This window comes from Lutra lutra, chromosome 14 (genome assembly GCF_902655055.1).
Source record: "Lutra lutra chromosome 14, mLutLut1.2, whole genome shotgun sequence".
Classification (NCBI taxonomy): Eukaryota; Metazoa; Chordata; class Mammalia; order Carnivora; family Mustelidae; genus Lutra; species Lutra lutra.
In genome coordinates this window covers 35,636,740-36,738,160 of record NC_062291.1, presented here as the reverse complement: position 1 = coordinate 36,738,160, position 1,101,421 = coordinate 35,636,740, and the positions used below count along the sequence as shown (strand labels likewise).

General features: G+C 38.9%; 7 protein-coding genes, 1 long non-coding RNA gene, 3 other non-coding genes and 1 pseudogene across 27 annotated transcripts; 8 read left to right on the top strand and 4 right to left on the bottom strand.

Moving 5' to 3' along the window:
- Positions 1 to 845: 845 nt before the first annotated feature.
- DUSP13 (dual specificity phosphatase 13) lies at positions 846 to 13,498 on the top strand. Of its 5 annotated transcripts, XM_047703162.1 has the most exons (7): positions 848 to 1,071; positions 3,070 to 3,277; positions 5,221 to 5,325; positions 6,449 to 6,543; positions 10,060 to 10,233; positions 12,105 to 12,325; positions 13,042 to 13,498. In XM_047703162.1, exons 1-7 carry the CDS (start codon positions 926 to 928, stop codon positions 13,242 to 13,244), a joined length of 1,152 nt encoding a protein of 383 aa, XP_047559118.1. In that variant the 5' UTR covers positions 848 to 925; the 3' UTR covers positions 13,245 to 13,498. The 5 variants fall into 5 exon arrangements, 3 of the variants coding, with proteins under 3 accessions (XP_047559118.1, XP_047559120.1, XP_047559119.1); XR_007122767.1 differs by lacking the exons at positions 6,449 to 6,543; positions 12,105 to 12,325; positions 13,042 to 13,498 and adding an exon at positions 1,843 to 2,060 and having other exon boundaries at positions 846 to 1,071; positions 10,060 to 10,078; XR_007122766.1 differs by lacking the exons at positions 10,060 to 10,233; positions 12,105 to 12,325; positions 13,042 to 13,498 and adding an exon at positions 1,843 to 2,060 and having other exon boundaries at positions 846 to 1,071; positions 6,449 to 6,485.
- An 18,646-nt stretch (positions 13,499 to 32,144) lies between these two features.
- DUSP29 (dual specificity phosphatase 29) lies at positions 32,145 to 65,376 on the top strand. 3 transcript variants are annotated; one of them, XR_007122566.1, is made up of 4 exons: positions 32,145 to 32,296; positions 43,355 to 43,582; positions 50,657 to 50,788; positions 51,730 to 56,642. XR_007122566.1 is itself a non-coding variant. In XM_047701353.1 (4 exons), the coding sequence occupies exons 1-4, from the start codon at positions 32,211 to 32,213 to the stop codon at positions 65,029 to 65,031; spliced, it is 780 nt and encodes a 259-aa protein (XP_047557309.1). In that variant the 5' UTR covers positions 32,145 to 32,210; the 3' UTR covers positions 65,032 to 65,376. The 3 variants fall into 3 exon arrangements, 2 of the variants coding, with proteins under 2 accessions (XP_047557309.1, XP_047557308.1); XM_047701353.1 differs by lacking the exons at positions 50,657 to 50,788; positions 51,730 to 56,642 and adding exons at positions 56,652 to 56,872; positions 64,787 to 65,376; XM_047701352.1 differs by lacking the exons at positions 50,657 to 50,788; positions 51,730 to 56,642 and adding exons at positions 56,652 to 56,872; positions 61,858 to 62,201.
- Positions 65,377 to 65,511: 135 nt separating this feature from the next.
- Positions 65,512 to 76,359, top strand: LOC125084259 (uncharacterized). The gene is made up of 3 exons (XR_007122567.1): positions 65,512 to 66,537; positions 67,829 to 68,018; positions 75,980 to 76,359. It is a non-coding gene; the product is annotated as an uncharacterized LOC125084259 (long non-coding RNA).
- On the bottom strand, positions 70,148 to 261,159 carry KAT6B (lysine acetyltransferase 6B). Of its 5 annotated transcripts, none has more exons than XM_047701348.1 (18): positions 261,139 to 261,159; positions 249,439 to 249,508; positions 245,434 to 246,312; positions 140,611 to 140,719; positions 127,604 to 127,719; positions 127,278 to 127,359; positions 124,515 to 124,647; positions 120,845 to 121,776; positions 119,704 to 119,825; positions 118,049 to 118,164; positions 115,941 to 116,082; positions 112,612 to 112,773; positions 109,205 to 109,298; positions 80,354 to 80,585; positions 79,895 to 80,054; positions 78,942 to 79,295; positions 76,353 to 76,644; positions 70,148 to 74,311 (listed from the first exon to the last, which is right to left on the bottom strand). In XM_047701348.1, exons 3-18 carry the CDS (start codon positions 246,052 to 246,054, stop codon positions 71,751 to 71,753), a joined length of 6,228 nt encoding a protein of 2,075 aa, XP_047557304.1. In that variant the 5' UTR covers positions 246,055 to 246,312; positions 249,439 to 249,508; positions 261,139 to 261,159; the 3' UTR covers positions 70,148 to 71,750. The 5 variants fall into 5 exon arrangements, with proteins under 5 accessions (XP_047557304.1, XP_047557303.1, XP_047557302.1 ...); XM_047701347.1 differs by lacking the exon at positions 261,139 to 261,159 and adding an exon at positions 260,825 to 260,982; XM_047701346.1 differs by lacking the exon at positions 261,139 to 261,159 and adding an exon at positions 259,716 to 259,955.
- Positions 261,160 to 327,379: 66,220 nt separating this feature from the next.
- ADK (adenosine kinase) lies at positions 327,380 to 862,233 on the bottom strand. Of its 3 annotated transcripts, none has more exons than XM_047701923.1 (11): positions 862,088 to 862,233; positions 822,167 to 822,241; positions 794,755 to 794,808; positions 681,476 to 681,554; positions 604,254 to 604,426; positions 601,128 to 601,236; positions 499,625 to 499,795; positions 431,192 to 431,227; positions 422,182 to 422,296; positions 366,344 to 366,430; positions 327,380 to 328,205 (listed from the first exon to the last, which is right to left on the bottom strand). In XM_047701923.1, exons 1-11 carry the CDS (start codon positions 862,150 to 862,152, stop codon positions 328,081 to 328,083), a joined length of 1,089 nt encoding a protein of 362 aa, XP_047557879.1. In that variant the 5' UTR covers positions 862,153 to 862,233; the 3' UTR covers positions 327,380 to 328,080. The 3 variants fall into 3 exon arrangements, with proteins under 3 accessions (XP_047557879.1, XP_047557880.1, XP_047557881.1); XM_047701924.1 differs by lacking the exon at positions 862,088 to 862,233 and adding an exon at positions 838,033 to 838,196; XM_047701925.1 differs by lacking the exon at positions 822,167 to 822,241 and having other exon boundaries at positions 862,088 to 862,221.
- Positions 413,422 to 413,498, top strand: LOC125085375 (small nucleolar RNA U2-19). The gene has a single exon (XR_007122899.1). It is a non-coding gene; the product is annotated as a small nucleolar RNA U2-19 (small nucleolar RNA).
- LOC125085374 (small nucleolar RNA U2-30) lies at positions 413,656 to 413,724 on the top strand. Its single transcript, XR_007122898.1, has one exon. It is a non-coding gene; the product is annotated as a small nucleolar RNA U2-30 (small nucleolar RNA).
- LOC125085385 (small nucleolar RNA SNORD2) lies at positions 639,778 to 639,846 on the top strand. The gene has a single exon (XR_007122908.1). It is a non-coding gene; the product is annotated as a small nucleolar RNA SNORD2 (small nucleolar RNA).
- A 286-nt stretch (positions 862,234 to 862,519) lies between the features above and the next one.
- AP3M1 (adaptor related protein complex 3 subunit mu 1) lies at positions 862,520 to 884,067 on the top strand. Of its 2 annotated transcripts, none has more exons than XM_047703486.1 (9): positions 862,520 to 862,653; positions 871,947 to 872,222; positions 872,892 to 873,063; positions 876,060 to 876,197; positions 877,364 to 877,449; positions 878,445 to 878,578; positions 879,835 to 880,042; positions 881,303 to 881,447; positions 881,937 to 884,067. In XM_047703486.1, the coding sequence occupies exons 2-9, from the start codon at positions 871,950 to 871,952 to the stop codon at positions 882,035 to 882,037; spliced, it is 1,257 nt and encodes a 418-aa protein (XP_047559442.1). In that variant the 5' UTR covers positions 862,520 to 862,653; positions 871,947 to 871,949; the 3' UTR covers positions 882,038 to 884,067. The 2 variants fall into 2 exon arrangements, with proteins under 2 accessions (XP_047559442.1, XP_047559443.1); XM_047703487.1 differs by lacking the exon at positions 862,520 to 862,653 and adding an exon at positions 863,378 to 863,401.
- VCL (vinculin) lies at positions 883,037 to 1,001,611 on the bottom strand. Of its 4 annotated transcripts, none has more exons than XM_047703482.1 (22): positions 1,001,339 to 1,001,611; positions 961,413 to 961,483; positions 932,670 to 932,820; positions 932,375 to 932,483; positions 930,553 to 930,675; positions 928,596 to 928,756; positions 920,332 to 920,425; positions 919,348 to 919,495; positions 915,713 to 915,866; positions 914,857 to 915,032; positions 910,835 to 911,025; positions 909,033 to 909,232; positions 907,565 to 907,693; positions 902,388 to 902,537; positions 900,658 to 900,766; positions 899,248 to 899,550; positions 897,611 to 897,735; positions 896,113 to 896,298; positions 892,820 to 893,023; positions 890,616 to 890,819; positions 890,125 to 890,229; positions 883,037 to 887,471 (listed from the first exon to the last, which is right to left on the bottom strand). In XM_047703482.1, exons 1-22 carry the CDS (start codon positions 1,001,504 to 1,001,506, stop codon positions 887,325 to 887,327), a joined length of 3,408 nt encoding a protein of 1,135 aa, XP_047559438.1. In that variant the 5' UTR covers positions 1,001,507 to 1,001,611; the 3' UTR covers positions 883,037 to 887,324. The 4 variants fall into 4 exon arrangements, with proteins under 4 accessions (XP_047559438.1, XP_047559439.1, XP_047559440.1 ...); XM_047703483.1 differs by having other exon boundaries at positions 920,332 to 920,422; XM_047703484.1 differs by lacking the exon at positions 892,820 to 893,023.
- A 23,787-nt stretch (positions 1,001,612 to 1,025,398) lies between these two features.
- Positions 1,025,399 to 1,026,570, top strand: LOC125085059 (actin, cytoplasmic 1-like; annotated as a pseudogene).
- A 47,093-nt stretch (positions 1,026,571 to 1,073,663) lies between these two features.
- On the bottom strand, positions 1,073,664 to 1,079,533 carry PLAU (plasminogen activator, urokinase). Its single transcript, XM_047701602.1, has 11 exons — positions 1,079,406 to 1,079,533; positions 1,078,995 to 1,079,082; positions 1,078,464 to 1,078,497; positions 1,078,206 to 1,078,313; positions 1,077,703 to 1,077,877; positions 1,077,429 to 1,077,520; positions 1,077,039 to 1,077,255; positions 1,076,671 to 1,076,819; positions 1,075,958 to 1,076,098; positions 1,075,460 to 1,075,608; positions 1,073,664 to 1,074,781 (listed from the first exon to the last, which is right to left on the bottom strand). The coding sequence occupies exons 2-11, from the start codon at positions 1,079,049 to 1,079,051 to the stop codon at positions 1,074,605 to 1,074,607; spliced, it is 1,299 nt and encodes a 432-aa protein (XP_047557558.1). The 5' UTR covers positions 1,079,052 to 1,079,082; positions 1,079,406 to 1,079,533; the 3' UTR covers positions 1,073,664 to 1,074,604.
- Between the last annotated feature and the right edge of the window lie 21,888 nt (positions 1,079,534 to 1,101,421).

Genomic DNA, 1,101,421 nt, shown 5'->3' with positions numbered 1-1,101,421 from the left:
CGAAGTCACCTGAGAGCAGGCACGTTTTCTTACCTCTTCTGCCAGTAACAGGCTCTGACAAAAGGCCAGATGTATAGACCTTTCATAGTTTCCTTTGTGGGGACAAAAGCCGTTGTAAGCAGGAGAATCTCCCTCCCACCCCAAAAATGTTTCTGATGACAGTCCCTTTGGCTCCTCAGGTTTAAGGCAACATTCACTTCCCTTCTTCCCACTTTGATATACACGGCCCATTTCAGCCTTCTCTTTTGAGAAATCATTTATTTTCATTATAGAACCATTGTTCAAACCTTCCCCCACAAACCCCGTGAGCACCCTTTAGATGAAGGGTGCTCCTCTCCACATTTCTCTGACCCTACAATGTAGGAAACTTCCCCTCAGCCTCATAATCCTGAAGCTCACTCAGCAGCCATATGGTTCCCACCCAGTTTTTGGCCCACCCAGACCTGCAGAGCTTTTTTAAAAATCCATTCATTGTTGAAACCAACCACCCTCTCTCCACCCTGGATCTCCACTTTAACTCAGTTTTCGGACTAAATAACCTTATTCAGGGCCTTAAGGCTATTAGTTCAGCAAATGTTTCTTAGGCATCTACTATGTGTTAAACAGAGAATATCCTTTCTTTCATTTAATCCTCATATTTCTTTGAGGTAGATGTAATTTTCCTTACTTTACAGATAAAGAAACTGAGGAAGAAATTTAAGTGACTTGCCTAGATATGACTGATTCCATATTGTCATGGAGTTTGAGGTTAAGGGGGTGACTTGGGGGAAAAAATGTCCTGTTCTTTCTGGAGGCCTCTGTGACTTGCTGAGTCACTTGCTTCTGTCCCACCTGTCCCTGCCAATCTCCGGGAAGGAGAAATGACACTGGAGAGGCAGAGAGGAGTAACCGCAGAGACAGAGGGGTGGGTGGCCTGGCCTGGCCCATGGCTGAAGCCTCCGTCCCAGTGCTGAGGGGAGAGGAAGCCACGCCTTGCCCCAGCGTTCTGGAACTGGAGGAGCTCCTGAGGGCAGGGAAGTTTTCTTGCAGCCACGTGGATGAAGTTTGGCCCAACCTTTACATAGGAGATGCGTGAGTGGTAGCTGATTGAAGGGGTGTGGGGAAGGGGACAAGGAGAGACAGTTCTTGGGCTCTTTATCAGCAATGGGAGCTGGGTGGAAGAAGGAGAAATAGTTCTGCTCTGCACATCCCAGGCCAGGGACTTACTCCAGGACCCCAGGGTGCTGGGAACAATGCAGTGATCCGATGTGACCACCAGGGGGAGCAGGGCCTTTGCCTGCCTGCATCACTGGAGCTCCCAGAGGATCCTGAAATCTTCTGATATATCCAGGACAATTGGTGTGTCAGGGGGCAGAGGCCTGGGGAATGGTGCTTTCGGGTATGGCATGGGATAGATAGAGAGTTCCCCTTCCTGGTCCCAGCCTCCCTCCTCTGGACACAGAGTGGGTGAGAAAGGTGAATCAGGGAAGATGTCACCACTGAATTTGCAAATTAGAAGCAGGTATGGGGTAGTGGCCAGGAGGGGCCAGATGTGGGTGGGGAGACATGGGGCAGAAAAGGAGGGGCAGCTGGATTCCAGGGCTGAAGCAATTCTTTCCTTCCTGTCTTGGCAAAGGCAGGAGCAGATGGCCCCAGGAAGCACAGAGGGTCTAAAGATAACCCTGTATGCCACCAACTCTTCCACCAGACAGCTCTGAGGATGGGGCTCAAGACTACTGGGTTCCTTGTGGCTCCCTTTGGACGTTTATGACTCTGTCCCTCTGAAGCAGGGGGGCAGAAAAAACCTCCTTCCTGGACTCCGTGGCTTAGCCAGGATCCAGCCCTATTCCCCCCCCTTCCTAGGGCCACGGCAAATAACCGCTTTGAGCTATGGAAGCTGGGCATTACCCATGTGCTGAACGCAGCCCACGGGGGCCTCTACTGTCAGGGTAGCCCTGACTTCTACGGCAGCAGTGTGAGCTACCTGGGGGTACCGGCCCACGACCTCCCCAGTTTCGACATCAGTGCCTACTTTTCCTCAGCCGCCGACTTCATCCACCGTGCTCTCAGCACACCTGGGGGTAGGACTTGGGTCTGAACCCATATCCCATCCTGCTTACTCATGGGGGGCGATGTCCAGTTTCCACTCAAATATCAGTGCCTATAATCCCTGCCCCAGGGTTAGCCAGTATCCCTCTCTGGATGTCAGTTTCTCATCTGCCTGACGGGAAAGACAAAACTATGTCTCACTGCACTTTTTTTGATACCCAGAGCGCTCTGACATTCATTTGTTTGACATCCTATTCATATCCCCTCTGTTTATTATCTATTCTGTGCCAGGCACTGAGCTAAATACTGAATCCACACTTAGACAAGGCAGAGTTCCTGCTCTTATGGAACTTGTCATTATGCTTTGTGGAAAGACAGTCAAAATTATGAGTACTATTCATATGAACGGGTAAATGTGAAGAGATCTAGGAGAACAGGAACAGGGCAAGGGCATTCAATCCAGGGGACCAGGGAAGTGAGGGGCCCATCCTCTACAACAGGATTCACTGGGCCATGTGCAAAAAGGTTGAGCTGCTCTGTGATTCAGGTGATGCTGTGAATGGTCAGGAAAGACTACACAGGGAAACGATGTCTTAGCCGAAACCGGTCAGATGAGTAATCGACATTAGTCAGACCAGGAACAGGAGAAGTTTTAGAGGTAGTTGGCATAATGTGTGCTAAGGCTGGAAGCCAGAGGCCAGCACAGCTTTGAGGAACTGAAGGTGACTCCGTGTTCCTCAGGGTGAAGGTCATGGTGAGGCAGCCTGAGGTGAAGCTGTAGGGTCAGCAGGGGCCAATCCAGCTCATGGAGGGTCTTGTAAGCCACGTTAAGGAGTTTGGACCCTATACCCAGGGTACGCTGATTAGGTATTGGTTTACCATTGGACAGATCAGGAAACTGAGAACCATAAAGGCTGAACAGTTTGCCCAGGGTTACAGATGTATCCAAGGCAGAGCAGGGGAAGGCATGTGAGTCCCTACCCCTGCTCCTGGGTGGGCCAGCAGGCGGGAAAGCGTCTTTCACCAGGATGTCTTCCTCAGCCAAGATCCTGGTGCACTGTGTGGTTGGGGTGAGCCGCTCGGCCACGCTGGTCCTGGCCTACCTCATGCTGCGCCAGCAGCTGTCCCTGCGCCAGGCAGTGATCACCGTGAGGCAACACCGATGGGTCTTCCCCAACCGAGGCTTCCTCCACCAGCTCTGCCAGCTGGACCAGCAGCTGCGGGGCACAGGCCGGAACTGAGGGGCCAGGTGAGGGCTGAGCAGGACATGTGGTGGGGGGCAGGATGGGTGCAATTAGAAGTGAGAGGTCAGGTAAGGGCTGCACAAGGAACGTGGCAGGGAAGGCCAGTGGGGGCTGGAAGGGGTCCAGACCCAACTACAGTTCTGGGGGGCCAGTGCGGCCGCAGCTGTCACTCTATGCTTAGTTATTTTCAGGCCAGCCCTGCATCTCCTTCTCACAGTGGGGAGGGAGAACTGGGGCTCCTGCCACCACCCGTGGCCTCCTCACATGAGCCCTGCTTGATACACAGTTCTCCTGTCATCTCGCCCTTCCCTTCCCTCCTTTCCCTGTCTTGGGCCCAGTACCCCACTCCCTACTTGCCCTCCCCCAATCAGTCTGATCTCAGAGATCCACAGAAGGAACCTCCCTACCTTTGCTCCCTCTCTGATTCTCGGGAATCCCTGTGGGACATAAAGGTCTTCCAGAAAGTCTATCCAGCTCCTTTCTGCTTCCGTTGACTCCCTGCCCGGCAGCTCCATGTGCAAAGGCATTTGGAGGATTAATAGTCAGTCCTTAAGTTGCGTATGAGGAACAGATCCTCAACACCTCCTGCCCCCTAGGTTTCCCCATTCCTGTTGGAGGCCCCAGTGTCCCCAGCTGCCTAGGAGAAGGAGTTGGGCTCCCCCTGCAGCCACGCTGCTTCTCAGGCTTCCAGACCACAAATGCACACCAAGTGCTGCTTCAATCTCCTTGGCACTAGCCCTGAGAAAAGTTCTCCTCCAGCTCAGCTGGGAGGAGACAGGGGTGTTTCTTCCTGCGGTAATTCGTGGTGCAGGGAGCAGCATTGTGAGGGAGCCACAGTGTCCACAGACCTTCCTCTCCCACCATGCCCAGGCTGGGTCTGTTCCTGTCTGTCTCCAACAGCCCACCTTCCTCTCATTCACATCCCCACTGAGGGCCATGGGCTGGGGAGTTAAGCCCCAAGGCTGCTTTCCACTGGCCCTAGCCCACCTCTAGCTCCTACCCATGCTGTTCCTTCCCTCATCTGTTCTCAGCCCTGACTTGGGCTGTGTGCCCCACCACCCCTCTGGCTCAGAGGGTCTGCCAGCTTGGGGTGGGTGACTGGCCTAGGCTCTCTTGGGAGTTGGGAAAGTGGCAGGTTTCTCCTGCCAGGCGTGGATTGAATTTCCCCCTGCCGGGCCCCCCACCAAAAGCTGTTTTTGTCTCTGAATGCATAACCAGTGCCACTAAGGGGGAGCAGTTTAGCACTCTGCCCCCTCCCTGACACTGGCAGGAGGGTGAGCATCTTGGGGGTGGGTATTAGGGCAGGATGGAGAGCTAGGTTTAGAGTTTGGGGATGAGTGTAATGGGAGAAATCAGGGTTATAGCTGGGTTTGGGATTAGGCCCAAGGCTGAGCTGGGTGGGAAACTGTTGTGGGGAGCTCTGCAGGTATGGGGAGCCAAGAAAGAGACAGGAATGGCATCCTGCTCTCTCCTCTGAACCGGTTTCAGGAAACTGGTAGAACAGCAGATCTCTGATTATGCCCAGTTGCCCCACTTCCTTGGCCTGGAGCCCTTAAATACCCTGACCTCAAGCCTCAGCTTCTTTCCCATCAGGCAGCTGGCTTTGGGGAGGTCAGTCAGGCTGCAGCATTGCACAGTTCCTGGAGGAGCCATCCACCAAACAGCCGATGCAACCGGAGCCCCAGGAGTTATACAGTGTGCAGCCTATGCAGCCATACACCGCAGACCTAGGGACTCTGAAAGATGATGGGGAGAGGTCATGTCTCCCCATGAGCTCTGGACCCCAAATTTGGTTTATCTCTCTCGGCACCCATACCCACCTGACCTTACACAGAGGGTTCAAGGCAGAGACAGGTTAGGTGGCAAGTCTTGCCCCTTCCTTTACAAGTCCCAGCTGATCTGAGCCTTGGGTTGCCAACCTATAACATGGAGCTCATCTCTCCCCCAGAGCTGGTCCTTTCTCCCTGCCACAGGGCTGGGCCACTTTGTTTCCCTGGCACTGGCCCTGTTGGTGCTGCTGGAAGTTCTGGCCCAGGTGGAGACCAAGAAGATGGTAAGAACCTAGTGTGCGGTCTGCCGTAGAGCATGCTACCCCATCAGCTTCCTCCTGCTGCCTGCGCTCCGTGTTGGCTACTGTCTTCAGTCCCCTCAGGTGGGAATTCTCTGCCTTCTCAGCCAACCCCTGAGGCTCCTCTGTCTGGGACTCCAAGTTCCCTGGGCTATGAGGCTGGGAGGAGAACAGGAGGGGATTCTAGGTGTTTGTGATAGCCCTTGGCCACAGCTGCCTCCACCAGCTCCCCACAGGACTCTGGGAACCCCAGCAGGGGCTGAGCCCTAGCTCCCTGGAGTTCAGACTTCAGAGACCCCTTGTAGGTGTGGCTGCAGGTAGGCAGGCGTCTGTGTATGTCTCAGGCATCTGGGAGTGTGAGTGGAGGAGTACTGAAGTATATGAGTATATGGGGAGGGTCTCTGGAGAGCAGGAAGGGATCTTAACAGGCCCAAATCCAAGGTCCCTAACTGACCTCAGTGGCCTTGGAAAGGACCTAACAGACCATCTGGCTGGTCTCAAGAGACAGTGAGGTCTGGGTTAGGAAGGCCTTCTGGGGCAGGGAGGAGTCTGGCAGAGGGCACAGTGGCTTCTAGACACACAGCTTCTGACTTCAGGCTGGGGCAGGTCTAAAGGCCTGCTCTGAACCTCACCTTCACCTTTGTAAGGGTACACCCACTTTCCTCAGCCCGAGTCTTCTAGATCTGAATCCTGGGCTAGTCCTATAGTTCTCAGCTCCCAGCTAAGCACCCCCGGGCCTGGGTTCTAATGTTGGCATTGCTGCCCGTTTGTGTGTGGTTTGGGCTAGTCTTCTTTCTGTCCTCCTCCATGGAAGATCCTTCCCGCTCTAACCTTCTGCCCATGCTTCCCACCACCCTTGAAGGCTAAGGGAGCTTTGAAAATAGCTTGGTGGGTCTTCCTTCTCCCTGTCCCACAATCAACATATGCATACACCCAGACCACAAGCAGACCCCTATGGGCTGCCTCTGCCCCCCGGCAAGGCCAGGTGCCTGGCTGGGCTTGGCACTGACCATGCCAGGGACCAGTGGGTGAGTTGGGAGTGTCGGGGGAGGCCAGAAGAGGGGAGCAGCACATCATGCTTTATAATTAAACTCAAATCAAAAAATAGCAACAGCATCAAGTGTGCGGAGACAGGGAGCTGGAAGCAGACAGCACAAAGTGCCCGTCAGAGAAGACCACAGCCGGGGCCAGATACCCCCACAGGTGGGTGAGTGCCCCTATCTCGGGGCCACGGAGCATGCTGGGTCATGAGGGCCAGGGCACCTGGGCTTGTGGGTGTTGTGGAGGGACTGGGTTAGACTGGAGGACAGACTGGGTTAGAGACAGAGGCACAGACAAAGCAAGGTAGAGTCAGAAAGACATGGTCTTGAGTCCTGGATCCCATGCTAATTGGCCGTATGACATTAAACATATTGCTTAATCACTCTGAGCCTCAGTTTCCTCATCTGTAAAATGGGGATGATAATATTAGCTGCTTCATAAGGGCACTGTGAGGATCCAATGAGAAAATGTAAGCATTTAGCTCTGTCTGGTACCTTAGTAGCTTAGTAGATCCTTAGTAAGTGGTGAATATAATGACAATTATTGCTGGACAGAGAAACAAACCTCAAGAGACACAAAGAGACAGAGACTAAGCCTCATGTCCTGTGGGGAGATATGGCTGAGGCTCGAAGAAATAATAACAATAATTATTATTATACTAAAAGGGTAATAATAATAGTAATGATAATAATAGTAAGCTGTACCCTTTGGGGGGGCATCTATCCTAAGGTAGGCCTGTGGAAGGGGCCTTCCTTTTAGTATCTCATGAAATTCTTACAGTAGCCTGTGAAGGAACTGGCTCAGCAAGAACCACAAATACCAGTCCTGAGAACTCTGCCCAGATCTGTCCTCCCAGGCCTGCAACCTGTACGCAGAGCCCCACTGGCCGGTCACCGTCTGCTGCCTACCGGTCACTTGCCCCGAGGCGTCCTTCGCCAGACTCCTCATGTCCTGTCCTGAGATGCCTGGCCTCCACTGCCCTTGGCCACTGTCCCATCCGCTTGGGGAGGAGGCGGGAGAAGCAGAGAGACTGGCTAGGAGGGAAGGCCAGTGGGAACATCTGGAGGTTCAGCTGAGGAGGTGGCTGGCCATGGCTGCCCCCTTGCCCTGAGGAGGTCTGGGCCTTGGCCTGAGGCCACAGGCATGCAGCGTGGGGCGGCAGAGCACTGTGGCGGAGCACGAGCTCCTGTGAGGCTGGGGAGAGCCACATGGAGAGGAGGGACACACACAAAGACAGAAAACAAGGGCCTAACCTCGTAAACAGCGGCAGCCCAGGAGCCGTGAAGCCATTGCCTGAGGAGGCAGCTGTTGGGCTCAGGGAGAAGGCGCAGGAAGGAGGCAGAATGAGGGCCAGAGAGGAGGAGGAGAAGAGCCTGGCCTGGCCTGTCTCTATGAAATGCTGGGCCCCGTGCTTTACTCTGCTGTGGCTGGTGGCGGAGGATATGTGGGGGGAGGAGTCAGGCCAGCTCTGGGGGCAGCAGAAACCAGGGGAGCTGCTGCAGCCACAGACTTCCCTTCCTTGGCTATGTCTGGAGCTTGGAGGATGAGTCCTTGGGCAGGGGGCTGGGCCCCAGCAGGACAAAGCAGACAAGTGGGGTACATCCGTGAGCTTCAGGTGTGCGGCTCTAGGTGGAACCAAACAAAGAATACCCCTAAGTCCAAGGAAAAGGCCCCATTCTCCAGACTTGGACCTAAGGCCCCTCAGAAGCTGAAATATGGGATGTGGCCTAGCAGCCCCCAATCTTTGGTGCCTATGCTGTGTCCTTCTCTTCCCAGGAGCCCCTGAGACCCGCTATGTCTCAGCCAGACCCAGGCTGCCGGCTCCCCGGGCACAGCTGGGCTGCAATGCGCCCAATGGCCACAGGGTGGCGGCCACACCCCATGCCAAGTTCAGAGGCTGGGGTACGTCTCCCCGGCTTCCCAGACCTCCATCCAAGCCCACCTGCGGCTCACTCACCCCCAGCCTTTGGCTCCAACAGGAGTTTGGCTGTTGGACAAGCCTGGGGCCTGGGCTTTCCCCAGCCCCAACACACTCCGCTGCTCCCTACCCTGTGGTTACCACAAACCCAGCCACTGCTTTCCCTCTCAGGTCAGACATACCCCCTCCCCACCCAAGGAATCCTAAAAAAGCAAGGCCAGGATCTCGCACAAGAAAAAGACAGGCCATGGCCCAGACGGGAGCAAAGATTTGCTGGAGGCCACAGAATGAGTTACGGCCACTCTCTCTTCCCTCCCTCTGAAGTTCTCTTTCCACCACTTCAGTTAGCCTCTAATTTCCAAGGGGAGTTCCAGGGCCAAGGGCCTTCATCCCAGAGATGCCAAGCAGAGAGGGGCCTGGGAGTTTGGAAGGATTGCACTTCAGTCCACAGCAGCCTAGGTCTGCACTCAGACCCCACCCCCACCGGCTCCAAGAGAAGGACCTGGAATTCTAGCCACTTCACAGCATTTGTGTTCTGGGCGGAACCTGCTGTGGCTGGGTTCCGCTTGGGTGCTGAGTCCCGTCCCTGTACCCCATTCCCGGCCCCAGGCCATGCCCTAGGTAGGTGGCAGGCCACTCAGCCTGCCCTGAGAGGTGACAGTGGGAGATGAGGGGGAAAGCCGGGTCTTCACTTCCACCCTGCCCACCAGCTGCCCACTGGGTGAGCTTGGCCAAGCCGGTGGCCTCCTGGGTGCCCATTTCTCTTCCCGGTCCTATCACTGCCTACCCAAGAGAAAAGATGTTCTTCCCAGTTTGTACCTTCCCTAGTTACTGGCTGAGGGGGCCAGGGACGATTAGCCAAGATAGGCACTCCTTCCCAGCTCCGCACCAGCCCCAGGTTCTGGTGCCACTGACATCCCAGCTCTGCAGGGGCCCAGACATCCTCAGACAACCGACTCCTGACACAAGCCATCCCACCTGGGTGAGGCCTGACCTGCAGCACTGGCCTGAGTCATGGGGGTAAGGAGGAACGTCCCAGGGCCTAGAGGTAGAGGTGCGACAGCAGCACCAGGCTCCTCTGGAGAGACAGATGGAGTAGTGACCCTCTCTGGAGTTCCCAGAGGTGGCAGCCAGAAGGCTTGGGGCACAACCGGACTGAAACCCCAGCCTTGCTCCCTATTAGCCACACAGCTTTCGGTATCACTTAAAACATTCGTCTGAGTGAGGCCTCAGGCTCTTACGAGGCATCAGCTTACTTCGTATGGAGATGCTAACAAATGCCATTTCATGAGATGGGCTCTGTCCTTCAAACACCCGGAGCTGGGAGGGACTAGGGACCTCGGGAGCGGACTTGGAAATAGCAGAGGAGGGGGCCTGAGGTGAGCTGCCAGGTGTGAGGGCCTTCCTAAGTGCACCTCTGAGGTCCCCATCCCTACAAAGTCCCAAGTGTCAGTGACTTAAGGGGGAGTTGCTACCGACAAGGAACTCCAATGGCTCCTTGGGCAAAGCTTCCTATATCCAGGACCTCTGGAAAGGGCAGGAGAGACCTTCCCAGCTCCACAGCAGTGACAACGGATTGATTCCCTTGTTCTCTGGGGAAAAGGAACTAGGTCTCAGCCCCAACTGAACTGGTTAATAACCTCATCCAAAATAGCTGAGGCCCTTCCTGCCACATCCCAGTGGCCCCTGGGCCTCCCCTTCAGCCGGACCCACTGGTGGGGATCCTGCCCCCAACCACCACAGTGTCCACTCTGTTTCAGGATGGACTCACTGCAGAAGCAAGATCTCCGGAGGCCCAAGATCCACGGGGCGGTCCGGGGGTCCCCCTACCAGCCGCCCACACTGGCCTACCTCCAGCGCTTGCTGTGGGTCCGTCGGGCTGCCATGCTGAGCCACGTCAATGAGGTCTGGCCCAACCTCTTCCTAGGAGATGCGTAAGTACAACCCGGAGCAGGAGGTGGAGGGAATGGAAGGGAAGCCTCTCCCCAAGACTTGCAGGGGCAGAGGGGGCACTGTCTTTGCCTCCCACCATCTCTTTCCACACATCCCTATCCTTTTTTGTTAATTTTTTTTTTAAGATTTTATTTATTTATTTGACAGAGATCACAAGTAGGCAGAGAGGCAGGCAGAGAGAGAGGAAGGGAAGCAGGCTCCCTGCTGAGCAGAGAGCCCGATGCAGGACTCGATCCCAGGACCCTGGGATCATGACCTGAGCTGAAGGCAGCGGCTTAACCCACTGAGCCACCCAGGCACCCTGTTATTAATTTTTTTAAAGATTTTATTCATTTATTTGACAGACAGAGATCACAAGTAGGCAGAGAGGCAGGCAGAGAGAGAGGGAGGAAGCAGGCTCCCCGCTGAGTAGAGAGCCTGATTCGGGGCTCGATCCCGGGACCCCGGGATCACGACCTGAGCCAAAGGCAGAGGCTCTAACCCACTGAGCCACCCAGGCGCCCCTTATGTTATTAATTTTAACTGTGGAGATAGAACACACATAAGAAAAGTACATGTAGGACATAGGAACAGTTTCACCATCCATGTTAAGAAACAGGACATTCCTTATGCCTCAAAAGTAACTGACCCTTCTCAGCATAACTCCCTTCCCTGTAGATGACTAAGTATTGAAATAATCTCCTTGCTTTTCTTTATAATTTCAACATTCATATACCTAACAATGTGGTCTTGCTTGTCTTTTAAAGCTATATGAATGGAATCATTTTGTGTGCATTTTGTGCCTGATTTTATGTGCTCAATATTGTCAGATTCACCCATGTTCTATGCAGCTGTGGCTCTCTCATTTTTCATCGCTGTATACTATTCATTTGTATGACTATACCATAGTTTATCCATTTGGTCGTATATGGACATTTGAGTTGTTTTGACTTTTTGGCTATTGTGAACAGTGATCCTAGGAATGGTCTGGTACATGGGTCCTGGGGGCACACACGCAGGTTTCTCTAGGGTGTACAGTTATAAAGAAAGAATTGTGAGTCATTTTCCCAAAAGTTTTCCTAAAATTTGAAACCTATGGATCAATATATGGATTTTAGAAATTATCCTTAATATTTAGAAAATATGTTCAGTATCTTGTTAATAATATGGCAAGTATGCTATCCCCCACCAGGTAACCAGTAATAAAATCCTTGTTGACTTTTAAAAAAATGCATACACATCTATGTACATAAATGCCTTTTCACTTTTTTTTTTTTATACAAAAATGATACCTCTTTCTAGTCCCATTTTGTAATCTGCTTTAGGTAGAAAGCTTTTGAAATGGAACCACATACCATCTTTCAAAAATATTTTTAAACAGTGTTCTGTATGATATCCTGCATTTTCCACAGGTTCTCAATATAGCACAGACACCTTTCCTCCTTTACCTGCAACTGTAACATTTTAAGTGTTGCCAAGTATTTCATTTAGCTATACCACACTCAGTCTCCTGTTACAGGATATTTAGTGATTTCTTCCAATTTTTCACTATCTTGAATGTTATTAGATCCACTTTTTGGGACACATTTTGGATTTTTTTTCTCTAAGTTCCTAGAAGGGGACTTGCTGAGGGAACGTACGTATGTATTTTGTGTATTTTTAAGGCTTTTGATGCATGGGGCCAAACTGCACTTGACCAGAGTGAAAAAGAGTCTGGAACTTCAACTAGAGGAGCCCCTTCACTCAGGCCTGTTCACTCTTTCCAGTCTCACACTTGGAGGAGGATGGCAGAGGAGGGAAGGGGATAAGTCCAGCCAGAGGGGACCTGATGAGACCTGCCCCCTCTCTCAACTCCCCCATGCCTTCCCTCTAGATATGCAGCCAGGGACAAGAGCAAGCTGGCCCAGCTGGGCATCACCCATGTCGTGAATGTCGCTGCAGGCAAGTTTCAAGTGGACACAGGTGCCAAGTTTTACCGTGGAATGCCCTTGGAGTACTATGGCATTGAGGCTGATGACAACCCCTTCTTCGACCTCAGTGTCTACTTTCTACCTGTTGCTCGATACATCCGAACTGCCCTCAGTGTTCCCCAGGGTGAGCTGCTGGGAAAGTCATGAGGAGGTGGGAGGTGGGGTGGTGATGGCTGTGGTGGTGGTGGTGGTGGTGGTGGTGGTGGTGGTGGTGGAAATCTGGGGCTCTTTTTCCAGTAGCATTGCTGGGTTGGGTGTCCAGAGTTACAAACCACTTCAACAACCTTCCCACCCCATGGAGCAATTGAGCTACTACCATTTAGTGAGTGTCGCCTTCAGGGGACCAACAATCACAGACGTAGCTAAGATCCAGTGTGGTTGTCCCTGGAACCATATCCCTCAATAAGTGTGTTAGGCAGAAGGTACAGGGCCTAGCAAAGGCTGAGCAGGCCCTTCTAAGATGAGGCCTTGGCAAACGGTTACAGGGACAGGGAAAGAACTGGCAGGAAGGGGAGGTAGGTGGACACCCCTGTCATCTGCCACAAATCCAGGGAACTCCAGAAATACAGTATCCCCTCCCACCCTGCCAGAGTTGCAAAGGATTCCAGAGGAAGCACATTGGACCTGGAGAAGGGAATCCCCCCTGTTATCTTGCTGTGTGACCTTGAGCCAGTCCCTTTCCCTGTCTAGGCCTCAGCTGCCCCATCTGACTGTGAGAACACTGTCAGTATTCCGGGGTGCTGTGACAGGTGGGCTGAGGCTGGCAGAAGGATCTTCAGTTCCCAGTGGGGTGGTCAGTGCAAGGGCAGGTAGCTGACACTAGGCTGTGTCTTCCTGCAGGCCGTGTGCTGGTACACTGTGCTATGGGGGTGAGCCGCTCTGCTACAGTTGTCCTGGCCTTCCTTATGATCTGCGAGAACATGACCCTGGTGGAGGCCATCCAGACGGTGCAGGCCCACCGTGATATCTGCCCCAACTCGGGCTTCCTCCGGCAGCTCCAGGTTCTGGACAACCGACTGGGGCGGGAGACAGGGCGACTCTGACTAGGTGAGCAGCCGGGAGCCCTGACCCTCTAGCCAGCATGGCCTAACCCAGCCAGCCTGGCCCTGGGGACAGCAGCCTTTGCTGTTTCCAAAGACCTTGAGGTATAAATAGCAAGTGGGGGTTTAGCTGAGGCAGAAGCAGGGAGAACTGAGTGGTGACCTTTAGCAGGTGGATTTCGCTGACCCAATCCAGAGATTCTTTATACAAAAGAGAGTTCAGTCTGTCTCTATAATAAAAGGTTCATCATAATAAAGACAGGAGGTCTTCTGGTGGTTTGTGGGGTGTGTCTTTCTCCCAAGATCGTCATGAGAGTCCAGAAGACTTGCCTGCTCTAAGTCAACATGAGGGCAACCTACAGAAAGGGTCTGAGTCCGTGTCAAGTCTCCGTGGAGACAGAGGGCAGGTGAGGGTTAATCAGTGGCATCTGCCTCGGGTGCAAAAGGGAGGAAGAGGGTACAGGTGCTGAGAATTAGCTGGTCCTTTCTTCATTTTGTCCTCCATTGTAGCATCAGCCAAGAGCTAGGTTGTCGGAATCAAGACCGATGTTCAGTGCGTCAGCATCCTCTCCATGCCCACCCTAGCAAAAAGCAATCATCAGAACTTTTGCTGTGCAAGTCGCATCTCTTGAATATTTTCATCTATGCTTTACTTTAAAAAGGACTGACTCAAGTGAGAGGCATCTGGAAAACACAAGTGTTAACTGAGAGGATAGGGTCTGGGGAGGAGACAGCCCAGAAATCCCAGGCGAAGGATGGTTATATGATGCAGCAAAACGTTTCACTCTGAGTTTCTTAGTATTCGTGCCCTAATAAAACAACGGAAAGGGGCACCAGGGTGGCTCAGTGGGTTAAAGCCTCTGCCTTCGGCTCAGGTCATGATCTCAGGGTCCTGGAATCGAGCCCCGCATCAGGCTCTCTGCTCAGCAGGTAGCCTGCTTCCTCCTCTCTCTCTCTCTGCCTGCCTCTCTGCCTACTTATGATCTCTCCCTCTCTGTGTCAAATAAATAAATAAAATCTTTAAAAAAACAAAATAAAATAAAACAATGTAAAAAGCTCCCAGTCTGCTCGCTGCTGCCTCTTCATTCCTGAAGAGTTACCACCCTGCTGGGGGCAGGGAGGATCCTCTTGCCCCCACAGCCTCAGTTCACATCTCCAGGTCAATGACTCCTAGACCCCCGCCACGGCAGCCGGATTCTCTCCCCTGAGTTTCAAACCTCTGTATCCCATTGCCTACCTCTATTTGAATATTGCACTTGAACTTCAAACTCAGCTGCACTTTTCATCAGCCCCATCCCACTGGCTGAATTCTTCCTACTTCTTCATTTGAATGAAGAGTTCTGACAGCCAATATTGTTCAAGTCAGTGACAGGTGGTGCCTTGGACCCCTGCCTCTCAGACAGGGGTGATTCTATGTGATTCTACCTCCTCAGTACCCCTTGGGTCTGCTCACCTGGCTTCATGTTTGTTGTGAGTACCCAACTTCGAGTCCCCCTCTCCTCTCCCCTGGACCTTGGATCACCAGTAGCAGCCCACTGTTGGTCTCTCTGCCTCCAGCCTTGCCCATCCAGGTCTCCATGCAGACGTCTTACCAAAACGAAAATCCAATCACGTCACTACTCTGCTTACAACTCCCTAAGTACAAACACCTTGATAAAGTATAAAGATGCTTCATTATCTGAGAACCTTCTTGTATCTGTAGCCTTATCTCTTGTAATTCTGTTCCCATGCACACCGTGTAATTAAGAAATGGTAAATTCCCTCGCAGTTTCCAGAATGCACCACATTCTCTTACCTCTGGTATTTTGCATAGGTTTCAGATCCTACCACCCGAACGTACCACCCTCACCCATTCTCACCGGGGTCTCTGTGAGTCTCAGTTTAGCTCTCACTTCTGGGAAGCCCTTCTGGACCCTCTAAACCTGAGAGAAGTGTTCCTCCTCAGGCTGCCAAAATGTCCATCCACCTTTTGGAATGTCACCTGTCACTCTGAATCATAATTTACTGGTGCCTCGTCATTATCTTTCAAGTGGCTGTCTCCGATCAGGCTTCCCATGGTCTTAAGGTCCCCGGGGCTCCCATGTGACCCTGCCCTCAGGCGAAGCTCTGGGGTCGTGGGAACCACAGCTGCAGGCCGGCCCCCCACTGCCACGAGGACTTCTCTACAGAGTTCGCAGGGCCACTGGATCCCTGCTGGCCTCAGGAGTGGGCCTGCCCCCGGAAGGCACCTCTTCCCCAATCTCCACCTGCACGCTTACCCCTGGAGCACCCTGACATCCTCTTCCCAGTCCATCTTGTTCTTCCCTGGCTGCCTTTGACACTTCCTCCTCACTCCACACCAGTGCTCTCTCGGGCCAGCTCCGCCTTTTGTGCAGACAGTCCTTGCCCTTCTCTGCCATCTGGTCTGTTTCCAGAAGACAGGTGCTTTTCCTTTGCATGAATCAAAAAAGGTGCCTCCTTGGAACACATCAGCCTTTCAGGCTTAATCACTGCTGGGCCTGGTGCAGGAAAAGGTGTCTCTTTCTTCCAAGCAGACGCAGCTCCAAGTCAGGGTGCCCATCTGAGTGAGCTGAGCCCAGGCGGTGCCCCCATTCCTCCTTCCACAGTTCATAAGCTATGCACACAGTCGCAGCCTTGTCTGATATGTAGGGATGAACATCCCTGTTTTATCATCTAATGACCCAAGGCTCAGAGAAGATAAAATGAGGATGGAATGTGCCCCAGGGATACAGGATCTCTGGGCTCTGGCCTCAAAGGGAGAGTTCTGTCCAGCCAGCAATCTGCTCTCCTTCCTACAGCACTTTGTCCTAACCCCAGCCGGTTGTCGGTTACCTGAGGTTCTCTCTGAGCCTTTTCCAAGGGTAAACAGTGTAGCTGGAGAACTGCAGAAGGGATGGTGTGTGGTGCCCAAACAGGCTGGGCTGCTCTCTAAGCTGGGGATAGAAAACTGTTCTCAATTCATCCTCAGGTTGGGGGCGTCTAGTCTCCAGAATAGACAAAGCTAGTCCCTGCCCAATAGACCCGACTGCCCACCTCCAATTCCAGTGGATCCCCCCAGTGCCTGACAATTCAGCCCTTGTTGCTATTTTTTGCTCATGCACTGTCAGCGGGACCCAAAATAGTGGTTCCAGAAGTCGGTCTCTAAATCAACATCCGGGTCTATGAATGTGGGCAGCCTGTCCCTGCTGGCTGGGCTGGAGTGCTCAGAATCTAGGACAGAGCCACACCCTGGGGCTTGAGTTTCAGCAGGTCACCTTCTTGGAGCTTTGAGGTTTGGGCTGCAGGGAGAAGAGGAAAGGAAGCCTAAGAAGGCACGTGGTAGGAAGGCCAAACATTCCCCAGAGCGTCTGAGGAAACAGAGGTTGAGCTCAAGACTGGCATCTCCATCCGGAAGACTTCTTGCCTGCCATGCTTGCCCTGGGAAGTCTGCGATGGGGCGTCTGCTCCTGTCTTCTCTAGAGAAGCCTCGAGAAAGAAGCGGGGGTATTATTAAGAGCATGACTTTGGAGCCAGATTACCTGGGCTCAAATTTATCTCTGCCCTTGACTTGAGGTGTGTGACCTTGGTGAGTCTCTCCATAACCCAGTTTCCTCATCTGTAACATGAGACTCACGAGAGCCAACATTCAAGATTATTGTAAGGACATAGGGATTACAGGAAGGGCTTTGTGCAACATGTGGAGAGCTTCCCGAGAGGAGAGCTGTGATTATTGTCACAAGTCCATGGGCCCCGGCATCATCTGTGGCACAGAACCCCATCTCGGATAAAAAGTTGGCGGTGCTCTCAGAGTGTGGAACGAATTATTAAAAATTAGCTGACCTAAATCCAACATCGTATTTTAGATTAGATTCTGAAACAGAAGAAGGATAGAAATAGGAAAACTGGTGAAATCTGAAAAAAAAAAAAAAAAAGTTTGTGGTTTGGTTAATAGTGTGACACCAGTTTTGAGCTCTTTGATATATACGCTATAGTTACGTAAGAGGCTAATATTAGAGGCAGCTGGGTGGTGGGTATACAAGAAATGTCTCTATTAGTGTTATAACTCTGTAAATGTAAAATTATTTCAAAATAAAATGTTAAAAAACAATTGCTGATAATTACAGACTGTCTTGCAAATGCCAAGCACTATGCTAAGTATTTTAGAAACACCCCCCCCCCGCCGTTTTATTTCTTGAGGAAAAAAACCAAATCAAATATAGCAAAATGTTAAGATTTGACCGTACTGAGTTGTGGGAATACAGGTGCTTGTTACATCTTTTTTTTTTTTTTTTTTTAGACTTATTTGAGAGAAAGAGAGTGTGAAAACAGGGCAGAGGGGCAGAGGGAGAGGGAGAATCTCGAGTAGATTCCCCACTGAGCACAGAGCCTGCCACAGGGCTTGATCTTATGACCCTGAGATCATGATCTGAGCTGAAATCAAGAGTTGGACGCTCAAGTGACTGAGCCCCCCAGTTACTCCTTCCTAAAATATTTCCTAATTTAAAAAGTCAAAAATAAATGGACTATCTTCTAAAATTAGAAACATCCTATTCTATATATTTAGGTTTTGAAATCCATATCAAATGGATTTTAGGAAATATTCTGAATTTAGATGATACCATTTTCATTGGTTTCTGGCCTACAATACCGCAAATTCACATGTTATTCTTTTAAAACTTTCAAGAGGCTTTATTATAGATAATTCTGTTTTAAGAAAAATGTGATGATGACCTGGTTTTCGTGTTTAGATGAAATAACTGTGATCAAAGAGGATCTAAGCCATTAAGTCAAACTACATATTATTTCATCCCATCTTCACAATCCTATGGGATAAGTTGCTAATATCACCCTCATTTTATCGATGAGAACACAAGTGTAGAGAGGTTAGGCCAGAGAGCCTCTAACTTTGAGAGTTTATTATATATTAGTGCTCTAGTCAGGGTAGGTTCTTGGCTCCGACAAGCCAAGTTTATTTCTCCCTTACAACACAGGTTGGTGGGGGCATGAAGTTAGGGGAAGCAAGCATGGAGGATGCAGAGGCCAGACATATCATATCCCCTCTAGTTCCCTGGGCAGAACTCAGTCACATGGTCATATCCATCTGCAGGGGAGGCTGGGAAATGTAGTCCATCAGAGTGTCCAAGAAGAAGAGGAAATTGCAGATATTGATGATCATGAATAGGCTTTTATACACCAGTTGTTGATGAGACATATGTAATTACTTAATTCCCATAGGCCATAAGAAGTCGATATTGTTGTCTTATTTCCATCTTATAGTTGTGAAACTGAGGGTCAAAGAGTTTAAGTAAGCTTTTTCAAGGTCGCTTAGCCAGCTGTGGTAGAATCATAATACACTTCCTGAACCTTCTTCATTTTGGGTTGGCCTTAGTGACTTGCTTGCCAGTAGAATTTGGAGCAGAAGTGGCATTCTGGGACTTCTGAAGCTGGGTCAGAAGATGCCTTATAACTTCTGCCTGGGTTTCTGGGAATACTCTGGGAGCCCTGAACCACCATACACCATACACTGCCCTCACACCACCATGCTAGAGAGGCCATGAGTCCACAAACTGGTCAACTGAGTCTAGCCTTCCAGCCTCCCCTCCAAAGCACTAGATATTTCAATGAATCCATTGTGAACTCTCCAGAAAAACATGTCTGGCAGCTAAATACCACCAACTGACCTCCATCAGTGCCACATGGAACAGAAGAATATTCCATCTAAGCCATAAGGACCCATAAAATAATGTGATATAAGGACTACATTTTGGGGTTCTTTATTACATAAGAATCCATAACCAGCATAGCAGCAAGCCAGTTCTGACCCAAAGCCCTGGTTTTTAAACACCCAATTAGCCTCTGGAGGAATGGATATATGAGGGAAGACAGAGCAACCACATCCACCCACTCCACTGGCGGCAGAGTGCAGGAAGGCGAGCTCCCACAGTGACAGAGGAACATGGAGGACAACAGGCCCTGGGTTATATCTGCTCAGAGCCCCACTCAAGATTGGAAGATAGTTGGGGGCTCCAGGGGGATCCTGATGGCAAGAGCCCTGAGGTGGGCAGGGTGGAGAGGCTGCCAGAAAGGGACCATCCCCTCACCACAGCTCTTTCTGTTCTAAGCTCCAACCAGTTGACCTTCCAGGCCAACAGATGCCCACTGAGCAGCCCAAGACTTCCTGGCCACCAGGGACCTCTGTGGATCTGCTGGCCTCCAGCTTCCAGCTTGGTCCTGACAGCTGCCGCCTCCATTTCCTCTTTTACAGGGGTTGGGGAGGGCAGCATACAGTATGGGGTCTGCAGCCACTGGGGCCTTGGGAAAACCTGGTTTGAGGGAAACTCAAAGGGAAATACCTATCCAAAGGCCATCTTGCCAGCTCCCAGCTCCCAGCACTCTCACTTTCCTCAGCTCACTCTGCTCTTCCCAGCTTGTCCCCCAGACTTTTGCATTAATATCCTTATCCATGCTTCCTGAGCCATTTGATGGCTGGTCAGCTTTGTCCTCTCTCCTGGAGAGCGGCTAGAATTTCCCACCTCTGAGATTTCCTATACCCCAGCTGCCACTTCAGAGCCTTTCAACAGCCCATCTCTTTGTCCTCCCTTCCTCAAAACCCTTCCCTTTTCACACCCCTGTACAGGTATTCAGGCTTTGCCTCCTATACCCTCTAGGCCTAAAGTGGGGCTCCTGGGACCCACAACTGGGACCCCAAAAGATGAGGTATCAAGCCTCCCAGGACTCTGGCTCAGCGCTGCTGACTGCTAGGGCCATGCTGATTTCAGCAGTCACTGGGGATGAAGGTTATGGCTTAAGCTGACCTGAGAAAATCCACAAATAATTGAGTACAGGTTGATTTCCCGAGGATCATGGGCATGCTTTAAAAGGGGTGCTGAGGAAGGCACTGGTTTTACTGGAATGATGAACTGACAGGACTACTAAGGGGAAACTTAAGGGAGAGACAAGGGGATGCTTCTAGTTCCTTTTAGAGCACACATCACAGATAAAGATATGCTCTCTGTACTATCGAGGCAAGGACCCCTTCAGACCAGGACTGGTATGCATTCCTTGCTCACGTATTTCTTATATCACATGCTCTCTACCATAGGGCTCTGCTGTCCTAGCCACAGATGGTTGCATCAGGATGGGCACCTGGGCATTAACTTCTACTTGCTCACAAAAGCCTTCCCTTTTGGTAAAGAACCTCAGTTATGAGGTTCTTTAGCTGACAATGTACCCAGCTAACATAGAACATCTCCCATCCTCTCTTCCCGGTAAGTGTGGCCATGTGACTACATCCTGGCCAATAAGATATAAGTGGAATTAATGTGTGGAACTCCCGGTAAGTCTCTTTGAAGGAGGAAGGGGAGTGCCTTTTGATTTCTCTTCTTCACCGTGCTGCCTGACATGGGAAAAGTCTTGGCTAGTCATGGACTACCTCTGCCTCCCCATTTCCTCTACAAAAGAAAGAAATGTTTATCCTGTTGAAGCCACTATTTTCCAAGTCTCTGTTACTTGCAGCCAAACTTGGCCTTAACCGTTAAATCTCCTGACCCACAAGGAGCCAGAAGTCCTTGGGGTGGTCTAATGCGGGAGGCTGCCACTGATGGCTGCTCTTTCCTGAACAAAACTGCTGACCCAGTGAGGTCCTCTCTTCTGGAGAGTTTGAGTGGGAGGCGGTACCAGGATGGGTGAGGAGCTACCCTGAGGGAAGCCAGGAAGCAGGAGCCATAAGGCAGTGGAGTCTCAAAGTAGAGAAGCAGAGGGAGTCAGCTGGTGGAGGCAAGAATATCAGAAGCCAAGGGAGGCAAAGTCAAGGCCACTGAAAGCCAGAGCCATGGGATGAGGCGCAGCCTCCACTTGGTCAGACCTTGTGTTTACCTGGTCACCAGAGTCATGGTGTAGGCTGGGGGACATTCCCATTCTCCAGGAGATCCTTGTTTTCAATCTCTGAGGTCACTTGATTGTGAATCTATCTTTTGGTCTGAAAGAATCTCATCTGTTCATTTCATGAACTTTAATCAGGTCACAGGCACGGCCTGGCAAGAACGAATCCTTTGGACAAGACAATGGGTCAGTGGATTCAGGACTGTCCCAGAAAGGACCACCGCACAGAGGTGCCTGGCCTGACCTACCTCACTCCCAATCCAGCTTTGTCCCTCCTGAGAAGTAGCCATGTGTCTAGCCTCAGAGACTGTGACATATATCACTCCTACCACCATGCTGAGCTGCTTGGGGCAGAAAGGGAGCGACGGGAAGGACAGGAGCCTTGGATATCCTCAGACTTGGGTTTTCCCTCAGACTCTGTCCCGATCCTGAGCAGGTAGCTGACTCCTCTGCACCTCACATTCCTCAAGTTTGAAAATGGGGTGGATAACAGCATCACACAGGTCTGTGTGAGCATGAAAACCAGCACCTAGTACATAGTAGGTGCTCAACAAAAGCTTGAGTTTCTTTTCTTCCAGGGGAGCTGGGAAAGAAGATCAGCGTCTCCATCCTTCCTGAACAGGGAGGATGAGAGGGCTGGTCAGACAGACCCTGAGAGACACAGAGTCTTTTCCTGCAGTTTTCAGAACAGCAATGGGGCACAATGTGGTAGTCACACCCAGCCTGTTTCTAGAACGCCATCATCTAGATTTACTTTTGCATTCTTTAAAATAAATGTGTATGATTTATAAACTTTAGCCAAGCATTTTTACCTACATAACAGGTTCTGCACTCTATTACAGGTTTCTTAAATACGGTTGTAAACTTACATTAGGATATTAGGCTGTAATGACAAATGCAGCCCTCTTACATAAAATCCCAATTCTCCAAACTAGAATATTTGCTTAATGAAAAGGGTTTTACAGGCTCTTCGGACTCCTGGCTCATCTTTATTCTGATCCTTAATTTAGAGAAAAAGAGAGAAAGATTAAATGTCATACACACACACACACACACACACACACACACACACACGCATGCACACATATCCTCATTTTTTTCAACAAAAACTCTGATGTGGTCTGGCCATAGTCTGAGTTTTCACACACACACACACACACACACACACACACACACATACACACAAGCACATGCACACGCACATTTCTGAAGGAGGCTTACGAGAAAAATCTGGAATGTCTTGGAATTTTGCTTCTTTTCAATTACTGCTCAATAAAAATGTCCTCATAAAAATCCTAGGTAAGCAATCACTTTGCCAGCAGGATGGGGCTACCCACATCCCAGAGAGGCCTGCCTGGTGAGATTGGGGCTCAGGGAGTAGGAAGCCAAAGGTGGCTCCTTCACCATCCCTCTGCCCCCTGTTCTCATACATACATACTTCACACACAATGAATTCCTCTAAGGGACAAGGAACAGCCTATGCCAGGGAGGAGGTAGAGGGAAGCTTTCTTTCTGAAGCCCCTCTAATTCTGCCCAGCCAAGAGGCCAGCAGTAGCTAAGCCTTATTTGGGGCATAATATTTTGAAATTATAGGGCTGTGTTTTTCATTGCTATCTGTCATAGCCAAGTTCCCTAGAAGTAGAAGTACCAGAGAAAATATAGGACACCAGTTAGATTTGAATTTCAGATAACCAACAATTTTTTAGTATAAATATGTCCTAAATATTGCAGAGAACATACTTAATGTTAAAAATTTACTTGTACATCAGTCAACCCTACCTGGAAGTTGTTTTGTCAGTAGGGCCCCAGGGAAATGGAAAGGAAGGCCAAATCCCAGAGGAGGAGGCCCAGAGGATGTTCTGGTAAGAAAGGAAGCAAGTGGATGGTTGAAGAAGGCTGAGGAAGGCGAGCTGGTGGAGAGACGTACAGATGGTGACCTGCATGGTGTAAGACAGTGTCTCAGAGACAAAGTAAAAAGTGGGGCGCTTTACTCTTTACCCACTTAGGCATCTGGAAGGAAATCATTTTGTGTAACATCAGCAGCAGCCAGGCTCAAGGAGTCCCACGCCAACCAGACCCCTCTCCCACCTTGCCTCTTGGGGTAAACCCTGAGGTACAGCCATAATCCATGTTGAGGAAGAGAGAATTTTGCAGGCTTGAGCTTTTAACTGGGAAGAGTCTTGAGATATCATTATTTAGTAAATGAAGTGTCCTGAATTCACAGTAGGGCCTGTGGAGGAGATGAGATGAGCTAATAAAAAATAAAGGTGCCTCACTTTCCTTATTCCTCCCAAGGGAAAAAAAAAACAGGAACACGCGGGCAGGGACATAATATACCTTGTTGTCACTTTTCCCTCAGTTTCTAGAACACTGCCTAGCACGCAGTAGCTGCTGTATGGGGATGGGCAGAGCGAGTGAATTTTCAGACTCCCTGTGGTAACGAGGCTCTTTCTGGGTCTGGGCTGTGCTCTCTCCTCAAGACGACCTCAGGGACAGTCTGAGACCATGTGCACAGACATCAAAGGAGTCAGTTGCTAGTAAAATATGAACTTCTTTCCTTGCTCAATCTATCAGCACCTTGTGCTGGGATAAGTGACATCTTCAGGGTCAGAAAGCCGTTATAGAAACAACAACAATACTAGTTACATGCTAGGGCCTGTGTTAAACACGTTATATAATTCATTTATTCCTGAACACACAAACCCCTTAAAGTCAAGGTTATGAGGTGATCCTTTATCATCTGCCATCAAAACACATCCAGAGGGGTGTCTGGGTGGCTCGGTGGGTTAAAGCCTCTGCCTTCAGCTCAGGTCGTGATCCCAGGATCCTGGGATCAGGCCCCGCATCGGGCTCTCTGCTCAGTGGGGAGCCTGCTTCCCCCTGCCCTCTGCCTGCCTCTCTGCCTACTTGTGATCTCTGTCAAATAAATAAAAAATCTTAAAAAAAAAAAGAAACAAAACACATCCAGAGTCTGACTCCTTTCTCACACACTGCCCCCGCCATCTTTGAACAAACCATGGGCATCTCGTGCCTGAACAACCAGAAGAGCCCCTCACTGGTTCACGTTTTGTTCCATTCCATTCCCCACATACCAGTCAAAATGTTCTGAAAAATGCAAATTAGATCACGGAAGCATCCTTGCCAGAACAAAATCCAAGCTCCTTTACGTAAACATGGCTGCCAGGCCCTTCGTTCAGAGGCGCTCTCATCTGCTAACACTCACTCCCTCACTCCCTTAGGGCAACCACACCAGCCTTCGAATGCATTAGGGTAAGGTTACGGCAACATACACTCCCAGATGCGATAGCTTCAGTGGACGGCTGTTTATTTCTCTCTCACATCGCTGTCCAGAGGCAGGCGGGCAGTCCAGAAAGGCAAGGGGACTTGGCCTCAAGAGGTCATGGATGGACCCAGATTCCTTCCGCCTCCCTGCTCTCTTGTTCCTGAGAAGGCTGTCGTCGTCCGCCGGGTTGAACTCCTCTGTGTTCTGGGGCTTCCGAGGTGCTTCAGCTTCACTCATTTGGTCCCTTAACCCTGCTCATACTCAGCATGTGATCCTGTCATCTACATCTCTTCATGTAAACCGTCCCTGATGAATTCTGTCCTTTGTTGGACCCCCAACTGATCAGGGTACACAAGGTGTCAAAGTCAATCCCTTCCTTAAAACTGAGCTCACTCCGGCCGATTGGATTAGCTCAAGGGACCTGTCATGACCAAACTATTATGGGTTGGCTAATGCCTGTCATGGAACAAAAATGTCCATGACAGTATGAGGTAATATAACTCTCAGGGCAACAAGTATTTATTGAGTGCCTGTGAGGTTCACCGATGACCAGCATATGATCACATGACACTGCCATCTAGCCTTCTTTCCCCAGTGCCACAGTGGGTCTTCTCTGAGCGTTTTTACTGGTCTCCCGGCTCTTCTGGGCAGCTTTGGCCCTTGTGCACCCCATCACAGCTCTCACTCACTGAGCTGCCATTTTTCACTGGGAGCTCTGCTTCTCTAATGCACAGTGAATTCACCCCAGGCAAGGCCCGATTTCCAGCCTCCCTGTTCTGCCACCTGCTTCTAGAACCAAGTCTGGATGCAGAGTAGGGTGTCATGGCAGTCAATCTCTACTAAATCCACAGGAAGATTTTGGCTCCCAACAGTTTGTTAATTTAATCCTTTTAAGGACTTCTTCATCCGTCCAGTGAGCACTAGCACAATTAACCAGAATTGAAGGAGAAGGAGAAAAGGAATAGCCATGACTAGTATGTACTGGTTGCTTCTTCCAAGCCAACAGATTTACATGCATTACCTTATTTAATCTGTACAATAACCTATAGGTAAGGTCCTGTTATGATTTCCAGTGCACAGGCTCAGAGAAGTCAGGAGCTTTGCACCAACTCAGTGCTAAGTGGCAGGGGCAAGATTTGAACCCAAGTCCTTTTGTTTTGGAAGCACATGCCCTTCCCTCTTCTGCTCTCCTGCCTCCCACACATGACTAACAACACTGTCAAGCCTCATCAATGTCACTTTGATGCACTAACAGGCCATGAAGAGGAAACTGCCATCTATCTGTGAAATGAACAGTCCTGACATGAAGACAGAGGTACTAATAGAGACCCATTTGCCAAGGTCACCGACAGACTCGAGCAGGACTCAAATGGCATTTAGCCTCCTGGGAAAGGGAGGAGTTTGTGGAATGATTGCCCACAGCCCCTGCCCTGGGTCTTAAGGACTCCAGAGCCCCCCAGCAGGAGGCTGGCAGCCGGCCCTCCCAGTGTTTTGATAGCCAGGGAGATAAACAGAGGTGTTGATTTCAGAGAAACATCCTTGGCCCTTAGACCTTCTCTCCAAACACAACATCCTCGAATCAGTTGGCTATCAGAGTCATGAGTGACAGCTTCACAACACATGTGGCACAGCCAGGTGCCAGCAAACTCTGGGCAAGCCACAGAGACCTCTAGGGCACCCACACCACAGGCTTCAAGAACTGGGGACAGCTCATGCTCAGAGGGGGAAAGGTCTGTGGTCATCTAATGGGAAGGAGGTAGGCCAGGCCAGGGCGGAAGGACAAATGGAAGTCCCCATTCCATATTCCCACCCCTACATCCTCAGGGAGCTAGACCTGGGCTGTCTGGCATGCAAGCCATCAGCCCCATGGGGCTAGTGAGCACTCAAAATATGGCCAGTCCAGGGGCGCCTGGGTGGCTCAGTGGGTTAAGCCGCTGCCTTCAGCTCAGGTCATGATCTCGGGGTCCTGGGATCGAGCCCCGCATCTGGCTCTCTGCTCAGCAGGAAGCCTGCTTCCTCCTCTCTCTCTGCCTGCCTCTCTGCCTGCTTGTGATCTCTCTCTGTCAAATAAATAAATAAAATCTTTAGAAAAAAAAAATATGGCCAGTCCAAATCGAGGTGGGCTGTCAACGTAAAATACAGATTTCGAAGACTTTGTATGGAAAAAAGAATGTCAAATATCTCAATGATTTTTCATATTGATTATGTGTTGAAATGATAATATGTGGGGTATAGTCACTTAAAGAAAATATTTTATTAAAATTAAGCTCACCTGTTTCTTTTTACTCTTTAATGTGTCTACTAGGAAATTTTGAATTGCATACATGGCTTGCATTATATTTCTGTTGGGCTACGCCAATCTGAAAGATCAAAAATAAAATGTGATCAAATTCAAAGTGAACAAATGCAAATATTTTTATCAAAATGTAAAGTAAGTAAAAACAATAACAAACTAAAATTGCTTCCATGTATATCTCCAAAAGAGTTCTTTTTCTGAAACATTCAAAGTTTCTATTAAAAATAAAAGAGAATACATAATTACTGAATATCAAGGTTTTAAATCAAAATCGTCTAAATGAACCTGAAAGTCTTCACTGACTTCTTTGAAAGGTCTTCCAGGGGCGCCTGGGTGGCTCAGTGGGTTAAGCCGCTGCCTTGGGCTCAGGTCATGATCTCAGAGTCCTGGGATCGAGCCCCGCATCGGGCTCTCTGCTCAGCAGGGAGCCTGCTTCCTCCTCTCTCTCTGCCTGCCTCTCTGCCTGCTTCTTGTGATCTCTCTGTCAAATAAATAAATAAAATCTTTTAAAAAAAAAAAAAAGGTCTTCCAAACTATTGTTAGAGATAAAATCATTAAAAAAAAAAAAGAAAAATAAAAGAAAATCCTTGATAATTCTAGTAGTTGATGTAAAGAATTGGCATTATGCTTCACACTTCTTACATCTAGGCCTACCTACGTATACCTAAAAGAATACTCAGAATTGTTTAATACACCAGCCTCTTCTTTAGCTGCCATGAAACAGTTGTGAATATCACACTGATTCTGGATGCCCTCCAGAACCCCGAAGCAGAGCACAGAGACACCACGGGCACTCACCACCACTGGCTTTTTGTACTGGGTGGACCATTGGGTAAGCAGACTAAGCCATCTTCTCTCTTATCGCAGCTCAGATCCTGTTTATACTCCAAGGTGAGCAGCAACACAACCCACCAACATGTATGGAATTCAGACTCAGCTACCTTTTGTTCTGAGGACCCAGAGCAAGAACCGTGTTAACCACAAAAGGGAGTAGAGCTTCTCATAACACTCGGCCAGTGCTGAAAGCCAGATCCCAAGTGGAAAAAGCACCCATGTTTCCTTTTACTTTTTTAAAGATTTTATTTATTTATTTATTTGAGAGAGAGACAGAGACAGAGAGAGAATGTACGCACATGAGTGGGGGCAGGGAGGGGCAGAGGAAGAGGAGGGAGGCTGACTCCCTAAGGCGGGAGCCTGACTCTGGCTCCATCCCAGGACCCAAGATCATTACCTAAGCTGAAGGAAGATGATCAACAGACTGAACCTCCCAGGCGCCCCAACCATGTATCCATTTTATTTCTAAATTTACATATAGCAAGTGCACCTGGGTGGCTCAGGGGGTTAATCCTCTGCCTTCAGCTCAGGTCATGATCTCAGGGTCCTAGGATCGAGCCCCACATCGGGCTCTCTGCTCAGCAGGGAGCCTGCTTCCCCCTCTCCATCTGCCTGCCTCTCTGCCTGCTTGTGATCTCTCTCTGTCAAATAAATAAATAAAATCTTTAAAAAAAACCACAAAAACAAATAAACAAAAACCCTAAGAAAAAAATTTACATATAGCAAAATTCACTCCTCCTGGTTTCACGGACAAGGACATTTAGTTGTATAACCATCACTGTGACCAAGACACACAACAGTTCCAGCACCCGCCAACATTCTTACCAGAGTTTGGTACTGTTTTCTGTTTGTCTTTAGCCATTCTAACAGGTATGTAGCAGTGTCTCGATGATTGTACTTTTGTGATATGCAGAAACCTCTAAAAAACAAGCTCAGGGCAGGATCTCCTGTTCCAGGATCTATGGATATTACTGTCTAGGGGAGTAAAAACAATTCCCCCTTTGGATCGATGACACAGCCAGGGAAAATGCCTTGGGGAGGCTTTTCGGTGAGAGAGGGAGGCCCTAGGCCCAGCCTGCATGGGAGGCTGAGACAGAAAAGGAGCACCCACTCTGCACAGTCGGAAGGAAGAGGAATCTGGAGCCTCTTGAACAAGCAGCTTGAGAGGGGTAGGTGAGAGACCAAGAATGGACAAGAAGGAAATCTGTGGTAGCACCTACTGAAAGGAGCCTTGTGGACAGGGCAGGGACGAGGACAGAAGTCTGTGGAGTTGTCTCCTGCTTTGCGCTCTGGTCCTCTCTGCCATACACAATGACATTGGGTGGGTTGTTTTGCTTTGTTTAATATGAGAGAAGAGCGACCTCTGGGAGAGCAGAGGACTTACAGTCATCAGACTACACACACCTGCTATGGAGAGGCGCCCTCGGCCCTCTCTGGATGGGAGCCCTCTTCCCTGGGCTCAAGCTGGGTTTAGTGTCTGCGTAAACTCAGGCATCCAAAGAGCACTAGGAGCCTCTGGGTCTTTTGGACTCAGGAAAGCCCTTTAATGAGTCAAATCTCACGTATCGATTTCCTATTGCTGCTGTAACAAATTCCCTCAAACTTAGCGGCTTAAAATAACACATGTATTACCTTTCAGTTCTGTAGGTCAGAAACGTAACGTGGGCTTCACTGGGCTAAAGTCAAGGTGTTGGCAGAACAGCCTTCCTTCTGCAGGTTCTAGGGGAGAATCCGTTTCCTTGCATTTTCCTACTTGGCTGTGGCTCCATCTTCAAAACCAGAATGGGGAGTTGAATCCTTCACACACTGCACTATGCGGGTCTCCCCTGCTGCCTCTTTCCACTTCTAAGAACCTTTGTGATAACACGGGACTCACCTGAATGATCCAGAACACCCTCCCTAGTTTATGGTCAGTGATTAGCAACCTTCATTTCATCTGCAACTTTAACTCCCCTCTGCCTTGTAACGTGACATATTCACAGGTCCCAGGGATTGGGACGTGGACATCTTTGACTTGGGGAGTCACACCTTGTCACTGGACCCAGGTGAGATTCTGATCCAGAGAAGTTGGGGCAAAGAGCAGTGTTTACCTGTATCTGAAAGTGGAGAAAGTATGGGAGCTTCTGGGGAAGAGAAGTTTGTTAATGAAAAGAACATGGTCAGAGAAGTGGTGGTAGGGAGAAACCTGTGTCAAATGTAAATTCCAAGAAGCTGCAAGGAACATAACAGCTGTTTCTACAGGATCATACTCTGCTTACCTTGCCGTTGCAACTTGGTGTTGCACAGAATCCTGAGGGACTAACCCTGGTAGTTGGAGTCGGTGGAGACATCACCAGGTCCAGCCAATGGTTACCTGGCTTGCTCCCATCCCAGCAGAATGGTGTGTTTGCTGAGTCCACATAAAAACACTTGGGGGAACTACCCAGTGCCCGAGTTCTGCCCTTAGAGTTGTGCAGAAAGGACTATTGTAGGGGTGCCTGGGTGGCTCATTCAGTTAAGCCTCTGACTCCTGATTTTGACTCAGGTCATGATCTCAGGGTCTTGAGATTGAGCCCCGGGCTCTGCACTCAGTGTGGAGTCTGCTAGAGATTCTTTCTCCTTCCTTCTCCCTCTGCCTCTGCTCCTCCCCCTACTCGTGCTCATGCTCTCCTTCTCAAATAAAATCTTTTTTTTTTTTTTTTAAACAGGAGCACCTGGGTGGCTCAGTGGGTTAAGCCTCTGCCTTTGGCTCAAGTCATGATCTCAGGGTCCTGGGATCAAGCCCCACATCAGGCTTCCTGCTCAATGGAGAGTCTGTTTCTCCCCAACTCCACTCTCTCCCTCTCCCTCTCTCAAATAAATAAATCTTAAAAAGAAAAGAAAATGTTATTGTTCCCACCACAGGTCAGCCCTTCAGCTGCTAGAAGACAGGCCAGATGTCTCCTGACACCACCACCACTCTTTTCTAATAAAATCTTCCCAGGACTTCCTACAATTCCTCATAATTACTGATGCAGTTTTCCACCCTTCCCCAGTCTTGTCACCCACTTTGGGCATACTTGAATATGTGGAGGACTGGGGGCATATGAGGTGTGGGGGAGAGGGTCGTCAGTATTCTGATCAACTACATGTAGGGTCTACTCTATGCAGGTGATAATCCAACATCCCACCTGATTCTTTTCTTGCCTTTATTCACTTGAATATCCCTCCTAGACAGTGTGAAATATTATCTCCCACTCTCATCAGTCACTTATCTGTCTATCTTAGGTATCTTTAGATACTTGATTTTTGTCTGCTGCTGAACCTACACACCTACAGAGGCCCCCTTTGCCTCCTTCACCTTTGACTCGGGCTGGGGTTAGGGCAGGGGCTGGGACTCCTGGCTAGGCAGAAGTCATTCTCCAACTCTTGACGGTTCCAGCGTCTCTGACTCCTTCAGTTCCTGGGGTACTTGCAGAAGAGCCTATGACCCCACTGCTCTGGCGTCAGCTCTTCACTGAGAGGACATTTGGACCCTGATGTTTTGACCTTGTTATACACTCGGGTCCTGAGTCTTGGCCTTGGGACTATTCTTCGCACCAAGAAATCAATAAAAGCTAAGTCTTTCAGCAGTTTCACAAAGAAAAATACTGGTAGAAATAATCACCCTAAATAAAACTGGCAGTAACTAAACATGCAAATTGTGAGGAAGATCTTTGGGTTGCTGAGTTCAAAGTTGCAGTGGACAGTTAATGACCCCAACACAAGAAGACTGGTGACCCCTTCACCCTCCTCCTGATCCTTCACACATTAAAGTAAGAGCCTGAAAGGGGGTGACTAGGACCTCATTCATCAGAAGGAACTGTAGGAAGCCCAGGAAAGATTTTAATAGAATATTAGAGGAGCCTTGACAGGACTATGGCCCTCAGAACTAAAAAGGGGATCATAGTAGCAGGGCATGGGAGGGAACCCCTGGGGCAAAGAAGCCCAGAACCAAAGAGGTGGGAGATTAAGAGAAGGCACCACCAAGAAGAGAGACTTGGGAGGGACTGTTGAGTTGGAAATATTTTTGGGCCTCCTCATATCATTTTTAAATGTTAGCCAAGTGTTTTCCCTTCTTTATCTCATGTAGCCCTCCTAATCACAAGAGGACAGCATTGTGATTATTTTCTCCGCTGAAGCCCAGAAGGGTTGGGCACTTGCTGGAGGTCTCACATGAAATGACACAATGTAAATGAACCCAGGTTTACAGAGTCTCTGTCTGCTGAGTTTCACGGATTGCCCCCCATACTGCAGCAACCTTTCCCTCCGCACACTTCCCCCCTCCCCCAATAGATGGCTGCCTGAACTCCGGGAAGAGACTGGAGTGGAGAGCCCTTCTCCAGTCTGGGTGCTCCCAACCCTCCCACAGGCTCTCCATTGGCTGGCAAACCTCCCCTGTTCCAGCTGTTCTGGCACAAAGCCCAGGGCAGGGCCCCACGGACACCTGGCCTCATCCATCTCGAGAAGACAAAGCTGGGAAATTCCCCTGCCTGTCCCCGCTCTGGGCGGCCATGTGTCCCACCTCTGTCACTGGGCCAGGGACAGCGTGTGGGCTCCAGGGACAGGGCTCCCAAAGTCGAGGGTTTCAGGTCACACTGGCCCATCACTTTGCAAGCAGATGCCACGGGTCTCTTCCCAGACTGGGCAGAGCTCAAGGTCAGCGTCAGCAGATCTAACCCTAAAAATAGGTTTGTGGATGCCAGTGGAGGTGGCCAGGAGTGCGGCTGCCACACGCCCCACAGACCAGCACCTCCTGACCCAGCCAGGCCCCAGCACACACAGGTAAGGCCTTTCGTCAGGGACACGGACACCTGTCAGGTCCAGTCATGTTCTTTGGGGGCCTGGGTGTGGGGGCTAGAAGACCCTTTTGATTCTGTTTCTAGAGTGGCAGGGAACAGCTCACATCTTTTTAGTGTGGCAGGCGTCTTGCTGCCCCATCTTGCTCTAGAGGCTCCATGGAATGTTCTCAGCTTCCCTCTCTCCTAATCTGAGTTTCCAGTTCAGTGACCATTTCTAACGGATAATCGGGTGGGTCAGAGCTCAGCGGGCCCTTGTGAGGCATTGCATCCACGGGGTCACACGTCATTTTCCAGTAAGGAAATGTAGACATTTGTCCATTCAGCCAGCAGAGGGGAAGGAGATCTCAGCAGGAGGGGAGAGAGAAACACTGTAGGGACTCACATCTTGTGTAGGGCAGCACACATTACAAGTGTAGGACTCAAGAATCCCAGGGATGAGATTTTTTTCTGTGTTCTGGATAATGCTAAGCATCGTTTGGATGGAGTAACCATTTTCAAAGCTTTTCCCAGTTCTGGTGGGAGGATGAGGATGGGGATGACGGCTCTGGTAGAGATGGGGGCACTGAATCACCAAAACAGCCCCATGTGTTGGTGAGAACGTGGGAAGCCGTCTTGCCTCTCAGGCCAGGGCTCTCCCCGTAGATCCTGGTGCTCTTGTCCCATGGACCGGTGGCTCCTCACAGGCCTGGAACCCGAGAGCTGTGGGGAGTGGGGGGCTCTGACTGCTCAGGAAAGCTGAAACGTTCCAAGGAACAAAGCACCCAAGTAAGAAGGGAGGGGGCGTGAGGTGCCTGCATGGAGGGGCCTCCTCATTCAGATCCAGGCCCTGGGTGTCCCTGGTACTTGGTCTTCGTTCAGTTGCCCTGACCTTTCATTGATGGACCCCTTTTGTTCTATTCATGAGAAAATCACTTTGGCCCCACCAATGACACTTATACACAATGCTTGAAGGGCTTCTGAGCTGAGATCTGTACAAGAAAAGAGACTTGGGCCTGAGTTTAGGGGGTGAGATGTGGGAGAGGGTCTGAGGAGTTAGGGGGCTCTTCACATCTGTGCTAAGGATGACAAGGGGAGCCATGGTTCACCCCCATCTGGTAAACTGGAAACCCTCCCTGGGAACATGTCAGTCCTGGGGTGTCACTGGGTTGGAGGGGACTCTGGGTCTGAGGGTAGCATTCTTGTGGCTCTTGTCTACCCCACAAGGGATGAGGAGCAGAGCAGGGGCACTGAGGCTGGAGACCTGGCTGTTTGCATGTCTCCTAACCCTGCTGAGGCCCCGCTGAGTCCACTCGGGGAGGGGGCCGCCTGCCCTCCACGCAGCGGGGCTTGGCTCTGTAATGTTTCCCGGTACTAACAACAGGTCAGGCACGGTTCCAAAAGCTTTTCTTTTCAGCATGAACTCATTTGTTTCTCAGAGTTAGAATGGCCCTGTGAGGGAGGGACCTCCCCGTCTCCATTTTCAGATGAGGAAGCAGAGATCCAAAGGAGTGGAGTGGACTGTCCACGTCCCACAGCCCAGATAGCGGCAGTGTGTACCTTCGAGTCTGACGGCACAGGCACTGTGCTCTGGTTCCTCCCCCATGCGGTGGAGTGGGGATGACCTCACGCTCCCCTGCTTCCCTTGATGTTGAACTCCAGCCTGGGCCTGGCCCCCAAGGAAGAGCCACTCCAGGGAGTAGTGCCAGGGGTCACTGCTCTGCTCGTCCTCCGAAGCCTGACCCCAGAGCAGGCGGTGTTTGAATTTTTGCCCCCAGGGACCCTTGATGGTCTGGGCCCCCCATTTCTGCAGTAAATAGAGAGCCAATTCCCACAGTAGCCTGGCATGGCCACCAGATGTCAACAGGCTGGAGAGAGTCCTTTCTCCTCCCCAAAGCCTTGCTCATACTTAGCACATGAGCAAACGAGCCTCATTACCCATAGGAAGACGTTCAGGCTTATTTATGCCCCATTCCCATCATACCCTACACAAACCCTTGGCCTTGGCCAAACGCTCTACCTACTATTCCCTACTCCTGGCTCAGAACTTAGCTCCCGACACAGTTGGGAATTCCCCATCCAGCCTCCCCAGTGCTTCCTTATCCCCTTCCATGGAATGTTTTCTGAGCCCTTGTCGATGTGCCAAGGACTTATCTCATTCAGTTCAACAACCGGCAAGGTGGATATTAAGCCCATTCTACAGATGAGGAAGCCAAAGTCCAGGTTTGTTAGACTCCAAGGCCACCGAGAGCTCTTTGCACGACTACTCACCACTTCTGGGATACACCTTAGGGTTGGAGGTACACAAATGGAAGGCCCAGGCCCGCCCTCCGGAGCGTAAACCTTGTGAGCAAGAATACAGTGACCTTCTGTTGACACGGGTGGGGGTGCTTGGTTGCCCGGGTAGAGCCCCAGTCATACCACTTGGTACCGTGTTCCTAACCTCTGACCCTCATTTTGCTCATCTGTGAAGTGGGGGCAGCTGTTCACTGTCTAAGAGATTGGAGAGTAGATTGTCCCCAGGTACACAATAGGGGCAACAACTGTATGATTATTTCCTGGGGCCCTGCCAGGCCTTGATTACTCAGTGAGCATTCGCAGCAGCTCCAAGAAGTGAGTGCATGGCCCAGGGCCGCCTCTGGACAACACCGAGACAGGCCTACTGAGTAACAGAAGCCTAGACAGGGAAATGGAGCGGTGGCAGACCCATGGCGAGGGCTGCACGCCCACCATTTACCCCAGTTTGTCTTCTCCCATTCATGGAAGCCTTGTGTTCTGGGGTGACGCACAGGGAGAAATAGATCTAGAAAGTTGTGGGGTAAGAGGCCATCTATTGCTGAGTTCATGAGCTGTGAAATCTCCTGCAGTATTTCCACACATCCACAGAGGAGGCAAAAAACCCAGCTGCTTAGGACTCAAGAACCACAGTTGGCCTGGTCAGAGGTCACGATCTCTTGCCCCCAGCGCCAGAGCCTCTTCTCCCCCCACTGGGGTCCAGGCCACAGAGGTAGAGTCCATCCCAGCCTGCTCCCATGTGTGAGGAGGAAGCCGGGTACGAGCCTCCAGCCTCCTCATGGTTTCCGGGAGGCTCAACTCTGCCTCACCAAGATTGGGGAAATCAATTAAGACTTCATAAATTACCACCCTGAAGCACTTTGAATCCATTTGAAGAGTTAATCAAACAAGTTATGACATCAACACCATCACAGAAGGAATATTAAATTACCTCTTTAAATGAAGCCTTTTCTGTTTTTTTAATCAAAGGATTTTCTATTAATTCACATAATTGCCTCCTGTTAACATGCTTGCCAGAATCGAAAAGAAAAAAAATCTGTTAAACTTTGATTGTGTCAGATACGTTAGGAATTAAATTATAGGCAACAAAAATTTCCTGGGCTTTCACGTCCAGGTTTTAATTTTTAAAAAATCCACAACTTTTATTTCCTCATTGGGATCATTTTTATAGGTTTAAGATGCGTAAAGACAAGCATTGACTTGAAGTAAATTAAAAATATGTTTATTTATGTACGTTCGCTGCTGCCAAATTCTAGACCTTCACATACCGCAGAAGGTATTACTCTCCTAACAGAGTAACATATCCCACCACCGTAACAGTTTTACTCTCCCTCTTCCTTCAAGGCTCATTCCAAGCCCAACTTGGGTGGTGTCTGGGAGGAAGTGTGGTGTGCATACATTTAAATATAGATGAACTTCCCCCATGATCCCAACACACTAGGAAGGTAAATGCGCCATGTATGCATAGGCACCCAGACAGAATGACCTCAAAGGGAGAGGAGGTTGTTTTAAGATTACTTTAGAAAACTGCTCTCCTAGACCAAAAACTTCTAGAAGGCAGAGATCTCTCTGGCCCAGCCCACACCTGGTGCTTAACAGAGGGATGTGTGGGGAAAGCCTGGGGGTGGAGGGCAGGGCCAAGCCTAACTTGTGAGGCGAAGTCGAAAAGGAAACGAGGCCACCCCTCATGCCCATTTGTGGGTCGCCGGAACACCCTTGATGTTGGCTGACTGAGGCTAAAGCAAGACCGTGGAAGGCAAGTTGAGGATGCTGGCTCAGACACCACAGGGCAGGGGAAGGGGGCTGCTCTCTTCACCTGAGTTCTGTCTCCAGTCAGAAGGGAAGGACATTTCCTTTAGAGGTGGATTTACCCCAAAGCTTCAGAACCCAATACTTACATGGACCTTTTCCAAGGCCCTGTGCCTATTTAGTTTTCCCTTCCCCTTCTTTTCTTATTTCTCTTCCTTTTTCTTTTCTTTCCAATCTATCATCTATCTGTCTGTCTGTCTGTCTATCTATCTATCAGAGAGCACAGGCAGGGGGAGAGGCAGGCAGAGGAAGAAGCAGGTTCTCCACTGAATAGGGAGCGCGATGTGGGACTCGATCCCAGGACCATGGGATCATGACCTGAGCTGAAGGCAGATACTTAACTGACTGAGCCACTCAGGCGTCTCTAGAATGACCTTCTGACATGACCTAGGCCTGGCTCTGCTACCAGAAGCCTATAGGAGGGCATGGCCACTTACTGGGAGGGTACTCAGTGCCATGGGAGATGTAAGAAACACTTGGCCAGGGCTTGTCCTGAAGGTCACCTTCCTGTGCCTTAGTCCATAGGTGTAGGGGGAGCATCTACTTTGTCCAGAACAATTCTAAAATAGAACGTTCATAGGCTTTTTTCCCCCTTTCATATATTTAAGTGATACATGTTCAACATAGAAAGTTTAGAATAGACTGTGCCTTAAAAAGAAGCATGACATATAATCCCATCATCCTAAAATAAGCACCTAGCCAGTGTTGACTATTTTAGTGAGTACTGTACACGCTGCTTCATAAACCTGTGGTCTCTTCTCTCCACCTGCTCAAGCCTCTTTCCCTTTGATTTCTCAAAACCACCACCAGCATAGCTGTCTCTTGCATCTAATTGTTTCAAGGTTTAGGGTGACAGAGGGCTGACTTAACTTTAGGACACTGCCCAGTTCAGCACCGGGAATCCCTGTTCTCAGCAGAATGGTGTGCGCTGGACACTCCACACCTGGCTGTCTGTGGCTCACATCCTCCTTCCCTTCCCTCCAGCAGGGGCCTTCACCCCTTCAGGGAATATTCTAGAAGGCTCAGAATAATTTAGCTCTCTGTTTCCCGCCACCACCTCCTGGTTATACTTCAGGACTTATTTTTTCCTCATCCAAAGGGTCCCCAGATGGTATTTTTTTTGACAAGCAGGAGGCAGGAGGTCTGTTGCTCACGTTACTTGGCCAGTCTTTGCAGGTTCAAGGGTCTACTGAGAGATTTAGTGTTCCCACTGAAATAACTAATGTGTCTCTCCACCTGGCTGCTCCCATCCTCCACCTTAGGAAGAGTTCAGGTTGGGTTTTTGTTAATTTGTTTTTTTTTTTTTTAATTTTTAAAAAAGATTTATCTAGGGGTGCCTGGGTGGCTCAGTGGGTTGAAGCCTCTGCCTTCAGCTCGGGTCATGATCCCAGGGTCCTGGGATGGAGCCCCGAATTGGGATCTCTGCTCAGTGGGGGGCCTGCTTCCTCCTCTCTCTCTGCCTGCCTCTCTGCCTACTTGTGATCTCTGTCTGTCAAATAAATAAATGAAATCTTAAAAAAAAATTATCTATTTATTTATTTACTTGAGAAAAAGAGAGCCCATGCATGCATGTGCAGGAGGGGCAGGAGAGGGAGAGAGAATCTCAAACAGACTCCTTGCTGAGTGTGGAGCCTGATGCGGGGCTTGATTCCACAACCCTGAGATCATGACCTGAACCTGTACCAAGAGTCAGGCACTCAACCAGCTGTGCATGTTTTCTTGTTTTTAAAACCGACGTTACCCTTCTGGCTACAGCTCCATTTTATCAAGAAAAAAGTGACACTCAAGGGGGATGCAAAGTACAGACCTGAGCGTCTTCAGTGATCATTGGGGCTGTGAGAGCAGACTAGGGCCTAGAGCCAGTGGATGTAGGGAGAGAGGGACAAGGAGGTGGAGGGGCCCCAGGAAAGTGGCAGGTCCCGGGGGCAAGGAAGATAAAGTGGAAATTACAAATTAGAAGTCACAGGCAGCTTCCTGCCCAGATGTTCTGTTTGGTCAGCACAGTTTAAAAATATAGACATGGTGATTTATTATAAAATATGATTATTTATTTAAAGAATCCCAAAATAGAAAAGAGAAAAAAAAAAAACACAACAAACTCCCAGCATTGCTCACAGCATTGACATTTTGACATTTTTCTTCTAGTTAAAAAAACAACAACAACAACAAAAACAAAACCCAAAAAACTAATAAGATATTTTGTTTTGTTTTTACATAAAGTCCAATCACGGTGTCGAAATCATGGTTTTGAATTCATTCGAAGCCTTCCCTTATTGGGCAGGGGACACCTTTAACCAAACGTGAGGTGTACCATCAAAAATTATGAAATGGAGTCAGATTTAACAAGGGGCCCCTATGTGAATTATTCCTGGAAACAGCATCTCAAAGTCAAGGTCACTGATCCACAGAGGGAAATGCCACTCTAGGCCTTCGTGGTCAAGTATCACTTGGCCTCTGAATTCTCTGTGATCTCAGTATCTTCAAATGTTTTAAAACTAGCAGTAAAGTGTCTTAGCTTAGGTTCCCTTGAGAGCTGACCCTGAGACCAGGGCTTGGGTTCAAGTTGTTTATGTGGAGATGCTTTTACGAGTGGCGAGCAGAGAGGGGTGAGTCTGGGAGGGAAGAGAGCCCAGACAGGACGAGTGTGAGCAGGTTACCTCTCCGGGACACTGTAGAATAGACTTCCCACTGAAGTCCCCCTGAGCAGGGAGGAAACTGAGGGGTACCTATTCACCAACGCCTGCCCCTCAAGAACAGTAACTTTTGAGGGTAACTCCTCCTATTTTAGGCCTAACCAGCATAAAGACCAGAAAATACCCTCCAGCAGGGAGATTCAGGGGCTTGAGAGAGGAAGCCTTTTGTGTAGTGTGAGGGGACTGGCCACTTACATGGCAGCCGTCTGAGCTGAGGAAATGGAACAGGGCAAGGAGAGCATCGCCTTCAGCTGCCTACATGTGAACAGTAGCAGATTTCTCACAAAACTCTGGCTTTCTGACTTCTCATAAAAATATCAGACAATCTGGGCTCGCATTCCCACAGGGAAGGGCAAGCTGCTGTGCCCATCAGGGGAAGAGTTGCTCCCCACCACTCCCTGTTGCCTCCTGCCTGAGGCCAACAGTTAGGGGGTTTTGTCTGTTTTATTCTCAAATACGCAACCCGCTTCCCTCCGCGTTACTTGCCTGGCGCCTCCGGGAAGGAGCCTGAGTTTGCTGTCCTGTGAGGAGGAGACAGGCCACGTAGCCTTCAGGCTGGCATTTGGTTTCCTGGGACCAAACCTTTAAATATGAAGCTGTAACAGAAACCTGGAGGCCTCTCTTGACAACCTGCCCAGCTCTCATTATGACATTTAGCCTGTGATTGATATTGTGTGTGTCATCGAGACCTTGGCAGTTAATCTCTGTGTCGAATCTATGGAAACCAAACAGAACAGATTTGTCTTCCCCTTCCATTTTGGCTGTGGTCTGGGAAACAGACACTCTCGCCCTCTCTGAGATTCAGAAATTTGGGAGCCACGCAGAGAGGGATGCACACAGGCCGCCTTCAGGATTTGGAAAGATTACAGGTCTGTGGTTTCTGGACTGTTCTGTGCTTTGTTCTCTTCCCCCATCAAATCTGCGCCCTGGAGGATAATAGATCCCAGAGCTCCTTCTGCGTGCCAAGCTGCTCTGGGTAGACCGCACCACTTCCTCTTCTGTCTGGAAATCCAGCCGAGGCTTTCAGCACGGAGATGGGGATGGGGACGGCTCCTTCCCCAGTGTAATGGTGGAGGAACAGCCTCGGCAAGGGTGAGGTCAGCTACTGTGATCAAAGGAGGCAGGCAGAGGTTCCAGAATGCAGTTTGTTCCAGCGTCTCCCTCAAATCACCTCTCGAAAGCCTCCTTTAGTGGCAGACAGGGTTGTTTGGGCTGGTTTCTGTAACAGAAGTTTCTGGCCATCCCTGGAAACAACTCCTCCCTTTGTGACTGGAAACACCAGCAGGCAGGCCCCACAGCAGAGTTTGGGCCTGAGCAACCACAGGAGACTATCCGTCCTGCCTGGTGCCCATGGCTCACCTCCGCCCCTCCTCCATTAGCCGAAAGACTCAGTCCTGCCTCGTCTGCTCTGGCTGAGTCCTTGTGAGCACAAGCCTTATTCACCCTCCTCCCCAGCCATCCACTCACTCATTCCATCCTTTCACTACCTGTCAGACCCTTGGGCTCAAGAAATAAACACCAAGGAGCCATCGTCTGGCTCTTCTCTCCTCCACCAGTCCTGCACCTTTTCTGGGCTGGAGATAGGGCCCCTCCTTCAGTGAGAAGATAGGAAGGATACTGGACACCTTTATCCTTCTCTACCCTTCTGTTGACTTCCCAGCTCCTTGTCTCTTTAGCCACACTCTTGGGCAATCACTATCAATCTTCAGTGACCATCAGACTCATTTGGGAGCTTGTTAACATGCATGCCCCCGGGCCCCTAGCCCCAGGCCAGGATGTAACCCAGGGATCTGTATTTCTAGCAAGTGCTGGATGATTCAGACAGAGGTAGTCTTTAGATCACACTTTGAGAGAATCCGGCAAAGGGTCACCTCTGTTGCCACCACGCCCAAATCAGGATGTTGCAGGAGGAAGTCACAGATCCTGGCTTCCCATGACCCCCAAAGACACACAGCTAGCTAGTGATCCTTTAATTCGTCTGCTGTGAACTTGGGAGAATCCCATTCTTCAGAGCAGTTTTAGCCCTTTCCTTTTCTTAACATTTTTTAATGAAAAATATCAAAGACACACAAAGAGAAACAGTAGCTACTTTGCAACCATCATCCAACCCCAACCACCACCATCCATCTCCAGACCTGCCTCTTACCTACCACCACCTCTACTCCCCACTCCATACACAATATACTGTTACATTTTCCCCAAGAATATTTTTGTAGCAAATCCCAGACATTTTATCATTTCATCTGTGAATATTTTGATATGTGTTTCTAAAAGGTAGGGACCTATGGTATAATTTAGCTGTCCTTGGAATTTCCTACAAATTGGTTGTTAGGTCTAGACTCTGAGGGCCCTGCTAAGATTCAGGTTTTCCTTTGGCAAGACTCTCATGGTGATGGTGTGTTGCCCCCACAGAAGGTCCGCAACGTCTGATTCTCTCTTCTTGTGTGGTGAACAGACAGAGCTAAATGCCTATATCCAATAGTCCATCACATGTAAAATGGGGTTGTCTTTCTTCTTTATTATCTGGAATACTGCTATAAGAGCAAGTTTCCCTCATCCACCCAGTAGTACAGTTTGTATCAGAAAGGAACAACAAATGCTAGGTTCTTTCCCTTTACTTATCTGTCTTCAAAATAATGAGCAGTTCCCCTATGTCTTCCAACAGTGAATAATGTTTCAAGTTTCGTTCTGATTTAAATGTTTGATGTGTTTCAGTCCATTGCAGTTATTTTTTATTATTCATGTTGAAATTGTCACCTTTTGACAAGTGGGAACCTCTCTGAGCTGTGTCCTAAGTCCTTTGAAATGATCCTACTGGTCTTAGGAGCTAGCAAACTTTATTTTTTTAAGATATTTATTTGAGAGAGAGAGAGAGAGAGAAAGAGAAACAGTGTGCAAGTGTGTGGGGGCAGGGGCAGAGGGAGAGAGTCCCAAGCAGATTCCATGCTGCGTGTGGTGCCCAATGCAGGGCTCGATCTCACAACCCTGAGATCTCCACCTGAGCAGAAACCAAGAGTCTAGAGTTTTAACCAACTGATCCACCCAGGCGCCCAAGGCTAGCAAATTTTTTTGCATTCTTCAAATCCCTGGCCTGCCCTGCTTCGTGCTGCATCCTCACCACACCCCTCCCCCCAGCAACTAGTTCTTTCTCAGAAGACTGAGACCCTGTGTTACAGACATCCTCAATTTACAATTCTCCTTATCTGCAAAATAGAGATAATTATAATGCCTACCTCAGAGGGTTGTTAAGAAGATTAAATGAGTTAATAATTGTAAAGCACTTGGAACAGTGTCTGGCACAAAGTAAGTACCAGATAAGTATTTGTTAAATAAATAACACTCCCTCCCCATCACTCAACTCCATGTTTCTCAGTCTTGCTGCCCTTTTCTCCTCCCCTCCAATCTCAGAGCCTATCTTCCCCTCGGGCATCTCTGAGTCTAGATGCACCAGTCACTCAGCTCAGGGAACAATTATTGCCCAATTCCACAGCGAATTCCTTTCCTTGGGGACAATGGAAACTCTTCTCCCACATTCCAGTTGCATAGCCTGACAAACTCTCCAAATATGCATTTCAATCTGTAAGCGCAGCTTTCCAGCTTAGAACATCTCTTCTGACCCCTGGTAAATTAGCACAACTGCCAGCCCCCTAGCGGGAGAGCCACCAACGTTGCCTTCAACTGTCCTAACATGTCGAGGAAACCTCAGGCAGCCAAGCCTCCTTCCACCCCAGGGCTCCTGAAGCTCCCAGAATGTGCATGGCTGCTCAGATCAAATAGGCTCTTGATTTCCAGGTGTGCCCTTTCCACTGGCCGACAACTCCCTGTAGGTGTGGAGAATCACACGCCTGGCATGGCAGGAACCCATGGTCAGAGCCAGCAGATTACAATCAGATAAGGGGAAAACTAGGCACCAAAGCAGGGCTAAAAGCTAAAAGAAAGGAAGCAAAGGACCAGCAGCCCTACAGGGATTTCTGAGGCTTGAAGTCTGTCGTAGGTCTGCTGCACACCTTCCTTGGCCCATGTCAGAGGACCGCCAGCCCTCTTGCACTGAAGGAGACTGGAATGTCAGTGACATGTTGCTTAACTGCCATCATGGCCCTCCTTAGTTACCCCTGCAGCCTGGTAAGAGTAAGTGGGAGCTAATCAGGCATGGGAAATGCCTGCTGCACCTTAAGATCAACTTATCCCTACCTCTTTTTGTAAAGACCATTCCCTACCTCTGTCCCCTGCTAACCCCAATCCTGACCCTCTCTCATGACCAATTGCAGGAAGGAAAGAAAATCCCGTGGCTCCAAAATGACATCCCGAGAACCAAAGACAAGCCTCCAAAATGCCTACCCATCTGCCAAGAGGCTGCAGCCGAAGGGGGAGGGGGACGTGGAAGAGGAGGAGTACTGCACCCCAGGAGCCTTTGAGCTGGAGCGTCTCTTCTGGAAGGGCAGTCCTCAGTACACCCACGTCAACGAGGTCTGGCCCCAGCTCTACATCGGTGACGAGTAAGTGTCAGGGCCAAGCCCCACCTCCGACCTCACCCAGGAGAAAGGAGCCAGCCCCGTCCGAGGTCACACCCTTCACCTCTCTTAGCCAGGAGTTATTGCTTTTTTGGTTAGTTGTGTTGTGAGATCTCAGGGCTGGGTTTATCTTCACAGTACAGGAAACCCAGAGAAGGGGCTTATGCAACATAGACGTTTATTGCTCTTTCATACAAAAGAAGTCCAGAGGAAGGTGAGCTGGGGCTGGCATGGCGACCCCAGGGGCATCAAGGTGTCAGGCTCCTGTGCCCCTGCCCCACCATCCTGAGGGTGTGGCTTCCTTCCTCGAAGTTGCTACATGGGCCAAGAGTGCTGCTAGGACTCCAGCCACCATCTGTGGGATGGATCCAGGCCACAGAAGCATAAAGAGAAAAGAAGGAGCAAAAGGGCATCTTTCCAGAGGGACGGGTCACCCAAGAACTCCCTTGCCCCTTGCTACAAAGGACTCTGGGAAATGGAGCCTTGTACTTTAGCTGCGTATAATACAGCAAGAACAGAGTCAGTTCTCAGATTGGTGGCACGGGAGTACATCAACTTAGGTGTTGGGAAGCACGGTAGGCCGGGCAAGGTTGAGGTCATCGTCTCCTCCTCTAGATGTTTATAGCCACTAGTTCCCACTCCTTAGACAACTGGGACACATCTACTATAAATAATAGCAATAGTAATAATACCTATCATTTATTGGCTGCTGTGTTCCAGGCACTGTGCTAAGCACCTTGCATGAATGATCTCATTTTCACAAGAGCTCAATGAAAGAGGACATCTAATTGCTCCCGCAAGGTACAGGGCAGTTAAGCCACTGGCCCAAGGTCTACAGCTCAGGAGGTGGTAGAGGGCTGGGATTCAAATGTGCTTCTGCCCAACCCAGAAGATTTTACCTTAACCAGCACTCCTACTCCTCCCTCCATTCCCCACGATTCCCACTCAGGTTCCATCTCCCACTGGAGCTGATGGCACAGGACCCCTGCATGCGGGACTGCTTAAAACCTAGAGATAACTACCTAGTCATGGGAAATCCCAGGGGCAGCATCTCTTGTCCTTTTTTCTTAATATTTTTAAACTGAAAAAGTTTAAAAATTACATGCCCTTTTATACTGAATTAAACAAGAGGGTTGTAAAAACAAAGTGCATCATTTCCCTCTGTCCTCTCTTAATTCTCTTTTGAGTAACCAGTATTAAGCTCACCTGCGTACTTGCATTATTTTATGTACACTATTGCAAACGTGAGGTCACATATACACACGTATAAAGGGGCTTCATTCCTTTTAAACAATTTTTAAGTGGGGGAAGGAATTGTACTATTCTGTACTTTTACTATTCCGTAGTAGTAGTGCCAAGCTGTAATTTATCCAATCATTTCCTCATTGTGAACATTAGGGGAACCTCAGTGATGGGTATATGAGACTCCCTGTACTGTTTTCTTTCTTTCTTCTTAAAATAATAGCTTTATTGAGATATGGCTCACATTCCATAAAATTCACCTTTCTAAAGTGCACAATTCAGCGGCTTTATTACATTTGCCAAGTTGTGCAACCAGCATCACTCATTTGAAAGCATTTTCATCACCTCAAAAGGAAACCACCTCACAATCCTCCATTCCCTGTCTTCTTACCCACACCACCACCCATCTGCTTTCTGTTCTACAGATTTCTTATTTTAGGCATTTCATATAACTGGAATCATAAGGTATGATTTTTGTGTCTGGCTTCTTTCACTTAGCATAATGTTTTCAAGGTTCATCCAAGTTGTACCATGGACCAGTACCTCATTCTTTTTTTTTATTACTGGATAATCTCTGTATTATTTTGGCACCTTTTCTGTAAACTCTAAAATGAGTTCAAAACTAAAGAAAGTGCACATATATTTTGACCCCAATATCACTTTAAGAAATGTAAAGAAATAAGAGTATCAGTACGTAAGGAAATATGCAGAACAATGTTTATTTTATCCCTGAAGTAACAAAAAAAAGGAGGGTGGATCTGAATCTCTTATCTCTTAGTTATAAAGTATTACATAAATCAGTAAATATATGGTTTTCCTAGTATATAAGTAATTACATGGTTATTGTGTAAATATAGAAGTCTTAGATTCTCTATTTGTAGTAGGTTAACAAGAGGACCTTCCTCATTGGGTTGTATGGATTAAGTGAGATAGTATATGTAAAATATTAGGGCAGTGCCTAATACATATTGAGTGCTCAATAAAGGTTAGCTCTAGTAATAGTGATTAATGTAAGAAAGAAAACAAATCTATCAGAGCAATCACCAAAACCCATTACTCTGAAGCCACTCATATAATATTTCCTCCTAGACTTTCTGTGTATTTTATTTATTTGTTTGTTTATCATTTTGGTTTTAAAACTTGCTTTTATCATAACCATATTGATAATTCATTTTATCTTTTTTCCCACATAGCATCTTTCATAAACGTTCTCCTTACTACATACTTCTTATACAATTATAATATAATGCTCTATATCAGATAATAATATATCAGGTGATATAAGGTCATTCTACTTAACCACTTCCCTATTGTTGGACTTACCAGTTAGTTCCATGTTCTCACCTTCATAAATACTGCAGTGGCCATATTTATGCATAAAATCTTTTCATATTTAGGATTATTTCCTTAGATCTGACCCTAATAATGGTATAACTGGGGGAAGGAGGATTAAGATTTTTAAGACTTATACTGTCTCTGTGTCTTTATCTATACTATTCCCTTTGCCTAAGATGTCCTGCCCCTCATCTCATCTCTATGTCCAGATTCTATTAGGCCTCCTACAATGACCACTCAAATCACATCTGCCATGAAGCTAGGTTTCCCCAATCCCCATCCTGAGAAGTAAGAGTTTTTCTCTGTATATTATATACTGTATTTACATTTCCTACAGCTAATAATAATAACAGCTACATTGTATCATTTACATCTTGCCATGTGCCTTGCCCTGTGCTAGTCACCCCCATGAAGGAGGTTACATTATTACTCTCATTTTACAAATGGGCAAACTGGGGCTCAGAGAGTTCATCCATTTGCTCAGTCAATCAGTATTTCCTGGGCACCTTGCTAGGTGTTGTGGGGGATACAAAGAAGAAACTGAGGCTCAGAGAAATTAAGTGACCAGCCTGAGCTCATACCACCAGTAATGGTAGAATTTTTGTTTTAAAGATTTTATTTATTTATTTGACAGACAGAAATCACAAGTAGGCAGAGAGGCAGGCAGAAAGAGAGGGTGAAGCAGGCTCTCCGCTGAGCAGAGAACACGATGAGAGGCTGGATCCCAGGACCCTGAGACCATGACCTGAGCCGAAGGCAGGGGCTTTAACCCACTGAGCCACCCAGGTGCCCCAGTAATGGTAGAATTTATACCTAAACTCAGATCAAGAAAATGTGGTCAATCATCAAAAAAAAAAAAAAAAAAAAAAAGAAATCTTGCCATTTGCAATGATGTGGATGGAACTAGAGGGTATTATATTAAGCAAAATAAGTCAATTAGAGAAAGATAAGTATCATGTGATCTCACTGATATGATGAATTTGAGAAACAAGACAGAGGATCATAGGGGAAGGGAGGGAAAAATGAAACAAGATGAAATTAGAGAGGGAGATAAACCATAAGAGACTCTTAATCTCAGCAAACAAACTGAGGGCTGCTGGAGGGGAGGGTGGGTTGGGAGAGATTGGGTGGCTTGATGATGGACACTGAGAAGGGCATGTGCTATGGTGAGTGCCGTGAATTGTGTAAGACTGATGAATTACAGACCTGTACCCCTGAAACAAATAATACATTATATGCTATTAAAAAAAAAAAAGAATGAAAGAGAATGTGGTCAATCAGATAAGGGAGCACTTTTATAGCTGAGGAGGAGAGATCTGTAGAAATGTAGCAGGGAACAGAAGGAGAATGGGTAATGAAGTGGAAGGAGTGTGGGCTTCAGGTCTTGGCTCTGCCAAACACCAATTCTGTGTCTTGGACTATTTTACCTCTCTACACTCTAACAGAGATAGGGCTTATTTCATGGGGTGAAGACGAGATGAATTAAAACAAGTAGAGTGCTAAGCACACAGTAAGTAAATGCTGCTAAGTGCCTGGTACTTGGAAAGCGTCACAGAAGAGGTGAATTCCAAGCAGGACCCCAGAAGATGGGTAGGACTTCAACAGAGTTCTGGGCGGAGATGCAGGATGAAGAAATGAATGGAGGTGAGAATAAGCGAGAATTGTTTGTCGGGAACGCAGGGGATAAACGCGGTAGAGGTCCACTCTCAGGAAGTCTAGAACTGAGCCACGTTTGACCACCATGTGGTCAGCTAAGATTTAGCCGTGCTGCAGGAACAGGGGACCCCAAGATCTCAGTGGCCTACCACAGTAATGGCTTATTTCTCATGCACATGACGTGTCCGCGGTGAGCCAGTTCGAACTCTGCTCTGCCTCCACGTCCCTCTAGGACTCGGGATCCAGGCTGACAGAGCAGCCCCTATCGGAGATACTGCCAGTCTTCTGGGAGAGAGAAGGGACTTGGAAAATCACCAGTGGACTCAGAAGTGACACATGCCATTTATGCCCACACATTTCAGGGGCCAAAGCAAGTCCAAGGCAAACCCTCATGTTATTAGGGCAGGAAAGTGTAACCTGACCTAGGGAGGGGCAGCAACTATTCCAAAGGATAATGCACCGCCTACCACGGCCACAGTCTCCTCTCGGTGCAGTGACTTTAGGCAGGTCCTTCCACCTCTCTGTCCTATGTTCTTATCTTGAAAAATGATTACTAAGAAGATTCAAAGAAATAGGGAATATAAGTACATTTTGTATAAACAAATACAAACATTATCATTACGGTACTTAGTGAGAAAAAAAGCATGGGCAGATAGATCAGGGCTGGCTTGCATAAGGCTGAACACTGGCCCAGGAACTCTCTTCAGGAAGCCACGGAGGGTCTGAACAGGACAGACAAGTTCTAGTTACTAGAGTGCCAGACAACAAGTGTGATGCTGTAAGACATGCTTGCCTCCTTGACATCTGACCACAATCCTGCTTCCTTCAATCAGGAAAATGTCACTGCCCCTTCAGTTCATTCCAGCGCTGCCTGGTCGAGCCCCCAAACACACACACACTCACGCCCAGTCCGGGCAGGCTCCACAGCTAGTGTGTATGACCCGCATGTGCCGCGGGGGCAGGGGGCGGAAGCCAGCACTGCACAGTGCGCGACCTCATCTCTGCTCAGGGTCCGCCCTCCACACCCACTTACAAGGGTAATGAGACTCACACACACTTACCGAGAGAGCGATGAGTTCCACCGACATGGCAACCACACGGGGTTATAACCCTGCTGAGAGCAGGCAAGGCTGCCTGTGTTTCTCCATTTCTTTGAAGGTGTTGCCCAAGGCCCCAGCAAAAAACTCACAGCCGGCTCCTCGTGCATAAAGCCTGGGTTTTAATTTGATAGCTGCATTTAGGTTGAACTTTTCCTTTCCTTAAAAGCACCGAAGATTTTCGAAAGGCAATTATCAAGGCTCTGGAAGGTAGGGTGGTCAGGATCCAAGGGTGAGGACGGAAGCCCTGGGGGAGCCAGAACCGCTGGCCTAGACCGGTGATGCCTGAGACCTGCTGAGGACCAGACTTAGCCCAAAGAAGCAGCTCACTTCTTCTCCTTCCTCTCCCCTTAAGGGCCTCTCTATGTCCCTCCAGGGCTTCTTTATGGAGAGAGGCAGAATGGTCAAGCATCTGCTCCAAAGCCACGTGCCTGGTCAAATACTGGCCCCCCCTGTGGCCTTGGGAAAGTCACTCGTGCTTTCTGACATTCTATTCCTTTCCCTATAAGATGTGGATCCAGTGAGTTACTACGGATGCCACTCAGCACAGTGAGAACACACCCAGTATGTGTGAACTACTACAGATCAGGCAGGTTCTCGAAATTCAACTCCCAGTGTGAGAAGTAGGTAAAGAACAGTCATTGTGCTCTGCCATGAAGGGTCCTTCTGTGCTAAGGGCAGCCTTGGGACAGAAAACAGCCCTGGTCACATTGTTTCCATGAGATGCTATGACGAACCCAAGGTCAGGTTGAAAGGAAGGTCCCTCCTGATGGGTTTCTCTGGATCATGCCCCAACCAATTCCACAGATGCTGAGCTGGCCTTCCAGGAACCCACATGACCTCAGTCCTAGGGAGGCGGTGCCACACCAAAACCCTAGGGGCCTGTGGCCAGAACTTCTAGAGCATTTTCCCAGTCTCAGCTAATTCCAAGGGGATTCGCCAAGTGGAGTGGTGACTCCAAGTCCCCGTTGCTTACCAGCCCAGGGAGGGCAGAGCTGATGCCACCACTCTGACCGGGTCAGAAGAAGCCACAGACAAGAGGGAGATCTGGTGGGTACTGACCGTGCTGGGTCCAAGGGGCTGGGCCAGGCAAACTGGCCACCTTTCAGGTATTCTCAGCAGAAGTCATTCTGGTAGGCTCAAGGCACAGACGCTCTCTCTCCCCACTCACTTCCTGCAGCTTGGTAGGGGATCTGAACTGGCCATAGGCAGAGCTGTAGGGTCAGCACGGAGTAGAGCAAAAGGCCCCTAATGGGATGCAGGGCCCAGAGTTCAAGGCCCCAGTGCAGATCGTCTTTATGTGCAGCCTACAGCAAAACATTTTCCGGTTCTGGGTCTCAGTTTCTTTATTTGTAAAATAAAGGGATGATTTCAAAGGTCCCTTCCAGCTCTAGAATGAAATTCTTTAAGAAATGTGCTATTAAATAAATTAGGCTTTATTAGGTTCAAGCACATACTTGTTTTATTACTTTTAAGTCATTCAAATTAGATTCAAATTAGGTTAACCAAGTGTTGCCCTCCAGAGAGCCAAGGACTGGCGTCAATGATGAGATAAGAATAATTCATCGCCTCTTATCAATCAGCAGTCCCTAAATGGGTGCTTCAAAAGTGCTTGAGTATGCTTGAAAGCACTAAGTTTCTGTAATTTAAATATTCTCCCTTTAATCTTATTCACATCTTTCATTTGCTTAGCAAAATCTTTTTTCTCTTTTCTTTTTTTCCCCTGCAGTCAGCAGGAGGGGAAATATCCTGTCTACTGTCAAAGTGATTGCAAATTCCCAGGCAGGACAGCCTCCCATAGGCTTGGCTGAAGCAGGAAAATTGAGAAATCGCTCTTCTCCCTCCCCACGTCAGCATCCCTGTGAGTAAACACGGAGGCAGGTGCTAAGTTGCTCTGTCACCTGAGTGACAGGGCTGCTAAGGAGCTCTCCATTTTTATTAAAATAAGTTGCCTCCAAGGTCTGGCTTTTGGGGGGTCATCAACAGCCAGCTGCCCATCCCCACAAAGCCGGACCCCTCCCTGTGGCTGTCCCTACTCAGGCTGAGCATGCTTTCAAGGGGTCTTGCTATCTTACCCTTTCTGCTTTTCTCCTCCCAATCAGACCAACAGCCTCAAAAGGAGAGGCGTCTCCAGGCCTGGCCTGTAGCTGAGGAGGCTGGAAAGTGAGGGGAGAGCAAATCAGCCAGCTGAGAGGGCCTCTGACTGGTGCCCTGGAGAGCTGCACCCTTTCACGCCCCACCCCCACCCCCAAAAAAGAAGGAACTAATTCAGGCTCAAGGCACCAAGCAGAGCTAACCTTGACTGGCTTCTCCAGGGTGGGTTTCTCCATGGCTGCTTTAGGAAGCAGTGAAAACACAGCTTTACAAGGTTTCCAGTTAATGAGCTGAATGTTAATGGAAAGAACTAGGAGACCTGGATTCTGAACCTCCAGTACCAAAGGTGACTTAGATACAATTGGGCACCAGTCATGGGCAGCATGAACAGGGGTACCGGGTTGGGGCTTGCCAGCTTCTCAGCATGGACCTCAAGCAACATCAACCACTTCCTTTCATGGGTAGAAAAATGCCTAGCCTAATTATTAATACGGCATTATTTCTCAGTTCCAGGCCTCCGAGTTCTCTTTCTCCTCTCAGCCTCCATCCCTGGAGCAGAGGATGAAGAAGTTTCTAACAAGACTTTAAAACCCTGGGGCCACCTTATATCTTTGAGTTGCCAGTGTCTCCCGACAACTAAGGAAAACATCAATAAAATCATGGCATATGCTTTTGTATTAAATGAATATCTGACTTATTCATTTACAGGCGAAAAGAAGAAAAATTCTCCATCATCTCCTTACCCAGGGAGAGCCACCGATAGATAACATTTTGTTGTTCCTCTTTTTACTGCCTTTTTCCCCTTGAATTTCTTTTTTAACCTTTCAAAGAAACTAGAGTGTTGCATCATTCAGTTTACAAGAATCTTGTAAGGAAAGTCGGTTCTGTTTAACAAAGAGAGAAAACTGCCGGTCCCAGAGGTTCCGCTGTTTGAGCTCGAGCAGCAGTGGGTAAGCTTACCCGCTGCACCTGGCAGCCCGGTGCGTTAGGAGGAGCCTCAAAGGCAAACAGCTTCATCGGCAGCAAGTAACAAGAACACCCAAGAAACTAGAAAGCCAAGGAATTTCCCTTCCATATCAGGTGAACTGACGGAGATCAAAAGCTAGAAATGTGTCCACTGTTTTGAAATCCACCAGCAAGGAGTAGGTATGGTCAGGACTCCGAAGGAGAAGGTCCCCATCATGCCCATGAAATGACACGAGGCCATAAATGTCAGACACATCCAAATGAAAAGGGTGCCAGATTACGGTGGGGGGCACGAAATCAGTGGGTTCTCCCAGACCCAGGGGGGTGGAGAACCATCTAATCATCTGCTGCCTTTCTTCAGCGCCCACTGCAGAATCCTGGCAACATGGGAGCAGCCGGTTTCCCACCACAAGGGAGCTGGGGGAGGGCTTGTGTGGATGTAGGCATGAGTGTCCCTCCTCCCCTGGGCTCAAGAACACCTGTGGAAAACGGGCTTTCGGGCAGATAGCGAGGCCTTTGGGCCTGGATTCAGGAGGGCACCAGGCGGTCTGGAGAAGTGGACTGTCAGGAGTGCTGCCCAAGGAGACAGCCCCACTGAGAGTGCTCTTATTCCCAATTCCTCAAGAGGGGTTTAAACAAGCTTCCCGGAGGAACTTCAGGGGACCAGAAGGAGGCTGGGCCAGGCCAGATAAGGAGGAAGGGAGGGGAAGTCTCTGAATGAGGAAACTGGTCCCTGCCAGAAGGAAGTCATCTCCCTGGCCCTCCAATCTAGAGGAAGAATCCAGAGGCAGGACAGAGGTTCGCGGGGAGAGGAGATAAAGGGAATTGGGTCAAAAACAGAGATATGAAAAATACAAAAACAAAAACAAAAAACCCCCAGAGATATGGCAATGTTCTTCAAAAGTAAACTGCACGAGTCCAGTAAATGTGTGAACCTGTCCATGTGAGAAAATGTCCAACCTCATTGCTAAAAGAAATGGAAATATGACATCTTTTTTTTTTTTGCCTATGAAATTAGCAAAGAATAAAAATCAGGCTGTAAAATGAGCAAGCTTTCTGGAGGATAATTTAGTAACACATATCAAATGTGTTTAAAAAAAGCTCATACCCATTGACCCAGCAATTCCACTTAAAAAGAAATCTCTCCTAAGGACATAATTAAGAGATGTGCCCAAAGAAATACAGCAAAGTTGTTCATTTATAGTGTTTCTTATAATACCCGCCACTACCCCTTCAGGAGAGAGATAAAGATAGAGATAGAGCAAGAGCAAGAGGGAGAGGGAGAGAGAGAGGGAAAAAATGTCCAAAAATAGGAGCTGGGTGAGGTAAAATTGAGATTTCCCTATAGACTGGGACAGCATGCAGCTATTAAAGGCTATGTGTTGACAGAGGAAGATGTTTACAATGTAATACCATGTCAAAGTTTTTGAAACTTACATATGGTGTCATACCACCAAACGAATCTTTATATAAAATATATAAATCTACACATAGAGAAGTAACTGGAGAATCTTACATCAAAAAGCAAATAGACTTCATCTCTAGGGCAGGTTAGAAATACAGGTGATGTGTGTGTGTGTGTGTGTGTGTGTGTGAATAGGTTTTTCACATTCTGCACTGAGCATGTGTTCTTTTTATAATTAGATGATATATTTTGATGACATATTATTCCTTAAATAAACACATGGCTTACATTGGGATTTTTTTTTTAATTAAACATCCAGAAACTAAGGCTTCTGCATCACCTAGGTTCTAAAGGTAAATTTCTAAGTCCGTTTTTTCTCTGGAGATTTTCTCCTCAGCAGAAGCACATTCCTTAGTCTCTTTTCCACATAACATGTCTAAGCAGGCGGCTTTAACATAGAAGAAAACCACAATACAGGGCTAGGGAACTCCCCCCGCCCACTCCGACCCACCCCACTCCCAGGAGTGGCAGCTGCAGAGCCCCCCGAAAACCTGCAGGGGGCCTCAGACACCCAGCAGGTCTGATCCTCCCCAGGAGCCCTTTCCTCTCCTTCAGACATAGCTAAAACCAGCTCTGCCGGCTGACTGTGGAAGTGTCAGGCAACGAGTTTTGTCACATATTTACCCTGATCCTTGACCCCCACAGCAGCAAATGCAAATTGCTATTTATTCAAACTGCCACTTGATTATGTTGAAACCCAGTTGCTGAACCCAGAGAGAACAGTCTTTATGGTGGGTAGGAACTTCCTGTCAAGGACAGTTAATTTTAATTTTTCCACTGAGCTCAACCTCAAAGTGAGGTTGATTGCTACTCAGCAAGATGGCCTGCATTAGTGGAAGCTTTAATTGAGCGCAGATCTATGTCCCAAAAGCATAATGTTTGTTGTATACATACTTTGGGACAAGAAGAAAAATGAAAAACAGTTCTTTCTGAGGAAAAATTGAAAGCAGAATGTGGTCCATAGTCAGGATGGCAGCACCAAAGACCAGCTGGGGGACTTGGGGGAACACTCCACCATCCCATGGCTCAGTTCCAATGGGCTCTTTGCAAATGTCTCTAAAAGCTCAGTGTCTGCATTTAGGTCTCTCTTTCCCAAATACTGGACTCCATCATGGTTCTTCTCATGACCAATAAAAAGCTCCAGGAAAAGAGCAACAGATCAGGGGCTCTTGGCCAAGGGGCCATGGCATATGTTTCCTGCTGCAACAAGGCTCCTTTTGGCCCGAGGTATTGATCAGTATTGACATTCAATATGGTGCCGCTGTCTACATCCTTTTATAAGCGACCCTGACATGAGCCCTCAGCTCGAGCACAATGCCACTTCTGGCTTCTTATTGTTATGGTTCCAGACCCCTGTCATCTCTTTCCTGAACTGTAGAACTGGTCTTTGCCCTGTTGATGGGAGATGTCGTCTTAAAACCTCGTTAGGATCACCCCTCCCCAAACACGGTCAAAAGCTGTCCTTGAGCCCCCCAAATACAGATCTAGGGACTTCCACCCTCCAACCCCACACTCCCTCTCCAGACCTTTCTCTCCCTTCCTCTCACATGCTATACTCTGGCCAAATCAGCTTCCCCCTCCCGGCCCCCTTCCTAGTCCATCAGCATGGCCTGCCGTGACCCCACCTGCTCCAACCGCCTTCCTCTCCTGGCTATACAACAGCCTCCAAAAGAGCTCCCTGCTTCTACTTTCTCCCCTCTCCAACCCATGTCCACACATCTCCAGACTGATTTTATAAAAAGGAAACAATGCTCACCGCTTCCTTAAAACCCACCATAGCAGGGGGTGCATTCCACCACACTATCAGTAAAAGGCAGGCTCTCCCCTGGTGGCCTATGACCGGTGTCCACTATGACCTGGCCCTGCCTACCTCTCCAACCTCCTCTTGTACCACTATCCCCTTGCTACTGGAGCCACACATGCTCACCTTCTCTTCTTAGCACTTGCTGTGTCCTCGGCCTGGAAGAGACACTTTTCCTCCTGCTCTTCCCCTGCCTAGCCCCTCATCCTTCAGTCTTAGCTTAATACTACCTCCAGCAAGGCCTTCTCTGACCACCTTACTTAAAGTAGGACCACAGCCCTTTGGCACAGCTCGTACAGCTAACTGAAATGATCTTGTTTATTCATTTGTTGCTTATTTGCTCTCCCCATGAGAATCTATGCTTCCGGAGCAACCTTGACTAACCCGTTCACTGTTACATCGTCAGCACCCAGGACAGTGCCTGGCACACACGGGATTCTAAATCATTATTTGTGATTAATGATTGATTACAGGAAGTAATACACATTTCCCGAAAGGCCTTCGTTATCTCCAGCCTCCACCCCTCGGGCTATGCTACTTCCTTGCCCTTGCCTCCCTCTTCCCCTCTGTCACCAAGCGCTGACATTTGTAGTAAGGCAAACTCAAAGGGCCCTCACCCCTGAAAGTCCCCCCTGGCCTCTCTAGACATAAATAGTTCCCACTGCTTCTGACAACCTACTTCTGCCCTATATTCCAAGGCCACCTACTTCAATGTGACTTTATTCCTTGTTCCTGGAAATTCTTGCCTAGAAAGGTAAGGCTAGAAATCAGAAAATCATGGTAGGCTCCAGGAACTTCTTGAAATCAACTCCAACAATAGACAACTCAAATACCTCTCCTCAGAAAAATGCTTTGCCCAACTAGGCAATGATTCACTCATTAAAGTAAGGGTTCGACACTGTGTTCACTACCTGTGTGTACATCAATGTCAAGAATGTTGCCCAATCCCAATCAATTCTTTGCATGGAAACAGCATCTTAAACCATTCATTCGAGCCCCAACCCACGAAACCCTATAAACATCTGGAAGGTTCAGAGGAGAGGCCTGCTTTAAAGATGAGATGAACAGGTCATTCTGGTGTCCTTTTAGGGGATATGAAATTTAGGGCATAGTGTCTACACCAGTTCTTCTGTGTTTGGTGAATGATGAAAGAATGAACGGACCAAGGACTAGCTCATCTACCCCACCCTTCATTCTCACCCTTCTCAAAGAGGCAGAGCCAGGAACATACAGCCAAGGGGTCAGTTAGAGCAGGGCTTTGGATGACAGAAGTCCTTCATTTCAGTGACTAGGCCTTACTTTGGCACTGACAGCAGAAAACCAAGGGCAGCCCCTGAGAACCCCCCAGATCCAGGCCAAGGCACCACGCAGCTAACCAGCCTCTCCCCTTGTGCCCAGGGCGACAGCTCTGGACCGCTATGGGCTGCAGAAGGCCGGCTTCACGCACGTGCTGAATGCGGCTCACGGTCGCTGGAACGTGGACACTGGACCCAACTACTACCGAGACATGGCCATCGAATACCACGGCGTTGAGGCCGACGACCTGCCCACATTCGACCTCAGCGTCTTCTTCTACCCAGCGGCCGCTTTCATCAACACGGCGCTCAGCCTTGACCACAGTAAGAGACCCACCATGAAAAAATCCCAACAAACCTGCCTGAGGCCCCACCCCTCACCTTGGCTGGAGATGTGATCTGTGCACTCACAAAGCCTGTTCTGTGGGGTTGGGAGTGATTGAGTTGGGATTATCTGAGCCCCAGGAGGCTGGGAGCCACCCTGAGCGTGCTGTTTGTGGTCTTCGGGAATTGGAGGGTTCAGAGGAAAGGCCTTTGGTCTGAATCCCAATTCCTAAGGCTCATTAGCGAGCTTGGAACACCAAGGATGCTGTCTGGATGCCCTCAGAGGGACTATAGCCCAGATGTCAATTGTCCAAACCTGACTAATAGCTGAGGTTTCAAAGCCAGAAAAGCTTCAGGGAGCTGACTTGACTGGGAATTCATGGAGAGACTTCAAATTCTCCTGCCAACCAACCGAGCCCGCAGCCTCCCCTAACCCTCCCCCCACCAACACCACCAACACACAGTCTAGTGAGGCCCCCTATAGAAAGCCGACAACCTAGCCTTCTAAAGGGCGAATGATATAGGAGAACCTGAGTTTTGCACCCATGATGTCCAACTTCCCCAAGGTTAATTATCCATTTTTAAAATCACAGTGCTAGTCCTTGCACTCAAAATGCAGTTTTAGCCGGTCTAAGCCAAGTAAAGGCTTCACGGCTCTTTCCGAGAGAAGGGCCTGGCTTAGGTTTGCACTGGGGTAAAATAGTTTGCAATTATTGCTACAAGGGGGTGTCTCAGAGGCATTTCATAGAGACCAGAGGGACTTCTACTCCCTACTCAGTGCTCTGACTTTAGGCCCACGTTTCATACCCCTTTATGGGGCCATCACATTGTCCAGTTACTCAAAGCCTTTCTTGCCACAAGAGACTGGGATTATGAGGCTCAGTGAGTGGCTGACCAGCCTGCTTCAGGGACTTGCACTCTGCAGCTGGGCCCCGGCCGAGTCCCAGACCTTGATGGCTGTCCCCTAGTGGTCCTGGCCCCGCAGCTGGGCACCAAGAGTTTGTCATTGTTTTGGTTCAGAAAGCAAAGTCCCAGTGAGGAAAAACCCTCACAGAGCTGAAGGGCTCCTATTAGGGGATGCCTCATTTCAAAGTCATGCTTTTATGAGACTATTTGTGGATAATCTTTTGCATTATATGCATTCTGGGTTTCTAGGCAGTAGGCCTCTGACTCATCAACGTGAGATAAAATTCGCCTTAGATTATTTGAAGTTAACCGAAAACATATTTGAGAGAAAGAGAGAAACTGCCACAGCCCAATCCTTTGGTTTCTGTTTAATGTGTACTCTTTCACCATTACTGTATCTTCAAACTTTTTCTTAATGGAAGGGGTCTGGCAGGCTTTGGAGAAGACGGGGCGGGATTTCACGCCATACAACTTACTAACAACGTGGTTTCTCTAAGCCTTGCTTTCTCAATCTGGTGATGAAAATATTTACCTTGGAAGGTTATAATGAGCATCGGCAGTAACCCACATAGAGCACTCCACATGGAACCCAGTGCACAGCAGGTCTTCAGATGTGTTTGATAAAGGGAGGTCGTGCACCATGAAACACATAACCACACTAGCATGTGTGCACCATCGTAATAAAGTTTCCAATCCCAAAAGAAAAAAAAAAAGGAAAAAAGACATTCCAACTTTGAACTAGTGCAGTAGACTCACATGACAGCTTGTTTTCAGTTCCTGGCGCACCATTTTAGAGTCCTCCTCCCTCTGCTGAATTAGGGAAGAATGGGGCTCGCAAGGCATGCATACTCCTGGGCAGATCAGAGCATTGACAAGGAGATGTCAGGCTGCAGTGGATCCTAACCTGTGGGTCATATTTTCGAAAGCACCTAGCAAAAAGAAAGGGTCAAGAGAGGAAAGTATATGCTCAGGTCAGAGACTAGGCAGGGGATAGAATCAGTGGGCAGGGGGTGTGGGTCTAGACCTGTTGGCTGGGCAAGGGGAACAGGATAGGATCCCATTACCGGGTGGGAGGCTGGTGGGATCCCTTCTCAGTGCTTTGCATTTGAATATCCTCAAGTCTGGGGCTCAAATCGATTGCAAACCCTGAGGAACCTGGCAGGGACAGAAGCAAATGAAGCTGACTGTGTAGGATGTGTGCTTGTTGTGAGATGGAGAACCCCAGATTCTCCCCCAAGGGGGTGCTGGCTACTCCATCTCAGCCAACAAACATGGGTCTGGTGAGAATCAGTGCAAATGCAATCGGTCAGATTTTTCAGGAAAAGTCTTCAATCTGGATGTTAATGTGAAATTGCCCAATTTTTTAAGTGTTGGCAATACCTTGAAATTTTCTTAAAATACCGCAAAGACCAAACCAAAGAAATCCGGAGACTGTCCCTTTGAAGCCTATGCTGGGTCATCAGAGTAGCAAAGTAAGATGCTCATTAGCCAGTGATGGCACTGTCACAGACTCCATCCATTGGGGACAGCCTGTACTCGGCATCCGGGCCGTGTGCAGGGGGCAGCATGGCGTGTCAGTCATTCATTGGAAGGCTAGGGGACGCTACTCTGGCATATGGGAGCCAGGCGTCCTCATATGTTTCCTATTATACTCTTGATGTAAGAGGTGTTGATGGACAGTCTGAACTGAAGGCAAGGCATCTCTCTCTCTCCCCTCTCTTGTCTTTCCTGTTCTTCCTTGGCTAGTTTCTGCCACGTGTACACTGTTTCCCACTGCTGCCCCTCACATCAAGTCTTGTTTACTTTTGGTGAAAATCCTTCCTTGTGGTGCTGTAGAGCTGTATCTGAGGTTTGTAGTGAGCCCCGTGGGACCCACCCCTACCCTACCCTGACCCTTCTCTTCTGAAAGAACTCCTGGGACAACTGTAGTCACGCTTGAAAAATCTCAGAAATAAGCTAGTCCAGTGTCTGGCCCTTAGAGGCGGGGAAACAGACACCCAGAGAAGCCAAGTGATGTGCCCAGGGTCACAGAGCTAATCAGAGGCCAGCAAGAATTCCTCTGGTCACCCAGGCTTCTCGGAAGAGTCCTTTGGCCTTATTCTGAACATCCGGTGAATTTACCGTGTAAGAGGTCACCAAAAATCATGAAAGGTGAGGCACTCCAGATGGTTATAAGGTCTGGAAACAACTGAACGTGTCACTCTTCTGCGGAGAGAGACGTACTGACAAAATACTGCCGTGGAAACCCCATTTGGACGGCCTTAACTGCTCCTGGCATGGTGTCCTCGGAGGTGAAGTCGTGTGGTTTTAATTTAAGAAATCCCAGGGCCAATACTGGGAAGCTCTAAAGATCAGATTTTAGTATCACCCCTCTCCTTTTGTTCTTTCTTTCTTTTTCTTAAACAGTCCATAGTCTGCTTTTGAAGCCATCTTAAAATCTATTATGGATAAGGCAAGTATGAATAAATAAATGAAGTCCACTTTTGAACAGAAGCTTGGCTCTCTGGTGCTTCGAAGCTTCCCCCCCCCCCCCAAAGATTTTATTTATTTGACAGAGAGAGATCACAAGTAGGCAGAGGGGCAAGCAGAGAGAGGGTGGGAGGAGGAAGCAGGCTCCCTGACTAGCAGAGAGCCCGATGCAGGACTCAATCCCAGGACCCTGAGATCATGACCTGAGCTGAAGGCAGAGGATTAAACCACTGAGCCACCCAGGCAGCCCTGGTGCTTCAAAGCTTCAACCAGAGCAGATTTTCAGGGTGTTTTGAGATTCTCCTGCCCCACCACAGCACACACAGGCCTGCCCCTCACAACATGCACCCTCTGTCTGACGCCTTCCAACATATTCAGAACCATTTCGGGAAATGTAGGAGCTCTGTCTGACTTTGCAGGCTGCTGAGGGAAGGAGGTGAGGGAGAGACAGGCAAAGAGCCTTCCTCCAAAACCAAGGCAGGAGGTTGTTTATAAGAGTCCACCACTGGCAGGGGTGGGGTTGAGTTGAGGGTGGGGGGGTTGGTGGGTAACAGGCTTGGCCTCTCTATCTGATTTGAGTGACAGAGGCCTATCTTTTGATCACCAGTGAAAACGTGCACCTGGAAAGCAGCAGCAGCTCTGGTTATGGGTTTTTATAAGATTGTGGGAATTCACCTTTTGGTAAAGGCCAAAGGGAACTATTTCATTGAAATGTCCATTTTCAAGACACAGACTGGGACCTCTCAGAGTGTTATAAGAATCCATTTAGTGGGTGCAACCAGCATTTCTTTTAAGAAAATGAATGGATTAGAAAAGAATTGTGGCAAAAGTTCGTATGACCTTGTGGAGCTTCTGCCTGCTATACACACGCTTGTGATACGGCATAGAATCCAAAAGCTCCGAATGTGGGGTCAGGTAGCCGGGGTGGGAATCACTCACTGTTCTGCCACTTCCCAGCAAACTGGGCCGATCACTTCTTTGCACTTCGTGTCCTCTGTGACATGGGGATGATAATTGTGTCTCCCGCATCCGTTGGCTGGGCCAACTGACTGACTCTGGTAAACTATGTAAGAATGTATTCGGCAGATTTGGGGGTGAGGGGAGGTTCCACACGTGTAAGCCACGAATGGTTGTTCACGCACAACAGAGGGAGAGCCACTGAGATGGGAAATGCCAGTCCCGACGTAGCTGCCTTCGTGAGGGGCCCTAATGCTGGCTGGCCTTAACCCGAGAGCCTGGGGGTGGCTCTGGTGTGGGTGCTGCAGGGAGAAGGCCCAAGGCCACTTTCTGTGCACTTGTCCTCTGAGCCCTCCCGGGAGTGTTCTCATGCTGCACCCCAAAGGGTGTTGCTTAGCAGAGCCACGGAGCAAAGAGGGAGTGGTGCCTGGGGGTGCTAAGACAGGCCCTCACCCCGAGGGAGACCTACCAGGCTCACAGGGTTGATGACATTAAGGCTCCTCTTCGTAAAACCAAAATTCAGCTCCAGGAGCTTCTGCTGGAGCTGAGCGCGCCCTTCTCTCCCTTCCCCCTTTCTCTTCCAACCCCCTCCAACCCCCTCCAACTCCCTTCGCCCTTTTCCTCCCCTCCCCTCCCCTCCTCCCACTTAACAGACTTCAGGCTCCCCGAAGACTTAATGAACTACAGCTTTCGTCTGTTTCAAGCATTTAGTCATGACAGGAAGAATTACCCTTTTTGCCAGGAGAGGAAGAAACGCTTTAGTTATCAGCAGAGCTGGCAAGAGGCCAGGCAGCCTCTGGAGCAGTCTGTGGGGATTAGAATGCCAGAGGTACATTCCAGTCAGGAGCGCGGTCATGCCACGCAAGAGCCAGGGCCAGTCGCCCCCAACCCCGACCCAGCAGTAAAGAAGCCGGCTCTGCTTCTTGCCTTCCTTTCTAGCCCACGTGGACAAGGAACAAGTAGTGTGGTCACATTCTTGTAGCTCAGCAACATGGCGGGTGGGATAGAGGGCCGCCTGGTTAGCTCGTGGAGGTTCGTGAAAATGAAGTGATCGAATGAACCTTTCCTTATGAAGCACCGTGTGTGTGGAGAGACCAAGATGGAGACCTTTCTGCTGGGCAAGGTGTGCAGGCCTCGCCGGCAGGGGGAACAGAAAGAGCCTCCCCAGGCCTGATGGTCGGGTCTTCTTGAATTTCTCACACTGCCTGGGCCACTGTCCTGGGCACGGTCCCCTGGCACAGGTGAGGGGTGAGAGTGAGAAGGACATAGGGAGCCACGCTCATTCAGAAATATTCTTTAGCAAACTGTTCTCCTATCCTGCTGATGTTCCACAAGCCAGATGATGTCCGTAAGTCTTCTTAGTCATCTTTCTGAGCTTCAGGCCCAAGGCTTAAGAACAGAGACATCACTGGGGTCACAAGTCTCACAGCTCAAACTGCCCCAGCCATCTCAACCGCAGCCAAGCTCTCCCACAATGACAGGAGAAGGAGCCACTGAGATGGCAGTGGTGGGGATGGGCGGAGAGCTTAACCTTACTACTTTCTCTGTCCACAGAGCCCAGAGGCCTGCGGACAGCCCACAGAAGGGCCTCAGCAACAAGTTGCTTTAAATGATTTCTAGTGACAGCACCTGCTTTTTGGGTGACCTCTGGTATGTCACTTAACAACTCAGAGCCTGTTTCCATCTGTAAAACAGGGATGATTGTAATGAACCTTGAAGTTTCTGTTAAGGATAGAATGAGATCGGGGGAGAGTCAAGATGGTGGAGAAGTAGCAGGCTGAGATGACATCACAGGAGGTCACAGGAGATCAGTTAGATAGTTACCAAACCATTCTGAACACCTACAAATCCAATAGGAGATTGAAGAGAAGAAGAGCAGCAATTCTAGAAACAGAAAATTGACTACTTCCTTAAAGGTAGGACGTGCGGAGAAGTGAATCGGAAATGTCGGGAAAATAGACCATGGTGGGAGGAGCCAGCTCCTGGCAAGTGGCGGAGCAATGGAGCACAAAATCAGGACTTTTAAAAGTCTGCTCCACTGAGGGACATCGCTCCAGAGGCTAAGCAGGGGTGGAGCCCTCACAGGGACAGCATGGTCTCAGGTCCCACAGGGTCACAGAAGGATCAGGGATGTCTCAGTGTTGCAGAGCTCGGAGGTATTGGAGCAGGGAAGCCGGCTACAGAGACGGAGCTGAGGAGTGAGCTCTCAACTTGGGTTTACCTTAAACTGTGATCCGTGGCACAATCAGACCACTGCTCTTTGAGCAGGGACCCCACAAGTGGCAGATCCGGGGACTCATCTTCCTTCTCTGGAGGCAGGCTTTAACCCTCTGAGCCACCCAGGTGCCCCTACAAGTAATCATTTTTTATTTTATTTTTTATTTTTTTTTAAAGATTTTTTATTTATTTATTTGACAGAGAGAGAGCACAAGCAGGCAGAGAGGCAGGCAGAGAGAGAGGAGGAAGCAGGCTCCCTGCTGAGCAGAGAGCCCGATGCGGGGCTCGATCCCAGGACCCTGAGATCACGACCCGAGCCGAAGGCAGTGGCTTAACCCACTGAGCCACCCAGGCGCCCCAAGTAATCATTTTTTAAAGGCTAGCTGTGATGTGGCATCTGAAACTGTATCAATGAACTTCATACGTACTCTGTTACACGAAAATCCATTGGTCTGTCTTGCACTTTGAGTAGATTTTTCTTTTTTTTTTAACCCATGCATGTTCATGATATCCCAGGTTGGCCATTTGGAAGATATTGGTTCCCTAATTTATGTTATCTTCCAATTGTTGACAGTTTTCATTGTAGATTATTGAAAGAACGCATTTCTTAATATCACCACCAATCTCAACTGAAAAACTGTCAATCTCACAGAAATAGTTATAAGTTGCCAAAATTCTAATCTTTTTTTAAATAAAGATTTTATTTATTTATATTTATTTATTTGACAGAGAGAGATCACAAGTAGGCAGAGAGGCATGCAGAGAGGAGGAAGCAGGCTCCCCGCTGAGCAGAGAGCCCGATGCGGGGCTTGATCCCAGGACCCTGAGACCATGACCCAAGTTGAAGGCAGAGGCCTTAACCCACTGAACCACCCAGGCACCCCCCAAACTCTAATCTTTTGCTCAAAGCCTTGCATTTTATCACTGGCAAAAAATACCATTGGTTGTTTCCTTTGAAATGAGAGACTTACTTTGTTCACTTTGGAGACAGAGTCTGCCAAATCCCCAAGTGTAAATTATCCTGGTTTTCCTGTCATTTGTTCTTTTACATAAAAACGGTGTTTCATGAAGAGTGGCTAATTCAGCTCGCAACTCAGTCTCACATGTTTTTTTCTTGCGATAACCATCTGACTTTGGTACTCAGCCCAAGTGCTTTATGTGTACGTACGATTTTATCACACAGAATATTAAGTAGAAGTGTAACCAAAGGCTGAAATTTGATAAAAGTCATTTTTACTGCTTCATCAAGGATATTCTTAAGGGAAATTGGTATCCCCCCACCCTCCGGCCCCGAGAGTGCATGGTGACGAAGAATGCAATGATTACTAGCATAGTTAGGTGCCTCTTCTCCCCACTGCGTTTCAGGTAAGATCCTGGTTCACTGTGTCATGGGCCGCAGCCGGTCAGCAACTCTGGTCCTGGCCTACCTGATGATTCACAAGAACATGACCCTGGTGGACGCCATCCAGCAAGTGGCCAAGAACCGCTGTGTCCTACCCAACCGGGGCTTTCTGAAGCAGCTCCGGGACCTGGACAAGCAACTGGTGGAGCAGAGGCGACAGGCCCAGTTCAGTGACAACAGTGACAAGGGTGGTGAGAAGGACCAATAAAGCCCCTTGCACGGCGTGCAGAGACACTCAGGAACAGAGAGGGAAGGCTAAAATCGCCCTGCCCTGGGACTTGGGACAGTGAAACCAAAGCCCGACTTCCTCCCAACTCAAACTTCCCAGGTGTGTGCTGATGAACAGGGAGGATTCAAAGCTGCCTCCTGACGAGCTCTTGGCTTCACAGTGGAATGAGGCGGACAGCCCTCTCAGCAGAACTGGTTACACATGAGCACATAGCTCTGCACCAAGGCACTTGTATTTATTTTTATTTTTTTATCTGGTAAGATGGAAGCAGAACAGGATTGGAAAATGTCAGGCATTGTGCTGTGATTAAATGTTTTGACTCTGTCTGAAAGTCATTTTTTTTTTTTTTGAGACTTTATTTGTCAGACAGAGAGAGAGGGAGAGTGAGCACAGGCAGGGGGAACAGCAGGCATTGGGAGAAGCAGACCCCCTCGCTGAGCAGGGAGCCCGAGGTGGGGCTCGATCCCAGGACCCTGGGATCATGACCTGAGCTGAAGGCAGACTCTTCACCAACTGACCCACCCAGCCGTCCCTGCAAGTCATATTCTGAAAGAAAAATTTCAAAGTATAGTTTGGTTTTTTTCCTAGCCGCAGGAAAGTGCCCTGGATACTTGTGTTATGGGAGAGTTCACCCATCTTATTAGCGGGTCCCCTCTCTGGGGCATCCGTACTTCCTTACCATCTCCTGCATTTTCTTGCCACCCCCAGGCTTGGGTCACTCCCCACACCCCCAACCCGTAGACGCTGCTCTCTGCCGAGTGCGGAGAGTAGCTCATTTATTAGGGCTGGGTTGCGTGTCCTGAGTCCCTGTACAGAGGCCCCTACCTTGTGTTCTTCCTCCTTCCTCAGGAGCCAGGGCTCTTCAGAATCTTAGCCAGAGCTGCCACTCCCCAGAGAAGTTCCATGAACTGTGCACAAGAGGTTGACTTCACAATTTTGGAAAAAAGGAGGATACTACTTGGAGAAGCTCCTTTCATTTTGATTCTAGTCAAAGCAACACAGGCTTGTTTTCAGTCACACCAGCACGTATTTGCAAACGTGTTTGGTGTTTAATGGGAGAACAAGGCAGTCAAGTGAGCTCAGGTGTGGAATTTCCCTGCCCCTGAGAGCTAAGCCAGGCACCGAGTTTTATTTTTTTTTTTATTTTTTATTTTTATTTTTTTTTATTTATTTGACAGGGAGAGATCACAAGTAGGCAGAGAGGCAGGCAGAGAGAGAGGAGGAAGCAGGCTCCCCGCTGAGCAGAGAGCCCAACACGGGACTCGATCCCAGGACCCTGAGATCATGACCTGAGCCGAAGGCAGAGGCTTAACCCACTGAGCCACCCAGGAGCCCCCACCGAGTTTTATTTTTGAGGAGAAAACAGCAGAAAGCAACAAGCAGGAGCAGGTAGATGGCTTCTGGAACCAGGAACCCTAACATAGACAGAACCCATGGAGAGATGCCGATGGAGATGCCAGAGGTCGAGGACAAGAAAGGAACAAGGTCAGTTCCTCCTAATGACTCAGATTTCATTCCGAGGGAGCCGTACACAGGTTCTTGGGAAAGAGACACAGACTGAAAGGGGCTCTAGGGTCACAGAGGTGCCTACCTCGACTTTCCCATCACAGGATCCCAATAACCCACTGTTCCTTGTCCAGAGAGAAATTAGTATTTCCGCTTTATTGAAATACTGTATTTAATACATCATAATGAAATACTTAGATTTAAATGAATCCATTATGCAGGAAGCACGTAATGCATGGAAGTTCTCTTGAGCTTGTCCCCACCTTCCAACATGCTCCCACCTCTTTGTGGGGGTATGAATCCTACTGAGGACAGCAGAAGCAGAGAACTTTGAGGTTGGAGTAACTGTCTCTTCAAGATGGCTCCCAGGCGCCTGAGGTAGGAGAAAGTAGGAACAGAAGTTTTTGCAAAAACATTTCAAGTCTTCAGGAGTAAGTTATTTGGTCAGAAAGTATTCATTAAGAACTTACCACATGCCCAAAACTGGGTTAGGAAGTAAAAAGTAAAAACAAAATGGCAGGTTGTGACCTAGTGCAATGAGGGAAACAGGTACTGAGGTGAAGAACAGTTGGGGACGAGGCAGTCAAAGACCTCTGTGAGGAGATGGGGTGAGCTGAGACTTGAAGGATTACACCTTCCAAAGGGGAGGGGTCATTTTAGCCTGAGGAAAAGAATAGCACTGGTGAAGGCCCCGGGGGTGACAAAGAGGTGTGTTTTTGAGGAACTGCCCTTCAGTGAAGCTGGAGCTCGTGGGTGAGAGGAAAAGTGGAAGGAGCGGGTTATAGAAACTAGATTTTATTTCAAATGCAGAGAAAAACCACTGAGAGATATTAAGCAGGGGAACGGTATGATCTATGTTGTAAGGAGATCACTCCTCCAGAACGGTGGAGAATGGCTTGCTGTGAGTTGAGAAGAGAGGCAAGATGAATAGTCAGGAGGCTGTTGGAACTGTGGACAGGAAGGGGAAGGTGGCCTGGATTGAGACAGTGCCAGGGGACTAGTCCTCAAGATTTGTTTGGAATTATCCTGGAGAATCAACCAAACCTAGAGAGGGGAGAGAAAAATGAAAGCTACTGATTGGGTTTCTTGCCTGAATATGGAGATGGGATTGACTAGGGCAGAAATCGGTGGAGGAGACTGGAGATCAGCAGTTACCTCACATCCGTAAGTCCTACAAAAGGTGTCCTATGTCATTTGACCTTGAATCTAGAGGGAGCTTAGAGGAATGTTCATAACTGGAGATGTAATTCTGGGTGTCATCTGTATGCAGGTGGTGTTTGAACTCATCGTAGTATGAGGTGAGAGGAGAAAAGAGAGGAAGCCCCAGGCCTGAGCGCTTCAGCACCTGTTTTTAAAGCTGGGACTAGGTGACAGAGGGAGATCCAGGAACGGGGACAGAGAAGGGAGAAGGAAAACCAGGAGTGTGGAATTATGGACGCCCGAGCACAAAGAAATGGAAGGTATTGCTTCATCATGTAACAGTGCTGGTACTCTGAGTTTTGACTGTAGACCGCTGGGGATAATGCTTGCTTGTAACAACAAAGTAACCTCTATTCGTATGGGCACTTACCAGCTCCTATAACACCATGGATTTGTTGGCTAAGCCTTTGAATCAGAGAGACGACAGCTATGGCCTTTTCACAAGGTCAGGTGTTGTAGGAAGGGCTGCCATTTGGAGAACTGGGCTTGTTTCAGCTCACATAGTTGAGCTGAGCCAGTTCGGGCCATGGCTTCTTGGAGCCCAGTCTCTCCATGTGCACGCTGGAGACAGCTGCCCCATCTCCTGCCTAGGGTGGGCCGGTAGGCCACGTGGAAGGGCTGTCTGAAAGCTTGGCAACAATATTGAGTGTTTCTAAAACAAAATGTCGGCAGGGAAGGCCAATGCCCTCACACCTGGGTGGGCCCCGCTTGGGCCATTCAAAAGTTACAGTGGACAGCTGATGACCACTAGACTCTTAACATGGTAAATGAAAGAACACATTCCTGGGCTTAAAAAACGTGGCTTGTCAATGAATCTCAAGCCGATGGTGACTCCATGTCAGTCCTGACGAATCCAGGTTCCTGTTTTCCAGGATCTTTGGCCCCACCTTTACCTCTGAATGGCTTTCTCTCGTGAGTAGGATTCTGAGGCCACCTCAGATCAGCAGTTTCTCTTCTCCCCAAAGCCTTTCTGTCCTGCCCATGAATGTTGGGAGACTGGGCCTGCGGAGGGATTCTGTTCCTGGCTCTGCTGCAGTCTCTCGGGAGCCTGTGACAGAGAGTCCCCAGTACTGTTCTTAGATGCTGGTCTGGCAGGTCTGGGGTAGTGCCCAGAACTTGCCTTTGAGCTCCCCCAGGGGATTGTGAGGCAGGCATGGGTGCCGAGCCAAGCATTTATTTCTATGCTTGTCGCTCGAATGAAATGTTTCAACAGTCAGAACTTTCTCTGAATGCCATGAAATGTTTGTACACAATGACTTTTCCTGTGGAGGGTGATGGAACCCCCGTTTCACACAAACCATAGGGTGTGATTAGCAAGCCACTGCAAAAGGGAAACACAGGGGGCAATCTCAGTCCCCAAAGAACCTCCACAGAAGACTACATATGTGAAGGTTTCAAGATGGGGCCAGTGGAAGCTTCCAGATCAGCTTGTTAGCAGGCCCCCATCCCAGCTCCCGGGCTCAGGCAGCCTCTTCCCGACAGGAGCACCCACTGGGCTGCTAAGGTTCTAGGCCGCTGCTGAAGTGAGGCCGCAGTCGAGTCAGGAGAGCGGCACACCATCACCTCCCGCTCTGGAGGTGGATTCGTTTCCTTTCAGTCCAGGAACAGCACCTGCGAGTTTTCTTCCCTTTGTGACGACAGCCCTTGCAGGAGGGTGTTCTTGTAAGCGCTCCCTCAGCCGCTACAGGTATCCCCCCACCGACTGCATCTGTAGGAGGAAAGGACCGAAAGACAAGATCTTGCCACTGAAGCGAGAAGGCCCTGTAACTGTGACAGAGACATAGGAAGGGTGAGAGCACAAGGCAACAAACGCAGCCCAGGCCTGAGATCCTGGGGTCTATGCAAGAGGCTGCCTTCTATTGTATTCTGAGCCTACGTGAAGTCTGTGTCTATGATCTAAAAAATGATTTGTGTCAAACCACTGATGGAAAAGCAATGCTCTTCCCTCAAAGAGGTCGACAGGAAGTGGCGGGAGAGTTTAAGTGCCCACATTTAGACACATGGAGAGCTAAAGCAGGCCAGTTTCACATGGGTGCCAAGGCAAGCATCTATTTCTATGCTTGCAGCTTGAATAATAAAATGTTTGAACAGTCACCTTTTTCTGAATGCCATGAAATTGTTTTTGTAAACAATGACCTTTTTCTTTTTGGTCTAAACTTTAGACTCTAAAGAAAACATCCAATCACTCATTCACAACAGAGCAAAACTTTCACACTGATTTTTCAAATATATAATCCCGAACTGGGTGCTTTTTGGGTATTAACTTTTATAAAAATGAAGTCTGCTACCACTGTGCTAAGGTCCTGAGGGGTGTTTATACAGACTGTACAAATGAGGCAAACGGGTATTGGTGCAGGATCCCTTTGCAAATGAAGATCAAAGTCAAAAAGAAAAAAACAAATTCACTTTATTTTAAAGACAATGATTGGCATACAGAAGGTATGCACCAGCATAAAATAAACTTTCATGAAAAGCATTAAAATCCATTATAAATTAATTTATTAAATAGGTATTTGGTATATGTGATGGTTTTATTAGATATTACTCTTATTTATTGCCAACCCCCTCCCCCAAAGTCAAACAAATCAGAAAATCTCTTAACTCCAATTTACACTAAATAATTTATTTTCCCAAAATGTGTATGTGTTTCTGAGATGTGACACATGATACAGTTCAATTGGTCATTCTCTATCGATCATAATATGACAGGACACAAGAGGCTAAAAATGGCTCATCATAATTTATTTTATGTTAAAATGTACAGCTTTTTTTTGTTTGTTTTTTTTTTCTTTTTTTTTTGAAGTGACTGACTAAAAAGAGAACAGATAAATACAAGAGTGTCGCTGGCTCCTATTTTATACAAGGATTACGCCTCTCCTGCTTGGCCCTTACAGTCACCCTGTACAGGTACAAAGGCTACAAAAAAGGAAGCAATATAAACAGACACAAATAACTTTTTTGCTTTTTTACATGCGGTTTGTAAGCTTAGTTTGAGCTATTCACAAGCTACTTCTCTATTTTTCCTTAAAAAATAACTCCAATATTTTATAAAGATAGAAAAATCTACAGATGGAATGAAAATGTAAAGTTAGAGGCATTTCCATAAAATAGCAACTTTACACCAAATTCACTATTTTTTTTTAAATCCTGCCAAGTATTTGGACATATATGAAATGTTTCAAAACCTGACAGATAAACACTGAGATATGCTTCATTCAATAAACAGAAGTCTGCATTTATAAAACAGAAAGCTGCCTTTTTTCCCCAAAGAAATCTGTCACCAAAATGGAAAAGGGTCTCAACTTTACACCAAACATTTAGCAATAAAACCCTTTTGACTAACCAAATGGGAATAGCTTTTATAGCTCTTTACAGTTTTTATAATTAACAAAAATATAGTTTTTTTTTAAACCCTCAAATTAGGGCACCCTAATCAAGGCAAAAAACTTAAGAAATGGCTTACTGTTAGCACAACACTTGTACAGTACTACAAAATGCACTGTCACTAACAAAGACATTAGCGGCATGCTGAAGTGTCACCTTAAACAAAATATACAATAACTGAAATGCTAAAGGCATTTACATGGAGTGGACAGGGAAGAAAAAAAAAGTTCTAGGTTCAGTATTAAAACAGATAATCTGGGGGGGCGGGGCTTGATATCCACATCGTTTAATGGAAGCAGGCACAAGTGACTGCCTTCAAATTGTAGTCCAGAGAGGCCTTCCTTTGCAGAGAATTTCATATAAAAGTAACAGAAACAAAGATACGAAAAAAGAAAAAGGAAAAAAGAAAAACAACTTGTATAAGGCTTTCTGCTGCATACAGCTTTTTTTTTTTTTTTTTTTAAATAAATGGTGCCAACAAATGTTTTTGCATTCACACCAATTGCTGGTTTTGAAATCGTACTCTTCGAAGGTATTTGTGCAGATTCAATCCGATAGTGATGCTGGGGGTGGGGTGGGGGGCCGGATCTTGTGACTGCCCCTGTTGCCTACCTTCTCATGTAGGACCCATTGAGAGACTGTTTGGACATGCCCGTGTTCATGTAGCCGTGATGTCCGGGGGCCGTGTACATCATGTTACCGTGGGGTGTGGTCTGCATTGGCTGCTGGGCATATGGCTGGGTTCCCATCATGCCCATCTGCATCTGCATAGGGTATTGGGGTGTTTGATTCATGTAGCCGTGATTGCTGTGGTAGCCACTGTTCATCATTGGCTGGGACATGCTGTACCCATTCATGGCGTTGAGAGTATTCATGTTCATGTTCACAGAGTTGACGTTGTAGGCTGGGGCTGGCATCAGGTTCACGCTCATGTTCATGCCTCTCTGCATGGTTAAAGTCCGTGCGGGACCCTGCATGGCTACAGTCTGGGAGCGCCCATAGATCTGTGACTGATGGGTGGCAGCGGCTGGTGACAGAGATGCCGATTTGGTTCTCATGGAGACGTGGCCCTTGCTGGCGATCTGGGTTTGCAGTCTTTGGCTGTGGGAGATGCCGATATTTGATGCAGCCATGTTCCGTTGCAAAAGAGGTGGTGGCAGGTTCATTGGAGGAGGAGTCAGGTTGGGGGGTGGGGTCATGGTAGCTTGTGCTTGGGGTCCCCCGGGGACGGAGTGCGGAGACTGAGAAAGCTGAACAAGCCCAGTGTTACTTAACGGTGTGGACAAAGAGGCACTGTTTGCATAGGAAGTTACAGCAGCGGAATGGCTGTAAGGCAATGAATGATCAATAAGTGTATTAGTTAACTGCTGTAGTTTGGCAAGGCTGAAGGTGGCTGACGGCTGTGGGTAATGCCCAGCCCCAAAATCACTCTGGCCCATTCGTTCATACAGGCCGAGGTTGGCGCTGCCCGTCTCGGGGATCTCAGCCAGCTGCATGGGCGGCGTGAAGTTAGCGGCCATGCTGCACTGGGCCAGCTGCTGGCTGCTGCTCGGGGGCCTCTCCACCACGCAGCCCTGAGGAGACTTGACGCTGCAGGTCGGGGGAGAGCTGATGCTGGTCTGCTGCAGCATGCTACAGCTGCCACTGATGTTGGACATCTGCTGGGTGACGGCACAGCTGCTCTGCGTCAGGTTGCTGGAGGTGAGGCTGCTGTAGGAGCAGCTGTTCTGTGAAGAGCCGTTTCCGCAAATGCTGCCGCCCATGGTGGAGTCGTAGCTACTCGGGTTTTCGTAGTTCTCCGTGGTGCTCTCGATGCTGCCCAGGTCGCTAAACCCGCTGTCCACAACTTGCTGGGAGTGGTCGGACACCGACGGCACATCCATCATGGGACTGGTCTCCATGTTCTGCAAAGATGGCACCGAGATGGCACTTTGATCTGGGCTGATTTGGGCATAGCTGTTTTCCAGGGCAGGGACGCTCGGGCTGTTGACAGAACGTACTGACTGGCCAGGATGGGAATGGACGGATGAAACGGGGCTACTGTGGTCTGACTGCTGGCAGTCGTCCAGAGTGGTGGCGATCTGTGGACTTTGGTCTGCATGGGTGTAGTTCTGTAGGCTTCTACAGGCCTCTTGAGTCTCGGCGCAATCCTGAAAAGTGTCATCCTGTTCACTATTCTCCTGTGTCAAGGACTGAACGGCCTGAACGGTCTCGGAGTCGATTTCCATGGTTGTGCTGTTTCTCTCTTTGAACTCGGGACCTGCTTCTTCACTGCTCTTTTGGTCCTGCTTCTGGGCCTGTTCTTCTGGGAGTTCCTCATCGGATTCAGGTGCAGCGTCGGGGTCTCCAGCAAGCTCCTTAGGTTCACCGTTACAAGCAGCTGCAAGGTCAACGCCACAGTCCATTAAGACCTCTGAGTTCGAATGACTCGGCTGGACACTAAGGTCTAAAAAAGCCTCCTGGTTTTCCAGGACTTCTTTGAAGGCTTCTCTTGGGCGTTCTTCCTTCTCCACTTCTGTACACTCCATGTGGCTGTCATCTTCGTCATCTGCATCATGACCCTCGTTGTGAGATGGCTCTTCATCCTCTTCCTCCTCCTCTTCATGATCATCCAAGGGAACAGGGTCTTCTTTGTCCAAGCAGACTTCTGGTTCTTCTTTCTCCTGATTTTTAGCACCACCTGGGTCTTTTTCCACATTTTCTTCTTCCTCCTCCTCCTCCTCTTCTTCCTCCTCTTCCTCTTCGTCTTCTTCTTCCTCCTCTTCCTCCTCCTCCTCCTCCTCAGGTTTGATTAGATCATCTTCCGGTTTTTCACCCGGTGACTTATTTGGACTTATAGGTGCGCATGTTTCGTCCCTTCTGTTTTCGTCCTGAGGCAGCAGGGGCTCCATGGTTTCCTTGACCTCCTCCTCAATCCTGGTGGGAGTGGGGCTGGTTTTGTCCCCCGGAGTCTCCTTCTGTTCTTCTACTGTTATCTGGTCATCAGGTTCCATGGGTGTTTCCGGCGGGGTGTACAAGTTCAGTTTAAATCCAGTCTTCCTCTCTTTGTTCGGCCTCCACTTAGACAGACCACGTTTTGTTCCTTTTGGCCATACTTGTTTGCACTTTAGAGGTTCGGGATTGTCTCTACTGCTGTCTTTCAAGTTATCTGTATCGTCATCCGTATTGTCTTAGCGAGGAGACAGAAATGGGAGGAAGAAAAACAAAGGCTTAGAAAATATCACCTTGAACAACTTGAATTCATTCTTCTAAATCAGTATACGCTGCTTTTAAGAGTTGAAGATAAAGACAAACATCAAAACTAATAGAGAATCATAATGTGCTATAAACCAAGTAAAGAACCTAGGTCTGGGAAAATAAAAAATGTCTCAAACAGTCCCTCCCTCCTCCTCCTCCTCCTCCTCCTCCTCCTCACCACAACAGAAAGTTGTGCTTTTTATAGAAAGCACATGGATATAGACAACTACGATAAACTGCTTTGAGTTTAACAAATAAGATGTTCTGATGTAAAAGCCCAGAAATTCCACAATGTTAAAAAAAAAAAAAATCAATTTGAACATGTACAAATTAGAAACCACAGGGGAAAAGGGACTAATGCTAGCTCATCTCCAAAACACCACTGTCAAGGAGAAATGAACAGAAGCCTAAACATATCTATCCTGAGTAAGTGAACTCCTGTTTGTGGACATTTACTGGATTTAAATGATCTCAGATGACATTATTTACTTTGATTTGAATGTTCTCTCTGGCATTAAAATCAACTGTGCACCTCTTACACAAATGAAGAAATACCTAAATTTCCCTAATACAAATGCATCTGTAATCTACTAGAGGATGATCATTTTTGCAGACACAAACTGTAATATATTTGCCATGAAATAATTGAATATTTATACTCTAGGTATTCTTTTGATCACTAATTCTGTCCACATTGTATTTAGATCAATCTGTTGCTTGAGTGTAAGGTTTGAACACTACAGTAAATAAGAAACAAACCATAACTGTCATGTTCATTTTAACTCTGCTAATCTTATTTCTGCTTTAACATTCTGCACTTAGGAATATAAAGTGATTTCTTTTTAAAGATTTTATAAAAAAAAAATATATATATATATAGTCCATTTATTTGAGAGAGCGCACAAGCAGGGGGAGGGACGGAGGGAAAAGCAGACTCCCCACTGAGCAGTGAGCCCGATGTGGGGCTTGATCCCAGGACCCTGGGATCATGACCTGAGCCAAAGGAAGACACTTAACGACTGAGCCACACAGGTGCCCCTAGAGTAAGTTTTTAAATAGAATCATTTCAGCTGTAGAGCAGAGGGACCGTCCACAGATCCTTATGATTCAGCAGGGAACTAAAAAAATCTAAGCCAGGGGCGCCTGGGTGGCTCAGTGGGTTAAGCCTCTGCCTCTAGCTCAGGTCATGATCTCGGGGTCCTGGGATCGAGCCCCGAGTCGGGCTCTCTGCTCGGCAGGGAGCCTGCTTCCCCTTCTCTCTCTGCCTGCCTCTCTGCCTACTTATGATCTCTCTGTCAAAAAAACAAAACCAAAAAAACAAAACTAAGCCAAAAGGCAAGGAATGGTTGCTTTTAAACAGGGTATCACAGACAATTCACTGGTGTTAGCAATTTTTTTTAGGATGGGGTGGGGTGTTCCTGCCAACAGCAAATTAAAAATAGTAATTTAAAAGGAAGGACAATTTCCTGATTTCCACATTATCCTATATTATCAAAGCTAATACTGACGGTGTGGGTAAGTTTAAATGATTCTTGATAATGTCTCCTACGACACCACTAATTATAAGCCGCATCATCGGTTTACTAAATTTATTTTTCAGGAAGAAAGAAACTACGGCATTCCGTGCTGACGCTGACAGGAATGTAAGCCCTGATTCCGGAAATATTAAGTGTGGAAAAAAAGTACTTGTGAGAATCAAGGAGATGCATGTGTTTCTTATTCAAAGACTTCAGAGTTTTTAAGGATAAGCCAACTTCTGGAAAATAAGATGAACCCACCTAGAGGAATGTTCTGGCCTTAGAAGTTGTTTAAAATAAAACCCAGTTCCAGGAAGAAGGGATAGAACCTTTTATGAATGAGCGAGGACAGACGAGCTCTTACTCCTGCTGGGTCGACACAACCTCCAAGCTGCCTCTGGGCAGTCACATACGAGACAGGCACAAGGATGAGATTTTTGTAATCCCTCCACTTACTTCGACAAGGGTCAGCACTCTTAAAACAATGATTGTCTTTTTCGTCGTCTTCCTCTGTTTGTCTTTTCTTTCCAGGCTGATGCTGGAATGCTTTTCTCAGGGCCGGCTTCCCGCCGTCTTCCTCCACTTCAATCTCACAGGTAGGCTCCAGGTGCGGCATTGGCCTCTCTTCATCTGAGTTGTCAAAGGGCTCGTTCAGGACTTCGGTTGTCTCAGAAATGGTCTCAGTTGTGACGCTGCTGTTGATCCTCCTGCGTTTACGACCCCTTTTTTTCTTCAGCACAAAAGGCCTCTGAAATGAATTCCAAACATAATACATAAGAGCTCATGAGAAATTAAATGTTTGAGTCGAAAGGTAGCAAACACGTACCAAAGGCCTGTCTGAGCATCCTACACGTAGAGGTTTCTGTAATGCCTTTGTACTTAACCTTCCCTGTGATGTTTAACATCCCTCTCGGGCTCCAACTACACAGGCAAGTGTTTTCCAAATAAAACAGCTGTTTACTCAAGAAGATGCTTTGAGAGGGAACATCGCCTCAGCTTAACTGTAGATTTTAAAAGCGAAGGTTTGCTTTTCTAGCATCCATTTTCCAGTGGTACTTGCAGACTCCAATATTCTGTATATCATCGCTATTCAGTCATCATGGACACAGATGTTTCCATAAATGTGGCAATAACTGACTAGCCACTGGGTCACTCATTTAATACCCGGTAACCGTTCACGGAGCACTTGCTATATGCGAAGGAGATCTGACGGTGTACAAGGCTAACCTCGTTTCCCGTTTCACAGGACTTTAGAATGAGGAAAAGGGGAAGAGGACAGGGGTCTAGAAGAAAGAGTTATTCTACTATTGAAAATGTTTAGAGTCGTGTACTGATGACTGCATGGATGTCAGCAACACGTAACTCTGTAAAATCTCTTATTACAGAGGCATCTAAAGAATGAAAACACATGTGAAATCCATCTTATCTATTTAAGACACAATTTTTTTTTCCTAATTGCACCACAGGCTGGCACAGTTGACTCTCCATAATAGCAATTATAAAATACTTTCGCCCGAGCAAAAAAGTATTTAATGAGGCAAAATTAAAATACAGGAATAGCCCATTTGCTGCTAAAATGTAATGTCAATTAAGACCTGAAAAATGATTTAAAATACTTTGCAAGGGGCGCCTGGGTGGCTCAGTGGGTTAAAGCCTCTGCCTTTGGCTCAGGTCATGATCTCAGAGTCCTGGGATCGAGCCCTGCATCGGGCTCTCTTCTCAGCAGGGAGCCTGCTTCCTCCTCTCTCTGCCTGCCTCTCTGCCTGCTTGTGATCTCTCTGTCAAATAAATAAATAAAATCTTAAAAAAAAAAAATACTTTGCAAAGAAGGTTCAATATGCTTGGTTAAAACTCAAACTCTAAATAAATTGTATCAAAGACTGTTGGCTCACATTAACTCTCTGAACGTTCACATGTAAACCTGATAATCATATTCTGTAATTTACCATTTATGGTTATTAACACCCCCGGTCAGCCTGTCCTCCCTAACCCACTAGAATTCACCCAATATAAAGAACTGGTTTTCTCCAGACGGAATCCATTTATATGATGGGAATCCATATCATGCTTTGGATAATTCTGGTTTTTGATGTTTTTAAGACAAATTTCTTTTGTAGTACATAACACCTGAATACATTTTCCTTGTAAGAAATCCAAAGATGACTCCCAAGCCTGCAGTTTACTTCCTGGGATGCTCTTTTCTACCCCCGTCGCTGCAGCTGCCCTTCCACTAACAGCCCACCAGGCTTTAAGTTAGGACAGAGGGTTCTTCGAGATACAGTAGGCAGATGACCTTGGGGCAGAGCCCCAACTTGTGTTATTTCTAAGTCTTGGCTATACTAACAATAGCTGGTTCCTCACTATGTCACAGATACTGAAGACAAAGATATCAGATCTGGGTTGAACAATTAATTACCTAAGAACAAAATTAATTTTTTACTTTCTGCACAAGTTATATTTAGAGAGACCACCAGGCTACGAAAATTTCAGCACTGTGACTTGGCCACAAACGCAAAGTATCAGTATCCGCATGGAGAGCCCGAAATACCTTCTCACCTTCTTTTTCTATGCCAGGAACAAGAAAAAGAAATAGTTATCAGGGGCACTGGACTTGGGAGTCAGGGTACTCATCTGGTTCTGGCTCCATTTCTTAAGGGGTTGTGTGACTTTGGACAAGTCTCCTAGCCTCTTTAGGCCTTGGTGTTTTCATCAAAATGCACTGAAGGGTGGTTTAAATGCTCTCCAGGGCCCTTTTCTGCTCTGGGAGTCTGACTTACTCTAGTCCCACAAACCAGCAGGTGGCAGTAACTACTAGACAAGGAAGCCCGCCTATCCCTGTTTTCCTGTCCCAGCACTAACAAACCTCAAAAAAAGGTAAACACAATCATGACTGTAAGATAAACGATGATGATATATGATCAGCAAGACCAAGTACAAATAAACTACATCTAAAGAATAGAGAGTGAAACAAATGCTAATACATTGCTTGCAATGACAAGATTTGATTGAAGCGGACTCAGACTGAGAATCTAAACAGACACATACCTTTCTCTTTATGGCAACTGATTGTGGTTTAGTCAATCTTGGAGGAGAACTCTGAATATTTTCTTCTTCGTCGTCGTCGTCGTCGTCCTCCTCCTCTTCTTCCTCTTCTTCCTCCTCTTCCTCCTCCTCCTCCTCTTCCTCCTCCTCCTCCTCCTCCTCCTCTTCTTCACTGCTGTCTTTAGACAGCTCCATCAGCTGCCCTCGCTCCCCTGCCATTGGCCGGCTCTCCGGGGAATGCAAGTATTTATTTTTCGATTGTACTTTTGCAGGTGATTGCCTACTGTTCGCTCTAGAGGACAGGATTTCTTGCTCCTCCTTTTCCCAGCAGCTAGCTTGTTCCATTAGCCGCTCAGCCTAAGGGGGGGCAGGGAGGGTAGAAATGGTTGGCCAGTGAAAGGGCAGTTAAGCCAGTCTCCAAGGATCAAAGGCAAAGGATCTGTTAAGTCGTTTCTGACCAGGACAGTCAGCCAGCCAAGCAACATTCCAGCTGCATCATCTCAGGACTCTTTTGCATCAGTTAGGATAACAAATCAAAGAAGATTGGGTTTCATGGGATATTTAGCAGTATTAATGATGCAGCGAATTGATTTGAGTCCTTTATCACTACATTACATGCTCACTGGCATGGAGCACTTTAAGCAAGTTCATAAACACAAAGAATCGATTGACATCGCAGCCTTGGAGCTCAGCACCAAATGTGATCTGATTACATGCTGTCAGTAGTGAAAAATGCTGCTTTGTGATCAATGATAAATGTTTCATTTTTTATACTCAATTCAATAAAATTATCATGTCTTACCATGCAACCTCAGTTAGGATAAATTAGTGCCGTATCATTTCACAAGCTCTCTCTACATAACCAAGCCTTTGACAACGACGGTAATGACTTTCCTAGCTTAAGAATCCTGCAAGATTGAAGTCACACAACTTAGGCAGATGAAGCCAATCATTACCTCTTTCTCAGCTTCTCGCTCCTCTTCAGAAACTGCAGCATTAGAAATTAAAATTGGGGTCCACCTTAGACTTTCTGGATCAAGTTCATTGGTCCGGGAACAGGTTTTCAGCTTTTCCATGTGGCCCAATATCAACTTTTCCCTTCTAATGATGACAAATCTGCAATGCGATGGGGCAGAACAAAGGGCAATCAAAAGCTGAAATTTTATTTCACCTTCACACACTGACAAATGCTAGCACTATTACCCAGGGTACAACTGATGAGAAAGCTTGTCAATGAAAAGGTACGGCAAATGGAAATCTGACCAGCAAAAAAGTATCACTTCCTGTTTTCTATTTAGGAGAAAGGTTTTCATAATACCTTCTATCAACCTCTTAAACCGGAACGTATCCCTCTAATGCCAGGGACCCTTACTGCTTGAGAGACCGCCAACGAGGCCCAGGCATTTGGTACTCACCTGCCATCCCGCTTGTCAATCATGTGGAGGTGCTGCAGAGTGGTGGCGATGTCATGGGGGCACATGCCCGTGGCTCTGCTGATGGCCTTGATACTGATGTGCCTCTCCTGGTGGCGGTAGAGATATTCTAAGATGACACTCTTCCAGTAGGCCAGGTAGGAGAGGCGGCCCAGATCAGAGAGTGGCTTCTCAGGAGACCCTGCTTGGCCTTCTCTTCTAGAAAGCAAATAGCCTAGGGCAGAAAAAGCCAAAGTTGACCTCAGTGTGGTGTTTTCAGACATTGGAACAGGGGCCACTTGGAAATAATGTAAGTAGCCACAAGGTAAAAACAGCACATCAGACTTTATGTATACGATCCTTTTCGGTCATAGTGATCTGATCTCCATCAGGTTTATGCTACCGAGCCTTTGGTAAGTAGCACTGTAAGTCCATTTCCATAGCCAGTGGCCGTGTTCCAAATACACGTCACGGCATATTTAACAAAGCCCAGGTTGAGGACATTACTTCTGATCAATTTCAACATCCAAGTTTCCCACCAGCTTTAGAGGCTTTCAAAAAACGAAATGTCGGGGCATCTGGGTGGCTCAGTGGATTAAGCCTCTGCCTTCGGCTCAGGTCATGACCTGAGGGTCCTGGGATCGAGCCCCACATCAGGCTCTCTACTCATCAGGGAGCCTGCTTCCCCCTCTCTTCTCTGCCTGCCTCTCTGCCTACTTGTGAGCTCGCTCTCTCTCTCTCTGTCAAATAAATAAAATCTTAAAAAAAAAACAAAAAAACCCGAAATGTCAGGCACTTACTCTGAAAGCCTGTTGAGGGACCACCCCAAACATTAATGGGCAAGTTGTTTTCCGCAGGAAGGACCTAATGACCCTTTGACAGCTGGGTCTTAATAAAGGAGAAGGGTCTCTGTTGACTCGGATTCTATATTGCTTGTTACATTTAACTAGTCGGCTGATCTGAAGCTTTGTTGTAGGACTAAGGAGAGAATGTCTTTCAAGTCAACTGCTGCAACTCGTATCAGCTTCACTAGCGCTACTTTCACTCCTTTCATGTAAATTAATTTATAATCCAACCCCAGAACGCTGCTTCTACAAATTAGAACAAAACAACCTCCTTAAAACTAACTGTTTCATGTATATTCAGAAAATCCCCGAGCACAAGCTTCTGAATGTGCACTCTATAGCGTTATGGTGAAGGTTCCTTGGCAAAGGGACTTTAAAATGATTTAGAACTTCAAATCCACTTGCAGGTAATGAATGAAAGCTGGCAGCTGTCTTGGTAATTAAGAACCACTTACGGAGGAGAGAAGAAATGCTATAAACTAATGCTGTCTACCTTGCTCTAATTATCGATTTCAATAGCCTCACCTTCATGATCTTCCTAAATTTAAACAAACATCAGCCACATACAGTAGGTGGCAGCAATTACAAAATCATGGTGCTCTGTAAACCACCCAAATCTTCTTTATCTACATTTCCAAAATGGCTGCAGTCTCAAGAATTTTCTCAATTTTGGATTTTTTTTCTTAGAAGGAGAAATCAGGCCTCTGATACATTCTCCTGGCTCTCAAAATCACTGCGGATAATGCAGAAAGAAGAGAACAAGAAATCCAGTCTGACCCTAGAGGGGTGTAACCACAGCATTTCGCATTTTGACGGTTTTAATCTGAATGTCATTATAAAGAACAAGCATATATTTAACTTTAGGCTTTCCTCAAGTCTTTTGACTTATTTATCTCCTTAACTCAAGTTTAAGTGTAACGTAGTTGATTGAATGCAAACAAGCACAACATTTTCCAGTCAAGCCGCTGTCGACACATCATTCAGCTGCACAGAGAGGCTCTCAGGAGCAGTGTGTCAGGAATGCTAACAGTGACGACCTCAGTGCTCAATCCAGCCCAGATCGTGCCCTGTCAGTTTGGAGAAGAGGGTTCTGCCGCTCAAGTGCAAAGGGTGCCCAGACCTCCCACCACAGATAACGGGCACGTCCATCACCTGCCTCCTAAGTGCTTGGCAGAGGCTCAGCAATTTACCCTGCTGGCTGGAGGACCCAGCTCTGTGCCTGTGTTGGGGGGAGAGGACCACAGTATTCAAGCTATGGAACTACTGCCCCTGTGACCACGAGATCCCACAGTTAAAAGTCTCCTGCAGTGACTGTGAAATTCCCTAGTCCCTCACTGGTTCTTATCTGAACCCCACAGTTAGGGCCACAGAGCCCCACCCACTCCCGCAGCCCAGCAGGAAGATTTCTGTACAACCAAAGCAGTCAGAAGGCGATAGTGCCCGTCTTACATTCTATTCTCCACTGCTATGAGCAACCTTGCCCAGGAGCACGTGGGTTTCTTTGTTCTGTCTTCTCTTCCCTCAATCCCTACCCTGGGCTCAGCTAGAATCCTCCCCAAAACCTGTTTTACACAGCTGTTCACGTTTTCACCCCGAGGTAGTATGAACACACCTTTATCAGGTCCTCAGCCTGACCCGCTCAGGTCCCTGCAACTCTCAGGCATCCTGGGGTCTGTGGAGAGCATTTCAGCATAAACTTCACAGCACCTGCGATTCCCACCACGATAAGTGGCGGTCTCCGGGGACCCCCAACGTGGACACGGTGTGTGGTCTGTGGCTGCTACTGCCACGGCAGAGTCCTGTGGCCCGAGGTGGGCTGGGGAGGGAGCGGCAGGGCACCAAGCCCCGCTGAGCATGCGTCCAGGGAGCCTACTGAGCCCACGGACTTTCACCACAAGCACCCGGACACCGCCCCAGGGAAGGCCACACGGCAGGAAGGCTACCAACATCTGCCAGCAGGTGATACTCTCCCGGGTGTCGGGGAGAAAAAAAATCGTACACCAAAACTCTCACCAGGAAACTTCAAACAGGATTTCAGGGATGCTGGGCACCAACATTTGGGACCACACAAGCCACTGTCTAAAGGTATCACTACATTCCCTGGAGGTAGTTTTTCCTTCTCTGGCTCAGGAGACCCTCAAGGAGCTTGTCCCTACGGAAGGATCTTGTACTTAAGCTGAAAGTCATTTATAAGTCCACGGTCTCCTCCTGAAGGGGACTTTTTTTTTTTTTTTTGACAGACAGAGATCACAAGTAGGCAGAGAGGCAGGCAGGCAGAGAGAGAGAGGAGGAAGCAGGCTCCCTGCCGAGCAGAGAGCCCGATGCGGGGCTCGATCCCAGGACCCTGGGATCATAACCTGAGCCGAAGGCAGAGGCTTAACCCATTGAGCCACCCAGGCGCCCCTGAAGGGGACATTTTTAAATTAAATGGAATCCCTTTCCACAATCAAAGCGACAAAAGGTCAATTTCTGATCCCTTACTACTTAAGTGAAATCACATGTAGTATGTTAAAATGTATAGCTTAGAAAACAAAGTTGTCTACTCTACTACACAGGTGCACTAGGTTGATACAGAACTGAAACTTCCCCTGCAGGAGGCACTTTCCCTCAAGAAAATTGTAGCTGGTAGCACTTCACTAATCTGACCTTTGTTTTTTCTTTCTTTCCAAAGATTTGATATTTATTTATTTATTTATTTATTTATTTATTTATTTGAGAGAGAGAGAGAGAGAGAGAGAGAGAATGAAAGGGACAGGGAGAGTGAATCTGAAGCGGACTCTGTGTGGGGCTCGATTCCACAACCGCAACATCATGACCTGAGCTGAAACCAAGGGTCGGATACTTAACCCACTGAGCCACCCAGGTGCGCCCCCCCCTCTGGCCTTTGTAACATGGAAATGACTTAAATAATGGATTTCCTGCTATCTTTTGTTTCCTTCTCCTTTTTCTAGGCTCCTCAATTCGTAATTACTATATAGCCAACTGACAGAATAATTTTTGTAAGAACATTAAGGTTGTTTATTACAGTGATATGGTGGTTTATGTTACAGCTCTTACATTTAACTTACCAAAAGATTCCGAATAACTGATCTAAGATGCAGGGAAATAAAAAGCACTTATCTTGGAAGCTGGTATATTATCCTGAAGATCTGAAACAAGTACAATACACCCCTGGTGAACAGATTCCCACGGTGCCCAAATACCTTTCCTTAACTGAGGATACTTTGAATCAGAAAACCTGAACTATCCCCCTCGGGGAACCTGGCTGTTCAGGCTAAAAACGAAGTGGTGTTTGGAGGACAAATCCCAGTAGCTGCAATATAATTAATTGCTGGTGAAATTATTTCCTTTAAATTGTCTGTGAGCCAGAGGTGCTGGTTATTCTGTGATCAGGAGACTTGTAATTGGAAACTGACTGGGCCGTAAGCCCCTCACCCACATCAACTATCTCAGTACAACTGAAAGCTGGCTTTCTCTTTTGCTTTACTACAACAACTTATCCAAAGGAAGATGAGGTCTGAGTTTCAGTGTATGGACCACACACTTCACTCAAAAGATTACCAAAGTGTTTTCTTAAGGGGAAAGTTAATTAGAACAATGTGATGTCGGCAAAAAGTAGCATTTCTAAACTGTACTGACTGCATAGGACCCCAATTTACTTCGCTTCCCTGAAGGCTGACCTACTTGTAGTAAGAATCAATTCTCATGTTAACTAGCCCCATTCCTTGTGTTTGAAATGGTTAACTCCATTCTAGGGAAAGGGAAAAAGTGGTAGAAAGTTGCCTTTGTGTAGACAGATCTATTAGGATAAGGAGGGAGCTATCTAGACAAGGTCAAGATTTGTTTTTACAGACCTAAATTCCCAAATTAATTCAGCTCCCAGCATATTAACTGGAAGGTAAACCCTTGTTTAATATGAAACATTCCTTCCTTTTAAACTAGTAATATTTCAAAATTGTACACTGAACCAGAAGTGGAATAATATTCATGGATAAGGATTTCCCCCCAACAAAGGCAGCCACCCCTCATTTTGCACACCTTCATCTTCTACCATCTGGAACCAAAACATACGAACTTCCTCCAGTACAAAGTGTGAACTTTGGCAAGCTACTCCCAATTCCCATCTGTCTGGATTATGTGCGTCTGGGGTTACTAGCTGCTTTTAGGGGAAAATAATCTTCGAGGATTACACACCTTTCATCAGACACCTGTTTAGCTCAGCAAACCTTGCTGAAAGGTTCCTATCACTAGACAGCACTGGGTCTGCAAGCCTGGGAACTGACACCAGGCCAGGGATTTATGGCCGCTCTGGAGCGGAGGAAATCCGATGGCTCTAACAATGTATCTCTTGACTAGGGACTGAAATTCACTGGTCTGTGCTCATCTGTTACTGGTTTCTGGGGTTAAGCAGCTCTGTGACCAAGTGGATGAATGGCGTGTTATCAGTTTAAACAGTGATAAATGAACCTGACAGGCTATTTATGTCTCCTTGCTGAAATCTCGTGGTGGTTTTGCAATTAGTAAGGAAGGAAGCTGAACCTTAGTCTTCCTACTGTTTTCAGAGAACCAGAGTGTTCCAAATGACCCGTGACCTGCCAGATTTCTTACTACTTTCCATTTATTAGAAGATATAAATTTATCCCTAACAAAAGGGTTAATTTTAAATTTCTGAATTATTTTATACTTTAAGAGACTGGTTTCAGAATGTGAAATGTGACCTCTCTCCCATAATTCTATGGGTCTGAAATGCTTATAAAACAATTTGAATAAATACTGCTGGACTTTTCTTACAGTCTTCTCTGTCTACTTCCTATTGACCAGTGGTTTTCAGAGACTGGCCTCCCAGACTGGCAGTATCAGCATCCCCTGGTAACTTGTTGGAACTGCAAATTCTCAGACCTACAAACCAGAATCACTGGGGGCAGGACCCAGCACTTCTGCTTTACGAAGCCCTCCCAGGTGACTCTGAGGCACACAGATGGGAGGACAGCCGCTATAAACTCTGCTGGGGAGCTGCTTTTGATGAGGATGTGAAAACCGCCTTTTGCAGGAGGAGAGCCCCTGGGTAGACAGTGGGACTAAAGAACCTCGATGGGCAAGGAGACCTCACTCAGCAACTTGGTGGTAGAAAACTGGGGATAAGAATCTCCAAAGCCCTACCAGACAGAAATTCAGCAAGAGGTCACTGATTTGCTGAGTGGCTCCGTCCATAAATTTTACGTCTGTACTTCTCAACCGTCATTGTGCAATCACCTGTCACTACTACTGGGCTCTGACTTGGTAGGTCGGGGGTGGGGCCTGAGATTCTGCATTTCTAACAAGTTCCTTTGCTATGGAACTTGGGCCATGCTTGAATTGCAAGGGTTTCTACATTCAATCAGTAGTTCTCAAGTTCTTTGGTCTTGAGACCTCTTTACATATAAAAAATTATTTTAGAGCTTCCATTCATAAGAGCTATACCTATTAATTTTATAGAGAAATTTGACAAATATTTATTTATTAATTCCTTAAGGACCAATAAATCCATTACGTGTTAACATTTTCTTTCTTTTTTTTTTTTTTTAAAGAATTTATTTATTTATTTGACAGAGATTACAAGTAGGCAGAGAGGCAGGCAGAGAGATGGGGGGAAGCAAGCTCCCCGTGGAGCAGAGAGCCCAATGCGGGACTCGATCCCGGGACTCCCAGGATCATGACCTGAGCCGAAGGCAGTCGTCCAACCAACTGAGCCACCCAGGCGTCCCATGTGTTAACATTTTCTTATGAAAAAAAACTGTATTTTCCAAAATGCCAAAGCAAACAAACAAACAAAAAAGAGGGTGACGCTGGGGACGCCTGGGTGGCTCAGTTGGTTGGACGACTGCCTTCGGCTCAGGTCATGATCCTGGGAGTCCCGGGATCGAGTCCCGCATCAGGCTCCCAGCTCCATGGGGAGTCTGCTTCTCTCTCTGACCTTCTCCTCGCTCATGCTCTCTCTCACTGTCTCTCTCTCAAATAAATAAATAAAATCTTAAAAAAAAAAAAAAAGAGGGTGACGCTGTTTTGCATTTTTCTGCAAATCTCTTTACTGTTTGGTTTAAGGGAAAAGCTACATTCTCATATCTGCTTTGGCATTCAATCCGCCTGATATCACAGGTCATGAAATTGCTTGAAAACGCCAATGCACACTCATAAGAGTGCAAAGTACAAGTAACATCTTAGTATTACTTTGAAAATAGTTATGACCTTGCGGACTCCCTAAGGGGGCCTTAGGGATCCCCTAGAGTCCCTGGACCATACTTTTGAGACCATCCACATTAAATAAAAAAATGACAAGAATTTTTAAAACTTGGGCAACAAGGCCACAGGTATTTTAAAACAATATGGCACTTATTAAAGATAGTATGACAGGTCATACGAGGGACTACAGGTTGCTTAAGAGCAAAGGTGCTAGAACCAGACCACCTGGAATGGAATCCAGGGTCCACTATGTACCAACTATGTGACCTTGGCTGGCCAAGTTATTTAACCTCTCTACGTTTCAGGTCCCCCATCCATAAAATTTGGAAGAATAATTGTACCTTCCTCTTAGGGATGTCATCAGAATTAAATGCATAAATGTAAAGCAAGCAGAACCATGCTTGGCACGTTATTGAAACGCTACATGTTGGCTACTATCGTTATTCAAAATAATGAATGAATGAAACCTCAAGGGGATCATTTGGGTGACTAGATGTACTTAATGTAGGGGAAGAAAGAAAACATGGAAGAGAATGTGGACAGAAGGAAGAAGGCAGACTGCTCTACAAAATCAGGTTAAGAAGAGCTACCTCTGTTTTCCTACTTTTGCCTTAGGCACCTAAAAATCATCCATTTACTCCAATGCCTCAGACAAAAGTTCTCCTCTCCTCTCCCTAACCCCCCAGCTAACCACCCAAATATAAATTTAATTAAAGAAAGCAGCAATGAAAAAAAACACACAACGTATTCTGCCTCAGGAATGATCTTAAGAAACTGGAAACTGCAGTTCACAGCAAGCACAGTTCTGTGCTCCCCCAAATTCCCTTTGGCCCTTAAGTCCTTAACTTCAAGGACTATCCTCAGAAAACAGCAAGGCCTTCAAACCACAATAACAATGATTGCTTGAGGGCGTCAGAGGTACCCAGAGACAGTCCCAGGACAGATGAAACAAAGACCCAAATGTTCTAGAAGACCCAAGTTTGTCCCTGGGAAAATGGTCTGAGCCAGCGAAACCCAGAGGAAGGAGACAGCGGGTCTTTGGGGGAAGGAAGGCTGGCTGCTCTGGGTCACATACCAGACTGTGTCTATCTAGGCCGCCTTTTAAGATCTCCCTTCTCACAAGCTCCTGAGCAAACTGCTCAGGATGCTGAGGTCTGGCTCAGTTATGTGGAGGCAACACTGGTCTCTCACTGAACCGGGCACCCACCTCCTTCCTGGCCATGTCCACTGGGGGGAGGAAGGAGGCTCCTTCACCTTCCCGGGGAAGAGCATATGGTAGGGGCACGACCCCATGCTGCTGTGTGTCTGTGCAAAAACCTACAGACCATGCTGGAACTTACTAGAAGAGTTCCATGATTCTGTGACTGGGCGTGAAGAAGGTGGTCATTCTGTGTGTCAGTCACCCGTGGAATATAGGAACTCACCTATTATATGAACCCACAAATAGGGCATCAGGCAGCAGGAAAGGGGACGCTCCTCCCTCTGTGGTGCCCTTGTGTTGAGGAGGGTGAACACCTGTGAACGGGCTTCTGAGTTGGGGATGACCAGGGCCAGAGACAGACCCTCTGTGAGATAGTCACAGGCCAAAAATGAGTCAATGGTATTTTTATAACAGATAATCTAATTCATTGAGAATGGCTCTAGTTCTCCTTTCTTTATCCTCTAGTCTAGCCCACTGCTTCCCAACCTGGCTATACATCAGAATCACGTAGGGGCTTTTAAAAACCACAGATGTGGGGGGTGGGAGGTTGGGGGCACCAGGTGGTGGGTATTGTAGAGGGCACGGATTGCATGGAGCACTGGGTGTGGTGCAAAAATAATGAATACTGTTATGCTGAAAAAAATAAAAAAATTAAAAAAAAAAAAAAAAAAAAAAACCACAGATGTCTGTATCCTACCCAATCTCAACTCCTGCTTATCTTGGGCCAAACTGGTCATGGACATGTATTATGGGTTGTATTAAACAGAGGGTCCTGAGGACTCTACCATGGCCAGAATGTTAAACAGGGGTGCGACACCAGTCCCACTGCTCCATTACTGCCACCCCAAAGGGCTGTGGTAGTAGCAGTGTTGGCCGATGAGAAATCCAAGTAGAAGTTCAATCTTGGGGAAAACGGAGGCATCTAAGAGTTGAGGCTAAAGGGAGGAGATGGTCACTCGGGAAAGAGGGACAGACTTCACACAGGAGTTTTCTTTCTTCAGATGTTTAACTGAGGAGTATTTGTTTACATACGGCATGTTACCACACCAGCAAGGTTCTGGGCTGGTGTACTAGAAGAACATAATTTCTCTAAGAAGATGATCACATATGAAATAGACTGAGCCTCTCAATTTCTTCGTTATGAAAATGAGGCACCTCTGACAAAGGCTGAAATGGTCACGGAGGAAGAGATCTGTCAATATCACTTATTCCCAAACTAAACCTTTTGGGGCAGGATTTTCAAAAAGATCTTCCCTTAAATATAACTGGGAAGGTAACACATTCTTCACGAAGCCCACTGCTTATTACCAATCTAACTTTAAGCTCTGACCCATCACCCAGAGGCACCTCTAGTTAGGTAAAGAGAAAGTACTAGGACCATGGCCTTTGAAGTGATAGAAATTAGAAAGACATGTCAAAATAATGCCTTCCTCTTTGACCTTTTTTGATTTTCCACAGCTCAAATCACTTTTAAATTCTGGCAAGTTTTAGGAAAAACAAATTTTCAAACACAAAACATTTTTAAGATGAAGTAATTTGGCATTTCTTTTTTTTTAAAGATTTTATTTATTTGACAGACAGAGATCACAGGTAGGCAGAGAGGCAGGCAGAGAGAGAGGAGGAAGCAGGCTCCCTGCCGAACAGAGAGCCCGATGCGGGGCTCGATCCCAGGACCCTGAGATCATGACCTGAGCTGAAGGCAGAGGCCTTAACCCACTGAGCCACCCAGGCGTCCCGTAATTTGGCATTTTAAAATTGTTTCCTCTCTATTATAAACAGGCAAAAGTCCACTTTAGAGATTCAATCCAAAAAACTATTTCAGAAACAAATTTAATTCTTCCAAGGTAAGACCTGGATAAAATGTTCACGCCTAAGCAACAAAATCCTGGTAACAAGAATTTACCATTGAGAAGTTGTAAGATTTTAAACATCGCACTCAACACGTATGCACTTTAAATGAAGCATCTGGTCCAAGCAAAGAGCTGCTTATAGTGCCTCACCTGTAAGACCATTCTCTGGTTGTTGGAACGTTGTAATTGAACTTTTCCTTCCTTAGATAAACTAATAAACTGAGGCTGAGGTTCTGTGGGGGCAGCTGAGGTGGTTCACAGCGAGCTGTCTGGTCTAATCCTACCTGCAGACTAAGGGAAAGTGCTTCTATCAGCGTGGACCCTGCCACGATTTCAGAACCAAGCTCTGGGACTCTGGGAATCGGAACGGTTAGAAGAGCAACTCTCCTTTTCACTGGCTCTCGCACAACCCACCCCAAATTCTGTGTGTGTGTGTACCAGCTATAATTTTCTAAAACAGAACAAAGAAATTAATTCTGAGTGATAAGCTTTCACACACCAAACACAATCCTATAGCAAGACTGAAGAAAGGAAAAAGTGAGGAATACAAATCTCTCTAAAGGTTTTCTTTGTCCTCAAATTACATTTCAAAGGGAATCTGTGAGTTTTTGGGATAACGTTTGAAAATCAAAGCACAGATCATTGCCCAATCTGACTGATCAATTAATGTTGAAAACGTAAGGTGGGGAACCCATCTCCAGTTGTCCCCAGGTCATTTAGACAAACAGTCCCATCCCACTGGTCTACAGAACTCGAAAACATCTCTTTTCACTTAAAAAAAAAAAAATATATATATATATATATATATATAAATATATCTATCTATCTCCCAAACACTTTCCAACAGGATTTAAGGTAAAAAACCTCTGGCAATAAATGGCGGCGTCCCACTGGGTGACTGATGAGCCCATTTTGGCAGACAGGCAGCCCATGTGCAGGCTGTGGTGGGATGAGGTGCCCCACTAAGTGGCTGGCTGGTTTGCCAGCAGCTCTGGTGTCACCTAGGTATCTAGTCTTTAATCCTATAGGAACCTTAGAGCCCAAAGTGGCTAGAGTTAGATGTTAGCTGTTGGAGAAACAAAAATGTATAAAATATCATCCCTGGCAGTATTTATTAAAAGACGCCCATTAAGAGCCCTTCAGTGGGTAGGTGATAACTTTCTCCAAGTCCACTCTTAACCCTGCCTCCCTAAAGCCAGCAGCGCTTAGAGCTGAGCCTTCAGTAACAATATATTAGTATCAGCACAGCTATGGCCACGGTATTATCCCCGTGAGCCTTTTACTGCGGGGTCACTGTTAATCAAAGAATCTCCGTTCATCTTTCCAAGGACTGGAGTGGTTTAGTCCTGTGTTCAGCAGCTGAGTGTGTCCTATGTTCCAGGCGCTTTCCTAGTCAGGGTGTGCAGAGACACTCCATTTTCTAAATTTAATAAGGAAAAAAGCTCTGGGAGTTTAATTTCTAAACTACTATGCAACTGCTGAACGCAAGAACCACAAACTACATAAATAACAGGAACTCGAATAGACATGTTAACAGCTAAAGTTCGTTTTTAAGAATCAATTCAATATGCTGCATTGCAAGCAATCAATCACACTGCAATCATCATTTACAAATCAAAGTACAAGGCAGATACTCATGGGGTATATACAAGTAGGTGGAAGTGTGTGATTATGGACAAGCAGATTGAAACTGTAAATTATGTAACTGTCTCTTGTAATTACCCTGCTTGAGAACCAAAAGAAACTTCCTGTATAATTTTGCAGGAGAATGGGGACGGAGATACAGAATTGCTTTTTTAGTTGGGTTTAACCCTTCAACAGCTATTTAATTATGTGTGATAAGGTCAAAGAAAGTTTATGCTTAATTTATGAAGAGTTGTCAGGGAGGTATTTCAAAGTAATCCTCCGAAAAGCTGCAGATTATTAATGAAACCCGATGATTTCGCTTCCTCCTCAGGAAAGATTTATCTAAATTATTTGGTAAAATAAACAACATTTAAAACAAATTCACAGACGTCATTCATTTTATTTTCTCACTAACAACATTCATTATGGTCTCCAAGTTTTTAACTGGATGCAACTTGAAAAGCTGCAGGGGTAGAAGGCTGTCAAGAGTTCTCAGACGTATCTTCTGCTTTGGTAGGAAAAAAAATCTCATTAACTTCCTTAAATTCATGGGGAAAAGCTCCAACACTGGGCAAACCACAGGGCAGGACTTCTAATCTATGAACACAGAACCATCATCTTCTTAAGAAGAAGGAAGCCTGTTTTTTGCAATAAATAATCAGCAAAACTTCCTTTCAGCATATTTTAAGACACTCTAGCCTTTTTCTTTCCCTTTCTTAAAATCTAGCATTTTTTTTTAAAGACTTTATTTATTTATTTGACAGAGAGAGATCACAAGTAGACAGAGAGGCAGGCAGAGAGAGAGAGAGAGAGAGAGAGAGGGAAGCAGGCTCCCTGCTGAGCAGAGAGCCCGATGCGGGACTCGATCCCAGGACCCTGAGATCATGACCTGAGCCGAAGGCAGCGGCTTAACCCACTGAGCCACCCAGGCGCCCTAAAATCTAGCATTTAATATCTTTTCTCTTCTGTAAGCACGGTTTCTGGTGCCTAAGGATCTGCCCCAAATACCAGAACTTTGAATACCCCAGCATTCTGGGAGGAAGGAAGTTACAGTGGTGCTTTCCCTCATTTTAAATCAAGAAAGAGAAAAAGAGAAAAAAGAGGGAGGGAAGGAAGAGGGGAGAGGGCAAGAAGGGTGAGATAGACAGACAAGGAACGTGAGAGCTTCCAATGCTGCTGGGCCTCTCCGTATGGTGTTCTCTCTCCCATCCACCCCATCCTCACAGCCATTCTTTGTCTGAACGCACTAGTCTAACACCACTCGGTTAACGTACAACTCTTCAATTATGTTTCTCTAGGTTTAAGAGTGGAAACACAATTCACAGAAATGGAGTTTTCTAATGGACTAGACTCGACACTTGAGAGGATATGATTCTGGTACATTTCAGTACATTTCCTTCACATAAAACTAGTCTTGCAAAGTCTGATGTGGAGAAGCTCCCAAGACACCAAATAGCTGTACACACATTTTGATTTTAAAACAGTAAAAGTGGAAAATTCTAACTTTTTTATTTTACTTTTTATTTTGTTTGTTTTTTATTTTCTTTTAGAGAGAGAGACTGCTAGCAGGAGTTGGGGGGGCGAGGTGCATAGGGAGAGGGAGAGAATCTACAGCAGGCTCCACACCCAATGTGCAGCCTGACGTGGGGCTTAATCCCATGACCCCAAGATCATGACCCAAGCCGAAACCAAGAGTCAGGGCTAAGCCAAGTCAGCCACCTAGGCACCCGAAAAACTGTATCGCTTTTAAAAACATCATTAACCTAATGCCACCAATAAATCAAAGTTTTCATTTTAAGAGTTACAAAAATCTAAGCTCCAAAGAGATACCATAGGGCATGGACTCCCATTTTAAGACCATCACTTTCTTAAAACAAACAAACAATAAAAACAATAAAAATGGCTACAACAATAAAAATAAAACATAGATTTAGAAAACAATATTAAACAATATATAGCTGAATGAAAGGGAACCACCCTTGTAATCATCACCCAGGATCAAGAAATAGAAGTTCGCCAGTCACGCCATAAAACCTTCCATTTGTCCCATCCCAGTCACCTCTCCTTTTTCCCTCACAAGGAACCACTACCCTGGGACGCCTGGGTGGCTCAGTGGGTTAAAGCCTCTGCCTTCGGCTCAGGTCAAGATCTCGAGGACTTGGGATGGAGCCCCGCATCCGGCTCTCTGCTCAGCAGGGAGCTTGCTTCCTCTTCTCTCTCTGCCTGCCTCTCTACTTGTGATCTCTGTCTGACAAAAAAAAAATAAATAAAATCTAAAAAAAAAAAAAAAAGGAACCACTACCCCGACTTTCATGGTAATCCCTTGTGTTTCTATATACTTTTACCACCAACATATCCCTGGTACCACAATACAGTCTTGCCCGTTTAAAAGACTGTATCTTTTTTTTTTTAAAATATTTTATTTATTTATTTGACAGAGAGAAATCACAAGTAGGCAGAGAGGCAGGCAGAGAGAGAGAGGAGGAAGCAGGCTTCCCGCTGAGCAGAAAGCCCGATGTGGGGCTCGAACCCAGGACCTGGGATCATGACCTGAGCCGAAGGCAGCGGCTTAACCCACTGAGCCACCCAGGCGCCCCAAGACTGTATCTTTTAAGTCTCTGTTAAGTCTATGGGTTCCCCTCTCCACCCCTTCCTTTTTCTTATAATTTATCTATTGATGAACTGGGGCTATCTGACCTAAAGGGTTTCCATAATCTGGATTTTGCTGATTGCATACACGTGATTGCATACACATGATGCAGTTCAATTTGTTCCTCTTTCCTGTGTTCCTACAAAATGGCAGCTGGATCCAGAGGCTCAGTGAGACTTTAGGTTCCATCCTCTAGCAAAACTACGGGTGATGGCATATCCTTTGATCAGGAAGCATATAATTTCTGGCTGTGTCCCTTTCCACAGTGTCTGCTGCTACTGAAGTTCAAGGTCTAGATCAGTTAATTCATTGGCAAAATCGCAGAACAGCCATGTTTTATTTTTATTTATTTTTTAAAAAATCACTTTAAAAAAAAAAAAGATTTTTATTTATTTATCTGACAGAGATCACAAGTAGGCAGAGAGGCAGGCAGAAGAGAGAGGGGGAAGCAGGCTCCCCACCGAGCAGAGAGCCCGATGCAGGGCTCGAACCCAGGATCCTGGGATCATGACCTGAGCTGAAGGCAGAGGCTTTAACCCAACTGAGCCACCCAGGCACCCCAAACAGCCATGTTTTAATTCTATCACTTCATTCCTTTTCATTTCATTTGTTAGCTGGAATATGTTTATAAAAAGATGTTTACCCTCATTAACCATTTGTTTACCTAGTGGTATAGTTCATATGGGAGAGGCAAGTTAAATGATTTATTTATCCATTTTTTAGGATAATGAACTGGTCCCTATCATCCTCTAAATTTAAGTGTTATTATGAATGTGTGAGTTTAAACATTTGGTGAGTTTCAATTGTTGTCTTTACTGTTATATTTATTGTCCTGTGGGAGCCTCTTCAAGTTAAATTATGAGCCCTTTTGAAAAGGTCTTAATAGCATTTGCCACCTTGCTATCTAGTATGAAAGAAGAAACAGTCCAAACACTCCTTTTTACAGAAAGAACTCTCTGCATCATTTTAAATGATTCAACCCCCCCCAAAAGGACATATGCAAATATACTGTGTACAGTGAGGTCTACCTGTATTACATTTCCTGAAGATTGCACCAACACATTTTTAATTCTCTCTGTTATATAATCACGTTGTGTATTTTTTTCAATGTAGACAGTTACATGCATAACTGAATTGCTTTTAATCCACTCAACTATTTTAAAGCACTTCATAAACTTTAATTTAAAACAATTTTGTTGAAAAAAAGGAGCTCCTCTATGATGTTAACACAAAGGAGGACTCAATAGAAATAATTACAAAACAGAGGTTTTTGTATTAGTAAACATGAACATGTACCACTAATACTAGAGTAAAAACAAGCTAACCACAAATTGATGATTGAAGGAAAAAAAAAAATCAGATTCCTAACTAGTATTTTCCTACCAGAATTCTAAACAAATGAGAGAAAACTCTTTTGTTTTTCCCAAAACAAACTGATGTGGGAAAAAAAATACTACCTCATAGACAGCTAAAATTATAAATGTGCTGGTCAGAAATCCCATCAGGAGAGGATGTTATCTTAGGATATTGTGTTGCGAATGTTAAGACTACAAACTGGGAAGTATGTTTAAGGGGACTGGTTCCCTGGAAACCAAAACCAGGTATAGTACTCATCTTAATCAATCAGAACAGACTCTTGATCTTAGGAAGCATTCTTCCCTTGCATGTACCTGAAGTGGGAAAAGGAAAAGAGTTGGAGTCATTTCCTCTTCTGTCCTGGCACAGCCCCATGTGTCACCCAAACATTCAGTGTCGTGTGCTTGGGATGAATCCTTCATGTGCCGACCACCCACTAGCCTAGGGGCAAGGCCTGGACCCTTTATCCTTATGGTCTCATCACCGAGGCCAGCCCTTGGCAGAGTCCATATAAATAAAGCATGTTTACTGAAGAAGTGATCCGGGAATGGAGAAGGGCAAAAAACAGATGGAGAGATCTCAGGTCAAAAATCAGCTGCCCTAAGCCAGCTAGGTGACTGTGATAGGTGCTGTCAGGGACACACAGAAGAGCGCTGATGAGATGTCGGCATTCCCTTATTTACTTTTACTCCCACGACAGACCCTTTTTTGGCTCACCTACTATGTGTATCCCACTGTGCTCACGGCTTGGAGTTCAGTAGTGGGCCAGCCTGACCCTCATGATAGTGCTGTCAAGCTTCTCTTTTTGGCTGAAGACAGGTTTTCCCAAACTAATTATGTGAACAGAATTTGCCCAGTAGTATGGTTTCAAAATGACTCACTACAAATGCCGGTCAGTGTCAGAAATCCAAACAGACAAAAAGATTTGTAAAAACAATCCACCTGCCTGCCAAGTCTTGAAAAAATTCTAAGCTATGTAAGGAGAAACGGTAGCTCTAAACCGTATGTTTCTTATTTACAACATTATCATTGATGCAATGAATACAAACTATTCCATAAGAGCTATTTATTTGCTCTTATTTATGACAAGCTTTGTTAAAAAAAAAAAAGATACATAAATAAATCGTTAGCTGCACTGCCTCATGCAACTTATTTCTATGCATTCGGTAATAGTCAACCTCGATGAATAAATCACCGAGAGCTCAATTTTCAACCTTGATGTTATCTTCAACATATTAAAATATATTGCACTTCAGCCCAATGTCATAAAACAGTCATGACAAAGGCTTTTATCACAACATATTATAACAAGAAAATAAGGAAAAGTAGCCATTTCCCTTATTATATTATAAACTAGAATCCTATTAAATATATATGTCACCATGATATTTATTCTTCTGTAAGTCAAAGCACGTCTTCCAAAACCCAGAAGTCTGAGGACACAGCTGCTGGTCCAGTGTTTCCACAAGTGTCATGGTGGATGTGTGGGGAGGATATCTCAGAGAAGGCTATAAAGGACCTGAGCCCCATTTCAAAAGCATAACTGATTATTCTTTAATGACTGCCCGGGCTGTGCTCACCCAGAGAGAGAGCTGCCGGGAGAGCTCTGCAAAGAAAAAAAAAAGCTTTCTTGATGGTTCCTTAACACGGAAGTTGGAATTTTCCTTCCAAAATAAATGCATGAAGAAATGAATTATCTGATGAAAGTCAGGAAAAGAGAAGCTTCTCTCTTCAACCAACTGTGTGTAAATGTGAATTCTGTCACAGCTCTCATCTCTCCGCCCAAGGGTAACAGTGGATAATGGCAATCTTCTTTCTGACGCAGCTTAAATGATCCTAAGATAGAAGCTGAGCTTGAACAAAGACACCAGCCCTCAAAAGGAAGCAGGGCACACCTGACATCTTTTGGAAGTAAGTAAACCACAGCTGACTGATTATGTTCTAATAAAATTAAACTCTTCATAAGAATCACGTGTGAGGAAAGTACATTAAGAAGCTCTTCTCACAGTAATTCATTCAACATTTGGTCAACAAATAATAAGGACCCACTAAGTGCCAGGTTCGCCCAGGAGGTGAGACTGCCCCTGAGAACAAAGTCTTTATCCCCAGGAATCTTACTTTTGGTGAAGGAAATGGGCAATAAATAATACACAAAAGACACATGCAACTTTCTAAGTGACTCTACACTTGGCTTAGCCTTTAGCATTTTTTTAATAGTCGGTGCCACTGAAAAAGGAGAAAACTATTAAATAAAAGTTGCATAAGGAAATAAATACCACATGTCAAATTTATAGCTCCTTCATTCACTTTACTTACAGGGAATCAGAGAGTTTCAGTCATGTAACATGTCCCTAAGAGACATTGTCATGGTCCCTCAAAACCTTTGATGCTCAGCTTGTAGGGCTCAGAAATGGGGGAAAGCAAACTACTTACACTGCAACCTACCGAAGGGAGAACTGAGGCCCCAAGTGCGTGCTTCCCGGCCTCTACCCCATCACAGAGAAGACAGAATTCACGTGTCTTGCTCGGGTAAAGGATGACACTGCTCTAAGTGAGATGACAGGCACCAGAGTTCTGGCCACCATGGTGCTGAAGGTCGTGCTATCTGTGCCTCCCTATAACTGTCCTCAGGTCACCCGCTGGGAAGGGCAGTGATGCCCAGAGACCCTTGAGGTGGGATGTGTCACCAGGACCTGTCAGTCCAGGACCAGCTCCTGGAAAGAATGTGCTCACCCTAAAATTATACTCAACTTGCTGTCAGAAAGAAGTTAGTGACCCCCATACAGTCTCAGCAACTTAAGAGTTTACCAGCAGTTGGGGAAAACAGGCCTTACTAGAATACAACCAATTGGATTTCTAAATTAAAATTCCTATTTACCTGGAGAGAGGCCTGTCAGTATCAAAAATTTGCTCCAGGGCGCCTGGGTGGCTCAAATAGTGAAGTGTCTGCCTTCAGCTCAGGTCATGATCCCAGGGTCCTGGGACTGAGTTCCGCATCAGGCTCCCTGCTCTGCGGGGAGCCTGCTTCTCCCCCTACCGCTCCCCCTGCTTGTGCTCTTTCACTCTCTCTCTAAGAAATAAATCTCTAAAAAAGAAAAAAAAAATTGCTCCAAAAAAGTTTTCAGGTAGGATGAAACAACTCTAAATCTCTCGTTATAGGTAGTCTTAAATTCTTTTTTTATTATTATTTTATTTATTTATTTATTTATTTATTTGACAGAGAGAGAGAGAGAGAGAGAGAGAGAAATCACAAGTAGGCAGAAGTAGGCAGAGAGGCAGGCAGATAGAGCGGGAGAAGCACCATCCCTGCTGAGCAGAGAGCCTGATGCGGGGCTCCATCCCAGAACCCTGGGATCATGACCTGAGCCAAAGGCAGAGGCTTAACCCACTGAGCCACCCAGACGGCCCTCGTCTTAAATCCTAAAGTTTTACTTAAATTGTGCTTTGAAAAGTTTCTAAGTGGCAGCCCTTTTACAATAGTCTGTTGAAGGCAGACTATTAAAACTGCAAGTTGCTAGCGGATGACCTCAACTACTATGACGCGTACTCCTGAATTTAGGTATCAAATATTACAACATTTAAGCCAGTGGCTAGCATCTAAGATACGGGGGAAGAAGTTATTCTCTCTTTGAGAGAGTGGATATAGTTACCCTCCGAACAGCACATCCTTTCTTTCTAATTCTGTCTGATGGACCTAGAAGAGCTCTGAGAAGGAGGAAGTGGGAAAACCACTCAGAAGATGCTTCCTTGTTCTAAGGATTGCTTCCTCAGGAAATCAGTCAAGAGTTATAAGAAGGCTAAGGAAAGACAAGCCTGGACTCTCTAGGTACCTGAGAAATCCCTGTCATTAGAACCAAAAGGGAGAAAGAATGAAGGTGTGGAAATTAACCCAGTAATTCTCAGTGAGAAAGAAACTAGGTATTAAATGGTACCAAGAGGCATCTTTCCTCCCAAGTTTCTTATATTCCTATTTTTCTTAAATCCAGGTATATGTGTGTCTATGTGTGGCATTTTGAAGAAAAGAGAAATCAAAGGACACTGCTGACTACACTAACAAGGTGACCAAAGTCGTAACACGTAGGCACAAAACTGGGTCATCGGCACTCAACTTGCAGCAGCACTCACCTAACACAGACTCAGTTCTTAAATGGTATACATTTCTCACAAAAACCACAGAGAAACCCCTCAACCGAAATCACGGAAAAGGTCAGCAAACGGGACTTCCTGCAAGTCCTAATTCATTCAATCACTCCTACGTCCTCTCGAGTTCTATTTCCTAAAAGACAATCTGGAGACCCTGCACGGTATTTTAATACTGAATGAAGCAAGCCAAGAATTGATTCTGCTTCCAAACTTTCATCATTAGTCTACAAATAAACAGACACTAATTTTTAAAAATGCCTAAGTGTACAGTTAATGGATAATTTATGTAACTGATAAACTTACTGGCTATGTACTAGTCTCAGAAGACTGAAGGTGTAAGTTTGTAGACTTTTGGACCCACTGTCATCTACCCTTTATAAAACCCTCCCCAAGGTTATGCCAAAGCTGAAACAAACAAGGAAGAAAGTTAAGATTTAGTATTCTTATAATTCTCGTTAGCATGTTTGATTAAATTAGGAAAGAAATTTGGAATTTCATCAAATGCCCTTTCCGAATTTGCATTAAACAACCCGTCTGGATATCACTTTTTGTTTTTCCCATCACTGCTCCCTGGCCTTCTTGCTACCAGTGCTCCAGCCTCTGTAGTTTAAAAAACAAACACCAGGGGTGCCTAGGTGGCTCAGTGGGTTAAGTTTCTGCCTTCAGCTCAGGTCATGATCTCAGGGTCCTGGGATCGAGCCCCAAATCAGGCTCTCTGCTCAGCTGGGAGCCTGCTTCCCCTCACCCTCTGCCTACTTGTGATCTCTCTCTGTCAAATAAATAAATAAAATCTTAAAAAAAAAAACCCAAAAACAAAATCCAACAGCAACAACAAACAAACCAGGTTCCTTGATGGTTAAGCTTTCAGAATTCACTTTTTAAAATTCCACAAAAACCACGGTCCTCCAAAGTATACTTCTTACGCCGTCTCTTAATCTTCTTCTCTGGGGCACTGAACACTGGCTGGGGAGTGATTCTGGACAGGTTTCTTAGTGATAACAGTAACCAGCCTCCTAAGGTCTTTGCAAGGACGGAGCACATTAACCTGCGTGATTCAGGGGACAATGCCTGGCACACAGTAAGTGCTCCAGAAAGGTCAGCTAGGATTAAGACGACTGTTGTTGCAATGCTGACCTCTTTTGCTTCCCTGACACCTTTCTCCCCTGATTCTTTTCCTACTTTTGGACCCTTTTCAGTAGCCTTCATAACGTCCTCATCCTCTATTAGCCCTTAACACGTTGTAACTTCAAGGACTCCATTCTCAGCTCTGTCTCCCTATGCTCTCCCGGGTTGTTCTCATCGATATCGATGGTTGCCCCCACTACAGTCTGCCTACCACTCCCAGGAGTTCCCTTTAATCCATTCCCCTCCTGAGCTCCAAACTCCCAGGAAAACTGCACATGGACGGTCACGATCACAGTGAAGGCAACGTGGCCAAAGCTGCACTTACTACCTTTCCCAAGCTCAGTTCATTCATCCATTCATCTAGCACTGACTGAGCAGCAGAGGCGCTGGGCAGAGTTCTACCTGCTGCAGAATAGGAAAATACCTGCTTCATTTCCACGTGTCCTCGCTGCCACTCCCCTAGGTCAGGCCTTCACGGATTCCTAGTTTTCTTCACTTTTTACAGCAAAAAGTAGGAAGCAGAAAATAAAAACTGCCTGTAATTCTAATTCTAGACATAATCTGGAAGTGTGTTTCTTTCCCTTCTTTGAACATACTTTTTATGTAATTGAGAACATACATATATACAATTTTAAAAAACCATGTATTTATTATAACCATCTTCCTATTTCATTAAAAATTCCTTAGAACATTAATTCTTTTTTTAAAAAATATTTATTTATTTGACAGACAGAGATCACAAGTAGGCAGAGAGGCAGGCAGAGAGAGATAGAGGAGGAAGCAGGCTCCCCGCCAAGCAGAGAACCCAATGCGGTACTCGATCCCAGGACCCTGAGATCATGACCTGAGCCAAAGGCATAGGCTTAACCCACTGAGCCACCCAGGTGCCCCTAGAATATTAATTCTTAATAGCTAATGTTCTATTATATAGATGTACCGTAATTTTCTCAGGGTAATGGTTCTCTCTTACTTTTGAATATTGAGAGGGTTTCAGTTTTTTCTTTCTACTATAAACAATGACACCATGACAGACAACTATACCAAAACATTAACTCTTTGAGTAACAGAAGTGTGGGGGACTTAATTTTCTCTTGGTATTTTATCTATGTTTTCTAACTTTCTACTACGGGTTTATACTGCTATAATTGGGGGAGGGGGAAAGGAGCAGGAAAGTCCACTCTTTAAAAAACTAACGCAAAACAAAACATGTTACATTAAATATGAAATTAATGCACACTGACGAAAGTATACTGATTTCCTTAGAATAAATTTCTTTCTGATGTTTTTGATATATGCCATCAAAGTTCTGGAAAATGTCTACCAATTTACACCCCCTCCAGTATAAATACAAGAGCCCACCTAAGTCAACTTAGATCTGGCTATATTTAAAAGTGTTTGCTAATTTGGTAGGCAAAAAATTATAATCTTGCAGTTATTTGAATTTGCATTTTTAAATCACCAACAGTTTTTGGTTTTTTCCTTTTCTCATTTTAATTAGCCATTTGTACTTGACAGACTTCAGAGCAACGTGGCCTAGAGTCTAAGTGCTTGGACTCAAACTAGAGCAGTGCCATTTGTAGTCAGTATAGCTGAGCCTTGTTTCCTCACCCATAAAACAAGATTAAAATGTCTCAACCAGTGTTGTGTTGAATGAGTCAGCACTCTCAGGAAAGTGGCTGACACACAGTAGGTGCTCAGCAAATGTCAGCAACCTTGCTGCCACCAAAGAGTTTCCTTTTCTGTGCATTCTGCATTCATGTCCTCTGCTCATTTTTCTTTTCTTTTCTTTTTTTTTTTTTTTTTTGATTTTTTTTATTTATTTTTTTGACAGATGGAGATCACAAGTAGACAGAGAGGCAGGCAGAGAGAGAGGAAGGGAAACAGGCTCTGCGCTGAGCAGAGAGCCCGATGCGGGGCTCAATCCCAGGACCCTGGGATCATGACCTGAGCCGAAGGCAGAGGCTTTAACCCACTGAGCCACCCAGGTGCCCCTGCTCATTTTTCTATTAAGGTTTATGCTTTAACATGATCAAACCCTTCCTTTTAAATATTTGTTTAAATTCTATAGCTGTCAAAGCTTTGCCTGGCATGTTTGTTGCAAACATCTTTCCCATTATGTTTGCTTTTAAAATATTAAAAATTTTTTTTACTGTATAGACATTTTACCTTTTTTATATAGTCAAACTATCTGTATATGCTTCTGTGATTTCTTTCATTGTGTTAACACTTAGTGTTAGGATGTCCTTGACCTTCCAAGGATCAGAGGATTGCATATCCTTTCTTCTACGTTTTAAAAGTTTTTGTGTTTTCATTTTTTGTTAATCATCTAAATCTTTCTTATTTATTTTTTTTTAAAGATTTTATTTATTTATTTGACAGAGAGATCACAAGCAGGCAGAGAGGCAGGCAGAGAGAGAGGAGGAAGCAGGCCCCCTGCCGAGCTGAGATCATGACCTGAGCCAAAGGCAGCAGCCCAACCCACTGAGCCACCCAGGCGCCCCAAAATCTTTCTTTTTTTAAAGAGAGAGAGTAAGCAAGCAGGGGGAGAGGCAGAGGAAGAGAATATTAAGCAGGCTCCACATCCAGCATGGAGTCCGATGCGGGGCTTGATCTCCCAGTCCCAAAATCATGACCTGAGCTGAAATCAGGAAAGCAAGAGCTGGACACCTAACCATCCAGGCACCTCGGATCATCTAAATCTTGAATCTACCTGGAGTTCCTTCTGCAGTTACTCAAACATCTAACATGTTTCCTCACATGATCATCATTCAGATTCTCTTGGTCTGGAATGTTTTCATTCAACTTGTTATGAGTTCTTAATATATACCGCACAAACATACTATCTAGCAACTGTTGACTCAGTGAACTTGACCACCGAGAAAGAACTATGTCTTCTTCATTTTTGTCATTGGTGTTTGGCAGAGTGCCAAATGAGGATGGGCACCACTACACCTCTCCCCTCGCCAGTCAACAATGGTTGCGTGAACAGGTTTAAAAAAAAAAAAAAAAAAAAAAAAAGAATGAAGTCACATTTCACTATCCTCCTCCGGTATCCAATTTAGAATAAAATAAATGCATTTATAACAAACACATGAGTTAAGTTAATGATGCCACCTTCTTTCACCACTACCTGGAACAATGTTCTGCAACCTACTGCTGAATCAGTTTGCTTTCCTGGGTCAGCTGCGGAGGATGGGTTTTACATCCTGCTCCCCAGGCAGGATTCTGGCTCTGCAGGCTTGAGTAAAAGACAATTCATTATCAGCTTATCTACTGCCCAGCCAAGCAGAGTCTTGAACAACTAAAAGCATATATAATAAACCAAACCTGCTACATAAGTGTGTATCAGTCAAAATAAGCCCAAGGCTACTCACTACAGCACTTTTTTTTTTTTTAAGATTTTATTCATTTATTTGACAGAGAGAGAGAGATCACAGGTAGGCAGAGAGGCAGGCAGAGAGAGGGAGGGAAGCAGGCTCCCCGCTGAGCAGAGAGCCCGATGTGGGGCTCGATCCCAGGACCCTGAGATCATGACCTGTGCCCAAGGCAAAGGCTTAACCCACTGAGCCACCTAGGTGCCCCAACACTACAGCACTTTTAAAACTGAAATATTGGGCGCCTGGGTGGCTCAGTGGGTTAAGCCACTGCCTTCGGCTCAGGTCATGATCTCAGGGTCCTGGGATCGAGTCCCGCATCAGGCTCTCTGCTCGGCGGGGAGCCTGCTTCCCTCTCTCTCTCTCTCTGCCTGCCTCTCTGTCTACTTGTGATCTCTGTCAAATAAATAAAATCTTTAAAAAAAATTAAAAAATAAAACTGAAATATTGGGGAACATCCTATATTCCCATACCTAGGAGGGTTCCAGAACCCACTAAGATGATCTCTAGAAAGTGGTAAGGAGTGATTTCCAGGATGTATTATTAAGTGGAAAAAAGCAAAATGTAAAAGACTATCTACAGTATGCTCCCTTGTGAGTAAGAAAGGAGAAGAAATAAGAGAATTCACATCTTCTCATTTGTATAAAAAGAAACCTGGGAAGGACAAATGAAAAACCAGTGAGGTCAGTCATCTGCAGGAAAGGACTGGGGATGGGTAGAGGGAATGGCTGAAGGGAATGACACTTCTCTGAGGGCACCCTTTAATAAAGTTTCAACTCTGAAAATAATGTTTTATGTTTCGAAGACAAAAAACCAAGGACATAGGAAAAACTAAAGTGGCTAACAAATGGAAGCAAAAAAGCCTAACTGTATTTCAAATGAATGACATAACCACACTGAAGGGGGGAAAAATTAAAAAGAACTAAGCGAAGTAACATTCAAACACAGTATTTTGACTAAATACACTCCAGATAAAGTTAAAAACAAACAAATACATACAAATATTGACCTCTAGTTAGGAGGCCTGATTTCCAGGTGGTGGTATGAGTAAGCAATTCTGAAACTACTCAGTGTGTGATCTAGGGCTGAGCACATCAGGAAGTACACTGTGGATAATGGAAGTCAGAGTTCTCACCGCTGGAGAGACAGAATAAAACCTTGTGGTGGTGCAGACCTGGAATGCAAGGTTACAGTATGAACTCAGGACTGGGCTGTGGGTTATGGGGTGTGTGTGGACGTGTGCATGTGTGTAGACAGAGATGGAGACGAGAAGGAATCTCAGATTCTAGGAGAAACGATGGGGTATCAACTTCAACCTTGACAGTCACTCCTTCCACACTACCCACTTAGGTTCTGAGCAAAGAGTCACAAAACCCATGAGATGGTTTATGAGCGGGCTGGGAGTTGGTACCGTTTAGTCACTTTGGGCCAAGCTCTGCAGATGACCTCCTGGGGAGCCCTGCTCCGCAAACCCCAGGCAGGCTGTTCCAGGAAGAGTAAGACAACAACTTGTACCCAGGGCAGCATCTAGTCCCACAAATGACCACTGCTGGAGAACAGTGTTCAGAGCTTTGGGATTTGCCTTTTTTTATATACACACCACACACTTCACAGTGCAGGGCACCCATATTTCCAATCCAGCGGGCAAGTGGGCAGCTGGGCTGTGATAGCTCTCTTCCTACTGCTCTTGTCTCAGCTTCCTAAATTGGTAGTAACTATAACGTAACAAAGTATTTTCCTCCTTCACAACTTTATTCGAATTACCGAAAATACATCCCCTGACCAAAAGATCCTTGGGCTCATGTACAAAACAGAAATAAAATAAATCTAACCATTAAAAGGTCCCTTAAAAAAAGACAAAAAACCAGCACATTTTAGAAAACCAGTAACCTTGGTTATCTATTTTGCCCTGAGTTCTGAATTATGAGGTTGAGGAGGATTATGAGAGGTCAGGGGGTTTATCTCCTTACTTTGCAAGGCTGGATCTAAATCATTCTAGAAGGATATTATCTACTATTATTTTAAGCAACTCCAAAGGAGGAGATGCTATCAATTTTTTCAGCAGCCTATTCTATCTTCTTTAAAACCTTTGGGGCCAAGGATTTTTTTTTTTTAATTGAATTTCTATTGGGTTTACACCAGTTTCCATTTTCATTGAGTATTATAAAATTCTTCTCCCAGCTTCCTGTTCTATGAAGGAGTAACACCAAGCCCTTTTCAAGTTTACTCAAATCATTCACCACATTGCTTACCCACCCCAGCATAGGGGCAATGTCAAGGGTACAGGAAAGAGAAAATCTAACAATTACACCCTTGGCACTGTACTACCCAGACACACCCTAAGGGGTGGCTCTCATCGTGACGGCCCTGAGCAATCCAGAAAGGTTCCAATGGGTTCCAAAGTTCTGGTTTAAAAATACTGGGTAGACTCCAATACAGTTCTCACTAAAACGGTTAACACAAAGATTTAGCATTTGAAGGGAACGTCTCTGTTCCTGGGTTGTTCTCTTACGTGAAAGGTCTCACTATCAGATTATGCTGTACAAATAAGAACTAATCTATTTAGAGACTTGCGTTTTTACCCATTAAGCAGTAGTCCCTCTTTAAATTTTAGGTAGAAAATCATTGTGAGCAGTACTGTGTTACCACTTTGGAGATTCCATTCAAATCAAGAAAATAAATCAAATGCAGATTATTGATCATACTGTCCTACTGAAAACAAAGAAGGTAGAATCCTAGGAGTTTACAGTCAGTTGGAAGTAGGACACATCAGTTATCACCACTAAAGCAGGCGTTAAGTCTACTGCTATGCTACAGAGATATGGAGCCAAGAAGAGAACGAGATGAATCTTCAGGAGGTAGCATCAAACAGAAGAGGTTCCTGAGCTGGCTCTTAACAATGGGTAGGATTCTGAACACATGGAGGCTGGAGAAGGAGGAAGTGGTCACTTTAGCAAAGGGACTGTATAGACAAAGAATGGAAATATGGAAACATGCTCAGAATATCTGAGGAAAAAGAGATTAGCAGATGAAAAAGCCTAAAAAAATTAGCTGGAAATAGGTGCTAGGAGCCTTTGGATACTGAGCTCTAGAGTTTACCTTATTCTGTAGGCATGCAGATGCTAAAACTATCAAAGGTTAAGGCCTGAACTGTTGCTATGTACATCCGAAACCACAATGTTTATGAACAACTTCTAAATGGTGGCCACACACAAAAAAAGGATTTGCCCATAGAACCGATTACATCTAGACCTCTGCAAAATAGTAACAGTGACCTCCTGGTAAGATGGCCCTCCGTGGGAGAACTAGATCAGGAAAACAAAGGGTAAGACTAAGACAATGAATTAACAACTACTAATGTTAACTGAAAATAGTCGATAAATAATACTTCAAAAACAATATTCTCAATGGCGACAGATTGCACACATCTGTCTAAAACTGCTATATAGTCATTTTATACCCCAACTTTAATAAATTGTAGTATCTAGTAATATAGATCTGGATGCAGCATATTTGTTTCTTCATGATTTTTCTTGAGCACATTTATATTGTGGGGTTTTTTTGCATTTGATGTACCTTAGGAAGAATATACAATTTCCTAAATTTCCCTTCTTTCAGTTTATAATCAGACAAACTACAATCTGGTAATAAAGCACATAGTTCCTAGTGACAGGTTTTTACATGGTCAGAAATTACTATTATCATGGATACTTGGCCTTCGTGTTATCTGGGTATTTTGAAATGAATTCTTCCAATGTACCTTAGCACTCCATTTACACATCCCATATAATATAAACAAGGAGAAAAAAAAAAAACTACCCATGTTTTTTACATTATCCTGTGCCTACTTCAGCGTGTCATTCCAATTTTAATTGAAGAGACTCTGAAGATACAAATGTGTATAAAGACCATTTTTTGGGCAACCTTCTAGACAAAATACATTATATAATTTCCATCACAAAAAAAGGGAAATTAATAAAATAAAAGAGTTATTTCTATTAGAAAGTCTCAAAGGATAAGCCACCTAAAGAATTGTTTTTCTAAGCAGAAATACCTCTTTCTTGCCCAGTACTGATAAGATTATAGGTAAAATTTTAGAAAGCTGAAAATCTTTTTAAATAATACTTCCGTTAGCTCTAATCACAAATAATTGCCTCTTCTGGTGCTCATGAGCATGAGCGCCACAGAATGGAATGCAATTCTGCCGGTTCATTCGGGGTAATGGCTTTGTGAGCCAGTGACACTGCCGAGAAATCTAGTCTCAATTTCCTAGAGCACACTAAGTGAGCAACAGTAAATTTTTCACTTGAGGAAGATTTTCTAAACTATGGAAAATAAAAAGAGAAAGCCTATTATCTACGGATAAAAACAACAAAGTGGGTTAAATAAAGTTTTATGTGTTACTCTTTCTTTTAACAGCCATCAGCTCCCTGGGTCATGAAAGTAGGTAAAGCACTTCACTTACTGAAATCAATGAGAAGCCGTCCAAATCCTTGCCTTTGGTGCTGGGGCATGATCATTATGCAGGAGACATTATACTTCTGCTGGCAAAGCTTTTCCTGAGGGAAGGAGAAACAGATCAAGTATGTCAGAGCTCTGCTGAAGTGCGCAATTCCTGGCACCTGCCACCATCCTTGTACAACAGTCCACTAAGGTGAGCCCCTGTGTTAGGTCAGGACCAAGCAGAATAGTCCCACTGTGTTGATCAAACTATCAGCTAACAACAAACCGTCCACTCCAGGCATGCCTCTCAATTATGCCTTGATGCCTGAAAGCTGGTAGCATAAAATATGAATAAAGAATCCAAGGAAATAGGAGCCAAATGAAACAGAACACAGAGAATATGCAAGAAATTATTTCCTTGCTCAAACAACTTGGGAGATGGGGGGGGAATCAACACCCACAGACTCACCCAGAGGGGAAAGGTAAGACTGAGCTCGCTACCTTGCTAAACAATTTTCAACTCTTTGACAGCAATCTGTCTTCTGCCTTTGACCAAATGTCCCAGGGAAATGAAAACAGTGTATGAATAAGTAGATCTACACAGATACACTTATGTATCTTATGGATTAAAAACAAAAATCAAAGTAAAAAGCTAGAGAAATAATTAATTTGCATTTCAAACCAAACAAAAAGACCAGGCTGTAAGAAATCCCAAAGCCTCCACACAAAAGTGAGGCCAAAATATTACCAACAGTATGAAACCAGGAGGGAGATTGGGATGACTAGAGTGGGAAACAGCTCGTATAGTTAAGGAAGAATTTGCAATTTTCATGGGATGTGGCATCAGAGCAGTAACATTTTATTCAGAGTACACAGAAGCAGCCAAAGCCTGTACAGAGAAGATCTGGAAAAGGCTTTTGAGGTTGTGAATGCTCTGGCCAAATATAAACCACAAGTAAGACCGACCACAAATGGTACTAACCACACGAAAGGATTACTGCAGAACACCCAGATCTTTAATGAACCTATTAGAAATATCACAGGAAATTGTTGTGGAAAAAACCCTACAGGGCAGAATTAGAGATTTCTTTGTGAAAAAGATGCTCCCAACATTTGCACATTTGTAGCTGTTCTTGGAGTCGCTAAGAAATGAGGAGGACGAAATCATGTGTGTCAGTTATCCCTAAGACACTGGCGTGTCCGTCAATGGATGTGCACATCAGAGGCGTGTTCAAATAATTAGTCTTCTTGGCAAAGTCAGACAAATGGGTCACTTTCTTTAAAAAGAGATGTACGTTGAGTTGAAAGGATTCATCCTTTATGCCATTCTTTTCTCTGTCCCAAACTATTCCTACCTTTTAACTTTGTAAGGCAGCCCAACCCTCCCCTCCACCGCAACTCCCACCCTTTAACACACGTTGCTGCAGCTAAATTCTAATCTATGGATAAAATAACTGTTCTCTCTTTCCCTCCTGTTTAGAGTCCTCTATTATCTGCCTGGTAAGTCAAATGCCTGTAATGACTTACGGTCAACTTTTCTAGGTCATCTTGGCCATTCTCTAGCTGTAACCTCCAGAATTTGGTTTAAGTGTAACCCCAACGGGCCATAGTCCTTCACACTCCAATTGATGCATTAAAATATGGTTTAATTTGCATGTATCTAGACTTTTAAAGTGGTTTTTTTAAGATTAATTTTTGTTTTACTGCACTCCCAAAGAATGAGTTTTCCATGTACAGTAAGAAACAACCGTAGTTGCTGCCATGCTGTAAAAGAAAACTGTGGCAAAATGAGAAAAGTTTTGAGGTAGGATGCTGGGGCCCGTGGGAGAAGAGAGGCAAAGACTGAAACTGTTTTTAAGGTTCACCTTCAACTGCAGACCCAGAGGCCAATTTGAGACAAGGACAGTAGGTACCATTAAGCATCTACATTTAAACACAGACACATGTAAAGAAACACCATTTTCTTTCTTTCTTCTTCTTCTTCTTCTTTTTTTTTTTTTTTTAAAGTAGGCTCCACGCCCAGCATGGAGCCCAATGTGGGGTTGAACTCATGTTCCTGGGGCGACTGAACCACACAGGCACCCCAAGAAATGTCATTTTCTAACAAGAAGAATAACCATGACCACTATATATATTTTTAAGTTATCTCTACCCAACGTGGGGCTCAAACTTACAACCTTGAGACCAAGAGTTGCATGTTCTACCAAAGAGCCAGCAAGGTGTCCCATGACCGCTATTCTTTTTAACTCATTGCAGAAAACGAGCTTTATAAACCTATACAAAAGGTAAGATGTTTTATATATCATATAGATTTCCTATTTATTGTTCTATTTTTATTATTGTGTTAATTCTCTGTCATCTTTTTAACCTGTTATGTACAAATTAACTTTCGTCTTTTTTGTTTTGGGAGCTTACCAAATATGTGTATTAAAATATTAAGGCTGTTTCCCATGAATGCTATAACTTACTCATATTTTTGTTTATGACCCCTGGGTTGATTCTAAAATACAGAAAACCTGCAGTTTGCAAAGGACCTTCATGTATACTCTATCTTTTGATATTCCATGAAAATGACATTTCCATCAGGCACCCCATTTACATTATGCAAGAGTAGATTCAATAAATTTCACTTATCGCCTAATACGCAAACTATATCACAAAGTAAATACAACACAGGGTTCAGATCATTGACTATGTGCATGGAAGTCTTAAAAGTACCATCCTGGCACATTAAACTATCTCCAAACTCAGTTTCTCCTTATTGCATATGAGTTATTATCAAAAACCTTTGAACCGAGGAATTTGAGTATAAAAGACAAACTATATCCACTCAGTGTGTCAAGGGCTTCCCTATGTTCACAGCTGGAGATGCTTAGGTTTCCTAAAGGTGAGGCTGCTTTAGATCTTAAAACAACAGCATAAACAGTAAGAGACAAAAGAGTAAACCTCATCATTTTATCACCTTGAGTGTCCAAATGCCAACGTTCCAACTCAGTGAGAAACTGATGACCACAGAGGGAATACAGTGAGGAGAAATGAGAACCATCCCTTAAATGCTACGCTATTCTGAAACCTTGAGGTTGACACCACTGAGAGGGGAGCAAGGGAAATAAGCTTAACATTTAAAAAATCAAAGATGCTAGGTGGTCTGCAAGGCAGCAGTTATAATGCTACATGGTCGCTGATAGTCAAAAGGCAGCAAACCCCGCTGAGGTCATTTACACAGTTTCTAGGCATGATGTTTACCATTTTGTTTTGTTTTGTTTTAAATAAGCTCTGAACAAGAACCTGAGCTTTTCAGAAATATGTATCGCTTATTCAAATTACAGTCATAGAAAAAAAGAAAAAAAACAACCCTGTTTGAAGAACTGGGCTCTACCAAAAACATTTTGAATAAGAAAATGAAGGTCATACTGGCTCTTGTTTTACCTTAGAGAAGTATCCAACCAGATGACAGCCCTTTTCATCATTTTTTGTAAGGACATAAAAAAGGAATGGCTCAACATCATAATACAATGTTTTGTGGTCCAGGAAGAGCTTGGCTAACAAGCAAAGGTTTTGGCAATAAATTTTGCTCATATTCCCATCAACCTAGCAAAGAGAAACAGACAACATTATTTAACATAAAAATACCGCTCAATATAAAATTATTTTTATATGGTATTTTGGGAAGTATACAATTTTATTTCCAAATGCCAAACTGAGAGATTAAACTACCCCATTAAACAAGTATAAAGTCAACCAAAAAATAGCTGTCACGTGGCAAATAAGAATTCCACTTTTTCTCTTAAATTAGGGTCAATTCCAGTTAGCTTCAATCTCTTTAAGCTACCTGAAGAAAGCCGAAACCACTAATGAAGGAGTCATTCTTATTTGCAATTTACTACAAGTAAAAAAACGATCAGGCATGTCTTCTCTGTTTGAACCAAGTAAGTCTGAATTAAAGAAATGTAAACACAGCAAAATACTGCTCAAGTAAGTTAAACTTTATGTTGTTTTCAAAAGGACTTCATGTAAAAATAAAATAAATGAACAGTATTATTCTGATTCCTCAGAAGTGTAGATTAGCAATAGAGGATTCCATTTTGGTTTTATCCCAAGCATCATTTTAAATATAATCGGAAGAGATAAAATTTCTATGTTGGGAATACTTACAGAGAAAGTCAGATGAATTTCAACCTACAATAAGTACCATGATTACAGTCTACTTTTCTTCAAAATAAAAGAATCAAGCTGTGATACTGATGGTTATAGACAGGAGGCTAGGCACAGATGCCAATTTCTTTGATCAAATGTAGTTACTTGTTGAAAACCAAAAGCACAGCAGATTCAAGAATTTCCCTAGCACTATTCTTAGGGGAAATGGATATTTGCTAACCAGAGCTCTGTAACAATGAACTTGACCGTTCTCCAGTCTCCTGTGGACCATACAGGTTCTCATATTGCACAAATTATTTTTAGACTTCATATAACTATTTCCCTTGGATGAAACCTAGGTCCCATGCATAGCAACAAAATCAAATATGGGCAATAGACACAGAGGATACAATTCTCTCTTTAATTAAAGGAAGTTTTTATGTATTTGAGAGTATGGTCCTTTCAGAAATGATAGTACATTACAAAAAGGAAATGTTGGTGTTGATGAACCAGAAAAACAGAAGACGATGCTGAAGCAAATTCTTATCAGCTGTGTAAGGTCTAATACGCATGCTTTCAAGAGGGATAAAGACAGGAAAGTATTAATTTATGATTATACTTCATTTATTGTAAAGGTTACTTAGGAAACTGCTAAAAGAAAAGTTTCCTACATGCTGTCCTCTAAGTATTAATTTGGATTCTAGAATAGTGACCTTGGCATAGATAAATCCAATTCCTTCAAATATTTTTATGCATAAATTTTACTAATTTGTTTTTCACTTTTCCCCCTCTGATCTTGGTGATGGTTCAAAATCACCTGTCCAGAAACAGCAGACCATGGTTATCAGACTATCAAGACTGACTCCTTTATCCCCAAGAAGACTCTCCCAGGATTCATGAGAGCTTAAACCCCACAAGCAGGTTCAGACTGATTTACTTCACGGTTACTTAAAGGCAACGATGTGTTTTGTCCTTTGGGAAACAAAGAGACAGTGATTTTCACTTCATTCTGGTTTCAAGAAAGGATCCAAGGCATGAAGGAAGGAGCCAATAAGAAAGTTGATCTTTTGACATTAGCTAAGCCTCAAATGAGAACAGCTCTGCAGTCTCACCTGGTTGGGGCTGACTGAGTAACATTCTGAAATGAACTAAATGGCTCGCATTCAGCTTTTCCTCCAGCCCAGGGGGCCTCAATGGGAGTAATTTTGCCTCCTCAGCGACACTGTGTCTGGAGAAACTTTTGCTTGTTACAGCTGGAAGCAATGTGATACCACCAGCACGGAGTGGGCGGAGGCTAGGGATGCTGCTGAGCAGACTGCCATGCACAGGATGCCCGCTATGCCAGAGATCTATCTAGCCTGAGAGGTGCACGGTGCCCAGGCTGAGAAACCCTGCGCCTAACCTTTCGTAAGTACTAATATATCATTAAATCTTCACAGCAACGATGCCCTTCTTCCTTCAAGTTTACCAAAAGAGCCTGATACAACCAGGAAGAGGCTCTTAAAAAAAAACTCCTAAGACACAGCTGGAGTTGCTGTGTTCTCTGATTGGCCTTTGGAAAAGGTGGCGAGCTCTGGCTTGTCCTTGAGAGGTAACCTCGTCAATGAGAGAAACCTGTGTGTGACCCTCCCCTATATTAAATATCATCCAAGACGTTACACACCAGAACTAAAGTGAAATGTGGGGCAGAATAATAAATTTCAGTCTGAACAACTCAATAAAGTAAAACTGTATTTCAGAGAGAAAAAAAAAAAGACATCATGTCTGCTGTGCAAGGAAGGCTTGTTCTGAGCACCCATGCATGAAAACAATGCAACCGAGACGGGTAACAGAGAAGGGAATTAGGCAGGGCAATGCAAGTGCTCAATTGGAGGAACGAGAATAAATGAGAGAATGAAAAATCCCTGAGAAAATGCAAGAATGAAAGGCATGGTCTCCTCAAGGTGTAAATGACACAGCTAAGCTGGATCCTTGAAACTGACAACAGAACGCGAATGAACAATGAAACGATATATACAGGCGGAGACCTTCTGCTACTCAGTCAGTTCTTTAGGAACCTACAATGACAGACACAAGGCCACGAGCGGTTCCTGCGAACAGCAGAGTTCTCCAGGGGTGGCCATCTACCCAGATGAGGGAGGGAGTCTCAACATCTGCTGGGGTCTCACCAAAAGGATTATCCACCCTGCCAAGAAATGGATGGAAACACAGGTGGTTGTGTACTGAGGAGATATGTACAGCTGTTCAATTCCCTGGAAGAGTGAGCACCTGCCAGACATTGGCTGGAGCTGCTGAACAAAGCTAATTTCTCCTGCCAAAGAAAGTAGAATTTACAAAGAGCTGAGAAGATCATAAATTCACTGGTGAATATATCTGGTGCAGACAGGGATTTGGGAGAAGACAAAAAAGTTAATGTGATGAAGTAGGAATTCATCGTCAACCTAAATGGTTGCTCAATATGGTTCAACATTCCAAAACATGGAGATATTTTAAAGAGCAATCTAAATTTGAATGCCAAAAATCGAATATACTGTGCACCTTCTAGAAACAAATCAGAACATAATCAACAACTGGAAGTACTAGGTCTCAAAGGCTGAATTTTTTTATTTACACATGCTTACCTCAAATACTGAAAGGTCTTTCCTTCGGTAAATTTCATTTGCTGGAGGATGAAACCATCCACATTTCTTTGAGTGTCTTAACAAAATATTTTTACTTTTCATATATTTAAGACAGAATTCACACAGGTAAAGCTTTGGTAATCTGTTAAAATTTTAAAATCAAAGAATCTATCAGATTGATTATATTGTTTAGGGAAAAAGATATTAAATGTTGTTCAATTTTCTCCAAGTCGTAATAAGGTTATACAACAGTATTTGAAAGAAGTAGTTTTGAAAAAAGAAAATAAAAAGCCAGTAGTAAAGAGATTATACAAGGCTTACATTATTTTTCAATATAATAATATTTGCTGCCATTATTTTGTGAACAAATCATTTGTTTCCTTAGAAATGTTGTACAGAAAAAACGGTTTTCACACCTGGAACCACTACTTGAAAAATCAACAGTAAGGACGGCCTGCTGTCAGGTAAACATGAATATTTTTCGTATTTCAAATTTAATGTCATATTGTCAATAGTATATATGGTCAGTGGCATAACTGTAATCATCTTTTACTCAGAGGGAAGTGAATTCATTATTTTTAAAAATGATCTGTGTATTTACAAGGCAGAGAAGTCCTAGAATTTAGTTAGTATTTCTGATGGATGAGGTAACATTAAAGTCTTATCATAATTATATATACATATACATATTAGATATATGTATATATCTAAAGCAATAAATGTAAAAAAAATAAAAAGATCTTGTTTCTACAAATCCCACTGACTCTGATATACAAACAGATTTCTCTCTCATGGTGACTTTTTCTTCACCTTTAAAATTATGACTTTTTTTTTTTTTTTAAGATTTTATTTATTTATTTGAGAGAGAGAGAGAGCATGAGAGGAGAGAGGTCAGCGGGATGAAGCAGACTCCCTCCCGAGCAGGGAGCCCAATGTGGGACTCGATCCCATGACTCCAGGATCATGACCTGAGCCGAAGGCAGTCGCTCAACCAACTGAGCCACCTAGGCGCCCCTAAAATTATAACATTTTTAATGCATGCCTAAACACACTTAAACATACTATTAGTATTTTCAGAAAATGTTTAGAAGCACTTTCTAGGTCTTTGGGGTGTAAGGGTAGAACGGTTTTGGGAAAAATCAGCTAAAGCTCTCAGAACACATGACTTATGATTACCCATACCAACTGAAGCTCAAAGGTGTTTTTAAAAAGTCGTTCAAGAACACACAGTCAAGTGGTATCAGCTAGAAAGAGAAACCAAGATTCCTGATTCTTACTCTGCCACTTATCTTCTAAAACACCCTCCCCATTTTCTCCAGAGGATAATGGGCCAGACACCCACGCAGTGGAGAAAAGGACAATTATCTACTCCAGAAGAAATTCAAGTTTGTGATTACCAGAAACTTCATAGGCTAAAACATTTCAGAAGATACTAATAAAGTGTATCCTGATGTACCTGAAGGAAGAGATCTGTTCACAAGATACCCATTTTTAGATATATTAGTTCAAGACAATTTCACAGCTAATCTTAGTTCGAGACAAAAGAAAACTCTAGGATAATTATTTTCTCTTCATTTTTAACAAATTAGTCACAAATGGCTCTAAACGTTAAGACTTGGGGAAGGGTCTCTTAAGGCTACCCACCCCCACCTACTTTCTTTCATTTTTCCTTCTTCGGCTACATTTCTGTAAAAAACTTGAAAAACAAAATGTCAGGTATCAGAGATAAAATGAACAGGCCTACTTAGGAAAATAAACAGGGCAATGAGAAGAAACCACCAACTACTTCACAGTGGCCAGTGTTTTTTCTCCTTATTTGGTTTCATCCACAAACAACATTTGTCCAATTAACCAGAGAAAGCAAGATCTTAGAAGCTCAAAGGTGAAATTTACAATGCCCGTGTGACTAAGGAGTAGGAGGAGTTTACATACAACAGTGAACACTACTATTAAAAGACACCGGAGAAAGTGATAGTTCTGGAAGCACTCTGACTCAACTATCGAAATTTATGCCCTGAAGATCATCTAATTTCTACTTCAGAACTGAGAATTCCCCTTCCTCAGATCTATGACATTCAAGCTATATACCTTCTGGGCTGTTCCATTACCTTGCATATTCCTGTGGGTAAGGCGAGGAGTACCAGGTTTGGATTTCGTATTTCCCGAATTCTATTACGGAAGGGTACCGGCCACAGTCTTCCACTCCGCTTTCACACTCTATTTTCTGTCAGAGAAAAGAAAAGGAAGGAAATCAAGTATGTGTATTAGAAGAGGATTTCTTCACTTACCTTTTGATTCTTCCACCAGTGAATTAGGAAAACCTATCAAGAACAGGCACCAATGTTCATGGGGAGTTTTCATGTTGTTGAAAACACGTTAGAGGATCTTGTAAAATAATCGTCAACTTTATATAAGGTTCACATATAAACAAACTAAGGGTTTTTCTTAGGGTTAAGAAACAGTATCACCAACACAGGAAATGAGCACAATGTAAATACATACAAATGCCTATTGAACAGAATGAATTTAATGACCTGGTGCAATGCATTAAGACTGAATAAATTAGAAGACGATCTGGCGGTTAGACACCCTTACGGTCTCTTATTCCTCCATGAAGTTAATGGTGATCCCAACTGTAATTATACCATCAACTGTGAAAGTCTGCAGTTTAATATCCATGTTCTCTTACTCCCAAGCAGTAAGCCCCCATCAAGTTATGAACTCTGCTGGCCTAATACAGACAAGAAGCGCTGTTGAGTGCAATGCCGGTGTTGCCGTACTGAAGGGGGCTTAAAATTTAAAAGCTGGTCCACTGTTCATCACATCTATCTATGAATGCCAGAAGTAGGCTGAAAATTTGGTAATATTTAAGGACTTCAAATCCCCAAAACTGGGGGCATTTCTGACATTTATCTTAGTAAAAGGAAACCAATACAAAGCATACTGATGGGACAATGAGGAATGGAAAATATCCAATAACTCCTTAAGTGAGAAACTGTCAGAAATAGGTAGCCCAAGTGGCTGCTACTAAAAATCAAGCTTAAGAGCCTACAGACAGGCCCCTTCCCAGACCAAGGAGAGAGTAAGGTGGGGCAGGGAGCCCATCTGTGAAGAGTTTGACACATAAACTGAACCTGGTCTAATGGTACCAAATTCATGCTCCATAATAAATCTGAGCTCGCAAAGTCCAAAAGCCTTACCTGTCACCTGTTTTGGTGACAATAAAACTACCTGGAGTAACTCTTTTACGTGGAATCATTTAAACAAATTACTGGACAATGAAAAGGAAAGTGATTATAACTCATCAAGCAACACAATATTGTCTTAATCAATGCCAAAGTGTTAAAATTATGAGACATTTTTCATATGGCTGGCCATCTGTGCTGGAAGAACCACTGGTAATTTAAAAGCGATGCTCTTTTTAACCATTTAAAACTGTTATTTTCTACATTTCCATGAAAATGATCAGACATCTAGTCCCTCAAACTTAGAAGCACTTTTCCAAGTCTGTTTCAACTACTGTTACTCTGGTCTGTTTTGTGAGACCAGCTGAGCCCTTATCAACGTTTGAGAGTGGAGACAACTCTATGAAGTCCCTCTGCTTTTGAAGCTAGAGTCAACAAAAACAATCATGGTAACAGTTAAAGGACCACAAAGGATTCTGAGGGGGGGTTCACTATCAAAGCAGTAATTTCATAGTCGTCACACATACAACAATCACATATTATCCTTGTTACTATATAATGTGGTATCCTGGCCTTACCTCCCAAGAAAGTTCCTGGGCCTGCTTAAAAACATCCAAATCCTCTTCGGTAACGGTATCCTTGTTTCCAATCACATTTATATCTGTACTTTCTTGTTTGATGCTTATTTTGATTTCAGTATCTGTCATTCAAAACCAGCAGAAAGTGCATTCACTGACTTGAATCATGAGTAACCACCGTATTATTACCAAAATGGCACCAAATTAGCATAGTGGGCAAATAGGGATTTTTTTAAGCTTTATAAGCTTTTATATCTAAGCACTGCTCAAAAGATCCGGCAGTACCCTTTCCCTGCTGTACCCAAATTTTTATTTGAATTACCACTGTCATCTTCTTATAGTTCCAACAAATGAGGGAAAGTAAGAGCAATACAAAGCAAAATTGTATTTTTCAACTGAGATTAGACATTGTATCAATGTCTAGTTATGGAATTCCCATTATCCCTTTGAGATTACAAAAAAAAAAAAAAAAAAACAACCAAAAACTACCGCTTTGTCGAAATGACACATTTTTGGTTCTTTTTTGTTTGTTTGTTTTGGTTTTGGTTTATAAAGGGTAGCAAATGTAACGGGCCAATTTGTTAAAATGAAATCATGAACTCCGTTTTCTCCCTACGGTGAATACACACACAGACACACTCACACCCAAAAGCACACTTCACAGAATCACAGATCAGGCTTTGTGGAGAAGGAAGCAGGATGATCTTGGTCATGAGAAAGCAATGGAGCAGAGGGAGCGGAAATGAGGAGCTGAACCACCCCCTGCGGGAAGCACTGACAGCACAGAAGCGAGCAGCGCCGCGGCAGGGTACATGGCAGAAGCGCGACAGTGGCTACTCATGCGGGACTACAAAGCCATAAAGCAACACTATGGAGGCATCTGGGGGTCCTAGTGTCACTACGGATGGAAATAAATAATAAAAGGTGGGAGAGTATTAGTTGGAAAAAAACATTTTGGAGGTTTAGTCAGCATTAGAAAAAGGTCAAAGTTTCACTGCTTCTGTATGAAAGTGAAGTGAGAACAAGAGAAATAGCTAAGACCTATGTGACAAATAGGAACTGATTGATTTATTCTTTTCGGGGGGTTGGGGGAGAAAGGGACGGGACGCAGGTTTGTTTGGAGCTTTGACCTTTTGCTTACCATCATCCTGATCAGGTTTAATCCTTCCGTCTGTCAAGCTCCCCTTCCCTGGTGAGGGGGTCCCCATCTGAGGGGTCACTTTATATTTTAATCTGCCTAGCATCCTGTGCTTTTTAAGGAAAGTTGTTCGCTTGAAGTGAGCAATTGCTTTAAAAATACGTCCTCTAGCCATCCCCCAGCTAGAGGAGGAGGAGTGAGCAATAAACCTACTTCTAATCTCTCTTTTTCCAAAGAAATGGGCTTTAGATTTTGCCGTGGAAGATAATTCAGTTTTACGACGCATACGTTTGGGTGGTGCATAACTTGGGTGTCCCTTTTTTCGAGACTGTCCCTGAGTGGTATAGATATGAGAGAGTCCGTCAAAGAGTGCCTTCAGCTGGCTGTTCTTAGTCAGACTGCTCAAGGAGGGCACACTGGACTGGCTAGAAGAACTCTGGGGAGAGGTAGAAGAAGTGGAGGTGCTGGACTTTTGTGAACTGGGGCTCTGACCAGAGATGGGGGTTGGGGGCGGAAGTGAAGAAGGTGGAGGTTTTAGCTTTTGTGTGGTACCTGGAGCCAACACATGAGAAGTGCATGACTGTTTCTGAGAGACCTTTTTCCTTGGACGATAGTGCTTTGAAAAGTCTATTATTTCACCTCGTGATCTGCGACCATCAGGTGATGGTGTAAAGAACTTAGTAAGGCCATCAATGAGCCCTTTGGTTTTCTTGTTAACTTTAAGTGTAGAGGCAGAAATGTAGGTGGAGGTGGTGGTGATTTTGGTGGTGGCACCAGGCCGAGTGGGGTCTGTAACAGCCAATCTGCTGCTTGAGTCCTTCCCAGATGCAGCATGACCAGATGAAGGTGTGGTACAGACTTTAGTCTTTTGACCCCTACCAGGTGACCCCCTTCCTGTGAATGCATTCATGGATCCTTCATCACTGGTTACAGACCTAGGCAAAAATTTAGAGAATAGTATCAGCATTCAGTAATAGAATTAGAAAGGTAGCTAAAACAAATTTATAGCAACTAGATGCATTCAATGTGCTTAAACTTAAGAAGCCGAACTGCAACCCTAAGAACGATGTCTGTGTGTGTGTGTCTCCATCTAGGTGTTTCTCTGTTCAAAAGGGGAGCGGCCACTCCCTGTGCATGTCATGATTCTCCTGGGGCCCATCGGGGAGGGACTGGAAGAAGCCACGTGGACCCAGGGCCAATGCAAGTTAAGACAATTTCTGGAGCGACTCAAAGAACATGCAAGGCTTTCCGGATACTTCAATAAAAATGGTACCCCCTCTATGGTCCCAAGTCATTCTGATTTCCTACATCTTTTTACCAAGTATTAAAGGACATAAGTCGTTAAGTATGATCTAGAAGTGAAAGAATAAGCTCATCTTATATCTCTAGTGAGAAGCAATTTTAACTCAGCTGGAAGACATGTGAAGTAGAATTTGGGCAGGTTTATAACTTAGTACTTTTTTGTTGTTGTTAAAACATTAAAGATACCCTCTTCCTCTCAGCAGTTTATGCTTAGGATGACAAGCTAACCAATAATACTCTCTACGTCGAGGAGACAATTAGTTACAGCATAAAATATTGCTGAAAAAAGGACAACAATAGCAAAAACTGAAGAAATGATTAAAGAAAAGCTACAGCGGGTCAGACATGACATGGAAAGTCTGGTGAAGAAGCAGCACATTTACCATGGTCTTTATCAGATCTCTGTACACTATTTCGACTCATTTGAGGCTGGTTCTGCCCATCCAGCTGTGTGGTCCATAGAGACCAGAGGCCACTCCACTACCACAGCTGCTTAGAGGAGCAGCAGCTGCCTGCCTTCACCTCAGGCTAGGGCTTGGAAAGCGACCCATTTTGCAGCAGAGTTTTATACAATAGAAACATTTGCATGTGAATTATGGCAGTGCTGGGGCCCAAGAATGCACTTTAAAAATTATCAATTTAGCTGAAGGCTCATAATGAAGAAATGGAAGCCTGAAAATGATATGATATTGCATCATAAAAATATCTTCATTACAAAGAGGAGAGCACAGGGTGGTGGTGGTCCTGCACATTAACGAACAATTTCCGCAGTCAGCTGCAGCGGATTCTGGTGCAGATCAACGGGGCGAGCTACTGGGCTCATCTGAGGCCGCTCCGCCGCCAGGAGCTCTGCCCAACACCAATGCTACAGCCAAATCAGGTTAACACTGGAGAGCTCTAGTGTCACAGTAAGGGTTACCAATAAACAATCATCCAAGCTAAAATGTTTCCCATTAGAATGCTGCATTTGGACTGTATCTGGAATCGATTGCCCAGAAAGGATAAGATGCTTATAAAGCATGTAAAAAGGAAAACTCCCTAGACTGTCTTAAAAATTCCTAAGCTCAAAGGACAATTTTGGACAAACAAAAAGTTAGGACTGGTGCCAGATGCAATTTTCAGCTGTGTCCTTTGTTTAGAAAGTTTATATCCTAATTTGGTTTTTTTAATTGGGCCCTGAGGATACAGTCCCATTTTGAGAACAATGCTTACACAGATGAATGCAAAAACATATAATTCTACTTCAAATGATGCTAATATGAAAGATTTTATTCATAAATGTTTCATGTTTGCCTCGAGAAATTAACAAAAGTTCCATTTAAAAACGTCCACCAGTTAAAGGGCTTTCATAAAAAAATAGGAAACAACTCTATAAAGGAACATGTATTTTCTATTTCTCTGCTGGGAGACAGAGGTGCAGGAGAGATGGTTCTTCCGAGAGCAGGTAAGGTAGTGAATGGCTTCAGATAAAATCAGGGGGAAGAATAGCAAGTAAGACAAGCGATCTGGTGTTTGTTCACAGTGTGTGCAGAACATCTATTCATTTCTACAGCACAGTGACCCTTTCACTAAACTTAAAGAGGTGGGAAACAGAACTCCTTTAGATATGCAACTCCCTATTTAATCTTGACAATCAATTCTATATTCTAAAGGTTTAAAAAAAACATCAATTTCTTCCCTTATCTTTCCTTGACTTCTCTAAGTAACTCCTGCTAAATGTTCTACTGGGCTTTGATGGCAACTGTATGGCCACAGGCTAGCAGAAACGAGGTTATCATAGTACATGTGCAGACCACTGCGAACATGTTATTTCATATGTATGTCTGCACACATCTGCACATACCAAATGGTTCTGTCTAACTCTGTGTGTGCAAACATGAGGACAGTCATTTACAGGTTTCTCAGAGGCCCTTACTTCATACAAGGGATCTTAAAGGCTGTAATACTAAATTAGCACCAGTATAAGTTTTTTTTCTAAAATGCTATCTGGAGTGAAAAAACAAATGGATCCACTCATAGATGTGAATAAATCCCTCTCCTGTTTTAAAATCTCCATAAAAATATTTATATAATTAAGCCTTTCTAATGTTCAGCCAGTAATAAAGTAGGCAGAATGATTGTTTCCAATTCTTACATTCTGCTTCCGCCCTGCTGTATCACAGATCCTGCCAACAGAAGATCCCCAAATGCCAATTGTAATTAGAAATGTTATTTTCAAAAAATTTCCACAGCTTATGCAGAAGGAGATCTATTCCTCATCCTTTGAGTTTGTAAAATGACGTTAAAAAGTTAGTGGAATCTAAGGGGGTTACAATCGCCTATATTTTACAGCACAACATAAAAGATGTCTTTTGATAAGATCTCAACCTACAACAATCGTTGCTTTAATTTATTTTTCGGTCGTCCAATGGGTTTTGCATATCGTCGTTTTATTTGTGCAGCTTTCTCATGAAGTAGTTTTCTTCCCTTTTTCTTTGGTCTGCAGACTTGGCAAATCCACATCCCTGAATTAATATATATATGAAAAAAATATTTTAATGTTTCATTTTAGGAGAAGATATTAAATATAAACTGCAGCTGATATAAGCTGCCCAAGGGTGCCTGTATGCAGAACTTTATTCCAGAAGGTAGGTCACTCCCTTGTGTCCACATCCTCCTCAGGAAGCCATCATTAAAGGTCAATTCCCCCCAGAGGTCAAGGTGGTGAGAGCAGAGGGCTGCCCCTATCTCCAAACCCTTCTGTGAGGCTTTTTGCAACGAGTCACCAAACCTCCCTCCACCACATAAAAACACAAAGGAAAACCCGATTCCATCAGATAATATGTATCTTTCGATTAGAGGGACACATTTTCAAGTCATTCGGTTTTTGGAGTTTCTGGAAAAAAAAATAATTGTTTTATTTCTTTCTGGAAATCTTCCACACTAAAAAAAAAAAAAAAAGAAAGAAAAGAAAAAAAGAAAAGAAAATATCAGTATAAAAGATAGTTTCTGAATTAAAACAGAATTTTTAAGTACTGTGGAGCTACAATAATTAAAACTATACATCTGGAATAGGGAAATAGGTCATTGGACAAGAATTTTTAGACCAAAAAAGTTTAGCATATCAAAAGCTTGTATTTCAAGTCAGTGGGGAAAGGATGAAATGACTACTCAGTGAAGTAGTGATAGAACAAACAGCCATCTATATAGAAGGAAAAGAATTACTTCCTATGGGCAGATGACTGTTATGATAAAATTAAATGTTACAAGTATCAGGAAAAATAGGTGGATATTTATTTACTTTTAGCATGACTGACATTTAAGACTGAAGCCATAAAGACAAAGATTCATGGACTGGACTACATAAAAATATAAAGGGCTTCTACAAATCAATAAGAAAAAGGTGAAAACATTAAGGGAAAAATGATTAATGGGTAAAAACAAGCTTTTTACAAAGATGATATACAAACAGCCAATAATCAAACACAAAATGCTTTCAATCTCACTGCTTAAAGAAAAAAAAGTCATGAGACATCTTTTTTTCTATTATCAAATTGGTCAAAACTTTAAATAAGAGCACTGTAGTTCATTGAATCTGAGACACTAATGACTATACAAACCATCCTCTTTTTTTTTTTTTAATGTGTCTCAGACTGAATGAAATACAGTAATGGTGGGTGTTGGTCAAAAATACAGAGGAACAGGTACTCTCACACACTGGTGGTCGGTCCGAAAACTGATACAACTTTTCATGTACATGGCCTATGATCCAACAATTCCTCCCCTAGGAATTTATCTTAAGGAAATAATTGTGGATGGAAAAAACTGAAAACATTTGTAATGTCCACCATAGGGGACCGGTTAAATAAGTTACGGTTTGTTTACACATGGGGTTGCAAAATCAAATATGCTCAGGAGCCACCCAGGGATAATGCATGTGACTGAAGCAAGTTGGAACACAAGACAAGGAGGAGTGAGATTGGGGCCAGGTGAACATGCGTACTCCACCTACAGGACGCAAATCCAAAATTTTAAGAATGCTGTACCAGCTTGCCTGTAGCACATTTAGAGGAGTTTAAAATACATCTAAGTTGCAGGGCGCCTGGATGGCTCAGTGGGTTAAGCATCTGCCTTTGGCTTGGGTCATGATCCCAGGGTTCTCGAATCGAGCCCTGCATTGGGCTCCCAGCTCAACCGGAAGCCTGCTTCTCCCTCTCCCACTCCCCCTACTTGTGTTCCCTCTCTCGCTGTGTCTCTGTCAAAAAAAAAAATAAATAAATAAATACAATCTTTAAAAAACAAAACAAAACAAAACAAAACCATGTATGTTGTCCCAACAAAGCATTACTGCGGCCAGTCACCAGGTGTGTAACCCGCTTTGTACTATGGAGTTCTACGCACTCATTAAAAACCGTTTTTAGGAGAACATTTACTGGTGTGGGGATGTTAGAATCTTATAAAGATGGAGAAGACATAAGATTACAAAAACATGTTTAGAATGTCCCATGTCTTTTTTTAAAAAGTGTGTAGTGGGAAGGAATTTCTGCTGATTCTTCTTATTCCTTTCTGTCAATCTGTATTTACTAAATCTTTCACAATAAGAAGTGAATAAATTTTATAAAGAGGCAGTTATTTTTAATGTTTAATAGATTATAAAATGAGGAAAAGGAGCTGAGCTAGGCTTACTTACACAACAAATAGAGACAGAAATCCATACACCATATGGATATATCCAGATAAATGGTTCAGATGCTCATGTTCAAATTATTGACTAAGGGCCAAGAAACATGGGATGGCTGCAGTCGTAGGACTTTGGGGACACCATTACAACATCATGGAATCTCACCTCTGAACATGGTACTGAATAATACAGAGAATGTTCTGAACTTCTGACCTACCTAACCTATTCTAATAAGGGAATGGTTGTGGGAGAGGAAGGCTCTTCTTTATCCCTGTGTCCAAATTAGTCTTTATTATATACATTACCTGCAAACTAAATGCTTTTACACTCCTCTGTTCACAAGCTGTGCCAAACCCACAGGAATAAGGCGGGTAGGAGGGGCAAATAAACGCTTACGGAAGCTGCATATCTCTGGGCTGGACAAAGCTAACGCGTAGTAATAGAACACATTTTAACTATGGTTTAAAAGTTCACCTTTTGGCATTCTGGAAAGTGGGGGGTCACAGCACTCCATATGGAATCCTCTGTCACAGGAGTCACAAAAAAGCATATTATCCTGTAAGATAACATAGCAGAGAGTAATTGAGACTGAAAAAGCTGTAAAAGGCCACAAATTCTCATCTTGGCCCATGAATAATAACAAAATATAATGAAGGGGGTAGCACGGTCCCTGCTGAAATCTGACATCACACGTGTTTAAAACTTTAAAAAGAAAACAGCAACAGCCTACAAAAACAAAACACCTTAACACTGAAAGCTCGCCCTTTACCTGGGGATGGACCGCTGTGTGCCCTACTTACTGCATTTTTGCCTTGGATCCTACATGCGCTGCACGTCTTGCACTCGATGCACTGCCACCTTAAGGCCTTGACGTTTGTTGTTAATTCAGGACAAAATTTCAAGCAGGATGGGTGTCCTGGAAGAATAAAAAGCAAATTACTTTACGGAAATGTGGCTTTAGATTTTTTCAATTCTCATTCCGTCATACTTAATAGAGAGTGATAATGTTGGTTGAAGACCTAAAGAACTGGAAAATACAAAAAGATCAGAGAATCCGAATTGTACTTCCCTTTCTGCCCTTTCTTCCCCGTGACTACAGAAATGTTTCCCTAAGAGAAATCTGGGAAATGTACACCCATTCCCATCAGAAGTCTTGGAGAACCTGGAGATAACATATGCTCTGATCACATTCTCATTCCTGTCCCTTCGGTTCATCTCCTGCCCTGGCCCTCCTCAGCAACCACCCTTTACCAAAAACTCCCTGGTTTGCTGGACTGTGAGGAGGGTGTGAAGTTCAAGTGATTCCTGTTCTGTGTAATGAAATCATAGAACTTACAGTGACAGTGAAAAAAATGGGGGGGGCCTGCTTAACATTCTAATTACAAATGCAAAAAATATATATATATACAGAGAGTATCCCATTGCTGGGATATACAAAGATGATACTGTTGCCATCTTGCCCCTGGGCCCCTGAATTTAAATTTTGGAAGTAGAAGCAGAAATTATGAATCAGAGATTTAAGAGGTTAGAAGATCCAGGTCAAAAAGAATATGGCAAGAAGCAACACCTACTGCAGGTTTCCCCCATTCTTCTGCGTGTCCAGCTTTTTCACACTATTTAGGGCACACTTTTCATCTAGCTTTGCTCACAACACAGAGGGAAAGTGGAGACCCCGAGGGGCAATACCATTCAAGGAAGCCACCCAGGCTACCCTCAGTCATAGATTCCTCCAAAAGGCTTAGGGCGTGTGAGCCTACACTCTCTGGAAGACAGTTCAGTTTAAAATGTGATGGTCTTTTTAATCACCCAAACCTGAGATCTCTAAATTTGATTTTGTTTTTCTAAATCTGGTCTTAAAATAGTAAGAACATTAGTAAATCCCATGTGAAAGAACTTATAACCAAGCTGCAAAAGAAACCTGAGGGTAGTAAAAAAAGCAGATTCTGCAATTTCAAAACTGTTTTATAATTTCCTGACTTTGGCAGGCTCATTGTTTAAATATGTATTTTGGGTCACTGCCAAAAAGGTCCTCCTCTCTAAAGCTTAACAGGTGCTTCATAAAATTCCACCCACTAGGAGATTTGGCTTTTTGAAGTAAAAACATTCAAAATCAATCATCAATACTGTTAATAAAAGCACACTATTTCTGAGTTTAAAAAAAAAAATTCCAAACATCTGTATGTAAGATGTTGAGGAAATAAAATGTTGTCATAGGATTACAACCTCAGGACGTGGAGACACCCAGGCAGATGCATTTAACCTATGACACCATTTCTTTTTATAAGGGCTCCTCTCATTCAAATGAGTAGCACAGGGGGAGGAAGTTGAAATACATAAAAATGGCATCAATCACTTCTTTCTGCTCAGGAACAGCAAACAAAGACAGCTTGCTGGTCTACTTTAAGAAGTATACTCTGAAGTGGGAGGGGAAAGATCTACTTTGATCAGGGTCCCCCCCCCCCCTTTATATAGCTGGGAGGGGGCAAGAACTCAAGTTTTAAAGAACAGCAATTTAAATTCCACCCTTAAAATAGGTCCCATCAGCTTAAAAGTATACCATTTACTTCTCCTTTCCCCCTTTTTATTACTTCCTGTAAGTCATACATCACTAGCACATATGACCTCAATTTCATGCACTGAAGTTTTCTCTACATTTAAATCTGCTTTTGTACTTTGTAGTTTAATATTCGGTAACTAAGGTAATTCACATCTTATTATAATTTACTATTTATTCTCACGGAGATCCTATGGAATATACTTTTTAATGATTACACATTTTGAAAATTAATGGATTTTAGCCACTGTCAATCAAGAGCAACGAAAATTCTTCCTCTTTTTGCTTTCTCTCACTTTAAGCAATATTGTATCTCAAAACTACCATTTAAGCTACCCTGTCAAATTCTAGAATCTTGAGTCTATCTTTCCTTTAGGCAGCAATCTTACCTTTATTTAGCTCAAGAGAATTGGCCATAGATCCCTTCTAGCTCTAAATTTCCATGATTCTGTAAAGATGCTGAGGGATGAAGAAATATTTCCATTTTATTTTCTCACAGCCCCTTTAATTTAACACAAAGGACTATAACTGAGTCTTTTTTTTCTTTTCTTTCTTTCTTTTTTTTTTTTTTTGTAACTGAGTCTTGATATACCACTACACAATTACAGTAGTTCAAAAAGAACAAAAATGCTACTGATAATGAAATTCCTTACCTCCCGTTTAACCATTCCATAAACTCAACAATTCCCTCTAAAATGTAGGATATTGCTCTGCGGACAATTCACAGTTGTTTGTCTTTCTGGACTTTGTTCTACTTTTGTGATGTGCAGTTTATCAGATCTGAGAGCATAATATATATTTATTCATTCATTCTTATTACAAACATATATGAAGCACTAGTCACTTACAGTAGCTTTATCTAGCAAAACCAAAGGAATACTGTTTAAAATTAAACAAGTACCAATGAAACCACAAACCAGTAAAAATAATTTTTGGAGTAAGTACTATGGGAGAAAAAAACATGGGCTCTGTAGTAGACAGCATAATGGCCCCCAAACATGTCTACGCCATAATCCCTGTAACCTGTATCTATCGTACCTGACATGGTAAATGGGACTTTGCAGGTATGACTAAGGGTACGGGTCTTAAGACGAGGAAATTATGCTGGGTTATCTGGGTAGGGACAATCTAATCATGAGTACTTAAAAGCAGAGAATCTTTTCCAGATGGGTTAGTAAAATGAGATGAAAAAGGGAGGATATAAAAGCCTCCACCCAGCTTTGCTAGCTTTGAAGATGGAAGAAAGGGGAAACCAGAAGCCAAGAAATAGGAGTGGCCTTTAGAAGCAGGGAATGCCATTTACCTAACAGCCAGCAAGAAAATGGGGATCTTGGCACAGCTAACTCATACTCAATGGAGCTTTAGGGTTGCCTGGCTGGCTCAGCTGGTGAGGAGTGTGACACTTGGTCATAGGGACTTGAGTTTGAGCCCCACATTGGGGAGAGAGTTTACTTTAAAAATAAATAAATAAAATCTTAATAAAAAAACAAAAACAAAAACAAAAACTGAGAGCTTTGCCATTAAGGTCAAAAGTAAGACAAGAATGTCCACTCTCACCACTTTTATTCAACAGAGTTCTGGAAGTCCTAGCTGCAGCAATCAGACAAGAAAAAAGAATCAAAGCCCCCAAATTGGTAAAGAAAAAGTAAATTTTGACTGTTTGTAGCTGACATGATAGTCTATACAGAAAACCCAAAGACTCCACCATAAAACTATTAGCACTAATAAATGAATTCAGTAAAGCCACAGGATACAAAATCAATCTACAGAAATCTGTTGCATTTCTACCCACCAATAATAAAGCAGCAGAAAGAGAAATTAAGAAAACAATCCGATTTTAACTGAACCAAAAATAAACTTAACCAAGGAGGTGAAAGACCTAAACTCTGAAAATTATAAAACACTGACGAAAAAAACTTCAAGACAATGCAAAGAAATGGAAAGACATTCCATATGCATGGGCTGGAAGAACAATTATTGTTGTTATTTTTGTTAAAATGTCTGTATTGCCCAAAGCAATCTACAGATTTAATGCAATTCCTATCAAAATACCAATAGCATTTTTCCCAGAACCAGAACAAACAATCCTAAAATTTGTATGGAACCACAAAAGATCCTAAATGGCCAAAGCAATCTTGTAAAAGAAAAACAAACCTGGAGGTATCACAATTCCAGATTTCAAGTTATACTACAAAGCTGCAGTAACCAAAACATGATGGTACTGGCACAAAAACAGACATGCAGATCAATGGAACAGAATAAAAAGCAGAGAAACAAATCCACAATTATAATGGTCAATTAATCACTGACAAAGGAGGCAACAACATGCAATGGGAAAAAGAGTCTCTTCAACAAATGGTGCTGGGAAAACCGGACAGCTCCATGCAAAAGAATAAAGAAGAAAAAATATATTTCCTTACACCACTGATAGAAACACACTCAAAATGGATTAAGGACCTAAATGTGAGGCCTGAAACCATAGAAATCCTAGAAGAAAGCACAGGCAGTACCTTCTCTGACATTGGCTGTAGCAACTTTTTTTCTAGATATGTCTCCTGAGGCAAGGGAAATAAAAGCAACAATAAACCATTGGGACTAAATGAAAATAAAAAGCTCTTGCACAGTGAAGGAAACAATCAACAGAACTAAAAGACAAGCTACTGAATGGGAGAAAATATTTGCAAATGACACATCAGATAAAGCATCAGTGTCCAAAACATATAAAGAACTTATAAAACTCAACACCCAAAAAACAAATAATCCAATTTAAAAATGGGCAGAAGACATGAACAGATGTTTCTCCAAAGACAACACAGTGACAGCCAACAGATACATGAAAAGATGTTCATCATTTCTCAGGGAAATGCAAACCAAAACTACAACGAGGTATCACTTCACACCAGGTGGAATGGCTAAAATAAAAAACGCAAGAAACAACAAGTATTGGTGAAGATGTGGAGAAAAAGGAATCCTTGTGCGCTGTTGGTGGGAATGCAAACTAGTGCCGCCACTGTGGAAAACAGTACGGAGGTTCTTCAATAGAATTACTGTACGATCCAATAATTGCACTATTGGGCATTTACCCGAAGAATCAAAAACACTAATTCAAGAGGATATATGCACACTGATTTTATAGGAGCATTATTTATAATAGCCAAATTATGGAAGCAGCCCAACTGTCCACTGACAGATGAATGGATAAAGATATATGTGTGTGTGTGCGCACGTGTGTGTGTGTGTGTGTGGAGTGAAGTCTTATGCCATTAAAAAAAGAATGAAGTCTTGCCATTTACAGTGACATGGATGGATCTAGAGAGTGTAATGCTAAGTGAAATAAGTCAGTCAGAGAAAGAGAAATAACATATGATTTCATTCATATGCAGAATTTAAGAAAGAAAGGAGAAAGACGACAGACAAGCCAAAAAAATAGACTCTTAACTACATAGAGAACAAACAGATGGTTACCAGAGGGGATGTGGGTGGGGGATGGGTAAAATAGGTGAAGGGGATTAAGAGTACATTTACCTTGATAGAACACTGAATAACAGAATTGTTGACTCACTATACTGTACACCTGAAACTAATATAACACTGTATATTAACTATATATTTTTCAATTAAAATTTAATATATATACAAATATAATAAAAAATATGAATGTGTGTGTGTGTGTGTGTGTGTATATATATATATATTTTTTTAAAGATTTTATCTATTTATTTGACAGAGAGAGAGATCACAAGTAGGCAGAGAGTCAGACAGAGAGAGAGAGAAGCAGGCTCCCCGCTGAGCAAAGAGCCCAACTCGGGGCTCGATCCCAGGACACTGAGATCATGACCCGAGCCAAAGGCAGTGGCTTAATCCACTGAGCCACCCAGGCGCCCCTATATTTTTTAATATATTAAAAATACACACACACACACACACACACACACACACACACACACACACACACAAACATGTAATAGTCATATGAGCTTCATGGTGAAAGAGCTTCCTAAGTGTATGAGGGGAGGTGATACAGAGAGCCTCTGGTGACTGATCCTGAGTTGAGGAAGCACATTCGTAGCAGAATCAGGGAAGAAATCCAGACAGGGTTCCTGAGGAGCAGCAGGGTAAATTCTTCGCACATTTTTTTATTTACCTCTATTGGATTAGATTCCATTTTATCTATCTTGTGTGATTTTTTTTTTTTTTTAATGTCAGGAAACATTATCTTGGAAAATAACTTGGCTATCCTTATAAGGAGATGACTTTTTTTTTTAACCTTTTTTTTTTTTTTTAAAGATTTTATTCATTTATTTGACAGACAGAGATCACAAGTAGGCAGAGAGGCAGGCAGAGAGAGAGAGGAAGGGAAGCAGGCTCCCAGCTCAGCAGAGAGCCCGATGCGGGGCTCGATCCCAGGACCCCGAGACAATGACCTGAGCCGAAGGCAGAGGCTCAACCCACTGAGCCACCCAGGCGCCCCAGGAGATGACTTTCTGAAACACACACACACACACACACACACACACACACACACACACACACGTGTGTTTGTTTAAAAGGAAAGGAAGGGAAGGGAAGGAAAGGAGGGAAGAAGTGGAGGAAGGGAGGGAGAAAGCAAGCAAGAAATCCAAGCAAGCAAGCATGCAAACAAGAGAAAAAGAAAATGGGGGTCTTGGTCATACAAACACAAGGAAGTGAGTTCTATCAACAACCTTGTGGTAATTTATTACAGCAGCAATGGAAAATTAATAAACGCTCTTGACAACGGGTCCCTAGGACTGGCTATCTGACCAACCATCTGTCCATCTGAGATGCAGTAAGGAAAAGGACAAACATTTCAGATCATATAGTCTAGCAGGAAAGAGACACATTAAATAGGAGTTAGAATTAACATGTGACAAAGGGTGGTTCAGAGATATGGATGAATCTAGCATGAAGTTTGAGGAATGGCTTCCTAAAGAAGAAACCCATAGGATGAGCGGCATTAGATGGGAAAAGGTCGGAGAAGCTGGCGTGTGCTGAGGGACAGGGGGCCATGGCACACTCACAGAGGGAAGGTGCACTATAACCAGTGTGTGCACAATATTGGGGGAGGGGGGGTCATGATGCAGAACAGGGTTAACAGGAGCCCAACCAGAAGAAGGTTCGAGGGCCATATTAAAGAATTTTGATTTTTTCCTAAGGGTTAATTGGTAGCGATGAAAATAAACCTGTGAATAGATTTTGAAATTTAAAAAATTCACTTAGCCTATAGCACAGAAAATGGTCAAGGGGAAAGAGAATCAAGATTAGATTTAAGTTATTATAATAGCAGGTCTGAGTGGTTTTGGTGGGAATGTATGGATATACTGAGGATGTGGGATACAGATTCGGACATACAATCAATATGGGAATAGGACAGAGGATGGCTTGTGGAATCAGTGGCCAGTGCAGTGCCATTTGCTAAAATGGGAAATCCCTAAGGAGAAGAAAGAGGTTAGTTTGCTAAGATTTCTACTGTTACTGCGGTATTTGTGGTTTTGGGGTGATGGGAGCACTGCAAGGTTCACAGGCTGTTTGGGATCCCTAACTCTAAGAAGCCTATGGGACATCCAAGTGGAGAAATTCTGAAGGCATTTCTATCTAAGCATCTGGAGCTCAGGGGAAGCTATGAGGCAAAGAGTAAGAAACACAGGGCTAAGAACAGAAGCCTGAAGAAACATTTAAGGGATGGAAAGAGACAAAGGAGCAAACAAAAATGTATGAAAGGAAGTGGTGACAGACCACACAGAGGATATGGATCGTGGAAGCCAGAGGAAAAGAACAGTTAAGGAAAAAGATTTTCAACAGACCAAACAGGGCTGAAGACTATCTGGTATGAACAGAAAGATGTACACTAGAGTCTGATACGGACTGAAAAGTGACCTCTAGATTTTGCTACACACACACCACAGGTAATCCCGACCCGCATGATTTCAGGGAATAAAAGGCCGACGCATGGTTTCTGCTTCCTGTTTCTCCACTTGGTCAGTCCAGCTGCGGGCTTGTGGAATCAGCGGCTCACCAATCCTTCCTTCTCCAACCTACGAACTCCTCTTCGGATTCCATCTTTAGGTTTCTCTCTGGTCAAGGGTCTCCCTCCCAACCTAATCAATCATTCAGTCCTCATCTACTCACGGTGAAGCTGGAAAACTAACCAACTAAGTCTTGAGGCATTTTCTCACAGTGACTTTAAGAAACTGGTGATTTTTTTTTTTAAAGATTATTTATTTATTTATTTATTTGACAGAGAGAGAGAGAGAGAGAGAGAGAGAGATCATAAGTAGGCAGAGAGGCAGGCCAGGGGTGGCGGGGGGAAGCAGGCTTCCCGTAGAGCAGAGAGCCCGAGGTGGGGCTTGATCTCAGGACTCATGAACTGAGCCAAAGGCAGAGGATTTAACCCACTGAGCCACCCAGGCGCTCTAAAACTCGTGATTTTTTTTTTTAATTTTTTACATTATTTTTCTTTACTTATCTGTCAGAGAGAGAAAGAGAGAGGGAGGGAGAGCACTAGAGCAAGCACAAGCAGGAGGAGCGGGAGGCAGAGGGAGAAATAGGCTCCCTGCTGAGCAAGGACCCCAACTTGGGACTTGATCCCAGGACCCCAGGATCATGACCTGAGCTGAAGGCAGACACAACTGCCTTCAGAACTGAACTGTGTTCAGACCAACTGAACCACCCACCAGGCAGCCAAGAAACAAGTGATTTGTAAAATATACCTATTTATCTGCATACCGCACCTAGCAGCTAGCTGACTCTGGGGGCAGAAGGCGGGCCAGTTTTGTTGCGGGTTGACACATGCATAAAGACAATCCCAGCGGAGACTTCAGGGGTCCTGAGGGCAGAATGGTATTGGTGCCACGGCGCCTGCTCCCTCTGCTGTACAAGGGTGTTTTCCTTACCTTCCCAGCTGCATCACAGCAGCCTCTCTTCGTCGCCGGTTTCAATGAGCATCCACTTAGAATGATGCTGTAATTTTGAACTGTACACTTATCTTAGATTTGCTAATTTGAAAACACACATGCACACAACTCATCTGTAAGTAAGATTTAACCACCCAGCAATCTGAGCAGCAGACACAAAATTTCATTTGGTATAATATCTAATACTTATGTGAAGCTAATTAAAGATAATTTGGTCTTAATGAGGCAAAGAGAATATAACAGTGTTAATTTCAAAGTAGGCTGATCCATGAAAGTCAAGTAAAATCACTTCCTAGGCCCAACATTTCCAAAGACCTGAATATGACTATCTGATGATTCCCACATTCGTATTAGCGGTTAGAATGAATAATCCTTCCCATCTGTGTAATGTTCTATAGTGACTGACGATCCTCTTATCGTGATCTCACTGTATGCTCACAACAGTCCCACGGATGCTTGGGTGCAGACGTCAGCCTCCACATTTTAGAGATAAATAAAAACCGCAGTTATACAGCCGGCACACAGAAACCTGGAAAACCGTATTTGAGGCTCCATGCACTCTGTACCTCACCTCATATTTTTACTACCTGCAAACCTGAATTATTTTTTTCAAAGGAACTTGCAGCAAGAAAAGCACAGTTAAAGAAAATACTGCCCATTTGCAGCACTGAGCCACCTTAAAAATAGAGACATTTCTAATTGGCTTACTTTATGATATAAGGAGAAGGAAACATTTATTACTCACATCTATGAAATCTAAGCAGAGGGTTTGAGTGTGACATCACACAAATGGTACTTCAGACCCAGGCGACTGCAAACCAACAGGCACATATGGGAAACACATTTCAGAATGATCCTCCTTATGGGCTGCCACCTATATTTCCTTCTTCTAGTTTTATACTGCTTTGGGCATTTTTTTCACTTAAACTTTTTTCATTAGGGAGTCCTTTGATCATTACAAACAGTTTCTATTCAATCCTAGAATCAATGGTCTCTTTGGAGTGTGAGATAGTAGCCATTTCCATAAGGCCAACTAGGGGTACCATCCACTCTGTAATTTCCACTACAGAAACTGGACTGGACCGTGACAATGGGGCTTGCACCATTATTAGAGGGTACTACTGAGCCATGCCAGCCTATTTTATTATTTTTGCCTCCTAATTATCAAGTGTTACAACAGAATGTTGTAACTACAAGAATCCCAACTCGCCCCCAAACCCACCTCTCCAAAGAACAACTATATTTGATTTCTATTCATCTATTTAAAGAGCAGCATATAAAAGGATACTCATCTGATCTACCAGATGAACTAAATGTCTAGAGTGCATCTCCTTGAGGTAGGAACAATAGGTTTTTCTTGACTAAAGTAGCTAGATCCAGGGGTGCCTGGGAGGCTCAGTGGGTTAAAGCCTCTGCCTTTGGCTCAGGTCATGACCCCAGGGTCCTGGGATAGAGCCCCCCAACGGGCTTTCTGCTTAGCAGGGAGCCTGCTTCCCTTCCTCTCTCTCTGCTTGCCTTTTGCCTACTTGTGATCTCTGCCAAACAAATAAATAAAATCTTTTAAAAAACAAAATAAAAAAAATAAAGTAGCTAGATCCAGACTGGCATAGTACATAGAAGGAAATACTGAGTGAACTTCAACACTGAGCCAGATTACATGGTGGGGTCCAGAGAAACTCTCTTAGCTATTCTCTATCCTAAGCAAAGGGATATGATGCCCCAGGGCTTGAATTTCAGCCATGACCCACACCTTGACTCCAAAGTCTCTGGCTTTTTCTACCTGAAAGGAGTGGGGAGGGGAGAACTGGCTCACAAAATAACTCTAGCTATATAAGCCTTCTAAGACAGTATCCTTAGTCCATTCTTCTCCATTTGTTAAAAGAGAAAACATAACATTACACCTACATACCCTGGTAAAATAAGAAACTTTAGGGGAAAAAAATTTCAGTGACCTCCGAGTACAAAGGGGATCAAACTTCTCCTTTGGCAGGTTTTCAATCTGGGAAAGACGAAGGGAGATTGATTACATCAGAAAATCTAAGATGTACCTGTTTAGAATTACACCTTTATACCTTGTGAAGGAGGCCTTGAAGTTATGATCTAGCAGATAACAATCTCAAATTCCTTATCAACTCAAGTAAGTGTATCAGCAGAGGTAAGGAAATACATGAAGGGAACTTTTCTTCCCACATTTAAGTGCATTTTTAATCTGTCTCGGCAACCAGACAAATAGGTACTCAAAAAAATATAAGAGTGAAGGTAGTTTTTAAAGTACCGCCTTAAAAATCACAAAGGGTAAACCACTGGCAAGTGCATACCACTAAAGTGATCAGGCAGTTAAACAAAGAATAATTCATTCAGAGTGAGCCTCGTGAGAAAACCTAAAAGATAACTCCAGAGTCAGAACTGATGAGTGAGGGACTACCTCACCAGGATAAAACAGGGAGATCGTAGCGTTGAAATTTATTAAACTGAACATACAGATAATGTTTCCATGCCCTTTTGTCACTATCCATGATACCATGGGCAGGTAAAGAATTTTAATGAATCTGTAAAGCCCATCAAAAGGACTGTCAGAATGCATTTCTCAGGCAGAGTTTGCAATGTCTTATTTCCAAGGATCCCCTCCCAGTCAGGTCTTAAAAGCGGCAGAATCACATAGAGCTTATCCAGTTAAAGCTTTATAGGAGGAAGAAGAATCATTACACAACACTGTCATTCTTCAGTGAATGAAACATTTCCTCTATCCAACCATCAAGCAGCTGTCAAAAATGATAAGATATGAAATTACTTGCAGCAATCAAGGCCAGTATCAAACATGCCAAATAATGACAATGGTTGACATTGATAGCACACTTACCGTAGTTGTCATAGACCCTGTGCTAGGCTATTTACTTCTGTTCTCTCATTGAACTCCCACAAAATCCAAAAGGTAGGTGCTACCATTATCTAATTTTTCTAGTGAGGAAATCAAGGCACAAAATAGTTAACTAGTTCAACATAGAAGAACTGGGCTATGACTGGCTCTTGAGTTTTTCTTAACTACTACTATACTGACTTCCTAAATGACAGTAAGCCATGGTATTTTGCAGGTTTGTTGTTGTTTTTCAAGATAACCGTCATCAGAGAAATACTGTGTTTTCTATGTTAAAGTAACACTTTGGGAGGAAAAAAGTTTCAATAGGTTGAGAGAGGAACATTTGAAGATTAACACTACGAGATTATTTTTTAGAAATCCAATTAACTACCACTCAATCTGCTGGGAGTGTGTGTGTGTGTATATATACCCATATATATAACCATATATAAAACTACATACAGGGGAACCTGGGTGGCTAGACGCTTAAGCATCTGATTCTCAGTTTCGGCTCAGGTCATGATCTCAGGGTCATGGGACAGAGCCCCATGCCAGGCTCCCAGCTCAGCAGCGAGTCTGCTTGTCTTCCTCTCTCCCTCCCCCCCCACCTCCTACTCATAGTGTCTCTCTCTCTCTTTCAAATAAAAAAAATATTAAAAAAAAAAACCTGTATGTGTAAATAAAACCTAGGCAACTATCATATGATTAGCAAGAAGGAAGACTGGCTTGGTAAGACAAATTCTTTGTGTAAGCACAATCTGACTTCCTTTTTCCATTTTAAGGCATGGTCTTAATATCTTAGACTGAGGAAAAGGCAGAGGTGCCTGTACTTCAATAACATTTTGAGTACTGGCAATTTGGCCAGTGGTCAATCCAGTGTCTCCACCTAGCAATTCCTTGAGTTCAACATCACCTCCTATTTGACCACTCTTTTTCTATCTTATTCTAGGCAATCTGAGTCTTTTTCATGCCTGATGATTTCTTGATTCTGCCACTGAAGTTTGCAGAACACTGTCCCTTTCATTTAGAGCCACACAGAGCTGGGTTGTAATACTATACTTCACCAGTAGGTGTCATGACCTGAAACATCACATAGGCCAACTGGAGGACCTCTTAAATGGAGACTGAGGGTTATAGAAAACAAGTGATTCTACTTGTATTCAGCTTGAAAACGTAGAAATCTCTACACTGGATTTATCTGCAATGTAAAATACTCCAAACTGAATTACCAATGCTGCTATGAAATCAAAGCTTAATAAGTAGCATTATATAAACATAAATATCTTTGTCACTGCTAATATACTCACTTTTCCCCCTCTACCTACATTTACTTTTTAAATTTAAAAACTATGCAATAACCAAATAATTGCTTTAAAAAACAAATGCAGTTTTGATAGGTCTATAAATAACATATAGCTATAGAAGAGACACGGTATACCCGCATTCAAAACAATATCAACTTACCACTACTGCCACAATCTGCACAAGAGAGGAGTTCTTCTGGTTTCTTTTCACGATTTGATTCTTTAGTCCCCAAACAGAAGCTACATATCGGAATGGGATCAGCACGGGGCTATGATAAAATTAAAATGAAAAAATACTATCAGTTTTCCATTTCAAAATTAACAACAAAACATTAAAGTCAAAGCTTCTTACATATTTCTTAACAATGGAAAACCTGCTGAATAAGGTATTCCAATCAACATTTCCTGATTAAAAACTCTTTAATTATTTGATGCTTGAAGTATTACCTAAATACTGTATTTAAGATTCAAAAGGAATTCTTATTAAACCAATGAAACCTAAGACATTTATAGATTATATAACCTTCCTAAAATGAACATTATTAAAGATCCTCTTGGGGGCACCTGGCTGGCTCAGTCGGGACAGTGTGTGATTCTTAATGTCAACAGGTCATGAGTTCAAGCCCCGTGTTGGGTATAGAGATTATTCAAAAAAAAAAAAAAAAAAGAAAGAAAGAAAGAAAAGAAAAGAAAAAAGAAAGAAAGAAAGAAAGAAAGAAAAGATTCGAAATCTCAATCATTGCTCTAATTTATAAGCCTATAATAAATGGGCTCATCTATTCAGTATTATAATTTATTAATATCATCTAGTTGTTCTTTCAGACTGTTTTTACTCAACTTTATCAACTGTTTTAGTGCAGGTTACTATTATTTAATCTATTAAATTTTTGACCTAAAATATTGTTAAGGTTTTAGGTGACATAATAACAGAGTCAGAACTAAGCAAGAAATTTAAAATTCTGTAGGATTACTTGGGAAGCGCAAAAGATCATTAACAAGGACTTTCTGGCACCAAGGTCTTCAAAAGTAAATCATACCATGCCACACAAAGGAGATAAACTCTCAATCTCTGACATTCCCACTTTAATAAAAGATCAACAAAACATTTGTCCAACCTCCTAGTACTCTTTAGCTCTCACTGAGGAAATTGCTTTTAACAATGTATAAAGTGTCTCCAACGTTATTTATGGCTACCAGCAATGCTAATATTCCTATTCGTATGAATAGTTGACTCTGCCTACAGATCTGGTCACATTTATTCTGAACAGCCAAAACTGTATGAAAATTAAAATTTTATTGCATATTCCAAGCCTTCACACATGTTGTCTCTAGCCATCTGAATGTAACTATAACGTATTTGTATTTGAATCTCATGAATCAAAAATTCAGGGCAGGAAAAGTTAGCATAATCATACATGTTTTTTTAATGTAAATTAAAAAACAAGATTTTGCAAGGTCTAACTTTTAAAATATACATCAGCATAGAATAAACCTCATTTGTTCAGCTACTCTATCCCAAATGCCTAGTTAATACATTGCCCGATACACAGTAGGCACTCAAGATGTATGTTAACTGAATAAATGGAAGAAACATATGCCAGTTAAAAGAAGAAACCCTCATCTCTAAGATACTATTTCAAATGGTTATAATGATTCCAACAAATGTCTTGGTTCACTGTGAAAACATGTCATCAAAAACCAGATTCATCTTAAGATTGAGGATTTGCAAAATTGTTCAATATGATTGTTAATTTCATCCTACAATGTGTTCATTATCTTGCCCTTATTTTCAGTTTAATTTGTTCTTTTAATATGCACAGGCTTTACTTTCTGAAGTAGATATGCAAATGTATTTTGTAGCCCCAGTTAAAAAGCAGAGTATAAAACACTTTGTACTAGAAAAACCCAAAAAGACAAGCTACAACAAATTGGTCACTGACTCCAGCCACAATTTTTTAAATGCCAGATAATCAGCACTGCATAATTATGGATCCATAGTTATTACTTGCAACTGCTCAACTGTAGTACCTTGGGAACACTTTTGTTCCTTTAAATAGCAATTAAAAGAACAATCTGGTTTTAAAGTGACAACATTCCCTTGATAGATTCTAGCTAAAACCCAGTTCTTGTACTAATGGGATTCCTGCTTTCATTTGATATAACAATGCTCAAGCCATTGCTGCCATCCTTGTGGTGATAAATAATTTACAAAATGTCACATATCATTCATGCAATGAAACAAATCCAAATCTGCAATCCCATTTTTCTTTCCCCGATGAATTTTTAGCTGTAAGAAAGACATGGCCATCAGCCAGCACTCATGCTCATTTTTCGTTTTTAACTAAAGGTAACACAAAGGACAAAGGTTGCTAGTAGTTCAGGGCCAGAAAGACTGATGTCCCACACTCTGTCCAATAATAGAAAGCATAGATGCTATCACTTCACGCTACATTCAAGTGAACCCCACCACGCGGATGTATGCTCACAACCATTTATTTTAGGGATAACTATCTCACAATACTCTATAAAACCACTGCATTATACAGAAATGTCTGCCCTGCTGAATTATTGATAATTCAAGGCACTTTTTGCTAACCTCAGGATAGCCGAGTCTAATTAACTTAAAAAAATTGTCACTTGTAAGAAATCAAACTTTTAGAGTAATGCATGTAAATGGGTCACAAAATATTATGATTCACTATTCTCAATCAGGCTTCATATAAACTGTTTCAGAAAATAATCCCTGTTAATAGATTAAAATGGACTGCCATCAGAAAAAGGTCCAAATAAATGGCAATTCAATCCTACACAAGTCCACCCCGGACAAATCATATTTAAGAGGTCTGCAAATGAAACCAAACATCCTAATTCCTAACCACTTTCTTTGAAATTTCACAAAGGCACCTAACCTGTTGATCACATTTTCTTACCAACATGACTGTTTCAAACTAATCTCAAAAATTAATACCCATGATGGATAGGTTTAAACTCTGCAACCTGCTCAGGAAACTACTCCTCTTCATCTCCCAAGCAATCGACGGTCCTAGTGTAGCTGCTGGGCTAGAAGCCACTTTGTACTATCTCATTTAATCATCTCAACAATCCTGCCAGGAACATTTATTATTAGACCCATTTTTCAAAGGAAACTGAGGATCTGGGAAGTGAGGTAACTTTTTTAAAGTTGCCCCAAGTTCAACTGCGGTACTGGGACTCAAACACAGGTCTGTTTTCATTAAAGCCCATTTCTTGCCTTCAGTACTTACTCCTCCACCCCCAACTTCTCTCCTCTCAGAAAAACAAACATTTAGAATTATCTTTCCACCAGTGGGAATAACTCTTTCCTAATGTGTTCATAATCTTTTCCATCCAATTTCTCCCATGACCAATCACATGTTTTTTAAAGCTATTTTAAAAGCAACCACTACTGTCCTACATATTATTTATTAGTTACAATGGTGAAAAGGTACTGTTACAATGGAGACACCACCTTATCTAAGTGATCAAACCTATCACCAGGATGTGACAAACTAACATTATGTGCCTCTCAAGTGTGGCATTAAAGGACTCAGCACAGCCTATGCATGGTTCTTGATGGAATTACTCACCCAGAATCTAACCATAAGGAACCAATCAGGCAAATCCAAATATAGGGACATTCTGAAAAACTACTAGCCTGGACTCTTCAAAAAATGCCAATGTCACATAAGACCCAATAAAGGGCAGAACCAATTTATACAACTTAAGTGGCCCAAAAACTAAACCCAGTCTGTGATTCTAATATGGATTCTAGATTTTTTTAAAAATTACCCTGGGGCGCCTGGGTGGTGCAGTGGGTTAGGCGCCGACTCTGGGTTTTCGCTCCAGTCCTGATCTCAGGGTTGGTGCTCAGTGTGGAGTAGGCTTGAGACTCTGCCTGCCTCCCCCACCACCCCACTCTCTCTCTAAAATAAATAAATAAATCTTTAAAAAACTTTACCCACAGCTATTAAGGACATTACTTGGATAATTAGGGAAATACACACTAAATAGTAGACAATATACAAACCGGATAGAACATAAATTTCTTCAGTCAACCCAACTGAGTTCATATGAGAGAATGCCCTTGTTCTTGGCAATTATGTGCTAAAATATTCTGCAGTAAAGTGTCAAGATGTCTATAACTTAAGCTCAGAAGATGCTGGGGGGGGGTGGGAATTGTGTATTTGTCCATGTATTAACAATGTTAAAGGTTGGCAAATCTATGTGAAGGTTACATGGGAGTTCATTTTATTATTCTTTCAATCTTTCTGCACATGTACAGTTTAGCAAACAAAACACTGGGAAGGGGGTGTAAAATAGTACCCCCTCCACTCTTAAAAAAAGATCTAGAATGGATTGGATTATTATATAATTGGATTACATGCATTTATAAAATAATGTATCTCATTCCAATTAGTGATTCACAGGCAATACAGAGGACAGAGGGACTGTCAATCTGTATAGCAGGGGGATGCAAGTACCAACACTCTTGAGGACAAATGACCCAGTTTTTTTTCAACAAATAAATTAAAAGGGAGACAGAATGAGTAAGCAAGGCAGAGAGAAGGATAGATTCAGAATAAGAACCAATAGGTTAAGAGAGATTTAAAAGGCTAATCTACCAATCACAATGTATGGTCCTTATCCTGATAATGATTCTTTTTTTTTTTTTTTAAAGATTTTATTTATTTATTTGGCAGAGGCAGAGCACAAGCAGGGGAAGCAGCAGGGAGAGGGAGAGAGGGAGAAGAGGGGAAGCTGCTGGGCAGGGAGATGGATGCTAGGCTCCATCCCAGGATCCCAGGATCATGACCCGAGCCGAAGGCCAATGCTAAACCAAGCTACCCAAGTGCCCCTTGATAATGATTTAAATAAAGTATAAAATAAAACAAAATAGGATGACCCATTAAAGGAAATGGAGCTAGTCAGCCTTGAACAGACTGTTGGGAAGGAACAAGCTGGATGTCTTCATCCCAGGAAAAAGGGCTAGATGTGCTCTTCATGGCTCCAGAGCGCAAAACCTGAACAGGGCTTATCCTAGAGGGAGTTAATATAACAGAAATGTCCAGATATTGAATGGATTGTTTTTTCCTGCTTCCTTTATTTTTAAAATTATGGTAAAATACGCATAACACAAAATTTACCATTTTAACCATTTTTAAAGTATACAGAGTTCAGTGCCATTAAGTATATTCATTGTTGTATAACCAGTACCATCATTTATCTCCAGAACTTTTCATCTATCCAAATTAAAACTCTGTCCCCACTAAAAATCAGCTCCCTTCTACTTTCTGTCTCCATGAATTTGCCTATCCTAGGTACCTCATATAAGTGGAATCATATAGTCTCCACAGGATGGATGATTTCTGGAAGGCCCCCTACAATCAGAAAACACCATGGGGGAGACTGGACCAGGATGGTGAGGATGCCACAGAAGACAAGGCAACCTCACACAAGCTGGGGGGCCCTTTCCGGATCACATATTTTAATGGTTCCATGGTTGGATAATCTCTGTGTCTCTTCCCAACTCTGCTTTAATTTTTTTATTGATTCCATTATACTTAAAAAGACATATTATAGTAAGTCTTCAGGACCCTCGATCTCAAAATTAAATAACGTTTTCTGAGAAAACATTCTTTAATTCCAAGACAATTCATTTTGAGAAGTTTTATATTTGCTTATGGTTGCTTTTGTTTCTGCCCTGAAGGAAACCACATGTTTATTAATCTTGTCAGTCTAAGTAAGTGGAGAAAAATAAATGAAAGTTCATGCTAGATTGGAGCCAGGTGCACATCCTCTTTGACAATGACACAAGAAAAAGGTTTTGTCTCCATGATCTCCACTCACTAAGGACACAGCCCTCTCTTTCCATTATCCCCTATGGATTCATCTCCAAGAGTCATCTAGAACGTTCTTGAATCTACTTATTAAAAAACACACCATTTTAGTTCCTCCTGTGAAAAGCAACTCAGTATATTTCATTTGTGTATTCATACCTGGATCATTGTAAAGCCTGGATTTAAATATTGATCTCTGAGTCACAGTTTTCCTTCTTCAAAAAAGGGCACCATAGTGTCCGCATTGTCTAGCTCTGTGGTTGCTAAAAGCTCAAATGTGTGTGAAAGTTCTTTACACACTATAAAGCTCTATTCAAATATTATGATTATTATAAAATTCACTTCAGCTATAAAAATAAAAAGAACAAACAACAAACAACTTCAAGTCCTTAACAAACATCAACACAAATGAATTGTTGTGGAGCTTAGAATTAGTCTATAATAGACTTTGACTCTGTGCCCCATGATAAATATTAATCTTAGAGGGTTGTTACGGGGTTTTTTTAAACGAATTAATCAGGGAGTAAATGAACAGGATAGAAAATGTGTCCATGAGAGCCAAGAGGCCCAAGTTACTAAAAGGAAAGGTCAAAGAAAAAGATGCCAAAGGAAGAAAAGCACAAATATAAAAACTGTAAATACCACAAAAGTAAACAAAGATGAATTTAAATCCTTTATACCTAAGTATCAAACAGTTCATTTTTGAAGTATGTTCTCTACACTTCAACTCAGACAACTTAATTTGGTAACTCCAGGGTGTGTTGTATAGAAAAGGGTTTGAAGGCTCGTCCATATGCATCTCTTCAAATTGTACCTTTTATCATCTCCTACCTGCAATCTGAGGTTAGGTCATGGTTTGCTGTTTACCAAAATGCTTTCCTCGAGTGTCTCTCAAGTGACAAACATGGACAGAATTGTGGCCTTTTCTGTCTCTGTTTTACAGGTCAGTTAAACACCTCCCTAAGGTCACACGGCTGTCAAGACCAAGGGTCCCAGGCTGCTGACTGCAAGCCCTTTGCTCTTGCACTCTACCATGGCTAGACCCTCATTTTCTTTGGCGCTCAGATTCAGATAGCACCTTATCAGAGAGGCTTATCCCTGACCCTTCTCTCTGAAACTGCATTCCACCAGCACCACTGCAGACCTCCCTGGCCTTGCTGTGCTTTTCTGCATAGCATTCCTCACTGTCTGACATATTCTGTATCATCTGTCTATTTTGTTTCACTTACTGAACTATCAAAGCTCCATTCTGAGGTCACAGACTTCGTTCACTGCTGTAGCTCCAGCTTCAAAGTGCATTTGTGGAATAAATGAACAAATGAACAAACTGCTTTTAGGTTAGGAAGTGGTTCCTCTGGTTCAACAAGGTCCCAAAGACTATTGTTCTTTAATATGTGTCCTTAATAACTGTAATAGGATGTGTTAAGCAACTGTCAATGTCAAGGCAGCTTCCATCACTGTCCAATCTAAAGGCTTTTTTCCTCCTCTAATCATTTATAATGAATGACCGTTTGCGCATAATTGTCCTTTTCTGGGTATAACCTGACAAAATAGAACCAAAATTTAAATATCAGCTGGGAGGAAATGATCTCGCTCAGTGACAGTCGCTATAGGTTGTGTAAAATACATCAGGGGCCGTGCCCAGTGGCTAGTACCTAACTGTGAGCCTCCCAAGCTTTACTCCCCCTCTCAAGAAAGAATATAAGTTTAAAAAACATAGTAGTAGGAGTCAAGGAAGATGAATACACTGAAGTGAGAATAAGAAAATTATAACAAGAGCATGCATCTGTTCAATCTATCAAAAATATTTTACAAATTTTGGTGCTTTACAAACTTCACAACTGATAGCACAAGTACCACAGAGGCTGAAAAATGTCTGGTTTTTCTTTTCTTTCTTTTTTTGGACACTTATCTAATAAAGAATTAGGTTTCATTTCTTGCCACTTAACCCACTCATTCAACTGATCAAGCTCACTCCTAATTAGAATATAGATCACGCACACTCAGCATTTCCCTTTAGGGCAATCTGCTGTAGGATGTAGTCTTTGGAAATATAGTAACTCTGAAAGTACAGACTTCCCGTGATGCTCTAAATTGTCTTGGATTTTAAGAGCATTATCTTGCTCCCATCAGCCTGTGCTATAATGTTTAGTTACAGCCACGCCTCTGCAGGAAGGCTTGGGGACTCGCTCACCCTCGTGGCCATCCTGAGATCCCTTCAGATCCTTCAGGGGCACAAGAGAACCTTGTTTGTGACATGTCTGTTGCCATTTTCTCTACAGTTGCAGACCTTTTTGTTTTATTCTAAGGCTATTCTTGCAATTCTATTGTGAATTTTGATCGGAATAGATGCCTAAATAATTTCTTCCAGAAGATAATTGGAGATACTGTAAGACTTCTCACAGGCAACAATTTTACCCTAATTTTACACTCACCATATAGATTTTTGTTCTATCACCTCCCCTGCTCATTATACTTCTCTGTGGGTAATTGGTTCTGTGAGGGAGCACTACATTATCCCCACTGGCTCTGGACTGAGTTTCTGCATTACTCTGGGCAAAAGGATTTATTATTGCTAATGTATGGAGATCTTAAATGGGACTGCTATATTTTACCTCCTTGTCACAGTGAAGAGGGTTCTCTGTATTTTAAGACTGACAAGTAAATTAAATCTAATAAAATAAAAATATTTAAACGTGTCTCTATACATATTCATAAATATGTCACTTCTTTTTTCATTTAAAGAATCACTTAAAAACAAAAAAACAGGATAAAATGACCAATACTGGGAAATGCCCACAATCAGAAGCTGATTCAGAAAGAAACAAACAAACAAACAAACAAACAAAAAAACAGTAAAAGCTTGGCCTCAAAGAAATAAGAAAAGGAGAGAAGGAAAGATTTTCTAAGAACATCAGCCCCAACAGTTATCAATTGTGTGGAGCTAATTGAAATGCTCCCACTGTATATACTCTAGAACTTGTTCTAATTAGGCAGGTGTGCCATTTATAAGAGTGCTGATTAAGGAAAGGGATTCTATTGGAAGGAAACAAATCTAATCTGGCATACAGCATTTAACAATAGCATCTCATTTTTGTTGTTGTTATTTATTTGGTTTTGGAGATAAAGCCTACAAATTTGCAGAGGGTGGGGAGCCCAGTGAAACAACTGCCTTCCCCAGCATCTTTAATTTCTTATCTGGACAGGGACTTGGCTTCTAAGATTTCATCTGAACGTCCCTCCTCTACCCCTACCATTAGAAACTGCAGATACTGCATTTATCTTCTTAAGAGGGATCAAAGTCTGATTCAACACAGCTGGAAATTCAACACATGGTTACAGGAAGTCTGCTTAGGATTTACAAACTATTCTCTTTGGCAAGCATGTCACAATATTAGCAATGTAATATAAACTCTACTCTAGGTTTTGAAAAATGGAATTTAAAATCAATTCATATTCAAGTGTCACAAATCCTTAATGTTTTTTTCCAAACTATTTTTTTCTTAAGAGCAGTTTTAGGTTTACAGGAAAATTGAGAGGAAGGTACAGAAATTTCCCCAATCCCCCTGACCCACACATACATAGTCTCCCTCATTATCAACATCCCTCCCTTCCCCACACCCGAGTGGTACCTTTGCTAGAAGTGAAGAACCTACAATGAATGTCATGTAAGTCACCTGACCCCACAGACAACATCAAGGTTCTCTCTTGGTGTTAGACATTCTATGGGTTTGGAAAAATTTATGCTGACATGTCTCTACCTTCATGGTATCATACAAGGTATATTCACTGCCGTAAACATCCACCTGTTCATCACTCCCTCCCCTCTAACTCCTGGCAACCACTGATCTTCTTCATTGTATCCATAGTTTTACCGTTTCCAGAATGTCATACAGCTGGAATAAGAAAACTGGCTTTCTTGGTTGCCCCAAGGCATTCATTTAAATCTAGATGGGGTGCCGAATACCCCATGTAGGTACAGTGTGAATCACAGCCATTCTCATTACCAATTCCACCAAGAGAAACCTGCACTAACTGCTCAGAGACACAGGCTACTGAATTTATTGTAATTAGATCCAAAAAGAGAAGGAGAATGGTGAGAGGAGACATAGATAGGTAGCTATTAACTAGAAAAGTCACATGTTAGTCAGCTTCTCAATATTATCATTACCATCACCAGCACCCTGACAATTTTCTGCATTCAGAGATTTATGTCAGTTAAGATGCTATGTACTATTCAGTAAGTTACTAATGTTTACTCAGCACCCAACTATGCCAAGGAGAATATAATTGGTACTCCAAGTGCTTGTTGTCACAGAACGAATAGAAGTAGTGTAATTCCATTACCACACTTAATTCTCAATTGCCCTGTAGGCACATAAACCATCTGGTGTACAGAGTTTCCATGCCCTTGACTTTTCTGCTTTCGTTTTCCTCACTTTCAGACTACCTTTGACCCTTTCAATTACAGTAGTCATAAGCAGCAGGAAAAGAGAATTGTTAGGGTAATTACTGACCTTGCTTTTTTGGACTCTTCCCTAACTTCTTTGTGGTGGGGTTCTAAATCTACTGATGCTTTGGGTCAGGTACCCCACGAGCACTTAAATGACACTATTGGTGATCTCTGCTCTTTGGTGCTCCGGCATGACTGCAAGCTGTGTGGGAAGCTCACACAACATAAGCCTCCCCCCTGCCAATGCAAGCTACAAGAAGAGAAACACCAGATGTCCCATGTTTTCCCCCCAGGGGCAAAGATTTTTAAGCTCAATTTCCTAGAATGAAGCCTACTAAAGGGTATTCAGTAGGTAGAGGAAAGCTTTGTAACATCTTTTTTTCTGTGTGTATTTTAAGTCAAAGCTTAGTACACTGTGAGCTTTTTGAAGGAGATCCTTGTTTGTTTACCTAAATTAGCACACATGATGACGAAGCCTACACTGCAGATGTTTGATAAATATTTGCCGAATATATACATTTAACATTATTTCTCATACCTGGTACTTGCTCACTGTTTCCCAAATTACATTTTTACTTTAGTATATAAATGGTAAATAAAGAATAGAACAGCATGTGGTTATGGGTTACAGTACATACTTTTAAAATGTTTGCCCATTTTGAACCTTCATATACACTCTTACATTTTTTAAAATTGTAAAATATACATAACATAGTATGTACCACTTTATTTTTAACTAGAAAGTTCAGTAGCACTAAGTACTTTCATGCTGTTGTACAACTAACTTAATGTATATTTCACATATAATGGAATGGACAGTTCAAAGTTTTGAATAAATGCATATACTCATGTAAACACACATCTCTAACAAAATACAGGACACTGCATAACCCCAAAAGTTCTCTCCGGCCCCTCCCCAGTCAAGTCCTTTCCGGTCTCCTTCCCAAGTACCCACTACTCTTAATTTCTACCACCATAGTTCGATTTGACCTGCTCTAGAACTTCATGTAAACGGAACCAAACACGGAATTCTTTTTGTGGGGCTGCTTTCAACTCACTATATTGTCATAGTCATTCACATTGCTGCATGTATCAATAATTCATTTCAAAATTTTTTCAAAAATTTTTCAAAGTTTTCAAATTTTCAAAAGAAATCATTTCTTTTTTACTGCTAAGTATTTTAACTAATAACCAAAAACTTGTTTATTCTCTCTATAGATGATCAGCATTCAAGTTGTTTTCAGCTTAGAGCTAAAATGAATAAAACTGTTATAAACATTCTTGAATAAATACTTATGTGGACATGTGTTTTCATCTCTCTTGTGTAAATGCCTAGGAGTGGAACAGCTGGGTCATAAGTCAGGAAGATGCTTAACTTTATCAAAAACCCATAACTAAGTTAATCGAGAAAAGGAAAAAAGTTAATTACCAAAATAAGACATAAGAAGGGAGAATCAATACAAATCTTGAACACATTGAAATGATGGGAAATACCATGAAGAGCTTTATGCCAAAAAATTAGACAACTCAAATAGGCAAATTCATTGATAGACCAAATTAATAAAACACAAGAGAAAAAAGAACATCTGAGTAACTCTAAATCCAATAAAGAAAATGATTCATTGGGGCGCCTGGGTGGCTCAGTGGGTTAAGCCGCTGCCTTCGGCTCAGGTCATGATCCCAAGTCCTGGGTTCAAGCCCCACATCAGGCTTTCTGCTCAGCAGGGAGCCTGCTTCCTCCTCTCTCTCTGCCTGCTTGTGATTTCTCTCTGTCAAATAAATAAATAAAATCTTAAAAAAAAAAAAAAAAGAAAAAGAAAAAAAAAAAAGAAAATGATTCATAACTTTAAAAACAACAACAACAACAACAACAACCCTGAAAAGAACTCAGGCCCAGACACCTTTGCTGGTAAAATCTTTCAAAGATTTAAGAATACAATACCAATCTTACAGGATCTATTAAAAAGAAACAAAACAAACAAAAAATAGAAAAAGAGGAAGTATTTCTCAACTAATTTTATTAGCCCAGCATAACTGATACCAAAATCAGATGAAAACATTACCATAAAAGAAAATTTAAAGAACAACCAGTATCTCTCATTAACATAACCCCCCATTTGTTCTCTTCTTAAATTAAAAAAAAAAAAAATCAACTTTCACTAAGGTATAATTTATATATAATAAAATGTACCCTTTTAAAGTTGGTCACTACATGTATAATTATCACAACAACAGAAACTCAGAACCCTTTTGTCACCTCAGAGAAGTTCCCTTAAGGGTGAGCTAGGTGAAGGGGATTGAGAGCAGACTTTAATCAGCACTGAGCGCCGTATGGTATTGTTGAATCATTGTATTATACACCTGAAACTAAGAGAACACTGTATGTTAACTATACCAGAGTTAAAACAAAAAACAAGTTCCCTCAAGCATTTCTGCAGTTCCATTCCCTCTACAGACCCAAGCAACTACAGATCTGCTATTTAATATCATACATTATTTTGGCTGTTCTACAATTTCATGTATGACATCATACAGTGTATACTCTTTGTGACTTCAAGTTTTTTATATTCATCCACACTGTTGAATATGAGTAGTTTATTCCTTTTAATAGTTCATAGTATCTCACTGTATCAATATTTCTAAATTACTTTATCCATTCATCTATTGATGGACATTTGCACTCTACAGTTTTGAGCTGTATGAATAAAGCCAATATGAACACTCGTGTAAAAGTGTTTTTGTTATGTATGTTTTCATTTTTCTTTGGTAAATACTTAGGAGTGGAATTGCGGGGCCATAATGGTAAGTGCCTGTTTAACTTTATAAAAAGTCGTCAGTTCATCCATGGTGACTGTACCATTTTACACTCCCAGGACTCGCAGCTGGCATTGCCAGTCTTTTTAATTTACCCATTCTAGGCAGTGCATAGGTATGTCCTGTTGTGCTTTTAATTTGCATATCCTTTCCAGCTAATGATGTTAAGATATGTTTTCATGTGCTTAATGGCCATTCATATATCTTTTGTGCAGTTTCTGTTGGACTCTTCTGCCTGTCACCATGTCTACTGCAATCTATTGCCAGACCACTTTACAGTGAAAAATCTGTTGTCCCAGCTAGTGAGAATGCTCCAAGCTGTCAGTTTTCAGTTGTCATGCCCTTCAAGGATTGCTTCTGCTGCAGAAGAGTCATGTCACCTAAGGACATGTGACATGCTCCCTCCTGGGGTGGCCCACATCCAAATGGTACAAGTCCTCATCACTGACTGATAAAGAAATATATAAAGGCATGCTTAACTTGACCCAACTCTTGTCCCAATTCTGTCCAGCCCTGAAGAGCCAATCTAGCCTCCGAGCTACATACGAACTCGGCCAAGGCTGTCACTGAGCTGCGTCAGTGCTCTCCTCCCTCAAAACGGACACAGCTTTGTTACTCTTCCTCCCAATGCAGATGATAATCCTAACAGCATCCCTTAATAAATATCCTATACACAAAACTTTTATCTCAGAACCTGCCTGCCAAGGAACACAATCTGTAACACTTTTTCTTTTTTTAGATTTTTAAAAATTTATTTATTTGACAGAGAGGCAGAAATCAGAAGTGGGCAGAGAGGCAGGCAGACAGAGCGGCAACCAGGCTCCTGCTGAGCAGAAAGCCCGAAGCAGGCTTGATCTCAGGACCCCGAAATCATGACCCAAGCAGAAGGCAGGGGCTTAACCCCCTGAGCCACCCAGGCGCCCCTGTAACACCTCTTTTTCAAATTGGGTTGTCTTACTGAGATGTAAGAGTTCCTCAGATATGTAAACTGAATACAAGTCCTTTGTACATATGTGTATATAGAATAATGTGTATTATGACTATTTTCTTGCATGTGGTGGTTTGTCTCTTCATTTTCCTAAAAATTTCTTTTGAAAAACATCAGTTTTTAAATTTGATGAGGTCCCATTTATCAGTTTTAATCTTTAAATCCAAACTAAGAAATCTTCTATTCCTAAGTTGCAAGGGCTTTGTATAGTATTTTCTTCTGATTTCTTGGTTTTTAGTCTTTAAGTCTATGACCCATTTTTTAGTTAATTTTTGTACGTGGAGTGTGTAAGAATCAAGATTCACTTTTTTCTGTATGTACATCCAATTATTCCAGCATCATTTATTCTGAAAATTTTCTTCTTCCCACTAAATTAGTCCTCCAATTTTGGTTTTTGTTTCCAAATTGATTTTGGCTATTCTAGGTTCTTTGCATTGCCATATAATTTTAAAAATCAGCTTGTCAATTCTAGGAAAAATAGTCTGCTGGGATTTCCACTGGAATTGTGTTGATCAGTTTGGAAAGTACTGACTTTGTAATATTACTGAGTTTTCTAATCCATGAACATAGGTATTTCTCCATTTGCTTAGGTTTTCTTTAACTTCCTTCAACAATGCTTTAGTTTCCAGGGTACATCTGTTGTTCATATTTTGCTAAATTTATCCCCATATATTTTCATACTATTTGATGCTGCTGTAAATGTTATTTCAATTTCTGAATGTTCATTGCTATTATACAGAATACAATGGGATTTATTAACCTTGTATCATTACTTCAGTTTACTCTACTTTTAATAACTTTCTTAAAGATTCCTTAGCATTTTCTATAATATAAATAATCAGGATGTGAAACTAGAGACATGTTTACTCTTTCTCCCAATCTGTGTGTTTTTCATTTCATTATCCTGCCTTATTGCATTAGCTAGGAACTCCAGTACAACGTTGAATAGAAATCATGAAAGGGAGCATACCTGTCTTACTCCTGACTTTAGGAGGGACATGGATGGTCTTTTACCATTACTAATGGTGTTAGCTATGGTTTTTGTTTTTTTTTTTTTTTAAAGATTTGTATCAGACTGATGAAGTTCCTTCTGTTCCTAGTTTGCTGAGAGGTTGTTTTTTTTTTTTAAATGATGAATACATTTTTAGTTTTGTCAACTGCTTTTCCTCTATTGAGATGATCAAATGTTGTCTTCATTTTAGAGTAGTAAGCCAACCTTGCATTTCTGGATAAATCCCATTCTGGATTAATTTTATAATATATTATCCTTTTTATATATTTCTGATTGATTTGCCAATATTTCTTGGTTTTGGTATTTATGTCATGGATAATAATTTCCCACAGTTTCCCTTTTTTTTTTTTTTAAAGATTTTATTTATTCATTTGATGGTGAGAGAGAGACAGTGAGAGAGGGAACACAAACAGGGGGAGTGGGAAAGGGAGAAGCAGGCTTCCTGCTGAGCAGGGAGCCTGATGTGGGGCTCCATCCCAGGACCCTGGGATCATGACCTGAGCCGAAGGCAGACGCTTAACGACTGAGCCACCCAGGCGTCCCCACAGTTTCCCTTTTTCGCAATGTCTTCGGGCAGTTTTGGTATCGAAGTAATGGTGAGCTCATAAAAGAATTGGGATGTGTTTCCTCCTACTTTCTGAAAGAATTTATCTAACACCTGGATTGTTAAATGTTTTAAAGATTTCACCATTTACATTCACTGCCTACTCTTAACTGTAGGTCTAAGGCCCCAGACACATAAATGAGTTTATATACATGAACTTGCCTTAAAAGTAAGAAAAAAATACGTTAAGTATTAAAAATCATAGCTTGAGGGGCACCTGGCTGGCTCAGTTGGTGGAGCACGTGACTCTGAATCTTGGGGTCATGAGATGAGACCTACATCAGGGGTGGAGTTTACTTCAAAAAAAAAAAAAAAAGATATGGCTTAAATCACTTCAATGAAAGGGTTATTTTTATTTTGTTGTTTTTAAAATTACATAGAGCAGCACTGAGTGGCTCCGTCAGCTGAGTGCCTGGCTCTTGGTTTCAGCTCAGGTTCTGATTTCAGGGTCATGGGATCAAGCCTCATATACGACTCCACGCTCAACATGGAGTCTGCTTGAGAGATTCTCTGCTTTTCCCTACTTTTCTGCCTTCCCCTGACTTTGTGCTCATTCTCTCAAAAATAAAACTTATAACTAAATAAATAAGATTACATATATACACGGTTACCAAAAATAAAGTACAAAGATATATAGAATGGAAGAGAAGTCTCCCAGCTATATCCAATCCCTGGACATTCAAATCCAAACATTTATTGATAGGCCTGGCACATGCAAATATATAGCATCTTCAAAAAGAAAAGCAAAAGTGAGTTACACTAAACTGTTTTCATTCTGATAAAGGTTATTACCACCCTTCTGCTTCTACAAAAATGTACATATGTGCATTTGCATGTGCAAATATACCTGCAGGATAAATTCCTAGACATGAGATTGCTGAGTCACAGAACATGGGCCCTTCTAACCACCTGAGGTTGTGCCACTGCATATTTCTAACATTTTATCAAATTTTCCCTTGTCAGTTTTAACTTAAACTTGTTTTTCAAATCATCTAATAAAAAGTGGATTCAAAGGTCACACTTTAAGGAAGAAATGAGAATTTTTTCCTTATTCCCTAGTATATGATAATACAAACAAAACTGTGCCTCCACAACCATTCCTAATTCATGGTTCGTCAGTCTCTTTGTATATATAAAAACTTCATTTTTTTTTAAAGATTTTATTTATTTTATTTGACAGATAGAGATCACAAGTAGGCAGAGAGGCAGGCAGAGAGAGGGGGAGGAGGAAGCAGACTTCCCTGCCAAGCAGAGAGCCCAATGTGGGGCTCGATCCCAGGACCCTGGGATCATGACCTGAGTCGAAGGCAGAGGCCCTAACCCACTGAGCCACCCAGGAGCCCCTATCCTCACAACTTCTACATGAGAGGAAACAAACCACACAAAGGTAGAAGCACCAGCCAAACAACATTGAGAACAGTAAATGAAATGCTACTCTCCCATCCAATGAATCACCTTGACACCAAAAAGTTAATTAAAGTACGATTATAAGAGAATTGCGCTGTGTGCGTATGTGAGAAAAGGAGGGGTGTGTAATAACTGTTGATACTGCGAGTTAAAAGGAAACTCTCCAAAGCCAGCTTGACAGACATCAGCCCATACATTTTCAGTCTTCTTTCCCATCAGTGTTACAACAAAGAACAATCTGCAATCAGTGAGCACAGTCCCATCTACAGAATTATAATTTAGTATCGCAGGCATGGTTCTTCTCCTCTCCCTTCTTCTTCCCTCTTTCCAATTACGTGCCACATGTCTATTGTGAAGACCTTGCTCATGTGGTACTGTTGGCTGTCCACTGTTGGTAGTGATCTCTGAATTATTCATATGATTTTGAAGATAGTTTTGGTGGGGAAGAGGGGTGACAAGAAATCATGTAGATTAGTGCTTCTCAAACCTTAATATGCAAGCAAAACACCTAGATCTTGTTAAAATGCAGATTCCGATTCAGCAGTTCTGGGACGGGGCCACAAACATTTCTAACAAGCTCCCTGATGATACCGATACTGCTGACCTGTGGTCCACACCTTTGAGTAATATGCTTTTAAACAGAAACCCCCGAATTAGTCATACTCAGTGTTGGCATAGGATCCTCCATTTCAGTATAAGGATTTACCATAAAGCAAAACCCTGGAATGAATGCCCTGAAGGGGGTGCTATTATGATACTGACAGTAGTCGTTCATGCGGTGGTAGGTACAGTAGTTAGTAGCAGTAGTAGCAACAGTAACTGGCAGCAGCCAACATCTGAAGAGTTCTCACTAAGAACAGATATTTGGGTAAGCACTTAACTAACCACTAAAATATCAGAAGACAGGTACTATTATTCCCACATTACAGATGTGGAAAATGAAGTTAATTTTCCCAAGATCATTATGCTCCAGGACTACTGCAGAACCTGGTCTCTGGTTATCAAGTCCACCATCACTGTGTAGTAATGGACGTCATCATTTCTCAACTTGACACTGAGGAGGGGACAACTGTTTAAATACCTTGTTTTCTAGTTCCTGTAGTCCAGCTTAGATAAATAAAAAGACCAATTCACTGTAACTGTTCACTTTGGGTCAAGGTCAAGAAGAATTTTAAACTATTATTTGACATTACAGATAATCTACCCTTGAATAATCAAGATGGCTGTGTGTTCAGAGGCCACAGAGATGATAATGTTGTTGTTTTTAAATCTCCTGGCTCTATTTGTTCACTATGGTATGACAGAGTGAAAGAGCTTGCTTTTGAAGTTATCTGAAGACTAACTCTGGTTACAATATGAATTCCAGCGTATTTGGCTTCGAATCTACATTTTACGCTTTTTAGAGATCAAGTTAAACATAACAGTTCTCAGTCAAAAAGCCCTGTAGAGTAACCTGATCTGAACGGGGGCGCTTTAACTCAATGCCAAATAAAAAGCATGATCGCCTTATTCCACACAAATACATTCTCGGATAGGCCAATTAATCATGAATATAACTTTTCAGACATTACATAATTTCACATAGACTTGCTTCTAGCGCCTGCCAAAGAAAACAGCAATTTGTATCACTAGGAATAAATCTACATTTGAAAAGAAATGAAAGTTACAAACATGAAATAGTGTAGCTCTGGTCACCTCTTTCATTCCATACTCCTTCATAATTTCTCTAATTTTATTTTGCAAAACAGGCATTAATAAAACCTAAAATGATATAAGCTGTGAAATTACATAAAGTAAAACAAGGAAATCCAAGTAATTTTTACACTAATAAGAGTAGCAACCTCTCAGATATGAGTAATGTCACTATATATACACCTATATATACACATACACACACACACGTATATAAAATGACTTTATTAGTCATAGGCACACTTCATACATAATTCTGGGTCCTCCAATATCAAACAAACAACACTGGTACATTAAATCATTTATTGTTATTTTAAGAAGATTCCATTTTCCTACCTAAAATTATTTATGTTTTCCAAATAAGTGTTTCACTGATACATTCCATGGTAAATCAGGAATAAAAGATTAATTTAAAAGCAACCCACCAACATCTACAGTCAGCATTTTAAAATATAAATAATCAATATGGGCGCCTGGGTGGCTCAGTGGGTTAAAATATAAATAATCAATAGAAGCTGGTAAGTATTCTACTTAGAAAATACACCCACCAGGGTGGCTCAGTCAGTTAAGCATCTGACCCTTGATTTCAGCTCAGGTCAAGGAGCCTGCTTAAGATTTTCTCTCCCTCTCCCTCTGTCCCTCCCCCCACCCATTTGCACTTGCTCTCTCTCACTCTAAAGAAATAAAAATAATAAAAATTAAGAAAGAAAGGAAAGAAGGAAGGAAGGAAGGAAGGTAGATAGATAGATAGATAGATAGAAGATATACTGATCAGCTCAGGATTACTTTCAGCATGTTGATAAAATTCCTTAACAGAATATTTACAAGCAACAAAACTAGGAAAACAAAAGCAATTAATTATTCTCATGCCAAATACAAGCTGTGCTGAAGATACATGTGATTTAATGGGGCATGCATAAAAAGATGCAGATTGGGCACCTGGGTGGCTCAATTGGTTAAGCGACTGCCTTCAGCTCAGGTCATGATCCTGGAGTCTCAGGATCGAGTCCCGCATGGGGCTCCCTGCTCAGCGAGGAGTCTGCTTCTCTCTCTTACCCTTCTTCTCTTTCTCTCTCTCAAATAAATAAATAAAATCTTAAAAAAAAAAAAAAAAAAGATGCAGATTTATCTGAACAGTCCCTGCCCCAAGTCATTTTTGAAGAGGGTACTGTCCTTTGCACTATCATTTTTTTTTAAAAAAGTAACTTCTCTTTCATTTATTTAAATTGGGTGACTAGTGTCTGCTTTTGGAACTTTCCTCAGGAAAATCTGTCACCCTAATCATTAGGACTCAAAAGCATACAAGGGCCCATACATACATATGGGGCTTTGGTGCTTTTAAGCAAAGACCAAACCACTAACGCCAGATCTTTAGTAGATGTGCACAAACAACCGGTATGACGCGTCCTAAACCCTTACCTCAGCCAGGATTTTGTGAACTTTACATTGTGTGTTTTGCATTTACCAAAAACGTATTTTTTTCATTTCCCTAAAAAAATGAAGTTACATCACAATTCTGAATGTTTTTCGGAACTATGTAACTATGTATGTATTAAGTGTGGATGTGTGTGCACACGTGTGTGTAAAATGTGGTGGTGTGCCTTTCATTCCCCCCAATTAATAAGTAATCATAGTAACAGCTGATTTTTATTGCCTACTTACATTGCGCCAGGTACTGTGTGCTTAAATTATTTCAACAATATCAGGTAGGTGTTATGATTTTCCCAATCTTATTAAGGAGGAAACTGCGGCACAGAAAGCTCAAATAATGGGCCCAAAGGAGCACAGCTGCAAGTGGCAGAGCTCAGATTCCAAGTCAGGCAGTTGACCTTAGAACCCGCTTTGTTCGCCCCCCATGTGAGTCTCTAAATTAGGAAAAGTAACCAGAACAGGGATGGGATATACTGTTATTACACATAAGTCAAGGGCAAGGGTCATTTTGGAAGGGGGAAGTGGAGGTGAGTTTATAATGGGGGTGGATATTAGAGGAAGAAGCTATGGGAGGTCTATTATTGTGAGGGCAGATGAAAAGAAGACCATCAGCAATTCTCTGCTTAATTCAAACTGACTTTTACAGAAGATGGGATTTCAGGAGTTATTTAGAACAGAAGAAAAAAGAACAAGAGAGTCTAAGAAAATAACAGTGCTTGGGAGATGGCTCAAAGACTAATGTAATGAGTTCACAAGCAAGGTGAGAGAGAGAGAGAATGAATAAAAAACTGGGAACCTAAGTAGCAGATGAGAGTAATGAGATAATCCAGAGCCTGCTGGTGACTGGCTTTGATGCATGGGGCGAACAGCTAGAGTAGATGCAAAAGGAAATGAGAAACCACTGTAAAGATTTAAGGAAGGGGTAGGCATGGTCAGGAAGTCCTCACAGCAAGAGTAACCGCCCATTCTAGGAACCTGGACGAAAAGGCAAGGAGAGGAGATGGACAGGTCTAGAAGCTACTGAATTTAGTGGATTCCATGATAATTTTATAAAGACTGCTGTTATTCCGGACAAGCCTGTATGTTGAGGGGGAAAAAAAAAAATCAGCCAGAAATTGCTCTAAATTCAATAAAATCTTCAGAAAATACTGCCAAGGCAGAAAACGTCCTAATGCCTTTGCCAGTACAGCTAATTGCTTAGCAGTTACTGGCCATGAGCATAACACAAATTGCAGACATTTTAAAAGTCTTACACCATGAGGAACTATGTCTCAAAGCCTTTGAAATTTTTAGTGGTATTTGGGTGTGCTCTGAGAAAAGTTCTCTACTCATGTCACCAGAATAAAGATGATCATTTTCCAAAGAAAATTGTTGTCTCCTCGATAAAGTCAGTTATCCTCAGCATCCTCAGCTAAGATGTACATATGAATAATTGATACTCACCTGGAATGGTTAACATATGAGCATACTGTTCCAAAGACACAGCCAGTTTTCTTAACAGTCCAGATCACAGAATTCCTACCAGTCCTTCTCATTTCATTAAAGGGATAAAATACAAACACTTACAGGGGGAAAATAACTTTAGTAGCTTATTGATTTAGCTTTAGGAGTATTTCACAACTGAGTCCTTTTTAACAGCATACAACCAGGGGCATATCGAATCAATACTGAACATCTACCTTGCAGTTGGGGCTCATGAATTAATCAGCATCTACTCAAACCCAAGGCATCAGGCAAAAATCAACAGTGACCTAAATCTCTTTGAACACTGTAGAATCCCCCAAGCAAGTTATTGTTTACAATAATGACAACAAACTCAAACCCCAACCACAAGCAATCAAACTAGTACCTCAACTCATGAGATATTTCTTTTTAGGTTACCTCTTTTTGAAGGCACTAAGAGCAGGAATTAAGGTTGCCACTTGCAATACCTCCTACATTGCTGTATTAGCCACATCATGTAACACTACAAACCAAAAGCTGAGAAAGGGCCAGGAATAACCCCAAGGCCACATGGCAAAATAAGGGGGTGCAGGGAATCTGGATCTCTCCCCCTAGATTCAATGGGCTATTGTTACGCCACGTAACCTATTTCCTGATCAGCATGGGAGACAATAGAGGAGAAAATGGTGTGTAAGCAGAAAGTCTTTCCTCATGAGCTGCAAATTATATAAAGAAGGTTTTATTTCTAATTATGGTCATATAATTACAGACACTTTAAGGAGAAGAGCCTGTTTGTTCTCCCTGGTGTGAGCAACTCACTGATTTAGGCTCTCTTGAAGCCAGCAGCCAAGTGGCGGTGGCACAGATCCAGGAGTTCCTAGAGGAGAACAGATGGACAGCTATCCTAAAAAAAGAGCTCCTGATGTCACCCAGCAATGAGATGTGAGAGCTTGATAAATATACCATCCTCATTCAGGTGTTATACGTATAAATGAAAGGGTTCACAGCGTAAGCAGGTATTTTTCTCATTGGGTAGCAGACAATACCATGCTTGGTCTCCTAGTCTCTCTCATTTTCTAATGAGGTCTTCCCCAAGACTTCCAATTTGGCAAAAGTCGACTTCCACTATGGATTATTTTTTAATTTTTCATTAAGTTTGGTTAACAGAAAATTTATATATCTAAGATATATTATTATATCTATATAATCTAAGTTTCTGGAACTTCTTACAGAAAAGTTTCCAAAAGGTTGTTGACCCACGCTGTAATAAAGGAATTTAGGGCATAGAATCTGAAAACAGACCCGCTGGGTTTGATTCCTAGCTTAACCATTTCCGAGTATGACCTCAACCAAGTATTGGACTCTTCCCTTAGCTTCTACATCCATAAAATGGAACAGCAACTGCTGAGTGAATTATATTCACAGCTGACTGAATCATACATACTGTGCTTAATTAAGACAGTGTACAGCACGTGGTAACTGGATCAAAAGTTGTTAGCAGCCATGAGCTGTTACTGTATCTGATGTCGATTTTTTGGCCAACCTTTTTTTTTCCCCCAGTAACTGCTACTTACTTCAAATGGTACAAGAGCACAGACCCTCTATCCACTATGACAACATACAACCCATGCCTTGAAGGGTTTACACATTACAAAGGAAAAGATTGTATGTATACAATTCAAGAACACGCTTACCAAAAACAAAATCCCACAAACACACGTTTCTAGCTTTCTTTAACAGTATATCCTGTGGAATGTTAGAAAGTCAAAAGGCCAGTTCCTCAACCATGTTTTTTCCCCCTCCCTCTACCCCTTTTTTAAAAGGAAGGTATAGTGAAGAGCTTTGACAATTAAACATCTCAAGAATTGTTATGTCAATTGTATCTCAACAAAAATGGGAGGGTGGGTTGTCCTATTACCTAAGTTCATATGGCTAAAGAAATATTTACACTCTTATTATATATAGGACATCATACCCGATACTAAAATTCAGGTTTTCAAAGCTTTGTTTCATTAAAGTTGTATAGATAGAACATAAATCATCAATAGAAGTATAAAAGTTGCGTCAAGTCAATCCACAGGGCTTCTAGAAAGAGGTGAATTTTGATGCAAATTTTTAAATGGAGGGTGGGAGAGATTTTAGTTATAAACCAACAGCAGAGGTAAAGGACAAGGATGGGAAAGGGAGGGGTGGTGGCCACTGTGATTAAAATATATGCACTTGAGCAAGGATTCTGGTAGGGACCAGAGAAAAAGGGAGGTCCTTCAGACAGCCAACTTGGCAAGAGCCTCAAATTAAAAAACAAACAAACAAAAAGCCTATGCTCTCTAAGTGACCATCATGTGACAGCCTAGGCAGTAGAGATCTCTTTATTTTTCACAAAATGCTCACCACTAGTGGCTAATAAGCTATTGTGGAGGACACCTGCACACTTCTGCTTCCACCTGTTGAGTTCTGTGCTAAATCAATTAAGTGTTTGTATTCAAATCTGTTTATGTCAGTTATGCCTGTTACTATAATTAAATACCTTAAGCAAACATTGTTCTCCAACACCCAATAACCTCTGTGTACAACAACAGTTGTAGTCTCTATGGACACTTAGTTGAATGTTTTAAGATCGGCTGGACTAATAGTGAAAAAAATTATTACAAGATTTAGAGAAAATTACAATCTAGAAGAATTCTGGATTCAGACTGCTTCACGAGTGCCTCTAAGGAAACTGAGACTGAAAATTCTAGAGAAAAAAGATGGAACACTCCAGCTCATGCTCAAAAAAAAAAAAAAAAAAAGCCTGGCCTCTCCATTTTATAACTGACATAAACTATTAATTGTTTTATAGGGGCACCCCAGTGGCTCAGTGAAGTGTTTGACTCTTGATCTCAAGCCCATGCTAGGCTCCACACCGCACATGGAATCTATTTATATACACACAGATAAACATATATCTATATATGTAACTTTTAATTCTTTTTAACATACTTGTTTGATTAACCAACCAATTCTTATCACATCAAATAAAAAAATGTTCTATCATGAAATCAAGCGGACCATACAATCATTCTTGGAAAAAAATTACCAGAAAGTTCATGGGTATACAAGTGGGGGGAAATCCTAGTCAAGTACATAAACTTTTCTTATCTATACTCACTGCCTTGTCTCATTTCAGATAAGTCTACATGAGTCAAAATAACAGGTAATTTACAGTTATATATTTTGCCCACAAAACTCCCATCTAATACTGAACTTCAGTAGATTTTTATTGTGTAGACAAATCCTTAATATCTTTTCATTTTATCTAATGCAAAGTCAGTACTTTACATGTAGGACAAAGAAGTCTAAATAGATAGTAAGTATTTTCACAGTATCATAAAATAATCAAGAAAGGATAAATACTGTGCAAGGATTCTCAGTCTATGAAAAGCAACCATTTTTCAATAATATAATTTGTTATTGATGATTTTTAAGACCTAAGTAACATTACCATAAAGAATGGCAAAATCACCTACTTGTGCTCACTCTTTTCCTGTGGGTTAAAACACAGGTAAGAACGAGACCTACGATGTATAATGAGAATTATTTTATTTACTGTGAATTATTTTGAGTACACACTTACTGCTTATACATTTGGAACTAGCAGCCTAGTAAGAGCCACATTATTTTCCCATTAATTACCCAGAGCAGGTTATTAATCATAATTGCAAACAAATCGTTCAACTGATGGCTCCTCGGTTTTTTTGACATGACCATTTCACAGATAATTAGACTATAAAACCACTAAATAGGGGCTGTGTTTTTGACTATGTCCTGTACATGACGATGAACACACTGGTGGCACTCAGTCAATGTATGACTAATGATAACACTACCATTCGTTTATTTTTCAAATACTTTAGGTTCAGTGAAAAATATTTATCACAGGATTTCACTGTATGCAAGAGCATCTGTAACACAGGGTAGAAACGGAATGTTTTCAAAACAGAGAGCCTGGAAACATTAGCCAGAAGTCAGGCGGCCAGTATTTGGGGATTTTTTTGGCAGACACATAAAACAGATCAGACATTCCAGTTAGAAAACTAAATTCCCCAGCAATAGGTAGAAGAAACCAATTTCATTCAAGATAAATGATTACTTTCAAATTCCATTAAGAGGAAAGAATCTTGGGGCGCCTGGGTGGCTCAGTGGGTTAGGCCGCTGCCTTCGGCTCAGGTCATGATCTCAGGGTCCTGGGATCGAGCCCCGCATCGGGCTCTCTGCTCAGCAGGGAGCCTGCTTCCCTCTCTCTCTCTCTCTGCCTGCCTCTCTGCCTGCTTGTGATCTCTCTCTGTCAAATAAATAAATAAAATCTTAAAAAAAAAAAAATCTTTAAAAAGAGGAAAGAATCTTGGGTAGAAGTAGGCATAAAATCGTGAAAGACATGTATCAGATATGTGACGAGGCCCAAATCACTTCCACCTCGTATCATGTAGCATTTCCCATCACAGAGCCCCAAAGGCGTTGCAAATTATTTAATTACAAATCACTAAACAAATCCTCACAAGGGTGAGGACACACCTTGGACAAAAACAGTCCAAACATTTCTAAGTGCTATCACACAACAAAAAAGAAAAACACTCTGCAAGGGAAAACTAAGGTTCTTGGCTTACTGTTCAATTTACCATCTTGTACTTATCAAAATCATCTTAAAAGGCATTATTCTAGGGTTACTCTACTGTTGTCTAAAATCTAAAAAATGTACATGCATTGGCCCAAGGTCAGTGCTCAGCAAATACTTGCTGACTTGATGTCTTACTTTTTCAAGAAAAGGGCTATGAAAATCTTTTGAAGTTTTAACAACTATGTACAAAAACTAAAGATGTCTTTCTCCAAAAAAGGTTAAGTTCACATGTCAAGTGACACAAATGAGCTAAGAAGTTTAAGGTACAGAATAATATCCAGGCTCTCCACAGTGATTAAAGAGGTAATCCAAGTTTTTCTTACTGAGAGGAGAACAGAAAATATTACAAATATTTATTTCTCCTGTAGTAGTGGATTTTACTAAATAATATTTGCTTTTCATCTTTCTTCCTTCCCGCACGCATAGTACTTAAAACTGAAATCATGCACTATTACACTTGATTCCCAAACTACCCAGCATTCTCTGTTTCACATGAGTCAGTCTTATCCACTCAATCACACTGCTAGTTTGTTGAGAGAGGGTCTTAGACTTTTTACATCCTCTTCAGGGCCTAATGCACCATCAGGATGTAACAGACCTTCAAAACATTACTTATCTATCAGGCCTGTGATCATTTAACCAGGCAAAGGGAAAGCAAACTCTTGGATCTGGCACAAGCAAGGGATACTTGCTTGATTCAAATATCTTGGCTCAAAGAGTAGGATTAACAATTTCACACATTTCAATCAGATTAAAGAATGTATTACAGCTATACAAAACATAATTTACTTTCCTCAAGTTTTGCAATGTACACCCTTGCATTATTACCCTTGATGAAATAGAGGACTGCCAGTTAAAAGAAATTTCCAAATAATCAAATGCCAGGTAGACCATCTCTTTTTCCTGGAGCCCTCTTTGTGGGTGAGTTCGGATGACTGACTCATGATCTGGGTTAGCTGGCATAAGCCTGTGGAGTCCTCTAGGGTTTAAACTCAACGGGTCTCTCTACCTAAAAGCACTGGAAAGCAGTACATGACCACTGGCTCTGCATACTTCCTACACTGGAGAACACAGGGTCCAAGGGCAGAGATCACTGTGGAAACTGCCACATAGTCTCCAGACGAACTGCTGCGGTACTTGATGCTTACAACAGCCAAGGACATCAACAAAGGCAAGTGGGTTAAGAAACATGGTGTCCACTCCAAGCCTACATGAGCAAGATACCTGAGGAAGGGTGAGGGGTGAGGGGCTGTGGAGATGAGAGGCTGAGAGAACCCAGAGCTCCCTGAGGACCTTCCCTATCCCCTCAATGCCCAGTGAATAATCTAGCCCATCATTACTTCCTGATATTCTGAATCAGAAAGGATTTTAAATTATCTGTTTTTTAAAAAGGAGATTTTCAATTTCCTCAACAAGTCTGTGAGAGCCAAAAAAATGTTTCTTACAGCAGACTCTAGTCAGCCAAGAAGAGGTGCCTCCTGCTGAGCTGCTGGCTCCCCAGTTCAGATTTCCTGAATCATTCAGGCTTTCCTGAGAGGTTTCTTTATATTCACAGAAACAGTGAGGTCTCACTCCACAGGGATCTGCTCTAGGCAGTCCCTTGCCAGTTGACAGATATGACTCCTAATTCATTAGCAGTCTGTACTACTGGGGTGGGGGCTTGAAGTGATGTACAGAAACCTGAAAGGGGCCTTGTCAAGCACCTATGCTGGGCCAACACACTAATTGGTAGGGGACTGTTTATTACATCAACATCTAGGTGAAACCTAGAACACTGGTGTCCTTAGTAAGATTCTGAATTATATCTCTGGAATGTGCATTCTAAGGAACAAGAGTAGTGTAGTAATAATGTTGACTATGAGGATTCCATTGCCTTACATTTACTAAATATGCTTAACTCTCACTTATTATATTTAATCTTCATAACCCTGTGTAAGAAGAGGAAGGACAGATAAATCCCAACATGAAGGAATGAGACACACGGCTGACTTGACTAGAGGTCCTTCCTGGAGAGCTAAACAGAGGTCTCTGATGTATACTGAGGAAGCTATGGAAACAGATACATTCCTTCATGAAACTTCTGTCTGATGCCTCCATGAGAAGTGGAGGATCATGCTCTAGGATTTCACTGATAAATATAACATGGTCCTTGTCCTAAAGGAATTGTGAGACGCCATGGAAGGAACAAAGTGGCATGAAGGCTGGGTCTCAAAGGGTGAGTGGGTATTGCTAGGTGAACATGTGAAAGTTGTTTAGAGGGAAGAACCCAAGAGAGGACCTGGGTCAGGTATTATCTTTAATCTGTTGTTTTTTTAAGACTTTGTCAGAAAGAGAGAGAGACCACGCACAAACAGGGGCAGCGGCAGGCAGAAGGAGAAGCAAGCTTTCTGCTGAGCAAGGAGCTCAATGTAGAACTCGATCCCAGGACCCTGGGATCATGACCTAAGCCAAAGGCAGACGCTTAACTGACTGAGCCACCAGCATCCCTGGGCCAGGTTATTTTTAAAACAACGTAAAATAAGTAGTAGCAGTCTACTATTCAAAGCAATAGACATTGCTAAGAATAGCTAAGCCTAGTCTAACTTTACTAATAGTCCACTATTCTAAGCAATTCTAAGCAACAGACACACAACGGTGTTTTGTTTTTGATAACACATTCTTTGTTTGACTAGTCTAAATCTGCAAGTGTCCATCCAATTGCAAAATAAAATTCTACAATTATGTACTGTGCTCACAATACACCTTTTGGTATACATACTAGGTACCCAGTTACACACCTACTGTGCACCACACCTATTACCATCCGAACTGCAGGGTCATCTGTGTGATGCTTTGGGCACCGGCTGCCCCGCCCTCCACCCTGCTGCGGGTTCTATAAGCTCCACGTGGTACAAACTGCATCTATCCTGCTCACTGCTCTAACGCCCGCACACGCCATATCCACATCTGGCACATAATGAGCACTCAATACGTTCTTTCAGGGAATGAATAAATGTCTGTCAGGCACTGTGTTATAAAAGAAATCCCACTCTTCAAAACTCAATGACACCCCAAAACGAATGATAACGCTATGTAATGAGAGCTATAAGAGTTATTGCTAAAGAGCCTGGAAAACCAGATAAAGAACAAATAATCCAGTTCAGATATCCTCCTACATATCACCCTACAAAGACAGTTTTGCCTCTTAATAATCTGCTTTTATAACAAATACTCATCCAACAGAACCTATATTATTCTGTGAAGGAAATTTAAGCAATAAAAATGTCTCAATTTCCAGGTATAGTTTTCACAAAATGCTTTATTCTCTGCCAACCACTGTGATTACCAGGGCCTTTGTGAGGATTATCAAAAAGAAATGTTATTATAAAGAAAGATTGGAACAGACTAACCCTAGACCTACTTAGGAAATCCTCTTCATTGAAAATTTTGTGGGTTGGGGGGATAGGGGTGAGGCCTAGGGAGAGGGGAAGTGTAGAATGATTATCCCACCAAAAGAGAGAGAGAGGGAGAGAGGGGAGATTTTACATTTTGGTTTGGATACAGAGGCTAAAAGACCTCCTCTAGCATCCCATAAATTCCAGTATTAGACCTTCAGCTTTCAGATGTTAAGAAATAGTTTGTGTCCCAAGGGCTCAATTAAAACAAAGTTGAAAAAAATAATTCAACAGAGCAAACTGACAGATTCCATCATCTGATTTCATCACAGAGCAGTAGGAAACATTTAACTGGCCTATGGAAAGATAGAAAAGTAGTTCTCTTGGCTGGAAGGCATACAATCCAACATTCTAGTTTTTTGGCAAAAGGATTAGAATGTCCAATCAGCACAGTGAGGAGCAAGACGTAGAATTTCTAATTTTAAAAAGTCAATTTCATGGTTTAAAGGTGGTTGGTGTTCATTCACCTTCATTTTAAGACCTGATCAGAAGAATTAAGTCAGGAACATCCAACGGAGATAGGTATTTCCAAGGGTAATGTCCCTTCCTTTCAAAGTTAAAACTCCTAATATTCACTTGGCTTGGAACATGTTTTTTAGTCATTCCCATTCCTTGAATCTTTGCCTAATATAAGCTTTCATTTGGATACACCACTCCCATTGATGTTTGTAAGAATGTCTTGCTATTAACCTCTAGCCCAATTAGTCACCAAATTGGCAGAATACTTTGCTATTTGGAAGCCAAGAGCTTATGGAGTAAGTTTAAAAGAAAAAAATCTGAGCAAAATGAGCTCTATTATGACTTTACTTATAGTTTTTAAAGATATTTCAGGAAAACTACAGTAACAAATTCAGAACAAAAGCAAGCACAGGTACTTTGTGTATACTGCCGCAAGGAGAGGGACTATTTTAAATAAAGTTAAAAAAAAATTTAACTGTACAGCCCACCTTCTACCACATGTATCCTTTTCCCTTTACTCTCACTACTAGCTCTGTTCATCTCAGTAAATGTAAATTCCTCCTTCCAACCACTCAGGCCAATAGCCCTGAAGTCTTCTCTCACTACTCCCCCCCCCTCTTTTTTTAAAAATATTTATTCATTTATTTGAGAGAGAGAGTAAAAAAGGGAGAGAGGGCACGCATGCCCGTAAGTGGGGGAGCGGGAGAGGGAGAGAGAATCTCAAGCAGATTGCCCACCAAATTCTGATCTCACAACCCCAAGATCATGACCCTAGCAGAAACCAAGAGTCAGACACTCAACCTACGGAACCACCCAGGTGCCCAAGGTCTTCTCTTTTTATAATACTGTACAGTGAAACCTATCTACAAATTCTATTGGCTCTACTTCAAAATGTATACAGAATCCGACCACCCTCTCCACCATCAAGACTAGTCCAAATCCTCGTATTTCTGGCTTGATATACAGCAATTCCCTCCTAAGCTGGCCTCCTTGGTGGCGCCCTATAGTTGATTCGCAACACAGGAGGCTTGTTGAAACAGATCAGTCAGGTACGTCCCTCATCTGCTCTAAACCTTGTGAAGGCTTCCATCTTAACTCCCAAGCCAAGGCAGAGACCTTCCTTCCTGACTCTACCCTCATCCCTTACTACCCTACCTCTCACTCCACTCCAGCTACAACTGGCTTCCTTTCTGTTTCTGAAACATGTCAGAGCACACTCTCATTACCAAGGTTCTTGAACTGGCTATTCCCTCCATCTAGAGTACTCCTTCCTCAAGCACATCATGCTCCTCAATTCTTTCAGAATCAAGTGTCACTTTCTCAGGGAGGCCATTCTAATCAAACTAATTAAAATAGCAATCCTGCCTCCCCAACCCTGCCATTCACTAAGCTTCTTTATTTATCTCCATAGTAATCATCACCAAGAGAAATGCTATACATTTACTTATCTGTCTCCTCACATCAGAATGTAAATGACTTTCAGGAGCCCGAAGGCCTGTTCTGTTCCTTACTGTATCCCCAGTGCCTGCAACACTGCCTGACATACTGCAAGTGCTCAGGAAACACTGGTTGAATGAATGAATGAATGAATGAACAAATGAATGCTAGCCTTCTTCTACTTCTTCATATTACTTCTAACAACAGAACTGTTTGCTGATAATTCCTCAATAAAATTGTCTTAAGTTTATAATTATCTTGAGTTTGATCTGTTTCCAATGTACTATCCTGAGCCTGCACGCAATAAACAAACAGGAACTTAAGAAACCAACTTAGTTACCTTCTGGTTAATATTAGGGACCTGAATCTTTCCAACAACCGCTGCCTGCTCCTGAGGACCTGCAGTTTCTTCTGTCACAGCATACAATTCAGCGTTTCCCAATTTGAAGTCATTCCCAAACCCCCCAGCAATTCTGCTTCATCCACACATCACCTGTGTTACTATTTTGTGTTTAACTTGACTTACTTTTGTTCTTTTCTTTTTTTTTTAAGATTTATTTATTTGACAGAGATCACAAGTAGGCAGAGAGGCAGGAAGGGTGTGGGGGAAGCAGGCTCCCTGCTGAGCAGAGAGCCTGACCCAGGGCTCGATCCCAGGACTCTGAGATCATGACCTGAGCCAAAGGCAGAGGCTTAACCCGCTGAGCCACCCAGGCGCCCCACTTTTGTTTTTTAACGTATATATAAAAAGAAACTCATCTTAAGCAATAATACCCTTGAAATAATAGGTTTGAAGGATTCCTTCACCCCACCCCTCATACTATTAAAATGAAAGTATGACATAGAAATGAAATGTGTGTCCACATTTAACACAATACCATACTCTAGGATTCACAGATATAAGTCAACAAGTTTACCATAAAACCTGCAATACCATTAGGAACTCACACCACACACACACACACACACACACACACACACACACACACACACATTCCCTGCCACCCCGCCTTTGCTTTACACCATGCAAGAATTCAAATCACAGTAGAATCAGATCATCTATGGACTTGAAATACATCATGGAAAAATGTCTAATTTTCTAGCCATATTAATTTAGACCACCAAAACTAAATTCCTGAAGGGAAAATCTATTCGATTATCTGTCCGTCTGCAAAGTATCAACTGCTAAAATGCTCTGGTAGGGGCAGCTGGGTGGCTCAATAGGTTGCGTGTCTGCCTTTGGCTTGGGTCATGGTTCTGGGGTCCTGGGATGGAGCCCTGCTTCAAGGGGTTGTCTTTTCTTCCCTCTCCCTCTGCCCCTCCTCCCTGCTCATGTTTGCTCTCTCTCCCCCAATAAATATATAAATAAAATCTTTAAAAAATAAAATGCTCTGGTAAAGACCAAACTTGCATGTTTTTCTAGAGAAGTTCTTTCTTTGAGGGGCACCTGGGTGGCTCAGTGGGTTAAAGCCTCTGCCTTTGGCTCAGGTCATGATCCCAGGGTCCTGGGATGGAGCCCCGCATCGGGCTCTCTGCTCAGCAGGCAGCCCGCTTCCCTTCCTCTCTCTCTGCCTACTTGTGATCTCTGTCTGTCAAATAAATAAATGAAATCTTTAAAAAAAAAAAAAAGTTCTTTCTTTGAGCACCATTCCATCCATCTATATACGTATCTATCTTCTTTCCTTCCTCCCTAGCTCCTTCTTTCTTTTGTTTTAGAAGGGGCAAGGGACCTTTCTTTTTAGGGTGGGAAGTGACTGGAAGATACTTACCAAACTACATAAGTTTCTTCATAACACCAATTCTATACTTTATTTCTAGTGTTTTACCAAATTTGACATAAGAATCTCCGATTTGAAAACAAAGATCTCTTACAAACTAAAATGGCATCCTTATTCTCAAATGTTTTAAAATGTTGAGCAGTACTGTGGACTTGATTCAGACACCCCATACAATCACAAGAGTTATTTTAAGAAAAAGCCTCAGATGGACATGTCTACGGAAGCTAATACTAATGTGCTGTTCTTCCAATGAAAAGGTTACTGACCTATCAGTAGGAGTTGTCTTTTCTGGCAGAGATGATAGATTTGCCTTGTCTTATCTACACCCCCTGCTCTGTCCCCATAATGAGCCATGGCATACATGTGCAAGACAGCTGGTAAGGGGGAGTCAGGGTCTGTGGCCATGGGCCAGAGCAAAGCTTACCAACCCACTCAGAGGCTGGACCTATGACCTGTGTCTCATTAGCACCTTGCTCCAAGCAACTGAGCTGCCACAAAAATCAACAGTGGCTTAAGCATTTTGTCTACAAGTGAAACAAATCAGGTTAGTCTGACAACCAATAGTTCAAGCAGCCACTAGAGAATTGCCAAAAGTACAGAAGAACCAATAGTGAGGAAGAATTACATTGGGGATTTCCCGCCACCCCCCCCCCCCCCACCAAAGCAAGGATGAATTTGGAAGGGGCCAAGAATGTAACAGGCAAATCCATTTTGAATATACCAAGTATCCAGTGGATGCTAATGGGAGGTAATTAGAGACACGTGGCTACAGCTTCTAATACCCTTCTTACTCAGTGGTTAGAACATACGCAGGCAGATGTGCCAAGAAGAGCAAGAAACTGTACTCAGGAACTACAGGCTTAAAAAAGTCTACAGTCTAGAAATACTAGGATTACAGTAATCTGTTTACATTAGGAAACCATTTAAGGCAAAATGGAAGGAACAAAAATGAGTTAAGCTCAAAAGAAATCATTATACAAATATTTCATTAGCAAAATTTTGGATTTCCAAAACATCCAAATGATCTTTCCTTCTAGAACACACACAAACTAGTATTAAGAAAACCTCCTTGTGGGGGTGCCAGGATGGCTCAGGCCTTAAGTGTGTGCTTTTGACTCAGGTCATGATCCCAGAGTCCTGGGATCGAGCCCCACATCTCCCTCTCCCACTCGCCCTGCTTGTGTTCCCTCTCTTGCTGTGTCTCTGTCAAAAAAAATAAACAAAATCTTAAAAAAAAAAAAAAAAGAAAGAAAAGAAAAGCTCCTTGTGTACCACTTTATGCAAGCCTTTTTTTAGTGGTTAGTTTAATTGGCGTTATCCCACCTTGGGGTGGGACAGTAAAAGAGAGAAGAAAAACGGACATGGCTATTTTAAAATTGTAACAAATCTCCTTCTGGGAACAAAGACAGCCTTATGAACAATGAGGAGAAAACACCAGAGGTTGGAAAATTGCTGCTTTAATCTGATTTAATCAGGCAATCGACCAAGAAATAGTTATGAAGAACCAATTATCCAGTTACCATTGTAATAAGTGTTATGCGACAGGGGTAAGAAATGTAAAGACAGAGCCCTTAACCACAAAGCTTATGATCTGGTTGAAGACCTAAGATTAACAAATGTTAAAAAACCAAACAAACCAACTAAAATACTGATCTAGTTTAGACAGTAAATGCTGGAGGCACTCTTCTGGTGATGGCAGAATAGGCAATTGACACCAATCCTCCTGCTAAAGACAACGTAAAAAGCTGAATAAAATAAATATATCTTCATACAAGCACCAAAGAGTTGAGATGGAGTTGAATTATCTGTCCAAGATTGGTGAGGAAAGGAGGCTGGAGCATAAGCCCAAACTCCCAGCCACTTTTTTTTTTTTTTTTTTTTTTTTTTTTAATATTTATTTGACAGAGAGAGAGGTCACAAGTAGGCAGAGAGGCAGGCAGAGAGAGAGAGAGAGGGGGAAGTGGGCTTCCTGCGGAGCAGAGAGCCCGACGCGGGGCTCGATCCCAGGACCCCGAGATCATAACCCTGGCCGAAGGCAGAGGCTTAACCCGCTGAGCCACCCAGGCGCCCCCCAGCCACTTTTGTCCTGAGATTATTTACTAATCCAAGAAGAGAAGTTCAGATAAAATTGTGGTGGCCTCTAAGGCTGAAAATGTTGGGGGTCTCTAGTAGGCTAACCCCTATTGTGAGGTAGGACACACGTGGGGGGACGGGGGTGGGGGGGACTGTAAGTAACCAGCCTATACATGGATTTGCAGCCCAAATCACAGCACCAGAATTATGAACCTGGACTGAAAAGGCCCTGAACTACTCAACCCAGGCATAAGGCAGAAACACATAAAAATTCTAGACTTCAAAGTATTTCTATGAATATTTCTCAAAAAAAAAAAAAAAATCCAATATATAATCAGGCACATGAAGGGACAAGGCACCATGAACCAGGAACTAGCAAAAACAATACACAACAAAATCAGACCCCCAGAAATATCAGATATGGAAACACAGACAAACACTAAAATACAATTACCTCTACTATATTCAAAGAGATAAAAACCAAGCTTAAAAATCTGGCAACTGTCAAGGCGCCTTGGGTGGCTCAGTGGGTTAAAGCCTCTGCCTTCAGCTCAGCTCATGATCCCAGGGTCCTGGGATAGAGCCCTGCATCAGGCTCTCTGCTCAGCAGGGAGCCTGCTTCCTCCTCTCTCTGTGCCTGCCTCTCTGCCTACTTGTGATCTTTGTCTGTCAAACACATAAATAAAATCTTTAAAAAAAAAAAAACTTGGCAACTGTCAACTATAAATGTAACAAATCTGAAATATAACAATATAAAAATTATGTGACTAAACTACACAAATATACAATAACTGAAATTAGGAAATCAATAAGTGAGTTTAATGGCAGATTAGATACAACTGTAGAAAGAACTGGTAAGCTGCAAGGGAGAAGAAATTATTCTGAGTACAGCTCAGAGAGATAAAAAGATGAAAAATACAGAAGAGGGGGTAAAAGGCATAGGGCTTACAGTTAGAAATTATAACACATGTTTAATTGGAAAACCAAAAAAGAAAGAAGAAAGAGGATGAAACCAAAAACAGTATGTAAATAAATAATGGTTGAGTCTCAGATCCCTAGCAGCGTAAAGTAAATGGCATCAGTATCGTAGCAAAACTTCAAAGATAAAAACCAAAAAAATAGTCTAAAAAGGAACCAGAGAAAAGGAAATTGCCTTAGATTAACAAATTAAGTCATAAAACAATGGAACAGCTTCAACGTGTCCAAAGTAAATAACCACCCAGAATCTATACCTAGCAAGAATGAATGTGAAATAAAGATAAAATTATACTAGAACCACTGGAATGTATTAGGACAAGAGCAGGAATTTTTCTGTTTTCTTCGTTGCTATGTCCCTCATCTAAAAGTCCCTCATCACAAACAGGTGTTCAACAGATACTACAAAATTAATTCTTAGTCTCATTGTTAACAGATTATTATTATTAAAATACTAGGTACTACCAGAAGACTTGAAAATAACTTATTCTCTTTGTTTCTCTGAAAAGACAATAAATTCTTAATGTGCCTTCTAGAATTAGAAACACTAATCACAAATTAAATGCTCAAGTATGGCTAACTTGAAATTAAAAAAAAAATTTGCCTTGTAAGTATGAGAATATATTTATCTACTATTAAAAAACAATCAAAATTGAAGGGGGCACATGCACCCAAATGTTTATAGCAGCAATGTCCACAATAGCCAAAATATGGAAAGAGCCCAGATGTCCACTGACAGATGAATGAATCAAGATATGCCATGTGTGGGGTGCCTGGGTGGCTCGGTGGGTTAAAGCCTCTGCCTTCAGCTCCAGTCATGATCCCAGGGTCCTGGGATTGAGCCCCCCATCGGGCTCTCTGCTCAGCAGAGAGCCTGCTCCCTCCCCTCTCTCTCTCTCTCTCTCTCTCTCTCTGCCTGCCTGTGACCTCTGTCTGTCAAATAAACAAATAAATAAACAAATAATCTGGGGGGGGGGGGGCTTTTTCTTTAAAAAAAAAAAAAAAGATATGCCGCATGTGCGCCCGTGCAAGTGGGTGATGGAATATTACTCAGCCATCAAAAAGAATGAAATCTTGCCATTTGCAATGACATGGATGGAAAACAGAGGGTATTATGCTAAGCAAAATAGAGAAAAACAAATATATGATTTCACTCATATGCAGAATTTAAGAAACAAACAGATGAACACAGAGGAAGGGAAGGAAAAATAAAATAAGACAAGAGAGGGAGAAAAACCGTAAGAGACTTTTAACTCTAGAAAAGAAACTACGGTTTGCTGGAGGAGAGGGGATGGGGGGATGGGGTAACTGGATGATGAGCATTAAGGTGTGCATGTGATATGATGAGTACTGGGTGTTATATACAACTGATGAGTCACTAAGCTCTACCTCTGAAACTAATGATATGCTATATGTTAATTAATTCATTTTAAACAAACAACGAAAAAGGTGATTCCTTAACACACTTCTAGTTTCATCTCTCACTATGCTCACCATAAACCCTATGCTCCATTCCTATTTAGTCACTTGCTGGTCTACAAAGTCACCACAGTCTTTCATGCACTCATGCCAAATACAGCTGCCTCTGTCCACACTGCCCTCCTCTTCCATGCCAGTTCTCTGAAAACAAAGTTCTCTCATCCTATAAGGCCAACGACAAATGTCATTTCTTCTGAAAAGGCTGCCATAACACTGACACCCAGAGAGGTAGTAACTCTCTTCTCAGAGAGCGTAGAAAGTACTATAAGGAATTGTGTTGCCTTGCCATATATACTTGTATATATGTCATCTACCTCATCAGAGCTAGAGGTATTCCTTAACTCCCTACCTCTAAGCACCAATCTCAGTGAGTGGCCATAGTAAACATTCCAAACTGTTGGCTAAGGTGATGAAGGAAAAAGAAGAGAACAAGGGAAATATAGCTGATTGAAGGAGATAAGGAAGAAGAAACAGCTAAAGGCATATAGGATCCTAAACTGGATCCTGGGACAGAAGAAAAATAGTAGGTGAAAAACCGGTGAAATTCAAGTAAGGACTACAGTTTATTTAATAACATTATGCCAATGAATTTCTGGTTGGTAACAGTATAATGATTACATTAAGTGGTTAACACTGGGGGAAGCTGGGTAAAGGGCATTTATCCATCTGCTCTTTTTGTAACTTTTCTGTATTATTTTCAAAATAATTTTTTAAGAAGTGCTTGAAGAATTGAATTATTTTATAAAATTAAAGGTGTCACAAGGAAATGTTCAGTTTTGTATGAAGTGCTCAGATGCACAATGTAAATAAATAATGGGACAGGTCAAAGGAACCACTGCCATATCTATACAATCTGAATTTTTAACAAGAATAAATTCATATATACATGCATTAAGTATAATTAAAAAACAAAGTCAACCAATAAATTACATGAGAAGTACAAAGCAAATTTAATATAGCTGCAGGTATGCCTATGGGTAATACAGTCAATAAAGATACACAACTCTGAGCCAGCGCCATAAGCGCTCTCTAGATCCCATGGAATTTGATGATACACAGACACACAGGAGATTATGTATATCATACACATGAAATCCAGCCCTACTGGGCAGGGATTTCATTCTGACACATCACTTTCTTTTTTTTTTTTTTTTTTTTTTTAAGATTTTATTTATTTGACAGAGAGAGAGCAAGTAGGCAGAGAGGCGGACAGAGAGAGAAGGGGGAAGCAGGCTCCCTGCTGAGTGAAGAGTCTGATTCTGGGCTCGATCCCAGGACCCTGAGGTCATGACCTGAGCTGAAGGTAGAGGCTTAACCCACTGAGCCACCCAGGCGCCCAGATACATCACTTTCTATAAAACCAAGCTCTAGAGCACTGTCCCATGCTACAGAATACAACAGATAACTATACCATTGAGAAAATTGTTAAGACTGTAAAAATACAAATGTGAGAGGTCAGTTTAACGTCAGGAAAAATATGAATTATCAGGGAAAGCACCGATTCAATAAAACATTTACAACTAGAGATGTAAGTGAACGTGCAAAAGTGATCTGTAAGACAAGTTACCATTAAGGCATGATCATGTCTCACAGGGTCACTACGGTGGCAACACCATTAGAAAAAATTACAGATTTTAAATACTACAATCACGGCGCGCCTTGGTGGCACAGCCAGTTAAGTGTCTGACTCTTGTTTTCGGCTCAGGCTGTGTGATCTCATGGTCGTAAGATCCAGCCCAGTGTTTGGCTCCCCTCAGGGTTCTCTTTCTGTCTCCTCCACCACCACCCCCGCATTCTCTCTCTAGCAAATAAATCTTAAAACAAACAAACAAACAAACAAACAAAAACCCCTACAATCACAAGCAATATAAGTTAATTTTAAATCCTCTTTGGAACACTGGTAACAGTGGCAATAAGCAGCAATCCCGGAGGGCTGGATGTCAATGGATCCACCGCCACGTGTAATCTTTTGAAACTGTTTCCATTTCAGACAAAGGTAACTAGATAATTCTTTCTTTATCTGAAAGACCTATGATGAAGAAAGGAAACACCCTTTCAGTCTACAAATATTCCCTGAAACTTACTATGTGGCAGGCACTGTGGTAGAGCTGGGGATACAGCCCTCGTTTTAGTGGGGTTTCAAGGAGACAATACTAGGAAATGTGATTGTGTTATGTTAGTTACAAACAGGGGGCAAAGGAACCTCAGGATCTAGGCAGGGATGGCCTTCCAGATTCCAATTACACTTACACCGAGATCTAATGGATGAGTTAGAGGTAGCTAGACAAAAGGAGTGGAGGTGTGAGCTGGGGTTCTTGCAACGAGGCACCTTATGTGAAAGTATATGGAGCATGGCCTATTCAAGGAAGCGAGGAAAATCAGAACACTAGAATGTACAGTAGGATGGGGCAGAAATATGCACTCATCAGGCTGCAGCACGATTCTCCCAAATACAGACCGACTTAAATGGATGCTTTAAACAAGTGGTTCTCTTAAGCTGCACATAGTAGTAATTTATCATTATGATCACCACTATTTTTGCCAAAGTAAATATATGTTTTAATGAAAAGCTGTATTTACAAATATGCTTTGCTTTTAGGGAATCTTTATAACTTAGGTTTGGATACAAAGCAGAATCTGTCAACAGAAAAACTCATCAATTTGTACTGAGGGTACACTTGAATCATAACTGAGCTACATAGGCCTTTTAAAGTGTTGAATACAAAAAAGGATGGCTCATTATTAAAGAAATTCCTAATTTCCTGAGCCAGCTGCTTGAAAAAGTTACCAGCTTTGGCTGAAGTCCCTTACTCGTAAGATCCTAAAATTTTCCAGAAGAAATAAATTGCTTTAATCTTTGCAGTAAATAAAAATTAAACATGATAAATACTGAATTAACTAAATCCAAGTTAGTTCTAAGCATGTAATATCAGGGAAATTATGTTGAAAGCTACCCACATAACAATTCTTCCATTTAGAAAGAATGCATTTAAATAATAAATCTGATTGAATTTTATTTCTCATTTTTTGGTGAGAGAACAGCATCTGTTTTCTGTCCTAGGACTTTTAATTTCTGGATTAACTAATTATACTTTGAGAAAGCACAGTGATACACTGCAAGAAGAAAATGAATGTTACAGTCTTGCTAAATAAATAACACTTACAGCTCATGCTAGCCTTGAGGACAGGTCTACTGTACTGGCCTGAGAACTGGAGAAGCAGGAGACACAGGTGCTGGGCACAGCTCTCTGCTGAGGAAGCCCTGGGTGAACCCCATAGGTCAGGTTGCTTCGTGTCTCCAGAAGCAGACATATTAGCAGGCCTTGGGCATGCAAATTTTCTTTCATCCTTGTGCACTGTCTCAAAAATGCAAATTTCCAAAATACATTTTTGCTTAACTCATGTCAGGGAATGTGTTTCTTTAGCATGATCAAGGTCTAATTCAGTCCTTATGAATTCTAGAAGCAATTAACATTATGAGAGTATTTTAAAATCTATTTGAAAGTTTACCAGGAGGATACTTAACTACAGATTCCCTTTAATAAAAGATATCTGCAGACGTCCCTAACATACAAATTACATTGAATAGATTGTTACACCAACCCTCTCTAACTACTCTCCTTACTCTTTTTCCTCTCTTTAGACCCCAAATTCAAGTAATACTTCACATGACACTTATTTATCTCCAGGATTATCATATAACTACCATTTATGGTTAGATCCTTTTTTTGCACTTGACTGAACTACCCAATCAATAGCAACAAGGACACTCCGCTGTCAAAAGCAGACAGCTGCTCCAGCTGCTGGCTCCCATGGGTCGATGTTGAGGAGCCACATTAAAGAGCCCCTGCCATGCCAGCACAATGCAACACTATCACGCATCTCTCTCCATCACAGAGACGCGGACATCAGGTAGAGCACTAAATCACACGGGTCATTAATGAACTTGGCTATAACTAGGCAATGCCATAGAATAAGAAATGAGGGAAGTGTCCCAATATGTGTATAAATACAGGACAGTACATGACAGCTTCCTTTGTACTTGCAATTTTGAAAGCCTAAAAATTGGATACGGCTGCCCATTTTATAAACTTCATTCACACGTGTTACAACTGATGTTAAAAAGGAAGAAGTAAGGGAAAGCAGACTGCTCACATAATAAATAACCTTTCTACAATATAGACAGAGAGCTAAAGACAAGGCACATGGCTAAACTTATGTGTAAACAGATTCACAATACAGCCAAATTATAGATCAGACTATTTAACAGAAATCTATTGTAAGTTGGAATTCCTCCTCCAACCCTTTCACACACTTCAGCCTTCAGTTATCATATATATATATATGCAAGACATTTGAGTAACATGCCCAAGCAGACTAGAAATGAGGATATTCATAGGCTGAGCTCAATAGCTACTAAAGATATGCTTAGAAGGAAACCAGTCTAGAAATCCTATGTAATATAAAAGGAAATACAATCCTCGAAGAAACCTGCTTTTGAAAAAGTAATCACAGGACACCTGGCTGGCTCAGTTGGTGAAGCATGCCCACTCCCTATCTCTATGTCTGAGCCCCACACTGGGTGTAGAGGTCACTTTAAAAAAAAAAAAAAAAAGTGGGGGAACCAGGGTGGCTCAGTTGGTTAAGCATCTAACTCTTGATTTCAGCTCAGCTCATGATCTCAGGGTTGTGAGATCGAGCCCTGTGCCCTCACTCAGAGGCACTCACGTGCATGCGCGCGCACTCTCTCTCTCTCTCTCTCTCTCAAATAAATAAATAAATAAATCCTTTAAAAAGTAATCACAAGCACTATATTTTTCCCCCAAATTATGGACATAATACAGTCATTCTAGAAAATATATAAAAAATTTTAAAGGAAACATCATTTGAAATGGATGCACGAATCCCAGAAATTACAATAAAAATAAATCATAGTAAGAAGAGAAAGCCCAGGACACTTGGGTGGTTCAGTTGGTTACAGCCACTGCCTTCCGTTCAGGTCAGATCCCAGAGTCATAGGATTGAGTCCCATTATCAGGCTTGCCCTTCTTTGCAGAGAGCCTACTTCTCCCTCTCCCTCTCCCTCTGCCTCTCCCGCTGCTTGTGCTCTCTCTCTCTCTCTCTCTGTCAAATAAATAAATAAAATATTTTTTTAAAAAAAGAAGAGGAGAAAGCATGATGAGAACTAGTGACATATTTCTATAAGGATGCCATAAACAGCAGGTAGACCAAGTCTAAATATAATATTATATTGTGTTTTATTATGAATGAAATTATGTTCAATTAAGAAACAATGTTCCCACATACAGTCAAATACACATATATGCAGTCACTCAACAGAATGAATCCCAGAGAAATCTAAACACTGTTTATCAAATATTCTCACACATATCATACTCCTAATTAGGCTATTCGCAGAAATCAATGAAAAATATTACTTTGAAGAGTTTAGAAGAAAGGTGTTTTACAAATAAAGTACCCAATCTCAAAGTATATTTTTAAAAATGTTCTTTCAAGAATGAAGAAAAACACACAAAATCCTCTCTCAAGAATCGAAGACAAGTACCTTGAAAATGGCAAGGAGTAGGCTAGACAAGATAAATAACTCAAACCCAAGATGGGAGAAGAAATGGTAACAGAGGACATGGCTTCTGTGTATATACGTATTTATACTCCCTGCCTTTGTCCATAAATGATGATGGTGCTATCTGTTTTACAAAGTTCCAATATCCAGGCCTAGAGAAACTTCCTCCTAAATCCAAGAAGACTTTACCAGGGAGGCTGCAGATCTGTAGTCCATTAAGTCTGAAAGGTCAGGGGGAGTGGCTGAGGTGCCAAAAGTCTGAATGGAAGCAGATGGTTTGTGTGTGTGTGCTCACACACACACACACACACGAATAAAAACTTTGAAAAGTAACAGACAAGTAAGTTTTACTCTGCAAAAACTTTAGACAAAAGTTAAACACATTACTTCTGAGTACTCAGAAGTTAAGTGGCTTTAAGCGAACATGGAGTCAACTAAGTAAGCACTAAACCTCTCCACCTGATACGGTTGTTGGAACGTAGTCACTGAAAATGCTAACCAAAAAAAGGTGGGTAATACATTCTTTTCATGCTAGAATTATGGGGAAATAAGAAAAATCAGCTTAAAGATAGGTGAACTCACTAACTGATTGAAAAACTATAGTATGACCAAAGTCGACTGATGAACAAAGGCGTAATGATGGGAGTTCTCTCCTTTGTCCCAGTCTGCTTCCTTTGTCCCAACCTGCTCGGTGGTACATGACCTCAACACAGCAGGAGAGTAGAACAGTGAGAACATCAGCGAAAGAGACAGCAGAATGGTTAAAGTGGTTTGGGATCTAAGTTGTTTTGGGTGGAGCTTGGAAGCCGGGAACTCTGCTCATCATGTGAATACTACAACTACCCCACAAAATTTCATTTGAAACAGAGAAAGGGAAGAGCTGGTATCTGGTCAATTTAAAAAAAAAAAAAAAAAAACCCAGACAAGGGGCCACCTGGGTGGCTTAGTGAGTTCAAGCCTCTGCCTTAGGCTCAACTCATGGTCTCAGGGTCCTGGAATCGAGCCCGGAATCGGGCTCTCTGCTCACCAGGGAGCTTGCTTCCCCCTCTCTGTCTGCCTGCCTCTCTGCCTATTTGTGATCTCTGTCAAATAAATAAATAAAATCTTTTAAATAAATTGGACAAGGAGCCATTCTTTTGCACAATCAAGAGAATAAATTCTACAATTGACTTTAGGGAACAGAACTGGCCTCATTTATACTTTAGTAAGGCCAAGATAATCAGTCTTTTACTATTACTTTTCAGATTTCTCATGTCCCCATTACTTACTTCCCACCACTCCTGAACTCATCATACATATATTTGTGGATATGATGATTAAGAAACCTTGGTTCAGAGTCCAGAAACCTGAGAATTTGGGGAACAATTCACAGTTCATCTGGGGAAGAGGAGCCAAGGCAGAATTTGTGCTGCAGTGGGCCAAATCCCTGGGGCCTTGCAGAGTAAGGATAAACCTAAAATAATAAAAATAGAAAAAGGAACAAAGAACTTACATTAAGGACTTAAACGATGGGATGTTATTTAACGAGAAGAATATATAAACTGGAAAAGCAGATCATCAGGAGGAATACAAATTGCCATTTTTCTAAGTCAAAAACAATCAGATATCAGCAACTTCACAAGATTCAAATGAATATACATTGTAACACATTTTGCATTGGGAAAGGCTGATTTATTGGGTGTAACTGCACTGGGAAGCACCAGAGTGAAGAGAAGTTTTAGACTCAGTATGAAGGGTGTGATAGACAAAAGGAGCAGCCCAACTAGGCACTGGAGCTGTGCAAACACAACAGGGTAACCCTCTCTCAAGAGACTTCTGTAGTGAGTGATCATTTAAGATCCCTTCTGAATTACTCTGAAGGTTCTTGCCCACGTAAGTCTAAGTAAACTCCAGCAGCTCTGCCTCTGTCTGTAGTGAAAGTGGAGAAGACCGGTAGATGGGAAAAGAACGAATCCTGAAAAGAGAATGGGACAAGAGAAATCGAGAAAGGGAAGCAAATGACCATTTCCACCAGTGTCAGCCCACCCTCTACAGAACCTGCAGATCATCCCGCCTTGAATGCTGTGAAATCTCAACCAGCATCTGTAGGCAGGAAGAATGAGGCTTGTTAAGTCCAATCACGACTTAGCGCCACTACACTACAGTGAAGAGGTCTGGAATGGAAGGCTTCACTGAGCTAAAGGGGCTTAAAACTGCAGAACTGTGACTGGGCAGGTTTGGGTAGTTGGGTAGGGATGGTTAATCTGGTACAAGCACAGTGGTGAGTGCTCCAGCGGCTGAAGCTCCAGAAGCAGAGGAGAGAGACAATAAATTTAGCTGAACAGAGAGTCTGGGGCGATGAGTCAGAGAAAGCAGGCTGAGGCCAAGACTGGAAATCATCTTGATTGCCAAGCTCAGGCTTACACTCTAAGTTTGTTCACTAGAGCCTCTGAAGCATGGTTTATAGACAAGATGGAAGACTAAAGGACATATGTCATGTACACATCGAAAACATAAATATTTCATAACATTTAGGATTCAAAGAGAAAAGCAAAAATATGTTTGATTAATCAGTTGTTTGATTTTTCTATTTTTCAGGTCAGATTTTGCTATGTTCTACTCTTAATGATTTATAATCCATACTAAAAGTGTCTCATTTTTATTAGACCAATTTTTGTGCACACCTCTATCACACATTATTAGATCATACTCACCCAGCATTTCCTCTCTAGTGAAAACACGATGAGAAGTTATTAATGAAAGCATCTGAGCTGAGCTTGAATGTAAGAAGGGCAGTAACAGGATACATCTTGAACACTGACATGCAAGGCAGTGGCATTTTCAAGGGGTAGACGTAAGGTGGTCCACCCATAGTGCAGGCAATAAGGGGGCACCTCGTCTGTGGGGAATTTAAAAACAGTAATAAACTGACTAAAGTCAGTCTGCTTTTTATTATCACTTTGCACTGGCAATTCCAAACAATTCTAACTTCTCCCTGCTGGGGCAAGATAGCTCCCATCCAGCCACCTTGGTCCACCACTAGTACTAATGTGAGCATCCTGTAAAGTGAGAAAGGCTCGGGAAGCTGGGGCAAATGGGGGAATGAGGATTTATTCCAAGCATTCTGATTCCCAGGTCTGCATATTTAACCTATAAGCTACTCCCACTCAAGTAAAATGAGCAAAATAGCAGATGCCCCAAGTTCAGCTCAACTTGATAGTCAACAGCTAAGTCTGAATGTCATCTGCCATTAGCCCACCTCCTACCTTTTCCATCAATCAACAACTGACTGCCTATAGCTCACAGAACACTTTTTACTTATTAATTCATTGCCCATTTCTTGACAGTTTCCCTAGAGAGTGAGGCAGGTTAATTCTGCCACATTCTTGGCCACCGTGGCCTGAGGCAATGATCTCTCTCACAACAGACCGGCAACAGTAAAAATCTACCTCATGAAAATAGTCTGGACTCTTCAGCATTCATTTTAATGAGCAAAGACACCTATGTTTATGTACTGTCGAGATCCCCGTAACAGAAAAACTTTTTCTTAATTGCTTTAATTTTAGACTATGCCTTTTGCTGGAAGTCGCCACACTGAAAATGCAGGAAATAAGTAAGTAAAAACCAATGTACTTGCATGTCTTCAATGGTTAAAAATTTAACTGTGCAAGCAACTCATTTCTTCTCAATTTATCTATTAAGCACAATGTTAAGTTACAATATTCAAAAGTTCAGTGAGGGTAGAATTTGTCTAATAATCTAAAAATCTTCAGACCATAAAACTACAAACAGAGGCCACTGCTATCAGAACCTTGGAAATTAGAGTGAAGACACTGACCGTCATTTCATCCCCCAGCTACTAAAGGGAGAAACAAATAAAATTGCCTTCACAGATTTAAACTTTAAGACCAACACATTCTGAATATGAGTAGAACCATGCAGTAATTTTAGAGATGCAAAACAGCTTCCAAGCCTGGACTTCTAAGTGGTGGATATACTAACACAGCTAGAGAAAGAAAGTGTCAGAGAGCAAGGGAGTCAGTCAGCAGTGGATGCCTAGAGTAATGTAGTGGAAGGAAGGATTCTAAGACAGCCTTCTAGTATATACATATACATATCCTCTAGAATTCCTTCCCCTTGAGTGTGAGCAGGACCATGAATATGATGGGATTTCACTCCCGATCAGGTTATAGTATAGGACCTAGGTGGGGAATTTGCTGATGCCATTAAGACCCCAAATCCATTAATTCAGAACCCATCAGGAGAGAGATCACCTGGGGCTGGCCTGACTTAATCAGATTGCGGTTTTTAAAAGGACCAGAGATTATAAAGATGGGATGCATGTAAGAAATCCTCAAACTGACCTTGAAAAAGCAAAGAGCTATGTTGTGGAGACAGCCATGTGGCAGGACAACCTCTAGGAGCACAGGGCCTCGTCCAACAACCACAAGCAACTGAACAGCCAGTGAGCTTGGAAAAGGACCCAACCCTCAGATGAGATCACAGCCAGAGCCGACATCTTGATTTTAGCTTGGTGAGGCCCTGAGCAGAGAACCCAATTAACCCATGCCTGGACTCATGACCTGTGAGGAATGAGAAAACAAATATGTTGGTTTTAGCTGCCAAATTGTGGTGACTTGTTAATACGGCAATTGAAAACTAATACAGCAAATCTCCAGATAAGCTGGAAGTGCCCACGTAAATACTGTCTAGGACATAGAGAAGGCGGCCCTGTTCTGGTTAGATGCCAGGCTCACTAATGCAAGACTGGCTTCATACATGGGTCTCCCTTCACAGAAGTAATACACTGACCATTCAAACTGGGAATCTTGGTCTTGGAACAATTACGTCTCAGGAAAACAAATAAATATACTGGTCCCCTCACTTCATATATCCACTTCTTTAGCCAGGCTAAGGTGAGTCTGTCCCTACAAGAGAACTCTACCCTTAACATCCAGAGAAAATCAGCACGTAACCTGACAAAGCTAGGAATCAACCAGACCTGGAACTCCGTTAGTTTTCCACTGACACAAATGGTGGCTTAAAACAACACCCATTTATTTATTTATTTATTTATTTATTTATTTATTTATTTTTAAAGATTTTATTTATTTATTTGTCATAGAGAGAGAAGTGAGAGTGAGCACAGGCAGACAGAGTGGCAGGCAGAGGCAGAGGGAGAAGCAGGCTCCCCGCCGAGCAAGGAGCCCGATGTGGGACTCGATCCCAGGACACTGGGATCATGACCTGAGCCGAAGGCAGCTGCCCAACCAACTGAGCCACCCAGGCATCCCTAAAACAACACCCATTTATCAGTTCATAGTTCCATAGGCCAGACATCCAGACAGGCTTGACGAGGTCTCACAGAGCCAAAATAAAGGTGTTGGCTAGGATGCGCTCTTATCTGGAGCCTCTTGGGAAAGATCCACTTCCAGGCTAAATTAGGCTGTTGGCAGAATTCAGTTCCCAGTGGTTATAGAACTGAGGTCCCCATTTCTCTGCTGGTTTTCAGCTGGGAGAGTCACACTCAGCTTCTAGAAGCTATCCATACTCCCTGGTACATGTCCCCTCCAGGTTCAAAGCCAGCAACAACACGCTGAATCAAATCCTACTCATGCTTTAGATCTCCTTTTTTCCAGTAACCAGAACAAACTCTGTTTTTATTGGGCTTGTGCAATTTGATTAGCCTACATGGATACCCTCCCTCTTGCCATACAAGGAATATAACCATGGGAGTGCTATCTCGACATACTTACAGGTTCCACCCAAACTCAAAGGGTTACACGAGGGGCAAGGGTCATTTGGGGGGTCATTCTTAGAACTCTGCGCAGCATACCAGACCATGGCAAATCTAACAAGATAATGGCAGGCTACCCTGGGAGGGAGCCTGAAAGAGAAGCAGCAGCCAGCTTCCTAAAGAAGGCATCTCATACACCACAAGGACTGTCAAAATTTGCATTCATCGTAAAGCAATTAAGATATTTCCTTTACTGATGTATTCTGAGCACACAGAAAAACTACATTTAATAAAAAATTAAGCAAAAAGCACACACCACTGGACAACCACTTACTGTGAGGCACAATGTTAAGCATAAAAATATATATACTATGAAAATACCTACGGGGTGCCTGCATGGGCCAGTTGGTAAGCATCTGCCTTCAGCTCAGGTCATGATCCCAGAGTTCTGGGTTGGAGTCAAACTAGCACATCCTGCTCCCCGCTCAGTGGGGAGTCTGCTTCTCCCTCTGCCCCTCCCACCACTTGTGCATGCTCTCTCTAAATAAATAAATAAATAAAATCTTTAAAAAGATACATAACTCCTCTCAAAAGGATTGATAAGTAATGCAAGTCAAAGAAAATATGACCATTGATGCCACACTCAATATTAGTCAGAACCCAAGCATTAATAAAATGTTCACACCAAACTGCAGAACTTTTAAACATTTAAAATATTTATAGTCAGATATTTAATATTTTAATATTAATATTATTAACTTTATAATATTAACTATAATATTAATAATATTAACTGTAATATTAACTTAATAATAATAAATAGTTAAAATATTTATAGCCATAAGTATTCCTACAAACATCACTGGTGACTAGTAGATATGAAGACCTTTAACATATTACCAATATGAAGAAAAAATTGCCAATACGATTCTGAATTTTGGGGAGTGTTTAATGTATATACAATTTTTTTATGATTTATTTATTTGTTTGAGAAAGAGAGAGAGCGAGCGAGCACACAGAAGTTGAGGGAGAAACAGACTCCCCGCCAAGCAGGAAGCCCGATGCTTCCAGGGTCAATTCCAGGACCCTGGGATCATTACCTGAGCCAAAGGCAGATGCTTGACCGACTGAGCCACCCAGGTACCCCTGTGTATACAAGTTTTATGTGTAAACAAGAAAAAAATATAAGAGGAAATATGCCAAAGTTGTTAGCTATTTAAATAGCGGGATTATAGGAGATTTTAACTACATTTTGGTTAACTTTTTTAAATACTTTCTTTTTTTTCAATAAGCATGTAGCATTTTTATAACATGGGGGAATTTATATACACCAACAAATATTTATATTGAGCAAGTAACGGCATTTGGTCTGACCCACCTTTCTTTCAAGCCAAAACCTGTCTTGTACATAAGCCCCTTAATTAGAGAAACACAGGCAATTTTCAGATAGCACAAACAGCAAGGAGAGACCCTACTACCTGAAACTTGAACAAGAAAACAAACTTGTTAACAGCAACAACTGAGCTGAAAGGATACAAGAGAGCTGAAACTAGGAAGGGCCACAACAAACCGACAGCAGAGGAGAACAGCGGAGAAGAGTAAGTAGATGCTCTGGGGGTAGAGGAAAAGCTACAGAATGGAGAGGGAAGAAGTGACAGAGGAGAGCCAGGAGCAGAACAAGCTACATGCAAAGGCAGGCAGAGACAGAGAGAAACCAGATGGGATGAGAGGAGAATGGATGGGTGGGTGGCAGACCAAGCAGCACAGAGAGGGATGGAAGGACAGATGGACAGAAAGCTAGCTAGTGTCCGGTTCACCTAAGGTGCCTTTCATCTCTGAGAATTTTCCAGCCCCCCCTTTTTAATAAATGATTTTTCATTCCTTTTGACCAAAATGAGCCCAACTAAAACGACATTAAAAATATTATTTCTATCAGGCTAAAAATTAAAATGAAAGGTAAGTTTTTAAAGGTCTCCTAAAAGATAATTTCTTAATTCGGGTCCCCCGCCCCCAACCCCTACCCTCCGCCGCCACCTTCTTCAAATCTAGTTCCTCCCAAAAGCTGGTGGGAATCTGGGAATCTCTGAATCTCTCCACCCCCAGCACTCACAAACAGAGCAATCCCAGCCAGAAAAGGATTTGCCTATTAGCCACGCTATCTCCACCAAGACAGCAGCCTTATTAAATTACAACTGTTTGAACAAGGTCAAGCACTCAGAGTTTAATTCAAAGTGTTTCCAGGTATAATGCTGTCAGGTCAACTTAAACAAGCCAACAGAGGCTTGGAGCCTGATTAAATATTAAAACAGAATCTTTCACATCTGTTTTTACCCAAGGATGAAATTACTGTACATCACTTCAAGCAGCTCATTAATACACTATACACACATCTTGCCTCAAAGGTTACAGGAATATCAATGCTTCCGAGGCCTGCAGTGAAACTAGCTCACACAGCCAGAAGTGAGGTCACTGCATACTTTCCAGGACGTCAATACTGCTTTACAAAATGTGAGAGATAATCAGTTAGACAGAGACACATTTTAAATTAAAGGATGAAAACCTCCATGAAGTTAAGCCAGTTGCTTTTGATCTGAACCTTCTAATCATTCATTCAGTTGGCTTTGATAGGTAACCTGATAGCACACGTTGAGCAAAAATTTTGATTTAACAGTTATTATTTCATAAAATGGAAGGTTGTCACATCCAAACAGATGGCCAGAGTGACTACATTTTTTAACTCATAAAAGCACACATATAAAAGGAACATATAAATACTTTAAAGCACAAACATTTGAGATACTCATGGTGCATTAGGTAGAAGTAGTTGCAGGCTTGCTACTTTAAAATCTACTATGTAATAGGGAATGACACCTGGACAGTCTAGAACTACTTAGAATATTTCTGTGTCACCATACCTGACAGGTATGTGTCACGGGTGATAGGACTGTGTTTAGGGGACAGCTATGTGTCCCCTATAACTGACAGTGAACAGTTTACGAAGTGCACTACCATCTACACAATAGGCTGTTGTTAACACCTGTACTTCGTGGCCGCTGTGCACATTTCCTACCTTCTCCCCTTCCATTGGTACACACCCCATTTCTTCTGGGGAGTGCCACCTCCTGGTCCTGGAGAGCTATCACAGTGCCCTCAGCTCCTACCCACCTAGACAGACTCACCCCCAAACCATAGTCCCCAGGCCTCCGGTGACAGTGGCTGGTCTAAGGGTTGGGCACATGCCTCAGGGAGGCTTTCTATATGTTTCCATATGCACGTCGAGAGAAGAAAGTCTTTGGTGGCTGGAATTGCTCACCTGGCAGGATGTATAGGCAGACATTTTCCCATTCCCAAGAAGACAGCAGAGACGCAAGTTATGTTTATAGAGGAAGCAGAGCTTTAGCAGCGAAACAGCCCTGACCACAACCTCTGAGCAACAGAAGCCAATTGAGCTCAGTCCACCCTCCACTTTCTGTTTTGAATATTAGACACCTCTAGATAGTATTAACTTTGCTATTCTGACCCCAGGGACAGTTAAATACATGCTTGCTGTTTCATATGTTTGATTTAAAAGTTTAAGTTTCTTGTTGCAGTATATTAAAAAGAATATAAAGGCTGCTTAAGGGGTGCCTGGGTGGCTCAGTGGTTAAGGCCTCTGCCTTCGGCTCGGGTCATGGTCTCGGGGTCCTGGGATCGAGCCCCGCATCAGGCTCTCTGCTCGGCGGGGAGCCTGCTTCCTCCTCTCTCTCTGCCTGTCTCTCTGCCTACTTGTGAGCTCAGTCTGTCAAATAAATAAATAAAAATCTTTAAAAAAAAAAAAGGCTGCTTAAATCTAAGATATTTTAAATTATGTAGGTAGTTCAATAAGACTAGGATACGGATAATAAATTCTAGCTATGTAATACTTGATGAAAAATAAAGATGCTGGTATTAATGTGGTACTTGTGGGGTCTGTCTCACTACAATATTGCCACACCTCATATATTCAGGTTTCTTTTCATGAAAAGAGATGATCACTCACTTATTAAGAAGAAGAGATCGACTGCTCACCCAAAGAAGAGTGGTTACAGCACATAGATCTCTTGCAATCAAACCTTCACAATCCAATTTGAGGCTAAAAAAAAATTATTCAGGGGGCGCCTGGGTGGCTCAGTGGGTTAAAGCCTCTGCTTTCAGCTCAGGTTATGATCTCAGGGTCCTGGGATCGAGCCCCGCATCGGGCTCTCTGCTCTGTGGGAAGCCTGCTTCCCTCTCTCTCTGCCTGCCTCTCTGCCTACTTGTGATCTCTCTCTCTCTCTCTCTCTCTCTCTCTCTCTGTCAAATAAATAAATAAATAAATCTTTAAAAAAAAATTATTCAGGAACCAGCTGTTGGACTATGGAATTTTAAAAACCCACTTAGAATGGTGATATACTGTCTAATGTAAGGAATAATTTGGGAGATGAAAAATCAAATGTTCATTTTTTTCTCCCCAAGGTATAATTACACTGGAAAATGAAGGTGACTGTAAGTAAAGAATTGTTTTATGCTTCTTATTTCTGCCACAGCACAGTAAACAGCATTTTCAGAGGAAAGACCACAGGACGTGGAGCCAGGAGACCCAAGCAGGAGTTCTTACTCTGCTACCAGCTGACCCTGCGAGGACAAAACAGATAAAACTTCTCTTGAACCTGTTTTCTTAGCTGCACAAGAGTAATGACCACCTCACCCACTATGCAAGTGGGCAGAAGACCCAGTGAAATGAAACCCATTGACATTTCAACACCTCAAAGCAACAAAGAGAGGTTGCTGTCTAGAAAAAATAAATTAGTTAAGATCATGCGCTATGATCCTAATCCTCTTCCAATTTTATAAATGAGAAAATAAAGCTCAAAGAGGTTAATCCTAGCTTGTAAAAGCCACAGAGCCAGTACAAGAGCCAGGTCTGTTCAGTGCCTCCGCTGTTCCCCATCAAAGCCCTTGCCTTCAGTGACTACAGAGCAAGGAAGATACGTACCTCGGCTCACATGGATCCAAATTCTCAGTCACTTTGCCCAGTTTACAAATGCATTTCACATGTGCTGAGAAAACAAAAGTTCTACAACAGTCTCTTTATTTTTGTCCATTTTTTTAAAAGATTTTATTTTTTTTACTTATTTATTTGACAGAGAGGGAAAGATCACAAGTAGGCAGAAAGGCAGAGGGAGAGGGGGAAGCAGGCTCCCTGCCGAGTAGACAGCCTGATACGGGGCTTGATCCCAGGATCCTGAGACCATGACCTGAGCCGAAGGCAGAGGCTTAACCCACTGAGCCACCCAGACACACCTATTGTCTATTTTTATTAAATACAACTTATTATTGACAAAGAAAAGATCCAGCAAATATACATAAGGCCCTATTGTGTTTTGTTGAACAAAAAATTTCACAGTATCTATGCTACGCTTGGTATGCTTAAAAAGATAATTTAATATGGCAAAAATATCTGCAACTAAATTCTAGTTAATTTCCTATGGAATGTTCAAGTTCTAAGAAATAAAACAGTTCCCAAATTTTCAACTTTTGGAAGCAAAACAGCAACATAGATCCCTACTTGTAAGCTCACAGTGTTCATTTACTGAATGTAAACCATGATGAGTTTATTTACATTTTTAATAAGATGTATTTTTTATAGAAACGCTGAAATCTCCTCACTAGTGACTTATATCATGACGCAAGTTGAAATCATTTAAAAATCAAGTCCATCTTGGATGAAGCTCATGGCTAAGACACAAAATAGATGCTCACCCCATCTTCTGTCTTCTGTAGAATGCGAGCAACAGCCCTGTTAGTAGGTAACAGAAGAGAGAGAGTCTCCAGGTAGTCATGACTCACCGGGTGCTCCCTGCCCACAGTCCTGATGGAAGTTAAAGGAAATAATCAACCTATTGGGCCAAGGGTGAGAGCTATGGATGCCTGAGGGGCTGCCACAGTGGGGAGGGGGCTGCAGCACAACGACTACTAGACTGCGCCACCATGCTAAGGGCATAATCTCAGGACTTCTTGGACAGACATGCATGTCATATCGGGGTGAGGAGGAGAGCAGGAGGGAAAGCTCCCTGGTGTGTGTGCCAGAGTGTCTATGTCTGGACTTGTTTCAAGGGTGGAGAAGGACGCAGTGAAACCGGAAGGTTAGGCTGTGGAATTATAATAAAACATTCAAATACTTAGGGAAAAAGGCTTTTTGAAATCTTAAACCATTAAATTTAAACACCAATAGTTAATAAAATACAAAGTAATTTGTTCAACAGAACTCCAATACAGCACAATCTTATACCACATACAAATTCATACTTGAACGATACCATCAAGCAGAATAAACCGTACCAAACGTAAAGTCAATAAATTCTTTCTTGATTGTTCAGCCCTACCACCACCACCAGAGAAGACTACAAGGAATTTAACAGAAGGAAATTAATCATCATAATACTTTGGTTCAATACTGAGCTGCAGTGAAATAATTTGGGCATTAGTACAGTTTACTTGAAATAAGATTTAAAGCAGCACATTTAAATGAAGCAGAATTCATTAAGCAACCTCTCAAAAGGATCATTTCCTCTAATTATTGCTTTTAGAACAGAAGACAAAAGCAACCCAATGTAAGTTCATAAAATCCACAATTAGCTGCCAAAATCTTACCAGATAAAATTAGAAGAGAAAGGATACTTAGAAGTACAATTGGTAAAAAGTTCTGTTGTTCCTTTAAAAAAGGCATTTGCTCTTTCTTTCTACCCATAATCATTGAAAGTAGAGAAACATCATGGGCCAGATTATTATGGTAGGTCCTCAAGAATGGAGGGAGGGTGAGGGAGGAGACCACGCTGGATGCTGCAGCACCTTACAGTGCTGGGCTGGGAGGAGGGTTATAAAAATCCTCGCACTGGGGCTCCTGGGTGGCTCAGTGGGTTAAGCCGCTGCCTTCGGCTCAGGTCATGATCTCCGGGTCCTGGGATCGAGCCCCGCATCAGGCTCTCTGCTCAGCAGGGAGCCTGCTTCCCTCTCTCTCTCTGCCTGCCTCTCTACTTGTGATCTCTCTCTGTCAAATAAATAAATAAAATCTTAAAAAAAAAATCCTCACGCTACCTCTAGACAAGTGTTCTAACAGGAGCTGTATCTAAGAAGCTATGGGAGAAGGAAGTTGTGACTAACTGGTTGAGTGGAAAATCTCCACATGTAAACCATGTCTTCTAGGGGGAGAATGAGCCTAAAAAACAAGCTAAAACAAGAGGGAAAGTAAGGCATTCCATAGCCTGTGCAAAAGAAACAACAGTACGTGAAAGAGTCCCAAGGATGAAACAGAGTATTTTAGGGAATCTTTGGAGAGATGAGGAGTAGGGGAGAAGACGACGACATGATGACAGGGTACACAAAGCTGGAAAGATGGATGGGAACAAGATTATGGAAGAAGAATGTTTCAAACTATGAAGTTAGTTGAAGCTTTACGCCTTACTCAATAGGGCTTGCTGGGAAGATACTGAAGATCTGATCAAAATCTGTCATATTAGCTACTAAACTTTCCAAGTATTCCAAAGTATTTAACAATTATACTGTTTGAACTGCAAAAAAAAAAAAAAAAAGAAAAAGAAAAAGAAAAAAAATATATATATATATACACACACATATATGTGTGTATATATATATAATTAAAGGCAAAATGAAAAGGCAACCTATGAAATGGAAGGAAATATTTTCAAACCATACATCTGATAAGAGGTTAATTAATATCCAGAATAGCTAAAGAAATGCTACAACTCAATAACCAAACAACAATATGATTTTCCAAATGGGAAAAGCACTTGAAAATGGCCGGCATCCACACCAACAGAAACTCAATACCACTAATCGTAAGAGAAACACAAACCAAAATCACAATGGGAAACACCCTCACATCCATCAGGATGGCCTCTACTAAAAGTACAGAAAAGATAAGTGTTGGCAGGGATGTGGAGAAATCAGAACCCTTGTGCACTCTTGGTGGGAAGGTAATTTCCTATAGCTGTTATGGGAAACAATATAGAGGTTTCTCAAAAAATTAAAAATAGAATTAGCATACAGTCCAGCAAGCCTACTTCTGAGAATACATCCAAAAGAAATGAAAACAGGATCCTAAAGAGGTATTTGCAACATGTTCATTGCAGCATTATTCACAAGAGCCAAGAGGTGGAAGCGACCTGAATGTCCATTAACAGATGAAGGAATAAAAACTGCAGTATGTACATACACTGGAATATTACTGAGCCTTAAAAGAAGAAGGAAATCCTGTCATGTGCTACAATATGGATAAACCTTGGGGATACTATTCTAAGTGAAATAAGTCAGTCACAAAAGACAAATTTTACGTAATTCCACTTACATGAAATATCTATGGTAATCAAACCCTTAGAAAGTAGAATGTTAAGGGGCTCCTGGCTCACTCACTCTATAAAGCATGCAGCCCTTGATCTTGGGATCATGAGTTCGAGCCCCATGTTCAGTGGAGAGATTACTTTAAAAAATGAAAATTTTAATGGGATGCTTGGGTGGCTCAGCTGGTTAAGCAACAACTCTTGATTTTGGCTTGGGTCACCATCTCGAGGTCACTAGATGGAGCCCCATGTTGGGCTCTACACTCAGTGTGGAGTGTCCTTAAGATTCTCTTTCCTGGGGCGCCTGTGTGGCTCAGTGGGTTAAAGCCTCTGCCTTCGGCCCAGGCCATGATCCCAGGGTCCTGGGATGGAGCCCTGCATCACATCCGGCTCTCTGCTCAGCGGGGAGCCTGCTTCCTCCTCTCTCTCTGCCTGCCTCTCTGCCTACTTGTGATCTCTGTCTGTCAAATAAATAAATAAAATCTTTAAAAAAAAAAAAAAAGATTCTCTTTCCTCCTTCCCTCGTCCCTCACCCCACACATGCTCTCTTGCTCTCTCTCTCCCTAAAATAAATAAATTTTAAGAAAAAAATTTAAAATGTACTGTACTATACACCTTAACTTTAAACATGCCTAAGATCATAAATTTTATGTCTTGTTTTTCACCACTATAAAACAAACCAACAACAAAAATTAAAAAAAAATCACAATTAAAGGTTTCAAAGTTCCAGGCCAATTCATAATGGGGACATGACCTGTATTAGCTGTATAATGACTTATCAAATTTACAGTGTTCCACTTATAGGGAAATTTAAACTTTCTCAGATGACACAGTAATTGCTGGCAAGCTGCATGCCTGAAATTTGCAGCATACAAAATAAATGAAACTGCATGTAATTATAAGACCCAGCTCTAGTCAACTGGTGCTGAAATTTGTTGACTATGCCATCGTGGAAGGATTTTTTTTCAGGGTTCAGTAACCTATAACTACTGATTGGTAGCTAGAATTTAAAAAAGAAATCACGATCTCAAATGAATATAGCCAATTTTTCAGTTATTAAAAAGTCCATCTAGTCTAAATCAAAACTAATTTCATCCAGTGTGAAGCTTTTCCCCTCTCTGAGGGGCGTGGGCGTGAGGCGAGGGCAGGGCTCAGAGAGTGAAAAGAGGCAAGTGTGAGGAAAAGAAAACAGAGAGGTCCGTTCACTTGTCTTCGTCCCCTGGCCTATAGAAGAGCTGCCAGTTGCGGGAGTTCAAATGCAGGCTCTCTCCAGTGTGACTCCTTCACTGGGACCCCCAGGCTGCCTGATGCAGGCAATGAGGGCCCTTGGCTCATCTCTCACCTCCTCCTCTTAGCCCCTACCCCTGCAGTTCCCCCACAGTCTCTTTCTGCAGGGGTCCTACAGCGGGCCTGGCGGGCAGTCCTTCTACCAGCATCGGTCTTTCAAGATGACTCACAGCTGCCCTCCAGGCAGACCTCCTGGCCAGCAGGAAATGTCATGCATTGGCTGTCCCCTCTTCACACACTATCCCACCCCCACCCCCAGGGCAGCTCCAGCCACTCCCATCTCTGTGGGACATCTCCAAACTCCAGGAGATTCACACCACTGTCTCAAGAACTCTTAGGATTCCATTCTAATCTCATACCAGCTGGGCCTCTCTCAAATGGACTGCAGGGAGGATAGAGAAAGGGAATTCCCTTCTCCCGGGGAAGAGCACGTCCTATTCCTAGAAGTTCCTTGTATGAAATCCTTTCTAGTCTCCCTGACACCCACCTGGATTACAGGGTGGAGAATATAATAGTTGTTACACACATATGGCCGCCTCTTAGCAAATCCTGCAATGGATGATTGATTCTCTTAAAACAATGTGGGTACTTACCACCTACTGGCAACAGCTCTGGGAGCTGGGTAAAAACTTTAGACAACAGGAAAACTACCATTTAACCTACCGTAGTATATTCATATAATAATAGGAGAGAAAAACCATAAAGACTCCATCCAACTGTGGTCAGTTATCAGGTGCCCAAGGTACCTTCACGAGGCCTAAAATTCCTCAGGAGACAGTCTGAAATTCAGCTCTAATAAATATTCAAGAACAGCACAAATAAGCACAGAAAACAGCAACACTGCTGGACACAAGCTGCCAGCTGGCGGGCAGTGTCACCATGCTGCAAGTAGTGATGATGTACGCAAGGGTGGTTAGATGTGTCAGTGCCAAATGTACAAAAGTAAACACGGTGTTAACACTGATGTGAGCAACCAAGACCATCCAGGAAGGAAAGTTGGGTAATTTTAGTAACTCTGCAAATTGTCCGTGTTTTAGATCATTCTCTCCAGACTCAAACTCCAGGGTAAGTAAGGGCAGTCAGCAGGCTGGGCCCAAGCAGTGAGCCCACCCCTAACTCCCAGGAGGAAAAGAACAGGAAACACTCATTTGACCTCAACTGGCTTGCAAGCAGAAGGCAAACCCTACCACAGCCCACCAGTGCCCAACCTGTAGTGGACATCTTCCTTCAAGAACCCAGAATTTAAGTCGAAACAACACTAGCAGTGACAACCAGCGTTATTTCTGGCAGTCCACATGACATGCCAGTTTATCATTTCGTCTAAAAAATAATTTATAAAAGCATTATCATCACCACAATCTGCCATCATCCGTCAGCGTCAACAAAAAATGAAAGCTCCCAGAAGGGCTAAGATCATTAATGCAATGCTGATAAAAAGACGCCAGGAGATTATTTAATTTTTTATGTCATATCATGTTAATTGTCATGTTTAAATTTGTAAATTGTTGCTTGTTTAAAAATCCATTTACTAAAATAATAAATAATGTATGTTGTGACATATTCATGAAATTATTATTTTTTAAAGCATCACAGACACAGATGAATAACCATTTCAGTGCAATCGCTTGTACCATTCAGGGAAAAACAAGAGGATCTGATTAAGTTACACCATGGCAGAAAAAGCAAGCGTTGCTACCACATTTCCCTACTGCAGACTGACCCTCTACATCTCAGATTCTTAAGGTCAGCTCAGCTCAGCTCAGCAAGACACCTGAGGAGGCAAAGCCAGAACTTGAAGCAGGAGCGTCAGCTAACACGGGAGCTGGGCTGGCAATGGAAAGCTGGCCAGGTTTAAAAGAAAGGCTGTAAGAATTCCCAGGACAAAAAAGATTTTCCAAATCATGCTATGGCAAAGAGAGCAAGGATCATGGCTTTGCGCTCTCTCACTAACTTTATTCCATAAATCTTTCATGTTGGATTTCACCTCTTCATGCAGGACTTAGTTCTTTACTTTCATCGGTAAGAGTGAATACTAGCATCTCCTTCGAAAACAAAGCGGTTATTTGCTAATGCTGGCAGGCAGAGAGCAAAACCAGAGTGTGTAGCACAAATGTAATTCTGAAGTTCAGCCATTTACATGCAAAAAACCCCCCTATGTTCTACAAACTTTTAACACAAGATTTAAACCTCTATCACAAACCCTTAGAAAACAAACTTGGAAGTGACTGAAATAAAAGTCAAACCAATGATGTTACAAAAAATACCTGGTAACCAAAAGATTAAACAGAAAACATGAGCCTACTGAGTCAAGGTCAAAGTCCCAAATCTGACATTCTCAGCTCTCTGTGGTCTGGCCATAAGCTACCTTTTTAAATCTTACTTCCTACTGCTTCCCTTTTATATACCTGTTCTATATACCTGTTTGTATGCCTGGACCAAGGAAAACTGCTCACCGTTCCTCATATTCTTTTTGTAGCTCTGTTCACAGTGGTGAGCCATTCTTCCCTTCCTCTGCATCCCTCCTTAAAAATCACAGGTCCAAATTCTACCACCCCAAATGACATCTTGGCCAAGAAGGCTCCCTGGATTATACAGGGACTGCTTTCTCCTTACTCTGGCTCCTACAGCTCTGCCTGTCGTGTTACAATGAACAACAGTCATCTTTGGTGACAGTGTCACTACTGAATTCTCAGTGTGTATCTTCACAATGCAGCTCTCACTTATGGTGAGACACCCATATCTAGGCCCTGTTTACACCCGAGGATCCCAGGGTCCAGCCTCCAGAGCAGAGCAAACCCAACCTCCCACCTATGGTAGGTCATCTACTACCTGCTTCATTACATGCCTCATTCACTCCTTTCGCTCTTCCCACTAAGGCTTAGTTCTCTACCCAGAGAATCACATTCTCTTTTCAATGTCGCTGGGTAATGTTCCTTGGTATGACCTATTTTCTGCTTCACCATAGAATTCCTTCATCCAAACAGTGGATGGGATACTACCCACTGTGTTTGCCACAGGGAACCCCCAGGAGGTAGAGGGGTAACCCTGCAGTAATTACCCTGGGTTAACCAGGCACCACCTTGTGAACTGAGGGCTTCAATCTTTTCACACAGACCAAACAGGTTACAATGGGGCAACTGGCCCTAGTCTCTAGAGTCCTGCTCCCCCTTTTCTTGGACCTCAGCACACAATTCTCTCCCACTGAATCTTTACAGTTATTTAACTTCTTTATGGAGCTGAACAAGCTCTCAGTCATCTGGGCCTTAAAATTCTCAGATGAAGCAGAGTATCAAATATAATGGCAGAGGTAGAGAGAAATACCTCAGAGAAGTGAATTCATTTTCACTGTTAAAACAATTTCAGGGATGCCTGGGCGCTCAGTCAGCAGGACGTCCGACTCTTGGTTTCAGTTCAGATCATGACTTCAGGGTCATGAGATCAAGCCCAAGCACTGCATGGGTTCTGTGCTCAGTAGGGAATCTGCTAGACATTTTCTCTCTCTCCCCCTCTGCCAATGTCCAAATCCCCCCACCCCTGCGTATGCATGTGCTCTCTCTTTTTCTCTCTCTCAAGAGATAAGCTCAATCTCAGGACTCCAGGACTGTGACCTGAGGCAAAGGCAAACACTTAACCGACTGACCACCCAGGCGCCCCTAAATAAATCTTTTTAATTTTTTTTTCAACTAATACAGATGATACAGATGAAGTCAATCTCTACTGTCATCTCCTCACCTCCCATTCCAGGACTTACCTTGAGTTCTTTATCAACACATTTATGTATCATCTGCCATTAAATCTAATCTTCTCACTTATAATATGCACTATGCTTCACCAAGAAAGAATAAAATGTTTAACTATTAAACTATGCCACCAATGGTTAGATACACTGATTTCAGAAATTCTAAGATGTGAAAAACATGATTTAGAATCCATGAACCACCCCTAGAATTCAAATAATTTTATACATAGATTTCATATGCACAACACATACAAAATCTATAAAATGCAATACATATAGAAATACATCTAGTTTGGAGGAGTTTTTTTTTTTATATAAACTGTGATAATTTTATCCTTTACTTTCCTCACAAAAATGTATCAGGGAGAGTTTCCCACATCAGTTGCTACAGATCTACCACACTGTTTTAGGTGCTGCATACTATTTCATATGCTGACTATACCGCTAGGCAGTCAATTTCCATATTTTACCATTACTAACAATGATGGGGTAAGAGTTACACCTGTGTATCATGCTAGATACACATTTACTGAATCAAAGATATCGGGCCTTATTTTCTCAGATACTGCCAAACGGCCCTCCCAGAAAGCCCTAAACAATTTATACATTCCCCAAATGTAAATGATACCCGTTTTTCCTCTCGTTGCCAAAATAGATTATTAATCTTTTTAATTCCTGTCAATCTAATGGGAGAAAAACCATACCTGATTATTTTGTAGAAGGTGCCTTATAGTCTATGTATTTACTCTTTGTCTATTACACATGGTCTATTTTCTCCCAGTCTCCCATTTGTCTTTTAATTATATTTGCAGTTTTGCTTTTAGTGACAGACATTTCAAATCTTTAAAAAGTCAAATTTACCCATCTCTTCCCATCTGTAGCCAAGATTACTTACTTCTGGAAGTATTTTCTTCTTCTAAGAGTTAACCCATTCTTTCTAAACACCACTGAAGTTCTGGCCAGGCAGTGTTTGGAGGGTGATGGGATTATACTCCCACAACCCACACGCTGGAAAATTTCCACACAGTTATCCTGAGCCCACCTCTGAAAGGGGCAGGTGCCAGTCAGGGCTGTGCCAGCCTGTGGGCACTATGTCAGGAAGGACTAGCCAGTTCCCTTCCTTAATGTCTGGAGCAGAAGCCTGACCCATTCCAGGCATTGTGTGCCAAACCATTCCAGGCTACATGTGCCAACCGAGTCAGGCTGACATCATGGCCCAAAGCCAGAGACCAAGGACCCAAGCACACAGGCAAGCATCCCTCTATCCATGGCTGAGTTCTGAGCCAGGAGTGTCTGGACACCTCGTGTGAAGACTGTCAACCCATCTCCGCGTCCTGCCTCGGTCTCAGATGTAACAGACCGCCCGAAGAGCTGTATCCCAGACCTGGCAAAAACAAACCCCAGTGCACTCGGTAACTCTGCTGACTTGATCCTGACAGGCCCAGCTGCCAAGACCATGTGACACAAGTCCCCTGTCCCCGGGAGCCAAGGGGGAAAGGCTGGCTCTTCTCCCTCAACATCTGCACCACGAGATCAGATCAGTAATTCCTCTGTATCCAGCTCACCACTGTTTACACGCTCTCCCTTTCTTACTCCATAACCTACTGCTCCAGCCTGTCTAAGCTTCACCCTTTAGGCCCTCTGACTCACCCAACTGCCAGAAGGAGGGACAGTTAGGTTCCGAGTTCCCTGACTCCCAAGCAGCGTTCAGCGAGCTCTGGATAGTGGTTCAGTGGGAAACAGGCTGGTAGGAACACACATCCCTCTGCTGTAAGTTCACGATTTCTTTAGCTAAAAACACAGAACTCAGGGAGTAGGCAACGTGGCTGTACAAGAAGGAGCAAATGCGGCCTGTTTTTCTGCAGCTTTTCCTCGGGCCCTGGGTTTCCAACTAAGAGCACAGCCAAGTGAACTCAGGTGCGGTCTTACCAGTCGGGAGAAAAAAAAGAAAAGAAAAGAAAGCTGAATTCTTACTGTGACTTTTAAAAATCTGGCTTGCCTGACAACCTCTATACCTCTGTTTAAGGAGTATTTATCTCCATTAGACACTTCTGGTTGTTGGGCCAAACTCAGTGTCATCCAGAATTCCTCCTCACCTTGGTGAGGGGGAGGTGGGGAGTATGGATGAGCAAAGGTCCATGTTCAATGTCTCTGCCTCCAGCATGCCACGGTCTGGGGAAAGTACATCTCCCAGACTTGTGGAAGACCCAAGGGGCACTCCTCACACACATCTGGAGCTCAGCAGAGCTCCCGGCAGCACACACCTGAAGAAATCCCAATCCTGCCTCAACCCTCTCTCGGCTGAAATTAATCTTGCATGTCAGAGTTGATACACAACTCTGTGTTCTGGGATATAAACAGTTCCTCCTTGAGCTGTTAAGCCTCAGCCCTCCTGCAAAGCAATGAAGCCAAATCCTGGTGATAAATGCCCCAGTTGGCATTCTGTGCTCTGGAAGGACAGAGCTTACCCACTGGCCTCTCAAAGCCTCCAGAGGAAAACTCAAATAGAAAGCTTCTCGAAGGGACCACCAAAGTAAGTTCCAGTCACCCTCTAGCCTCCATATTTAGTATACTTCCTTATACACAGGAAATATTTTCCAAATATTTGTTCAATTTTTTATATGGAATTATTTTTGGAATGGATACTTGCCTTCTCAGGAAGTTCAATTCTAATGTATTTAAATCCAATAAACTCACATCTTTGTTAAACAAGCCTCTCCCCATGGCTAACAGCAATACTATCCATTATCAATTTCAAATTTAACGAGCCTCAACTTCTCAACCAAAACCAAGGAAATTTGAAATTCCAGGACGCCATTATACTAAATGTAAGTTTTTCTACATGCTCTCAATCCCTGCTATCCAATGTGGTAATCACTAACCACATGTGACTATTTAAATTTTAATTTTAAAGAAAATTTAAAATTTAATTCCTTGGTCTCACTAGCCACATTTTAAGTGCCCAAAAGCCGCATGTGCCTATCATACTGAACAGTGTAGATATGGAACATTTCCATCATCCTTTTGCTCTAGATGCATTACAAATCTTAAAAACTCAAAGAATTCTTAGCTTGCAGCCAGTATCAGATCATCAAAGTGCCATAATTAAATTTAAAAATACACTGCTCCTTTAATTAAAACAGAAGGAAACACTCTCACTGATGAGTAGAGAGCTTTTATAATAATAGATTAGTCTCATCACAATGAAAAACTTAAATGCAGCAAAATTCTCATCTATCTCTGGTTGCCAAAATTAATATGCTATGCAGAGGGCAACGCATACTTGGGAGTCACATGAATCCTCTGGACAGATAAGATTTCTGGTTAATGGTCATTTAGGGAGCTAATTTTTATATAACCCTTAAAGTCTTAGGCTGAGTAGAGTGCGCAAACATCTAGGAAATGTTCAACCCAGGGATTTCAAAATGTATGCATACAAAACCAAAACATCTAAGTCTTCTAAGAGCTCAAAATTTGAAGGTAGGAGAAAGGGTGCCATGAACATGTTAGGAAATTGTGTAAATTAGAACAAACGAAGCCTCTACGTGGAGCATCCTTCCTCCCCCGCCCCACTAAATGCCAACATGCCTTAGCGGATAAAACACACACATAGGGAGTTAAAGTAAAGGGATATTCTGGTTTTTTTATATAGACTTCTAGGATATTGAGACTTCAAGGTAAAAGTCCCAGGCAGCAATGTTACAGTTCTGGAATAAAAAAGATTTTCCCCTACTGTGAAGCAATGAGAGGGATAATAAATGTGCAATGAAAAATAAATCAAAACCCAGATGGATAACGATGTACAGAAGGGGAAGCCTGGGGGTAAAACACAAGATAACTTATCCAGGAGTGTCAAGGTATAAAACAATGCACTGGATTCTGAATCGTATACATTTTTTAAGTATTTGTGATGTTCTCATTGGACTGTCCAGTGAGTTAAGGTTTAATTGCTCAAGGTCACTTACCAGTTCTCACTTGAGATGTGCCCGACCTTAAGGACTAACCCAAAGGGTCACAAACAACTCTACTTTGTTTTCAGTTCAGTTCTACACTAGATCCTAAGGCCTATGACATCCTACTAATGTAAAGGTCAAAGGAAATACATCCCCAAAATATTGCCAGAAGGACAGCTAGAGATTTAAGTGGTGTCCAACAACTGGGAGGTTAATGTCAACTTTTAACTTTCATCTCACCTTTTCCTCTCCACACTATTTCATGGTCCTCAACCAGTGATCATCCTTTTATACCTGACTCCAGTGTCCTTGAAAAGTTATTTATCATCATGAAATCAAACTGTATTTTCTCCTTTGGGAACACACATGTTGTATGACAAGACAGGAAATCCTTAGACCATGATGATGGGTAGAACCGTATTAGATTCACATACTGACCTTGACTTGACTGGAAATCTTCAAGTGGTAAAAATTTCATCAAGGTAAGAGAGGAGCAAATGAGAAACATTTTCCCCTCCACTTTACACATTCATTATTTCAATTCTGTTGCCAACTGTTTGTAATCTTTTTATAAACTCTCAGGAACTCAAGAGAAAACAGTGTATGAGTTACTCTCCCAAGAGCATATAAATGAAAAATATATTAGCATGTGCACACTATCATTCATTGAAATTTTATTTAGCTGTTTTTAATAAAAACCCATATGATCATCAAAAGTGTATTTTAAGCATGTTACAGATTCTAGCATATATTTCTTAAAATTCAGAAGGAAGTATGTGGACCAAAAGAGCATTAATACATCAACCTTCAAGAAATAGGCTTAGAAGGTTTAAAATATTAAAAACAAAATGTTAAGACTTAAAATACTAAAGACAAAATGTTTTAACTAACATTTATCAGATTTTAAAAATTTCTTCACTGAGACATTAGAGAAGAAATTAACTTTTTAAACAAAGACAATTTTTTAAAGTAAGCAATCTTACAAAATGTTTATCTAACAGAATCCAGGCATTCTGGCTACAGGATCTCTATTGACATACCTAAAAAACCACAAATCACTATGAAATAGGTCTGGAAACATGCGGCCCATGTAGAAAAGGTCTTTAACAAAGAAAGAATTCTTTCTAAATTACGTCGGTACTCACGACATACAACCACTGGTTATAGATGCACAGCATTAGTCACATATGAAGTAGTGCCTTTACTAATTAAGAGAGTATGTCTGAATAGCACACTTCTCTCCCTCTCTCTTTTTTTAAATAAAACTTAATCATCACAGGCTAGAACTGAGAGGCACAGGGACTAGTTCCAAGATACCAGGTAAGAGGATGGCTGCAGAATGAAACTATCGTTAAATATTAACTAGAAGTCAAACATGCAAGAAAATATAAAATATGCATCACAGTTTTTGGATGAGGTTAAGGAAAAGCGGCAGGGAGCGAGGTTCCTATTAACAGTAAGAGAAGTGAGAGGAATTTCTGCTCAAACAGGGAAGGGAGGACAGCAGAGGAGAATCTTGGAGTAAGAGTCAGAACTGTGGGCTCTAACTGAAGTGAAAAGAAGGATCTTCCTGACTCCTCGAGGCCCAGCAGCCACATCCAGCCCAGGCCTCAGCTTCAGCTAGAGGGTAAAGGAGAGAAGAAAGGTTCTTTCTGATCCTATTCTTCCAACCAGGTCACCCCCAAAGGGTCTTCATTAGGACTGCTTTCAAGGTCAACCTCAGCAGGAAGCCTGGCTTCTGGAGGCTTCTGGTGTCTAATGGTGTACCCCCAGGTGTGTGCTAGCGAGCACATGCCTGAAACACAGGGTTTAACACGTATACCTGCCAGAGATAACATACAATTCTTTTCAGTATAATCAGTCAACTAATCGAAAGTATTAGAGAATCAATTCCAGGCTGCTGTGAACAAAACCGCCTTGGAGCTGGGTAACACTGCAGCCCCAGAACTTCTCGTCAAAATCCCACATGCACTAAGCAGCAACTTGGGAGTCCTACTTCCAATCTGCTCCATGGATTCAGAACCCTTATTTCTCATTGTAAATTATTTAAAAATTATTTAATAGTTTAATCATGATTTTGTATAGTTTATAATTAAGTTACTATACTATATTATCAAATTATTGTGTTTTTTTCAGTCTTTGTAAGCCTAGTGAAGGTGGTTTCATCCTCAAGAGATGACGCACTTACCGAAGAGAACAGGAGAGGACTAAGGTGACCATCATCCTGGTTCTCCTACAGACTGTCCAGGTTATGGCACCAGAAGTCCTGGTTCCAGCAAATCTCTCAGTCCCAGGCAAACCAGGACACCCATCACCCCAGATAAGATCCCAAAGTTGGTAACTATACCAAGATAATATTGCCCTGAGAAGAGTAGATGCTATGTAGACTGATACAAACCCACTCCCACCACCTCCTCCTTTGCATTCTAACCAGAAAAGACTGAAAAGCTAAATTCTTGACCTCCCTGACTACCTGCAGCTAGGGGATGGCCATGTGACTCAGCTCAGGATAATGAAATAAAAGAAGTCCCTGGTGGGAAGGGGACTGCCTCATTTCCTGAATAAGAACAAAAAGCATCGGGGCGCCTGGGTGGCTCAGTGGGTTAAAGCCTCTGCCTTCGGCTCAGGTCGTGATCCCAGGGTCCTGGGATCGAGCCCCGTATCGGGCTCTCTACTCAGTGGGGAGCCTGCTTCCTCCTCTCTCTCTCTCTCTCTGCCTGCCTTTCTGCCTACTTGTGATCTCTCTTTCTGTGTCAAATAAAATCTTTAAAAAAAAAAAAAAAAAAAGAACGAAAAGCGTCACTAGAAGAAAGCTTTTGCTGTTACCCTTGGTCCATTCCCTCTGTTCCCTGCTGGAACCAAGAAGTGATGCCTAAAGACAAAGAAGTTACTTTGTGAGAAGGGCGCCTTGGGTGGCTCAGTTGGTTAAGCATCTGCCTTCAGCTCGCGTCATGATCCCAGGAACCTGGGATCCAGTCCTGCATCAGGCTCCCTGGTCAGCAGGAGTCTGCTTTTTCCTCTGCCCCTTCCCCTGCTTGTGCGCTCCCTTCCCTGTCTCCGTCTCTCTCAAATAAATAAATAAAATCTTTTTAAAAAAATTTACTGTGTGAGAAGGAGATGAGCATGAGAAAAACCTCTATGCTAAAGACAGTGAAGCAGAGACATGCAAAGGCCCTGGGGTCTGGATGGAACTGTGGCACAATGGCAGCTGGCTGTGCCAGCCTCACAGTTCCTCCCACAACTGCTGCAGAAGACAAAGAACTCCCACATATTCAAGCTCTACTGAAACTCCCCATTATTTTAGGTGAACATACCACTAACTTATATTAATTATGAGACTTAAGAGTCATCAGGCCACTCCGGGCTTAAAGGTACTCATGGTAAATAAAGAGTAAACTGCGCTCTCTCTCTCTCTTTTTTTTTTTTTTTAAACAGCAGATATGTATGTTTTACCAAGGAAAACAAGGGAGGGAAAAAAGGCTCAGGGATGAATAAGGCTTGGGTCAGACATGGTGTAGGGATGTTTGCTGGGTATACAGCTGAGTAGTTTTTTAAAAGCTGAAAGGTGAATAGTTTGTCTTCCATGGTCAGGAAACAGGTGTGAATGTCAACCGCAAAACAGCCTCTTCAAAATGACAGGTAGCTTTCTTGGAGATACTCTGGTTTGAAAATCACCAAATGTTTTCTCTTTTGAAGCTTTCGATGGATACTGATCTTTCCCCTTTGCAGATGAGAAGACTGCGTCTTCAAGGTAAAGTAAAAGGCCCAAAATCACAGAGCTCAAAGGTGGAGGAGCCAGTTTCCAAATTTACCATCAGCCTGAAGACTCCCCCTGCCTCTGGACCCGGGATGCAGGCCATGGTCTAGAAGGCCCCAAAAGGTGCACCACTCTACCTAAATGAGGAGAGTATGCGGAGGTGACACAGTGGCACACACGACTTCAACACTGTTTCTTTAAAAAAAAAAAAAAAAAAGGAAGTTGGAGTGCCTGGGTGGCTGGTTAAAGGCTCTGCCTTCAGCTCCAGTCATGATCCCAGAGACCTAGGATCAAGCCCTGCATCGGACTCTCTGCTCAGCAGGGAGCCTGCTTCCTCCTCTCTCTCTCTCTCTGCCTGCCTCTCTGCCTACTTGTTGTGATCTCTGTCTGTCAAATAAATATTTTTTAAAAATTTAAAAAGAAAAGTTTTTTTAGACAAGTTTGTACTGTAAAGAGGCTTTACTCTTAAAGACGTAAAGATCTATATGCATTAGATAATAAGGTATGTGGCTGAAAGTAACATTTCTGTTAAGATACCAGCTTCCTCCTCTCTCTGCCTGCCTCTCTGCCTGCTTGTGGTCTCTATCAAATAAATAAATAAAATCTTAAAAAAAAAAAAAATATATATATATATATATATATATATCTACCAATACAATTATTACTTAAAGGGAACAAAATGAGAAGTAGAACGGCTCAGAATACACAGTAATAACGAATAGGCCCCTTCCTCTGCTACTCCCTGAATGTCGGTATTCCTGGAGACCGGTTCTCTCCTCCGCAACCATCATCCCTCACAGACTCCTGGCTCTCATCCCACACAATTGAGATTAGAAATGTCTCTGCATTTTGATCCACTCTCTCAACCCACACAGATGCTGCTCTATAGCCATTCTCCCTTACCTCACTTAACATCTCAATCCCCCCTCCCCAAATCAATGTTTCACGCTTCTACCTGTTTTTTACCTAAAACATAAATCTTTCCGCCTCTGCTTAAAAGCCTACTTACAGAATAAGGTCCAACTTTTTTTTTTTTTTCCTGGACACAACTCTACCATCTTCACAGCTTCGTCTCCCACACACTTCCCTGAGCCATCCTCTCTGCTCCGCAGTCCGCTACTTAGCACTGCTCATACAGGCAATCTGGATCACACCTCCAAAACTCTGCGCTTGCTGTTCCCTCTGCCTAGAACACCCTCCCACTTCTGGGCTATCTGGTGCACTCTGATACTAACTTGCAACCTAAAATTCCTCCCTCTGCAAAGGCTTCCCCCAAAAAACAAAATTCTCCTCCTTTGTGCTCTCAAGGTAACTGGCTTATTACCATAAACCCAGGCACTCAGCACACATTCGCATCAGCTATATGGTTCTTACTGACCCACTCACCCTACTAGACCCCAGCTGAACACTCTACTATACCTGTATTAGGTACTCAGCGAATAAATATGGAATATGACTGTAAGTGAACCCCACGAATCCCCGAGTTTCTTACGGAAAAGAGTTCTCTTTACTCGTTTCCATATTTCTAACACGAGCAAACCTGAGATGCCCAATAAATGTTTGCTAAAATTATTATCATCAAAACTCCTTACAAAAATGTCTCCACTGGGGCATCTGGCTAGTTCAGTCTATAGGGCATGAGACTCTTGATCTCAGGGTCATGAGTTCGAGCCCCATGCTGGGCACAGAGCCTAATTAAAATTGAATGAATTAATGAATGAATACCTTCACAGAGTAAGGATTTAATGTCACTCCTTTCTATGAACTGAGAAATAGCATCGTTCAAGGAAACTTCATTTCATTACATGTATCTCGGACTTGTCTGAAATTTTCCTTTTTATATAAACAGCATGCATTATTTTTACAATCAGGTGTTTCCCCTTTGGGGAAGAGGAGAGTGGGAAGAAAGACCAACTGTCAATGGTATTACTCACTGTTGACTATATAGGATTAGAATCCAAAATGAATTACCCTTAAATTCAGAAAAAGGGAAAAAATTCTCTCTTTTCCAACTTCTATGCTTCCCTAAGGATGAAAATCTTAAAAACCACATCATTCTCTTTTTGTCTTGGCTTCTAGGATATTTTGAACGAAATTATTCACTGTAGACACAGGGTTTATCTGTTCCTTCATCTTAATTATTTTTGATGCTTTGAAAAACAGGTTAGTGTACCAAATATATTTTAATAACCTTAGTAACCTAAAATCATCTTGGGATGCTAGCAAAGTATAACCACCACGTAACAGCAGAAATTAGGCAGAGCCACTTAAAAGTAGCTGGATCAAAACTGCAGTAAAGCCTTGAAAAAAAAGATCTCTGAAATCTCAGCAAAATCATCCCCCCTTTGCTAAAATTATTTCAATTGCATTTTATGTAGTTTGTTTTTGTTTTTTTGGTTTTTTTTTTCATTTATTTGGGACCTTTAAACCATTACACATTTAGGCATCGTTTTAAAATCTTAGCATTTTGTGGGGCACCTGAGTGGCTCAGTGGGTTAAAGCCTCTGCCTTTGGCTCGGGTCATGATCCCGGGGTCCTGGGATTGAGCCCTGCATTGGCTCTATGCTCAGCGGGGGGTCTGCTTCCTCCTCTCTCTCTGCCTGCCTCTCTGCCTACTTGTTATCTCTCTGTCAAATAAATAAATAAATAATCTTTAAAAATAAATAGAAAATAAAAATAAAAATCTTAGCATTTTGTACAGCATTAGACTACCCACACGGACACACAAAACCTTAGCTCTATATTATTCTGTTCCCAGAAACCCTTGTGGTTGGCTTAATTCTGCCTTGGAATAAAAGGTCTACTTAAACTGAGAAATAATTCTGTCTGATAACGACAAGAGCAAAAACTCCACAAAATATAATTCTGTCTTGGTACTTAAGAGATGCCTACAACATAGTACTACAAAAAACAACAAAAAGGGTAGATTCCCTTTTAAAAACAAAACAAAACGTATCCTTGTGTGAAAAAAAGTAATGACAGCCACAAAGAAGAACATGTACATAGATCTTCCACATTCCCTACCTAACAAAGCAGACACACTCCGGAGAAGTGGAAGTTTATTTTCTACTGCCATAGCAGAAACATGGGACATACATTTACATTTCCAGAGCAATGTTGACATGAAGTTGCAAGTGTAAATATTTGTTCCCTTTGGTTTATAAATTTCATGATGATAAAATTCTGTGTATAGAGCCACTAATTAAAAAGGAATCTATTTGCCTAGTAGGATGCTTGAGGTTGTATGTTTATTTGCGATGAATGAAATGGTGCACACTAGTAAGGAATGGGAATTAGAATTTTTAACTGTATTGGCTTAACAAGTTCCTCCTGGGAAGGAAAAGAGAGTTCATTTGTCAATTCTAAAGAAGCTCCTTCAGACAATAATTTGTGTGAAGAAGTAGCAGTATAGTTAAAATTACTACCTCCCCCTGACCTTGAAAGTAATGAAGGATGATATGTGATAAAGAAATAGCAAATTAAGTGTTTTAGGAAAAGGAGACCATTTTCCATTACTTTGATTTTTAGGGTCACTTACTATCACCATTTAATGACAATCTAGTAACAGGGTCCCCTCATTGTTCAGGATTACTTTAATATGCTACTCAGGGAACCAGCTAAACAAAATTGATTATCACAGAACACATTCAGATGAATAGCCAGCACTACTACTATCTTTTTCTCTACTAATCTGCAATCTAGACCTTAGGCCCAAATTGATTTCTTATAATAAGGACCACTGCCACAAACAACTCACAGTGACTGAGACCATTTGAAGCACTCTCTGTGTATTAACTAATTTAATTTACCAAACAGCTCTGTGAAATGAGTACTATTATCACCAATTTATTAAATAAAACATTTTAAAACTAGAATCACATATATCTTACACAGAGGATTGAGTTCTCAAGGTAACTCCCTTACTGCTAGAAGGTCCAGAGCTCAAAACTAGGGAGTCAGCTCTATATAAATTGATATTAAGCCCTCTCCCCTCTCTCCTCCACAAAACACCTCTCTAGGCTCCCACACAGCTTTCCCCTTTGTCACTGTTGTTCCTTTCCCTTACCTGTCCTGGGAATCCTGCCTCAGGCCTCTGCTCTTCTGACCCACATGTTCATCCAGGTAACTCAGTTAAGCTCATCAGCCCCATTCCAGCTACACATTCATGGGTCTCAGATTTGTATTTCAAGTTCACACCTCTTACCCAAGATCCCGGCCATCCAACTGACCACACTGAGTCTATATACTGATGTTCCAGAGGCCTCCCAACTTCATGGCCAGATGCAAAATTACAGATTTCTTTTTCTCTCAAATTACACTTCTACATCAGCCTTCAGCCCTCCCCTACCAGTAAACAGCACCATTTTCTACCCAGGTTCATCCTTACATCCTTCCCTCTATACCCTACATCTAATCCACTATTAAGTCCTGTTGGCTTTACTTCCAAAAAATATCTTAAATCTGACCTCCTCTCCCTCCATTCTCCCCAGATCCCCACTCTACAGTTTCAAGGGCCGTCTTTCTGTCCTTCTAACACCCGAGGCTTAGTTCCAACTCACGGCTCTGACCTGGGCTGCTGCTTCTGGCTGAGACACACTTCCCTGAGGCAAAGCAGTATCTTCAGTCTCAGTCAGGTCTGAATTCAAGCATCACCTTCCCAGACCAGTCCTATTGAACCCTCCAGCACATCTGTCACTTAACACAGCTGAGGGAAGATTATGGTTTTACTTGGTAACATGTCTAAATGTAAGCTCCTTGAGGGTCATCCACTGTCTGTCCTGTTCACTCCTACTGCCAATAACAATGCCTGGCACACAGCGATCACTCAATATTTGTTGACTTTAAGACTGAAAGTAAAGGATGACTATGAAGTCAACTAAGAAAACACTGACTTTGCCTGGGTGGCTCAGTTGGTTAAGTAGCTGCCTTCGGCTCAGGTCATGATCCCAGCTTCCTGGGATCGAGTCCCACATCTGACTCCTTGCTTGGCAGGGAGCCTGCTTCTCCCTCTGCCTCTGCCTACCACTTTGTCTGCCTGAGCTTGCTTGCTCTCTCTCTAACAAATAAATAAAATCTTTAAAAAAAAAAAAAAAAAGAAAAGAAAACACTGACTTATAGCCCATCAATCATTAAAAAAATAAACAATACAAGACAGTCAACAGTAGCCACCCAAGTGAGTTTGTCTTTTGCTTTCTTATTCCCATGGGAACTGCAAGACCTCTGTTGATAATAATCTTCCGCATGGCTTTCCAACTTTTGACTGTAACTCAAAGTAAAAAATACATTTTATCTGATGACCTAGTATATACACATATACATATTTAACTAAAATAAGTCCCATGAGACCTTACTTAGCTTTTCTTACAGGGGACATGCTGTTTATTCAGTTTGTTTGTCTCTTTAATGATGAAGTCGCCGTTCACTACACTGATTTCACAATCACCTAATAGGAAAGAATTCAGTTTGAAGAGCACTAATCCTGTGCTTGTATTTGAGTTTTCTGGGTAAAGAAGTAAATTTTCTTTAAAAAAAAAAAAAAAAAAAAGGTAAATTTTCTGCCTGATCTATTGATTTCAAATGAGTCACTTCTCTTCCCTGAGTCTCCCCTCACCTATGAAGTAAGTCCCTGTGGTAACTACTCACAGAGGGACTGACTGGAGTAAAACACACTGGGGATGAGAGCTACAGGAATTCAGTCCATAACCATGAGGGAGTCCCAAGGGACAAACTCTATGTCCTCCTCTTCCGGTTGGCCACCACATCCAATCCATCAGCAAGCTCTGTCAGTTCCACCTCCAAAACACATTTCCGATCTGACCTCCTTTCTCCCTCTCCATGTGACACCCCAATGCAAACAGCCATCATCCCAACAGCCTCCTCCTGGCCGGCCTGCCCGCCTCTCTGGCCCCCATAACTTCTCCCACACCGCGGCCTCAGTGACCTTTCAAGTTTTATTTTGAAAAACTCTGAACTTTACAGAAAAGATGCAAGAATGTTACAATAAACACACGTATGCCCTTAACAATTTGCCATCTTTGATTCCTCCTGTTTATCCTGAACCATTTGTGAATAAGCTGTAAAGATGATGACCCTTCACCCCTCTTAAGAATAAAGACATTCTCTTCATAACCACAATGGATTATCAAATTCAAGAAATTTAACACTGATATAATACTATTATCTAATATTTGATACAGAGTCTAATTCTGCCACTTGTCCTAATACTGTCTCTTAAAGCAACATTTTTTCCCCAATTCAGAAACACACATTTCATGTAATTGTCATGTCTCTCAATGTTGTTAAAAACACAAACCAGATTGTACTGTTCCCCAGCTTTAAACTCTCTGCTGCCCTTCCAAGGTCTCTCCGCTTTAGCCACATGAGACGCCTTTTTCTTCCTCAAACGTAAGTACTGAAACCTTCCCTCCCTGAGCTCATCAGCTCTTCCCACAGCTGACCCCTTCTCATCCTTTCATCTCACCTCAGGAACTTTCCAGAGCATGATGTCTACAGCCTCACTCCTTGTTTTTTCTCTCTCCCTTGGCTCGTGATTTCATGTCACTTAACGCAGTCTGTAGTTACCCTGTTGGTTTATTTGCTTATTGTCACCTGTCTATATATTCAGAATAAAAATTCCGTGAAAGCAGGAGTGTCTCCAAGAACAGTGCTTGGCTCAGAGTATGCACTCAAAAAATATTTTTGAGGGGTGCCTGGGTGGCTCAGTGGGTTAAGCCGCTACCTTCGGCTCAGGTCCTGGGATCAAGTCCCGCATCGGGCTCTCTGCTTGGCGGGGAGCCTGCTTCGCCCCCTCTCTCTGCCTACCTCTCTGCCTACTTGTGATCTTTCTCTGTCAAATAAATAAATAAAATCTTTAAATATATATATATATATATATATATATATATGCACACACTTTTTTTTTTGAATGAACAGAGCAAAGAATTAATAAATATGCTGCTAAAAAAGAGAAGTGGTCGTATGTCAATGACATCCCTGGGTAAGACTGCACACTGATAGGTACAAGTCAGCAAGACCCCTTCTCTTCCACAGGAAGGACAGTACAGTACGCAGTCACTCCTGGGAAGCATCCAACATTAACACCCACCCGAAGACAACACTGTGAAGGTTACCTAGATAAGTAAGACCAAGATGGTTTAGCACCCCAGAAAAGGAGGTTTACAGTGCTGGAAAGATACACATTCTCAGTTTGAAAGGAAAGCCCATAGTGCTTTAAAAAAAAAAAAAAGGGCTAGATCTGTGGTCAGAAGATGGGTTTTGACTCCTATGTGTGTGACCCTAACTCTCTGGGCCCCAATTTCTTCATATGTTTAGTGAAGACAATGTCCATTCTGTAGTCCATCTGAAAGAAGAGTGAGTGGCAGGCTCTTTTCACCTAAAAGGAAAATGGGCTCCTGAACAGAAGTAAGGAGGAAATAAATTATCCTTTATTAAAAGTAACCTAAACACCGGGGCACCTGGGTGGCTCAGCTGGTTAAGAATCCAACTCTTCGTCTCACTCAGATCATAATCTCAGGCTTGTGCGATGGAGTCCCGCACTGGATTCCACCTGCCTAAGATTCTCTCTCCCTCTGCCCCTCCCATGCCCCACCCCACTCACAGAGGGTCTCTCTCCCTCCTTCCTTCCCTCTCTTAAAAAAAAAAAAAGAGCAACCTAAACACCTATCATAATGAGCACAGGGTAATACACAGAATTGTTGGAATCACTATACTGTACACCCGAAACTTATAAAACACTGTATGTTAAATACACTGGAATTATAATAAAAAACCTAAAACACACACAAATACCCCTCCCCCCAGCCACAAACCCACCAAAGTAAGTAAAATGTCCAGGATTGGGTCTGGCATGTCCAGGTACTCAGTAGTTCCCTTCTCCCTCCTATTCAGCCCTATATGGACCCAGAGCAGAAAGCAGTTCCAAATATACAAGTAGACAATAACACATCCTACAGACAAAAGCTGCTTCTGGGCACAGGAGCTCCTAACCTTGCAACATTTCAGCAGAGGCTACATGACTATTTGTGAGGGCTGTGCAGAAGCAATTCAAGCATGGGTTCAGCTACACAGCCCATAAGTTCTCTTTGAACTCTGAGATGCTATAGTTTGTTTTTTTTTTAAACTGAATCAAGTATGTTCCTGTGGTAGGCAGTGTGGAAGATAAAAGTAAGTTTAATATATAGTCTCTACCCACAGAAAAAGCACTTGACAAAATACAACATCCACTTATGATAAAAACCCTCAACAAAGTAGGCTTAGAGGGAACATACCTCAACATAATTAAGGCCATATATGAAAAACCCAAAGCTAACATCTTCCTTAATGGGGGAAAACTGAGAGCTTTACCCCTAAGGTCAGGAACAGGACAAGGATGCCCACTCTAAAACCCATTTATTCAACAGCGTACCAGAAGTCCTAGCCCCAGCAATCAGACAACAAAATGAAATAAAAAGCATCGAAATCAGTAAGAAGTAAAACTAACTATTTGCAGATGACATGAAAGTATATACAGAAAATCTGAAAGACCACCAAAACACTGGAGAGCTGATACGCTCAGTAAAGTCATAGGATACAAAAACCAATCTACAGAAATCGGTTGCATTTCCATATACCAATAATGAAACAGCAACAAGAGAAATTAAGAAGAAAAACCCATTTACAACTGCACCAAAAATAATTAAGATACCTAGAAACAAACCTAACCAAAGAGGTGAAAGACCTATACTCTGAAAGCTATAAAACACTGATGAAAGAAATTGAAGATGACACAAAGAAATGGAAAGACATTCCATGCTTCATACTACCCAAAGCAATCTATAGATTTAATGTGATCCCTATCAAAATACCAACAGCATTTTTCACAGAATCCTAAAATTTGCATGGACACAAAAGACCCTGAATAGCCAAAGCAATCTTGAAAAAGGAAAGCAAAGCTGGAGGCATCTCAATTCCGGACTCCAGGTTATACTCCAAAGTTGTAGTAATCAAAACAGTATGGTACTGGCACAAAGAGACACATAAATCAATGGAACAGAACAGAAAACCCAGAAATAAACTCACAATTACATGGCCAATTAATCTTCAACAAAGCTGGAAAGAATATCCAAAGGGAAAAAGGCAGGCTCTTTAACACATGGTGCTGGGAAAACTGGACAGCTACAAACAAAACAATGAAACTGGAGCACTTTTTTATACCACTGACAAAAATAGTTCAAAATGATTAAAGAGTTAAGTGTGAGACCTAAAACCATAAAAATCCTAGAAGAGAGTACAGGCAGTACCTTCTCTAACAACTTTTTTCTAGATAGGTATCCTGAGGCAAGGGAACAAAAGCAAAAATAAAATACTGAGACTTCATCAAAATAAAAAGCTTCTGCATAGCGAGAGAAACAATCAACAACCAAAGGTAACTAAAAGGCAACTTACTGAATGGGAGAGGATACTTGCAAAAGGGTTAAGTATCCAAAATATGTAAAGAACTGATACAACTCAATAACCCCCAAAACAAAAATAATCCTATTAAAAATTGGGCAGAAGACATGAACAGACATTTCTCCAAAGAAGATGGCCTGCAGACAGATGAAAAAATACTCATCACTTATCAACAATGCAAATCAAAACTACAATGAGGTATCACCTCACAAGTGTCAGAATGGCTAAAATCAAAGACACAAAAAATAACAGGTGTTGGCAAGAATGTGGAGAAAAAGGAACCTCTTGCACTGTTGGTAGGAATGCAAACTGATGCAGCCATTCTGGAAAACAGTATGGAGATCCCTCAAAAAGCTAATAATAGAGCTACTCTATGACCCAGCAATCACACAATACAAAAACACTAAGAATACAAAAACACTAAGAATACAAAAAACCTAATTCAAAGGGATATATGCACCCTATGCTATAGCAGTGTTATATACAATAGCCAAGATATGGAAGCAGCCCAACTGTCCATCAAATGATGAATGGATAAAGAAATGATATATAGGGGCGCCTGAGTGGCTCAGTGAGTTAAGCCTCTGCCTTTGGCTCAGGTCATGATCTCAGGATCCTGGGATCGAGCCCCACATGGGGCTCTCTGCTCAGTGTGGAACCTGCTTCCCCCTCTTTCTCTGCCTGCCTCTCTACTTGTGATCTCTGTCTGTCAAATAAATAAACTTTAAAAAAAAAAGTGATATATATGTTATGTATAATGGAATGTTATTTGGCCATAAAAAAGAATAATATCTTGCCATTTCCAACAACTAGATGCAGCTAGAGAATATAATGCTAAGCGAAATAAGTCAATCTGAGAAAGACAAATACCATGTGATTTCACTCATGTGTGGAGTTTAACAAACAGAAGAGCAAAGGGGAAAAAAGAAAGAGGCAGGCAGGCAGGCAGACAGAAAAACTAACAGATTCTTAACTATAGAGATGAAACTGATGGTTACCAGAGAAGAGGTGGCTGGAAGAGATGGATGAATTGGTGAGAGGGATTAAGGAGTGCACTTGTTATGATAAGCACCAGTGAACAAAATAAAAACTTTTAAAAAATTAAATTGGAAAAAAAAAAAAAAAAAAGACACAGTCTCCCTCTCCAAGGAACTTACAACCAGCCTAGACTGTCAAAGCCCACGGAACTGAGGAGTTACAGACAGTACTAATGAGGAAAACAGACAATAAGATCATAATGCCAGAATGGTTCAGAGGAGGAGAAATTACTAGCAAGAAGACTGTCAAAGAAGAGGTGAGAAAGTTCTCACCACAAGAAAAAAAAAATTCTCTAACTACATATGGTGACAGCTGCTAACTGGATTTGCTGCAGTGACCATTTCATAATACATACAAATATCCCATCGTTATGCTGTACACCTGAAACTACCGTAATGCAGTATGCCAATTACACCTCAATTAAGAGGAAAAAGCAGAAGCAGCAGAGGCGGCGACATTCTGGCCAGGAAGCCTGTGGCTACCAGAGGGTAGTTAATCTGCTAGTTGATCTTAGCCGTAGTCTCCTTCTCGTAGCGCCGGTCCTGGCCTCAGCATGACACACGCAGCTGTGCAGGGCCCGCGCCAGGACAGGAGGCCTGTCTCCCTGCTGGTTTACTGTTCGGCACAGGTTCCAGAGCTTGTGGTTACTCAGCAAACATTCTGCCATGCGGATCATGACGTGGGATAGTACGAAGGCGAAGGGAAGGGCTGGGGACGAATCTGTGGGGTGCAGAAGGGTCAGCTTACAGAGGAAATAAGCGGGCGCTGGCAGCGGAGGGCACATGGAACAGAGCCTGCAGGGCAGAACCAACGTGAAGGGTGACTGAAATTAACGCGTTTTCCACTTGCTCTCCAAACGCTCAAAGGCTGATCTTCCACCCCCGATTCAAAACTATTCTTGCAAGTGTCAAATATTAAATATGACTTTGTTGGGACAACTGGATGGCTCAGTCGGTTAAGGTGCTGCCTTCAGCTCAGGCCATGATCCCAGGGCTCTGGGATGGAGCCCCCGAACTGGGCTCCTTGCTCAGCAGGGAGCCTGTTTCTCTCTCCGCCTCTGCCTGCCACTCTGCCTGCTTGTGTGCACACTCTCTCTCTCTCTGATAAACAAACAAACAAACAAATAATCTTTTTAGAAATAAAAAAATAAATATGGCTTTGTTTTCATTTGACTCTTCCTTTTTTTTTTCCCATCTGCAGATATGTACACATTATCCTTGTTAAGATTTTTAAAATACCAGGCCGTTGGCTTTCTTACACGCCTGAAGTATCTCATTTACTTTAGACCTTCCGAATTATCACTATATACGCCATAGGGTTACATGTAACATAATCCTTTCTTTCAACCGAATTCTAGACTTACATAGTGACAAACCCTAAGGTCTTTTACACTACAAACATTTGCAATTGTTTAATCTGTTTCATTAGCTCATAAAAGTGTTTGGAAGGAGAGAAATGGCCAGTAAAATAAACCCTTTCAATAGATAATTTAAGTTCAAACAAGCAAAATGAAAACGAAGAGAGCAAATGGATCTATCTGAAATTAGCTGGTATCTGATAGGGAGACCTCTGGTCATCATTAAATAGATCCTTGCTGCTGCTTATCACAGATCAAGATACAGAGCAGCCCAAATGAGAAGCTTTCAACTGTGAAATGCAAACCAACGTCTGCCATTCCAATAACCCGCCCTTTGGACTTTCAATTTAGGTCTCACATTTAAAATGTCTCTACAGTAGCTCTAACGCAGGATCAGGAACATATGACACGTGTCTCCTGATCATCCTAAACACACTCTCCAAAAGCCCTCTAAATTCAGTGAAAATCTGTCCAACGGTTTCTGGACAGATTGCGTGTCTGTGTGCTGGAGTTAAGAGACAAACGGAAACCTAATTTTAGCTAATAAATAATGTAACTACTTGCACTCATTCAACAGAGGTGAGCAGAGAGAGAAGCTCTGTTTGTGGAGCTCTTCCATCTGGAGGGGACTGAAGTTTAAAACTAACGAGAAAAATAAATATGTAATTATAGACAGTAAAAAGGGCTAATAAAAAAAAGTATAGGGCACTTCTTGGAATTACTAAAGAGACTTCATTTAGATGAGAGGTTCAAAAGATTAGGAAAAGCCTTTATAACGAATGACATTTAAAATGGCTGGCTCAGGCAGAAGAGCACTGACTCTTGATCTCGGGGTTGCGAGTTCAACCCCCAAAAGTTGGGTATAGAGATTACTTAAATAAATAAACTCTAAAAATAAAATAAAACCGAAAGTATTTGTGAAATAATAGCGTTTTTTTCAAAAGCAGAAGAAGATAGTCATAGAAAAGGACATGCACATAGAGAAATCCAGAAGAGAAAACCAAAAACAAAATAGTTGCGTTAGGGTGCTAAGATTATGGACAGTGTTCACATTTCAAAAGTTTTTTAATGTTGGAATATTATTTCTACAATAATTATGACAAGCATCAACACAGAATCTGATACCCTAAAAGAGAACCTTTAATTTGCTTTTAGGCTTGACCAAAAAACTAGCTCTGTAACAAGACTGATCTTCATTAAAGTAACAGTAGGGTAGCCTGGGTGGCTCAGTCCATTAAGAACCCGACTCCTGATTTTAGCTCAGTGGGGAGTTTGCTTGAGATTCTCTCTCTCCCTCTGCCCCCTCCCACCCCCTCTCCAATCTTTTTTTTTTTTTTTTTTAAAGATTTTATTTATTTATTTGTCAGAGAGAGAGGGAGAGAGAGCAAGCACAGGCAGACAGAATGGCAGGCAGAGGCAGAGGGAGAAGCAGGCTCCCTGATGAGCAAGGAGCCCGATGTGGGACTCGATCCCAGGACGCTGGGATCATGACCTGAGCCGAAGGCAGCTGCTTAACCAAGTGAGCCACCCAGGCGTCCCCCCTCTCCAATCTTTAAAACAACAACAGCAGGGCAGAACAGAATGTTCTGCTAAGAGCCTCAACTCAAATACAGCCCAGGCACTAATTAGCTGTGTGATACTGGACAAGTTACTTACCCTCCCTGGGAGGCTGTTTTGTCATCTCTGAGATGGAACTAGTAAGACCTGCCTCATAAAGTTGTTTTGAGGATAGAACGAAAGAACACAGAGAGCTCAGTCCAGCGCCCAGCACAGAATACGAGCATACTCAATGTTTGACAGGCATTATGATCATTACTCACGTACCAAACCAAATGAAAAAGTGGGCTCTGAATCAAAAGTCTCCCAGGCCCAACAGATAACAGACTAGGGAAATCAGATGGCTCCTCACCAATCACTATTAAATGATTTCTCTTTGACAATAAGTAAATCAATGAGTGGCTGCCTTCATTTTCTCTGAGGACACCTACACTGTATCGAGAGCAAAACAAAAAAGATCAGTCCAAGAAAAAATTTTCCTGAAGGAGAAATGAGCCACAAAATTTCTACAATTTACTAAAAACAATTAAGGATGCCTTTATTAAAAATGAAGCCTCCTGGGGCAGCTGACTGGCTGAGTAAGTAGACTATACAACTCTTAATCTTGGGGTCATGAGTTCAAACCCCATATTTACTTGGAGAGAGGAAAAGAAAAGAGAAAAGAAGAGAAGAGAGAAAAAAGAAGCCTCCTGAAACAGTCCAGAAACTGAGGTAGAATCCATATAAAAATATGGTAGATTTACACAGCTGGAATTTGCCCAGAATGACATCACTGAGGCATGCTTTAGTTTCCAGACTCTTTGTGAAAATAAACTTAAAAAACAACAATTCCATCAGTCTTTCATGCATCTTCAAACATACACTCTGCCATTAAATTAGAATGCTTCTAACATCAAATATTAGGGTATTTTCTTCAACTTAAAACATTAGGTAAAAAAAAAATTCTGAAGCATTCAGCCGAACACTCAAAAAACCATTACTTTAATCATTTAGTTAATTGAGCAAAAAGTAAAAACGTTTTTGTGCATTCACTTCCATCCGAACAGAAAACAGTGTCAAAAGAGAAGAAGGCTTTCACTAGTGCTTTGTTGAATACCTGGATTAGACTGACCACCCTTTAAGATGGTCTTTGTGTACTTCAAAACTCAAACCAAGCCACACAGAGCAGCTGCTCACTGACCAACTGGTCTGCAGAATTCAATGAACTACAAAAGGTTACCTTAATTCAATAAGATAATCAGCACACACTTACCCACCACCCAGAGTCTAACCATCTGCAAGGCGGCAGAGCCAAATGCCTATAAAACAACTGGCAGCATGCAGACATGTCCTCGTGTCCCTCATGTCAATGAAATTTCTCTCTTAGCAACAGCTAAAAAGAAGCTGAACTTTCAGAAAATCAAGATATCATGATCCAACAACTTGTTAGTAAGTTATTTTGAGTGCCACTGAGATTTCCAGGCCAGATGGGTAATATGTTTTATTCAATTGAGTCTTGTACTGGGATAACAAAATGTGAGGCAGACTGGATCTGGATCCTTTCATTGTTCAAGAGGCAAAGCAACCTAGACGCTTCCAAATAACAGCAGGAATATAGCAAGAAAGGAGAAAGAGAGAGAGAGAGAGAGAGAGAGAACGAGCAAGCCAGCAAAACCCCAACCGCAAGAGCAACTTCAGAGCAAAAAACCAGTAACAATTGAGACTGCAAAACCTGTATCTGCCTTCGGCCAGGATACCACTCAGCTAAACATGCATCTGTAGTCATCAAAACTACCAAGTAACAATAATGATAATTCAACATACCAGAGCATTATAAACAGAATTCAATGTAGAAGTTCATTTTCTTCCTCACACACTACACTTGTATCAATGGAGGCAGCATTTCCCACGTATGGTGATGCTTTGAGGAGACCTGAATCACAGAGAGTGATAAAGCTGTTCCTTTTTCAATTTTCTTTCATACTTTCCCATTAAGTCAAGGAGAAAGTCTCAGTTTGGTGCTAATATGTCTTTAACACCTCTGTAATGTTTGCTAATGTTCCTTTGAAAGCACAGGCCTCAGGCTCAGAGCCTTGGCAGATAAAGTATCCAGCCACATTTTAATAGAACTTCTGAAAGTAACTTTTACAGTTATCTTCTATTTATGACAAGGAATGCTTGTTTTCTACTTATGGCAATAACAAAGTTTCCTTTTTCAGTAGATCTATTAAAATAAAGAAAATGAGGTGATTTAATTTTTAGTAAGTATTCTAATTACATTTATTCCAAATTTACATATTGAAAAATTTTGAGCCTACAGAAAAGTTGTAGTACAATCCATGCTTGTACACCCTTCACCTAGATCCACCAATTAACATTTCTGCCTCATATCTTTATCCACATCTTCATCTCCACTTATACGTATGTGTTTGTACACACACACCTTTGTTATGGTTATTGTTGAACCATTTAAAAGTAAGTTGCATCAGCATGACCCTTCACCATTAGGTATTTCAGAAGGCATATCTTAACTTACAAGGACATGATCTCAGATAACCAAAATGCCATTATTATATGAAGATAATCAATGCCTTAATTTCCCCTAATATTTGGTCCAAATTTAAATTATCTAATTATCCCCAATATCTGGTCTAGGAACCAAGTTCCAGATGGCATTTCATTTGTTATACCTGTTTGGTGGGGCAATCTGAGAGAAAATATTAAGAATATACTCAATACAGATAGTATATGAAACTGGCAGAAATTGTGAAGGAGGCACATTTTGGTTTGAAAACAATGAACTTATTAACAGCTTGAGAGGAACAAGGGGACAAATGATGTAAATAATTAATAAAGAAGGAAAAAAAGACCTCTGCTATTAAACTTAGACTGATAGCACACAAAGCTATGAAGGAAAATATGTAAGACCTTCTCTTTTTTACAGGGCCTTGAATGAAGACGAAAGTAAGTCAAAAGATGACTGTTACATCATACAGTTGTATGTCAAACTGTGCTTCATTAAAAATTCCAGAGGTGATACATGTTCAAAATAACTAGCTCATCTCTTGTATTGAACAGACACTGTGCTAGGAGCTTAAATACATCATCTCATTAAATCCTAATTGACAGCCCCATGAAGAATAATTTTTATTCCCATTTTACAGATGAGATGACTGAAACTCAGGGAGTTTGTGTGGGCCATTGTTTTCTTCCTATCACTAGAACTTTCCCAAGAAGAACACACTCATAATTTCTTATATACCCCCCCAAAAAAAACAAAGGAACCAAAAAAACCCCACCAAAAGTAGGAATCTATTTTTTGTTAAAACATATGCAAATGTATACATAATAGTTATTTACAACTGCTTTAAAGGGCTTGGAAAAATACATACAAATCACTAACTATGGCTGTCTTTGGAAGGCTGATTAAGAGGAAGAACACGAAGGACCAAAGAAGAACTCTTACTTTTTACTTTATACGTTAAAATTTTTGACATTGGGTATTACTTTTCTAACTTCTTCTAAAAGTCAAAACCTGTAAATTTTAAAAACTTCCTAAAAGTCAAAAAAGTGTAAATTTTAAACTCAAAATGCCCATATTCTTTCAATCATATTATGCTGCCACATGTTATGTCTTCAGTGTCATCACTCACTAAGGCATATTTGGTTTTGATTTAATGGTAAAAAATATTTAGCTTAAATTATAAATTATTACATTATTGTTTGTTACAACACAGATTTGGATACACCATGCATTACATCAGAGCTTCTAAAACCAAGGATGGTGTTTTTTCTCTCCTGTAGCATGCTGGACTCTCTTCCCCTCTCCCTATCTCCCCCTCCTTCTCTCTCTCACACATAAACATGGCCATACACATCCGTGCACATGTGAACACACATACAATCTGGTCCACTAATAGGATCATAACAAAAGGACTGGCAACAGGGAGTAAGCTTAAGTAAGGACACTTCTTTACTCAATAGACATGTTTATAAAATGCTGGGGGTACATTTATTAAGACTGAAATTCTAAAATATACCAGGAAAATTTACTACTCAAAGGACTGTCACTCATTATTAAACTAATAATACACCATGAACATGTATGTGGGACTCATACTCTGAAAACAAGGATGGTTAAGTATTAGGAAATTGGTTATTATAATTAATCATAAGAAAGATTAAGGGAGAAAAATCTTACCTTCCTAAAACCTGAAAAGATATTTGGTAAAATTAAAAATTCACACTTGATAAAACTTCTTTTAGTAATAGCTGCATAAGCCAGCATCATGTTTAATGGGGAGATATTGAAGTATTCCCCCAAAAGCGTCTTCACCATCACTAGTGTTCATTAACATCACAGAAAAAGCCGTTATCATACAAACAGTAATGGCTACCTTAATATCAAAAAACAGACTTTAACATAAAAGTTGTTACTAGAGGGGTGCCTGGATGGTGCAGTTGCTTAAGGGTCTGCTTCAACTCTTGGTTTTGGCTCAGGTCTGGAGAGCAGGGTCATGAGATCGAGTCCTGTGTGGGATTCTGTTGTCAGTGCAGAGGCTGCATAAAGAGTCTCTCTCCCTCTCTTTCTGCCCCTCCCCACCCCCAGCTTTTTCTCTCTCAAATAAATAAATAAGTCTTTTAAAAAAACTTGTTACTAGGAACAAAAAAAGGACACTGTATAATTATGAAAGGGTCATTAAATGAAGAAAACATAGCAATTATAAATACATACGCACCTAACAACAGGGCCTCAAAACAGGTTAAGAAAAATGAACAATACTGAAAGAACAGACAATATTATACTTTCAATAGTAATCCAGCAGAAGATCAACAAACAGAAGTCTTGAACAGCACTACAAACCAACTAAATCTAACCAACATCTACAGATGTCTCCAGTCAACAACAGCAGAATACATTTTTTTTTAAAGATTTTATATATTTATTTGACAGACAGAGATCACAAGTAGGCAGAGAGGCAGGTGGGGGGCAGCGCAGGGTGGTGGGGTTGCTGAGCAGAGAGCCTGATGTGGGGCTTGATCCGAGGACCCTGGGATGATGACTGGAGCCAAAGGCAGAGGCTTTAACCCACTGAGCCACCCAGGTGCCCCAGATTACGCCTCCTTCTCAAGTGCACATGAAACATTTTTTAGGACAGAACACAGGTTAAGCCATAAAGCAAGCCTCAGTCAATAAAAAGGGACTGAAATCCTACAAACTATGTTCTCTGACCACAATGGAATGAAATTAGAAACAAGTTTTAAAAAAGTAAATTTAGTAAATTTACAGCCCAGTATAAATCTCTGGGGAACACTAAATGAGAGTGAGGTCACTGGAAAGGTCAGGTGGCAGGGTAGGGCCAGAGTGTGATAGGCAACAGCTCAAGGCATACCCAACAAGAAACCCACTCTCTTACAACTATGTCAGATTTAATACAGCAAGGATCTCTGACAAATGCCCTTTTACATCATTAAAGCCAACAGCTAATCAGTTAAACACTTTTCGGAACCCTCAGCTTCACAAAATGATCAGAAGAAGTTAGTGAAACAGGCTGCTGACATATAGGAATAGCTAAGACCTCTAGCACCCCTTTAAGGAGGCTAATGATTTCAAGGAATTACCTATTCCTTAAATCCCTGGAAATGGGAATACTATGGAGGCTGCTTACATCTTGCTTACCCCCTCCTCCCCGACATTCCAAAGTAAAACTAGAGACAGAGAGAGCCACAGGTTAAATAAGGTTAAGCGAAATAAAAGTTGGAAAGTTCATTTAATTAAAATTTTCAAAGGCAAAAGTGAAACTGTATTAAGAGAGATCTGGATTTCTGATAGATACAAAGTTACTATATAATTTTCTAAAGGCATCATAAATTAGTGGGGAAATTAAGAATTATATGATACTGAAACAATCCGTTCACTATTAAAGCAAACAAAAACCAGATCTTTACAGCACTTATCAAAAGAAAAATCACAACTTTTTAAAAAGATTTAATTTATTTATTTGACAGAGAGAGAGATATCACAAGTAGGCAGAGAGGCAGGCAGAGGGAGGGGGAAGCAAGCTCCCCGCTGTGCAGAGAGCCTGATGCGGGGCTTGATCCCAGGACCCTGAGATCATGACCTGAGCCGAAGGCAGAGGCTTAACCGTCTAAGGCGCCCCGAAAAATTACAATTTTAATGACTTAAGTATAAAAGTACTAAAGACAAATAAACAAATATTTTTTTAAAAAAGAGGAAATGTTAGTAAATGCCTTTTCTCAATTCAGGATGGAGAAGAACATCCTAAAAATAACCAAGAAAAATCACAAAAATTGGTAATAGTATACAGTATACTTCATGGCTCCACCACAGTAGTATTTGCATACTTAGAAAAATGTAAACACGGACTACAAATACTGACCTAAGCAAAAATGAAGGTTTAATAGTGAGATGAAAGGCAACGGGAAAGGAAAGGGAATATACATATAAGAGACCTTACCCTTATTTTCGCTCAGTAAGAAGTCAACAGAAAATGTCTAAAACTGAAACTTAAGAAATAGCATTATAACAAGATGGGATCGGGAGCGAGACAAACCATAAGAGACTCTTAATCTCAGGAAACAAACTGAGGGTTGCTGGCGGGTAGAGGGATAGGGTGGTTGGGTTGTGGACATTGGGGAGGGTATGTGCTATGGTGAGTGCTGTGAATTGTGTAAGACTGATGATTCACAGACCTGTACCCCTGAAGCAATTAATACATTATATGTTAATAAAAGTCATTAAAAAAAAAAGAAATAGCATTATAAGAATGTTATTTAAAAATACAGAACTCTACCTTCCAGAAGAAATGACTAAATATGTCTGAGAAAGTTGAAGATGGCTGCCTCCGGGATACAGGAAGAACCATGGAGAGATAATCACAATACAGTTACTGAACAACGACCATTAAACACAAAACATGTTCAAGTTATTCACAGTCAAAGAAACGCAAAGGAAAGTAATGGGGGTCCACTTTTCCCTCCACCACATTAGCAAGCTTAAAAGGGGGGCTAGGAAGCCAAGTGGATGCCCAAAACCTCTCATACTCTGCCGACATTTTGACATTATGTTCCAAAGTCTTAGAAACATAATTCATGTTTATGTTCCAGTATACCTCCTCCAATAACCTATCCTATGGAAAATAATTACCTTCGTACACACAAATTTTTAGTAGCAGTATTATCTGTAACAGCAAAACTGTTAGGAACATCCTACATGTTGAAAAACAAAGTCAGAGGAAATACCTCCAGCCATTTAAAGTCACACTGCAAAGAATAAGCAACAATACAGAAAAAGGCTCACAACAGATTTTAAATGTAGAAAGCAACATATAAAATTACATAGCTAAGACAGTCCTCTTTTTATTTAAATATAACAAATACATACATGTAGGGGAACAAAAGAGTAGAAGGACATACAAAGTTTTTAACAGTAGTTATTTTTGGAGTGTCATCTGTAGGCACGGTATATCGCCCCTGAACCTTTCTGTATTTTCAAAGTCTATCCAGTGAACATGTGTTTCTCTGAAAACATACTCTTTTTCTGACTGTTTAACAAGTGGAGACACAACAACACAGAAATGTGGATCTTAGCCACTCATGGCGTATGCGAGTACAGCAAGCATCCAACAGGTAAGGTCTTCATTAGAAGGTGGTAAGGACACCAAGTTACGCTTTTCCCTCAAGAGCAGAAGGACCACTGCCTCTTCCACAACCTGGACTCTGCTCAGGGGCCCCTTCGATCACCGCCCAGGAAAAGCTCACTAGCTCGCTGAGGGAGCTAACATTTGGAGCAAACAATCCCCATTCAGTCTGTGCTATTATCTCTGTTTGTCAGCTGAGGAAATTGAGGCACAGACTGGACTTGGCCAGCAGAAAAGTCAGGATGTGAACTAAGTATTCTGGCTCCAGAGACTTTTCCTTTAAAATAATCTGTAAGATCCCTTTCAGCAGAAACCAGGGCCTCACCCAATTAATACATCTAGACGGTTTCCTCAAGCACCTGAAGAGACTCTAGCCTATCTATACAGGAAAGCTAGCCTCAGGCAGTGAGTCCCAAACTTTTGCTGCACGCTGGCATTACCTGGAGCTTTTCAAGAAGTTCTAATGCCTGGGGTGCCAGGTGGCTCAGTCATCAGATGTCTGCCTTTGGCTGGGGTCATGATCCCAGGGTCATGGGATTGAACCCCACATTGGGCTTCCTGCTCAGCGGGGAGCCTGGTTCTCCCTCTCCCATTGTCCCTGCTTGTGTTCCCTCTCTCACTGTCTTTCTCTGTTAAATAAATACATAAAATCTTAAAGAAGAAGAAGAAGCAGCAGCAGAAGGAGGAGAAGAAGGAGAAGAAGAAGAAGTTCTAACACCTGGCTCCCACCCCCAGCACTGATTAAACAGGTGCGGGGTGTTATCTGGGCTTCAGAAGTTCTAAATGTTCCTCTGAGGATTCAAACATGCAATGTAGTCTGGGAACCACTGGCCTGAGTCAAATGAGTTGTTGAAGGAGGGGAGGGGTAGAAACTGCAGAAAAATACTCATAAGCATATAAGCCCAACAATTTGCATAAAATTTCAGAGGTTCACAATCCCCTGAAAACAGTCCTTGGACTTTAGCTTAAAACACATATTGGGGTCACATGAGTGGCACAGACGGTTGAGCGTCTGACTTTTTGGTTCTGCCTCGGGTCATGATATTGGGGTCATGGGATTGCGCCCTGCATCAGGCTCTGCACTCAGCACAGTATCTGCTTGGGACTCTCTCTTCCTCTCCCACTCTCTCTTGTTCTCTAAAATGGATAAATAAATCTGTAAGAACAACACATGAACTTGGTGATCTTAAAGTTCACTTACAACTCTAAAATCTTATTCTTTAGTTGAATTATCATACAACAGTTTCACTGAGTTAATTCATGGTAGACAAAGAAATGAAATGTGATACTTTTTGGTTTTCTACTCTGAACCACAAACTATAACTTCAATTAGTCAATGGTTTCTTTTGGGATGTGTATCTGGGAGAAATTAGGAAAGAGACTGGTTGTATAACCTTTACTTCAGCACAATCCAAACTCCGTTTAACCAAATGCAAAGATGTCTAGACAAGTGAACGGCTGTTATGGAGAAAAGGGAGGGGGGAGGAGGGCCCACCATTAAATCATCTTGGGAAGCTGAGGGTTAAGCAAATTAAATATCAAAACTTCTCAGGGGCTTTGAATCTCAGAACATTATTAGCAGCATGAACATCTTAAAAAGATACACTTTATTCTACCTCAGAACATCACTTGGGAAGAGCCACCTTAAGTGATGTCCTACTATAAATTTTAAGTCTTTTCAGTGTCTCCTATTATAAACACTAAGAAGTTACTTAGAGGTCCAAGTTTATAGGGGCCTGTGCAACTCTTTTCAATACCTTTAAGAGAAGTTTTTCTTCATGAGGCAAATAAGAGGTTGTGTAGTGTAGTGGTTAAGTGTACAGACTACAGAGTCTAGATGCCTGGGTTTGAATCCTAACTGTACTACACAACAGCTCTGTGACTTTGGGCAAGTCCTTTAACCCTGTGTGCCTCAATACCCTCCTCTGTAAACTAAGAATGAAAAGAAGTACCACCTCATAGGCAAGTTAACTTTATTTAAAGCACTTTAAGTAGTGCTTGCCTCATGGTAAGTAATACAGAGTGCTGGTGGTGGGTTTTTGGGGTTTTTTTGAAGATTTTATTTTTATTTATGAGAGAGAGAGCATGCACACACACATAAGCAGGGGGCAGGGACAAAGGGAAAAGCGGACTCCCTGCTGAGCAGGGAGCCCAATGTGGGGCTCAATCCCAGAACCCTGGGATCATGCTCTGAGCTGAAGGCAGACACTGAACCACCCCAGGAGCCCTGAAATGTTGGTGGTTATTATTCATTCCTATAGAAAAGAGGATTTCAATCACTCTGTAAATGAACACTACCACACTGGTCATTTGAGAAGGAATCCTATAGCTCCATGTCTTGGCATGTTTCAACTGATAATCTTAATTACCATCTGAGTATCATCTGTATTTTGTAATTTCTACAGTGCCTCATACAGTGCTTTACATGTTAGAATTCTGCAGATGTGTCTTGATTTCATCCAAGTAAATGAGAAGCCTAGAAAGGGATGCTGTGGCTCTACTCAAACCTGTGTGCCAGGATTAAAATGCCAGTTCCAACATTTCCTGTGAACTCTTGGCAAAGGTACCTTCTCTGGCCTGTTCCTTCATCTGCAAATTTCTGTTAATAACAGTACTTACTTCTCAGAGTTCATATACTATTGTTTTGTATATAATAAGTACTTAGGGGACGCCTGGGTGGCTCAGTTGGTTAAGCGGCTGCCTTCCGCTCGGGTCATGATCCCAGAGTCCTGGGATCGAGTCCCACATCGGGCTCCTTGCTCGGCGGGGAGCCTGCTTCTCCCTCTGCCTCTTCCTGCCACTCTAGCTGCTTGTGCTCACTCTCGCTCGCTCTCTCTCTCTCTCTCTGACAAATAAATAAATAATCTTTAAAAAAAAAAAAAAGTACTTAGGAGTGTTACCTGGTACGCGGTAAGCACTGTTTAATATCAGTATCTTCTTGCACGTTTCTATAGTCTTCAAATCTAAGATGAACTGTTGATTAGGCATACTTTACAGGGTACAAGTATATGTTTTAACAATGTTCTTTTGCTTCTCTTGTGTATCACAGACCAAATGGGGAACTTTAGAATAGCAAAACACAAATAATGAATTTTAGAAGAGTCAAGGTACTTCCTTGAAGAGACATGGTGATATGCTGCTATGTCAGATTAAAAACGACCTCAGAAGTGGTGGTCTTGGTGATATCTACTTATTTCATTTTGCTCTGAATTTTTCAGAAGCCAGAAAAATACATCCAATTTGCACTTGATCAATGTTCTGCAAACTGCCTGCAGGATTGTGTGCATACCTCAGTAAGATTTATTGCTAACCAACATGCCATGCTAAATTGAAATCAAGATATTACACAATTTTCCAATAAAGAGGTAATTAGATAAGTTGGTATAAATGCTTTGTGAGGATGTAATTGTTGGCCTCTCCTTGTATTTCAATAGCCGGTGGAAAATGAGATAAGTTGGAAGGTTTACAGAGGGTCAGAGCTCATCAGATGAGAAGATCATCTTTTTTTATCAGCTCTGGAGAGCACATTTACAGGCTGATAACTAAACAGTTATTCTTTAACAATGGGAACAGCCAGTATTTCCAAAACATTCCAACTAAATGCCGCTACCATGGGAGAGTCTACTAGAACACTATAAAATGAAAGAAAAAGAATCCTTGAGGTTAACCGTCTTTGTGAATCTTGATTTAATATTTATCTTTTCTGAGTTTTTACTAAGAACTCAAAGAATACAATATATACCTACCTGCATATTTTACTTTCCAACTTTATTGAGATACAACTGGCATAACATTGTAAGCCTGATTTTGTTCTTTCTAAAATAAGTCAGTTTGGTTTTCAGCCTATTTACAGTTTTCTAATTGAGAATTCAAATTTAAATAACAGACATATGATTTCTTCAAAATTCTTCCGGTGATACTTAGTATTCAAAATGTCACCAAAGAGCCTATCTTATTAAGCGTTTTATATATTCTTTCCATGCACTCTGCGGGCATTGAAAGAAAGATCCTTCTCCACAACTTTAAATGCACTTCTCAGAGAACAGTTTGGATATCCAAACTCCTATTGTTAAAAACTGCCAAATCCATCCTTCAGTTAAACTTGTGAGTCAAGAAACACTAAGTGGAAGCAGGAGGCAGCCCCTGTTCCTGTTCTTATGGAAATGATTCAGGATGTACCCTCAGACCTAGAGCTCAGGCTGCCTGACTCCCAGCCTTCCGCTAGCATTAACCCCATAAACTATGATTCATTCTTTTCTAAGCAGATTTATAGACCATGTTACATCATAGCCCCCAGACTTTCAAAGATTTGCAACCTCCAATGTAAAACCTAATTTAGGCGAGGAGACCAAAACCACTGTGTGCAAACAGAGTAAGGCACGACCACCACCCCACCACCACCACCAGTGTCCTCTTCCTAATACCAAGAACCTGTGAATCTGTCACCTTATATGGCAAAATGACCCTACAGGTAGGATTAAGTTAAGGACTTTGAGATGGGGAGATTATCCTGGATTATCTAAATAGCCTCAATCTCATCACACGAATCCTTTAACAGCTGTCCAGGTCGTGGTCAGAGATGGGACCAGGGAAAATGGTCTGAGCAGTGCAACGCTGCTGGTCTTCAAGATGAGGGAGATAGCCAGAGCCAAGGAATGCAGGCAGCACACAGAAGCTCGAAAAGGTGAAGAAACACATTTCTGGGGCACCTGGGTGGCTCAGTCATTAAACGTCTGCCTTTGGCTCAGGTCATGATCACAGGGTCCTGGGATCGAGCCCTGCATCGGGCTCCCTGCTCCGCGGGAAGCCTGCTTCTCCCTCTCCCACTCCTCCTGCTGGTGTTCCCTCTCTCGCTGTCTCTCTCTCTCTCTCTCTCTCTCTCTGTCAAATAAATAAATAAATAAATAAATAAATAAATAAATAAATAAATAAATAAATAAAATCTTTTTAAAAAAGAAAGAAATAAAGAAACACATTCTTCCCTACAGGTTCCCTATCTATGTGCTGATTTTAACCCAGTGAGGCCCACAATGGACTTCTGGCCTACAGAACCGGTAAGGTAATAAATCTGCATTGTTTTAAGCCACTGAGTTTGTGGTAATTTGTTACAGCAGTAAAGAAAACTAATATAAACAAAGAAAAAACTAATACATACCATTCACCATTCACATGGTAAAGATGTATCTAACAGCACCTCAGCCAACTGATCAAATAGCCCCACCATAACGAGACAACCTCTGTGGGTCTATCTCCTGCTAGGACATCACGCACACAGTATTCTTGCCAAAAACACAAGAGGACACAATCATATAAGTACTAATTATGGGACATCCCATAAGACAATTATCCCAGACTTGACAAAAATGTCACTGACATATTACGTGTCACTTATACTCAGAAAAAAAAAATAAATTTTTAATAATCGTAAAAAAATAATCAAAAAGTAAACCACAAAAAAACCCACTGATGTGAAAGCATAAACGAGAGGGAAAACAATTCTCTATAAAAGATGTAACAACCAAATGTAATGCACAATCCTTAACTGGATCCCAGATTAAAAACAAAAGTTATTAATGACCTTCTGGGACTATTTGGGAAAATATGGTCTAATGGATAACACTCTTGTTTCACTGTTGAATTTCTTATATGAAATAATAGTATTGTGGTTATACAGGAAAATGTTCCTCAGTATATAATTATTATTATGACTCAGTATCATAATATCTTAACATCATAACACCTGCCATTTATTTTCAAACAGCTCAGCCCAAAATTACGAAAATGTGTACGTATTTGTATACACACACAGCCAGAAGAAAAAGAACAAATGTACCAAAACGTTAACAACTGGTGAATCTAAGTTAAAGAAATAAAGCGAGTACTGTACTATTCTTTCAACTTTTCTGAAATACAGCAATTTCTCAATTTACAAAGTTAAGGGGAAAAATACCTTCCTGGTTCCCTACACTGCCCACCTCCCCCAGTCCACTCACCAGCCACCAGCAGTCTAAATGGAGGAACTCTTGTTCCTCAAACAGCCCATACTCTTCCACTAGCGAATCCTGTTTTCTGCACCATTACTCCCATCTCAAGGCTCAACAGCTAGGGCTGGGTTTTGATGTAAGGCAGAAGCTTCCACACGGTATTAAAATACCAGTTTTTGAAGCAAGCTGACCAACTATCAAATAGGAATCAACATTTGATGTCCTTTAATACTGGCTTTGAGTGTAAGCTTTCTTTGCCTCTCTTACTACTGTTTCTCTTACCCCATATAAACTTTAACCTCTGTTTCTTGAGTTTCATCATGCCCATTTATGATCTGAGAGAATCACAAGCATGGCAGTAAACCATGGACAAAAATCAGGACTGGCCGCTTCAGAAACTACTACAGAAACATTGAAGTGCTGCCTGCCTCTGGCTCCCAGCCCACATCACTCTGAGTATCACAGGCAGCCCAGACCAAAGCTCACCTCCTTCCTGTAGGCCTCACTGCTGTCCATATGGCAGCTTACTGACATCAAAGAAGATGGAAGAAATTATCTAAATTCACCAGGCTAGTCCCATTCCCTCCCTTGAACTGTAGAAGAGTCACTGATATCTCAATTACCTCTTCTGCAATACCTTTTTCCCTGTATGCTAGGATTTTGCAATGCTTAAAAAAGGGGGGAGGGGGAGTGGGGGAGGGTACTGGACTAACAGATGGAGGATTAAGAACAAAAGACCTCCCTGACAGGGGGAACAAGAGCTAAAATGTTTGTATACCTACCATAATAGTACAGAGGAACAAAAATTGAACTTGTAAATAAAATTAAGTTGTTCTTCTGAAACGCCTGTCTAGCTACAGACAGGAAAAGGCCCAGCATGGTTTCTATGTATGTTATGCTGTTTCTAATAGAAAGGACACAATCAAGCCAAAACAAACATCTGTTAAACAGTTAAGTTTGTTAATGAAACAAAATTGCAGCTGGTTTTATCAAAGATCAAAAGTGAAGCAAATTAGAGAAAGGATGTCTGAACAAAGCTGGTTTCTAAAATATAATGGCTAAAGAATTCTAAACCTACTTGTCAAATTAACACAAATCCTTCCTGGATTTTACTTGGACCACTGATTGGTATTTATTTTGTAGCTTTTTAAAGACCAGACTCACAGTTTAATAACACTCTCTCTAGAGCTTTTGTCTCTATAGTTCATTTTGCAGATTTTTCAAAATACTACCTTTATAAAGCAAAAAGTTATGCTCCCCGTTAATATTCTGTGACTTAAAAGGCTCACATATAAAACAAACAAACAAAAAAAAGAGAATACAGTCTACAGCTCCTGGACACGGCTCTGGGAAAGCAGTCCGGCCCCAAGCAGAAGCCTAGTAACAGATTAGCGCATTATATCACCTTGCCCTACCTCCTCTTCCTACGTGTACAAACACCCCTTCACCACCTAAAGACTGTGAGATAAGGGCACCTACACACAAATACAAACATGATTTTTTCACGGCCCTGTTAACGCAAAATGCTACAAACAAATTACATGGCTGACTCATTTGCTAACTTTGATTTAGTCAGCTAATTGATGTTTATGTACTCAGAAACATTAATAGATCTCAGAGATCAAGGTACCTGAGAAGATGCAGACTCACGTCTGAAAAGGCTGGCATAACTAGAGATGAACAGTTTCATCAAATCTACTGTAGTTTAATGTGCTAGCCAAGAAAACAGTCTGTAAACTAAACAAAAAGTCGTGGGCCTGACAATCAAAATTTGCCTTGCGATGACAGAATAATGACATTTTCTCATTTATCCTTTGTACATGATTAACGCACGAAGAAAATACAGAAAACGAACAGGGACCTTCATTCTGAGAAACCTTAAAATGTTCTGCTTATTAAAATAAAGTCTGTAGAGAAAGAATGAATAAAAATCTTTGCCATTCCAAATACAATCTGAATGAATCAGCCAACAGCCCTTAACTGTTATGTAACTTCAAAGCTTTAAAACAAAGATTTTCTTGGTACTGCAAGTATATCAGATTTGGCTCTTGTAAGCCAAACAGGTACATGGAATACAAAGGTAAATTCCTGAAAGCTGCCGAAAATATCCAGAATTAGTCAAAAACCCACACCCTTAGTTACAGTCCCTGACGCTCACAGGAAATAATGACATGAGGAAATCAGAAAACAGACTGATCTACATATAGATCTTCCAGGACAGCACCATGTGTTGTCTGTCGAAAAGGCAGCTCTGGTATCAAGTATGTCTACGATCCAGAGAGTTAAAAAGAATGTTTAAGACTCACTTTCAGTCAAAACTCCTCTGACATAATGTTGCTACTTCTACCTGAAGCCTACTTCATTAGAAGTCTAGACAAGTCCCATCTTGATCAAAGCTCCAAAGTGGAACAAGCTGTCATGCCTCAGAGTCCAACAGAAAAGACTCATTCACTCTTCATTTTATCTTTCCCTTGACCCGACTAACTAGTCTGAGACAATCCAAGTGCTCTCTCAGTAATGCCTCGACAACTGGTATTATCTGCTCACAAAAGTCGTCCTCGGATAGTCTGCTATGTGGAAAAACTACCGAAGCTTAATTATAGGAACAACATAAACTACAATATTTTTCCTTCCCAGACTCTGAAACAGCAGGTGTTTGATCCATCTAGTCTGCCACACCGTAATAGGTTTCTATCTGACGTTAATCATTCTAAAACTGACTTTCATCCACACCAATTCCAAATTTCGGGTTACACGAAGAGTATATTTTATAATGTTTAGGGCTCTTTCCCACTTTCAGCTAGATACACATAGCTAAGCAGGCTTTGAGAAACGTGACATCTGCAATACAAAGGACACCCATTCAAAGGAAAACTAAGAAGGTCAACAGAGAGGAGGACACTTGGACTCTATAATTAGCAGATAAAAAATATACACATTTCTGCCAAAAAGATCCAGAGTCTGAGACTATGAACAATTCCCCTAGGGCCGAGGGACTTCTGGAAGCCTGCCACATCAAAGAACAATATAGACTAGTGAATGGTCCTTCACAAAGTACAGGCGATTGGAAAAGTCCCAGAGAAAGACAAGAAGGGTCTCTCTAGGGCAGGGATAATGGGACTGGAGAGGCGAGGACAAAGTGGAGAAAACCGAAGAAAGGGATCTAAAAATAAAGTTATTTTATTTATGGCATTTACACAACACAAGAAAGTAATGTAGGATGTACACTAATCTTGTGTTTACGGAAATATTTCATACTAATAACACTGCCAAAAGCCCTAATAAAATATCTCCCTAAAAGGGAGTGGGGACAAACAGAATAAACAACTGAACGCGCCAGAACCACAAGTGATTTTTAACACCGTTTTGTGTCTCAGCCTCATTTCAGATCATCCGTGTTCCTTTTTATTTTTTTTTTAATTTTATTTTTTTGATAGAGAGATCACAAGTAGGCAGAGAGGCAGGCAGAGAGAAAGGAAGGGAAGCAGGCTCCCTGCTGAGCAGAGAGCCCGATGATGCGGGGCTCGATCCCAGGACCCTGAGATCATGACCTGAGCCGAAGGCAGAGGCTTTAACCCACTGAGCCACCCAGGCGCTCCCCGTGTTCCTTTTTAAACTCATCTTTACTTTTTCCTTATGGAGATTATCACTGTTTTTATAATTCTGTCTGAAGGCTTCTGCAAGATTCTCATAGTTATTTCACTTCTTCAAGAAAAAAAGGTCAAAAGCCCTACCTGACATTATTAGAAGCATCTCCCCTACCAACTCTAACAGCCTAAAATGAGAGTTCCCATGTTATGTACTGTACTGGAAACAACAATATTTGATACTTAATACTATAGCCAAATATCGCCAATACAGTGAAAAACCAAGGAATCTGTTTAAAATTGAACTAAACGGATTTTGTAAAAATGCGAAAGCCCAAATATTCAAATGGAATCTTAATGCTACAAAGTGTGTGGTGATAACTGAAGTCTCTCTTAGAATATTTGACTTTCCAAAGTCCTCATAATCTGACCTAATTGAGCTTTACCACTTTTAATGAGAAACACTAATACTATCCTTTAGGAGTTCCCTCACCAAGTCAAAGATAAAGTTTTATCTTTGGTGGCTTAATTCATTTCCATATCACCTCACCAAAGAGAGCTTTCTTAAATAAATACAAAGAAGTTATGCTAAGGAGCCAGTGTGGTAATATCCAATTTGAATTCTAGACTATCAGAAGATGTGCAATTACATTTCAGAAAGGAAGGAGCCCTTCTATTTTAACGTGCATTGTATTCCTCCTAGCAGCCATGCATAGGAATGATGATGATGTTAAATCTAATTAGACACAGATTTACTACTTTCCTTACTGCTTTCCCATATTGCTAATATTATAAATAGTACCTGCTTTAAAAACGGTAAGAAGCTCACCGCAACTACCAGATTTAAAATGCCAGAAATCTATTTGTTGAGGGAAAGCTGCTTCTGAACACCTGAGGAAATGAAGAGATACTTTTACTGTTAATGAAAAGCCACAACTGTTGACCAGTACACAGCCCAGCGGTAAAGAGGTCTGGAGTCACACTGTCTCATCAGCATCTTGGCTTCACCACTCAACAGTTCCATCAGTGATCTTGAGCAAATTACTTAGGCTTGGAGCCTCAGTTTTTCATGTACAAAATAAGGATAATAACCCGATGGCCCTCACAGTTATTGTGCAGGTCAAGGAGATAATAAATGTAAAGCACTTAGAATATTGCCAGCATTTAAGTGTTAAGAAATGTCAGTTATTATTCTTACCATTTTGGTTTTCATTTTCACAATTAAATGAAGCTACTCAGCAAAAGCTACTAGAACCTTAACAGCTTCTCTGAGAGACCTCAGTTGGCTAAATTGTGACAAGACTCCATCTCTGTACAAACAGTTGTCATTTATACCATAAATGTCCTCTCACAATACAAACACTACAGACTTCTAGCACAAGAACAACAATAATCTGCTCTTTGAATATAGTAGATAAAGTCCTATATACAAGAAACCACAGTGCAACCAGTCTACATTCAGATCCACGTTCAGCGCCTATAAAGTAACAACAATCAAAAGCCAACAACTAGCACATTACGCTTTTAGTATAAGAAACAAATATTTGCTAGAGTACTAAAATATTCACATTGGCTGTTTGACATTTTGGATCCCTCTGAGAATCTGATAAGATAAAAACAAGACAAACAAAAAACCACGATAGACCCTAACCTCAGAAAAACGTGTGGATACAGATGACTTTATACTCAATTTCTGGGGATGTGTGACCCATCTATCTCAAGCTCATTCACCGGCCCAGGTTAAGAATTTCTATTACATTTACTTATAAGTCTAAATGGTTGTAAACCATTTACCACTTGTAATCTCAAAGGGCAATATTACATTTTCAAGGAAAAATACTATTGCAATATATAATACAAACAATACAACTGTTTATGGTCAAATTGATTTGGTATGATTTTTATTAAGCTTTATTTGTTCTTTTCTAAGAATTAGATTATGATTAAATCACTACACAATTGATCTCCAAATTCCATCAAGTAAAAATTTTAGGACACATTTTCTCTGGTTTCCTTATTCGATGATGATGCTAACTGGACAATATAAAAAGATCAGCATCACAGAGCAGTGACAATTGCAGGCTAAGCAATAAATTACTCTGTTCTCAATCCTAGATACTTTCAGACATGAATTTTCCTTTAGACTAAAAATACTTCCATACAGATGCTGCATGAAAAAAAAATGGTAAGGTTAGCAAGAAATGATGGGCAAGGTTAAAGAGAAGAATAGGAAAGGGACTGTGGAAAATTTATAGTGATTTCTATCACAAGTAAAGATATCCCCTGGATCACAAAGTTATTGCAACATACTATTAAGGTGCCTAAAGCTGCCTGAATTAGTCCATGTACCTGGTAATTATCAAACCTTAATATACCTCAGGGTAATGTACAGGTTTTAAAAACAAAGATACCCAAATCCACCAAGAAGTGGCTCTACATTCCCTTAAGGAATTTGCCCATGGTGTGTAAGTGTTTATAAAAATATTTAATGAGAAACAGAAGTGCTTAATGTGGCCCTGTCAGACACAGCAATTAGGATTTGAGTCACTCAATGTATTTTTTTGAAACAAATGTTATTAAAAAATTTTTTCTCTGTAGGTTTACTTCTTTCTTTATGCCCATTTTCTCACAAAGAAGTGAGGGTTGGTTACAAAACACAGATGCCACCAAAAGATAAACGAATCTGAGGAAAACTAATAAAATAAAAATACGATTAAGAAGTAAATGCTGGGGCGCCTGGGTGGCTCAGTGGGTTGAGCCGCTGCCTTCGGCTCAGGTCATGATCTCGGATTCCTGGGATCGAGCCCCGCATCGGGCTCTCTGCTCAGCAGGGAGCCTGCTTCCTCCTCTCTCTGCCTGCCTCTCTGCCTGCTTGTAATCTCTCTGTCAAATAAATAAATAAAATCTTTAAAAAAAAAAAAAAAGAAGTAAATGCTAGGGTTTCGATTAATCTGTGGAAGGCAAATCACCTGGTCCTACCCAGTTTCTGGAGCTAGGATTCCATCAGCTTAAACAATTGAGGGAAGCAGAGGCCATCTCAAGAGCTGGCAGTATCCAGAAGAGGAAAAACAAGCCATCGGCTGCACAACTTTTCTTAACACTTGTGTCTCCATCACTTCTAGAAATGTAGTCAACACATACAACCACTCTAACAGTGAAGGCCTGAATATAAACAGTTTGCTGTTGCTCTACTTTGATTTTAGTTTGGGAGGTAACTTCAGTAGCTTTGAAATGAACAAAAATCTTACTCCAATACTTAAAATTTTTGCGTCACTTAAAAAGCAATCTGTCGTGTGTGTGTGTGTGTGTGTGTGTGTGTGTGTGTATGCATTACAGAAGTAACATAAGACCCAGAGAAACAAAAGAGTATAAGAAAGATACAGTATGAGGCAAAATGAACATTCACTTTCTCCCACTGAGAAGTAGACAACAATAAATGACTTTAAATAGGCAGGATTTGGGTCACATATTAAAACAATTCCAGGGATGCCCAGGTTATGAGTATTAACAACTAGTCTACAAACATCTTCTCTGAAAACAGTAATTTAAAAATTTATTAATTATACCTCAATAAAGTGGAAAAAATAAACTATAAATAATTTTAAACTTTAAGAGCAAAAAATACATGATAGCTTTTCTTAGATATTTTTAAATATATATGGTCCTGCCTTGATGAAGGAGGATTTAATTTATCTATCCAGGTCCCTTCAAGTACTCACCAATTAGTTTAAAAAACAAATCACATAATGATCACATTAAATTCTTAATCGACCAGTGAGGAAGCCCTCAATACACAGTAAAATAGTATAGAACAATTTATATCATAAACAATGCATACATTGTGCATTCCAAATATGGAAGCCTGCTTTTAAGGCAAACAGCTAACTTTATTCAACTTCACTTGGAACTTGTGTCCATACAAAATTTAACTGAAACTGTGCATGTCAGATAGGCAATATTTAGAATGTATTAACCTTCTCTTCACTTACCTGGTCTTTCTCATGGGGTAGAAGGCTGACAGGTGGTAGCGAAGATGGGAAAGCACTGGGATATTTGGGAGCCCCTTTGCCATCTAAGCTTCCGTAATTGACCCTGTACTGCGGTCCATCTTTCAGTAATCTCCCATTGTTCACTGCGCGTTTAGCCCCTAGTCGCAGCCGCTGCTGAAAGGCTGGGTTGTTGGTGGTGCTTGTGAGATCGCTTTGACTTCTGAGATACTTCTCGATGTTCTTCAGTGAGGAGCCATTTGGTTCCTCAAGCCCTTCAATTGCTCTCCTTAAAAGTTTATTCCAATCCACATTGCGGAGATCATTACATGATCCCCTAGACCCCTTGGTTGACTTAGGAAAAGTGCCTGGTTTAACTGATGAAAAGCGCCCAGGGTTGTCTGGGTCCTTATAGGAGGCAAGGCCTTTGTTGGTGACTTTGAGAACTGAGCCATCCTGAACACTGAGTTCCAGCTGCTCAGAGACTGTCTTCTTATCCAACCCATGGGAAGTGCTGACTGCATGGCAGATTCTCTCTTCAGAGGGCCTTTGCTTTTGCTTTTTTATTTTTTGTATAGCTTCAAGAATCCACTCTGTATAAAGTGGGTTTGCAAGTTTTACCATGGTTGACAAATGACTTCTTCAATACCAAAGTTACCCATAGAGGTTCTCCTTGTATTTAACAGGACTTGAACATTTGAAAGTCATTTACAACTCAACAAACGGGCAGAATATTCCAGACCTTCTTAAGCAAAACCTCACAAACATCCATCCTTAAGAAATTAAAAACAGGACACACAGGCAATGTTGATAGTTGTCTTATTTTACCAACAGGAAAGACTGCATTCTCCCGAAGAACATCTTTAACAAGGAAATCAAGACCTTAAAGGATAAAAGGGGGGAATAGCCTCTTAATAATGGAACTTCTAAAAATAAAAGACTCTTTAGTATTACTCTTAAGATGCAAAAGGACCACAGAAGTAATGACAGGCAGGTAATTATGTAACAAAGCCACAGTGACTGTATTTCCTAACCAGAAATTGGGTCATAGTCTGAGAAGGAAATTTTTTTAGGATTTTCACTTGTTATTTATATGAAGTCATTTATGGGGCATTTAAAAGATCACACCTAAGTTATTTATTTAATGGATTAACCTTTATTGAAATTAATAAAATTATATGAGTGGTTCAAGATATATGTCTATCATTAACATAAAACCAACCTCAAAGAATAAGTCTATAACACAAAAACTCTGATGAAACTACAATGACCCTTGAACAATGCAGGGGATTATCAAAAAAATCTATGTATAACTCTTGACTCCCCCAAAACTTAACCACTAATAGCCTACTATTAACTGGAAAACTTACCAACAATATTAAACAGTTGATTAACACGTTTTGTATATTATATGTACTATACACTGTATTTTTACAATAACGTAACCCTGAGAAAAGAAAATATAAGATAATCACAAAGACAAGAAAATACATTTACAGTACTCTATTTGTCCAAAAAAAAAGAAAAATCAAAGTGTAAGTGGATCCAGAGTTCAAACCCATGTTGTTCAAGGGTCAACTGTACATTAACCTTAGTTCAAGAAATCTTAAACTTGGGGGGCAAAAAAGGGCAATAATCCTGATTCTTCTACTTCAGCTAGATATTGTATTTCCCAAGTTTCACATATAAGAAAATTTCCCATCTAGCCACTTCTACAGACTCATATCCTCCCATTCCTTTGCAAAGGGTCTATGACACTCTCTAATCCACAGGCTGGAAAACTCAAACTAGTATGGTAACATAACCCTTTATCTTTTAAGTAACATACTATTCTAGGTATCTTAATACCTGCCCAATACAAGGACAGTCCATACAAACCTGATCCCCAAAAGCCTCTGGTGTGCACCAAAACCATGCTACATCTCCAATCTGTATTGAACCTGTAAAGAACACCAGGACAAAGTGCCCTGGCCTGGGAGTTGGGTCAGATGCGGACTCTGATCTTGCCTTCCACGGGCAATATTCACATATGAGCTCTTTTTATAGTTTCAAGTTTACAGAGTATGCTCACATGTAATTTGTCATTTAATCTGCAAAACAGCTCTATGAGCAAAGGGAGGTTCAGGGGAAGATGGAACTCACTCATGGTAATAGTCTATAGTCTATAGCCTAAACTTAAGGCTCAAATGCCATTATTCTAAAATCTAAGTCCCGTGCTATCTTCACCTGAGCCACAACTTCTTCTGAAATCAGACTAATGGTATGAACACCAGCTCTACCAACATCTATTGAAGAAACCCTGGACAAATGACACATTTCAGTCACCTTACCTGTAGGGCAGTAATAGTAAATCCCTCACTGGAGTGCTAAGAGAATTAAGTGAATATGCTATCTAATATTCAACATATAGTAGCTATCATCACTTCCCATTAATGCAACTGTCTGTACAGTTTGAAAAATGCCTCATAAAAAAAATTAAATGTATATCTGGTTATTTACTTAACCTATCTACAAGGGAAAAATAATACCTTTCCTCAAAACTAGCCAGATACAATGACAAACGTAACATTTGCTCTGTTGCTGAAAAACTGGGCCACTGAACTACACTTGCTCAATCAGCCTGAAAGAGGCAGTTTAAAAAGGATTGTCCTCTCTTTGCAGTCAGTAAACTGTATGTTCACATTTTTCCCCCCCTCGGGATTCAGAAACTTGGGGCTAAAGGGACTGAAGAGGTCATCCCATCTAATCTCTAGTTATCTAGTAAAAGATTCCTCGTTCAGTAACCCCAACAGATGGGCCATCAAATCTTAAAATACTTCCAGTGACAGAGAATTTATTACTTTTTGAGACAGTTCACGCCACTACTGGACAGCTCTAACTGTAATAATATATTCCTTGCTCACAAGACCCAAAATCTGTCTTCCTAGAACTTCTACCCTCTAGTCTTGGTTTCCCTAAAACAATCCCAAGAAATTCTTACTAATTCTTTAATGTAACAGGCCTTCAAATATTTGAAAATAAGAATCTTTTGAAAACCACTAAAACTGAACTCCACCTACCTCCCGCCCCACTTTAGACCACTCTTATTCCAGTTCCTTAACACATGCACATCACGTGGTTGCCAAGCACTTCCTTCTTTTCGTTGCTCACTAGTTTGGCTAATGTCCATCTTAAAATCTGGCAGTCCAGGCATTATCCAAGCATAAATATAATCCAAGGTTATGTGAACTTTCTTAACAGCCTTGCCACACAACTGACTCATGGTAAGCATACAGTCCAACTAAAAATCCCAGCTCTTCTTTCAAAAATGCGGTCAAGCTGAGTCTTTCCATTCCCTTCCTTGTGCAAATATAAATGCTGGGATTTAAAATTTATTACGGTTGAAGTTCATTTTGTTGGTTTGAGTCTATCTTCCAACCTGTTAGATCGTTTTGAATCTTGATTCTGTCATCTATGTCATCTGAAATCTAGTAAGTGCTCCCTCTTTCATTATATAAACCACTGAAAAAAATGTTAGACTTGGAATATGGTGTGTTTAGGAATAAAACCACTGGCTTTCACAGTGCAACTACTTTCAAGATAGAACATGGGAATCACTGTGTGTTAAGTTTAGAATAGGACACATCTTTCCAAAGTAAAACGGTTTGGGGCAAATTTTCATTAGAAGACATTTCACTATGTTCATGTAGTTATTTCACCTTTTATCGTTTACTCAAGATGAATCCACTCATTTAATTTGATTGCACAAAATACAACTGCAGGAAACAGGAGGAGAGGTCACAGAAAAGTACCCAATATCGCAAAGGTGCTCTCAGGCATTTTGGTTACACAAGTAAACGAACATACCTTAAAACTAAAACTAGTAAAAACTCAAAATATACCTTCATGACAAGGTATTACCACTATCTTTACACATAATAAACAGAATCATTCATATCCATTTAACAACACATTTCAGTAAGACTAACATTCTGTATCTTAAAAATATAATAAAATAAGGGAAAATACCAGAATTGGAACTCCAAATGTATTAATAGTCCATGACAAAAAAGAAGATTGTCCAGATCTTCAAGCAAATCTGCCAAAGGAAAAAAAGTAAATGTTAATCCGGGCATAAAGACATCCTTCCAATTCAGGAACCATCTATGGATCTACACAACTATCCAATACAAACAACTGCAATGAGTTTATCAGCACTTTACTTTTGGTGCTATATTAACTCTTTCCTACCACTTAAGGGTATTTAAAAAAATGGAATTCAGGACAGGAAATAAAACCCCACAGCCATGCTCAAAGAGAAAAATTTTGCTCTTAAGACCATATGTGTTTTCCAAATTTTAAAAATCAGGTTGTGATAGGAGCACCTGGGTGGCTCAGTCAGTTAAATATCCAACTGGATCTCAGCTCTGGTTCTGATCTCAAGATTGTGAGTTCAAACCCCACGCTGGGCGTGGAGCCTACTCCAAAATAAAATAAAATAAAATAAAACCAGGCTGTGACAAAGTCTAAGAAAGAAGCTCACCACAGAGGGAAAAAAATCTTGGTATTGCTCAAAAAGCCAGGCAGGTATAACATTTTGTCTGAAAACAAAAAAGTCAAATGTCATTTGAAACTCAGTTATTAACTTTCCAGGAAACGTTCACGATTTGTCCCAAAGGTCACCTTTCATCTATGTACTGACTGGACAATCAAGATACGGCCAATACCTGCACCTAAGAGAAGACTGTACCAGTTTCCACAAGAATAAGTATATACTGGCACACATCACACTTCAGACAATAGTGATCATTTTCACTTCAAAGGCAAAAAATAAATTTAAAACAACAATGTGAATAATTACATTGGATCTTATACAAAACAACGAAGCAACCTTAGATCCTCCTTCTCCCCTCCCCCAGCGCCACAGACACACACACCCCACTCCTCAATTTAATCTCAAAATTAGCTCTCATCTGACACCAACCAACAGAGTTAATTAGGCAGAAGCAGATGTAACTCAGCAGCTCTATGCTACAACCAGAATCAGTGTTAAAGCATACACACACACACACACACACACACACACACACACACACACACAGCTAGGAGAGGAACAAAATCAGTAGTCGCTTATCTGTAGCCAATTCTCAACTAAACACATGTATATTATCCACTTTGTGTATTATCCACTGCAAATTTTTTTAATCTTAGGCGGGTTTGTTACTGACAGCCCACTGCCCCCACTGTAAATTGGTATAGAGTAAGAGAATAGATTGAAAACCAATTTAGTTTTAGTCTAAGCAGTATCTAACTAGAAAGACAAGTCTATAGGAAAAGATGCATAATTCATTCAAAAACCAAAAAGAAAGGCTTTTTTTTCCCCCTGATTTGGAATTATCCACACCACCTCTCTTTTTCAGAGCACTAGGATTTGTTTCACATGCAGACAGGACATTCTATCAGAAGGACAACCCTAAAAATCATCATTCTCTTTTCATTTTTTTCAGTAAAATGAAAGTTGGACTAAAAGGCTATCAAAAAGGGAGTGAATCGCTCCAAATTAATTCTGGGGACTCATGCAACATCAAATTAAATTATTCTATTTTCTAAGGTTTTGAATCACTTTATTTTTAACTACAAAATAATATCAGTAAATTATATGGTTGTATGGATGTATTTACATCATTCATTACAAACTATTTGAAACAGATCTAGAGAAATGCTTAGTCCAACACGTGCTTTTGGCTTCATTAGTATTATATAAATATCAACACTATTCAGAAATATTCATGTCAGCATAAGAGGAGTCAAAATACCCTGGATCATAAATATTATGTGAAACCTCCTCGATGCTTCCACTAAAGCTGTGTGTTGTTTCAAAATCAATGTCATAACATTTGAGTCATATCACAGATGAGCCAAAAACAGTGGTTAAAAAAAAATAAGGATTAACAATAGAGTTTACTCTCTTGTCATCCTGGGTTTTACTTGCTAACAGTTATTTTTAGCTTTCCCACTTTTATATGCTCCTGGATTTTTTCACAGCCTATTATGTAACTGAGTGAGGATCCACACATCTTAACAGTATCTTCTGAAACAGAACATACACTGCTTAAGGGAAGAGACCTTAACTTTTTTCCTTGTCTAACCACCCAGCACAGGCTATCTGCACACTTGCTCAAAGCAGTGTCCAAAGTTAACAAATATCTGCTGTCTGCCATCAAACATCATCCTATTTGTTAACTCAAATCCTGGACATATCTATTTCCCCAAAAATTAATGCTCGAGGCCCCAAATATATGAACTGGAAGGAGAAGATACAAATACTAATCAAAGAACAACCAACAACATTTAGCAAGACATTCCCTGTATGCAGCCTTATGGTAGGTGCTAGAGGCATAAGAAGCAATTCAGAAACAAAGCACTGTTTGGTAGTTCTTCAAAAAGCTAAAAAGGAAATTGCCATAAGACCCTACAATTCAAGGGGACACCTGGGTGGCTCAGTGGGTTAAAGCCTCTGTCTTCAGCTCAGGTCATGATCCCAGGGTTCTGGGATCGAGCCCCACATCAGGCTCTCCGCTCAGCAGGGAGACTGCTTCACCCTCTCTCTCTCTCTCTCTCTCTGCCTGCCTCTCTGCCTACTTGTGATCTGTCAAATAAATAAATAAAATCTTAAATAAAAAAAAAAGACCCTACAATTCAACATGTAGGTTTATATCCTGATGAACTGAAAACAGGTACTCAAGTAAGTACACATACACGCCTGTTCATAACAGCACTATTCTCAATAGCCAGAAAGTGGACACAGACCAAAATGTCCATCAATAGCTGAATGGAAACTGGGTGATGGGTTATTAAGAAGGGCATGCAATGGAATGAACACTGGGTATTATACACAACTGAATCACTGAACTCTGCCTCTGAAACTAATTATACACCCTCTGTTAATTAACTGAATTTAAATTAAATAAAAAAAACTTAAAAGGAAAAAAATTTTTTTTAAAGAACAGTTGAATAGATTAACAAAAGATGGCATATCCATGCAGTGGAATATTATTCAGTCATTAAAAAGAAAAACGCTGATATATGCTACAGTTTGGATGAACCTTAAAAATATGTTGCAAAAGAAGCCAGACACAAAAAGTCACATACGGTATAATTCCATTTATATGAAACATCCAGAACAGATAGATTGGTGGGGCCTGGGGAGTGGAGGGATGAAGAGAAACTGCTTAATGGGTAAGGGATTTTATCTTAGATTGATGAAAATATTTTGGAACTAGATAGAGGTGGTGGTCACACAACACCAGGATTTACTAAATACAACTGAATTGTTCACTTTAAATGGTTAAATTTATGTTACGCAAATTCCACCTCAGTAAGTCATTAAAAAAAAAGAGCACTAACTATAATACCAACCATTTTCTGACACCTACTGCAGGCCAGGCACTTCACATACACTATCAGTACACACACATAGATATCAGTAAACCTTAAAACAACTCTGTAAGGTAGCACTGTTGCCTGATCTTGCAAACGGAAAACTGAGACATGACTTGGTCAAGGCTTCAGACCACTAAGTCTGAAGAATTTACTTCCAATGCTAAAACCTAAAGTCTCTCCTGTGTCTCCACTGGCTTTCAAATAAGACTCCTTGGACGTCTTGTGAGAAAGTGCCTCAAGTTATCACCTGCACTATGTTCAACACTAAGGTCACATAAGTCCTTGCACCCAACAAAGGCGCTCCATTTTAATTGTCCCATTTATACTAGGCTTCTGAAGAGTCACTTCACAGAAAAGGTTCCTCCAACTAAGCAGGAAAAAAGTCTGGAAACCACTGTGACTTTCCCTTGCCGAGTGGGCAGAACACCCCTTGGGTGGGTGGGGCGTAAACTGGACCTTGAATTGGACAACTGCCCAGTTTCGTAATCCAAATGAAATGAAAATTTAAATCCTTCGTGGTCCAGCAAAAACTGACACCATCTCACTGAAAGCCCTATATCTCTTTGTCTAACAGGAAGCTTTTAGCTATCTTAATATTTTAGCATTCATTTCCCATTTTGTATTATGCTTATTTGTGTACTGACCTCATCTCCCTTACTAGAACCATGAAATTCTTTTTTTTTTTAAGATTTTATTTATTTATTTGTCAGAGAGAGAGCGAGAGAGAGAGAGCACAGGCAGACAGAGTGGCAGGCAGAGGCAGAGGGAGAAGCAGGCTCCCCACAGAACAAGGAGCCCGATGTGGGACTCGATCCCAGGACGCTGGGATCATGACCTGAGCCGAAGGCAGCGGCTTAACCAACTGAGCCACCCAGGCGTCCCGAACCATGAAATTCTTAAGAGCAGGATTCAGGTCTGATTTCACCTTTGTATGCCCCTAGATTTCCCAGAACCACTACGTGAACATAAGAGGGGTGGCGTGCCTATCTGCTAGATGGCCACACCAGGGAACAATTGAAGGGAATCTAGCAGAGGGCACAGGAGCTAAGAATGAACTGCCTTAAAAAAAAGGACACCAAGTGCATATGCACGTGTTGAAGAGAAGAAAGAAAGAAAGTTGGATGTAACGAAAACCAGACTGAGGCGTGTGAACGTGACAGATGAATAGGAAGCCAATGCAGAGGTAGACACAATACAGCACAGTGAAGTGCACCCACGCATGTGCACAAATTTGTTCAATGTTTGAATCTCTCTGGCAATAGTATCCATCCAGTGTAAGTTGGAGGGAAGGATGACTGAACAAACAAAAGCAACCAGGACTTCATCTTTCCCAACATCAATCTTGTTCAACTTATATTTATGAGCCTAACTCAGCAGCAAGCCCAGAGTAGGCACTCAATAAATGTTAATTGAATTGAATATTTAATTCCCCATTTTTGGGGAAGAATACTAAATTCTTTCTCACTACTCATTAACATTGAGAGTTTTCAATTCACAAGCTAATAATGTTTTCCAAGGATTTCTGAGAGGCTAAATCACCATGAAAATTATCATTTCAACTAATATGTATTATATTAATTGGAAGTTTAATTTTTCATGTCATGCTTCCTAGTTGACAATATCCTTGTTATGTCATTAAACTGTAATTGTGTAAATCTGCTTCAACAAACAATAACTGAACCATCAATAAACTATTATGACTTCCATAATCCTTAGCTAAGGTTAGTTTCAACATCATCATCATAAATTAGTAGAGACATGCCCCAAATCTGGTGAAGCCCAAGAATTAGGTTTGCGAAGTCATCCCTACATTTACGTGCTCAATAGTTTCAGTCTCTAAACTTTAATCACACTGTTAGGAACCTCACAGGAAATTTGATCCCTTGTAAAACAGAGGATTTTAGAGACAAGATGAAAAGTCATTTGAAGTCATCAGACCTTTGGAGCCAAGGTACACTGATTAATAACGATGATATAACTAAGCACTCTCACTTAAGAAATAATCAACTAAATTTAGAATGTCTTTTTTTGGCATTCAAAAATTCCTATTCAACCCTAGATTTCTTCCTAATTATAAATTAGCTTTAACCAGGTTTTAATGATAAAGACTGAGAACAATGTATTGAGAAAAAAAATCTGACACCTGAATTTTTAAAAGATTATTTTGAAAATACAGATCATATATAAGAATTCTGTATTAGTTTTATTACAAATGTCTTCAAAAAGGATAAAAAGGATAGCCTGTAGAACCTGAAAACCAATTAAGGTTCCCCTTTGAGAGCCTCAAGAAAACTACAGATCTAGGGGCACCTAGGTGGCTCAGTTAACCAAGCCACTGCCTTCAGGTCATGTTATGATCCCAGGGTCCTGGGATGGAGCCCTGAGTTAGGCTCCCTGCTCTGCGGAGAGCCTGTTTCTCCCTCTCCCTCTGCATGCCTCTGTCAAATAAACAAAATCATAAGAAAAAAAAATCCTATAGATCTATTTTTAAAAATGAACACATGTACATACAGTCATTTGCATACAATCTCAAGGGTTTACAGGACCTCTTTCACCTATACCAAGAGCCCTTAAGGCCCACTAACTACTCCACTTACTTTAATATACAGAGAGGTCAATAATTTTATTGAGTTTCAAAGTAACTATCTCTACATGTGTCTTTTTTTTTAAATTCTATGTGAAGGCGCCTGGGTGGCTCAGTGGGTTAAGCCTCTGCCTTCGGCTCAGGTCATGATCTCAGGGTCCTGGGATCGAGTTGCACATCGGGCTCTCTGCTCGGCAGGGAGCCTGCTTCCTCCACTCTCTCTCTCTCTGCCTGCCTCTCTGCCCACTTGTAATCTCTCTCCGTGAAATAAACAAATAAAATCTTGAAAAAAAAATTTTTAAATAAAAAAAAAAGATTCTATATGAGACAGAGCACAGGCGGTGGGCGGGGCCGGGGTGGGGGGAGTAGAGGAAGAAGCAGACTCCCCAGGGAGCCTAAGTGACCCTGGGGCTTGATCCCAGGACCCTGAGATCTGAGCAGAAGGCAGATGCTTAACCGACAGAGCCACCTGGGCACCCCTCTGTGTGCTTTCATGAGGACATGTTACATTTTAAGTAAGAGAGTCACTCTCCTTGGTTTGGGATATTATTAGAGGTCTGAAATCTTATTCAATAAGGAGGTGTGTGCCATGATGGGACATTATGTAGAGAGTTCAGGGATCAAGTCCCCACTCTGCCAGCTTTCTAAGCTGTGGGATACTGGACATGTTAATCAATCTAAGTCTCTGTTTTGTCCTCTGTGAAAAAGATTATACACCCCTGTTTGGCAGAACTGTTAAGAGGAATAACTGAGATAACTAATATGAGAGAACCAAGGATGGTGGCAGACACATAGCAGGAACACAAGAAAATACTAGCTCATAAAAGGAAAAAGGGCAATACAGTCAGCTGGAGACCTGTAAAATCTAATCTGGCTGAACTTCTGTCTATATGACCATTTTCTCCTAAGAGACAGGGGAAGTCAGCACCTGGCCCTTAGTTATAGTTGTGGACAAGTAAAAATTCAAGAGAGCCCACAGAAGTGAACAAAGGCAAAAACAGATCTGTAATGGCAAAGATAGGGTCAAGAACAGTGTATTTTACTCATAATCATACATCTTTTAAGGTCAATAAAGCTTTTAGAAGATAATACCACATAAGAGAATATATTCTTGACCTGAGGGTAGGAAAAGAGTCTTAAAACAAGACACAAAAAGCACTAACCATAAAGAAAAGACCAATAAATTTGACTCCATTAAAATTAAGAACTTCTGTTCATTAAAAGACACCATAAAGTGAAAAGGCAAGCCACAGGATGGAAGTAGGCATTTGCAACATACACACATGACAAAATAAATAAAGAACTTCGAAATACCATTAAAAGACACAAGGCCCCATTTAAAAAATAAATAAGTAAGGGGCAGACTTGAACAGGAATTTTACAAATGAGGAAATCCAAACAGTCGATTAATATATGGAAAGCTATTCAACCTGATTACTAACCAGTTAAATGCAAAGTTTACCAGATTGGCTAATTTGAAAAGCTACCAAATCTGAGATGTGAAGAGGACAAGAAGCATTGGAATTCTCATATATCACAGAAGGGAGTGTGGTCTGGTACAACACTTTGGAAACCAGCTTGACCAGTCAGTACCTAGTCAAGTTGAAGACAAGCATTCCTCATGACTAGAGCAACCATACAACTCATCATCCAAACACTTTTGAGCATTAATGTTGTATTAATAATTACACTGAGAAACAGGCATAAGTTAAGATAAATAGTCACCGTGCCCATGAATTAGTAATTCCATTCCGAGGTGTACATCTTAGAGAAACATATGTACGTGTGTAACCAGATGACAGGGACAGGAACACTCATAGCAGCTCTGTTCACAATTTCCCCAAACTGGGAACAACTCAAAATATCCAACAACAGTAGAATGGATAATTTAAAAAAAAAAAAAAAAATTGTGCAAGATTGTAACTCACAAAAAAATGCTTAAAGGTGCTTTGGAAATGCAAATTAAAACATCTTAAGGGAAGAAAAAGATCCCTTCAACACACTTCTTCCATCCATGCAGTATTACCATTTCGCAAGCAAAGACTGATCACTATAGCTCACACATCCCCAACTTTCATGAAACAATTTCCTTTCTGCTCACTTTATACAAATAAAAGCAAGTATATGCATGTGGAAAACTGAAGGTATTTTGTAGAAAACTATATAAGAGACTGAAAAAGTCACCTGTTAGGAATCCTGGCCTTTAACAAAGCCAGATCAGTTGGTTAACTAGTATGTAAAAATTCATGAAGTTTTTTGAAGTACATTAAAATTACTTATTAAATTCCTCAGCTACCCTTCCACACTCACCCTATTTTACCATTCATTCATGTTATGCCTTACACCTGACAGTTTCAATCTTATCTTCCCAAGAAGTGTGTAAGATAAACATTTGGTGTAAGGGCAATGACTGAACACCCACTCTACTCAGAGGCCTGGGTATGGCTGGTAGGTAAAACTTCCACTGACCACGTCATCACTCTCAACCATTCATTCCCGTAAGTTCCTTCTTTAATGTTACCACCTTCTGCTATCTTCTGTCTTTTTTTTAAAGTCATCATTTCACCTCCCCAACCTTCAACCCTAAGTAGAGGGTCTCAGGTAAAAATCTTACCCTTTACTGAAACGTGCAGTATTTTCCTAATCCTCTTAAAAACATAAAAAGATTGCCCCAATTCATTTTAATGCATACGTGAAGAATTAACGGGTAAGAATGGAATGAATGGAGTGTTTTATTTCAGGGCTATCCCAGAAAATCCAGGGTACACAAGTAAGACAGAAAGAATGTACTTTACTCGCAATTATACCAAAATAATAATAATGGCAACTTTTTTGGAGCACCACCGGACACTATCCCAACGTAATTAATTCCCCATTTTCTACTTTCATCCCCCATCCATATACAGAAGGGTCTTTATAATACTCCACTTTTTATTTCTTTGTACCTCCACCCCAAACATACTTGACACTTTGTTCACTGGTTCTCTTTTCTTATTTTCCACATCTGTAACTCTTTATTACTGTTCTCTCACAACCTTTGTCCAATACTCCGTTTATCACATCCCAATACCTTCTCCCAATCGCAGGGCTTAAACAACTTCATGGGGCACAGGAAACCATTTGTAACCTAGTCCCTTCTCTTCCTTTGCCCCTAGTCTCCCACAACTTCCTGCACTCTACCCATACCAAAGTACTTACAAATTCAAAAAGACACAATGTCCTTTCCCAAGGTAATACTGGAGCTTCCCCTGAGACAGACACCCTGCCCCACCTTCAAGATTCCAGCTCAAGTTTCACGCAAGAAATCCAGCCTGTCAACAACCTGGTCTCCCAAACCAACACCTTTCTTTGCCCTATCCCTACTCCTGGTGGTCCCCCAAATCACATGCACCGAGACCCACTACCCAGCCCCACCAATTTTTTTTTCCCACAACTGCCACCTTTTCTCAGCCCCCTGAATCACCCATCCCCATAAGATCTTCCGCTATAGATATTACGCAAGTTCTGCTCTGCTGTCTGATCATCGTTCAAGACTCTCCCAAGTATATCCATGTCACTCTTCCATGTTTCTTTCAAGGCTTCATAGACCCCATACATCCTTTATAATTCCAATGCCGGTTTATCCAGATACCTGCTTCCCACCACCACAACTGTATACTTGCTCCTCACATTCCAATACTCCCCGCAATCCAGTATCTACTCTGCACTGCTCTCGATATCACTCCATATCCACCACACCCAAACCTATTCTTACTGTCCCCAGATAACTGCAATCCCACCTTTCTGCATCCTTTCACTTGCCTTCACATACCCCTGGATTCACCTACCACATCTCCAATGTTGCACCTCTCCCTACCCTCACTTTGCCCCTGCTTGCACACCTCCAGTTTCCCCTCGCACCCACCCCCTCACCGTCTTTCTAGACACTCACTGGCCCCCCACGGTTCCTACCAGGTCACTCCCACTCAGAAAACCCCTCCAAACCCCCGCCTTCCAACCACCCGAGCCCCGCCCCCACCCCGGTATCGCCCCGCCCCCTCCATCTCGAGCCCCGCCCCTTGCCCTGGAGGCCCTGCTGAGGGGCGGGGCCTGTCCCTCCTCCCTTTTCCCCCGCCCCCTACCGTCACGCTCAGGGGCAGCCTGACCCCGAGCGGCCCCGCGGTGACCCTCGCGCAGAGGCCTGTGGGAGGGGCGTCACAAGCCCCCGATCCCCCCCACCTTCCGCCCCCCCTCCCGCCCAGTCTCCTCCCCCTGGGAATGCGCGGGGTGGGTGACAGACCTGGCCGCGCGCCACCGCCACGGCGCCTGCCGGGGGCGCTGCCGCTGCCTGAGAAAGAACACGCGGCTGCCGCCTGGAGGAGGTGCCGTCGCCTCCGCCACCGCTGCCGCCGCCGCCAGGGGTAGGAGCTAAGCCGCCGCCATTTTGTGTCCCCCTGTTGTTGTCGTTGACATGAATCCGACATGACACTGATTACAGCCCAATGGAGTCTCATTAAACCCGAGCCGCGGCCCCGCCCCGGCGCTGCTCCATTGGACGAGACCACAGATACTTATGGCCACCCGTTGGCCTGCGGGTCTGTCCGTCACCCACACACTAGCCACTCTGCAGCCCATTGGGGCAGGTTCCTGCCGGTCATCTCGCCTCCGCATAGACACACCCCTCGACCCATCATTCCCCCCCTCCGAAACCACCCTGGGGGTGGGTCCACTGCCAGTACCAATCAACAGACTGCGGGGCCCGCCTCTTCTGGGCACCTATTGGTCCAGCTCTTTTTCTCTCTCCCAGACACCGCGCCACCTCTACTTCCACCTACCCGCCCCCTCTACCTCTAGAAATGGATTGGGTCTACTCGCAGGAAAGGCGCTTGGCTTTATTGGTTGCACACAACGCCAATCAGAGGGCCTTTTCCCTCTCCCCTCCCCCACTCAACCCCAAATCCCCTAGCCCGCAGCTAAAGTTTGTGTGAGAGCTGATCGCTGGCGGCGGCCGCAGGATTTAGGGGTGGGCGCGGGCGGGCGCGCGCGGGCGGGCACGCGAAGTTAAAATTCGAGGTTCTCAGTCGCCAGCTCCCGCGGTGGAGCGCGCGGACGGGCGCGCCGCCCGGAGCGTTCCATCCCGCCCCCTCCTCCACCCTCTCCCGTCCCGTCCCGGGCGACTACTCGCCCGCCCCCTGGCTCGCATCCTTACCCCCCACACACCCCTACCCTGCAAGCCCCAGGCCGGGTGCAGCCAGAACGATGTCGCTGCAGCCTCCTCGCCATCCCATGCCGAAGGGGAGCAAGCCCCCTACCCGCCGGGCGTGCACCCCCCCGGCTCCACACTCGCCCGTGTCTGCAAGCACGTGCACCGTTCGCCGCTGCCTCCAGCCACCCCGGTCCCCGGCTAACCTCGCCTGCAGCCCGGCCAATCGCTTGCTGCCCTTTGTTGCTGCAGCCCGGGTCTCCCCGCTGCCTTCCTCAGCCTCCGCCTCGTCCTTTGCCAGCCGCCCGGGTCCGCAGCGCCGCGCTCCCCCCGCCCGGGACCCACCGCCGCCGCCTCCTTCTCCTCCTCCGCCTCCTCCTCCTCGGCTCCGGGCTGCAGCGCACAGAGCCCGAGGCAGCGCCGCCCAGCCCCGCTCCCCCCGCGCCGCCAGCTAGCCCGCCCGGCCCGGCCGGGGGCGCAGCCTGGACCCCGCCCGCCCCAGTCCCCGCCCCGGGGGTACCTGCCTCCGCCCTGGGGGGCTCCGCTTGCCGCCCTCGGGGGAGGGCGGGGATGCCGGTGTCCGCGGGAGGATGGGGAAGCCTGGGCCGTTTGGGGCGGGGAGTGTGCCCGCCAGGGCTGGGACTGAGAGGTGCGGTCCTCGCCAACGCGCCCCCCCTCCCGCCGCTGTGGGCCCCAAACTTCGTCCTCCACCCGGGCCTTACACCCTCGGGTGATCGCGGCAGTTTGGGGGTAGGAGATGCCTCGGGAGCTGTGTCTACCCTGATCAGGAGGAAGAGGGAGCAGTGACATTCAGCGACCGCGGACAGGGCACGGCGGCAGCATCCTTGGGTGGGAGTGGGGATGTCAGACGCGGGCAGAAGGGGGAAAACTGCCCCCCTCAAGATGCTTTCTCCCGGCCTGCGATGAGCTGGAGAGCTCAGAGCTGCGTTCTGAGTGCTTTCTTGGGCGGTGCAGCCGGATGGCAGAGGTGCTGGGGGCGGGGGGAGTGGGGGAAAGACCGCTGGGGGGCCCTTCCCCCCTCTCCTCTAGCCAGCGCTCGAAGGAAGGCTGATGGTGAAGTTCGGTTTTCCAGGCTTCCCCTGGGCCCCCCGAGTTCCTGAGGCCCACATGAGGGAGGCTGGGGCTCCTCTGGCCGCCCAGGCGAGGCCACTTTGACGCTGCCCACATGCCTCCCAGCGCCCTCCAGACTCTGAAAAGAGCGTCCTTCACTCTTCCCGAGGATGGATGGGATGCTGGTAAGGGAGACTTCAGAAAATAGGAAAAGTAGGCTCGGGAAATGGCTCCTAGAGAGTTGGAGTTCGAAGTTTCCCTTCTGAGGTGCCATTTCTTCGGGAGGGGGAGAACTATGGCTTTGTAAAAGAACCAAGTTCCAGGCTTGGTGGCCTGGGTGGAAAACCACCTGTTGATTGAAGTCTGTCCCTGAAGTCAGGGAGATCTTGGGACCTGGCAGGGTGAGGCAAGGTGCCAGGGAGAGGCCCCCCCGCTTCCTGCCCTGGTTGACTCCAACATCCTCATGCCACTAACACTCACTCCAGCAGCATCTTCAATTCCTCATTCAAAACCACTGTGTAAACTCGGTAGATACTTCGCTAGAGCAACATTTCAGACAAACAAAACAGGCAGCACAACCCTGTCAACAAATGCAGTGCACAATACACACTTCACTCTTTAAAAATGTCTGCTCCTTTGGGGTGTGAGCTGCCCCTACTTACATGCTTCTTGGCAACAAGGTGAGAAAGGAGCTAAGACAAAGGGCACAGAGCTGGATGAAAGGATAGAAAAAGAGAGGGGAACAGAAGAGTTGTAATACTACACTCAAAACTGTCACCGGTTCCATTATAAACCCCTTTTATAGGTGTTTTATTACTTGGTTGTTAGTTTTTAAAACACAAACCTCTTTAGATTAAATCTTGGCATTCACAGGCTCTGCTCAGGGAAACAAAACACAGGGAAAGTTCCCCCCATCCACCACTGGCTTGGCTACTTTTGAGCTACATTACTGATAAAACAAACAAACAGCGGGTTGAGTTTCCTCAGTCTCTATCTCCTACTTAGCATCTTCAGTAGCTCCCTCAAGGTGAATTTTTACAAGCCACTGGTTCATAATTCAGCCTAGTTCATTTAGGTATTTCAAAAAGTAAGACACTTACAGGTATGTTCTTTTCATAATGCAGGTGCTGGGGTTTTCCTTCTCCCAAGAAGTTACTAAGTAAACTTTAGGAATCCTGGCAGACAGATCATCCTTTATGTTATATTTTTTTTCCCTATGGTCTGCCCAGATAGATGCACTTTATTTTGTAACTTAGATTTGAGTCCCCCAGGCTGCATTTTATCTCAAGTAATAAAAATAAACCATGTCTTAATTAAAAACAAGTTTCAAAACCCCGAATCTGTATACTCAAACTGAAGTATGTTAAAGAAGCAACCAAAGATATTAAAAGCCAAAAAGTCTACAATTAAGATGTCTTCAGCCAATGAACTGTGGGAAATTTATGAGCATCTAACACTTGCTATCACTAATGAGTTAGCCACATGGATTTCCGGGGAGACACCTTGAGACACCTTTAGAGAGAAATGGTCCTTATTTGTCTAAACTTGTGCTCCTGTAACCCCAGGAGCTGGCAAACACAGAAGAAAGAAATATCTGTGTCCAACATCTTGATGTGTTTTTTGGATATTCTTTTCTTAACAAAGATAGTTCTCTAACGGGCGCACAGCAAAGAAAGGGAATGTGTTGCTTTCCCCTTGATACTTCCCTCTAAGGTTACTTGTCCTTTGAGAAAACCTGGCTCTTCAGATAAGTGGAACTGGAAAGGGTAGTAGAGATACTCAATGCTTACTCCTAAACCTTTCTCTTATCTGTGGTATCTCAAGTCCTCTGCTGAACTAAACAGCTCAATTAAGAAGTTAACCCAGAAAAAAACTTGAACTGAAAGCCAAGCATCCTGCAAAAATTTGCAAGCTAGCTGTGTTATTATGAATCCAGGGGCTCTTTTAACCCGTCCTCCCCCCTCCCCCAAAACAGCTGCCAGTGGCCACCTGGCAGAATTACTGGCCAGAATTACAGAAAACCACATTCATACTGCTCAGTGAGGTACACGGATCACTGGCATCAGAATGACCTGGGAATGAGTGCTTCATACACAGTTTCCTTGGCCTACCCCAGAGATTCTGAATGCAAGATGTGTCAAGTAGGGCTCCGAACTCTACATTTTTAGCCCATGACTTGACTTGAAGCTTATGATTACTGAATTTAAGAACCACTGGCTAGGCTGAATCCTCTTCCTCAGCTGGGGAGGAATGTTTATTCTGTGAATGTCTTAACCAGGCCAAGGACGTCCCTAGTACTGGGATGATTCCATGGTCTGACCTATTTGCCCCCTGAGTCCTAAGTAAGGATAAAAAAGAATGCAGAGAGGAGCTCAGAAGCTGAAGGGAGCCTGGAGGGTTTGATCTGTTGGGTTTGTTTACTTGCTCTGAGGCAAGTCAGACAGGCATACTAAGAGGTCCTTCTGAAGGAAATTAGGTAAGGAGGCAGCAAGCTGGGAACCCGTACTGGTATGTCCAGACCTCAGTGCATGATGAAACTACTTATTTCAGTTAGTGACTTAAAAAGCATTGGTCTGCACCCCACTTCCCACTATCACATGGAACCCTCTTCGTTGACCAGAAACTGTCCCCTTAGAGTCACAATGTCTAGTTATGTCAGTCAAGGGCAGAGGGGTCTTTGATAGGTCAAATCATCAATTTTTAATAGGCTAGCAAATGTAATCTATAGCTTTGTATGAACAGCCTCTGTTATCCTAAATACCAGTGTTCTGTACCTACATCCCATTTGTGCGTTCCCACTTAAAAGCCTTTAATGTCTTTAAAATGCATTCTGGGTCAAGCCTACACTCCTTCGTTAATCCACCTCTAAGGCTCTGTACATCTTCACACAACCAGTCACTCATCTCTAGCTTCTCAAAGCCCAACACACTCCTCTACGCACAGCACACACTGTTCCCTCTGCAGCCTTGCCTCCCTACCTTATCTGACCAAGACCTTGTAGGAGGGAAGAGTCCTCCAAATGCTCTTTGGCTGCTGCCTCTTCGAAGTTTTCCTGGTCTTTTCAGGTAGCCCGGAGAACTTGGAGCATACCTTTACTCCAGCCCTGGCACTTGTTAAGGGCACTATTATTATCTGGTGAATTATGGAATAAATGCAAGTGCTTTACCATACTCTCTTGTCACATTTCGCCCTTCTGTTTTCCTCAGCGGCCTTTCTACTGCACAAACCAGCTTGATCATCTATGTTAACTGCCCTAGTACCTGACACACAGAAGCTATTTAATAAAGAAACACGATGCATACACATGGTTCCCAAGCCTGGCTACACGTTAGAATCACCTGAGAAATTTTTCAACCAGCCTAGTCGCACCTGAGGCCACTTACATAAAAATACCTGGGGGTGTGGACCATTCATCAGGGTTGTTTTTTTTTGTTTTGGGGGGTTTTCTTTTGGTTTGTTGTTTTTTTGCTTAGATTCCACACCCAGTGTGGGTGTGGAACTCATGACTGGGAGATCCAGAGTCCATGCTCTACTGACTGAGCAGAGCCAGCCAGGTGCCCCTCAGGTTGTTTTGTTTGTTTGTTTGTTTGTTTTTTAAGCACCCTGTGCTGTCAGAATAAAAAAAACACTGATTTATATAAACCAGCAGGATGCCGCAAGACTGAGAAACTGAAGAAGAAAGGAGGATGGTAAAAGAGATCAAAATTAGCTAAATGTTGCTAATTTTAGAGAGGGCAGAGTTCTCAGGGATCTTTTCATTTTTGCTGAGACTCAAAAGGCGTAGTGGCCTCTTACTAATCCTAGGAGTCTTAATAAAGATTCAGTTTTTAGCACCAAGCTATACCTAAGAAAATGTGAACTACCCTAATAGTTAATTTAATGATTCCCAGTTGTTTGGATCTTGAAATCTGGGAGAAACTAACAGAGTCGCCAACTTTTCATTTTGATAATAAAGGCATTTTTAGAAAGAACTGATTGCCATCTACTATCTGCATCATCTCACAGGAGAAAGGGCGTTTTACCTCCCAAAGTAATAAGAAAAACATACCTTCTGAATAAAGGATAGTCCCCCACCTCCATGAAACGAAAGTGGGAAACTTTCCATCAGCATATATGATTTCTTTCTTCCTCTTTTTTTTTTTGCCCCCGTCTCAATGCAGTGAAACCTTATCTCAAGTCTGGCTAACTGACCGGAGTACATTTAGAAATTACTAAGCTATACTTTCCCAGAGATTAAGAAACTATAGATCATGTTGAATCTAACCACTAACAATTTCCTCCAATATGAGCAATGTGCTCAACTGATCACAGGTGGTTTTCCCTTTTTCTATCTTCAACATTGAGAAAATATACAGCTCAGAGGGCCAGTGGCAAGAGAATATGGAAGAGAACACCAAGTTAACAGTAGGACCCCAGATTTTTACCCATCTCTGCCACCAACTAATGTATGTTCTTGGCAAATCCTTGAGTAGCATTGTCTTAAAACTTGTGTTTTCTGGGACAGCATGCCCCATGTGGGTGGGGAGTGTATTCTCAGAGTTTAACACAGTGCCTGATTCATCATAGATGCTCAGTAAGTACCTGTGACATTAATGAAGAGATTAAATCAAGGGGGTTATTTTACATCATATATGTAAAATGGTCTTAGCCAAGGCCCTATATCCTTTACTTTAAATGGTAAAGTACAAGTCTCTGCTCTTATTAATGTATCAGTAATTTACCTTGTGACTCCTAAAAGGTCATTATTCTTGTATGTAAAGGACCTGAAGAATTAACGAAAATATGAAACTTCCAGATAACTTTTTTTCCTACTGCACTTTTAATTGTAAAGTTTTTATACATTATTTGTCATAAAAGTATGGATAACAAAGAAAAAGAAGGAAAGTAAGGAGAAACATTAATTGTAGGTCCTTATACTGAAAGAGAGTATCCGGGGACATTTTCTCCTAACTTTTTACCTCAGTCAAGATTTGTATTGTTAGTGGAGGTTGAGATAAAATTTTCAGCTAAGGAAACCAGAGTAGTAAGAAGTAACTTACAAGAATTTACTAGAACGTTGAACCTATCAGAGGGTTATTATTCCGTGTCTGGAAAAATACCAATTTTTCAGTTGGCATTACAGACAGCCTGACATAAGCCATTAGGTTTTCAATGCAGTCAACTTCCTATCATTCAAGTTCGCAAATGTTTTAATATCCCAAAGACGACCAAGGGCATCAGCCTGTTGAACCATTTTACCAGCCCGATGCCTTTCCTGGTATTAGCAACGACTGCTTGTGGGAGAACATGGTTGAGCTTGATCATAATCACCTTGCCAGAAATTCCTTCAGGGCTGGAACTGGGGTTGGTTTATATTCTCCAACTTGCCTTGAAATTGGTAATAATAAATGATATTGAGTACAATTAAAACAGAGGTAAGGAATCTGTTGTCTGTGTTCTAAGCATATGTTCTAATCTGTTGTCTATACTCTAAGCCTATGTTCCAAAATTCATAAATTAGACTGTAAACCTCATAACCTTAATGATTTCTTAGGTAATGTTTAACACATCATAAGCATTCATGAAATATATGAAGTCTGGATAAATACATTTCCTAACCACTGTAAAGCAGTACTTCCTGTTACCTAATCTAAAACCACTTTCTATGTAGGTTTGCTGATGAGTATCTTAAAACATTTAACATTTTAGCATTTGACCAATCGGTGTTTTATTTATTATATACCACATTTGTGGGGGGTTTTTTGTTACTGTGTGTGCGTGTGCGTGCGTGCATGTGTGTGTGTGTGTGTGTGTGTGTGTGTGTGTATGGAACCAGTCCCATCTGACTAAGATCAAGAGTTCCATACTTTACCGAGCTCCTCTCCATTCCTGCAAAGGTTTTGACTGCCCCCCTCTAGAGTTTGTGGCCAATTAATCTGCTCCATGTGGCTCTTCAGTTGCTGATGTGACCGGACACGTATCTATTAGCAGAGACTAAGATCTTCTGTTTTCTTTAGATTGTAAAGCCACACACTGAGTGATAACCTTCAGTAAACAGTCTATAATGGCCCCTGATATTGTTTCCTGAATCGTAACAGACGACCTGAAATAACAACTCCAAGTTCAGTTTATCTGTAGTTTGTAGTATCTCAATCTCTGGCAGAGATTAATGTTCACCAAATATTCCCTGTGCTCCCCTACGTTTCACAGCCTTCCTTTCAATTAGGTTAGATAGAACCATGTGACTAGTTTCAGCCAATGAATAACGAGCAGAAGCAGGATGCATTACTTCCCAGTGAAGAGAGTTAAGGAACCAGGGTGGTCCTTCTCCATTCCTCTCTTTCCCTTCCAAAGCATCTCAGAGCCATGTATCCCCGATGAGGAGCACAAGTAGGTAGAGCCACTATTAGCCTGGACCTTTAAGTGACTGAAGGGGGCATATTTTTTTTTTTTTTTTTAAGATTTTATTTATTTGACAGAGAGAGATCACAAGTAGGCAGAGAGGCAGGCAGAGAGAGAGGGGGGAGCAGGCTCCCTGCAGAGCAGAGAGCCCAATGTGGGGCTCGATCCCAGGACCCTGGGATCATGACCTAAGACTAAGGCAGAGGCTTTAACCCACTGAGCCACCCAGGTTCCCCAGGAGCAGATTCTTCCTAACCTTCTCCTACACACACCCCACCACTTGCTTTGACATGGAATAGGAGACATAAACGTGGCTGTGAGAGTCCAAAGAGATGCTGAAGTTTGTCTACTACAGTAGGCAATAGTGCTGCATAACCTAAATTAATATATTCCCTAAAATATAATACTTTACAAATACGTTTCTTAAATCTCAGGGACCGTGTCACTGAGGTAAAAGCACTTTCCTTCCCACAAATCATCCTTTCCTCCAAGCACCGCACTTGACTGCCCACTGGCCATGGTTGTGGTGGATACGTCAAGCTCTATCAAACTACGCTGGAACTTCACCCATAGGATTTCAGCAGAACTATTGATGAGAGGGAAACAATTAAAAAGCGGATGTGCTTCTCCATGTGAATAAAAGCTGGGAAAGTCTGAAGCAGGAGTGTCATTCTCAGGCGAGAAGCTACTGTTTGGGCCCAACTGGGGAGAAAAGCAAGTCAGAACAACCTTAGCTCTTCCCTGTGACCATGCTGGCTTCCCAATAATTAACTTTCTCACCACTGTATAAATTGAGCTTCTGAAAAATGGACATTCTTTGAGAAGACAGCTGCTGCTTCTGAGAGAGAAATTCTGTCCCAGTCTATTCAGTAGCCTCCTTGCATCTCCTCAGCCTAGTCTGGGAGCTCCAAGAAAAGACAAAAGACACAAGAGCTGATCTGCAATGTGGCTGGGAGAGGAAGGTTCTACTCCTGCTAATTAAAGGAGTAGGGGGATACGCGCTGGTCCTTGGGTTGTGTAATTCTTTGGCTCCACACAAAACCTCTCAATAGAACAGTGTGGGAACTCAGGAAGTTGGACTGAGAGAGCACCTTTGCAGAACATGGCTTTAGGTGCTCCCTTTAACTACATTATTAATAACTGTTAGCACTTAGGCAGGACTTGGAGTACTAAGTCATTTCCCCAAACTGGCTCATTTGATCATCCCAACATTTCTTTTCAAACACCGCTCTTATCTCCCATTTTACAGACAAGGAAACCGTGGCCCAGAGGGGTCGAGAGGTCAGCATTCCCACCCGCTCCACATTAGACTCTGCCCGCGCCACCCTGAGCCGGCTGACCCGGAGCAACGCCGAGAACCGACGCCCTCACCCTGACACGCAGACCCGCAGACCCGAGGCCCCCGGCCAGACAGGAGACTGGCCTCACCGATGATCCAAACGAACCAAGGAGGGAGGCCAGGGAGGGCCCCGAGGTGTCTGGGGCGGTAGGAAGGGGGCCTGGCCCGTCAAGGAGAGAAAGTGCTGGGGCAGCCACGGGGGAAAAGAACCCACCCAGGCCAGGCCTTGAAGAAGCCTGAGGCCCAACCACTTCCAGGCTGTAAGGACACTGTAATAACCGCTTCTGAGCTTGCAAGAGCCTCTCACTTCATTCCTCGTAGAATCCTTTCACAGGGGGAGAGACGAAGGGGCGAAGACACTACCGCTGTCCCCAGGCAACCCCGGGAGCAGGCCCTTCGCAGCGCCTGGCCGGTGCCCGCCGTGCCCTCCCCCGCCAGCCCCCGCCACCGGGCGATGCTCTGAGCCTTTGTCATTCCGCATCCCACGGTGCCAGCTAAGTCACTCAGCTGTCACAATCGGGCCTGGAGCTGCAGGATACAAAATAACTCCGGCGAGACCTCCCCGGGGCGGGGGCGGGGGCCGGAAGGCCGGGCCTTCTCGCCGCGCAAAGGAGCACCAGCTGCATCTCGAAGTTGCTAAATTAGCCGGGCTGTTGTTTTGCTTTTAATTTTTGTGTGAATTCAAGAATAGGTCGCGGATGTCTTGGCAGCGTGTGAATGAGACCCTTTCCGAAAGAATTCACCTTGCTGAAGGGCCGCTGTCAGGCGCACAAAACTCGCAGGGAGAAGCTTTGACAGAAGCCTCCTGCTCGCCCTCCCCACTTCTGGTTACTTGGCCTCCCTTCCCCGCGGGCCACCACCTCCCCTGCCTCGTCCGGCAGGGCGCCTACACCCTTCCAGCCGGAAGGAGTGAGCCAGGGCCTGGCGTGACCTCTGAGCCCTCTGCAGTCCGGGAGCCCTTGCCCAGCCCAGCGGCTGGGGCTATCAGGCAAGAAGGTTCTGGGAAAGTGGCAGGCTTGCTCCTGGGCGAGCTCTACTAGGCGCTGAAAATGTGCGCCTGCCTCCGGTCACTCCACCAGCGAGTCCTGAGGCCATCACCAGACCCACATCAACAAACACAAGGAAAGGGCCATTCCAGTGATGATGGTCCTAGACCATGGTCATCATCTGTTGCTCTAGCAGAAAGCAATACATAGATGGCACACCCTAGTGTTGATTTTATTTAAGCACCACAGCCAAGTCCTTGCTGGCACCTGCGTTAATCTGAATGTGTCCAATTTCTCCCAGAGTGGTTTGTCCCAGCCCTCCTAGACTTGGATCTCCAGCTTTAAGGCAAGGACAGAGAGCCAGAACACCCCATCTGGTTGCCTGGGCTTCTGACCGTTGTCTCAGCTGAGACTAGATAAGAATCAACAGGTTACATTTTTAAGAAAGTTTTATGTATTTTAAAAAATACATCGTCAACCACGAACCCTATGAAAAATGTTCAGATTTGCTAGTTACTGAAGACCTGCGAGACAATATTTTTTTTTTCCTTTCCAAAAGAACAAAATGAAAATATGAAATCCCCAACACTGGCCTGAGGGTGAGGAATTTAGCACTCAGCTGGGAGGATAACCTGGTATGAGACTTCTAGAAAGTAATTTGACAAAATTTACTGAGAGCCTTAGAAACACTCCACTTAGATGAGTGGGCTCTACGTCAGGGGCTCTGGAGCCAGATATGAGTTCTGACCACCCCGCATTCCACCTGTGAACCCCAGGACAAGTAATTTTGCCTCTTTTAAACCCCTTTCCTCAAACAGGAGAAAAGTGGGGCTGCTCCTCCCTACCTCAGAGGGCTGTTGCAAGGAAGAGAAAAAAATACAGGCTGCTTAACAGTGAGGCTTGCTGCAATGGTTGTTATAAATTCTCTCTGACCCAGTAATCTGGACTGTTCCAAGGAAATAATATGAGATGTGAGGAGAGATTCATACACAAAAGGTGTGCACACACAAAAACTGTCTTTCTAGCATTACTTATAAAAATACGGAAACCAGCCTTCTACCCAGCATTAGGGGGAAAGTTAAGAAAATTATGGTATGGTCTTACATCTAAACTCTGTGACAGCATATGATAAGCACTGTTCCATAGCCGCTTTTTTCACTTAATAGTATGACATTTTCCACGTTTTAAGTGTCATCTGCAGGGTAAGTGCCTAGCATTGGAATTGTTGGGTCAAAGGCTGTGCATTTTGCATTTCGAAAGCTATGGCCAACTTGCCTCACGGGGAGGTTGTCCAATGCGCACTCCCAACAGATCCTGGAGAGCCTGTTTCCCCAGCTCTCCACAATAAATTATCAACCTTTTATTCTTGGCCAAGGTGAAAGTGGTATCCCATTGAAATCTGAATTTGCATTTCTCTTATTATGAGTGAGGTTGAGCACCTTTTCATATGTTTAAGAGCCATTCGTATTTCCTTTTCAATGGATTGTAGGCTCAAGTACCTTTGACCGCGGTTTCTATTGAGTAGTGGGTCTTCTCCCCACCCCCACCCCCACATTGTTTTAGCCCTCTGGCTGACACATATGCAGATGTATTTTTTCCTCCAGTTTATCACTTATTTTTAAGCTTTTTGGGGTGGTTTTGCCATTCACCTTTTTAAAAAATGCATTGTCTAGGTTCTAAACAACTGCTTTTTCTGTGCTGTACCACACTCTACTGTCCACACCCACCGACTCTTCTCGCTCTCCCTGAGCTCCTTCAAGCCAGCAGGCACGACTTTCATCTAGTTCACCCCATGAAGCCCGAGTGGGCACCCACCGGATTCTTGTTCAGTGACTCTAGTCCCCCACCTTGAGAAGGAGTGCCAAAAACCTTTGCCCTTGTAGGTAAATTTACATAGCATACAAAGAAAAAAACACTCTCAATTTCTATCAACTTCTGCCACTGCCACGAAACAGTCACATTCAAACTGGGACAAAAACATAGTGAATTTTCACAGTCGTATCCCCAGCCTCAGAGGTCAGCAGCCTCAACATCCAAGAGCACACGAGTTGAGAAATCCACACCCAGCCTCCCAGCCCACTCAGCCCCAGCTCCGCCCCAACTCAGCCCAGCCCCGGGCAGACTCACTGTGCTCTGGGTCCCCACTGAGCAGGCTGAGGGGGGAGCCCCCATCCACAGGGCCTGAGTCCGTTTCGGAAGATCCTCCACATGCCTTCTCAGGGGCCTGAGAGGAAAAGGAAAGCCCTTTTCTAACACCAAAGAGCAGGGGGGCTCACAGTGTGTCATGCAAATGATTAACTCTAATCTATGGAGATTTGGGAGCATTCCTGGCCTCACCGAGGAGGACCAAGAAAATTCAAATTTAAAAAAAGAAGAGGAAGAGAGCATAGGACTATTTACAGCCTTGAGCGGAGGTGGGCCAGGCGAAGCAACACAGCCAGGGTCTCTTATATTATTGCTGATCAGGGGCAAAATTGGGCTGACGATGAAATTAAACCTTGTCCTCGAACCTGACTGCATTTTGGAGTTTTGCCATCAGTCTCAGCTTTCCCAGAGCCACATTTCATGAGCAAGGGACGTGGCTGTGACATGAGGAGGGCTGTGTTCAGGCGTCCAATGCTCTACTCACCTGGCTTAGCCCCCTCTTTCCAGAAAGCATGAGGAAGCCATTTGAAACTATGACTCCAGCCAGACCAGAGATAGCGGAGATATTTACATATTTTTGTGTATAGTAAAGGCTTTTTTTATTTCAAATTTTTTATTTTGAAAACTGTCAAATTTACAGAAAAGTTGGAAAGAACAATTCAATGGACTCCCATACACTCCTCATCTAGATTCACCAATTATTTTACTACGTTTGCCTTCTCTCTATATATACAATATATACTATTGGTATCTTTTTAATGAACTATGAGAGCAAATTTAGACTTTTACCCCTAAATATTTCTATCTTTGCTACTAACATTAAGGACAGCCTTTTAAATAATTACAGTACAATTATCAAATTTAGAAAATTTAACATTGTTAAATTACTGTTATCTAATCTGCAGTTCATATTCAAATTTCCCTAATTGTCCCAATAAAGCCCTTAATAGTTTTCTTGTTCCTAGACCAGGATCCAATCCTGGCTCCATTTAGTTGTTTTGTCTTCTTAATTTCCTTTAATCTGGAAGAATTCCTCAACCTCATCTTTATGACCTTGATGTTTTTAAAGATCACAGGCCTGTTGTTATGTAGAATTTCCTTTAGTTTGGGTTCTCTGATGTTTTCTCACGTTTGGATTCCGATTATACACTTTTGATAAAAAATATCTTTAATTGCTCATGCTTCATTGTATAGTATAACCAAATTATCAAGTGAAACAAGTTTTGAAACAAGTTTTCTCGTTATAGTTCATGTTCATTTGCAGCTTACTTTCTAATTCACTATATTCTACATGTTTGTACTATCTTGGTCAATTTTCAGCATGGCGAAAAACTTTTTTTTGCATTTAGCATTTATTCTTTTTTGGTTTGTTTTTCTTGGATTTTGCGGGGGGTGTTTGTGTAATCTTTTTGCCCAACATGGGGTTTGAACACAGCACCCAATGATCAAGTCTCATGCTCCTGCCAGGTGTTTATTGTTCTGAACACAGATCAGGGTGTCTCCCTTGCTGGCTCACTCACTTTTCCTCAGGTGTTTTTTGCTTCTGTTTATAATATTTGGATATAGACAGTTTGTTTTAAAATTTAAAAAGACATTTCCCCCCAGACCAAGTCTCTTTTGTTCTCCTTTGCATCCTGTGTCTAGCAACGGTAACACCTGGCAATGTTCAGGAAGCCTTTGGGAAACATTGGTGGACTCGATGAACTAATTTTGTGGCTGCACACTGGATTCTCTGAATTCAGGTCCCACGTGGCAAATGGTGTTGGTTGTTATTAATTACTGGACACAGTGAGAAATAAAAGAATTCAGGTACTACAATTTTACAAAAATTTCTTCTACTGATGATTAAGCATCTCAATCTTCCTACGAGCCCAGGGTCCACCATCTTTGACTGAAGCCCTACTTGGGGGCTAGTGCATTTGAAAAGGGAAGGCTGTGGCTGGGGGTGGGGAGTTGGCTGGTCAGAAGCCGGGTTTCTCTGAGGAAAGGCTCCTCCCAGAAATGCAGGCAGAGACAGGCCGGAGGCTTTCAGGCTCTACTAAAGGACACCAAGCCTGAATGCAGAGAATGTGACCTCAGTCACTCCTTAGTTTGCACCTTGTAACTTGCACTATGGTTCACAGTCACGTCAGCCTGAGGCTCTGGGCACTTAGTGGCCCAGAGTCTGCCCACCTCTCCTGACTCAGCCTCTCCCTCACCACTGTACCTCTTCTCCCCTCCTTCCAGTTCTGATGGTTGCTTCATTGATGAAAAGAGGCTCAGAGTCACCGAGAATCACACAAAGTTAAACTATAATGAAATATCCGTTTAAACTGATCAGACTGGCAAAGATCAGACAGAGTGATTATACTCGGGAATGTTGCCAAAAATATTTTTGTGGATTTTTCATGTATTTTATGGAATCTGTTTAAATTTAAGATGTCTTTACCTGTGGATCAAACTAGTCCACCCTGGGACTCTTTCCTATAGAAATACTCACATAAATACATAAAGAAATATGTAAAAGTGTGTTTGCTGTAACTTTTTTTGTAATAAGGACAACATGGAAACTACTCTCACAACTGTCCACCAATAAGGGCTGATAGGAAGGTGCAATGGGCTGTCAATCAGCTTAAAAAGAATAAGGTAGATCTGCATGATCTACTACGGAATAGTCCCAGGATATGTTGTTAAATGGAGAAAGCAATTTGTAAGTATTATTAAGTATGGTTATTAATATGGTGAAATATTAATTAGCTTATATCTTAATATATGCACAGCTAAAAATCTGGAAAACCTACATTAAACTGCAAACAACGATTAGTTCAGGAATGTGGGATTATGTGAGGCTTTCACACTCTCTTCTGTACATTTGTGGGTTGTTGTTTTTTTTAAGATTTTGTTTATTTTTCTGACAGAGAGAGAGCAGGATAGAGAGCACAAGCAGGGGGGATAAGAGAAGAGGAAGCACACTCCCAATGGGGACTTGATCCCAGGACCCTGGGATCATAACCTGAGCCGAAGGTAGACACTTAACCAAGTGAACCACGCAGGCATCCCTGGGTTTTTTTCTTTTTAAGATTTAATTATTTGAGGGGCACCTGGGTGGCTCAGTGAGTTAAAGCCTCTGCCTTTGGCTCAGGTCATGATCTCAGGGTCCTGGGATCGAGCCCCACATCCAGCTCTCTGTTTGGCAGGGAGCCTGTTTCCTCCTCTCTCTCTGCCTGTCTCTCTGCCTACTTGTGATCTCTCTCTATCAAATAAATAAATAAAAAAATCTTAAAAAAAAACAGATTTAATTATTTGAGAGAGAGCACAAGCAAGAGGAAGACGGAGGGAGAGGAGAAGCAGACTCCCTGCTGAGCAGGGAGTCCCCACATGAGGCTCCATCCCAGGACCCCAAGATTTTGACCTGAGCTAAAGGCAGAGGCTTAACCAACTGAGCCACCCAGGTGTCCCTGTTTTGTATATTTGTAATGTTTAAAAATATTTATAAGAACTATTATTTGAGGGGCAACTGTCTGGCTCAGTGTGTAGGGCACACAACTCCTGATCTTTGGGTTGTGAGTCCGAGCCCCATGATGGGGATAGAGAATACCTTAAAAAAACAAACAAACAAAAAAGAAATATCTCAGTCCTACTTCAGAGAACGTGGTAGGCTGGTGGGGCCCTGGACAGGCTCAGGAACCCACTGGTTTTATGAGTGCCACACCATCTGCTTTGCCCGCACTGCCCACCCAGAAACTGTGCCAGCCTCTCCAGCTGCCTTTCACTTGGTTCTTGCCTAGATTAAGCAGAACTTGAACAATTCACCTCTACCTTTATTCCACTTGTTCCTCTGTATTCCTCCCAACTCCATCTTCCGTATTTGGCTGTTGGAGTTAGCCAGAAGATTTTGTGTGTGGGTGGGTATGTGTTGTAATATTCATTTATTCTTCTAGTATCTTTAAGTACCTACAAGTCCAGACATTGTTTGAGCACACACAATAATGAACAGAACAGACAAGTCGCTGGTCTTCTGGAGCCTTCCATCCATTCTTCCAACATCACATAAGTAGTTTTGTTTGTTTTTCTCCTTTAAAAAATTATTATTATCATTGTAGTAAAATACACATGGCATAAAATTGACCATCCTAACCATTTCTAAATATACATTTACCATCCTAACCATTTCTAAATATACATTTAGGCATTAATTACACTCATTCTTGCAAAACTGAAACTCTGCACCTATTAAATAATAACTTCCTATTCCAGTTCTCCTCCCTGCCCCTAGCAACCACCATTCTGCTTTCTGTCTCTATTCTATTTCTGCCTCTGATTAGAGCCATACCTCAGATAAGTGGAGTTAGACAGTATTTGTCTTTTTGTGTTTAGCTTATTTCACTTAGCATATGGTCCTCTAGGTTCATCCACGTTGTAGCATGTGTCAGAATTCTTTTCCTTTTTAGGGCTGAATTAACATTCCATTGTATGTATAGACCATATTTTCTTGGGTGGCTTCCACTCTGGGCTATTGCGATAACGCTGCTGTGAACATGGGTGTGCAAATATTTCTTTGAATCTCCGCTTTCCAGTCTTCAGGTAGATACCCAGAAGTGGAATTGCTGGATCATATGGTAATTCCATTTTTAATTTTTTGAGGAACTGCCCTACTGTTTTCTATAGCAACTGCACTGTTTTACGTTCTCACCAACAGTGAGAACCCCACAAGGGTTCCAATTTCTCCAAATCCTCACACACTTCTTATGTTGTTTGCTTGTTTGTTTTTATATCCTAAATAATCAAATGGGTGGGATCCTAATGGGTGGGAAGTGGCAGGATAGATTTTTAAAGTATAAAACTGATTTGCAACTAATATTGCTTGGGGATACATGATTTTTGACTCAGAAAGTTTTATCACCCTGTATTAAACCACCGCGATCAGAGGCAGAAGGCTTTGGGAAGGAGCAGAGGTGAGGCGCCTGCTTGCCAGGAGCCTAGTCCCACCATCCTAAATGCGGCCCACTGGAGTAGTTTAGCAAAAACAAAACAAAACAAAAACAGGGTTTTTTGTGGGTTTTGTGTGTGTGTGTGTGTGTGTGTGTGTGTTTTAATTTGAGAGAGAGAGCATGAGTTGGGCAAGGAGCCAAGGGAGAGGGAGAAGCAGACTCCCCTCTGAGCAGGGAGCCCGATGTGGGGCTTAATTCCAAGACCCGGGGACCATGACCTGAGCTGAAGGCAGTTGCTTAACCAACTAAGCCACCCAGACACCTGGAGGGTTTAATTTACTTCATTAGGGCTGCCCTTTAGATCAGTTTAAGTTTACATGAGTTAATTCATTTAAGTACTTGGAACAGGGCCTGACATATAACCTCTGTGTAAGCACTTGTTAAATAAAATAATAAAAATGTTTTTCCACTTTTGTGGCTTCTTTGGAGGGACTGATGGAATATAAGAATTGCATATTATCCAGTTTAGCAAAGTTTTATGGAAAGCCTCTATGTCCAGGATTGTTTGAGGCCCTGGAAGGGAACACAGGAGATGGCTCCGCACAGCCCGGGGGGCTGTGGCACACCAGTAGGAACAGTTTCTGAACGTCAAGTTTCCGCTTACCCTGAATTAAAAACATGAGTGCTTGGCTTGCACCGGCTGTGAAATAGCACCGATGCTGGGCACTGCCCTGGGCATTTCTAATCCTGACCGTAGCCTTCTAAAGGGGAGGTTAATCCTAGCGTACAGATGATAAAACCTAGACTGTGGGGTTCAGTGACTTGTCCGAGATGAGAAGCATGATAGGAGAGAAGTCTAGGAGGGAAACAGGGCCAGCTCAGAGCTTGAGACCTTCGGGTTCATGAACACCTGCCTTTTACAGAGTCTTGCCATAAACCAGGCCCAGGCTAAGCCTTTACACATGGGACTTATCATGCGCTCATCATTAGTGGAAGAACTCTTCAGGGAGGGACTGTCACTAAAGAGGAACCAGAGGCAGAGTGAAGCTAAATCATCAGCTAGGAAAAAGTGGGTCCATTCCCCAGTTGCCAGACACCTGGAGGAGTGTTTAAGCATTACCTAAAGGTGTAAAAAGAAACCTCTTGCCTCAAAATCGCCTGGGTTGCATATCAAAATGCAGACCCCAGGGCCCCCACCCCGGGCCCGCTGAATAAAAATCCGCTTAGGATTTGGATATTTCAGTAAAGCTTTCCCTGGTGCCTGGAAATGAGAGGAACGGCCCACCGAGAGTTAAACCATGAAATCAGCATTAAAGAATCCGGGCAAGATATGCAGTCACCTCTGAAGGGACAGATCAGTCTTCCTCTTCCCTCTTAACACTAACCAGATTGACTGTATTAACAAAATAAGGGATGGATGAATAGGAGAAAATGTTAGGACCTTGGCATAGAGGAGCATTTCTTAAACAAGGCCCAAAAAGTACAAACCTTAAAAGGATTCAAATATTCAACTGTATACAAATTAAAAACTTCTGTACAACAGAAGATGTCTTTAAAAAAAAAAAAAAAAAGTGACGACAAGCCAGAGAGGGGAGAAGATATTTACATTCCATATAATCAACAACAGATTGTGTGTAATTGACACAAGCTCAGTATCTAGAATATATAAAGAACTTTTAAAAATCAATTTTTAAAAAAAGGGAGAGTGGTGCCTGGGTGGCTCAGTCAGGTAAGCATCTGCCTTGGGCTAGGGTCATGATCCCGGCGGGGAGGGGCTGGGGGGTCTCGGAATCCAGCCCCACAGTTGTCTTCTGGCTCCCTGTTCAGCAGGGAGTGTGCTTCTCCCTCTGCCCCTCCCTCTACTCTTGCTTTCTCTCACTCTCAAATAAGTAAATAAAATCTTTTTAAAAATGAATATATTTAAAAAGGGGAAAATATCTTCTTGGATTACTGACCAAAGGACATGATCAGGTGATTAGAAGAAAAGCCCAAACCACAAATAAATGTGCGGAAACGTGTTTGGCTTTACCGGGGATAGAAAAATGCAAATTGAAACCACAGAGAGGTATTTTAAGGTCCAGGGAGGCTAGGCAGCAAACGAAACTGCACACACACTGTGCCCATGTAAAGTGGGACATGGTCTTTGCAGAGAAACTTGGCAAGAACTAATAACATTAAAGAGACAAATACCCCATAATCCCGTAATTTTTCTAGAAAAATTCTCCCACATTAGCTCAAGAGACAAATAAAAAAATATGCCCACTGTATCATTGTCTATAATAAAAATGGAGATAATTTAATAGGGAGTGAATAAATAAGTGCATAAGTGTATATCCTACAGTAGAACACCATGCAAAAGTTAAAATGAATGAGCTAGATGTTAACAATAAATATCAAAACATGAATCAACATTTAATTTTTAAAATATTTTATTATTTGTCTGAGAGAAATAGAGAGAGCATGAACTGAGGGGAGGGGCAGAAGCAGACTCCCTACTGAGCAGGGAGCCTGACTTGGGCCTCCATCCCAGTACTCAAGGATCATGACCTGACTTGAAGGCAGAGGCCCAACCAAGTGAGCCACCCAGGCGCCCTGAATCAACATCTTAAAATATAAGTCAGATCATCACATCACTGCTCTGCTCCAAATGCTTCACTGGCTCCCCATTTCACAAGGAAAGAAATATCTTCACAATGACCTACGAGCTTCTCTGTGATTGGCATCCTCCATCCCGTCTATTACTTTTCTTTTTTTTCAATATTTAAAAAAAAATATTTTATTTATTTATTTGACAGACAGAGATCACAAGTAGACAGAGAGACAGGCAGAGAGGGGGAAAGCAGGCTCCCTGCAGAGGAGAGAGCCCAATGTGGGGTTCGATCCAAGGACCCTGGAACCATGACCTGAGCCAAAGGCAGAGGTTTTACCCACTGAGCTAACCACGTGCCCCGACCATCTTACTTTTCTGACATTACCTGGAATGTGCTTCATGACTCCCTCCTTCACCCCATCAAGCCTCGACTCAGATGGCGTCTTTAATGTGAGGCACACCCCAATCCCTCAGTTTAATGTATAGTTACAATGACATATTACAGTAAAAAATGCCTCTCGCCCGGATGCTCAAGCCCACCAGCCCTGTTGTACTTTTCCTTTCTCTCTAGCATAATCTCCTTTTAAATATATGACTCACATATAATATTGTGTTTACTTCCCGTCTTCCACTAGTAGAATGTAAGTTGCATGAGGGCAGAAATCTTTGTCAGCATTGTTTACTGCTATAGCTCAGACTCCAAGAATGAATGAACACGGCTAAATCTCAAAATTGTATTAACCAATAAAATCACGATGTGGAAGGATATTTATGGTATGATATCATACTTCATAAAGTTTTAAGATCTGTAAAACAACACTGCATATTGTTTATACATGCATACATATAGTAAAAGTATAAAAACTTGAGGCAATGATAAACTTAGGATAGTAATTATGTCTCATTTGGGGAGTGAGGGGCATGGATTGCCATTGATTTGTAATGTTTTGTCTTAAAAAATTGATCTGGGGGTCACCTGGGTGGTTCAGTCGGTTAAGCCGCTGCTTTCAGCTCAGGTCATGATCCCAGTGTCCTGGGATTGAGTCCCCCGTCAGGATCCTTGCACCCCAGGGAGCCTGCTTTTCCCTCTGCCTACCTCCCTCTCTCTCTCTGAGACAAATAAATAAAAAAAATTTTTTTTAAATTGATGTGAGACAAATATGACAAAATCTTGACACTTGGCAAAGCTGAGAAAACAGTTTTAGTGTTTTCTTTGCATAGCCTTGAAATATTCCGTAACTTTAGAAGAAAAAAATAACAAATGGATTCAAAAAAAGTTAGGTTAGCCAGATTCACCTAGACAAGGACAAAAGCTTGGAGAGAAGCTGTGCCACCAGGAAATCATTGCAGTTCCTTTAGCTAAGACCATCCTATTCTGAAAGGAAGCTATCAGCCCTGAAATACTGAGTCACTAAAGGCCACTAAGCGTTGGCAAGGATGTGGAGTGACTGACACTCACACACACTGGAAAACTCTCTGTCAGCATTATTAAAGCTGAACAGATGATGTCCAACGATGTAGCAATTCTACTCTCAAGGATGTAACTAACAGACCTAACAAGACATCAAAAGACATGTACAAGAATATTCATAGCAGCATCATTCATAATCACCGTGTACTGGAAACAACCCAAATGTCCACCATGAGAACAGATATATATGGGGCGCCTGGGTAGCTCAGTTGGTTAAGCATCTGCCTTCCACTCCCGTCATGATCTCGGGGTCCTGGGATCGAGTCCTACAACTCCACATTGGGCTCCCTGCTCAACAGGGAGCCTGCTTCTCCCTCTCCCCCTGCCCCTCCGCCCTGCTCATGCTCTTCCTCTCACATAAATAAATAAAGTCTTAAAAAAAAAAAAAGGGAGAGAGAGAGAGCAGATATATAAACAGCACTGTATTCATATTGGAGTACTTACAGCAATGAAAATTAACTACAGTCTGTAGAGCACCACAGGTAATGTTGAATCCAAAAAGCCAGATACAAAATAAATACATGCTGGATGATTTCATTTATATATGGTTAAAACTCAGCAAAATGAAAACAGGGTGTTAGAAACCATGAACAGTTTGGAGAGGAGGGAGGAGGTAGTAGGTGGGAGGAGTCACAGGTGGTTGGTGCTTACTGGAAACAAGAATGTTGGATTTCTTTTTTTTTTTTAAGATTTTATTTATTTATTTGACAGAGAGAGATCACAAGTAGACGGAGAGGAAGGCAGAGAGAGAGAGAGAGGGAAGCAGGCTTCCTGCTGAGCAGAGAGCCCGATGTGGGACTCGATCCCAGGACCCCGAGATCACGACCCGAGCCGAAGGCAGCGGCTTAACCCACTGAGCCACCCAGGCGCCCAGAATGTTGGATTTCTTGAGGGGTGGGCAGGGAGGGGTGGTTCCAACGTTAGGTTCACTTTGTTTTAAGATTTTATTTTGTTTTTCTTTTTTTTTTTTTAAGATTTTATTTATTTATTTGACAGAGAGAGAGAGAGAGAGTGAGAGAGGAAATACAAGCAGGGGGAGTCAAGAGGGAGAAGCAGGCTTCCTACTGAGCAGGGAGCCCCTATGCAGGGCTGATCCCAGGTCTCTGGGATCGTGACCTGAGCCAGCGGTAGACGCTTAACAACTGAGCCACCCAGGTGCCCCAAGATTTTATTTTATTTTTATTTATTTATTTTTTAAAATATTTATTTATTTGATAGAGAGACACAGCGAGAGAGGGAACACAAGCAGGGGGAGTGAGAGAGGGAGAAGCAGGCCTCCCACCAAGCCGGGAGCCCGATGCGAGGCTAGATCCCAGAACCCCGGGGTCATGACCTGAGCTGAAGGCAGACGCTTAACGACTGAGCCACCCAGGTGCCCCCCAAGATTTTATTTTTTAAGTAATCTCTACACCCAGTGTGGAGTTCCAACTCACAACTCCGAGATCAAGAATCACATGTTCTTCTTACTTGGCCAGCCAGGTGCCCCATGAATATGATTTAGTTTATAAGGGAGAGAAAGTACAAGTCGCGTTATTTGGTTTTTCCATTTTTTGCAAGTTATTCCCTTTCTTTTTTTTTTTTTTAAGTGGATCTTTGTTCGTTTGTTTTTAAGTAGGCTCCACATCCGACGTGGGGCTTGAACCCATGACCCTGAGATCAAGAGTGACATGCTTTACAGTCTGAGCCAGCTTGGCGCCCCCTCATTGAAAGTTCTTCATTCATTAACTCAACAGCTATTTATAGACTAGCTCCCCTGCCTGAGCTCTCTGCCACACGGAGGATATACAATGATGAACAAAATCGGACATGGTCCTTGGGTTTGTGGAGCCTACAGACTCATGCTGTAGGCAGCGCTAAGGAACCATCCACATAAAGAACACTACTGTTTTACACTATATACATAAACTGGCTTTTGGTTATGATGGAGAATGCTTTATAAAGATAGTGTGCAAATTTTTGGTGTGAACGTATATTTTCATTTTTCTTGGTTTCTTGCTAGGAATGGCTATTTCATACGGCAGCTCTAGCATTAACCTTTGGAGGATCTGCTGGACTGTTTTGTAAAGTGGCGGCATCATTTACGTTCCCATCAACACTCTACAAGAGTTTTAACTTCACGTTTTTGCCAACATTTGTTATTATGTTTTTTTATTATGATAGCCACAAGAGTGGGCGTGAGGTGGTATCTGATTGTGGTTTTGATTCACATTTCCATGATGGCTGATGATGTTAAGCATCTTTTCATGTGCTTAATTGGCCATCTATATACCTTTTTTTTAAATTTTGAGAAATATCTATTCATATCTTTTCTCACTTTTAATTAGGTTATCTTTTGTTATTAAGTTAACAATATTTTGAGCAGAGTACCATGTTGCACTTCTTTGTTAATTGTATTTCTAAATATTTTGTTCTTTTTGAGCAAAATTATAAGTTGTAAATTTAATTGTTTCCTTAAGTTCATTTTTTGGATTGGTCAATGTCAATGTATAGAAACACAATTGATTTTGGTATATTGATCTTGTATCCTGCAACCTTTCTGAACTTGTTTATTAGTAATAATAGTTTTTTTGTGGACTCCATAGGATTTCTGTATACAAGATCTTATTACCTGTGAAAGAGATAGTCTTCTTTCTTTCTTTTCAAATCTGGATGCCTTTTATTTCCTTTCTTGCCTGGTTGTCCTGGCTACATCCTCCACCACAATGTTGAATACAATTGCAAGAATGGACATCTTTGTCTTGTTCCTAATGTGTGAGGGAAAGCTTTCAAACTCGTTATTAAGTGTGCTGTTAGCCGAGAGTTTTTCACTGATGCCCTTCATCAGAGTGAGGAAGTTCTTAGTTTGGTGAGTGTTTGGATCATGTACAAATGGTGAATGCTGTCATAACTTTTTTTTTTTTTTAAGATTTTATTTATTTATTTGACAGAGAGAGTTCACAAGTAGGCAGAGAGACAACGGGGGGGGGGGGCAGACTCCCTGCTGAGCCAAGAGCCCAATGTGGGGCTCGATCCCATTACCCTGGGCTCATGACCTGAGACGAAGGCAGAGGTGTAACCCATTGAGCCACCCAGGCGCCCCTCTGTCATAACTTTTTCTGCATCTATTGAGTTTATTTGTTTCTGGTCTTTTGTTCTATAAATAGATGAGTTACATTAATTTTTGTATGTTAAACCAACTTTGAATTCCTGGGATAAATCCTACGTGGTTGTGGAGTTTAATCCTTTTGATATGTCGCGAAATTTGGTTTGCTATGTTGTGTGTGTACTGTTGAGGATTTTGAATCTATATTCTTATGGGATTTTGGTTTGTAGTTTTTTTTATGTTAGTTTTGGGATGAGGGTAATATTGGTATTACGGAATGAGTTTGGAAATAATCCCTCCTCTTCTGTTTCTTAAAAGACTTTGTGATGGATTGGTGGTAATTATTTAAAGATATGGTAGAATTCACCAGTGAAGCCATCTGGTCCTGGGCTTTGCTCTGTCAGAAAGTTTTTGATGACTGATTTGGTCTTTTTACTTATTATAGACCTATTCAGATTCTCTATTTCTACTTGAATAGTTTCAGTGGTTTATTCTTTCTAGGAATTTGTTGATTTCATCAAGTTTGCCTGATTTGTTACCATAAAATTATTCATAGAACACTTTTTTGGATACAACGAGGAATTCATTCTTGATTTTAATAATTAGAATATTATTTCTTTTTTTCTCTAGTAGTCTAGCTAAATGTTTGTCAATGTCATTGATCTTTTCAAAGAACCAAATTTTGAGTTTTTAATATGTTCAGTTTTTCTATTCTCTAATTCACTTATTTCTGCTCTGAATTTTATTATTTCTTTTCTTCTGTTTGAGTAGAGTTTAGTTTTGCTCTTCTTTTTCTCATTTCTGCGGGTGAAAGTTTAAGTTATTAAGTTGAGATCTTTCTTCTTTTTAATATAGGTACTTAAAGCCATATATTTCCTCCTAAGCATTGCTTGCATTGCATTCCATAAGTTTTGGTATGTTGGGTTTTCATTTTCATTCATCTCAAAGTATTTTGTAATTTCCCCTGTGACTTCTTTGACCCATGGGTTGTTTAATAATATTGTATAATTTCAACATATTTGTGAATTTCCCAAATTGCCTTCTGTTATAGATTTGTACTTTCATTTCATTGTGATCAGAGGCATATTTGTATGATTTCAATCCTTTTAAATTTATTGAAAAAAATCTCATGGCCTCACATATGGTCTATCCTGGAAAATACTCCATGTGCCCTTGAGAAACAAGTGTCTTCTGCTGTTGTTAGTGTATTCTATAGATGTCTGTTAGTTGGTTTATAGTGTTGTTCAATTTTTCTATTTACTAGTTGATCTTCTATCTAGTTATCCCACCCACTATTGAAAATACGATATTAAGTTTTCCACTATTTTAGTGAATTGCCCATTTCTGGCTTCAGTTCTATTTTTGTTTCATATATTTTGGGGCTTTGGTACACCTATTTGTAATCCATAGATCTATACTTACTGTTTTGTCTTTTTAGTATATTGGCCATTTTATATCACCTTCTTTGTCTGTAACTACTCTTATTATAAAGTACATTTTGTCTGATACTTCTGTAGACATCCCAGCTCTTTCGGTTACTGTTTCCATGGCATGTATTTTTCCACCTCTTTGCTTTTAACCCATCTGTGTCTTTGAATCTAAAATGTGTCTCTTTTAGGGGTGACTGATTGGCTTGGTTAGAAGCAGATGTGACTCTTGATCTCAGGGTCAAGTTTGAGTCCCACGTTCAGTGTGGAGATTTCTTAAATAAATAAATAAATAAATTTTGCAAAAAAGAATAGGGGCATCTATTCTTAAGCAGTTCGTTAAGCTTCTTATTACAGCTCAGGTCATGATGATCTCAAGGGTCCTGGGATTGAGCCCCATGTGGGGCTCTGCCCTCAGCAGGGAGTCTGCTTCTCCACCCCACCTCTTCCTGTGCCCCTCCCACTGCTCATGTTCTCCCGCTCTCATATAAATTAATCAAATATTTTTTTGAAAAGTTAAAAAAATAAAATGTGTCTCTTGGAGACAAAATATAGTTATAAATAAAGTATAAAAACATACTTATTTTTTCCAAAATCCTTACCTATTGTTTGGAGTGTTCACTCCATTTACATTTAATTTAATTACTAATAATGTAGGTTTTATATCTGTCATTTTGCTATTTGTTTGCTACCTGTCTTAAGTCCTTTTTATTCCTCTATTCCTCTATTCCTGCTTTCTTTTTTCTTACGTAGATATTTTCTAGTGTAGCATTTTAATTTCATTGTTGTTTCTTTCACTATGTTTTTTTGAATCATTGTCTTTTGGGTCATTGTTGTTCCCTGGAGATGGCAGTTCACACCTTAAAGATGTATTTATTTACTTGAGAGAGAGAGAAAGAGAGTGTGTGTGCCGGAGGTCGGGGGAGGGCAGAGAGAGAATCCCCAAGCAGACTCCCCTCTGTGCAGGGAGCCTGATGCAAGGCTTAATCCCCAGACTCTGAGATCAGGACTTGAGCTGAAAGAGTTGACATCAAGAGTCCTTAGCTCAACCGACTGAGCCACCCAGGGACCCCTGCAGTTCACATCTTAAATGAATGAACCTCATCCCATCCTGGGACAGAAAAAAGTGCCCAGCTGGCCCAAGGATAGATGCTCAGTGTTTCCCAGACTTTACAAATGGGGTATCAGTATTATTGTCTTATTATTAGCTGAGCTGTACTATTATTTGTGAAAAGCTTTATTTAAATGAATTGCTCTTTTACTTAAATGTAGTCAAAGCAAGTGTTTTTAAAGATTTTATTTACTTGAGAAAGAGCAAGTGAGTGAACTTGGGAGTGTGGGGGGAGGGGCAGAGGGTTAGGGAGAGTCTTAAGCAGACTCTGTTATGATCACAGAGCCAGACTTGGGGCTCCATCTCAGGACACTGAGATCACGACCTGAGCTGAAACCAAGGGTCAGATGCTTAACTGACTGCGCCACCCACGTGCCCCATAACAGAAGTTTTATATCAATATCATAAGTAGAGAAACCCATATCACTTGCCTTCATTCATTTAAATATACATATTAATGTTTATTAATTTAAAAAAAAAGATTCCTTTGTGTATTCCCTGAAGTGACCTGGGTACCATACTTTGGGAAACACCACTTCTCGTTCAGCACTCTTCCTATTCTATACACTGCCCGTTTACTTGGCCTGTGGGATTTGTGATCTTTTGCCTTCCCAAGGGCAGAGATGCTGTGTCCTGTAGAAGACAAAAAATTTATTTGGTTTAATTTGAATTTATCTGGGCTCCTCTCGGGATGGTGCAGCAGAGCCCATCAGGCTCCACTGTGTACCCCGGTGTCCTTCATCGTTCTCACTCACTGTATCCCCGTGGTGTCCACTCCCGGGTGAAGCTGCCATGACCTGCCTCTAAGTACAAGGCATTAGATTTTAGTGATTTGTAAATCTGATTTCCCAAAAAGGTGAAGATAACGGCCTTCGTGAATACTTAGACCCACCAGGAGAAAGAACCAGGTCATTATCATACACCACGCCATGGTCTTCCAATAGCCTGGGATTGGTTTTTACGCTAAGGAACCCGAAGTATCTCTAAACATGCTGGGAGAAATTATTATTATTTTTTTTTTTGGAGAAGTTATTTTTTTGTAGAATGTCTTCCACAATTATATCATTGCTACTGATTTGTAATTTCCATTATAAACAAGTTTGCTGAGAGGTTCATAACTCTGCTTTAGTTTCCATAAAGCGCCTTTTTGGCAGGTAGGTTGTGGAATTGGATGTAAATCCTCTCTCTAAATTAAGTGAAAACTTGTTAAGTCACTTTATTTAGATCAAGGAGGGATTTTGATTTATTTTTGGAGAGGGTACAGATACTTTTTGATCCTGCCACTTCCCACAGCTATAGAAGGCTGTTTTACAAGGAGAAACCGGGAAGGTTTGCCTTGGGTCACATTTAAGTACTGCTGGAAAGTGGAGGCTCTTTTCCTACTCGGATGCTGAGGGACAGAACTGCCAGGTGACAGGGAGCTAGAAACAGTTCCGTTGGGCTCTGCTAGGGGTGAACCCACACCTGCCTGCAGGTGTGTCTTCCTCCTGCAGGTGAGGCCCCCCCTACTTTCCTACCCCCAGCTCTGCCCCTTCTGCCTGGTTGTGGTCACCGCAGTTCAGTTCTGTGATGGCGTGGCCCCAAGTGTCAGCAGGCCGGGGCAGGCCTCCAGGCTCCCATATCTTTGGTCCCAGCCTCCTGCAGAATTTGATTAGAAGAATTTTAGAGGGGTGCCTGGGTGGCTTAGTTGGTTGAGGGAACAGCTCTTAATTTCCCTTCATGATCTCAGGGCTCTGGGATCTAGCCCCACGTCAGGCTCTGCGCTCATGGCGTGATGGGGGGTTGGAGGGGTCTGATGAAATTCTCTCTCTTCCCTTTCTCTTTCCCTCTGTCTCCCCAACTCTCACACTCTTTCTCTCAAATAAATAAACTTAAAAAAAAAAACATTAAAAAGAAAAAGAATTTTAGGGGCCCTTGTGAGAGGGATGGGTCCTCTGGCCAATCCAAGTGTCTGGTTAGTTCCCCAGTATCCCAAACTGATAAGTGACTGTGGCAAATAAATCAGTCACTAACTTCAAAACATGAAGTCTAAAAAGTCCATCCAGATTCTTGGAAAGAATATGAGTCACCAGTTTTTCTTTAAGGGCTGCAGTGAAGTCAATGATAAAGTAGTTTTTGGCTTCTCTTGCATAGGTCTTCTCAAGGGGGTGTGAAGGGGGAAGGAAGGTGCCTTTTGACACCTTCTGTTTGCATTTGTTCCTTTGAGCATTTTTGTTTCTCAGTAACAGCAGCTCGGTGACCGCACGGAGAACAGCAGAGGCTGTGCCTTCAGTCTGAGTCATTCCCATGTGCTCACAGTTTCATGGTCACATAGAATAACTCCTATGAAGATGAATTTACTCTCCACTGTTAGCGTACCAGTGATTCCTGCTTCTAATGCTAGATGTTAACATCCTATATGGCAGGGAGGCTGCAGTGGCCTGGGCTGGGGCCTTCCACCATTCTGTTTCACCTACCTGGAAAGCCATCTGTGTTTTTAACTGCCTCTCTCAAATGCCAGATCATCCTGGGTTCCTCCTCGAGCATCCCTCACTCTTCCCACGTGCCAGGCTGCGTGCACCTTGAAAATAGGACCTGTGTCATCTCACGTCCTGAATTCACCCTGAACACCCGGAGGAGCTGACTACATGATTCACTGAATTCAATCAAATTGCATCTCTTTTTCTTATTTTCTATCCACTCCCCCCCCCACCAATTAGAACTCTTAGCTTCGGTCTCCACTAGTTTCTGGATGTACTTTCTATGCATCCAAGTCTTCATTCATTGAACATCTTTGTGTGCCTTCCAAGTATCATCACTGGACTGGGCACTGGGGAGGTCACAGGAAGCCAAACACTGTCCCAGGTGCCAAGAAGCCCCAGTCTACGGGGAGGGACAGGAAAGAGGGAAGGCCACCGTGTGAGGGAGGCCATTGAGGCAGTTTCTGGAAGTCAGGGAGACCTTCCAGGGCTGCGATGTCTAGCCTGAGATCCCTGGCATTTGGTTGTGCATTCCCTCTGCTTGGAGGGACTCTCTTCAACTCCTGAGAGCAAATCCATATGGTTCCCTCTTCTCCAAACCCTCTTCCTGAGGGTGGTCTCCTCTGCCAGTTTTCAAGATGGTTGCCTTCCCCATCCTCTGCCATCCTGCTCTGTCCTTCTCAGGATCCACTGGTCTTGGCGAGGTCTTGTTCTCCACCTTCTCCCCATTCTTCCTGGTTGGGCCTTCATCTGGAGGTGGATGACTTCTCAACGCATGTCTCTAAGCCCTTCTTCTCACCCGAAATATATGGCTACCTGCCTGCTAGGTCCAGCCTGTTACAGACGTGCCGTTGTAGCCTCCAGCTCTGGCCCTTCAAGAACAGAACAGGGTGTTTTTCTTCTGAGTGACCCCGCCGGAGAGAGTCAGGTGATCATGGTTATTCTCTAAAGGTTTTAGGCTGGACCCAGGGAGCAGGCAGGGTGTGGCTTGCTTTTATCTTTTTATGTAACTGAGTCAACCCTTGTCATGTTCTCTCCCAAGGAGACACATTCTTTTGGGACAAATACAAGCATACCATTTTATTATTTGTCTCTATTCATAGGTAAGCATTTGTACCGTTGCTGCCTCGAGAAGCCCAGCTCATAGTCTACTTCTCAGATGTGGCACAGTCCTCCGAGCGGCTGCTGTGGGCTGAGCCCCCACCGGCTGGGTTTGCTTGTGGCCACTGTTCTGAACACCACTTGGTGCCGCTAGTTTCGGTGGAGGTAGGGGGGGTGGAGGCTGGGGGTCATTCTTACTAATCACAAAATACTTCCAGCTCTCTGCCTTTGCAAGACGCGGTCGAATTGCATTTCTCAGCCCCCTTGTGGCTGGGTGGGGCCACGTAGGTAACTGGTAGCTCTGGAGTCCCCCCAGGAGATTCCGTGGGGCTGAGGTGTGAGTCCCTTTGCGTGCTGACTGGCAGCGTTTGCAATGACAGCTGCTTCTCCAGCCTAGGCCCCGCGAGGCGGGAGACATGGGGCAGTGGCTCCAAGCTGCTCATGATAGACACGGAGCTCAAGTGAGAACGGAACTTTGTTAGTAGGAACCACAGAGGCTTGGGTTGTTTGCAATGTATCTTAAAATTGACCAGCCTCCTCCTAGTGTGAAATGAAGTGCTATTTAGCGCCTTTCATGCTTCAAGCATGCAACCTTCGATTTTTATAATAGCTGACATATCCATTTCCATGAACTTTGTGGATAAAATCCCCCAAAGCAGTAGGCTTCTCTCTGTCTCTCTAAACAAAGGTTGAAAATATATACACGTTCATAGCATTTTACGCAAACCTAACCTGTGTCCAATAGAACTCTGGAGCGCGCTGATGAGTCAGTAAGGTGGGCTGGCCCACACTTAGCGGCCAAGCTGCCTTAACTAGCTGCCCCTGCCACCCGCCACATGCCCGTCTGCTGCTCAGCATTGACTATGCGTCTGCGGGACCCGGCGGGTGGTGGCTGCCTCTGGTTCCTTCCTTTCCACTGTCACTCACTTTGACAAGTCAGAAGTGGTGTTTCCACTGGTGTCAACCCCTCCAGTCTTTCTCATCGCTGTTCTAACCTGACACCAGAGTTTCAAGTTAGAAGTGCCCCTTGTGGTCCTACACCCACTTCTTGAACCCCAGGACAGAGAAAGGGAAACCAGGTGGGACTCTAAAGGGCAGAGGACAACCCCCCACACCCAAGGTCCAGCCAAGGTCAGTCCTTGCAGATTCTACCATAGACCTCATTCCCTCCGCTTCAAACGCTGCTCCAATCTCTAACCCCAATGTGGTACTCGAACTCACAACCCTTGGATCAAGAGTTGTACGCTCTACTGACTGAGCCAGCCAGGCGCCCTGAACATAGATTCTTAATAAAGAAGCTAATGTTGCTTTGGAAAGAGGCAGAAGAGAGCTTCTTCAGCCAGATCTTCTGACTCCATGATTTTGTTGGGGCCCACGGATCAGGAGTCATTCTGCAGGCAAGTGCTGATGGTGGCCATGGCCAACTAGTCCATCTTTTGAAGCTTCTCCATTTCACACCTATTTCCTTCATTTTCTAGAGCATTTAGAATAGAAGGGAACCTCCAACCACGGTCCATCCAGGTTTAGGTTGACCCTCCTCTGAAGCTTGAATCTTTCCTACATGATTCTGAATAAATTCTAGGCCTGTCTCTCTTTGGATACATCCAAGGTAAGAAGAAAGATATTGCTTTTTAACTAATAAGTTCAGTAGTGGATGACTTAGTAGCAATGGCAACAACAGCAACCACTATGTTTTGGGCCCTTACATCGAGGTCAGATGTATCTTTTCCTTTTAATTCTTACATCCCATCTTCGGAGATGGTTATTATTAGTCCATTTCACAGAGAAGCACAGAGAACTTACCCGCTCGAAGTCACATATTATTTTAACAGTGTGGATCTAGGTTCAAACCCCAGGCCCATCAGACCACAAAACCTGTGTTTCCTAAGCACGGTTCCTTTCCAAATGCACAGTTGTGATAGAAAACTGATTTGAGGTTCTCTTCCCGTCTCTGGGCACACAGAAGGACTAAGTTTCCTAGAACTTTTTTGGTTAGGTGGGACAGTAGTACTATTTCTAGCCCGGAACTTCTAGGCTGAGGCATTTGAGAGCAGGTGTGAGTTCTCCACGTTCTCTTTTCCCTGTTGCAGTAACCCTAGAGGCAATGAGATAGGGGGCCTCTGACATGAGAGGTGCCTCTGTCCCTACTGGCCTGCATTTAATTTGCATGAGCAGGATACGAACTCTTATGTGTTAAGCCTCTGAGAATTTAAGGTTTGTTTGTTCTTGTAGTGTCGACTTTCCCATCCTGAGCATTAAAGCTGCATGTTATAATTGCCTCCATTTATTTTTCTTTTGATTGGAATTCTGCCTTCTAGGCCAGGATCTGCCACAGAATGTCAGTTTCTGGCACCTGCTCTATCATTTTATTTGTGTTTGTCTCCTATGTGCTGATCTCATGGCACTGTGTAGTTAGGATCCTCTTAGTAGGTCAGAGATTATGTTTTATATTTCTTCTTTATGCTGAAGCTCTAGGCACAAAATTAGTGTGGAGGCAATGCTAGTTAATTGTTAAATCTATAATACCCAGAAAAAGACGATTTGTATTTATTCTGGTTTTTACAAGTCACTGTTCATTAGACTTTTAAGTTCAGTTGAGGACACTATTCTATTTATAAGTCTAGAATATTTTAGCAATTTCTTTTAAGGAACTTTTAAATAATAATTTGCTCCCATTTGCAGATTCGGTTAAATACTTTCAACCATTTAAAACTGCATTTATAAATGTATTATATTCTATTTCCTTTTAAAAGTACTTCAATTGTCTGAAAAACTCTCCCTAAGTACCTAAGTAATTTTTATAAATCAAATAAATTAAACATACAGATATGGTGAACCTAATTTCTCTGAAAATGTCTTACTATTCTCTGTAAACTTGGTAAAATATCTACTTAAAAATCATAAATGTAAATCAATTATCCAATTACGTGGGTTTTTTCTTTAAGATTTTATTTATTTATTTGAGAGAGAGAGAGAAAGAGACAGTGAGAGAGGGAACCCAAGCAGGGGGAGTGGGAGAGGGAGAAGTAGGCTTCCGTCCGAGCAGGGAGCCTGATGCGGGACTTGATCCCAGACGCTGGGATTATGACCTGAGCCAAAGGCAGACGCTTAATGACTGAGCTACCCAGGAGCTCAGCGATTACACGTTTTTGATACCAATACAAATTTATACAAAAGTTGAAAGTACAGTACAAAGATCTTTCTCTAAACCATTTGAGAGTAAATTGCTAATCTGATGCCCCATTACCTCTGAGTATTGTAGTGTGTGCTTTCCTACAGACAAGGACATTCTCCTATATAACCACAATACAGCCATTCAAATCAGGAAATTAACATTGATACATCACTATTGTTAACCCTCAGACCCCATTCAAGTTTTGTCTCTAGTCCCAATCATGTCCTTTAGAGCAAAGGGGTCCTGTTCAGCATCTTGTGTTCCAGTAGTTGTCATTGTCTTTGTTCTCCTTAAGTCTGGAACCGTTTCTTAGCCTGTCTTTGACTTCCATGTCCTTGATATTTTTGAAGCTTGTAGGCCAATTATTTTGCAGAATATTCCCTGGTTTGGGTATATCTGATCCTCATGTTAGGTTCAGGCTATGTATCTTGAGCAGGAATATCATAGAAGCAACATTGTGTTCTTCCTACTGCATTCTATAGATTGGTGTGTGATCTCAGTTTTTCTCGTTACTTTATCATGTTCACTTTGATTACTTGATTAAGGTGGTGTCTTCACTGTAAACTTAATCTGTAGTCCTTCTGTAACTTTTTTTTTTTTTAAAGATTGCATTTATTTATTTGACAGACCGAGATCACAAGTAGGCAGAGAGGCAGGCAGAAAGAGAGGAAGGGAAGCAGGTTCCCTGCAGAGCAGAGAGCCCAATGTGGGGCTCAATCCCAGGACCCCGGGATCATGACCTGAGCCGAAGGCAGAGGCTCTAACCCACTGAGCCACCCAGGCATCCCATCCTTCTGTAACTTAACAGTATTTCGAAGCTATGCGAATATCCTGCTTTTGTCAAAGTTTTTATAAAACCCTTTATTTGTTTATTTACGCCTGTACGTTTCCTATTTTGTTCAATGGGTTATAATCCATTACTACTCTTCTTGGTTTTGATTGTCATAGTATCTCTAATCAACCTGGCTTGTTCAGTTTGACATGCCGCTGTAATTTTTTTGAGCATTCCTTGCTTCATGGCCTGATAAGATGTTTCAGGTTTATATTGCACCTTCCCTGCCCTAGTTCTAGAGTCATCCATTTCTCCAAGGAGCCATGGAAAATAGTATTCAGAAGCCAGGACCTACCCTTCCAGGTAGGCTCATTGCCATCGGGGTAATGCTGCTCCCAGTCCTTCCATTGGACAGGAAACGGAGAGAAAATTGCCTTCCATTGCCCTTCCTATGTTTACTTATTTACTCAATAGCTATGTATTGATTAATCAATCAATGTCCCACCTGGCCTGCCACCCTCTTTCCCCTGCTCACACTCTCTCCTCTGAGCCTCCCCCTGCACGGATCTCTTCCTCGTCCCACTTGGGATCGGATGCCCTGCCCTATCTGCTGCAGTTCCTGAGTCTTTCTGGAGATCCAGCATATTCTCGTTCGGGCTCCTTCTGCTCTACAAAGTTGTTGCAAACACTGAATTAGTGAACACCCAGACTTTGCTCCTAAGGGAAATACAGAGTTAGGTTCCTCAGGGCCTCTGGCCACATTTTTGTCAACCAATCAATACATACCTTGTCTTATGGGCATTTTTTATTATTGAAAACATCTTACTTAATTAATAAGATATTGTTGATTCATTAACATTCATCTCACAGCCAACAGCACTATAACCCATGCCTGAAAGAAGCTTATCTACCACACATATGTTCTCCATAAGGCAGATCACAGCCTTCTTGCATTTGGGAAAAGCAGACAGAACTTCAGGACTATACTTGGAGGCCATCTTAAACAGTGAAATCAGCAATAAATAGAACAAAAATGTGAAACAGGCGGCACTAAGCAGACCAAGAAAAGGACAGTGTTATTTACAGTACGAGAGCTGTAACAGCAAGGCAGGGCGTCACCTTGTTCGGCCTCAGCTGGGGAGGGGGGGTTCCTGGGGTGTCTCAAATTTTTGGCTGCTCTGTGCCTGTCTGTGAATGACTGCAAAAGCACCATGAGTATTGATTTTGAGGTTACAAATGCATTTCAGCTGGTCGGTGAATTTGCAAATACGAGATCCACAAATAATGAGGACTGACTCCGAATCTATTTCACTCTGCGTCACCTAATGGCTTTCTTTGGACAGACAGGGAAGGAGAGGGAAGGGAAGGACGGGGAAGAGATTGACTATACCTTTGAAACGACAGTCACAAGGCTGAGACATTACACTAACAGGCCAAATTCCCTTCAGCATAAGTACATAAAAAACTGAGGAAGAACAAACATCTTAACCTGAACATATTAATACTATGAGTTTTCTTCTTTCAACATTTGCATACTTAATTCTAACATAATTATCCATTAAGGGAATTATATTATCTCACACAATTTCTGAAGTTATCTTCATGTATCATTTTCAAGGTGGCTGCATTGACTCAAGGTTGCAAAAGTGCTGGAGAAGTGGGCTGTTGAAGGAATTCTTGCCGGGGACCTTGATAGGATTCAGGGAAATCCGCACAAGCCCGAACCACTTGCCTAGGATCACAAGGGCCGGCTGGGCCGTCTACCATCTGGGCCTCGTGATAGCTATTGAAATTGGCCATCTTGGGTGTATTTACACCATGGAGACCTGCAAAGGCTACAAGTCGGGGCTTTTTTTGGAGAACTGGTTGTTAAATCTTAACCAGCATACCACCCCCAAGAGCCCAATTTATACTTGCTGTACCATTGACTCTTATTGCCCAAAAAGGGAATGCTCACAAGGCCAGAGACCTTCTAACCTCTACTCGCAGAAGGCTCCAATGCTTGTATTGCTTGTTCAGATACTGCATTTCTTTGGCTCTTAAGATACATGACCTCAACTCTAAAGATTTAAATCTGATGGAGACCTAGCGCACCTGGTTGCCTCAGTTGGGATAGCTTGTGACTGCTGGTCTCGGGGTCATAAGTTCGAGCCCCATGTTGGGTGCAAAGAGTACTAAAAATAAACAAATAAACTTAAAAAAAAAAACCCTGATAAATTTGATGGATTCTTGCATTGTTTTGCCTTCTTAGGAACACAGCTATTACACTATGGAATCAAAATCTGACTGAGGCTAGGCCCTCTTTCTCAGCTTTGTCCGGTTTAGTGATGACCTTAAAGGTGATTCTATGTCCCCCTCATCTCCACCCCCCAACTTGACGCGCCTCCTCCTGCAGGGGCCAGCCCAGAATCCTCCTGCTATACATTTTCCTCATTTCTTTTTCCCTGTGTAAGGTCCAGATCCAAGCTCCTTTTGCAGATGAGCCTCCCGGCCTCAGAGCTTGGGGTGCACGTCCCCCCTGCCCTGCCTGCCCGTCTCCGTGAGCCGGGTGAGCCGCCATCTCCAGCTCCTTCAACACCTGGCACCAGCATGTGGACAAAGAACTCATGCTGTTTGCTGATCCTGGGGACTCGGGCTGTAAAATTGTAGGCCAAGTTGTTAAACTCAGAGGCAGGTAGACAGCCAAACAGGGCCCTGGCTGCCCGGAATCTGGCTTTTGGCAGACAGAGCAGTTTCTCCATCTGCGGGGGCCTTGGTGTGGCCTTTCCCTCCAGGAGGCGATGCCAGTATAATTTATTGGGCCATAATTGTTGAAAGGAATAGTCCTTCAGGCCATTCATTCAGGCCAAAAATGTTTCTTTATGGAGCATTCTCAGTGTTCTCAGCCTTGTGCTATGTGGAGTGTGCGCGCGCGCGTGTGTGCTTGTGTGTGTGCGCGTGTGTGTGTGTGTGTTCAGAGGAGAGTCACCAGAAAGACCCAGATGCAGTTCCCCTTCCGTGATTTACCAGTTGAGCAACAATAGAAAACAGAATATGCTAAATGCAGGGGCATCTGACTGGTTCAGTTGGTAGAGCATGTGACTCAATCTCGGAGTTGTGAGTTCGAGCCCCCACACTGGGGGTAGAGATTACTTACAAAGAAAATCTTTAAAAATAAATAAACAAGGTGGCTCTGTGGCGCAATGGATAGCACATTGGACTTCTAAAAATAGATAAACAAATAAAATGAAGATCTTTCATCCTCCCTCCCCTCCTCCCTCTCTCCCTCTTTCTTTCTTTCTTCCTTCCTTTCTTTCTTTTCTTAAAGCTTTTACATATCTACTTGACAGAGAGACACAGCGAGGGAGGGAACACAAGCAGGGGGAGTGGGAGAGGGAGAAGGAGGCTTCCCGCTGAGCAGGGAGCCCGTTGTGAGGCTCGATCCCAGGACCCTGGGATCATGACCTGAGCCAAAAGCAGACGCTTAATGACTGAGCCACCCAGGCGTCCTGAAGGTATTTCTTTTTCTTTTCTTTTCTTTTTTTATTAAAGATTTTATTTATTTATTTGACAGACAGAGATTACAAGTAGGCAGAGAGGCAGGCAGAGAGAGGAGGAAGCAGGCTCCCTGCTGAGCAGAGAGCCCGATGTGGGGCTTGATCCCAGGACCCTGGGATCATGACCTGAGCCGGAGGCAGAGGCTTTAACCCACTGAGCCACCCAGGTGCCCCCTGAAGGTATTTCTTAAAAGGAAAAGAAGAATATGCTAAATGCCAAATACGGGGTAGAAACTGAAATGCTAAAGAATTTCAAAGGAAACACTTTTTATCACCATGATAAACAGCCTTCACAGGGTTGGTTTGAGGGACAGATAGGATTCGGTCAGTGAAGAGCCAGACGAGAGAGCACCTCACCAGGAAAAAGAGCTCACAGGATGGGAATGGAGGTGGCAACTTGTAGGCATGCAGTTCCTGAGGTTGTGGCTCCTGGGGAAGGTCTCCCGAGAGAGGATCTCAACATGCGGGCAGAGGCCACATGGGAGAGGACCTCAAATAACAGGCAAAGGAATTTAAACTCCATTCAGTAGGAAACAAAAACCCTCACCTAAAGGTTTTTTTGTTTTTTTTTTTAAAGGTTTCATCTATTTATTTGAGAAAGGGAGAGAGCACATAAGTGGGGGGAGGGGAAGAAGGAGAGGGAGAAGCAGACTCCTTGCTGAGCACAGTGCCCAACGCGGGGCCTCATCCCAGGACCCTGAGATCATGACCTGAGCTGAAGGCAGAGGCCTAACTGACACACCAAAAGATTTTAAGGAAAGAATGGCATGATCTGGTCTGTGTCAAACGAAGTCAAAATTAGGATTTCTGTTCTTACCGTTGGAGGTATTTTCTCTAAGAGGAGCTTTGGCGATGTTCGGAGGTTGCCAGGCCGAGGAGGTCATGACTGAAGGAAGAAAGACGGGTGTCCAAGAACATCTCTTCTGCACTCACGGGGCCATTCTTGCCTGGCCACCTTCTGCAGCAGATGTCAGAGATAATATTGTGGTCCATAATATTAACAACAAGCATAAACAATAAGAATAAGTAAAATTTACTGATTAATTTCTATGTGCTAGATCCTGAGCTAAGCACTCTACTATGATTTTGTAAAATACTTATAACAACTGTATGAAGTGGATACTATTATTATCTCCATTTTACAGATAAGAAAATGAAAGCACAGAGAAGTGAAGGGATTTCCCCAAGGTCACACAGACTGGAAGTGACAGTGGGAAGATAAAAACCCAGCACTGTCTGAGCTCTGCCCTCCTACACTGTATAAATTCTCTTCTGAGATGAGTCGCTTTCTCTATGGAGCCATCCCTAGGATACGGAGGCAAGATTATAAATGGAGGGCTGGAATTCAACACAAGCAGGTGTTTTAGCAAGTGGTGGACAGACCACATCAGAGGGTGACAGAGAGGGAATTCGGATTCCCTTGGAAGGTGGTTTCTAGGGCACGTTCCAGGTTTTGACCACTGTCCTCACAGTTCAATTAGCTTAATGATGAATGAATGGGTGAATGAATGACTTGATTGCTAACTGGTGGCCCAAAGGATATCTGTTCTACAGATATTTTTGTCCCACATGCTGTTAAAGAAACACATAGAGCCAATGTTTTAAAATCAAGTGATTTTTTAAAAAATCCAGGGTTCTCAATTCTCTTATGCAATTTGGAAATCTGGCACGAGTACATTTGCATTTCTGCAGAGCAATACTCAGCTGGGGGAAGCAGCAGCTGTCCTCCAGCCCTGCCCAGGCCAAGGGGTTTTATTCCCTGTTCACAGAGTCCGCGGCCTTCACACAGAGTGTGACTTACACCAGCCTCGTTGATCCATTTATGTCACCTCCTTGGTCTCTATAGGTATTTGATTTTTGAAACCCTGTTGACAGATGCCACCCTAAATAATCACAGGTGAAGTGAAAATGGGAGGAATAGCAAGAAAATGGATAACATTGAGCTCCAGGAAGATTTAATCAATAGATGTCTATCTAGCAAAAGTTTAATCGAGAGAAATGTAAAGTCTTATAACTGTCCATTAAATCAAGTGCTCTAGTGGGGACAGAGGGAGATGGCTTAACAGTAATAAAATGAAAAAAATCTGCACAAGTTTTAGTGGATGAAAACCTCAATGTGAGTCAACGGTATGATGTAAGTGTCAAAAAAGCTGTGACTTTAGGCTATGTTAACAGAAGTATATGGCCAATGTTTGGCTGCCTCATAACAGGGATTAGAGGTGTACTGCATAGCCTCCCGGGAAGAGTACAAATTAATTTCACAGGGTGGAGGCTGACGGAGGCCTGATATTGACATGGTGGAAGGAAGCTGCCCAGAGCTGCCCAGAGACAGAATAGCTGCCCAGGAGGAGGTCCGTCCCCTGGAAATAGAGTGTTCAAGTGTGAACAGGACGACTGCTTGGCAAAAATCTGGAGTGGCAGACGGGAGTGATCAGAGGATGACTGGTCTCAGAGAACGTCCGGTCCATCTTGACCCTCACCTTCCATGATTCCATGTGCGAGAAGTCTCTTTGGAGAAAGGGAAATGAATAGGAACCTCTTTGAGCCCTTTCATGTGTGAGAGCTACACCTATGGCGCTAGTTTGGCAGAAAGCTCTGGTTACCTGTGAAAGCATTTGGCAAGATCATTGACAGCTGAGGCCTCCCTGCCTTAGGCTCATCACCCGGCAGGCCCACCGTGGTGTTTCAGATGGGAGCTGGGCGGAAGATGGCATTTTGCCACCTCCTAGGTTTGTGGGATGACCAAACTTGCCATGGAGACAGGGCGCACATTGGGGAGACACTTAGACATTGAGGAATTAAGTGACAGCCACTGTATACAAACAACTTGCTAGTTTTCAGGGGTCCCTGTGCAGCCTCAAACCAGATCTGGAAGTTTGCTCCCCGGCAACCCTTCGTAACCAGTGGGTTAACAGTGGGTCTGTTGTGTCGAATGCCCACAGTTGTGGCACATGGGAGAAGATGCTGAGCAGTGGGAAAGAACGTGGGCTCTGGAGTTGACAGCCAGGGTTCAAATCCCGTTCCAGGTTATCCCTGTGTAAAAGGTGGATGATCACACCCATATACAAGGTATGATATAAAGTGTTTTTAACTTAGGAAACGATCAACAGAAATTAACCAAAGACTTGGTGTGGTTTTTTTTTTTTTTTATTACTATTTTGAAGACTGGCCCATTTTTCTTGTTTCCATCTTGCTGTGCTTCGTCTGTGAGGCTGCTTGGATTTCAGCAGCTGTGGCCCCTTAGAGAAAACGTGTGTTGAGGAGCCTGGCTGGAGGGATTAGAAGACACGGGCTGCAGTTATGGGCAGGATCAACCAGCCGTTCGCACCGAGAGATCATCCCTGGTAATCTTAAAAGGAAGCTCCTGAGGTGCCTGGTAGAGCTTGTGACTTTTGACCTCTGGGGTAGAGCTTACGAGAAAAAAAAATATTTCAAATAAAAACTTCAAAAATTAAACAAAGAAATAAAAGGAAGTTCCTTATTTGCCATCTACCTCAGGATCTCCTATAAGAGGCTCTGTGGGAGGAATTTCTGTCACCAGCTTGTCAAAGTACCACCTGCGGGTCCTCAAAATGCCAAGCACACACACCCTCACTGGGGCCTTTTTGCTTACTGGTTCTTCTTCCTGAAACTCTCTTGCCTCAGATATGTGCATGACTCAGTCTGTTTCTTCATTCAAATATTGCCTTGTTGGAGGAAACATCCCTGAGCAGCATATCTAGAATAGCATCTTTCCCCTCGTCCCGATTTCTCTCTCTTGTCCCGAACACCACCTGACATGTGATGTAATTAGTTATTATCTCTGTTGCCTCTCTGAATGGGTGATCTGTGAGAGCAGGGACCTGGTCCTAGACAGAGCCCTTTCCCCGGGGCCTGGAAACTGCTGGTGAACATTTTCAGGTTGGGTACATTACTATGACTTCCTGGGTGACTTTATTGCTTCCCAGAAAACCTCGACCCCAAACCATCCTGAGTTCACTCTGAGCAATGGGTCTGTGGCCAAACAGCACTTCCTGGAGAGAGAACGCTGCCCGCCCCCAATACTGGCAGGGGCCTGTTTTGCGATTGGCTTCTCTACCTTTTGCTTTCCTGCTGCTGCGGAAGGTAAACAGTAACAGCAAGAAGGGGAGCAGAGCAGGGGCTCCCGGAAGAAAGAGACACTTACTCCCATAAAGGGGAAAGCAGGACAAAGTGCACTCTTTCTATGGAGCCGTGCAGAGTAATCCCTGGAAATGGGGAGCACTTACCAGTCCTGTCTTTCAATGGTCCAATTGTCTGGCACCCCAGAGCTGTTAAAGCTGTTTAGAGATGGGCTTTCACACTCGAGCAAGGCAAGAGTCTACTTCTGAGGGTGCCACTGAAGGTAGACCTTTAATATGTCTCATCTGTATACGGCGGTCGCATTTGATTCACACGGAAGATCATGTTTACTCCTTTGGCCCTGAAAGGGCTGATCCTGCCGAAGCAATTACTCACCGCGGCTCACGTGCGGTCGAAACCCGGATTTCAAAGCCGTGTTTGGCGGTAGGAAGAGTCCATTGGCTGGGGGTGGTGGGGGTGGTGGTGGTGGTGGTGGTGGTGGTGGGTGTGTGTGTGTGTGTGTGTGTGTGTGTGTGTGTGTGTGTGTGACTGAGCAGCGGAGCATTTGGCCTTGTTAGGCAGGGGGAGCTTTGGGGACTGACAGTTCAAGGAGTATCTTTTTTTTTTTTTTAAGATTTTATTTATTTATTTGACAGAGATCACAAGTAGGCAGAGAGGCAGGCAGAGAGAGGGGAAGCAGGCTCCCTGCCAAGAAGAGAGCCCGATGCGAGGCTCGATCCCAGGACCCTAGGATCATGACCTGAGTCAAAGGCAGAGGCTTTAACCCACTGAGCCACCCAGGCGCCCCAAGGAGTATCTTCTGATAGAAAGTCGTCCGAGGGATATGGGCGTGGATCTCAAATGAGGAGACGTTTCTGGATATCTATGAATACAATTATGTTTTGCATGATATTGATTCAAAAAATCTAACCGATTTGAGTAAACAGCTCCCAGAGTGGGGGAGTGAGGGCTGAAAAACAACATTTAGATTTTAGTAAGCTGATTAATTCAGCAATTAGCCGTATTTTGTATTCTGTATTTGTCCTTCGTAACATGCTGCGTCTGCGGCATTTGTCCTCGTCACCAGAGCTGGCCATGAGCTCGTTTTGGCCACACAGAACGGACGGAGGAGCCGGCCTTTCCTTCAAAATAGGGGATGGAAATGTGGTGAGAGTATGTGTTTGGTGACTCCTGGTATATTCAATGCCTGTGAAAAATGGCCGAGGCCCAGACAGAAGATAGGCAGAGAGCACGGCCTTTTATTAAGGACCTTCAAGCATGTCATAAACCAACTCTGGTACAAGCGTACACATACCTATTTCCATCTCTGTGCTGCTTCCCCTGCCTTACTCAGTAAGATGGTGAGTCATTAAATGGCGGAGTCTATGAGTCATTCCCCTGGGTCTAGAAAGTGCCTGGCACAGGGTGCTCAATAAGGGTTGCTGAACAGAGTTGATGGGTCACAAAACAGAATTTCAGAAATGGAGGGACTTCAGAGATCATCTAGGCCAAGAACCTGATTTCATAGAGGAGGTGAGAGAATTTGCCTAAGAACTCATAGAGGAGGTGAGAGAATTTGCCTAAGAACCCAAAGCCTGACAGCCACTGATGAGCAGGGCTCTTGCTTCCTTGCCAGACCTTTTTTGAAAAACAGGGCTAAAAGTGGCCTTGGCATTTGTGAAACATCTTTCGGGGGGGTGGTGGTGGTGGTGGTGGTGGTGTGTGTGTGTGTGTGTGTGTGTGTGTGTGTGTAGTGCGGCAGCCAGAGCAGGGGCCTCCTTATTCCCTAGGAGGTAAGCCTGGGGTTTTCCTTGGTGACCCAGCACCAGGCTCTCCAGGGCATTGTGAAGCTAGTGAAATGCTCATGGGGACATGAGGCCAGGTCACCCAACCACAATAAAACACTCCGCAGTGGCAAATAATTTATTTATTATTAAGATTGTATTTACTTACTCGACAGAGAGAGACAGCAAAAGAAGGAACATAAGCAGGGGGAGTGAGAGAGGGAGAGGGAGAAGCAGTTTTCCCCCACTGAGCAGGGAGCCTGATGCGGGGCTTGATCCCAGGACCCAGGATCATGACTGGAGCGGAAGGCAGATGCTTAACTGACTGAACCAACCAGGCACCCCCTCCCCAACCAAGTGGTGAAGACTTTAAACCTACCGTAGTGCTTAGCACACACGAGGTGCTCAGAAAGTATTCACTGAATCAACCAGCTACTAAGGTGTTTTGAGGTGGACCATGTAGAAAAGACTATAGAGTCACAGCCTAAAAATAGAAAGAAAACATACACTTTAACAGAACATTTATACCTAAATGAAACTTCTCTTCCAAAGAACTCACGTTTCGAAGCTATATACATTTATTTCAATGTGCTGCTACTGTTCAAAACTTTTGAAAGCTCTCTTTTTGGCATTTCCTCCTGAGTTCTCTAATTAAGTCATATAAAACCAATGTCAAAAAGGAGAAAAGGGGGAGGGCACCTGGCTGGCTCAGTCAGTAGAGTATGTCCCTCTTGGTCTCAGGGTTGTGAGTTTGAGCTCCATATTGGATGTGGAGATCACTTACAATAAAATCTTTAAAGAAAATGTGATAAAATAAAACCAGTGTCCTTTACTTTATAATCACATTTTCTTTTTGACCTAAACATAAGTTTCTTAGTCAGCCCTCCTGTCATAGTCATCATATTTTACTTATTAAGAGATGTCTATTAAAAGGCTTTTGTATGCTAGCATTACGGACTTCAAGATTTAGAATCCAATCATACTACAGTGACTACTCACTGTCACTGTGTGTTTTTTTTTTTTTTTGTCACTGTGTTTATAAGCACTTCATAGAAAATGATTTATTTACTCCCCACAACAATTTTATTTAATTTTAAAGATTTATTTATTTGAGAGAGGGAGACAGAGTGCATGTGCACACGCGCTCAAGTGAGGGGAGGGGTGGTGGGCCCGGGAGAGGGAAAGAATGTCAGACAGACCCCTGCAGCGCTCAGAGCCCAACATGGGGCTGGATTTCACAATTCTGAGCCCATGACCTGAGCTAAAATCAAGAATCGGCCACTCAGCCCACTGACCCTCCCAGGCACCCTTCCTCACAACAACTTTAAAAAGGTAGGTATGAAAACTGAAGTTGAGAGAGGTTAAACAGATTGCCTCCTGACACAAAACTTGGAAGACATAGGTTTTGAATATAGGTCTGACTCCCAGCCCAGTGGCCTGAACATTCTGGTAATTACCAAGTCAAAACTTATTCTTCAACGTGATTTAAAAAAAAAAAAGATTTTATTTATTTATTTTTCAGAGAAAGAAAGAGAGAGAGAGAGAGAGAACAAGCAGGGCAAGCTGCAGGAAGAGGCAGAGGAAGAAGCAGGATCCTCACTGAGTCAGGAGTCTGATGCAGGACTCAATCGCAGGACCCTGGGTCCATGACCTAAGCTGAAGGCAGATGCTTAACTGACTGAGCCACCCAGGCTTCCCTCAACAAGATTTTCAAGGGCTCCGTGGTATTCCAGCATATACTTGACTACAACTTACCAAAGCAGCTTTATATTACAGAACATTTAAACTATTTCCATTAAGAATATTTTAAGGACCCCTGAAACAAAAAATACATTATATGTTAATTTAAAAAATAACACCAGTGATAATACCAAAAAAAAGACAATTTTAAGGAATTCCATGATGAATATCCTTGAACATAAATCTTTACATACATTTCTTGATCTTTTCTTTAGAAAAAAATTCTAGAGAGCAGCATTTCCAGGTCGTATTTTTAAAGGCCTTTAACCACCTTCTACAGCATATGAAGTCCTTGCTTCCCACTATTTATATTATCATTATTTAAATCATTGCCGGTCTGGGAGGTATAAAAGGTAACTTATTTTGATTTGTATTTTCATGTTTATTAGTGAAGATAAACATTTCTTTTTTCCACTTGTATTATTCTTTTTTGAATTGCCTTTTGTTGTCTTTTTACTTCTGCTTTGCAAGACTGTTTATCAAATTAAAGATAATAAGCCTTTGTCTTTCATATTGCCAATATGTTACCCCTGTTTGTGGTTTGCCTTTTCATTTAAAAAAATCAAACATATACTTTAAAATTTTATATAGACAAATCTATGCATCTTTTATAATTTTTTAAAGATTTAAAAATTATTTTTAAATAATCTCTACAACCAGCATGGGGCTCAAACTTACAACTCTGATCAAGAGTTACATGCTCTACCTACTGAGCCAGCCAGGTGCCCCATTTTATGATTTTTGCTTTAGGTACTCTCCTTTGACAAACTTTTATGACTCACGGTTATATAAACACTTTCTATATACTCTAGTTATTTTAAGGTTTGTTTTTTTAAATTTTTTTTAACGATTTTATTCATTTATTTGACAGACAGAGATCGCAAGCAGCAGAGAGGCAGGCAGAGAGAGAGGAGGAAGCAGGCTCCCCACTGAGCAGAGAGCCCAATGCGGGGCTCAATCCCAGGACCCTGGGATCATGACCTGAGCCGAAGGCAGAGGCTTTAACCCACTGAGCCACCCAGGTGCCCCTACCCGTATTTTTTTTTAATAACTCATCAGGGTGCCTGGGGAGCAAAGTCAGTTAAGCTTCTGAATCTTGGTTTTGGCTCAGGCTATGATATCAGGGTCATGTGGTTGAGCCCCTCATTGGGCTCCACACTCAGTACAGAATCTGCTTTAGACTTTCACTCCCTCTCCCTGTGCCCCTCTCCCTTAAAACCAGTCAATCTTAAAAAAAAAAAAATAACTCATCTATTTGGAGTTTTACCTTGATGATTGACATATAGTAGGAACTTAAGCTTAATTCTTCCCAACAGAAACCAAGTACCCCAGCACTATTTGCTAGTGTATTTTCCCCCCTGATTTTTTTTATTGAGATATTATTGACATATAACATCATATTAATTTCAGGTGTCAATGGTTTGATATTTGTATATTGTGAAACGATCACTGCAGTAAGTCTAGTTAACTTCTGTCACCATAGTTACAAATTATTTTTTGTGTGTGATGGGAACTTTTAAGATCTACTCTCTGAGCAACTTTCAAATATGCAATACAGTGTTATCAACTATAGTCACCATGCTGTACATTATATGACTTATGTATTTTATAACTGGAAGTTTATACCTTTTGACCCCATTCATCTATTTCACCCTTTGATTTTAAATGCTACTTTCATCATATCCTAAATACCTGTATATATTTGGGTCTGTTGAAAGGTTTTAAATTTCATTTTACAGATCTATGCCAATTCTCGATGTTTTAATTACTCTGCCTTTTTTTTTTAAGATTTTATTTATTTATTTGACAGACAGAGATCACAAGTAGGCAGAGAGGCAAGCAGAGAGAGGAAGGAGGAAGCAGGCTCCCTGCTGAGCAGAGAGCCTGATGCAGGGCTCCATCCCAGGACCCTGGGATTATGACCTGAACTGAAGACAGTGGCTCTAACCCACTGAGCCACCCAGGCACCCCAATTACTCTACCTTTATGATAGGTTTTAATACTTAATATATCCTCTCACATTTCTACCCCCCCCAAAATTCATTGACTTACCTTTTCCAAAATCTCTTGGATTTTAATGGGAACAGCATTACATTTATAAATTAGTTTGAGAAGAAGTGACATCTTTATAATATTGCATTTTCTTATCCATGGATGTGACATGTCTCTCATTTTTTTTTTTTTGTTTGTTTGTTTGTTTGTTTTTGATAGGCAGAGATCACAAGTAGGCAGAGAGGCAGGGAGAGAGTGGGGGAAGCAGGCTCCCTTCTCGAGCAGAGAGCCTGATGTGGGGCTCAATCTCAGGACCCTGGGATCATGACTGGAGCCAAAGGCAGAGGCTTTAACCCACTGAGTCACCCAGGTACCCCATCATGTATTTATCTTTTAAAAAAATACTACATGTTTTAGTCTTTGTTTTCAGGATCATTTCGGAAATATCTCTTTCCTTTTTCCATCTTTACTGAGGTAGAGTTGACAATTTAAAATTGTATATATTTAAGGTGGGTGGCTTGATGATTTGATACAGATATCCACTGTGATCACCGCAATGAAGGTAATGAACATATATATCATTTCACGTAGTTAACTTTTTTCTTTTCTTTTCTTTTTGTGATGAGAACATTTAGGATTTACCACCCTCTTAGCAAATTTCAAGTATAAAATACAGTATTCTTTTAAAGATTATATTTATTTATTTATTTGAGATAGAGAGAGAGAGAGAAAGAGCTTGAGCACAAGCCGAGCAAGGGACAGAGGTAGAGGGAGAAGCAGACTTTCCCCATGAGCAAGAAGCCTGATGTGGGACTCAGTTCCAGGACTCCGGAATCATGACCGGAGCCTAGGCCAGATGCTTAACCAACAGAGCCACCCAGGTGCCCTGTGATACAATATTTTTAACTATAGTTACATTATTGTACATATATTTATCTTCTTTTATGTACCTTGGTAAAATTTTGCTCTTTCCATCAAATAGATCTTAAATACATTTTGTTTATTCCTGGGCGAAACATACACACATACACACAGACACATATATTCACTTATCTGCATTTTTATATACTTATATAGAATTGCTATAATTGCTACTTGAATGGGGTTTTTCTTCTCATTTTACTTTCAAATGGATTATTGATAGTGAATATTCATTTAGTCATTCAGCAAAGACTTATTGTTTATTGTGTGCTAGTCATTATGTTGGATGCCAGGACAATGCTATGTACCAAACAGACACTGTATATAGTATTAATAAATTCTAGAATATTGATCATCCTTGCATTTCTGGGCCAAGCCCTGGTTGGTAATGGAATAATATTAATATACTGATGGGTTAGATTTAGCAGTATTCCATTTAGGATGTAAGTTTATTAATTCCATATAAATAAGTGAGACTAGGCTGGTCTAGCCTATGTGTGTGTATGTTTTTATGTTAGCTTTGTAAAATAAATTGGAAACCTCCCCATTATATCTATAGTGTATATCACATTGGAATTAAATGTCTCATTCTTATTCCTTGACAATCACATTAAATCATTAGGTTCAAGCTGGAAGACTAAAGTTGGGAAAAGGCCCCAGGTTTCCTGAGTCTTGGACCTTTGAAGAATCTATGGAAACAAAACAGAATGAAGATTTATACAGCATTAAGTCAGATGGCAAGAAATGCATTTCATGTTTTGGTCCTGCCCCTTCTCTGAGGAACACTGGACTTATATGTGGACTTCTTGGAAGGACTGGCTTTTTTTCCAGGGAGGACACCAAGTATGCCCCCATTCTAGAGCTTTCCAATACTCTTGGTTGGTGCCACACTGGACTGAGGACTGGAGACAGGGGTGATCAATTGGCTTGGTATGAAGTGAGTAGAAAATGCCAGTGACAGCAAGGAGGGGGCAGAAAGCAGCATCAATGGGGTCCCTTTCTTGTAGAGCCCCCCCCCACAGAAACTAAACCACAGACATGAGACATGAATAAAAGTCCAATATCTCCCACTTCTTGTCTTTATCCTCTGCATCTTTCTGAATTTGTACAGCTGTAGCTAAGTCTATCAGGCCAGTTCCATGCCTGCTGCAGAGTCCAATGTCAGAGCCAACTTGCGAGCCGGAAGTCCAAGTTCTGTGATACGATAGGATCCCTCTCATAATATTGGTATTGAATGTGTCTTCCAATTTTAAAATTTAAGCACCACTCCCCTTGCCTTCCCTGACAAAGAATTTTTAACTGCACGGGATTCCCAAATCTTTTCCTGATATCTTCTGTATTGGCTTTTTCTACTGTCATGTAACAAATTGGCAGAGTTTAGAAGCTTGAAACAATGCACATCTTACAGTTCTGTAGTCCTCGGTCTGGTAGTACTTCCCTTCAGATTTCAAAATGCCCAAATCTAGTATCTAGGGGGGGCTTTTTTCCATACTAGATGCTCTGAGGAAGAATCCTCTAACAAGTTCACTCTGGTAGACAGTCAAATTCGCTTCCTTGTGGTTGGAGGGCTGAAGTCCCATTTCCTTTCTGGCAGTCAGCTTAGGCATATAATGAGCTTAGAGCCCTGGAGCTCCTCTCAGCTCCTTAAGGTTTCCTGGATTTCTTCTCACATCCCTTCTACATTTTCCAAGCCGGCAATGGTGCACTGAGTCCGTCCCATGCTTTAAATCTGCCTGACTTCCCTTTTGGCCTCATCTCTGCTACTTCCTGCTGGAGAAAATTCTCTGCTTTTAAAGGCTCACCCAGATCATCCAGAATCATGTCCTTATTTTATTTTATTTTTTATTATTTTTTAAAAGATTTTATTTATTTATTTGACAGACAGAGATCACAGGTAGGCAGAGAGGCAGGCAGAGAGAGAGGAGGAAGCAGGCTCCCCGCTGAGCAGAGAGCCTAATTCAGGGCTCCATCCCAGGACCCAGGACCCTGAAATCATGACCTGAGCCGAAGGCAGAGGCTTTAACCCACTGAGCCATCCAGGTGCCCCTCCTGTCCTTATTTTAAAGTCGGTAACCTTAATCACATCTGCAAGGTCTTTTTTGCCATGTTATATAATATGCTTCCAGTTTTCAGGGATTAGGGTTTGCACTCTGTGCGACTGTTATACTTAAAAAAGCTTTCATTTCTTTATTTTCTATACAGGATATTTTAGGATCATCTTTTCCCCTGAAAAGGAAGACAGTTCCTTCCTTTTGGAAAAAATAAACTGCCAGTCATCGTCATGCCCAAAACGCACACAGACATCATGTTTCAGTTTATGACCATAAAGTTGTTATTTGATTCTCGGATCAAACTCAGTAAAATTCATTTGGTGGATTTAAAGATTTGAGACAGCCAAATATTGACACACCATTAGGTAGCACTTGATTAGAAAGCTTGCTTCTGCCTGAACTTTCCCAAGGCAGCAGTCTGACAAGATGGAAAGAAAACTCTGATGTAAATGGAGCAGAGCGGGGATGGCATCCTTAGTCATTACATGAAAATCACTAAAGACAAAAACTATCCAAGACTTGAAAGTAATTTGTACATTCAAGCTAACTTTAGAGAGCCTAATTATGACTTAGCAAATGTAAACGGGTTATTTAAAATCTTTACACATGATAATTTTTATAAGTCCTGGGGTCAAAAAATTACCTCTAATAATTTTTATTGGCTGCAACACTTGTCTTATGTTAGTAATGAGCAAATTTCCATGGAGTGTTTATAATAAGCAGGGAAGGCATATAATGAGCACTACGATGTCCTACTTACTCTGGCCCATATTTTGCACCAAGCTGGGTTTCTCTGAAACAATACTGTACAACAAAAATATAATTCCAGACATACATGTAATTTTTAAGAGTTTTTTTGAAATATAATTTACATGCCATTAATATATGTCATTTATATATGAGATATGCAAGATATAGATAGTAAGCTATATAATGAAGGTTTTTTGTTTTTGCTTTTGCACAGGAGTAGCCACTTGTGCCAGCACCATTTGTTGAAAAACTATCCTTTCTCCACCAAATTACTTTTGGATTTTAACAAAAATCAGTTGCCAGAGAATTAAAATTTCAGAAATAAATCCATACAGTTATATCCACTTGTTTTTTGACAAGAGTGCCAAGACAATTTACTCAGGAGAAAATGGGCTTTTCAATTAAATCGTGCTGAAGCAACTGGATACTGACATACAGAAAATGAAGTTGGACCCCTACCTCACTACCGTACAAACAAACTGACTCAAAAAACTTGTAGACTTAAATATAAGAGGTGAAACTATAAAACACTTAGAAGCAAATTAAGATGTATTTATGACCTTGGGTGAGGCAATGGATTCTTGGTTATGACACCAAAAGCACAAGTGACAAATGGATAAAAAAATTGATAAACTAGGCTCATCAAAATTAGAAACTTTTGTGCTACAAATAATACCACCAAGGAAGTGAAAAAACAACCTAAAAAAGGGGAGGAAATATTTGAGGATAATATATCTGTAAAGGAATCCATCTGGAATATATAGAAAACACAACTGAACAGTAATGAGACAAATAAGACAATTTAAAAAAAATGAACTATAAGGGCACCTAGTTGTCTCAGTCGGAAGAGCATGTGGCTCTTGATCCTGGGTTTGTGAGCCTGATGTTGGGTGTAGAAATTACATAAATAAGTAAACTTAAGAAAAGTGAATTAAAGATTTGAAAATACATTCATCCCAAGAAGATGAAAGCTGAAAGCACACAAAAAGACGTCCAACATCATTAGTCATTTGGGAATGCAAATCAAAACCATAATGAGATACCACTTGACATCTACTAGGATGGCTATAACAACAACAACAACAACAAGACCCAAAACAACAACAGCCAGAAAATAAAAATGTTGTTGAGGGTGTGGAGAGATTGGAGATCTTGTACATTGCTGGGAGGAATGTAAAGTGGTTCGGCTACTATAGAAAACAGTTTGGTGGTTTCTCAAAAAGAAATTGGACAATTACCAGATGACCCTGCAATTCCACTTCCAAGTATATACCCAAAAGATTGAAAACAGGGACTTAAACAGATACTTGTATGATAATAATCATTCCACAGTAGCCAAAAGGTGGAAAAAATTCAAATGTCCATCAAGAGATGAATAGATAGGGACACCTGGTTGGCTCAGTCAATTGGGTGTCTACCTTCTGCTCAGGTCATGATCCTGGAATCCTGGGGTACTGGGATCGAGTTCTGCATCAGGCTCCTTGCTCAGTGAAGGGCCTGCTTCTCCCTCTGCCTGTGGCTCCCCTGCTTGTGCTCTCAATCTCTTTCTCTGACAAAAAAAAAAAAAAAAAAAGAGAGAGAGAGAGAGATGAATGACTAAACAAAATGTGGTATATAAACACAGTGGAATAGTATTCAGCCATAAAAAGGAATGACATTCTGATAGAGGCTATATATACCATGGATAAACTTTGAAAACATTATGCTAAGTCAAAGAAGCCAGAAATAAAAAGAAAAATAATGTATGATTCCACTTATATGAAATACCTAGAAATTAATAGCAATAAAAAGTAGATGACAGGTGTCCAGGGATGGAATTTTATTGCTTAATGGGTACAGAGTTTCTACTTGGAGTGATGGTAAATTTTGGAAATAGATAATGGTCATGGTCACACAACATTGTGAATGTAATTAGAGCTGCTAAGTTGTACACTTGAAATGGCATCCTTCATGTTATATGTATTTTACCACCACACACACAAAACATAAGGAGATACCATTTCACATTCACTAGGATGGATATAATCAAACAGATAAGGGATAACAAGTGTTGGCAAGGATGTGTAGAAATTGGACCCTTGATACACTTCTGGTGGGAATATAAAACTGTTGCTGTTTTGGAAAACAGTTTTTCAGTTCCTTGAAAAGTAAAACACAGAGTTTACATATGATTCAACAATTCCATTCCTGTATAGCTCTCCAAGAGAAATGAAAACATATGTCCACATAAAATTTTGTACACAGATGTCCATAACAGCATTCCTCATAGTAGCCAAAAAGTGGGAACAACCTCAGTGTCTATCAACTGATGAATGAATAAATAAAATGTGCTGTATCTTTATGACATAATATTATTTGGCAACTGGAAGGAGTGGAGGGCTGGGGCATGCCACAGTATAGATGAACCTTGAAAACATGCTAAGTAAAGAAGCTAGTCATAGAAGACTAACGTGTGTATCTTTCTGTTTACCATATGCTGAGAATAAGCAAGTCTGGAGAGAAAGAAAGTAGATTAGGGTTGCTTAGGGTCAAAGGAAGTGGTAATAGGGGAAATGGGGATTGGCTGCTAATAACTACAGGGTTTCTTCCTGGGGGGACAAAAATGATCTGTAGATTGCAGTGATTGTTGTACAACCCTGTGAACTAGCTAAAAAATATTGAATTGTACTCATTTCAATGGTTAAGTAATATGGTTTATAAATTATGTCTTATAAAGCTGTTAAAGAATCACATGTCATTTATATGTCTCATTTGTATTTCTGAACCCCATTCTGTTCCATTTGTCTCTCTTGAAGCAGAAGTCACACTGTTTTACTTACTGTGGCTTTATAATATATCTGGAATCAGATAATGTAAACCCCCTAACTCTGATCTTCTTTTTCATCCATAGATCAATTTGGGGACAAGTGGTCGCTTCACATTGCTGAGTCTTTTGACCTGTGAAGAAGGTAAATCTTTTTATTTATTTAGACCTTCTTTAATTTGTCTTGGCAGAATTTTGTAGTTTCCAGTGTAGAGGACTTTCATATATTTTATCAGATTTATCCCTAAGTATTTCATATTTTAAAAAAATAACTTTTTGATGATTTTTAAAAGATTTTACCCATTTATTTGACAGAGAGAGTGAGAGAAAAAGAGTGAGAGAGAGAACACATGCAAGGGAACAATAGAGGTTGCCACAGAGGGAGAGAGAGAAGCAGGCTCCCCACCGAGCAGGGGGCCTGATGCGGGGTTCGATCCCAGGACCCTGACATTATGACCTGAGCCAAAAACCAAGAGTTGCTTAACTGACTTCAGGAGCCACCCAGGAGCCCTGAGGAAGTTTCTTTCTATTCTAAGTTTGCTGAGAGGTGTTTTTTGTGTGTTCAGAATCAGGAATGGGTACTGGATTTTATCAAATGTTTTTTTCTTCTATGTCTATTTAGATTATCATATTTTTTTAATAGTTTGTTAATATGGTGAATTACATTGATTGATTTTGAATGGTAAACCAAATTTTGTATTCCTGTGATAAACCTCACTGGTTATAATGTACTAATCTTTTAAAACATTGTTGGATTCGATTTGCTGAAAAATGTTTTTTGAATTTTTTTAATCAATGTTCATGAAGGATACTAGTTTGTTATTTGTTTTCAATGTCATTATCTGCTTTTGGCAGTAGCCTCACAGATGAGTTGGGAAGAAGTTTGCTGTCTTCATTTTTTTTTTTTTTTTGGAAGAGTATATGCAGAATTGTATTCTTTCTTTTCACATGTTTGATAGAATTCATGAGGGAAGCCATATAGGCCCGGGGTTTTCTTTGTGTGAAGGTTTTTTTAGACTACAAATTCAATTTCTCTAACATATAGATGGTGATTCATGTAATGTTTTTATTTGTTTAAAGTAATTTTTATTGAGGTATCATTCACAAATCATAAAATTCACCTTTTAAAGTGTAAAATGCAGTGATTTTAAAAAAATATATTCAGTTGTGCAACCAATCCTGTTTCCTAATTCCAGAATATTACCATCACCCCAAGAAGAAATTCTATAACCATGAGCTCCCCGTTCCTCTATTTTCCCAGTCCCTGGCAACCATCAATCTATTCTCTGGCTTTATGATTCAGATTATTACCAATTTAATTTCAATAGTATCTAAAACCTTTGCTCCTATGTAGCTTTGTCCTCTTTTCTTTATTTTTATTTTCTATGTTATTCTCAAAAACTATATCTTACACATTGCATGCCCATCAAGATATGCATACATACATATATATATATATATATATAAAATTATTGCTTTATGTAGTTATCTTTTTTTTTTTTGAAGTGAAAACAGAGTTTATCGTATAGTGTAATGGATAGAGTATAGCAGACACAGTGTCTGGGAGACTTGGAAAGGAGAAGACAGTGAGTCTAGTCTCTCTGTCATGTGGGGTTAGGGATTTATATTGGAAAGGGGTCCAGCATCCATATTCCTTCAGGAATTCAGGGTAGGGTATAGTCCAATCAAAGGCAAGTGTCTAGTGAATAAAAGTTGTGATTTCATAAACCACTGATACTCGTAAATTACTGGTATTGATGTCAGCATTGTCCCAGGTTCGTTTGAAGCTAACATTCTAGAGCATGTTTGGGATCTGGTTCTTAGACGTCATCAGGGGCTTATTGGTTTTTTGGAGCAGCAACTTGAGATCTTCCTCAGGTATAGGTGGATGTTTCTTCCATGGGATCCTGAGACACCTGACTGGCTCAGTCAGCAGAGAGACTCCCAACCTCTGGGTTGTGAGTTCAAGCCCCATGCTGGGTGAAGAGATTACTTAAAAATAAAACCTGCTGGCTGTTTGTCAGAAGTCCCAAGGATTTCTTAGCTGCAGCAGTGTCCAGGACGAGTAACGTCCAGTGAGTTAAAGCATCTTGCCAACCATGCCAACTGTCAGGGAGGAAGATCTTCCTCTGCCCTGTGGTTCTTCTAGCTGGATTTAGAATCAAATTGATATGAGACAGATTAACAGGAGAAAATCAAATTTAATAGGCATAGCTATAAGGAATCCACACAGACTTGAAATTCCATATACAGTTATCTTTTAAATCCGATTGGATGAGTCACAATAAAAATACGTAATTTAAAAAAATACTTACCCATGAATTTACCCAGTATTCTTTATTTCTTTGTGTGGATTCAAGCTATTGGCTAGTGTCCTTTCATTTCAGCCTGAAGGACACAGTATATCTTTCAGGGCAGGTCAGCCAGCAATGAACACCCTAAACTTTTGTTTATCCATGAGTATCTCAATTTCATCTTCAATTCTGAAGGATAGTTTTGCTAGAGTCCTGGCTATTTTTTCTATTTTTTCTGTCAGCACTTTGAATATGTTATCCATAGCTTTTTAAATTTTTAATATTTATTTTTTTAGTGCAGTTTTAGGTTCACAGCAAAATTGAACAGAAAGTACAGGGAATTACCATATACCCCCTGCCCCCACTCCATGCCCAGCCTCCCCCACTATGAATAGTCCACACAAGAGTGGTACATTTTTACAATTGATGAGCCTACATTGACATGTCATTGTCACCCAAGTCCATATTTTACATTAGAGCTCACTCTTGGTGTGGTATATTCTAAGGATTTGAACAAGTATAAATGACATGTATCCATTATTATAGTATCATACAGAATAGTTTCACCTTCCTAAATATGCTCTGTGCTCTGCTTATTCTTCCCACCCCCCTTCAACCTTTGGTGACCACTGATCTTTATTTTTATTTAAGTAAGCCTTACCCCCAACGTGTGGCTTGAACTCACCACCTTGAGGTAAAGAGTTGCGTGCTCTTCTGAGTTAGCTGAGCACCCCTGGCAACCATGGATCTTTTTATTCTTGCCTTAGTTTTGTCTTTTCCAAAATGTCATATAATTGGAATCATATAGTTTGTAGCCTTTTTGAATTGGCTTCTTTCACTTAGTAATATACATTTAAGCTTCTTGCATATCTTCTCATGGCTTGATAGTTTCTTTATTTTTAGCACGAATATTATTCCATTGTCTGGACGTACCACAGTTTGTTTTTCATCTACCTATTGAAGGACATCTTGGTTGGTTCTGACTTTTGGCAATTGTGAATAAAACTGCTATAAACATCTGTGTGTAGGTTTTAGTGTGGACATAAGTTTTCAGTTTTTTGAGGTGGATACCAAGGTGTGTGATTGCTGGATCAATATGTAAGAGCATGTTTAGTTTTGTAAGAAATGGCCAAACTATCTTCAAAAGTGGTTGCACTATTTTGTATTCCTACCAGCAATGAATGAGAGTTCCCGTTGCTCCAAATCCTCAGTAGCATTTTGTGTTGTTGGTCTTTTTTTTAAGACTTTATTTATTTATTTGACAGAGAGAGACACAGCGAAAGAGGGAACACAAGCAGGGGGAGTGAGAGAGAGAGAAGCAGGCTTCCCGCTGAGCAGGGAGCCCAATGTGGGGCTCAATCCCAGGACCCTGGGATCATGACCTGAGCTGAAGACAGTGGCTTAACCGACTGAGCCACCCAGGTTCCCCAGCTTTGACCTTTTTAACTGGTGTGAAGTTGTTTTAATTTATAATTCTCTCTTGTGACATTGAACTTCTTTTCATATAATTAATTTTCATTTGTATAACTTGTTCGGTGAGAGGTCTGTTAAGGTCGTTGGTCCATTTTTAATCAAGGTGTTTTCTTATTGTTGAATTTTTTTTTTTTTTTTTTTTTTAAGATTTTATTCATTTATCAGACAGATCACAAGTAGGCAGAGAGGCAGGCAGAGAGAAAGGAAGGGAAGCAGGCTCCCCGCTGAGCAGAGAGCCCGATGTGGGGCTCGATCCCAGGACCCTGGGATCATGACCTGAGCCGAAGGCAGCGGCTTTAACCCACTGAGCCACCCAGGCGCCCCTTATTGTTGAATTTTAAGAGTTCTTTGTATATTTTTGGATAACAATCCTTTATCAGATATGTTTTTTGCAAATATTTGCTCCTAATCTGTGGCTTGTATTCTCTTTCCTGACTCATTATCTTTTGGCTTTCCTGATTTCTGATGAGAAATCAGTTGTTAATCTTATTGAGGATTCCTGGTATGTGAGAGTCTCTTCTTTTTTTGCTGCTTTCAGGATTTTTTTTTTTTTTTTGTCTGTCTTTTGGCAGTTTGACTTAATATGTTTGATTGTCAGTCTCTTTGAGTTTACCCTACTTGGAGTTTTTGATCTTACTGGGTGTGTAGATTTATGTTTGCCATCAAATTTGAGGAGATTTCAGCCATCATTTCTTCAAATATTCTTTCTCCCTTTTCTCCCCTCCTGGGATTCCTATTATGCATATGGTGGTATACTTGATGGTATACCATAGGTCTTCATTTGTCTTCTTATTCTTTCTGCTCCTCAGATTAGATAATCTCAGTTCACCTACCTTCAAGGTCTCTGATTCTTTCTTCTGCCTACTCAAATCTGTTGTTGAGTGAATACATTTGAGTTATTGCAATTTTCAACTTCTTTTTTAAAAAAGATTTTATGGTTAAGTAATCTCTTCACCCAGTGTGGGGCTCAAACTCACAATCTCAAGATTAAGGGTCACATACTCTGTTGGCTGAGCCCCTATTTAATTCCTTTTTATATTTTCTATCTCCTCATTGATATTCTCTATTTGGCAAGTCATGATGCTTTCCTTTAGATGTGTTTTCTTTCAGCTGTTTGAACATAGTTAAAACTGGCTGATTTAAAGTCTTTCTCTAAGTCCAATGTCTGGGCTTCCTCAGAGACAGTTTTATTTTGGTTGCTTGCTATACTTTCTTCTTTCTTGCATTCCTCTGAGTGTGGGAGATGGGATTAAGTTAAGGTAAAATGCAATGAAGCTCACCCTTCTCAAGATGTAGCCATTTAAAAATTTGATTATAGTTGAAGGATGCAGCCATTTTTCTTAAAAAAGTGCTCCCCAGAAAGGGGAACCCTCCTGCACGGTTGATGGGAATGCAAGCTGGTGCAGCCACTCTGGAAAACAGCATGGAGGTTCCTCAAAAAATTGAAACTAGAGCTACCCTACGACCCAGCAATCGCACTACTGGGTATTTACCCTAAAGATACAAACATAGTGATCTGAAGGGGCATGTGCACCCGAATGTTTATAGCAGCAATGTCCACAATAGCCAAACTATGGAAAGAACCTGGATGCCCATCAACAGACGAATGGATAAAGAAGATGTGGTATATATACAATGGAATACTATGCAGCCATCAAAAGAAATGAAATCTTGCCATTTGCAACGATGTGGGAGGGACCTAGAGGGTATTATGATGAGCAAAATAAATCAATCAGAGAAAGACAATTATCATATGATCTCCCTGATATGAGGAAGTTTAGAGGCAACATGGGGAGCTTGGGGGGTAGAAAAGGAATAAATGAAACAAGGTGGGATCGGGAAGAAGACAAACCATAAAAGACCCTTAATCTCACAAAACAAACTGAGGGTTCCCGGGGGGTGGGGTGTATGGAGAGGGTGGTTGGGTTAGGGACATTGGGGAGGGTATGTGCTATGGTGAGTGCTGTGAAGTGCGTAAACCTGACGATTCACAGACCTGTATCCCTGGGGCTAATAATATGTTATATGTTAATTAAAAAAAAGGGCTCCCCAAGTTCCTTCAAGTTTTTTATTACTGTCCAGAATTCTGAAAAAGTTGATTCTCACAGTTTTTGCTAGTTTTTAGTTGCTCTTATAGAGAAGTGGACTTTCGGCATTCCTTACTTGGTTATTTTCACTGATGCCTCTCTTCTAAATCTTTAAAATCGGCTTCTGTTACACTTGCAGCCCTTCTCTTCCAACTAGCCACATTTCAAGGGCTCAATAGCCACATGGGGCTAGTAGCTACCACAGTGCATAGTCTAGGCCTATAAGAATATATTCATCACAGTTATTTAAAAAATATAAATGAGAAACAAGGTCTCTAATCTAATTGCTTTCTCGTACCTGGGACAGAATTGATTTCATGGCAAGGTAAGTATTCTATGAACCATAGGTAGCAAATAATAATAACCACTACCTCTTAAGAACTTTACTTAATACCAGATAACGTTTGAAGACTTACATGTATTCGTGCTTTTATTCTTTACAAGAAGCTAATGGGATAGGTATTATTGTGCTTTAAAGAAGCAGAAAACAAAACACCAATAAGTTAAGCAACTTACCCAATGTCTCACCACTAAAAGTGGTAGAGTCAGGATTCAATCCTTGAAAGTCTGGTTTAAGCCCATGCTGTTAACCACCACTGTATGCTACTTAGTAGACCTTAAAGAAGGAATTCAGAGAAACTTATTTTGACCAAAGGAGAACAGGGTGGGGAAGAAATGCCCTTATACAGAATATTAGAAACATAATAAAGTCCAAAACACACTTGCAAGGAAAAAACCTCACATTTTTATTGAGTGCTATCTACCGGCACCTAGCACGTTACTTGACACTTAATAAGTAATGAATGTTTATTGAATGAATGAAGGACTCCTGCACATTTATACATTGCGCTAGTTTTAATTTTTTAAATTTTTATTTTTTTAAGATTTTATTTGTTTGACAGAGATCACAAGTAGGCAGAGAGGCAGGCAGAGAGAGAGGAGGAAGCAGGCTCCCTGCTGAGCAGAAAGCCTGATGTGGGGCTCGATCCCAGGACCCTGGGTTCATGACCCGAGCCGAAGACAGAGGCTTTAACCCACTGAGCCACCCAGGTGCCCCACATTGAGTTTTTAAAAAATGTCTCACAGGAAGTCATTTTAAAGAGCGCAAACTGAAGCTCAGCCTGGTGTAATAATTTTCCCCCTTAGTTGCTATCTGGTGCAGGGATTAGACTAGAGCCCAGTTCTCAAATTGTAGTTTCACTATAGCTTTTTCTGGCCTGAGAAAGTATCAAAAAGTTACAAGAGATAAAAGCTTGCACCATATCACACAATCATGCTTCATTTATATGCACGTAGATAATGTGGTTGTGATGGGGAGAGAAGGTGGTCCAGCTATGGCGCCTACCCTTTTCTCTGAGAATGAGGATAAATAGGAAAGAAAAGAAGGTTCCAGTGCGGAGAATGTGATCAGAAATATAGGCAGATGATATAAACAATTATCACTGTCCTGGGCATCTAAAGCCCCTGGTGATTTTGCCATCTCTGTCTTTAACTCACCACGGGGATCTGCAGAAATGGGAGAGGCCTTCACTGAGCAAACATTTATTCAGCATTCACTATGTGGCAGTGGATGGTCCTACCTTAGGAGAAGGCATATACATCAGTAAACAATTATATATTATGATTGTATAAGCTACAGTAAGGTACATATAAGGAAATATGCAATGTATTTAAGAGAAAAAGGACAGAGCAGCAATTAACCTGGGGGGTTTAGAGAAAACCTTATTTAAAGGACCTGACTTTTGGGCTGGATCTACAACTGAGTTGCCGCAGAAGGAAAACAGTAATCCAGATAGAGGCATGAGCATAGTTTTATGTTTGGGCAGGAGTCAGTGCTACAAAGAGAGATGACATTAGGAGGGCTGTGAAAGTGGTTCAATGGTGGATGGTCAAGGAATTTAAACAGGCTTGTGGGGGTGGACGCTTCTTGACACTGAAGAGAGCAGAAGGTTTTAAACAGATGAGGTAGACAACTGAAATACTTAGCACCCTTCTGGACCCATGCAACCATTCTGTTTTTCACTTTCAGTACAGTGTTCAAACGTTACATAGATATCCAACTTTATTACAAAGTATGCTTTGTTTTAGATGATTTTGCCCAAGTCTAGGTTAATGTAGGTGTCCTGAGTACACTGAAGGGAGGCGAGGCTAAGCTATGATGTTCAGTAGGTTAGGTTTATTACATGCATTTTCGACTTATGGTATTTTCAACTTCTGAGGAGTTCATTGGGATGTAATTCCATTTTAAGTGGAGGAAGATCTGTGTATGATTTTGTATTATGTACTGTTTTATCTTCTTCCTGAGGTGCTATTGATCAAGTTTCATAGGCTTTCCTAAATACTTTACATTTTTCCCAATGTTAGGAAAAATTTCAGCCATATGGAAATGTTGAGAAGCAAACATCCATTTACTACCTAGATTCCACAATTCATATTTTGCTGTATTTGCTATCTATTCATCCCTCTTTCCATGCATCTTATTTTTTGATGCACTTCACTGTAAGTTGAAGAAACCAATGCTGTTGGCATGCATATCATTAACTATAGTTCGCTATTTGCTTAGGGTTCTTTGTGTGTGTGATTAAATAATCATGGAACTTATGTAGTACATTCTCTGAGTTTTTTTTTTTTTTTAAGATTTTATTTATTTATTTGACAGAGAGAGATCGCAAGTAGGCAGAGAGGCAGGCAGAGGGAGGGAGAAAGCAGGCTCACTGCTGAGCAGAGAGCCCGATGTGGGACTCGAGCCCAGGACCCTGGGATCATGACCAGAGCCGAAGGCAGAGGCCTTAACCCACTGAGCTACTCAGGCGCCCCCATTCTCTGAGTTTTGACGAATACATACAACCCCTATTATGACATAAAACATCACTGTCCGCTTACAAATTTCCCTCATCTCCCCTCCCAGTTTCTACTTCTCTCTCCCACAAAGTCAATCCTTGGTCTGATTTACTCACTATAGGTTGGTTTTGCCTGTTCTAGAACTTTATATGGAATCTTAGAGTCTGTGCTCTTTCATGTCTGGCTTCTTTCACTCAGTAAGATCTTTTTGAGGTTGATCCATGTTGTTTCATCAGTAGCTAATTTCTTTCTTTTGCTGAGTATTATTCCCATTGTTTGAATATACCAGCTTTTATCCTTTCTCCTGCTGTTGGACAACTACCCTGTTTCCAGTTTCTGGCAACAATGAATAAAACTGCTATAAATAGTCTAATACAAGTCTTTTTGTGGACATATGCTTTCATTTCTCTTGGGTAAATACCAGAGTGGAATGGCTGGCTGAAAGAATAGGTGTGTTTAATTTTATAAGAAACTTCCAGGCCTTTTTCCAAAATGGTTGTTCCATTTTACACTTCCACTAGTGATGTTGCTTCACATCCTAACATTTGGTGTTGTCATTTAAATTTTAGTCATTCTAGTACAGAGCTAACTCACTGAAATTTTAATGTTCATTTCTCTACAACTAATGATACTGAATACTTTATCATGTGCTTATTGGCCATTCATGTATTTTCTTTTGGAGATCATCTGTCTTTTCAATGTTGACTTGTAGGAGTTTTTGATCTATTCTAAATATAAGTTGTCGAAGTATATGTACAGTGTATAGTTTATCCTGGCCTGTGGCTTGTTTATTCATCTTCTTAATGGTGTCTTGACGAATAATAAGAAATTAAAAATTTTTTGGAGTTCAGTTTACCAATATTTTTTCTTTTGTGGTCAGTGCTTTCAAAGCCCTCTCCAAGAAACTTTTGCCTACCCCCAAGCCGTGAAAATATTCTCATACGTCTTCTTCTAAAACCATAATAATTTTGATTTTTATTTATGGCCATGATCCATCTCTAACTTTTATTATGGTATAAGGTTCATTTTTTCCTCATACAGATATCAAATTGTTGCAGCATTGTCTGTTGAAAAGACTTTCCTTTCCCCACTGCATTGCTTTGGTACCTTTGTAAAATATCAAACTACTTTGTATTTAAGTTTATTTAACTATTTATAAAATGTTTTTACATATATATTTTCTTAACATTCTCTCACTGGGGGTAGATAAGTTTTCCTCATTTTATAGTTGACAAAACTAAGGTTCAGAGAAGTTCAAGAACTTGTCCGAGGAGATACAAAGCTGGGCCTAGAACATAGAACTACCACTGAATCATTAAAAAAAAGTTTACATTTTAAACCTGTTTTATCTAATGGAAATATTACCAAATGGACAATTTTTCTGAAGGTGAGGTAGTTAACAGAAATGATTAAGTGCAATTTCAACACTGGTGGTAGTTTTAGACTGCCAGCCAAACATACGCCTCCTTTGTAGACTTATGTATGTCTACATTATGCATCTTTGTTTTCAAAGGGTAAAAAATGATAATGCTTGCTTTGCATGCAGACTTTGGTAAGAATAACAGCTTTTACCTCTGCCTTTGGCTCAGGTCATGACCCCAGGGTCCTGGGATCGAGCCCCACATCGGGCTGTCTGCTCAGCAGGGAGTCTGCTCCTCCTCTCTCTCTCTCCCTGCCTCTCTGCCTACTTGTGATCTCTCTCTCTGTCAAATAAATAAATAAAATCTTAAAATGGATCAAAGATTTAAATGTAAGAGTCAAAACTAGAAAACTTTTAGAAGAAAACACCGGTGTTATTCTTTGTGATCTTGGATTAGGCAAATGATTTCTTAGATATGAAACCAATAGCACAAATAACAAAAGAAAAAATAAACAAATTGGACTTCATACAAATTAAAAACATTTGTGTTTCAAGGAACACCACCAAGAAAGTAAAAACAACCCAGAGAATGGAAGAACAAATTTATAAATCATATACCTGATGAGACATATCTAGAATATATAAAAGAACTCTTAGAACTCAATAATGAAAGGACAAATCACTCAATAAAGAATGGGCAAGGGAGGGGCACCTGGGTGGCTCAGTAGGTAGAGTGTCTGACTCTAAGTTTAGGCTCAGGTCATGATCTTGGGGTTGTGAAATTAAGCCCTGTGTGGGGCTCCATGCTCAGCGTGGAGTATAAGATTCTTTCTCTCCCTCTGCTCCTCCCCAGATGCTCTCACTCTCTCTAAAATAAACGAATAATTTTTTTAAAGATTTTATTTATTTATTTGAGAGAGAGCGCAAGTGAGAGAGATCACAGATGGGAGATGGAGAGGGAGAAGCAGACTCGCCCCTGAGCTGACAGCCCAATGTGGGGCTCAATCCCAGGACCCTGAGGTCATGACCTGAGCTGAAGGCAGACACTTATCCAACTGAGCCAACAGGCACCGCTAAAATAAATAAATCTTTAAAAAGATAAAAATAGGGCGCCTGGGTGGCTCAGTGGGTTAAGCCTCTGCCTTTGGCTTGGGTCATGATCTCAGGGTCCTGGGATTGAGTACTGCATCGGGCTCTCTGCTCAGCAGGGAGCCTGCTTCCCTCTCTCTCTCTCTGCCTGCCTCTCTGCCTACTTGTGATCTCTGTCAAATAAATAAAATCTTAAAAAAAGAAAGATAAAAATAATAAAAATGGGCAAGGGATATGAATAGACTTCTCCACAGAAAAAATACAAATGGTCAATAAACACATAAAAAAGATGTTCAGTATCATTAGTCAGTGGGGAAATGCAAATCAAAACCATAATGAAATATCACTTCATACCCACCAAAACGGCTACAATCAGATAATAGCAAGCACTGGGGATGGTGTGGAGAAACTGAACCCTCAAACCTTGTGGTGAGAAAGTAAAATGGTGCAGTCTCTTTAAAAATGTTTGGAGTTTCTCAAAAAACTTTAACATTGGGTTACCATGTCACTTAGCAATTCCCTCCTAGGTATATACATCAAAGAACTGAAAACATATCCACATAAAAAACTTTTACATGGGGGCGCCTGGGTGGCTCAGTGGGTTGAGGCCTCTGCCTTTGGCTCAGGTCATGATCCCAGGGTCCTGGGATCGAGCCCCACATTGGGCTCTCTGCTCAGCGGGGAGCCTGCTTCCTCCTCTCTCTCTGCCTGCCTCTCTGGCTACTTGTGATCTCTGTCTGTCAAATAAATAAATAAAATCTTAAAGAAAAAAAAAACAAAAAAACAAAAAACTTTTACATGAACGCTCAAAGCAACACTATTCATAATAGCCAAAAACGTGCTAACAACCCCAAAATCTGTCAACCGATGAATGGATAAATAGAATCTGGTATATCTATACAATATTATTTGGCAAACAAAAAAAGTACTGATATATGCTCTAAGATGGGTGAATCTTGAAAACATGCTAAGTGAAAGAAGCCAGACACAAAAGAACACACATTATATGACTCCATTTTTATGCATGTCCAGAATAGGCAAGTCGATAAAGACAGAAAATAGATTAGTTGTTGGTAGGGGATGGGGAGTGTGGTTAACTGGGAGATGCAGTATTTCTTTTTGGGGTAATTAAAAATAGTGATGAATATACAATTTCGTGAATACACTAAAAAAAACCCCAACAAATTGTATGAATTATATCTCAATTAAAAAAAGAAAAAGACAAGCAAGTATAGCATACCTTAAAGTTTCCCAAAACATAATAAACAAAAACCTGAACAGTTTTCTATGGTTTGAATTCAGTTTTATAAATGTTACCTTTTCTTTTTTTTTTTTTAAGATTTTATTGATTGATTGATTTGAGAGAGAGAGAGAGCACGTGTGTAAATGGTGGGAGGAGCAGAGGGAGACAGAGAATGGGGGTAAGAATCTCAAGCAGGCTCTGTGCACGGAGCCTGATGCAGGGCTCCAGGCCAGGCTCGATCTCACCACCCTGAGCCGAAACCAACAGTCGGACTAAGCCACCCAGGCGCCCCACCTTTTAATTCTTCAACAATAATAATCATAATGATAAAAGTAGCAGGTGCTTATTAAGCACTTACTAGGCATGTAGCATGCATTTTATACTTGGTATTCTCTCAAATCATCCCAATGATCTTGTACATGGAATTATTATCCCATTTTATGGAAAGGAAATTGAAGATAAAAGAGGCTGAGTAATTTGCGCAAGGTTATACGAAGGTAATTAAGTCTGACTCCAGAGGTTCTATTATACAATTCCATTTTAAAACAGTGACTTATTGGTCTCAAATACTAAGTTATTTTTCAATGTGTTATGTTGTTCTTTCTATCACCATCAATGAATTAGATATCATCGTGGGGCCTAATATTAAACAATGATCTTACTTCCTTAGTTGAGTACAGAACAAAGACAGAAAAAATTCCCCATATGACAAGTTTTTATTTGTATCAAATCACAGAGTACCATAGGTAAATATAAGATTATAATTTGAATGTTGCAATAGAACATAATTTGGCAAATTATTTAATTATCCAAAGTTTATTACATGTTTGAGTATGTGCTAAAGAGATTATCTGGCATAACTTGGCAAGATATTTATTTCTGTACCTTATTTGACCATTTATCATTTATATGTGGTACACATATATGTATATATGCGTATATACACATACATATATATACATACACACACTCCTAAATTAAATAAACTTGTATAAAAGCTCAAGATTGATGTGTTAGAATTAATTCCTGTTTAAAAATCTATTATATTAAATTGCATCTGCATTCAAAGCAGAAATGTAAAAAAACTGATCAATTTGCTAAATACGCATGAATTTACAAAGTAACTGAAAATGAAATAAAAATTTCCATTGAAATGTTATATTCCTGTCTAATCAACATTTAAGTGGCACTATCAAACTATGGAAATAGACATTACTCTTTCAGGTTGTTGAGAGAATAAAGATTCTACTGAGCATTACTGTATTCCCTAAATTAAGAATGAATATTATTATGGTAGGAAAAGATGGCAGATAATTTTCTTCTTTATTAATATGGGAATTCTCAGGAAGCAATCAAGGCAGTGCCTATACTCCTGGGCTTGGGTTTCCTACGCTTCTATCAGTGGAAGTCTGGCTTCTCAGGAAACGTGCAGCCAGTCCGCCTAATTATGACGCTTGCAGCATAGTGGCCAGCACGGATGCATTCAGTCAGGGGCTTGTCAGAGACCAGCTGAGACAGAAAACCTGGAACACAGACAAAAGGGAAGAACGTGAGTATTGCATAACAGCATGAGAAACGTCATTTTGGGTCAGGCCAAAAATCAGTCCATGTACTTATCCCTCTCTTCAGTGCTGATAGTTAAGTGTTAAACCTCAAGTCTTAGAAAGTTCTCGCACCATACATCATGAGCTTCCCTCAGTACATCTTTTAAAGAGCTCAAGTTGGGACATAACAACTCCCATCCAGGCATTTCTAGTCTTTGTACGCCTAAAGCATCATCACGCTTTCTTTTAGTTTTGAGATTAAGATGTTGTGAGTAAGAAGTACTGGCTAAAGAATATTATGTTGGGTTTTTACAGCTGAGAAGGAGGTATTAGTTATCCCTCTCTCCGTCTCTCTGGATTCCTTATGTGTTGTTATTCCTAGCACACTGCTTTTGGACAAAATTCTATCATCTGGATGTCTCTCCAAGTACAGATTTGAGAGTTGAAGAATTACAAAGTACTTTACATCTCCCTTTTACTCCCAGAAGCAACAGTGAAATGATTTCTATAGTCAAACACCATGGACCAACTTGACGTTTAAAATAAATGAAGTAGACAAAGTAGAAAACGGTGTTGAGGACTTCGGTTTCTGACCAAGATGAAATAAAAGGAACCACAATTATCCTTCCTCCAGAAACAACTAAAATAAGGACAAAATAAATGAAACAAAAATTTTCAAATACTGTAAAAGATCCATGAAAGAAGGGAAACAAATGGGATAAATGGTAAAATTGCTCTAGTTTACCTCCTAGAGAGTTACCAGGCTACAACACAAGGAGCAACAACTTAGGCAGAGCTTAACAGTCTCACTGAGTTGAAGAGATGGATTTGGGAGTCTGAGTAGAACAAAATTAAACACGTAGGCAGAATGATCAGCAAAAAAGAGAGAGAAGACATAAGTTACCAGTACTGGGAATAATAGCAGTGCTGTCACTACAGAATCTACATTCACTGAAAGAATAATAAAGAGGGGTGCCTGGGTGGCTCAGTGGGTTAAGCCTCTGGTCTTGATCTCAGGGTCATGGGATCCAGTCCCGCATTGGGCTCTCTGCTCAGTGGGGAGCCTGCTACCCCCTGTCTCTCTGTCTGCCTCTCTGCCTACTTGTGATCTCTCTCTCTCTCTGTGTCAAATAAATAAATAAAATCTTAAAAAAAAAAGAATAATAAAGAAACATTAACAACTTTATGCCAATAGATTTGGTAAGTTAGAGGAATTGGACAAATTCCTGCAAAGACACAAAATATGAAAGCTCAAGCTCAAGAAGAAATAGATAATCTGATTAGCTTTGTATCTATTAAATATATTGATTTTTACAGTTAAAAAGCTTCCCATAAAGACAATTCCAGATCCAGGTGGTGTCACTGGTGAATTCTACCCAATATTTAAGCAGTAAAAATAATATCAATGCTATACAATAGCCTTTTCAGAAAGCTGAAAACTGAAAATACTTCCTAACTTATTCCTTGAGGCCAGCATTACTCTGATACCAAAATAAAAAAAAAGATGCAAATACTTTAAAGAAAATTTTAGCAAATCCAATCCAATAGTATATTTTAAAGGATAACAAATTATTATCAGGTGGGGTTTATAAATATGGGGTTTATAATAAATATTATAAACGGTGGGGTTTATTCTAGGAATGCAAGGTTGGTTTAACATTCAAAAATTAATCAGTGTAATTTAGTATCACTAACAAAACCACAAGATCACCGAATGCAAGAAGAAAAGCATCTGACAAAATTCAACATACATATCTAATAACAACTTTAAGCAACCTAGGAATAGAAGGGAGCTTCCTCAACCTGATAAAGGGCACTTATAAAATTTACAGTTAAAATTATTCTTAATGGTGGATGATGGAATGTTTTCCCCTTAAAATCAAGAAAATGTTTGTTCTTAAACACTGTACTGGACACTTTAGCCAGTGCAACAAGGCAAACAAAAGAAATAAATAAAAGGTATCAAGTGCTCACCTTGGCTGATTCCAATATTTATGTGGAAATGCAAAAGACTAAGATTAGTCAGACACACCTTTGAAAAACAAGACTACTTGAGTTAAAACTTATTATAGAACTAAAATAATCAAGAGATTATGCTATTGGCATAAAGAAAAACAAATAGATCAATGCGACCAAAGAAAGAGTTCAGAAATAAATCTACTTCTATATCATCAATTGATTTTTGACAAAAGTATCAAAGCAATCCAATGGAGAAAAGATAATCTTTTAAACAAATGGTCTTAGAACAGCTGGATAGCATATTTGAAAAACAACAACAACAACAAAAAAACCAAAAAACAAAACCACAATACAATAACAAAACCACTTCAACCCTTACCCCACATCATCTACAGAAATTAACTTGAAATGGATCACAGACCTAAATGTAAGAGCTAAAACTATAAAATTCTGAGAAGGAAACATAGAAAGTCTTAAGTGATTTTGAATTTGTCAAAAATCTCTTAAGTAAGACATAAAAGTACAAACTTTTGCCAAGGAAAAAATAACTGGACTTTGCCAAATTAACTAATTCTACACCTCAATAATAAGGAACAACCCAATCAAAAATGGTTTCAAAAGAGCTGAACTAACATTTTAGCAAAGAAGATAAACAAATGCCAAATAAGCTCAGGAAAAGATGTTCAAAGCCATTACTCATCAGAGAAATGCAAATTAAAGCCACAGGTAGATACTACTGCTAACCCATTTGAATGGCTAAAATTAAAAAGACTGACCATAGTAAGTGTTGACAAGGGTCTGGGTCATTTGGAACTCTCCTATGCTAGTAATGGGAATATAAAATGATAGTACCACTTTGAAAAACGTATGTCAGTGTCTTAAAAAGTCAAATATACCTTTACCATATGATCCAGTCATTCTATTTCTACACATTAAACTCAAGGTAAATGAAAGCATATATTCATATCAAAGATTTGTAGTCAATGTTCACAGCAGCTTTATTTATAATATCCCCAAACTGCAAATGATCCAAATGTGGATGAGAAGAGGAAGGAAGCCAGGATTACAAAAGAGCATGGGAGTAGTGGATATGTCTACAGTGATGGTTTCATGGATGTATGGATGCCTATGTTAACATCTGCACAACTATATACTTTAAATATGTGCAGTTTATTGTTTATCAGTTATAGTAAAATAAAACTGTAAAAGAAAAAAAAGGGAAAAAAGTGTTGTAGTTACAAGTAAGACAGTTCAAGAGCAGAAGAATCTAGGGCTACTTTTCCTCTAGGGGAACGTGAGCTGCTTAGCAGTACTCAAATACTCAGAAGAACAGGTAACGGAAACTGTACTGTAGCTGGACTTCTAGGCTGTTCCCTAGGCCCTGGTAGCCTGCGAGAGGTGCAGATTAATTGGGAAGCTGTGGTATAATGACCTGTAGAGAGCATTAGAAGAGATTTATGTCCTTTTTTCTCTACTATTCTGACCACACAAGCTTTTTCACCGTCAGATTTGGGGAATGCTCTGTACCTAGTAAAATAAGTATTCCCAACCAAAGAATAAAATTAATTTGGTTAATGGAGTGATATATTTTGAAGACCTTTGCTTATAATGTGAAATCACTCCCTCAAGAGGTTTAGCAAGAGTATTTTATCACTGAGTTTTCAGGTAACAGTCAAAGGTCAATATTAACTTTCAGCCAAACGGTGAGACTAAAATGCTCAGCCCACACAGTGAATGGAGCAGACGCCAAATTCAGAGTCAGATCAGCTTACAATGGAAACACGTCTATGAGAAGCCTTATATGCAACATCTGTTTTCCTCATTCCTTCTGGTATGATCTTTGTGAGAAAAAGAAAAGCTTATGTTTATGAAATATTTCTGTGAAGCACAAGCACCAGCATCCTCTTTCTAAGAGAAGAGCTAGCTGATGTCTGAAGTGAAGTACTCAGAAGAGACATTTGCTTTGACAAGTGGAAAGCCTGAATGCAGAAAAAAGCTAAGACCTCTGCCCCAGGTGAATAACAGTTTTCAATAATGTATTCTGAAAAACCGACTGAGACAGACTACAGATGTTACATAATCAATTGTAAGTGGAACCTTCATAAAGTAGGGGATGTGAATCTTAAAGGTTCTATAAAATGCTTTAAACAAAGGGAGCTTATATTTTAAGAATCACAGGGAATCCTATTGTAACATGAATAAACATTCTAAGATAATATTTTATTGTGTAAAAGATATATAACATAGCTACCATTTTAAGTGTGCAATTCATGATATTAATATCATTTTGCTAAGTTGTATAATTGTCACTTTTATCAATTTCCAGAACTTTTTCATTGCCTCAACGGAAACTCCATATTCTTTAAACAATAACTCTCTACTCCTCTACACTTCTGGCCTCTGGCAACTGCTACTCTAGTTTCTGTCTCTAGGAATTATGAGTAAGATCACATAATATTTGTCCTTTTATGTCTGGCTTAGTTGACTCACTGTAATATTTCTCAATATAATTTTTATTTATTTATTTATTTTTATTTGACAGACAGATCACAAGTAGGCAGAGAGGCAGGCAGAGAGAGACAGGAGGAGGAAGCAAGCTCCCTGCTGAGCAGAGAGCCCGATGTGGGACTCAATCCCAGGACCCTGAGATCATGACCTGAGCCGAAGGCAGAGGCTTTAACCACTGAGCCACCCAGGCGCCCTACAATATAATTTTTAAATTAGAATTTTTAATTCCTAGCTGACCTAAAATGTATTTTAATTTTTTTTTAAAGATTTATTTATTTATTTGACAGACAGAAATCACAAGGAGGCAGAGAGGCAGGCAGAGAGAGAGGAGGAAGCAGGCTCCCCGCGGAGCAGAGAGCCCGATGTGGGGCTCGATCCCAGGACCCTGGGATCATGACCTGAGCCGAAGGCAGAGGCTTAACCCACTGAGCCACCCACGCGCCCTAAAATGTATTTTAAATAAAATGCTTTATTTGGAAATAATTTCAAATTCATAGAAAAGTTGTGAGAATAAAAATGTGAAAAAATCCACATATCCTTTACCTACATGCACTTATTTTTAATGTTTTGCTTCTTTGGTACACATAGACTCTCTTTTTTTACAGGTTTTTGCTATATTTGAGAGCAAGTTGCATTTACTATGCTTCTTTACCTTTAAATACATCCATGTTTCCTTCCTGAGGATAAGGCTATTCTCTTATATAACCACAGTCATTAACTTCAGTAACACTGTTAGAATACCATTATCTAATTTTACTATCCATATCCTAGTTTTGTCAATGATCCAATAATGTTCTTTTCTTTTAAGGAGTCATTTTTATCTTTAAGTAATCTCTACACCCAAAATGGGGTTCAAACTCAAAATCCCGAGATCAAAAGTTGTATGCTTTACTGCCTGAGCCAGACAGGCATTTGTAAATGATGTTCTTTATAGCACCTTTTTCCTTCCAGGATAGAATCTAGTGTAGAATTTGTTATGTTTTTGGTCTTCTATACTTTCGGACATTTCCTCAGACTTTCTTTGGATTTTGTGACAGGGACCTTTTTTTTTTTTTTTTGTGACAGGGACATTTTTGAAGCATATAGTCTTCCCCTAGTTCCTACTTAAGAGAATGATTCTCATTTTGGGTTTGTCTGATATTTCCTCATGATTTAATTCAGATTATGCATTTCTGGCCAGAATACTAAAATAATTACATTGTGTCCTTCTCAGGGTATCACATTTAGAGGCACATTATGTCCAATTGCTAGTCACTGGTGATGTTCATCTGATTACCTGGTTATAGTTTCCAATGCTTTGCAGTCACAAAGACAGCTACAATGGATGACCTTTTGGATATATATCTTTGTGTTGCTGAGGGGTGATGCATCTCCAGGATAAATTTCTAGAAGTAGAATTTTGGGGCTGAAGAGATACATAAATACTTCTATTAGATATTGCCAAATCCCCTTTCATAGAAGTTGAACGACTTTGTATTTCCACTAGTAAAGTTTAAGAGTGCTCATTTCCCCACAACCTCACCAATAGAGTGTACTGTCAAGCTTTTGAATTTTTGCCAATGAAGGTTCAGAATTATATCTCAATGTAACTTTAATTTGCATTTTCTTATTATGAGTGAGACTAAATATTTTAAATGTTAAAGAACAAATCTGGTTTGTTCTTATCTTTCACCTACTCTTCTAAAAGATTTATGGTCTTCCTCTATTTTTAAAAGTTATTTGTATTTGGGAGATATTATTCTAATGAAGTAGGTTTTTTTAGGTAGGGAAAATATCAAGAGTAGCAATTTGCTATTAATATATACAAATACTATGTCAGCAAGGAAACAAAGTGATTATTCATATCTTCTTCACTGAATGTGGTGAATTTTAAAAAGTATGATTGGCACACACTATAACAGATAAATATGGCTTGCAGATATATATCAAAAAAGAAGTTTGCTCTCTTTTAGTAAAGATTTTGGGTCTGTCAGGAATTCAACAAGAAAAATCTTAAATGACTGACTTGGAATGTGTGCTCAACATGAAAAAGTCGCTTTGGAGCCCTTTTTGTTGGTGCTTTTTTCCTGGTTCCTATGGTCCTCATCAGTATATTATCTTGCAAACGAAGGCTAAATTCTACATATATGCCTTCCCAACATAGTCAAAAGAACAGAAACAGGAGGAATAACACTGGAGAACAAGAAACATCAACACAGGCTACCAATCAGGAACTCTTAAGAGTGAATGATTTAGCTTTTCTGGTTGTCATAAAATAAGAAAGCCATGCCACACAGATTTTTGTGAACTTGCAAGAATTGAGGGTTTTTTGTTTCTTTTGTTGTTGTTGTTGTTGTTGTTTGTTTGTTTTGATCACTAATTCAATTTCATTGCTAGTAATCTGTTCAAATTTTTTATTTCTTCCTGATTCAGTTTTGGAAAGTCCTATGTTTTCAGGAATTTATCCATTTCTTCTAGGTTGTCCAATTGGCATGTAAGTCTTCATAATATTCTCTTATGAACCTTTGTATTTCTGTGGTGTTGGTTGTTATTTTTCCTTCATTTCTGATTTTATTAATGTGAGTCTTTTTTTTTGATGAGTCTATGAATTTATTAGTTTTGTTGATCTTTTCAAAGAACAAACATCTGATTTCATTGATCTATTCCATTTTTTTAATGTTTTATTTTTTAAGTTTCTGTTTCATTTATTTCTACTCTAATCTTTATTATTTCCTTCCTTCTACTGGCTTTGGGCTTTGTTCTTTATTTTGTACCTTCTTTAGGTATAAGGTTAGGTTGTTTATTTGAAATTTTTCTTTTCTTTGGTTTTGAGGTAGGCCTATAGATTATTGCTATAATCTTCCCTATTAAAACAGCTTTTGCTGCATCCTGAAGATTTTGGATGATTGTGTTTTTATTTTCATTTGTACCATGTATTTTTTTATTTCCTCTTTGATTTCTTGGTTTACCCATTCATTGTTTAGTAGCATGTTATTTAGGCTCCATATATTTGTGTTCTTTCCAGATTTTTTCTTGTATTTTAATAAAGAAAAGATAAACAGAAAGAAGTCCAAACATAACACTAAAAAAAGCCATCAAACTACAAGGAAAGAGAGCAAGAAAAGAAGAAAGGAACAGAAAGGAACTGTAAAAATAACCAGAATACAAGTAACAAAATGGCAAAAAGTACATACCTATCACAATAATTACTTTAAATGTAAATGGACTAAATCCTCTAAACTAGACAGGATGATTGAATGGATGAAAAAAATAAGATGTATGTATATGCTGCCAACAAGACACTCACTTCAGACATAAAAACATAGGCAGATTGGAAGTGAAAGGAAAGAAAAATACTTGCCATGCAAATGGAAGCAAAAAAAAAAAGTTGGGGTAACAATACTTTCATCGGACAAAATAGACTTACTTTATTTATTTATCTATGTATCTATCTATCTTTTAAGTAGGGTCCATGCCCAGCATAGAGCACGACATGGGGCTTGAACTTATGACCCTGAGATCAAGACCTGAGTTGAGATCAAGAGTCAGACACTCAACTGACTGAGCCATCCAGACTTTAAAAACATGGGCAAAACAGACTTTAAAACAAAGACTGTAACAAGAGACAGAGAAAGACACTATATAAAGGAAACAATTCAACAAGAAGATATAACAATCATAAATCTATGCACCCAAAACAGGAGCACCTGAATACATAAAGCAACTATTAATAGACACAAAGGAAGAAAGTGATAGTAATACAGTAACAGTAGGGGACTTTAACATCTCACTTACATCAATGGATAGACCATCCAGACAGAAAAATCAACAAGGAAACAGTGGCTTTGCATGACACATTGGACCAGATGGACATAACATCTATACAGAACATTCCATCCAAACATAGCAGAATATACATTCTTTTCAAGAGCACGTGTAACATTCTCCAGAATAGATCATGTTAGGCCACAAAACAAGTCTCAATAATACAAAAAGATCAAAATCATATCAAATGGAAGAATGAAATTTATTAATTCACCTTTTACAAGTGTTAGCATCTTGTATTATTCTCAAATTGCTTCTCCAACGATACTGTGTAAGAGATATCAGTGATTATCTCTTTCTTACACAGTTCCCAAGGTCTTTTAATATACGGTAGATCATAATATGTATATGAAGAGTAAAACATTTGAAAGCATTTTTTAGAATTTATATAATTTTCTTTAAAAATCACATTTTATGCTAAATTTAGTTCTTATACATTTAGATAGTACAGTACTTTGTTTACCTGACAATATAGACAGATGTATATGTGTTTGAAGTAGCTTTTAAGCCATACAATTAAAGGTTAGAGAAAACTAACAATGTGAAATAGAATAATACCTCAGGTACAAGACTTGAAGCAATAGTGGCTGCCATGGTCATGTATTTTACACTTTCCATGACCACTCCTTAGAACTTCACTTAGAGTCTATTTAGTTCAAGAAAGCAAGTAAAAAAAAAATTTTTTTCCTGATTGTAAAAGTAATAACCAATAAATGTAGAAAAAGTAGAAAAAAATAGTATAACAGTAAAATTAAGAAATAAACACACACAGTCCCATTATTTAAAAAAAAAGTGTTATTTAATATAGCATGGAGATCCTAAAAAGAGCAATAAGACTAAGAAAAAAATTAAAAAGTGTAAAAAATGAAAAACTTGTTATTTTCGGTTAAGAGGACTGTATATAGAAAACTCCCAATATGGGCGCCTGGGTGGCTCAGTTGGCTAAGCATCCTGACCCTTTACCTTGGGTCCTTGATCTCAGGGTCATGGGACTGAGCCCCACATTGGGCTCTGGGCTCAGTGCAGAGTCTGCTTGAAATTCTCTCTCTCTCTCTCTCCCCCTCACCCTAATAAATTAAAAAAAAAGAAAAAAGAAAAAAGAAAAGAAAACCCTAGATAATCTATAAATTGTTGGACTTAAGGGACTTTGGAAAGATTGCTGGATATAAGAGAAATACACAAAAGTCAATTATTCATATATAATCACCAATTAGCATATATTTTTATATATCACAAAACAAAAGAAATTTGAAAAAAGATACAAAAGCAGCATAAACTATGCCAGTTTCTAATGAACAAAATTATAAATCCTTATCAAGCAACATTACAAAGGACCTAAATAGATATGTCAGGCTCTTTGATAAGAAGATTCATTAATACAAAATCAAAGTCTGAACAAGGTTTTAGGCAACTGACGAGTTGATCTTAAAATCTACGAAAAACAGAGAGAAAAGAATAGCCAAAAATTCCTACCAAAGAAAAACAAGGGAGGAAAGACCAGATCCAGCACTTATTATAAAACTATAATAATAAATACAGTGTAGTATTGGCACAGGTATAAATAAACAGTGCAAAGGAAAAGAAGAGATAGTTCTGAAACGAGCCTGTGCAAATGTGGAAACTTGAGGTTTAATGGAATTAGCATTGTGAATACATGGGGAAAGGATGGTTCATTAGAAAACAGTGTTTAGGCAATTAATTTTTGATTAAAAAATAAAATTACTTTATTCCATATTTTAAAAATCCAGATGTATCAAGGAATTAAATGTGAATGGCAAAACCATAGGACTTTTAGAAGAAAATAAAGAATATACTAATATTGTAGAGGTAAGATCTTAATAAGACACAAAAAGCACATCATAACTCTAAAGTAAAATACTAAAAAAAAAATCGACTATTCTAGGGGCACCTGGGTGGCTCAGTCATTACACGTTTGCCTTCGGTTTGGGTCATGATCCCAGGGTCCTGGGATCCAGCCCTGCATCGGGCTCCCTGCTCGGCAGGGAGCCTGCTTCTCCTTCTCCCATTCCCCCTGCTTGTGTTCCCCCTCTTGCTGTGTCTTTCTCTGTCAAATAAATACATCTTAAAAAAAAAAATGTAGGGGCACCTGGGTGGCTCAGTGGGTTGAGCCGCTGCCTTTGGCTCAGGGTTGGGGTCTCAGGGTCCTGGGATCGAGTCCCTCATTGGACTCTGGCTCAGTGGGGAGCCTGCTTCCCCCTCACTCTCTGCCTGCCTCTCTGCCTCCTTGTGATCTGTCAAATATATAAATAAAATCTTTAAAAAGAAATCCATCAATTTGAAGAGGGGAGTGGTTAAATCCATGGAAATGGAATAAAACAAAGCAGTTAGCCAGAAGAGGTAGATCTTTATGTGTTGCTATGAAACAATGTCCAAGATATGATTAAATGAAAGATCAAGGGTATAGGCCAATAAGCACAGTATATAGTATTCTCATTTGATAAAAACTGGGATATTAATACATACACAAACTTGTACATAGGCCAGATATTTCTGGATGGATTTAATAGAAACTAGCAAAGAAAGCTGCCTCAAAGAGGGGAATTAGAGGATTGGGGTAGGACCAATGTTTACTTTTCATTATATCTATTACTTCTACTATATATGTATATATCCTTTTTGTACTGTTGTATTTTCTACTTATTTTATTATTTCTGCAATAAAAAGTATATTATTTTCCCATATTTTTAAATATTCCTAGAGACTATGCTTTTTAAATGTGATATAACATAATTGAGTCAATAGTATTAGATATTTAGGTTGTTTCTATTTTTTTTTTTACTATAAATAACACTGTGATGAGTATCTTTATAAAATTCTTATGGCATTAACCATTGTGCACATATTTCATTTCCTTAGGATAAATGTCTTTAAGGGTAATTAATAATTTTTCAGGCTTTACATATTATTCCAGATTTCTTTTCAAAAAGATCTTATTAGCGTACACTCCCAATAGCATTCTTGCTATTAAAAAATTCTGTTTGGGGGCGCCTGGGTGGCTTAGTGGGTTAAGGCTTCTGCTTTCGGCTCAGGTCATGATCCCAGGGTCCTGGGGTCAAGCCCCACATCGGGCTCTCTGCTCAGCGGGGAGCCTGCTTCCCCCTCTCTCTCTGCCTGCCTCTCTGCCTACTTGTGATCTCTCTCTGTCAAATAAATAAATAAAATCTTAAAAAAAAATTCTGTTTGATAATTTGAAAGTTAAAGGCAGAATCTTAATTTAGTCATTTGTTATTAGGGATAGTGAAAACTTTTTTGTTTATATGCTGACTAGCCATTTGTATTTCTTTTTTTAAGATTTTATTTATTTGACAGAGAGAGACACAGTGAGAGAGGGAACCCAAGCAGGGGGAGTGGGAGAGGGAGAAGTGGGCTCCCCGCTGAGCAGGGAGCCTGATGCAGGGCTCAATCCCAGAACCCTGGGATCATGACCCAAGCTGAAGGCAGATCTTAAGGACTGAGACACCCAGGCGCCCCCATTTGTATTTCTTTTTACAAATTGAAGACAACTTCTACCCATTTTTCCATTGGAATACCTCTCTCCCTTTATTGATTTTTAAGAGACATTCCCAGTTTGTTTACTATATATATTGCAAATACTTTTCCTTACTTTGTCATTTGTCTTTTATTTTTATTGTGATATAGATTAACCTTTTCTTTAATAAATTTTCCACTGAATTTAGGCTGAGAAAGGTCTTCCACACCATGAGATCAGATAAATATTAGACTACCCTTTCTTTTAGTTCATTTGTGGTCATTTAACTCTATTCCATCTGGAAATTCTTTGGGTATGATGATTGGTAGAGACCAACCTTTGTTTTTTCCGAAAAGTTGTATTTTTGTTCCACTACCATGCCTTAAGTACTTCATCCTGTTCCAGTTGTTTTAAACATTTTATTTGGAAATAATTTTAGATTCTCAGAAGAACTGCAAAGATAGTACAGAGTGCTATTGTACCTATCCTACATGTGTTCCCTTCCATTTTAGTCTTTTGTCAGATCCATGCAATACACTTTGGAAACTTTTTTTTTTTTTTGGAGAGGCAGAGAGAGCATGTGCATGAATGGGGTTGGCGAATGGAGGGAGCAGAGGGACAGAGAGAATCTTAAGCAGGCTCTACATTCAGCGTGGCGCCTGATGAGAGGCTCGATCTCATGAGCCTGAGATCATGACTTGAGCTAAAATCAAGAGTCAGATGCTTAATTGATAGAGCCACCCAGGCACCCCGCACTTTAGAAACATTTTTATTCAAGATAATAAAAAGGTAAAAATTTTATGGGTGTCTAAAAAGACAACATTATCATTTCCAGATTTCAAAATGATTTTTTATTTGTTCTTCTCATCTTCTAATAATATTCTATAATAAGCAATATTACTTTTATAATAAAAAAGCAAATGAATGTTATTTTAAACAATAACATGGGGATATTTAACTACTCAGATAAATAGTTAAGAATAACTCATTCAAGAGTTTCGGCTAAATGATGCCTTTATGCCTTTAGAGTTTTCCACTTATGCCTTTAGAGTTCATTAATAATTATAGCCACTTGGGAATAGATACTACCACAAAGTAAATCAGTGTAAGTATCAGCATAAGCATAATGAAATTGGTTACTCTTAGAAGATTCCTCAAGGACATAAAGATCTTTACTACTTTCTGTATCCTTACACATAGGGAAACAAAGTCTGTGTGAGAGGACCTATCTTAGAAAGTTTCTAAGGAAACTTTAGCCCAGTCTTTCTTCTCCAAATGAAGTCTTCATCTATAGAAACTATATGCCAAGTAAATCAGTCTGCATCTTTTGAAATGGAAATTCAAGGACCAATGCTTCCCTAGAAGGGATTGCTGGGAAAATTCCTGACAGAATTAAGCAGAAAGGATAACTGTACTTGGATAGAGTGGCTATTATGTGATATCAATGAAAACAAGCTTTTTGGTAAAAACTGTGATGTCACTGGCCATAAGACACTCGGCACCATAGGACACCACAGCTGATGAAGCTGAGATACACAGGGCATATACATATACTGAAGATATGAGTAAAATGAGATAGGTGGGAGATGTTTTTCCACTTTGGTATTTAAAAAAAATAATAAACTATTTTTTGGAGCATTTTTAAGTTTACAGAAAAATTAAATGGAAAGTACAGAGTTCCTTTATATCCTCTCATCCCCTCAACCTTCAGTATCTCCTACTGTTAACATCTTGCATTGGTATGGTACATTTGTTACAACTGACAAGCCAATATTGATTCATTTTTTTTTTTTTTTTAAGAGAGAGAGTGGAAGTGCCCACAAGTTGAGGAGGGAGAGGCAGAGGGAAAGGGAAAGAGAGAATCTTAAGTAGGATCCACCCTCAGTATGGAGCCCCATGTAGGCCTGATATCATGACCTGAGACCTGGGCCACAATCAAGAGTCAGATGCTTAACCGATTGAGCAACCCAGGTGCCCCAATAATGACTCATTAACAACTAAAGTCCATGGTTTATATTAGGGCTCATTTTTTGTGTTGTTCATTCTATAAGACTTGAAAAATGTTTAATGATCGGTTTTCTACCAGTAGAGTATCATACAATATAGTTTTGCTACCTTAAAAAACCCCTGTAATCTACCCATTTATGTCTCCATATTCCCCTCCCCAAGTCCTTGTCAACCACTGATATTTTTGCTGTGTCCATAGTTTTGCTTTTCCCATATAGTTGGAATCATACAATATATAGCCTTTTCATGACTGGCCTCTTTAATCTAGTACTGTGTTTTTAAGTTTCCTCTGTATCTTTTCATGGCTTGATGGCTCACTTCTTTTTGTGGTTGAACAGTATCCCATTGCATGGATGTGCCACAGTTTGTTTATCCAGTCACCTACTGAAGGACATCTTGCTTCCAAGTTTTGTCAATTAAATTGCTTAAGGCTGCTATCAATACCCATGTGCACCCATTTCAACATGGACATAAGTTTTCAATTTATTTGGGTAAATACCAAGGAGTATGATTGCTGGATCGTATGGTAGGAGGCTGTTTTGTAAGAAATTGCCAAACTGTTTTCCAAGGTGGCTGTACCATTTTGCATTCCCATTAGTAACGAATGGGAGTTCCTGCTGCTGCTCATCTTTGCTACATGGGCCATACATATGAACTCAAGAAGTTGGTAAAATAATATTACTGAAAGAATGGTTTTTCCATTAAAAAAATTCTTAATATTTACTTAAAAAGAAAAACCTCCTCAAATAAAATGGACTGTTTAAAAGTACATGCATTTAACCAAACTCACTAATCTATTCCACTGTTTGGTAAAGTTATTTACTTTATTGTATGTTTTTGTTTTCAGAAAGCTACATGGTGCACTTCAGATTCTGTTGGTACTTTCTAAGGCTTTGGCTCAGATCCTTGAGGACTGGGTCAACGATCTAATGAATCATTTGAATTCCTGACTGTTACAATACTATGATTTCCCTACTGTCTCCATCCCTTGCCCGACCCCAGCTCATTCATTTAAGTTATCAATGTTCTTTATACATGAGTAATATCAAACTACACACTGTGTAGCAGTGACAAGTTAATTACATAGTTATTAAGAGATAATGTGGGAGTAGTAACATAAGTTATCATGTAATTTACCTTTGTTCTTTCAGACATTACCATGTAATTAAAGCAAACCTGATATAATATTTTACAGAAACTAACAGTGCTGAACTTTATATTCTCCCCCATCCTTCTCCCTGTAAAAAATGTGCTCTCAGTCTTTTCTGGGTCAATTTGATTTTTCAATTCTTTGTTTGTTTTCCACCTTTCTTAGATATCTACACTTTAGTGATGATTGATGTGCTTTCTTAAACTGGCCTGCTATATTTTCTAGATCAATAGTTACCAGATACATGCTGCCACAGGGCACACGGGACAGTCAACTTAAAGGCTGTATTTTTTTTCTTAAGGCTGTATTTTATTACATGTAGCTGCTTTAAGAGAATAAGATACATACTAAAACTTTGACTAGCAGAATCCTCAATTTATTAGACTCATGCTACTGTCATTCCTATACTTGATGTATTATAAGAAGCAAATGAAAAAGAAAAACCCAGAATGTCATCAAAAATACTTTGATTTATTCAGTTCACAGCTTTTGAATGCCTACCATTACTAGATATCATGATTCAAAGATGGATAAAACATGTTTGTCTTAGAAAATTTTATAGTTTTAGGAGAGAAAGCTATATAAATACTTCAAAAACAATCCTAGCAGAAGTGTGAAGTATGAACTTACTAGGAAAGAGATTGTTGGCAGAGAGATCAAATTGGAACTTAGTGCAACATTTTAGGAGTGGTTCTCAAAGTGTTTCTCTGGATCACCTAAGTCCCACCCTAGACCTACCGAATTAGAAACTGGATAGGGCGCAGCAATTGTCAATTGCTGGGACAATTTAACAAGCCTTGCAGGTGATCCTGATGCATGCTCAAGTTTGAGAACCACTGTTCTAGGTGGTAGATAAGAAGGACAGGAAGGAGAAAAAACAGGTTTAATGATCTGATGTGGGCACTAATGAAAAGTGAAGCAGGGAAGGACAATTCTGTGACTTAAAACTGAGGTAACTGTATGGACAATGGACCATGGGGTGTGTCCCATAGTCAGTTCATGTCAGGTGCTTTTCACTGGAGAGTCTTACTGCTTTCTCTGGGGAGAACTACTTTGAACTCCACTCCCACCTGTCAGTGGAGGAATACCAGCAAAATCCTAGGTAGGATAGGACACAGGTGTTGTTATTTGATGCACTGGACATTCACTGGGCATTTTGGCAAACCAAATTTAGAGATCTACAGAGTAACTTCAATATATTCTGTGAAATCTTTTTCTTTTTAAAAGATTTTATTTATTCATTTGTCAGAGAGAGAGCACACAAGTGGGCAGAGTGGCAGGCAGAGGCTGAGAGAGAAGCAGGCTCCCTGCCGAGCAAGGAGCTGATGCAGAACTCGATCCCAGGACCCAAGGATCATGACCTGAGCCGAAGGCAGCGGCTTAACCAACTGAGCCACCCAGGCATCCCTATTCTGTGAAATCTTGGGTGGAGCCTCTGACCTGTAAGCTACTGCCTATTAGCAGGAACTGATTTACAGATTTACGATCTTGGGAATTAGTTTTCTTATTTGTATTATAAATAGGACAATTGATATTAGATGTTGTCTTCTTTCCTAACACATGTATACTCTCCATATTTACCTCTATTTTAAAAAATTATTTATTTTTAACTTTTTTTTTTTTAAAGATTTTATTTATTTATTTGACAGAGGTCACAAGCAGGCGGAGAGGCAGGCAGAGAGAGAGGAGGAAGTAGGCTTCCCGCTGTGCAGAGAGCCCAATGCGGGGCTCGATCCCAGGACCCTGAGATCATGACCTGAGCCGAAAGCAGAGGCTTAACCCACTGAGCCACTCAGGTGCCCCATCTCTATTTTTTTTTTTTTTTTTAAAGTAATCTCTATGTGTAATGTGGGGCTCAAACTCATGACCCACACTGAGATCAAGAGTCACATGTTCTGTGGACTGAGCCAGCCAGGCGCCCCTTCTTATTTACTTCTATTTTAAGTAACAGTAAGAAAAAGTTAGCTGTGATGAGTCTCTCTGTCACTGGATTAGTTACATAACATGTTAGCATGGGTTAATCTTTTTTTTAATTAAAAAAATTTTTTTTTAGCATGGGTTAATCCTAAATCAAGGTGACCTGATACTAAAGTATGGCCTACTCTGCTATTTCCTGACCCATTCCACACCTTCTGACAAAATCCTTTAATAACCAGTTTCTTAGATACATTGACTAGAATGGTTTTTATTTGATGGTAGGGTGCAAGTTTGCTTGCAGCTGGCCATGAGATTGATTGACTAACTGATACAACTATTTACCGGGTGTTTACTCTATGCCAGGCACTCTGTTGGGTCTTAGGGATACAATGGTGAATAAGACATATGGAGTCCCTGTGGGGCCCTGGGTGGCTCAGTGGGTGAAGCCTCTGCCTTTGGCTCAGGTCATGATCTCAGGGTCCTGGGATTGAGCCCTGCATCGGGCTCTCTGCTCAGCAAGGAGCCTGCTTCCCTCTCTCTCTCTGCCTGCTGCTCTGCCTACCTGTGCTCTCTCTCTCTCTGTCAAATAAAAAAAAAAGACATATGGAGTCCCTGTTCTCTTGAAGCTCATATTTTAATAAGGGAGATAAAAAAAATCCCAAGTAATAAGTTAGTAATTAAGATAACCAAGATAATAAATAAGTAAATAAGGTAATTCTAGAGAGTGTTAAGTGCTATTAAGGAAAATAACTGTGTGTAGCAGTAGAGAATAAGAGTGAAGGGACCCATATTAGACAGGATAATTAGTGAAGAGGTGACTTTTAAGTTGAAACTGGGAAATAGAGACAGCCATGGAAAGAGGGTAAGACAATTCTAGGCTAAGGGAGCTCCATGTGCAAAGTGGATAGAAGGCCTAAAAGAAGAAGACCAATATAGCCAGAGCATGTAAGCAAAGCTGAGAGCAGCATGAAATAAAGAATCATGGACAGCAGATCATATTGATTCTTTCAGGTCACTCCAGGAGTTTAGATTTTTAGTCTAAGTTCAACTAGAAGCCACTGAAGCAAGGAAGTGAAGTAATTCAGTTTCTTCCTCAAAGAGTTATTTTGGCTATTGTATAGAAAATGGAATGGAGAGTAAGAAAGAGTGAGAATACGAAGATTAGTTAGGAGCCACTATAGTAAGTAGAAAACAGGCTTGACCTAAAGTGTTGGGAGAAAAGTGGATGGATTTGATGTAAGATCATATGAGAAGAATTCACTGAAGGTATGGACAGATGGAAAGGAATGCATCACTTGTGTACTGTTGGGAATGCAAACTTTGGAAAACAGTATGGAGGTTCCTCAAAAAGTTACCAGTAGAACTATCCTATAATCTAGCAATTGCACTACTAAGTATTTACCCCAAACATACAAAAACATGAATTCAAAGGGATACCTGTACTCTGATGTTTATAGCAGCATTAATTACAATAGCCAAATATGGAAGCAGCTCAAGTGTCCATCGATAGATGAGTAAAGATGTGGTATGTATATATACACAAAAATGGAATATTACCCAGGCATAAAAAAGAACGATACCTTGCCATTTGCAATGATGTGGACAGAGCTACAGAGTATAATGCTAAACAAAGTAAGTCAGAGAAAGACAAATACTATATGATCACTCACGTGTGGACTTTAAGAAACAAAACAAATGAGCAAAGGGAGGAAAAAAGAGAGAGAGAGACAAACCAAGAAACAGACTCTTAATTATAGAGAACAAACTAATGGTTACCAGGGGAGAGTGGGGTGGAGCGGTGGGTAAAACAGATGATAAGGATTAAGGAAGACATTTGTGATGAGCACTGAGTGATGTATGGGATTGTTGAATCACTACACTGTACACCTGAAACTAAGATAAAACTATATGTTAACTATATTGGAATTAAAATAAAAACTTAATAAAAAATTGAATCCTAGGTTTCAGCTTGAGATTCAGGGCATTTGATGTTCCATGTATTGTGTGATAGATGCACTGTACTGTAGGGAACACTTTTAGGACAATAAGTATGAGAAAAATGATGTAGACAGGCATACAAACATACACATCGACAGAACCCATCCATCCAACCATTACCCTTTTAAGAAAAATCACCTCCTCTCTAGCATTGCTGAGGGGTTTGGTTGATAGATTTTGTGCGTGTAAATCAATCCTTCCTCCTAACTGAACCAAGGTGAGGGCATCTGACCCAAGAGCAAATAATTACGGTGCTGCCAGTGTCCTACTTATGCACTGCACCAAAACTAAGCTAACTTAGTGTTAGCTAGGGGAAAGCAAAGAAAGATCAGCAAGTTGATGGTGAGACAGAGGAAGCCCACATGCAATGGCAGCTGAGTAACATTACCGTGTAAGCACAGGAGTGAAGAGCCATGAATACCTGCTCTTCAGGTCTCTAGAACTGATTCGAGTCTAGAATTACCACTTGACTCCGCTCTCAGTGAAAACCTGTCCAGTTTTGGCTCCTGTTTGAGATTCCTTTTATTACAGGCAGCACTTAATAAGGCTTTATGGTGCTTTACACACATTATGTAATTTAACTTTCATGATAACCCAAATGAGGTAGGTGCTCGTTAATGTCATTTTTATAGATGAGGAAACTAAGGCTTCGGGAACGTTAACTAACTTGTCCATAGTCCTACAACTAGTTAATGGCAGTACAAGGACTCAAACCTGTATCTTATGACCCACTGTCTTAATCACTATGTTACAATGTCTTCCTTAATGCTTGTGTGTTTCCTTAAAAAAAATTCCTTATCCTGAGCTAAATGAAATGCATTTCTCTTCCTTTTGTTCAAAGGAGTCAGGGAAAACAATGCCTTAAAGCTGATGTATGGCTGCCTACTGTATCTTGCCCTCCCTTCCATGCCAGCAAGCTCCCTTGCACAGTTGTCATTCTTAAGAAGATTGAATAGAACAAAATATATCGCTGTATAGTGAGGATTTTGAAATGTCCATGTAAAAAAGAGGATGATATGTTATAATCATAAGTCCATATCCTTTCATTTCCTTCTGTCTTTGAATACTTTAATATACAATAAAGATATAAATACAAACATGAAGGGGAGCCTGGCTGACTCAGTTGGTAGAGCATGCAACTCTGGATCTTGGGGTCATGAGTTCAAGCCCATGTTGGCCCTAGAGCTTACTTAAATAAATAAGTAAATACAGGGGCCCCTGGGGCGCCTAGGTGGCTCAGTGGGTTAAAGCCTCTGCCTTCGGCTCGGGTCATGGTCCCAAGGTCCTGGGATCGAGCCCCACATTGGGCTCTCTGCTCAGCGGGGAACCTGCTTCCTCCTCTCTCTCTCTGCCTGCCTCTCCATCTACTTGTGATCTCTGTCAAATAAATAAAATCTAAAAAAAATAAATAAATAAAATAAAATAAGTAAATACAACTGTGAGAAGCCAATTTCCTCCTCTATCTTCTGAAAAATTAAAAGAAAGAGCTCTGGTGGTGCTCTCTATAACAAAACTTCATAATCTACTATTTCATGCTTAAAGACTTAATTAACTCAAGGCAGAATGTGGCTTAAAACTACGTAGCATTTCAAAGGCAAAGAACCACAGCTCTCAGGGATGCCTGGGTGGCTCAGTTGGTTAAGTGTCTGCCTTGGGCTCAGGTCATGATCCCAAGGTCCTGGGATAAAGCCCTACGTTGGGCTCCCTGCTCAGTGGGGAGCCTGCTTTTCCCTCTACCTGCTATTCCCCCTCCGGTGCCCCCCTCCGACAAATAAATAAAATCTTTAAAAAAACCCAAAAAACTGCTCCTGCCCCAATATCTTTCACTGTCCTTTTTGACAGAGTCTGTTGCTTCTACATTCTAGAAGAGGTTGTCCCTCAGATTATCATTATTTTTCTTAGTCATTTAAGCAGATTGGGACAGAGGTACCAGAGGTCATGAGAAGTTTACTACAGTGCAGTGAATAAATGATTACAGCTGAGAGGAAGACTAATTTTAAATCTAATGGTCAAACTTATTTTAAATAAGTTTTCTATTTTGTGTTCATCATCCCAGGTGAGTGATTTTTTTTTTTTGACTCTGATGTTTTTCTAGCCATTTGCAAAGGGCAGGTAGTGTGTTTATATGAATACCTTCCATCAAATTTAATAGCTAGTTCAGTTTCTATAGAAGGTAAGTAACCCCTCAGTCTGACCTTTTCTTTTACACAGATGTGCACCAACTTTTATGTTTAAGATGATGACTAACTTAGAAAAAATCCAACGGGAGATTGAAGAGAAGAAGAACAGCAATTCCAGAAACAGAAAATCAACCACTTTCTGCAAGGTAGGACTGGCGGAGAAGTGAATCCAAAGCGACGGGAAGATAGACCGCGGGGGGAGGGGCCGGCTCCCGGCGAGCGGCGGAGCAACGGAGCAAAATCAGGACTTTTAAAAGTCTGTTCTGCTGAGGGACATCGCTCCAGAGGCTTAACTGGGGTGAAGCCCAGGCGGGGTCAGCGCGGCCTCAGGTCCCGCAGGGTCGCAGAAGGATCGGGGGTGTCTCAGTGTCGCAGAGCTTACCGGTATTAGAACGGGGAGGCCGGCTGCAGAGACAGAGCCGAGGAGTGACTCTCAGCTCAGGGTTGCCTTGAACCGGTCGCAGGCTCGGTCAGCTCGGAGCGCGGCCGGAGGCCAGGGTGACGAGAGTCATTTGGCACTGTTCTCTGGGGGCGCACTGAGGAGTGGGGCCCCGGGCTCTCGGCTCCTCCGGGCCGGAGACCCGGAGGCCGCCATCTTTATTCCCGTCCTCCGGACTCTACGGAAAGCGCTCAGGGAACAAAAGCTCCCGAAAGCGAACCCGAGCGGATGACTCAGCGCGGCCCGGGGTAAGGGCGGTGCAACTCCGCCGGGGGCAAAGACGCTTGAGAATCACTACAACGGGCCCCTCCCCCAGAAGATCTACGGGAAACCCAGCCAGGACCAAGTTCACCTACCAAGGAGAATGGCAGAATTCCAGAGGAGAAGAAAGCAAAGCACGGAACTCATGGCTTTCTCCCCATGATTTTTTAGCCTTGCAGTTAATTTAATTTTTTTTTTCTTTTTCAATTTTTTTTTCTTTTTCTCTTCTTCTGCTAAATTTTTTTTAACTTTTACCGTTTTCTTTTTTTTAACGTTTTTTAAATAGTTTAATATATATATATATTTTTTCCTCTTTTTATATTTATTTCTTTATCGGCTTTCTTTTTTTTAATAGTTTTTTTTTTCTTTCTTTCTGAACCCCTTTTTATCCCCTTTCTCCCCCCTCACAATTCAGGATCTCTTCTGATTTGGCTAAAGCATATTTTCCTGGGGTTGTTGCCACCCTTTTAGTATTTTACTTGCTCCTTCATAAACTCTTATCTGGACAAAATGACAAGGCGGAAAAATTCACAACAAAAAAAAGAACAAGAGGCAGTACCAAAGGCTAGGGACCTAATCAATACAGACATTGGTAATATGTCAGATATAGAGTTCAGAATGATGATTCTCAAGGTTCTAGCCGGGCTTGAAAAAGGCATGGAAGATATTAAAGCAACCCTCTCGGGAGATATAAAAGCCCTTTCTGGAGAAATAAAAGAACTAAAATCTAACCAAGTTGAAATCAAAAAAGCTATTAATGAGGTGCAATCAAAAATGGAGGCTCTCACTGCTAGGATAAATGAGGCAGAAGAAAGAATTAGCGATATAGAAGACCAAATGACAGAGAATAAAGAAGCTGAGTAAAAGAGGGACAAACAGCTACTGGACCACGAGGAGAGAATTCGAGAGATAAGTGACACCATAAGACGAAACAACATTAGAATAATTGGGATTCCAGAAGAAGAGGAAACAGAGAGGGGAGCAGAAGGTATATTGGAGAGAATTATTGGAGAGAATTTCCCCAATATGGCAAAGGGAACAAGCATCAAAATCCAGGAGGTTCAGAGAACCCCCCTCAAAATCAATAAGAATAGGTCTACACCCCGTCACCTAATAGTAAAATTGACAAGTCTTAGTGACAAAGAAAAGATCCTGAAAGCAGCCCGGGAAAAGAAGTCTGTAACGTACAATGGTAAAAATATTAGATTGGCAGCAGACTTATCCACAGAGACCTGGCAGGCCAGAAAGAGCTGGCATGATATATTCAGAGTACTAAATGAGAAAAACATGCAGCCAAGAATACTATATCCAGCTAGGCTATCATTGAAAATAGACGGAGAGATTAAAAGCTTCCAGGACAAACAAAAACTGAAAGAATTTGCAAATACCAAACCAGCTCTACAGGAAATATTGAAAGGGGTCCTCTAAGCAAAGAGAGACCCTCAAAGTAGTAGATCAGAAAGAAACAGAGACAATATACAATAACAGTCACCTTACAGGCAATACAATGGCACTAAATTCATATCTCTCAATACTTACCCTGAATGTTAATGGGCTAAATGCCCCAATCAAAAGACACAGGGTATCAGAATGGATAAAAAAACAAAAACCATCTATATGTTGCCTACAAGAAACTCATCTTACACCCGAAGACACCTCCAGGTTTAAAGTGAGGGGGTGGAAAAGAATTTACCATGCTAATGGACATCAGAAGAAAGCAGGAGTGGCAATCCTTATATCAGATCAATTAGATTTTAAGCCAAAGATTATAATAAGAGATGAGGAAGGACACTATATCATACTCAAAGGAACTGTCCAACAAGAAGATCTAACAATTTTAAATATTTATGCCCCTAACGTGGGAGCAGCCAACTATATAAACCAATTAATAACAAAATCAAAGAAACACATCGACAAGAATACAATCATAGTAGGGGATTTTAACACTCCCCTCACTGAAATGGACAGATCATCCAAGCAAAAGATCAACAAGGAAATCAAGGCCTTAAATGACACACTGGACCAGATGGACATCACAGATATATTCAGAACATTTCATCCCAAAGCAACAGAATACACATTCTTCTCTAGTGCACATGGAACGTTCTCCAGAATAGATCACATTCTTGGTCCTAAATCAAGTCTCAACCGGTATCAAAAGATTGGGATCATTCCCTGCATATTTTCAGACCACAATGCTCTAAAGCTAGAACTCAATAACAAGAGGAAATTTGGAAAGAACCCAAATACATGGAGACTAAACAGCATCCTTCTAAAGAATGAATGGGTCAACCAGGAAATCAAAGAAGAATTGAAAAAATTTATGGAAACAAATGATAATGAAAACACAACAGTTCAGAATCTGTGGGACACAACAAAGGCAGTCCTGAGAGGAAAATATATAGCGGTACAAGCCTTTCTCAAGAAACAAGAAAGGTCTCAGGTACACAACCTAACCCTACACCTAAAGGAGCTGGAGAAAGAACAAGAAAGAAACCCTAAACCCAGCAGGAGAAGAGAAATCATAAAGATCAGAGCAGAAATCAATGAAATAGAAACCAAAAAAACAATAGAACAAATCAACGAAACTAGGAGCTGGTTCTTTGAAAGAATTAATAAGATTGATAAACCCCTGGCCAGACTTATCAAAAAGAAAAGAGAGAGGACCCAAATAAATAAAATCATGAATGAAAGAGGAGAGATCACAACGAACACCAAAGAAATACAGACAATTATAAGAACATACTATGAGCAACTCTACGCCAACAAATTTGACAATCTGGAAGAAATGGATGCATTCCTAGAGACATATAAACTACCACAACTGAACCAGGAAGAAATAGAAAGCCTGAACAGACCCATAACCAGTAAGGAGATTGAAACAGTCATCAAAAATCTCCAAACAAACAAAAGCCCAGGGCCAGACGGCTTCCCGGGGGAATTCTACCAAACATTTAAAGAAGAACTAATTCCTATTCTCCAGAAACTGTTCCAAAAAATAGCAATAGAAGGAAAACTTCCAAACTCATTTTATGAGGCCAGCATCACCTTGATCCCAAAACCAGACAAGGATCCCAACAAAAAAGAGAACTACAGACCAATATCCTTGATGAACACAGATGCAAAAATTCTCGCCAAAATACTAGCCAATAGGATTCAACAGTACGTTAAAAGGATTATTCACCACGACCAAGTGGGATTTATTCCAGGGCTGCAAGGCTGGTTCAACATCCGCAAATCAATCAATGTGATACAACACATTAATAAAAGAAAGAACAAGAACCATATGATACTCTCCATAGATGCTGAAAAAGCATTTGACAAAGTACAGCATCCCTTCCTGATCAAAACTCTTCAAAGTGTAGGGATAGACGGCACATACCTCAATATTATCAAAGCCATCTATGAAAAACCCACTGCAAATATCATTCTCAATGGAGAAAAACTGAAAGCTTTTCCGCTAAGGTCAGGAACACGGCAGGGATGTCCGTTATCACCACTGCTATTCAACATAGTACTAGAAGTCCTAGCCTCAGCAATCAGACAACAAAAGGAAATTAAAGGCATCCAAATCGGCAAAGAAGAAGTCAAACTATCACTCTTCGCAGATGATATGATACTCTATGTGGAAAACCCAAAAGACTCCACTCCAAAACTGCTAGAACTTGTACAGGAATTCAGTAAAGTGTCAGGATATAAAATCAATGCACAGAAATCAGTTGCATTTCTCTACACCAACAACAAGACAGAAGAAAGAGAAATTAAGGAGTCCATCCCATTTACAATTGCACCCAAAACTATAAGATACCTAGGAATAAACCTAACCAAAGAGACTAAGAATCTATACTCAGAAAACTATAAAGTACTCATGAAAGAAATTGAGGAAGACACAAAGAAATGGAAAAATGTTCCATGCTCCTGGATTGGAAGAATAAATATTGTGAAAATGTCTATGCTACCTAAAGCAATCTACACATTTAATGCAATTCCTATCAAAGTACCATCCATTTTTTTCAAAGAAATGGAACAAATAATCCTCAAATTTATATGGAACCAGAAAAGACCTCGAATAGCCAAAGGAATATTGAAAAAGAAAGCCAAAGTTGGTGGCATCACAATTCCGGACTTCAAGCTCTATTACAAAGCTGTCATCATCAAGACAGCATGGTACTGGCACAAAAACAGACACATAGATCAATGGAACAGAATAGAGAGCCCAGAAATGGACCCTCAACTCTATGGTCAACTCATCTTCGACAAAGCAGGAAAGAATGTCCAATGGAACAAAGACAGCCTCTTCAATAAATGGTGTTGGGAAAATTGGACAGCCACATGCAGAAAAATGAAATTGGATCATTTCCTTACACCACACACGAAAATAGACTCAAAATGGATGAAGGATCTCAATGTGAGAAAGGAATCCATCAAAATCCTCGAGGAAAACACAGGCAGCAACCTCTTCGACGTCAGCCGCAGCAACATCTTCCTAGGAACATCACCAAAGGCAAGGGAAGCAAGGGCAAAAATGAACTTTTGGGATTTTATCAAGATCAAAAGCTTTTGCACAGCAAAGGAAACAGTGAACAAAACCAAAAGACAACTGACAGAATGGGAGAAGATATTTGCAAATGATATATCAGATAAAGGGCTAGTGTCCAAAATCTATAAAGAACTTAGCAAACTCAACACCCAAAGAACAAATAATCCAATCAAGAAATGGGCAGAGGACATGAACAGACATTTCTGCAAAGAAGACATCCAGATGGCCAACAGACACATGAAAAAGTGCTCCATATCACTCGGCATCAGGGAAATACAAATCAAAACCACCATGAGATATCACCTCATACCAGTCAGAATGGCTAAAATTAACAAGTCAGGAAATGACAGATGCTGGCGAGGATGCGGAGAAAGGGGAACCCTCCTACACTGTTGGTGGGAATGCAAGCTGGTGCAACCACTCTGGAAAACAGCATGGAGGTTCCTCAAAATGTTGAAAATAGAACTACCCTATGACCCAGCAATTGCACTGCTGGGTATTTACCCTAAAGATACAAACATAGTGATCCGAAGGGGCACGTGCACCCGAATGTTTATAGCAGCAATGTCTACAATAGCCAACTATGGAAAGAACCTAGATGTCCATCTACAGACGAATGGATAAAGAAGATGTGGTATATATACACAATGGAATACTATGCAGCCATCAAAAGAAATGAAATCTTGCCATTTGCGACGACGTGGATGGAACTAGAGGGTATCATGCTTAGCGAAATAAGTCAATCGGAGAAAGACAACTATCATATGATCTCCCTGATATGAGGGAGAGGAGATGCAACATGGGGGGTCGAGGGGGTAGGAGAAGAGTAAATGAAACAAGATGGGATTGGGAGGGAGACAAACCATAAGTGACTCTTAATCTCACAAAACAAACTGAGGGTTGATGGGGGGAGGGGGTTGGGAGAGGGGGTGGGGTTATGGATATCGGGGAGGGTATGTGCTATGGTGAGTGTTGTGAAGTGTGTAAACCTGGCGATTCGCAGACCTGTACCCCTGGGGATAAAAATATATGTTTATAAAGCTGTAAAAAAAAAAAAAAAAAAGAAAGAAAGGATGAATCCCCAAGTTTTGTAGCAACATGGACGGGACTGGAATAGATTATGCTAAGTGAAATAAGTCAAGCAGAGAGAGTCAATTATCATATGGTTTCACTTATTTGTGGAGCCTAACAAATAGCATGGAGGACAAGGGGAGATGGAGAGGAGAAGGGAGTTGAGGGAAATTGGAAGGGGAGGTGAACCATGAGAGACTATGGACTCTGAAAAACGATCTGAGAATTTTGAAGGGGTGGGGGGTGGGAGGTTGGGGGCACCAGGTGGTGGGTATTGTAGAGGGCACGGATTGCATGGAGCACTGGGTGTGGTGCAAAAATAATGAATACTGTTATGCTGAAAAAAATAAAAAAAATTAAAAAAAAAAAAGATGATGACTAACTTATAGCAGTTAGAATATTTTAGATTCTTCATTAATGAAGAATGGTATTTAGGAACAAGGGTGGCAGTGACAGTTTTATATGTCTAGGTCATGTTGTGCTACAAAAACACTGAATTTTAATAAAGATTTTAACAGGGTATTTTTTCTACAACAACACGTGTTTTAAATATTTTATAATTGCTTTACTACTTCTTTAAAATTGATTTCGCAGAAAAATCACATACTTCTTCTGTTGATATGAGTATAGATCACTGTCCCTTTACATTGTGTTCTGGTGTTGGTCTAATTACTAGACTGAGAAAAAGTCTGGAAAACCTTTACCCATTAAATTCATATATTTAACAAGTCACAACCTTGAAATCTTGCTCTACCTGAAAGCAACATTAAAAGTGCTTGGCTATTATTACTGGAGGAAATTTTTAATAAAAGCTAATTAAGCTACAAAACTCCCAAGCGGTTAACTGATTTTAGGGGCTAAATTTCTGGTACTTCTAATTATCCTCTGATGGCTTTACTTAGTGTTTCACAACCATGACAGATGACAATGAAAAGCTGCAGTGAAATTCATCCACCCTGACACTGTGCTAAGCACCAGTTTCTCCCTCTCCAAGTTAAATCAATACTCTGTTTGAGTAAACACATTTACAGCTTTATTAGGATGTCTTGCTTGTTCTGTAACAGCTACTTGAAGCTGTGGTAACAAATCGACTCAACTCAGTTAAACCTAGAGAGCTGGGTAAGAGGCCCATCGATAAGATTGTTATAAAAATAAACTGCAGGAGATCAGAAAGCTGGAGCAAACAGTCTGGTAAATGTCAATATTTTCCTTTACAGAGGATGACAAAAACAGTGAGATCATGTGGAAAGTCTTTCTTTTCCCCCCTTAAAAATGTTTCTTGTTTCAATTGGATAAGAGCATTTCTACTTTTTGTGCACAACTCTTCTGAATGACATTTTTGCTTCCTAATTCCCATGTGCATCCGGAACAGGAAACTGATGTAAACATTTGGTATTTTCCTTGCCATGTCAGAGTCTTTATTTTCATTCATATTGAGAGGCTTATTTTGGTCGTTGGTGACTTTGAAAAATGACCACATTCAAGTTATCTGGAGCACCTGGGTGGCTCAGGCTTACCTTCTTTTTATTAATTAAACAAAACTTCTGTCATCTATGTTTGGGAGGTCATTGCCATGTAGTATTTACTCTTAATATCTGTGAGACCTGATGTTGTACTTTTCAAATTAGGCCTTCCTTATTTATGTATTTAACAAGACCAGTGTTAGCTTCAGACAGGCCACACAACCTCCTAACTAGCCATAGTACATAAAAATGTCTGTTACCTCTTAGGAGCTAGCTTCCAAGTGCCGATAGCCCTACCAAACAAGAACTTGTATACCCTCTTTTAGATGTTCATAGGTTGCTCAAAGGACTAACATCTGGCAGGAAATTCCCACTTCAGTTTGGCTAGCTTAGCCTACCCAGATGTGACAAAGCAGTGGTTTCCCCCAGTGGAAAAGTGCTCTACATGTAAACTCTTTTTCTTTCATTTTCTACGTGGTGTTGTTAGTAAAATTTTGTTTTGTTATGGCTTGACTTCATGTTGACTACCAACTAGTCATGAACTCAAGTAACAAGTTATGACCCATATGCTAGAAAACCCAGATTCTTCTGGAAAAAGAAAGTCAACAAATGTTACATTTTGAAGTAACTTAAAAAGCTACTTTGCCTGCCAGGGTAAGGTCTGACTTAGTAGGTATTTGCATAATGAAAACCAAAGCCCAAGTGGTGTCAGATGGTGCAGTGACTGACATGGACAGGAAGTCAATTCAGAGCAAAGGCTCCTTTGCAATAGCTCAGCACCACACATCCTCACACACAAAGTGAGCAACTGAGCAGCACGGTATAACCTATAGGAAAAGGGCCAGTGCTATAGCTATGAGGATAACTTATTTCCTTTCTCTGGTGACTGAAAATGGAAATCTGTCAAATTCAATTAACATGGCATGGGATACTGCATATGAATTAAAAAAAACCTCCAAATCCCAAAACTTTTAAATGGCTCCAATTCAGGAAAGACTCTAAAGAGGACCACGAAACGGTGTATTTTACTCATAGACGTAAGTTGCCCTTCTGCCCCAACCCCTTTCAAAATACTGCTTTAAAGATCATTCCTCCTCATGAAACAGAAATGTACAAGATCAGGTTAGAATTTGAATTTTCAACCTAAAGTGTGATCTCTTGATGTGGTTCCCCAAATAAAAGTATAGCATATGCTTCTGTTTATAAATGAAGTCAAACATCTTGGATACCCACATGCCAAGAAAAAGTACATCAAAGGCTTCTACCCATTTGGGATATTGACTCTTGACCTATGTATTTCCAAGAAGACTATATAATAGATTGCTTAACAGACACATCTTCATTTGGGTTATTAACATGTATAATTACTGGACCATGAATTAATGAGTCAGGAGATCTGGCTCCAAGTATTGCATATTTGCAATTAACTCCCTTTCTTTGGGACTCACTTTCCTCATCCATCAAATGGGGACTGCTGAACAGATCATGGTTTTCATACTCAACATTGCCTATTCCAGGGAGTTATTTTATGAGCCACCAAATAAAATGTAGATGAGGCCAAATGAGGATTTGTTTAATCTCATTTCATTCTGATTCAGATAAGACCTCATTTGAACCATAGTTTCATGACTAAAAACTGTTTAAAAACCTGAAAACCAGAAAATGTAATTTTTAAAAATATTCCCTTCCAGAGATGTCTGGGTGACTCAGTCAGTTAACTGTCTGACTTTGGTTGATCCCTGGCTCAGTGGTGATTCCTGCCTGCCAGGTCCTGAGATAGAGCCCCACATTGGGTTCCTTGCTTGGCAGGGAGCCTGCTTCTCCCTCTGCCTGCCATTCCCCACTGCTTGTGCTCTCTCTTTCTCTCTGACAAGTAAATAAATAAAATCTTAAAAAAATATATTCCTTTTCAGCACTAACATATTAAGTAATATAGTTAAAAGCAAAAGGACTCATCAGGACAAGGTCATAGATGCTAGAATAAGGAGATGATAGCAAGCTTATTTATGTGCGTTTATTTATGCCTTAATTCATAAGCAAGATAACTAATATTGTTATTATTTAACTCAATTGAAAAACTGTTATTTGATCAATTGACAATTCCTCAAAGCAGGGTGGTTCTAAAATTTTAAGAGTGTTTGATGAAAGAAACTGGTTTTTAATTTGCCATCTATTTCATGGACTAGAAATAAAATAAACATATCTCATCTCATCTCTATAAAATATCAATGCTATCTGCATAATTAAATGAAAAATAAATTAAGAGCCTGTGTTCATACCACAGACTTGGGAATTCATATATCTGAAGTGAGAATAGTTGTAAATTTAGTAATTGTGTAGCTAATTTTTGTTTTATTCAGACCTACTGATAGTAAATAGCTTTATAATATCAGAGGTTATGTTTTATATACATTTTCATATAAGAAGTTTGGCAAGTTGTTTCTAATGACTTATTTACCACAACTAAGACTTCTGTTAGGTCCCTGGGTTAGCTAGGGTATGCATCAGCACTATGAACATGATTTTATTTATTTTGATTTTGTTAATTACAAAGCTGATAAATGAAATATTGTGCCAAATTCAAACATAAATGAGACAGGATTTAAAACTGAATACATTTAGCTTCATGAAAACTTAGATATTGCTCCTACCTTTTTTCATCTTGGTATTGGCTGATAGAATCTGTTGGGTCATAGACAGGCATCAGTCTATGGATGACTGTTGAGAAAATCATTTTGCTAATTTTTCCTACCTTGGAGGGGAAGATAAGATGATATACTAATGAGCGGAGTATAACAAACTAATTAGAGGTAAGAACTCTGGGGTCAAACTTCGAGTTTGAAACCAGGTTTTCACTGTGATTTTAGACATACTTAATCTCTTGTACCTCTGAGACTAGTGCAACGGTCCAGCTGAGCCTAGGCCCAGTTGCCAATCAACAGATTTGTGAAGCTAAGTAAATGGTTGCTGTTTTAGGTCACAAAGTTTTGGGGGTAGTTTGTTTATGTATACCACTAGTACATGTTATATGAATCAGACAGATAGGGTAGGTAAAATTGACCAAATCCATGTAATAGCAGCTGGGGCCACTAATGAATTTAAGTTAGTTCCATTTGACGCACAAATATTCTAGACCAGGAAAACTGATACACATATATTTTACCACGTCACAATTCTAAGAAAATTAACTTTGCTTATGACATTTCCTCTGGTTCTCTGCCACTAAATATAATCTTATAAAATCAATATTGTTTTCTTGGAATAAACATTTCTTAGTAATCTTCAAATATAGGAAACTTAGGCTCATATTTGAGCTTCAGGTTCTGATAGTCTACATGGTTCAAACTATCTTTGTCTTATCCAAACCTCCAGAAGACAAAGTCCTTTGAATTCCATTATCTATTTATAATTGCCTCTAGGTGGAGGTCATCCAGGATACTAAATCTTTTTTTTTTTTTTTTTTTTTTTAAAGATCTTATTTATTTATTTGACAGACAGAAATCACAAGTAGGCAGAGAGGCAGGCAGAGAGAGAGAGGGAGAAGCAGGCTTCCCGCTGAGGAGAGAGCCCGATGCGGGGCTCGATCCCAGGACCCTGGGATCATGACCTGAGCCAAAGGGAGAGGCTTTAACCCACTGAGCCACCCAGGCGCCCCAGGATACTAAATCTTTGAGGAAACATTCATGTTTGTGAGAGATTCCAGACTTTACAACTTAAAATCATCCAGTATTCCATTTGAACTAAAGTTACTTCTCTTTTTTGTCATGGCTTGAGAAGCATCATTACCTCTTTTAACCAACAAAGGCTTAAATAATCTTAGGCAATGTTCTTGAAATTTATTCCTGGTCCCACATCAGCTTTTCTTTTTCTTTTTTTTTTTTTTTTTTAAAGATTTTATTTATTTATTTGACAGACAGAGATCACAAGTAGACAGAGAGGCAGGCAGAGAGAGAGAGAGGAGGAAGCAGGCTCCCCGCTGAGCAGAGAGCCCGATGCGGGACTCGATCCCAGGACCCTGAGATCATGACCTGAGCCGAAGGCAGTGGCTTAACCCACTGAGCCACCCAGGCGCCCCCACATCAGCTTTTCTAAATATGTGGAGGTTAACACTAGAATAGCCTGTCATGAAGTGTTCTATGAGTGTGCAAGGTGTGAATCTTCCCTCCACTTCCATGAACTTGAGCTGCTATCTTTAATGAATTTCATATTCCTAATGACGAAGTCAATTTCATACCTCATTTGATAGTTTTAAGGAAAATTGCTGCTTAAGAATAAAATACCAAAGATATCCTATTAAGACAGGAACAGGTATTATTGTTAAGATACAAGGAAAAGTATTATTGTTTCCTTGGGTATGGATGTGGGTAGGAGTATCCAGTTCTCATCTTGGTTACCATTAGATAAATTCTCTGCACAGAGGTCCTATGAAAGTTCTGATTTTTGAGTGAATTAGTGTGAGAAAGAACATATTAAGTTATTTTCTAGTTTTCTGAGCTGGACAGCTAAGAAGAGAGGTGGTGCTGAAAAACATCACAAGAATTCTGCACCACTTCTTTGCAGCGCACAATTTAGCAGCAATTAAGAAGAATGGGAGAGTAAGCTACACTTGTTTGGGAACAAACAAAAAAACAAGGTGAGACTAGAAAATACAAAGATAATTTAGAGAATCCCCATGACTCTGCAATATAGCCATATGCTATAAGAGAAGGAAATAGCATCCTTGTTTTAGAAACTTAAGTCTTTTTTCCTTAACCATAATGTTTTGAAAATGAATTAGAAAGTAAAATTAATGCTTCTTTTTATTAGATGGGAATTAGGATAATTATTTACATTGGGATTGCTAAGTGGCTTTAATAGTCATGTGTATGCTGTAGGTATTATCTTTTAGGGTATTACATTTTCCCTGCTAAACCTGTCATGAGAAACTGAAAAAGTATTAGAGGTAGCAAAGTTACTTTACTGTCATTCAAAAGAAACTGTTCTAAGCTATATATGGCTCTTAACCACATTTAACGAAGCTTTTTTAATCCTAAGAATGTTGGTCTTTGGGTGAGGTCTTCAGTCTTTTATCTGAGAGCTATATATATGTGCTTGGGTATAATCTGTCAAAGGCGTACTCACTTTTAGTCTAAATATGATTTGTAGGTCTAGTCCATATTCCTACAGCTGCCATAAAACATACAACTAAATCATATTAGATTAACACAGGCTGGTATTGACAGCCCACTGAGAACATATTGATTAGGTCCTCTTTCATGTTTTTTGTTATGATTTTTCTTCTCAGTTTCATTTACTGGGAAGACACAGGGGAAGAGATTTCACCAGGAACAATGACAGTGCCTGTCACAAAATGTTCTCAATGTTTCCATTTGTTACTATGGCAGTGACAAAGAGGGTTCCAAATGAAAAGGCAGACCTGCTGTGACAAAGCACAGCAGGACAACAGGAAGAAATTTTCTCCTGACCTGGGAAATTAGGAAATCACACTTAGAGATTACAGAATTGTCTCCATTTCCAAGGGTACAATCGTAGCACTTGGGCTTTTGAGGGAGCATGTGAAAAGGGTAGTTCCATCAGGCCTGGCTACGGACAAATAAAGGGCAAATGTTACAGAGTGCTTAAGATCTCCAAATAGAACAAGGAGGCATGCTTGTAGAGGCTAGAGGGAATTGTCACTGTTACTGAACCCCTGAGATGGAACTATGAATTTAGTTTATGTACATGTGGGTTACTCATTTTAAAATTATACAGAAAATCTATGATGTACTATAGTCATATATCTCTTATGTGGCTAATAAGAACACATGGCACTCTGGTACTAGGATATGTAATTAGCACATGGTAGATGAAGTGATGCTTTACCCAAGAACTTGAAACTGGGACTGGAATACAGTTACGCAAAGTCATAAAAGACAGAAATATTCTTAAGCCAGCAAAACTTAAAAAGTAATAGGAGGAATAGATTATCTAAAGATAGAATGTGTCAATTGGAGAGGAGATATGTTAATCAGGCAATAAAATAGACCAAAGAAAAAGAAACTACATAATAAATGCAAGAGTTGCCATTGCCTCTTCATTCATGTTCAAGGTAGAGAAGTATGTTTCAATAGCTGGAGTATTTCCAATCCTAGTAGAAAGGCTTTCTTCCCTAGTGTAGAGATGGAAGTAGGGGTTTTTAACCAATGAATTTTTTTAGTACTTCCAACTGATAAAACCATCTCTATTGTAAGATGGGATGCATTAGCCTGGTGCTATTAAATGGTTGATTCATACTGCTCCTTGTATTTAGATTCCATGCTGACCCAGCAAGTTTATGATCTGTCTTTCTGTATCTCTGTAATGCAATCAATTCTACTGCTTAGCAAAAAAGCTCCTGGTTCAAACTCACCCGGGACTATAGTCCTTCGATTATTTTCCCTTTCCCTTTTTTTCTGCAACAGTCTTACCCTAGAGTCCTCAGAATCCTATCAGATAACAAAAGCTCCTGTTCAATACATGAAATCATCTATTCAGATAACAGAAAGATTCTCTTTGGCAAAACCCAGCTTTTGTTAGTAAGGCTGGTCTGTGGCTCTCTGTCCTAATGATGAGATTGCCCTATAAGTTTAGGGAAGCAATACAGTGCAGTAAGAGCACTGACTCTGAAGCCAGACTGCCTGGATTGAATCTTGGCTCCGCTACTCTCTAGCTATGAGACTTAGTGGAAGTTACCTAATCCCTCTGTGTCTCAGTTGTCTCATCAGTAAAATGGGGTTATTAATAGCCTACTGTAGGGTCTTCTGGGTGGCTCAGTTGGTTGAGTCCTAACTCTTGATTTCAACTCAGGTCGTGTTCTCAGGGTCATGACATTGAGCCCTGCTTTGGGCTTGGACTCGGTGGAGTCAGCTTCTCTCCCTCTCTGTTTGCCCCTCCCCCCTGCTCGTGCACACATGCTTACTCTCTCTCAAAGAAATAAATAAATCTTAAAAAAAAAAGCCCTACTTCAGTTAAGCTTTTATGAACATTAAATGAGTTACTATATGTAAAATGCTAAAGATGCTTACTGGCTAATAAGTGCTATATAAATGTTCTCTATTGCTATACTGTATAGCTTGACTTACACAGAATGCGCTAAACACGCCAATATTTCAATGCTAAAATGACATTAGAGTGTTCATGTCATGGCATGACTCAGTCTTTCAGGATCTGATTATCCTGGAAACTGATCAGAGTAGGGTTAAAGTGAGAAAAATGGCTACCAGTAAAGCCCTGCCTACTGTCAGCCTGCCTTCCACTTTCTCTATAGTGATTTCAACAGCATGTAGTAAAACCTAGTGTTTGGATCCAAGGTATGATGAAAGTGAATTAAGTGAGGAAGCTGCCAACATATTACACAAGGGGTTGACAAATTAGAGCCTGAGGGCCAAATCCAGCCTGTGGCCTGTTTCTGTATAACTGGAGAGTTACAAAAGGTTTTTATGTTTTTAGAATGTTATAAAAAACCTAAACCAATAGCAAGCAAGCACACAAACAAACAAAACAAGAATAATATGCAATACAGCTTGTACAGCAGTTGCAAACCTAAAATATTCACTATCTGGCCCTTAAAAAAAAAAAAAAAAAAAGCATGTGGCTCCCTGTTCCATACTCTTCCCTTGCTACTTACTTCCCTGTACCCGGACAATAAATACATAGGCAAAAAGAGTGAGATAAAAAAGAGGCTGAAAATCCTATAACAGAGAGCCCAAGTGCTTTGGTGAGGTAGTTCATTTATTATCCTCACCACAATACAAATGGGTAGCTAGCTATTCCACTTCAGTACCTAAGAATGACTTCTCTCTGCCTCAGAAAGTCCATGCATTCTTACCTAGTATTGGGAACATTATAGGTAGTTAGCTGTTTGTAAAGGAATCTGTTTTTACAGGGCTAGGTAGCACAGGATCCAGGTTGTGACTAATTAGGTCACCATCGTATTTATGATGGCTTCACAATGTACCCTACTAAACATTAAAAAAAAAAAAACAAACCCAGAATATTTACTGTTTTAAATATTTGAAGTACTTAAATAATGCACACACAAGTGGTAAGTTTAAAGGTTAGGTACCGAGATTCCTGATTTAATCAATTTTACACAAGAAATCCATAGTGTAGGGGCTGGGAGGGGGGAAAAAAAAAGAAATCCATAGTGTTTCCTTAATGTATTACAGAATTTAGTCCAATTCTGGATAAGATATTTTTAGCCTACATGGATTTATAGGTCTGAAGAAATACAGCTTAGGAAAAATAGCTGGAAAACATTCTAATCGATGAGGAGGCCTTTTAGAACAAAGACACAAAAGATACAAGCACAACAGTAAAGTCGAATGTTATCTGTGGTATGCACTCTTTCCAAAAGAATAGGGCATGAGGCATGCTATGAGTCTATTGGTTAATAGCTCATTGAAGAGTAGGCATGAAGTTTCAAAGAAGGAAATATGAGAAAGTTCTGTTGGTGAAAAAGATCCTTAAGACAAATGAGTATCTATATTTGAAACAATACTATGTTAAAACTATCATATAATTTAAATTTCCCATGATTCAAATTATCTTCCAAGGAAAGGAGGATAATCAATAGTCAATTCTATTTGCCTTTGTTCCTTGTTCAACTCAATGTTGTAAGAAATAAAGAGAGATCAAGAGGGACTCTTCTGGATTATCATTCGGGATCTAAAGCTTTCCAGGGACCATTAGAAGTGGTTTAGACATATTAAAAGAACTTTTGAACCAGATTTTAGATCAATCTGATTCATCAAGCCAAGAATCTTCCAACTGTCTTCATCTTAGAGTACTTGTTCTAAAAATGACTTAGTTCTTACAAATTGTGCCATTTTTTACTAACCCTGGACCAAAAAAAAATATAACCCTTCCTAGTACATTTATGAACACTTAACTATTGCATTAGAACAGATGTTTTAATCAAATGATATAATCTGAAGACATCATCCTTAGTTAATATTCACCACAACTTCTTTTAAAGAACAACAATGTGTTCACACTTAAGCCTGAAGGCCTAAGAATATACTATATACTGTACTTGATACAGCTTGTTTATGCAATATCCTCGTAGACACAACTAAACTTGTGAAAATGACTGGGTTACAGCACAACTGCAAATTATCTTTGAGCCCAAAATAAGTATTTTTCCCATAGTAAAATATCTTCATAATACAGCTATAGCAGCATATGGAAACAACATTAGGAGTTAATTATTTAAAAGATGAAATTATTAAATTCATAAATCTTGGCTATGTAGTAGAGGCAAGGGTTAAAGGAAATGTTTAACTTATAAGTATGAAATAAATGAATCCTTACCTCCCACAAATGCATCTCCAGCTCCATTGGTATCAACAATTTCTTTCTGGTCTTGATCCAAGACAGCAAAAGCGGTGACTTCACTTTCTGCAAGTAGAGCCAAAGAAAGGCAGACTGACGTCTCTTTGTAACACTCAATACAGAAACTCACCTAGTAAAGTCTGAAGCTCCTTCGTCATTCATCATTCAAAGAGAGAAACAGCATGAGTTCCATACTCTGTACATGAGTACTTAGGAATTAGGGTGCAAAGTCATCTGTAAACAATGCTTTTTCGGGTAATTTTCAGCACACAGATACTGTATATGTTTTGTTAGAGTTTATACCTAGAAAGATCACATATTGTGGGAATGACTGTAAACCACAGCAGTACATTTTTGGACAGTATAAATACTTGAACAGAAACTATGAGGCAAAGAAAGTGTTTGTAAGGACAGGATCTCTAATAAAGCTTCCAGCCTGACTGCATTCTTGGCAGTGAAATCTTGGATACAGTTAAAGAGCTGTAAATTTAAAATATATAAATAACAAGTCTTGGGTGTTTCTCTACAGAAAATCACAATGGCATAATAAAAACATAACTACTATTCTGTTATAATTCTTTATGCCAATGTTAAGAATTACTGATTTTACTTGGCTTATTACAAAAAACTGAATCCAGTTACTTTTTACAAAGGAGTCACTATTTCCTTTAAACTATCTGTCAACTAGGAAGAGGGAAAGCCATTTAGAACAAAAGGGACAGTTCAATGGGTTCTTGTCTTATAGCAGTCTGGACCAGGGCAGTTGTTCTGACTATAAAGTAATCTAATACAGTCCTTTAAGCTTGGCACATGACAGTGGAATGGAATGATCTGTGATGAAATTTGGCCATCTGCAAAAGATTGGACAGTGCTTTTTATCGGTGGCTGGAACTTCTGAAATCACAAATTTGCATCCATCATGGGGACAGATGTGGGCAAAACTTGTAAACTTCAGTCTCACCTAAGATCGAGAGAGAGGGAAAAGGAGATATTGAGCACTGTAGGGTTTTAATAAAGAACCTAACAATCTCAAAGAGCGTATTCTGTCCTTTGTTACCTGGTACTAATGGATACTTTCAACAGAGATAAGCACAGATATGATAATGAAAAAAAAAATCCTACTGGAAAGATTGACATTCAAGAAGAGGATTCTTCACTTAGTGATCCCTTTTGACTATATGACTGTAGATGCTAAGAAGACTCCATATCAGAAACATCTATTTAAACTCCTTAAGTGGGGCACCTGGGTGGCTCAGTGGATTAAAGCCTCTGCCTTCAGCTCAGATCATGATCTCAGGATCCTGTGATCCAGCCTCTCATCGTGTTCTCTGCTCAGCAGGGAGCCTGCTTCACCCTCTCTCTCTGCCTGCCTCTCTGCCTGCTTGTGATCTCTGTCAAATAAATAAATAAATAAATAAATAATCTTAAAAAAATTAATAAACTCCTTAAGTAACAAACTTTCCACACTTTGTAACACCAGGACCTACATGGTAGTTAGCAGGATTTTGATTAATTGGAAGTTAAGGCATAAATATCCAGGATTAAATTTTCTAGGGAGTATGCAGTACACACTGCTACACAGGCAAAAAGAAAAAAAAAAAAAAGTAACCAGACTTTACTAGAAATAATTAGGAAAGGGCTACCGTCTGATTTAGGAAAAAGGACTATATCATAAATATTTATAAAGAAATATGATTTTATTACTTACAAGTACAAGTCATACTATAAAGAGAATTAACAACTATAAAGTCAGAACAAACAGCCACTAAATAAGTAAAATGAGCTAAGTTAATGACGCTTTTTACCATTTATAATAGGGTTACATTATGTAATAATAAAATATGTCTATAAAACACTTTAGGTAATGTAAGTGTTAATTTAAGGATTAATTACTGGATTATAGATTTGAAAAATAATTACATACAAATGGTAAGTAAGCCATAATTAGATATAATTCCTTGAGTTCTTTGTTTGAAAAAATCATGGATTTTTTTGTGGGGTAAATCTTTATTCATGAATAGAACCTAATTCAAAATGGAAGAGATTAGTTTGAACTTTGTTCTTGAGAATCATCACTTCTTGGTCGAAACTACTGCAAATCCTAAATGAATGCAGTTTTCTGGATATACGTGTATATTCTTGAGATGTTTTATCCTTAGGTGACACAAAAGTTCAATTTCTTGTAATATAAAGAATTATTTTTCATCTTTTCTACTTTTTTTTAACGTTCAACTAGCCAACATATAGACATCATTAGTTTTTGATGTAGTGTTCAAAGATTAATTAGTTGTGTATAATACCCAGTGCTCATCATTACATGTGCCCTCCTTAATACCCATAACCGGGTTACCCTCTCCCCCACCCCCTTCCTCTGTAACCCTCAGTTTGGTTCCCAAAGTCCAGAGTCTCTCATGGTTTGTCTCCCTCTCTGATTTCTTCCCATTCAGTTTTCCTTCCTTCCCCTGTCGTCCTCCATGCTATTCCTTGTGTTCCATATATGGGTGAAACCTTACGATAATTGTCTTTCTCTGCTTGAGTTATTTCACTCAGCATAATCCCCTCCAGTTCCATCCATATCGATGTAAATGGTGCATATTTATCCCTTCTGATGGCTGAGTAATATTCCAATTGTATACATGAACTACATCATCTTTACCCATTTATCTGCTGAAGGGCATCTCAATGCTCCTTCCACAGTTTGGCTATTGTGGACATCTTTTCAATTTACTAATACAAATAAATATATAAGAATTTCAAGACTATATGAGAGCTGTCATGAATTGGTATGGATACAGTCCAGTCTCTATTATCTTCTGTATCTAGAATTATATTATGAGAGCTCCTTTCAAAATAATGACCCTGAAAGTTTGCAAGATCCTGAAATGTGTTCTAAATTATTGAAGGATTAAATAATATTCAGCAATATTTAAGTTCAGTTACATTGCTGGAACTTTTTTTTTTTAAAGACTTTATTCATTTATTTGATATAGATCACAAGGAGGCAAAGAGGCAGGCAGAGAGTGGGGGGGGAAGCAGGCTCCCCACTGAGCAGAGAACACAATGAGGGGCTGGATCCCAGGACCCTAAGATCATGACCTGAGCCGAAGGCAGAGGCTTAACCCACTGAGCCACCCAGGCGCCCTGGAACTTCTGATTTTTTTTTGAAATGAAAAGACTAAGTTAATTTATAGAGCTATTTAAAAACCCCCACATGGGGCACCTGGGTGGCTCTCTCTGCCTGCCTCTCTGCCTACTTGTGATCTCTGTCTGTCAAATAAATAAATAAAAATCTTAAAAATTAAAAAAACCCCAAAACTTAATATTGTTATTTTATCTAATCTATATTCCATATTCCAATTTTATTTTATTTATTTATTTTTAAAGATTTGATTTATTTATTTGAGAAAGAGAGAGTGAGAAAGAGAATGAGAGGGGAGAAGGTCAGAGGGAGAAGCAGACTCCCCATGGAGCTGGGAGCCTGATGTAGGACTCGATCCCAGGACTCCGGGATCATGACCTGAGCTGGAAGGCAGTTATTAACCAACTGAGCCACCCAAGCAGCCCATATTCCAATTTTATTAATTGTCCTAGTGTCTTTCACATTTTTTTTCCACCCACTACACAATCTAGTCCAAAATCACATATTACTTTTAGTTGTGTTTGTTTTTAATTTAACCTTTTGAATAGGTAATGCATACATACAGCTAAAAAATACAAATTTATTAAAAAGTATCGTGTAAAAAAAGTCTTTCTCACTTCTTATCTCCTATTCATCCAGTTTCTAATCCTACTGCTTTCCAACCTGATTATCACTGTTACCGCTTTTCTGTATAACTTTCTAGGATTTCTCTTGCATATACAAGTAAACACATTTTTCTTTTTTCTTTTTATTTTTTCAAAAGATTTTATTTATTTGAGAGAGAGAGACAGTGAGTGAGTGGAAGGGAGACAGAGAGAGAATCTGAAGTAGACTCTGTGCTGAGTGCAGAGCTGGATGTGGGGCTCAATGCCACAACTCCAAGATCATGACCAGAGCCGAAACCATCAGTCAAACCAAGAGCAGAGGCTTAACTGACTGAGCTACCCAGGCGCTCCACCTTTTTTAATTCTTAAACAAAAAGGTATCTTTCTATGCGGGCTGCTCTGGACCATGTTTTTTCACTTGGAAATCTTTCTGTGTTGGTAAGCAGAGAATGTCTGCATTTTTATTGCTGCATAATAGTCCACTGTATGGATATACTGTAATCTATTTAAGCAGTCCTTTATTGATGGACTTCTAGGCTGTTTTCAGTCTTATGTTATTACACACAACATTCCAAAGCACTAATGTTTTTAAGTAGACCTTAAATTTAATTATTTTACTTAAAAGCCAAGTCAATTATTTCATTCCTAGTTTTATAGGGACCTGACATAAGAAAACCAAACTATTATACAAAGAGCATGAAATATGCCTGTGTCAAAGAATAGGAAAAAAGTGAGAATCCAGGAAATGCTTTTCTTTTCATTAGGATACACATACCAGGATATGAGCAAAGACACCCTGCTCAGACTGCCCTAATAAACAGGGTAATGAAACAGATGACAAATTTTACTAATAATAGAGATTTATAGAACAATCCTAATTAACAAGGACTTTTGGGGAACGAAGAGCTCTGGGTTAATTTAATTTTCTGGTTAACTAAAGAAAAAGCAGAAAGTCTTTTTAGTTAGAAATCTTTCTAAATGTATTAATATAATAACATACCATGACAACCCTGCTTTAATTAGTTTAGTTTATTGAACTGAATGAAATTTTTCTTTGATAATAGGGAAACGTACAGCACATGTTAATGTCATTATTCTGAACATCAATCCTATTGTAGCTCCAAAGGTGTAAGTGCTTTCATGGAAAGACAGGATAAATAGAATGGTTAGAAGAACACTGGATTAGGACTCAAAAGACCCATGGTTTTAGTCTGGTTTTGATTCAGCTACTTTATTCAACAAATGCTTATTAAGAGCTTATCATGTGTCAGGCACTCAGAGACTGGGAATATAGATGTGAATAGGACAGACAAAAACCCTGCTCTCATGGGACCTACATTCTCGTGAGCATAGACAGTATACAAGTAACAACAACAAAAATGAACAAGATAATTGGAGATAATAATAAATGCCACAAGGAAAACAAAACAGGATGATGTGATGAAGTATGACTGAGGAGGTGAATTAATTTCGATGGGTGTTACTTCTTTGCTGAGGAGGTGATGTCTGAATTGAGACTTCAGTAGCAAGAAGGAGCCAGCCATGTGAAGATCCAAGTGCAGAATACACAAGAGCAGAGGTTCTGGGCTGGCAACAAGCATGGTGAAGTTAAGCCTGTTCAGGGTTAAGAAGGCCACTCTAACTACAGTATAGTGAGTGTGGGGAGATCAAGAGTGTCTGTGTGCATGTGTTATGTGAGGAGGTGGTTGGTAGAATTTCATTCTATGTAAAATGGGAAACCATCAGAAGGTTTTAATTTTTTAAAAAGACTTATTTATTTTAGAGAGAGGGAGCATGCATGTGGGAGTGCAATGGGGTGGGGAGTAAGGGGCAGAGGGAGAGAGTGAGAAAGTCTCAAGTATACTCTGCTGAATGCAGAGCCTGATCTGGGGCTGGATATTAGGACCCTGAGATCGTGATCCTGAGATCACGACCTGAACTGAAACCAAGAGTTGACATTTAACTATGCCACAGGCACCCACCATGATAACGTTTTAAACAGGTGAGTGACATGATCCTATCTTTGATTTAAAAAGATGATCTTGCAGCCTTATACAGAAGGGACAGAATGGTGGGGGGTTTGGAGTAGAGTCAATGATGCTACTTTTTTTTTTTTAAAGATTTTATTTATTTATTTGACAGACAGAGATCACAGGTAGGCAGAGAGGCAGGCATAGAGAGAGGAGGAAGCAGGCTCCCTGCTGAGCAGAGAGCCAGATTCGGGGCTCGATCCCAAGACCCTGAGATCATGACCTGAGCTGAAGGCAGAGGCTTAACCCTCTGAGCCACCCAGGTGCCCCAATGATGCTACTTTTTAAGACCTTGCACAAGTAACTACAAAACTTACCCAAGTTTAACTATACTTAGAAGATGAGAGGAATGCGTGGGTGGCTTAGTTGGTTAAGCTTGGGACTCTTGATTTCAGCTCAGGTCATGATCCTGATCAGGGTCATGAGATTGAGCCCCATGTTGGGCTCTGTGCTCATCCAGGAGTCTGCTTAAGATTCTCTCCCTACCTTTACCCCTCCCCCTACTTGCATACACGTGTACTTGCTCTCTCTTTCTCAAATAAATACATTTTTAAAAAAAGGAAAAAGATAATACTGGTTCTAGCTATTTCCTGTGATTCTTATCTGGATTAAGTATTAACATTATGAAAGCACCCTTTCAAATATAAAGTACTACACAAGTTTTTTAAATTCTTAAAATATGGTTTAATACTTTTCTCCATTTCTGTGTATCACAACACAAAGATTTTGCTGCTCAGGATCTCTCTATTAAGGCTATGTCCCCCCACCCCATTTATGTGTTTGTAGGTGTAAATGTAATACATATTGGTATACATTGATACATAATTTTATAAAGTGTTCTTAGGAGCTTATTTTCTTCAATCAGGTAACACTTACTTGTTAAGCACTTGCCATGCACTCCTTATACTCTGCTAGATCCTTTGGGGGAGATATGGGAGAAATATCAAGACATCATCTATTTTCTGAAATAATTTATAATCTAGACAGGAAGAGAAATCTAGCACATGTGAAAGAATTTGTGAATATCATACAATGTAATATTTATTATAACTGCAACAGGAGTTCAAAGAAGGAAAGAAACAATGTGAGTTTAATTAACTGGAGATGGTTTCATGGAGAAGACTGAACTTAAGCTAGGTCTTGAAGATTCCAGGAGGCACAGAGAAAAGCACAAGTTTAAATGTAAACCTTACATTTATAAGGTATAAGGAAAGGAAAGAAAGGTAAGGAAAGAAATAATGCAAGATGGGTGGGGTCCAGCCATCTCTAGGAAGACAAACGTTTAGATTTAACACAGCAAACAATGGGATGCAACTGCAATTTCTGAGCTAGCAAAGTGACACTGAAATGCTTACTGTGCACCAAGTGCTTTATATGCTTCCTATCATGTATCTTTCACTGCAATCCCACGGGTTACGTAGTATTGACCTGACTTTATAAATGAAGACACTGAGGCTCAAAGAGGTTGTCAACTGCTCAGGGTCCTGTGGCAAAGAATTTTGCCCTCCACCCCCAAAAAATGAGACAATAAGATGGGACTCCAAAGTTACCATTTGAGCAACGTTGCTATCATTTTTTTCTGAAAAAAGGGTGATCATGGAAAAAAACCAAGATTTTGATTAAGCAGTATGCAGCAGTTAACTGACATTTAAATTCCCGTTCTAAGCCTTGTACTGGTAACTAAATTTGACCAAATTAAGCAGATAAATACTCCACAGAGGACAGAGGCAGTATAATATTGTATTAAGAATATATATCAGACTGCTTGGGTTCATATTCCCAATTACTAGTAAATTCCCATTTACTAGCTCATAACCAAATCAAACTCTTTATGCCTCAATTTTCTCATGTGCAAATAGGGACAACAACAGTAATTATCTCATAGTGCTTCTGTGAGGCTAAATCAGTTAATAAATAGAGAGCACTTAGAGCAAAAGTTGGCACATAGTTAGCATTTAATGAATAAATGGACAAGAATATTATTAATTTTAAAATAAGACTCTTGGGTATAGGGGATTGAGATCACACTGAAAACTGCTGCTACTGAAGGCATGGTTTTGATATGGAACACTACTATCATTGTTTGCAGTAAAGCCTCCCAGTTTGTTCATGTTTTCTTTGAATTTTCTACAAATGTTTCAAGTAAATGTCAGTTAAAATCTTCAGAGCTGAATATAGACAGGTAAGAGAGTAGAAGAGTGTTTGCTTTGAATATGAGAATAGTTTTCCATAGAAAAGTAACTGAGATGGAGCCTGGGTGGCTTAGTTGGTTAAACATTCGACTCCTGGTTTCAGCTCAGGTCATGACCTCGTGGGTTGTGAGACGGAGCTCTGCATGGGATTCCATACTCACCTGGACATCTGCATGAAGATTCTCTCTCTCTGTCCCTCCCCCCACTCATGTGCGAGTGCATGCTCTCTCTCTCTAAAGTAAATAAATCAATCTTTAAAAAAATCTTTAGAAAAGTGACCAAAAACAAAACAAAAAATGGAATTACTGCTTTAAAACCTTATTTCCCCTCTGTTTGTTGTCTGCCTGCCTTTCTTCCTTCCTTCTCTCCGAGGTTTCTGATTCCTTTAATAGGTTCACTACATGAAGCATATCTCTTTAACTTTACATTAAGCAGTTCATTCAAACTGTTCTCTCTCTGCTTTTTTCTATGCACTTGCTCCATTCTCATATCTATAAAAACTGGTTTCCTCTGTGGCTTAGCTCGTATGTCACTGGTCATCTATGGACTGTCTAACCTTGTTGAGATTCCTAGCCCTGATTCAATCAGCTGTGCCCAGGGGAAGCATCTAGGGTTCATGGCACAAACCTTGGCTACTTAGGTAAGAAGGCATACAGGCAAGGCAATTTGACTGATGATCTTTAGTACCCAGAACTATGCTTTGTGCATTGTAGGTGCACAATTTGTTGAATGAACAGACTGATTTTTCATGAGTAAAAATCTGATAATGCTTTTTTTTTTTTTTTAAAGATTTTATTTATTTATTTGACAGACAGAGATCACAAGTAGGCAGAGAGACAGGCAGAGAGAGAGGAGGAAGCAGGCTCCCTGCTGAGCAGAGAGCCCGATGCAGGGCTCGATCCCAAGACTCTGAGATCATGACCTGAGCCGAAGGCAGAGGCTTAACCCTCTGAGCCACCCAGGCGCCCCTGATAATGCTTTTCTATTACAAACCCTTTGATGGACTCTATTGAAGTCTTAACTCTAGGACATGAATCTAGCCTACTCTTTAAACCTTATCTTTCGTCATTTCCTGAGCTGTGACTGTTTCTGTCACGCTCATAATTCTTCAAACGTGTCACGCTTTTCAAAATACTTATGTACATAGATACCTGCTTTATTGCTCAAATCATCTTTCACGATTCATTCCAAATCTCAGTTAGGTTGTCTTCTTGGACGCAGTTTCTGACTTCTCATGGTCTTGCTTAGAGGCAGAGCTAACTGCTTCCTCTTTTATGCCATCATTTATAACCTTCACGTATCTCTAAGAAAGGACTTATCATATTTATAGTTTTACTTTATTTACAATCATTTTTCTCTACTAAAATATGAGCTCCTTGTGGGTAGGAATCACGACTTAATCATAGTCCCAGGATGTAGTAAGTGCTCAAAGACAGTTATTACTGAATGATTATTTCTACTAGATTTTAATTTCCTTAAGACTGGTCTCTTTTCAGATGTTGGCGAGGATCTGGAGAAAGGGGAACCCTCCTACACTGTCGGTGGGAATGTAAGCTTATGCAGCCACTCTGGAAAACAGTATGGAGGTTCCTCAGAAAGTTGGAAATAGAGCTACCCTATGACCCAGAAATTGCACTACTGGGTATTTACCCCAAAGATACAAATGTAGTGATCTGAAGGGGCACGTGCACCCTAATGTTTACAGCAGCAATGTCCACAATAGCCAAACTATGGAAAGAGTCCAGATGTGCATCGATAGGTGAATGGATAAAGAAGGTGTGATACACACACACACACACACACACTATGGAATACTACACAGCCATCAAAACCCACAAAATCTTACCATTTGCAATGACATGGATGGAAATAGAGGGTATTATGCTAAGTGAGATAAGTCCATCAGAGAAAGACAATTATCATACGATCTCTATGATATGAGGAATCTGAGTGGCAGGGTGGGGGTCGTGGGGGGTAGAGAGAGAAACCATAAGAGACTCTTAATCTGAGGAAATGAACTGAGGGTTGTTGGGGGGCTGGGGGGAGGGATAGGGTGGCTGGGTTATGGACACTTACACATCAGTGTAAGACTGATGATTCACAGACCTGTACCCTTGAAGCAAATAATACATTATATGTTAATTTAAAAATTTTAAAAAATAAATATATTTTTTAAAAAGATTGGTCTCTTTTTCATGTAGTAGAGTATGAACTCATGATGTATTTTCTGAATGATTTTTGAATAAGTGGTACCTAATTATAACATACTTTTCTAGGTTAGTTTAGTAAACCAAGTAAACTAAAGGTTATAGTTGTCCATGATCCTTTTTTTTAGAGTTATGAGGATTTAATCTAGCATTCTAAATGCTTATATGAAAAGAAATCATAAAAGTACTTGAAAATCAGAGGGTAATATGCTATTTTAATAGTGATTAAATTCTACCTTGTGTAACTTGTCCTAAAAATCTTACCAGATCTAACTGTGCTAAACACATCCTGGAGAAATAATAAAAATATGTGATTGGCACCTTCAAGCAAGTTGCTTTCCATAATTCAGGAATGAAGACACTTTTATGTATCTTTTTATGATTCAATAAACCTAGGTTCAGATCCTGTTTAAAGATAGAAGGTTCTGATATAGGGACTTGGAGTTAACTTTTAGACTGCATCAAACCAGGGAAATCAAATCGATCATAGTGACAAGTGACATAGTGACATATCTTATATGAAGATACCATATAAGTCCAACCAATATCTATATGTATACGATTCTTCCTTATAAATAAATCATAGGCTGTTAAAACTAGAGCAGGAATAGGCATTTGTTACATAATTTGGACTAAGGCCATGGTTATGAAAAATACCAAGTGACCAAACATCAAATGCTTTCTTAAATTTTTTGTGTGTGGTTTAGTCCTAATCACTGCAGTAGGAGGATATAGGACATTACTGATATTCTAAATGTACCCCTTCTTAATGTCGTGTATTTCCTTCAGGTACAATAGTGAAGATTTTCAAAACGATATGCATATGCAAAGTTGTTCTCTTTTATTAAAGGAAAAGTGATCAATGCCACTACTTCTAATCATGGACTTCCCATTAGTAAGATTTCTGTCTGAATTGTTGACAGTGGCAATGGCAAATGTTTATGAAGTTTATGAAGGAAAAGTTGCATCAGATATGACGGGACCAGTGCCTCCTTTTTTCTTTTCATAGACTAGAAGAAATCTTAGAGCAAGAAAGCAATGCTGAAATATCACCGACATTTTAGTGCAATCTGGTTTGCAGGAATGATAATGCTTCAAGGTAATGTCATAGATTTATGCTGAAAGAAAAAAAAATTTAAAAATATTTATTTATTTATTTGACAGAGAGAGAGAGAGACAGTGAGAGAGGGAACACAAGCAGGGAAGTGGGAGAGGGAGAAGCAGGCTTCCCACTGAGCAGGGAACCCAATGCAAGGTTCGATCCCAGGACCCTGGGATTGTGACCGGAGCTGAAAGCAGACGCTCAATGACTGAGCCACCCAGGTGCCCCAAGAAAAAGGTTTTTAAAATATTCTATACTGTACAATAAGGTTAACATTTCCCAAAGTATGAGGTCAATTTCAATGGGTGCCCTGACAAACATGGATAAAAGTTATGAGAACTATCGTCCACTACACTAAATTGGAATCACAGATAACTTGACTACTTGCAGTATAGTGATAAACACCAGTAAACAACCATTTTACCCAATTTAAACAGAATACTTTTCTTTATTGAGTCATTTGCCTATCTCTCTTGCACTTAAAAGTAGATTAAAATGTGTAAACGTATGGTTAATTACCTGTTAAAAAAAACCCTTCTCAAGTACCATATTTTACAATGCTTTTAAAGGTTGGTTGTATTTTTACAGCCTCAGATTTTTAACAGTTGCAGGAACAGTTTAAGGATCATACTCATGCCTATCAGGAGATTAAGAAGCATGGCATAGTCCTATTTATTAAAATGATAAAGACCCCATGTCAAAGCAGGCTGGTGTTTGTCATCTAAACACTGTGCCAATTACTGCAATTCCTCCCAGAATTGGTCCCACTAATGATCCTTAGCTGGTGCTTCCATTTCCCTCCCCAAGGTATCATTTTAAATATCTTCCCAAGTCACCAAACAATTCTCACCCTTAGAAGAGAAGCTGTTAGGTGTCATAACTTTGCCAGTTATGTTGAACTACTAACAGTTCTTCCATCAAACAATACAAGAATCAGTATCTTTGTTTCTCAGACTGGAAGAAGGTGGCAGACAATTCAATATAGTAACACCACATTGTCTAGCTATTATATCACATAGCTATTTATACTTTAGTCTCTGTAAATGGTGCCTGTTAGACTTGGCCTATTTTTAGAAAGACAATACTATTTATACTTCCTCAGATGACCCAGAGACAATATACAAATTGGTCAAGCTATAGCAGTTAGTGCAGTAAGGCTGGTGTCATTAATTTTGTGGCATGTGAAGTTTTAATGTTGGTTACATCTGGACAGAAAAAATTTGTGCTGTGCTAGTTACTTCTTTGAATAGACAAAGTCCTGTACCTCCAAAGAAGTAAAAGAAGCAACAACAGGGGCACCTGGGTGGCTCAGTGGGTTAAAGCCTCTGCCTTCGGCTTGGGTCATGATCCCAGGGTCCTGGGATCGAGCCCGCATCGGGCCCTCTACTCGGCGGGGGGCCTGCTTCCTCCTCTTTCTCTGCCTGCCTCCCTGTCTACTTGTGATCTCTATCTGTCAAATAAATAAAAATAAAATCTTAAAAAAAAAAAAAGCAACAACAGCCTTATAGGTCAGACATCCATTTGTTCATTCTTTTCCTTTTTATTTTCTTTGAGTGGGGTAGCAATGGAGTGAGAGAGAAAAAGAGAGAGAGTGAGCAAGCAAGCATGAGCAGAGGTGAGGGGCAAAGGGAGAGGGTGAGAGAAAATTTCAAGCAGGTTCCACACCCAGTGTAGAGCCCAATGCAGGGCTTGATCTCATGACCCTGAGATTATGACCTGAGTCAAAACCAAGAGTAGCATGCTTCACCAACTGAGTCACCCAGGTGCCCCATTTGTTCATCTATTTTAATACCTCATTTTATTTTATTTTTTTATTATGTTATGTTAGTAGAAAATATTTAGGTAAATGTTCTATGTGAGCTATAATATACAATGGAAGTATCAGCAATTACTTTTTATTTTACTATAGTACTGGCCAATAAGGAAAGGGAAAAAACTCCATATTCTGATTAGCTCATTCTGAAAGTCTAGAATTTGAATGTCTAAGGATAAGGTCCACATTTTCTGATAGTGATGGCAGTACCTAAATACTCTGAAAGTGAAGGAAACATATAGTTGACCACAGAGGTGGCTTCTACTCCCTTAAAGCCAGGTATCTTGGTTTTAAACACATGGAGATAGATACAACTTTGAGCCCTTCAGGGAATCATGAGCTCAAGCTTTCATGTTCCTTACAGCATATATGTGGCTGGAAAATATGAAGATGTGAACATTCTATCTAGCATATTCCAACACTAGGAAGCCACTCTAGATATGAGATAACTCTTCTTTCTTGATTATACATTCATGAGTTTAGTGGGAAGAAACGGGAAAACTACTGAAAGCTAGAAGAGGGGTAACTCTTATAAGGGTAGCTCAGTCCCTTAAGCATGTGCCTTGAGCTCAGGTCATGATCTCAGGTTGGGCTCCCTGCTCAGCGGGGAGCCTGCTTTTCCCTCTCCCTCTGTGATCTCTCTTGCTCTCACTCTCTCTCAAATAAATAAATAAATTTTTTTTTCAAAGAAAGCTAGAAGAAAGTCCATTATTTTAGCTACTCAGTAAATTGATTGATGAGTGCCAGTAGAATTTAAAAGACTTCTATGCTAGCAATCAAGAACATTTTCTAATAAACTAATTTTTATAATCTTTTTTTTTTTTTTTTTGAAAGAGAGAAGGAAGGGGCAGAGGGAGAAGGAGAGAGAATTTAAGTAGGTTCTATGCTCAGTGTGGAGCGTGATGTGGGGTTCAATCCCATGACCTGAGCCAAAATTAAGAGCTGGATGATCAACCAGCTGCGCTACATAGGCACCTCTAATTTTTATACAGTATTTTATAACAAAAGAGAAAAAACTTCTGTATTCATTAGATACTTTCTTAGAGGATACTATAGGGATTACAACTAACTCCTAAATATATAACAATCTAGTTGGAATTGATACTGACTTAGCTTCAGTAGCATACAAAACCTTTCTTCCTATACAGCTCTTTCCCTGCTTCTGTTGGTGTTATAAATGACATCTTTATACATGTGTGCCAATTAATATATACAAAAAATATCATTCAACGTATCTGTCTTTTAAATCATGTATGAAATAAAAGAGTTAAAAACCAAAAATACAGGGACGCTTGGGTGGCTCAGTTGGTTAAGCAGCTGCCTTCGGCTCAGGTCATGATCCCAGCGTCCTGGGATCGAGTCCCACATTGGGCTCCTTGTTCTGTGGGGAGCCTGCTTCTCCCTTTGCCTCTGCCTGCCACTCTGCCTGCCTGTGCTGGCTCTCTCTCTCTCTCTCTGACAAATAAATAAATAAAATCTTTAAAAAAAAAAACAAACCAAAAATACATTAATACTGGCTATTTTTAAGAAGAATTTATTTATTTATTGGAGAGAGACAGAGCACAAGGAGGAGAGCAGCAGAGGGAGAAGGAGACTCCCTGCTGAGCAGGGAGCCCAATGGGGGGCTGGGTCCCAGGACCTTGGGATCATGATCTGAGCTGAAGGCAGATGCTTAACCGACTGAGCCATGCAGGCATCCCACATTAATACGGGCTGTTACATTTACCAATGTACTTACCTTTGCTGAGTTCCTTTCTTTTTCTTATGGTTATGAGTGACTGTCTAGCATCTATTCATTTCAGCCTGAAGGATTCCCTTCAGTATTTTTCATAGAACAGGTCTGTGAGACCCGAACTCCTAGTACTGAACTCCTTTAGCTTTTGTTTAACTGGAAATGTCTTAATTCTTTCCTTCATTTCTGATCGACAGTTTTGTCAGATACAGAACTTGTGTATTCTTAAGCCCATTTTTTCAGATGTTAAATTGCAAATAAAATTATCAAAAAAGCTAATTTACCGAGTAGATTCTCCATTATTTATAATGCATTTTAATATGTTGAAGGCCCTAGAAGATAAAATTATAGTGTGGCCAAAGCTCAGTGTTGAGCTCAAGATAGGGAAGATTTTCAAAAACTAGTTGCTGATTTTACTTTGGTAATTAAATATATGAACCTATGATCCTTTTAGGCTCACCTAATTAGTATCAAATGAGTTTACTTAATTATAGCTATAAATTAAATGCATAGAGTTTGCCTCATCTCAAAATAATTACATGTGCATTGTAATGTGAATTATGGAACATTAATTTGTAGTTTATCGATTATTCCCTAAACAGAGACTGGGACTCATTAGGACAAAGTTATTATCATAGCTGTTTTGATAAATAGCTCCTAAAAAGGCTTCCTGAAAAATATCTGCATATAAGTTCTTTAAAGGAAAGGTATACATGTATCAGAATTGGTACTGCACAGACATATATTACGAAGCCCCAGCCTAGAAAAATGTGCTCTCTGAAGTATTCAGGTGAGAGGCATAAACATGTATATGTAGGTATATAAAATCTCCACCTTCATTCTGAATGGAGCTAGAAAATTTTCAAGTTTATAGTAAAGGCTGCAATTACTTCAAGAGTCTTTTAGCACAATGCTAAGTAATTACAAGTCAAACTATTACCTCTAACAAACCAGTTCTTAGCAACCCTCAGATAAAGGAAATGACAGGTTAAGGATCATGTTAAAAAAAGCTTCTGCTATGTTCTTTATACCCAAAAACCACAAAAAAGGGGCCCCAAACTCTATCTTCCTTTACTCTTCGGATACTTTACTATAGCAGTGCTTTCTTCCCTTCTTTATGTGAGCTTTAAAAAAATATGAGGGGAAGAAAAATTTCCTGCTAGAAAATGAATGGAATTATTAAAGGCATAAATACAGAATAATCAGGTAGAGAAAATATTCTAATTCTAGACTTTGGTTTTTTTTTTTTTTTTAAGGAAATGACTATGTTGATCACTTGGGAAGAAATAGCTTAGTTCCAATGGGGCTCACTCAATTTAAGATTTTTAATTTTTTAAAAGGGAAAGGAATCTGAATCACCAATTAAAATATTCCAAATGCAATTTCATGAACAGGCCTCGATTTTCCTTATAAAATAAATTTAAATAAAAATATGAGATTTTCCTGTTTAAATGAGACAAGTTTTTCAGAATAGCCCCTTGCTTTATTTGCTTTAAATATACCCACTGTTTTTCATATTTTCCTATTCCTGGTCAATTGTGAGACAACTCCCACTGATCATACCAATAACTTACTACACTGATATTATTTCCCTTTTTTTTGGAGATATTTTGCACTGTGTGCAAAAAAGGGACTCTGCTGCCACAGAGTCTAAAGAATGCACTTGGCTGCTTATGGTAAATGTGTCACATTTTTCTAGTTAGGGGTAGTGGCATTATCAGGCTTCAGAAAAGCAATGGAGGTAATGGCTGAACAGGTACATTAAGGCTTTATTCTGCGATTTGGAAATTTCTAACTTTGGCCACCATAGCTTTTTTCTTGCTGTATTTGTAATTTTCTGCCATTTTCTCCCTTTAAATGTAGAGGCTGAGGGGGAAGACCTCAGCATAATAATCATGTTTTAATTCGGCCCCATTCTGGCCTAAAGCAAACATCTCATTACTTGTGATTAATTCTAAAGAATATAACCTACTCTCAGGTTCAATGGGTCTGTGTTTGAATGTAACTACTGGCTTCCTCATTTTTCGCTGCCTTTCTTTCTTTTCTCTGTGTTAACTTAATCCCAAGAGTGACTGAGGAATCATAAACTGCCATTCCCCCACTACACAAAATATCTGTATTATGCAATTCACATTTCAAGGGACTTACATTATTAGTCTTGAATCATGTGTTCAAATTTAGACTTCTGTAAAAAATGACAAGATGCACGAGAGCACTGTAATCTAGGCAACCATAATTATACAATTATTGATGAAGTTCCTGTTGATAAACAATGCAAACATTAGGAAATACTATTTTGCAATTAAATGACGAAGAAAGCTGTTTATTGCCTTCTATTCTATCCTCTGTTAATAAGACTGAAGTTGCAGATGTTCATGTATGCTGCATTGATGTTAAATGGTGCATGATGCTCTAGGTGGTTCCCATAACCTTGCTTTGTCTACTATGAACTGACTCAATTGATATGATAATAGAGAAAAGAGCTGGGCTGAACTGGCACAATTTGCATAGCCTTGAAATTTGCTATTATTGGACAGCCAACTGCTCCTAAAAGTTCTTGTTCAGTTGTCATTGACAACAATATGTTAGACAAACAATATTTTGAAATTAACCACTCAGGTGGGGGCATCACTTATTGAAGTTTTTATCCCATCAAACAAGGTACTCATCAATGCACTTCTAAAGCCAACAATGGGAATTTTGTGATCTTCTTTGGGATCAATTACTATTAGATTTAGTACAAAGAGAGCAGACAACATTCAGAGGTCACAAAACAGTGGTAGCACTTGGTGCTTTTTGACACAGGAATTATATTTGGAGCATATCTCTTCCCCTTTCACAGAACCTATATTTCCACCTCATCATTAAATAAATATTATATTTTAGATAAATAATAAAATCTTCAGTGTTGCTTAATACTGCATTTACTCATGAAAAAAACCCATTATATAAAACACTTCACACACGAATAGTAGGAATTGCTCTGATCCATGAAAACGACACACTAGAAAACCTCAAACACTGAAGCAGATCTCAATATATTCCAAAAATATTTTGAACAAGTGATAGGAGAATAGCTAGAAAAGTACTGCAATTTTAAGGGAGAACTCTGAGTTTAGAATATATGGGCATATGTAATAAATGAAAGGGTAGGAGACAGGAAATGTACCTTTGATGGGTGGGCAATTAAAATAATTAGGAGAAGAGAGAAAAATCCCAAATAAATGAGAATAATGTAATTTAGAGTTAAACAAACAAAATTGTTTAAAAATCCTAGGAAAGGTAATATGGAAAATTGAGTGCTCATTAAAACAATATAAAATGGAAAACACAACTGGGCCACTCTATAATACCTAGAGGTCAATTAAGATTTAACTCTCCAAAGAGCAAATTCCTATATGACTGGTTGGATAAGAGATGGAATAAAGGAATTTAGAGAAATACCAGGTGAAAGAAACTGCACACACAGAATTAATGTTTTAAAAAAGAGCCGAGAGTGGTTTTTAAAACAAACCCAATTCTTTAGCTTAATTCAAGGTTTAAACAATAGTTTGTTCTGATGTTTTGTTTTCAGTTGGTTTAAATTCTAAATTACAATAAGACTTTCATTCTAAGCACTAGTTTTAAAACAAGAAGACTAGGATATATATAAACCCGTGAAGGAGAATGGAGACAATGTACATTGTATTCACTGTCCCTCCCTTACTGGGCTTATCCCTGTGGGAGAACCATAATTTGTTAAATTTATACTTCCTATCTGATCAATATCAGGCTTGGCCAATGTAACTTGCTTGAGCTAATGAAATGTAAGGGGAAGTGATGCCAGAACTGTAACTACTATGTAGTTTTTTCATCTTTCCACCTCTAATACAACTAGCATATTCTGGATTGGGCTGTGCCTCAGTTTTGGTCCTAGAATAAATACAACATGGAGCAGTGCCTCAGCTAACTCAGTGTAGAACAAGAATGCAACAGAAAAATAAATACCTATTATTGAAAGTCATTCAGATTTTGAGGGTTATTTGTTAGACTACTACCTTACCCTAACTTGGTTAATAAACATATAAAAAAGGCAGCACTGTGACTTTTAATCCAAACAGAATTCAAAATTATGAGATGAAGGTTACAGAGTAACTACTTATTTGAATAGTGACTTCCCTTTGTCTGAACCAAGTATAAAATCAGACTGAACATTCAAGAAATGCCTTTTTAAAAAAAAATATTTATTTATTTATTTATTTATTTATTTGACAGACAGAGATCACAAGTAGGCAGAGAGGCAGGCTGAGAGAGAGGAGGAAGCAGGCTCCCCGCTGAGCAGAGAGCCCGATGTGGGGCTCGATCCCAGGACCCTGGGATCATGACCTGAGCCAAAGGCAGAGGCCTTAACCCACTGAGCCACCCAGGGACCCCTCAAGAAGTGCTCTTAAAGAGTACCAGGATGAATGTGGTACAGGTAAGATGAGTATATGAGGATGTCCTGGTAAGATATCCTGATCCCGTTTCCTAAGTATCCCAGAAGGCCAGAGAAGTATTAATATTAATTTAAGTAGGTCCTAGGGGCTTTTGATAATGGCAGACTACATAACTTAGACCAACTGTCTCAAGAAGAACAATTAGAACATCTGAATAAAATGTATTCTAAAAATGTCCTTGAAGGCATTGAAGGCCTAATAAAAGAGTGAAGAATTAATACAATGGGATCTCAAAGAAGATAGGGCCCAGAGAGGAGTCTGGTGTTTGGTACTGCTAGGAAGACAGAATTTGGAATCTAGACCCTGTCAGGAGAAATGGCCCTTGTAAAATCTCTTTATGCAAGGAAACCCAGAGGGCTGCACCTATGATTAAGGGTGAACAGGAGGTAGACAGGCATAGGCAATGAACTGAACCTTAGTTTCCAATTGTGAATTCTTAAACTTACATCAAGATGATTCTAGTGTGCCAGTGTTTCTGTAACTGCCAAAAGCAATCATGAATCATCCTATGCTTTACATTATTTCTGCAAATTATTTTCCAAATACACTATCTTGCTCATAACAAAAAATGAATAATAAATAAATAGTTTAAGTAAGGAGGCAAGGAAGGACATTAAAACCAGTAGAAATTATATAATAGAAAGTAGTCCCAAATAGTTACAGATGTTGAACTTATCAAAGAGAAACTTTGAAATAACTATGCTTACTGAACTTTAGCAGAGGACTATAAAGTATAAAAAATTGAAGTTAAGAATGAATAGGTTTAAATGGAAACTGAAAATAAGAATTCAGTGGATAAATTCAACAGAAACTCAGACACAGCTTAGAAAAGAATTAGTGAACTAGAAAGCAGATCAGAAGAAAATATCCAGAACGCAGCACAGCCAAGATGGGTAATATATATTCTACATAGTTTCTGAAAGTGGAATTAGGACCAATGGACAGAAATGTTAACATAAATTCTGTTCAACAGAAGGAAAAACTTTCTAACAATTTGGGGTTTATAAAACTGAAATGAATAGATCTGTTAGGTACTAAGTATTTTATTTTATTTTAAAGATTTTACTTATTTGACAGAGAGAGGGAGAGATCACAAGTAGGCAGAGAGGCAGGCAAAGGGGGAGGGGGAAGCATGCTCCCTGCCAAGCTGGGAGCCCGATGCAGGGCTCGATCCCAGGATCCTGAGACCACGACCCGAGCCGAAGGCAGAGGCTTAACCCATTGAGCCACCCAGGCACCCCAGTACTGAGTATTTTAAAGAGGATTCTTGAATGATTTGGGAATATGATATGTCTATGCCCCTTTCAAGACTTTAGGTTTTTGTAAGAATTCAGAGACTTTTTTTTTTTTAAAGATTTTATTTATTTATTTGACAGATAGATAGATCACAAGTAGGCAGAGAGACAGGCAGAGAGAGGGAGGGGGAGCAGGCTCTCTGCTGAGCAGAGAGCCCGATGTGGGGCTCGATCCCAGGACCCTGAGATCATGACCTGAGCTGAAGGCAGAAGCTTTAACTCACTGAGCCACCCAGGCGCCCCCAGAGACTTTATTAATTAAATGGAAGTATCTTATGCGATAAAATTTGGAAAAGTATAGTATGATCCTATATATGTAAAATTATGTAATCTGTGCATGAAAGCCCTCAGTAAAAAGATGTCTGGAAGGATAATCACTAAATTGTTAACATTTGCTACCTCTGAGTGGGAGAATTTCAGTGGATATTTTATTCATGGTCATATGTTGAGGAAGTTATTGGTAGTCATGAGATCAGAGGATTGCAACTAAGACTATTACAATAGAGTAGATATTCTCAAATTTTTCAGTTCTAGGACTCTTTTTACACTCCTAAAAATTGAGAACCTCAAATAGCTTTTGTTTATGTGAGTTATATTTATCAATATTTACTGTGTTAGAAATTTAAAAAGATGTTATTACTAAACCAATTACACTTCAACATATTTCTATGAAAAAAAACCCAAACAATATATTCCAAACAAAAAATGTGAAAGAGTGGCATTTATATTTTTGCTGATCTCTTTAATGTCTGGTTTAATAAAAGGCAACTGGGTTTTCATATCTGTTTTAGTATTCAATTTGTTGCTATATCATGCATTATGTAGTCTCTGGAAAACACTACTGAAATTGAGAGTCAAAAGAGGCAAATAATACTTTAATATTATTGTGAAATAGGTTTGACTTCATAGACAAGACAACTTGAAGGAGTCTCAGAGACTCTAATGGGTCCATACTTGGAAAACTGCTGCATTAACATAAGGGTTATCGTTGTCACCATGCTGAGAGGGTGGACCTGCTTACTGTGGATAAGCCGAATGGACAAGAGTATGTCAGTTCTGCTGGGTTTACAGCTGAGTTCAGTAAGGAGTAAGCCAGTAAGGAATTAATGCTCTGCAGCTTAAAAAGTAAAGATCCCAAACAGTGCTGAGATGAAAGCAAGCTGGCAAATAAGAGTATTTTAGACTTCTCTAGGCAGATAAAGTGTCACTGTGCTGATCCCTTCATGTAATAATAGGCCTGGATTAATGATCCCAACCCATGGTTGCTCTGTTGTTATAGCAAACAGAAGTAAAGTCTGATACAAATGCAGTAGACAAAGTAGATTAGTTGAGGCCTGAGGTGGGAGAACTAACAAAGTTCTCCAAAATGAAGACAGACTGATTTCCACGTTAGAATCCTGGTAACTTAAGACCAAGACATAAACCCAACCCAAGACAGATGGAGATCTGAAGTCGGTCTAGCATGCAGTCGCTCCTTTCTGAAGCACATGCGCGCGCAAGTGCGCGCGCACGCATGCAAACACACACGCGCGCGCGCGCGCACACACACACACGCGCGCGCACACACACACACACACACACACAGTCTGACGCTCACATTATCATGAAAGACATGATTTAGCTGATTTGATCAGAAACAAAATTAACAGGCATTGAACTTTGGTCCTACTAGGCTCAAAAAATTTTGAAGACTTAAAAGAATTATTAAGTGTTGTAGACACCATTATTCTTCCTTAATTGAGAAAGCTCTGGGTTCCTCAATTGTAGAGAATTTAATACAATGGTTTGGTGACAGGATATTTTTATCCTTTTCCCCTGGTGTTAGACCCTGATAGTGAAATATCATTTTATATTTGACTAATCCTTAAAAGAAAATGAAGGAAAGAATGGTGCCACAGAAATAAGATTTACAGCCTTATTTACATCCCCCAAAGAAGTCTTTTAATTACATTTCCATTATTTTAATATCTAGACCAGGGGTTGTCCAATGGTGGCCTGGGGCCAATCTGGTTAGTGCCTATTTTTTAAATAAAGTTTTATTGGAACACAGCTACACCCATTTGTTTACGTGTATTGTTACATATGGGTGCTTTCATGTTACAAAAACAGAGTTGACAATTGTGACTGAGATTGTCAGTACTGCAAAGCTGAGGATATTTACTGTTTGGCCCTTTACAGAAAAGCTCAGACTCCTGATCTAGATATATAGTCCATTAGGACTGTAAGATACATTAGAGATTTTCTAGTCAGTCCTTTCATTTTACAGTTGAATAAAATGAAGGCCAGAGAATCGAAAAAGCAGCACAGTGAGCACACAGAAGACAAATGGAAGCACCCTAGCACATGGGATTCCTTCTTTGCTATTTTCTAGCCTACTCTTTCCACACCAGGAAAGCTCTGCCTAAAGCAAGAGTCCTGTGGAGTCTCTTAAAAGCCACATATGGTCTTGGCACAGAAATCGTTTTTTCAACACCTGGGTAACCAGGCTGTTTGGGTCCCGGGAGTGCAGCAGTGCCCTCAGCATCAGTTCTAGCCAACCCCTGAGGAGTTAGATCTGAGAGAGAGCCACTTTCAACGCCCTGCCTCATTAGTCCCTGCTGCCACCAATCTAGCTCAAAGAAAATTGATCCTTCCCTCATGCCTGCTGCACCAAGGCCAGTCTTGGGAAAGAGGTTTTGTTCATAGAGGATTTGTTAATTAAGTCATCACGGTACTAATGAAACCCCAGAGCTTCAGCCACTAGTTGTCTGTTACTTTAGGGTAGCTAAATTTGTTAATTAAAAGGAGTATGTTCTTTTAAAAATGACTAATAATTTAAAAAAAATAAAAATAAGATATGGAAAACACATACTATTTATCATCTTACTGCCTACCATAATCATTCTTGTTATTTTGCTGGTAATGGTAATTTAATATTCTGATTTTTTTATACTTATAGAAAAGTCCTTAAATTTTGAGTTAACAAAGTTTCACAAAATGGATGAACCCACTGTTTTGGTTTATTTTTTCATCTAACATACATGTAGTCTCAAACTGCTGCATTATTTTTAATGGTAGTATCAATAAATAACATAGTTTACCCATTATATTAAAGTTTCTTTTAATTTTTACTATTATATGTGAAAATGACACAACTATATTTTCATTTGTATTTGCTCTCATGTTTTTAGTTATTTAGATTAAATTCCATGTTACTATAAAAAAGGGTATAAATACTTTCACTATTTATACTCTAGCAATATTATACTGACTGACATCTGACCACACTCCAAGCATCATATAGCAAATTCTTTTGAAAGTCTCTTGTATCACATATCCCAATTTGAACTTCTTTATTAAGTCATAGCCAAGATATTATCAGAAAGCCATTAATAGTCTGATTCTAAAAGGAAAGCTCATTCATAAAGCAAAAGTGTACAAAGGTTAGAAGAAAGTTTTATTAAAAGTGTTTATTATGATCTGGGGCACCTGAAACATTGATCATTCTGCATCTCTCACAAGAAAAAAATATTCAAACTAATGTGATATTGATGTATTCTAAAGTCTGCTTAAAAGCCAGTTTAATGGGATGCCTGGGTGGCTCAGTTGGTTAAGTGTCTACCTTGGCTTAGGTCATGATCCGGGGGTCCTGGGATGGAGCCCTGCATCAGGCTCCCTGCTTGATGGGGAGCTTGCTTCTCCCTCTCCCTCTGCCCCTCAGCCCCACTTATGCTCTCTCTCTCTCAAATACATAAATTTCAAAAAAAAAAAAAAGCCAATTTAACATCTATTCCATAGATACCGACTCTCAAGAAAAATAATCACCAGAATCAGCAGAGATTCACAAACATACATACACAAATGTACAGCTTGATGAAGTATATTACTTTAAGACTAATTAAAAATCACTATACTCATTGCAACTTAGGTAGTCTAGGATTCTTCAAGTTGTGTATATATATTTAAAAATGGTTAACTTTTTTGTATGGATAATGGTGCAGGACTAAAAAAATATTATATCTATTCCAAAATTAAATTAATTTCTTTTATTAACAGTTTTATTGGGGCGCCTGGGTGGCTCAGTGGGTTAAAGCCTCTGCCTTCAGTTCAGGTCATAATCCCAGGGTCCTGGGATCGAGCCCCGTGTCAGACTCTCTGCTCAGCAGGGAGCCTGCTTCCCTTCCTCTCTCTCTGCCTGCCTGTGATCTCTGTCTGTCAAATAAATAAATAAAATCTTAAAAAATTAAAGAAAACCAGTTTTATTGAGGTATGACTGACATACAATAGATGGTGCATATTTAAAGTGTACAATTTGATAAGTTTGAATACGTATATATCCATGCAACTATCACCGCAACCAAGATAATGAACATATCCATCACTTCTAAAAATTTCTTTGTGCTTCTTAGTAAACCCCCACCTCCTTCTGCCCTCCAGGCCCAAAACAACCATTCATCTGGATCCACGGTATCAAAGTTTGATTTGAATTTTTAATCAATTACTCTAATGATTCAGGTAATGCTGCCTATACTCAGTGGGGTTTTTCTTCATAAATGGATATGTAATTTGAACAACAGAGGTTACTTTCTATGAAAATTTCTGAGCTACAGATTCATTGGACCAATAGCAGCTTTAAGCACTCTGCTAAGTGCCGGTCTTCTGTGGAGATTGCCAGTCTTGTCATATATTAACACATAATTACAGACTTCCAGCATTAGCTGATAATTGGTGGTTCTTGAAACAACAGTATTTTAAAACAAATGAAAGAGGAATTAATTTGATTATTTAAAACCAAACCTTTGGACCATTCATAGCAATTCTGTTTCTTCTTCAGTATCCTACATGTATTTCAAGATTTCTTTTTCTTCTGCATTAAGAAAAATATTCTTCAGATATTTTTTCTTTTCTCTTATGGTTTATAATTATTCCAGTGGTCAACTGGCACAGTAATCAATTCTAGGTTGCTGGTTGACTGTCAGAACCTACGTGAGTATTTGATATTCAGACATTCATTGATTTACTGTTCCTCTTCACACATACTTAAAAAAGACCTCCTAGATATTTTATGACCACTCATATGAAAACTATCTATATGCTATAATTCTTAATACCGAATTCCTATTTCTTTGTATTATCATCTTTCCAGTCACTTAAATTCAAAATCTTAGGATCACTTTTGTCTCCTTACATAGTCACTAAATCCTATTAAGACTTCTTTTATGATGTCTTTTTGCCTTTAGTAATGTGATCCTTCTTTATCTTTCTAGCTTCGTGTACCTATGCTTAGCTTGCATTGCAGGCATATGAAATATGTCCTCCAGCGCATGATGCTTGACTCTTCTTTGCCTATGCCTTGGCATCCATTGTTTCTTTTGTGTAGATTTTTTGGGGGGCAGGGGTCTTTTTCACTTGTCAAGCCTCAAACACCCATCTAATGTTAAATCTTGTATAAAGCACTTCTTAGAGTCCTCCATGCAATTAATTGTTCCCTCTTCTCAGGTCTCTAACACTTTAAGCATTTATCTACTATAGCTCGTACTACAACAAAATTGTGATTATTTCTTTACACATCTCTATTTCACATATTGTGAATTCCCTGGAGGTAAACACCACCACATATAAAGTACGTTACCAGTCCCTGGAATACAGTAGGCCCATAATCCCTATATGAGGGTTAAATAAATTCTTTTTACCATTCTAACTCAAATCCCTATTGGTGCAGGTCCAAGTTGTTGCTTCCAAAGAGGTCTACCTGATGATAACCCTACTTCTTTCAGGTGATTTTATATACTAGCATGGAATTTTATCTCCTGAACTGCTGTTTTGGATATTATTTCTCTGCTCAAAGCCCTTTAATAACTTCCCACATCCTTTCAAATCAGACCCAACTCCTTAATCAAGCATTCAAAATCTCAGTACAATCTAACCCCAAGTTCTCTCCTTCTCTTTTGCTTTAATACCTACTAATTTTCCTTACAAAAACCCTATACTAGTCATATAGACGTACTTATATTTTCTGGAACATCTTTCAGTCTATTTTTGCTAGATTATTCTTTAAAAAATAGGTTCTCTATTGTTTGCACCCACTTTTTAAAAGCAGACTTTTTATTGAGGTATAACACCTATGCAGAAAAGTGTACAAATTGGAAGCCTGATCCTGAAGTACTGACTCAGACTAAATGGAGAGAGAGAAGGTTCTACCCATCCCTAATGAGTCCAGCATACAGCTAACATCTAGCTAAATGCAGCCACACTAGTGGTCACTGTAAAGGCCAAGAGAAGAGCTGCCAGCAGAGTCTAGCCTTGACTGCAGAATTGTGAGAAAATAAAACTGCTCTTGTTTTTAAGCTACTAATTTGTGGGGTGATTTTTTTTATGTTGAAATACTCTCTTCTTGCAAAACCAATTCCCTCCAAGGGTAACCTGACTTCTATTTTATATATCATATGCATATATTTTATACATATGTATATATTTTATATAATGTATATTTATATATATTTATATATATGTATATATATTTTATACATATGTGTATATATATACATATGATATATAAAATATATATATATAAATATATATATATTCCAACTTTATATAAACAGAATCACATGGTATGTAATTTTTGTTTATAGGAAAAGGCCTTTATTTTACCTTCCTCCTTGAAAAATTTTGCTGGGAATAGAATTCTGGGTTGGTGGATTTCTTTCAGTGCTTTAAAGATTTTATTTTTCAGTAATCTCCATGGTGAATGTGGAACTTGAATTTACAACCCCACGATCAAGGATTGCATACTCTACTGACTGAGCTAACCAGACACCCCAACTTTCAGCACTTTAAAGATGTTGTTCCATGCTCTTTTGACCAACATTGTTTCTGATAAGAAATCTATAATTGTTCATATAATTTCCCCATAGTATTAGTGTTCTATTTTGCTCTAGCAACTTTCAATAGCTTTTTATCTTTTGGTTTGGTAGTTTGATTATAATATGTCTAGTTTTGGTTTTCTTTGTATTTATTCTGTTTGTGGCTCACTGAATGTCCTGAATCTACAAGTTCACATCTCTGATCAGAATTGGAAAACTTTCAGTCCTTATTTCATCAACTATTTCTCCTGCTCCATTTTCTCTTTCCTTTCCTTCTGGGACTTCAATTATACACACATTAAGCCCTCTGATATTGCCCCACAGGTTACAGAAGCTCTTTTATTGTTTCAGTTTTTTCTTTGTTCTTCACACCTTTGCTCGTCACACATTATCTCTATAGCTCTATTTTCTTCTTCTTCTTTTTTTTTCTATAGCTCTATTTTCAAGTTTGCTGGCTCTACTGTCATCTCTGAACTGTTGAAAGAGCACCTATTAAATTTTTTATTTCAGAGACTGTACTTCTCATTTCTAGAATTTCCATTTTTAAGTTTCTATTTCTCTGTTGAGATTTTCTAATTGTTCATTCACATGAGCAAATTTCCTTTTACATCTTAGGGTACAGTTAAAATAATTATTTTAAAATTGCGTGCTAATTCCAACATTAAAGTCATTTCTGAGTTGGTCTCTACTGATTTCTTTTTTTTTTTAATCTTTTGAGGTTTTCTTTTTAAAAATTTTCATAAAGTTGACACACAATGTTATACTAGTTTCCCACAAGTATAGCTACCATCTGCTATCACACAACACTATTACAATATCAGTGAGTATACTCTCTGTGCTGTATCTTTTATTCCTGTGACTTAATCATTCCATAACTGGAAGGCTGTATCTTCCACTCCCTTTCACCCATTTGCCCATTCCTCTACTCCTTTCCCTTTTGGCAACCATTAGTTTGTTCTCTGTATTTATAGGTCTAATTCTGTACCTTTTTTTTTTTGTTTTTTTCTGATTCTGCTTTTTTGTTGTTCATTCATTTGTTTTGTTTTTTAGATTCTACATGAGTAAAATCATTTAGTATTTGTCTTTCTCAGTCTGACTTATTTCACAGAGCATAATCTCCACCAGGTCATATTGTCACAATCCCATCCTTTTTATGGCTGTGTAATATTCCACTGTGTGTATGTGTGTTTGTGTGTGTGTACTACATCTCACTTACCCACTTGTCTATCAATGGACACATAGGCTGCCTGCCTCCATATCTTGTCTATTGTAAATAATGCCAAGACTGGGGCACCCCCATGGCTCAGTCAGTTAAGTGTCTCTCCTTGGCTCAGGTCATGATTCAGGGGTCCTGGGATTGAGTCCTGCATTGGGCTCCCTGCTCAGCCAGAAGCCTGCTTCTCCCTCTGCCTGCCACTCCTCCTGCTTGTGTGCATGTGCACGCGCTCTCTCTCTCTCTCTCTGACAAATAAATAAAAAAAATCTTTAAAAAAATAATGCCAAAGCTGCAATGAACAAAAGGCTGCATATGGTTTTCTGAATTAGTGTTTTCATTTTCTTTGGGTAGATAACTAGTTCCACTATTTTCTTTTATTCTTCGTTGTGCATTTTTCTTTGTATGTCTTATAATTTTAGATTGTATCCTAAATATTGTAAATGACATGTTGTGGAGTAGGGGTTGGCAAACTATAGCCAGTTATCTGACTTGTGCAAGTCAGGCAAGTTATCTGACTTTTGAATAAAGTTTTAGTGGAATATAGTCATGCCCATTTGTGCATGTACTGTCTATAGATGCTTTTGCATTATAATGGCATAGTTGAGTAGTTGTAACAGAGACCACTTGGCCTCTAAGTCTAAAATATTTAATCTTTAACCCTTTAAGAAAAAGTCTGTTGACCTCTGTTGTAGAGACCAGTCAACTGTGTTTTCATGAAGAGGGTTATTTATTTATTTTTTTCATAAAGTAGATAGTTAATCTTTGCTAGACTCAAATTCTAACCTGTCAGACTATATGTTTTCTATCAAGTTTTAGGCATGCCACTTAATGCCAACTTGGGCTTGCCCTAGAGATAAAAGCCACTAAAAGAAGAAATGTACGACCATTCCCTTGCTTCAAATATTAATTCTCCTTCAGTTTCTGCCTAATTTTCATTATTTACTAGTGTTCTCAGGTCATTGCTTTTATAATATTTTGTTCAGCATTATAATTGCTTCCTTGAAGAAAGAATAAAAAGAACTATTTTTACTCTAAGTTGGAAGTCAGGATTCACTTTTTCAGGTTTGATTTTGATCAACATTATGTTTGTTATATTCATTTATAATGTTAAGGTAGTGGTAATTCATTCATTCTCTTTTCATTACATGTTCCACTCTATTAATATATCAGTTATTTATCCATTTACTATTTAGAGACATTTGTATTGTTTCTAATTATTTTGGTCATTACAAATAGTACTGCTCTATTTGTTAGAGCAAAAGGTTAGAAATAACCAAGATATACATTGGAAGATTAGTAAAATAAATGGTGGTGCATTAATGAAATAGAATATTATGTAGTCCTAAAAACACGGAATGATCTCCAAGATATACTAACTGAAAAAGCAAGGTGTGGAAAAATATGCGTAACTGACTTCCAACAGAAGCACTGGTTGATTCTGGGAAAATAAATGAATAGATGAGGCAAAGATTAAGAAGAAAAATTTCATGCTTTGTAAATGTATCATACATTAAAACAAATTTATAGAAAAGCACAAATATATTAAGTATATCTTCCCATGTTAATAAAATACTTTTATGACTAATCATTTTCCATATATGGATATGTTGATAAATTCTCTATGGTTGAATATTTAGACTAGAATGAGCAAGATCTCTGTGAAGTAATATGGAGAAATTTCCTGGATATGTTACAAAGTGAAAAAAAAGCAAAGTACAAAAGAGTACCAACAGACTGCCATCTTTCAAATAAAAAGGAAATAAAATATTCGTGTATCTGTTCATGTGGGCATAAACAAATTTAGGGATGAAATGTCTATCAACTGTTGATGGATAAAGAGAATAAGGTATAATTTATGTAATGGGTAGAACAGTGTCCCCCTAAAATTCATGTCTACCTGGAACCTCAGAACGTGAACTTATTTAAAAATAAGGTAGATATAATTGTGTACATAATGAATTAAGAGTATCCTTATAATAAGAGGCAAGGACATACAAAGATACAGCTATAAGTCAAGGAGTACTAACAATTGATTGCTAAGAAATGCTAAGGACTGAATGCCAAGAGCCACCAGAAGCTAGGAACTCTTTCCTATAGACTTCAGAGGGAAGATGGTCTTATGATATATTTATTACTCTAAATGCTGATATCTAGAGACTTTTAGCCTTTAGAACTGTGAGAGAATAAATTTATGTTGTTTTAAGTCACCTAATTTGTAGTAATTTGTTATAATAAGGAAATTATTAAGGGCGCCTGGGTGGCTCAGTGGGTTAAGCCGCTGCCTTCGGCTCAGGTCATGATCCCAGGTCCTGGGTTCGAGCCCCACATCGGGCTTTCTGGTCAGCAGGGAGCCTGCTTCCTCCTCTCTCTTCTGCCTTGCCTACTTGTGATTTCTCTCTGTCAAATAAATAAATAAATCTTTAAAAAAAATAAGGAAATTATTATGCCATGTAATGGAATATTACATGGCAATAAAAAGGGATGAATCATTGATACACGCTATAAAATGGATGAACCTTGAAGACATTGTACCAAATGAAAGAAGCTTGTACAGATTCCATTTTTGTGGAGTTCCAGGATAGGCATATGCACAGAGACAGATTATTGGTTGCAAAGGACTGGCAGAATTTAGAGAAACTGAGGAGAGAATTTCTTTTAGGGTGATAAAAATGTTCTAAAATTGACTGTGGTGATAGTTGTACAACTCTGTGTGTGCAACTCTATACAAAAAAACTGAATTATACATTTTAAATAAGTAAACTATATGGTATGTGAATTATATTTCAATAAAACTGTTTGGGGAAAAATAAGATGAAATATAGGAAGGATAAATCAGAAATGAATGATTTCACTTACCTTCCAAGAGGTAAGTGGAAAAAGGATAAAAGATAAAAGAATGGGAAAATGGGAATGGAGAAGGGGTTTGGAGAGAGGTACAATTCACTGAGTATAGATTTATAAATACCATGGTATCTATAGAGCATGGTAACTTTCTACATACCATTTAAAAAGTTAAAATTAACCATGGGGGGAAATGCTGTTGTGTTATATTGGAGTAGGCAATATCAGGATGAACTCAATTTAAAACACACACACACACACACACACACACACACACACACACACACAGAGAGAGAGAGAGAGAGAGAGAGAAGAATAGAAATAGACAGGTAGATATAGAAATAGAGATGTTTGCATATTTTCATGTATTTCTTAATTCCATCCACAAAGAAGCCTAGGAGAAAAAAACAAGGCAGGAGCAAAGAAAACAGCTAGTGCCAATAAAAGGAACTAGAATTTTGAGAAATGCCTGATTCCATGTTTGGGGCAGGAAAACTTGGAGGATCTTGTTTCAGAATAGAAAGAAGTCAAATTTGATGGCAATATGTCAAAAGGGTATAAGAGCCTTCCTGAAGACACTTCCAATGGCCAAATCTAGGACAATGTGAGCAAAAAAATAAAAAATGATAGCAAGGAATTTTAATAATAGAATAAAATGAATATTCCATAAGTCCATATTGATATGAATAAGTATATGAATAAACAAATAAATGGGCAAAAGAGAAAGCTCTTCCTGATAATATAATTCTAATTTATAATATATAGGGAATAATTAAAAATAGACAATCATTATTTGGCTAACACCCCAGTAATAATTATTTTTCTTTCTTTCTTTCCTTTTTTTTTTTTTTTAAAGATTTTATTTATTTGTCAGAGAGAGAGGAGAGCGAGCGAGCACAGGCAGACAGAATGGCAAGCAGAAGCAGAAGCAGGCTCCCCGCCAAGCAAGGAGCCCGATGCAGGATTCAATCCCAGGACGCTGGGATCATGACCTGAGCCGAAGGGAGCTGCTTAACCAACTGAGCCACCCAGGCGTCCCATCTTTCTTTCCTTTTTTTAAAGAGAGAGTGAGTGCACATGTGAGCGGGGAAGGCCAGTGGGACAGGGAGAGAGAATTTTAAGCAGCCTTAATGCTGAGTGTGGAGCCTAATGCAGGGCTCAATTTCACAACCCCGAGATCATGACCTAAGCTGAAATAAGGAAATCAAAAGTTGGATGCTTAACTTACTGAGTAACCCAGGTGCCCCCACAGAATAATTATTACTGATTAATCAATGGATTAATCAAAAGTATAATAAAACCAAAAAAGAAAGAAAAAAAGATGAAAGACCATAATCTCAAAGTATTTCCCCATAAGATATTTATGGAGAAATATGAGAGGCACCACCTTAGCCAAGTGATCAAAATTAACATCATCACTAAATGAGGCATATTGGTATTATAAGTGTCCTGATATGATATGCTAAGAGCACGATTTAATTTCTGTGGTATTCTTGCCTAAAACTTATAACCTGAATTTAGTCAAATCCAAACTGAGAGACACTATACAAAATAACAGGGTAGCACTCTTCAGAAGTGTCAAAGTTATGGAAGACAAAGGTAAAACTGAAGAACTATGCCAGAGTGTCAAGAGAATAAGAGAAATTGACTAACTACTAATGATGCAATGTGGGGTCCTGGATTGTATTGTAGACCAGAAAAACGACATTAGTGAGAGAACTGGCAACATCTGAATAAGGTATATAGCTTTATGAACAGTACTCTGTCAATACTAATTTCCTGGTTTTGGTAAGTACTATGGTTATATAAAATGTTAGTGTTTATGGGGCGCCTGGGTGGCTCAGTGGGTTAAGCTGCTGCCTTCGGCTCAGGTCATGATCCCAGGTCCTGGGTTCGAGCCCCACATCGGGCTTTCTGCTCAGCGGGGAGCCTGCTTCCTCCTCTCTCTCTGCCTGCCTCTCTGCTTACTTGTGATTTCTCTCTGTCAAATAAATAAATAAAATCTTTTAAAAAAAAATGTTAGTGTTTAGGAAAGCTGGGTGAAGGATATATGGAAGGTCGCTACTATTTTTGCAATCTCTCTGCTGTAAAATGAGAAGTTAAAAATATTAAAAATTTAAGATCAGTGCTGTTATGAATATCCTTGTATGTAAATCTTTGTGCATATGCTAAATTATTCCATAGGATTAATTCCTGTAACTAAAATTACTGAGTCAAAGGATATGCATATTTTAAAGGCTTTTGATATGTATTCTCAAGCTGTCATCAGGAAAGCTGTACAAAATTTCTTCCACCAGCAGTGGGTCTCAATTATTTTTCAAATTTCCAAGATGTACCAGATGATCTCTAAGGTCATTTCTAGTTCTTATCTGCATCAAAACCTCACTTATGTTGCACAAACTGGTTTGCATGTCACTTAAAAAATACACTGTTTTAGTGATCACTAGTGTAAAGTGAACTCATGCTTGCATTATTTCTACAGTCCATTTCTTGGCAAAATTCAAATAATGTGTTCTATACACGGTTTTCTAGTGTATATCTCACCTGCTTTCTTTAAGTCTAAGCTCTCTGAAGAAGGGCCATATACCTTTGTTTTCAATATTACCACAGCATAGTATATATGCTACACACTGCAGTGGTTCAGTTTAGCATTTCAGGAGTTAAGCTGCAACTTGCTTCTTCTTCTTCTTTTTTTTTTTAAATTCTGAAAATTTAAAACTTTTTTATTAGAGTATAACGTAAAGATGTAAAGATACACAAGTCCTAAGTTGCAGCTTGCTTCTTGCCATAGACATGTTCAGATACCTTTTCAGCCAATATTTTAAGTCCTATATTGTTTGCGTGAGGTCCTTCCTCATTTTGTCCTCCTTATACCTTTCCTGGGTCCTTATAATTCAGGTTGTACATGCAGAGCTGGGTACCCCAACTTTAAGCTAGTCCCAACAAGGGCAGGATATGTCAAGAGTAGGGCATGGAATTACTTTAGACTTTGAGATGTAAGCTGTGGTAGCCCAACTGGAACCGCAAAGCTTTTATTTTACTTTAATAAACTATCTTCTGCACTAATCAATCCTGAGAACTGGCCTGGGCTTCAGTCTAGATTGTTTATCCTTAGCCCTCAGTGATTATCCTTCCTAACATCCTAGGCTCCACTTTCTAAAAACTAAACTGCTTGCTAGCTTCTGGAAAGCCTTCCTTTTAGAAGACCAGCACAGCTCCTTCTGTGTAAGAAGGGACTTCTCTGAATGATACTGATTGCCTCCTGAGAAAGAACTTTTTTCCTTTTTCCACTACCACTCCTAGCTCACATAATATGTCGGTGTGTTCATACCAGAATTGCTGAGGCTGCCGTACTCTTGGAGGCTTCACTTAAAATGACTTAATGTCAGATTTGCTACCAGCTCCTGTGTTCAGACACGTTATCTCAACATCTGCCTTACCCATGTTAAGTTTTTTCCCAGTCCCTGCTGGCTCTGCTTTCCTGACCTTCCTATTTAACCAATCCGCTATGCCTCCATCCTGGACCATTAATCTAACTTGCTATAATCTACCTTATCACAGTTTTGGCTTGTAAACTACAGAAACAGCACAAAAGGTCAACACCTGACACCTTTTTGATTGGCATGATTCATCCGGAGAAAAATTATCTCCCCAATAGGATCTATTTAATATTTCCATTTTCCTCTGTTTAGGTAAAATTCGGAATAACTCAAAGGGAAAAGCTAGCTGTGCTCTGAAGCTCAATTGAAACCACCAAATAATACACAGGAACACATGGAAAACTGAGCTGTAAACAGATCCCAGATGAAATGTCAGTACTGTCAATGGTGACAAATGCCTTTATGCTTTATAGATAAGCTTACAAGTGGCATGCTGGGTTGGGTTGTTGCTATCACGTGTCAAAGACACCTAATGACCCCCATTATGATCCACTTCATATGCTGGCACACCAACGAGCAGATTTCTAAAAATTTACTGCGGCTGAATGTTCAGTTAAGCTTTAATATACATATTAAACATATATTAACATATCCACATAATAGGTAATATAAACTCATATATTAATATATTTAACAAATATATTGCATATAATAAGCATTTATTTACCTTTTTCCTCTAAATGGCTCCTTGTACTTATAAAACACCCAATAAAAAAAATCTAAACATAGATATCCTTTATAGAGGAATGTGAAGATAGAAATGGATAAATCTAAGGCTATTTCCAAAGCTTTTTTGGTTACCTTTTGTGTCGTATTCTCAAAGTAGCTATAGCCAAGGCTCTAAAAAGCTTAAATCTATATGGATTTGCTATAATGGCTTAAGGTTTAAATGCTTTAACAGATTCCAGAATAGCTGACTGCAAAACTATTTATTTGATCATAACAAAGAGCACTGTTGATCTTTTCATAATAATCATGCTATGATCTGTAATTTATGATGGAAATATAATGGTTAATCCTACTGCAAGTCACAGAAATTCAAGGCCATGGTTTACTTTCTAGGACTCATGGGCATATTCAGATTAGCCAGCTGTTCAGACAGAAATATGAACCTTGCCAGTGATCCAAGTAACTGTTTCAGGGAACTAGACCTTTTGTCTAGGCCTCCATTCATTGTTCTCATCCAATCGTTCTTAAGACCTAGATATATTCTAGGTATTTAAGCAACATCTAGAAGGAATAAGACCATTTTAAAAGTTTCTTTATTAAAATGTAAGTCACAGAAGGAACAGTGTTCTCTAGAAAATGCAACAACAAAGATTTCTATGAAAAATTTCACAAAAAACCCACTTTGAATCATAGAATATAATGACATTATACAGCTTGTAAATGTAGACTCTTTAGTGAGGACATATTCCTACTGCTCTCAATTTTAGGTGGCTCTATCATTCACTTATTAAACCCTAAACCAGGAATATCTCTTGGAAATGGAGACATTTCTCTAGTGTTACCTGCTGCTTCTAAATAGATTTAAAAATGGGGTGAACATAGTTTATTTAATTTTAATATTATTTTGAACTTCTATTTCTAGCTTCCAGTGCTTATTATCAGAATTTCTATGATTTTATTAACAGCTATATTATCTCCTAATTTAGTGTCAACTGTAAATTTTATTAATGGATTATTACTCTTTTTCCTTAATCTAAGGAAAAAAAAACCAACCACTTACTAAAGCCAGTCCAGCAGCATTTCTTTTAGAAAGCACTTTAGTATGAACTGTCTCCATGACTGAATTCATTACCCTTTTGCATTAGTCTTTGTTTATCATCTTTAAACCAAACCAATCTTTATTAATTTTCGAAGGCATTTTCCCTAGTGCTCTTACCATGATTTATATATAGCTCTTTTTCTCTACAATTTTCTTAACCCTATCAAATATGTCTTCACTCTAACCCCATGGGTTTGTTCATTACTAATACCTTTTAGAGGGATTACTGCAGCTTTTATTCTTTGGTATTTAATTAAAAAAAAAAAGATCTTCATGTTTAGTATTTGTTGATCCCTCTGGGACAGGGCTTTATAAACAAATAGAAGTGCATTATGAGAAACTGATTGTAAGATGTTTCTTAGCCCAAATGATCTCTTCCTTCTCTGTACGCACTTTAAGAATGAATGAATGAATGAATGAATGAATGAATTTATTTATTTTAGAGAGAGAGGGAGAGAGAGAGTGAGGGCACCTGGGTGGCTCAGTCAGTTAAGTGTCTGCCTTCAGCTTAGGTCATGATCCCAGGGCCCTGGGATCAAGTCCCGCATTGCGCTCCCTGCTTCTCTCTCCCTCTGCCTGCTGCTCCCCCTGCTTGTGCTCTCTCTCTCTCAAATAAATAAATAAAATCTTTAAAAATAAAAGAGAGACTGGGGAGAGTGAGAATGAGTAGGAAAGGGGCAGAAGGAGAGAAGCAGACTCTACGCTGAGTGTGGAGCTCAGTCTCATGACCCTGAGATCGTGACCTGAGCCAAAATCAAAGAGTCGGATGCTTAACCCACTGAGTCACCCAGGCATCCCACTCCGTATCTACTTTAAGCACTTAATCATGTACTGTCCAGCAAAGCATTCAAAGGCCTATCACAACTGACCATTCATGCTTACCCACAAGTCTCTTCCTAACATTTGATATTCTCTGTGATACATTATACCCTTTAAGGACTCTTTGATTTTTACCTTATTATTCCATTAATTTACATTCCTTTATAAACTCAGCTTGCCAAAAATGAACTATATTCTTCAAAGCCTGGTTAAACCATCACTTTCTTTGTGAAACTTTCCCCAATTCCTTGTGCCTTCTTTACTATAAAGGGCAGTTCATTAAAGTCATATACTACTTTTCATTATTGTATATAGGTTATGTCTCTCCTAGATTTTAAGAAATGGAGTTTTGTCTTACTAATTTATTTATTTATTTTTAAGATTTTATTTATTTATTTGACAGAGAGAGATCACAAGTAGGCAGAGAGGCAGACAGAGAAAGGGGGAAGCAGGCTCCCTGCTGAGCAGAGAGCCCGACGTGGGGCTCGATCCCAGGTCCCTGGGATCATGACCCGAGTGAAGGCAGAGGCCTTAACCCACTGAGCCACCCAGGTGCCCCTATTTATTTTTTTTTAAAGATTTTACTTATTTATCAGATAGAGATCACAAGTAGGCAGAGAGGCAGGCAGAGAGAGAGGGAAGCCTGAGCAGAGAGCCTGATGTGGGGCTCGATCCCAGAACCCCGGGATCATGACCCGAGCCAAAGGCAGAGGCTTTAACCCACTGAGCCACCCAGGCACCCCTTATTTATCTTTTTTTTTTTTTTCAAAGACTTATATGGTGTTGTTGTTTTTTTAAGATTTTATTTATTTATTTGACAGAGATCACAAGTAGGCAGAGAGGCAGGCAGGTAGAGAGGAGGAAGCAGGCTCCCCGCTTAGCAGAGAACGCGATGTGGGGCTTGATCCCAGGACCCTGGGATCATGACCTGAGCAGAAGGCAGAGGCTTTAATCCACTGAGCTACCCAGGCACCCCCTTATTTATCTTTTTAACCACAATTCCTCACACATAGTAGGCACTCAGTAAAACCATACTGATTTGTATTCATTTGTACTGTTATTTTACTGTTTTATCTATTGGTATCTTGCCTCTCTGACCTGCCCTGTTAGAGATTCTCAGATTTCTTCTTTTTTTTCCCAAAGATTTTACTTATTTATCTGACAGACAAAGATCACAAGATGGCAGAGAGGCAGGCAGAGAGATGGGGTGGGGTAGGGGGGAGAGCAGGCTCCCCGCTGAGCAGAGAGCCCGATGTGGGACTCAATCCGAGGACCCTGAGATCATGACCTGAGCCAAAGGCAGAGGCTAAACCCACTCAGCCAACCCTCAGATTTCTTTAAGTTCTATATTACCTGGCATATCCCTAGCACATGATCAAGAATCTTTGAGTTGGAAGAAATGTTAGATATAGTACAGCCCCAAATGTCAACCAATATAAGGATTCATTTTACTAAATACCTTTGTTTAACTATCTCTAATAAGGAGCATGATCATATGGACTGGTTTGCTCAGGATAGCCCTAGTATAATTAATGGCACCCTCATTCACTCTCAAAACTATCTGAGTTTTGTTAAGTTTTATGGTCATCTTAATAATGAAAAACTGCTTACTTCCTCACAAGTAGTAAACAGGTGAATAGTCCTAATTATTGTATCTTTTGAATTCTGAACCATGTAGATGTACTGCCTATTCACAGAACACTTTTAAAAATTTCCCCTTTGTTATAGGTAGGTAAGGATAGAGTTCTAGGACTAAGTGAAATAATTAAGAGTACAGGCAAAATTTAATATGATAAATAAATCAGGGGCACCACAGTGGCCCAGTCAGTTAAGTATCTGATTTGAATTTGGCTCAGGTCATGACCTCAGGGTCATGAGATTGAGCCCTGTGTTGGGCTCCATGCTGGTGTGGAGCATGATTAAGATTCTCTCTCTCGGGGCGCCTGGGTGGCTCAGTGGTTAAAGCCTCTGCCTTTGGCTCAGGTCATGATCTCAGGGTCCTGGGATCGAGTCCCACATTGGGCTCTCTGCTCAGCGGGGAGCCTGCCTCCTCCTCCTGTCTCTCTCTGCCGGCCTCTCTGCCTACTTGTGATCTGTCAAAAAAAAAAAAAAAAAAAAATCTAAAAAAAAAAAAAAAAAAAGATTCTCTCTCTCCCTCTCCTCTGAATTGCATGTGCAAGCATGTGCGCTCTCTCTCTCTCTCTCTCTCTCTATATATATATATATGAGATAAATAAATTGAATGGGGGCTAAGTGCAAAATGATTAATTTGACAAAAAATTAGGACATTTTCTTGAGACTTTAGATTGCTTATTAAAACAGAAAGTGAATAGAAGAACTTAAAATAGCTTAATAGAAGCAGAGAAAAGTTAAATAAGCATCATGGGCCAAGATTAAACAACAGGGGGAAAATCCTTAGAATGGTGGCTTCTATTTTGGCAACTTCATAGGTCAATGAATATAAAAAATGATGTATGCTTCTAAAGAAGTTTAATTAAGATAAACTGTCTTGGCCAAGGTTTAAAGGAATAAGGCAATAAAAAGTCTTCATTTGAGTATAGTTTTTACTATCCAATGAGCAACACTTTATTCCTTTTAACCTAAGAAAATTTTAACTGTTCGATTATCTGAATCAGATTTTTCTGCTACACCTCCAGACTTTTATCTGAGCCAAAAACACACATGTCATGTTTCAGCCAAAATAAAATTCTGCCGCCAAGCTGTAATGCTCTGAAAAATGAATTTTGGAGTCTAACTACATTTTAGAAGAATCACTCATTGGGTACAAACAATAATTATTCTGAAAAACATTTGGTAATATACTTCTTAGACAAATATCCATTTGTAATATATTTTCAAGCACTCTCAAGAAATTGACTATTTGGAGTTTTAAAAGAAGATGGAAACATTCTCTAAGAATCATTTAAGTTAATGTGTACATATATATCTATAAAAGTGTAGGTAAATACAGCTCTCATCAAGATATCCATTCACATATACATAATGCATTTATAAGATATGTATACACACCTCCACATGAGAATGTTTTAATCAACTCTAAAAAATTCTATCTAAAGAATTTAAATCTTTATTATTAATATTCTATATTAATAAATTAATATCTAAAGTCTTAAAATTTGAGATTATTTGGCTGAAGCTCTGAGAAACACAGTTAATCAAATATCTACTAGATCATATATGTACATTTTCTTGAGTCAAAAGGTCTCTGGATGTATATCTTCAAGAAGATTTATCCTACTAAAATCTATTGGTATTGATCTAGTGGTTAAATGTAATGAAGAAGCAGAAAGTGATCCTTCAAATATACATTCTCAGATACAGTATAAGCCAGGCTTTTCCCAACTGATATTTTGGGCCAGATAATTCTTTGTTGTGGATGGCTGTCTTGTACATTATAGGATTTTTAAATGTCATCTTTGGCCTCTATCCACTAGATGCCAGTTGAATTCCCTCATTCTCTACTGCCCACCCAGCTGTGACAACCAAAAGGGAGGAGAAAAATTGCTCCTGGTTGAGAATCACTGCTGTAAATAAGTGAGTCAATGTGGTATAGAACAGAATAGACTATACTGGGGTTCAAGAGGTTGGATTCTGCTATAGTTTTTGGCTCTAACTTTGGGATCTTACATAAATTACTGCACCCAGCCATTCTCAAAGGAGGTTAGATGGTGGTATTGCTAAATCATTTAAGAACCTTATATAACAGATGAATCCACTTAACTTTGTTGGGCCATATATTTTTCTATTTTGTAATTAAAAATATTGACTAAGAACTTTGATTTAGGCTCTAATGCCATAGCTTGTGATAAACCACTTCCTATACAACTTCCCATACAGCTAGAAAAGCTGTAAAAATAAAAGTATAATAAAGGAGGTATGAGAGCGCTGTCAAGGTAGCCAAGACTTGATAAGATCGGATCCCTGGGAGTAGAAAGAGCTAGGCTGACATTTTAAAAGTTGATCTTCCCCTCAGGGCATTTGCAGATTTTTGGTGCTTGTTTAGATGTTGAGAATCTAGGAAGAGGGCTTTTAATAAGAGGTAGAGAAGCCAAAAGAGCTTTTGACAATCTCCAGGGTTGCTGAGACAAAAATTGGATTTTGGGGCTGCGAAGGCAGTTAGAATTGAGGTGTCATGTTCTTTAAGAGAAGGAAACATAGTGGAGTAAGCTTGACACTCAGGGTCTTCTCCTTTGAGGTATTTGTTAAATTTGTAATGTTACAGGACAAGAAGGCAAGACAGTAAGCAAAGGATCTCTAAAAGGCAGAGTAGTATTTTTAGCAGTCATATGGTACCAATGACAACCTATGAAGGAGTATGGACCCTAGTAAATACTGTAGGATTTCAGCTGAGATTTCAGGAGAGCTATAGCATATGAGTGGAGGCAAATTAGAAGCCTTACAAAAACTGTAACCCAACCTTGAGCTGGTTCAGTCCTCAACAGAAATGCTGTAATTTAGCATGGACAGTATTTAGCATTTAATGAAAATGTATCAGGCAAGCCAAGATACAAGGCTGTCCCAAAAGAAGTAAAAAAAAACAGACTCAAAGATGACTGAGATATTATAATTTTTGGACATGCAATTTATTATTACTGTGATTAACATGTTCAAAAAATAAATGACAAGGTAGACAATTATAGCATAGGAATGATAACAGTAAGAAAGAATCAAGTAATACAAGAAATAAAAAATGTGACTACTGAAATGATGAACTCAATAGATGTGCTGAAATGCAGATGGGACAAAGTAGAAGAGAGAGTAGTGAACTAAATGCCAGGTCAGTACAAACATATAGGCTGAAACTTAAGGAGGAAAATGATAGATATTACAAAAAAGATCGTAAAAGACATACAGGACACAATAAAAAGGCCTAAGAAATGAGCAACTGGTGTCCCAAATGGAAAGAGAGGAATGCAATATCTAAAGAGATAATGGTTGGAAAATGTCCAAAACTGGTAGGAGTCTTCGATCACAGATTCAGGAATTACTAAACCCCAGCAGGATAAATACAAGAAAAACCAGAATCAAGTCCAAAGTTAAAGTCAAAATCTAAATTCTAGAAAAATTCTAAAAAGCAGACAAAATAGAAATATATCCAAAGAAGTGAGAATAAGACTAACAATTGACTTCTTGACAAAAATAAGAGAATCCAAAGATTATGGAAGGTCATCATTAAAGGGTCAAAGAATATAACTTCCAATGTAGAGTTCTGTGCTTACGGAAAGGCAAAATAAAAGATATCTGTAGGGGCGCCTGGGTGGCTCAGTGGGTTAAGCCTCTGCCTTTGGCTCAGGTCATGATCTCAGGGTTCTGGGATGAAGCCCCACATCAGGCTTTCTGCTCAGCCTGCTACCCCCACTCTCTCTCTGCCAAATAAATAAATAAAATCTTAAAAAAATATATCTGTAGGGGCACTTGGTGGCTTAGTTGGTTAAGCATCTCACTCTTGTTTTCAGCTCAGGTCACGATCTCAGGGTCGTAAGACTGAGCTCTGTGTTGCACTCTGTGCGGGACATGGAGCCTGCTTGGGATTCTCTCTCTCTCCTTCTGCATGCCACCCCAACCTCCACACTCGCCCCCGCCCCTCTTTCTCAAAAAGACACAAAACACAAAAAACAAAAAAACCTGCAAACAAAACCTAAAAGAATTCACACACTGATTGAAAGCTAAAACAAGCTGTGTAGGCTAAAGAAAAATGATAAAATAATTCATAATTATCCAGATGAAAACATGGAAATGAAGGAAGAGGAGAAAAACAATGGAAAGAGTAAAATTCAACTGCACAAAATGATAACAGTATTCTGTCACTACAAGGCATTAAAATGTAGAATTAAGGTGACTGACAACAATTATACAAAGAGTTGGAAGTCTTAATGGAATTAAAATAGTCTAAGATCCTACCATTGTTTGAGAAGTGGCAAACCTTATAGTTTATATTTGACTTTAATATGTCAAGGATACATTTTGTAATCTTTAGGGCAAACTTCAAAAGGATATTCAACTGCCAAGCAAACAGAAAAGGAAATGATAATAAAAAATACTTATTCAATCCAGGAAAAAAAAAAAAACAGGAAAGAAGAAAAAAAAGAAGATAAACAGGTGGCAAACAGGAAAAAAAAAGTAAGATGTGAGATAGGAATCCAATTATATGAGTAATGTATATTAAATATAAATAGACTCCAATCAAAGACAGAATGAATTAAAGAAACAATAAAGTATATTACAAGTACAAAAAAATCTTGTATTTAAGAACACAGAAAGGTCAAAAGTAAAAGGATGGAAAAACAATGCAAATACTAAAACAACATAAAGATGGCATAGTTATACTAATAATAGACACAGAAGATATTCAGGCAAGCACCATTACAGGTAAAAAAGAATATTTCCAAATGATAAAAGGTTCAGCCCATCAGGAAGATAAAAGAATTCTAAACTTACATACATGTAAGTTATATACATGTACATTTAACTTACACACGAAAGATAGCTTCAAAATATATAAAGCAAAATTAGATAGAACCAAAAGGAGAGAGAGAAAAATCGCAATCATAGCAGGATACTTTAATAAATGTCTCTCAATAACTGATAAAAAAAAGCAGACAAAAACCAAATAAGAGTAAAAATGATCTAGACAACAAGCTCAGCAAAAGTGACTTTACTGTATATATTAAGACTATGTTTAAGAATGTCAGCACAATAAAGAAAAAGAAGTCAGCATATACATTGTTTCAAATGCACAAAGAACATGAATAGAATTGACCATATGATATTCAATAAGACAAAATTATAACAAATTTTGAAGAACTAAAATCATTTGGCATGATTTTACAATGAAATGAAATGAAACCAAATAACCACAATGAAATGAAACCAAATAACAGAAACAAAGAGATAATTAGAAAATCTCCAAATATATTCCAGGTATTTAAAAATTAAGCAAAACTTCCTAAGTAACTTACAGATTAAAGAAGAAATCACAAAAGGAATTAAAAATGTCTGAACTGCCTGGGTGGCTCAGTGGGTTGAGGCCTCTGCCTTCGGCTCAGGTCATGATCTTGGGGTCCTGGGATCGAGCCCCGCATCAGGCTCTCTGCTTGGCGGGGAGTCTGCTTCCCCCTCTCTCTATGCCTGCCTCTCTGCCTACTTGTGATCTCTGTCAAATAAATAAATAAAATCTTTAAAAAAAATAATAAAAATAACGAAAATAGACACACCAAAATTTAGAAATTAAATATGCAGAAAATGAAAGAGGATAGTATCAAAAATTTTAAAAATAAAAAAAAATATTCAATGGAGAGAATTAACTAAGTCAGAGTTGGTTCTTTTCTTTTTTAAAAAATTTTATTTATTTGGGAGAGTGAGTGAGAGAAAGAGAGCACAAGCAGACTCCATGGTGAGCAGGGAGTCCAACAAGGGGTTCGATCTCAAGACCTTGGGATCTAACCTGAGCCGAAGGCACATGCTTAACCAACTGAGCCACCCCGGCACCCCAGTTCTTTATAAGACTAATAAAATTGATAAACCTTGTCATGACCATGAAAATGTGCCTCTCAGATGAGCCAAGTGGAGCTATGCTTTGAAATTCACCACTGCATTCATACTGAGGTCATGCTTCCCCTGAGCACAACAGAAATAGCATGGAGACCTATTCCTGAGATGTGTGGGACTCCTTTGGATAATTTTAGCTTGAGGACTTCTCTCTGGCTTTGTCAAAACTTAATTATATTGCAATCTATGTCTCTTCCTGCCTAACCTTCTTTCCGTCCTGCTCTTCAACACAGGGGTCAGACCTGTACTACAGTCTGAGAGGTCTGTCTCCTTGTTTCCTCTGGCTCCTAACTTATCTTCCATTATAGGTGTTTCCTTCAATAAATCTCTTGAATGTCTAACCTCGTCTTGGCATCCATTTCTTTGAAAATCCAAATTAGCATAAACTTATATGAAGCATAATCAAGGAAAAGGGAAAGGGCATATATTTAATTTTAAAACTAGGAATTAAAAAAGGAACAGCACTATAGATCCTATAGTAATTAAGAGGATGAGAGAATATTAGAAATAATTTTATGTTAATAAATTTGAATATTTAGATGAAATAGACAAATTCTGAGAGAAATACAACCTATCAAAACTGACACAGGAAGAAATAGAAAAAAATCAGACATTCTTATTCAATTAAAGAAGAATCTGTAATTAAAAGCTATCCAACAAAGTATTCTCTAGGCCCACATATTTTGATGGGTGAGCTCTTTCAAATATTTATGTAAAGTAAAAAGAACCGCAAGCATGGGGTGCCTGGGAGGCTCAGTGGGTTAAGGCCTCTGCCTTTGGCTCAGATCATGATCCCAGGGTCCTGGGATCAAGCCCTGGATCAGGATCTCTGCTCACTGGGGAGCCTGCTTCCCCCCGCCCCCCGCCCCTGCCTGCTGCTCTGCCTACTTGTGATCTCTGTCAAATAAATAAATAAAATCTTAAAAAAAAAAAAAGAAAAAAAGAACCTCAAGCTTATAAAACTCTCCCAGAACAGAAAAAGGGCCCTTCCTAATTCACTTTATAAGGTCATCATAATGTTCATACCCAAACTAACAAGGATGTTACAAAAAAGGAAGATTAAGAAACAAACCCTTTCATAACAACACTGCAAATATCTGAGAAAAACATAATCCGATCAAATCCAGTGGTATATTAAAAGAATATCATGGGCGCCTGGGTGGCTCAGTGGGTTAAGCCTCTGCCTTCGGCTCAGGTCATGATCTCAGGGTCCTGGGATGGAGTCCCGCATCGGGCTCTCTGCTCAGTGGGGAGCCTGCTTCTTCCTCTCTCTCTCTCTCTGCCTGCCTCTCTGACTACTTGTGATCTCTCTTTGTCAAATAAATAAATAAAATCTTTAAAAAAAAAAAAAGAATATCATGACAATATTGGGACTATCCCAAGAATGCAAAGGTGGTTTACCATTCCAAAATCAAGCTGTAATTCACACATTAAAAAGGTAATTTCTAATAGATGCAGAAAAGTTATTTGATAAAATTCAAGATCCTTTCATGACTAAAAACATCTTAACATCATCAACAACAAAACTCTCTGCAAACTATTACTGAAAGGAAACTTCTTTACTCTGTTAAGGAGGATCTATAAAGGGAATGCAGCAAACTTTATCCTTTCTGATAAAATACTGAAGGTTTCCCACAGGAAACTGGGAATGAGACAAAGATACTTATAACCATTTCAATTACACTCATATTCATTGTTTTTCACTGTGCTAATAGTGCAGTAGAAAAATAAAAAAATAAATACAAAGACTGGGAAAGAAGAAATGAAACCATCATTATTCACAGATGATATCATTATATACACAGAAAATCTAAAAGAATCAACAGACATATTATTACAATTGATAAGTGGAAACAATGTCATTATAAAAAATTTATACACCAGTGAAACACAAACAGAAACTGAAACTAAAAGGATGCCATTTAAAAATGGATAGCATCATTCCCAGAGATCTGCTCTTACTGAAACGGATCAATATGAAAATAGATACATTTGTTCATAAAAAACCTTCCAGTCTATCTGATGTGTATCTCTGTAGTTCTGAGAAGTATAAGTATTTAAAACAATAAGGGCTTGTATCTGGAGTTGTGACAGTGCGTGTGTATCTGTGTGTATAAAGGTGACAGCGGGTAACTGAGGACTTGTTGATGGATGATGAGATTGGGGGGTGGATATGTGTGTGTATGAAACACTCATCAGTTCTGAGTAATGATAGAAAGGTTTTCTACTGAACTTTATAACTATGAAGGCTTCTACAGTTGACCTGAGCTCAGAATTAAAAAAAAAAAAGAATAGTATCAAAAAACAAATAATAAGTGGAATGCCTGGCTGGCTCAGTTGGTAGAGCATGTGACACTTGATCTCAAGGTCATGAATCTAAGCCCCATGTTAGGCATAGAGGTCACTTAAAAAAATGCAAAAAAAAAAAAAAGTTATAAAAGTTATATATGTGAGACCATTATACTGAAAAAACTAACATTTTGAGAAAAATTAAAGACCACCTAAATTAACAGAGAAATATATTCTATGAATTAGAAGACACAGTATTGTAAAGATGTTCATTCTTTCCAAACTGGTTCACAGATTCAATATAAAAATTCAATTCAATAAAATTCTAGTAAGAATAAAAGATTTCAGGGGAGCAACAACAATCTGATTTTAAAATGTATGTGGAAATGCAAAGAGCCAAGAAAAGTCAGGACAATCTTGAAAAACAAAGTTGGAAGTCTGGCATTACCAAATAAAAAGATTATTATAAGTTAAGTAATTAAGAGAATGTAAACTGGTTATAATAAAGAAAACAATGGAATAGAATAGATACTCTAAAAAAGACACACAGATATAAGGTAATGTGAAATGTGACAAACATGTCAATTTACTGCAGTAAGGGAAAGATGTTCCTTTTAATAAATGATGGTGGGTCAATTGGTTATTCATAAAAATTCTAATTCCAGAAGAACTGTGAATCCAGATGAAAAGAGTAACGTAAAAATTTTAGGAAAAAAAAAGAGAACAGGAAAATCTCTCAATGAGCTAAGGATATGCAAAGATTTTCTTTAAAACAATATGAAAAATACTATCCATAAGGGCGAAAACATTATTAACTGGACTAATTTAAATATGAAAAGCTTTATTTATCAAAAGATACCACAAGAGAATGAAAAGGCAAGCCACAAGGTAAGAGCATATATTTGCATTACATTTTTCTAGCAAAATACTTGTATGCATACTGCAAAAAGAATTATACATCAAGATGACAATCTAATAGGGGCAAAAGACAGGAACTTTACAAAAGAAGATATCTAAATTCTAATAAGCAGATGAAAAGGTGTCTCACCTCATTAAATTGGGGAAATTCTAATGAAAACACAATGAGAAACTAGAGCATACTCACCAGAATAGCTAAAATAAAAAAACATGGATGGCAGAAAATGCGGATGAAAATGTGGAAAAATAGAAGCCATTTTATACTGGTGGGTATAAATTGGTACCACCACTTCAGAAAACTAGAAGTGAAAAATGGAACTCTTGTTGTGTAACTATGGTGGTGGCCACATGATCTTACGCATTTGTTAGAGCACGCAGAACAGAGACACCGTGAGGGGTAAACTCTACTTACTAAAAACCCAACCTAGATATGAAAGGAAATAAAAATGGAATACAAACTTAACTGTACTACAATGAATAATGTAACCACACTGAAGTGGATGGAATAAAAGAACTAACCTGAAGTGACTTTGTATAATAGTATTCTGACCAGACATCTGAGGGCTAAAGACAAAAAGAATTGTAAACAAATACATACTCTAGGAAGTAAATATGTTTTGCATAAGGGTGTGGGTAAGTAATTCAAAACTGGCCTAGGATCGAACAAATAAGTAAATATATTTTAGATAATGGGAGCCAGAACTTCCAATGTCAGAGGAAGAAGTTAAACGGAAGGAAAGGGTGTAGGCTAGAATGAACTCTGTTGTTGGATTGGAATCAAAGGTATCAGCAGTTTCAACTCATGGAATTCAAATATATAAATAGATAGATAGATATGGAAATAAATACAGATGGATATGTATGCATGAGTTATTATACATACATATATTGACAATCTATTTGCTAAGAGGGTCCCAAAGCAATGATTCTCAATTAGCAATGAGCATGTCTAGCACCCAGATCTGGGTTTCTAAATACCATTTGCTAATTAAAGGAACCAGGGTTACTTAAAGAAGTGGTTGATTCCAGGACTGAAACAGGGAAAATACAAGGAACTAAAGCAACATAGTTTGTCAAAAAGTAAGATAATGCTCAAAAAAGGATGGAGACAGAGCAAGATAAAACGTCTATATACTGGGTGATTCTATTTCAAAAAAAGGCAGAGGTAATTATTAGTAATAGAAACCAAAATAATAGGGGCTTCTAAGTGCTACAAGTGTTCTACCTTGATCTGGTGACACAGGTGTGTTCACTTAATAAAAAGTAGTACCAACTTCACATGCATAAAACTTAAAAACAAACAGTATAAGATGTTCTATATTTTGATTATGGTGATTATTTAGTGAAATATATGTGTATTTTATATAGATACATATATATAATCCACACCTCAATAAATCTAACTGAAGGTCCCACCAAAATAATGTTATAATAGGATTAACATTTGCCTAGGCTAGTCTCCCAGGGCTAGGTCTCTCTAGGGCTGCGTCTGAGATCACTAAACCATACAAAGCATGCCCCAAAGATACTCCTTTGTCAGCAATGTGACAGTTCCACATATGTTATTCTAAAGTATTTTCGACCTCTTGGTTAACTAAAGGACTTTGTCTTTTGTGGTTACAAAGATCTAAAAATGGAACATGAGTTAATAACTTAGTTGTTTATATTCCTGGTTAAGAAATACATATTCTTCAAAATTCAAAGGACTTTTTTCTATGAATGCCCTATATAGCCATTCTGAAAGAATGCTACTTAATTTGTTCTTTCCACACCATCACCAACCTATGCCGACAAGATCATCATTTAAATGTTTTGGCTGTCATATAGATAACATTTTCAAAATGACTTATAGCAATATTTTCTAGGAGTAGGAGTTGTGATGATGTGCTAACATTTTTCTTCCAGGGGCTGAAGTTGTTTTTCTTTAGAGTTTGCATTTTCTATTCCACACTCTCCGTACTTTATGTCTACCAGAACTGCAAAGCACATTGACCTTTTCCTATAGAGTAATGTACAGCACTGAGTACTATCAAAGAACATATCATTTTACTAGCAAATGGGGTGACAAGTTTCTTTAAGGTCTCATGACCTTGAAGACATGAAGACAAGAAACTTCAATAACTCCATTTACTTATAAAGAAATGACGAAGGGCACTATGTTGTGATTATCTTAAATTATAAGCAAATCAAATGCAGTTACTATTTAAAATAATATATGTAGATTGCTAGTAATAGATGAGTACATGACACTTTGTGATTTATCAGGAGAGAAGCATTCACCAAGACTTACTGAAGTACTAGATGCTTAGCTGCTAAAAGGTTCTATTTCTATCATCCCACAAAATCATAGACTTGAGGCAACATTTTCAAATCACCTAATCCAATGGTTTTTAAGGCAAGAGATAGATGATAGACAGCATTGCTATATTACCTAGGGGATCTTCTCAACAAATACACAATCCTATACTTCCCAACCCCCACTTTACAACCCCCATTCTCATACATCTTCTTGAGGATGTATATTCTAATACTTTTCACAGGAATGTATCTGGTTGAATAGAACATACTTCCATGCAGGCAGGGCTATATTTACTAAACATCCACTAGGCAACTCTGATATGGCAGCCCCTATCTTCCAGTAGAAAAACTAATGACCTAATCTGTTTTCTCCTATTGGGCAAAATTACAATTCAAACAGCCCAGAAAGAATTCTGAAAGTATTCAGAAAAATCTATAATTTTTTCTTTAATGGACCTATTTCATTGTGTCACAATGAACCAAAGTGTGAAATGCATTATTTTCAATTTAGAATAAAAATCTTTTTGCTTTTTCCAATTTTTAGGGACATATTTACTACAGAAACTTGGAGAAATGTAAACTTTCTGCAAAGACATTTATATCTGTGTATGTGCCTGCATGTATGTAAATATTCATGCACATAAAATATTTATTTTTACAATTGTTAATGTAATAAGGTATTAATATATGAAGACCTCACTAGTAGATACTATCTGGCAGGTAATAAAAATCTTTAGTCTTAGTTTTTCTACATTTATAGATACAGGAATGACTTCCTTGACCTGACTCTCATGCTACCTAATAGGTTCATTCAATATTTATTAAAAGGATCAAAAAGTACAGAATCATATTTTCTTTCCTATCATCATTCCTGGCTTCTTACTCTTATTACATTCCAGTGTTCCTTGCCACCCCCTCTAGCACCCCAGAAAAGCTTAAAACTCAATTAACCTGCAAGCAATGAGACAATGATCGATATGTGACAAAACCTCTAGGATAGATGGATATACAAAATGGATACACACCTGAAACAGAGGTGACAAAAAAAATTTAAAAAGACAGGTATTAAAGACTTTAGAGTCACAATTTAGCAAAGAGGAATTCAAAGGAGGAACTACATATAAAATAACAGAAAGTGGTTTATGGACACCATATCTCAAAAGGAGAAAGGTCTCTAGAATTAAATACCAAGAAAACTGATTTTGTTACATTACTGTTCAATGACAAAAACTTAGCAATGATCATTTAAAAATATTCTATAGTGTGAGGCTTAAGGAACAATGATTCCTAATTAGTGTTTTAATAAGTGTGTTAGCACTGCCTTGTGCCATTCTGGAATGTCACTTATGGTAAATTAAGGGATACTTTCCTTCCCCATCTTCCATTAGTATTTTAATGCTAGGAGGTGGGAAAAAGCTGATCCATATTCAAGAGCAAAGGAGGAAAAACAATAACAAATTGGCATCTCTTCTGTGAATTGCCCCACAGGCCAAGCATTTTTATGTTCTTAATCATTATTAAATGACTTAACATGACACCCAGAGCCTGGCGAATGATTGCATCCTGACATGAGAACGAATTACAAATGAAATGAAAGATCAAGCCGTATTAGAGGATTGCCTCTGGGAAATGAAAATCTTTAATTCTCTTTTATTATTGACATTTATTTGGCTGCCATGAATAACAACATAGCAAAGAGATTCAGCTATGCTTGTGCACTGAATAGCTTATCCCAGGGCTCAAAACTGCATTAACATTTATCATGTTTGCTTTTGTAGCTGACACCACTGAACAGATTCTCTATCCATCTTGTATTTATCATGCATTGCAGATATGGTGCATCCTCTAATTTAAGTTCATTTTCATAGAGTAGGAAGAGCAAAGATTAGCCAATGTCTTTCCTCAAATAAATTCCCGCTAGTAAGTGTTCCTAAGACTGGTTTAATAGATTTAATAAAGAACAAAATGAGTTGACAAAGAAATTGAGTCACAGGAAGGGGGGGTAATTTTAAAGGTTTCAACTTTGGGGAAATTTGCAAATTCACAATGAGGAAGACACTTGTATGACATGTATATCTAGAATATATAAAGCCTTAAAATAAATGTCTCCATAAAGAGCAACCAAATAGCATTTTATGAATCTGCAGGCCGTACTACAGTTCCTGTAAGATAAGAAGTCTGCATGTTTTTCACTTTCCCAAACACTGTGTATTGCTAAGACAGGAACAGGCCACGTGCTATAGGAAGACAGCAATCCAGATAGTTATTATCAATGCAGGGGTATCTTTTCATGACATTTCTTTTCCCTCTTGCAAAATTAACATGTGGCTTTTTCTGTCATTACAATAAAAGATTATATGGTACCTGATGCCTTTGCTCATATGATCCTCTTCGATAATATGACTGGATTGCCCTCCTTTCTTTAAATCCTTCCTAGAATTCAAGGCTCAGCAAGGATATCAATGTGTCTTGGGAAAATCACTTACTATCTCTGATTCTTTTTTTTTTTTTAAGTTTATTTTAGAGAGTGAGAGAGTGTGAGCATGAGCATGGGGAGGGGCAGAGGGAGAGGAAGAGAATCTCAAGCAGACTCCCCACTGAGCCAGAGTAGATGCGGGGCTTGGTCCCTCAACCCCGATATCATGATCCAGGGAGAAACCAAGAGCTGAACTCTCAACTGACTGAGCCACCCAGGCACCGCCATATCTCTGATTCTTGACTGAAAATTATTTTTTAGTTTTCTGTCTTTCTGTTTTATAATTTTAATCATGGAAAATCTAGAACATATACACAAGTGGAAGTAATAACATAATGACCACCCCTTGTACATCCATCACCCAGCTCTACAATTACTAACTAATGATGAACCTCATTTTCTCTCTAACCCCACTTCACTATTTGTCACTCACTGAATTATTATGCAATAAATATTTTTGGAAGTAAGTCTTTGAATCTTGCTTTTGACAATTCTAAAGTAAGAAAGTTGTAATGAATTCCTTCTAAGGTTCTTTCTCTCCAAAATTTAACAATAATTTCTTCTTTGACCCTTTTTCAGGCTTATAGATTTAATTCAACAAAAATTTACTTCATAGTCATTATAACATCTTTCTTCAGGCTTAATCAGTTGATCTCCTTCTCTGAGTCAACATAACCCATACAGTTAGTATCAATAATCAAGAAGTATAATTATACTTCTTTGTATTTATATTTTTATGTATATTAATTTTATTTCCCAGTTAGATGTTTAAGGCTCATATCTTAAATTTCTGTTTAGCAGTGTACTAAAAAAACCCACAAAGGTAATTAATTGTTATTGTTTGTAATAATTATTATTAACTGGTGGGCTTTAATCTTAATGGTTCAGACAGAATTAACAGGTTTGTATTTGGGGGCACCTGGGTGGCTCAGTGGGTTAAAGCCTCTGCCTTCAGCTCAGGTCATGATCTCGGGGTCCTGGGATCGAGTTCCACATCGGGCTCTCTGCTCAGCAGGGAGCCTGCTTCCCCCTCTCTCTCTGCCTGCCTGTGATCTCCCTCTATCAAATAAATAAATAAAATCTTTAAAAAAAAAAAACAGGTTTGTATTTGGCTTCAATAGTAGGTAGCATCATACTGAAAATATTAATCATTTAACCAATAAAATGTTTGTTTGCTAGATAAAATTCCTATTTTATTTCTGTGTAAGAAAATAGATGACTGAGTAAAAACAGAAGTGAGGTTTTCTTCTTAAAGTTTAAAGCTGAGGAAGTAACTTATCTCTGGATTTTATATGTTTATAATTAGATAAATTTATTTAAGTTAAGCACAGGAATTTGCTAAGTAAATTTTTTTTTTCAGGAAAGACATTACTAGACTGACAGTATCTCCAAAATATCAGAGCAAACAAAATAATCAAAGTGGCGGGGTGCCTGGGTGGCTCAGTGGGTTAAGCCGCTGCCTTCGGCTCAGGTCATGATCTCAGAGTCCTGGGATCGAGCCCCACATCGGGCTCTCTGCTCGGCAGGGAGCCTGCTTCCTCCTCTCTCTCTGCCTGCCTCTCTGCCTACTTGTGATCTCTCTGTCAAATAAATAAATAAAATCTTTAAAAAAAAAATAAATAATCAAAGTGGATTTACTCAACTGAATTTTAATAAATGACCTTCTTGAAAATGAAATCTTCTCTACTGAGGTAGAAGGTAAGTTTATCTACTAAGATAAAAACAGTGCAAAAGGTACATTTTCACAGAAATAGAACAAACAACCCTAAAACTTATATAGAACCACAAAAGACCCCTAATAGTAAAAGCAACCTTGAGAAAGAACAAGGCTGGAGGCATCACGCTTCCTGATTTCAAACTATATTACAAAGAGAGAGCAATCAAATCAGTATGGTACTGGCATAAAAATAGATAGACACCTGGAAAGGACAGTGTCTTCAATGAGTGGTGCTGGGAAAGCTGTCACATGCAAAAGAATGAAACTGGATCGTTATTATGGATGCCCAACATGCACATGAAAAGATGATTAACAATAGTAATCATCAAGGAAATGTAAATCAAAACCACAGTGAGACATCTCACACCTGTTAGAATGCCTATTATAAAAAAGATAAGAAATAAATGTAGGTGAGGACATGGAGACATGTACACTGCTGGTGGGACTCTAACTTGGTATGGAAGTTCCTCAAAAAATTAAAAATAGAACTACCATATGATCCACAATTCCATATGTGTGTATTTATCTGAAAGAAATAAGAACACTAACTTAAAAAGATATCGACAACCCCCATGTTCATTGCAACATTATTTATAATAGCTAAGACAATAGCTAAGTGGCCATTGATGGATGAATGGGAAATGTGTGTGTTTGTGTGTGTGTATGATAGAATATTATCCAGTCCTAAAGAAGGAGAAGAAAATCCTGTCATTTAAACAATATGGATGAATCCTGAGTGCATTATGCTAAGTGAAATCATTCAGAGAGAGAAAGACAAATACTGTATGATCTTACTGGTATGTAGAAACTAAAAAAAAAAAAAAAGCAAAATTGAACTTATAAATACAGAGAACAGATTGGTGGTTGCCAGATGCAGGGCCTGGAGTGGGGAAAGCAAAATGCATGAAGGTGGTAAAAAAAAATAAAAAGAAAAGTATGCTGTTTTCAAATAAATTATAAAGAATACAGAATTCTATCATAAATGACTAATCTTCATTATACTGGGCTTTGCACATAATTTCCACACGTACCTGTAGCCATTATAGTATCTTCTCTCCCTTGGGTGAAGATCACAATTCGCTGCCTCTTCGGGTTCACCTTTGGCAGAGCCTGTGTCTTTCTGGCTATCTCTTTAATGTCTTCAGTCTATTAATAAAGAGGATGAAAAAGTTCTCATAACAGTACAATAAAACGAAAGTTACTAGTAGATTAAGGATTTAGCTCATCATGTTAAAAATCGGAGGGATACACACCCCCATTATTCAAAACAGGAGGGATACACACTTCCATTATAAGAGTTGTTCTTTTAAAATTTTAACCATATACAAAAGTAAATAGTACAAGAGCCTCCAAGGAACCCACCATCAAGTTGCAACAATTTAAAATTTATGATAAATTTTATTTAATCTATAGTCTCACCCACTTGCCTTTACATTATTTTGAAGCAAATCCCAGATACAATATAATGTTACTTGTAAATGTTTTATTATGTACCCCTGAAAGGTAAGGACTTAAACATAACCACATAACTATTATATTTTAAAAAGTTAACAATAATTTCTCAATATCAGCAAATAGCCAATTTTCAAATTTCCAATTAAAGAGAGATTTGTAAAAAAAGAAAAGAGGGGGAGATATTTAATTATTTTAGAGGTTTGGAGAATTATGCTGACTCTGGAAATAATGTCGTTAAAATGCCAAATCTTCCAAAGAACTAAAATGAGAGAAGGAGATGCTGTTTCAAAAAGATAAAGTTAAAAAAATCTACAAATTAATTCTAGAAACCTGATGCTATTTTTCATATCACATACCTCATGAAGTTTTACATCATAAATGTTTTGACTTGAAATCTAAATCTTGAGCTATCATCAGTAGGATGTTTAGAGTCATGTTTTCAACAATGTTAGGTAATTTAAAAATTCATGTCTGAATTCAGTGGGTCTCTAATCCATCTATGGTTTGGGCTTTATTGGTACTCTATCACTGTGCAATTTCAAACAGTTATGGAGAGAGACATACCAGAGGAGAAATATATCTGAGTGGAATCAAGAAAGTTTAATTAGAATATATAGGACAAAAAATTTAGGTACTCAAGGTAGACAAGTCATAATGGTTACAGAGAACATCAGGAACTATGACATTTTTAAAGGTATGAAAATCTTTAGTGAAATATTTGTATGTTGTTTGTTCACTACATACTTAAGAAATTCCAGATGATACATGAAGCTAAGCTTTTTCTACACCTAACATGATAATTCCAGACAACCTCTGTTTCTGAAAAGAACAGCCATGTGTGGTAAGACAATGCTGCCGACCTTTTGAACACGCTGACTATTTCACTTTTGGTTGCTTATTTTAGAACAAAACTAAGCCTGAAGTCTGATAATATAAGAAAAGAAATTTCCTCAGTTTTGGGGGAACGACTATTAGAAATGACTAGTAACAGCTGAAAGGACCAAAAAAAAAAAAAAAAAAAATCAGAAAAAGCCACATAATTACAATGTTTTCGTGCTCTCAAATAAATGTATACACTTAATTAGAATGACTGACATATATTCTCCTAATCTCCTTACCACACTTAGGTTTTACAACTGTCGGAGTTCTGCTTATGATTGAGTAGATTCATATTTAATAAAGATAAAGGGGTAAAACCCAGAAACACATTCACTTTATCATCTTGGGAGCAGAATGCCATCTATGCAATGTTTTTAAAATAGAGGTCTTTCTTCAATGTGGTATAAGGAATAAATTAAGAATGAGAATCTATGGTTGTCTTCTACCACGCCAGTAGGAAGATATATGTATTTTTTATGGGGTTTTTTTTGTAACCTAATCAAAGAAACCTTTCTTATGTCTCAAATGAAATCTTATAAAAATGGCAATTCAAGATTGAAATAAATTTTCCAAATATAAAACACAAATCTTTACAAGATGGTCAAACTTTATTCTAATTGTATCCATGTCCACAGTTCATACAAAACAACTCTGTCACTCTGGGATCACACTTCAGTGAAGACCAAATCTAAATTTCTTACTATGCCTTTGAGGAGTCATTGTTTTGGCCTCAATAGTTGATGCCCATCTAGTATGAAAACTTCTCTTTAAGCCTCAATTTTGTCTTCTCAAAGCTAAATATTTCTAGTTCTGCAGCTATCTCCACCTCCCTATAGATTCTTCTCCTTTATACTTGGGCTAACATCTTAGCAGAATTATGAAATTACAAGGGACTTCAGAGAGTGACACACCTAGATTTGTGCATCTTGAACAGGTAAATAAACCTTTGTGAGGCTCATTTCCTCATCTACAAAACTAAGTAAATATTTATGTTAAAAGACATTGGGTGGGGAGTGCCTGAGGGGTACAGTCAGTTGAGCATCTAACTCTTGGTTTCAGCTCAGGTTGTGATCTCAGGGTCATGGGATCAAGCACTGCCTCGGGTTCTGTGCTCAGAATGGGAGTCTGCTTTAAGACTCTCTCTCCCTCTCCCTTTGCCCCCTCCCCCCCCCCCGCATGCTCTCCCTCTCTCTGTTTGTCTCTCTCAAATAAAATCTTTGAGAAAAATGATGTTGGGGGGCGCCTGGGTGGCTCAGTGGGTTAAAGCCTCTGCCTTCGGTCATGATCCCAGGGTCTTGGGATGGAGCCCCACTGGGATGGAGCCCCACATCGGGCTCTCTGCTCAGCGGGAAGCCTGCTTCCTCCTTTCTCTCTCTCTCTGCCTGCCTCTCTGCCTACTTGTGATCTGTCAAATAAATAAATAAAATCTTTCAAAAAAAGAAAAGAAAAATGATGTTGGGGGAGAAATATGCCCAAATAGTGGGCAGAAGTTTCAAGAGAATCTAGATATTTGCACAGTATCTCTCTTAAGATACTTCCCATTACAGATTAGTAGGTGAAATATTTGCACAGTCCTAAATATCACCCCCAAGATATTTATTAAATACAATAAGAAAATAGTAACTTTATAAAAAATAAACTGGCAAACATCACCTAAACCCAGTGATGAAAGTGAACATCACCAACATTAAGATAATGGGACATCATGCACATCCCCAATATGATGCACTGAGAAGGCCAAATCACATCCGCGGTATTTCTGGCAAAATGTGTAACTTCAACTTAATTAACAGAAAATATGAGAGAAACTCAAATTGAGGGGCATTTATAAAATGATTGGCAAGTACTCTTCAAAAAGCTCAGGAACATGAACTAGGAAAGAATGAGAAACTGTCACAGATAGGAAGAGACAAAGGAGACATGACAAATAAATGCAGTTTGTTTTCCTGGATTAGATTCTCAAACAGAAAAGGGAGTTAAGGAGAAACTGGTGAAATTTGAATAAAGACTGTAGCTCAGTTATTGGTAGCATACTAATGTTAACTTCCTTGTTTTGATCATCATACTTTCATTCCTTTAAGATGTTACGTTAGGGAAAGCTGAGTGTACTATTTTTGCGAATTTCCTAAGTCTAAATTATTTCAAAATAAAAAGTTGAAAATAATTGTTGTGAGGATGAAAGAAGATGCGGTAAGTGAAAGACCTTAATGCAATACTTAGCACATGCTACATACTTAATAAGTATTAATTTCTTTCCTCTAATGACCATCATTTTAATACTCTCCAAAACTGTCATATCCTGAGATTGCCCCAAAATCTCTAGAAAGGGCCTCAAGAGTTTTGAGTATTGGGAATTCAATTATGGTATCTAATAAGGGAGGAGAGAAATGAAAAAGGGGGAAGGAGTAGAAGAAAGCTCATACAATTTAGCTATAAGCAATGGATATAGCTCTGAAGTGCTCACTAAATCTAACTTCTACAGACAGTAGGTATTATTCTCATATCCTCATTTTGTAGGTGAGTAAACTGAGTCACAGGGTAAGAAGCTTCCTAAGGTCATAAATACACTAAGTGGTGGAGCCAGGGCTAGCACCCACGAAGTCTGACTCCAGAAATTACACTCTTAACCAATATTCTATGCTAGCCACAGATCGTACTGCCTTTTGAATTCCGGCAGTGTGGTTTCTGTTGTTATCACAAAACTATAGCATGTTCAACTGAAATAATTTTTCTGCCACATGCACAAGTCATTACTGATCTTGTATTTAAGTTTGCTATTTTTTCCTCTTAATTATTCTGGCTTGTATTTTACCCTAGTGATTTTCAATTTTTGACTTCCAAGATATTTCTCATTTTCCAAGGTCATTTGGAAATCTAATCTCCTCCTCCAATATGTTAGGATGTGAGTAAGAAAGAAGTGTAGTATATAAAGAGTACGAGACTTAAAGAGCTGGCTCTGGTTCTGGCTCCATGATATATCAGTGTGACCTTGAACAAGTCATGTAGCCTGTTTTATTGTCTGTTGAACTGATATGGCAATACATGCCCTACCTAACCCCAAAAGGTTTGTGTGAATATTAAATGTATTAATCACATGTTGAAAAAGGTTTTATAAACTGTGAGGTATTTTATAAATGTTAAATTATGCTTTTATTGTCACTGCTGATCACACACTTAAATTTAGCATTGTCTTCCAAATTAAAGAATACACTCTCTTTATTCCATTTTTAACAAGCTGATGATACAAATGTTAATACTGTCATAATCTACCTACTCCTATAGAATACCAATTGCAGTGTTCCCACACATTGCTTCACTTAACCATATCACATTCTTTTGTTTTCTAAATAGAAACTCCTATAATAATTATGGTGTTCACTTGACGTGTCAGTCTTGAGTCTTATCTCCTACTACCTCCTCCTCGCTTACTTCATTCCAGTCACACTGGCCTTCTGTCAGTTCTTGGAGTACACAGCACATTATGCTCTTTCCCCTTTGGGAGCCTGTGTAATCCTGTTCCCTCTGTTTGAAATTTGTTTTCCTGTTGTTTGTTTGTCTTGCTTTTGTCTGTCAATGCTAGATATCCATATTTTTCAAGTTTTACTTTCCTCAGAGAGTCATTCCATGACTATTGTATCTAAAAAATAGGAACCTCTCTCACGTTTTCTTTCACAGTTCACTCTCTGATCATTTCTTGTCTTCAGGGTCTATCAAAGTGTTAGGCACAGAGTTAGTGCTCAGTAAATATTTATTGAATGAAAAGTGACTAAATGAAGAGAATTAAAAGACTACCTTTCTCTTTCTGTTACTTTAAAACTGTCCTCTTTTGGGACTCAGTCACCTAGAAAAGCAGCATTGTACTCTCTTAGCCAGCAGAACCTAATCTAGTGTCTTATTTCTAGAAACTCTGGGTGATCATTCATTGTATTCTTTGTATCTGTGAGGAACACAAGAACCTTAGAAAAATCCTGGGAGAATTCTTTGGGAATAAATACCTCCTGAATACTCTGTGGACCTTCTCTCCAGTGTTGATCAATGGAATTTTCTGTGATGATGGGTATGTTCTACATCTGCCGTCTACTATGGTAGTCCCTAGCTACACAGGCTATAGAGCAGACTTGAAATGTGCCTATAGAGATTTAGGAACTGAATTTTAAATTTTATTTAATTTTGATTAATTTTGAATTTAAATAGCCATATGTGGCTAATGGATGCCATATTGGATAACATAATTCAATACTTTCTTGTCTCAGTGGTAGAAGATGATAGAGTCATCAATGGTCAGAGAAATATTACAAGTCTGAGATCCTCTGGATAGAGTCAGGGTCTGTGGGGGAAAAGTTGGAAAAAGGAAAAGGATTGTTTTGTTTCCTCTGTAGTGAGAAGTAATATATGTTAGAGATATAAAATAAAATTAAAATTTGTTGCTTGGAGTAAACTGAATAAATGACCCCGTAGAGAAGGTATGAATTATCCTCATCATTTGGCATCAATTCCATTGCACAAAGAATGAAAATACAAAGAATACTGTATTTAGGTTTTGGAGGGATTTTCTTTATATAATTTATTTTTTATCTTTTTTTCTGCATTTAATTTAAATCAGTTTTCAATACAGCTTTTAAAATGTTTCATAATGAAACATATTTTTAAGTACCTTAACATATTTTTAAGTACCTTATTTTTATTTAGGTTCTAAGAATACAAACCTTTAATCGCATCAGTTCAAGATAAAGTAGATTTAAAAACACACTGCAGTCTGACCTGACTTTCCAGAATAAAAAAAGGCCTCATGAAACTTTTTACCTCAAGAATTGTCATTTTAAATTCTTAGCAGGTCTGTCATTTAAATCAGGCAGTATGCAATTTTCTATCATATATATATATATCTCGATATATATATATATATATCTCCTCTCTCTTCTGCTTTGTGCTCTGCCCAGCTCCAGTTTTTATCTCATTCTCCAGTGGCCTCCTAAGCTGCCTCTTCTTACTAAAAATTGCCCAATTCATTTTAAAGATTAAAGATTTTTTTAAAAAGAAAGATTATCTAAAATTTGCAGAGAAGCTAACCAGACTAGCATAAACAATGCTACTGAAGATATTTCCTGATGAATAAACACTGTTTATTTTTAGAGGCATTTGGACTGGTCTGTTAACAGACATATCACTAGTGGCAATACTCAGTGGCTTTGGGAACTGATTGGGATTTATAATAGAAAATAAGAGTAGGACAGCAGAGCTGGTCCAAAGAAAAAAAATGCTCACCTTTCTTTTTAATCTTTTCATTTCTTTCCTCATTCATGTCCCAATTTAGAGGTAAAATTAAGGTTGAGAGGGATAAAATGCAGATCTTGACTAGTTTGTCACAGTAGACCTGCGAGCACTGACACATTTCTATATGTATTAAACTGTTAAGATAAAGTCATTTATTCTTGTTTGATTCTTTAAAAACACCAAGTTTCAAACCTAGGCTTTCCTCTTACTATCTAATGGTCTAAAGAAACTTTTATGACATTTTAAAATAATTGAATTCCCCTAGATAGCATTCCATATGTGGGTTATATTTAATAATAAAAATATTCTACTCATGGCTCTTATGTATTTTGCAACGCTTGTAGTATTTTAGGGAATCCATGAAGGGACACATCAAGACATGGTGTGCTTTACCTAATCTAACATATCACTGTCAGCATCACCAACAGAGTAGTTTTGCTATGTTAGAAGGTAATAAGATATACTATTATAAACATCATCATGTTTATATGCTGTAATCAATTATGGCAGATTTATGGTTTAAAAAAAAAACAATTCTAAGTGTCAGCAAATAAGAACCAATGGAAAGGTTAATATGGTGCCAGTTAGTAGAGAGTAGAAAAACTAGTTTGTCCCTAAGACTGAATTTAAAGCAAATATATTCAAAGCATGTAGCTCAAGTGGGCAATAAAAGTATGAATTTGGGTTTGATAAACTATTTAAAAATTATTATCTGCAGGCACTACAGAGTCATGATCATTTGTTACGCAACATGTTATATTTCTAAGCATATACAAAACCAGTTATTTTCCATAACTAAAATACATTTTTTAATGTTAGCACTGAAAACAAGCTATAAATTTACATTCGACAAGCTCTTATCTATGGAGAATACTGATGTAACAAAAGAGAATATTGATTGTTAATATTAAAACTTATCATTACTGAAACTTTAATTTAAAACATTTACTTACATTTTCATGATCAAAACATTTGAATTAAATATTACCCTGAGTATATTTACTTGTGAATACCAATTGCCAGTTTGGGAAATTACAAAGTGAAACTTAAATTAGATTCAATAAATACTTGGAAATTTTTATTCCTTCTACATGTGACTCAAACCTATATTTATAAGAATATAATAAAACAAAAAAAGAAAACTCCCAAGCAGCTATCATAGTTCTAATAATCAAGTATTTTGAGGCAAGCTTTTCTGCACTGATAGTGTTTTTTCATAGAATACGTATACCACAAGCTATTGTCTTCCTCCAAGAAGAGGAAGCTTTACATCTGGTTGTCAAGTCCTATGACATGGGTAACATGCACATGTATTACTTTGTTGCTCGATAATGAATCTGCCTTTAGTACATTTAAATAATAGCTCCCTCACAAATTCATACAACACTTTGAAGAGTTCAAAGTGAGCTTACTGATAGATCTAATCAATGCTCACAGCTTCTCTAGATGGTAGACAATACTGAGCATGTAAATAAAGAGTTTCTATATTCCAGCTCTAGTCACTTTAATTTTTAAAAATTACTACCATGCAACATTCTAAGTTGCTGTATAGAACACAGCATTCTACATAGTTCTGGCTCATAAATATGATGCTTATAAACTTATAAACTCGGTTTATGAATTCACTGTCAGTTAATCTGGGTTCAGATTAAAGCCAGTGTTTTCTAACAATTACCTAGAAGATGGATATTTTATAGATAAAAACATGATCTTGTCTGGTATCCTAATTTTGCCAACAACTACCACATGGAGTTTTGAATCTTGACAACTAATATTTCCACTAGGAAAACAGAATTAAGACTTGGAAATTAAAGCCAATTATTGATATTTGGTTTCAGAAAATTTATATGTTTTATGCTATCAAGAAAGAAAGAGAGAGAGAGAGAGAGATGGGGAAAAAAGATTAAAGCAGGAAGTTTATATGAGCAGGATTTAAATTAATCAGTTCATAACAACTGTTAAGTACAACCTTTTGGAAATTAATTTGCATAATGATAATCTACATGTGGTAGGGGTGAAATTATTTAAATAACATTATATTTCACTATTTAGTCTTGCTCCACCACTGCTTTAGCAGTGAATCCTTATGAAATGTAATACAGCTAATGAGGTAGCTTTTTAACTGAACAAACTGACAGGCCCCATATCTGCAGAGGCAGCTTGAAACCGTGCCCAACCTCTTGGCTTCCCAAGAGGCTTTTCAAAATTCAATAAATAACATCTGTAGGCGATGTTGGGTGCAGACCTAGCAGAGTGCGTCATAACACTGTGCTGGCAGAACAAAGAAACCATGACGACTGCCAAGTTTCCATGGCAACTGCTGCGAGGCTCTGAGAGTATAATAGCACATCAATCACTGTCCAAAAGAACTTCATTATCAGCTAGAAAAAAACCTTTAGGATCTGTTTAGTGTGCAATTGTGGGTTAACTCACCTCAAAGCCTTGCTCTCTAGCAAAAGTGGCAGCTTCCTGAAATAAAAAAAAAAAAGAACAGTTAATTATAAAGTGCTAGGTAATGAAGAAATAATCCATTTTGAAACTCATTCAAATAGTCTTCTTTTTACACAATTATCTCAATATACCCACACAGTTCAATTTTTATTCTTACACCAAAAAAGATTTCTTTTTTTCCTTGGCATGAAAAAAAAAAGGCAGCATAATGTCAACACACTTCACAAGTTGGAATAAAGAAGATGTAGTACATGTTTTTACTGTAGCTGTCACAGTGAGTTCAGGTGTTTTGACCCCAGCAAAGAGAGACAATCATTTGGAACCTAAGGAACATACTGGTGGTTGTGTTTTTAATTGAAACAATGCCTTTCAGAAAGTACTTCTGCAAAGAAGAATGTCTGCTAATAAATGTATAGATTCAGAGAATCACCATTTTGCAACCCCTAATGAAATTTATTCAGGCAAGAATCATCAATGGATGCTAAATTTCTTGGATAAAAGGATGACAGGAAGCTGGGTATTTCATGGAATCAAAATATCACAGATTATATGCTGGTCACGGGGAGCAAAGTATAACTTTATAATGGAAGGATCAAGCTGTCATCACCTTAACCCAGTGATCAATCTTATCATTTTTTTCATCATTAATAGTGGAATCACCAAATATTCTGTGCCTTCCATTATGATGCCATTAAAGGACATAGCACTACCCATAAAGTTTACTGGCCATATTTTTAACATTAATTAATCAAAACTTCAATTTAATAACTGCAGTCTACAGAAAATATAGAGGATAGGAGAACAAGTTAAATGATACAATGAGAAAGTAAATGGACAAATCCATAAAGTAGGGACATCCTACAGGACAAATAGTCTGGTCTCTCCAAAAAATCAAGGTCATGAGAACTTGGGGAGGGTAAAAATAACCAAGAGCAATGTACACACCTTAACTGAATCTTGTTTTTAACAAACCATTCAAGAAAGGCATTTTTCAGACAGTTAGAGAAATTTGATTATGAAATAGGATTGAGATAACATTAGGAATTATTATTTGATAAGGTAAATGTGCTTAATTTTAGAGGTTTCTTCTGAAGTATTTAGGGATAAAATGGCATAATATATGTAATTTACTTCAGAATATTAAAAAAATTAAAGTGAAGTAAAAATGTCAAAATGTTATCAACTATTAAATCTAGATATATTTTATCACTGAAATTTTCAATATATTGTCATACCATTTGTTAGCATTGTCTTTGTTTGATGCTCATTTCAAATTGGTATTTTGTTGCCTTTTTTCCAATCTAAGTTTTTCATGGAGCTAATTGTTCAAAGATGCCACTTTTTTGGATATTTTCTTTTTCCTACCTTTTCTTTCTCATTGAGGTTATTCAGAATTATCAAGTCATATTTGGAAGATGTTTTCCTGGGGAAAAAAAATCTAGATGTGTTTAGTATTTCTACTTTGTCTGTTGGAAAACTTTTATAGTACATAGTCTTCCTCTCCCCAATTTCTCTTTTATATAATATCAGGGTAACAAAGGTTGAACATTTAAAAAAAAGTTAAAAAAAAATTTTTTAAAGATTTTATTTATTCATTTGACAGACAGAGACCACAAGTAGGCAGAGAGGATGAGAAAGAGGGGGAAGCAGGCTCCCCGCTGAGCAGAGAGCCCGATGCGGGGCTCGATCCCAGGACCCTAAGATCATGACCTGAGCGGAAGGCAGAGGCTCAACCCACTGAGACACCCAGGCGCCCCCCAAAAAGTTAAAATTTTTATTTTGTTTTTAAAAGATTTTATCTACTTATTAGAGAGAGAGAAATAGAAAGTGTGGTGGGGGAGGGTTAGAGAGGAAGAGAGAATTTCAAGCAGACTACATGCTGAGTGTGGAGCATGATGTGGGGCTGGATCGTACAACCCTGAGATCACAATCTGAGTGGGAATCAAGAGTCACACCCTTAACCAACTGAGCCACCAGGCACCCCTAGTTAAAATTTTTAAATTCACAGTGTTTCTAGGTTCCTAAATATTTTAAGGGCATAATCTGATGAACATTTCTATATCTACTAATGCTCTTTAAACAGGCCATCAAAGTGACAAAAACACATCTGTGTAACCAAATCCTTTTCCTTTCTGTACTCTCTGCATATATTTTAATTTTAGGACTGAAAGAGAAAATAGAAGCAATATTACTTTTCAACTCAACTTCCCTCTTGAAAATGAAAAAAAAAAAAATACTGCAGACAACTGTCAAGAGCCTCTACATCTTAACTTACATTCCTCCAAAATTATCTTTGCCAAGAGATATTAATAGAAGGATGGGATTTGAGCCTGAGTAGTGAGCAGATCCAACTCAAGTGAAACGACTGCCGCACCAAACCATGTAAGGCAGAAAGTAAGTCAGTGTCTCCAGCACAAATTTGGGTACTATCTACGTGTTAAGGAAAACACTGGGAAAAAGAAGTATGTATGCACTTATGGTCCAAAATACTAATGACATAAAGATTTAAAGACCCATTGTGAGGGCTTGAAAAGGTTGAAATGGATGATTACAGCTAAACGCTGAAGTTAATAGAGATAAGCTGAAAGTACAATTCCTAGGCTGTTCACTAGAGAAGCATAAGGCTGATCAAGTTAGCCTTGGTGATGTAGATTAATGAAAAATTGAATTATGATCTTAACAATTGGTACAAGCAAGGTTGGCCTCTTTGATAATTTACTTATAATAGAATTTGATATACCAGATAGTTAATAATATTTGCTGGCCTGGATGTCAAGGAAAAGGACAAGTTTCAAAAGATATCAACATAATATTTTTCCAAGTTGTCCAGTCCAAGAATTAACCAAGCTAATTCTTACATCAGAAAGATAACTGAAAAGCTCTGCTACAACTGCTTATTTATACAGAGCTTCATCAGAGGCATGAAAGATGCCCAGAGAACTAGAACACAAAATTAATATGAAGAAGCTGTATGACTAAAACTGCACTAAGACATAAAAAACTCAAAATTCAACATATAGTAGTTAAAATGCTTTTTTAATGTCCAGTTTTGCTCACACAGATATAAAAAAGCAATTAATTGTGCTCTGTTGTGATACAGTGGAACTGACTAATTGCAAGAAGACACATATATAAACGTCAGATCATTATTCTTTAAGGAAACCAGGTTCTAGGACAATTCCACATCTGTGAACTATTTGAAGCGCCAACATATTTCTGATTGAGGAAGGACATGCTGGAGAAAAGTCAAGTCAATTTTTTATCTTAGCGCCCCCTCACACAGGTTTGCCGAGCTGTGCCCTATCACTGAAAAGCTAAGCTCTTGTTCCATAGCTTAAAAAGATCTTATCTCCTGACTTCCTCCCACCTTCTTTTGATCTTGAGCTGGTGCCCCCAGTCACTCCATTAGAGAAGGCAGCTGGCTCACATCACTGCAGACTTTCCACAGCTAACCTCTGATCTGAAGGTGTTTGTAGATACAATGATGGAACAACATCTTTTTTCCCTCCCAGCAAAACAAATAATAAAACAACACAGGGGAACAGTTTGACCTAGGAAGAATTTTAACCAGAATTTTAGTCCTCAGATTCACTGCATGGAGGGACAAAAAGAAAACGCATTAGGTCTGGAAGCAGGGAAGGAAAAAGGGACATGGATGGTGGGCAAAAGAGTAAGGCAGGTTCCAAATATCAGGGTTAATTCCAAGTAAACAGATCATACTAAATTGAAAAGGACTTTTTAGTGTGTCTTTGCAGTAAAAGTGAGAAAAGAAAACAAGCACGTCCCCATCTGTGCTGCCCCAGGGCGCCACGTACTGAGTTCACAAATCTAATGAAGCAGTCAGGTTAAAATCTAACCGCAGAGTGGATGTGACGTGTGGAGAACAGCTAGGGTTAGAATAGAGAAGCAGGGCGGTTCCTAATGCAGGTGATTATCCATGTGATAATCATTATATTTACAGGCTTTCCATTTTAGATCTGACATCAAAAATCACAAAGGAGGAGGGATTAAGGAAATAAACAACCGACAGAGGCTTTCCTGCTCCCCTGAGAGTGTAGCACTTTTATTCATGCATGACAAGCAACAAAAGCAAAACCAAACAGGCCAGAAAGAGTATTTCTGAGAAGGCTGGATTTCACATTAACACTTCTTTCCATTTTGATAACTTTCACTATTATGCAGTTTCCCAGACAGGTCACATTTTCAGAATTAGTTCCCATTGTTGTCTATGCTCTAATACAGTATCATTTTTGGTTTACAATGAACGATACTCACATAATATGTCTTTTACAACAGTAAAGTCATTTTTTCCTTCCTGGAATTGAGTGTTGTGAATAAAATGACATATAATTAAAGTCTCAGACTCTCATCTACACCACGTTATTTAGGATTTGCAGTAGGCTTGCTGCTTCATCGACCAGGCTAAAAGGGTGCTAGTGAAACAACCACCAAGTAGGGGTTTTGAGGTTTAAAAAAAAAAGAAGAAGCTGAAATTCATGGTTAATGAAAACTATGGAATACTTCCATTATGAGCTATTTAAAGGGATTAGCAAGCCACTATTAGAAAGCACAATCCTCAGGTTATACAGAAAGAAAGGAGAAACTCAGGTGCATGTTTGTGAATATCAAAGAGCTATTTCCTTTATATTCAGTTGAGGAGAAAACTGTTTTCTCTGCAGTTTGTCTGATAACACCTCAGTTTTAATTTATAAAGCAGAATGATCTCTAATCAATATTAAACTAAAATTGTAAGTTGTGTTATGGTTTATTATTATTTATTATTATTTTTTAAGATTTTATTTATTTATTTGACACAGAGAGAGATCATAAGTAGGCAGAGAGAGAGGGGAAGCAGGCTTCCCGCTGAGCAGAGAGCCCAATGCGGGGCTCGATCCCAGGACCCTGAGATCATGACCTGAGCCGAAGGCAGAGGTTTAACCCACTGAGCCACCTAGCGTCCCTATTCTTATTTATTCTTATTTCAGTTCCAATTGTTACTAGTTATACGGAAATACAAATGATTTCTCTATATTGGCCTTGTACCCTCTGACTTTGTGAAATTTATTTCTTAGTTGTGGGAACTATTATTTTGCTTCTTTAAAGGAAGGTAGTTTTTTATGGTCCTATTAAACATACCACAAAGTTATTCTGAGAAGTTAGCAAATGCCTTTAAAAACAATATTTACCTCTCTTTTCTCCAGGGTGGTCTGAAGGGTATGACTACTAACTACCATGACTACCATAGCTCGTAATACTTGCCCGTGCACTTCCTGTTCTGCACTTGAAGGCACTGAACCCAGTTAGAACCATTATCTGCTTGCTAATGTTACCACTCTATTTTTGATCTCAGATATGAAGGGTCCTGGTATAGGCTGAAACTTCATGGAATGAAACAAAAAGGAGAAGATCCAACTCAGGACCAAAGAAAGGTAACTTCTGATGATTATTCACAGAAAGCAGCTCATCTATCCAAACAAACTACTTTGCTGCTCCAAAGCATGGAGGAAGCGGAAAATTCACTGGGGGACTTGCCATGGTCCTCACTCAAGTAACAGGAGTCCAGAGCTTTGGGAAAAGCCACCGGTGTACAGAGCCACCAAATCAGTAATGTTGGTTTTACTTTGTTACCTCTCCATTCAACAAGTATTCATCTCCTATGTATAGTTTCAAGCTAACAGATACTATTAACCTAGAAGTATATCACTACTATTAGCTACTGCAGATCTTAAAATGGTATTAGACTTTGATTCAATAATATTTGAAACAATACTGTAAATCCTAAATGGTGTGGTATAGGTGAGAGTCTATAACACAGTCTTCTGTGTCTAAGAATGTTAAGAGTCTAAGAATATTCTTTCTATATATAAAATTCACATATTTGTATACACATTGGATGTATAATGCTCTCTTTGAGTGGCCTTAAGTGTAAGACAGTACCGTTCAGGAGGCCAAATGCAAAGAGTACAGGGGCAGGGGTCCCTGGCTGGCTTAGTTGGTGAAGCATGTGACTCTTGATCTTGGGGTTGTGAGTTCAAGCCCCACATTGGGTATAGAAATTACTTAAAAAAAAAAAAATCTTAAAAAATTTTTTAAAAAGGGAGAGAGTACAGGGTTTAGAATCAGAAGACCTACACTAAGGGTATAGTTTTACAGCAATCTTGAGCAAGTCACTTAGTATATCAGTTTATATCAATAAAATTGATGCCAATAGTATCTGTCGCATTAGATTGTTGCTAGGAATAAATGGAATATTTAATGGGAACCTCACAGGTAAAATAATTTTGCCTATTGAATTCAGGTTCTTGATAAGATCTCAGGATAGTTCAAACAAGTTCTAAGGCATCCAAAGGACATTCAATGATTTGTCTTATCTCTGCATCATATTGTAGTAGATAGCCTCTAGATTGGCTTCCAATGATTCCCTGACTGCTCACACTCAAACTTTTGTATAATTCCCTCCCCTCGAGTGTGGGGTGGACCTAATGACTTGCTTCTAAAAATATATGACAAAAGTGATGGGATGCCTTGTTTATTCTTTTGCTCATATGCTCTCTCTGAGCTCCTGTTCTAGAGGAAAGCTGTCACCTATGGCCCATGGCTAACAACTGGTGAGGATCTGAGGCTTGGCAAGAGACACATAAGTAATAATGGAAGTGGATTCTCCCCCAGTAGTGATATGATTACAGCTGTGGCTGACATCTTGATTACAGCCTTCTGAGGAATTCCAAGTTAGAGGCACCAAGCTAAGCTATGTTTGGAATCACCATCCACATTTTATATATGAGAATCCTAAGACTTAGCGAGGTTATATAACACATCCCAATTAAGATAATTCAGATTATGTTAATGCTTACAAAAATTCTCACAAAAATCAACTCAAAGTAAGTGTAGTCAACAGATCAATCACAGGGTGAGCAAATTATGAAAAGATAATTTAGTTACATACTATCTAAATGCCTTTGTGTAACTGATTATGGTTAATAATTTCTTCTACACAGATAACCAGTGTATATTATCTTTTACATAAAATTTGTTTTTTAGCATCAAGTTTCATTTCAAATAACAATGTCTTTCATTATTCTGAAGCGATGATTACCTTACTGAGAGTAAAGTAAGATATTTAAGTAGTGCCAGATCCTTGGGTGAGAAAAATATTATTGAATCAAAGTCTAACACCATTATAAGGTCTGAGACAGCTGTAGCAGTGATACATTTCTAAGTCATGCTGATATTTAATAATAAATAACTACCTGCTGTTTATTTCTTTTCATACAATATATCATAAAGACTTATGTTGGTTAAGCTTTTATATATTTCCTCATGCTGTCCTTCCACTAAGAATTATCTTTTCTTTATGCTATCTAAAAAATCATTTATATACTTTTTATGACACTGAATGTTATTTTATTTTTAATACACTAGTTTTGATGAGGAAAAGTTTTAATTTGAAAATAAAGTAAATGAAGGGTAGAGAAAAGTCAGTAAGTAAATTATGCGCCTGAGAACTGCTTTCTAAAATAAATTTTATCACAAAAATTTCTGTACTGGGTTTTCCAAGGAATATAACACACAACTTTTTGGGGATTTTCAACCTGTGCTCTGACATTTATTACCATATGCTTCCTGTCTGCAGAATGCTGAATAGAAATATTATTTAACATTTATTGAGTGCCAAAAACTCAGTGGGGCAAAGAATAAGCTATAAAGACATTCATGGCCCCTATCCAATAGGTTTATAATAAAAGTTACATAGACAGTATATAAATTATACCTCAATAAACATGACTGGGGAAAAAAACACACACACACACACACACACATTAGGCAGCCAAAACACAAGCCAACAAAATTAGGTTTAGCTTAGGACATACCTAACCCTTTCACAAAGTGATTTATTAGTTGATGAGTCTATTATAGCAAGGAAAGTTATTCATTCCCACCTTTAAGCATATTTAATGGTGGTAACTAAAGGAAAACAAAGTTAGGAAAAACACTTCAACAAAATTTGATTGATTAGCTATTTTGGTAACTTCTAGACTAGCTCAGGTTTTTCAGATACTGAAGAAAGAGGAGAGATGATAGCATAAGAAAAAAATCTCAGACCTCTTATTGGGCCTCTTTCTGGATATTTTATTTCCATTTTTAATGAGACAACGCATGCTTGGCACAAAGGAAACACTCAACAAATGTGTATTATTTTCCTTACTGATTTGATCCTCATAAAAATCCCATAAAATAGGTTTCTCATATCACAGAAATATCTGAAGGTTCGGAGAAATTAAAGTATGTCCAAGACCAAACAGCTGTAATTGTTACAGGTAGCACTTGGATCTGAGCCTTCCTAGATGGTTTGTGCTGATGTTCTACTGATGAACTCTTTCAGCTTTAGTATGTCTAAAAAAGGCTTTGTTTTGGTTTTGTTGTTTTGGAAAAATAATTTTGCTGGGTATAGAATTCTAGGTCATTAATTTTCTTTCATTCAGTGCTCTATGCTTGCATTGTTTTAGATGCTAAGATTGCTGTCATTCTAGTCTTTGTTTCTCTGAATATAATGTGTTTTTTAAAAAAATCAAACTGCCTGCTTTTAAGATGTTATCACTGATTTCATTCCATTATGTTTTTTGGTATGGTTTTCTCCTTATTTTTTTCTGCTTGTGATTTGTTGAACTTCGGATTTGTTTTCATCAAATTTAGTTTTCATCAAGTTTAGAAGAATTATGACCTCAAATATATTTTCATTCACTCTCCTCTTTCCTAAGACTCCAAATATGTATATTAGATCACCTGATATTGTCCCACAGCTCATTCATGCATGGTTTATAGTTTTTCAAAGACTTTTTCCCCCCTCTCTCAGTGTTTAAGTTCAAACAGCTTCTGCTGCTGTGTCTTAAAGATCACTAATTACTGTTTTTTTAAATTAACATATAATGTATTATTTGTTTCAGGGGTATAGGTCTGTGATTCATCAGTCTTACACAATTCACAGCACTCACCACAACACATACCCTCCCCAATGTCCATCACCCAGCCACCTTATCCCTCCTATGCCAGCTCCCCTCCAGCAACCCTCAGTTTTTTTTTTTTTTAAGATTTTATTTATTTATTTGACAGAGAGAGATCACAAGTAGACAGAGAGGCAGGCAGAGAGAGAGAGGGAAGCAGGCTCTCTGCTGAGCAGAGAGCCCGATGCGGGACTCGATCCCAGGACCCTGGGATCATGACCTGAGCCGAAGGCAGCGGCTTAACCCACTGAGCCACCCAGGCGCCCGCAACCCTCAGTTTGTTTCCTGAGATTAAGAGTCTCTTACGGTTTGTCTCCCTCTCTGGTTTTTTTGTTTCATTTTTCCTACCCTTCTCCTTGATCATTAGTCTTATTTCCCCAATTCCTCTTATCAGTGAGATCATATGATAATTGTCTTTCTCTGATTGACATATTTCGCTTAGCATAATACCCTCTAGTTCCATCCATGTCATTGCAAATGCAATATTTCATTTTTTGATGGCTACATAATATTCAATTTATATATATATATACTACATCTTCTTTAACCATTCATGTTTATTCCTAGGTATTTTATGGTTTTGAGAGCAATTGTAAATGAGATCAACTCCTTAATTTCTCTTTCTTCTGTCTTATTGTTGGTGTATAGAAATGTAACTGATTTCTGTACATTGATTTTATATCTAGCCACTTTACTGAATATCTGTATGAGTTCTAGTAGTTTTGGGGTGGAGTCTTTTGAGTTTTCCACCTAAAGTATCATATCATATGGAAAGAGTGAGAGTTTGACTTTTTGTTTGATGATTTGGATGCCTTTTATTTCTTTTTGTTGTCTGATTGCTGACTTCAGTACTATGTTGAATAAGCAGTGGTGATAGTGGACATCCCTGCTGTGTTCCTGACCTTAGGGGGAAAGCTCGCACTTTTTCTCCATTGAGAATGATATTCACTGTGGGTTTTTCATACATGGCTTTTATGATATTGGGGTATGTACCCTCTATCCCTACACTGTGAAGAGTTTTGATTAAGAAAGGATGCTAAAAAAAAAAATGCTGTACCTTGTCAAATGCTTTTTCTGCATCTATTGAGAGTGTCATATGGTTCTTGTTCTTTCTTTCATTAATGTATTGTATTGCATTGATTGATTTGCAGATGTTGACCCAAACTTGCAGCCCAGAAATAAATCCCACTTAGTCATAGTGAATAATCCTTTTAATAGACTATTGGATCTTATTGGCTAGTATTTTGGTGAGAATTTTATTCTTTAAAGGTTTTTTTCTTCATTTGAGAGAGACCAACAGAGGTGAAGGGAGAGGGTGAAGCAGGCTCAATTCCTTTTTGATGGGGTCTTTGTCTGGTTTTAGGATCAAGGTAATGCTAACCTCCTACAATGAGTTTGGAAGTTCTTCCATTTCTATGTTTTGGAACAGTTTCAGGAGAATAGGTATTAATTCTTTAAATGTTTGGTAGAATTCCCCTGGAAAGCCATCTGACCCTGGGCTCTTGTTTGTTGGGAGATTTTTGATGACTGCTTCAATTTCCTTACTGATTATGAGTCTGTTCAGGTTTTCTATTTCTTCCTGTTTCAGTTTTGTAGTTTTTATGTCTCTAGGAATGCATCCATTTTTTCCAGATTGTCTAATTTGCTGGCATATAGTTGGTCATAATATGTTCTTATAATTGTTTGTATTTCCTTGGTGTTGGTTGTGATCTCTCCCCTTTCATTCATGATTTTATTCATCTGGGTCCTTTCTCTTCTCTTTTTGATAACTCTGGCATGGGGTTTATCAATCTTATTAATTCTTTCAAAGAACAAGCTCCTAGTTTAGTTGATCTGTTCTACTGTTCTTTTGGTTTCTATTTCCTTGATTTCTGCTCTGATCTTTAGTATTTCTCTTCTCCTGCAGGGTTTGGGCCTTTATTTGCTGTTCTTTCTCCATCTCCTTTAGGTGTAGGGTTAGGATATGTATTTGAGACCTTCCTTGTTTCTTGAGAAAGGCTTGTATTGCTATACACTTTCCTCTTAGGACTGCCTTTGCTTCTTCTCGAAAGATTTTGAAAAATTGTGTTTCATTTTCATTTGCTTCCATGAATTCTTTTAAATTCTTCTTTAATTTCCTGGTTGACCCAATCATTCTTTAGTAGGATGCTCTTTAGCCTCCGTGTATTTGAGTTCTTTCCAACTTTCGTCCTGTGACTGAGTTCTAGTTTCAAAGCATGATGGTCTGAAAATATGCAGGGAATGATCCTAATCTTTTGGTACTAGTTGAGCCTGATTTGTGACCCAGAATGTGATCTATTCTGGAGAATGTTCCATATGTACTAGAGAAGAATGTGTATTCTCTTGCTTTGGGATGGAATGTTCTGAATAATCTATGAAGTCCATCTGGTCCAGTGTGTCATTTAAAGTCTTTATTTCCAGTTGATCTTTTGCTTAGATGATCTGTCCATTTCAGTGAAGGGGGTGTTAAAGTCCCCGACTATTATTGTATTATTGTCAATGTGTTTCTTTGATTTTGTTATTAATTGACTTATATAACTGGCTGCACCCATGTTAGGCGCATAGATATTTGCAATTATTAGATTTTCTTATTGAATAGACCCTTTAAGTATGATATAGTATCTTTCCTCATCTCTTATTATAGTCTTTGGTTTAAAATCTAAGTTGTCTGATACAGGATTGTCACCCAGCTTTCTTTTGATGTCCGTTAGCATGGTAAATGGTTCCCCCCTCCACCTCACTTTAAATCTGGAGGTGCCTTTGGGTCTAAATTGAGGCTCTTGCAGACAGTATATCAGTGGGTATTATTATTATTTTTTATCCAATCTGATACCCTGTGTTTTTTTATTGTGGCATTTAGCCCATTTACATTCAGGGTAACTATTGAAAGATATGAATTTAGTGCCATTGTATTGCCTATAAGGTGACTGTTACTGTATATTGTCTCTGTTCCTTTCTGGTGTATGTTACTTTTAGGTTCTTTCTTTGCTTAGAGAACCCTTTTCAATATTTCCTGTAGGGCTGGTTGGGTGTTTGCAAATTCTCTTAGTTTTTGTTTGTTCTGGAAGCTTTTTATCTCTCCTATTCTCAGTGACAGCCTAGCTGGATATGGTATTCTTGGTTACATATTTTTCTTGTATAGTGTTCTGAATATATCATGCCAGTCCTTTCTGGCCTAGTCAGGTCTTTGTGGATAGGTGTGCTGCCAATCTAACGTTTCTACTGTTGTTACAGACTACTTGTCCCAAGCTGCTCTTTGTCTTGAGACTTATAAGTTTTACTACTAGATAATGGGGTGTTGACCTATTTTTATTGAATTTGAGGGGGATTCTCTGTGCCTCCTGGGTTTTGATGCCTGTGTCCTTCTTATGGAAGTTCTCCACTATAATTTACTCAAATAAACCTTCTGTCCCCCCCCTCTCTTTCTTCTTCTGGGATCCCAATTATTCTAATTTTGTTTTGTCTTATGGTATCACTTATCTTTCAAATTCTCCCTTTGTGATCCGGTAGTTGTTAATCTCTCTTTTTCTCCATCATTTGGTCTTCTATATCACTATTTCTCTTTCCTGCCTCCTTTATCCTAGCAATTAGAGCCTCCATTTTTTATTGCACCTAATTAATAGTCTTTTTGATTTTGCCTTGGTTATATATTTCCAGAAAGGGATTCTCTAGTATCTTCTATGCTTTTTTTTAAGCCCCTCTAGTATCTTTATTATCATCATTCTGAACTCTAGTTCCGACATCTAACTAATGCCCATTTGTATTAGGTCCTTGGCATTTGGTACTGCCTCTTGTCCTGTCCTCCTGTTGAGCTTGTAGGTGTTCAGAATGGTTTGATAACTACCTGGCTGAATTCCTGGGACCAGATGAAATTTAGGTTTCCTACTCCTCTGCCATCTTGCTCCTTCCACTATTTTTTTCTTCTTCTCCAATGTCTGTTTTCATCCAGTGCATCCTCTTCTAAGTTCAACCTTTTTTATGTCTCTTCTTAACAGGCTTAGGCTTTCCTTCACCTTCTTGAAATACAGAATATATTTAGAAATTTTAATCCTTGTCATATAATTGTAACATCTGTGCCATTTAGAAACCCATTTCTTTTGATTGATGTTTGTCCTCATTTTGGGTTGTATTTTCCTGCATCTTTGCATGCTCAATAATTTTGACTGGATGCTGGACATTATGAATTTTGTTTTTGGATGCTGGATTTCTGGTATAACTTTACACATTTTTGAGGTGTATTCTGAAATTCAGTTAGGTTACTTGGAAACAGTTTGGTCCTTTCTAGATTTATTTTTAAGCTTTGGCAGGTGAAATGAGAACAGCCTTTAATCTAGAGCAAATTTGGCACCCTACAGATGTATTATCTTTTTGAGTATTAAATAAAATATCCCATTTATTAGAGAAACGTTTTTCCACCCCGGCTCTTGGGGACATATACTGGTATTAGTCTATTGAATTTGGGGGAATGTTCTGTCTGCTTCTTTCCAATGTTTTCATCCTTTACCTTGAATACTATCCTCATACACATGCTGACCAGTATTCAGCTGAAGACTGCAAGGAACCCCTTGCAGATATAAAGTGTGTGTGCTTTGTCTCTTTGCAGCTTTCTTCTCTGGTACTCTTTCCTGTAAATTCTAGCCATCTTGGCCTCCTTTAGTTCTTAACTTGGTTTCAGTTCAGTTGGACCCCTGGGTTTGGGATCCCCCTTTCCTATGCTATAGATTAGAAACTCTGTTTAAACAGAATGCAATGACAATTGCAGGATTCTCTCACTTGTTACCTTCTCTTAGGGATCACTGTCCTGTGCTGCCTGTTGTCTAATGTCTGGAGACTGTTGTTTTATTTATTTTGTCTGGTTCTACACTGTTTAAGGAGAGAAGATAAATCCGGTCTCTCTTACTCAATTATTCCAGCAGAAGTTCAATGTAAGTCCATCTTAAAGTACAGATCCTTAAATGTCCTGGCACGTTCAACAAATTGGTAGTTCTCTATTTAATGGTTACAAAAGCTTATGACCAAACCAAACCGAACCAACAAAACAGATGATCTTAAGCATCTCATAGACTGCCTTTTGCATCTTGTTGTACAAAGGATACAGTTCCTATACTTAGAGCTGCTGCCCTAAATCGTAAACACTCTACTTTATCAGTAATCTATATTTGAAACCCTTTGAAGAATAACTCTAGTTCTAAACCCTTTTTTACTTACATATCCTATATAATTGTCACCTTCTTGCTTTTTTTCTTATGAACTAGAAAGCCCCAGATAGGTAGAAACATCTTTCCTTTTTAAAAAATTTATTCCCTGATCCCCTCTTTCAACTAATAGAGAGGGCTTTATTATAATGTAGGATGAACACATTATGCCAGGGTCAACAGCCTGCAAAACAATTCAAACCACTGCCTGTTTTTATAAGTAAAGTTTTACTGGAACACAGCAATGTTCATTCATTTACATATTGTCTATTATTGCTTTTATGTTACCACAGCAGAGTTAACTAGTTCAACAGAGACCACACTAACTGGACTTCTACAGAAAAAGTTTGCTGACCCCTGAATTATGCTATTAGTAGGATATTTTTATGTTTCAAAAAAGATTTTTTTCTTTTTAATTGAGTTACCAATGAAGGATTGAAGGCCCTATGGGGAGCAGACTCCAGCTTATTAGCCTTGAGAAAAGTAAAATATGTATCTTTTGATGGGTCTTATTTCTTTCATTCACTGACAAAAAAAAATCAATCAATCAAAAACCCAAATCACTTATGTTTAAAAAAAGGACAGTAAAAGTCAGATAAATAACCAATTCTTATGAGTTTAGATACATACATATGCAGGATAACAAGAAAGGCATTATGAAAAAAAAAAAAAAAGAAAAAAGAAAGAAAGGCATTATGGACCAGTGCTAAGTATTAGACAAAGGGAAGATCTCAGATGGGGAGAGATTAGCATTCTTGTTAACCGCCTAATGATTCCTTTCTCTCAGTTTAAAAGTGTACCAATATCCTTTATATTTTCCATATTCCAAGAATGATTCTTCCCAAGTTTTCAAGGTGTGATACCCCTCCACCATAAAGCCTATCCCCTGGGCAAATCTAATGTCTCAACTTATTCTGGTCTGGAAGTTGTACAAAATTAACTTTTAGAAACTAAGGTAAAACACAAAATGAAAACAATATACAAAACACAGAAATGGATATCTGCACAGGGCAGAGTTTTTATAAACACTTCTGTGAACAAAGTGGAAGGGTAAGGTGTGAGATATGGCAGAGGAATATGGATGTTACAGAGACCACCAGTTTCTAGTTGTTTTGACTCTTAAGCCCAGACCTATCACAAAAATTCCCTTATTTCTTAGGTCTCTTGGTCTTCTGAGGAAGAAGAAAGAATATTAATATTTATAGTCTACGATGTTACTGGACTAAGTAAAAAAGGGAATATATAGGACTACACTATGATTTAATAACATAACAAAATGTAGTAAAAACAAAAAAGCATTTAATCTCCTATCTCTAGTAGAAAAAATCCAAACAAACAGAAAAACGTAATTTCTCCCCAGGTCTGAATTTTAACCTATGGTTATGTATATAAAATGCTACTTGCAAATATCACCAATAACCACTATTATTTTCTTTCTTTTTGCTAGCTAATGATAATTATATACAGAGTATATTATAATGCTTCTTTAGAAAAAGTCCAACATATAAACAAACTTAAAATTTACACAACGGCAAAAAAAGGAAAAAAATACACAATGGCCAGTGGGAAGTAGCAAGGATAGCAATGGAAGTAATGATCAACACAGGTATGTTCAGAGAAAAGAAAAGAAGTCAAAGAAAAAAATCCAATGCACATGAAGAAGAAATTAGCCAAATGTTCAAGTCAGGCTATTAAAAAAAAAAAAATCAAAGAAAAATGGTAGAAAACACCCAACAGAGCACGTAGCAGGGTACTCAATAAATGTCAGATGGAAAGTGTGATTTAACCTATCCTCGCTGTATGAAAAAGAAATAGGTTTAAACAGATACTGGATATTTCTGAAAAGCTCATCTTGCATTTGATAATGAAATGGGAGCCAATCATTTAAGTCTAAAAACTAGAATTCAAGAAATGTCTATATTTCTACCTCTTGTCAGAATCTGAGAGAACATATTATCCAACCTTTGAGCTTGCCTGTGGAGTTCTGGAGTCTCCATGACAAAGGATGGGTTTTCACTGGGTATCAACAACACATGGGTAATTGAAGGTAATACAGCACAGAACTACTGACAAAATACTGGCATTTTTATTGCACTAAACGTTATAAAGTGATTGGACTAACAGATGGGATTTTGTTAACAGCAATTTTGACTTATTGTACCTTGTATTACATGTATTTGCTTCCATCTATATCCATTTCAGAGACTGTGTTCTCACCAAACTTAGCCTTCCCTCTTGACTTTTTTGAATAGGACTTAATTGCTTTTCTTGAGGGAAGAAGTATTTCTGCATAGTGTAAAATTTAGAAATAATTTTTAAAAATAAAATGAGTACGCATTTCCTTCTATTCTTTTAGACGTTTAGTTTTAATCTCCAAATTTCTTTGCATCACCAACTACTTTTCATTTCTTGAGTAAACATTTTCCTTCCTTTGGGTCTTTGGACAATTTTCCCCAACTTACTCCTGTATATTCAAGCTTTTTTTTTTTTTTAAAGAATTTATTTATTTATTTGACAGACAGAGATCACAAGTAGACAGAGAGGCAGGCAGAGAAAGAGCTGGGGAAGCAGGATTCCCACTTAACAGAGAGCCTGATGTGGGCCTCGATCCCAGAACCCTGGGATCATAACCTGAGCCGAAGGCAGAGGTTTAACCCACTGAGCCACCCAGGTGCCCCACCTTCAAGCTCTTTTGTTTGGATTTCCCAATTCCGATGGATAACTTAATAGATGAGAAATGAGACTTAATGATATTTTAGAGTTTGAATTTTCTACTCTGTCCAAGAAACTCTCCTTCTTACTTTTCTGTTGTATATCTTCTTTCCTCCTCTTTTTTTTTTTTTTTAAAGATTTATCTATTTTAGAAAGAGAGAGAGGATATATAGATAGTGGGGGGAGTGGGAGAGGGAGAGAGACTCTCCAGCAGACTCCTGCCTAATGGGGAGCCTGAGGCAGGGCTTGATCTCATGACCCTGAGATGAGTACTAAGCTAAGTCAAGAGTTGGAGGCTTAACTGACTCAGGCTCTTCTTTCCCTTTCTTCTTTCATCTTTCTGTTGCTTATCATCTTCCTCATTTGTTAAATTTCCTAAAGACAGTCTTTCTCTAGAATTCAGTTACCAATTTTCTGATCTGTTTTCTCTTTACATTTTTTGGGGGGTAATTTCCTCTATTATTTTCTTTTTATATCATCATCATATATCCTGTCTCACTTCCAGAGTCCCTTTTATACTTTCTCTTTGCATCTGATAGCTTCGAAGTTGTGCCAAGTACATTTATAAGCATAGGGCCTATAGCATCTGTAACCTTCTTTCCGTTCCTAACAAAACAACCCTAGGTCAGGCCTATACTACCTCTTGCCTAGATTATATAATCACTTAACCAGTCTTTGGTACCTGTCACCCTCAGCATGAATGTATCCTTGCACATGACCATTAGATTCACCTTCCTAAATATCAACTTCAATTAGCCTTTGCCCAAAATGCTACCTATTGCTTACTGATAAAAGTTCTAGTTCCACAGCCTGACTTTCTTTTTTTTTTTTTTTTAAAGATTTTATTTATTTATTTGAGAGAGAGACAGTGAGAGAGAGCATGAGCTAGGAGAAGGTCAGAGGGAGAAGCAGACTCCCCATGGAGCTGGGAGCCCGATGTGGGACTCGATCCCGGGATTCCGGGATCATGACCTGAGCCGAAGGCAGTCGTCCAACCAACTGAGCTACCCAGGCGTCCGACACAGCCTGACTTTCAAAGGTCCTCCATAAGTGCCCCTACTTTTCCTTTCTAGCCTGATCTTTTACTATTCCCTTATACATGTACCAGATGCCACTCAAACTAGAATACTTGCTATTCTCTGAACATGCCCCAGGCTTTTTCGCCTTCGTTCTACTTTGCACATGTAGGCACTAAATGAATTAGAATATCCTTCAACCACCCTTGTCAAAATCCCACCAATCCCTCCAGGGTTAGTTCAACCATCTTCTGCTTAGTGGAAGCCTTCTTGAATTGTTCATGGTCTCTCCTTTCCTATCTCTACAAGTGACTTTCTGCATTGCAGAAGAGTTTTACTCAATTTGCAAAGGTTTCTCTTATGGCAATTACATGCAGACCAGAAACATAGATATTTGTACAGACAGTTTATCTCTCCTACTAGATTATAAATTCTTAGTGCAGAAACTCTTTCTCACTTTGTATCCTCAAAGCATCTAACATATTGCTCTGCACAGAATAGGTAATAAATCCTTGTTGATTTACCAAATGATAAAGATAAAGCACATGTTCACATTAAGCAAGGAAGAAATACTTTGGCAATAGATTTACATTGACTTGATTTCTTGTGTTCATACTTTATTTTTGGGACCAGAGTTCATGGACTTAGTGCTGTGTATATGCCTCTATTATGCTATTTCTTGCACTGCATCATAATTTATTTACATGGTCTATTTTCTCCTCCAGTTTATGAGCTTCTTGAACTGGGTTTTATATCTTATCTTAGAACTCTGCCTTGCAGAGAGTGTGATTAAATAAACGTGCACTGGAATGAGTTAAACTGATCAAAAGAATGTTTTTTAAAATGGCCAAGATCTTTGTATGTATGAGTACTGAGATTTTCAAGAATGAGATCTATGATTTGGTGAAATATTTGATAAATTGCTGGTCTGCTGTGTTCTGTGAGAGTATTTAAGCAACCCATATCTTGGTCACATCTGCAGTCCTGCCCTGGAAAGTTACCATAAAGGATGTTGGCATTTGCCTCACTTCCAAGTAATATACAAATATACAGGGTGATAGTTTTTCCTAAGAGAATATTTTTCTGAATTTTAAAATTATAATTATATTTTCAAAGACATATAGAGTCCAGACATCACTGGCAGATACTGGGTATCAAAGAATACAATACAAGGATAAGTGTCAAAAGATTTACAATAGAAACAACAAAAATAGCAAAAAACAAACCAACAAGTTAACTAAACAAAACCCACAAAACACCCTACATACAGATTAAATGACAGGGGTAAACAGTAAACACAATTCAGTTTGAGGACTTGGTAAGTTACCAACTAAGCACTTTTATGACAAGCTACTATTTTTTTTTAAAGATTTTATTTATTTACTTATTTATTTGTCGGTGGGGGGGGAGAGCAAGTGAGCACAGGCAGAGTGGCAGGCAGAGGCAGAGGGAGAAGCAGGCTCCCTGCTGAGCAAGGAGCCCGAAGTGGGACTTGATCCCAGGACCCTGGGATCATGACCTGAGCCGAAGGCAGCCGCTTAACCAACTGAGCCACCCAGGAGTCCCAACAAGCTACTATTTTATTTTTACTTTGCTGACCTCAAAGATAATTAGAAAATTTACAGCATGTGGGATAAAAACAGAAGTCTAAATGGGCTTACAATCAGCAATAAGTCATTATGGTACACTTCACAATTTTAAAATGAAGTCTTTCTTTTTTTTTAACAAATAAATACTAATATATACTTGTAGGGCTTTTCTCACTTGTGATGATCTGGGTAGATTTTTGATGATCTGTTATAAGAATAAAAGGGAGGGGCTATCTTCCATCGGTTTCAAGAACTTTAGCAACCAATGAACATAGTAGATACCACTTATTGCATGGTTATATGGCACTCTGCTAGACTCATCTGATTAACCAAAAATAATAATTAAGATGAATGCAAAAACTGAAGTCAGAGTATAACAGGTTGCAATTGAAATTTAAAGAAAAGAAAACAAAAGAAGGCTTTATGGCGGAAGGGAAATTTTTTTTTAAAGTAAACCCTACTCCCAACATGGGGCTTGAACTCACAGCCCCAACATCAAGAATTGCATGCTCTGGGGCACCTGGGTGGCTCAGTGGTTAAGCCTCTGCCTTCGGCTCAGGTCATGATCTCAGGGTCCTGGGATCGAGTCCCATATCGGGCTTTCCCCTCTGCGGGGAGCCTGCTTCCTCCTCTCTCTCTGCTTGCCTCTCTGCCCGCTTGTGATCTCTCTCTGTCAAATAAATAAAATCTTAAAAAAAAAAAAAAAAAAAAAAGAATTGCATGCTCTAATGACTGCAGCAGCCAGATGCCCCAGAATTTGATAAAAATGTAGAAAGAGAGGTAAACATTTAGGTGACTATGTAATAAGGAAGGACACAAAGGTATGGAAAATGAAAGGTATATTCTGTGAACAGCAAGTGGTCCAATTAAGCTGGATCATAAGGGATGAGCAGAGGAGCAGAAAGCACTACAATTTGAAAGACAGAGTTACTCTTTAATAAATTAAGACAATGGATTTATTAATTTATTTAACAATGTGCTAGGTGGATGGAGAAGGTGAGAGGTACTAAAGTGTTTGAGCAGGTAAATGGCATAATTAGGACTAGATTTTAGAAAGATTAGCTTACTTAGCAGCATTATGCAGACTGGATATAAAAGGGAAGACAAATGAAGATTCTTAGATGGCAAATCAGAAAACAGATGACTAATACCAAATATTTTAACTCAAAGAATAAAGTATAGAAATGACAATTTCTGGGCCACTTGGGTGGCTCAGCTGGTTAAAACTCTCACTCTTGGTTTTGGCTCCAGTCATGATCTCAGGGTTGTGAGATGGAGGCCACTTTAGGTTCCATGCTCAGTGTGGAGTAGGGTTAAGATTCTTTTTCTGTTCTCCTCTGCTCATCCCCCTGCTCATATGCTCTCTCTTTCTCTCTCTAAATTAATAAAACCTTTAAAAAAATTAAAAGAAAGAAATGGCAAGTTCTAAGATACATACAATATAATGAATTTTAGGTAAACAATCAGCTTGCTTTCCGTGTTCATAAAATAATGGTATAAAAACAGTCCCAGAATTGGAATAAAGAAACTCGATATCCAGTTCTTGCTTTGCCTCTTACTTTACGTCTCATGTGACTTTGGGCAAGACACAAATTGCCTTTCTCAGATTCCTCAACTTGAAAATGAAAGGCTTATAATACTTTCTCAAGTTCTTCTCATTCTAGAATTCAATGACCATAAAAATGATTTTTTGGAAGGACCTTAACAACCAGACAACCTCAAATCAGGGAGGATTTCATAAGCAAAAGTCCAGTGACTTCGACTGGCCTAAATCAGTGAGTAGATTTAAGTCTCTGTCATTTTCTACTGATTTTATCTCTTTGCAAAAGGTAAAGTAACTTTTTAGAAGACAGGAAAAGATTCATTCCTTCTTTAAATACCAAAATTCAAGAAACCTTTCGCCTTATTCATGGATACTTAAACCCTTGCCAAGAAAAACAAATTGTAAAATGTGGAGTTTGGAAAATGTGAATCATCACTGGTATTAAAACCTACATTTAATAATTTTGTTGCAGTTTCAAACTACTGCTGAATCCCATTAGGTTTTTAAACATAAATTCAATAAGAATTTATGATTTTATAAATGGCATTTAAATGTATTCAGAAGTAGAAACAAGAACCATCTGATGGAGTAGTGATTGTGGTTAAAACGAAGAGAAGGAGAAAATAAAGACATAAGGAGGCCAGAAGGTGAAGGAGAGGAAGGAAATAGAAAGTAACGAATCTATGGTTAGAGTTAGGAAAATGCTTATAAATTTATCTTTTGTGTTATGCATTTTCTTATTTGATGAGATTCTGAATTAATGCTACAATAAAAGATGAGGCACCTGTCATTTAAGAAGCAGAAATTATTTCAGGAGAACTTTGTGCCAAGTTCTTGAGGATTTTCAGAACATATGGAAATATGCACCACATGACTGAAAATAACAATTTGGCCTTTATTCCACATCCAATTTGGATTTTACTTAACTGTCTTCTAAAATTTTTATTCCATCTTAATTTTATCATATTCATTAATCTGAAAACTAGAATTGCAAGTGGGGCCTTATAATATCGTTATTCTTTGTAAAACGAGGTTTATGTCTTATTTTTGCTATGCCCACTTGTTTAAAAGATCACCAGTGTCATAGGCAGTAATCCTGAATTGTTAAAATCTTTAACTCTCTTAATTCAGTTGTAGGGAATAGTTTTGCAAATATTGTTTCATCAACTCAACAAGTACTTATTAAGGATACAGTAATGTTCCTGGAGAATTGCTGGAGCTAGACTAAATTCTAAGACCTGTAATTTGACTTTCCAGTCTGTAACTCCCCTTTTCTCAATCTTTTTACTTTCACCTGACCTTCAGACTTCCAGGGCTTTAAAACCATATTTTTAAAAATTTAGGGCCCCACGAGGTCTATATACTTTTTCTGTCCATGCTACTAAGCAATTTTCTTAGGGCCCTCAAGGACAGAATAGGGAAGGAAAAGAGTAAAATGTCAATCTCTTAAAAAAAAAAAGTTTATTTATTTATTGATTTGAGAGAGAATCTCAAGCAGATTCTGTGCTGAGCATGGAGTTCAACACAGGGCTCGATCCCACGACCCTGAGATCATGACCTGAGCTGAAACCAAGAGCTGGTCACTTAACCGAGTCACCCAGACACCTCATAAAATGTTAGTCTTGAAGGGCCAACAGAAAATACCAAACACAGGAAGTTATATTTAAGCTACCATAGCTACCAACCTTGGCCAAGATTCTCACATTCCAGGAAGCAGCAGAACCACTAGACTTGAAGGGCTAACAGTGGGTCTCTCAGTAGAGCCAATGGGGACAGAAGATTCGGTGGTGGGTGGGTTGGGGGGGAGTTTAATTTGTAAAAACCTTGAGGGGGTGAAGGAAAGTACCCCAGTAATGACTAATATTTAATATTCCAGGAAAGGAATTTAAAATTGTATTTCATTTAATTCAAGGAAAATAAGATTAAAGTGACTTAGACTGTGTGTGGGGGTCATGTGAGATTAAGGAGCAAGAATACAGCAAATACACACACACACACACACACACACACACACACACACAAAAGCTACAATGAAAAAAACATATTTGATCAAATACATGATAGTATAGTGTACAAAAATTGAGAAATATATACTAACATGGTGGAAAAACTCAAGAGTTCAAAAAAAAAAAGGAATAGGTTTAGTCAGGAAAAGTTCATTAGAGAAAAAAGGATTTCTGTGTTGGACCTTGAAAGAACATCTTGGGAAGAAAAACACTGAAAGCATAAAAGCAGAAACCATTACAGGAGGCTAAGGAAATCACAGGACTAGGGCACATGGGCCATCAAAAAGAATAGATGAAATACCATTAGTTTTCAGGTTTTGAAAATTAAAGGTAGAATGTAATATATTTTCTTTTTTTCAAGTGGCCTTCCTCCAAATCTTGATGGATTCATTTAATTTAAACGGACTTTTCTGGGAGATTTCAGAGATTCTGACTTTTGATTCTAAGCAAAGAACTATTAGAAGCCAAAGATATAAAGAGCAGAGAGATGCTTGGGGAAGTTTATATGTGAAACAGGTTGTTTTTCTAGACATACTTGTTAGGCAATTATTGTACAACAGTATTCACTAAAAGTAGTAGCTCTCAAGGTTTCTTGATAGCAACCACAGTAAAATATTCACTTTACTTTGCAATGTGCCATACACAAACATATGTATACATGCATTTATATAAATGTATATCCTTGTATCTTTTATACTTATTTCACTCAGAACTGCTAATTTTGTCCCCTAAAGTAAAAGTAAGTATATCATTTACAAAGTAACATGGGCCTTTGAAATTTGGACTTGATAAAGTTCCTTGAGGGAATTTTATAGTGACTAGAACACAGTATGTACTTAATATATTAATCTATCCTTTTGCTTAATAAGCACCCACTATGTGCCAGGGACTGTTTAGAAATAGTGATCTAGTAATATTAAGAGGGGTGTTTAAAACTGTATTTTAGGGGCGCCTGGGTGGCTCAGTGGGTTAAAGCCTCTGCCTTCAGCTCAGGTCATGATCTCAGGGTCCTGGGTTCGAGTCCCACATCGGGATCTCTGCTCAGCAGGGAGCCTGCTTCCTCCTCTCTCTACCTTCCTCTCTGCCTACTTCTGATCTGTCTCTGTCAAAGAAATAAATAAAATCTTAAAAAAAAAAAAAAAAAAAAAAAAAAAAACAAAAACTGTATTTTAAGGTTGATTGTGGTGCAGATGAAGAAGGAATCTCTAAGAGAATGATAGTTGAGGCTTAAAGAATGAGTAAGAGTTAACCGGGTGAATAATACTGAATAATGGGGTAAAAATAGGTCAAGGCAGAGGGAAGAGCATTTGCAAAGAGACTGTGAGAGGACAGGAGAAAGAGTTCAATGGTTTTTAAAACTGAAAATAGGCCAGTGTGGCAGCAGAATAGTTAGTGGAGAGACGGTGTTATGGATTCTGAATTTTGTTCTCAGTGAAAAAACAAAATAAAGCAAATACCCATAACACAATATAACCAAACAAAGAAAAAATGGTATTTGTTCGATGTAAAACTAAATGCAGAAACCAAATTTAATTTTGCCCTTGACCTGGTTTGCAAGGACAGTTTTAAAGTTATAGAGCATAAAATATAATGCAAGTGTACTTGACACAAAGAACACTGATTTAATTTCTTGCCAAAGCAGGCATTTATTGAAAGCACATGTACTACACTAAAAAGGATCCTAAAATTTTATGTGCCACATTTGATAAGGGATCTAATTTATATTCTGGCATTTAGCTGGAAGCCTGGATTAGTGATGCAATAACATAATAAGGACCTAATTTTCTCTGTTCTTTTATAGATATGTCATATTCACTTGGTCACTGGCAACTTCAATTAGCACAAACTGATGCACTAATTTCAAACAAAGGTTAAAGGTCATGAACAAGGAGAATAAGACCGTCTCTAAAGAAAATGAAACAAATTGCTAATCAGTGGAAATGGATTTGCACCCATTCCAATATACTCTAGTCCCCGAATCCATCCCCAAATCAGAACTTTTTACAGCTCTTCTACCTGTTCTACTTACCCAAGTTCTATACAAAGAACCCTATAGGCATATATTTTTTTAGAAGTCTATATTCCTTTAAAAATGTCATATATACCTTAGTTATTCAAAAAGTATTTATTAAGTATGTACTATGTGAAGGCAGTTGGCCATAAAGTCATGAATCATATCCTTATATTTCATCTGTTAATGGTATTTTCCACAATTAATGCTGGTGTTGCCCTGTCTTACTTTCCTCCTAGACCATCTTGCTCACTGTTTTATCAGGAGAAGTGCTTGGCATGTAGAAGGCAATTAAGTGTTTTTTGAATTAATAAATGATTTTAAGGGAACTTTAATGGTGAAAAGTTTGTGTAAATGCTCAAGAACACCAGATATGACTAAGCACCAAAAACCCTTCCAACTAAATGTCACTTCAACTTAACTCTAGATCATAATATCAGAAAGCATACTTTAGGAATCCATTATAAAAAATGATAAGGTAAAGTTGGGAGGCAAGGCAATGGAGAAACCATAAAACTGTGTCAGTAATCCTCACAACACCTTTTAGAACATGTTTGGAGTATAAGTATAAGATTCATTCTGATAAAAGCCATGTCTACAAAATTCATTAAATATCCAGATTTTCAGTTTTTGCAACCTAAGAAACATATTTCTGCATACCAATATCTTCCATATACAATAGTAATATGAAGTAGCAAATAGTTTAATTGAACTGCAAATGGAGTACTTTCAGTCCCACCTACTTTCTTAGGTAATTCTATAGGGCCTCCGGTGAAAGACTAAGTCAACTAAAATATATTCCTAAATGAGGTATTTCCTTTTGTGGTATTAATAAACAAAAATCAAGTTGACAGCCTTTATGGGCTTCAGATTTTACAACTATAAAATGAAGGGACAGATTTAGATGGCCTCTTAAGGAGACCCTTCTAAGTTCTAAATCTTGCTTTTGACCAATAATGAAGCTTATTTTTGGAGTTTGGCTGGGGTTCCTGTAGTATGATTATATTATATGAAAATATTTGTGGAGTTACCAGTTGTGGGGGAAGTATTTTTTATGATTTATTATCAAGAAAGGAATTATTTAAATGATGTCCAAAGGATTATGATGGTTTTTTTTTTTTTCCCTAATGTCTGAACTTGGGTTAGGATGAACCATCTTCCCCAGTTATTCAATCAGCACTAACCTAGTTGCTGTAATGATGGAATTTTGCAAATGTAATTAGAGTCCCTAATCAGTTGACTTTAAGTTAATCAAAGGGAGATTATCCCAGGTGGGCCTGACTTAATTGGCTGAGCCTTGTAAAAGAGAACTTAGGCTTTCCCTGAGCTGAGATATTAACCGGCTTATACACACAGGGTTTCAACCTATTTATGATCTTCCTTTCCTGAAAGGATTTTGGGTTGATTTTTGTAGCCTCCAGAACTGCATATGCCAATTCCTTATAACAAATTTCTATATGTACTGGTTCTGCTTCTCTGTTTTAACTCTGATTCATATAATGATGCTTTATAAATTATAAACAGGGAACACCTTACAATATTTTAACATTTCCAATCAATTTCGATAAAGTGAGTGAAGCTGAGGAGCAGACACGTGTATATTGGGCAGATGAAGTCTAGATTCAGAAGAACCTCTGAGGTGTTCAAAGGTTACCTTTGATGCCCTATCCTCAGATTCACACTGTTCATCTTTGTCTCTTACCTCAGACCACTAGTCTTCTTATTGTCTCTTACCTTCCCTATCCAAAACTGAGATGAGGAAAGGCTCTTAAATTTATTCACACTGTGGTGTTAATACTTGGCAACATTTAGAATGCTAAAATTTCAAAGGTACATCAACTTTAATAGAGTAAAAGCTTTAACACAAAGGAGTACCTTGGCAAGTAGTGGAAAAAGCAGACTTAAAATTCATAAACTCTCAGATGACTGTGTACTCTGCCTACCTGTAAACTGGCCATGTTCAGGTTTTTTTTTTTTTTTCTTTTTTGATGTTATCTTTAAAAAAAAATACCATTTCATTAAAATTATAGTTTGACTGACACACAATGTTACACTAGTTTCAGGTGTACAATATAGTGATTCAATAAGCCTATACTTGATGCTATGTTCACTACAAGTATACTTACCATCTATTACCACACAGCGCTACTACAATATCATTGACTACATTCCCTATGCTGTACTGTTTAGTCCATATTTGACTTATCTGTGGGATCTAAAACAAAACAAAACAAAACAACAAATGAATAAAAAAAACAAAAAGCAGAAACAGACCCATAAATACAGAGAACTGATGGCTGCCAGAGGGGAGGAAGTGGGGAATGGGCAAATGGGTGAAGGGGAGTGGGAGATATAGGCTTTTTAAGATTTTTTCATTTTATATTCTAGAAATTACTGTAGCCAAAGCTTCCACACCAGTAACATTTCCTTAGCAGATAATACTGGTCTAGAAGAGACAGACAGTTTTTTCTATTGTTTTATTTTGGTTTTGGGAAGGGGTCTTTATACATCATTGGATAATTATAATTTATTTTATCATAACCATAACTACTTGTTATATGTAGCTTTTTACTTTTGCTTTACATGTTATGTGTTATTTTCACTTTACATTAATATTCAAAAGTAGCTGTTAATAATTCTAGAGAATTTGGTCGTGTTATGTGTTAATTTGCTCTACAGCAATATTCAGAAGTACCTGCTAACCATTCTAGAGAATTTGACCTGTTACTATGCTCAAATATTGTTGCAAATATGATTACATCCTGACTGTACATAGAGTATTAACCTATTATCGAGCAGATACCTGATATACTATAGGACTCAGATGGTTAGATTCTGTAAACAAGTGAATGAATATGTACATGAGACTCAAATGAAATGTACAATTCAATATTAATAAAAAAGGGCTAGAAGCTATAAAAAAACAAGACTAATAAATCTAAATCTATATATAAATTAAAAACCTCCATATACCAGAAAGCACCAAAAATAAAGACACAAGATGAACTGGATGGAATATTTACAAGTCAACCAAGAATTTTTTCTAGTGAACAAAGAAAAGGAAACATACAAGAAAAAAGTTAGTAAGGAAAAAACTGAACTGTCCCAAAGAAAGATGGACAAAGAATTAAGGAGAGAACAGAAGATGAAAATACAAATGGCTTAGAAACATGAAAAGATGTGGAACTTCAACAATAACTGTAGAGATACAAATTAAAATGATGAGATGTCATTTAAAATTTATCATTTCAGCAAAGCTTAAATTGGGAATATGATTTGGTAAAAAACTCAGGGCAATAAGGAAAATTTATCAAAATTTAAAATATTCATTTCCTAAGAATCAGCAGTTATAGTTCTAGAAATTGAGCCTATACAAAAATTTACATAAAAGTATACAGACATATATTAAAATAGCACTATTAACAGTAACAAAAAAATAGAAAACATCCCAATAGCCTTCAATAGGAGAATAAACTATAGTAGAGTCATATAACAATACAACTACTATAAAAATTAAGGAAGATAAAGTCTTTATTAACAAGAATAGCAGTCTAAGTTATTAGAAAAAAGCAAGGCAGAAGTATAGCATGCTCTTAAATGTTTTTAGTACTTCTTATAATAAAAAATAATCTGGAAGGGCATACCCCAAACTAAGAGATTATCTCACTATGAGATGTGGTGGTATTACAAAAGAGTTTCTTTTCTGTATTACCTATTTCTATAGTGTACCATCTTCTTTCTTTTTGGAAAGTCTTATTTATTTTTAATTTAATTATTTTTTTAGATTTTATTTAAATTCAAATTAGTTAACATACAGCATATTATTAGTTTCAGGGGTAGAATTCAGTGATTCATCAGTTGCATATAACACCCAGTGCTTACTACATCAAGGGCTCTCCTTAATGCCCATCACCTAATTGCCCCATTCTCCCAATCACCTCCCCTCCAGCAACCCTCAGTTTATTCCCTATAGTTAAGAGTCTCTTACGGTTGGGTTTCCTCTCTGTTTTTATCTTATTTTATTTTTCCTTTCCTACCCTATGTTCATCAGTGTAGTATACCATTTTTTAATAATGACCAAGAAAAAAAAATAAATTAGGTTCAAGTACAAGATTATAATGACATCTCTGGTCACTTGTTCTACTTTTAGTAAATTATCTGGATATAAAAGTACCCATATTAGATAGTTTTTTTTTTTAAGTTTTATTTATTTGAGAGAGAGAGACTGAGTGCGCATGCGCAAGCAGGGGGAGGGGCAGAAGGAGAAGAACATAGAGACTCCTCAAGTGGACTCCCTGCTGAGTACAGAGCCTGACTCAGAGCTCAATTCTAGGGCCCTGAGATCATGATCTGAGCCGAAATCAAGATTCCAACACTTAACCATCAGAGCTAACCAGGGGCACCTACATAGTTTATGTAATATTAAATCACATGTTTTTCAAATTATAAAAGGGGATGAAAAAGCAAACACAAATATTAAACAATCAACATATATCCCCCATTAGTGGTAGCCAGCCAGCCAAATACATATGTCTATTTAGCTGCTGCTGCTGCTGCTGCTGCTTCTGCTTCTTCTTCTTTTTAAAGATTTAATTTATTTATTTGAGAGAGAAAGTTCGAGCAGGGTGAAGGGGAGAGGGAGAAGCAGACTCCCTGCTGAGCAGGGAGCCTGATATGGAACTGGATCCGGAACTCTGGGATCATGAACTGAGCCAAAGGCAGACACTTAATGGACTGAGCCACCCAGGCACCCTATTTAGCTTCTTAAATTTACTAATTTGTGTGTGAAGACCTGTGATTCACATCTTACAAAATTTAGTCAAGAGTATAAGGTAATGAAGAAATAAAGCAATGGAGTCCTCCACTATCTGTAGCATAGCTGTTTCTAGTAGTTTCAGTATATAATATTTAAAAAATTCAATTTATAGTTCTAGTGACAACAGGTGTAGTACAACTGGCAGCTCAAATTGAAATTTATTTCCTTATTTTATTCCAGTGCTTATTTTATATATGTTAGAAATAGTTACAGAGTAGCATCATTCACTAACATGTCAAAGCACTTGGACTATTTCAAGCAAATATATAAGATGCACAGTAATAGGGGTATGTATGCTCCTGTTTTATTTCTTGAGGTCTGACAGTCTACTACATACTCTAAAAGAATACAAGAGTATGGCAGAAGTGGAGACCTGACAGCATCTACTACAGAAATCTGCAGTCCTTTTCTATCGATTTACTGCTGTGTAACCTATGCTTAAATCTTACAGAGCAATAATGGTCCTAAAAGGGAACTAATAGCATATTTCCAACTGTGCCTGGCATCCTCCTCTCCTCAAATTCTCAAAAGAATCCTATTTTTTAAAAACTTGATACATAAAAGGAAACAGTAGGAGAAAAGCTAAGATTGGTTAAGGATTGGTCAATAAGACAGAGAAAATGTTTCCATCAATGGTATATATGCCCCTCCCATCTAATCTCCTGAGTGGTACTGATATTCCAGTAGAAGATATTTGGTTAAATATATAATAGCAGAGTCCCTGCTGGTCAAAGCTAGTAAAGCTGTCCTTTTAGCTCAGTGGCAAAGAATATATACCATATAGTACAAGAAAGGTTGGAGACTTGATGTGTACTCTTGCCAATTGCTTTTTACTTTAAAAGCTTTCTAAATCAATGACAAGCTATCGGCACTGAGAAGGGTATGGAATAGCCTCAAGTTGTATATGCAGTCCTTATGTAGAAAATAAGCATGGTTCATATGGCATATTGCTGTTCTCTATTTTAGAACTAGCACAGGAACCATGTGATGTGTTCATTGCTATGGTAACTACATTTCAGTAGTGAACAGGAGAGCAAGCGGGCATGTAAAACATGTATAAGTTGTCAATATTTAAGTAATTGCTGTCCTGGAGCTGCGATAACTTAAATTTCCTTACTGCATGACTTATTAAAATAAAATTCCACCCCTTACATTTTTTTTTAATGAGGTTAATAAGCCTTCCATCCCCATAATGCCTTCCCCATTCAAGAAAACAAATGCATAATGTCTTTCAGACAGGGTTTCAGTTGCTTCATGGAGAATTACTGTTATTGTTATTAGAGATCTACGCTTCTACACAAGTATGTGCAGTGTACTATATGATATAAAGACGAATGGAGCCTCAGCCTGGTCAATAGAAAAACAGTGCTCTGCCCATCTTCTCTAGGGGTTTGAATCTACTGTTAGGACCAACTCAGTCAAGCAGTCAAGTTTTTAGGTTGATTTAGGGGGGAAAATCTGATTTGACATCAGAGTTATTTCACTTCTTTGTCTTTTCTCACTAGAGCAACCTAGAAAGAAGATCCTCCAAAGACCTGATTATCTTTGATTACCTTTAGATCAGTCTCTGACTGTCTGGCATTTTAATGAGATACTCATAATACTGTAATTTTAAACCTTCTGTATGATGCCACTTAAGAACAGAAATCATACCAAGCTTCTCTCATAATCCTCTCTCTCCTCCAATCCCTCCCTCTCTCCCTCTCTTTTGATCCATGATTCTGATCTGTGGAACAGCAAAAGGGATTTCACACCATGACTTTAAAAAAAGTTAATTATTTATATGAGTTAAAAATGTAATGAGGGATGCCTAGGTGGCTCAGTCAGTTGAGTGTCAGACTCCTGGCTTCATCTGGGATCATGATCTCGGGGCTGTGAGATCAAGCCCCAATTTGGAGATGAAGCTCCAGTGTGGAGCCTGCTTGGGATTCTCTCTCTCCCTCTGCCCCCGGCCCTGACTCATGCATGCACTCTCTCTCTCTCTCTCTCAAGAATAAAACATAAAGCAAAAAGTCAGCCCCAATACAAATTATATTAAAAAGGTAAATTTATACCAAATTTCATATTATCTTAAGCCTGTGGTTACATTAATAAAGTGGCTAACCATAATGACTCTAATACTATGGTTATGTGGGTACCTGGGTAGTGCAGTCAGTTAAGTGTCTGCCTTTGGTTCAGGTCATGATCCTAGGGGCCTAGGATCTAGCCCCACATCAGGCTCCTTGATCAGTGGGGAGCCTGCTTCTCTCTCTCCTTCTGCCCTTCTCCACTGCTCAAGACGACTCTTACTCTCTTACTCTCTTTCTCTATCTCAAATAAATAAAATCTTTTAAAAAATACTATGGTTATGAATAAAAATAAGCTATATCTGTATGTACACAAAATTACATTTTTATGTAAATACTTTGGGGTTCTTTTATAAAGGACCATATTCTGTGAGAAATAAAACACTGTTTCACTACAATAAATATTAATATCAAAATGGACTATTAAAAAACCCATCAGAATTATGGTTATTTTTTATAGTGAATGACAATGTTATAACTTGGTATTAACTTTGACCTGCAACTTTTTGTTACAACTTTCAAATTTAGAAAATACAGTAGCATTTTATTGGAACATGGAGGAAAATCACACTAATGTGTGATAAAGAACATTATATTTACAGTCAATGTATTTTATACATATAATTATTTATATAGAAATTTAGTTGAAAAGATAAGTTCCTATAAAAAAAAAAGAGTAATTCGTACTTTGTGCTGTTTCAGCACTAAGAATAATTTCTTCAAACTCATTGGTTCAGTGGCACCATATGGGGCATGCCGATCTTCAGATACCAAAAATGTCTCCAAGATACATTTCATTCTAGTGTGTTAAAACTTCCTACCCTGCAGCTGTCATTATAACTATATAATTCATACCCTACTATAAAAATGCAAATCATATAGCTTACTAGGGTTATAGGAATAGAAGGAATTTCTAATGGTATCTATATTTCCAAGTCATAATTACAACCCTTTCTTAGAAGCAGTCACATATGTGAAGTCACTGATAATTTTGCTGGTTTAACAAGTGGGGTCAAAGGATGAGAAAGGAAATGTGACCAAAAAAAACATTTCAACAACAGAAAATTATGTAGCAATGTAAATTAGTAAACTTCAGCTACATACAGCAACATGGATGAATCACAAAAATCTTATTATTGAAGGGAAAGAACAATACCATAATATACCACTTCTATGAAGCTAAAAGAGAAGCACATAATATATTGTAAGAAATATATATGCATACATAAACACATACATGTACATATGCAAGGGATAGACATATACACATGAGGAAATGAAAATACAAAAGTCAGAACAGGCATTAGGTCTGCAAGGGATTGCTAAAAGCTTTAAATACTTCAAATGAAGAGGGAGGCAGAGGCATCTGCTTTGTAACATGTGTTACTTACATTCTTTGATACATATCAAATATTTCATTATAAAGAAAAAAGAAAAAATATAAGAGAAGAGAAAAAAGAGTTCATCAATGTATAATTACTTTTCCATGGTCAGAACATTATAGTTCACATTTTACCACAAGAAATGGTAAGAGAACAGAGTGCAAGAGCCTACTTTGGAAATTATCTTTTCCCCTCAATATATATGTATATGCAAGAAGGCAAAATATTCACCTTTTTCCACAGGTAATCTTTAGTAAATTCTTTAAATAACCTTCTTATAATTTATATGCCATATATAAGTATATAAAAATAGCATTAAATAAAACTGTTTTCTTTGTCTAAAGACAGAGAAGCAGGATTTATTTTTCTTATAAAAAATGGTGAGACATTAATAGAGTCGCTTGGTTGGCTTGCAATTGGCTATTATTTATAGCATTTTGTATTTTCTTGTTCTTGAGGTATAATAAAGATATAATATGATGCACAGATCTTAAATGTTCACCCCAAACAAGACACAGAACGTTTCCATCATCCCAGAAAGCTCTCAACTGTTCCTCGCTAGTCAATCCCTATGCCTCCTTAACAGAGAAGAAATACCGTCTGACTTCTATCATAGATTGTTTACACAGAATAAAGGACACAAATATTCATTTGTGTATGACTCTTTTGCTCAACATAATGTTTTCTGAAATTTATCCTTGTGGCTGGCGATATCAGTAGCTCATTCCTTTTTATTTTGTAGTAGTGTATTATAATATGAATATACTATAATTTGCTGAAAAATTATTCTGTTGATGGACATTTTGTGTTTCCTGCTATGAATATTTTTATGTAAGTCTTTTTGTGGACAGATGATTTTGCTCTTCCTGGGTATATGACTTGCTGGGTCATAGAGCAAATGTATGATGAACTTTATAAATCAAACAAAGTAACTCCTGAATACTTTTCCAAATTTGTGGTCCCATCAGCAAAGAATGAGAGCTCTAGTTGTTCTATATCCTTGCCAACACTTGGTGGTTCTATTAACTCAAACCACTCAAGTGGGTAGGCAATGGTATCTTCACTGTGGTATTACTTTGTATTTCCCTCATGATTAATGATGTTGAGCCCCTTTTCATGTGCTCATTGGCTATTACATTATTCCTTTTTTTTGAAGTGTCCAAATTATTTTGCCCCATCTTTTAAAAACTGTGCTGTTTGCCACCTTACTGATTTGCAGGAATTATTTATATATTCTCTATATAATCTTTTGTCAGATATATGAATTGTAAATGTTTGCTCTTCATCGGTGGTTGGCCTATTTGTCATCTTAGTAGTGTCCTTTAAAAAAAAGTAGCTTTATTAATGTATTAATTTACACTCTACAAAGGTACAGTATGAGGGAGGTTAGGGACCCATGTTCAAGGGTCAACTGTGCTAATATTGGCAAGCAGATATTATTTAACTACCAAGAATATGAAGTCCTTAAGAACTGATTGTTATCCTGATTCCCTGCTACTATGCCAAGTCAACACAAATTTACTATGTCTCTATTCCAATCTATTAGACACAATGTGGCCATGTCAAAGCACAGAGCTTGTGATGCTACCACCACTGCCCAAAAGCTTCCAGTATCTTCCTTTTGTTGCTGCAAGCAGGAAAAGACCATGGGAGAGCAATTATGAGGCTATCATAATAATCTAGGGAAGCGATGATAGCATCAGGAACCAGAAGGAAGGCAAGACAAGTGGTAAGAAGTAGTCAGATTTTCAATGAATATTGAAGCCAGATTCAAAAGCAACTGCTTTGATTAAAGTTAATATGTGATAGTGGTTATCAAAGCTCCCTTACTGCCAATCACTAGACATTTATCCTTGACCTACAATTGCCACTCAAGGTCTATAAACTAAGAATGACTTCTAAACACCATAAACTTCTTCAAGATGCTCAAAGAATCAAGAATTAATCTCTTGGATGTATATGGTATATCTATCGCTATCAAAAGCTCCATCATAATTTCAGTGAGTCAACATATAATTTATACCTGTTATATACATGAAACTACAGGTGAAAAAAATAAATCATAAATCTAAACACCTTTTTGCCTATTCTAATCTCTCCTTCCTCAAAGAATACATAATCTACCAAATCATGTATATATTAAAATAAAAAACCAAAGCTGTGTAAGAACCAAGTGCAATAGCCTAAAGAGTATTATATAAACTCAGGAGGAAAATTAGTGAATGAATGAAGATTTCGTAGAAGAAACTGGATCTATCCTTTATGATACAACATAACCCTATCCTCACTTATGTTTTTAAGAATATACCCATATTTTATGTGATTCCAGAACAAAGTACTTCCTTCTCATAATATGTGTTTGTAATTATAAATTAGTAAGTGGCTTAATTAAAAAATGTTTGTCACTCTCACTAGACTCTAAAATCCATGTCTATCCTTGTTCACCGAAGTAGCCCCAATATCTGATACACGGTAGAAACTTAACAAATCATTATATTTCCAAATCTGTCTGCCAGGTGTTTCAAACTCACGAAAATTTGATTCTTTTTTTTTTTTTAAAGATTTTATTTATTTATTTGACAGAGAGAAATCACAAGTAAGCAGAGAGGCAGGCAGAGAGAGAGGAGGAAGCAGGCTCCCTCCTGAGCAGAAAGCCCGATGCGGGGCTCGAACCCAGGACCTGGGATCATGACCTGAGCCGAAGGCAGCGGCTTAACCCACTGAGCCACTCAGGCGCCCCTGAAAATTTGATTCTTATCAACAGAGATACAACAGGTAACTTTGTCCCAAAAGGTCTGATTTTATTCTAGTGCAAATTCATTCATTCATTCATTCATTCAGAAAATATTTACTGAGTATCTACAGTGTGCAGGCACTATTTAAAAGGGGTTGGGGATGTAGCAGTGAATGAGACACAAAGTCTTTATTCCTATGAACTATACTTCATAGAAACTATTCTCACTCTTGCTTCATTGGCATTCTCAAGCCATTCATTCTACGAAACATTGTCATCACTTCCCTCCATCACGATCATGACGTTTTCCTGACCACTCAATCCTCCAGTAGGGTCAACAAATACAAAATACATAGCTAAAATTGAATTTCAGATATGCAATGAATAATTTTTTAGTGGCTATTCCTTGTGTGTCCCATCTGAAATTCAAAATTAAAAGGATATCCTGAATCTCCATTTCCTAAATCGGGCAACCTCATTATCTAGTAATTTCCCCTATTTCCAAATTTCCATTCTAATTATATTCAGAATCATAGAGATTAACATTTAATTATTGTCTTCTGTAGGATTTTTGTTTTATTGTTCCATGTTGCAAGCACTTAACAAACACTTGATAGATGTATTCAGAAATTTAAATTACAATGAAGATTTATTTATAAGGCATTCTTTCCAACTGTATTAGTAATACTAAAAAAAATGACAAACTGTAAAAACGTCCAATATAAGACCAATAAAAATAAAAAACATATAGCCACCCAAAATAACTGAAAGAGCAATTAATGACACTAGAAAATGCTCAAAATATAATACTAAATCAGAAAAGGGATATAAATGTTTTTTAAAGATTTTATTTATTTATTTGACAGAGAGAGAGAGCACAAGTATGCAGAGCAGCAGGCAGAGGGAAAGGGAGAAGCAGGCTTTCCACTGAGCAGGGAGCCCAATGCAGGGCTCAATCCAAGGAGCCTGGGATCATGACCCAGCCGCTTAATCGACTGAGCTACCCAGGTGCCCCAAGGATATAAAATTATAATAATGGAAATAATTTTAATTTCTTGAAATTTTGCATATACAGAACAGTTGGCTCTACTCATTAAACATGCCAGTGTCAGGAAAGAGCGAGAAATGACCAAGGAACTGTTCCAGATTAAAGGAAAACAGGAGCTATGATATGTAAAGGCAATGTATGTTCCTGGATTGGATTTTGAAGAAGGAAAACAAAATTGCTAGCAAGGGCATTCTTTGGAGAACTAGAAACATTTGAATATGTACTGTGGTTAGGTGTACATATGCAGAGAGAGGGAGCACTCAAAGCATAGGGGAGAAATGTTAATTGTCTTCTTACAACTCTTCTTTAAGTTGGAAATAATTTCAAACTAAACAGTTTAAAAATGCATATGGAAAAAACACCTTAAGAAAACACATGAAAAATTTTAAGTCTTTAATGCTGGTCGACATGATGAATGTTGATTTTAATTTTTTTTTGCATGTTTCTATATTTTTCATTTTCTATAATAAGCATGATTATTATAGCTGAAATTTTAAAAAATCATTTAAAGCTACTTTGATGAAATATGTAATTCACAATTCATTAATTTGTCAAGTTTATCTATTTTGATGTCCCATGTTGAAATTTTATAAATCTCCACGACTTTAAATATTTTATTAAATGATCATTATAAAATAAACTACAGGATTCAACATAATCTCAATTACTTTCCTAAGAATTAGAGGTACCAAAAAATGAGTGTCAAAACAGTTTGTTCATCTACTAATGTAAGTCTACTCTTACTCCACTATCCAGAACATTCTATTGACTTATAATATAGGTAATTTTTTAAAATACAGGTAATTTTTAAAAGCTCTAACTTGAAATTGATCTAGGTACAAGCAGCCATTTCAGAAATATTCCCTTGTACTCATGTTACTTACAGAGAAAAAAGGCAATCTGAAAACTAAAATCAGCAATGTCTTGGGAATATTTTTCCACTGCTTAGAAAAAAAAAGAAGAAACACAAATCCTGAGATTAGTTAACAGAAATCTGAAAATATCTAAAGAAATAGAGATGAGAATATATCTAGAAAAGGCTAACCTCTGCCTATGCCCTTGCCACACAGTAATTAACGCATTAAAATCACATTTTTAAAGGCAACCCTGTCTCATACACCTTCTACTTCTTTCATTTGTTATTTGAAAAACAGAACCAAGTACCATTCAGTTGTGATAATGTTGCTTGGTAAATTTAAATCTTTTTCACCCATTTTGTAGCTGCCGAAATGTCCTCAATAGTAAGCAATAATTCTGCTAATTTATTTTGCAGTATTCCTTGTGGTGCATTTCTAATCCACATAACAAGAAATATAAACTCTGACTTTAGCATAACAAAGGTGAAGTCTGATTATCAAGGAGTAAATAATGTTTCTCCTAGAAGAGGTAGGAATTGAAGAGGTCATTTCTGAATTAAAGCCATGCTGAGAGAAAGAAAATATGTATTTCCTCATATGGTGAGAAATTAATTTTCTATAACCTATCAACCCAAGTTGGCTTGATGTTGTAAATAAAAGAATTCTACCTTAATTTGAATAAATGATTGCTACTATCCACCCTATTAACTAATGTCTTCATGTTTAATATTAGTTTTATTCAGATTAATTACTGAAAAAATACATTGCCTCTCAAAATGAATTATTCATTATTGCTTATAAATAGCTCAGATAGCTCAAAAGGAATAGTAGTTTAACATTAAGCAAGAGTGGGATGCCTGGGTGGCTCAGCTGGTAAAGCACCTGACGTCAGCTCAGGTCATGATCCCAGGGTCCTGGGATTGAGTCCTACATTGGGCTCCCTACTCAGCGGGGAGCTTGCTTCTCCCTCTGCCTGCCACTCTCCCTGCTTGTGTGCACGGCACTCTCTCTCTCTCCCTCTCTGACAAATAAATAAATAAAATCTAAAAAAAAAAAAAAGAAAAAAGAAAAAAGAACAAAACCCGTTAAACAACAGTAATGGAAATGCTATATCGTTAAGCTTGAAAATATCTAACACAAATCCTATGAGCAGTCATATTTCTGAATGCATATTAGAACATCCTTCCAAGGAAAAGGAATTAAAAATAGGAGGAGCCAATCAGCTCTTGAATATAGGAAACAAAGACAGAGATAAGTCTTCTGTTATTTAGGTAGCAAAATTTGACAACTGGGAGCTAAAGTACTACTCCCCTAGCCTTCTCTACATTATAGATTAAAGCAGAGAGGAAGAGAGCTGACAAAATGGTTTTGGTGGAAACCAGAGTCCCTGAGCTTGTTAAATGAGTACAGGGTTACCACAAAACTTAGGCCTTTTAAACTATTTACATTAGCTGGGACCCCTAAGTTGTACCTGAGCTTAATGCAGATTCCTATTTTGAAAAAAGCTGAGCAGAGAGACTGTGATAAGTAACGGACTACATATAATAGCAGTGCTAAGATTCTTAAGAGATTTTAGAATACCTAGTACAGAATACCATGCCTGATACAGAATATGCTCTCAATAGACTCTGTTCAAATTGAAGGACATGAAATCACTAAGAGAGTACCTTAAATTAATAGGAAGAAGCTAAATTTTCAACTCTATTCTTTTCAAAATCTATCACCCAATAATTCTGTTTTTATATTGATGGCTTTAGCAAAGCACATAATTTGGGTATTACCAAAATTGTTAAAGATATTCTTTCATACTTCTGTCTATGCTCAAGATCATATAGATTCTACTTTATTTGCACTGTATTCTGCAGTAACAGAGAGAAATAAAATAGAATATCACTGACTTGTTTTTATTTTTGTATTTCTGAAATCGTATTAACATGTTTTACTTAATACTGACAAAACTAGAGTATGCTTATTATCATTTTTCGGTGAGAAAATTAAGGGCTACAAAAGTTAAATGGATCTGTCATTGCCACAGTGCTTAATCTGCTAAGATTAGATGTTCCACTGACTCCCAGGCTTGCACTCTAATAACTATATCGTACTGGAGAGTTCATCTGTCAATATCCATACCCATTAGTTCCTAGAGGAAGAGGCTAAATGGAAATGATACAAAAACTGGGAAATCTATTGTTCATACTTGAACTCAGGTCCAATGTAGATGAGCAAGCCCAAGATACCTTGCTTCATGACATCCTTCTGACTTTGAAAAAGTGACAACTGAAAGAAATATATAAATCATAGTCACAAATAGTAATTATCTTTTGTGGTATTTAAACAAGAAAATGTTGTCATCCTTGACTTTTTCTTTCTTTTTTAAAGATATTATTTATTTATTTGAGAAAGAGAGAGAGAGAGAGAGAGAGCACACATGTTGGGGGAGGGGAAGAAGGAGAGGAACAAGCAGCTCCCTGCTGAGAGGGGAGCCTGATGTAAGGCTCCATCCCAGAATCCTCATATCATGACCTGAAACCAAGTCAGATGCTTAACCAACTGAGCCACCCATGAGCCCCCTTGACTTTTTCTTTCAATCTATTAGTAAATCTTGTTGGTTCCATCTTCAAAATATATCCAGATTTAATTCTCATTACTGTTGCCACTGTCACCTTGGTCTAAACCTCTATCATCTTTTGCTTAGATTACTGGTATAACCTAACACTGAGTCTCTTTGCTTTTGCCTGTGCCCCCTTTCTAGTGTAGTCTTTCCTACTACAGTATCAGTTTAGGAAGGTAGATATTTTTGTGTTTTGATTCCCAGAATTTAGCACATAAGAGTCACTAAAAAGTAATTAATTAATAAACATAGCAGTCAGAATAATCCATTTGAGGTAAATCTTACTACTTTACTCCCCTGTTTAAAACCACATCCATTTCCCTCCTACCTAAATAAAAGTTGAAGTCCTTTAATGGGTCTCCAACACCCTGGCTAATCTAGCACCCCATACAGTCTGAACTCATCTCTTTCCTTTCTAGACACACTGGTCTCACTGAAGTCCATTTATTGTCCATCTGCCTGGAATGCTCTTCCCTTGGACATATGTCCTCTAGGCCTCTGCTCAAACACCACGTTTTCAGTGAGAAGTGCTTTGATCGTCCTACACATATGTTTTAGACACATTTTCTTAATGTGTCTCAAATAATAATTTTTTAAAACATGAGTACAACACTACTGTTCACGATTTAAAAAAATTAACAGTATTTCCTTAGTAGCAACAAATAATCCAATCACTGTTCATATTTCCCCCGTTGCCTTGTACATTTTTCTGTTTTGTTTTGTTTTTTCAGTTTGTTCAGCTGGGATTCGGACACAAAGTCTATGCTTTGTCATTGGTTGACAAATCTGTTAGGTTTCTTATAACCTATACATTTCTCTCTTCCTCTTTTAAAACGGTGAGTTATTTGTCCTGTAGAATGTCTCTGTCTTGAATACATCTCTGTCATGTTATTTATCATGCTTCTCTGCTTCTTATATTTACCATTGTGTTATAGAGTTTATAGATAAAGGTTTATTTTTGTTTTCCCCCAAGATTTACATTAAGTGGTATTGTATAGTTTCGAGAGATGGTGCATAATGACTGAATAGGTTAAAATTTCTATATATAATGAAAGCATGTCAGAAAGACTGTTCACAAAATGGACTAAAATTGTAATTTACTATTTCAAAACAATTTAAAAGGTTAAGAAAATGAGACAAGCCATGAAAAAAAAGAATGAGAAAAATGCAGAAATGAAGTAACAGAATTTAGTAAAGAATTACAATTCTTTTTAAAAAGAATTTCAAAAATGAAGAGTAAACTAGAATGGACAAAATTAAATAAAAATTTTTGTTTTAAGAGAAAAAGAAGACATAAAGAGAAAATTTAAAAACAGAAATACATAAAGAAAGACTTAAAAATTCTTCAGTAAAAGAAACAAATACTGAAGCCAGGCAAAGAAGATCCAGCATATGGATAAAAAGAGTACCCAAAAAAAGAAAACCAAAGCAAGAAAACACAACAAATACCAAAAGCTGTATTTTAAGAAAATTATCCTGAAAACAAACAACAAAACAACATTTAAAACTAAGTTTTGAAAAAGCATGCACACTCTGTTTCTGAGAATTTAGAACCAGAATGAACAACACACCAAGACACGCTCTACTGAAATTAAAGAAAAAGAAGTCTGCAAAAAGGCACGAAGTGCAAGTAACTTATAAGGGGAAAATCAGATTATCAGACTGTGACAGCAAAGGAATGGAAGCAATATGTTTAAAACACAGAAGGAAAAAATGAGGCAAGAATTTTATATCCACCAAGCCTAAAGTTTATGTACAAAAACTACAAACTATTAGCAACATGAGACAACTCAAGGAATATTTTTCCCATGAGGCTCTCCTGAGGAAACCACTATATAATAAGCTTCATATCCAAACTATTAAAGAAACATCAACACTGAATAAGAGGCAGTAATGAAATATATAGTTACTTAAAGAACTAAGAATAAATGAGAATTTAAGTGAGAGAATAACACATAATGACTATATACTCTAAAAACGTAGTGTAACTTGTAAAAATGGGAGAAAACATAGAGATCACAAGCAAAAAAATTAAAAATATTTTTGGTAACCACATTGGTAGCGATGGCATTAAGAATATTATTATGACGCTGTTGTATATGTTCAACAGCATGAAGTAAATGAGTAAGTATGTGGATTTCTACATCTATCATGTCCTGTGTTCTAAAGAACCAGGATTCTTAGTGTGAAAAAAAGAGAATAAAATACATACTATAGAAGTTAGGTAAAAGCCCTATAGCCTGAAAGTTGAACTGGAAGTAAAAGCACAAATTCATGGGTTAGTTATGTTAAAAAACGAAATACACATACAGATATATACATTTATAAATATGTGTGTGTGTGCATGTGCATATGTAACATCCATATTTCCTAGCTCTGTCCACAGAAGAGGACTACAACAATAAAGAATCTTCAAAATATTTAAAAAAAATGATTTTTTAAAATTCTAGTATATTAACATACAGTGTTGTATTAGTTTCAGGTGTACAATACAAAGTAATTCAACAATTCTACACATTACTCAGCACTCATCACAATAAGTATACCCTTAATTCTCTTCATCTGTTTCATCTACTCCTCCATCCACCTCCCCTCTGGTAATCACAAGTTTGTTCTCCATACTTCGGTCTGGTTTTTGTTTGTCTTTTCTTCTTTGTTCATTTATTTTGTTTCTCAGATTCCACATGAGTTAAATAATATGGTATTTGTCTTTCTCTGACTTATTTCACTTAGCATTATACCTTTAGACCCATCCATCTTGTTGTAAATAGCAAGATTTCATTCTTTTTAATGGTTGAATAATATTCCATTGTGTATACACAAACACACACACACACACAATACTTCTTCATCCATTCATCTATTGATGGACACTTGGGCTGTTTCTCTTTTGGCTATTGTAAACAATGGTGCAAAAACCATAAGGCTGTATATATTGCTTTTTAGTGTTTTCATATTCTTTCGGTAAATACCCAGTAGAACGATTACTGGATCATACAGTAGTTCTATATTCAATTTTTTGAGGAATCTTCATGTTTTCTATTGTGGCTGCACCACTTTGCATTCCCCTCAACAGTGCATGAGGGTTCTTTTTTCTCCACATCTTTGCTAATATGTTGTTTCTTTTTTTTTTTTTAAGATTTTATTTACTTATTTGACAGGCAGATATCATAAGTAGGCAGAGAGGCAGGCAGAAAGAGAGAGAGAGGAAGCAGTCTCCCTCCTGAGCAGAGAGCCCGACGTGGGGCTCGATCCCAGGATCCTGGGATCATGACCTGAACCGAAGGCAGAGGCTTTAACTCACTGAGCCACCCGGGAGCCCCACACATGTTGTTTCCTGTGTTTTATTTTAGCCATTCCGACAGGTATGAGTTGTATACTGTAGTTTTGATTTGCATATCCTTGATGATGAGTGATGTTGAGCATCTTTTCATGTATCTATTGGCCATTTGTATGATTTCCTTGGAGAAATTTCTGTTCTTGTCTTCTACGCATTTTTAATAGCATCATTTGTTTTGTGTGTGTGTGTGTTGAGTTTTATCAGTTCTTTATACATTTTGGACACTCACCCCTTATTGGATATGTCATTTGCAAATGTCTTCTCTCATTCAGTAGGTAGCCTTTTAGTTTTGTTGTTTCCTTTGTGGTGCAGAAGCTTTTTATTTTGATGTAGTCCCAATAATTTATTTTTGCTTTTGTTTCCCCTGCCTCAGGAGACATACCTAGAATAATGTTGCCATAGCCAATGTCCAAGAAATTACTGCCTCTGCTCTTTTGTGGGATTTTTACAGTTTCAGGTCTCACATTTGGGTCATTAATCCATTTTGAGTTTATTTTTGTGTATGGTGTAAGAAAAGTGGTCAATTTTATTATTTTGCATGCGGCTGTCCTGTTTTTCCAACACCATTTGTTGAAGAGACTTTTTCCCGTTTCATATTCTTGCATCCTTTGTTGATTAATTGGCCATTTATTTATTTTTTTCAAAAAAAGATTTATTTATTTATTTATTTGATACACAGAGATCACAAGTAGGCAGAGAGGCAGGCAGAAAGAGAGAGAGAGGAAGCAGTCTCCCTCCTGAGCAGAGAGCCCGACGTGGGGCTCAATCCCAGGATCCTGAGATCATGACCTGAGCAGAAGGCAGAGGCTTTAACCCACTGAGCCACCCAGGTGCCCCTTAATTGACCATTTAATTGTGTGTTTATTTCAGGGCTTTCTATTCTTTTTTCTAACTTTATTTAAATTCTATTATTAACACATAGTGTATCATTAGTTTCAGAGGTAGAGTTCAATTACTCATCAGCTGCAAACAACATCCAGTGCTCATTACATCACATGCCCTCCTTAATGCCCATGACCCAGTTATCCCATGCCCCTACCCACCTCCCTTCCAGCAACCATTAGTTTGTTTCCCCCTCTGATTTCATCTTATTTTTCCCTCCCTTCCTCTATGATCCTGTTTTGTTTCTTAAATTCCACATGAATGAAATAATATAATGTCTTTTTCTGTTGACTTATTTTGCTTGCAACATACCCTCTAGTTTCCTCGCCATCCTCACATCCTCACCAACATTTATTGTTTCTTGACTTGTTAATTTTAGCCTTTCTGTCTGGTGTTGTGCTTTTTATTCTGTTGCACTGATCTAGGTGTCTATTTTTGTGCAAGTACTACACTGTTTGATTATTACAGCTTTGGAGTATATCTTGAAATCTGGGATTGTCATAGTTCTAATTTTGTTCCTCTTTTTCAAAATTACTTTGTCTATTTGGGGTCTTTTTGGTTCCATATGAATTTTAGAATTATTTGTTCTAGTTCTGTAAAAAACACTGTTGGGTAATCTCATAGGGATTGCATTAAGCCTGTAGGTTGTTTTAGGCAGTATGAACATTTTAACAAATACTTGTTCTCCCAATCTATTGAGTATGGAATATCTTTCCATTTCTTTGTGTCATCTTGAATTTCTTTCATCTATGTTTTATAGTTTTCAGAGTACAGGTCTTTTACCTCTTTAATTAAGATTATTCTAGGTATTTTATTATTTCTGGTGCAATTGAAAACGGTATTTTCTTTTTTAAAAAATATTTCATTTATTTATTTATTTGTTAGAGAGAGAGAGAGAGAGAGAGCGCACACAAGCAGGCAGAGTGGCAGGCAGAGGCAGAGAGAGAAGCAGGCTCCCTGCCAAACAAGGAGCTGGATGTGGTATTCGATCCCAGGACCCTGGGATCACGACTTGAGCCGAAGGCAGCGGCTTAACCCACTGAGCCACCCAGGCATCCTGAAAACGGTACTGTTTTCTTAATTCAATAAAGAAACAATCTTGTAGCAAGGGGTATCCCTACCACCCACACTGTGGTCTCAAAATAAACTTTCTTACAAATTTCTCAGCTTTCATTATTTATCTCTCTCATTTCAAATTTCATGTATGTGCACTTGATTATGTGATTCTGTACTCCCTTACCCCAATTATAGAGTTTGTGCAAATAATAATCTACTCAGTATATCCTTAATGTGGTATAATAGAGAATGTATCTGCTCCTTGTCCTCAGTTCCTGGCAGAGTTCAAAAACCAATGAAATTCCCACCATTAGTGTAAGAGGGTTCCCCTTTCTCCACATCCTCACCAATATTTGTTGTTCCCTGTCTTGTTAATTTTAGCCATTCTAACTGGTGTAAGGTGGTATCTCCCTATGGTTTTGATTTGTATTTCCTGATGGCAAGTGATGTGCAGAATTTTTTCCTGTCAGTTGGCCTTTTGTATGTCTTCTTTGCAGAAATGTCTGTTCATGTCTTCTGTCCATTTCTTGACTGGATTATTTATTTCTTGGGTGTTGAGTTTGAGAAGTTCTATATAGATCTTGGGTACCAGCCCTTTACCTGTTAACGTCATTTGCAAATATCTTCTCTCATTCCGTAGACTGCCTTTTCATTTTGTTGACTGTATCCTTTGCCATGCAGAAGATTTTTATCTTGATGAAGTCCCCATAGTTCATTTTTGCTCTTGTTTCCCTTGACTTTAGACACATGTCTTGCAAGAAGTTGCTATGGCTGAGGTTGAAGAGGTTACTGTCAGTGTTCTCCTCTAAGATTTGATGGATTCCTGTCTCATATTTAGGTCTTTCATCCATTTTGAGTTTATCTTTGTGTATTGTGTAAGAGAATGGTCCAGTTTCATTCTTCTGCATGTGGCTGTCCAATTTCTCCAGGACATTTATTAAAGAGACTGTCTTTTTTTCCACTGGATATTCTTTCTTGCTTTGTCAAAGATTAATTGACCACAGAGTTGAGGGTCCATTTCTGGGCCCTCTATTCTGGTCTATCAATCTATGTGTCTGTTTTTGTGCAAGTACCATACTATCTTGATGATCACTGCTTTGTAATAGAGCTTGAAGTCAGGCATTGTAATGCCCCCAGCTTTGGTTTTATTTTTCGACATTCCCTTGGCTAGTTGGGGCCTTCTCTGGTTCCATACAAATTTTAAGGTGAACCCCTTTACACTGTTGGTGGAAATGCAAGCTGGTACAGCCACTCTGGAAAACAGTATAGAGGCTCCTCAAAAACTTAAAAACAGAACTACCTGAAAAACAGTATGGAGGTTCCTTGGAAGTGAAAAATAGCCCTACCCTATGACTCAGCGATTGCATGACTGGGCATTTACCCCCAAAGATACAGATGTAGTGGAAAGGGGCACATGCACTCCAATGTTCGCAGAAGTAATATTCACAACAGCCAAACTGTGGAAGGAGCCAAGATGTCTTTCAACGGATGAATGGATAAGGAAGATGTGGTTCATATATACAATGGAGTATTACTCAGCTATCAGAAAGGATAAAATCTTACCATTTACATCAATGTGGATGGAACTGGAGGGTATTATGCTATCTGAAATAACTTAATCAGAGAAAGATAATTATCATATGGTTTCACTCACATGTGGAATATAAGGAAAAGTACAGAGGATCATAGGGACAAGAGGGAAAACTGAATGGGAAGAAATCAAAGAGGGAGACAAACCATGAGAGAGTTTTAACTCTGTGAAACAAACAGGGTTGCAAAAAGGGAAGTGGGTGGGGGGATGGGGTAACTGGGTGATGGGAATTAGGGAGGACATGTGATGTGATGAGTACTGGGTGTTGTACACAACTGATCAATTACTGAACATTCATAAAAAATTGATGAGGGTGCCTGGGTGGCTCAGTCAGTTAAGCATCTGCCTTTGGCTCAGGTCATGATCCCAGGATCCTGGGATGGAACCCCAAATCAGGCTCCCTGCTCATCTGGAAGCCTGCTTTTCCCTCTCTCTCTGCCACTGCCCCCTTCTTGTGATCTCTCTCTTTCTCTGTGTCAAATGAATAAATAAAATCTTAATAAAAAAAAAAAAACCAACCCTGGAAATTTTCTAACTGATAAGAGTGTCTTTCTTATGAAGTGACTCATTGTGGGTCCCTACATAGCTTCAAGATTGGGTTGGAACTTCGGGTCCCCTCATCCTCCAAATATGGGCGAACCGGAGTTTAATCATATGGCCAATGATGTAATCAATCATACCTATGTAATGAAACTACAATAAAAATTCTGGACACTGAGGATTGGTGGAGGCTCCTCGTGGGCAAACACACTGATGTGATAGGAAGGTGATATGCCTTGAGTATAATGGGAGAAGCCACAGAAACTCTAAGATCCTCACAGATCCTTCCCTATGCATCTCAGCATCTGGCTGTTTCTGAGTTGTATCTTTAAAATAAAGCTGTAATTTTAAGTATAGTGCCTTCTTGGATTCTATGAGTCATTTGGGTGAATTATTAAACCTGAGAGAGTTGTGGGAATCCCTAAACTTGTAGCCACGTTGGTCAGAAGTGCAGGTGGCCAAAGTTCAGCTGGAATCTTAAGTAGGGGCAGACTTATGAAGAATTGAGCTCTTAAACCTATATAAGTCTGATGCCAAATCTGGGTAGTTACTGTTAGAATTGAATTGCAGCCCACCCTATTGCTGTGGGAAGAAAACCAAGGTTAAAAAGTAATGATCAAGGAAAAGCAAAGTACACAAGCATACATTGCGCATATTGTCGCCTAGGATTAGTACCTAGAGGGCAAGAAAAATGTATGCATTCTTAAAATATAAAAATGACAGGGCTCAGTATTCTTCAGTTTTACTTGATACATATCTACAAAGTATTTTTTCACACTGTTCCAAGAGTTATGAATTTTAGGGCTGCCATTCAAATTCAAGAGCCAACCTAATAGCCCATGTAATGTACAATGTTCTATTTTATGAAGGGAAAAGAAAAGTGTGAATCAGTAGTGAAAAGAACATTCAAGTTTATTTAATTATAGGTTAATTTTAATTTTGCATAGTTTTAGTTTTATGTTACACAGAATACATAAAACTGTCAAAGCAAGGGTCAATATTTTATTCTAAAATATTTTAAATGTTGTCAAATATAAAGTGGTTATAAAATTTAGCTTGATAGATTCAGATTTAAGATAAAATTTTAGATCTTTCAGATCAAAGTAGTGATTAAGGGGGTGCCTTGGTGTCTCAGTGGGTTAAGCCTCTGCCTGCGGCTCAGGTCATGATCTCAGGGTCCTGGGATGGAGGCCTGCATTGGGCTCTCTACTCAGCAGGGAGCCTGCTTTCCCCCCATACCCCCCCGCCTGCCTCTCTGCCTACTTGTGATCTCTCTCTCTCTGTCAAATAAATAAATAAATAAAATCTTTAAAAAAAGGGAAAAGAAGTGATTAAGTAGGAGCATAAATTTTGTAAAGATAACTATTCTCTGTAATTTGTAAAGATTCAAACTCTCCTTACAAAGGAAAAAATTCTTTCAGTCATTTATTAAATATTTAATAATTATATATATGTTAGGCAATGGGACTCTAATTAAGAATGAAAGTGTACTGTGAAGGAACACATTCTACTGTAAAAGAAAACCCATTAAGATGTCATTACTAAACAATGTAAGTCATACAATGACACACAAAATATTACAGAATCACATTTAAAAAAAGACTAGGTGGGGCGCCTGGGTGGCTCAGTGGGTTAAAGCCTCTGCCTTCAGCTCAGGTCATGATCCCAGGGTCCTGGGATCGAGCCCCGCATCGGGCTCCCTGCTCGTTGGGGAGCCTGCTTCCTCCTCTCTCTCTGCCTGCCTCTCTGCCTACTTGTGATCTCTGTCTGTCAAATAAATAAATAAAATCTTTAAAAAAAATAAATAAAATAAAAAAAGACTAGGTGAGTAATGGTGGAGGGGGTAGAGAAGGAGGGGCAAAGGTGTGAAGGAGGTAATATATGAACTGAGGTTTTTTTGTTTTGTTTTTTTTTTTTTAAGATTTTATTTTTAAGTAATCTCTACACACAGAGTGGGGCTTCAACTCACAATCCCAAGATCAAGAGTCCCATATTCTACTGATTGAGCCTGCCAGGCACTTGAGTATATGAACTGAATTTCAATGTTTAAGTAGAAGTTTACCAGATACAATTGAAGAGGAATGAGGATTAAGACAGAAGGAATGGCATATGAAAGGATATGACGCCAAAAGTGACCACCCTGCATTCTGGAAAGTTATGTAGTGCAGGAGAAAGAGGAGCTTGTGGGAGAGAAGTAAGAGATTAAGATAAAAAATAAAGGGCCAGAAAACAAAACTAAAGAGTATATAATGGGGATTTATTCATATTCATCTAATGTTTTTAAATAAACAAGCAAAAATGAAATGAGTCTTTAAAGTCTATACCTTAAAGAATATAATTTTTTATTTCTTAAATTATTTTTACTGTGCTAAAATGAACTGGCTAACTCATGTTAGTTGTTTAATTCTTGCAGCAACTAAAAAAAATTTTTCTAAGTAAGCTCTCTGCCCAACATGGGACTTGAACTCATGACTCTGAGATCAAAGATAACATGTTCTATCAACTGAGCCATTGAAATAAGACTAGATATTTTACCCTTTTAATGAATTCTTATTAGATGGCAATGTCTTATAAACATCTGATAACTAAACATTAAAATAACTCCATTAGAAATAGGCATTCACATGCATTGCCGTGGGAATGAAAATAGTTATAACTCTTTTGGAGAGCAATTTGGCAATACCTAAGAGAACCACATACACACTTATCCTTTGACCCAGCAGTCCCACTTGTAGGAATTTACCCTGAAAAAAAAAAAAAAAACAAAAAACAAAAACCCACCTCTAATAACATGAAAATATGAGTGCATAAAGTTATTCAATTAAAGATTGCTTTTAACTGCAAAATACTGGGAACAACCTAAATGCCCATATACAAGAGAGCGACTGAATAAACTCTGGTACATTCACACAGTGAAGTACAAAGCAGCTATTAAAAAAAGTGAGGACGGATTCTCTGAGCTGTTACAGAATAATTCCCAAGATGTAATTAACAACAACAAATAAGAGCTAAATGCAAAGAGAACCTGCAGTACACCACATTTCATGTAATAAAGAAGGGATATAAGAAAATAAGAAAATACACATGTTCCTTCTAATTTATGCTAAAAGAAATACAGGAATGTAAGCCAGAAACTAATGAGATTACCCACAGGGCAGAGAGTAGGTGGGAAGATTGAGAGAAGGAGGAAAGAAGGAGATGAGAAATGTCCTCGGGAGTGAGGAAGTTTTTTGTACAATTCTGGTGTTTAAAACCATATAAATGTTTCACATACTTAAAAAAAATTTACAGAATTTTGGGGAATCCTAATAGAATGCAAATAATAGTAAATGAACCTAACTGTAATTAAGTATCATAACCACCCTGAGGGATTGGGAGAAAAAAAGAACTAATCTAAGTCACCTAAAATAAGTATTTTGACTAATATATTCTAAAGCTAAAGACAAAAGAGCTATACACAAACAGTGAGGTCTAGTTCATAAATCTCTTTCACAGCAAGTATTAGTTATCTATTATTGCATGAGAAATTGCTCCAAAACTTACTGGCTTTAAACAACGAACACTTATCTCACAGATTCTATAGATAAGGAATCCAGGGCTAGCTTAGCTTTGGTGCCTCTTAATCAAAGTCTTTCCAAAGTCTTCCACCATGGCATGGGCCAGGCCTGCAGTCATCACAAGTTTAAGGGAGCATGTGCTTCAAACCTCATTCATATGGCTGTTGGTAGCTGTCAAGTCCTCCCTGACTACTGACGGGGGACATCAGCTCCTTGCTATGTGAGTCTGCTTTTAGAATTACTCAAAACATGGCAGCTTGCTTTCCCCAGAGTGAGAGTTCTAAGAGTGAGAACAAGAGAGGGAAAATGAGACAGAAGTCACAGTACTTTTGTAACATAATTTTGGAAATGACTATTATCACTTTTGCCAATGTCTTTTTTGTTATAAGTCACTCTACGTAGCCCCACAGGCAAGGAGAGGAGATAGACTGCCTATCACAGTCTGTCTTCTAGCCCACAATTCGTGTCCCTTCTACATGCAAAAATATACTCACCTTCTCCCAAGGGCAGTTTTGCAATTCTGAAACTACTTTATATATACTTTAGATCTGAGCAAATAAGTCATTAAACTGTAGATAATGAAAGCCAGGTTTCTTACTGCCAAAGAAAGGAAATATAAATAAGGAAAGAAGGAAGGCTAGCTTTAACCCTGTGTGCCGTTGGACTGCAATCTGAGGTATTATTATTATTATTTATTTTTTTAAAAAATATTTTATTTATTTACTTGACACAGAGAGAGATCACAAGTAGGCAGAGAGACAGGAGAAGCAGGCTCCCTGCCGAGCAGAGAGCTGGATGTGGGACTTGATCCCAGGACCCTGAGATCATGACCTGAGCTGAAGGTAGAGGCTTTAACCCACTGAGCCACCCAGGTGCCCCAATCTGAGGTATTATTATGGTGTCATTTTTTTCCTTTTTTTTTTTAAATTTAAATTCAATTAGCGAACATATCATTAGTTTTTGGTGTAGTGTTCAATGACTCATTAGTTGCATATAACATCCAGTGCTCATCATATCACATGCCCAGGAGTCAAGATTCTTTCATGGTTTGTTTCCCTCTCTGATTTCTTCCCATTCAGCTTTTCCTCCCTTCCCCCATGATCTTCTGTGCTATTTCTTATATTCATGTTTTGTAACATAAATAGAGCTACAGACAGGCGGATAGATACAGATGTGTATATTCGTATATACGTATTTCTTAGATCTGTTTGTTGAGAGGACCCAGAATTAAAGATAACCAACCAGTAGCACTGAGCACATCTAGTTTCCAGCTCTTGGTTTCTTAATGTCAGTTGCTAATAAATCAGTCTCCAAGGAACCAGGACTCTACAAAGAAACGGATGATTCCAGAGCTGAGACAAAGAAAATACAAGATGAACTTGGAATGAATTGTGGTACAAGAAAGTAAAGTGCTCAAAAATTAATGAGGGTACATCAAAAGAACAGAGGAGCCAACATGAAGAAGCTCCCAGTGCCCAAATCCGGACAACTGGAGGAACAATACAATGACTGCAATGGATTATAACCCATAGAATAAAATAAATATCCCTAAATTGTAAGTTAAGAAATTAATAACTGGGGGAGAAGGTACAGCACAGAAAAATCACCTTACACACACAAAAAAAATCATGATTTGGCAATACCACAATGATTACTAGAGGCAAGAATCATCAGATGCTAAAAGTAGTGGGTAAAATATAATGAAAGAACAAAATATTTACATACCCTTTTGTATTTTCCAGTAGGATACTTATTAAATTACAAAAGGAAAAATAACCTTAAAGTACATAAACTGGGTCAACATCTCCTTAACCAAGTGATCAAAATTAATGTGACCAGTAATGAGAAATGTAGAAATTTTGATATACAGTATGAAAAAAGACACAACAACATTTCTGAGATATTCTTGCCAAAAAAGCATTAGTTAGAGGAAATATTAGTCAATCCTACATTTAAGGACATTCTATAAAATAACTGGCCAGTACTCTTCAAAAGTGTCATGGTAAAAAAAAAAAAAAAAAAAAAAAAAAAAGAGTGTCATGGTCACAAAAGACAAAGAAAAACCAAGGGGTGTTCTAGATTAAAGAGACCAAGGAAACGTTAAAAGCAATCTAGGATTCTAGGTTGGGTCTGAATCAGAAAAAGGACAGTAGGAATTTTCCAAATACGAACATTTTATATAACTACTGTAGAATCATCAAAGTTCAGAAATGACTGTTGATAAAATACTATTACTAACTTACAGAACTTATTTAAATTTTGCTAATTATCCTCCTAACATCAAAGAGCAAAGGCACAGAAAAAAGTTAAGCTGAATCCAAAACCAGATTTTCTGATTAAAGTCCAGGGTTCCTTCAAATGTCATATAAATTTAGTTTTTATGTATAAGGATAAGTCAATTTCATTTAATAATTTTAATAAGACATTTAAGAATGAATTAAATAAGAATTTTCAATATTTACTCATTACCTTTAAATCATGGCATACTAGACAGATGATATTATAATAGTCAAAAATTTTTAATATAGTAACTAAAATAATCAAATATACAAGAAGACTAATTGAAATACTGAGTAACATGGTATGTATGGCATTAGATAAAATATGATTATCTCCAAAAGCAATTTAAGCTATTTCAGATTACTGGGTTTTTTTTTAAACCAATAATGGACGGTAGTCTGGGAATGACTAAAAACCGTCCTCTTTGGAGAGGCAATGGAGTTGGCAAGGGGACAGAGAGAAAGGGAGTAAGAAAGAAGGGTATACTGGTGGGGATCAGAAGAGAAAAGGAGAAAAAGAGTTAAGTAGATAGAAAGGAAGAGAGATGTAAATCACATAGGTACAAAGCCTTTGGCTCTTTCTGAATCCTTCCAATAGCATATCTTTACAACATGCTACTGACATTAGGAATCCCCCTTGTGCTACAGTGAATCCTTCTTTCCCCAGACCAGGAAAATATATCAGAAAGACCCTAAGGAGAAAGTTAAATCCAGGAACTAAACAGTGATCTTATGATGCACAGTCCTGTCTTAATTGAAATTTCATTATCCTCAGCAGGAGATATAAATATGTCAGAATTTTATAAGAACACCATAAGTTTTTATTTATTTTTTTGAAGGGGTTATGTATCTTCTCTGAAAACATCTCTTTCTACCTGCCTTGACTGATCTTGTAACAACCGTGGATTTTGTCTATATCAAAGGCTCCTCTCACTGCTTTCAGCAAAAAAAGAGGAATGGAATGATCTGTATGAACAGTCTCAGGAAGGTGACTTCCACTTTTCCGTGGAAGAAACAAGGCACTTCTGTATACCTAAAAGGGTAGCATTAACATTAACATTTTAGATTACCCACATTCATGATGGGAATACCTCGAAACAAGGAAAAAAAAGACCATTTCTTCTATTGTCAGAATATGGATCTGGTGAGAGGCTGGCTCTCTGCAAATGTTTGAAAATCATGTGTCTTAAGGACTTAGATTTGACAAAAAGATATAAAAATTAAAAAAAAGAAATTCTCTTAGAATAAAATATAAATAAACTTGAGAGACAAAGAACTTCCAAAAATTAAAAATAATAACTTTACAAAGAACAGAAATTTTCCTAACCAAAGAAATTATCTGAGTGAAGATGCATTCATGTGTAGCACTTATCATATTTGGCACACATAGTTTATACATTTACATAGATTTTCATATTGAAGTAGCAAATATCTTCTATTTTACAGATGTACCCAAACTGACAAAATACTTAAGATAAAAAAGAGTTTATCAAAGGTAATTACAATTAAAAGCACTATTGTTGCTTTTAAATTATTATCTGTTGTCACTTAAAGAAGAATCAATGGCTATTAGATTAAAATTGATTTAACAATGTAAACAATAAATACCAACAAAATCCCTACACCACCCACCAGATGGGTAAACAGAACAGAAAAATCTAACCTATTCCATCTGGTTCGGTAAAAATATTTTAAGAGTTTACTTATAAGGAGACACAGTCATTAGTCAGGTTTAGAAAACATGGGCTCAAATACCTAAAGCCAATTTTACATTTCTTTCAAAATGTCCTGACACATTCTTCCAAAGTAGAGTTCCTGTTTTGGTTGCGTATCACTGTCCTAAGGAGATTGAAGAGCTACTCAACAACACCACAACCACATCAACAAACTGCAGAATTATGATCACTGTTTAGTGACTCATTCTTTGATAAAATAGATACATTTTTTTTTTAAAGTCAAATCATCACTTAGGAAAGAGTAATTTTAGTTTTCCTGGTCTATATTAGACATTTTTAATATGGCGAATCCTATGTAGGGTCAAGAGGTTTAAAATGGACTTCCCAGCAAGATAATGTATAAATAAAATGGGAAAATTGCCAGCAAAAGGACTGATGAAGCAGAGTAATATATAATCTTTATAAATAGAAATCATCTGTGAGGCTCAAAATACTAGGTATATGAGAGTGAGTTTTATCTAAAATGTTATCATTCTTAATCTGTCTCAAATAATTAAACTGAATTCTTCTGCCCGATTTTCAAGCTGTATTTTATTATTTAAACTATCTTAAAGTGCATTGTATGGGTGACGGGACGTTTCACAGTGGAATTAAGTGGTAATTTTTGACAAAGCAGTTATTATCATGAGATAATTGACCTTATTTGAGAGTTAAGCATCCTGAGGCAAAGTTGAGTGTACTTAATCCTGGCAGGTTAATTATCTAGTGATTATGGAGCCTTGAAAGGTATTACTCTTAAGAACCATTTGCAAAATGACACTATTCAAAAAAAACTTCTTAATTTAATAAAAATGAAAAACAAGAATAATCAAGTTCTTTAGTCATGTATTGCTAGATAATGACTACAAAGCAGCTTGCATTAGCAGGCATCAATGGATATAATTACCTGCATGTAGAAAGTTCTTTATTAAGCTGATTACACGTGGTTCCAGCTAACAAATGTCTGTTGCTGAAGGGAAATATTTTAAACTTTGACAATGTCAAAAAATAAAAGAAAAATACAATATCACATTTAATGAAGTTCTATACTAGAGTAATTTCAAAACTACCTTAACAAGAAATTGTTAAATTCAGGCATGCTGTTTAAAAGTACAAAATGCAGCATAACAGGGCACCAAAACATTTTGAGGTAAAGAGAAATTTGTTTCTATGCCTTTCTGAATGTCAGTTAAAAGTAAACCACGCAGGGGCGCCTGGGTGGCTCAGGGGGTTAAAGCCTCTGCCTTCGGCTCGGGTCATGGTCCCAGTGTCCTGAGATCGAGCCCAGCATCGGGCTCTCTGCTCAGCAGGAAGCCTGCTTCCTCCTCTCTCTCTCTCTGCCTGCCTCTCTGCCTACTTGTGATCTCTATCTGTCAAATAAATAAATAAAATCTTAAAAAAAAAAAAAGTAAACCACGCAAATCAAAATCACAAAGAGATGTTACTTCACATTCATTAGGATGGCTACTGTCAAAAAAAGGGGAAAATTCTGTTAGGAAGGATACAGAAAAACTGGAACTACTATGCTTTGCTGGTGGGAATGGAAATGGGGCAGCTGTGGTGGAAAAGAATTTGGTGGTTCCTCAAAAAGTTAAACACAGAATTACGATCATACAATCTGCCAATTCCACTTCTAGGTAAATACCTAAAAGTCCTGAAAGCAGGTACTCGAACACATGCTTGTACAGCAGTGTTCACAGCAGCATGATTCACAAAAACCAAAAGGCAAAAATAAACGGAATGTCTATTAACAGATGACTGAATAAACAAAGACAAAAGTCTGATACATGTTCTATGGATAAACACGGAAAACATTAAGTAAAGGTGAAATAACAAAAACATAACTGTTGTATGATCCTACTTAAAAGAGGAACCTAGAATAGGCAAATTTAGAGATAATATAATAGTGGTTATCAGATATGTGGGGAGTTGTTTAATATGTACAGAGCTTCTGCTTGGGATGATGAAAGGTTCAGAAAATGGATAGTGATGCTGGTTGCACAACAGTGTGGGTGTATTTAATGCTACTGAATTGTACACTTAAAAATGGTAAATTTTCTGTTGTGTGCTTTTTACCACAATGAAAGAAAAGAAAGAAAAAAGTAAATTTTATCACTTAATAACTATACTTTGTTTTTAGCATGTTAATGCAGCAACGGATTCCTGTGGACATTTCTACTTTGTGTCTGGATTGCCTAACCAAATATTTTCAGACATTCCCTGGAGAAGAACATCATTTTCCTTGCACAAATCAGATAAAAGAAATAGGATGAGACATGGGAAAAAAGTAGCTTAAAAGTTACTACAGTTGAGCCTGTAACATTAACAATGAAAAAAGAATAGTTACCTAAAATTAAATATGGTAGGCATTTTATTTTAGGTTTCAGAACAAGGGCTTTGCTGATTTAGAATAAAACTGGTCAGTGTTACTGAATATTAGAATATGTGAGAAAATGAATCCTTAGGTTTTTAAAAAAACATTTTAAGTTCTAAGGAAAAAATTAAGAATCATTTAGTATTTTTATATAATCCCCTTACTTTACACATCAGGAAATTAAAGGAATAGTAGTTGACTAATAAATCAACAAGTTGGTTAAAATAAGGAAAAATTTATATATTTTATTTATTTATAAATATATATCATTTGCTAATATTTAAAGTAGGGTTAAAACTTTGCATGTGTATCTGCTAACTGATATTCTATAATCTTTCTTATAGAACCAAACCCGTAATTCGTAGTTTCTGATTTCCAGTTTAAGTTTCTTCAAACCAGAGTGAAAATTTGTAGATATTTATAAAGCTACTCCCAAGTGGTACGTATTTACAGCTTTTTGCTTCTTTTAATATTTTATAATTTTCATGCCATTGTCTAATTCAAGAGCAACTTTTTAAAGCAATTTATTGAATTTTGTACCCTGATTTAACTCATTAAGCAAGTCCTCATTTCATTTGTACTCACATTTTATCAGATTATATAATAACTAAATAATAATGAAGACAAGCTGCATTAAAAATGTTTACGGGCAAATAAATTGACTTTTTGTAAACAAAGAACATTGTGGGAAGAGAAGGTGGTCTACCAAAGAATAGCCTAATACCCACGAGTTCTCCCTCATTTACCTGTAACTACTCGTTATGTTTTACCAAGGGAATGATGTGTGCATGTTATCTAAGCAAGCTAGTTAGGTAAAACTTAATTAAATGGAGGAATAAGATCAGCATTCCTAACAACACTATCAGTACCACCTAACATACACTGAGTACCTTCTACAAGTAAAGCTGAAACTTTAAATGCATTAGAAAATTAGCCACAGATTGTGTATATTAAATAATTTTTTTATGATTTTATTTATTTACTTGAGAGAGAGAGAGAGAACATGAGTGTGCAAGAGCGCAGACTGGGGTGGGCGAAAGGGAGACTCCCCACTGAGCAGGGAGCCTGACGCTGGGCTCAACTTGCTCCCAGGGCCCCTGGGATCATGACCCAAGCTGAGGGCAGGTACTTAACCCACTGAGCCACTCAGGTGCCCCTAAATGATGGTTTTTGTGGAAAACATTTGTAACTTTAAAGCATTACTCAGTGGTGGGGTATGATAAGTTTTAATAGTCTATGAGATTAAAACAAAACTCAAGACTATCACTTCTCCTTTGGCTTGATAATACCATTGAAATACAAGGAAATTTTTCATAGAAATAACAAATTTGATACAGGGTCAATAAAAAAATTAATTGGTACTTAATTCATTTTGACATTGATTCTTTGGAACTTATTATGTGAGTGACTTGATTAATTTTTACTACTTTTAAATTTCTATAAATAGAACCACACAGTATATATTTTTTAAAAATTCTGATATAATTTTTGAGACATAATTATCATATTATAATCTGCACAAATTCAAAGTGAATAAGTAGATAGGTGTTGACACATGGATCAAGTCCTGAAACCATAACCACAATCAAGGTAAGGAACATATCCATTACTTCCAACATTTTCCTAACGTCTGTTTGTGTGATCATTGCCTTACAGTACATATCTATCCCTAGGCAACCATGGATCTACTCTGTCACTACAGATTAGTTTCAATTTTCTAGAATTTAAGTAGAATCAAACAGAGTGAACTATTGCCTGGCATCTCATCTTTCACTCAGCATATATATTCCAAGATTCATCTATGTAGGTGTATGTATAAATAGTTCACTTCTTTTATAGTTGAGTAGTATTCTACTGTATGGATACCTAACAATTTGTTTATCCAGTCACCAGTTGATGGACATTTGGATTCTTTCCAGACATTGGATATTACAATTAAAACTGCTATGAGCATTTGTGTATGTCTTTGTATGAACATACGCGTTCATTTCTCTTGGGTAAACACCTACAAGGGAATAGCAAGGTCATATGGTGGTTGTATATATAACTTTCTAAGAAACTGGAGAACTATTTTCAAAGCATTTGTACTATATTGTTTTCTCACCAGGATATGACAGTTCTAACTCTATACTTTGCCAATATTTGCCAGGGTCACACTTTTTAATTTTGGACACTCAAAGAACTATACAGTTGTATGGGCTGAAGTTTGCTTTTTTGGATATGGATATTCAAAAAAGCATGATTTGTTAAAAGGACTATTCGGGCACCTGGGTGGCTTAGTCGGTTAAGTGTCTGCCTTCGGCTCAAGTCATGACCCCAGGGTCCTGGGACCGAGCCCCATATTGGGCTCCTTACTCATCAGGAAGCCTGCTTCTCCCACTCCCTCTGTTTGTATTCCCTCTCTCGCTGTGCTGCTCTCTGTTAAATAAATAAAATCTTAAAAAAAAAAAAAACAACAACAAAAAACTATTCCCCATGGAATGACCTCTGAAACTTTCTTGAAAACTCAATTATGGGTCTATTTATGGACTATCCCTTTCGTTACATGATCTATTTGTCTATCTTTAGGCTCATGACACATTGTATAGCTTTATATTAAGTCTTGAAATCATGTAGTAGTAAAGGTCCTCTGATTTTTTTTTTTTTCTTTCAAAGTTGGCCTGGCTGGTCTAGTCTAGTCCAGGACTTTTCCATATGAATTTTAGAATAAGTTTGATGACTTCTACTGAAAAAAAAACTGCTGGGATTTTGATTAAATTATGTACATACACCAATTTGAGAACTGACACTTAACAACAGTCTTAAAATCCATGAACATGCTATTTCTTTCCATTTAATTCTTCATTTGCTTTCTCAACAGGTTTTGTAGTGTTTAGTATACATACACTTTGCACATCTTTTCTCAGATTTATTCCAAAGTCATACATTTTTATGATATCAGAAATAATATTTTTATTTTTTATTTATTTTTTAGTTTTATTTAAATAATCTCTACACCCATGTGGGGCTTGAACTCACAACCCTGAGATCAAGAGTAACATGCTCCTCCAACTGAGTCAGCCAGGAGCCCTGGTATCAGAAACAGTATCATAAAAATTAATTAATTAATTGATTGTTATTTATTTATTTCTCTCAGGGAGACAGAAAATTCCAAGCAGACTACCTGCTGAGCACAGAGCCTGATGCAGGACTCTATTCCATGACCCTGAGATCATGACCTGAGTTGAAATCAAGAGCTGGACGCTTGACTGACTGAGCCCCCAGGCATCCCAGAAATAGTATTTTTAAATATCAATTTCTTAGTGTTTGCTGTTAATATATAAAAGTAAAATTGGTTTTTGTATGTTTATCTTGTATCCCACAACCTTGCTAAACTCCCTTAGTTGTAATAGCTTTCTGCAGATTTTATAGAATTAAAAAAAAACCACAATGGTGTTTGATAACATAATTTTACTTCTTCCATTCTAATCTGGATTTTTTTATGCCTTACTGGCACTGCGCAATGTTGAATAGAATTGGAGAGTTTTGTTTTGTTTCTCTTATAAGGAAAATATTCAGTCTTTCATCACTAAGTATGATGTTAGCTGTATATTATTTGTGAATGTCCTTTGTTGGATTGAAGAAGTTTTCTATTACTATTTTGAAGGCTTTTATCAGGAGAGGATGCTGGATTTCATCAAATCTGTCTCTATTCAGAAGATTATGTTTTCTTAGTTTTATTAAGGTGGATTATATTGATTGATTTCTGCATTCCTGGTCATGGTGATTATCCTTTCCATATATTGTTGTGTTTGATTTGCTAAAATTATCTTAAGAATTTTTGCATTTATTTTTATAAGGGATATTAGTCTGTAGCTTTTTAATTCTTTGTTTGATTTTTGGTACTACTTCTTCTTCAATAGTTTGGGATAGTTTGTATTGAACTGTTACTATTTCTTCCTTAAATTTGTGCCAGAATTCAACACAGCAGCAATCTGGTGCTTGGACTTCCTTTGTGGGAAAGGTTTTAAGTAAAAATTCAATTTCTTTAATAGGTAACCTGAATAGCCCTATTTCTATTTCTTCTTGAGTGTGCTTTGGTACTGTATGTTTTTCAAGGAATTTATCCATTACATACAGGCTGTCAATTATACTGGAATAACATCGTTAGGAGAAGAACCACAGTATCTTCTACTCTAGTCTAATTTGCCCCATTAGCGTTCTGAGTACTCTATCTGGAGCCCCGTGAATTATGAGGTTATTCACTCTGGCTCACAGAACAAGAATGATTACAGGTTCCACATGCACTCTGAAGATTAGTCCCTCTAATCTTTTCAGGTGGTTCTCAGCCTTCACTAGTTTCCTGACAAATATGCACTGATTAGTTCTCAGCTGAAGATTTGGGTGGGACTCTGCAAATCTGTGTTGTCTGTCTATGCAGCTCTTTTCTCTCTGGTACTCTGACTTGCAAACTCCAGCTGTCCAGCTGTTAGATTTCCTGAATTTTTAGCTCCCATCTCCTCAGTTCAAAAAAGACTACCAAGGGGCGCCTGGGTGGCTCAGTGGGTTAAGCCTCTGCCTTCGGCTCAGGTCATGATCTCAGGGTCCTGAGATCGAGCCCCGCATCAGGCTCTCTGCTTGGCGGGGAGCCTGCTTCCCCCTCTTTCTCTGCCTGCCTCTCTGCCTACTTGTGATTTCTCTCTCTCTCTCCCTGTCAAATAAATAAAATCTTAAAAAAAGACTACCAAGAGGGTCTCCCTCTTTGTGCTGTGGCCTGACAAAGGGAGAGATTCCAGGACCTGGGATCATGACATGAGCCAAAGGCAGATGCTTAATGGATGGAGCCAACCAGGTGCCCCAATAAGCACAGATTTGATTTTTGTTTGGGGGGTGAGGGGCAGAAAGAAACATAAAACCATCATATATGTTTTCTCTGAGGAATATATTTTACACTTCATTGCATTTTAAGATTTTATTTATTTATTGGGGCGCCTGGGTGGCTCAGTGGATTGGAGCCTCTGCCTTCGGCTCAGGTCATGATCCCAGAGTCCTGGGATCGAGCCCCACATAGGGCTCTCTGCTTGGCGGGGAGCCTGCTTCCACCTCTCTCTCTCTGCCTGCCTCCCTGCCTACTTGTGATCTCTGTCTGTCAAATAAATAAATAAAATCTTAAAAAAAAAGATTTTATTTATTTATGTATTTGTCAGAGAGAGAGAGAGAGAGAGCGAGCACAAGCATGCAGAGAGAGAAGCAGGCTCCCCGCTGAGCAAGGAGCCCGATGTGGGACTTGATCCCAGGACCCTGGGATCATGACCTGAGCCGAAGGCAGTGGCTTAACCAACTGAGCCACCCAGGCATCCCTCCATTGCGTTTTAGAAATAAAAGTCCCTTCTTCTCATGGACCTAAAGATAGTTGATGATTACTAAAGTATTCAAGGAGAACAATGAGAGATGATATTAAAGAAAACAATGCCACAGTTGCTTTTTATATTCAATATGCAATCATTTACATTTATCCTTATTAAATTTCACCACTCAACTGATATTTCCAGCCTATTAAAGTTTCAAAAGTCTCATTTTGACATCAACTTACTTGATATTTGTTAAAGTATTGAATTATTTGCGTTCTCTGCATTTGCATTATCTGCAAATACAGCTTTATCTGAATCACTGATAGCTGAGCAAAGTTCAGAGTAAACACTGAAGCATAGCACTAGAAAACTATTTAATTATCAGCAGAAATTTTGAGACTGGTTCAACAAAATACCAAATACATCTAACTGCCCTGTATCTAATATTTATTATCCTATAATCCATATCATGACAGATGGTCTCAAATATACTATACATCCATTGTTTACTGGTCTGCCATAATAGGTACTACATATCTACTGAAACAAATTCAAATGAATACTAATTACACCAACAAAGTAAAAAGCTATCCTGACGTGACTTGTAGCTTATAATTTTATATCTTTCTCTTCTAGGTGGGGAAAAACGATTTCTTTAATTATCTATACTATATATAGATTATAATAGCATAATATCTTTACTATTCTATAAGTTCTAGTCTAACTTTACTGGTTTGTAGAATCAATCATTTCAACAATGTGGCAAAATATATATAAGACAAAATTTTACCATTTTAAGTGTTCAATTCAGTGACATTAACTACATTCATAATGTTGTGCAACATCACCATTATCCATTTCCAGACTTTTTTTGTTATCCCAAATAGAAGCTTTGTACCCATTAAGCATAACTGCCAATTCCCTCTTTCCTGCAGGGCCTAGTAACCATTATTCGACTGTCTGTCTCTATGAATTTAACTATTCTGGGCACCTCATGTAAGTGGAGTCCTTATAGGAAAATCCAGAAGTTGTGTATGGCTTATTTCACTTAACGTAATATTTGCAAAATTTATTCATCTTGTATTATGTATCAGGGCTTCATTTCTTTTTAAGGCTGAATAATATTTCATTTTACGTACGTACCAAATTTTATCTATTCATTTGGCTATTGGAAATAATGCTGCCATAAATATTGGCGTACAAGTATTTGAGTCCCTGCTTTCAGGACTTCTGGATATATACCAATTAGGAGAACCGCTGGATGATATGGTAATAATTGTTTGACATTTTGAGGAACCACCAAATTGTTTTCCACAGCAGCAGCACCATTTTACCTTCCAATCACCAATGCAAAAGGGTTTCAATTTCACAACCTCCTTGGCAATACTTTTTTTCCCCTCTAAATTTTTAAAAACCACCATCCTAAGGTGTATCAAGTGGTATCTCATTTTGGTTTTTAAATGCATTTCAGTAATGATTAGTGATGGTAAGCATCTTTTCATGTGCTTATTAGCCAATTATATATCTTCTTTGGAGAAATGTTTATCGAAGTCCTTTGACAATTTATGAACTGGGTTGTTTCCTTATTGAGATATATATTCTGGATGTTAATCCCTTATCAGATACATCATTTGCAAATACTTCCTCTCACTCTGTGGGCTTTCTTTCTTTTTTTAAAGATTTTAATAATTTATTTGAGAGACCATGAGAGAGGAGAAGGTCAGAGGGAGAAGCAGACTCCCTGTGGAGCTGGGAGCCCGATGTGGGCCTCAATCCTGGGACTCCGGGATCATGACTTGAGCTGAAGGCAGTTGCTTATCCTACTGAGCCACCCAGGTACCCACTCCATGGCCTTTCAATTTATTATTTTTTAAAGTTTTATTTAAATTCCCATCATTTAACATACAGTGTAATATTAGTTTCACGTGTGCATTATATAGTGATTCAACACTTCATAGAATGAATTGGAAATTTTCCTTCCTTTTCTGCTTTTTTGAATAGTTTGAGAAGAATAGGTATTAATTTTTCATTAGCTTTTATTTTTTTTAAAGATTTTATTTATTTATTTGACAGAGAGAGAGAGAGAATGAGACAACAAGCAGGGGAAGGGACAGAGGGAAAACCAGGCTCTCCACCAAGCAGGGAGCCTTAAATGGGGCTCGATTCCAGGACCCAGGGATCATGCCAAGCTAAATGCAGACACTTAACCACTGAGCCACTCAGGCACCCCTTAACTTTTCTTTAAATGTTTAGTAAAATTTGCCTGTGAAGCCATCTGGTCCTGGACTTGTTTGTTGGAAGATTTTTTTTTTTTTAAGATTTTATTTATTTATTTTTTGACAGACAAAGATCACAAGTAGGCAGAGAGGCAGAAAGAGAGAGAGGAGGAAGCAGGCTCCCTGCTGAGCAGAGGGCCTGATGTGGGGCTTGATCCCGAAGGCAGAGGCTTTAACCCACTGAGCCATCCAGGCACCCCTGTTGGAAGTTTTTTGATTACTGATGCAGTTTCCTTGCTTGTTATGGGTCTGTTCAAGTCTTCTACTTCTTCCTGTTTCAGTTTGGTAGTTTATATGTTTCTAAGAATTTATCCCCTTCTTTAAGGTTGTTCAATTTGTTGGCATATAGTTTTTCATCATATCCTAATTGTTTGTATTTCTGTGGTGTTGGCTGTTATTTCTCATTTGTGATTTTTTTATTCACGTCCTTTCTCTCTCCTTTTTGATAAGCTTGACTAGAGGTTTATCAATTTTATTAATTTTTTTCCAAAGAACCAGCTCCTGAGCTGTTCTTTTTTTTTTTAAGTTTCTATATCATTTACTTCTCTTCTAACCTTTATTATTTCCTTCCTTCTGCTGGCTTTAAGCTTTACTTTTTTGATAGTGTCCTTTGATGCACAAAAGTTTTTAATATTGATCAAGTCCAATTCTTTTTTCTTGTTCTTGCTGAGCATTTGGAGTTTTTTTTTTTTGTTTTTTTTTGTTTTTTTAAGTGAAGACCATTTTCATATCATCAGCATTTTCTGCAAACCCAATAATCTGTACCTCTGTTTTTTTCTATTCTTCTAAATCTATGCCAAACTTCTAGAATTATTCTCTGGTTCTATACATGCTTTCCACCTTTTTTTACACATGTTTAGTGGATGTGAGTTTTTTTTTTTTTAGATTTTTCAAATTTATCTTGAGAGAAAGCACACGTGCACACACAAGTAGGGGGAGGGGCAGAGGGAGATGGAAAATCTCCAGCAGACTGTGCTGAGCGTGGTGCCCCATTTGGGCTCTATCTCACAAACCTGAGATCATGACCTGAGCTGAAACCAAGAGTCAGATACTTAACAGACTGAGCCATGCACACACCCAAATGTGAACTCTAATTAGAGAATTTTCTGTGTGTTCTGCAATGTTTTGTTTTTAAGACTCCTCCCCATTTTCTTCCTAATTGTGGTCATTTGATATTATAAAGTCACAGCTGAAGTTTTGATGGTATTCAATTCTCTCAAGTTATCTCTAATTCTAAAGTCTCATTCTCTGGAATGATACTTATCTTTTTAAAAGTTTTAAAGATTTGTCTTTTTTTTTTTTTTTTTAAGATTTTACTTATTTATTTGACAGAGCGAGAGGGAACACAAGCAGAGGGAGTGGGAGAGGGAGAAGCAGGCTTCCCACTGAACAGGCAGCCTGATGGGGGGCTCGATCCCAGGACCCCAGGATCATGAACTGAGCCAAAGCCAGACGCTTAACGACTGAGCCACCCAGGTGCCCCCCAAATTTGTCTTTTTAAAGTACAGAGCATATATTTAAGTATTGCTGTTTGATATTTCCTGACTACAAAGAACTCTGAGTTCAAATATCAACTTCTCCTACGGATTCTTAGAACAACATACTGATGACCAATTCGTTCATGTTATTTTAAAAGGTCAGATTAGCACTTTTACTAGTTACTTCCTTTTTCCTTCAGAAAATAAAACCAGCAATAAAGGAAATGTGAAATGTAAATTTTAATCAAATGAGACTTCTAGCAGATACTCAGTAGTTCAAGGCCATTACCACTATTTCTTGCCATTATGTCAGTTTGTAAATCATCAAGAATGTAGCATTTCCTTCAAAGTGTCTTTGAAGATATTCATACCATATTATTTCTACAAATCACAGAGGTGATCTCATAAATTATGTTGAGGTTAAATTTATGTTATTCTATTCAGACAACACAGTTATCTTATTTGGATACAAAATCTGTGAGCATAATCAAACTGTGTTATAATGATATAATTTGAATCAAAATGGACTTCTGGGAGAGTACAACATGTTCACTTTACACATAAAGACCCTAAGAATCATGAAAGTAAGGGATACTGCTAAAGTCACAAAAAGATATACTGAAGGTATTTTTTTTTTCTGTTTCATGGATGTTTAATGTCTACAGGTTAAACAGAAGCTATAAATACTATGTGAGCAAAAAAATTACTTTCCACTAATTTAGAATAAAAGAAAGTATAATCTTGGTAAAAATGAAAAGCTGTGAAAGTTTTAACAAACCCCATTTTATCACCTTCAAATACAGCATACAAATATTAGCAAAAATCATATTAATAAACAAATTTAATACAAATTATAATACACCAATATCTACTCAAAATTTAGGCTCACACTTTTTATAGTTAAATTCATAAAACATTAATTTTAGACCAAAGGCCCCTTACCTTATTAATCCATGAAAATTTCAGGGGAAAACATTTAACTGGTCAGAAGACAAATCAGTTGATATGAAAGGATAAGGTGACAGGTTGATTGAAAAGGGTGACAGAAATGACTTTTTTCTTGATTCTAGTCATGGCTACATGTCAGGCATGCATTTGCAAAAGCTCACAGAAATGTACATTAAAAAGAGTTAATTTTACTTTATGCAAATTATAAACCTCAATAATCTAACATTTTAAAAAACCAATTTTTTTTAATTTGAAAGAAAGGTAGTATATACTGAAGGAAATACGAAAAATATTGAATCAGAGGTCCAAACTGAGGCAGCTTTGTTTTGTAATTTTCAATTATATTTATGCAAATATTTCAGTTTTTATCTCTAAACTTACACATAAACCAAAAAAACAACCCCCAACCCAAAAAAAAAAAACAGAAAAAGACCACTTTTTTTTTTAAAAAAGTAACTCACCGTCTCATTTCCAAAAAGTATGTCAATATAAGGCATAACTTTCATCAATGATTCCTTGTAGAACTGACTAATAAATGGTGCAGACAAATTCAAAGTGAAAATTCTGTTGTTTTCAGAAGCATGTTTAGCCACTTTTAATACCGACTCTGGGGAAACTGTAAGAAAAAAGCCCTGGATAAAGAAAAAAAGGAGAGGAAATTAAAAATGCCATCTCCACAGAGTCATTCTTGGTCGGAATAAAAGATACCTATAAAAAATGCAAACATCTATATAATACAAACTTTAAAATACAATTATAAAATGCAAGGGAGAAAACAGCAGCATTTGATTAGAAGAAAAATCTATCATATGAGTACAATATACTTGGTATGTGCCATTATGCTAGAGTATAACACATTACTTATTTCATATTAGATTTGTATACTCAACACTGAAAGAATTCTGGGAATCCACATAAGAAAAAAATATTTCAAAGGTCTCATTTAAGACAATAATTACATTTAAATTACGGAAATAGTAATGAAGTCAGATTGGATCTTTTTATCTTCTTATAAATAGTTTGGATTCTTAAAAGGGACATACTATTTATTAAAAAGTGAAATTAGTTTAGAAATGAAATTAGTTCATTAAAATCATAGCTTGTTAACTTATGCCTAAAATGAATTTAGAAAGATTCTGAGTTGAAATTTTCAAATACTGAGAAAATAATTCAGTGATAATAAAAAATATTAATTAAAATTTTATGTCAGGAAAGGTGTATTTTAAAACGCTCTTTATCTATATCTTAAAAGTGTTAATAAAAGCCTTTTAAAAATAGATTTATGCCTTCTAGATAAAAGTATAAGCAAGGACATGGATGCTTACATAGGAAATTGATTTGAATGGTGCACAAGAGAGTGAAGGAGTACACAAAGAGCAAAAGAAGTTAAAGTCGGAAAGGACAGTTAAGTCAAGAATGCAAAAGGTCTTGAGTGGCAGGTGAGGAGTTGATTAGGTGGGGTGGGAACACATGATGGATAATGAAGATTTCTTTGAAAGAAAGGAATAACAACCTTTTATGAAAATTTAAAGAAAAGTTAATTTGGACAACAATAATTCAACAACAGTCAAAGCAGAAAAGAAAAACATAAAGTAGAGAACAAGAGGAAGGCAAATGAGGACAGTAAGTGATGACAGAAATCCAACAGGGAAAGTTTTGAGAAGATATTTAAATGTACCCAATGCTATCAACAGATAGAGAAAGAATGAGCAAAACCCACTGGATTTGATGATTAAGAGAAAGTACTTATGGGATAAAGGTAGAACAAACAAACAAAAAAGTCAGCTGTTAAAGAATGAAAGAATGGTGAGAAAGTAGGGGTAAAGATTATAAATTATTTTGGAAGATTTATCAATAGAAAAATAATAGACTCATCTGAAATTTACTGAGCAATTATTGTGTTCCAGGCAATACACTAAAAAGCTTTTTATGTATATTAACCCAGTTGTTATCATTTTCCTTATACCAAACCTATGAGGTAGATACTGTTATTCTCTCTTTTTTTTTTAAAGATTTTATTTTATTTGACAGACAGAGATCACAAGTAGGCAGAGAGGCAGGCAGAGAGAGAGAGGAGGAAGCAGGCTCCCTGCCAAGCAGAGAGCCCAATGCGGGACTCGATCCCAGGACCCTGGGATCATGACCTGAGCCGAAAGCAGAGGCTTTAACCCACTGAGCCACCCAGGCGCCCCTGTTATTCTCATTTTTATCATGATAAAGGCAAAATGTCCCCCTGGGTCATACAGTTTATATTGTGATGGAGCTTAGATTCAAATGACGAGATATAATGCCCCTAGTTTGAATAGGTAATTGAAAAGAGAAGAGAAGAAAGATATTTTACTGGGGGAGAGGAGAGTTGTTTTTAAGAACAATGCTAAGTTGGAGTATTTTTGATCTTTAACAAGAAGGATCTACTGCAGAAAGAGAAGAATGAAGAAGCAAGACAGGGAGGATAATTAGAAAAAACAAGGAACCAAAGAAGTTAGGGCAGTGGGAACCAGCAGGAAAGAAGAATTAGCTTATAAACGGAAGAAATAACCTTGAAAATGTAAAGGAAATGTCTTTTAAAATGGTAAAAAGGGCTACTGAAACATTCAATTACAACTGAGGGACTACCACTTCCATCATGTAAACTTTAAAAGTTCTAAAAAGAAAAAAATATTTTTTTCTATTACTTTCAAATTGAATGTTAAAAGAATATTTAAAAAATTAACTATGAGGTAGGAGTCATGTATACTTGGACTTGCAGGGCTTATTGCCTTTATGAATTCTGAGATATTAAGAGAGAATTCTACATACAATTGTTTCTTATTGCTAATGAAATTCTAATAAAAATGGTTCCTTATTATAATGGCATAATATTTTCTAATTCTTTAAAAATCCCAATCCATTAATTCTTTACCAATTTTCAACTGTTCTAAAAGGTAACAAGTCTTAGTCTTAGGTAACATTATTTTTTAAATATTTTCACCTTACTTTTTTAACCAACTACCACGTCACTTGCAAACTATGAACATCCAAGCTGTTTCCTTTGCTATTTTTGTCACTTGGAGAATTAAAATGAACAGTTTATATAGCATCTTGTCTCCATAGTAATATGTATGTACTTGCTTTTTAGTCTTTCATTTAATGAGGAGTGTTTAAAGCTAACCTCCCTCCCATTTCTCCCCAAAGTGTTCCAGCATGAAATAAAAACCTCCCAGAGCTAGCATTCTGCCAGCTGTGGATTAACCACAGACAGCCACAGAATGGTCTACACAAATAGTAACCTGGTCAAATAATTAGGCTTCTCACCAACTTTGGACTGAAAATTTGATCTGTGCTAAAATACATCTGATTGTAATTTAAGGTACTGAACAGTATGCCCCTGGAGTCCAAATCTGGCCTCATTCCAAATGTGTGTATGTGTGTTTTACTTTAAAATGCAACATAAGAGTATTGTGATGTGGACAATATAACTTCCATTTTGTCAGTTTTACAAAGAATATATAAAAACTATCAGCTTTTAAATGAGGAAAATTCACAATTTAAATTCCATTTTTGAATAGTTTCTTGTTTTACTTTAAGTAAATATTTAGTATTTAAACAATTTAGGATTTGTGTTCCGTTATAGTGCAAAGACTTAAAATGGATGCCAACCATAATTTTTCTTCCTAGATTTATACCCTTTGCTAGGCCACATGTTCTAGACTGTATTATCACCAAAATAATAACAGTACCATTATAAATTTTTTTTAAAGTGTTAGGTTTGCAATAAAAACAGGCCAATAGTTTATATGGCTATAGTTTAGAAAAATACTCTATATAATCAACAAATTCTTGTGATTTTTCTAATTAGGGATTTCAGTCTATATGATAGTTAATCCTATGAGTCTTTGTCCCTTTGAGCACCCCAAAACAAAGCAGATTCTAACATTTAAGAGATCTGATAATATTAATCAGTATCGAGAGTGAGGCAAGACAATTTTATCTATTAAAATGATAAATAAAACAGAACAAGAAGGTAGGAAGAGGAGTGATGGGGAAAGACTAAGGCAGAGCCAAAGAACCATTTTTGCATAGCCAGACTTAATGCTTAGAAATCTCAAATACATGTGTTTGAACTGCACAGGTCGACTTATACATGGATTTTTTGGGAAAAAACAGCACAGACCTATAAATGTATTTTCTCTTCCTTATAATTTTCTTAATAACATTTTCTTTTCTCTAGCTTACTTTATTGTAATACATATTTAATAGACTGTTTATGTTATTGGTAAGGCTTCTGGGTAACAGTAGTTAACTACAATCAGTAGTTAAGTTTTGGATGAGTCAAAAGTTATATGCAGAGTTTTGACTGTGCAGGGTGTTGGTACCCCTAACCCCTGTGTTCTTCATGAATCAACTGTATATAAATTTGTCATCCAACTACTCTAATGGTTTCTTAGTGTAGTAGTTTGATTTTTTAAAAGATTTATTCATTTATTTATTTGACAGAAAGAGAGAGAGAGGGAGTGTGAGCACAGGCAAGGGGAGAGGGAGAAGCAGTTTCCCCGTTAAGCAGGGACCATGCGGGGCTTGATTCCAGACCCTGGGGGATCATGCCCCAAATGCAGACACTTAACTGAGACACCCAGGTGCTCCTCTTGGTGTAGTTTAAACGCTACACAGGAGGATGTAAGAAATTAAACTGCTTAATATACTAAAGGATTAAAAAAGGAATTGTTCTTGTTCTTTACCAGTATTTACTTTAATTCAGGAAAATGCTTTGGGGTTCTTTTTAATTGTCCCTACCTAAGAGCACAAATCCTTTTTATTATTTCCATTAACAATTATCTAAAGAATAGAGGTGTGTGCGTGTGCACACGTGCTCATCATATACATTGTAAATTCTAGGGATTTTTGGAACTATAAAAATAAAAGCAGACAAAAGACCATGAAAAATGTCTACAGTAAATATGACACAGGGTTAATATGTTTAGACTATAAAGAGCTTTAAAAATAGATGAAGAGGGGCGCCTGGGTGGCTCAGTGGGTTAAGCCGCTGCCTTCGGCTCAGGTCATGATCTCAGGGTCCTGGGATCGAGCCCCGCATCGGGCTCTCTGCTCGGCAGGGAGTCTGCTTCCCTCTCTCTCTCTGCCTGCCTCTCTGCCTACTTGTGATCTCTCTCTGTCAAATAAATAAAATAAAATCTTTAAAAAAAAATAGATGAAGAATTAAACAAACATGAGGACACCGAAGATAAATGAGCCAAGAACATGAAAACGCATTCCATTAAAAGTGAAAAAGAAATATCCATTAAAAGTGAAAAAGAAGAAGTAAATAAATATATAGACAACTATTCCTTCCTAGCAATTAAAGAAACAACATGGTGAATAAAGTTTCCTCAGTGATGAAGAAAGGTTGGCAAAATTCATACATTAATACTGTCGGTGTGAGTGCAACTGACACTGTTTCTCAGAAAATAATTTGAAAATACACATGAGGAAGCACAAACAAATATCTACTCTTTGATCCAATAATTCTATTTTGAGAGTCTACTTTAGGGAAATAATCTAAAATATGGGAAAATACTCATTCATGGACATATCAGTATACTATTTGTTTTACTCAAAACCTGGAAACAATGTAAATATTTAATGATTGACTATTTCTAATTTTTTTAAAAGATTTTATTTATTTATTTGACAGAGATCACAAGTAGGCAGAGAGGCAGGTAGAGAGAGGGGGAAGCAAGCTCCCTGCTGAGCAGAGAGCCTGATGCGGGGCTCGATCCCAGGCCACTGAGATCATGACCTGAGCGGAAGGCAGAGGCTTTAACCCACTGAGCCACCCAGGTGCCCGATTGACTATTTCTTAATAGGCACGAAAGAACTGGCATATTCCTTCTACTTTTCCACTGTAAATCTGGCTGTTGATTGTTTAAAATGTGGCTAGTTAAAAAAAAAAAGTGACTAGTTCAACTGAAGATCTGAATTACAAATTTTATTTAATTTTAATTTAAATATAAAAAGACATGTAGCTAATGAGTACGTGCAATGTGCTCTAGCCAGTGTGACTATGGAATCCGATTTTTTTTAAAAAAGATTTTATTTATTCATTTTACAGACAGAGATCACAAGTAGGCAGAGAGGCAGGCAGAGAGAGAGAGGAGGAAGCAGGCTCCCTGCTGAGCAGAGAGCCCGACGTGGGGCTCGATCCCAGGACCCTGGGACCATGACCCGAGCCAAAGGCAGAGGCTTTAACCCACTGAGCCACCCAGGCGCCCCTATGGAATCCGATTTTAATTTAATTTATTTAAATGTAGAAATAGAAGCTCTGGATAATATTTTTCTGCTAAACATAATTTTATTGCTTTGGTAGGACTACATTTAATTTTGATCATTGACAACTGAGTGACTGAACTGACTGCTGTAAATTTAAGATAGACATCAATTTTAAAGGCTTAGTATGAACAAAAGATTGTAAAAAAAATAATTTTATATAATTACATGTTGAAATGAAAAATTTTAGATATATTAAGTTAAATAAAACATATTATTAACATTAATTTTACCTGTTTCTTTTTACTTTTTCGATGTGGCTACTAGAAAGTTTTCAACTATATGTGATTTATATTTCCACTGGACATTGATGCTCTAGAGAATACTTTGAAAAAATTTAAAATTATGATTATGGAAAAATTTTGATTATGAAAACTAAGTAGAAAAGTGGAAAACGTTTATACCACATAAATGTTATATGAAGCATAAAGCATACAAACAGTGTGTACAAAATATGTTTATAAACTACACTAAATCAAAAAGAAAAAACTGAAAGAGAATACACTCAGAGTAAAATGGTTAAATGTGAGTAGAAAAATTATGGATAATTTTAATTTTTTAATTTTTCAAATTTTGGTGATGCCATTAAATTCTCTTCTGATAAAAATTATTAAAAGACAAATTATTTAGTTACTTATAGTAAATCTCTACACAAACATGTTTATAAACAGAGAGAAGTTTACTTCAAGAAACAAGAGTCAGAACAGATAAACAGCTGAGATTAAGTCTATTTTACTTCTCTAAGTAGATGGCAAAAAAGGGGAAAAAACTAAATATGAGACTGGTGGCTTTGGTAAACCTAAATCACTATTTATAATAGCAAAAGAGAAAATTAAGAAGGAAGTGTGGTAACAGAAAAATATTTAGCCAACTAAAGAGTGCCCCCAAACCCAGACTACCAATGATGAGAGGGCTGAGAGTTCCAGATGCTGTGTCTGAAGACATACCACTGTTGTCTGCTCTAAAGAACATACTTAGTCTGTTTTCCATAGCATGAGGAAGGTGCCATAGTAATACCTTTCAGAGAATGAGGTTGAAAGAATGAACAAATGAGAAGCCAAAAAACAAATACAACAACCAAATAGCATGTTTTCTTCTTAATAGGATCTACATGTTTTGTAAATCTCCCAGAGAGTGTGAAATGTATTTCCTTATAGGAGAGGGAGGATCAAATATGAATTATGACAAAGCATAGTTCCTATGTGCTTGTAAGGAAAATACTGACTTTGACAACATCAAGATAATGTATAAATAGTTTATAATTACAATGTTATGATATGCACTACTTCATACCAATGACAGCAATAGAATCACTAAAAGAAAAGAGCCAGAACAAATGCATTAGCAAATACCCAGACTGAATATAATGGAACAATGGAACATAATTTACCTAGGCCTTCCCACCTATGTGGCTTCCTTTTGGAAGCATCAATGAAATCACTCATTCTACATATATTTTAGTCTTTTTAGGGATTAAAATACCTGCAATCTTAACTATTCTATGAATGCAAAAGTTAGCTTTTCTTCCATCTGAAATAATCCCCTGAAAAAGCATGTAATAGGAGGCAGCAAGACATAGTGGGAAGAAGATAGGTTTTAGGGGGACATACATAGCATATTAATCACAGCTTTCTGGAAGTAAAAGGCAGTGTCAGGCATCCTGCAAGTCCATTTCTAGGGGAAAAGATAAGGCAAATGTGGTAAATGCACACTATTATATAGAGATTAAAAGCAATAAGCTAGAAATATATACATGAGATTGGACAAGCTATATAGTTCATACTTTTATATATTGTGTATAATGTAAACATGCACCTAAAAAATGATACATTTTTCAAGGATATAAAACTCATATCAAACACAGTAGAGTTCCCATGGTGTGAAGAGGAATGGGATTAAGGATCAGGAATGATAGGAAAAATAAAATAATAGGAAAGCAGCCATGTCTAAGCCAGATGAAAATAATCTCACAGGATTTATTCAATTCTCAGCACCAGAGAGTTTAAACAAACCAGTATACTTACTTACTTGCTTGCTTATTTATAACCATATTACACTCAACATGGGGCTTGAAATCATGACCCTGAGATCAAGAGTTGCTGTTCTACCGACTGAACCAGCCAGATACCCCAACAACATATTTTTCAACAGTTTTGCCAATCTGACTACTATTTAACTGTGCTTTGAGGTTATGTAACCTCTCTAGGCCTCACCTCATTGTTCTCATCTGAAAACTGGGAATGGTAATACCTATCAATGTCATCGTAAGAACTAAATGAGTGCTTAACACAATGTTTGTCATGTTATATGTGCCTCACATGTTTCCATTTTATTATTACTATTTCTATAGTAATATGAAGAACATTAGAAAGTTCTGTTTTGTTTTTGCATGATGGTGAGTTCTGCAGTTATAACTCTTAGTTACAATACTGAACAAAAGTATGCTCTTTAACATCGATATACAGTTTGGTATTTCCTTTGAAATATAAATACATAAAATCCATCATTCCCTTTCCAAAAGCTTTGCCTCCTCTCTTTCCTTGATTTAATCATCCTATATCCTGCTGACAGATTAATCACCCTAATCACTCTTCTTTTCCTAGCAAATTAAATCCAAATGCCTCACACCCAAGCATTCAAAACTCTCCACAAAATATTCCAATTTCCACATTAAACCAGCTGCAACCTCCATTACTCTACAACACATGTCCTTGCTTCAATCATACAGAATGATTCGCTTCTACCAAAATGAGCCTTCTGAGTCTTTATGTTGTTCTATCAGAAATATCCACTACCTCTACCTGTTGGAATTTTACTCCTTCATCAGGGCCCATTTAAATCTAAACTTAAATATGAATTTCATCCCACAAAGACTTAACTACATTCCCACAAAGATGTACTCATTCCTCTTTGAACATCCTTAATATGTAATATGAATTTCATTTTGTTTATTTTTAAACAACTTGCATTTGCCTTATCTCCTTTACCTGACTGTAAGTAACCTTAAGGGCCAGTGTATTTTTTTTTAAAGATTTTATTTATTTATTTGACAGAGAGAGATCACAAGTAGACGGAGAGGAAGGCAGAGAGAGAGAGAGAGGGAAGCAGGCTTCTTGCTGAGCAGAGAGCCCGATGTGGGACTCGATCCCAGGACCCTGAGATCATGACCTGAGCCGAAGGCAGCGGCTTAACCCACTGAGCCACCCAGGCGCCCCAACCAGTGTATTTTTTAAAGTGTTTGCTCCAGTACAAAGCATAGTGTGTACAATATACAGATAATTTAAAAATACTGGTTAAATTTTTATTGAGAGTCTATCTAGATTCCCACATAACTGAAATGCTATTTTGAAAAAAAGAAAAGAAAAAAGAACTGCTGCATTTTCACATGCTAAGAGAAGAGTATATTCATTTCAGAGTTGAACAACTCTTTAGTTCATTTTTTTAAAAAGATTTTATTCATTTATTTGACAGCAAGAGAAACAGTGAGAGAGAGAGAACACAAGCAGGGGGAGTGGGAGAGGAAGATGTAGGCATCCTGCTAAGCAGGGAGCCTGATGCAGGGCTCAATCCCAGGACCCTGGGATTATGACCTGAGCCAACGGCAGACAATTAATGACTGAGCCACCCAGGTGCCCCGCAACTCTTTAGTTCAGAGGATCTGAAACTTTGTCAATTCCCAGCACCCTTAGGGTATAAGTAATTTTTTTTTCATGGTGCTGTAAGATAGGCCTAACAGTTCTGGTTTTTTGTTTGCTTGTTTGTTTTTAACGTCCAAAATACCTAAGTACCGATAATCCTAACTACTTAACAGCTGGTTTGAGAAAATAATACATATAAAATTTACAAAACATTTTTTACTTAAAAAATAACCACAATAGGGCGACTGGGTGGCTCAGTGGGTTAAAGCCTCTGCCTTCGGCTCAGGTCATGATCCCAGGGTCCTCGGATCGAGCCCCACATCGGGCTCTCTGCTCCGCGGGGAGCCTGCTTCCTCCTCTCTCTCTGCCTGCCTCTCTGCCTCCTTGTGATTTCTGTCTGTCAAATAAATAAATAAATCTTAAAAAAAAAATAACCACAATACTTATTAATGGGATATGTGTACAACTCCTTAAAGCCTTGGATTGAAATTGAATAGTGTAACCCTCATTTCCTGTTCTACCCTGATATTCAGGAGGTACTTGTTTTTTTAAACCATGGCAACCAATCCCAAAACAACCAATCCCCAAAATTCCCAAATCCCAATTCCTTAAGATATCATCCTAAGAAAGGAAAGGAATGTATCACTATCTAATGTTGTAATTGTGTATTACTCTGACATAAAATATTCTATAGCACTCTTGTGAATTTGCTGCAGTACCCTGGGGTGTCTCATTGCATAGTTTGGGAACTACGGATTTAGTTGAAGAAAATACCTTGATGAGCACTTTTATTTGAAAGAGCTGAAGTTCTTCTTGGGTATGATTCAGAGTACTTAGAAAATGGAAATAATTTACTCTACACAAGAGAAGTAAATCTGAGTATAAGGATAGCATTCTGGGGAGTAGAGGTAAGAGGATTTTATAGAAATGGATCCTGACTAGATGATGGCTGTGGGGTACCCCGAAAATAAAATACAACTAATGAAAACTTGCCTGTGGCTGGGATGCCCTAACAACTTTTGTAATGATGATACCTAGTAATCAATTTTCATTTGTTTTCTAACCTACGTAGTTATAATCCCTCTCTGCTAACTTAAACCTTCCATAAAAATTAGTTCTTCACCTTCAAAATACATGTAAATAATTTTTTATTTTATGCTCAATTAAGTTTGAATTTAATTATTATTTAATTAATTTAATTATTTATTAATTTAATTTAATCTAATTATTTGAATTTAATTATTATTTTTGTCCTTAAATCCCGTGTTTAATGTCCAATAATTTTTTAAAAAAGATTTTATTTATTTACTTGAGAGAGAGAGAGAGAGAGCAGAATGAGAGAGAGAAAGAACACAGGAACAGGCTGGGAGGGGCAGAGGGAGAGGGAGAAGCAGACTCCCAGCTGAGCAGGGAGCCTGACCCAGGGCTCAATCCCAGGACCCTGGGATCATAACCTGAGCTGAAGGCAGACTTTTAACTGACTGAGCCACCCAGGCGCCCATATCCAATCACTTTTTAACTCTGTAGTAACTCTTACAACTATGCTATCTTTCTCATTAATACAACATTAGTACTAACTTCCCATAAATATACCCTCATTACTTTATAAACACTACTGCAACAGTTTCCTGTTTTGGCAAAATTCCTTTGCTCAAAGACCTTAAATGGTTCATTTCCTAATAATACATTTAAGTTCCCGACAGGGCATTCAAAATCCTCTAATCTGTCTTTCCTATATTACCTCTGATAATTCACCTTCATGAAACTCTTATTCTGATCACATGGGCCTTCTATGTAGTGTAAGTAGAAATCCTATATTTTCCTATATACTTTCATTTGCTGGTGATATTTATTCACTCTCTAGAATCTGTTTTTAACTTCCACTTAGTCAACAAAAGTAAGGGCTGGCAAATGTTTTCTGTTAAAGGTCCAGTAGAAAATACTTTGGGTTGGTGGGGCATATGATTTCTACTGCAATACTCAACTCTGCTATTGTACCACTAAAGCAGTTATAGACAATACATAAAAGACTGAGGGTGGCTGTGTTTGAATAAAACTTTATTCACAGTAATAGCCAGTGGGTGAAATCTGGCCCAAGGGTCATACTTTGCGGACTCTTGAACTAAAAGAAAAGAAAGAAATACATACTACTAAGTGGAAATGAAAACAACCACTAAGATAAAAAGGAAGTTGGTAGAGAATATTAGCAGGAAATCCAATGTTGGGCAATAATGAGATTTAGCTTCTTCTTAATAATAAACAGTGAAGAAAATGAAGGTTAAAGTAGATTTAGAGAGAGAATGAAATCATAATTACATTTCCTAATGTCCTATCTTGAATTGAGGACATCTATTTTCTGAAGCTAGCACTAAGACAACACAAGTCGCTCACATTGGAGTGTGACACCCAATTTCAATAGGATACTGATATCTTGTTTTGGTAGTTGTTGCTACCCATCTCCACCCCTCAGTCCCACTCAGTGCTTCTCCCTAGAAGTAGGGGAAGTGGTGGAATGTGTTAATAAGGCTAACCAATGTTTTTGAAGACAATTTTTGAATTTTTAAAAACAAGTCATCATTGGAGTGCCTGGTTGGCTCAGCCGACAGAGCAAGAGACTCTTGATCTTGGATTCATGAGTTCAAGTCCCATGTTGGGCATAGAGATTACAAACAAACGAATCACAATCGTGGTAGAAGGTTGGGGTTCACAAACCAGGCAACTGCAGACTACAATTAAAATACAGGGTGGCTCCTTTGATTGGCAAGGTGTTCCAGAGAGGAGTGCTCTTTCAATTCAAACTTTGGTCTGCTTCTTGGCAAATTACTAAAATAAACACTCCTATTCTTACTTCTTAAAAGAGTAAGTGGCACAAATGAGCTATCTTTATCTTGATTTTTATGTAGAAGTAAAAACTGGAGTAGTATGTCCCCCTAAAATGTAAAAAATAGCAACAGATAATGTAGTAGCATGTTATAGTTTAAAAAGAGAAATGAGGGGCGCCTGGGTGGCTCAGTGGGTTAAGCCGCTGCCTTCAGCTCAGGTCATGATCCCAGGACCTGGGTTCGAGCCCCGCATCGGGCTTTCTGCTCAGCAGGGAGCCTGCTTCCTCCTCTCTCTCTGCCTGCCTCTCTGCTTACTTGTGATTTATTTCTCTCTGTCAAATAAATAAATAAAATCTTTAAAAAAAAAATAAAAAAAAATAAAAAATAAATAAAAAGAGAAATGACTAGACTAGAAATTCTAGCCTAGGTTTTAGACAAGCTACTTTGAAACACTTGAGCAATATATTTAATCTTGATGAGCTTTGGTTTCTTCTATTACAATAGACAAAAGGTTGGCTGGATGATCTGCAGTAGCCCTTCCATTCTCAAAAACAACAGAATTCAGGGATGTGTGGCTGTCTCAGTCACTAGAGCATGCAACTCTTGATATTCGCATTGTGAGTTCAAGCCACACACTGGGTACAGAGTTAACTTAAATAAATAAAGAGGACATTAAAAACAAAACAAACTCAAGTTTAAAATTAACAACTGTTAACTAAGGTGAAATTCAGATAACATAAAATTAACCATTTTTATTTACCTTTTTAAAAGATTTATTTATTATTAGAGAGAGAGAGTGTGTGAGCATATGTTGGGGTAGGGAGAGAAGAGTAGGCAAAGAGGGAGAGAGAATCTCAAGCAGACTCCCTGCTGAGAGCAGGGCCCAACTCAGAGCTTGATCCTATGACCCTGAGATCATGACCTGAGCCAAAATCAAGAGTTGCCACTTAACCAACTGAGTCACCCAGGTGCCCCAAAATTAATCATTTTAAAGTGAACAATTCAATGTCATTTAGTATATTAACGGTGTTGTACAACCATCACCTCTGTTTAGTTTTCAAACATTTTCATCATGCCCAAAAAGAAACCCCTACTCATTAAAAAGTTAGTCCTAGCCACTGGCAACTGTTAATCTGTTTTTTGTTTCTATGGATTTATGTATTCTGGGTTTTCATATATCATACATTATATGATCTTTTATATCTGGCTTCTTTCACTTAGCATAACATTTCTGAAGTTCATTCATGTTGTAGTATGTTGTATATTTATTACTTTTTTTGGCGGAATAATATTCCATTGCAAAGATATCTCAAAATGTGTTTATCTATCTATCCGGTTAGGGACATTTGGCTTGCTTCCATAACTTATTTTTTTCCCACAATATTTTTAGAAGCAATAAATAATATACATGTACATATCAAAAGTGTACTTCAAAGACAGGAAAGAGCTAAACTGTCAATAAATGCACTAATGCTGACCCTGACATCTTCTCCTTTGTGCTGCCAGCATGTCAAAAGGAAAGGATTGCTTTTAGACTTGAATAATTTATTTATTGCTAAAGCCAACTCTGATTGCTAACTGATTTGTATCCAACCACTCACAACAGTAGCACAAGAAGTAAAAAAGGTATAGATAACTCATGACACTAGCTATGAAAACTGTGGGAGGCCACGGTAAGGCTTGAGACGAGAACCAAACCAGGCCCTGACTTGTGCCTCCTTTAAATGCTGAATAGCCGAACAAAAGGCTTAGGTCGATAAAGTCGAGTAGCACTGAGAACGGGTCTATGCTATGTGTTGTGTGCTCGCCTACGTGACTTCCCACACATCTGCTAGTCAGAAACGATTTGGTCAGGGTCAGAAATTCTTGGCTGGTCCTTGCTGTCCTTGCACGGGCTATAGACTATACCACTGTAAGACTGTGCTGTGCTTACATAAACTATGTCTTGGGTGGCCTTGAAGTCAGTACATCTGGTGCTAGAGGGTCTGCTATTGGTGCTTGGGAAATAGATAATGGGAAAGCTTGAAGGATTTTCTGTGCATGCTGCAAACTCTTTAGTAATCAGCTAAAAATAGATACTTTCTTATGATTGTTTCTGTTAGCTATATAATGCCTTGCTGCCTTAAATAAAATTGGCACTATTGGACATCCTCCTTGGTGCTCCTCCTGCCCCCATCTCTTTGTCTCTTTCTTTTCTTTTTCAGCATCCTCTTACCCTCTCGACCCTGGTCAATTTGTCGCGCCGGCCGCGACATGAAAACTTTAGGATACTGAAAGTTTGTATGTTAATGAAATATTATTTTTCAGATCATATATTACTTAGACATTGTCTTCTGGCTATTACTAAGTTATATGATTTGTTACAATTCTTAAGATAAGTGACTAAAATACATTTTTAATACTGAGATAGGACAGTAGTTTTCTTTCTGTTTTTAAAAAGAATTTATTTATTTATTTGACAGAGAAGGAGAGAACATGAGCAGAGAAGCAGCAGAGGGAGAGGGTGAAGCAGGCTCCCAGTTAAGCAGGGAGCCCAATGCGGTGCTTGATCCTAGGACCCTGAGATCATAACCTGAGCTGAAGGCAGCCAGCCGCTTAACTGACTGAGCCACCCAGGCGCCCCAGGACAGTAGTTTTCAAAGTGTAATTCCTGAATCAGCAGGTTCTTACCACTAGGAACTTGGTAAAAATGAAAAACTTAGGTCCCAACCCAGACCTATGCAATTAGAACCTGTGGGTCTGTTTTCACAAGCCCTTCGGTTGATTTTCATGCATGTTAAAATATGAAAAACACAGATCTAGAACAATATAAAAGAGCTATTCATTATCCTTAAGACTTTTATCCAACATAGAGAAACTAAAAAACTTTATGAAAATGGCAAAAGGGGACCCACTAAAAATATAAAACCTGTCTGTAGTGGGAGAAAAATAGGTTGTAGCTTTTAGTTCTAAGAGGTAACTCTAATATTATCTAGATAAAAAATTAGGATTAATTCAAGATATATCTCCTGAGACCAGGGAAAAAAAAGCAAAAATAAACTACTGGGAACTCATCAAAATAAAAAGCTTCTGCTCATTAAAGGAAATAACAAAACTAAAAGACAACCTACTGAATGGGAGAAGATAATTGCAAATGACATATCTGATAAGGGGTTAGCATCCAAAATATATAAAGAATTGATACAACTCAATACCAAAAAAACTCAAATAATACAATTAAAAAATGGGCAGAAGACATGAATAGACATTTCTCCAAAGAAGACATACAGGTGACCAACAGACAAATGAAAACATGCTCAACATCACTCATCATTAGGGAAATGCAAATCAAAACCACAATGAGATATCACCACACACCTGTCAGGATGCCTAAAATCAAAACCACAAGAAACAAGTGCTGGTGAGGATGTAGAGAAAAAAGAACCCAATATACACTGTTGGTGGGAAAGCAAACTGGCACAGCCATTGTAAAAAACACTATGGAGGGTCCTCAAAAAATTAAAAACAGAACAACTGCATGATCCAATAATTATATTACTGGATATTTACCTAAGGAATATGAAAAATGTAATTTAAAATGATATATGCGGGGCGCCTGGGTGGCTCAGTGGGTTAAAGCCTCTGCCTTCGGCTCAGGTCATGATCCCAGGGTCCTGGGATCGAGCCCCGGGTCGGGCTCTCTGCTCAGCGGGGAGCCTGCTTCCTCCTCTCTCTCTGCCTGCCTCTCTGCCTACTTGTGATCTCTGTCAAATAAAAAAAAAAATTAAATTAAATTAAAAATGATATATGCAAGTTTATAGTATATGTTTATAGCAGCATTATTTATATTAGCCAAATTACAGAAGCAGCCCAAGTGTCTGATGACAGATGAATAGATAAAGATTTGGCATATATACACAATGGAATATTATTCAGCCATAAAAAGGAATGAAATCTCACCATTTGCAAGAATATGGATGGGTCTAGAAAGTATAATGTTAAGCAAAATAAATTAGTCTCAGAAAGACAAATAACATATGATTTCACTCATATGTAGAATTTAAGAAACAAAACAAAGGGGAAAAAAAAGAAACAAACCCAAAAACAGACTCATAATTATACAGAACAATCATATGGTTATCAGGGGAGCTGAGTGGAAGGAAGGGTAAAATAGTGAAGGGGATTAAGAGTACACTTATCTTAATTAAAAAAAAAATTTAAAAAGAGTACACTTATCTTGATAAGGACTGAGTAATATACAGAACTGCTGAATCACTATATTATACACCTGAAACTAATATAACACTTTATGTTAACTATAGTATAATTAAAATAATTTTTACCAAAATTAGTTTACCTATAACTATGACACTGGTCTAAGCACAGTCACTCTACTATTATTTTGTCCATTTATTGGGTTTCCAAGTTGTTTCTCTTGAAAAGAGGGTTCTGCAGTTAAAATATTTAAAATTAAACCTTAAAGGGGTGCCTGGGTGACTCAGTGGGTTAAGCCTCTGCCTTTGGCTCAGGTCATGATCTCAGGGTCCTGGGATCAAGCCCTGCATTGGGCTCTCTGCTCAGCAGGGAGCCTGTTTCCCCTCTTTCTCTGCCTGCCTCTCTGCCTACTTGTGATTTCTCTCTGTGTCAAATAAGTAAATAAAATCTTAAAAAAACAAAAAACAAAACAAAACAAAAAAACCTTAGAGAGATTGGTGTACTTGTCCTAGGTCATACAACTAATGATTTGAGGAGGCACTAGAATTCTAGTCTACTACCTCATATATTTGCTTAGTTTATATTCACTCATGTCATGTTCTATAAATAATGAGACAACTTAAAAAAATAAAAGATCAAGGAAAATAAAACTCAGATTAGGTTAACTTTGGGGGTAAAATAAAATACACAGCACAGAACTCTTGAATTAACTCTGAACCTAGTTCTAAGTTTCTTGATAGCCAAAGCAAAAAGTAAGACATCCAGTTATCTGGCTTTCATTCTTGAAGAGATGAAAAATAACATTTTTGTACGAGAAACATTTTTTTTAAAGATTTTGTTTGAGCAGAGAGGGAGAGGGACAGGAAAAGGAGGCTCCCTGCTGAGCAGGGAGTGCAACATGGGGCTCCATCCCAGGACTCTGGGATCATGAGCTGAGCCAAAGGCAGATGATTAAATGACTGAGCCAGGCACCCTGAGAAACATTTGGTTTTAAAACATACTTCTTATAAGGAGCATAACATATAGAACACTAATTAATATAGAAGACTGTGCTGTCTGCAACAACTTCTCAATAGCTAGTTCAGTCTATTTATTCTAACATTCTTCAGTGAAAGACTATAGCCTTGATATCAACACAACTCAGTGAAAGCAATGCAGCGGGGAGAAAAGACCAAGTAAATAGTTCTCTGATGTCTGAGCATAAAACCTGGAGTTTTTAGAGTAAGGATAGACTCTACGTTCCTTACTTAATCCTCTCTCAATATCAATTCTCCAAAGCAGGGTGAGAAAACAGTTGAAGAGTAGACAATTTGAGGCTGTACTTTCTCTAAGAGTCTTCTTCTCATTTGGTACATATTCTGTAACACCAGGCCACCCACTCTATTATATAAAGAATAATCAAATTATTTGTCATGGAAATCTGCTCAGTGGTAAAATCCTTATGATTTATATTAGGTAAATGTCAATATAAGAAGATATACATTACTGTTCTGTAATACAATTTGCTCAAAGATACTTTCACCAACTATTCTAGGTAGTGCTACAATGTACTCAAACTTGTCACTTTTATATGGCTTTATTTATTTTTAAACATAGCATTCATCACTACCTAATGTTACATTATACATTCACTTATTTATTTTATTTGTTCTCTCTACTATTAGAATGTAGTATCTAGGGAAGCCTGGGTGGCTCAGTTGGTTGGACGACTGCCTTCGGCTCAGGTCATGATCCCGGGGTCCCGGGATCGAGTCCCACATCGGGCTCCCAGCTCCATGGGGAGTCTGCTTCTCCCTCTGACCTTCTCCTCGCTCATGCTCTCTCTCACTGTCTCTCTCTCAAATAAATAAATAAATAATCCTTAAAAAAAAAAAAAAAGAATGTTGTATCTAGCAGGGCAAGAACATCTGTTTTATTCATTATTGCATCCCTAGAGCAATGCCTGGCATGTAGTTAGAAAAATATTTAAAGATTTTTTTGAATGAATGAGTTTACTTAGACTGCAGAGAGGGGCGGAAAAAGAGATGGTATAAAGTTAAAACATACTAATCTGAGAACAACAGTTAGCTGAAGCAATGGCTGCTACCTATGTCTTATCTCTCTCCAAGACCATATGGAACAAGGATGGAAAAATAAATCTATAAAAAACACGCCCTCAGCATAACCTGAAGAAAAAGAGAATGCCCAAACATCAAAATAACTACAATTAAAAAAGGAAAAACCACCAAGTTCTGTTGTAAGATCTGTTACATTCATGTCCCACCACCACATTATCATGAGGCCTTGTGGAGGGCAAAGGCCTGTTGGATAAAGAGAATTTGGTAACTGGGCCTAAGGTCAAAATAAAATTACTGTCAGAAAGATAATATCCAGGAGCGCCTGGGTGGCTCAGTGGGTTAAGCCTCTGTCTTCAGCTCAGGTCATGGTCTCAGGGTCCTGGGATTAAGCCCCTCCATGGAGGGAGCCGGCTTCCCGCTCTGTCTTTGCTGGCCTCTCTGCCTACTTGTGATCTCTTTGTCTCTGTCAAATAAATAAATAAAATCTTAAAAAAAAAAAAGAAAGAAAGAAAGAAACGTGATATCTATCCTAAATATGAAAATATTTAACATGTATCCAAATAGATCCAAGGAGGAAATTAAAAGTATATTACTAAAAAGTATATTACTTTAAAGGGATATTCTTTAAAATGTACATTTTCTGAGAAAGAAAAAAAAAAGGCAAAAAAAGAGGCCTCTTTGGCAACTGAGCAATGAAGATGAAAAGAAGGAAATGGAAGTTTTAAGAGTTTTGAAAGAGAGCACAAAGTTGGAGAACTCACAATCCCTAACCTATCCCAGAAGAAAAACACACCAAAAACAACTACTATCTCCACTCCACAAAACAAATCCACCAAAGAATCTGCACTTTGATATACTAATGGAAGAGGGTACTGTTTTTACTAGGAATCATTTAAAGACCATAATACAGCCCCACCACCACCACCTCCACATATACATACCCACGCTGACCAAGAGAAAGAGTAAGAGATAGCTACCAAGTATCAGAAATGAAAATCAATACTTATCAACTGAGGAAAACTGCATCAAAAGGAAAATCAATCCGAGGCAGAAGAAAATAACAAGGCAATACCACAAATGGAATGAAATATAGTCAAACAAGCATCTGAAGATATGAAAACCCATCATGAATCTGAAATTCCAAAATTAAGAACAGAAATAAACAAAACAACTGAAAGAGAGCTGACAGAACTCAGCAAAGAGAAAGGAAGGCAGAGATAAAATCAATTCAGAAATGAAGAATAAACTACAGGGTGCCCAAAGAAGAATAAACTCAAATGAAAATTTAATAAGGGACACCGAAGAAAGGCAGGAAACTAAAAGGGAATGAAAATGAGATAATAAGGAAGAAAAAAAAGAGTCAGAGAAGAATAATGGAATATAAGATGGAATATGGATATCCCATATTCCAAATTCCAAATATGGATATTCCATTATTCCAAATAATGGAATAATGGAATATAAGACATGGTAAAAAGGAACAATATTCATACTGTTTGAGTACCCCCGCAGTAGAAGGGGACAAAGTTAATATTTAAAACTAATACCCACCCCCCCAAATTTTAAGAAATAAAGCTTGAATCTAAACACTGAAAGGGCTCACTGGATACCGGGAAAATGAACCCATAATGAGCAACTTGTAGATGTTATCAGAGTGAAACTATTACATTTCAAGAATAAAAACCAAACCTCCAGGAACAATAGTCAAATAATGTATAAAGGCGAAATAATGTGACTGGTATTAGACTTTTCAAAACCAACATATGACAAAGAAAGAATTGAGCAGCAAATTTTTAAAAATTCAAAGAAAGAGTAAACTAAAGATTTTTATATCCAGACAAGTTTTCCTTTAAATACAATGACTAGAAAAACAGATTTCAATACATAGAATTTAGGTAATTCCTGTGCACATGAGTTGTTTTGAGGAATCTATCAGAGGAGGAGTTTTGAAATGATGGTAAACCTTTAAAAATATATACATGTACATCTATGGCTAAAATAAAAATAGAGGTAAGGGTAAAAGAGTAAAGTACAAATTTTATATGTTAGGAAAAGAAGAAATAACGTAAGTAACTAAAAGTAAATGTAACTAAAAATGATACAGAAGGCAAGAGAATAAAATAAAGGGCTGTTGTATACACAATAGATGAGAGTTAAAGCATACCAACCCAGAAACACCAGACAGTGTGAAAGATTAAGTAAAATAACAGGACACTTAGAAAAAGTCAAGTAAGTGTAAGCAAGGGGCCTGGGTGGCTCAGTAAGTTGAGCAGCTGCCTTCAGCTCAGGTCACGATCCCAAGGTTCTGGCATTGAGTCCCATGGTGGGCTCCCCACTCAGTGGGGAATCTGCTTCTCCTTCTCCCTCTGCCCCTCCTCTTTACACACTCTGCTCTTTCTCTTTCTTTTTTCTCTGATAAATAAATAAAATCTATTTTTAAAAGTTTTAAGTATAAAGGTAACCACTAAAACAAAAATATAAACCTTTCTCCATAAACACAGACCACTTTTTTTAAAATTTAAAAACAAAATTGTGTTTTTTACAAGCAAACTTGTTGAATGAACTGAGAACGTTCAAAAAGTCATTTCTCTTGTCTTTAAGAAGGACTATATTTGCTCAACGAGCAACAAATACTACTGTTACTGGCAAATAGTAGGTGATTAATGAATGTATAAGAAATGAGACTCTTCATGTTTGGCCAAATGTTGGCAGTATGTTATTTTTATTTAGAAATGCTGCTAAAAGAAATGCCATAATTTGCTCTAATCAAATGGAATATTACCTATCTCAGACCATAATATATTATTGATTCTTAAATACTTATATAAATGGATTACATTATTTATTCATTTATTATAACTTCATTTATTATAACTAAAATCATCAGATGTTTTAAGCTAACGAAGATTTTGGGATCGTTTTCTTGAATCCCACCAGGAGAAAACCAGACAAACATCAACCAACTGACTTGCCCAAGGATCAAAAACAAAATAAAAACAAAGAAGTATGTTACTAGGCAGAGATGAAAGGTATTGAAATCTTTGGCCTTTTGGATTATTTTGAATAGGAGATTGAAGTTGGAATACTGGATCAAAGATTTATATTTCCCTAGCATTATGGAAATAACTGAAACCATTAAAGCTTAAGTTAGGCTCTGAAGCTTTGTTCTAATTGTGGCAGTGTATTCTGGAGATCATATGCTGCATTGGGATATAATATGGTACCATCTAGAAATAAAGAAAGAATGTAAAAAGACAAAAGATTACATTTTCAACTGCAATTTTCTTCTGTATAATTAAATTTGTGGCTGCTGGTAAATCCCTGGCAATATTTTGTGGGTTAACATAGTTCTATGTTATCATTAATTACATAATATATACCATATGTTGAACCTATTTAGAGTAAGTATTTAAGTATCTTTATAGAACCACACTGATAAAATCAATATTGCAATGAATGCATAAAGAAGTTTTTATTTCCTCAAACATTTTTATCTAATTTGGAAAATCTCTTTTGAAACATGCTTATTTTTTTTACTTACTGAAATATTTTCCAAAATCAGAATTAAAAAAAGGAGAAATTTGAAAAGAAAGAAAGAATAAAGGGAAGGAATTTTAAGAATATAGAGTATGATTGGCAAAATGATTCATTTTCAGAACTATTGGTTAAATGCCCTAATGTTTTGAAAAATACAGGCTCAAATATTATTATACTAAGTTAAAAATGATGTGGGTTATTTGTGATTTAACAAACTTATAAAACTCATATCATTTTACATGATTTTATAGAATTTCTTTAAAAAGCATTTCAAACCCCCCTATATTATTCCTACTTACACAAGACTTTTCTCTACCTGACATTTAGTGGTTTCAGTAAATTAGATCGTGTCTTAGGTCTAAAAAAATTCTGTGCATTCCATTTTAACTAGATAAAATGGAAATTGGTTTAATTCTGTGAGTTAGCACTTAGTAGTTATACAAAGAACTTAGGTTGATCCATCACACTGTGATCCAACTGGAGAATAATCAGAAAATTATCCCATCCTGCTCTGAGTCTGGCATAGTAACAGCAGCATTTTTAGATCTAGATATATCCCTATTTCAAAAAATGCTATCAAAACCAGGGTGCAGAGGGAAATGATTTCATAACATCAGAATTTAATTCAAATTTAAACATTCCAAAGATTTTTTTCTCATATATGTACACACACACACACACACACACACACAGTCTAGTCCACTGAATATACTATATACTAAGGGTATCTGCACCCTTCCTCAAGTCATTATCTCAGCTGAGAATAAGTCTCCTTTCCTCACTTCTCTAATCTCTACCCAAAATTGATGACCTTCCTTTACTGATATAAATTTGCTGAATTTATCTGAGTAGTATTGTTTTATGCTTATCAGACAAGCCTTTTCCTAAGTATATTCCAATGTGTCTTTTGACTTGATATCTATCTTTTATATTGTAGAACTCAATATAATTGAAAGGATGATTAAGCATATAAGCAAAGTGTTCTTTTTTATTTATTTTTTTAGAGAGAAAAATGAAGTGAGAGGAGGCAGAGAGGGGGAGGAAGAGAGAGAATCCCAAGCAGTCTCCATGCCCACTGTGAGTCTGACATAGGACTTGATCTTACGACACTGAGACTATGACCCAAGCCAAAATCAAGAGTTGGATGCCCAACCGACTGAACCACCCAGGTGCCCCACATGTAAGGAAAATATTCTTTATGAACTTTCTTGCTATAAAATATGTAATTATCTTCTCTGGATTCAAACTTTTACACTGTAAACCCAGTGGCAGTTCAGTCTTACACTGTTACTTATTAAAGATCCAGGTAATAAGATCAAGAACTGTACCAACAGCAGCAGCTATACTCTTTAGAGTATTATATGTGCCAGGCTCCTTTCTAAGGGCTCCAAATATATTAACTCATTTAATCGTTACTAAAACCTTAAGTGATAGGTACTATTATTACCCTATTTGATATATTTTAAAGTTAAAATACGATTAACATACAATGATATGTTTGTTTCAGGTGAACAGTATAATGATTCACCAATTCTATACATTATGAAGTGTTCATTAAGGTAAGCATGTGTGTGTGTGTGTGTGTGTGTGTTTTAAGAGAAGTGTACTCTTTTTTTTTTTTTTAAAGATTTTATTTATTTATTTGACAGAGAGAAATCACAAGTAGGCAGAGAGGCAGGCAGAGAGAGAGGAGGAAGCAGGCTCCCCGCTGAGCAGAAAGCCCGATGTGGGGCTCGAACCCAGGACCTGGGATCATGACCTGAGCCGAAGGCAGCGGCTTAACCCACTGAGCCACCCAGGCGCCCCGAGAAGTGTACTCTTGATACCCTGTATTTCCACCCCTCCTTCCTTGCCACGCCTCTGGAAACCATCAACTTGTTCTTGGTATTTAAGAGTGTTTTTCTTGTTTCTTTTTTTCCTTTATTTATTTTGTTTCTTAAATTTCACATGTGAATGAAATCATACAGGATATATCTTTTATGGACATATTTCACATAGCACTGTAACTCTAGGTCCATCCACGTTGTTGCACATGAAAGTATCTCATTCTTTTTTATGGTTGAGTAATATTCCATTACACACACACACACACACACACGCCCCATTTCTTCTTTATCTATTCATCTATGGATGGATGCTTGGGTTGTTTCCTTATCTTGGCTATTGTAAATAATGCTGCAATACACACAGGGGAGTGTATATAATTTTGAATTGGTCTTTTTGTAGTCTTTGGGTAAATATCCAATAGTGTGATTACTGGACATATGCTGGTTCTACTTTTAAGTTTTTGAGGAAACTCCATACTGTTTTTGACTGGGGCTATGCCAGTTTATATTCCCAATGGGGCATGAGGATTCTCCTTTCTCCACACCTTTGCCAAGATTTGTTGTTTCTTTTTTTTTTTAAAGATTTTTTTATTCATTTATTTGACAGAGAGAGATCACAAGCAGGCAGAGAGGCAGGCAGAGAGAGAGGAGGAAGCAGGCTACCTGCTGAGCAGAGAGCCTGATGCGGGGCTCGATCCCAGGACCCTGAGATCATGACCTGAGCCGAAGGCAGCGGCTTAACCCACTGAGCCACCCAGGTGCCCCAAGATTTGTTGTTTCTTGTGTTTTTTATTTTAGCCATTGTGACAAGTGTTAAGTATCTCATTGTAGTTTTGATTTGCATTTCCCTGATGATGAGTGATGTTGATTGTCTTTTCATGTGTCTGTTGTCCACCTGTTTATTTTCTTTCAAAAAAATGCCTATTTAGGTCCTCTGCCCATTTTGGTGTTGAGTTATATAAAGTCTTTATACATACTCTTATACATACTCTTACTGAATACATCATTTACAAATATCTTCTATTCATTGGGTTGTCTTTTGTTGTGTTGATGGTTTCCTTTGTTGTACAAAAGCTTTTTCCTTTGGTATAGTTCCAATAGTTTAATTTTGCTTTTGTTTCACTCACCTGAGGAGACCTAGCTAGAAAAATGTTTCTATAGCTGGTATCAAAGAAATCACTGCCTATTTTCTAACTGAATAAATATTTTTAGAAAATTACATGCAAAAACAGTAGAATACACATTCTTTTCAAGTGTGGGAACCTTCTCCAAAACAGATCAAATGTTACAAAGAACAAGTCTCAATAAATTAAAAAAGACTGAAACCATACCATACATATTTTAAGACCACAATGGTATGAAACTAGAAATCAATCACAAGGAAATATCTGGAAAGAACACAAACTCATGGGGGTTAAATAACATACTACTAAACAATGAATAGGTCAACCAAGAAATCAAAGAGGAAATAAAGAATACATGGAGACAAATGAAAATGAAAATACAATGGTCCAAAATCTTTGGGATGCAGCAAAAGCTGTTCAAAAAGGGAAGATTATAGCAATAGAGGCTTACCTCAAGAAACAAGAAAAATTTCAAACAATCTAACCTTACACATAAAGGATAGAAAAAGAACAAATAAAGTCCAAAGCCAATAGAAGGAAGAAAATAATAAAGATTAGAGTGGAAATAAATGAAATAGAGATAAAAAATACAATAGAACAGATCAATGAAGCCGGGAGCTGGTTCTTTGAAAGGAACCAATAAAATTGATAAACTTTTATCTAGACTTACTAAAAAAGAGAGAGAGAGAGAGAAACAGAGAAAGAGAATTCTAATAAATAAAATCAGGAATGAAGGAGGAGAAATAACAACCAATACCACAGAAATACAAAGGATTATAAGAGAATATTATGAAAAATTATATCCTAATTAGATAACCTAAAGGAGTGGCTAAATTCCTAGAAACATGTAATATCTCAAAGCTGAATCAGGAATAAATAGAAAATTTGAACAGACCAATTACTAGCAATAATATTGAATCAGTAATCAAAAAACTCAGCGCCCCCCCCCCAAACTAAAGTCCGGTCCAGACAGCTTCACAGGTGAATTTTACAAAACATTTAAAGAAGAGTTAATACTTATTCATGTCAAACTAATCCAAAAAATAGAAGAGAAAGGAAAACTCCAAATTCATTCTACAAGGCCAGCCCTACCCTAATACTAAAAACAGATAAAGACACTACAAAAAAAGAAAACTACTGGCCAATATCTCTGATGAACACAGATCCAAAAATCCTCAACAAAATATTAGCAAGCTGAATCCCAAAGTACTTTAAAAAGAATCATTCACCAATATCAAGTGGGATTTATTCCACAAATGTAAGTGTGGTTCAATATTTATAAATCTACCAATGTGATACATCACATTAACAAGCCAAAGGATAAAAACTGTATGATCATTTAGATAGATGCAGAAAAAGCATTTGACAAAGTACAACATCCACTTATAATAAAAACTCCTAGTAAAGTATGTTTAGAGGGAACATACCTTAACATAATAAAGGCCATATGTGAAAAATTCACAACTAAAATCATTCTCAATGGTAAAAAACAGAGAGCTTTTTCTATAAGATTAAGAACATGACAGCGATGTCCACTCTCACTATTTTTATTCAACACTGTACCAGAAGTCCTAGCAGCAACAATAAGACAAGAAAAAGAAACAACAGACATCCAGTTGGTAAGGAAGAAGTAAAACTTTCACTATTTGCAAATGACATGATACTATACATAAAAAAACCCGAAAGACTCCATCAAGAAAACTACTAGGACTGATATATGAATTCAGTAAAGTCATAGGATAGAAAACTAATATATAGAAATGTGTTGCATTTCTATACCCTAATGATGAGGCAGTAGAAAGAAATTAAGAAAACAATCTCATTTACAATTAGACCAAAAATAGTAAAATAACTGGTAATAAACTTAAGGTGGTGAAAGACCTGTATTCCAAAAACCATAAAATACTGAAGAAAGAAACTGAAGATGACACAAATAAATGGAAAGACATTCCATAATCATGGACTGGAAGAACTAATACTGTTAAAATGACCTTAATACCCAAAGAAATCCACAGACTTAATGCAATTCCTATCAAAATACCAACAGTATTTTTCACATAAGAAGAATAAATAATATCAAAATTTGTATGGAACCACAAAAGACCCTGAAAGGCCAAAGTAAGCTTGAGAAAGAAGAACAAATGTGAAGGCAGCACAATCCCAGATTCCAATACATAATACAAAGCTAGAATAATAAAAACAGTATGGTACCTGCATAAAAATGACACACAGATCAGTAGAGCAGAATAGAGAGCCCAGAAATAAACCCATGTTTATAGGGTCAATATACAATGGGAAAAGTTTACAAATGATGCTCAGAAAACTGGACAGCTACATGCAAAAGAATAAAATTGGACCATTTTCTGTACCACACATAAAAACAAACTCCAAATAGATTAAAGACCTAAATGTGAGACCTAAAACCATAAAACTAGAAAATACCCCATCTATTTGATATATGAGGAGCGAGGCTCAGATATGTCAAATGACTCATCTAAGATCACATATTTGCTAAGTATAAGAATAAGGCTATAAATCTTAGCCTATAAGATTAGCCATGCTGTTATTTTTCTAGCAATTATTCCTTCCTAAACTGAAGCATAAATTCACACAAGACAATATTCTTTTTTTTTTTAAAGATTTTATTTTTTATTTGACACAGAGAGAGAAATCACAAGTAGGCAGAGGAGGAGGCAGAGAGAGAGAGGAGGAAGGAGGCTCCCCACTGAGCAGAAAGCCCAATGTGGGGCTCGATCGCAGAGCCCTGGGATCATGACCTGAGCCCAAGGCAGAGGCTTGACCCACTGAGCCACCCAGGCCCCCTCAAGAGAATATTCTTAATAGCCAATAATACATTTAGCATGTGCAAAAAATAGGTTCAAATCAGTTTAATTACTATAAAATACTATAAAAATGGCTTACTATATTTACACCTGACCCTTTCCTAAATCAAACTGCATTATTTTCAAGAATATTATTAATTTTGAGGGCTTTTAATTGTTCATCAAGCTATGATAATCAATGTTTACAAAACCACTTTAAAACTATAAGGCAACAATTTGAGATGCATGGATGGACCCGGAAGATATTATGCTAAGTGAAATGTTAGACTGAGAAAGACAAATAAGATATGATTTTACTCATAGGTGGAAACTACAAAAAAACAAATGAATAAACAAACAAAAAGCAGTATCAGAACTGTAAGTATAGTGGAGTACTGACTGCCAGAGGGAGGGTTGATGGGCCAAATGGGTGAAGGGGAGATGGGTGAAGGGGGTGGGAGATACAGGCTTCCAGTTATGGAATGACTAAGTCACAAGAATAAAAGCACAGCACAAAGAATATAGTTAATGACATTGTAATAGTGCTCCATGGTGAAGGATGATAGCTACACTTGTGAGAGTAATACAGTATAAAGTTGTCAAATCACTATGTTATTATACACCTGAAATTAATATAACATTGTGTATCAACTATACTTAAAAATTAATTTTAAAAAGTATAAAAAAAAAGAATACAAGGCAACAATAGGGCTCTTCTAAAACTGCAAAACTGATCCTGGTTAGGAAGCATTCTGAATAAGGAGTTCCGCACAATAAAAAAAGATCCAATGGCAGCCATGACATAAGGCACAACTTGATAAGCTTAAATATAATAAATAGTGCATCACAGATTTGTGAAATGTGAATACTTATCAGGAATAAAAAGTGTTTATTATTCCTGAGAAACGTAATAACAAGGATGCATTATCAAGGGCATAGCCTGTGCTGGCAGGATTACATTTGTTATTTCTAATTGTTATCCAAACCCTGAGAGGGAAAATTTATTATTTCATGTTACAGATAAAGAAACTAAGAACCAGAATGGTTAAATAACTACCTTCTGACAAGTAGCTAGTAAGTACATGACTGAACTGGGACCTAAACTCAGATCTAACCTCAAAGGCCATAATCCACATCACTCTGTGTCTCTCAAGGCAATAGATTTTCATTAAAAGAATATACACATATTTACAATAAAGTTTTAAAAACTTATTGAAAGCAGCTTCTGTTTAAAACATATATCATTAATTTCAACACACTAATCAAAATGGAAGACTAGTATCTGTGTGTGTGCTTCTGATTTCCTACTCTCTTCCGCTATCTACTGTAGCACCACTATCACAATATCTTTATTACTTTTTTATAATTTTATTGCTCTTTATATACAGGCAATTAACTTCTTCCATCTTGCTTGTCTTTTTTTAAAAGATTTACTTATTTGAGAGAGAGACAGAGAGAGTGGGAGGGAGGAATAGAGGGAGAGAATTTCAAGCAGACCCTCTGCTGAGAACAGAGTCAGACATGGGGCCCAATATCACCACCCAGGAGATCATGACCTGTGCCAAGACCAAGAGTCAGACACCTTACCAACTGAGCGACCCAGGGATGCTCATCTTGTTTGTCTTTAAGATGGTCTTAAATACTAATGATTCTTTTAATTTCCCAAAACATTTAGGAATCCATTTGTCAATTTACACATAGACACAGTGCTACTTCTTAGGATTTTTTTGAATCTACAGATCAGCCTGAGAAGTGATATTACATCTTTACAAGATTAAGTCTTTTAACCCATTAATATCTTAAAAATGTATCTTTGTTTATTTAAGTCTTCTTTAAGTTTATGTTTATAATTTTTCATTATGTTTATAATTTTTTTTTTTTTACAGAGCTCTTATACAGAGCTCATGAGATATCAGATACAACTAGTGCCCGAAAGTAACAAAATTTACTGGGCTGTAGTGAATTCTTATCTTTGACCTTAACAAATAATGAAATAGTGTTTTCCAAAGTATTTAAGAGTTACTAAATTTAATCCTGGGCAGCATTTGGAAGTGTTAAACTTTAAAACAGTCTTTTCCTTTATGCTTTTGGTGTCCTGCTCAAGAAATCATTCCTTATCACCAAAGTCTTACACAGATATTCCTCAATGTTACCTTCAAGAAGCTCTTTTACTTTAACTTAAATATTTAGATTTATAGTTCACTTGAAATTGCTTTTTGTGTGTGATATAAAACAGGAATTGTTTTGTTCTTTTTTTTTCTTTATAAAAACATAATTATCTAGCACCACTAGCTGAATTATCAACTATTTCTTCACTGTGGTTGCATTGCTATTTCATAAACCAAGTTACTGTGTATGAGGGGTGTGTCTTTGTCCTCACCAACTATTTCAATAGTCTGTCTACCACTGTGCCAACAGCACATTGTCTAAATAACATAACTGTAAAATATTTGCACATATGGTAGGATATCTCCCACCCTACCCTTACTGTGCTTCTTTAGGAGTATCATAATTATTTTGGCTTTTTGCCATTCCACGGAAACTTATGGTAAAGGTCCCAAGAATCTTATTTGCATGTTTATTGGAATGGCATTGGCTTTATGGCTATGCACTGGGAGAACTGAAACTTTAAATGACATTACATTTTTCACTTTATGAAAGTATTATAAGAATGATAACTTTGATATTAGACTTAAAATTTAGTAACCAAAAATAAGAGCAGTTCATCAATAGTTGAAAGTCACTAGAAACTATGGCAAATTTTCCCTAGATGTCACCAAAGTTTAATGAAAAGTAAACATGATATAACATTCTTGAGGATAATCACAAGGAACATAAAGTTATTTTGTATCTGTGTTACAGCATTCAGACCATTAAATAAAATAATGCATATTTATGATAAGGAAAAATCCTGCTAGTATGGAACACATTCCTAACCCCTTCCTTATATGAACTTCCTATAAAATGGTTTAGAAAAAAACACACCTTCTTCATATAAAGAAAAATCAAAAGGGGACCAGCTGTACATGGATAAAAGAAAAAGTAAACTCTCAAAATAAATGACACATGAAAGATATATATACACATATATATTCTTATAAAATATATAAAAATTCATAACAGAGTACAAATAGACAAATTTCATGAAGCAAAGATCCCTATTAATCAGAGATATGAAGCCATGGAGAAGAAATAATGATAGACATTAATAAGGGATATATACTGGGTTCAAAGAGAAATGTAAAAGAAAAAAAAAACTAGAATAGAAACAGACAAAAAACATTAGTTAACAATGTAGTAAATGAAATAGAGGCAGGATGGGGTGGGTAGAGTAAGCAAAATGATTTGGGAATTAATGAAAGTAACAAAATAACTTAGTAAGAAATTAGCAGAAAACCACTGAGAATATTTAGGGCAGTGAAAATACTATGTATGATACTATAATGATGAATACATGTCAGTATACATTTGTCTAAATCCGCTGAATATACTACATGAAGAGTGAACCCTATCATAAACTATGGACTTTTGGTTATTATGATGTGTCAATGTAGGTCCATCATTGTGATAAATTGTGATAAATGTGATAAATTATGATAAATGAGCCACTCTGCTGGAAGATGTGGATAATGGGGGAGGCTATGCTTGTGTGAGGGCAGGGGTATGTGGGAAATCTCTGTAGTTTCCTCTGAATTTTGCTGTCAACCTAAAACTGCTTTTAAAAAAGAAAATATGTAAAATAAATAAGTGCAGAATTTATAAAAAAACCTATAGACACAAAACAAGTAAATCTATAACAATGATATTCCTAAATTAGGCAATAAAATAGATCACAAAAAAGTTGAAAATGTACTAGAAGATAACTGTATTCACCTTAAATGAAATTTCTATTCATAACCTTTCAATAAGCAAAAATAACAAGGAAAGCAAATAAAATAACACATTACCATTTCTTTCAGCTTTAGTAAGGGAAAGAATTTGGGGAAGAAATGAAGAAAAAGATAAAACTACTGCAGAAATAAATGACAAAATGTCCAAGAGAGATTACATTCAAATGACAATATAATACCAGACACTGAAGAAATTAAGGCAAACAACAAAGAGAATAAATTGAGATAAGAAAGAAAAAGGACCAGAGAGAAAGTGGATGAAATCGAAGACAGGCAAAAAAGATCCAACATATGCACACTTATAGTACCAAGAAATATAAAACAACTGGATAGAAATAATATTTCAAATATCAAAAAAATTTCCAAAATGAAAGAAAATTGAATCATTATATTTAAAAGACTTAAGACTGTGTACTGAGGAAAACTGACCACAAATAATAAAATGTGAGGCATATCCTGGTAAAATTATTAGACTTTAATGACAAAATATTCTCAGAGCCTCTAAACAAAAATATACAATTATTCATAAGGGTAAAGAAAATTAGGCCAGTATAAGAATTCTCAAGAGCACTATATAAAAGAAGACAATACTATAGCAATAATTTCATGAAATAAAGTCAAAGATTTTGTATCCAGCCAAGCTGTTCTTCAAATATAAAAGTTATAGGAAGCTTATAGAAAACAGGGAATAGTATCTATATGTGCTCCCTTCCTGAGTAACCTATTAGAAGATAAGCTTCATCCAGCCAAGAGATGATTGGGGAAAACTCCAAGGACTGTTAATGAGGATTTACTATGTGTAATTACAGAACTATAATCATAAATTAAAAGGATGGGAGGAAGGATCATTTATATATATTATATACTCTGAGAAAACAGAAATAATGTAATTTAAAAACTGAGAGAAGGGAGAAAGAAGTAGAGTTAACACTAGTGATTACTGTATAGGTAATAAGTGGGGATCAATGGATGCCATTTAAAACTGGTAGACCAGATTGCAAACTGTTAAGAAAAATAGAGGAATAAGGTACTATAAAAGGAATAACTAAAAGTTCACTATAGAAAAGATACACAAACCTTTCAAAATAAAAACAGCACAGAAATACACCACATGGAGAGAAAAACTGCATACACAATACATTCAGTAACTACCAATAGATAGCATGACAGAGTTGAAGCTAAACAGTGGCCTATTAAAAGAAAATAATTTTTTCCTTCTCTTTTCTTCTTTCTTTCTTTCGAGAGAGAAAGCATGCACATATGTGGGATGGGGGCAGGGCAGAGGGCAAGGGAGAGAGAGAATCTTAAGCAGCCTCCATGCCCAGCTGGAGCTCTATCTCACATCATATGACCTGAGCCTAAATAAAGAATTGGACGCTTAACTGACTTAGCCACCCAGGTGTTCCCGAAGGAAAATAATTTTCAAATTTCCTCAGGAAGAAAAAGCAAACTTTCTGCTATATAGCAAAGACACACAAACAGAGTGATTCAAAGTAGCTAGAAGAGACAAAGATAAACCAGGCCAATGGGAACAACAATTAACAACAACAACAACAACAACAACAAAACCCTGAAGTTGCAATCCTTTTACAAAGATATGAGAAAACTCTGCCGAAATAAAACCTAAGTCTATAGCTGGAAAGAACGTAACATTGACATGTAACAGTTAAGAACCAGGCATACCCTAGTAAAGGTTAGAAATTCAAATGACAAAAAGAAGACTTTGGTGAACCAGCAAAAAGATCAAGTAATTTATAAGGATGGAGGATGGGACAGAATCAGTCTATTCTCATAAACTCAACAAATATTTATAAGGTATATACTAAGGAGTGAGTACTAACCTAGACTCTCAGAATTCAGCAGTTAACAAATCAGACCAAATCCCTTGACTATTGATTTGGCATTTGGTTGGATAAAGACAAACACAAAGAAATAAAACAAGGAATATATCTCTTAGGTGGTAAGAAAGTGAAGCTAGAGAAGAGAACAGAGTTAACAATGAAGAGGAAAGAAATATACGTAAGTGCTCAGACTATTCAAAGCATCACATAAAGCCACAAGATAATGAAGCAATGGGAATCATCTCAAGGAAAATCTAGCTATGAATTTTATATCTGACTCAAGTGTCAATTAAGTATAAATGAAATATTAAAATGACTGAACATAAAATACCTTGACGTATATAGTTTCTGTGTGGTTTTTTGAGAAAGTCACTGAGAATAAATTTAGCAAAACAGAGATGAAGTGACTTAGCTATTATAAACGTCTTGACAATGAATGTTTTTAACTGTTAAGAAAAAGACCAAAGGGGCACTTCTGGGTGGCTCAGTGGGTTAAGCCTCTGCCTTCCGCCCAGGTCATGATCTCAGGGTCCTGGGATCGAGCCCCACATCGGACTTTCTGTTCTGCGGGGAGCCGGCTCCCCCCGCCCTCTCTCTGCCTGCCTCTCTGCCTACTTGTGATCTCTCTCTCTGTCAAATAAATAAATAAAATTAAAAAAAAAAAGACCAAAAATTGTGAGTGGGTCAGAGTGGTTATTCTTATAGAACAGAATGTAAATGTTATAAAGTAGGGCAATAAAGATATAGATAAAATACAGTAGCAGAGAGAGGAAGGTGAGAGAGTATGAGATTTCCTTATCTTTTATAGCCTGGGGTCAAAGAGATTCTGAAAAGATGATAAATCATGTAATTGCAGTTCTAAGTATACGGAGAAGTACAAAGGGAAAGAAATGTTTTGTAAGAAAAAGGAATGAAGAATTCTTCATAAGAATCTATAGTTTAATATCTTAAAAAGCTTTACTTCATATAAAGTTACAAATCTAAAGGTAATTATTAGAATAAAAACACAAGCCTTATAAATTATTGGAAGAAACGCAAACACGTACCAAAGGAAGGGGAGAGCGCTGCAAAAGGCAAAAATAAAAACCTCTTATAAAACAGAAAGCATAATAAAAAAATGACAGAATTCAGCCCACCAAAATATATTTTACATAATAAACATGGATTCTTGATTCATACAGCATGAATGAATCTGAAATGCATTTAGCTACGAGAAAGAAGACAGCTCCAATAGGCTACATATTATATGATGATTCCATTTAAATGACACTGTAGAAAATACAAAACCACAGAGATGAAAAACTAATTGCTTCCCCGGGATTGTGGATGGGATAGAGATTGTCTCTAAAGGAGCCATACTCTTGAATTTTTAGGGTAGTAGTACGGCTCTGCACAGGTATATCCGTGACTATTTGTTAAAACCCAGAGAACCGTAGGTCAAAATGAGTTACTTTTAGGGAATGCAAATGTTAAAATATCAATTAGGATACTGGAAAAACCTAGGATGGAATGCCAACTGTGATAAGTTAACCTAACTATACAACATATGTATGATACAGTCTTACTGAAGGTGGTAGGAAAGGAGTTAAATTGAACAAAAAGTATTCCGTTTAGATATTATAAGCCTAAAGACAAAAAAAATAACTGTGTATCAATACTGTAATTTGTGAATTTGTTTATCAAAGGAGTATGAGAATAGCAATTTTGAAACTACTTTGCAGGTATACTGGGGTTGAACATGTAAAGTAAATATATATCATTGAGTACCACCTTTCTCATTATCAGAGAAAAAAGTTACAAATAACCAAAAAGAAATGCCACACACACACACACACACACACAGGAAATAAACTGTGTGTATAATACATGAGCAAATACACATAAATATGTTTCCTAGCTCTATTTGCTGAGGGATCCCAGAAGCAATGACAACTAGTAGCAAACCTAATATCCAGATATTGGTTTTAAAATATCATTCTTCAATAAATGGAACCAGGGCTCCTTGGAAGAACAAAGACTTTGAGGTATGGAAAGTACCAAAAGGTAAGGAAGTGCTAAAAAGGGTAGGAGGTCCACAACAAGGATACAGAAGCCAGCCTGAAAGAGCTACCAATAGCCAAAGCCTGTATCTGAGCAACAAAATTAGTGGGATATTGGATTATAACCCCCCAAACTAAATAAGCGTCCATTATCCATATTGATGTATTTTTTCCAGTTTTATTTAGATATAATTGATATATAATACTGTGTAAGATTAAGTTGCATGACATGATTTAACATATATATTATGAAATTACTATAAATAAGGCTAGTTAATACAAATATCACCTCACAGTTACCTTTTTTTAAAGTGTAGTTAAAACATATAAAGGTGGGTAATGGGTACACAGGGGTTGAATATGTTATTCTGTGTACTTTTATGATTTCACATTTTCCATAATAAAATTGTTTGAGAAACTATAGGTTTTTAGAACTGGAAGAGACTTTAAAAATAATCTATTAATCTTCCAATTATAAGAGAAGTGTAGGTCCAGAACATTTATTAAACCTGAACATCAGCAGCAAAACTATGACTAATATTCAAAACCTGATTTGCCATCTAGTGCTCTACCTAATACACAATACAGACTCCTTCAGGGAAGATCTATCTATGAACATAGAATATATATCATAAATTTTACTCCTGCCTCTATAGCTAGCTAAAATATTAAAAGCCATTCCATTAACAATTATCATTAAAAATCAACATGACACTGGGGCACGTGGGTGGCTCAGTGGGTTAAGCCTCTGCCTTCAGCTCAGGTCATGATCCTCAGGGTCCTGGGATCAAGTCCCGGGATGGGCTCTCTGCTCTGCGGGGAGCCTGCTTCCCTCTCTCTCTCTGCCTGCCTCTCTTCCTAGTTGTGATTTCTTTCTCTGTCAAATAAATAACTAAAATCTTAAAACAACAACAACAACAACAATATAACAGCAATGTCATATTTATAAGGATCACTAGTTTTGAAGGTTTGGAGAACATAACTTTATTAAAATTGTGTTGAATCACTCTACTGTACACCTGAAATTAATATCACAGTGTATGTTACCTAAGTGGAATTTAAATAAAACCTAAAAAAAATAAATAAATAAACTAAAGGCCATAAAAAAAAGTAAATGACCACTTGGTTCATTTTTATTTGAGTTTCACACCTTAAGAGAAAACATCAAAAATACTCCAAAGACATCCCTACTGAGTGACCTCAAAAATAAGAATGGCAATAAGTCAATTAAGGCACAGCCTTTGTCTGAGAAGGTGATGGGAAGCTCTCATTAACAGTCATAACTGTACATCTATCTACTTTCCTAAGGGCCTTTTAATACCACTAGCTATAATACCACCTTCTCCCTCTCCCCAGCCAGAATCATTGACCACCTGGGACCCTTGAATAGAAATAGTACTGAATGGAAAAGGCCACTTGAGAAGAGAAGTATAGTTGTACTTTAACGGTGTAATAAAATACAAAAAGTTAAGAGGAGGAAATTGACTATACAGTGTAGTGAGAACTAATGAGGAAATGTGGTATAAGGGAAAAAAGATGGGGTAGTACCTGAGCTTGAAACTGGCTGTCAGAGACTAATGAGGTATATGACCTCTATCTAGTTCCATAAAGATGACTGTTACCTTATTCAATCGAAATAAACTGAGACTGCAAACTCAGCTCTCATGCAAAAATAAATTTTTACATAAATTGTTTAATACATAAGTTAAATAAAAATGAATAATGAGAATACTGTGATTATGAAATATGTTATAAAAAATTCAAATAGAGAAAAAGAGTGAAAAGTTACCTATAACCTACTTCCTAGAGATAAAAATGCATAGTTTTACTATCGATTTTTAACTACCATAAAAAAGAAAAATTTAATATATTATTATTCTACTATGAAATTAAAATTTATGAAATAAATTTTCATTTATTCCAACGCAGCACTGAATGTAGTAAGTAAAAAAAAAAATTTGCCTCATTCTCTTGGATTCTAAGTATTAATGACACAATCTAGACTGTGAAGACACAATGAAAGCCCTGGAGAAATAAATAATCCATAACCTTAGGTTAACACTTGCTGTGACTTTACGTACTATCAACTCAAGATAGAGGTGTCGAGAAATGGCAGTTCATTGTTTTTCACTGCACTAAGTCTCAAGTATGTAGTAACTCACAGTTTCTTTGATACAGACTTACAACAGTGATATAGTGTTAGGTTATTCAGAAGGTGAAGGGACCAGTAAAAGTACCCATGAATTTTATTTTAATGCTTAAAGATAGCCACTGTTCTTTCTTTAAGGTCATTTACCTTCACTGAAATAGTATGGTAGATAAAGTAAATGGAAAAAAAAAAGGTGGATAATTACATTGCTGGATCAATCAATAATTTATACTTACAAAAGATAAAATTTTGATGTATTTTCCTCCTATATTATCTCCTATATTATACTTGTATATTATACATAGTATAGAAACTATATTATACTATCTAAAATTAATCATCTCAAAAATATATGTACATACAGAGTAATACAGCCATATATATTCATTTATCATTTTACTCTTCTTGGGAAGATCTGCAATTTCATAAATTAGTTTCTTTATCTAGACTTGTTAAATTGGATTGAGGATTTTATTTATTGCATGTAAACAGTACTAAATCACTAGATGTCTCATGTAACATATTAAATGAAGATATGACATTTCAGCTAATGAAGCAAAGGCATTTATCTTGAAACTTTCTTGCTATAGAAAGAGAAACCTTTAAATGTGGCCTTAAGTTTGCAAAAATCAGCAACTTTAATCTATCCACTTTCTTTTGACCTTTACACTCAACCTCAAAAAAATGTTCAGCAACATAAATTCGATCTCAAAAGACTGCTGCAGATCTCATTTTCTGCTGTTTTTCCATTAGGTATTTATGGGACTTGCTAGAGTTACAAGGGACTAGTAAAACGCCAAAGTAATCCTGCAGTTCCTGTGTATGAATTCAGCTTTTCCCTTTGAGATGATAACTTTTTTTTCCCTTGCCAAGGTCTTTTCAGAATTGAGTATAAAACTAAGACTATAGGTGTAATGTTCTTTTTTAAGAGGTAGGATGGGTGAGTCCAGACAAGGCAGAGGGAAAGAATATTAACCAGGGTTAGCAGTTAAACTATTGAAACAAAATCATTTTTTCAAGCCATTAAGGTAGCTTGTTACACATTTGTACTAATTGAAATCACAGCATGATTACATAGGACAGAAACTGAATCCAATGAATTCTGAAGTTTGAAGATCTCAGCTGTGTGCATGCCTTCTCTTAACTACACAGGAAACCAGCTGCTTCCATTTATGAACTGCATTGAACACATGTGCGCCAGTATAGCCATGACATAACATGTAACACTATACTTTCAAATAAGTTTGCCAAGAAGGGGGAGGGTGTACAAATATGTTAGTGAGGCAGAAAACATTATATATGCTTTTTAAAAAATGTTAGTAAGGAAAGAAAAGAACTTCAAGTTGTGTTTCTGTTAATGTGCTTCATAATTCATTATAAGTAATGAAATCAATGAACTTAAAAAGAAACTGGTTCACTCATTATAAATATAGAAGTATATCAAAGTCTAAGTCCAAATCAAGTCTGAGACAAAGAGAAATATTCAATCAGTCAATCCTATCACTCACTACGGACAAGGGACTATATTAGCTATACGATACTGGGCTATGAGACTAAAACTCTCCATAATTTATATAAAACTAGACCAAATCCTGCCCATTTCCCTCATCTCAGTTAACAGAAGTTCCATCTTATTTCCTTCTCAAATACCTTACTTCCAATCCAACAGGAAATTCTTTTATACCTAGTTGCAAATTATAATCTAATCACTTTCTATCACTTTCATTGCTAATAACCTAATCCAGTCTACCACATCTCTCACTTGGATTATTGTAATGTTCCCTAAATTGATTTCCCTACTTTGATATTTTTTAAAGATTTTATTTCTTTATTTGACAGAGAGAGAGATAGCAAGAGAGGGGACACTAGCAGAGGGAGTGGGAAAAAGAGAAGCAGGCTTCCCACCAAGCAGGGAGCCGGATGCAGGGCTTGATCCCAGGACCCTAAGATCATGACCTGAGCTGAAGGCAGACGCTTAACGACTAAAGCCACCCAGGAGAAAATATCCTACTTCTCTCTCTCTCTCTCTCTCTCTCTCTCTCTCTCTCTCTTTTTTTTTTTAAGATTTTCATTTATTTGACACAAAGAAAGAGATCACGCATAAGCTGGGGGAGCAGCAAACAGAGGGAAAGGGAGAAGCAGCTCCCCTCAGAGCAGGGAGCCCAGGGAGTCCAATGCTGGGCTAAGTCCCAGGACCCTGAGATCATGACCTGAGCAGAAGGCAAATGCTTAACGTAGTGAGCCACCAGGTACCCCAAGTTCCCCACTTTTTCATTTGCCCCATTCAGTTCCTTGTCCACAAGGCAGCCAGAATAACCTTACTAAAATATGTCAGGTTATTTTTCCTCTCTACACAAAGCTCTCTGAACTCTTTTTTATTTCATTCAGAGTAAAAACATCACGTCTTCAGAATGGCCTATAAAGTCTTATTCAACATGTCCCTCAACTCTTTCCTTCTTTAATTACATCTCCTGCTACTTTTCCCATTCCTCACTCCACTCCAGCCATATTAGCCTCCTTGTTTCCTTTTCGTTTGTTTTGTTTCAAGTTGTTATTTAAATTCTAGTTAGTTAACACATAGTGTAATATTGGCTTCAGGAAGCCTCCTTGTTTCTTAAATATGCTATGTTCCTGGCATAGAGCCTTTTTACTTGCTATTTATTCCCTGTGTCTGAATTCTCCCTAATATGTGCATGACTGGCTCCTTCAATGTCTTCAAATTTTTACTGGAATGTTACCTTTTTGGGTAAGACTTTCCTCTCATAGTCTTATTTGAAAGGGTAACCTCTCTCTCCAAGCCCCAGCACTCCTTAGCCTCCTTTTCTGTTTTATTTTCCTCTATAGTTCTTATTACCATATAATATACTATATATATATATATATTTTTAAAGTCTTTACTCACTAAAATGTTAGTTCCCTGGGGGTAGTTAATTTTTAATGTTTTGGGTCACTCCTGTATTTTCAGCACATAGAAAAGTACCAGGCACAAAGCAAACCTTTAATAGAAATCAATTAGGTATACAAAACATTTAAATTTAAGTACATTTTTAAAAAGATTTATATATTTATTTGAGAGCATGCACGCAAGTGTACAAACGGGGGAGGGGAAGGGGAGAGAGAGAATCCTCAAGCAGACTCACGGAGCCTAATGCAGGACCAATCCCACACCCCTGAGGTCCCAGCTGAAATCAAAAGTCAGATGTTTAATTGACGGAATCACTCATGTCCCCCTCCCTTTTAAGAGAGAAACAGCGCATGTGTAACGCGCAGGAAGGGGGCAGAGGGAGAGATGGTGAGAGAATCTTAAGCAGGTTCTACACCTGATTCGACAGATCGATCTCATAACTTCAAGATCATGACCTGAGCTGAAACCAAGAGTCAGACACTTAACCTACTGAGCCATGCTGGCGCCCCTGCGAGAACAATAAAATGTCACGATGGATGCTAAACAGTTGACTAGGTTCATTTACTACCTAAGATCATGGCAGATGTTAGCCAAGCTATGAAAGCTAAATTTGGGAATGGCAAGGAACTATCCTGTTATTTCATTTTGAAGTGGATGGCTCATCATGACTAACCTATAAGACTCTACCTGATGGTGAAAATACAAAAATTATGTGGATCTTTGAAATTAGATATGAAACATATATTAATTATTGAATGATTTTCCAAAACTTTAGTAGTTGGTTTTAGGAGAAAATGTGGTCTCTACATTTTTTTAAAACTTTCTTTCCTATACTTTTTTTCTCTACAGGTTGATCTACAGTATTTTACAAAAGTTCTTTAAATGTATTCTTAAAAAAAGGTTATATTTTTTGTGGGAGTACCATGATAAATGAGTTTCTTCTTAATATGCTGTATAACTTCTAATTTCTCCAAATTGTTAAAAACATTTTCAGGTTCCCTATAATAGGTCAATAATTTAAAAAATATATTAATGATATAAAACTATTCAAAGCAATGTTGTATGCAAATTTGCTGGTGCTTAGAATCTGCAGTTCTAATATAGAAACAAAACAAATAAACAAAAAAGACACACAACAAAGAGATTAGACTGTTCTCAAAACCTGTAAGGCATTTGTATAAGATTTAAAACAGACATGCTTTTAAAGTCAAGAACTTTCAAATGCAACAGTTAATCCACGTAATAATTCAACAACCAAGATAGGCTCAAAGTTCTAACAGATACCATATGCAACCTGTAATAAAACCTGAGTTAAGATATTTCAAGCAACAGGATAATTTCATTTTCCATTTTAAGTACCCATTTATTTTTAGTTAACAGGCTATGATATAGCACATGAAAATGATGTGATTACTGTATAATAAAACCCTAGTACAGATAAGATATTTTATTATTAGTTGGGAAGCTAAGACTTGGGGAGCAATATTTCAGAAACATTTTTCTATGGTTGCTACAGATAATGCATACTGAATTTACTATTAATTGGGAAAAGTCGTGAAGTCTAGGAACTGTTAAATTTAGCTAAGAAAGCTGATGAAACAGCAGGAGAGTTATATTTGCCTTGAAAATGTATGTGTTCCAAATCATCATCCGCTATATTGAGCACCTCCTGTAAGTAAAGCTGTGTCAGTCTTAAAGGGAATACATGTTTGTAAGATGTTCTACCACTGCAGTGGTAATTACCAAAAAATAAAAAATAAAAATTAAAAAAAAGAAAAAGAAAGCACTGAGATACAGAAGGGTCAACGATATACTTAAAATATTCCATTTTAAACTGGAAGGAAACAATTAAATGAAGTGCAAACAGAATTGTCAGGACTTTTCTCTTTTCCGACATACAGAATCTAAGTCTTTGTCCTGACAATTGTCACAGAGGGTTACATAAGCCATTCAGACTAGGAAGGTGAGAAAAGTTTTAAAATGTAATCAGTGTGCAGATAAAATCAGATGTTAGCTGAGTAAAGGAAGAAGTATATTTACTGTTTTTTGCTAACAGTTTTTAAGACAAAGGAACAAGTGTCTGGCAGCTGAACCAAGAAAAGTTGGGAACTTAAACAGCATTGTTAAAAGGAAATACCATTTTCTATTTCTGGCTTCTCAAGTTTATAGTTGGTTTACTCTAAGGACTTATTCTAAGTATTCCTCAGTTTAATCACAGAAGATGTTCTGTAAATTTAAAGACAGAAAACTGGCAACCCTCATCAGCAGTATTTCAATATTACAATAGTGTCTTTTATTAGAAACTCAGTACTCCTAATTCATTCATCTGCTAGACAGAACTTCCTGGCTAAGAGTCCATTGTGATGACATAATTTCTGACAAAGGCATTCTCAGTAAAATGGAGACTACCAGGACTAATCATTAGAGTTTTACTTTAAATATTTTGTTAAGCTGTTTGTAATTAATGGAATAAAGGGAACACTTCACTAGAATATACACAGCACATCATGTCACCCTGAAGGAGTAACTTCATAGAGCAAAAGTCACCAACAGACAAAGATCTTGTTTTCATGTTTTTAAGGGACAACTGTGCTTATCTCCTACAGTGTTTGCAGCAGAGTGTGTAAATTGTACATAGTAAGGATAAGAAAAACAGGATAATCTGCCACTCTGAGATGGAAACAGTTACACCGAATATAAAATTCTAAGAAATTTTAGGCACAACTAAGCATCTTTGAATAGGAATCTCTCCATTATCTGCATTATAGAAAAATCAAATGGAATTAATGACCATCTGAAAAAACTACCATCTTTGTAACATTCATGTAACTTTGTTTTAGCAACAATACTGTACATGTGAGATAAATAAAAATCAACCCACAAATTGGATATACAAATGTCCGAAATTTCACAATTGCAAAGTAGAAGCATAAACACAACAAATGAAATAAGTTCCATTCTCCCTACTACCCCCAACAACCAAAATGACCTCGTGTGTGTGTGTGTGTGTGTGTGTGTGTGTGTGTGTGTGTGTGTTACTATCACACAGCTTATGTCAAAAGGACCTTTTGGTACACAGAGGTATCACAAGGCCTTTTTTGTTTTTCCATCAAAACCTGCTTTATCTGAGGTAAGCTTGAGAGAATAATGTTCAAAGAGTGCTCAATAGCAGGTGTTCTTTCACAGTATTTTCCCCTTGGGGGTAGAAGAACGGTTAGGTAGCCACAGAGAGAAATGACTTCCAAAACCAAATCTCTTTCTAATTTGAAATTTGAAAACCAAACAGACCGTCTTGTATTTCTTAAAGTGTAAGTGTAATTATGGGGAGAAATACTCTTAGAGGGACTAAAAGCAAGAAGTGCTCATGGGGGTGGGGGTGTGGGTGGGAACATATTTAGATTTTTTTCCCTTTTTAAATCATTGGGAGACAAGAATCAATAAAGGTTGGCATGGCAATTAAGCAAGGAGGAAAAAAAAAAACCACAACTAACTGCCTTATTTTAGCAGTAAAAATGCATGACTCCTCACTACAGAAAGCTGATTTTTTGTATGGGTATTTTCCAAACTGTGTCTTGCTAAACCCTACTGTCCTCTGAGATATAAAAAGATATTTTATGGAAAAAGGGTTTTGTTCCCCAGGAAAGAGATCTGTTCAATTTTTGCCTATCTTCACATTTGCCAGCTAATTTGGAAATGAAACTCTTTTCTCATAGAATATAATTTGGGGAAAAATTACATTTCTCTATATGTTAAGGTAGGGGATACATGTGCATATTTAAAGAAAAAAATCTTTTAATCAAATTCTGTTTAATTATTTCATGTTCTTTCCCATATTAAAACCTAATTGACCAAAAGAACTCTATGGTTAGGGAAGAAAACTAGATGGTGTGTGGGCTAGTCCCAAAAGGTGAGGTAGATGAGTAATTCTAAAAGCAGCATGGCAAAGGAAGGTATTTATTATTGCTTGTTTTGGCAGCTGAGACAAGCGGAAGCTGGTAGTAGAGTGTAATGTGTAGAATGTCCATACCAAACTGGATCTTACCAGAAGTATGGAGCAATAATAAAAATTTCAAAGCCAAACTGAATGAGAATATACAACTTTTCTTTGGAATAGGTTTCAGAGTATCCACACCTGAATGACAGAAAAGGGGTGTGAGTAGGAACATTAGGGATCTGGGGAATAACTCTAACCTTAAGATTTCTTAATCATCCATTTAAAAAAAAACCATGGAAATACTACATTAAAATGTTCTCATGCAAAATTAAAAAAAATTACTCAGTAATTGAATGACAGACTGATACTTGGAATACTGGCCCAGATCACTGTGTTATTCTCTTGGCAAAACAAGCAAACTGTTTTTGATTTGCTGTTTTCTTAAGTGACCTAATCCCCAGCCTTTGAAACTGGCTTGAAAAATATTAGGAGTACGACACATCTTCTTGAATGTAAAACTGGGAGTAATGCTTTGTAAATAGTTCCATTTCAGCAAACTATAAAGAACTGTCATTATACTGAGTAAACTACTAGTCAAATGTGTTATTTCTTTTATATACAGATTGTCTTTTTATTGGGATCCAACCTCTCTTGTTGGCACTCCTTTGACTTAACTTTGGAATAAATATATATAAAATTTAACATCCACTCTGGCAAATAACGAAAATATCTTCATAGCAAACATTTGGTGAGCATTTCTTGTGGGCCATGCACTCACTGTTCTGACAACTTAAACATGTTACTTCATTTTATCATTATGAGGTAGGTATTATTACCTTCCCCTTTTTGCAGATAAAGAAAGTGAGGCTCAGAAGTTAATTTTCCAATCACACAGCTAGTAAGTACTGAAACTTGATTCTATGTCCTGATAGTTTTAACTCCAAGGTATACCCTCTCAATCAATACAATATTCTTGTCTTAAAATAGCAAAAGTTAAGTTCCTAATAAATATTATTTTCATACATATTTTAAAAGAAAAAATATAATATTAGGGATGTTTCTATAATTGATTTACATCTCATAAACTCATTGTAGTAACTCAAAACCTCCCCCAAGTTGCCTCAAATGTGTTCTACTGATGGTTTCTTCAAAATAATCAAGTACACTAATGAAACAAATTGAATCAAGTACTATAATCGAAACTATAACATTAATAAACACTAGGAAAACAAGTCGAATAAACACTTTTTTTAAATGGGGAAAGAAGAAAGAAATGGCACCAATGATTCCCAGTAAGTATAAATTAAACCAAATGATTATTATCTAATCAATGCTGTAGCAGTCCCAAAGACTTAGGTGGTCTTCATTTAACATTATTACTTCTGATGTACTAAAGAAAGGCCCATTCACTGAAAAAGTTAAGGAATCAAACATATGGGCATCTGCTACCTATGAGAACATTTTAAGGTATTAATAAAATTCAAATTTACAAAGTGTTTTGCCTCTCTAAAAAAATTATATATATATGTGTGTGTGTGTGTATTATATATATATGCTTTTAAAGTTTTTTGGCAATTACTAAATAATTTTTAGATCCAATTCTTGTCATTGTTTTCCAAATTCATTACTGCTTCTATCATGAATACCCATAAGTTTAAAACAGGTCTTATAAAACAAAGTCAAAAATTTCATTAGTCCTTTAAAAACTGTGTTAATTAAAATATTATTAAGTTATTAAATTACAATTTTATGAGTTGTTACTTTTTATGAAATCAATCAATGAAATGGTTGTTTCAATTCTTTTTTCTAGAATTTTATAGGTTGGGGAGGGGAGAGAAATGAGAAGAAAAGGAAATAATCATAAAATGATGAAGTAATTTTTAAAAGCAAAATCACTGGAAGACCACTAATAACTTCAAGTGAAATGCCATATAAAAGCTTTTAATTGCCTTAAATTTGTGAAAAACTACCCAGGAGATCAACAAATTCACATCAATGAACTGCATTATACTAATAAGAGACCCCTGGCCTCTAGCCAGAGAGAACAAACAAAACGAACCATTCTCACATGGCTGCAAATTATCCAAAAGGAAGAGAAAGAGACAGTCAAAGTAACATGTTTGCACGGTGGGAAAAAAGATCAAATATTGATCAGTCCAAGCTGAGGTAATTAGAGCCATAGTCAAGGAGATGGGAAGCATGTTCTTAGTCCTAAGAATTGCATCATAAATGTTGAGCAAATTAGTTGTTCAACAGGACTGTTGGACTGTCCTTAAAAAAAAAAAAATTCCATGAAACATCTGTATGGTTCCAGGTGGTCATACTTTTAAAATTTAATAACTTCTTGACCCTTTAAGAAATCATTTCATTTGTGTGCTTTGCAGAAAGATTTATAAGATTTGCTTGAATTTTATCTCTATTACCATGAGACTAATCACTTGCCCATATGTTAAATCATGGTTTGTCAAATAACAAGAAAGTAAACGAACTGCAAAATGAAGACAACTTAAAATCACTACATCTGACTAAGTGTCTATAAACATCTATAAAGTATGAAGCTTATATAATTTTAAAAAATTTTTATTATAGTGAAACCTAGGCATTTTCCCTTTTTTGTGAGGATATTATCACTATCATTGTTGAAAACTTAAGTGGTTACCATAATCTTAAAAAAAAAAAGGGAAAATTTCTTTAGAGTCTATGGCAAGAAGTAAACCAGAAATTTGTCTATTACTTGTTTCAAATGAACTTTTTCACTTAAGAGCATTGTAATTATAACCACTAAGTGCACAAGGCAGTTAAAATCAAGTATCTATATGAAAAATTTGTGGTCAGGGGTGTCTGGAAGGCTCAGTCTGATCCTTGATTTCAGCTCAGGTCAAGATTTCAGAGTCATGAGATGTCTTGACAACCACCCCCCACCACCACTGGGTCAGGCTCTGTGCTCAACACAGAGTTGCTTGAGATTCTCTCTCTCCCTTTCCTTCTGCTCCTCCCCTCACTCAAGCTCTCTCTCTCTCTCTTCCTAAATAAACAAAATCTTTAGAAAAAAAATTTGTGGTCAGTCATGACATAAACTAGAATGACAATGTCCATCCAGAATCAACTTGCCATGAAAGATTATTCTCAGAAACACCAGAATAAGTCATATTACTGGGTGCCTGGGTGGCTCAGTTGGTAAAGCATCTGCCCTCAGCTCAGGTCATGATCCCAGGGTCCTGGGATGGAGTCCTACATTGGGCTCCCTGCTCAGCAGGGATCTGCCTCTCTCTCTCCTTCTGCCTACCGCTCCCCTTGCTTGTGCTCTCTGTTAAATAAATAAATAAAAATCTTAAAAAAAAAGTCTTATTACTATTTGTAGTAATATGAAGCACTCATTTATAAAATTTCCTGACATATATCCAAAGGATTGTTTCTATATCTATTTATAAATTCATGGTTTTATAAAGTTGAAATACACGTAAAGCTTATAAATCTAACCTTATTTCTCCCTACCACATTCATGTGTGTTGATCAAATTCTGTAACAAATAGCAAATCACTAACAGTTCTAAAGAAGGCAGTACCACAAAACTTTTTTTTTAACCCCCTAAATTCAGTATTTCAGAAGCAGTCAATAAGTGGAATGAACAGGAGCACCTGGGTGGCTCAGCTGTTAAGCATCTGCATTTGGCTCAGGTTCATGATCCCAGAATCCTGGGATTGAGCCCCCACATTGGGCTCCCTGCTCAGCAGGAAGCCTGCTTCTCCCTTTCCCTCTTCCCCTGCTTGTGCTCCCTCTCCTGCTGTCTCTTTCTCTGTCAAATAAATAAACACAATCTTAAAAATAAAAAAAATGGAAAGAATGCCTATTTCCACATTCGAGGTAATGACATAATTCATATGCAGATAAATTATAGGTAAATCTGAACATTTTAAATTCATTTATCTAAAATATATCTTTCATGTTTTCTTATCAACCAAGTCTATTTTGTTAATTGCAAAGTCACTAAAATACTATTTGTTCAAAATAAGGTATATTTTTCTTTTAATCATGCATGATTATCTGTAAATTAATTTTTGTGTAACACATCACATCTATACTATGAACAATTAATTATAGCTGGTCCTCTGTGAATAAGCAAAGAGACAACTGAGATATTTAATCAATACACTGGTTCTGATCAAGTTCTTCCATGCTTCTGTTCCCAAAATACCAAATACAGGAAAAAGCAAATAAATCTTAATATAATCATTATTTTATATTAAGAGTTATGTTAATATTCTTCCAAGGAATCGTGTATTTTTTCCCCCTTTCACACTTTCTAGCATTTTACTCCTTCATTTTAGGATAGTTTTGTTCTATCATTACTTCTTAATAAAAAGAGAATGAATTACATCTATTTGTGCCAAATTCTTAATCCCAGTGAAGCTTTCACAGATGGAATACTTAGTCACGTTAGTAGCTTTGCTATATATTAGCCCTCCCATCCCCATCTTTCTTTTCTGAAATGCTGGAAAAAGTGGATCAGGACATGTGATGAAAATGAACTGCTAATCTAGATGTCACCTCAGAAAAATAGGTTTCATTTCTAAATTTTTCATCACATTTCAAAGAATAGATATACTCATCTTTCATCATTAGCATTTTTCACCATAGCCATAATCATGTGATAAAAGCTACCAGTACTCCCCAAGAAAGAGTGCAGTTAGCCAATTGTTCCACAGGAACACTAAATTTATCGTCTCTTTGGGAAAAAGTGAAAAAGTAAATACACTGCTCTGCATTTTGTTACCTAGTTTTCAGACAACTTTACTGGTGAAAATAGATAATAAAGCAGTGTTTAGCCTTCTAGTAGTAAAAGCCATCAAAATAAGATATCCTGTGTTCCCTTCCACTCGCCGCAAGGAAATATCTGCATCTTATTGGTTGATATTGTAAAATTAGGCTCAATTGAAAAAAAAATCATAAAATAAGTAGAACTATTATTACTTAACCTTTTACATAAAAATCCCAGGAAAAACTAATTTAACTATGAAAGAAAAAAAAGGCAGTAGAGCCATAGTTCTTACAAATTTTAAAAGCACAATAAAGAGAAAGGATGTCCAGTTGTTGTTCCTTTGACATTTTTCTAATACTTAGTTAGAAGTGGGAACACAGTGGGAAATGAAGCAATATATGTATTAACAGACCACTGACCTACAAATGAGATAGGAAGGTAAAAAGATAGCACAGTTAATTAATCTTTAAACCATTTATCTCATAAACCTTTAATCCCCAAACAAATATTTGTACTCAGTAGGATACAACTACAGCAGTTTTCCTTTATATTCAACTGCTTTGCCTTGTTCCATGGAAAAGTTATAAAGATGTCTTGTTCATTGAAAGATACCAAACCAGAGAAATTTTATAATGCTTTAAGACAAAATAATTGAACATAAACTTTAAATATATAAAAGGAGGAATACTGAAAAAATCAGCTTACTATTCTCCAATTACATGATATTTTTCAATTACATCTCCAGTATTTTGGTTTCCCTTAGTCTCAAAGGAGATGTATTACAAAACTAAGGTTGGATTTCTTCTGTATACTGTTTTCAGTGGATTTAACAAGCAATATTTATTGAGGATCTTTTAAATGCAAAGCAATAAAGCACTATGATGAGATCCAAAATTACATAATCATTTGCCCTCAAAGGGTTCACATTCTTGTGAAGGAAGATGTGTCAGAGGATGGCTTTCTCCAATTTCGGAATTGGAGAAATTGATTCTTAACTAAGTTAAATACAGTGCTTTGATTTCAAGTATAGTCACTTCTGAATGCATATGGTAGATCACACTGTAACATAAGTCTGAAGTTATCCTTTTATCCATTATTCAATCCACTTAAACAACAAACAGTTGCTGAACATTTTTTTTTTCTAGGTATTGTGTCAGGTCAGGGTGATACAAAGAAAGCTAACATACAATACCAGCTTTCAGAAAGCTCACAGTCTAGCTATACTCTTGATATTATCATCTTTTTATCCTCTTAGTCACCAAACGTGTTCCTGCCTCAGTCTATGCTTAATCACACACTGGAACAGATCATTCCTTTTCTATCAAATCAACTATAGTTAGGATTCAAGTTTTACCTCTTCTATCAATCCTTACAATGGTTTCAGGCAGTGTTTGAATGAACTAAGATTTAAGATTCAGAAAAAAAAAAAAAAACTAAAGATACCCTCTGTTTCCTTTTATTTACTTATTTTTAAAGATTTTATTTATTTATTTGGCGAGAGGGGTGAGGGGTAGAGGAAGAAGCAGACTCCCCATTAAGCAGGGAGCCCAATGCAGGGCTCAATCTCAGGAGTCTGCGATCATGACCCAAGCAGAAGGCAGACACTTAACCGACTGAACCACCCAGGTGCCTCCCTCTATTTCCTTTTAAAATCTCAGCAAAATATATTAGGTATAAATAATGGATTCTTAAAAAATTAGGAGGTGAAAAAATCCAACATCATATAACACGCATAATACCTAAAAACAAAGACCAAATACACCAAACTTGCTGTTTCTTTCACAGAAATGCATCCTCTGTGACGTTTTTGATAGGACAATTTGACTAGGCCACAAACTCTAGTTATTCAATCAAATACTAACTTAGGTGTTACTCCAAAGGTATTTTTCAGATATAGTTAAAAACCCTTATCAGTTGACATCTAGTAAAGGACTATCCTTGATAACCTGGAAGGGCAGAGTGAATCAGTTGGAAGGCCTTAAAATCATGGTCAAGGTTTCCCTGACAGAATAAATTCTACCTATCTATATAAGAGTTGTTTCGGCTGCTGCCTATGGAGTTTGAGCCTGCTAGTGATCTCCAAAGTGATCTTTGTGCTGGTGTCACTAAGAAAGAGGACATGGTTTTATGTAAAAGTTGCTTAATATCCTAGAGGAAGACAAGAGGTCAAGCAAGTCTATATGGAAGAGGAGGTGACATAAAAGGAGTATTTGTCATATGCCAGATCATATATCATCACACACACACACACACACACACACACACACACACACACACACACACGTAGCAGAATCAGCATTTGAACACAAGCCTATTTTTAAAGTTTCAATTTCTTCATCTGCACTGTAGAGTCTTAGAAGGAAATGATGCCCTAATAATATAAAGAATCATTCCTTGGGCACTTATGATGCTAGACCATTTTATTAAGCATTTAATGGCATTTTTAATGACATTTTAAAAAAAGATGTATTTATTTGAGAGTAAGAGAAAGCATGTGCACATACACACACCCACGAGTGGGGAGGAGAAAAGAGAGAGAGAGAATCTCAAGGAGACTCCCTGCTGAGTGCAGAGCCCCATGCGGGGCTTGATCTCATGACCCTCAGATCATGACCTGAGCCAAAACCAAGAGTCAGACTGGACGCTCAACTGATTGATCCACCCAGGCACCCCTTGACTTTTTAGAACCTTTTGAGGTAAGTACTATCAGAATCTCCATTTTATAAATGAGGGAATTATGGTGGGAAATTGACATAGAGTAGTAGGATATTAGTCAAAACTTAAGAATCATCTCAATTCAGTGCCCTGGGAGTAGTCCACAGCCAATTTACTTTCTTCTGGGGGAATAGGAGTGTGGAGGGACATTTAAGTAAATACAGCAAATATTATAGCTGCTAATTTAAAGATCAGTGTGAACATAATAAAGGATGTAGGCCCGAGGGTATTACTGGAAAGGTAGATTTGAAATGCTTTCAGTAAAGCATTACAAAAATAAAAATCAGGGACACCTGGGTGGCTCAGTCCGCTAAGCATCTGCCTTTAGCTCAGGCTCAGGTCATGATCCCAGGATCTTGGGATCGAGTCCTGCATCAGGCTCAGTCTGCTTCTACCTCTGCCTGCTGCTCCCCTTGCTTGTGCTTTCTCTCTCTAACAAATAAATAAATAAAATCTAAAAAAAAAATTTTTTTTTAAAAAGGAAAGAAAAAAACAAAAAGAAAGAAAGAAATTACCCAAAACTTAGTGCAAAGCAAACACCATTTTCTATCAAACTCACAGATTGTGTAGGTCAGGGACTGAGATGGAATGGTTTAAGTGGTTCTGTGGGGCAGGGCTTCTGGGTCTTGAGCCCCAGTTTTCAGATTAAGAGAAGTCACACCCTAGCCTCACTCTCACCAGTGCGTCGAGCTGAAGCCAAAAAGGGATGAGACTTAAAAAAATAATAATAAAATAAAAATAAATCAAAATCAAAACCCAAAGTTTCCTCAGTAAAAATCATTGAGTGAGGGAGCATATGGGTGGCTCAGAGGGTTAAGCAAAAAACTCTTGGTTTCAGCTCAGGTTGTGGTCTCAGGTTCATGGGCTCTGCAACTGTTCCACACTCGGAGGGGAGTTCTGCCTGAGATTCATTCCCCCTCTCTCTCTGCCCTTCCCGTGGTTCCCAGTCTCACTCCTCCCCAAAATAAATATGTAAGTAAGTAAGTAAGTAAATAAATAAATAAATAATTATCAGTGAGTGAGGCTCACAGTCTCTCTCTAAAATAAACAAATAAATATCAGTCAGTGAGGAACATGGGTTGCTTTAAGACTAACCATATGTGCTTTGGTTTATAAAATCAAGGTAGGTTTGCTTAAAATCAAAATAATACATAAACTAGAGCAAATACAGTTGAAACAAGTTTATAACTGTCTCAACATATTTCAAAGCTCCAAAAGTAACAAGAAACTGGAGACTATTCGAAGATCGTTGTCTTCCATGTTTTATTCTGTTTATGTACCTGGAAACCACAAGTATAAAGGGTTAAATGAAAACATACAATTACCCACCCTCTCACTACTATTCTTCCAAATTACGGTCTCATATCACACTCTTCCTTAAAAGGATTTTATGGTTCCCAACTGCTTACAGTATTTATACTTCTAAGCATGGAATAGAAGGAATATTAAGAATATAATTCTGACATTTTTACTTTTCTACCATTATCTGCTACCATTCTTCCACATGCAACCTAGCCTTAGTATCTTACAATCTGTTCCACAGAAGAGGTTAGTAAGTTCTCTTTGAAAAAAGCTTGAGTGGCAAATAGATTTTTAAAAACTGCATATCATATCTCCCTCTGTGGATATTAAAAATGAACATCAGGCAGATTGGAAGGACTTAAGAAAATAAGTAAATTACACAAGGGTTACGCAATTAGTGGCAGAACACCTCCCACCCCCAAGTTCAAGTAATTAGAATAAGGAGATAAATTATCAGTCTTAAATCAGTACAAAAGGAGAAGCTGGAGCCCTTTAAAGACATACCACCCACTTTAGCATTTACCTGGCAGAATCTATTCCCAAATTATTTACTGGGTTTTGGCTAACCTGCTATTTAAGTGTAATAAAAAATAGGTTTAAGCTGCATGCTTCAATTAATTCAAAATCACTACTAAAGTAACAAATCAAAATACTAGATACGTTTTTTTATGTATTCATATTTAAGCACCTCTTTTTAAAAAAAGGTAGAGAAGTTTTAAAAATGAGAGAAGTTCATTGAGTGAATTGCAATCCCTGCGAGAGAGGAGAGCAGTTATAACTCTTTCATTTATACTTGACATTTTCCATTAGCCTTTCTTAGAATTCTCAGTAAACAATTACTTGCACTCACTTTATGATTTAGGTAAGGCTCAACAGCCACTTCCTCTAAATAAGGAAACCAAGGTTAAGAGAGGTTAAATGCCTCAGAGCAGATCAGAGGTGGAACTCGCTATATAACTGTGGGGTTCTCAGGAAATAATTTACTCTTTCCTTCAAGCAGGTGTAAACATACTAAGACATGTGATAGTATGGACATTCCAAGAAGCTTCTTTTACATTTCAACCACTTTCTTTCACTCAAAGGCACTGAAAAAGTATTGTGTGATAATAGAAAAATATATAAAAAGAATGAATATGAAATCAAGTTATAAACAAATATAGGAATTATTACTATGGTCAGCAGGACTTTATTCTTTATTAAATAAAAATTACATAGCTGCTTAGATAACCGGAAAATTCTTCATTTAAAGAATGAATAGTAAGAAACATAAGGTGTTAATGAAATTGTATTTACATTAATGACATTCACATCACACTTGTTATTAACATGTTAATCACTAAGTACTCAAGATTTGTCAAGCCAGGAGCAGCTGATTTTAACAGAAGATCTTTTCAGCTGAGGCTCTGTACAACCATCTGTAAATTTCATGTCAGAATATTGAAAGAAAAAAATTTTTTTTAAAAACTACTAAGTGTATAAAAACTAATTGTGCATGTAATGAATTAATTCTTTATGAAAATACTGAACAATTGATTTACAGCCCACTATTTATTTTTCTAAATTAGTGATTATGACATTAAAATATAAATTCTACCAGAATGTTTACTCTCAATGTCTTTCTTTTCTAACCTATATCTTTAATCTTCTGAGTGTATGTGCACTATAATTAGATGTTGTGAAAATTATTATACTGTTACAGGAAATGGATTTTGTGATTTCTGGCAAGAAATACAGCAATCAGACAAATGAAGCGTTAGAGGAAAAGAACTATTTTTTATGAAAAATAATGGATCAAGGTACTAATCACCACCACTCCTAAACTCATTACTGGATGCTGAAGAAAAAGAATCTAACCCCCTTACGGCTGAATTAAGAAGGAATGGTTATTTAAAAGACAAAACCTTCTTTATTCCACATTATAAATTATATGTTTATACTATGTCATAGGAGAGACTTTGCCCAAAGAGAAGCTGCCTTAGAGGATACTTCCTATGTCTCTCATTGCTTTCCATGTCTGCTTACTGAGGTAAGAAAGAACGTTTTCATTTTTAGCAGGGAAGACTAGAAAGCAACTGAAAGATGTTTACTCTTTAAAGGTTCCTATCAGTTATATGACCAGGATTAAAGAGAAGATAAGTGAGTCTACTAATTCCCAAATATGTGTTCATCACAAAATGGATATGCCCCATTAACAGTACAAAACCTCAGACAGAATTTACCATCAAGACAGAGACTGCTCTTCCTCTGCTTTCCCTGCTTCCTACCTAATTAATGCTTTAATTTAGCTACATATAAGTGTTAACCATTTATAGAGTACTGTGGAAAATTAACCCACATTTGTACATTGGGGTTAATTCCTGTGGGGAAACAAATTTTAAGCTCAAATAACTAAATTACAAATAAACTTTGGGTATGTTGTTCATTTGTTCACTCTGGATGATCTGATGAAGTGCCCTAGAGATAATCATGTTTATTGGCTGGTCAGTTGCATATTCCTGAAATGGAGAGGCAAGTGGTAGGTGATGTATAAATTTCTGCTATCAATTCCTGCTTACTGGATTACCAACATTTGAGTTTCATTCTAAATACTGTAATATATTTAACCAATAAGGACTGTGGTGAAATGAATAAGTTAACAACACCATGATGTATGATAAAAATAACAAAACAGCAGCGATAATACTTTTACATTATAAATTTCTTCAAGGTGTCCCTCTCTAAATTTATGCTTCTAATATTACAAATATACTTCTAAATATTAATTTCTTTGTTCTTAGGTATGCCAAGCAGTCTAAGTAGTCTAAAAGTTCTGTAACATCATCTTTTCTTATAACAAATTTATTGAGATCTAATTCACATACCATATAATGCACACATTTAAAGTGCACAATTCAGTGATTTTTCATGTATTCACAGAGATACATGATCATCACACCAGTCCTACTCTTTGGATATTATGAATAATGCTGCTATAAACATTCATGTACAAATTTTTTTTTGTAGATACAGCCTTTCATTTCTCTTGGGCATACACCTAGAAGTGAAATTGCTGGGTCTTATGTAATTTTATAGTCAGCCTTTTGGGGGAACTGCAGACATTCCTACCAGCAGTGTATGAAGGTCCCAATTTCTCCACATCCTTGTCAGCACTTGTTGTTATCTGTCTTTTGTTTATAGCCATCTGTGAGTGTGAAGTTGAATTGCATTCCAGTTTTGATTTGCTCTTCTCTAACAGCTAGAGATGCTGAGCATTTTTTCACATGCACACCTCTGTTTTGTACGTGTTTCAGAAAGTGGATTTAAGAACTTGAGTTTGTAAGGACAGAATCAGTACAAAGGTGATAATATTACAGTTGTTGCCTTTGACAGCATACCTGAGGAAACCCTCACATACACTACGTAAGCATTTACCACTCTTCATTTATATTGTAATAGATTTTATCCTTCCTGAGAAATTGGTAGTTCGATAAATCCAGAACCCTTGTTTTCTTCAGGTTGGTATCTGCCACATTACTAATAGGATACTCAGAGTAGGCAGTCTCAATGAATGATGTTTAAACTAATACATTTAATGTCTGATCTCATATTACTTTCACAAATTCCTAAGACAGAATGGACTGGTAGTATTCAATCCCCTTTAGAAAAATAATGATCATAAATAATTATGCTTTAGATTAGTGAGACATTATGAAACTCCAAATTTCCTAATCCCAAGGTTAGTACTCTGTATGCCCTTGATTAGGCAAGGGACTCTTCATGTTCAGATGATCCAAGTTTTAAAGTATTCATATCTATGATAAAGCAATGCCAGGTTTTTTTTTTTAAGGTTTATTTATTGATTTGTCAGAGAGAGCACAAACAGGGGGAACAACAGGCAGAGGGAGAAGCAGGTTTCCCACAGAGCAAGGAGCCTGATGAGGGATTCAATCTTAGGACCCTGGGATCACAACCTGAGCTGAAGGTAGACCTTATCTGACTGAGCCACCACTTAGCAGATGGAGCCACCAAGGCATGCCAGTGCTGTTTTCTGTTTTTGTTTTTTTTAAGTAGGTTTCATGCCCAGGGTAGAACCCATTGTGGAGCTTTAACTCATGACCCTGAGACTAAGACCTGCACTGAGACCAAGAGTCAGATACTTAACTGAATGAGCCACCCAGGCACCCCTAAAGCAATGTCTTTATTTTGGTTTATGAACATGAATAAGTACTTCACATACATTAAATTAAAAAATGCCATCTCATTAAAATATGATAAAACTTAATCTTATTATGAAATAACTGATCAATGCAGTCTTGTTCTTCACAAGTATAAGAGACAAAACTGGGGAATCCTGGTTTACTTTGATGAACCTGTAACAAGGGCTTGAATTTCAGTCCCAAATCTACAATTTATGAGTTGGGTAAACTTGACCAAATTATTTAACTTCTCTGAGCTTTACTTTCTGCATTTTTCACGTGGAAAACAGAATTTAACTCAAAGAGCTATTGTGGGAACCAAGTATGTAATGTACTAGCATGTAGCAAGCATGTATTGAAATAAACTATCATTATTCAAGAAAACATCGCATATATATATATATAATGTGAAATCTGTTTCCAGATAAGAAAATTCTTTAACCTATAACAAGCCAGTAGGATTAATCTAAACATCTTAGCTTGATGGGGAAGCTAAATATCTTAGCTTGATGGGGAAATCTCTTGAACAGAGATGGGAAAGAGATGAACCTGTACCATCTGAATTACATATTATTTGCATATATTACATATTCAAGTCAGTCAACAAGAAAAATAACAAAATTGCTTTAATTAATTATTAAAAGAAATAATCATGCTATGAATAAGTTATTTCTATACTATATGACCTAATAACATGGGTCACTAATACCAAATGTATATGTTTATAGGAAATTACACATTTTTATATATTGAAATTCAGCCATGTTGATTTGTAAAGCAAATATGTGATTATTTCAAATTGGGATTTAACATGAACATTAAATGAACATACAATGGTTTAACACTAGAGATTTGATTTTGTGTGATACACTTTGTATGTTTGCTTGATTTATTGCATATTACACAGTTTATAAACATGAAAACCATATTTACTGATATAAGTAAACATTTTTAATATAAAGACAAACTTTCTTTTGGAAGCCAAGACAGATTATAATCCATTAATATATCTTTCAACAAAAAGGATGAAATCTTCCACTGGTTAGGCTGATAAACTCTTTCATGTCAAAACTAAGCCTCTTTATCATGATAACCTAGAATAATGGTTGGCTACTCTAGGCACTTTATCTACTTTACAGATGAAAAATCAGCTCTACTTTCATGGAATTAGATTAATGCCATAACAGGAAATACTTCTGGTGCTGAACTTGCTTCATGCTTTCAAAGCTGCCTGTAAATTTAAAGTACTTCCTGAATTCAAAAGATAAGACAGGAGAAGGAAAAAGAAAAACAGTATAGTGACCCTTTTACTGAAGGAAAATATTGCTTCCTGAAAAAAGCTGTTGAAAGCTACTTGCTAAGGGCATTATGCTCTAGAAAGCCTAGGGCAAGTCTGTTTTAGTTGAACATGGGGATTCTGGTTATATATCAGACAGTTGTTATAAATCTGCTCTTTCTATAATCCTTTTTGATAAACTTTTTTCAAGTCATCGTGGTGAAAGCTGAAGTAATAACTTTCTCAGCTTATAGAACATAGAAAATTGCTCACTATTTTACATATAACATTTTATAAAGGATTACAGTTTAACACACTTGGAAAAATGCTGACCCCAAGCTCTAGAATTAAATTTTGGTTCAGACATGTACCAAAGGTAGCAAATCCAGTTAATACTTATTGGCAGTCTACTTAACATTAAAAAAAAAAAAAAAAAAAAAAGAGGAAGGACTATATGGAACGAATATAATAACACAAATGATTATATGATCTAAAACAGACGGGAGAAAGGAGGAAATTGGACAACAAAAACAACACAATAGGACCACAATGAAAACATCAAAGAAAAACAAAAGAAATACAACTATCTATTTATCCATCCAGCTGCTTACAATGTGCTCAGCACTGTGGAGTGTACAAAAAGAAAAGCATCAGGGAGCTAGGTGTCTCAGTAGGTTAAGCATCTGCTTTTGGTTCAGGTCATGATCCCTGGGTCCCAGGATTGAGCCCTGTATCAGGCTCCCTGCTCAATGGGCCTGCTTCTCCCTCTCCCTCTGCCCCTACCCCCTGCTTGTGGTGTCTCCCAAAAAATAAAATTAAAAAAAAAAAAAAAAGAAAAAGAAAAAGTAAAAGTATCTATAGATGCATACTGAATGTACATTAAATACTGGGCACTACACTAAGTTCTACAGGTTATGTGGTTATTAAGATAGGCAAGGGCTTACTTTATACCTTTTCCTCTAGCTAACATTAGAGGAGGGACTAGACAAAGTAATACCAAATGAGATAACTCAATAAAGGCAACTAGCCCGGTAGCTGAGTGGGTTGAAAGTGAACAGTGGGGGAACCTGGGTGGCTCAGTTGTTAAATGTCTGCCTTCAGCTCAGGTCATGATCCCAGGGTTCTGGGATTGAGCCCCGCATCGGGCTCCCTAATTGGCGGGAGGCCCGCTTCCCCCCTCCCACTCTCCCTGCTTCTGTTTCCTCTCTGCTGTGTCTCTCTCTATCAAAAAAATAAATAAAATCTTAAAAAAAAAAAAAAAAGAAAGAAAGAAAATGAACAATGACAACAGTTCACAGAAAGCAGGACAAGCAATTTTAGATAGGTGACCAGAAAAAGTCTTGCTAAAAGGATGATACTTGAGTTGGAAGCCGAAGGATTTCAATGAGTCAGCCCTTAGAACACTTGGGTCATAAGAGTGAAGGACTTGAGAAGGAAAAGATCTTGGATGTTTAAGGAATGGTCAATGAGAGAAGGAATAGAATAAGATGATATGACTTATAAGAAGAAGACATAAGATATTTATGATTTTATATATATCATTGCATGAAGTATAGACTTTATTCTGTGAGCAACTAGCAGCTATGCAAGAGATTTTAACACAAAAGCATATTATGATGATCTGCATTTTTAAAAGATCACTCCAATGATTCTGTGGAGAATAGCCTTGAAGAGTTAAAAGTAAAAGAATGGAGACCAGTTAATACAGTAGGCCAAGAGTAAAATAATAATGTCTCATAATAAAATAATAATTACTGATAAAAGAATTAACAAATTCTAGATATACTTTAAAGATGGAGACTTTCTGAAGGAAAAAGGATAATCAAGGATGACTCCTATGATTTGACCAGTCCTGAGCCTTACAGTGGTACCATGTACAGAGATGTATTAGATATAAAGCTGACCAGGATCAAGAGTGAACATCAAAATAATATGCTACTAAACAATGAATGGGTCAACCAAGAAATCAAAGAAGAAATAAAAAAAATTACATGGAAACAATGAAAATACAACAACCCAAAATATTTGGGATGCAGCAAAAGTGATTCTAAGAGTAAGTTTATAGCAATACGGGTCTACCTCAAGAATCAAGAAAATCCTCAAATAAACAACCTAACCTTACATATAAAGGAGCTAAAAAAAGAACAAACAAAACCCCAAACCAGCAAAAGGAAGGAAAAACAGAGCAGAAATAAATGATACAGAAACTAAAAAATTATAGAACAAATCAATGAAAGCAGGAGCTGGTACTTTGAAAACATCAACAAAATTGATTTAATAAATTTAATAAGCCAGACTTATTAAAAACAAACAAAAAGGAAGTCTCTAACAAAATCACAAATAACAACCCACACCACAGAAATACAAAGGATTTTATGAATATGTTATGAAAAATTATACACAAACAAATTGGAAAACCTAGAAGAAATGGGGAAATTCCCAGAAATATAACTTACCAAAACTGAAGCAGGAAGAAATAGAAAATTTGAACAGACTGATTACCAAGAAATGAAATTGAATCAGTAATCAAAAACTCCCAACAAACAAAAGTCCAGGACCAGATGGGCATCATGGTTGAATGCTACCAAACACTTAAAGGAGACTTAATATTCATGTCAAACTATTCCAAAAAGCAGAAGAGAAAGGAAAACTTCCAAATTCATTGTATGAGGCCAGCATTACCCTGATACCAAAACCAGACAGACTCCATTAAAAAACAGAACTACAAGCCAATATCTTTGATGAACACAGATGCCAAAGTTCTCAACAAAATTCTAAGAAACAGAGTCCATAAGTACATTAAAGAAAAATCATTTGCCATGATCAAGTCGGATTTATGCCCAGGATGCAAGCGTGGTTCAATATTCATGAATCAATCAATGTAATATATCACCTCAATGAGAGAAAGGATAAAAATCATATGATCAATTCAATAGATGCATAAAAAGCATTTAATACATTATATGAAAAAAACCCTCAGCAAAGTAGGTTTAGAGGGAACATAACTTCTGTGAAAAACCCACACTGAACATCATAAATGACGAAAATTGAGAGGTTTTCCCCTTATGTCAGGAACAAAGAAGTATTTCCCCTTCCACTCTCACCACTTTTATTCAACATAGTACTGGAAGTCCTGGCCACAGCAAACAGACAACAAAAAGAAATAAAAGGTATCCAAATTGGTAAGGAAAAAGTAAAACTTTCACTATTTGCAGATGACATAATACCATATACAGAAAACACAAAAGACTCCACCAAGAAACTACTAGAATAAATGAATTCAGTAAAATCACAGATATAAAACCAATGTACAGAAATCTGTTGCATTTCCATACACTAATAAAGAAGCAGTAGGAGAAATTAAGAAAACAACCCCATTTACAATTACACCAAAAATAATAAAATACCTAGAAATAAACAAAGAAGTGGAAGATCTGTATTCTGAAAACTATAAAACACTGATGAAATAAACTGAAAATGACATAAAGAAATGAAAGACATTCCATGCTTGTGGATTGGAAGAACATATAATAAATGTCTATGCTACTCAAAGCAACCTACAGATTTAATGTAATCTCGATCAAAATAGTAACAGCATTTTTCACAGAATGAGAACAAACCTGAAATTAGTAGAGAACCACAAAAGACCCTAAACAGCCAAAGCAATCATGAAAAAAGAAAAATAAAACTAAAGGTATCAAATCCCAAACTTCAAGTTATAAAACAAACCTGTATTGATCAAAACAGTATGGTACTGGCACAAAAACAGACACACAGATCAACAGAATAGGATAAAAAAAAAAACCCATAAATAAACCCACAATTACAAGTTAAATTAATCTTTGACAAAGGAGGCAAGAATATGTAATGGAAAAAAGACAATCTCTTAAAGACAAATGGTGTTGGGAAAACTGGACAGCCACATGCAAAAGAATGAAACTGGGCCACTTTCTTACACCATATACAAATATAAATCAAAATGGAATAAAGAACTCTATGCCAGACCTGAAATGTAAAAATCTCAGAAGAGAGCACAGGTAATAATTTCTCTGACTCTGGCCATAGCAACTTTTTTCTGGATATGTCTCCAGAGGCAAGGGAAATAAATCAAAAATAAAAATTTGAGATTACATCAAAATAAAAAGCTTCTACACAGGAAAGGAAACAATTAACAGAACTGAAAAGCAACCTGTGTAATGGGAAAAGATATCTGCAAATGATATATCTGATAAGAGGTTAGTATCCAAAATACATAAAGAACTAAGACAACTCAACACCAAAAAACAAGAAAAAACAGAAAAAACAAACAAAACAAAACAAAACAAAAAAACAAAATAACCCCTCCAAAATCAAATTAAAAACCGGGCAGACGACAAGAATAGACATTTCTTCAAAGACATCCAGATGGCCAATGGACACATGAAAAGATGCTCAACATCACTCATCATCAAAGAAATGCAAATCAAAACTATAATGAGATATCATCTCACACCTGTCAGAATGGCTAAAATAAAAACCACAAGAAACAACAAGTGTTGATGAGGATGTGGAGAAAAAGGAACCCTCTTGGCACTGTTGGTGGGAATGCAAACTGGTGAGCCACCATGGAAAACTGTATGGAGGTTCCTCAAAAACATTAAGAACAGAACTACCACATGATCAATAATTGCACTACTGGGTATTTACCCCCCCAAATACAAAAACTCTAATTCAAAGGGATACATGCATCCCTACATTTACTATATCATTGTTTACAATAGCTAAATTATGGAAGGAGTCCAAGTGTCCATCAATAGATGAATGGATAGATGAATGGATAAAGAATGGTATATATGTACAATGGAATGTTATTCAGCCATAAAAAAGAATGAAATCTTGCCATTGTAATGACATGAATGGATCTAAAGAGTATAATGCCAAGTGAAATACAACAGTCAAAGAAAGATACAATATGATTTTACTCACATGTGGAATTTAAGAAACAGAACAAATGAACAAAGGAAAAAGAGAAAGAGAAAGGCAAACCAAGAAACATACTATTAACTATAGTGAACAAATTGATGTTTACCAGAGGGAAGGTGTGTGGGGGAATGGGTAAAATAGATGATGGGGATTAAAGAGTAGGCTTACCATGATGAGCACTGAGTAATATACAGAAGTCCTAAATCACTGTATTGTACCCCTGAAACTAATATAACACTGTATGTGAACTACACTGGAATTAAAATTAAAAATTTTTAAGAAAGTGTACAATAAGACTCCTGTTTGCATATAATCAAGTAACCAGTTGGACATTACATTTGGAGATCAGAAAAGAGGTTTGCACCAAAACATATATTTGGAAACCATTACCTTATGAATGGTATTTATAGCCATAAGTGAGGCTCAGATCAAATACAATGATGCATAAATAAAAGAGAAAATTTCTGAATGTGTCAAATTTTTCAATTTATTGGTCCAAATTTCTTCCTGAAACAATTTACTTTTTAGACATTGTTTTCATTTCTAATATTGCCAATTTCTTTTTCTTTCTTCATTTGATTAATCTTACCAGTACTTTGTATATTATTAATCTCTTTAAAAAAATATTTTACTTATTTATTTGAGAGAGAGAAAAAGAGAGAGTGAGTATGAGTGGGATGGGGAGAGGCAGAGGGAGGGAGTGAAGCAAACTCCCCTCTGAGCAGGGAGCCCGATGTGGGGGTCAATCCTAGGACACTGGGATCATGACCTGAGCCGAAGGCAGACACTTAACTGACTGAGCCATCCAGTGGTTGATTTGATTAATCCTATTTGATTAGTCTTTTTTTTTTAAAGACTTTATTTATTTATTTGACAGAGAGAGATCACAAGTAGATGGAGAGGCAGGCAGAGAGAGAGAGAGAGGGAAGCAGGCACCCTGCTGAGCAGAGAGCCCGATGCGGGACTCGATCCCAGGACCCTGAGATCATGACCTGAGCCGAAGGCAGCGGCTTAATCCACTGAGCCACCCAGGCGCCCCCTATTTGATTAGTCTTACTTAAAAAGCTAGATTGGGGCACCTGGGTGGCTCAGTGGGTTAAAGCCTCTGCCTTCAGCTCAGGTCATGGTCCCAGGGTCCTGGGATCGAGCCCTACATCGGGCTCTCTGCTCAGCAGGGAACCTGCTTCCTCCTCTCTCTCTGCCTGCCTCTTCACCTACTTGTGATCTCTGCCTGTCAAATAAATAAATAAATAAACAAATCTTAAAAAAAAAAAAGTAAAAGGCTAGATTTTATTTTTTTAAGTTTAAATTCAATCAGTCAATATATAGTAAGTACATCATTAGTTTCAGATGTAGAGTTCAGTAATTCATCAGTTGCATATAACACCCAGTACTCATCACATCCTGTGCACTCCTTAATGCCCATTGTCAGGTTACCCCATAACCCCACCCACCTCCCCTCCAGCAACCCTGTTTTTTCCCCAGGGTTAAGAGTCTCTCATGGTTTGTCTCCCTCTCTGATTTCTTCCCATTCCATTTTCCCTCCCTTCCCCTAAATCCTCTGTTTTGTTTCTTATATTCCTCTTATGAGTGAAACCATATGATAATTGTCTTTCTCTGATTGACTTACTTTGCTTAGCATAATACCCTACAGTTCCATCCACATTGATATAAATGGTAAGATTTCATCCTTTCTGATGGCTGTGTAATATTTCATTGTGTATGTTTGTACACACACACACACACACACACACACACACACACACCACATCTTCTTCATCCATTCATCAGTTGAAGGACATCTCAGCTCTTCCTGCAGTTTGGCTATTGTGCACATTGCTGCTATAAACACTGGGGTGTAGGTGCCCCTTTAGATCATTACATTTGTATCTTTGGGGTAAATACCTAGTAGTGCTGGGTCATAGGGAAGCTCTATTTTTAACTTTTTGAGGAACCTTCATACTGTTTTCCAGAGTGGCTGCACCAGCTTGCATTCCCACCAAAAGTGTAGGAGGGTTCCCCTTTCTCTGCATCCTTGCCAACATCTGTTGTTTCCTGATTTGTTAATTTTAGCCATTCTGACTGGTGTGAGGTGGTATCTCATTGTATTTTTGATCAGTATTTCCCTGCTGCTTAGTGATGTTGAGCATTTTCATGTGTCTCTTGTTCATTTGTATGTCTTCCTAGGAAAAACGTCTGTTCATGTCTTCTGCCCATTTCTTGACTGGATTATTTGTTTTTTGGGTGTTGAGTTTGGTAAGTTCTTTATAGAAGAGTTTGATAAGTTCTTTTATTGGATAATAGCCCTTTATCTGATAAGACATTTGTGAATATCTTCTCCCATTCTGTAGGCTGCCTTTTAGTTTTGTCAACTGTTTCCTCTAATGTGCAGAATCTTCTTATCTTGATGAAGTCCCAATAGTTCATTTTTGCTTTTGCTTCCCTTGCCTTAAAAAGCTAGGTTTTAGATTTAAGTCTCCCAGTCTCATTTTCTACTTCACTACTTTCTGTATACAAAGTCATAGAGCAATAAGATGATAATAAGAGCAATAATCCCATTCATGAGGGCTCTGCCTTCAAGATCTAATTACCTTTTAAAGACCTTAACTCCAAATATTATAACACTAGGGATTAGACCTCAGCAAATGAATTTTGGAGGGACACAGTTTATAAATGAATTCTGGAGGGATACAGACGGTTTTACTTCTTACTTTCTTACCTAGACGTCTTTCATTTTTCTTGCTTAATTGCTATAGCTAGAACTTCTAGTACAATGTAGAATAGAAATTTGCTTAGCTCTAGATCCAGAAGATTCTCTCCCATGTCTTTTTCTAAAGGTTTTACAGTTTTTATTTTACATTTAAGTCTGTGATGTATTTTGATTTGATTCTGTATTAAGTATGATGTTTAGGTCAAGGGTCATTTTTTTTGCTGATGGATGTCCAATTCCTGAAGCAACATTTTGGAAAAGACATCTTTCCTGTATTGAATTGGTTTTCTACCTTTGTCAAAAATCAGCTGAGCATATTTGTATGGGTTCTTTAATAATTTATTTTTGTTATTTTCTCATTGGTTGGCCTAAGACTTAAAATATACATCTTATCATAATCTATTTCGGATTTATATAAACTTGATTCCAGTAAGATATACAAACTTTATTCCTATATAGCACTATTCCCTCCTCTCTTGTGTTACTATTATTACACATATTGTCTATATGTTACAATATACATTGCTTAAGTCTATATGAATTGCTATTACATATTATTGTATAAAGTTTTATGGATTTTAGAGAAGAAAGGAGGGAAATTATGTGTTTACAGAGTTTGTTGACCATTTCTTCCTGTGGATTCACATCACCATCTAATGTAATTTTCTTACTTCAATACAGCTTTGTTGTCACCCACCTCCTTAGTGCTGTTATTGTTATACATATTATATTCTGATATGTTATAGAGATAAGAATACAACTTGAGGGGGCCTGGGTGGGTCAGTCGTTAAGCATCTGTCTTAGGCTCGCTCAGGTCATGATCCCAGAGTCCTGGGATTGAGCCACACATTGGGCTCCCTGCTTGGCGGGAGTCCTGCTTCTCCATCTCCCACTCCCTCTGCTTCAGTTCCCTCTCTCACTGTCTCTCTCTGTGTCAAATAAATAAATAAAATCTTTTAAAAAAAGAATACTTTATATACTATATAAAATTTATCACCCCAAATGTTTATACATTTTAATATATATATATATATATATATATATATGGACTTGGTTTTAAATGATTTGAGAAAAATATGCAATATGTCTTTCATGATTACCTTTATTAGTACACTTTGTTTTATTGTGTATAAACGTGAATTGTTATCTGTTGTCACTTCCAGCTTGAAAAATTCTCTAGCATTTCTTGTAAGGCAGATCTGCTAACAACAAATTCTTTAGATTTGCTTATCTAGGAAAGTATTTTGCTTTCATTTTTTAGATCTTTCTGCTGGACAGATTATTTATTGATAAATTTTTTTCTCTCTGCACTTTAAATATGTCATCTCACTGCCTTTTGGTCTTCACTGATTCTGATGAGATGTCAGCTAAAAATCTTATTGGCGTTCCTTTTACGTGATGGCTTTTTCTTCCTTGCTACTTTCACGATTCCCTCTGTTGTCTTTCAAAAATTTGACTATTATGTGTCTTGCACATATCCTACTTGGTATTCATTGAGCTTCTGAGATGTGTAGATTAATGTTTTTCAATAAGTTTGGGAAGTCTTAGCCATTATTTCCTCAAACATTTTTCTGTTCTTATTTCCAGACTCATAGTAGATATAGTATAGAACTAGGAATGAATATATTTTCAACCTCTCACCATGTGATCATGGATAAGACACTTAAAATTTGTTGTCTCATTTCTTTACATGTAAATGTAATGAATTATGCCAGTTATATTCCATGTAACTGACCAGATTCCTTTGAAGATCAAATTAAATGGTATAGATACCTAGAGATGTTCTAGAGCACACATAAAATATTGACTAAGTGTACATTTTTTTCCCTCAAGGATAAAGCATTTATCTATATGCCTTTGATCTAATTTTATCCATTAGTTATCATTTTTCCATATTGTATCATTACACTCCTCTGTTCTATCATACCTTTTTCAGTCAATATTACAACTGCCAATCTCTTTTGTCTTTAAGTGAAACTACCCTCTCACCAGCACTCATTAACTTCATGCAATCTGATAACTCTCATCATCTCTCTGGTGTAGTCCTTCTCAAACTCTCTGTGGCAAAGGACAAATTGGTTATTTTAACCCATTCCAACTTGGACCCATATATGGTGTTTCTGTGTATGACTCATATACAGATTATACCACAAGAAGCTCATCACAGATGTTTTCCACAACTGAAGCTGTCCATTTCCTGTTCAATGAGGAATCCAATGATCATGCACCTGGATTTTGGGAGCAATGTCAACTTGCTAAGAAGTTTCTAAATATTTACTCTCAATTTCTATATTTAACTAACTGCAGACTGGGATCAAATCTTTCCCAGACCATACTTTGGCCTAGTGATTTTTTTTAAACTGTTACCAGTGGTATAATCAAGGCCTACTACTGAGTTTACTCAGTGATGAACTCTTATCTTTCATAGCTATCCTTCTATCTCCTCTGTTGGTTTTAATTTTTCTTCTTCATTTAGGAAACATCCCTCGAGGTATTGCTTTTGGTATTCTTCTTCCTATAGTCTTTCTCTTGATAATCTCAATACTCTAGAAGCTTTGCCAAATCCATCATTATAGCAGACACCCAAATCTGTGCGTTCAGCTCTGACGCACTTCCCAAGAGCCAGAGTTACATTTTAGATTACCTATGGGTAATATGGCATTTCTATTTCAACATGTCCTAAAATAAACTCATTATATATCTACACAATGATTTCTTCCTCTAGATTTATTAATAGAGCCATATTCTCTCAACTTATCCAAGACCATAACCTCTAACTTGTTTTAGTCTGCCACCCACATTCTTTTCCAAAAGCTCTTGCATTCTCTCCTTTCTTACTGATACCTTAGTTAACATCCTTATCTCTCTTGCCTTGACCTAGACTAAAGTAACACTTTCCTAATTAGGGTTCCTCTAAGTCATCTCTCTCAACCCTGGTCAGGTTAATATAGCCAGCACAGTTCTGATCTTACTACTTCCCTACCCACTCAAAACCTTTCAAAAATACTTCATTGCTTTAGCACTCTATGATATAGCAGTAATTTCAAATTTTACCACTAACTTACATAAATAAGTTTGACAAGCAACAACTTCCTTAACATACCAAGCAACTGCAAACATCAGTAAATAGTTATTTAATAAATAACTTAAATGATGAAAACATTTAGATTCAAAATAATTTAGATTAAAAATCACTCTCTATACTGTTTATATGATTATATGATTTTATATCACTATTCTTTTTACCAAAACCATCCATAACCAATGCTAAATTTTCACATGACTAATATTGCTGCTGGTTTTACTTTTGGATGAACTACATTCTAGCCTCCTGCTGTTTCTGAGAAATGCATTAAAGCGGGTCACGTGGTTTTCCTCATGTCAACAAATGATGGCTCAATTAGGCAGATAAGTATCTACAGCCCTCAGCAGAATCTTCAGTCCATTCTCAGCAGTTTAGAAAAGCACTCTGGTTAGCATTAGAGCTAAGGAAAGGAACACTTGTAATTCTTTAAGCATTCAATTAAATTTTTAAATTCAAGACTGGCTATTCAATGTTTCCAAACACAAACAGTGTGGAAGTAGACTTTCATCATGAATGAGCACTCTAAAATCTGATGTGTATGTAAATTTCTTAATGAAATAGATTATGACATTTCTGATTCACTGTTTGCAGTATAAACACTTATGGATGATCCATTTTGCTAATTTACTCATCAACAGAATAATTCTATGTTGGATTGCTAATTAATGGGCAGTGTTTGCTTGCAGTGAAGCAAAGGGCTTCCAACTAAAAAACACATGGAACTCCTGGTGAGTCACCTTGTTGAATAAAGCCTTACAGTTAATGAAAGGAAATCTCAGGATTGCAGAGTACAAATGAAAATTAGGAAGCAGAAAAGGTCCCAGAGTAGTCAAACACCAAAATATTTAGTACTTGACTTATTTACTCTTTTCTTCCTTTTTTTATAAGGATAGATTTATTTATTTACTTATTCATTCATTCATTCATTCATTTATTTAATTTTTGAAGAGCATGAGCAAGGGGAGGGACAGAGGGAGAAGGAGAAAGAAACTCAAGCCGACTTTGTGCTGAGCTCGGAGCCCAACATGGGGCTTGATCTCATGACCTTGAGATCATGACCTGAGTGGAAATCAAGAGTTGGATCCTTAACTGAGTCACCCAGGTGCACCTATTACTCTTTTCTAAAAATGATACCTACCTAGGGTGCCTGGGTGGCTCAGTGGGTTAAAGCCTCTGCTTTCGGCTCGGGTCATGATCCCAGGATCCCTGGATCGAGCCCCGCATCGGGCTCTCTGCTCAGCAGGGAGCCTGCTTCCTCCTCTCTCTCTGCCTGTCTCTCTGCCTACTTGTGATCTCTATCTGTCAAATAAATAAAATCTTTAAAAAAAAAAAAGATACCTACCTAATAAGATTTCTCACACTCTAAAAAAGTAGAAATAAAAAAAGGTTGTTAATGATGATACACAGCAGGTCCAGAAGTGGTAAAATTATTACAAAATATCTATATGCATTTAAAAGACATCAAAGTTTGGAGTCAACTAAAATAAAAGGAAATAAATGTACCATAGAATAGACCCATATAAAAGTCCAACTAATAACAGATAATGTAAAAAACTTAAGCCATGAAGAAAAACTGATTATATTCACGGAATTGGTGAAAGAAGACTATGAATTTGAAACATTTTTATATAGTTACATCGATACTGAAAGAATACAATGTAGAGATAGTTCCACTCAATATTTTTTTAAAAGATTTTATTTATTTGTGTGTGAGAGAGAGAGAGAACAAGCAGGGAACAGCAGGCAGAGGGAGAAGCAGGCTTCCTGCAGAACAAGTAGCCTGATGTGGGACTTGATCCTTGGACCCTTGGATCATGACCTGAGCTGAAGGCAGATGCTTAACCAACTGAGCACTTAATATTTTAAGATTCACTACTGTCCTTGACAATTCTGGATGAATATCACTAAAGAAATTTTAATAATACTAAAAACAGTGTTAAATTTATCCAAATGAAAAAAAATTGCCTATAGTTATTTATCACTGTTGTTAGTAAAAGGATGCAATGTGAGACATCCCTCAAAGACATGAAATAAAGGGGTGCCTGACTGGCTCAGTTTGAAGAACATGTGACTTTTGATCTAGGGGTCATGAGTTCAAGCCCCACACTGAGTGTAGAGATTATGTAAATAAACTTCAAAAAAAAAGTAAAAACAAAAAAAATGGAAATAAGAAATACTAATACCATCTTTTAGTCAACCATAAAATAACAAAATAGGATGAGATATGCAATATGATTAAGCAGACACAAACATTTGGGTTTGTGTGATAATTATATTTTCTACTATGAATGAATAAGGTGACCTACTGGTTTTCACATATAATTCTGACTTGGTAAACTGAATCATCCTTCTTCCTTTCCTTCTCTCGTATCCAACAATCAACCCATCAAAAAATTTTGTGAGATCTACTTCACAGTATATCCAAAAACTGTTCCATGTTTAATACCTCCACCAGTAGTGTAAGCCACCACCATGTATTATGTGGACTATTGTAACAGCCCCTAATTGTTTTCCCTTGTCCAAGGATGATCTATTTTCTATACAGCAGGTACAGTGACTGTAAAATATAATTAAGAATATGCCACTCCTTTACTCAAACTCCTCAATGGTTGACCCTTTCACTATAGGAAAATTTAAAACCTTATATATCTCATAGATCTAACTCACATCTGCCTTTCAGAGCTTATCTCCTTCCATTTTCCTTGTTTTGTGCCTCACTGTCCTCCTTACTATGTCGCAAATACTCCAGGCATATTCCTACTTCAAGGCACTTGCTCCCTCTGCCTAAATCATGCTTTCCCCAAATAGCTACATGGCTTTTTCCCTCACTTACTTTAGGTCTCTGCTTAATGTCACCTGAGCAGCAAGCCACTCTCTATTTACTGAGTGATGGTAGAATGTGATGGATGACACTTAGAAGCATATCAGAGATATGACAACAAATATAAAAAAATGTTTACAGCAACTTATTTGTAATAGTCTCAAACGAGAAACAACCTAGGGGTCCTTCATGAACGAATACTTAAATTACGGCACTTCCATACCATGGAATACTATTTATTAATCAAAAGGAATGGACCACTGATACATGGAACAATATGATAAACCTCCAGAGGATTAGGGTGAGTAAAAAAAAAGCCAGTCTCAAAAGGTGACATACTACATGATTCCATCTACACAACATTCTTAAAATGACAAAGTTATGTAAATGGTAGATGGATTAGTGGTTGCCAGGGAATAAGCTGGGGGGATGGGTGGCCTAGGGGTAGAAGGGAAAAGGATATAGCTGTAAAGGGGCAACATAAGTACTATGGACTGGATGTTTCTTTCCCTCCAAATTTATATATTGAAGTTCTAATCTCCAATATGATGTTTTTGAAGGTGAGAGTCTTTGAAAGTAATTAGGTCCTAAGAGTAGGTCCTCGTGAATGGGATTAGTACCCTTATAAGAAGGGCAAGAGAGATTAACATTTCTCTCTACTATGTAGGGCTACGGTAAAAAGACAGTCCTCTGCAAGCTAGGAAGAGAACCCTTATCAGAACTCAACCATGTGGGGCGCCTGGGTGGCTCGGTGGGTTAAGCCTCTGCCTTTGGCTCGGGTCATGGTCTCAGGGTCCTGGGATTGAGCCCCACATTGGGCTCTCTGCTCAGCAGGGAGCCTGCTCCCCCCACCCCCCCCCCGCCCCTTCCCCCTGCCTCTCTGCCTACTTGTGATCTCTCTCTCTGTCAAATTAAAGAAAAAAAAAAATTCTTTTTTTTTAAGCGGTTTTTTTTTTTTAAAGATTTTATTTATTTATTTGACAGACAGAGATCACAAGTAGGCAGAGAGGCAGGCAGAGAGAGAGAGAGGGAAGCAGGCTCTCCGCCGAGCAGAGAGCCCGATGCGGGGCTCGATCTCAGGAACCTGAGATCATGACCTGAGCCGAAGGCAGAGGCTTTAACCCACTGAGCCACCCAGGCGCCCCGAGAAAAAAAAATTCTTAAAAAAAAAAAAAAAAAAAAAACCTCAACCATGTTACCCCCCTGATCTTGGACATCCCAACCCTGAGTACTCTGAGAGACAAACATTGTTTAAACTACATCATTTACAATACTTCTCTGTATTATTTGTTATAACTGCATGTGAATCTTCAATTATCTCAAAATAAAAATTTTGTTTAAAAAAAAAAATGGTGGTGCCTGGGCAGCTCAGTCAGTTAAGAACCTGCCTTTAGCTTAGGTCATGATCTCAGGGTCCTGAGATCGAGTCCCATGTCAGGCTCCCTGCTCAGCAAGGAGTCTGCTTCTCCCTCCCCCTCTATCCCTCTCCCACTCATGCTCTCACTCTCTCTCAAATAAGTAATTTTTTTTTAACCTAAAAAAAAAAAGGGGGGAAAAAGACTGGACACCAGAGGTAACCCAGTGGTTTCAAATCTTGGGTTGGCAGATTACCAGCTTTGAGATGTGAAGCATGTTAACTAACATCTGCATGCCTCTGTTTCTTCATCTATGAAATGGAGGTATAATAGTAGTGCCTATTACCCTCGTAAGGTTATTAGAAGTAAATTAATTAATATATTTAAAAGTCTTAGAATGGTATATAGCACAAAGTGCTATATAAATATCTATTATCCATAACAATTCTTCAGAAAATGTTGACTATTATATTCTCCATTAAAATATGATTATTATTCACAACTGTATTCTTAATTCCTAAGATAACTTGGTGCATGATAAGCATTTAATAAACATTTGTTGAAGGAACAAATAAAAGCTCTTGAGAGAAGTGCTGATAGTATACTGATAAAATCACTCTTCTAAATCTCCAAGTTTAAGAACACCTCTAGTCAAACTTTCTTTTTATATTTGCAAAATTGATTATGGTTTGTAACAAAAATTTTTCCTCTATATTAGAGTTCCTTCTTTTCATAAAAATTTTCTTGGCTTAAAATACATTAATATTACACTCAACATGATTGAAAGAGCTGACAGATATATTTTTAATCTCTCCCTTCCCTACTTCTACTACAGATATGAATTATGGTAATAAGGACACTTGTCTGAAGAATTTGCAGGTATCTTCAAATAATTCTAATCATATTTCACATGCATATAAAAACAGTTCATATGGAAAGAACACATATTTTATTGGGAAATACAATTATATACACACAACTATGTATAAACTACATGTGTATATATTAACTATAATATGCATAGGAACTATATATAGACAACTACATATTGAACTATTATCATGTGTTAAATCTGAAGGTGATTTTAGGTAACATGATTTAGTACTATAAGAGGCATTTAGTCAATGTAATAAGACATTTCATAATTAACACAAAATCAGTTTCCTAAATGAATAGTTTAAAAAATGTTTTCCTAGAAAAGTAGGTGGAAGAAGGGTGGACCAAGATAGTGGCATAGGAAGACTGTGAATTCACCTCTTCCCATGGACACACTGAATCTACATATGGAACTACATACAGAATATACATATAGAAAATCCCATCTGAAAAAGGCCTGAAAACTAGCTGTAGAACTTTTTTTTTTGCAACAAATGGTAAAGGGACACACTGAAACAGGTAGGAGATGCAGAGATGCAGCCTCACCAAAAACCCCATCCCTGATGTGGCAACCAATGATTGAGAGGCATCTCAAAAACAGATTTTCTTTGATGAACAAATGAGTTTGTGTCCCATAGCAGGCACCCCAATGCCTGACCTGCAGAGGAGAGATGAGTCCCCCAAAATATTTGGCTTTGACAACCATTGGGGTTCACATCTAGGAGACTCAAAGGGCAATAAAAGAACTTAGATGCTGGGGCACCTGGGTGGCTCAGTGGTTAAGCCTCTGCCTTCAGCTCAGGTCATGATCTCAGGGTCCTGGGATCGAGTCCCGCATCGGGCTCTCTGCTCTGCAGGGAGCCTACTTCCTCCTCTCTCTTTCTCTCTCTGCTTGCCTGTCTGCCCACTTGTGATCTCTCTCTGTCAGATAAATAAAATCTTTAAAAAAAAAAAGAACTTAGATGCTTTTCTTAAAGGGCTTTTCTGCACACTGACATGCCCCTGTGGCCATTGCAACATAGTAGTTTGAAAGTATGTAGACTATATGTAAAGGAGATTCATTTGCCAATCTCAGAGTGTCTGCTGGAAGGGCAGGGGCTTATTGGGAGTCTCTCCAGGATGGAAGCTCTGGTAGGTATCATTTTTGTGCTTTTCCTCTATAATGACAGCGTCAGCAAGTACATCCTGGCTCTATGTTTTCCTATAGACTAAGAAAGCAAGTAGGTGAGTGCAAGCCCTGCACTTTACTGCTGCCTCACTGAAATTAGCAGGCATGAGCAGACCACACACAGGACACTCCTTGAACCCTTGGCTGTGGTGGCCAGGGAGGCTTGAGCTCCTGGGTTCCATAGGAACCAGAGAGACATTTTTTAGCAGGCTACCACACCCAGGGCACTACTCAGGCAACAGACTGAAACACATCCCAATCTTTCTGTGAAAAAGGCTTGTTTATTTGTCCTCGAGTTTCAGCCTGAGGGGCAAGCTTCCGTTTTGCCACACATCTAGATGCTATGGAGATAGTCTCAGGGAAAATAGGCCAGGGGTTCCCATCTTTGTACTGTCTCTTGGCTTGCTGGTACCTCCCCAGAAGAAGCTTCTCCACTCATCTAAAACCACAGTTTTTTGCAACTGTCACCCAAGGGACACCTCCAGATAACTTGTTCTGGAGGCCAGCAGAGTTTGTGACTATGGTCCCAAAGGACGGTATATTATTACATACTTTAAAAGCTGCTGCCTGAGGGTCTGGCTTCCAACCTAGGTACTGACTGAGATCCTCCCTTCTGAACACTGGCAGGTGTTGGCACAACCTCAATGACTGGGACTTATCAAGAATAAGTAAGGTTGGTTACACAATCACAAAGTCTTGAGAGACAACCATAAGCTAAGGAAAAGCTCAAAAGTAAGTTTCACCTCCTACAGGAAATCATTCCTTCAAGACCGGGAGAGGCAGCTATTTTAGCTAACAATAGAAACTAACAGAGAGTCAACTAAATGAGGAAACCCAGGACTATGTTTCACACTACAGAACTAGAGAAAATCTCAGGGTAAAAAAACAACCTTAATGATAGGGAGATAAGTAATTTACCCAATAAAGAGTTCAAAGTAATGGCCACAAAGATGATCACTGAACTTGGGAGAATCGTGAATGAACACAGTGGTAACTTTAACAAAGAGACAGAAAATATAAGAAAGTACAAAACAAAATTTACAGAGCTAATGAGTACAATAATGAAGCTGAAGAATAAACTAGAAGAAGTAAAAGAAAAGATCAGTGATCTAGAAGACAGGGCAGTAGAACTCACCCAGAGTATCAGAAAGAAAAAAAAAATTTAAAAAGTGAGGATAGCTTAAGGGAGATATTGAATGGAATGTCATATGCATTTTAGAGTTCCCAAAAGGAGAAGAAAGAAAAAAGGGGCAGAAAATTTATTGAAAATATAATGGCTAACATTTCCTAACCTGGGGCAGGAAACTGATGTCCAGATCCAGAAGCCCAAAGAGTTGCAAATAAGAAACCAAAGAAACCCATACCAAGACACATTCTAATTAAAATGTCAAAAGTTACAGATAAAGAATCTTAAAGACAAAAAGACAAAAACAACTTGTTACGCACAATGAAACCCCCATAAGACTATACGGAGACTGTTCAACAGAAATTTTGCAGACCAGAGGGAGTAGTAAGATATATGCATAGTGCTGATGGGAAAAAACTTCCAACCCAGAATACTTTACATTCAGAATTGAAGGTAGGATAGTTTTCAAAACAAGCAAAAGCTAAAGGAGTTCACTACCACTAAATTGATGTTACAAGGAATGTTAAAGAGAATTCTTTAAGCTGAATGGAAAGCATTAATTAGTAGTAAGAAAATATATAAATTATATATTTTATATATATAATATATAAATTAATAATAATATATAAATGTAGAAATCTAACTGGTAAGTGTAAATACACAGTAAGGCAGGGGATTAATCATTTATAAAGCCATTATGAAGGTTAAAATAAAAAGTAGTAAAAATAACTATAACTACAATAATCAGTTCAGGGATACACAAAATAAACAGATGTAATATGTGACATCGGAATCATAAAATGTTCGGGGGGAGAGAAATAAAAATGTAGAGCTCTAGAATGCAATCAGACTTAACATGTTATCAAATTAAAATAAACTAATATAAATAAATACATATAAATATAAACAATAAATATAAATAAATAACTAATATATATTTTATGTGTATAATATATATTATACTTAATATATATTTTATATGTTATATATGTATATGTGTACACACACACACACACACACACACACACACAGGCTATTATATGTGAGAGCCTTGTGGTAACCACAAAGCAAAAACCTGTAGTGGGTACATAAAATATAATATAAAGGAATCTAAGCATAACACTTAGAAGTGTTTGAAGAAAGTCATCACCAGAAGAGAAGATAGCAAGAGAATAAAGGAATACAAAGAACTGCAAAACATCCAGAAAACAATTAACAAAATGGTAGTAAGAACATACTTTTAAATGTAAATGGACTAAATTCACCAATCAAAAGAAAAGGAGTGGCTGAATGGATTTAAAAAGAAAAAACAACACATCTATATGCTACTTAAAACATACCTAAGATGTAAGGACATATAAACTGAAAATAAAGGGATGGAAAAAAATGTGTTCCACATTAATGGAAATCAAAAGACAACTACGGTAGCTATACTTACATCAGACAAAGCAGGCTTTAAAACAAAGAATGTAAGACAAAGAAAGGCATTACATAATTATAAAGGGGTCAGTACAACAAGAGGATAGAAGAGTTGTAAATATTTATGCACCCAACACAGGAGCACCTGAATACAAAAATCAAGTATTAACGGACCTATAGGGAGAAATGGGCAGCAATACATTGGGGAACTTTAATACCTCACTTAAATCAATGGATCTTAAATCAAAAAGATCTTTCACACTGAAAATCATTAAGGAAACATCAGCCTTAAATGACAGACCAAATGGACATAATAGATATACACAGAACATTTCATCCAAAAGCAGCAGAATACACATTCTTTTCAAGTGCACATAGAATATTCTCTAGGATAGATCATATGTTAGGCCACAATACAAGTCTCAATCAATTTATGAACATTGAAACCACATCACACATTTATTCTGACCACAATGCTGTAAGACTAGAGATCAATTACAAGAAGAAAACTAGAAAAATCACAAACATGTGGAGATTAAACAATACACTACTGAATAACCAATGGATCAACAGAGAAATCAAAAAATGCCTGCAGACAAATGAAAATGGAAATACAACTTCCAAAATCTAAAGAATGAAAGAAGAGCAGTTCTTAGGGGGAAGTTCACAGGCCCACCTCTCGAATCAATAAAAATACCAAATAATCAAACTTCACGCCTGAAAGAATAGAAAAAGACAACAAATGAGCTCAAAGTTCATAGAAGGAAGGAAATAACAAAGATCAAAGAGGAAGTAAATGAAACAGATGAGGGGTGCCTGGTTGGATCAGTTGGTGGGCATGTGACTCTTGATCTTAGGGTTGTAAGCCCAAGCCCAACGTTACACGTAGAGATAACTTTAAAAAAAAATGAAACAGATGAAAAGGATAATAGAAAATATGAATGAAATGAAAAGATAGTTCTCTGAAAAGCTAAACAAGACTACCGTTAGCTAGAGAATTCAAATAAAAGTGGAAACTAAAGATGAGTCTACAACTGAAACCACAGAAATCGAAAGGATCACAAGAAACTACTGTGAACAATTATAAGCTAACAAATTGGAAGTAGGAAAAAAATGGATAAATTCTTAAGAACATTTAATTTTCCAAGACTGAATCATGAAGAAATGGAACATCTAAATAGATCATTACCAGTAAGGAGAATGAATTAGTAGTCAAAAACCTGCCATCAAACAAAAGTCTAAAGCCAGAGGGCTTCACTGATGACTTTTACCAAATATTTAAAGAAAAATATTTAAAGAAGATTTAATACCTATCCTTCTCAAACTTAAAAAAAAAAAATAAAGGAGGTGGGAAAAAATACTTCAAAACTCTTTTTATGGGGCCAGCATTACCCTGACACCAAAAGGTAAGACCACCATAAGAGAACAATTACAGTCCAATATTCTTGAAGAACGTAGATGCAAATATCCTCAATGAAATATTAGCAAATGAAATTCAACATGGCATTCAAAGGATCATACATCACGATTAAGTGGTTTTTATTCTGGGGATGCAAATATGGTTTAACATCTACAAATCATTAAACATGACACACACTAACAAAGGATAAAAATCACACAATCATCTCAACAAGTACAGGAAAAGCATGTGACATTATTCAACACCATTTATGATAAAAACTCTAATAACAGTGGGTATAGACAGAATGTACATCCACACAGTAAAGGTCATATATGACAAGTCCACAGTTAACATCATACCCAATGATGAAATGCTGAAAGCTTTTGCTATAAGATCAGAAACAAGACAAAGACATACTTTTATTCAATAGTGTTGAAAATCCTATCCAGACATACTAGGCAAGAAAAAGAAATAAAAGGCATCCAAATCCAAAAGGAAGAGGTAAAACTCTTATTAGTTACAGGTAACATATTTTATATAGAAACCCTAACGATTCCACCCAAAACTGTTAAAATTAAAAAATTCAGTCAAGATGGAGGATAAAATATCAATATACAACAATCTGATTTCTATACAGTAATAACAAAGAGAAATTAATTACATATTTACAGATACCCCTAATATAATCCATCCACCACAGTGTTCTTTCCCATATTCTCCCACTTCATACTGCCTGTCCTTTTTCCACAATGAGAACACAGGCCCCTAATGATATCAACTCATTGATTCACATGCTCAAAAAGTTTCAGAATTAGTTTGCCCATACCACTAACATAAATGAATGCAGTAAATAGATTTGTTTTTGTAATAAAAAAACAGGATTTGTTTTTGTAATAATTCCCTCCTTTGCTATTCTGGCCCAATCTGAAGATCTATATAGTCCAACATTGTGCTCATAAATTACTTGGATAAGTCCTCCCTTCTCCCTTCCCTTCATTTTTATCTTCACTGTGACTATAGTATTCATTTCACTTTTGCCAATTAAGTTCATTTGTTTCAGTGTGCTTACAGTTTTAGGTCCCATTTCCTACTGATAACATTTTTACTTAAACTTTTGAAGAGGTATGATATTAATACACTATTGTAATTACCAAAAAATATACCCCCAAGAAGTGTCATGCCCTCCCACATTTTTCCACTGCATTTTCTTTTCTACCACATGAAATTACTCATTTTGAATTGTTTTACCCTTCCCGCATATATGCATGTCTTAAATTTTCTTTTTCTTAAATAAAAGGTAACACTATAAATGCTCTTTTGTGCTTTCCTTTTGTGATCTAACATTTCCTGGAAATCATTCCATAGTGGTCTACTGTAGGTAGTACCATAGTTTATTTAACCAATCTCCTATGATTGGTCATTTATATAGTTCTAGTATTTTGCAAGTATTAATATGCTGCAATGAAAAATCTTAGGAAAATTATTTTTATATGCTAAAAATATTGGATTCCTGGATTAAATTAATTCTCATGTGTGTAGACTTTTACTTTTACTTTCATGTATAATTGGTGTGGGGGATATAGTGGAGGAATATTTAATGACATGAGTAAACATTCATTAACTATTAAGAAATAAAAAACATATTATGAAATAGACAGTATGATGCAAATTGTAAAAAACTCAAGAAGACAAGTATTCACAAATATAAACATGTGAGACGGGACTGTGGGGGATTTTAATGTTCTCTTCATTTTTCTATTTCTGAAGTTTAATGTAATCATCATGTATTATGTTTATAACTAAAAAACAATAAATTATACTTGCAAACAAGAAGAAAGAATTCCATTTCTAACAGTAAAGCTGATTAAGCACCATAACACAGTCCTTTTGCTAAAAACAACAAATGATAAGTTAAAAACAGAAATCAAAAGAATCTTTTTTTGTTTTAAATCTATTTTTTGGTTGACAGAGAATACCCAGAAAGCCAAAACAAAGTAAAATGGAAATCCAGGGAGGTAAGCAAACGCTCAAATGTCTTTCATTCAGGGGATATGGCCAACCCATGAATTGCGCTTCAGTTTTCACAGCCATGTAGAGAGAGCTGGCAGTGGTTGCTGGAGCCAGCTTGTGAAAGCTAACTATACATATCTTTACCTAAATTCATGTTCAGTAACTTCACATTGGTAGCTTGAAACCAGCCATGTTATGAAATTCAAAAATATTAAAAATAAGGATTTTTTTTTCCCTTTTCAGAGAACCAGTTTTAAAATACTTACCAGCATACTACAGAGCCCAAGATTGAGGAGAGAAATCCTAGGTACACTAAACATAGGGAATCTAACTGGAGATCTATAAAGCTGCATGCCTAGTAGAACTCAGTAGAACTACACCTATCGCACAGAAAGAATCAGCAAGTAAAGTCACCTGTTTTAAAGTTGGGTGGAGGTAAAAATGTCTTCCCTGAAAATTTAACCAGAAGCCCACTCTTACGGAAGTTTATGGATCTAGAACTCACCCTACCTATGCAGCCCACAGAATATTAAGCCTAAAATTTATTCCACTGTTTCCAGGTTGACAGTAACCCCAGGCTCTTGGCAGATTCAAATGCAAATCCTCTCTTTGGAAACATATCTTCATGTCAGCCTCAGAAATTACCACAAATAATGAACATGAGCTCACACACAAAAAGTGAAGCAGCTTGAAGTAAGAGCTAGCAGAAATAACAGACAACAAAATCAGAACTGCAGCAGTTTTAAGTATCAGGCTAGGCACTAAACAGAAAATAATAAGTTTAATATATTTTCAAAAATAAAATGATTATAAATAGGAAAAGAAGTGAAAAGTTTATCAAAATGATGAAAGAAGCAGATTTGAGAGAAAGAAATGAAAACTTAAAAAAAAAGAACTGCATATTCAAACTCAATGGACAGATAAAAGACAATGTTAGACACCACTAAAGACAAAAGATAAAGCAGATCTGGAGAAAGTATCAAGAATGTAGCAAAGAAGACAAAGATATGGTAACTATGTCAGAGGTGGAGTTGGAGAGCTATATTAGAATGATGAGTGATACATATGTGGTTAAGCTATTAAGTATGGTAATAATAATCATAAAATTCAAGGTCATGGTTACCTTTGGGGTGGATAGAAACATGGGATCATAAGGAGCACACAGAGATTCAAAGATCCTAATAACGTTCTGTTTCTTAAGATAGATGGTAGGTACACATATTTTTTACTTTAAAATAATGTTTTATTTGGAAGTAATTTTAGATTTACCGAAAAACTCCAAACATAATAAGGAGAGTTCCCATATACGAGTTTGCCCTATGCTAACATATCACCATGGTCTGTTTGTCTAAACTGAAAACAACTTTGTTGCATTACTATTAACTAAAGTCTAGACTTAATTTAGATTTCATCAGTTTTTACACTAATATCCCTTCTGGAGCCAATCCAAGAAACTACTTTGTATTTAGCTGTCATGTCTCCTTAGCCTCCTCTTGTTAGTGACAAGTTCTCAGTCTTTCCTTGTTTTTTATGACCTTCACAAGTTTTGAGGAATACTCTTTAGGTATTCTGTAGAATCTCCATCTGTTTGGACTTGTCAGATGTTTTTCTCATGGTCAGATTAGGGCTATGTGTATGGAAAACGAATATAAGGTACTCCATGTTCATGTTGCATTTTCCCTGCCCTAGCCCTAGAAATCAGTCATTTCTCCAAAGAATTCTAGATCCTTTTATTGGAGAACAGTATTTACAAGCCCAGATCAGGCTGTGAGGTACGTTTGTCACTACTGGGGTATCACTGCTTCTAAGCCTTCTGAGTAGACAGAACTATGAAATATATGTCTGTATCTAATCCATGTATAAGCATGTATCTGTAAATATTTCTGCATTTATCCATTTATATATATTAGCTAAATCTAAATTCATAAGATTATCTCCAACTCTAATCCAGCACCACAAGGTTTTACTCTAGCTCCTCCCCTTGATTCTGTTTGTAATTTCCCTCTCTGACAGTGAGAAACCTAAATCACAACATTCATCATTTATTTAGGTATTTGTTCAACCCCAGTATACATGCAAAGCAGGTTCAGAATTATTAACCCATACCCTTACAAGAAACAAATTTACCAACTAAAATACAGTGTTTCTGTAACATTCTTTTGTCTTCAGCTTTACATTTTCCAGTCTAGACACCATTTTCCAAAGTTATTTAGGTCAGCTTTTTTTCTCCCACCCCCTCAGTGAGGCAATGTCATATATCTGCAGTAGAGGTACAGTCATTTGTCACAGACTGCACTACATCCTAGGATTCACAACATTTAAAAAATTTTGCATATATTAAAGTTAACTCCTTATGATCTACAGTCCTATGGGCTTTAATAAATGCACAGAATCAAGTATCTACCCTACAGTACTATGCAGAAGAGTTCTATAACCCCTAAAAATTAACATGCGAGTCCTCTTTGTAGTCAACCATTTTACCTGTCTTTTGTAATTTTAACATCTGAAATGTTTAAAAATCAGGGTGTAAAATTAAATATCATGATTCTTTACAGAAAAAGGCCTAACATTGTAAGGAGAGTCACTGCTTAAAAGTTATTAGACTTGAGAGCTTATAATCTTTCACTTTAAAGTTCTAGACTAGAGAAAAGTCACCTAAGTTCTTTAATTAGTTTTTCCATGGCATTGCTATAAAACATGTGAGACTATTAGAGCAATTCTGATATTGTTCATGGTTGAGAGTTGTGTTCTTGTCCCAAGCATCTATTTTCTACATTTATAAAATGTTCTCCCAGGGGAGAATCCATAATCTATGCCCACACATATGTTTAGGATTGAATTATTATGGTTTATTAGAGAGATATTAAAACACAAAACTATATTGCAATTACAATCAACTAGAAAACTATCTTACAGGCTACTCAGTGTTGCTCTATCAATTATGTGATTATTTCATCTTAATAGATACGCTCTGATAGCTGCCCAGTATCACAGATCTAAAGAATTCTATTTCAAGAGGATACTTCCTCAAATAGATTGACAGATAATACAAGACCAATAAAAATCTTCAGGCTGCTTATCTGTACTCTCTCTGTTAAAAACAACACAAAACAAAACAAAACATGAGGTAGGAAGTTTCCATTTTACTTACACTTAAATAGTGTGGTAAGTCTGTACAGATTTCACGTACAATTTTAGAATCATGTCCCCAAAGGCAGTGTCATATGGTAAGGTGGTTAACTGTATTAGTCTAAGCAAGTACAATCCACTTGCTGGCAGTAACATCAGTTAAAGACTTTAAGTTTAGCTTTCTCCCCCTGGTGGTAGTGTCTGTGTTGATAACATTTAAAAAATATTTGTATAGTATCTTAATGTTTATGGCTGCTACAGTCAATTATAGGTAGGCAATTTTGGGAGAGAAGTAGATTTAAATGAAATCGAAGCAGATATCAAAACACTTCTGAAGGAAGCACTTGTCTCCTATAGTTCCTCTTTTTTTTCCAAAATGCAATTACAACCATTACATCATTGTAAATTACATGCTGGGGTTATCTCAGTAGGTAACTGCCAAATGTAAAACTTACAGAAGGTCTTCAATGTAATAATGATGTTTTATCATTTTAATTACAAACTCTTTAAAAAACTCCCTAAAGTGTACCAATTGGGGTGGTCTAAATTAACACTATCTTAGTAGCCCAAGGGTAGTAAAAATAGATTGAACTACCAAATTTCATCATACTTATAGCAGCTGTCTTCCTGCCTCTAGGAAGCTAAGTATTTAACAAAGCAGACAGCTTGGCATTGGCATCTGATTAGCAGTGTGTGTATTGTCAGATAGAATGTGCTTGGCTCTTTTGTTCCAGGGTTTGATTAGAAATCTGGAGAGCAGTGGCATCATGTAACTTTATTCTTAAGGCTTCTGAGAGGTAAATAAACTGTGATGCTTCCGCTAGTATTGTACATGAAAACTAATCAATGCTTTTCTGGTAACATACTTTATCAAATCCCAGAAAATTTACATAAAAGAATCATTTTTTTAAACACATCACAGACTGACTGAAATAGGCAGATCTTAGTATCATTTTAAATACCTTAAATGTTAAAAAAATTTTTATAATTGATTGCTTTGAGTCACATTGAGTCCTGTAATTAAAATACTGTTGGTGGGCAGGAAATGATCATTTTAGAGCACATAAATAGAAGATTCTATTCCTAAAAATATCAAGTCTAAATGGAGATTCAAAAAAAAAATTTAAAACGCCTATGAACATCTTATTGGAAAAATAACGATCTTGTAAGAATACTATTGTTTTGATGTGGGTGCCCAGACATTAAACTATGTAACGGTGACTCTCGTTACCTTCTCCCCACAAATTTCTTTGAAAATTTATTACAAATGATTGTGCTTATTGGCAAAGTTCAAAATCAGTAGAGTCCATGCAAACAATCTACTTCAATGAGAAGTACATTCTTTTACTCTATCAAATCCATCGGAGGTAATCAGACTGGATGTTTTATTCAACAGGGCTGAAGAAAATTGTTCTACAATAGGTTAATTCAAAATGGCAGCATAGAAAATGCATCTGTCAGTGGGGATCAAATTACAGGGCAAGCTCCTCTCAATGCTTAGAAAAACAAGTCTGCAGTTCTACAGATTATGTGCCTGTGTGTGTTTAAAGGGGTGGGAAAGGAGCTAAATATCTGAGCTAACCTCCAATTAAAGTCAATCATAAAAACAGCCAATTTAATGAGTGCGGATTTCTTTGGGTAATTATAACACCAACCACTTTTTTCTCTTTTAAATCTGTAATTCTGCCTTCTTGTTATTGCTTGCTTTGTCATTAATCGCCTCAGGACCTTGATTTCCTAGCAACAGACTGCCACCAAACATTTGGCTCCTGTTCAACATTTTCTTTGTGAAAAATGGCACTGCTGTTGCCGCCTGGGCTGCTGCAGCTAGACTGGCTGTGTAAGTGCTCTAATAATGTATTCCACTGGAAAAAAAAAATCACATGATATGGGGTGCAATGACTGAGCTCAGTTAATTACTGAGCTGGGAAGTTTATCTACAATCTAAAAGCTGTGTTGAGGGGAAGGAGGATATAAGGATTAAAAAGGTGCTCCTTCCATTATCAATAATTTACAGGTGAGAATTTACAAAGAAATATTTTATTCTTGAGTTGACAGGTTTCTGTTTAAGTTTATTTAGAAAAGGGTACAAAAGGCCAATGTCTCTTAAATGTTGCTTGACAAATTCTTTCCCTACAAAATAGCCCCAAACACACAAAAGAATCACAGAACAACTTGCTGCAATTTTAAAAAACAAATTAATCTATGTATCTGTCAGCTATTTCTTTTCTAGTTAAGGCAAAAGTCATGTGTATATGTAAATGTGCTATAAGATGGCAGAATGAGGTTTTCATTCACAATATGAACACTAGACACAATGGAAATAGGATAATTCAAAATACTGTGTTTGGATATACTATATACTTAAATTAACTATTTTATAATCCATGATACCAGAAAAAAAGATTTTTATCATTATTTTTCAAATGAGTCAACTGAGCTTGAAGGAAGTCAAAATTGGAAACCTAATGATAAGGTAGGTATTTTATCATTTTTTACTTAGTAGGTTTATTAAGTTTTTTTATGCCTTAGAAATACTACCAACCCCAGTAATAATAGTTATGGAAATTAACATGGAATGTCAGATATGGTTCGCTGATACCTTGCTTTAGTTCTCAGAAATATGACTATATAAGAATGGCATGTTTCAGGATTGCTGTCAGGATATGATAATTTAATATACCCAAGAGTACACTAAGTATTATGGAAGCATCTGTGAAACTAATAAGTCAGTGGACATTCTGATTCTTAGCAATGTCTATATACTTTATGAAAAACGTCCCACAAAGTATAGTCCCAATTCAGCTCATTTGAGGAAGAGAAAATACTACAAGTCTACCTGAAAATATCACAATAACTACCATGACAAACTGAAATAAAAATGACATTCAGGAATATTCATAAAAGACCAACAGCATTAAAAGGCTGTTGGTTAATTAAGGTAGTTAAAATATACACATTTTTGGGAGAGCATATGAAGATATTTGAATGATGTTACAGAATTCTGTTTATCACTGACCTGAAACCACATCACCTTACCACTGAGTCTGACTCCCCACTTTAATATATTTTCACAAAAATCAATTCTTAATTGAAAAAAGAAAGTAAATACATATTCATAATAGAAAAAGTTTTAGAAATTCAGAATGGACAATTTAAAATATGGAAGTGTAATAAATATGTATCATGTTAATTCGCTATTTGCTACAATAGAGATTCTTGAACTGGGCTCCAAGAATTAGCAAAAAGTCTTTTGAAATCTGTAAACTTCCAAAAATTAAATGAAAAATTTTTGAGTAAATAAATTTTTGTGGGAGGGTTCAAAACTAAGAAAAGATTAAAAACCACTACTCTAACAATATCAATCTACCTGAGAAATGCTAGCTGTATTCCCAAGTAAAATAATATTTTAAAGATTCAATTTAGTTTATAATAGCTGTCAAATTAAATAAATGATAACCTTACAAGAAGCTACATAACTATAAAAGTATTTTTGAGGAATGAATAATGAAATACATGGCACTCTTTAACTTTATTACATGTGTACCCTTTTGGAAAAGTTGAACTATGAAGGTTTTGGTGGGTTATTGTACAGTTTATATTTTATTTGATTGTGACTGTTTCTGTCATATCCCCTAAATTTAACAATACTATAATAATATGATGTGGTCTTAAATTCTTTATAGAGTGAAGAAAGAAATCCTTTTAAAAGGAATATACAAAATGACTAAAAAAATTGGTCCCAGAAATCTGTATAGAGGACAAGAGGAATGTAATTTGGAAAAGCAGCAATCTATCTTTTATAACATCTTCCAACTATGCAGGATTTGCTAATATCAGGACAATGTCAGAGAAAAAGATAGTATGAGTATGTCCTAGTAGTCTAGAGGGTTCCCTCCAGCTTCCAGAAGCTATTTCTAAGGGGTAGAGAGAAAACACATGATGGACAGAAGAGGTTAGAGTCAAATAAGCTATACTAAACAGCTGAGAAACCCATGTTGGTCTGAAACTGGGTAACACCAAATATAAATTTACATATGAACCTGCCTTCCTGAGTTAAGTATTAGAAGGAAGAAAATAGTTTTTTGTTTTTCATCCCATTTTACCAAACATAATTTTTTAAAAACTTTATCTACTGTATGTCATCCATCCAAATAAAAAATTAATTGACATTAAGGCACTGATCCCAAAACATTGTTATATTATATCTAGAACAAATAAATAACAAAAGCTTGAAAGACTTTTTAAAGTGCCTGCAAGAGAGAAACAGGAAGCAGCAAGAAATCAAAACAGACTAATCACAACTTCCATTACATATATCAAAGAACAAAGACAAAAATTTGTTGTCTGATTAGGAACAATTAATCATTTGTAGCCATAATACCTGATTATCACTGAAATTTATTATGAGAGGTATAGATATAAAACTGAATCCAGGGGCCACAGATAGCGGGGAATAATTGCTAATGGGTATAAAGTTTCTTTCTATGGTGATGTGAATGTTCAAAAATTAGATTATGGTAATGGAACTTTGTACATATTCTAACAATCATCCAATTGTACACTTTAAACAGGTGAAATTTATGGCATATAAATATCTCAGTAAAGCTGTTATACAAAGATTAAAACCAATTTTATTTATCTGGGATAGACAATAGAACACATAGGTTAAGTAAGATATAAGTCTCTATAATGTGTAGAGAAAAGTATGTTGAAAAACAGACTTATGCATACAGATACTAGACTATTTATGTCCAGCTTACATAAAATTTTAGATAGGACAACACATAAAAATGTATACTGCCGGGGCACCTGGGTGGCTCAGTGGGTTAAGCCTCTGCCTTCGGCTCAGGTCATGATCCCAGGGTCCTGGGATTGAGCCCCGCATCGGGCTCTCTGCTCAGTGGGGAGCCTGCTTCCTCCTCTCTCTCTCTGCCTGCCTCTCTGCCTACTTGTGATCTGTCAAGTAAATAAATAAAAATCTTTAAAAAAAAAAAAGTATGCTGCCATCATAATGTTTTTAAATTTTCCCTCCCTTAATCATGTTTATTAAAGAGATTTAGTGAACATTTGATCTTCTTAGTCAGTTGCTGACTGGTCTGAAATACATAAATAAAATACATGGAAGTGGAAACATTTTCAGGAGATGGTTTGTTAATTCATTTGGGGCTCCATATAAAGTACTACTGTCTTAACAACTAAGTGCTACACCCTTGTTTATTTTCTTACCATTCTAAGTCAATTAGCACATAGTATGGTTTCTAACCTCATATAAAATTGCAGGGCTTCATTATAATGCCACAAGAACAAAACACAAACATTTTCAATCTTTATCTTTAGAGTTCAAAAATTCTTTAACCAATACCATCTTCCTTCTACAAAGTGAAAAGATTATTCTATTTAACTAAAAATAATCTTACTTTAATATTCCCTCCCCTTATTAGTGTTTTATATTTGATAACATACTAAAATAAGACAACGAAAATTACAGGAATATACGACTAAACTGCACAACTTGGAGAAAATATTTATCTACAAAAATATTTACCTACAAAAATTAGCCTAAAAAAGTGACAATGTTATTAGTATTTAATGCACCCCACCCCCCAAAAATCTAGAGAAACTGGAAATGACAAAAACAGGATTTCCATAATCACACTCGCATTTGAAAAACTTTCTAGCAAGAATCGAAAACTGTCCCTATTAAGGAGTAAGTAAAAACATTAATCATTTGTGCAGCTACCTGAACATCAGTACACACATGGAAAATTCTTTAAAGTTAAAAATTGAACTCTAATGCTAATGCTTAAGAAGTAACATAATTAATAGTCTTTTTCTTGTATCTCTCTACATTTAATCTGAGCTAAAGAAAAATGTCTTTACCACATAGTTTTAGACTTTCTTGAAAGTATACCAAATTGGCACATAAAGTTTTAAACTACTGTATGACAAAGATTTGGGTGTACTAAGTGTAAGGAATTATATACAAACAAGAAATACTCAACAGAGGAAAAAAAACCAACCCTCCACATTTTCTTCTCTCTCTTTTTTTGAGTTTATAATATTTAAGTTCACGTGCAAGGGTATTTTCAAATAAAGACTTAACAATTCATATTAACCCTTAATAGAGTTAATGAAGCAGTGCAGAATACAACAGTCAAAAACTTGAGCAAAAAATACAGGAACAAATCCAAATGATGATCACTGATTTCACCAATATAATGAGAGTTCTAATACATAAGAGATGAAAACTGCATTTAGAACACAGATAAAATGAAGTCAGTGATAGTTCAAACACCGTTATCTCCTTAAAATCTCAGATGAATATTATAAAGATTAATTAATAAATTCCAAGAAGCGTTTTGAACTCTTTCAAAAATAATTGTGACATCATTAAATCAGATGTCATTTACAAAACAGCTTAAATTTTAAAAATTCCATTAGTTTACTTACTCTGCCAAATTCATTTTAAAAGTAGAGCTTTCAAAATATAATATTACAAAGCCTTTTCCCATGGTCTATTATCATTTAAGACAATGAGTTTAAGTTACTGCCCACAAGTTAGTAAAACTTTCCGATCATCAACTGTACAGATTTTGGGGCAGGGTGGTGGATGAGGTGAGGTATGAATCTCAAACATACATATTAAAGTAATAGTTATCTTTCATTTCTTTTTATGTTACTCATTTCTATTAGGTTACCATTATAAGATAAATTCACTCACTTTCACTAGAATCTTTTTCAAATCTTTTTACAACAGAACTAAGAATATCAGATGATACATACTAAATTTTGAGCAAAATCAAAACAAACTTTAAAATTCCTAGCCAAGTTTTAGTTGCAAGCATATCTTTTCGTAAATATTATCAAAAGATAACCAAATCCTAAAAAAATAGTAATTACATATTTTGTCATACATTCATTTCAATTTGTCAACCAACATTCATAGAAAACATTGCTAAAAGAAAATTTTCAAATATATGATCTCTTAGACTATATTTCTTACAACTTATTACAACACCTCATTTTAAGGATATTAGTTACTGCTTTCAAGCAACTGACAAAGATATTTAAGTGTAACTAAGTCTAAATAACAGTCGTACTAAGAAAAAACTATTATTCATGGCATCATTAAAAATTTTAGTAGAAAACCCAACCAGGCCAAACAAAATGAGAGATGTAAAACCCAAACAGTGATTATTATTTGTCCTTTATATACAAATACTCTTATTTCTTTCAAAATATGAATTCCATTCCATTCTTCCAAGGTTGTACACTTCTCCAAACCATGTGTCGTCTACTTATCTCTAATCATACCTTCCTTTATTCCAGAAGCAAACATCAGTAACACTTTCTTGAACACCCTACTCTCACAAAAACCACATTCATCAAAATGGTAGGATTCTAGGCTGAAAAGAGATAAGTGGTCAAGACAGAGTTATAAAATAAACATAAGAGAGAGGAAAAAGAGATTTGTAATCAGCCATGGGAACTGGAACAATCACAGGAAGAAGAAAATAAAAATAGTGGCCAAGAGAAAATTCCAACTATAAGTCTCATATTCTCAGACAAGGATCGACAAACTAAGATTCTCTATTTTTTTCATTTTCAATCAGTAAAAAAGGGCACACATCTAGCTAAATTTATGAAGGGTAGGGGCGCCTCGGTGGCTCAGTGGGTTAAAGCCTCTGCCTTCGGCTCAGGTCATGATCTCAGGGTCCTGGGATCAAGCCCTGCATCCGGCTCTCTGCTCAGCAAGGAGCCTGCTTCCCTCTCTCTCTGCCTGCCTCTCTGCCTACTTGTGGTCTCTCTCTGTCAAATGAATAAATAAAATCTTAAAAAAAAATTTATGAAGGGTAAGTTAAGTCACAAGATATTGAAAGCTTTTGATAAAGATATTTTTTTAAATATCTGTTATTAAAGCTCTCCCCATGGTAAGTCTAAACTTGCAAGCTGATTGGTATTTGAAACTCAGAATCTTTTCTCAAAAAAATTTTATTAGAAATAATGCATAGATTTATCTCACTGTATTCACAATGAAGTCTAAAGTACCATAAAGGGGTGACAGAAAATATTAGAAAACATTACTATAAGTATTTATACACAGATGAACAGCTATATGTTTATTAAGCTGAGTATTTTAAAAACTATTTTTTTAAATTTTTATTTAAAGATTTTGTTTATTTGACAGAGAGAGAGAGATCACAAGTAGGCAGAGAGGCAGGCAGAGAGAGAAGGGGAAGCAGGCTCCCCGCTGAGCAGAGAGCCCGATGCGGGGCTCCATCCCAGGACCCTGGGATCATGACCTGAGCCGAAGGCAGAGGCTTAATCCACTGAGCCACCCAGGTGCCCCTTAAAAACTATTTTTAATTATCAAATGATAACTAAAGTATTTTACAGAATCTAGAATAATAGTTTGGGGAACTTATGAGGCTAAATCAACCTCAAGACTAATTTAAAACTCACTTCTCAGGGTGGCTGGGTGGCTCAGTCATTTAGCAACTAACTCTTGATTTTTGGCTCTGGTCATGATCTCAGGATCATGAGATTGAGCCCCATGCAGGGCTCTGCATTGGGCATGGAGCCTGCTTAAGATTCTCTCTCTCTCTCCCTTTGCTCCCCACACCCCAAAATGATAAAACGCATCTCACTAGAACTGAAATTTTCCCTGTTACTTGATAATTCCCTCTCACACATTTATGAGTGATGGTTTTGTCATTTTAGTTTTCAAATAGTTCAAGGAAGGAAAAATAAAATTTGGGGACAGGAAAAGAAGAAATTAATGAGGTTAACTGATTAAATCTGCATTTTGAAATAAATACCATGTTCCATGAAAGTCAGTACAGAACAATAGACACAGACATAAATCATGGTTAAGTTATTAACAAGTTCAAATTCAAAGAGAAAGTTAGTTAGGCAATCTTGCAGAAAAAGAGAGTCATCTAAGACAGGTAAAAGACAAATCAATCTGGGGATTTCAGCTTCCAACAAAGATGTAGTAAAGGGGAATGGATTCACACTTAAACAATTTAAACTTAAGCAATTATAAAAATGGAAAAAAAAAAAAACCCAGTATGAAACAATCTTCAGGCACTAATAATCAAACAAGGAACAATACCAGGTGATTCCTACAACTGCTCAAACTTACTCCCTGCAGACAGTTTCCAAGCTGCAGTTCAGACAGAGAGAGCCTTAAGTAGAATCATTCATCTCCACTTCGGGAGGCCATGGTGGCCAGCACATACAAGAGCAGGTACTGGACAAGACAGAGGTGACAGAAGGAAGAGATTTGAAATGAAAACTTGAAATCTGCAGGGGTTTCCCAATGAGTCTTCAGCACATGTGCATAAGGAAACAACCCACTGCTAAGGTAAGAACCAGAAAAAACAATAATAATAATAATGATAATAAAACACATGGAATAAAATTAGTAGACAAGGATATTAAAACAGCTGTTGTAACTACACTACCTAAGGTAAAAATGAGAGATGGCAACATGAGTATGTAGTCATGGCAGGAGTGAAGAAGGCCCAAATCAAATTTCCAGAGATGAAAACTATCATGTCTGAGATAAAATATACACTGGATAGGTTTCATAGCAGATTAGACATTGTAACAGAAATGATTAAGTTTAAGACAAAGCAATAGTAATTATACAAAAATGAAGTAGAGAGAAAAAAAATGAAAAGGTCATACAAAGGTAAGGGACATTCCAGTGGCTTAATACAACTGGACTTTCCAAGAGGGGATGGGAGTGGGGAAAGAAAATATTTACAGAAAAATTTCCAAACTGAACAAACCACATTCACATGAAATATAAAGAAAACGATACCAAGGTATATAACACTAAAACTGCTTAAAACCAGTGATAGAGAGAAAATCTGAACAAGCAGGTAGAGAAAAAGAGATAGATATGGAGAAACAATAAGGATGACTACTTTCTAAAAACAATGCAAGGCAGAAGACAGTGGAGAAACAGGGACTGTATATATCCTCCAACATGAAACAAAAACAAAAACAAACATGATGCATACAACAGTGTTTTTTAAAACGACAGACATCAAGGATGAAAAACAATAATCTTTGAGAGATAGGAAACCCTCTCGGTGAGCCCTAACACCAAATCAGCATACTGCCTTGTGAGAGTTTCGGGACAATAGCACCAGACACCAAAATGGGGAAGGACAGAGCCCAGGAAGTCAAGGAGACAGAACTGAGGGTGGGAAGAATGGAGCAGTTAGGGTGCTGAGGCTAGAACAGGAGAGAAGAGAAAACGTTACAGAGAACACTGGAAATCTGCAGATTCCTCTTGAACATTCATCAAATCAGAATCTGGGAATGAGCCATCCAAAAAATTGAGAGGGAAAAGGATTAGAGGAAACAGTACCCAGGGCACACCTAATTCTAGGAATAGTGTCTGTTTCCACCATCTAGAGCGGAAGAACTCATTATTAACAGGGCATTGAACAGAGCATAGGGAAGTTGGGCCTCAGTAGTAGAGAACATGAAGTTTTAGACCAGGGTTTCTTAACCCTGGCTCTACTGATACTTGAAACTGGATAATCCTTTACTGTGGAGGGCTGTCTCATGCACTATAAGATGCTTAACAACATTCCTGTCCTGTATTTACTAGTATCAACACTCATTCATCACAATAATAAAGATCTCCAGATTTTGCCAAATGTTCCTAAAGGGGAAAATTGTCTCTGGTTAAGAAACCACTGACATTAAATGAATACCACTCTGGACTCACCTAACAAGACACAAAGGCAAGATCAAAATTGCTGCAAGTGGGCGCCTGGTGGCTCAGTGGGTTAAGCCGCTGCCTTCGGCTCAGGTCATGATCTCAGGGTCTTGGGATCGAGTCCCACATCGGGCTCTCTGCTCAGCAGGGAGCCTGCTTCCCTCTCTCTCTCTGCCTGCCTCTCTGTCTACTTGTGATCTCTGTCTGTCAAATAAATAAATAAAATCTTTAAAAAAAAAATTGCTGCAAGTAACTTAACTGTATCCCAGAATAAATCTCAAGATTTATCCATGATATCTAATGATTACTATACCTACAAAGAGAAATGAAAACACAGTCCTTAATAAGGAGGATAAATGGGGCGCCTGGGTGGCTCAGTGGGTTAAGCCTCTGCCTTCGGCTCAGGTCATGATCTCAGGGTCCTGGGATTAAGTCCCACATTGGGCTCTCTGCTTGGCAGGGAGCCTGCTTCCTCCTCTCTCTCTGCCTGACTCTCTGCCTACTTGTGATCTCTCTCTGTCAAATAAATAAATAAAATCTTAAAAAAAAAAAGTAAGGAGGATAACTAATCCTTTAAGCTGCCCCAGAAATGACACAGATGTAATGACTAACAGAGAAAGACATCAAAATAGTTCGTTAAATTGTATTTTATTGTCCAAAATTAGAGAAAAAGAAATAAAAGACCCAAATCAATCTTACAGATATGAAAATAACAAATGAAATGAAGAACACTCTGTATGGGATTAATGACAGTTCAGATGTTACAGGAGAAAATATTAGTGAACTAGAAGGCATAGCAACTATCCAAAGTGAAACACAGAGGGGAAAAAAAAAAAAAAAAAGAATCCAAAAAAAGGAAAAGTGTGGCATCACTGAGCTATGAGACAACGTCATGGGTAATTTGAGACCCAAAGGTGAGGCGCAGGTGGGGAGAAAATATATTTAAAATAATGTCTGAAAACATTCCAAACATAATAAAAATTATAAATCCACAGCTGTAAGAAGTTAACCTCCACATATAAGAAACATGAAAAAGAATACACTAAGGCACAATATAATCAGACTGATCAAAACCAGTGATAAATAAAAAATTTAACAGCAGCCAGGGTTGGGAGTATGTGAAATTTTACATCCAAAGGAACAAAGGTACGGATGTTAGATTTCTCATCAAAACCAATTCAAATGAGAAGACAGTAAAGCAACATTTTTCAAGTACTGAAAGACAAAAAACTGTCAACCTAGAACTGGCAAAAATCTCTTTTAAAAATAAAGGTGAAATAAAGAAGTTTTCAAACATACAAAAGCTAAAAACAGTCATCACCAACAGACCCAAATATATGAAATGCTAAAAATGTTCTTCAGGCAGAAGGAAAATTATACCAGATGGAAATCTAATTCTAAGCAAAGGAATGAAGAGAACTGGAAGTGGTAATTAAATGAGTAAATATGTTTTTTAATTGTTGAAATCTCTTTAAAAGATATCTGACAATTTAAACAAAAATAATGTGTTATAGTGTTTGTAACATGAGTAAAAGTAAAATTTGTCTGTTGTATGGTACATCAATTATTTGTTAATAAAGCTGTTTAGAAAACAACTAAAAATTTAAAAAAAGGAAAATGTGACAATGATAGCATAAAGGCTTGTAGAGGAGAAACTGAAATATGCTATTATAAGATTATTATCCTATATGTGACAGTTTATAGTATTATGTAAAGGCAGACATAGCTCAGTTGGTAAAGCGTGCATCTCTTGATGTCAAGGCTGTGAGTTTGAGACCCACTCTTGGCAGAAAGCTTAGTTAATTAAAAAAAAAATGAAGGCAGACAGTGATGAGTTAAAGATGTATACTATCAACCTTAATGCAGTCAATAAAACAAAAAAAAAGAGTAGGAGATACTAAGGCGATGGAAATAAAAATACTGGATTAACCTAAAGAAGGCAGGAGAGCATAAAAACAGAATGAGGGACAAACAGGACAAACAGAAAGCAAATACCAAGATAATGAAGTAAAATCTAACCATATCAATAATCACATTAATGGAAATGGTTTAAACATCCCACATAAAAGGCAGATACTTTCAGGCTGGACAAAAATTAAGATCCAATGATATGTTGTTTATAAGAGATGCACTTAAAAAATAAAGATATATTATTATATGTCCTTATTTATATTACTTTTACTAATTAAGAAATTAGTAAAAGGGTAGAAAAAATATACCAACTATATCAATAGTAAAAAAAAGTTGGATTGGCTATGTTAATATCAGAGTATTGACAAAATAGTTGTGGGGCCAAAGTATAATAGCAGGAACAAATATTTCAAAATGACAAGTGGGTCAAATAATCAATTCTACACCTTTAAACACACCATTAAACACACTGAAGAAAAATCTGATAGAACTACAAAGAAGAATATACAAATTCATAATAGTAGTAAAAGGAAGATCTCTGGGAAATCTCCATATTTAGAAAATAGACAACATGCTTCTAAATAACTCATGAGCCCAAGAAAAAAGTAAAAAAGAAAGTAGAAAACTGTATAAGCTGGATGAAAATGAAAACATGACCTAACAAAATTTGTGGGAGGTAGCCAAATTAATGCATACAGAGAAATTTATAGCACTAAATGTCTATAGTAGAAAAGTCTCACTCAAATCAATAAATTATTCTTCCACCTTAAGAAACAAAGCACAGGTGGAACAGGAATGGGGGGCAAGGATGAAGCATAAGGTATAGAAGGAAGCAAATTAAATCTCAGGTAAACAGAAATGAGGAAATAATAAAGAACAGAAATAAAAATCAACCTGGGTTCAGGCTTCCCATAAAAGGTTGCTAGAAAATGAAGCAATATTTACAAAGTAGTACTTTGTTTCACAAACTATTATACCAAACAAATTGTCATTTTTGTATAAAGCAACAAGAAGTAAATAAAACCTCAAGAAAAGAGAAGCTCTGAGTCCTTCCTTGGGGGAAAAAGGCGACAAAATACAGCCAAATGAGGGATATTCAAAATAAACAATAAAGGAATGGGAAGACAAGATAAAATAAATTGGCGGTGGTTAACCATTTAACTCATTTAAATGTAGAAACAAAATTCTAAGTATTATGGTTATAGAACAGAATGCAAATATTTAAATCCTAATGCTAAAATGAAGAGTACCTGAAATTTATTTTTTCAAAAATATAATTAGCTATCACCATAACCGGCAATCCTTAATCACATACTAACAAGGAGTTTGGGAATTTGGTTTAAAGTTCATAGGAGGTAAAGGTAAAAGAAGATGTAAACACTTATTCAAACCAAAAGAAAATGCTGGTATATGCACATTCAATTTCAGTTGTTTATCACCAAGTTTTTGATGTGAACTCTGCTTTGCAGATATACTAAATTATGTGACAGAGAAAATGATCAAAGGTTTGGATTTTCTCAATGCTCACGACCATTATTAATTTATGGAATAGTGGAAAGAAGAGCTGAGTATGTAGATCTGGTTTACATAATGCAGACAGGGGGTCTTAATTATGGAAATTTATTGAACAGATATACTGAGCTGCTTCCTCAGACCAAGAAATTTTGAAATTAAAGAGCTTCCAGAATTTCAACTTGTTAAACCTCAGTAGTTTATAATGATAATGTGAGAAGATTGCTGACTCTACAGAACCAATATGAAAGAGCCCAACTAATTTGTTGAGGTAAGTATTGATCTATCTACTCAATCTAAACTTGTGGTTTGAGCATATGCTAAGAAAAGACTATACGGGAAGTTCTAACCTCAAAGGAAATTAAAGGTTTAAAAGAATGCAGAGGTGTTGTATGTAAGTGATGAACCAATAATCCTATTCCTGAAACTAATATTACACTATATAATAAACTAGCTAGAATTTAAATAAAAACTTGGATCTTTAAAACAATTAAACTAAATTAAAAAATAATAAAAGAATGGCAGAATATCTTTGTACAAATACTACATTTCTGAAATATTACATTTCAGAAGAGATTTCAAAGATTTTAATGAGTAAGAATTATGCTCTTAGTTAACAGCAAAATAAATAGTTGTAGAATATATAGCATTCAAGGTATCCCATATGACTCTAATTTTCAGAACTATTTTAAAATAGCCAAACTCCACAAACTATTGGTTTACCTGGCAGTGTAAAAGACCATTCTTTTTATGAAACTGCTGAAATAGAAACTAAGAGCGAACAACTCAGAGATATCAGCTGGAATTCATTTTGATATTTGTTTCTGTTTTTTGACAAGTTTCAAAAATAATTCAATTTTCTATATTAATTTGACCCAAAATGATCACTCTACATCTCATATAAAACTGGACTTGTATAAATAGTTAATACCATTATAAAAATTCCAATTTACCCAAAGTTGGCTAGACATTATAGTACATAATTGTTAAAACTCTAAGTTGTTTGCAAGTTGGGTCTATACTCCTATAAAAATTCCATTCATCCAGGTTTGGCCAGTGTTAGATATACATAACTGTTAAAATGGAGTGTTTCCACTCATAATTCGGAGTCTAAATGCCACATATCTAAATAGAAATATAACTGCCTGGTAAATGTAGTTCTCTACCATAATATATTGTCATACTTTCTAGCCAATATAAATAACTAAATAACGTCAAATTTTAAACCATGTGTTCTAAGAAAATCAGACTTTCAAATGTATGATGGTTTGAAAGAGCACACAAATCCCCCCTAAAGAATCTCACTACAAAAACATGCTCCCAAGATACTAACAAAAATATCAGACCATTTAGAGAAAAAGAATAGAAGATAATCAAGAAGGAATTTTTTTTTTATTTTTTAAAATGTTTCTCACATACTGCCTAAAGAGCTAACATGACTTTCCTCTACAGAATCCTCTCAATGTAAGCATTTACTTGACATTAAAAGAGGGGCAGGATTTGCCATTCAGAAGAATCAATAATAACCTTGTAAAGCCTAAAGCAGTAAACATAAACATGCTGTAGGAGACATTAACACTAGACTGAAAGAAATAATTATACTTTCAATAAACATGCTCCTACTGGATAATCAATTTTTTACACGTCTTTGCAGCTGTTTCACAGCTCAGGTAGTGAAAGGCAGCAGCTGTTCTATCAAAACCATATATTATATGCATATGAGCTACTTTTAATTTTTCATAGGTATCTACTTATTTGTGATCAGCCACATTTAAATCATATTAAATAAAACAAGGTATTCATGGCGTGATTAATTCAGGAGGATTTTTAGTACCATCTTATTTTAGAAGTGAATTCTTGAGCCAATTATTTTTATGTCAGAATATTTAATAATTCAAATTACATGCTGCCCTTATTCCTAGATTTAAGAGATTTGTCACAATCAATGTTACTGAAATATTAAATTAAAACATGTCATGGTAATTACTATGGAATAAACAGCAATTAAGATTTTTTAGGCAAATAAGCTCAAACTGTTTGCAGTGCATATTTATACCACTAATATTTTCCCACACAATGCCTGCATCATTCACAACAAGCAGCCTAAAAATCCAAAATGTAAATTTGTAGAATTATTTCAAAAGATATTAAGATCTTTTGACTTAATATGGAATTTGATACATAGTTAAGAAATATCTATGTATAATGGAACCAGAAAGAGGCAGGATTAAATGTTAAGTAATACAAATAATGTTACCATAGAATGATAATGTTTTTGTTCTGTACTTGTAATAGAGATCCTAACATATGCTGTAAATAATTTGCAGAATAAGTAAAAGATAATTATTTAAAAATGTAAATCCACTAAAACAAACTATAATTAAGTATAAATATGTACCAGAAATTTGAATTAGTTAAATACTTACTGCTATATAATATACTCTTGCTTTTTCTACCAATGTCCAGTTTTTCTCCATATCAAGATGTTTTTCCTTTTTATAACAATTGGCAGCAGCAAGATTAGCCACAAGGGACCTAAAACAACAACAAAACACAAGTAGGCTTTAATACTACAGCTAAAGTTGTAATGTACTTCTATATAATTAAGTAGCAATACCTTCTGCAAATCCTGGTTTACATTTTAATTCTTAACTTTTCAAAATTGCTATACACTGATATTAATAAATATAAATAAAATTAATTTGTTTTGAGTACTTTCTGAGACTTCTACATTGCCTTTGAGATAAAGAGATACTAATCCTTGCTCTAAATACCACCTGGTATTTTAAGAAACTAGAATTTATGTTTCCTTTGGTACTAAAATGGTAGGATTATCTATTTCCCACCTTTTGATAGTTTCAAATACAGTTAAGAAATTAAACTATGTTGTTATGCAAAAAAAAATTGTGCAAAAAAAAATATATACACATACATACATATATATAACTAAACACTTCAGTTTTTAAGTATCAACACACTATGTACATTGATTATTTAACCTAGTACTTTAAAAGCCAAGTATGGGATTAATTTCACAAACACACCTATAAATGTAGGCCCTATTTACTATGAGGTATTAATTTGCAAACCAATACATTTTAAAGACTGGAGTAAACTTGGTTTCTATATTTGAAAACTCCCTTTACTGGTCCAGTTTTGCAGCTGAAAAATCTAAGCAGGATACTGCATTTAAAATCTTGCTACAAATGCCAGATAGTAATTTTTGTTATCTCCCAACAATTAAAGTTAATAAAATAATTATTTATGTTAAATACAAGTAATAAAAATATTTTTCTCATTCTGACCCAGAAATTAGAAAATAACTGGCCATTTTTTTCATTCTTTCTAATCAAAAGGAATAGTTATGGTTAAAAAATGGATACATCATTTCATCACTTGAGATTTTTAAAATAAGATCAGTTCCTCTGTTAAGGAAAAAAAAAATGATTCTCTTCCAAAACATATTTCTACTCATTCATACGTCAATTGACTACTGAAGGATATCAATTCAATTTATGCTCCATTAAATGATTAATAAGAACAATATGAATCAGTAAATTTATACACAAGTATTACTATATTACCATGTTAAGAATAATCAGTCCTCATTTATAAAAGGTCAGTGATCATGACCTTAGCAAAATTTTGACTGAAATGGTTATATATAAAAATAAAAAATAAACACTTCTGCTACCAGTTACTAAATTCTATTTTGATAATAAAACTACTCTTTGAAAGGAAACTACATTGTTTCTCCAAAATATAAGTATTCTCCCTATCCAAATGAATGTGGTTAGAGTTTGGAGAGTGAGAACCTGAATTAAGAAGAATACTTTTGGATCGTGGTTTTGGATAGTGGTAGTAAGAGTTATAAGCTTTATCTAAAATAATTTATCCAATTCTATTAGGTTCTATAATTTAATTGATAATGAATTTGATAGTGGGAGTTTCCCCCCAGTTTCTGACTTCCAATATTATCTGAACATTAATGATCACCATAACCATAATATTAATTAAGCTTTTGGCATCTGGGATACTTAATATTATCATAACTGCTCTTTAAAAATAGCAATTTAGCACAAAAAATAAGTTAGCAATTTTACAGTAGTGAGTGGTAGCAGAAGAAAACTTGACCTATTTCTCACAAACGAGAAAAGGGCACCTGCATATTGTTGGTTTTAGGAAAACTGAAAAGGTAGATCTAAGTAAGTATATTTCAATGTTTGAACAACAAATGGTTTTATTTATTAAAACCTTAAATGATAAAGTTCTATACACACAAAAAAAATTACAGGAAAGGTTTAAAAATGGCTTTGGTACCCTAATTATTTTTAGAAGCTGTATTTCAGCTATTTAATGACTACTGGCCAGAAGAGTAACAGGTCCTTAACATACATCTGCTAAAGGTCAAGGAGTGAGCAAACTAAGAAAGAGGAAGGGAGCAAGGAGAAGAGAGAGAAGGAAGGAAATAAAGGAAAGAAAAAGGGAAAGGACAAGGAAGGAGACAGAGAATGGAGGAGGATACACTCAATATTTTTAGGTGTAAGAAAAGTAAAATTTCTAGTGAATCACTATTTAGAAAGAGATACCTTTGCTGATTTTAATAATATAATAGCTAGAAAAGTTATTTTGTTTTTCCCTTGCAAAGGAGAAAAAAGGATATGCTGATGAGCAACATAGTATGAACTGAAGAAAAACCGCCACATGGCTGCAAAAGGCAAGAATACAACCAATGTATGGAAAGTCCTGAGACACAAATTTCAAGTTCATAGAAAGAATTTTCTAAAAAGTAAAAATTATATAGAAATCTAATGAATTGTTTTTTAAGTGGTGCCTTACCCATGACTGAAGCTGTTTGATATGGATAGATGACTATTTGCCAGAAATGCTTTACATGACCTAATTCATCTGACACTGAACATAATGTAGTATTTTATATATGTTACAAAATACATGCATTTATCTGTCTATGTAGCTGAATATTCCAATCTCAGGATACAGTAAAAAGCATTTTTTTCATTCCAGTTTCAGCAAGAAACTATAAGACAATGAATAAAATGTTTTATTTTCCTTTTCTGATCCTTATAAAAATTAGAGACTGGGATAGATAATCTCAAAACTTTCATCCCACATGCCTCATGAATACAAAAAGCAGATACAACAAGGGTATTTTTTTTTAATTAAGAAAAATGATATAAGATGAGTTATTAAAACACTGATAGCAATTAAAACCATGAGATCTGGGACGCCTGGGTGGCTCAGTTGGTTAAGCAGCTGCCTTCGGCTCAGGTCATGATCCCAGCGTCCTGGGATCGAGTCCCACATCGGGCTCCTTGCTTGGCGGGGAGCCTGCTTCTCCCTCTGCCTCTGCCTGCCATTCTGTCTGCCTGTGCTCGCTCACTCTCCTCTCTCTCTGACAAATAAATAAAAATCTTAAAAAAAAAAAACAAAACAAACCATGAGATCTAGATTCCAAATTCAGATTGGAATTCAGATTGTGTGATGGTTTAAATATCCAGTTAGTACAAACCTTCCCTTGGGATTACACTGACCTGTTGCTACCAGTGACGCACACAGCGCAGGTTCCTGTTGTTTGCTCATTTTGCTCATAGTAATGAGCATCCACATGGGCTTCAGCAGCTTTTTTCTTCAAGATCTCTCCAAATGTGTCTGTCCCAATGCATCCAAAAAATGTTGCTGCTTTGTATGGCTGCTGAATCATCCACTGAAAAACAGGAACATAAATAATTTTAATGGCTTAGAAATATGGTACACATAGAATGGCGGCATAAAACGGATGCTTTATTAGATGCTGTGGCTATTATGAATGGAATTCCAATTCTGTACTAATGCTTATGATAACAAATTTGATATAACAACCACATAAAATTATACTACTTCCAGGGAGAGAAATAGAGCATAGTGGGGTTAAGAACTCAGAATCTACTCATATAGACTCTAGGTCAATGCTAGCTTGATAAAGAAAAATAACAGTGAGTCCTAAGAGAAGCAGAGTAGCATTGTCATTAAAAGCCCAGAATTAATACTGAAGACTGTCTGGGTTCAAATCTTGCCTGTGCTAATTCTTAGATGTATGAGTAAGAGTATGTAACTTAACATTTCTATACCTCATTTTCCTCACCTATAAAGGGAAAAATATATAAATACACCTCAAGAAGTTGTTGAGACTTACACTAAATAAGTTAATGTATGTGCACTGTTGAGCATAGTATCCAGGACATAGTAAATGATATATGCTAGCTGTGGTGGTCACTATTATTTTCCTATTTGTTGTAATTCATGTATAAATTAAGCTAAACTATGATTAAGTCTAATAAATTGTTCTAAAAATTCAAAAAGTATTAAAAATTCTAATATCTCAGTCTTTCAGTAGCTCACTTTAATTTCCTTGCTATAAATTGACAATGGATTGCTTTTAAAATGTATATTTTAAAATATACAATGAACTATTATCTTTCATAATTATCTCAAATTCCTGAGATTTCTAATAGTTATATTAACTATTCTAAAACTGTCATCTATTTTGTTTCTAAAACCTGTATGAGCAAAATACCCCATATAGTAAGTCAAAAGACATCAAAATCTTACCACACTCTCAAATACTTAAAGCATTAAAAGAAATGCATGTATACTTGAGAGTTAAAAGGATGAAGAGACAAAGTAAAAAGAAAACTGTAAGATAAATATACAAAAACTGTCCAGGGATTTGTTCTGAAGATACATGTCCACAAATATGAAACATTTGCATAAGTAGTCATTGAGGCATCATTTGTAATGCCAAAATGTTAGAAACAACTTAAATGCCCATCCATAGAAGACTGATTGAATAAACTGATAAATCCCCTCAATGGAATATCACACAGCAACTTAAAAAACAATCAAACAAGGATAAGCTCTACAGAGTAATCGATCCATTTATATAGAGTAACTGTCAGTATATAAAATCTATACAAAATCCATGTATACATATAGAGTAATTCTTTTCTGAACATTAAAAAAAAGACGAGTTCAAAAGTGTGTATGTGTGCATGTATGTTTTAAGAGACAATGAGAATTAAAATCATATATCCTTTTAGTACATACACATAATCTTAGAATTTATATTGTTTCCTTATTATGTAAAAAGAAACAGAGAATAAACCATGAACTAAATAAAAATGGTTTTCTATCAGGGTGGGTGGGAAAGGAATAAAGAAACTAAAACATAAGAAAGATGCCTCTGAATGTGCTGCTACACATAAAGTAGCCTTCTGAAATGCTTTTTTGAAAATGCAATTCAACCTGAATTTTAAATGCATTTGGAAAAACATGATAAAGTTGAATCCACAGAAACAAAGAAATCAAAGAAAATATAAAATTGTAACATAATTCAATAGAAAGTGTAAATAACTTTCATATACTTTACTTTTCAATGTATTAATATAAGGAACAAAAAACAAAAAATTTTGGAGGATAGAATATTTGAAATTTTTGATTCAGAATAGCAAAAGAAAGAAAAGAATGAAAGAGTGAAGAAAACTTATAGAACTGGGCGCCTGCTTGGCACAGTTGTTTGAGTGTCCAACTCTTGATTTCAGCTCAGATCATGATCTCAGGGTTGTGAAATTACATGGAGCTTGCTTAAGATTCTTTTTTTCTCCCTCTTTCTCTTCCCCCCGCCCCCAAGAAAAAGAAAAGAAAGGAACTAATATTCACATGAGAACTGCAGAAGGAGAAGAGAAAAAGGACAGAAAGTATAGTTAAAGCAGTAATGGCTGAAAACTTCTTGAACATAGAAATAGAAATGGACATCCAGATCCATGAGGCCAAATAGGTTGAATATGAATACAGCTACACTGAGATACAATTAAATTGTCAAAAGTTAAAGACAAAGAAAGAATTTTAAGAGCAGCAAAAGAAAAGAGAGAAGTTATATGTAAGAAAATCCCCATATGATTATGGGTGGATTTCTCAACAGAAATTTTATAGGCCAGGAAAAAATAAAATGAAAATTCAAAGTATTAGAAGAAAAAAAAAAACTGTTAAGAATTCTATATCCAGCAAAGCTGTCCTTCAGAAATGGAAGGATAAAGACTTTCCAAAACAAACAAAAGCTGAGGGAGTTCATTACCACTAGACCCAGCTTATAAGAAATGCTAAATGGGGGGGCACCTGGGTGGCTCAGTCCTTAAGCGGCTGCCTTGGGCTGAGGTCATGATCCCAGGGTCCTGGGATCAAGCCCACCATTGGGCTCCCTGCTCAGTGGGAAACCTGCTTCTTCCTCCCTACTCCCCCTGTTTGTGTTCCCTCTCTCCCCGTGTCTCTCTCTGTCAAATAAATAAATTAAATCTTAAAAAAAAAAAAAAAGAAATGCTAAATGGAGTTCTTTGAGTGGAAAGGATGCTAATTAACATCATAATAATATAAGAAGGTAACAAAAAACTAACTGGTAATGGTAAATATGCCATCAAAATTAGATTCTGTAATATGGTAACTGTGGTGCATAATTCACTTAGAACTTGTTTAAGTTTAAAAACATGAATGTAGTAAAAATAACCATGAACACAATAATCTGTAATTAGTTACACAATATAAAAATACGCAAATCACAACAGTAATAAACTAAAGTGTGAGGGGAAAGAGAGTTAAAAGTGTAAAATTTAGGAATTCCAATGAAGTTAAGTTGTTGTCAGCTTAAAATAGAGTGCTATAATTTTAACATAGTTTATGTAAGCTTCATGGTAACCACAAGGGAAAAATCTGTAGCAATTACACAAAATAACATGATAAAAAAAGTCAAAGCATATTGTTACTGAAAGGCATCAAAACATGAAAAATGACCACAGGGTAAGAAATAAGGAACAACTACAAAACAACTACAAAACAATCAAGAAGCAATTAACAAAATGGCAACAGTAAGTCCTTACCTATTGATAATTACAGTAGTCTCCCCTTATCTCAGAAGATATGTTCCCAGATCCCCAGTAGATGCCTGAAACTGCTGATAGTACTGATCCCCATATACATTATGATTTTTTCCTATAGGTACGATATCCATTATAAAGTTTATTTCTAAATTACACATAGTAAGAGATTAACAATAACTAATAATAAAATAGAAAAATTGTAACAATATACTGTGACAATATTTATGTGAATATGCTTTCTCTCTCTCAAAGTATCTTACTGCACATTACTTGTCCTTCTTGGGATGATAAGTGATGATAAAATGCCCAGATGATGAGATTAAGGTGAATAAAAAAGACACTGTGACACATAGCATTATGCTACTACTGATATTCTGGTGATATGACAGGAAAAGGATCACCTGCATCCAGACCATCATTGACTGTAGGTAACTGAAACTGGGGGGCGGGGGGGGGGGTGTTGGGTAATACTGTATTTTAAATATAAACAGATTAAATTCTCCACTGCAAAGACACAGAATGTTTGAAAGAAACAAACACAAAGATCCAACAAGATGCTGCCTATAAGAGACTCACTTCAGCCTTAAATACATATAGAGGCTGAGAGTGAAGGGACAGATAAAGGGATTTCCTGGAAATGGTAACTACAACAAAGCAGACTCATATGCTAATATGAGACAAAATAGACTTTAAACTAAAAATGGAACAAAGAAATAAAGAAAGTCCTTATATAATGATAAAGGGGCTAATCCATCCATAATGTTTAACAATTGTAAATATTTATGTACCCAACGCTGGAGCACCTAAATATGTAAGAAAGAAACACAGCTTAAAGGAGTAATGAAAAGCAATAATAGTTAGGGGCATTAATATCCCACCCTTAACAATGAATCATCCAGATCATCCAGATAGAGAATCAGAGAATGGAAAAATGAGAATAATGTAACAGCATATTTCAACAAAACTATAGACCAAATGGACCTAACAGACATATATAGAACATTCTATCCAATAGCAGCAGAATACACACATTCTTCTCAAGTACATCTCTAGGCTAGTTCATATGATAGACCACAAAACAAATCTTCGTGAATTCATTAAGACTGAAATCATATCAAGTATCTTCTTTGACTACAATGGCATGAAACCAGAAATCAATAACAAGAGGATAGCTGGAAATTTCACAAATACAAGGAAATTAAACAACACTCTCCTGAAAATCCAATGGATCAAAGAAGAAATCAAAGGGGAACAAAAAAATTGTCTTGAGGCAAATGAAAATGGCAAAACAACATACCAGAATTTGGGGAATGCAGCAAAAGCTATTCTAACAGGGAAGTTTATACTAATAACTGCTCACACAAATAAGCAAGAAAGATCCTAAATTAACAACCAAACATTATGCCTTCTGAAACTAGAAAAAGAAGGACAAATAGTCCAAAGGCAGATAAAGGAAGGAAATAATACAGATTAAAGCAGACATAAATGAAATAGAGAACAGAAAACAATAGAAAAGGTTAACCAAACAAAAGCGTGATTCTTTGAAAAGATAAGCAAAATTCACAATCCTTAGCTAGACTAACCAAAGGGAGAGAGAAAAAAAATACAAATCATCAAAATTATAAACAAAAACAGGAGGCATTACAACTGATACCACAGAAATAGAAAGGATCATAAGAGGCTACTATGAACAATTATATGCCAACAAACTGGACAACCTATAAAAGGAATGAAAAATTCTTAGAACATATAATTTACCAAGACTGAATAAGGATGAAATACAAAATCCAAATAGACCAATTACTATTAAAGATTGAATCAAAAACTCTCTAAATGAAGAAAAGCCCAGGGCCAGATGACCTCAGTGGTGAATTTTACCAAAGTTTTAAATAGAATTAACAGTAATCCCTCTCAAACTCTTCCAAAAAAAACTGAAGAGGAAGGAACACTTAAAAATTTGCTTTATAAGTCAGGCATTATCCTGAAACAAAAGCCAAATAAGGACACCACTCAGGGGAAATAATGGCAAGCTAATATCCTGATGAATATAGGTACAAAAATTCTCAACCAAATACTAACAAACCGAATCCAACACCACTTTAAAAGATCACTCACCATGATCAAGTGGGATTTATCCCAAGAATGCAATGATGGCCTAATAAACACAAATGATAGAATGAAAGAAAAAAACATATGATCATCTTAATAGACACAGAAAAAGCATTTTACAAAACTTAACATCTGTTAATGATAAAAATACTTAACTAAATATAAAAAACATCTCTCAACAACAATATAAAGGCCACATATTGACAAAATTTAACATCTGTTCATGATAAAAACACTTAACTAAGTATAAAAAACATATCCCAACACTAATATAAAGGCCATATACAATAAGCCCAAAGCTAAAAACATACTCAATGCTGAAAGATTAAGAGCTTTTTCTCTTGTTCTTGAGAACAAGAATGCCCACTCTCACCACTATTTAATACAATACTAAAAATCCCAGCTAGAGCAATCAGGCAAGAAAAAGAAAAGGCATCATTGTTAAGAAGGAAGAAGTAAAATCATCTCTATTTGCAGATGATGTGATTTTATATATAGAAAATCAATTTTAAAAAAGCTAGAACTAATCAATCAATTCAGTAAGGTTGTAAGATACAAAGTAAACATACAAAAAATCAGTGGTATTTCTATACATTAACAACAAATTCTCTGAAAAAGAATTTGTGTGTGTGTGTGTGTGTGTGTGTGTATTCTGTTTGTCACCATACAGTACACGTATTTGTGGAACATTAAGGAACAGCATGGAGGACATTAGGAGAAGGAAGGGAAAAATGAAAAAGAATTTTAAAAATCAGTTCCATTTATAATACTAGCAAATAACCAATAAAATACTTAGGAAAAATTCATCAAGGAGGTTAAATATCTATTTTTTTTTTAAGATTTTATTTATATATTTGACAGAGATCACAAGTAGGCAGAGAAGCAGGCAGAGAGAGAGGAGGAAGCAGGCTCCCTGCTGAGCAGAGAGCCTGATGCGGGGCTCGATCCCAGGATCAGGACATGAGCCGAAGGCAGAGGCTTTAACCCACTGAGCCACCCAGGTGCCCCTATTCTTTTTTTTTTTTTTTAAGATTTTATTTATTTACTTGACAGAGAGAGACATGGTGAGAGAGGGAACACAAGCAGGGGGAGTGGGAGAGGGAGAAGCAGGCTCCCCGCTGAGCAGGCACAGGACTCAATCCCAGGACCCTGGGACCATGACCTGAACCCAAGGCAGATGCCCGACAACTGAGCCACCCGGACACCCCAAGATCTCTATTCTCTCTCTCTCGCTTTTCTAAAAGATTTTATTTATTTGACAGAAAGAAACTGCCAGAGAAGAAACACAAGCAAGGGGGAGAGGGAGAAGCAGGCTTCCCATCAAGCAGGGAGCCCAATGCAGGGCTTGATCCCAGGACCCCAGGATCACAACCTGAGCTGAAGGCAGATTCTCAATGACTGAGACACCCAGGCATTCCAATATCGCTATTCTTAAAACTAGAAAATATTGATGAAAGAAATCAACAAGACACAAATAAACAGAAAGATATCCCATGTTCATGGATTAGGAGATTTAATATTGTTAAAATGTCAATACTACTGAAAGCCATCTATGGGTTCAATGCAATTCCTATCACGTTCCCAGTGGCCTTTTCATTTTGTTTTACAGAAATAAACAATCCTAAAATTTAGATGGAACAAGAAAAGACCCCAAATATCCAAAAAATATCCTAAGAAGTTCAGAGCAGGAGGGGTCACATTTTCTAATTTTAGGTTATACTCTAAAGTTATAGTAATTAAAACAGGATGGTACTGGTATAAAAACAGACAAACAAACCAATGGAACAGAATCAAGAGCCCAAGAATAAAAACAAACATATACAGCCAACTAATATTTGACAAGGAAGTCTCTTAATAAATGGTGCTAAGAAAATTTGCTATTCACATGTAAAAGAAAGGAACTTGATCCCCTAACTTACACCACCTAAAAAATTAACTTGAAGTGAATTAAAGACTTGAATCTATGACCTGCAGTCATGAAACTCTGAAGAAACATAGGTAAAAAAAAACTTCCTCGACATGGCTCTTAGAAATAATTTTTTGGAAATCACAACTAAAGCACAAGCAACAATATAAAAAATAAACAAGTGGGACTACATCAAACTAAAAATCTTCTGCATTGCAAAACCAATCACCAACAAAGTGAAAAGACAACCTATGGAATGGGAAAAAATATTTGTAAACCACATATCTGATAAGGGCTTAATATCCAAAACATAAAGAACCCATAAAATTCAATAGCAAAAAACCAAATAATCAAATTCAAAATGGGTAAAGGACCTGATTAGACATTTTTCAAAGAAAATATATGATTGGCCAACAGGTATATGAAGTGATGCTCAATACTGCTAATCATTAGAGAAAAGCAAATTAAAACCACAGTGAGGTATCACCTCATGCCTATTAGAGTGGCTATTATTGGTCACCTGAGTGGCTCACAAGGTTAAGAACCAAACTCTTGATTTTGGCTCAGGTGGTGATCTCAAGGTCATGAGATGGGGCCCCATGTCGAGGCAGAGGATTCCCTCTCTTCTTCTGCCCCTCTGCCCATCCTTCCTCTAAAAAAAAGGGGAGGCCATTATCAAAAAGACAAGAGATAATAATAATGGTGTGTCTGTAGAGAACCCTTATGCACTAATGGTGGGAATGTAAATTGGTAGAGCTACTATAGAAAACAGTTTGGAGTTCCTTAAAAAATTAAAAATAGGGGGTGCTTTGCTGGCTCAGTTGGTGGAGCATGCAAATCTTGATCTCCTAGAGTCATGAGTTTGAGGCTCATGTTGGGTGTAGAGACTACTTTAAAAAAAAAAAAAAGGTAAAGTTAAAAAATAATTAAAAAATAGAACTACCATATGATCCAGCAATTCTATTCTGGGAATATATCCAGAAGAAATGAAAGCAATAATTCAAAAAGATATTTGTAGGGGTGCCTGTGTGGCTCAGTTGGTTAAACATCTGCCTTCTGCTCAGGTTGTGATCCAGGGTCCTGAGATCAAGCCCCACACTGGGCTCCCTGCTCAGTGGGGAGCCTACTTTTCCCTCTCCGACTGCCTCTTCCCCAGCTGGTGCTCTCTCTCTCGATCGCTCAATTTCTCTTGAAAAAATAAAATAAAATCTTTAAGGAAAAAAAAATATCTGTAGCCTCACGTTCATTGCAGTATTATTTACAATAGCTAAGACACGTAAGCAACCTAAGTGTCCATCAACAGATGAATGGATATATATGTTTTATTCATGTAGAAAGCATGGTTAAATGATCAACCATGTCTGTTTTATGTGGTAAAATAGAAAACCAAAATCAGTAACAAATTTTAGTATGATAATTTAAATAACTTAATATGCCATCAAAATAATAGGAAACTTCAATCAGTGAAAGTGAAGACATTATGATGTAATTAAGCCTAATTAAATCAAAGTAGACATGTTCAAACTATAGTGTAAAAAAGGGGTGATATCCAGGCTTAAATCTAACTTGCAACTCTTCCATTAGCAATGAATATTATTTAAACCTGCAAGACAAAAAATGAAAAATAATAGAAATTTTCAGTAGGTTTTGTTATAATTCCATCATGGAATATTTCATCACAGGAAACTGGCTAACATCCTATTTCTGATATTAGTATATTAGGACACTGACAAAAATATGAGAACTTTACTCTTGACCAGTGATTTCCATTTAAGTTTGTTAATCCATTGTGAGAGTTTACTAGGCCAAAGTAAACACATAAAACTAATAGAATCCAGGTTCACTGCTTCAGAGCACTTAATAACTTAGCTGAATAATTAAAGATGTTATAATCAGAAAGCTGAAATAAATTAAAAATAATTTTTTAAAAGTCTAATTTGTTAAGAGTTGTATTAAAATTTTGGTAATTCTCTTTTACCTCAAACACAATGTGTTACCAGTTCTTCACCAATCGGTTTCCTACCATTCTGACATCCAATCAAACATTTAATGCATGTCTAGTAGAGGATAAGAAGATGAAAGCAACAGTGTCCCTAACACAGTCATACCACTAACATTTTCAGATCTTCCAGAAAAGAAATTCAACCCTTTTCATAATCTGCATATTATGCTGCTCCTTTTAGCTAAAACAAATTGCTCAGCTTGTCTGTTTATACATGTATAGCACATCCTTAAACACCTATCTTTAACTCTCCTAAAGAGTCCAGAATTACATTTTTGTTATGAATAACTAGAAAACAAAATCAGTATGAAATAAGCACAGAATTTTCAAACACCGGAAAAAGGCAGGGCAGACTGTGATCTCTGGTAGAAAAGAAGCAAGGTAGGCCCTTACGTCACGTAGGCTCCCTGCCAGTAGGCAATTTCCAGATTGTGGTGTGGGGAGAAAAAAGGCAAACAGAGCCAGGCATTCTAGTGAAATGAGGAGACAGAGATAAGTGTTCAAGAAGAGTCAAGAGACTAGAAAAAGAAAAAGAAAAAGAAAAAGAAAAAAAAAAAAAGATTTCAGCGAGTAGTGTGCTAAAATCATAACTCTTAAGGCTCTGACTGAATTCCATCCAATCTGTGCATATTTAAGGAAGGTTATCAGATCACAAGGAAGCTACATAAATGCTTCAGGATTAAAAACTGAGTTTATCAAAGTCTCAGGATTCAGTAGCAGCATACAAAAATCTAATATAATTCACATACTATCAAGGAACAGTTGAAAATTAAAATTGAGAAAATAACGTCATTTATAATCACATTAAAAATGAAACATACTGGGACAAAATCTGAGAAAATGAGTGCAAGACCTAAACAAAAACACTACAAAGTTTGCTGAGGGGGAAAAAACCTAAATACATGGAGAGCTATACTAAATGTACAGATTAGAAAACTCAATATTCTTAAAATAGCAATCCTCCCCAAACTGATTCACAGATTTGTTGCAACCCCATTCGGTACCTCAGTAGGATTTCTGAAGATACCAAAAAGTTGATTCTATAAATTAAAAGTAAAGGAAGGGGAACTAGAAGAGTCAAAGGTTGGGAAGTGTGTCAGTGTGAAGTAAGCCAAAATTGCTAAACCCCAATTTCTTGAAATATAAAATGTAGATAATATAATCTATGATCTTGTAAGGATGTTTTAAGAATTAGAAACAGACTAACAAGCCATGCAATTTAGTTCAGTAAATGATACTTATTATAGTTGGATCTCTTATACAGAATGAAAGGGCTCACACTATGCTCTAAGTACACTTAAATGGAGATCAAGAAAGCCACAGCCATAATTGGTAACTTTAAATAAATATGTGAATTAGTTTATTTCAATTTTAAAAGCAACAGTAAAGGCAGAATGTCAACTGAAAAGACCAGGAGGGAGATTAATTGCAGCTGAGGGGATCAGAAAAGGCTTCCAGAGACAAGTGACATGATCGATTTGTCTATGAACAATGGGTATAATATTCAAAAATGGCTATAAACTGGAAAGAAACTAGAGACACTGAGTATATGCCTCCTTTCCTATCTTAGGAATTTTATCATGGTGTCCGTAAGGCAAAAGAAATTCTAAGTATTAAGTAGTTAGTTCCAAACAATTTAATAAGTTACTTATTTCCTAACAATTTAGCACATGTCATGCACCATAAAATTCTCAAACCCTGGAATCAGGTTGAGTGCCACCAATCCCATTTCTTGTTTCACATTGATTCTTGTGCAGTACTTAAGTTTTTTTTCCTTTTTTACCACTCAAAACCCAGCTTTGTAGAGTATCTGATACTACCAAAGGAATGTAGCAATCTAATATTAAAACAGAAATATCTGGAGCTAGTGGTTCATACTGTTTCTGATAGGTGTCACTGTTTTGCTAGAAAATTTAAAAATATCCTGTTGACCCAATGTGGGTTTGTTATAGAACCCAAGGCGCCTTAGCACAGAGATGGGAAAACAAGAGTATAGTCTTTTTTTTTTTTTAAGATTTTATTTATTTATTTGTCAGAGAGAGAGAGAGAGAGCACAGGCAGACAGAGTGGCAGAGGGAGAAGCAGGGTCCCCACGGAACAAGGAGCCGGATGCGGGACTCGATCCCAGGACGCCGGGATTATGACCTGAACCGAAGGCAGCCGCCCAACGAACTGAGCCACCCAGGCGTCCCAACAAGAGTATAGTCTTAACAAAAACAATGAAAAAGGGAAATGAAGTACTATTAGGCATATAATGACAAAGCACTATGTGGGAGGGAAGACTATGAGAAAAGATGATCCAGGTCAGATCATTAAATGCCACTTTAAGAAGGTTAGGCAGCAGAAACACCTTTTGGCTCAGTTAGTAGAACATGTGACTCTTGATCTAGACGTTCTGAATTTGAGCCCCATGCTGGGTGTAGAGATTATTTTAAAAATAAATTTTAAGGGGGCACCTGGGTGGCTCGGTGGGTTAAGTCTCTGCCTTCAGCTCAGGTCATGATCCCAGGGTTCTGGGATTAAGCCCTGCATCAGGCTCTCTGCTCAGCAGGGAGCCTGCTTCCCCCTCTCTCTCTGCCTGCTGCTCTGCCTACTTGTGATCTCTCTGTCAAATTAATAAATAAAATCTTCAAAAAAATTTTTTAGGGATGCCTGGGTGGCTCAGTCAGTTAAGCTGCTGGCTCAGGTCATGATCCCAGGGTCCTGGGATCGAGTCCTACATCGGGCTCCTTGCTCAGCAGGGAGCCTGTTTCTCTCTCTGTCTCTGCCTGCCACTTTGCCTGCTTGTGCTCTCTCTCTCTGACAAATAAATAAACAAACAAACAAACAAACAAATAAATAAATAAAATCTTAATAAAAATAAATTTTAAAACCCTTAAAAAAAGAAGGTGAGGCAGTATTTTGTAGATAGAAGGATGTACATGAGGGTCTTTGAACAAAGGATTAAGATAAGAGATGATGCCTCATTAAGGTAAGGAAGCAGAAAACTTACAACTGAATTTAAATAGGTGCTGAATAAATGACACATTAAGGTTCATTTTAAGAGTCTTTAACAACATAGAGAAAGACTTCTTGGGGCACCTGGGTGGCTCAGTCAGGCATCCAACTCTTGGTTTTGCCTTAGGTCATGATCTCAGGGTCCTGGATCGACCCCTATGTCGGGCTCCATGCTCAACAAGGAGTCTGCTTGAAGATTCTCTTTTCCTCTCCCTCAGCCCCTCCCCCCACTTGCCTGTGCTTTCCCTAAAATAAACAAAAAAGTCTTTTTAATAAAAAGGAAAAAAGAGATTTCTAATAATATTAACTGCCTTCCAGATGAATTTCCTCTTTGCCACCTAATGCAGTATTTAGGACAATATAACTGAAAACAATGCTCAAGAGCCAGTCACTTCTAAGACAATGCTATATACTTTAATTCAATTCATAATAGAATAATGAAGAATGACACTAAAATAGTTACAGGATAAGCCAAAGAGAAGCAATTTAAAATCAGAAAACCCAATGAGGAATTTCAGGAAAACTGTAAACCACAACGAAAAGAAATTAAATGTCAACTGGGAAATGACAGTAATAAGCAGATTGGAAAGGCTTATGAGGAAATCAAAATTGAAGTAGTTGGTTAGGAAAACAGCATATATCACATGGTTTAAAGGGCTGATTGTCTCAGATGACTGGTAGGCTACCAAGTGACACAGTGAAACACAAACTTTTCATAAGTATTATTACAGAATCTATTCTCCCTCAATAACTAGTAATGTTAGACTCCTTTCCTGACAAAACTGCTCTGTTTCCCTTGTTGACAGGTGTCCTATTAATAAAAATCATGATAGTCCTATTATCCCCAACAATCTTCAGTTATTTTTCTTGTTCAATATCTGTTAACATCTATTTCTCAGAAGAAATTTTAGGAAACTTTGGCCTAGTAAGAAAAAAGCATAAATGTTAGACTCAGATATATATAAATTCATCCAGTTCTGTGACAGTAAATTATATACTCTACTAGAGCTTTTATTTCTTTCAGATTTATTGTGAGAATTAAATAAGGTAAGCAAAGTACCTATAGTAGTGCTTGTTAAACACTATTGATAATGACGAAAAATAATAACAGGGCACTGAGATATGATTAAAAAAAAAACTTTCAGTCAGTCCAATTTCATTCAGCTTATTCCATAAGTATTTGTGATTATTTACCAGCGGGGCATTATTGTAGTAAATAATGGATAAAGCAGTATTTCTCTCTCTTTTGTAGGCTTCCGTTCTTTTCCCTATCCCTCAGTGTTCTGCAGGCCTGAATCCAAGGATTATCTGCCCTTCTCATCTATACAATGAGACTCCTCACCTTTATCTTTAGTTCAGACCTGCCTTCAGATTATTGATCTGAATATCCAAATGCCTAATGACCCTATTTTGCCACTAAATCTAGACATTTCTAATTCTCTGTGTCTCCATTATTACCACTTGAGCTCAAGCCACCATCTTCTCTCAATCAGACTACTCTGAAAGCTTCTTTAAAAACTTTTGTTGAAATATATTCACATAACATAAAAGTTACCACTTTAAAGAGTGTAGTTCAGTTGTTTCCTCTATATTCACAAGGTTGTGCAACCATCACCACTATCTAACTCCAGGACATTTCATCTCTCCAAGAAGACACCTGTGTCTAGGGGCCCCTGGGTGACTTGGTCAGTTAAATGTCTGCCTTTGGGGACGCCTGGGTGGCTCAGTTGGTTAAGCAGCTGCCTTCGGCTCAGGTCATGATCCCAGCGTCCTGGGATCGAGTCCCACATCGGGCTCCTTGCTCATCAGGGAGCCTGCTTCTCCCTCTGCCTCTGCCTGCCATTCTGTCTGCCTGTGCTTGCTCTCTCTCCCTCTCTCTCTGACAAATAAATAAATAAAATCTTAAAAAAAAAAAAAATGTCTGCCTTTGGCTCAGGTCATGATCCTGGAGTCCCATAATTGAGCCCCACGTCCAGTGGGGAGTGTGCTTCTTCCTCTGCCTCTCCCCCCACTCATGTGTGTGTGTGCACGCATGCACACACACACATTTTCTCTCTCTCAAAGAGATACAATCTTAAAAAAAGAAAGAAACCTGTGTCCATTAGCAATCATGCCCCATTCTTCTCCCTCTCTAACCCCTGTGACCATTTGTAAAGGGTCCCCCTGCCTTCAGTTCTTTTGTGTGTGTTTATATTTATTTTGTAATTTAAAAACATTTTTTATTGTAATTCCAGTTAATAGTGTTGTATTAGTTTCAGGTGTACAATATAGTGATTCAACTCCCTGCCTTCTGCTCTGCTTCCTTCCAATTCACTATACTTTATCTTTCAAAAATGTCTTTCAAGCAGAGTTCAAACAATTTCATGATTGAACCACCAAATGCCTCCCGAAGTTCATCTAAAGGTATTCATTCTCTAGACTGCAATGTTCTAGTACCATTCCAATCGTAATCTCATTCCATTCATATTTCATCTCTCGTTCTTTCTAGCTTAGATCACAGGCCTCACTTTCTCGGGTAAGCTATTCTTGAACACTACATTAAATGCTCAAGTTTCATTTTGTCACAACAAAGTGTATTGATTCCATTTAATTATAATTTCCTATTCAACATACTTGTTTTCCCAGCTTTTGTGAAATAGGGTACATTTCTACATCTAGAAGGGTCCCTCCATACTCTATATACTTAAGTGTCTGTCAAATAAATGAATCAACAGAAAAGGCATAATCCTCTCTTCTTCTAAACTTATAGTTTATAGTTATATATAAAAATTACCCCCCCCCCAAAAGTACATTACCATTGAGGAGTTTTGGGGAAGATGATGGAATAGGAGGATTCTGAGGGTCTCAGAGAGAAGATCACACCAAAAAGGGTAGACAGGGGCACCTGGGTAGTGGGGGCACCTGGGTAGTGCAGTCGGTTAGGTGACCAGCTCATGATTTCGGTTCAGCTCATGATCTCAAGGTCCTGGGATTGAGCCCCACGTTGGGCTCCATGTTCAGCAGAGAGGCAGCTTGAGGATTTTCCTCCTCTCCCTCTGCCCCCTCCACCACACTTCCAAATAAATATATCTTTCTAATTTTTTTAATGTTTTATTTATTTATTTGACAGAGAGAAAGAGAGAGAAAGGGAGAGTAGCAGGCAGAAGGAGAGGGGGAAGCAGGCTCTCCACTGAGCAAGGAGCCCTATGTGGGACTCTATCCTAGGACCTTGAGATCAGGACCTGAGCTGAAGGCAGATGCTCAACCAACTGAGCCACCCAGGCCCCTCAAGTAAATAAATCTTTAAAAAAAAAAAAAAGAAAGAAAAAAGGTAGGAGAGGTGGATACATGGTTGGTAACCAAATCCCCTGTGTGACTAGCCACAAATGAGAGGGATATCACAAGCATGGAAAGGCAAGCAGACCAAACCTCACACCAGGCACTCCCAGCACTGGGGACCTACACCAGTTTGAAAACCAGTGGGCCTTAAAGCTGGAGGGCAACAGAAAACTGAGTCTGCACCCTTAAAAAGCCAGTATACTGAATAACTCAGCCCAGAACACAGCACAGAGGAAGCAGTCTGAAAGCACCTTGAAGGACATATAATGACTAATGTTAGAATACGTGCCTGAGAGACAGGGATCTGCAAAAGAATTTCCCTCACGCACCATGTCTCTTCCCCTCCCCTCAGCCTGGATAGTTGGGGGCTTTCAGAAGTCAGCACCAAAACTCTCCATCTACCTTGCTAGTACCTCGTGCCCTCAACCCAGTGTGTTCCTATGGAGCTGGTCCTTCCAAAGTGGCTTCTGCCCCACTGCACCCTGCAGGCAGGTCCTGCCAGGTCAGGCACCACTCCAAAGTGACACCTGGTCTGGGGAGAGGAAAAGATAAGGCCACACACCAGTGCACCCACATTTCTTGCACCTAAGCCTCTTAGCCTGCTATGCAGACAGCAAGCCCTGCCCTACAGTGCAGTAATTTCTTGTACATTGGCCTTGGCAACATCTTTATGGCTATGTCTCCTCAGGCAAGAGAAACAAAAAGGAAAATAGGCTATTGGGGCTACACCAAAATAAAAAAGCTTCTGCACACACAAAAAGAAACCATCAACAAAAAAAGAAGACACCTACTAAATGGCAGAATATATTTGTAAATGATATAACCGATAAAGGATTAATATGCAAAATATATAAAGAACTTATACAACTTGACACCAAAAAACCCAAACAATCTGATTAAAAAATGGACAGAGGACCAGAACAGACAATTTCCCAAAAAAGACATACAGATAGATGGCCAACAGACACATGGAAAGATGCTCAACATCACTAATCAGGAAAAGGCAAATCAAAACCACATGAGGTAACACCTCACACCAGTCAGAATGGCTAGTATTAAAAAGACAAGGAATAAGAGTTGGCAAGGATGCGGAGAAAAGGGAGCCCTTATGCATGGATGGTGGGAATGTAAGTCAGTGCAACCACTGTGGAAAATAGTATGACAGTTTCTCAAAATACTAAACATAGAGGGTCACCTGGGTGGCACAGTTGGTTGGGTGTCCAACTCTTGATTTTGGGTCAGGTAGTGATCTCAGGGTGCGGGGATCCAGCCCTGCATGGGGCTTGGCAGAGAGTCTGCTTGAAGATTGTCTCTCCCTCCCCCTCTGCTCTTTCTCTCTCAAATAAATAAACGAAACTTAAAAAAAAATATATTCAAGCTGAAGGCAGATGCTTAACTGACTGAGTCATCCAGCTGCCCCCAAAAATCTGATCTTGAAAAAGGAAGTCTAGAAATTGTCTTCAGAAACAGAATTCAATACATTTCCACAACATTAAGTGAAATTACTAAATTCCTTCATATAATGAAATGATGTTGTTGATGATGTTGTAAATATATGGCAATATCCCGATGGAGTTCAGGAAACACTACTCCAAATTATGGCAAACTGGTTGAAGGAATTTGAGAAAACAGCAGAAGCAGGACAGTCACTCTGACCTTCCTCTCCTTCTTCCCTGAAAGAGGTCATAAAACCTTCATGTGAGAGATGCTCTCCCTCTATCTGGAGGAAAAGAGCACCCTCATCTCCAAAGACAAAGGGACCATAAGAATCTTATAAAAAGGCCTTGCTAGGGGCACCTGGGTGGCTCAGTGGGTTAAGCCGCTGCCTTCGGCTCAGGTCATGATCTCAGGGTCCTGGGATCGAGTCCCACATCGGGCTCTCTGCTCAGCAAGAAGCCTGCTTCCCTCTCTCTCTCTCTCTCTGCCTGCCTCTCCGTCTACTTGTGATCTCTCTCTGTCAAATAAATAAATAAAATCTTTAAAAAAAAAAAGGCCTTGCTAAATTTCCCTCAGTTTTATTACACTTGCCTCATACTCTCTGACCTATCATGTTTCTACAAAATTTCCCACTATTCCTCAGACCTAGCATAAAAATACACAGGTAAACTGTTTCTTTGGGTCTCCATTTTCTAATGAGGACTCTGTGCCACCACATCCTTATATTAAATAAGTCTGTATGCTTTATCAGTTTAATTTTCAGACCCGGCCAGGGACCTGAGAGGGTTCAGGAATATTTTTTCCTCCCCAACCCCAAACAACTTCAAATTAAAGGTGAATATAGGAAGAGCTGTGGTGGAATTTAAAGGACATTTTTATTCACCCCTATATTTATTATAATTTAACATTAATTTCTAAATCATATTATGATTTTTTGCATATATTCCAAATACTTTCTCCAAGCAACTTAAGAAAATATGCACTAAAACCAAATTAAACCAAAGGTTAGCAAAACAAACAAACAAACAAACAAAAAAACCCCACTATAATTAGCCAAAGGTGAATTAGAAAAAAAAACTATACTTAAGAGCTAAATTAGTGAGTACTTACCATATGTCTGCCATTATGCTAGTTGTTTACCTAACTAAGTTATCTCTCAATTAATCTTAACCACCAGGCACAAGGTAAATACTATTCCAATTCATAGGTGAGGAAGCAGAGTTAGTAGGTCAGTGGCAGAACTTAAGTTTGTATGATTTCAGAAGGTATTCTTTCAATCATTACTCCAGATAGGAGGAAAGAAAGGGAAGTGAAAAAAATCATGGAATGAGTGTCATCAGACCTCAGTCATAAAACTAACTGGCTTGAAAAAGAGTAACTGTGTAACCTTGTAGAAGTATTTAGTTTCTCTGGTTATCATTATCCTTCACTGTAAAAGTCAGAAAACTACGGTGATTTTCTAAAAGATCTATCACTTCAAGCTATGAAAAGAACTGAAGAATATATGGTAAATACATCAAGGAAAAAATCCAAGTAGAACTTTATCATGGCCAATTAAAACTAGTACAGAAAGGTGAGGAGGGTAAGAAACCTTTAGAGAGAAAGCACTGTGGTCTTTAGAGGTAAGAATGTCACTTGCTGCATTTGCCCAGAAATTCTACAAAATCCAGAGAGAAGCATGCCAACTAACAACCAAAGAGGAAGAAAAGAATTGAGGAAAATCCTTCTTCTTTACTATTTCTAACATACATGTTGTAAAAAGCAAAATCCCTCAAGGCAGTAAACATCTGCCCATCAACACCTATCAGCAGCAACCTCAAAAACATAAGGCAAAGGTCAAGTCAAAGTTTATTGACAATGATGAACTATGACAGCCTCTATTAAATTACCCCTTCCTTCAAGGTATATGTGATCAAAGCAGCAAAGATATTTTCACTCAGTCACATAACAAGCTATTTGTTGAGATTGAAACATCTGGTCAATATCTCCTAACACTGCAATTTCATGCACAGTTAGCATTAGGGCACATTTCTTCTCCTTTTCTTACAGGGTCCATAAGGGTGGCACATATGGCTGATCATTTCATTCAAAAAGGATCCAATTCAAGGCATTACACACAATCGTCTGTGCTTTATGGTGTTTTAAGTCTACCTGCCATCGTTTTCCATCATCATTGCTCACTGCTGTTCTCTTCTACTATAAAAGCCTGCAAATATGACAGAGCACTTAAAGCTTAACAGCTTTCCTCCACTGGAGTTAGAAAGCATTTAAGGCAAAGGAATCTATAAAGTGGCAAGTCGTTTTCCATTGTCAAAACCTCCCAATACATTAAACTGTTTACCACTTTATTTACCATTTAAGCAAAGATCTAATACAGATTGAAAAATAATTTTTAATGTCAAATCAAATGCTTAATTTTCTGCATGCAGAATTATGAAAGTATATTCTTTTGGTATAATTTTAAGTTACAGTAAGTGACATGAAACAATATCATAGAAACATTTAAAAATTAATTTTAATAGCGGCCTTCAGAATTTATTTTTTAATTTGACAAAGAGGAATTCTATACTAAGAGAATAAGAATGCTATAATTTTATCAGTACCATATGCTGAAAATTTTCCTCTTGAAATTCATGCATTTGTTGTCATGGTAACAGGGCCCTTTCTTAAACACTTACAGTAGTAAACCTGAACTCACACCATAGATTTCTCTTTTTCTCTTTCTTCCTTTTGAATAAGGAAAAAGCTGAGTGGAGGTAGGGGACATCTTTCAAGCTACTGTTTCAGATTTCTTTTAACCATCTCCCCGACAAGTAGCATAACTGTATGAGTAGAGTTGTCTTCTGAAATATAAGAATTTGCATAGACAATACCTAAATGAATTTCAATAACGAAATATCCTTCTACTGATAAAGAACCACTTATGACCATCTTACAATAAGCAAAATGCAATGGCTGATTAAAGAAGGAGAATATCAAAATAACAACATTAAACTAAAATCTGACTTAGGTGTAATCTCCAGGACTGCTACCCTAGCATATAATATAAATATATTCTTTATTCACTTGTTCATTAATTTTATCGGTCAATCAACTCTAAAGCTATTTGTTGAATGGATCTATAGGCCAGTCACCTGGCTGGCACTGGAACACAAAATTAAACAAGTCAGACATGTTGCTGTCTCATACAGATTCCATGCAGAGCAAAACATAAGGCAAAACAAACAAAAACATTAAACAAAATAACTAAGAAATGCTATGAAGGAAAAAACAAATGGCTGAGAAGGACAATGGGTGAGAGAGAGGGGCAAGGAAAAGTATCTACTTTAAATAGACCTAAGGACATTTAAATTGAGACACAAAATATGCAATGAGCTAATCAGGTACAGAGTGAGCTTAGGGGTTGGGGAATTTTCCAAATAGAAATACCAACTGCAAAATCTTCTGAGGCAAGGAAGAGGTTAGCATATTCAAAAAATTGAAAAGCAGTGTGGCTAAAGCTCAGTGAGGGAGCTGGAGACTAGCTAAGATAAATTTGGAAAAATATGAAAGTTTCAGAACATGCGCACCTCGCTGGCAATATGAAGGAGAATAAATTTTATTCAGGGTGCAACAGAATGTCCTGAAGGATCTTAAACAAAAAAGCAAAATTATCAAATTTAAATATGGGTCACTTCTGCTACTGTATATAAAAGGATTTTATACTGTATTTAAAGTAGAGAAAGTAAAAAAAAAAGTAGAGAAAGTAAGATCAATTAGGTATTATTCACATCCCTATCTAGTCCTTTGAAAAAGCTTCTTGGTTCTATCCTTACATTATTTCCAGATTTTAACTACTTTTTTCAACACTTTTCATTAATTCCACTGCTATCAACCATCTAAGTTACTATAACACCTTGCTTAGATTGTTGCAATATTTTCCTAATATCCTTACTTCCATCCTCGACATTTTCCTTTTAAAATATTAAGTCAGTGGATGCCATTCCTTTGCTCAAATCCTACAATGCTCTCCGTATCACTCATTAAGAAGCAAAAATCCTTACATTAGTCTATTAGCCCTACAGGATCAAGTCACTCTCCTTTACCTCCTGCTGTCTCTTTAACCTCATCTCCTGCACTTGTCATATTCTGCTCCAACCAAACTCAACTCCTTATAGGATTCTGCAACATGCCAAGCATGCTCTCCCTTAGCAACTGCTGACATCTCTACTAGACTGGATTTCCTCAGCTAGCCAGATGGCTCCTTCCTCATCTTGAAAATCTGTATTCAAATCTCCTCTTCTCAAGAAAACTGTTCCCACACATCCCACTTAATATTGTAAAATGTCTCTTTTGTTCCAACATTCCCAATACCACATGCTTTTACTTTTTATCCCTATCCTAATCTCCTCATATATTACATTCACTATGTTTCTCCATTCAACGAAAATATGAGCTCCTTGAAGGCAGGAAATTTTAATCTTTTGCTCAGCAATGCATCCCCAGCATTTGACACATAAGTAGATACTCAACAGATATTTGATGAATTGTATCTTTTTTTAATGAGTTGTATGTTAACAAATCAACAGATAGCAAAAGAGTGATCAAAAGATATCAAACACTTATTTATATGCTATCCATCATATATTCCTAAAACAGCATATTTATTTTAAAACAAGAATAAAAAGAGAATAAGATAATTCTTCCACAAATATTATCTATTAATATTACTGAAGGATTCATGTTACCACTGCCACTATTTAATAGTGTTACGGCCAGCATAATTATATCCTGGAATTAAATAAAGCACTAAAAACACGGAAAAGATAAAAACATAATGTCACAATATGCAAAAAAAAGGGAAAACTTACCAACATTCTTAAGTTCTGCAATACTATGGAAAGCAACTCACTCTTAACTATAAACCATGAGATAGGTACACTTATAATCTCCCTTTTATAGATGAAGAAACTCAGGCACAGGAAGTGTAAATAACCCAGGATTTGAATCTAGACATTTTACAAACAAAGCCCAAGTTTAAACTACTATTCTGTAATGATCCCTGAAGAGGATCCACTAAAAAATTATTAGAAATAGTAAAGAGAGTTCAGTAAGATATTCAGTTACTGAAACACATATTTAAAAATTTCTCATATACTACTAATAACTTATTGGAAAAACAACAAGGAAAAATTTCTACATAGAATAGTACCAAGAAGAAATCACACTGAAGCCACTGATCAATATTAGCATCACTGAAAGTGGAATAAAAAGATATGATGCATTACAAATGAGATATAATAAAAATAACAGTATCAGTTTTAAGATTCTTGCCTAAGGAAAGAAAAGCTGCATCTAAACAAACCTCTAGCTCTAACTATAACCCAAGACTAAATAAGAAGCAAATAATGAAATACAGAGTAAGGTACTTTACAAATGAACCCATTTCTCTTAAAAAAAAAAAAAAAAAACTTTAAAAAGGGGGAAGCAAGGGGCACCTGGGTGGCTTAGTACTTAGGCATCTGCCTTCAGCTCAGGTCATGAACCCAGGGTCCTGGGATGGAGCCCCGCAATGGGCTTCCTGCTCGGCGGGAAGCCTGTTCTCCCTTTCCCACTCCCCCTGCTGGTGTTCCCTCTCTCCCTGTGTCTTTGTCAAAAAAATAAAATAAAATAAACAAAATCTTTAAAAATAAATACACGAGAGGGGAAAGGAGGATTACTAACTAAATAATACAAAGTATAAATGCAATGTTTGATTATTATTTAGATGGTGATTCAAATAAACCTATCACAAATGTGTATTTTTAAAACAATTATGAAAATCTGAATTGGAACTGGATATTAAATAGAATTAAGAAATTCATATTTTAAGGTAATAGTATTTTTTTTTAAAGTGTCATTCTTGGACAGGCAATCTGAGGACTAATAGGTGAAATGACCAGAGAACTGGGACTTAACCTCTTAAGAGAAGAAGAAAAAAAAAATTGGGCCAAATGCTGATATTTACAGAAGCTAGATAATGGGTACATGGGGTTCGTTATGCTATTCTATTTTTTAAAATATTTATTTACTATTTGAGGAGGGGCAGAGAGAGAGAGATAATCTGAAGGGGACTCTCTGCTGAGCACAGAGCCCCAATCTCTCGACCCTGAGATCACAACTTGAGCCGAAATCAAGAGCCAGACGTATAACCGACTGAGCCACTCAGACTCCCCTATACTATTCTACTGCTGTGTAGGTTTGAAATTTTCTGTAATAAAAAGTAATATGCGTACATACAAAGTGGAAATTAAAATGAAAATCCCGATGTAGAAAAAAAAAGACATTTACTCTAAAAAGTTTATTATAAAAATATTATCTCACTAGTGAAACTATAAATTCCAACATGATATTTTGAAAACATCAGTATGATCCTTAAATTCATCTGAGGGAATAACAGTTAAGTACATTCTGAAAAGAATGAGTAATAATGATAGCAGAGGGGCACCTGGCTGGTTCAGTCAGTAAAACACACAATACTTGTTCTCTGGGTTTTGAATTCAAGCCCCATGTTGGGTCTTGGAAAAAGACCCTTTCCTTTTTTTAAGGAAAAAAAAAAAAATCATGTGGAGAGGGCCAGGAAGGATTTACTACCAGGTATTAAAAAGTATTATTTGGCAACTGCAATTAAGACAATTTAGTACTGACACAGAAAGAAATCAATGAGAAAAGACAGAATTCAAACACAGACCCAGGGGCGCCTGGGTGGCTCAGTGGGTTAAGCCTCTGCCTTCGGCTCAGGTCATGATCCTGGGGTCCTGGGATCGAGCCCCGCATCAGTCTCTCTGCTCAGCAGGGAGCCTACTTCCCTTCCTCTCTCTCTGCCTACCTCTCTGCCTACTTGTGATCTCTGTCTGTTAAATAAATAAATAAAAATCTTAAAGACAAAACAAAACAAAACAAAAAAAACAAACACAGACCCAATGGTAATTACCTATGGCAATACAGTATAGGATTCATAGAGATGGCAAAAGAGCAAATTATTCACTGAGCTAGGATAAGTACATAGTCATTTGGGGGTAGGAACTCCCCTTACCCATTAACCAAAAATGTGAAAAATACAGAAATGTAGGAAATTCACCAACTTATTTTAAAACTTTAAAACACAGATGTCCTAAATGAACGCCTACTAGTATAAAGGAAAATACTGGTAGTTGTGACCAGATACAAACCTAAGATCACTACCCAGGAAAAAGTGTGTGTATGTGGCAGGGAGTAGAGGGTGCACAGAAGAGGTCAATATTCTTAATATATGAAGCACTCTCAAAAATCAATAAGAAAAAGATCTGAAAGTTTGTCACAAGGATGGCAGCGCTTCAGAGAGTAACGACCATAGAGATAGGAAATAATACACATACTCCTTTAATTTAGATAAAGAATATAAGCATTTAAAATACCAAGAAGGCTACACATAGAAAAACTGCAGCACTTTGCAAATACAAGAGCAATCTTCATTGGCTTTCAAATCCATATTAACGATGTGTTGATGCTATTTCCCGTTCAGAGTGAGCATGCCATATGTCTTTCAAGAAGCTCGTTTTGCCATTCTCATCATACTATGAGGTGCTTATGCTATTCTGGCCTCTCCTGATTGAATCTAAGAGACATTAGCTTTGAGCCTGCCTATGCACCAAGTATAAATAAGTGGTAATAACTATATCATAGGACCAAGTGTTAATTTGTGAGGCCAGGTGAATCACAGGACAATTTCCCAGGCATATTCATATCTCTGTTGGGCTCACACTGTATCTATTCTTACAATAAAATAAATAGCAATGAATAATAATCATATACATTTTTTGCAAAGTAATACCAGATAAATACACAGTAACATCAAACAATTAAAAAATGTAAAGAGCTCTTTCAAGGAAAAGATTTACATGCAAATAACTCAAGAAGAATCTTATCAGTAGCTCAATTATAACATCATCAGAATAAAAATGTTACTGGGCACACACCATGGAATTATATACTTGTTAATCCAATAAACTTCTATTAAACTCTTATTATATCTAAAGTACTCTATGAGGGAATACCAGCTCAAAAAAAACCTTAAGGAGTTCACAGTCTACTGAAGAGGCAGCATGGAAACAATTAAAATACAATGAGCATTACAAGAGGGACATGCGCAAAATATTCTGAGAGCACCAAGAAGTTTGAGAGTAATGAAAATGTCAAAGAAAATGACAAGCTGGTTTTTGAAGGTTGAAGATTTGACCAGGCTGAGAACAAGTAAAAGAAAAGTACATTGCACAGAGAGAAAAATATGTGTAAAAACACAGAGGAATACTATGTTCAAAGCTTACTCAGGGAATTAGTAAAGCAGAGTCCAAAAGAGCATATTTTATAATAGACTAGTCATCCATAATACTGAAAAGCAAGCTGGAATCAGAGTTATATGATAAAAATGTATTTTAGGTAGATAATTTTGGCAACAGTGTTCAGAAAACGAACCAAAAAATGTTGGGAGACAATTCCCCATGGGTCTATCATGTCTCTATAGGTCTATCAAATTTTTGTTTGTTTTTTTAAATTGGAAACAGCCTTAAAAGATAAAGATAGTAACTTTATCTCAGAGTAAAGGTTGGGCAGTTTTCCAAGAAGCCCCTTTAAAGACTGGGGTTTCTTAAGTTCAAGATTACTGAATTGTGATATAAACTGTGAACACAACTTCCACCTAGGTCAATCTCCACATTGCCCTGAGTGACTGCGGAGACAAGCAGAACCAATGGGAATATGAAACTCACGCTTCCTGCTGTGCTTTGAGAAAAATTCATTTGTCTCTGACACAGTGGGCTCTTGTCTTCTGTCAGCATCTATGAAACTGTGGAAGACTAATTTGTTAGCTCGTAAGCGGGGTAAAATCCAAGACATTGCACTGTTTTTGACAAAAACAAGAAGAGACCAGAGTGGGTCACAGTAAGACCAATTACCAAACTAGGTAGTATTAAGAAAAGAAAGATCTCAACATTAAGAATTATAAAGAAAGAAGGGGACAGACATAAGAAACATTTTTTTTTTGAGGCAAAATGAACAAGATTTGGGACTGATTAAATGTGGGATGTGTGGGAGAGTGCAGGTTGAGTATGACTATGATGTCTCTCATTGGATGACTGATGGATGGTTATGTCATTAACAGGAAAAGATAATATAAGAACACAGGAGCCAGTACAATAAAAAACCACAGAGTCTGAATATACAGAATTAAGAAGATATTAATGTGGAGATACCTACAGGATTATTGCAAATTAGGTTTGTAGTTCCAGAAAGAGGTCAGGAATAGAGAAAAATCACTGAGAATCAGCTACTGAAAAAGGATCAGAGGACCCCTGGAAGACCCTGAGAACTTGTCAGGGTATCCACAAAGTCAACTTTTTTAATTTTCAATTTTCACAATATTGAGATGTTATTTGCATTTTTACTATGTTGACATTTGCTTTCATACTGCAAATTTCAATACGAAACTCTTGGTACCTAGGAACAAAAAAAGAGCAGTGGAACCAAGCTGTGGTAGCAGTCACCGAATTTATCACCACCTTGTGCTAATTTTAAAAATATACCAACTAAATTTAAGAATTTTTTGAAGAAGCAGTAAAAATCATTGATTTTTATTAAACAATGACCCTTACATACACATCTTTTTAATTCTCTGTGTATGAATGAAATACAATGGTTTCCTGAGGGAAAAAAAAGCACTTGCACAGTTGAGTTTTGACATGAACTACTCTTTTTATTTAAAAAAAAAGAAAACTTTTTATTTGAAAAAAATGATTGACAGACAAATGATAGTTATTCAGACATGGGTATTTGGCAGACATTTTCTTGAAAATGAAAAAAAGGAAGACTGCCACTTAAAAAAATAACTGTCAGGAACATTGCTAATAATAAAATTTGAGCTCTCGGCTGAAAATTATAATTGTGTAAAACTCACACACCACAGTGAGATTTCCAATACAGAAAAGACCATTTTCTTGAGATTGGTGGTGATACTGACAAATGAGACATGTTACATTTGTAAGATCTTCATAATAAAAAAAAAAAACTTTGCAAATGACCAATGCACCACAGTAAGTCATGTATGGACAGAAGAGTTAAATAGACCAAAGGATTTTTTTTTTTAACATACAGCTTTATTGAGATACAGTCCACACACAATACAATTTATATTTAAAGAGTACAACTCAATGGCATTTAGTATATTCAGAGTTGTTCAAGCATCACTACATTAATTTTAAAATATTTTCAACACCTAACAAAGAACTCCTTAAAACTTAGTCATCACACCCAAACCCCTGTACCCAGAAGCCTTGGGCAACCACTAATATATTTTCTGTCAGTAAAATATGCATATTCAGGGACGGAATCATAAAATATATGGGCTTTTGTAAATGGCTTCATTTAACATAATGTTTTCAGCGTTCTTCCATATTGTGGCATGAATCAGTTCTTCCTTTCTTTTTATGGCCAATATTCTATCAGATAGATGCTCTACATTCTACTTTTCCATTCATCAGTTGATGGGCATGGGTTGTTTTCACTTTCCTGCTATTATGACAAATACTGCTACGAACATTCATGTACAAGATTTTATGTACATACGTTTTTGATATCTCTTGGGTATATTCCAGAATTTCTTTTTTTTTTTAAAGCTATTTTTTTAAGATTTTATTTATTTATCTGACAGAGAGAAATCACAAGTAGGCAGAAAGGCAGGCAGAGAGAGAGGAGGAAGCAGGCTCCCCGCTGAGCAGAGAGCCCGACGCGGGGCTCGATCCCAGGACCCTGAGATCATGACCTGAGCCGAAGGCAGCGGCTTAACCCACTGAGCCACCCAGGCGCCCCTATTCCAGAATTTCTGAGTCATACAGTAACTGTATCTTTAGCCTTCTGAAGAAATGTCAGACTATATCCCAAAGCAGCTACACTATTTTTTTGTTTGTTTTTTAAAGATTTATTTATTTATTTTAGAGAAAGAGTGAGCATATGTGTGAGTGGGGAGAGGGACAAAGAGAGAATCTTCACGCAGATTCCCCACTGGAAGCAGAGCCCAAAGTGGGGCTCACCCCATGACCCATGAGATCATGACCCAGGGCGAAATCAAGATTGAGACACTTAATGACTGTCCACACACAATACAATTTATATTTAAACTGGTCACCACCAGGTGACCTGCAGCTGCACTATTTTAAAATCCCACCAGCACAATTTCTCAACATCCTAACCAAAAATTTTGCATATGGTGTGAGATAGGGGTACAACTCAACTTTTCTGTATGTAAATACCTCATTTTCTTAGCATCATATGTTGAAAAGGCAATTTTTCTTCACTGGACTATCTTGATATCTTGTCAAAAATTAGCTGATCATGGATGGGTAAATTGCAGGACTCTTGAATCTATGACAACTAAATCTGACAATGGTGCAAAAGTAATTCACTGGAGAAAGAATAGTTTTCTCAACAAATGATGTTAGAATTACCAGATGGTCATACACACACACACACACACACACACACACAAATCTTCAACTCATTCTTTATAATATAAACAAAAATACTTCAAGATGGATCAAAATCTAAATGTAAAATCTCTGTGATCTTCAATTGACTTGGATCAATACATTTTTAAACACAGATTTAAAATATATAACAGACATTCACTAAATGCGGTATTTTAACTTTTTATCTTGGTCACTTAGTATTTCATATATAGATATATCATAATGACTATAATTTCTCCCCTTCAGTTTTCTAAATTATAAATACTGGCTTCATATTTTCACTAATACTTATGCACATAGCTATTTTTATTGGATACTTTAACTAGGATTTACTGGGTCAAAGATTATGTGCACATTAAATTTGTCAAGATACTGCCAAATTGCTCTACCATAAGGTGTACCTTACAGAAGAGTATAAAAGGGTATACAAGAATTCTTTTCTTTTTATCTTCCCTAACACTGAATTCTAATCAGTTTATTTTTAACAATTTGACAACAAATATGGTAAACTTTTATTTTAACTTGTATTTTTTATTATTAATTAAAGGAGCTTTTCATTTACTTATAAACAATTCATATTTCTCATATAAACTGAATTACCCAGCATATCTCTGTTTACTTTTCAGTTGGGTTTTTCTTTTCATCTTAATGATCCCAAGAATCCAAGAATCTGTTTTCATATTAGGGACATGCTCTTTGATACATCTTGCAAATATTTTCCTTGTTTCCTTTCATCTTTGTTTATTTTCCTTCATGTAAAATCTTTTTGGCTTTTTAATGTATTTTATACCTTTATAATTTATGAGATTATAAATACAAAAATTGACAGAGAAAGGTAACCAGTAAAGGGTACAGAGAAAGGACCATCAAAGAGTTAATAAGCAAAGAACGAAAAGTGTCATTTTTTCATGAAAGATAATGAAAGAAAGTTAAGTTTCAAAATTGAGGGAATAATCAACAAATTAAACAACCTCAAGTGGGTCAATTAGGATCTGGATTTTTAAACAGTCATTTGATTTGACAATTATATTATTATGACCTTTGTTAAAAAATACATGGTTCCAAAGAGAGATAAGACTAGGTGTTATGTGTAAACCTGGCAATTCACAGACCTGTACCCCTGGGGATAAAAATACATAATATGTTTATAAAAAAATTTAAAAATTAATTAAAAAAAAAGACTAGGTGTTATATGCAGCTAATGGATCGTTGAACACCACATCAAAAACTAATGATGTACTATATGTTGGGTAATTGAACATATTAATTTAAAAAAATTGAGATCCCAGACCACAGTTATTGAATAAACAATGAGTGGGAGGTTGAGTGGTGGTGATAATAAATGTATGTACTGGGATCCCTGGGTGGCTCTGTCGATTATGGGTCAGAATTTTGATTTCCACTCAGGTTATGATCTCAGGGTTCTGAGATAGAGTCTAGCATTGGGTTCTGCATTCAGCAGGGAGTCTGCTTAGGATTCTTTCTCTCTCTCCTTTTGCCCCCTATCTTTAAATATATTTTATTTTTTAAAAATTTTAAAAATTTTTTAAAGATTTTACTTATTTATTTGACAGACAAAGATCACAAGTAGGGAGAGAGGCAGGCAGAGGGAGAGGAGGAAGCAGGCTCCCCACTGAGCAGAGAGCTCAATGCAGGGCTTGGTCCCAGGACCCCAGGATCATGACCTGAGCCGAAGGTAGAGGCTTTAACCCACTGAGCCACCCAGGCACCCCTGCTCCCTGTCTTTAAAGTAAATAAATAAATCTTAAAAAAATTGATAATATGCTCTCTATACATCTGGTAGTGAAGGGAAAGGGGGATAACAGTTTGAGGTTCTAGAGAATGAAAAAGAAAATGGAATAAAGCTCAAAAGACACAATTATACAAACATGTTTAAAGACAACAGGGAGAAAAGGTTAAGAAGTTGAAATCCAATGATTTCTATTATATTTGGAGAGCTGGATATGAAGTTGCTTGCTGAGAATAGGGTAAGGTGATACAGGAAATAAAGCTTTGAACAAATACATAGAAAAATGACAATTAGAGAATAAACAGAAAGTACCATAGATGCAGACATGTGTCACTCCTTATAATGCCTAGAAAAATGTCTTACACATAGATGGACTCATTGAATGGGTTTAAAATTCAATTTTAGATAATTAAAAAATACACATTCTTTAGGAAATTTAGTTTTCATATCAGTTTTTATATATAAATTTTATGTAACTGGTATGCTAATATGATTAACTACACTGTGATATGATTTCCCAAGGAGAATAAATAATTCTCTTTACTTAATTTCTATAGAATTACATTAAAAAATTCATGAGGTTGGCAATTTGATGAAGTGACAGCAATTGAATTTTATATTTGAAGTATAGCATGAAAGATTTGCAAATGTCACCAAAAATGGAATGTTTAAAATTTCTCTAGGCATTTAATAAGCAATAATATTTTTATATATATAAGAAATAAGAAAAATTTTTAATATTATAAAATATAAGAATAATAAGGAATTAGTCAAGTTTCTATCTAAATTATATTAACAGGAATAATTGTCACATCATTTCCAAAATAAAAGTAAAAGTAAAAAGTATTAAAATTGTTAATCATTGGGAAAGCTTGTATCTAAAGAGTTAGAATGAATACTTTACTAAATGTATTCAGCTATTAAATGTGCTCTGAAAATGATTTTTTAATTAATTAACTAACATCAAGGGGGGAAATTAGGTAAGAATTACATGGGAACTCTTGTACTACCTTTGAAATGTTTCCAAAATTACTCAAAATAACGAGTTTATTTTAAAAACAATGACTTTTTTTTTACTTTACTTATAAATAATTTTATGCCTAGAGAAAAGTTGCAGAATACAGTGAATTCCCATACACCTTTTACAAAGCTTACCCTATTATCATCATGTTACATAATGAGTATTATCAAAATCATGGAATTGCTTTCACATTTTGAAGTGCTTAACCTGCATATCATAAAACACCTCTGTGTCATAAAGTAGTATGTTTATTGCAGATTTTCTTTGACATAGTTTGTTCTACTCATCTCAGGTGATAAATAAAAGAACACATTTCTATTTGTAAGTAGTGTAAAACAAAATAGTGTTTTCACCTATCAATTATATTCCTCAACTTCCTAGAATGTATTCCTATTTTAGAAATGAGTATCCTTCAAGTGGATGAATAATAAAGTATTTACTTAAAATTATATAAGACATACTAATTTTCAAAAGAATTTCTAGAAAGAAATCTACAATTTTCAAAAATGTTACAGGATGATCTAAGTGAGGGTTTGAAGACCAAGAATCTGTAAAAGGACCCACCTGTATAATATTATTATGATGATTTTCACCTAATAGTCTCAATATCCAAGGAATAAGAGTGGTGAATGGTACGTTGGACTGATCTAGAATTGGTGGATAAGCATTGTAAAATAAAAGGACTGACAAAAATTGAGAGAAAAATTTAAGTGAGGTCAGATGCATTATCCAAGTGCAGTGGAATGGCATATCTGAAGGCAGTGAAACTTAGAGGTACAAGGGGTAGGAGAATTTACATAAGCAAAGAACTGAAATTATAAGAGAAAAGTCAGGGAAAGATTACAAAGGATGAGAAGCTTTAGTTACACAGCAGAATATTAGAACTTCAGATTTCATACATAGAAGTATAAGGGATGATGATGTACAACATGAAGACATGATAGAGTGGGGCTAAAAAAGAACCAAGTTCAACAAACTCTAAAATTATGATGTTTCCTGGACTATAACAATGAAGTCAGGCCACCACCAGTTAGATTATTCCTTATCTTTCCAGCTTGGGAATCCTTGCTAGATACCTACACGAGTCACGATTAAATTCACTTAAACATCTTTAGACTATAAAGATATAAAAATTATTACAATGTACATTTTATCCAGCTTCTGCTGGACCCAAATAAGTAACACAATTAAAAAAAAAGATGAAGAAGAAATGTTAAATTATCTTGGGAAGGGAATATTAGAGCAGGACTGTCATTTTACATGAGGTTTTTCCTAGTTTTTCTAATAATGCCTACTATTATTAACTTGAATTGGAAGTAATATAGACATAAAAGTTTTATTTCTTCAGAAAGTAAAATCAGTGATTAGAAATACTTTAAAATTCAAGAAACTTACTCTAAACCAATGCTATAAAGAAATATTAAGCATTCAATAAATGCCTACTAACTCAGCATGGAAGGATCTGAAGTACATGTAAAAAATCATGCTGAGATTTAATATAAAGTCACTGTTCTGAGGAGAGTAAGAAAAAACAATGACTGAGACTATAACTGATGTGAAAATATGAGTGGAATTTTTATTAAAATAAGAAGTACTGATTATAATAAATCTCTCATTTATTAGACAGTAATAGGATTTAAATAAGAATAACAAGTGATCATTGAGGCACTAAGTAACAAAAAATATAGTAAAAAACACAGGCAACTATTACTTCAAAAATTGTAAGTCTTCATTTAGTTCACTTTTAACAGCTATAAACACTATGTGGGCCCCCAGGAGTCAATCAGTATCAAAAATCACAAGTTATTAATAATCACACAAAAAAGTTTAATATTCAGAGAAACTACTAATTTGTAAGGTCCATAAAAATTAGAATATTTCAATTCCAGGATAATTCATTACTCATTTCTAAGAAATAATTGGTACACAATGAAAATTCTTTGAGAGCCAACACATGTACAAAATTAAAGCATATAACTAATTAAATGTATAAATTCTCCCTTCCAAAAAACAATCACTTTCATACATTGATTATCAATAGATATGCCAGCATTATGGCTAAACCTCCCAGTTTTTCCTGAATATAAGTAAACAATAAATACACATCATTTAAAATGCATATGTTAAAAATCTAAACCACTTTAGAAAGTTGATGGGAATTGACTTTATCTTTTGGTGTAGGTGGGGCAGCGAACTTTAGATTATGATTTTTCTAATACATAAACATGATTGATTTTACATTTTTCCAAACCCCAAATATGTAACTGCTAATACACACATTTCATTGTGAATTTTTCATTATAATGTATTGTTTGAAAAGGAAATATTATGATTAAAAATGTACTAGGTGATCAATAAAGCTATGCTGAAACTAACAGTTTACCACATCTCCACAATACAAATTGCAAGAATATTTTTAAATACCTCAACATTACTACATATAATCTTTAATTCTTAGATACTTTCTATCCTAAACCTGCATATCCCAAACTCATTTCTAACCATAATCTATTGAACCAATTGTTTATCAGAAGAAACTGAAGAAAAAGGTTCAAAAGATATTGCTCAGATTTTGGAGTGCTAATATAAGTATTGTGGTAGGCAAATGTATTTTAACAAGTAATGAAGTTGGTCAAGCCTATGAATACTTAAGCTAGATCTGATTTTCAAAGAAATAACACTACTTGATATTGAATAATCTATACTACACTCATTAACTTTAGTTCAGTGTTGTTCAGTCATTTTTAGTGGTTTATCTTCTGATTAAAAATTGAGTTGACTTCAGACAACCTATTCAGTGTAACATGGTCACAAATTCCCTTAGCTTTTCTGTTTGTTTGTTTGTTTGTTCATTTGTTCTAATAGCTTTCCAGATGCTTAAATGATGGAAACCTATTTGTACAAATTTAAGATATAAAATTATGTAAGTTTTGACCTAGGTATGTACCCAATATACAATCAGTTTTTTTTATGGATCATTCTACTGGTTATGTATTTTAGAAATCTGTCCACTTAATTTCATTCAGTAATGTTTTATAGTTTTAAATATACAAGTCTCATATATTTTTTTGGTCAGATTTGTCCCTATATTATAGATGCTATGGTAAACACTGCTTTTTGCTAAATTTCAAATTTTTTATTACTAAAGACAAATACAGTCAATTGAAAATACTGATCTTGATTTCTGGAAATGTGCTAAACTCAATTATTAGCTCTAGGACCTTTTTGTAGATTCTATAGGGTAATGTGCATAGATGATCATATCATTGGTGAATAATTACAGATTTACTTCTGCTTTCCTAATCTAAATGCTTTTCTTTTTATTGCTTAAGGACTCTGGCTAGAACCTCCATCCACTACAATGTTAAATAGAAGTGTTTGTGAAAGCAGACATTCTTGTCTTGTTCCTAACATTAGTGGGAACACATTCAGCCTTTCAACAACAAATACAATGTTATCATTAGTTCTTCAGAGATGTTATCTATAAGGCTGGAGGTTCCCCAATATTCCAAGTGCGTAGAGTGATTCTATGAGGCATCAATGTTAGATTTTGTCAAAGGCTTTTTATGCATCTATAGACATCACCCTATTGCTTTTCTTTTATTATTTCAGGTGGGAGGATAAATCCAGTATTTGTTACTCTGTTTGTCAGAAAGAGGGAACTTCAAATTCCTTTAGTGCTGAATAATTCGATTCACTGAATGTAGTCAAGTATGCAAATATACAGTTCATAATTATTAAAGATCTGTTTCTAACTCTTCATCTATTAATAAATTAGCAAGCCCTCAAATAAAATGACCAAACTCACTGTAAATATGGTTACCAAAATCCTATAGCAAAATATGGTATTATATTCCAATATATGGTGAACAGTAATAACATTTCAGATAGAAATCTGAAGCAAACCAATGAATTCTGGCAGAGCTAAAAAGTATAAATATGAGTCCACTTAAATCAAGAGCAGTTATCATGGTTATGTTAGAAGCATGTGATGTGAGATGTTAAGACATGAAAGATGCATAGCCTGATTTAACGTCACGAAATGTTCACAAAAAAGTAAATCAAGGAATATTAAGTTTAAATAGAAAGACTTCAGTGAAATGATGGCAATCATCTTTCAAGACTGACCTGAAATGAAGAGAATACTCATTGCTGATCATTTGATTATTTGGGCATAATTAATGTTCCAAATGGAATACACGGTGTGAACAAGAAGTTGTGATTTGATGTGGGATTGGTTAAATTAAAAAAAAAAAAAAGATTTCAAAAGGTCAATATAATTTAGCGTCCTCAGCTTTAATTTGTGAATACAGAACAATTGCTCCTAGTGGAAATACAGGGTTAGGGTTCTGCAATGCCTTCATTACATTCTTTGTCAAAAAGTTAATATCACTATATAACTTTGTTTTTTGTGTCTTTTTGTTTAGAGAGATATTATTTTATTTATATTTATATACATACATATAAAAAGCTATATAGAGAGCTATGTATGAGGGTACACACACACACACACACATATCAATATTTGATTTGTTAACATTGAATGCACGATCAAAAGCACATGCCAGAACAAAGCATGTCTAACAAATTTTTCTCTAAGGCACCTAACAGCCCTCTAGCACCTAGGAACACTAGATTGCATTTTAGTACTATGCTTGGTGACCTTTTTAAACAATAAAATCACCAAAGAAAAGCATAAAAATGAAAAAAAAAAAAAAAGGCACTAAATACACCAGGCAAAGAATACGTGTTTTATAGTACAATGAAACAAGAAGGCAAAGTGTTACCTGTGATGATAATGTGCACATCACTTGATTTCTTTTTTTTTTTTTTTTTTTGGTGCTCTATTTATCTGTGAATGGCTGCAAAAGTGCCCTGAGTACTGATTTTGGGTTTGCAAGTAAATTTTTACTGAGTAGGTGAACCTGAGAATACAGTATCTACAAATAATGAGGATTAACTGTATATATAGTGGGACCCCCTGTGGTCTTCATCAATGACTTTAAATCAGTGGTTTTTAACCATTTTTGAAGTCTGGAATTTTTTGAGAATATGATAAAAGTTAAGTATCCTCCAAAAAAAATCACACATTAAAAAATTATGATTTTAATGGATTTATGGACCTCCAAAGGTCCATAAACTGACCTCCATTCCAACTGATAATACATGAACCACAGTTTAAAAATTCAGCTGTAAAGGTTATAGGCAAATTTTTAAAGCATCCATTGACTGTTTTAGATTTCAACTAATGCTTAAAACTTCATATTTACAGAACAGCAATCATTTTACCTTTTGGCTTATATTTTCTGAGTGCATATATTATAATAATGATTATAGCTTACCACCTAGATACAATATACAGTGTCACAGAACATAAAATGCATTTGCAGGTTTCACTATTTACAAAGCAAATTTTCCTTGCCTTTCTTGCAGAATTACTATTTTAAAAAATCTACAGACTATAACCAGAAAAGCAATACATAAACTTATTTGGAGAGCTCTTCATGCTTCTTAAAACACTCCAATTTGGGGACATGAACATATAAAGTGTGAAGTTTTATAGCACACTAATATTTATATCAACTTTATAATTTTAATTTGTTCTCTATATATGAAATATCTAAAAATGCTGATTGTAATCCAGTATCCCTTTACTTTCTTTTTTTTTTTTTTTAAAGATTTTATTTATTTATTTGACAGAAAGATCATAAGCAGGCAGAGAGGCAGGCAGAGAGAGAGGAGGAAGCAGGCTCCCCACTGAGCAGAGAGCCCGATGCAGGGCTCGATCCCAGGACCCTGAGATCATGACCTGAGCCGAAGGCAGCGGCCCAACCCACTGAGCCACCCAGGCGCCCCTCCCTTTACTTTCAAAGAAAAAGTTTGACTGCCAAAAACACTGTCATTTAATTTTTTTTTTCTTTTTTTCAAGAACAATCAAATATCTGTTTCGTAACTGACATATTAACTTGGTAAAATGTTTTTAAAGTACTAACTAGAAAGCAAAAGGTATTTTTTAAAAAAGAGAACAACAGAGAAAACATACCAGCAATTACTTCAGCATTAACCAATAAAAGTTAATTAACAAAGGAAATTATACCCATTCCATATTATGTATTAGGGTATGAAGAACTGCTAAGTGGAAATGTTCTATTATAAATATTAAAAAATACTTATTTTCAAAATTTCAAAAGGTACTGAATATTTAGTATGAAGACTAAAAAATAACTTACTGCATTTTAAGCACAGAGGGTTCAGACAATGAGAACACTTTTTAATGGCTAAAATGATTGCTTAGTAGGAGAAGTTGAGAAGTTGTCTCCTGATAAAGGGATCAGAGATCGGGCAGGGGCCTGAAGACAGGAATAAATTATTCAAATAAATTCTGAAGAAAATAAGAAAGAAAGGTGACTAAAAGCAAACAAAAGAACTGAAAAAAGTCGAAGCCCCAATTTCATTTGAAAAACTGGGTTATTCTGTGTACGAACAGCATGATTTTATGCAAGTTTCTATCCATCACTTAAATCTGTTATTATCTTGATTTCTTCTGGCATGATATGCAATTTGGAATAACTATGATTCAGAATATCCCAAGTAACTAGTCAATATTTACAAATTATGTATGTTGCTATTTTTTTCATAATTATCCATGTCAGACAGTTCTAAGTATATTTCAAGAAATGTGACTATATTTGTGAATGGATATGTAAAGGTGTAGTATCTGTAATAGATGTCTGTTGATGATAGCTTATATAAAACAAGAATACCTTCATCTTTCTCATGTAGCCAAACACAGGATAAAGAATTCCTACCTCTGGGAATGAAAGGTTTAGTTTGTTTCTTATCTCCTACTATGAAATATATGTAATGCAAATTACATACACATTTAAAGGGGTATGAAGGGGTTTTTAATATAAAACTATATTAAGGAACTAATCCATATGCTTTTGCATAAACTATTTTATATTCTCCTATGTACAAAAATTTGAAATAAATGAACAAATTTGTATTAGACATAGATGTTAATGTTAGATCAACTGTTTTACACATCACATAGAAACCTATGTTAATGCTAAATGAAGGAATTTCCCTTAAATGTTCCACAAGGTCAACTTACATTATGAGTTACTCCTTAAAATGCAGCATTAATAAATAATACCCAAAGTATTACAAAAATCGTGTCATTTGAAATCAATTTTTATGGATATGAGGCAATTTCATAACAAGTAATATAGATATACTCTAATTCTGCATCTGTCACAATTATGAGATAGATTTAGTTTTTAAACTTTTGTCATAAATAAATGATAAGTCCAGTTTTTAGTTTGCATTATAATTCTACTTAGAACTACGTTAACTTCAAAAATTCTAGAATTATTTTTACTCTCTGGGCATGAAGTAGATTCTTTTAAGGAATTATTATTAAAGGTGATTATACTTATTTTTCAATGCATTATGAAATATATTTACATATATACATAATATTTTATCCATACAAATAGAATTTCATCCCTAAATATCCCAATATCAGTCTACCACCTTCTTTTAGCTTAACATACAGGGTTGGAGAGAAAAATATTCAGTCATAGATCATAAATGTGCAAAGGTGAAAGAAAATATTTATGATATCTGCTTATGCCAACTTGTAGTCATTAACACTGTATTTTCTACTTATGTTATCCACCTATGTAATGCTTAAGGCCAAACTACAGTTCTACTTTATTTATTTATTTATTTATTTACTTGACAGAGAGAGAGAGGGGTGTGTTACAACGAGGCAGAGAGAAAGGCAGAAAGAGAGTGGGAAGCAGGCTCCCCGCTGAGCAGAGAGCCTGATATAGGGCTCAATCCCAGGACCCTGAGGATCATGACCTGAGCCAAAGGCAGAGGCTTAACCCACTGAGCCACCCAGGCACCCCTACGGTTCTGCCTCTTACTAACAGTGCAGCCATGCACTTCCTATAAACAAGTATTAATTCAGAAACCATCAAAGGTCTGATATTCAATCCTATTTACATTAACAAATTAGCCAGTGTCTGCCTGTTTCTCTCTCTTTTTCTCTACACGCACACACACATACCCACACACATACTCAGTGACATAAGGACATGAGACCTCTGGATCAGAGACAATTTATTGCTCATGGCAAAAACAGCAGCCAGAGCAATAACTTAGTGCTATTTCCCTGAGTTCCAATCCTCACGGTGCAATGCAGTGAAGGCTGGATATTACTGGCACATGCAGCAAAGAATAGCACAGGACAGTAATCCTAAAACTAAGAAACTCTGATCTTCTGAAGGCTCCTACTCTGCTCCATAAAGAAAGATTACTCATTACTCTAGTATATAAGCAAATCTCCTAAAGGAAAGGAAAGGTAAAGTCTTTTATTTTTAATTTTGGGATGTCTCCAAGGAAGGACATGTTGCTAGTTTGACTATCCAGGAATTTCTCCTTATATAAAACACTGGCAATGTAAATGCTTTTGCTTTAGAGACTGTTCAGGCATGTGAAAAATCTTTGAGCTACTTCCCAACACTCAGTTTTCTATCTCTAAATGGGGAGAATAACAGTTGCAATGAAATTATATTTGAGTATTATAAGGTTTAGATAGAAGGTGCCTAATGAAGTGAACAGCATATAGAATAACTATTTGAGACAGAAAGACCTGAAACAGGAAACGACTGGGTGGCTCAGTTGGTTAAGTGTCTTCAGCTCAGGTCATGATCCCAGGGTCGTGGGATTGAGTTCCACATCAGGCTCCTTGCTCAGCAGGGAGCCGACTTCTCCCTCTGCCTGCCACTCCCCCTGCTTATGCATGCTTTCTCTCTCTCTCTCTCTGACTAGTAAATAATAAAATCTATTTTTTTTTTAAAGAAAGGCTTGAAATAGTCTTGCTAAAGATGTACTGAACAGGAGAATTCTTGATTCACCTGATACAAAATTTTAAAAATATGAAAACCCCAATATTTATAACAAGATATAAACCATCCTAGGAAATGAGTATTTTATAAAATAACCCAATAATACCTACTATGTGAAGGAGGTGGAGAAGATTCTTCCATTGATGCTAATCAACATCTTTTAGTGGTTTTCAGGCAATAGTATGCAATGCACTAATGAAGGATGATAATGTAATGGGTCACAACCATCATTTTTATATCTAATAGAATAGAATAAAAAAACCAAAGTGCCTTGCAATGTACTAAGGGTAGTAATTATTTAATGAAAATTTTCAGTTAAATATATGCACAGAGGCATCCTCAGAAGTGATGTAAACTGCATTTCTTAGTGTGGATTGGCAGACATAGGTATTTAGTTATATGATAAGATAAATGAGTAATTCTATAAACCAAGAATTGGGAATTTATAAATAGTACCTCATATTTACCAACAAATGACTGTTAATAAACTAAAATTGAGGAAACCTCAGTTTTAAACATAACGAAAATTAGACAGAATAGAGACCCATTGTCCAGTCTGAACTGAAGACAAGGTAAAAGGAACTAAATTGTAATAGAAAAAAAAAAGATGGGCCTGAATGAGCAGAGCTAAATATCTTAATGAAAAATTTGAATATTAAAAAAACCTTCTAAGGACAGTATGTTTTTCTGTTCAGCTTCTGAAAATTCTGTCTGTAAATCTTCCCCAACTTATCTGGCCCCATACTCTACACTTCTAGCAATATACTAAGCATGAAAGAAGAGAAAAGCCACATTAGATAACCACTACCCTGAAGGGACTTATAATAAAACAAAATTAAGCCTAGTCCACAAACACTATCAATTAACTCTTCACTGCATAGGACTAAGTATATACTTTATATATTATCCAAGATGTTTTCCTTCCTTTTTGGATCATTTTATTATTCCTCCAAGTGACAGAGAAGTTTTTAAAAAGCTGACATATATATACTTTGTTAATAATTCTAAAAAGTGAAATGATGAAAAAGGTTGAACTTGCAGAAATAAATTTAGTCAGGAAAAACTGGGCTTAAACACTTAGCCTTACTTATCACAGTATCTAATCACGTGAGCCTGGCCAAGTAACAAACTCTCAAGATATGCATATAAAATCTGAAAAAATTTGACCACAGTACAACCAAATCCACAGAGTGGATAAATACTTATAATGAAGTTCTGGTGATTTACCACAGTCCTCTACTTACACTTCATGCATTAAGTGCATATGGCTTAAATAATCATCACATACAGTAGGAAGCAGTGAGTGTAAAGCGAGAAGCAATAAGATATCTAGCAACTCAAATTTAAGTGCTAATAGAACTTTCCCTTTGAATCCAATATGGGCTTTTTACTTAGATTAACAAAAAACAATATCATTAAAAATGGAGAGATGCCATGAAATTTTGGAACCATAATGTAATCAATACTCAGTAATCAAGTAATCAGCCTCAGTAATCAAGACTAAAATAATCAGTGAATAGATTAAAGAAGCTGAAGCACTTCCCCTGGATCACTTACCTACCTGATGACAGAGCATGGAGAAGACCTTCTATCTTGGGAGCTCCCACCATACCTGTTACTTGTCATGACTCTTTCTATCATCCAAGAGGTTTACAAGAGCCACAGAAGAGTTGAAGTAAACTTCATGTTTTTACATTACCAGTATTCAGAGATAATATTCATTCAAAACAACAAATATTTTAATAATAATAATATAATAATATTCAAGGACTTCATGGATAATTATCAAAAAATGTTAAGGTTGAAGGATCTGTGTGATGGGGAAATTATTATTTATAAAGGAATTGTGTAGGAGTCAAAGACATGCAATTTTTCCAGCAAAAGAAATCACACAAACACTGGAATCTTTCTGTGAGAATCAATGAGTCTGTGCATGTGATTCACTTCAGGGCAGTATACTGATAAAAAGATAAAAATTACTATCTTGTTTCTGGCAGGAACTTATTCCAGATGCTCAGGGGAATGATGAGCACTTTTTCCTACTCCCATATGAAACTTCTTACTCAATAGTAGTAATCAGTAGAGAGACTAAGTAAAGCCAGAGAATTAGTTGCTTATATTATAATCCATACACCAATTCGTTGAATACATATTGTAAGTACTGTTTTTAAGTGATGCTTTTTTAAAAAATGAAAACCTTTTTTTAATGCAAAAGGATTTAGAGCATTTTTAAAGCTTTATTTCTGTTTTATGCCTTTTTAAAAAAAATTCAGAAAAGCATTTTTTAAATCCCTAAAGAACTTTTATACACAAAATCAAACTGAACATTTTAAAAACAAGACTGCTTTTTTTTACATTACAGAATACTTTTAACTTTGCATTTGAGTAATTTTAGTGTTTTCTTTCCACATTTAAGAGATTTAAGGCAAAAAACCCAAAATATAAAAAATATTGTTTCAAGTCAGATTGATTAGAAACTGAAAATCAATAAAAATTAAGACTACTTTAAATTAATTATAAGCTAATTAATCAATGATTAATGAGGCCCACCCATATTATAATTACATTTTATTGTAACTATAAATGACTTATCAATATCACTAGTGGCATACAGTTCAAAATGGTAATAAACTTTCAATACAAATATTTAATCTATCAGAAAAAGATGAAATGAAACATAAATTTAACTTAAAATGTTATAGTACTTGTATCTCCATGACAGAAGATAACCTTGTAAAATATACGACCACTACTTAATAAGATTAAAATCTAGCATTCATGAAACTCCAAATAACTATTTTTGTTTTTGTGATCTGCACCATGACATGAAAATAAGGGGAATAAATATGAACTTTTGACATATTCGATAACAGGAATTTTTAAATGCAATGAAACTAAAGCTTATTCAAATGTTTTTTTCAAAGGCCTTAGTAAAAAAACAAACTGTTTTATATACAGAGTAGAAGATGTTTTATGAAAGAGCAAACTAACTCCACACAAATAATATAAAGAGATAGGGGCACCTGGGTGGCTCAGTGGGTTAAGCCTCTGCCTTCAGCTCAGGTCATGATCTCGGGGTCCTGGGATCGAGCCCCACATCCGGCTCTCTGCTCCGCAGGGAGCCTGCTTCCCCCCAGCACCCCCACCTCTCTCTGCCTACTCTGCCTACTCTCTCTGTCAAATAAACAAATAAAATCTTAAAAAATAATAATAATATAAAGGGATAAATTTCACGCTGTCATATCAAGAGTTATGATAACTATATCTAAAAGACATGTATGGTGCCTGGGTGGCTCAGTTGATTGAGCATCCGACTCTTGGTTTCTGGTTGGGTGGTGGTCCCAGGGGTCATGGTGATCTCTACTCTGGGTCGCGCTCTGTGTTCAGAGGGGAGTCAGCTGGAGATTCTCTCTCTCCCTCTTTCTCTCTGCCCTTCCCCTGCTTGAACCCACACTCCCTCCCTCCCTCTCAAATAAATAAATAAATCTTAAAAATAAAGACATATATTAATGTCTACAGAAGACATACTTTAAATTAAAGGTTACAAATAGACGAAAAGTAAAAGGACAAAAAAAGATGCACAAGTTTCTCCCAGTATCGGAAAGCGGACTGTTTCTTTCAAAAGCCAAAATGGCAAGAAGCAGAGTATTCTCTACTTTTGGAAAATCTGTGCTATGCCGCTTCATTTTTATGAAAGACCTACGTTAGAAACTCTTTTTCCTACCCGAAACAGCAGCTTAATTTCCTTAAGGGAAAGGGAGTTTATAGAAGTTACCAAGGAATGGTGACATTTGTGCTAAGTATATGCTTTACATTTTTCAAATCTTTAAACATTTGAAAACACACATATAGCCAACAATTATCCACAACAGCACAAGCCTGAGCATGTTGCTCTTGCAATGCATATTTCTGCTCTAAGAAAGTTCATAAATGAACAACTGTCAAAACAATTTTCAATACAATGACAGCCAAATAAATACACAAAACTCCAAGAATAGTTACTTGTATTATGTAAGCAAATACATGAGAGCCAACACATGGTGGAGTTTGGATTGAGGACGTCCAAACATAAAAAACTAAGCCATAAGTAGAAAGCAAAAGAAAACAAACGAACAAAAACAGAGAGAGCAAGAAACAGGGTAATGCTTATAAAAATGGGGGAAATGAGAGGGGGAGACAAACCATGAGAGACTGTGGACTCTGAGAAACAAAGTGAGGGTTTTGGAGGGGAGGGGTGTGGGGGGTTGGGTGAGCCTGGTGTGGGTATTATAGAGGGCATGTATTGCATGGAGCACTGGATGTGGCGCATAAACAATGAATGTTGGAATACTGAAAAAAATTAAAAAGAATCTGTTGAAAATAGACTATGGCAAGTTTAAGAAATTTTGGTGATACCACAGTAAAAACGAATTTAAATGTGAAAGAAACAAATCCAGGACATCACTGAATATACCTTGGTAGTACACTATCAAGGAGAAGTATACATCTTTTGATGTCACAAGTTTATATATAGCACAAGAAAATGAGGACAAGTGTTCAGGAGTAAGAGCAGGCATAAAATTGTCTCGCTTGAAATCTCTGACATAAAGGATAAGAGTATATATCTGAATTAGCTTAGCTATAAGATGCAAAGTATGTGATAAATAGAACTTACTGAATGACCAAGAGTTAATCTTAACAATCACTAAGAAATATTTGTTAGGGAAGAAGTTTTGTGTTTTCTTTACAAGTATTTGAAAGGCACTGTTCAATGTTATACATATTGTACTATTACCAGTACAATTATATTCTGCAAATTGACAATAATTAAATATTGATTAAACAAACTGCTACTACATAAACATGCTAGCCATTTTAGCTTTCCAAAATTAAGTATTTATTTAAATTGGTAATACACAGCACATTATAAAAATGATTAAAACAGTAAGAAAGCACACTGAGTAGAAAATAATTCTCCCCAAATACCAATGCCTTAGTTTTCCTACACCGGTTACCAGTTTTTATATACTTCTACTGAATTTCCATTTCTATTCATGTTTATTTCTTCACTCTGTTCTGATCCCCTAATCTGTCAATCTATATACTGAGATGATATATATACATTAAAAACTACATATCCGAAAATTCCCAGAAGAGTGCAAATGTCTATTCACTTTATCAAAGCAAACAGTACTACCCCCTCATTTTCACAAAACATCTATTGCTTACTGTTTTGAATAGTAACATTAAGAGTTCCCAAACTAGAAATCAGAGTATATGATCTAAAATCAGATTTAGAAAATATTTTAAGATGAAAAGTCACTAGGTGCAGAAATGAAAACTGTCAACATTACTCAAACTGTCAAACAGTATATAGGAATACAGGGAAACAAGAGACTTTTTCTCATATAATAGTATAAACAATGCAAAATGTATATACATGGTGAAATATTAAAAATACTTCTTAGCTTTTTAACCAGTATTCTACAACTTTTCCTTACCCTCACAAGTCCCCCCCCAAAACACTATTTCTCTGGTCAGTAGAGTTGAATCCTAAAATTATGCTAAATGAATATAAAACAGTAGGTATTTTTAAAATCAAAGTATAGACAATTTGTAGTAATAGAATGCATTAATATCAATTCAAATATTTAAAATTCTCTCATATGTAGGAGAAAAATGGCCCTTCAAAATGGAAAAGAATTTCATCAACGAGTTTTAAAATAACAATGAAATAAAGAGCAGAATAGACAAGACTACTGTTGGCCTCTGGCTTCCTTCAATATAGAAGTATTATAAAGGGAAGAGTGAGGCAGCACTGATATAATAAAGAAACTTCCACTTTAATAAATCATTTTTTTCAGGAAAAGGAGAAGTCTGCAAAATCTGTGAAAGTGATTTATCTTCAGGTGAATAAAATGAACAGCAATTGATCTCGCACCTAGGGAGTGATTCTTCTTCCACCAGTTACAAATATATCTCTGTTAAGTATCATAGAATGGGTCAGGTGGTCTCATGTTTTGAATAATTTATTTGTTCATTTAAGATTTAGGATGTATTCTGAAGTTTTATACCGAATGCCACTGTTTCAGCTGGGTGATTAACTTGCCTATTATTTGGTCTTTTTGTACATGTGTAAAATGAATGCAGCCTGGTATAGGAGCATATGAATGGCACTGAACAAAGATTTGAAGAGGAGTATCAAAGGTAAGAACTCCATGAGAAAATGATGTTTAAGCTTGAGACACATTAAATGGGTACAAACTCGTCAAATGAAGGAAAATAATTTTATAGGCAGAGGAGATTTTATGTTTATGCCAATGAGATAGGTGACCACCAAAAGTTTCAGTTTATAGCACAGAATTCTGAAGAAATCATGAGGGCCCGCTAGTTTTGTCTATAAAGTAGATCATTTTGAAAACAAAACTATTTTATTTATATTCGCAATCCTGAAATTTTGTGAAGAAGGTAAAAAATAGACAAAGGAGAAACAGCTCACAAAATTTATTTTCATGCAATAGTTCTGTAGTCTTTTAAGCCCTTGCTTTGTATTTTAAAAAAATGAAAAGATACACATCAGGGGATTATTCTATCATGGAGATAGAATTAGCTTAGATATAAGACGCAAATTATATGAATAAATGGGACTTACTCAATGACTATATACTAATTTTAGATTCACAACAAATTATAAAAATAATAAGAGGGCTCCCATGTTACCTTCTCCCAGCCTGCTCTAATTATAACATATTACATAACCACGGTCCATTTTCAAATCCAGGAACCTGACATTGGTATAGTAGCAAATTACTAAATCCATTCAGATTTCACTAGATTTTATATGCATTCTTGCTTGTGTGAGTGTATTTACAGTCTATGAAATCTCATCAGCTGTACAGATTTGTGAAACCACCACCACCACAATCAATATATAGAACTGTTCCATCACCACCAAGAAGACTCCTTGTGCAACTACTTTATATTCGCACTATCCTCCTTTCCCCTTCATTCCTACCTTCTGGCAACCATGGTTCTGTTTGCTAAAACTAGATATATATGTTTTAAATTTTAAGAACATTGTATCTTGAAACCATGCAAAATGCAACCTTTCAGATCTTTTTATTTTTAAACCCAGTGTGATGCCCTTAATACCCATGCAAATTGTTGTCTCTATCAATGTTATTCCTTTTTAAAGCTGAGTAGTATTCTATTGTATAGAGACATCATAGTTTGTTTATCTATTCACCTGTTGAAGGTTATTTGGATTGTTTCTAATTTGGAGGAATTACAAGCAAAGCTGCTATAAATATTTGTGTATCAAGTTTTTTGTGTGAACATAAGTTTTCATTTCTCTATGATAAGTACTCAAGAATTCTGAGTCATATGGAATGTATGTGTAATTTTATAAGAAATGCCAAACTGTTCCTCAGAGTGGCTACGTCATTCTATATTCCCATCAGCAGTGTATGAGAGATTCAGTCATTCCACATTCTCACCAGCACATGTTATTGTGAGCATTTTTTAATTAGCTATTCAAATATATATGCAGGGATTTTGTGTACTTTCAATTTGTACTTTTCTGATGTCTAAAGATATTGAAAACATTTTACATGCTTATCTGCCATTTTAGATATCCTCATCATTTGACATTTAAAATATGATCTGAAGAGGGAAAATAAAATAGTATATCTCAATGTTCAGTTAGGAAGCTCTTACAGGTAATCAAATAATATGATAACAGAGATTAATATACATAAAGTTAATGAATCCCTATGAATAAAAAGTAGAGACAAGCATAAGTATAGAAATTTAATCTAATTTATCTAGAAAATATCATTACAAGGATGATATGATTATACTTATTTGTCATAATAATCCAGGAAGGGCACTTAAAAGTCATAAGGGTATGCCTTTAATGCTGTCAGTGCCCTTCCCCTATCTTTTGGACCTACCCATTTTCCCTTGCTCCCGTTACTTCTAACAGCCAGTATCTTCCTGTTTATGCCTAAGAGCTTTTCTCCTGAACTGGTGAAAGCTGCTATGACCACCTGAACACTAGACAGATGAACAATTCTCCGATTGCAGTCCACAACCATTAACAGGAAATATATTCACACTTCTATCGGTTCATTTTGAAAAGCAATTTGACACTGATTTTTCTCAGAATTTCCCCAAAGCTAAAGCTCCAGCAACCTATCATGGTATCTGGCTTAATTACTTGTTATTAGTTGTACTGTCTTCCCTGAATCACCTCCCTGCCACCCCTGCCAGTGTTACCTATATCTCTCATATAGACCATTTGTTCTAAACTCTGTGTCCAAGGTTATGTTGCAGGAAAAACCTATAAATATCAAACCACTCACCACAACAAAATAAGGCTCCTTTAAAAATAAATATTAGGGGCGCCTGGGTGGTTCAGTGGGTTAAAGCCTCTGCCTTCAGCTCAGGTCATGATCCCAGGGTCCTGGGATCACGCCCTCCATCAGGCTCTCTGCTCAGCGGGGAGCCTGCTTCCCCCTCTCTGCCTGTCTCTCTGCCTACTTGTGATCTCTGTCTGTCATATAATAAATAAAATCTTTAAAAAAATTAAATACAAATAAATATTAAAACAAAGTGAAAAAAAACACAAAGTAATGATAAGATGTATAAGCTTTCCTTTCACTACCTATTCACTTTTCCTTATTAGTTAGTCCTATTATTTCAGAATCCCCTTCAACTAAGTTAACAGCACTTTCCTCTGCATACTGAAAAAACATTTTCTAACATGTACATTATATCAAAATCCAACAAGTGAAAATTTATATAACTATAAATAAAAGACATTTTCAACCTGTAAAATGTAATAACTTCCACTTCCATACTCATTTTAACATGATGATAGAGACAAAAAACAAAAAATCCCAAATACATCAAGGGTTACTATGAAACTGCAGTAATCAGTACAGCATGGTATTGGAGAAAGAATAAACACAGAGTTCGACAGAACAGACTTCAGGGCAACAGAAATACAACCATATAGTCATTTTTGGGAAAAGCACAAAGGCAATTAAAACAATTTTTAAGGGGCGCCTGGGTGGCTCAGTGGATTGGGCCTCTGCCTTCGGCTTAGGTCATGATCTCAGGGTCCTGGGATCAAGCCCTGTGTGGGGCTCTCTGCTCGGCGGGGAGCCTGCTTCCCCCTCTCTCTGCCTGACTCTCTGCCTACTTGTGATCTCTCTCTCTCTCTCTCAAATAAATAAACAAAAATCTTCAAAAAAAAAAAAACACCCATTTTTAAAAAAACTTCAGGAAAGGGTATGGACTAGAACAACTGGATATCCATATGCCAAAGAAGGAGACAAAGAGGAACCTTGTTTCATGTCTTATCTTACACAAATATTAACTCAAAATGGATCAGAGACCTAAATATAAAAGGTAAAACAATAAAATTTTTATTAGAAAAATAGGAGAGGGCGCCTGGGTGGCTCAGTGGGTTAGGCCGCTGCCTTCGGCTCAGGTCATGATCTCAGGGTCCTGGGATCGAGTCCCGCATCGGGCTCTCTGCTCAGCAGGGAGCCTGCTTCCCTCTCTCTCTCTCTCTGCCTGCCTCTCTGTCTACTTGTGATCTCTCTCTGTCAAATAAATAAATAAAATCTTTAAAAAAAAAAAAGAAAATATAGGAGAAAATCTTTCTGACCTTACATTAGGCAAACTATCACATAAAAGCATAATCAATAAAAAACCAAACTGATAAACTGGTGAGAATTTTTACTCATTGAAGGACACTATTCAGAAAATGAAAAGATAAGAACAGATGGGAGAAAGTATTTGCAAATCACGTATCTGATGAAAGACGTGTATTCAGAATATATAAAGAACTCTCAAAATTCAGTAATAACGAAAATAAATAACATGAGGTTAACACAAAAACTTACACACAAATGTTTATAGCAGCTTTATTCATAATCACCAAAAATAAAAACATTCCCAATATTCCTCTACTGGGGATAAATATAGAAACTGCAGCACATCTATATGACGGAATACTAGTCAGCTGCAAAAGAAATAAATTACTGATACACAACAAAATGGATGAGTCTCAGATGCACTTATGCCAACTGAAGGAAGCCAGATTCAAAAGCTATACACTGTATGATTCCATTCATCTATGTCAAGAACTCCAATGAGCTGGAGAGAGAGCTGAGCTGCTGGATTCTGTGGGAGTCCATTTAGACAAGACTAAATGTATCACTTACTATGATGCAGTAAGAGGCTAAACCAGAGGAAGTGCATGCTTCCATCTTCCCTCAAGGGCCAGCATACTGGCCAAGGATTAGGTATATCAGCACAGATGTTAGGGTTGTTTCTTTGTCCAGGGAGACCCTGGTAAAAGGCTCTTGCAGCTTTATGACCCTGAGTCCCAGGGAAGGTAGAGAGGGAAGAGCTAGGAGTAGAAGAGTCCTGAGTACTGTTACAGCAGAGAAAGGGGTCTTCAAGTCGCCCTCACTTCCTCAGGAAGAAGCTATTGACAGAGGCATCTGAGGGAGGCTTCTCTAAAAGGCCCAGATAAAGAAGCCCCCAAATGAAGATGAGGGCTAGGAATGCAGATATATGGAAGAACACAGCTGGCTAGTGGGGGATGAGTCCTTGACTAAAACCGCCTTCAGAAACTGCAATGAGCTGGCTTTGCACCCGGCTTTCCCACTAAAACCGGCTACGTAAAACCTTTGTAAATGCCTCTAATTGGGCCTGAAAAATCACATGAAAGTTTTTGGCCAAGAGCTGGGTTCCTCTACATGAAACACTGAAAAAGGTAGAACCATAGGGATGGAAAAATATGAGATATGGGATTTGATTTTACCCTGCTTAAAAGGTTAACAAAAAAGTTGGTTACTAAATTCATAGATGAAGCAGAAGGCATAAGACTCACTCCTGGGTCAAACACAAAAGACTTTATTATTCATGGCAAAGTATAAGAATACAAGCATATTTGTACCAATTTACCCTTTCCCCCACATTCTATGGAGGTGAGATGATATGGTTCAAATAGATGCTAGGTATGCAGTGGGTTTGCACCCGCGGGTGAGGAACATCAAGCCTGGGGAATCCACCAATTTTATAGCAAACAGTAATGAAGTCAGCTACCTCATATCTTAAGTCCACCAGCTGTATAAACAATGCTCAGGAATCTCTAAGGAAAAGAACAGTTAGAGCCTTAGTCTTGGCACACCAACCAAGGAGCACTATCTCTACCAACAAAAACATAGTGGTTGCCAGGAGCTGAGGTGGGGGAGGGGTTGACAACAAAAGGGCATGGGGAAATTCTATGGGGATGGAACTATTCCTTATCTTATTTCTGACGGTGGTTATGTGATTGTGTGCACGTGTCATAATGTTATCGAACTGTGCACTAAAAAGGTCAATTTAACTGTATATAAATTACACCTAAAAAATTTTTAATGGAAAAAAAATACTGGAAAAAAGGTAAATCTTAAAAAAAGAAAAGAAAAGACACTTAGGACCTCAGGTTAACATCCCCATGCAGCCCCTTCTATATGTCTACTTTCAACTGCCAACTGCTTAATGTTTCCAACATTCATTTAAAGTTAATTGATGATACTTTTAGATATACTTAAACCACTTATTCAAAGTTATTGAATCTGTACTCAGTTTCTAAATCTCTTGTTTTTATAATTCTTGAGAAAGATATAGCTTTATTTGCAAAACAAAATAAATAAAATGGTAATATAGTTTATAAAATAATAATAGTAATATAGTAATAGTAATATAGTTTATAAAATAAAATAAATAAAATAGTAATATAGTTTACTGTTGCCTTTCAACTTTCTAAATTAAGACATCCAAAATACAATAACATTTGGCAAGCTTCCCTTCACCCTCCCTATCACCAATATTAACTGACAAACAGAATAAATTTTAAAATCATTAAATTGCCATTGTTCATGTTTCTCCTATTGACCAGTGATCTAAACATTCATTTTAGTTAAGAACGTTTTTAATAGAATGTAACATCTGTTTTATGTTACATGAGAGACAGCAAAATTCTTCCTCTCTGACTGGATTATTGATGTTCATGCCTTCTATGGAGCTATTCTCTTCATTCGGCAGCCCCACACTAGCTCTCTAAAGTGCAACATACCCCCTGATGTAATACATTTTCCTGCTAACTGCACAATACCGTGGATATCATAACTTTAATGTGACATGCTGGTATTTCTTTTTTAAACCACAAATGCATTTCTTATTCTCAATCACAAATTTAAATTTCCTGTATATTCCCAGCCCACCAGGCATTTTTGTTTTAAAACAGCTGAATAAAAATAGATGATTTCTATTTTTTGATTTGTCATCTCCTTTTTTATAGACCTCTCCAACTCTTAGAATGGAAAAGTGGAAAGATATTTGTTTTTATGCTTTTACTATTAAATCCACTCAAGCTTCAGAAAAATTTTAAACTAGTCCATGACACGTGAAATTATTTAAAATAATGTTTGCAATTAAATTCATAACAAATACCTTTCAGAGAGGCACTGTTGCAGTGTTCAACTCCAAAATTATTTTAACATGAATGTTTTTGTTTTCGTTTTTAAAAATTCTCAAAATTTGTTTTATATTCCTCATTTTGTTTCTGAAATTTACACCAAGATTTATCTGAGGCCATCTTACATTTCATGGATTAAAATGAAGGTAAAGTAACAGACCACATGAAGTTATTATTGTATTTATATTACCATTAGCTTTTCTTGTTTTGCAATATTTTGTTCATTATGAATAGATTCTGACAAAATTGAGACAAACCACATCACTACTGATGATTCTCAATTAGTTCTTCAGTTCATTTCCCCTGCCTAACTCTAAGAAAACTACATATGGTTTTAACCACTGGTATTTTTTACTTTCTGCCAATACACAAATCATGCATTTTTTGTGTTGAAAACATTCCCATGAATAATTATAATAGTCTCCAAAGAGACCAGATGGTAATAAACTCTAGAGCAGATCTGGAAGCTAACCATAAATTTACCTTTTCATAGTCTCCCCACCATAATACAGTTCTTTGTGCTATGTCATTTAAAAAAATACTGGTGATAGGAACAATATGAGTATGCTTTGTACTTAAATAAAAAGATATACAATCATGTTAGGGTCTTTCGTAACTATACACCCCTCATCTTATACTGTTATCATCAGCAATTTTAAAGAGAGCATCAACTTGATAGAGCTATGACATTACTAAACACATTATAGTGATATTACATTAGCAAAATTACTATTAAAGTAAAACACAAGAAACATGATCCAGTTAACAGAAATAAATGATTTGAAGTTAAAGAAACAGAAATATATATATATAAGCTAAAGTTAACATAAATTGCCATTGATACTTATTTTGTTATTCTTCTGGGAAACATAATTAAATTATTCTAGCCATGCTTTCAATTTAAGTAAAATGTCTTATATAATCACTTATCACTCCAATTATTTAAGAGTACAACATTTGTGAGAAATAAAAATCAACAGTGTTTTGCAAAGATAGAAGCATGATTCAAAATTTTTAAAACACACCATGATATATAGATTCAAATTTTAGGCACTTCCCTGCATCTGTAAAAACTAAAAGTTAGCCAAGAGCCAAAAGTTACTTATTTTGTACTTTTTGATTTAAGCTACAATATGAATGCACAGTATTTCCAAATTCATTGCAATATATAATCTGTAATGTTTCTGTTATTATTCTTATAGCTCAAAATAAGAAGATATAAAATTACACAGAGAAAACAAACAAACAAAAAAACAAGAGACAAGAGAAAGTTTAAACAGGAAACACAAATCAGGGGGAGCAGAGATGATAGACAACACGGATAAACATAATAATATGCAGGGGCACCTGGCTGGCTCAGTCCGTGGAGCATGCACCTCTTAAGCTGGGGTCACGAGTTTGAGCCCCACATTAGGTGTAGAGATTATGTAAATAAATAAATGCTAATAATAATGATAACAATAATATCTGTCCAAAAGTATTTTATCTTTTGTTTGCTATTGTGAATGAGTTTTATAGTTTGTATTACGGTCTACTAATTTTAGTGCCTTGATACTGTAATTTTAAATCTAGCTAATTTATTGAGTTTCTGTTTATAACTTGACTTTATTCCACTGGGGTTTCCACCATATAATCAACAAAGATAGTGCTAAATCTATTTCCCCATTTTATCTATAAAATATAATGCTGGCATTGGAATTGAGAGAAATATAACCTAATCATGTTAAAGAATCATATATCTATCATCATCAATAGATGCTGCCTTACAATCTTCAGAAAAGATTCTATTATTCTTTTTTTTTAATTGGTATGTGACCAAAATAATAGATTTTATATTACTGAACCATCCTTGCATTCCCAGAATAGCCCTACTTCCCAACTTGGTCACTATTGTTAATGTGGTACTAGATTCTATTTCCAAATATTTTGAGATTTTTACAATAGTCACAAAGAGAATTAATCTATATTTTCCCTTAGTATTATGCTCACTTCTTTTTCTTTCTGCTATCCATGCTGTGTTTCAGAACTGATGTGAGACCAGCTTGAAAAAAAAGAATCTGAAAGCTTTTTTTCTCCTTTGCTACCAAATTATTTAGAATTTTCTCAGAATTATCTGTCCACGTAGGTTTAGTGTATTTTCCTAATGAAGTCAACTAGAACTATTGCTTTTGTGGAGAGAAAGTTTTTTGATAACCTCCTCTATTTCTTGTATGGGCATTATTCCATTCAAAGTTTTCATCTCTTTCTAGAGTGAATTTTGGCAATTTATTTCTCTTGGAAAATAGTCCACTTCATCCAACTTATTTATTATATTTATCATTTCATCCATGAAATGTAAATGTAAACTTTCAATGGGATATTATTTTTCACACATCATATTGATAAAGACGATTCTGAGTAATATTCTGAATTAGTAAGGCTGTATTAAAACAAACACACTCAGGGCACCTGGGCAGCTCAGGTGGTTAAGCATCCGACTCCTGATTTCCACTCAGGTCATGATCTCAGGGTCCGAGGATGGAGCCAGCAACCCCTCCACCACTGCCCCCACTTCACTCCCTGCTAAGCAGGGAGTCTACCTATTTCTCTCTCTCCCTCTGCTCCTCCCCCTGCTTGAGCTTGTGCTCAGATGCACTCTCTTGCTCTCTCTTAATTAAATAAATAAATCTTTTTAAAAATGTTCACTTAGTCCTGGTAGAAATAAAAACTGATAAAATTTTTACATGGAAAAAGCTGGCAACCTCTAAAAATGTACCACACCTATGCTGTTTGAGTCAGCAATTCTATTTCTAAGAATAAATGATAAAGATATACTTACACAAGTGGAAAATGTTACCTATATTAAGATATTCACTGAAGCACCTTTGTGAGCCACCTAAATATCCAAACACAGGGGATTCATTAAATAAATGAAAATGTTGTCACAGAATGGGCCATTACGGTCATTAAAAACAATCAGCCAGATCTATTTTGTATGGTATGGAACAATCTCCAACACATGGCCAAAAAAAAAAAAAAAAAAATCCAGGATATGAAACTATGTATATAGTATAATGTATGCAGATAACATACTTTAATAGATATGCACATAGATATAAAGGAATAGAGTATTTTTGGAAGCATGTACAAAAAACTTGTTATAGGAATCACACATAATGACTTCAACTGAGCAAGTAGAGTACGGCCAATGGAAAAAAAAAACACTCTACTCTTCAGTATACGCTCTTATGACCATTGAAAATTTTGGATTTTGTGTATATCAGTTATCTGTGGATGCCAAATATGGTGGAAATACAATCTTACATAGTTTTTATGGTTCAGGATTTTGACAGTGGCTTAGCAGAACAGTTCTGGCTCGGTATATCTCGTTAGGCTTCAGTGAATAAGTTGGCCAGAGTTCCAATCATCTGAGGATTTGAATAGGGCTGGCTCTTTCATATGGCTAGCATTTGGTGCTGGTTGGTGGTGGGAAAGATTTAGTTCTGCCCTATATGGGCCTTCCCATAGGCAGATTGAGTGTCCTCATGATATGGTGGTTGACTTGATGGGCATTACAAAAGAAAATAATGTGGAAATAACAATGCCTTTCATAATCTAACCTCATAAATAGCACACAGTCATTGTCACATTTTTTGTTAGAAGCAAGTCACTAAATCTGGCTCATAATCAAGAGCAGGGTAACTAGGCTCCACCTTCTAAATGAAGGAATGTCAAAGAATGTGTGAACATACTTTTAAATAACCAAAGTATATGTATCACATTTTGGAAAATACAAACAGAAAAATTTCATGAAATTAAAGCAAAATATTCACTTAATTTTGTTAAAGACAAGCTTTTATCATTAATCAAAAAAATGATGGAGAGGACTGGGGGATTTAACTTTGTGAAATGATAACACAATTTCAATCCAAGATGAACATATGTTGACATCTAAAATTCAACCCATAATATGTGCCTCTGAGAAGTCACAGTAGGCAGAGCAGCAATTTAATAAATATGTAACTAAAAATAGAAGTCTTTGGGAATACGAATATAGGACTCTTTCAAAACTGGCTTTGTCCAGGGATGCCTGGGTGGCTCAGTCGGTTAAGCGGTGGGCTTCGGCTCAGGTCATGATCCCAGCGTCCTGGGATCGAGTCCCACATAGGGCTCCATGCTCTGCAGAGAGCCTGCTTCTCCCTCTGCCTCTGTCTGCCACTCTGCCTGCCTGTACTCTCTCTATCTCTCTGAAAAATAAATAAATAAAATCTTAAAAAAAAAAAAAAACTGGCTTTGTCCAGTACAATTTATCTATGTGCCCCACCTACTTCATATAAATATCTTGTGAAAATACAAAAGAATTAAATCACATAATCTTTGCTGATGATGTGGACATAGACATCTAGTAACATCTGTCATAACAAAGTTTTTATGAGCCAGCACTTTACCTACTATTCATACCTTTATTTTATACTTTACTCACATCCCCCCCGCAAATGTATAGTGTACATTTTACAGTGTACAAATGAGCAAAGTGAAGCACAGCAAGGCTATGTATATTTGCCCAAGGTCACATGCAGCAAGTAAGAAGTCTGTTATATATTTTAATTGTAAGTTTCCCAGAAGTAAGTAAGCAACAGAGTCAAGAAAGATATTGTACTAAGTCCATTTTCTTTTATTTGGAATACTATTTTTACATTTACATTATTTTCCCTAAGATTGTGTTTTGGTGGCTCTCTAAAACTACATGAACAAATAAAATAAATTTACTTGAAAAAACAAAGCAAAATGTTTTCTCCCCCAAACAAATATAAAGTTGTAGAACTACATAAACACACACACTGACTCACATAGAAAACAAAACAAAAAAAGGGTTTTTTTTTTGATATGCCCATTTTTTCTCTACTTTTTTACTTTTCAATTTTCTAACATATTATTAAGTTTAACAATTAAAACCAATTAAAAAAATTTAAGGTTTCCTACATATACGCAGGTATAAGGATAAAGTGTAAATCTGCCACAACTTCTGAGATGCCAGGTTTAATTACCTGTAAAGGAGCCCAACAGCCACGCTTGCTTGTATACCTAACCAGACAATCTCTCCAAAAATATAAGCCCTGTCAAATCTGAAGCTTTATACATGTCCCAAGTTGTGTATATTACTTGAAGCCAATATGGCTACAAAATTAAGATTCATCTCTGAGGGACATAAAGGAGATGGTTAAGAATCCACAGTTGCTGCTTTAAAAATTGCAACACTAACTACACTATTAGTGACTATGATCTTTCACATTTAGTAGAATTCTCCTCAGGGTACGATTAAATCTTTAAGTTTTGGGAAGGGAAAATGACCCACTTTAAATAATTTAAAGAAGTGCTCTACATATTTAAAGTTTAAAATTTTTCATCATTTAAGGCACATGACACATTTATATAAATGCTTCATAGAGATATTACTTCTCAGTTCCACAATATTTCTAAATAACTCCACATTTCAAATTTTAGTTTCATATACTATATTAATCTACCTGAAGAACATTTCCTTTGATTTTTAAAACAGAATACGTGAGAACTATTATATAAAGCACAAAACCCTGGTGGCCAATAAACATGAATAATTACTATTTTTAACAGAACTTAAAAGTAATTTGATCTTTTTAATAAAACATAATATTGTAATTCTTTATATCTACATAAATGGTATGCCATCTTCATAAAGGACTGAACTGGTATTGCTTTTATAAAACCAAAGCTAAATTTCTTTAATTTTATTAGACCTCTAATTTTTACAATTATCAGTATTTTCACAGTTTTCTATTATACATTGTTAAATCACTTTTAAATACATAAATAGTAAATGGCAAAGTGGTTTTTTTTTTAATGGCAAAGTTTTTAAGTTTACCTACAGATAATCTACAACCAACCTTTACTCCTACCAAGAACACAGTTTCTCAGTGGTTAGCTAACATCTACCCAACCAACCAATTTTCTTTTTCTTTTTTTAAGTCTGCTGCATAGTTGCTAATTTTCATGTAGAAACTTCTGGGAAAGAAGAAAATTCTGGTTCATGATGGAATGAACAGCAATTACTACCAGGTAAAACCTATGAAAATGAGGCCAAGGATTGTATCACTACATACTGAATTGTAAATGCTTTACATGGGAGGGATTCTAACAGAGGAGAGTAGAAAGTGATAGGGTTCCTTGGGCCAATTCTTCACTCAACATCACAACATCTTGTATATACACACACAGATTTGTCTTTAGGTCCAAACATATTCAGAGTTTAATTTAAAACCAGAGAAGAGGTACCTCAGCCTCCTTTATACCTTTGTAATTATTTCAAATTCCATTAACAGAAGATCAGAACTTTTGTTTCATAATAATATAAATTTTAAACAGGTACATATTTAAATAAGTTTAAAAATCAGTGTGAATACATTCTCTTGAAAATGCCAAGGATGGAATAAGACTCTTGACTACTAAAGGAGTAAAATTAGAAAATACGAAGTCTGAACTTCATTCAGGATTCTGAATGCAAGGCAACAAGGCCTTGTTTTTTCAGTATGCAGAGGAAAGTGGTTAACTTAGTTGAAGGGGATTCTGAATAGGACTAACTAATAAGAAAACGTAAATAGATAGTAAAAGGAAAGCTTATACATCTTATCATCACGACCTTTTGCATGTGCCTGTCAAGATTTCCCAGCATCATTTATTCAGACTGTCCTTTCCTCACTGACTTCTTTATTGTGAATTAATTGACCATATATGCATGAGTTTGTTTCTGGGCTCTCATCCTGTTTCATTTATCTATGTGTCTGTTTTTATGCCAGCACCATACTGTTTTGATTACTATAGCTCTGTAATATCAGTTTGAAATCAGGGTGCGTGATGAGTCCCAACTTCATTTTTCTTTTTCAATATTGTTTTGGGTACTTATTGTCTTTGTGGCTCCATACAAATAACTGAATTATTTGTCTATTTCTGTAAGAAAATGCCATTGAGATTTTGATAGGGATTGCATTTAATATCTAGATCCCTTTGGGTAATTTGGACATTTTAATAATATTCATTTTTCCAATCCATGATCAGAGAGTATCTTTCCATTTATTTGTGTCTTCTTAAATCTCTCATTAATGTCTTACAGTTTTCAGTGTACAGGCCTTTCATGTTCTTGGCTAAATTTATTCCTAGGTATTGTATTCTTTTAGATGCAACTATAAATGAGATGGCTTTCTTAATATTTCTTGCTTGATAGTTCACTACTAGTATATAAAAATGTAACAAATTTTTATATATTGATTTTGTATTCTACAAACATCTTAAATACCAACTTATAAAAGGGTATAGAAGGGTATTCATTTACTTTACCATATCTACTAATTAGGTAATAAATCATCATTATATTGCATTATATGTATGAGTCTAACAAATCAAAATGAAAACATAACAGTATATATAACACACATTTTTGGAGTATCATTGAAATGACTGATTTTATATAAAGCAAATAAGATTTATAACCCCATGATATAACACACCAAAAATCAAACCCAAAGTAAAGCAATGATAGGACAACAACACAGCTAAGGCTTTTAGATCATTTACTACGTGCCAGTCACTATTCTAAGTAATCTATGTGTATTATTACATTTAATTCTCTTAAACTATAAAATTGATAGTTATAAGTTATCATCCCATTTTACTTGTAAAGAAACTATTAGTCAAAGAGCGTAAGGTCACTCAGTATGTAAACAGAAGAACCAGGACTGGAATCCATGCCTTTGCCTCTAAAGACTATACTCTTTACTGCTTTGTTTATACTGCCTGTCAAAATGTATAAATGCATGGCATTCAAAAAAAAGAAAATTAGTAAATACATTAAAGGAAATACTTATGTTTGTATAAAAAGTTACATTTGGGCCTGTCAAAAAATTAAATAAAATTAATACAAATCATACAATCAAACAGTAAAGAGAAATACAGCTTTTCCACATAGGGTAATGTCTACTAATTGATTAAATCACTCAAAAAAATGTTCATTGAATGTCTTTGAAGCGAGAGATTGCCACTGAGGATAAACAACACAAAACAAAACTGACAAAGTGCCTGCCATCATAATACCTATATTTTAGTAAACACAAAGGTTATTTAAAAAGGGGGGTGAAGTATTTAAATTATATATTTTAACGACAGGATAAAAAGGGAAATAAATTATGTAATGAACTCCACACCTATTCTTAATATAAGTTGTAAAACTACCAGGGTTAGAGTAATTCTTCCCTAACATGGAACACATAACTTTAAAAGCCAATACTAAAATTCTCCAGAGTTTTTGAATTCTTTTTCGTTTTTAAAGACTTTTATTTATTTGACAAAATGAGACAGAGAGTACAAGCAGGGGGAGGAACAGGCAGAGGGAGAAGCAGGCTTCCCTGCTGAGCAGGAAGCCCAATGCAGGGCTTGATCCCAGGACCCAGGTATCATGACCTGAGCTGAAGGCAGATGCTTAACTGATTGAGCCACCCAGGTGCCCCAAGTTTTTGAATTCTTGATACTGCAATAGCATATGAAAAAGAGTTAAACAAAAGAAAGGAAGAGAAAACAGTTTTAGGGAACATAAGTAACAGAAACTCAAAGCAAGATATGCGCTAAAAAATTAATAGAATCAGTAAAGGAATGCTGTATCTGAGTATAAAATAACTAGATCTCTTCTATACCAGCAATAATCACCTGGAAAGCATGATAAAAAAGAGATGCTATTTTAAAGTTGTAGGAATAACAAGAATAAGAATGATAACACACTACACAATACTTAACAACATATATGAAAGTATGAGGATCTTTTTAAAAAAATTGTAAAACTCTATTAGGTAATTAAAAAAACACATATTTGACTCAGTAGAGATGTTCTAATGTCATTCTACCGATCAAAACACAACATAAAAATGTGTATTATACCCAAATTAATCTATGATGGTACAAAATTCCCCATTAAACCTCAGGAGGTTGTTTTTTTTTTTTTTTTAATACATAGATAAAATGATTCTAAAGATCATTCTAAGGAAAGACCAAAGAATAGAAAATAAAATTTTGTGGGAAGAATAATGTACAACTACAAGGACTAAATATTTTAGCAATAATTTAAAACTTACTGAATTAGGGTAGCTACCAGGGTAGCTCAGTCTGTTAAGTGTTTGACTGGTTTTTAGCTCAGGTCATGATCTCAAGCCCCATGTTGGGCTCAAGCTCAGTGAAGAGTCTGCTTGAGATTCTTTCCCCCTTCTTTTCCCTTCCCCTCTGTACCTTCCCACACTTGCACATTCTCTCTCTCCCAAATAAATAAAAATCTTAAAAAAAAAAAAAAAACAGAAACAAAAACAAAAAAAAAAAACCTTTCTGAATCAGAGAGATCGGGGTTTCTAATTTTTCCCTGGGGGATGGGCACTGGGGCTGAAGATAAAGGGAAGGAGGAAGTGACCAAGACAACTGTGTTAGAAACATGTTTCTAAATTCCTCTTTCAGCGTTAGCTTTACCCCAAGCCCTATGATCCTGGTAACCAGACACAGTTGAAGAAATTCCCCCATCCCTTCATGTTCCTAAAAGAGTTTGCTACAAGGGACCATTTTTCCTTGTACGACTAGAAAAAACACACATAACTCCTTTGTTTGCCTTATGATAAGGCCAGACACAGATCCTCCAAATTCCTATTCTTTGCCCAAAAATGATTACTTGAACTGGTTATACCCAATGATCAATCTCAACAAAATACCTGCTACCTTGACTTACCAAATGTCAATTAAAAAGCTTCTCTACTTCTTTGAGAGCCCTGAACATTGACTCATCCTCAGCCTGAACCAACATATAACCTAACAGCCCCTCCTGAGGGTAAGCTGATCTCAGTGTAAAGCAGTCTCTGTACTATCCCATCATTCCACCTCTACCCACCTACATCTATTAATTCCACTTCCACATACCAGGTTCCTTCTAGCTTCACTCTTTCCTTTTGAAAGAAAAGACTTTTCTACCCAACTTTTGGGAACACTGCACATCTCATGGTGGGAGCATTTCCTTTATTGCAGTAATCCCCATCCCCCTTTCCCCACTCTTGCAACAACTCTTGTGAATAAAACCTCCCTTTAAAGGATTTTGCATGTGGCTCTAATTCTGATTCAGATTCTGATTCAGATAATAAAGTTTAAGGGCAGGCATAATCTAGGATCAGCTTGACTAGAGGTACAAGTGTTCATAATCAGAGGATCAAATAAATAATACAGAAGGGAGTAGAGAGCTATTCATTTATCTGCCCATTATATGGTAAGTACTGTGTTATGTAAATTAATCCAATGATGAATAATAGAAAAAATGATCAATGATTTATATGCAGTTAAAAATGATGTTGACATTATTGACAGAATATCACCAACAAATGCAAACACTCAGTTGGGTTAAGCTATATAAAGAGATATATATTGCTCCAATAAACACTTTTAGCGTGGGGAAAGCAGAAGTCAGAAAGATCATTTATCTCTGGAAATGACCAGTATATTGAGAGGGATGAGAAAAAAAAAATGGCACGGTAAACAGCACTGTAGGCAGAAGAAAGTATGCATGGGAAAATGAAGACTAAGAAACATCTAACTAAGATTAAATAGAACAAACAGGTTCACAGGACTTGATAAAAAGTGATGTTTGGAGTGATTCTTGATTCATTGGCATCCAGAGGCACCAAGACACTCTATATACTTCTAGTGGCCATGGGAGAATAAGAGACTGATAGAACAAAAAACTGTTTTCGAGACCGTGCTCTGAGCTTTCTGTGATATTTAAGTGGCTTAAATGCAGACATGAAAACCAGGAAAATATAAGAAAATCACTGAATACATACTGTGGAATTAAGAGTGTGGCATGGAAGATAAACACTTATAAAACTAACGTAGATGCAATAATTAGAGATTATTATCTTGTTCTTTAAAAAACTATTCTTTTTTTTTAAGATTTTATTTATTTATTTGACAGAGAGAGAGAGAGAGATCACAAGTAGGCAGAGAGGCAGGCAGAAAGAGAGGGGGAAGCAGGCTCCCTGCTGAGCAGAGAGCCCGATGCAGGGCTCAATCCCAGGACCCTGAGATCATGACCTGAGCTGAAAGCAGAGGCTTAACCCACTGAGCCACCCAGGCGCCCTAAAAAATTCTTTTACAAAGGAATTTACTATTAATTTCATTAAATGAAAACTTACGGTATTTAATATTTAACATAAAATGAAATTAAATTACATCTTTATGTAAGATGCGCAGATACGGAGAGACTTATTTCTTTTCTTTTGCATTCAATTAACTATCGATGTATAATCCTTATTGATGCCAATCAACCAATAAATCTTCCAACAACTGTAGACAACAAAGAATTTCCAAGTCACTAACCAAAACAATCACTAACCAAGTAAAGCATTCAAGAGCTCAGAAGATTAAACTTTATTTATTGAACTTTATTAAATTTTTTTTCTTTTCAAATTTCTCTTTAAATTGTTAGTTAACACATAGTGTTATATTGGTTTCAGGAGTAGAATGTAATGATTCATCACTCACATATATCAAGTAGTGTTTAACATGACAAGTGTCCTCAACATCCATCATCCATTTAGCCCATTCCTCACCCACCTCCTTCCATCACCACTCAGTTTGCTCTCTATCATTAAGAGTCCCTTAAGGTTTGCTGGGGCACTTGGGTGGCGCAGGTCAGGATCACAGGGTCATGAGATGGAGCCATGTGTTGGGCTCTGCACTCTGCATGGAGTCTGCTTGAGATTCTCTCCCTCCCCCTTTGCCCCTCCCCCGACTGCACACGCATGTGTGCATGCGCACTCTCTCTGAAATAAATATATATTTTTAAAGAGTCTCTTATGGTTTGCTATCCTCTTTTTTTCCCCTTCCCATATGTTCATCTGTTTTGTTTCTTAAATTCCACATGAGTGAAATCATATGGTATTTGTCTTTCTCTGACTGAGTTATTTTGCTTAATGTAATACACTCAAACTCCATCCACATCATCGCAAATGATAGGATTTCATTCTTTCTGATGGAGGTAATATTCCTTTCCATATATATACCACATCTTCTTTATCCATTCATCAGTCGATGACATTTGGGCTCTTTCCCTATAAGGACCAATTCACTAACCAGTTTTAGGCCCCACTGCCTTATTTTCTAATTTTGAAAGATTTTATTTTTAGACAAATAGGTATGAAGGAAGGAATATCTGGCATATTTTATTGCTTTAAATACATTCTTAACAAATTGCTGGAATTACACATTGAGTTTAATTCAATTAATGGAAAATGTCTGCCACATACATACAGCTGTAATTTATTGAGCTCTTGTTATATATAAATACTGAACTAGGTATATTATTTATACTTTATCATTAATTCTAACAGCACACTATATTGAGTTAAATACCATCAAAGAAAAAAATTGCAAAAGATTTTGAAATGGTCCCAAAAGACTGGAGATATTTGTGGAAGCCTATGCCTTTTTTTAGAGCATAGACTTCCAGATTTCTGATTCTATGTGGCTTATACCTTTCATCATCTTCAAGCTATTTTATAAGTCTATACATTACTTACAGCAATAATTCTTGTGTATAATCAGTAAATAAAATCTGATCCTACAGAGAGAATTAAAACTTGCCACCCCAACAAAAAGTCAGTTTTGTTGGGGCTCCTGGTTGGCTCAGTTGGTTAAGTGACTGCCTTCAACTCAGGTCATGATCCTGGAGTCCAGGGATCAAGTCCTGCATCTGGCTCCCTGCTAGGCAAGGAGTCTGCTTCTCCCTCTGACCCTCCCCCTTCTCATGCTCTCTCTCTCTCTCTCATTCTCTTGCTCTCTCAAATAAATAAATAAAATCTTTTTTTAAAAAGTCAGTTTTGTAATACTAGTAGATTTATTTCATCGACCACACATGTCTCTGGACTTTTGAGTTTTGGTTGTTTTTTTAAAGATTTTATTTATTTATTTGAGAGAGAGGCAGTGAGAGAGAGCATGAGTGAGGAGAAGATCAGAGGGAGAAGCAGACTCCCTGTGGAGCTGGGAGCCTGATGCGGGACTCGATTCCGGGACTCTGGGATCATGACCTGAGCCGAAAGCAGTTGTCCAACCAACTGAGCCACCCAGGCGTCCCTTGAGTTTTCTTTTAAATTAAAGGTAACATCTTATCTGTTCACTCATTCATTATGAGTTAAATAAAATTGTTGACATATTCATTATCTATGAGATTCATAACTTTACTCTTTTGAAAATATTAGGCTATAAAATTATTATAATTATTCCCATTTTTCAAAAAAAGAAACTCAAATTTGAAGAAGTTAGCTGATTTTGCCCGAGTTTTTTCTTGCCCAGCTCTGCTTAATTCCACAGCACATCCTCTACACCCCTAATCACTATGCCTTGCTAAAATTTAGACTATTTGGCTTTTTACTTTGTTATCTCAAGTACCTCACCATCAAAAACACCAAAGAACATAGAAATACTCTAGAAAATCTTTTTAAAAAGCAGGCATCTTGCAGTACCACTATATAATTTATACGGCAGAGACCATCCTTACTGTCCAACAACTAAACAAATGAGACATTTTTTTCTACCCAAAGAGGTCTGACTTTATTTTTCAGTTAAAACAAATGAATACATTATCCATAAGACATTTATTTTTAAAGTTTCTGAATTCTAACTCTAAAACAGAATGAAAAGGAATGGAACCAAGGCAAGAGTTTCATCCCCTGGATGAAATTAGAAACTGTCACTTGTAGCATTTCTTACAGAAGTCTCTTTGTTTTCCTCTTAGGCAGGAGAAACACAACCTCCAATTGTATCCATGTTTAATGCCGTAGCATAGAACAATGCACGACATTGAAATTTATAAGGTTTAAACTGGTAAAAGAATTATTAATATAAGGTATAAAATAAAGTTTAAGAAAAAAAAGGAAAGAAAAAAGGAAGAAAGAAAGCATAAAGAGAAGGACTAAAGGGTTAAGGAAAAGAGAAAAGGAAGGAGAAGATATATGAATTTTGCTTTACATTAAAAACCTTTCTGGTGGTGATGAGTTCTCCATGAGAACATGCCCCTCACAAAGACCTTCTCCACCCAGTCCCAGAATAAGAGGAAGCACAAGAATAAGTGCACAAAGGCCCAAATCCTCCTTCATGGATATGAACTGTCCAGGATGCTACAAAATCACCACCGTCTTTAGCCATGCACAAATGGTAGTTTTGTGTGTTGGCTGCTCCACTATCCTCAGCCAGCCTCCAGGAGGAAAAGCAAGGCTTACAGAAGGATGCTCCTCTGATGGAAGAAGCACTAAAAGCACCTTGAATTGAGATGATATCCCAATAAACAGATGCTGAATGAAGTTAAAAAATAGTAATAATAAATATAAATTTAAAAAAATTAAAAATCTGACATAATGTAGAAAAATGTCACAAATCCACTAAAATACCACTTAGAAAAACAAAACACTGCTTTCCTCACCTTATTTAGCTACTAAAATCTCTCACAATCTAATCCAACAAGGAATAAGGATTACCAAAGAAAGGAGGTATTAATTCATATTTAAATTTTTTCCAGCTGCAAAAAGAACTATTTTGAATAGTCAACTTTATTTTGTAAGCCCCAATTACTTAAAATTATTCATTAATCTTATAAGTGGCACCAACAGGAACCTCCTTTTTAATGACGTAAGGTTTGACAAGCCTCTGTGTTGCATCACCATCTGCCACATCCTGCTCTGATATTTATAAATACTGCTGCGCTATTGACATTTCCACAACTGTTCCAGGTGTAAGACATTAGAATGGAGAATTCTCTTTGATCACTCCAATATCATTTCTACTTTTTAAATGTAAGGAGTCCGGACAGCTCCCAGATTCCTGGAGGTACATCTAATAAAAAGCCTTTTAATCTCTAGCTGGTTTTTTTTCGGGTAAAATAGGTCACAAAAAAAGAGATAATCAGAAAAATCTATAACCACACAGATTAACAATTTTTTTAAAAGAAAAGAAATATGAAAATCTTGATTTTCAGTTTTAATTTCTAGATAACTATGACTCAGTTGGAAATGCCACATGGTTCTTGAAATACCAGCTTTACAATTTTTGGTTCAACATGTTTCTATTCATCCAAATATAACTCTTGAAAGTTAAAAACAAAAAAAGATTTTAGGAACTCGATGTACATAGTTCGGGAAAGCTTTAAAACACAATTCTGGGAACTAGTTCCCAACATGATGTTTGCATCAAAGAAAAAAACAAAGCACTCCCCCTCTCCTCCAGGTGAAGTCCTGTATAATTATATAAATATAAACACTGGTACTTAGTTCTCTCAAAATTTAATTAAAAACAAAACAAAAACCTGGTTAAAATTTCATCAGTAGCTAAATATAAATATGGAAGATTATCTAACTAGGAAAAACATGAGAAATTGGAAAAACCAGAAAGCTGATGATCAGAGAACCAAGTTAGGAATTAAAAGACAGAAATAAAGATCTAAGAATTCAAGAAAAGACCAAGGTAAATGTTTAATGCTTATGTGAAGAAAAAATTCAGGTCCATTACTGATGGTTTTGTATATATGATTAAGGAAGAAAACCTGTAATTAGAGGCACAGGGTCATCTCTACAACCTAAAAACAAATGAGTTAAAAGGGTAAAGAACACAATACACAAATATAATAGTTTCTATAAAATGACCTGGAATACAGCAATGAAAGGAGTATTATTTTATCTCAAAGATCTCTGCTTTAAATCAGAGAAAAATACACTTTATTTACAAAAATGACAATTACTAAAGTAACAGAAAAATGGTTACTTTTTATTATTGAATAGAGAGTCATAAAAATCCACATAGCCTCAACATTTTGGAGGATGAAAGGGAGAAGAAATTTATTCTATTAAAAAGAAAACCAAAATAAGTCAATCAGAGAAAGACAATTATCATATGATCTCCCTGATATGAGGAAGTTGAGAGGAAAAAATGAAACAAGATGTGATCACGAGGGAGACAAACCATAAGAGACTCTTAATCTCACAAAACAAACTGAGGAGGGAGGGGGGTATGGAGAGGGTGGATGGGTTATGGACATTGGGGAGGGTATGTGCTATGGTGAGTGCTATGAAGTGTGCAAGCCTAACAATTCACAGACCTGTACCCCTGGGGCTAACAATACATTATATGTTAATAAAATATTAAAAGTTAGGGGCGCCTGGGTGGCTCAGTGGGTTAAAGCCTCTGCCTTCGGCTCAAGTCATGATCTCAGGGTCCTGGAATCGAGCCCCACGTTGGGCTCTCTGCTCCGTGGAGAGCCTGCTCTCCCCCCCGCCACACCCCGTCTCCACCTGCTTCTCTGCCTACTTGTGATTTCTATCAAATAAATTTTAAAAAAATATTTTAAAAAATTAAAAATTAGATTCTAAAAAAGAAAACCACAGGTCCAAAATGAAGTCACTTACGTCAAGAGCCCCACATTAGCAAACCAAGACTTAATACCTAATCTAACTACAATTTCAATACCCCCAAGAAGGTAACCTTTTAACCAGTCAACATGGAATTTCCTTGTCAGCACTAGGAAATGTAATGATAGATCTCTTTCATTGCCCTCAGAAGGACAACATTCTTTCCTAATAATTTCCTTTTTTCCGTTCCCTTTCTGCTTTTAAAAACTGTTCCTTTTTGGCAGCTCAAGAGAGCTCTCCTTTACTTTTAAGATGGGATGCTGCCTGATTCACAAATTATTTAATAAAGCCAGTTAGATCTTCAATTTCAGTTTTGTTCTTTAACAATGATAATGATGATCTACTTATAGTTCAGTTAACAAAGGATAAGACACTTACAAGATTTGATTAGATACCCAGAACAAACAATGACAAACTTTTAACAACTGCAGAACATTAGATAAATCAGTAAATCAATTTGCAAGAAGCATAAAAACAAGCAAATTTATATAACTTAAAACAACAGAGGAAAACCACATGTAGCTGGTCATCAGGCTTCTGAAAAATTCAATAATTCAGAAAAAAACATAAATGTTCAAGGATCAAAAAGGTATCTAAACATCAAGGAAAACTGCTGTCCCTAAGAAGCATGAAAGAAAGAGTTCGTTTACTCAGAGCTATATTTAAAATGATGGATACTTGATTTTCCCTGACAACCTCCAATTCTTCCCAAATTGAAGCTGACTGTAAGAAGTGCAGAGAATATGTGAAAACACTCAAAATCTCAAACATATAGACAAGTCAAAACTGAAGTCTTCTAAGGAAGAGGGGAAAACCTCTAGTAAGGAGATGAATCAGAAGTTCCAGTTAAAACACCTGAGTTCTAATTCTATCTTGCTTAGTGATTTATCATGGCATTTTTGTCTATCTTAATCAGAATCCTCATTAAAGGACAAGACAAGACCACATTGTCTTGTCTAATAAGCTGTTGCGAGGATCTAAAAAATAAGGATCGCAACGAAGCAATATAGGTAAGTTAAGTAGGCCAGGTTTAAGAAAACCAACAGCTCCAGTGTGGAAAAAGAAAACAATAGGCCATGGCCTTAATGTAGAGTAACCAAGATTTTAGAACACTGACCCAAGAATGACATACCAGACCAAATATATATAATGATATAATAAATAATTATGGAGCAAACTAGTAGACAGCTCGAAACTCATTCAACAGAAACATCAAAAAAAAAAAAAAATCACCAAGCAGACCAACATATGTATTATAGAAATCCAAAAATGTCTATAGAAAGAGAGAAACATAGGAAAAAAAATCTGAAAATACAATGGCCTAAAACTTCCCAAATTTGATGAAATACATGAATTTACACATTAAAGCCCAATGAACTCCAAGGAAGAAAATCAAAGAGATCCATACTAAAAACGTGAGCAAATTATCAAAGACAAAGAATCTTAAAAACAGAGTGAGAGAAGTGACTTTTCATGACTAAGGGGTCCTCAATAAGATTACAAGCTGATTTCTCATCAGTAACAATGGAGGACACAAAGCAGTGAGATGACATATAAACTGCTAAAAGAAAGGTCAGCCAACAGTTAGGTATCCAGCAAAACTACCCTTTATGAATAAAGAAGAAATTAAGGCATTCCCATATTTTAAAATAAGCTTAAGAAGTTTGTTAATAGTAGACTTGTCCTATAAGAAATGATAAAAGGAGTCCTTGAGACTGAAATGAAAGGACACTAGATGGTACCCTGAAGACATAACAAGAAATAAAGAACACTGGTAAAGGTAACTACATAGATAAATATAAAAGCCAGTACTACCACACTTGTGGTTTACAACTCATCTTTTATTCCTGTAGGAATTAAAAGGCAAATGAATGAAATAATAATTATAAATCCATATTAATGGGTACACAATGTATAAACAATTACTGATGATAACGATATAAAGGGGGAGGATGGAAAGACAAAGGAGAGAAGTGTTTGTATGCCACAGAAACTAAGTTGGTATTATTTAAACTAGATTGTTGTAAGTTTAGTATGTTAATTGCAAGCCCCAAAGTAACCACTAAGAAAATAACTAAAACACATACACAAGAGGAAATAAGAAGAAAATCAAAACGGTACACTACCAAAAATAAAAAACATAAAAATGAGTACTTGACATGCTCTGAATTGTGTCCTACCCAAATTCCTATGTTGAAGCCCTAAGCCCCAGAACTTAAGAATGCAACTATTATTTAAAGATAGAGTCTTTAAGTTAAAATGAGGCCCTTATGGTGGATCCTAAGCCAATTTTACCATTGTCATTATAAAAATAGATACAAACACAGAGAAAGATACCAGGGGTAAGCAGAGTGACAATTATGTGAAGAGAGAGCCAACAGGAGAGAGGATTCAGAAGAAATCAAAGCTGGGACATATGGGTGGTTCAGCTGGTTGAGCGGCTGGTTTCCACCCAGGTCATGATCTTGGGGTTGTGGGATTGGGCCCCCCCAAGTGGGGCTGGGGCTCCATGAAGACTGCTTGGGATTCTTCTCTCCCTCCCGCTCTGTCCCTTCCCCTGATCCTGTGCATGTCCAGTGCACACATGTGCTCACTCTTTCTCTCTCAAATAAATAAAATCATTTTTTAAAAGATTTTATGTATTTATTTGAGAGAGAGAGAGTGAGAGAGATAATGAGAGGGGAGAAGGTGAGAGGGAGAAGCAGACTCCCTGCAGAGCTGGGAGTCCGATGCGGGACTCGATCCCGGGAGTCCGTGATCATGACCTAAGCCAAAGGCAGTGGCTTAACCAACTGAGCCACCCAGGCACCCCTAAATAAAATCTTAAAAAAAAAAAAAAAGTAGAAGAAATCAAAGCTGCTAACACCTTAATCTTGGACTTCTAATATTCAGAACTCTGATTAAACAAATTTCTCTTGTGTAACCACTCAGTCTCTGGTATTGCTATGGCATCCTGAAAAAACCAATACAGACCTATTTGAAAGTATTTATTATTCTGTATTATTTACTTTTCTGTTATGTAAGTGCTACTTTTAAACAATAGGAGCAATTAACAGTGGAAATTAGCAATTTTTAAAAGTAGGGCTAATTAAATAATATGTATGAGAAAATATAATAATCATTATTTTCGTTTGTTAAAATAAATACGGCAACTTAAACTTTTTAAATTCTTTATATTGGAATTTAAATTTTATAGGCTATATTGTATATTCTTCATGTATACAAATGAAAGATTTTTTTAAAAGAAGATTAAAAACAGTTGGATTAAGAGTTTTATGTTTGTGTCTCCTTTCCAATAACATTTCTCTGAACTAAATAGAACCATTAGGACAGCCTTCTTTTTACTGTGGTAAAACTGAATATAGTTCTATATAAACTTCATTTTGACTGCTCTGCCTATATCAAGACCATATTCTTGGTGTCAGTCCTGTGATGATATCAAGCTAAATATCTCTCAATAAAAGCATTTAAGCATGGAATACCTAGGATTGTACTTACTAGCAATGGCAGGTAGTTAGATATGTTAAAATTAGTTTCAAACTCTACAAAATATCCACCTACTTTGAATCTAAATGCTTGTTGCGTATTCCAACTGTTTATCAATCATGTCCTTTGGATTGATGGATTAAATTATATACGCTTTCCATGTGTAAAATGAACATCATTTCAGAAGCACACTGGTAATTTCAATTTATACTGTCAAAGTTGCAATCCAAATGAGTTACAGTTTTAGTAAAGAAATTGAGAAGGTCTTACTTAATTTGGCTGACCTTTCGTGGTGACTTTTCTTCCCCCACCTTGAGTTATGAAGCAGTCAAATCACACAAAAATGAGACATTTGTTTGTTGTGCAAGTTTTTTCTAGTCTCCGTATGGCTTCTTCAAATACCATCAAACACTTTTGGAGAAATGGCATATAAATTTCTGTTTCAGTAAAATCTTTTTCTCCATTCTCATCCTCAGTGTATTGCCAAATTAGACAAGGACATTCTTCTTGTCTCACACTTTAAAAATATTTTACTGCAGGATATCTTTTCTAAGTCCAACAACAATTATAGCCATTTTTAAGGCACATGTCCAAGGCGGCTACCTCCTTCCATTTCTTTATGTTCAAAAATCACATTAAGTGCACCTGTACATATTGAGAAAACTGAAGTGTCCCAAAACCTTCACTATGAAAGCATCAATATCACAGGTAAGCAAATCATACCACTTTCTGGAAGTGGTATATATACAAGGGGTGCAGAATACTTTTCAGATAAGATTTTTACATTTTCATTAAAGAGAAGTTTACAATGAATGAAATTTTACAAAATTTAAATTTACACTATCAAACATGCAGGTGAGGAAAATCTAGAATTGTATTTGGACATCTCAACAATATTGTTTTATATTGCCTGTGGTTGCATTAAAATCTCCAAGAATTTATCAAATCAAAGTATCAAAGACCTAATGAGAACATTTTCTTGTTGACATGATTTGCAATATCAACTGATATATGAAAGTATGGTTGTTGGTCAGATCAGACAGAATGAGCTCTACACTGATTCTAAAGTGTTAACGTTTACTCTCTGTATGACTTTTAGTTCATCTTTCATAGAAGTCTGATTTTGCAAATAATGCTCCCTTTCAATGTTTCTGCACATTTTTCCATGGCTACCATGTAAGGTATTATTTAACCATGGAACAGGGAGAAATCCACTTAAACCTAGTATTGTGTGAGAAAATTACCTTGAAACAGTAGTAGCCTCCAAATACGTAAACATGCCAGCCATCCCAAAAGGAAAAGAACGAAAAGGGCCTACCAACCAAATGCAGAGGTTGATACTACACATTTATCCATTAAACAAACAAACAAACAAAAAACAGCAAGAAGCAAGGGGAAAAGCTAAGAATCATAGTGTAATGAGTCAGGAGGCAACCAAGTTATAGGGATTTCACTAGCTGAATGTTCAAATGCCCTGTCTACTTACCTCATCAGGCTCCTCGGATGATGATGGCGTACTTATGAGAAGACAGTCACAGTTTAAGCAAGGCGCCACAAACAGTAGTGCTTAGGATCGCACATACACACTCTACTTGTTTTCTGAGAGAAACTCAAGAACAAAGAGGCTAAAGCTTGATAATTGGTCTGCTGAACAGTCAAGGTTTTATTTGCCTTTCCTGGGTAGTGTGTATGGGGCCAGAATGAGAACATACTAAGTTTCACTAACAAGGTGTCTATTTGGGGTGATACAGTGGTACATGCTCTTGATACAGTTTTCCAACCCTTTCTATAAGTGATATTCTTATCTGTTACAATTCAGTTTTCTTTAGTCTAACCTTAGCAGTCTTGCAGGTTACAAACTTACTTGCTATTTATATACAGCACATCAGATTTGCCTATTTCCCAAGATACTTGAATATTTATTGTCTATACTTTATTTTTTTTTTAATTTTATTTTTTTTGTCTATACTTTAAAACAAGTCCTATGTCTGGCTCAGTCTTATAACCTATCAGTTCACAATATATGAATTCCATCCCCCTGTTTTTTTTCTTGTCTTTACAGAAGACTGAGTATTTTTAAAATATTTATTACATAAAACACACATAGATACAGAAAATACATATTTCACATGGTATATATGATTAAGAACTATGTAGAATTATAAAGTGATCTATGAAAACTTAGATGATCACTGAATTTTTACCCTTTGAATAGATCTTATCCTATTTCAGAGCTATAGTTCACAGCATTTGGCAGACATTCAGTTAGTGTAGCTCTACTGAGTTGTTAGCTGCTACCTAATACTTGCTTCTTTAAAAATATAGAGTGATTGAAACAATGGAAACCTATAATCCAGTTGTTTGCTGGAGTGAAGGAGAACTCAAATGGCTAAGAAAAGTCCCAAACCAACCAAACACTAACACAAAACAAAACCCAATACTTTCCCTGGTAGGCTATATCCCTTTCAACTCCTTTCTGTTGTATTCGCCTACACTTTTTAGACGGCTCTAAGCTCAAACTCAATGTCCTCATTGAACAAGACTATATCAGAATTAGATACAACTAAGATTCTATCAGTGTCGTTCACTCTAAGGCTCTATTTTTTTCAAATTTTTCTCAAAATTTAGACTAGAGAGCTTAAGTTACCAGTTACTACCTAGCACAATGACAAGCACATAGCAGACACTCAATAAGTATGCCTTTTAATCTACAAATGAATCATTTTTTCCTATTATTGTTTGCCAAGGAAAATCTGAGAAATCATCTTTCTAAAGGAAAGTACTTCTAATGTACTATTTTCGAAAACTGTGTGGCTATCCTAGACATAAATTATAATTTGGCAATTATGTAGTTGGATCATCAGTCAGATGGAAAGGAAATGCAGTCTCAAAATATTAGGGGAAATGAAAAGCAAAACAAGATGTTCAATTGAGAGCTAGATTGGAATTACTATTTTTAAGTGGATGAGAGCCACAATTCTGGTTGTCCAGTCCATAAATGGGTAAATTTAAGTTTTGTTAAGATGAAAAACATTCAGAAAAATGGCAAAAAAAAAAAAAAAAAAAGGCCTTCAACCCTAGTGGTTTCCAAGCTTCCTTTTTAAAAGTAGTACAATTTGGGGGCACCTGGGTGGCTTAGTGGATTAAAAGCCTATGCCTTCAGCTCAGGTTGTGGTCCCGGGGTCCTGGGATCAAGCCCCACGTCAGGCTCTCTGCTCAGCAGGGAGCCTGCCTCCCCCCCAACCACCTCTGCCTGCCTCTCTGCCTACTTGTGATCTCTGTCTGTCAAATGAATAAACTCTTTAAAAAATAAAAAATAAATAAAAGTAGTACAATTTTTATAAACATTATCACATTAATCCTTACAACTTCCAAGATAAGCTTTAACTACCACATTTACAGATGAAAGGCCAAGGAAAGATGAGTAGATTGTTCATAGCTTCAAGGGCAGTAAAGTGACAAAGCTTGAACACAAACCCAGTTCTAATGCACTCGCAGGGTCCCAAGAATAAGCCCATGCTCTTAAGCTGTTCTGTTGCCTCACTGATTGCTGAATGAGCAAATGAAATCTTTAACTTGAATCATGCTGGTATCATTGCCTACCAAAGAATTTCTAGGATCTATTTTTAAATTTATTTTTTAATTGTAGAAAAACAGACATACATAAAATTTACCCTTTTAATCAGTTTTAAGTGTATAGTGCAGTGGCATTAAGTACATTCACATTGTTGAAAAATCATCACCACTATCCATCTCTAGAACAGCTTTTCATCTTGTAAAACTGAAACTCTAATCATTAAGCAGTAACTCTCCCTTCTTGTTAACGCTTGGCAATCACCATTCCACTTTCCATCTCTATGAATCTGACAACCTGAGGTATCTTATATAAGAAGAATCATCAGTACTCAGCCTTTTGTGACTAGGTTATTTCACTAAGCACAATGCCCTCAAGATTCATCTATGTTGTACTATGTGTCACAATTTCCTTCCTTTTATAGCTCTGTGTTTTCTTTTAAGCTAGTGTGAATAATGCTGCTATGAAGACGGGTATACAAATATCTCTTCAAGACCCTTCTTCTAATTCTTCTGGGTATGTAATCTATCTTAGTCTGCTCAGGCTACCATAATGAGTTACCTAGACTGGATGGCATAAACAATAGAAATCTATTTCTCACTGTTTTGAAGGCTTGGAAATCCAAGATCCCGGTATAGTCAATTTGGTTCCTGGAGATGACTCTCCTCCTGGCTTGTAATTTTTGTTAATTAGATGGGCAGTGATTGCTAAAAACCCAATTAAAAACCGACAAAACAATTCTATAGCAATAAAATACAGTCTAGAGTCATTTTGAATTCATTTCTTTATAACTTTTAAAATAATTAACCAACCTGTGCCACTTTCATTGAATTCTGGGTAGAGCCACCAGCATGATATTCGACCTTGAATTTTTTTATAAGTTCATCAAACCTACAAAGAAATCACAGTAGAAAAAAGATAGCATCTGTCAGTTGTCACAATGAACTTTTCTGATTAGAAGTACATTAAATCACAATTACTAAAATACTTTGAATTACATAATTATGTTGTAAGAATTGAAATATGGATGAAAAACTTTGCTGAATTTCAATACTTATGAAATTTCTTGCACAAATCTATAATTATAAAAATTTAAAATATATAAGCTGTCCATAATTAACCATTAAGCTAAAAAAGGTAAAAATAAAAATTCACAATTATAAGTAATGCATATTTTCCCATGTTAAGTGTTCTCTAAATTCCTTACAAATATATATTGTAATAACTTTAAAGTTCTAGATATCATAAAGACAATCAGCTTATAATTTAAAGAACTGGTAAACTACATTGGGTTGTTTGATTCTAAGCAAGTTGCTTGGTGATGTGATTTCTGTATCTGCCAAACAAAAGCACAGAGAGAAATGATTTAAAGCTTTGATACTTCATTATTTTGGCATCTGACAAAAGCTACAGAATTTCTTTCCAGAATAATATGTACGTTCACTACACATGAAACTTTCCATTTAACACGATCCATGTACATCCCTCCTACTACAATATCCAGCCAAAGGACTATGGACAATGATTTGAATAAATCTCTAATTAGAGGGCACTTATTAATCTGGATCTCAAATCAATACTCCCTACATGTCTCTAACATGTTAGAGTCTGCGGGAGAAATCCAAGGGGCATAAATATGTAATTTAATTTCAAAAGGCTAACAAGCTTTGGAGGGACAAAAAGATGAATACATATGAGAAAATTAGAAAACATCAAATTATTGAATAACAATATATGCAATGTAGGTAGCAAGTGCTACAGGAGGTTGGTTGAAAAAGAGAGAGATTGGGATATGAGTAGAATATTCAAGGAAACTTTCAGTCTTGAAAAGTATTTTTAAGCCTTTAAAAACTTTAAATATAGAAGTAGATCCTTTCACTGAAATGAAACATTTTGCAGAACCTCAAAATAAAAAAAGACAAATATAGAGATAGCTATATTAGGAATAAGAAAAATGGAGTTATACCCACTCCATACCTCCAACTGCCTTGGAATTCTATCTATAAAACCCTGAGATGCCTATAAACACAATTAGCAAACCTGCCCAGAACTCTGACAGCAGGATTTGTGTACCACTGACAATACTAACGTAATAATAACAGTAGAGAAGGCAAAGTATATAGGCACAGATGCAGAGGTGGGTAGTTGCAGTAGGTCAAGGGAAGTTCTCTTTTCCTTTGTATGAACGAGGTATCACTTAAAGAGAGATACTAGAGATTAGAGGAGAAAGGGAGAGTGACTGGATAAAGTAATCATACAGTGATCAATTGCTATCCCTCCACTTTCAAAAACCAATTCCTCCAAAGGTTTTGGATCATATTTGTAATGAGTTGAATTACAAATGGGTGATGTCCAAAAAGACATGTCCCCCAGAACCAGTGAATGTAACCTTATTTGGAAAAAAGAGTCTTTGCAGATACAAGATAAGGTTCTTGATAAGAGCATGTCTCCTGTATTACCCAGGCAGGCTCTAAATCCAGTAACAAGTCTTCTTATAATAGAAGAGGAGACACATAGGAGAAGATCATGTGAAGACGGAGTCAAAGAGTATGTGATAAGCCGTAAGCCAAAAGCCAAGGAATGCCAAAACTTAGAAGAGGCAAGAAGGATTCTCCCCTAGACTCTTCAGAAGGAACACAGCCATGCCAACCCCCTTAATTCAGATGCCTACCCTCCAGAACTGTGACAGAATGGATTTTGTTACAAGCTCCCTAGTTTATGGAAGTTACAGCAATACCATCCTTTCTCACTTTCTCAAGAATTTCTTTCCTTAAGTTATAGCCTTCTTTAATCTATCATCAATTTCTCCCTTCAAACAACTACTAATGAAATAGCTATAATATTTTGGGGGGAATGAGATGGGCCTAAATTTGTTATAGTTACTAAAATCATAATAAACCAACTACAGTATATTACTAAGAACTTAGGAAAGTTTAATGGAAAATATAAAATGAAATGTCTATCTTGTAAGGCATACAACATACTGCTCAACAGCAATCTGACTACACATCAGAATGCAGGTTGTACTACTTCTGTGTGTTCTTGGCCACATCTATGAATCCTCTGTGTTTCACTTTCCAAAGAGCAAAGTAAACAGGAGCTAAATAGTACCCACCTCATAAACTTGTGGTAAGCATTAAAAAAATTATGATTTGAATAAAATGTTTAAAACAATAACTTTAGGCATGCAATATGTATTCTATAAATGTTAGCTCTGGAATCTAACCCTAAAACCTCAAAGGGTTCTGAGTACCCATAAGTTTTAGGAAAACTGAGCGATAGTTAAATAGTCTTCTTTCTTTCAAATATATCAAGGCCTTTAATATCCTGATATGCACATTAACATTCAAGACGGATACAGTACACACTTCCCAAGCTTATTTGGTCATGTAATCCTTTTTCTCTAGATCATCTAACAGAATTAATGTTTTTTAAACCAAAATAATCTAGAACCTTATTGGTCTAATAAGGTAGCTACTGCCCTCCTCTAGCTATAGACATTCAAATTAAAGCTAATAAAGTATAATAAAACTTAAAATTCAGTTCATCAGTCACACCAGCCACGTTTCAAGTGCTCAACAGCCACTTGTAAATAGTGGTTATTATACCAGATATGCAAATAAAGAAAATCCCACTCTTACACAAAAGTACTATTGGATGGCGCAGGGAGTGTTCAATAACAATAAAGTAAAACAGAATAGAAGTTTTTACTAAAAATAACAGAGTAAACATGATCAATTTTAGAGATGAAATGGACCTAAAAGAATGCCTTCCTTTAAGAAGTGGGAAAAGTTGGGGGCTCCTGGCTGGCTCAGTCAGTTGAGCTTGTGACTCTTAATCTCGGGGTCATGGGTTCAAGTCCCACGTTGGGTGTAGAGATTACTTAAAAAAAAAAAAAAAAAGAAAGAAAGAAAAGAAACACAGAAATGGGAAAAGTTAGGTATAAAGTTTGAGTGGATTGCCAAACAGAGGTCACATATGGCACAATAGTGAATCAAAAGCAGAACCCTAGTATCAAAATTACTTGTTAATTACAAACACACAAAAATCAGTGTATAATTCTCCTCATTCCAGCCAATGAAGAGAGTTTTTTGTAGAAACCAAATTTGTGTTTATTAACATTACTTTTGGAATCAGTTCAAGAGGTACAAAAATATCAGGACCTCACATGTCAAGATGGTTGATGAAGCATATGTTTGCTTCTTCTTCCAAGTCTTACTGGATGTCAAAAAACATGTTTTATATATATTTATACATATATATATACATGAACGAATATATAACAGCACCATTAAGTAAGTGGAGGCCACACACAGACCATAAATTTGAGAAATAATAAATCTAGCTTAACAGAAAGAAAATATAATAGCATTGATAAAGCAGTGATAGGAGACATAAAAATGAGAGTAATTCCTTTAAATACTACTTGGAATATGGTCCAACCGCTTCTACCTTATCCACAAGAGTAAAATGTTTTTATATGTTCCAATCTGTTGTTGTAAAGTCTTTCATATCCTGATAATTATGTAACTTTTTAGCCTACATGACAATTATTTTTTTTCTTTAAAAATTTTTTTGTAACAACTTTATTGAGATACAATTCACATACCATACAATTCACTCATTTAAAGTCTACAATCCAATCATTTTAAATATAGTCATAATTGTGCAACCATCACCACTATCAATCTTAGAATATATTCATTAACTTATAAAGAAACCCCCATACTTTTAGTTATCAAAACCAAGTATCTCCATCCTTAAGTAACTTACTATCTCTGTGTTTTTGTCTATTCTGGACATTTCATATAAATGGAATCAAATAATATGTGTATAATTTTGTTGACTAGATTCTTTCACTTAGAATAACGTCATCTGTGTTCATACATGCTAGAGTATCTATCAGCACTTTATTTCTTTTTTATGGCTGAATAACGCTGTGTTATATGGATATAGCACATTTTTTACATTCACCCATCTCTGGACACATAGGTTTTTTCGTCTTTTGGCTATTATGAATAATACTGTGAGGAACACTCACAAAGTTTTGTGTGGACATACTATTTTCATTTCTCCTGAGCATCTACCTAGGAGTGGAATTGTTGGGTCAGTTTAACTTCAAACTGTTAACGCTAACTGTTTAACTTTCTGAAGAACTGCTGCACTATAGTCCACTACCTGCCTAATTTTTTCTCAGAGACAATATAGAAAACCTGTCTGCCCAACTATATGAAAAAGAAGTTACCAGAAAATAAGTTTCTATAAATTAGCTTAACCACTGATGAAATTTTTACAAACAATCAATAGTTGAAAGGATGACCTGAACAATAAAAATGGATGTGGATTAAAAATAAGATGAAAGTAAAAGAGCTGAAAACACCCAGGAAAAAACCCCCAAATCAGCAGGAAATATAAGAGATGAAAAGTATGAAAGAAAAATTAAGAGGCACAGAGAACGGATCAGGTGGCCCAAGGTCCATTTAAGAAGAATGATGGGAGGGCACCTGGGTGGCTCAGTGGGTTAAAGCCTCTGCCTTCGGCTCAGGTCATGATCCCAGGGTCCTGGGATCAAGCCCTGCATCGGGCTCTCTGCTCCTCGGAAAGCCTGTTTCCTCCTCTCTCTCTGCCTGCCTCTCTGCCTACTTGTGATCTCTGTCTGTCAAATAAATAAATAAAATCTTTAAAAAAAGAAGAAGAAGAAGAAGGAGGAGGAGGAGGAGGAGGATAATGATGGGGAGACTAGCGATAAGAAATACTAGAAAAAAAGTTTTCAAAAGAGAACAAATACATAATCTTCGGATTTGTCCAAATATGAAACAATTCTATTAGGAAGGGGACTAGGATCTATACTTGGCCAATACCTTGTTCAATTTCAGAACTCTTCATATTAAAAGAAAACCTTAAGAACTTCTAGAGTGAAAAATGACAGATAATCTGAAAAGGAATAAGAAACAGAATACACCAAACTTCTTAAAGAAGACAAGATGCCAAAAAAAAAAAAAAAAAAGTATATTCTACATTAGAAGAAAAAAAGATTTTCCAAATAGAATTCAATATCCACTCATGGTATTAACTTATAAGGGAAAAATAAACTTCACATGTAAGTGTTGTTTTGCCTTGCTTTTATAAAAGAAAAATTACTAAATTGGAGGTGTAACACTCAGAAAGGAGCATAAGAAAGAAGACAGCGTAGATCATGGGGAAGAAAAAAAAAGGAACGAAAAAGTGAGAATGAGTGTATGACTTTGGAAAAGTAGAGGAATCCAAAAAGAAATTTGAAGAGAGTCCATTACATCTTGTTACATGTAAAATTCTCCCTTAAGTAGCAAAAATTTTAATAACAAAGGAATATAGATTCTATCCTATGAATCCTTCCAATCAAGCTCCTTGGTTCTACAGAGAATAATAGTTGCCTCATTATTTGGTAATGAGGTTTTGTTTGGTTTTCAATTTTAGAATCTATGCTGAGATACAACATGTAACATTTAATTACAGTGCAAACATTTGTAACATTTAATAACATTTATGAAACGTAAAAATATTATATATAACACTGACATTTTGAAGATGAGAAAGCAGAGAAATGAAAAAGTTTACTAATTTTCTTTCCTTCAGTTAAAGAGTCCCTAAATATCTCAAATATTAATAATCAACTTTTCAAAAGAGGTTTTAAGTATTTGTTTAAAGTCATTAAATCAATCATTAGAAAAATCAAAATATGTAAAAAGCATAAAGAAGGCAATGAGGAAGGAAAAAGAAAAAAGTCTAAGTGCACTATATTCTTCATCTTCCAGCAGAGAATCAATAGACGTAAATTTGTTAAAGAATGGGACATAACCACATTAAGTAAATTTATAATGATAAACTAAAAACATTAACAGTTAATATTTGTAGCTCCATGGAGTGGAGAAGGAGGGAAGTTACATTGTTGGGCTTTCTTTAGTTTTGTTTTTTATAAATTTCTTAAGGCTATCTAAAATAAATATGCAATTTTTAAAAGTTATAAAGTGAACAGTTGTGTAACCTCCAGAACCATTATCACTATACATACATATATACATACATAGACAAACAGATAACGATATATGTATGCTTGACCATCTCTGGGCTCTTAATTCTGACTCATTGATATGTATGTCTACCCTGCACAAACTGCATTTTGTCTTAATTAGTATTGTCTTATAAGTCTTAATGAAAAACAAATACCTTCACTTTGTTGTTCTTCATGAGTGCTTTGAAAATTCTTTAAAAAAAAAAAAAAGATTTTATTTGTTTATTTGACAGAGATCACAAGTAGGCAGAGAGGCAGGCAGAGAGATGGAGAGAGAGGAGGAGGAAGCAGGCTCCCTGCTGAGCAGGGAGCCCGATGCGGGGCTCCATTCGAGGACCCTGGGATCATGACCTGAGCCAAAGGCAGAGGCTTTAACCCACTGAGCCACCCAGGTGCCCCTGAATATTCTTGGTCCTTTGTACCTCTATATAAATATATCAATTTCCAAAAAACAGTTTGCAGAGATTTTGACTAGGAGTGCATTAAAAATAGATAGATAGATAGATAGATAGATAGATAGATAGATAGATAGATAGATATGGGAAAGTGATAACCTTTCCAATATTAAACTGTCTAATCCTTGTCTAATCACACTGTACATCACAATACATTTATCTAGGTCTCTTATATTTCTCAATTAGTTTCATAATTTTTGCCAAAAATCTTGCATATCTTTTATTAGAGTCACTATTTCATACTTCCTTTGTTTTAGTACTACTGTGATATTTGTTTAAACTTAATTTTTATTTGTTGATGGTATTTAGAAATATAATTATTTTTTTCTAAAGACTTATTTATTCATTTTAAAGAGAGAGAGAGCAAGAGTGGGGGAGGGGGGCAGAGAGGGAGAGAAACCCAAACAGACTCTGCACTGAGCATGGAGCCTGACGTAGGGCTTGACCTCACGACCCTGAGATCAGACATGTGCCAAAACCAAGAGTGGGACACTTAACGAACTAAGCCAACCAGCAGCCCCAGAAATATAATTCTTTATATAGTAATTTTTATCTATCCAGTGGCTAATATCTCTATTTAATTCCAATAATTTATGTTTTTGCCATATATACATAATAATTTGTGAACAATAACTTTTTTTTTTCTCTCCTTTCTTCCCTCCCCCTCTCTTTTTCTTGCCTTAGTTCAGATTCAGGACCTCCAGCATAACACACATAAATAATAGTGGGTAGTAATAGTTGTAAGGGGGCAAACCTAGTCTTATTTCAAATTTTGACCTAATAAATTCTAACGAATCCTGATGAAAGGCAGGTAAATCCATTTCCCAAAGCTAGAAGTCTTAGAGAGAAGTGTTTAATTTTTCACTTTATTTTTACTGTATGTATGAACTGCTTCTACTAAAGAGTTAATTTTTTATATGTTAGACCTGTATCTACTGATATTTCCATATATTTCAATTTAGAAATATTAAGTTATCAAAACACACAATATAATCCAATGATGAAAATAAACCTGTGTATATTACAAACAAAATCCCCCCCCAACACACTAATCTGGAAAAGTACAACCAAGGTGTTAACGGTGGTTAGCTCCAAAGTAGGAACCAGTATAGATATTATAGACATTTATTTTGAGTGTGTAATAAGCATATAAACTGCTTTGCAACAAAATTATTTTTTTAATCTACTTCATTTTATAATGGAAGAACATAACAATTTTCCATACAATTATCTAAAAAGAACTACGTATAGAACAAAGCTGAATAAAAAACACAGCAGAGAAGTGAGTGATTCTGAATGAAAGAAGCAGGGAAAATTTAACATTTGAACTGAATTTGACAGATAAGGGAGAAAAAATATTCAGAACTGAGGGTAAAACAAAAACATGACATATGCTGAGGAACAATTTAAACACAGAATAAAACATAGGCCAAAATCAAAGCAGTAAAAACTGGCAATGAAAACGCAACTGTCTCTGCCAGGCTAATAAAATTAGACATTATTCACTAGGCAAGCAGAAATTACTAAAATCTGACTGCTAATAGTGTGAAAGGCAGACTTGTTTTTAAAAATGGTGACAGCACTGTTTGGAGGACAATGTAGAATAAGAGAGGCAGACTGTCACCTTTCAAATAGTTCATACCAAAGATGAGCTGTTGAGCTAAGGCACTAGAGAGAAATTAAACTGACGAAGCATTTCTGAGGTTGAAGACATAACATGTGATAAACAGTTGGAAGTGGAAGATGTGGTAGAGCGATGGCAATTCTGAGATTTCTAGATTGGATGACCACGTGGATGATGCTGAGAAAGGAAATACAAGAGAGAAGAAAATTGTACTGAGCAAAGAGAATTCCTACATAGCGATAAACCAAGAAACATTTCTATTTAGGGAAATGATTCCAATGAGGCAAGATTTGTTGCCTTTTATCTCTTGCAGGGAAAGGATACGTAAGTTACATCTTGGTTTTCTCCATATACTTTTCTAGCCGATACAAAATTTTCTGTTTGTCTGTGAATGGTCTACCTTGTCTGGGTCAAAATTGTCAAGGTGGCCAATGGAAAATGCTGGGGAAAGATGAAGGACAGGGTATCTCTAATGAATAAAATAAAAAATTCAGGCTGAAACATTAATGAGCCTCAAAACTCAGAGTATAACTTGATAGGTAAATAATCTAATCAACTGTGTAAAAATCTTAAAAGTTGTTTAGGGATGAAATTGTTTAATAGCTTTACATGTTACGGAAACTTCAACATATTTCCATTATGTGGTGTGTGTGTGTGTGTGTATTTTTTTTTTTTTAAAGAGAGGGAGAGGGAGAGAGAGAATTTTAAGCAGGATCCATGTCCAGTGCAGAGTCCAACATAGAGCTCAGTCTCACCACCTGATATCATGCCTTGAGCTGAAACCAAGAGTCAGACTCTTTTTTTTTTTTTAAGACTTTATTTATTTATTTGACATAAAGAGAGATCGCAAGTAGGCAGAGAGGCGGGGGGGGGGGCGGAGAAGCAGGTTCCCTTCTGAGCAGAGAGCCCAATGCCAGGCTCGATCCCAGGACCCTGAGACCATGATCTGAGCTCAAGGCAGACGCTTAACCCACTGAGCCACCCAGGCGCTCTAAGAGTCAGACTTAAGAGTCTGTGTTAACTGACTGGGCCACCCAGGTGCCACTCCATTATGTAATTTCTTTTCTGCAGGGAATAAAGTGTGGCAATTTTAGTACCTGATAAATTCATTCTTTCTCCTTTTGGTTAAATTTCTTTGACTGAATGGAATGGGCATATCAAACACTTCAATCAAATGACTGACAGGAATGAAAGAACAGTAGCTGATCCATTTTCCTACTAGCACTCTATTTGTGAAACCCAAATTAATAAAAATAAACAGCTTTCATAATGTTTAAAAACTTCCTAGAGGAAAAACCGTATTCAGTACTTATCAAACTTCTAGATGACAGATTCCAGATAATGGAAAGAAAAAAGAATAAAAACAAACTTGATAATATAAAAAAATTTAACTTGATATATTTTCTGTATGAAAGCAAAACTGAACTAATAAAAAATTTTAAATATAAAGATGTTTAGCAATATGGAAAATGGTTATATTTACTTATATATTTTTAAAAAACATTTTAAATATTATTTTACATATTTTAGTTTTAATTTATTAGTTCAATTTTTAAATGTTCAATTAGTTCAATTTTTAAATGTTGCAATCAGACAACAAAAGAAATAAAAGGCATTCAAAATGGCAAAGAAGAAGTCAGACTCTCACTCTTCGCAGATGACATGATAGTTTATGTGGAAAACCTGAAAGACTCCACCCACAAATTACTGGAACTCATACAATTCAGCAATGGGGCAGGATACAAAATCAATGCATAGAAATCAGTTGCTTTTCTATACACTAATAATGTAACTGTAGATAGAGAAATTAAGGAATCAATTCCATCCACAATAGCAACAAAAACTGTAAGACACCTAGGAATAAAACTAACCAAAGAGATAAAGGATCTATACTCTAGAAACTACAGAACACTTATGAAAGAAATTGAGAAAGACACTAAAAGATGGAAAAACATTCCATGCTCATGGACTGGAAAAATAAACATTGTTAAAATGTCTATCTTGCCCCAAGCGATTTACACTTTCAATGCCATTTTTCAATCCTAAAATTTGTATGGAACCAGAAAAAATCCCAAATCGCCAAGGGAATGATGAAAATGAAAAACAAAGCTGTGGGTATCACGTTACCTAACTTCAAGTTACATTACAAAGCTGTGATCACCAAGACAGCATGGTATTGGCATAAAAACAGACACATAGACCAATGGAACAGAACAGAGACTTCAGAAATGGAACCCCAACTCTATGGTCAACTAATGCTTGAGAAATCAGAAAAAATATTCAATATAAAAAACACAGTCTCTTCAATAAGTAGTGCTGGGAAATTAGACAGCTACATATAGAAGAATGAAACTGGACTATTCCCTTACATCATACATAAAGATAAACTCAAAATGGATGGAAAAACCTTAATGTAAGACAGGAATCCCATCAAAATCCTAAAGGAGAACATAGGCAGTAACCTCTTCGACATCGGCCACAGTAACTTCTTTCAAGACCAGTCTCCAAAGGCAAGGGAAACAAGAGCAAGAATGAACTTTTGGGACTTCATCAAGATAAAAGCCTTCTGCACAGCAAAGGAAATAGTCAACAAAACTAAGAAGCAACCCACAAAATGGGGGAAGATATTTGCAAATGACATTACAGATAAAAGGCTGATATCCAAGATCTATAAAGAACTTCTCAAACTCAACACTCAAAAAAAACAAATAACCCAGTCAAAAAACGGGCAGAAGACATGAACAGACACTTCTCCAAAGAAGACATACAAATGGCTAATAGAAACATGAAAAAATGCTCAACATCATTAGCCATCAGGGAAATACAAATCAAAACCACAATAAGATACCACCTTAAACCAATTAGAATGGCAAAAATCAACAAAACAGGAAACAACAAATGTTGGCAAGGATGTGGAGAAAGGGGAGCCCTCCTATATTGTTGGTGGGAATGCAAGCTTGTGCAGCCACTCTGGAAAACAGTATGGATTCCTCAAGATGTTAAAAATAGAGCTATCCTACGACCCAGCAATTGCACTACTAGATATTTACCCCAAAGATACAGATGTAGGGGCGCCTGGGTGGCTTAGTGGGTTAAGCCTCTGCCTTTGGCTCAGGTCATGATCTCAGGGTCCTGGGATCAAGCCCCGCATGGGGCTCTCTGCTCGGCGGGGAGCCTGCTTCCCCCTCTCTCTCTGCTTGCCCCCCTCTCTCTGCCTGCCCCTCTGCCTACTTGTGATCTCCCTCTCTCTCTGTCAAATAAATTTTAAAAAAAAGATACAGATGTAGTAAAAAGAAGAGGCACATGCACCCCAATGTTCATAGCAGCAAAGTCCACAACAGCCAAAATGTGGAAGGAGCCGAGATGCCTTTTAACAGATGAATGGATAAAGAAGATGTGGAATATATACACAATGGAATATTACTCAGCCAACAGAAATGATGTATACCCACCATTTGTACTGACATGGATGGAACTGGAGATTATGTTAAGTGAAGTAAGTCAAACAGAGAAAGACAATTATCATACGGTTTCAACTCATATGTGTAACATAAACAATAGCACAGAGGACCATAGGGAAAGGAAGGGAAATCTGAAGGGGGAGAAATTAGAGAGGGAGACAAACCATAAGACTATGGACCCCGGAAAATAAACTGAGGGTTTCAGAGAGGAGGGAGTAACAGGGTGAAGGGTATTAAGGAGGGCACATGTTATGATATGCACTGGGTGTTACACATAATTAATGAATCATTGAATACTACATCAAAAACTAATGATGTACCATACTGTGGCTAACTGAACGTAATAATAATTTAAAAAACAATAGTAAGGGATTGTATAAATACATTTGGTAGTTTCCTGTGATCAAGTACTACATGGCCATTACTTGATGTAAAAAAATTAGTATGGAAAACTTTTACAATATACATCTGGAATATTTACACCCAAGGATTAATAGGAATTAACCCTTAGGAAATATAAAATTTTGTTCTTTATGTTTTTCTGTTTGCATCCTATAATAAAGGCATATTACTTTTAAAACAAGAAAAATTTAAATATTATTTTATGTATTTTAGTATTAATTTAATAAATTAGTTCAATTTTTAAATGTTATTTTAATATTCTCATACAGAAGAGAAATTAAAATGTTAGGCTCAGACAAGTGGACAAATTAACAAAAAACAAAAGAGAAGTGATAAATGTTCAAAACAATCAGAGATGCATTTAACACATTCATTATTTTTCTTTAGAAATTAACAAAATGGCAAGAAGAAAATACATTAACATGCCAATGGCATTCTTAATTTATTTTTTAAAAGATTTTATTAATTTGAGAAAGAGAAAGAGAGCCTGAGCAAAGAGGACAGGGAGAGGGAGTGGGAGAAGCAGGCTCCCCATTGAGTGAGGAGCCCAGTCAGGGCTAAATTCCAGGACCCTGGGATGATGACCTGAGCCAAGGCAGACTCTTTTTTTTTTTTTAATTATTTATTAATTTGACAGAGAGAGAGAGATCACAAGTAGGCAGAGAGGCAGGTAGAGAGAGAGGGAAGCAGGCTCCCTGCTGAGCAGAGAGCCTGATGCGGGGCTCCATCCCAGGACCCTGGATCATGACCTGAGCTGAAGGCAGAGGCTTAACCCACTGAGCCACCCAGGTGCTGCTGATATTTTTTATGTAAGCCTTTTCCTTTTTTTTTATTTCCTACAATGTGATCATGTGCTTATATTCATTTTATAATGACAGTATTTTTACTAAAGAAAACTTTACATTACAAAGTAATGTCACTGGAATGTAATTCAGAATTTCCTTTGGACTAACCTTATGGAAAAAGCAAAAAGCAACATACCACATACACTTAAAGAAGTCTGAATACTTACTCTGACAATGAAAAGGAGAATTTAAATTATAAGTAATGCTTTCAGTCTCATATCACATATTATTAAAAACCTTATAAACAGTTGATAACTCCTGACAATTAATAAGATAGCTATCTTTCTATCTGTTCTGTTCTTTGAGAAAAAAGTAAAATACAAGGAAGTAGAGAAGCTTTCAAACACTAATGTTTGATAGGTAGGCAAAGCTATGACTAATCACAGTTTTCTGATGCTCAGATTAATATTAAATCCTTTGAGATACAGTATCACCTCAGCATGGTACTATGCAAAAGAAAAGGTATCAAATGAAATTATCAAATACAGAAATTTAAAGTCTACTAAAAGACAGTACTGGCTTCTGGTAAAAATAAAAAAAAATACTGATGATCATAAGCATGCTACCAGCAGCAGCACACAGCTTCCAGTTGTGGAAAGTTGGGCAGTAACTAAATGGCTAACTTAAACACAAGCAAAGTAACATAATCTATCCATTAGAATGAAAGCCCCTTGCATGTACACCCTAACGTTTATAGCATCAATGTCCACAATAGCCACACTATGGGAAGAGCCTAGATGTCCATCAACAGATGAATAGAAAAAGAAGATGTGGTGTGTATATATACACAATGGAATATTATGAAGCCATCAAAAAAAAAAACCCCATAAAATCTTGCCATTTGCAGTGATACGGGTGGAACTAGAGGGTACAAATAAGTCAATCAGAGAAAGACAATTGTCATATGATCTCACTGATATGAGGAATCTGGGAAACAAGACAAAGGATCATAGCGGAAAGGAGGGAAAAATGAAATAAGATGAGACCAGAGAGGGAGACAAACCATAAGAAGCTCTCAATCTCAGGAAACAAATTGAGGGTTGCTAGAGGGAAGGAGGGTGGGAGGGATGGGGTGGCTGGGTGATAGATACTAGGGAGTGCATTTGGTATGGTGAGTGCTGTGAACTGTGTAAGACTGATGAATCACAAACCTGTACCCCTGAAACAAATAATACATTATATGTTAATAAATAAAAATTTTTAAAAAGAATAAAAGCCCCTTTAAGCATTAAAATCAAGGTACAACTATTAATAGAAACAAATGTAGGAAGGTATAATACAAAGAGATTCACCTGGGTGGGGAGGAAGGGATGGGGTGGCTGGGTTATGGACATCGGAGTATGTGCTATGGTGAGCACTTGTGAACTGTGTAAGACTGATGATTCACAGACTGTTCCCCTGGGGCAAATAATACATTTTATGTTAATAAAAAATAAAAAATTTTAAAAAGAAAAAAAAAGATTCACATTTTCAAAAGCAGTAACTGTACTAAGTACAACATGAGCCAAAAATTATGAAAGGTCAGTAACTAAAAATTTTAATGGAACAGAATTAATTGATGCTATACTGAAAAGAGAGCAGCTAGACTTCACTGCTTGTCATTAAAGTGCCCTGACTGTTTCCTAAGACTTCCAAACAGTTTCCACTTTACAGAGTGAGGAACAAACTGTAATTGATGTTTCAATGCACTTTAAGAGGTAGATTAGTAACAGTATAAACAAACACAATGTCTAACACAATTAATATAATGAAATAAGCATACTTTGCTTCGAAAATCTAGCATTCATGAATAAAGAATACCCAGTACACAAGAGTAAAGAAAATCAGGAGTCTGAAAGGTAAGCATGACACCATTTGTTAGAAGATGATAATGAAACAATGTATATTCACTATACTACAGGAAAACAATCCCAGGACACTTAATTCCAATGACCATGATCCACACACAAAAATGTAAATGAAAAAGCAAAGCCCTACTCTTGCAATCTAAGCATCAAAATTCTCTAGTTCAATTTCAATGAAAGTTTCAAAATCTATCTTCATTCAGTTCTTAAAAGGTTAAGAAATTTCTTTCAAATAATCTCTTTTTTAAAGCCTAAATAAATTACCCCGGCAATACTGTAAATTGGCAGGACAAATGGCAAAGAAATAAATGTGAGAAATTTAATAAGAAATTTAGAAATACAAACTTTTTATTTTCTGACATTCCTGAAAACAGTGACTTATTATCAAGCTATGGTATTTATTTTTATGTTACGTAACATTAATCCTGAAAAGTCTGACAACCTATGTTTACTCTAAACAGGTCATAGTGAGTCTAACAAATAAGGGTACCAAAACACTGTTCATAATTTGATTTAAATATGATTGACCAAGTGTTTCAAGAATATTGTTATAGACTCTCTCTTTTTTTTTTTTTAAGATTTTATTTATTTATTTGACACAGAGAGAGATCACAAGTAGGGACAGAGGCAGGCAGAGAGGGAGGAGGAAGCAGGCTCCCCGCTGAGCAGAGAGACTGATGCGGGGCTCGATCCCAGCACCCTGAGACCATGACCTGAGCTAAAGGCAGAGGCTTAAGCCACTGAGCCACCCAGGCACCCCTGTTATTGACTTTTTAATATTTATTTTAAGTATTAACTTTGAGAAGGATATACTATCCCTCAATATTTTTTTTTAAAGATTTTATTTATTTATTTGACAGAGAGAAATCACAAGTAGGCAGAGAGGCAGGCAGAGAGAGAGGAGGAAGCAGGCTCCCTGCTGAGCAGAAAGCCCGACTCGGGGCCCGAACCCAGGACCCGGGATCATGACCCGAGCCGAAGGCAGGGGCTTAACCCACTGAGCCACCCAGGTGCCCCGACTATCCCTCAATATTTTAAGAAACCCTCCAAACTCAACAGTGAGAAAAAAAAAAAAATCCAGTAAAAATTGGGCAAAAGATTAATAGAAACATTTCCAAAGAAAAGATACAGATGGCAAATTTAGCATAGATTTTAATATCATTAGTCATCAGGGAAAATCCAACTGAAAACCATAAGGAAATACATCTATTAGAATGGCTTTAAAAAAAACTGGCAATACTAAGTGCTGATGAGAATGTGGAGAAACTGAAACTTCCATAAATTACAGATGGGAATAAAAAATGACACACCCTCTATGGAAAACAATTGTTTTAAGAAAACAATTTCTTAGAAAAGTAAACTTACAACTACCAGACAACTAAGATACATGACTGTTTAGAACAGCCTTATTTATAACCACCAAACACTTGAAACAACCCAAATGTTCATCAAGTAGTGAATGAATAAACAAATTATGTTACATCCACACAAAGTTAAGCAATAAAAATAAACAATACATTCAAGAACATGCAAGAATATCTCCAAAGTATTATGCTATGTAAAAGAAGCCAGACATAAAAGGGCTACATACAGTATGATTCCATTTATTTGACATTCTGGATATGGCATATCTATAGGCAATTAAAGGGGAAAAAAAGACTGTATTATCTAGAAAAACAAACAAGGAAATTCCAAAAGACTCTCTTTCTCTGCATGTACATATGTGCATATCTACCTACCTACCTCCACAGAAAGATATACACATGGACACAAAGAAATACATGTGAAACACACTTGAAACTCAAAACAAGCCTATGAGACAAGTAAGATTCATGCAAACATCCCAATTTTCTAAGACACAGAGTTTTAGTGACTTTTGATTTAGAAATAATTTCAAACAATGAAAGACTACAGTATAATACAGAGAGCACCTGTATACCTTTCACCAAGATTCACCAATTATTAACAGAACATATATCCCTTCTTCTCTGTTGTTACACAGACATTTAGTCTTTACAAATCATTTGGGAGTAGGTTATATATATAATGCACTTTTATTATTTGCAATACCTCAGTGAAGACTTCCTAAGAAGATGAAGTTTGTATCTGTGAAGTCAAATTTATGGGTTCATATTGCTATCTCCAATTCCAATCCAACACAATTCAAAGCTATTGTCTTCTCTCATTCTTTGTCATCTTTTTTTCATTATGTGTCTCTCTTCTTCTACACTGAGATCCCCTGCTCTGAGGCCCAGGACATGGTCCAGTACCTACACTGGACAAGCACCTTCCAGTGCGAAAAAGAGAAATCTAACTGGAATGGATTGGGGATGGTGCAACGGAAAGAGGACCTTGCTTGATGCTGCTCTAACCTGTGCTGGGCCTTTTCTTTTCAGAAGTGATTGTGTCTTCTTTTGAACTACATTCTCCACATCTCTTTCTTCTTCTTCACAGTCTCTTAAGCACCTCTACCAAAGCCCTGCTCTCCAAAGGTACAAAAACATAGAAGCAGTAAGAGCCCTACTGGAATATGAGAGGTTTCTTCCTCTGCTTATAAGAAATTTGATTTCTAGTATATTCTATCTCCTAGCAATTCTGAAGGTGCAGGTTGATGTGTGATTCTGTTTGCATCCCTTGTTTTTTCTTTTTTAAAAATATTTATTTTTTTGAGAGACAGAGAATGAACATGAGCAGGAGGGGCAGAAGGAGAATAAGGAATCTGAAGCAGATTCCGTGCTCAATGCAGAACCCAACAGAGGGCTTGATCCCATGACCCTGAGGTCAGACCTGAGCCAAAACCAAGAGCTGGACACTCAACCAACTGAGCCATGCAGACACTCCTGCATCCCTTGTTTTAAGGATGAGGAAATTCAGATTCATTGTCCTCCAAGCCCAGTTTAAGTGACTTTTGATGGATTTCTCACAACTGTTAAGTAGCATACTAAGGACTGGGAGATCCATCCAATAATTAAGAAAGCCTTACAATCATATATAATAAAAACAAGAATATTTAGAATAAAACATTCCATGGCCAAAACTGAATGAATTTCTTCTTAATTAAAGGTAATCGTGGCTTAATTATTTTTAAGATGCATACAGAACATGCATTCTATAAAGCCAGAAAAAAATGAAAGAAAATGAGAATAATGATGAAGGAAAAAAGGAGAGGAGAAATAAAAAAGAAATAGCTCTTTAAATTCTAAGGTACCACTTTTTCTAGCTATCTGATATGAAGCAAATAAAATTAGAAAGATTCCATGACTGGTTCCTGTAACTGAGCACCAATTATTCTTATATGGAAAAAACCATCTTTATAAAAAAGATATAGTAAGAATTATGAACAGGAAAATGTCCACAAAAGCACCCTTTACAATTTCTAGTTCTAACCTAGTGTAACTGCTTCCTACTTTCACAGTAACTAAAGCCTCTTTTTTCTCACTCTTGGGAAAAAAAGAGAAGCAAGCATATACCAGGAGATAAAGAAGATCTTACATTGTGTTAACATCACCACCCCACAAAAACAAACATCAACAATTTTGAATATTTCATAGAGAAAGTAAAAGAAGCAAGTTAAAACCTTTACAGAAAAACTAAAATTTTAACTTTCTTAAGAAAGCATTCACAACTGCGAAGAAGGGTTTTTGATGAAGTTCTTTCTTAAACTTCTCATCTAAACAAATAATAAAATGAAAAAATCAGTAATTCTAAACAGATTACACTTATTAAGACCAAATGTTAATAGAATAATGCAGGGAACAGGGCGAATCCATAGGCAAATTGTAAGACTCAAAGCTTTGAAATCTTTTACCACAAATGTTTAGTAGGGTTGAAAAAAATTTGCTTAAATGTCAGTTTGATAAAAGCCAAAAGAACATTTCCCACATGTGTTTATATTTAACCATATTTTTAAAAGATGGAAAAGTAACAGTCATTCAAAACTAAGGTTAAGCTATTAGTTCATAGGAATTGTAATTTAAAGGTATTTCTCCAAACTAATTTTATTTTCTTTGATAAGAAAGCACTTTTAAGTATGTATTGCTTAGGTGAATCTTTATTCCATTCTAAAATGTTTAGAGGTTTAATTCTTTTCATTTATAACCCTGAAGATTTTTTTTGCATGTAAGATAATACAAATATATTGTTGAAAAGCACTTCATACTTGAGTATAATTACAATAAAATGATTATTCCTAAATTCAGATGTACATGTGTATTGTTTCTGCCCTTATAAAAACAACAAAATTTCACTAAACCAATTTATAATTTTCATTAAATAATAAAACTGTATGACATGTAGTTTTTTTTTTAAGATTTTTTTATTTTATTTCTTTGACAGACAGAGATCACAAGTAGGCAGAGAGGCAGGCAGAGAGAGGAAGAAGCAGGCTCCCCGCTGAGCAGAGAGCACGATGCGGGGCTCGATCCCAGGACCCTGGGATCATGACCTGAGCCGAAGGCAGAGGCCTTAACCCACTGAGCCACTCAGGCACCCCGACATGTAGTTTTAAACCATACCCAAAAAAAACATATGAGAAAAAGAGAAAGAGTGCAGGACAGTGGTTCTCAAAATGAAACATGTAGCTTCCTGGTAAACCTAGAGGGACATCCATACGTCTACAGGCAGTTCCAAAACACAAATTAAACTTCTTCCCTCCTTTATTGGTTTGGTTCAGCTGTTATTTCTATCACAGAATCCATGGTTTATTAAAAGGGAGCCTTAGTTTCTCTGATCATAGAAAAATTCTACAAACATGTAACAGATACAAAGAGAAAGTATTCGTGCAATAATTAATCATTTTTCTCTTATCAAACTTTAAAATATATCACTCATCAGAAACACTCAAACACTTCAATCTCTTATCAAAATATAACATATGGAACTTATGATTCTGAATAGCATATAGCAGATGACAGCCAGCATTCATAGTGAGAACAACTCGAAAAGTCATATAAATTATAAAATACAAATCATAAATCATTAAAGGTACCAAAAAGCTGTGGAGGGAATCGGATCAAATGAATACATTTCCAAGAAGGTGAGAACTGTTCAGAGGGCAGCCTAGAACTGGCAGATGATTGTCCGACCTGCATGAATTTGTAGTTGGTAGCATGGGGTTAGAGAGACAAAATCTGACATTTGGGGGACCTCAAATACACAGCTGGTTTGTCCCATAACAGATCTGCTGAATTCTGAACTGAATGGTAAGTTAAGAAGGTTAACCAAAATCACCTGAAAAGCAGAAAGTTCTTCAAGTCTGGCAGGGCTTAAAAAATAAGGACAGGAGAGAAAGAACTAAAAACATAACAGACAAAAAAAAGAAATCCCTAGGAGGAATGGAGAATAAAATCTAAATATAACACAGATACTTTTTCCCTGGGGACTGGGAGAGGACATATATCTATATCTATAGTGCTTACAACTAGAAACTGGAAATTCAGACCTTGGGCTTAACAGAACACTGAGATGAGGGTGGAGGGCAAGGGAGTAAAAAAAATAAGGGGGAGAGGGGATTTCAGCTACTATTAGTACTAAAGTGATAAAATTGTAAACTGAGGGTCTAAAAAGGTCTGTTTCCCACTTGAGGTATTTGCCAAATTTTCAAGTGGATTAGGCTGAAGAATAAAGAATTAAGCTGGAAATCTCGGAGACCAGTTCTGGTGCCATGATTCAGAGCTGACGAGGCAAAGACCTAATGGCCTCAATTAAAAGTCTAAGAGGGTCAAGCTCTAGAAACAGAGTCAAACAGGATAGACTGAACCTATCAAACCTGAAAATCAACTTTGACCTAGCTTAATCTTTTATTTTATTAAGGCAATCAACCCTCCCATCATTTCGTATCAGCCTCATGGGGAAAAGGGTAAACACTCTGGTAGATGATACAATCTAAAGGACCTACAGCTCTTATATAAATAATAGACAGCTGGTAGTTATGCAAAAAGGTAAAATAATCTGACTACAAACAAAAAGGAAACAGCAAAAGAAAAAGTTTCAGAAATACTATAGACACTGGAAATAAAGAAAGGGACTTCCAAATAACCATGATTAATATTTTCAAGGAAACAAGAACACATAAACTAGACAAAAGAATGGAGAATGGCAACAGAGAATTAAAAACAATAAAATAAACATCTAGAACTTAATCTGACATTTGAGTTTAAAATTTCATTAAGGTTAGTATTTAACACAACCCCTATCAAAATACCAACAGCATTTTTCACAGAACTAGAACAAACAATCCTAAAATTTGTATGGAACCACAGAAGACCCTGAAAAGCCAAAGCAATCTTGAAAAAGAAAAGCAAAGGAGGCATCACAATTCCCGACTTCAAGCTGTATTACAAAGCTGTAGTAATCAAGACAGTACAACATTGGCACAAAAATAGACACATCAATGAAACAGAAGAGAAAACCCAGAAATGAACCCATAATTGTATGGTCAATTAATCTTTGACAAAGCAGGAAGGAATATCCAATGGGAAAAAGACAGTCTTTTCAACAAATGGTACTGGAAAAACTGGAGAGCTACATGCAAAAGAATGAACCTAGACCACTTTCTTACACCAAACACAAAACTCAATTCAAAGTGGATTAAAGGCCTACATGTGAGACTGAAACCGTAAAAATCCTAGAGGAGAGCATAGGCAGTAACCTCTTTGACATCAGCCACAGCATCTTCTTTCTAGATATGTCTCCTGAGGCAAGAGAAACAAAAGCAAAAATAAACTACTGGTACTTCATCAGAATATAAAGCTTCTGCACAGCAAAGGAAATGATCAACAAAACTAAAAGGCAACCTATAGAATGGGAGATTTGCAAACGGCATATCTGATAAGGGTTAGTTTCCAAAATATATAAAGAACTTAAAAAACTCAACACCCAAAAAACAAATAATCCAATTAAAAAACGGACAGAAGGGACGCCTGGGTGGCTCAGTTGGTTAAGCAGCTGCCTTCGGCTCAGGTCATGATCCCAGCGTCCTGGGATCGAGTCCCACATCGGGCTCCTTGCTCATCAGGGAGCCTGCTTCTCCCTCTGCCTCTGCCTGCCATTCTGTCTGCCTGTGCTTGCTCTCTCTCCCTCTCTCTCTCTCTGACAAATAAATAAATAAAATCTTTAAAAATAAATAAATAAATAAAAAACGGACAGAAGATATGAACAGACATTTCTCCAAAGAAGATATACAGATGGCCAAAAGACACCTGAAAAAATGCTCATCATCACTCACCATCAGGGAAATGCAAAACAAACCTATAATTAGATATTACCTCACACCTGTCAGAATGGCTAAAATCAAAAACACAGGGAACAACAGGTGTTGGTGAGTAGGTGAAGCGCACTGTTGGTGGGAATGCAAACTGGTGCAGCCACTCTGGAAAACAGTATGGACGTTCCTCAAAAAGTTCAAAATAGAACTACCACATGATCCAGTAATTGCACTACTGGGTACTTACCCAAAAAACACAAAAACATTAATTCAAAGGGATACATGCACATCTATGTTTATAGCAGCGTTATCTACAATATCCAAATCATGGAAGCAGCCCAAGTGTCCACAAATTGATGAATGGATAAAGAAGATGTGGTGTGTGTGTATTACTCAGCTATAAAGAAGAATGAAATCTTGCCATTTTCAATGACATGGACAGAGCTAGAGAACATAATGCTAAGTGAAATTAAGTCAGAAAAAGACAAGTACCTTATGATTTCACTCATAAGTGGAATTTAAGAAACAAAACAAACAAGCAAAGGGGAAAAGAGACAGACAGACAAGACAGACACACAAACCAAGAAACAGACTCTTAACTACAGAGAACAGAGGAGAGGTTGGGGGGTGGGGAGTGCATTAAATATCTGATGGGGATTAAGAAATTAACCTCTAATGAGCACTGGGTGATGTATGGAATTATTGAACTAAAATAAAAACTTTAAAAAAAGAATTCATGAGTAAGTTTAAATTTAAACTGTTCTCCCTGAATCTCCCTGCTACTTAGCCCCCAGACATGGTATCAGTCATGGAAGGATGTGGCACAACTGGGAAAATAAAGCCCCAGTTCTCTAGCTAGAGGACCAAAGATGAGAACTCCAGAAAACCACAAAGTACTAGGGCTCTTCACACATCTGGAAAAAAACAAAGATTAAACAAAGATATAGAAGATATAAAGAAAACTGAGGGAAAATTTCAATAGTTGAAATTTTAAAGCTCATTAGCTGGGCTCAATTGCAAAATGAAGAGAGAGTTGAGACTCCATATACTTGAAGACAGATCAACAAAAATGTTCCAGTCTGAACAACAGAGAGAAAAATTAGTTTTAAAAAATTAAGACTCAGACACCTCTGAGATAATACTAAAGTCTCTAACATTTATGTCATTACAGTACCAGAAGAAGAGAAAAATATAGTGCAGAAGAAAATTTTGAAAAAACAATAGCTTAAAACTTTCCAGATTTGATTAAAGACACACTCCTACAGGCTCAAGAAGCTCAGAAACCCCAAATAGTATAAACTCACAGAAATCTATGCCCAGACACATAAGAAAAACCCAGATGGTGGATCTGGGTGGAATATCAATATTTAAGAGGAAAAGGACCAACAGAGAGTAAGGGAAACACCCACCTACCCCTCTCCCCTCCAAAAAAAGAGCCTAGAGAGAGTGAGATATCAGGAAGGAATGAGGGAAGGAGGGAGGAAGGAAGGAAGATCCAGCATAGTCAGACTCCTTACTAAAGGACATTAAAGGCAATATGATCAAAATAGGATTTCATATTGTAAGTCATTAGGGTAGGAAGCATCCCTCAATGTCTTAAAGCAAAGACTCTGGTGTTAGACAGACCTGGCTTTAATTTCATGTTCATCTAATTATCTGACATAGCACAAGTAACTTAAATTCCCTGAGATTAGGTTTCATCACTTGTAAAACATGGTATTAAAGACCGTATCTGTTTTTGCATTCTATGATATTTAAGTACAATGCCTAACAGATATATACCCAGTACATACTGGGTATATACATGCCTAAAAAATTGATAAATAAATGAATGATGTTAATAAAATTAAGTTTTTCTTAAATATCTTTTAGGAGAGTTTGACATTGATTTGAATTTTGCCTCTGAGATACCTACAGGACACTAGATTTAAAAAAAATGCAAAAGAACCTTAAAAAAAAAAAAGATCTTATGTAGAACATTGTTATTAGTGAAAAATTTAAACAATAAGATGCAAATTTTAGGTTAATAATTGGACATTATGTTATCTAGTGAGAAGAAACAAAATCAAATTATTTCTGAACAACTGAGATTAGATGAAGTGCTCTTAGCTGTTTCTCCTACAACAGGCTCAAGATGAGAACGTGTGTGTGTCCAGTATACTATTTCATATTTTACTCTTTCATTTCTTTTAATAACTTATCTTTCTTTCAATTAATGCAAAGCAACACCACTCAGTTGTGGTATGCAGCGCCTTGAATATAGTAAACACTTAAATGTTACCAACTACTTTTCTAATCATGGAGGAACAACTTGCTGATTTTTGTAGAGAATGTTCAATTCTCTTTCGGTCAAAAAAAAAAAAAAAAAAGACTGACGCCTTTACAATTTTAAATTCAAACTTCCAAAATTCCTGGAAAACATTTGATGCAAAATATTTTCAATCCCTACTTTATTGAATAAGGAAAAATAAAATCTATTGCATAACCAAAAGTTACAGTTATACAAAACCAATACTAACCACATAACAATGTGGATTCAAAAGCACATAGAGCCATAAAATACTGTTTTTTACATTACTGTTAATGGAATTCTCATTTTGATATTACTTTTTAAAAGCAAGGATTTTGAGAATTTATCAGTATAGTTTTATCTTATGCATGCCTTTGCAGCAAAAGATATTAAAACCAATATGAAAAGTGTTTAGATACTAAGGAAATGTTTTCTTTCATCTTGCGAATACTACAAACAGAGATTCCAATAAAGAAAACCACAAGTTTGCTGAAGTTTAAAACATCTGGGGAATATCTTAAGATATTCATTCTTAAGAGCTCCAACTTAAAGAACAGCCTGAAGGGTAGATGATAAATCTGCTCTAAAAGTGGAAGTGTGTTTTTAATCCCTTTGAATATAAACAGACTTTTTTAAAAAAAAAGAAAAAAGGAACTATAATTTGAAAGCAAAGTGGCAAGAGACAAACTGCTCCATAAAAGGAAACTTTAAAAATAAATATATTATAAAATAAAAAGAACTTAATTATTAAATAATCATGAGACTATAATGATTTTAGGACATTAGCAACCAGAAAGTAATTGTCAATAATCCTTTGTAATTGCTATTGAAGGGTATTGGGTGACAGGTTCAAATTACAAATATTCTTTTGTAAAAGATGCTTCCCCAGCTGTAAATTCTCATATGATAATAAACTCTCAGAAAGCTATTGCAAGAAAGAAATGGGATAATTTATATTTTAAAAAACTGAAGATATATCTTTTACATCAAGTTAATATTACTGCAAAAGTCTGTTACATAAAAAAAAATTGTTTGCCAAAATACACAATACACAATATATAATATAAAAATATATAATATTTATTATATATATTATATATATTTTTTATTTACAGAATTTACAACAAAACTGCCCATAAAGCTTATTAATTTTAAGAGCGTATTCATGCTATTTTTAAAACCACCACCAACACTGGAGTCAACACAATGTGAAATATATTCTTTTCAGTACATACTGAATAGCAAATGTAAAAACTTTGAACAAACTATCATCAGCCAATATCGAAGCAAAGGCAAACAAGACAAGATAAAATAGGCAAAGCCTTGAATTTCAAAGTTATTTAGCTACTGCAGAAGAGTGTTACAGTATACTCTACAGGATATACTGATAAATAATTTATAGGTAAATCTGTTTCACTCATTTCAAAGATTTAAATTACATTACATTGATAATAAAATTCACCAATTTTGAACATTTTTAGTACTTTCTAAATGCAGTAACTCTAAAATGAGAATAAAGGACAATTAGCCCAATGCATAACTCATTTTTAATTAGACATACAATTATTCTTTCTGGAGGGGAGGGGACGTCAGAAAGCTTTCTCTATAAAAGGCCAGGTAGTAAATAATATAGGCTTTTGTGGGTAAGGAGAAAACTCAGGGATATTTTTTAGGTGGTTAGAAAACAAGAGAGAAAAGTAATTTCCAAAAAATGTTTTTTAATAAAATTAAAAATATAATTGAATAGTATTTTATTTTTTGTTAGTCGGTTTTATAATTCAGGTCTACTAATAAGAAGAACATAATTCTTTTGGGGAGAATAACATTTCATTTAATTAGTGTTCAATGATCCTGTTCCCTATCATCAAAAATGACTGCAAATGTTCATCTGTTAACACTGATCTATTATGAGATTTTACATATTTCAACTTTGAAACTGTCTTTTCACACAAATAGATACTGCCAATTACTGATATCAATCTATAAGCATATGATTTTTATTGAGTATATTTATCACGTAGAAGGCATTTATAAATTCTATCACAGGAGTCTCTTGATATTTGCCTTTTAGCATGTCACTACCTTGTAGATTAATCACTTCCAAATCAAAATTAGATAAAGGCTCCTCAATTGCATTGGTAGAGGATTTAAAATAAGGAAGCATCCTTTGCACTACCATCAAGGTCTGAGAAATACTCCTGGAATTATTGTTCCAGCCTGAAAATTGTATCTGCTATAAATAGTGTGAGAATTGTTTTAACTACTGACACAATGAGACATATATAAAGTAACTTCACATTATTCATGATTCAAACTACAGTAGTTTCTGTCAATGACCACCATAGTGTAAGTTTCAAATGTTTAAGTGCTACAGGCCTCACAATTAAGAAACAATATCAGGGGGCGCCTGGGTGGCTCAGTGGGTTAAAGCCTCTGCCTTCGGCTCAGGTCATGATCCCAGGGTCCTGGGATCGGGCCCCGCATCGGGCTCTCTGCTCAGCGGGAAGCCTGCTTCTCCCTCTCTCTCTCTGCCTGCCTCTCTGCCTACTTGTGATTTCTGTCTGTCAAATAAATAAATAAATAAAATCTTAAAAAAAAAAAAAAACAATATCAGTATCATTAAGAAACAATAAAGACTGAAGCAACAGGTAATTTTCAAAGCCATTTCATGTACTACAAAAGTCACTTAATGGAGCTTATCTTAAAAACTTTGGTTCTTGACTGTGAACTCAAAATAATTGCAGCAATCATATGGTACGGCAAGTCAAACAGCCTAAATTTCTGACAAAAACTTATGGAGCTATTCATGAGATCAAATGAAGCTCACTGCTTGTATTACTAGTTCAATAATAAATGACAGATCCAAATATTTTCCACAATTTTGTAATTATAATAAGACAATGAATAACCATAGGCCTTAAAAACTACATTTTCCCAAATTTTGTAAGTATGTCCAATTAATTCTTTTTTCTGTTCCACATGTATTTTTACCACCATCAGCTATAACGTCTCTTAACAGATTACACTTCAGACTATATACACTTCAGACTATATACTGAAATTGTGTTTTCTTAACTTCTTTGAAAATTATCTTGCCTCCAGTTGTTTGATTGAGACTTTTCATGGAAGCTAATTAATTCTCCAAATACTCTGTATCACCTCTTTGAATTAAAAAAAAAAAAACCTGAATACTGTCTGTAAATATCTACTGACTTCCCAAAAGCTAAGGAAAACCACTCAAAATCATTATCTCCTTTGACTACTGGCATTGTTACCAATGTCCTCAACTCTTAAAGCAACTACTGCCACCAAAAAACTGATAGTTTTAAATTTATTTTCTCTAAACCATTTCTTTGGCTACTACAATAAAACACAGTTTAATTAAGTCACCATGGTAAATGGCTCTCATTGCTTGGCTAAGAAATAAGACACTCCCAAACCTTACTTTGGGTGTAGCCTCATTTTGCAGTCAAATGCTCTACTACTGAGCTACACCCCCCTCAATTTGATTATTTGTGTGTATGTGTGAAAAAAATCTGTTGTGATAAGCTATTACACTTTAAATTTTCTGTCATATGAATTACTTTCTTGTGGGTTTAAAATACTGTAAGTGCTTAGCCTGGTAATGGCAATGTGCATGGTAGTCTTTTTAATTTTTTTTTTTTTTTAAGATTTTATTTATTTGACAGAGAGAGAGAGATCACAAGTAGGCGGAGAGGCAGGCAGAGAGAGAGAGAGAGGAGGAAGCAGGCTCCCCAATGAGCAGAGAGCCTGATACGGGGCTCGATCCCAGGACCCTGGGATCATGACCCGAGCCGAAGGCAGAGGCTTTAACCCACTGAGCCACGCAGGTGACCCTGTACGGTAGTCTTTTAATAGCGCTTAATAAATCTAATGTTTTACCACCTATTTTAATAAAATTATTCACAGTCCACTATCTCTTAAAACCCAGGAGATTCAAAGTCCCCCTTTCTCTCCTTTTCTTGTTTTGACATGAAGGACATGCACTAGAAATAAAAAATAAAGTGTTATGGCGCAGTAACACATGTGACACTTAAAACACCAGGGAATAACTGTTTCACTGGGATACGTAGTATGCCAAGCAGCAGTGCGAAGCAATGAGATTACCATATCAAATCTTTTGTAACTATTTAACTCTTCTATAGTGGTGGGAAAGCAGCCAGAGATGATACATTAATAAATGAGCATGAGTATCTTCTAATAAACTTTAATTATGGACAATGAAATTTGAATTTTAATAACTTTCACATCATAAAATATTCTTTTTCTTTTTATTAATCATTTAAAAATATAAAACCCAGGGTTTCTGGGTGCCTTAGTTGGTTGAGCAACTGACTCTTAATTTCAGCTCGAGTCATAATCTCAGGATCCTGGGATCAAGCTCCACCTGGGGCTCCACACTCAGCAGGGAGTCTGCTCAAGGATTTTCTCTCTCTCCCTTTGCCCTTCCCCCCACTCATGCACGGGTGCTCTCTCTAATCTAAAATAAATAAATTTTATATATATATATATATATATATATATATATATATATATATATTTAAAATGCCATTTTTGTGTGTGTGTGTGTGTATATGTGTGTGTGTATATATATATATATATATACATATATATATACATACCATTCTTAGCTTATAGACCACACAAAAACAAGTGGTAGGACAGAGATGGCCCACAGGCTGTGGTTTGCCAAACCCTGCTTTAAAGAAGTCACTTATTTTCTTGGGCTCAGTTCACTCTTCCACAATAGGTAAATAAAATATTGTTATACCTATTTACCACAGATGGAAATTAAAAGGATCATCAAAGATAATATGTGAACAGGTTCTGAAACTATAAAACAAATGAGTATCAACAAATTCTATTTTACATTCACAAAATATTGATTATACAACATTCAATGTACTATGCAGTCAATTCAATTCCATAAAGGTAACAAAACAAACACTAAGCACTTATAAAATAAACAAGTCATTTCAGAAATACACTATATATATACAAAACACAAACACTTTAACTACAATTGCTCTTGATGAATGTTTTATTTCAGTAACCAGTCTTTCCTGGAGTTTGTTCCACACAACCAGCACCTCAAGTCTACCTCATTTTAGTGGGTTCATAGTTTTCTACTGTATAGCTACAACTTAATCTCTAGAATAAACATTAGGTTTTATCTAATTTTGTTTGCCTTTCCAGATAATATAAAAACAAATATCCTTATAGATCAAAGGGCATTTAAGACTTAAGATTTGATAAATAATATAAACTGTGGTAATTTATACTCCCACATTATGAAATTACCTATTCCCTATAATCCTTGCCAATATAAGAATTATCATAACAGATTTATTTTTAATTCCTATGACCAAGGATGAACATCTTATCATGTTTCCATACCATTAATATTAACTTTTCTATCCATCACCACTTCACAGACATTGTTCATTATTAATATATAATTGTTGTTCTTATTGATTTCTAGAAGCTCTTTACTAAATACAGATCTTGGACCCTGATGTATTTGGCAATTATTTTATCAGTTGGTAAAATGTCTTCTGACCTTATGCAAACTTTTTTGCCATGTATAAAAAATATAATTTTATAAGTTTTTATTTATTTATTTGTCAGAGAGAGACACAGCAGGGGGAGCAGCAGGCAGAGGGAGAAGCAGGCTCCCCAGTGAGCAAGGAGCCCAATGCAGGACTCAATCCCAGGACCCTGGGAACACGACCTGAGCCAAAGGCAGACACTTAACTGACTGAGCCACCCAGGTGTCCCCCAAAATATTTTTAATATGGGCAATCATCCATTGCAAGAATGTAAAAATAAAAGAACTGCAAAATAAACCCAAAGATTGCAGAAAGAAGAAGTCAACAAGGAGCTGAATATGTAGAAATAGAAAACAAGCCTGCTCTACAGGGAAACAACAATGCCAAAGTTGGTTCTTTGAAAAGGCTAATAAAATTTACGTCCCCCCTCACAAAGAAGGAACAAATGACCATTAGCAGAAATGCAAAAGGGTACTTTCTCCTGGCCATTTAAATATTAAAAGATGACATAAAGATATTATGAACATGTCTATGTACATAATAGACAAAATGTACAAATATTTATAAATACAAATCTTATCAAAGTTCACACAAGAATAAGTGGAAAAATCTAAAAAGTTCCTAGTTTTTTTTTTTAAATGGAATATTCCCAAGAAAGAAAACTCCAGGTGTAGATAGCATTATCAGTGAATTCTACCAAATATTTAAGGCATAGACAAACCATAGACACAACAGTCCAGAGAGTAAAAAAGGATGGGGACACCATAAAGAGTATCCACATTAAAATGAAAAAGTCTATTCATGAAATAATATCATGATAAGCATGAAAGAACCAAGTCAGAGAAGGCATTTACCAAATAAGTCATAACCTGAATATATAGAGAATTCCTATGAACTCTTTAAGAATTATTAATAGAAAACTGGAAAAAGGAACTTACAATTCACAAAGAAATTATATCAAAATGGTCAATATACAAATAAGAATATGCTTAACTTGGGGCGCCTGGGTGGCTCAGTTGGTTAAGCCACTGCCTTCAGCTCAGGTCATGATCCTGGAGTCCCAGGATTGAGTCCCGCATCAGGCTCCCAGCTCCACGAGGAGTCTGCTTCTCCCTCTGACCTTCTCCCCTCTCATCCTCTCTCTCTCTCTCTCAAATAAATAATAAAATCTTAAAGAAAAAAAAAAGAATATGCCTAACTTTATTAGTGGTCATGGTCAAGGAAATACAATTAAAACTATAATGAGATGCCACTAGTTACCCACTCACCAGTATGACTAAAACAAAAATTTTAAAGACTGAAAAAAACAGTGGAACAACTAGAATCCTCAGTTCTGCTGATGGGAATATAAAACTCTGAAACTTTCTTTTCATAGTATCTAGTAAAGTTTAAGACAAGGACATCTAGTAACCCAATATTTCCATTCCTACTTATAATTCCAACAGAAACTGTGTGCACATGAACACCAAAAGACACAAGAATGTTCATTACTAGTATTATTTGTAACAAAGCCAAACCCTACACAACCCAAATACACATCAACAGTAGAATATAAAATTAAATTGAGACGGATTTGTACAGTGGAATTGGATAGAGAAAAGAAAATGAACAAAGCACTACTACATGCAATGATGTGGATAAATCACACAAACAGAGGTGAGCCAGAGAAGCCAGAAACAAAAAATACATACTATATGATTCCATTTATTTAAAGTTCAAAATAGCAAAGCTAATCTCTGGTGTTATAAGTCAGGATAGTGGATACCTTTAGGGAAAAAAGGAGGGGGGCCAAGGGTGCTTCTGGGCTCCTGGCCAAGTTCTATTTCTAGAACTGGTTGGTGGTTAAACAAGTATGTTTACTTTGAGATAATTCTTTCATCTGTACACTTATGATTTGTATACTTTTCTATGTGTGTTATACTTCAATTCATAAAAAGTTAATAAAAGAAGAATGAATGTTGAGTTTTGCAAATGCATTTTTAGCATCTATGAAAATAATCATATAAAATTTCTCCAAAAATCAAATGGTACGCTGGTCTGGCTCCAATCAAAAGATTAAAACCACACAGTAAGTTAAACAGGGAAATTTTAACATAAAGAATTATTAACTATGATAAAAAAGAAAGCTCCATATGGTTCTCCAGGGCTGACTGAAGAGTACCCAAGGAAGGAAAAATTTATAAAGGATCAGACTTGATTTGAGAAAGTGTGGCTCAGCCACCAGATAGCAGAGTTCATTGGTTTAGCTGGTCTGGTGTTGCTAAGCAAACAACAGAAACCCTCTGGGAAGCAGTTAGAGAAGCATGGTAAATCATATTAATAGATTCCCTAATTCTGAACTACCCTTTCATTTTGAAATAAACTCGACTTGTATTAGTCTCTTGATATCTGACTGTATTCAGTTTACACTGCTCTTAATTTATCATTTGGGACACTCTGTATTTAGAAAAGTATTAAAATATATTTTTTGTATGTTAATTCTGTAATCACCCATCAAGTCAAAGTTATTTCAAATTATTTTTCACTTGCTATTTTTTGTTTTACAAAAATACAGTAATTTCATATGCAAATAATAGTGCTTGTTTTTTTTTTTTTTTTGAAGATTTTATTTATTTGACAGAGAGACAGTGGGAGAGGGAACACAAGCAGGGGGAGTGGGAGAGGGAGAAGCAGGCTTCCCACTGAGCAGGGAGCCCAACTCGGGGCTCAATTTCAGGACCCTGGGATCATGACCTGAGCCGAAGGCAGATGCTCAACCGACTGAGCCACACAGGTGCCCCCACAGTTCCTTTCTTTACCATGTCTATGCCTGTTTTTATCTGAGTATCACGATCTGACTTACGTTATTATAAAGTCAACCCACCTGCTGGGCTGAGAATATAAGGAAAGCAGCAAAGGTGGATGGAGAGAGACTAGGTAAGAAGCCATGGTAATAATTCAGGCAAAGGATGACAGTGACATGAAGCATGGAATAGAAGATTACAGTAGCGTAGATGGTAAAAAGTGAATTAGGATATATTTCAAGGTGGTCCAGTAGAATGTGTGAAGGGCTGGATATGTGTTACAAGAAAAAGAGAAGAATAAAGAACACCTTTAGGGTTTTTAGCCTAAACAACCAGGATAAAGTTGCCATCAAGCACAAAAGAGAAGTCTGCAGGGTGGAACAGATTTGGGGAGGGAGCAAGGGAGATAGGGAGTTCAGTGTGGATTTGTTGAATTTAGACTATAAAAAATACAAGCACTTTCATTTTTTAAAAGATTTTATTTACTTATTTGAGAGAGAGAGAACAAGCAGGCAGAGGGGCAGAGGGAAAGGGAGAAACAGACTCACTGCTGAGCAGGGAGTCTGATGCAGGGTTCGATCCTAGGACCCTAGGATCATGACCTGGGCCAAAAGTAGATGCTTAACTAACTGAGCCACCCAGGTGTCCCAAAAGCATATTCATTAAATAAGTCCTAAAAAAACAAATCAGCCAATCAATCTCTCAAACACAACTGGTTCTCCAATATTCCAAAGAATTATGCGACAGGGAACACTCTACTTCACTACAAAGAAATGATTCCTTGAGACCCACTAAAAGAATAGACTTCACAACAGGAACTATCTTCCCATGCCAGAAACTGGCCTATATAGCCTGATGTCATGTTCAAAAAGAACCAAAATGCAGGCTTTCCTAAGGCAGAACCTAAACGCTGAAATTCCCCTCCAGTATATTATACATGATCTTTGTAAATTAAAAAAAAATGGGTAAAGAGCTAGCATTCTTTGTATAGCAGACCAACAGTAAGTTCACAATAGTTCTAGAGAGACAGAGAGTGAAGACAGAGAAAGACATATGGATCCACATTAAATAAATAAATCTGAGAAAAATGGGGGGAAAAAAATCCCATAGATCATAGTGGTAGTGATTTAGTCCTTTTGTGACCAAGTAAGAACTGTCAAAGTTCACCTCAGAAAAAGACAATTTGTATCAATAATCAGAACTGTAAGATTGTCATATTATTCAGTATGATATATTTTTCATTATCCCATGCTATATCCCTTCATTCCTGCAAGGAAGGTCATGAGGGAAAAAAATAATGTGCATGTGAGAAAAATTAAGTAGGCAATCACTGTGACATGTATAAAGGCAGCCAATATTAGAACTGGTATCTCCCAAATCCCTTGCTAATTACCCAATTTCAAAAAATTACTAATTTGTAAAGCTGCAGTACTCAATTAAATATGAGATAACAAGAAACTATAAAAATTCAGCACATTATCAAAATTCCAATGACTTTTTCTACAGAAAAAGGAAAAATATCCATCCTAAAATTCATATAGAATCTTAAGGGACCCCCAAATAACCAAAACAATCTTGAAAAATAAGAAGAAGGCTAGAGGACTCACATTTCCTGATTTTAAAACTCACTATGAAGCTACAATAAAGCAAAACAGTGTGTACTGGCAAAAAGACAAGACATATAGGCCAATGAAACAGGACAGATAATCCAGGAATAAACACTCACATATATGGTTAAATGACTTTTGACAAGGATGCAAAGATTACTCAATGGAAAAACAGGAGTCTTTTCAACAAATGGTGCTGGGAAAAGTGGGTATTTACATGCAAAAATATGAGATAGGACCCTTATCTAACAACATACAGAAAAATTTAACCCAAAATAGATTAAAGGTATTTTAAGAGCTACAACTATAAAACTCTTAGGGAAAAAAACATAAGGTGGGCACCTAGGTAGTGGAGTCAGTTGAGCCACCAACTTGAGCAACCAATTGAAACTCTTGGTTTCAGTTCAGATTGTGATCTCAGGCTCATGAGATTAAGCCCTGAGTCAGGATCTATGCTCAGCATGGAGTCTATTTCAGATTCTCTCACCCTCTCCCTCTGCCCCTTCTACTCATGCTCTCTCTCTCTCTCTCTCTCTAAACTAAAGAAATAAAGCTTAAAAAAAAAAAAAATGGGGCCCCTGGCTTGCTCAGTCAGTTAAACATCTGACTCTTGGTTTCAGCTCAGGTCATGATCTCAGGGTTGTGAGACTGAGCCCCATGTGGAGTTCTACACTCTGCTTGAGATTCCTCTCTCCCTCTCCTTCTGCACCTCCCCTTAACCCTTCTCTCTTTCAAAATAAATGAATAAAAATCTTAAAAAAAAAAAAGCAAGAAAGGAAAAATAAAAGGCAAAAGCTTTATGACATTGGATTTGGCAATGATTTTTTGGATATGACACCAAAAACATAGGCAACAAAAATAGACAACGTGGATTCATGAAAGTTAAAAACCTTTGTGCATCAAAGACAGTACCAACAAAGTAAAAAGACAACCCACAGAATGGGAAAAAATATTTATGAATCATATATCTGATAAGAAAATAACATCCAGAATATATAGAGAACTCCTAAAACAACAAAACAGCCTGATTCAAAACTGGGCAAAGGACTTGAATAAACATGTCTCCAACGAACATATACAAATGACCAATAAGCACAAGATAATTCCAACATCACTAATCGTTAGGAAAATGCAAATCAAAATTACAAGATCTACCCCACACCCATTAGAAAGCCTGCTATCAAAAAAACCAGAAAACATATTGGCAAGGATATGAAGAAATTAGAACACTTGTGCACAGCTGGTGACAATGTAAAATGGTACAGCCACTATCCCTCTATTAAAAATCGAATTAACATATGATTCAACAATTTCACTTCTGGGTATATACACAAAAAAACTGAAAGCAGGGTCTCAAAGAGATATTTATACATCCATGTTCAAAGCAGTATTATTCACAAAAGTGAAAAAAATAGAAGCCACTTAAGTGTCCACTGATGGATGAACTGTTAAGCAAAATATGGCATATATGTACAATGCAGTATTATTCAGCCTTAAAAAGGAAGGGAATGATGGGAGCCTGGGTGGCTCAGTGGGTTAAGCCGCTGCCTTCGGCTCAGGTCACGATCTCAGGGTCCTGGGATCGAGTCCTGCATCGGGCTCTCTGCTCAGCAGGGAGCCTGCTTCCCTCTCTCTCTCTCACTCTCTCTCTCTGCCTGCCTCTCAGTCTACTTGTGATCTCTGTCAAATAAATAAATAAATAAAAATCTTAAAAAAAAAAAGGAAGGGAATGCTGACATAGGCTACAACATGGATGAACTTAGAGAATATTATACTAAGTAAAATCAGCCAGCCACAGAAAAAGACAAATACCATATAATTCCATTTATATGAGGTACTTAAGAGTAGTCAGAATCACATATACAGCAAGTAGAATGGTGGTTCCCCGGGGCTTGAGGAAAGAGGGGAAGAGGAATGAGATTGCTTAATGGGTATAGAGATACAGCCTTATAAGAGAAAGGGTTACCAAATGGATGGTGGTAATGGCTGCACAACAGTATGAACGTATTTAATACCACTAAACCTACACTTGAAAACGGTTAAGTTGGTAAATTTTATGTTATGTGTACTTTACCAAAATTAAAAAATGGGATAAAGTTACACAATTATAAAATAAAAATACTTAAAAAATTAATATATCAATAATAATAAAACTTTCTTTCCCCAGTTACTAAAAATTATTATTAAGATTTGACCACTGCTAGGTTCCTCAAAAATTTAAAAATATAATTGTCATATAATCCAGTAATTCCACTACTAGGTATTTATCCAAAGTATATGAAAACACTAATTGTAAAGATATGTGCACCCTTATGTTTATCACAGCATTATCTACAATAGCTACCTTATGGAAGCAGCCCAAGTGTCCACTGATAGATGAATGGATAAAGAAGATGTGGTATATATACACAATGGAACATTAGTCTGCCATAAAAAGAATGAAAGCTTGCCATTTGGAACAACATGGATATATCTGGAAGGTATGATGCTAAGTGAAATAAGTCAGTCAGAGAAACACAAATACCGTATGATTTCACATGTGGAATTTAAGAAACAAAACAAACAACAACAAAAAGAGACAAACAAAAAAAAACAGACTCTTAAATATAGAGAACAAACTGATGGTTACCAGAGGGGAAATGAGTGGACAAAGGAGTGAAACAAATGAAAGGGATTGAGAGTATATGTATGCAAATGATGAGTACTACTATGGAATTGTTGAATCACTATATTTTACCCCTGAAACTAATAAAAAACACTGTATGCTAACTATACTGGAATTAAAATTTTTAACATACATACATACATAAAACTTTTAAAAAAATATTTGACCACTGCTCTATTTCCCATATTTAAAAGAATTTCACTGAGTGTATGCTAGATTCCTACTTCCCTATATGTCATAACAACCTATACAATGCTTTGATAGAAAATGCTTTCTTTTTGTTATATGTGACATCAGGGTTGTTATTTTTTTGTTTTTATCAGCTGAAGATAATAATGAGCAAAATGCTTCTATATCCTTTAGCATATTTTACATATGAGCAATAAAATGTATTATGAAACAGTTTCCATTTTAAGTTTGTTATTTGGCAGAAAATCTCCTAAAGTGTTTAACTTATTATTATTATTTGCTACAGACTCTTCCTAAAAGCAAGAGGCAGCCCATTTTCTCCAGATGACTCATTAACAAAAGTCACAGTAGAATGAAGTGTTCCAACTTAAAATACCAACAGCTAAATATAACCCCTTCCACAACATTAGAAAATGCAGTGCCTCTCTTTACTCTATAAACGGAGTCTTAAAGGGTCACCTTAACAAAACACATTTAGCGCATTAGGTGATGAACAAGAAAAGCCTAAAACAATGTACAGTTTGTTAAAAAGAAAGCACTGAGCAAAAATGGGGAAAAGTTTATAAATCACAAAAAAATGAAACTAATTTTTCCACTTCTGTAGGTAAAACACATCTCTTTCATAAAAGCATTAATGCCTTAGAATATGAATACTCGTCACAAATATTAAAATTTATCTCCTGATACCTAGTATAAATTGAAAGGTTTTTTTAGTCATTAAACAAATAACAATCTTATCAGAGATGTTTCATTTGAGATTACTTTTTACATTGTAAGTCTTATAAATATATTAAACCAAACTATTTTTTTACTGGATACTTATCTTGCATATAAATAAAAATATAAAAACAATATATGAAATTACTAGTTAATCAACAGTTTTAATAATTTTTCAAAAAAGCAAAAAGAAAAACTAGCATAAAACCAAGAAAACACAGTAAGTCAAAGTAAAAATTAAAAAAGGATGAAGTAAAAAAAGGCAGTTTACCAAACTGAAGATACCTTTTCAGAGACAGACAAAGGGAAGAACTGAAGGAAAAAAAAAAAAATCTGACTGCTTTTGAGTCCTTACACTTAGTCCTCCCTAAAGCCCAACTGTACCCATATTTTGTATGTGCATTTTAGTGACTTGAGTTACTAAATTCCTTTTTTAGCCTAAGCTAGTGCTAGTTAGTTTTCCTGTCACATGTACCCAAGAATTCGGATAGAGTTTAGGAATATTATTTTAAGAACTAGTAAACTAATTGTTCATGTATCTACAGAAATACAGCAATTTTCAGGTATATTATGATATCATACATTTTGTCTTCTCTCCTTTTTCCATAAAGGAGAATTTTCTTCTCTTTATTTTAGGGGGTAGAGGTCTTTTAAAAAATCATCAAAAGAAGATTCTTACAGGAGAATATTTTAAAGACAAATTTTTTGAAAAGCACCAATTTAATAAAGTAAACTGATAGCAAGCTTTCCTGAAGTACTCACCTTTTTAAAAAGTGTAGTACTGTTTTTAACAGAAAAAAAACAGTTAAAAGGAAATACAAATGGTAATGTCATTTTACTCAGTGGAATTACTGATTCTCTTTATATTTTTCATTCTATTTTTGTGTATTTTCCAAATTCTTACCAATCAGAAAGAATCATTTTTTTTAAATAAGGATAAATTTTAAGTAATTTCAACCTTCATCACAGTTCAAAGGACATATTTGCTTGAGGCTTCATCTTCACAGTTTTGAGAGGTGAAATACATATTCAGTTCAATTCAGCAAATATATGTATCAAATACCTACTATGTGTGAAGCAAAGTGTCATAACAAAAATAGTATGTAGTTCATGAAAGAAGGCATAAGAAAGACTTCAGTGAATGTAGAGCTAATGTAATATAGGTATGCATTGTATTTGTATGTGTGTGTGAGATATCTGAGTTGCAATAAAGCTTAATTCAGGCTCTATGTTAACAACCTCATGGTATAATTCATTCTGATAGTTTCATTTCCTAGCTACTAACATAATTTTCAATGTACCCATCCTCCCCCATTCAGCTGCAATACAAGCTTATAAAACATTACTTACTTTTCATATAAATAATCTCTTAAATAATTTAAGGCAAAGTAACTTCCGTAGATATTAAGAAAGAAAAATGAGGTGACAATGTTACCCGGTTTCCATCCCATTTTCTACTGCATTAAATAGTTATCAAGTTTCCATTCCACAGGTATATAAAGAGATACCTCCGGTATAACTTAACCTCACTATAATATTTGAATAGTCAATAAATAGGCAAAAAAAGATTTTTAGGTGAAGAATTCTATAGTCAAGTTTTTTTAAAGTTCACTATTTACTATGGTCACTCGTTTTATAAACCACAATACTGATTTACATGACCCCTAGCCAAAGTTTGTTTTCAGTGCTGGAGAATGTGAAAACTTAAAGTTCAGAAGCTATTTAAACTCAAGAGATTCTACTAGATGGGCAAGTTCTAGAACTTCCACTGTCCCCTCCTCCCAGCAACCAGGATGTAACTGAGCTGCTGGGCATTCAGGTAAGGCTTGATAAATGAAAAGGTTTCCAAGCTCACAGTTGGCCAAGGTTATTTAAAAAACATACTTCAAGGGGCGCCTGGGTGGCTCAGTGGGTTAAAGCCGCTGCCTTCGGCTCAGGTCATGATTCCAGGGTCCTGGGATCAAGCCCCGCATCAGGCTCTCTGCTCAGCAGGGAACCTGCTTCCCTTCCTCTCTGCCTGCCTCTCTGCCTACTTGTGATCTCTGTCTGTCAAATAAATAAATAAAATCTTTAAATAAATAAATAAATAAAAAACATACTTCAAAATAAATTTAAAATACACACACACACACACACCTATATCTATATTTATGTATCTATATTTTGAATTGGCACAACTACTCTTCCAAACTGAGTATAACTGGAGAAATCATTCCTCTCACTCACTTTTTATACCACTATGTCCGTTGATTCCACCTCCCAAAGAGGCTTCGAGTTCTACCTTTCTTCCCCTTCGATCTCACTGACATATTTCAGGACCTCCTTATTTCTTATATTAGGCTATTCCAATAAACTAATAGGCCTTTATGGTTTCAGAAAGGTCTTGTTCTAATCCATTCTTCACAATGTTTACTCAATTAACTCTCCTATTTAAAATCATCCCTGTCATCTACTAAAAACAAATCTAAACTTACCAGCTCATATATATAACACAACCTGGTTTAATGCCTTTTATCTGCTGAATCCACTCAGTTCCCCAACTCAGGCACTATCGTTCAGTCATACTGAGGTCTTCCCATAAAATGTTTTCTCATGTCTCTGTACGTCTTTTGCAAAGGCTGTTCACAAGTATAACCATGCCACACACATATCTTCCCATCTGTGCATTGTTTTCTTTTATTTTTTAAGATTTTATTTATTTATTTGAGAGAGAGCAAGAGAGTGAGAGTGTGACTGAACACACTAGTTGGGGGAAGAGTAGAAGGGGAGGGAGACAGAAGGGGAAGAAGAGAAAGAATCCTCACACAGACTCCCGGTTGAGCACAGAGCCCAATTCAGGACTGAGATGCAGAGCCCACCTTAGCTCAAATCAAGGGTCAGCCACTTAACCAATCTAGCCACCCTAGTGGCCCTCAGTGTATCATTTTTTCTAACTAGCATCATACCTGTCTTGAAAGATTCCGCTTAAGGCATCATCTTCTCTGTGAAGCCTACTTTAATCGTTAATCTTCCAATCCAAAATTGGATATCTCTCCTCTGTGCTCTCAGAGGTCCCTTTTCAGGCAATTATCATAATACTTATCACTTGTTTATAGAAACCCTAGTCATGTGATTGCTCAGAATTCTCTGTGATTCAGTTTGCTCGACTAATAATGGCCTGCATTGAAGGACTTTTATAAGAATAAATCCAGGAAGTGCCTAACACTTAGTAAAAGTTCTAGCAAATAACAGATATACTTTGTCATTAATTTTTTTCTCAAAGGCAAACACCTCAGCATTCATCTTCTTTACTCTAGCAGCTAATCCAGTACTTGGCAAAAAAGTAGGGTGCCTGGGTGGCTCAGTTGGTTGAGCTACTGCCTTCGGCTCAGGTCATGATCCTGGAGTTTCAAGACTGAGTACCACATCAGGCTCTCTGAACAGCAGTGGGTCTGCTTCTCCCTCTAACCCATTCCCCTCTCATGTTCTCTCTTTCATTCTCTGTCTCAAATAATTTTTTTAAAGAAAGCTGCTGTACATTTACAAAGTGAATAAATCCACATTTCAGAAAGATGACTCCTGTAGCTCTATTGAAGGTAGAATCGAGAAGTCCTGCAACAGATCCTGTAGGACCCCAGGATGAAAGAAGGAAATCATTTTTAGGGTCTTTACAAAACTGAATACGTATTACACAGAGACTCAATACTTGGTGATTCAATTGAGAACTACTATTGAAAGGAGCTTCTCTTAATTAAGAAGGGGTGGAGGTGGGTGCATGGGAATCCAGTCCCTCATGTGTTGATGGGCTAAGAAAGCCAGAAGGAAAGAGCCACTGAAGAAACGCCACCAGAGAACAATGGGCAATGGGACTCAATGCAAGAGATGATGATGGGGCAATAAACATGAGAGTAGTAAAGAAGGGTGAGATCTGAGAGACATTTCAGATGATAAATAAGAGCTGGCAAATAATCTGCTTGTGAAGGTTTAAGGAGTAGGACCAAATATGACTGAAAATGTCTAGTATGACCGGAAAAAAAACAAAGTGATAAAAAGTCGAAAAGAAAGGCATGCAAATAACTGACCCACGTTTAGAAACTGGCAAGGTAAGGGACGCCTGGGTGGCTCAGTCAGTTAAGCGTCTGCCTTCAGCTTAGGGGCTCAGGTCGTGATCCCGGTATCCTGGGATCAAGTGGAGCATCGGGTTGCTTGCTCAGCAGAGAGCCTGCTTTTCCCTCTGCCTGCCGCTCCCCTTGCTCATGCGTGCTCACTCTCTCTCCTCCTCTCTCTATGGCAAATAAATAAATAAAATCATAAAAAAGAAGAAGAAAACCAGCAAGGTCAAAAGGGAGAAAGAACTGAGGGCAATGCAAAATGTAGTTGAAACAACCAACCATGTCACTCAGGCTAAACAGAGGAGAAAAAAGTAAAAATAAAAGAAGCTAAACAGGAAGCAGATACAAAAAAAAAAATTAAAGCAATCAAGGCAGGGACTAGGTTCAGAATATGGAAAGAGGGTTGCTCAAGTGGAATGGATATAAAGCTAGTTATAATAGAGGAGTTTAAGAAAGTGTAATAATTCCTTATTACTGGTGCTAGAAATACCCACATGAGAACTAAGAAGACAGAAGAAAAAAGAATATTTGTAAAAGGGGTACCAAAGTTTTTAAAGAATGTAAAGGGGTATAAAAGGATGACACTCATAAAAAGCTTCCCAACAACCTTTCTTAAGCATGATCTACTGTTTGCCTTGTTAACTTAACAAAGTTAATTAAAGTTTGTTTCTGTTTCCTCTAACTTACCACTGTCTTCCAATACAAGATTTCCCTAACTATTTTCTGGTATTCTTTCAATAGAAATTTTGTTTTGTCATGGCCAGAGAGTACATCCCACATAAGGTGACTTTCACATATTGTCAAACAAAAGTAACAAAACATCTGATTTGACACTAAACAATACTTATTTAATAATCTTATAGTAGACGATATCAATGAACAATTACTCATTCTACAGGTTCTGGTAAGAGAATGACAATGAAAACAAGAAAAAACTTCATGTATATATTTGATACAGTTGTGAACACATATAAAAATACATGTTATCTGGGAACCTTCAGTTTGTCATGATCATACATCAATGATTATTCTTATTGTTATGTTTTAAAAGCAACAAAACAATTTCTTATTAAGGTAGTTGAATCCAACAAAGGAATAAAACTAAATCTTCTAACCCTTAAAAGCTTAAGGGAATTATTACAATTTAAACCCACTGATAATATTTTAGTACATTTTAAATGATCCAACTACAGTGTCTTTTCCTAAGTACATTGGAATCACCATGCAATTTTAATCCATATGCTTAAACCTCTTTCACAGTTTACAGGAACAAAGCAGTTTTGATTCACAAACAATGCCCTGTAGTCAAATACGCTCATGAGGTATTAATTTACAACTTCATCTGTAATCAGTTAAACTCCATGTGAAATCTTAAACATCCTTAAAAAGCTCACCACAAATAGTTCAATAAGAGATTTTTTGGTTAACATTACTTTAACAAAAAACATATAAGATTAAATTCTATTGTAAAATAAAACCAAATGCCACTTGCTTTTAAGGATAAGCCACTAACAAAACAATCTTTTAAACTGTCACCTTTTGCATCTGAAATATTAATTAAAAATGTAATGCCAGTATCAAAAACATATGCTTCAAAGTTTTGGCAAGACAAGTCACAGATAAAAAGAAAAACAAATTTCATGAAGAAAATGTACATATTTCAACAAATTAGATATTTCTTTAATCATTCCTAAGAGCCAGACTTATTAAAATGCCAGGTCAACCTGAATCATACAAAAACAAAAGATTAAAATTACCAGTTTTACCAAATAGCTAAAATGTCAGATCCACAAAAGTTATGGACAAAGACAACACTAATGAAAGAACATGATATAAATATCCAATTCAGCTTATTTTAGTAAAACACAATAATTACTAACTTCTCAGAAAACTGCAGTTTTGAGCCTTAATATTTATGTAATTTGAACTTGAGAACATTTATTTACTTAGGATTTCTTTTAGCTAGATACAAGTAATATTTTATTTTGATTGTTTTTTTTTAAGACAATCAGGAATTATTACCGCATATAGCAAAACATCCAGGGCTAAAACAGTTCTGGGATTAATTTACAACTCAAAATCATTTGAGGCCTAGCTTCCAGCCATGTTCTCCCTATGCCATCCTTAATGTGATGACTTTTGTCCCTTAATGGTTCAAAACCAGCTACAATTGTTGCAAGTATCACTTTACTTAATGTCCAAAGTTCAGAAGAAAGACTTCCCCTTCTTTATATCTAACAAAAAAAAAAAGAAAAAAAAAAGGGAAAACTTTTCCACTAAACGTCAAGTGTTGCTGGCCCCTTGTTACTAAATCAATAGCTGGGAAAGGGAATTAAATAGCCATGACTGGTTTAGATTAATTCAGATTCCCCCCCTTGAAGGTAAGGAAAAACCCAGCTTCCCATAAAGCACCTTGGTATCTGGTAAGCTGTAAAAGCGGAAATATCAAGTTAACTGTATCAAAAATGAAGAATCAAATCAATGTTATTCTCATACATTATATGTATAATAATACACAAAAGTCATTATTTCCTTTACATGGTTCAAATGTATATTATATATGCCAGTGGGCCCAACACTTTTTGAAACCATTAATATCTCAATCCTGATCAACTGAATATCTCAGCAGGAAACTATTATATAATGCAGTAATTTTCCACCTACATTAAGAAAGACAAAATAAGGGGTGCCTGGGTGGCTCAGTGGGTTTAGCCTCTGCCTTCGGCTCAGGTCATGATCCCAAGGTCCTGGGATCGAGCCCCGCATCAGGATCTCTGCTCAGCAGGGAGCCTGCTTCCCCCTCTCTCTCTGCCTGCCCCTCTGCCTACTTGTGATCTCCATCTGTGAAATAAATAAATAAAATCTTTAAAAAAAAAAAAAAGACAAAATAAGATAAAAGCAATAATTCAAAATATGTCACACTTTAAGTAAAAACCAAGGGACTGAACACACACACAAACTTCTGATTCCTCCTGAACCCGGCTAAAACTACTCTCAATGACAAAAAGTAAACACTGGTGACAAAAATTTGGATACTGTAAAGCAGAGTGAGGAACAATGATTAACTTAACAGTCCCAAAAAAGCTGAATCCTAAACAGAAGTGGAGAAAGTCAGAAAAAAATTGGGAAGCAGTCAAATTTACACTGTCAGACTTCCAAAAGGCACTGATTGGCATTAGGAATCTCTACGAATGGGAGTGAAGGCAGGACATAAACGAGTTTAAGATGCAGGACGACTTCCAGATCCCATCCTGTACTCAGCACATCAAGGCAAATAACCTCTTTCTTAACCAGACAGACGACCAAAGGTCCATTTTCTGACGAGGATAAAAAGAGGGCAAGAAAATACATTGAAAATATGAGAATTACCAGAAAGCTGACACACTAAACTTTGGGATCTCCCAATATTCTTCTCTTTCTTGATTCAGAAGGCAGTTAGGAAAGGAGCCTTCCTATAATCGAACTAGTTTAAGAAACAACCTAATGATACCAACATGGAATTCTGCTACAAAACAGCCCAGCAAAATCATTTAAGAGTGACATACTCTGCAATTCCTACACATCCACAGTACATTTACTGTCTTTCCACAGTACATTTAATATCTTTCAATTTCCTCACCCTAAAATAAGCAAAGAGACAAATATCACCAGGTACTTAAAGAAAATCTCTACTGTGAAAGACTGAGGCCAAAATAAACAAAAATTAAAAATGACAACTTGGAGGAAAGAGAGACATATGATGGGAAAAAAGCTTGAGAACAACTTTATCTTATTTTTAATATCTTCAGAGAGATGACAGGAGATATTGCAACCATGAGACAAGAACAGATGCTACTAAACAAAACAAAACAAAACACTATTAAATAAAAACCCCTTGAAATAAAAATGACATTAAACTTCTCAGAAACCAAAATAAAATTAGAAAAGTAATTTAGAGGACCAGTCCAAGATGTCCAACGACCAAATAACTGGAGCTCAAAAAACAAATGGCGAGAGAGAGAACAAACAAAATAGGAAGAAATCAAATAAATGATTCCAGAAAATTTCTCGGAACTAATGGACATGATCCATGTCAAAAGAATCCATCACCAACCAGTCCAGCAAAATGGATGAAAAGAGATCCCTACAAAGACATTACCAGGACCAAGAGCCTAAAAGGCTTTTCCTTTTGTTGAATAAAACAAATGTTTTAAACAAAGGATCAAGAATCAGAAGGGCATCAGATTTCACCACAGCAACACTGAAAGCTAGCAGATAATGGAGCACTGCCTTGGAAATACAAACACAATTTTGATGAAAAATAAATAAATAAATAAATAATAGATAAAACTAACTAGTGAGATTTAAAATAGACTTGCACAAAAACGGTCTGCTTTAGGTAAGCTGGTTTTACGACAGCCACCACCCTAAGAGAAGAGTAGGATCACTCAAATCTGAGCAACTCTATTTCAATTCTACACAAAGGGAAAAAAAGTGGGATTGTAGTTCAGATCAGGATGCTTCCAACGTTCACTTTGAAATGTCTGAGAAGAACATCTAAAGTTCATGGGACACTTTCTTCCTCCTATTGAAAGTCATACAAAATTAAGGAAAATGAAAATAGCACTTTATTTTCAGTAAAATTAGAGACACATCAGAAGGTATTATAAATTAATGAGGAAAAGATGGAATAATCAATGATGGTACGGGACAACCATTACATGTACACTGTAAGTTCTGTCAGAAGCAGCTGCCATACAGTAGGAAGAAAAGTAAAAAGTAGCAAGATAGTCAAGTGATAGGAATTCACTAAAAAGAGCCAATGAAATAACAATTTTTGAAGGTGAGGGGAGTACCATGAAATGCATAACTATACCACTAATTTGCAAAGTGAAAACTAAGACAAGAAACTCCACTATCACCACTACCATTTACATCACACTGGAATACTAGCCAACACCATCAAACAAAATGAAGGAAACCAGAGGAATAAATATTGGGAATCAAGAAATAAAACTATTACTATTTAAAACTGTTATTATTGCACACGCTAAAGAATGTAAGAATTAAGAATTCTTAATTAACTAAATAATTTTGTTAAATTTTCAAAAAAATTAAGAGAAGGTGGTAAGGTACATGGGTGAGAAAGATAATGCACATAGGTCAGGAACTTTCATTTACAGAAACCAAAACCACTTTAAAAAGATCTTGATTCGCAAAACCAACAAGAGATAAACTTCAAAAATATCTAATACCTATAAGAAAATAAATGCAAAATACTTCTGAAGGCATTAACAGAAGACTTGAAGCAAAAACTTACAAACTTTGCTCTTGCTTAGCGAGACTCAATACTAATATGTCAATTTACCTTCATTTAATTTCTAATTTTAACATAATAATCATATCAAGAGTAACAGGTTTTATTTTTTGCTTTTGTGGGATGAGTGGTACAGATGAAACAACACAATAAATCTTGAAAAATAAGCAAATAAGGATAAACTAGATAGTTGTAAAAAAAATGAAACAAGGGACAATAGTCCAACTGGAAACAAAACTTTCATGATGTTTCAATAATTAAACTGGCACACAATAATGAGCCATATCCATGGAACATGAAAAACAGTCCAAAACAGACCATAATAAACATGTAAATTGGCATATGACAGTAACATATAGTTAAAGTGATATCTCAAAATAACAGAAAGAGATGAAATAGTTAATAAACAGTATGGGAAAACCAAATAATCTAATATTAAAAATAAAACAGGGAGCATCTGGCTGGATGTTGATAGAACATCTCAGGTTTAGAAGTCTGAGCTCCATGTTGGATGTAGAAATTACTTAAAAATAAAATCTTTACAATAAAATAAAATAGGATCCATCAAATAAGAGTAAGAAACCAGATTTAGAAGTCTTAAGAAAATTTCATTATATAATAAAAATAAAATTAGCAAAAGAAAATCTGAATTATAACCTTGTAAAAAAGTTTGCAACTCTTATCACAAAAGGATTTACATTCCTAGCGTAGAAAAATTCCCAGAAATCACTAAAAAGACCAATAATTCCCCTAAAAAGTAAGTGTGGTATGGAAGATATGAATAGACATTTCATAGAAAGAGAAAAGCCAATGGGTTTTAAATAAGATGCTCAACTTCACTTGTTAAAAAAAAAATACAAATTAGACATAGGCTAAAACATCACTGTTTAGTGAGTAAGGTGCCCTCCCCCCGCAAAAAGCCCAGAAATCAGGTTTAAGTTCCAGGTAAAACACTCATTTTAAAAAAGGCAGAAAAGGAGGGAAAAAGGAAGAGGATGATTTTTAAAAATCACAATTAAGGGGTGGCTGGTGGCTCAGTCATTAAGCTTCTGTCTTTGGCTCAGGTCATGGTCCTAGGATTCTGGAACTCAGCCCCACATGGGGCTCCCTGCTCAGTGAGAGGCCTCCCACTCCCCCCTGTTTATGTTTCCTCTCTCGCTGTGTCTCTCTGTCAAATAAATAAATAATATCTTTTAAAAAAGTAAACACAATTATGCTAAAAGAGAAAGATTTTAAGTTTAGATTTTTAAAATCAAACTAATGGCTGTTACAAAAGATACATCAGAAGCGTAAGGACACATAATGTTCTAAAGTGAAAGAAGAGAAAAGAACATACTGGTAAAATGTTAAAGAAAAGTTGGACAATAATTGCCATTAATTAAAATAGAAAGGGATACTACATAATAATTTTTTTTAAAAGTTCAGTATACCAGGGAGACATAGTAATTCTAAAAGTATGTGTGCTTAATAAAAGTCTCAAATATATTAAGCAAAAGTTTAAAAATCTTAAAAAGAAATTGACAGCTCTGGCATCCCAGTAGATTTCTACATACCTCTTTTCATTATTGACCAGTCAAGCATAGAAACAAAAATTATATGTAAGAAATAACAATTTATAAGCGAGATCTTGAGATCATATAATGACCTAATTAAATGTAGGGATTTCCTTATCTAACAATTAGAGAGCACATATTCTTATCAAATACACATAAAACATTACAAAAGATATTAGAAGAGGAACAACAGATTTAGCCCAAGGAATGTAAAAGGAAAGAAATAAGAGCAAGAACCAATCAAATAGAAAGCAAAGGTACAACAGAGATCAGTTTATAAACGCACACATGTAACTATAGATACAATGAAGATTAAAGAGATAAGAGACCTATGAACAACAGCAAGCAAGCAAACGGCCACCTCAGCCCTACCACTCTAAATAACTGAATTTGGCCAACAACTTGAATGAGCACAGAAACATTCATCCTTAAAACCCCCAGAGGGATGTAATCCTGCCAACATTTTGAGTTCAGCCTATGAAGTCTCAAGCACAGAACAGCAGAGTTAAGACACACTGCACCAACTTCTGACACAACTATGAGATTATAATTGTTTTAAGCTGCTATATTCATGGCAATCTGTATAGCAACAAGAGAAAACTACTATACCATCCCCGCTTGACAGGTGCTGCTCCCTGGCCTTTACTATTCCAAGATCCTATCATTCCCCTTGCTACTAGATTCCAGTTTTGTAAAAGCATCTTCCATCAGCTTTCATCTACAGTAAATAGCCACTCTTGAGGCTTCTCTATGATGCTGGTGCTCCCTTCACTCTACATTTCCTAACTGAATTACTGACAAGTGTCCTGGTCTTAATACAGTAGATCCATTCTAGCTTGCTTCTCTGAGCCTTTTGATTCCTTGCTTTACTATCTGCCAGGCGGCCCTGACATCTCTACTTCATTTAATGTAAGCCATCACTTCTCCCAAGCCTCCAAGAGCCATCACAGCAGCAGATTTCAACCAGCTCCGGTGGCCTATGGCAGGAAGTGAATTGCTGTGTCACTGGACAATGTTCCCATATCAACAGAACTGTGGCTTGAATGTTGACCAAAATCAAAGGTTTACAACAGTTTGACCCTAAGTCCAAAAAAAAAAAAAAAGACAAAAGCCTTTCCTTCTTAAGTTTTTGATGAGAAAGACATGTAGTTTTCAGTCTATGCTTAAGATTACTGTGAAAGGTATAGACCTAGAGACCTTGTCAGAATAACACATATCGATGGGGGAAAAAAAGTTACATAGAATTTTACAAAACATGTAAAAAAAAAAAAAAACCCTCCCTATTACAATCTAGATTCTCTAAAAAAAAAAAAAGACACTGATATAGTTTGGGATGCAAAATATTTATTAAGGACCAACCCCTGTGAAAAGGGAAGCAGGACTGCAAAACGGGAAGTCATATTTCAGTACAGACCTCATAAAGCCTTAGGCAACCCGGCAGGGATCTCTGGAAATGTATTATTTGTCAGAGTTGTCTCAGGTATGCACAAAATGGCTGGGCCCTTATATCTCTGTCTTGATCAGTTATAGGATGGGAGCTGCCCTGGGAGGGCTGGGGTTTATTTAGCCAAGGCAACAGAGGCAGAACCTGAAGAACTGAGAGATGAAAGCTTTCTGATTACTTTCCTCCCCAACGCCAGGCTGCAATTCCTTCCTGAAGGAGGATCTGGGCTACACAACTCCGTATCTACCACGCTTTTCCCCAGAAACCTATTTTATCCATCCTAAAAGTCCTCTCCTCTCTTCTACTTTCTACTTTTATGCTTTTCTACTTCTTCCGATTATACCAGTGTGCTTTCTTAAGACAAAAGCCCAAGCATCTGCGGCCAAGTCTGTGTACTATAAAGGCCTTACAAGAGGTCTACTATAAATCATGGACAGACTGAAGCTGGATATAGGTAGAAGCCCCACTCAGAGCAACAGGACCTCAATTTATCTATAAATTGCTAAGACTGTAAATGAAATAATTAGATAGGAATACTGACAAAATGATGTAACAGCAAACCAAGTAGTAGATGTCTACCAAACTGAACTGGAATTAAACACAGGATGGCTTGTGATTCATCCACCACAATAAGAAGCAACAAGATATCAGTATTTGAGGGCTATAAAATTAAGCATTTATAATAGCATCTTTTTATTATAATCAGAATTAGAAAATAGGCATATTTTAAATGTTTTCATCATATACTGCATTTATTTATTTATTTATTTATTTATTTATTTATTTTAAGATTTTATTTATTTGACAGAGAGAGATCACAAGTAGGCAGAGGCAGGAAGAGAGACAGAGGAGGAAGCAGGCTCCCCGCTGAGCAGAAAGCCAGATGCGGGGCTGGATCCCAGGGTCCTGGGATCATGACCTGAGCCAAAGTCAGAGGCCCTAACCCACTGAGCCACCCAGGCGCCCCATATACTGCATTTAAATACCACCTTCATATAATAACATTTAAGTTCCTACTGTGTGTCAATCGCTCTTAGAAGCTGGATATCAAAGTCAACAGGACAAAGCTCCTGCCTTCAAGGAGCTTCTACAATCTAGTTAGAGGAGTTGGATAATAAGAAAACAAAGTCATTTCGGATATGACTATGCGCTATGAAAAGTGTCATTTGAACCGAGAACTGGAAGAAGTCCAAAAGAACCATAAGGAAGAGCATTCCAAAAAGAAGAGACAACATACACAAAGGTCTCAAGGTAGGAATGAGTACCTGTTCAAATAATAAGACAGGGATCAGTGTCACTGAAACATTACGCACAAGGGTACTCTTACAGGAGGTGAGAGTTATATTCAGTGTTTCAATGTCAGAATCAATCGCCCTAATCTGTTTATTGTTGATTACTGCTAGAGAATTATGAAAATGTTTGAGACAGAAGGCTGATAAGCAAACACTTGCAGATCTTGCCAGTAACTAGTAATGCTTCCCATCATTTGTTCTACTCCTCTTACATTAAAAAAAAGATATCAACATTTTCATAGAAATGGAAGAAACAGAAATAAAAAATGAAAAAAAACTCACATCCCTTGCAAGCAAAACTAATTTGATATGTAACATTCTGTAATGCAAAAGATATTAGCAATACTTCCCCTTTATGCAAATTATCTACATAGATTTTGACTAAGTCACATTAAAGACATTAAACAAATCATTTACACATCATAACATAAGTATATTCTGAATAATTAAGCTTTCCCTAGATGTTAAATCTCTGTAAATAATGAAATATCAATGGATTTGCACTGTCGGTTGGTTTCTACACAGAAGAAACAAGTATTCGCTTGCTGGACTTAACAAAGAGAAGGTAAAGCTAAATATGAAAATACCAAGTGGCTTTGTCATACCAAATAATTGCAAATATTAGGAAAAAAATGACATATTTAAAACAAAACTGCCTTAAATTACATCTGAATGAAAGTATAAAACAAATACTTTTAATTTCTAAGCATGAATATATAAATGGCTAAAATACATGATCAGTGGAGTTAGAACTAAAATTTCCAACATTAGAAATGACAATTACTATGAGATACTGCCTCCAGGCTTCACATTAACAACTGTCAATGTGGAGGTATCTAAAAACCAGTAACTTGATGTCAGGGTGAATATATGGTATACTAAGAAAATTTCTCAATACAGAAAGAAGCCCTATTTATAAGTAGGCTAAGTCTCATTTGTTCCTTAATCTAACATAACCAGTCCTTACATATAGTCCTGTCAGAGAGAAGATTACATTGTTATCCTCTATGCAACTTGATGGTACATGCATTCTACCATGCTTCTTTCTCCAAAATATTACAGCATTGTCTACACTAAAAATTGGTTGTGAGAGATAATTTCTCTCTTCTTGATGATCTCTGCACAAGTGTCATAAGAAAATTTTATCAGCTAAGGTATCCAAAATTGCTGCTCCGCCACTTACTTGGTTATCACATGGATTTGCAGGGCCTTAACACCACAGAACTAACTCTAGCTATGACAAGCTTGATCACCAGCATCTACACTGCTTTAGACTTTAAATTCTCAAACACTCAGACTCTTAACATAAAGTCAGGAAACATTCATAATTATAATTCATGATGCTCAGACAATGATGCTCAGACTCTGCTGTAAATTCAGAAGAATTTCTACCAATATTTCTTATAGATTATTTTTAATTCTATAGACCAGGAGTTCTCAAAGCATGTTCCATGAATCACATGGCTGTAAAATTCTTGCAAGGAATCCACAGGTTAAAAGTATCTGTCTTTTTCCAATGTTATTCTTATACATCAATCCAATGAAGTTTTCCAGAGGGTACATAATATAATAACATCATTCTGGTGCCTAATGGAATGGATGCTTGTGTATTTTTGTTATGTTCTGTTTCGAAAATTTTTTAAGGTAATACATCAACAAGGGTATTAATACATGTGTTTTCAGAGATTAACTAAATTTGTTCTCCAAACTTCTGTTCTCTTACTAGCTCTGTTATAATCTAAGTATCTGTATGATGCAATATTTCATTCATATATTTCAATCAATATCAATATTTGAACATACATATTTATAGTAGATATTTTAATCAGTATATTGCAACAAACTAAATGCAGAAGCAGATGAGACTCCATCTGCCTTCTATTAAGTTAGACATTAAAGAGATCTGCGGGGCGTCTGGGTGGCTCACTGGGTTAAGCCTCTGCCTTCAGCTCAGGTCATGATCTCAGGGTCCTGGGATCAAGCCCCACATTGGGCTCTCTGCTCAGCAGGGAGCCTACTTCCCACTCTCTCTCTGCCTGCCTCTTCACCTACTTGTGATCTCTGTCTGTCAAACAAATAAATACAATCTTTAAAAAAAAAAAAGATTTGCAAAAATGTAAAACAATACCACTCTTTTTATAACATCTTTAGTTTGTGAAAATATAGGTATTTTTAACAAAACTATGTTATTTATGTTACTCATGTTAATAATGGATTCATACAATTATCTTTAAATGTATTAATAAATATTTTCAAATGTCTCCACTTAAATTTTTAAAAAAGATTCTTTCAAATAAAAACTGAGGTTTTGACCATACAATTCTAAGATCAACAGTCACTATAAGTTAACCAGTCCGGTGCCCCTTTTTAAATTTCTGATATGGTAAATATAAATACCTATAACCCACTAAGCAATATCTCTGGGGCATTGGCACACCATTTTACACATGCCTAATCAGTTTCTGTTTTTGTTTTTCAAAGATTTTTATTTATGGATTTGACCAAGAGAGTAAGAAAGAGAGAATGAGATGGGGGAGGGTCAGAAGAAGAAGACTCCCTGCCGAGCAGGGACTCACCCGGACTCACTGGGACTCTGGGATCATGACCTGAGTCAAAGGTGGACGCTCAACCAACTGAGCCACCAGGAGTCCTAATCACTGGTTTTGTCTTCAAAATAGTTCCTGTAACTGTTGCATAAACCAACTTTTCACCATTTTCCACTTTTTAAAAAAATTATCTACTTTTAATCACCATCAGATTGATCTCTTATTAGCATTTCATATTCCTACTGCTTTCACACAAATACAATATTCTTAAAAATGAATTGCAATCAAAACACAAAGCAAACATAGTACAGAATAATGAACACAAAAACCAACAATAAAATGACAGGGCCACAACTGTTGACAACATTCTTTGGTCCAATGTGACTTTATTTTGTTTACAAAATTTCACATAGTAAAATCTGATAAAAAGAACTTATTATATTTTGCATTTGCATTTATGAATTATGAATAAAAAATACCAGTATAATAGAGCTTGTATCTAACCACATTTAAATATGCTATAAGTCAAATAATGATGTACCACTATGCTATTTTATAAAGAAAATGAATAGTTGTGTTCTATCATTATCAAGTGTTTCATGTGTCTTGCTGGCTATTGGAAATGTGGGTTACTAAATATCTAATGTTCAAATAGTTTAAAAACCATTATAGGGTTTCCTTCCTTGAGACTACACACTAGTTAACGTAAATGGATTACAAAAGCCCTATAGTTGGTGAAAAAAATTATGATAAATATAACCAATATTTTCTAATAAAGATAAATGGTAATTGAAAAATTGTTACATTTAAAATACATTCTGAATTTTGTACACAGCAATGAAGCACTTTAATTAAAAAACAAGTTTAAATCAATATTTAACCATTCATCTTTCTCTCCTGCTGCCAACTTCCTTCTATTCCTCAAACACATGAAGCTGTTTATATCTGCCCAAACAATAAAACCATTTATCATAATTTTGCTATATTTATTGCTGTCTTTAAAGATAATTTATATTTTCCAACATAGATTAAAAATCTTATATGAATGAAATCTACACACTCAATACAAGTATAAAAACACAAATAAGGGGAGCCTGGGTGGCTCAGTGGGTTAAGCCGCTGCCTCCGGCTCAGGTCATGATCTCAGAGTCCTGGGATCGAGCCCCGCATCGGGCTCTCTGCTCAGCAGGGAGCCTGCTTCCTCCTCTCTCTCTGCCTGCCTCTCTGCCTGCTTGTGATCTCTCTGTCAAATAAATAAATAAAATCTTTAAAAAAAAAAAAAAACAAAAAAACACAAATAAGTCATGAATAGGACAGTATCTTTCAACTGTCATATTAAGCACTGAAAGTGGTAATCAATAAATTAATAATTTTTAAATTTTTTCATTAAAAAAATTACTACATTTGAAATATTGACAGAGTACAGACAAATATAAAACATAGCAATGTTGATAAAACCCAAAAGTGTCTGGCTCTTAATCAGGCTCAGAAGTGAATTAACATTTCTAGAATATCTAATATATGCCAGGCACAAGGCTAGGTATTTCACACACATAATCTTATTTCATCATCACAATAACTATAACCCCAACTTCCCAATAATGGAACAGATTCCGAGAAGTCACATAACTAATAAGTAGCAGGAATGGGATCTAAGTAAGACAAATTCTACTGAAATAAAATGGAAAAAATGAAAACAGTTTTAAGATAACTTTCTTAAATAAATGTCATTTTACAACTATTCTTTATTTCTAAAACAAGACTCCAAATTTGCTTTTAGGGAACCATCTCTTCAACCATTCTTTATCTATACATTTCCAGCAGTGCTAATTCTATCTCCAACTACAGAAGCAGGTAGGTAGCTCAAGCCAAACTAAACAGACCTAGTATGACCAAATACCACAACTTTTCTTGGAGCCACTAGGACAGATGCAAGAAAGTGAAAAGGATGTAAACCGATAGCTGCTGGCAGCCACCCTACTACCTCCAGGAGATGAGAGCCTGTTTGCCAAAGGAGCCAACACCAAGATAAACAAACGGAACAGTTGAAGAGGGTCCAAAAAACATTATCTGAGCCACTGGATCAAGCTTCACCTGAAACTGGCATGATCTTTTAAATTGATCAGACACCATGATCTTTTAAATTGTGTGACCCAACAAGTTTCCATTTGCTTAAGCCAGTCTAAGGTGAGGGATTTCTGTCACTTGTTCAGTGTACCTATCAATAAAAATTTAATGGTGTAGGGGCCCCTGGGGGGCTAAACCATTAAGCGGCTGCCTTCGGCTCAGGTCATGATCCCAGGGTCCTGGGACTGAGCCCCATTTTGGGCTTCCTGCTCCTCCGAAAGCCTGCTTCTCCCTCTCCCACTCCTCCTGCTTGTGTTCCCTCTCTGTCAAATAAATAAATAAAAATCTTTAAAAATAAAAATTTAATGGTGTAAATCATCTGCAGAAATCAAATGATATAGTTAATTATTCTCAATCTGGAACCTAAAAAAAACATTAACGGGAATCAAGGAACTAATTTCAGTATTTCAAAAGCTTCATGAAGTTGCACACTGACCTGGAATACAGCACCTAAAGCTTAATAAAATACTAAGTTCTCTCTGACTACATCATTTCAATATGAAAACTTCAGTTACCTTGTTTTAATGAGTTCTAAATAGAAATAGATTTTTATATATAATCTATTTTTAAAATGGAAACATTTGTTATTTTTATAATACAGTTTATTTGAAAGACAAACTGTTTTAAAACAGGAACATTTTCAAAATGATCACTGGAGAAGGAAATGTGAAAAACTATCTTATTACTTCAAAATATACTTAATAATACAATTCACACCTTTAACATATCAGCAATTCCTGACTAACCCCTTAATTTCTGAATGTCTTTCTTTCTACCCTGAGGCTTTTCAGCCCCCAACATACCAAATAAGCAGTCTAGGCTAATGGCACCACCTAGTGTCCTGTACTGGTCACTATCCGACTCACTATTTTTCCTTTTGCTGGTGAAGGGAAGACAAGCTCCGTCTCCCACTGTTGTTCTCATTTTTAAATCATCCCAGATCCAAGTCTTTCTTATTCATTTGTACACACACTTTATCCTAAATATCCTCTCATGCCTCTCTCAACAACTGTCCAGTTACTTTAGAAACAACTATTTAGTATATCCTTGATCTTTGCCAGGTAACCGGTGCTTAATGTGAGTTAGCAAAAGCACTTTCTAAAGTGACTTCTAAGAGTATCCCCTTCAAATGCCAAAGCTCACAGATCACTGGAAAGATAGTGTGACTTTAAAACTCATTTTCTTAATTACTACTCATAAGGCTAATAAAGCTCATGCTGCTTTTTCTTAATTCTTCATTTCATACTTGGCCAGACCAGTTTTTTTTTTAAAGTAATCACCGAGTTCTTATCCAAGATGGCGATATAGGAACACCCCGAATCTATCTCCTTAAAGGAACATATGAAATTACACATATTTATGAAATGATTCCTCCTGAAGAAGAACTGAGGCCTGAATGAACAGCTTCTAAACAACCAAAAACAGAGAAAGGCAAAAGAGAACAACAAGAGAGACAGAGACATGATCTCCAGGAACACCCATACCAGATGCTACAAATAGCAGAGGGGAAGGATGGTACTGAGGGACCAGGAACAGATTCCTCTGCCTTTGGGCACAGAAAGAAAAAAAAAGAAGCCTGGGTTTAAACAAGTAACTATCCATTTTTAAAATTCTTTTAAAGTTAAGCGAAGCGCTCCTCAAATACCATCACAGAAAAATGTGTTCTTGTTCACATCTGTTAGTCGTACTAATATTATTTGCTAGTATTTTATACTAGTATTTGATGATAATTCTCCAGCTTATCATCAGTTAAATCATTTTTGGGGGGAAGACATAGACCTAACCACCACTGCTCCTTTTATCTTAAGATAATTCAAATGAAATAATGATATAGTGATAAAGAGACCAATGAAACAGAATTAGAGCCCAGAAACAGACTCACACACATATAGAAAACTCAACATCTCACAGTGGACTATTCAAAAAATGGCAGGGGTGACCTGGGCGGCTCAGTCAGTTAAGCGACCGTTTTCGGCTGAGGTTATGATCCCAGGGTCCTGGGATCTAGTCACGCACTGGGCTCCCTGCTCAGTGGGGAGCTTGCTTCTCCCTCTCCCGCTCCTAGTCATTCTGCCTACTGGTGCTCTCTGTCAAATAAATAAATAAATATATATATATTTTTTAAAGACAGGATAAGTGGTTATCCATATGCAAAGAACTTTAGTCTCAAACTCTACCTCTTACACAAAGATCATATTCAACTGGATGAAAACAAACTCTATAGAGCACATATAGGAAGCTTTTTGACTTTGGGGTAGGAAGGAATTTCTTAAGGTGTAAAAACATAAAAGAAAAAGATAGATTTGATTACATCAAATTGTAAAACTTGTATGAAACAAAGACACCACAAAGTCACACAGAGAGCACAGATATGTGCAACAAATACAAAGAATTAGTATGCATGAAATATAAAGAACTTCTACAAATAGTACTTTTAAATATTCTAACAGAAAAAAAATTACCAAAGACACTAAGTGGCATTCACAAAATAGAAACATTTAGGCAAATAAACAAGAAAATGTGCTCAGCCTCACATTCTTAAAGTGCAAGTTAAAACCACAAGGAAATACATTTCACACCTGCCAAAACTGAAATAAAATGTCTACTGATACCAGTTCTTAGCAAGACAATTAAGAAACGGAATGCTCAGATACTGCTGGTAAGAAAAATTTTGTTATCTAGGAAAATGTAAGAGGTACCTGACCAGCAGTTCCACAGGCACATATAAATCCCAGGCAGCACTGTTCCAACAGAGCTTCCTGAACTAGCAGAAATATCTTTATCTATAATACCCAATATGCTGTTAGTTACATGTGGCTACTGACCACTTCAAATGTAGCTAGTGCAACCAAGGAACAAAATTAATTAACTTATTTTAATTAACTTAAATTTAAAAACCTACATGTGACTAGTGGCTACTGTACTGAACAATACAGCCCTAGAAAATCACTCATATATGCATACAGAAATAAACACAAGAATTTTCATTACAGTAGTATTCCTAATAGTGAAACATTTGTTAGTCCTCAATAGAATAAACTGGCATATTCATACAATACTATATGGGAAAAAATAAATTGTTAAGAATTATGCTAAAAAATAAGTATGTATTAACATATATAAATCTCAAGAATACTGCATTTAAAAAGCAATGTGAAGACAGACACACTAAAAAAAGCATTTACATAATGTTTTAGAACCTGCAAATCAATCTCATATTGTTCATGGATATATATATGCATATATATATGTATATGTATATACATGTATATATACAGTTTAAGCACTAAAAAAAGTATTATAGTTAAAACACAAGAAACAGATAAATATACCAGTCACCTTTGGGTTAAGGAAGTGAATGGGATTGTAGAGAAGTAGACAGAGGGCCTCAACTATATCTGTAATCTTTTGTTGCATACCCCCACCACACCCAAATCTTCAACAAATAGAGCAGTGTTAAGATACTGGGTACATGGGTGTTGAGGTATTGTCAAATTTTACTATATACTTAAAATATTTCATAAGGAAAGTTTAAAATCCTGCTCCAAACTGTGGAACACAACCACTTGAAAGTTCCAGTTTAATTCTTTAATTTCTCTACCTCTCATACGCTACTAAAAACAATGAAGTCAAATTGGTGAAGGCCTAAAATACCCAATTGTATTTTCATGATGAAGCATAGACTATCACTAAAACTGTTTTCTACTTCCTAGTAAAAGCAGTAAAAATGCAAGGTTTCTCTTTTTTTTTTTTTTTTTTTTACGATTTTTTGACTTCTTATTCAATTCCTCTATGTAGTGTTTGTGGAAATCAAGTATCTGAGCATGAAAAAAACAAAAAACAAAACAAAGACTTTGCCATATAAGAATTACCCTTAGCATAATTCATGGATTCCTGAACCAGGCCATTTAGCCATGAGGTCAACTAAAACATATGTTTCAAATAACATCTAATCTACTTTGCTGAACCTCTTATTGAATGTTTATGTTTTGCAACAATTGAAGAACTCATAAGGATCTCATATTAGGTCTTTTTGCCAAAACATTCTGCTCTCTTCTAGTTTTAAAATCGAAAGCTAATAAATTTGTTCATGAAAACAGAAACATAGCGTTACATTTAAAGAAAGACTGTCTCTGAATTCAAAAGTTTTCTTGAACTATTCAATCCTATGGTTGAGAAGCACAACATACACATTTTATCAATTAGACTCCTATCAATCCCTAGGACTGTAAGTTCCATGAGAGCAAGCAGAGTATCACACTGCATCCCCAAAGTTTAACACAATATGGATGAATAAATGAAGACTCAATGAATAAAACGACCTATTTACATTTATCATGAGTATCTAATGTGTTCCACATTAGTTTGTTAGACTTCATGACTTGATAAGACAAAGTAAAATGAAAAACTGGAAATAAACTTGCTTGAAAAAGCAATTCTAAATCTTAAAGCTTCACACCAGAATTTGAAGTTCAGGTAGGAGAATCTCAAAGCTCCTCTCTCCCTCTGCTTTAAGGGAACTCACTATCCTTCCTCCATCAAAGGAAGCACTGATTAACAGAATGAAGGCCAAATCCAAATTTTAAGGTTAAAATCTCAAGCCTTATGGCAAGGTCTTCTCATAGTGCTCCATTTGGCTAGGAACAAGCACCTCTGTCTACAAAATGACAAAGCCAGAAAAAGAGCTTGGGGTGGATGGCTTAGGCCAATCATTGTCAGCCAAAAGAAAAAGAGATCTTTTCCTTGACCCATTAATCCTTGAACTGATTCTCTCATGCCCTGTCTCTCCCATTAGAATACTAAGATTGGAAAGACAAATATTAAGGTATGAATGTAGGAGAAAATGGCCAAACAGCTCTGTCTACAGAATGAATACAAAAGGAGCCTTTGTAAAATATATTAAAAATGGTCAATAAAACAAAAATGCTCTCAACCTCAGCAATAATTAAAGAAAAGCTTATGAGAACTATTAAATGTCGTATTTGCACCTATCTCATTGTAGCATATGTAAATAAGTACTTATACTCTATCATAAGTAACTGATACAACTTATGAAATTTGGCATCTCTCAAAAGTTAAAGTGCATATTCCTTTTAGTTATATCTTATTTAAAACACTGGCACAATTTTTTAAAGTCCATGCAAAAAGATCATAAATGTGAGTAGTTTGGGTAGTGAAAAATTAGAAAAATACCAAGTATTCATTATTAGGAACTCATTAATAAAAATAATTCACAGTCCTAGAGAGAACGAAGAAAAAATCATGAAGTGGAAATTATCCAAAATGTATAACAAAAATGGCAGGAAGGACACTCAAGTTTCCAGATTCTAAGGGCAAATCACATGCTTAGCAAAGTGAAAAAAAAAAGAAGAGCCATCCTAAGAAAATCACATAAAGATCTCTTAAAATACCAAGGGAAAGAAAAGATCCTATCTAAGAGATTCCAAAGAGAAAAAACCAGATCAAAATACAAAAGCTCAGAAATCAGTACATCAGTCTTTTCATGGGCATCACTGGCTCCTAATGGAGCCAGACCTTCTAATTTTTAAGTAAAAATTATTTTCAACCTACAATTCCATACCTAGTTGAAATACCAATCTAATCTGAAGATTAAAATAAAGATATTTTACAGGCTTGCAAGTACTCAAAGGTTTTATATTCCATCCTTTCTTTTTTCAGCAATCTCTGGAAGGATATGCCTTAGCAAAATGAGGGAATAAAAAAATAAGGGAAAAACAAACAAAAAGCAATTTATCCAACAAAAGAGCAATGAAGGGAAGTGTGATCAGGGAGCTGTGAAGAGTGAAAACCAAAACCAAAACCAAAACCAAACAAAAACTGATTGAAGCAAGATAGAGGATTAAGGGAAAGAAGTCAACAGAAAAATATGTATTGAGCTTTGGGGCCTACGTTTAAGTACTTGAAAAAAAATCAATGAGTGATGCCTGAGAAAGCTGCTGAAACAGAAAGGGAAATTAGCAATTTAGCCCACAGGAAACTAAGCAAATGAATAAGCAATGCAATAAGTAATATGGGATGGAGGAAAGACCAAAAATGTATTTAAGTAAATAAACATAATATAATGCATTATGTTATTTAGTACTTACATGGTCATTATAATATAAACATTAAGTATAGATTGGTTATAGATTTAACCAAAATTATTACATAATTTCCCAAAACTTTAAGCAGGAGTAGGTATGCAATATAATCTGAATCCCAAATTGCCATAAAAAGGGCAACAGATAACATCTAAAATTAATCAAGGAAAGCTAAATAAGCATATTACTAGACAGGGTAGTATCAGAAGGAATAAACTAATATATTAAAAAATGGTTGTTTCTAGAGAACTGAGAGTGTTACTGAATGATCTCTCACAGCCTCTGACTGAGGGAATGAACCAGTAAAGCTCTTGAGTGCTGCCATAGCCAAGTGCTCCAACCTGGGTAATATCAAAGGAGCTGGTCAAATCCAAAGCACAGCTCCTGGCTGGGTTTGCCAACACTGTTGCCAAACAGAGGATAAACTCATTCCAAGAAAAGCCAAAACTCAAGAGACAAGGGTTTGGAAAAGAGAAAGGGAGAAATTTATTTCAGGTACCAGCATCTGGGAGAGGTGGCAGACTCAAGCCTTAACAACAGACCTCTCCAGTGGCGAGAAGGACACCCAGAGTTTTATGAGGCAAGGAGGCTGAGTGGGTACATGCAAGAAAGCAGGCAGAGGTCGCATGATCCTGGGTGGGGGTTAGCATGTGTTCAGCAGTGATCATGGCAGTGAAGGGGACGTGGTCAGGTGTGGTCTTCTAGGCATTCTACCGCTATCAGGGCTTTTCTGGTCTGGTGGTTGGAATGCTCCAGTTATTGCAAACACCTTCATCAATTAGACTCCTATCAATAATAGGATGCAATAATGCGATAAGAAATAGACCAACAGGGACGCCTGGGTGGCTCAGTGGGTTAAGCCGCTGCCTTCAGCTCAGGTCATGATCCTGGGGTCCTGGGATCGAGTCCCGCATCGGGCTATTTGCTTGGCAGGGAGCCTGCTTCCTCCTCTCTTTCTGCCTGCCTCTCTGCCTGCTTGTGTGTACTCTCTCTCTCTGATAAATAAATAAAATCTTTAAAAAAAAAAAAAGAAAGAAAGAAATAGACCAACAAAGGGTTTTAGTTGAGCATGAGTTAACTGGCTATTTCTGGTTTAATCTGTTGAGGTCTATTGTTGAGCAAGAGGGTTCACTAACAAGAGGAGGGCAAGAGATTGCTGTATCTTATGTTAAATCTTTTGATGACAACATGTTTTTTACCCATATGCAAGAATTACTTTAATTAAAAAAAATTTTATGCCCCATTGGGGATACATGAAAAAAAAGAAGTTCGTAGTATAATCAACTTTGATGATGTTACAATTAAAAGAAGCTGAGAGACAGGAAACAGGGAACACAGTTAATAAAACATGAAATATATATTTAGAGATGTAAAATAACTCATTAAGGAACTAAAACAGTGATTCACCTAATCAGAGAAGAACACAGCAAAGCAGAAATATCAAGAAATATTATATAATCCTATTACAGGTAGAGATAACCACAGTAAGCACTCAAAACAGAGTTGGTTAAAAGTGGCTACCTCTGTTAACTAACAGAGTTAGTTAAAAGTGGGAACGCCAAGGGGGAAATGTGGAGCAGGATTTCTCTTGTTTTGCATTGTAAGACCATCTGTTCTATTTGATTTCTAACTATGTACATATATCACCTTTGAATTTTTAAAAAGTGGCCATGAGATACAAGGGATCAAAGGCCCATGGGAATCCCTGAAACTTGTTACCAAGAATAACTTTCTCAAAAGGATGAAATGCATTTAACATAGTCTTCATAACCTAGAAAAACTCCATGTAGGACATTCTTACAAAGAAATACAAAATGAGTGAACAAAAGAATACTACTTTATTGAGAAGAAATCTCGGCAGGGCAAGGAGAATTCCTCTATGAACATACGGAGGAAGAATGAGTAATGAAATTTAATCAGAATCACTTAAATTTAATGAGGCTATTTGAGAAATACTATCACACTGAGTTCATAACTCATTCCTAAGAATTCTAAGGCACACTTATTATCTTTTTACAGTTCTGAAAAGAAAATACCTGAGCACATGTTTACATGTTCAAAACAAACTTCTAATAAATATTCTGTATGAATCATGACAAGGAAAAGGTTGAAAAGCAATGAATGCCGGTATACATATCCATATGATTTTATATATACAACTATCCTACGGAAAATTTGGTAACATTTGAAAAAAGGTAAAGGCTGGCTGGCTCAGTCAGCTAAGTGTCTGACTCGTGACCTCGGTTCAGGTTCTTCGATCTCAGAGTTTAAGTTCACACTTGGCATGGAGCCTACTTTTTAAAAAAATTAATTAATTACTTAAAACTTTAAAAAGCTAAAAATTTAAGGGAAAAGGTAGAATAAGAAAACTATATTATTAATATCTAAAGATATTACCTAATCACCATCTCATACCATGGCACTCAACAATGAATATAAATGGCCAATGCACAGCTTCATTTTTAAAAAGATAGATTTCTTAGTCTATCAGAGTTGATATGTGAATTACTTGATCCTTCACTTTTTCCCAGCTAAATAAAGTGCTTCAAATTTTGATCACTTCTAAATCTGTTGTATTAAGGCTGAAACCAATTAATGAAGCACTGTACCCGGATAAGTAGAATTAAATTAGCGTATAATTGATTAGTGTATAATTGAAGCAGTTGTAGATTTACCAACTTTAATTAGGATGGCTTATTACAGATAATTTACACTCTAAGAGAGAAAATAGAATCAAGAAGTTCATCAAAAACCTTAAATTAAGATCAGAGATACAATATTACAGATTATAAGTGGCTATATGCTAATACCAAAACTTTGGAAGTAAATCATTTTAGCCCAAAATCCCTTAACAGAAGAAAATTAATTATTAACCTTTTAGCCTAGATTTTTCAAGTTATTACACTACTTATGGTAATCTACTATAATAGATGATGCTAACTTATGTGAGTGAATGAAAGTGTACTAATAATATTTTGTCTACCTACAACATTAAATTAGACTAAAAAGAACACATAAAAAATACTTAAATAGTTCTCATAACTCCTTTAAAAGGTATTCAAGCAAGTTAAAAATCCCATATAAGTCTTACCCTAAAAATAAATAAAAACTAATTTACCAACAAGAAGCAAGTAAGGAGAAAGAGCATCTCAGCCACAAAACACAGAAATAATGTTTGCAGTTCTCAATACCCTTGTGGGTGGTAACTACAGCCCAGAAAGTTCCACACATAAATTGCTAACTCCTCCGAGTTTAAAGCCATGGTAATTAGGTTCATTATCTTACATGTTAATGACACAGAGATAATAAGTTTGCAGTGAATAATTCATATATTACCAGCTCTCACTGTGATGCTCATTGCTAATAGTTTATTTACAATACAAGTTACGCTGCATTTTTTTCTGTAGTTTAAATTTATTACCTAGATAAACAGGAATCATTTAGTGTGGAAATCTAATTTACTATCAGTAAATGGTAACAATCTTAAGCATATATTGGTTTGTATATTTGTAGTGTGATTTTTTACTCATTATTCATAATTAGTTATGATAATAATCAAAACACCAAAAGAGTATCATATAGAAAGATTAAGGTACTTATATCTATATAGATGATTATTCTAATGGTACTGGATAATGATGATTACTCAAAACAATTGATGTCAATAAATTTTGAATTGCTTTAGTAATTCATATTTTCAAATAAATAATATCACCACATTCTCATCAAAAATATACATATAGATTATTTTAGAACTGTGAATATTAAAGTACAAATGAAGCACTTAGGTTTCTTATTATATAAATACTTACTGTAAAATAATATGCTAACATGCAGTGTAAGATTAAATTCAGTGACATACAATAGCAGTTGACTTCAATTTTTACCCAGTTTTCTAGTGGATTCATATCCCACTTGCTATATTTCGGTCAATAAATTAAAGGTAATTTAAATCTCTTTCAAAATGACTTTCTTATAGATACTTGCAATAACTCATCTCATAGATGCCACATATCACGAAAACTTCTCCATTACTATCTACATGAACTACTGTGGTTTCAGTATCTCTAAATCAGATTAGGTAAAATTTTTTCTATAATTTTTATACTTCTACATGATTCCTTCTAAAATAACTATTTCTAAGCTAAGAATGTTTTAATATGCAGGTTGCATCAATGAGGACAGGTCAGGTAAGGTCCAGGCAATATTTACCAAGTAATAAGTACAAAATCTCAGTAGCTTAAAATAACAAAGCCTTTTTCCCATTTACAGTAGATGTCCATGGGTCATCGAAGGGTTCTACTCCATGTCTTTTTATTTCAGTACCCAAGATGATGGAGCAGTCATCACCATCTCAAATTCTACCAGTCATCAGAGCAGATGGAAACAGCTCTGTACAGTCTTGCACTGGTCATTCAAACATTCCAACCCAAAAAAAAACCACACTTCACTTCTGCTTTTGATCCATTAGTCCAATTATCTGAGAAAGTAAAACCCTGAAAAAAGTTTAAATCTTCAAAAAATTTTTTTTAATTTTTAAGTAATCTTTATACCCAACGTGGGTCTCCGACTTATACCCTGGAGATCAAGAGTCACAGCCTCTGCCAACTGAGCCAGCCAGGTGCCCCTCCAATTTTTTTTTAAATCTCTCTTGTTATAAGCACTGGGTACTGTATGTAAGTGATGAGTCACTAAATTCTACACCTAAAACTAATATTACACTGTGTGTTAACTAACTGGAATTTAAACAAAAACTTGAAAAAAAATTTCTCAAAGACACCTACTTCAGTAATTGAGTTACGAAGATGGGTTAGATAATGTTCCTAAAGGACTACGAATACAAATAGCACTCCAAATTTCTTTTTGTATTACTTCATTATCACATAACAACAATCTGTTCTTGCCAAATCTGCCAAAAGTGTAACTAGGGTAATTACCAAGCACCCTTTCAAAACTGCAAATTTGAACAGACCACCTGCTTAAAATCCTCTTATTACCGTCCATGAAATGATCCCTACCTACTTTTTTGTCATGGCAGAACATTCAATAAAACATACAGACTGCTCCAGGAAGACAAAAACTAATAAATACGCTGTCCTCGGGCTTCTCCATCTTTTTTTACATGCTGGCCAAGTCAGAATGCCTTCTCTGCCATCTCTACTTGATGAAATCATACTCTTCTCCAACTAAGCTTAAGCCCATCTCCACAGTGAAGCTTCACCTGAGACTGACCCCAGCACCCAGTTTTGTACTTCCTCAACAGTGATTCCACATCTCCACAATGACTGTTCCTCAGCTATACGCTAGATTACCAACTCTTCGAAAGCAGACTGTCGTGTATACCTCTGAATCCCTAGCCCCTGACATTACTGGCTAATCAACAAATAAGTATCTAGAAAAATAACTAACATCCCATAGGCTCAAATGAATAATCTGAAAAGAAAGTAACATGTTTTGATAAATAAGGGTCGTGTCACAGTTCATGAAGTTATAATTCCAAAAATAAGTTTGCTCAGTGAGCTCCTTGCAGTATCTAAATGCTGGGGTCAGTTTGTTGGTGGCAATTCTGATAAAATTACCCTAAAGCTGTAGGATATTCAGTTCATTTTTCCTTCATCCATTCCCCAGCCTTTAATTTATTCAACTAAGACTTAATGAATGCTAAGACTGTGCAGGTTTGAAAGATGGCATTAACTGTCACTGGAGCTATTGTCAACAATGTGAGACAAAAATAGGTCAGTTCAATATTTTACTCAGTGTTGTCTCACCTAATTTTTTCACTGTTCACTTTACCATCACCATAACAGGAGGGCTAATACTACACAGTGTAATTTTATGTTAACATAATTCACTGTAATTATCAAAAATTTTGGAACAAATACTATCCATTGGCCATAAGACTGTCAACTACCTTTATCTTAAAATCTTTTTTTGAAGTATAATATAGAAGAACATCTTTCAAGTACACAATTTTAATATTAAACACTTTAATTAAACAAAAGCAAATTGTTACATTAAAATAGATGGCTTTGGGGAGGGTATGTGCTATGGTGGGTGCTGTGAATTGTGTAAGACTGATGAATCACAGACCTGTATCCCTGAAACAAATAATACATTATATGTTAATTTAAAAAAAAGACAAAAGCTGAAATAAACCATATTCCCTCACACACACACACACACAAAAAAAAGATGGCTTTATTTTTAGAAACAAAATGAGGAAGTAAAAATATGAAGCCATGTTCAAATTCAGTTGTTGGATCTGAAAAGGTCTACAACTGAAAATGCTGCACACAAAACATAATAAAAATTATAAACCAAGTATTATTTGTAATGATACCTTACAAATGAAAGATTAAAATCTTCAAAAGCTGTAAAACACTTAGAAAAATAGCATGCTCTACATTCCTGGGATATTTTCAGAGAAAGAAAAAAGACAAAGTTATCAGTCCAATACTTAGTCATTCTAGTTATCACCATTTAGTTGCGTAACACATAGCAAAAGAAAGTGACTCACATAGCCACTGAACATTTTTTTTACGAAGCATTGTGCAGAGAATGTATTTTTTAAGAGCATATTTGTTTTAATAATAAAAAAGCTGACGAATTACAAGCTGTATCTTTTGGTGATGATATACTATTACATAACATCTGTACTACTGCAAAAATAACAAGAAACAGTGTTTATTTCTCATTTTTCATCATATAAATTTCCTAACCTAACTTGATAGGTATTTTTTCAATTTATGTCAGATACATGTGGGAAGACCATTTAATATAAGATTCTTCTGTGATATGGTATATATACACAATGGAATACTACGCAGCCATCAAAAGAAATGAAATCTTGCCATTTGCGACAACGTGGATGGAACTAGAGGGTATTATGCTTAGCGAAATAAGTCAATCGGAGAAAGACAACTATCATATGATCTCTCTGATATGAGGACGTGGAGATGCAATGTGGGGAGGTTGGGGGGTAGGAAAAGAAAAAATGAAAGAAGATGGGATTGGGAGGGAGACAAACCATAAAAGACTCAATCTCAAAAAACATACTGAGGGTTGCTGGAGGGAGGGGGGACAGGAGAGGGTGGTGGGGATATGGACATTGGGGAGGGTATGTGCTATGATGACTGCTGTGAAATGTGTAAACCTGGCAATTCACAGACCTGTACCCCTGGGGATAAAAATACATTATATGTTTATTTAAAAAATTAATTAATTAATTTAAAAATATATATAAGATTTTTCTGCATTGTAGGAATTTTATTTTTTTTAAAGATTTATTTATTTATTTATCTGACAGAGAGAGAGTGATCACAAGTAGTCAGAGAGGCAGGCAGAGAGAGAGAGGGGTAAGCAGGCTCCCCGCTGAGCAGAGAGCCCGATGCAGGGCTCGATCCCAGGACCCTGGGATCATGACCCGAGCTGAAGGCAGAGGCTTTAACCCACTGAGCCACCCAGGCGCCCCTGTATTGTAGGAATTTTAACCACTCATTTAACTGGCTTAAATATATTTATAGAATTATGAAGTATGTTGCTGATCAATAGAAATTCAGCTAAAAAAAATTACAAAAACTTTAAGTGACAGAGCAGCAAAGGGTCATTCTTAAAAATTAGGAGACTACTAAAACAAATAGTTGGTTAGAATCATTGTTTTATATAATAAAGCTTTAGCACAGGAATTCCACCAGATCTCCTGGGTAAAGTGTAATAAAAGCTGTTAATGTAATGAAAGGAAACTCACTGAATAGCTGACTTTCTAAGGTATTTTTTTCAGAGACTAGAACTAACCATACCCACTTATAATACAATATTAAAGTGCATTTACTGGTTTTTGAGAAAAAAGAATGCTAAGCAGAGGAAATGGTATGAAATGCAGGAAAAAGATACACCTTTTTATTCAAGTGAATAAAAAAACTCAACTGGCAAATACTGTCGAAAAATTGGGGGACAAAATGGCACATTTAATGGAACATTTTAAACACTCTTAAAAGAAATAAATGTCAAACTATAGGTAACAATGATATATTTTAATACATCAGACATACCCAAGGATACCAAAAGACATTAATATTATAGTAAATAAAACTTAAAAAGAAAAAATCTAGTTACCATATGTTCCCAAGCTTAATGAAGAGAATATTATTAACAAAGACAGGTTTGAACCAAATGATAAATATATTGGAACTTCGAACCTCCTTGTGTAAAATATTTCACAATTAATTCCTGAAAGACAAACTTGAAACATTTGGATAAAAGATCCAGTTTTTAGACTGTGAATCAGTAATTATATTAAATTTGATACCCAATCAAACAGAATGAATTCTTTTAGATTAGGAAATTTCTATTGTTAAATAGAAAGAGTATATTACCATAGACAACAACCTACTAGTACAAAAAGGATTCCAACTGTGACTTAATGAAAAACACAAAAAATCAACAGGCTCAACAGTGTACCAAATAAACACTTTGCATTGTTCTGTATGCAGTGAACTGAAATGAATTTATGAATAGGCAAGAATACACTTTATAAAAATTTCCAAAATTATATAAATATTTCTAAAACAAATTTTTTTTTAAAGATTGTATTTATTTATTTCACAGAGAGAAACACAGAGAGAAAAGGAACACAAGCAGGGGGAGCAGGAGAGGGAAAAGCAGGCTTCCTGCTGAGCAGGGAGCCCGATGTGAGCCTCAATCCCAGGACCCTGGGATCATGACCCGAGCCGAAGGTAGCCGCTTAACGACTGAGACACCCAGTTGCCCCCAAAACAAAATATTTCTAAAGATGCATGTTTGTATTGCTCATTTTAGAGACTGTTAAACTGTATTTGTTATTAACTTTCTTAAATTTTTATTTTATTATGTTAAGTAATAAAAATACTATTTTCTGAAATCTGAGTTTCAATCACAGGAGAGTGTGTTTGTATACTTTTGTGTGCCTATTTGGGCACTTTAACATAAAATGTATTTCTTGCTGTTAGTTGCAGTTGACCGTATTTTGATAACCACTACCTTAAACAGATTCTTGCATATGTACAAGAGGCACATTTAAGAATGTTCATAATCACAAAGCAGTTAGAAATCACATAAATGTCCATCAGTAGGTGAATAGAAAAATAAATGATGCATATTCATGCAGTGGAATACTAGTTTTTCAATAATGAAAATCAATGAGCTATAGTTACATGTACCAATAATGATAAATCATAGAAATACGCAAACATGTATTAATTTTATACATTTTAAAAACAAAACTGAAAAACCTGTTGTTTAGGAATACTTATTCATGGTAAAACTATTAAGAAAATGAATTTTATTTAAAACAAAACAAAACACACCGAATCTATACTCAGGAGGATGGTTACTTCAGTGGGGGATTTGGAAGAATGAGATCTAGGCAGAGTACAAAAGGAGTCTCAAAGCTACTAATAACATTAAATTAAATTTCTTAAATTGGGTGATGGGTTCATAAGGTTTAGTTTCAGTGGTATGCTTCACGACATGATACATACTCTTTTGTTTATATCAAATACTCTTTAAGGAAATGTTGGAAAAATATATACCAAATTACTGGTATTAGTTATCTCATGGGTAAGGAACTGTGGGGAACTTTTGTTTTCTATATATTTATGAATCATTTTGATCTTTTATAAGGAACACAAACCAAAAACGAACACAGAACTAAAAAAGGATGAATTTTATGATAACTAAAAAATGTGAAATCGAATAATAGCTTACTGAAGTTAGAGCCTCCAGAAAAAAAGCTGTTAAGAGTTTATTAGTTATTGTATTAGTTATATTAGTATTTCTCAAATGTATAACAAAACTTTCAGGTATATGTTCAGTACAAATGCATTTAAAATAAATTTCAGGGGCACCTGACTGGCGTCGTTGGTAGAGCATGCAGCTCTTGGTCTCAGGGTCATGAGTTTGAGCCCTACACTGGGTGTAGAGATTACTTAAAAATAAAATATTTTTAAAAATAAAAAAAAAATTTGTAAAATTATATAACATAGTTAACTGGAACAAAGTGACTCAAAAGTCTAGATTTTTTAAGGAAAATTACACTTTTAAGTATTTAAAAATTACAGTTGTTTATATATTTAGGCACACAGAGAGAAAGTAAGAGATCACGTGATAACTGATAGAAGCAGAAAACATTCACTTTAAGCTCAGAAGGCTGACCTTCAGTCTGCATAGTTTTGATATGGATCAAATAAGTGCTGGTTGCAACATTCTTAAAGGTCTCATGACTGTCTGTAGATCTCACCAATAGTTACTATCGAACTGAATGATAAACACCAGAGAAATCTAGTGAAAGTAGTTTTACTCATAAAAACTCGAAGGAGATATTTATGATCTAATACTCCTTGCACGTCCCCTCCCCCTTGTTGCACTACAAAATGTCTCAAGAATTTTTTCTTGACTGTTGCCCTCAACAAGCCCACAATACATGTGCAGGTAAGGACACTGCATTAAAAATTTTTTTTCCTGTAAATGCTTTATTATTTTCAGTAGAGATGGAAGAATTAAAAGTTTCTATCTTCAGATATTATACTATTTATAGGAAGTGGCAAACCAAAAATAATTTTAATTCAATACAGAAAGTACTAACATGGGAGGTCAGGAGATGTTAGCATGACAGAGAGGGGGATCAGGAAAGTTTTCAGATAACCTTTTAAGGAATCCTAAATTTAAGGCAAACTGAAGTTAGCATACTGGCCAGAGCAAGGACTTCCAGACGGAAAACTATGTAAGCACTGAAGGTAGGGCACAATTAAGAAATTGTAAAAAGAGGGGCACCTGGGTGGCTCAGTGGGTTAAAGCCTCTGCCTTCAGCTCAGGTCATGATCCCAGGGTCCTGGGATCGAGCCCCGCATCTGGCTCTCTGCTCAGCAGGGAGCCTGCTTCCCTCTCTCTCTCTCTCTCTCTCTCTCTCTCTCTCTCCCCGCCTGCCTCTCTGCCTACTTGTGATCTCTGTCTGTCAAATAAATAAATAAAATCTTAAAAAAAAAAAAAAGAAATTGTAAAAAGAACACCTGGGGCTAACCAGAAAACTAAAGCCTGAATAAAAAGGAGGTTCAGGGAGAAACTAGATAGGGATTCTCACAAAGTCATCCAAAAACTTATCTTATTGATACTCAATACTGATGTTACTGGGAGTTAACAGTTCCCTCCTCTAAACTAGCTCTGTATCTTAAACAGACTTTTTTTATTATTTCCTTTAGCACACTATATGATTATCTTACCATTTATTTTGTGAAAATTCATAAAGGGAAACCTCACTAAAATGGAGCCAGGTGGGCAGATGGTGAGTTCTCATGCCCTACCACTGGTGGTCAACTGCAGCCCAACAGAAAGAGATGTGCCTTGCAACACCATACTACTTTATTTTTTTATAAGATTTTTATCTATTAATTTGAGAGAGGGAGAGTGATAGAGAGAGAAAGAGAAAGAGTGAGCACAAGCAGGGGGAGGGGCAGAGGGAAAGGGAGAAGCGGATTCCACCCTGAGCAGGTAGCACAGTGCAGTGCTTGATCCCAAAACTGGGATCAAGACCTGAGCTGAGACTAAGGCAGACGCTCAGCCAAATGAGCCATCCTGGTGCCCCCACACTGCTTTAGCTACTACTTTACTAAGCCTGCAGGAGGAAGGTTTTCCTCCTCCCCAGGCAACAGCCCAGCCAATGAGAGACTGTCACAACTCAGCCAATGAAAGACATTATACTTCCAACTCCCAGTTTACACCAATGGATTTTTTGTTTATAAAAGTCTTCCCAACTTCCCCCTTTCCCCTATAAAAGAGCAAAACTCTCCTTTGGTCTCTGGACTAGCCTATAGTTTTGCCCCAGCTTGCTGGTCCTGAATTTCTATTCTTTATTCCCAAATAAACCCATTTTTGCTGCTAAAATAACTGGCAGCTTTATTTTTAGGGTTAACAGTTCGAAGTAAATTCATTCAAAGTTTTCATTACTTTATTGCTACTAATCTATCCTATTCAGAAATCCCCTCTATCCTTCCCCAAGAAAAGCCACTCATTTTGTTCATTAACAAGAAGTTTCACTGAGCTTCAATGTCCAGAGTTTTTACGGAATCACTGGCCTCACAACTAAACTCAATCTCCAAACCCCTTTCCCAGAAGTTGGGCTGGCTCAAAGTCCCAACCCTCTAAACAATCACATGATTTGGATCTTCCTGAGTGACCAGCCCCCTCCCAAAGTGATCTAGGGGCTCACCATGAGTCATCTCATTAGCATAATGACAATGATAGCACAGTGATCCAAGGAGCTCATAAACAACAAAGACACCATTCTGTCACTCGGGAAATTCCAAGGGTTTTAGTTGCTTTGTACCAGGAACCTGGTGCAAAAACCAAACTATTATACAACAGGGAGCGATTCTGTCTGTCCTTCATTAGCTGGTATAAGGTAGAAGCCTTCATTCCCCTCATCAAAGCTCTCCCATTTAATTTCTGAAGACCACTAATGAAGAAAATATCATCAAGGCTGTCACAGCTATGTGCCAGAAGGAATCTGATAAAATTTTAAGGGAAGATATCACTCTAACCCACTGCAGATGTTAAAATAGCTACATTCTATTCTACCCCAAATCTCTGTTCAAGTTTTTTTTGTCTTTATCTTCTAACACAATACTGAAACATGGGAACTCCCTTAATTGTCACTTGACTTAACTATTTCAACACTTACACAAAATAAATCTTAGCTTTTGTTTCCTTTGAAGAAAGGATCCAGGTTTTGTGGACCAGTATCTTTTACAACTTAGGGAACTCTTTTTAAAGAATAAGATACCAAATTAGATGTGAAGTAAACATTTATTTAGAATATGAAAATAAACCACAATAAGTTACAAATTTTTTAAAAAATTTTTAAAAGATTTTATTTATTTATCAGAGAGAGAGAGCAGAGGCAGGTAGAGCAGCAGGTAGAGGCAGAGGGAGAAGCAGGCTCCCCGCCAAGCAAGAAGCCCGATGCGGGACTCGACCCCAGGATGCCGGGACCATGACCCAAGACCAAGGCAGCAGCCCAACCAACTGAGCCACCCAGGTGTCCCTAAATTACAAATTTTTTAAAGCTGACAAATACGACAAACATCAGAAATTCGGGAAAACTGGCATATTTTTACCAACTGCTTCACCAGTCTCTATATTTTCCTACATCTTCCTTATTTTCTCTTATTTTCCTACCTTTCTGGCTGTGTACTTGATTGCCTTATCATATTAAAATCTTATAATATTAAGAAAATAAAAACATAATTCAGTCTTTCTGCTAACGTTTGATCAGTTTTTATTATGGATAGTTTATAAAAGTTTTTTATCAGTTTTAAAAGTTATGATAAGGTCATATACATTTTTAGGAATGTTGTCAGACTTAGGAAAACTCCTATTAAGTTTCTTTCATATATGAATTTTAAGATTTAGAAAAATTTTCCAGACTAGCTTCTGACTCCATATATTTAAACCATGTTTCACTTCCTCTGCCTAAATATTTCTGGTACCAGACCCATAGAACTTATTTAGATTGCTTTAAGACCCCTGGCCTTTACATCTACATATCACAAAACCATCAGCACAGTGGACAGTAAGAATATTCCTGGGGGGCACCTGGATGGTAGAGTCGATTAAGCGTCTGACTCGTGGTTTCAGCTCAGGTCGTGAGCAGGGTCCTGTGATTGAGCGCTCCATCAGGCTCTGTGCTCAGTACGGAGTCTGCTGAAGACTCTCCCAGAGCACCTGGGTGGTTGAGTCAGTTGTGTGTTGGATTCTTGATTTCAGCTCGGGTTGCGATCTCAGGATCATGGCATCAGGCCCCAAGTCAGGCTCCAAGCTCAACAGAAAGCCTCTGCCCCTCCCCCTTATGTATTCACTTGCTCTCTCAAATAAATATATAAAACCTTCAAGAAAAAAAAAAAAAAAGAAAGAAAAGAAAAAGAATATTCCCGGAAGTCATAACTATGCCAGAACAGCTAGTAAGAACTTAATAATACACAGAAACAACTGCAAACCATGTACTCCATCTAAGTGTATCCCCTTAACCAGATCCCCAAAATGCCTCTGGCCGCTCTAATGCCTCCCAACATGAGGGTATGATAGAGGGAAAGTCAAAGTGAAAGAAACAATTTTAATTGGTTAAAATATCTAACTTTTGGGGTGCCTGGGTGGCTCAGTCGTTAAGCAGGACCCTGGGAGGGAGCCCCGTATGGGACTCCCTGCTCAGCAGGAAGCCTGTTTCTCCCTCTCCCACTCTCCCTGCTTGTGTTTCCTCTCTTGCTGTATGTCTCTCTCTGTGTCAAATAAAAAATAAATAAAATCTCAAAAAATAAAAGAAAATAAAATATCTAACTTTTGTAAAAACTTTACACCCCCCCATCTCTCTTCATTGACCAGTCACTAAATCCCATCAATTCAAGCCTCTGAATTATATTCTGAATCTATCCCCTTTGTTCTGAAGTCACCACTACCTCCTTATAACAGATCTTCATTATCTTATTCATATCTATCATGAAGAATTTTCAAATTAGTAGACCTGCCACCAGCCTCAACTTCTACTTCATCCTATATTCTATCAACTGTCTTAGTAAAACGCAAACTAAACATGTTTTCTTCCCTAAAAACCTTCCACAGATCCAAAATACCTCTCATATAAGCACCTAACAACTTTGCCCAGTATATAGGACCTCTCAGGATTTGGCTCCAACCCACAAGTATAGCTTCTTCTTCTACCACTCCTTACTGGTATACAAAGAAGTGGTATACCACTTCTCCTACCACATACCTAGTGTTTTAACCAGACTATACAACATTTCATCATTCTCCAAATACACTTTACTCACTCATGTTTCTGTGTGTTCATGCAGATCCCTGTAATGGGACATAGGGTAACTCCTCCTTTGTCCATGTTGATTCCTCTGTTCCCAAACTAATTTCTATTCACTCCTCAGGTCCCATCAAATATCAGCTCTTTGAGAAAACTTCTTGCAATCCCTCACAGCTAATCTACTTCTCTTGTAAGATTTTATCCATAATTTAATCTTCACAGTTACCATACTATATGATAGCTAGCAACTGCCTGTCATCATCCTAAAGTGACTGAATCTTAAGGTCTGGTTATATCTCACTAATCTCTACATTTCTGGTATAGATAATAAAATTTAATATTAATGTTAACCGAATGAATAAACAGTAGCAGAGTAAGAACTCAAGTCATTAGACTCCATGTTGTAAGCTATTTTACTCTACATTTTACTAGAAACACTTATTGAATAAGAAATTTAATTCTCAAATCTGTCTTCACTGTTAGATTGTGAGCTCTGTCAGTGAAGGAAAACTCTCTGATGCTCTGTATCCAATGTCTAAAGTGAAGTTTTATACATAGTTAAGATTAATATTAGTTAAATGAATAAATACATGAATTAATTAATAAGTAAAAGAAAAGATCATACTTACAAAATTGGATGATCACTTAATTTGTCTAATGACGACAGGTTAACCAGGAAACCCTTTCATTCAGTTCTGGTCTCCTTTCTCAACTATTTAAATATCATATATAGCAATCTTATTTAAACTGCATTACTGAAGGCAAGATTCTACAGTGCCATGGATCTAATTTTGAAAAGAGGTTATAATGTATCTATCAATCAATATCTATTGCTTCAAATTGGCTCATTTCATGCACTCATTTTCCACCTGAACCCATAGGATTTAACTTAAATCCTATGCCAGGACTTCAGTAAATGTCTGATGAACAAATAAAACTCTGTGTGTATGTGTGTGTGTGTGTGTACAAGAGGACTTTATAAGATCTCAAATTCTTTTTGAAAGTATTAAGAATATAAATGATATATAAAGATACACACATACACATAGAATCACAAACACCTACTCCCAAATTAAAATAAAGTCAAAAAATTTTTAAAGATTTTTATTTATTTATTTCATAGGTTGAGAGAGAGAGAGAGAGCATGAGCAGCGTGAGGGGCAGAGGGAAATGCAAACTCCCCACTGAGCAGGGAGTCCACTGTGGGGCTCAATCCCAGGACTCTGGAATCATGACCAAAGCTAAAGGCAGACACTCAAATAACTAAGCCACTCAGGTGACCCAAATAAAGTCAAATATTTTACTATTATCCATTTACTTCTAGTAATAGTAAAAATATGTATTTCCCTCTAGTATGTCAAGAAAAAAAGAGTTAAAAAATATTAGGATAGACCCTTCTCTCCTCTTCTTCCAAAATACATTGTTAAATTAGGAAGTTACACAACATGTTTTAATGCAGTCATCATTTTAGTGATTATATTACAAAGGACCCTACTACTTATAAAATCACCAACAACTGAGGAGAATTTTAGACAGTTTAGTTATAAATAGTTTCGTTTGTTGGAATTTATGGAAAAGAAACAGACAAGAAAAGGGTGGTAATAGGAGGCAGAAAATATTTGTGATCATAAACAAATAAGAAAATAAAACCCAAAATATCAACTCAATGTACATCTTCAAAATGGCTTTAATCAGGGAGCCTGCCTGGCTGGCTCAGTCGGTAGAACATGTGACTCTAGATCTCAGGGTTGTGAGTTCGAGCCCCATGTTGGTTGTGGAGCCTACTTAAAATAAAAAAATTCTTTTTTTTTTTTTTAAAGATTTTATTTATTTATTTGACAGAGAGAAATCACAAGTAGGCAGAGAGGCAGGCAGAGAGAGAGGAGGAAGCAGGCTCCCCGCTGAGCAGAAAGCCCGATGTGGGGCTCGAACCCAGGACCTGGGATCATGACCTGAACCGAAGGCAGCGGCTTAACCCACTGAGCCACCCAGACGCCCCAAAATAAAAAAATTCTTAAAAATGGAAGTATTTTATTTTAAAATGGCTTATCTTCCTTTCTAGTGCTTATCATTTTTTTCTCTTCTAAATTTTTGCTACCAATCAATCATCTCTTCAAATGGCTTGCAGTGAAAGCAACAAACAAAATACACTCTCTTAGGAAAATCAATTAAATTGTTCGTGGCAAAACCAAAGATCCATGAAGTCTTCAAGTTTATTAGTTAATATAAGAGTAGAATATTTCTACTAAACCAATTGTCTTTTAAAAATTAACTCTTGGGACGCCTGTGTGGCTCAGTGGGTTGGGCTGCTGCCTTTGGCTCAGGTCATGATCCCGGGGTCCTGGGATCGAGTCCCACATCGGGCTCCTTGCTCGGCAGGGAGCCTGCCTCTCTCCCTGCCTCTGCCTGCCTCTCTGCCTGCTTGTGTGCTTTCTCTCTCTCTCTGACAAATAAATAAAATCTTTTTTTTTAAATTAACTCTTATTTTAAGAATAAACAAATAAAACTCTTATAAAGTAAAAGTTATTTCCACCAAGTATACCGAAGCACATAAAAATAGAAAGAAAAAGGGTCATTTAACCCAATTAATTACATCTTCTTGATTCATGTGCCGACTTAGTTAATTTCTGCCAGCTAATCTGGTCTATAATAACTCCTGAGAAAGGGAAATTGTTACCTCCAAAACAAGCTTACTCTACTTTTGTATTTCTTTACTACTAGGAAGTTCTCCTCTAATGAGCTAAAATGATTCAATCTATACCATCTACTCATTGGTTCTTCTATCCTTGAGGTTTCACAAATAAATCAATAGATCTAATCTCATTTCCACGTGAAGAAAGCTCATCAAATGAAGGAGGGTTATCACATATACCCTGGTTTTCTTTCTTCCTAATAAAAACTATCCAGGTTTTTCAATCCATCTTCATGACATGATTTTAAATTTCTTCAACAACAAGAAAAGAATGTTTTAGAATCCACCCTCTCAATCATGAGTTTCAACATGAGAAATAATATATAGCTAACAAAAGAGCAATACAGAATTATTATCCTCTTAATTTTTGAAACCTAAGGATAAAATACTTTGTTTTTGTAGGAGTGGATTGCCATAAATGTCCAGGGAAGCTTATAACCAATGTTTTATTGTTGATGAAGGAAAAAAAAAAAAAAAAAAGGAAAGAAGATAGTGAAAGAGTCTCTAAAATACAAGAGGCTACCTTTTTGCCCTAAACTTTATTATTTTTTTTTTACACTAAGGCTATAGTATTTCATATATCAATTCCCTTTTCCTACTAGAAAGTTCATACTTTATATCAAGGTTCTTTCATGTGTTTTAAAAAAAAAAAAAAAAGAGGAGCACCTGGGTGGCTCAGTGGGTTAAGCCTCTGCCTTCGGCTCAGGTCATGGTCTCAGGTTTCTGGGATCAAGCCCTGCATCGGGCTCTCTGCTCACCAGGGAGCCTGCTTCCCCCTCTCTCTCTGCCTGCCTCTCTGCCTAGTTGTGATCTTTTTCTGTCACATAAATAAAATCTTTAAAAAATTTTTTTTAATTAAAAAAAAAAAAGACACCATTTTATTGTAGCTGAAAAAACGGGTCAATGTTCCCAATTTGTTCATGTACTTAATAAAGTTAAAATACTAAACTAATACTAATAAGCCAAAAAACGACTGAATGTATCTGACTAAACCATTTAACCCTTCTAAGCCTCAGAGTACCCTCACTGATAAAATGAAGATGAAGAATTAAGATCAGAAGATCTCATACGCTTTGATGTCAGCACCTCTTTATACTTTAAAAAAGGTATTCATTACTTCATAGAGTTTATATATATATATCCCTGTTTACCACACTAAAATTAAAACAAAAGTTTTAAAGGTTTATTAATTTTTTTTAAAGATTTTATTTATTTATTTGACAGAGATCACAAGTAGGCAAGAGAGGCAGGCAGAGAGAGAGAGGAGGAAGCAGGCTCCCTGCTGAGCAAAGAACCTGATGCGGGACTCGATCCCAGGACCCTGAGACCATGATCTGAGCCAAAGGCAGAGGCTTTAACCCACTGAGCCACCCAGGTGCCCCAAAGGCTTATTAATTTTTTTAAATAGAACATTAAATGTCAACTTAAGTAAATTTTTTAAGTAATTAATTTGTATATTAGGATGAAAGTAGTAGGTTGTACACTGTTAATTTAGACGCTACAATTGAATGACTATCCATTATAGTTAAAAATGATGAGCTAATGAAATATACTTCTCAGTGAAGTACAGAAGATTCAGCCAGTATTCCTAGGATTTTAGTCTACTTATTTTTCTGATCTTATTATCACTTCCGTTTTTATTTGTGTCTGGCCATGAAATTGAAGCATGAAAAGTATGCAGGTGCTATTATAACTATTTGCCAAAGTCATTGTTGATTATGGCCACAATGATTTTATTGGAATGTGTGAAATCAGAGATTGAAATTGCTTTTATTTCTTAAATTTGATTTTTTTTCCTCTGGAAAAGTACATGTGTTACTTTGAATTCAGTGAATAAAACATACCACTCACTATAGGCTAGTAAATACAGATGGATTTTCTTGTATTCCTAAACTTTGTGTATAGTTTAGTCATAATTATGTTAACATCATCTTCATAATACTCTCTCTCCTTTTTTTTTTTTTTTTTTTTTTTAAAGGAGGCAGAGAGGCAGGCAGAGAGAGAGGAGTAAACAAGTTCCCCGCCGAGGAGCGAGCCAACACAGGGCTCGATCCCAGGACCCTGAGAATCATGACCTGAGCCGAAAGCAGAGGCCTAACCCCCTGAGCGACCCAGGCGCCCCCATCTTCATAATACTCTTAAGATTATGAACAACCATACTGCTTTCTCTTACAACATTTATCTTTTTTTTTTTCTTTTACTTTGTCTTTTAGTTTTGGAATCCTATAGATATTTCCTGTAAGAGTATAAAGTTCTCCCTACTTTAGTTTCCCTCATTCCACTTAGGACAGTGCTTTACATATAGTAGATGATCTGTATATATTTCGTAAATAAGAAGTAATTTGGGAGACGCCTGGGTGGCTCAGTCTTAAAGCATCTGCCTTTGGCTCACATCATGATCCCAGGTTCCTGGGATCGAGCCCTGCATGGGGCTCCCTGCTCAGCGGGAATGATGCCTGCTTCTCCCTCTTCCACTCCCCCTGCTTGTATTCCCTCTCCTGCTGTGTCTCTCTCTGTCAAATAAATAAATGAAATCTTTTTAAAAATAAATAAAATAAATAATTATTATATTTTTCATGAATATGGAATTATGATAGTTAATAAGATTTACTTTATGTCAACCTTAAGAATATCTACTTAATTTTATACTACTAAAGAGAAGTTTCTATGGCATATAACTCTAGCAATAGTTTCTACCTCTAAGATAAAATTCAGAAAAAAAGATAAAATTCAGTACTGAATAAGTTTATGTTTCAATACTTTCCACTGAGATCCTCTATCCCCAAAATATGCCCTAAAAATATTAGAAGATCTTCTATACACTTCTTAAAAGTTCTGTATTCATTTAACCTCTGTATTTGTACAAACAAAACAGGCAAAACAGCACCATCTGGTGGGTATCACCTTAGTTTTAAAATAATTGTCTACATTTACCTTATTAATACTTCTTTGAATAAAACTGCCTAATAGAGGGGCACCTGGGTGGCTCAGTGGGTTAAAGCCTCTGACTTTGGCTCAGGTCATGATCCCAAGGTCCTGGGATCAAGTCCCGCATTGGGCTCTCTGCTCAGCAGGGAGCCTGCTTTTTCCTCTCTCTGCCTTCTTGTGATCTCTCTCTGTCAAATAAATAAATAAAATCTTAAAAAAAAAAACCCTGCCTAGGAGGGAATCATTTTAAAGTACTATGAATTAATGATGAAAAGTATCTTAATTAGCAACCAAACGTACACTTTAAAATTGAAGGAAGGTGGCAGCATTGTTTCTTATTTACTAAGAAGCTAACTGTTTCTGTGATGCTATTAAGGATAAAATCTCCTCAGAACTTAACCTTGTGGTCCTAGCTTAAAAAAGAAGTGTTCATATTCAATACAGAAATAATTTGTCTTTTTCACACAATACATCTATACTATTCATTGAAAAGGATGAGATGTGAACATAATCTTCACAAAAGATAGTATGGTCTGTTATTTACACTTTAATTTAGAGTTAATTTTTTATAGATGTATATCTAAATTAGCTGAAATTAGTAAAGCTAATCTCAAGGTTATTAACAATAAAAGCTATCTGTGTACTAACAATGTACTAGATAATGGTCAGAACATAAATTAACTCCCAATTTTAGTGAGCCAAATAAACACGCAACAACTATGGAAAGTAGTATAAACAAACAGAAGACAAAATCAGAAGAAAGGTTTTGTTTTTTTTTTAATTTTGATAATTTTCATATCAGGCTTTCCAAGGGGAAATGGAGAAGAAAAGCAGGATCAAAATACTAAAACCAGGGGCACCTGGGTGGTTCAGTGGGTTGGGCCCCTGCCTTAGGTTCAGGTCACGATCTCAGGGTCCTGGGACCGAGCCCCGACGGGCTCTTTGCTCAGCGGGGAGCCTGCTTCTCTCTCTCTCTGCCTGCCTCTCTGCCTACTTGTGATCTTTCTCTGTCAAATAAATAAAATCTTAAAAAAAAAAAAAAAAACAACTAAAACCAAACAGACAGCATATCTCTTAGATGCACTTTTATCTACAATGATAAAGATTACAAAATATGGCTTTCCAGTAACTAGTGGTTAACCACACACTACCTTACATCATAATAGGCACTGTATTTACAATGGAAAACAAATACAAATAGAAAAAGACACAAACCCATTCTCTTATGGAGCTTATAATGTAGCTGCTGCTCTTCCCACTCTTTGAGCACCTTCCAGATGTACCAGTTCTTGCCCATTTTAATTACACTGTTGTTTTCTAATATAAAGAAATTGAGCATCTCAATTTATACAACATTTACACTAAAAAATGCTGACCATTATTAAATTCTGCTTCAACACAAAAGATTTAAAGTTTATCTCTGTTCCTTGCACTAAAATGACAACAAATTCACAAGAACAGTATTTTTGGTGAAAAATATCCACAATATATTGAAGTCTTTAAAGTAACAGAAATACTGATGGCTGAACAAGAACACCAGAGGAGGAGGAAGGGAAGAAGAAGTAAGAATCAAGTAAGTTTATTTGCAGAATTGCCAAAGAACTTGGAAATTTCTGGAGACAAGGGCTATGTATCCATATTAAAAAGCAGAAAAATTAAAGTGTGCACACAGAAGAATAAAATAAACACACTCCTTTCTCTCACACACTACTTGTGCACACACACACACACACTACTTCCCCTCTTCCTTCCTCCTTTCCCAACTCTCCCTCTCCTCCTCCCTACTCCTCCTCTTTCTCTCCCTTACCTGACAACAAATAAATAAGATGGTAAGATGACATCAGCATGGGAATAAAGTAATGCTCTAGAACGTTCTGATAATTAACTCTATTTTTTTAAAATTTTTTTAAAGACTTTTTTATTTATTTGATCACAAGTAGGCAGAAAGGTAGGCAGAGAGGAGGAAGCAGGCTCCCTGCTGAGCAGAGAGCCGGATGCAGGGCTTGATCCCAGGACCCTGGGATCATGACCTGAGCCAAAGGCAGAGGCTTTAGACTTACCATGGGGAGAGCTTTAATAACAGATATTTAAAAAAATATCTTTATCAAAAGCTTTCAATATCTTGTGACTTAACTTACCCTTCATAAATTTTTTTTTAAGATTTTATTTATTCATTTGACAGAGAGAGACCACAAGTAGGCAGAGAGGCAGGCAGAGAGAGAGGGAAGCAGGCTCCTTGCTGAGCAGAGAGCCGGATGCAGGGCTTGATCCCAGGACCCTGGGATCATGACCTGAGCCAAAGGCAGAGGCTTTAACCCACTGAGCCACCCAGGCGCCCCATTAACTCTATTTTTAAAAGGATTAAGTTATCAAGCAAAATCTTTTTCATATTTTCCCAGAACATTCAATACAAAGAAATCAAAATCATTTTAAATTATCTAATGGTCCTTCTATAAATAAAAAAATTTCATCATTTTGGATTAATGATTTAAATATTGATTAATGCTTTAAAATGTCATTTTCCTAAAATTCCTGAAAGCATCATTTTCTTAAAATGTAACTTCCAATTCAAGTAATATTTATTCTATACACTACAGACATTCAGTGAGCTTCAACAGCATTCAATAAGCAGAACTATGTACTACAGACAATGTGATATGAAATGGTCACAGGCCTCAAGAAGTTCAGTCTAATACAAAGGTTAACACAGACAAATTATATTGTACAACAGAAGCCAATTTATTAGAGGTGAAGAGGGAGCTTTCTGGAAGAAGCAGAAAAGTTTTGAAGTTATCAAGCAGCTAAGATTTGGGAAGGGTAGAACAGCACATGCAAGGCACAGATACAATAAAAAGCAATTAATTCTTACTAGGGCTAAATTCTTACTAGGGCTGTTGGCAGGGAGCAATGAAAAAGGGAAAACATGATCTGCTTCCAAAGTCGTGCTATAGTAACTTAAAATTCATCTTGTAGGCAATGGGAGAACTATTTAAGTATTTTAATAACATGGTCAAGTAAAAGGACAAATTAGTGTCTCAGAAAGATGGACAATTAGTATGACAGAAACAAAAGTACAATGAACATTAAAAGAAGAATGTAAAGTAAGGATAGGAGAGAGGGCGAGAACGGAGGCAAAGTTATGAGGTGCTACTGGAACATCCCAGGCAAAAACTATGGAAAAAAAGAACAGATAGTGTTGGACACAAACAGGCATGATCTATATTCATTGACATGTACTAAGCTCCTAGAATATGTTTGGTATAGTGCCAAGCCCTAATGACACAAAGATAAAAGTACTCTTGCCTTTGGGTAGCTCATAATCTAAAGGAAACAAAAGAAAACAGGAAATTACAAAATGATCTAATAATTCCAGTAACATAAAATCTGCATATAACCCAGATTTAGGAGGTGCCAAAAAAGAAGACAACAAGCCTAACCTGGAGTCACTTATGCTAACCTCCACATCACCAAGATTTACTTACAGTTTTAGCTTTCCCAGAAATGAAACAGTTAACCAGTCAGGAATGGCCTGATCATTACTAGTTAGGTAACCTGCCTAATTAGACCGCTGCCATCGCCTAAAAGGAAGCTAACTGCAAAAACCAAACTGCTTTTGGGGCACCTGGGTGGCTCAGTGGGTTAAGCCTCTGCCCTTGGCTCAGGTCATGATCTCAGGGTCCTGGGATCGAGTCCCGCATTGGGCTCTCTGCTCAGCAGGGAGCCTGTTCCTCCTCTCTCTCTCTCTGCCTGCCTCTCTGCCTACTTGTGATCTCTCTCTGTCAAATAAATACATAAAATCTTAAAACAAAAAACAAAAATAAAAACCAAACTGCTTTTTTGTCTGGTAAAACTCTTGTTCCCACTCCTTTCTGCCCAGAAAAGTCTTTCATTTTGTATAGCTCCTTTGGATCTCCTTTTTCTCTCTGCTAGACTAGAAGCACCTATTTCATGAATCACTGAATTGTTAAAAACAAAACCACAAGACCAAAATGGAGTCACTTAGGGTTAAGCTACCACATCAGTAAACCAAGACTTAATAAGCAAACCTAATTAGAGTTTAAACAACACCTCTCCTTGTCCCATCCTCCCCACCAAGAATGCGAACTTTAACCAGCCCACCTATAGTTTGCATTGTTTTAGGCAAAGTTGTCCTCCTGCTGAGAGATACAAACAGAAAAATGTTCACCCTTAACCCAAAAGGCTGACCTATAGCCTGCATAATTTCGATAAGGATCAACTAAGTGCTGGTTGCTACATTCTTAAAGGGTCTCATGACTGCCTGTATATTCCACTAATCGTTAATATTGAAATGAATGATAAGCACCAAAGAAATCTTGCAAAAGTAGTTTTACAAGTAGAAACTAGAAGATTTATGATCTAATACTCCTTGCACATTCCCTCTACTCTTGAGCTCTAAGCATATAACCACCAGCTTCATAGAGCGAAAAGTGCAGCCCTTTCCACCCACAGGTGCTGTCCTGGTGCTACTTAAATATATCTACTAAGTTGCACTGTAGAAAGTCTTGAGAATTCTTTCTTGGCTGTTGCACTCCAAGATCCACAAACATTTTTGGTGGTCATGTACGGGGATTTCAGAATAAATCCAAGAGCCTCGATGAGACTTGGTAAGTCATCTTTACCCCAGCCTTTGTTTCTTACCTCTTCTTTTTCCTTCTTCAGAGATGTCCTGAATAGTATGACCCTTCAGCACATGTCTTCAGAACGTGTCTTACTCAAGGGTTCAGGAGAGAGCCTCTTGCCTCTGGTGACTACACCATGGGCAGGAATGGACTACTACCAACCAGCTTGGGACTAGTACCTTGGCCAATAATGGAATTAGGCTCAGAAATCAGACTCTCCTACTTTTTCCTGTTCTTTTAATGCATATATTCTTGTCAGGCATAGGACAGCCACATTTTTCGTTAGGATGGCCATCAATCCCAAGACTCCCGGGTAAGGTTTACTCCTAAATAACTGGGCATGATCCCTCGATGAGCATAAAATCCAAGTTGGGTCTCACTGTGGGCTTCCTGAAAAGGACTAGAGCTATTACCCAGTTGGGGAACTCACCCAATGGGGCACCATTCCCTTGGGACCAGATCATGGATTGAGCTCATGAGAAAGTTGCCTGCATTAGACAAGAGTTCCAAACTGTCATTTCTTTATGTCTCTCATTTGTCCTTATCCGCGGGCTATTTAGCATTCTCAGTCCTGCTTTCAGAATGAAGGTACTTTTAGCTTAGATATATGATGTTTAATACAATATAAAATGGCTGCCCCTTCTCAACAAAGGTCAGGACTCTACCCCATCCATTAATACTAGATCCAGAGGCCTTCAAAAGGTATTATTATTGGTCACCAAATATATCGGCTCCCCGAAAATGGAAAGAGGCAGACCCAATCTCTGCAGCGATTCAGTCATTTTCCAGCACCTGCTGTGGTTTAGGATGCAACGGGGAAACAAAAGGAGGTCGACATTCTTTCTCAGGTAGTACAAAAGTGCCAAAGTGGTCAAGAAAGAGAAACGCCTCCCACCACTGTGAACCCCAGAAACCTTTAGCAATATTCTTGATGGGATACCATTCAAAGTCAAGGAGGATTTTGGTAATGGACTCGTAGGTAATTAATGTACTCTCTTCCTTTTGTAGGAATTGACTATGGGATCAACTTCCTCAATCCAAAAGATTCCCTTTGGGTTGTCTCCTAACACACTGAAATAAATTTGGACAACAGGATTTAAAGAAGTGCCTTATCTTCTTCTATAATAATTCCTGGCCTCAATATTCTCTGGAGGATGATTTTTTTTTTAAAAAAAGGTCCGTTAATGGGTCCTTAAGCTTCAATCCTATTTAGCAATTAGACTTTTTTTGTAATCAAGGAAAATGGACCAAAATCTCATAAGGTCAGGCCTTTATGGGCCTATACCAAAACACTGATCTGTCCTATAGTCCTCTAGGCACCCCTCTCCTTACCCTTTACCCCTCAACCCAGCTCAGCTGCCTCAAGCCCTTCCACTGTTAATCTACAACCTTACCTGTGTTCTCTCCTGTTCTCTATGTGCACCCTCCCCTTGTTTCTCTTGTAAACAGGCTGCTGCCAACATCCTGTATATGCATCCCTCTGTTTTTCCTAAGTGATTTGTCTCCTCTTTTTTTGCTTCTTCTTTTGTGTGTCATATATGAAATATATCTTGACAGGATTAGATGAATGATATCTGATTCTTAGTGCATGTGGGGTTTTTGCCATCATTCATTTCCCAGGTTAATGGCTAGGATAATTGAAGCCAGTTGTTTGGCTAGTGTGCTTCAGGATAGGGACTTTAAGGAATATTCCCAAACAGCTGCTGAAACTTTTCTGTTTCATGGACTCCCCAACAACTGTGTAACTCAACTATCACCGTGATAGACTCTATGTGGGTAGGATAACAAAACTGCTCCTTAAAAATCAGAGCGTACCCAACTCCATGGGGTAGCCATAAACTTGTACAGATAATGGATAGCCCCACTTTCCTTTTTTTTAAAAGATTATTTATTTTCAAAGAGAAAGGGAGAAAAAGATAGAAAGTGTGCAAGCAGCAGGAGGGGCAGAGGGAGAGTGAGAATCCTCAAGCAGACACCCCACTGAGCGTGGAGCCCAACAGAGCTCCAACCTGGGACCCTGAGATCATGACCCGAGCCAATATCAAGAGTCTGATCCTTAAGACTAAGACACTCAGGCACTTAGTGGTGCCCTACTTTCCCTTCAAGTGGATTGGGGAACGCATACGGAGATGCCCTTATCTCCCCAAGACAAGTCATCTTCCACTTGCCAGCAATTCCTTGTAATTAGAATAGTGTTAAGGCTAGAAAGCTTCTTAATGGTTTTATTCCTTAGCCATATTTATCCTGGAAGCCACCTCTATTGAGGGAAGAATTACAAACAGAAGCGTTAGCCAAGCATACAGCAGCCACCTTTAATGAAACCCAACATGAAGTCACCCGCAAATTCAAAAAGTGGCACTCCAAAACCTAATGACCCTTGATACCTGACTGCAAATCAGGAGGGAAGTTGTGATGCTAATATTGAAACTAAATATTGTATGTGTATTCCCAAATGACTAATGTATCCAAAGCTTTAGCTCATACACACCCAAATTAAGGCAATGTCTAACTCTTAGTTCTCTCAATGATTAGTTTTTAGTTCAGAGGTGGACTATATTCTAACTTAAAGGGTCTTATCACACCTTTACCTTTATTATATTAATCCTAAAGTATTATCTCTTTCACTTTGTTTTCTCCTATTATCAAGATATATACAAGCAGTTCCTGACTCCTTCACCCAGCCAACAGATGATCCTTACTACTCAGAACATATTCAACCCAATGTCCACTCTGGATTCTACAGCAATGGCCTTTCATAGTGGTTACTTGTACGGACAGATAGTAACCGATTTCAGTCCATAGGCAGGAACATCTCTATGACCCCGACCCCTGTAAGCTTAAAGAAATTACAAGAGATGAGTCTTTTGCCCTGCAACAACCTTAAAGATTTAAGTGCCAAAACTGGCCAGGGTGAAAATGATTAAGGATAGAAGCAAGAAAATGTTTACCTTTAGCCCAAAAGACAGCCCTATAGGCTGCATAATTTCTTTTTTTTTTTTTTTAAGATTTTATTTGACAGAGAGAGAGCATGTGCACAAGCAGGGGGAGCAGCAGAGAAAGAGGGAGAAGCAGAGCCCACATAATTTCAATAAAGATCAAATATGTGCTGGTTGCTACATTTTTAAAAGATTTTATTTTATTTTAGGGGCATCTGGGTGGCTCAGTGGTTTAGACCTCTGCCTTCGGCTCAGGTCATGATCTCAGGGTCCTGGGATGGAGCCCCGCATCAGACTCTCTGCTCAGCGGGGAGCCTGCTTCCCCCCCCTCTGCCTGCTTGTGATCTCTCTCTCTCTCTCTCTGTCAAATAAATAAATAAAATCCTTTAAAAAAAAGAAAGATTTTATTTTTAAGTAATCTCTATACCCAACATAGGGATCAAACTCACAACCCAGAGATCAAGAGTCCCACACTCCACCAACTGAGCCAGCTAGATGCCCATTCTTAAGGGGCTGCTACATTTTTAAAGGGTCTCATGAAACTGTATGTTTCACCAACAGTTAATACCAAACTGAATAAGCACCAGAGAAATCTTACAAAAGTAATTTTATAAGTAGAAATTCAAAGAAAACATTTATGATCTAATACTCCTTGCACATCCCCTCCCCCTTGAACACTAAGCATATAACTGCCAGCTTCATACAGCAAAAGGGCAGCCCTTTCTGCCCATGGATCCTGTTCCTGTGTTACTTAAACTTACTAAGTTGTACCATACAGGAAGTCAAGAATTATTTCTTGGTTGTCGCACTCCACAATCCAGCAACACTTCTAAGGAGAACAGAAGTGCTCTATCAGTAGATTACCTTGTAGTGCTGATCAGGATTTTTGCTAATAATTTTCCTTCTTTCCATTCCCTGTCTGCCTTTAAAAACCTTTCCTTTCCTGCAGCTCAATGGGGCTCCTTTGTATTGCCAGACATGACAGGGAAACTAAAGGATCCCATGAAAAACTGCTGCCCCTCATTCCCGCTCCTTTTCCTGCTTCTATTTTTGTTAGGACCTATACCCCATGCCTTACACACATCTTATAGAAGAGATAATGTATGTCCTCCTTGTAGAGGTAAAGGATTTAATAACTTCTTTGGAGTCTTCTCACACAATACATAACATTTAAGGAGTCACCAGGCAGGGTCATCATGAACTTTCCACAACCACTGACTCATCGAGACCCTGACTCCAAGGCATATGTGATTTACAGAGGATACCTAAACACTTTTCTTTGTTCCTTCATTACTGAGAAGACCAGGGGCACCAGACTTCTATCCTCAATAAAAACCCCAAGCCCCAAGCAAAAAACAAGACTCACTTTTTTCTTTTCTGAGTCTTCAGACTCTCTGTATCTACACTCTCTCTGTCTTCAATAAGCTCTGCTCTCACCTCCTCTTGGGTTGCATTTGATTTCTATCTTGTGCAAAGCCATGGACCCTCTTGGCTATTCCTGTGGGTCACTCCTCTGAGTCCTTAGACCCAGCAAATCTTCATCAGATGGGATGCTGCCAGATTCATAAATCATGAAATAAAGCCAAGTTGACTTTTAAATTTACCCAGATAAATTTTGTTTTTTAACAAATCAAAGTTTTCCAGAAAAAGATCCGAATCTTGAAAAGGATTTGGAGTGGTGAGAGAACTACAAAAAGGTGGTTTTTAGAGGGACAAATACACATGCAAATACATGGACAAGAGGGACAGGTTCAATGAACTGCAAAAAGATGCCAGAACTAGAGATTAAAAAGCAAACAAAGTTCTTAGGTTTCATCATGTAGAGAAGACATTAAAAGGTTTTAAACTTGGAAGAAACAAGATCAGATTTTCAACTTACAAAAATTATAATAGGTCAAATAGAAATAATGAACATATTTGCATGTCCCCATACTTAAGAACTAGTTAGATGATTCACATGAATTACCTTACATTAACAATAAAAAGGGTGACAAGAGCCAAAAAGCTACGATTGATGTGAGTACTCTCATTTCAACACATACATTGTGACCTTGAACAAGTATGTTAAATTTCTAGTCCCCTATTCTTCACAGGAGGAAACACTACTATTACTTCAAAAAAGGTCATGACAAAAAAGGATAGAATACTTAATAACTGGGTAACCAGATAACCGGTACGCAAACTAAAAATCCACAGTATTCAAATAAAGAACAAATCTGCTGCTTTTCTGAAAGGGTATCAATTCAAAATGCAATGTTTCCATAATGCACATATTGGGAAAATGACTACAAGTTCTGGTAAAATGCACAGAACAATGGACTAAAGAGAAGACCTAGTAACAGCCTTTTCCTTGCCAATTATGATTTCTATAGCAGAAGACATTCAAGAAACTAAGGGACATTTTCATTACTGCTATAAGAGAAGAAGGGCATAACCTAAAACATTAATACCTTATGATTAACTTTGTGGACTGGAAATAGAATCATTCATTTTAATCAATCTTTCATGATAAAACACAATTTACCACCAAAAAGATTTGTACATAAAAGACCATAAGCAAAACAAAACAAAACAAAAAAACATAAGCAGAGGGACTTAGAACTGTAACACCCTAAGTCTTAAAAATTTTTTTTCTAAATAAAATACCTATAGATTGACAGTAAGCTGTATGCTAAATCATTCCTAGAATTAAACCTATATAATGGCTTTATTTGTTCTGCCATACAAATGTGGACATGAGGGGGCAATGAGTGAAAACAATGATAATGCCACCAACAATACCAGTATCAAAGTCAACGACATGATCCCCAGAATGCAACAGAACCTTAACAGTCTTACTGATAAACTTTGGTTTACAGTATCAATAAATCATTACAGACAGAACAAAGAAGACTGTTAATAGACCTCTACTTTCACATAGAGGTTTTCCACTGTAACCTGAAATTAGCAATAAAAAGAAGTGTTTTATCTCATATAATATTCATTTTTTTTCAAATCACTAACAATGGGTTTACAAGGTTAAATTATTATAGTTTTAAAATAAATACTTGATTTATTATGCAAGCCCAGGTAAAATGATTATGTGGAAATATATATATATATAACTTTAGAGTATACTTTTACAGACCACAAATCTAAGGTAAGAACAACAAAAGATTCCATTATATAAACTAAGACAATGAAATACTGATACACATTAAGTTCTAAATCAAGTCAGTCAACAAATACAATGGCCTACTCAGTCCTGGAAACAGAAATGACAGTTTCTACCCCTAAAAAGTGTTTAATCACCTTTAAATATCTGATGAGATGTCCTATAGAAAACATAAGAAATTTACAATATGCTTGCAGGCTTCCAGTTATGGAATAAATAAGTCATGGGAATAAAAGGTACAGCATAGGAATTTACTCAATGGTAGGGTAATAATGTTATATGGTAACAGATGGTAGCTACACTTGTGATGAGTACAGGAAAACATATAGTTATCCGATCACTATGTAGTACACATGAAACTAATGTAATATTGTATGTCAACTATACTCAAGTGAAAACATTAAATAAATAAATTTATACTATGCTAACTCCTGAGGGCATAATTAGAATCAACAAGAGAAATAAGAAACATACAAATGATAACAATGACAGTTAAAAATAATATGAACGTCTTGAAGAGAGGCTGACAATTACCCATGTCTCGGGAATACTGTAAAATTAGATACTACTATAATCTTTAAGGAACTGCAACATCATTACTATCATTTTCCAAGTTTTACATTACCAAAAAAAGCTATGCAGAGAAATGAAAAACATAAATATATATAAACATTATGAAAACTAAGGCAGCGCTTTCTACGTAAAAAGTTCTTCATATGCAAGGGAAATTGAATTTTTGTAGTTTAGCTATTATAAACTGATTAAAAGATACCTAAGTTACAATATTTTAATTATACAGTTACCTACTAATATTAAACATTCTTACATAGAGTAAGTACTGGAATGACAGACCATCTTGGTTTTTCCAGAGATGATTCAATTCTACTTTTATTCTTTCTTCAAGGTGGATTGAACTAAACTGTTGCTTTCATCAATGGCTAATCCATACCTCTTTACATAGGAGTGAATATTCTTATAGAGAAGATCTAATCCTACCTTTGTTAAGTGACTCAGTAAAATAATTCTAAACAAGTTACTGAGTAATGATTTATAGTAGCCTAGAATAAAATACCCCAAAGTACTAAGACTTTTAACTATCCCCCCCCAAAAAAACCATACATAGTAATGTTTATTCAGGAGGCAGTAGAAATGTGATCAGCTTCTCCATCGTGATGCCCTAAAAGTACATAGCATCTCTTCTCAAATACAAAGCACTAACCAAAGCAGTAGTTTACACAGTATACAATTCTTCTGAATGTATTTTTCTACCTTCCCTGGTTTAGAGACAGTAAATAATTTTGTTTGTTTCCTTTGAAAGTTGCCTGCTGGGTTGTTAAGGATGAAACTGAGGAAGAGGCTGAAAATTCTATCCAGGAAGAAAGGGCTTCCTGATGATGTTCCTGAAGCACTGGATTACTCAAGCTTTACCTCCAGATTTATTGTGTTAAATAATAAAATTTTCCATTTATAGATTAGGTCATTTTGTTTTGGGTATCTGTTACTTACATAACCAAAGGCACAAGTAATATATCTCCCAACTTTGAAGAATTTATGCTCTTATCTACCACATACTTTAAAAAAGGAAAAAAATTCTAATTAAAAAAACCTAAAACTGACATTAAAAAATTCTCTCAGAATCCAGACCTAAGGGGGCAGTCACACAAATTATTCCAAACTTAATCACCAACACCAGCTGCTTACTAGAATTAGAGGCACTTATATACAAAGTCAATCCAAACGTTAGAGAAAAAACGGAAACTTATTTGCTCTCTACTAAGGAAACTTCGGTTGATAATATTTAAGGAATAATGAGAGAAGCACTTAACTCAGGATTCCTATTTTCATAAGGAGCCTGCTGTTAAATTTGATGACATTCATGAAGACAAAACTTGGAAAACAACTGTTTCATTAATCATCAACCTTGTAGTAAAACCCAAACAACCAAAATTACTGTAAATAAACCCACTTAATGGTAAAATACACGAATAAACATATGAATTGAAAACATCATAGATACTCCGCAGACTAAAATAGTCTTTAAATATTCACAAATATTTACTAAATTTCTACTAGGTGCCAGGTACTGGGGATACAAAGATGAATAAAATAGGGACCTTGTGCTCAAAGTACTGAGTCTAGAGGAAGGTAAGCAAAAAATAAATAAAAGTAGAAGTGGTTATTTACATGCCAGGCATAATGTAATTCTCTATATGTATTTTACTTAATCCTCACAATAATTCTGTAAGGTTAAGCATCCTCATCCTCGTAATTTAGATGAAGAAATATTTGAGGCGCCTGCATGGCTCAGTGGTTAAGAGTCAGCCCTCAGCTCAGGTCATGATCCCAGGGTCCTAGGATGGAGCCCTGTATCCAGCTCCCAGCTCAGCAAAGAAGCCTGCTTCTCCCTCTCCCACTCCCCCTGCTTGTGTTCCCTCTCTTGCTTCTCTCTCTCTGTCAAATAAATAAATAAAATCTTTTTTAAAAAATAGATGAAGAAATATTTTAAGGAATAAGTAACTAACCCAAAGTCTCACAACTAGTAATTATCAAAACCAGAATTTTAATTCTGGTCTGCCTAATGGCTTACACCAAACTAAACCAGAGTACAGAAGAGTGTACAATAGAGAAAGCTACCAAAAAGAATTAATATTTGAGTGAAGCCTTAAAAGATAAATAGGGGTGGGGTGCCTGGGTGGCTCAGCTGGTTGAGCAACCAACTCTTGCTTAATCTTAGTTTCCACTCAGGTCATGATCTCAGGGTCCTGGAATCAAGCCCTTAGTCTGCACTCAGCAGGGAGTTTACTTGTGCATTCTTTCTCCCTCTGCCCCCTCCCCTTGCTCGTACCTGCTGGCTCTCTAATAAGTAAATAAATCTTTAAAAAAAAATAAAAATGTTTTACCTGTGTAAAAAAAGCACTTAGTAGAGGCCATTACTGATCATATGGCCAAGAGATTCCCAGAATACAGTATGTGAATCACTGGTGATACTTGAGATAATTTTTTTTAACTTCCTATTTTGAAATACTTTCTAATTTATTAAAAAAAAATGCAAAAACTATACTAACTCCTATATACTCTTCACCTAAATTTACTTAACATTATAACACAGTTTGACTTAACTCTCACTATATGTTACTATTTATGATTACTCATAGTTATTGCTAAACCATTTGAGTACACTGCAGACACTGACACTCTTTACCCCCAAATATCTGTGTGTTATTTCCTAAGAATAAGACCATAGTCTTTTATAACCACAGTACATTTATCAATTCAGGATATTTAACACTGCTACAGTATTAAAATTTACAGTCTGTACACAACTTTGCCAAGTGTTCAACGATGTACTTTAAAATATTCCTCCTTTGTTCCCAGGATACAATCCAGGTTCATGTATTACATTTACTTGTTACATTTCTTTGATTTCTCTCAATCTAGAAAAGTTTCTCAGTCTTTATCTTCCACAAAAGTGACTCTTTTAAAGAATAGAGGCCAGCTGTTTTGTTAAATTTGGGTCTCATGTTTCTCTCACAATCACATTCACGCATTTTTTAGCAACACTACATATGTGATATTCTGTCCTCTGTGGATCACATCAGGAAGCACATGATATCGACTAGTATTTCAAACAATACTGAGTGGCAAACGTTTTTCTCTTAATGGTTCTATAATTAAATGTATAAAACTCATAACTTCATGAGTATTAGAGAGATGAGGCTAATTTTTCAAGTTAACATTTAGAAAACTTTAAATAATACAGGAAATACTAAATTCAGAAAGCACTACTACTACATATGTGACACACAGGTTAAATCAAATTCAAAACGACATGGACTTAAACATAGCCGATAATAATATAATGGGAAGTTCACTTCAGATTTTTTCAAAGATTAATGGGAGATCAATTAGTTATCCATAAAAACTGAGAAGGTAACTGATTAAAATATTAAAAACTAGGGGCGTCTGGGTGGCTGGTTGATTGAGCATCTGGGTCTTCGTTTCGGCTCAGATCATCTCAGGATCGGGGGATCAAGTCCCTCCTCAGCTCTTCACTGAAGCTCAGCACAGATTCTGCTTGAGAATCTGTCCCCCTCCCTCTCTCCCTCTACTCCTCCTACCCCCTTGCTTTAACTCAGAAACAAACATTAATAACTTCCAGCAAAATATTTATATATTGATGCAAAGTTTTTACTGACATAAGAAAACATTATTACTATTTCAAGGACATAATATATGCTGTAAAGATAACAAAGGATGGGGGCACCTGGGTGGCTCAGTGGGTTAAGCCTCTGCCTTCTGCTCAGGTCATGATCTCAGGGTCTTGGGATCGAGTCCCGCATCGGGCTCTCTGCTCAGCAGGGAGCCTGCTTCCTCCTCTCTCTCTCGGCCTGCCTTTCTGCCTACTTGTGATCTCTCTCTCTCTCCCTCAAATCAATAAATAAAATCTTTAAAAAAAAGAAGATAACAAAGGATGGATTTATTATATTAATAAAACTAGTTCAATTCTATTCTTTTAAATAATATCTTATCTAAACTCAGCCAAGGTCAACTAATATAAAACGAATAAAATGAATTTCTTCCTCCCACCATAATGCATGCCTGTGTTTGTATAAACTACATTACACTTTAACAGAATAATAAATATGTTTGGTATTAACAAAGGGCTCAAAGATAATTATCCTACAAAATTGTTTAAAAGCATATTCATAAATGATCCTAACAATCTTCAATGCTACTTAGTAAGAGTACAGTTAATTTTTTTATATTTGTTTTTATTATGTTCATACAGTTAAATTTTTATAAATTCAAAGAACACATATACTTTAGTGCTTTCCTATCTTCATTGCTTACATTTTAGTACCTAGTTTTATGGTTGATATCAGTTTGCCTATTTTTCTATATTCCATCTTTGAAACCAATCATATTCCCTCTACCCTCATCCTAGAATGGAAAATAACTTTGAAAAAGTAATTATACAATTTATATTTTATATTTAAATATAAAATAGTTTGGGAAACGAGGGAGAAAAAGCAGTTGGCAGAAGAAATATACATACTCTTGCAAAGGGAAATCAGCAGTAGGAGTTGATAACAAAGAATTGTCATTACAAGAGCATAAATTTACAGAAATTATATATGTAAAAGCTATTTCCTACATTTCTTTGTTGAATTTTGGGATCCTACTAAGATATCTCCCTTTGTTCTTTCAACCAAGCAGAAATGTTGTCTCTTTTCAACAAGACAAAAAAAGCCTCAGGGAACATTTTCTCACCCAACTCAAACCTGAAAAATTAAAAACAAAACAAAAAAACCCAGAAAACCATAAATACAAACTTCAAAACATTTTGTTTTCCAAATCAATTTTCCAAAACATTTTGTTTCCAAATTAGGCTTTTTTCTACCTCCTGTCTAACCTAACACAGAGCTACAGACCTAGAACTTGCAACTATTTTTCTGGTATTCCCAAACAAAAAAGCATAGAAGCTGTGAGAATATTTGAGAAAGGTGGTTTCATGTGCTATTAAAACTCAATATATACAAGGTGAGGCATTTTTATAAAAGCAACACTTTCATAAGGAAAACACTAGGAATTATTAGGAGATAAAGTAAAATTTTACAGGAAAAATTTAAAATCTATTCTAAATGCTTCAATCATTTCGCTAAATAATCAGAAAAGTCAAGCTGCAATCATAACGAGGTTCCACAGAGGGAGCTAGCATCACAAAGAATAAATTTATCATACTCCGAACTTCAAGAAACCACCTAGTCTAGAAGAACTATCAGATTTCCATTCATCATCATGAGCTCAGATTATCTTCTAAGATTTTACCTTAGACATTAACAACCTCCCAAAATACAGTCTTACCTACAAATTTTGGCCTCTTTCTACTAAACCATATTAAAACTTATGAAATGTAATATCCATCACAAGTACCTTTAAATACTTGTCAAGTAGGCATGTTCATTTTAAATATTATTATTTCTCCCAAAAAGGAAAAAATATTCTTTCTCCTAAGTCACTGAATTTAGCAAAGTACAAAGCAATAAAATAGACCTGAAATCAAATCACAGTCTCTTCTTTTCTACTGTAAGACAAGTTATGGGGTTGTTCCAAGCCAGTTTCCCATAAAATGGGAATGATTATATTTATATTCTTTTGCTGTGAGGATTGCTGTGAGGATTAAAGCACAAAAGTAAAAAATAAGGTCCTCTTTTCCCTGTTTATTAATACATAAGTGTTATTTAATCGTTCATATTTTACAGAAATAAATCAAAAAGAGTAGTAGTAAAGAAATGTTTTCAAAATGTTTTCAAGGGTTAGATTAGCTGCTAATAAATACTAAAAGTTCCCCAAACTCCCAAATCCGTATCATTCCCCAAAAGTCTGCCTCAATCCTTAAGGGGATATAGACAGTGTCGGCAAAACCCTTACATTGTTTTTCAGGTAGAAATCTGTCTTCATTCTCAAAATAATCTTGTCTGGTATAGACCAAGGAAAATAAGAATTCAACATATCAGCAGTTTCTGCTCTCTCCATCCCATACTGGCCCTAATGACTATTCACCCTGTAGATATTACATACTGAAATACTGTCAAGTAAACTATTTGCAACAAAGAGTCGATGAACTACAGTTACTCTAAAACGCTCTGAAGTTTCAGGAAACACCTCACCCTTACACTCAAAACATCAAAGAGAAACAGAACGAAATTAATAATAATAATAATACATTTAAAACAACAAAGAGAAAACAAATAAGTCCATTAGCATTTTTTGCCTAACGAATTTCAGGCTAGAAAATCAGAAACTATACAATGGGATTATTGAATAGACTAAAAGAAAAGTAGCTAATTAAAGAAATAATTTGCTTAATGGATAATAATAAAATAGCAAAGTATTGATCTAACCCCATTATGATATTTGAAAAGCAGCTACTCCAAAAGCAGAAGCCAGTTTAAGAGTTTTCAAAATCATCACATTCATAAAGACCTTCATCACACAAGTAACTTTATATAACCTTTTCATAGTTTAAAACTTTTTCACATATATAATTTCATTCAACCCTCACTAAACATAATAATACAAACATGGAATTATCACCATTTCACAAATACAGACATTAAATTCAGAAAATTAAATGATTAATCTGAGTATAGCAGGTTTTATACTGTGTCAACTAGAACTGTATTTCCCAGAATTTCCTTCCCTGTATGGTTTCAGATTAGGATTAACCACACACACAAAAAATTGTGTACAATTTAGGGGATGCAAATGAAGCAGCAGCCATTTTATTCTTGTTATTGGTTACATGTAGTAAAAGACAGGGAAGTATGGGCAGAATTCGAATTTGTCCTTATTTATCCCCACTCCACCTCCAGCTCACCTTCCCAAACAGTCCAATAGCCTATCACCAGATGTTTCACTGAAAATTTAGAGGTGGCAGCTGCAAAGAACCAACAACCTACCAGCCTCCTTCACAGTTTACTCTGGGAGGTGAATTCTTAAAAGCTTCAATTCATGAACCTACACCAGGAATGGATTTTTCTGATTCTTTGTGTCTTTACTTCCCTAGTTTTCCCCACACTGAATAAGGTTTAATTCCCATAATACATTCCTTATTTCTTAATACTTATAGTGGAACTGATACACCATGGTTGTAGTTTATGTAAAACTAATACGTAAGTTTCTTCCAATGCTAAGTCCAAGGCAGCACACATTTCTTCAAAGCAGAAGGTAGCAAATTAGGATTAAGGTTTCACCAGTAATATTATACATTTTTCAGTCAATTATCATACATACATGAATATAAATCTAATTTTTTTCTAAAGATTTTATTTATTTGAGAGAGAGAGAGAGAGAGAAAGCACAAGATGGGGGAGGGTCAGAGGGAGAAGCAGACACCCCGCTGAGTGGAAAGCCTGATGTGGGACTTGATCCTGGGACTCTGAGCCATAGGCAGACACTTAACCAACTGAGCCACCCAAGAGTCCCTAATCCAGTTTTAATCCCAAATTATCTCTTGTAATGACTTCTTTATGACAGGGTTAAGAGTTTTATTTCAAACAATAAAATATTTAAGCAAATCTTTCAAAAGTTTCATAATCCAGGTATAACAACAAATAAGAAGAAAGCATGAAATCCTAGAATTTTAAAGTGAAAGCAGTCAAAAGTTCACCAAAAAGGATAAACTCTGATGACAGACAAGGTGAGAAGCAAATGTGGGGGCCTGAAATAAATTCAATCAATGCAAGCTTGGAATTCTCACAGAATACACCTGATGGTATTAGTTTAAAAAAGGAACAAAAAAAATCTAACACACATTTAGTATGTACTCCTGGAGGCATAGCTTCATAAACACAAATGGTAAGCAATACAGCCTTTAAAGATCATTTTAAAAAGCAATATAGTAAACAGTTACCTTACAAAGATCATGACTATATATCAAAATCAATTTAAAAAACTTTTCTCATGTAAAAGGCATTTATAGCTTAAGATTAAAATGTCCAATGAAAGTATCATACTGGAATCAAACAATTTAGATCAAAGAAGACTAATGTGTCCTAGAGGAAAAGGTTCTAATGGTGACAAAGACGTTGATGATGAAAATTCTGAATGCTCTAAGAAATCAGAGTAAAAAAAGAAGAAAGTACTTTAAAATTATTTCACATAACATGTAGTTAGATTGTGAATGTTCAAAGACCTAAAGTAAAAAAGAAAAAAAAATTAAATATTTCACATAATACACGGTTGTAAATGTATGATGTAACTAAATTATAACTATAAAATTGACTTATTTCATACATATCTCAAAGCTTGTAGAATCAAGTTGGCCAAAAAAGCTTTGTAGTATACCATTTCCTTGGAAGAATGAGAAGAGCCTCGCATTTGGAAGTCAGGCTTACATATATTTTACTAAGTTTCTTCAACCCACTCAACAGTGGCTATTGGTCTGAGCTGGTTTCTAAAACCACAGTACAATACTATAAAATCAATTAGTCACTGAGTCTTGATAAAGCTACTGAGTTCTTTATAATCAGTTACTGAATCTTGCAATGGATATCAAGCCTTTTTATCAAAACAAAACAAAACAAAATCACTGAATATTTAGGGAGCTGCTTAGTATGACTAAGCACTTAAACAAAAATCAGGAGACTTGAGTTCTAGTCCTGTATTGTCAGTAAGTAGCAGTGTAACCTGCAGGAAGGCATTTTATCATATAAATCTCACACAACTCATTTTAAAAAATGGATATTAGTTCTAGGGTTTATTTCTAGAATCAAAGTTCTGTAATTTAAAAGATATAAAAGAAAGTGGCCCTTGAGAAAGGGGCCCTGGGGCACCTGGGGTGTACAGTTGGTTGGGCCACAGACTCACCTTTCAGCTAGGGTAGAGCTCAGGGTCCTGGGGTTGAGCTCCACACGGGCTCCATGCTCAGCTGGAGTCTGCTTGAGATTCTCTCTCCCTCTCCCTCTGCCCCTCCCACACTGTGTACCTGAGCCTGCAGACATGCTCTTTTCCTCAAATAATTAAATAAATCTGTTTTTAAAATCCATGATATTTAAAATGCTATCTTCTTTACGAATATTGAAAAAGTAGTAACCGTTTAACTTTGTTGTTGGTTCAAGATGTTCTTATTCACATTTTAAAATTTCTTAATGGACATATAGTTGACACTAGATTCTCCATTTCTTTCTTTTTTTTTTTTAAGAAATATTTATTTATTTATTTGAGAGAGAGAGAGAGCATAAGCAAGAGGGACCAGCAGAGAAAGAAGCAAACTCCTGAGGAACAGGGAGCCCAACCCAGGGCTCCATCCCAGGACCCTGAGATCATGAGCCCAGCCAAAGGCAAACACTTAACCGACTGAGCCCCCCAGGAGCCCCAGATGTTCTCTATTTCAATTTTGAGTTTCTACTTGCTAGTTTTTTTTTCCTCTCTACAGGCATCAGTTCATATGTTACTCTTACAAAACAATCTTGATGTTTTCAAAGAACTAAGTTACAACATTAATACTGGATTTAAGAGTTTACTAGATGTTAATGATTTTCTCTAAGGGCTCTGAAAGTGAATTTCTTGTTTTTAAGTAAAATCTAGACCCAACAGAGGGCTTGAACTCAAAACTCTGAGATCAAGAGTCACATCTCTACCAATTAAATGGCAAGGTACCCTGAACATGCTGTTGAATGTAACTTAAATACTTATAAATCTCACTTGCAGAGAAATTGGGAGCTGTTCTCTAAGACATTACAATATTTTTACACTAAAATCAAAGAGATCAAAGTGTAACAGCATTCTTTCTAATACTTGTGCTTCCTACCCCTTGCATAACTTATTTATTTAATCCCATTTCATCATAATCTGAATTGACAAAAAGTTAAACACAATATAAGTTTTGTAAGACAAAATTTAAAAATTTAAGGGGATATTGAGACAAAATAATTTAATTCCTGACATAAAAATAGTCATTAAAAAGAATTCATTCAATATGAGATGGGAAAACATTCTTTGTATCTAGAACAGCATACAATGCCTGTATAGATTCACCCACTATCTTGGCAGCTATCTTGAAAAGTCAAGTAAATAAATGTGAATCTCTTTTAAACAAGTTTTCCCCATGTCTTCCATAGCACAGCAAACTGACAAAAAATCCTCAGATCAAGTTACTTATGTCTGTATGTAAGAGGCATGGATACTTCTGAATTTATATATTTGCCTTTAGACTTTGTCCTTAATTCCCATCAATTTTAACTTTACTTATCTATATCTTTATGATATTATCACAATATTCTATTCAAGGTAATATAAAATTCAGATATTCATAAAAGGAACAAATACTCATAGAACAAAATAGTCCTATTTTCTATAACTGCAGATATGTCCAACAATAAGAAAATCCAGTATTACAGAAATCTCCAACTTATGAATCTGCTTTATGGTACAAAGTATTATTAAACTGGAGATTAAATCTCCCTTTAAAAATGAAGTCAGTATCTTTACTGTAAATAGTACCCAGCACAGGGACAGGTAAGTAGGTGAAAAAATATTTACTGAAACAGTGATGCTTTTCTTTTTTATTTTAAATTATTCCATTTAAAAAACTAGGCATTTAAAAGAACTAAGTTACAACATTAATTAATTAAGACTGAGAAATTGCCACAGAAGACTAATGAAATGGTTTCATTATTGGGCCATATATAGAGCAAAGTGTAAATTTCATAGCTTTGAATTAATTGGATTCCAAATTTAGTTGGCCTTTCCTATTTAGAATCATCTTTCAGAATCCTCAGTATGTAGAACATTAAAAAACAGGAATCTGAGAAAGAACATTCTGCTTTAAAAAAACAAGGGTCGAAGGGGCACATGCACCCGAATGTTTATAGCAGAAATGTCCACAACAGCCAAACTATGGAAAGAACCTAGATGTCCATCAACAGATGAATGGATAAAGAAGATGTGCTATATATATACACAATGGAATACTATGCAGCCATCAAAAGAAATGAAATCTTGCCATCTGCAATGACGTGGATAGAACTAGAAGGTAATAGGCTGAGCGAAATTAGTCAATCAGAGAAACACAATTATATGATCTCCCTGATATGAGGAATTTGAGAAGCAACATGGAGGGTTTGGGGGGTAGGGAAGGAAAAAATGAAACATGATGGGATCAGGAGGGACACAAACCATAAGAGACTCTTAACCTCATAAAACAAACTGAGGGCTGCCGGGGGAGGGGGGTAAGGAGAGGGTGGTTGAGTTATGGATATTGGGGAGGGTATGGGCTATGGTGAGTGCTGTGAAGTATGTAAACCTGGTGATTCACAGACCTGTACCCCTGGGGCTAATAATACATTATATGTTAATAAAAAATTAAAAATTAGGGCGCCTGGGTGGCTCAGTGGGTTAAGCCGCTGCCTTCGGCTCAGGTCATGGTCTCAGGGTCCTGGGATCGAGTCCCGCATCGGGCTCTCTGCTCAGCAGGGAGCCTGCTTCCCTCTCTCTCTCTCTGCCTGCCTCTCTGTCTACTTGTGATCTCTCTCTGTCAAATAAATAAATAAAATCTTTAAAAAAAAAATTAAAAATTAAAAAAAAAAAAAACAAGGGTCATGGACATTGCTGACGAATCTTCTCTGTTTTGCTATATGTCCTAATTCCCCAGACAGAGAAATAAATGGTGTTATCTGTGAAGCATAAGTAACAAAGTTTATATAGAATCTGAATCACCACAGTTTGGGAACTAAGAATATTTTAAATGAAAATATAGTTAATATTTACCACATAAAGTAATACCAAGATATTGTTATTATTGTACTCACTTATTGGTATACATAAAACTACATTTTCAAAAAGCTGGCTAATGTGAAGGAGCCAATGCATCTTTCAATATCATGATAAATCAAACTGTCTTTAATAGATTAAAATTAAGAAGCAATAATGTTTTATGAGAATGAACCATGGATTACTGATTGAATAATTAAATTTTGTTTTATATCTACATTTTTACGGTATTTTAAAAAGTTTGGCCTTGAGCACAAAGAGACCTTAGTTAAGTTTAACCGTGAAGACAAAAACAGAATTACTTATGAGGAGCCCTCAAAAAGGGCTGGTGTTGAATTTTTTAAAAATAACAGTCTGCTCTAAAAGTGGCATATTCAATTGAGAATTTTCTAAAGTGTATAGGTCAAAAATTATAGGGCAGAGAACCAACATCCAAGGAATTAAGACAATCAACTAAGGCTAAAACAATAAACTAACAATACTATCAAGTATAAGACCCTTGGTTATATATATACACTATATTTGGGCCCTTTCAGCCCTTTAGACCCTCATCATGTTTGCCCATTTAGTTACCAATTATAATTAAAAAGCTGAAAAAGTGTATCTTGTACATCTTATAATAGGTAAGTATATTGATTTAACAATTCAATTTAGGGAATCTATCATCTCATTCATTAACTTCTTTTTTTCTTTTCTGGTCACAGAAATAACACAATCCATTAGAGAAGATTTATTTTTTTTTAAGATTTTTTTTTAAAATTTATTTGACAGACAGATTACAAGTAGGCAGAGAGGCAGGCAGAGAGAGACAGGAGGAGGAGGCAGGCTCCCTGCTGAGCAGAGAGCCCGATGCGGGACTCGATCCCAGGACCCTGAGATCATGACCTGAGCCGAAGGCAGAGGCTTTAACCACTGAGCCACCCAGGCGCCCGATTAGAGAAGATTTAAAATACACCTGGGGTGCCTGGGTCGCTCACTTTGTTAAGCATCTGACTCTTGATCTCAGAATTGTGGGTTCAAACCCCTCCCCACAGTGGGCTTCATGCCAAAAAAAATTTTTTTAATAAATAAATAAAATAAAGTACACATAAAAGAACAAGAAGCAAATAAAATTCATCCATAATTCAGTCATATAGATTTCATATAGAAATCTACTGTTCTATAATGTATAAGCAAGCCTTTTCACCTACTTAATCATCATGATATTAAATCTCTTCCTAAAAACATTTTAAGAACTGCATAATATTCCATACAGTTACTTTAATTGCACAGGAAAAATAACACCATTTAAGACTAATCTAGTTGTACAGTAGTTCCCATTTTTAAATGGCCAACAAAATTTGTGTTTTCTGTAAAATGTGTATATATTAAATGTTAAGACACAAGTCATGTGGCTATTGATAAGATTCTAGACCCTTTCCACCACCTTTTTAATTGAAATAAAATAAGTAAAGCAAAGAGTAACCTAGAGAATGTCATTTTTATTGCTTTTTAAGCAATGATAACAGAAAAGGTCTAATAATAAAAATACTCACTCCAATCATTAATTTTTTATTCCAAAGCAATCATATTAGTTTAAAAATTTGAGCTATTAACCTACCATAAGACTACATACCTTGAAGAGATTTTCTAATAATTATTGTAGGTTAAGTTAAATATCTACCTTTCTCTCCCAGTCTCCAGTGTGACCAATGATACCCATTTGGATCACAGCTGGCAAAGATTAGGAACAATACTCATTTTCCTCCGAGTGAACGTAACACACAGCTAAATAAATGTGGTGTTAAAAAAAAATAGCAACTCCAATATAATCTTAGTGATGTTAATTTATAAAATAGTTACTATATAGCATATTCAAAGAGGAAAAGAAATCTGCAAGAAGAATGATAAGAACAGGTATATAACAAATTCATAAGCTGTTCCAAGTAGCCTGAAAGAAAAAAAAAAAAAAAGAAAGAAAATTCTGGAAAAGTACATATTATTGACACTGAAAACCAATATGTTTTATACTTGAAACTATTAATGAGATAAGACTGCACAATCTAAGGTCTCTTTTTTAAGATTTTATTTATTTATTTGAGAGAGAGAGAGCACACACACAAGCAGGGGGAGCAGCAGAGGGAGAGAGAGCAGCAGATTCCCCGCTGAGCAGGGAGCCTGATGTGGGGCTCAATCCCAGGACACTGGGATCATGACCTGAGCAGAAGGGATCATGACATGATCACTTAACCAAATGAGCCATCCAGGTGCCCCTAAGGTCTTTTGTAATATATACAGAAGAGGTAGAAGGGCCGGTATTCATTTAGCCGAAGATAGGCAAAACAAACCTTCTCCACTGAAAATGACAAAGAACTGCTAAGAGAAATTTAAGAAGGACTTATTAAATAATGTTAAGATGCCAATTCTCCCCAAAATAGATTCAATATAATCGCCACAAGGACCCTAAAAGGTTTCTCTGAGAAAACTGACAAGCTCATCCTAAAGTAAATAAAAGGTCTAATACAACCAAAGCAATCTTCGAAAAGAACAAAGTTGGAGGACTTACACTAACTGGCTTCAATACTTGCCATAGTCAGTTACTGGACCAAAGAGTGGGAAGTGAGTCAGTGGAACAAGAGACCGACATTCCTATTGTTATTTCATTTCTACAAATCCACCAAAGCAATCCAGCGACAAGCAAAGTCTATTCAGCAAATGGAGCTGGAATAACTAGATAACCTAGTTATCCATGCAAGAAAAAAAAAATGAACCTCAACTTCTACCTCACACCATATGCAAATATTAACTGATTATAGATCATAAACCTAAACATAAAAGGTAAAACCATACAGCTTGTAAAGAAAACAATATGAATACTTTCATAAATTAAGGTTTGTTAGATAAATCAAAGAAAGCAATAATCATGAAGAAAAAATTGATAAATTACACTTCATCAAAATCGAAAACTTGCTACTCAAATAAAAAAAATTTTAACTTAAAATTTGCTTATCAAACACCATTAAGAAAAAAGCTAAGCCAGGAACAGGGAAGAAAAAATTTGTGAAACCTACATTTCATAATGACCGGTATCCAGAATACATAAAGGATTTTTTTTTTCTAAAAGATTTTATTTATTTATTTGAGAGAGAAAGAGCAAGGGAGCAAGCATGAGCCAGGTGAGGGACAGTGGGAGAAGCAGCCTCTCCACTGAGTAGGGAGCCCGATGCAGGGCTGGATCCCCGAACGCCAGGATCATGACCTGAGCCAAAGGCAGTTGCTTAACTGACTAAGCCACCCAGATGTCCCTAGAATATATACTCATCAATAAAAAGAAAAAACAACTCAATTTTTTCCTATCAGCCAAAGATGTGAACACACTCACCAAAGAAAATACAAAGGGTCAATACACAAATGTGTAAGTGTTCAATGTTATTAGTCATCACGGAAATGCAAATTAAACCACAATGAGATACCACTACACACACCCCAGAATAGCTAAAATTAGAAAGACCAACACCACCAAACATTGGTGAAGATGCAGAGCAACTGGAACTCTCACATATTGCTGGTAGAAATGTAAAATGGCACAACTACTCTGAAGAAAATCAAGTAGTTTCTTATAGAACCAAAACCACTACTACCCTATTGACTCACCAATCTACTCCTAATTACCCAGAAGTAAAATATGTTCACAAAAACTTGTACAAAAATGTCAATTGCAACTTTACTCATAGGAGCCAAAAACTGGAAAGGAAACAGCATAGTGTCCACCATAAGAGAAGAGATAAACAAATGGATTAGTAACAAGCAATGAAAAGTAATTAATATATGGATAAATGTCAAAAATATTATACTGAGTGAAAGTAGTATTATATAAAACAGGATATATATATATATATATATATATATATATATATAATTCCATTTATAAGAAATTCTAGAACAGAGAAAACTTAATTCGTGGTGGAAAAAATCATAACAGTTATCTCTGGGAGCAAAAGAGCAGAGAAACTACAAAGAGGCATAAAGAAACGTTCTGGGGTGGTGATGAAGCTTTACATCTAGAGGTTTGGGTTACAAACATTTATTTTTGTTAATTTTTATTTTTTAAGATTTTATTTTTAAGTAATCTCCATATCCAACATGGGGCTCGAATTCCTGACCCTGAGATCAAGAGTCATGTATTCCACTGACTGAGCCAGCCAGGTGCCCCAGGTTACAAACATTTATGCACTGGTCAAAACTCAACAAATGTATACTTAAGATGTATGCATTTCATAAGTCAAGCAGAGAGAGTCAATTATCATATGGTTTCACTTATTTGTGGAGCATAACAAATAGCATGGAGGACAAGGGGAGATGGAGAGGAGAAGGGAGTTGAGGGAAATTGGAAGGGGAGGTGAACCATGAGAGACTATGGACTCTGAAAAACGATCTGAGAATTTTGAAGGGGTGGGGGGTGGGAGGTTGGGGGCACCAGGTGGTGGGTATTGTAGAGGGCACGGATTGCATGGAGCACTGGGTGTGGTGCAAAAATAATGAATACTGTTATGCTGAAAAAAAATAAAAAAAAAATTAAAAAAAAAAAAAAGATGTATGCCTTTCATTGCATGAAGTTTTCATGTAAAGGAGAAAAACTCTATAAAGTATTGACCTGTAGTTGATGATACACATTTTAAAATATTTAGAGGATAACATACTGATGTCTGCAGTTGCATAAAAAAACTGATAAAGAAATGAATGGGGGCACCTGGGTGGCTCAGTGGGTTAAGCCTCTGCCTTCGGCTCAGGTCATGATCCCAGAGTCCTGGGATCGAGCCCCGCATCGGGCTCTCTGCTCAGCAGGGAACCTGCTTCCTTTCCTCTCTCTGCCTACCTCTCTGCCTACTTGTGATCTCTGCCTGTCAAATAAATAAATAAAATCTTAAAAAAAAAAAAAAAAGAAATGAATGGATAGAAGAATGAACAGACAGGTAATGCTAATGATAAAATCTAGTTGGTGGGTATGAGTGAATAAATACTGCATATTTAAAATTTTTCATAATAAAATCTAAGTAAAAAAATCAGTCTACCCATAGGAGTGAACTTTATCATATTTAGTATGTGAAATTTTAAATGAATTAACACACTATATAGGTTACATACGAAATAGTATGAATATATTCTTTAAAAGCAGTTTTCTGTTGTTTTTAGTACTAGTCATAGCCTACAAAGCCCAAAGGAACCTTAGGTTGACTACCCAATTTTCAAACCAAAAGAACTCTGTTATCAGACCTATAAATAACAAGTAACCAACCAATGGTACAGTGAAAATCACCTACCCTCACTGATTATACTTGGCCACAAAGAAAGAAACTGAAGAAAATCTGACAATATACTTGACAACCCACTATGGAGATTATAATCAAATGAGGACAGAACAAATATGAAAACTAAAAAACTAGCATAACAATGGGATATATCAACCGTAAAAATTCTTGAAGAAAACATCTCCCTACACATTGGTCCTACCATTTTAAGACTAACACTTATTACAATGTCTTCAATATGAAATAAGAAATAAAATTTGGAAAAGGTTTTCAAAGAGTAGTTTTGAAAAGTACTTTAAGGAGTAGATTTTTTTTTTTTTTAAGATTTTGTTTATCCATTTGACAGACAGAGAGAGATCACAAGTAGGCAGAGAGGGAGGCAGAGAGAGGGGAAAGCAGGCTCCCTGCCGAACAGAGAGCCCAACACGGGGCTCGATCCCAGGACCCCGAGATCACGACCCGAGCCGAAGGCAGAGGCTCAACCCACTGAGCCACCCAGGCACCCCTAAGGAGTAGATTATTTTTTTATTTTTTTTATTTTTTCAGCATAACAGTATTCATTATTTTTGCACCACACCCAGTGCTCCATGCAATCCGTGCCCTCTACAATACCCACCACCTGGTGCCCCCAACCTCCCTCCCCCCACCCCTTCAAAATTCTCAGATCGTTTTTCAGAGTCCATAGTCTCTCATGGTTCACCTCCCCTTCCAATTTCCCTCAACTTAAGGAGTAGATTTTAAAGTAATTTATCTTTGAGAAAAAAATATTATGTGTGTAGACTTTTTGAGTATAGTTGACACACAATGTTACATTAGTTTCAGCTTTACAACAGTGATACAACTTTATAAGTTTTTCTATGCTCACCTCAAGTGTAGCTACCATCTGTAACCACACGATGGTATTAAAATATCATTAACTATATTCCCTATGGTGTGTCTAAAAATAATAGTCTTTTTTTTTTAAGATTTTTATTTATTTATTTGACAGACAGAGATCACAAGTAGGCAGAGAGGCAGGCAGAGAGAGAGAGAGAGAGAGGAGGAAGCAGGCTCCCTGATGAGCAGAGAGCCTGATGCAGGGCTCGATCCCAGGCCCCTGGGATCATGACCTGAGCCGAAGGCAGAGGCTTTAACCCACTGAGCCACCCAGGTGCCCCTAAAAATAATAGTCTTAAAGAACTCTATCACAAAAGTTATTCTCCATACAGATGTATACAAATTGAAGAATGCATTAAACTAAACCATAAGGAACCTGAGTTCAATGTTAAAATATCTTTAACATTAGGGAGTATCAAACATTAGGGAAATCCCCAAGCAGCATATGAAATTCACCAATATATTTATTAATTGGATAGAACCCTAATAAGCGTGGTCGAACCTGAAGGTGTACAGCCAGCCTCAGATTCCTCAAATTCTTAATTCTACAGTATTATTTGACATTCAGTGTTTGCATAATAATTAAGGTCATCAGAACTTTCTTACTTCACAATGGGAAAAACAAAGTAGACTAACTAGAAAATAGAAGCATATAAATTCTTTTTTTAGCTGTCCTCTTTGGACAATGTCATAATACTGAAAAGATTAAGATGAATTTTTTTTTAATTCCCAAACCTGTCATTTTTAAATAAACCTCCAAGTTTCTATGAAGTAATAATCTTTGAAATACTACAACAGAGCAGAAAAATAGCCATGGAGGTATCCCAGAATCATAAGTTCAAGTTATTTCTACCTGAAAGAACCCTAAGAACATTAAAATTTTAAAAAGGAACAAAATTTTATATAAAGTATTTTGCCTTATGCCAATCAATACTAGGCATTTAACTTTTCATAAACAAAATTAGATTTCACCATCTTAAGCATGAGGGTGGGGAAGTCAACTGAGTAAAAGCTAAAATTAGAATCAATTTAATATTTTATGTGGGAAAGATCATGAAATTACATATTTCCCAATATGTTCATGGTCTAGATGACAGAATAAAATACTACATGTTTTAACATGCATACAGGAAGAATTATTACCAATGTTAACTGTATGTAACATAAATTATCCTACTCTTACTAGAATTAAAGTCATAGTGTTAATAACATCTTTATATTTCACATAATTTTAAAAATCAGATTGTTTACATACATCTCCATAGAGGAGTAAACTATGTACCACCTAGGGTTTAATGTACTTACAATTCCTTGTGTTTGTCCTCAGCCAAGATCTGGTCATTCGGCTTAAGAGAATACCTGTAAAACAAAACAAAAAAATACTGGTCATATAAACATATAAGTACATTTGGCTCATGGACATCTCACTATGGTTATCAACATACAGGCAGTTAAACCCCATCAAACAAGCACTACTACAGTGTTACAAGTCTCTGTCTTCACTGATAAAACATTAATGCCTAAGTTCTTTGTTGTTCTATTAGTCACTTCTGCAGACACCATCCAAAGAACCAAAGTAAGATCAACATGACCTTCAAAAACACAAGGTATCTTCAGTAGTGAATGATCTGTAATGTTACATTCATCCAGCAGTTCAAAATTCAAGAAACTGCCACAGCAAGTATTTAAGCATTCACAAAAGAATGTGCATTCATTCACTAAATACACAGTAAAAATCCGTGTACCACACTATGTCCTAGGTAGTGTAATTTCATTTCTTTAAATCTCACTTTCCCTGTCTATAAAACAGAGGCTGCTATAAATATTAGAACAGGTATCTTCCAAATTACCGTATATTTGTCATGTTAAAGGTAAACAGATTTCCGAGGAGTACACAGAAAAAAATAAACAACGGACGGCAATTCCCGGGTCTTCAAATTCCACTTGTATTCAACCCTTTCCTAAAAACTAGGCTCCCTGACAATGGGTCAGAAGTTCAAGTGGAAACGTTATGTAGATTCTCCTTTCTTACCTCCCCTCTCATAAATGCCTTTACTCACTTGACAAAAAGAACGGCATCCTGAATAGACCTGTACTGCAGTGACTGGCGTATATAAAAAGCTCTGAAGTGCTAAATGAGAAATGGTTCATAATATTTTTGTCTGCAAAATCTCTCTCAGTGAAGTACCATAAACTGACTACAGAGTTTACTGTTTGATATATTATTTCTATAAATAATTAAGCTACAAATTATAAATGGGGAGCTGTCACAGGATGTTCTATTTTCAGATATACTATTGAATGGGGCACAAGTTGATTATACTTTTTTTTAAAAAGTTTATCTTTGGGCACCTGGGTGGCTCAGTGGGTTAAACCTCTGACTTTGGCTCAGGTCATAATCTCAGAGTCCTGGGATTGAGCCCCACATCGGGCTCTCTGCTCAGCAGGGATCCTGCTACCCCCTTTTTCTCTGCCTGCCTCTCTGCCTACTTGTGATCTCTCTGTCAAATAAATAAATAAAATCTTAAAAAAAAAATTTATCTTTTCCATTTACATGATCAAAGACTGCATTACTTGTCAGGAAGAAACCTATGAAGTAAAGCTAAGAGTTTCCAAAAAAACCAAAAAACAAAACAAAACAAAAAAACCAAGAAAGAGTGTCAACATATTCCCTCCAAGCAACAAATTAAAAACAAAGTTCCTTGTCTTTCATTTATCTACTGAGGATTAAATATCAGAACATGGTTGTCACAGAAACATAAGTCAAATCATTTATTTGAACTGAAAAATGAAGCCAGACTTTATCAAGAAAGTAAATCTGATATGTGTTTGACAATGAAGAACGATTTTACCAATGACCCCAAGGCAGACAATGGTCTTCAACTGAATGAATGGTTTTGACTAAAACGTTTAAGGCACTCAGTAAAAACATATTATCAAGAAAAATCCTTTTGACATAGGTATATTGAAATCAACAATATTTAACTTTCCCTAGCATCTCCTAAAATGTTTAGGTAAACTATAAGTAAAACTCTAATAGATATAATTACTAGCTATTTAGGAAGCCTTACTAAAGCCTTTTTCAGTGTATTTCTTAGAACTAAATGTCTCTAATGACTCTAATAACTGGGAAGTCCAGTGGTTTTCAATTCTTTGCTTCTAACAAAACTGAGAAAGGACCTAAGAAAATAATCAGCTGATAGACAAATAAAAATAATTTTTGATGATGGGTCATTTGATAATAGAGAAGCTCAAACAACTGGGTGCTGCTACTGAAATAAAACTCTGCTCATTAATTACCAACCAATTAATTATGTGAACACATCTCTTAGCACTTCCACCTGTCAGGGAGCAAGAATTCCTCATCTGTTTCTCAGAGGACAAGAACTCCTGTCCCCTTCAAGGTCCTTCTAGATGGACTAAGAATCGAATTGACAGATTAAGAGAAGAAAATCAAATTTAATGGACATACATATGAGGATTCACATAGACATGGAAATGCCAAAGATGTCAAACAAAATGAGGTATACGTATCATTCTGAAATAAGGAGAAGGAAGTAGGGACCTGGAAAGAATGCACTTTACAGGGAGATAAGAAGAGATGCTTGGGGGCACCTGGATGGCTCAGTTGGTTAAGCATCTGACTCAATTTCAGTTCAAGTTATGACCTCAGGGTGCTGAGATGGAGGGCTCTTGGCTGAGCATGGAGCCTGATTAGGTTTCTCTCTCTCCTTCTCCTTCTGCTCCTCCTTGCTTTCTCTCTCTCCCTCCCTCTCAATTTAAAAAAAAAAAAGAAAGAAAGATGTGTCGTAATTTGATGTTTTCCCTATCATATAAATGTGTCACTCCAGATATAATTTATCTGTTAACAACCCTTATTCTGGGAAAGATCCCCAGTTTAGACTCTTCTGTGAAGTTAAGGGAGGGACAATAGTTTCTCATGAACCCACAGGGTCTCAAGTGCCTTCAACTCAAAATAATTCACATGCCAAAGTGGCACGTTCTGAGGAAGCGGCTATCTGAACCTCTTCACATTTCAAAAAGAAAAAAAGGGAAATAAAAATGATGCTGAGCAGCACTGCATATTATTATCCAAGAAAGGTTGAACTAAATGAAAAAACTTAGTTTCACCCACCTCATTAAAAGATGCTTTTCCAATAAAATGTTTTGTTTAATAATTACTTAACAAAATTTTAATATATTTATGTTGTTTTACGAAGTATACATTAGTTATAATTTAATGACTAGGAGGTATTTTAAAATTCAATTTACATGCATAAAAAATATTATCTTCGTTATATATGCATATTATATTAAATAAAAAGATAACTCACACACAAAAATACATTGCAGAAGGATAAAATCTGGTGGTTAAAAGTGTAATAGAAATACAATTTTTTTTTAAGATTTTATTTATTTATTTGACAGAGAGAGATCACAAGTAGACAGAGAGGCAGGCAGGCAGGCAGGCAGAGAGAGGGAGGGAAGCAGGCTCCCTGCTGAGCAGAGAGCCTGATGTGGGACTCGATCCCAGGACCCTGAGATCATGACCTGAGCTGAAGGCAGCGGCTTAAACCACTGAGCCACCCAGGCGCCCTAGAAATACAAATTTAAACAGAGAAAGGAATATGAAATTTTTCAGGAGTAAAAAAAGATCTTGCTTTTGTCTTTTTTTATATATGGATGATGGTAAAATAAATTTTTTTAAATAAATGGGTGATGGTAGATAGCAAACATTATAATAAAAAATCATAAATTTTAACTTAGTGAGGAAGTTTATTAAAGTTTATTAAAACATTTTTATGAAAATTAAAATGTTTGAAACCAGTGGATTTGATATCTATGTCTTAGCAAAGTGTTTTGGAAATACACAATAGCAACTCAACCACTGTTACTTTCCCTCTCCGGCTGGCTAGTGATAAAGAATAACAAACACTGCACTTAAGGACCTTGAGATTCAGTACCTGATCGGAATAAAAATAACTGCTTGTGGTATGATAAGGTTACAATAAAGTGAAGCACAAGTACAGTGTTCAAACAAAACACTGAGTAACAAGTCTTCTTCCTAAGAGCATCAAAAAAGGGACAGCTTTTATATGTTCCACAACTTTCTCTCCCTTCCCCACTTCATCTCTCTTCTCTGTTTCTTTACCATTAAAACAAAACACAAGCAAAATACCCTTCCCTTTGAAAGTCTCAAGATAAGAATTTAAAGGGAATGGTGAAGCCAGAAAAAAAAAAAAAAGGGGGGGGGGAGCGTCCACATAGCCAAGAAGCAAGCAAGGAAGGATAGCCTGATTTTTTTTATCAAATAACCAAAAGGGACATTTTACTTTTCTAATTCACAGCGTACCTGTCCAGATCCTCAAGAATAAATGTGCAAGATCCATTCTGGACTATTCTCCAAGCAAATCAGTTCCCTAATCCCAAACTCCAAAGCAGCCATTCTTCCCATAGTATTTCTTTCTCTCATCTGATTTCTCCCTATCTCAAACCAGGTAACTTTTCATCCTATGTTAATAACTTTAATTTTTCTTCATCTTTGCTAGTTTTTTAAAATCAGTTTTATCTTCCTTATCTCTTCCTTGACTCTTACACACTGCATTTTAGGAAACTGGACCATACATAAATATCCAAAGTTGACCAAAATGCAGAGTTTGAGGAAATAGTACCCAATACTACCCTCACTTCTGACACCAATTGCAAATTCAGGAGGTTCCCAAAACCACCCTCTGATTCAGTAATTCATTACAAGGACTTACAGAACTCACTGAAAACTATTACACTCATGGTTACAGATTACAAAGAAAGGATACAGGTCAAAGACAAAGGAAGGACCCATACGGAGCAGTGTCTGGGAGAGCTCCAAATGCAAAGCTTATTCTGGCATCAGTATTGACAATCCAGCACATTGCTGATATGTGACAACGTGGTATGCAGTATTGCCAACAAAAGAAGTTCACCCAAGCTTTAGTATCCAGATTTTTTACTGAGGCTTCATTACGTAGGCATGATTGATCAACTGACTGCCCAAGTGGTTTAACTTAGTTTTCAGGTCAACTTGTACCAGTCGGGGTGTGGCCAGCCCCTATCCTAAACAAAACACACTTTCATCAGGTACGACGTAGATTACCTCTCAGAAGTCAAAGGTAAAATCCAAACATCTCTTTGAACAAGACCAAAATCTTTACTACACATATGCTTATGTGTGTTTATTTACATATGTCCATAAATACACTGACAACGTATATTTCTTTATTCATAAACTTCTATCTAGATCTACTTTTTTCATAGAACTTTCCCTTATTAATACTCACATTGCCCAATTTCAGTTGGTTAATAACTATATGAAATGCCACTAGAATAACCTATAGTTATTATCTATCTCTCTGACTAAAAGAATAATATTCTAACTTATAAAATGGAGCATTGTTTTAGTTTGCAAATTTTTTAAAAAGGCACTAGTAGAGCAAAGTATTTGGTCCTCCATGCAATTTAAATACATTTCCAAAGCTCATAAACTATAACAAAATTATTTATTTATATAGCTGTTTATTCATAAGAGAATAAAAACTTTATACAACTTAAAAATATACACAAAAAAATAGTATACACGTGTAACTGTAAAAATTGTGTTTTAACTAAAAAATACTTCAAATTTATCTTGAAAGTAAAGTATAAATTATAAATGTAAAGGTAAATATATCATCAGGACCATAACCCCTACTAAAAAAATGGAGCTATTTCTCAATGAAATGTACAGTTGAATGTTTATTTACATTTGGAATGATAAATACATGTATTTCTCATTTTCATTTAGTATGTCCTATTCTGCCAACCTAACTGCTGTTGACAGAAGATATACAGTGTTTTTTAATCTATCACATTTAACTTACTCTCTGAACATTCAGTTTTGTTTTGTTTTTTTTTAAGTAGTCTCCAAGCCCAATATGGGGCTTGAACTCACTACCCTAAGATGAAGAGTTACATGCTCTACCTACTGAGCCAGCCAGGTGCCCCTCAATGTTTTAAATTAATAAACATCAGGGGGAAAATTCAACTTAGTGGGAATTAGAAAGTAGAGAACTATATCTCAACTTTCTACCATGTCTTTCCCAGAATGACAGTAAGTACAGCCTATTCTTTAGTTGGGTTTTGTTTCCTAAAGACATGATTAGATAGATGTTCTGCTTCTATACGCATTTCTTAATTTAAACATAAACATGGTCCCTAAAAGGCCAGACACTGCAGAATGTATAGTGGCAGTTCTCAATCTTTTTTCTGTCTAATTTACCAGCGGATAAAGACAAGCACTTATTCCAATCAGCAAGAGATAAGGAAGCTGGTGAGAATACAGAGAAGCACCTTCTTTATCTGCCTCAAGCATCCACAGAGCACCTCTGAGTGAAAGAACGTTAGACTGAAAGTCTAAGATCTGCGTTACTGTCCATTAATTAGCTTTTTGAAGTAGGCAAGCCATTTAATTTCTCTAAGAAGAATGAAAGTACCTATGCCACAGGGTTGCTATATGGATCAAATAAGATAATACAAAAAGTGTTCAAGTGCCACCACATGAGCATGTAATAAATATCCACCTCTCCCCCCTTTCCTGTATTGCATCTACCTCTGTAAAATGACTAATTCAATTAGCTCAGATAGGGAGGGAAGGAAGTATAAAGTGTTCACATGTTTTGAAGCAAATGGGTAACTACAAATTTCCATCAAGAAAACATCAGTGTTGTGTACAAGTATGTCGATGAGGAAATTATTTATGGAAAAGTAAAATTGTAAGCAAATACTACAGAAAGTAGCGATTTATAATCGGTAAATTTTGGCATGATGGGGAAATGGTTCAAGATTAAGCTTCAAAAAAAAAAATGGTAATATTCTCCCAAAAAGAACTGGAAACATAACTTCAAAATACTAAATAGATTACAGATTTTTTTTATTCTCCTTGTGCTTTTTTGAAATGTAAATAAGCAAATTACTTTTGAAATTAGAAAAAATATATTAAAAACAAATACATATAGCACTTTAGAATCCAGTCATAATATTCACCTGGATGTAATTTTCACTTAAACTTTTCATCCAATGAACATTTAAGCCTCCAAATACTAGTTCAAAACTTTTCTTGTATAAAGTTTTTAAAATAAATTTAATTAAATATTTTTATTGTATAAATATGGACAGCAACAGGTGACAAGTAGATAGGAAGAGAGAGAAGGAAAAGAGGAAGAGGGAAAGAAGAGAAATAAGGGAGGAGGGGAGGAATAAGGAGAAGGAGGATTAATTTCCTTCATCCCTGCCTGAGCTATTAAAGGAAGACACACTTGAAGCAAAGAAGAATAAAATACAGTAATGACATTCCCACCATGGGAATGGGAAAATGGCACTGTTACTTAAGTTATAATTAAATATCAGAACACATAAGTAAAATGTATCAATACATGATAGATAACTATTAAGATATGCTATAACAGCAGTAGTGTGCAACTAACAGTAGCCATGAGACAAAAACAAACATTATTTATTCAAATGTGCTTTCCCTGAATATTAGCATAACATAAAATTTCAGACCTAGGAAGGCCCTTGAAGATACTGCAAAGTCCAGAAACAGCCTGGTCATAAATGAAATGGCAAATCCAGCTTCATACAAATAGTTAATGCCAAGTCAAGACCCCCTACATAGCAGGACAACAATAAAATATTCCACAAATACTTGCAACTAAGATTGCCCTCTGAGAATTAAACAAGTAAAATTTCAAGAAATCTACAAATATTACCACATGGTCCAAAGAATCCAAATAGCATACAAAGTTTTATAGAATTAGCAGATTCAATCAAAGACAATGTGCGTGTGGAAAGATTTTAAACAACACGGTTAATAATCCTAGCAATTAAAAAATAAACATATTAAATATATTCGAAAGTGAAAAAAGGGAGAACAAAAGTGTTAATCACCACAGCAATGTTTCAGACTACAGTTGCAATTTAAGAGGCTTACAAAGAAACAGATTAAAGGGTAAACCACAGAGTTAAAATGAAAATAATAGCAAAAAGTTACAGTTTATGAAAAGAATATTTTAAATCCTCATTAGTAAGCTCAATGAGGATTATAACTCAATTATAGAAGGCTAAAGAAAAAGAATTAAACCAAATTTACACTTAAACAAAAGGAACTATACTCTTTGTATTGTTAAATTTTTTTCTTATGTTTTTATCTTAAAAAATCATTGATAAATATTCAAAATGATTAGGCACATATTTTCATTAAAGGAAATTTTAGAATTCGGCTTGAAGATGTCACTGCTTGGCTACTGGACCACGATGTGAAATATTGGAGCGCAGAAGCAAACAGTCAAGAAAGAATTCTAGAGATGTCTTCAGCACAAAACAGGTGGTTTTATTACAGCACAGGGAAAGGACCAAGCAGAAAGAGCTGGACTGGGATTGGGAGGAGTGACTGATTACTTATTTTTAAGTTGGGAAGGGTTAGAGATAGTGTTAGTCTCTAAGGAATTTGAAAGCAAGGTTTCCAAGACCTTGAGAGGCCATTTACTACTGTCCAGTAAAACCTCAGTCATGAGACCCTTCAGATGTGTTATCAGTGGGCCGTATGTTTGGAGGACGACTGCTAACAGAAATAAAGGAAGGAATATAAAAATAAAGGACGTTTCCAAAGGGATTTTTTTAAGTTAAAGGAGACTTAACTTATAACCTGAAGCTCACCTGAAGCTAAAGTTGCCTTTTATCCTTACCAAAGTATTAACCTTGAGGCATTTGAGTTCCTGGAGGAAGGTCACCCTGCCTGTCTCAAGTACTTGTCAATGAGCTGTCAAGGAAATTTAATTTTTTTCTACATTTCTTTTGCCTTTTTTTCTCCAGATTAAGCCATATCCAAAACAACAACAACAACAACAAACCAAAAGCACTTCACAACACACCTCCTATTTCTCTTTTTTAAAAGATTTATTTATTTACTTACTTACTTATTTGACCGAGAGAGATAAAGAGAGAGCACAAGTAGGCCGAGCAGCAGGCAGAGGGAGTGGGAGAAGCAGGCTCCCCACTGAGCAAGGAGCCTGACATGGAGCTCAGTTCCAGGACCCTGGGATCATGACCCAAGCCAAAGGCAGATGCTTAACTGACTGAGCCACCCAGGCGCCCCACTTCCTCATTTATTTCTTATATGTTTCAATTTGATTTCTGTCCCTACCATTCCACTGTGATTTACCTAGCTGAGCTCACTGCTGACATCCTATCATCAAATCTAGTGAATTCTTGTAGGCTTTATGTTACTAGGCATCTCATCTCTCCTACATGTGATATTATTAACCACTCTGTCACACAAGCTCACTATACTGCATGAGACCGGGTTTCATTCAGTTCTCCTGCTAAAAACTTGTTATTTCTTCTCTATCTCCTTCCATAATTCTTTTTCACTTACCCATCTATTCAGTGTTTAATCTTCTAGTCCACTCCTTTACTTTTACCCATTCTTTCCAAAGGCTCATCCATCCATTAGTTGCTTTAAGTTAATTAGTTTGTGTATGTATGTATGTATGTAATTGTTACATAATCATTACACCCAATTGTGGGGCTCAAACTCATGACCCCAAGAGATCAAGTCATACACTCTCCCAACTGAGCCAGCCAGGCGCCCCTATTGTTTCAAATATCACCTATCTAAGGGCGCCCTGGTGGCTCAGTCACTTAAATGTCTGCCTTTGGCTCAGGTCACGATTCTGCGGTTCAGGGATCAAGTGGCAAGGAGCCTACACTTCTCCCTCCCTCTGCCCCCCTGCACTCCCGCTTATGCTCTCTCTCATAAATAAATAAAATCTTTTTCAATATTCAAATTTATTTTTAAAATTTGTTAATGTTAATATTGACATTATTAAATATTCAATTTATTTTTAAAAAATAAATACCACCTATTTTAATGATGATGATGATGATGGCAGAATAATAACAGCAGCTAGCCTTTATTGAATGGCACTGTATCAAAAGTAAAATTACAACCACTCTGGAAAACAGCATGGAGGTTCCTCAAAATGTTGAAAATAGAACTACCCTATGACCCAGCAATTGCACTGCTGGGTATTTACCCTAAAGATACAAACGTAGTGATCCGAAGGGGCCCGTGCACCCGAATGTTTATAGCAGCAATGTCTACAACAGCCAAACTATGGAAAGAACCTAGATGTCCATCAACAGACGAATGGATAAATAAGATGTGGTATATATACACAATGGAATACTATGCAGCCATCAAAAGAAATGAAATCTTGCCATTTGCGACGACGTGGATGGAACTAGAGGCTATCATGCTTAGCGAAATAAGTCAATCGGAGAAAGACAACTATCATATGATCTCCCTGATATGAGGGAGAGGAGATGCAACATGGGGGGTTAAGGGGGTAGGAGAAGAGTAAATGAAACAAGATGGGATTGGGAGGGAGACAAACCATAAGTGACTCTTAATCTCACAAAACAAACTGAGGGTTGATGGGGGGAGGGGGGTTGGGAGGGGGGGTGGGATTATGGACATTGGGGAGGGTATGTGCTATGGTGAGTGCTGTGAAGTGTGTAAACCTGGCGATTCACAGACCTGTACCCCTGGGGATAAAAATATATTATATGTTTATAAAAAATAAAATTTAAAAGTAAAATTAAATATAATTGTTGTTTATTATACACCCCTTCAGTCATGAGATCTCTAACCACCAGAAACATAAATCAAATTACCTTCTAAATGGGTCTACCTGGATATCACATATTCATCTCATGCATGAGCAACACTGAACTCAATCTCTCCACTTTTTCTAACATGTCTTCCTCTCATACTCCCTAACTCAATTGTAAATAGCACCATCTACTCAGTCACCAAAACCTAAAGCTGGAATATCATCCCTGACTCCTCTGCACTCTTCATTAATCAGTCATTAGCCTTACCTTTGTAACACTAAAATATTACTGCACTTTCTCCAAACCATCATTCCCTGAGTACAATGATCAGGTCACCATCGATCAACAACTCTACCACTACAGCCTTCTCTAATTTATCTCCTCAAATGCACTGATCTGCTGCAGACACGTGCTTTCTGTAAATCTAAATGTAAATCCGACCAGTCATTCCCCTGCTTAAACTCCCTCAAGTGCTCTCCCTTGCCCATAAAAAAGACACGAGGGACATTCCGAGCTCCTTAGTAACCAATAACACTAGCTAAGATTTGACAAATACCTAAATTACCTCAATTCCAAATCCTAACATTATAACAGTCCTATTCTAATATTCCACCCCCCCCCTTTTTTTTTTTCACAAGAAAAGTGATTTTCCATAGATTAAGAAACACAATCAAGTGGCTTGACACAACCAATGCAGTTGCACACAACTGCAAGTGGCTCCAAAGCACACGCTTAAACTCTAGTCTATAATGCCACATTAATGAGGTGATTTCATTCTACATCTGTCTTTTCAGTCAGACTTACCAGCTGCTTAAAGGCAAGAAACTTACCTTACTCTGCACTCCTAGTACTTGGCAAAATGTTGACAAGGCAAGTACTCCAAAACACTTGTACTGAACAACATGAACTATTAAAAATGAATCCACTTTTAGGTAAGCCTGAGGAATAACATTTTCTCAGTATTATAAGTCAAATCTGAGAATCCATGAGGAACACCATCTTATGATATATGGGGCAAAATAAAAGCTCCATAAATGAGTTTGTTTTCAACAGTTTAGATCTTATTGGAGGAAGCCTCAGAGCAACTCAAGACTAATCACTTAGTGTATGAAATAGTCTAAAATTTCAAATCAAATGCCAGTTTATCCCAAAATCTAAGAATCTAGAATTCAGAAGAGTCAAAGACCATCTTTCTTTTAATGCACAAGGTAACCAAGTTAAAGAAAATATTCAAAATTTAGTAGCATTTCCAAATACCAGTAATAATCTAAAAAATATTATTAAAAAAAATTCTACTCACAATAGAAACTTTATTTTTAAAATACCTAGAGTAAACCTAAGAAAAAAAGTATACTTATGAAAAAAACAATACAATTTTGTAATAAGACCTAAGCTGCACTATATATGTAACAACTAATCACATATGACTATTTATTATTTTTTAAAGATTTTATTTAACTTATCTGTCAGAGAGAGGCGGGAGAGAGAAAGTGAACACGCACAAACAGAGGGGAGAGGCAGGCAGAAGGAGAAGCAGGCTCCTTGCTGAGCAAGGAGTCCCATGCAGGACTCAATCCTAGGACCCTGGGATCATGACCTGAACCCCAGGCAGACGCTTAAACACTGAGCCACTTAAGCATCCCCATATATGACTATTTAAATTTAATTAATTAGGGGCACCTGGCTGGCTCAGTCAGAAGAGGGTATGACTCTTGATTGTGAGGTTGTAGGTTTGACCCCTACATTGGGTATAGAGATTATTAAAAAAAATAATAATGACATTTTAAAAATAAATTTAATTATTTAAAATTAAATAAAAATTTAATTCAATTCATCAGTTGTACTCACCACACTTCAAATGTTCAAAACTAAGGCTACTTATTATCATACCAGACAGCACAAATACACAACACTTCCATCATTACAGAAAATTATAGTGGGGAGTACTGCTGTAGAGATAATAACTTACTCTAGATTTTGTTTTTAGTTTAGTCATTTCTACATGGTTTAGGTTTTTTCCAAAACACAAGTATTTTTATAATTTTTGTTAGTAATGATCATACCATAAAATGTTTACATCTAAAAAAAAAAAAACCTAACCATTTTGTAACCCTGTATTTAATGTACTTAAGTCCATGTGTTACTAAAATATATAAAAGAGTACTTTAAAAAAAATTGAGATGTACATGCAAGATAGAAACTTATCTGGTAAAGATCTCATTCAAATTAATCTAAAAATGCAATGCAATCCTTAACAAAATCCCAGAAAGAATTTTTTTAGAACTGGACAAACTCATTCTAAAATTTATGTACGGGGTGCCTGGGTGGCTCAGTGGGTTAAAGCCTCTCCTTCGGCTCAGGTCATGATCCCAGTGTCCTGGGAGCGAGACCCAAGACCCAAGTTCAAGTGCGGCAGGCTCTCTGCTCAGCAGGGGGCCTGCTTTCTCCTCTCTCTGCCTGCCTCTCTGCCTACTTGTAATCTCTGTCAAATAAATAAATAAAATCTTTAAAAAAATAAATAAAATTTATGTATAAAAGAAAAGAGCCAAGAATTACGAAGAAAATTCTTGAATAAGAACAAAATATAGGGACTTGCCCTACCAGACATCAAGATTTATTTTAAAGTTTTAGTAACAAAATAAAGACAGAGCTGTGTTAGTTCAACAACAAACAGAAAGCAGAAAAAGAATTGGGATAAATAGGGACGCCTGGGTGGCTCAGTTGGTTGGACGACTGCCTTCGGCTCGGGTCATGGTCCCGGAGTCCTGGGATCGAGTCCCGCATCAGGCTCCCAGCTCCATGGGGAGTCTGCTTCTCCCTCTGACCTTCTCCTTGCTCATGCTCTCTCTCGCTGTCTCTCTCTCAAATAAATGAATAAAATCTTTAAAAAAAAAAAAAAAGAATTGGGATAAATAAAATAGATAAATAAAAATTGGCATTGCAGAGGCACCTGGGTGGCTCAGTCGTTAAGCATCTGCCTTTGGCTTAGGTCATGATCCCAGGGTCCTGATACTGGGCTCCCTGCTCAGTCTCCCACTTCCCCTGCTGTGTCCCCCTTTCTCACTGTCTCTCTCTGGCAAATAAATAAATAAGAATCTTCTTTAAAAAATAGCATTGCAGATCAGTGGGTACAGCTTGGACTATCCACAATACAGTGAAATAACAGCTGATTTCCCTTAAGAAAAAAAAAATTTAACAGGATCCCTACTTCACATCATGAACAAAGAATCAATTCAAGTCAATTAAAGACCTGAGTACACAAATCATACTTAAAATTTCACAAGAAAATACTGTGAAATACCTTTATAAAGAATTAACTACAAAAGTGTCAGAGCATTTCATAATTAGTTTTAAAACAAAACAATTACACCTTTTAACCACACATGTAGAGTGTCACTTGAGACTCCAAATACTGTTTTACTTCAAACCTAATATACATTCATTTATTGAAATAATTCCTCTTGATTTAAACAAATAACCCAGTTGTAAATTTTTGGTACTGAATAATCAGCACTGAAATTTACAACCAACTATTACAACCTGAGTATTTTTGGAGTGAATATTAAGTAATATCTTTCATTCATGCTTACATTAATGAAGACCTACCTAAGGTTTTGTACAATTGTATTACTAAAGATTTAGATTATTAAGAAAAACATATTTCCTCAACAACTCTAACCTCTCTTCTTAAAACTATTTTCATTTCTAATGATGGTTTTTACTTCTTAATAACCATGTCACTAATTCTCTTCATATCTCTTAGTTCTGTGGTATTTACCTAGTGTGAAGAAAAATAAAAACAAATCTGTCACATATTCCTTTGCTTCTCTTTGTATATACTTCTTCCTTTACTCTCCATAACTAGGCCAACACTTACCTGGAAATATTTATATACTCCACAATTTATCCTCCTCTCACACCCAATGTGTCTCTTCAATATGCAAGAAAAGATTATTTTCAATAGCCTACTTCCTGTCTCAATTTTTCCTACTTATTTTCAGTTATTATATTTTGGCAAATTGGACACACCAAAATTAACTAACTTAATTCTGCTTTTCTTTCACTTAGATAAAGGTCTTACATTTTTTTTTATTCCGGGGGAAAAAAAACTGGTTTTATTATCTTTAAATAAACAACAAGATATTCTAGAAGAAGTTTAATTTTTAAATACAAACAATTACCTAATTGTTATTTCTGAATGATGGCAATGCTTGTTCTAGACCGGAAACAGGTCAATTGTAGGCAACATGACAACTCTCACATAAAAAGTACACTGTTTTGGAAAACTTAGTCAAGAAAAGAATTGTTGAGTGTTTCAATCTCTCACACAGGACTTATTAATCTACTCTAATGCACTAATTAAAACTAAATATTAGGGTACCTGGGTGGCTTGGTCAGTTAAGCATCTGCCTTCAGCTCAGGTCATGATCCCAGGAGATCCCAGAGTCCTGGGATCAAGTCCCACATTGGGCTCCCTGCTAAGTGGGGAGTCTGCTTCTCCCTCTACCCCTCAACCCCTGCTTGTGCTCTCTCTCTCTCAGCTCTCTATCACACTCGCTCTCTCCCTCATGCTCTCTCTCTCTTTTTTAAAGATTTTATTTATTTATTTGACAGAGAGAGACACAGCAAGAGAGGGGGCACAAGCAGGGGAATGGGAGAGGGAGAAGCAGGCTTCCTCCGAGCAGGGAGCCTGATACGGGGCTTGATCCCAGGATGCTGGCTGGGATCATGACCCCAGCTGAAGGCAGAGGCCCAACCCACTGAGCCACCAAGGCACCCCATGCTCTCTCTCTTTAAAAAGAAACTAAGTATTAACAAGTTTTAGAGATAATTATACACATTTTTCTTACCCATACACTACTGAAGGAAAACATAATTTCATTGAGTTTATAAACCTTTACATACCTACCATAATTTACACCAAAAAAATCTGGATATGTAATTGAATTTTTCAGTTCCAAATTAATACCTCCATAGCAAGGTAGCAGAAAATAATGAACATGGATTTTACAATTAAAACAAACCTGTATTTCAAATCTCTGCACAATGATTTATGTGTCTTTTTGGACATGAACAAATTTCTTAAGATCTGAATTATTCCTTACGACATATCTAATTTATAAAGTTGTCAAGAGGACTAAACTGATACCATATACATCTACTACATGCTGAATAAGTGTTATTTTTATCAGACAATAATTCTTAAATTTTATTATATTCTTTTTTTTAAAGATTTTTTATTATTTATTTGACAGACAGAGATCACAAGTAGGCAGAGGAAGACAGAGAGAGAGAAGGAAGCAGGCTCCCTGCTGAGCAGAGAGCCTGATGCAGGGCTCGATCCTGGAATGCTGGGATCATGACCGGAGCCGAAGGCAGACGCTTTAACCCACTGAGCCACCCAGGCGCCCTATATTCTTATTTTTCTCTATGCTCTTGAATGTTTCTCATTGGATGATCCATGACCCTTCTTTCAATTCAACTTTGTGTTGCTCAGTCCAATATGCAAGAGTCATTAGCATCTGATGGATGTGATTCTTTAAAAAACTGCTCTGAAAGCTGGACAAACACATTGTATGAAAAATATATCTAAAGGCAAAAAAAAAAGTATGAACTCCCTCATTAATTTTAAACACTGAACACTTAAAATCCTACTTTTTGCTTTTTAAAGATTTGAGAGAGAAAGAGAAAGTACACACAGGGGGAGGAGCAAAAGGAGGGAGAGGAAGAATCTCAAGCAGACTCTGCTGAACATGGAGTACAAGATGGGGCTCGATCTCATGACCCTGAGATCATGACCTGAGCCAAAATCAAGAGCTAGCCGCTTAACCAATGGAGCTACCCAGGCACCACTAAAATCCCACTTTAAAAAGGACTTCTCATAAGAATTTTTTTTCAGGCATATGTTATTTCCCAAGTACCTAACATGTACCCAGCACAATGCTATCACATACCAAAAACATACTGCAGTTCCTTTACCCCAAGAGTTTACTGTACACATAACAAATTTACTAAGATATTCTCCCTAATTGTATCTCTCCCCAACAATGTTTCTAAAACCAGTATGCAAGGCTTATACTATGGATATGTAATTATAAACCCAGTATGGGGGCTCCTGGGTGGCACAGTCAGTTAAGGGGCTCTTGATTTTGGCTCAGGTTGAGATCTCAGGGTGGAGGCTCCAGGCCTCTGTCAGGCTCAGCGCTCAGCACTGAGTCTGACTGGGACTCTCTCTCCCTCTTCCTCTGCCCCTCCCCGCTGCTCACAACATCCCCCGCAAAATAAATTAAAAAGAAAAAAAAAATCAAAAACGTAGTACCAAAAACAAAAACAAAACAAACTGAGCTTCCTTTCAATAAGAAATTAGGAAGCAAAAGAGTAAAAATAAATGAAAGCCAAGAAATCAAAAGGAAATTATAAATTAAAGGGAAAAAAATCTTTTATTCTAAACACTGCTTGTTTGAGAAATTATAAAATCACCTAAGTTATATACATTATTAAATACTTAGGGAATAAAGCCAACAATCAAAAAAAAAAAAGATCTGAACCTAAGAAAAGTAAGATATTCATCTATTTATCTAGTGATTGCTTTATGAGGTAGAAACCAGGCCTACTCATTTAAAATTCCCCAAACCTGCATGTAGTTATTATTAACTCATACAATATGTTTTAATTATCAACAATTTAATAATCTAGTTAAGAAATAAAGGTAGTTAGTATGGCATGGTGGAAAAGGAAATGAATAAGGGTCAAGAGATATAGATTTCATCTTAGGCTTACACTGCTAACTATAATAACCATGGGCAAAACAGGGAACTTCTCTGAGCCTGTTTCTCATTCATTCGTAAAATGAATAAATAGGATTAAATTATCTCCAAATTCCAATCCATCTCAAAAATTCTATGAATCTGTAGTTACATATTTTCTGCTATTGTACTTATAATAATTTTGAAATATTACATACACACACAAACACATACATCCCTTGGACTTCCACTTAAATATGGAGAAAGACTATCTATTCTTCCTTCCATGACTGTTAAAATAATAATAAAGTTACCAAAAAAAAAAAAAAAAGGTAAGGATCTACAAGGTCTAAAAGAATAGCAATGTAAGCATTAATGGCCAAGAGGTTTCTATGAATCTTCAGAAAAAAAAGAGCAAGAGGGGCCTGGCTGGCTCACTGAGTAGAGTACATGACTCCTGATCTTGGGGTTTTGAGTTCAACCCCTACGCTGGGTATAGAGATTACTCAAAAACATAAAATCTTTTAAAAAAAGAAGAGAAAAATGAAAGCAAGTGAGGAACTTAGCTGAGCTGAAAAAATTAAAATCTCAGTTGCAACAGATAGAGGCTATAGGGACACCTGTGCGGCTCAGTCGTTAAGCGTCTGCCTTTCGGCTCTGGTTGTGATCCCAGAGTTCTGAGATCAAGCCCCTGAGTCAGGCTCCCTGATCCGCAGGGAGTCTGTCTCTCCCTCTTCCCCTGCTTGTGTTCCCTCTCTCACTGTCTCTCTCTCTCTCTGTCAGATAAATAAAATCTTTTTTAAAAAAAGAGAAGATAGAGGCTATATATATATTATGAAAGGCACGCCCTGTCTATTAGGAGAAGCCCCAAGTCTCAGAGGAAATGAATAAGACATGGAGCTAATACTAGAGAAGCAGACTACCATCTCGTCAAAACAACTTACAATTCCTAAAATAAATTAGAGGTTTCTTCTCTGAAGAAACCAAACAGAAGCATCTCTTGACTGAGAGACAACAGGCAAAACAGGAAAGATAGGGAGAGACAGATCAAACCACCCATTTGATTATGGTACCGTTAGCCCTTTTAACTGGTCCAACTCTAAGAATAAAGCAGCCAGGCTTGGAAGACTTTTCTGTGAAGAAACTGAACAGACTCAGAGAATAGCTTTCCAGTTACTAATTTTTGGGGTCACCCCCTAAAAAATAGGTTTTTAGTATAAATCAAATGTAATCAAGCCACAACAAAGTCCCATTAGTCAACAAGCCCAACCTATGTATACCAATCTTTCAATGAGGTTTTGAATGTGGGGTATGAGCTGTGTGTGAGTGTGTGTATTTGAAAAAAAAAAATTTCCTTTTGCTTTATTTATTAGTGTTCTTTGGCTACATAACAAATTCACCCAAAACTTGGCAGATTAGAGACTCCTGCATGGCTCAGTTGGTTAAGCATCCAACTCTCAATCTTGACTCAGGTCATGATCTCAGGGTTGTGGGATCAAGCCCCATTCTGGGCTTTGCACAGAGTCTGTTTGAGATTTTCTCTCTCAATCCTGACCTCCCCTCTCCCCCTTGCTCAAGCATGCTCTCTCTCAAATAAAAGAATAAATAAAATCTTTAAAAAAAAATTTTTTTTTTTTTTTTAATTTTAAAAGGGGGTTCCTGAGTGGCTCCTGAAGGCTCAGTAGGTTAGGTGTCTGCCTTCAGCTCAGGTCATGATCTCAGGGTCCTGGGATGGAGCCCTGAGTCAGGTTCCCTTCTCAATGGGAAGTCTACTTCTCTCTCTCCATCTGCCTATTATCCCTGCGTATGGTCTCTCTCTCAAATAAATAAATAAAACTTTTTAAAAATGCTTAAAAAAAAAACTTGACAGATTAAAACAACATTCATCATTCCACACAGTTTTTAACGATCAGGAATCCGGGAGTGGCTTAGCTAACTGATTCTGGCTCAAGGTCTCTCATGAGGATATAATCAAGCTGTCAGCCAGAACTGCAGTCATCTGCAGGCTTAAAAGAGGATGGAGAATCTACTTCTAAGCTCCAATTACGTAGTTGCTGGCAGGTCTCCATTCTCTACTAGCTGTAGAGAGGAAGCCTCTTATCTCGAGCCACGTGGGTCTCTCCATAGGATGCCTGATCGTCAAGACAGGGCAGCTAGCTTCCCCCAGAATAAGCAATCCAAAAGATAGAAAGAGGTTCCATGGTGTAGTGGTTAGCACATCTGCCTTACAAAAGATAGAAAGAGAAAAGTATGCATACAAACAAGTCAGAGAACACCCAAGATGGAAACCAAGGTCTTTTACAACCTAATCTATCAAGTAGCATATCCTCACACCTCTGCTGTATGCCATTCCTTAATGGCTCAGCCCTGGTACAGTATGGGAGGAGACTACTCAAGGGAATACCAGGAGGAGGGGATAACTGGGAGCCATCTTGAAGGCTGACTATCACAGTGTGTCCTTTGCCTGCCCCTCCCCCACCAAGGATTCCTGCTTCTTGTTTCTAATATCCATTATACCAGGTTTGGTCTGTATGACCAATAGCAAAGGTGATTATCACATCATTTCTAAGATTAGGTTATAAAAGAGACTAGCTTCTAACTAGGGAAAATGATTCTCTCTCTCAAATCATGTGTTGGCCCATGAGATGAGGAACTGAGGCCCTCAGTTCAAAAGCTCTTAAGAAACTGAGGCTAGTCAATAACGAGGCAGGTGGGAAGCAAATGCTCCAGCCACAGTGAAGCCCTGAAATGACTGCCACCCTGGCCAAGAGGCTGACTACAACTTGATCAGAGACTAAGGAAGAACCACCCAGCTGCGCCACACTCTCAAATTCCAGACCCTCAGAAACTGTGAGAGATACTAAATGTGTGTTACTTTAAGAAGCCAACTTTGGGGGTAACATGTTACACAGCAATAAATAACTTTATTAAATTTGTTTTTTTAAGATTTGAGAAAGAGAGTACAAGCAGGGGGAAGAGTACGACAAGCAGACTCAGCCCTGGGCTGGGAGCCTACCAATCCCAGGACCTGAGATCATGACCTGAGCTGAAGCTGGACGCTTAGTCAACTGAGCCACCCAGGCACCCCAAATGCTTTTTCAAAAAATTATAAAAAACAATTCAGGGGGCTCCTGGGTGGCTCAGTGAGTTAAGCCTCTGCCTTCAGCTCAGGTCATGATTTCAGGGTCCTGGGATCGAGCCCTGCATAGGGCTCTCTGCTCAGTGGGGAGCCTGCTCCCCCCACTTCCTGACTCTCTGCCTACTTGTGATCTCTGTCAAATAAATAAATAAAAATCTTTTTTAAAAATAAAATAAAATAAAAAACAATTGAGAATTGTTATAAAAATCTTGAACTGTACAGAATGTTGAAATATATGTACATACCCTATCCAATCTACCCTCCCACAATTGTTATTGTTTACAACATATCCTTCTATATCTTTTCTTATTCCTATACAAATAAATAGAATGAACTTTTTAATGTCTTACCCTTAAATATGAACAGATGACCAAAGATCACCTAATACTGGAGGAAAGTCTCCATTGTGAAGGGGAAAGACTACAATAAACAATCAGAAAAGAGGAATCCACAAAAAAACTGAGTTAAAGCTGAAAACAGAAGATAAACCTTTAAAAAACAAATAAAACCATCTCTAAATAATATGCTTAAGCAGGAAAAAAGCTACACCCATAATAAAAGAATAAAATGTTACCTAATAATAATTTACTAACAGCAAGAAAACAAAATAAAACAACAATGCAAAAAGCTTCCACAGAGAAAAAGACTGGTGATCGACAAAGGAAGGAGATGCATTTGATGCTCTGGCAGACAATGGTACATGCCTTCAAAATTCACAAGGAAAACCCTATCTAACCAATCAACAAGGTGTGAAGGAAAAAATTTTTTAAAGATCATCACACATATGCAAGGATTAAAAAAAATGTACATGTGTACTCATGCACTCTTTTTCCTTTTACCTGTTCTTTTTTCTTAATTAACATATAATGTATTATTTGCTTCAGGGGTACAGGTCTGTGAATTATCAGTCTTATACAATTCACAGCACTCACCATAGCACATACCCTCCTCAATGTCCATAACCCAACCACCCTCTCTCTCTCCCCTCCCCCAGCAACCCTCAGTTTGTTTCCTGAGATTAAGAGTCTCTTTTGCTTGTCTCCCTCCCTGGTTATGCACTCTTTCTCTTAGGAAGCTACCGAGGCTAGGCTACACATACACACACAGGAAATCAATTAAGACGATATGAGGTTTAGAAAACAAGAGATCCAAAACAAGCAGACTCAGCGAAGTTCAAGGAAAACTCCTGTTTAAAAAAAAAAAAAAAAAAAAGGCAACACCACAACCAGTTCAGTTTGGGTCACAAAGAGGGAGAACTCTAAAAGGGAGGTTCATCAGAGAAAAGAGGTTGACAGACTTACTGATTTTGAGGAATGAGGGGTGGGAGGAGGAGGGGGAAGGTTAACAGGCATGTGGCAGATTTAAGAGAGTGGTTTGAAAATTTCAGTAAGCATACAAAAAGTGGTGCAAATAAATACAAGACACAATAAGTAACGGGAAGAAAAACAAAAGTTTTTTAAGTAATCACGGTCCACAACTTTGTTCAAATGATTACTGATTTGTTTTAACATAATTTAACAACATGGCTAAGATAAAGAGGAAATGGTGGTAGGTGAAAGAAAGCTAGAGCTTTCATAAGCCATCACAACAGGCAAGTTAATACACAATATCTAAGACTGACAAATCCAAGGGGGTTCTAGCTGGCTAAGATGGTAGGTAGAACATGCAACCCTTATCTCAGCGTCATGTGATTGAGACCCACCTTGGGGGTAGAGTTTTTAAAAAATATATATTTTTTAATTTTTAATAAATAAATAAAAATGATAAACTCAAGAAATACCTAGTAATATAGATCCCAAACAGTCCCTAAGCTTAGACTGCTAGACAGATGGCTTGCATGAGAAATTAACCTTTAATTCATGTAGTGTCACAGTAAACATTCAGGAATGTATACCAGTTTTTACCAATTACTAGAACCTGGTCAGCAAGGAGGTAAGTAATCAGAGACTCTTCAATAATTAAACATCAAGAGATTATAAAAATCCTGGTAAAAATGGCAAAAGCAAAATTCTCAGACAGCCAGAGGAAATCCTCTCCAGTATCATCAGGAACATTAGGTTATCTTCCCGCACAGGAATTTGAAGATCCAGTGTGCCCCTCCAGCAGAATGCTGAGTTCTGGAAACCATGCTAATGGAATCATGATCTTGTATCCTTCCCCTACATTAAAGGGACGTTTATCATTTGCCTCTCCAATCAACCATCCTTATCAAAATCACACACACCAGTATTACTGTATTATTTAGAAACAACCAGATACCAGGAAAAAACAGCTAACAGAATTAAAAATGGTTTCTTTTGGGAAAATGGCACTTATTGGGGATAGGGAAAAAGCAAGGAGAGAGATAGAAGATGGAACAAAGGACTAACACGACTCCTTAAAAATCTTCAGTACCAGGTCACTTTTTAAGTAACTCTAGTTGTACATTGATAAGTATTTTTTTTTTTTTTTATTGAAAAGGCCAGGAAGTTTTCTTAAAAATCAGAATAAGAAAACATATTTTACCCATAAAATGTTTATGGTTAATTCATTTTCATAGTGTAAAATACTAATAAATATATATTTATTTCATTTGCTTCGTACCTATTCCTGGAAAATCTATTTACACAATTCCAATATAAAAAATACTTAACTAAACATGGTCTGAAATGTAAATTAAACATAGTCTACTGAAATAATAAGCAACACTTTCAAAATATATTTTGGAAAAAAATGATCAGGGAGGTAAGAATAGGAAGTCTTTACGTTTGTGATTAGGGTCCAAAAACTTGCTTTTTTATCTCTAAGCACTAATTCAAAAATAAAGGTTAAAAATAAAAACCCTCCCAAAATAAAAATATTAAGCTTCAACTGGCCATTCAGGATCCGCTGCTAAGGAAACAAAGAAGCTACTTGAGCTCCCTGTAGTATCAGCACACAGCTGCCAGATCACAATCTGTTCACATTTGCATGAACTTTTAAAAAAACATATCCAGGGCCCCCTGGCTGGCTAAATTAGTGGAGGATGCAATTCTTGATCTCAGAGTTGTGAGTTCAAGTCCCATGCTGAGTATAGAGATAACTTAAAAAAAATAAAAAAAAAAATCTAAAAACAATAAGTAAATAAAAATAAAAACAAATATCCAAAATATAGTACAGTAAGAAAAAAGCAAATTACCTAAGACTATACATAGTATTATCCCATAAACACAAAAACATACCTCTAGGTTACATATACCTAAGAGATGTCTGGAGGCATGTTTATCAAAATAGTACTACTGGTTACCACATGTCATAAAATTTCAGATTTCTTACTGTTTTTTTTTTCTCTTTATATGCCATTTTATTTCTTTAAATAGCAACCATTAATAAGTTGATTTCCTGAACAAAACATCCCACACTAAGCAAATGAAGGAGCTCTAACTTCAAGCTCATGAATTCATGTTCAATTGATTTTATTTTTATATTATCGTTTTGTTTATAAAGCTTTGAGATATAACTGACATATAATACACCATACATATTTTAAGTGTGCAATTTGATAAATCGTGATATTTATACTCATGAAATCATCACATAATAAAGATAATGAACATACCCCTAAAAGCTACCTCCTGTCCCCTTATAATCTCTGCTTCCCATGTTCTACCACATCCTGTCCCATGAATATGAAACAAATGATCTTTCTCTATCACTACATATTAAATCGCATTTTCTATAATCTCATATAAATGGAATCATACAGTATGTATTTTTTTTGTCAGGCTCCTTTCAATGAACACAACTATTCTGAGTTTCATCCAGTCAATACTCCATTCCTTTTTCATTTCTGACTAGTATTCCACCGTTTGGTTGAACGATCAGGTTAATGATTCACCTTCTGATATTTAGGTAATATCCAGATTGTAGCTGTTAAAAACAAAGTTACCATGAACATCAGTGAGTAAGTTTCTATATGGACATATGCTGTCACTTCTGTTGGATAAATACCTAAGAACAGAATACCTAAGAACTGGATCAAATAGTTGACGTACATTTAACTTTTTAAGACTATCAAACACAGTGCAGCATTTTACATTCCTATGAGGAGAAGGTTTCAGTCCCTCTACATCCTGGTCAACATTTAGTATGTTCAATTTTAAAATTTAGTCATTCTAATAAATGTGTGGTAGTATTTCATCACAGCTTTAATTTGCATTTCCCTATAGCAAAAGAGGTTGAGTATCCTTTCATGAGCTTGTCATCTATATATCCTTGGTGAATGTCTTTTGTACATTTTTTAATTTGGTTGTTTCTTTTCTGATTGAGTTTTGAGAGTTCCTTCTATGTTCTGATCCATGGTCCTTTGTAAGACATAAGCTTTGCAATGATTTTCTCCTAGCCTGTGGTTTGTCCTTTCATTCTTTTAACAGTGCTTTTCCAATAGCAGAAATTTTTCATTTTGATGAAGTCCAAACCATCAATTTTTCTTTCATAGAACATGCTCCTGGTGTCATATATAAGAAATCACGGCTTAAAACATAGTTAGAAAGATTTTCTCCTGTATTATCATCCAGAAGTTTTACAGTTTTAAGTTTGACATTTAGTTTTACCAGTTAATTTTATATATGGTGCAAAATATGGATCCAAGTTGGGTGTTTTTTTTGCATGTGGATATTCAATTGTTCCAGCACCAAGTCTTCAAGAGACAACCCTTTCTCTACTGAACTGCCTGGCACATTTGTCAAAAATCACTTGTCCCTTTGCATGTGGGTCTTTTTCCAGATTTTCATTTCTATGTCTATAATATCTTTATGGTGGTATCACCATTTTGATTACTGTAAATTCGATTATAAAATTTTGCTGTAAAATTGATTACTGAAAAGTATTAGCTTTACAATAGCTCTTAAATTTAGTAGTAGCTTTTTTATAGATTTCATTACTCTACATGTCTTTTCTTTCTTTTTGCCTGATTGGCCCAATTAGGATCTTTAGGACTTAGAACAGAACACTTTGAAGTGTTAAGAATCAACATCCTTGAATTGTTCCTAATCTTAGGGGAAATCATTCAGCCTTTCACCATTAAGTGCTATGTTATTTACTAATAGGCTTTTCCCTAACCTAACTACTTCAAAATTTAATGCAATGCTATAATAATCAAGACAATGTGGTACTGCCTAAAGGACAGACACACAGATCAATGGAATAGAATTGGGCATCCAGAAATTAATCCATAAGTCTATGTGCAATTGATTCTCATCAAGAGTACCAAGAGCATTCAAAGGGGAAAAGAAAAGTCTCTTTAAGAAATTGATGCTGGGACAACCAGATTTCCACATGCAAAAGAAGCAACTGAATCTGTAACAGGCATCTTACACAAAAATTAACTCAAGACAGATCAAACACCTAAACTTCAGTGCTAAACATACTCATGAATCTTTGTGACCTTGGATTTAGAATGAATTCTCAGATATTACAGCAAAACCACAAGCAACAAAAGAAAAAAAAGACAAACTTTTGTGCATCAAGGGAAACTATCAAAAAAGATTTTATCCTTTAAGTAGTCTCTACATCCAACGTGGGGCTTAAACTTGCAACCCAGAGATCAAGAGTCATAGGTTCCATTGACCAAGCCAGCCAGGCAGCCCCCCAAAATAAAAACTTTTAAAAATAAATGAATGAATTAAGAAAAGAAAAGAACAAGTTTTGGCAAGAAAATGGAGTTCTCCTATGACACTAGTAGGAACACAAAAGGGTGCAACCAGTGTAGAAAAGTTAGGTATTTCCTAAAAAAGTTGAACAAAGAACTACCATACTCAGCAATTCTACTCCAATGTATATACCTTAGAGAAATAAAAACATACGTCCAGATAAAACTCATACACAAATGTTCACAGACGCTTGATTCACTATAGCCAAAAAAGGAAACAACCTAAGTGTCCGACAATCGATTAAAGGATAAAATTTGTTTGTATGTATGTATGTATGTACATATATACATACAATGGACTATCATTCTGCCATAAAAGGAATAAATTACTGATACATGCTACATCTTTGATGAACCCTGAAAAACATCATGCTAAGTGAAATAATATAGACACAAAAGGTCACATACTGTATGTTTCCATTTATATGAAATAAAATGTCCAGAATAAGCAAATCCACAGAAACAGAAACTAGAATGGTAGTTCCCAGGAGACCAGGGAACAAGGCAGAGATGGGGAAGGGCAGGCAGGGATAGTGAAATTGGGTACAGTTTTCTTTTTGGGGTGATGAAAATGTCCCGGAATTATATAGAGGTGATGACTGCACAACACAGCAAATGTACTGGCAATTACTAAATTACACACTTTAAAATTTTTTAAATTATGAATTTTAAGTGAACTTTACCTCATTTTTTTAAAAGTGGTTGCCCTTGGGCACAGAACTTGCTTTTTCATTATTAATCCTTTTTTTACTACTCAATTTTTTCCTTGTACCAAATGGTGTCAGACAGCCAAAAAAGAAACACAAACTGATTTCTCGGCTAAGTTAAAAACACCAAAAGTTACTATTAAGGGAGAAATAATATAGATTCCTGGCCTCTGAATTATGTCCTGCATATTCTTCTTGTCTTCTCTAATCCTATTTCTTCTCCCATTTATGTTATAGTACCATGACAGATGTAGTTCACTGACAGCAATCTAAAAATTTGGGAATTAAATCATTAGGTAAATCATATATACTTCTTCCTTGCACAGAATAAAAAATAAATTTCAAGTGAAACCAGCAATAGGATTGAACAAATGTACCTCAAGTTTTCCCAGGGAAAATTATAGTCAATAATTCAATAAATAATGATAGTGCAACTTGCTATTAATGAGTTTAAATTTCCTGAGTTTACCTCCAGTTGAAGGTTCTGGAGTCCCTAGCTTTCACTAGGTTTTCTTTAGATATAAGTTTCATATAATGGGGCGCCTGGGTGGCTCAATCGGCTAAGCATCTGCCTTCAACTCGGGTCATGATCCCAGGGTCCTGGGATAGAGCCCCAATCGGACTTCCTGTTCAGCAGGAAGACTGCTTCTCCCTCACCTTCTTCCTATTGCTCCCCATGCCTGTGCTCTCTCTGTCAAATAAAGAAATAAAATCTTAAAAAATAAATAAATAAATTTCACATAGTATAAATGAAGAATTTAATACTTACTTATCAAGGAAATCTTTATCCACTACAGCAGTGATGTCAAGAAGAGGATTTCCCATTCCAAAGAGAATATTTTCACTAAAAAAAAAACACAAACACACACACACAAATGCAAACATAAGTTAGAAATACTTCTGAAAGCTGATGTATAAAATGCATACAAATATAAAAATAAATATCTTCATTTTACCTTGAAAATAAACCCAACATACTAGTTTATTAAACCTTTGCCTTTTATATTTCAGGAAACATTTTAGAGCTATTAAAAGCCATTTAGAAAGGACGGTGACTTTTAAATTGGATTAAGTAATAGAGGAAACCAGGTCCTGTGATCTTTTTTTGTAATATTCAACAGCTAATCAATTTCAATTTTTTTACAAGATCTGTCATAACAGGGGCGCCTGGGTGGCTCAGTGGGTTAAAGGCTCTACCTTCGGTTCAGATCATGATCCTAGGGTCCTGGGATCAAGTCCCACATGGGGCTTTCTACTCAGTACGGAGCCTTCTTCCTCCTCTCTCTCTGCTGTCTCTGCCTACTTGTGATCTCTGTCTGTCAAATAAATTTTTTTTAAAAAGATCAAAAAAAGGTCTATCGGGGCACCTGGGTGGCTCAGTGGGTTGGGGCCTCTGCCTTCAGCTCAGGTCATGGTCTCAGGGTCCTGGGATCGGGCCCCACATCGGGCTCTCTGCTCGGCACAGAGCCTGCTTCCCTTCCTCTGCCTCTCTGCCTGCTTGTGGTCTCTGTCAAATAGATGGATAAAATCTTAAAAAAAAAAAAAAGGTCTATCATAACAAAGTTCTATACTCAACAACACGACAGATAATTAACTCTTTCTAGCTAGTAAGATACCCAACTACCAAAAGTTATTGGGGAGGTTGCAGAAAGTCCTACAGGAGTCCAGCCAAGAGTCCTATACTTGACAGACAAACTTGGAATGACTGTGGTGAGACCGGCTCAATGGGTATCAAAAATGGTGTAATTTTCAATTACATTTAATAGACTTTGAAGAAGTCTCTTTTCACAATGATTACAGTATAGGTCAAAACCAAGTGAAAGCTAGAATCCCACCACAAGTGATGCCTTAAACGGAGAGAAGCCCAACTGACAGCAAGAAATGGACCAGTGGCCATGGTCGGGTCAGCCTTGATGGGAGGAATTCTTCTAGGTTTTTCAAGAAAATTTGCTTCTGTGTAACTTCACACTGATCTCCAGGTTGCTTTAGATCTCTTCCAGTTGCCTCCAAAGCAGTTACCATCTTCACCATTTGGAGATCAGTCATATCAACAGAAGTAGTACTCCAGAGTTTAAGGGAATGGGATATAACCTATGATTATAGTCTATCATGATTTAGAAGACTAAATTATAGTATTATATTAAAACCACAGATTGGGGGCGCCTGGGTGGCTCAGTTGGTTAAGCGTCTGCCTTCTACTCAGATGACGATCCCAGGGTTCTGGGACTGGGCCCAGTGTTGGGCTTCCTGCTCAGCAGACAGTCTTCTTTTCCCTCTCCCTCTGTCCCTTGCCCCGGCTCGTGCTCTCTCCCACTTTCCCAAATAAATACATAAAAATCTTTAAAAAATAAATAAATAAAACTACAGATTGGGCAACTATAGCTGAATATACAATGTTATTTGTCCCTTTTTTTCTTTTTAAAGCTGAATGGGGAAGAGTGAAAAGAAAATACATTTATTCAGATTTAAGTTGTATTTATAGTCAGAATAAAAATTTAATATAAAAAGAAAATAACTGCTTAGGAGATAAAGGATCAGCAGGCAGATACAGTAAAACTTGATAATCATTTTATTAGAAACTTCTCTGATTGGGGTGCCTGGGTGGCTCAGGGGTTAAAGCCTCTGCCTTTGGGGTAGGGTCCTGGGATCGAACCCTACATCAGGCTCTCTGCTCAGCAGGATGCCTGCTTCCTCCTCTCTCTCTGTGCCTGCCTCTCTGCCTACTTGTGATCTCTATCAAATAAATAAATAAAATCTTAAAAAAAAAAAAAGGAACTTCTCTGATTTATGTATTGTTACTCAAACAATAAAAACTCCTAGAACTTGATTTAAAAAAATATATATATGGGGTGTTACTGGATTCCTTGGCTCTTTTTAAAATACAGCCTTTTTAATTTTTTAGTGTTTGATTCAATGTATACAGTCATCAAACTACCACCAGAATCAAAATATGGCACATTTCTAACACCACAAAGTATCTTGCTACCTTCATGTCAATCTCTCCACCTCGACTTGTCCCCTCTTGGTTTTAAGGACTATAATTGTGACATTTCTTTTTCAAAACTCAATCCTCTGAACATCTCCTGCATTTCCAAGATAGTTCATTGCATTCCATTTGAGAATGTAGTATAGTATTAATAAGTCAGTGAACTCTCTCTGGGCCTAAGGTTTCTTTTTTTTTTCTTTTTTTTTTTTAAGATTTTATTTATTTATTAGAGAGAGAAAGAGAGAGCATGTGTGCACACACACAAGCAGGGGGAGCAGCAGGCAGAGAGAGAGGCAGGCTTCCTCCTGATCAAGGAGCCTGATATGGGACTTGATCCCAGGACCCTGGGATCATGACCTGAGCCGAAGGCACATGCTTAACCGACTGAGCCACCGAGGTCTCCAGGTCCTAAGGTTTCTACAGTCAAATTAGTATGGGAAAAAAGATGAGTACACTGAATCACAGAACCCTGTTTAAACTTATATTCCTAAACCTATTTGTCCAGCAAAACTTTTTTCCCCTGAATGCAAATGGACAAGAAAACGTTTACACAAAGAACAAGAATATGCTGGGACTGAATCACTCAAACTTAAGACTGGAAGTAAATTTTTATATATTATTAAGAATAATGATGGGGAGGAGCACCTGGGTGGCTCAGTTGGTTAAGCATCTGCCTTCGGCTCAGGTCATGATCCCAGGGTCCTGGGATCCAGCCTTATGTCCAGGCTCCCTGCTAAGCGTAAAGTCTGCCTCTGCAACCTCCCCCCATTCATGCTCTCTCTCTCTCAAATAAATATAATCTTTTTAAAAAAAGAATAATGATGGGGAAAAACCTTGTTCTTCTTACAAATATATATATATATTTAAAGAACCAACTTATAAATGTAAATATAAATTACATTTATATGTCTGGGGCACCTGGGTGGCTCAGTGGGTTGGGCCTCTGCTTTCGGCTCAGGTCATGGTCTCAGGGTCCTGGGATGGAGCCCTGGGTCGGGCCCTCTGCTCAGCAGGGAGCCTGCTTCCCTTCCTCTCTCTCTCTCTGCCTGCCTCTCTGCCTGCTTGTGATCTCTGTCAAATAAATAAAATCTTTTAAAAAAATTATATTTATATGTCATATAAATACATGACAACTTTTGCCTTGTTATTGCCAAATAATATTACAATTCAGTTAACGTCATTTGAAGTCATTCTCATAATAAACTAGAATTGTGTGCTTGTCACCTATTCCTTGTCATTTTCCTACTTTCACCCCAAATTTCCTCCTTCAAGAGATCTGGGTGAAACTGATCCACTCCAGTCTAAGAGTCTGACTGGTTTAACCTTGAGGCACAGCAAAGCCTAAACCAATCTGCACAATGTATTTCTCTACCTTTATTGATCAGAGATGGACATATAACCTAAGCCAGTCAAATAAAAACGGACTCCAAGATTTTTTTCTAGGAGTGCTCACATACAAACTATCTTCCTTCCTAGGAGATATAAATGCAGGAGGTACTAGCACCTTAAGTACCTCAAGGTCCCCAGATGGGCTACCTTGGGATAAATCTGACATCACAGAGGGCAGAATGGAAAAACATAAAGAAACTAGGTCATTAATGAAGTTGGACCAATTAAGCTTCGCCTAAAATCTATACCCTCTTTGGACTTCTAAATACATGTAGGTTAGTTATTTTGTTGATTCCAATCTCATATTTCTTTTCTAATATTAACAGATATAAATTGTTGTATTTGATTTTGTGAATCGGCTTTATTTTGTAATTCATTTTTATTATAAAGCCAGCTCCTGCCCAAAGTGCCTCATCAGCAAACTAAACTTTTGTGTTCCTATAACTGGTCCAATTGACAGAAATGGAGTATATCCAGTCAGCTATTCCCCTAACACCAGCCAACTCTATACTTACTTGCTTGTTCCTTGATCTTTCTAAATAAGGTCAGATATGCAACCCTAGTCGATCACACCATTCCCAAGTTGCCCCTTTTAACACTCTATAAAACACACTCTTGCCAAAAATCCCTTGGGAGGAGTACTCCATTGCTTGTAAGGCACTGTACTCCCTGAATTCATGGAATTTTCCCTTGAGTAAAGGACATCAAACTCATTACCAAATGTTCTAGTTTTGTGATCTGACAATAATAAACCGTAATCCAGTAAATAAAATGCTTCTCTAAGTTCTGTGAGCCACCCTGCCAAATTATTGAGCCCAAGGAGGGATCACGGCAATCTCTGAACTATATAACTGTTGGTCAGAAGTACAAATAATAGGGGCACCTGGGTGGCTCACTTAGTTAAATGTCCAACTCTTGGTTTCAGCTCAGGTCATGATGTCAGGGTCATGAGATCAAGCCCCGCATGGGACTCCATACATAGCATGGAGTCTTCTAGAGATTTGTCCTCCCTCCCTCCCCCTCTGCTCCTCCCCCCATTCGCATACAGCTCATGCTCTAAAATAAATAAATAAAATCTTTAAAAAAATAAAATAAAAAGAAGTACAGATAATAATCTGGACTTATGATTGGAATCTGAACTGTGGGAGGGGACAGTCTTGTGGGACTGAGCCCTAACTTGTGGGATCTAACACTATCTCCATGTAGATAGTATCAGAATTGAGATTAATTGCTTGGTGGTGTTGAAAACCCACACATTGTACTTACCCTATGCATCTTCCATTGGCTTTATACTTCACGATCAACAGGTTAACAATAAACAGGTATACATTAAACAGGTAAACATAAGAGGTATCATAGTTTTTGGCCATAGACCAGGCACCATTTTGTTTACATCTCATATGACACCTCTTTCAGATAATCTTCTCTGCCCAACTCATACCCAAAGGTTCCCATGTAAAGGTGCACAAGTTGTCCCCTGTCCAACTCCAGTGCGTGATGTACACAGTATGGATGATAGCTTCTGGAGCTCTGTGTTAGGTACTGCTGTCTGTCCTCCCCAGGTTTTATCCATTCTTTCCCCCTAGATTCTGTAAGGTCTTTGATAAATGTTTTTAAGAGTGAAACAACAAAACACTAATTCAAGATAGGTTGTGAGAAGTGAAAAAGGAATGTTGCACTCCCTAGAGCAATCACTAAACAATAATACAATATCCAATAGAGGATATAAAATGAAAAACTACAATATACTGAACTTAGGAAAAAAGGCAGGGAAGACAAAACAACATAAAGGGTAAATGGAAAACAAAAGGAGGTACACTAAAATCCAGCCATATTAGTAATTATATTAAATGTAAGTGGATTAAACACGCCAATTAAAAGATGAAGACTATCACACTGGATTAAAAAAACAAATTAAATGGGGGCACCTAGAGCGCTCAGCTGGTTGGGCGTCTGACTCTTGACTTTTGGCATGATGGTGATTTTAGGGTCGTGGAATTGAGCCCCACAACAGGTTCCATGCTCAGAGCAGGATCTGCTTGGGATTCTCTCTCTCCCTTTTCTCTGCCCTTCCCCCAACTTGCATGTGCTCTCTCTAAATAAATAGCCAAAATATTTAAAAACAAAAACAAATTTGACATAATTTACTAGAGATGCACTTTAAATATAAAAGCACAGAGAGTTTGAAAATAAAATACTGAATAGAAAGATATTCTATGAAAACACTAATTATAAGAAAATTGCAGTGGCTATATTTATTGACTTTATTAAAGTATAGCTGACATGCAATGTTATATTAGTTTTAGGTATACAAAACAGTGATTCAACAACTCTATACATTATGTTATGCTCACTACAAGTGTAGCTACCATCTGTCATCCTACAATGCTACTACAATACCATCAATTTTATTCCCCATGCTGTATAGACAAGGTAGATTAAAACAAGGAGTGGCACCATATAAAAAAGATTTCATACAAATAACTAATTTCATCAAGAAAAGAAAATAAATGGTTTCGAAACACTAAGGGAAAAAACTTGAGAGAAACAAATAAGACAAATGCACAGTCTTAACACCCCTCCTTTGGTAATTGGTAAAACACAAAATAAGGAAGGAATCACACTATTGGACATTTATCCTAGCAAAATGAAAACTTAAGTTCACACAGAAACCTGTACACAAATGTTCACAACAGTTTCATCTGTAAAAGTTAAAAAAAAAAAAAAAAGAATTGGAAATGGCCAAATGTCCTCCAACAAGTTAGTAGGTAAAAAAACTGTGGTACATCAATACAATAGATGAACATGGAATAAGAAAAAAAATGAACTATGATACAATTTGGATGTATCTCAAAGACACATGCCAAGTGAAAATAAAAGCCATATCTATGTGTTACATACCCTATGATTCCATTTATATAACACTCTCAAAAGCCTACACATACACACACACACACACAGTGAAAACCAGGAGCATAGCAGCTACTGGAGGGGTCAGAAGAGGACTGGAGCTCTTTCAAAGCCCTATTTCCAGATAACTGCTATTATCTGAGCTCGCAGGCAGTTCCATGAAAAACCCCATTCCTGAGGCTTCTTATTTTTTAACCCGACTCAGAGCTTGCCCAGCTCTAAGAGCCTTTTCCCCAGGGGAATTTGTCAAAAACAATCAACTGCAATTGTTTAACATCCCAGCTTCTGAGGCAGTTGGTACAAACAAGAAACTAACCAAAAAACTTAAATGGAAAAGTGGGGGCATGAGATCTCCATAAAGGGTTCTGAAAAGTTCTGAATATTCCTGAGAATCTGGAAGGCCATGTACATGTGCCCAGAACTGTGGCATGCTCAACACCTGAAAGGCCTAGGCAATCATCTCTGAGCCATAAGCCTCAGCACAAACAGGAAATAAAGGTTATGGCAGAGTTGTATTCCTGCCTGAGCATTAAACATATGCTTCTGCAAGCAGAGCATTTCAGCAAAGACTGGGAGACCATAACAAGTATTGGCAAGAATGTGCAGAAATTGGGGTACCTGGGTGACTCAGTCAAAGAAGCTAGCTATCGATTTCAGCTCAGGTCATGATCTCAGGGTCCTGGGATTGAGTCACCATGTTGGTCTCTGAGCTCAGCAGCAAGTCTGCTTCAGGATTCTTTCTCTTTCTCTCCCTCTCCCTCTGCCCCTCACCCCTGCTCACATGCCTGCATACTCTCTTTCTCTCCCTCTCTCTCTTTAAAATCAATCAATCAATCTTAAAAAAAAAAAAAAAAACTTTTTAATCTTCTACCCTTTTACCCAAAAAACATTCCAGGCCCATTCCAGGCTTTATTACTCTATTCTAGAAAAAAAATTAAAGAAACAACAAATACAAAACTACATTAAGACAGTGAAGTATGGGGGCTCCTGGGTGGCCCAGTTGGTTAAGCAACTGCCTTCAGCTCAGGTCATGATCCTGGGGTCCTGGGATCAAGTCCCACATGGGGCTGCCTCTGCTCTGCAGGGAGTCTGTTTGTTCCTCTCTCTCTGCCTGCCACTCCCGCTGCTTGTGCTCTCTCTGTCAAATAAGTCAATAAAATCTTAAAAAAAAAAAAAAAGTGTGGTATTGGCATAACAATATATAAATAGATCAATGGATCGAAATAGTTCTGGAAAAAACCTATACCAATCTAATCAATTGATGGAGGACTCTTTCAAGAAACTCTTACACCATAGCAAGAATATAGTTTAAGACAGATCATAGATGTAAATGTGAAAGCTAAAACTATAAAACTTCTAGAAGAAAACATTTAATGGAATAGTTACTTAATTTTGTGACAGCAATAAGGAAAGATCTGAAAGATTTCTAAGAACAAAATAGATATAATCATAAAATAAATCAAATCTATTAATTTGACTCCATCAAAATTTAAAATTTCTGCTTCTGAAAGACACTAAAATGGTAAGACAGGGCTCAAAGTGGGGAGAAAACATCTGTTACATATCCAAGTGCGTATGTGAGAGAGAGACAGAGAGAGAGAGAGTGTGTGTGTGTGTGTGCGTGTGTGTGTGTAAAATCTGACAAATAACTTATGTCCAGAATATAAAGAAAACTACATTTATCAGTAACAAAAAAAATCCAATCAAACTACGGGTAAAAGACTTAAACTGACAGTTCAAAAGAAAAGATAAGCAATGGGTATATAATCACAATATCATTAGTCATCACGGAATTAAAAACTAAAACCATAAAATATAACTACAAATCCACCAGAATGGCTAAATTTAAAAAGGCCTGAGGTACCTGGGTGGCTCAGTTGGTTAAGTGTCTGCCTTCAACTCAGGTCATGATCGCAGGGTCCTGGGATAGAGCCCCGTGTTTGGCTCCATGCTCAGCAGGGAGACTGCTTCTCCCTACCCCCCAGCTCATGCTTTCTCTCTCTCAAATAAATAAATAAAATCATTAAAAAAAGAAAAAATATGGGGCATCTGGGTGGCTCAGTGGGTTAAAGCTTCTGCCTTCAGCTCAGGTCATGATCTCAGGGTCCTGGGATCGAGCCTCACATTGGGCTCTCTACTCAGCAGGGAGCCTGCTTCCTCCTCTCTCTCTCCCTCTCTGCCTGCCTCTCTGCCTACTTGTGATCTCTGTCTGTCAAATAAGTAAATAAAATCTTTTAAAAAAAAAAAACAAACACCACCAACATTTTAAAAAAAAGAAAAAATATGGAATAACTGGTAGTTTTATAACACCATCAGTAGGAATGTGGAATGTGCTCAGTTTTCCACTTTGAAAAAGTTCAGTGGTTTCTAAAGTTAAACAGACATCTATCCTAGGACACAGCAATTTCCACACCTAGGTGTTTACAAAAGACAAAAGACTTTTTAAAAAAAGTTCATAGCAACCTTATTTATAGTAACCAAAAATTAGAAACAACCAAAAGTCCACCAATAGGATAATTGTTACTATCTCTGTATAATGGAATATTACTTAGCAATGAAAACGAACAAACTGATATACACATCAAAATGGATGACTCTCAAAATTGTTATTGAACAAAAGTAATCAGATAAAAGTAAATAGACACAAATAGTGCTTACCACAGAATTCCACGTATATGAAGTCCTACAATAGGCAAACCAGTATCTACCAACAGAAGTCAGAAAATGGTTGCCTGGATAGGACGGGGAGTAGAATTGATTGAAAAGAGGCAGGGGAAATGACCATGTTTTATATATTGACCTGAGTTGTGTTTATACAAATAAATAAATATATGAATATATATTCATATTCAAAATTCAGTGAACTTAGGATCTGTGATTTTACTCTACATAATTGTATCACTGGCATTTCTTTTCACTAGCTAAATGGATAGACAAAGGAAATATTTGTGTCCCTTAGGCTCTGTAAGGCCAATTCTTGTATTTGTATTCTGAATATGCCTTCTTGCATACTCAAGAAAATTATCTCTGATATGGTAACTTATTTAATAAAGCTCTTTTTTTTTAAGATTTTATTTATTTATTTATTTGACAGAGAGAGAGATCACAAGCAGGCGGAGAGGCAGGCAGAGAGAGAGGGGGAAGCAGGCCCCCTGCCGAGCAGAGAGCCCAATGTGGGACTCGATCCCAGGACCCCTGAGATCATGACCTGAGCCGAAGGCAGCGGCTTAACCCACTGAGCTACCCAGGCGCCCAAAGCTCTTTTTTTTGATAAAAAAATTTACAGTCTTTCACACTAACGAGACACTAATTTACGCAGTAAATCTTCTCTCTCTCTCTTTTTTTTAATTTTACTTGTTTGTCGGAGAGAGCACAAGCAAGGGGTGCAGCAGGCAGAGCAGGAAGCAGGCTCCATGCTGAGCAAAGAGCTGCACGCGGAACTCGATCCCAGGACCCCAGGATCATGACCTGAGCCAAAGGGAGACACTTAACCAAGTGAGCCACCCAAGCATCCCAAGTAATAAACTTCTCTTTGAACCCCTCCCAAGAAAACAAAACAAAACAAAAAACCCCTCTTCACTCTGTCCAGCATTATCTATTTCTCTGATTCCAAAAGGATTATTCTTTTCAACATACAAATAATGTTGAAATTTTGGCCCCCCTCAAAATCTCCATATATAGCTTCAACAACTATTAATTTCCTGCTTCCCGTTAACAGTAAAACACTTCTAAAAGGTAGTCTATGCTCTGTTAAATAGTAAGTTCCCTTAAACTAGACAAAATTGTTCCATTTTATTTAATCTTTTTAGTTATCTCTACACCCAACCTGGTCATTACCTCATGACCCAGAGATCAAGAGTGGCATATTTTTCTGACTGAGCCAGCCAGGCACTCCAACAAAATTGTTCATTTTAAATTCAATTTTCAGAAACACATATGTGACATGACTAATACTTATAATTTGTAGTTTAAACATTTTTATATGTTACTGTCTTTTTTTTACATCATTGTCTTTAAAGCCTCACAATAACCCCATAGGATAGGTATTGCAATTATCTCTAACAGAAATAAGAGGTTCAGAAAGGTTTTATAACCTGCCAAAAGTCAGACAACAAATAAATGAGTCCCAACTTCAAATCATGTTTTTTATACTATATCTGGACATCTAGAACTCTCAGTACAATAAAAATGTCTGACCAATGAAAAATACCCAACCCAGCCAAAATATAGGCTAATATTCCATTATCTTATGGTCCTGTTTCAAATCTACTACAACAGAATTTTTACAGTGTATAAGTAGATGACCAGATAATTTATTACCCAAATAGGACACTTTTGAGAATAAAGAGAGGACTATTAATAATTATGCCAGGATAACTAGCATGATCCAGGATTGTCCTGGGCAAACTGGGACATATGGCCATCCTATTTATAAGCTAGTCTTGATATTTGAAAATAAAAACCCATATTTATGTTTTATTGTAGTATTTTTTATTTTTTTATTTTTTAAGATTTTGTTTATTTATTTGACAGAGACACAGCTAGAGAGGGAATACAAGCAGGGGGAGTGGGAAAGGGAGAAGAAGGCTTCTTGCCAAGCACGGAGCCTGATGCAGGGACTCGATCCCAGGACCCTGGGATCACGACCTGAGCTGAAGGCAAACACCTGATGACTGAGCCACCCAGGTGTCCCAATTATAGTATTTTTTAAGTAACAATTTAAAAAGGAGTAGGCATGAAGAGGTAAAGAAACAAGATTGTTAACCAATGTTAGAGGAAAGGGTTAACATTCCAACAGTCTAGGCAATCATTTTGGTTCCCTTTTATCTCTGACAGTTCTTAATGTAGCAATACTGTGGCTGGAAAGATTTGTAGTTAGGAGGCCTTACATGCTTTTTCAAACAAAATGACCTATTTACAAATATGAGCATTAACAATTGACAACACTGCACAGTTCTATATGAAAAGGATTTGTTTTTGTTCTTCAGTATATTTCATAAATGAAACAATTTTATTTTAAAAGCTCATTTGCCTAAGAAGTCCCATAGCATAAAAAAGTTTGCATAGTAATCTGAAATTCACAATTCTTATAAAAGACACAGGTCCTGCAAGGAGTCTGAAAATTCTATTTAAAGGTTCCAAAGAAACTAACTCAACAAAGCAAGGCAGCTTCGATCTTAGCCACATTTTAGTCTCCATATGAATGTTCACCATCTGAGTGGCTTGGCAGATCTTATTGGACGCATCTCAAAAGTCTTGAGTGTTAGAAGAAAAATACCCTAGGACCCAACTCACAGCCCACATAAATTTTCCAATGTAGGCCTAACCCACAAAAGTAGTTCCAGAATCATCATGTAGGCCACAGTCATGTCAAGTCCCAGAATAGACCAAATCTAACCTGTCTGGACAGGACAAAGAATAGGGTTCCTTAGCTCTATAGCAAACACTCTGTCTCCCTACCTAATTTTCCTAGTCTTCCCTGGCACAAAATCAAGCTCTAAAGCAATGTCCAAAACCAGTCTAGGCATTGATGTTAGGAAAACAAGGCAATATTCACAGCAGTATTTTGAAACAGTGTTGCTCAGTGTAAAGTACATAAAGTAGGAGTCAGAAGACCTAAGTTCTATCTTAAGCTCTACCACTGCCTAACTAGGACATACCCTTCACTTTGAGCCTCAAGGTCCAGTACAGAGAAAGGAAAAGGGTAAAATGCCCTCTAAGATTTCTCTTTTTTTTTAAGATTTTTTTCCTTATTTAATTGAGAGAGAGAGAGTGAGAGAGAAAGCAGAGCAGGGAGAGAGGGGCAGAGGGAGTAGCAGACTCCCCACTGAGCAGGGAGCCCAAAGCAGGACTTGATCCAGGGAATCCCAGATCATGACCTGAACCAAAGGTGGACGCTTGACTGATTGAATGACCCAGGTGCCCTTTAAGATTCTCATCTAGGCCAAACACCGTACATCTTTCAATGTCTCCTGAATTTAACTCATTATCAACTTTCCTATTGGGCCAGTTAAAATGACAAAACCATCAACTTATCAAATATGCTTTATCATTTCCCGAATAAAGACCAGTTGGAATCTGATATATTTAACAAAAAACAAAAGTTATTCTTCAAGGATTATTGGTTTTAGAAGCTGTAAATTTAGACTCATCAGTAATGATGTAACAGAGTAGAATACAAAAAACAAGTCGAAAAGACAGTTATCGCCAGCCAAATTCATTCAAAGATCTTAGATTCTTTTTAAATGCTTTTGATTTAAATAATTATTTATGAATTCCTAATAGTTGAATGTTAATTTGTAAAGGGCATTGAACCAGGTGTCTAGAGATCTGAATTCTAGTTAAAGATCTGCAACTGTTTGCTTGAGCTTAAACAAATCGCAGTTTCTCTTGGCTTCAGTTTCTTGAAATGTAAAACGAGAGAATCAGGTAAGTTTGCTTCCTATTTAAAAATCTAAAATTTAGGGGCGCCTGGGTGGCTCAATGGTTTAAGACTCTGCCTTCGGCTCAGATCAGGGTCTCAAGGTCCTGGGATCGATGCGGGTCTCTCTGCTCAGCGGGGAGCCTCCTTCCCCCTTTCTCTCTGCCTGCCTCTCTGCCTACTTGTGCTCTCTCTCTCTCTGCCAAATAAACAAATAAAATTTTTAAAAAAAGACATTTAAAAAAAATTAAAATTGAAACTTTTTTTCAGACAACAGTCTCTAAGAGATTCAAATTGCTTTAATGAGAGAACACTGCATTTACAAAATGTCCTAAAACTTAAAAGCACTTTCATACCTATCCAACAACACTGTGGGATACACATTAGCATCATCATCACTGAGTATTTCATTAAACAAATGTCCAGAGAAAAAAGAAAAGGAAAATCAGTTAATTCAAGAAAAATGACTCAGAATCCTGGCATGCTGACCACTAGTCTGGTTTCCAATCTTATATTCTGTCATTGAAAAGACACACATTACTATATTTAGCAACAATTATTTTAAGTGTGGGGTAAAAAACAACGCTGGACATAAAATCAGATTTGAATAATTTTGTGATCTTGATCACTCTCATCACCAGTAAAAGCTGGTTAATTAATACCGATCTTTGGGCTACTGTTAGACTTGGCACAAAATGGGAGCAAGCCTAACAGCATGTCTGTGAAAACTAAAACTGACAAAATTCACTGAAGGCAGTCCTCAGTGGAAAGTAGCTGCTTTCTGTAGGATTATCGACTCATTCAACACTGCCACCACTTAGAGTTGCTTCAACTTCAGTCTCCCTGCCGACTCGTGAACCTAAGTTCTAAGTTATCAAATTCCTTAGAGAACTAGAGCAAAGCAGAAGAGTTGCTATAATTGTTTCCATGATACTTGACAATTTTAGTCCATAGAAGCAGCTTTTTCAGGAAATTTAAGTTAAGGATATTGTTTCTATAGAAGCATCATGCAGTATACTACATCATGGATGTCTGGATTCAATTCCTAACTACTACTAAATGATTTCGCACAAGGCACTCAACTTTTATTGGTCTGTTTCCTCAGGTATAAATGTGGTATCTGGTTTAGATAACATATCAAAAATTGGGGGGAGTCAGAGTGCCTTCAGCTCAGGTCACGATCCCAGGGTCCTGGGATAGAGCCTCCCATTGTGCTCCCTGCTCAGCAGGGGGCCTGCTTCTCCCTCTCCCTCTGCCTGCTTTTGCCCACACACCCTCTCTTTTCTCTCTCTGCCAAGTAAATAATTAAAATCTTTAAAAAAATAAAAAAATTTGGGGGGTCATCACTATCATTCAAGACTATGTAAAATACAAACTAGCATCTGAAGAAACAACCATAAAATTTAACTATTAGCAAATATCAATCTTTCCACCAGTCGAATAAGGCAGATGTCAACCTTTACTTCAGTCTTGAACACAATGGCCGTTCAACCCCTACATTAAAACAGCCATCACTTACTAGCAACTGAGGCTTTAGACTTGTGTTTCTCCACTGAAGAGCAACCAGGAAGACAATGGTCAATTAGTTACTGAGTCCACATTAAGAACTGATTCTTAACATAGAAAGTATCTAACCCACACTCCTAATTAGTGGCAGGCTGCATGTATGGGAATGGAAGTGGGAGTGAGATGAGGGGATATTAACTTGGTTTGACAGCATAATGTTAATTCATTCGAAAACACTCTTGGCATTAAAAGCTAGACTCTTATGTCCCAATATAACTTACTGTGAATCCTTTCCAGGTGGGTCTCCAAGTTTTAGCACCTGGATTTCTCCTTCTGCATAATGAGGTAAGTATTCTTTGCCTATGTTAGTATAAAATTATATAATTTAAGAAACTGTATCCAAGTTCAGCACAGTTGCATCTTATCTTATCTTACCTGAGGATTACATTCCCAAGTCATCTCTTGAATATTATACAGTCAAAATTAGCACTGAGATATCATCAGGGCTTAGAATGTTGGAAGCTCACGGACCAAAAATTAATTTATTTTATTCTCTTCCAATTTGTTTTAGAGCCTCCCTTTCCCTGGGCCAATGAACACCAAGGTCTACTTTGAAAGAGGCAGTTCAGAACACTGGGTATAAAGCAATTTATCTCTTTTTATAAATAGTCGCATTAGCATAGTTCAACATTCTGTCAATGCTACCTGCAGAAAGTGGAGCGGCCCATTAAGCTCTTACCATTAACAAAACAAAAACAAACAAAAAACCAAACCTTCACAACTTTGGGAAAGCAATTGGGGTAAGTCTCCTGTTTTTTTGCTCTCGCTTTATACCTCTATCCCACAAAAGTCATTTCACTTGTGACTCTCAAATAAAAGTAGGTAAACAGATGGTACCTTTGGGAACCAGAATATTAACTCCAGTCAGAAGCAAACATTTTAGGGACACACACAATTTCGCAACTTAGGGGCTACGTATCTACATCAGGGCAGAGCCAAATATGCTGGTCTGCTCATGGCCACCAACGAAGTTGTCAGAAGGCATGACATGCAGGCATGGCCACACATGGTCCACGTCACACTTCCTCAGGCGCTGGGTCACCCCTGGGAGGGAAAGGTAGCTGCATTTTTTTTTCTCATGAGAAATCCACTACACACACAAGCAAGCTTCACACCCTGGAATCTGGGCGGGGGTCACCTCACCGGTGCGGCTAGTTATTGGGCTCCGCCATGTGCCAGAGACGCAAAAACTTCTGAGAGCAGCAATGACCACATAAAAAGTGCAGAGAGAACCTCCAACGTAAGGGGGGCCCGTGCCACGGGGAGGCTGCAGACCACTCAAGAGAAGGGGCGACAGTTCTCAGCAGTCAGGAGGCTAACGCCCAGTAGGCGAGCACTTTAGGCTGCCGCCCTCTCTCATTACCTGATGGACGTCATGGCTTCACTTTCCTGCCCCACGCACCAGCGCTCGCCTCAGATGCTCTGCGTCCGCACCGGCAGCAGCAGCAGCAGGTACCACGGCAACTGCTCCTCTGCTCGGGCACTCGGCGACCGGGAGCGCGTCCTCACACACCCCGCACGCCAGCGGCCCCCGCCGAACCGGCCCCACGTGCTGATTGGCCGCGCCGGGAGGGGGCGGGCGCTCCGCCCACCGCCGGAGGCCGGAGATGAGCCCCGGGCGCCTCCGGGCGAGGCAGCCGGCCGCGTGTCTCGTGTCCGCTCCCTGGCGCGCTGGCTAGCGGAGTGGCTAGCGGGCGCGGTGGCCATCTTAAGTCTTGGTAACAAGGTTCCCCCTGTTCCCGGCTTGTGGGGCATGAGGCTGGTGCCCGCCTCAAAAATGGCCGCCCCAACTGGCAACCGGTTTGTCAGTCACATGGCCACGTTCTACCTCTGCAAGCTCAGGTCGCTTTAACAGGACTTGGGACAGGGACGCTGTCAGGTAGTCTGTGGGGATGGAGTTTAACGGCCTGGAAAACCCACCTGCAGAAGAAAAGCAGAAACCTCCTGGGAAAACCTCCCAGCCTGGGGAAAACAATGCGTGGCAACAGCAGCAGGATGTGTTAAATTCGAACTCGCAGCCTTTAAGTATCAGTTGCTCAGTCCAGCGGTCTCCAAACGTTCGTCGACTTAAACACTTAGAACGGCTTATTTAATATCTAACTGTCCAGGGCCCATTGTAAACTTTGTGCATCATAATCTAGAAAGGTGGGGTCCAGATACTGGTATTTTTAGCGAGTACCAGGTGATCCAGGTACACATTTAAGTTTTAAAGCCTCTGGGCCTAATTAGCCCACTCATACTATACTGCTAACCATACTTTTCTTAAAAGTATACAAAGCTCCGAAGCAAGTATCTAATGCCACAGAGGGGCGGGAAATGGAAGAACCCGAACTCCTGGCCCTAAACGTAAAATTTAGTGTGGCCAAAAGGCTGAGAAATTGATTCTGAACCACTAATAAGACAAGTAAACGTCAACTGCGGTAAGGACCAGAGGCAGTAAAATCAAAAGCTTTATAACCTAAATAGCTTTAATCCCCTCTTTATTCTCTGTAAAGTAGTATTTTTATTAACACACTACAGCCCCCAGTGACATTCACTTACTGACCATATAGGATGTGATCAGTTCCATAGGTCTGAAATCAGTTATATTAGAAACACAATCCCACATATACTGAAATGTGCCCATGTGATCAAAATGAATGAATTTATTTTATTTAATTTTAATTAAAGTTTAAAACCAAAGCAATAATATATTTTCCATCAAACACAATTTTGTTTTTATTGGACTGTATCTCACTGTTTAACTGCTAAAAATTAAGCACCCAAATTGAGACACTGTAAATACAAAATACATACCAAAGTTTTCAAGACTTAGTACAAAAAATATTTATTAATTATTTCAGTAATAATTTTTATATTGATTACATGTTATGATACTTTGCTACAGTGGGTTAAATAAAATATATTAAGATTAAGCTGTTTCTTTTTACTTTTTTAATGCGGCTACTAGCAAACTTAAAACATATGCATCTTGCATTACATTTCTACTTGACATTGTTATTCCACTGTCCAAGATAGACTTCCTTCTTACCTATCCTTGCTCCTCTGACAGAATAATCATGTTCACAAAATGAAATCAGTAGGGAGACCAGTTTATACAGATCTGTATTACCTTGCTAACCATCTAAAACATCAACTATTTCAAGATGTCCTGTTTTATTCAAAAACGTTTTAGCATTGTTCTCTTTAATTTGGTAAACGACTAACCAGAATGAACTCATGGAATATAAATCTTTGTGTTTAGTCCATGACTAAAGATTGTTAAAAACATAACTATGCTTTGCTGAGTGAGACGTTGACCAAATGTCCACAAGCAGACAAATCAGTTGTTTCTCTGGATTAAAAAAGATCTGAATCAAAGAAGCTGCAGAATAGCAATTTGAAGTGGAGGAGACATGAATAATTCAACAGTTTCCCTCCTCCTCTTGTGGAAAATGCTGATAGCCTACATGAACTAAAATCAAACCAGGAATAATCCTTGGGAAGGATTTCAAAACCTCAATATAATTTTTAATATGCAATGTAGCATAGTGCTACTTTATTATGCACACACATCATTTGAGCGATCTTGTTAAAATAAGGGTCTAACTCAATAGGTCTCTGTGGCCAAGAATTTGCCCGTTCTTTATGCACCCAGATCTCATCAATTGCCTCTTGTCCATGGGCCATATTAAGTAGCAAGGTTGTAGAGGTAGCAAGCCAGACAGTGTGGAATCTCTGCTTGACTCTACTAACTGCATGACCTTGGGCTGGTTTTTAACCTATCTGTCCCTCAGTTTACCCATTATATGCTTTTCAGGGCATTGTGAAAATTAAAATTTAACTCTAGTCAAGTGTCTTTTGGAGACCTTGGCATGTGAGGTTAAGTACTACTTTGTTATAATCACACTGGTTAAAATTACATCCCTGGAAAGCATAATATGAAATGAACATGAGGGGTTCCTGGATGGCTCAGTCCCTTAAATGTCTGCCTTCAGCTCAGGTCATGATCCCAAGGTTCTGGGATCGAGCCCCATGTCCAGCTCCCTGCTCAGGGGAGAGTCTGCTTCTCCCTCTCCCATTCTCCCTGCTTGTGCTTTCTCACCTGCTCTCTGTCAAATGAATAAATAAAATCTTTTTTTTTTTTAAGTTTAAGTAATAGTTACTCAGTAGCTGTGTGTGTCTGTGTGTGTGTGTGTGTGTGTGTGTGTGTGTGTGTGTGTGTGTGTATTTGCATGTGTGAGAAAGACAGAGAGGGAGGAAGGGAGAGATGGGAAAAACTGGGTGAAGAGAGGGTAAGGAAAAATTAGAAAAAGAATAAAAGGCCTAGGGTTGCCTGGGTGACTCGGTGGGTTAAAGCCTCTGCCTTCAGCTCAGTTCGTGATTTCAGGGTCCTCGGATCGAGCCCCGAATCGGGTTCTCTGCTTAGCAGGGAGTATGCTTCCTCCTCCCCCGCCCCTCTCTGCCTCTCTGTCTACTTGTGATCTCTATCAAATAAATAAATAAAATCTTAAAAAAAAAAAAGAATAAAAGATCTAGGAGAGAAAGAATAAAGATCTGCTTTTGCATGGAAAAACATGTCCCTACTTTTATCCCTACCTGACTTTGAAAGAGCAATCACACACAAGCCCTGTTTGCTGAAATAACATGTTTATGTCTATACCTGCTGAAATGAACTGGTACCTAAATACATTTTAAAAAACTAAACTTTCTGAAAGTTGCATTGAGGGTGCCTGAGGGGCTCAGTCACTTAAGTGTCTGCCTTGGGCTCTCAGGTCATGATTTCAGGGCTCTGGGATCAAGTTCCGCATTGGGATCTCTGCACGGCGGGCAGTTGGCTTCTTCCTCTCACTCTTCCTTTGTCCTCTCCTCCTGCCTCAAATAAGTAAATAAAATCTTTTAAAAAAAAAATAGCATTGAATGATTATGAGTAAAAAACATTTAAAAGTTTTGAATGTTAGATGAAGAGGATGTGATATGGCTTTATTTTGATTGATTGAAGATTTGAATATTCCAGACTCTTATCTTTCCTTAATGATACAGAATTCAGATGCTTCAGAAGCCAGACGCTTAACCAACTGAGCCACCCAGGAGCCCTAGTTAAACTTTTTTGATCAATTTTTCAACTAACTTATTTCAAATGTAATCTTTTAATTTTAGGGAAAAAATAGCCAACTGAAATTCCTAACTTCCATTAACCTCCTTATAGCTTCAATCGTTGCATCAAGATAAGTGGCAGAGTAGTTTGCTCTTGGGTAGATAAGTAAATATTCTATTTTATTTAATAGTTTGGTTAGTCAGCCACTATAAAAGCAAATAGATAACTAACCTCAAACAGCTAAGTGCCTCTGGGTACCATAAATAAATACACAGACCCCCCTCTCACTCTATTTTTTCAACAAATGCTTCAAGCCCCAAAATGATAGCCAAGTTCTCTTCAAACACAACCAGTTTTGCTGTTAAGGGTGCCATAAAACAAGCACTTTCATACATTGTTAGTGGGAGTATAAATTAATCCATTTCTAGAAAGCTTTTTGGCAGTATGTGCCAACAACTCCTTTTTTAGGAAACAATCATAAATAAAATAGAACAATGTGAACAAAGATTTGTACACACATTTATTCAGTTCAGCGTTAATAACAGAAAAAATTTATGATATTCTAAATAACCAAAAATAGGGTAATGTTTAAATAAATTGCAGAAGAATGTTATGGAGCTATTATAAAATGTTTTCATAGACCTTTTAAGGATGTAGGAAAATACTCATGTTAAATGAAAGCAAAAATAAACAAAAGGAATGCAGAGTATGACCTTGACTGTATTAAAAAAAAAAAAAACATGCCATTATGCAAAGAAAAAAGATGGGAAAGAAATATACCAATATGTCATTACTGGTTTCTCTGGAAAGTGGGATTTTTTTTTTTTTTTTTTTATTTGACAGAGAGAAATCACAAGTAGGCAGAGAGGCAGGCAGAGAGAGAGGAGGAAGCAGGCTCCCCGCCGAGCAGAAAGCCCGATGTGGGGCTTGAACCCAGGACCTGGGATCATGACCTGAGCCGAAGGCAGCGGCTTAACCCACTGAGCCACCCAGGCGCCCCTGGAAAGTGGGATTATATGTAATTTTTACTTTCTTTTTCATATTGATCTACCTTATAAACTTTCTAATATATATATGGGTTTTATTAATGTAAAATTTTCATATTATTAAATTTTAATTATCTTTCTGAAATATTTTAAAAATACAAAACTTATTCCTTCTGTTTTTTAAATGAATTTTTTAAATTACAACCCATCAAAACTACACTTTATTATTAGAGGAACTGAGCTTACTTTACACATCTTATTTTTCATGTATAAAGACTGTTTAAAAGAGGAATAACAAAAATAAAATGTCTTTATGATTTTCTTGGTTAATTTTAAATCTTAACTTGACAAAAATTAAAAGCATAAATACAACTTTTAGAGCTCTGCACAGCCCTTCTGAGGCCAGCTGTCACAACACTGAAAGTGGAATGCCTTCCCTGCATATTACTTAAAAATACATCTCCTCAGTTCCTATAAATTAAGATGCTATTAAAATAATGCTTCTAAAACAATCTATATGCTACTCCAAAAAGAGAAATTTCCTAAGACTTATCTCCCGAAAAGTAAGTAGTGTGCCATAGAGTAAAGTTCGGGAACCTGGAAAAAAGGAGATAGGAATTCTAATCCCGGAACAAACAAAGAATGTTACTACCTTTAGCCATTAGTTTTCTTACCTGAAACTTAAGGGAGTTTGTTATAGGTGATATCTCAAGTCCTAAAATTTCAGTTTTATTGGTCAACAAAAGAAAAAAAGTTCACTTGTGTCTCAATACAACTTGGATTGTTTCTTCAAAGAGTTGATCAATTTTAATTCAATTTTAGTTAGCTTTCGTTATGGACAAGATTATTCTAAGAAACACTGCTGAGTGTATTAACTCTTCCCCAAAGACATTATATATAAAAGGTCTGCTATTTTTATTTTAATTATTACCTGTAGATTCTTATGTCACATTTCATTTAAACATTACATATTCAAATAATATAATCTTTTTTGTTGTTTAAGATTTATTTATGTATTTGTCAGAGAGAGAGATCACAAGTAGGCAGAGAGGCAGGCAGAGAGAGAGGGGGAAGCAGGCTCCCCGCTGAGCAGAGAGCCCGATGCCGATGCCGGGGCTGGATCCTAGGACCCTGAGATCATGACCTGAGCCGAAGGCAGAGGCTTAACCCACTGAGCCACCCAGGCGCCCTAAATAATATAATCCTTAAATGGAACCTAACCATTTATTTCCCAGGAGAATTTGAAGAATATAATAACATTTGATTGACTGAACTTTATTTAGTAAAAACTCTTAGCAAAACTCCTTCCCAGGAACACCTACACAGTGTTTCTTTATTTCCAGTGAACTACAAATCTCTGAAACTCAAAGAAAACCTCTAGTCTGAAGTACAGGACAACAGTGCTACCCAATTATTAATGCTGCCAAGAACACATTTTTAAACTGTACAACTTGGGGCACCTGGGTGGCTCAGTGGGTTGGGCCGCTGCCTTCGGCTCAGGTCATGATCCCAGGTCCTGGGTTCAAGCCCCACATCGGGCTTTCTGCTCAGCAGGGAGCCTGCTTCCTCCTCTCTCTCTGCCTGCCTCTCTGCCTACTTGTGATTTCTCTCTGTCAAATAAATAAATAAAATCTTAAAAAAAAAATAAAATAAACTGTACAACTAAATATCACTACCACTTCATTAAAGAAAGGGCATTTTGGGGCACCTGGGTGGCTCAGTGAGTTAAGCCTTTGCCTTCATTCAGCTCAGGTCATGATCTCGGGGTCTTGGGATCCAGGCCTGCATCGGGCTCTCTGCTCAGCAGGGGAGGCCTGTTTCCTCCTCCCCCTCTGCCTGCCTCTCTGCCTATTTGTGATCTGTCAAATAAATAAATAAAATCTTGGGGAAAAAAAAAAAGAAAGAAAGGGCATTTTAACATAAAAATGTATGAAGGAGGGCTTCTGGGTGGCTCAGTTGATTAACTGTCTGACTCTGGATTTCAGTTCAGGTCATGGTCTCATGGTCATGAGATTGAGCTCCATGTCCCATGGGATCCACACGCAGCAGGGAATCTGCTTGTCCCTCTCCGTCTGCTCCTCTCCCCGCTCACTCTCTCAAATAAATAAATATTTTTTTAAATGTATGAAGGACATCACAAAATAAAGAAGAGCTCTTCCCTAAGTATTATTGTAATCTTAAAAATACAGTCTCTACAGAATATTTTTTTCTTATTTTTATTTCACTTCAGATCTGGTCTATGGTACTTACAAACAAGCTTTTAGGAATTATCACTATTAAGTCAACAGATATTTATTGAGCAGCTACTCAACTGCTCAAGACACTAGAGATTCAGGGCGCCTGGGTGGCTCAGTCAGTCATTAAGTGTCTGCCTTGGGCTCAGGTCATGATCTCAGGGTCCTGGGATTGAGCCCCACATCAAGCTCCCTGCTTAGCAGGAAGCCTGCTTCCCCCTCTCCCACTCCCCCTGCTTGTGCTCTCTCTCTCACTGTTGTCTCTCTCTTTCAAATAAATAAATAAAATCTTTAAAAAAAAAAAAAGGACATAGATCAGCTACAGTAAAGAACATGAACTGCCTTTACATTCCAGTGAGGGTATATGGATGAATAACCCAACAGTAAAACATCAAATGATCATAAGTGCTATGCACAGAACTAAAAACACATCAGTGTAGAGAATGGGTTTTTAGATAATCTGGGAAGGCTTCCAGCAGGAGAAAATGGAATGACAAGGAAAAGACAGGTGGAGGAAGGTCATTACTGATAGCAAGAAAATGATGGCTAGAAAAGCAATGTGAAAAAGGCAAGCAAGAGAAGAAATGTGGTGGTTAATGCAAGAAGCAGATCATGGTATCTTCTATGAGCCTACGAAGTTTTTACTTTGTTATAATAAGCATGACAGGAAGTCACTGTTTTAACACCTGTTTTAATGTTTTAAACACACAAATAACATGATCTAATTGTTTCCAAAGATCACCCTTGGTATTTGTATAGAGAATGCACTACAGGAGCATGAAAGGAGAAAGACCAAATTAGAAGCCTATTACAGTAATAGACATGACAAATAATAGTGGCAGACAGACAGAAGAAGATGGACATTTTAAAGACGAATGACAGAACTTGCAGGTGCACTAGATATGAAAGACTAAGGAAAAGTAAGGAATCAAGAGCAACTCCTAGATTTTGGAATATATTGAGTAAATTTGGACTAAACTGAGTAAATGGTGCTGTTTATTAAAATAAAGAAGGCACAGGAGAAGCTCAGAAGACTGGAGCTCTGGGAGAGGTCAGAATTGGAGATAGAGACTTGCCAAACAGATTTTTCCTTCTAATTTTTCTTACTTCGTGGCCCCTATTGTTTTCTATTGATAGACTACAAAAAAATGTCCAGAATTGAATATGCAGTTTTATTTGAACAACACCCAAGAGAGGAACCATTCTTGGAGTCAACTGCTAGCAGCTATAGGTACATATATAAGTAGAATAATAAATAAAAGTTACTTTGGTTCATAGTATGTCCCAGACACCATGCTATGTATCTTTCAAGTACTATCTCACTTTATCTCTCAAATGTGAGGAGATGTTTTATTATTGCCATTTTACAGATGAAGAAATTGAGGCTCAGAGTTAAATAACTTGCCCAGTCACACACTATAGAACAGAAATCCAAACTCTAGTAGTTTGACTCTAGAACCGGGCCAATTACCACAGTACATACCTAGTTTCACTAGAATAAACCCAAAAGTCTGCTGTAAGTCTGAGACTTTTATAAATATCCAAATTTCAGACTACCACATTATGACATCACCCATAAGATGCAGTGATCCAGTGACATCTTCCCAATTAGCTAGAACAACTTCTGAAATATTATTCAGAAATTGCTTCCCTTGTTCTTATATATGCTTAAATAGATTAAATATATTTAATGAATGAATGAAAATGCCATTTTAATCTTTTTTTTTTAGATTTTATTTATTTATTTGACAGAGATCACAAGCAGGCAAAGAGGCAGGCGCAGAAGGGAAGCAGGCTCCCTGCTGAGCAGAGAGCCGGATGAGAGACTCGATCCCAGAACCTTGGGATCATGACCTGAGCCAAAGGCAGAGGCTTCAACCCACTGAGCCACCCGGGCGCCTGCCATTTTAATCTTTAATTTAACCAAGACTCCTAACTAACACCAAGAATCATTTCTAAGATCTCTTAATTTTTCAAAAATCTCAATTTCATTTCTGCCAAAATCACAAGAATGAATACCCAGTAGTGCAATTGCTGGGTTGTAAGTTAGCTCTATTTTCAAGTTTAAAGATACAAATGTAGTGATCCAAAGGGGCATGTGCACCCCAATGTTTATAGCATCAATGTCCACAATAGCCAAGCTATGGAAAGAGCATAGATGTCCATCAACAGATGAATGGATTAAAAAAGATACACACACATACATACAACAATGGAACATTATGCAGCCATCAAAAAAAGAAATCTTGCCTTTTGCAATGACGAGGATGGAACTAGAGGGTATTATGTTAAGCAAAATAAGTCAATCAGAGAAAGACAATTATCATAGGATCTCACTAATATAAGGAATTTGAGAAACAAGACAGAGGATAATACAGGAAGGGAGGGAAAAATCAAACAAGACAAAACCAGAGAGAGAGACAAACCATAAGACACTCTTACTCTCAGGAAACAAACTGAGGAATGCTGGAGGGGAGGTGGTGGGAGGGATGAGGTGGCTGGGTGATGGACACTGGAGAGGGTATGTGCTATGGGGAGTGCTGTGAATTGTGTAAGATTGATGAATCATAGACCTGTACCCCTGAAACAAGTAATACATTATATACTAATTTAAAAAAAAAAAAAAAAGAAATGAAATTTCTCTCAAAAAAAAAAAATTACAAGAGTGATTTTTTACAAAAAAACGTGTTTTAATCACTCTTCTAGAATTTAGGGGTACACAACGAATAGCAAGTGGCTGAGTTTACTATCAAGCTAAGGAAATTCCCCATCCTAGACATTCAGCTATGTGAACCTAAGTTAGGCCTTACTGAGGCCTTGCTTATCAAGATCTTTCAAGACTCCAGAAGTTGAAATCACAAATGTTCACAAAAGGTTCCAAAACAAATTTACTCATATAGCCCCTAGGTATACCATTTTACTAACTCCTAGTCCCTACAATTTTCTTTGTAACAGTAAAAATAAATTATGGTCTCAAATTGAATATGCAGTTTTATCTGAAAACTGTCCTAAGAAATAATCATTTCTACTTGGTTGTTTTATAAATATTGAACGGTTTTCTAACATTTTCTTTTATTCAACGTTTTTGTTTTCTTTACTGAAAAGTATGGAATGTGTGTGGGGAACAGAAGCAGATTTCTCACTCTTTCTGTTTTCAACAAAAACAGAACAGCCTCAGACAGCCTGTATGTGAAAGGAGTTATTAAACCCAAATGTAATCTTTAGACATTGTAAGAAGGCAGCTCCTTTTGCATACCAAATAGACTTTTTCAGCAGTGTCAGATAGCAAACTTAAGACTTCACAGAAATTTCTGAATCTTAAATCATTTCTTCAAAAACCAAAAACACTCAGTATTTCATGGAAAAATAATATATACATTTAAATTAAATTCTGAACTTTGAAACCAAAACTAGACATATTTTCCAATGGGGAAGGGGGGGGGACTATAAAAAGTAATCACCTCTCAAGGGGCAATAACAGAATTAAAAGCTTGGAAATATAATTCAGTCATGTTTTCCAAAATTATTTTACCATAATTGTAGCCGATTAAGAAGGCCTCAGTTTCCTGGAGACAAGAGTTTATGTCCCCTCCCCTTGAATTTGGGCTAGCCTATGACTCCTCTGACCAACAGGTATAGAAGTGATGCTGTAACAGATTTCAGGCTATCCTTAAGAGGATTGCCAGCTTCTGTCTTGGTCTTTTGGACCCCTGAACTGCCAGGTAAGAAGCCCAACTAAGAGGCTGAAGAAACCACACGCAGAGGTTCACAAACTACATGGAGAGGAAGAGAAGCAGGGTTGAGCCAAGCTTTCCAGCCATCCTCAACAAAGCATCAGACAAGTAAGGACAATCCAAACACTCCAGACCAGACCTGTTGTCAGCTAAATACCTCCAAGAGATCCTAGTCAATACCACACACATCAGAAGACTCAATCAGCCAAACCATGTCTGAATTCCTGACCCATGAACTCTAATAAAATGATTGTTATTTTAAGCCACTAAATTTTGGGATAGAAAACCAAACTCACTGTGAAAAACATATTTTGTATTGCAACCTAGTATGCTATACTTATACCTAACTGAAGAATGTTTCACAAAGCAATACTAATGCTTCCATATTCAATGCACTGATATTTTCTATTCTATTTTCCTTTTATAAAGTACCAATTGTGCTACAACCAAACTGACACATGATGTAGTTTGAAAAGCATTTTAACCTATACTACTCACTTCACAGGTGCATACACAAAGATGGACAAAAACCTTAATAGCACCCAGTTCATAACAAGAAGTTTCTCACAAACTCTCATTCACAGCTCAGAAAGGAGTGAAAAGCTGAAAAGATGAGGTATCTGAGGTTAGAAGTTATACAGAAATCAGAAATAGCTAAACGGAATTGGGCCTTTTTTATCACCTCCTTTTATCCTCCCCTTCTTGTTCACAGATCTCTATTACCCTCCCCCCACTTCCTTTTTCCTATGATTATCAAGCATTATGAAATTGAGGGTTTTAAATATCATTTGAATTTAATGAAATGTTGTGGTCCTATTCTTAAAAGTAGACTAACAGAACATTTCATTTCTTTTAAAAGGTTGCCTTTATTATTATTTATATAGGTCCAAGGCTAATCATGACTGCAATTCATTTTTAATGAAAAGGTGGTCTCATTACTATCATCTCAGATGTGGTAGAACATTTTCATAGGATTTCAAATTACTAATAGTATTAAAAGATTAACAGCTTTTTAGAGGATTGCTAGTACTTTTTTTCATGTATAATGTAGGACTACTTTTTGAAGCAAAGGGTGTGCTTAATTTTTTTAATCATACAAATCACCAATGATTTCTGTTGCTGTTGGTTATACAATATCTGAATATTATAGCTAATTATGAAAAATCTTTAATAAGACAGATTCAGGTTTGAATCCTACCTCTGCCACTCACTAACTGTATAGTCTTGGGCATATTAAACTTTCTAGCCAATAATAGTTATCTCATATTATAGTAATTGATAATGCTAAAGATAAGATTGAAATTATTAATAACAGGGGAAAGTACAAAATCTCCAAAGTATATTAAAACTTATTAGAAATTGTTCTCTTAACTGAACATTTTAACTCTTAGACATAAGCAAAATTGGTTTGCTCAAGGCTTTTTAATTAGAAATCTGCTCAAAATTCAAGTTCAAGAAGTTAATCCATTTGCAAAGCATACCATTAAGTATATCCCACAAGAGAATACAGTATTTATTCTTGGAGGAGAGGGGGGAAAGGGCTACATATGTGTCAATAAGAGAAATTGAAAGACTAAAATCTAAACAAGGTTACTAAACACAGTGCCACAGAATTTATTTAAATAGTGTGCTTATGGGCGCCTGGGTGGCTCAGTGGCTTAAGCCGCTGCCTCCGGCTCAGGTCATGATCTCAGGGTCCCAGGATCGAGTCCCACATCGGGCTCTCTGCTCAGCAGGGAACCTGCTTCCCTCTCTCTCTCTGCCTGCCTCTCTGTCTACTTGTGATCTCTGTCTGTCAAATAAATAAATAAAATCTTAAAAAAAAAAAAGATTTAAAAAATAAATAAATAAATAGTGTGCTTATATAGCACACACAGAATTCACTTTAACAAGTTCTCAATCTACAGCTTTGTAAGTGTAATGTAAACAGCAAGAAATGTGAGTCCTAGGTCCTGAGTATGAATTGAGAGCTCACTACTTAGGAAATCTTAACTTCTCTGTGTCAATTTCCTCAGTAAAGAGGTTACCTTCATGTGAGGATCAGTAAGAAAAGGTAAGGGAAAGCATCTGATAAAATCTTTAAATATGTTATTCTTATCTCAAAACAAACAAAAAACTTCAAAGAAAACAGATACTTCATTTCTTGTTCCAGATGATAAATACAATGGGAAGTTCTATCACTTGAGATCAAATCTCAACTCAAATACTTCATACCTTTAAGTAACTAGCTGTGTTACCTTACTGGTATCAGTTAACCTCTCTGGGCTTCAATTCTCTCAACTGTACAATGTAAATATTAGACTGATTTTAAGTACCTCATCAGGCACAAACAATCTAAAGATTCTAAAACATGTTCAAAGAGTTTCTAAAAATCACATGAAATTGTAAATTAAAATTTCAGAGGCACATCTTGGCTGAGATATGTTATTGTTTTCACGTCCCAACTCCATAATTTGCAGGAAACCCCAGGTACTTCTGGGAGTTACCACACTACCAGGGAATTTGGACTCAGTCATCACCTCCCACCCCTGTTCCTACCCCGACTCCCATCAGCATTTTCCATCAGTCTCTGGAAACACTTTTAAAAAGGAAGAGCTTCTCAAAGGGAAAGGCTAGAGAGCCTGCTAATGAGTATAGACCTGTTCTAAGAGTGTAAAGATGCAACATCTTGGTCAACAGATCATTTAAAGAGCTCTGAATTGGACTCGGTATCTACAGGGTATTAGCAAATCTTCTCAGGAATGTAGTTTACTCAAGCTTTAATAAGTCAAAGATCTCTGGTGTCTATGTGTTTCTATTAGTGGAAAATGTACTCCTCTTCCCTTATTTGTGCTGAATCGAGGGGAGGAATGGTATGCAAGTAGAGGAAGAGGAGTGCTAAAGAAGGGATTCCTGCCTCATGTAGTAGTCTGGGCCAAGAAAAGTTAGTATCTCTCCCAATTCTAAGGATCAGTGAGTGTATATCTAGAAGTTTATGTATTTTTCTACAGAGCATCCCTACAATATTCATACATAGGGAAAGACCCAAGGAAGTCAAACCTACCATGGAGAGAAGAACCTATACTCCCCACACACCCACCTCCACCCCCAGAAAGACAAATCTTTTCCTTTCTTTTTTACTAAAATATTATTTCAATACTAAACATTGAGTACTACTTACTGAATTCAATTATAACTACCCAGTTTTATACATTTGGATAAGAAAGTGCTAAGTAAAATACACAAGACAAAGTAGAATTGTCAGTATACTTTCATGTGTGTTAACATGCCATCCCATGCTAAAATGGAATATAGTCAGTTCATCCTGAGTGTGTGAGAACAGAGACAGAATTGAGGGTGTAAGCCTTAACACTTCTACAGCTTAACAGATTTAATCTTCAACAAAGTTAAAAACTAAAAATGATAACTATGGTCTCATCTCTCTTTAGGAAAAACAACTTCTGAAAAACTCTATTTTAGGAGGAACCCAAGACTTCTCTCAGTCATGCCTATAAAACAAAAAAATGTTCAAATCTCTAATGTGGTTAACTTCAAAGACAACATATTTTAACTGTTTATTTTTGAAGGAAATAATTTTCCTGTATTTCAACTTGCTTACTCAAACACTTACATGGTTTTTCAGACTTCAGCTCTAGGGCTCAGGGAGTAAAACAGTTTATATTGCTATATCAAGCTTAATGGAATTTGAGAAAACCTAAGATGTCTGAATTTCATTCTTTTGCTATATTTTGTTTTTAAATGACCCCGCCTAGATGAGTCAACAGAGACAGATCTTTTTAAAAGACCAATTTTGTGGTATTATCCATTGTTACACAGTACATTATGTTACACGGTATGCTACAAAATTAAGAACAGTATTCCTAACAATAGAGTTAGAGTTCTGATTACACTGCAAATAGTATCACTAATTAAGGACTTGTTAACCCAAAGGAAAAAGATTAATCATTCTGATAGGCGACTGATATCTTTGTAAATTTACTCTTCAGAAAAGAGTATTCCTCCGCCAAATAAGCAATTCTGTATTTAAAAAAGAAAGAAAACACTGACTACAGGGCCTTAATAAAATGTTACGGTTTATGCAGAAGTATATATATATTTTTTACTTTTGAAGGAATTTTCCCCATGAACAAATGCAAGAAATTATTATTGCAGTCAAAGTTCACTACAGTCACCAGAAAGAATAGAAATGCAGTCTAAGAGTGCACCTCTGGCCTCTACTGTCCTGCACTATAGGATTTCTTTTGAACAAAGCTCACTACATATAACAAGAAAAATAAAAGGTCCAAAAACCATCAAGTGTTCTCAGTAAGGATTCTATCAACTCTTAGAAATAGGTAAGAATTTACCACTAATACATGAATCCATTTTGCAATAGTGAGTACTACAAACATAATCATAAAATATCTTTAAAGAGTTACTTAAGAATTCATTTATTCATCAAAAGTTTAGAGCCTGTTATATTGCAATTAAGTAATTAATTATGAGGCACTAAGAGTTACTCAACTAGCTTCCTGACTTCAAGCAGCAGTAAGCGAGATAAAACATGTACATTATGCACAGCAATAATGCAAAGTATAAACTACAAACAGCCAGAGGAGGCGTTTCCAAGCTGGATGATTCGGAGTTTTAAAAAGAAGACACAAACTTTGGCTAGACGCTGAGGAATGAGATTATCAATAGGTGGGTGATTCCTTTGTTTTCACAGATATTTTCTATACGTGCTATAGGAATGGGTTTTTCTATGCTATGGATTTTTCTCATGCTGAAGGAATGTCAGCACTGGTGGAGTTATTGATTAGAATGTCTCCCTGAACTCCATCTACTACCCCATACATACAAACACCACAGGCTCACACACACACCCACATCCACACAGGCACACGTGACACACAGGATGAGGAGGAAGAATATATCCAAGGCTGGCCAAAATCTCCACCCTTGATAAAGTAACTGGCTCAATAGTGGGTATGTAACCTAGACAGTTCCAATCAAAGTATTTTCAAAACTGATACATGGATGTGGAAAATCCCTTCCACTGGGCTCAGGAGATTTTGGCTTGGGGCTGAGAAATGCCATCTTTCTTGTTACATTAAGATGGCTTATGTGAGAAATCCAATATACCCTAGGACAATGGAGGCAAGAGATGCATTCCTAGAATGAGTTCTATTTGGCTGGAGTTTCCAGTTACATTAACTGAGTCTCTTAAAGACCTAGAAATTGTTCTACTAGGGTTGCACTGATAAAGTCCAACCTCGGCCTCTAGAAGACAAATAGCCAAGTAATCACTCTGATATCATTTCTAATCATTCCTAATTTTGTGAGTGATCAATGATCATATCTATAGATATAGATATCTATAATCCTGCATTTGCAGGTAACAGCAAAATAGCAGGATTTACTAGTAATTAAATGTGGCTAAACAGCCAGAGCCCATTGTTACAATCAACCAAACTGATGTGCCTTGAGAAGGTAAGAATTTCTTACACAAAAATTGCTGTACAGATTTTCTTACTCTATTCCAGAAAAGATACTGAAATCAGCATGCATGCAATGAAAGCCAAAATGCAAATGGAAATTCGCATGTTCAGATGTTCTTTTTTTTTTTTTAGATTTTGTTTATTTTGAGAGAGAGAGAAGGAGAGCACGCATGAGCAGAGAAGAGGAGTGGTGGGCGAGGAAGTAGCAGACTCCGCACTGAGCACGGAGCCCTGATGCAGAACTTGGTTCCTGGGATCATGAACTGAGCTGAAGGCAAACTTAACTGACTCAGCCACCTACGTGCCCCTGTCCAATGTTCTTATGCTGAAAGCTAATTAACACTACTCTCTAGATGAACACAAATCATCCAAGGCCACAAGTACAAACAAGTACAAGCAAAAACATCAGAAATAAAACACGTAAGAGCAACAACTTTAAATCAGTTTTGGAAAATATTCAAAAAGTATCTTTTTCAAGCAGTATGTGAAACTTCAGTCTGTGAGGCTACTTCAGTGAAATAAGCGTTTCAAATCTTGAGGTCCAGAAGTTGAAGAAAAATCTTTCATCAGTCAGTATTAGAGAAAAAAAGCCTAATAAGTCAATGACATAATCAGCACCAGTATTATGAAAGACTATATTATTATATATTATATATAATATATCTTATATATTATTTTGGTATTATAAAAGAGATCTTTGAAATAAACATCTATTTAAAATCATAAATGTGTAGAATGGGAACCTCAGAAAAAATACAGTAACTGACTGATGAGAACTTAATGTTTCTGAACAATACCAAACTTTTAAAAGCAATTAAAAATTTTAATAAAGGTTCCCCAATCCTTTTTGCTGACTTATTTGGGCAAGATATATTTTAGGGCCAGAATTTTATGAGACTCCAAGTTTTACAGCTTTTAAGAAGATAATACTGTTTTGTAAACCACCCAGAGCTTCATGCAGCATGCCATTAACAAACAGATTAACATTTCTACAACAAAACATACACATTTGTGTAAGACAGATAAACACTACAAAGAGCCTCATATCAAGTTTTGCTGACAAATTAATTCATCTCAAACTTTTTTTAAAACTTCCAGTTTTCAGAGCTTTTGGAATTTCAGATATATAGATGAAGAGTATAATCTATAATAAAATCATACTACTACTTATTTTATAAAGTTCCAGATCTACTAGTATCCCAGAGTTGCATTCTGTAATGGTAATATCATTCACCCAAGATACCTATTTAGTGCATATAGTTTTTCACCCAAGATTTAATGCACATCATTTCTCCAGCTTAAAATCCTGAGTACCAATATGCACACACATGCAGTATAGGAAAGTTGGAAAATACCAAAAAAATAAAAATAAAACAAAAATAATCACAATCCTTCCACGTAGAGATAACTACTATTAAATGTTTGGTGTTGTCTAAATACTCAGATTCTTTCTATCCACATTAATAATTAGGATCAAAATCTCTATAATTTTAGTATGGATTTTTGTTTTTATCTTACTGTGTATATGGAATACCCTTTCAACCTGAGAATACTGATCTTAAAAGTCTGGAAAAATTCTCAGCCATCATCTCTTCAAATATATCCTCTTTACCATTTACACTTGTTTCTCTTTTTGGGATACCCAGTTAGATGTTAAGTTGTTGCCTATCAATTTATATTCATATCTCTTTATTCCTCTTTCTCTTTGCTACATCTGGGTGAATTATTCAGTACTATCTTCCAACTCACTAATTTTCCCTTAAAATAAGTTTGATCAACCTAGTTTTTTGTTTTAATTTCAATAACTCCATTTACTCTTTTACATAGCTATTTATTTCACATTTACTTTTTGTTCAGAGCAAGTTTTTTAATAGCTACTACTTTACCTTTTTAAGGATCTATGAAATTGTTGAGTAATTCCATTAGATTTTGAGTGAATTTACCTCCTGATTGTTGTGCTTATTTTCTAAATAATGTTCTTTCCCTTATTATGTTTGCAGGCTCTAACTTTCCCTTCTTTTTTTCTGGTGGTTTGAGATAGGTCACCCTTCTTCCAGATCACATGACCTCCAAGCTTGGTGCTCTTGAAGCACATGATAGTGTGGAAATTACAGTTCCCAACTCTGAGCCATCTGGCAGCTCAGCCATTTCTGTGCCACCTCGTCAGGTCCACAGCTTCTTAGAGCAATATCCAGGAGCAGAGTGCTCAGCCTTCTTTTCATCTAGCCCCTCCAAGCCCCTAGTTTCATCCATTGTATGACTCCAGTTCCCTTACACAGTTATTTCCACCAGCTCCTGAACCCAGAGTCTAATTGCATGTTTCATTTCTGTGTTAGTCCCTGGACATGTTTATCTTGCTCTCCAATATACCTGTATCTTTGCTTTCTTTTCTAATTAATTTTTTAATTTTTAATTTTTAATTAAATTTTTAATTTTAAATTAAATTTAATTAATTTTTTAATTTGTAATTTTAATTTTTAATTGGAGCAGAGTAGGGGGGTGGACAGTAGAATAAACAGTACCATAGTAATAACAGCTAACATTTATTGAAGACTTATGAGCCACCAATTTTATATTTATTTTCTCATGAAATCAACAATGTTTTGAAGTAGCTACTATTAATATACTCATTTCATGGATGAGAAAACCGAGGCAGAGGCCAGTAAGGAACTGTTCCAAGATCACCAGCTAGGAAGGACCAAGAGTCAAACAAGATGTCGGATTCCGGAGACCATGCTCTTAATCACCGCTCTACTGATTTCCATCCTGATTAAAATGCTCTGTATAATTCTGGTTCTCTCTCTCTTATTCACTTAACTGTGAACATTTTGCACACAGGCAGGATTTTCACTGATGGAAGGGAAGTGGAGCCATATTCCAGGTAAAAGTAGCATATCAGCCTCATGTTTTATTTAGTGTTGGCCAGTCTAGACCTATACCTAAAATGAGAAACAGTTTTCAATGCTTATATTTTTTCCTAGAGCCCTTTACACTTTCCCTGAGCTCTAAGAATTTCACACTTACCCCTAGTCACCCAGGACCATCCATACAGGCTTTCCCATGGCTCTCTCTCCACCTCCCTCACTCTGTCCTAGTATATAATGCCCAGGAAAGCAACTTATTTTGACATCCATGAAAAGTACCTCAGGAGACCTTGTTTTCCACTTTCCTTGATAGTCCAAAGCCTTAATCTTAAAGGATTACATTTGTGAATATAAGGAACAGCATGTAGTATCACCCCAAAAAGAGCCTCCAACTTCAATTTTAGGCTGCGTTATTAAAAATACAAAGTCTAGGGGCACTTGGGTGGCTCAGTGGGTTAAAGCCTCTGCTTTCGGTTCAGGTCATGATCCCAGGGTCCTGGGATCGAGCTCCGCATCGGGCTCTCTGCTCCGCAGGGAGCCTGCTTCCTCCCCTCTCTCTCTCTGCCTGCCTCTCTGCCTACTTGTGATCTCTCTCTGTCAAATAAATAAAATCTTTAAAAAAAAAAAATAAAAATACAAGGTCTAAAAAAGTGAAGGTTTTCAGTCCCACTCTATGCTGTACTAATAATTCATTCAACAAACGTTAAGTGAACAGCTCCTAAGGACTGAGCACTGTGCAATACACTAGGGACACATGATCATCCTTTTTCCTTTCCAGTCTGCATATATTCTCATTTAATCCTCACAACAGACCACTCCTGGAACAGTGTGCTCAGTGTGTAAAAATCATCTTCCAGAGAATTTTCTGAAAGAGAGAAAAAAATGTGTTTTAGAAGAAAGGGGTACTAAAACTGTACTTGGTCACCTAAGATACAGACTTTTCTGCCTATATTTACTACGCAATTTTAAAACACAGGGTCCATAGTGAGGTAGAACACACATGGAAAGAATAAAAGGAATCTAGGGAAGTGAAATTGTTAGGAAGCAATAATTTGAGAAAAGCTCAATATTTGCAGATTGGAAAATTGCAGTTTGTTTTCTTTTTAATATCACTAAAGTCATGACCTGGAACAATCTTTAATTGCTAATGTCAGAGAGTTATGAACTAGGCTCTTAGGATTCAACCCTTCCTAACATCAACTTCAGAGCTTACAAGTATTTGTTATAATGAACAAGTAGAGCTATGCCTGAAGAAGATTAGGAAGAACTTGACATTGGAGGTAGAGAGATTAGTTGGGAAGCCAAAAAAGTCTAAGCAAAATAAAATCTATGCTTGGGTTGTGGCAGCAGGAATGGAAAAGGAAAGGTTTTATGAAACATTACCGAAGAAGACAAGACCAACTTTGATAACTATATGTGGATGGAAAATGAAGCAAACACCTAGGTTCCAATCTTTGGAGAAAGAGAATTTAGTGAGCCATGGAAGAAGGTGCAGCTTTAGGACAACAGATGGATTTAGTTTGATATATATGACTTTGAAGGGTCAGCAAAACACTCAGAAGGAGACAGTGAGCAGACAGTTAAAATTAGGTTTTGCAGAAGTAAGGATCTATCAATAGATCACACATATGATCCAGTACATGTCCACTGTACAAAGCCTGGATGCCCTCTACTTTCTCCTCCAGTCAGATCAAACCATCTGTAGTTCCCCTACAGAGACAGTTTTCTCCCATCTCTACCTCCAAACTTCCCTACAGAGCCAGATACCCTACTTCATACCTGGTTAATTCTTTGTCATCTTTCAGAATGCTCAGGTATCATTTTCCCAAACCTTACTCATTTCCCACCAGGAGGACGGTACCTACATCTTACCTCTCTATGTTTTAGCACCTAATTTTTAGCAACATGCCTAAAATAGCAGCCATTTAAAGACAGACTGAAAAAAAGGCTTGGCGTGTGTTCAATAAGCTTTCAAAGGAAGAGGATCCTCTTAGAGGTGACCGCTGAAGAAATGAACTAGGATGAGATTTCCGAAGGAAAGAAAAGAAAAGAAGTGGTCCTAAATACAGGTATTTGTCATGGAACATATTCATTTAGGAGTCAGTTCCTGAAAATGCTTCTCAACTTCTCTCAGCCCCAAATACTTCATCTGTAACACAATTGTTACCTACCTCACAGGTGGCTGGTGAGATTAAAGGAGATAGCATATATAAGACACCTAGTATAAAAATGTCTGGCACTCAATTAATGTTCCCTTCTGTTCCCCATCCCAACCTGAAAATATGTTAGAGCCTGCTTGTTTCTTTGCAACTTTAGTAACTATTACAACGTGAAAAGCAATCTGATAGAGAAAAATAATGGATATTTGAAAAAGGGAGGCTAGACTTGTCAGATGCTCTCCCTTAGAGCAGTTTTGTCCTATCTCAACACTATTGTTAATTTTGGCTAGATAATTCTTTATTGTTCTAGGGAGATTCCTGTACACTGTAGAAAGTTAAGCAGCATCCTTCCAACTCTGCTTACTAGGTGCCAGTAGCACACCCTACCAAAATGTCTCCAGATGTTGCTAAAAGTCTCCTGGGAAGCAAAATTTCACCTGGTTGAAAACTACTACCCTAGAGCTAACTGAAATTCTCAAAGTCCTAAGTCTTTTACCTGACATCTACAAACATGTCTCATACATTTATTTTTTTCCCCACTGGTTGATTCTACACATTAAATTTTGTTTAGGCTTTATAAGCCATTCCCCTTAAAAATCAACCAAAACTGGTAGCTAGCCCTTTAACTGTCAAGCCAGTCATCATAGATAATGCATGCAGTCCAACCACTGAGGGCATTATCACACTGCAACCCTCAAAGCCAAATATAATAAAAGTAGGAATAGCTAATCCCAAAAGGTCTTCACACAAAATTAAGAGATTTGTTCAAGTACTCAAGCGTCTAATATTTTAACTTCATGTTACAAGTGGCCCTAAGTAGATATGATATAAAATGAGTTTTATATAAAGAGTTTCCAAGTCTTTGTTTTAAAGTAAGCTCTTTGCCCAACATGGAGTTTGCACTCATGACCCTTAGGTCAAGAGTCACTTGATCTAATGACTGAGCCAGCCAGGCACCTCAGAACTTTCGTAAGTTTTAAGTAAACACTAATGACACATATGATGCATTCTGTATATTTAAGATTAAATATGATATGCCTATATGTTGCAACAACAGAAAAAGTTATGTACATTAACAAAAAAAAAAAAGCAAAAGTAGAGAAACAAAAATTGACTTAACAGTTCACAAGAGTTTTTGGATAACTGTTTGAGGTTAGTTACGTACAGCATGGTAATTAAGAGCATAGACCTGGAATCAGATTACCTGGATCAAAATCCCAACACCATCACTTACTAGACGGGTGACGCTTCATCAACATCTCTATCGGTGTTTCCTCCTTGGTTAAATGAAGATAATTATGGTACCTGCCTTCTAAGGTTGTTGTGGGATTGAATGAGTTAAAATAGGTAAACTGATGAAACAGTGCCTGATACATATGTAAGTATTAAACATTATTATCATTGTTTTTAAGGATACATAAGCAGAGAGAAGTGTTTCTTGGGTGGCTATATAAAAGTAGAAACAGTAGTCAAAGAATGGACTTTCACCCAGACACTCTGGATTCATGTTTCCTTAACTATTTCATTTAGGCTTCAATTTCCTCATTTGTAAAATAGGAAAGTGCTCTGAAAATGAATTAGCATAAGGGAAAATCTAAGGGCCATATGTTTAGTGGGATAGTGGGGAAAAGTTACATCTGTCTTCCAAATTGGTAGAGGAAACTTTGTGAAGGATGTAATTTTAAAGAAATAAGTCTAATAATGTACAAAGAGGGAAAGCACATGCCTTGAATCCAGGTAGGTCTGATTCAAAAAGGCTTTGCTTTATTTACTCTATGGTTTGAAACCTTAAAGTAAAAATAAAACATCCTGAGTTGTCATAAGAAAAAAAAGTTTATTTTTTTTATAAGGTAAGCATACTAATTAAGGGTAGTAGGAATACATTAAAGGCACTGGCAGGGATTTGATCACCATCCATTCAAAAGAGCACGAAAACACGACCAGAGCCCTAACTGACCTTTTCATTTATGAAAGCTTCATTCTTTCCGGGGGTGAAGACGGATGATGTTGGAAAAAATGAAACTTGGATCATCAAGAAACATACCAATACTTTTAAATCGATTTATGTCTATTCTTAGATAGAAAAATCCATGTCTTCCAACAAACATTTCAAAATCATCCAGGACTGTGCATGCGGTACATTACACTTATTAGGAGAGAATACTTGGAACAAACAATTTTTGTAAGTTGCAGCATCATACGTGAGGCAAGTCGGTGTTTGGGGCAGAACTGTTTCAACTGTTGCCAAAAAGTGCAAAGAACAAAAGAAAAATCAACATTTCCTATCTGTTCAGCCAAATTCCGCCCCCAAAACCTCGGAGGCGGGGTATCCGGGTCCCTGAAGAGGGTCTTCAAAGGTGTCAACTTTCAGAATATGTACAAAAGGAAGGTCAAGGTGCCCTTTACGAAAATCCCCAAGAATTTTGTCTTCGCCCCAAGATAGAGCAGTCGCAGGGCCTCCTGCTCCTTAACCGCCCCCCACCCTCCACCCCCCGCCCCCCGCCCCAGGGAATAGAAGGTGGCAGCAGTGGACTCTGCTCTGGTCGAGTCTGGTCCTCCAGGGTCACACCAGCGCAGCCAGGAGAAAGCTCCCACGTTGGCGCCCCGAGCCTGCCCATAGGCCGGATAGGTTCTCCCCAAGCCGGCGTTCTGATTGGCCAAGAGCAGCCGGAACCGCTCCGGAGCAGGCAGCTATTCGACCAAACTGGGCTGGCGCCGGGCGAAAGGTCACAGCCTTGCGGACAGCTCCCCGAGCAGCCGGTCCTTGCGCGTTGGCCCCACGCCGGCAGCGAGAACACCATTCGCTGGCAGACCCGCGCAACCCCCACGTGGGCCCTGGTTAGCTACGGGCGCCGTCACCCTCCACCCTACGTCGAGTAGCGCTCACCTCAGCGCTCGGGGCGCCTCCACCTTCAGCTTTTTGGGCTTCGGCTCCTCCTCGGCCGCAGCCATCTTCGTGTTCCCACCCCACTTAGGCTTCGGCGTGCGCCCCACCCCTTCTGCTCTTTGACCCCATCTCTTCTCCTTATCACCGCCTCCTTCTCCCCGAACCCCGCCTCTCTTGACTCTTTCCACTCGGAGTCTCTCCCTTCCACAGCCATTGGCCCAGCCCCTTTCTGGCCCCGCCCACCCGGCAGTAGGGGGACCCCAGACTGAGTTAGGCTGCGTACGAGCGCCTGAGTCCACATAGTGCGAAACCTCCCTTTTTTTCTAGGCTCTGGGTGATCTAGAAGATTTAGATCCTAAACCTCACGAGACATCTTTCTTCTCATACAACGTCTTTCCGCTTATTTAATCTTTGCAGTACGGTAGCCCCAGTTGGTTTCTTTGAAGCTGTTAGACAGGCAATCTATTGGGCAACCCAGCTGCGGGGTCCTCGCGGCCTTCTCAGCTGCCTCCGCCGGGGTCCAGAGTGGACCTGGCGCCGAATCAGTGGCTGGCCCAGGTGTCGGGGTGAGTGTGGGGGGGCGGGGAGACTGCGGACAGGGAACAGCTCGAAAACTGGGGAGCAGGCTGAATAGCTGGGGCTGCGGACTCTAGTCTGAGCTGCGGGAGAGTCTCCGATGCTGACCGCGCCTCTCTCTAGGCCTTCCGGACTTTCTTGCCGGCAGGACCGGAAGGGAGAGGTGCACCTGCAGCCTGGCCTTCTCGGGTCCCAGGCCCAAGAGGTTCAGATTTATTGGGGTCCCTCTCCGTGCTTTGGCGCGGGAAAAAAGATCTTGTCACCTACGGTGAGCTGGAGTTCCAACAATTTGGACGTCAGCTCCAGGCTTCGGATTTGGAAGACAAAACCCCTGACTAACCTGAACAGATGTCCTGTTAGAGGGTGGCCCCTGAATGAGCTTGGGGTAGGAAATACCGTGAGGAGGATGTTGCAGTTCTTCAGGAAAGGTGACAGGAATCTAAACGGAGTATGGAAAAGTCATGAGCTCTGTGGCCGGTTGGATTTGTTGGATTTGGATTGTGCCCGAAGTTGAAGTTTATAGCCTATATGATTGAGAAGGTGGTGCCATTAAAATTAGGAGACCTTACATGAGGAGGAGGAATTTTGTGGAACTTGGGATATATCCAGTTTGAAACTGTGGCTTAGGTGTGGATGGTAGAAAGATTAAAAAGGGGGTCAGGGGGGAAGGCCGGGAAGTAAGCCGAAAAGAAACTTTTCAAGGTGAGAACCAAATCAGGTGATATTTCACGTAATAAGGTAAGAAGTATTTGTTTTGGTTTGGTTTGGGGAAAGTTATCAATGACATGAAAAGCTGCAAGGGCCAAAGGAGCAAGTTGAAGTCTGAGGCTAGGAAGCTGCATTTGAGAATTAGGAAGTCGTTAGGCCATTAGGCTTTAATACAGTTAGTAACTGGTAGGAGAAACTGCAAGTGTAAACTAACTAATTCTTCATCATTTGGAGCAGGAAGCAAAAGATTATTGAGGATGTCAAGTCCCTAAGAGGATTGGGGTTTGTTTTAAAGAATGCAAGGCACATTGTGTTTTGGGGCAGAAAGCGAGTAACCAATGTGTAAGAGTAAAGATTCAAGAAAGTGGAGATAAGACATAAGAAGAGAGAGAATGGAGTCGGGTCAAAATTACAAATGGAAGGATTAGTTTGGGAGAGAAAGGAGGACACTTTAAAATGAGACCATAGGAAAAGCTGGGGAATGAGGTGAATGAGGAATTACCTGAAATTTACATATCTTTGGTAGGAAAGCTCTCTTTGCAGTAAGGTTAGTTTTTCCTAGTAAATCTTAGGATTTTTACAATATTTCTAAACATTCGCCATAATATGCTATTGGAGTTCCCTGCAGAATAGATATTTTTTAAGCAGCCCAATAATATCTCAATGCATGAGTGGCAAATGGCTTTTATAGAGAAGAGGAATTCTCTCTCCCTCTACAAATGATCTCACCGGTTACACAGAGAAATTAGAAGCAATCATCTTCCTACAGCCAAATGCACAAACCTTCTTCCCTTTCGTTTAAAGAGGAAAAGTGTCCAGGGGTACCTGGGTGGCTCAGTCAGTTAAGTGGCTGCCTTCAGCCCGAGTCATCATCCCAGGGTCCTGGCATAGAACCCCCCCACCCCCATTTCTTCCTCTCCCCACTCTTCTCCCTCCCCCCTGCTTGTGCTCTCTCACACTCCCGCCCTCTCAAATAAATAAAATCTAAAAAATAAAAAGGAAGAAAAGTGTCCCTTACTAAGGAAGGCATATCCTTCCATTTAGTCTCCCAGTACCATCCTTGCTTACCCTGTCAGTATCTTTTTTTTTTTTTTCAATTATTTCCTACATTGTCCACCTTTCCCCTTCTACTCACACCTTTCCTTCAGCAATTAGAAATATTCTTCCTTAACTGCGTGAAATACTCCCATTTATTTTCATGTCTTTTCATGCTCTTCACAGCTAGACTTCTTGAATGTATCATCTACTCTCCTTATCTCTGATTTTCCCACTTTTTGTTATTTATTTCTTAGCGCATTTCAGCCTGTGTTGTTCCTACATTCCACTGAACTATCACTAAAAGTACCTTTGCTAAGATCACCAATATCCTCTATGTGTTAAATCATAAATTCTCAATAGGGACAAAAATTGCTTTGTGAGGTGCAAAAATGAAAAAATCATAATCTTCATATATAAAACAGTATATATATATTGCATAAGGAGATATACAGATATATATTATGTAATATTTAAAATTTTATGGGGGAGGATGTGATTGAAGGGGAGTCTGAAAAAGCCCTCAGCAGGTAATTTAAAAAACAAAACAAAACAAAAAACAGACATTTTCGGTTCTTTTTTTTTTCTTTTTTTGTTCAATTCTTCTTGTCGCTTGACCTCTTTGTGCCATTTAAAATGTTTAGTATTCCATTCTTCTGGAAACAAATTAACACACGTTGGTTACTAAAAATCGTTACCCCCCACCCTTTTTTATTGCTCTTCGGCCACATGTTCTCAGCTTTTTTTTAAGGCCTACCTCCTTAACCCACTTGCTATTTGGGTGTTGGAGTTCTTTCCATAGCTGTCTTCTTAGTATGTACATTCTCTCTTTGTAGTTTTTTTTCTCGTAGCTATAATTCCCATTAATAAAAAGTCATGTTTATTCCTAAGTGTGTCTCCAACTCAGCTTCTCTTTGTAGCACTAGACCTACATATCTAATAGTCTTTTGAATATATCCATTTGGGTCAAATATATCCAGAATTGGGTCAATATACAGGACCAGGGCTAAGTGCCTCATTTTTCCTCTCATCTTCACCCCCCCAAATCCACCTAATCTGCTCAAGCCTAAACAGTTCTCTTATCTTTTTATTTTATTCATCCCTACTGTCAATACTGTAGTCCAGGCCATTACCATAATTTATCTCTGAACTGGTGTCCTGTTATTCAATTTCCACAGTATAATTTCTCTTAAAACTGTAAATCGGATTTCATGACTTCCCTGCTTAAAACCATGAAAAACTGCACTGAGAATTAAGTCAACCAATCTCCGCTTATCTCCTTCCCAGGCTCATCTCGCCACTTCCCTTCACCTCCTAAAATTGCTAAATTTATACTGGATTTCTTTACTTGTGTTCTCTGTCACCTCAAAGATTTGTAGAATTTTGAAGGACGCTGTATTTCCCCTGTCATAATAGGAATTGCTTCTTACTGTATTAAGTTGTTTGCCTTCTTTGGTGAACTTTAAACTGAGTTCAGAGACTTTGTTCACCTTCCTATCCCCATTACTTACCATATATAAAACATAAAACTACTTGTTGAATGAATAAATGGTCAAAATACTGTCTGAGAATCAGAGAAGCTAGATTCTTCCCTGGTCTCATTCTCTTACCTTGCCCATAGGCCCTTCCTTCTATGCCTCTGTTCTGTTTTATGTAAAAGGAATACGTTTTCTTTTTGAGACATTATTCCAAGGACATTTTGACTAGCAGTCTTCCTCGACTTATGCTGAGGTTATGTCCTGAAAATACTGTAAGTCAAAGATGCATTTAATATACCTAGACCTTCTGAGCCTCATAGCTTAGCCTAGCCTACCTTAAATTGTGCTCAGGACACTTAACATTAGCCCACAGTTCAGCAAAATTACATAACACAAAGTTTATTTTATAGTTAAGTGTTGAATATCTTGTGTAATTTGTTGAAAACTGAAGTGAAGAACAGAATGGTTGCAAGTGTATTTGTTGTTTTACTCTGGTGATCAGGTGGCTCACTGGGAGTTTTGTCTGGCTGCCTCTGCCCAGCATCTCAAGAGAGTATTATGTCATTCTCCCAGAAAAATCAAAATTCGAAATTGAATGTGTGGATTCTAATGGATGCATCTCACTTTTGCACAATTATAAAGTAGAAAAGTCTTAAGTCAAATTGTAAGTCAGGGACCATTTGTACTATAATTGCATTGTTTATGAATCATCAGGTTGACCGTTCAACATCAGGTAGGGAGGATTTATGAAATATTTAAGATGCAAAGTTCCGATGGAACTTTCTCACATGGCTTTAACATAAGCTGGTAGCATTCTGTTTTCTGACTCAGAAGTCACTAAAAACAAAAAGATGGTTGTGGTTGCAGTGAGTGTGCAGCTTTCCCGGAAAGTTTATTAGACTGATGAAAGGAGTAACTGCAGCTATTAAAAGGATAAGCAACTAAAGAAACAGGCTAATTTACACTGCCACATGTGACATTTATTTGATTGTTATATGCATTAGGCTCTTGATCATAAAGGAATAGAAGGAACAAGCTCTCTTTTCTCACAATAGAAGGGTAAGGTGGGTTTTAAAGCTAAGCACTGTTGAGAGCTACAAGTGTTATGCTTTCATCTGAGCCCTAAGGAAGCAAATCCAGATGGCGGGTTTAACTTGCTGTATTCTTCAGAGATTAGAACTATTGCCAACAAAAACAACTTTGGTGCAAACTTCCTGGAAAGAATTTTTCACCAGTTTAAGAGGATGAATAGGAACCTGGCCTCCAAAATAAAGGAACTGTGAAGTCACTTGCTACAAGAACTTGCTGCAAGACCAAGCAGCTCTTCTATAGAGGGAATACTGTGGCAGCAAAGTTCCACAGATCCATGCGAACTATACCTTCTATCGGATGAATGGTTTAAGAAGATAACTTAAGTCAGCTCTTTTAAATATAATGTCTGCTCTAAATAATTTATTAGAACACATTTTGGCTTCTAACTACATTAAGAAGCCCATCCTTCAGCTCTTCTTAAATTATAAACTCAAAGAGCATATTTGTTGCTCAGTCCTGTATAGTAACCACCAGCTACATGTAGTTACATACATTTAAATTAGTGAAAATGAAAACTTCAGCACATCCATTGCATTAGCCATGTGTCAAGTGTTCAGTGACCACCTATGACTAGTGGATACTATATTGGACAGAGAAGATACAAGACATATCCATCATTGCAGGAAATTCTGTTGCACAGTGCAGCATTAGAATATGTTCCTAATAATTATGTATGTACTTATAATTAGTCTCCAGGAGCCCAAGATTCACCCAGACCTGGGTTTGAACCCTAGCTCTTATACTTATTGTGTGATCTGATTTAACATTTCTAAGACTTCATGATCTTATCTGTAAAACGGGGGTAAGCGCAATATTTATAACATTGAGTCGTGAAGATTCAGTAAGATAATGTAGGGAAGTGCCTAGCATAGTGCCTGGCCCACAGTAAGTACTCAGTACCTTTTAGATATTATTAATTTATTTATTCTTAATGAATAAAAAACTTGGAATAGAGCTAAAAATTTAATTTTGTAAAGAATACCATATTCCATAGCTGGCTCACTTGAAGTGCTCAAATCTGAGTCTCTGAGTAGGTTACAGTGTTCTCCTTTCAGCTATACTTCATATTTTAGATGAAGATTTTATTTTAAGAAAATGTGTCATAATGTAAATTTAGTTGCAGATCTTATCATTGGATATTCCTGTTTCTTTTTTTTTTAAGTGTATCAACAGAGGTTATAGTTAAAGTCAGTAGCTTCTATACACGTCTGTATTCTAGTGACACTACTTAACACTCAAATAGAAATATGAGGCTGACACAAAGCAAACCTGTTAAAGCATCTGACTAGATAAAGAAGAAAAATTTAACAAGTTTCAATATTAATCTAGAAAAATTTAGTAGGTCCAAAGCCTAAGGGTTTATTGCTGCCAACTCACAGTGATTGCTTGGCTCAATAGAGATGGCTTTGAACAAAGAAACATTGTTTGTTTCTAATGAACAAGAACGTAAAAATGTTAACAGCATTCATAGTTATTAATACAGTAATTACTAAAACACATCTTAGTAATTAGTAATTTATGTAAAAACTTCTGAACATGTGCCAAACAGGAAGGGGAAATCATCACCAGATAGTCCTTAAATGTCAGCTGCTTTCATAAAATAAATGACTTGCTCTCAAAAGAACTGGTCAGGTTGGTGTCATTATTTTCTGAACTGAATGAATCCATTCTGTAAAGTCTTCCTTTCCTTTTTGGGATTTATCTTCATCAGAGAAGCTGTATGTATTCATTTTAAATGTTTTACAGTTGGACTATATTTACACAATACAAAATTTTCAATTACTGGACCACTAGGCTAAACACCTGGTAAGTAATGTTATCTACATAAAAGAAGGGAACACCTTAAGGTAATTAAATAGTTTTCTACTGTCCCCCATTTGCAAGGATAATAAAGTTTTTATTTGAAATATAGTTAACACTCAGAAAATTACATGTCAGAATGTAAAACCCAATGAATTATCACAAAATGAATACAACTTGTAACTCTCATCTTGATCAAGAAATAAAACATTACAAGCACCTTAGGAAATATTCCCCATGCCCCTCTTAGTCACTGTCCGCACTCTCCATAAAAGATAGGATTTGATTTCTCAAACCATAGATTAGTTTTGTCTGTTCTAGAATGTCATATAAATAGAATCATACTGTATGTATCATTTTGTATTTGGTTTTGTTTGTTCAATATTGCGTTTGTAAGTTTCATCCATATTTGCTTCATGTAGCAGTAGCTTGTTTTCATTGCTGTATAATAATTCATTTTCATAGTACACTATAGTTTATTTTCTATTGTACTATTAAAAAATATCTGAGTTCCAGGTTTTCGCTATAACAGTATATTTTTATACATGTTTTTGGTGCACAATTGTACACATTTATGTTTAATCCACCTGGAAGTAGATTCATGTGTCACAGTTATTAAGAATATTTTTAAGTGAAATATAATTCACATGCTATGGAACTCATCATTTTAAAGCATACCGTTTAGTAGTTTTTAGTATATTCACAAAGTTGAACAATCATTATCTCTAATTCCAGATGTTTATCACCTTAAAACGAAATGGAAAACCCATAACCACTAACTCCGCATTCTTCCCTCCCACCCAACCCCTGGCAACTACTAACCTAATTTCTGTCTCTGTAGATTTGCTTATTCTGGACATTTTATAAAATGAAATCATACAATGTATGACTTTTTGTGTCTGGCTTCTTTTACCAAGCATAATGTTTTCATGGTTTATTCCTTTTTATGGCTGAATAATCTTCCATTGTTAGAAAATTATTTACCCATTCATCAGTTGATAGACATTTGAGTTGTCTCCACTTTTTGACTATTCTGAGTAATGCTGCTAGGAAAGTTTATATACAAGTTTTTGTATGGACATGCATTTCCAGTTCTCTTAGTTTTATACCTAGTAGTAGAATTGCTGAGTAATTTGGTAACTCTTACCTTTAACTTTTTGAAGAACTCACTGTTTTTCACAGTGTCTGTACCATTTTACATTTCTGTCAACAAAGTACGAGGGTTCTAGCTTCTCCACATTATTGTCAATACTTGTTATTGTCTGCATCTTAATTATATCTAGCCTATTGGATATGAAATGTTACCCCCATTGAGATTTTTATTTACATTTGAAAAGATGTTGAGCACCTTTCCTTGTGCTTATTGATCATTTGTGTGTATATCCTCTTTGGTTTTGTTTTGAAATTCTTTGCCCATTTTTTGTATTGTGTTGTCCTTTTATTAAGTGTTCTCTTTATATTCTGGATTATAGTCCCTTATAAAATATGTGTTTGCAGTTATTCTCTCATTCTGTGGGAGTCTTTTTATTTTCTTGATAATGCCCTTCAGAATACAGAAGTTTTAAATTCTGATACAAGTCCAGGTTATCTGTTTCTTCTTTTGTTGCTTGTGTTTTTGGTGTCATCTTAAAGAATTATCTAATCCAAAGTCATAAGGACTTAATAGATACCTTTTTTCTAAAAGTTTTTAATAGTTTCAGTTCCTATGTTTAGGTCTTGATACATCTTGAGTTAATTTTTGCATATGACATAAGTAGAGGTCCACATTCGTTCTTTTTGCATGTGGGAATCTAGTTGTCCCAGCACCATTTGCTGAAAGACTATTCTCTCTCCCACTGAATGGTCTCGGTAATTTTATCAAAAATCAATGGCCATATATGTATAAAGGTTAATTTCAGAATTCTCCATTCTATTGCATTGATCTGTATGACTGTTCTGCCAGTATGTCATAGTACATTTGTAGTAGCAGGTTTTGAAATCTGGAAGTATGAGTCCTCCAGATTTTTTTTCAAGATTGTTGTGGCTATCCTTGGTCTCTTTCATTTCCATATGAATTTTAGGACCATCCTGTTAGTTTCCACCAAAAAAAAAAAAAAAAAAAAAAAAGGCAGCTGGCATTATAGTAGGGATTACATTGACTCTTAAGCCAATTTGGAGGGTATTGCTATCTTAACGATATTAAGTTTTCTAATCCATGAATGTGAAATGTCTTCCCATGTTTTAGATATTTTTAATTTCTAATTTCTTGCAGTGATGTTCTGTACTACTCGATGTATACTAATAATGCTCTGTACTGTTCTATATTAATGATGCTCTAATACTATTCAATGTACTTGCTCTTGTGTTAAATTTAGTCCTAAGTATTTTGATCTTCTTGATGCTCTTGTAATTGGACTTGTTTTCTCAATTTCATTTTCATATTATTTATTGCTAATGTGTAGAAATACCATTGGTTTTTAGAAGTATTAATTTGTATCCTGCAACCTTGCTGAATCTGTTTATTAGCTGTGATTTTGTGCATGTGAGCGTGTGTGTGTGTGTGTGTGTGTGTGTGTGCGCCTTAGAACTTTACATAGACGAGATTTTAACATCTGCAAATTGAGGTAGTTTTATTTCTCCCTTTCCATTTTGGAAGCCTTTTGTCTCATTTTCTTGCCTGATTGCCCTGGCTAGAATCTCTAGTACTATACTGAATTAAAATGATGAGCGTGAACACCATTGTTTATTCTTGATATTAAGGGGAAAGCTTTTAATCTGTAGTCATTAAATATGATGTTAGTTATGGGATTTTCACAGATGCTCTGTTCTCTTGAGATTAGGATATTTCTTTTTCTAGTTTGTTTTTCTTATAAACAGGTGCTAGACTTTATCAAATGATTTTCCTGCATGTTTTGAAATCATTATTTTTTTGTCTTTTGTGTAGATTGTATGTTATATTGATTGATTTTCATATGTTGAACCAATCTTCCATTCTTGGAATAAATCCCATTGGTGTATAATCTTTATATGGTGCTGGATTCAGTTTGTTAGTATTTTGTCAAGGATTTTTATAGCTATTCTTAAGTGATAGTGGTCTGTAGTTTCTTCTGATGCCTTTCTCTGGTTTTGTGTCAGAATAATACAAGGATACTTTTTGATGTACACTAAATTTAAACTTTTTTTCCCCCCAGAAAATGATCCACAGTCTATTTCTCATAAACTGTTCCGGTGACATATTTCTGGAGAAGCACTGGAAGAGTGTTGTGAGCCAGTCTGTCTGTGATTATTTCTTTGAAGCTCAAGAGAAAGCTGCTGATGTTGAAAATGTACCACCTGTCATTTCAACACCTCATCACTACCTCATCAGTATATACAGGGACAAACTCTTCTTTGTGTCTGTCATACAGACTGAAGTGCCCCCTCTCTTTGTAATTGAGTTCCTACATCGAGTTGCTGACACTTTTCAGGTTGGTTATTCATCAACTCTTTTGAACTTAAATTACTCAAGTTAGTTGGGGGTGGGACACCTAATCATATTCTTTAATTATCCAGCTTTTGATGTGTCTTTTGTCTCTCTCTTCTTTTCAACTAAGTATAAATTCATGAACACTTTTTTTGTAGGGTACACAGCAGTGCACATGGCTACTCCATTAACTGTTTCAGTAGAACCCAGTAATCTCATGGTCATGGAAACCATATTTATATGTATTACAGATTATGTCATCAGGAAACTGTAAAGCCCTCTACATACAGTTCCTTGAATGGTCCCAGGATTTTTATTGGTTATGTAATCTTCTAATATTTACATTTTATTATCTTGCTAAGTGTACCAAATAATTGAAAACATACCTGTGTCTTGGGGGGTATCTAATCAGGGCAAATTAAGTTTATAGTTCACATCCTAGTTTAATGTTTCAAAGTCCTCTCTGGATTAATATGTAATAGGAATTCAGTTCAGTCTAAAAATATTGAGAAAATATTGAGGACTAGAACTAGAGAGTTTTTTTTCACTCTGACATATTTTCAACATCTTAATCAATGAATTATGCCTCTGTAAGTTTATTCTTCTGAAAAGAGTGTTTAGAAAGCCTTTCTTCATGTGTTCCATTGTGCAATATTATGTACATTTTGTTAAGGACTACTTTGGTGAGTGTTCGGAAGCTGCAATTAAGGATAATGTGGTCATTGTATATGAGCTCTTGGAAGAAATGTTAGACAATGGATTTCCACTGGCTACTGAGTCTAATATTTTGAAAGAACTGATTAAACCACCAACAATTCTCCGTTCTGTCGTCAACTCTATTACAGGTAAGGTGAAAACATGCTGCATTCGGAACTGAGCAATTAAAACTTTATAAACAACTCCTTGTTGCTTATGATCTTGCAGATACTAAGGTAGTCCAATTTGGTCAGAGTTAAAGTTAGTGGTATTGTTAAAATGAATGTGTATTTCTTTTCATGAGGAAACTAGATCTTAAATGGTAAAGAAAACTTGATTATTACTCTTTTATTAAAGACCACAAAAACATTATTATTATTACTATTACTTAACACTAAATAATATGACTGAATAAATTTTCCCAGCTAATCCTAAGGAAGCCAATATAGTGAAGCTATAAAAGGGAAGCCTACATGTGAGGCTACTTAGAACATCTAATCTATTTATAGACTGCCATTTTACTATTTAAATTAGTATTAGTTTATGTAATGTGATAAAGATATTAATTAACACTATACTCAGTAATCATTATAGTATATAAGTGTATCAAATCAACATGTTGTACACCTTAAACTTAACACCATGTTATATATCAGTGGTCTCTCAATACAAGCTGGGAGAAAAATAAAAATTAATAAATAGCATTATAAAACTGGCTACCCAGTATAAAACTGTTGCTACCCCCAAATTACTAGGAAATAGAAAATTTAAGACTCTCTACCACAGAGGACGTATTGTCTCCTCCAAGTCTTTCTTTTATACATGTAGAAGATTTATTAAGCCAAAAAGAGATAGGAAATTAATCTATTTGTGAGATTTCATGCATTGTGGGCCTTGTACTTGTGTTACAAATTTCTAATCTTTGTTTGCTTTTTGAGTATAGCTAGAAATTAGGTACGTCCAGATGACAGTATTTTTTGAGAGTATTGAAGTCTTCTAGAGAAAGATTACTGTCAGATGTTACATGCCACACCAGCTACACTTTCTGCCCCTCTCCAAGTGTATTGACCTAAAAAATAGGGCAAGAGAGGCCTCTGAAAAAGCGTTATTCATCTTCTCTATAAGGCTGAGCATTTCTCTATAAGGGAGAAATTCAAGGAAAGATGAGATGGAGTGTATGTGCCTAAAAGTTACACTCTGGATGGGAGATTGGGGGGAAAAAATTAAAGTATGTAAATAATATAAGATTATAAAAGGCAATTCCATACTTTATGAACATTATAGTGCCACTGGAAAGTACACATAATATAGTACTAAGTGAAAAAAAAAATTTACCAAAAACTCTACAAAACTATAAAAATTTCTCTTAATTACACATAAACTTTCATACAGACAAAAAAATTCTAAGATGTTTTCAATAATGACCATCTCCAGCTAAGGAACTATGTACGGTCTTTTTTTTTTTTTTTGCTTTATACTTTCTAATTTCTAAAATAAACATGTATTTCATAGTTACTAAAATATAGAATGAAAATATATAGGTTATTAAGGCAGTGCATTATGGAATTAAAGAGAATGGTTCAGTAAATGAATTGTGGTGCTTGGCCCAAGTGCAGGGCCCTAGAGAATCAGCAGAATTTAGGGAGAGCGGGAGGAATAAAAGCATTTTGTAGATGGAACTATATGAGAAAAAACACATACAAAATGAAAAACGTTGAATTGTATGAATTCATTTAGCAGGAACAGAGCTTTTTTTTTTTTTTTAAGACTTTATTTATTTATTTGACAGAGAGAAATCACAAGTAGGCAGAGAGGCAGGCAGAGAGAGAGGAGGAAGCAGGCTCCCTGCTGAGCAGAAAGCCCGATGTGGGGCTTGAACCCAGGACCTGGGATCATGACCTGAGCCGAAGGCAGCGGCTTAACCCACTGAGCCATCCAGGCGCCCCCAGAGCTGTTTTTTTAGCTGAGTAATGAGATCTGAAACTTAAGAGTTAAGTTGAGGAAGTTCTTGAATAGTAGGCTAAATATTTAGTTTTTATCATAAAGCCAGTGTGGAAACATTGTAAGTTTGAACAGGAAGGTGAAAGCAGTGCTTTTAGAAAATTCTGAGAAGCTAAAGGTTTGGAGAAACAAACACCATCATAATTAGACTGTAAAGTTATATATACAGTATGATTGCAACTCTATTTTAAGATGTAGTTGGAAAAAAAGCAAACTTGTCAAAATAGAAAAAAATAAGTGCAACTTATTTATGAGGGAAATGTTTAAAGAAATATACCAAAATGTTAATGGTAGTTGTATTTTGGTAATAGGAAGCTAGATTCTTTTTAGCCTTTTCTGAACTTTCCATGTGTTATTACTAAGCATGTACTACTTTTGAGTTGGAAATGTAAATTAACCAAAATGTTAAATATGTCACAGCTCAAGGTTATGTTTTGGACAACCAGACTTATTTTCAGACGTATGTCAATTTACCAGTAAATTAGCCAGATATTAAACATTAGCCATATTGCAGCCATATGGGTGTGCTGACCTTAAAATGGGAAAAGGCCAGAGTGTGTTCTTCATCCAGTTACTCCGCTGAGGCCTGCGTGGAAGCATATCATGTAGAATTTAAGCTGAATACCAAAGGGCCTACTTAGCACTCTGTATTCTCAGTGGAGACATTTGATCGGTGGGTTTTAAAACAACTAGCCTCTTTTCTTCATTAGTGGCAGCAGGACAAGATTTGTTGTTGAGCCACTGGAATTAGGTTAGGTTACTGTTAACTCAGGAAGCGAAAGATAAGTATATGAATTTAACCTGGTTTGGCACATAGAGGACCATGTGGCCTATTTCTCTCTTCTAGAAATTTGATCATATTGGTTTGGCTATATCTCCAACAGTTCTGGCAACTATCCACAACTTCAATGAAGAAAAACCCAGACATTAAAGAAACAGCTATAATATTTTTTTTTCCCTGTTAATTGTTTTTCTTTTTTCATTTTTAAAGTAAACTATACACCCAATGTGGGGCTAAAACTCATGATCCACAGGTCAAGGGTCGCACACTCTACTAACTGAGCCAGCCAGGCATCCCTGTTAATAGCTTTCCGGATCACCATTTTATGCATTACCTTTGCTTTCTCTTTTTCCGGCTTTCTAGGCAGTAGTAATGTTGGGGACACACTCCCCACTGGGCAGCTGTCCAACATCCCATGGCGCCGGGCAGGGGTAAAGTACACAAACAATGAAGCCTATTTTGATGTCGTTGAAGAAATAGATGCAATTATAGATAAATCAGGTAATTGCGTGCATGTGGTCTTATTTGGGAAAACAGTTGAGCTGACATACACTGAATAGAAAATTGAAATCCCTTGGTAGTATGGTTTCAGCAGAAAGGCATTCATTTCCTAATGGCTTAAAAATCTGTTTATTTTGCCCAGAGGTTACATATAATTTTCATAACCACTAGCTGAGATCTGCCAAACCTTTGTAAATCAGATCTCATGCTGCCTCACTTTAAACTAGCTATTACCCTGTATGCCTCTCCCTCTCCCCATTTTTTTAGCATTTATTGTTTATCTGCCATGCACCATACTTTCGCTACCACTGTATATGCAGTACTTGTAATAAAGACCCCAGACAAAACAGCAGTACTGTATTAGAACCATAAAATTTTATTAAAAACATCTAGTCCAACCCTCACATTTTATACCTAAGGAAACTGAGGCTCAGAAGGGTTTAGTAATCTGCTTAAGGTCACATAGCTAGTTGGTGTATGAAAATGAGCTATCGTCAATTAATAGCCAGTATCTTTTCTTCAGTGGGTACCCTTTTCATTATAAAATTCCATCATACAGAGTAATAGCTGTACTATTATGGAATAATGGCTCCTATTTCTTAAAAGTTAACAGCTTAGTCCATTTCAATGAGAAATTTTCCTTATTTTTAAATTCCATCAAAAAATATTTCAACTTCAAACACTTTTTTTTTTCCTAAGAGGGAAAGAATTGGAGAGGGCCAGAGGCAGAGGGAGAGAGAGAGAATCTTAAGCAGGCTCTACACCCAGGATGGAGCCCAAGGTAGGGCTTGATCTCATCACCCTGAGATCATGACCTGAGCTGAAACCAAGAGTCAAAGACTTAACTGACTGAGCCACCCAGGCACCCCCAAAATATTTTAATTTCATATCCAGCAGTCTTACAAGGTTCACTCCACAAAGATAGAGGCAGTTTTGACACTCCTTAGAATTACCACAGTCCTACCAGAGTTAGATGTGGGCCGTGGTACTTAGTGAAGAAGCTGTCATAACCAATGTAATGGATCCCCAGTCCACTAACTTGTTAGTAGATGTGTAAGTTTCGTTATGTCTGACACCCAGAAGGTGTCTCCATTACTTCAGATACAGTGATTTCTCTAGTAAAGACTCAGAGTCCAGTGACGTTACCACTTTCTTTCTTTCTTCAGGATCTACAGTCTTTGCAGAAATTCAGGGGGTCATTGATGCTTGCATTAAGCTATCTGGAATGCCTGACCTTTCTCTTTCTTTCATGGTAAGTTTTGTTCTCCTGTCGCGTAGCTCTTTGCATGCCTACTATATATGAAGTACTAAATGAAATGATAAATACTGAGAGATGTTTGTATCTTAGATTATAAGGATTATCTCAGAAATATTCTAAGATTGATTTATTGAGAGAGAGAGATAAAGAGCACACACTTGAGCGTGAGCAGAGGGAAGGGTAGAGGGAGAAAAAGAGAGTCTCAAGCAGACTCCATGCTGAGCCAAGAGCCTGACGTGGGGCTTGATCTCACAATCCTGAGATCATGACGTGATCCAAAATCAAGAATCAACCACTCAACTGACTGAGCCACCCAGGCACCACCTATCTCAGAAATATTCTTAGCCAGCTTCCCAAGACAGTGGCTTAGGTAATGAGCATGGCCTTATAGAAGGCTGAGGAGAGGTCTCCTGGGTGTGTTAGAAGAGGCTTAAATAGCTGGCTGGCTTTCACAAATCTGTAGTCTCACTTATTGAATTATTATTTGCTTTGCTGGTGTGAAAGGTCATTGATCTTTTGCATTATTTTAGACTCAGCATGATACACTACTAAGAAAAAAGAACGGAGTTCTGATGCTAACTTGTCCTGTCCCACATATAAAATATCTGTGGGGCTCCTGGGTGGCTCAGTCATTTAGGCAGCCAGCTCTTGATTCTGGCTCAGTTCATGATCTCAGGGTCCTGGGATCGAGCTTCACATCAGGCTACATGCTTTGTGGGGAGTGCGCTTAAGGATTTTCTCTCTCCCTCTCCCTCTGCCCCTTCCCCCTCACACATGCATTCTCTCTTTCTGTCTCTCAAATAAATCTTAAAAAAATAGATATATTTGAAAGCCTTATGAAACCATTAACTTTATGTTACTGTGGTCATAGTAACAACCTCTTAACATCACTGTTTTATCCTTAGGGAGTATTTAATTTCTCAAATATCTAAGTAGAGTTGCCATATTCCATGCATTCTGTGAATATTGCCATCTTGTTTTCCTGGCAGAACCCACGGCTTCTAGATGATGTCAGCTTCCACCCCTGCATCCGGTTTAAGCGCTGGGAATCTGAAAGAGTTTTGTCCTTCATTCCTCCAGATGGAAATTTTCGGCTCATATCATATCGTGTCAGCTCACAAAAGTATGTTGATGCATCAGCTAGAAATCTGCTATCATGTATCTGTGTGATGGGTGACCTTACCTTTTTCATTCTGACAGCTGGATACTTGAATTCATCACTGCCCCCTTTAGCCATGGCTCACCAGGAAACCTAGGAAGAACTGGTGAAAATATGTATCTAAAATAATCAGTATACCTTAAATATGAGAATATAAAGTAGTAGTAAAAGAGACTAGTAAAACATATACCTGAGAACAAGCAAGCATTTTTGACTTTGCATTAGCTATGCAAAACCTGGAACCCGTGTGGTCTGTAGACTTCAGAGCCGACAGAAGGAGCTCCAGCTCTCTAGGCTATCTCCCAACTAACTGGCTTCAGGTCACCCTTTTGTGTACTAAGGTTTAAATGAATTGGCATTATGGGTTGTAAATGGTTTGTCCCTTGAAAATATCAGAAGGTATTTGGGTAATATCAGATGGGACTCAAAAGCAGAGGAATTATTTCTTGGCTCTAGCCACATAGGGACTATTTTATTTAGGATAATTTAAAATTATCTTTTCTGTGGGATCTTAATTTCTTCAAACGAGGGCTATTTGCCCTAGTTGTTTATACTATCTTTTTTTTTTTTTTTAAGATTTTTATTTATTTGGGGCGCCTGGGTGGCTCAGTGGGTTAAAACCGCTGCCTTCGGCTCAGGTCATGATCCCAGGGTCCTGGGATCGAGCCCCGCATCGGGCTCTCTGCTCAGCAGGGAGCCTGCTTCCCTTCCTCTCTCTCTCTGCCTGCCTCTCTGCCTACTTGTGATCTCTGTCTGTCAAATAAAATAAATAAAATCTTTAAAAAAAAAATTTTTTATTTATTTGACAGAGACACAGCAAGAGAGGGAACACAAGCAGGGGGAGTGTGAGAGGGAGAAGCAGGCTTCCCACTGAGCAGGGAGCCTAATGCAGGGCTCGATCCTAGGACCCTTGGATCATGACCTGAGCCGAAGGCAGACGCTTAACAACTGAGCCACCCAGGCACCCCTGTTTATATTGTCTTGATTCCTATCTTAATGTGCATACTTATTGCTCAGAAATTGTGTGATTCCTCGTGTGGTGGTACTCATACCCTCTGGTAAGTACCAGTGAATGCTGAGTCTCCAGTTCTAGGGGGTATATGGCCCTATAGTGGAGTCAGAGTTAGAGTAGGATACGCTGACTGAGGTTTCCAGTTCCCTCAAGAGCTGTCTAACACCATTAATTATGTTTGTGGTCGTGTCTGTCTTTCTCTTTTCAGTCTAGTGGCAATACCGGTGTATGTGAAACATAGCATCAGCTTTAAGGAGAATAGTTCTTGCGGTAGATTTGATATTACGATTGGACCAAAGCAGAATATGGGGAAAACTGTTGAAGGAATCACGGTAACAGTTCACATGCCAAAAGTTGTGCTGAATATGAACCTGACGCCAACACAAGGCAGCTATACATTTGATCCAGTTACCAAGGTACAGCTCCCTCTAATCAAGAGTGAGCAAATGTTTCTGCAGTCTTTATTTTATGATGGCAGGGAGGGCGGAAGGAAGGGTTTAAAGTTCCTAACAAGACCTGGAGAGCATACTGTGCTGTGCTCTCACCCCTGGCTGTGGAGGGAATCCCGCGTCTGCTGCTGAGATGAACCGAAAAGTAAGACTCGTTCTGTTATCCTTCAGAGTGTGCCTTTCCTCATCCACTGGTAATCTAGTAATCTTTCCTCATCCACTGGTAATCGCTGAGGAAGATGTAAAAACCTTTTTAGAAAGAGAAAAACAGTATCTGGATATAAGAAGTTAGTATTGTAGTCTCTTAATTGTTAAATTTTCTGTAGTAATTGATCATTACGAACTTTCTTTTTAATTTAAAAGAACTGTTCATACTCTTCCATAAGGGATGCTGGCTAGGAAAGCCTCTTCTCACCATATAAAATAAATGTGCCTCTAGCAACGGGTTTCCAGAGAAATTGTAAAAGATGGTTTCCTCTCAGCTTTCTGCTTGGGTAAAAAGTATGATTGTTTTCAACCGCAGAGACGTGGAACTGCCTGCTAAGTGAAAAGGCGTATTTTTAAAAATCATTGAATGTTAAAGATCGTCTAATCCTGTCCTAAGGATTTGAAGAATCTCCCCAGAGATTACCCAGGGCTGAGAAATGAAGGCAGAGCTCCAGACCCCTGGCCCGTCACCTTGGCTTCAACTGTAATAGTTGCACTTTCTTGATTCGTACTGAGCTTCCGCACTAAAGATTTTACTTGACCAAAGAAAGCTAAAAAGTTTAAAAAACACCAATTTAGGTTCCATTTTCTCATGTTACAGCAGAGTAAACTGAGGCCCAGAGACTTACAGTGAAGGTGGTATAGTAGAAAGAACATTTGAAATCAGATCAGGTTCGAATCCCAACCTTGCCTCTAAACTAGCTGTGTGACCTTGAGCAAGTCATTTGACTTCTTTGTAAGAAGACGACAAAAGCTACATCACAGGCCTCTTCGAGATAACGTATGAATAGTGCTAAGCGCAGTCCTATATCCAGAAGTAAGTAGATGCTCTACAAATGTTGGTTCTCTGCCCTTGCCATTCGGAGTCACAGAACTGATTTGTGGTAAAATCCCATGAAGATCCCAGGTCTCTTGTTTCCAAGACACTGTACTTCATTCTGTACAGAAGTTTATGGTGCCTTTGAACATTTGTGCTTAGTAAATGGTTCAGATTGTATTTGTTTTTTATGTCTTTTTAAGGTACTAACATGGGATGTGGGAAAAATTACTCCTCAGAAGCTCCCAAGTCTTAAAGGACTGGTAAATTTACAGTCTGGAGCACCCAAGCCAGAAGAGAATCCAAGTCTCAACATACAGTTCAAGATCCAGCAGCTTGCTATTTCTGGTAAGGACAACTTTTGACTTGTGTTTAAGAGTGAACTGAGTTCTGCTGAGGTCAGCTCTCAGGAGCTTCAAAGGGTAGGAGCGTTCCCTCGCGTTCCCTCTTTAGGAAGAACAACAGCTTGTTTGCCTGCCACCCTGGGCTGTGGGGCCATCCCCTCAGGTACGATGATTTTGCAGAGCTCCTTATTTCACACTGCTTTCTTCCACCAGACCCTCCTCATCCAAGCACAAAGGAAGGAGTCATTCATACTCACAGGAAGGACTATCCTTCAGAGACATTCCTGGCCCGCATGGGAATCTAAACTAAAAACATGCCCCTACAGAGCTGTAACACATGAATAGTAGAAGGGAGATTGCTTCCAAATGGTAGAAGGGACACTGGGTTAATGTCAGATTTACCGGGTAGTGTTCATTGCTAAACAAGTAATCGTTGGTTGCTGTGGCCAGGAAAATAATTTGTTCCTTTCCTTACCTGTTCTTTTTGACACAGGCTTAAAAGTAAACCGCTTGGACATGTATGGGGAGAAATATAAGCCATTTAAAGGAGTCAAATATGTCACGAAAGCTGGAAAGTTCCAAGTGAGAACATGAGAAGAGGCCAAAATTCCTCAAGATCTGTTTGTTTTCCTAGTGTCATTATAGTTTATTACTGTTAGGTACCAAGTGGGTGGGAATCCATATTCTAGTCGAAGCATTCCTGTTGAGCTACACACAGCTAATGAAGTTGCTTAGTAATCAGTGTGGGGTTCTGAAGAGGTTTAGGCTAAGGAAACTTTGAATGACTTAGCTTATTTTTTTATCTTTTCAGTTAGGAAGATTCTGGAGGTGATTGCCTCCGTGGCGGGGGTGGGGGGGTGGCCTCAGCTGGAGGCTCCACATTGTAACAACAGTAAAGGCAGAAAGCTGCGGTGATAACCTCTCTCCTAGAACAACTGAACTGATCTCAGTCAGCAGGAGCAGTCCCCATCTGTAATATGATGTATGACCAGTGCAGCCCAGCGTCACACCTGATCTTAGCCGTCCCAAATCAGCATCTGTCCCAACAGAGGAAGTTCCCCCCACCCCAAGAAGTTTACAAAAAACTGCCTCTTCAAGTGTTTGCCTTATTCAGCTTTTCACTTGTGCCATTAAGCAAGCACTGTAGCAAAAGCCACTTCCACTGGCCCAGGCAGGGAGCCCCATGGCTCCAAGCTCCATTCTCACTGTACTTGGTCTTGTATTTTTTATAAATGAGATTTTTACGTAAAACTCAGATTTTGATTTACAGGGACCTTGCTGCAGGAAGTACCATCTCCGTTTTGTGCCACTAGTTCAGCTGTTAGATAGTATAGTCAATATCATTTGTATCAAAGGGGCGAATGCTTTATTAAGGCAATAAAAGGAAACACTACTTCTGCTTTTAGGAAGTTATTGCAAGCACAAGCATTTGAAATTTGAAGCAAATTAAAGCATCAAAGCAAAACCGAAGTGAACTTTGCCACCTTTATGTTTTATAAAGCTTATCTACACCACTTAAACCATTGTTAGCCTAAAGGCCTCAAGCCCTCGTTTAGCAAAAGCAAGAAAATGGGCCTGCTTCACTGTCTTCACTTTTTTTTTACTCTTTTATCTTTTTTATTGTTGTTCTTAAGGTCTTGAATTTACCTGCGTCCCTTGTCTTAAGGGGGAGCTCTCTTTTCATAGTCTGTGCTTCCCAAGGCTACAGTGGCCAATAGGTTCCTTCCTGAAACTTGTCATCCTTGTTATTTGAACGTCTCCACTGTACTGACTTGGAAGTATATGATATTGAGGCAGTAACAAGATCCTCGGTAACACTGACAAAACCATCACCTTGGTTGGGAAGTCAGTCTAGGGTTGTATCCTTTCACTAAACTTCACTGGCTTTGAAGTCCTTGCCCAGTCATTTTGCCTCATTAGACACAAAGAATGGAGAAAGGCTGAGAGATACAAGTGCTTGTTCTTCATGGTTCCCACTTGTTCTTGCTTATGCTGTTTTCTTCTTATGACTGACTCCATTCTCTCCTTTCGTCTTGGCTTGTAACTCCCTTTTCCATGTAATGCTAAGAATGGCCCTTAAATTCATCCCATTCTGCTGTCAAGGGCTAGTGGTCGCTGCTGCTACAGAGAGCCCACCAGACAGCAGCCTTCTCACCTTTGCCCGCCTAGGGTACCCAGCCCGCCTTTCGTCTAATAGGAAATGGCACTTTTTGCAAATTTGAAATTTCTTGGGTAACCAAATCAGCTTGGCAGCTAAAATCAAGATGTTGCCAAATATCTATTTCCTTTGCCTAAGGCTAATTACCCAGTCTGATTGCTTTAATTTTTAATGTCTTTTAATGTCCTATCTCAAAAGAACAATCAGTACATTTGCTTTTCTTTCCACAGAATCCCTAATCTCAACCATGTATATCTGGACTGTCCAATTTTCTTTCTGTGCTACCTTCTCTTGTATATAAAAAAGCAGATTATATGCCAAGAGCCCGTTGTCTCTAGCAATTTCTGCTATATCTTCCAAGTAGGCTGTTTCCTTTTACAATTATTGTATTTATTAATTTGAATCCAGCAAATCCTTTCTCTAATCTGGCTATACTATCAATAAAAAGGTGAAAGCAACAAGTTGATTTTTTAGCTTGACTGTTGATTGAGCGTTCTCAGATGGGCACGCGTCAGCGTCACAGCAGGCTAACCGTGACCGGATTCTGTTCTGTATCATCACATAAGGTGTAATGGTTGCTGCAAAGCACTTGCAAGTGCTCCTCTCTTCACCTCAGTGTGTCAACAGCCACAGATACTTTCTCTGAGCATCACCCTCTGGCCAGAGACTGAGCAGCAAGTGATCAAAGTTACTCTCCCTATCACCACCACCACCTACTAATAACAAAGATCCATGAATACTTAGTAGTAGCAGAATATTTTTCAGACACAGAATCCAGCTAATCTCAGAATGGCCCCTTTTTATAAATTCTTAAAGGAGATCTCCTAAGAGCAAATGAAGATGCTCATTTTCTGCATAAGGAAGTTACCATCATTCAGAGAGAATTCATGTGATGGGTTCATCCCTAAAGTACAGTAGAACAACCCTTGGAAGATGCTGGTCTTCACTGTTCTTAGAGTCCTCTGATTTCAGAAAACAACTAAAAAATTTAATGCAGCAGGAAGGTGGCACCCATGAACATATGGTGAGTAACAAAAATGAGACCAGAATTTGTTTCCAGATACTGCCGAGCTCATTCTGTAGCCTTGGACATTTTTCTTGAACTCAGCAGTCTGGAATCTTGCCTCCCTGGTCAGCAACGCTTCTAAATCAGGATAAATGTAGTCCGCAGCTCTCTCTCTTTAATGATCCCCTTTCAGATCCAGAAAATCAGGCAAAAACAGTGATGTGTCCCTTCTAATCCCAAGTACCTGCTCCTACTTTTGGTCTGTGCTTCCTCAAGCAAGAGGAATATGTCCCCAAAGCTAGCTCGGCCTTCTAGTCCTAGTGGATCTCTGACAGCCCTATCGTTCTACCTTGGGCCTTGAAATATAAAAGCGACAGACCCGTGGTATTCTTGTACATGTAACAGCTGCGGCCCTGTCGGGGTGACGGTCCCCATGACTAGCTGGGGGTGTTTAAGATGACGACAGACTACTTCAGCCAGAGAATGGTCCACATCTGGTGTTTTCCTCCTCTTGTTCACGCCTGTCACCTCCTCCTGGTGTAGAATCCCCAAAGCCGGGCTTCAGCGCACAGACCCTTGTTAGGTGAATACACTGCTGCTATACAGTACTGCATGCTGTTCAGCCGGTTAAACACATGGATTAAATAAACCTCTTTGGTTTCGAGATCCTGAGGATTAGTTTCATTGGCTATTTTTCAAAACAAAGGAGAAAGCGGATCTAAATGTTTCTGCTAAAATAATATACCCATCATTTAGAGCATTATTTATACAAATGCACTTTATTGTTTTAAACAGAAAAGAAGAGGCAAAAAATAATTGCATATAACAAATCCTAGCTTATAAATTGTAGTTTTTTTGTGATGATGTCTCTAATCAGTCTTCAGGGATTTTTTTTTTTTTTTTTTTTTAATTTGTTTCACTGTGTCTTGAGCACTGACATTAGAGAAAAGCACATCGGCATAAAGTGTAAACCAGTGTCTCAAAACACTGGAAGAACCTGGAGAGCAGACATGATTTTTCTTATTTCCTCTAAGTAATCTTTCATAAAATAAAAGGTGATCTTTGGCATAGATTCATACTTTAAAGGCATTAATATTGCATTTATATCAGGTAAGCAACTATACAAATATGCTGAGGGCCTTGAAAATAATATTCATCAGTTAAAAGAAAATAGAGGAAGCCTGAGTGTACAGTACCAACTGAAGACAAGTTTTACACAGTAGATGTTGGGATTTAACACACATTGGAAGTGAGAAGAAAGGACATTCAGGCAAGTTCTTACTCCTTTACTCATCCAGTTCTGGCTTTGGGAAGAAGTAGGATTTCATGTGCTGGGCAATGCTTAGACAGCAGTGATAATGCAGAAAAGGAAAAACTCTCTCTCACTTTGCTAATAGGAAACTTAGGGTAATAATTAAATATTATATCCATTACTCATGAGCATTTGTACTTGGGAGGGAGGAAGGGATAACAGGGACTTGGTTAAGGGAGGTAGGAATATACTGAGCACTATTTCCCACTGATTCATCCCCAACGGTGCCAAAGTTCCAGACTGCAAGTACCAATCTCCCTTAGGTAGGAAGTGCCCTTCAGACAGGATTGCCTTTCTATTAAACATTCCTGGGGGGCAAGCACCAATTCTTAGGTGAATTTCCAAAGGATAAAAAGGATCTTTCAAAATTACAATGAACAAACACATATCTTTAAAATCTTGTTTAGGAAGGGTATGAGGGAAGAATACAAAAGCCAGGATTGGGGACATGATTTGGTTAAAAACTAAATGCAGCATTACAGCTCAGAAAGAACAGTAAGAGCTAAGAATGAATGATAAGGCCTCAGCACAGATCTCTGCAGGCAGTGACAAAGCATGAGGCGCCTGAGAGTGGCCATGCCGGGAAGAAGGGCAGGGCCTCGCCCGGCTACTCTGCCCCCCCGGCGGCAGAGAGCACCAGGACACACAGTGTGTGGGATGGCTACCTTCACAGGCCAAGGCGGATTATAGGATAGGAAGCTTCCCTAGCACAGACGTTGCTCAGGGGCAAGGTAAAGACAGAATTGTGTGATTCTGTGATTTCCTCCTGAGAGTGAAATTTGGTTTTGCACTGTGGGAAGTGAGAAGGATTAACCTGGGGAAGGGCAAGAGGTGAATCCAGGCCCCATGCGCTGGGGCTCCCCAGAGGCCATCTTCCCTTGTAGCAGCAAAGCTCACTTCTGAAAAGGACCCAGATAGCACAGCCAGGGTCAGGAGCAACACGGAAAGCCAAAACAAATTTTGGAGGCACAGTGATTTCCTTCTTAACTAACTTGCCTGGGCCTGGGTCTTGGGACCCTGGTGGGGAGGAATGGAGGGGAGGGGGAAGAGAAAAGGAAGCAGAAGAGGAACTGTCCCCCAGGGAACGAGGGCAGAGCAGGGTGTTCAGTCTTGGCTTCTGAGCTTATGTGAAGTCCATGGGCTAGAAACCCAGCCTTCCTATTGGGATAGAGTGTGCACGAGTATAACTGTGTTGGAGAATACAGGCTTTATACGGAGAAACATTTCAAAGTGTCCATGACAAGAGTATAAATGGTTTCTAAAGTGAAGAGGCCCCATTCCTTTCTGTTATGTCAGGCCAGGATATGGCCAATAACCCCCTAGCAATTCACGGCATCTTCTGGGACTCAGATCATTTCATTCTAGTTAGTAGGGGTTTCTGTGCCAACCACGTTTGACCAGCTGCCTACTGGTACCAGGGAGTCTTTCTAACCCAGCGTAGTGTAAATCCAGCATCTGTTCGAATTTTGATTGAAGCAGCTTCTGCTTCTCGAACGGTCTCCTTCACAGACTGCATAAGGTTCTGGGCATTGTGAACCAGCATCTCTGTGGCCTAGCAAGGAAAGAGAAACTCTCCATTACTTGTCATCCCAGAGGCGGCCCTTCCTTCAAAACCAGCCCAAGCTAGGCGTGGGCTGCAGGTCCCCCTGCCTGCGGCCGGGATCCCTGTACTTGTCGCATCACTGGGAGGTTAGGGGGAGCACGAAAAAGAACCCCAAAAAACCCACCCCTGATTACGTACTATACCCTCAACTGGCCTCTAGCATGTACTCTTGCCTGCTCTTCAAACAAGATTCTGCCTCGGGCTCTCGCTGTTTCCTCTACCCGGAATGCTCTTCCCTCATGGCTCAGCCCTCACCTCCTTCAGATCTTAGCTCAGAAGTCACTTTGGTAAGGCACCCCCTGCCCACCTGACTTTAAATCACAAACACCTTCCCAAGTGACAGCATTGCTCATCCTCCAAGTCTTCATTTTTCTCCATAGAACCCATCCTTACTAACTACTACGCTTTATGTAAATTTTACCTAGTCTGTTTTATCTGTTTTACCTGATTTTATTTAAAATTTAAGTTCCACAAGGGCAGTGATTTTTGTGAGTTTTGTTCACTGCCGCGCCCCGTGTTAGGCCAGTGCCTGGCACAAAAGAGGTATTTCATAAATATATAATTTTAACAATGAATGAAGAAATAACCAAATGAACAAACCAATCATTTGTAAATCCATGAAAATCTAAGTAAATAAATCTCCTAAGCACACAAGCTTAGAGGGCTAGGATCATACTAGGACTCCAGCACAGAAAGTCAGAGAACGTATTGATTTTTAATTCTTAACTCTTTTTGAGCCAACAAAAACCAAACAAAACAAAAAAACTATTTTTGAGCCACAGACCCTTTGAGGATTTTGTGAAGTCTCTAGATTCTTCCCTGGAAAATGCTCACATCTGTAAAATTTGTCCAGGCAGTTTCTAAGGGTTCATCGGCTCTGAGAGGCGTAACTATGGGCTTAAATTCCCGGTCAGCTGATCTTTTCAGTCAGTCAACAAAGAGGCTGAGGCCCAGGTAGGTTAGGAGATTTGCAACCAAACTTACACCGTAATCAGGATGAGGACTCAAAACTTCTGACTTGCAGTCCTGTGTTTTTGCATTCTTCCACACTATCATATCAGTGTCTATCCTTTTTTATTAGAATATGAGGTAGAACGTAGTAGATATTCCCAGAATACATTTGTGTTGGTTAATTAAATGACATGGTCTGAAACTATGAGTCCTATCCTTCCTTCTCTGTTTCCACCACTTCCTTTTCTTGGGGTAGATGAGACCACATGATGGGAAACAGCCCAGTGCCCACACCCTGCCTAGAATACATGGAAGTCAGGGATGAAGATCCAATACCCACGACGCATGAGGAGGGTGAGGGTGAGAGCTATTGGATGAAAACAGCCATGAAAGCACCACTCGTACTAGACCGTAGCCTCCCTGTCTCCTCCAAGGTGCTCCTGGCCTGAGATCAGGGTGGTCTCCCAAACTACCTGTGAGTTCCCCAGGGAGAGGAACTCTAGGAAATCTCTTTTTTTTTTTTAAAGATTTTATTTGGGGGCGCCTGGGTGGCTCAGTGGGTTAAAGCCTCCGCCTTTAGCTCGGGTCATGGTCCCAGGGTCCTGGGATCGAGCCCCACATCCGGCTGTCTGCTCGACAGGGAGCCTGTTTTCTCCTCTCTCTCTGCCTATCTCCTCTGCCTACTTGTAATCTCTGTCTGTCAAATAAATAAATAAATAAATAAATAAATAATAATAATAATAAAAGATTTTATTTGACGGGGCACCTGGGAGGCTCAGGCATTAAGTGTCTACCTTCAGCTCAGGTCATGATCCCAGGGTCCTGAGATCGAGCCCCACATCCGGCTCCCTGCTTGGCAGGGAGCCCACTTCTCCCTCTCCCACTCCCCCTGCTTGTGTTCCCTCTCTCAATGTGTCTCTTTCTGTCAAGTAAATAAATAAAAATCTTAAAAAAAAAAAAAAAAGATTTTATTTGACACTAGTAGACTGGCTCACAGCAGGGCCGACTAGAGAGGAGATACGGAAGAGAAGAGATGCCGAAAGGAGGGCTTTCCCTATAGTCCTGGGCCACGTTTCCAGGAGGCAGCGAAAGAGGACAGACTCCAGAAAGTGGTTGCCAGCCCTTAAAAAAACCCTCCCACCAACTTTATTTCAGTGTCTGTCAAAGAAACCAGGAGAAGCACCTCCTTTGAGCCGGCATTTCAGCCTCGGCACACGCCTGTCTCAGGCCCTGAAAAGCCGACGCTCTTCACCTCCCCAGGTACTTCTCACCCGGTGAGCTGGGAAGCACAAGTGCTTTCCAGCCGCAAAGACACAACGGGCAGGAGTGGACAGGCACTGGAGGCCTCCAGAGAGTCACGCCTATTCCACGGAGACAAAAAACTGAGCAGAGTCCCAGGTGTTAACTGGCACGTCACCCCAGGCCTCAGCTTCCCCTCTGTGAAGTGACAAAAGTTGCACAAGAACTTTCTTTCCCCTTCGAAGTTTCTGACGCATCTGTGCAACACAGATGCCCTTCTAAGAGAGTTAAAGAGTCCATTCCACATACTGAATACTCAAGTCACAGGTCAGAATTTCCCCAAAGCTGAGTTAAATCGCTATAAAGGGGCTCCAAAGCTGTTGGCAAGAAACCAGAAGCAGCGGACACATACCTGCTCAGACTCCTCGTCGCTGATGTTGGTCCGGCCCAGCATAGTGGCCTTCACCGTGGACAGGATCTTGAGTTGGGTGCTTATGGTTGGGATTCGCTCGCATACCTAAGAAGCAAAGTTAATTTAGCATGTTTCTAATGTTTTCCTTGCCCACAAGCTCTTTGAGGGCACAACTTCTCTATCTCTGATTTCCTAGAGGCTGGCGTGCAGAAGGCACCCTGTAAATTAGCCACAGAATCCCACTTGGTTTGTCCCTAGGATCAGTATAGTCCCTCTGTTCAGAAAGGAAGCATTATAATTTTTTCATTTGATTAGGCAAGAAATTTTCCTATCTTTCCCAAATACACATGTGTATTTCCCCTTCTGCTATTTCTTCAGAGCTCCTCCACCTCCTCCTTGCTCATCCAGTTTTCTCTCTCCTGCTTTCTCCCTCTCACGCCCCCAACTCAGACACACACACAGGCACGCACGCGCGCGCTTCCCTTGCATACCTGTAAGAGGTTGGTTCTAATCCGCTTATCTGTGCACTGCTTGGCAACCTCCTTGGCCAACCGCGTCACCTCATCTGAGGCCTTGGCAATGTCCTTGGCACACTGAATCAGTGCCCGCTTGGTACCACTGCCCCCTCTTACTAGCCGAGACATCTCAGCCATCAGCAGAGCCATGCGCTTGGCTGCTGCAATGATGTCATTGCCCTAGAGAGAAAAGCAAAGATATAATGTGAGCTCAGCCCACACTGTGGCCAAGTTAGGGAAGGAAGGAAGAAGCGCAGAGAAGAGAGGAGGGAGCCTGCTACTCTAGCAGCCTCTGGAAGGGAGAGAAGAAAAGGACTGTTCTTGAGTGATACAGACAATACAGGAGGACAGAGAAAAGAGGGAGCCGGGGGGCTCCTCCCAGCGTTCAGTGAGAGAGACAGAGAGAGACGACCCTACTGAAAAGAGGAAGACCTGCAGATTGGTCTGGAAGGGCAATATGTGTGCCCCACATAGCACTGAACGAGCACTTCATCTCCAGGTTAATCATGTCAATCAAAATGAGGACGGGACGGAGAAGTTGGTTAAACAGGCATTTTCCTTTCACGAGGGGAAAGCGGGAGAGCTTGCTTGAGGGGAAAAATACAGAGGAGCCTTTCCAGACGCTGAAATCATCCTCTTCACCCTAACCCTTGTTACAAATAGCAGCCAAGGACTGTGGCTGCTGAGCTAGAATTTAAGCCAAGTAACTATTATCAGCTTTGGTGAGAAAAGATCTATTTTCTCACCTAGACTGTTCCCGTCCTCCCTGCTACTGTGTCTTATTTGTCCTGTAGGCCTCAGGGAACATGTTATTTTAATTTGTCACACTTTAAAAGGCCAAGAATCAATTCCTCAGTCCTCTCAGCTAAGTGGCTTCAATTAAAGAGACCTTCAGCTAAGAGCAGAAAAGTACAAGTCATGAGTCAAGCTGTACATGGAGCCCCCACTCCAGTTCATAGCGGTTTACCTTCAATGGGGTGTTTGGGTTCATTAAAACCCTCATGGGGCGTAATAAAGAAATGTATAAGGAATTTACTTTATGCCCTCAAAAGGTGCACCTTTTGGCTGCTAACAACCAGAAACAACAACCGCAATGTTCAAAACTACCTAAAAAGTCAGGCCCTACTCATTTTTCCCCTCACGCTTTTCAATTTTCTGCACAAGGCAGTGAGGCATACACAAACCATGCCCTGCTGGGCGCCCTGTGAGACACCCCCACAGGCACCCAGAGATGGCCGAGCGCTATGCTGGGAGGCGTGTGACATCTCAGGCAGTCACGGAGGCCACAGAGAATATGGGGATGGGAAAAAAATCACGAGAACAGGGGCAGGTTAGACATGGCCGTCCGGGCCCATCTCTTCCAGGGTAGACCTGGGATCGTTCCAGGATTTATGAACTTGATTAGAAAACAGTGTGGTGCTGAGGTTAGTTATTATCCATCACTCTTCAAACCCTTTCTTCTTGCAACATGCTACCTTCAAAGGGAAAAAAGTGATCACCCTCCTCCTCCACTCCCCACACCAGTGCTGGTTCAGTCCCAAGGCCAAAGCTCTGTGGCTGCCCATCCTGCAGCCCTGAGTGCTCTCTGTTCTCCACCCCCAGCCCATCCCCCTGGAACACCTGGACAAGCAGTCAGTGAAGCCCCCTTCCCTGTGGGTTCCCGTCAAGGCCAGCATCTGCCAGGCAGCCAAGTGCAGGGCAGCAAGCAGTCCGCCCCAGAGGCCCTGCCATATAAAGCTGCTTCCCACTCCAGTCCACTCCGCCTGAGCCATCCGTGACAGGTCAGCAGAGGACGGGGTGGCAGGACAAGCTCCATGGTCAGGCCAGGTGACCTCTTAATGGTCTACAGTGGTTCCTGACCTGCAAGTCATTGAGAGACCCAGAGCTTCCCAAGGAGTTTAGGGTTCTAATCGTGGCCCCGAGGTCAGTAAGAAAACGAATCCTTTCAGAAAGTGACCCCATCTCTACCCCCCACTGGACATAAGTGCAATCCAATTAATCGGGCATTAGCAGACCTATCAAACTCGTGAAGCCAGTCCTGACAACAAGGTGCAGACAGACAGAGGCCCGCCCTGCTCAGACTCACAGGACTTGCACAGATCATGAGTGATGCAACGTGTCAAGGCTGCACATGGCCGGATGCATACAGAGCAGCCCCGCCGGGGGTGCTAGATCAGTACCTTACTAGACCACTTGGTAGCTTCCCGATGCAGGGACTGAGCCGCGGCCAGAATGGGCTGGTTGACCGGCTGATTGGATGGCATTAACAGCAGCTCAGGTTCGAAATCGTCTTCCATGTCAGGGGGGACAGGGAACCCAACAGCATCGGCCGCATCTGCCTCAGCTACAACACCTACACCCACCTCAGCGGCCCGGTTACCTGGCTTTGTCGATGGCAGGGAGGATGAGAAACAGGGACAGTGTTAGTCAGAGCAGTAGGACGGGGGAGCTGAGCATCACTTGGTTTAGTAACCAAAGCTTGCCTAGGATGGGAAAGAAAAACGGCACCTCTCCAGAAGCCAGACGGACCAAACTCCACCGAAGGGGGATTCTCAGCCTCCAGCACCAGCCCGAGCCCCCCCTGTTGTCAGTGAGGGAAAGAAAGAGACTCACTCCAATGGCAAAAGGTTTCCCGAGAAAAATTTAAACCAAGAAAGCAAGTGGCATTCCTTTTTTATTTATACACTTACCACCAAAGTTAAACTTGCCAAGAATAATTTTCATGTCATAACATTTCTGAGGAGCCAAACAACCAAACAATAGTAGCTGATTACCTTTAAAAGGAATCCAGAGGGAAAAAAGTAAATGCGGCCACACAACTTGCTCTGAATGGAACAAAGTGATCCCCACCCCCCCAGCCCCCACTAGCTCCTATGGAAACTGTTCTAGATCTTCTGGGACACAGGAAGTGACCTGAGTCAGCTCTGCAAGTTGCCAGACACAGATCATTATTTCCAGCAGGAGTTAAAAGGTCCCAGCATTTAAAAATGATACAGCAGAAGCCACGGACAGCAAACCAGGAAAGAGGCACAGAAAACGAATGCAGTGATGAGTGAGGAGGACTTATCAAATCTCCCACAATCAGCCAGCGGAAAGGAGCCTCCAGAATGGGCCTCACCCAGCTTCCCATCTCAGGGGAAACCCACACTTCAGACCAGTTCTCTCTATCCCCTCAAGACCTTTGGACACAAACACCTCCATGACCTCCTCCTGCACCCGCTGCTACTACTGACCCAGAAAGCTGTTCCCGGGGTACAACTTAAATCTCTCCTGTTGCACAGCAGGGTTCTCAATCCAACCTTAAGGTACATACTTCAGAGAGAACCCAGGAACATAGCTACTGACCAACGATGAGTTCAGAGGAGCCCAAATCAGTACCCACAAGAGAACAGGACTTGTGACAGGGAGAGAATGGATTTAATACCATGGATGGAGATTCCAAAAGGCCAAGGCAAGTGGCAGTGTGATCAGATGTGAAATAGGCAGAGGGGAAAGAAAACAAAAGGAAAGTAACTGCCTAAATGAAGCCAAGCCATGTATATGAACAATGGTGAACGCACGTCCTTCTTTAAAAAAAAAAAAAAAAAATTTAAAGTAATCTCTATACCTAATGTGGGGCTTGAACTCACAACCCCAAGATCAAGAGTCACGTGCTCTACCTAGTGAGCTGGCCAGGCATCCCGGAACACAGGTTCTTTATATCAAACATCTCTAACCAAGAGGAAGAGTTTACTTGTAAGTTTATTTGAGGTTGCTATCACCCCTAAAATTCTTATCCTGCACAGGAAACCTGTCTCCAAAATGTGATGACAAAGTTGGAGAATTCAGAGCAAACAGTGGGTTCAGGTACATTCTAAACCCTTTCCCTAAACTCTGTCTCAACCAGGACTCATCAACCAGGACTCCTTAGAGGAGAGGCCAGTTCACTGCTGCTGGGGAGCAGAGTCTCAAGGTGTGCAAAGACAGACACACAAACACATACCACCCTCACCACCCAAACACACATGGTCAAGGAGCTCCTGACTCATAGCTCAAAGTCGGCAATTCTCCAATGCTCCAAGCCTGCACATAGTCAGACCTAAAGACTTCTGGCCACAAACAGCAGAGTGGGGTAAATATGTAGGCCGATGCTGTCTGCCCCCTAAGTTTGTTTATAATTCAAGTGTATTTTGTGTCCTGCTACACGATATATGTGGGTTTATTGTAACAAAATTTATTTATTTACTTATTTTTTAAAGCTTTTATTTCTTTATTTGACAGAGAGAGAGCACAAGTAGGCAGAGCAACAGGCCGAGGGAGAAGGAGAAGAAGGCTCTCCACTGAGCAGGGAGCCCGATGTGGGGCTCAATCCCAGGACCCTGGGATCATGACCTGAGCCGAAGGCAGCCACTTAATCGACTGAGCCACCCAGGTGCCCCATGTTGTAATGAAATTTAGATTGCCTTTACAATCTTTGAGTAAAACCAAGATCCACTGTCCCTTCTACCCCTCTTTCCACATGCACTGGGACTCTGCAAACGGTCCTGGAGGTGTGCACGCCCCAGGTGGAAAGGTAGAATTATAAATAATTCCACGGCCAGGCCCAACACCAGCAAGGTCACAATTCATTCCTTCTTAGAACCTAGGTTCACAGCTAACAGCACAGAAAAATAGAGAGTTTCAAAAACCAAGGTCGATTTCCCAGCCTGGAAAAACCCAAGATCAGCTACAAGTAGAAGGTCCCCCGGAAACTACAGTTAATACAAGAGCTTGAGATGGCCGAAGGCAGGAAAAGGCAAATAAATGGTGGGAATAAAGATCTAGAAGAGGGGGTCCTATTACAAACAGTTGAGAAATGAGTTAAAACTACATTTCACCACCCAGTGAGCAAGAATATTTAGTTCTTATCTAGAAAAGCTACCATGCACTTTTCATCATTTCAGGGGAAATAGGCAAAAGTTATTCACGGGGCCTGACAGGTGCAGCACCCACATTTTCACCGACCACATGAATATTTACACTTTCAGATTTGTGGAGCTGGAGTTAACCTGGAGTGGTCTTGAATTGGGGGGTGAGATGATTCTGAGAAAAGGACAAAGCACAAAGCTCCTAAGCACATACCTGCTTTCATGGAAAACAGAAGGAAAATGCAAACACTTCAACCAACTCTAGCAGAGCCCACAGAAGACTGTTTCACATCTGGAGTACTGATACTTAGCAAGAGAGCACTTAAAGACATTCAGCAATCCTGAGAAAGAAAAACAATTTCTAAAAGACCCCAAATGTCGCAGGTCGCAGGAACGGACACTTGCATGGACGGAGGAAAGGAACCTCCTCTCAAACATCTCACTAAGCCACGAGGAAGAAGAGGATCATGTTATTGGCGACAGCAGGAACCAGAAGCAGAGAGAGGGTAACTTTCCAATCAGACTCTTCTTCCTGGGCTGTGTGCATGTCTTCATCCTTTTCTGACAAGAAAAGCCTCATTACTTACCTTGCTGGACCACTTGCGAGCCTCATCATGGAGCTGCCTGGCAGCCATCATCATTGGCTGGTTGATCACCTCCCCGGCTTTCTGCTCAGGGAACTCTTCATCCTTCTCCTCTGGTGGTGGGGGCCTGGGCGGAGGGACCTCACCCTCAGGCAGAGGTGGTTTGGGAGGAGCAAGCTCATCGGCCAGCTAGAGAGAGAATTACTGGGTTGTAAGTAAAACCCTAGGAACTACTCCCCCTCTAGAACTCTTTCCTTTCCTTTAAAAAGCATCCCCAGAAAAGCCACCCACGTTCATTCCATATAAGACCACCCACATGGAGCACAAGGACCACCTGCCTGAATCTCCACAGATGCATATTTTCTTCCTTGCTTCTCCACAAAAAGCCAGCAGCTAGAGTTCTGGATGTATCCCAGGGAGGCACACACAGTACTGCTGGACCAAGGCTCCCCAAAGAGGACGGATCTAATTTGTGGTCCTGACTGTTTTAGGGAAGTTGCACAGGCGACTAACTTCTCCCCGGGGTCTCAGTTTCCTCACCTGTCAATCAGGGGTAGCTAAACCAATTGGCCTCTAAGATCTTGATTCTAAGTGTCAGGAATTTGCTGATCCCATAAGAAGCCAGGCCCCAGAGTAGCCCTCCCACTGGCCCCAACCAGGCACCAAGAGCCCAGCTACAAAGAAGCAAACGAAGCTGAAACGTTGGAGGCTAGAGACGCCCTGTGCCTCGGCTTGGGCAAAAGGACCCAATTCTGTCCTCAACCAACTTAGAAACTTCCATCTTTTACTGACATGAAACACAGGAAAGTAAATCAAATTATTGCCTTGATGAGCTATTCCCAAAGTCCAGCTGTCTCCAATACTGTTAGTTAGAACAATCACCATTTCCTATTCTAGGATTTGTATCTGTAAGTTATTGCCCAGCTAAGCCTCCTCCGAAACCATTTACCTATGGAAGAATAAATTTATGGCACTTTGGGGAACATAAAAAGAGTTGAAATTATAGTTGGAGGAAAATATACTTAAAAAAAAAAAGACCATTATTTTTGTTACTAAACAAAAAAAGAAAAAAACAAAGTCAAGTAAAGAAGACTGTACACAAATCTAACCACCTCAGTTTTGCCCTTGTCAATTGGGAACACAAAAAAAAAAAATCTCCTCGCCACCAGGTCACTTTCCTTCTCCTCAGTAACTCATCCTACGACCTCATCACTCATCACATCCACACTTCCCAAAGCCAGTGCCACTGCTCCAGTCAGTCCCCATCAGAGCAGGCCAGGCCCACGGCCCCCACCGACCCAGCACGCCCTGCGCAAAAGCACGGGAGTAGGACTCTACTGATTCTGGAATGCAAGTCAACTTGTGTGTCCGAGGAAGCTTCAGGTAAAAGCCAAAGGAAGAAACCTCCTCATCCACGAGGCTCGGAGCACAGCTTACCTCCCTCCTGCTACAGTCCCTGCCCCCTCGGCTCAGTTCTCCCCGTCACTCTGAATCTACTTACACGGAGCTGTTCGAGATCCGGAGGAGGAGGTGGGAAGTCAGGCTCCTGAGGTTGGAAGGCTTCTCTGACCTTGGCCACAGCTCCCAGGATCCGATAACCCGAGTCCAGGAAGCTCTTTTGCAGGCCTAAACATAAGACGCCCTCACTTTCACTAGGCAGGTCAGTGCCCTGGAGCACCGTCTGTCCAGCAGCAGAACTGGTTTCTATGAACAAAAGCTGCATGTGAAGCTGCCAGGAAACACCACAGGCAGTGACTGAAGGGGAAGGGCCGGAAGGGCCAGGCAGATGCCATGAGGCCTACAGAGAGTCACGAGGGTCACAAACCAGCTAAGCCCTGTGGTGTGGGCAGGGTGCCTTCTTGCCTGCACAACCAGCAAGTACTTGAGATGTTCCTGGGTGTGATCACTTCGGGCTCAGGTGGTGCTCATCACCCCTCTGACGGTGAGGCCGTCAAGAGATAAGCCTGCCCAACTCAGAACGGGAAGATGTCCTTTCAGATTGAGCAGACATCCCCCAAAGGACGTCTCGCCTTTCTCCTGACTCCTTCGCTCACCTTGGCAGTAAGTGTGTTAACCCCTAGGTTGAGCTGCCGCTGCTACAGTGCCCAGTCACCTGGGATTCGGAAATTCTGCTCAAACTTTTAGAAACTCCAATTAGGAAACAGAGCGTGTCCTTAGTGACGGTAGCTTGAAGATGTGAGAAAGATCCTGCCTGGGCTAGGGGTGAACAGGGCAGCCCTTCCTTCCCACTCCCTAATGCTGCCTGGATTCCACTCATGGGCCAGATACACTGGATGCTCCAAACAGGAAGGAATTCCGATGTTTCTAACCAAGGGAGTGGTAACATCTTCAGTAATACTGAAAACATGCTCACAATTCAGCTAAAGAAGATCCAGATTCTTTGGTGTAGGATCAGGATATTCACAGAGGAGAACTACAGGTCAATTTAAGCCCTCCAGATTTGACAGAAACCGAAAATGTCTTACAGAGAAAAAAGCATTTTAAGAAAAGCAGAAGAGAAGATATGCCCGTTACATAAGCTAAATGGTTGATAGAATGGTTTTCGTGCCACTTTTGAGCAATTTCCAAAATAATGACTAAACGCAGCCAAGAGCCACCTAGTCAGACAACATGAAGAAAGCACAGAGAAGTCGGTCCAGAGCAACTAACTTGCAATGAACCTGCCAGTATTGCAGAAAATATTCTGTGCCATATATATATATACACATATATATATACATATATATATATATATATTTTTTTTTTAACATAAAAAGGTTAATCTAGGGGCACCTGGGTGGCTCAGTGGGTTAAGCCTCTGCCTTCGGCCCAGGTCATGATGTCAGGGTCCTGGGATCAAGCCCCACATCAGGCTCTCTGCTCGGCAGGGAGCCTGCTTCCCCCTCTCTCTCTGCCTGCTGCTCTGTCTACTTGTGATCTCGCCCTGTCAAATAAATAAATAAAATCTTAAAAAAAAAAAAAAAAGATTAATCTGGCATTCTCAAACTAAGGATCTGCAGTGTTTGCTCCCAGACGCAGTACGTGGTGGTGGCAAGGTGGGTACACGTCATCTCAGCACCCTGTCAGCTTCTTGAGGTAACCTCTCAAGTGAGGTGAACCATGCCAGGCACTGCTTACCAGGGTCAGAGATGTTTCCGGCCACAGCCTTGGCGTCCATCACCATGGGAGAGATGGTCTTGCTCAATTCGTCAGAGGCGGCTTTCACAGCCTCGCGGAACTTGGGATCCTCCGAGTTCTCCACCTCCCTCTTGGCCACAAGCAGGATACGATTGGCCCGGCGGGCGATGCTGGTGGCCCCGGCGACCAGCATCTGTGGCTGGATGTTGGCCATGGCTACTTTACACTTGTCCAGATCTTTTTTAATTGCTTCTTCAGAAGCATCCAGCAGAGATTTGGTATCGATAGCTTCGTCCACCAGCCCTGTCAGAACAGAAATGGAATTTCGTTTCTGTTTTAGAAGAACAGGGACTCAAAAACCCTCTTGTCCACTCAAGGTTCTCACGTGAAAGTAGAACACCCAGAATTCTCTCCTTCAGTTCTAAGTCCTCCCTAAACAATCAAAAGCTTCCAGGTGATTTACCTTAGTTCAAAAAAAAAGTGAAGATGTCATCCAGGAGGCAGTATAGATTCACGACACCCATACCGAACGTGGTCACTGGCCTTCTTGGGTCCTCCGCGGCCCGCAGGAATCGCAGCGGCAACAGGAGGACGGCGTCTCCGACCTTCACCGCATCTCCACATTATGCTAACAACATTTTCTCCCTGCCCGGCTCACTCCACAGCCATCTGTTGCTTGTTGGCAGCTGGTTGTGCCCCAGACGAGCCACGAGGAGGGTTCTAATAACCTTGACGGCCTGCTTCTCGTTTCGATTACCTCTCGTCCGACACCCCGGGAGCTCCACTTTCGTCTCTGGCTGCTAGGGACCCTGTCACGGCAGGTCCTGCAGGGACACCGAGGAGCCCACGTTCCTCATCTCCTCCCTCCTCGCCTACCCCTCCCTTCATGGACAGGGAAGAAGGTTCGGAGGTGCCACTTCCCTAGTACAGACACACGTTTGTTGGCGGTTGGTTTCTCTTTTTTTTTAAAAAAACTACGTAGTTGACAAGTTGAAGGAAACTCTGAGACAAGTTGTATTAAATGGTAGCTATTGTGGTTCCTTGAAATGTGAACCCACTGAAAATGACAGGGACACTTACTGTACCCACAAACACCGCCTCCAGCCTCTGAAACCAAACTCTGGTTCAGACTGAGCAAAGGCACTATTCAAAGGGAAGACAGGAGCTGTAACAATGAGCATCGCACAGGGAGGGCAGAATTAAAAGAAAAGAGACTCAAAGAGCCTCTCTTCAAACAAAGTTGCAAGGCCTGAATGAGAAGCCGCAGCCTTAATCAGGGCCAAGTACACCGTCGGGCACATGACCGTCCCTTCGTCCAATTACAGCTGAGTAACATAACCCATCCTGCTCGAGCTTCTCAGAACTCATTCCTCAAGGACTAGACAGTAAGAGCTTCGCACACAACTCTACCTGTCATTTTCTCGACATTATCGATCCACTGGTTCTTCATGGTCTCAAAATGTTCATAAGCAGCTTGATTTCCAGGATTCCTAAGTAAGATGCGAGCAGCTGAGATGACCTGTCAATGACAAAACAACCTTTAAACCCCAGGGCGTCCTCCCACTGGAATCTAAACGTTCAGCGAAGCTTTCCCCTCTCCACCTCCAGATGGCACTAGAAAGCCAAAAATGCGCACAAGTCTTTGCAGGCTGAACACAGGAGACTTGGGTCTCCTAAGGACCTCACCCACGCGGCCAGCGCAGAAAGCTGTATAGTAACAGCCTGGTTTTTGAGCAGGTAACAGAATGACAAAGGAAATGGCATTCACTTGATACCTCAGAGCACACACAGAACTGACATATGTTTCCACCCTCGATGCGGACTCTTCCATCTTACAAAGCACCACCAAGAAAGATACTAAAAAATTACTTTAAAGTGATATGTATGAATATTCATAAAAAAGTAACTGTCTACGGTTAATGAAGTACTTTCACATCCATTATCTTACTTAATCCTCACAACAACCCTATGAAACAGGACAGGTAACTTCTCCAACTTTACAGACTCAAAAACCAAGACTCAGGAAATGTAAGTGACTTGCTCAAGAGCTCCCAGCGAACCAGTTACAGAAGTTAGGGAAGGAACTAACATTTACTAAGTATTTGGTAAGTTACAGGCTATATGTATATCCTCTCAGTCCTCCAAATTACCCCTTAGGAAGGAATTCTCTCCATCTCTCCATTTTACAGATGAGGAAATTCAAGGTCACAGAGGATTCAGGTCCAGATCTGTCTCCAAAATCCTTACTCTTGCTGAAGCTGGTATCTGTAGTTTTCTGTTTCTCTTTTTTAGGAATCTCAGTTCTGTACAGAAATACTTATGTTCTATGTTCCACATTTTATGGAAATTTTTAAAGAAAGTTATACATGTTCAAATTTTGTGGAAGTATTTTTAAAAAGTTGGACACATATGATTTTTCAAGAGAACCTAACTTGTTAACATGCCACATGGGCAAAAGATAAATAATAAAGAGGTGTATTTTTTTTTTCCCATCCTTTCCTGCAAGTTCCCATCAAAGGGATACATTAGCCAGTATCACAGATGTGTAAAGCCTAGCATGGGTCCTGAGGTACTACAGGTACATAATACACATCTGCTGAATAAATCTGTTTTTTAAAAATGTATTTTCTATAATTTGCTTAGGGAAAATGTGCAAACATCACACTAAATGATGCTGAACTGGTATTCTTAAGAATACCTCTCACATATTAGAACTTAAATTCCTGTCCAATGTGTTTTCTTTTGTTCCCACTCTTCCAGTATACTGTTCACAGCATACTGGCTATAACTTGATTATTTAATGAACTAGAAAGAAAACAAGCCATGAACACAACCTCAAAGAGACACGGGGAAAGGCATAAGCTGTACAATGAAAACAGACTAACGTCTCAAGATTATCTAAATATTGCCCTAATTATGGGTGCGTGTGAGCAGAGGTTGCTTTACCAGTTTTTTCTATCCTCAAAAGTTATCTATGATCGTTGTAGAAAACTAAAACATAAAAATGATTTTGACACTGTGTTTCTTTTGTGACAATATTTAGTAAGTGTTCAAAAATGTACAGAAACTGTTCTGTAATTGACCTTTACTGAACATTACATGGTGAGCACTGAAACAATGAAGAGTGAACAAAATTCAACCTGGGGTGTAAGTTCTCGGGCCGTCTTTACTGATGCCTGAATGCCTTCCACTGTGGCTTTATTAGCAGTTCCAACAGCAGCCGCCTTCTCCGCAGTGGCACCAAGCCTTCCTGAATGGTGCTCGAAGTTAGCCGCCCTCTCATCAAATACCTTGAGGAAAAACAAAGACATTAGGAAAACTTATTTCAATAAAATGAGTCAGGGAGCCTATGAAAAACTCTTTCTTAGCCTAAGAAAAACTCTCTCTCTTGAGCAGCAACTGCTCAAGCAAAGACTTCCAGATGACATCAAACCCTAGTGACTATGACCACAATCTGGCGATTGCCAGGCCCTGGCCTTGCTCTATCTCCTCAGAGGCTTGGCCATAAGCATCACGCACACACTTGACTTTCCTTTCAACCAATGCTTACCAAGTGCAGAGAGGACACACAGCACTGTGTCATCTGCAACAAGGAGTTCACAGAGTGTGAAGACTTCAAAAATCCCTGTTTCCAAAAGTCTTATCTTGTGAAGAGGACAGGCAAGCCCACTCCAGGCTCCAGGGTGTGTGGAAAACTCAAGAATATACACAGTCCTAAACTGAACTCCAGCTTCCTCAAGGCAGCATCCCTCACATATCCATTACCATTAATGTTGTAAAAACTCTGCCCCTGACCTCCAGGGGAAAAATGATACCTGGTGCTCACACTCAGGCCCGACACTAGGGCAAGGAAGGCTGCTTTTTATTCCCCAGCATACAAAACTGTCAACTGAATTGTTCATTCACCTCTCAAATTAAAAAAAAAAAAAGAAGAAGAAGAGGAAGAATTTAGTTTTTCCTTTGACACGGTTATTATGTGAGGTTACATACAATGAAGGAGACTATTTAACTCCAATAAAATGACAAAAGCGCATCTGTCACTTGTTTGGATAACAAGGCTTGAAAACACAAGGCATCCCAAACAGTGCTGGGCCAGGTTTACACTCTACACAGAGCATGTCAGGAACGGCCATGGCAGGACCCATCCTCTTCCTTGCCTCCTCCTGAGGGTCTGCCTGCCCTACTCGGAGACAGCTGTCTAGCTCCTGGCAGACCACGTTGAAAGCCCTAACAGGCTCCTGGTTCGAGAGCAGGTTCCAATCGCATTGCCAGGGCACTGTGTTGACCCACTCAAGTCTCTTCCCCACACTGGCCCCTTGTTTCAGTTCAGTCACCTGGGTTCTTGCCATTTAATGCTCAGAATCTCTGTCTAAATCTCTGATCTCCTAGTCCCCTTCACCTGGCCTGTCCTTGTTCCTTATCTTGGCTGGTTCCTGCACTCTGGATCCACAGGGCTTTTGCTTATCCTAGTTAATCCACCCAGTTCCAGCCCTGTCTGCTGCTCCCTCTGATTTAACTGGCTGCTCAGCCCACTTTTCTTATCACTAAGTCAACATTACTGAGCACCTACTATGTGCCGGACCCTGGAGTCAGCGCTGAAGATATAAAAATGAGTAAGGCACAATTTCTGCACCTTAGAAGCTTACATCCTTATGAGCCAAAAGACCCATAAGCACTTATGATATTTACGATAGAGTGTACTGTGTACAATTGTAAAGCTAACACTGGGGGCGCCTGGGTGGCTCAGTGGGTTAAGCCTCTGCCTTCGGCTCAGGTCGTGATCTCAGGGTCCTGGGATTGAGCCCCGCATCGGGCTCTCTGCTCAGCAGTGAGCCTGCTTCCTCCTCTCTCTGCCTGCCTCTCTGCCTACTTGTGATCTCTCTCTCTCTCTATCAAATAAATAAATAAAATCTTAAAAAAAAAAAAAAAAAAAGCTAACACTGCTACCATGGGAGCAAAGGGAAAGGCGCTTAAACCTATCCAGGACGTAAAGGATAAAAGGATAAAGGATAAATAGGAACTAGCCAAAAAAGAAGAAGGGAAAGATAACAGAGACAGAAAGAACAAGACACGGAAGGGAGAAAGGACAGAGTCTGCACTAAACTATAAGCAATTAAATACTGCTGGGGCACGAACGGAAGGGCAGGGGTTTGCAGGAAACAAGTACAGAGAGAGTATCAGGAACAGATCCTAGCACTCTGGCTTTATCCTATGAGAAAGGGAAGACCCACTGAAGGGCTTAGCAGTAAAACAGGGTCAAATCTTTTTTTTATTGGTGGCCAAGTGACAGATTCAAAGACTAGTCAGTCACAGCTGTGCAGTCAATTAGGCAGCAGGGGACAGGGATCAGAACTAGAGCTAGAGCAACATGAATGGAAAATGTGAAGGATTCAAGAAATGTCTGTGAGATCAAATTAGCTTGCCTTAGTTATTTACTGGCATGGGAAGAGTCAATGGCAACTCACAAATTTCTAAGAGGGAGAGAGAGAATAGCAGGACAACACAGCCTGACATATCAATGAACCAGCAGAGACCTTGATCTACTGATCTAAAACTCAGAGAAGTCTGGAATGAAAAGAATAGCACATCATCCTAGTCTAAGGGGACCATGAGCTGAACCACGCCATGACGTAGACTAGAGAAAGAAATGGGAGTCATCAGCAAATAAGAATTACACAAACCTCTACCCACCAATTCTACTGGTCTTAGGTGTCTGACCCAACAACCCCTTCTTTTCTGGGCCAATACTCGCTTTCCTAGATTTCTCTACAGCTGGAGCAGCTTATGACACATAAGCAAAGTCTCCTGGAGGATTTCTGGGAAAGCCTTTCCATTCAGCACCAATAATGTGCCAGATAATAATGTGCCAATAATTGTTTTAAGAACTGGGAATATTCTTTCCTGCTTTGTCGAAGATTAGTTGACCGCAGAGTTGAGGGTCCATTACTAGGTTCTCTATTCTGTTCCATTAATCTGTCTGTTTCTGAGACGAGATGTCCGACAGGTAAATGAATAAAGAAGATGTGGTGTATACATACAATGGAATATGACTCAGCCACCAAAAAGAGTGAAATCTTACCATTTACATCAATGTGGTTAAGAGCTGGAGGGTGTTATGCTGAGTGAAATGAGTCAATCAGAGAAAGACAATTATCTGATTTCGCTCATATGAGTAATAAAAGAAAGAGCGCAGAGGATCATAGGGAAAAGCGGAATGGAAAGAAATCAGAGAGGGAGACAAACCATGAGAGAGACTCTTAACTATGGGAAAGAAACAGGGCTGCTGCAGGGGAGATGGGAGGGGGATGGAGTAGCTGAGTGACAGGCATTAAGGAGGGCACATGATGTGAAGGACACTGGGTCTTAGATGTAACTAATTAATTACTGAACTCTACCTCTGAAACTAATGATATTCTATATGTTGGCTAACTGAATTTAAATTAAAAAATAATTTTTTTAAAAAAAGAACTGGGAATAAAGGGGTGCCTGAGTGATTAAGCATCTTCCTTCAACTTAGGTCATGATTCCAGGTTCCTGGGATCGAGCCCTGAGTGGAACTCCCTGCTTGGCGAGGAATCTGCTTCTCCCCCTCTGTACACCCCCACCATGTTCTTGCTTGCTCTCACTCTCTCTCACTCACTCTCTAATAAATAAATAAAATCTTAAAAGAATTGGGAATAAAGTACAACAAAGTCCTTGCCTGCAGGGCCTTTCATGCTAATGTGAAGGAGAGAGACAAATAAGAAGTGAGGTAAACACATCAAATGTTGAAAAATGCTGAGGCGAAAATTAGGATATGGAGATTAGGAAATCCCCGGGGCAGGGGGAGGGGTTGTATCTTCAGCAGTGACCCAAAAGTGACATTTCAGTAGGCTTTGATGAAAGGGAATGAATAACACAAGTAATTCTCTATGGGAGGAATGGAGAGAACAAGCACAACGTTCGCAAGGTTAGAAATGCAGTAAACATAACCGAGGCACACTGGGAATACAACACGAAGTGGTCAGTGTAGACCGAGGCGCATAAGGGATGAGGGTGCTAGGACCTGGGGTCGGAAAAGGCAGAGGGAACCAGATGCAGTGGTGTGCTGAAGCCACAGTCACAACTCCACCAGCCCCCTGGAGCCAAATGTGCCGTCTCTTCCCAAGTCTGTGTTCAGGGACCCCGCACAGAGACACCCACCATGGGAATATTTACATCATGGAAACAAACTTGATAAACCAGGGCTTTCTGGGTTTTAGACTTTTTTCCTGGCGTGCTGCCCCAAGCACAGCACTGGCCTCACTGTCATTGTAAGGACTCTGGCTTCTCTCTGGGACAGGAAGGAGTCATCAGAAGGGGTTGAACAGGAGAATGACATCAAATCATTTACAAGGGGGCGCCTGAGTGGCTCAGTGGGTTAAAGCCTCTGCCTTCAACTCAGGTCATGATCTCGGGGTTCTGGGATCGAGCCCCACATCCGGCTCTCTGCTTGGCGGGGAGCCTGCTTCCCCCTCTCTCTCTCTGCCTGCCTCTCTGCCTACTTGTGATCTCTGTCAAATAAATAAATAAATAAATATTAAAAAAAAAAAAAAAATCATTTACAAGGACTGCCCTGACTTCTGTGTTGAGAATAAACTGTCCTGATAAAAGGGACAGTTGGGACTGGAGTGCCCTATCCCTTGTTTCTTATAGTCCTGAACATGGTGCGTGGGTTTTTTTTTTTTTTTTTAAAGATTTTATTTATTTATTCGACAGAAAGAGAGATCACAAGTAGGCAGAGAGGCAGGCAGAGAGAGAGAGGGGAGGAAGCAGGCTCCCTGCTGAGCAGAGAGCCCGATGTGGGGCTCGATCCCAGGACTCTGAGATCATGACCTGAGCCGAAGGCAGCGGCTTAATCCACTGAGCCACCCAGGTGCCCCGGTGCGTGGGGTTTTAACAGCTGTCTCACACCAGCGCAGAAAGACCAAGAAAATCCCAGGCATGCCAGCTCTCGTGGTGTCAAGGGTTGCCTATCTCCATGTTTCTTCTTACACAATAAAAAGAAAACCCATTTGTTTTGGTCTCTGAGAGGCAGGTCTTCAACAGTTTACAACTAAAGACATGTCCTACGGACTTTCCTGACTGATGCACCTGGTGACTAAGGAAGGGGGGCAAGGCCTTCCCTCCTCTGCCCTTGCACCCTTCGTCCACAATTTCCTAACCATCCCCGGAAGCACATGGGTATCACATTTTACCTTTACAGATATACAAATAGATATAAAGTGCGTGTGCATGTGTGCGTGTGTGCGTGTACACGTCTGGCCAACAGAAGAAATGAAAGACCTCAGATACCCACTTCCTCCCTACTGGGAGCATCAGGAGGCGCAGTGGCTGCCACCGCCAACAGCTTGATGGGAGTTGTGGTATCGCTGAAAACATCGGACACCTCCTGAGTCATCGCCTCTTGCATCCGGGTTTTCAGATCCTTAAAAACATTGTTTAAGAACAAAAATTACCAAAAATGTCCAAAAAGCACATCTGTCAATGTCCTCACTTCAGTGACACATTCATCCTTTCATTCAGTCTTTCGTTCAGTTTAAGTATTTACGATCAACTATGTACAAAGTACTGAGCCAGCACGGACCAGTGTAAGCTATGACTCCTGCCCTCACAGAGATCAGCCTCTAGCAGGAAGGGTAAGACAGGACCCACATGTCCCTGGAGCCCGCTCCACCCAGACAAGAAATCTTACTTCCTTTCCTGGTGGCTTCTAAGAAATAATCCTGAGATTCAGGGGGTGGAACCCAAAGACAACTCTGAAATGAAAGATTTCCTCCTCACTCCCAAAGCTGGAGGAGCCTGATAATGACCACAGAAACTAAGGATCGTTTGGGGGATGTAGTGCCAAATTCTAAGCATTTTCTCACATTAAGAGTAAAGAAATTAAGAATAGCAATTTTTTTGATACATTTTTTTTTAGTTAAGTTTCTAGAAAAACTTTGATAACCAGTATATGTATCCATTTCTTAACATGGGTCTAAAGAGGGTTCTGAGAAGTCATGAAGAGGCTCCTTTTCATAGTTGTCATACTTAGTCCAATCTAAGTTTCCTGGATTTATAAAAAGAAGCCTCAGTCACTCCCATTGTGTCTCAAGGTGGGGGGTTCATGATACCAGAGATGATTTTAGGTGTTAGGCCAATGTTCTTATTTTAATAATTACATGTTTTCTTTTAAAGAATATTAGGAAAGATATAACTAGGTCATCCAGCTCATGATTTCAGCATTATTATGAAGTTACCTTTTAAATAGATTCACTCAAGTTTACAAAGGGACGCCTGGTAGATACCACGAAAGAGTTCCCAGTGGACTGAAACTTGGAAAACTTCAGCTGTTGTCAAACACAGGTGAGCTTTTTCCTAATCAGCTCTGGACTTCTTTATACCCTCCTTGATCCACCCTTCACTTTCCCTAGACTCAAGAAATTATGTATTTTTAAAATCTCTCTCCGTCTCTAGTCTGTCCATAACAGGAAGCAGAAAATGAAATACGATGGGACTGGGGAGGAAGATAAACCACAAGAGACTCGTAATCTCAGGAAACAAACTGAGGGTTGCTGGGGGGTGGTGGGTAGAAGGGATGGTGTGGCTGGGTTATGGACACTGGGGAGGGTATGTGCTATGGTGAGTGCTGTGAATTGTGTAAGACTGATGAATCACAGACCTGTACCCCTGAAGCAAAGAATACATTATATGTTAATTTAAAAAACACACACACAAAGAAAAAAAGGAAGCAGAGAAATGTCATATGTGCTCCGAAGTTGTACCTTTAAGGAGTCTTGGAGCTGAGAGGCAAGGGCTCTCGCCTGAGGACTCTCTCCTTCCCCTCTGGCAGCCAGGTCAGCCAACTGGGCCGTCAGCTGGTCCACGCGGTCACACTTTGCAAGAAGATCTTGGCGATATGGCCCCATCATGACATTAGCCAGACGATGCCCTTCGGCTACAAGGCCCCGGATGGCAGCCTGACCTGGATCCAGAGGAAAATGCTGTAACTAACATAGACTCAGAGAAGGCAACTGAGGTGCCTTTGTGCTAAACTACTCTGTTGTTGGTTGTTTGTTTGTTTTTTAATAATAATATTTAGTGGAGTTTTTGTCCCTAACAATAGAAAAATTTAGGAAATTCAGAAAAGTATAAATAAGAATAGATAATCCACCTATAATCCTCAGAGGCTGACACAGCTAAACATTTCCTTCCTGTCTTCTGAAAAAGTATCTTATTCATATTTATTTACTTAATTTTAATTCCAATATAGTTCCCATACAGTGTTATGTCGGTGTCAGGTATACAAAATAGTGACTCCAATTCTACATATTACTCAGTGCTCATCACTTAAGCAAACCCTTAATCCCCTTCACCTGTTTCACCCATCTCCCCACACCAACCTCCCCTCTGATAACCATCAATTTGTTCTCTACAGTTAAGTCTGGTTTTTCTGTTTTGTCTCAATTTTTGTTCATTTGTTTTGTTTCTTAAATTCTATATGAGTGAAATCATATGGTATTTGTCCTTCTCTGACTGACATATTTCACTTAGCATTATACCCTCTAGATCTATCCATGTCATTACAAATCTTTCAGTCTTTTTTAATGCATTGCACATTCCTATACAAATATACATTTCTCTTTTACAAAAATGAGATTATACATTACATTTACATATTCCTCGCTTTTTTTATTTAATGGGAACATTTTTGCACATCATTGAACATTTTTTAAAAATCATGATCTCAGAATCTATATAATATCATATTAACTATAATTATTGATCACTTATTATTAACATTTATGCTGCTTATATACATTCTTGTATGTAACTCATTAGAAAATGTCTGATTATTTCTTATAATAAATTCCTCAAATTGCTAAGTCAATGAGTATGAACTTTTTTAAAGCTCTTAACACGTAATACTAAATTGCTGTTCAGAATGTTTATACCAATTTATTCCTCCCCCAGTAAATTATACATCTGTCTGATTCTTCAACACTGGGAATCACCAATTTAATAATTTATCTTTTTATCCAACAAACACAGTAAATGAAGTAAATAGATCTCTCAGCTTCAGCTGGCTTGCTATCATAAAATGACCTAAATTCTTATAGATTCATCCCTAAAATCTCCCCAAAATCAAAACTCTAGGTTATCAATTCTACCGGTGACTGTGTGGTGCAGGAGCCCTTACAAATGAAAATAACCTCGGTAGCTAAATGTCTCTTACTTATTTTCAAAAATTACATTTAACTGGGTATTTTCCAAGGACTGCAATTGAAATACAACAGAATGGAAGTAGACAGAGGCTGGAAATAATTAGTTCAAAGTTTTAATTCCAACCTGAGGACCTTTCTATTTGCCCAAGGCAAAATCGTTTATTTGCTAATTCTTTTTTATTAAATCACAGGAATCATATTGGCTACATTTGGAAATGGAGTCCCACTGTAGAATGACTTACTCACCAGTCGCTGAAGAACCCATTCTGCACCCAACTGCAGATGAACAAGATCTCTATCAACAACTTCTTCCTTTTCCCTGAGACCAGTTTAATGAGGATTAAGTGCACTTATGGCCTTACCAACGCCCCGGTCATCCACTGTGGGATTATCAATCCACCGCTGTGCCTGCTCAATCTTGCCCTCCAGGTGGACAGCTGCCTTCGCGGGCCTGCTGTTGGCCACAGCTCTATTGGTTTTGGTCTGCAAGTTCTGCAGGGCTGTGGCCACCTGTTTGGCCAATGCTCGGGCCTCTGGGGAATCTCCTTTGCCCCTTTAAGAAAAAAAAAAAGCCATCCTGTCACAGACACTATTTACATTGAGATGATTTGAATTGCTCTACAAATGCTAATGAGATGACAAATTGCTAATGATTATTATTAGCTTAGTTTGGAAGGAGAGTGTTTTATTTGGCACTAAAGTAAGAAATTAATTATTTAAATTCAGATTGCATTATCCCAGTTAAAACATTAAATATGAGTTTGAGTCAGTCTACCTCAGTCAAGCTCAACCATTTGGTCAGCTGAGCTGAATCAAATATCACTCAGTCAGCCATCATGGGAAATACTAGTTCCGTCAGAAACTAGGTGGGCCCAAGTAGCCATGTAGGTTGTATAACAGTAACTGAAGTAGTTATAGAACTAGTTATAATAGAACCAGTAATAGTACAATCTTTTTTCTTTTCTTTTTTGAGAGAGAGAGCATGAGCAGGGGTAGGAAGGTGGGTGGGTAGGGAGATGGAGATGCAGACACCCTGCTAAGCAGGGAAACTGGCACAGGGCTTGATTCCAGGATCCTGAGATCATGACCTGAGCCGAAGGCAGACACTTAATCCACTGAACCACCCAGTCGCCTAGAAGTACAGTCTCTGGAGTCCCAACTCTGAAAGGTACTATTGCAAAGACTCTTATATTATTTAATCTTCACAATGACCCTTTGAGGTAGATACCAGTATTATCCCATTATTCAAAAAGCAAAACTGAGGTGCTAAAAGGTTGGACAACTTACCCAAGTTCCTATCACTTCCTTCGGTGAACTCAGGATTCAAACCCAGGCACTCCGTCTGACCTCCCAAGTCCTCCCTCTTAGATACTTACATTGCTATCAAGCAATTCTCTCGTCTTCACCATAACTGATGGAACTGGTTATCTAACTCAAAGACAACACGGCCACAGTCAAGCAAGTCACCTACTTCCGGTGTGCATAAGAGTTACCTGGAATCTTAGTTTTAAAGGCAGATTGTTAAACCCACCATCAAGAAATTCTGATCAAGTATGTTGGTATAGAGCCCGGGGTATACATTTTTTATAACCTTTTCAGGTTGACTCTAGGGTAGGCTGTCCGTGGACAGTCAATACTTCAGAAACACTGCATAGTCAACTAGTGGTAGATCTGGAAATAGAAAGTCATACTAAGCCTGGGACATGGTAGGTCAAAGCTAGATGAAGAACCCAAACAAAGTCAGCACACAGAGTGAAGCAGACAGCATACCATACAGCTACTAGGAGATGGAGGAAGGAACTTAGGGCTGCCCCCAGACCTGGCCATACTTCAAACGATTAAGTTCCATTAGATGCCTCTACATATTTCTAAAAAACTTCCACTTTTTACTTGAGTTAGTTCCTTGCAAGCAAAGAACTTCAACAATAGCATCAACACAGAAATAAAAAGAAAAACCACAATATATATCACGAAGAGAGATTACTGCCCCCAAAATCCCACTGCAAAGACTTCAGATTCTAGCCATTATGAACATACAGAGAGTCTGATGCATTCTGTATCTCAAGTCCACTTCGAGAGAACTTCAGGCTAATCTTATCTGTCTTACCAATAAACATAAACATATTAGTCTACCTGCCAAAATAACTAATTTAGAGACTCTCTTAAGAACTCCTTTGTGAGGGGCACCTGGGTGGCTCAGTGGGTTAAAGCCTCTGCCTTCGGCTCAGGTCATGATCTCAGGGTCCTGGGATCGAGCCCCGCATCAGGCTCTCTGTTCAGCGGGGAGCCTGCTTCCTCCTCTCTCTCTGCCTACTTGTGACCTCTGTCTGTAAAATAAATAAATAAAAATCTTTTTAAAAAAATCTTTAAAAAAAGAAAAGAACTCCTTTGTGACTTTAAATTTCTACATCTTCTCCATTATAAAGCTGGACAAAGAAGGTGTTTACCATGGCTCTGATCATGGCTGCTCCTGCTACCAGGAAGCTATGTACATGCATACGTTCTAGTAATAAGTAATGATGGCGTGCGCCTGGATGGCTCAGTGATTAAGCATCTGCCTTCAGCTCGGATCATGATCTCAGGGTCCTGGGAACAAGCCCCGCATGGGGCACCCTACTCAGCGGGGAGCCTGCTTCTCCCTCTCCCACTCTCCCTGCCTCTGTTCCCTCTCTTGCTGTGTCTCTCTCTGTCAAATAAATAAAATCTTAAAAAAAAAAAGTAATGATGGCATATGACCACATAGGGAGGTTTGCCCTTAACACTCTTACCATTAATTCTTTCTTCATCATTAAGAAATATGAATGAGTACCTGGTATGTATATGAAATTGTGGAGGGTCTTTAAAACGAATTTTCTCCTCCGAGTATTTTTATAAGATTTTATTTATTTATTTATTTGACAGACAGAGATCACAAGTAGGCAGAGAGGCAGGCAGAGGGGTGGGTGGGGGTGTGGGGGGAAGCAGGCTCCCTGCTGAGCAGAGAGCCTGATGCGGGGCTCAATCCCAGGACCCTGGGATCATGACCTGAGCTGAAGACAGAGACTCTAACCCACTGAGCCACACAGGCACCCCTCCTTTGAGTATTTTTAAATAAGAATGCAAACAGATTATATAAATGGACTAATAGTAAGAAATAGAAATAAATCTAACTCTATAGATATTATATTTTACAATTGTCAAATTATTTACTTTCTCCACCTAAACAATTCAAGATTTGAGGTATAAAACAGTGATCCTCAAATGATCGAGCTCGGTATGCAATCAAACTTGAGCTGTTATTTAAGTTGGTCTCCATCATAACCTCCTGCCTAAAGTGTATCTACTCTGCTCCCACCCATCTCCTATTTCACAGTTCTAGCTATGCAGGAATGTGCCTTCTTAACCAACATTGTCCCCTTGGTCAGTATAAGACTTGAAAGAACTTCAAGGTACCAGTCACTGAAGAAAGACGAGGTACTCTCCCATGGAAGAAAAGGGAACGAAATACGCAAGTTACATGAAAGGCCAAATCTCACAAAATACTTGACTACGGTTACCCCTGGAGAAGGGCTGAGGCTGGAGGACCGAGGTGGGGAAGAAGCAACTTTTACTTCTGACGTTGTACTCTTTTTTAATGTTCTTTTAGCACGTGCTGCAGTTTGTTCAAGAGAGAAAAATATCGATGAAAAGAACAAAAGCAACACTTCTTTTCTATATAATCAAAGTAGATGCCATGAACGTCTTTAAAAAGCAGCAGCTGTGGGGAGGACATTGTATTTAAGAATCTTTTATAATGTTTGCATAAGAAATAACATTGCTGGGGAAAGAAGAAAGCGTCTTCCTGGGCCCCACCCTCCTCCACAGAATCTTTTCTTCGATAGCCACAGAAATTATTTCCCTCATATGCCTGGGAAACGGTTATGCCACAAACATGATGTAGCAGGGAAAGGCCTAGCTTAGAAATTAAAAAGTAAGGGTGCCTAGGTGGCTCAGTTGGTTAAGCAACTGCCTGCGGCTCAGGTCATGATCTTGGAGTCCCTCCATGGAGTCACACATCGGGCTCCCTGCTCAGCAGGGAGTCTGCTTCTCCCTTTGACCCTCTCCCTCCCAAGCTCTCTCTCTCTCATTCTCTCTCTCTCAAATAAATAAAGTCTTTAAAAAAAAAAATTAAAAAGTAGATCTCAAAAAAGGAGTTCTTCTGAAATTTATTCGTTTAAAACCGTGCAACCAGCAAGAAATCATTAAACCTCAGTTATGTCAATAATAAAATAGAAGTGATATTTGACCTACCCATGTCACACAGAATCAATGAGAATACAGCGGAATAACATCATATATGCGCTCAACCTACAGCATTCAACTATTTATGTGCCTGGGGGAGAAAAGAGAGAAAATAAATACATACTGTCTCCGTAAATCTGCTAATTTAGAAGTCAGAGCGGATATTTCCCCAAGAGAACGTAGAATGTCATCTCTCTCTTTAGGATCATCACATAATTCTGCTATCTTCCGAGCTTCAGTCAGAGCCCCTCGAATCTGTTCTTCTCCTTCTGGTCCTCCATTTGGATCTGCAAGCCAATTCTACATACACAGAAACAGAAAAGAAGCACACTGAGACCTCCTCATAAACCAGGGCATCAGAAAGATTTCAAAAGTAATCACAAGGCACACCAGTGATCACTTTTATAATGCTGATTCTAATTCTTTTACCCAGGTTCTTAGCTCAGGTAAAATCAAATCAATCTTTCATCTTCTTATAAGTGATTTATTTTCATCCCCATAAGCACAAACACTTTCACAAGCTTTATCTTATCTTTGACTTATATATTAATTGAACTTCCCAAACATTTGTGTTTCTCTGTGAAATGCCTGAAAATCGTTTTATAGGAGAGCAGCAGCAGAATACTTTAACCCTTTAGCATTGCTGTGACCAAACATAGCTGGGAATTTTAAGATGAAGACCGGTTTTTGTATACTGTGGTCTATACCAGGAGCTAGTAGTATTCTCTCGGTATTCAGAGTACTTCCTTTTAACTAAGCAAAGTATTCAAAACTAAGATCTCTATTTCAAATTATAGACAAACAGGAGTCTAAACTTGTGGTGGGAGCAGAAGGGTTAACATTGGTAATTGCAGGGAATCGGTCATCCCTTAGAAACACCTGTCACCCACCCACAGTAAATGAGACAGACAGACAGAGATGCAGGTTAGTTATGGAACATTTGTCATTTATTGCCCACCTCTCCTGAAAATCGTTACTACCTGAGCAGCATCAATCTTCTTGGCAATGCTCTGCTTGGAGTTGGTCATAGCTTCCAGCTTGCGAGCTGCATTTTCCACTTTTGCTGTGAGCACATCCAGACCCTGCGACACCTGCTGGGCTTTCTGCATGGCCACGGGTGAGGCCCCTTGTCCTCTGCTCAAAACAGATGTTGTCACTGTACTCTCTCAAATACTTACTGGCAAGATATCATGAGATGCACAAATATGCCATTTTTGTTAACCTGCTTGTCTTTCTCCTTTCCTCCAGTACATCTGGGATAGCACGAGAAAATGCAGAAATAAAGCAAAACACCCAAACCATCTACTTTCTCCTTTCGCTTTTAAAAAAAATATGCATTAGCTTTCTGGAACGGCAGTACCACTTTAAAGACCAGCCTGCAAATTTTGGTAATAATGATTCTCCTCTTGATGGTGATTACATAATCAAGTCTGAACTTCAGGGGGAAAATGTGCTTGTGATCTTCTTGCTATGGAGGGTTTGTTACCATAGTAATGTGTGCTTTGGGGAAAAAAAATCCCATTAGACTGTCTTATTTATGGGCAAGTATACACTGAAAATGTTTCAGAAGGTAATATGCACAGTGTTACTGAAAGCACACCACACTGTGACCAAGCAGATCTGTGTTCAAATCCTTACTCTTGGGAGCCATGAACCTTGTTTACAACGGGCTTCAGCTTTCTAACTTATAAAATGAGGGGTGGGGAGGTAACAGTTCTCGCCCTGCTTACCCAACAGAGTGGCTTTAAGCAAAAGGATTAACCTGGAAACACTACGGCAATAAAGCAATACAAATATATGTATGACTACTACTGTTATTGAAGTCTCATTATTATTATAATAAACCTAGTAAGAATCTTAAATGTCTACCTTCTACTCCTATGCAATCTATAAATATCAAAACAGTTGGTACAGAGGGGGAAAAAAATCACTGTTGACAAGAAACTGGTTTCCCGCCCCCCCCATCAAATTCCTGAAGAACTAATTTTACTATTTTCCTCTTTAAGGAGTGGTAGGCATTATTAGACACTTGTTTTCTCTTTGTAAGAGAATGTTCAAGTCATAATGAAGTAAGATTTGCTACTGTTTCATAAGCTCAGGTGTTTTAATCCACTCGGCCTAGTAAACTCTCCATGACAGGGTGACAACTTTATCAGCCGGTAGAATGGCAAGGCTTATATTCCTAACCTGACCTTCTGACTGTAGGATGAACTCCACAACATCGTTGCTTCTCTTAAATGCAGCATGGACCGGTCATTCATTTACTTGTCCTCTTAAAATTCATCTTTATTTTTCATCTACACCTGTATCTGAAATAATGAACTCAATCATATTAGTTGCCAGGTACTTATACTTGAGGCTTCCCTTTTATGTGCAGAGGAATGGAAGACTTTTGGGACCTTTTACAATTTAATTTGCTTTTTTCCTTCAACTCTAGTAATTCATGATGGAGAAACCTTTTTGGTATAAAAGTCTGGCTGTGAAAATATAAAAATATTTCTGGGCTATATAATTTTTCATTCAAAATAAAAGTTTACTGAGTCTCATGGCAGGAAAAATAGATCCTTACAACCTAGAAACCCTAGGTGACTGAAAAGAAGCTTATCAACGAGGAAATTGTTGCTGAGCCTCAGCCACGAAAATGTTAAACATGGAGGCATATATAAGAAAGGCTAACAGGGAGAGAGCTTCCTAATCTTTCACCAGGAAAGGACACTGCAGGCTCCAGTGTGAAGCAGGCCCATAACTCCTCATCATTGTGTGAGTCTTTTCTCTTTACAGACTTAGGGTTGGTCCCATACAGCAAACACCTTGTTCTCTTGCTCAAATTCATCTTTCTCTAAACACATACAACTGTGTATTTGAGAATTCCAAGTGAGAACTGTCTACCACACTGTGAAAAGGCTGCAGACAAAAGAGCCAGCAGTGAGAAATCAGAAGAGCCAAGAATCTTGTCAAGCTGCATTGGCATTTCTCCGAACAGGAACAGAACTCCTTTTTGTCCTCTCTGTAAAGTTCTTGTCATGCTCATGACAGGGGAGACTGCTTCCCAGCAGGAGAAAAAGGCTCATTGAGCTCAATGAGATCACATTTATTTATGTAGTTCCTTCTCCCTACAAGGTAGAGAGAGACTCTTGACCTGAAACTCCCGGGCTTCCAGACCTACCGCGAATCCACGAACGTCTGGAAATTATACACAATATTATATGGCATGTTTATGGGCCTCTTTTTAGGTACAGGTTAATGGCTTTCATCAGATTATAAAAATTACCTTGACCCAGAGAAGGTTAAAGAACCACTCCTTTAAGAACTCGTATTCTTGGGGAACCTGGCTGGCTCAATCAGTGGAGTGTGCGACCCTTCGTTTTGGGGTTGCCGGTTCGAGCCCCACATTGGGTGTAGAGATTACTCAAAAATAAATAAACTGAAAAAAAAAAAAGAACTATATATAGAGAGAGATATATAGATTTTTTTTTTTTAAAGTAATCTCTATATACAACATGAAGCTCGAACTCACAAGAAGATCAAGAGTCTCACTCTCCACCGACTGAGACAACCAGGTGCTTCTTAAGTCTATTCTGCTAATACATTTGAAACCAGGTCTAACAGTGCATGTTAGTAACGTGTCAAGGGGCGTTTCTGAGGCCTGTCTGTCTGTGTGGAGACCCTATACATTCTAATTATCCAAAAATGTTTCATGACATTCTTGAAGTCAAATTAAACTTCACCTATACTAGTATCTCAGCAACATTTCAGTTTTTCCCTAAACTCATATTACAAAATTTCATAAAAATTAGGATCTTTTAGACACTTCATGGACGCTGTGGATGAGTTCCAAAAAAGCCTATATTATCCTGAGGTTTTTTTTTTTTTTTTTAAAGATTTTATTTATTTATTTGCCAGAGAGAGCGAGGGAGAGAGAGCGAGCACAGGCAGACAGAATGGCAGGCAGAGGCAGAGGGAGAAGCAGGCTCCCTGACGAGCAAGGAGCCCGATGCGGGACTCGATCCCAGGACGCCGGGATCATGACCTGAGCCGAAGGCAGCTGCTTAACCAACTGAGCCACCCAGGCGTCCCATATCCTGAGTTTTCTTAATAGCAAACTATATATATTTAGTTTACAAAGGGAAAGTTCTAAAAGCAAGTCTTGAAGTAGGTAAAAGAATTATGAAACCAAATGAATAATGATGAAATAGAAACTCAAAAAAGCCTAGAAATAACCAACTTACACGATAACCCACTTAGCTGTTTTTTTTTTTAATAATGTGAAATAATTCCAATGTTTTCACTCTTTGTTTCTTTTTACCCATCCTTCATAAAACATACGCCTACCCATGCCAGACTTCACCACTTATTCATCGTAAGTCTACGGCTAGAAACTAAGATACTAGATTTCTATTCCAATTTCAACTTTACTACAAGGCATCTGCCTATTTTAAAAGTTTATCAAAGGAAAAGTTCACTTGGATCTCAAAAGAACAGAATATAATAATCTGTGTTATCCATTAGTCCAAAAGAACATAGTAAAATTAGCAGAGACCTGCTCTCTAAATCACTCTATCGAGAGTTCCACCTGATCCGTCACCTAACTAGGGTAAGAGCAGAGCAACTTTACCTGGCTCGGAGGTCAGCCACTTGATCAGTCATCTGCCCCAGCATTTTACAGGTTCCCAGGATCTCCCTGCGTTCTTTGCCTGCACAGAGTTCACCGACTTTTCCAGCTTCATCTAAGATCTGTCTGATGGCCTGCTCACCGGCATCCCCTAAAATAAAGAGACATTCAATATCTACACTGTTGATGCATTAATTATTTAGGAAGGATGCTTTACAAGTCATCTCATTCATGAAGGAATGGATGATTTTAAATGACAAGACAAGTGAATAGAAGACGATACATACGATCGCTAATAGCCAAGCAGTGCCCTTAAACCAGAGGGTGAGGTTTCAACCACAGATACTTCTAAAAAAAGACACTTGGAATCATATCCATCTGAGGATGATAAGAAGCTTGTGGTAAGAATATGGATGACAAAAATAGGCTCTACTCACTTAATACTATTTAGCACCTCTAACGTCCATTAAGCTTTTTGTATTCATTCAAATATTAATCTAAAACTGAATATTAGATTAGAAAATCCATAAAACCTAGCTCAATAATCCATTTGGGTCCTTATATAAGTCAACTTTGCTTTCTAATTCTTATTGGCATCACCATTTAATCTGCTTAATTAAGTACTTTGTTGACATAAATGGAAATCTGCCCAATGGGGACTAGAAGAGTTTTTATTCAAAATAATTACCTTTCCAATTCAGAGAAGAAGTGAACCAAGAATCTGGCAAAGAATGCCCAGTTCAGCTTGGCTAATTCCTCCATGGTGAGGGGTGACTAGTCATTGTCCTTTATCCTTCTAAGGACCAATAATGCTTCAATGAGTCAAAACTACCAGAACATGCAACATGCTCCTAAAAGTTGCAGTAGTTATCTCAGAATTATGAGATTATGGGAAGATTCATTTCTTTCTTTTTTTCTTTCTTTCTTTCTTTGCTTGATTTTTAGCTTTTTATTGTATCCATCAGAAAAGCAGAATCAGAGGATTACCTGGAGAGGCACTGGGGTCACGGAGCCAACCTTTGGCCTGGTTCAGTTTGGAGTCTATAGAGGCCAGTGCTCTCTTCATGGCTTCAGTGTCCTTTTGAAGAGAAATACAATTATATTCTTTGCAAAAACGGAGATACCATCATACAAAGTAAGACAGAAGAAACATTACAGCACTTAACATACAATAGCTAAGGGAGTCCTACGACAGCCTTGAAAATACTTTCATCACACCAGAATGCTTATTTCTGTCAAAATGCAGCATGGTGCATGCAAATCTTCAGTTAATTCTATTTTGTTTTCTGGTCTCTCTACTGCTAAACTGTGAAAACTGGTAAAAATCACTCAAGCCAAGAGATGCTTCATGTCTGCAGCAGGAAAAAGCCCTGTGGTCACATGCCTCGTTATTAGCCTTCCACTCCACATTCATCTACCACAGCCCCCGGCGCAGCTCCCCCTGCATCCGGGAAGCCTCATTAGCACGTGGCGCCACAAATCACAGTACTTTTACATCTTGCTCTGAAATACACAAACTCTCGGTGATGCTTTGCTACACTTAGTTAATCTGAAAAACTTGGCATCACTGGCTGGTAAAAAATTTGAAAATTTTAATCTAGCAATTTAGTTTTAATTCCACAAATAAACCACTCCATGTAATGCAAGAAAGAAGAAGTGTTATTCTGGCCTTCCCTGCCCTCCTCACCCTCCTCATTCTTGGTTCCCTTCACCATCCTAACTCAGAAGAAGAGGCAGGATAAAATAAGTGGGTCTCAGGTGACTGTTTACAATCAGGATGCATAATGGTTAGCATTAAACCCAGGACATAAGCATGAAAAGCTGAAGCAGACTTAAAAATACGCCAACTGTTTGTTGGAGTTTTTAAAATACAGAAGAATGTAGAGAACAATATAATAAATACTCATGTGTTCACTCACACAACTGACAGGCTGGCTATCTCGCAAGTCTCTAACACTTGAAAAGACAAGTGAGTGGGTGGCTCAGTCAGTTAAGCGTTAACTCTTGATTTCAGCTCAGGTCATGATCTCAGGGTCCTGGGGTCCAGCCCCAAGTCAAGCTCCACGCTCTGCACCAAGTCTGCTTGGGTGGGATTCTCTCTCCCCTCTCACTCCGCCCCTCTATCTGCTCACACTCTCTGTCTCTCTCTAAAATATAAAACAGAATAAAATAAAATAAAACAAAACAAAACAAAACAAAAAGACAACTGAACTCCCTTCTGCTCTAGGGAACTGACACTTACAGAGTTCTACACACAGAAGTACAGAGTTAACCTCTGAATTCTAGGCAATGCCCTGAGTCCCTAACTTTTTTTTTCACTTTCTGGTCCTGCAAAACTGGGGTTCTTAAAGGTGTGGTACCACTACTCTTCCACATGGGGGCACGAGGAGCATCCCCACTTCTGATCCAAACAAGACCCAGCACTAGGACAAAATAAGCGAGGACAGCGCTCAGAGGCTTAATTTAAGGTCAGTAGCCTGACCACAACTTTTCCAACGGACCTATTCAATTTTAAGGACTCTCAGCTTTAGGATTTCCTCCTTCCCAATCTAAACAGAAACAGATCATTCTCCTATTTTAACCTCGGCTACCAAAGGCTTCTAAACAGCAAATTCTCAGTCTCAGCAACTTAACAGAAATGAATTAAATTACTGAAAAAAATGTAAATAAAATTATTTTTTATTATCGAGTTATATGGAATTTTGGAGGTTATCTCTCAAAAGAAGGCACTGAGTATCTATTTTGAAATCCATTTGTAATTACTGCAAGTAGACAAATGGCATTTTTTAAGTGCTTTCATTCTCAAATGGCTCAATTATCTCCCCCCTCCATCTTGTCCTACGTTAATCTGCACAGCAAACCCTTTGTTTAAAAGTCAGCTTTGGCCTGATTCCAGATTAGCAAGACCCAAATCAATACCTGTTTAAAGAGAGGCTCAGGGAACTCCCAACCTCAGAGAATTAGACAGCCTTTAAGGTCTAATACAAATTACAGAACCTTGTCTAAGTACAGTAAGAAAAAAATTCACATCTCTTACGAGGGAGGTATGTGCACACTCTAAAGAGAAATTATATCCATGTAAAATGATTTAAAATCTGTTAACCATTTCTCTAACACATTATTATTTTTTAGAGTGAAAAAAATGAGATTGATTTCATTTCAAAAATCTAAATTCAAGGGGAACAAAGAGTAAATATTTTGTGTCTACTCTAGCATTAAAGGCTACTATTTGGGGGCACCTGGCTGGCTCAGTCAGTACAGTATGCAACTCTTGATCATGAGTTCGAGCATCATGCTGGATGTGGAGCCTACTTAAAAAAAAAAAAAAATCAAAAAGAAATAAGGCTAATAGTTTGGAAACTAACTTTAGTTGAGGATTTCTTACATATTAGGTTCTGTTTTAGATACTGTTACCCCTCATTACTTCATTGAACCTCAAATTTAAATATAATTTAATTTTACAAATTAAGAAACAAGGGCTCAGTCCTACAAACTCAACTGATCTCAGGTTTGCTGGCATCAAACCTATCTATTTTACATTAAATGAAACTCATGAATTTTTTCTTTTACCGGAAAGAGTGACTGAAGATTCTTCTAATCTTCTGTAATAGTCAGCAAGGCTTTGTCTTGTTGATTTTGGATTTGGTTAATACTGCCCAGAAAATAAGCTCTAGAAATCAAAATCCTAAACCTCACAACCCAAAATGACTTATTTTATTCTTCATTGCCCCAAAACAATTTGGAACATAATGGAAAAACTAGCTTTGCTCTATTCGGCACCCTCAAAAATCACTGTATTTTTTCCTCCCTAATAAAGCATGAATGGCCACCACACTTCAAGGAAAAAATCTAATTGTCAGGAAGTGAATAATTTACTTCTGAGTGAGAGATGATGTGACATCAGTAAGTTAAAATTAAGAGGTGCTCATTTTTCCCTAAAAATGACCCATGGCAAAGTTGAAATGAAGCTGCATTTTTTAAATTGGGAATTTCAGTTAGTTACCAAAGTTTTTAACGTTAGCCTGAATTTTCAACAATTCTGATGATTTAAAACACTAACTGAAAGGACCACCTTAGATTCTTTTGTCAGAGCAAGTTTTGAGTAATCATTTAAACATATTACACTTTAATGTCATATCTATTAAAGTAAAAATGTCTGTGGGAACAAATATTTTGGTCTTCTAAGAATCTCATATACACTTCTTTTGAAGGGCGGTATTTATTATGGCATTGACAGAACTGTCATAAGCAGCATAAGAATCCTAGATATGCTATAAACCAATTCACTGAACAACCAGGACTAGAAGTCAACTTTTTTTTTTAAAGATTTTATTTATTTATTTCACAGAGAGAAATCACAGGCAGGCAGAGAGGCAGGCAGAGAGAGAGAGGAGGAAGCAGGCCTCCCGCCAAGCAGAGAGCCCAACGTGGGACTCGATCCCAGGACCCCGAGACCATGACCCGAGCTGAAGGCAGAGGCCCAACCCACTGAGCCACCCAGGTACCCCTAGAAGTCAATTTTGAGATATACTTATAAAGAGTGAAATAACCATAACCTTGTGGTCAACCATACTATGTACTACAAAGCTTTCAGTTAAACCATGTCACACCTAAGTACCCAGAGTACAATGTGGGTACGAAATAGGAGAGAAAAACACATCTTCATTTGAGTATTTTCTCTGTAAAATCTCAAATTTGGGAAAGCAAAAGTCTCCACCAATCTCTTCTCTGGGTTTCTGTTGTTCTTTTTTTTTACCCCCCTTTAAAGAGTGAGTGTTAAAAAGACCAGATCTAGGCATGCAGCTTTGGGGACAGCTGGCAGGGATCTGGTCACCTCCTCCAAGGTCCCCTTTACAGTAAAGCTCTTAGGAGCTCAGGCTTTAAAAGAAAAACCACACTGGCTTGGCTCTGTCCCACATACACCAAAAGGTGGAAGGACAACCTTAAAAGAACTCCTTTTTATATGCTCTCCCAGGAACTGGAACACTCCTAAAATGTAATACAGAGTTAGATCTAAAGAACACAGAATAGTACGGAGAACCACAGATTTCCTCCTAGAGATAATCAAATGGAACTTTGGTAGAAAAAGTGAGGTCCTACAATGCCAGGCTCTAGAAAAATCTCAATATGGGACTAAGGACTCCCTCTTGTTTGCTGCCCAACCTACTCTCCCTTTTCCCACTGATACTTTCCCTCCCTACCCTTCCCACTCTGATGGCATTTCCACCCCTTAATCTGTGTTATAAACAAAGATGTTTCTGGAAAGAATAAACTGGGGAGTAGAACAAGATCTTACAAATTACATCAAAGTGACAAGAGAAAGTTCTCTACTCCTGAGACTTCTGGTAAGTTACCTTCCCAGGCTTTAGTTCCTCCTCTTTAAGAATACCTTCCCAGCTCTAAAATTCAATGCCAACTGTATGTGAACAATCAGATGTACCAACTGAAAGATCACTTGGATCAGAAGAGAAATGTCAATTGTTCTAACATTTTGTGCTTTTCTCCAATTTGAGGGGAGGAGCTAAAATATCATAAATGCCTGAATTTAACTTCAAGAGCTAAGTCCTTTACTATATTAGCTGCTAAAATAAAACACTCCTAGACTCATTAACAAGCTCACATGTTGTCAAATCACTATGTGTATGCCTGAAACTAATAAAACATTGCATGTCAACTATATTTCGGTAATAAAAATAAAACACCTAAAGTAGAATCATTTTAATTAACTGATCAATCTTAAATAATGTTTTATTTTCATAGTAGACATTCTAATAATAAAGAAAAAAACCCTCACATACTTATTTTTTCAAAAATGAAATAAAAATCAACCCTGAAACCTCAGCTGTCTGTAGTTAAGAACGAGTATTGGAGGCTCACATGTTCTAACCAATATTTCCTTCTTTGGTAGGTTACAGAAGTCTTCTGTGCAAGACATCTGAATCAGTCACTACATTTAGCCCACCACCAGCCTAGGCCCTCAGTGCTAGGAATTCACCACAAGAACTAATTCCAAATAATAGGAAGTATTGACTCAAAGTGCAGTTTAGAAGCGCCTACATAGGGTTCGAAAAATACTTAGCTTAAAATTTTTCTCACTTCCTCTTAATTCTCAGCATGCATCAAGAAACAACTAATATAAATATAAAAACAAGAGGGATTAAGTATAGATTGCTAAATTTACAAAGGGCAGAATTAGAATTGTGTGTAATCCACAAATTAGTTTGTTTCATAATGTACCCTAAATTAATTTTTAATGATCACTATACAATGACTGTTATTTCAGGGAGGGGACATTGTTATTTTTTTTTCTTTTCTTTTTTTTGAAAATTGTTATTTCCGAAACAAAATGAGCTCTTTAAACTCAAAGTATACTTTTAAATGTGTAACTCTGTCGTTTGAATGTAGGTATAAAAGGTAAAATAATCACCCACTGCATTGCCTCTTTAAAAACTTAACTTATTCGGCAAGACACGCTTTTACCAAAAATTTTTCCACTTACTTTCTTCCCCCACTTTTCTAGAGGAACCATCACTTTCCAGGAGAAAACTGCACCAATGGGGAAGCATGAAACAAGTATGGTAAGACAAAGTTAATTCTTAATTGGTAGGGTCGAGAGGAGGTAAAAGATAGCATGTGTTAAATAGAAAAGGGACCCAGTGGCCACAGACAGACACAAGGTCTGATTCATTTACTGCTTACAGTCGAGCAGTGAAAGATGCATAATGTTATTAAACTGAAAAATAACCAAAATTCTAGTTACCGGTTTCCATTTTCAAAGTAAAAATTTTTTTCGACTCACTCTTACAACTAATAGAAACAATCACACTTAAAGGCTAGGGGGAAGTAGAAAGTAAAGGGTGGGGATGGGGCGGGAAGTAAGATTTGTCATGTGTATCTTTTTATAGCATTTTGATTTTTGAACCAGGTAAATGTATAACAAAAACAAAATGAGATTTAAAAATAAACATTTCTTGCTCATTCTGATGTCATTATGTACTCGAGCTGCTTTGGGCCGAACTAATTTTATTTTCTTTCTTTCATTCTGATAGTTAAGGGTTGCAGAACCTGTCAACAGTCTGGTTCCTTCCAGAGCAGCATAAAACTGAGACAGCTACAAGAATGTCCACAGCAGGGACCAGGTCTGTTTCCCTTGTGTATCTCCCCAGGTGCCTCATCCTTGTCCTGAAAAACTCAACTGACCACATTTTTTGTAAAAAAGAAGCATCTCTCAATGGCACTGGCACTAAATAAAGCTCAGCAACCCCTATTTACTAGATGATGGTTAACTTTCCCCCTCCAAGCAGATAAACATTGAGAGTGTAAGGCCTGCTCCTCTTTTTTGCTATTTCTTTTTTTTTTTTTTTTTTCTTTTTTGCTATTTCTCATCTGCTAGAAGCAAAGGAGAGAGAATAAGGAAAGAGATTAGGTTAGGGGAAGGTGAGGTCATAGAGAACCATGGCTGATTCACAGCTTAGCAGAACATGCAGTGAACCACGGACTGAAGTTAGGAGAAATTTTAGATACACTTAACTTGTCCCCTTTTGATTTTGCAGGCTAGGATCACTGCGAAGGACAGGTGCCCCATCTAAATTCCTGAGCCTATTCATTTTCACAACGGGTTGAAAACCTCAATGACACATCTCTAAAAGCAAAATTCCAGAGCCTGCAAAGGAGACCGGGAAGAAATGCAAATAGAGAGATGACATCGGCGGAAGTTTCATTTCCCAAGAACAGGGCCCACACAGGCCACCTGGAGGTCACCCAGCTTACTGAGAGAAACTTGCCCCTCAAATGAAGTCAGTGGGAATGACCTGGCCAAAACGGTTCTCAGGAGCCTGTTCAAAAAGATGAAAGCAACCCACCAAATATAGAAAGCCTGATATCCCATCGTCATGTCTTTTCTTCTAATTTCCCCAAAGAAATCACTCAGTGTGAGCCAGAGTCACTCCACCCGGCACAGCCCTGAGTCCCAGATGAAATGACACTCGGACGAATATTCGAGCACAGTGTTACACACCGGCACACGGGAAAAGGCACAGCACACAGCACAAGAAAACCTCACAGACATGCTTTTTTCTCTTTTGAAGCGAAAAAGAGACTAGAGGGCAAGAGAAAGCTTACCTTCTAAATGTGAGAAAAAGAATAAAACAAACAAGAGAACAAAAAAAGATGCATAAAGAAGTCATAACAGGGAAGTGAAAGTTGTCAAATATGCAAAAGCAAAATTAAGTAAAATACCAAAGACTTAAAATGATTTCACCGTCTAGATTTAAAACATGGTCTGAAAACTCATTCAAGAACTTTGTGCCTCTGTGAACAAATCCAGAGTTAAGAGAAGCTAATTTCCTTCTGCATATTTAGATTCACTTTCTGGGCAATGTGATTTTTCAGACCCTGGCTCTGATCTTACCTTACTGGTGTCCTGGAGAACAAACACAGCCCTACTGGGTACCTAATGGAAGTCATACAACAAATCTTCTCTTCGCTACCAGCCTCCTGGGGGGCCCATTTGGGTCACACGTGGGGAAGCTGAATCCTGGAGACAGTGTGTTTCCCCCACTGCTCATATCCTGGGCCTACAAGAAAAGTATAAACCCAAGTGCCTCTGTTCTCCCAGTCACTAGACAGGGAGAAGTAGACCAGAGCAGCAGCCACACAAGACCACTACTACGAGGCTCTAGAAGGAATCCACCAACCCTTTTGGAGGCCAGGAGGAAATTCAAGATAAAGGGTGAGGGGACCCCTCAAACTCACTGACGAATGTGAAAACTAATTATTTTAACTAAGCTTTCCTTAAGGAAAATGGTATGACAAATGGACACACCTAAAAATGCCAAGAGTTTCCTCTGTAGATTTCTTAGGTCAAAGATTAGCTAAGGAGAAGTTTCCATAAAATTCACAGTCATATTCTGTATCTTACTTAGTCACCTAGCAACAACCACCCACATAAAAAGGCAGGGTTCCCACCCAGGGGAGTATCCACCATACAAAAATTCCTCCACCAGCCCAATGAGTGAGTGTCCAGCTGGAAGAAAAAGCTACACATCCCTCAACCCCACATACCTATTATTTGTTCTAGCTTAGGGCAAAGGGAGTTTGCAAAAGCAGCAAGTAACCCATGAAACCCATGAAAAGTGAAGTAGAAATTATTTCATCATATCTGAGAGGTCTTACACTACCCCCAATTATAAGATAAAGGGTGAGAGGAGAATTTTTGGGAGTTTTCTTATTTCTCCTCCAGTAACACTTACCTTGCTGGCCCAGGCATCTTCATCCCAAGAAGTGAGTTGTAAGACGCGAATGATTTCATTAATTTCAGCACTCATCTTCTCTACAGTAAAATTGCGATTTTTCAAAGCTTCTTCTATTCCTTGATTTTTTGAATTTTTAGTTGTCACAAAAATCTTCATAGCTATAAAAAATAAACAAATGATCAGAAACTAAGCTGGGAAGTTAATCTTGCTGTAGAGCAACATTCACACAAGATGGTCCATACTTCAAGTACATGTGCTGGGTTTCTAAGATCTTAAAAAGAATATACTGGACTGGCTTAGTCTAGACCATGTGACTCTGGACCTTGTGGTTGTAGGTTCAAGCTCCACAGTGGATGCAGAAATTACCTAAAAAAATAAAATCTTAACAACAACCAAAAAGAATATATTAAAAACAAAACAAAGAAAAACACTGCAAGTGTGCCAATAAAGTTCTAATATCAGCAACTTTAAGGTACAAGACATCACTAAAACATGACCAGGGAGCTAATCTAACACACGTATACTGATGACCTATAATCACAAAATATCCAATATCTTTCTAAATCAGTTATCATCCCATCCCTGACACTGGCCCCATCTAGCACACACCTAACAGGACAAGATGAAAATAGTCAATAAAACTCTAATTTAAGTATCCCACTACACCCAGTCCTAATGGAAGATCCCAACATGTCGAGTTTTTCTTCCAGAATTTCTCTCAACATGTAGCAGGAAATTTCTAACCCCCAAGAGTAAAGAAGAAAATAATAATAATAATTTGAAGCATGGGAGAAAGAGAATATCTTCTCAAGAAATCACTGAAATTGTTAAAACGAAGATTGATCAACGCTTTATTGAGTTACCCAGATCAGAAAGAAATCTTACTCCCAAAACCTTTCTACCTCACAGAAAAACTGGCCTCAAAAACATATTTCCCGTGGAGATTGTAAGACTCTACGTACAAATTTGTTTTTGTTTTCTAATTCACATAAGAGCTTTCTGAGCTCTTACCCTCACCGCTCCTTTTCTAGCTACTCTCTGAAACGCCAAAGCAGGAAGGCAGGATCTGGGGGTGGCAGTGACATGTCTCATAAGATACTGAAAATAGAGTGGCCCTCTGATAGTTAAACTAATTAACCCATAACTTGATTAAGATAACTTATGTAAACCAGGAGGTGTCTGGTACAGACCAGCCAGCCACCCAATGAGTACAGCTCCTTTTGCTAGCTGAGAGAGAAGCCATGAAGCTCTACCCATTGGGAAGTGGTCCCTTGTGGTATAGACCACCAGCTCTGTAATATGAAGAACAGTTAAATTTCTTTTAGGAAAAACAGTGTTAGCATAACACTGAAAAGGGCTTTGGGTTCACTTCTTTATCCTGTAGTACTCTATAATTTCCATTCCAGCTCCTAATTTCTTTTCATAAAACAAGTAAAAGTGTAAAAATTCCTATGTCCAAGAGGCGCCTGGGTGGCTCAGTCAGTTGAGCGTCTGCCTTCGGCTTGGGTCATGATCCCAGCGTCCTGGGATCGAGCACCACATCGGGCTCCCTGGTCAGTGAGGGGCCTGCTTCTCTCTCTCCCCTCCCCCTGTTAACGTTCTCTCCATCAAATAAATAAATAAAATCTTTAAAAAATTTTTTCATATGTCCAAGACTAAAGTTTCTAGATATTACACCTCCCAGCAAAGGGGCCTATTAGAAATCCAGAACAGAGCGAGGCAACAAGAAAGGCAGCTTCAAACAGAGAACAGGAGCAGGAGAGCATTTCAGGAGACAAATACTGGTTCTTAGCCCATCAGCTGCAGTCATTGGGTAACACCCAATCTATCAGGCCTCATTTTTACCCAGCCTAAAGGACATGCGACTAAGCCATAAAAGAAAATTAACGTCAGAGTTTAGAATACGTTGACTTTTTTTTTTTTTTCTGTAAGATCATGTACAGGCAGAAAATACCGGAAATGAGAACTGGCAGCAACTCTTTCACAGTGTTCATGGAGTTCACCAACATCACTCGGTGCTCCTGGTGAGTCAGTTCCTGCTGCCTCTCATCAATCATCTTGGCCATCTTTGTCATTCCTGAGGCACAAGGAATAAATTGTGCAGGGTGAATAGCGAAATGTCCCAGACTCTGGCGTTCGGAGCCTAAATCCGTTATGAATGACTATGAAAATCCAAACTGATTGCCCAGATAACTACCCCTGAACTGTAGCATTCATGACATAAATGTTCTGGACAGGTCTAACATAATGCAACTTCATTCCTTTCCATTAAAGGTAATTTATGAGATGTTAATCCTAAAAATGACCTCATTTTCACACGTTTGACAGAAATACATTCACAAATACAAAAACATACTGAAAAAATAAGTATATATTTGTAAAAAAATAAATAGAAATATTTTTCCTGGTTACCACGCGTATGAGGTTCATGTCACTTATCTGGCCATTGTGCCTACTTGAGAAGCCTAGTACTGAGAAGCCAGGGGCTGAAAAAAAATCTTAAGAATTAAAATAATGTGTTTTGTTTTCATCTTTATATTTTTCTGTTCTTTCCAATTTGTCCAAAATAAGCATGCACTATTTTTTATAATTAGAAACAAACAAAAATATTATAAAAATGAATATAGTTAGGACAGCAATCCAAAGCAGCTGGTGTTCTGGAATCAGACTGCTCGTCCTTTTTGTTTACTTTGGTTATTATTCAAAGGTGCTACGTGATTGTCTAAAGCTTTGGTTTTCAAACTGCTCATAGGATTTCTTTTTTTTTTTTTTGCTCATAGGATTTCTTAAGTAGTTTCACAGATCATCAAGGGGCACCAAAGGTTGGTAGACATGGAGGGGTTGCCCCTGCTCCATCCAGAGTACTTCCATTTTTGTCTTTTATATGTTGGGATTCTACATAAGATTTGATTTGAAGAAATAAACTTCTTTTCCCAATGCTCCGGGAAAGTGTAAAGAACACTGCTCTAAAGGCATTTCCTGCTGATCTTCAAGGACGGCTCAGAGAAATTCTTAAAAGGCTTAAGTTTACAGAATGACTATATCGGAACCTCAGGAAAATACTGTTAAGAACTATTTTACCTAAGACAAAAGGCTTTTATGAGGTGGTATGTGATCTTTAATACTGACAAGTTAAACATCTGATGTGTCTTATCGTTGGTCTCAGTCATACTTTGAGAACCTTCCAGGTCACGGTACGTGGCTCTCACAGAAAAAGCTGGTATCTGTTCATGTATTTTGAACATTCGATCCTGATCCTCAGGTGACTAAACAATCATTTCAAAATGAGATTTAGCCACAACAATTCTTCTTTCCTTCTAGGTCTCATTCTATTATGCAGCCCCAGGCTAGGGCATGAATCCATAATAGTAGGCGGGCTAATTAATGAGCTAAGAGGTCATTAAGAGCTACAGGCCAGCTGGCAGACAGTGAAGGAATGCTGTATAATGTGGAATGGAGAGGTCAGAATTCAGGGTGGCCTTACGCATTACAGTAATAGAAAAGTATTTCCTACATTCTCCAGCAACATTTGCAATGTCTAGTTTAATTCATTAGGCAGGGCCAGGATTTGTAGAAAGCAGATTCAGCTTTCAGAGACAATGATATCTCCTCAGTAGAAACACAGTGTCAGCTCCAACAACAGAGCAGGGATACCATCAAAGCCTCATGCATCATTACTTATCTTCTGCAAAAAGCAGGGGGGAGACCTCCTTTCACCTCAGTCAGACATGGACAAGCCATAAAAAACTGTATTATAAAAACTGGACATGACTGACCTGGTCCAAGATTCTTTGTGTAGGTGACCAAATCTTCCATGGTTTCCACCACCTCTGCCACTGTAAGATATTCCAAAATTCCTTTGCAAACTCTAATAATTTTACGAACCTGAAAATATATTTCAGTTTTTAGTCGAGTGAGTGAACAATAAGTGGAAAACATGCTAATTCAGCTGGGTACCTATTCAACATTTTCACATTCTAAACCATGACCAATCCTCCATTATTACCTTTTAGACTATCTTTAATAAGACTTTTGTCTGGAAAAGGTCGGCATGGGCCTCAGATTGCCTACCTCAGCCTCATCGAAGGTGAGAAGCAGGTCTGATGTGCCAGAGAGGATGCCCCTTGACCCATCGATGAGATAATCTCGAGCGGGCACAGAATAAGGATCCGACTGAAGCATCTGGGCTGCCTGCACGAGCTTGGTGCAAGCGTTCTCAACCCTGTGGGGAGGGACATGGAGTTAACTCACTGACAGAACCAAGCAGAAGAATAGGACATAATGCAAAGAATGTAAAGGGACACCTTCACTTTTTTTTCAACATGGAGAACAGCCAAGACCAATTTACAATTGGACTTAACTTTTTAGCTCTTAAAATCTACGATTAAGGGCTACACATCCATTCATCCATCCATTCATTCATTTACCTCATTCACTGCACTAAGTCCTTGTTCTTTATTGTATCTTGGCAACAAAAAATGAAGACAAAATGTTTTAGACCTTTCACTTTAGGTTGCTATACATCTTTGCAACTCCTTTATTTTCTTCTTCCTCACCCTATACACATTGCCATTAAAAGACACTACACAAAGAACGGAAGTTATTGACAACAGTTTTGGATTTAATATCTGGAACTAATAAGCCAAAGCATTGTGTTAAGTGAAATTTAATAATTGGATAACACAAAGGATTAGGAGGAAACAAAAAGTATGAAGTAATGCATAAATTTCCCATTCATCTAGCTAAATGGATTTGACAAATCCATAAATGCTTGAAAACAACCCAGTAAAACTATATTGTTAATTAAAACATCACTAGCATTAATAACTGGACCAGTTATTAATAGTTCAATGTTAATACAGTTTAATAACATAGACAACCCGATCATATGTAACAATGAATGAATGAATGAATGAATCAGTGAAGAGCAAGACCTCACAGCTAAGGTTTTGGATCAGTATTAAAGGACTGGTTTGAAGGTCCTGAGTCAGTCTCATAAAGGACTGGTTGTTTACTGTTCCTTTTTAATTTTTAAATTAAATTTTTAATTTAATTTTTTTTTTAAGATTTTTTATTTATTTATTTGACAGAGAGAGAGATCACAAGTAGACGGAGAGGCAGGCAGAGAGAGAGAGAGAGGGAAGCAGGCTTCTTGCTGAGCAGAGAGCCCGATGCGGGACTCGATCCCAGGACCCTGAGATCATGACCTGAGCCAAAGGCAGCGGCTTAACCCACTGAGCCACCCAGGCGCCCCAAATTTTTAATTTAATTTTAACTTATAGAATATATATATTCATATTTATGAGTCCGTGAAAAATCACTTTCTTTCCACTATCTCCTAGGCATTCAAATTCCATCTACTTGCAACCAATGTTATGAGTCTCCTCTGTATTCTTCAAAATGAGACACTTTATGTATACAGAAACAAAAACAGGCTTCTACCTTTTTTATTTTTTTATTTTTTTTTATAAAGATTTTATTTATTTATTTGACAGAGAGAGATCACAAGCAGATGGAGAGGCAGGCAGAGAGAGAGAGAGAGAGGGAAGCAGGATCTCTGCCGAGCAGAGAACCCGATGCGGGACTCGATCCCAGGACCCTGAGATCATGACCTGAGCCGAAGGCAGCGGCTTAACCCACTGAGCCACCCAGGCGCCCAAGCTTCTACCTTTTTTAAACAAATAGGATCATACCAGGCATACTCTGCATTCTGCTTTTCCAACTTAATTTAACTTAGAGATATTCTAATAAAAGTACATAAAGAGCCTCTTCATTCTTTAATATAGCAATATAACTAGTCCATAATTTATTAGCCTGCTACATAAATCACCTTGAAAAATGTCATTGTAAAAGGTATATATCTGTAGGACACAGGCCAGAAAGGAATTGCTAAATTGAAAGTGTAGCCACTTACAGTTTTGACAAATGCTGCCATATTGCCCTCCACAGAGATTTACATTCCCCCCACATTGGATGACAGCAGTACCTGCTTCCTCTGTCTCAACAACTCGGCATTTAATCAAACTTAAGTTTATCCTCACCAGTATGATAGACCAAAATTGGATCTCAATATAGTTTTTTAATTAAGGTGAAATTCACATAACACACAATTAGTTGCTCTAAAGGGTACATACAATTCAATGGCATTTCGTGTATTCACAATGATGAGCAACTGCCACCTCTCTCTGGGATCGAAACTTTTATCACTTCAGAAATGCACCCTAATCCCACTATGTAATCACTCCCCATTTCCCCCTTCTCCCCCCATCCCCTGGTAACCACTAATCTGCTATCTGTCTCTACGAATTTACTTATTCCGGATATATCATATAAAGGAATCATGTGACTATGTGACTTTCTGTGTCTGGCTTTTTTCACTGAGCATAAATGCTTTCAAGGTTCAATCAGGTGATAGCCTGTGTCAGTGGTTTGTTCTTTATCATACCTGAAGAATATCTTATTATATGTGCATAGGCAAAAATTTAAAAATTTGCTTATCCATCCATGTATTGATGGACATCTGGGTTATTTCCACCTTTTGGCAAAAATGCTGCTACTAACAGTCATACACAAATTTCCACATGGATTTAGGATTTCATTTCTCTTGGATATATACCTACAAGTGGAAGTCTATGTTAATTTTTTTGAGGATGCGCCAACCTGTTTTCCACAGCAACTGCACCACTCTACATCCCCACTGGCTTTGTTGAAGAGTTCCTATTTCTTTACATCGTTGCCAACTCCTGTTATTTTTTGGTTTTTAAGGTTTGGGGGGTTAAACCCATCCTACTGGGTATGAAGTGGTATCTCATTGTGGTTCTGATGTGATTTTTTTACTGACTGTAGCTGTTGAAAAACTTTTCATGTACCTGTGGGCTATTTGTATATCTTCTTTGGAGAAAATATTTATTGAAGTCCTTTGTTCTTTTTTTTTTTTTTAGATTTTATTCATTTATTTGTCAGAGAGAGAGGGAGAGAGAGCGAGCACAGGCAGACAGAATGGCAGGCAGAGGCAGAGGGAGAAGCAGGCTCCCTGCCGAGCAAGAAGCCCGATGTGGGACTCGATCCCAGGACGCTGGGACCATGACCTGAGCCGAAGGCAGCTGCTCAACCAACTGAGCCACCCAGGCATCCCCCCTTTGTTCATTTTTTAATTGGGATGTCTGTCCTGTTGAGTTGCTGAATTATTTATATACTCTGAGTATTAAATATTTATTAGATATATAATTTGCAAATATTTTCCCCTATTCTGTATGTGCTTTTTACTCAACATAGTTTTAATTTGCCTTTATTTTATTATTAATGAAGTTAAGAATATTTTTATTTTTTTTAAAGTGCAAAATAAAATTACACAAAGACTGTTAGACAATTATGCTCATACCACATACACAACAATCAGACTTCAGAAATGAAATATTACCAAGTACTTTAGAAGCCCTACCCTAACCAACAGTTCCTTATTTTCCACAACTAATCATTATCCTGATTTTTGTTAATTAGTCTCTTTTTTGTATACTTCCAGCACCTATGTATCTATACATACCTAAACAATGCATCATTTAATTTTGTCTATATTAAAATCTTAAGTAAGTGTAATTACACTGTTATATATGCTTCTGTGACTATTCTTCTGTTCAATATTACAATTTGAGAACTATAGCTAATATGTCATACACTGTATGGATATACCATAATTTATTTACCCATTTGACTTCTGGTTATTATGTTTTTTACTGGTGTTTATATCAACAATACTACTATGAGCATTCTTTTTTTTTTTTTTAAAGATTTTATTTATTTATTTGAGAGAGAGCATGAGAGGAGAGAAGGTCAGAGGGAGAAGCAGACTCCCCACAGAGCTGGAAGCCCAATGCGGGACTCGATCCTGGGACTCCAGAATCATGACCTGAGCTGAAGGCAGCTGCTTAACAGACTGAGCCAACCAGGCACACTTCCTTGAACATTCTTGTACTGGCTTCTAGTGCACACGAATAGCATATCTAGTAGTGGAAAACTGAGTTGCAGAAAATGCATATATTCAATTCAACCAAGGAAAGCCAAACAGTTTTCCAAAGTGGTTACAGCAGTGTTCACAACTGCTCCACAACCTTACCAACACTTGGCATTGTGAATTTTTAAATTTGCCAACATGGTCATTATGAAATGCTAAATTATTGTGAATTTAATATGCATGTCCCTGTTACTAATGAAAACGTTATGGGTAGTTGTTGCTGTTGTTTTTTTAATTTTTAGTGTTTATGGGCCCCAAAAGTTTTGACAGGTAGCATTTTTGTTGTCATCCAGCTCTAAATAATTCTCATTATGACATCTTTGACCATGAATTGTTTGGATATTTTAAAATATACTTCAAAACATAAGGGGATTTCCTAGTTATCTTTTTGCTATTGATTTATCATCACATGCATCATGCCAGAGAATACAGCCTGTAAGATAACAAATGTGTTGAGGCTAGCTTGATGGCTTAACACATGATCAATTTTTAAAAATTTTCTATGTGTGCATGAAAACAAGGACATGCTCCAATTTTTATGTGAAATATTTTACATATTTCATTAGCTCAAGCTTGTTAATTAAAATTGTTCAAATTTTCTATATCCTTGCTGATATTTATTGTCTATTTCATCTATCAATTACTGAGTGATAAAACTTCCTAACAACAGATTAGTCTGTATCTCCTTGTAGTTCTATTTGTTTTATATATATTGAAGATAACTTTTTTTTTTTTTAAGATTTTACTGATTTATTTGAGAGCAAAAGTGAGAGAGATCACAGAGGGAAAAGGAGAAGCAGACTCGCTGCTGAGTGGAGAACCCAATGCGGGGCTCAATCCCAGGACCCTGGGATCATGATCTGAGGCAAAGGCAGACACTTAACAACTGAGCTACCCACGTGCTCCAAGCTAACTTTTTAGGTACATGTAAGTTTATAATTATTATATAACCTGACCCTATTTGTCATTATGTAACACCTCTCTATGTCTCCAATAATGTTTGTCGCCTTAAGGTCTATTTTGTCTGACATTAACATTCTGAACCAGTTTTCTTGGACTATATTCAATCTCTCTGTCATTATGTTTTAGATATATCTTTTTAAATAACATATAGCTATATATTTTTAATCCAGCTTAAGAACTCTTAACTTAATGATTTAGCCCATTTAAATTTATTAATATTACTGATATATTTAGAATTATTTCCTTTTTTTTTCAAGATTTTATTTATTTGAGAGAGAGAGAGCAAGAGCAGGGGGAGGGGCAGATGGAGAAAGAGAAGCAGACAGTTGCCAGACATGGGGCTCAATCCCAGCACCCCAGGATCATGACCTGAGCAGAAGACAGGCACCAACAGACTGAGTCACCCAGGCACCCTATCCTTTTATTTTTTTTAGAATTTTTTTACTTTTTTATTAGAGAGAGAGTGGGAAGGGCAGAGGGACAGGGAAACAGAGAATCCTAAGCAGGCTCCATACTCAGCACAGACCCTGACTTGGGGCTCGATCCCACAACACCGAGATCATGATCTGAGTGGAAATCAAGAGTCAGACACTTAACCAACTGAGCCACCCAGATGCCCCTAGAATTATTTTCATATCTTATTACTTATTTTCCATGTAGCCTGTAATTTTAACTTATTTTTTCCCTTTTTCTTATCTTTTTTTTCGGGGTGGGGGGAGAAGATTGCTAGTCTTTTCTACCTTTTTCTTACTCCCTGTACTAATTGTGAAGGTTACACACTCTGTTCTTTTTGAGGTTACCCTAAATATTTTAGCATGCATACTTGGCGTGTTAAAAATCTAAAATAAAAGCTGTCCTCTTGGGGCGCCTGGGTGGCTCAGTGGGTTAAAGCCTCTGCCTTCGGCTCAGGTCATGATCTCAGGGTCCTGGGATCAAGCCCCACATCGGGCTCTCTGCTCAGCAGGGAGCCTGCTTCCTGCTCTCTCTCTGCCTGCCTCTCTGCCTACTTGTGATCTCGCTCTCTGTCAAATAAATAAATAAATCTTTTAAAAAAAAAAAAAAGCTGTCCTCTTCACACAGTTAGCAGTTCATCAGTCTCATAAAAATCTAAAATGAGTCAATATTTTTACCTCCTTCCCAAACAAAGAATGATCTTAGGATATTTAATTCCCAATCATCCTTATCCTGAGCTTTTTGCTATTGTTTTCAAGTTTTGCTTGATGTTTACATTGTTTCCATGTATAAAATGTTTTATCTTTCATTTTAAACCCTTAAATCTTACTAGATATTACATTGTTATACTATATAGGTCAAAGTTTATTTATATTTACCAACAAAGTATCCCATATTTTGGCTAATCATCCCCTCTTGTATCTCAGGCTTTACATCTAGAATCATCTGATTCTGTCCAGATTACATTCTTTAGAATTTCCTCTACTAAGAGAATGACGGTGATAACATGTAAATATTTTTGTTTGAAAATGGATACTTCGTCCTCTACTTCAAAGACTATTTCAGTAGTACAGATTTCTAGGTTGACAGCTGTTGTATTGCACATTGAAGGTATTATTTCTCTAACATAACAAAAGAAGCAGAAAAAGATATGATGACAAAAGCAGAGGTTAAGAGCTTAAGCAGCTTCTAGAAGCTGGAAAAGGCAAAGAAACAGGTACTCTGGAATCACCAGAAGAAACACAACTCTACTAACCCATTTTGGACTTCTGAACTCCAGAACTGAAGACAAAACATTTGTGTTGTGTTTGATACAACAATGACATGACACTGGCCTCCAAGTGTAATTCGCCAGGCATACAAATAAGCATGAAAACATCACCCACAATGAAAAGAAAAAACGATAATTTGAAAACAATCCAGAAATGACACACATGACAGAATTAATAGATAAGAACATTAAAACCATTATTAAAACTGTATTCCAGGGGCGCCTGGGTGGCTCAGTGGGTTAAAGCCTCTGCCTTCGGCTCAGGTCATGATCTCAGGGTCCTGGGATGGAGCCCTGCATCGGGCTCTCTGCTCAGCAGGGGGCCTGCTTCCTCCTCTCTCTCTCTGTCTGCCTCTGCCTACTTGTGATCTCTGTCTGTCAAGTAAATAAATAAATAAATAAATAATTAAAAAAAAAACTGTATTCCATATGTTCAAAAGGTAAAGCAAAGTTTGAGTATATTATTTTTTTAAAGATTTTTATTTATTTGACACAGAGAGAGATCACAAGTAGGCAAAGAGAGGGGAAGCAGGCTTCCTGCTGAGCAGAAAGCCCGATGTGGGACTCGATCCCAGGACTCTGAGATCATGACCTGAGCCGAAGGCAGAGGCTCAACCCACTGAGCCACCTAGGTGTCCCAAGTTTGAGTATATTAAATAAATGAAAGACTAAAAAAAAGCGAGCCTCAAACAGAACAACTGGAAATGTGTCTCAGATACAAAAATGCACTCAATAAATTACTAGCAGATAAGATACTGCATGAAAGAAAGATTAGTGAAATTCAAATCATAGCAATTAAAATTATTCAAAATGAAGCAGGGAGAAAAAAAGACTTTAAAAAAATGAATAGATCATCATTGAGCTGTAGTACAACTTGAAGCAGCCTAATATATTTGCAATTTGAGTCCCCAAAAGAGAAGAAGGAGGAGACAGAAAATAATATTTGAAAAAATGATGGCCAAAATTTGTCTATATTTAATGACCACTATAAAGCCCCAGGTCCAAGAAGCTCAATAAACCCCAAGCACATAAAATATGAAGAGAACTACAACAGGGCACATAAATTGCTTAAAGGCACATAAACAAAACTGCTTAAAACCAAGATTAAAGAAAAAATATTAGGGTGCCTGTGCGGCTCAGTGGGTTAAGCCTCTGCCTTCAGCTCAGGTCATGATCTCAGGGTCCTGGGATCAAGTCCCACATCAGGCTCTCTGCTCGGTGGGGAGCCTGCTTGCCTCTCTCTCTGCCTGCCTTTCTGTCTACTTGTGATTTCTTTCTCTGTCAAATAAATAAATGAAATCTTTAAAAAAATATATTAAAAGTAGCAGGAAAAAATGACACTTTAAACACAGAGGAACAAAGAATAACAGACTTCTCATTGGAAACAAAGCAAGCCATAGGGCAGTGAAGTACTGAAAGGAAAAAACAAACCTGTCCACCTCAAAATCTATACCCCCAAAAATACACATTCCAAAAATTAAGGTAAAATATAGACTTTTTCAGATATGTAAAAGCTGAAAGAATTAATCAGCAGCAAACCTGAACTATAAGGATAGGTTGAAGGAAATCTTCAGGAAGAAGGAAAATTATACCATCCAGAAACTTGGATTTACAGAGGGGAAAAATGACCACTAACAAACAACAAAATGACATAAATAACAAAATGTTAACTATATGAGTAAACATAAAAAAATTCTTATTATTTAAATATGTTTAAAATACAACTGACTACACAAGAACCTTTTAAAAAATGAAGTTTAAAAAAGTAAAGTTGATTCAGCTGGCTAGATTCACAGGAAGGACTGGCCTGGCCAATGATTATGCCAGATGTTTTCCATAAATCAAATGAACCACAATTACATGGAAACATATTTAAGACAGGTATACAATGCACAATATGGCAGAAAATACATGCTGTGCAACTAGTTAAATTTATGATTAAAAATGTTTCCAGAATTTAAGAAACAAATGAGCAAGGGGGAAAAAGAGCAAGACAAGCCAAGAAGAGTCTTAACTGCTGAGAACAAACTGATGGTAATTACCAGGGGGTGGGGGTGGGGGGATATGAAATAGCTGATGGAGATTAAGGTGTACTCTTGCTGTGATGGGCACCAGGTGTCGTATGAACGTGTTGAATTACTATATTGTACACCTGAAACTAATATAACACTATTTTTTTTTTTTTAAAGAAGATTTTATTTATTTATTTGGGAGAGAGAGCACAGACGGAAAGGGAGAAGCAGACTCCCCACTGAGCCAGGACCTGATGTGGGACTCGATCCCAGGACCTTAAGATCATGGCCAAAGCCAAAGGCAGATGCTTAATGACTAAGCTATCAAGGCGCCCCATAACACTATATGTTAACTATACTGAAATTAAAATAAAATAAAATAAATAAAAATTTGTAAATGAAGTTTAAAATATTCCAAAGAATATTTTTATATTATTATAAATTATAATTTATATGATATTATTTATATAATATTAAAGGAATATTCAAAAGAATATTTCAAAAGATCTTTAGGGATGGCCAACCATTCACTGAAGACCATTAGTTGAAAGAGCACTGACATCTTGCTTCAAGATTTTTTATATCCACTCCTGCCAATTCAAACACCTCTCTATCTCCCCTCTTCTGCTTGTCTAACCACTACTTATTATCTTAGATTCTGCCTTTAAATGACTCTTCCTTCAGGAAACCATCCCAAATCTACAAGTACCTCTCCTACATACTCCCACGAGATTTATCACACCCTCTCAGTTTACTCTATTTTTCCGAAAGACTCTAAGTTCAGCAAGGCCAAGAACCTTGTCTATCTTGTTCATTAACGTATTCACAAAGCAGAATGCCTGACACATAACAAATGTCCAATAGATATTTGTTGAATGAATGAATAAATGAATTTTCATCCAGTACAGGCCCATAAAGATCATTAATTGTAAAAAGTCACAAAACTTATTTTATTTCCAGGTACCATGAATGCTGATCAAATTAAAGCAAACAAACCTAAGAATCACAGAATACAATGGTTGTGCTACACTTGCTTGCAAGGATCCAGTGACTGCATAAGTGTTTCAAACGTGGAAAAAAACAAAAACCCATCACGGAGAAAAGAAACAGAAAAAAAAAAAAGATGAAATCAAAAAGCTCTGCAGGAATCAATTTGATTCTCCACTAATGGTTCCCTTGTGTGGTAAAATGATAGGGCTAAAACAGACACTGTACCATTTTTTTCTACAATAAGACATCTGATCTGTACATTAAAATTTAATGGCATTCATAAAAGCCAAACAAATCCCACCATGACTAACCGGTGGTTAGAAACAGATATGAGTCTGTTTTTGTCTGCTGAAAATGAGGTTTTATTAAAACATTCAAGCTGCCTTCTTCTTAAAGTGATCTTCTACTTTTTAAGACAAATCTAAATTTTTTAAAAAACATTTTAAAGAAAGACAGTAGGGAGAAGTTCTGTTTCCTAAATAATTATGTATCTTGACTATATCCTAATAATATTGATTTAGACACTTTAAATCAATCAACTACCAGTTGATTGTTGAAAGACAAGTTGAAAGCGTCTCTCTGCCTTTGAGTCTTCCACTTAAATTAACAGTAAATTCTTATGCTTTAGATCAGTGGACCAATGACAGCCCCAGAAGACCCAAGAGATGTTCACTCATAAGCCACTAATCCATTCTTTCCAGGATTACACATGATTTAACTTGATACAATTTAAGATATATATACACAAAGACCCCTAGCTACTCAGTCCCATGTGATTTCAATTATCACTAATCAAGGAGATTAAGCTTATGGTGAATTTTTAATTAAAGAAATATAAGAGAAAAACAGATCCAGATATTACAGAGATTGATTGCCATAAGTCATTTTGCAGGTTCTACTAGACCGCATCCAATCTTAAATTCCTTTAGTTTCATTCATTCATGTATTTGTTCTTCTAACTATTGAGGACCTGCTATGAATCCTAGGAACATAAGGTATTTTTAAGTCCCTACCTTCAGAAGGTCACCACCTCAGGAGGAGAAGACATACAGGTAAACAAAAATGCCTCAGTATTTAGAAGGACATCGAGCACATGCCAAGGGGACATAAGAGTGGAAAAGGTCATTTTCACCTGAGAGATTAGGAAACTAGTGATGGGGAAGGTGCAGACGTCACTCCTGTCTCAGAAGCTCAGGTCTACTCACAGAGATGATCCTCTGCACAGCATGTCTCTGCATTGTTTTTCCAATGGAACAATATTCTCTATCACACACACACACACACACGTAGTCCTTTCTGTGAAAAATAACATGCATTTGTCCTAGACCTGGTTTGACTAGAGAGGGCAGTCTACTCTCACAAAGTGCGGGGAACTCATCTACTCTAAAGCCACACACCCTCAGTCTGCTCCTCCAAAAATCACCTAGCAGGGGCGACTTGGTGTCTCAGTCATTAAACGTCTGCCTTCAGTGCAGGTCATGATCCCAGGGTCCTGGGATCTAGCCCCTCACTGGGTTCCTTGCTCTGCAGAAAGCCTGCTTTTCCCTCTTCTACTCCCCTTGCTTGTGTTTTCTCTTGCTGTGTCTCTCTCTGTCAAATGAATAAATAAAAATCTTTAAAAATCACCTAGCAAATCCCAGCTCACTGTTTTAGCAAAGGGAAGAAGAGAGAACTTTGGAACAAAATAATGTAAAGGAAACAGTGCACTGGGCCTAATTAGACACATATTGCTCCATAATATAAACTGAAAAGCTCTCTAAAACATCAACAAATTAAACGTCTACCCACTGCAAAAAAAAAAATATGTTGGGGGTGGGGGGAAAAAAACCTATGAAAATCCCTGTTTAAATAAAATCTGAATTTAATCAGTATAGCCATTAAGGCTATACACACTGTCACACACACACACACACACACACACACACACACACGCATGCATGCCTTCTGTTTGCTAAAAACTGAAATGCTGTGAAACAGAACACCTAAAAATTTGATTTCACAGAAGTCGGATTACCCTGGAGCACACCCAAGGAAGCAGGTGTTAACATTTTGGACCTGTGCTTTCACAAGAGACAGTTGGTCAGGCCACACTCACATCCATCTCACAAAACAACATTTGGAAGACAGGAAGGAAAGAGGTGAAAGAAGGAGATCATGATCAACTGGCGGGTGAGGCTCCCCCCATACCTCGCCCCCATGGCCACTGCACTCAGCACCTCCATCACCGCAATTTCCCACCAGGCTGGCCTTGGCAAAATTATTTGGCAGGCAAAATTGCCTGTCAAGGCTATTCCTGCTCTTATCTTAATCCTCGCTGAGATTTCCTTTCCTTCCCATCTGTGTAGGGTTTCTCAAAGGTCAAGAAAGACCCAGATCACTTCCAAGTCTGAGAAGCCTATCATATTTCAAAATTAAGAAATGCAAAATCAGGGGCGCCTGGGTGGCTCAGTGGGTTAGGCCTCTGCCTTCGGCTCTGTCATTCTGTCAAATGAATAAATAAATTCTTTAAAAAAAAAAATGCAAAATCAGGGCCATAAAAATGGTGGTACACTTAAGTGTTTACATCTAATAATTTTAATTGCACAATAAACACCTTTTTTAAGGATTTTATTTATTTACTGGGGGGGGGCAGAGGAGGAGGAAAAGGAAGAGGGAAAGAATCCCAAGCAGACTCCATGGTGAGCCCAGAGCCCAAGACGCAGGGCTTGATCTCATGATCTAGAGATCATGACCTGAGCCGAGACCAAGAGTCAGATGCTTAACCAACCAAGCCACCCAGGTGCCCCAAACATTCTTTTAAGAATCCCTCTTTTAGGGGCACCTAGATAGCTCAGTGGGTTAAAGCCTCTGCCTTCGGCTCAGGTCATGATCCCAGGGTCCTGGGATCGAGCCCTGTATCGGGCTCTCTGCTCAGTGGGGAACCTGCTTCCCCCATCTCTCTGCCTGCCTCTTGGCCTACTTGTGATCTCTCTCTCTCTCAGTCAAATCAATAAATAAAATCTTTTAAATAAATAAGTAAAAAAATAATCCCTCTTTGGGGGCATAAAAGTAGCCAGTCCATTAAGTGTCAGCCCGAGGCTCAACTCATGATCCCAGGGTCCTGGAGTCGAGCCCCCCACGCGGCTCCCTGCTCAGCGGAACCTGCTTCTCCCTCTCCCTCTGCCTGCCGCTCTGCCTACTTGTGCTCTATCTCTCTGTCAAGTTTAAAAAACAAAATAAAACCTTTAAGACTCCCTCTTTTTCTCTATGACTACATATGTGGTATCATTTGAAAATAATATTACAGTCCAGACCTGAGCCCGAGAGAGAGGCCAGGGTATGGGGTCAGGGTCAGGCCCTCAAATTCTCTGTTTTCCCATATTTAGAGCCTAGCCTCAGTTGAACATATGATAAGTGAAAATGACTGCTGAGGCCTTGAATATTCTCCCTTCACCAGGCATTTAAGCATTTAAATCATTAACCTGAGGAATGAGCTCCTGTGAAATTTCAGGCAATGGCAACTGACAGTTCAGCCTATTTCTAGCGTCCCTCCTATAGGAAGTCCCACCTCTATGAGTAATTCATTTCATCCTCAGATCTTTTTTTTTTTAAAGATTTTATTTATTTCTTTGACACAGAGAGAGACAGATCACAAGTAGGCAGAGAGAGAGGGAGAAGCAGGCTCCCCGCTGAGCAGAGAGCCTGATGTGGGGCTCGATCCCAGGACCCCGAGATCACGACCTAAGCTGAAGGCAGAGGCTTAAACCACTGAGCCACCCAGGCGCCCCTCATCCTCAGATCTTATTGTATATATACACAGGATTGAAAAGTAATAATAAAAATAATGGATGTGAATGGGATGCCCAGGTGGCTCAGTCGGTTGGTCAAGCATCCAACCCTTGGCTTTAGCTCAGATTATGATCTCAGGGTCCTTGGATGAAGCCCTATAGTGGGCTCCACACTCAGCAGGGAGTCTGCTTGAGGATTCTCTCTCTCCCTCTCTCCCTGCCCCTATCCTCACTCACACACTCTCTCTCTAAAATAAATAAATTCATCTTCTAAAAAAATAATAGATGTGAAGATTACAAAAGTCTCGGGAAGATGTGTGAAAATAAAAAATTCTTCTATATACTCGCCACCTGGCACAAACTTTACTTCGAAACCTCAAAAGTAGAATCATCCCATGGCGTCCCAGGACTAGGACTAGCCAATATGCTTTGGTCCTGGTGTTGCCATTTTGAGAAAGGTCAAGCATCCTCAGCCATTAGTCATCTAGAAACCTGAGTGAAGGCCATAAGAATAGAGTTTTTAGGAGGGAGTTGGGAACACTGAGTACAATGACAAACTTTAATCCAGTTCAAGTAGAAAGTACATGGTAGCAATTCACCCGCATGTACACTGTGATAACAGCAAAACAGGCTGTTCCAGCCCCATGCTCCCAGATTTACAGATCCTCCAGGCCCCCATCCACCAATTACTCCTGGCCTTTTCTTAACTCAGTGATAGTATAGACACTGCATGTATACACCCAAAACTAAAATTAGAAACCACAATGAGTCATATTTAAAACATTCAAAGCCTTTTAAGGGCCACACCAATCTCTCTTTGCTGAACATGTACACTGAGATACCAAAGCTAAAAGATACACAGAAATACCAGTGGCTCACTAAATTCTTTTCTTTCAGATCAGAGTAGGAGAGTAGGTGACCGGTTTTAACTTAGTCTTCAAACAAAACAGGATTCTGCCAGAGCCGAGAGATTAACTGAAGAGGAAGTGGCTTGTTGGAAAGGAAGGTTAAGAGTGTCACTAATGCCCAAACCACATGCTCTCTTCATTCTTGGTATGCCACTTATTTGAAAGGTAGAGTATGAGTCATGCCCTTTGAATCCTTTAAAGCCTGAATGATTAGTAATAGTCTTTTTCCTTACTTCCTTCACGTCCTGTTCAAATCTGGTGTCTGTGAAGGGAGAGGAGATTTGAGCCTGCAAGATTCAGGCAAGAGCGGGGCACCTGGGTGGCTCAGTGGGTTAAAGCCTCTGCCTTCAGCTCAGGTCATGATCCTGGGGTCCTGGGATCGAACCTGCATGGAGCCCCGCATCGGGCTCTCTGCTCCACGGGGAGCCTGCTTCCTCCTCTCTCTCTCTGCCTGCCTCTCTGCCTACTTGTGATCTCTGTCAAATAAATAAATAAAATCTTTAAAAAAAAAAAAAAGATTCAGGCAAGAGCTCTGCTACCTCTAGATCCATTGGCTCCTATGGTCCTATGGTCCTTCCTCCCTACCCTGCTGGTAGGATTACAGCAGAAACAGAAGACTGCAGAAGCAAGTGTGTCTTACAGATACTAGTAGGTTTTTAATGTATCTTAAAGCTATTGTGATGAATAAAACAACATTTTATTTTAAAACATTATAAAATCACTGCATCTTTCATTCGTATCCATTTTTAAACAAATGGTAATAAAAATCTCACTATTATTATTTGAAGGTCCTTATGCTAAAAAAAAAAGTTGATAATCACTGTTCTACAGCAGAATGTAACGAATGAGTTAGGAGTCTAAATATCTAAATACAAAATGGAATGGCTATTCCATTCCAAAACAACTGCCAAGAACTAAGATATGGTTTACAAAAAATTGGAGATACAAGTCAACAGTAGACTAACATCAATCAATAGTTATTCTTTAAAAACAGCAATAAATGGGTGCCTAGGTGACTCAGTTGAGTGTCCGACTCTTGATTTCAGCTCAGATCTTGATCTCAGTCAGGGTCATGGGATCGCGCCACATAGGCCTCCATGCTCAGCTGGGAATATGCTAGAGATTCTCTTTCTTCCTCTCCCTTTGCCCCATCCCCTGCTCAAGCACACGAACATGCTCACCCTCTCTCTAATAAGTATATAAATCTTTTTTTAAAAAGGGTAACAGGGTGCCTGGGTGGCTCAGTTGGTTGGGGCACTGCCTTCAGCTCAGGTCAGAGTCCCCGGATAGAGTCCCGCATCGGGCTCCTGGTTCTGCAGGGAGTCTGCTTCTCCCTCTGACCTTCTCCCCTCTCATGCTTTCTCTCACTCTCTCTCGCTCAAATAAATGAATAAAATCTTTTTTAAAAAGGGGGGGGTAACAAATAACAAAATACTTGACAGAATTTAGGACCCAGGAGAATCATAACCTTGTAACCACTTACTACTAATAATATTGCTTTGAGATATATAAAGCTAAAGCTGACAATTATGAAAAAAACTGACAAACCTACAATTACTGTAGGAGATTTCAACATACCTCATCATAGACTGATAGTTCAAACAGACAAAACAGTAAGGCAATAAAATTTTGATTGGTAATATTTAGGGGCTCCTGGCTGACTCAGTTAGTAGAGTGTGCAACTCTTGATCTCAGGGTTGTGAGCTCAAGTAGACTCCATGCTGGGTGTAGAGATTACTTAAAAATAAAATCTTAAAACAATTATAATAATAATGTTTATATGTTGACTTAATGCAAGCAAAAAAGAATATACTTTCTCTTCAAGTAAACATAGCACACTTAGCAAAACTGACATATATTATATCACAAAAGAATTTCCAAGAATTGATATTATATCCATCATGTTTTGGGCACAATGCAATTAAATTAGAAATAGAGCAATAAAAAGATAGTAAAAAGAATTTTGAAAATTTTAAAACGTACTCCCAAATAAAGCATATCATTAAAGATGAGATCACAACCAAATCACAACTATTAAAGTTTCTAGAGCTGGAAAATTCACAATCCCATCTACAACTGCATCAAAAAGAATAACAAACCTAAGAATAAATTTAACCAAGGAGGTGAAAGACCTATATATTGAAAACAACAAAACATTAATGAAATAAATTTAAGACACAAATAGGTATCCCACATTCATGGCTTAGAAGAATTAATATCATTAAAATATCCATCCTACACAAAGTAATATACAGATTCAATACAATCCCTCTCAAAATTTCAGTGGCATTTTTCACAGAAATAGAACAATCCTAAAATTTGTACGGAACCAAAAAAGATCCCAAATAGACAAAACAATCTTGAGAAAGAAGAACAAAGCTGGAGGCATGACACTCCCTGATTTCAAACTATCTTACCAAGCTATAGTAATTAAAACAGTATGGTATTGGCTTAAAAACAGACACATAAATCAATGGAACAGAGAGTTCAGAATAAACCCACATATGTATGGTCAACTAATTTAAGGCAAAGAAGTAAAGAATATATAATGGTGAAAGGACAGTCTCTTCAATAAATAGTGTTGGTAAAACTGGACAGCCACATGCAAAAGAATAAAAGCGGACCTCTACCTTTTTTTTTTTTTTTAAGTAGGCTCCATGCCCAGCACAGAGCCCAATGCAGGGCTTGAACTCCCAACCTCAAGATCAAGACCTGAGCTGAGATCAAGAATCAGATGCTTAACCGACCAAACCACCCAGGTGCCCCCAAAATAGACCCCTATCTTCCATCACTCACAAAAATTAACTCAAAATGGACTCAAGACTTGAATATAAAACCTGAAACCATGATACTCTTAGAAGTCAACATAAGTCGTAAGCTCCTTGGCACAGGTCTTCATGATTTTTCTAATCTAACAACAAAAGCAAAGGCAACAAAAGCAAAAACTACATCATACTAAAAATCTTTTACACAGCAAAGAAAGCCATCAACAGAATGAAAAGGCAACCTAGTGAACAGGAGAAAATATTTGTAAATTGTATATCTGATAAGGGGCTAATATCCAAAATACATAAAGAACTCCTACAACTCAAGAGCAAAAAACCCCAATCAATCCAATTTAAAAATGGGCAGAAGATATGAAAGGACATTTTTCCAAAGAAGACATACAAACCGCCAACAGGCACATGAAAAAGTGCCCTATATCACTAATCATCAGGAAAATGCAAATCAAAACCACAATGGATATCCCCTTACACCAGTCAGAATGGCTATTATCAAAAAGACTAGAAATAACAAGTGTTGAAGAGGATGTGGAGAAAAGGGAACTCTTGTACACTGTTGGTGGGAATTCAAACTGGTGCAGCCACTATGGAAAACAGTATGGAGGTTTCTCAAAAAATTAAAAATAGAAATATCGTATGATCCAGCAATTCTGCTTCTCGGTATTTACACAAAGGAAATGAAAACACTAACTTGAAAAGATATATACACCCTTATGTTCACTGCAACATTACTTATTAGAATAGCCAAGATATGGAAACATCTTAAGTGTCTATTGATGGATAAATGGATAAGAAACTGCTATATATAATTAGATATTATTTGGCCATAAAAAAAGAAAAAAACCTTGCTATCTGTAACATGGATGGACCCCAAGAGTGTATGGTAAGTGAAATAAGACAGAGAAAGACAAATACCATATCATCTCTCTTATATGTGAAATCAATCAATCAAATAAATGTATGCATGGATAGACAGTTGGATGGATGGATGGATGGATGACCAACCAACCAAGTTCACAGATACAGAGAAGAGACTGGTAGTTGTGAGAGGCAAGGGTTGGGGGTGAGAGAAATGGATAAACTGTTTTTGTCCTTTTCTTTAGTTTAAATACACTGAATAATAATACAACATACCAATAGCTGCTTCCAAACTTGTAGTAGAACTTAGAATAAAATTAAAAGCCTAAAATATGTTTATTTTAAAAAAGAAAGTTTGAACATAAAGACTGAAATATTGAAAATAAGGTATTTAAATAATAAACAATATGAAATGAATAGGTCATGGGAATAAAAGGTAGAGCATAGGAAATATAGTCAATGGTGTTGTATGGTGATAGATGGTAGCTACACTTGTAAGCACAGCACAATGTATAAACTTGTCAAATCTCTTACGTTGTACACCTGAAACTAATATAACATTGTGTGTCAACTCTACTTCAATTAAAAAAAACAAATAAAAATAAAGTTAAAGTAATTAATTAATATGAAAGAATTTAATGAAATAAACCATACAGGGAAAATAATAAAATATAAATCTCTAGAAGAGTAATAAGCAAAAAGGCAGAAATAAATAATACTGAACAAAAAAGGTGATATAACTAGAAATGTTACAGATGAAAATAATAGTAAGTCACTATGAACTTCATACTAATAAATTTGTGAGCTTAGATGAATGGATAACTTTTTAGAAAAGTATCAGATTAAAAAAGTTGACTCAAAATGAATTTAAGACTAGAATTACATAAAGAAAAAAAAAGGACACTGAATAGTAATCAAGTTTCTTCTACCAAAAGATACTAGACCCAGGGTTTTATATGCAAGTTTGGCCAAACTTTCAAAAAACAAATAATGTTTATTTTACGTAAACTGTTTCAAAAACTAGAAAAAGATCCTATTTTATGAAGTTAAAATAACCTTGACACCACAACTGGATGAGAACAGACCAAGAAAATTATAGATCAAGGTATTTCATGGACAAAGAAGCAATATCCTTTTGAAATATTAGCAAAATTGAATTTAGCACTGTATTTTCTTTTTTAAAATCACAACCAAGTAGGGTTTATCCTAGAAACACAAAGATGGTTCACCATCACAAAATCTATATTCAGGGATGCCTGGGTGGCTCAGTTGATTAAGCGTCTGCCTTTGGCTCAGTTCATGATTCCGGAGTCCTGGGATCAAGTCCCACATCGGGCTCCTTGCTCATCAGGGAGCCCACTTCTTCCTCTGCCTACCTCTCTCTCTCTCTCTGACAAATAAAGACAGAAATCTTAAAAAAAAAAAATCTATATTCATGAGTAGACCGGTCTGTCTCATAAAGGAAAAAAACTGCATTATCATCTCAATAGGTACAGAAAGAGCTTTAAATAAAAACAAGCAATCATGTTTTGTTTTGTTTTGTTTTAAAGACCTTACCACAGGAGACAAAAAAAAAATTGGGGGAAAATGTTCTCTGAGAAAAGCTTAAAAAAGCAATTACTTTATTTGAAGAAAAGGACTGAGAAAGATTGAGAAGCTAAGGAAGGAACCTAATAATCACCAAACGTCTTTTTTTTTTTTTCAGGTACTTTCACATACATTATCTCACTCATTTAAGCCTCACAAAAACTATTAGCCCATAAGAAGTCCTTGTAATGGGGCGCCTGGGTGGCTCAGTGGGTTAAGCCGCTGCCTTTGGCTCAGGTCATGATCTCGGAGTCCTGGGATCGAGTCCCGCATCGGGCTCTCTGCTCAGCAGGGAGCCTGCTTCCTCCTGTCTCTCTGCCTGCCTCTCTGCCTGCTTGTGATCTCTGTCTGTCAAATAAATAAATAAAATTAAAAAAAAAAAAAAGAAGTCCTTGTAATGAAGTGAGAGTCTTAGCATACTGGAATGAGCACAACGTGGAAGTCAGGCCAGGGTTTGAATCCTGCCTCTACAATTGACGTACTGGGAGACTTTGCAACAAGTTCCTGAGTTTCCCTGGGTCTTAGCTTCCTCAACTACAAGATGAGGTGAATTAAGGATACAACTTAAAGTACCCAGTTCATAAAAGGTATTCAGGAAATGGAGCTATTTTTATAAGGCTCTTTTGCTGTACTAAGGAAAGAACAATAAAGATTTTAAACAGATGTGGGGAAAAATTTTAATCTTGAGGGGCGCCTGGGTGGCCCAGTGGGTTAAAGCCTCTGCCTTCAGCTCAGGTCATGATCCCAGGGTCCTGGGATCAAGCCCCCCATGGAGCTCTCTGCTCGGCGGGGAGCCTGCTTCCCCCCACCCCACTCTGCCTGCCTCTCTGCCTGCTTGTGATCTATGTCTGTCAAATGAATAAATAAAATCTTAAAAAAAAAAAAAAAAAGATGCCCATTATTTAAAAAAAATTTTTTTTTTAATCTTGAGAATTTCTTGATTTGGGACTTGACCTAGATAGGAACAGTCAAGGTAATAATTAAGGGAATACTTGTGTCTAATTATGTATAGTGTTTCTGTTTGGTTTGGAGCAGCAAGGCAGACACAGCCAATGACCTCCATTCATCTACCAAATAAAGCAGTTGGAGTAAATAATCTCTAGGATTCCTTTTAACCTTAAAATGTTATGACTTGAACTTCTTTACAGCTTAAGAGTTGCAAGACACTGCAATACATCACAAACTACATCAGTAATATTCCTTCTGTGGAAATACTTGGGAAAAGTGTAAACTGTTATCGTCTATGAGTGGTATAAAATTAGCACTGCCTAAGAGAGAGGGATGGACCACATGACTTCATGGAAGATCAGATGGTGGAAAAAACATGGAATCAGAAGCCACGAGACCACCAACAGGAAGAGTATCCTGCCACATAAGAAGCTGAGCTGACCATGGGTGTGTTAAAGTTGGTAAAACCTCAGTGTTTTACTGTAAATCAATTTATCAATACTTGAAGTTGTTGTTCTCAGAAGACGGAAATATGTAAATCCCTGGCCCAATAGTATGTACTTGATAAATGTGAGTTCCCTTGGTCCCTTGAGTTTCTTTCAAACATATGATTTTGATTACTCTGTAGAAATAGAAACCAAAGGGTTACATGTTTAAAGTTTGATTTATTTCTTAATCAGAAAGTATACAAAGTAAACCAAGGATCAAATCCCTACCAAAGTGTTTGGAACTCTTCTGCAAATTAATAATCCTGACTCAGAGTTCATTACTGTAAAGACTTAAAACTTAAATCATTTTTGTTTGAGAAACTCTGTGAAAAACAGTAGTACACAATTATGTTTAATGTAGCAAGTTCAAAGGTGAACTATTTAAAGTTTGAGAGTTTGTTCTAGGTCAAAAATGCAGTAAGTCAGCCAGCAGATGTGAATAACTGTCTCGCAGAACCTTGATTATCTATGTTAAGAGACAAAAATCTTCTCTTAAATAGCAGTGGAAAGGATCACCAAAAAACTCAACTTGAAAAATAAAACATTAGAATCATACATGAGCCCCAGATAAGCAAAGTGCACTGAGTGGTATGACCAAAGAATTAATTCTAAAAAGAGATATTCTGGGCACTTTCACTGAGAAGAGTGGTTAAAAATATAAATTTCACCACAGATTATTCTGAGTGTTCAAGATCATAAGCAAAGGAAAAGCAAAATGTAAGGGCTGGTGATCTAAAAATATGACACCACTATTTTAGGTCTAAAGAGATCTAAATTAAGTGAAAGCATGTTTCAACCCTTTGCAAATTTCTTCATTGTAGAACACAAATATCAATCAAGGTAAAATTGTACAAATATTACTGTAATTGGGGTTACTAACAAAGTTTAAGAGTTCAAAAAGGGCAATTTTCTAAGAAATATGATTAATGGTAATCACGCAGATTGTTAATAGTACATACACCATTTCACATGGTATTTTAGGAACATTCTTTTATTCAATAGGCCTAGACATTACAGTATGTTTCAAAAATAATCCAAGCTGGTGAATCAACTCAAGTTTTGATGATTTCAAGCAGACTGTTCAGAGCAACACTGAACAGAAAGTGGCAACCCTTTGCAGTTCTAAATCAAACTATCATTTGCCTGCCAATAGACAAAGCCACTGATGCCCTTTTCAAGGAGTTCATACAACAAGGACCACCTCACAAGTGACTCATTTTCATACATTTAGATACGGAACACCCTTGGATAGGATCCAAAAACTGCCTCCACATTCATTTCTGCCCCGCTGCAGAAATAAGAATGAAATTCCATTGTACACTACAACAGCAATTTTTTCAAGGCAAATAAAATAGTTTGCCATAAACATTTTTCACCTATAAGGAATCCATCTGGAAGTAAATCCACACTGGCAGAAAATGAATCTGGTAGGTTCATAGAGCTTACTCTCCTTCGATAGCCCCTATTATCCATCCAGTATTTGGCTATGAATGGTGAAAAACCACTTTCAGCTTGTCATCTTACTGCTCAAGAACTGCAAAGCTTCTGGGACACCTGGGTGGCTCAGTTGGTTAAGCCGCTGCCTTCGGCTCAGGTCGTGATCCCACGGTCCTGGGATGGAGTCCCTCATTGGGCTCCTTGATCAGCAGGGAGCCTGCTTCTCTCTCTGCTTCTGACTGCAGCTCTGCCTGCTTGTGTGCTCGCTCGCGCACTCTCTCTCTCTCTCTCTCTCTCTCTGACAAATAAATAAATAAATAAAATCATTATTTTAAAAAAAAAAAAAAAACTGGACCGCTTCTCTGCTACCCAATTCCAAATTCCTCTGCCTGGCTTCCAAGCGCCTATATCACCTGGCAGAACTTACCTTGGCTTAGTTTCTACCACTCCCAACATGACCGTCCCTTTCCTCACAGGCCCTATGACTTGCTTCTGCAGTGCATTCCACCCAGAGTGTTTTCCGTCTCCCCACATCTGTCTTTCCCAAATCCCGCTTCCCACATGCAACCTCTTTCTTCTATTCCTGCTTACGGTGATAGCACTTTCTCTGCATTGCTATTTTATAGTGAAAGTCGGTCTGCATTACAACTCTTATTTATTTATTTACTTACTTACTTGAGAGAGACAGTGTGCAAGTGGTGGGGTAGGGGCAGAGGGAAAGGGAGAGAGAAACCCAAGCAGACCCCACACTAAGCAGGAGCCAGACACCAGGCTCAGGTTCACCACCCTGAGATCAAACCTGAGCCGAAACCAAGAGTTAGACACTTAATGGACTGTGCCACCCAGGTGCCCCTCCACATTACAGCTCATTAATTTGAAACTTCTTAAAGCATTTTTTTAACTTCTTTTTTTTTTAAGATTTTATTTTTAAAAAGCAATGTCTATACCCAACATGGGGCTGGAACTCACAACCCTGAGATCATGAGTTGCATGCTCTACCAACTGAGCCAGCCAGGCACCTCCTTCTTAAAGCATCTTAAAAGAATTTCTCTGCAACAGAAATTTGTTCCTCCATGATACACAGAAGAATAAAAACCACATGGGAGCACCTGGGTGGTTCAGTTCATTAAGCGTCTGCCTTCGGCTCAGGTCATGATCCTGGGGTTCTGGAATCAACCCCAAGTCAGGCTGCCTGCTCAGGGAGAATCTGCTTCTGCCTCTCCCTCTGCCTGCCAATCTCTTTGCTTGTGCTCTCAATCCTCTCTCTCTCCGTCAAATAAATAAATAAAATCTTAAAAGAAAAAAAAGAATATGTATGACATTCCCCCATGTGTGTACCTGGAATTATGCACAATTTCCAGCCATAACAGCTATAATTTCACTAATACCTTTCTTATTAAAAAAAGCATAATATAAAGCAAGTGAATATATTATAGTTCAATAAAAATTAAAAGAAAAGAAAACAATTACCTAGTAAACAGGGATGAGAAGGATGTTTTTATACATGTGACTCTAAATATGCTCAATTTATTTAAAAAAAACAAAGCATTTACAAATTTTGACATTTTATTATTGCTAACAAATAACAATACATCTTACAAGTGATCACTCAAAATACACTGGTAAGAACTACCATCTATGTAGCACGTGGTGTGCTAGACATAATAGAAGGTAATCAATAAATATTTAACCAATTAGTACATCTAGCTCATTAATCAATTACACATAAATATTGCTGCTGCCTGATAATGATGACAACTGACAATGATGCTAAATACTCTTCTGCTAACAGTCTCTAAAGGAACAAATGACTTTTTACAGGGAAAATCTAACCAATATTATGCAAATCTAACCAATATTATAACAGTACGGCATGACCGTTACACTCCTCAAGTTTATGAAGATTGAGACAGTTTCTTTAGCAATCATCACGCAACCCGACACCTCCTGTGCAACAGTGTGGCTATTATTACAATCTTGGGTAAAATTAGTAAATTGTCAATGCTATCTGCTAGGGCAGTTAGAGATCAGATAACTTTTGCTCTACCCAAGAGAAAGCCTTTCTGTAACAGTGCAAATTTTGCTCTATATTATAATGTTCTCACTTTTACAATAAGGAATTGCCCAAGCACTAGAAGGCCCTCATTGAAACTTATAACTCAGATATATAATTTTTAACTGATATTAAACCTATTCTCCAACATATCCACATGACCTTAACTGCCAGTCTCTCAAATAGACCATGATGTGATTTTGACAACCCCCCAATCCTAAAAATGTCAAAAATCCTGAAAAATATATCTTTCCCTAAAAAACCTCTAAATGTATTATCAGATTGCTTAGGTATAAATCTACCTACAGGCCAGGAGTCTTCTGTTTTCTCTAGTCCTGACATTCTAACATTCTAGGAGCAGAAATTAATCTAAGAATAAATTTTTAAAACATCTTTTAGTCTTTAGCATTGCCTAAGCAGACACTATTTAGAAGTCTTTGTAAAAGTGGATGACAGAGGAAGCTCTGTCATGCCCTGGAAACCTCCAAACATCAACCAAACAGCCCAAAAGAATGTCCTACTCAACAGTTCCAAGGATGTCATTAACTGCTTCCATCTGTTTCCCCTCTATGTCCCCTCCCCCTTCAAGCCAAGGCATCTACTAAAGTTATTTTCTGCTACATTTTGCATTCTAAAGAAAAGCAAGAAAAGCATAAAGAGCCATAATATTTTAAATTATGGAATATTTGCCCCCCCAAATCTGTTTGACAACCATAGCCATTTTATTTATACTCTATCCTATTTCCAAGTAACATACTAAGTTATGTACTTTTTAAACAGTGCTCAGTAAATTTTTCAGTTGATCGTAACATAGTGTTTTTTCCTGATTCCCCACAGAGACCAGGATTTTTCCCCCATTGTGGAATAAAGGTTAAAACCTCTGAAGGGTTTCATCTATTGATGATCCCTATCTAAATCAGCTGTTTAAAATTGCATAATTTTATTATGCATAATTAAAACTGCATAATTATGACTTTCTAATTCTGTCATTAATTCCACATTTGTTGGCTAGGATTCCCCTCATCAACTAGGGTTATTAGGCTACTTTGAGATAGTCTGTACAGGGGGCAAGATAGTTACAATATTGGAGGAGGGGAGAGGACAACTTTTGACATCTATTCCCTTAGCAACTTCCAAATATACAGTACAGTACTGTTAACTATAGTTACTATGCTGTACATTATATCCCCAGAACTTATTTATCTTATAACTGAACTCTGTACCTTTCAACCACCTTCTTTCACTTCCCTCCATTACTGTGTGTGTGTACACACACACACACACACACACACCCCATATTTTCTTTATCCATTCATTCTGATGGACATTCAGGTTGTTTCTATGTCTTGGCTATTATAAGAAATGTTGCAATGAACATGGGAGTGCAGATTATCTTTTTGATATAGTGATTTTGTTTCCTTTGGATGACTATACGGAAATAGAATTGCCGGATTATATGGTAGTTCTATTTTTAATTTTTTGAAGAACCTCTGGAAAGGCAAGATAAATGCTTATTTTTTTTCTCTAAATTACCAATTACCAATAAATAAATAAATAATTACCAGAGTAGGGGATTGGTGTCCTGGTTACCAAGGGCAATCAATGAAGTTTTATTTTGTTTTAACGTTACCTACTTTTGGGGCACCTGGGTGGCTCAGTGGGTTAAAGCCTCTGCCTGCGGCTCAGGTCATGATCCCGGGATCCTGGGATCAAGCTCCGCATTGGGCTCTCTGCTCAGCAGGGAGCCTGCTTCCTCCTTTCTCTGCCTGCCTCTCTGCCTACTTGTGATCTCTCTCTCTCACTCTCTGTCAAATAAATAAATAAAAATATTTTAAAAAATAAATAAATAAAGTTACCTACTTTTTTAAAAATATTATCACAACTAAGACACACTCCTTAATTTTTTTTTTTTTTTAAGTCCCCAAGGAAGCCTGTGAGAGCACATAGCATACTTCAGGGATATATCTCTGGGAATGAGCAGAAATGAGTTTCCTAAAGAAATTCTTTACCAAATGATATTCATAGACTTAAATGATAGGGCTGAAAGGAACTTTCTAAGGGGTTATATAGTTCAAATATCCACCTAATGTTGAAACCCTCTGTACATTATCTGCCCACACCGTGTACCTTCCAAGGGGCTGAGGGGAAAACAGGTACAAGTTAGACCTGTGTTTCTAACATAACATAAATATAAGTTTAACTACAGTGTTTACTGACAGCATAGGACTGATCTTAATATTACCATGCTGATGAAACAGCATGTAAACAAAGTAGGCTCATATTGGTTAGAACTGGAAGAAGCCTTGGGGGTTAATGAGTCCAATGAAGGCAAGTCAGACAAGTCAGACAAAACAGGCTCTACCAAAAAAAAAAAAAAAAAAAAAAACAAAAAAAAACAGATGCTCTGGCCCCTTACTTCCTGACACATGAATATTTTGCAGAATTAACAGAAATACCGTTATGTAGAAGCACCCACTCAAGTAAGTTAGAAATAAGAAGACATCAATATGGGTGAAATTTTGCATCTGTTCAAAGAAAACAGAACATAAGGAGGATAAAAATAAAGGAATACTTCTCACGTTATTTAAAATTGTGATATGTAACATACATACTGAAAATTGTATAAAACATATGTATAATACAAAGAATAAAACAACCACCTATATAATTCAACACTTATATCAAGAAATACATTACCATTTTATTTGTTTGTTTTTACATTATTACCATTTTAGAAGCCCCTGTGTGCCCTCCCCAAGTATAACCCTCTTCCTTCCCCCCAGAAATACTACTATCCTGACTTCTGCAAGCATTATTTTCTTATCTTTATCCTTTTATTACATAAGTAGGCATTCCTAAACAACACAGTTTATTTCTACATGTTTTTGCACTTTATTTTTTTTTAAAGATTTTATTTATTTATTTGACAGAGAGAGATCACAAGTAGGCAGAGAGGCAGGCAGAGAGAGAGAGAAAGAGAGAGGGAAGCAGGCTCCCTGCCGAGCAGAGAGCCCGACATGGGACTCGATCCCAGGACCCTGAGATCATGACCTGAGCCAAAGGCAGCGGCTTAACCCACTGAGCCACCCAGGCGCCCCTGTTTTTGCACTTTAAATAAATGGGACCTACCTACATATCTACCATTCATTTCTCTTAATTATTTTTGAGATTCATTCATTTTTTAATTAAATTTAATTGAAATTCATAACATAAAATTAACCATTTTCAATCCTTTTCATTACTGATTAGTATTCTAATTTATAACAATACCATAATTGTTTTCTTCCATTCTACTATAAATAGATCAGAGAGTCATCATGAGCAATGTTGATACCAATATTTTCATATTTAGGTCCTAGTGTACATGAGCATAAGTTTCTCTAAGAATTGCCTATCTTCTAATTTACTAACACCAAACTGTTTTCCAAAGAGGCTGCACCACTTTACATTCCCAATCAGAGTGTATGAGAGTTCCATTGTTCCACATCATTATCAACAACCGATATTATCAGACTTCTTAATTTAGAGGTCCTAACAGAATAATTTGCATGGCTCTGATGACTAATGAGATAAAGCACCTGTTCATCTTTTTTTGGCCATTTGGGTTTCCTCTCTTTTGAGGTACCTATTCAAATCCTTTGCCCTTCCTTTTTGTAACTGAATAGATTTACCTTACTCTTGACTTGTAGAGATCCTACTTTTTGGGTTTTTTTGCTTTATGCATCAGCCTTTACTTTTACATAGTACTTGACTGCCACAGAACAAAGCCATTGATCAAAGACAACATAATCAAGAATTTAACAAAGTTTTAACTAGTCAAAAGTTAGCATCTCTGCTTTTACTCAGGATAGGCCAAAACACCTGCAAATTGTTTGTAGGAGTTTGGGTGATATGTAAATATAACTTAAATTTAAAATGCCACTGAAATACATTGCAACTAATTTTTTGAACTTTGTATCTATTGTTATTTCCTTATCTTCAAGCGAAGGTGTTCAGCATATTACCCAGATTCATGCCTGCTAAGATCAGAATGTTTCTAAATCCTTCCCATTCCAGACAATGAAATTCAGAAGTCATAGTCTTATTAAAAATTATTATGTCAAAAATGCTTAACAGCAATGAATACAATCAACAGTAGGAAACCAGAGTGTTAAAAGATCAAAAGTCAAATTTCAATTGTAAATACTTAAAAAAAAAAAAAAAAGCTGTTCCTGGAATCAGTTAATTTTCTTTTCTAACAAGAGGATTATTCTGCTTAGCAAGAGAAGAATGTTTTAATTACTCACTTAATAAATGCTGGTGGCATATCTCTCTTCAAAATTTGATCCTCAGTGGTTTGAACAGTCTCTTTTCCAACCTACAGGAGAAAAAAGATTCACAATTCAATAATAAATTCTCAGACTCCTAAAGACTTTTACTTCAACATGTTTGAAACATATACTTTATATATAATCTATCCTTGAAGTTTCTGGATTCAAAAAAAATTTCTAGATTTTTGAAATTATCAAGACTGTTCCCAGATATGCTTCCACAATACGCCTGGACAACAATATGGAGTACAAACATAACGTATTATCCCTTCTTCAGAACCATTCATTTGAAGGCATCCCTGAGCACAGTAAAAAAAAAAAAAAAAAAGAGAGAGAGAGAAAAATGCATCACTGAGATTTGTGTATATGTTTAATTGACAAACTGCTATCTCTCTCTCTCTCTTTTTTTTAAGATTTTATTTATTTTTTGACAGAGAGAGAGATCACAAGGAGGCAGAGAGGCAGTCAGAGAGAGAGAGGGGGAAGCAGGCTCTCTGCTGAGCAAGGAGCCCGATGTGGGGCTCGATCCCAGGACCCTGAGATCATGACCTGAGCCGAAGGCAGAGGCTTAACCCACTGAGCCACCCAGGCGCCCCTCTCTCTTTTTTTTTTAAATAATCTCTACACCCAATGTGGGGCTCGAACTCACAACCCCAAGATCAAGAGTCATATGCTCTACTGACTGAGCCAGCCAGGTACCCCATATCTCTAAAACAATGCATGAAGTACATGAATCAAGCAAGGTAAGTAGGCCAAAATGTCTATACAGAAAAAAACAGATGTTACTGGAACTGAAGAAATATGAAGAAATTATGATGTTGAAACTAGAAACCAAACATACAAAAATACACAACTTCACCAGTCATCTAATAAATTCAAACTAAAACAACATGATTTTTCCCCTAATTATAGAACAACTATAAAAAAATAATATATAATGCTGAATTCTACAATGGAATAGTTTTATACCTTTCTGGTGGAATTATAAACTGGCATACTCTCTTTGGAAAAGCATTTGCTGGTATGAATTAAGAAATACAAAAAATACCTAGGAATTCCCCTACAAGCAATAATACCAAATGTGGTAATAACAATATTTACAAAAATATTCATGATCATGTTAGTTATAAAAGCTGAAATTTTTTTTTAAAGATTTTATTTATTTATTTGACAGACAGAGATCACAAGTAGGCAAAGAGGCAGGCAGAGAGAGAGAGAGAGGGAAGCAGGCTCTCCGCTGAGCAGAAAGCCCGATGCGGGGCTCGATCTCAGGACCCTGAGATCATGACCTGAGCTGAAGGCAGAGGCTTTAACCCACTGAGCCACCCAGGCGCCCCAAAGCTGAAATGTTTTTAAACAACTAATCCAACAATGATGAACAGTTAAGCAAATTAAGATCTATCTTTAGGTAGTATACTATAGGGCTATTAGAACAATAGTTATAAAGACTCAACACTACAGGAAGATGTTTATGACATTTTATTTCATTTAAAAGTTATAAAAATAATAAATACAGAATGATTAAAACAAACCAAAAAAATCTATATGCACGAAGTAAAACACTGAAAAAATACAAAACAAAATGTTAACAGTGGTTATAATGATGCTTAGGAAATTCTGTACCTGTATATCCTATATTCTAATTTTCTGAAATGAGAAGATACAATTTTTATAATTTAAAAAGTAATATTAAAACGTTACTTTAGTTTATTTAGATGCAATTATTTTCCATCTAATAGCTGTAGTAATTATGTCATTTCATATAAATCTTCCAAACAGTAATAGCTAAAAATATAAAAATATATCAAAATACTAAAAGTCACACTACCCAGATTTTGTTTATGTGCAGATACACTTATTATACCACAAATAGTACATATACTCACTTTCTTCAAGATTATTCCTATGTAGGGCTTGGATGTCAATTTTTCTTTCATTACAGTTATATATCACAAAGTACTCTTAAAAGAGGTTATACTTGAATATAGTGAACGAGGAAATTCACTCATTTTATCAATATAAAGCTAGGTAAAAGTGCTAAATCACAAGTATAAACCATAGTATAATGCAGAAATCTGTGAAAATTTTTAAAATCCGGAAAGGAAAGTATCTCCATCCTACTATTTAACCATTTAATTTTCGATTGAATTTAAAGAAGAAAAATGAGTAAGAAAAATCCCTAAGTGCACAGTAAATCAGCTAAAGAAAAATAATACAATAAACTATTCTCCCAGAATACAAGTCATGCATAAGTTAATGAATACAAGTTTTTTTCTCTCAAGTTAAAAGCTCAGAAAAAAGCAAAACACATATACCACTGTGTAATAGCCAGTACTTTTGTAGACAATAGGCTGTCTGTATCATAATAAAAGCCTTTCAAATCAGCAGCTGGTTCTCTAGAGTTTCTCAGATCAAAACATGACAGAATATTTCCAGATGTATTGTTCACTATATTTTGCAACTAAAATCAACCATTCAAAAAGCTGTGGGCCATGATCTCCCAAAGTAAAAAATGAAGTTCAGCAAAAAAAGTCACTGGTTCATACTAAGTATAAAGGGCCTAAAAGGACATTCACATTTAGACACATGGAGATTTCTTTTATTTGACACACACATAGAGAGAACAAGGGAGGAAGAGGAGTGAGTTCCTCTTATGTCTCCTTTAAGAAGCATTCGGTTATTCAGCATTATTAAACATGAACTGAGTACAGTTATGTAAGCCAGGCACTGTTCTACCACAGTTCTAGGTATAGCAGGGAGTAAAAATAAGTCTCCTGCCCTCATGGAACTTAAATTCCAGTAGTAGCTAGAGAGTACTCAAGTAAATAAATAAACCAACAAAATCATCCCAGATAAGGGCAATGCCATAGAGAGTAGGGGGTAGGAGTAGAGGGAGCCTACTTCAGAAAAAGTAGATAAAGAAGGTACCTCTCTGAGGAAGTAACACTGAAGTTGAGGCCCTGAAGCTGAGACGAAACCATTCATGCCAGAGCTGGGAAAGAACACTCCAGAGGGAGAAACAAGAAAATGACCCAAGGGCAGGACAGTCTGAGTATATTCAAGGATGTGGAAGGAGGCCAGAGTGGCTAAAGCTCAGTGAGGGGAGAAGGTGTGGGGACAGGGTTGGATAAGAAGGCAAGTACCAGATCACAAAGAGCCCTTTAAGTCAGGTTAAGATCTGTGGAATCTTTTCTAAACACAGTTAGAAGCAGGAGTACTAAACAGGAGATTGACATGATCTGACTTTCTTTTTAAAAAGTCATTTTGCCTGTTATGTGGCAAAGGGATCTTAGTGGGCAAGGGGAGGCATGGTGACCAGTTAGGAGGCTACTGCAGTCATCCAGGGGAGAGAGGGCAGTGCCTTAAAACAAGACATGAAAGTGGAAATGGAGAATTCGTTCTTTTGGAGGAAGAAGTAATAGGACGTGCACTTAGACTGGGAGGTACAGTGGAAGGGGAGTAGGCTGAGGGGGAAAAAAATCAGGAATGACTTCTAGATCAATTAAGTGAAAGGTTTTTGAAAGCGGCAATGCTAGAAGACTGATAGATGGCTACAATTTATCATCAAAAAATAAAACAATCATGAGTAAATCCAAAAAAACCCATTAAAACATTTTTGCAAATAGCCAATATTCTGACCCCAGGGGAGGTAATTACTAAAGAATATTTAATTATTTTATGTCTCTATTTTTAAGGGTAGGGGTAGGTGGGGAAAGAAAAATAGATACTAAAAATTTACCCAGAGGCGGGCACCTGGATGGATCACTCAGTTATGCATCTGCCTTGGGCTCAGGTCATGATTTTAGGCTCCTGGAACTGAGCCCCAAGTAGGACTCCCTGCTCACCAGGGAGTCCTGCTTGTCCCTCCCCCTTTTCTCGAATAAATAAATAAAATCTTTTTTTTAAATGTTCAAGTCCACTTATCCAGAAGCTATTTTTAAGTATTTAAGTGACAGACACTAAATTTGATTCACTGTTCTAAGCTGCATTCATATTGTGGTGATATCCACAATCACTCCAATCTTCATATACTCAGTCCAGAATTAAGTTAGGTACAATGAATACATGATCCCATTTTTAAGCACAACACATAAAGCAGGACTATGTAGAATGAATGCCATTTCCCTTGAGGAATTGATTTTTAGCAATGCTGTCCAATGCAAACTTTAAGACAGAAATGTTCTATTTAATTTATCTTACCCAATACAGTAACCATTAGCCACATGTGGCTATTGAGCATTTGAAATATGGCTAGTGCACCCGAAGAACGAAGTTATTACTTTTAATTCAATTTTAATAAATTTTAATTTTTATAATTAAGATTTTTTTTCTCATAGCATTTTAGATTCGTAACAAAATTGAGGGGAAGCTGTAGAGATTTCCCAAACATTCCCTGCTCCATAAAATAACAGCCTCCCCCATGAACATCCCTGCCAGAGAAGTACATTTGTTACTAGCAATAAACCTACCACTGACTACATCATAATCACCAAAAATGCATAGTTTACATGACAGTTCATTTGGTATGGTACATTCTATGAGTTTGACAAGTCCACAAGAACACGTATCCATCATTATGGTATCCAAAAAGAACCATGCCAATAATCCCTGTGCTCTGGCTATTCCTGCCTCCCAGCCCCCAGATCCCTAGCAACCACTGTTTTTTTCACTGTCTCCACACTTTCGCCTTTCCCGGAATGTCATATAGTCAGAATATCCAGTATGTGTAACTTACAGATCAGCTTCTTTCAATTAATTGTAATTTAAATTGCCCCATGTGGCTAGTAGCTACTATATTGCACAAGTCAGGTCTGTGGGACTTTCACTGTCTCCTAAAACTGGCCTTCCTGCCTCCAGACTCCCTTCTTCTAATACACTATTCACACAGCTTCTAGATGAACTTTCATTTCTACCTTTGCTAATGTGTTCTCTTCACAGAAGAAAGGAGCTGGGCCTGGAAAGGCAGAGGTTGCCAGATGGAGAAGAGAAGGATCAGACAGCCTAAGCAGAAAGGAGAAAACAAGCAAAGGCTCAGATGTGTTTGAGCACATGGTTGACTAGACAGGAAAAACAGGCTGGTTGCACCTCAGCAAAAGAAATGAGGCTAGAAAGGAAAGCTCCAGTCACCCTGGGACGGGCTTTGTATACCAAGCAAAGGCAGAGAGGATTATGTAACTTAACCTGCCTATTTATTCAAAGGTTGTCATCCTATCTTCTAGATCTTTCCAAGTCAGTGTTCTATCACTAAAGGATCAACTCAAGAAATTCCAAAGAAGCCAGTTCCTGAAGATATGCAGGACCAGAAAGACATCTTCTGTTTGTGATCAACTGGCAAAGTCTGTCTAGGAAAGCCAAGACAAAACTGGACATTTTTAAGCCATCACCAGGAAATGACAGGAAATGCACTTTTCTCCTCCTTCCCTTCCTTTTATCTAAACAGAAATAGTTTTTTCAGCACCCATTTTTTTCAAATAAAAAGAGCAGAACAATTGGGGATTAATTCACAAAATGCTCTTTGTTAACTAGCAGGAATCTTCATGGCTTGCAGAAAAACATATTCCTGGAGTTCAGCCTTAGAATGGGAAGTGTATGATTCATATTACAGGCTAAACTTTGCAAACAAGCAGGTCAGTAATAATTTTTTTTAAGATTTTATGTATTTATTTTAAAGACAGAGAGAACATAAGCAGGGGGAAGAGCAGAGGGAGAGGGACCAAGCAGACTCTGCGCTGAGCACAGAGCCTGACTCGGGGCTCAACCCCATCACCTGAAACCACAGCCCTGAGATCATGACCCTGAGAACTGAAATCAAGAGTCCCATGCCTAACCAACTGAACCATCCAGACTCCCCTGGTCAGGAATAATCTTAACAATCTTAACTGGTGTACTGCACCAGTCACCCATACACTTGACTAGTGCAAGACATATGTTTTGTTACACACCTGTTAAGAACACATTTGGTGATTTGGTTTCCAGTTCCAGCTTGGCTAATAATGGTAATGTGACCTCAAATAAATCATATAATTACTCACATATGTCTTCTAAGCTATGTGATCTCTTTAGGTATCTCCTTACTTGTCTACTGTAGGTTGGCCAAACTCCCTTTTAACTCTGACAAAGGAAATTTACCTTTATCTTTTCTACCTTAAGTCCTCATTAAGACCTCAAATTCTTTTTAGGAACAAAGCAAGGTATGGAACGATTAACAAATGCAAAATTTAAAAGCTCTCACTGTCTATATATTTTATCTATACACTTTATGATTGTGAGTTAAAGGAGATGCCTGATTTTTCTAACCTTAAATCTTATTATAAAGACCCACAGTTAAAGGGTTAAAAAAAAAAAGGCAAAGAAAAGAATGACAAATAGTCTTAGTTATAGTTTAAGTTCTCAGCAGGTTTTCCAAATCAGCATTTAAAAACAACCCTTTCGAAGTAATCTAACTTTACAATAAATACATTTTATTAGTTCCAAGCTTTATTCCATTGCTGAAATTAAGATTTTTTTTTAAGATTTTATCCATTTATTTGACAGAGAGAGATCACAAGCAGACAGAGAGGCAGGCAGAGAGAGAGAGAGAGAGAGGGAAGCAGTCTCCCTGCCAAGCAGAGAGCCCGATGTGGGACTCGATCCCAGGACCCTGAGATCATGACCTGAGCCGAAGGCAGTGGCTCAACCCACTGAGCCACCCAGGCACCCCTGAAATTAAGATTTGTTGGTTCTATTCACTGCTTAAACTATTTCTCTTTTAATTTTTTTCTTCAGAGAATTGCCTCTAACTCTTGAGGCCCAATTCCGCTCAATTCAATCAACAGGCTGTTGAGTGCCAACTATGTGTCCGCTAGGTGGTGGGAAGAGAATGAGATAAGAAATAAAGCATCCTTAGACAGATAAACTGAAATAATGGTAGTGAATGAGTAAGAGGCCTAGGGGCAATTTTTATGGGGCTTGGCAGGAAGCCCTGTTTCTTTTGAAGAGCTCTTACTTTGTTCAGTAGTTAATTTAAATATCTTTTGTTCAATATGTGACTTTAGTTCAAAATTCCTTGTGAGAGGCCTTTTGTCTTCTACTGTTGTTATTATTACTCCTTTTATCACAATCTACTCAATTTAGTTCAGTAATGTAGAGAGATTTGGTTTCTTTCCAGCAAAAAGAAAAAAAAAAAAAAAAAGAGCTTGGCTGGTTCAAATCATTACCCAGACTAAAAAAAAATATGTTAATGCAGATGTCGCCCTTAGCTAAACTAAGAAAACAGGAAGACAAAACACATCAGGGAGGACTTGGGTTACAGATTTGTACAGTATAAGTGTATAGAACAGAGAACATCTATAGAACATCCCATTTAAAGGAAGCAGGGAGATGGTAATCAACACAAGTTTCTAATGTATTTGGACAAGAAGATGCGAATGATGAAAATGTAAGCCTAATGTACAGTTAAAGTTATAGTAGGCCAACTATGGAGCTAAATGATGGAAACCAACTGACTGGGACCTGACAAGGGAATGTGCATCCTTCTGCCTATACTTAGTTTGGTAGGGCGCCTGGGTGGCTCAGTGGGTTAAGCCTCTGCCTTCAGCTCACTCAGGTCATGATCTCAGAGTCCTGGGATCGAGCCCCGAATCAGGCTCTCTGCTCAGCAGGGAGCCTGTTTCCCCCCTCTCTCTCTGCCTGCCTCTCTCTCTGCCTACTTGTGATCTCTGTCTGTCAAATAAATAAATAAAATCTTAAAAATAAAAAAGTCTTATACTTAGTTTGGTTCAAATCACTGTTTCTACAGTGAAAGCATTAGGCCGATCAATCCATTATACTGAATGGCTATTACAATACACAGCTGTGTCCAGTACCACATCTGGGTAATACAAGGACAATGATAACATACGTGCCCACCATCAGCAACATTTTTGGTTGTTTTCCTGCAGTAGGGATGGACTTGGGATTCATCCACTCCCACGGTACCTTTTGCATCATTCATAGATGATATACTATAGTTGGGTATTTAAAAAAGCTGTATATCCAGAAAAACTAGGACTCTCTAACCTACTCTGGTTTCCAACTCACTCACTTACTCAAGAACTTATTGAGTACTTCCTATGTGGCAGGAACAACCCTGTGTACAACACTGTGTGTGACGGCAATACAAAAATAAATGAGACTCAGTCCTTGTCTTTCACAGACAGACAAGACAAATGCTTAAACAAATCACTGTAACGCAGTGTAATGTGTCCTCTAATAGAGTTACATGCAAGCGTCAGCTCTGCATCAGTGAGGCAGGAGAGGTTTCACAGAGGAAAAGAAACTCTAGAAAGGCGGGTAAGAGTTCTCCAAGAGTTATAGGATTTGGGGAAGAAAGGATAGCTTCCCAGTATGGCCAGTTCGGGGAACACAGATCCACAGGGAGGTAGTATAGAGAGGATGAGAAGTTGGAGAGGCAGTAAGGGACGTTAGGGAGAGCCAACAAGGATTTAGGCTTTATTCTGTAAGCAGTGGGAAATTATTTAATAGTTCTAAGCAAAAGACATTATTAGGTTTCCATCTCAATAAGAGAAATACAGCAGCAAAAATGAACCAAATATTTTTAAAAAACTACAAGGACAAGTTGATGCATTAGTTCATTTATTTGATCAAATATTTATATAACATACAATGTCCTGGTATTATAGACAGTAGTGAAGAAAAGACATGTGGCCCCTGACCTCGCAGAGCTTAGAGTCTTCGTGAAAGATAAACTACAGATGAGCTAGGGTACAGATGGATATGAGGGCAGACTTAAGAGGTGCACCTACATAACACTCCAGGTGGAGAGTAAGGGAGAAATTTAGAATGACTCCCAGCCTCCTGACTCAAATAGACTTGGGAGTAGAGATAATATAGGAAGAGCAAACCACATCTGAGAGGAAAACTCATTAGGACCCATGGGGTGTTTAGATGGAGATAAGCAAATGTTCCATAAGCAACTGAAGAGATGGTTCCTCCGTTGACTAGCCTGGGCTGAAGAAACAGACTGCAGCTGGTGGAAGAGTAAGTTGGTAAAAAAGAGCTGAGAAGGAAATGTCTGAGAGCCATGTGCAAGAAATGGCAGAACAATGCCATGAAAGCCAAAGGAATCGAGTTTCAAGGATGTGAGAGACAAGTCATTAGTGTCAACTGCCAGAGTTAATGGTTTCTAGTATAATCAGAGAGTTGTGCAAGCATCACCACAATCAATTTTTGAACATTTTCATCACCCCATCAAGAAACCCATTAGAAGTCACTCCTTTCATTTATCCCCAACCCTTCTCCAACCCCATCTAGCTGTAGGCAATCAGTAATTTACTTTCTGTCTCTACAGATTTGCCTATCTTTGATACAAATGAAATCACACAATATATGACCTTTAGTGACTGGCTTCTTTTTTGTTGGAGTATGTATCAGTACTTCATTGCTTTTTATTGACAAATAATTGCTTTTTATTAACAAATGTGGCTATACCACGTTTTGCTTATCATTCATCAATTGGTGGACACTTGGATGATTTCCACTTTTTGGCTCTCATGAATAAAGCTGCTATGAACATTAGTGTTTTTCTATGAACATTACATGTTTTTTTGTGGATGTTTGTTTTCATTTCTCTTGGATATATATCTAGGGAGAGAACTGCTGGCTCACATGGTAACTCTATGTTTAAACTCTTGAGGAATTGTCAGAATGTCATCCAAAGAGGCAATACCATCGAACATTCCCACCAGCAACAGTAATGTATGAGAATTCCAATTTCTCCACTGATATTATTATTATTATTATTATCTGTCTTTTTTATCATAGCCATCCTAGTGCAGTGGTGTCTCAATGTGGTTTTGATTTGAATATCCCTGATGGCTAATGATACCGAACATCTTCCTATGTGCCTATTAACCATTTGTATACCTTCTTCAGAAAAATGTTCATTTAGATCCTTTACCCATACCTTAAAAACAATTTTAGTTCTGTGTCTTTTGCAAATACTTTCTCCCAGTCTGTGAATTGTCTTCACTCTCCTGATGGTGTCTTCTGTAGCACAAAAATTTTTAATTTTGATGAAATTCAACTTACCTTTTTTTTTTTTTTTTTTTTGGTGGCTTGTGTTTTTAGTTTAGTATCTAAGAAAGCTTTGGATAACCAAGGTCATGAATATCTACTTCTATATTTTATTCTAAGAACTTTATAGCTCTTACATTTTTAGGTCCACACTCCATTTGAAGTTTATTTTTATGTATGCTGTATGGAAAGGGTTACTACTTTGTTTAAATAGGAGAAAATCAAGCATGTTGATAGGCTGAAGGAAAGGAAGCAGGAAACAAGGCACTGATTATGAAGCAAGGTCTCTGAAGACACAGGGAAAGAACCTGGAGAACAAGTAGAGAGACTAACATTTACCAGGAGGAAATCACTTCTTCCTTGGAGACAAGAGGGATGGTGAGGTAAATGAGTAAAACAGAGATATTAACTGTGCTGTGGGGTCTATGAGCTGTATCTTCTTAGGAATTTACAAAACACTAATTTAAGGATCTAACGTAATCTTCAGTCAGGAAATGTTTAATTTTATTTAATCCACCACTTTCCAAATTCTTTATTTTTTTTTTTTAAGATTTATTTATTTACTTATTTGACAGACAGAGATCACAAATAGGCAGAGAGACAGGCAGAGAGAGAGGAGGAAGCAGGCTCCCTGCTGAGCAGAGAGCCCGATGAGGCGATGCTGGGCTTGATCTCAGGAAACCTGGGATCATGACCTGAGCTGAAGGCAGAGGCTTTAACCCACTGAGCCACCCAGGCACCCTACTTCTTAATACCTACTAATCTGTGATGGAATTTGGATTTGTAGGATATACTTAGGGAGACAGTGATCTAGACCACGAGTTACAAGCTAGTAGCCTTTGTGCAGAATTTGGACCAAGGATAATTTTTGTTTTGGCCACATTTTTTTTTTTTTTGAAATCAAGAAATTTCATAAGGATAAAAATTCCTGACATCTCTCGAAATATCAAAAGATTTGGCCATATCAGATCACATTTCTGCAAAAAAAAAACCACAAAAAACAAAAAACAATTTGCTAGGACCCAAATGTCCCCTATAGAATGTATACTCTCTGTATCCTTCACTATAATCTTAACATCCAGACCTTTTCACTCATTTATATCACTTCCTGGTCCCTGTGGGTATTTGGGTTTATCATTTCTACACTAGGCAACCCTCTCAGTGTCTATACAGAGTGAAAATTCCTGAAGCCACTCTTAGAAATTCCTCATCCCAAGTCCTCTAAATATTTTCTCTTATAAAAGTGCTCTTCTTGGGCACCTGGGTGGCTCAGTGGGTTAAACCGCTGCCTTCTGCTCAGGTCATGATCTCAGGGTCCTGGAATCGAGTCCCGCATCGGGTTCTCTGCTCGGCAGAGATCCTGCTTCCCTCTCTCTCTCTCTCTCTCTCTCTCTGCCTGCCTCTCCATCTACTTGTGATCTCTCTGTCAAATAAATAAATAAAAAATCTTAAAAAAAAATAAAATAAATAAAAGTGCTCTTCTTGTGAGAGCTATGAGAGAAAGACCAAGAGATGCATTTATGTCAGGAATGACAAAATGGCAGTGTATGGGCCAGGTGCAATCCACAGACCTGTTTCATTTGAACTGCACAGTGTTTTTTTAAATGAAAACTTCACATTAAAAAGAAATATAGGGGCACCTGGGTGGCTCAGACAGTTAAGCATCTGCCTGCAAGTCAGATCATGATCCCAGGGTCCTGGGATGGAGCCCCATGTCCAGATCCCTGCTCAGCAGGGAGCCTGCTTCTCCCTCTCCTCCCAGCTTGTGCTCTCTCTCGCTATTTCTGTCACTATCTCTATCTTTCTCTCTCAAGTAGATAAATAAAATCTTTAAAAAATAAAAAGAAATACAGATTTCTAGATTTCATTGGCTATCAGGAAGATCCAGTAACACGAGGCTCTGTTTCCATATGGTAACAATAAGCTGGAGATAATAGCAGTTTTCTCCAATCTTGTATTTTTCTTCAGGTCTTGTATTTTTCAATTTACCACAGTCTCTGCCACTCCCCAGTGTCCTCTTGCTGGTCTGATTTACACATTTACCTATCTGGCTGTGTAGGCATCTGAGTTAGTACCATCTAATTTAACAAAACATTCAGTTCTTAATTAGCACAATACAAGAGGCAAGATTCCCAACATCATGAGTGTCATGGGGAATTCTACTTATGCCTCAGCTATCTCCCTAATGAAATACCCTACTCTCCCCCAAATACATATCCACATCAAAAAAAAAAAAAAAAAAAAAAAGGACTGGAAGGAAACACAACACAGAAAGTAGAATTTCAGATAATCTCTATTTTCTTCTTAATCTTTTTCTGTACTTTCCAGATTTTTAAAAATAGACTATGGGGGTGCCTGGGTAGCACAGTCAGTTGAGCGGCTGACTCTTAGCTTCGGATAGGGTTGTGAGATCAAGCCCTGCAATGGGCACACTCCACCTATAGTCTTCTCTCTTCTTCTCCCTCTCTAAAATAAATCTTTTTTCCCTTCTCTCCTCCCACTCATGGTTGCTTTCTCTCTTTCCCTCTCTAAAGTAAATCTTTTTGCAAAATGACTACACGATGCTTTCATAATCAGAAAAATATAAACTAAATTTCCAAAATGGGTCAACAATATTCTTGATAAGTAAGAATCTATAAAGTAATAAGAAATCACCAGTGCCTAAAAGGTTCAAATTTTGACCAACTGCCAAAAACTGAATTTACATGTGTATCAATGATAACACAATCCCATGAGATAAACAGTAGATGAACCACGTCAGTGGCAAGTTCTAGTGTCAAGCAAGCTTATTTGTTGCAACAGACTTTCCTTAGAACTAGTGTTAAGTTGCCTGGACAGAAGCTGTTAATTGTAACCCAACATAAGATTGACTGTATCAGGGGCGCCTGGGTGGCTCAGTGGGTTGAGCCACTGCCTTCGGCTCAGGTCATGATCTCAGGGTCCTGGGATCGAGTCCCGCATCGGGCTCTCTGCTCAGCAGGGAGCCTGCTTCCCTCTCTCTCTCTCTCTCTGCCTGCCTCTCTGTCTACTTGTGATCTCTCTCTGTCAAATAAATAAATAAAATCTTAAAAAAAAAAAAAAGATTGACCGTATCAATTAAGACTAGATCAATGTTAGCAGGGAAGCCTGCTCACCAGATTCCTATTTATGGAGATGCTACGGGCAGGCTTCCAATTTGCAAATACCATATTTTGTTCTCTCCCTCAACTCGGGATTCTTCTGTATACTTCACAATTACTTACACTTGTGCTCTGGATGGCCACTAATTTAATAATAAACCACGTCATCAGTACTGGGAACTTGTTCCCAGCACCACTTTCTCCCAAGCCCTCTCAAGTGACAAAATATGCTCCTTCCATTTCACAGAAAATTTCAGAGTTAAAGAGAATCTGGGGGGCACCTCAGTGGCTCAGTCAGTTAATCGTCTGCCTTCAGCTCAGGTATGATCCTAGGGTCCTGGGATCAAGCCTGGTGTTAGGCTGTCTGCTCAGTGGAGAGTCTGCTTCTCCCTCTCACTCTCCCTCTGTGCTCGCTCTCTCTCAAATAAATAAAATCTTAAAAAAAGAAAAAAAAAAAAAAAGAATGTGGCAGTCTAATCCAAATACATCACACAAGAAAGGAGGCTCAAAGAGTTAAGTTCTCTAAGACAGTTGCAGAACTTGAATGCGAATCCAAGACTCTTGACTCCATTTCCCATGTTTTTAGGTACTTCCTAACTTGTGAGCAAGACATTAAATGACAAATATTCCCACACCCATTTCCAGCATACCAAATCCTACTTAAGCAATTTCTATTCTGTTCTGAAACATACAGAAGCAAATACTACATCCCACAAAGTTTCACCTATTCTTACCCTTTAGTCCTACATTTAGGAAAAGGAAAGTAAGCAATAATTATGGGAAAATAAAAGAGTTGTTTTCATTCAATCTGCTTTAGTTTTTCTAACTTTTTTAGTTATTAAAAAGATAACTTAAACAAGAACTCAGTAGTAGTCACACTAATCTTATAATTAAGTAACTATTGCATAGTCATAAATACTGGTGGGGAGGAAAATATCATCGCATGACCTGAATGTAATCTTCAGCAGATGCTTCATGTAAAGAACAAATTCCATTGGGGTCGGGTCTAGATTGTTCTTTCCTCATAGCCTTGATACACAGTGACAGACAAAGTGCTCAAAAAATAGTGCCAACTAGAGACTCCTGAGTAGCTCAGTCTGTTAAGTGACCAATTCTTGATTTTGGCTCAGGTCACAGTCTCGGTGTCCTGGGATCCAGCCCTGGATCTGGCTCCATGCTCCTCAAGGAGTCTGCTTGTCCCGTTCCCTCTCCCTCTGTCCCCCACCAACAATGTGCAGGCATATACGATCTCTATCTCTTGCTCTCTCTCAAATAAATAAAATATTTAAAAAAAAAAATAAAAATTGCCAACAAAAACAAAACAATTAACATTTAATTCTACTATTTTCATATCTGCCCACATATACTCTTTACTCCATTCTAATTCATTCTATTTCTGCACAATTAACTCAGGAAGATCTACATTCTTTTATTTTCATTCAATCCTCAATATACTCACAAACTAATCCTCTATTAAAGGGACTAGCCGGCTCCTTTAAAAAAAAAAAAATCATGGATGAAATCATGAAAAAAGAAAGCTAACTATTGCCAAGGAAAATTAAGTCGACTCTACCACCTGTCCTATATGCCTCATACACAATTATAAGGAAATAATGCATAAGAATGTGCTTTGTATATCATCAAAGTGTTATCAAATATACCTGTCTCTGAGCTATAAATGTTTAGTCTCTCAAAGCATCCCAGAGGCCCCACCAGCATCAAAACAGTCTCCATTTTCTTCTTACTGCTCTCTAACCAAATCCGCTTTTCTCAAAGAACTACTGTTCCACAGAATTTAAAATATACTTTTTTTTTGTTTTTTTCTGCTTTAATAGCCAGAATTGCAAATGCATTTTTTCCTAACAGTTTTAGTTCACAAATATGCAGAATTTCAATAACAATGTAGCTTTTCCAGATAAGTCTGGGTATGTAGCTACCATTTGTAACTTTGTCCCTATGGAAAAATAACTCCAAACCTATTTGCAGATAAATTTTCAAAATGCAACCCATTTTTACGTAGGGAAAACTGGGGACCTACTGGAAGGTAACATGGGGCTGCTGTGGGAAAGGTACTGGGGCTTTGGAATGAATCTCTCCTCCTCCTCTGCTATTATTAATACTGTCCTTGGGCAAGTAACTTAATCTCCTGACCAGTCTCAGTCTCCTAACCAGTAAAACGGGAAAAGCAAAATCTCTCTCAGGGCTAAAGAATGTAATACATATGTAAATATACCTAATACATATGCATCTTCCAAAGCCTGGAAGATAACAGGTACCAAATAAATATTAGTCCCTTTCTTCCCCTCTGCTTTTGTGGTATTCATTTGTAACTTCTGTTTTCCTTTTTAAAAAAAAATTTGTGGGGCACCTAGGTGGCTCAGTGGGTTAAGCCTCTGCCTTCTGCTCAGGTCACGATCTCAGGGTCCTGGGATAGAGCCCCACATCAGGCTCCCTGCTCAGCAGGGAGCCTGCTTCCCCCACTTCTCTCTCTCTGCCTGCCTCTCTGCCTACTTGTGATATCTATCAAATAAATAAAATCTTTAAAGTTTTTTTTTTTCAATTGAGCACATGCTGTAAGTTAGGAGCTCTTCATTACCTCCCTAAATCTTTTTTTTTTTTAAAGATTTTATTTATTTATTTGACAGACAGAGATTACAAGCAGGCAGAGAGACAGTCAGAGAGAGGAGGAAGCAGGCTCCCTGCTGAGCAGAGAGCCCAATGTGGGGGTGATCCCAGGACCCTGAGATCACGACCTGAGCTGAAGGCAGTGGCTTAACCCACTGAGCCACCCAGGCGCCCTACCTCCCTAAATCTTAATAACAACAACCCTATGAGTTAGGTACCTTTTACGATCTAGTTTTACAGATGACGAACAGAGGCACAGAGAGGTTCCTTGACTTGTCTAAAATTACTTGATGGTGTTGACTTCAGCATACACATTCTCTAATTCTAAACCACTCTACTGTGTATGTGTGTGGGTTTTTTGTTGTTGTTTTTTTTTTTTAATGAGGGAGAGGGATCCAATGATGTGTAATGTTTCCTATTGTTATATTGCATGATTCTATAACTCTACGAAGGAATCAGTTGGCAAGGACAAGAAAACCTTCAGGCTCACAACGGGCAAATATAAACCATCAGGCTGCAGTCTAATCAACCCATATCCAATTGTTCTGGTTTCCCTTCCCAGAAACTGGAAGGTTTCCACAGGCAGGACGGTTAGACTCACTAGGCTGCAGCTGCTTCAGCTCCATAACTGTTATTGGCTTCGGAACCATCAACTGAGTCAGCCTGGCCTCCATTAATTTTTAAAATTGAGCCAGGACTGACAAATAACATAGCTTTTCACGTTTTTTTTTTTTTTTAAAGACTGATTTATTTATTTATTTAGAGAGTGCACATGAGCGGGGAAAGGAGTAGAGGGGAAAAGGAGCAGGGGGGATAAATGGGCAGAGGGACAAGGAGAAAATCTCAGGCTCTGCACTGAGCACAGGGCCCGATGAGGGGCTCAATGTCACAATCCTGAGACCACAACCTGAGCCGAAATCAAGAGTTAGACACCAAACCACCTGAGCCATACAGGTGCCCCCCCCCATTTCACTTTTCTTTTTTTTTTTAATTACAGGTGTGGTCAAAATTTGAAATAGTTTTTAAAAAATTGAAATAGTTAAAAAAATTTTTTTTAATAAAAAAATTAAAAAAATTTTTTAAATAATAAAATAAAAAAAATTTTGAAATAGTAATCCAATAGCAAAAGTCTTTAAGTCTCTTTACTCATGTTGGGAGCCATCCTGCTTGCTAACTGGAGATCATTCAGAGTCACTTCTACAGTTTAGTAATTAAATTTGGCTCCAGGCTGTAATAGACACTCTGACCCATTAAATTAGGGCCAGAAGCAAAATTACTCTATTTCTCCACTCAAGCCACAAACACATTTCTCACAAACAGCCAGAACTGGAAATCCAATGTTTCAGAGCATTCACAAGGTGAGTGGTTAAGGCTGCCGATTTGAAATGCCCATAGAGGGGCACCTGGGTGGCTCAGTGAGTTAAGCCTCTGCCTTCGGCTCAGGTTGTGACCTCAGGGTCCTGGGATGGAGCCCCACATCTGGCTCTCTGCACAGGAGGGAGCCTGCTTCTCCCTCTCTCTCTGCCTGCTTCTCTGCCTACTTGTGATCTCTCTCTCTCTAAAAAAAAAGAAAAAAAATGCCCATAGAAAAGATCTGTTTAATGGTACCCACACTAAACAAAGCCCCACCGTTTTACCTGCAGGCTTTTGTTTTTCGTGTTTTTACCTCTTCTTCTCAATGACTACAAACATAGTCAGTGTGACTACATATGGGCTGAGCAGGACTCAATTCTAAACTTGATGAAAAGTGAAATAAGAGCATAGACCAAACTGGCCAAGATGTACAGACAGAAAAAAAGTTGTCAACCAGCCCCAGCAATAGTGTTTGTGCCTCTGGCAGACTGTATTTCATCACTGCTCCTCATACAACATGAATAGATTAGACACAGCCTCAGTTTAATCAGAAGCCTTCTGCAGGAATATTAAGTTTATTTCCTTTCATTTCACTTGCTTACTAACACAAAAGATCAGTACTACAACCTACCTATTGAATAGCCACCACAGATAACTAAACCCTTTGGTAAGTTCTGGCTCTACCATCTTAGATAACTTATGTCCAATTGGGCAAAAGGAAGAAACACAATTAGTCAGAATTGAAAGAATTACACTATCATGGGAGACCATTCATCTATTTTTTTTTTATTGTTAATGTTTTAAGCAAAGTATTAAAAGTCAATGCTAGCAAAGCACGTATACACTTAACTACAATCCTTTTATCTTCAGTCAACACTAAATATTAAGTTCACTCCTAATGATTCATTACAGAACAACAGAAGTCTGTATTCGTTCATAATTGGAAAACTTCCCAAATTGAATTTATGTGGAAGATAAAACAGCAGAGAATCCCTGGAGATCAACAATGTATAAGGTTATCACTGTTGGATTTGAAGCTAATGTGTGAATTCCTACCTTAGCAGGCAAGTTTCCATAAGCCTAGCAATCAAATATAATTGTGTTGGGGCAACTGGATGGCTCAGTTGGTTAAGTGTCTGCCTTCGGCTCAGGTTATAATCCTGGGTTCCTGGGACAGAACCCCAGATCAGGCTCCCTGCTCGGCAGGGAGTCTGACTCTCCCTCTGTCCCTCCCCCTCTGCTGGTATTCTCTCTCTCTCTCTCTCTCAAATTCATAAAATCTTATAAAAAAAAAAAAAGATTCTCTTTCTCCCTCTCCCTCTGCCCCCTCCCCTTCTCTCTCAAAAAACACAATATATATTTAGGACAAATCCAAGTTCTCCATAGGGTATACATCATCGATTGCTAGGTAGATATTGTGTAGGTAAACTCACCATGAATTCTTCTATACAGCTGATGCCATCAAAAATATTACATAGTGGTGCTGTATTTTCTTTTCTTTTTTTCATAATAGACATAAACTAGAGATGTTAAAGGCACCTCTTGTGTCCTGACATTTTAAGATTAATTTATTCTTTAACTTATGCCCTGAGAATTCTATGTGGAAGGCCATGTGCAGGTGACACAAAGATGCAGTTAAGGAGTTTATGGCCTGGAAGAGCATCAGCACTATAGGAATGCCAACAGGGAGATTGAACTTAGCACCACCAGGAGTAAGTGGACAGACAGTACAAGCTGTTGTTGAGATTAGGGCAGTCTTCGGTATTTGAGCTGAGCCTTAAAGCGTGGATATAATTTCTGGAGGGAAGAAGGTGTCTTAGATGGAAGAAAATGCAGTATATGCAAAGAAACACAACTGAGAGGGGCGCCTGGGTGGCTCAGTCATTAAGTAGCTGCCTTCAGCTCAGGTCATGATCCCGGGGTCTAGGGATCAAACCCCACATCGGGCTCCCTGCTCGGCAGGAAGCCTGCTTCTCCCTCTCCCACTCCCCCTGCTGTGTTCCCTCTCTCACTGTGTCTCTCTCTGTCAAATAAATAAATAAATAAAATCTTTAAGAAAGAAAGAAAGAGAGAGAGAGAGAGGGAGGGAGAGGGAGAGGAAGAGAAAAAAGAAACAGAAGTGAGAAGGACTTGAATTTGCTCATGAAATGCCAAGCAGTCTCACTGGGCTAGCATAGGCTTTGAGGGAGGGGCACTATGGTGGGGTAGGACCAGCAGTGGAATCTGATTTTTACTTTTCCACTGTTCAAGATACCTTCTTCAGACACCCTGTTGATCATGTCTGAGAATACAACTTCTCATTTTTAAAATGATAGCCCTCAAGAACTAGAATAAGGAGATTAGATTAATTTAGAAGACAACTGGAGGAGGTACAAGCTTTTGAGCAAGAAAAGTGTTGAGATCAGAGCTGTACTTAGATTTACTAAGTAAACTGGCAGTAATGGATGGGAGTGAGAGACTAGAAGGTAACTATCAAAGAGAGGTACTATTAAAGCCTAATCTAGACTGGTAGCTTTGAGGAAGGAGAAGAAGAAAAAAGACATGGAAGGAAAAATCAACAGAACACTAGTCAGAAAAAAAGAAAAGAAAAGAACAAGAAAAAGAAAAGAAAAAAAGAAGAGGAAAAGGTTTATCTGGCAAACATAATAAAAGGACTCGATTTCAGGACAAGGGGGAAGATGGGGTTTTCGTACTCTCATTCCTCAGTGCCATCAACACATGACCACCATAGACTGAGGAAGTTGTCTGTGTATGGAAACTTCAGAACAAATAACCCAAGTTGGAGCTCCCAGTTCAAAGATAAAAGTTTTCTGGTATAATTCAGGTAAAATGCAACATTCAAATTTCCATGTTAGAGATGCAGTAGAGAGTTTCAGAGATGATGTTTACTATTTATGGCTCCTTGTTCTCCAGAGACGTTTAAGCAGCCTTCTCAAATTAGGAAACAGTATTCATCTGCGGTATATAGATACATAGTTTCACTCAGAATTTTAAAAAATCACTCTGCTGACTGTGACTTGGAATGTATATCTATTTTTTTCTCCCTCTGACAGAGAAAAAAACTCCAGTGCTGCAAAAACAACTGATTTAGCATTACACTATCTCCCAAATGCAAGTAATCCCACTGTATGAGAGTACTGCATGCCTTCCAGGTCTCATATTGTAAGGTGGGTGAGGTTGGAGGGACAACATAAGTAGCTCTAATTCGTGACAGCATCTGAGAGAAAACACAGGCAAGCCTTAAGGAGAGATTAATTTCTACTGAGCAGTCTGGAAAGGACTTCATGGAGAAAGTGACAACCACATTTTAACAAGAGAGGAAGGGTGATTCCAAGCACTGAGAACAGTGCAAACAATAAGAAGAAAAAGATGTAGGAAAATACTGGATTTATCTTTTTACTTCAAAAGTGATACAAGTTCATTGTTAAGAGAAAAACATGAATTATGGTAAGAAAAAAATGTGTACCCTGAAATCCCACTACTCAATCCCACCACATTTTAGTGTATGCTCTTCCACACACAGGATAATACAAAATGGGATCATTCTAAATATATAACCCTACTGTTTTTTGCCTAACATCTTAGCACAGATATCTGTCCATGTCAACCTGGAATACGTAGTGGAGTGATTAAAAAGCCCAGGCAGGGGTGCTTGGCTGGCTCAGTTGGTTAAGTGGCTGCCTTCGGCTCAGGTCATGATCCCAGGCCCTGGGATCGAGCCCCGCATCGGGCTCTCTGCCTGACGGGAAGCCTGCTTCTCCCTTTCCCACTCCCCCTGCTTGTGTTCCTTCTCTCTGTGTTTCTCTCTCTATCAAATAAATAAAATCTTTAAAAACCCCTGGCATAGCTGAGTTCAAGGCCAAAGTATGGTCCCTTCCTTAGAGCTCTCACTTCAACTTGATCTTTTTCTGTTTTCTTCCAAGATCTCTACAGGTAGATCCATGCTACTAGCTACTGTATTTACTTTTCTTTCTTCCATATGAAATAAAAAAGATACGGGTATGATGAATTTAATAAAATAATTCTTAAAACCATTTTGTTTTACTGGTGCATTTCTGAAATTGAGAATACTGTGAATTCAACTGTAAAGTAATAAAGAGCCTCTCTAGAATTTGCCCCCCTCTTTCTCTGTTTGCAGTTCCCCAGTGCTTGAAGGCAGCCCTCACTGGAGGGAGAGTGTGTCTCACTCTCCAACCTATCTTTCTCACGACTACCAGGGTGATCTTTACCAAACCCAAAACTGTCCATGTTATACCACGATTTAAAATCCTTCCATTGCTGGGGTGCCTGGGTGGCTCAGTCGGTTTAGCGGCCAGCTCTTGATTTTGGCTCAAAGTCATGATCTCAGAATTGTGGGGTTGGGCCTCCTGCCAGCTCCAAACAGGGCATGAAGTCTGCTTAAGATTCTCTCTCTCCCACTCCCTCTGCCTCTCCTCCCCTTCCCTCATAACTAATATATATATATATATATATATATAAAATCCTTCCATTGACTAACATCCAGTGCTTGGAATGGTCCGCTTCTAGAAATTACCCTACAAATATACCTGCACAGGCATAAAATTACCCAACTGTGTCATTCATTGCCACAGTCAGAAATAGCAAAAGATCACAAATAATCTAATGTCCTTCCATAAGGACCTAGTTACATAAATTATGATACAATCATCAATGGAGTATTATGTAACTGTCAAAAGACTCAATATGCATTGATAAAAAATGTTCTCCAAAGTATGTTAAGGGGAAAAAAAGAAAATCAAGGAACAGGTACAATAGGTCACCATTCGTATAAAAGGGGGAAACCTATCACCTGAATATGCATAAGCCATCTCTAGAAGCATACCCAAGACATTGGGTTTCCTATGTTCGTTGGTTACCTAAGAGGAGGGAACCTATTAGTTTCCTAATGAAACAGTGGCTGGAGTTCAAGGGTGGAGAGAGACTATTTACTAAATCCCTTGCCGAAACTTTTAAATCTGGAACCAGGTGGGGCCGCCTGGGTGGTTTAGTCAACATACCGTTGGCTCCAGTCATGCATGATCCCAGGGTCCTGGGATGGAGCCCTGCATTAGGGTCCCTGCATCTCCCTCTCCTTCTGCCTGTCCCCTCCTGCTCCCTTGCTCATGCATGCGTACACATCCTCTTTCTCTCTCTCTCTCTCAAATAAATAAATAAATAAATATAAAATCTTTTTTAAAAGTTTTGAACCAGGTGAATTTTTTACTTACTCAAAAATTAAAGTTGGGTTTTTTCTGATTGGTTAATATGGAACATAAGTCCCTTCCCAAACTAGCACAAATCTACCTTACTAGTCTCTTTACTAAAGCTGCCCCACTCTCTCACTGCTCATTCACACTCCTGCCCTGCACAGAAGGATTTCCCATTTTTCTCTGGCTGGCAAACTTCGTGTTTCAAATACTGGCTCTCTAAGACAGAATGAACTTCCTCTGCTGTCTTCCTGCCATTTTGTGCAAAAGGCCCTTTGGCCTGATTTGATCAGATGTTTGCTCCCTGGCATCACTGGCTGGGTTCACAGTCTTATCTGACTCCATGAGAATATTCTACCCCGCAGGGACAAAGTCTAGGTCTCAGGGCAATAAAAAAAAAAAAAATGATGAAATAGCAGGATTACTCATAGTAGCCAAAAAAAAAGGAACCCAAGTGTCCATCAGTAGATAAATGCATAAGCAAAATGTAGTACATACCTACAATGGAATATTACTTAGCCTTCAAAAGGATGGAAATTCTTTTTTTTTTTTTTTTTAAGATTTTATTTATTTATTTGACAGACAGAGATCACAAGTAGGCAGAGAGGCAGGCAGAGAGAAAGAGAGATGGGGTTGGGGGAAGCAGGCTCACTGCTGAGCAGAGAGCCCCAGGCGGGGCTCAATCCCAGGACCCTGGGATCATGACCTGAGCAGAAGGCAGAGGTTTTAACCCACTGAGCCACCCAGGCACCCCAAGGACGGAAATTCTGATATAAGCTACAACATGGATGAACCTTGAAGACATTATACTAAGTAAAAATAGGCCAGTCAGGGGGTGCCTGGGTGGCTCAGTCATTGGGCATCTGCCTTTGGGCATCTCCCAGCATCCTGGGATCCGGCTCCACGTCAGGCTCCCTGCTCGGTGGGAGGCCTGCCCCTCCCTCTCCCACTCCCCCTGCTTGTGTTCCTGCTCTTGCTGTCTCTCTCTCTGTGTCAAATAAATAAATAAATAAAAATTTTTTTAAAATAGGCCAGTCACAAAAGGACAAATACTGTATGATTCTACTTATATGAGTTACCTAGACAAGTCGAGCTCAAAGCAATAGAAAGTAGAATTGCAGCTGTCAGGGACTCAGGGGAAAAAGAAATGGGGTAAGGGTTTAATGGGTGCAGAGCTTCAGTCGGGGGCAATGAAAAGGCTCTAGAGGCAGAAGGCAGTAAGGGCAACAGAACAATGTGAACGTACTTACTGTCACAGAACTGCACACTTAAAAATAGTTAAAATGGTAACTTCCATGTTATATATAATTTTACTGCAACAAATAAATTAAAGAAGGGGCACCTGGGTGACAGTCAGTTAAGCATCTGACTTTGGCTCAGGTAGTGATCTTGGGGTCCTGGGATCAAGCCCTGTGTCCAGCTCCGTGCTCGGTGGGGAGTCTGCTTATCCCTCTGCCCCTCCCCCTGCTGGTGCACACTCTCTCTTTCTCTCAAATAAATAAATAATATCTTTAAAAATGTAAAAGAAGGGGCGCCTGGGAGGCTCAGTGGGTTAAGCTGCTGCCTTCGGCTCAGGTCATGATCTCAGGGTCCTGGGATCGAGCCCCGCATCGGGCTCTCTGCTCAGCAGGGAGCCTGCTTCCTCCTCTCTCTCTGCCTGCCTCTCTGCCTGCTTGTCATCTCTCTCTGTCAAATAAATAAATAAAATCTTAAAAAAAAAATGTAAAAGAAAAAAAGAAAATAATCAGAGACTTCTACAGCCTCAAGATAGTAATATTATCCTGACATTTCTTCAGACTATTTTTTAAGATTTTATTTATTTATGACAGAGAGAGATAGTGAGAAAGGGAACACAAGCACAAGGAAGCTGTAGAGGAAGAAGCAGGCTCCCTGCTGAGCAGGGAGTCCTGATGTGGTGCTCGATCCCAGGACTCTGGGACCATAACCTAAACCCAACGACTGAGCCATCCAGGTGCCCCTTCTTCAGATTTCAAAAGTACCTTTCTATTCTCATCCCGGTATTAGCTCTTACAGGCTCTATGCTCCAACATATTTTTTTATCAAACCAAAAGAAAAAAAAAAAGAGAGAGAGAGAGAGAGAATACAAACAATCTTTTTCAAAATGTTTGATTAAAGAATGAGAGACTATCAGAATTGCTAGCAGATTTTGAAAAACATACAAACAATTCTAGGAGTAAAAAATACAGTCATTTAAATTTAAAACACAGTAGATCAATTAAATTACATTAGACACAGCTGTATGAGAATTAGCAAACTGGAAGAGCTGAAAAAATTACCAAATGGAAAATATAAACTGAGAAAAGATATGAAGGACAGAGTGAGAAAGTACCTTTTTCCAACTAGAGTTCCTAAAGGACAGAATAAAATGAGAGAAGAGGTAAAAATTCAAAAAGATAATGGCTAATAATTTTCTAGGACTGATTAAAAGAAATCAATCCTCAAAAATCCCAAGAAAGATAAATAAGGTGTTAAAACCTCCAGAGAAAAAAGTCATAATATACAGCAAAACAACAATTAGACCAATGGCTGATATGAATGTAAAAACACTGGAATAATATTTTCAAAGTGCTGGAAAAAAATTACTATCAGCCCTGATTTGTTGATCTAATGAAATTATGTTTCAGAAAGAAGACAAAAGAGGGCGCCTGGGTGGCTCAGTGGGTTAAAGCCTCTGCCTTTGGCTCAGGTCATGATCCCATGATCCTGGGATGGAGCCCCGAATGGGGCTCTCTGCTCAGCAGGAAGCCTGCTTCCCCCAACCCCATCTCTCTCTCTGCCTGCCTCTCTGCCTACTTGTGATCTCTGTCAAATCAATAAATAAAATCTTAAAAAAGAAGAAGAAGAAGACAAAAGATATTTTAGACAAATAGAAACTTAAGAGTGTGGACTGCCCAAAGATCCCATTAAAGATACTATTGTAGGGTGGACCTCAGGAAGTAGAGCGATACACCTAGAAGGATGAGCTATTCATCATTTCTCCTATATCTCAAAGAAAATGGTAAATGTGAATAAATGGGGGGAAAAGCAACAGAATAAGAAAAAAATAGTATCTAATTTATGGAGTGAAGAAAGAAGAGAGAACAAAACCTTAGACAACCATATATAAAGGAACAATGGAGCTGAAGTATTTTACAATCTTGATATTACTCAGGAAGACAGTAAAAATGCTAACTAATTTAAGACTTTCAAGTTAAATACACAGGGTAAAATTTTTCCAGAAAATCAGGGCACCTGGGTGGCTCAGTGGGTTAAGCCTCTGTCTTCAGCTCAGGTCATGATCTCAAGGTCCTGGGATCAAGCAGGGAGCCTGCTCCCCCCCCCACCCCCACCTGCCTCTCGGCCTACTTGTGATCTCTCTCTGTCAAATAAATAAATAAAATCTTTTTTAAAAATTTTCTTCCATGGGCACCTGGGTGGCTCAGTGGGTTAAAGCCTCTGCCTTCGGCTCAGGTCATGATCCCAAGGTCCTGGGATCGAGCCCCTCATCGGGCTCTCTGCTCAGCAGGGAGCCTGCTTCCCTTCCTCTCTCTCTCTGCCTGCCTCTCTGCCTACTTGTGTCTACTACTACTGTCTGTCCAATGGATAAATAAAATCTTAAAAAAAAAAAAATTTAAAAATTTTCTTCCAGAACATCACTATAAGCCTAGAAATAATAGATATACCTTCCAAACTAGTAGTGGGACCATCACTTTCAACACGTACTCCCATGCTGACAGGACACCTGAAATTCTAGCCCTCCTTTCAGGCAAAAGATACTAAGCCCATCTAATGTCTACCATAGTATGTAGTCATTACATATTTGTTACATTAATTTGGCTGTTCCAGAATTAAATGAATTCTTTTCCACATGTTGATTATACTTCTCAACACTACCTAGAAGGCTGATTCCATCTTATTATTTTAGTGAGTGGCCTGATTATCCCTTCAATTTTTTTCCTTTTTAGAAAATAGGACAATGAATGCTTGGGATAAAATACCAAATCCTAAGCCTCATTTCTTGTTTCTAAGCTGGGGAAAAAACATATTTATATAAGTTCTAATTATATATGCTTTTTCCCCTTACTATTGCTCCAAAGGAGATATGAATAAAAAATTTAGATGTTTGATTTTAATCATGGGAAAATGGCAATCAAAAGCTCAGGCACCTAAACTGTAAGTGATATTTTCCCCACAGTTGGTAAAACTGTATATCCCACAACATATGGAATTCTACTGAAAGCTTTCACTGGCACTTTGCCTTGTTAAGCAAAAGTTAGAAGTTATGCTAAGACATTTAAAAAAAAGTGAACACTGCCTTTTCATTAGACTAACATTTAAAATAGGACTTAAATACCATGGAAAATATACTAATATATCTAACACTCACTGAGCTCTTAACTCTATGTCAGGCATAGTTCTAACCATTTTCATGAACTCATTAATCCTCCCCAAAATACACGATGAGTCAGGTAGTACGGGGGTAGCTTTGCTTTACAAAGGAGGACCATGAGAAAGAGATTAAATACTTTCCCCAATTTACATACCTCAAAGGGGTCAATCAATATCGGGATTTGAACCCAAGGAGTTTAGCTCTGGACATTTACTCTTAACCATTACACTGTACTGCCTCCCAAGATTCTTGTCATGTTTATATGCTAATTTGCCTTGTATCTGTATCTAAAGTCTGACTTTGAGATTTGCTAACTCATACTAGATACATTTTGCCCAAGTTTTCTATTCCATTTATTTGCAAAGGATTAAAACTAATAGAGAATTCCAAATCCATGTTATATTTTTACTTACACTTAGAAATTCTGCATAGTCCTTTGTTGGGCAGGATTATTCTCATCTGCACCCCAGGACTTCATGCCTGGAATTTATTCATTCAGGGAACAGGAATTGGATGGTCCTACCACATGCGATGCCCTGTGCCAAGCAACAATTTACAGCTACTTCCTAATTGGCAGTTAAATTTCACCAAAGATTCACTCACAGCATGATATATATTTTTCCAAAGAAGCATAAAACAGTTTTGGTAGGGAAGCAGTAAATGGCCTTCCCATTTGTTCATCAACAGATATTCTTCAAGACTCTACTATGTGCCAAAGTACAAGTACACTCTGATGGGTGCTGAAAATTCAGGAGCAAACACAGCAGAATCAGTATTTGCCCATTAGGGATCTAGCGGGGAGAAGGACATTAAATAAGTAATAACCACACAAATAATTACATATAACTGTGATAAGCAAAATAAGGGGGAAAACATAGGAATCATATGATAAGATGGACCTAACTCAATTTTAGAGGTAAAGTCAGGGAGGTAGTCCCAAAAACACTGACATTTAATAAGGAAGTTGAGGATGCGTAGAAATTACCCAAATAAAGAAGTACTGGAGGGTAGTTCAGGCAAAGGAATAGCACTGCGCTTTGGAGGAAATGAAAACAAGTGTGCCTGGAGTACCACAAGAAGATAACAGCTGAGGCCGGTGCTCAAAGGTCTTTTCCTCACTATGACGACCACAACCAGTTCATTCTGCCACTGGCCCACTCTTATTTCCTCCATGGCTCCAAGGAATAAATTATTTGCAATACTAGCGCACAACCCTTTAAAATGCATAACTTAAATTCTGCAAACAATTTCACTGGTAGAGAAGATGTGGATAAGATACATCTTTTATAAGATTATAAATTTCATCTGTATTTTAACAACCTGAGGCCAGAGACCACATCTTATATAATATCCCACCATCATTCAGAACACCTAGCAATGTGCATAGCAAGGGTCTGATGACTAAGTCTGCCATTTGGGGAGAAGAGCTGTAAGATAAGAAATTTACGTGTTGGGGCACCTGGGTGGCTCAGTGGGTTAAAGCCTCTGCCTTCAGCTCAGGTCATGGTCCCAGGGTCCTGGGATCGAGCCCCACATTGGGCTCTCTGTTCAGCAGGGAGCCACTTCCCCCTCTCTCTGTCTGCCTCTTTGCCTCCTTGTGATCTCTCTCTGTCAAATAAATAAATAAAATCTTTGGAAAAAAAAAAAAAAAAAAAAGACCCTAAGTCGTACATGTAATTTCAGGTCACAGGAAAAGACTTTAAAAAAAAAAAGAAAAGAAGAAGAAATTTACGTGTTAGTAGTCTCAATTTTTTCCTATTTTAAGAATTACTTCCCCATTCATATATCCTTATCTACTTTAATTGTATGAATAAAAACATGTTGTCTACCTTACAGATAAAAGATGAGCCAGTTCTTCAGAGATGGGCTGGAGAACGAAAGAAGGCTTGAAATATCGGGAGCTAGATAATAGAGGTCCCTCACCTCCCAACTCTAAGAACAAATGTGCTATTTCTCTTTCTTCACAGAAAGCTTACTTATAGGAATAAGTTAAACTTATTTCAAAAGAAGGAATGACTTTTACTTGGATTGTGGCCAACTACATTGAAATTCAGCCACTTTCCTCTTAAAAGTCATTCAACTGGAAATCTTATCGGTGGGAAATTCTCTAAGGGCCAAAGATTCTATTTTCTGTAACTTAACAGTATTTGTATAACATTTTTACTTCTAAGATTCACTACCTCTCATCCTCTGTACACACATACATCCCACAATCACACCAACCCAATGAGCTGACTCCTAACAGAAGTGACATAAAATTTTTTGGACTCTAAAAGTCCAAATAGGGGCACCTGGCTGGCTCAGTGGGTTAAAGCCTCTGCTTTCAGCTCAGGTCCTGGGATTGAGCCCCACAGCAGCTCTCTGCTCAGCAGGGAGCCTGCTCCACCCTACCCCACCCCACCCCCCCTGCCTTTCTGCCTACTTGTGATCTCTATCTGTCAAATAAACAAATAAATAAATAATCTTTAAAAGTCCAAATATGTAACCACACAATATAACATCATTTACGAATCTTTGTTTCTCGTATATAACAACACGGCAGGGCAGGAAAAGAGAATCACCATGCCTTCCAAAGGAGGCAAGAGATAGTGAGCTATCCTCATCAGAATGACTAGCTGGGATAGCAAGTATCAAAGCACAACACACCTATGGAAGGAATACCATGAGCAAGGGACTAGGATAAGAACAGCACTGGAAATATCAAGAATATAGCCCAGTGCTTGCCCTCCAGAAACCAACAGTCTAAAACAGAGATACCCTGAGGGAGTGGGGGTAAATGGAAAGAAAAGTCACAAATCAATCATCAAAGACTAATGATCCAGCATACGAGGACACAAAATCTACAAGGAACTGGAAAGAAGGCAACAAATCCCCAACTTCCTGAGTATAATTATCCAAGTCCCCTTTCATTCATTACTGTCATATTCTATCTCTCTGTCTGCACATAATGCACATACCTAAATAGACTTAATCATACTAAAGCCCCCATATCTTTAACAAGCATGTCCAGATTAGAAATTCTAATCTAACCTAGATTAGATTAGGACCGAGCCTATTATTTTGAAGTCATCTCATTCCATATTTACTGAAACAAGCAGTTAGCTAAGTACATTATGACTCCTTAAATAGCATAGGACAAAGTCTTGGGATATTGTATCAGACTGTTTCCTCACTTTTCTTTGTAAATTTTTTTTTTAAGATTTTTATTTATTTATTTGACAGACAGAGATCACACGGAGGCAGAGAAGCAGGCAGAGAGAGAGGAAGGGAAGCAGACTCCCTGCCGAGCAGAGAGCCTGATGCGGGGCTCGATCCCACTACCCTGGGATCATGACCTGAGCTGAAGGCAGAGGCTTTAACCCACTGAGCCACGCAGGCACCCCTGTAAAATTTTTTTTTTAAAGATTTTATTTATTTACTTGACAGAGAGAGGATCACGAGTAGGCAGAGCGGCAGGCAAAGAGAGAGAGAGAGGGAAGCAGACTCTCTGCTGAGCAGAGAGCCCGATGCGGGGCTCGATCCCAGGACCCCGAGACCATGACCTGAGCCGAAGGCAGAGGCTCAACCCACTGAGCCACCCAGGCACCCCTCTTTGCAAATTCTTAAATGGGAAAGTAATTTAAAGGGCTTGGGGTTTTTTTAAATAGTGAAAAAGGATAAGAACTGGTGCATCTATATATAGTTTAGTTTGTATTCATATCCAGGGAAACACAAATTGGTTGGGAGTAGAGAGAAAAGGAAATGAGAGAGTAAGACAAGTCAAGTTCAAACAGACTGAAAAGGCTGAGAAAACTGAGAGAAGACAGATTTTCTAAATTTCAACAATGAAAATGCAATACTTTTGTAATAAGAAAAATGTTGTTCCTTTTGGAAGACTATATGAAGGCTCAGCATGATAATAGTATACAGTTCAATATTATTTATATTACTATGTGAAGGTTATAAAACTTCAATTATGATAACATACAGTGAAAAAATTCAGTACCTACATATTTTTTTTAAAGATTTTATTTTATTTATTTGACAGAGAGAGAGAGACAGCGAGAGAGGGAACACGAGCAGGGGGAGTGGGGAGAGGGAGAAGCAGGCTTCCCGTTGAGCAGGGAGCCCGATGCTGGGCTCCATCCCAGGACCCTGGGATCATGACCTGAGCCAAAGGCAGATGCCTAACAACTCAACCCCCCAGGCAGCCCCCTGGTACCTACATATTAATCTCAACCTCCTTCCCTAATAAATCTTTTTGTAAATTACTAAGAAAAACTGAACAGGGGGAGAGGGCCCTGGGTGGCTCAGTCGGTTAAGCGGGCAGCTCTTGGTTTCAGCTCAGGTCATGATCTCAGGGCCAAGGGATTGAGCCCCACACAGGGCTCTTGGCTCAGCAGGGAGTCAGCTTGAGGATTCTCTCTCCGTCTCCCTCTGCCCCTACCCCCACTCTCTCTCAAATAAATAAATAAATAATAAATCTTTTTTAAAAAAGAAAAAACAGAATTAAGTTCAGATAACATAAGTTTTTTTTGTTTTTTTTTTTTGTTTTTTTTCAGATAACATAAGTTTTGAATGATCAAAGTGTTTGCTTCTCTGTCTTTTACAACCATTTTAGAACTTAGTTTTCATTCGTAATGGTTATGGAGCAGAAGACTGTCTTTTTTAAAAAAGGTTTGTTTTTTTTTGTTTTTTTTTTTTTTTAAGGGAGTACCTCTCATCCTCCAATACATTCACTTTCTTCTCTGGGTGTTTCAGAGTCTTATTACATAGTCAAACTTTACTCTTTAAACCTCCCTTTGATGTATTTATACTAGATATACAGAACTGAAGGCTGCTGAAGCTTACAAAGTCAAGGCTGAAATCTATATTTTCTCCTTCTAGTCCTGTCTATATGGGAAGGTTTAAGGGCAGACCTGCTCCAAAACAACATGAAGTAACCGAATGACCCTTCCTCGGCAAGAATACTGAGCATGTAGGATTATTCTAGAAAGAAATCCTGCTGCGATACCAGCTGATCACTAACATTTGCTGATTAAGGACGAAGACCTCTTTTGATACTGCTCTAATGCAGGTTTATTAGGTAAAAATGTACCCCACTGTCATGACCATGACACAAGGTTCAATGAAAAGGCTGGGCCAGATCAGTCAAAAAGCAAAAAAGAGACAGTTCAACTTTATGATAATCTTTGTCTCCATATAGTTCAAGGAAGTGAGGATCTTTTAATGAAGAATTCAGGACTCACAATATGCTACCACACTGTAACCAGCAGGACTCCAAATAATGTATCAACACCTGGTCTAAATTGTTAAATTTTAAAAAGTAACTTCTAGGGGCGCCTGGGTGGCTCAGTGGGTTAAAGCCTCTGCCTTCAGCTCAGGTCATGATCTCAGTGTCCTGGGATCGAGCCCCGCATCGGGCTCTCTGCTCAGTGGGGAGCCTGCTTCCTCCTCTCCCTCTCTCTCTCTCTCTCTCTGCCTGCCTCTCTGCCTGCTTGTGATCTCTGTCAAATGAATAAATAAAATCTTTAAAAAAAAAAAAAAAGTAACTTCCAATGTTAAAAGAATGCAAGATCTCAATGTCTCTTTCAGATAGCAACATATTCTCATTTATGAATTTAGAAGGTGGCCTGCATAGTTGAAAGCACTCTGAGACAGAGAACCACAACCCAAAATAGCCTGAACACTTTTGTTATCTCAACCAATGGGCAGTTAGCCATTCATGCTTTCCTCTTAGTATATATATTTGTTTCAGACACAGCCCATAATAAATTCAATTAGAGTGTTCAAATTCAGCTGTATCAGATGTTTAAAAGCTGGAGAAGAAAAGTATTCATTGCACAAAATTTCTATTACAGTATTCTGCACATAAAAAATAAATACTATATATATGTTCACTTAGTTAAAAAAAAAAAAAATCGCATTGTACCACTATGGTCACAGCCAGGCACTGGAAATTAAGTAATGAACACAAAAGATGTGGTCCCTGACACTGAGGAAACTACAATGAAGCAGAGAAAACAAACCCTGACCAAGTATGGCAAATATTACCAGACCATGTATACATGCTATGCTGAGCTGCAGTAAAAAAAAAAAAAAAAAAAGGAATAATAAAACCCTCTTAGTTGTGATACATGTAAAGCATAAGCATTTTATATGTGTATAAATGACCAGTAATTAAATAAGTATCTGAAATGATCAAACTCCTTTTTTTTTTTAAAAGATTTTATTTTTTTATTTGACAGACAGAGATTACAAGTAGGCAGAGAGGCAGGCAGAGAGAGAGGAGGAAGCAGGCTCCCCGCTGAGCAGAGAGCCCAATGCGGGGCTCGATCGCAGGACCCTGGGATCATGACCTGAGCCAAAGGCAGAGGCTTTAACCCACTGAGCCACCCAGGCGCCCTGATCAAACTCCTTTTTTAACAAATATACAAAAAATATTAAAATCCAAATAGTTCCCATCCCCATAAAAGTAGTTGTTTTAGGGGCACCTGGGTGGCTCAGTTATTAAGTGTCTGCCTTCAGCTCAGGTCATGATCCCAGGGTCCATGATCCCAGGATCAAGCCCCACATCAGGCTTCCTGATCAGTAGGGAAGCCTGCTTCTCCCTCTCCCACGCCCCCTGCTTGTGATCACTCTCTTGCTGACTCTCTCTGTCAAATAAATAAATAAAATCTTCAAAAAAAAAAAGTAGTTGCTTTAATGCTGCCCTTATTCCTGGACTGTAACAGAAGGATGCAACTTAAGATACTGTGCTTAATACCAACAAGACTTTTACTCCAACTTTTATTCTGTCCTCTTAGAGTTATACCAGTGCTATTTATAAAACAACTTTGGAAAAGCCCAACTTTCTACTGTGCAGATATATAAACAAATATTTTTTTAAAGATTTTATTTGAGAGAGAGAGAGTACACACACACACAGGCAAGCAGGAGAGGCAGAGGGAGAGGGAGAAGCCAACTCCCCACTGAGCAGGGAGCCCAAAAAGGACGTGGAGCTGGATTCTAGGACCCCAGATAATGGCCTAAACCAAAGGCAGATGCTTAACCAGCTGTGCTATCCAGGCGCCCCTAAACAAATATTTAAATTAGGGCCCTACTAAAATTAAAAAGATGGTTGTAGAAACATTATTATCTTCAAAACTCTTCTGTTCTCTCAATCACATGAGTAAATGTTAAGTATTATTAGAACAAAGTTCACAATCTGAGTCATTCATTTATCTCTTTTGATTCAAGGTTTTCATTTTTCAAATGAAACTTCATGATTGCCCAAGGAATCCACAAACCTACCTTAAATACTATGTAAATACAGAAATCCTATAAAAGTACTTTAAATACTATTAGTTCTAAGAGGCTTTCGAGCTGAGCAGCCATATATACTATAAAAAGCCTTTATCTGTTTTGCAGGCATAAATACTTCTTTGCTGATCTGTAGCTACTCTTACGTTTTTTTTCTAAAGAAAAGCTGCAAAATGGAAATGTTGCTGTGAAACAGAACCCTACCTTCATACCATTCTTTTCATATATGGACCCTTCGTGCAGGCCTTGCCAAAGCCAGGCTTTTAACAGGTAATTGTGCCAGGCCCAGGTCACATGGAAACTCTATGACTAACAGCATTCTTGTTGCTTCAAATTCTAGGTGGAAAGCTTCCACTGATATTTAACAGCTTTGCTCTAATTGGACACAGAATAGTGCAGTAGAGAAAGCAAAGGGTACAGAGTAAGAGAAACAGAGTTTGGGTTCAAGCTCTCTGACTAACTAGCTGCGCCACTGAGGGCAGATTACTTAAATTCCCTAACCTACAATATCCTCATCTGTAAAACTGGGACCATCACAATATCTACCTTAAAGGATTACTATGATAGTGTAGATGAAAGTGTTTTATTAACTATAAAGGATTATACAAATGTTCTTTGTATTCACTTGATTACTTTTTTCCTTAATGTAGAAATATGTTCATTTTAAAAACTGGAAAATACAGAAAAATATTAAAAAGAAAAAAAAAATCACCCAGAGGCCTATCACCATTGTTGTTATTTATTTTATTTATTTATTTCTTAAGATTTTTTTTTTTTTTTTCCAGGGCGCCTGAGTGGCTCAGTGGGTTAAGCCTGTGCCTTTGGCTCAGGTCATGATCTCAGGGTCCTGGGATTGAGCCCCACAGCTGACTCTCTGCTCAGCAGGAAGGCTGCTTCCCCACTTCTCTCTCTGCCTGCTGCTCTGCCTACTTGTGATCTTTCTCTTTCTGTCAAAGGAATAAATAAAAATCTTAAAAATATATATATATATATTTTCCCCTAAGTAATCTCTAGGAGCAACATGGGGTTCAAACTCTACAACCCTAAGATCAAGAGTCATATGCTCTTCCAACTGAGCCCAGCAAGGTGCCCTGTTGTTATTTATTTTAACTGAAAAATATCTAACATCAACCAAGAAAAAAAAAATTAGAGCAAAAATAATTTCAGATGCTAATATCGATCATTTACAAATGACAAAATTAATTGCTGATCTCTTTTTAAGAGCAGAACAATCTTCCCCATCTTCAGGTTAAAGACAATGCTGCTATTTGTACCAGAGCTGGTCTCAAGAGGGTATGATATATGGGTGAGGCTCATAAAAGTCAAGGCCACAAAAACTCCCAAAATAAATGTTTCATGAGCCCAAGGAGAAGTTACAACACATGCCCTCAGATGCAATGGAGAAGGCAAAGGGTCTGAAGCCCCATTAATAAAACTACTACAACTATAGGGTTACAAAGACTGACAGATGGCCATGGGTCACTTCAATAGAAAAAAAAAAAGAAAAATGTATATACCACGCTACAAGCAGGCAGTCTAAGACTTCTGACTTTTTCACACTGCTCACAGAATCTCACCCTTGGAACTTCTTACCCTTCCTCTGTTTTTCCTTCTTTCTCTTAGCTCCCCTTCCTTGTTTTATTATTACATTAGAATCACTCTCTGTATTTAAAATGGCCTTATTCCATATAATGGAATATTATTCAGCAACATAAAGGAATGAAGTTCTGATACATACTATATGACCCCCTGGATGAACCTTGAAAACATGCAAAGTGAAAGAAGTCAGACACGAAAGACACATGTTTTATGACTGCATTAACATAAAATGTCCAGAATAGGCAAATCCACAGAGACGGACAGTAGACTGGTGGTTGCCTAGGACTGGGAAGGTGGGGGATGGGAGAGACTGTGAGACTCGGGTATGAGGATTCTCTGTGAGGGGAAACAAACTTCCTAAAATTATATTGTAGTGATGGTGGCACAACTCTGTCAATGTATTTAAAAAACAAAACAAAAAGAACACTTAATTGTCTACTTTAAATAGGGAAATTGTATGGTATGTGAATTATATCTCAAAAAAACTGTTTTTTAAAAAATGGTCTTGTTCAGGATTGAGTCCTGAGTTGAAAAAAGGACACGTGAATAATTTCCCATCCTACTCCTCCCTAAGTGTGCGGTCAAAGTGATGACTGCATTGCAATAAGATGTGTGCGTTAAGTGACCAGACTACATTTGTTTAGCAAATACACATGAAGTTGTAAATCCAAAGGAGTCTTGCCCCTCCAAAAGTAGTCACCTGACTGATGCCTTAAGTCAAAACGCGGTCCTCAGATGCTCAATAATTCGATGCCTTTGTCTGGGTAGTTCTTTCTGCTTATAATGCCTTTCTTACCTCGTCTTTAAATCAAATCCCACCTGTCTCAAATGTTACATCCTCCATATAGCCTTCTGGATTCTCCCCTCAAAAGTATCCTACCATCCTCTGAACTTCCAGGGTACTTCACTTCCTTACAGTCGCTTAGCCCTTTCAGTCCAGTATTGTACTTATTTTGCCCAGAATCCTACACTGCTTTGACATTAAAAGGGGGTCTCAATAAATACCTATTTGGTAAAGGAAGGACGATGCTTAACAATTGACAATTTCATCTTCATCTGGTAAACTTTAATTTTGGAAATATCCAAAGCTCATTTAGACTCAAGAATGGCACATAAAATAGTAGGGCTAATGGAAAGCCCACTGCAGATGAAATTTTCTTGACTAACTTGACATAGGTATGTAAATAATCTGAGAGAAATTCTCAAACAGAAGCACTGGAATAAAAATATAACCTCCCAAGGTAACTGAAAGAAACCTGAATTATGTAAGTTCCATAATATTCGTTCAAAAATCGGTTTCCTTATTTTATAATAACACCACATTTTTTCCTAGCAAAACCTGAGAGTTCTTATTTTTTTTTAAGATTTTATTTATTTATTTGACAGACATAGATCACAAGTAGGCAGAGAGAGATAGGAAGAAGCAGGCTCCCTGCTAAGCAGAGAGCCCGATGTGAGGCTCAATCCCAGGACCCTGGGATCATGACCCAAGCTGAAGGCAGAGGCTTTAACCCACTGAGCCACCCAGGCACCCCAAAACCTGAGAGTTCTATCATCAAGTTCTATTAACAATTCCTCTACTATATTTCTAATTAATTCCTTCTCCATTTTCCCTGCCATATCCAAAGTCCAGGGCCTCATTATATTCATGACCAACCAGTTCAAAAGGTCTCCTAATTTATCTCGCCTCCCACAGTTCCCTCTTTCCTTCAGCAATACTTATTGGGCCATCATGTGTGCCAGGGTTGAGGGGAGGAACCGGGGAGCACACAAAGAAATATCAAATGAGGCCTGTTCTCCAGACACAACCTAGTTGGGAACTTGACACATGTACATAATTCATCACAATATTCAGTAACATATATAAGGGCCACAATTGGCATTGAGAATTTCAAGCAGTGGGCAGGTCGTCTGGCCTCCAGAGAACACAACCTATACAGTCTCCCTGAAACACTATTCTCAACCCCTCTCCCCTCCCACTGTCTTTGTTCATCTTATTGGATAAGGCCTTCTGTTAAAGTGCCCATATGTCATACACTGACTTCGTCTCTAATTTCTCTCCAACTTACTTCCTGAGCTACTCCAGACAATATACTTGTTGTAACCTGGAAATGACTTACCAGTACCTTTGTTCATTATTGACTAACAGCACAATCCTCCCAACTTTCTCTCAGCTAATTCAGATCTACCAGCAATCCCAAGTCCCTTTTCTTGTATGTACTGGAATATAACTGTACGTAATTTTTTTTCAGCTCCTGATTGGCATTATTTCTTTAGTATTTGTCTCACAATGTCTTCGCAGTGTTTCCTAACAAAGCATGTATCACAACCACCTATGGAGCTTCTAAAAAATACAAAAGGCCTTGAGACTGACTACCCCATGAAGAGCTCCACAGTTAAGTCTGAGATGGGAGTTGGACATCTTTATTACTAAAAAGCCCCACCGGTGATTGTGATGCACAGCCCAACCTGAGAACTGCTGATTTATTACAATGCTCCCTACGCAGCATTCAATTCTTATTAATTCATGCAATGAAGCTCATAAATAACTTTTCTCTAAATAGCCTAACCAGATATCAACCTCTAGACTAAACTAGCTCTGTTCCAAGTGCAACATGTGGTTTTAAGATTTCATTTCCTGAAGTACTCCATGGAGGGACACTATTACCCTGCCTCTTTACATTGTTTCCTATTTGTTGAAAAATGGAGGCCTGGAATGCAGCCATGTTAGACAACACTACATAAGAATGTACTCTGGAGTCTTAGATTAAAATTAGATATAAAAAGAACAAGAACAATGTAGAACTAGATGTTCTGAATGAAGACAGTATTCTTACTGAATAAATTCTTTCTAAATCTATACAGAAAGAAGAAGAATTTGGTCAATAGAGTTCCCCCCATCTTCCTAATGATCAGTCTCTCCAAATGCCTCAGAAGGGCCCGGAAGACTGAAGACTTTCAGCAGCTACAGTGCCCCTGGTGCAGTCAGGGCTCTAATCAGATAAGTAACCCAAGCCCCACCCAGACCCACAGTTGCCTCCCAACCTGCCAACTACCCGGACACAAACTATTTACACAGCTCGGTGGGGGAGCAGTATGAACTTTTTCCAAAGTTGTCCCTCACAGGCAGCAGCGGTCTGAGTCACCCACCCAGGGTGGGAAAGAAAGTGTGATATTAGTCAGGAGAGTTTTAAAAGACTGGTCACAGCACCTCTTTCCTATTTCAGGAGTAGCCTCCGCCTCCCCTAGGCACCACCTAAGTTATGAGTCACAGCTCTGGGCTACAGGGGTCTGCAAGGGCCACTCAGACACCCACGAAAGTTGCGGGTCGGGGAAGAGACGCCCCGTCCTTCTCTCCGGCAGGGGCCGCAGATCCCAGATTCCACAGGCCTCTCCCAGCACTCCATCTTGCTTCCTGCCAGGAGGAGGGGCCGAGGAGGAGGGCCCCCGAGGCTGGAAAGGCCCCAGGGGGCGGAAGCCGTTTGACAGCAGGTAAAGCCAGGTGGAAATCTCCACGGGAGGGAATAAAATGAAAGGCGGCAGGTGAAACGAAAGAGGAAAGAGGATTCGTGGTCATGAAGTACTGCATAAAGAAATATAAAGAAATTACCCGGTGTTTGAGAGTGCCAGAGGTGTGAGCCGAAGTAGAAATGCCTAGGCAGGAAGGAGGAGCCCGGGAGACGAGTGGCCAGGAAGACAAGTGGACAAAAGAGCCAGACTCGGGGAGCACTGGGGGAGGGTGGTGGGTGAGGCAGGTTTCAGGGTGAGGGGCAGGAGTACTAGAAAGGTGAACAGCGCGGCTCAAGTAAGAATCCCTGGAAGGAAAGGCGGGGAATCCGTAGGGGAGCGCGCCAGCTCATAGGCCAGACTGGGGAGGCCTAAAAAGGATCTGAGAGCAAGGCTGTCAACGTGAGGGGCGACAGCCTGCTGAGTGAAAGGGGCCATCAGACACCCTAACAACTATCATTTACGGAGCGCCTACTATGGGTCACAGGCTGCGCTGGGCACTTTACAAATACCCACCTCGCTGAATCTTCACAACAAACCCGCAAGGCAGGCATTTTTACGATTGCCCCCATTTTAGAGATGAAGAAACTGAGGCCCACAGAAGCTCGGGGGCTCGCTCAAGGTCACAGAGTGGGGGGAATCGGCGTTCGAACCCATGACCATCTGGCTCCAGAGCTCACGCGCAAAGCCACAGGGAGCTAGCCGGTGAAGGGGACCCACTGGGATGTCTCCTGACCCCGCTCCCGACCCCAGGCCCAGCGCGCTCACCCGGACAAGGTTGCTGACGGCCGCCTGCACGGCGGCCACGGGCGCGGTGAGGTCAGGGATGGCTTTGCCGTCCACCTCGCCTTCCTCGTGCATGATCACCAGGTGCGAGATCTGCTGCGCCACCGGCTCCAAGATGCTCTCGATCGTGCGCGTATGAAACACCGGCATCGCGGCGGCTAGCGGGGCGGCGAACCGCGGGCTACAGAAAATTGGGAACGGCGGGGCCGGGAACCCGCTGAAAGACAGACTGCGAGCAGCAACTACGGAGTCCGGGCTTACCTCGGCGTAACCAGCCCCGCGGGCGCCCCGCCCCCATCGCGTCGCCGCACCCAATGGCAGCACCACTCAAACCGGTGCCGCCACTCCTATTGGTCCTGCTTCGAGATGCTCCGCCCCCGCAACCTCGCCGCCAAGACCCCGCCCCGCCCCCATTCCCAAGGGAGGGGCCTGGGATTGGGGCTGCGCCGCAGGGATTGCAACCGGATTCCGGAGTCCTAACGCGGGGCGCTCCTTATAAGGACATGGTGGGAGCGGAGCGTGCGGCTGGAATCAGTGGCCCCGCCCCCAGGAGCCACCTCCCGCTTGGGCTCTGCAGAGCTCCGCCCCTCTGCAGAATCACCTCAGCGGGGCGGGGTCTCCTTACCTCCAGCGAAGCTGGGGTCTCAAGAGACCACGGAGCCGTAGGTCTCTCTGCCCCGCCTCCTCAACTTTTCCCTTTGCACAATGCCTTCAAAATAGTCTTTCCATTTCTTCTCAGTAATACATGAAAATGTTTTTGGTAAAACATTCAAATAATAGAAGTGTATAGAGAAACAGGAGTATCCCATTCATTCACACACACGTTCCACCGACTCCCTCAGAGATACTCACTGTTAAGAGTTTAAGTGTGTAGACTTCTAGACTTTTGCCTATTCATTTTCTTGTACATATATATTTCTAAGTAAGTGGGATTAAACATTTCCTGGAATTTGATATTTTTCCCCTTAATTAAAATCCCCCAGTTATCTTTCACCATTGATACAGGTCTACTTCATTCTTTTTTTAGTGGCTGCATGGTATTCCAGTGAACGAAATCAAACAATTTATATAACTAATTTCCTAGTAATGGATATTTAGATTGAATTCTGTTTTTCAGTATTAAAAAAACAATTCTGCATGAGCATCATTGTACTTGTCTCTGTATTGTGCACGTGTGTATTTCTCTAGGATAGATACCTAGAAAGGAAGTGAAAATTTAAAAAGTATATACATTTTGCATTTTGATAGGACCAAATTTCTAATCCTCTCATAGTGCACTTTGTGTACATCTTATGAATGTCTCCCTCATCTCACATTCTCTCTTGTCCAAGCTTTCCCATGCGGATGTAACACTTTCACTAATACATCCAAGCTGAAGATCTTCAAGTCAAATGAAAATAGTTGTCAAGGTGCCTGGGTGGCTCAGTTGGTTAAGCGTCTGTCTTTGGCTCAGGTCATGATCTCATTGTCCTGAGATGGAGTCCCACATCCAGCTCCCTGCTTAATGGAGTGTCTGCTTCCCCTCTCCCACTCCCTCTACCCTTCCTCTACTCATTCTATCTCTCTTTCAAATGAATAAATAAAATCATTTGTTAAAAGGGGGAAAAAAGAAAATATTTCTCAAGGTCCCACATTTTGCAAGAGGCAAAATAGTCATATAGACAATGGAATTCTTTATCCCTCTATTTTAAGCTAACATTTATTTAGTACTCTGTAAGTTCTAGGCATTGTATAAGCCCTTATTCAAATTGAGGTATATGCAGTATATATTATTTTATTCTCCCTCATTTTACAGATAAGAAAACTAAACTCTGCAGTTTACCCAAAATTTCACAAGGGTCAAGCTACCCAATTTGTGGGACCCAGTGCAAAATGAAAACATAGATCCCCTTGGGGAATCTAGGGAAAGCTGCTTTAAAAATACTAAAATAGGGGCACCTGGGTGGCACAGTCATTAAGCATCCAACCTTTGGTTTTGCTCAGGTTCTGATCTCAGGGTTGTGAGATCAAGAGTTTGCTAGAGACTCTCTCTCTCCCTCTTCCTCTGCCCCTCCCTGCTCTCTAAAATAAATAAATCTTAAAAAAAAAAAAAGATTCCAAAATATAAAATTTGTTCCTTTCTTTGGCAGTCTCTCTCTCAACCTGTAATGGTATTTTTTTTAAAGATTTTATTTATTTATTTGACAGAGAGCACAAGTAGGCAGAGAGGCAGGCAGAGAGGGAAGAGGAGGAAGCAGGCTTGCCGCCAAGCAGAGAGCCCAATGCGGGGCTCGATCCCAGGACCCTGAGATCATGACCTGAGCTGAAGGCAGAGGCTTTAAACCACTGAGCCACCCAGGTGCCCCCCTGTAATGATATTTTTAACTTACTATTTAATGTCACGTTAACCTGATCAGAGAGATACCTTTTAAATAAATATAGAACCCCACAGGAATTTGGGGGCCCATGCAACCCACTGGCTGCCTGGAGCCCCCTCCTGTCAGCTGCTAGACTAATGTACTGTTCCCGGCTAGAGGCATGGAAGCCACGTCCGGCATCTCCCCTTCCCACAGGACTTCCCCCACAACCCACAGCAGATGCCTGATCTCAAAAGGCATCTTTCCCTCCGCACTGAGGCTTGCTCAGTAACTGGATCAAGGGAGGGAAGGAGGCCCACTGCCACCTAACAACTGCCAAACATGCTTTAGCACTAATAGCTTGAGTTGAGAATGACCACCATAATGCCTCACCCCTAGACACTATGGGGAGCACACTTGAAATCCTGCCCAAGAGGAGAAACCAGCTGTGATCATTGGACAGGAGTGGGGAGAGGGAGGTGATGTGGGGTGGGAATAGGGGACCAAGACATTGGGGGAGACGATATATTTACAATCTCCAAAAATCACTAATGGAGTTTCTCTTTTGAGCTTTTGCCTACATTTCTTTCTCAACTAGAAAGCCTTAACTGCTTGTCTAAGTCTTACCTACTGTGGTAGGTAAAATTCTAAGAGGTCTGCCTAGATTTCCTATCCCTGGTATAATCCACAAGACTACAAATGTAATGAATTTCACCTCCATGGAAATGTTTGATATAGCACGTTGACCTTACAATAGGGAGAGTATCCAGGCAAGTCTGACCTAATTACATCAGCCCCTTTAAAGCAGAAAGTTTTCTTTAGCTTTCCACGGAAGAAGAAGTTTAAAATTAGAACCATAAGAAGGATTTAACAAGCTGTCGCTGGATTAAAGTTGCAGGAGGCCACATGTCAAGGAATGTAGGCAGCCTCTAGGAGCTGTGAGTGGACTCTGGCTGACAGACAGCAGGAAACTGTGGACCTCATTCCCACAGCTTCAAGGAACGAAATTCTTCCAACACGAAGAATGATCCTGAAACAGATGTTCCTGCAGAGCCGCCAGACAAGAAGAGTCCATTCGACACCTTGATTTCAGACTGCTTCTGAGCATTGAACCAAGCCACACCATGGAGGACAAATGTCTGACCTTTACAATTGTGAGACAATTCATGAATGGTATGAGGAATTTGTTACATTGCAATGGAATACTAATGTACCTACCTTCAAGGCTTACTTTTAGTTCTTTCAATATGACTTCCCACCACAAAACCCTGGCATAAACTATTGGTAAAAATCCTTTTTCATTCATAACACTTGCCACAATTATCACACGACCATTTTACATTTCTCTCCTCTATTACAGAGACTGCTAGATGTCCCCAATATTTGTTCTATTCTTTCTCCACAGGAACAAAACCCCAGATTTATAGTTAAGCATTTAGCCACGCCATTCCAATTTGACACATGGTGAGTTACAAAGCTTTGGTTTTTCTCATCTCCAAAACAGGGATAATAATCTTTTCAATCTTTTTTCATGCAAAGGGATTAGCACATAGGCAGCATGAGAAAGATGTTAAGCGAGGTCAATTCACAGCCAACACTGGACTAGGAACCATCATGAAACTAAGTCACAAATAATGTGGTGAAGACCATGTAGTCATGTACCAACTAAGAAGAGATCAGCATGGCCCTAAGGATAATAAAGAATTTATGGGACAGTGAAACTAAATCTGGCCTCAAAGGAAGAATACTGTTTGGTTAGGCAGACAAGAGGCAGATGTTCCAGAATGAGCAAGCCTGGAGGTGGGAGCACATTCCAGGACAGTGATTACAATACAATTGTCTACCCTTTCTCATGGGGGAATACATTCCAAGACTCCCAGTGGATGCCCGAAACTGCAAATACTATCAAACCCTACATACCCTGTTTTTTCCTACACGTACATACCTATGATAAAGTTTAATTTATAAATTAGGCACAGGAAGAGATTAACAACAATAACTAACAATAAAATAAACAATTATAGCAATACAGTACAATAAAAGTTTGTGAGTGTGGTCTTCCACCCAAAATATCTTACTGTACGGTGTTCGCCTTTCCTCTTATGGTGCTATGAGATAATCAAATGCCTACGTGATGAGATGAATAAGGTGAATGGCAGGCGACTATCAACCTTCTGTCATCTGTCAGAAGGAAGATTAACTGCTTCCACAGTTGACAGTAGATAACTGAAACCCCTGAAAGTGAAACTTTGGATGACGAGGACTACTGTCACCAGAGTACAGTGAACGTTCACACAGCTCAAAGATAAGAATGAAGGTAAATTTCCACAAGATTTTAACCTACCAAGGTTAAGGACTGTGTGACATTTTCTCGTGGTCACAGCCAGCTCAGCATTGCTCTGCCATGCAATTAGTCTGAAGGCCACCAATGATAGGGAACCTTGAACGAGATGTTAAAATTTAGCATTTCTCAGTTAAAAATAATCAGGGGAGGGTTTTGGATGGTGGCAGTTATTTTACAAAGTGCCCATTGGCATGGGGAACTTTGGATTCTCAGCAGTTCTCTGAGACAGGTGGAAAACCAGGAGTACAGCTTTCTTTTATTACACGGATTGGGAAATTGAGACATAGTAGCAACTGTCAGTAAGAATACAGTTTGCAGAAAATTTAATCAAGGAAAGAGCTGGATAGAAAATCTGAGTCTTCTGTATTTACTCGTATGTATTTATTCAGTTTCTGTGCTCTCCTCCTGATTCCCTCTTGGGCCACTCTACTTCAGTCGTGTGTCTATTGGTTCACACCTTCTCAGTCCTCTCTGGTATACTTCACACCCACATGAGTAAGTCAACTCACACACACACACACACACACACAGAGGGATCTTCACTATTCAGACCACCTCATCAATCTCTTCCCCCACATTGTCCCCACATCAGAACCACACAGTAGCTCATTTAGAACTTCTTCCTTTTCTTCCCTAAATGCTTCATGTACACCATACTCCACCCCATAACCCCACCCAAAACCACAACCACTTCCCCCGACACTTTGAAAGCAACATGGATCTTCTTTTCTTTTTCTACCCTGTCTTTACTGAGGTATAATTAACAAAACTTCATACACACATACACACACACACATATACACACACACATAGTGTACAACATGTTTTGATATAATATACATTTTGAAATGATTACCACAATCAAGATATTTCACACATTCATAATCTTATACAGTTACCATTCTTTCCTGTGCATGAGAATACTTAAGATCTACTCTCTTAGAAAATGTTGAGTATACAATGCATTATCATTAACTATAGTCACCATGATGTACATTATGTCTCTAGAAGTTACTCATCTGATAACTGAAAGTTTGTACCCTTTGACAAACATCTCCCCATTTCTCCCACTCTCCTCCATACCCCATTCCCTGGTTATCACCCTTATTTCTTTTCTTTTTCTTTTTTTTTTTAATTTTTAAAACTTGATTACAGTTGATACATAATGTTACACTAGTTTCAGGTATACAACACAGTGACTTCACAAGTTTATACATTATGCTATGCTCACCACAAGTGTAGCTACCATCTGCCACCATAAAACACTGTTACAATATCAATAACTATATTCCCTATGTGTACCTTTTATTCCCACACCCTTTCTACTCTGTTTCTGGGTTCAACTTTTTTAGATTCCACAGATTGTGCATTTTATCTGTGTGTGTCTGGCTTATTTCACTCAGCGTCACATCTCCAGATTCATCCATGTTTTTGCAAATTAAAGAATTTACTTCTTTGTTAAGGGTAAATAATATTCTACTCTATACATATGCCACATTTTCTTTATTCTTTGACAAGCACTTAAATTGTTCCATGTCCTGACTGTTGTGAATAATGCTGCAATGAACTTCTCCTCAAGGTCTAGATTTCATTTCATTTGGATATATGCCCAGAAGTGGGATTGCATTTTCCAAGAAGACAGCCAAGCAGCCAACGGGTATATGAAAAAGTGCTTAATGTCACTAATAATCAGAGAAATGTAAATCAAAATCACACTGAGAGGGGCGCCCGGGTGGCTCAGTGGGTTAAAGCCTCTGCTTTCGGCTCAGGTCATGATCCCAGGGTCCTGGGATCGAGCCCCACCCGCATCGGGCTCTCTGCTCAGCAGGGAGCCTGCTTCCTCCTCTCTCTCTGCCTACTTGTGATCTCCGTCTGTCAAATAAATAAATAAAATCTTAAAAAAAAAACCACACTGAGATATCACTTCATATCTATTAGAATGACTATTATCAAAAAGTCAAAAAATAATAAGTGTCGGTGAAGATGTGGAGAAAAGTGAATCCTTATTCACTGTTGGGAATGTAAATTGGTACAGACATTATGGAAAACAGAAGGGAGGTCCATCAAAAAAACAAAATAAAACTACCTTATGATCCTGCTCGTCTCCTTTTTGACCAATTTTTTAAAAATTCAATGTGGATTTAAATAATTTTTAGCTTCACACTTTTTCTGGTGTTCTCACTGCTTTATCGCACTTCACCCTTCTACCTTGTGTGAGAAAGCTACCAAGAAGGCCATTAAAAACTATGTAAAATTTCAGCTCCCAGAGATAAATGCTAATAACATTTTAACATATTCCCTTTCAGCCTTTTTTCTGTTCATATACATTTTTATGTATGTGTTCATGTTTTTCTCATACAAATTTTTTACTGAGATAATTTACACATCGTAAAATTCACCCTTTTAAAATATACTGTTCAATTTTTATTCCTGCTATTTTCACTTTAACATTATTATATCAAGAACATATGCTCATGATTGAATATTCTTCAAAACTTGATTTTTATATAGTTATTTTTAGCCATATTACATTTAAAGTGTGCAAGAATCATAACTTATTTAAACATCTTCTTACTAGACATTTAGGTTGCCTCCAACTTTTCATTGTTGTGAATAATGCTTTGAAAAATAGCCTTGAGTTTTTATTTTTATAGGCACTGAATTATTGTTTTAACACATTTGTTACTTATGAGAGAGCCAGACACCATTTGTTGCCTACCCAATAGACATTCTCTCCTTCATCTTTAGCTTATAGAATCTCATAGTTGGAAGAGTTATATTACTTATCTGTCGTTGCCTATAAATTACTCCAAAACAACAATCCTTTGTCCTCTGTCATGTTTTCTGTGCCTTAAGAATTTGGAAGTGGCTTGGCTGGAAGGTTCTAGTTAAGAATCTCTCAAAAGGGGACGCCTGGGTGGCTCAGTTGGTTGGACGACTGCCTTCGGCTTAGGTCATGGTCCTGGAGTCCCGGAATCGAGTCCCGCATCGGGCTCCCGGCTCCGCGGAGAGTCTGCTTCTCTCTCTGACCTTCTCCTCACTCATGCTCTCTTTCACTGTCTCTCTCTCAAATAAATAAATAAAATCTTAAAAAAAAAAAAAAAAAAGAATCTCTCAAAAGGTTGCAGTCAGCCGGAATCATCTCCAAAGCTCCCTTAGTCACATGTTTGATACCTGGACTGGAAAGATAAGGAGAGCTGGGGACTTAAATGGTAGTGCCTTTCAAGAAGCTCTTTCTATTTCTACATGGTCCCCCCACCATCACCTCTCAAGCATGCCAACTTCAGGGTAGCCAGACTTCTTATACAGGAACTCTGTACTACAAAGGCACATCTCGCAAAGGACAGCTAGGGAGAAGCTGTCTCACCTTTTCTAACCTAGTCTTGCAAGTCACAAATAGCACTTCCCACCTGAGTCATGCACAGGCCTACCCAGATATCAGAAAAAGAACAGAGAGAAGTATCAATGTCACATTTAAGGAGAACATTTGGGACATCTAACCTGCCAGAAGAGGTGCTCAGAAAAGGTGGAACCCTTCCCAGACCTAAGGGAAGAACCATGCATTGTCTGAACCAAGTATGCTAATCCCACTCTTTGTTATTAGTATAGACACTGCTAGCTGTCCACCCAAAATGTATTTCCCCTTCCTCCTATCAGAACGCAGCTAAACATACCAAATGACCCAGGCAGTCTTGCAGCTAGGATAGCCGAGGGATAAATTCGGCCTTAATGAAACCAAGTTAGGAGACCTAAGAAACCTTTCATTTTTCTGATGTAGGTCCTTGCCCCTTTCTGATGCACAAGAATACACCTCCAGGGATAGTGCCCGATAGGCATGGGCCAATCAATACTGTCTATCTACCTGCTCAGAGTGGGTGGTTCAGGAATGAGCATTTGATCCAATCTGGCCCAATGCAAGAAAGAGTGACTCCCAAGTACACAAGCTCCCAAAGACATGTTTTCTTTTTCCCTCAAGGCATGATGTGAAAATAGAATCTGCAGTCATTTTGCTTTCATTAAGGAAAGGTTTGAGCTCTGAGGAACACCGTAGGAGCTTGAATTTAAAGGTGATGTCAAGAAGTGAGAGGGAGACAGAGAGAAATACGTCTGCAGTGAAATTTTTATTCTAGACTCAGTCCTCTCCTAAAGCCAAACTGACCTCAAGATTTTTCAGTTACTGAATGTATTAGTCAGGGCTCTCTTGAGAAACAGAGCCAGTAGGAACGAAAGAGACTTTTTTTTTTAAATATAAGATTTTATTAATTTATTTGTGAGGGGGGGGGAGCATAAGCTGGGGAAGCGGCAGGCAGAGGGAGAAGCAGGCTCCCGGCAGAGCAAGGAGCCCAATGGGGGACTCTATTCCATGATCCTGGGGTCATGACCCAAGCCAAAGGGAGACGCTCAAACAAGTGAGCCACCCAGGTGTCCCCGAAAGAGATTTATTATAAGGAATTGATTCATACCATAATAGAGAAGGGCAAGTCCCAAGATCTATAGGATGACGGGCAATCTGGAGACCCAGGAGAGCAATGTTTTCGTTCTAGTCTAAGTGTGAAGGCCTGAGAACCAGGAGAGCTGATGGTGTAACTCCTGTCAAAGGCCACCAGGCTCAAGACCCAGGAAAAGGCCATGTTTCAGTTTTAGTCTGGAGACAGGAAATAAACTAATGTCCCAGTTGGAAGGTAGTCAGGAAAGAAAGAATTCTCTCTTACTTGGGGGAGAGTCACCCTTTTTGTTTCATTCAGGCCTTCAGTTGATTGGATGAGGCCCAGTCACATTAAAGAGGGCAATACTGCTTTAAAATAAATTGGTAAATTTATTTTTTACTTATATTTATATATTTATGTATATTTATATATGTATTTATATTTTTATATATTTATTTTATTCTTTTTTTAAAAGATTTTATTTATTTGACACAAAGAGATCACAAGTAGGCAGAGAGGTAGGCAGAGAGATAGGGGGAAGTAGGCTCCCTGCTGAGCAGAGAACCCGATGTGGGGCTCGATCCCAGGACCCTGAGATCATGACCTGAGCTGAAGGCAGAGGCTTAACCCACTGAGCCACCCAGGTGCCCCTATTCTATTTTTTAAAGATTTTTATTTTTTAAGCAATCTCTACCCCTAATGTGGGGCTCGAACTCACAACCCTGAGATCAAGAGTTGCATGCTTTAGAGACTGAGCCATCTAGGTACCCCTTTTAGGTTTTTTGTCTGTTTTTTAGGTAAACTTTATGCCCAATGTGAACGATCAAGAGTTGCATGCTCTACCCCCAGTCTACCAATTTAAATAATAATCTCATCCAAGAACGCTCTTCACAGAAAAACCCAGAGTAATGTTTGACCAAATATCAGGGCACCCATGGCCCAGGCTAGCTACACAAAATTAACCAGCACACTGAGCGAATTAACTCTTCTTGTGGTTTAAGCCAGTTTGATTCAGGTTTTCTCTCACTCGCAACCAAAAAAGACTGAACTGATACAGGGAGCCCACTGTGAGCCAGACTGTGCCAGGTGCACCAGAACAGTGAATAAGACAAAGCTTCCCTTCTAGCAACATGTGTAGGGAGACCATTGCTTTTTCTTTTTTTTCTTTTTTTTCTTTTTTTTTTATTTCCTTAAGTAATCTCTACACCCAATGTGGGGCTCAAACTCGCAACCCTGAGATCAAGAGTTACACCTTCCACTGAGTCCCAAGACCAAAGCTTTTTTTTGAGAAATGGTATGAAAGCATAACATTCAGATGACCGTAAGTTGGTTGTCATTTTGACTGCAGCCTCATGAGAAACCCCAAACCAGAACCACCATGATAAGCTGCTTCTAAGTCCATGACATTTATGTGAGGTAATAACCATTTTTGTTTTGTTGTTGTTTAGAAATTTTATTTATTTATTTGATAGAGCAATCTAAAGAGCACAAGCAGCGGGAGCGAGAGTGGAGGAGGGAGAAGCAAGCTCTCTGCTGAGCAGGGAGCCCAGTTCGGGGCTCAATTCCTGGACCCTAGCGTCACCACCCAAGCCGAAGGCAGACACTTAACCGAATGAGCCACCCAGGGTTCCCTATTTTTTCTCGTTTGATGCTTAAGATTACAGGTAATTTTTTACTCAGGAATAGATATATAATACACCCCTTCCCCAGACATGTCCACTGATCTGACTCCTATCATCATCATAGGTGACCTTTCCTTGTTCTTGAAATTTATATAAAGGAATTCATACAGTATGCATTCTTTTGTTCTTGGCTTTTTCTACTCACCATGATAGCTATGAGATTCATCACATGCTTCCATCTAGCAATAGTCTGTTGTTTGTTATTGTCCTATAAATATACCAAAATTGGGGCTCCGGGGTGGCTCAGTCAGTTAAGCATCTGCCTTTGGCTCAGGTCATGATCTCAGGGATCCGTCTCTCTGCTCAGCGGAGAGCGTGCTTCTCCCTCTTCCTCTGCCTGCTGCTCCCCTTGCTTGTGTTCTCTCTCTCTCTCTCTGTCAAATAAATATAATCTAAATAAATAAATAAACCAACATGTATCCTTTCTACCTGTGGTGGACATTTGATTTTTTTCCCCACATTTTGACTATATAAATGAAACTTCTATAAACATTCATGTAAGTCTTTTAGTTAGATACATCTATACTCCCTTTTCTTGGAAGCAATTTTTAAAATTGCTCAGTGGGTGGCTCAGTGGGTTAAAGCTCTGCCTTCAGCTCAGGTCATGATCTCAGGGTCCTGGGATCGAGCCCCACATCGGGTTCTCTGCTCAGCAGGGAGCCTGCTTCCTCCTCTCTCTCTGCCTGCCTCTCTGCCTACTTGTGATCTCTGTCTGTTAAATTAAAAAAATAATAATAAAATAAAATAAAATGTAATATTTCTTGCTTTAACTTCCCCATACTACTGCCTACTGTGATATTTTATTTATTAACTTGTCCTGATGTTCTTTTGAAAATGAGAACTCAATCTCCTCTTTTAAACATCTCCAAAGAACCTTTAATTTGTAAATCTTACCTACTTATAATGGCAAAGGAATAATCAGAGGACACTATTTTCCTATCTGTGTGGTGACTGAGTTCTAGCTCCCTCATTTCCATGCGTTTTTGTAATCCATCAAATGGAACTTTCATTCCCAGATTTTTATGTACAGAGAACTTGTTTCAGCAATGTTTTGCAGATCCTAGAATTGTGCTAGTGAGTAAAACCACTACATAACAAAACTGATGAATGGCTCATTTTGCATATGACAGCAGTTCTCAAATGTTTTGATCTCATGACCTCTATGCACTTCTAAAAATTATTGAGGACCCCCCAAAGATTATTTGTTTATGTGATTATATTTATTAATGTTTTCTGCTTTAAGTAATTGATAAAAATTTTACATATTTATTAATTCATTTTTTTTATTTTTTTTTTTAAGATTTTATTTGTTTATTTGACAGAGAGAGATCACAAGTAGACAGAGAGGCAGGCAGAGAGAGAGAGAGAGAGGGAAGCAGGCTCCCTGCTGAGCAGAGAGCCCGATGCGGGACTCGATCCCAGGACCCTGAGATCATGGCCTGAGCTGAAGGCAGCGGCTTAACCCACTGAGCCACCCAGGCGCCCCTTAATTCATTTTTAAAATAATGATAAACCCATCATGTGTTAACATAAATGACATATTTTATGAAAAATAATGTGGATCCCCTGTAAGTTTCTCAGAGACTCAAAGCAGTCCCTGGTCCATGCAATGAGTTCTTTTACCCCATCATATCATTTTTTTTTTTAAGATTTTTTTATTTATTTGAAGGAGAGAGAGAGATCACAAGCAGGCAGAGAGGCAGGCAGAGAGAGAGGGGGAGAAGCAGGCTCCCTGCTGAGCAGAGAGCCCGATGTGGGGCTCGATTCCAGGACCCTGAGATCATGACCTGAGCCGAAGGCAGAGGCTTAACCCACTGAACCACCCAGGCGCCCCCCATCATATCATTTTGAAGCAATCATCTTTTATTTTGACTTTCCAACATCACATTCCTCTTTATTTGGTGACAAACACTTCTTTGCTTTTCTTTTTTTTGAGTTTTTTTGTGTATGGTGTAAGGAAGTGCTCCAGTTTAATTCTGCATGTGACTGTCCAAAATTTTCCCAACACCATTTGTTGAAAAGATTGTCTTTTTTCCATTGGATATTCTTTCCTCCTTTGTTGAAGATTAGTTGACCATAGAGTTGAGGGTCCATTTCTGGGCTCTCTATTCTGTTCCATTGATCTATGTGTCTGTTTTTTTTGCCAGTACCATACTTGATAATTACAGCTTTGTAATAGAGCTTGTAGTCTGGAATTGTGATGCTGCCAACTTTGGTTTTCTTTTTCAACATTCCTCTGGCTCTTCAGGGTCTTTTCTGGTTCCATATAAATTTTAGGATTATTTGTTCCACTACTTTGAAAAAAAATGGATGGTATTTTGATAGGGATTGAATTAAATGTGTAGATTGTTTTAGGTAGCATAAACATTTTCACAATATTTGTTCTTCCAATCCATGAGCATGGGACATTTTTCCATTTCTTTGTGTCTTCTTCAATTTCTTTCATGAGTACTTCATAGTTTTCTGAGTACAGAATCTTTGCCTTTTGGTTAGGTTTATTCATAGGTATCTTGTGTTTTTTGGGTGCAATTGTAAGTGGGATTGATTCCTTAATTTCTCTTGGTGTATAGAAATGCAACTGATGGGGTGCCTGGGTGGCTCAGTGGGTTAAAGCCTCTGCCTTTGGCTCAGGTCATGATCCCAGGGTCCTGGGATTGAGCCCTGCATCAGGCTCTCTGCTCTGCAGAGAGCCTCCTTCCTCCTCTCTCTGTCTGCCTCTCTGTCTACTTGTGATCTCTGTCTATCAGATGAATGAATAAAATCTTTAAAAAAAAAAAAAAAGAAGAAAGAAATGCAACTGATTTCTGTGCATTGATTTTATATCCTGACACCTTACTGAATCCCTGTATGAGTTCTAGCAGTTTTGGAGTGGAGTCTTTTGGGTTTTCCACATAAGGTATCATATCATCTGCAAAGAGTGAGAGTTTGACTTCTTTGCAGATTTGGATGCCTTTTATTTCTTTTTGTGTCTGATTCCCAAGGCTAGGACTTCTAGTACTATGTCGAATAGCAGTGGTGATAGTGGACATCCTTGCCGTGTTCCTGACCTTAGCGGAAAAGGTCTCAGTTTTCCCCCATTGAGAATGATATTCACTGTGGGTTTTTCATAGATGGCTTTTACGATATTGACATTTGTATCCTTTATCCCTACACTGTGAAGAGTTTTGATCAAGAAAGGATGTTATACTTTGTCAAATGCTTTTTCAGCATCTTTTGAGGATATCATGTGGTTCTTGTTCTTTCTTTTATTAATGTATTGTATCACATTGATTGATTTGCAGGTGTCGAACCAACCTTGCAGCCCAGGGATAAATCTCACTTGGTCGTGGTGAATAATCCTCTCAGTGTACTGTTGGATCCTATTGGCTAGTATTTTGGTGAGAATTTTTGCATCTGTGTTCATTAAGGATATTGATCTGTAATTCTCCTTTTTGATGGGGTTTTTGTCTGGTTTTGGGATCAAGGTAATGCAGGCCTCATAAAATAAGTTTGGAAGTTTTCCTTCCATTTTTATTTTTTGGAAGAGTTTCAGGAGAATAAGTATTAATTCTACTTTAACTATTTGGTAGAATTCCCCTGGGAAGCTGTCTAGCCCTGGGCTCTTGTTTGTTGGGAGATTTTTGATGACTGCTTCAATCTCCTTACTGGTTATGGGTCTGTTCAGGTTTTCTATTTCTTCCAGTTCAGTTTTGGTAGTTTATATGCCTCTAGGAAAGCAGATTCTTCCAGATTGTCAAATTTGCTGGTGTATAGTTTCTTCTAATAAGTGCTTATAATTATTTGTATTTCTTTGGTGTTGGTTGTGATCTCTCCTCTTTCATTCATGATTTTATTAATTTGGGTCCTTTCTCTTTTCTTTTTGATGAGTCTGGCTAGGGGTTTATCAATCTTGTTAATTCTTTCAAAGAACTGGCACCTAGTTTCATTGATTTGTTCTACTGTTCTTTTCATTTCTGTTTCATTGATTTCTGCTCTGATCTTTATTATTTCTCTTCTCCTGCTGTGTTTAGGCTTTCTTTCATGTTCTTTCTCCAGCTCCTTTAGGTGTAGGGTTAGGTTGTGTACTTGAGACCTTTCTTGTTTCTAGAGAAAGGCTTGTATTGCTATACACTTTACTCTCAGGACTGCCTTTGCTGTATCCCAAAGATTTTGAACAGTTGTGTTTTCATTTTCATTTGTTTCCATGAATTTTTTCAAAAGATTTTTTAAAAATTTATTTATTTGACAGACAGAGATGACAAGTGGGCAGAGAGGCAGGCAGAAAGAGAGAGGAGGAAGCAGGCTCCCCGTGGAGCAGAGAGCCCAAAGTGGGGCTCGATCCCAGGACCCTGGGATCATGACCTAAGCCGAAGGCAGAGGCTTTAACCCACTGAGTCACCCAGGTGCCCTGTTTCCATGAGTTTTTTAAATTCTTCTTTAATTTCCTGGTTGATCCATTCATTCTTTAGTAGGATGCTCTTTAGCCTCCATGGATTTGAGTTCTTTCCAACTTCCTTCTTGTGATTGAGTTCTAGTTTCAAAGCATTATGGTCTGAAAATATGCAAGGAATGATCCCAATCTTTTGATACCAGCTGAGACCCAATTTGTGACCCAGGATGTGATCTGTTCTGGAGAATGTTCCATGCACACTAGAGAAGAATGTGTATTCTGTTGCTTGGGGATGGAGTGTTCCAAATATGTCTGTGATGTCCCTGTGGTCCAGTGGGTCACTCAAAGCCTTTATTTCCTTGCTGATCTTTTGCTTAAATAATCTGTCCATTTCGGGGAGGAGGGTGTTAAAGTCCCCTACTATTATTGTATTATTGTCAATGTGTTTCTTTGAATTTATTATTTGGTTTATATAATTGGCTGCTCCCATGTTAGGAGCATAGATATTTAAAATTGTTAGATTGTCTTGTTGGACAGACCCTTTAAGTATGATATAGTGTCCTTCCTCATCTCTTATTATAGTCTTTGGTTCAAAATCTAATTTATCTGATATAAGGATTGCCATCCCAGCTTTCTTTTGATGTCCATTAGCATGGTAAATGGTTTTCCACTCCCTCACTTTAAACCTGGAGGTGTCTTTGGGTCTAAAATGAGTTTCTTACAGACAGGATACTGATGGGTCTTGGTTTTTGTTTGTTTGTTTTGTTTTTTGTTTTTGTTTTTATCCATTCTAATACCCTTTGTCTTTTGATTGGGGCATTTAGCCCATTTACATTCAGGATAACTATTGAAAGATATGAATTTAGTGCCATTATATTGCCTGTAAGGTGACTGTGACCGTATATTGTCTCTGTTCCTTTCTGTTCTGTTCTTTTTAGGCTCTCTCTTGGCTTAGAGGACCCCTTTCAATATTTCCTGTAGGGCTGGATTGGTATTTGCAAATTCTTTTAGTTTTTGTTTGTCTTGGAAGCTTTTTCTCTCTCCTTCTATTTTCAATGACAGCATAGCTGGATATAGTATTCTTGGCTACATATTTTTCTCATTTAGCACTCTGAATATATCATGCCAGTCCTTTCTGGCCTGCCAGATCTCTGTGGATAGGTCTGCTGCCAGTCTAATATTTCTACCATTGGAGACCATTGTATGTTATAGACCTCTTGTCTGGAGCTGCTTTCAGGATTTTCTCTTTGTCACCGAGACTTGTAAGTTTTACTCTTAGATGATGGGGTGTTGACCTACTTTTATTGATTTTGAGGGGGATTCTCTGGGCCTCCTGGATTTTGATGTTTGTTCCCTTCACCAAATTAGGGAAATTTGCTGCCATAATTTGCTCCAATAAACCTTCTGGCCCTCTCTCTCTTTCTTCTTCTTCTGGGATTCCAGTTATTCTAATATTGTTTTGTCTTATGGTATCACTTATCTCTCGAATTCTCCCCTCGTGGTTCAGTAGTTGTTTATCTCTCTTTTTCTCAGCTTCCTTATTCTCCATCATTTGGTCTTCTACATCACTAATTATCCTGCCTCATTTATCCTAGTGGTAAGATCCTCCATTTTTTATTGCTCCTCATTAATTACTTTTTTGATTTCAACTTGGCTAGATTTTAGTTCTTTTATAAATCCAGAAAGGGATTCTCTAGTACCTTCCATGGTTTTCTTGGTTTTTTGTTTTTTTGAGCCCAGCTAGCACCTTGATAATTATCATTCTGAATTCTAGTTCTGACATCTTACTAATGTCCATATTAATTAGGTCCCTGGCTGTCGGTGCTATCTCTTGTTCTTTTTTTTTTTTTTTTTTTGAGGTGAGTTTTTCCACCCTGTCATTTTATCCAGATAAGAATAGACAAATGAGAGAACAAAATACTAAAAGGTTAGCAATGACCCCAGAAAAATATACACTAACCACATTGGAAAAAACCTGAAACCGGGGGGAGAAGAAAGGAGGGAAAAAAAAGAAAAAAACATATATATATATATACTAGACTGGCGAATAGAACAGAGCCACACACTTGATTTTGGGTGTATTTTGGTCTGTTAGAAGAAACTACCTCTCCAAATTTTAAAGAAAGAAAGACATATATATACAAAAATAAGGGTAAAGACAATGAAGGGATAGAATATGACTGTAAAGATGAAAATTTAAAAAGATTCTAAAAAAGGAATTGATAAGAAGTTGGTTGAAAAAAGAAAAAAAAGAAGAATGTGATCAGGCTGGAGACTAGAGCAAAGCCATGTGTTAGATTTAGGGTACACTTTGATCTGTTAGAAGAAACTGTATTAAGGAGGACACATTTTGCATGGAGCCCTGGGTGTGGTGCATAAACGATGAATTTTGGAACACTGAAAAAATATAATAAATTTAAAAAGGGGGCATCTGGGTGGCTCAGTGGGTTAAGCCTCTGCCTTCAGCTCAGGTCATGATCTCAGGGTCCTGGGATCGAGCCCCACATCAGGCTCTCTGCTCAGCAGGGAGACTGCTTCCCATGCTCTCTCTCTGCCTGCCTTTCTGCCTACCTGTGATCTCTCTCTGTGTCAGAAGGATAAATAAAATCGTAAAAAAAAAAAAAAGAAGAAGAAGAAGAAGAAGAAGAAACTGTATCCCAAATTTTAAAGAAAGAAAAACCCATATGTATATTAAAAATAAGGTTAAATACAATGAAGGGATAGAATATGACTATAACAATGAAAATTTAAAAAGATTTTTTGAGGGCACCTGGGTGCTTCAGTGGGTTAAGCCTCTGCCTTTGGCTTGGGTCATGATCTCAGGGTCTTGGGATCGAGCCCCGCATTGGGCTCTCTGCTCAGCAGGGAGCCTGCTTCCCCCCCCCCTCTGCCTGCCTCTCTAAATACTTGTGATCTCTCTCTATCTCTCTGTCAAATAAATAAATAAATAAATAATTTTTAAAAAAAGATTTTTTGAAGAGGTATTGATAAGATAAAATAGTTTTAAAAAGGTCAAAGTAAGAAAGAGGAAAAAATAAGAAAAAAATAAAATTTAGAAAATTTAACTTTGAAAGACTAAAGAATCATGAGGGGAAAGCCATGAATTCTATATGCTGCATTCCCCTAGCCCTGGAGTTCTGCATTCTCATTGATAGGTGAACTTGGTCTAGGCTGGATGTTCTTGCTGATCTTCAAGGGATGGGGCCTGTGGCAGTGATTCTCAAATATCTTTGCCAGAGGTGGTATTGCACCACCCTTGCCAGGGGCCAGTCTAAGTAACCTGCTTGGGTTTGCTCTTGGGAGCTTTTGTTACCTGAATGCTTTCCATACAGGTTTAGAGGAGGAGAACTGGAGATGGCAGGCTCCCAGTCTCCAGCATGGAGGAGCCGAGACCTCAGGGCCCCACTCCTCAGTGCCCCCTCAAAGAAAAGAATTCAATCCCTCCTGTCTCCCTGATCTCCGGCGGCAATCTGAGCTCACCTGGCTGTGACCGAGCATGTCTATCTCTAATGCACAGTCCCGTTTGGAGTCTCCAAACGCAGCAGATTCCTGCAGCACACTCCTGCACCACTACCCCCTGGGCAGAAAGGTGAGTTTTCCCGGATCTGCCACTTGTGGGGTCCCTGCTCAAAGAGCAATGATCCAACTGTGCCTCCGATCATGGTTTAAGGTAACCCCGAGCTGGGAACCCCTTCCTCGGCTCCGTCTCTACAGCTGGCTTCCCCGCTCTGATACCTGGCAGCTCTGCCACACTCAGACAACCTTGGTCTTTTTGTGACCCAGCGGGTCCTGAGACCACACTGTCCCTGTGAGGGCTCTACCCCCTGCTTAGCCTCTGGAGCAACATCCCTCAGTGGAGCAGACTTCTAAAAAGTTCTGATTTTCTGCTCAGCTGCTCTACCACTTGCCGGGCCGGCCCCTCCCCCAGCAGTCTATCTTCCCGTATATCACCTTAGATTCACTTCTCTCACATCCTACCTTCCAGAAAGTGGTCACTTTTCTGTTCCTAGAATTGCTGCTCTTCTTCTCTTCAATCTCCTGTTGAGTTTATAGGTGTACAGAATGGTTTGATAACTATCTAGCTGAACTCCTGGGACCTGAAAATATTTAGGTCTCCTGCTCCTCCACCATCTTGCTGCTTCCCCACTTATAACTTTTAAGTAATGCTTTTTATTTGACTTAAAAAATCTCAAGATCCAGTTTTTATCAAGGTAATCCATTGTAAATATGTTGTTTTCATTTAGTCCGAAAAACAATAATGTCTTCCATTCATCTCCATTTTACAGAAGAGGAAACTTAATTTCAGAGAAATTGGGAAATTTACTCAAGGTTCACTGAGTCTTAGAGACAGAAATTATACTGAGTTCCTTCTAGCTCACAATCTCATTCTTTTTATACTTTTTGAGATACCACTGAGCCTTGAGTTTGCTAAAATCTCTGTTAATGATAATAATATGGATCTTTAAGCAAACTTGTTTGTCCTTTTTGTTATTTTCTTTTTTTTCTTAAGAGAGAGCTCATGAGGTTGGGGAGGGAGGGAGAGCAGAGAGAAAGAGAATCTCAAACACCACACGGGGCTCAGTCTTAGGACCCTGAGATCATGACCTGAGACAAAATCAACAGTCAGATGCTTAACTGACTGAGCCCCTCAGGTGCCCCTATCCTTTTTGCTATTTAAGAAAATTGAACTGTGAACTGGTTGGTCAAAAAGTTGAATATACATATATGTTTACTATATGTTGCTCAAATTTCCAACACATATTTTTAAAAAACTCTTTTCTTTTCTCTTCCTCTTTCCCTTCTTTGCAGCTGAGCTTTCCACTTTTCCAGTAAGAGGTGGAGGTTGGGATGTCCAGGGTTAGGCAAATAAATAAATACAGATTTTTCACTATCAGAGAAAAGTGTTACAACTATGGAAGTTAGGAAGTCCAGAATATATCCTGGAGTGTTGCATAGGAATTGGAGATATCAGTATTATGGCCTGATTAGATAGATAGATAAATATAAATCTGGGGGCATCTGCCTTTGACTCAGATCATGACCCCAGAGTCTGGGATCAAGCCCCTGTCCAGCTCCCCGCTCAGTGGAGAGTCTGTTTCTCCTGTTGCCCCTCCCCCAACTCATACATAGGCATGCTCTCTCTCTCACTCCTTCTCTCAAATAAATAAAATCTTTAAAAATGCTATAAAAATAATACTAATTCTGTGTGTATATGTGTGTGTGTTCTAACTTGTTCACTAAGAGGTTCTAGAAGCAATAGTATTCTGATAACAATGAGTTTATTTAGATCTTGATTTCTAGATAACATTATCCACTAAAAGGAACCAGTTCTCTGTCAGAATGACCAACTCCAGGGGAAATATAAGATGTATGTATTTAGAACATTTTATGACACTAAAAAGTTAAAAAAAAAATGTTCGAAAAATGATGGAGACATGTCTGTAAGACATAGCAACCAGTTTGAAGGGGCTACTGCTGCTCAAGTCTGGGACAAAGTGAGTACCAAAATAAGTAATGATACCAACAGATTGTAACTCTGTGAGTAAAAAAGAAATCCTGGAAAAAAAAAAAACAACAACGAGGGATCCTGAGTCCATATTGACATTAATTAATAGGAGAGAAAGGAAATTTCTATCCTACCTAATGAATCTAGAAGGAATAATAAGTTTGGAAAAATCCATATTTCATAATCATCAGAATAATTTATTCAGGTTAGAATAATTAATCAATGCTTAAACTGATGGAAATTTGATAAGAAACAAGATATTCAAATGATCTCAAAGATTCTTCATACAAAATAATTAATAATTATGTTACAGTAGAGAACCTGGAAGACACCATCTTAACTAAGTAATAGCAGTTGACATCACCATTAATGGAACAAATTGACATCACGTGGCTGCTCATATGATTCCAGGAGACTCACGCAGCATTACTTCTATGAGATTCCTGACAAAATGCATACATTAAAAAGAAACAGCAGACAAGTTCCCATAATTGAGAAACATTCTCAAAAGTAATTGGTTTCGGGGTACCTGGGTGGCTCAGTGGGTTAAGCCTCTGCCTTCAGCTCAGGTCATGATCCCAGGGTAATGGCATCAAGCCTTGTATTGGGCTCTCTGCACAGCAGGGAGCCTACTTCCTCCTCTCTCTCTGCCTGCCTCTCTGCCTACTTGTGATCTCTCTCTCTCTGTCAAATAAAAAAATAAAATCTTAAAAAAAAAAAAAAGTAACTGGTTTGGGCTCTCCAAAACTGCCAAAATCATGAAAGAAGACTAAGAAACTGAGAAACTTCCAGGTAAATAAGACTAAAGAGACAGGACAACTAAATGCAACATGAGATTCTAACTCAAATCCTGGACATATAAGGGACATTACTGAGATCATGGGTAAGACTTGTATGGGGTATATAGATGAGATGATATTATTGGATGGAGTTAATTTCCTGATTTGGATTGTTGTACTGAATCCCTGCACTCATGAAATACAGACTGGAATATTAAAGGTAGTGGGGCATCATGTCTACAACTTATTCTCAAATGATTAAGAAATAATAATAATAATAAGTGGAGGATCAAGATGGAAGATATATGGACGGTCTGTGTACTATTTCGTCACTTTTTTATAAATTTGAAATTATTTCCAAAGAACTACGGCAATTTCTTCCCCCAAAGAACTTTAAGAACAGCAAAGCCATGAACACCTGTGGGATTAAAAGATTGGAAGAATACAAACCAAGGGGCGCCTGGGTGGCTCAGTGGTTTAAGCCTCTGCCTTCTGCTCAGGTCATCATCTCAGGAATCTGGGGTCGAGCCCTGCATCAGGATCTCTGCTCAGCGGGGTGCCGGCTTCTCCCTTCCCCTCTGCCTACTTGCAATCTCTCTCTCTTTGTCAAATAAACAAATAAAATCTTAAAAAAAAAAAAGAATACAAACCAAAAATATTCATTTCAATTATTTATGGCTACACAATAAAAACACTCCAAAATTCAGTGGCTTTATTGTCTTATCTGTCATGCTTCCATGGATTGACCGGCCTCAGTTGGGAGTCCTGCTCCATGTGATGTCAGATGAAGCTGCAATCATTTGGGTCTCCATTAGACCAGAACATCCAAGATGGCATACCTACATGCCTGGAACTTTGCTGAGGTTGGTTAGGAGGGGAAGGGGAGCAATGGGCTGCTGGGATGGCCAAACCTCTTTCTCCATCCAGTCTCAGGGTCTCTCCCTTTCTACCTGGCCTCTCCAGATCACTTCTCTATGGGACGTCCAACTGGGTGGAGGCCAGCAGTGCAAGTGGTAACAGAATTCACACAAGACAGAGCAAAGGAGATAGAAGTTTACTGAATATACTGCAAGAGAGAAGTGGGCAGGACAGTAAAGGAAACACTGTCTGTCAGGAGGCAGTGGTGGGGGGCTGCAGTTAAGAGGGAAGTTGAGGAGCTATGGGAACTGTGGAATTTTCCTTTTTTGGTAACTGTGTTAAGGTGTAAGTAACACATTGGTCAGCTAGGGCTTATGGATATTTTAAGGTGGGCCTGTTTGTATTCAACTAGGGCTTCACTGTGGGCCCTTCTAACCCACTCAGGTTTCCGTTGTTTAAGTAGGTTGCCTAAAAGTGGTCTCTACAATCTCTCCAGCAGGGCAGCCAGACTTTTTACATGGCACTTTAAGACTCCCCAAAAGTGCAAAAGCAGGGTGCCTGGGTGGCTCAGTTGGTTAAGTGTCAGACTCGTGATCTTGGCTCAGGTCTTGATCCCAGGGTCTTGAGATCGAGCCCCACCACCCCCCTACCCTGGCCCCACCCTGGTGCTGGGCTGGAGCCTCCTTGAGATTCCCTTTTCTTTTCCCTTTTGCACAAAAATGTGAAAAAGCAAAAATTGCCAAGTATTTGCAAGGTTTATGTCTAGAACTGATGTTACTTTCACTGTAGTCTACTGGTTAAAACAAAACAAAGCAAAACAAAAAGGTAGAAAAATGTAGAGAAATGTTCAAAGATACAAAAACTGTATCATGCACCCATCATCAAGCTTCAAAATTTTGGATGACACTTTAAATCTAATTTAAAATATTACTAATTTTAGGGGCGCCTGGGTGGATCAGTGGGTTAAAGCCTCTGCCTTCGGCTCAGGTCATGATCCCAGGGTCCTGGGATGGAGTCCCAAGTCGGGCTCTCTGCTCAGCGGTGAGCCTTCTTCTTCCTATCTCTCTGCCTGCCTCTCTGCCTATTTGTGATCTCTGTCAAATAAATAAATAAAATATTAAAAAAATAATAAAATAAAATATTACTAATTTTAAAAAAGAGAGGATGTCTATCCAGATTCTATGTGAGAGGGGACCATACAAAAGCATATATAATAGGGAGCCCCTATCAATCAATAGTTTTTGGATATTTGAATTGTTTCCACTTTTTGGCTATAATGAATAATGCTGCTATGAGCATTCACATACACATTTTTATGTAGACATGAGTTTTCATTTCTCTTGGGCTGACATCTGAGTCCATGAATATTTAAATATATTTTAAAATAATTCTATCTATTTAATTAATTCTATGTAATTAATTAATTATATTTCATTACATGTATACATTTAATTAATTTTATATAATTTATAATATATCTGATTCATTGATATTTTCATGAGAAAACTAATGGTTATTTTCCAGTTATTAAACTTTATCTTTCTAATCTACAGTGAATAGTAAATAATAGTTCATTTGGGGGAAGACGATTAGAGAATTTGATGGGTACTTTACTTGAAGGATAAAGGAGTTTAAGAGCTTAGACGCTGACTGAAGGCAACTGCATGGTTTAAAATCCTGATTCTAGCTCATTCGCTGTAGCCAGCCCACACTCCAGGTTCTCCCACCACCTTCACTGATCTCAGTGGAAAAGGAGATCCCAGCACTTGTCATTGACAATGGCTCTGGCAGGTGCAAGGCTGACTTTGCTGAGGATAACACCCTCCCCATACCCCTCCACCAGTTGTGTTCCCATCCATCATCTGGCAGCCCAGACATGAGGGCATTACGGTGGACCTGGGCCAGAAGAACCCCACTGAACACAGCATTGTCACCAATGGGGACGACATGGAGAAGATCTGGCACCACACCTTCTACAACAAGCTGCGCATGGGACCCGAGGAGCACCCCATGCTGCTGACCAAGGCCCCCCAAACCCTGAGACCAACCATCAGATGACTCAAATCATGGAGACCTCAACACTCCAGCCACGTATGAGGCCATCCAGGCTGTGCTGTCCCTGTATGCTTCTGGCCACACCACTGGTATTGTCATGGACTCTGAGGATGCGATATCCCACACTGTGCCCATCTATGAGGAGCACACCTTACCTCACACCATCCTGTGTCTGGACCTGGCTGGACAGGACCTGATGGACTACCTCCTGAAGACCCTCATAGAGGGTGGTTACAGCCTCACCACCACCACTAAACAGGAAATCCTGCATGACATCAAGGAGAAGCTCTGCCACATCGCTTTGGATTTTGAGCAGGAGGCAGCCATCACCTTGTCTTCCTCCTCCTTGGAGAAGAGCTATGAGCTGCCAGATGGGCAGGTGATCACCAATGGCAACAAGGGGTTCCACTGTCCTGAGATGCTCTTCCAGCTTTCCTTCCTGGGTATGGGTACGGAGACCACCTTCAACTTCATCATGAAGTATGACGTCGACATCCAGAAGGACCTCTACACTGACATGGTGCTGTCTGGTGGGACCACCGTGTACTCCAGCATCAGAGATAGGATGCAGAAGGCGATCATAGCTCTGGAACCCAACATGATGAAGATCAAGATCATGTCTCCTCCTGAATGCAAGTACTCTGTATAGGACCACCATGTACTCCGGCATCGCAGATAGGATGCAAAAGGAGATCATAGCTCTGGAACACAACATGATAAAGATCAAGATCATCTTTCCTCCTGAACGCAAGTACTCTGTGTGGGTCAGAGGCTCCGTGCTAACCTTCCAGCAGATGTGGGTCAGCAAGCAGGAGTGATGAGTTGGGCCCCTCCACCATCCACCACAAATGCTTCTAAATGGAATGCAGGCAGATGCTTAGCATTTGCTGCATAAATGAACTCCAGAGTATAAATTTGCCCCAGCATGTGTGTATACCTCATGCTAGCCTCAGGACACTGGAATAAGCCTTTGAGAGGAAATTTGTCCTTGAAGCTTGTATCTGATATCAGCACTGGATTGGAGAACTTGTTGCTGATCTTGACCTTGTATCCAAGTTAACTATTCCCTTGGTATATGTTTAATACCCTGCACATATCTTTGAGTTAAACCCTTAACACGTGTGGCTCAGTCACTTCATCCTGAGGTTGATGATAACATGTTTATGGAAGAGAAATCCATTGACTTGAGAATCTGCGAGACCATGAGGTTCTTTTTTTTTTTTAAGTTTTTATTTATTTGATAGGGAGCACAAGTAGGCAGAGTAGCAGGCAGATGGAGAGGGAGAAGCAGGCTCCCCACTGAGCAGGGAGCCAGACACAGTGTTCAATCCCAGGACCCTGGGATCATGACCTGAGCTGAAGCCTGCCACTTAACGACTTAGCCACCCAGACGCCCTGAGACCATAAGGGTCTTGATCTGTGCAAGGTATTCATGTGTTAAGAGCTGCTTATTCTCTAGAATTTCTTTAGAGGCTGGCAAGAGTCCTGAACCAGTTGTCATTTCTGTCTTGCTGGTCTGACAGGGTTGGGAAGATGTGAGCTTTAGGCAAACACACTTTCCTTTCTTTCTTTCTTTTTTTTTTTTTTTAAGATTTTATTTATTTATTTGACACACACAGAGAGAGAGAGAGAGAGATCCCAAGGAGGCAGAGAGGCAGGTGGGGTTGGGGGGTGTTGGGGAGCAGGCTCCCTGATGAACAGAGAGCCCAATGCATGGCTCAATCCCAGGACCCTGAGATTATGACCTGAGCCAAAGGCAGACACTTAACCCACTGACCCACCCAGGCGTCCCCCACTTTCCTTTCTTAACAGATGTTTTCCTGCCAAAGCATGGTGGGTTGTTGGTTGCTTTGAGTTGGAAAATGGTTTGTATTTCCAACTATAAATTTATTCATGCTTTTAATTTATGTAAAGTTTTTATACACAATACTCAATTCTTTAAGAGAGGTCAACAAATTTTGGTTTCCTACTGTCATGTGAAAACATTAGGCCTCAGCATGCCTCACTGTAAATGAGCAAAATAAAATAAAGTGGGAAATAAATAGTGCTGCAGTAAAAAAAAAAGTGCTGCAGTAAAAAAAATTAATAAATCAAATCAAATCAAATACTGTTCTACTATTTACAAGATGTGTGACCTTAAGCAAGTTACTTTACATCTCTGAACTTCACTTTCCTCTTCTGCAAAGTGGAGGAAAATATCATAATTACTTTATCAGGTGATTGTGAGGATTAAATCAGATACCTCTAAACCTAGTGCTGGGTACTTTGTAGGCATGTATTAATAGTTAGTAATTATTAGTAATAATTTATATGCCACTGAATTCTTAAATTTTTAAAGAAGATTTATTTATTTTAGAGTGGGCAGAAGGAGAAGAAGAGAGAATCTTCAGCAGACTCTGCCCTGAGCGTGGAGCTGAGACGGGGCCTGATCTTATGACCCTGATATCAGGACCTGAGCCGAAACCAAGAGTCCGTTGCTTAAGTAACTGCACCACCCAGGCACCCCTACATTCTTATATTTTTATAATGAACATGCATTGCTTTAGAAATTCCAAAAACAGTTTTTAAATGTATGAAGTCAACTTTACTTTTGAGTGTTTACTAATTTAAATGTTTTCTTCAGTTATCAAATCATGCTTTGAGCTGGAAAATTTGACCTTACTCTCTCAGTATTTCAGAGAAAATGGAGGTTGCTGACAAGGTCTGAACTGTACTTTATTTATTTGTTTCCATTTTATAAATCAAGGAGGGAAAATTTCCTGGGCACAAAAATTCATGAAGTCGTGGTACCAATTTTTATCAAAATTGATCCTGAAACAATGACTAGCAGTATTAAATTTTCTAATCTACAAAGAGTTCCTTTTAATATTCCATTGGTCATTTAGATCTTTGAAACAAAGCAGTTCCAACTAAATTTCATGTTGACCCCTAAGGCTTTTTGTTTTAGTGCAAAAATCTCTTAATAATCAAGCATCTTTCCCAAGATCCTGTCTCATTTCCCTTTGGCTGATTTGAGCATTCCATTTTAATTCATTGCCTGTGGAATTAGTAATTATATGATTTCTCTTGTGACTCCAATCTTAAATAATGATATCCATTTAATAAGGCTTGTTCTATTTATATGGTCTAAAGAGAAATTTTATTTTTAAGAGAAAACAGCAGCAATACTAGAAAGAACTGTTTTTGTTTTTTTTTAAGATTTTATTTATTTGACACAGAGAGAGACAGTGAGAGAGGGAATACAAGCAGGGGGGGTAGGAGAGGAAGAAGCAGGCTCTCCACTTAGCAGGGAGCCCAATGGGGGGCTTGATCGTGGAACCCTGGGATCATGACCTGAGCTGAAGGCAGATGCTTAACGACTGAGCTACTCAGGTGACCTGAAATAACTGTTTAAACATATTCTAGAAGCCATTTTCTGGCCTGTTTTTATTGATTTATTCATGCTTCTGGTCAAAAGAACCAGAAGGCAAAATGAGGAGCTTGTAAGATTCTCAACCAGCCCCTCCCACCAATACTTGGACTTAACTAGTGGCCACTCCCTAGGATCTCCAAATGGATACCAGGACCATTTTCCAGACCCCAGGAGTCCTATAGCCTTTAACCAACCAAACTCTAAGTACCTACAAATAACAACTACTTTTTTCGATGCTATCTTTCTGTGTGTGTGTAACCACTTTATTGAGATACAGTTTATAAACTGTGTAATTTACCCATTTAAAGTGTACAATTCATTGATTTTTTAATATATTCACAGAGTTGTGCAATCCTTACCATAATGAATTTAGAACATTGTCGTCACCCTAAATAGGAACTCCATACCCATTAACAACACTCCCCTTTTTACATAATGACAACAAAGCTTACCAAAAATGTATTTAGACTTACCCTAGAGACAAGAGAGATCAGAAGGAAAGCTCAAACTGTTCACAGTGGTCTAATTTTTAAATTCTATAGTTGTGTTTTGTCCTACCTCAAATTGTAGAAAGAATATTTTAAGGATTTTTAATATTTTTTAATTTGAGAAATTTATATTTTATAACTCAGAAGGTTGAAATTGGGAAGATACAGAATTTTCTAGCATCTAAAATTGTTCAAATGGGCACCAAGGTGGCTTGGTCAGCTAAGCACTGACTCTTGATTTCGGCTCAGGTCATGACCTCAGGGTGGGGAGATTGAGCTCTGCCTCCGGCTCCACCCTGGGTATGGAGCCTGGTTAAGATTCTCTCTCTCCCTCTCCCTCTGCCCCTTTCCCCAACACACACAATCGATCACTCTTTAAAAAAATGAAAAAATAGGGGCGCCTGGGTGGCTCAGTGGGTTAAGCCGCTGCCTTCAGCTCAGGTCATGATCCCAGGTCCTGGGTTCGAGCCCCACATCGGGCTTTCTGCTCAGCAGGGAGCCTGCTTCCTCCTCTCTCTCTGCCTGCCTCTCTGCCTACTTGTGATTTCTCTCTGTCAAATAAATAAATAAAATCTTTAAAAAAAATGAAAAAACAAACATAAATAAATAAAATTATTAAAAGAATCATAGAAATAAAGCAAAACCCCGCCCTAGGCTAGTACTAATCTTTTTTCTGTCTCTATGAATTTGCCTAGTCCAGAAATTTCAAATAAATGGCACCATATAATATGTGGCCTTTTGTGTCAGACTTTTTTCATTTATCATAATGTTTTCAAAGTTCATCCATGTTGCAGTGTGTATCAGCACTTCATTTCTTTTTATGACTGAAATATATTCCATTGTAAGGATGTGCCATATTTTGTTTATTCGTTCATTAGTTAATGGACATTTGGATTGTTTCTACTTCTTAGCTATTGTGACTAATGCTGCTATGAACATTCATGGGCAAGTTTTTGTGTAAATATATGTTTTCATTTCTCTTGGGTGTATACCTAAGAGTAGAATTACTGGGCCTTATGTTTAACCTTTTGAGAAATTGCCTGATTGTTCTCCAAAGTGGCTACACCATTTTATATCAAGGCTATCTTAAGATCTGCTTGGCCTTGGGTTAATTGTTGTCCCATTTGTGTATGACCTTGGGAACAGACCCTTACTGTTCAGGTAAGAAACTTTTGTCAAAGATTCTCACTATATTATGATCTGAATTTAGCAGACTAAAAGAGTATGAGTTTTTCAACATTTTTGACAATATGATGATGAGCATTCTTCTATCTAGAATGGAAAAAAAAATGATCCTGTTTATCAAGTTTCCAGAGACTCTTATGGAGCACTTGCTTCTTCTCACCCTAAAAGGCTTTAGGAACAGGTGGAGCAAGGCATAGTGGTATAAATTAAGGAACATCACAAAAGAAAAAATGTCTTCATTACAGCAAAGAAATTCTTCACTTACAACAACATCCTTGGTTACAGAAGTGAGAAATTCATATGTGCTAATAAATTTTTGTTGTAGTCACTCACACCTTAGCATAAATTATTTTAATAATCACACTTTCCTCTTAATCCTTGGTTCAGATTAAGGTAGCAGAGGAGGTACTTTAAAAAGGATAGAAAACAAGTAATTGTAGAGCCTAAGAAGGGGAATTAGGACATACTACATATATTACATTTATTAGGTTATTTACTGCTTATAACAATGCCATGAGATAAACAGTATCATGTTTACTTTATTTTTCTTTTAAAAATTGTGTTTATTTATTAGGGAGAGAGAGAATAAGTGCACAAAGAGGGGGAAGGGTAGAGGGAAAGGGAAAAGCAGACTCCCCGCTGAGCAGGGAACCCCACATGGGGCTGGATCCCAGAACCCTGGGATCATGAGCTGAGCCTAAGGCAGACGCTCAACCGACTGAGCCACCCAGACACCCCTCATTTTTATTTTAAAAGAAAGGGAGGAGGCTAAGAGCACCTGGATGACTCAGTTGGTTAAGTGACTCACTCTTGATTACAGGCTCAGGTCATGATCTCAGGGTCGTGAGATCAAGCCCCTTGTTGGGCTCTGTGCTCAGTGCAGAGTCTGCTTGGGATTCTTTTTCCCCTGTTACCTCTGCCCCTCCCCACTCATGCTGTCTGTAAATAAATAAATAAATAATTATTAAAAAAAAAAAAGAAAAGAAAAGGCAAAGTCTAAAAAAGTTAAGTAACTTGCTGAAGATCACATTATATGTGGGGAGTCAGGATTTTAACTCCTATTTTTCTGATTCCAATAAATTAGAGCATCCACTTTCTGTCCTGAACAGAGAATAAACACTTGGAGGATGCTGGGCTGGGAAGGAGGGAATGTGGAGAGTAAGGGTGTATTGAAACCAAACTTTGCCTTCTCTACAAATTTCTTTTTCCATGTCGTTCCTCGGGTTGCCACAACCACCTGCTGGCAGCTCCCCTAACCCCAGTGGTTCAGCTCTGCATACATGCTAATGGGTCCCTAAATGCTTCCTGGCTTTAGTGGAGAGTGGAGCTACTGTATTTGACTAAGTTAGGGTGGCAGCAACGGCTGCTGCCTGAGCCACACTCACTCCAGCAAAACTTCCTTATTTGGAAAAGTCTTTTCCATGCTATCTGGGCAGAAAGAATACAGACTCACATTTAAGAAAAACAAAACGCTTTGACCTACATCAGAAGGGACACTTGAAAACACTCAAACACAAAGAAATGATAAAAAGATCAAGTGTATTTCTTTTTTTTTTTTTAAAGTTATGTATTTGTTTGAGAGACAGTGAGAGAAGGCAAGTACTTGCAAGCAAGCGAGCAAGCAGTGGGGAGGGGCAGAGGGAGAGAGACTCCTGAAGCAGACTCCCCTTCCCCAGTGCAGAGCCCAGTGCAGGGGTCAATCCCAGAACCCTGAGATCATGAACTGAGCTGAAATCAAGAGCTGGCCTCTTAACCAACTGGGCCACCCAGGCACCCCATGATCAAGTATATTTCTAAATATACTTGATCACTGACTTTCGTCAAGTGGAAGGTGGGGAGAGGGGAGGAAAATGCTTCATCAGATAGCTAAAAGAACATTCACGAAGCCCTTTTTCTTTAACCCCAGAAGCTGTTCTAGTTAGCAGTAAGCTTTGTTTCTCAGTTATATGAAATTTAGCACACTTCTTACTGGAACAAAGAAAAAATACATTTTGAAATTATTTTTGGGTTTAACCCAGGAGGGACCTCAGTGGCAATACACTGTAGTATCTCAGGCAAGGTTTAGCATTGCTTCTCCTCCCCTGTGCAGAGGTTATATTTGAAAAGGGAGAACCAAAGGGATATTTGCAGGATTGGCCAGGGAGGTCAACCTGAGTGTTAGCTCCTATGGTTCCTGGAGCAGCTTGCTAGAGAGATGAAGATCGGAAACTTTAAGTCTCAACTCTGCCACTAACTCGCTGGGTGAACGTGGGCAAATTACTTAACCTCTCTGGGGGGACCTCAATTTGCTCTTCTTTGAAGAGGGGTTGGACTAAATGACCTCCACCAGCCTTTCTAGAATTGACTTTCTATCTTATGATTTCCATGATTTGGAAAAGGGCTTGTTTAGGCTAAAGTGTGCAATAGAAACCATGGCTTTCCAGTGCCCTCTAGACACACCCCTCATTTCCTAACTTCTCTCCTGGTAGTCTCTCCCAAAAGACCCATTGGTATGCAAAGCACAATAAGCTGAATATCATTCCCGGTGCTTATCAAATTTTATCTGTCCCATGTTCCATTCCCTCAGAGTCTGCTTTCAACCACCTGGCCCTGAGTGATGGTGGATTAAATCGGATAAAATAACCTCATTGGCTAACACGTAACCCTCCTCACAAAATGCCTTAGAAATAACCAGCATATACCTCCACCCCTCCAAGGTTCCTAATAGCTGCATTTTGTGGAAGGAGACTACTGATGGAGGGGTCTTCCCATGCCCCTCAAGTTGCATTAATGTTGGATTGCCTTCTCTGACCAGTGACACTTGGAGAAGTTGTCCTATCTTGGCAGGAAGATTGTAAACTCAAGATGGAGATTTTGTTTTCCTCCGCATTAATCTGCAGCTAATGCCAGTGAACATTACCCTTGTTTAATTACATTCACTAACCAACTGACACAACTTCCCCTGGGAAGAAGCTTATCCGACTCTGACTCATGCTTTACAGCATGTTGGATTTGAGGAAATGGATAATATACGCCCCACTGGCTTTGGAATTTTAAACAGAAACCCACATGCCGCCAAGTCTCCAGCTTACTCCCAAATATGGGAGAATGTGTGCCCCAGCCACGATTGCAAGAGGCATGCTCAGTGTGACAAAAGACAAAACCCACGGTGTGTGCCGAGTGCCAGGCCAGGCATGGAGAACCAGAGCAAGCATCCACTTAAAGGAGAAGGAACCCCCCCAACCTCAGAGAAGGGAGGGAAGATGCCCCCTCTAAGGACTAGGTCCCTTTTCTAGAGCTATCTATTTTTTATTATTATTAACATATAATGTATTACTTGTTTCATAGGTACAGGTCTGTGATTTATCAGCCTTACACAATTCGCAGCATTCCCTGTAGCACATACCTTCCCCAATGTCCATCACCCAGCTACCCCATTGTTCCCTCCCCTCCAGCAACCCTCATATCTGATGATAACATAGCAGTGAATGTCTTCTTAAACGTGAAATGAATCACCAGCACCAGGGTCTAAAGAGGTGTGATTTCAAGGGGCCAAGCTTTAGAGGTTTTTAAAGCAGTACTCACAGACACAGCATGGCAGAACAGGAGATGAAATGATAGGAGCTTTTTGCTGAGCTGGTCAGGTCACCCTGCACCCAGATCACCGCAAGAAACCCTCTGGTAGCCCGAGTGCCCCAGGATTCTCTAGAATCAGAGATGTTGCCAGAGTAGAGCTAACTGGGGCAATTGTCCTTGTGTCTGAGCTTAGGGTGCAGGAGGCAGTGACCCAGAGCAGGAAGAGATGGTTCCTCAGCTGGAGGCCAAAAAAGAAAGGCTCATGGTCTGATTCAACCCCTAACCCCAGTTCCATGGCTGAGGCCCACCCTCATTTGGTCCTGCACCTCCTAAGGCTCTATATGCCCTCTTACAAACTGTCTTCCCTTTCAGGGCCGTCCCCGTTTGTTTTGTTTTGTTTCATTTTTAAATTTAAAAAAATATTTATTATTTTTATTTTAAAAATGTGTTTGTTGAAAAATATCAAACAATAGAGAAATATAACAATAATTGCACCCATTTACAGAGTATTTTCTTTGCATAAGACACTGTATGAAAGCATTTACTGGGCATTATTTTACTCAGGTATGTTTATTATCATCCCCGTTTACAGATAATAAGATGAAAGTTCATATGGATGAAGCCAGTTGCTCAAAGTCACATGGCCAGTATACACCAAAGCTGAGATTCGAAGCCAAGTGCTTATTTTCCAAAGGCTGTGTGTTTATTCCACAGGCTACTTTAAAAAATACAAGAAAGGGGGAAATATCAACCCTAATCTACTACTCAAAGATAACCACTATATTATCTTTCCAGACCTCTCTTTACATAAATGTTTGTGGTGTTTATTTCTTTTTTTTTTTTAAAGGATTTTATTTATTCATTTGACAGACAGAGATCACAAGCAGGCAGAGAGGCAGGCAGAGAGAGAGGAGGAAGCAGGCTCCCTGCTGAGCAGAGAGCACCATGTGGGGCTTGATCCCAGGACCCTGGGATCATGACCTGAGCCGAAGGCAGAGGCTTTAACCCACTGAGCCACCCAGGTGCCCCTGTGATGTTTATTTCAACCTGATTTTCGGAGAATAAAATCTGGGGTTGATTGGGTTTCCAGGAAGAAGGAGAATGAGTAACTCACTGTAATTTATCCAGATTTCTCTTCCCCTTAAAAAGCTCTAGTTCAGGGAACCTGCACTTGGCTGAGTCCTGAGCCCTCTGCTGGTCTCTAAGAGGCATGGGTGTCATGGTGGGAGCTTCATGCCAAGCACACAGTAGGTACTCAATTGTTTCTCTCCAGTGGTATTATCAGGGACAGGTTTTTCTGTGATTCTTGGCCTCTGTTCCAGTGCAGGTTTTTAAGAACTATGAGTTCCTTCCCCCTCCAGATGGTGCTGGTGTTGGAGCCAAATAAAGAACCAACTGCCCAAGTGAACCTAGAAATGCAGACATGTCAACGCTCTGAAAAGCAAAATTGATGTCACTACTGCTGTCCTGGGACTGCCCTTTAGTACCCTTGCTGAAGGCGCCTGGGTGGCTCAGCTGGTTAAGTGTCCAGCTCTTGATTTCTGCTCAAGTCATGATCTCAGGGTTGTGAGGTCAAGCCCCGTATCGGGCTCCGCACTGGGCGTGGAGCCTGCTTAAGATTCTCTCTCTGCCTCTCTTTCTGCCCCTCCCCCCTCGTCCCCCTCAAACAAGCAAACCAACAAACAAAAAAACCCCTTACTGAATTTGTAATGTTGGTCTTTCTCATGGCTGCTGACGGAAAAGAAGAGCTTCGCAGGTAGAGATAGTCCCAGGCAAGGTCAAACGTGTGTAGTGTGGTAGTGGAGGAACAGAGTGGGATCTAGATTCAGTGACACTTCTAGAGCTCACAGGCTCTCCTATCATCAGATCTTGCCTGACTTCAGGGGGCTGGAGACTCACCCACAGCCAATGAAGGGACTGACTCCCTGCTTGGTCATGAGATCTCAGAGCAAGCCGAGTGAATGAAGGCAGGCATGCCAGAAGCTAATCAGGGACACAGGAGACCTGTCTTTCCTTGTCACTTCTCACTAACTAGCACCTTCCCTACAACACATACAACCACACATATCCTCTTAAAAAGAAAACCAAAACCATTAAGTAGTAAATTTTATGTTGCATATATCTTACTGTGATGCAAAAGAAGATACCAACCCAGGTGAAATGTTCTCTCTCCTTATTCCTACGTCTTCGTATTCCTTCAGGTGTTTTTCCCAAGCACTATAATCCACATGATTGCATTTGAATCCCTGACATTTGTGATATAATAAGAGTAGTTACCACTAGTTTCCTAAACCAGGATTACTAAGGTGTTTTTTTTCTTTTTCTTTTTTTTGGCTAACTTTTCGTGGAAGTATAACATATACAGAAAAGTGCACAAATCATAAATATACAGCTCCATAAATTTTCAAACAGCAAACACCTTCATATAACCAAACCCTAAATGAAGAAACAGAATGTCATGAACCTATCAGAAACCTACCCTGGACCCCTTCCAGTCACTAGTCTCTCAAGGAAAATTCCTGTTCATAGATTAAAACCATAGATTAGGGCGCCTGGGTGGCTCAGTGGGTTAAAGCCTCTGCCTTCAGCTCAGGTCATGATCTCAGGGTCCTGGGATGGAGCCCCACATCCGGCTCTCTGCTCAGCGGGGAACCTGCTTCCTCCTCTCTCTCTGCCTGCCTCTCTGCCTACTTGTGATCTCTGTCTGTCAAATAAATAAATAAAATCTTTTTTAAAAAACCCCATAGACTAATATTTTTCTCTTTTGGAGCTTGACATAAATGGAATTATAAGTATGTATCTTTTTCTGTCTGGCTTCTTCCACTTAACACTATGCTTGTGATACTCACCCTAACTACCGTATGTAGTTATAGATTATTTTTTCCCCCATGTTGTATAATACTCCATCATATGAATTCACCATGATTTATTTATCCATTCTCTTGCTGGTGGACATTTGAATTGTTTCTGGCTTTTAGCTATAACAAATAATGGCACTATGAGCATTCTTGTATATCTTTTAGTGAAAATGTATTTTTCTAGAAAGGTAATTGCTTATCATAAGGTATGCATATGTTCGACTTTGATAGACATTGTCGGATATTTTTCCAAGGCGGCTGTAACCAATTTACACTCCCACTAGCAACATACGAAAGTTCCAGTTGCCCTATAACCTCACCAACATGCACTGTTGTCTGTCTTTTTTATTTTCGCCATTCTGGTGTGATGCGTAGGGATATCCTATTGTAGTTTTAATTTGCACTTTCTGGCTGATTAGAGCATTTTGTCATGTATTTATTAGCCATTTGAATATTCTAGAGACTTTCTAAAGTTTTGTTTTCCTGGTTATTAAAGTAATACATGCTAACTGAAAAAGGTTTGGCAAATACAGAAAGGAATCATGATGTCTTTGTACTATGTCAACTCAGCTAAACTGGAACTACGTTTTTCAAAAATTTTTCCTTGTTTGCTTCTGGGCTAAGGTTGGCTGCAAGAAAATTTACATAAGACTTGAAGGGCAGATGGGAAGCAACCATGGTTATGCTCAGAAGGTCGATATAGAGGCAGGCCCTTGTGCACCTCGCACGTGTTGTCTCAGATCTGCTGGCTCATCTTGTTTGCGTGGGAGAGCTATTGAACCCACCAGATCTCGTCCTTCAACCTGTTCAACTCCTGGGTCAAATGTGTGTTTAGCTCCATCCCAAAGGACCCAGCTCCTTTCGAAGGTCCCCGACATCCCTCAAGTTGGAGGTCAAGGAGGCAGTGAGAGACTGATGCAGGTTCCACATTTGTGGGTGCCACATTTTTGTGGGTGCCACATTTTTCTTGCAATTTCTGGTTTGCCCTCACTTCCCCATAGTTCATGTCTCTTTATTCTTCCTGACTACCTACCCTCCTGATCTCAGGCCCAGAACCAAAAATGTAAGCAGCAAGTGCACACAAGCTGTTCAACTAGTGCCCACAATCGCATAACATCAAATCCCTTTAATAAACCTCTGACTCTATGTCATCCTTAGAAGTTCTGTATCTCTAATTAAACCCTGATATAGGTGTTGAAAAGAAACCAACTTTATTACCTGTAATCCTACACCCAGAGAGGACCACTGTCAACCTCTCAGTGTGTATTATTCCTGCCTGGAGTATTTTCATGGAAAGAATGGAGCTCTGGAGAGGGTAAGGGCTGCTCAGAGCTCCACTGGCAAAGTGGCAGAGCCCTGCAGTCAGAGAGCTGGTTTCATTCCTGCCAAGGTGGCGTTGCTTGCACTGGGTCTCAGAATCCCTGTGTGACCCTTCCCTCCTCCAGCTTTCCTGGGGCCCTCTGTCCGAGCACGAGCTCTGTGCCTCGGAGAGCAGCTTTTGAACACATCTTCTTGGGCTTGACAGCCACCTGCTTTTACAGCTTCCCCATTTTGTTCTGACCAAATTATAGGAGTTCCACCTTTCTGTTCCTCTTCGGAAAAAGAACAGTGTTTTATAAAACGAGTCATGCTGTGTCATCCACATCTAGAGAACCCACTGAGAAGCGGCGGCCACCAGGGGGCCAGGGAGAGTCCTAAGGCCTTCCTCTCCCCACCAAACCCAGCTTGGGGGAAGTCATTTAGAGATGGAGTCCTTTGATTTAAGCATTACTTGTCTTGAGAGTTCTCTTTTAAAATATAAGTGTTCCTGAGAGAGGCAACACATGAAATCCATAATCCTTCAGAATGAATTTCCCAGATGTCTTCGTAAGTGACATCGCATCACGAAAGCTTTGGTGGAGAATGGGCTGGGCAGGAGAGGCTGCGGGAGGCGAAGTCAACGACAGACTGCTTACTATGCAATTTGGCCAAGAGCCTCCTGGACACTGAGTTTTTAAAAAATGGATCAATGGCACTTTTTTACTCAAACCTGAGACTTGGGCCTGGGCTCATGTCTTCATCTGGAGTTTGGACCCACTAGGACAGATCAGCTTCTCTGAGAAAAACAGAACCAGTGGGCAGCATCCAGAGATGGAGTGCAATGTAAAAACTAGTGACGATGAAAAGAAACTGTTGACACATACTCTCTGAGTGTGTCAGTTCTGCCTGGCTGGTTTCTTGAAGAAGAACAAAAAGTGGATGTTGTAGTTAAGGTTTCTTGCTTTGCTTCATTTCCTCTTCCAATAGCGATCCCTCCTGTGGGTCTCACTCCTGGTTTATTCCTATCACTGCCACCCAAGGAGAGGGGACAGTTACCCCACAGGTTGGCTGCTGAGCTGGGAGCCCCAGGGAGGCAGGGAAGCCACAGCCCGAAGCCCAGGAGTGCCCAGGGATATCATTATTCCACCACAGCTAAACAAGGAACTGAGTGTTTAGAATAACTTCAAGAAAGTCGTGGGTGTTTCCTCTGTCAGAGAAACAAGAAACCACAGTGAGATAATGGATGACTATATTCAGTCACAGATTATCAGCTGCCATTGCTGCTTCCTGTTCAGAAAGCGATGAAACTTCTTTCTAGTCACTGGAGTCACATGGATTCTGCAAGTGACAGCATTTAGTGATGTGGGGCTTGGGAGCACTACTAATCAGAAGTGGAAATGGGTGCTTTTTTTTGGGCAGTGGGGACTGAGGCTCCAGGGCCCTGTTCTTGGAAGTGTAGGAGGTGAATTAGAAGCCAACAGTGAGAATAATTTTTGCCAAACTCTTGGTATTTTTCAGGCTTTTAGACTTAGAGATTTTTGTGCATTATCGCATTTGACTCTTGATTCTTAAAGACTTTATTTTTAAGTGCTCTTGACACCCAACATGGGGCTTGAACTCACAACCCCAAGATCAAGAGTCACATGCTCCACCAACTGATCCAGCCAGGCGCCTGTCTTTTGACTCTTAAAAATGAAGTACTATGCAATAGACAAGTATTGGTGAGGATGCAAAGAACTTGGAACCCTTGCATGTTGTTGGCAGGAATGCAAAATGGTGTAGTCACTATGAAAAGCAGTGTGGAGGTTCTTCAAAACACTGAAAATAGAATTAACCCCCAATTATGTGATCAACTAATCTTCAACAAATCAGAAAAGAATATCCAATGGGAAGAAGTCAGTTTCTTCAACAAACGGTATTGGGAAAAGTGAGCAACAACATAAAAAAGAATGAAGCTGGACTACTTTCTCACACCAAATGCAAAATTAATTCAAAATGGATCAAAGACCTAAGTGTGAGACCAAAACCATAAAAATAACAGATAACAGAGGCAGTAGTCTCTTAAACATTGACTGTAGCAACTTCCTTCTAGACATGTCTCCTGAGGCAAAGGAAATAAAAGCAAAAATAAACCATTGGGGCTGCATCACAATAAAAATCTTCTGCACAGTGAAGGAAACAATCAACAAAACTAAAACACAACCTACTGAATGGGAGAAGATATTTGCAAATGACTTATCTGATAAAGGATTAGTATCCAAAGTATAAAAAGAACTTATCAAAATCAACACACAAAACAATGAATAATCCAAATTAAAAAATGGGCAGAAGACATGAATAGACATTTTTCCAAAGAAGACATAGATGGCCAACAAACACATGAAGATGCTCAACAACACTTATCAGCAAGGAAAAGCAAATCAAAACTACAGTGAGAGATCACACCTCACACCTCACATTCTGACTGTCAGAATGACCAAAATTAACAACACAGGAAACAGAGGTAGGTGAGGATGCGGAGAAAGGGAAACCCTCTTACACTGTTGGTTAGAATGCAAATTTGTGCAGCCACTCTGGAAAATGGTGTGGAGTTTTTATAAAAAGTTAAAAATAGAACTACCCTGGGCGCCTGGGTGGCTCAGTGGGTTAAGCCGCTGCCTTCGGCTCAGGTCATGATCTCAGGGTCCTGGGATCGAGTCCCGCATCGGGCTCTCTGCTCAGCAGGGAGCCTGCTTCCCTTCCCTTCTCTCTGCCTGCCTCTCTATCTACTTGTGATCTCTCTCTCTGTCAAATAAATAAATAAAATCTTTAAAAAAAAAATTGGAACTACCCTATGATCCAGCAATTGCACTACTAGGTATTTACCAAAGAATATTAATTATAAATATATAAAAAGGGATACTGGGGCACCTGGGTGGTTCATTCAATTAAGTGTCCTACTCTTGATCTCAGCTCAGGTCTTGATCTCACGGTTGTGAGTTCAAGCACCATGTTTTAAAAGGGGGGTGGAGATTATAAGCACACTGATGTTGATAGCTGCATTATCTACAATAGCCAAATTATGGAAACAGCCCAAGTGTCCACCAAGATAAAGAAGATGTAGAGGGGCACCTAGGTGGCTCAGTCGATTAAGCATCTACCTTTGGCTCAGATCTCATAGTCAGGAATCAAGCCCCATGTCAGGCTCCATGACCAAAGGAGAGCCTGCTTCTCTCTCTCCATCTGCCTTTCCCCTGGCTGGTGCTCTCATTTCTCTCTCTTCTCTCTTTCTCTCTCCCTCTCTCTCTCAAATAAATAAATAGATAAATAAATAAAGTGTTTTTAAAAAAGAAAGAAAAGATGTTGTACATACACACACACACACACACACACACACAGGAATATTACTCAGCCATAAAAAAGAATGAAATCTTGCCATCTGAAATGACATGGGTAAAGCTAGAGAGTATTATGCTATGCAAAATAAGTCAGAGAAAGGCAAATATCATATGATTTTACTCATATGTGAAATTTAAGAAATAAAACAAATAAGCAAAGGGAAAAAAGCAGAGAGGCAAACCAAGAAATAGACTCTTAATTACAGAGAACAAACTGATGGTTACCAGACTGGAAGGTGGGTGGGAAGATGAATGAATTAGGCAATGGGGATTAAGGCATGTATTTTTTGTGATAAAACTGGGTGTCATATAGAATTGATGAATAACTATATTGTACACCTAAAACTAACATTACACTGTATGTTAACTAACTGGAATTTGTTTTATTTTTTTAAGATTTTATTTATTTATTTGACACATAGAGAGAGATAGTAAGAGAGAAAGCACAAGCAGGGGTAACTGCAGGCAGAGGGAGAGAGAGATACAGGTTCTCTGCTGAGCTAGTAGTCCAATGAGGCGATCTTTGGATCCCTGGATCCCGGGATCATGACCTGAGCCAAAGGCAGACACTTAATCGAATAAGCCACCCAGGTTCCCCAACCAACCGGAATTTAAATAAAAACTTTTTAAAAATTGAAAATAGAACTATTGTGTCATCCAGAAATCCCACTACTGGATATTTATCCAAAAGAACTGAAATCAGGATCACAAATCAGTATTAGCCCTTCTATGTCCCTTGCACCACTGCTCACAATAGTCAAGATATGGAAACAACCTAAATGTCCACTGACGGATGGATAGAAGGATAGAGAAAATGTAGGAGCACCTGGCTGGTGTAGCCAGTTAAGCCTTTGACTCTTGGTTTCAGTTCAGGTGGTAATCTCAGGTTCTTGGAATTGAGCCCTGTGTGGGGCTCTGTGCTCAGTGTGGAGTCTACTTGGGATTCTCTCTCCCCTCTCCCTCTGCCCCTTACTCTCCAACTCCCCCATTGTGGGCGCTCTCTGTCTCTAAAATAAATCTTTTTAAAAAGGAAAGAAAAGGGCACCTGGGTGGCTCAGTGGGTTAAGCTTCTGCCTTTGGCTCAGGCCATGGTCTCAGGGTCCTGGAATCGAGCCCCGCATCGGGCTCTCTGCTCAGCAGGGAGCCTGCTTCCCCCTCTCTCTCTGCCTGCCTACCAGCCTCCTTGTGATCTCTCTCTCTCTGTCAAATAGATAAATAAAATCTTTTTTAAAAAAAGGAAAGAGGGGCGCCTGGGTGGCTCAGAGGGTTAAGCCTCTGCCTTCAGCTCAGGTCATGATCTCAGGATTTTGGGATCAAGCCCCGCATTGGGCTCTCTGCTCAGCAGGGACCCTGCTTCCTCCTCTCTCTCTGCCTACCTCTCTGCCTACTTGTGATCTCTGTACGTCAAATAAATAAATAAAATCTTTAAAAAAAATAAAATAAAATAAAAATAAAAAAGGAAAGAAAATGTATATATACACACAACAATATTATTAAGCCTTTAAAAAGAAGGAAACTCTAAAAATATGTGACAGCATGGTTGAGCCTTGAAATAAGCCAGTCACAGGACAGATACTGTATGATTATACTTATACGAGGTATCAAAAATAGTCAAACTCATAGAAGCAGAAAACAGAATAGTGGTTGCCAGGAGCCCGCTGGGGAGTTGCTAATCAACAAGTTTAAAGTTCTAGGAATGCAAAATGAGTAAGTTCTAGAGATCTATACAACATTGTGCCTAGAGTTAACAGTATTGTGTTGTACACTTAAAAATCTGTTAAGAACGGATATCATGTTAAGTATTCTTACCACAATAAAATAAAAATACAAACTAATTTAAAAACCACCCTATGAGGGATGCCTGGGTGGCTCAGTCAGTTGAGTGGCTGCCTTCAGCTCAGATCATGATCCCAGGGTCCTGGGATTGAGTCCTCCATCAGGCTCCCTGATCACTAGGAAGCCTGCTTCTCCCTCTCCCTTTGCACCCTGCCACCCCATGCTCATGTTCTCTCTCTCTCTCTCCCTCCCTCTCTCAAATAAAATAAATAAATAAATAAAATCCTTGGGGGGAAAAAAACACACCCTATAAGAATGGTATTATTATTATCTCCATTTTATAGCTGAGACAAGAGGATCATAAATGTTTAAGTAATTTGCCCAGGGGTCACAGTGGTAGAACTAGGAACTAGAATCAAGACTTGCTTCTCTCTCCCAGTACTTAATTGAACTATCACTTACATACACTTAACATGTATATACCCATGTGGCCACCACCTAGATTAAAATCAGAACATTAATATCATTCTGAAAAGTCCCCATAATCCCCCTCCCAGCAAGTACCCACTCCTCCTAACTTCCAAGGTAACCAATATTCTGATTTCTATCTTCATAGATTCATTTGACCTATTCTTGAACTTCATAGGAATGAAATCATCCTCTTCTCTCTGGCTTCTTTTGCTCAAGATAGTATGTCTAGAATCGGTCCACAGTGCCATGTGTATCAGCAGTTTATTCCTTTTTATTGCTGAACAGCATTTTATTCTATGAATATACCGCCCAATTTACTTGTCCATCCTCTTGTAGATGAATATTTAGGTTGTTTCCAGTCTTAAGCCCTTTTGAATAACAGTGTCATGGGCATTTTTCTTAGGTAAGAAGTTTTACTTTACTAAATACTGCCACACAGTCTGATTACTCCTCATCCCTGCCCACACATGGAATTGGTGGCCTTCTCATTTTAGCCATTAGGATGAGTGTGAGAATCAGCTCTTTCCGATTCCAAAGGCTGGCAGCCTCATAAAGCTCTGGGGCTGAGCTCCTGCTACATGCATGGCTCTCTGTCTTGGGTGGAAATAAGTGGCCTAAGTACCACTTACATGCTGGCAGCAAGAACGGAAAGTGGCTTTTCCAGAACAGCCAGGTGCCAGGAGATCTGCCTCCTCCATCATTTCTGAGGCGTGCCTGTCAAATTCAAGATTGAGCGTGCATGCCATTCTCTAGGAAAAGCTCTCTTAGAGAAAGTTCTCTATAGCTTCAGGGACAAGGGTGTGCCAAGTGTGCGGCCAGTGTGGTCAGAGCCTCGTGTAAGGTTGGGCCGTTCTTCACTGTTAACAACTTGGGTTGGTTCAAGCCAGAACATCAGAAGGCTCTCAAGGATGTCCTGGCCCAGGAAGCACTGTAGCCAGAAGCACAAAAACTCTAGAATTATTTTGTAGCTTGATGTTATCCCCCAGTGTGGCCTCGGGCAAGTTATTTAAACTTCTGTGACTCAGTCTTGTCAATTCTTAAATGGGGCAGTAATGCCTGCACTTAATATCTCACACAAGATTCTTCAAGAGCTTCTCCCTGTTCTTCACGGGTCTATTTTTCCAGCCCCTCTTTCCTGAATGTCCCGTATACTTCTACCACACTGACCTATTTAATGTTCATGAGCAGGATATCTTTTTCTTCTACTCCTCCACATTTTTATAAAAGCTGCTTTTATATGGGGTATTCCCTTTCTCTGGAATACTTCTTCCCGCCTAGTCTGACTGACAAACTTCTCTTCATTCTCCAACACTCAGCATAAACAACACCTCCTCTGTGAAGCCTTTCCTGGGCATTCCTTGACTCCTCTGGCAGATGGATTGCCCCAAAACACTTGGTGTTATATAACCACTCATAACACACTGTTTTCTTGTGAGTCTTCCCCATCAGAGTGTGAGCTCCTTATGAGGAAAAACTCCTAGACCTGTGTCAGGCTGAGAGCAGTTGCTCAGTAAACATTTAGCGAATTAATGAATAAATCTTGAAAGAAAAGAAAATGTGGAAATAATTTTTTTAAAAGGAAATTAAGCCTTCATTATTGTCTTCATTCATAAAAATAAATTATACATATTATAAGATATTCAAGCAAGAGAAGTAGAGGTTTCCCCTAATCCACCCCACATTCAGGGACAACCCTATCAGCATTTGCTTTGAGACCTTTTACTCTATGTATACAACTTTTTTCCCAAAACTGGGGTCATATTGTTCAGAACCTCTTTCTATTAATTATATCTTGAACACTGTTTGGAAATGTCTTCTCTTTTTTTTTCATTATTATTCAAATATAAGTTGGAAGGACAAGTCTCAGTCTTTGTAAATGGGTCAAGGATAGAAACTTAAAGACAGAGTTTCTTCCTCCATTCACCCCTCTAGAAATCAAAAAAGTCCCTTATTCTTTCGTTCCTTTGTTCCTGTGTGTGTGTGTGTGTGTGTGTGTGTGTGTGTGTGTAGCCCGCTGCAGGACTTGAACTCATGAAATGACCCTGAGATCAAGACCTGAGCTGAGATCAGGAGTTGGATGCTTTAACTGAGTCACCCAGGTGCCCCAAATCCTTTGTTATTTTCATTTTTTAAAAATTTTTAGGGAGGTTGGAGGGAGATAATCCAAGCAGTGTCCATGCCCATCACAGAGCCCAACATGGGGCTCAATCCCACAGCCCTCATGACCTGAGCCAAAATCAAGAGTCAGAGGCTTAACTGACTGAGCCAACCAGTGCCCCAATCCCTTTGTTCTTTTTTTTTTTTTTAAGATTCTATTTATTTATTTAACAGAGAGAGAGAGAGAGAGCCCAAGCAGGGGAAGCAGCAGGCTGAGGGAGAGGGAGAAACAGGCTCCCCACTGAGCAAAGAGCCTGCTGTATGGGATCATGACCTGAGCCAAAGGCAGACGCTTAACTGACTGAGCCACCCAGGTACCTATCCTTTGTTCTTTTAATTACAGAAGTAACATGCGTACACTGTAACAAATTCGGACCACATAGAAATGCATAAATAAAAAAATAGATGTTTTCCATATATGTATGTGTATAGGTGTATGCACAATTTTTAAAGAAGAAAAAGAAGACTATACTATAGGTGTTGCTTTTTTTCACTTAATAGCTCATGAACAACTTTCTATATCAATAAATATGTATCAACCACATTCCTTCTGATGCTTGCATAGTATTCCTTTGAATGACATACCATGATTTAGATGTTTTCTAACCCTCTGCTGATACAATATATCCATTCCAAAAATACTTATGGAGCACCAATAGGAAAAATTAAATATCAGGGTGGAGCTCACTGGACAGGTTTATCCCAGGATGCTGAGGGAGCCCAGAGGAAACAGAGACTGGAAAGCCTATACCTGATGACACCAGCAGCATTGGGGATGGAATAGAAAGTGTGAATCTAAAAGGCCAGCTGCCCAGCACTCTCCCTCCCATCCAGGCCTTGCATCTCATTGGCAAGAACAAGACAGGGTCCTGGATCCAGGACCCCCAGAAGAAGCTTCCAGAACATGAGCTGAATGGAACAAGCATAGTTTGCTTTAGATGAACAAATTGATTTTGCAGAAACAGGAAATTTCTCTCATACTTTAAGTCCTAAAATAGAAGAAACATGCTGGGATGCACAGGGACTTAGGGAATTTGGTTAATGTTGTGAAGTAAAGTTGACGTGCACTTTGAATCTCACAATCTCAACATGAGCTCTTCCTCACTTCTCAGAAAGGCTTTTACTGAAAATCAAGCAATGGCAACAATCAAGAAATGGTCACACAGTAACAGAATGGGGTAAGAGAATACTTATGAGTATTGCTGGTCTCAGAGCTGCAGGAAATTGAACCTTTATGCTCCGTTGGGTAGACTACAAATTGGGCAGCCTAGAGAGCCATCTGTGGCCTGACCCAGCCTTTCTCTTCAGGGGCTGCCTTCGGCTCAGGCCATGATCCCAGGGTTCTGGGATCAAACCCCAATTTGGGCTGCCTGCTCGGCGAGGAGCCTGCTTCTCCCTCTCCCACTCCTCCTGCTTGTGTGTTCCCTCTCTAGCTGTGTCTCTCTCTGTCAAATAAATAAATAAAATTTTAAAAAATAAATACTAAAGATCAAAAAGAAAGAATAAATACTATGAGTATATATATATATATATATATATACATATATATACACACACACACACACACACACACACAGTCCATACTGTACAATTGTATATAGGCACAGTAACAAGCAGATGTGCAAACAGTATCTAACCACCAATAACAGTATCCAAGTTTTTCCCTGAACATCTGCAGGGCCACGCATTTTCATTCAGTGTAGACATTACAGAGGGAGAGGAAAGCTGCTCAACTACAGGAAATTAGATCAAACCTGGTCCTGGGAGAGCATGAACCTGGGATCCAGTGATGGTTGGAATCTGCAAGACATCCAGGGAGGTGTCTTCTGAGCTTGGCACCCTGTTCTTTCAAGTGGGCCCAAATGAGGTTGTCTTGTTTTTTTTCTCACAATTATAACATTTACATAGTTTTTAAAGATTTTTTTATTTGAGAGAGAGCAAGACAAGAGAGCAGGGAGGGGGTGTAGGAGGGAGGAGCAGAGGGAAAGGGAGAGAGAATATCCCAAGCAAACTCAGAGCTAAGCTCAGAACCCAACACAGGGCTCAATCTCACGACCCTGAGAGCATGACCTGAGCTGAAATCTAGAGTCAGATGTTTAACCGACTGAGCCACCCAGGTGCCCCAACATTTTTATTGTAAAATTGAGAAAATTCAAAAAAGTACAAAGAAAAGAACCAATAACCTATAGTTCCACTACAACCTAGAGATAAAAACACTTTGGGGTAAATTCTTCTAAAGTTAAAAATTCGGACATTTATAAACACATATGTATGCAATCATCATCTATATGACCCAAACCTAATTGATACATTTCCCTATTTTCATTTCTTTTTATATGCCTTTGCACTGGAGCTGTCTTTCACTTTTCTAAAGAAACATTTTATTTGGAATAATTTTAGATTTACAGAAAACTTGCAAAGATAGTCAGGGGGGTTCCTATATATCCCTCACCCAGCTTGCCCTAATATTAACACCTTACATATGCCAGAAGGTGGCCGATAATCAAAACTAAAAAAATTAACATCAGTATACTATGATTAATCTAAATTTAGACACTGTTCAGATTTTACCAGTTTTTTCACGTATGCCGTTTTTCTGCTCCAGGATACCACACTGTATTGAGACGCATACGTTTTCACAAATTTCACCTACTTCTTAAGTTAAGCTACTGCAGGGAGCACTAATGTGGGTTCAGAGTTCCTCCTTCATTTTTCTATCTCCTTGCTTTCAGGTCAAGCATTGGCCTTTCTTATGTGCTTCTCCATAGACTGCCTTTGGGAACCCCATAGACGTGAGGTCTTCTGCTCACTGCCCTTTCCCTGAGTACAGTTATTGCAGCTGGGAGGTTTGCCTGTTAGGAAGCATCTCACCCAGGACTGGATTGGATCCTTCGGGTTCTGGCTTCCCGCATTGTGCATCTTCCTTATGACTTCCGTTATAATTCCAATACCCTGACTTCCCTGAGTGTGGCACCTGGGAGCCTAAGCCTTTCCCTGCTTTCTCACTCGCACAATTCCTATGTCGCTTTTAAATGTCTCCAAGAGTTCCTGGGAGGCTCAGTTGGTTAAGCAACTGCCTCTTGGTTTCTGCTCAAGTCATGATCTCTGGGTCGTGAGATGGAAACCTCGCTGGGCTCCATGCTGCGGCGTGAAGCCTGCTTAAGGTTCTCTCCCCTTGGAGCACCTGCGTGGCTCGGTTGGTTAAGTGACTGCCTTTGGAGTCCTGGGATCAAGTCCCGCATTGGGCACCCAGCTCCGTGGTGAGTCTGCTTCTCCCTCTGACCTTCTCTCCTCTCATGATCTCTCTTACTCTGTCTCTCTCTCAAGTAAATAAATAAAATCTTTTAAAAAATATATTCTCGGAGCGCCTGGGTGGCTCAGTGGTTTAAGACGCTGCCTTCGGCTCAGGTCATGATCCCAGGTCCTGGGTTCGAGCCCCACATCGGGCTTTCTGCTCAGCGGGGAGCCTGCTTCCTCCTCTCTCTCTGCCTGCCTCTCTGCCTACTTGTGATTTCTCTCTGTCAAATAAATAAATAAAATCTTTTTTTAAAAAAATAAAAATAAAAAAAATAAAAAAATATATTCTCTCCCCTTCCCTCTATCCCTCCCCACTCCCTCTATCTAAAAAAAAAAAATAAATAAATAAAATAAAATAAAATAAAAATAAAATGCCTCCAAAATGCCTGAAACATTTTGTGATGACCTTCATGGGTATTCTTTGATATGTCTATCCAGTTTTACATAGCCGTCTTCTATAAGGGAAGCTCCAGATGCCCTTATTATTGGCCAACTTTTGGGGGATAACTTTTTTTTTGTCTCTGGTACAGAAAGTTGGGCAAACCTCTTCAGTTCATTATTGTACATTATTTCATCATCTGTAAGTAGGTGCCTTCTTTTATTTTTTTCCCCCATTCATCCCCCTACACACTCATCCTTCTCCTCACCCCAGAAGGGGCCTCACTGTAATGCATTTAATACCTGTCCTTGGGAGGTTCCTGGATGGCTCTGTTAGTTAAACGTCTGACTTTTGATTTGGGCTCAGGTCATGATGTCAGGGTCATGGGATGCAGCCCCATGTTGGACTCCCCACTCAGTAGGGAGTCGGCTTCAGGATTCTCTCTCTCCCTCTGCCCTCCCTCCCTCTCTAAAATAAATAAATCTTAAAAAAAAAAAGCTACAAATCATATGTAACTCTTTTTAAAAAAGATTTTATTTATTCATTTGAGAGAGAGCAGGAGCAGAGACAGGGCAGAGGGAGAAACAGACTCCCCATCGAGCAGGGAGCCTGATGCAAGGTTCGATCCCTGGACCTCTGTATCAGGACCTGAGCCAAAGGCAGACCAATTGAGCCACCCGGGCACCCCTGTAACTCTTTTTTAAAAAAAGAAAATTGTTGTTAAAAAAAATATATGTTCTTGGGTATGTAGGCATTCTTAAAAGATAACATAGTGTTCTTTTCTGGATAGGTGTGATGTTAGCCTACATAAATGGTATTATGCCATAAATTTTAGTGTATTTCTTCCTTACATGACATATGTTTTTTTTTTGTTTTTTTTTTGTTTTTTTTTTAATTTTTTTATTTTTTTCAGCATAACAGTATTCATTATGTTTGCACCACACCCAGTACTCCATGCAATCCGTGCCCTCTACAATACCCACCACCTGGTGCCCCCAACCTCCCACCCCCCACCCCTTCAAAATTCTCAGATCGTTTTTCAGAGTCCATAGTCTCTCATGGTTCACCTCCCCTTCCAATTTCCCTCAACTCCCTTCTCCTCTCCATCTTCCCTTGTCCTCCATGCTATTTGTTATGCTCCACAAATAAGTGAAACCATATGATAATTGACTCTCTCTGCTTGACTTATTTCACTCAGCATAATCTCTTCCAGTCCCGTCCATGTTTCTACAAAACTTGGGGATTCATCCTTTCTTTCTTTTTTTTTTTTTTTTTTTTTTTTTTACAGCTTTATAAACATATATTTTTATCCCCAGGGGTACAGGTCTGCGAATCGCCAGGTTTACACACTTCACAACACTCACCATAGCACATACCCTCCCCAATATCCATAACCCCACCCCGTCTCCCAACCCCCTCCCCCCATCAACCCTCAGTTTGTTTTGTGAGATTAAGAGTCACTTATGGTTTGTCTCCCTCCCAATCCCATCTTGTTTCATTTACTCTTCTCCTACCCCCTCGACCCCCCATGTTGCATCTCCTCTCCCTCATATCAGGGAGATCATATGATAGTTGTCTTTCTCCGATTGACTTATTTCGCTAAGCATGATACCCTCTAGTTCCATCCACGTCGTCGCAAATGGCAAGATTTCATTTCTTTTGATGGCTGCATAGTATTCCATTGTGTATATATACCACATCTTCTTTATCCATTCGTCTGTTGATGGACATCTAGGTTCTTTCCATAGTTTGGCTATTGTAGACATTGCTGCTATAAACATTCGGGTGCACGTGCCCCTTCGGATCCCTATGTTTGTATCTTTAGGGTAAATACCCAGCAGTGCAATTGCAGGGTCATAGGGTAGTTCTATTTTCAACATTTTGAGGAACCTCCATGCTGTTTTCCAGAGTGGTTGCACCAGCTTGCATTCCCACCAACAGTGTAGGAGGGTTCCCCTTTCTCCGCATCCTCGCCAGCATCTGTCATTTCCTGACTTGTTAATTTTAGCCATTCTGACTGGTGTGAGGTGATATCTCATGGTGGTTTTGATTTGTATTTCCCTGATGCCGAGTGATATGGAGCACTTTTTCATGTGTCTGTTGGCCATCTGGATGTCTTCTTTGCAGAAATGTCTGTTCATGTCCTCTGCCCATTTCTTGATTGGATTATTTGTTCTTTGGGTGTTGAGTTTGCTAAGTTCTTTATAGATTTTTGGACACTAGCCCTTTATCTGATATGTCATTTGCAAATATCTTCTCCCATTCTGTCAGTTGTCTTTTGGTTTTGTTCACTGTTTCCTTTGCTGTGCAAAAGCTTTTGATCTTGATAAAATCCCAAAAGTTCATTTTTGCCCTTACTTCCCTTGCCTTTGGTGATGTTCCTAGGAAGATGTTGCTGCGGCTGACGTCGAAGAGGTTGCTGCCTGTGTTTTCCTCGAGGATTTTGATGGATTCCTTTCTCACATTGAGATCCTTCATCCATTTTGAGTCTATTTTCGTGTGTGGTGTAAGGAAATGATCCAATTTCATTTTTCTGCATGTGGCTGTCCAATTTTCCCAACACCATTTATTGAAGAGGCTGTCTTTTTTCCATTGGACATTCTTTCCTGCTTTGTCGAAGATGAGTTGACCATAGAGTTGAGGGTCCATTTCTGGGCTCTCTATTCTGTTCCATTGATCTATGTGTCTGTCTTTGTGCCAGTACCATGCTGTCTTGATGATGACAGCTTTGTAATAGAGCTTGAAGTCCGGAATTGTGATGCCACCAACTTTGGCTTTCTTTTTCAATATTCCTTTGGCTATTCGAGGTCTTTTCTGGTTCCATATAAATTTTAGGATTATTTGTTCCATTTCTTTGAAAAAAATGGATGGTACTTTGATAGGAATTGCATTAAATGTGTAAATAAATAAAGATTTTATTATTTATTTGACAGAGAGAGAGAGATCACAAGTAGGCAGAGAGAGAGAGGGGGAAGCAGATTCCCCACCAAGCGGAGAGCCGGATGTGGGGCTCGATCCCAGGACCCTGGGATCATGACCTGAGCTGAAGGCAGAGGATTTAATCCACTGAGCCACCCAGGCGCCCCATGACATATGTTTTTAATGTTGTTCTGTGGCTCTAAGTAAATTTGGTTCATTACATCTGACTGCTGCATAGTACTGTAAAATGGCCATCCATACACTTCACTTCATCCTTTCTCCAATGATGAACTCCTAGGTTGCCTCTTCACACCTTCCTCTAACAAATATGCTTGCTTATGTTCCATTAGGGATGTGTCTGCAAGTTTTTTCCAGGGCACTATACCCAGGAGTGGGATTGCTGGCTCTTTGGGTATAGCATATTTAAATTCATGAAATAGAGTCAGATGGCTTCTAGAATGGTTCTACAAGTTTATACTCCCCACCTCCTGTGGTTCCCTTTTTCCCACATCCTTGCCAACAACATACGACTTGTCTAAATTTTGCTACTCTAATGAACACGAAGTGATAAATCATGTTTTAATTGACATTGCTCAGAATGCTCCTAAGGTTGAGCATCTCTTCACACACCGGTGAGCCATTTTGATTTCTCTTCTGTGATTTCCTGATCTATCAGTTGTTCACTTCCCATTGGGTTTCTGGTCTTTCTCTTGTTGATCTGTGGGAGTTTCCTATACATTCCAGATAGTAAGCCTGAGTCTGAGCAAACTTGATTCCTAAACACAGACTGCTCTAGAAATGGGCTTTTTCAATGGTTACACATATGCATTTCCTCTTTACTGTCCATTGATTTAAAAAAAAAACCAACCGCCTCTTATGGTGGAGCCATAGTCTCTGGCCTGTGAAGTCCACAGTCATGATAAGGGTCTGTGCAGAGGCCAGCCAGGGCTGACCTGGGCATACGAGCAGAGGGGGGCACGATTTAAGGAGCTGCTGAAACTGTTTCATGACTGGGTAATACACAAAGGGAGAAAGAGGACAGAATTGGAGACAAATGTTACCACTATCAACTTAATGGCCCCAAACTTCACACGTGAGAGTTACGTGAGAGTTCTTAGTCCACGTGAAACTGAGCTGTTTTTTCTATAGGTTTTTTTTTTTTTAAGATTTTATTTATTTATTTACTTGACAGACAGAGATCACAAGTAGGCAGAGAGGCAGGCAGAGAGAGAGGAGGAAGCAGGCTCTCCGCTGAGCAGGGAGCCCGATGTGGGGCTCGATCCCAGGACCCTGGAATCATGACCTGAGTCGAAGGCAGAGGCTTTAACCCACTGAGCCACCCAGGCGCCCCTTTTCTATAGTTTAAAGTTTCCATGTGCGATATTGGATGAGAAACAGGGTGAAGGGGGTAAAGCAAGCTGTGGTGATATAATCTGCTTTATCCATGATGACTACAACCTCTGTCTGGTTGAAGTGAGCCTTTGCTAGACCTAAGAGGCTCTCTTTTCTCAACAACCTGATACCAGCTTCTGTCACGAGCCTCAGCAGCAGCTGCAGTAGCTGTGGGCTCCCGTGTGTTATTTTTATCCTAAATACTCACAGGATCCCACTTGGTCACCAGTATGTGCGAAGAAGAGTTTGGAGACCTGAATGCTTCCATCTAGTTCACAGGGATGAATGCCACATGGGCAAGAAGAAGTGTTTTTAGTAAGTGGCCCTAAGGCTCTCGCATGCCCTCAGAACAAGGGTCTTCAGTACAAGTTGGATCGGAGAACTCAGCTGTGGCCAAGAGGCCTCAGCGGGCTTCCTATTCCTCTCTCTGAATCAGAGAGTTCACGACCCAACCAGCTGCATGGAGGAGGTCTGACCTTCTCAAAGAGGGTCATGATCCATACGGAGGTAGGAAATAGAAGAGAAAAACTTGAGTCATTCATCCCCACACAGCAACAGATCATTTCTCTCCCTGGGCTAAGCCAGCTTGCCCTCAGACCTGGACTTCCCTCCCCTCCTCAGCACCACTGTCAGAACGATTTCTAAAACCCAGAGCGTGCCATAAACAACCTTGAGGTAGCCAGAGCTTATCTTCTCTGAGCCCCCTTTGACAGCAAGGTCCACACACTGCCCCTCAGGCCATCTCACCCAGCCGGAGCTGCGGGCGCCACCCTATCCCGGCCGCTTTCACCCCCCCAGCCCAGCAGAGGCCGCTAGAGGAATGCGGATGGAGCCAGAGTTGGCCAGCGTAGGGAAGGAAGGGCTCCCAACAGGGCCTAGGGGCTGGTGTGAGATAGTCTGTCCTTCAGAAGCTCAGTCCAAGCATCCAGCTGGGACAGCGCTCTGAGCCTCCTGCTTGGCACTCCCCTTATCCCTCTCACAAGTGAAGATAGGGCCAGAGTACTTGCATTTTATTATTTTTAAAAATATGTTTCCTATTTCCATTTTTATGGTTCCTGATGTTTTTTAAATGTCTCCCCAAACTATTAAAATTGTGGCTTATTTCAAATATTTATACTTAGCAAATTAAGCCTTGTGATACCTCCCCCCACTCCCTCCACACACATACTGTAACATAATGGTACCATTCACAAGCTGTATGAAAAGAATTTACAGCACACTGCAGTGGACGTGGTCTGGTAATGGGACATGCTGGGGATGCATGATTTCTGTTGATCCCAGTAAGTGAGACTGAGGGCAGCTCTGTGACAGATACATAAGCCCCCCATTTCAGGTCTGTATCTGAAGCCCTTCAAAAATGGGAGGCCCTAGCCAAATGGGCCTCGTAGTCCACTGTTTGCTCTCCACCCCTACCCTCCAAGGACCAGGCCACAGTGAAATATCACACTTAGTGCAGAGTAAAGAGGAAAAGGGGTGTCAGAAGTCACCAGTACCCCTCTTCCAGCTCCCAGCCTGTCACCCTTAGGTGAAGGAATGCACTCAGCAGGCTTCAGGAATATAGCTGATGCCAAGAGGGAGGCTCCTCTGCTCCCAGCTGCTCTCTGTACAAGCCTCTAGCCCCTGAAAACCTCCTGTTCTGGGCCATTATTCCCATCCCATAGGCCCCAGAGCCTTTTCCTGTGGTTGCGTTGTTTTTCTCAGAGCAGGAAGTCTTCCTGGAAATTCTCCAGGAATCCAACATCCTCCTCCTTACCCAGGGGACACTGGCCTCAGGCGTGCCGCCCACCCCACCCACCCCACCTCCGCAATGGGCTGAGACATGAGGCCTGGACAACAGGAAGTTATCTTCCCAGAGACCTAGTATCTTGCCCTCAGAGTGCCCTGGGCCTCTTCTCCTAAGCAACATTCAGAACGGCCTTTTGCAGTTGAAGAGAAAACAACAAAATCATATTGCCACAGGGCTGCGTGGCTGAATGTCCCTTTTCTCATCTGGGACCTAGAAGCTGAGCACCATGAACCCCGGCACCACACCCCCCATCCCCGCATCCCCTCCACCCCCACAAGATCTATGGCTTCTGCTCCGGTTCTCAGCACTTTCAACCTCTTCCTCTTTGTTCAACTGTCAGAATCCCCATCTCGTCTGGTTGGCATGGGGAATGATAAGGCTAATGGGAAAGACTGGTTGGACCCCAGTGTGTTCCCTGTCCTGGAAGATTGTATTATAGACTAATAGCTCAGGGTATCCTAAGAGTCTATACAATGCTAGTCCTCCTGGATGTTCTTGAAAAATGGGATTCTGTGGTAAATATGTTCGGGGGACATCATATATGTATCTATGGTCCTTTATTCACAATGTTGAAGTTTAAAAAAAGTACCGAAAACAAAGGCTTCATCACTCAGGGATAAAACCTGACCTAAACGATGTGTAGTTTTTCTGATTCTTTATTTAACCTCCTTGGTGTGACTGTCCGTATGTTTTGGGCAGAAGTATTTGATTAGAGGGCCTGTTCCACTCCGCTGAGGAGGCTATGGAATAAATAGCATGTTCACTGTATTATCTTATTAAAATATGAAAAATTCCAAATTCTGAATACATCTGGCCACAAGGGTTTTGGATACTGGATTGTGAATGCATAGATCCCCTCTACTGGATATGTATCCTATCCATAGCATTTTGAGGCTCTGAGCAACCTTGTAGCCAAGAAACTAAACTTAGAGCATTCCCCAAATTTATTTGGCTACAAAACTCTTTGTTCCATTTCATATCTATTAATACCTCACAAAATTTCCATGTGGACACACGAGATGTTGAGAAGAATTTGACTAACAGTGGCCTTTTAGATGTAGGAAAAGGTGGGTCTTCCTGAAAGCAATTAGATCCGAGGCCCTAGGGATAGTTTTTCCTTATTCTCAGGGCTAACACTGTGGGCAAGACACAAAACTGGAGTAGGGTAAACTGAGGCAAGACTTTGATGACTCATGTGGGCTTGGGACAAGGACAGGGACAGCTAGAAAACCCAGTTAGGACAGACACATGTGTCAAGAGTCAAACCAGAAAGCCAGACAAGAACCAGGAGTGAAAGAGTTAAAAGTTCAGCTAAAGATCAGAAATCAAGAGATACACAGATTTGAAAGCAATCGGGAGTCCAAGTACTCAACACAAAAGTCCTGGAAACTAAGACAACATTTTGCCCCATCCTATGAGCTTTTACATGCCTTCTATAAAGACCCATACTCATTCTAGAGTGTACAGGTACAAAGCCATGTGAAAGCTCCTGGTGGTGTGTTAAATCGGTGAATAGACAACTAACCCACTTAATGTCCTTTCCTGACCCAGGTGGAAGGAATACTAAGGGATTTGTAAGAATAGCAAATTCAGGGGCACCTAGGTGGCTCAGTTGTTAAGCGTATCCCTTTGGCTCAGGTCATGATCCCAGGGTCCTGGGATTGAGCCCCATGTTGGGCTCTTTGCTCAGCCAGGAGCCTGCTCCTCCCTTTTCCATTCCCCCTGCTTGTGTTCCCTCCCACCCCCCATCTGTCAAATAAATAAATAAATAATAAAATCTTTTAAAAAACAGCAAATTCAGGCAATAAGGACTTCCAGGGTATTTCTTGAATCTCTGGCTTCTGGCTGCTGTATGTTATCATTCTTTGAAATTACAGATTGGTTTAAAAAAAAAATGGGCTCAGCGACCCGTGGCAGTAGGACCAGAGCTGGGAGCGTCTGCCTGTCAGAATATGCTAGTGAGGAGGCATTCATTCCCTTAGCAGTCTTGGGTCTGTTGGATGTCAAGAAACTCTTCAGAGTTGGTTCTGGGTAACTCTAGAATCATTCATTAATGGCCATCTCTGCACTCTTAAGGCTGTGCTCCGAGCGGCAGGAACACACCGGGAAAAGCATGTGCCCAAACCACCACAGGTTTTGTTGCAGCTGACCCCTGCCTCTTGCTACTGTGAGTACAGTATGTTCAAGGCCTTTCAAAAAATGTCTCTTCCAAGTCTCACGCTCATCTTCTGACTATCTCCCTGTGCCTGCCCTCGATGGCTCATTCTCAGTGTCAGGATTTCTCAACCTTGGCACTATTGACATTTAGGGCCAGAAAATTCTTTGCTGTGTGTAGCTGTCCTGTGTATTGAAGGATGTTAGTTACCCACTAGATGCCAGTAGCATCTCCCCAGTTGTGACAACGAAAACTGTTTCCAGAAACTTCCAATTGTCTCCAGAGGGGCAAAATCATCACTTCCTGTTGAGAACCTCTGCTCTACACAATTGAGGATGTAGCATGGCAGACTGAGTGCCTGGGTGAGACCCCAGTTCTGCCCTAGGCCAGCTGTGTGCCTAGAATCTATATGATTTCCTATGTGACCCTATAATATTTCTGGCTGAATTTAACCACTCTGATCCTCAATTTCCTCATAAAAGAGAGAAAAATGATAATAAATATCTCACAGGTTTGTTGGGAGGGTTAAATGAAATAACTCATGTAAAAAGATTAAAGTGCTTGGCACAAAGGAGCATTCCAAGACCTGTGGGTTATTATTTACCCCTCAGGGCTCCACACCTGCTTTGAGGGTGACCACTAGCTGACTTTAAAACCCCTTATGAAACATTTCAAAACATTTCATTCTGACCGTCCCTCTCAAACTACATATCCTCGACATTGCCTCCAACTCAACATTCCAGACCTATTGACTACTTGCCATTCTAGGGAAGCAGCCAACCTTTTTAAGGCCCCTGGGGTCTTTGTAATGCAGGTAGGTTGCTCCTTATGCCTGGTATTCTCCTCCCCTCCCCTGGCTAATTGCTACATTCCTTTCAAGTTTCTGTGTGGAAAGCACCAAGTCCAGGAAGGCTTCACCTCCCAAGTCAGGGCACAAGAGTCTCCTTTGTTCTCTCGTCGTGAACCTTCTGATAGTCGTGTGGTCATTGCCCAGTTCTCTGAACTACTCTCCTGACAGGGATCCCTGTGAGGCCGGGGATGCTGTGTTGTTGTATGCAGTCTCCAGAACTCTGCATACAGCAGGACTTGATGTCCAACAGGGAGTTTGGGATGTGTGTGCCGTCAATAGCTAATTCCATGAACTTCTTCAGCACTAATACAGAAAAAAACCTTTTTCTCTTCCTTCCCAGATAACTACATATTATCCTTTCCACTTCAATAGGTAGTATTTGAAAGTGGAACAAAATTCGAGTTATCAAAAGGTATATGGAGGGGGTGCCTGGGTGGCGCAGTCAGTTGAGTATTAACTCTTGGTTTTGGCTCACATCATGATCTCAGGGTCCCAGGATCAAACCCCATGGCAGGCTCCACGCTTAACAGGGAGTCTCCCTCTCCCTCTGCCCCTCCTACTCATTCTCCCTCTCTCTCTCTCATATAAATAAATAAAATCTTAAAAAAAAAAAAAAAAGGTATATGGAGAAAAGTAAGGCTCCTTTTCCCATCCTCCAGCTACCTAGTCTCCCTACCCAGAGGCTGCTATAGGACCATGCAACCTCCCACTGATGTCCCACTATGTACTCTAAATGGAGTTCTTGTAATTTAGTACCAGGATTTCCTATGTGCTACCCCAGTCCAGGAAGCCAGCATGAGTCCTCCCCATTCCCCAAATCCCACTTTCCATACTCAAGAAAATGGATGCATTGGGGGCAGGAAACAAACTTTTGACTTTCTTCAAAGGCAGCTAGGCAGGAGGTGGCAGAGGGCAGAGGTGACAGACAACAAGGGGGAGATCTGGAAGATCCCAGCATGGCCACCACCCCCAAATCTCCTGAACTGTCTAGACACAGACACAGACACACGCATGTACATACGTACACGTACCCAGAATAAAAGCAGAAGCTGTGGGGACACTCTAGGGGACATCCCCTGGAGCACTGTCACCTGCAAAGCCTCACGCTCTCCCTCACTACCTTGAGAAATCTGAGGGAGAGGGAGCGTCAGGCCCAGCTTCAAGCTTCCTCCTCCCACCCCAATAAGCGGAAGCAAACTTCAATGCTGAGTCATTTCCCATAGGGTTGGGCTTTACCTGGGGGTCTGAGTCACCACACAGGTGTCAGTGAGGGAGAGGTGCTCTCCAACATGACACATCTGCTTGCCCAGGAAGGACATTAGCCACTGGGAGTTTCGGGGGCCACTACAAATCGGACCCCAGTTGCTAAGAACCCATGCTGTTCTGTGAAGGACTTTGCATTCCAGGCCAAGGACAAGACCTTAGGATCCTTTGCTTGTCTAATACCTTTTCCTCTCTCCCTCTCATCTCCCTCCATGGGGAACCAGCCATCCTGAGTTGCAGCTCTCAGCACCTCAGTGGGTAAAGCCACAAGCCTCCAGAGAGGGCAGGGGTAAAGTCCACTAGAGTCCCAGGCACTTGGTGGGCCTTCAACAAATGTTATTTGCCTTTCCCTCCCTGAATTGAGGAGAAAGTCCAGGGCCTGAGGGGCACCAGTCCATATACTGATCCCATGGGAGCCTCAGCACCTGACCAAACATCTCAACCATGCCAGGGGCTTTCTGAAGCTGGCCAGAGGTGACCGACCAAACCCTGGGAAAGGCTGGACTCTGTCCTGGGAATCTTCACATTGGCTTGACTTTCACTGTGCCTACAGCAACTGTGTCCACTCCTGTTAAGCTGTGCTAACCATAATAGGCTAAACAATGACTCCCCAAAGATGTCCACATCCAAATCCCTGGGACCTGTGAATCTCAGCTTACATGGCAGAGAAGACTTGCCAGATGAAGTTCAGTGAAGGATCTTGAGATGGGGAGATGATCCTGGATTAACTGGAGGGGCCAATGTCATCACAAAGGTCCTTGTAAGAGGGAAACGGAGGAACCAGAGTGAAAAGAGGAGATGTCATGATGGAAACAGAGGTCAGAGTGATATGGGACCCTGAGCCAAGGAATGCAGGCAACCTTTAGAAGCTGAAAAAGGCAAGAAAACAGATTCTGGGGCGCCTGGGTGGCTCAGTGGGTTAAAGCCTCTGTCTTCAGCTCATGATCTCAGGGTCCTGGGATCGAGCCCTGCATCGGGCTCTCTGCTCAGCAGGGAGCCTGCTTCCCTCTCTCTCTGCCTGCCTCTCTGCCTACTTGTGATCTCTCTCTCTGTCAAATAAATAAATAAAATCTTTAAAAAAAAGAAAACAGATTCTGCCTAGAACTCCAGTCTTGCTGACTCATTTTGAACTTTTGACTCCTAGAACAATAAAATAATACATCTGTGTTATTATAAGCCACTAATTTTGTGGTCCTTTATTACAGCAACAGTAGCAACTAATACAGATTTTGGTACTAGGAGTAGGGTGTTGATATAACAAATCCCTTAAAAACCAAGTGGCTTTAGGGGCGCCTGGGTGGCTCAGTGGGTTGAGCCGCTGCCTTCAGCTCAGGTCATGATCCCAGGTCCTGGGTTCAAGCCCCACATCGGGCTTTCTGCTCAGCAGGGAGCCTGCTTCCTCCTCTCTCTCTGCCTGCCTCTCTGCCTACTTGTGATTTCTCTCTGTCAAATAAATAAATAAAATCTTAAAAAAAAAAAAAAAACAAGTGGCTTTGGAATTGGACAGTAAGGAGTGGACAGAAGAATTTTAAGAAGAATGACAGAAAAATCCTAGATTGCCTTGAACAGACTTGTTAGTAGAATTATGGATGTTAAAAACTCTGCTAGTGAGGAATGAGAAGTGAGGAACACAATAGAGAAAACCTATGTTGTCCTAGAGAATATCTAAATATCATAAACAGAATGTTAATAAAAATATGGACATTGAATGTGAGATGCTAGTGAGATCTTAGAAGTGAGGAATATTTTATTGAAACCTAGAGGAAGGCGAGGAGGGGTTTTTGTTATTAGTGGTGGAAAATTTATCTGAATTGTATCCTTCAGTTCTATGGAAGGCAGAACTTGTGAGGAATGAACTTGGATGTTTAGACTGGGGGATTCCCAGGCAAAATATTGAAGCTGCAACATGGCTAATTTTTGTTCTTTATGGTAAAATGTGAGAGAAGGAGATAAATTGAGGGAAGAACTATAAACAAAAAGGAAGCAGGACTAGTAATTTGGGAAACTCTCAGCCTATCCAGATTGGAAAGGATGCTAAAATTAGGAGATTCACTGTCAGAAAGGAATACTCTGGAGAGAAAACCAAAGGTGTGACTAGACAACCTTTTGTTAATGCCTTGAAAGGATCAAAAGGTATTCATTTACACAGAGGACTCTTCGAAAATTTTAGGCTTGTGACTCATGAATCCCCACAACCATCTCAGGGAAATCGAGAAATAGAGGTGGGATCATCCAGGAAAAATCTGTGGAGGAACCTTTTGTCTAATGAAGTGAATCTCTGTGACATACATTGGAGACCCACAAGATTCTTGTTAATTTTACACCAACATAAACACTGTCAACTCGGACTGAAAGAGACAGAGAAAAAACAAAATGAAAGAAGATTGACAGACTCCCAACATTCTACAGGCAAGAAACAAGATGACAAAATTACTCAGCTGCAAACAGAATTATCTGTCAAGAAAAACGTAGAACGACAGAGAGAGAAGGATAGGCCCAGAGGCTAGAGTCTCGAGCCACAGAAGATTACTTCCAGGCCTTGAAACCTAAAGGAGTTTACCCAGCTATATTTTAGAATGTCTTGGGACCGGTGACTTCTTTTTTCCCTTCCCTTTTCTCCCTTTTTTGAGCAAGAATGTCTAGAACTATTATTCAGTGCCTATCCCTGGAAGCTGATAATGTTTCTTGAGTTTCACAGGTTCTCAGGTGGAGGTAAAATGGTCCTCAGGATGGATTGTATGCAGTGTCTCACCCATATCTTATTTAGAATATTTCCATGGTGAGATGTGAGGATTTTGAGCTGATGAGGTTTAGATCAGATTTTAGACTTGAGTTGATGCTCTAATGGGTTGAGTTTTTCGGGAGGCTGGAATGGAGTGAGCGTATTTTGTATATGAGATAAATGTGAATCTTTGGGGCACAGAGGGCAGACTGTGGTAGGCTGAGTAATGACCCTTGAGAATATCCACATCTTAATCCCTGGAATCTGTGAGTATGTTGGCTTACAGGGCAAAGGGGACTTTGCAGATGTGATTAAGTTAAGGATTTTGAGGTGGGGAGATTATTCTAGATTATCTGGGAGGGGACAATGTAATCACAGTGTATAAAGGCGACCCTCATAAGAGGGAAACAGGAGGTTCAGAGTGAGAGAAGGAGATGTGATGACAGAAGCAAAGGTTGGAATGATGTGGAGTCGTGAGCCAGGGAATGTGTGCAGCCTCTAGAAGCTGGAAAAGGCAAAGAAATGGACTCTGCTCCCCTAGAGCCTCCAGAAGGGATGCACCCCTGCGGACCCATTTTGGACCCATTCTGACTTCAAGAACTATAAAATAATACATTTGTCTTATTTTAAATCACTAAATTGTGGTAATCAGTTGCAGCAGCTGTAGGACACTCATACACTAGCCTTCTTCATTCACCAAGCTCCATATCTCCCAAGCCAACCTACTCACTCTTCCACCTGAGGCACTTTCCACCTTTCCATCTCCTCTAGACTTCCAACTTGACATTTATAACTAATTTCCACCCCCTGGGCTTCCACCAACTCTTTCCTTGACACAGCTTCACTTTTTCCTGTTTCCTGACCCTTCCCAGATCTGCATTATCCTTTAACTGGATGGTTTAACCCTAACAATACATTAAAATCATGGGGATGTGGCTGGGCAAGGTGACAGGTGAGGGAGGGAGAAGACTTGTAAAAAGTACTGAAGCTCCAGCCCAGACAGATTAAAGCAGACTCAGGTACGTCATGATTAAAGTTCCCAGGTGATTCTATGTGCCATACCATCATTGAGAACACCTGCCCACCTGTTGCTCCAGGGTTATCAAACTTCCACATACATACGAATTACCTCGAGAACGAATTACCTCAGGCCCGGAGAGTATGGTTCAATACATTACTCAAATTGTACTCTTCTAACAGGCTCCCCAGAGGGTCAGATGCAGGTGACATTTGGAACTTGGAGAGACATTTCCACAGCCTTCTGTCTGCTCTCTCCTCAAGAGACTCAGCTAATTGATAAGATGAATCCCTTAGATCAATGATTTTCAATCTTTGATGAATATCAAAATCACCTAGGGAGCTTGCTAAAAATAGTTTCCCAGACACCAGTCGGGTTCGTTTAACCAGGTTATGGTTAACAAGCTCCCTAGGTGGTCTGGGCTCCTACTGCAGTCTGAGAATCAGCGCCTTAGATCAGAGATTCTCAAACTTGGGTATGGAACAGAATCACCGGCAGGGCTTCCTAAAACACAGATGGGTGGACTCCCCCTCTAGAATTTCTGATTCAGTTGATCTGGAGTAGGGTCTGATAATTCACATTTCTAACAAGTGCCAAGTGATACTGAAGTTGCTGATTTGAGAACCATCTTGGAGGACCACCACTTTGTTCGATTAAAACAAGCTAGATGCCCAACATGGGGCTTGAACTCACAACCCCAAGATCAGGAGTCCCATGTTCCCCGAACCAGGACCCCTCCCCACCGCCCTGAGAACCACCACTTTAGATTGATGTTCTAAGCAAAGTGTTTATCTCACCGTGTGTGTCTCTCTCTGTCCTTTCTCCTAATTCTCTCAGCCATGAGAGAGCCTAGCCAAAGAGAAAGAAAGGGCTAAGGCAAATGGCCAAGCAAGTCTTGACTTGAGGGGGGTACAAGAAGGACTATCAGAGAAGGGCTTCTGGTAAGCTCACCGTGGGCCATCCTGGCATAAATCTTATAGGTCTCCAAGGCCAGGGATGGTGGCCAAATTCCAGTGGAAAATAAAAATGATATGATCAATAGCTGTTAACTCCACATATACGTTCAGCCCCACTGGGACTCAAAGGTTTAGAGCTTCCCTGGCAGAGCCCCTCAGCCTGGAATGGTAAGGGTTATGCAGGTGTAGCGAGTAATAAGAGAAAACCTGAGGTCACCTCTTTCACCAAAGTAATTAGGGGAAAAGCCAAGCTGAGACTATAGAGTCCTGCTCACCAACAGTACTGACCTCAGCTTATGCACATGCTTTGGAGAGGAGAGCTAAAGAGACCAAAAAGCGAAGATGGGAAGAGCCAGGTGAGAGAAGAAAGTCATTCTCAGTCCTTTTTATTAAGAAGGAGTCAATAATTAAGGGCAACTGGGAGGCCACAACTGGCAGGGGGATGGAAGGATTGGGCTGGGAAGCCAACCAGCCAGAGTACTTACAAAATCCACTTCATTTTCACACTTTGCATGCAGATCTTGGCTATGTGCTAAGTGCACATGACCTGCTCAAACACCAGAAGTCACATTTCACTTTTAGGAAGCCAGAGGGCAAAGAGCCAGATCCAGTCTGCAGATCCCCTTATATATGCCACAGAACCATCTACTAACTCACCGACTGTGCATCACAGGACTAGAAGTTTTAGAGAAGTTCCTGGAATCGGAACCACAGTCACAGGGCTGAACAGATTTGGGATGTTTAGGCAACAAGCATCAACGCCTGCAGGATTGGATAACATCACTACTTAGTGATTTTGGTGACTGGGAACTTCTTCAACTGGGTGGACCGAGTCCCAGAGACCATCAGCAGGGCTAACTTGCCCTGTAGATACTGATTCCCCCAAATTCCACCTGGTAATAACTCTAGTTTGTTCAACTACCTACTAGATATGGCTTTAGGGAAATCACTTATGGTAGAAACTCAACTATTAAATTATGCACATCTTACCTGTCTGAAAGCAGGAGGCTAAGCCAAAGGACACTTCCTTCTCCTCCCACACACCCCTCTCCACCCCCTCCTGCAGCCAGGCACCAGGTTAATCCTATCTTCACAAAATCTCCCAGACCTTCACACTCTCCTTGCAGGCCACTGCCACTGCCCGGGTTCAGGCCAGCTCTCCAGCTCTCATTTGGTTCAGCGTTGTCTGTTCTCCTTGTCCATAATATCACCTAGGCTCAAGAATCTTCATTTAAGGGCACCTGGGTGGCTCAGTGGGTTGAGGCCTCTGCCTTCGGCTTAGGTCGTGATCTCGGGGTCCTGGGATCGAGCCCCGCATCGGGCTCTCTGCTTAGCGGGGAGCCTGCTTCCTCCTCTCTCTCTGCTTGCCTCTCTGCCTACTTGTGATCTCTGTCAAACAAATAAACTCCTTAAAAAAAAACTTCATTTAATCCATCGTTCACACTGCTGCCACATGCCCCAAACTTTTTACTGAATTTACACCGTAATAGAGTCCAAAGTCCTTCACGTGGCCAGCACAGTCCTCTAGGCCCTCAGGTTGCAGCTCTCATCAATCCCTCCAGACAAATCTCCTTGCCATCTGGCTTTACACCCCATCCACTTGAACCACCTGCAGTTCCTTGAGTGCCCCCTTGCTTTCTCCCTCCTCTTTACTTCTGCACATGCTCTGTCCTCTGCTCAGATTGTCATTTCTCCTTTCCATATTTGCCCTCCAAGTCTGCACTCTTAGTCATCCATGACCATCTTGTACCTCCTCCTTATAGCTATGCTCTCACTGTACTCCATTCATTTGCGTGTCTGTTTCCCTGCTTAACCTTTTATCCCACTGAAGCTGAGACCAGAGCTTTTACCTCCACAGTACAGTGCCAGGCCTGCAAGCAACTCTCAATGAGTGTTTGTTAAATGAATGAAAGATAAATCAATGAATCAATAAATATCTTTGAGTCCCCTCTCACCCTCCCAGACCTCATCAACTTGGCCTGAGTGTCCTTCTGTTAGAAGTCCTTTTAAAAAATGCAAATGTCCTTGGGCTGGTAGCATATAAAAGTTAATGAGTTATTTTAGACTTTAACTGGGTGATCCGGCAGAACAAGAGCACCAAAAAAAAAAAAAAAAAAAAAAAAGCCTCAGGAGAGGAGGTATAAAGGCAAGGGTAGGGAGGGCACCTACATTTCCTTTTAAATGCAAATAATATTGCCTCATATGAATACACAGTTTACAAAGAATGTTCACATACTTTATCTATGATGCCTGAATCTAGAAAAGTAGGTTGTGTTTTTATCTACATTGTACATATAAGCCTTGGAGATGTTTGTATCACCATAGGAAAAGACTTATGACAAAATACCTTATGACAAAATACCCAAAGGAAAAGGACAAGATACAAAGTTATGTGTAGATGGTGAATACACTATGTAAAAAAGAAGGAAATAGGGGGCACCTGGGTGGCTCAGTCGTTAAAGCATCTGCCTTTGGCTCAGGTCATGATCCCAGGGTTCTGGGATCAGGCCCCGCATGGGGCTCCATGCTCAGCAGGAAGCCTACTTGTCCTTCTCCCACTCCCTCTGCTTGTGTTCCCTCTCTCGCTGTGTCTCTCTCTGTCAAATAAATTAAAAAAATTTTAAAGAAGCAAATAGGAAAGAAGGAGAGAAATACAGCAAAATGCATCCATTCAATAAATATTTATTAAATGTCTGCCATATTCTAGACATCGTGCTAGATTTAAAAAAAAAGTAATGATCAAAACACATCATCCCTCATAGAGGTTATAATCTGATGAAAAGGTGAACACTAATCAAATACTTATGCAACAAAGGTAAGATTGCAACAACTGCAAGTGCATCAGAGAGGTGGTACTTGTTGCCATGAGACTATGGACAAAATAGAGGGATCTTATATAAATAGAGGCAGCCTAGGAAAGACTCCTTTGAGGAAATGATCTCTGAAGCACAAGGAAAAATTTAACTAGTCAAAGTCCCAGGCAGAAGAAACATCATGAACAAGGGCCCCGTGGTAAGAGAGGGACTGATGAGTCAGAGAATGGCACAGTAGGTCAAGACTGGGAGAGGTTGCTGCCAGGTGGAGCTAGAGAGGACGTAGAGGCCAGACGCTGCCCAAGACAGCCAGCCAAGAACAACAGGAGTCATTAGGCACACTTGTGTTTTTCAAGATTTCTCCAGAATGGATTGGTGGGGTGTGGGAGGAAAGGAAGTAGGGATAGAGGCAATGGTGGAGGCCAACTGGGAAGCTTTTGTGGTAGTCCAAGCAGGAATTAATGGTGGCTCAACAAATGGTGGTGGTGTAAATGGAGAGAAAGGGAGGACTTCAAGAGCTATGAGGCAAATTGCCAGGATGGGATGAGGGAATGAGAGGAGAGAAGTATCAGGATGACTTCTAGGTTTCTGGATGTGAATGGAGGTGGTGCCATCATCTGAGACAGAGAGTGATGGTAGAAGTTCATCGGGTTGAGACCTGAAGAGAGGGCCAATTTGGGGCAGGTTAAGTGTGAGATGCCCTGCAGGTGACAACCAAAAGGGGGTGTCAAGTAGACAACAGGAAATAAGGGTAGGTCTGGCTGGAAATAAGCATTTGCAAGTCAACTGTTTACTGGTGGTAATTTAAGCTTGGGTGTGAATAAGACTGTGTAAGAGAAAGTTTAGTGTGGGAAAAGGAGAAGGTCTAGGATGAGGCCTTAGGGAACCCAATATTCAAGGCCAAGTAGAGGAGGTTGATTGCAAAGGAGACGCAGGAAATCAGAGATGTTAACAACAGCTATGAAATACTATGAGAGCATTTTAGTTTTACAGTTACTTTTTTTTAAAGATTTTATTTATTTATTTGAGAGAGAGAGAGAGTGAGAGAGAGCATGAGAGGGGAGAGGGTCAGAGAGAGAAGCAAACTCCCTGCTGAGCAGGGACCCTGAGGTGTGTGGGACTCGATCCCAGGACTCTGGATCATAACTTGAGCTGAAGGCAGTTGCTTAACCAGCTGAGCCACCCAGGCGTCCCTACAGTTACTTTTATACTTGGGCGGAATTTTTTTTTTTTTTTCAAGATCCATCCATTTATTCTGGTGGTGGGGAGGGACAGAGGGAGAGAGAGAATTCCCAGGCAGACTCCCTGCTGAGAGCAGAGCCCAACATGGGGCTCTATCCCACAACCCTGAAATCACGACAGGAGCCAAAATCAAGGGTCCAACATTTAACAGACTAAGCTACCCAGGTGCCCCTATTGGGTGAAAATTTTTAGTTGAGGGGAAAAAAACCCTTTTTATGGCTCCTTGAACTTAATTAACTTTCTAGATTTTGAGAAAAACAGTACCTGAGGGCAAGAGGTGATATTCAAAATATATAAGTAGCGGGACTTTAGAGTACCAATACTTGGATGGCAGCTGGAGGAGGAAGCTGTAACCCTATGGTTGCTGGATCATGAAGTAGAAAGAGGCTGGATGGCAGGAGGACATCTGGAAGGAATCTTGGAAAATAGCTATTTCATGATTGCTACCGATTACCAGCCCTGCCTAAGGGTCCTCACCTAAGGATCCCACCAGCTCCTTCCCCCGCTATTGTCTGCCGGCTCATGGCCAACCTCCAAACTCTTTTCTCTAGCACACCAGTTTATTCACCATTTCTTCCTTTTTTTTTTAAAGTAATCTCCATGCCCAACATGGGGCTTGAACTCACTACCCCGAGTTCAAGTGTCACACGCCCTAATGACTGAGCCAGCCAGGCACCCCTAGTCATCATTTCTTGAGAATGCCTCACCTTTTCATGTCCTCATGATATTCCCTATGCCTAGAATACCTTTCTCCCTCTTGTTTGGCAAATGTCTTTGCATCTTGACCGGCCCAGGTAAAATATCACCTCCTCTATAAAGTCTTCCCTGACTTCCCAAGGCAGAATTAATTGCTTCCTCATCATTGTTCCTTGCACTTTATACATACTTTTATCATAGCACTTATCACACTGAATTGTGGTCTTGGTTCTATCTCCTTCACAAAGTTGTGAACTCCTTGAAGACTAGGACTATGTCCTATTCATTCTTGTACCCCAGCATCTAAAACAATGCCTGGTGTGCAGGCACCTAAAAGTTGTTTGTTTGTTTGTTTTTTTTTATTTCTTGAATGACTCTCAATGAGACTGCAAGGTTAGAAGAAGGCCTAGTCTATCTTTTCTCCCAATTTGCTATTTAAAACTCAGCAACAGGGGAGCCTGGGTGGCTCAGTCACTAAGCGTCTCCCTTTGGCTCGGGTCATGATCCCAGGATTCTGGGATCGAGCCCTTCATTGGGCTCCCTGCTCAGTGGGAAGCCTGCTTCTCCTTCTCCCACTCCCCCTGCTTGTGTTCTCTCTCTCACTGTCTCTATCTCTGTCAAATAAATAAAATCTTTAAAAATAAATAAAGCTGAGCAACAGTCCTGATGCGTGCTACAACATTTATGAAACTGGAAAACATTATGACAAGCAAAAGAAGTCAGTCACAAAAGACCACATATTATATAATTCCAGTTTTATGAAATGTCCAGCATAGGCAAAGCCATAGAGACAGAAAGTAGATTAGGGGGTTGAGGGGAAGGGGAGAAAAAAGGAGTAACAGCTCACAAGTATAGGGTTTCTTTTTGAGGTGATAAAAATGTTCTAGAATTAGTTGTGATGATGGCTGCACCCTTCTGTGAATATAAAAATTATTCAGTTGTTCACTTTAAGGGGGTGAATTATATGGTATGTGACTTATTTCTCAATAGCACTGTTCTTTAAAAAAACACCTCAGCAACTTCTCCCACTATGTCTGATTTAAAGGGAAGGTTCAGATGTTTGCTGCTGGGGAGGAAAATGGACAGCCTGGAAGTGAATGTGGAGGGTAAGTGAAGTGTGTGGTTATTGTGGGGGTTGACATAAGTGGAAATCAAGTTGAGTCCTTGTGATAGAATGGGCCACAGAATATTTCAGAAGGAGGGGTTCTGGTGAAAACGGAAACCACTTCAATGAAATCAGCTTTCAGCAAAAAAGGATGAGGTTAGCTTGAGAAGAGTGAAATTTTACTTTGAAACTTGTTACTGAGTATGGTCTCCTCACTTGGCCTGGGAATCGTTAAAGAGGAAAGAGTTATAATAGATAATATAGCGTATCATATAACATATCCTATAATACATAATATAAAATATCCTATAGACATGGGTGGAAATTCTTATACACTTAGCCTAGAAACCCAGTATCTCTAAAGTAGGGAGCTTAAAAGGGGGGCTGTTCTCCTTTTCCCAGGTTGGGCCCTCCTGGGAGGTCAGATGTCACGGTGCTGGGTCTATGTATTCTGAAGCCATCTGAACACTTGGTCTGCCACTTACCAGCTGTGATGCCTCGGGCAAGTCACTCAATCTCCTTCTGTGCTTCCATTTTCTCTACCATAAAGTGGGGTGATGATAGCACCTTCCTCACAGGACTGTTGTAAGGATTAAATCAGATCACATATGAAGAACTTAACAGTGTCCAATGAAGGGGCACCTGGCTGGTTCAGTCGTAAAGCATGGGGCTCTTGATCTTGGGGCCATAGGTTCAAGCCCCATGTTGGGAATAGAACTTACTTAGGAAACAAAACAAACAAAACAAAAGCAAAACACAGTGCCCCATACACAGTGAGGACTAGAAGAAGGCAGGCCCCAAAATGAGTGACAGCTTAGTATCTAGAGCTGCGATTGCTGGAGAAGTAGCTGTTCCCTGGAGAGCCTTGAGAGAGATTAGGGAAGAGGTAACAACAAGGCCTGGTGGCAGCTGGGGCTGCGGTGGCAGCAATGGGGAGGTGGGGGTGTCAGGTCTGGGTGGCAGCTGGGAAATGGTCTGAGAAGAGTTAGCAGTGTCATTGCTCAACCTGGCCGGTGGGGCTCATACTTCCTGTTTTCAGTGTCTGTGAGCCCTGATGCTGGAACAGCTCATGTTGGAACAAGATCTTTCTTGGCCCCTGGATGGGTGGGGGAGACACACAGAGGCTGAAAAGCAACTCAGCCTGGGCTGGGCCCCTTAGCTTCACATCATGCCTTTTCTTTCTGGAAAGTTCCAGCTCCCAAAAAACCCACTAATGCAGTCCTGGGGTGGAAGAGTAGAGGGGGTTCCCACTCGGTTCTATGAGAATTTACATAGTTTGGTAATAACAGCCATCGTGTCTTTGTCTTTACTAGCTTCCAGGATTTGTGAACTCATGCATCCTTATAACAGTCCTAGGAGGTAAATATTATTATCTCTTTTTTACAGATGGGGAAACTGGGGCACAGAGACATTACAAGTCTTTCCCAAGGCACACAGCTAGTGTCAGAACCAGGATTCTAGTCCAGACCACCTGACTCTGAAAGCCATGCTGTGAACCATTGTATCACAATAAATAAGATAACATGTTAGATTATAGGGATGAAATGCAGAATACTCTGGATCCCTGCCCTCCAGGGGCCCATGGTCTAGGGAACCTCTGAACAGGAAGGACTTGCACTCTCAAACTCCACTCAGGAAACTGACTATTCATGCAAAGAACACATACTGACTGTATCTTGAATTTACTTGGCCCTTCACATATTCTGGCCAGTTGTCCCCAAAGGATCTCAACCAGGAGTGCTTATCAGAACCACCTGAGGATCTTCTGTAAATTCACAAGCCCTGGCACCAGCCCCGACCTGAATCACCCACAGTCTCTATGGGTGGGGCATCAGCATGCATATATTTTTTAAAAAGGTTATCAGGTGACTTGTTAAGAAACACTGTCCAAACCCAATAACATAGCTTGGAAACTCCAGCATTTTAACATCCAGCTGTATCTCCCCATTTGCCTTCTTTCTTTTTTTTATTTTTTTAAGATTTTCTTTATTTACTTGACAAAGAGAGAGCGGAGCACACAAGCAGGGGGGAGCAATAGTGGGAGAGAGAGAAGCAGACCCCGTTGAGTAAGGAGCCCAATAAGGGATGCGGGACTCAATCCCAGGGCCCTGGAATCATGACCAGAGCCAAAGGCAAATGCTCAACGACTGAGCCGTCCAGGCACCACTTGCTGCCTGCCTTCTACACCCTAGTTCTTCAGAAACCTATGTTTGATTCAAAATGTGTGGTCACCTCCATTAGGATGACACCTAGCTTTAGATTCCGAGTCCCCTAATATTAGGGATCATAGTGACTGGTCATGAGCTCCATCAACACACTAAGGAAACTTAGTACCAGCTCCTCATACAGATGATGGGAAATTGTTTTCTGTTCCCAGAATGCCACACTCAAGCTGGGCTGGGTTTGGGATCAGCAATTTTCACTCATGCAGATATTCTCCTTGGTTGAGGTCAGCCCCAGGATTGTTATGGGCAGAGTGAAGAGAATATGGCAGGACTTATCCTAGAGGATCACTGTGTACAGCTGTACAAGATGTGCACTGTACAAAGGCATCAGGCTAAGGAGGGAATTCATGGTTGTTATGTAGCCCACACACCAGGCTGTACCTTATGTGCTATGGAGAATCTACTCTACAACTCTTCTAGCCTCTATTCCCAAAGCCCCACTAAGTACAGAGATTCAGCCCCCAAGAAACTCTAGGGTACACACTACCATCATTATTTTCCACTTTTTATGCTCCCCAACTCCTCCCATACAAGTACCAAGAAAAAACCAAAGTCTTCAGAAAAATCACATTTTATTGACCTTTATTAAAATTACAAAAATAGATATAAATAAAAATAGTAGAATATAATTATTAAATATTCAGTGTATAGGAGTGGGCCTCACCTCACCCAGTGAGGATTGGATAAACTCAGACAAAAGGTCAGAAGGGATAACTGGCCAAGAAAGAACATCTATGTAAAAGTGAAACTGAAAATTTACTGCTGGTCACAGGCATCCCCCAGAACAATACATTCATGGGCATGATCACATGACAGACCCAAGAGGCCCTAGGAGTGGCCCAGGACCTCTCCAGACAGACCCTTCTATGTGTCATCATAGTCCATTCAGTTTAGGGAAATAGACTTGCAGTCACACACAGGGACACCAGCTGTTACACTGACAGTCTGTGCACAAGTGTGCACACATATACACCCATATATAATATTTCCTGATACGTTCATGGAATGTCAGAGCCCTTCCCTCAAGTCATTATTGTCTCCACTCCCCAAGCCACTGTTCCACAATGACCAATCTCCCTCAAGAGACCTCGGTTCTTTTTGGCTTCCTAATTGAGAAATTATTTGTTTCCCAACAGTGGGCCTCATGAATGCCTGCTGTTGGGGGTTCTGGCTCTCCTTCTACCCATGCACAGGAAATGGCATTTTTTCTCTCCAGGAGGCTTCAGTTCAGAAAAAGACAAACAACTGGTCAACAACCGTCCTGGGTCAGGGCCATCCCTCCATCCTGGCCCCGGGGACTCTGGGCACTTAGCACCCAGGCCTGTAGCTGAGTGCCCCCCGGGGGGGGGCAGCACTCGTAAAAACCATCTCTGCGAGAGCCTGTCCTTCTCAGGTTCTCCCTTATATAGAGCCGAAGCAGACGCTTCTGCTGAAAAAATGACAGCCAGCATGGGAGTGGGTGGTACCCCTCGCTTCCCTTGGCTCCCTGGGGAGCCTCAGAGGGTTAGGCCATTCTGTTGCCTGGCGTGCATGTGGATCCAAGGCAGGAAGTGTGAGACCCTTGTGTAGACGCCTGGCTTGTCCTTCATGGCACAACCACTGCCCCAGCTCACAATCCCCGTCAGAGTCAGGCGGCCTTGGATAGAGCAGACCAGGGGGCCCCCAGAGTCTCCCTGTTAAGCCAAAGACACAGAAGGTGAGCCCTGGGAAAAGGGAGGAGGGAGCCATCTGATCCAATCACCCAGTCATGCCCGAGAGAGAGAGAAAAAGAATTTCTTAGAATCCCCAAGTCCTTAGTGGCTCCCCATTTCCTACCATATCAAGTTTAAAATCCTCCACTTGGCTTTCAAAGCCCTGCTATCTGCCACAACTCCATCTACACTCTCAGACCCTTTTCCTCACCATGCTGGAATATACCATGCTCAGGCTCATTTTTGTATCTTTCAACTGGAATGGTCTCCTTTCTTCCCTCTGCCTCCCCAAATTCTTCCAGTCACCTTCTCTCTAAAGCTTTCCCATTATAACCACCTCATTGGTACTAACCTCCAGCTCCCAAACACTGATCATTTACAATTCATATCATATCCTGAGCACTGAGTTGTATTACTTTCTAGTGTTTTCCTCTTTCTTATGGTCCTATTCCCTTCCCTTCTCCAGTCTGAAGTGCCTAGCACAGAGCCAGGCTCATGACAAACGTTTGGTAAATGCATAAGGATTAGTTTAAGACCTGAGCTCCTAATTCTGACTTCTTGGGGCTTTGGCTGGAGAGGGGCTCTCTGAAGCTGGCAGGGATAGGCCCAGGAGCCCAGGGGAGATTTGGGGGTTCCAGGAAGAGAGGATGGAACTCTCACCTGGCAGGAATCTGTTTCCCACTGTGGGTCAGCGGCACACAGCATTTTGGTGGTAACTTCGGAGCCATAGTAGTGTGGCTGCTGACACTCCTGGTGGGAAACCAGCTTCACAACAGTCATTTTTAGCTGCTCTGGATAGAGATAGTCAGCTAGATGGAGGAAACAAGGAGAAGTTTACTTTAAGATGCGTCTGTACAGCCTTCCCACAGGGACTCTCTGCCAGGGAAGGGACCAAAAAGTGTCCCTACCAGGGAAAGCCTTTATTCTTTCCCCCACAAATCTGAGCTTTACCCCATGTATACCCCCTCACCCCCCCATCTGTTTACCTTTATGGCCCATCACTCCCTAAACAGTGCTCCCACTCCCTCCCTGGACTATCTACTACCTCCACAGTGCTCCCATCTCTATCTCCACAGTCCTGTCTTGATCAAGTTGAGCTCACTTCCAGGTTATAACACTCCTCCAGGACCCTCTGAACCAGCCCCAAATGTCACTTACTGTCATTCTCTTTTCCAAAGCCAGCGATCTCACAGCTCATGCCAAAATTAGCATCTCCACGCACTGGAGGCAGGCAGATGGTTTGTATGGACCTGGATGGCTGTGCACACTGGCCCGTGTTGGAGCGGATCTTCAGCAGGGCTGGGGGAAGAGGGAAGCAGGGGAGGTCAGGGGGGAAGATCTCTACCTGGCCAGGTGGTCACCCTCGCTCCCCTCCAAATGCTGAAGGACTGGATGTCTATCCCTACATCATTTAGGGTCAGAGGCCATCCTGGAAAGTCTGCTGGCAACTTATTACCTGAGACAAGCCTCTCCTGTCCCATGCCTCAAGGGTTTTGTTCCAGCTGCTGACATGGGCCTTGGCCAGCCAGGGCTGGTCTATACAGATGTATGGGTGGCTGAGGCAGATGGGCCAAATCCAGTTCAATGCTCTAAGTTCCAGATCCTGGAACAGGCAGAGGTTGTATCCAACAAAAGAAGGGGCCTCCCCACCCATGTCACATGCTTACCGGGCCATTGCCATCTAGAGGAGGCTAAATGTTTGGAAATTCAAGGTTTCTGCAGAGGAACAGTAGGCCTCTCCCATATGTCCCTTTGCTGTATAAAGCAGGATCTCCAGTTCCCCTGCAACCTCAACCTCCCATTTGGGTCTCTTCTTGGACGCCTCTTCTTCCAACCATCATCATTATGGCAGATAAGGGCTTTCCACTCACCAATATCATTGTGGTGAGCAAGGCTGTCAGCATTGTAGTCTTCATGCAAGATGAGCTTCTCCACCTCAAACATCATCTCCCCAGGTGTCCCGGAGTTAAGCTTCGACCGACCCAGGTAGACAATGTAGTCCTCCTTCTTCGGGTTATTACTGTGGGAGGGGAGACTTGTCAGATAGTCAGATCGCATGAGATCTCATCTCGTCCCCTCCCCTCAAGGTGGCCTCAGAGCATGACTTGCACCCAAGGCCATGGACTGCACGGGAGGGGCCTAAGGGGGTACAATTTAAGTGGCATCCTTTGCTGGGAAGGAGAAGGAGATGCGTTTGGGGTAAGACAGGAGGGTCAGGGAGAAGAGATGGAGGACATACATGAAGCAGTGTGTGGCGCTGAGCACCCAGCAAGGACTGATGAGGCTGCCACCACACAGGTAGGTGACAGAGCCTCCGTGGTGCCTCCTGTAGATGGCGGCAAACCACGGCTGGTTCTCGATGGTGGTGAATTCTCCGCCAATAATCTTAAAGCGAGGCCTCAGAGCCTTCTGGCCACATTGAAACTCAGCTTTTTCTGGAGTGAGGGGATTTTTTCCTGGAGAAGAAAGAGAAAGATGTCTTGGGGAGCCAAGTAGGAGAATGTCTCTCTCTTGTCTTCTAACCTCCCAGTTTTTCAAGGCCAGGCAGAGTCCCTCCTTGACCCTCCTGTGATAGGATAAAAGGACATATGATCTTCCCTGCTGTCACAAACAGGTCAGTGACACTCACCAGAAGAGCATTCTGGCACCATGCACTCCCGGACAAGCTGCTTTAGGCCAACCTGCACATAGCACCAAGGCCTTCTACGGTTGTTTGGGTTCCTGGTAACACAGAAAGGTGGGGAGGGGTGTCATTCCAACCCAGAATACATCTCTTTCCCCTCCAGGGAAAAGTCAACCAGAGGCTTGCTTTCCTCAGGCTATGGACAGCACTCTGGAAACACAGGGGGTGGTAGCAAGGGATCCTGGGGGGCTGTGAGAGGGTCTTTGCTGCCACCCCTCACCTGCAGTAGTTGTGTTTGCCCAGGCCCAGCTGAAGGGCATCAGGTCTGAGGGCATGGTACTCTTTCAGAAGAACAGTGGCAGAGTTCCAGGCCAGGCAGGGCCGGCCTATGATGTCAGTGTCGGCCTTCCCTCGGTAAGAGTGACCATTCCCCTCAAAGCAGGTTTTCGTTGTATCTAGGGAAGAATGTGAGGATGAGAGATATTAGAAAGAAGAGGAAATTCAGACAGGCATTTTAGAGATCATGTCAGGCCTCACATGTTTTCAGGCCCAGCAGGAAATCCCAGAAAGGGTCTTCTTCCATCCCCGTCTCACATTTGTGTGCCGCCAGAGATGCATGAAAGAGGATGGGGCTGTGTTTGACTGTGTATCACACCCAGGGATGAAGACCCCCACTCCACCTCCAGCTCCGAACTCCCGTCTGCTCTCCCACCCCACCCATCTCTCCCTGCCCCCAAATCTCTGGTGCCGCCTCCTGCCCAGTTAGAGTCAGGATCCCCATACCTATCTCGCAGTGTTCCCCTTGGAATTTCTTTGGACAGTTGCATCGATGAATGTTGGAGAAGTACTTGTAGGACACACATGTTCCTCCATTCAGACAATGGCAGTTTGCTGGGGATCACAAAGGTGGTGAGGTAAGAAAGGAGCGTGGGAGGAGGCAAGGGGGAGCCAGCCCTGCAGCAGGGTCAGGGAGGGGCTGTCCCCTGAGGCTTTTCCAAGAGGTCTGTATAGTCAGATATTATGCAATGGGTGGATACTCACATGCACTAGACACTGGGTGAAGTTCATGGCTTCCCTGGAAGAGATGGAGGGGAGGGGAAAAGTTCAGCAAAGGTCCCGCACTCCTGGGACTCAAGGGAAAGGACAAACTGGCCCCAATCCCAAATCTCACCCTTTCCTCCGGCTCCCTCTCTCTTCACCTTGTTCATATCTAACTAGCCCTCACATGGAAGATCATAGGTTTCTAGCAGGGAGAAACGGATTGACTCAAGCACGCTTCACATACAGGGTGCAAGAAGGCGGGGGTGGGGCGGGGAACGACGTCTCTGCGGCTTCTTCCTCCCTTCCCTGAAAGTGCGAACTCTCTTAGTTCTCAGGATTCCCACTGTCACACCTGTCCTGTTTTCCCCAAGATGGTCTGGTCCCCGCCGTTGATGGAATCCAGAGGATTCCAGCTCCCTGTGCAGCCCCATCCTCCCCCCCACACACACACCCGAGTGCCACCCCCGGCGCTGCTCGGGATCCCGCAAGCCCCCTCGGCCCGCTATAGGTCAAAGCGGGAAAGCCACTTACTTCGGAGTCGCTCACCACTAGGGCACAGAGGAGCAGGCACGTCAGCAGGATTCTCATGGTGGCGAGGCTGGGGCTCTAGGCAGCGCCTCTGCAAGGGAGGGAGAAAGTCAGCTTGACACAGAAGCGGAGGAGCGAGAAAGTGGGCCGGCTGGGTTAGGGCAGTTCAGGGCAGGAATCCCTAGGTCTACTGCGGGGCGCACCGGCGATGGCCAGAGCCCCCAGGCCTGCCGTCTCTCCCCGCTGGGGGCTCAGGGGTCCGAGCACCCACAGAGGGTGCACACGCACCGCGAGCGGTGAGTCAGGCTCGGCCGCGGCCGAGCGGGGGCAGCCGGGGACCGCCGAGGCAGCGGGGGTTGGGGGAAGGGACGCCCGCAGGAGCAGCTCTGCGCAATTAGGGTGGCCCGCACTCACCGGTAGCTGCGGCAGGAGGGACACCGAGCAGGGACGGCGGGATGGGTTGACACTCTGACAATCCGCGAGGCTCTGGGGCTTCCAGTCGCCGCGCTGTGCTGCGGACCGGCTGCAGGGCTCTATATCAGGACCCGCCCCAGCCTGGCCCCGCCCCAGCCCGGGATCTCCCCAACGCTTCCCTTCCCTCAGCTTCCCTGGGGACTGGCGCGACCTGGACCCGTGGGCTTCCACAGCCTTGACCAAGATTGAGGGGCAGCGCGGTCCCCAGCGGAGGGGAAGAGCGAGGTCTGAACAGAGAGACCTAGAGGCATCTCAATTCCTCAACTCCTCCTCCCATTCACCTGGCTTGGGCCCCTCTCCAGGGCAGAGGCCTCCGAATCGCGCTACAGAGACTCCCCTCCAGCTCTGCTGACTCTTCCCAGATCCCCTAAATCAGCTCTTCTCCAGTCTTTCCACCTTTGGCCCCCAACCGCCTAAGAGAGTGATTCCAAACCGTGGGTATAGGGGCATAGTGTGCAGCTCCTAGAGCTAAGCCTCTTTCTCAACGTGAAAATGCACTTGGCAGGGGCACCTGGCTGGCTCAATCCGGGGAGCACGGGGGACTCTTCATCTCTGGATTGTGTGTTCCAGCCCCAGGTTGGGTATAAAAGATTACTTAAAAATAAAGTCCTTGAAAAGAAAGAAAGTGCACATGACACACGCTAGCTAACTCCAGCTGACAGGGTCTTCCAATACTAGCTCCCCAAAATTCACCAACATAACCAGTGGATAAGACAAAGTTGAGTTCATTGCTCACGGAGGTAAGGGCCTTTGGTAGTGGCTGGCAGGGGCAGCGTTTAGGCAGGATGGGATTTTACTGAGAATTTGCCAGTTTGGTTTAAGGGGGGTGTTTGAAAGTGACAGCTTGATAAGGATTGGCTATGGATCATGGTATAATATAGGATTGTGAGAACAAGTCTAAGGGCACAAACTATTGATGCTTTTTACTGAAGTGTTGATGGATATTCCAAAAAGCGCCTATAACAAGCAATCCCTTTATTTGCCTGGCCCAGAGTATAGGTAGTTAATAAAGACAAAATAATAGGAAAGCCTTGTTAACATAGGCAGTAAGCTGTGGAGGGGTAGGAAGTTCTGTTTTTGCATCTGAGGAGAGGAACTGAGGAACTGGAGAACAAGAATGAGATTTATTTTTCACTGTATGCCCTTTCGTGCTGTTTAAATTTTTTTGAAAGCTTACCTTTGTATCCCCCATTCCAAAAGTCTCATTATAGATCTTTAAAAAATGCATATGTATTCTAGACTTCATCCTAAAGCCTTGCTTCTAATAAGACAAAATAATTGTTTATCCAATAAGATTGGCCTCCAGGAAGACAGACCATGTGTAAAGGACTCCACCCGCTCTTCCTGCCTGAGGGCAAGCTCACAGAGCTGCATAGACACGCACAAGCACGTATTCCTCAGACACAGTTGAAGGAGCCCAGCAGGGACTTGGAAGCTCAGTCAACCCCATCCCTTTCCCCTAGTGTTGGGAATCAGGGCTTGGGGGAGGTCACTTCTTTCTACCCAGAAGGACTGTCCCCCCTAATGGGAGGAAAGGAGGTTGAGTCCCTGTAACTCACCAGGGCTCTAAAGCCAGGCCCAAGGCTTGGTCCCTTTTTCTACCTAGGCCTACAGCATTTTGTTGCTTGGACCTTGGGTCTGGATCCACTTGAGAGGGCCAAGAGGATGGCAGGGAGAAAGCCATCAGAGTAGGGAAGAGGAATGCTTCTCTGCTCTGCTCCTGTCAGAGGTATCAGGATGCCAGCCTCTGCTCCAGGTAAAGTGCAAGTTAACCATCCAGCTTTCTTGAGGAAGGTGACCCATTACCCTCTGTAGAGAGTTCTTCTGTGCCCAGCTGAGCTGCCAGCATCTCAGGGAAAGGACTGAGTCAGAGGTGCTATAGGTCTCAGAGTGGGCCTCACTACTTCCTCTAAAAGCCTGAAGCATGTTTTGTTTGGATTTAGAACCCATTAATTGCAAATAAACGTGATCAAAATGTAAACAGAGATGTTGCAGCCTGAGGACTTACCCCAAAACTACTAGGTTAAGTATCAGGAAATTCCCAGCACACTGTCATGATTCATAGAGCACCCCCAGCAGCTCTCATGACTCCAGATTACTTGGCTGGAGGCTGTCATGCTCATTCTTGAGAGCAGGATGACCTCATTTCCTCCTGGACAAAGAGGCTTGGAGACCGTTATGCAGCTGACACTCTTCTTCCCCTTCCTTCCCACTACAGTCCTTCACCTGGTACCATCCAAAAAGCTTAAGTTAAGGCTCTTAACTTTCTTTCCACTCTGCCATCTTTGGTGCTTCCTGAAATCTTCGTGTCCATCTTTTCTTGCACAGCTGTGCTGGTCTTTCCCATTCTTTGAGGACAGGGACCACATCTTAAATATATTTGTCTCTTCCTCAGTACTGGGCACAGGCCTTGCTCACGTAGGTGCTTAATGAGGGATGGATCAACAAACAAGTGGGAACAGAGAACTTTGAGGCATCCTGTTACTTTCCCTACTCTCTTTTCCTCTTGCCATAAAAAAAATAGTACTGGTATTATTTCTGTCTTGTGCTGAAAAGCACTTTGAAAAGCACTTAGTGGCATAGCTGGAAACCATTATTCCCATTTTGCAATGAGGAGAACGAGGTAGAGAAAAGATACAGACTAGAAGAGTCGGCAAAGCCAGCACTAAGACCCAGGTTTTCTGATCCTTGTTGCCATGCTCCATACCTCACTGCCTCCATGGAGAGGGGTACAAGAGGTGTACAAGACAGAATACTGTGAAGATGAGGGCCAGGTGATATATACAATATTCCGGCTCAGAGAACCCTCTTGCTGCTTTTGGAGACTGCCTTCCAGAATACTCCTCAGGCTGTGGGTCCCTAGTTCCTGAGAAACCCTTGGTATAGTATGATTTAATTGCTTGCCTGAGTTCCAGGAACTAACCTGGTGATCTAGGCTATCTGAAGTTTTTGTCAAGGGTAAGAGAATAAGGAACATAATTTCAGAACTTCATTCCGTTCCTGACTCACAGAGTCAAACCACCACTCTGCCTCTGTGTTTCAGGGGGCCAAGTTGGATGTGGCAACAGAGACTAATAAAGGGGCCCCCTTTCCTGAAGCTTCTCATAAAAAAACAGGCAGATGCCAGCTGTGCAAAGAGAACCAGGATGTCCAGACTTGACCGAGACTATGTCCAGGAAACTGGGCCCCTGAAAAGGCTATTTTCTGACCAGTGGGACCTAAAGGGAAGTTCACATCAAGTCACAGGACATATTCCTGGGTTGCTACACCAAGAGTGATCAACATGGTACTATACCAAGAGTACAGTGTCTAGTCCCAGGTCTACCACATCCAAGTTCAATAACCTTAAGCAAGACACTTAACTCTCTTGCTCTCAGTTCCCTATCTGCAAAACAAGGCAACAGCCACTCTGCCTGTGCCTCACACTGCAGATTGAATGGGATCATGCTTGTGTGGGAAAGCATCCATTCATTCCTTTATTTATAAATATTTATAAATTTGTAAATTGCTCCTGGAGTGCCTGAATGGTTCCATCACTTGAGTGAAATCTGACACCTGATTTCAGTTCAGGTCATGATCTCAGGGGCCTGAGATCAAGCCCGGGTCTACGCTGGGCATGGAGCCTGCTTGAGACTCTCTCTACAACCCCCCCACCCCTCCCTCTGCTTGCACATGCATGTACATATGCTCTCTCTTTCTCTCAGAGAAAAAAAAAAAAAGAAGGATGAACTTTGTAAACTACAATTCCTACCCTGAGTGCCTGCCTTGCCTTCTTGACTATGGCTGTACTGGTCGAGAAGACCAGCAATTCTCTGGAGTGGATCCCAGAATTCCAGTTAAGTCGGGATGCCATGTCCTTAGCCAATTCCCAGCAGCTGGCAAGCTGCATGTGCTGATCACCCCCCATCGCCCTGATTCCCATTCCCTCCCACCCTTATCCGCTGTCTGTGGCTTGAAGCTCTACTCTTTTCCCCTCTGTACCCAGGGCAGATGGATTCCTCTGCAGTTCTGGGAAAGAGGCCCTGAATGCTGACCACGTAGCTTCCGTGGGTCTTCTGTTCCTCCCTGCGTTTAGCTTAGCGCTCAGGGAAAAGATGCTGCTGTCACAGCAGGCACTGAAACACGATGGGGGAGGTGCTGGAACTGCTAACCCCCATCAGCCTGTGGAAAGAGTGGAAAGAGCAGGGCAGAGGAAGCCAAATACTTGCTTCCTTACTCATGGAAAACGGAGAGCCCAGGGGCTGCACCCTGAGGTTATACTCTGTCGTCAATAATGCCCTGAACAGAGAGGCTGAGTTGGTCCCTCCAGCTTCAGCCTCTGACCCCTACTCTTTCTCACCCTTCCCTGCCTCACCATCTCTGGCCCAATTCCTAGTCCCACCCAAGCTAGCTAGCTCAGATCTCTGCGCGAGTATTTTGAGCCCTGGCCAAAATTGTCTTTGTCATTAATTCAAACCCAGTTACTTCCTCAGTCAGGAACTTGTGACCTTAAAGGAGTGTTGGTCATGGGTTTCCAGACCTAGATCTTGAGTTCCCTCCAGGAACCAAAGCTAGGTCCTGGTCCTGGAAGTTCTGCTTGGGTTACCATGGGGGATGGCAATGGCTACTTACTTGGAAGCTGAAGGGGATACCCAGGAAGAAAGGATTAACAAGGCAAACTGAAAACTGGTAGGTAGGGCCAGAAAGTCAATGATGTTTAAGGAAATACTTTCAGCCAGGAGCTAGTATATTCAAAATTTTTGCACAGAAGCAAAATCACATAACATCCATAGCCCATATGATGTATAATTTCATGTGTTCATGGTTTCCGCAAGCTGGATTCTATATGCTCCTCTGTCTTTAAAGCAAGTGCGAACATTTCCCTTTCCATTACACAGAGAGGAAAATGGAGGGCTAATGAAGGGAAGTGAATCATCTGAGTTCATTCACTGAAAACGATGAGATTCAGAATTCACGGATTTTGAAGAAACTCATGACACATTTCCACCTTCTCTCCTAAGTCTGAATCCTTACTCCTCCCTTCCTGACCAGCGTCAACCCCCACCCCCAGTCTCTTCATCTTCCTACCCACCTGCAGAAGGTACTTCTTTTCTCCAAGTGGTGATTGGTAACAGTGTGATGAAGCAGCCAAGTCCTGGGGGCCAGGGGCAGGTGTGTTTCCTTTCAGAAGGTATATAGGATGAGATGTATGGAAGTCTGTGAGAGGAGGGAGCAGGGACAGAGATCGGAGCCCTTGAGATAGGTGTGTTTGCAGAATGAGCGGAAAAACAGCATGAAGGTATTCTGACCAGGAGGCTCCTCTTTACTCTGAGGGCAGTGATGGTGGGAGGTGTGACAGCAGTTCAAGAAGGGGAAAGTTGGAGGTACTGGGCTGGCTCAGTCAGAAGAGCATTTGATTCTTGATCTTGGGGCTGTGAGTTCAAACCCCACATTGTGGGGGAGAGATTACTTAAACAAACAAAATGAATCATTAAAAAAAAATGGGCGCCTGGGTGGCTCAGTGGGTTAAGCCGCTGCCTTCGGCTCAGGTCATGATCCCAGAGTCCTGGGATCGAGTCCCGCATCGGGCTCGCTGCTCAGCAGGAAGCCTGCTTCCCTTCCTCTCTCTCTGCCTGCCTCTCTGCCTACTTGTGATCTCTCTCTGTCAAATAAATAAATAAAATCTTTAAAAAAAAAAAAAAAAGAAGTGGAAGGCTGCTTCCCACAAGGGGATATTATAATCTATCCTTTGTTAAAGATAAATGATATAACTGACTTGTATTTGCTTAGCATTCATTTCTTTTTCAATCTTAACACACAACCTTTAAGGAAGCTATTATTTTCCCCATGTTGTGAATGAGAAAACGGAGACTCGCAGAGTTTAAGCAGTTTACCCAAGGGCACGCTATAGGTAAGTGGTAGACTTGGGACTTAGTCCCCTACTTGCTCGATTGCAGGAGGTAGAGAACTATCTCTGATGCAGTATCACATTCTTTTGGGAATGTGGGGATGCTTGTTCTTACACCTGGGAATCTTCCTACTTCTAACCAATGGTGCCATCCCAGGGTAGCCCCAGCTGTCCAAGTCATGTCTGTGTCGGTTCCTGCCTACTTAGGTCGAGCCAGACTTTAATAAAAATGCTCTTCCTTTTCCTTAATACAGCCAGCCACAGCTGAGGCTGGTCAGAGAAGCCATCACTGGGTCTTCTGGCTGTGCTTATAGCTATGTGGATCTCTGAGAACATCAATGGCCAGTTTTCTTTGTTTGCGACCATTATTCACCCATATTAAGTGATGAGGATAGCCTAGGCTTCTTCTGTGGGGAAATGACAGTAGCATCTCTTCTAATGCACTGCATTACGTGCAGTTTACTTAGCAGGGCATTGGGCAATAGTCCTATGCATTATCTCACTTAATCCTCAACGAGGGAGATGCAACACCATCCCACTTTATGGATAAGGAAACCAAGGCTCTGAGCAGTTACAATCACACAGCCACGCCAATACCTGGCAAGTCAAAGCTAGATTTCTGACTCCAAAGCCGGTGTTGATTATCACTATGATAGTGTTATCTCTTTACCCCTCCCCAAGGGAAAAAAACATACTCTGTTGAATGCGTGCCCAGGAATCTGTAATAATAAATATTCACTAATGTTGGATTTTCTGACCTTGTTTGATTATAAGAATCACCTGGCTTTGGAGTGCCGGGATGCCTCAATCGTTTAAGCATCTGCATTGGGCTCAGGTCTTAATCCCAGAGTCCTGGGGATCAGGATCAAGCCCTGCATTGTTGTTGTTGTTGTCTATTGTGGGGTTCCCTGCTTAGTGGGGAGACTACTTCTCTCTCTCCCCCTGCTCCTCCCCTCCCTGGTTCCCCCACTTGTGCGTGCCTGCTCTCTCTCTCGATCTCTCGCTTTTTTAAATTTATTTGACAGAGACAGAGAGCTCAAACAGGGGGAGCAGCAGAGGGTTGCTCTCTGCAGAGCAAGGAGCCAGATATGGAGCTGGATTCCAGGATCCTAGGATCATGACCTGAGCCGAAAGCAGACTGAGCTTAACAGACTGAGCCACCCAGGTGCCCCCCGCCCCATACTCACTATCTCTCTCAAATAAATTTTTTAAAACTTAAAAAGAAAAAATTACTGGGCTTGAAGATTGAAAAAATGTAGAATGTCAGGTTACTTCCTTGGAAATTCTGATTCATTAGGTCCAGGTTGGGGCCTAGGAGTCGATTCTTTTTTTTTTTTTTTCTGCATTGGGTTCCCTGCTCAGTGAGAAGCCTGCTTCTCCCTCCCACTCTCCCTGCTTGTGTTCCCTCTCTCACTGTGTCTATCTCTGACAAATAAATAAATAAATGAAATCTTTTTTTAAAAAAAAGGTAATGTAATAGTTCCAGTTAATGTTCTCTTGAAAATTTATAATTTGTGGATTACTGGGCAGTTTTACAGGCCAGTCCCATCAAACCACTTTAGAAGGTATCTCTAAGATGCTTTTTTTTTTTAAAGGTTGTATTTATTTATCTCAGAGAGAGTGAGAACAGGAGCAAAGGGAGAGGGAGACTTCGAAGGAGAGGGAGAATCAGACTCCCTGCTGAGCAGGGTCGCTGCTTCAGGGCTCCATTCCAAGACCCAGGGATCATGATCTGAGCTGAAGGCAGATGCTCAACCAAATGAACCACATAGGCACCCCTCTAAGTTGCTTCTTCCTTTTTTTTTTTTTTCAAATTACATTTAAAAAAAAATTTTTTTTTATAAACATATATTTTTATCCCCAGGGGTACAGGTCTGTGAATCGCCAGGTTTATACACTTCACAGCACTCACCTTAGCACATACCCTCCCCAATGTCCATAACCCCACCCCCCTCTCCCAACCCTCCTCCCCCCAGCAACCCTCAGTTTGTTTTGTGAGATTACGGAGTCACTTATGGTTTGTCTCCCTCCCGATCCCATCTTGTTTCATTTACTCTTCTCCTACCCCCTTAACCCCCCATGTTGCATCTCCACTCTAGGAGTCGATTCTTAATACGCATCTTAGAAGAGTCTTACCACCAAACAAGCTTTGGGAAAATGTCAGTCAGTGCTTATATAGGGAGTGTTGATTGAATTTTTTACCCGGGAAATGCCCAATTAAATCACAAACTTTCTATCTACTGGGGCTTCTACTCCAACCCTATCCTTTGAAATGAGGGCCCATATAGAGGTGGGAAAGATCCAGGGCTGGAAGGCCAACTTTTGGGCAGAATTTCTCAGACAAGGATGAATCAAGAAGGGAATGTACACCAGAGAGTCTTGTGCAAACCCAGCCACCCTGAGGCAACTTTTCTAAAGAATCTAGTCTCAAAAATTAATTGCTTCGGCACTCTTGTACTTTGTTCTTTTTTTAGATGCTAGTGATCAGTTCATTTTTAAAATGCCAAATGGGGGACGCCTGGGTGGCTCAGTTGGTTAAGCAGCTGCCTTCAGCTCAGGTCATGATCCTGGCATCCTGGGATCGAGTCCCAAATCGGGCTCCTTGCTCGTCAGGGAGCCTGCTTGTCCCTCTGCCTCTGCCTGCCATTCTGTCTGCCTGTGCTTGCTCTCTCTCCCTCTCTCTCTCTGGCAAATAAATAAATAAAATCTTTAAAAATAAAATAAAATAAAATAAAATGCCAAATGGATGGCTAATGGAGGGATTTTTCCATATAGAAATTAAGAGAGTCTGGGGAATGAGAGCAACCCTCAAAGTCATGGCAGTGGATAAGAATTTGGTTCCTGAGGATCTCAGGAAAATTGGGAGAAACTGGGTAGAGGGGAGAACAAAGCAGAATTGAGACTAGCTGTACTTTCTGAGGAATAGTTCCCGATCTTTCCTTTAGTCATAGTTCCTGCAGGCAACCTTCTGAATGCCTCGATTTTTGTTTTTCCTCTCTGGGGTTTTCTGGTTCCACCTGAGTAAAACAGGGTTTCCAGAGCACTGTCCCTTGGGACAGTGGGAGCGTGGGTGGGAGAGGGTGGGAGCGTGGGAACTATCCTCAGCAACAATGGGCCCAGCAACTTGTGGGATGACCATGATGTTTGCATTTTTAGTCAAGAAGGAAGCAACAGTGACATGTGACATGAGCAGACCCTCTGCTCCATGGCATACTAACCTAAGATTTGTTCAGTCTATCCTGGCAGTCAGCTCATTCTATTTGTAAAGAAAATTCTAGGGGTACCTGGGTAGCTCAGTTGGTTAAGCGTCTGCCTTAACAACAACAACAAAAAATAGTGTCTGTCTGTCTCCATTCAGGTCATGATCCCAGGGTCCTAGGATTGAGCCCTGTATCAGTCTCCCTGACAGAATAAATAATAAATAAATAAATAAATAAATAAATAAAATCTTTAAAAAAATTCCACCCAAAGTTCAAAAATAAAAGAATTAAGCTCAACTCAAGGTGTTAATGTCATTCAATCAACCAAAAATTACTTTTAAATACCTAAGGTGGACCTAGTGCTGGGCTGGGCCCTGAGGGTACACAGAAGAACATATGTGATCTGTACTCTGAAGAAGTTTAAAATCTGGTAAGGAAGACAAAATGAGTGTACATGAAACAATTAAAATGCCATTAAGCAAGATGGGTACTATTTAAAAAAAAAAAAAGAAAAAAGAAAAGAACAGCGTTGGCAAGCTGTGGAGAAACTGGAACCCTTTGGCACTGTTGGTAAGATTGTAAAATGGCACAGCCACTATGGAAAAAAGCATGGAAGTTCCTAAAAAAATTAAACACAGAATTGTCATATGATCCAGCAATCCCAACTCTGGGTATATATCCAAAAGAATTGAAAGCAGGCTCTCAAAGAGATATTTGCACACTGATGTCACTGCAGAATGGTTCACAATAGCCAACAGGGAGAAGCAAGCCAAGTGGCCATGGACAGATAAATGGATACAAAAAATGTGGTCTATACACAAAATGGAATATTATTCAGTCTTGAAAAGGAAGGAATTCTTGTCACATGCTACAACATAGATGAATCTTGAGAACATTATACTAAGTGAAATAAGCCAGTCAAAAAAAAAAAAGCAAATACTACATGATTCTACATATCTTTAGATATAGAGATTTCCAAAGTAGTCAAATTCGTAGAAACAAATAGTGATAGTTACCAGCGGTTAGGAGAAATGGGAAGTTGATGTTTAATGGGTAAGATGACGTTCTGGAAATCAGTTGCACAACAAGGGGAATATACTTAACACTACTGAACAGTACATTTAAAAACTGTTAAGATGGTAAGTTGTATGTGTGTTTTTACCATAATTAAAAAAAAAATTACAGGGCACCTGGTTGGCTCAGTCAGTTAAGCATCTGCTTTGCCTCAGGTCATGGTCCCAGGGTCCTGGGATGGAGCCCTGTGTCAGGCTCCCTGCTCAACAAGGAGTTTGCTTGTCTCTCTGCCCCTCCCCACTGCTTGTGCTCAGGCTCTCTCTCTCTCTCTGTCTCGCAAAAATTAAATAAATACAATCTTTTAAAAATTAAAAATTAAAATAAATAAAAATAAAATAAGTTACATTAAACACTCTGACCACTGACCAAAATTGCAGTAAAGACAGAACAGACACACTGAAGTTAGAGACTTCCTAGACCTGACCAGATCATAAAGGATGTGTCATACTGGATTGGTAAAGCACATGGGGAAAAAGAAGTTCCAAATAAGAGTCCTGGAAGATGAGAGAAGCTGCAACTTTGTATATATTCTGGAGAGTAAATAACTGTGGGTGTGTGTGTGTATGTGTCTACACATGTATACAAGTAGTGAGAAATCTGGCACAATTAGGAAGAGTTTACACTGAAGATCAGTGAGAACAAAGTAGAGCTAGGAAAGTTGAGGTCTGATGGTAAAAGTTCTTAAAAGCCAGGTGGAAGTCTGTACCTGATACCATAGACTCTAGGAAAGCACTATTAGTTCTTTTCTTTTTTTTTTTCTTTTTTTCCTCTCTTTTTTCTTTCCTTTACTTTTTTTTTTTTTTTTTTTTTTTAAAGAAAGAGAGAGAAAGTATGTGTGAGGTGGGGAGCGGCAGAGGGAGAGAATCCCAAGCAGACTCCACACCAACCGGGGCTCGATCTCATGACCCTGAGAGTTGGACCCTTAACAACTGAGCCACCTAGGCTGCCCACGGCACTATGGGTTCTCAAACAAGGATGTGTATAAGGTTTCTAGCAAAACTGAAAATCCCTACCAGTCTCAACTGAAATAAGTGAAGCAAAAAATAGTGACTTGTCTGGGCTTAGGCTGGAGGGAATGGGAGAATGAAAACTCCCCCAGGGCTGGGTGCCGGAGTTGGATGGAGGATTGAAATGAAAGGACAGCAGAAGGGAAGTGAGAATGAAGGGAATCGAGGAGAGCTAAGCTGCCTCCTCATTCTTGGTCTTCAGGAGCTTTGTTTTTCCAAACTTGCAAGATCATGTGTTTTGATTTAGAAAGAGCCTTAGAAATTTCCTTTCAACAGCTGTACCATGAAATCCATATTTGAAAATCAACACAATAGTCTCATGGGTTAGAGTGGGAAGAATGAAGGGAGAGAGTCCCACCGCCCAATCCCAGTGGCACCTGTCAAGTACAAAGGCCCTATCTTGGAGCACAAGCTGAGAGCTTTATCGTGAGGAAGAGGGTGACCGCTCGTGGTGAGGGCTGTGGTTTCAGAGTCAGAGAATGGAACCCCATTCCCAGCTTGGTTGCTGACTCCATCTCTGCACTGGGGTGAATCACTTCCCTCCGTAGGTCTCTATTTTTTTCCACCTGCTTTCACAGAAAACAGAAAAGATCAAAAGAAAAAGAAATGTACATAGGCACCAAATTTGAGCAAAGAGGTAAGGCCTGGGCTGTAACAAAGCTTAGAATGTGCACCCACGTGGGGACCAGGTCTGACGTGCTCTGCTCTTGACATCAGAAGTCCACGGAGAGGACGTAAGTATTAAACAATATAAACAAATGTTGCCCCAGAGAGTCTGGGTTCTGGGAATACAAACTGGGAATCCCAACCAAAATTCCAGGTCTCCAAGTTCCCCTCAAGGAGTCATAAGGCTTATGCAGGAGGTGAATCACCACACCCAGGATCTGTCTTGGAGACCTAAACCACCGAATCTGAGCCCCAGCAAAGGAAAGGGCTCGATTCAAATAGCTTGAGGGTTGTAACTAGAACATAAGTGGTTTCCTTGGGTCCTAATGAGACCAAGAAACAATTTTGCCCAAGGATCTGGATGCTGTTCTGGTTCTGAGGTCAGTAGCAGGTCAAAGCCATAAAGTCGGTCCCCATGGAGTCCTATGGTCTCTGGTCTGGAAGACTACATGAATTAAAGAGCTCAGAACACCGTGGGCCTAAAGATACTGAGTTTGTATTCCTCCCAAAGCCGATATTATTTCTCAGTCCAATTCTCCATAAGCAAAAGGCAGAGAGATGGGCAGCGGCTTGTTACAGTTTAGAAGAAAGACCAGAGGGTACATGGAGAAAAACGTGTGTTGGCCGCTTTTCAGCGATGGTAGTTTCTCTGCCACAGGGAAATGCTAATCCTCATGGCCAGGGGAAGTTGAAGAGCCCAGGGAGAGGAGTGGACCCTCGGAATCTGGAATGCTAGAAACACTGTGTGCAAAAGGGATTTCACATACCACTTTGAAACCATTAGGATGGCTGTTACCAAAAAAAGGTGGAAAATAACAAGTGTTGGCAAGGATGTAGAGAAATTACAACACTTGTGCATTGCTGGAAGGAGTGTAAAATGGTGTAGCCACTATGAAAAACAGTTTGTCAGGTCCTCAAAAAGTTAAACATGGAATTACCATATGATTGGATTTCCATCCCAGGTATATCTCCAAAAGAACTGAAAACGGGGCCTCTAAAAGATACTGCACACCATATTCACAGCAGCATTATTCACCATAGGTGAAGCCGAAGGATGAAACAATCCAACTGTCCACTGACAGATGAATGGGTAAACAAAATGTGGCCTATACAGACAAGGGAGTATTATTCAGCCTTAAAAAGGAATGAAATTCTGATATACGCTACAACATGAATGAACCTTGAAAACGTTATGTTTAGTGACACAAGCCAGACACAGAGACCACATATCATATGATTCCACTTCTGGGAGGTACTTAAAATTAAAAAATTCATATAGACAGAAAGTAGAATAGAAGTTACTAAGGTAGGGGCACCTGGGTGGCTCAGTGGGCTGAGGCCTCTGTCTTCGGCTCAGGTCATGATCCCAGGGTCCTGGAATCGAGCCCCGCATTGGGCTCTCTGCTCAGCGGGGAGCCTGCTTCCTCCTCTCTCTCTGCCTGTCTCTCTGCCTACTTGTGATCTCTGTCTGTCAAATAAACAAATAAAATCTTAAAAAAAAAAAAGAAGAAGAAGAAGAAGAAGAGGAAGAAGTTACCAGGGTTGAGGGGAGAGGGTTTGGAGAGTTATTGTTTAATGGGTACAGAGTTTCTACTAGGAAGGTTGAAAAGTTCTGAAAATGAGTAGCAATGATGGTTGTACAACAAAATGAATGTACCTGATGCTACCAAATTGAACACTTAACAGTGGTTAAAAAGGTAAGTATTATGTCTATTTCACCAAAATAAAAATTAAGTGATTAATATTTTTAAATGGTTAAATGGTCAATTTTATGTTATGTATATTTTACTAAAAAATTATTACCAGAAAAGAGGGGGTACACAGGAATCTACCAGGTACTGAGAATAAGATTCAGAGAAACAGGGCATGGGAAGATGGCCACAATAATGTTCAGAGTCAGGAGCTGAGATGGGGATAAGGACTGGGATGGAAACAAAGAGCCTGTCCATGAAGGAGAAGGATAGAATGGGAGAGTCAGAGATGAAAGACAGAGAAGTTGACCAAAATGGAGCCCTGTTAGGGAATAGGGCTGAGTATGGAGAAACAAAGGGGGATTGGCAGGTCTAATTTTTTCAATGAGTCTGAAGTCTGGGTCTTGTCTTTGGCAGGCACATGGATTTCCATGTTTAACCACTACAGGGCCTGTGGGTGATGCCTCTGGGACCTTCATCCCCTCCGCACTGGTCATCGGGCTGTTACCCTCTGAGGCTTCCTTTCCTGTCTCCTTTTAGAGCTGACAGACACCACAGTGAGTCAGTTCTACCAAGACTTGACTCATTTTTGACCCAGTTTTGGTGATTAAACACAGAACCCTGGAATTTGGCACTATGGCTCAAAAGGTATGGGGGATACATGGTTGCAAGACCCAGGTTCCTAGCTGCTTCCTGTTGCCTTCCCATTTCTTTGTAAAGGTTGACGTGAACTTCGTTTAGATATTTTATTATTTTTAAGTAATTTCTACTCCCAAAATGGGGCTTGAACTTACAACCCTGAGGTCAAGAGACGCAAGATCCATGGACTGAGCCAGGCAGACGCCCCGGAAGTGAAATACATTTAAAATCAGAGACTCTTGAGTCCAAATTGGGCTTGCCTCTAACTAGCTATGGGACCTTGGGCAAATTACTTAACCTCCGAAAGCCATGGTTTCATCACTTGTAAAATGGAGCTACGGAGCTCTGCAGCCTTGTGGTGGGGATTAGATGAGATAATGTACAAAGAGCTTCTCAGCACTTTGCTTGTCACAAAGAAATTGCCCAGTAAATTAAGGTATTATTATTACGACTACTATTAGTACCCCGAGATCTTTGATTATCTAGGATTGCTTTGCCACAAAGGCAATGAAGATTTATATCTGGAGAGTCAGTAACCCTGATTCCCATAGCCCTGGATTTAGAGCAGGAAGACCTAAATCTGATCTGGGATCCCCAGTTACTACTTGTGTGACCTTGGGCATTTTCTACCCTCTTGATTTCCTCATTTGTAAAATGGGGATGATTATATAGAGTTGTTCATTTCAAATTAAATTCTATGTGTAAAGGCTTTATAATAAAAACCACCAAAAAAAAAAAAAATCATGGATGTATACCGTACTCAGGATCAGAAGCAAGCTATGTCTGGGCCAACGTTAAGGTCAATGTGGGAATCAAGGTTGGGCTCAGCACAAGAGCTATAAAACAACTATGATAGAAATCAGTGCTGGCCTTGGGGTCAAAACAAACTTTGGGGCTAAAATAGGGAGGGAGTCATGAACAGGATAGTAAGGGGTTGGGCGGAGTTTTTAGTTTGGAGCTAGGAATCCATGCAGATGGTGCTCACTGTCTGAGCCCTGAGGAGTACAGCAGTTCTGTGCAGTGATTCAGAGGCTGCTGCACTCCCTGGGATAAGGCTCTAATCCAGAGAATTTGGTTTGGGGGAAAGTAGAGTACAGGACTTAACAAATCCTGAGAGACTTATAGAAGAGTAAGCCTTTAGGCAGATAGTCCAACTGTAGTAGTTCAGCATCCTCATCTCCTTCATTCTTCTCCCAGCAACTGGGGAAGTAGCTAAGTCTTATTAAGTATCATCCCATCTCCAGGTGTGTCCTGCACAGCGCTGGTCCTCACAATCATCCCTCCTCCATTACCCATCTTCTGTCATCCGCCATCTACCCATCATCATCCATTCCACAAAAATTTATTGAATACTTACTATGGGGCCAGCACTTTGCCAGACCTTGGGGATCCAGTAATGGATGGAGGCAAGCATGTTCTCCGTCCTCATAGAGCTTCAGTCTAGAAGGAGAGACAGATAATGCAGCTGACTGCCACCTTCTACATTTGTGTGCATTAGTGGGTGGTGGCAGATTCTAAAATCAGTGCATGAGGCAAAGATTGGAAAATTATTCTTGAAAATGCCTTACATTGCCAGCACCTTGGCATTTAGAAGCACAAAAGCCAAGAAATAACATCTATTTCTCTTTGCACCTTGGGTGTCACCCTGAGATAGTAAATGTCAAGATCTGGCTTTAATGGTGGAGTGTGATTTTAAATAAAGGGATTTCTTTGTTTCTGGATCTTTCAGCTGAGGGTGGATAGTTGGGTTTACATAAGTTAATGTCGTTAATGATGGGACTCCAGCGTAAATACAAATTACACCAATATGTATGTAATTATTATAAATATGTAGAGGAAGAATACAGTGCACTGTGAATATGTACAGTGGAGGGACATAACCTAGTAAGGGGTAGACAAGTGAATGATATGGAAGGCTTCACTGAGGAGGTGACATTAAACTGAATCCTAAATGGTGAATATGAGTTAGCATGTCATAAAGGGAAAGAAAGGACTTTCCCGGGATGCCTGGGTGGCTCAGTCATTAAGCGTCTGCCTTCAGCTCAGGTCATGATCCTGGGGTCCTGGGATCAAGTACCACATCAGGCTCCCTGCTCGCCAGGAAGCTTCTTCCTCTCCCACTCCCCCTGCTTGTGTTCCCTCTCTCGCTTTCTCTCTCTCTCTCTGTGTCAAATAAATAAGTGAAATCTAAAAAAAGAAAGAAAAGAAGGAAGGAAGGAAGGGAGGGAGGGAGGGAGGGAGGGAAGGAGGGAGGGAGAGAGAGAAAGAAAGAAAGAAAGAAAGAAAGAAAGAAAGAAAGAAGAAACAAACTTTCCAGGCAGGGGTATTGACCTGAGGCAGAAAGGAGCTCAGTGCATCTTAGGAACTGAAAGCCAATTAAGATGATGTTGAAGACATAAAAAAGGGCCTCCCCAAGTCAGCCCCCAAAGTGAAGACCTATTCAACATGCTCTGAGGCGAAGTATAGAACATCACAGAGGTAAGGAAGCCTGAGACTCAGAAAATTAAATAATTCAGAGTACAGGGCTAGAGAAACAGAAGTTATCAGTCAATATCTTTTGGAATCACTGGGCGAACTGCCCTGTGAGATGCAAAGAAAAATAAGAAACAGGTTATTGGAAACAGGAACAGGAACATTCACAGTGATAGCTCTGAAGAGCCTATAGAGAGACCTAAACCAGGAGTCACAAATGCAAACACCCCAGAGGCAAAGCAGGTCCCAGCCAATGACTGCTGGGTTTGCTGGATAAACATGCTAATACTTTTGCCTCTTGGGTGAGACAATTTTGAGGCCTGTGTCCTACACTGTTTCTTTGAGTTCCCCAGGAGAATTAAGCTCCAGACGTCCAGATGGTAATTTCCTTAGTAACCTTAACCTTATCCCTTACCTTTCCTGTCTCATTTCCCCACTCCCTACCTGGAGTTTCCTAGGATCACCTTCCCAATAAACTACTTGGAACTAAAAACTTGGTCTGGGAGGAACCAACCCAGGACACAAAATGTTAAGAAACATTTGAAATCCGGATTTTTTTTTTTTTAAGATTTATTTATTTATTTATTTTAGAGAGAGAACAAGTGAGGGGGCAGAGGAAGAGGGAGAAAGAATATCCAGCAGACCCCTTGCTGAACACCTCTTGGTCTGTTGACCAAGTGTCCATCGCTTAACTGACTAAGCCACCCAGGCATCCTGAAATCTGGATTGTTTTATGTTAAAACCTCCCAAATGAAATTGTGCAAGTCAACAAAAACAGGCTGAAGGGCTGGATTTAGCCAATGGACCATCAGTTTGGGATTCCTGACCTAAACTAAGACTTCATCTTTTTACAACAATCCCCCAGGAGAGGAATACCTTTGGCTAGAGGAACGTGTTTAAGGCAGAGTTGGATGAGAAAGTTCTAAGGGTGGGACTCAGGGCTGCATGAAATGACTGCTTCCAAGATGGGGAGTTAGGAAGGTCTCAGCGATGAGGAACGCTGCTCTGAGGTCAGCAGCTCCTCCCCCTGGCTCCCCGCATGCCTCCTCCTTTGGATACACCCAGTCCCTGGCTCCCCGCATGCCTCCTCCTTTGGATACACCCAGTCCCTGGCTCCCCGCATGCCTCCTCCTGACCGGATACACCCGGTCCCCATGCAAAGTCTCAGAGCAGAGTCAGGCCCGGCAGCTGCCTATCCCAAACTGGTTCTGTAGCAAGAGTGACAAGCCAGAGCCTGCTGGCCGCAGGGTCCTCAGAATCACACTCTCCCGGCTCCCAGTCACAGCCCTTCCCGGAACTGTAAGACAGCTGCCTTTCTGCAGGATCTTAGCCCAGCTCGCCTCTGGTGCAGGGAGAGGCCTCAAGAGTGTGTGTGTGTGTGTGAGGAGCTGGTTGGGGAGAGCTGTGAGCCCCCACCCCCAGCACCTCTAGCCGCCAAGCCAACTTTCTAGGCAGTCATTCCAACTCAGCCACCTAAAGTGCTGACAGGAGGCACTGTCATCCTCTGTTGCATGGAGGAAGACACACCAGGCCCTGGAGGGGTGAGGGCTGCACCTGGCCGGGATGCCCAGACAGGCCCACGGGTGACAGGCCACACCTTATGCCCCAAGCTGTCTCCAGCCGTGTTTGCAGAGCCTGGGCTATTTTAGGTTCCTTTGTCATCACTGCAGGCAAACTGGACTGGAGGAGTCTGATTAGAAGGGAAAGAACCGGTTTAACAGAGCTGGGCTGGGGGAGGCTGCTTCCCTAGGTTGGCACCATAGCACCCTGCAGAAAAGCCTGTGTCGCTGCTTCTGAGGCTCAGGCCTGGGTTAGGATTCCAGCACTGGCTTTAGAGCAACTTGACAGACAAAAGAGGCAAAGAGGAGGACTTTGAGGTTCAAGGGCCAGTGGCTTTAATGCCCGTCTCAGGAATAACCATGACAATAATAATACCTTATTATAAACGTGCTGCAAAGTATTTAAGTATCCTTCAGAGAGATGATCTTATTTGATCCTTACTGCAGTCCTTTGGGGCAAGCAGGCATTACCCGTCCCACCTTAAATATAAGGAATCAAAAGACTCACCAAAGTCAAAGTGGCTTGCTCAAGGTCACAGTCTTAAGAAAGTGACTGTGGCAGGGCCTGAATCAATCGCAGCAGGGGGTTTTGGGAATCCAGCTTTGCACATCTAGAGGTCTTTGGAGGAAAGGGGACTGGAGGGGGTGGGAGGGGGACTCCTGACCTTCTGCTGGGGGCCCCAGGACATGTGGTGCTTGGTGGTTCAGTGGCTGAGGAGGGGACCCTCCCACAGAGCCTGCTGGTGGTCTGCGCTACAGGACAGTCACAGTGAGCCTCGGGTAAGCTTCACCTCCTCTCTTAGCTGGTGGGTGAGAAGGGTTTTTCTCTTCCCCTCATGCCGCCCCCTGAGTCAGCTCGCTGGCATTGCCCTGGCATGTCCTGGGCCCCACGCCCAGGCAGTGAGAAGGAGCTGGCAGATTGCCCAGGGAATGCTGCTGTCTTCACTCCAGCCAAGTCCTAGTTAAGACCCTTTCCCCGAGGAAGCCCAACAATGGCTGCATTGGGAGCTTTGACTTGTAGGCATGGGGTGAATCTTCCTCACCCCTTGGACTTCCTGGCATAGATGGTATGGGGCACACACCTTTACCTAAGGGCTGCAGCCTAGGACGGGATGCAGGGACCAAAGGCATTTTATAGACTGGCTGAGCCAGGCTGCCACCCCAGAGCCCTGCTTGGGTTTCTGGTCACATCCAAATAGCTAGGGAGGGAGTTGATTTTGGACAGAAAAGGGGAAAAGAGAGCCAAGACTCCAGTCTGAAGCTGCCTCAGCTGTTTCTGGGGCTCTGACTCAGAAGCTGCTTCTCAGGAATGTTGAGCACATGGGCCTCTGAGCCCCTTGTCCAGGCACAGTGGAATGAACAGCTGGGGCGTGGGGGCTGTTTTATCCTCCCCTCTGTTCTCTGAGGATGTCTCTCACAGAGAAACCCTACCAGGATAGATTGAGGGCTCATCCTGGAAGGCCCTGGTCTCCCTGTCTAGGAAGGAAGCCTCCCCGGACCACATCAGCCCCAGGGATGGACCCCAGCAATGAGGGTCTGTAGCCACTGATTTGTACTTGTGAAAATGCTGCACTGCATGGGTGTCTGTCTCTTCCCCCTCTCTAATGACCTCATCTCCCTAACTGTTGCAACTCCTTGACTTCATGCTTATGGTAAAAAGAGATAACCTAAGCATAATCTTCATTTGATAAATATGTTGGTTGACAAATAATCTGAGAAAAAGGAACAAAGAAAAGAAAGAGGCAATGAAAAAACAGTGAGAAAACCTGCAGTCTGGGTCACACCCCAAAATCTGGGGACTCTCCTTTCCTTTCCAAGCAAAGCTCCCGGGCCATTTGGAAAAAGGAGAGAAGAAAAGCTGTGGAGAGGTGGCCTGGCATTTCCTTGCCCCAGCACCCCCCCCAACCCCAAACACCCTCAGATCTGCCAAGATCTGCCAAGGAAGGGGGTTCCCCGGTGATTCTCCAAATGTGGACAAAGGTTCTTTTCTCTGCCTCTCACCTTTATTAATTTCATTTCTCTAAAGCAGGTAGATATCCCATGGGATAATCCACACCGAAATGAGACCCAAGGAGAACTAATCCTGGAACAGAAATCATGTTAGCTACTTATAATACAATATAATGTTTTTAGGCTTGTCTGTGTACCTCCTTAGATCGTAAGAGCTGGGAGGGCAGGAACAGTCTGTCTTGTTCACCAGGCTAGTCCCAGAATCTAGCACGCTGCGTGGTACACAGCAGGCGCTCAGTACGGTGCTCCGTGCATGTTGGTAGATTTGGCTAATTGAGGGGCATCTGGAGCCTGCCTGCAGCTGCCATCAGCACCTTTTATTTTGGAGCTAACTTATTCCAGGTCCGCGAATCTAATGAACTATTGGAAGGAATTGGAGCCAGATGCACTGATAGGCTGTCTCTGGGCCTGTGGGCTCTCAGACAGACTTGGGACTGGAAATGACTCCTGGGGTGGGGTCTGCTGAGTAATCTACAGCCCTGATGTCTCTCTAAACCCGAGCCTACTGCGGCCTCTAGTGGACAAGCCGAATCACTGCCCTTTTGGGGGTGGAGCTCCAACTTCCTCATTTCTTTGTCCCCCAGGATCTTCAGGTTCTCCACCTGCAGGCCCAGGGTCAAGAGTGTACACGATGGCACCACCAGCAAGACAATGAACCATATCATAACAATAGATCAGACATGGAACAGAGCAATCCATTAAAAAGCACCCTTTAAGTCCAGTACATAGTAGTCTGATAAAAGCATGAGGAGGGAGGAAGAGGGAGACATGAGAATAAGCAAGGACTCTGCCTTTAAGAAACCTATGCTTTGGGGCGCCTGGGTGGCTCAGTGGGTTAAGCCGCTGCCTTCGGCTCAGGTCATGATCCCAGAGTCCTGGGATTGAGCCCCGCATCGGGCTCTCTGCTCGGTGGGGAGCCTGCTTCCTCCTCTCTCTCTGTCTGCCTCTCTGGCTACTTGTGATCTCTCTGTCAAATAAATAAATAAAATCTTTGGAAAAAAAAAAAAAAAAGAAACCTATGCTTTAACCGAGAAGGCCAAACTAAAATTTAAAACAAGCAAACAGCGAGCCTGTCATCAGGTGCCAAACATTTCAAGAGCTGAGTTCAGAGGACTAGCTTAACTTCTCCGTGCCTCAGTTTTCTCATCTGTAAAATGGGGATATAAAATTTACCTTGCAGAGTTGTACGAAAATTATAATAAGACGACGAAGGGGAAACATGGCATTGTGTTTCTTGCTGTTATTCAAGTAATCTACGTTCAGCATTAAAAAAATTTAGAAAGCAAACCTAAGGAAGAGGAAAAAGTTTACACTGATACCACAATCAGAGATAAGTACTATTAACCTAAAGATGTACATTCTTAATGTGTTAAGCATGTGTGTGTAGAAGCAGGGGCATTCTGGGAGCTGTGTGAAATCACAAAACCAATTAGAATTACAGAGGTTCTGGGAGGTTATGCATGAGCATTCATGCTTAATTCTGAAGGAAACAGCATTTCAGCAAAGACATGGCCTACTGAAAGCAACATTATTTCCTGCAGCTCTCTGCATATATGTTCATCTTAGCAGAGGGCCTTCCCTGATTACCCTATGTTAAATAGCACCTCTACCCCCCTTTCCCCACCTTGCTTTCCTTCATAGCATTTATCACCACCTGATGTATTAAATATTTATTTGTTTATAGTTTGTCCCTCTCACCGGAAGGTAGGCCTGCCAAGAGCAAGGACAGCATCTATGTTGTCCCCTGCTCT

What these genes read in the sequence shown, in the direction of transcription:
- DUSP13 (XM_047703162.1), top strand. Translation starts at nt 926, where the DNA reads ATGGCTGAAGCCTCCGTCCCAGTGCTGAGGGGAGAGGAAGCCACGCCT. An exon ending in AGGTGGAGACCAAGAAGATG is followed by an intron (nt 5,326 to 6,448) that starts GTAAGAACCTAG and finishes ATCAAAAAATAG; the next exon opens with CAACAGCATCAAGTGTGCGG. An exon ending in GGGGCCAGATACCCCCACAG is followed by an intron (nt 6,544 to 10,059) that starts GTGGGTGAGTGC and finishes ACTCTGTTTCAG; the next exon opens with GATGGACTCACTGCAGAAGC.
- DUSP29 (XM_047701352.1), top strand. Translation starts at nt 32,211, where the DNA reads ATGCCAGTGGAGGTGGCCAGGAGTGCGGCTGCCACACGCCCCACAGAC. An exon ending in CCAGGCCCCAGCACACACAG is followed by an intron (nt 32,297 to 43,354) that starts GTAAGGCCTTTC and finishes GACCAATTGCAG; the next exon opens with GAAGGAAAGAAAATCCCGTG. An exon ending in GGCGCTCAGCCTTGACCACA is followed by an intron (nt 56,873 to 61,857) that starts GTAAGAGACCCA and finishes CCCACTTAACAG; the next exon opens with ACTTCAGGCTCCCCGAAGAC.
- KAT6B (XM_047701348.1), bottom strand. Translation starts at nt 246,054, where the DNA reads ATGGTAAAACTTGCAAACCCACTTTATACAGAGTGGATTCTTGAAGCT. An exon ending in TGCAGATTGTGGCAGTAGTG is followed by an intron (nt 127,720 to 140,610) that starts GTAAGTTGATAT and finishes TTATTCTTCCAG; the next exon opens with GACACCCATCCTGCTTGAAA. An exon ending in TACCCACAGGAATATGCAAG is followed by an intron (nt 116,083 to 118,048) that starts GTAATGGAACAG and finishes AAATTTTAACAG; the next exon opens with ATTACCAAAGCTTTACCTGT.
- ADK (XM_047701923.1), bottom strand. Translation starts at nt 862,152, where the DNA reads ATGGCTGCGGCCGAGGAGGAGCCGAAGCCCAAAAAGCTGAAGGTGGAG. An exon ending in TACTTTTTGGAAATGAGACG is followed by an intron (nt 431,228 to 499,624) that starts GTGAGTTACTTT and finishes TTTTTATTTCAG; the next exon opens with GAAGCTGCCACTTTTGCTAG. An exon ending in AGATACTATAATGGCTACAG is followed by an intron (nt 366,431 to 422,181) that starts GTACGTGTGGAA and finishes CTCTACTTGCAG; the next exon opens with AAAGTGAAGTCACCGCTTTT.
- AP3M1 (XM_047703486.1), top strand. Translation starts at nt 871,950, where the DNA reads ATGATCCACAGTCTATTTCTCATAAACTGTTCCGGTGACATATTTCTG. An exon ending in ACCTTTCTCTTTCTTTCATG is followed by an intron (nt 877,450 to 878,444) that starts GTAAGTTTTGTT and finishes TTTTCCTGGCAG; the next exon opens with AACCCACGGCTTCTAGATGA. An exon ending in CATTTGATCCAGTTACCAAG is followed by an intron (nt 880,043 to 881,302) that starts GTACAGCTCCCT and finishes TGTCTTTTTAAG; the next exon opens with GTACTAACATGGGATGTGGG.
- VCL (XM_047703482.1), bottom strand. Translation starts at nt 1,001,506, where the DNA reads ATGCCGGTGTTTCATACGCGCACGATCGAGAGCATCTTGGAGCCGGTG. An exon ending in CCGTCAGCAACCTTGTCCGG is followed by an intron (nt 961,484 to 1,001,338) that starts GTGAGCGCGCTG and finishes TTTCTCCTGTAG; the next exon opens with GTTGGAAAAGAGACTGTTCA. An exon ending in TGACCCCAGTGCCTCTCCAG is followed by an intron (nt 919,496 to 920,331) that starts GTAATCCTCTGA and finishes TCTTTATTTTAG; the next exon opens with GGGATGCCGGTGAGCAGGCC.
- PLAU (XM_047701602.1), bottom strand. Translation starts at nt 1,079,051, where the DNA reads ATGAGAATCCTGCTGACGTGCCTGCTCCTCTGTGCCCTAGTGGTGAGC. An exon ending in TAGTGGTGAGCGACTCCGAA is followed by an intron (nt 1,078,498 to 1,078,994) that starts GTAAGTGGCTTT and finishes CATCTCTTCCAG; the next exon opens with GGAAGCCATGAACTTCACCC. An exon ending in AGGGGAACACTGCGAGATAG is followed by an intron (nt 1,077,878 to 1,078,205) that starts GTATGGGGATCC and finishes ATTCTTCCCTAG; the next exon opens with ATACAACGAAAACCTGCTTT.